At 36.5% G+C, this 1,153,433-nt stretch overlaps 7 protein-coding genes and 1 pseudogene across 25 annotated transcripts; 7 read left to right on the plus strand and 1 right to left on the minus strand.

Moving 5' to 3' along the window:
• Positions 1-20,759: 20,759 nt before the first annotated feature.
• On the plus strand, positions 20,760-577,609 carry CADPS2 (calcium dependent secretion activator 2). Of its 9 annotated transcripts, none has more exons than XM_079149831.1 (29): positions 20,761-21,515; positions 186,827-186,940; positions 254,313-254,645; positions 277,344-277,424; positions 285,003-285,239; positions 290,494-290,615; positions 330,021-330,132; positions 353,650-353,789; positions 390,473-390,539; positions 412,317-412,425; positions 413,924-414,133; positions 425,529-425,665; positions 427,934-428,121; positions 448,399-448,500; positions 459,504-459,567; positions 462,587-462,710; positions 464,759-464,779; positions 484,897-485,000; positions 496,327-496,483; positions 508,364-508,505; positions 508,630-508,749; positions 513,235-513,390; positions 514,838-514,985; positions 521,075-521,149; positions 538,776-538,859; positions 538,972-539,004; positions 552,772-552,879; positions 571,618-571,722; positions 576,643-577,609. In XM_079149831.1, the coding sequence occupies exons 1-29, from the start codon at positions 21,177-21,179 to the stop codon at positions 576,814-576,816; spliced, it is 3,906 nt and encodes a 1,301-aa protein (XP_079005957.1). In that variant the 5' UTR covers positions 20,761-21,176; the 3' UTR covers positions 576,817-577,609. The 9 variants fall into 9 exon arrangements, with proteins under 9 accessions (XP_079005965.1, XP_079005957.1, XP_079005959.1 ...); XM_079149832.1 differs by having other exon boundaries at positions 20,763-21,515; positions 413,924-414,124; XM_079149839.1 differs by lacking the exons at positions 571,618-571,722; positions 576,643-577,609 and adding an exon at positions 553,714-562,304 and having other exon boundaries at positions 20,760-21,515.
• On the plus strand, positions 207,991-216,669 carry LOC306667571 (lysosomal Pro-X carboxypeptidase-like; annotated as a pseudogene). The gene has a single exon. The product of its transcript is annotated as a lysosomal Pro-X carboxypeptidase-like (transcript).
• On the plus strand, positions 226,259-230,311 carry RNF148 (ring finger protein 148). Its single transcript, XM_079149826.1, has one exon. It carries the CDS (start codon positions 227,768-227,770, stop codon positions 228,677-228,679), a length of 912 nt encoding a protein of 303 aa, XP_079005952.1. The 5' UTR covers positions 226,259-227,767; the 3' UTR covers positions 228,680-230,311.
• RNF133 (ring finger protein 133) lies at positions 230,542-236,264 on the plus strand. Its single transcript, XM_079149825.1, has one exon. The coding sequence runs from the start codon at positions 231,135-231,137 to the stop codon at positions 232,263-232,265; it is 1,131 nt and encodes a 376-aa protein (XP_079005951.1). The 5' UTR covers positions 230,542-231,134; the 3' UTR covers positions 232,266-236,264.
• On the plus strand, positions 452,164-457,481 carry LOC306668068 (peptidyl-prolyl cis-trans isomerase A-like). Its single transcript, XM_079151105.1, has one exon. It carries the CDS (start codon positions 455,205-455,207, stop codon positions 455,697-455,699), a length of 495 nt encoding a protein of 164 aa, XP_079007231.1. The 5' UTR covers positions 452,164-455,204; the 3' UTR covers positions 455,700-457,481.
• A 14,675-nt stretch (positions 577,610-592,284) lies between the features above and the next one.
• Positions 592,285-594,778, plus strand: FEZF1 (FEZ family zinc finger 1; the record flags this gene model as incomplete). Of its 2 annotated transcripts, XM_079150633.1 has the most annotated exons (5): positions 592,300-592,728; positions 592,879-593,100; positions 593,371-593,505; positions 593,737-593,869; positions 594,300-594,778. In XM_079150633.1, 5 exons carry the CDS (start codon positions 592,300-592,302, stop codon positions 594,662-594,664), a joined length of 1,284 nt encoding a protein of 427 aa, XP_079006759.1. In that variant the 3' UTR covers positions 594,665-594,778. The 2 variants fall into 2 exon arrangements, with proteins under 2 accessions (XP_079006760.1, XP_079006759.1); XM_079150634.1 differs by having other exon boundaries at positions 592,285-593,100.
• Positions 594,779-729,413: 134,635 nt separating this feature from the next.
• Positions 729,414-789,571, plus strand: AASS (aminoadipate-semialdehyde synthase). Of its 6 annotated transcripts, XM_079149843.1 has the most exons (25): positions 729,414-729,518; positions 729,913-730,103; positions 738,257-738,481; positions 742,656-742,832; positions 745,592-745,676; positions 748,648-748,715; positions 748,823-748,969; positions 749,884-749,962; positions 750,080-750,207; positions 753,861-754,009; positions 756,203-756,325; positions 756,692-756,803; positions 764,610-764,669; positions 764,842-764,909; positions 767,271-767,392; positions 767,566-767,692; positions 770,348-770,458; positions 770,552-770,660; positions 771,396-771,536; positions 776,963-777,130; positions 781,748-781,843; positions 784,611-784,726; positions 785,387-785,475; positions 785,981-786,157; positions 788,009-789,571. In XM_079149843.1, exons 3-25 carry the CDS (start codon positions 738,272-738,274, stop codon positions 788,125-788,127), a joined length of 2,781 nt encoding a protein of 926 aa, XP_079005969.1. In that variant the 5' UTR covers positions 729,414-729,518; positions 729,913-730,103; positions 738,257-738,271; the 3' UTR covers positions 788,128-789,571. The 6 variants fall into 6 exon arrangements, with proteins under 6 accessions (XP_079005969.1, XP_079005968.1, XP_079005967.1 ...); XM_079149842.1 differs by lacking the exon at positions 729,913-730,103 and having other exon boundaries at positions 729,414-729,541; XM_079149841.1 differs by lacking the exon at positions 729,913-730,103.
• An 18,344-nt stretch (positions 789,572-807,915) lies between these two features.
• On the minus strand, positions 807,916-982,688 carry PTPRZ1 (protein tyrosine phosphatase receptor type Z1). 4 transcript variants are annotated; one of them, XM_079149827.1, is made up of 30 exons: positions 981,654-982,684; positions 923,332-923,397; positions 894,932-895,111; positions 892,724-892,875; positions 889,297-889,392; positions 888,761-888,827; positions 882,763-882,920; positions 882,468-882,618; positions 871,963-872,147; positions 870,024-870,150; positions 862,233-862,279; positions 853,692-857,262; positions 848,963-849,107; positions 840,052-840,143; positions 837,316-837,401; positions 834,650-834,670; positions 834,381-834,477; positions 832,275-832,357; positions 830,956-831,090; positions 830,064-830,198; positions 828,000-828,163; positions 826,003-826,138; positions 824,464-824,610; positions 818,166-818,259; positions 817,760-817,833; positions 815,859-815,987; positions 814,928-815,074; positions 811,017-811,159; positions 810,041-810,176; positions 807,916-808,860 (listed from the first exon to the last, which is right to left on the minus strand). In XM_079149827.1, the coding sequence occupies exons 1-30, from the start codon at positions 981,709-981,711 to the stop codon at positions 808,720-808,722; spliced, it is 6,963 nt and encodes a 2,320-aa protein (XP_079005953.1). In that variant the 5' UTR covers positions 981,712-982,684; the 3' UTR covers positions 807,916-808,719. The 4 variants fall into 4 exon arrangements, with proteins under 4 accessions (XP_079005953.1, XP_079005955.1, XP_079005954.1 ...); XM_079149829.1 differs by having other exon boundaries at positions 856,263-857,262; positions 981,654-982,138; XM_079149828.1 differs by lacking the exon at positions 834,650-834,670 and having other exon boundaries at positions 981,654-982,688.
• Between the last annotated feature and the right edge of the window lie 170,745 nt (positions 982,689-1,153,433).

Below are 1,153,433 nucleotides of genomic sequence, written 5' to 3' on the forward strand. Positions count from 1 at the left end.
AGGAAAGGTTTGCTTGTTGTAAAAGAACTCTTATAGATGGAAGGACAGTTATATATATTTAAAACAGGCAGAATAATATAGGTATAATATAGGTATGGAAAAAAACCTTGAATAGTAGAAAACCAGTAGAAAATCGTCTTATTGTCAAGACACTTTTGGGGAGCTCATTACAAAGATGGAGAATAATGAGGGCAGAATTCAGAAGAAAGAAAAGGTGGTCATAAACCAGAAACAGTAGTCCCTAAAATAGGGAAGAAAATAGTTCATGAGTCAGTAAGGTACAGATTAGAATAAAAGCAATAAAACCTGATGGCTGAGTTTGCATCCTAGCTCTGATACATATGTAATTAACAGTTTAAGAGCCAGAATAATGGCCTCTTAAAGATATCTACATCCCAGCCCTTGAAATTTGCATATGTTATGTTCCTTGGCAAAGAGGCATTAAATTAAGATACCAGAAGGAACTAAGACTGCTAATCAGATAACCTTAAAATGGGGAGATTAAACAAGATTGTCTGAGTAGGTTTAGTGTAATCAAAACAGTTTTAAAACATGGAAGAAGGAAGTAGAACAGTAAGTGTCAGAGTGATGTGATGTGTCAAAGACATGTAAGACAGAACACCATACACCAATGTTTCTTTATTACCATCAGGGAGAACACATATGGTATTGGTTAACTAATAAATCTTATTTACTTATTACAAAGAATTAAAGGGAAAATTACATTAGTTTAACACACCTAAATGAAAATATCATTTAAAAAAAAAGTTTGTCCCTTTAGATGAACAGAATGCCACTATTTTACTTATTTTTATGTGGTGCTAAGAATAGAACCCAGTGCCTCACACATTCTAGGCAAGCCCTCTGCCACTGAGCCACAACCCCAGTCCTGAAAATATCATTTAAAATCCAATTTTTGTTTGATATCCACGTGTGTCACGGAAAGTTCTGCTTCTTACTTCATTTCTAATGTAGATTTCAGTATGAATAAGAGAAAACACTGAATGATCACAGTTAAATTTCTCCAGATCAATTCTAATTCATACAATTAATTATGACTTCTTTTTTTAATCCTATACAGTTTAGAGAGGGAGCGATTCAGAATTTTCTGACGATACTTACCTTTCAGTCTTCTTAAGGGTTTCTCTTCCCTCTAATTTTCTCAACATGCTGCTAAACATTTAGCACAATAAATAGGCAGGTTTTTGTTGTTGTTGTTGTTGTTGTTTGCTGCTTGAACCTACCATCTAGCCCGTTCTCCGTTTCAAACACAACCCCATCTATGCTACAGGACCATCCTTCGGGCTCACCACTCAGGTACCTCAGAGGAAGCTGACCTGCTCTCCTGCTTCCGGGGTTTTCCTGATTGGTCTAAGAAGAAAAGTGGGCTTCAGTGATTGGCTCAAGCATCCAGCCCTAACCCAATCAGGACATGGTATGTCTCTGGCCGCAGATTCAGTCTGAAGGGGAATGGCACCAACTTCTGGCTAATTATGAGAAGCTTGCTGAAGGCATTTGAGTGAAAAAAATTTAAATGCATCCTTGATTTTGTAAAAGGGCTCCCCGAGTCCTTTCTACCTTTCTCTGGTGTGGACATGGGTGATGTGCCGTAGCTTTTCTACTACCATGAAGGAGAGCAGCCTGAGGAATCCAACACTTGGAGGGGAAAGCACAGGCTAGCATACTGAAGAAACAGTCGAAATGACTGAATTCAATGCACCTAAAGTCTGTCTGGCCTCTGGTCTTCAACCACAAAAGCCAAAAAATGTTTTTACTGCCTAAGCCTGTTTGAATTAAATTTACTCTTATGTTGTTTGGATTTAATATTAGCAACAGCAACAGCTTTCGTTCCTTCTCTGATTGGAAGGTCATTGTTCTGCTTTGGTTGACCTCATAAGAGTACGCTTTCTCCAGAGGACTTACTGGTCTTCACATCTTCGGGGAACTCCAATTCAGTCGCTGTTTTATAATGGTAGATTAAAGAATAGGCCACAGGATTGAAAATATCTTTAGAAACCATTCTTAAATTTTTTTTTTCACTTGTCTCTGCTTATTTGTCCTTTTATTCCAAATTAACATAACTATGAATTTATTTCTCATATTTTCTTTTGCTAATGTAAGTAGAGTTTGAATGTAGTACAAAACCAAGAGATTTGGCTCTACTTATCTCCAGTTCTTTGTCTTTTAGATTCATATATCGCTTACATGTAGGGCCTCTAGATTCAGAACATACATATGCCTTCTAGATTCAGAACAATTGTTCATAAAAAGCAAGCTGCTGGGAGAAAAAAAAGCATATGATAATAACCTACAACTTCGTCTAAATTAAAAAGTAAAACAAATTGAGTAATAAATGTTAATCATATTAAATATCAGTTAAATTTAATTAAAAATATCATTGATTAGATTATGAAATTTATAGTGTGCCTTACAGTAAATAGAAAAATATACTTTGTTGTATTAAGTATTTGGAATTATTGCCACATTAATAATTCAGAATATTTCAAATTAGAGAAATTTACACTAGAGGTAAAATAATTGAGAATTTGTATCTCACTTTTCAAGAGACTTTTATTTTTACTTTGATCTTAAACATTATCATTTCAAAATACTTTTGATTTCCAAACAATGTAAATGATAGTTCAGTGGTTTTTCTTTTATGATTGGTTCACCAATACTAAGTTAAGTTACTCTCCAGACACAAACTTCGGGGGAAATTATTGACAACTTTGAGGATACTAAGAATTTATTCAGTTGCTTTGCCACTGGTTCATGGGTTTGATAGTACCGCAGGTTTTGCTGCTAGTCATCTTTTGTATTTTATCTTGCTTCACAGGTAGGCACCTAAAATGATTTTCTAAGAAAATAATTAATTGATGAATTCAGATAATGCCTCCTCCTAGTAGCTGTATGGATTCTGCGAAGCCACTCAATCCTCACCTCCTCTGCTTCCCTAGTACTCTCTTTGGAACTTTACAGTACAGCAGTTACCTCATTTTCTTTTAACCTTTTATGTGCTGTCTTCTTCAGAGTCTATGATAATCTCAATAGTAGGCTCCCAGGAATTACAGAGTGGGGGCCTGAGCGCCTAGCACAAAACTTGACCCAAGTGCCACTGAAGCTAATTTCTTATAACCCTAGTTAAATCAAGGTCTTCAAAGGATATGCCTAGTTTCTGCCATTATTTTAACTAAAACTTAGAAACAGTTCCCTTTCATAACTTCTCTATATTGCAGTCTAGAATTAGACTCTGCATTCAAATTTCACATCTATTACTTATTGGCTGAGTAAGCTTAACATCTCTTCAAGTCTCAGTTTCTTTAGCTGTAAAATTGGTGTCTGGCATGTTTAGACATTTTCACCTACTGTTGAAGCAATGTTTTTTGGATTTAACATCAGCAGTTACTATTATTTTTATTCCAATTAACTAATGAAATATTAACTCTCAGCGTGATTAGATGTTTAGTTTCAAATAATAATGAAATTGCATTATGGGAATGAAGGCTGTAAACTTAGGGTAGCTTTGGAAAAATTACAGGTAATTTTACTGCTGAAAATTAATAGCATCAACAAGAGGCAGTCATGCCAGGATTGTACTTTTATTGTTCGTTGGTTATTGTCTTATAGGAAAGCAAATTTAAAATCTTCAGTTAGTCATCTACTTATTTTTTGGATTCATTGGTGTCTGTCTTCAGGGTTTTAGCCTATGAATATCTTATTACATAAACTCTAGAATTCAAATAAACTGTTGAGAGTGATGGGAAAGAATATTAATAGTGTTTTGCTGTTTATTTTAAAATGCTGCAAACTTCCCCATGTTCTCATGTATGATAAATCATTGTGCATACAACTGGATTATGAAATATTTGGATAATGGACCATAAAAATTATCTACTAAAATGCTAATAATTTTATCCTATTCCCCCAAATCATTCTTTTTTCCTCCCAATTTCAGCTATTGCAGGTTTGGTAAACATGTAGCATATAGGTAGGTATTCATATGCCAAAAAAATTTTACTTACATAAATGGCAATGCTTCTAAAATTCTCCGAATATGCATATTTGATTATTATTCTAAAGAATCTCATGTGACTGTTGTTATGGTTTGGATGTGAGGTGTCCCGCAGAAGCTCACATGTGAGACAATGCAAGAAGGTTCAGAGGAGAAATAATTGGGTTGTAAGAGTCTTAACCCAATAAGTGAATTAATCCCCTGATTGGGATTAACAAAGTGATAATTGAAGGCACATAGGTTGTGGCTGGAGGAGGTGGGCATTGGGGTTGTGCATTTGGGGTATATATTTTGTTTCTAGCACGTGGACTCTCTGTCTCTGCTTACTGATCATCATGTGAGCTGCTTCCCTCCACCACAGTCTTCTGCCATGATGTTCTGCCTCACTGCAGTCCTCAAGGAATGGAACTGGCTGTCTATGGACTGAGACTTCTGAAACTGAGTCCCCAAATAAACTTTTTCTCCCCTACAGTTGTGCTGGTCAGGTCTTTTAGTCACAGCAGTGAAAAAGCTGACTAAAACAACTGCATTTACAGTAATTCTTTAATAGTAGTCCTTTGAACTATTGAAATTGGAAAAAAAAATTAGCTGGAACTAATAGAACTAGCTCTTCTGTTAAAGGTTTTACTGTGATTTTGGCTGGACTAAAGAAAAAAATGAGCTTATTTTGGAAATGAACCTTTAAACTCCACTCTATTCTCTATAAACTTTCTAAGTTAGAAATAAAGAAAGAAAAACATGTAAGATCAATTTGTAGATTCAAGTATGCCAATTGTGAGGGAAAGCAGGTACAAATTAAAGAGTTATGAAAAATAATATCCCTACAAGACAGCTCCCCCTAAAAACACTGAGGAACAGTGTGACTTTGGAGGAGGGAAGGGAAATCAGCCAAACATTAAACCTCTCCAGACACACCTTTTTCCAATAACAATGGGCCCAGTGGGTAAAAAGCAAATTTTCATCCCTTCCTGGGTTCATCCCCAATATCTTCACCAAAAGCAAACATTTACCCCTTCCCAACCACAATGCATTTTGAAGGAAGGAGGCAAATACTGAAATGCTGAGCCCTGGACTTTGACATTCCCCCATTGCAAATCAGCCCTAAATGGAGGCAGAGCAAATATTGAAACTCTGGGAAACAATGGATCCCAGAGAAAGAAAAGCAATGGGTGAGATTTGAGTACTCATCCCTCAGGATCTGGACCCCTATCTCCCCAGATAATAATGAGTTTCAACATTTCTACAACTACCTTCCTATGTTAAAGTTCTCTAACCTGTACAACTAGCCCTGACTGTCCAAACTGCATGTCCACAGTCTCCAATGAAACTATAAAAACCCAGACTCCTGTAACATGGGGGGCCAGCTCCATACCCAGAAAATGGGCCCATTGTTATTGGGAAAAGGTATATCTGAAGAGGTTTAATGTTTGACTAATTTCCCTTCCCTCCTCCGAGTCACACTGTCCCTATGTTTTTCTGGGGGGAGTTGTCTTGTAGGGATATTATTTTCCATAACCCTTCACAAACCAACAAGGGTCTTCCAGAGATGCACTAAATTTGGTCTGAATTTCATGAGCTTTTGGAAGTGTTATGGAGTGCTCAAGAAGTACAAACCACCACACATATGGAGCCAAATTGAAAGTGGAAGAAAGTCCTTTAATGAGCATGCCAGGCAAGCAGGTGAGAGCAGGCTAACACCCCAAAGAACTCCCAGCACCTGAATTTTGGAAGTACAAGTTTGTAAAGGCAAAACCCACAAGAACAATTGAGGCACACATAGGTCAGAAAGAGCCTGTTGAGACAGATATTTAGATGACATGAGAGAATTGTTTTGATTATACATTTCAGAGTTATTTTGTTACACATCAGGGCCACATTCAGGGTGGAGGGAAGGTCCTACTGTACCGTCAACATAGATACAGCAGTCAGGAGGCTGAAAAGAAAACATTATAAGCAAGCATACAATGGAGTCAGGTCAGAACAAAATGGCATTACTTTGGTTCTTTTCCATTTCAGAAGTGTTAATACATTACTATGACCCTGAGAGTACTTTCTCTGAATTCTGGAGATTATGTGTAAAATGTTTAATTCTTTTGTGTGTGTATCAGTATTCAAAACTGCTTTAATGGAATTACATATACTACCTCTAGTATTTTGATTTCATAAGTGAAAGTTCTTTCACAAATTAAAAAGAAAACATCAACCCTTTTGTGTAATGGATCTTTTTTCTAATTTGTACAGTCATGGGAATAACTACAGAGGTGAAAGAAAAAAGAGAAAGCAATGATTATCTGTCCACTAAAGGAAGACAGAAAGGAGAGGTGAGGCAGAAGTAAGAATTTCATAGTATCTGAGAGTAAAAATTAATAAAAAATTATATTTGATTATTATGCTCTCCATCTTCTATACAATGTTGATTTTTAAGCACTAAAGTACATTTTTGCAAGTATGTGGCAATATTACTGTTCTTTTATTTTGTTTTAAATATTATCCACCAATAAAATGTTAATTCTCCATAGAATATTTTCTTCATTCCATGTGTCTATGAAATTTTTTTTTTTATTTTTATGATCAACCTTTATTGAGGTATAACGTACAAGTGGTTTTGACAAATATATGTTCCTCTTGAAACTACTGCCCAGAATATTCCTTGTGGTCCCTTGCAATCAATCTCTTCCTCTGCTCCTGGCCCCAGGCAAGCATTTCCACTTTGAAAGGAAGTGCTTGCATGCAATATCATTCCTCTTTCCAAACACTTGGATATTTTGAAGGACTTTTAAAGACTACTATTTACCTTTGAAGCAAATTCCAATGGAATGTTAGCTAATAAGATACAGAGGATTAAAAATATGCATGTAGAGGTGGGTTCTCCTCTTTTGCCTCTGTATCATCATGAGACTATTCCCTAAATAGCTACAAAGGGGATGAAAGATCAGTAGAGCAGATCTGGAACCAATCTTTTACTTAGAGCACAGCCTGGCATGGATCAGGTAACCCACAGGCAAGAGAGATTAGTAGATTACACAGTTATTCCACCAAGTTTTAAGAGGTTTGTTCTTCATTCACAGATGTGGCAGGAAGGATTTGAACCCTGAAAATAATAGGCACAGAGTCCATACCACTCTGCCCCTCTTAGAGGAAAAAAGGAGCTATTTTTAGACATGCAGGTAAAGCTAACCAGTTGGCAGATTAAGTAAAGATCTTTAACTCAGGAGAGTTATGGGTCTTTAATTCAGAGATCTAAAACTTGATAAATCTTAATCAGTGATTTCCTTGTAAGATTTTCATAAGTAATAAAGTAATAGCCACTAAAGATCTTTGAAAATGTTTAAAGTGTGATAGAAATACAAGTGTTTTTTACATCTATTTTGCTTCTTGTTGCATCCTTAGTGCCTAGAACAGTGTCTGGTGTGTAGTATGTGCTCAGTAAATACTTGTTAAATTGAATTGAATGAATTCTTTTAAAACAGTTCCTTCAGTTCATAAATTGCAAATACACAAAGTAGGTTTATAATTAGAGATGCAATTAATTTCTGTATTTGAAAAGAATAGGGAAAAAATCAAGGAGGTCATTATTCTTATAACGGTGGTATAAAAATTTGTATTTGATATACAGAAGGTGTTCATTTAATTCCTAACCCTACAACCCAACTAACGGTACCCAAACTAATGTTCTGTAAATTCTGATATTAACATGAAATGTCACTGCAGTCCTTTCGCAGGTTGCTCTTTGGTCCATAGAATGTTTTATTAATAGATGGTTGTTTTAATTAGTATTTGTTCTACAGTTTTAAAAAGAGATTTATTTATAAAATACAGATAGTTCAGAAAACAACCAAATGAATATCTGGATTGAAAATTAGTCTACTCTGTTAGGAATAAAATATCCATTCGTCCTTTTCCTTCACTATATATCATAAAGCAGGATAACCTGATGATATTCCTCACTTTTAAGACATTTGCATTCAAATGACTTAGGATTCAGGTTAAGGCTATGGTAAGAGTTTGCATTAGGGAGACAGTTTGTTCCTCACATCAAATCACAGAGAAATTCAAACTAAAGATGCTATTTAACTTGTTCTACTTTCTATTATAACCTAGTCTGCCTTTTTATCTCAAAACTTCTCTGATGATTTCCTGAGAAAGTTTTTGATAGTGTAGTTAAAGGGTTATTCAGATCCAACCTTTTCTGTTAAAATATTAAACCTTTGAATAATATTGCATCAGCAACATGAAACCCACTAACAATCTGGAAGCAATAAATTTTACTTAAATATCCTTCATTGTAGTATCTCATCTTGTGACAGATATTCTCATGAGAGTTTTGAGTGAAACTCTTTTTAAGTTAAGATCTTTTAATAGCTATTCCTAATCCTGTACCATTTCTGGCACCTAATTAGTATGTGCTAGCAATGTAATTTAATATATCAGTGTCATTAATGTGTTACAGGTTATAGACCAAACATAGTATTGAAAGAAAGGAAGGAAAAGATCAATCTTTTAATTACCTTTGCTGTGAATTTTCATCATGATTTCTTCATTTTAGTTCTTGAATATCTATTGTATCTGCCCAAAGACCATATGCTTAAAATTCTTTTTTAAAAATGTCTTGGGGGGTACTGCGGATTGAACTGAGGGACACTTGACTACTGAGCCACATCTCCAGCCCTGTTTTGTATTTTATTTAGATACAGGGTCTCACTGAGTTGCTTAGCACCTCACTTTTGTTGAAACCGTCTTTGATCCTCCTGGTCTCAGCTTCCCAAGCAGCTAGGATTACCAGCATGCGCCCCCACGCCCTATCAATTCTTGATATGCAAAATTATAGAATTGCAGAAAGGAATTAAGTAGTAAGTATAACTTATGCCCTGTATTCCTTAGCAGTATCCAGTATATTATTCTACTCATCAAAGCTTACCTAATTTTATGGTCCCCAGACACCAGAGGAAACCAAAGCTAAATGGAAAGAAGTTAGCTCTATAGTAGGGACTTAACATCTTTTGAAAGAGAAAAGGTTGTATGAAATGCTCAAATTTCTATGGTATGAAGAAGAAATTAAGACAAACGTGTTATTGTTGAAATCAGATGAAAACAAAAAAAAATTAATTTCAACAATTTTTAAGCTCAAAATTGCATAGACAAAAATTTGGGAGATATGGTACCCTATATTATGTGCATTTTATATCTTTTTGTATTAGTTAAAATAATTTAATTTATATAAAAGTGCCATTGAAAGAAATGATTGATATGAATTTTGGGTGGTAAAGTGTGTTGTATTTTAACCACAATTATCACATGTATGCATAAAATAGAAGAAAATGAAATGAAAAAAATTGCTGGGAGACTATCTTAACATGGCTACCTCATTTTTGACTAATATTCACTTCCTCATCAATGTGTTTCAATTATATATCCTGTATTTCCAATCATTTCATTTCCTCCATTTCCATTGCCTTCATCCATTCTTGCCTTCTTTTAATCTCTACAGTAAAACTGGAATGATTTTTATTCCAAAAAAAAACAACCATGAATATTACTCTGATGCCTAACGGCCATCATTGCTCTTAGCATAAAGGCCAAAAGTCTTCCTACAATTCTAAGGGCCCTGGGCTGTCTGCCTCTAGTTCTTTACGCTCCAACTAATCTTTTTTTTTTTTTTTTTTTTTTTTTTCCTTTCAGGATCTGAGGAAAAAAACTCAGTTCCTTCTTGCCTCAGGGCCTTCATGCATGTCCTACCTTCTGCCTAAAATCACACACAAACACACACACACACACACACACACAGTTTTTATTGTTACAGTTATCAAACACATACATATTAACAATGTGTCTAATCTTATTTCATCCAAAGAACCCACCTGAACCCCACCCCATAATTTTGAAGCAAATCCCAGAAAAACCATGAAGCACTCTCCAGCTCACACTTATCCTGAAGATGTCAGCTCAGGCACCTCTTTGCTTCCCTCATTTTACTATCATAGGAGGTCATGTCATATGAACTCTTTGCCCCTGGCAAGTTTAACATTTTAATAATGATTTCATCATGCATTGCATCTTTGTGTGGTTTTTGAAATAATATCTATCTTTGTATGTAAACTCTATGTTTCATAAGGAGAAATTATATCGATGATGCTCATCATTCTGTTCCCTCCATTCATCAGAGTGCCAGGCTCAAAGAGAATTATTAATAAATATCCATTGGATTAATTAAGCTTCAGGGATTTCCATAATAAAAACCCCCATCTGTAGCTTCGATCCTGGCATTTTTTTCATGGTCTTCTGACTGATATCAGAAGATTTTCTGTAGATAAGACTTTTCCCTGGATTCCCTTAGTCTTTTAGATAGAGATATTTATCTTCTTTTTTATCTCTTCTGAAGCACTTTTTTTTAGCAGGTCCTGTTTATCTATTTTTAAAATGAATGCACAAACAAAAGTCATGAGTAATATAGATCTTGTTAATCCTTTTAATGCTCATAGGACATGTTTTTTATGCATCATAAAACTATTTCCCCGATAAACAGAACAACACTGTCATGGAAAATGGTCTGTGGAAGTTTCCATTCATATAAATGACTATTTTTTTATCATGATATAACAAACATTATCATAAAAGGAGTGGAAAATGGAAAGTCAAAATGTTGGTGGACCATGTTAATATTGAAAATGGTTGTTTGACAATATTAGCAAATTTTAGTATCTTAAAGTTTTTATTCTAAATCAAAGTAATCTCAATTTTGCTGTTGTCTTAGTTACATAAACTCCAAAGTTATTTAAAAAGCTTGAGTAAGAAAAATATATCCGAAAAAATTGTTTTAAAGTTCTGGGAAATTTTTGGAAAGGTAAAAATGCTGTCACGAATGGGTATCACATGTTTCTTAGAATTTTATAATTTTTTTCAAGATCAGTATATTTTGCCAACGAAAATGGTAGCTTATTATGCATAAAAGTTTTTAAGAATATCTATTTGTTAGGTTTTTAATTTTGCAATGTAGTGGTATATAGGAATCTGTTTATTATCAGTTTATCATGACTATGAATCTATTCAAAATTATAGCACAATTATAGCATCATCTTGGATTAAGAGATATAATGATGCCTCATTCAGAAAGTGGCACTGTTCAAAGAGAGAAAATATTCTAAGCAATTGAAAGAAAAGCAAATCTTTGAAATTGAATTTGTTCCCAAATCATAGCAATAAATATTTAAGAGTTCCATGTAGTTATGTGGTGGTGATTTGTTTTCTGCCTTGGATGTACTTAAATAGATATTATTGCCCTCATGTCTCCTAATATTTCCTTTCATAAACAGGCTTTTCCTGTCTTGTCATTTAGTCACCTCCACTCTAAATGCTTTTTATCACTTTGACATAAGATAATTCATCTTTAAAAAAAAGGACTATATAACCAGTTTCTACTTAATAGAATGCTTACAAGCATTCTACTTATTAATTGTTTACAAGTAATAAGAGGGGAATGAAATATTACTTTTTTTGACTAATGATCCTAAATAAGAACTAGATCACACAGTTAACATGTCTTAAATTACTGTGCCCTCATCGAGTAAATAATTTTACTAAATATTAAAAATTTCTGAGGTATTCCTCCACAGTTCTTCAACATGTGAAAGGAAGTGCTTTCCTGCAATGTCATTTCTAATTTCCATCAAATTGGGATTTTAAAGCAATTTTGAAGACTACTGTTGACCTTGGTAGACACTGATATTGTAAATAATTCAACTACTCCATTTGTCTAATATGGTATGTGCAAAGTGACTATTCTTCAGAAAATGTTGGCTGAAATGAGAATTTTACTTTTTTTTAACCTATAGTTGGCAAATACATCTGTAACAAAGACACTTTAGCAATTAATTGTATGATTTGGGAAAATCAAGTTATTTTTAACATTCTGCTTATAATTACACTCTCAGCTGCACACCATAAGATCTATTAAACATGAAACTCCAACTCAGTCTTCTATCTACATTTATAATAGATGTGTTTTAGCATTCAAGAATCTGACCAAATTAAATTAAAGATACAGCACCATCTTATGGATATTTCTATATTTGTAAAATTTGGAAATACAAAAATCTTCTTGAATTTGGGTTTATTAATAAAAAAGTACTATGAGAAGAAAATGTTGTCATGTGGCTGAGAAAAACAATGCAATACTAAGGAACTCCTGGGTGTACGTGTGCAGGTGGACACATGTGTATGTGTGTGACAGGGATAATGTTGAATAGAAAGACACAATGGAGGGATTTTTTTCTTTCAAAATTAAGAATTCTACCAAGAAGGAAAATAAGCAATTGTTATTACAATACAGATTTGTAGGTTGTTAAAACGTTTACTGTTCAGTCTCTAAAAGATACCAGGACATCACTATCATCTTGCAATGACTCTATGAAACTACAGAACTATGGAGAACTGGAAATGTTCTCACCAGCTGTGAGCCATACTTCCAAAGAGTGCAGAGAAATTGAGAAAGGATCAGAAAGGCATCGGTCTGCTAAAGCTGTACAACTAGTTTTGATTAAAAAAATCAGGGATTTAATTATAAAAATATGTATAGACTTCTTAATAGTGAAGAGAATTTAACCTTCCATATATGGGGTTCACTCTCTCTCATCCCTATTTTCTCACTCTCACACACACCACACAAACACACACTCCCTCAGGAGCATACACACACATGCAGGCATATATCTACTTCTATTTGGGTTTGAGTCATTTCCCCCCACAAATAAATTATATAAAAAGAGCAGTATTAACAAAATGATTGTTACAGATTTATTTTTATGTAGATTATTTCTGTGTTATTTACTATAGAGTAAGATGTAAAAATATGATGTTGGCTACAAACAATTCAGAAATTTTGGCTTTATCCTTAAAGAATAGTACAGAGTCTAATAATGTCTGATTAGGAATTGTGTTTTATATAATGCAAACTCTTAGTTCTAAATTTCCAAATTTTGTTTCAAATATAAATTCACTATCACTTGAGCAAAATTAAGTTATTCCTAGATGTCCATATTAAAAGAAAAATAACATCAAATTGAAAATTCTAACTGTAGCATGAATATATTTTTATACTTAATCATCAGATGGGGACAGATATTTTTTAGCTTAAGAAATTCAGGGAAATTTCAGATTTATAATAATGATTTATAATGTTTAAATTTAGATCCAAATCATGATATGTTTGATTAAAGTTTTCAGGTTACCAAATGTAAAATAATTTTATGTCAAAATGAATGTTGTTTATTAATATGGTAGAACAATCTTGTTAATTTATTATAATGCATTTTGAAGGGCAGATTGCATAAAAGTTCATGAAAAACTAGATACCTATCGTTTGAAGGAAAAACATTTTCAGAACTTATATACATAAGTGTAACGGGAATCACTGGATAAAATTTGTTCAACATAGTTTAGTACTAACCTTTCCTTTAAATCAGGTTGGGAGAATAATATTTGAGGTGTATAGTTGGTGAGTGGTTCCAATATGTTTGTTGTGCAATAGTAAAATTAAAGACATAACCCTGAAGACAAGGGGTTCTCAGAAATGGTCTGAGACCCTTTCTGGAGAACTTAAAATATTTAACTATTTTCCTAAGAATGCTAAGACTTTGCTAGTCATTTTCACTGTTATGGCCTGGCCCTGATGTCACAGAAATTGTGGTGGTCCTATTGCTTTGGCCTTAGCAAGAGTGAAGGCAGTAAACCTAAATGGGCTAGTAATCATGAGTTCTCACTGGTGCATACTCACCACAGAGAGAAAGACAGACACACACACACACACACACACACACACACACACACACACACACGGAGTGGGGAGGGGAAGGGGGGTGGGGGGAATAGGGGAGGGAGGGAGAGAGAGAGAGACCAGTTTCACTCAGAAATGATCCTGGGTAAGCAGTAAAAATCATTAATTTTACTAAATCTTGACACTTGGGTTACTTTAAAAAATATTCTATGAGGCAAAATGGCAAGTATTACATAAAGTGTTTCTGCATAATGAAGCGTGATGGGTGTTTGCAGGTTGAACTAGCTGTGGTTTCATGGGACCCCATTTTTACTTGAGGGAAGATCTGACAGACAAATTGTAATTATTCAGACCTGGATATTCTGCAGACATTTTCTCAAATATGAATAAAGCAAGCTTGTCACTTTAATGAAAACAACTGACAGTACTGTTGCCAGTGATAAAATTCAAGTTTTCAAGTGAAAATTATAGTTTTGTAAAACTTGTATTTGCAACTGTGAGCTCAATAGTTTCCCAGTACTTGAAGACTTTTCTCGTGAGATTGGTGGCTATTGATAAACATGTTTTTTAATACTATGTAATAAAATGTGTCCATATCTGGAAAATACATAATTTAGTGAACCAATATTTTCTGAATGACCAATAAGTTACATTAAAAATGATGCATAGGTAAAAGATCCATTCAAAGCACAAGATACAATAACAGATTTTAAAATACTACCTAACAAGAAAAGTTTACTGATATGTTTTTCATTTAACATTGTACCTAACCTTTAAGATGCTATCACTGTTGAATTTTGGTGTAATATAAAAGAAGAATGTGCATAATTATATAAAAAGGCTATTAAAATATACCTTTACCAACTAAATATCTATGTGAAGTTCATTTTTTTCATCTATTTGAACTAAATTAAATATGGAAGTTGATAGGACATTTCAGATGAAACTATTAAGTCAGACATTAAAGAGATTTGTAGAGTGTAATATAGTACCACTCATCACTCAACATTTTATATTGGAAATACGGTATTTTTAAAATAAAAATATGTAATGTATGGCATGTGACAGGTTTGGTTTTTTTTTTTAGATGAATATCTATTTCTAAATTTTCTTAGAAGTTTTATTTTTCTAATATGAGGAATATTGATCAATATAATTCATACCCAAAGAAACTTCTTTGGGGTCAGTACTAACTTTCAAGGGTCCAAATGGGTCTTGGGAATGAAAAGTTTGGTAACAACTGATGTAGACCATAGTAATAGTAAATAAAAACACATTAATTTTTCTCCTTAACAACTATACTTCACTTTAGTTTTATTTTCTTTAGTTTTATTCTTGAAGTAGTATAAGTTTTTTTTAAACAGTAGAATTCTCATTTCTTGAGTGAGACTTTGTTTGAATTCCTAGTCAATCAATGCAATTTTCTGTGTACAGTGTCCTATTGCAGTTCTTAATACAAAATACACACTCAATAAATGTTATTGACTAGCAAAAAAAATGTGTTTAACAACAAAGTCAATATAAGTACAAAAAATTATGAAAGCTGGAAAGAAAAAGGCTCTGGTTATTTATTGCTTTATCCATTTATGTGCATAATTCCTATTTTAACCAGTGTCAGAAAAATCCCATAGTTTGTGGCTCTCTTAACATTTGAAACACAAACATCCTCTCCTAGGCTGACTATCTGTTTCTATGTAGACCATAATAGTCACACACATACATGTATCTTGAATTAGAGCAAGACTTTCCTCCTGACCCTTTGAACACATAGGTCATGATGTGCTTCTACTTTTTTTTTTCTCTCCCTTTGCTGTGCATTCCAACTCACATTTGTTTACTTCCTTCAAATTCTAATGACATGGAAAATTAAAGGCAGCCAAACTGAAATCAATCACTAATGAATGAACACAGATTTAATAGGAACAGAAGGATGGCAGCTTTGTATCTGAAATCAAACATTCTTATTAAAATTAGGAAATTTCTGAAATCACATATTTTTTTCATTGCTGTGACAAATACCTGAAACAAACACACAAACAGAGGGGGGATGCTTTATTTTGGTTTATTGTCTCAGAAGTTTCAGCCTATGGTCGACTAGGACCATTACTTTGGGCCTGAGGTGAGGTAGAACATCATGGCACAAGGGTGTGGCAGAGGAAAGCTGTTCAGCTCATGGCAGACACACAGTAGAGAGAGACAAAGGAACTGGCCAGGAACAAGAAATATCCTTTGAGGATACTCTCCCAGTGACCTACTTCCTCCAACTAGACTCAACCTCATAGAGTTTCCACCACCTCCCCACGGTGCCATCAAATCATTAATCCATCAGTGGGTGAATACACTTATATGATCAGAGCCCTTAGGATTCAGTCAACTATTTCCTTAAATCCCCATCTGAACAATGCTGCAGTGGGAAACAAGCCTTCAGCACAGGAAACTCTGGGGCACATTTCTTATTGAAATCATAACAGGGCATTAATTTAGTCTGATTGTTTAAGGCTAATAATCTAGAAATTCAAAATCTGAATTGTGTAAAATCAAATAAATAAATAGGATCATTTGCAACTTTATCTACATTATATTTCTATAGTTCTATGACTAAAAGTGAGTTTAATGATAAGGCGATCACGAAAAAAGTAAAATTCATGGCATTAACTGAGAGGTTAAGTATTTGTATTATCTTAATCTCAACATTTCTTTAATGTATTTAGTTCTCTGTGCGTATGTGTGCGTGTGTGTGTGCATGTGTGTGCACACTGCTCATTTACTGGTCAATTTGTATAAATCATCTGCATAAATTTTCACCCATTACCTGTAAAATGTTGGGGTCTTGGAACAATTCCTTGCTACAATTCAGATTCTAACTGGAGAAGAAAAGGAAAAAAATAAAGGGAGAAAGGGGGGTTTAAAAGAGGCTTTCAAGAGGATTATAAAATAAAAATATTTCCTCATAGGGTATAAATACCTTAGTATTTCAAAAACTTTATTGTTTTTATCTTACATTTATAAACACATACTCCTGTTTTTATTTGGGTGTGACTTTTCCCATATGTATTGCAAAACTGATTTTCCCATTTGATGTGAAAATATTTCTGTGTTGTAAAATAATTTTAGTTGTAACTATACTACAAAACAGACTGGCCACTTCTAAAACACTTAAGAGATAACTTGAGGAATTTTTTTCTCTGACACCACAGACCATCTATTGTTTTATTAGAGCACAATTATTTATTTTGTGTTTATGTCTGTTTTATATTTATCTTCTCAGGAACTATATTTAATTATTTTTAATTTTTAGAACAGTGCATAGCCTATGGCAAATGCCCCAAAATGTCTTAGTGAAAGAATCACTTCATTTGTGACTTGAAAGAATTAATATTTTCCTTTTAGGTCAAATGCACAAATCAATTATCAACCAGAAGTTAGTCCACCTAAAGGTGTTCAGGTCTCACACCTGTTTCCTTAAAAAACAATGCCAAAACACATTTTATATTTTATTTTAAAAATATAAAATATTTTATATCCATCTTTTCTTAGCATTCAAGGTGTTTCATTAAAAGCACTATAACCTCAATTTGTTTTGATGCTTACCTTCATACAAGTAAAAATAAATCACTGAATAAGTGTTTTTGAAATGGTACAAATCAGTCTTATGTTAGGCATTACTTAATCAACTACTCTAGAACACCAACCAATTAACATTGTTTGAAATAATGACGTGAAATGCAACTATATAAGGTATAAATTATGCAAGAACATTAGTGCAAAAATGAAAACTTTATTTAAAATTATTAGGATAGAATTGATTTATATTAATAGGTCTTCATTTCAGGTTTTTTTGCTTCAAACTATTTCTAAATTGGAAGAAAGGAAAGGATTCCCCAGAGTCCCACCTTTGACTCCCATTCTCATTCCAAACACATAATTTCTGTACCTTATCCTTTATACCTGTAACTTTGACCACCACCAATATGTTGATGATTTTCTTATTCAGATTTGCATTATAGGTTTGCGTTTCCAACTGTGTGTAGGATTTCTCTGACATGTTGCATTAGTTCCTCAAAGATCTGATGCTTCTCCAAACCTACTTGTCTTCTACAAGTCCATATTTCATCTATTATTAATCAAGTTACTGTATCCTGGGAAGCATATTCCATGTAACCTTGAGTCTTGACCAGCTCCTCATAAATAAACTGTTAGCTGCTCTGTTTGCCTCTTAAGTGTTCATTTTCCTCTTGTTCTCTGTCTTGAATTCAAGCCCTCATTGTTTCCCCCGACATTTTTCTCACTAATCTCTTGGTAAATTGCCCCTGGCTCCACTGCCCTTCCATTTCTGCAGACGACTCTTAACAGTTACAGAGCACAGTACGTCTTACCTTACTTAGAACCCTTATGTGAACCCCCATTTTCTGCAGGATATGGTTTAAATTCCAAAGCATGACTTACAAGGTCCATCTTGGCCTATCCACTTGTCTCATCTCCCTCATTTTCATATGGATTCTTCACTTCAGGGCAGTTTACTTGCAGTTCTCCAAATGTGGCAAATAATTTCCTCCCTTGCAAAGGCCCCCTCCTGTCTATTGTGCCTTCACCTCAACAGTTCTGAATCACTTTTTAAGATGTGTCAAGAATCCTGGAAGTGTCAAGAATCCTGTAAGTGTTCCCTTACTGTCTCCTGAAGGAGCCGTTTCTTCAATGTATTACCGTTATTTCCCCAGTTATTAACAAGCATTGGATTGCAATCTGATTATTTAAAATAAATTATTTTCTCACTTGTCATTCCTTTTAAAAATATTTTTAATTATACATTTAAATTATATAAATAGAAGTTCAATAATATTAAATATTTATTAATATTTATTAAATAAATATTTATTGATGTTTATTAATTATAATTTTTTTTAATGGACACGATATTTTAAAAAATTTTTTATGTGATGCTGAGGATCAAACCCAGTGCTTCACACATATCAAGCAAGTACACTATCACTGAGCCACAACACCAGTCCTCATTTGTCATTCCTTAACTTATAAACGTCCTAAGAACTGTATCTTGTTCTGCTAACCATACTAGTATGGCTTCAATGTATTTTAGTCTCTTAAGCAATAGGTTAAATTAATGAAAACTCTTAAACATGCTCTTTATTGTCTTTTGAATATTTAAATTATACCTCTTAAACTATTTTCATCTTCCTGGAGAAAACACTTTGTTATTTTAAAAAACAATATGTGATTTCCCATGGGCTTCTCAAGGTTTGGAGATTGTTGATTTGCCTACCATTTTTGATAGGAAGAAAACAATAAGCTATCACAACAAGTAGTGCTATTTAATAAGAGACTGAAAATATACCATAGGTTGGAAAGGAAAGGAAGGACAATAAAGTATATAAAATATATTTAAGTTGTATTTTTATGTCCCTAGAAATTAAATTATTTTAATTATCACTATAATAAACATTTAATGTACTGACTTGTTACCAAGGCAAACGGCAGTAGAAAAGCCCACTATTTGGAACTAAGGAACTGTGTTGAATCCCTGGTGCACTAGTTGAGAGTTCTGTAACCTCAAATTCCTTATCTGTACAATGGAACTAAAAATAGATAACAGATAATGTATGTAGAGCGCTTAGTGCAAAATCTGACACAAAGGGCAATTAATAGCCAGCTTTAGAAGGTTATTTTGATGGTATTCTTAGATAAATGTTTTCGCAAAGCTCTGCAAACGAGTATTAGATATTAGGACCTAAATGAATAATATTGGCACTTATTGTTTACCTTGCCATAAATAAAACAGTCTTTAAATACATGGGTTTTGGAGATTTCCTATTTCTTGGCAGATGACCATCAGCTTGGTGCCAGGCCTTAGTGAAGACCTTTTGTCAGTATCCTACCAGTTAAGCACTGACTTGTAAGTAAAGCTCTCCAAGAGTAAATGCCTCATCTTTCCCCATCTAGGGAGAATGTCAGCAAAAGCGGAAGGAAAGCCTCTTTCTTGTGTACCTAACTACTGAAGTGGCCTGAAAAAGCTAAACCTGTTATTTGGTCATGTGTCAGAGCAGCTCAGAACTGGTGGTGATTTTGTCCCGTGTTACCTTCGCTGAGCTTCATCACCTCTCTGCCAGCCGGGCCACTGCACTCTCTGCTGTGTGGTGAATGCGTTTTGCTTATTTCCCCCCGTCAGGACTAAGGACACAAGTTAACAGAATCGCAAAAAGAAACTGCTAGGTGGTTCTGGCACTGAGAAATCTGCGCAGAAAAGGCAGGCTTCAGGTGCAGCTACAAGACGCCCACTTGAGGCCAGAAACGACAGTGACTGTTGCGTGCCCCAGTCCACCTTCAGCTCCGCCAATGGCTAACAGCGCTGGATACCCGGCAGGCGCTCAAATATTTGTTGAATGTCCACACTATACAAACTGTATTGAGTCAATCACATCCCAACCCAGAAAATAATCGAGCTGTGTTTGAACTGAATTGGTGTCATTTCGCAACTATAAAAATCTATCTTGCTCATTCGTCTGCAGAAATTAAACAATTTAAAAAGCCTCTTTTTCCTCTCTTATGTACGTGCCCCTGACTTTTATCATTTGCACTTCAACTAAGCATCGAACACTAACTGAAGCGTGAGAGACTTTTCAATCTTGTCGAAACTGTATTTCGAGGTGAACGGTCCGGGTCCCACTTTTTTGCGCTCGGGTTCAACTCTGGGCATCAGGTTCAGGTCGGAGTCGCCCTCCCCGCCCCCAATCCCACTCCAATCTGCCCAGAAAGCTTGCGGCAGGGCAAAGGTGTAGAGAGGTGATGGGTGGTGGGGTCACAGCAGTCCTAGCAGTCGCAGGTGGGCGCTCACCTAGCTAAGCCGCGCGGCCACTCCCGGTCTTTGCAAACTGCGCGCCAAGGCACCCCAGCACCCTGGCACCTGGGCCCGGGCGGCCGCGGCGGCACGCGCACGCGCACTCCGAGGCCCCGCGCCCGCTCCTCAACATTCCATTCCACGTGTTGCTTGTTGTAGGCGCCACAGGTTCCCCACCTGCGCCGGGGCGCGCGGCCGCTCAGCCTCCGGGCTCTGAGGGACCCCGGAGTCGGCGAGTTCGGGGCTGGCCGAGCAATTCCCGAGGCGCTAGGGCTCACCCCCAACGCTAACTCCGCCTATTCAATCCCGGCGGCTCCCCTTCTCCCCCCTCCCGGTCCTCCTCCGGCTCCTGCCCGCCCCTTTCGCCCTGGTGGTAGGAAACACTCCTGTATCTAACTCGACGTGTCCGGAAAGCCCTGGCCAGTTTCCCTTTCGTTCTGCGGCCGCTGCTGCCAGCCCCGCGGCTCCCTCGGACCCGCGGGTGCAGCTGCCGGGGGTAAGACGCCTGGGAGCGGCGACCCAAGCGGCTGGGTCCCCAGAGCACCATGCTGGACCCGTCTTCCAGCGAAGAGGAGTCGGACGAGGGGCTAGAAGAGGAGAGCCGCGATGTGCTGGTGGCGGCCAGCGGCTCCCAGCGAGTGCCGCCGGCCCCGGCTCGGGAAGGGCGGCGGGACGCGCCGGGGCGCTCGGGCGGCGGCGGCGCGGCCAGACCCGTGAGCCCGAGCCCCTCGGTGCTCAGCGAGGGGCGAGAAGAGCCCGAAAGGCAGCTGGACGAGGAGCAGGAGCGCAGGATCCGCCTGCAGCTCTACGTCTTCGTGGTGAGGTGCATCGCTTACCCCTTCAACGCCAAGCAGCCCACTGACATGGCCCGGAGGCAGCAGAAGGTGAGTTGCGGGACCGGGTGCCTCCTGTCGACACTTCTCCCCCGGGTTTTCTCCTGGGAGACCTCCAGGGCTTCTGCCAACCTCCTCTGCAAACGGCAGGATACTATATTTTTGTTAGTCTTTGGGGACAGGGGAATCTTTGGGGGCAAGACGGTGCTTTCATCTGCCGGGTATGAGGCTGCAAAGGATACATCTCCCTCTGGCCCGCGCTGACAGGAGCCCACAGCTTCACCATCCGCGCGACCGAGACAGACGGATCGACAGTGGCCGCCCTGCAGTAGTTGCACCTGAGCTGGCTGGGCTATGGTCGGATTGGAATGCAACTCCCATCAACTTCAGTTTCTAACAGCAGTGGTGCATTCCTGTCCACCTAGCCTGGCATAGTGTTACTGAAACTGAGATTTGCTGTGGGTCAAAATGAGTGCGTAGCTCGGTGAAACAGGTGGACTCTGAGCACTTTTCTGTTAGCTAGAGAGATCTTCACTAGGGCGAAGGGGTAGAAATTTTCCTTGGTGAATAAAAAACAAAGTTAATTTTGTAAGTTAACTGTGTTGCTATACAGCCAGGACATCAAATGCAAACACTGAAGAAGGTACAGCTTGGTAGAGTTACTGTGGGTAAGTAATTCCTGGTCTGGACAGGCCTAATGAAGCCCACTATTGATGAAAAATAACTGATGGGTGCAATTGTTTTGTTTTTGGCCCTTTCCCCCCAAAGAGAAGGAGTTTGTGTCAGGTGAAATGTTTGCCAACATGAGTTCTGAAACAAGACCCCAGGAGTCTGATGCTCTATACAGACAAAGGCAGTGACTCCAATTGCCATAATTGGATAAATGTTTACAATAGAAGCTATCTAGGAAATCTTTTTAATAGAATGCTGAACCTGGAAGATTTTGTGAAATTCTGTAACAGTTCCTTTAGTTTGTGGTAAGAGCTGGAGAACCAGAGAGATTGTAGTTTGCTCAAGGCATACCTAGATGCACAGTCCTTTATTAAAAATTTTCTGAAGTAGTAAATTCAGAATGAGACATTTCTCTGAGGAATTTGGACATCCTTTGAATTGACTTTTGAAATATAACTGTAGTTGGGAGTAAATACAGTCTCCCCACCACTTCCTAATGCTCCCCAACCACCTCCCAAAACCCTCTGAGCCCCATTTACCCAACCTGTTTTTTATTGAGGTATGATAAATGTAAAATGCTGTACATGTCTAGTGGATACAACTTGCTGAGTTTGGGGATAAGTATACACCTATGGAAGTGCCTGTAATTAACTGTACTATGTGGAATTTTCTAAGAGGGTAGATCTTACATTAACTATTCTTTGCAACTTTTTAAAACAGGCACAAACTGCTGGGCACACATTTGTAATCTCAGCAACTCAGGAGGTAAGGCAGGTAAGACTGTTAAGGCCAACCTGAGAAATTTAGTGAGACTCTCTCAAAATAAATAGATAGGGCTGGGGACATAGCACAGTGGGTTCAGTGCCCACTGAAGGCACACAGTGAACAGCTGTTTTGGGTTTATTTATTCTCTTGGAGTGTTTTTTGGATGCTCCTCAACAGCTGAAGGCTAATCACATAGATCCTTCAGGTAACCCAACCCTCTAGGGAATTCACAGACAGCTTTAGAAATCTTAAGATCCTCTAGGCTACTGGCTCATGTTGGAGAAGAGAAACAAATCAGAGTAGCATTTCCCAGACCAAACCATTTGGTGCGACATGAGCCACCATTCATTCCTCAGGTCAGGGTTAAATGCCTGGTGTTTGCTACTCCTAGGTGAGATCATATGTCCTCGTTTGTTGCTTGTATTGAGTCTGTTCTAGGCAGTCACCCATTGCATCTTCTCAGCTCTAGGTCAGGCAGCTGCCAACTTCAGTAGTTATTTTTAAATTAAGTATAAGTTTTCACATTTATGTTGTAGTATCAGTCCATACATAGTATTGGAAAGCCAACCAGTCTCCAGTTTTACCTTTTGTATTGCACGTAAGCTTGTTTTCAGTGTGTTTAAGTCCAAAAACAATGGTCAGTAGAATTGAGTCTGTTTCTCTTTGGAACATTATGCTTGAAGATGATTTTGCACTTAACTTACCTTACTAGTAGTTGACTTGTACTGAGAGTACTTGTTGCATTTTGTTAATGGAGACTCTCCCTTGGTTGTTCAAATAGTGCAGATCTTTCTGACTCCTGTTCAAATAGAATGTTTGTTTCTCCAGAAATTATTTGAATTTGCAGCCAGGTGCATTCACAGTACTACTGAGGAGACTATTGATGTAACCTTATCCAGGGATTACCAAAATAACTCCAAACTTCAAAAAAGAAACAAAGCACCACATATATCCTATGCAAAAATATCTGAATGCTTAGAAATGTTTGTTTCCTAAACGTCGAGATTATCAAGCAAAATCAGATGAACTTTTATGAATTTTTAAAATTTTTATTAAGGAGAAGGCCCTATAGCAATGCAAAGCTTGTATTCAAAACTTATTCAAAAGGCTCCTCCACTTTTTTCTTTTTACAAACCATGCTGCTTGCTGAAGGGAGCTAGAGCAATTCTTGGCAGTCAAGTTTCCTCCTAGGACAAAATGAAATGGGAACTTAACTATGTTCATGTGAATTTGATGCACAAGCCAATAATTAATGCCAAAAACTTACTTTAAATCTTGAATTATACAGTTGGGTTATATAAAAGACATAACAGGATAATTGCAAAATCACTAATCCATTGTATATTTTTATTCTGTATCTGCAAGTCATCAGACATCCAGTAAAAAGATTTAATAGCTTAAATTGTTGTCATTGAAATGCATATTGCTGCTTACTCATTTCTCTCAACTTTGAGAATTTGGAGACTCAAACTGAGATCTGAAAGGGTCCTCATTTTGTAAATGAAGAAAATTAATCACAGAGAGAAGAGCTTTACCCTGGAGACCAGGACTAAGGATTCTTGTCAAAGTCCTTTTGCTGTAAGATTGGATGGTTTTATGAACAGGAGCAGAGCCACAGTGTCTTTTTTTTTTTCCCCCCACTTAACTAAAATCGCCCACAAAGCTAGTAAGAGGTTGTGTCCAGAAGCTCTTTGAGAGCTTAATATCTATTAAACGAAGTTAACTAAAAATGTGTATTTCTTTGCTTTTGGCTAGGCTATTTCAACTCAGAGTGGTAATAGTTTTCAGCTTATGCTGGTCATGCCTTCTGATTGTCTCTCGATCCTGGGGTGAATATGGGCTAGATAATGTGATAGCACCACACTGGGCCAGTGATACTGCCCAAGTGAACATATCCAGGGCTGCATGCATGATAGTATGAAGTCATAGCCATCACAAAGTGTTTCAGTGGTGAATAGTGCTTGAGCCCCAGTGCTTATTTATTTTCCTTGATTAACTTTGCACCATCAAAGTGCTAACAGTTTTGAAGTTTGGAAGACTCTAGATCATTGGTTAGAGGTGGGATTAGTATTGAAATAAGAACAACATCACAAGTTCGTCAGGTATACTTAATAAAGGCAATTATAGAGATCATTAAAAACCTGGAGAAAAAGTTACAAATAAAAGGGTCTTTGGTGATTAAAAGGTAGGGAGGCTATGATAAGCAAAACAGTCAACATAGAAGGGGTTAATAATATTCTCTCATAGAGGTATGTTTGCCAATTGCCAGTCTGAATTCAAAACCATATTTAAGGTGCATGTGACTTAGTGATGATAATTTGAGTTAGCAAAGTTCTGTAAGTTTGTAGTCACTGATTTCTCCCATTGTTTTGTTTTATTAGTAAAAGTCCTGTTGAAAAGAGCCAACTATTAATTTTTTAAGTAGAAAAAGTGCAGCGAGAATTAAAAAGATTAACATGTCCCCTAATAACTACCCATATGGTTCACATGCCTATGTTTTTTTGCTTTTCTGTGTGTATTGCCATTATAATCACAGGAAATGAGCCTTATTAAGTAAACCATTTTATATAATGACTCCTACCACTTTGCATAATTTCCCATGATAATTCTAAGTTTGAGAAATATATACAAATAATACTGTGAAGCTACAGAAAATTTTCTTAGGTAAAATTGATCTGCAAGAGAGCATCGAGCAAAATAGTATTGAGTGCAATAATATGCAGTGGGTTTTTTGCCTCTAGTTCTCTCATCTGAATGTTGCAAAGGTTGAGTATCAATAATTTGAAAATTTAAAATCTTCCAAAACCTGGAACTGTCAGAATGTTCATGAGTGGAAAATTCCAGACCTGACCTCATCTGACCAGTCAGTCAAAACAGGCACACTAAAAATAGTGTATAAAATTACCTTCAGTCTATGTGTATAAGGTATATATAAAACAAATGAATTTTATATTTAGACTTGGGCCCCATCTCCAACCTTTTTTTTTGGTGCCAGTGTTGAACTCCAGGGGATTCTTAAACCCTGAGCCACATCCCTAGCCCTTTTTCTTTGTATTTCGAGATAGTGTCTTCCTAAGTTTCTTAGGGGCTGGCTAAGTTGCTGAGGCTTGCTTTGATGCAGTCCTCCTGTTCTGCTGCCCGAGCTGCTGGGATTACAGGCATATGCCACCGCACCCGACTGTCCAATATATCTTGTTACCTATATGCAAGTATTCCAAAATAAAAAAAAAAAAATCTGAAATGTGCCTGATCCCAGGCATTTCAGATAGAGACATTGAACCTGTGCAGGAGAGTCACCCCCTTTCTCTCACTTTGGAAATAGACCTTTTTTCCCCCTGCACAAGTCTTCTGACTACTCGGGTGATCCTCAAGCACAGGAGCTTAGGGAATAGAGCCAACTTTATAAAAAAAAAAAAAGAGCTACAGATTTGCAAAGGCTGGGATCACTTTTCTAATAGCTATTGTACCTGAGTGGTATGTTGCCTTACCTTTGAAGCTTAAAACACACTGGTGGCCTGGTACTGAATATTCTTAGCATAGTGCAATGGCATATAAGAACTTAGTACATGTTTGTTAGGATACACACAAGCCTCAGATTTAGTTCATGCCTCGAAGAATTGGTGAAATATAGGGTAGAGGAAAGATAATATAAAGGCAAAATAAAAAAGTTTTTCACTCTTTAGAAACCAGTGTTCCTAAAGTATGTTTCGAGACCTCCAGGACTCACACTATTTTTCTAAAGAAAACCATAAAAAATGGACATACCTGTTGGTACAGAACTGATGACTTCAAATACATCTTCCCACTGTCAGTACTAGACCTCAGAGGCAAGAAAGCAGCATTGAAACCCCACAGTATGCCTTCTTTTGCCTGTGGGCTTCCAGCCAACCTGGTAGTAGTCTAAAAAGCCATGCTCTGAGGGATCTGGGATCGTTTATTCTCTGATAAGGGAATACCTTGTCCTCTAGGGAATGAGTCTGAAGCCACCCATTAAAGAAAGTCCTCAGACTGAACTTAAAATGGTATTTCCAGAGACACTTGTTGCTTCACCTGATTCGTCTAACTCTTCACAGGGGTCCTGAGACCACAGCAGTGAGTTTGGTGGAATGAGTTGTGCTAACAAGAACTCAAATGAACTAAGTGGTATTGGTGTTTGCTTCTTTAGGTCAAAAATGAAATTAGCTGTTATTTTGATATATGATTACTGCATATAAAATGAAATAAACTTTTATAATTGTGTGTGTTCTCTTTGTTTTAAATGGAAACAGCTTCATTTGTAGTTTTCTGAGATAAACAACACAGTTTGTAGGTCATTAAAGACATTAAAAAAATTGATTAAGCTGACTGCCAAGTGATAAAGTATGGGAATTTGGAATAGAAAAATTCTACCAATTATCATAACCTATGAAGCAGGCCTCTTTTGAATTGTGGTGCTTCTTATGTGCACTTCAAATTAATTGAGATTTTTTTGACTAGGAATTAAGATATGGATTACATACTGATGATGCTATTTCAGTTTTTAGGCAGGAAAAGACCTACTGATGGTAAGAAGTCTATATATCAATGGGACAAATGACATATTGCCTAGAATTTGAAGAGTAGGTGGGCATCACATTATGGAATTGTCCCAAATCTCTAACATTTTATGATCACTTTATTCAGATTGCCTAAAGATTTTTATATGATTTCCTTTCTTAAGAAAAATCTATGATTCTTATTTTTGGCTGCATGTTAGAACCACCTGGAGAGCTTTTAAAAAATCCCATTATCCAGGCTGTACCATCAACTAATTAAATCAGTCTCTGGGGGTATAATCTTAGTTTCCCAGGTGATTTCAAGGTACAGCTAAGGTTGAAAACCACTGTTTTTAAAGAGAAGCTATAGGAAAAATGGCTTATTTTAATCTAGGCAAGGAGAAAGTGTTTGCAATAATGAGGGCAACTACTGAGCACTTAAATGATTGTTCCATACTATGGAAAAGACAATAGTGATATTCTAAGCAATGAATAAAAAAGGACATCTAAGTAATAATCAGGAGTTCCTTGAGTTAGGACAGAGAGAGGGCAGTGTATCTAGACTTGTAAAAGTTCCCTTCATTAGGTCGTAAGCTGGAGGCTGTTAAATTGCATTAGCACTTGTGATCTATGCATTATAAGACCATGGATAGATCACTACATTAGCAACAACAGAAAATAAATATTGGATGCTGACCATGAGTGTTGCTTTCCATTCCAAACTGAACTGGGAAGGAAAACAGTGAAATCTCAAAGTCAGAACTGACACAAGTACCCAACAGAAGAGTCCCTTTCTAAGAGGTCTTACAAGAAATTTAATGGGAAGAATGTTTCCTCTGTGTATGCATAGTAATGCATATAGGTTTTTTTCAAAAAGTACACTTTAAGCTGAACATGGTGGTGCTTGTGACTTGGGAGGCTAAGGTCAGGAGGATCACAAGTTTGAGGCCAGCCTCAGGAACTTCGCCAGAATCTGTCTCTGATAAAAAAATAAAAATTAAAAAGGGCTGATTTGTAGCCTGATGGTAAAGAACCCCTGGATTCAGTCCCCAGTACCAGAAAACAAAAACACCAACACTGGAAGGCATTCTTGAGGAATTGTCTTATTCAGTAAAACCCCTTAAACTATTTAAAGAAAGATTTATTTATGAACATTTTGATATTTTTCTACCATCTTCAAAATTCAAGCATTCATTTAGTGGACAGTACAGGAAAAGTCCTTGATTTCCTTAAATTTCATTATTAGATTATTCATTGATTTGCACTTGAGAGCTTCCTACTCTGGAACGCATCCTTGTTCTCTGCTTTGCTTCTAGAAACTTTATTATTTCAATTTGTAAATGTTTTGTCTTGAATATCTTCATTTTTATAACCTTCAATTTGGTGATGAATTTCTACAATGGAAGTGTTACTGGGACAAAGGGTGTGGGTGATTTAAAGCTGTCTTTACCAATCTAATAGCTGAGCTGTTACATAATTTGATCCTTTGTGATTGCTTTTGAGGATGAATGTGTGTCTTTGTGTGGTCTAGTATCCCTTTTCCATATTTCTATTGACATTTTGGTTTTTCTTATTAATCACTAATATATTTCTGTACAATGAATCAAAATGCAGTCTGAAAAAAATTTTTAAAAATATATATATATAAAAATATATATAATATATATATGAAGAATAGTGTTCCTTTTTGGGGAGTATTTCTATAATGTGCATTTTATTTGGTTTTTAGATACACTTTATTTTTTATTTTTTGAGTCCTGGGGATTGAACTCAGGTACACTCGACCACTTATCCACATCCCCAGCCCTATTTTTTTTTTTTTTTTTTTAATTTTATTTAGAGACTGCTGCTTAGTGCTTCGCTGTTGCTGAGGCTGACTTTGAACTTGTGATCCTCCTGCCCCAGACTCCTGAGCCACTGGGATTACAGGCATGCACCACTGTGCCTGACTTTGAATATACTTTGTCTTTCCTTAATAACTTCTTATTTCTTATTTATGCTTTTAGACAATTATCAATTACCCATCTGGAATGAAAGTTGGAAGTGAGGTGTTGAATTTACTTTTTCTCATAAATAATTATGCAGTTGTTGCAGTCTAATATTTTATTAAACTTTAAGACCAAATTCTTATTTCCTTCATAAATTCACTTGTTAACTATTTATTGAGCCAATAATATGTGAGTTTTACACTAACTAGTGTCCTGAGGATATAGTATAGGGAATAAAACCAAATTCGTTCATGGGCTCATGTTCAGTAATTTATATGTAGTTTGTATGTTTCTCCTTACATCTCTTTGTGAGTTACCTAATTGGATGCATTAATTTTTTTCCTATGGATCATATTGTGTAATTTTGTAGTATAATTTTGATTTATGGTAATTATATTTTACTAATTTCTGATGGGATTAATTCATTCTTCTGTATCAAAAATTACTCTCATCATTTTTATTCCCCTTTAAAAAATAGTGCACCAGGACAGAATATTTGCTCAGCCTCTTTCTCCTCTTGCACTCTTTCATTTTATGGACACATTTCATCTCTTTGGGCCCTGGGTACTTCATTTGTTAAGTGGGGATAACCACATCCCAGGATTCCTGTTATGATTACACAAGATGATATGTGTAACATTCTTGGTGGTGTGCCCACTGCATGTATATACTTCACTTTAAATGCTCTCACTTTTGTCAATTTAAATGCCTGTTTGGGAAACAATGGTATTTTTACTATATTCGGTCTTCTAGAAGCTTAACATATCTCTTTATTTTGTCAAGTCTCTTATGTTTGGGTCATGTCTTATAGTTTTCATTAAGTTGACCCCTTGCATTTATAACAAGGTTATTTAAAATTATATTTTGTTCCTTCTTATCATTTCCTGTATTGTTTATTCAATGATGGATAAATGGAAATTTTTTTGTGTGCATTATAATCATACATCAGTGTGTCATTTTTATACATGGACATAATTTGATCAGTCCCATTCCCTAGCACCTTCCTTTCCCTCACATTCCCCCCTCCTCTGATCCACTTGTTCTACTCTACTGATCTCCCTCCCATTGTTGTTATTTTAATTGGTGCATTATGTATAAAATATACATATTGGTTATTTTAATTCATAAATTATAATATACATAATATTTTATGCAGGATTCACCGTGGTATGTTCATATTTTTATGTAGCACAACTTGGTAGATTTTATTCCCCGGTACTTCCCTATGCCCTCTCGTCCTCACCTGCAACCCCTTCTCTTCTATTGGTGTTTTATTTCCATGTCATCCCCACTGCCCCCCTTTTTTTTCTTTCTTTCTTTGTTTTTTTTTTTTTTTTTTTTTTTTTTTTTGCTTTGTTGCTTCCCCCCACCAGCTTCCACATGAGAGAAAATATTTGGTCCTTGATTTTCTGAGTCTGACTTATTTCACTTAGCATGATGTGAAAACTCTGAATTTTTTTTTTTTTTGTTATAACTCTTTATCTTGTTTGTACACAGTTGACTGTTTTGGTTAGCTTCATCCTTCTAGGTGGTTGAATCATGTGGTGATAGGGATGGCTTTATGTGGTGCTATCCAGTATCCATACCTTCCTTGTGTTTTATGTAACTAATTGTTAGAATGTCCAGAACAATATTTGTACTTGTTACCCCACCCTTGTCTCGGTGTAAGCTTTATTGAGGAATGTTTTGGGTACTTTACCAGTGAACACGTTGTTGGTGAGGATTTAGGATGAGTATTCTTCATTACTAAATAATTATCTTTTATTGCATTAATAGGATAAAAAAATCAGGAATTGATGTTGAATGTTAATCAAATTCCCTTTCTCCAGCAATTGAAGGAATCGATTGTTTAGTTTTGTTGGTGTGTCCATATTGGATTATTGGGTTTCCTGATGTTAAGCCACATTTGCATTTTCAAGATGTCATCTATCTGATTATGATTTTTTGTATATATACTTGTGATTTTTTTAGTTTCACATGCTTTTACTTCTTGATTTTTAAACTGATATTCATAAGAGAAAGATCTATTGCTTTCTGTTCTGGACCTTTGTCATCACAGGTTTGGTTTGAAGGAATGATGATATTAAGTAAGAAAGAGTTTACTCTTATCTCTCCTCTCGAAGAGTGTATAGCTACTTGTATTTTGGGAAGAATTCATTTATTATCTACATCCAGAACTTAGTTTAGGTTTTTTTCTTTTTTCTTTTTCCTTAGTCTATTAGAATTCCTTCTTATTTCAGGTTAAAAATATGAAAACTAAATGTTTTCAGAAAATTGGTCATATTTTCAAGTTTATTAACAAAGAGTTGAACTTATTTTCCCTTATTTTCTCAATATCTTTTACATTGATTATAAGTCTTATTTTAGAGTGTATTCTCCTTTCTAAAAATGTTCATTAGATTTGCCACATACTATTGTTTTTAGAAATATACCTGTTTATAAATTCTGTTTCATAAATCCATAATATTGATTATTCAATAGTCCCTGTCCTAATTTTTTTTTCTTTTTAAGGGGACTTAGGAAGAGGGAATCATAAGAGTATATTCTTTTCATTTGACTTCTTGTTTAGGATTTTATTATATTCTGCTCTGTTATAAGATAATGAAAATTGACAAAGCTATGAATTTACCTCAGTATCGTTGGCATCAGCTTATTGGAACTTATTTTTAATGAATATTCAATCCTCTTTCAGATTTCAATAAAATACTCAATCCTCATTCAGATTTTTTCTTTCTCCTTGAAACAGATAGTTAATCAAAAGAGAACTTCTCTTTAAAAATTTCAACTATTTGAGGATTTTTGTTTTCTCTTTATTAATAGATTTTAAATTTTGTGTTGACAGAGAATGTGACTTCTTGACTATTTTGAGTGTTGTACTATGTAATTAGTTTTAAGTCTTCCATCACAAATCAGTGTGTATTCTGTCATTGGGATTAAAAGTTTGCTATATGTCCAATAAATAGCATTTATTACTGTAATCATTCCTGTATTGTCTTTATCTGTCATTAACTAAATTATTCTGTCTTAATTTTGCATTTCTAGTTGTATTTAAGTCATAAATTTTGATGTCAGAGAGCAGTGTCAAGATTCATAAGCGTATACTTCCTAAAAAGTAACTCCCTTTGATCCATTTTATGCCTATATTAGACTATTACTCAACTTCAGGTGTAATACTGAAACAACTTTTGTGTGTGGGTGTTTATCAGAGACATAAATATCCATATTACACACCCATATTCACCTATGCATGTGCTTTTAAGCATGTATATACACATCTACATATGCATCTACATGTGTGTATATATAGACATATTTTTGAATATTTTGTATAGAGCAAGATTATTTTATATATTTTTACCTAAACTTTGCTTTAAAAGGGGATTGGGAACATTTTTAAAAAAATTTTATTTGCAGATAGACACAATACTTTTTGTTCATTTATTTATTTTTATGTGGTGCTGAAGATCCAACCCAGTGCCTCACATGTGCTAGGCAAGCGCTCTACCACTGAGCTACAATCCTAGCCCATGAAACATTTTATTCGTCATCATCACTGATGTTTAATTTTATTGCTTTCCCTTTTACTATTTTGTGTTTCTTCTGGATTTTGTTTTATTTCATTTGCAACATGGGCACTCTTTGTTAGTTTTTGAATATATAGGGTGTGCCAGCCACAGTGTGTGTGCATTGTATTTTCTCCTAAGATCCCTCTTGCAGGCTCTGGCTCTGTGTTTCAGGGCACTTCAGCTCTCTTCCTGGATCTAGATAGCTGTAGAATGGTAGAATGATACCACACAAACCCTCCCATACCGGACTCAAGGCTGCGCTTACTGTTGTGATTCAAAGGGCAAAGCACATGTGTTTTAAGAGGCTGCATTTCCAATTTTATTCCTGGTTTACAAAGTTAGTAGACATTGCTTTAGAAACTAGGTTATAGTTTTATCTTTAGTCTATAGTGTTGTTGCCCTTTTGAAAAATATATCAATTTCTGGATCTACATGAATTTTCTTTATTGGAAAGTGGAAAGAAGAAATTCTGCTACCACAAAACTTGCATTCTTACTACTTCAAATGAAGGGGAATATATTCCAAATTTTATTTAAGGAGATGTGTCTTAATTTGGTTCTCTACCAAAAAAAAAAAAATCTCAAACTCAAAATACTGTTTTAGATATTTAAGAAGTGCTGAATATCATCAAAGAATTCTGAAATGTAACAAGACAACTCAAGCCTACAAGCATGAAGCTTCCATTTTTTTTTTTTTTTTTTTTAATTAGAAGGGTTGTCTGTATTCCTGATCAGTAGTAAGCAGGGGATTGAGATGAAGACCATTCTTATTCTCACATCCCTGCTTCAACTAGGCTCAGTCTATTTTTACATATTTTATATAATGAACTTTTATTTTAAGCTTTCTCTGAAGAAATAAAACTTTCTATTTATTTATAGTGAAGCTTCATTATTTCAGAAAAATATACCTATGAAATGTCCAAATATGAAAAATTAGCTATGTGATTCAGATATATCACACCATCAGATATTTCCACAGAGTTTGATCCCCAGATTTTGAATCATGGGCTTTGAGCTTTACTTTCCCCCTTCATTTTTATCACCTTACAACCATTGAAGAGAGAAGTGATTTGGGGAAATACAGTTTAATCCAGCATAGATCTTACTGTGAGGCTGAAATCTAACAGGTGAGTTGAGTTGATAATCCTTCGTATAAGTAGAAGTCAAAAAGCCAATTGTTTGGTGCTCAGAGAATGAATGGGCACCGCAGTTAAGTTTAAGGGTTGCCTTATGGATGGTAAATTGTCAGCCATGGCCTTGGATGAAGTGTCTTAAGAAAAGAGAGATGTCTCAAGAAGATTCAAAAAACTGGCCTTAAAGAACTTCAGCATGTAAGACAGGGGAGAAGGGACAACCAGACATAAGAAAACTGGGATGATCTGTGTCATACAAATTGTGGAAAGAGCTACTAAGCAGAGTGAGTAGAAAATGTTGCAGGTGCTGCTGAGAGGCTAAGATGGATTTAACAGGATGGAGATGACCCCAACATTGGAGATCCTAGAAACTCATTTTAGGTTTCTTTTCACACAACCCACTTTTTCACATAATGACATTCTTAAACTGTATGTATTTTGTGTGCTGAATTCAGCCTTTCTTTCTTTAGCTGGTGAACAGCTTGAGTTTTTACTTCGTAGCTTTCCCACCCAACAATTAAGCTTCAGCAGTGTTGCTCTTTGTATAGATTTTTTATTTGGGAGGGATAAACTATATATGTTTATGTAAGTATGTATGTAGTTATATATATATATACACACACACACGTACATATATATATACTTATATATATATGTATAATGTACCTTGTATTTGTTTTTGTTTTATGAAAGTGAATTGAAAAATAATAAAGATACCTTTCAGATTTGGTGTAGTTGAGATTAAGACCATGAAATATGCTGCCAATAGAGAGTCTTTAACATCAATGGGGTACTTACTAAGTTTGGTTATTTTCATTTCAATTGCGAATAAAAAAAGCAAACTTAAGAACTTATGCAAATGCTGGCATACATATATTTAAAAGAGACATGAAACCAGGTTGTAATATATATTTTAGCTCAATAGTTATTTCTCCCCTCCTGCGTCCTTTCCTTTCTGACTTTCCCATTTTCAATCCTGTATGTTGTGGGAACCCTATCTGTTGGACAGTAGGGGTCTGGCATTTTTTGGTTCTTTCTGAATTGCTGCTTCTCATCTACAGAATCCAATACTTGTGAAACAGTACTTGATTTAGCAAATGCTGTGAAGATTGTTTAACTAATTCCTGAAAAGCACCTGGTACAGTGCCTGGCATGATGTAGATGATCACAGAATTTCCTGTTTATACCTTGTAATTATTTACAGAAAAAACATTTCACTCTATAAAGCATTTTCAATTTTAGTCAACAAATACTGAGCAATATTTGAAGAGCCATTTGAACAGCATTGTTTTAGGTATTGAAGTATGGGACTGGGAGCCCCTTTGAAGCTGATCCTCTAAGTAGAGGAGATGAGTGATCAACAGATACGTGTGTAGACACTCTTGTTAAGGGATAATGATGGTGGGAGGACCTGCCATCAGTAGCTATTTCAGATAGGGTGGATGGGGACACCTCACTGAGGAGCAGGTAGCAGGATTTAAGGGTTGAGCTACTTGGAGATGGGAGAGGGCAAGGAAAGTATTCAAGCTGGCTCTAACAGCAAGAACAAAATGCCTGGAGGTGGAATAAGTATAGTTTTCTTATAAACAATACCAAAGAGGTCCAGGATGACTAGAGGTGAGTGCATGGGAAGAGACAAAAAAAAAAAAAAAAAAAAAAAAAAAAAAATGATGTCTGACAGGCTGATGGTGGCTAGCTTATGAAAGTTTTCTAGGCTACAGTAAAATGCTCTGAATTTAAGTGTGGTAAGCCACTGGAGATTTTTGAACAGGTGAGGGAAATGATCTTGTTAAGATTTAAAAAGACCTTTTAGTCTGATCTGAGAGTATATAGTACCTACATGGAACCACTTTGGGGGATGCTGTTTACTTGGAATTTAAGTCACCCCCTCTAGTGGCCAAGAGTGGAAGCAGGAAGACTAGTTGGGCTTTGCCAGTACAGGTTTGAATAGGGTGATAGCTCTGAGGTGGTATAGAATATAGGCATATTTACTCAGTATTATCTAGCAAGTTCATAAGTACCTTACAGTGAACAATAGGGCAAATCTGTTTTTGAGATGATAGAAAGGCTGAACATGTTTACGAAGTTTTTAAAAAATAATAAATATATTCATGTGGTGAAAAGTCTGAACTCTGAGGAATTTATATTAAAAAGCAACAGTCGGTTCCTGGCCCCATTCTCGCCCATTTAAGCTCTTACTATTAGTTTCACCCCCATTTTAAATATGAATGGTTTTCATTGTTCCAGCTAATACTTCAAAAATTGAAATAAGAGGCCTATGCTACTTTTTTTTTTTTTTTAGACTTTAACCATTATTTCTACAAGGTGTGAGTGTGTGTGTGTGTGTGTGTGTGTGTGTGTGTGTGTGGTGGTGGTGAGGGGGTTGGCTCACTCACACAAGTATCTGGCTCCCCTTTGTTCTACTTGGAGTGTGGTTACTTTCATTTGCTAGTTTCTGCTTTCTCCTTATTATAAGCAGCAGAATTTTCAGTTGGGCACATGGTGGTTGACACTTCTCGCTGTCCCTGTCTGGCCTCTTCACTCGCAATGGGACTGAGCATGATTATTCTTCAAGTTGTTGGGTCAAGAAGGTAGTCCTGTGGAACACAGTCCAGCTTTGTTTCTCCCACATGAAAATAGGACCAGGCCCCTTGAGATCATCAGTTCTAAGAAATTTGTAGAGGTAATATCTCTGTTCTTACAGAATTCAGAAGATGGGCCAGAGACCTCTGAGAAGTCTCTCAGGAGAGTGAGTCTTTCCAGCATAGGACCAAGTATGTGGCTTAAATGATTGTCCCAAAGACTCACCAGTAGCTGACTTGGGGTCAGTTAGCCTCTATTTGTCCCAGCCTTTCTTGCAACTAGATATAGCTAAGAGACTAAATTCAGGACAGTGGGTATGAATGGAAATAATGTGTGCAAACCTATGATCCATCCCTGAAGGAGATAAGGGAACATATCCACCCTTTTCTTTTCCCACTGGCTGTAGTATCAGTGTGGCAGGAGTTGAATAGCCTTTTAGACAAGGCCAAGGATTAAGGAAAGCAGAGCAACAAGTTAGAAGGAATCAGGGATCCTGACAGTTTTTGCAGAGGAATGCTGCCACCCACTTCAGACTTCTGTGTGAGAGAGAAGTGAATGTCTATCATGTTTAAGCTAATTTGTTTATTTCCTTCTGTAGACATGATGTTCATACTTTTCCTGCTGAGCGTTAATTGCCTGTTACTTGAGACTTTTCCCCTCCTTCCTTCTTGCTCTGTTTCCAGTCCTAGGTAAGATACTTGATGTTCTAACTTACCTTGCAGCTGCAGGTGGCCATGTGGTGTAAGTTTGGTGTATGGACAGGAGACAGATATCAGTAGCATTTCTCTTTCCATTATTCCCTGATGTTCAGAGCCCAAGCAGTCTTGTTGGAGCTGTAGCAACCATCTTGTGACTATGAGGAAAGTACTCAGGGAATTTCTGAGATAATTTCAGACATATGAGTCTGAAACTATTGCCAATAGTACCTGCGTGCAGACATTTTTTTTTTTCCTGAGAGGAAAATAATCTCACAAGGTTGATAATTTATTTTCTGTTCTGTAACCGTTATTATAATATCTGCACTTTATGTTGTTGATTCTACAAATTGAAAACTACTTTATGGAGTTCCCATGATCCAGACTGACCAGTTTTCTCTGTGCAATCCCATGGCGTGCTTTGATTTTCTTTTCATGTATTCTTAACTTGTTTGTTTTTTCTTTCTTTCCCAGCCCATGTCCCTTCATTGCCAAGTTACAAATCAGTGGTTCTCATTGGGGATGGTAATACTCCCTTGTAGTAACTGAAGAAAAAAATCTTGAGAGTGTATTTGGTTTTCCCAATGATGGGAGGTTGCTATTGGCATTTGGTGGGTAGAGTCAGAAGATTCTAGAAATCTTAAAAAGCACAAATAAGAATGGTGCTTCATCTTATATGGTACTCAATATCGTGTTAAACTTTTACATAGATAAAGGCCTTATGATTATTTGAGCCTCCACTATAATTCTTTCTGACATACAGAGTATCTTTTGTTCAATACACAGAATTTTGTTTTAGATAACTGGGCAAATTGAGGGGATATTCAACTTTATTTTTTGTTAGGGACTCTCTTGGATTGCTCACCATTTTGGAAAACAATGTCACCAACAGCAAGAATGCTTGTGATATTTGTTTCCCATACAGAATGTCGTGTCAAGACTTCATTTTCAGTTGTCACACTCTCCTTGATTTTATGGATATATACAAAACCCATTTAGCCCTTATTTCAAAATGTCAGAAATAAAGAATAGTGTTGACAACATTCAGTAAAATATTGCCTGACATTCCCAAACCCAGACTTCTTCATTATGCAAGTGGGTATGTGTACCTACTTTGTCTTCTAGACCAGTTACGTCTAAGCATTTACTTATGGAAACATGCTGTTTCAATTATTTTATTGTTTGTTTCTATCCCAGTGATGAACATTTCTTTGATTTTGAGAGTATCTGTGCAGATACTGTCCAGTTAATTTCTGGTTAGCCAAAAGAGTTATTATTTATCTATTTTTAAAGGGGCAGTTACCTGATAGAATTCAGCAGGAAATAATTGTTCCACTCCAAGTGACAGTACATTACAGAGAGTTGGGCAGGACTTGGGGAACCTTTGAAGGATGGGGAGGCAGTCAGGGATTAAACATGGAGGTAAACCCTTACTGTCTGCAACCTAAATGGGCACAAGGAAGGACCTGCAGCCAGAACTGGATGGGAGCTTCCACCATGGGAGAGGCTGACTGACAGAGAATCTAGTTTCTGTCAAACCCTGTGTGGCAGGGAAGGAGCCAAACGCATAGATCTCCCATCTTTCTCTTCTTTGCCTCTGGTTTTGTGCTGGTACCTCACGAAGAGGGAAAACTGAAGAGAACCTGACAAATATAGGTGCTGGTGTTTGTCATTCACTAGTCTCTCAAGGACAGAGCAGGGGAGAGTGCAGGGGCCGGTGGATCTGGAGGGCAGAGAGGGAGAATATCCAGGATATGGGATGTCATATTTTACTGGGCTTGAGGATCAACCCAGAGGCTAGTGGTAATCTCTCTGCTTTTGATTTTTTCCCCAGTTATGACCTTCCTGTGGCTGCCTTTTGTCTTGCTCTCATCTAAACCGGTGTTTGGACAGATGTTAAGAGTCATCATTTTCTCTCCGTAATTCTTTTGAATTGGAGTCACTGTTTTCTGATTCTCATTCTATTTGAACCTTTTCCCATGTACCTTTGTAAGAAAGAGTATGTGATATATTTTCTGATTCCACGCAGGTCTCAACTCTTCTTTATCTTGCTGGTTAAATTGTCAGGGCATAGATGTCTGGGTTGGACCCATCCTTCTCTGAACCTTGAAGGCGTATACTGCCCTGTTTTCCAGCATCCAGGGAAGTCTAGATTCATTTGGTTTTAAATGACCCATTTATTATTTTCTCAAGCACTTTTAATATCTTTGTCTTTGTCCTTGGTTATTCTAAAATGTATATGTGTGTGTGTGTGTGTGTGTGTGTACACACACACATATATATACACACACACACACACACACATATATACATATAAATGTGTGTGTGTATCTATTTATCTATCTATCTATATATTGGTTATATCTGAAGATAGGACCATGTCCTTCAACTTTGGGATGTTCTTTTATTTTTTGGGGAACTTGGAATAGGGACAGTTTGAAGGGAAAGAATGCATTCCTTGTTCTTCAGGGTGAGACACCTCCTTGAAATCATCCTGTTTTTAGTAGAACACATTATAAATCCCAGAATGATCTGCTTGGATAAATTTTTTAATGACATTGTTAAGACTGTTGTATAAAACAAGCATTTTCACCACCTCTTGATTTGACTTTAGGCACACAGACTGATAGAGTTTGCAGCAGAGAATCAAGGATCATTGCAACAGTATATTCATATTATCTATGTAATTAAAATATTCCTTATTTAATGTTTTCATTTCTTTGTGATGTAGTAGTTTTATTTTTTACTCCCCTGTGTAATCATGGAGCCACCTACTGGAATAAGACTCATAAATTCTAAAATGGCCTTGATATGATCAGATGTAAACACCTGGCTGGAGAAATGAATTAAAACAAAGACAGAAAACAAAACTTGATGCTCATTCTAGCAGTATGACTTTGCCTAGAGGTATTAATCAGATATTGCATACATTAGGATAAGAATAAAAACTGAAAGGTTTTCATGTAATTATCCAGTTTTTTAAACAATGAATCTCAAGTTTCATCAATCATTTAACAAATTTTGTAAGAACTCTTTGGTGCATTATTCTTTAAAGTAGTATAAACATTGGGTTAACTAAATCCCAGTCACACTGAAAATCTCAAATAGTTTTAGGAGGAAAACAATAAAGGAGGAATAAGGGAATTGGGAGTATATTCTGAAAACAACTTTTGAGGTGTGTGCTAAGGTCAGAGAGGTCTGATTCCATGAGAAACTTTTGGGCAGAAGTTGTCCAGTTCTTTTTTATGTGCATGGCCCTCAGGCCCTGCTCCCTGACCATATCAATTTGTAATGGCCTTAGTAGATAGTACCACCTGTGTTTTTTCCCCCAAGAGCCAAATGCATGACAATGAGAACATTTTAACTTTTTATGAAGTGGCTTCTTTTATTCTCATTAAAGACAGTTCTCTTTAGCATATTTTTAAAAAATACTATACTTTCTACTTTTTATCCTCAGCAGGGACCTCACTGGGTTCCAACTATTTTTTTTTTTCATTTCATAATTACATATTGCTGTCCAGAGACCTCAGAGCAGAATCATTTCAGTATCATCAGGAAAATATATAGTTGAAAATGTCAAGCATACACATTGTGCCTGAAATATTAATGCTTATCAGTTTCTAAGATGTCATTCTTCAGAGGAGGAAGGTTGAAAAGCAACTGATAAAGCACATGTGGCTTTTGAAAAAAATGAGTAGGATTCATTGGTGCTTTTAGGTTGTAGGAGTTTAATCCCATCTTATTTCCATTTCTGCATTTGCTCAGAGACCATCCACAGCCTGAACAAGGTCATACATTTGCTCATGATGATGTCTGAATTTGAACTCAGACTCCTGTCTCCATTTTCCTGGGTCTTTGCCTCAGTGGTCATACTTGCTAATTAAGAACTACTTTGTTTTTTTGGGGCAAAAGCTCTTATTTAAAATTGTTTTATTAGAGTATACTAATTCAGGAGTGTGTGGGCATGTCATGGGACAAAACCTGTGATCCCCACAGCTTTACTGCATATGGTCTAAGCCTGACATAGGTGACCTGGGTATTTTCCATCTCTAGTGTTACCTTCAACAGTGGTTTTATGAAGGGGACTATTTAGGATTGTTTGGGAAGCTGTTTGAATAGGAAATTTTAAAATGTGGGAACCTCATGATCAGAGTTGGATCGTCTCAAAGGTAAGGAGATCATTGATCTTGTTGTAGGCACATGCCCCAGAGTCTTGTTAGAAACAGTTATCTATTTAACAAATAACCTGAAAGTCTCTTACTTTTTCAGTTTTTACTATCTTTTGTTTCTCTATTCCTTATATATCCAGAGTAGACTTTTATGTTTGGGAACATAGAAATAACATATGCCTGTGGTAAAGTACTTGAAAAGCTCAGAAACAGAAAAATGGAGGGGGAGACAGTTGTAATCTGACCAGTTCTAACAGTGAGTACTGAGCAGTTTGTCTTTATCACTGTTGTTTTCAGGACTTTTTCTCATTGATCATGCCATGAACAGTTTCCTGCCTTGCTTGGTTTTCTACCACTTAGTGTAATACACCAAGTATTTTCCTACTCAGAAAACTCTTGCCAATGCTTTTTTAAAATTTTTTTTTATTCTTCCGTCTTACATACATACCATAATGTAGTTAACATTTGCACTGTGATGACCATCTCTGTGTACCTTATGGGGATATGAGGGGCAGATTTCACATTTTTAGTCTGGTAATAGCTAGTTAAGGAGTGTGCATACTTTGAGAATTATAGCACATATTGAATCATCGTTCTGTAGAACAACAGTGCTGATATATATAATCCTGTAAATAGTTGTAAGAATACTCATCTCACTGTAGCCATGTAAATCTTGGGTACTCTTAAAAATGTCTTTATAAAGTCAGTTTCATTTATTTTTAACAAAGCTTATGTAGTGCTTACTATGTTCCCATAAAGAATTTGTTTGACATCTTTCTGTATTTGATTAACACAAGTGGTATTTTGTTTTACTTTGTTTTTACTTTTTTTTTAAATGTTAAAATGCAGGACAAATGCCCACTTCTTACTTTTTTTTTTTAAGTTTGTACATAGAATCCATTATTGGGAGGATTCTTCTGAGGCAGGTGGGAGTCTAGATTTCATGGTTGGGGTGCGTGAGAAGCCTGGAAGTAGAGATTGGTGGGTCCAGGAAGACTGGCAGGTGGTTGGCAGAGTTCAGTGGTAGTTAGTAGTGTATAGGGGATGAGAGAATAGAGGGGGAAAGATGGAGAAGAAAGAAGGACCATTAGAGATATTTAAGAAATGAATGAGAAACTTTTAAGGGCTGAAAAAGGAGATGTAGAGATTATTCTCAGGGTCTTGCTAGTGCTACCATAGGATGTAGACACCATTGGCAAGATGGTAAACAGAGGGTAAGAGAAGGTTTGGGGATATTCTAGCAAGGGTTATGTTGGTTCTGAACAGAAGCAGGTTTAGTAGTAGTTTAAACTCTGGACTTTGTTTACAGAACTGGGTTGGTGGCTCTGTGGCCAGCATGCAGCCACCCCCATGTTTTCCTGGTCTTCTTTCCTGGCAGGAGGCATTTACCTTCCTGGTTGCAACTTCCTGCAGGTGAAGTGTCTGTACCAGGCTGAAGGAAAGGGGATGGGTCGTGGACTCCCCTGAAGATACTTCATTCTGGAAGGGAGCACCTCCCCACATCCAGATCTTTCTGTATCTTACAGACAAACCACAGTTGTTAGGGAAGGCTGGGCTGTTAATATTTTTCCTACCTGTCTCTGTACTGGAGAGAAAGAAAGAAGAGCTTTGAAATGGCAGTTAAGCCACCGAGTGTGCCCACAAGGGCAAAGATAATTTAATTTTGGCCATGTTTGTGGAGGAGACTGTTATGTAACGAAAAATCATGCCTTCAATTCAGAAGTTGTCAGGGCTTGAGAGATAGATATAGATGAAGTCCAGATTTGCTTTATATTCAGTCTTATATTTAAAGAACTTCAAAATTCTATGGTTTTCCTCCTATTTCCATGACTTCTCTTGTTCCCTAAATTTCATTCTTTGGCTCTCATGCCACTTTCTTGTCTCAGGACCACAACCTACACCTCCAATCAGAAGGGCAAACTCTCCATGCCATCCCATCATTCTGGTCCATTTTGACACTTTGTAAAAAATTAATTGCTCTTAGAATTCTTTTGGCTATGATTATAGTATGAATGGGAGGACCCTTTATCTGTGATTTGAAATTGAATTCCAATCTGCATTTCATTGGAATGAAAGTTTTCAATCCCTTTCTCTAACACACATTTTCATATATGAAGAAATGGATGGATCAGGACTGAATAAATTCATGTGTGGGTAGTTCTTCTCACTTTAAATGACTGCTCTCTTCCTTTCTCCATGATATAGACATAGGAAAGCACTGGCTTCCAGGCAGATTATTGCTAAGGAGTATCACCACTACCACTGAGGAAATGATCCCTCGCAGAAATTAGCAGCCCCTTTCTCTAAGGTCTTGCTTTCTTTTCCATCAGTGTCCCTCTCCTGCCCTGCCCACAGCAGATGGGGATCAAAGTCACACCTAAAAAGCTTTCAGACTCTACTACAAACTGCTTCCTCCCCAGGCAGAAAGGCTTTTAAGTAATTTGAAGCCTTTTATAGGTTATATTTGTATGGGTTATATTTTCATATATATCAAGTCAGTCAACATTGTCTAATTCTTTTGAGTCCTACACAGATATAATGATGTCCCTTTGTTCTGTGAGTTTCAAGGACACGAGTCCTTTTTGAATTAGACTAAGTGGCGTCTGACAGCTGCAGTGTTGAAGCAGTGTTTTCCTGTTGGAGAGTAGAAGAGCATCCGTGTTCCCGGGGTCACTTTAGCATTCTGTTTACACCAAACACTTAGGCAGCACAATATACCCCTAAGTGTTTTCCTATAGAACCTTTGCTCTGTGCACATACTTGGGGCTGGATGTCTGTTATTGTTTATGCACACTATTTATCTGCAACAGTAATAAGCATTAGCCTCGAGGATGCTCATGGAAATCTCTCTTGTCCTTGCATGTGCGTGACACACTGTTCTGGCACAGCTGAGCGGTGCGCTACTTGGTGTGCCATTGGGTGATGTTCTGTAGAAAACATGGATAGTGTTTTAGTCTTGGCGCTGAATGGCTCAGGTGTCTCGTGACTGCTTTTTCTGTCCCCCTCCCCCTTCAATGTCATATGCGGTGATGAGAGTACTGGTGAAAGCAAGGCTGGCCCTTCTGGCTATCCTAGGACACTGCCCCCAAAGTGACTGTGGCCTGGTGATGGTGACTAATTGCAGGAGGCTCCTTGAAGGAATGGCAGGGCTAAGTTTTCCACCAGTGACTCCTGAAAGCAGGAAGAGCCTCTGGGGCTTTGCTTGGGCTCCAGATGAATGTTTGCAGAGCACTGAATCCTTGTCACATCTATGCTCCTCTACTTCTCTTTCCTTTTCCCACGTCCCTTTGTTTGTCCTTACCTGCCCTGTCTTCTGCCACGCCCTCTGCCCCAGCCTGATTCCCCTGAGAAGGATTTACCCTTAACAGTGCAGATCATATGGTGTGATAGATGCTTTCCTTCAAGATTTTAACTGAATACAACTATATAAATGTGCATTTATTTGTGAATCTTTTAAGGTAGGCGTAGTTAGACTCTAGTTGGGAATACAGTCATTGCCAAATGGTTTAATAGAGGGGATTTAATGTGGAAAATTTAACTCCAAAGATACTGAAAAGGCCTAAAGAGCAAATAGGAATCTTATGCAGAGGTTACCAGCTTCAGGAAGCCTTTTCCAGCCATGGGCTAAAAGGACAAAGGAAGGAACTGATGTTGTCTGAGCCAAGCACAGGACTGCCTGGCAACACCATGACCTAGGCTCCAGGGCCACCTGGTAATAACTGGAGCCACCAAATGTGTGGCAGACAGGGAGATGCCACATGAAGCAGAGGGGTTGGGTGAGAAATGCCTAGACCTTCTCCTCGTTTGTCCTTCTGCTAAACTCTCATCAGCCTATTGAAATTAGGAGCAGCTATGAAGGGAGACTGGGAAATGTCATTTGTAGGGTTAGGCATGTGAAGGGGAAGGCCAGGAAAAGATGGAAGAGCATACAAGCAAAGACCTGAACCACAGATCAGTGTCTTTCCTTAAATATGTTTCTAAGAATTGTAGTCCTAGTGTAAATCACATCCTGAATACACTTTCTACTGTTTCCATTTTAAATATTTTATAGAAGAAATTTTGGGATCGAGATTACAAAGCAATTCATACATTTTGTAGTTACCTCCCCAGCTTGTTTTCCTGCTGCTGACCTTACTACCCACAATCCTCAGTTATTCTTTCTCTAAGGAGTATGATTCCTTTATAACAAAAGTCTGATTGCTTCTCTGTCCAGGACCTACAGCAGATCCCACTGTCTCCCCAGGGAAGGTGGAAGTCTACCATGACCCACCTGGATGTCCAGAATCCCCCTTTCTCTAACTTCATCTCCTGCTATCGCGCCCCCATCCCCATGCTCTGTGCTGCAGCTACTCACCACCTTGCTATCCAAAGAACACGTTTGCTCTTACCTTCCCATGGTCCTTGAATGCCTTCCCCCCAGGTATCCCTCCCTCACCTCCTTAACCTCCTTCACTTTTTCACTATCAACTTAGTGAGGCTTTCCTTCTGTGCCTAATTAAAATCACACCCTGCTTCTACCCAGCCACAGACTTGCTACTTTGGTTCTGTTTTGCACTGATCACCTCCTACATGACATATTCATCATTCATCCCTAGTACACACATACGCACACACCGAACTATAAACTGCATGAGGGCAGGGAGTTTTTGTCAGTTTTGTTCACAGAGCAACATCTGGCACATGTTATCAACGAGGAATGAATTCAACAGATGTTGAGTGACTCTTCTTAGCTATTTAAGGTTTCTTTTCCCTAAACTTTTTAAATTGTGTTAATTACATTTAACGTGGCAGCAATAGTTTACCAATTTGATTGTAACGAGTCCTTCCAAAGTTTTTAATATAAAAAACCCTGTGTTTTCATTCAGATTTTTGAAGTAATAAAGGCTTCACAGGATAGTTCTGCCACTTACTAGCTATTCGATCATGCACACTTACTTATGATTACTTATGGTCTGTAACAAAGGGATAATAATAGTACCTACCTCAGTGTGGTTGTATTAAATTGATGCATTGTAAAAAAACCACTTTAAATAGTCTGCACAGATAGTGCTTACTGGGTCTTACCTATGATTAGTGTTAGTTTATGTGCTACAACAACCAGGGTAATGCACCCTTGGGTCTCATGCTGTCATAAGCATCATTTGCTGATGGTCCAGCTGCTGCCCTTCTGTCCACCTTATTTCTGAGGACCTTGTAGCTAGTGAGTGGGCACAGAAGGGACAGGCAGACCTATCCCCTTGTGATGTGGGATGCCCCTTTTGGATTGCTTTATCTCCTGGATCCCTGTTGGCCTGGGTGCTCCTCTCTTGGGACTGTGCTGTTGTCCAGTCCCCACTCCTTCTCTCTTTCCTTTCAAGGCATTAGACCTTCATGTACTTCTGAGGAAGCTGTCCCTCTTTCTCCTGCTTCCTTCTCCAGTATGTGTTTTGCATGTTTAATCTTAGTGTGTGCTTCCAGGTGATCCAAACTAATGCACAGGGAGTGAGGTGATTGCAATGAATAATGAAATGAACATGAATGAGTAGAAAAACAACTATCTCTGTGTAGCTATATAGCTTACCTGGTCCAGGTGAGAGTGCAAGTGTTTGGCTGGCTTATGGAGAGCTCATAGAGACCACCTATTAAAATTGTGAGTGTCTTCACTGACCATCGTTTGCTCCATAGCTCCTGAGAGAGATTGTTGGCTTTGTGAAATGGAAGCCCCTGGAAAGCAGACTCAATCAATGTTCTTTCTGTGTTGTCCACAGAAGCAACCTAAGGTGATATATAAAACTTAAAAATCTGTGAAATTAACATTCTGTAAATGATGGACTATATTTTCACTTTGCTTGAGAAGTGAAAATGAATGAAGATAAAGCATTGCTGGCCACTGGGAAGGGCAAGGACTGAGGAAGTCAGAATTCATGAACTTTACAACTTTGTCAGGGAAGCAGCCTTGGAAATCTATAGCAATGGCATTTCTGATGTCCTGAATTTGTTTTCAGAATTCTTGTGTGATATGAGTATGTATATGTGTGTGTGTGTGTGTGTGTGTGTGTGTATAAATTTTTTTTTTTTTTTTTTGCAATGCTGGGGATCGAACCCAGGGCCTTGTGCAAGCACTCTACCGACTGAGCTATCTCCCCAGCCCCAATATGAGTATATTTTAAGAGGCTTGGTACAATGCAAACAAAAATGGGTTATTGATGATTTTTGACCAAGTATATTAAATATAGTTCTTCCAGATATTTTATAGCATACTCTACCATTATTTGTAAAGAAAGCTTTAAAAAATTCAATAAACATGAATCAATTAGATTTGTGCTTATGAAAAATAGTGGATGACTAGCAAGCTTATTAAGTTAATCACTGCTGGAAATGCAAATTTCTGAATTGTCTCTAGATAGCTTAGTCAGGAGACTAAGTTCAGCCTGAATCTGTCTCTCAGCCTTCAAATGAAAACTGTAGATGCAGAAGATTAAAACATTTGATAATTATTTGTTAACCTGCCTGGAACTTTTAAAAATAGGTTCCATGCTCACACATCAGAATTCTTAGTACACATGAAAAGCGGTTGCAAGATATTTCAGAAGCGTTTTTTCCCCCTTTATGAAATCTTCAGAAAGACAACTTTTGTGTATAAATCTCTAGGTTTCCTTTTTTAAATATGGTTATCTCCTGGGAGTTGCTTGAAGCTGCTAGTTGCTTTGGTGTCTGAAACTCTGGGGGAAAAGTTGGATCATTGCATTTTACATACACCTGCAAAATATTAATACAGCCTATAAACTTGGAAATATTTATTTTAACCTGTGGTGGCCTCTGAATAGGAAAATGAAGTAGAATAGTGGGGAGCAAAGCATGGCTATCTCAGACGGTGGCTCTGCACAATGGCCTCCGGGGACTGATTCTCTGTCTCTGAGGAAAATCTCATCTTCTGAGAACACTGCCTCAGTGGGTGCTCTTCTCTTGGTCATGCTGGTTACTGGTCTTGAGGAAGGGCATCTCTTCTGTGAGGGACATTTTTAAACTAGAAGACCTTGGCTATGAACAAAGTATGGAGTATTCTAATGCAACTTAGCTATAGGCAAAGTATTCTAATGGGATTGTATGGAAGGTTCTGTTCAGGGAAATTATCCCATAGTTGTTCTAGAACAATAGTTTGCTTCTGTTATCACCCGCTGCAGCTGCCTGCATCTGGTCGTGATGTTTTCTTTTTATTGGCTTTGCTCAAGTGCCTTGAGTCATGGGTGTTACTGAGAACCTGACTACCTTTTCTGCTCTAACCCTACTCCTGTTTGGTGCCTAGCACATTTTTTTTTTCTTTCAATATTACAAAATAAAATTTTCTTCAAGGAGATCAAAGTCCAAATAAGTAACAGTGATGAAGGTATCTGGATTTGCATTGTAACTTTACCATTTTCTAGCAGTGTGAGCTATAGCAAATTTAATTTTGAAAACTAGATTTTCCCACATGTTAGGTGTATATAAGAATTGGATCTTTTCCATAGGGTTGTTGCTGATGATAAAATAAAAAAATATATTCCAAGTAGGTATAACAAAGGCTTAATTTGTTTTGGCCATTTTAATTCAACAGTGAGTGATAGAAGAAGAATAATCCTAATTAAATGGAAAGCATGCAGAACTGGGCACATAATTACTGAAGAATGTAAAATCCTACCGAAGTTGAGTGGAGTTTATTACACAAGGCTTCTGATAGTAGCCGAGCATGGGACTAGGAGTGTTGAGAAGAGAGACTTCATTCAGGTTGTAAAAGCAGTGACTGTCCAACTGCAGCGTGCATCACAGTCACCTGAGGAGTCCCTCAGAGCACACACTGCTTCCCACATACCAGGCAGACTGGGTCAGCAGAGGTGGCATGGGCAAGGCATCTGCATTGTAATAAGCACTGCAGTTTTGGCTACTGGACACCCTTGGAAACTTTTGGTGAGGTATGCTGCAGGGTCCTGCAGAGTCTGGTGTCCTGCAGAAAGGGGTGGCTGTCAATAGGTATCCTCTAGGAGGTGAGCGAGAGCTTTTCTGTCTTTGCCACATAGTTAGCTTTAGTGATTTTGTGTTTTATTTCTTGAACCTCATCTTTGATGGTGCATAAGCCTGTTCCTTCTGACTTGTTCTTAACTTGGAGTGGAACCACCATGAGACCCATGGTGTCTACTCCTTGGCTTATACCCAAAGGAATTAAAATCAGCATACTACAGTGATGCAGCCACATCAATGTTCGTAGCTGCTCAATTCACAATAGCCAGATTGTGGAACCAACCTAGATGCCCTTCAATAGATGAATGGATAAAGACACTGTGTGGTACATATACACAATGGAATATTACTCAGCCATAAAGAAGAATAAAATTATGGCATTTGCAGGCAAATGGATGAAGTTGGAGAATATCATGCTGAGTGAGATAAGCCGATCCCAAAAAACCAAAGGAGGAATGATCTCTGATAAGCGGATGATGATACATAATGGGGGATGGGAGGATGGATTATTTAGAGAAAAAAAGAGAGGTGGGAGGGGTGGGGGGAGGAAAAATAACAGAATGAGACAAACATCATTACCTTATGTAAATGTATGATTACACAAATGGTATGACTCTACTTCATATACAATCAGAGAAACTAGTTGTACCCCATTTGTTTATAATGAATCAAAAATATAAATTTTTAAGAAGATATAAAAAATAAAAAAAAATGAAAAAAAAGATATAAATAACTGGTATACCTCTTTCTTAAAATCATTGGTCCCTATGTTTGGAAAGGTGCCAACATAGTCTTCAATTTCATAACATATCACAATTCCTTTATTTCCATTTTCATACTGAGTATGAATATATATTGTTCATTTATATATTCCAAGGTGGCATTTTAAACACTTCATTTTTGGTTTTAGATTTCTGGCCTTGACCACTCTTGAATCTAATTAAACTCAACCTAAAGTTTACTTTTGAGGTTTATAAAGCACACCCATTGAGATTCTCAACATTTGTAAAACAGTTACAGTGATTTTCTTGGTATTTTAGAGATTTATACCTTTTGCTTTAAGCTGCAATTTAGTATACAATCTTTCCAGCATATGAAACAATTTTTCTTGCACAGGGTTGTTAAATCAGTTTTATGTCTTTTTATTCCTTGGAGTAAAGATGAATAAACTTTGCTTGCTAGATTTGATAGTACCTTTATCACTTAATATTTGAACACCCTCAATACTACTTTAATTTTAATATGGTTGAATGGAATTTGCAAGATGCAACACTTTCCATTTAGTATCTTGCTTTCAAATAGATGTTTCAAAAATTTCACTGTGAAAAATTTAACTGAAATTTATAAACAGCTGGAACCCATCATATTTCCTTACTCCTGAATTTTTAGAATTCTTCCAGTTTTTTACTGGGATGCTGTTTAACCACTGCATTGAATGAGGGAGTGCCTGATCTTGATGTGCAATAATGATATGATTCTGTGTGTTATGTCACCTACCTGTAATTCCATCCAAGAAGAAAGGTTGGAATACTATGTGACATAACTTCTCTTGGATGATAACATGGAAAATATATCAAGTTCTCTTGTTGCCTGCGATGCTATAAAGTCTCCACTCAACAATTAATTCCAGTCCTGTATCATAGTCAAAATCTCAAATTGCACTTAAAGTTGAAGATTCTTGCTCCCTAGGTGAGTCTGCTCTAGGCTGCAGCCCGTGGTGGGAGAGCTGTTGCAGTGGTTTGCTGCTTGGTCTAGCTTGCTGGTGTGGTGTCCCTTGGGGGCGGGGGGATGTGGCAAGAGTGGGGAAGTACAGTGACAGGAAAGACTGGTACTGTGTGGAATTGGCATACTCTGTGCTTGGCAAGAGTTTAAAATTAACTTCCTAGTGGATGCGGTCCTGATTTTCGTCACTATTGTTTTCTAAAGATTTCCTCCTGTGGTTGTACCACTCTGGCCCTGTGCTGCTGGCAGTGGCTTTCTTCTGGTTGGTAGGCCATCATATATTGACCCCTTTTACTTTTGAGATCTTCTCATGCCAGGCAGAAGGATGCCTTCTTTGAGATCACACAAGGCAAAATGGGTTCCAGGACCATTTCCCACTTCAGAGGCCATATCTGTACTTGGCACAGGCTCAGTTTGGCTCAGCGGTGGCTGGGGAGAGCAGTCTGCATGTCTCTGTGCTGCACCCCAAGGTGGGCAGCTCCTGGGTCAGTTCTGCACCTTGCGGGTTCTTAGAGTGGATCTAACCGCTGTGCCTGTTGATGTTCCCTATGACCCAGGAGAACATGTAGGTTGTACTAATGATCCTCTTAAATCTCTTGAAAGTTTCCTAGAGAATTGAGGGTGAGTGGAGAAGAGCCACTGCATTTCAACTCTCATAGCTGAAATTCTCAGAGGATTTCTTGACTTCTTTAACTCAGTCCATTTTATACACTCAAGCTGGGGATTTGGCTGAGGCCCTCAAAATGGTTTTGTAATTACAAAAATGCTTGCTACCTCCTTTAGATCTTGTACCTTATTAAGAAGTACTTACTTGACCTATAGTTTTCACTTCCCCTTTTCCCTCTATGCCAGTTCAAACAACTACAGGAGGTTTGACCTCACTCCCTTTCCTCTAGGCTAGAAGCCCAGCCAGACCATGCCCTGGGTAGTATACCTGTGCTGGAGTTCATCTGCTCCTTCTCCTTCTCTAGAGTACAGGGTGCAAGACACAATCTTTGCAACACTGTTTGGGTGGCTTAAATTGGTTGCTTTTGGTCTTTGAATGCCTTGACTACAGTTGGTATCAAAACACTGTTTTTATGTCTTCTAGTGTTACATTGTATCAAATGTAGTAAAATTAAAACTGCCAAAAGTAAGTGAGCACCTACTGTGTAACAGCTGTCAAGAAACCTGACTTTGATTAGCATTTTCTGTACCCTGAGAACATGGTGGGCATCCATCTAACTGTGGTTGGTTTGATTTAGCTGAATTTATAATATTGTGGTAAAGAATATATATTTATGTCATTTATAAATGATTTATGATATAATGTGTAAAAATTGAATAATAAAGTATGTGACATCTCTGCAAGAGGATTTTACTTGGGGTGGTGAAAAAAGGCACTAATGGGGCTGGATATGTGGCTCAGTGGAAGAGCACTTGCCTAGCATCACAAGGCCCTGGGTGTAACTCCCAATACTGTTAAAAAAAAATTGAAGTAGAAAAGGCACCAAGGAGAGAGTGGCATTTGAACTAGGGCTCGAGTAGGTCAGATGTTATCAAAGGATCTGGGTTCAATGGAGACAAGTGCCAGGATGTGAATGTAGGAGAGTGGCAGGTAGGTTGGGAGGTCTTTATGTAATCTGGTGAGATTTGAAGTAATATGTCTATTGTTGGGGGGAGAAATTAAAATTGGAAAGGTCACCTTGCAGATGACCCTGAGTGCCGTGGCAAAGAAGTTGGGCCTTTATGAAAGCACCATGTGGGGCTGCACACGATCTAGAGGGCTGTGCTGCAGGGCGCTGGTCTTTGAAGGTGATATGGGGCTCACTGTGGTGTCTAAAACCCCTGATCCACGGACGTGTGAGATAGATATTTTTTACTTCAAGCTTTATTGTTTGTTATCCTGATTTTAACCTCTTGTGATAACCCTTCTTCTCCATTCCTGGGATTTTGTGGTAGAAAACATAGGATATTTATTTATCTGGCTTAGATTTTATCAGTGGAAAACAGTGACTGGGAAACCTTATTTGGCATTTTAAAACCCTCAAAAGCACTTTGATCTTGCCCCTACCATGAGTTATGGAGTGAAAAGCAAAACGAGATAAAAAAAATACATAGCATAGAAGCCTAAGGATAAAATGATTGTTTTTAACCTCTTTTCCTTTTGATGTTGTTGCTTCCCGCCTCACATTTGTCTTTATGTCTGTGCTTTCCTCAGTCTCTTAAGCACTAGGTAAATCCCTCCCCACACTCAATCTCTTAAACTTAAATATCTGTCTGACCTTTTTAATCATATCAGGCTCCTTGGCTCTCCAGTCCTTCAGCTAATGTGACTTTGGTTAAACTCAAACTGTTTAACTTAGGATACCTTAAATTGAAAAAATTCTCTTTTGCATCTACAGTGTCTTGTTAATCGATATTTGCTTTCAACACTCAATTTGAGTTCCACTTTCCCTAAATATTTCCAGTGCATTAATGTGATAATGCAGGGTAACCAGTGTCATTTTTAATCCCTCCTACAATATTGAACAATATTGAACTTTGATCATATCTGCATGATGGTAGATGTTGTCTGAGAGGGAAACTCTTAGAAATAAAGTGATTGAAAGTGGATCCTCTTTAGATAATTTTTCTCTTGGAAATAAGGAGTTTGTTAGTTAATGAAGACTCCTAATTTTCAGCATGTTATCATCGAATATCCTGTTGGGAGTCAAGAGCATGCAGTGTGTTTGTTTTAAAACTAAGAAAGGAAATGTTTACTGTGAATTTTACGAGATGCGTTTTCATGTGAATGTGAAATAGAGCCCAGTTGCACCTGGGTTTTGTTCCTGCTTCGCCAGTTCACTTGTTCCTGCCCTTGTGACACTGAACCCCAACCTGGACCCAAGCCTCACCTCCAGGCAGGGCTAGTGCTGTGCCAGTGGGGCTGTTGAAGCAGCCGGCAGGTTTGGGTTGGGGTGGTGATCGTGGGGCCTGCGTTCATCTTTGTGCCTAGTTGCCAGGAAACTGGATTCCTGCCTTACTCATCCGTGAGCCCTTCTCCGCTGGGCATCCCATTTTCCTCTCAGACTCAGCGTACTCATCTTAAATTCTTTGGTACCCCCTTTGTCAGGCCTTTCATAATGCCTTGCAAGCTTGCTGGCCTCCACCTGGATCCCGTTTTCCCTTTGAACTTTTGCCTCCTGGTGACCTCCTTCCTGCCTTTTAATCTTGTAGACTCACCTGCCACTTTAAATCTGCTCTTAGATGCATGGCCTCCTTACCACCTTTTCATTAACTTATGTTCCCTTTTTCTTGCTCCTGTGTCCTGTGTGTTTCTGGCTGTCTTCTGTTTCTTGCTCCTGTGGAATTCCATGTTAATCTTTCTCTAGTCTGTCTTGTCAGACTGCTCAGTTTTCTTTGTCAAATGCTATAATTTGGCATCATGTCAGAACTCTCCAAGGGACTGGACTGTTGAGTAGAGAAGTCAGGCATGCATTGTTTGCTGTGCATTTAAGAATATTATCCTGTGTATTAAAGTACCAATGTTCTGACCTTATTTGTCCCTCTCCAGGGAGTATAAGTTTTAATTATCCTGGTAGAAGTTGTCATATGATTTCAGGTCAAGATCTGTCTACACATGGCAGATTTTTTGACTGAAGAATTTAAAGCTTTTAATATGTTTTCACATTTCAACCAAGGATGTGTCAGAAATCCAGGGATAAAACAGAGACTATAAGTCTTCTTTTCTGGTATTTAAACAACCAAACTTTTGGTGAAGTGGTTTTTTTTTTTTTTTTTTTTTTAATTTGAGGTTAACGCATTGTTATGGTTTTGTTGTGGAACATCCCCGAAGACTCGTGTCTTGAAGGCGTGGTGCCCAGGTGCAGCAGTGCTCATTGGAGGGAGCTCTTGAAAAGTAATTGAATCATGGGGTCTCTGACCTCACCAAAGGAGTAATTTATCAATGCATTAACAATTTGATGGCAGTATTGGGGTGGTAGAAACTATAGAAGGTCATGTCCTGAGAAAATAGGTCCATAGGGGCCTGCCCTGGAAGGGACTTATCTTGTCCCTGGCCCCTTCCTTCTTCTCTTTCTCCCCTTCCTGGCTGCCGTGAGGTGAGCAGTTTTGTTTCACACCCTTGCACCAAGATGTTTCTGCAGTGGAACATCTGATCATGGATTGAAACCTCTGAGACCATGAGCCAAAATAAATCTCGTCCTCTAAGTTGATTTACTCGGGTATTTGTCACAGTGACAAAAAGTTGACTAACACATGCATTAATGGGCATGGGGCAGTGGTTAAGCTGATCTCTTGATTCCCTGTCCCCTCATCTCTTGTCTCCTAGGAAGCTGCCACTGTAACTACATAAGCTATGACTTGATCTTCTAGGTCTCTTCTTTCTGTGGCTGGGAAGGCATTTTATATGCCACTGGTCTACTGTGGTTTTCAGACTTAGGGACCCTGGGATAGAGAAACAATGAGGAATTTGTTGTACCATGAGAATAGAAGGAAATAACTTTCAACTACATGAACGATTGCATCATGCATCACCTAGTGGAGTAACCCAAAACTGTAATACCAGAGAGCTAGTTTGTAAACTGAACTATTTTTTAAACATAGCATTTAAAGTCAGAGTAGTGACTCTAAATTTCATTGGGACCAGTGATTGCTTTTTAAATAAGAAATAATTTATAATACCACCTTTCTATCTGAAAATAGAATTCACCGATAATATAACTATAATTTAAATGAATCAATACAATGCCCTATCTTATAAGGAAGTAAAAATGACTAATAAAGTACCATGTATATCAGTAAGTACGTATTCACAATCACCTTAGAAGGTAAATTTTAAGAAGCATGTGTGCATATTTATATAACATCAGAGTATACTAATCACTACTGCAGATTCATATAAGGGTATTCTAATGCTTATTTGAATACCTTGCCTGGCCCTATGCTTTTCTGAGTTGGCAAATAACCATTGGTAAATTTTCTAGTAAAACAATCTTCCCTTGATCTATGCAGTGGTTACATTTCTGAAAAATTGTGTGTAAAAACCAAGCAGAAATACTTGTATTTATGTAAATGGGAGTTAGCATTAGACTCAAATAATCCTAAGTGGTTTTCCACTAGTGTTGATGTCCTTTAAGTCAATTAAAACCTTAGGTACCTTTTGTATCACTGGTTCTCACTCAGTTAATGCTGACTATACCCTCCATTCATGGGATGACTGTCAGAAATCACACAGATCTGTAGAGTTCCCTTCTCTGAGAAGCCTTCTTCTCTAGCCATGTGGCTGGTGGTGCTCACCTGTGTGACCCATCCTGGGGCAGGAAAGAGAGGAGCCACACCTTCTCCACCATCTCTTACTGGTAAGTGTTGGTTATTATTCATGATTCCCACCAAGAGAACATCTCTGAAATTAGATGACTCACTCTAAGGACCTGTCATTTGTGCACATCCTCTTTTCTAACATAAGCATTCATTCTTTGAAATGGTAGTTTTCTTTCTCAAATAATTTTCTTGTAGAGACGTAAAGTTGACCTTTTACCTTTAACATTTGCATCAAAATCTGCATAATCTAGGTTATTATGGTGTTAAATTTGAAGTGTTAATTTCTAGGCCTAAATAAAAAAGAATAACAACTGCACCCTGGAGACAGTTGCAGCTAGCTCTGTGACCTCTAAAATTGCACTTGTAACTTCACAGTGGGCTCTCACAACAAGGCAGACATAGCATGTGGGGTGAATATTAAATATGAAGCCAGAATACTGGAGTACAAATTCTGTTTATGCTAATTATTAGTTGTGAGACCTTAGGGAAGTTTCTTTAACCTCTTCAAAATGTTTCTTCAGCTCTTCATGTTTGAACTCATTTGTTCTTTCAGTCTTTTTATTCTCTTTATTTGTAAAATGCTACTGCATTTTAAAACCCAGGACTTTTGTGTTTGTCTCCCTTTAACTTTGAATCTGAGATTCATAGATGTAATTTGTGTTTTTAGATTGGAGTGCTCCCTTATCTCCCTTGGTCTGTGACCATTTGTAATCTCTCATTCATTCTGCTCAGTACTGCACTCAGCAGATAAAGTTGGTCTAAGCTTGTCCTAGCCATTATTCTTTTAACTTAATAAAACCTACTTGAGGGAGCTAGAGAACAATAAGAAATTTCTTATACTGAAGTGTCTTACAGTACTCAAGGGCAGGGTAAGCGGCCTGGTCTCAAGAGAGCTTGACTCAGGAACTGGAAATTCTTAGGAACAAAGGTAGTCACACTTCATTTTCCTCTCTGGGGTGGCACCGCCTGTCCCCTCTGCTTCTTTCTGGTCATCTCATTCTTAGTTCTGAGGACTGGCATGTTATTGCTTTAGCTACCTGCAGACTGCCTAGAATCAGTCATCCCCAGTTCCTATGAGAAGGACATTCTGAATGACCTTGCTTGGGTAAAGTGTGCTGAGAGGTGGGAGCAGGATCACACACTCCAAAGGGGTTGTTTTAAATGGAAGAGAGAAGTTCACAGAAGGAGCTGTTGTGGATAGGGTAGATATCCCATGATCATTGCAAATTTTTTCTGAATAGCCTGATTTTTTTCTCTTTTAATTTCTAAAGCCCAAGTTAGCAATGGAATCTGTAGACCTTGTGGGTGAGAAGAGATTGTTTTCTCACTATCTTCCCTCTATATTGCTTATATCTACTGTAAATAATGGAACTCTTGATTAGATAACTACAATTTCAATGTATCTTATTGGTCCTCTATACAGAACAGATAGAACTGGGGGTTACAGGGAGGTAAGAACATAGTTCTGGTAGTTGCTTCTGGAAGAAGTGTGTCTGAGATACTTTTGGCATGATCTCTTTACAGTAGTCCTTAGCCCTTTAGTAAAATTGGCAGTCATAGTCCAAATGCTCAGATTTGTCTCCCACTTAAGGGCAGGAATGGAGAAGAAGGGAAGAGCTGTTTCTATCCCCATAGTTTTGATCCATGGTTGTGTATTATGATCACTTAGGGAACCAAGAGAAGCCCCATTCCAGACCAAGTGAATCAGAGCTCTGGCTGTATGACCTGGATGTAAAAGAAAATCTGCAGATAATTCCGTTGCATAATCTAGGATGAGGATCAGCATCCTATACTTTCTTGTTCTAGTTACCAGACTGGCTCATTGTGCAGCCTACAGTTACCTTGTTCTGGTAAGATTTTTAGTTAGTCTATATATCTAAAATGTGGTACTTTATGAATAAGAAGGCTTTATTCATTCGTTAAGCAAATACTGTGTATCTAGGACCTGAATTAATCAAGGTAGGCTCTGTGAAGAGAGTGAAACTGAAACAGTGTTGAAAGGTGAGTATATGATCAATAGGTGGGTAAGTGTTGGGAAGTAAGTGATGGGGTGAATGCAAAGCAGAACATTTGTGTAAAGGCACAGGGATGAACTGGCAAATTTGAGGATGGGCCTTAGGAAGGGGCATGTAGCAAGCACCATGAAACTCAGAAGGTAGATAGGTCCTGGATGTGCAGAGCCCTTTACAGCTTGCCAGGGAGCTTGGGCTTTATTCCGTACAATGAGACTTGGTGGAGGGTTTGGAAGAGGGAAGTAACAAGAGCAGATGAGTGCTTTTGGAAGGCTAGTCTGGGCTACCACGAGGGTGACAGTCAGGAGAAGTATAAGGTGAGTGTCACGGCAGGTCTGAACCAAGATGTTTGCTGTGTAGGTGGATGGTGGATACGGAGATGCTGTGTCGGGAAGATCTGCAGGATTCGATCATGAGTTGGGTGAGCATGAGGAAAAGGTAGTGATTTATGATGCTTCCCAATTTTGGAGTTTGAGTGACTGGGTGGGTGATGATGGATTTCCCCAAGACATGGGAAAGCAGAAGAAGTAGCACTGTTGGGTTTGAGATATCCTGTGAACCATGCACATTTATACAACTAACTAGCCCTTAAGGTTTTGGTCTAATACAGGCTGAGTCCCAGAAATGGTCAGACGTCTGACTCTCTCAGGTAGAGATTTTGTTCAGGGGTCCAAAGTGATTTGTTGAATTTATTTCTTTTGGAACAGAGGATCCTAACACATTGCCTGGCAGCCAAATGCCTTAGGAGGCCTTCACTTGGGGCCATCAGACATTGACATTAAGTACTAGTACATCTCAGGTCATGACCTCACTATTTATGTCAAGTATCCCCTCACTCCAAAGTTTGGTTGTAGCTGCTTGGCTCCAGGCAGTGATACCTCATAGGTCAAAGTAGTGGTATAATCCTTCTAAACCTACCATTTTGATAGATTTTTTTTTTTTTTTTTTACATTTTGGCAGATATATGTGCAATTAAATTCTGCAACTTCTTTGTATCTTCATCATTATATATTGTTAAGCAGAAATTTCTTCTTTGTGTATATGGTGGGAAAAAAATATCCCATGTAGTAAATGAACACAGGCTTTTGTCTGCATTCATTTGAAAATGAGGGTTATCTAGGATTCACGGAAATCATTGCTCCTTCAATGAAGCCTTTTGTTTTTCCAACTTGGATATCCTGTTAATTCTGAAAATCAGCACACTCTCTTAAGTACCTTAATCATATGAGATTAAAGCACATTTTCCCTTGTGCCTTCTTCACATTCAAATACGATAGTTGTGTTTTGATTTCTGCCCCTGATTATAGCTCCAATTTAAAAACATTTCCTTAGTATTATGGTTGATGAAAGTTGTAGCATGCTCTCTGGCTTATTTCCTTTAATTGTCTGTGGAACAGAATCATGATTGTTCTCAGCTTGAGCATTGTCTGGGCTTTTATTGGATAGTGTGGGTAAATGTTTCCTTTTCCTCCTCATTTTCTTCCTTCCCCTTTATGTGTTCAAGCCATATTTTGTGACATCATCATTTTAAATTTTCTAGAATATATTAAAATATAATGTTTTAACCTATCAGCTTTCCATTTTATTCATATGTTGCTCACAAGCTTGCTTGTAAGCTTAACATACTAAAGATTGTGCCCTTTGTTTTTCATATACAATACTGGAAGCTCTTTCTACAATGGATTTCATAATAATGAACTTCATAATCATTTCTATATGGTCATATTGTTGGTCGTTTGGACTAGTTTGAATATTTTGCTTTTTGATATTAAGCATCAAAGTCTTTGTGGTGATTAAAGAGGAAACGGGACGGCTTCAGATTGTCAAGGCTCCTTCACTGGATTGTTGGGCAGGGCTGAAACTAGCAAGAGCCAAGTCGCAAACCAGAGCTTGAGGCTCAAGGGAGGTAATTTGGGTAGACACACAGTAGGCATTGCCTGTTGTACCATTTACTTCTGTAGACCCATGTCTTCCCTTGTCCATCCTGCCATCCACCCGACAAACGGACCTGTGGGGCTCATACCCTCTTTACTAGATTGATTTTAATCTATAGGGTACCGAGTAGAAGCCAGAGGGAGGGAAGAAAGAGAAGTTCAAGTCCTCCTCTGGGTCTCTCCTGAGGGGCATGGGTGGGCTCCTGAGCCAAAGCGCGTGCTCCTGGTAAGGCAGCCAGCCCTGTGACTGTTCCAGGTGTTTGAGGGACTGCTCCTCACCACCTCCTTTCCAGCCTAGAGTGGAAATCCCTCGGTGGGCTGCACCATAAACCCTCCACATCACCCTGTTTCAAGTGCTGCATCTCTTTTCTGTTGGGACCTTGACTGGTCCTGTGGACACTTGACTTGGAGTGGGATGTTCTGGAAACTACCCTGAGGAGGAATTGGGTTCTTAAAGGTGTATTAAATTTGTATTTTGACTCTGGCTGAAGTCAGTCCTTCAGTTCTTCCTTAGAATTGTTTTGGAAACCTGAGAAAGTCAACTTTTTTTTTTTTTTTTTAATTATTATTGAATGGCATTGCTACCCCTCCCTCCCATATTCAGATCCTTGGAGCTGCCATTTTTTTCAGCTTTGTAATTTCTCCTGCTCTTGAAACAGAGCTTGAGGGAAATTGAATTCCCTTCAGAAACCTAATAAATACTTAATTTTCATTTTTAGTGCTTCTTTGATAAATTGTCTTTAAATTTTATTTATTGGTAGCATGTTCCTATGCTATCACATGTAGATTTAAATTGAAAGTTTTCTGTAGTGGTATGTGATTTTTCAAGTAATGCTTCTCAGTTCTTTGGCTTGGTGATGTCTAGTTTGTCATACATTAAATATCATACAATGAGATCTTTTCTAGATCTTCTATTATCAATCTGCTTTTCTAATTTTATGGCATTTCACCAGAATTTTAGTAATTGCTACTCTGTAATTAATGTGCTAAGTAAGACTAGAAAGCCTTTTCTTTCATGTTTGTCATTAGGGTACTTGCCAACATTTTATTTATTAAGTTTGTTAGTGAATTTCTATCGATTGACTAATATTCTAGAAAATTAGAAGTTAAAAGAGAATTGCTTTTAAGAAAATATAAGATTCCTAATTGTCTTATAACCATGGAATTCAAGTGAATTAGAAGTATTTACCTGAAATCTTGAATTATAAAGTAGAGATGTATCATCAGGATCTCAATTTGATGTAAAGTAAAGGAGCACTTCTCTGGCATATTTCTTATTAAATAACTGGTTTGAGCGATAATTCTATAACAAAACTTCACTTCAATACTTACATTACCTTTGTCCATTTATTGATAAATTGATAGGAAGTAGCTAAGAATTACTAAAATATTTTAATTTATTTTTATTAATTAGAAAACTAAGTTTCTAGGGCATTTGAATGCTGGATTTTCTTTGTCTTTCCGTGGCAGCTATTAAAAAAAAAATCCACTTCAAATATTCAGATTTACATGTTAGCTCCCTCTCATAGGGACTTGCCATACCTCACAGTTCAATGTGTGTTCTATAGGTCAATAACATACTGATATGTAATTGCAAAACACTAGGCACCAAAAATTATTCAAGAGGGAAACATTGCAGTATCTGTTTACCTTTGTATAAGCAATTGCTTATGTTACTCTGCTTTTAACATTTGTACTTGGCTAAAATACTTATGTATGTATAGGAATGTCACAGTGCAAAATGCTGCTAGTTCAGGCACAAAGTATTAAAATTATTTTGTGAAGCTTAGAAACAAAAACAAGAGAATTGCTATTTTTGTGGTATATGTGCTATTTAGAAGTGTTTCCCCAAGGGAGGCTTGGTGTGACGTGGTGCCTCTGAGCCCACTCACTCTGCTCTGGTATACAGTGGCACAGAAGAGGTGGAGCAAGAAAACCAAAAGGTGTCAGGAGTTGTTGATGGTGGATTCCGTCTCATTTTCTTGAATCACCATCATTCTTTTAAATTCTGTCTTGTGGAATGCCCTGGTGGATGTTATGTGCAGTGGTCTGAGATCATTTGACTTTTATTCAGGATAAAGAATAAATTCCTTTTAATGCTTGCCCTTATTTTACATTAAAATGTTATTTATTTGATGATATTTGGAGATGGTGAGTATCAGAATTGAAGAGTAGCTCTGCAATTATATTTATTACACAAAACATCTATGTATACCTGTGGTAAATGTTTCACCACTTGGCTGACAAAGTGAAGTGATTTTTATTATAAATAGGCTAGAAGACGAAACATGGTTGTTTTTTATTTTCTGGTATTGGGGATTGAACCCAGAGGTGTTTTACCAGGAGCTATATCTGAAGCCCTTTTTACTTTTTGTTTTGAGATAGGGTCTACATAAATTGCTTAGGACTTCACCAGGTTGGGTGGGACTGACCTCAAACTTGAGATCCTCCTGCATTAGCCTCTGAGTTGCTGAGATTACACGTGTGGAGTATTTGTTTTTGTAAGTTAAAATCTTATTGGTATTTTTAGGAAGTGTTGGATACTTTTATTCATTTTTACTTACAGCTGTACAATGGAATGGTTTATATTATTTTATAGAAAGTTAATCATGTGAATAAATGAAATTCATTTTATATGCATTATTTACTAACTAAATATGATAAATAGTGAAAGTTACAGTTGTTGAACAGATGAGGAAATAGAGGAACCAAGAAACTATTGCTTTGTATACTTGACCACAGAACTAAGAAGAATCTAAGTTTTCATTGGTTTCCTTCATCTTGATTTCCTGTTTTGTCAAAAAATAAAACCAAAGGTAACTTGCATTCTAACACCTAAGAAATATGTTTTCCTACAACAATCTAAGATTTAGGAAAATTTCTATTTTCAGTACTTTTGCTATTACACTAAAATGCTTATATAGATAATCCAGAGTCGCCTACCTATAGAAAGTGCTTCCTCATCTTTTCTATGTCACAGCATACTTAGAGAAATGATATTTGTGTAGCAACGTCAGGTAAGTGGGAAGGCTATGCCCTTGTTTGGAGCTGATAGACCAGATGAGTCCTGCTGTGCTGCCCATACCCAGCCTGCTGCTGGTTCATGGCTCTGCTGTAGAGTTCATTACAGATCTAGCCAACACAAGTAATGCAAGTCCATCCACATCGTTAGTGCTAAACACAGGAAAGCAGTGTTGGAGCAACTTCAATCATTGAATTATATTCCATGGAAAGGGACTGTGTCCAGGGTAGTTTATCACTCTTTTACTCATACCCCCAAGCAACTCCCTGTCCACACACCAGAAAAACCAGATTCCTTACAGTACCTCCAGCATCTGTTAGTCTGACCTTCAAGTCTTATCTGTCATGTCCGCCTTGCTCTTTCCTACTCCTCACTTGCCTCTGCACTTTTATATGCTTTCCATGTGTGTTCTTCTTAGTGCTCATGCTGATCCCTCTGCCAGGACGCTCTTCCCCAGACAGGTGCCTGGCTCCTTTACCTCCTACAGAGTCTAGCCTCTGTGTGAGGTTCTGTATAACACCAACCCTGGAAAATTTGATGTGTTAATTTTCACTTTGCCTGTGCATTTCCAAATTACCCATCAGGAGAACTCAGATTTGTGCAGGTCATTTTTTGGAAAAGGTAAACTGCAAAATCTGTAAGTGGTATCAGTTTGTCATTCCTGGAACTTATTAATATCCTCACCACTCAATCCATTGGCATTGTCCTGCCCCTTGAATCATGTCATACCCCCTTGATTCTTGAAACAGTTTCCTTGATAATTTTGTTAATCTATCTGTCCCAAGTTCTTTTCTTACTATTTTGATGGCTGTTTTTTTAGGGTATTTTGAATTGAACTCAAGGGATGCTTTGTCACTGAACTAAGTCCCTGGCCCTTTTAAAAAATATTTAGTTTTGAGATTGGGTCTTGCTGAGTTGCTTAGGGCCTCTCTAAGTTGCTGAGGCTTGGCTTGAATTTGCGGTTCTCTTGTCTTGGCCGCCCAAGTTTCTGGGATGACAGGTGTATGCCACCACGTTTGGCTGCTGTTCAGTTCCTTTTATAGGGTAGTTTGCCAAGGGTCAGGCTTTGATTTTTATTTATTTTCTGTTTAACCTTTCTACCTTAACTGTCTTACCTGCTGCCTGTCTTGGATGTTATCTTTCAGGACACACCTTCCTGAGTAGCTTGTAAGTTTACTTATAACCAAACCTGCTTATGAATTTATTCTCTGGTTCCTTGATGTTCTTTGTTTCCTACACCAACTGAATCTTCTTTAAAGATTTGGCTCAAATTTATTTCTAACCTGAAATCTTTCTAGAGTGTTAGAATATAATGATACATTTTTTGGATTCTTTTAGTAATTTATGTAAAGAAATTCATGGCTAAATTAATCAAGGACTTTAATTGTTAAACTATGATTCAAAAACCTCTTATTGCTATTGAAGTGAATTTTTAAAAATCTTTGGGTACAAGTTGAACTTCAAGAATTAGAAATAAATTTTCTCTTGTAAAAATATTTTGTTATTAGCCAGTTCCTTTAAAAAATTAGTATTTAAATATAAAGCATGGCACATATAAATTCTGTAATTCATTCTCAAATTGACCATAACATTTTAATTTTAGTATGGTAGAAAATGGTCAATTTGGGTAATGCTTAAAATAATACAAACAACTAGATATCATTTTCATCTATAAAATTAGGAAAATTTTTTTAACCTTGTCTGGCATGTGGCCATTAAAATACTGTCTCACGAGATCGTCAGTAAATTAAAATAAAAATATTATGGACAGAGCTGTTACTGGAATGAAATATGAAAATATGAGTCATGGTCATGCATTGACAGTAAATCTATCTTTTTCCTTCCCTAGATTGTTTCCCATTTTTTCAAACAGGAAATTGATGTCAGAATATATTGCCATTCTGAAATTAAAGAGGAAAATGCACTCGCATAATTTGGGTAGGGGGATAAAAGTAAAGAAAAATGTATATTGCATTATCATCAACTGTCTTTTTAAAAAGCCAGCAGACTCTCATTCTCAATATCAAAATTTCTTAATGTCATGGTAAAGGTTAATTTGGGTGTTCTTGTGTGGATCTCACTGTCTATTGGCAGGTTCCATATTGCAGTGGGATTTCTTGGTTTTCACAATTTTGCCAGACACAGTTTGTATTACTTTAGTTTATATTTGCATGGTAGCATTTTAGCATCTGTTCATATTTTTACATATGTGATGCTACTTTAGTTGTGTTTAAATGGTAGCACCAGACACAGTACTGTCCACTCCCATGGGTATGCTGGGTGCATCTCTAGTTGCACAGGCAGAAGAGGTCTATTTATGTTCCATTTCCATTTAATGAGGATGGAAGACTAGACCTTGGGAAATATGCCCGATGTCTCCAAATGACTTCTGGACAAGGATGGTTGCATACAATTAATTTGCAGATAAATAGGTTTTGACAGTATGTATGCTACCACATTTTTCTTGAACAGTTGGGACAAGCAAAGGACCACCCTCCAAAACCATACTTCTAAATGCTGACAACTCAGGACTCTTGTAAGCTCACATCACTTAGGAATTTTATTTACTGTATTCTACGTGCATATATATATATATATATATATATATATATATGTATTCATATAGTGTATACATTTTTGATATTTGTCTTCCTCCAGTAGGTTCCTAACTCCCAATTTTACTAAAGGCTTTGATCTCAAAAACATAACTTTGCCAATCAAGGTACTTTTGAGACAATAACTTGCTTATGGTTTTAAGAAAATAGCAATTTTTGTTCACCTGCTATTGTCCACCATCAGACTAGAATTTTATTAAAAGCAGAGCTCATTTTTTTTTCATCTATGTGTCTCAATGTTTGGCATTGCTTAATAAATATTTTTGAGTAAGAGTGAATGAAATATATTCATGTACATAAATTGCTTATATATGTGTCTAAATTTTTCTCACTTTGAGATGGGGATGTTGGTCCCTGACTAGGCCATCTTTTTAATACTATGATCACTGCTATGAAGTTTTAAGAATATAAGACACCTCATCTTACAAATTCAAAAGTCTTTTTGTTCCTCCTGATCTTCTTACTGCATTCCACAAGTTTTAGAAAGGTGACTGCTCTTGTGCTATTTTGAATCACCTTGGCTAAAATACATTATTATAATTTAATTGATGACTTTTGAGATATAAATCCATCTTTGAGTCCCCATAGAAGAAAATTATTATTATTGAAGAGCTTTAAAAACAATCTTTAAAAAGTTTGGGTTTTATCTTTGCTTCTTGTCTCATTGTTTTCTTAAAAGGCTCCTTGTAAGTTACATTTTAACAATGATTTTAAAATGTTTTTAATAATTTAGATGATGAAAACTGATGCTTTAAAGTTACATAAGAATGTAGACTATTTACATAACTGTCAAAATTTATTATGTGTATTTCCTATGAGAATTTTATATAAAGCTTATTTCATGTGGTATGATATAAAAGATAGATGAATCTGTTGTCAGTCTAACATTCATCTGTTTTTCATTCCATAGGATAGTTAACAGTTGATATGTTTGCATGTGGCTTCTGAGTGCAAGGGTAGGGATCTGAAAGGTTGGTCTCCTATTACTGTTTACAGGATTTCTTCCTCTTTGTAAAATACATTTGTAAACAAAATTGATCAAGGATCTTTTCTTTCCAAGTGTGAAGGGGAGAAAATTTGAATGCTATAATTTACCTTGTGTTGAAGGAGAAGCATAACACATGAGGATTAATTAAAGCCTGTATAAATTTTATATATCATGTTAACTTGTGGTAAGCAAGACTGATCAGGTTGGAGAGTAGGAACAGTGCTCTTAGATGACGAAATACCTATGTACTGTTACTGACCTCAGGCTGAACATACCTGGGTAATAATGGACCAGTTCCTTCTTGAGAAAGAACAGACTAGCAGCGACATCACATTTTTGGTGTCTGACTTTAGTTTTTAAAAACGCTGGTTTAGAGATGAAAGAGACTTTTTTAAGATGTTCTTTTAAAATTATTTGAAACATCTGCATAATTTAGATCTAGGAAAGATGGCTTAGGAGGCTAGCAAGAGACCCTTACAATGTGTTCAGAAGGCAGCAAGGTAGTTTGGGACAGTGTGGTAGCAGGGCAACTTGTGTCTTCACATTCAACGAAAGACCACCTCCACCTAGTGTTTCCTGATGCATACCCTAGAATATTTTTACCTGCTTAAAGAACAGAACTATCAACTGCAAGATTTATATCCATTGGAACTGTCCTTTAGGGAGAAAAGGGATATAAAATTGTTCAGCGTTCAAGGGGGAACAAAAACTTGTTGCTTACAGACATTTGATCAAAGCATGGCTAAAGTTGTTTCTGTAGGAAGGAAATGATTAAAGAAGAAATCTCGGAGAATTAGGAAGAGTGACAGAACAAAGAGCTCAAGGAAGGATTATAAAGAGTAGAGTAAACTTGATGACTTCTGTAAATCACATTTGATGATTGAGACAAAATATATAGCACCATACAGTACTCAAAACAATGATACTTAAAAATTGGGGATATGAAGGGAATTAAGTGAAAGAGAAATTTCCATACTGCATTTGAGGTAATAAAATGTTAATCAGCAGAGTGTTATAAGTCATATGTTTGCATAAAATACTCAGAGTAACTACAGTATTACAAAAATTATACAGAAACACACTTTATTTTTAACTTGTTCTTTTAGATGTACATGACAGTAGAATGTATTTTGACATTATACATACATGGAGTATAACTTGCCATTCTTGTGATTGTACATGAAGTGGAGTTACACTGGTCATGTATTTATATATGAACACAGGAAAGGTATGTCCTTTTCATTCTATTGTCTTTCCTGTTCTCATCCCCCATCCCTTCCCTTCATTATTCTTTGTTTAATACAAAGAACATCTAGTCTCCCCAACCCCATCCCTTATTGTGTGTTAGCATCTGCCTACCAGAGAGAATGAATATTTGGTGTTTGGTTTTTTGGAATTGACTTATTTCACTTACCATGATAGTCTCCAATTCCATTCATTTACTGGTAAATACCATCATTGCATTCTTCTTTATGGCTGAGTAATATTACATTGTATATATGTACCACATTTTCTTTATCCATTCATCTGTTGAAGGGCACCTAGGTTGGTTCCATAGGTTAACTATTGCGAATTGAGCTGCTATAAATATTGATGTAGCTGTGTCACTATAGTGTGCTGATTTTAAGTCCTTTGGGTATAAACCGAGGAGTGGGATAACTGGGTCAAAAGGTGGATCCATTCCAAGTTTTCTGAGGAATCTCCATATTGCTTTCCAGAGTGGTTGCACCAATTTGCAGTTCCACCAACAATGTGTGAGTGTACCTTTTTCCTACATCCATACCAACATTTATTTTTTGCTTGTATTCTTGATAGTTACCATTCTGAATGGTATAAGATGAAATCTCAGGGTAGTTTTAATTTGCATTTCTGTAATTGCTAGAGATATTGAACTTTTAAAAATGTATTTGTTGACTGATAATATTTCTTCTGTGAAATGCCTGTTCAGTTCCTTTGCCCATTTATTGATTGGGTTATTTGGTTTTGTGGTGGTGTTTGAGTTATTTATATATCCTCTGAGGTACAGGTGGCAAAGACTTTCTCTCACTCTGTAGGTTCTCTGTTCACCTTCTTGTTTGTTTTCTTTGCTGTGAAGAAGTTTTTTAGTTTGATATCATCCCATTTATTGTTTTTTGATTTTATTTCTTGTGCCTTAGAAGTCTTGTTGAGGAAGTCAGCTCCTATTGTGAACACGATGGAGATTTGGGCCACATTTTCTTTTAGTAGGCTCAGGGTCTCTGGTCTAATGCCTAGGTCCTTGGTTTACTTTGAGTTGAGTTTTGTGCAGGATGAGAGATAGGGGTTTAATTTCATTTTGCTATATATAGGTTTTCAGTTTTCCCAATACTATTTTTTGAAGAGGTTCTTTTCTCCAATATATGTTTATGGGCACCTCTGTCTAGTATGAGTTACCTGTATTTCCTGTATTTATGTAGGTTTGTCTCGGTGTCTTCTGTTCTATTTTTGTGTCCATTTTGGTGCCAATTCCATGTGGTTTTTATTACTATAGCTCTGTAATATAGTTTGAGGTCCAGTATTGTGATACCCCCTGCTTTACTTTTCTCACTAAGGACTGTTGTGGCTATTCTGGGACTCTGATTTTGCCAATGAATTTCTTGACTGCTTTTTATATTTCTTTGAATAATGTCATTGAGATATTAATAGGAACTGCATTAAATCTCTGTAACACTTTTGATAGTATGGGCATTTTGACAATATTCTGCCTATCCAAGAGAATGGAAGATGTTTCCATATTCTAAGGTCTTCAATTTCTTTCTTTAGTGTTCTGTAGTTTTTCATTGTAAAGGTCTTTTCATTTCTTTTGTTGATTGATTCTAATTTTTTTTTTTTGAGGCTGTTGTGAATGGTGTCGTTTTTCTAATTTCCCTTTCAGTTGATTCATCACTGATGTATAGGAACACAATTGATTTATAGGTGTTAAATTTATATTTCGCTCCTCAGAGAGATACTTTCAAACATTGAAGAAACCAAGAAGGAATTCTAAAATGAAAATTTTCAATAACCCATAGGAAATACTGCAGTAAATGAGAAATAATAAAAGCCAGAAAACTAGTAGTAAACAAAGAATGATATGATACCCTTAAATATGAACATAGCAACAATTACAGAAGAAACAAATGTAAATACCAACCAAAATACAGAGATTGGCAGAGTAGATTAAAAAAAAAAAAAAAAAGAACCAGTTATAGCTATTTACAGGAAACTCACTTTAAATTTAATGGCATAGGTAAGTTCAAAGTAAAAGGTTGGGAAAATTATACCATGCAAACATTGACCAAAAATAGTAGGAATGACTATGTCAATATTTGGTCATTTAGACTTCAGAGCAAAGAAAATTATTAGAAACAGAGAGGCATTTCATAATGATGACAAGATAAATCCTCCTGGTGAACTGATCCTAAATATGTATGTACCATACAACAGCATCTCAAAATGAAGTAAAAAGTTCAAAGAGCTGAAAAGATGAAGAAACATTCACAATTATATTTGGGGATATTACCAGCCCCCAGCCTTAGCACTGTTAGAAATACAAGCTAAACTATTAAAAAGGTTTTAGAAGATACAAACAGCACAAGCCATCACTGAATATTGATTTAGCCTTACTGGAATAAACCTGCTAGATCATAGTGTAGAGAATTTTTAGGCATCAATGAATTCCTTTTGCATAATTTTTGCATCTACAGTCATGAGAGATATTGGTCTGTAGATTTCTTTCTTTTTTTGGTCTGACATAGCTATTGTGGTAATGCCTGGTTCATAAAATGAATTAGAACTATTCCCTCCAACCTTTTTCTTTCTGGAAGAGATTATGCACAATTGTGTTTAAATTCTTTAAATATTTACTAGAAATTTCCAGCAAAACCATCTGGGTCTGGGAATTTCTTTTTTGCATGTTTTAAAATTACAAATTTAATTTCTTTACTAGTTAAGAGGGCTACTCAAAGTGTATACTTCATATGGGGTGCCTTGTGGTAATATATTTTTTTTCTTTCAGTAATTGGTGTTTTTTTTTTTTTTTTTTTTTGGTGAGATGTTAAATTTCTAAGCATCAAGTTGTTTGTGGTATTCCTTTTTTTTTTTTTTTTTTGTACCAGAAATTGAACCCAGGGATTGAACTACATCCCCAGCCCTTTTCATTTTTTTAGAGACAGGATCTCACTGCGACATTTTGACTCCATGGAAGTGTCATAGGCCAGTCTATCTGGCCAGTGACTAAACAGACTCCATTTTACCCTGAGACTCCATGTTATGTAGGAAATGCTTCTCCCATGGGAAAGCACTGCCTCTGTACCCGTCAACAGTTGCTTAACCTGACATCTTTTGGCAACACAAAATGGCAATTCTTACATAATGAAAAATCGTTCTCTTTTTGATTCCTATTTTCCTAAGCAACATACCATGTCAACAGTGATGTCAACAGTGATTGTCTAGATGTTAATAACCATTCTTTAATTTGTATCTAAGTAAGGTTATTTTGACCCACTTCCCTCTTCTGCTAATTACTTTAGATCTCATGATATTAGTTTATGGTTTTGAATCATAGTAACAGACACCTATGTTAGATGTACTGATTTTTTGCATAAAAACCCTTACAACCCTGTGGTTGAGGCTGTTCTCCCAGTAGCCATTTTTGGGTGAGACAGTCAACTGGCCGGCTAATAAAGACTCAAATTTGGGCTTCTCAGTGGTGATCTGTCTGTTCTTAAGTTGTGCCCCATAACACTCACCAAGTTGTTTAGGGCCTTGCTAAGTTGCTGAGGCTGGATTTGTATTTGTGATCCTCCTGCCTCAGCCTTCCAAGTCGCTGGGATTATCGGTTTGTGGTACCATGTCCTGCTCCCTCATTTTTTAATAGCTGCAGGATCTTTAGTGATAGCACCTGTTTTACTTTCCATATTGGTGATATATATCTTTTTGTCTTTTTTTTTTTTCCTATTGTTGCCAGAAGCTTATCAATTTTATCATTTTTCTCCCCAGAGATCCAGCTTTGGTTTCATTGATTTTCCTCTGTTGTTTACTATTTTCAAATTCATTCATCTCCACTCCTGTAGTTTTTTCTTTCTGGCTTGCTTTGTATTTATTTTGTTCTTTTTCTAGGTTCTTGAGGTGAGAGCGTGGATTATTTGTGACTTTTCCTCTTTCCTAATCAATGAGTTTAGTGCTATACATGATAGATTCCCTCTTGGCAATGCTTCAGCTGTGTTCCACAGATTTTGATAGGCTCTTTATTAATTTTCATTTAATATTTTTAAACTTCTCTGGAGACTTCCTCCTTCACCCATTGATTATTTAGAAATATTTTACTTTGTTTTTAGATAACTGGAGATTTTCCTTTTGTTTTGCTATTAATTTATTTCTAATTTGATTCCACTGTGCTCAGAGAATACTCTACACTGTAAATTCTTGCAAATTTTTTGAAGTTTACTTCATGTCACAGGATGGGGTCTATCTTCATATATGGTAGTTGAAATGAATGTGTATTCTGCAGTTGTCATTTTGGGTGTTGTTATTAGCTGCTATTGGTTGATGGTATTTTTTGGTGGGAGTTGGTACCTTGGATTGAACTCAAGGGCACTTGGTCACTAAGCCACATTTCCCAGTCCTGTTTTGTGTTTTAATTAGAGACAGGGTCTCACTGTGTTGCTTAGCACCTTGCTTTTGCTGAGGCTGGCTTTGAACTCGTGATCCTAATGCCTCAGCCTCTTTAGCCACTGGTGTTAATGGTATTATTGAGTTTTTCTATACCTGTCCTGATTTTCTTAGTGACTATTAAGAGGTGTTATGAGTCTCCAACTGAAATTATATATTGGTGTATTTCTGTTTTTGATTTGATGAAGTTGTGCTTTATATATTTTACAGCCCTGTTTTGGGTACCTGCACTTTTAGGTTTGCTATATATTCTTGGTGAATTGAGTCTCATACTATTGTATGTCCTCTGTATCTCTCTCTAGTAATATTCTTTGCTCTATAGACTGTTTTATCTAGTACCAATATAGTCACTCCTGCTTTCTTTTATTTCATGTTCGTGTGGTATTTTCTTCATTACACTTACTTTAAACTTGCCCATATAATTTTATTTATTTATGTATTTATTTATTTATATGTATTTTTTGTGATGGTGATGATAGGGATCAAACCCAGGAACTTGAGCAGGCTAAGCACATAATCTACTGCATTACAATCCCTATATCATTATATTTGAAGTGAACAGCCTATGGTTGGGTCATGAGTTGTAATCTACTCTGTCTGTCTCTGGTTGGCATATTTAAACCATTTATCTTTAATATGGCCATTTATATGTTAGGATGTAAGTTACCACTTTAGCTTTTCTGTTTCTCTCATTTTCTATTTTCTTTATCTTCCTTTCCTCTGGGTTATTTGCATGTATTTGAGTTTCATTTCAAATGATCTATTGATCTGTTTATAAAGCATTTTCAGAGGCTCTTCTAGGTATTGCTTAAGCATACATAAATTGATGGAGTTCACTGGTATCAATCTTCAGCCAATTGGAGTAAAGAAACCTTATCTCCCCTTTATTCTTTTTACTCTCCCTTCTTTATTATTTTTTTTATATTTCCTGTAGGTATTTTTAGAGAAACATGAGGTGTTATAATTTTTTTCAACATTTAAATATAATTAGGATAACTCAAGCAGGAAAGCCTTTTCTATTTACTTGTATTTTGACTTGTGTTCTTTCTTCCTTTTTGATATTGTGGGCTTCTTTTAAAAATCCATCTTTCCTTTTAGAAAAGTCACATAATTTGCTTGCAAAAATATCTCCTAGTTTTTCTTTACCTGAGAATCTCAGAATGTCTTGATTTCCTCTCTCTCTCTCTCTCTTTCTCTCTTCAAGGATGAACTCTATATAAGATTGTGAATTGACAGCATTTGAATCTGGGTGGGTGGTGGTGTTTCTGCCTATCATTCTCTATAGATGTCATTGTGTTCTCATTGGGTGATGGCTAAAGTCCTTGCTCTCCACTAGGCCTCCTCTGCCAGTACCTGGGTATGGAAGTAGTGCCATCTTACTATGTAGGGGCTGAAGCCAGGCTCCTCCTGTTGTCTCCACTGATACAGGAGACGAGAACCCCCTTACCACATAGGAGGTGTAGTGAATCTGGCCTGCTACTTGGCCTTCTCTTATAACACCAAGGTGGGAGTGTTGGGCACCCTGTTCTGTTCTCTTCAGAATAGAATTCTAGGTTCCTGCTTGAATTTTGATGCCATGGATGGGGATGGGGACAAATTTGAATATGATCAGTGGATTGTCTCAAAGTCAGTGTGCTGGTTATAATATACCATAGTTTAAGCAACATGCCAACATTGGGGTAAATGAGGACAAAGTTTACATTAGATGTTTCTGCATTATTTCTTAGAATTACATGTGATTCTGTGATTATTTCCAAAAAAAAAAAAAGCTTCAATTAAAAATGTTAAAGAATTTAAAGATAAGATTTGAGAAAATTTGTTTCCAAAGCCAAAACTATATAATAAGGTATATTCTTGGAAATCCTTTTTCCCTTCTTTCCTTCTATAGGTAACCATGCTAACACAATGTTTGGTCTCTTTTGTTGTTTCTTTTGGCAGCACTTTTTTTTAAACGATTTAAATTTTATCCCTTCTTATTGCTCCTGAAAAAAGGTATTATATTGAAATATTTGGTACCATGCTTGTTCATTTAGTGTTTTTTCTTGGGTAGTCTCTGCGTTAGACACAATAGAGATCTTCCTCATTGCATTGAGTGGGTAACCTTAGTTCATTTTCTTTTAAAATTAATGATATGATATCTTCATCCTTGAATTCTTTCATATTTTTCCCAATGCATTTTGGAAAAGACTACAGATGTGATTTCTGAATCAACAGTAAATTTGTTTGTGATTTTGCCACAAATTTTAATTGTGAAGACCTATAACATTTAATGTTCATTAGGTCTAGACAGCTGCCCCCCACCCATCCAATTACTACACTTCTGGCTGTTCTTATTTTTCTATCTTGAACTTTTTATTCACCACTGAAAGACATCTGGGTTGTTTTCAGATTTTCACTTTTGGATTATGTGTGTGTTATTTGTATTCCTATTGTTTCATTGACCAAAAATTTAGTATGTGAAAATGATGGCATTTCTAATCAGTGAGAAAAAGAGGGACTTTTTAATATGTATTGTTGAAACAACTAGATAGACATATGGAAAAAGGTGAAATTCTTTTGTTTCTCACATAATACACAGAACAAACTCCAGATTCAGAATAAATTCTAAATATGAAAATAGAAGTAATAGAAGCACTTAGGAGTGGTGAAAACTATTTTTTATGTGATTCAAAACCCAAAAGCAATTAAAAGAAGGTAGTAATGTATTGCATGGAAATAATACCACAGGCAATGTCAAAATACCCAGGAAAATGAGGGAAAGAGTTTTGCAACTATAGATAAAGGTCTAGGAAATACTGATTTTTAAAGAATCCCCCAAAATGTAAAAGATAAAGTTAATAGCCAGATAGAAAGAAAAAGGTGTGAACAGAGTGTTCAAAGAAAATTAAATACCAATGGCCCCTAAACATATGAAATAAACTCAGTTCCCAATGAAATTAAACTACAATGAGATATCTGGATGTCAAAATTCCAGAAGTTTTGGTATATTCTTTGCTGGCAAAGATTTGGGCAAAGAATCACACTCAGCTATTCCATATCTGTAGGATTCAACCAACCGTGTATCAGAAATATTGGGAAAAAGAGTTGCATCTGTTCTGAACATGTGCAGACTTTGTCCTTGCAAGTGTTCCCTGAAGAATGCAGTATAACATATTTATATCGTGATGGCATTGTATTAGGTACAACTAATCTAGAAGTGACATAAAGAATACAGAGAGATGTGTTTAGGTTTCATGCAAATGCTAAACCATTTTATATAAAGAATTTGATGGTCTGTGGATTTTGGTATTTGTGGGTGTCCTAGAACCAATTCCCCATGAATACTGAGGGATGACTGTCCTCTTAAACATTGACCATGAGTTCAGGTGCTCTAGTGGCTGTGTAATAGTTGTTTCAGGGTGTTGTGTTTAGGAGCAGGAACATTATGACTATCTCGGCCTTATTTCCTGGTAGCCTTGTGACCTTGCACAAGTTTCTTGTCTTCACTATGTTATGGTGAGATTGCAGGAAATCACCGGGTTGATCTTAAAGCAGGAGACAGAACCATCTTCATTCACCAGCTGGTGGGACCAAGGGGCAGGCTGCATGTCTATACTCTTCGACCCCCTCCAGGGGTTAGAGTATACCTTTTATACCACAAGTAAAGCATGTCAGTACATTAATCATAAGTGGCTGTTGCTGTGATTCAAAACTGCAAACAAACATCATGAGATCTAGAATCATAAGCAGAAAGGGAAGTTGTCGCTGGCTCTTTGCAGTACCAAATCTGCGGATATTTGTCACTGCCTGCAGCAACAATTTGTATGGGTCTTATGGGTGGTGGACTGAAAACTGAGCTACTTCTATCTTTGAGCTGCTTCCTTGCTTGCTTGTTTGTTGAGGATAGAGAAAATGAGGCTTACTTGCTTTGAGAGGAGAGAGAGAGGCTTTGCTTAAGAGAGAGAGACTACACTTTCAGAGATATCTATATCTTCTTAGTTTTCTGCTGCTTCTTAAAGGTGTGTCCTGCATCCTGTGAACTAAGGGTGCGTCTACCTAAGGTGCTTTAGTGATGTGTCCCGCCTACTACGATCTGCCTATCTGTGATCTGCAACCTAAAGGTGTGTTCTCAGTTCTCCGCTCTGCGATCTGCCTTCTGCCGCTGCCCCTACTCGCTGCTTCTATCTGCTTGCTGCTGCCCTGCTTGCTGCTGCTTCTTCTTCCTTTCTGCTAGTGGCTTCTCTTCGCTTCTTTCTGCTAGCTGCTGCTTTCACTGTCACCCCTCTTTTTGCTTGCCGCTTCTTTCTGGTAGCTGCTGCTGCCCTTTTCTGTCGCCTCTACTACAGCCTGCTTATATCACCTCCAGGAGGTGGAGAGCAGGGCCCCGCCTCTTATGCAAAGATTAAGCAAGACGCTAGATGTCTGAGCAGGCACGATTAGGAGTGCTCGAGAACACATGCGCATGCATTGTGTGCATGGACGAAAAATCACCTGAGTGTGCTTATGTCAATTGACCTCCTCACTGCCGATATGATCAGGTGCCGTTCTGGCACCGTCTGCATGGCACAGCCCCCAACAGGAAGTGGGTCAAAAGGACCCTAGTTGAGTACAAATTAAAGAATGGTTACTAATGTCTAGACATTCATTCTCTGACAGGGTACATTGTCCAAGAAAAATGGGAACCAAAAAGAGAACAATTTTACATTGTATAAGAACAGAAACATTCGTGTTTCTAAGCAAGGTGTGCTAAGCAGGCTCAGAATGGCAGAGGCAGAGTTTTCTCATGGGAGAAGCATTTCTTATAAGACATGTGGAGTCCCAGGGTAAAATGGAGTCTGTTTGGTTATTGCCCTTATAGCTTGGCCCATGACATCTAAGTTTTGGTCTTTTCATCAGTAAAATGGGGATCAGAAAAAAATTTATCTTGAGTGAGTGCTATGACACTTCATTGTATCATCTTTATTATTATTTTAATGTTAAAAGATGTAATTGTCTAGGGATTAGGAAACGTTAGAGTCAGCCATTCAGCTGCAGTATGAAGGAGCAGAATTATATTTTGAGTGTAAAACCTGGCATTTGCAAATCAGTGCCGTTTGCATGTGTAAGTTGTTGGGTTTGGTGAAATCAGAGCACAAACACTGGGCCTCTCTATTGAGTTGCTTGTAGTAGGACCTCCAAAGAGCTTTTCTTAAAAACCATAAATGCACCTGATAGCAATACCCTGCAGGAGTAGGTGGTGAGGAACTGGACAGAAGAGGAGGATGATGGAACAGCTACACAGTAGGGACCAGAGACTTTCTCAGAGATCCAGCTTCAGATTTATTTCTATTACAGGTCACGTATTTTCCTGTTCTCTAAGTGAACGTTTAGTGGCATTTCTGTTCTTAGAAACCAAAATATTCATTCTAGTTGCAGCTGATCCCCATCCTAGATGATTTTAAAGCCCTGCTGTTCAAAGTCAGTGGGCAGAAAGGACCAACTTCATCAGAGCCTAATAGAAATTCATAATATCCAACCACACCCCAAGCCGCCTTACCTACAATCTTCATGTAAAAAGCATCTTCAGGAGGTTCCTATGCACATTAAAATAAGGGAGGTACTTTTTTTTTTTTTTTTTTTTTTTTGTCAGAACTTGTAATAAAATTATCTGGGGCATGAGGGATGAGGTAGGAACAGAGATGTGCTAAATCCTGTGCAACATTGTGCCACTTAATATCTTAAATTTAGGAGATAAGTTCTAATATACATGTTTTACAGAGAAGAAAACAGAACAAGGGAAGGTTTTTTTTAATCCCCCTAAAATAGAATGGCATTATAGAATTAAGAAATTATGAAGAACTCGAGATGTGGCTCAGTGGGAGAGCACTTGCCTGGCATGTGTGAAGTTCTGGGTTCACTTCTCAGCACTGCACATAAATTAATTAATTAAAGCTCCATTGACAATTAAAATATATAAAAAATTAGGAGATGGCCATCAAATGTTTCTTTCATAATAAGGGTTAAATTTTTTTTGGCGTATACCCTTTGATATAAAACAATTGCTTTAAAATTTAAATAAATATGTTTTTGTATGCGATTTGCTAAAATTTTGTTGAGAATTTTTGCGTCGATGTTCATTAAGGATATTGGTCTGAAATTTTCTTTCCTTGATGAGTCTCTGTCTGGTTTAGGTATCAGTGTGATATTGGCTTCATAGAATGAGTTTGGGAGCCTTTACGCCATGTACAAACAGAGAAACAACATGTATCCCATTTGTTTACAATAAAAAAAAAATAAAATAAAATTTAAATAAAAATTAACCTTTGAGAAAGACTTCATCTTTTCTGCTAACCCATTGGTTAAGTCTTTAGCAAAATGATTCCAACTGGAGTTGCATTCTGAGATTAAAAAGAAAATGACTTTATTTATCAGTGACTGCTAGTTTAGAAGTAACAGTTGATGTCTTTTTATATCATGTGGAAATTCATATGAATTTATTCTGCATTTGCCTTATTGAAGTCTAAGGGAGTCTCTGGAATGTGCTGTGGTTTGTTCCTGTAGATCTTATTACTAGCCATGGGTGCTTTTTCCTTTAGGTTGGTTTCTGTTAAGTTTTTTGATGTTTCTCCTCAGAGCACATCTTGTGGGAGAGGTAGAAAAGTTAGAATTCCTTTCTTTCATTGACTTCTAAATGAGGGTTAATGTGTTGCTCTTTTGTTACAAATTATGAATGAACTTTTCTGGATTATGGCTTTGTGCAATTAGCTCTTAGCAGTTTTGCCAGATGTGAGGTAAAGGCATGATCACTTCAATAGCATTATAGCTCTTGAGCATTACTGGGGACCTTGAGCACATTTCTTGCCAGAAGCAAATCAGCTAACATTTTTGGTTGGTTCAGGAGTGCATCTTAAGTGAAGCAGATGAGTTTTGCAGATTGACTCTGTTAAACAATTTTGACTAAAGAAAACAAGCCCTGTGTAGAATGATGGTTTAATGATTTGCAAGAGTAACATACTCAGACTACTTTGTTGTAACTGTGTTGCAGTCTATGTGAAGCCGGGTTTTTTGTTTGTTTGTTTGTTTGTTTTTAGTTTCCTTTGTATCTTTTTCTTTTCTTTTTAATTTTTGCTACAAGGGATTGAATCCAGGGGCACTCAACCACTGAGTTGGGTTTGGTGAAATCAGAGCACAAAAACTGTTCACATCCCCAGCCCTTTTTTGTATTTAATTTAGAGACAGGGTCCCAATGAATTACTTAGGGCTTCCCTAAATTGCTGAGGCTGGCTTTCAACTCATGATTCTCCTGTCTCAGGCTCCCAAACTTATCTTAAGTCCTTTTTTGGCTTTTGCTGGAAAACTGCCTACTTCATTTTATTTTATTTTATTTTTTCCCTTATGCTTTCTAAAGTGGGTTCTAAGCCTTGTGCACTAGTTTCAGGACTAACCTAGGAATAATTCCACATAGCCTGTTGCAGTAGACAGACACTTAAAGTGTCTCAAGGAGATTTCTGTTTACCCAAAATACAACAAATTAAGTGAAGCAACTTGAGCTCCATTTGATGGTTGGCATCAGTTTCTTGATCCATAGTGACGTTATCTATAATAAAAGAAATACTGAAGTGCTAACTCTTTGTACATCCATGTAGTAAAAACAACAGATCAGTTTAATGTATGTGTGAGAATGTGGATCAGCCATCTTTTCTATTCAAGGCCTATAGCAAATATTTTACAGTTTGTGGACCATACCATCTTTGTCTCAACAGCTCAACTCTGACCCTGTAGGGCAAAAGCATCAATAAAAATGTTACACAAATGAATGGGCAGAGCTGTGTTACAATAAAAATCTGCTTATAGACCCTGAAATGCTAACTTTATATAGTTCTGACACATCATGGATATTCTTTTCAACCATTTAGGAATATGAAGACATTCTTAGACTGCAGGATGCACAAAGTTTGCTGAACCCTGTTACATTTTGCTTACCCCAAGTGCTGCATATACATCTCCATATTTATGTCTCTAGGATTTTGATAGTCATATTCTTAGCATCAACAATATTCTTGGTTTGAATTATTTTGATTTTTCAAAATTCTTAAGATATCAGTTGGGAGGCAGAACACGTTATTTCTGGGTAAGGACTTTGAGTCAGATTCCACATTCCAGCTGTGTGTGATTTAACTTTGCCTCAGCCGCAGTTTACTTAGCTGTAAAATGGGTATAAGGTGATCAGCTTCCCCCTTTGGTCTCTACACACACACAAACACATGTGCACACACATGTTGATGAGGTAATTTTCAAAGCAGAAGCTAGTAGAGATAATATTAGTTTTCAGACTTCCACTCACACTTTTATTCCCTCTGGTTGGCAATTTTTTTTTTTTTTATTGTAAACAAATGGGATACATGTTGTTTCTCTGTTTGTACATGGCGTAAAGGCATACCATTTGTGTAATCATAAATTTACATAGAGTAATGTTGTTTGATTCATTCTGTTATTTTTTCCCTTCCCCCCACCCCTCCCACCCCTCTTTACCCTCTATACAGTACTTCCTTCCTCCATACTTGCCCCCCTCCCTAACCCTAACTCTAACCCTAACACTAACCCTTCCCTCCCCCCCATTATGTGTCATCCTCCACTTATTAACGATATCATTCATCCTTTGGCTTTTTGAGATTGGCTTATCTCACTTAGCATGATATTCTCCAATTTCATCCATTTTGGTTGGCAATTTTATGGGACACATTTGTTCAGCTTTAAGGGAAATTATCTGAAAAAAATGACAAGTCAGTACATTTCATTTTAAAGAAACACCATCTATTAATTATTTTCCAATATCCCCTTGTGCGTGCATGTGCATGTGTGTGTGTGTGAGCACATGCATTGCACTAAGAAGTGGTATTATGAATTAACACCTTAAAATGTACTGTGATGGGCTGGGGAGATAGCTCAGTTGGTAGAGTGCTTGCTTTGCATGCACAAGGCCCTGCATTCAATCCCCAGCACCGAAAAAAAAAAAAAAAAAAAAAAAAAAAAAAAAAAAAAAAAAAAAGAAAAAAGAAGTATTGTGACAATGAAGGTATTCTTCAGAAGTAGTTTTTATTCAGTGAAATGGAGGCCAGCCTCTCTTGGCTTTCTGTTTCTAGGCATTTAAATCCAACTTGATGATGATAAAGTTCAGTTTTTAAGAACATTTCTGTACTTGAGAGGTTCTTAGCATAAATAAGCAAAGTAATTTACAAGTGACAGTGGTTTTAAGTGTTTTTTGGCTAGGAATGATAAACACTCCATTTATGGTAATAAACAGTTTGAAATGATCAGTTATACAATTTCACAATAACATTTTAGCAAAAAGGGTTTTAAATGTAATTATTACAAATTAGCATAATTAAGCAGTAAAATTACTGTAAGTTGTTCATGTAATTAAACCTAAAAATTGAACTTGTGGAGAAAATTAAAGTGTTTGTTCCTTTTCATGATTTTGCTTCAAATATGTGTTTTAATTGAGAGTGACAAGAGAAGAAAAATACATGAATGTAGGTTTTGACTTACATCCTCCAGGATGGTTGAAAGAAACTTGGGACTGATGCAGACACAATTAACTTGCACTTTGCTCTAGAATAATAATGTTGACTTTTTAAAACTTCATTTTCCCTGCCCATACTACTTTGAAGTCTGACTGAGTGAAGGAAGAAGACTGGTAAGAGGTTGATTGGGCCTGGGTTCTTTTTCCCATTGCTCCATATTGGCTATGACACCAAAACAATGTAGCTTTGTGGGGCCATAGGAATAACTGAGAAGCAACACTGAGAACCAACTGGAAATATCCAGTTAGTGTTCAGTATGCATAAAACGAACAACAGTGTTGGTTCTATAGAGTAAACTTGTACTAGGATACTATAGTTACTTTAAACATGACTAATGGAAGTAAGTGAATGAGTTTTATGTTTAGCATCTAGTCTGTCATAATACTTGGAAGACATCAGGGAGTAAATATTTATTGAATGAATAAATACTATGCTGGGTATGGTGGAGGGAGTCGGAAGTTAAAGAAGATATTGGCCATATCACAAATAGAGAAAAAACTCTTTTTGCCAGTATCCATGTTATGAATTGTACCTTAACAAGGAGTTTGGAAACATAGTTTTCTGCATTTATCATCCTGTAGATGACATTAACTATAATCATTTTTTTTTGTTGTTGTTCAAGGGCTTTCAATAGCATAGCTAACTAGAAGAACTAAGTGCTTTTTTTTTTGTTTGTTTATTTGTTTTACTTTCTATCAGTGTCATGAAAATCTTTTAGAATAACTCATCAACATTTGTAATCTCCGTGGATATACAGTTTTCTCATAGTTAAGGAATTGATTTGCTTCAGAAATCACTTAGCAGGGGCAAGTTGAATTTTTAGTTCTTTGGGACTTCTATTCACTAAATTCCATGAACGGAAACATACAGGAAGGGGAAAAAGGGGTGGAATCATAGACTAATTTAGGACTGAGAATACTAAATTCTAAAACTAGAAGAGGAAAAATAATCAGTAACTGATGTAAGTGATTAAGTAGTTAACTAAATGAAATGTGATTCTCTTCAGTTGAGCAAATTGTCTGCCTAATCAGTAGTCCTGCTTGACATAGTACAGTATAAGAAAATGTCCTTGAGAAGACTCATTCTTTTATTGTCATATATAAAAGCCACATTATCTGGTGAAGATATAGAGAAATATATGTTGATATGCTTGAGTAACCATGACATAGGAGAAATCCACAGTAATTTTATCTAGTGTACATCAAAATAAGGTTAAATTTTAAAATTACAGAAAATTCTTGGGCCATTTTAAAATTGCCAAATTAAACCCAGATTTTTAATTGAGGAATATCATTTTGAACTCCTAGCAAGAGGCAGTCTTAATTTTATGATTGTGGATTTTAAAAATATATTACAAAGCTGCTGCTTCATGCTAGGATGTGTGGGAGCCTATTTTTGTCTTAGACCCTTATTTTTAACTTTGCATTTTTAGACTTTTAAAATCATATGAAACAATTTAAATTAAATATACATATGTAACAGCACATGAAACAAATATATGGCTTAATGGTTTATTAAAGGCAAACTCCCTTGTTTTGGTGACAAGATGATACAGTGACTTGCCAAGCACCCCAGAAGCCCTTGAAGGCAAGCAAACTGCAGTCTTAAATTTAAATCGAATTCTCAGTATGACAGTATAAAATTTCATATATACATACACCATGATATATTAGAAATGTGCATCATACATATATACACACATTTATACAGCACCATACATATGCACCATACACACATCTCATAAGTCTAATACATATATCTCATAGATTTAATGAAATATAAATATGATCTCCCTATATTTTTTCCTCTTTGTGCTGAAAATACATCGAAACAATGACCAATCTAGTAATAGCATTTCCCGTACCTGCATGGATGTCCCAAAATACTACTTTCCATACATTCATCTGATATCTTAGTTTTTATTGAAGCAAAACATTATTGTGGCAAATGTTAGGTTTTAGAAAATGTCAGAGGGACACTCTGCCTTTGTTAAGAACTGTCTGAATTTGATTTGCTTTACATGTTACAATTAAAACAACTTAGATCTAAGAGGTAGATGGTTTGCTGTCTAATTCTTCATATACCTCAAAGCAGCACTTGTAAATATCTGCATGGATCTTCTCTCATAACAAGCAGGTGGTTATATAATGCCTTGCTATTTCAGCAGTGTCCAGTCTCTGTTACCAACTTTCTTAATGTTGGACCATAGAACTTCAGTTCACGTGCTAGAACAGTGAAGCTATCTTGGTGGTTAAGAGTAATAATTCATTCAAGAGAATTCAACAGGGCTCTTTTAAGTTAGGAATGCACAAAACTACAAGAATGCTGAAGTTATTGAAACATGAGCAGAGAAGGTGGGAAGTTGATGGCACCATTAATGGGAAAGGATCCAATCAGGAGGCAGAAACCACAGTGATTTGAAAAAGAAAAGTTTAATAAAAACATTATTAACTATAACAGGTTATGTCACTTGAATGCTTTGCTAGTAGCTGGGTGGTAGGATCAAACAGAAGCAAATGCAGGTCCACTGAAGCCAGGAAGAAAAGGCCCTTCTTCTTGCACTATACCTCCAGTATTTTCTGTTGGCAGAGTTTAACACATCACTCCAAAGAAGGAATGCTTACCTCCAGTGATCACCTCTCCTAGCCAAAAGTAAGCATGAAGGATGGATTTGCAGCCAAGGGGCAACAGATTAGTAGCTGTTGAGTATATTCTTCATCTTTCCCATACATTAACAAGGTCTTTAAAACTTTCCAGTCAACTTACTTTAGTTTAAAATCACTCATCCTTAGACAAGATGCTAAACTAATGAATTTCTTGACTCAACTACAGTAAGATAATCACCGAGGAATGAATTTCACAAGTGGTAGTCCTGCAGCAATTCTTAGCACTAATTTAAGTCTCTCGTGGTTTAAATAATATGCATGGGATTACTTACTAGAATATTTCACAGACTACATTAATGGTAAGCAGCAAGAGAAAGGAAAAATCATTAGGGTTGCTGATAATAGATGACAGGATTTGGAGTGATTGATTTGTTTATCTAGACACCTTAAGGTATTTAAGTCAGAGTTAAAGTAGCATTTTTGTTGTAAATCCATTACTGTCTTTGATAATATAGTGAAGTTACTAGGGAGGAATTAATTGGGTATCTAGATTCTGGCCTTTATTTCCCAATCAGAACATTTTGTTAGATATGTGTTCTTTTTATTCTGTGGGCACAGTATTGGGAAGTCAAGTTATTCTTTAATACCAATTCTAAGTACTTTTATTTCAGCATAGAACTGAGATCATCATAAAACTGATCTATTCTTTCCAAAGAGAACACTAATCTACATCCCAGAAATAAGAAAACATTTATGTAGAGTGAATTCTTATAAATTTAATTCATAATTTTGTAAAGTACTTACCTTATGAACAGCTCCTGTCAGTGCAGGTCTTATGATATCATGTCTCTGCCACAGTAAGTATATACAAAAACCTTGAAGTCAATAGGGTTAGTATCTTTTATTTCTGCTTTCAGAAATAATCACACAACAAAGGTTTGCATATCTAGTGCTGAATATAAACACAGATAAGAGGGCATGATATCTTCTTAAGAGGAAAGTACTATTTTGTCAGGATTCAAGCTTAAAAAATGTGAAACATCTGTGAAAATCTATGAAAGCCTTATAGATCATTGTCCTCATTTTATTGCTGTGTTCAAGTTTAAGCACATGGAAGGCTGTTGCAAGTTAGTTATGTGTGCATTTCTCTTTTCCTTGGAGGAGGAGTCTCTTATAAGATAGTAGGCATAGGCTTCTTGGTAGCTGGCATGTGCATAATGGTGCTGGCCTCAGAGAAACCATCCAGTTCAGAGGCCCTCAGTTGTGACTTCCCCTGATACCTGCCCTGGTAGTCAACGTAGGTGCTCAAATGATACCGAGAAAAGATGGGCGCATGACATGCCAGTGTAAAACAGATGATTTTGGAAGAACTGTAAGTTGGGTTGTAAGCTAACAAGTATGGAGGGTTGTGATCTTTGGTTTCGCTGTTAAAGGATAGTAAAGCATTACTCGACCTACACTATCTGAAACATAATAAGAGGAAGTAAATAGTGAAAGTATATGAGAATTCTTTTGTTATTTGTGCAAGTGCTCTCCTGGGGCTTAGCTATGGGAATACAGAGAAGATTCCAGGACTTTTGTCCTTAGACTTGTAGTTAATAAAAGAGGACAAGATACATACACAAGTAATGGAAAACAGGCAACACATCTCTAAATAGATTTAACAGATTCCTCCCACTGAAATGCATAAGGTTGTGATTATAAGAGTACTCCCTACCAATACCCAGAGTTAATCCATTCTTTTGTGTAGTTTTAATAAGATAAATTATCTAATTTTAAGTATATGATATAAAAATAGCAAATATGGATAAGAGCTTCTACAGGCAGCATAGTGAATTAGAATGAAAAATGATGGTTGAATTCAAGGCAGTATCTAGGAAATTTTATAAAGAAATTGAAAAGCCTGGCAATATACTGTCATTTAATATAGAGAAACTGGCCCTTTGTGTCCTGAAGGTATCTCTGTATTATAATCAAGAGTAACTATTGCCTTTCACAATGATAATTCAGCAGTAAGAAAGGTTTAAAATATATATATATATATATAAATTTTTTTGCTTCATTCCTTTAATTCCACATGTGCTAGTTCTGCCAAAATCCTTGGCATTTTCTTAAAAAGCCATTTAAGAAATATTCTATTAAAATTGGTAAGTTAAATGAGCCTTTTTCTTTAAATCAAATTATCAGCAATTCAAAAATTATCAGCCATTTGCACAGGATTTTTGAGAACAGATGTTTAATTATATTAAGAATATTATTCATGAAAGCAAAAAGATAACCATAATACAGTCTATTCTCATGGTTATAAAATGCCAACTGATGTTTTTCAGCAGTTGTGAATGTGTATTTCAAATCATGGTTTATAGATATGCCTAGTTTCATTTCATAAGAAGTCATTTTAATACAAATCCACCAGTTTGCCCTTGTAGAGAAACACCAGTTTTGCTGATATTGTGACTGGGATATGGGGAAAGGAAACTATATGGGGATTATATGTCTTTAGGGACATGTTGACTTTCCCAAACTAGGGTTCAGGTCCAGAACCGTCTTCTGGGACTAAGGAAGCAGAGAATAGTGCGCTGTCTGGGGATGAGTGACCACAGTGGATTGCCCAAAGCGTAGCTGTCATTTTAAGCAGAAGTCGTAGTAGTGTGAGCCATTAAGAAAGACAGAAGGGTGGGAGGCCAAACCTAGAGATCCTAAGAACAGGAATTCTCACTTTATTAAGTATCCTCCACCCCACCCCAAGCAAATTCTGAGTCTAAAATATGTATTAGAAAAACTAGGGCTTGAGTGTGTCACTTTGATTATTTAAAAAAAAAAGTTCTGATAGTTTGAGCTGCATAAAACTTAGTTTGCAAAACACTCATTTGCTTAATGAAATCATTAAAATTTTGAGCTGAATGTGTAGTTTCTGATGTCTCAGAAAGTGTTCAGCTGAAAATACTTGTGACCTCAGAGGCAAGAGCTGCCAAGCCACAAGCTCACCATCTAGTGGTAAAAGGCCACTGTGATTATGGTTTGTGTCACATTGTCACATGTGATTGATAGAAAACACCATAGAAAATGAAAAACTCTATGTCCCACTGACTGCAGTATAACATGTCTCAGTCCCTAAAATGGGATTCCATAATAACAGACCACTCTCTCCCTTGTTCTTCCTCTTACAACTACAAGGTGAGAATTAGGGAGGTTTTCTTCTTGTTCCTGCCTTGAAAGGGAAGAAGTGAGTCTTCCTGAACTGTAATTGCCCTTTAAAAACCAAATACTGACCATATTTACCTTTTCTCCACCCACTTAAAATTTCACATTTTTTAAAAGTGTCAGGTGTATTTGTATGATAGTTATTAGCTGTGCTTCTGGAGTTTGGCTTGTTGAGTTCAGTGGTGTAGTATTTGGTGGTGTTTTTTTTTTTTTTTTTTTTTGGGGGGGGAGTTTATATATGTTGGAACAGCATTAACAAGGGGAAGAAGGAGGAAGCAAAAAGGCCCATTTTCTTATCACACCGAAACAGGCACACAGTGATAACAAATGTGTTGAGGATTTTTTTTTTTTTAAGTAATTCAGTTATTTTTAGAAAATTTAAAAATAAAATGACCTTAAAGGTAAATAAGAAAAATCACTCCAAAACTGATTATTGGTATGATTACAAATAATGATTGTGTTATACACATCCTTAATAGGTCTTTTGGGCAAAAAAATGTGCCTGTAAAAATTGGATTGTGCTCTACATTCTATTTTTTATGCTTTAACAGTTGCCCTTAGTTATTCAGCAGTGTCATTTTTAAAAATTTTTAGTTGTAGATGGACACAATACCTTTATTTTATTTATGTGGTGCTAAGGATGGAAACCAGTGCCTCACATGTGCCAGGCAAGTGCTCCACCACTGGAGCCACAACCCCAGCCCAGCAGTGTCATTTTAAAGACTGTATATTACTCCAGTGTATTTCATGTATAAACCATGTAGGCTTTTAGATTGTTGAAAAGTTTAACACATACTTAAGAAAATTTAAGAACTACAAGTCTATGTGCCACTCATTACTCCAGGTCCCTGGAGATGATGAGAGAATGATCCTGAGGCAGGAGGAGCATATGTTTTGATGAAAGTGCTGGAGAGTAAGCAGCCACCATGGGTATGGAAAAGATGACTGTAGGTTGAGATTGTAATGGTGCACCTACACCTGGGGTGTACGGGGGCATGTGTGTGCATGTCTGCTTTACATGAGGAAGTCATGGAAGATGTTTTGTTTTGGTTAAGATCCAGTGAGTGAGACTGATGAGCCACTACTGAAGACTTGGGGTGTAGAACACTTGAGGCAGAGGGAACAGGAAGTTCAAAGGCCCTGAGGCAGGAAAGGGTTCGATGTGGAAAAGGAAGACCTTTCTCCAGAAAGAGGAAGACCTTGCAGTCACGGATCACAGATGGTATTTCTTTTCCCTTATTGAAAATAAACTAGATGTGTTTCAGTTTTAAAAAGCTAGGCTTTTTTTTTTTTTTTTCCTTTTCATTTATGGGTAATTGTAGGCATTTTTCTCATTTTCAGGGTGTAGATTCCTCAATGGAAATGTGGAAGCTCTCACTCTACTTATTCAGATTCTTTTTGTTAGGTTCCTCAGGAATTTTTTTGAAGATAGATTATGTACCTGGGAAACTTTTCAGATGATGAAAAGGTTTTTCTGTTGTGAGAGATTTTCTAAAAAATTGTAGTTATTTATATGTTGATTTTTATCTTTGAATTTTACTCCAGTCATATGAATCTTAACAGGTTTTTGAAAAAGTAAGTCTTTTGGGAGTATTCAGTTACATGATTTCCAGTAAAGATGATTTAAATTTTTTTCCCTTTGCTCCATATACCTCTTTTGGTTTAGCATATCCTTTGCATTGAGTGAAAACTCAGCTTCTAATTTAATAGTGGTAAAAAATAATAGGTATCCTTATCTTTTTTCTGATCTAACAGGACATAAAATACTTTATTAACTATTATGTTGGAGGTGCTTGCTGAATATACCATGATAAATGAAGGTCCTTAAATGCTGTTCCTGAAGGTTTTAAATATTCTTCCTCCCTAATATATTTTGTTAAGAAACCCTGATGAATTACTTAGGTCAAATCTTTTCAAGATATTTATTGATATGATCACTTGGCTATAGTCCTTTAATTTGTTAATAGAATAGGTTTCTTTACAACATCTTTTCTGTGTGGTACACCATCTTAGTATAAACCCCAGTGGGAATTTTGCAGAATTTTTGTAGCAATCGTCATAACTAACTTTGGCATGCAATGTTGTCCTTGTCTGGTTTTGATTACTGGGTTATCTGAGTCTCACAGTTGAATATTCATTCTCTATCAGCCTTTTCTATGTATGCCTATTTATTTTCATTGGAGTGAATCCCACTATTGAAAATGTGATCTGTAGATAGTGCCATTATCATTTGAAAACTTACAACAAGTATTGTCTCTAAGGCCACATATTTTACCGACTATATGAGAATCTGCATTTAAAGAACTCCAAGGTGATTTACATGAGTTTGAATTTAAAATCTCTGCTCTGGAATTTAATTAGTTTTGATAAAGGTTTTATGAGTTTTTCCCCCAAATCATATCATCTGTTTGTAAAGTAAAAATTTCCAATAATTTATTTTGACAAATTGTTTTGAACACTTTGTGCTTTTGAGAATTCTGAGACGTGAGTTAAATTTTCTGACACAACTCTAAATTTTTCAGTTCTTCTAGAGAATACTGGTATTGTGAACCAATATAGGCGTAGGCAGGAATATAACTAGTATGATTGTGGCTCTGAACTATATGTTTTCCTTATTTTAAAGGCATAATGTATTCCAGGCACTCAACTAAACAGTAAGGAGTCAAATAATCTCTTGCCTGTAAATGTCACTTGGCGAATGGCATTTTTGGAGTGCCATTTGCATGTGATATTGTTCACTTCCAGGATGACTGAGTGGTAGGAGTTGCACATCACTTTTCTGAGAAGCTGGAGGACATTCTTTCTAAAGTCACAGCTTGTTCAGTGGCTGAACCAGGAGGTTTTGAACAAATTCTGAGAGAAAGCCAAAAGTTGAACATTCTTAAAAGTTTAACTAGTATGTATTATCTCATTTGAGAGCTTATATTAGTAGCATTTTAATCTGTTCAGACTGTTTTTGACTCATATGGATATTTGATTCCATTTAAATTATTCAAGTTAATTATATATTATGTATTTATTTGTCATAATTATACTTAATAGAGTGTACTTCTTCCTTAATGTAGAAAAAAAGAATAATACTGCATTTGTATTCTGTTTGTTGCATTATTTGGTCACCACGTTTTAGGTCATATTTTCATGTAAATTGGCAACATCTCAGAGCTGGTGATTAAAGGGAATAGTAACATTCTTGAATGGTAGAAAGATTACACTCTTGAGTCTATTTAGGTTTTGTTTGTAAAGCAATTTCTGGTTTATTTATCCTGTGATTTGGTGCAAGTGTGACAGTTTTTTCACAATGAGTCCATTTCTCCAAGTGTGAGGCATCCCTGAACAGATGGTTGGACATGTCCTCCCTGTCGTGAAGATAAGGCTGACTTCATGGCGGGGGCACCTCACTGTCCAAGGTAACTGTGTGACAAGTGCCTCCCATATGGGGAGATTTCTTCCCCTCTCTACTCTGGAGTTTGGAAAAATGGAGCAGGAGATCAGGCAAATTTGCTCAAATACTTTCTATGAGCTCAGGAAACTTCAGACTGACTTTCCTTTCATAGAGTAGCCCCTACATTTTCATTCTGGAACAAACGCTTGATAAAGTAGAGTTTATAATAAAACAATTCTCTCTAGAACTCCAGAGCAATTGAATCTATCATTTCAGGCAATGGTAGAATTTCTTCTAGCAATTTCAATGAGCGACCCTCATTAAGTCTTTTGTTAGAAAGAGTCTTCTGTAATATTTATTATATAGTAAGAGTAAAATTAAAACGAGCTTTGTGAAGACTAACCTCAGGTTGGCTTGGCTGTATTTGAGATGGTATAGGGTATCTACCTACGGTGATGCAGACATGGGAGCTATAACATATATCCACTGGAGAGTGTTAATAAAGAGCTAACAACGTTTCAGCTGATACTTCACACCATTGAATATATCTGTATGCTTATTTCAACTCTTCTTCAGAAGAGAAGTATTTTATCAGGAGCCAGGGGCTGGGTGAGCTGAAACCCTGATTAAGAATTTATGATTGTGTCAAGGGAGATGATATGCTTGGGAAGCTCCTGCTGTCTTTTTCTCTCCTATTTATTGTTCTCAATGGTGAGAATACCCTTATTTTAAAGATTTAGGGAAAGAAAGAGAAACTCCATTAATTAGAGCTTTGTCATGGTGTGAGTGCTTTTATAGACATTTTAAAAGATAATATAATGATGAATATTTCATATCAAAGCTTTAGAAAAATAACGTTCATGCCAGGTGCAACGGCAAACACCTGTAATCCCAGGGACTCAAGTGACTGAGGCATGAGGATCACAAGTTCTAGGTTGGCCTCAGTAACTTACTGAGGTCCTAAGCAACTTAAGACTCTGTCTCAAAATTAAAAAGGACTGATGATGAAGCTCGATGGTAAAGTGCTCCTAGGTTCAATCCCCAGTATCAAAAAAAAGAATAATGTTCATAGATAGGGGTTGGAGGCCTGTACCAAGGAGTTTTAATCAATGGAATTAGAAAGGAAAATGAGAGACAACTTGTGAAATCGTATCAACCTTTTTTCTTTACAAGAAAAACAGAAATTCCACTGTTTGAAAGACCACTAAGTCCAATTTAGTTGAAACCCATCATGCCATACTTGGAAACCCTTTTTGAAATCTAAGTGCTCTTATTTTTTGTTTGTTTGTTTAAGTGTTAGCATCCTACTTCATTCAGACTGTAATGAAAAATTGCCATGAACTGATTGGCTCATTGACAACAGAAATTTATTTCTAACAGCTCTAGAGCTTCAGAAGTCCAAGGTTAAACCTAGCAGATTTGGCATTTGGTGAGGTTGCAATTCCTGCTTCATAGACAGCTATCTTTTTGTTGACTTCACATGGTTAAAGGGGCAAGATGTCTCTCTAGGGCTTCTTTTAAAAGGCCATCAGTCTTAGTCCTAAGAGTAGAGCCTCATCACCAAATCACTTCTCGAAGACCCACCTCCAAATATCATTACCTGGAAGATGAGGACTTTAAGATATGAATCTCTGGGGGTGAGGGAGCACAGATATTCAGATCATAACAGTTACTTTTTAATGGAATGTTTTCTGGGTGGGTTTTTTTTTTTTCAAACATAGTATATTACCAGGGGATTGGCGATCTCCTCTGCTCACTAATGGGTGTGCGTCACAATACGTTTTGCTTGGTACCAGTTTATGGTTTGACTGGCAAACATTGAGTTTGCCTTTTGTTTTGAGATTCCCTTTTCATGTTCAGCAAAAGAAGGAAAAAGTGATATTGAAAAAGGAAAAAGGAATTGGTGTGTTGTTTGCTATTTGCATTAGCCACTTTATTTAGTTCTTTTAAAGCATTAAACATTAATAGAAATTGTATTTTCTTTACCAGTGATGATTTTGTAAAATAATTAGATGCATATAATTCAACTTATTTTAAACGGTTATGTAAATGACATAATCAAGCTAAAATGCATCTATTTATGATTAATCAAACTTTTTGGTAATTTATGATGCTTAGGCTTTTAGTTCTGAATAATATTTAGGTGGCGGTTTGTAATTAGGCGGAGATCTTTTTTTCTTTTAATTTAAAAATTTATTCTGAAATTGTGAAACTTATAGGGCTCTTTTGTAAATGTTACTTTATCCTGTGGTGCTTTGCTTAGAATTATTCAATCTCAATGAAATGTATCCATAGGGTTTAATCCTAATGCACTTGTTAATGACATTCTAGTGTAGTCTTTCTCCAGATGTGTTTGAAAAGTGGTTGTTAATCTGGCAGCTGGTATATTGTTGTACTGGTCTGTCTCACAATGTGTTTGACTCTGATCCTTGCTCAGTTTGGGGGCAAACTCAAGATTTATCTCACACTGAGTCAAAATGACCCAAGAAAGATTATAGTGTTTGAGAGAAGAACTAAAAATAGCAGAGTTTAAGAATTTGTGTATGTCTCTGAAAAGAACCCCATCTCTTCCTAACAGTGGTTTCCCTTGTGTTTCTGTAATATTAAAATCTGGAATATAAATTGTATGAAATATAAAATCCAAATATAAATTTCTATGAAATATAAAATCTGAACTATAAATTAGACAATATTTGTTCAAATAAGGAAAAATCATTTCTTATATAGGACTGTGATGTCAAAATAAGAACTTCAGAATCCGAGCCTTCATACGTTACAAATTGGTCTATTGTACTCTAACTCCACTGGCACAGTCTCATATAGTTTTTCCCCACTCTGATCAGTATTCAGATAGTTGGGTGACTGCCATTGATGGACCCGTACATGTGCTTTGGGCAAACCATATACTGAACAGGGTTAAAATGAGTTGTATCTTTTCCTTGGTTTTTCTTATTTGAATGCTACCATTTCCATGCTTATGGTTAATATTCCACAATCCTGTAGTGTTGCAAATTGATGGCTAAGAAGAAGGATAAAGATGGCTCTTCAGAGAGTGTGGCTCTGCGGAAGGCTTACATTTTATTACTGTGCGTCTTCAGGTGGTAGATCATCAGGCAGCACCATTTGTGCATCACAGTATCTTGAAGCGCTGTCTTGAAATGAGTTTCAGACCCCGATGGTGTTCATGAGCTAGCATTTGAAGAATGAGGGATTGAATACTAGATTTAGGCCACTTTACTAAATAGTCTCATGTGGTTCAAGTTGGATGTTTTATTCATAGAAGAGCTAGTTGATCTTTATATGTCTTGCTATTTTAAGTCCTGTAGTTCCTGTGTTTTTCCACTTATTACTGTAGAGAGTCGACTGGCGAGAGGGAAGAGAGTTAGCAATATTCTTGGTTATAATAACGTTAATAAAACCCCATATGAGGCAAAACTCATCCATTCAAACAGTTTCTTGTTTTTCCTTTCTATTTTTAATCTACAACCTTATCTTTGCATACTTTGATAAGGGCCTTGTGTTTCTCACCCTCAAATAATTTTCCCAGTATTTCTTTTTCTTGAACATTTCAAATTTCTTATATTTCTTTCCCTTACTCTACATTTCTAGTTGTTTTCTAGGAAAAGGGGTAAGTGCTGTTTTGATTTCATTTTCTGTGTACTGCTTGTTCACGTCCATGGGAGAGTACAGTTTCCATATGTAGAAAGCTAACTGTCTCTCTGCATGGCAAATCTTTCCCCACACGTTATTTTGTTTTCTAATTGGTGTTTTATGTTTTGGTTTTCATAAACAAATTTTGAAATTATTTGTTGAATTATCAGTGTTTTCTTTTTCACTCTTGAACTTAATCCCAAATAACTTTTGAAAAGCATTTGCCAAATGTACATTTCATATTTAAGTACATGCAGAATGCAGATATATTTAGCTGTACGTTAGTTTCATATGACGTATTATTGCGATTATTAAGTTATCCTGGTTGGGGTAATATTTGTATCGATGTACTGTAGGTTTGGGAATTAAATATATCTTAGGGTTAGGCTGTGATGCTGGTTGTAAAGGGCTGAGTGTTTTGTATTCTTTAGCAGATATCCCCTGCAAAACCCCTTTCCTTTTGAGTCCTTTCTAAAGCAAGACAAAGAGAAGCAATTAAGTAGGAACTCTCACTACTAATGACTGGGCCTTTGGAGGAATGAACCAATTAGAGGCTAACCCTTCCTTAAAATCTACTGGCCCTGAGGGGATAGGCTGGTACAATCATACCCTGCCTTTCTGCAAATGAGAAAAGAGTTACAAAGGCACTCTGCCCTGATTATACTACTCTGGGTCACACTGTTAGGCATTCTGCAATCTTCTGGTCTAAATGATTCCTTGATAACCAAGATCTCTTCTGACATTCCTTCACTCCCCTACCTCCTACCTCCCTGAGTAATCCATGCAGCTAAGTCAAGGAGGAAGAGCCATTACCATTGCCTCTGCAGTCTGGCACTTTCCATTACCAAGGACATATAGACCATAGCATCCTAAACCCTAGGATATAGAGTTAGAGATAAAGGGGGAGTTCTGCTTGCCCCTATGGAGTCAGCATCCATCAGAGCCAAGGTGTTCTGAGTGTCAAAAGCAAGGGTTGGCAATGGGGAAATGGTTTCTACTGCAAATGCAAGCTTTTCCTCCATCCTGGAGACTGGTTGAGGACTAAGCCCTAGAAGGACAAATCAATTAAGCCCAAACAAGCACAAAGGACAAAGCAGAGTCCTCTAACCTCTGGGAGGTCAGTTTTATTATATAAAGCTTTGCTTGAATCTAAACTTCATCATGGAAAGGTGGTTTCTGAAAGACTTCTTGTAAGTCTTGCCATATCTCAGTAAACTTAAGACCATGATGGGCAGAGCTGCAGTCCAAAAAGAGGTTATTGATTTGTGACAGTGAGGGAGAAAACACATCAGATTAACCACTCATGAGGCTTCCCACGAAACCAAGGAAAGGAGAGTTATGATGGGACTTGTTGAGAAGGTGGAGTTTAGGTAAAATTCAAATGAAGCAACTGTTTCAAAGCAAGTGGTGTGGAAAGGGCTGAGCATCTCTGTGAAGTGGGCCAGGGCCCTGTTTCTTTGTATTCTACAAAGAAGAAAGTGCAGTGTCATGTCCAGGGGTCCCCGTTCCGAAGCCAGCACCTGGACTTTAAATCAAGGCTACTTCTCCACGTCAAAGGGATGTAGAGGCTTCAGGAAAATGTGGAGCAGTTCATTCTGACTACTGTACTCTCAGAGAGAAAAGTTTTTGTTCAGTTTCCCAGAAACAGAGGACTCAAAGGGGCTTACTTGGACACTTTATTGTCTTCGAGGAAAGTGTCTGTTCCTTATTACCTTTATAGCTGGCGTCATTGCATTTCCAACCTGATGAGTGGCCCACCTGTGTTTTGCTTGTTGAGTTAATTTTTACTTCTCAGCCTCCCATAGCTTGCTCTCGGTTTCACAGGGGGATATGCATGCCATCTAGTCCTTCAGTACTGTATGTTGGAACTCTTTCTAGTTGAACCAGGGGCGCATGGACTGAACTCCTTTCTAGTTGTTCTAAGCCGGTGGCTAGACCGTGGAAGGTATCTTGTGAGGATGAGGGGCCAGATGTTTGAGAGCTGCTTTGTTTCACTCCCTGAGTGAGGTGGATTTTTGTGAGTCAATAGCAATATTCTCTAGGCTGCCAGACCTGCTAATGCCAAGTATCCTGGAATGCAGGTACTGTCTTAGGTTTGAATTTATTCTCTTGTCTGGCCCCAGCCTCAGAATTGAGATGCTATGATACCTCATGCACTGTACAGTTAAGTTAATTACTAAGGTGAATATCACGTGGTTCTCATCCTGGAGTCCACTTCCTCTGGGGGGAAATGGAGCATCATTGCAGTATGATGTAGTCCATATTAGAGTTAAGGTAAATAAACTGGCTTAGGACAAAAACCCATTACCAACTGCCCATTACTAACCTTCCTTTGAATTTCAGCAAATCTGCAGTAATCTCTAATTTGAGTCTTGCACTGGAATATGTCTGGATAAGTCACTGAAAACTGAGAATGAAGTTGTAATTTACAGGGAGAGAGGTTCAGAATAAAAGCATCATCCAGAAAGTTTTGTAATTGATAAGTTAACTGGTTGGTAAGGCCATGGCTTCTTTGGCCCCAAAAAAGTAATGAGCACAAGTCCATGATACTTCTGTGCTGCTGTCGAATGGCATTAGGCATGAATCACTACATTTTCACCCCTCCCCCCTTTTTTGAGGTGGGGAGGCATCTTATAAAACCCTCTTGAGACCCTGAATATTCAGATATCTAGCCTTGAATCATTCAGGTGGTATAGTGGAGCAGCAGCTGTTCTTGATGCTCAAATTTCATTCTTGATTTGTTTCGCCCAAGAATAATGAGACAAAAAGGCCTCCAGTGGTGGTTTCCAAACAGCCCTGTGCATACTCTCAGGTATACATTTCTTAAATATTTAGCAAGGCCTAATAGGTCTCTGATGTGTTCTAGCAGTAGGGATGCAGCTGTGAGAAACGCAAAGAACTTGTTAAAATAGAACCTGATTTCTGGTGGGGAGAATGCTTAGGAATGGGAGGTTGGTGTCATAAGCTGACTTGGTTCCATATTTATCTGTTTCGAAATAAGACCTTTTTGGTTCAGCTCTCCTTTGAACTAGGGGGTGACCAAAACAAGGTTAAAAACCATGCTTATAGAAAAAATAACAGCGGTCTTGTGGTGCTTCATTGCCCTTTACTGAGTTCTTAAGAATGGAGAGAACTTGGAAAGCAGCACTTGCAATCCCATATTAAACACCCAAATTTGTAACATCAGTAAAAACATTTACATCTCAAAATTGGAAGACAAAATTATCCACAAAATTTGTGCCATATATTTATCTCACTAGTGGGTACTAGATACTGTTAAATCCATAAATATCAAAATTCTTGGTGAATTCTCACAAGTAAGCTTTCCTGAGGTTGACAAATACTAGTTAGAAGAGAGAAAAGAATGTCATTCCCTGTCCTCCAGCTGAACTTCTTTGTTGTATAAATCTACCAGTCCCCAAGTACACTGCTTGTCTGTGTCTGTAAATCATTTTGACTTTGCTTCAGACTATCTGATCAGTCTGTGCTGTCAGTGTCTTGATGGCTTAATCTCCCCTCTTCTGCTATTGGCATTCTAATGCATGTTATTAGCAGATCTGCCATTTTCCCTGGCCTCTCATCCACCTCCCCAATGGTGATAATTTGCCACTTACATGCTTTGTTAGGCATTGGCTATCAATATTGGAAATTTTAAGCCAAAGTTGGTCCACATGATTCCTTCTAAGAATTATACTTGGAATATCTGGATGCGATTTATTTCTCATCCTAGAACTTTCCTGCCTGACTCTTCTGATTCCAAAGGACCTACAGGCAGTTTCAAGGAGCTCTTGTGCTACATGGGATTTCGGGGAAGGGAAAAAGTGTGAGGCTTTCTTTAAATGGTTGGGGCTTGCTGAGAAATGAGGGTTGGAACCCCAGGATGAAGAGCCTCAAAGTGGCAGATTATAGAGGGAGACTGATCTTCAAGATCTGGAGACAGAGGTATGCAAGTGTGCTAATACTGTGTATCTAGGACCTGAATTAATCAAGGTAGGCTCTGTGAAGAGAGTGAAACTGAAACAGTGTTGAAAGGTGAGTATATGATCAATAGGTGGGTAAGTGTTGGGAAGTAAGTGATGGGGTGAATGCAAAGCAGAACATTTGTGTAAAGGCACAGGGATGAACTGGCAAATTTGAGGATGGGCCTTAGGAAGGGGCATGTAGCAAGCACCATGAAACTCAGAAGGTAGATAGGTCCTGGATGTGCAGAGCCCTTTACAGCTTGCCAGGGAGCTTGGGCTTTATTCCGTACAATGAGACTTGGTGGAGGGTTTGGAAGAGGGAAGTAACAAGAGCAGATGAGTGCTTTGGAAGGCTAGTCTGGGCTACCACGAGGGTGACAGTCAGGAGAAGTATAAGGTGAGTGTCACGGCAGGTCTGAACCAAGATGTTTGCTGTGTAGGTGGATGGTGGATACGGAGATGCTGTGTCGGGAAGATCTGCAGGATTCGATCATGAGTTGGGTGAGCATGAGGAAAAGGTAGTGATTTATGATGCTTCCCAATTTTGGAGTTTGAGTGACTGGGTGGGTGATGATGGATTTCCCCAAGACATGGGAAAGCAGAAGAAGTAGCACTGTTGGGTTTGAGATATCCTGTGAACCATGCACATTTATACAACTAACTAGCCCTTAAGGTTTTGGTCTAATACAGGCTGAGTCCCAGAAATGGTCAGACGTCTGACTCTCTCAGGTAGAGATTTTGTTCAGGGGTCCAAAGTGATTTGTTGAATTTATTTCTTTTGGAACAGAGGATCCTAACATTGCCTGGCAGCCAAATGCCTTAGGAGGCCTTCACTTGGGGCCATCAGACATTGACATTAAGTACTAGTACATCTCAGGTCATGACCTCACTATTTATGTCAAGTATCCCTCACTCCAAAGTTTGGTTGTAGCTGCTTGGCTCCAGGCAGTGATACCTCATAGGTCAAAGTAGTGGTATAATCCTTCTAAACCTACCATTTTGATAGATTTTTTTTTTTTTTTTTTACATTTTGGCAGATATATGTGCAATTAAATTCTGCAACTTCTTTGTATCTTCATCATTATATATTGTTAAGCAGAAATTTCTTCTTTGTGTATATGGTGGGAAAAAAATATCCCATGTAGTAAATGAACACAGGCTTTTGTCTGCATTCATTTGAAAATGAGGGTTATCTAGGATTCACGGAAATCATTGCTCCTTCAATGAAGCCTTTTGTTTTTCCAACTTGGATATCCTGTTAATTCTGAAAATCAGCACACTCTCTTAAGTACCTTAATCATATGAGATTAAAGCACATTTTCCCTTGTGCCTTCTTCACATTCAAATACGATAGTTGTGTTTTGATTTCTGCCCCTGATTATAGCTCCAATTTAAAAACATTTCCTTAGTATTATGGTTGATGAAAGTTGTAGCATGCTCTCTGGCTTATTTCCTTTAATTGTCTGTGGAACAGAATCATGATTGTTCTCAGCTTGAGCATTGTCTGGGCTTTTATTGGATAGTGTGGGTAAATGTTTCCTTTTCCTCCTCATTTTCTTCCTTCCCCTTTAGTGTTCAAGCCATATTTTGTGACATCATCATTTTAAATTTTCTAGAATATATTAAAATATAATGTTTTAACCTATCAGCTTTCCATTTTATTCATATGTTGCTCACAAGCTTGCTTGTAAGCTTAACATACTAAAGATTGTGCCCTTTGTTTTTCATATACAATACTGGAAGCTCTTTCTACAATGGATTTCATAATAATGAACTTCATAATCATTTCTATATGGTCATATTGTTGGTCGTTTGGACTAGTTTGAATATTTTGCTTTTTGATATTAAGCATCAAAGTCTTTGTGGTGATTAAAGAGGAAACGGGACGGCTTCAGATTGTCAAGGCTCCTTCACTGGATTGTTGGGCAGGGCTGAAACTAGCAAGAGCCAAGTCGCAAACCAGAGCTTGAGGCTCAAGGGAGGTAATTTGGGTAGACACACAGTAGGCATTGCCTGTTGTACCATTTACTTCTGTAGACCCATGTCTTCCCTTGTCCATCCTGCCATCCACCCGACAAACGGACCTGTGGGGCTCATACCCTCTTTACTAGATTGATTTTAATCTATAGGGTACCGAGTAGAAGCCAGAGGGAGGGAAGAAAGAGAAGTTCAAGTCCTCCTCTGGGTCTCTCCTGAGGGGCATGGGTGGGCTCCTGAGCCAAAGCGCGTGCTCCTGGTAAGGCAGCCAGCCCTGTGACTGTTCCAGGTGTTTGAGGGACTGCTCCTCACCACCTCCTTTCCAGCCTAGAGTGGAAATCCCTCGGTGGGCTGCACCATAAACCCTCCACATCACCCTGTTTCAAGTGCTGCATCTCTTTTCTGTTGGGACCTTGACTGGTCCTGTGGACACTTGACTTGGAGTGGGATGTTCTGGAAACTACCCTGAGGAGGAATTGGTTCTTAAAGGTGTATTAAATTTGTATTTTGACTCTGGCTGAAGTCAGTCCTTCAGTTCTTCCTTAGAATTGTTTTGGAAACCTGAGAAAGTCAACTTTTTTTTTTTTTTTAATTATTATTGAATGGCATTGCTACCCCTCCCTCCCATATTCAGATCCTTGGAGCTGCCATTTTTTCAGCTTTGTAATTTCTCCTGCTCTTGAAACAGAGCTTGAGGGAAATTGAATTCCCTTCAGAAACCTAATAAACTTAATTTTCATTTTTAGTGCTTCTTTGATAAATTGTCTTTAAATTTTATTTATTGGTAGCATGTTCCTATGCTATCACATGTAGATTTAAATTGAAAGTTTTCTGTAGTGGTATGTGATTTTTCAAGTAATGCTTCTCAGTTCTTTGGCTTGGTGATGTCTAGTTTGTCATACATTAAATATCACACAATGAGATCTTTTCTAGATCTTCTATTATCAATCTGCTTTTCTAATTTTATGGCATTTCACCAGAATTTTAGTAATTGCTACTCTGTAATTAATGTGCTAAGTAAGACTAGAAAGCCTTTTCTTTCATGTTTGTCATTAGGGTACTTGCCAACATTTTATTTATTAAGTTTGTTAGTGAATTTCTATCGATTGACTAATATTCTAGAAAATTAGAAGTTAAAAGAGAATTGCTTTTAAGAAAATATAAGATTCCTAATTGTCTTATAACCATGGAATTCAAGTGAATTAGAAGTATTTACCTGAAATCTTGAATTATAAAGTAGAGATGTATCATCAGGATCTCAATTTGATGTAAAGTAAAGGAGCACTTCTCTGGCATATTTCTTATTAAATAACTGGTTTGAGCGATAATTCTATAACAAAACTTCACTTCAATACTTACATTACCTTTGTCCATTTATTGATAAATTGATAGGAAGTAGCTAAGAATTACTAAAATATTTTAATTTATTTTATTAATTAGAAAACTAAGTTTCTAGGGCATTTGAATGCTGGATTTTCTTTGTCTTTCCGTGGCAGCTATTAAAAAAAAAATCCACTTCAAATATTCAGATTTACATGTTAGCTCCCTCTCATAGGGACTTGCCATACCTCACAGTTCAATGTGTGTTCTATAGGTCAATAACATACTGATATGTAATTGCAAAACACTAGGCACCAAAAATTATTCAAGAGGGAAACATTGCAGTATCTGTTTACCTTTGTATAAGCAATTGCTTATGTTACTCTGCTTTTAACATTTGTACTTGGCTAAAATACTTATGTATGTATAGGAATGTCACAGTGCAAAATGCTGCTAGTTCAGGCACAAAGTATTAAAATTATTTTGTGAAGCTTAGAAACAAAAACAAGAGAATTGCTATTTTTGTGGTATATGTGCTATTTAGAAGTGTTTCCCCAAGGGAGGCTTGGTGTGACGTGGTGCCTCTGAGCCCACTCACTCTGCTCTGGTATACAGTGGCACAGAAGAGGTGGAGCAAGAAAACCAAAAGGTGTCAGGAGTTGTTGATGGTGGATTCCGTCTCATTTTCTTGAATCACATCATTCTTTTAAATTCTGTCTTGTGGAATGCCCTGGTGGATGTTATGTGCAGTGGTCTGAGATCATTTGACTTTTATTCAGGATAAAGAATAAATTCCTTTTAATGCTTGCCCTTATTTTACATTAAAATGTTATTTATTTGATGATATTTGGAGATGGTGAGTATCAGAATTGAAGAGTAGCTCTGCAATTATATTTATTACACAAAACATCTATGTATACCTGTGGTAAATGTTTCACCACTTGGCTGACAAAGTGAAGTGATTTTTATTATAAATAGGCTAGAAGACGAAACATGGTTGTTTTTTATTTTCTGGTATTGGGGATTGAACCCAGAGGTGTTTTACCAGGAGCTATATCTGAAGCCCTTTTTACTTTTTGTTTTGAGATAGGGTCTACATAAATTGCTTAGGACTTCACCAGGTTGGGTGGGACTGACCTCAAACTTGAGATCCTCCTGCATTAGCCTCTGAGTTGCTGAGATTACACGTGTGGAGTATTTGTTTTTGTAAGTTAAAATCTTATTGGTATTTTTAGGAAGTGTTGGATACTTTTATTCATTTTTACTTACAGCTGTACAATGGAATGGTTTATATTATTTTATAGAAAGTTAATCATGTGAATAAATGAAATTCATTTTATATGCATTATTTACTAACTAAATATGATAAATAGTGAAAGTTACAGTTGTTGAACAGATGAGGAAATAGAGGAACCAAGAAACTATTGCTTTGTATACTTGACCACAGAACTAAGAAGAATCTAAGTTTTCATTGGTTTCCTTCATCTTGATTTCCTGTTTTGTCAAAAAATAAAACCAAAGGTAACTTGCATTCTAACACCTAAGAAATATGTTTTCCTACAACAATCTAAGATTTAGGAAAATTTCTATTTTCAGTACTTTTGCTATTACACTAAAATGCTTATATAGATAATCCAGAGTCGCCTACCTATAGAAAGTGCTTCCTCATCTTTTCTATGTCACAGCATACTTAGAGAAATGATATTTGTGTAGCAACGTCAGGTAAGTGGGAAGGCTATGCCCTTGTTTGGAGCTGATAGACCAGATGAGTCCTGCTGTGCTGCCCATACCCAGCCTGCTGCTGGTTCATGGCTCTGCTGTAGAGTTCATTACAGATCTAGCCAACACAAGTAATGCAAGTCCATCCACATCGTTAGTGCTAAACACAGGAAAGCAGTGTTGGAGCAACTTCAATCATTGAATTATATTCCATGGAAAGGGACTGTGTCCAGGGTAGTTTATCACTCTTTTACTCATACCCCCAAGCAACTCCCTGTCCACACACCAGAAAAACCAGATTCCTTACAGTACCTCCAGCATCTGTTAGTCTGACCTTCAAGTCTTATCTGTCATGTCCGCCTTGCTCTTTCCTACTCCTCACTTGCCTCTGCACTTTTATATGCTTTCCATGTGTGTTCTTCTTAGTGCTCATGCTGATCCCTCTGCCAGGACGCTCTTCCCCAGACAGGTGCCTGGCTCCTTTACCTCCTACAGAGTCTAGCCTCTGTGTGAGGTTCTGTATAACACCAACCCTGGAAAATTTGATGTGTTAATTTTCACTTTGCCTGTGCATTTCCAAATTACCCATCAGGAGAACTCAGATTTGTGCAGGTCATTTTTTGGAAAAGGTAAACTGCAAAATCTGTAAGTGGTATCAGTTTGTCATTCCTGGAACTTATTAATATCCTCACCACTCAATCCATTGGCATTGTCCTGCCCCTTGAATCATGTCATACCCCCTTGATTCTTGAAACAGTTTCCTTGATAATTTTGTTAATCTATCTGTCCCAAGTTCTTTTCTTACTATTTTGATGGCTGTTTTTTTAGGGTATTTGAATTGAACTCAAGGGATGCTTTGTCACTGAACTAAGTCCCTGGCCCTTTTAAAAAAATTTAGTTTTGAGATTGGGTCTTGCTGAGTTGCTTAGGGCCTCTCTAAGTTGCTGAGGCTTGGCTTGAATTTGCGGTTCTCTTGTCTTGGCCGCCCAAGTTTCTGGGATGACAGGTGTATGCCACCACGTTTGGCTGCTGTTCAGTTCCTTTTATAGGGTAGTTTGCCAAGGGTCAGGCTTTGATTTTTATTTATTTTCTGTTTAACCTTTCTACCTTAACTGTCTTACCTGCTGCCTGTCTTGGATGTTATCTTTCAGGACACACCTTCCTGAGTAGCTTGTAAGTTTACTTATAACCAAACCTGCTTATGAATTTATTCTCTGGTTCCTTGATGTTCTTTGTTTCCTACACCAACTGAATCTTCTTTAAAGATTGGCTCAAATTTATTTCTAACCTGAAATCTTTCTAGAGTGTTAGAATATAATGATACATTTTTTGGATTCTTTTAGTAATTTATGTAAAGAAATTCATGGCTAAATTAATCAAGGACTTTAATTGTTAAACTATGATTCAAAAACCTCTTATTGCTATTGAAGTGAATTTTTAAAAATCTTTGGGTACAAGTTGAACTTCAAGAATTAGAAATAAATTTTCTCTTGTAAAAATATTTGTTATTAGCCAGTTCCTTTAAAAAATTAGTATTTAAATATAAAGCATGGCACATATAAATTCTGTAATTCATTCTCAAATTGACCATAACATTTTAATTTTAGTATGGTAGAAAATGGTCAATTTGGGTAATGCTTAAAATAATACAAACAACTAGATATCATTTTCATCTATAAAATTAGGAAAATTTTTTTAACCTTGTCTGGCATGTGGCCATTAAAATACTGTCTCACGAGATCGTCAGTAAATTAAAATAAAAATATTATGGACAGAGCTGTTACTGGAATGAAATATGAAAATATGAGTCATGGTCATGCATTGACAGTAAATCTATCTTTTTCCTTCCCTAGATTGTTTCCCATTTTTTCAAACAGGAAATTGATGTCAGAATATATTGCCATTCTGAAATTAAAGAGGAAAATGCACTCGCATAATTTGGGTAGGGGGATAAAAGTAAAGAAAAATGTATATTGCATTATCATCAACTGTCTTTTTAAAAAGCCAGCAGACTCTCATTCTCAATATCAAAATTTCTTAATGTCATGGTAAAGGTTAATTTGGGTGTTCTTGTGTGGATCTCACTGTCTATTGGCAGGTTCCATATTGCAGTGGGATTTCTTGGTTTTCACAATTTTGCCAGACACAGTTTGTATTACTTTAGTTTATATTTGCATGTAGTATTTTAGCATCTGTTCATATTTTTACATATGTGATGCTACTTTAGTTGTGTTTAAATGGTAGCACCAGACACAGTACTGTCCACTCCCATGGGTATGCTGGGTGCATCTCTAGTTGCACAGGCAGAAGAGGTCTATTTATGTTCCATTTCCATTTAATGAGGATGGAAGACTAGACCTTGGGAAATATGCCCGATGTCTCCAAATGACTTCTGGACAAGGATGGTTGCATACAATTAATTTGCAGATAAATAGGTTTTGACAGTATGTATGCTACCACATTTTTCTTGAACAGTTGGGACAAGCAAAGGACCACCCTCCAAAACCATACTTCTAAATGCTGACAACTCAGGACTCTTGTAAGCTCACATCACTTAGGAATTTTATTTACTGTATTCTACGTGCATATATATATATATATATATATATATATGTATTCATATAGTGTATACATTTTTGATATTTGTCTTCCTCCAGTAGGTTCCTAACTCCCAATTTTACTAAAGGCTTTCTCAAAAACATAACTTTGCCAATCAAGGTACTTTTGAGACAATAACTTGCTATGGTTTTAAGAAAATAGCAATTTTTGTTCACCTGCTATTGTCCACCATCAGACTAGAATTTTATTAAAAGCAGAGCTCATTTTTTTTTTCATCTATGTGTCTCAATGTTTGGCATTGCTTAATAAATATTTTTGAGTAAGAGTGAATGAAATATATTCATGTACATAAATTGCTTATATATGTGTCTAATTTTTCCCTTCTCTTTGAGAGGGGATGTTGGTCCCTGACTAGGCCATCTTTTTAATACTATGATCACTGCTATGAAGTTTTAAGAATATAGCACCTCATCTTACAAATTCAAAAGTCTTTTTGTCCTCCTGATCTTTACTGCATTCCACAAGTTTTAGAAAGTGACTGCTCTTGTGCTATTTTGATATCACCTTGGCTAAAATACATTATTATAATTTAATTGATGACTTTTGAGATATAAATCCATCTTTGAAGTCCCCATAGAAGAAAATTATGATTATTGAAGAGCTTTAAAAACAATCTTTAAAAAGTTTGGGTTTATCTTTGCTTCTTGTCTCATTGTTTTCTTAAAAGGCTCCTTGTAAGTTACATTTTAACAATGATTTTAAAATGTTTTTAATAATTTAGATGATGAAAAACTGATGCTTTAAAGTTACATAAGAATGTAGACTATTACATAACTGTCAAAATTTATTATGTGTATTTCCTATGAGAATTTTATATAAAGCTTATTTCATGTGGTATGATATAAAGATAGATGAATCTGTTGTCAGTCTAACATTCATTCTGTTGTTCATTCCATAGGATAGTTTAACAGTTGATATGTTTGCATGTGGCTTCTGAGTGCAAGGGTAGGGATCTGAAAGGTTGGTCTCCTTTACTGTTTACAGGATTTCTTCCTCTTTGTAAATACATTTGTAAACAAAATTGATCAAGGATCTTTCTTTCCAAGTGTGAATGGGGAGAAAATTTGAATGCTATAATTACCTTGTGTTGAAGGAGAAGCATAACTACATGAGGATTAATTAAAGCCTGTATAAATTTTATATATCATGTTAACTTGTGGTAAGCAAGACTGATCAGGTTGGAGAGTAGGAACAGTGCTCTTAGATGACGAAATACCTATGGTACTGGTACTGACCTCAGGCTGAACATACCTGGGTAATAATGGACCAGTTCCTTCTTGAGAAAGAACAGACTAGCAGCGACATCACATTTTTGGGTGTCTGACGTTAGTTTTTAAAAACGCTGGTTTAGAGATGAAAGAGACTTTTTTAAGATGTTCTTTTAAAATATTTGAAACAGCTGCATAATTTAGATCTAGGAAAGATGGCTTAGGAGGCTAGCAAGAGACCCTTACAAGGTGTTCAGAAGGCAGCAAGGTAGTTTGGACAGGTGGTAGCAGGGCAACTTTGTCTTCACATTCAACGAAAGACCACCTCCACCTAGTGTTTCCTGATGCATACCCTAGAATATTTTACCGGCTTAAAGAACAGAACTATCAACTGCAAGATTTATATCCATTGGAACTGTCCTTAGGGAGAAAGGGATATAAAATTGTTCAGCGTTCAAGGGGAACAAAAACTTGTTGCTTAAGACATTTGATCAAAGCATGGCTAAAGTTGTTTCTGTAGGAAGGAAATGATTAAAGGAAGAAAGCTCGGAGAATTAGGAAGAGTGACAGACAAGAGCTCAAGGAGGATATAAAGAGTAAGTAAACTTGATGACTTCTGTAAATCACATTTGATGATTGAGACAAAATATATAGCACCATACAGTACTCAAAACAATGATACTTAAAAATTGGGGATATGAAGGGAATTAAGTGAAAGAGAAATTTCCATACTGCATTTGAGGTAATAAAATGTTAATCAGCAGAGTGTTATAAGTCATATGTTTGCATAAAATACTCAGAGTAACTACAGTATTACAAAAAATTATACAGAAACACACTTTATTTTTAACTTGTTCTTTTAGATGTACATGACAGTAGAATGTATTTTGACATTATACATACATGGAGTATAACTTGCCATTCTTGTGATTGTACATGAAGTGGAGTTACACTGGTCATGTATTTATATATGAACACAGGAAAGGTATGTCCTTTTCATTCTATTGTCTTTCCTGTTCTCATCCCCCATCCCTTCCCTTCATTATTCTTTGTTTAATACAAAGAACATCTAGTCTCCCCAAACCCCATCCCTTATTGTGTGTTGAGCATCTGCCTACCAGAGAGAATGAATATTTGGTGTTTGGTTTTTTGGAATTGACTTATTCACTTACCATGATAGTCTCCAATTCCATTCATTTACTGGTAAATACCATCATTGCATTCTTCTTTATGGCTAGTAATATTACATTGTATATATGTACCACATTTTCTTTATCCATTCATCTGTGAAGGGCACCTAGGTTGGTTCCATAGGTTAACTATTGCGAATTGAGCTGCTATAAATATTGATGTAGCTGTGTCACTATAGTGTGCTGATTTAAGTCCTTTGGGTATAAACCGAGGAGTGGGATAACTGGGTCAAAAGGTGGATCCATTCCAAGTTTTCTGAGGAATCTCCATATTGCTTTCCAGAGTGGTTGCACCAATTTGCAGTTCCACCAACAATGTGTGAGTGTACCTTTTTCCTACATCCATACCAACATTTATTTTTTGCTTGTATTCTTGATAGTTACCATTCTGAATGGTATAAGATGAAATCTCAGGGTAGTTTAATTTGCATTTCTGTAATTGCTAGAGATATTGAACTTTTAAAAATGTATTTGTTGACTGATAATATTTCTTCTGTGAAATGCCTGTTCAGTTCCTTTGCCCATTTATTGATTGGGTTATTTGGTTTTGTGGTGGTGTTTGAGTTATTTATATATCCTCTGAGGTACAGGTGGCAAAGACTTTCTCTCACTCTGTAGGTTCTCTGTTCACCTTCTGTTTGTTTTCTTTGCTGTGAAGAAGTTTTTTTAGTTTGATATCATCCCATTTATTGTTTTTTGATTTTATTTCTTGTGCCTTAGAAGTCTTGTGAGGAAGTCAGCTCCTATTGTGAACACGATGGAGATTTGGGCCACATTTTCTTTTAGTAGGCTCAGGGTCTCTGGTCTAATGCCTAGGTCCTTGGTTTACTTTGAGTTGAGTTTTGTGCAGGATGAGAGATAGGGGTTTAATTTCATTTTGCTATATATAGGTTTTCAGTTTTCCCAATACTATTTTTTGAAGAGGTTTCTTTTCCTCCAATATATGTTTTATGGGCACCTCTGTCTAGTATGAGTTACCTGTATTTCCTGTATTTATGTAGGTTTGTCTCGGTGTCTTCTGTTCTATTTTTGTGTCCATTTTGGTGCCAATTCCATGTGGTTTTTTATTACTATAGCTCTGTAATATAGTTTGATGGTCCAGTATTGTGATACCCCCTGCTTTACTTTTCTCACTAAGGACTGTGTGGCTATTCTGGGACTCTGATTTTGCCAATGAATTTCTTGACTGCTTTTTATATTTCTTTGAATAATGTCATTGAGATATTAATAGGAACTGCATTAAATCTCTGTAACACTTTTGATAGTATGGGCATTTGACATATTCTGCCTATCCAAGAGAATGGAAGATGGTTCCATATTCTAAGGTCTTCAATTTCTTTCTTTAGTGTTCTGTAGTTTTTCATTGTAAAGGTCTTTTCATTTCTTTTGTTGATTGATTCTAATTTTTTTTTTGGAGGCTGTTGTGAAGGGTGTCGTTTTTCTAATTTCCCTTTCAGTTGATTCATCACTGATGTATAGGAACACAATTGATTTTATAGGTGTTAAATTTATATTTCGCTCCTCAGAGAGATACTTTCAAACATTGAAGAAACCAAGAAGGAATTCTAAAATGAAAATTTTCAATAACCCATAGGAAATACTGCAGTAAATGAGAAATAATAAAAGCCAGAAACTAGTAGTAAACAAAGAATGATATGATACCCTTAATATGAACATAGCAACAATTACAGAAGAAACAAATTGTAAATACCAACCAAATACAGAGATTGGCAGAGTAGATTAAAAAAAAAAAAAAAAGAACCAGTTATAGCTATTTACAGGAAAACTCACTTTAAATTTAATGGCATAGGTAAGTTCAAAGTAAAAGGTTGGGAAAATTATACCATGCAAACATTGACCAAAAATAGTAGGAATGACTATGTCAATATTTGGTCATTTAGACTTCAGAGCAAGAAAATTATTAGAAACAGAGAGGCATTTCATAATGATGACAAGATAAATCCTCCTGGTGAACTGATCCTAAATATGTATGTACCATACAACAGCATCTCAAAATGAAGTAAAAGTTCAAAGAGCTGAAAAGATGAAGAAACATTCACAATTATATTTGGGGATATTACCAGCCCCCAGCCTTAGCACTGTTAGAAATACAAGCTAAACTATTAAAAAGGTTTTAGAAGATACAAACAGCACAAGCCATCACTGAATATTGATTTAGCCTTACTGGAATAAACCTGCTAGATCATAGTGTAGAGAATTTTTAGGCATCAATGAATTCCTTTTGCATAATTTTTGCATCTACAGTCATGAGAGATATTGGTCTGTAGATTTCTTTCTTTTTTTGGTCTGACATAGCTATTGTGGTAATGCCTGGTTCATAAAATGAATTTAGAACTATTCCCTCCAACCTTTTTCTTTCTGGAAGAGATTATGCACAATTGTGTTTAAATTCTTTAAATATTTACTAGAAATTTCCAGCAAAACCATCTGGGTCTGGGAATTTCTTTTTTGCATGTTTTTAAAATTACAAATTTAATTTCTTTACTAGTTAAGAGGGCTACTCAAAGTGTATACTTCATATGGGGTGCCTTGTGGTAATATATTTTTTTTCTTTCAGTAATTGGTGTTTTTTTTTTTTTTTTTTTTTTGGGGGATGTTAAATTTTTTAGCATCAAGTTGTTTGTGGTATTCCTTTTTTTTTTTTTTTTTGTACCAGAAATTGAACCCAGGGATTGAACTACATCCCCAGCCCTTTTCATTTTTTTAGAGACAGGATCTCACTGCGACATTTTGACTCCATGGAAGTGTCATAGGCCAGTCTATCTGGCCAGTGACTAAACAGACTCCATTTTACCCTGAGACTCCATGTTATGTAGGAAATGCTTCTCCCATGGGAAAGCACTGCCTCTGTACCCGTCAACAGTTGCTTAACCTGACATCTTTTGGCAACACAAAATGGCAATTCTTACATAATGAAAAATCGTTCTCTTTTTGATTCCTATTTTCCTAAGCACATACCATGTCAACAGTGATGTCAACAGTGATTGTCTAGATTGTTAATAACCATTCTTTAATTTGTATCTAAGTAAGGTTATTTTGACCCACTTCCCTCTCTGCTAATTACTTTAGATCTCATGATATTAGTTTATGGTTTTGAAATCATAGTAACAGACACCTATGTTGATTGTACTGATTTTTTGCATAAAAACCCTTACAACCCTGTGGTTGAGGCTGTTCTCCCAGTAGCCATTTTTGGGTGAGACAGTCAACTGGCCGGCTAATAAAGACTCAAATTTGGGCTTCTCAGTGGTGATCTGTCCTGTTCTTACGTTGTGCCCATAACACTCACCAAGTTGTTTAGGGCCTTGCTAAAGTTGCTGAGGCTGGATTTGTATTTGTGATCCTCCTGCCTCAGCCTTCCAAGTCGCTGGGATTATCGGTTTGTGGTACCATGTCCTGCCTCCCTCATTTTTTAATAGCTGCAGGATCTTTAGTGATGCACCTGTTTTACTTCCATATTGGTGATATATATCTTTTTGTCTTTTTTTTTTTTTCCTATTGTTGCCAGAAGCTTATCAATTTATCATTTTTTCTCCCCAGAGATCCAGCTTTGGTTTCATTGATTTTCCTCTGTTGTTTACTATTTTCAAATTCATTCATCTCCACTCCTGTAGTTTTTTCTTTCTGGCTTGCTTTGTATTTATTTTGTTCTTTTTCTAGGTTCTTGAGGTGAGAGCGTGGATTAGTTGTGACTTTTCCTCTTTCCTAATCAATGAGTTTAGTGCTATACATGATAGATTCCCTCTTGGCAATGCTTCAGCTGTGTTCCACAGATTTTGATAGGCTCTTTATTAATTTTCATTTATATTTTTAAACTTCTCTGGAGACTTCCTCCTTCACCCATTGATTATTTAGAAATATTTTACTTTGTTTTAGATAACTGGAGATTTTCCTTTTGTTTGCTATTAATTTATTTCTAATTTGATTCCACTGTGCTCAGAGAATACTCTACACTGTAAATTCTTGCAAATTTTTTGAAGTTTACCTTCATGTCACAGGATGGGGTCTATCTTCATATATGGTAGTTGAAATGAATGTGTATCTGCAGTTGTCATTTTGGGTTTGTTATTAGCTGCTATTGGTTGATGGTATTTTTTGGTGGGAGTTGGTACCTTGGATTGAACTCAAGGGCACTTGGTCACTAAGCCACATTTCCCAGTCCTGTTTTGTGTTTTAATTAGAGACAGGGTCTCACTGTGTTGCTTAGCACCTTGCTTTTTGCTGAGGCTGGCTTTGAACTCGTGATCCTAATGCCTCAGCCTCTTTAGCCACTGGTGTTAATGGTATTATTGAGTTTTTCTATACCTGTCCTGATTTCTTAGTGACTATTAAGAGGTGTTATGAGTCTCCAACTGAAATTATATATTGGTGTATTTCTGTTTTTGATTTGATGAAGTTGTGCTTTATATATTTTACAGCCCTGTTTTGGGTACCTGCACTTTTAGGTTGCTATATATTCTTGGTGAATTGAGTCTCATACTATTGTATGTCCTCTGTATCTCTCTCTAGTAATATTCTTTGCTCTATAGACGGTTTTATCTAGTACCAATATAGTCACTCCTGCTTTCTTTATTTCATGTTCGTGTGGTATTTTCTTCATTACACTTACTTTAAACTTGCCCATATAATTTTATTTATTTATGTATTTATTTATTTATATGTATTTTTTGTGATGGTGATGATAGGGATCAAACCCAGGAACTTGAGCAGGCTAAGCACATAATCTACTGCATTACAATCCCTATATCATTATATTTGAAGTGAACAGCCTATGGTTTGGGTCATGATTGTAATCTACTCTGTCTGTCTCTGGTTGGCATATTTAAACCATTTATCTTTAATATGGCCATTTATATGTTTAGGATGTAAGTTACCACTTTAGCTTTTCTGTTTTCTCTCATTTTCTATTTTCTTTATCTTCCTTTCCTCTGGGTTATTTGCATGTATTTGAGTTTCATTTCAAATGATCTATTGATCTGTTTATAAAGCATTTTCAGAGGCTCTTCTAGGTATTGCTTAAGCATACATAAATTGATGGAGTTCACTGGTATCAATCTTCAGCCAATTGGAGTAAAGAAACCTTATCTCCCCTTTATTCTTTTTACTCTCCCTTCTTTATTATTTTTTTATATTTCCTGTAGGTATTTTTAGAGAAACATGAGGTGTTATAATTTTTTTCAACATTTAAATATAATTAGGATAACTCAAGCAGGAAAGCCTTTTCTATTTACTTGTATTTTGACTTGTGTTCTTTCTTCCTTTTGATATTGTGGGCTTCTTTTAAAAATCCATCTTTCCTTTTAGAAAAGTCACATAATTTGCTTGCAAAAATATCTCCTAGTTTTTTCTTTACCTGAGAATCTCAGAATGTCTTGATTTCCTCTCTCTCTCTCTCTTCTCTCTTCAAGGATGAACTCTATATAAGATTGTGAATTGACAGCATTTGAATCTGGGTGGGTGGTGGTGTTTCTGCCTATCATTCTCTATAGATGTCATTGTGTTCTCATTGGGTGATGGCTAAAGTCCTTGCTCTCCACTAGGCCTCCTCTGCCAGTACCTGGGTATGGAAGTAGTGCCATCTTACTATGTAGGGGCTGAAGCCAGGCTCCTCCTGTTGTCCTCCACTGATACAGGAGACGAGAACCCCCTTACCACATAGGAGGTGTAGTGAATCTGGCCTGCTACTGGCCTTCTCTTATAACACCAAGGTGGGAGTGTTGGGCACCCTGTTCTGTTCTCTTCAGAATAGAATTCTAGGTTCCTGCTTGAATTTTGATGCCATGGATGGGGATGGGGACCAATTTGAATATGATCAGTGGATTGTCTCAAAGTCAGTGTGCTGGTTATAATATACCATAGTTTAAGCAACATGCCAACATTGGGGTAATGAGGACAAAGTTTACATTAGATGTTTCTGCATTATTTCTTAGAATTACATGTGATTCTGTGATTATTTCCAAAAAAAAAAAGCTTCAATTAAAAATGTTAAAGAATTTAAAGATAAGATTTGAGGAAAATTTGTTTCCAAAGCCAAAACTATATAATACGGTATATTCTTGGAAATCCTTTTTCCCTTCTTTCCTTCTATAGGTAACCATGCTAACACAATGTTTGGTCTCTTTTTGTTGTTTCTTTTGCAGCACTTTTTTTTAAACGATTTAAATTTTATCCCTTCTTATTGCTCCTGAAAAAAAGGTATTATATTGAAATATTTGGTACCATGCTGTTCATTTAGTGTTTTTTCTTGGGTAGTCTCTGCGTTAGACACAATAGAGATCTTCCTCATTGCATTGAGTGGGTAACCTTAGTTCATTTTCTTTTAAAATTAATGATATGATATCTTCATCCTTGAATTCTTTCATATTTTTCCCAATGCATTTGGAAAAGACTACAGATGTGATTTCTGAATCAACAGTAAATTGGTTTGTGATTTTGCCACCAAATTTTAATTGTGAAGACCTATAACATTTAATGTTCATTAGGCTCTGACAGCTGCCCCCCACCCATCCAATGACTACACTTCTGGCTGTTCTTATTTTTTCTATCTTGAACTTTTTATTCACCACTGAAAGACATCTGGGTTGTTTTCAGATTTTCACTTTTGGATTATGTGTGTGTTATTTGTATTCCTATTGTTTCATTGACCAAAAATTTAGTATGTGAAAATGATGGCATTTCTAATCAGTGAGAAAAGAGGGACTTTTTAATATGTATTGTTGAAACAACTAGATAGACATATGGAAAAAGGTGAAATTCTTTTGTTTCTCACATAATACACAGAACAAACTCCAGATTCAGAATAAATTCTAAATATGAAAATAGAAGTAATAGAAGCACTTAGGAGTGGTGAAAACTATTTTTTATGTGATTCAAAACCCAAAAGCAATTAAAAGAAGGTAGTAATGTATTGCATGGAAATAATACCACAGGCAATGTCAAAATACCCAGGAAAATGAGGGAAAGAGTTTGCAACTATAGATAAAGGTCTAGGAACTACTGATTTTTTAAAGAATCCCCCAAAATGTAAAAGATAAAGTTAATAGCCAGATAGAAAGAAAAAGGTATGTTGAACAGAGTGTTCAAAGAAAATTAAATACCAATGGCCCCTAAACATATGAAATACACTCAGTTCCCAATGAAATTAAACTACAATGAGATATCTGGATGTCAAAATTCCAGAAGTTTTGGTATATCTTTGCTGGCAAAGATTTGGGCAAAGAATCACACTCAGCTATTCCATATCTGTAGGATTCACCCAACCGTGTATCAGAAATATGGGAAAAAGAGTTGCATCTGTTCTGAACATGTGCAGACTTTGTTCCTGCAAGTGTTCCCTGAAGAATGCAGTATAACAATTTATATCGTGATGGCATTGTATTAGGTACAACTAATCTAGAAGTGACTAAAGAATACAGAGAGATGTTGTTTAGGTTTCATGCAAAATGCTAACCATTTTATATAAAGAATTTGATGGTCTGTGGATTTTGGTATTTGTGGGTGTCCTAGCCAATTCCCCATGAATACTGAGGGATGACTGTCCTCTTAAACATTGACCATGAGTTCAGGTGCTCTAGTGGCGTGTAATAGTTGTTTCAGGGTGTTGTGTTTAGGAGCAGGAACATTATGACTATCTCGGCCTTATTTCCTGGTAGCCTTGTTGACCTTGCACAAGTTTCTTGTCTTCACTATGTTATGTGAGATTGCAGGAAATCACCGGGTTGATCTTAAGCAGGAGGACAGAACCATCTTCATTCACCAGCTGGTGGGACCAAGGGGGCAGGCTGCATGTCTATACTCTTCGACCCCCTCCAGGGGTTAGAGTATACCTTTTATACCACAAGTAAAGCATGTCAGTACATTAATCATAAGTGGCTGTTGCTGTGATTCAAAACTGCAAACAAACATCATGAGATCTAGAATCATAAGCAGAAAGGGAAGTTGTCGCTGGCTCTTTGCAGTACCAAATCTGCGGATATTTGTCACTGCCTGCAGCAACAATTTGTATGGGTCTTATGGGTGGTGGACTGAAAACTGAGCTACTTCTATCTTTGAGCTGCTTCCTTGCTTGCTTGTTTGTTGAGGATAGAGAAAATGAGGCTTACTTGCTTTGAGAGGAGAGAGAGAGGCTTTGCTTAAGAGAGAGAGACTACACTTTCAGAGATATCTATATCTTCTTAGTTTTTCTGTTGCTTCTTAAAGGTGTGTCCTGCATCCTGTGAACTAAGGGTGCGTCTACCTAAGGTGCTTTAGTGATGTGTCCCGCCTACTACGATCTGCCTATCTGTGATCTGCAACCTAAAGGTGTGTTCTCAGTTCTTCCGCTCTGCGATCTGCCTTCTGCCGCTGCCCCTACTCGCTGCTTCTATCTGCTTGCTGCTGCCCTGCTTGCTGCTTCTTCTTCTTCCTTTCTGCTAGTGGCTTCTCTTCGCTTCTTTCTGCTAGCTGCTGCTTTCACTGTCACCCCTCTTTCTGCTTGCCGCTTCTTTCTGGTAGCTGCTGCTGCCCTTTCTGTCGCCTCTACTACAGCCTGCTTATATCACCTCCAGGAGGTGGAGAGCAGGGCCCCGCCTCTTATGCAAGATTAAGCAAGACGCTAGATGTCTGAGCAGGCACGATTAGGAGTGCTCGAGAACACATGCGCATGCATTGTGTGCATGGACGAAAAATCACCTGAGTGTGCTTATGTCAATTGACCTCCTCGCTGCCGATATGATCAGGTGCCGTTCTGGCACCGTCTGCATGGCACAGCCCCCAACAGGAAGTGGGTCAAAAGGACCCTAGTTGAGTACAAATTAAAGAATGGTACTAATGTCTAGACATTCATTCTCTGACAGGGTACATTGTCCAAGAAAAATGGGAACCAAAAAGAGAACAATTTTACATTGTATAAGAACAGAAACATTTGTGTTTCTAAGCAAGGTGTGCTAAGCAGGATCAGGATGGCAGAGGCAGAGTTTTTCTCATGGGAGAAGCATTTCTTATAAGACATGTGGAGTCCCAGGGTAAAATGGAGTCTGTTTGGTTATTGCCCTTATAGCTTGGCCCATGACATCTAAGTTTTGGTCTTTTCATCAGTAAAATGGGGATCAGAAAAAAATTTATCTTGAGTGAGTGCTATGACACTTCATTGTATCATCTTTATTATTATTTTAATGTTAAAAGATGTAAGTGTCTAGGGATTAGGAAACGTTAGAGTCAGCCATTCAGCTGCAGTATGAAGGAGCAGAATTATATTTTGAGTGTAAAACCTGGCATTTGCAAATCAGTGCCGTTTGCATGTGTAAGTTGTTGGGTTTGGTGAAATCAGAGCACAAACACTGGGCCTGTCTATTGAGTTGCTTGTAGTAGGACCTCCAAAGAGCTTTTCTTAAAAACCATAAATGCACCTGATAGCAATACCCTGCAGGAGTAGGTGGTGAGGAACTGGACAGAAGAGGAGGATGATGGAACAGCTACACAGTAGGGACCAGAGACTTTCTCAGAGATCCAGCTTCAGATTTATTTCTATTACAGGTCACGTATTTTCCTGTTCTCTAAGTGAACGTTTAGTGGCATTTCTGTTCTTAGAAACCAAAATATTCATTCTAGTTGCAGCTGATCCCCATCCTAGATGATTTTAAAGCCCTGCTGTTCAAAGTCAGTGGGCAGAAAGGACCAACTTCATCAGAGCCTAATAGAAATTCATAATATCCAACCACACCCCAAGCCGCCTTACCTACAATCTTCATGTAAAAAGCATCTTCAGGAGGTTCCTATGCACATTAAAATAAGGGAGGTACTTTTTTTTTTTTTTTTTTTTTTTTTGTCAGAACTTGTAATAAAATTATCTGGGGCATGAGGGATGAGGTAGGAACAGAGATGTGCTAAATCCTGTGCAACATTGTGCCACTTAATATCTTAAATTTAGGAGATAAGTTCTAATATACATGTTTTACAGAGAAGAAAACAGAACAAGGGAAGGTTTTTTTTAATCCCCCTAAAATAGAATGGCATTATAGAATTAAGAAATTATGAAGAACTCGAGATGTGGCTCAGTGGGAGAGCACTTGCCTGGCATGTGTGAAGTTCTGGGTTCACTTCTCAGCACTGCACATAAATTAATTAATTAAAGCTCCATTGACAATTAAAATATATAAAAAATTAGGAGATGGCCATCAAATGTTTCTTTCATAATAAGGGTTAAATTTTTTTTGGCGTATACCCTTTGATATAAACAATTGCTTTAAAATTTAAATAAATATGTTTTTGTATGCGATTTGCTAAAATTTTGTTGAGAATTTTTGCGTCGATGTTCATTAAGGATATTGGTCTGAAATTTCTTTCCTTGATGAGTCTCTGTCTGGTTTAGGTATCAGTGTGATATTGGCTTCATAGAATGAGTTTGGGAGCCTTTACGCCATGTACAAACAGAGAAACAACATGTATCCCATTTGTTTACAATAAAAAAAAAATAAAATAAAATTTAAATAAAAATTAACCTTTGAGAAAGACTTCATCTTTTCTGCTAACCCATTGGTTAAGTCTTTAGCAAAATGATTCCAACTGGAGTTGCATTCTGAGATTAAAAAGAAAATGACTTATTTATCAGTGACTGCTAGTTTAGAAGTAACAGTTGATGTCTTTTTATATCATGTGGAAATTCATATGAATTTATTCTGCATTTGCCTTATGAAGTCTAAGGGAGTCTCTGGAATGTGCTGTGGTTTGTTCCTGTAGATCTTATTACTAGCCATGGGTGCTTTTTCCTTTAGGTTGGTTTCTGTTAAGTTTTTTGATGTTTCTCCTCAGAGCACATCTTGTGGGAGAGGTAGAAAAGTTAGAATTCCTTTCTTTCATTGACTTCTAAATGAGGGTTAATGTGTTGCTCTTTTGTTACAAATTATGAATGAACTTTTCTGGATTATGGCTTTGTGCAATTAGCTCTTAGCAGTTTTGCCAGATGTGAGGTAAAGGCATGATCACTTCAATAGCATTATAGCTCTTGAGCATTACTGGGGACCTTGAGCACATTTCTTGCCAGAAGCAAATCAGCTAACATTTTTGGTTGGTTCAGGAGTGCATCTTAAGTGAAGCAGATGAGTTTTGCAGATTGACTCTGTTAAACAATTTTGACTAAAGAAAACAAGCCCTGTGTAGAATGATGGTTTAATGATTTGCAAGAGTAACATACTCAGACTACTTTGTTGTAACTGTGTTGCAGTCTATGTGAAGCCGGGTTTTTTTGTTTGTTTGTTTGTTTGTTTTTTAGTTTCCTTTGTATCTTTTTCTTTTCTTTTTAATTTTTGCTACAAGGGATTGAATCCAGGGGCACTCAACCACTGAGTTGGGTTTGGTGAAATCAGAGCACAAAAACTGTTCACATCCCCAGCCCTTTTTTGTATTTAATTTAGAGACAGGGTCCCAATGAATTACTTAGGGCTTCCCTAAATTGCTGAGGCTGGCTTTCAACTCATGATTCTCCTGTCTCAGGCTCCCAAACTTATCTTAAGTCCTTTTTTTGGCTTTTGCTGGAAAACTGCCTACTTCATTTTATTTTATTTTATTTTTCCCTTATGCTTTCTAAAGTGGGTTCTAAGCCTTGTGCACTAGTTTCAGGACTAACCTAGGAATAATTCCACATAGCCTGTTGCAGTAGACAGACACTTAAGTGTCTCAAGGAGATTTCTGTTTACCCAAAATACAACAAATTAAGTGAAGCAACTTGAGCTCCATTTGATGGTTGGCATCAGTTTCTTGATCCATAGTGACGTTATCTATAATAAAAGAAATACTGAAGTGCTAACTCTTTGTACATCCATGTAGTAAAACAACAGATCAGTTTAATGTATGTGTGAGAGTGTGGATCAGCCATCTTTTCTATCAAGGCCTATAGCAAATATTTTACAGTTTGTGGACCATACCATCTTTGTCTCAACAGCTCAACTCTGACCCTGTAGGGCAAAAGCATCAATAAAAATGTTACACAAATGAATGGGCAGAGCTGTGTTACAATAAAAATCTGCTTATAGACCCTGAAATGCTAACTTTATATAGTTCTGGACACATCATGGATATTCTTTTCAACCATTTAGGAATATGAAGACATTCTTAGACTGCAGGATGCACAAAGTTTGCTGAACCCTGTTACATTTTGCTTACCCCAAGTGCTGCATATACATCTCCATATTATGTCTCTAGGATTTGATAGTCATATTCTTAGCATCAACAATATTCTTGGTTTGAATTATTTTGATTTTTCAAAATTCTTAAGATATCAGTTGGGAGGCAGAACACGTTATTTCTGGGTAAGGACTTTGAGTCAGATTCCACATTCCAGCTGTGTGTGATTTAACTTGCCTCAGCCGCAGTTTACTTAGCTGTAAAATGGGTATAAGGTGATCAGCTTCCCCCTTTGGTCTCTACACACACACAAACACATGTGCACACACATGTTGATGAGGTAATTTTCAAAGCAGAAGCTAGTAGAGATAATATTAGTTTTCAGACTTCCACTCACACTTTTATTCCCTCTGGTTGGCAATTTTTTTTTTTTTTATTGTAAACAAATGGGATACATGTTGTTTCTCTGTTTGTACATGGCGTAAAGGCATACCATTTGTGTAATCATAAATTTACATAGAGTAATGTTGTTTGATTCATTCTGTTATTTTTTCCCTTCCCCCCACCCCTCCCACCCCTCTTTACCCTCTATACAGTACTTCCTTCCTCCATACTTGCCCCCCTCCCTAACCCTAACTCTAACCCTAACACTAACCCTTCCCTCCCCCCCATTATGTGTCATCCTCCACTTATTAACGATATCATTCATCCTTTGGCTTTTTGAGATTGGCTTATCTCACTTAGCATGATATTCTCCAATTTCATCCATTTTGGTTGGCAATTTTATGGGACACATTTGTTCAGCTTTAAGGGAAATTATCTGAAAAAAATGACAAGTCAGTACATTTCATTTTAAAGAAACACCATCTATTAATTATTTTCCAATATCCCCTTGTGCGTGCATGTGCATGTGTGTGTGTGTGAGCACATGCATTGCACTAAGAAGTGGTATTATGAATTAACACCTTAAATGTACTGTGATGGGCTGGGGAGATAGCTCAGTTGGTAGAGTGCTTGCTTTGCATGCACAAGGCCCTGCATTCAATCCCCAGCACCGAAAAAAAAAAAAAAAAAAAAAAAAAAAAAAAAAAAAAAGAAAAAAGAAGTATTGTGACAATGAAGGTATTCTTCAGAAGTAGTTTTTATTCAGTGAAATGGAGGCCAGCCTCTCTTGGCTTTCTGTTTCTAGGCATTTAAATCCAACTTGATGATGATAAAGTTCAGTTTTTAAGAACATTTCTGTACTTGAGAGGTTCTTAGCATAAATAAGCAAAGTAATTTACAAGTGACAGTGGTTTTAAGTGTTTTTTGGCTAGGAATGATAAACACTCCATTTATGGTAATAAACAGTTTGAAATGATCAGTTATACAATTTCACAATAACATTTTAGCAAAAAGGGTTTTAAATGTAATTATTACAAATTAGCATAATTAAGCAGTAAAATTACTGTAAGTTGTTCATGTAATTAAACCTAAAAATTGAACTTGTGGAGAAAATTAAAGTGTTTGTTCCTTTTCATGATTTTGCTTCAAATATGTGTTTTAATTGAGAGTGACAAGAGAAGAAAAATACATGAATGTAGGTTTTGACTTACATCCTCCAGGATGGTTGAAAGAAACTTGGGACTGATGCAGACACAATTAACTTGCACTTTGCTCTAGAATAATAATGTTGACTTTTTAAAACTTCATTTTCCCTGCCCATACTACTTTGAAGTCTGACTGAGTGAAGGAAGAAGACTGGTAAGAGGTTGATTGGGCCTGGGTTCTTTTTCCCATTGCTCCATATTGGCTATGACACCAAAACAATGTAGCTTTGTGGGGCCATAGGAATAACTGAGAAGCAACACTGAGAACAACTGGAAATATCCAGTTAGTGTTCAGTATGCATAAAACGAACAACAGTGTTGGTTCTATAGAGTAAACTTGTACTAGGATACTATAGTTACTTTAAACATGACTAATGGAAGTAAGTGAATGAGTTTTATGTTTAGCATCTAGTCTGTCATAATACTTGGAAGACATCAGGGAGTAAATATTTATTGAATGAATAAATACTATGCTGGGTATGGTGGAGGGAGTCGGAAGTTAAAGAAGATATTGGCCATATCACAAATAGAGAAAAAACTCTTTTTGCCAGTATCCATGTTATGAATTGTACCTTAACAAGGAGTTTGGAAACATAGTTTTCTGCATTTATCATCCTGTAGATGACATTAACTATAATCATTTTTTTTTGTTGTTGTTCAAGGGCTTTCAATAGCATAGCTAACTAGAAGAACTAAGTGCTTTTTTTTTTGTTTGTTTATTTGTTTTACTTTCTATCAGTGTCATGAAAATCTTTTAGAATAACTCATCAACATTTGTAATCTCCGTGGATATACAGTTTTCTCATAGTTAAGGAATTGATTTGCTTCAGAAATCACTTAGCAGGGGCAAGTTGAATTTTTAGTTCTTTGGGACTTCTATTCACTAAATTCCATGAACGGAAACATACAGGAAGGGAAAAAGGGGTGGAATCATAGACTAATTTAGGACTGAGAATACTAAATTCTAAAACTAGAAGAGGAAAAATAATCAGTAACTGATGTAAGTGATTAAGTAGTTAACTAAATGAAATGTGATTCTCTTCAGTTGAGCAGATTGTCTGCCTAATCAGTAGTCCTGCTTGACATAGTACAGTATAAGAAAATGTCCTTGAGAAGACTCATTCTTTTATTGTCATATATAAAAGCCACATTATCTGGTGAAGATATAGAGAAATATATGTTGATATGCTTGAGTAACCATGACATAGGAGAAATCCACAGTAATTTTATCTAGTGTACATCAAAATAAGGTAAATTTTAAAATTACAGAAAATTCTTGGGCCATTTTAAAATTGCCAAATTAAACCCAGATTTTTAATTGAGGAATATCATTTTGAACTCCTAGCAAGAGGCAGTCTTAATTTTATGATTGTGGATTTTAAAAATATATTACAAAGCTGCTGCTTCATGCTAGGATGTGTGGGAGCCTATTTTTGTCTTAGACCCTTATTTTTAACTTTGCATTTTTAGACTTTTAAAATCATATGAAACAATTTAAATTAAATATACATATGTAACAGCACATGAAACAAATATATGGCTTAATGGTTTATTAAAGGCAAACTCCCTTGTTTTGGTGACAAGATGATACAGTGACTTGCCAAGCACCCCAGAAGCCCTTGAAGGCAAGCAAACTGCAGTCTTAAATTTAAATCGAATTCTCAGTATGACAGTATAAAATTTCATATATACATACACCATGATATATTAGAAATGTGCATCATACATATATACACACATTTATACAGCACCATACATATGCACCATACACACATCTCATAAGTCTAATACATATATCTCATAGATTTAATGAAATATAAATATGATCTCCCTATATTTTTTCCTCTTTGTGCTGAAAATACATCGAAACAATGACCAATCTAGTAATAGCATTTCCCGTACCTGCATGGATGTCCCAAAATACTACTTTCCATACATTCATCTGATATCTTAGTTTTTATTGAAGCAAACATTATTGTGGCAAATGTTAGGTTTAGAAAATGTCAGAGGGACACTCTGCCTTTGTTAAGAACTGTCTGAATTTGATTTGCTTTACATGTTACAATTAAAACAACTTAGATCTAAGAGGTAGATGGTTTGCTGTCTAATTCTTCATATACCTCAAAGCAGCACTTGTAAATATCTGCATGGATCTTCTCTCATAACAAGCAGGTGGTTATATAATGCCTTGCTATTTCAGCAGTGTCCAGTCTCTGTTACCAACTTTCTTAATGTTGGACCATAGAACTTCAGTTCACGTGCTAGAACAGTGAAGCTATCTTGGTGGTTAAGAGTAATAATTCATTCAAGAGAATTCAACAGGGCTCTTTTAAGTTAGGAATGCACAAAACTACAAGAATGCTGAAGTTATTGAAACATGAGCAGAGAAGGTGGGAAGTTGATGGCACCATTAATGGGAAAGGATCCAATCAGGAGGCAGAAACCACAGTGATTTGAAAAGAAAGTTTAATAAAAACATTATTAACTATAACAGGTTATGTCACTTGAATGCTTTGCTAGTAGCTGGGTGGTAGGATCAAACAGAAGCAAATGCAGGTCCACTGAAGCCAGGAAGAAAAGGCCCTTCTTCTTGCACTATACCTCCAGTATTTTCTGTTGGCAGAGTTTAACACATCACTCCAAAGAAGGAATGCTTACCTCCAGTGATCACCTCTCCTAGCCAAAAGTAAGCATGAAGGATGGATTTGCAGCCAAGGGGCAACAGATTAGTAGCTGTTGAGTATATTCTTCATCTTTCCCATACATTAACAAGGTCTTTAAAACTTTCCAGTCAACTTACTTTAGTTTAAAATCACTCATCCTTAGACAAGATGCTAAACTAATGAATTTCTTGACTCAACTACAGTAAGATAATCACCGAGGAATGAATTTCACAAGTGGTAGTCCTGCAGCAATTCTTAGCACTAATTTAAGTCTCTCGTGGTTTAAATAATATGCATGGGATTACTTACTAGAATATTTCACAGACTACATTAATGGTAAGCAGCAAGAGAAAGGAAAAATCATTAGGGTTGCTGATAATAGATGACAGGATTTGGAGTGATTGATTTGTTTATCTAGACACCTTAAGGTATTTAAGTCAGAGTTAAAGTAGCATTTTTGTTGTAAATCCATTACTGTCTTTGATAATATAGTGAAGTTACTAGGGAGGAATTAATTGGGTAATAAATTCTAGATTCTGGCCTTTATTTCCCAATCAGAACATTTTGTTAGATATGTGTTCTTTTTATTCTGTGGGCACAGTATTGGGAAGTCAAGTTATTCTTTAATACCAATTCTAAGTACTTTTATTTCAGCATAGAACTGAGATCATCATAAAACTGATCTATTCTTTCCAAAGAGAACACTAATCTACATCCCAGAAATAAGAAAACATTTATGTAGAGTGAATTCTTATAAATTTAATTCATAATTTTGTAAAGTACTTACCTTATGAACAGCTCCTGTCAGTGCAGGTCTTATGATATCATGTCTCTGCCACAGTAAGTATATACAAAAACCTTGAAGTCAATAGGGTTAGTATCTTTTATTTCTGCTTTCAGAAATAATCACACAACAAAGGTTTGCATATCTAGTGCTGAATATAAACACAGATAAGAGGGCATGATATCTTCTTAAGAGGAAAGTACTATTTTGTCAGGATTCAAGCTTAAAAATGTGAAACATCTGTGAAAATCTATGAAAGCCTTATAGATCATTGTCCTCATTTTATTGCTGTGTTCAAGTTTAAGCACATGGAAGGCTGTTGCAAGTTAGTTATGTGTGCATTTCTCTTTTCCTTGGAGGAGGAGTCTCTTATAAGATAGTAGGCATAGGCTTCTTGGTAGCTGGCATGTGCATAATGGTGCTGGCCTCAGAGAAACCATCCAGTTCAGAGGCCCTCAGTTGTGACTTCTCCTGATACCTGCCCTGGTAGTCAACGTAGGTGCTCAAATGATACCGAGAAAAGATGGGCGCATGACATGCCAGTGTAAAACAGATGATTTTGGAAGAACTGTAAGTTGGGTTGTAAGCTAACAAGTATGGAGGGTTGTGATCTTTGGTTTCGCTGTTAAAGGATAGTAAAGCATTACTCGACCTACACTATCTGAAACATAATAAGAGGAAGTAAATAGTGAAAGTATATGAGAATTCTTTTGTTATTTGTGCAAGTGCTCTCCTGGGGCTTAGCTATGGGAATACAGAGAAGATTCCAGGACTTTTGTCCTTAGACTTGTAGTTAATAAAAGAGGACAAGATACATACACAAGTAATGGAAAACAGGCAACACATCTCTAAATAGATTTAACAGATTCCTCCCACTGAAATGCATAAGGTTGTGATTATAAGAGTACTCCCTACCAATACCCAGAGTTAATCCATTCTTTTGTGTAGTTTTAATAAGATAAATTATCTAATTTTAAGTATATGATATAAAAATAGCAAATATGGATAAGAGCTTCTACAGGCAGCATAGTGAATTAGAATGAAAAATGATGGTTGAATTCAAGGCAGTATCTAGGAAATTTTATAAAGAAATTGAAAAGCCTGGCAATATACTGTCATTTAATATAGAGAAACTGGCCCTTTGTGTCCTGAAGGTATCTCTGTATTATAATCAAGAGTAACTATTGCCTTTCACAATGATAATTCAGCAGTAAGAAAGGTTTAAAATATATATATATATATATAAATTTTTTTGCTTCATTCCTTTAATTCCACATGTGCTAGTTCTGCCAAAATCCTTGGCATTTTCTTAAAAAGCCATTTAAGAAATATTCTATTAAAATTGGTAAGTTAAATGAGCCTTTTTTCTTTAAATCAAATTATCAGCAATTCAAAAATTATCAGCCATTTGCACAGGATTTTTGAGAACAGATGTTTAATTATATTAAGAATATTATTCATGAAAGCAAAAAGATAACCATAATACAGTCTATTCTCATGGTTATAAAATGCCAACTGATGTTTTTCAGCAGTTGTGAATGTGTATTTCAAATCATGGTTTATAGATATGCCTAGTTTCATTTCATAAGAAGTCATTTTAATACAAATCCACCAGTTTGCCCTTGTAGAGAAACACCAGTTTTGCTGATATTGTGACTGGGATATGGGGAAAGGAAACTATATGGGGATTATATGTCTTTAGGGACATGTTGACTTTCCCAAACTAGGGTTCAGGTCCAGAACCGTCTTCTGGGACTAAGGAAGCAGAGAATAGTGCGCTGTCTGGGGATGAGTGACCACAGTGGATTGCCCAAAGCGTAGCTGTCATTTTAAGCAGAAGTCGTAGTAGTGTGAGCCATTAAGAAAGACAGAAGGGTGGGAGGCCAAACCTAGAGATCCTAAGAACAGGAATTCTCACTTTATTAAGTATCCTCCACCCCACCCCAAGCAAATTCTGAGTCTAAAATATGTATTAGAAAAACTAGGGCTGAGTGTGTCACTTTGATTATTTAAAAAAAAAAGTTCTGATAGTTTGAGCTGCATAAAACTTAGTTTGCAAAACACTCATTTGCTTAATGAAATCATTAAAATTTTGAGCTGAATGTGTAGTTTCTGATGTCTCAGAAAGTGTTCAGCTGAAAATACTTGTGACCTCAGAGGCAAGAGCTGCCAAGCCACAAGCTCACCATCTAGTGGTAAAAGGCCACTGTGATTATGGTTTGTGTCACATTGTCACATGTGATTGATAGAAAACACCATAGAAAATGAAAAACTCTATGTCCCACTGACTGCAGTATAACATGTCTCAGTCCCTAAAATGGGATTCCATAATAACAGACCACTCTCTCCCTTGTTCTTCCTCTTACAACTACAAGGTGAGAATTAGGGAGGTTTTCTTCTTGTTCCTGCCTTGAAAGGGAAGAAGTGAGTCTTCCTGAACTGTAATTGCCCTTTAAAAACCAAATACTGACCATATTTACCTTTTCTCCACCCACTTAAAATTTCACATTTTTTAAAAGTGTCAGGTGTATTTGTATGATAGTTATTAGCTGTGCTTCTGGAGTTTGGCTTGTTGAGTTCAGTGGTGTAGTATTTGGTGGTGTTTTTTTTTTTTTTTTTTTTGAGGGGGTAGTTTATATATGTTGGAACAGCATTAACAAGGGGAAGAAGGAGGAAGCAAAAAGGCCCATTTTCTTATCACACCGAAACAGGCACACAGTGATAACAAATGTGTTGAGGATTTTTTTTTTTTTTTAAGTAATTCAGTTATTTTTAGAAAATTTAAAAATAAAATGACCTTAAAGGTAAATAAGAAAAATCACTCCAAAACTGATTATTGGTATGATTACAAATAATGATTGTGTTATACACATCCTTAATAGGTCTTTTGGGCAAAAAAATGTGCCTGTAAAATTGGATTGTGCTCTACATTCTATTTTTTATGCTTTAACAGTTGCCCTTAGTTATTCAGCAGTGTCATTTTTAAAAATTTTTAGTTGTAGATGGACACAATACCTTTATTTTATTTATGTGGTGCTAAGGATGGAAACCAGTGCCTCACATGTGCCAGGCAAGTGCTCCACCACTGGAGCCACAACCCCAGCCCAGCAGTGTCATTTTAAAGACTGTATATTACTCCAGTGTATTTCATGTATAAACCATGTAGGCTTTTAGATTGTTGAAAAGTTTAACACATACTTAAGAAAATTTAAGAACTACAAGTCTATGTGCCACTCATTACTCCAGGTCCCTGGAGATGATGAGAGAATGATCCTGAGGCAGGAGGAGCATATGTTTTGATGAAAGTGCTGGAGAGTAAGCAGCCACCATGGGTATGGAAAAGATGACTGTAGGTTGAGATTGTAATGGTGCACCTACACCTGGGGTGTACGGGGGCATGTGTGTGCATGTCTGCTTTACATGAGGAAGTCATGGAAGATGTTTTGTTTTGGTTAAGATCCAGTGAGTGAGACTGATGAGCCACTACTGAAGACTTGGGGTGTAGAACACTTGAGGCAGAGGGAACAGGAAGTTCAAAGGCCCTGAGGCAGGAAAGGGTTCGATGTGGAAAAGGAAGACCTTTCTCCAGAAAGAGGAAGACCTTGCAGTCACGGATCACAGATGGTATTTCTTTTCCCTTATTGAAAATAAACTAGATGTGTTTCAGTTTTTAAAAAGCTAGGCTTTTTTTTTTTTTTTCCTTTTCATTTATGGGTAATTGTAGGCATTTTTCTCATTTTCAGGGTGTAGATTCCTCAATGGAAATGTGGAAGCTCTCACTCTACTTATTCAGATTCTTTTTGTTAGGTTCCTCAGGAATTTTTTTGAAGATAGATTATGTACCTGGGAAACTTTTCAGATGATGAAAAGGTTTTTCTGTTGTGAGAGATTTTCTAAAAAATTGTAGTTATTTATATGTTGATTTTTATCTTTGAATTTTACTCCAGTCATATGAATCTTAACAGGTTTTTGAAAAAGTAAGTCTTTTGGGAGTATTCAGTTACATGATTTCCAGTAAAGATGATTTAAATTTTTTTCCCTTTGCTCCATATACCTCTTTTGGTTAGCATATCCTTTGCATTGAGTGAAAACTCAGCTTCTAATTTAATAGTGGTAAAAAATAATAGGTATCCTTATCTTTTTTCTGATCTAACAGGACATAAAATACTTTATTAACTATTATGTTGGAGGTGCTTGCTGAATATACCATGATAAATGAAGGTCCTTAAATGCTGTTCCTGAAGGTTTTTAAATATTCTTCCTCCCTAATATATTTTGTTAAGAAACCCTGATGAATTACTTAGGTCAAATCTTTTCAAGATATTTATTGATATGATCACTTGGCTATAGTCCTTTAATTTGTTAATAGAATAGGTTTCTTTACAACATCTTTTCTGTGTGGTACACCATCTTAGTATAAACCCCAGTGGGAATTTTGCAGAATTTTTGTAGCAATCGTCATAACTAACTTTGGCATGCAATGTTGTCCTTGTCTGGTTTTGATTACTGGGTTATCTGAGTCTCACAGTTGAATATTCATTCTCTATCAGCCTTTTCTATGTATGCCTATTTATTTTCATTGGAGTGAATCCCACTATTGAAAATGTGATCTGTAGATAGTGCCATTATCATTTGAAAACTTACAACAAGTATTGTCTCTAAGGCCACATATTTTACCGACTATATGAGAATCTGCATTTAAAGAACTCCAAGGTGATTTACATGAGTTTGAATTTAAAATCTCTGCTCTGGAATTTAATTAGTTTTGATAAAGGTTTTATGAGTTTTTCCCCCAAATCATATCATCTGTTTGTAAAGTAAAAATTTCCAATAATTTATTTTGACAAATTGTTTTGAACACTTTGTGCTTTTGAGAATTCTGAGACGTGAGTTAATTTTCTGACACAACTCTAAATTTTTCAGTTCTTCTAGAGAATACTGGTATTGTGAACCAATATAGGCGTAGGCAGGAATATAACTAGTATGATTGTGGCTCTGAACTATATGTTTTCCTTATTTTAAAGGCATAATGTATTCCAGGCACTCAACTAAACAGTAAGGAGTCAAATAATCTCTTGCCTGTAAATGTCACTTGGCGAATGGCATTTTTGGAGTGCCATTTGCATGTGATATTGTTCACTTCCAGGATGACTGAGTGGTAGGAGTTGCACATCACTTTTCTGAGAAGCTGGAGGACATTCTTTCTAAAGTCACAGCTTGTTCAGTGGCTGAACCAGGAGGTTTTGAACAAATTCTGAGAGAAAGCCAAAAGTTGAACATTCTTAAAAGTTTTAACTAGTATGTATTATCTCATTTGAGAGCTTATATTAGTAGCATTTTAATCTGTTCAGACTGTTTTTGACTCATATGGATATTTGATTCCATTTAAATTATTCAAGTTAATTATATATTATGTATTTATTTGTCATAATTATACTTAATAGAGTGTACTTCTTCCTTAATGTAGAAAAAAAGAATAATACTGCATTTGTATTCTGTTTGTTGCATTATTTGGTCACCACGTTTTTAGGTCATATTTTCATGTAAATTGGCAACATCTCAGAGCTGGTGATTAAAGGGAATAGTAACATTCTTGAATGGTAGAAAGATTACACTCTTGAGTCTATTTAGGTTTTGTTTGTAAAGCAATTTCTGGTTTATTTATCCTGTGATTTGGTGCAAGTGTGACAGTTTTTTCACAATGAGTCCATTTCTCCAAGTGTGAGGCATCCCTGAACAGATGGTTGGACATGTCCTCCCTGTCGTGAAGATAAGGCTGACTTCATGGCGGGGGCACCTCACTGTCCAAGGTAACTGTGTGACAAGTGCCTCCCATATGGGGAGATTTCTTCCCCTCTCTACTCTGGAGTTTGGAAAAATGGAGCAGGAGATCAGGCAAATTTGCTCAAATACTTTCTATGAGCTCAGGAAACTTCAGACTGACTTTCCTTTCATAGAGTAGCCCCTACATTTTCATTCTGGAACAAACGCTTGATAAAGTAGAGTTTATAATAAAACAATTCTCTCTAGAACTCCAGAGCAATTGAATCTATCATTTCAGGCAATGGTAGAATTTCTTCTAGCAATTTCAATGAGCGACCCTCATTAAGTCTTTTGTTAGAAAGAGTCTTCTGTAATATTTATTATATAGTAAGAGTAAAATTAAAACGAGCTTTGTGAAGACTGAACCTCAGGTTGGCTTGGCTGTATTTGAGATGGTATAGGGTATCTACCTACGGTGATGCAGACATGGGAGCTATAACATATATCCACTGGAGAGTGTTAATAAAGAGCTAACAACGTTTCAGCTGATACTTCACACCATTGAATATATCTGTATGCTTATTTCAACTCTTCTTCAGAAGAGAAGTATTTTATCAGGAGCCAGGGCTGGGTGAGCTGAAACCCTGATTAAGAATTTATGATTGTGTCAAGGGAGATGATATGCTTGGGAAGCTCCTGCTGTCTTTTTCTCTCCTATTTATTGTTCTCAATGGTGAGAATACCCTTATTTTAAAGATTTAGGGAAAGAAAGAGAAACTCCATTAATTAGAGCTTTGTCATGGTGTGAGTGCTTTTATAGACATTTTAAAAGATAATATAATGATGAATATTTCATATCAAAGCTTTAGAAAAATAACGTTCATGCCAGGTGCAACGGCAAACACCTGTAATCCCAGGGACTCAAGTGACTGAGGCATGAGGATCACAAGTTCTAGGTTGGCCTCAGTAACTTACTGAGGTCCTAAGCAACTTAAGACTCTGTCTCAAAATTAAAAAGGACTGATGATGAAGCTCGATGGTAAAGTGCTCCTAGGTTCAATCCCCAGTATCAAAAAAAAGAATAATGTTCATAGATAGGGGTTGGAGGCCTGTACCAAGGAGTTTTAATCAATGGAATTAGAAAGGAAAATGAGAGACAACTTGTGAAATCGTATCAACCTTTTTTCTTTACAAGAAAAACAGAAATTCCACTGTTTGAAAGACCACTAAGTCCAATTTAGTTGAAACCCATCATGCCATACTTGGAAACCCTTTTTGAAATCTAAGTGCTCTTATTTTTTGTTTGTTTGTTTAAGTGTTAGCATCCTACTTCATTCAGACTGTAATGAAAAATTGCCATGAACTGATTGGCTCATTGACAACAGAAATTTATTTCTAACAGCTCTAGAGCTTCAGAAGTCCAAGGTTAAACCTAGCAGATTTGGCATTTGGTGAGGTTGCAATTCCTGCTTCATAGACAGCTATCTTTTTGTTGACTTCACATGGTTAAAGGGGCAAGATGTCTCTCTAGGGCTTCTTTTAAAAGGCCATCAGTCTTAGTCCTAAGAGTAGAGCCTCATCACCAAATCACTTCTCGAAGACCCACCTCCAAATATCATTACCTGGAAGATGAGGACTTTAAGATATGAATCTCTGGGGGTGAGGGAGCACAGATATTCAGATCATAACAGTTACTTTTTAATGGAATGTTTTCTGGGTGGGTTTTTTTTTTTTTCAAACATAGTATATTACCAGGGGATTGGCGATCTCCTCTGCTCACTAATGGGTGTGCGTCACAATACGTTTTGCTTGGTACCAGTTTATGGTTTGACTGGCAAACATTGAGTTTGCCTTTTGTTTTGAGATTCCCTTTTCATGTTCAGCAAAAGAAGGAAAAAGTGATATTGAAAAAGGAAAAAGGAATTGGTGTGTTGTTTGCTATTTGCATTAGCCACTTTATTTAGTTCTTTTAAAGCATTAAACATTAATAGAAATTGTATTTTCTTTACCAGTGATGATTTTGTAAAATAATTAGATGCATATAATTCAACTTATTTTAAACGGTTATGTAAATGACATAATCAAGCTAAAATGCATCTATTTATGATTAATCAAACTTTTTGGTAATTTATGATGCTTAGGCTTTTAGTTCTGAATAAATATTTAGGTGGCGGTTTGTAATTAGGCGGAGATCTTTTTTCTTTTAATTTAAAAATTTATTCTGAAATTGTGAAACTTATAGGGCTCTTTTGTAAATGTTACTTTATCCTGTGGTGCTTTGCTTAGAATTATTCAATCTCAATGAAATGTATCCATAGGGTTTAATCCTAATGCACTTGTTAATGACATTCTGTGTAGTCTTTCTCCAGATGTGTTTGAAAAGTGGTTGTTAATCTGGCAGCTGGTATATTGTTGTACTGGTCTGTCTCACAATGTGTTTGACTCTGATCCTTGCTCAGTTTGGGGGCAAACTCAAGATTTATCTCACACTGAGTCAAAATGACCCAAGAAAGATTATAGTGTTTGAGAGAAGAACTAAAAATAGCAGAGTTTAAGAATTTGTGTATGTCTCTGAAAAGAACCCCATCTCTTCCTAACAGTGGTTTCCCTTGTGTTTCTGTAATATAAAATCTGGAATATAAATTGTATGAAATATAAAATCCAAAATATAAATTTCTATGAAATATAAAATCTGAACTATAAATTAGACAATATTTGTTCAAATAAGGAAAAATCATTTCTTATATAGGACTGTGATGTCAAAATAAGAACTTCAGAATCCGAGCCTCATACGTTACAAATTGGTCTATTGTACTCTAACTCCACTGGCACAGTCTCATATAGTTTTTCCCCACTCTGATCAGTATTCAGATAGTTGGGTGACTGCCATTGATGGACCCGTACATGTGCTTTGGGCAAACCATATACTGAACAGGGTTAAAAATGAGTTGTATCTTTTCCCTTGTTTTTCTTATTTTGAATGCTACCATTTCCATGCTTATGGTTAATATTCCACAATCCTGTAGTGTTGCAAATTGATGGCTAAGAAGAAGGATAAAGATGGCTCTTCAGAGAGTGTGGCTCTGCGGAAGGCTTACATTTTATTACTGTGCGTCTTCAGGTGGTAGATCAATCAGGCAGCACCATTTGTGCATCACAGTATCTTGAAGCGCTGTCTTGAAATGAGTTTCAGACCCCGATGGTGTTCATGAGCTAGCATTTGAAGAATGAGGGATTTGAATACTAGATTTAGGCACTTTACTAAATAGTCTCATGTGGTTCAAGTTGGATGTTTTATTCATAAGAAGAGCTAGTTTGATCTTTATATGTCTTGCTATTTTAAGTCCTGTAGTTCCTGTGTTTTTCCACTTATTACTGTAGAGAGTCGACTGGCGAGAGGGAAGAGAGTTAGCATATTCTTGGGTTATAATAACGTTAATAAAACCCCATATGAGGCAAAACTCATCCATTCAAACAGTTTCTTGTTTTTCCTTTCTATTTTTAATCTACAACCTTATCTTTGCATACTTTGATACAGGGCCTTGTGTTTCTCACCTCAAAATAATTTTCCCAGTATTTCTTTTTTCTTTGAACATTTCAAATTTCTTATATTTCTTTCCCTTACTCTACATTTCTAGTTTGTTTTTCTAGGAAAAGGGGTAAGTGCTGTTTTGATTTCATTTTCTGTGTACTGCTTGTTCACGTCCATGGAGAGTACAGTTTCCATATGTAGAAAGCTAACTGTCTCTCTGCATGGCAAATCTTTCCCCACACGTTATTTTGTTTTCTAATTGGTGTTTTATGTTTTGGTTTTCATAAGCAAATTTTTGAAATTATTTGTTGAATTATCAGTGTTTTCTTTTTCACTCTTGAACTTAATCCCAAATAACTTTTGAAAGCATTTGCCAAATGTACATTTCATATTTAAGTACATGCAGAATGCAGATATATTTAGCTGTACGTTAGTTTCATATGACGTATTATTGCGATTATTAAGTTATCCTGGTTGGGGTAATATTTGTATCGATGTACTGTAGGTTTGGGAATTAAATATATCTTAGGGTTAGGCTGTGATGCTGGTTGTAAAGGGCTGAGTGTTTTGTATTCTTTAGCAGATATCCCCTGCAAAACCCCTTTCCTTTTGAGTCCTTTCTAAAGCAAGACAAAGAGAAGCAATTAAGTAGGAACTCTCACTACTAATGACTGGGCCTTTGGAGGAATGAACCAATTAGAGGCTAACCCTTCCTTAAAATCTACTGGCCCTGAGGGGATAGGCTGGTACAATCATACCCTGCCTTTCTGCAAATGAGAAAAGAGTTACAAAGGCACTCTGCCCTGATTATACTACTCTGGGTCACACTGTTAGGCATTCTGCAATCTTCTGGTCTAAATGATTCCTTGATAACCAAGATCTCTTCTGACATTCCTTCACTCCCCTACCTCCTACCTCCCTTGAGTAATCCATGCAGCTAAGTCAAGGAGGAAGAGCCATTACCATTGCCTCTGCAGTCTGGCACTTTCCATTACCAAGGACATATAGACCATAGCATCCTAAACCCTAGGATATAGAGTTAGAGATAAAGGGGGAGTTCTGCTTGCCCCTATGGAGTCAGCATCCATCAGAGCCAAGGTGTTCTGAGTGTCAAAAGCAAGGGTTGGCAATGGGGAAATGGTTTCTACTGCAAATGCAAGCTTTTCCTCCATCCTGGAGACTGGTTGAGGACTAAGCCCTAGAAGGACAAATCAATTAAGCCCAAACAAGCACAAAGGACAAAGCAGAGTCCTCTAACCTCTGGGAGGTCAGTTTTATTATATAAAGCTTTGCTTGAATCTAAACTTCATCATGGAAAGGTGGTTTCTGAAAGACTTCTTGTAAGTCTTGCCATATCTCAGTAAACTTAAGACCATGATGGGCAGAGCTGCAGTCCAAAAAAGAGGTTATTGATTTGTGACAGTGAGGGAGAAAACACATCAGATTAACCACTCATGAGGCTTCCCACGAAACCAAGGAAAGGAGAGTTATGATGGGACTTGTTGAGAAGGTGGAGTTTAGGTAAAATTCAAATGAAGCAACTGTTTCAAAGCAAGTGGTGTGGAAAGGGCTGAGCATCTCTGTGAAGTGGGCCAGGGCCCTGTTTCTTTGTATTCTACAAAGAAGAAAGTGCAGTGTCATGTCCAGGGGTCCCCGTTCCGAAGCCAGCACCTGGACTTTAAATCAAGGCTACTTCTCCACGTCAAAGGGATGTAGAGGCTTCAGGAAAATGTGGAGCAGTTCATTCTGACTACTGTACTCTCAGAGAGAAAAGTTTTTGTTCAGTTTCCCAGAAACAGAGGACTCAAAGGGGCTTACTTGGACACTTTATTGTCTTCGAGGAAAGTGTCTGTTCCTTATTACCTTTATAGCTGGCGTCATTGCATTTCCAACCTGATGAGTGGCCCACCTGTGTTTTGCTTGTTGAGTTAATTTTTACTTCTCAGCCTCCCATAGCTTGCTCTCGGTTTCACAGGGGGATATGCATGCCATCTAGTCCTTCAGTACTGTATGTTGGAACTCTTTCTAGTTGAACCAGGGGCGCATGGACTGAACTCCTTTCTAGTTGTTCTAAGCCGGTGGCTAGACCGTGGAAGGTATCTTGTGAGGATGAGGGGCCAGATGTTTGAGAGCTGCTTTGTTTCACTCCCTGAGTGAGGTGGATTTTTGTGAGTCAATAGCAATATTCTCTAGGCTGCCAGACCTGCTAATGCCAAGTATCCTGGAATGCAGGTACTGTCTTAGGTTTGAATTTATTCTCTTGTCTGGCCCCAGCCTCAGAATTGAGATGCTATGATACCTCATGCACTGTACAGTTAAGTTAATTACTAAGGTGAATATCACGTGGTTCTCATCCTGGAGTCCACTTCCTCTGGGGGGAAATGGAGCATCATTGCAGTATGATGTAGTCCATATTAGAGTTAAGGTAAATAAACTGGCTTAGGACAAAAACCCATTACCAACTGCCCATTACTAACCTTCCTTTGAATTTCAGCAAATCTGCAGTAATCTCTAATTTGAGTCTTGCACTGGAATATGTCTGGATAAGTCACTGAAAACTGAGAATGAAGTTGTAATTTACAGGGAGAGAGGTTCAGAATAAAAGCATCATCCAGAAAGTTTTGTAATTGATAAGTTAACTGGTTGGTAAGGCCATGGCTTCTTTGGCCCCAAAAAAGTAATGAGCACAAGTCCATGATACTTCTGTGCTGCTGTCGAATGGCATTAGGCATGAATCACTACATTTTCACCCCTCCCCCCTTTTTTGAGGTGGGGAGGCATCTTATAAAACCCTCTTGAGACCCTGAATATTCAGATATCTAGCCTTGAATCATTCAGGTGGTATAGTGGAGCAGCAGCTGTTCTTGATGCTCAAATTTCATTCTTGATTTGTTTCGCCCAAGAATAATGAGACAAAAAGGCCTCCAGTGGTGGTTTCCAAACAGCCCTGTGCATACTCTCAGGTATACATTTCTTAAATATTTAGCAAGGCCTAATAGGTCTCTGATGTGTTCTAGCAGTAGGGATGCAGCTGTGAGAAACGCAAAGAACTTGTTAAAATAGAACCTGATTTCTGGTGGGGAGAATGCTTAGGAATGGGAGGTTGGTGTCATAAGCTGACTTGGTTCCATATTTATCTGTTTCGAAATAAGACCTTTTTGGTTCAGCTCTCCTTTGAACTAGGGGGTGACCAAAACAAGGTTAAAAACCATGCTTATAGAAAAAATAACAGCGGTCTTGTGGTGCTTCATTGCCCTTTACTGAGTTCTTAAGAATGGAGAGAACTTGGAAAGCAGCACTTGCAATCCCATATTAAACACCCAAATTTGTAACATCAGTAAAAACATTTACATCTCAAAATTGGAAGACAAAATTATCCACAAAATTTGTGCCATATATTTATCTCACTAGTGGGTACTAGATACTGTTAAATCCATAAATATCAAAATTCTTGGTGAATTCTCACAAGTAAGCTTTCCTGAGGTTGACAAATACTAGTTAGAAGAGAGAAAAGAATGTCATTCCCTGTCCTCCAGCTGAACTTCTTTGTTGTATAAATCTACCAGTCCCCAAGTACACTGCTTGTCTGTGTCTGTAAATCATTTTGACTTTGCTTCAGACTATCTGATCAGTCTGTGCTGTCAGTGTCTTGATGGCTTAATCTCCCCTCTTCTGCTATTGGCATTCTAATGCATGTTATTAGCAGATCTGCCATTTTCCCTGGCCTCTCATCCACCTCCCCAATGGTGATAATTTGCCACTTACATGCTTTGTTAGGCATTGGCTATCAATATTGGAAATTTTAAGCCAAAGTTGGTCCACATGATTCCTTCTAAGAATTATACTTGGAATATCTGGATGCGATTTATTTCTCATCCTAGAACTTTCCTGCCTGACTCTTCTGATTCCAAAGGACCTACAGGCAGTTTCAAGGAGCTCTTGTGCTACATGGGATTTCGGGGAAGGGAAAAAGTGTGAGGCTTTCTTTAAATGGTTGGGGCTTGCTGAGAAATGAGGGTTGGAACCCCAGGATGAAGAGCCTCAAAGTGGCAGATTATAGAGGGAGACTGATCTTCAAGATCTGGAGACAGAGGTATGCAAGTGTGCTGGGTCTCCTTGGTCCACTTCCCACTAAATCCAACCAACCAAACAAAACCAAAACCAAGAGAGAGCTGAAAGGATGGACTAGGTTATCTACACTTGAGAAGTAAGGGGGCCTGAGAGCAACAAAGGCTTTCCCCTGCTGTCTTCTGCAGGGGCCTCATAAGTACCTAAAATATCATAGCTGCCCAGAGGTTATGAATCGCATTAGTAAATCATCAGCCAGATTGGGAGGTCAAATGTAGTGCTGTTCTGACAAAACCCTTGCTGAGGGAAAAGCAACCTAGATCATTAATGGACATCTCAGTTTCTCACAATGCAGGTCCAAGTGAGATTCAGATCCTTCAGGGTTCTGATTCTCAAGTTGGCCATTTGTCTGGGTTAGTAACAAGAACTAATGTTTGAGTACTTTCTCCTGAGATTCTCATCGAATTGGTCCTGGACAGTATAATAAATTTAAAAATCAAACAAAAAACTGTCCAAGTGAATCTAATGTGATGGCCATCTACGTAAGAAGACCAGGGAAAGAAAAAGAACAAATGTGAGGTAGGAGTGATGAGGAGACATTGGACATTTGAAAGAAAAATAAAAGTCAGCTAGAGAAGTTCACTTGTAGCCCCTAAAGGAACCTAAGTGTGATTCTTCACTTAATAATATAGTTCATGAATAAAAGGAAAAGGGAGTGGTTACTGCTGATTCCTGATTTACTGTCTGGCAGATCAAGGGCAAATATATCTCAAATCACAGAGCAAAAGTATGAAAGATGATTAAAAGAGAAATCCTGAGGGGCAGGGGGAGTAAGAACCTTAGAGAGTAGATCTCAGAGAGCTGAAATGAAAATAATTGGAGTTGAACAAGGTACAAAGGGCACAAACAGGAAAGGTGATAATTACATGAGAGGCAATATTCCTGACCTGCTAAAGAAAGATCTAGACCTGCAAATTCGAAGGACTTAGCAAGGTCTGGGCTCACTCGATGAGAAAAGACCCATGGCTAGACATATTGTAAAATTCTCAAGTTCTTTAATGACCTAGATGATTCTCCAGGGGTTGGGGGTGGGGTAAAGAACAAGGGGACATTGTCGTTTTCTTCTACAAGTCAGGAGGAGATGGAGTGCCTGTACATTATTGGGAGAAATGGATCACAATCTAAATTCTCCTTTTCCAACTTAGGTCATTTACCTGCTCTTATGGTTTAGATGTGGTATCCCCCAAAAGCTCATGTGTGAGGCAACGCAAGACGGTTTGGAGGAGACAAGATTGGGTGATAGCCTTAACCTAATCAGAAAAAATCAGTCCCTGGTGGGATTAACTGAGTGGTGGCTGGAGGAGGTGGTTCAATGGGGGGCATGGCTTTGGGGTATACATTTTGTATCTGGAGAGTGGAGTCTCTTTCTCTCTCTCTCTCTCTCTTTCTCTCTCTCTCTCTCTCTCTCTCTTTCTCTCTCTGCTTCCTAATCATCATGTGAGCTGCTTCCCTCTGCCACACTCTTCCCTTGTGATATTCTGTCTCACCTCCAACCCCAAAGAATGGAGCCTGCTGTCTGTGAGTTAAGACCTCTGAAGCCGTGAGCCCTTGAAAAAACTTTTCCTCCCCTAAAATTGTTCTGGTTAGGTCTTTAAGTCATGGTGGTGAAAAAGCTGACTAAAACACTTGCCTAGGCAGAAAAAAGGGGGTGAAGTGGGGTTGGTGATATGTAATAATTCAAGGAAGGTCATCCACATGTCCCGCCTAAGGGTCAATGCTGATCAAACTGTAAAGGAACCGAAATGAAGATATCAAGGTGGGAAAAGATGAAGAGGAAATAGCACAGTCAATCTCAGCGCATAGATGTTTAGGAATTAAACTTGGATGGATGGAGATACCTGTCTAGGGATTTGTAATTTCAGTATAAAATAAGAACATACTAACCTTCCCCAGGAAATCCAAAAGTAAGCTGTACATGCCTGCAGAAAGTTGAAGTGGTGTCCAAAAAGGAGAAAAATATTAGAAAAGACTGAGATTATTGGGGAGGGAGGGGGATGCATGAAGGGTGATAGTAGGAAAAAAACATTTTAATGGAAATTGCAATCTTGTTTTTAAAGAATGGAGACATCGAGCTATGATAACAGAGAAAAGGAGGTAACTACTAATGAAGAGAAAAGCAGAATTTCCAACTTAATGGGTAAGGGTTACTTAATTGGCCCCTCAAAAAAAAAAAAAAAAAAGCAAGAGCAATATAAACCACTAAACACAGAGCAAGATGAAAGGAATAAAACTAGTTGCAATAGTCATTATTTTAAATGTGAACAGATTGAATTACAAAATTGAAAGTCAGGTGTTGGACTGTTAGAGAAATAAATCTGTGCTCATTGTTTTGATAGTATGCTTAAAATACACTTATCAATTAAAATTATACTGGGGAATGGAAACTAAGTCAATAGAGCAATATTAATCATAGAATGTGAGAAGTAGAATAATAGAGCAATATTAAGTAAAAAAAAGACAATTTATTTAGAAGATGAGTTAAAAAATATGGGAGCCTCAAACAACATAGCAGCTAAAATATTTTTTAAAATGTTAAATAATGAGTATAATGAGATCCATGCACACCTAACTTTATTTTACAGCAGTACGTTTGGTACAAGCAAGTACCTTTTTAAAATCTATTGATGTGTGCTATAACTTCATTGGTCATTTCCCATGAAAGCTAAGTAAAATAGGAATACTAGGAAACTTAAAGCCAATCTTCAGAATACATATTTGCTACTAGTATTGTTTTAGTAACAACTGAGGTATCCAACTGCAATATATTTAACATTTCTTTGAAGATTTTACAAATAAAATAGTATAATAACAAAGCATTGCAAGAGGAGATTATACTTTTATCAACTGATGTTATTTTGTATCTAGAAAAGCAAAGGAGTCGAGTCAAAAAATAGAATTATGAGATTTTAAGTTCTAGATAGGTAAAAACACAAACCAGCTTTTCTTTATTCTGACATTAAACATCAGAAATGAAATACAGGGGTTGGGGGTATAGCTCTGTGGTAGAGTATTTGTCTAGCATGCTCAATGCCCTTGATTTGATCCCCAGCACTGCCAAAAAAAAAAAAAAAAAAAAAAGGGAAAAAGAAAGAAATGCAAATGTTTTAGTGATAAATTCAACAAGATAAGCAGAACTATGTGAATAAATCCAAAACTTCCTTGACATGAAATCATATCTGAATAAATGGATTCTTGTCCTTTGATTCTATAGCTTGAAAATATCAAGTCACCCAAAATATATTTACAGATTTAAAGCTTTTTAATTTCAGAGTCCAATTTTTTTAATTTGTTCTAATTGGTTATGCATGACAGTAGAATGTATATGACACATCATACATAAATGGAGTATAACTTCTCATTCTTCTGGTTGTACATGATGTAGAATCACACCATTTATGTAGTCATATATGCAATAGGGTAATAATATCCCATTCACTCTACTATCATTCCTACCCCCATACCCCCACTACTCCCTTCTCTCCCCTCTACCAAATCCAAAGTACCTCTATTCTTCCCTAACCCTGCCCTCATTGCAAATTAACACTCCCATATCGGAGAAAACATTTTCTTTTGGGGGATTGGCTTATTTTGCTTAGCCTAATACCGCCAGCTTCATCCATTTACCAGCAAGTGTCATTCTTCTTTAAGGCTGAGTAATATTCCACTGTGTATATATACTGCATTTTCTTTTCCCATTCATCTGTTGAAGGCCATCTAGGTTGATTTCATAGTTCAGCTAATTTTTGTGGAAGAATAAATGCTTGAGAGAAGAAAATTTATTGGGTGCAGGAAGATCGCCTACTCAAATCAGAGCAGTCTCTAAATAAAATATTGTAAATTCATTATGAACAACATAAGAAAAGCTGAATAGGTCAGTGAGAAAAAAAGTTTGATAATGATTTTTTTGTAGAAGAGTAACATGATGTAGGTGATAATTGATTAGGAAAGGATAGATCCTTCATGAATAGTGTTGACACAGTTGAAGGAAATGCATGTGAATTTTCTTATGTATTAGAAAAAAATGAAATACAAATGGATTAAGACAAAAATGAAAATCAAAACAAAAAACTGCCTAGAGGTAGGGGCTACAAATAGAAAAACTAAAGATGAAAATATTTGACTTTGTGAAAAAAATTTCAAGTGGCAGAGACTATTAAGTAGGTAGACAAGAAGATAACACATTCCCTGTAGATGTGGTTAAATGACAAAGTTTTTTTTATAGTCATTATATGGAAAACATCCTTACTAATAGACAAAAAAGGACAAGAGAAGAATGGGAAAGGAAATAAAAAGTTGAGAGAATAAACAGATCAATAAGCTTATGAAAAGATACAATAAGGAACAAAAAGTTTCCTTTGTATCCATCAGATTATTTTTAGCAAATTATTTTTTTGTTGTTGTCCGCTCTGAGCAGAATTTACTTTCCTGCCTTCTGGCTTGGAGTTGATTTTTGTGGTTTGTTTTATCCAATGGAATGTTGTTATGATGTGGGTAAAGGCTTAGAATGTGTTATATGATTGAGCATTGTCCCGAGAGCTGTAGATTTCCCACCATGAAAAGATTGTGTCTTGGTAGCATTGCTTCTTGTGCCTAGCCCAGAATGAGACCAGTGGAACAGTGACCCTGGTTGACCTGCAGCCTAAAGCCAGAGGCATCCTCCTTGAGGACTAGTGAGTGTGAAAACAAAGGCTTGTGTGCATTGAGATCCTGTGGTTGGTCCTTATGTAATAATAAATAATAATCATTGAATGATACAATTAATACAGGAAAAATACCCTTTTGTTGTTTTATAGATCTAAGAAATTATATACTCCCCTAACATTTTAGAAAAAAAAAAATCACACTTAAGAAAATACATACAAATGAAATAGAATCATAGGAACATAAGAAATAAAAGTTAATTTGATGAAATAGCAGAAAACACTGAAACTAATAAAACATTAAATTTATTTGTTCATTTTTTTAATAATAGAAACTATTTCACAAGGTTGCTGGAATTTTTTAAAGAGTATCAGTCTTTTTTTTTTAAAAAGTATCTTTATGTATTCATTTTTTTTTTTTTTTCTTTTTGCCACACACATGAGGAAAGTGCTGTATCACTGAGCTACAGTCCCAGCCCAAAACTTTAAATTTAATGTTCAGAGGAAGGTTGTGAAGTTTAGTGTAATTGTTAGGAAAGGATTTTCAAATTCAAGAGCTGTGCTAATTTAAAATCGAATTCCAGTAAATTTCAGGAATTTGGCAAGGAAGAGAATTCAAAACCATGTTCATAGTCATATTTCATTAGGGGAAAAGATCGTATATACTGTTAGTTCTAGATTGTGATAAGCAAATGAGGGGTTAAAATATGCTATTTTAAAGGTAACTGCTAGTTTAAAAAAAAAAAAAAAAAGGAAAAGCAATGCAATGTTAAAAAGTAGAGTTTCTCCCTCTGTAACTGAGAGTTTTTTTGTTTCCTAACCAGGGTGATGAATATGTTTCCTCCCCTTGGATTTGAGAAGAGTTGCTCTAGCCCCTATAAAAAAGATTGGTATTTCCTAACTCCAGGGTTTTTCAGCTGTGACACAAACCCGCTGTGTTTACATCACCTCATGAGCAACCTCAGATGGCTCCTACGGGACTTGGAGGCAGAGAGCCCATGTGGATATGAAGCAAATGCTGCTTTCTGTGTGGTGAATAATAACCTTGGTTATCTTTGACCCACGAGGCTCATGTCTTGTGCCTTCATCTATGAAATCATGGCAGGCTAATTCATTAGCTTGCAGAAGAGTAAAATCTCAATTCTTTTTGTGGGTATTGTGCTGTAATGGTTGCTAAATGTTTTTAATATTATTCCTGGATGAAAGCTGTAGTGTACCCACAATGAGAACAATTGTTACAAAACTTTATAATGCAAAACACTACAGAAATTGAATATATAAAATGAAAACTTCTAGTATTAGTTTATTTTGTATTTTAAAAAATTCATAGTTGAGAGACTAATACAGTTTTTAGAATTTAACATATCAAGTAGGCAAATACAAGTAATTTAGAAGATTTTTCTATAGTCCTCAAAAAGGTTGAGTATGTATTGAATAACACAATGTAGGTGTATGCACAGACCTGATATCATCTTATTTAAAAAGGTAATGTAAATTATTAAGTGCCCATGAAACAGTTAAAAACATTAAATGTATATTGTAGACCTCAAAGGAAAGTTCAGTAAATATTCTAGAGCAGAAATGATTGTCTTTATTTGCTTGCATAAATCCATTTCTACTAGAAATTTGGAACAACCAGAAATTATAGCCTAACAGAAATTAAACATTTTCCCAAATAATTTTGTGATCAATGATATTGAAAGTAAAATTGGGCTGCAGAGTTGATAAACATAAAATATACTCTTAAACTCTGTAGTAAAAGGTTATGATAAGTGAACTTTTATGAAGCAAAATGATCTCAAAACAAATGAACAAAGAATTCAAGGATAGAAACTAGAGAGGCTTAACTAAATTTTTCTTGGAATGATTCTGGTTCTCATTGCTAAATATAAGCCTGTGTTAACACATCATTCCATTTTTAGAAAAGGAAAAAATCTAACTCTTTACACTTTAAAGGAAATAAATTAGCTTAAGAGGACTTTTTTGTCAGTTAGTATGTTTCCAGAGTATATATATATTTGTTTTTGTAGTGAAGATTAGAATAAATTTCAGCAAAATAATTTCTGAACTTCAAAAATCAACTTTTAATAATTTAGTCTTTTAAAGATTAGTAGTCCATAGTTGCAGTCTTTATTTTTAAAATCTAAAAGGCTTAGAAGACGTTACTTCAGTGTCTTTGAACTATTTTTCTAGCTATTTCTCATTTTTTTACAACCCTTTAGTAAAAACTTTGACCTATAATACATAAAGTTTGCAGAAGATAGAAAACTTCACAGAAGGTACATTTATAATCTATCTAACATCACAACATACAGGATGAAGGAAAACTGAGTGCCAAACATCAGAGAGCAAAACTCGGAAGATCTAGCTTTCTTCATTCCTTTAAAATGGGAAAGAAGACTTAAGGAAAGTGTTACAAAAGAGCTGGATAAGACTCTCAACTACAATTAAGGAAAGGTAGTTTGCTACCAGTAGTGAAGAAGTTTTAAAGAAAGCATTTTGTATCCACCCTTCTTTAAAGCAATGACCCAAAAGGAATCCTTGCTCTTTGTACAACATACAGGATCGTGTAAACGTATAAAAGTGGCCACATGGAGGCCCTTCCTGAACTACTGGCTTGGGTGCTGAGTCTGCCTTTGGTGCAGAGGCAACCTCTTCATTCTTTTCTTACAGTGTCCAGTGCTAGGTATTAAAGTTATATATGTTTATCCTTCCCGGTAGCCTGGATAAGGTCTAGACATCTTCATTTTTATATGTCAGCAACTCAGTGCTGATCATTTAGTGCTGTAATTAATAGCACTAAGTAAATGAACATTGATTTTCTGAATCATTTATTTTATTAGGATTGATTTATTATAGGAGAGGCATTGCTTGTTCAAGTAGAGTAAACAAGCTTTAGGCTTTAGGCCAAATAGCCTTTCAGAAATACTCTTCCAGTATCCATATTCACCAGTATGATAGGAAAAGTGTCCATATCACTGTGTCCTTTATGGGTTTGTGCATGATAGTTCTAAAGTCTTTCATTTTAATCAACACGAATATTCTTACTGCTTTAGTGTGCTCTCTTTTTCAATCCTAGAGCAAATGGCTGTTTAAGAGTTTGCTAACACATATGAATTGTTCCTGCCTTCTCTCCTTCTTTAGTAAGTTCTAACTCTAATAAAGTGTTAAATTCTTACCCATTTTGTATGGTGTGGTTTTCTTCTAGTTTGTGTGGTTTTCCATTTTGACATATAAAATTTTTTTGTATTTAAAGATCATTGATTCTTTGTCATTTCCTTTGCCTGGAAATTCCTTCCCCCTCAAAACTCTGGGTTTTTACCTTTGTTTTCTTTTGGCTTTCTAAGGTTAATGTGTCTTGTCTAGGTGTTGAAGAGTCCATTGTAGTTACTGTATTTGCAGTAACTATTTACTGCATGTTCATTTGGGAAGAGGTGTTGTCTAGATTATCATCTAGAAACACATGATTTTTTTTTTCTCAATTTTTAAACTTTCCTTTAAAAGTTTCAATAATTTTTTTTCTTTATATGGAATCTGAGTTTTTTTTTTAACATTCATTTTGGATTGCTTTTGACAGAGGATTTTTATATTACATTAAGCATTTTTAAAAAGTATATAGGAAAGGTCTCTTTTGGCAAATTTTTGTATCCATTGAATTTATCAGACTCCCATATTTACCAATAGCTACTCAGTTAATTAATTCTGGTTTTCTAGATAGACAGCAATATATAAAAGTAAAGTGGCATTTTTATTCTGTTCTGGCTTTTAATGGGACTCATCAATTTTTCACCCATTAGGAATGTTACTTTTTATTGTTTTGAGATTTATCTTGTAATGATAGTCCCAAGATTTATTTATTTAATTAAAAACCTGAAATGGATATTGAATTTGACAAATATCTTCTTGGTGCTTATTAAAATGATTTTATATTTTCCAAAGTTTAACCTATTAAAGTCATGTATTACATTTGACCTAGTGTTGAAGGATAATTATTTTAATTTGCCATCGAAACTGTTCCTTTTTTCCCTTAACTATTTAGTATAACACATTTTTCTGAAGTTTTCATGGGTTACTCTCACTGAGATCTGCCACTGTCATTCATGTATAATGTTAGTGGTTTCACCTAGTCACTCTAACCTCGTTCTCACGTTTTCTCTTTCCTTCCCTCCTCCAAATCAAGATCAGCTCAAACCTGGTTGTACCGATAAATATGTGGTCTCTCTTCCCTGCCCACCTGCCCACTGTTCTTCGCTGTTCCCCATCCAGTTTGTTGGAATGGCCTTCTAAGCGGTCTCGCCGCCTGCTCTTCTTCCATCCTTCCTCTTCCGTCAGAATGATTTTCCCCTAAAGCGCAAATCAAAGCATGTCATTTCAATTTTTAATGCCAATTGGTGGTGTTCCTTTGCCTTCACTGTGAAATTGAAACTCTTTCACCAAGTCATTTCTGGCTTTGACTGCCTTCAGTCCCCAGAGTTGCCCTTGTTCCAGCCTGATTGTGTCACTTAGTTTCACAGAAACATGATACATGGTTCTCACAGGCTGGACTTACCTTCTGCCTGGCTGGCTTGGCTATTCCTGCAGTTTTCCTGGTTGACTCAGAATCTACTTCACCTTGAAACTGGTTCACAACTTGTGTGCAAGTTTGGGTTTCTCTTTTCTACTCCCGTTATATCCTTCCCATTTATATTCTACTTATTGTGCAGTGTTTTAATTAATTTTCTTCTTTCTTCACAGGGAACTTCTTGGGAACAAGAGTTGTGTACCTTGTTCTTTTTATTCCCTGTGCCTCCTAAATAATGAAAAGATAAGTATTTATTGGACAATTGGATGGATGCATAGGTGAACTGGCTGCCTATACCCTGTCTTATAGTAGACCCTGGTCTTTTCTTCTGTGCTACTACCAGAGTGTTCTTTCTACAAGATTAATCTAATCATCTTGCAACAGCATCCTAAGTCCTTTGATGACCTTCAACAACCTCCTGATAAAATACTTTCAGCAGGATCTCTTCAGACTTCAACTTCCCCAGGCATGATTCCCAGCTCCAATTGTAGTTAGGATTCCCTGGGGAGCCTTGAAATTCCAGGGTATCCAGGCCCTGCTGCAGATCAGTCCCTGCAGCCTCAGTCTGTGCCTTGATTCTAATATGCAACATGATAAGACTTGCCTGTCCACAGCTGCACATTTTACAGCAGCCTCCAGCTACTCCCTATATAGGGAGGTGCCTGAGGGCTTATGGAGACGTGCCTGGCTTCTGGCTTCTGAACTTTCTGCTGAGACCTGTTTCCTGCTTCCTGGGTCCTCAGGGCCCTGCTGCCCTAGTTGTATGTGAACCTGCTCTAGGACCCTGCAGCAGCTTGTGCTGCAACTGTTGGTGCATCTGCCTGCCTCCTGGAGTGGCAGCATGGCATGGGCACTGCCCAGTGGGTGCCCCCATCCACACTGTGGGCATGCTGGGATCATCAGCGTGCAGGCTGGACCATGTTCTTTAGAGCTTTCCAGATATGTGATCCCTATATTTACCTAAACTGTACTGGGCTCTGGGTTGAAAAGGGAAGAGGTTTTTGTTGTTGTTGTTGTTGTTGTTTTGTCTGTTTATGTTATGTCTTATTAAATGGATATCAAATAAAACAAAGTACATTATGTCCCGATATGTATGGAGTTTAGAGGAGCAGGGCCAGTGACGCTCATGAACTGTAGATGCTGTGGTCTGTGCAGATTCCCTTTCAGAAGGTTACTTGGTATCCGGCTAAGGTGGAGAGGGGTCTTCAGGCTATTTCTTCAGAGTGAGTTTTTTTTTAGTTTAGGGGGTTCTACTAGTTCCTCCCATTTTTACATACCTTTTTCAATAACAGTATTGTATTCCTTCCTCGCTGATGTTTTTAAATTGATTTCATGATCTGCATTGTGTAGGTTGGGGTTGAGACAAGGGTAGGAAAGAAGAGAGAAGGAAGAGGATGTGTGGCTGGTTGTGTGTGAACAGGCTTTTATAGTGTTCTCGTTTCAGGGGATCTGTTTCTGGTTCTGCTTCCTTCAGATATATCTGTTAACCTCTGTTGCTGAACTTTATCCCTCAGTTTCTCTGTAAAGCAGAGATACTAGTTCCCATCTCAGGTTGGGTGGATTAAACAAGTCAATGGACGTAAAGTCCTTAGGATGATACTTGACATATAGAAGGTACTCAGTTAATGCTAGCTGTAATTATATTCATGACAATTAAACTAATTTAACCCTTACAGCAGCCATTTGAGTTTCCTATTACTGTCCCCATTTCACTGGGGGAAGGAGCCTAAGAATTTCAGTTACTTGTCCTGAGGTCACACAATTGACAATCAGCAGATTCAAATTCATGACTTTCTGACCCCAAGCCTGTGTCTTTCATGCTATCCCGTATTGCTTCTGAAAAAGAGAAGGTGTTTAAACCCCTAATATTTTGAAATCTGTAGTTAGGAAGGTTTTAGTTTCTATTTGATCTGATAGGATTGCCTGTTGAAAATACTGACTTTGGACAGATAGATGAATGGCATCTAAAGAAAATTATGTTCTATGCATAGAATAATTTGGGAATCAGGACTGTAGAGGATAAAGAATTGGACCTGCAAAGTGATGGGTTTTGAATGGAAAAAAAAATGTGGATTCAAGGAATAGCATAGACACTGTGGCTTGGAGGTCACAAGGTGTCCTCAGGATTGTGGCAGCATGAGTCGTGGATCCAAGTGCTGCTTTCCCAAGGCAGAGGTAGCTCTGCCCTGTTATGGATTTGGAGTGAGCAGAAATGTTGTCAAAGCTCCATCCAAAGAGTGAAGATGAGATTTGATCTCTAATTTTTAGTTATGGATTTTGAAACTTGTTCTTCTGTGTCAGCAGAGGAGTAAGAACTAAGTGTTTCCTTATCCAGGAATCCCAGAAGGAAGCCAAATGATTCTAAGGACAGTGCTCCCCAAAAAAGCAGAGTCCCACTAGTTATGGTTGTCTCGCTCAGTTACTTGACTTTCTGAAACTCCTGCAGTGTGCATCTCACATTAAACATAGACACAATGTGACAGTGCAGTTTGAGTGGCAGCCTTGCTATGATCTAGAAATATATGCTCATGGCAGCTGTGACTTGATAGTGGCACTTAGCAGCATATGCTGCCTTTCAGGTTATCTGCATTTTCTATCCTAAGCTCTGTGCTTTGCAACTTGTCATTCTTCATTTGGGTTTTCTTTTTAGAATAAAATGTATCTTCTGTGTTCACTTGTGACTTTATATGCATGAGATTTTTGGGTTTTTCAGTATTGAAATACAAAACATAAAAAGGAAAATATTTGCTTATAAGCCTAAACATATGGCTTCCAGAGAAGCTGTTATTACTTATATAATTATCTACAATATGATTTTCTTCACATGTAAGAAGAAACTTTAAAAATAGCTTCCATTTTAATTCTCTGCAAAATTGAAAACATGTCCTTTTATTCACTTTATTTTATTTTCAATTTTTTAAAAAAAATCCATCTTCTGTGATACCATCTTAAAGACAACTTTAGGGAAGAAACCAGGGCATTCTATAAACCTTTCAGGTTTCTCTTTTACTTGACCTTGTGAGTAAGCAGGCATTGCTGGGTGTGGTGGTATACGTCTATAATCCCAGAGACTTGGGAGGCTGAAGCAGGATTATGACAAGATCAAGGCCAGCCTCAGCAACTTGGTGAAACTGTCTCAAAAAATAAAAAGTGCTCGGACTGTCACCCAGAGGCAAAGTGCCCTTGGGTTCAGTTCCCACCATCCCCAAACAACAAGAGAGTAAACAGTCCTCTTTATCTCCTGTATTTGGTTTTTTAAATTGTCTTCAATCAAATTTGGAAGAAAGTAGGAATATTTTTAAAATTAAAATTCCCATTTTTCTATTAGGATTATCTTACTTTAGATTTACATGTGGTTTTGATATATATTTTTGATATGGATAAATCTTTACATTATTTCACACTTGCTGCCTTGGTGTTCTAGAGAAGTAGCTTGGAAATGAAGTCCATTGGCTTTGGACTTGCCAATGGCAAATGTTTATGACTAATATATGTCAGGTGCTTATCTCACTGAGCCAAGCTGGCAATTGCAGAAACTTGCAGGTGCCTGTATTAAACCCTACTTTATTGTGGGAGAGGTTTGCCTTTAATGACCTCATTCCCCTTTGTTAATTTATGATTGACAACTGGCAGCAGACAACAACAAAAGCTACACCTAAGACCAGAAACTTATTTTTGCCATCTCTGCCACCTGATCTTAGTTTTTTTAGGTTGTGAACAAAGAGGAATGCAGGCTTAATGTCTCCCCAGTGGAATAACAAGAGGCAGCAGATCAGTCACAGTAAGGATCCCAGAATTCCAGAAGCTTAACTCTTCAGTATAGATTATCTAGGTTCTATGAAATATTTTCTTCAACCTTTTAAACTCTAATCTGATGAACTGACTAAAAATCAGGAAGTTCTTCAAATCAGTGAAAGCTGTTACTATCATATTTTGCCAAGAGTACTTGGAGTTAGATTATTTAGATTATCAATAAGTGAGTGATTTATAGTTAACCAAAATTATTTACACACCATCTTGGGACAGGTCATGGGGAATAAGAGAAAGGCACAGTGTGTGCGCCAGCTGTTTAGAATTAAAGCCTTTGTTGGTATAACTGCATGCTTTTGAATGCTTCTCTCAACTATTGACTTTTCCTTTTAGAAATAATCATACAGTAATCCCTCTCCAACTGGGAGGCTTAACTTTCCTGAAAAGCACTGTGGCTGGCACAACTATGGTCTCCAAGGAAATAAGGGGTTAGAGTAGCATAATATTTCTAAGCATAGACTTTGGAATCAAACAGATCTGGGTTTAGAATCCCAGTTCTATCACTTATCTGCTTGGGCAGTTACCTTAACTTCAGCATTCACATTTTCTTGCTAATGAAATGGGGATAATAACTTTGGCTTCACAGCCTTGTGAGGATTAGATAAGAAAAATGTTTCTCAGTTTAGTGTCTAAAACCCAGGAAGCATTCAATTAATGAAGATCTCCTAACTATCTAGGGGAAAAAATTAAAATGGCATTAAATGTGTATTTGAAAACTCATTAAGTGAAATTTCTAAAAGTATTTGTTTCAGAACATTCTACATTTGATTTCACTGAAACCTACTTTGGAAGGCAGCTTCCTCCTGATTTTATCTTGATTTTTTAAGGGAATAATGGTTTTCATGAAGTAGTTAATTAAGGGCTAGCCATTTGTTTCTTATATTTGTCTTTTGTTCTTTATATATATTACATATGTGTATATGCATATGTAACTTTATATTATGAAAATTTATAAATTTAAGGATTTCTTATAAAGAGCATATTCTTATTTTTATATGTATTATATATGCATAATATATGCATTTCATTTTTAAGTGAGTCCTGTGAAATCAATACTGTTGTCATCCCCACTTTATAGATAAGAAACAGAGCTTTTGAGAATGAGTTATTTTCCCTGCAACTAGCAAATGGTTGAGCTGGAATTTGGCATCAGTTGTGCTAACAGGGCCTGAGTTGTCTGTTTCTCCTTATTCTGATAGCTAGGGTGTCCTGAGGTGCTGATGCACATTCTCCCACAATTTCTATGTACTGCTAAGTTTTATCAAAAGCTTTTGTAATAGTCGTGACTAGTTTCAGATTTATTGTCTTTTGCACTGGAATATACCCTTAAGTGTTAGCAAGATGGCTTTTCAAAATTATCTTGGTGTGAAATGACGTGTTTCCTGAGCTAAATATGCCCATATATTGAGAGGGAAAGGAGTGAACAGTTGTCCTCTTTTCCCTACCCATTGTTCAGTGAACATGGGCTTTAGGTCTGGGTAACAGTGTCTTTGGATTGGTTTAAGGAGAGTGAAATTTTATTTATTTATTTATTTATTTATTTAGGTGCTGAGGATCAAACCCAGGGCCTTGAGGATGCTAGGCAAGTGCTCTACCATTAAGCCATGTCCATAGCCCCTTGAGAGAGGAGAAAACTAAATGGTATTGGTAAAATGATCACACTTTCAGGAATGTTCTTAAGTCAGTGTAAAATATTTTTAGATTACAGTGGGCTAACAGGCACTCTATATTGTATTGATCTGACCAAAAATTAAATAATTTAAAAGATTTCTACATATTGTCTATTTACCTTCACAAAGGACAAAGTGAGTCCAGAGATGGAACAGTCCTGGGGGTTGCTGAGTAGCTCCATAACCAGCCAGCTCCATGTGACCTTGGGAATGTCACCTGTCTGGAGTTACAGTTCCTCCATCATGAAGTAGAGATAATAAAAGTTAGCCATAAAGGTTTGTTTTGATGATTAAATGAGTTTACATTTCAGCTGGTGTAGTACATCTAGGGCCGTCAATTACAAATAGATGCTATTTCAGCTACAGTAACATTTATTATTTAATATGTTCCTAAACATAGAGGAATGATATGCCACTAAAAATGAGGTACACTTTAGTTGCAAAAATAAAGCTGTTCATGGTATTTTCTTTAGACATTGTGGTGTTACTAGTAAAGTAGAAGCTATAAGGAGACCTGGTGCCAGGGTCCTTCAGATTCAGAGCCTGGGTGTTTTGTGACTCATGAGTTTCTGACCAGTTCAGCCATCTTCTAGCCATTCAACATACAGGTATTTATTTAGATTCCCACCATGTTCTAGGCACCATTCTGGTTGTTTTTTTTTTAACCTTTAGCCTCTAGAATGTGTTTATTATTAATTTATATGTTTTAATACAGGTTAGCAGTAAGTAATATAAGGTGACTGATTCTCCATGACCATTTTTAATCAGTTGTCTCAACAAGGAGAGACCACATGGAACTACATATGCTCTTAGACTTGAGCTTTAAAATGCTTAAAATGGAGACACTGAGGCCGTGCTCCATGTAATGTTAACTTAAGCACTGACTTCTGTCTGCAGTAATGTACAACTGTGAACCTTCTAGAGACAGATCTGGGCCACACGGTGTTTGGAGCGCCTGCCCTCTGCTGCATGCCAGAACTTGCAGTTATATATATATCCAGTACAGCCTACTTGATATAAGCCAGTACCATGTCAGATGATTCTCTCAGCGTGTATAAAATTCATCAGTGGGGAGTTAGGGAGTGCCTCTCTGTCTCAAAGTCAGTTCTGATGGTACCAAACTGGGCTGTGGTCGGAGAACGGAAGCAGGAAAGTTGTGGTAAGATGTCTGGGCCATAGTGTTGACTTTGCATTTTGTAAATGGGGAAAATAAGACTTTAGAGAGGTGAAATGATTTAACCAGTTAATGGGACGCTTGCCTTGAATACACTAGTACGCTCCTGTCTCTGGGCTGTTCCTCTAGCTGGACCATTCTTCCCACTGATGTTATTTGCATGACTTATTCTCTCATCTAGTCTTATATACTTAATGAGTTCTTTGTTCCCTCATCAACCCACCTGAGAGAGTACTCTGTCCTCTCCCCCACTCTTCCTTGTCCCTGGTTTATTTTGCTTTTAACACCCAGCAGTATCTTGTGTTGTTAGAGGCTGATTTATTTGCATCTTTGTGTCTCTCCTGCTAGACTGTAAGCTGCACAAGGGCAGACTCTTTATCTCTTTATGATTATGTTCTCAGTACTCAAAGTGCTAAATAAATATTACTTAAATTAATGAACAAATTCATCTATTAGTCAGATATTTATTACTGATAATTACTGTGTTATGCTAGTTGCCAAGGAAACAGTTATAATAGGATACAATCTCTCTAATCAAGATCTTATTTTCAAGTGGAAGAGAGACAAGTAAAACAGGAATATAGTGTTTTTTCTCCTATGACTGGGATGTGACTAGGGTGATGGGGGAACACACAGGGAGGTCCTCAGGCTTAGGGATCAGAGTAGGCATCTGGGGAAGGTGATGTCTGAGTGGAGTGGTAGAAGCATCTCTAGGGAAGTGAATAGGGCAGAGGGACAACCAGGAACAAGGAACCTCCAATCAGGTGCTGGAGAAGCCAGAGGGCTTAGAGCATTTTAGGAGTTATGACTCTGTGCCTGACTGAGGAGAAAATTGATGAAATAAATATGTGCTTAGTATTTATTTGGCCTCATTGAAATTTTATATATAATAGTACATTGAAAATACTGCTTTTGCTGCTTATATAATTTTGAAATATCTTAAAACATTTCTTGTCTGTCTTCTACATCAGTCTTGTCTTAAATAGAAGTCCTTTTGGAGTGTCTAACAAAGTTCTCCAGAGTTTAGCGTAGGGTCGTTCTTGGTTCATTCCATGATAAGCATTATAGAGTGGGTCCTCTGTGCTAGGCACCATGAATTAAATGGACAAAACCCCTTACCCTCTAGGGCAGAGTTTAGATTTTGAATGTTCAGATATAGTACTCTCCGAGTATGAGCATGGTCGTGTTGGTGAGTGTTACCCTCACACTCCTCAATTTGCACAGCATTAGGAAAACCATTTTTACTCTGTTTCTTTGGATTGTTACACCTGGCCGAAATTTTGAAATGTTGCTTATATACTGCTTTAACTGGATTTGCCTTGTAGTTGTCATGTACTGACTTTCTGCTGTCCTTGCTTCTCTTCCCTCAGTACTCCTATGGAGTTGTATTAATCTTTTTTACTCAAATCACTGTTGATTCTTTATGTTATTATGCACAAGCAAATATTTGCAACTGGGAGTTGTGTGGGTATTTTTTTTTAGTTTAGGGATTTTTTTTTGGGGGGGGGTTGGGAGGAGGGTGTACCAGGGATTCTTAACCACTTATACATCCCAAGTCCTTTTTATTCGTTCATTTATTTATTTATTTACTTATTTTTATTTAGAGGCAGGGTCTCACTAAGTTTCTTATAGCTTAAGTTGTGGAGGCTGGCCTTGAACTTGTGATCCTCCTGTCTCAGCCTCAAAAATCAGATTTACAGGTGTGTGCCATCGTACCCAGCTGTTGTATGGTTTGCTTATATTTCGTTTTTCTGAAACAGATGACTTGTTTGTATTCTTAGGTATTTTTTTTTTTCCCCATGCCAATTGTTAGATTGCCCGTACTGTCCAAAGGCTTCTGACCATAGCCCTCTGCAACGTTTGTCTGGGTCAGGATCGCATCTTTTCTGGTATACGTGTGTGTGTGTGTGTATTTGTGTGTTTCCATCTCTCCAGAGAGCTCCATCTACTCTCTGGAATGGCTGCTCTGTCGGTCACCTTTGAGGTCTTCTTGAAGCTTCTCTTTGCTTTTATCCTGGGGATTTTCATCTTCCCAAGATCCTCCCATCCTTCACTTTCTTGATCTTCCCCCTGGTTGGGTAAAACATGACAGCACAATGCCACGTTGCCCACCCTTAACAAATCTGGGCTCTGAGGCATGCAGCTCCGGTCTGGACTGGTTGTCCTCTCAGGTTGTGCTTATCTGTCATCCTAAGACCTCCATCATCTTCTTGGGGAAATCTCTTTCCTTCTCATTGTGGCTGACGCTTCTGTTTTCTGTGACCTTCTCCTTTTCTAAGGTGCATCTCTCATTTTAATAAAGCACATCCATCCTTCAGTAACTTCCTGAGAGATGGTACATGGGAGAAATATATTTTAAATCCTTGATTTAAAAATGTATTTTTTTCTTACACAATTGATAGTTTGGGTTAAGAATTTTAAGTGAAAATCTGTCTCCTTCAAGTTTTTGAAACTGTTGCTCTTAGTTTCTGATGCAGACTTGAGACCTTGAAATTCCTCACCATTTTTTTACAATCATGTGCTGTAGTTTATGTTAATTTTCGTCTTTTGTGCTGAAAATTCATCCTTCTTAACCTGGACATATATATGCTTCCTTTCTGTGAGACTGTCTTAAAATATTGGTTAGTGGCTTGTTTTTCTGCTTTCTGGGCTCTCTCTTCAGAGTTCCACTGAGCCTGGTGTTAGTTCATTGATCATTTCACTTTTATTTTCCACATTTTGTCTTACTTTGATTTTCTACATTTGATTTCTTTTTAGATTTGTCCTCCAACCCCTTTATTGAGTACCTCATTACTGTTGTCATATTTTCTTTTTGTTTTGTTCTCTGAATGCATTTTTCATTTCACTTTTTTTGTTGTTGTTGTTCTCTGAATACTCTTTATAGGTTCATTTTCTTTGTGTCATGTTGTATGTTTTATTCTTCAGATAGCATAAAAGACAGTGTGGCGGTAGCTGTTTTTGTCTGTCTGCTAGTCTGTTTCTTCTAAATTGCCTTTTTCTGTTAGTTTTGATTTTTAGCTTTGTATTAGCTTTCCTCACCTCTCAGGCAATTCTGGGTTGCTCACACATTTTTCAAGAGTAACGATATTGAAAACAATTTGGAAGCTCTCAGCAAGCAGGTGAGGCTTATTGATTTGTAATCTGACTGGATCATTTTGCAGAGAACCTTGATCATCAGATATATTTAGTTTTTTCACTTGGGCATGATCAGGTTCCTCAGAGATGGGCATTGGTCTGGCTGCTGGTGTTCCAGGAGCGAGTAGAGAAGATGGTTGGGGCTTGGTGTTAATTATGAAAATATTCCCTTCATTTTTTACTTTTTAGTATTGCATTCCACTTTCAGTTATATCTAGGTCTCCTAGATTAGACACCCTCTTTCCTGGAGAAGAGATCCTTATGTTTTCCAGAGTGCTGAGAGGCCAGGGCCAGAGTTGTGGAGCTGGGCAGTGTATGTTGCATGAATAGCTTCCAGCAGCATGGCCTAGTTTCATACACTTTCTACCCCGTACGGCACCAGAGGTGTCTGATCCTGACCTATTCGAAGATTTTAAGGATACTTTGATATTGGTCAGGTTGGTACTCAACTCTTTTCATTATAAGGATAGGATTTTGCACTCGTGAGTTTGATAGTCAGTAGTTGTCCATCTGATTTGAAGTTTTCAAAATTTTGTTGCTGTGAACTCTCATTACTCTCATTCCTACAGTTTGCCTCAAGAATACCTGTTTACTTTTTAGCAAGATGTGTTAAAGTGAATACAATTTACTGTCCTGTATATATTTGCTAAACATGACAAATTATTCACTGAATATATTGATAATTATATATTATTTGTACATGTTCATATATAAATGTTAACATATGCAGATTGTGTGCACTTTTTTCTTTTGTTTTTCCTGAAGCTAATAATGACTTGTTTATAGCTAAATATACAGTGCTTTATAATACATTTGCATACACAGTTGATTATGGATAATTAGTTTCTTTAGTAATTATGTATGTTTCTTTAGTAATTATATATGTATGCCTGTGTATACAATATGTACATATGTATTGATTCTGTATATTCTCTATAGTAATTGAATATATGCCTACATAAATATGTAAGATGTGTATACATATATGTATATACACACTGACATAAATGAAAAATTGTGCTTATTTGGTTTAAAGAATATTCATATGATCTGTAGTTGGCCTCTATTTTATATGCTCATTTAATAAATTAATCCTATTTAGATTTTGGTTCTTCCTTTTCTAGGTAGCTTTAAACATTTGCTACATAATTTGAATAGAATTAGGTAATGTAATATTAAAGTCAAATTATGATAAGTGGCTTTCTTCAGAAATCATGACAATTGGATTAATAGAGGTCTGGGCAGAAAGGAGTTCCACATTACTACAGTCTCATTTCTGAATCTACTCAATTCATTAAAATCAGGAAACTCCTTTATAAATCAGTACAATGACAATGTAGCCAAATGAAATTAAACTTTTCTGCATAATTTTCAGAAATTTCAAAATCATTTTTTTCTGTGAAACCTCAAATACTTTCTGAGAATTCAGATACATTAATCCTACCATATACTTATATTTACAAGGTTATTTGCATGATAAAACATAGCAAGCTGGCAATCTTTTGTATTTATAGTTTTGAAAAATTAGAAAAGAAATGTAGCATTATTAAAATACTATTCCAATTTCATCTCTAACCTTTGCATTTCAGTCCTTCCTTTGTCTTGTCTTTCATTCTGCCTTTTATCTGCTGACATCTCCTTAGTTACTCTAAGAGTGTATGCTTTTTCAATAAAATTATTATTCAGGGCCGTGGTAATTTCATTACATCACTGGATTCAGATTTTCAGGCAAGTATCTAAATATATCTGTCAGGTAAACAAACAGGATGACCTCTGCAGTAGTTTTGTCAAAGGTTTATAAGACTGTAGACTATAGTTCTCCATTTATAAGGAAAAAAAAAAAAAAAAAAAAGACCAAAAGACCAAATTTTTCATCTTACTTATCTTCATAGAAATGTGGTTTCCTGCTGGGTATGGTGGTGCATGACTATAATCTCAGCAGCTCAGGAGGCTGAGGCAGGAGGAACTCAAAGTTCAGAGCCGGCCTCAGTAACTTAGTGAGACCCTGTCTCAAAATAAAAAGGACTGGGGATGTGACTCAGTGGTTTAGCTCTCTGAGTTCAATCCCTGGTTCCAAAAAAAATAAAAAAAGAAAAGAAAAAGTTTCCTGCTCCAAAACTACCTAAACAAATAAGGAACTCTTCTCTGGGAAAGAGTGTCTCTAGTTTGGTTTCCTGCTCTGAAACTATCTTATTTTTCCCTTAAGGACTTCTAGGTTCTTTTATTCTTTTCCTCCTTGAATGAGAAAATTCTTAGACACATTTTAGTTGGTACTAAATAAAAGAGAATACATTCTAAATAAAGAAATGCAACTCCCAACTCTTGTTGATGAAGATTGGTTTAAGAAACATTGGTGCTTTGCGGCTTATACTTTTGTTGTTAATCCCAAAGGCTTTGCGGTAGAAAAAGAAATAATTTGGGTGAACCCAGTTCTTTCTAGTTCTGAAAGTGTCTTAGCATCCACTCTGAAAACTGCTTATGGAAAGGTCAGTAGACATATGCAAATTACTCCTTCCTCTGGGTTTTAACAAAAAATGTTTTTGGCTCTATGTCTCTGTGTGTCCAATTCCATATACTCTTTTAAAAACACCAGAGCTGATTTGATAGGATGTGTCTGTTTAAAAAGTGCCAGCAGGTTTGTTTTTTAAGAGGCTTAGATACTGCAGTTCATGTAGTTTATACCTACATCAGGCTTTTAATTTTAGTATTTGGAATACTTATCAAAAATATTGTTATTTCACACAATCACGGTGCTTTACATCAAATAAAGGAGACTTCACAAAAAAAGATCTGTGGTTGTATTTGCCTTACTTTACCTCTTTGGTCATTGAAACACCTATAAAAATGTCTATTAGTCTTAATGTGAATGCTCTCTACATATTTGTTATCTTTTACTTCAACTTCTCAAAAGTTTCTTTTGAGCCTGACCCTTTCTTTGTTGCGTTTGGTACATCACACCAAAAGGAGTGAGAAATTCATTTGTGAACCTGTAGGCAATATGAAAATGAGTGAAATTTGGCAGTTTTCCACAGAAGGAATTTATGATTTCATGGACATGGGATGGTAATATATGTACATGAATAACTGAAATTTTTATTTGAGATACTATCCAAAAATTACAAGGAAGTTATTACCAACGTATAAAGGGAAGCAAGCTTAACTTTTCTTGATTCAGTTTACTTCTAATAATATACTTGATGTTTTTTTCTTTAGGAAATATTAGAATGTGAAGGCATTTTGTTAAATGATACTGGTTTTTTAAACTTAAGTTTAGCACTCGGGGCACAAAATACAGATTACTTTTGAATATCATAGTTATAGGTGTACGGTTACCTCCTGTCTCTGCTAATCTTGGTAGTGGTCTCTGCATTATATGAATGCACTTAGAAGGACTCCTAGGTGTACTGGGTCTCCCTAGATAAGTCTTGCATAATTTTCACTTTATTTTATAATGAACTTTGTTTTGTGCAGGCAGCTTCATATGGGTAATGACAACTTGTGTGTGTGTGTGTTTTCCTTCAATTAATACAATTTTTCCTGTTTCCTAACCTGCAATTATGTAGTAGTTGCTCTTTAAAAATCAACTAGAGATTAAATGTCTAAATAAGAGTATTACTCCAAGGGGATTATTCAGTAATTGTCAGAGTTGCTTCAAATGTTAACATTCATGACTACAAAGCACCTAGTCCAGAACTGGAGTTCTAACTCTGGCTTTGTGCATCTTAGCAAGGGATATTCCCATCCCGTTCTGTTCACTTAGGAAGGTTGCCATCATTTTAGCATCCTTAGTCCTAATAGCTAAATGATGGCAGGGACTTAGGTGAGTAGCAGTTGATGAACAGACAAAGAAAATGTGGTACATATATGATAGCACATTACCCCATATGCTTGCATGAAAAAAAGTTGTTTTCATAAAAATAAATTTAAAAAAGCAGAGCTGGTTGTGAATTGAAATTATAAAAACATTATTGTTTACAAATGAATGCCTGGGGAAAGGGTCAGTTCCTTCCCTCTCTCAGCCTTTCTTCAGAAAGCCTAATTAACCTTGGGTCCCTACTTTTTGGATTGTAAATAACTACCTTAGGATTCTGACTCTTGAAACAACAGATGCCTGTGAAAAGGGCCTTTTTTTTTTTCTTTTCTGTTTATCTGAGCATTCTTTATGTTAGTGACCCTGCACAAGACCTTCAGCCACCACTTAGAGGAAGGATATTTTTAAGAAGAGGAAAAAGCCCCAATGATAGGATGGGTCTCAGATGACACTACATAACCTATAAATGTGATAAACTGTGGATCAGGGCCCAGAATTACCTTACAGAAATAGAGCAAGCAATTATGAAATTCATCTGGAAGAATAAGAAACCCAGAATAGCTAAAGCAATCCTTAGCAGCAAGAGTGAAACAGGGGGTATTGCAATACCAGATCTTCAACTCTACTACAAAGCAATAGTAACAAAAACGGCATGGTATTGGTACCAAAATAGAAAGGTAGATCAATGGTACAGAATAGAGGACACGGACACAAACCCAAATAAATACAATTTTCTCATACTAGACAAAGGGGCCAAAAATATGCAATGGAGAAAAGATAGCCTCTTCAACAAATGGTGCTGGGAGAATTGGAAATCCATATGCAACAGAATGAAACTAAACCCATATCTCTCACCATGCACGAAACTAAACTCAAAATGGATTAAGGACCTCGGAATCAGACCAGAGACCCTGCAGATTATAGAAGAAAAAGTAGGTCCAAATCTTCACCTTGTTGGTCTAGGACCAGACTTCCTTAACAGGACTCCCATAGCACAAGAAATAAAAGCTAGAATCAACCACTGGGATAGATTCAAACTAAAAAGCTTTCTCTCAGCAAAGGAAACTATCAGCAATGCGAAGAAAGAGCCTACAGAATGGGAGAATATCTTTGCCAATCATACTTCAGATAGAGCACTAATCTCCAGAATCTATAAAGAACTCAAAAAACTCTACTCCAAGAATTCAAATAATCCAGTCGACAAATGGGCTAAGGAAATGAATAGACCCTTCACAGAAGAAGATCTACAAGCAATCAACAAACATATGGAAAAATGTTCAACATCTCTAGTAATAAGAGAAATGCAAATCAAAACCACCCAAAGATTCCATCTCACCCCAATTAGAATGGCGATTATCAAGAATACGAGCAACAACAGGTGTTGGCGAGGATGTGGGGAGAAAGGTACACTCATACATTGCTGGTGGGGCTGCAAATTAGTGCAGCCACTCTAGAAAGCAGTGTGGAGATTCCTTAGAAAACTTGGAATGGACCCTCCATTTGACCCAGCTATCCCACTCCTTGGCCTATACCCAAAGGACTTAAAATCAGCATACTACAGAGATGCAGCCACATCAATGTTCATAGCTGCTCAAGTCACAATAGCCAGACTGTGGAACCAACCTAGATGCCCTTCAATTGATGAGTGGATAAAGAAACTGTGGTATATATATACAATGGAATATTACTCAGCCATAAAGAACGATAAAATTATGGCATTTGCTGGCAAATGGATGAAATTGGAGAATATCATGCTAAGTGAGATAAGCCAATCTCAAAAAGCCAAAGGACGAATGATATCACTAATAAGTGGAGGATGACACATAATGGGGGGGAGGGAAGGGTTAGTATTAGGGTTAGAGTTAGGGTTAGGGAGGGGGGCAAGTATGGAGGAAGGAAGGACTGTATAGAGGGAAAAGAGGGGTGGGAGGGGTGGGGGGAAGGGAAAAAATAACAAAATGAATCAAACAACATTGTTATATGTAAATTTATGATTACACAAATGGTATGCCTTTGTGCCATGTACAAACAGAGAAATAACATGTATCCCATTTGTTTACAATAAAAAAAAAAAAGAAAAAAAAAAAAAAGAGTTTTGTTTTTCTCTGGACCTGCCTGCCAGTGTGAAATAAAGTTTGTCGTTCTCCAAGTGCTGCTCTCTGCTTCTCGACCAGCCTGTTTCCCACAACACATACACACAGTGGAATACAATGCAGCAATAAAAAATAGAATTGAAATCCTGGAGCAACATGGAAGGAATTGGAGATCATTATGTTACACCAAATAAGCCAGGCATGGAAAGACAAATAGCATGTGATCTTAATCATATGTGATATTTGAAAAAGTTGATCCCATAGAAGTTGAAAATAGAAGAGTGGGTACCCAAGACTGTGTGCTAGAGTGGGGAAATACTCATCAGTGAGTGAATATTGAGTTAGTTACATAGAAGTAAGAAGTTCTGGAGTGCTTTTGCATGGTAGGGTGACTATAAATTACAGTAAGGTACTATCAGTTTCAAAAAGCTAGAGGAGAGGATTTTGAAAATTTTCACCATAATGAATAAATGTTTGAGGAGATAAATGTCTAATCTGATTAAAACATTACACAACAAATAATACATGTCAAAACATTATATCACATTCCATTAATATGTACAATTTTCATGTCAGTTAAACTTTAAAATTCAAAAAAATTATCATACAGAGCATTTTGAAAAATATGCCTAAATTATGTTACCAGAAGCTGATCAAATTCTGCCTTTTGGCTGTGTTTCAGAAGTCTCCCACCTGTGTGTGTGTGCAGAGCATTGCCCAAGAAACATCACTCAGGTTTACTCAGTGTAAAAGTGTCCCTGGAGTTGAGCAGGGTGGCAGTTCCCCCTACACTGCTCCTAGACTTGAGATCTGTAGGGAGTTTGAGGAAATAACTTGTGCTCCTTTCTTTTTAATATCATACGATTGTGACATGGTAAACATCAAAGTATTTGGAAATTTAATCATATATCAAGGCACAAGTATTCTTTAAACATCCCTTTTTTAAAAATCTGACTTAATATTCATTGCTTAATCTAGTAGCTTGTCCTTTTCAATAAATGTGTCTCTTTTGTTTGATAATAAAATGGATTTAAATAGGATTGAACTTTCTTATGAGCAAATAATAACTATTATATATGCATATTTAAATGTTCTACAGTATTGGGATACTAAATAGCAACAGTACATGTCTTGTTAAAACCTCACTTTTCCTAAGTTGAACTTTTCTTTTCAATCTGTAAACCTCGTCTATATGTGTTAAAGTATATTCATGCAGTCCTTTTGAATGCTCAGTTAGTTCATTCTGAAGCTTTTGTCAGTTAAGTTAGTCATCTTTTGAAGCCAGTAACCAACCAGTGAATCTAACAGGTGATAAGAAAAGTATTTTTAATACTATAAAAAACTGACCTTTTTGGTCATAAATTCTTGGTTCCATTTAATCTGTTTCTGTGCTATCATTGAGCTGTGAAACAGTAAGAAATGATGCTGTGCTCCCAGTTCTTCACATAAAAACTGAAAACAGGGCAGTAGCAGCTTGGATTTTTATTGTATTCATGATTTTTAACATAATTTAATGTGGAATTCAGGCAAACTTCTACATAGGAAGACTTTTTTGGAAGGGAGCTGTGTGTTACTTGAGTTGCAGTGTTTTGAGGATAAGCTATTGATGTCAAAGTGTTTACATGTTCCTATCAGGGCAAGATATAAACATGTTTATATAATGTCTTATTGATATTTCCCATTTTCTTTGAACAATGAAAACAGTTTGTCCGTAGTAGTTTGTTTCTCTGCATGTGTGTGTATGTGTACATATACACAAATAATAGAAAATATTATTTTTCAGGGATTTCATTTGAAAAAGGATATTTTAACACCTGGGGACTAATTACTATGTAACAGAAATTCTTTTGGTTTAATAATCTTTTGAATTAGTGTCTGTGTCATCTGACAGCTTTGTCTTTACTATAAATTGTGCCAACTGATACTTTTTCAATTTCTTTCATTGTTCCTACATACAATAAAATATTGATAAATATGTAGTTGTAAAATAAGTGATTTTACAGCATGTGAAATTTTTATAGCTATTTGTTACATGATCTTGAGTTCTTAAGTTTAGTGGAATATTCTAACCTAGTTCAAAAAAGTTTTGAACTTAAAATTTATAGCTTTTTGAGCTTAATATGGTTTGATTATGGAACAGTATCATCAGTATGGCTGGCTTGGTAGCTTTGATTAATTTGATAATGTTTGCATTGCAAGTAAGACATTTAGGCTGCAGAAAAATTTGCAGTTTACAGATTTGTATTTGGTATAATCCTCAACACAATGCCTGATTAATGACAAATATTTTTACTTGTTATCTGAAGATATTCTAGATTAAAAAGGAAAATTGTTTTAGTGTAAAAAAAATCTGTAAAAGTTAAACCTTGTTAGGTATAAATTTCTAAATGGCATGGTGAGTCATAATGAACTGGGAATTTGGCTTAAGAAAATTAAGGTTATTTGTATTCTTAAGAATGTGTTTCAAAACAGGCTGTAAGAGTTTTTTTAAATAGTAATATTTGGACACTGAAGTTTGAAATTTCATCTATTGAATAATGTTTAGAAATTTACATTATATAAGTTTCACATTTATAAGTTTAAAAAGTTTGAAAAATATATATCTGAAGCTCTCAAAATCTTTTAATAAATTCTCTTAATTAAGTGACATCATTTATTTTAGAAGCAAACATTTTTATGATTTAGTCACATTCCTTCGAGAGTCAGACTTTGGTTGACTAATTAAACAAAAGAAGTAGTAGGTGAAGGAAGAAATACCAATTGTAAAATTCACACAATTCTTCAATTTACAAATACTTATTTAAGAATCAAATAAGAACAACAATAACAAAGCCAAATAATAGTAGCAGTAATGATAACCAGAATTATTTTCTGTGTGTATAGAAGAGGGAAAAAAAACAAAAGCAAATTAATTGCAATAAAAATAAACACATGTGTATGCCCAAACAAATGTTTTTGATGATAAACATGTTGTGACTAATCTCATCCTACTGAGTGGATGCATTAGTGGGTGGCCAAGGAGAGAGGTGATCGTGTGTAGAACTGCAAAGCTACTTCTTGGGGTGGTAGGAGGGGGAAGGTTCCACATTCAGAATCTTTTGCTAGAATGACGATTTCTTAGTTAAGAAAGTTCATGGAGAAAGACATGTAGAAAATGTTCAAATATGATTCACTATTTTAATTTGGGGAATGTTCTTTAAAACAGTTAAAAGATGTCCTTTTGGTGACCTGTGGTACTTTGGTTGGGAAGCTGTGTTCTGTGAAATGTGGACCCTCCCCACCCCATGGTGTCCAGGTGTGGTGGGGGGTGCGGCCCCCACCATGCCCAAGTGCATGCAGGCATTTGGAGATGCACACACACACACACACACACACACACACAAGCTTGCTTTAAATTCGTCCTCTAATTTTGGGCAGCTGTGACTATTGACCAACGCCTACTTCTTACAAACTAAGATCATAGGAAAAATCTGCTTCCTTCAATCATAACTGTATTCGAACACTCCTTTTAATGTATCCCAGAGTATTTTATACTGTGTTGGAAAACAAGGACTTATTTTTCCCCAAACCACTAAACTGTTACTTATGATTAGACTTCTTTTTTTGTCTCCCTTATCCTTATCAGACTACTTAGTATTATAGTAGGTTTTCAATAAATATTTGCCAATCTGTTGAATAACTTGAATAAACATTAAATTGCAATATAACTTTTCCAAACAAAATTGAGGCAGTTATTGCTTTAAAGTTTCCCTTGTGTACACATTTAGAAAGCTGCAGGGTAATATAGTAACTGAGAAGTAATGCTGAAATCTTTAGACTTCAACAATGAATAATGTGAGGATGAATTTTTGTGTTTCTTATGTATGTTGCATAAAAAGCATAGTTTTCCTAGAAAAGTAAACTTGGACTTCATTTTACCCTTATTAGATTTTCATTTAAAATGTGCTTGCAAGAAGTTAATTTATAAGTACTATTTGCTTTTAGTAATAAGTAACCTTTTAAATTTGGGACTGTTGAGACCATCGATCCATGGCCAGAACATCCATTGGTCACTTTCTTGACATCTTTCCCTTTGGAGAATGAATGTTCCAGACTCAGCATCATATTATGGGGTCTCATTCATCTCCCCACTTCTTTGCCTTCCACATTCATCTGTTCACCTTCTCTCCTTTCTCTTTCTTTTTATCTGCCCTACTCAATTCCTAACTCAAAGGGAAATTATTATTATTGTATATGCTCTATCTTTTTAGGAGCAGGTTGTTAGCTTTGCAAACTTCTGTTACGCTGCTCTGTGTTAAGGGACTGATGGGTTCACATATTAACCCATCACAGGAATTTTTATAAGGAAGGGTCTCATTGTCATTATAGGATACCAGTCATGTTGGGAGGCATAGATGGGTATGTGACTCATGTTTGGGCAGATGTGATGTGTCACAAAACTCACATAGAAGTCTTTGGATTCTGTAAAATTTGCTGATGTTTTGACATTTTATCTACTTCATATAATTCCTTACATTACATGGATATTTTTGGTGCTAAATTCTATTTGTAATTATTGATATATTACTTTAGTTTCTCTATTGATAATATAATTTTGTCCCTACCTTACTTTATAACCAAATTTCACAGTGATATTCAGGCACATTTCAGGGATTTGTGATACTTAGAGTTTTAGAAAGCAATTCCAGAAAGTATGAGAATGAATTATTTATTTATTCTGTAATACAGAAATAATTGAGCAACTCTATAATTTAGCAACATAAATGGATATCTTCATAGGGAAAATGGGTTTTGTTAATAGAATTTTGTGCAAAAGAATTTAAGAAACTAATGCTAGAATAATGTCTTTCAGTATGAAAAAAACTCAGATCCACTTTAGAACAAAATATTTAAGTTTTTCTGTTCTATTTATTCACATCCTAGATTATCTTTCAGTTTTTAGCTTCCTGAATCCCTTTTGAGTCTTCTTGGACATCTGTTTTGTGAATTCAAGTTTTCTCCTATGAGATGGAGCTGATGATACCACTAAATGCTAATGGAGGGTGACTGAGGACGCTCCCTTCTCAGATTGATCTGGCCCTGTTTCTGTCAGTAGGTGGGTAGCCAATGGAATGGAGATAGAGGCAGACAGACAGGGGGTTAGGGCCAAAATGCATGTGCCATAGCCTGAGTCATAGCATTTCACTGCTCCATGGCCTCATTTCTGTGTGTTTAATATAGCGTAGGCCTTTTCTCTAGACCAGTGTAGGTGGCAGTGTGTGGGACACCTGATGGCCTTGAGTGACAGTGTGCAGTGACCCTTTTCCTTCCCTGAGATTTTTGTTTATCTTTCGAGACTTGTTTGTCTGTGTCTGTGCTGAGAATCTTTCCATATTCATTTGAATTATTTAAATTTCTTATGGCATGGACAGTATTCTGTTACAAAATACTTTTCTTGCTTTTTTTTTTTTTTTTTTTTTTTTTTTCCGTAAGATTCAGGCAAGTTGAGGTTAGGTTGTATATGAGGATGAGTTCCCTGGACAAGGGTTGAAGAGGAACACACTTTTAGTTTCCACCTGCCTGTGCTCAGTTCTTCCCTCTGGAATAGGCAAGGGAACCTTAGGGTTTCCTAATTTCAATTCCCCACCCTGGAAATGATATTCTTTATCATTACTACTACTTTTTTTTGGGGGGGGTAGGGGGGTGATACTGGGGATTGAACTAAGAAGCATTAACCACTGAGCCACATCGTCAGCCATATTTTGTATTTTATTTGAAGATAGGGTCTCACTTGAGTTGCTTAGCACCTTTTGCTGAAGCTGGCTTTGAACTAACCATCTTCCTGCCTCAGCCTTCTGATCTGCTGGGATTACAGGCATGCACCAACATGCCTGGTCCTTATCATTACTTCTAATGTGAAATTTTGGGGCTATGTATTTTCCAAGAAGACAAAACATTAAGATTCTTAAGCAGTGCTTGTATCTTAAAATGTGATTTGGGATTTACATACTTGTTCTTGATTTAAAAAAAAGTGATCACATGTGCCTCTTAGTGGCATCTCCTTTATTTGTCTGGTTTTACTTTTTTGCACAGCTTGTTGAGTTCAGCTGTGGAAATTTCCTTTGAGCTTCCTTTTCAGACAGCACTGAAAAGATTAAGGAGTTGGAGGTGTCTGGAACCATGAGACATTAAGTCCTAAGAGACAATGGTAACTGGGCAGAGACACATAAGACAATTCAAAGAACAAATGGAGGATGTTGTCAAAAAGGCATAGAGAGACTAAGGATCAGAAGAAACAATATAAATACAAACACAGGATGCCCAGTTACATTTGAATTTTAGATAAATAATACTTTTTAGTGTAGATTCTAAGTATTGCATGAGACATACTTACACTTAAAATTTATTCCAGGTAATTGTAAAATACTTGTTCTAAAAATAATCTCTTGCTTACCTGAAATTCAGTTTCCTCTGGGAATGCTTTATTGTATGTAGCAGCCCTACCTGATGTGAAAGAGGGCAGGGCTTATTGCTTAGACTCAGTCATGTAGCACAGACTGGCAACTCAATTAAACTAGCCCTAGAAGTAATCTTTAATTTGAAATATCTTTTGGTGTGTCTCCTATATAATTTCTTTAATTGTTTGAACACTGAGAGTTGAAACTGACAGAATAAACTCCCATTTGCTTGTTCTTACTGGGAAAATCATTAGGTAGTCTCCTGTTTTTGACCTCACTTGTTGAAAAACTGTGCTAAGAATTTGCTCTTTCTTATCACTAGCATCCCATGCATGAACTCAGAATTGCTTTTAGAATCAGAAAATTGAATGCAAATATTTATGTCAACCTGATCTAGGTGTTCTTTTAATGTTAATCTCAAAAAGGGCTTTAATCTTTTTAAATCTTCACAAATCCTTGAGGTTGCTAATATAAATGTGTTTGCAGTGAAGTCTTGGAGATAGCATAGTATGTTTGCCAGCTAGATCTTGTAAGGCCGAAGGAGGAAATAAATATGAAATGGTTTTTGTTTTAAGGGAATAATGTGATCCTTGCATTTTGTCTTTATATACATGGATATAAATGCAAAAATAAGAAAATATGATTTAATTTATTTGAAATGAATAAAGTTGTTGCAAGAAGATTTCTGTTTTAGGTATCAACCAGAGTTTCATTATTCATTAGGGAAATATCTGGTTGGGCATTTGAAGCTCTTGGACTTGGTATGCAGTTTACAAGTTCAGCCTTCTTGCAGGAAAGGCCAGGACATAGCAGCAGTGCTAACTGCCAGCGTGGAAGCTGTTGTCTACCTTCTCTGCCTCCTTAGCACACCATTGGTTTTGTTCAGATGTCAGGCCCCTTCTTTCAGAGGTAGCTGGATTCCTCTCAAGTTCCTAGGTCTGTTGCTTGGTCATGGGAATCCTGGAATTCCATTTCTCTTGCCCACTCATTTCTTTAGGAATGAACATGTGAATGAGTTCTGGTCCATGATGTGTGAGCACAAGTCTGATAGAGAATGTGCTGATTCTGGGAAAGTTTTCATATCTCTCTCCCTCTCTCTTTCTCTCTCTCTCTCTCTCTCCCTCTTTCTCTCTCCCCTTCTCTCTCTCCCCCTCTCTCCCTCCCTCCCTCCCCCCCTCTCTCTCCCTCTCTCTCCCCCTCCCTCCTCTCTCTCTCCCTCCCTCCCTCCCTCCCCCTCCCCCTCTCTCCCCCTCTCTCCCTCCCTCCCTCTCTCTCTCTCTCTCTCTCTCTCTCTCCCCCTCCCCTCCCTCCCTCCCTCCCCCCCTTTCTCTCCCTCTCTCTCTCTCCCCCCCCTCCCCTCTCTCTCTCCCCCCTCTCCTCTCTCTCTCTCTCTCCCTTTCTCTCCCTCCCTTTCTCCCACTCTGTCTCTCCATCCCTCCATCTCTCCCTCCCTTCCTCTCTCTCTCCCTCCCTCTTTCAAGAGGAAAAGGATTGTCTTCAATCCTTGGTGGTAGTTGTGCAAGGATGCTTGCACAGAGTCAGTGTGGATTTTTCAGAGGTGGTACATTTGAGGAAAAAAACCAGCTCAGAGATGATGTAGACAGAAAAGGCCTGGCTTCTTGGGGACTTCACTGAACAACTGAATTAACTGACTCTGGAACCCTTTTCCTTTGGGGCTTCTTGAGATATGTGATAGTAACCTCTTCCCCCTGTAATTGGTTTAGGAGGTGTTTTGGGTTGGAGTTTCTGTTACATCCAGTCAAAACATGATAAATAAATAAATGCACCTTATTGATATTCTAATACTGCTTGTATTAGAAGGTTGGTCAACAGAGATGATGAGCTAAAATCCTCTTACCTTCTGCTTCCCTCTCTCCCTTTGCAGACAGCTATTTCTCATCTGTGACATATCTAGTTTAGAAAGAAAGCAAGAACTTCAAACATTTCCGAGGAGAGCCTATTTGTGGCACATTTTTTTTCTCCTTACAGTCATTCTGTCAAAACATGTATTGCCTACTGGAAAAGGCCATTGTGTGGCATGGAGCTGGTCAGCATGTTTAAGTTTTTGGATGGGCATGCATTTGTCTGTTGCTGAGTCTTTCTGAATACTTTGTGATGAACATAAAATCACTGTTTCTTGCAAATATGGCTTCAGCATAGGGAAGTTTGCCATGAAATACCAGATGGTACTGAGGCACAAAGTTCTTCCTGCCTGAGAACAACATCATCTGCAAAACAGAGCTACTCATGCTACAGCTCAATAAAGAAATTCTTTGCTGTCTCCTTAGACCTCACTGAGTCTGGTCATGAACATATTATTTGGACAACACACAAGCTATCTTGGAATTCTTTTCTAAGACTGTGTCTGCTCCCTCCTCCCCCCTCGCTAATATACTGAAAGAGTCTCTGCTCAATGATTGTGACAAGATACTACCCAGGAAAGTAATCGTGAATGGTGGAATTTCTTCTACTATAGAGGAATTTATAATAGCAAACATCGTACTTAGTGTGGGAGTGTAAAGAGGACTGGCATCCATGTTTAAGGAATCTGCACCCTCATCAGGAGAAAGCCCCATAAGCAAATGGTAGATTATGTACAAGGTACAGAAGTGGCACAAAGGATAAGATGGTTTAATCTTGGGGGCATCAGGAGAAAGGAGATTGCTTGCAGGTGTCATTTGAGCTAGACTCGAAAGAACAAAAGGGATTCCAGGCAGAGGGGACAGTGTATATAAAAGCACAAAGATATGAACCAGCATGAAAGGATGATGTTTTAAAAGCTAATGGGGGAAAAAGAGGCATTTACTCACTTCTTCATCCTGACTTTATCACGAGATTGACTTCCTTGACTCTGGGAGTCTGTGTATTGACCTGGATATGGAGAATGTGATATGAGTTCAAGAAGAAGCTCTAAGGGTAGCCATTGGGTAAGCCTTGGCACCCAGTCCTGCTCCTAGATTTTGTGAAGTTATCTTTCTCATTTGGAAAATGAAACTCCACCTCACTGGGAGCTGTGGACATTGAAATAATCCATGTAAAGCACTTAGATATGTGCTGAGTATGTAATGAATGGTCAAAAATTGTTATTACTGGTTGTTAAGTTATATTAAGGGTGGTTAAGAGGAAATCATACTGTTGTAAAAAGTTAGTCCTTCATTGTATACCTTGACATAAACCACTTGAATTTCTTGTAGGAAAGCATTGGCTTGAAACTTTGATGGCTCATGACAGACCCAGTTGTGATTTTGCAGCTCAGTTACTTGGTCCAGACTGTGCTGGTCTTCTTCCCATTTCCTGCTTTCTTCTATAGTAAACCTCCAAGAAAGCTTGTTTGTGTAACCTCATTGATTTTGTCAGACCTTAATGGGTGGCTGTGTGGGGAATGGATGTGATTTGATTGCAGTAAGCACATCTTAGAATAACTCAGGAGGCTTCTGTTTCTTTTTGAACTTTCTACCTTCACAGTCGTCTCTGAATTGCTCATTGCAGGAGAAATTGCTCAGGCTGCCATTTATGCTAATAGGTTTGTATTTATTTTCAATGAGCTTATATTACTGTTGTGGACCATTGAAGTTATTTTCTTGGTCCTTTTCCCTCTCAGAGTGGTGAGTGAAATGGATGCTGTCAGTGAACAAGAAGGGTCTGCAAGTAGATGTTCGGAAGATAGTGACCAATGGGCCTTGCCAGTTTTCTCCTTTTTCTACTTACCACTGTATTCAGGGAATAGGAGAGTCCTGTTGAGTAACTCTTCAGCACTTAACTAGATTATCTTTTCTAAGATGCAGTTGACTGAAAACATCGGGTTGGATAAAAACAGCCAGTGGGGTCAGGGGAATATAGTGACAGACTAATAACTATGGACTTGGATTGCAGAGGCCTAGGTAAGAGTCTTAGTTGTATGATCAAATTGGTTTTGTATCTTAATCTCTGAATCTGTTTTCTAGTCCCTAACATTTGGGGAAAGGATGGTGGGTAATAATACCTACTTTACTCTTTAGTAGTGAATCAGTAAAAAATATGGTTGTCTTTTATTACTGGTATTGGCTCTAGGATACCCACATGGGTACCAAAACCCACCAGTGCTCCAAGTCTTTTATATAAAAATGGCTTAGAGTTTGCATATAACCTATGCTTATTATCCTATGTATACTTTAAATCGTCTAGTTTTCTTATAATAACTAATGTAATGTAAATGCTATGGAAATAGTTGTACTGTGTTATTTAGAGAATAATGACATGAGAAGTCTGTGTTCAGTACAGAAGTGTTTTTTTCCTGAATATTTTGTCTGCAGTTGGTTGATTGTAGGTTCAGATATGGAAGGTTGACTGCACCGAGGCATTGAATTTTGGCCCTTGTTCATTTTCCATTCAGTTTGTCTCACCACAGCACTTTGCCCCAAGCTTATGTATGGCAAAGCTTGCCTCTGTGAATGAGGCCTTACCTGTTTTGCATGGTGCAGCACGGTCCACTCATCTATGTCTTCAGGGCCATATGAACATCATATGCATTTATCAATACTAGTGCTAACCAATGGAAATATCATGTAATACTAGTTTAAAAATATCTAGGAGTCATATTAAGATGCAAAAGAAACATGAAAACATTTTAAATAATTTATTTTGCCCATACATGAAAATGCTTCTCAAAATATAGTTGATATAGGGACATTAGCAATATATTTTATGTTATTTTGTTGTACTGAGTATTTTAACTGCAAATGTATTTAAAGCGTAGAAAACATCAACTTGGACTAGACACATTTAAAATGCTGAATGGCCAGGTGTAGCTCATGACTCCTGTGTTGGATAGCACTGTCGGGGACCCATCCACTGTTAATTGTTGTTTAGTATCCATTTTAAGATTCATTTTTATTTGGTTTTACAATTGTTGAAGTAAAATGACCATGCATTTCTAAAATATTAGTGGTTATAAAGCATTCCATATGTGTTAATATACTTTTATTATAGCATCTCATTTCATACAATATCCTGTTAGATGTGCATTATTACCATCTTATTGTGTAGAAAGAGTTGAGGCATTGAGGTTATGGGACTCACTTAAGATCATAAAAAATTTGTGGGACTCCTGGATACAAACAGAAGTGGACTAACCATAGAGACCCCTTAATGACTCCACTGCCCATTAGTAATAGTTTTAATGATTAATGAAATAAGCTATATTTGATAGGTTGCTTTTTGACCCATTGTTGAGATTAAGGTTATCTAAAGTTCTTGTAATTGCACAATACACACTGGCTTTTCTGTGGGGGTAGTCAGTGTAAGAATGGAGGATGTGACCATTCTAATGGGATATAGGACTAGTTTCATAGTAGCCAACTGGCATTTATTCCTTCATGCACCACACTGAGAAGGTTCTCTGTGCTAGGCATTGTTCTGGTGCAGGTCTAAAGCAGCAAGCTAAAACCAAATTCTTATCCTAAAGCAACGGAGTGGGTCCTTAAATATTAAATAAATGCACATTGCCCTATATAATACATCAGATGGGAATAGACACCACTTTCCAGAAAAAGTCAGTGGCTGTGAGCTAAAAAGAGAATAATATGGTAATTGGAAGGAATGTAAGGTTTAGGATACTGGTTCAGAACCTTTTCCTGCCAGATGAGGCAAGATGCTTTAACTTTTTCATCTTAATTTCATTATTTGTAACAATGCTCTGCAAGAGTTTTAGAAACATTAATGCAACCTATTGTTCAAAAATACCAAATTTTAAGATTGGGTGCTGTGGCACACATCTGTAATCCCAGCTGCTTGGGAGGTTGAGGCAAGAAGGTCACAAGTATGAGGCCAGCCTCAGCAATTTGGTAAGGCCCTAAACAACTCAGTGATACTCTGTCTCAAAATAAAAAGGGCTGGGGATGTAGCATGTGTTGTTCAGTGGTTAGCCCCTCTGGGTTCAATTTCTGGTATCAAAAAAAAAGGCCAAAGTTCAGTTACATGAATTAAAAAAGTTCTAGAGATCAGATGCACAGCATGGTAACTATAATTAATGATGATATTTTTTACACTTGAAATTTGTTAAGTAGATATTAAGTGTTCTCAACACCATAACTGTGAGTTGATAGATATGTTTACTATCTTAATTCTGGTAATATCTGGTAATAATCATTTTATTGTGTGTGTGTGTGTGTGAGAAAACATCACACTGTTACTTCAAACATGTACAAGTTTTACTGGTTATAATTCAATAAAGAGAAGAAGAAAAATGAGATGTATGGAATGTGCTCAGTAAAACATGGTGGGGAAATAGAGTATTCATGGATTTAACATTCACAGTTTAGAATTCACTCACTCCCTACAAGACCATAATGGATTCAGTTTTGCTGAGGTTCAAATTCAACTGAGAGGACAATAAGAATGTGGATGGAAATGGTTTATTTGGCAGCTGAGTGAGCCTAGCCTGGGGCTCGCTTGTCCACCATGCAATGGGATTTTGCTGTTATATACTCATTGCTTAGCATACATTTTATTATGCAATATGTTAAAGCAGCATTGCACATTTGGGGATTTTTAATCTTCTCAATATTGTGGGATAATAGAATTCAGTCTGCTAAAATATTGTTATTTTCTGTCTACCGCAGGCACTTAGACTCAGGTGCTCACTGCTTGTTGGGGCAGGTTTATTAAATAAGGAGCTTTTCAGATGAAAAAAAAACATATGGGAAGAATATTTTATTTTAGAATAAATTAAGATAAACTTCACCAGCATGTACTATGGCATTTTCCCTCTGTTTGGGTACCTCACTGAGCTTTTGGTGGGTTAGGATTTAGTACCATATTACCAGTTGCTATGTATAACCAGTAAAGCCCAAATAAAAGTAGTCTGTACATGTGGAGGTTATTGCTCACATATTGGAAAATTAGTAGGTAGGTGTTCTAGGGTGACTGTGCTGCTCCACATCATGTAGTCTCTGGCTGTTTTTGTCTTGCTACCCCACCATCTTGATGGTCAAGGTGACAGCTTCAGTTGCATATCACATTCCAGCTGGTGGGAAAAGAGAAAAGAGGAGGACACAAAAAGTGTGCCTCACCCACCTCTTAAGATTTCTGGGAGACCAGGTGTACATTTCCTCTCATCTCACTGGGCATAACTTATCCACTTGATTATATGGACAAAGGAGCCTGGTACTTACAGCCTTAGGTGGGAATATTCACTCAGGTAGAGTATCCCTGATCTGAAGTCCTTGGGATCAGAAATATTTCAGATGTCAGATTTGAGGGAGGAATGAGATTTTGGACTATTTGCATAGACTTTATAGGTTGAGTATCCCCAATCTGAAACCCAAATCCTCTCAAATCTGAAGGATTTGGGGATTGAGATTTTTCAGATTAGGGAGGCATACCCTGTGTCTGTGCTTATGGAAGAGAGTGTGAAAGGTTATTTGGATAGGACATGACTAATACCAGCGCTACCCCCAGCACTTGTCATGGAGGAGAGGTGCCTGGAGTCCCTCTGTTACTGTTCTGTTGTGCTGTTTGGGGAACTCCATCAATTCAGAAACATGGAAGGCAATGATGATTTTACTCCAATAGTTTGATGTAGATGTTTTGACAGAGTGTTGATAGGGAGGGAAAAGAAAATGGCACCTACCCTTTTGTCTTTTTCTGCTGAATCTAATTAGCAGCCCTGCAGCTATGGCTTTGTGCATTTGAACGAGTATCTGTGCCTCAAGTGTCTTACCTCTTTGAAAAATCTCTTTCTACCTCTATTTGATGTGTCTGAGGAAAATGCACACCCAGGTTCCATTCCCGGACATATGCCTTCCATGAGTCACCTGCTGCTTGGAATCTCACGGTGACCATATTTGCTCACCAGGGTGCTGGGCAGCCCGTATGGAGTATGTAGCCTCTGATGGGCATGCAGACAGAGCAGGCTCCATGCAGCACTGATTGCTGGGTTCCCAAGCAGCAAACTGGCTGGTCTCCTGCTGGAGCAGAAGTCCTGGCCTACTTCTTCAGTTGATCCACAATTTAGAATGCAAAACTAGAACGTAATTTGAACATGAAAAAAAAAAATTGAAGAAATATAAAACGCCTCTGAATTCTGATAAGTGTTTTTCCTGCAGCAGTTATGGATGAGTTATCACAACCATTCTGGACTTCTAAAATTTAGCTAAGTCAGTGCTTGAAGAATTCTTGTTTTAAGGCTGATCTCTGGATTGTATTTAGATATTTGCCAGGGTATTGATGTTCCAGTTAAATTGTACAGTTCAGTTTTATAGAGAAGGTTCTTTTAAAATTCTTGTTACAAAATTTCTGCTGGTCAATTTATTTCTTTATATTTGAAAAATATTCCTTGTTAAACATAGTAATCTGAAGAAAAAAAAAATGAGCTAAATTAAAAACTTATGGTGAATAAGAACAAAATGAACTCCCCCTAAGAGTGTGTCCAACTGAAGTAGTGCACATGATGGCAGGACCCAGGATTCCTGAATTATTCTTCAACTAGTGGATATTTTTTTAATAATGATTTGGATAATACTTTATTAGTGGATGTAACAAAGCTAGCAGAGCTCTGCAGGCATGGGGTGAAAGAATCAGAATTCTAACACAAAGGAAAAATCATCAACTGGAACACTGAACCAAATAAATATAGCAAGATGAAGTATGGCTTAATGAAGAACATGTAAGAATGTTTTAGAACTTTTTGTTGATTATAAGCACCATGTGAGTCAGTTGATGTGACTGCCAAGAAGAATTAATTGGTTTTTAGTTTGAATTAATAGAGTGCTTACAGTGTGGGAAGTCATCCTCCCCCTTATTTCTGTGTTGGCTGCACTATCCTAGGGGAATTGTGATCACTCTACCGTACCTTTAAAGGGGACACTGGCATCATAGTGAGTTTCATTCCCTTACTGTTAGAGCTTTTAAAGTGCTTTCATGTACTTCATTTTATTTCACATGCTTATTTTGTGGACATCCCAGAGTATATCCTTAGGACCCAGGATATCTGGTGGGAACTAGGAGAATTTATTCTAGAAAAGGGAAGACCCATAAATAAGCCAGTACTCAAGTTCAGATTCTTGAACTGCTATGCTGAAGAAAAAGAGTGACATCTAGTTTGTTTTATCTTAGTACAGAGCTAGGGGTAGTTAGTACTATGAAACCTGGGGAAGCCAACTTCAATTTTTTTTTAACTGCCGAAAGTTGACTCAGCTTCATTGAGGTAACACAGGTGCCGTCTGTTGTGAACATGTGTGTGTGAGGGGTAGGCTTAAATTGGGTCTGAGAGATCAGTTGGTGTAGATTTTATAAAGATTAGTATATATTGATTAGGATGTTGAACAGAGTGATTACTATGGTTCTTTTTAATGACTCTCTTGGTCTAAATTTCTTTGAAATTCTCATGTTAAGGAATACAGAAAAGTTCAAGTCTCCTATCTGAAAGGAAAATTGAAAAGTCAACCAGTCTGTTGTCTACTTTCCATGCAGGATAGACTTAAATAATAATAGTTATAATTTTATTATAATTATATTGTTATAATATTAATCTTAATATTATATTTGTATATAATAATTATATTTTTATTATTGTTGTTGTTGTTGTTATTATTTGAACCAGGGATTGAACCCAAGGGCACTAAACCACTGAGCCATATCCCCAGCCTTTTTCATATTTTATTTTCGGGACAGGGTCTTGCCAAGTTGCTTAGGGCCTCACTAAGTTGCTGAGGCTGTGCTGACTTGAACTTGGGACCCTCCTGCCTCAGCCTCCAAGCACTGGGAATACAGGTGTGTGCCACCATGCCCAGCTGACTTAAATTTATATAGTTTTAAAATTCAAGCTATTTGTGATAGGATTGCTTTGAGTTTGAAGATAGGCAATCTTCTATTATAGCTTATTCTAAATCTAAATAAAAATTTGAGTAGATTGTGATTTAAAACCCAAAATAAATAAACCAGTGTAGGTTGAAAAATATTTTACCCTTAATTTTGAACTATTCATTTTCTGAAGACTTCTTCCATAGTTTTGGACTGCATATGGATGCAAATTCACACAAGTGTTCTCATTGTGCCTATTTTATATGTGAGTGCTACATTATTTTATTTATTGTTCTTTGCATTGCTTTCTTCCCCAAGATATCTTGAAAATATTTTCATAAGTACATAGAGAGCTCTTACATCCTTTTATGCAAGTAATAATGTATGTTTGCAGATAGCATTATTTGTTTCCTATTTATAAATACTAGTTTCCAATTTGTAAATATATAAATATAATTTTTTTTCCTGTTTATAAATGTTTGTTTACACTTTTGACTATCAAAGACCATTTTGAAGTATTCTTCATGTAATTAATGACTTTTGGAGTTTTTAATAAAGTTTATTTTAGAGAATTTTGGGGTTCTCAATGACATTGACCTAGAGTGTAAGGTAGATTTCACATGTATTTCTTACTCTCACACTTGCATAACATCCCCCACCAGAGTGGCACATTTGTTAAAACAGATGATAGGGAACGTAGCTAAAGGGTGAACAGTTCAATTCCCAACAGTAAATAAATAAGTAAATAACAATGAAAAAAACTCCAGATGATACATTGATACATCATTATCATAGCTTATATTAGGGTTCACTTTTGATATTGTATATTCTGTAGGTTTGGAAAAATTTCTAATGACATGTATCCATCATTACCATGTTACTAGAATAGTTTCAGTACTCTAAGAATCCTCTTTGCTCTGCCAGTTCATCCCTCCCTTCCTTCGTAACTCCAGGAAAGCACGGGGCTTTCTGTCTCCACCATTTCGCCATAGACAGTCTTTTCTGATTGACTTCTCCCATTTAGTAATAGGCATTTTAACTTTCCTTCATGTCTTTCCGTGGCTTCGTAGCTCATTTCTTTTTAGTGCTGGGTAATATTCCGTTGTCTGGTTGTATCATACTTTGTTTATTCACTCATCTGCTGAAAGGCTTCATAAAGCTTTTGTAAACATCCATATTTGTGTGGACAAAAGTTTGAAGTTCTTTTGGGTATATACCAAGGAGTGCAATTTCTGGATCATATGGTAAATTGTTTCATAACGTAGCTTTGCCATTTCGCCTCCCCACTGGCAGTGAAGGAGATCTTGTTCCTCCATATCCCTGCCAGCATTAGCTGTTTTCAGTGTTTTGGATTTTGTACATTCTAATAGGTGTGCAATGGTATCTCATTCTTTTACTTTGCATTTCCCACATGATTTATGATGTAGAGCATCTTCTCATACACTTGTTTGCCATCTCTGTATCATCTTTGTTGAGGCATGTGATTAGGACTTTGGACCATTTTTAAATCTGGTTTTTCATTTTCTTTTTGTTGAGTTACACCATTCTTTGTATAGCTTGAAATTTTTTTTTTTTTGAGATTCATCTTATTTATTTTATTTCTTTTTATTTTTGGTACTGGTGATTGAACCCAGGGGTACTTTGCCATTGAGCTACATCCCCAGTCCTTTTTATTTTTTACTTTGAGTCAGTCTCACTAACTGCTGAGACTGACCTCGAACTTGATATTCTCCTTCTTCAGCCTTTTGAGTCACTGGGATTACAGGCATGTGCCACTGCACCTGGCTTCAGATACATTTTTAAAAAAATATTTTCTCCCAGTCTGTTGCTTGTCTTCTCATTCTCTTGGCAGTGTCTTTCATAGAGCAGAAAATTTTAATTATAGTGAAAAGTCTAACAGAGCAATTATTTTTTTCATGGATCTTGCCTTTGGTGATGTATCTAGAAAGTCATCACAAAATCAAAAGCTACCTAGATTTTCTCCTGTGCTATCTTCTGTGATTTTAATAGTTTTGCATTTTGCATTTAGGCTTATGATCCATTTTGAGTTCATTTCTGTGGGGGACATAGGATGTCTGTCTAAATTATCTCCTTGTTTTTGCATGAGAATGTCCAGTTGTTTGTTGAAAAGACTCTTCTCTCCATTTGTTGTTTGTTGTCTTTTATCTTTTGTGATGGATCAGTTGATTATATTTATGTGGATCTATTTCTGGACTCGCTATTCTGTCTCATTGATATGTTTGCTTATTCTTTCACCCATCCCTTACTGTCTTGGTCAGTGTAGCCTTTTGAAGTAGGATATTGAATATTGAAGTAGGATAGTGTCAGTCTCCAAGTTCTTTTTCTTCAGTACTACAGTACTTCAATACTACTTATTCTTTTGCCTTTCTATATTAAATTTAGAATCAGTTTTTTAATATCCAGAAAATAACTTGCTGGATTTTTATTTAGATTGCATTGAGTCTATAGTCAAATTTGGGAAAATTGACATCTTGACAATATCGAGTTTGCCTGTGTGTGAACATGAAGCCTCTCTCCATTTAATTAGCTCTTTGATTTTTTTAATCAGTTTTGTATTTTCCTCATATAGATCTTGTACATATTTTGTTAGATTTACACTAGGTATTTTATATTCAGGGGTGTTAATGGAAATTTTTTTGAATAGTTAATTTAAAATCCCACTTGTTCATTGCTGTTGCATAGGAAAGCACTTAATGTTTTTATATTAACTTGGTATCTTGGTATAATTGCTTATTAGTTCCAGGACCTTTTTTGTGGATATTTTTGGACTTTCTACAAAGATATTCATGTCATCTGTAAAGAAAGCTTTATTTTCTCTTTGCCAACCTGTACACATTTCATTTACTTTTCTGATCTTATTGCTTTGGTGAGGAAATCCATTATTTTATTGAAAAGCAGTTTTAAGAGGGGATATCCATGCCTTGTTCCTGATCTGCGTGGGAAAGCTTCTTGTTTCTATTACATATGGAGTTCTCCATCAAATTGAGGAAGTTATTCTCTCTTCCTAGTTTGTTGAGAGGTTTATCACAAATCGATGTTGGACTTTGCCAAATGCTTTTTTTTTAATATATATATATATATATATATATATATTGATGTGATTGTGTGATTTTTTTTTCCTCCTTGTTAACATGTTAATGAGTTTTTGAGTGTTGAACCATCCTTGCATACTTAGGATAAATCATAAATGATTATGATGTATAGTTAACTTTATACACTCTTGGACTCAGTTTTCTAATATTCTTATTGAAGGTTTTTATATCTGTATTCATGAGAAATATTATTTGTAGCTTTCTTTCCTTATCATGGACTTACAGATTCTGAGTCATAAGTAGAAAGATATTTCTCATACTAAAGGAAATCTCCCATGTTTTCTTCTAGTTCCTTTATTCTGTCTTTGTAAGTTAAGTTTTAATCAATTTAATCCATAACACTGAGTTATGGTGAAATTTATTTTTTCCTTCTGGACAACTACCTGGTCATTCTAATACCGTTCTTTGGACGGATCATCATCTACTATTTTGAGATGCTCTATAGGCATTTTATAGAACATTTTTTTATTGTCTTTGGGTCTATTTCTTGACTCTCCTCCACTGGACTCTGTCTTTTGGTGTATCATATAGTTTGTTTTGACAATGCAAATAACTTTTAGGAAACTCTGCTTTCTGACTTCTATCCTCAGTACTATATTTTGAATTTAATTTCCCTTTTCTCTCCCTATCTTGCCTATGTGGAAATACAGATCCCTTCTATATTCTAATAAAGTAGCCATTTTTTGACTCTTCATATTAGTGTAATATTTAATGCCATTTTTATGTGTTAAGTGTAACTGTAATGTAGTTATTTATAAAAACATAAGCCTGGTATTTAGCCAGGCACCTCTGACGTGTTTGTGAACTATGCCAATTTTGTGAGACTTTTCAAGAAGGTGATTTGTTCAATTCTCCTTTTTTTCAATACATATTTACGAATTTTTCACACCATAATTACCAAAATGTAACACTGTTAAAACATCTGAACCTAAACACTGATAAACTAGAAACTTCAAAGACAATATTTTAGAGGGGAATTTAAAGACCAAAATGCCTTTGATAGAAGAAAATTGAAGGGGAAAATACATAGGTTCTGGTTTTTCAGGAATATTGATTAAATGGGGGAGCTGGGACACCTGACTGTAAAGGTCCTCGCTAGTTCTTTGCCATTTTCACATACATTTCCCTTTCCATTATTTTACCAGGACACTTACTTGACTTGGCGGGTGAAGCCCTTTTCAGTGATTCCCAGGGCTTGAAAACGGAATGCTCTCGGCAGTTACTGGGCTAGTCCATCTGGTCCCTTTTGTGAACTATGCTTAAAAGTCATGGTCTTAGTTTTCCTTACTAGTAAGCACACGTACAAAATGTCCCTGCTTTCCTTTTCTACTTATTGTAGAAATGGAGATTGTAACATAATGGTGATGTTCCTGCATTTCAGCTTGGTTTAACTTCCCTGAAAAAATAACCTTAGTAAAGAAATGGAATGGTCTTCTCTCTTCACTACTCAGGTTTTCTTTTTTCTTTCTTTCTTTTCTTTTTTTTTTTTTTCCTTACACCTGGGTAAAATGGGACACTTCTTTATCAGTATGTTACTACCAGCAACCGTTTCTTTACAAACTATCTCGTTTGTTAGACTCTGAAATAAAACCTGTGTTTTGAAAGAGCTTTTCTCCTTTATATTGGAATGGCATTTTAATAAGCCTTTTTGAACAAATTTAAACTTATTTCACATCAGCTTTCTTTTTTTGAAGCCAAGTCATACCAGTTTTGTTTAGCTTTTCTAATCCTTTAATCATTTTATCCTCAGCATGTTTTCAAATGCTTCATATCTCTGTAGATTCCAGAACTGGGCTGAGTTCTTTAATAAAGCCTGATCAGGATGGAATGAAATGGACGGATCCCTCCTTCGCTGTTTGTTATGTATTTCAAGATGTATTATTTCCAAAATGAAATAGTTATGCACCAGCACAATGTGCTGCATGGTGCCAGACACTCCTCCTGAAGTGTTTGTTCCCCTCGGATGAGCCTTGTGCGGGAGCCGGGAGCCTATGTAGCTGCACGGAGATTGGTGCTGAGAAGGTCACACTCTTGGTTTGATGCTGTGTCCCAGCAGTCTTTAAGTTGTTAATAATTTTTTTAATAAGAGGTTCCTTGATTTCAGTTTTCACTGAATTTTATAAATCAAGTAGTTGGCCCTAACCCCATTTCTAACCCACCACCCTCAGTAATAACTATGGGAGCTAGACCCAGGGTGAGGCAGTCTGGTTACAAATTTACATTCCCCTTCCTGGTTCACATCTCCTCCCCGACCCTACTAGAAGATGCACTCACTGCTCACCTGTTGTCTCTGTTTTCCTTTGGATTTGTCTCCTTCTCATTGTTCGATTTATCTCAGGCACTGAGGTATGTTTGTTCATGGAATCCAAACTTTTGGTGCTCAGTAGTTCTTTCCAGAAGATTCTGTCAGGATCTCTTTTAACCTTTATAGGCTTCCTTCTTACAACCTCTTCTCCAGGGTATTTTCCACTTATTTCCAAAAATTCTTGCCTCCTCTGTTTTCTTTGTTTAGGGCAGCTGGCAATTTTGTACAGTAGTTAATTTCCCACCCAAAGTTTAGATTTTTCTGTCTCTGCAAAAGACTCGGATACTAATTGCAGGCATTCTGTCTTGGGTAGAGATTTGGATCCCAGTTCCATATCAGGAATCTACAGCGTGTGGGGATGTGGCTTGGAAACATTTTAAACTTGAGCCATAGGTACAAGTAATAAGATATTTTTGTTTTATTTATTTGTTTGTTTTGCCCTAAAGCGAATTCCAGGTGCCAAAATTAATATGTACCTTAACTTTTAATAATCATCATATGTGTCATACATTGATTCATATATCAATTTGTATCTTTTTTTTCTCATAGCTTAACAAACAACAACTGCAGTTACTAAAAGAACGGTTCCAGGCCTTCCTCAATGGGGAAACCCAAATTGTAGCTGATGAAGCATTTTGCAATGCAGTTCGGAGTTACTATGAGGTAAGTTAAAGTTGCTTTGTTTTGGGTACTTTGTTGCTTTTTAAACTTTTTTTTTTTTTCCCATGACTTTCCCATTTTAAGAAATTTGATGGTATGACAGGAAGTCTGTGAGTTTGCAATCTTCTTGAAAGCATTGTCAATTCTATTTTGCAATTTAAAAACTCTAATTCCATAGCCTGGTTTTGAGAGATAAACAGAATTGGAAATTATTCACATCTTTTGAAAAGTAGACTGTTTAGAAAAGTCTTCTGGCAGTGATTGATATAGCTGAGTATAGCTATCTTTAGGTCCACATGTTTAAATTATCCTTTTTAATCAGGATTTCAATAGTAAATTGCTATCTTATACCATTTTGTCCCCTAAGCGTTATAATAATTAAGGCCAGTAACTAATTTCAAGAGGATAAATTGAACTCTATTTTCTTCTTAAAGGAATAATACTACCAATACAGTCTTCTATTTCTTCTGGTTTAGCTTGTGACTCATTGGGAATTCTCTATGGATTTCCTATGAGCACCAGTTTTCACACATGGTCATTAACTGCTTCAGTGATTTGCCAATAGATGTTAAATTTAAAGAGTTCTCTTTTGTCTTAAGCATTTCAAAGTCATTAGGGGAATAGGCTTCTTTGTGCAAACACTCTAGACTGTTTCAACTGTAGAAACATGTTAACCTGAAAACATATATTAGACTAGTTTAAAAAAGGAAAATATGGACCAAAAATGGTCTGACCTTTCCTGAGGCAGGGAATATTTTTATGTGGAAAAATAAAGTAATTGGTTGTACAGATGCTCAGTGCTGTTTGTAAATCATGAATGATATGCATTGGAGGTTACCTAATGCCCCTCCAGAGAACATCTGTTAGCCTAAGTCTTGGTCTTAAGATGAAAGTCTGGCTTATCAAGTGTGCATATGACACACATCTGTGGCAAAAGTGATACACTAAGTAGAACTTGACCCAGAATATCTTAACAAATTTAGGGCCTTCCATTTCATCTTAAGATTCAAGTCTGAGTCTTGCTTGATGAAATCTTGCCCTGAATCTTAAAAGATGAGATGTAAGGTCCTATACTTGCATCATGTGGTAAAACAAAAGCCCAAAAGTCTGTATTCCAGATAAAGGAAATGAAAGTAATTTGTATACATAGATATGAATATTTTAACGTAATAGTCATCTCATTCAAGGTTTTGGTAAATGCATCATGGCACTGTAAGATGACGATATTCAGGAAATGGAAATTCTGTACTGTCTCTAACTTTTTTTGTAAATCTAACATTTTTCTAAAATAAGTTTTTTTTTATAGTAAGCACACAGTATAATAAAAGGCATAGGAAAACTGTGCTAATACAATATTGTAACTCTAATGATGAGAGTATCCCCATTGTATTATACCTGCTGATCATGTCCTTGTCTGAGTGTTATCAAGTGATTGATTGGAGACAAGTACAAGGTGATCAGGTGTGTAGCATGAAATATGTAGGTTACTGGAAGAAACTTGAGCTATTTAGCCTGGTCACAGATTGGGCTTCTGTTGTACATGGTTCAAAAAGCAAAACGAGGACAAAGATGGAATCTGAAGTGCAGAAGACTTTCTGTTTCACCAATGTTTTTTGAGTGATTTTATGAGATGCCTTTTTGCATCTTGATTGTAGGTCTTTATATTCTGTAGACCCTTGAGAGTTATCTGGGTCTAGAAATGTAGCTCAGTGATAGAGAATATGCAAGGAACTTAATTCAATCCCCAGCACCTGGGGAAGAGAAAAAAAAGTTATCTGTCTGATATTATATTGGTGGTACCTTCAGATATTTGATCTACTTTACTGATTTTTAATAACCTGGGATCAGTATAATACCCAACTCATATTTCTTTTTTTCCACATTAGATGACCAAAATAATTTCTTCATGGCAAATAATTTCTTTCAGTTAGATCATGCTAGAGTTATATTTTTCATGATGTTTCCATGCATAGTATTCTCTTAGAGGTGTGTGTTTGTGAGACCATATATCAATTTTAATACATGTTCATCATGGATACTACTTAATAGAATACATAAAAGTATATACTACAAAGTTAACAATGATTTTTATATGACTGTATAATTTCTATCACAACCTTTCAAAAAGTCATATACTATGAAGTTAAGAGAATAATAATTTTTTAAAATTTCATCAGTTTTTTATCATCATAGCTTTACACATAAGTTAGAAAACAACAAAAACAAAAAACTTCTAATCCACCTAATTAGGCAAACAAGGTGGTAGAGAAGGACCTAAACAGAAAAAGAAGGTGGGGAAAAAGCACATAACATGCATAATTATTTATCGAAAGCATACATAATTATTTTATAAGTTACCAGTTAAAATTTTATGGTTGCAAATGCTTGATAGATTCTGCTGTATTTTCATTTCTTTTAATTGTAGTGTTTTTCTCTTTCTTCAGTCATCTCACTATGTAGGAGAAGTCCTAAAATGATCACTGATTCTATAAGTTTACTTTTTTTTTTTCTTTCTGATCATGTCTTTTGTTGTTTTTGTTTTGCTTTTCAGTTTAGGAAACTTCAGCTGACTCTGCAGATTGGTAAACACAGGTTTATTGCAGTTTGTTATTTTCCAAGTTTTCTTCCCATCAGATAGTTGTGTATGTTTCATGAAATTCAGGTGGACTTCATCCAAATACAGCAAATGACCGTGTGATTTATAACGGATATGTGGAAAAGGAAATGGTTTTTCTCTTGAAGATTTCCAAAAGACAGTATATAGTTGCTTACCAGCTGTTCTCAGCATAATAGAACCTTTCAAGTTTTCATACAAAAAATGGATATTAGACCTTTTTACCTCTTTCTTGTGTGTGTGAGTTGGAGGGGAATACTTGGCTTCATTTACAACTTTTAAGATAGGATGTGTAGTTTTATTATTACTTCTTTATGTTTGTTCTCTTCAGGTTTCAAAGAATAGATGAGAATTTTGGTGTTATTTAATCTTTTAAAAATTAACATTATTACCTCACGTACATGTATGAATGCATGACCAATGTGATTCTGCAATATATATAATTGAAAAATGAGAGATTACACTCTATGTATGGTCTATCAAAATGTATAAATGCATTTTACTGTCATGTACAACTAATTAGAACAAATAAAAAAATTTTAAAAGAAAAAATTAACAAAGTAGGGCTGGGGTTGTAGCTCAGTGGTAGAGCGCTTGCTTAGCAATGTGTGTGAGGCACTGGGTTCAATAAAAGCAAATAAATAAAGGCTAAATTCTTTGAAAAAAAAATTAACAAAGTGGGACAGGGCACGTTGCTCAGTGGTAGAGTGCTTGCCTAGCATAGATGAGGCCCTGGGTTTGAGCCACAGTACCACAAAAGAAAAAAATTATCAAAGTAGCATTAAAATAAGTCTTGACACACCAAACCATCATTGCAGTTGCTGTTCATATCTCCTAATGTTGAATGAGATAAATGAGAATGCTTTCAATAAATTAAAATTTTGAGTGGTTCTTCACTTAATATGAAATTTATAAATAATTATTTTATCTCAAAAAAATGGAGCTCTTATTTTGACCCTTTTATAGCATATTTTTATGCAAAATGTAATCAGATTCTGGAACTCAAGTTTTCTGCTTGAACATTAAGAACGTTTTTAAATAGAAGTAATGTTCATATTAGAGAACCTAAGAAATAGTAAAAGGAAGAAAAGTTTCTATAATGGTGAAACTGCTCTGAAATAGTCTATCAATTATGAAAAACAGGAAAAGAAGACAAATATTTCCTACATAATTCCTACAGACAACTTCTTTTAAGTTTTTCTTTTGTGTGTCTATGAAACTGAAATTGTTTTCAGCTTTTTTACATAATGATATATGGTAAGAATTCTTTATTATCAGATGTTTTCCATACATATGGTTTTAAGTAACTTCTTTAGGTGCTCATTTCTAAATATGATTTAATTTCCTTATCATTAGTCACTTAAATTTTCTCTATTTTGGGGCTATTAAAATGATGAAAGAATCATTCATATTCTTAAATTGACTTTCAAGAATTTCTACTAGTGTAATAACGGGGTAACGAGTGGTGAGCATTGTTTAAGCACTTCATGCAGATTACAAATTGCCCTTGAGAAAAGCACAACAATTTATGCTATCATATCAACAGAATGCTGGTTTCCTGTATGTTTGGTATTATGAAAAAGTAAATGCCAACCGTTGGGTTCACTCATTTCTACTTATTCACTTCCGTATTATTCATTCATATTTCTTTCTTTATGAATTACTTGTTGCCATCCTTTGTCTTTTTTTCCATTTGGATATTCATCTTTTAAATACTGATTTATAGGTCTTGTTTATATACCACATAGACAACCCTAAGTTAGGTTGTGGTTATTTTTTTCAATTTATTTTTTTGCCTTTTGCATTTTTTTTTTTTTTTTTGTAAGTTTCCTTTCCTCTGATACTGCTATTCTTTTGGTCTGGTAAGAATGAAAGAGGTTCATATTCCAGGTAGAGATTATTCTCCATTTGTGTTTCTTTGAATTCTACTTCCTTTTGTTTACCGTATTTTCCCGTCCCTCATTCCAGCTTATCTCCTGTCTTGGATTAGTAGTTCTATAATTCAGGCTCCACTTGAGAATCATGTGTTGGTGAGACAGAGCCATTGCTGTGGGCTTCTTTTCCCATCTGCAGATAGGGGGGCATGGCCTCGAAAGCTCTCCCCTCTTGCACACGTCTGTGATTGTTAAAATTTGTTTCTGGGTACTGCTCTTTTGCCTTGTCTGAAATGCTCTTGCCTCTCCAAAATATAAGGAATAAAAAAGGGACCATGGTTTGATACTGTGCCTTCAGGATAAATCTCCTGAGTTTTGGATCTTTATTCATATTCCTAGTTCCTACTCCAGAAACCAAGGAACCTGACTTTAGCAGTCAGCTTCTTCCCAAGGAAACTGGGAACCATTGAGACCCAAGGAAACTGGGACCAACAGCTTCAACTGCCCACTACCAGCAATCACTTTATATCATCCCTTGTCATACATCTAACTCTTTCCCTAGCATTATTCCCCAATGGTTGGCTTGTGAAAAATGAGATACTTTTAAAAGGCATTTTTTGTTTGGGTTATATAACTACCTTACTTTTTTAGTTTTAATACATTGTATTAGTCTTCTGTGTGCATGCTAGAGAGACAGAGTGACTGGGAAGATCAGCATTAAAATGTTTTGATGAAATTTCTTGTTATCATTTTATTTTACTGAAATAGAAAGATTTACTTTTCATATTCCAGGGAATGTTTGGCCTGTCAAAATCTCTTTTTAAACTTTGAAATAATGCCATGGAAAAAGCCTGATTTTTTTTTTTTTCACAGTGAATTGATGATCGCTAAGTAAACCAAGATGGGCAGCCTGTGTCAGGAGGGGATAAAAAAAGGTCAACACATTCATAAATGAAATCCAGTAACCAGTAATGAGAAGTGAGGTTTTAAATTTGCATTGAGCTCTGCAGGTCACATTGTGTTTGTTATTTTTGATATTAGCTGTTTTAGTTCAAATCACATTTTCTTGTATTCTACGGGTTGCATTTGAAATTAAGTGCTCTGTAAGAATCTAGAAAATGGATTTTCATATCCGAGATTCCTATTTCTATTTAGGATATCTGGATCAATGTTGCCTGTCAGAGTGTTCTTGATGGCCTTCATTTCATGATGAAGACTCGGTGATACATATATTGTAGAATTTTTTTTTTAACTTGACAATAGTAAATCATATTTTTTGAGTATTTTCCTCTAATTTCTTCATAAATTTTTAGAAAAACAAAATAAAACAAAATTAAGACTGTAAAGTTTTCCTGCCCTACCTAGAATATTTGCAGCAGAAGGCAAGGCTAGATCTCCACCTACCTTTTCATCTTCTCTTTCCCTGTGTTTCTGAATTCTTATCACAGGGGATGGTCCTTATTTACAGGTGGCCTGTGCAAATCCCCAGATTAGTTAGAGATCTTGAAATTCAACTCAAACCAGATAGCCACAAAGAAAAGAGGTACATACAACTGACTTCAGAGTCACATTCCCTATTCCCAGAACCGAGGAGGGAATGGTTTATGGTTAACATGTGGGCAGAGCTGAGATGCTTATTTTTTTTTTTCCTACCACATCATAGTCTTTTCTTACTTTGGCCTGACACCATGAAGAGTTCACACTCCATTCTGCTTAGAACCCTTTGTATAAGCATTTGTAGCTATCAGGTGGTCAGACCCTCTTGATTCCTTAAACTCTGGCTTAGCAAAGCATATCCTTCTTGAACGAAAACTCCAGGTTGGTTCTTGGAGGACACTGGAGTAGTGTCCCTGCTAGGGCTTTCTGAGCCCATTTGGTCACAGATTCTATTATATGAAATTATTCCTTCGTTAATCATGGAAATGTCTTTTGATTTTAAGTGTCTTTCTTCTTGAAGTTGTTTGGTTTCATTTATTTCACTTTAATAAACTATCAGCTTAAGGTCAAATAACATTTCTTTGAATATCTAAACCTCATATCTACCTCTTGAAGCAAATGCTCCCCTCTGTAGATTTGGTTTCTTTGTGGGTATCAGAAAGGTCTTCCTTGTTTTAGAATTAACATTTTTCATCATAGCTTTAGTTATTGTTTTTGTTTTCTAGGTATTGGGGGCAAATAAACCTCTTTCCTTGACTCCGTGATCCTGGAAGTGTAATGAAGTTTTGTGCTTGCTCAGAGGTCACTCTTGAGTCATTTAAATGTATTTTCTCTGCTTATCTTCCATCGCCTTTAATCAGCTGACCTTTTTGTCATTCGGCTTCAATTTTTAAAGTATTCAGTTGTTTCTTTGGTTTCAGTCGAGAGATCTTGAAGGAAAACGTGTATCCTTAGCACAGTCACAAAGGATGCCTGTTTCAGCATGGTGGAGTTTACACTTTTCATCTCCTTATCCTAAAAATAGAGGGAGTAAGCTCCTGCAGAGCATAAAGTGCAGTGTATGACACTGTGACTAGCAAAATTGTCATCAATCATCTCTTACATTATTGGTTTAGCTTATAAAATTTAATTATTTTTATATTGATTGCATCAAAATATTTATCAAAAGACCTGCTTTCACCCAGCACAACATAAAATGTATTAAAGACACCGTCTCTTTGCAGTTTTAAGGCATATGCATTTTTGTTGCTATAGGGTCCTGTAGGATGAAGAATCTCATTTTCATATGATCATTGGGAACATTCTTTTGCACAGAAATTCAGGACTGTGATAGGAGATTTATTTAGAGTAATAAGCTGGTGACTCAAGATTTGTTGTTGTGAATAAAGACAGCTGTTTTGGAGATGCCCACTATTTGCACAGACAAGGGAATAATATAAATTTTGTATACAGAAGAATAAGAGACCCAGAATAACCAAAGTAGTCCTTAGCAGGAAGAGCAAAGCAGGAGGTATCACGATACCAAACCTTAAACTATACTACAGAGTAATAATAAAAAAAATGGCATGGTACTGGCACCAAAATAGGTGGGTAGACCAGTGGTACAGAATAGAGGACACAGAGACAAATCCACATAAATACAGTTATCTCATACTAGACAAAGGTGCCAAAAACATACAATGAAGAAAAGGTAGTCTCTTCAACAAATAGTGCTGGGAAAACTGGAAATCTGTATGCAGCAGAATGAAACTAAACCCCTATGTCTCACCCTGCACAAAACTCAACTCAAAATGGATCAAGGACCTAGGAATTAGACCAGAGACCCTGTAACAAATAGAAGAAAAAGTAGACCCAAATTTTCATCATGTCAGCTTAGGACCAGACTTCCTTAACATGACTCCCAAAGCACAAGAAGTAAAAGTAGGACTCAATAAATAGGATAGATTCAAACTAAAAAAGTTTTTCTCAGCAGAGGAAACAACAATGTGAAGAGAGAGCCCACAGAGTGGGAGAAAATCTTTTCCACACATAATTCCGATAGAGCACTGATCTCCAGAATCTATAAAGAACTCAAAAAACTTTATACCAAGAATGCAAATAACCCATTCAATAAATGGGCTAAGGAAATGAGCAGACACTTCACAGAAGATCTCTAAGTAATCAACAGATATATGAAAAAAACTGTAGTAATAAGAGAACTGCAAATCAAAATGACCCTAAGATTTCATCTCACTCCAATTATAATGGCTATTACCAAGAATACAAGCAACATAGGTGTTGGCGAAGATGTGGGGAAAAAGGCACACTCATACATTGCTGGTGGGGTTGCAAATTGATGCAGCCACTCTGGAAAGCAGTATGGAGATTCCTTAGGAAACTTGGAATGACCCAGCTATCCCAGTCCTTGGCCTATACTCAAAGGACTTAAAATCAGCATACTACAGTGATGTAGCCACATCAGTGTTTATAGCAGCTCAGTTCACAATAGCTAGATTGTGGAACCAACCTAGATGCCCTTCAATTGATGAATGAATAAAGAAACTGTTACATATACACAGTGGAATATTATTCAACCATAAAGAAGAATAAAATTATGCCATTTGCATGTAAATGGATGAGTTGGAGATTATCATGCTAAGTGAAATAAGCCAATCCCCAAAAAACCAAAGGCTGAATGTTTTCTCTGATAAGTGTATGATGATACATAATGGTGAGGGTGAGGGGGTAAGGAAAGAATGGTGTAACTTTGGATTGTTTAGAGGGAAATAAGAGGTGGGGAAGGAAGGATAGTAGAATGAGACAAACATCATTACTCTATGTACCTGTATGATTACACAAACGGTGTGACTATTTCGTGTACAACCAGAGAAATGGAAGTTGTACCCCATTCATGTACTAGGAATCAAAAAATAAAAAGAAAAACTTTTGCATACATTTGTGCCATGTGTAGGCACCCATTATATATGAGGTGTTCTGCAGGTGCTCTCCAGGGTGATGTTCTACCTTGCTCTTAAGTACTCTGTACTACACTGAGGTTTAAAAGATGTTGCCAGTGTTCCCAACCAAAATGTGAGGGAGGACCATAGTGAGTGCTGGAAGAGAAGAGATGGTTTCCAAGAGCAGCTGCGAAGTTGCAATTTGCAGCTGGACTTTAAATTTGGGACTGAATTCAGGGGGTCTGTGATTTCAGGTGGGAGAGCATTAGATATTTATTTTTCACTGAAGTCAGTATTCTCTTGCATTATGAATGGAAACAACAAAGCACAGCCATGCTAGTGGTTTCTGAGCCTTTATTACATGTTTTTCATGTCACATTACTTTTTTGGCTATCTCAAAATACTGCTGATGTTCTTGAACTACAATAAAACTATACTCTTAATTGGGCAGGACTCCAATTTTGTTATTTTGTTATTTAATGAATAACATATATATTTTGTTATTTAATGAAATATTAAAAGAATGCTACCATAGCACAAACTTTTTAAAAAAATTTATAACTATTTCATTTTACCTGCTTTCCTTGGTAATTCTCCTGGCTTCATTTTGTGCATTTAAAAACATTAACCTGAGAAGGGTTCCCCAGGCTTCACTAGGCTACCAAAGGTCCGTGCTAAAAAAGAACCTTTTCTGACTTCAAGCATTCATGTTGCATTGAATTGCAACAGTGATGGTTTAAACACGGTGTGTGTGTGTGTGTGTGTGTGTGTGTGTGTGTAGGGGGAAGCAGGTAGAAAAACACTATTGATTTATTTCTATGTAGACTTGAATTCTAGATCTGTACGACTCCTACAACTTACATAACTTCCCTGAACTTTAGTTTTTTCATCTGTAAAGTGGAAATAAGAATGTGCCTGCTTCCCAAAATGGTCAATGATTATATCAATTAATAAACTTAAATTACTAAGCACAGTGCTTGAGCTAAATGGGAGTGGGTATTATTATTACTTGGAGTTTAGCTAACCCCCAGGGATTTGTACAAGTCAGCCTTTAATTTATATTGTATGTACTGTTTTCTCATAACCTTGGCTCTTTCAGAGCAGGAAATCTTGGTTTATGTGGTACTGAATTCATATTACTAGATAATCATTTATTTAAGAACTAATGCAGTTACTATTTTATGCCTTGGAAGTATGATGATAAACAGTCAAATTTGAAAGAGACAGGATTGTACAAGCACTTAATTATTAAAATTGTCCTAGCTCTATATAAAGAACTCAAAAAACTTAACACCAAAACAAAAACAACACAAATAACCCAATCAATAAATGGGCATAGGAACTGAACAGACTGTTCACAGAAGAAGAAATATGATCGGTCATCACTAGCAATTAGTGAAATGCAAATTAGAAATACACTGAGATTTCATTTCACTCCAGTCAGAATTGGAATTATCAAGAATACAAGTAATAATAAATGTTGGCAAGGATGTGGGGGAACAGGAACAATCATACATTGCTGGTGGGACTGCAAATCGGTGCACCACTCTGGAAAGAAGTATGGATATGCCTCAGAAAACTTGGAATGGAACTGCCATTTGACCCAGTTATTCCATTCCTTGGTATATAACTCAAAGGACTTAAAATCAGTATACTGTAGTGGTGCTACCGCATCAGTGTTCATAGAAGCTCAATTCACAATGGCTAAGCTCTGGAACTAACCTAGATGCCCTTCAACAGATGAATAAAGAAACTATGATATATCTCCACAATGGGATATTTACTCAGCCATAAAGAAATATGAAATGATGGCATTTGGCAGTAAATGGATAGAGCTGGAGACTATCATGCTAAGTGAAATAAGCCAGTCCCTAAAAACCAATGTCTAAATGTTGTCTCTGATATGTGGATGCTGACTCATAATAGGTGGTAGGGAGGTGAGGAGTGGAGGTTCACTGAATTGGACAAGGGGTGGTGGGTTTGGGGTGGGAGGGGAATAGGAAAGACAGTAGAATGAGTTGGAGATCATTTTCCTGTGTTCATATATGAACACAAAACTGCTGTAACTCCACATCCTGTACAACCACAGAATGGGAAGTTATAGTCCATGCATGTATGATATATCAAATTATACCATCATATATAACTAAAAAATAAAAAATAAAAACAATTGTTCTGGCCCAGTTTGCCAGCTTGGAGTGTACTATGAGTCCGTGTCTCTCTTTAAAAATTTTCCTTTTTAAAGGAAATTAGAGGACTTCAATGTGCTTGCTAGTGCCTACCTCAAAATAAAAATATTAGCTACATAGAAATTGACATAGAGTTTCTCATGAAGCTTAAGATTAATCATGGTAACATACTTAGCACAATACCTCACACATATTTTGTTTCAGGTTTTAGTTTCAGTGGTATGAAAGTGTTAGTATTTGACCATTTTTGGTGCACACCAGAAATGTAAGTTTCATGTCAAAAAAACAAATGGTGTTCAAAACAGCAATAATGAATTCTTCTTGATATCTATTCTGGGTGGTTTGTTGTGTGGCAGTGATCTGATGAATATCTAGTTTTAGTCAGTGTCTAGATGATTCACTTTCATGGACATTAAAGGAGTTATTTTATTTCTTAGGTATGTATTAAAAGATCCCCAGGAAGCCCATATATAAGGCTCTATGAGGTCATCTTTTGCACTTCTATTTCTTAAACTTTATGGTGAGGTATATTTAAGAATATACATTTACAGCAGCATTAATAGTATTTCGTTCTTTTATGTTTTCAAGTACATGGTTTGTCTTCTCAAATCACACTTAGAAATTAACAGTGTTATTTAATGATATGTTTTCTCTATGGTATGCCTTTATTTTCTTTGAAGCAGTTAACTCTAAAGTGACTCATAGGACTGATTGACACCTTTAGTATGATGGTCATAATTATTTTATTTCTACTCAGCCAACATTCAAGTGTCCACTTATTATGAAGAATTGGAACAGTTCCATGAATCAGAAGTAGAAGGAATCCACAAAGTGTTTAATTCAATCATGATGTTTAGGAAATATTACTTTAATAATTCTAGTTTTATATTGCAAGAACTGTCCTTTTTGAACAAGTTCTTTCCTCTTTGAGATGGTTTTTCTGAACTTCATTTTTTAAATTATAACAAATATTTGCAAAGATGTAATTTTTCTTTCCCTAATGGCCTTTTAATCTGTGCAAGATTTGATGAAGCATTAAGTGCTGATCTTCTACTTTTGTGATTTTTTTCAGTCACTTTGGAATATATTCAATCCTTTATATACTGCTGAGATTTTAGCTTGACTGCTGAGTTCTCAGCTCTAAGAATTTCTTTGTTACATAGAGGAATTTAATTCCCCTCCTAGCTAATCTTCTACCTTACTTACAAAATTGTATGCACATCTCCTGGTGTAGCATGGACAGAAGTGCTAAAGCAGCAATGATTATGTAGATAGACGTGGAGACCCTTCAAGAGGAAAGGTATTAAATATACTTAACCTCTGTTCATGTGTGTTGGAAGGAAAAAAACGAGCCCGGTTTCTTCCCCACCTCCACCCGGTATGCTTCTGTTTTTTAATTTGGCTGAATTGCATGCTCTGTTGCACTTGCAGGTGGCATCCCTGGTGTGAACTTGGCCCCATACTTTCTTTAATAGGACAGACAGAGGAAATGGATGATATTAGCAAGCTCCCAGCATAGGAGAAGGGTTGTGTGTAGGGACTTTCAACTTGCTTTCCTCATACAGAGCTCATGCATCAGGCCAACTGGCCCCTCTCTTTCCCATCTCCTCTCTCACCCTCCTACTCCTCTCTTTGCTGAGCTGTTTACATCAGTGAGGCTGATCCCTCAGGATGCTCTGCAGTGACTAGTGGCAGTGGTTGCCTTCTTCCACACCAGAAGACCCTGACTTTCCCCTGCCTGTAAGCAAATATTCAAAAAGGGAAGAGTTCATGTAATGTGGAGGAATTTACATGTTAACTTTTCTTTTATGTAGTTCTTCAAAATTGTGTATACTTATGATGGTATAGGACGGTGATCCCTGAAAGTTTTATTATTGAAACAGTAATTGGCCAATGATTATCATCGTAAATGCAGCAAGTCCTACAAAAGTTGGAGTTGGTGTATTAATTCATTTTTCTATAAATATAGTGAAATACCTTAAGCTGGGTACTTTGTAAAAAAAAAAAAAAAAAAAAAAGAGGTTTATTTATTTTACAGTTCTGGAGGTTGACGGTTATGGTGCCAGTATTGGCTCTACTGAGGGCCATAAGTTCGATGGCATCAAGTCAGGAATGTGTCGGATAGAGAGAGCACATCACAGACAGTAAGGCGTGGCCAGGCTTGATCTTATAACAGCTCTTCTTGAGAAATAACTCAGGGTTCAGTGAGAACTACCTTGATCCCTTCCAAGGTCAGTGCCTCTGAGACCTAAGGACCTCCCGCTAGGCTCTGCCTCTTAAAAGTCCACCACTTCCCCACATTGCCACACTGGGAACTAAGCTTCCAACTCTTGAGCCCTTAGCGTGCACACTCAGACCATCACTAAACCAGAGCAGCCAGGTAGGAAGAAAAGGTAGGACAGAGTTCGATGCAAACATTGATTTTTGGAGAGATTCTCTCAAACTGGGAACCAGGTTCCTTCATCACTTCTTTTCAATTGTGTCCTGAAGCAGCTGATGATGGCCAGGTTTCAGTGGCCTTGTCCTCTCAGATTGTCTGTGGTCAGGGATTCAACTTCTCTGCTCCAAGGTGTTTGGTTTTTAAGTGTTGTGTTGTAATGCTGGAGCTGTAAAGTCCACACCATGGCCCTTTTTGATCCGTTCCCTGCTGACTTTTATACCTTCATTTCACTAAACTTCCTTATACATACACACTTCCTTTTTTACCAATGGGGGGGAAAAATCCCATTGTTACCTGAATATGCCACATACAAGTTTTCAGTATTCTAGCTCGGCCACCTTATTTGCCTGGGGAATTCTACATGCCTCCTCTTTTCCATCACCTGTCTGCTTCCCTTTTGCCCTCCCACTTCCTTTTCCCATGATTTTTCCATGTCATAGACCTTTCTGATATATAGAAATACAATGGAGAATGCCAACATGAAGGCCTTCACGTAGGTTAAGGTGTAATGCTTGAATTGTATAATGACAATTTCATAAGCATATAATGTTTAAAGTGTCCACTGAACTGTCAATGTGTGTGTGTGTGCATGCTGTAGAGTAAACAATGTGGGATATGTTGCTCTTGTGCATGAATTAAGTCTGCTTTCGGTATTTTCTGCCCAGTAATTTTACTAAATGAAGAAAATTATTATGCTCTCTGCAGGGTACATTCTTAAATTTAAAGCCATTAACTAAAAGATGGAAGGGATGAAAATATTCCAGATAATAAATGTTGTATAGGAGGATTTTTGAAGTTGGGGAGTCGTTTGCTCTCCCTCTTGAGCTGACTTCACTTTCACTGTTTACGTTTGAGTATGAAAGTGAGTTGTTGCCTTTTTAGTTCCAAGATAACTTACAGATAGAAAAATCCAAGTGATATCACATGTAGGCCATTTGTGGCGAATATTCATATGGAGGAAAAATTTCTGCATATATATATATATATATGTTTATAATCCCCATGTGTTCTATAATATTTGTGGAAGTTTTTATATGGTTTTATCTATGTAGTGTTATTTGTTCAAAAATTTAAAAATACCTAATAATTATTTATTTATGATCTGGTTTTTGTGTGTTTATATCTTCAATTTACACATTTTTGAAGTTGCCAGACTACTGAGGCATTGCTACTAAATATCTGTCATCCTTACTGGTGAGATGGGACTGCACAGAGAAGAAGAGATAACTTCTTAATTGGGTTCTGACAAGCCTATTTGAGAAATTAACTTGAAATGATAAAAAGTGATAATGTCAAATATGTTGAAAATAGCTGTAGGATCAGTCATATTCTGAATTTTCCTAAATGAATTTTCCTCTTTCTGGGCTCCCCTCAACTCCCACCTCTCCCAAGAAGCACAGTATTAGAGCAACTAATGCCCTTGATCCCTCTCCACCTTTGCCTCCCTCAGTGATTTACCTGGTAGATGAAGTTGGAAGGGAAAATCAGGCCTGCATTCCTTTCATTTAGTGCTTTCTGTTGCTGGGATCCTCAGTGCCATCTGGTCTGCTAGACCGTTAACTTAGAGTAGACTCACTATCGGAGTCAGGTGGGGTGGTACTCTCCTGCCTTTCTGGTAGTGATTGGGGTAGAAGGGTGGTGGCCTTCTTTGTGGAGGGTTGACCACCCATTTGGGGTTACTTGCAGCTTGGGGGTGTGCCAACAAGAACATGAAAGGGAAGGATTATAGGTCCATAATCTTCAAGAGTCTTAGAGCCAAATTGGTTCAAATAGCACACACAGTATGTATATCCTTGGTAACACCTGAATGGGGTCTGGAGCAGGCTATTTTCATAAGAGAACTATTTCTGTATCAACGTTTATGAATAGTCATACTGAATGGATAGGTTGTTAACAGTCATTGCTTGAGATCTTTTATATATTTTTAAAAATTTTATTACATATGTTTCTGGGGTACAGTATAATGTCTGCATAGAGTTTGGAATGACTAAATCAAACTAATATATTAACATGTTTCATCTTGTGTACTTATTTGTTGTGGGCAAGTTGAGAAAATTTAAAATTTACTTTGCAGCGATTTTGACATAGCCAAGTTTTGTTTCTGCTCTCAATGAATGTGTTGAAAATTTAATAACAAAAAAGTTTTTTATATTGAAATTTATGTCATTTAGTAAAATTTATATTTATATTTATATGTCATTTAGTAAAATTTCAAGGAAAAAAAACCTTGTCACTATTGTTTCTGTTAGTGTCTGGGTGAACAACCTTAGTTGTAGATTACTGAAAACAAACCTAGTGGGTTTTTACGTTGGAAATTTGTACCAAAGTATGTGCTTGGCTTTAAGTTGTACAATTTGCTTCTTTTTCTGTTTTCATTTTTGTTTGGGGGCTATGGATTGTGTGGGGATTTTAAGGTTTATGCTAAGTGAAATCTTGACCATGGCAGATAATTGCAACTGATTGTGTCCAAGGGAAAGGAGGTCTGTTTGAAAGGCAGGATTATTTACTCGGTATCTTATGGGACTGTGACCTTAGTTTGGACTACGTGTGTGGAAGATAGGGTCTTTTTGTGTTTATTTGCTACTTTTCAAGGAATAAATTCCACATGGGGTATCAAGGAACCAAATAGAGATTCATCCCAGTTCTACCAACTGGGTTGTGGAAGAAGAAACCTTATTGAGGAAGTGAGGTTATGAAGCCTGATCAATCGAAGTGGAGACTGGCTGCCAAAGTCTGGAAGGATATTAAGATGCTTATAATCAGTTTAGGATTAAAATCTAAGATGTATGCAGAATTCCTATACATCAGTATGAAAAGGCAAATGATCCCCAAACAAATGAATAAGGAATATGAATGACAATTCCAACAATAGAAAACCTGAATGGCAAGGAAGCTGCTCTTCATGTTGCTGTGATACATTGCCATCAGCTGAGTGAATTAAGATAACAAATACATTTTCATACAGTGCTAGAGAAGTCTGAAATCAAGGTGTCAGGAAGATTTCAGACCCTTGAGGATTGCCAGGGGAGAAGCCTGACAGACTTCTTGAGCTCTTAGGACTGATGATATTATTTCAGTTCCGTGGATTGTGGTATAAACTGTAGTGATGCATCTATAAACCAAGGGACACCAAGAATTACTGGCCACCCCTGAAGCTTGGAGAGAAACTAGGAGAAGATTCTCCCCAAGGGTCTGCAGTAGGAGCCAACCCTACCAGAACCTTGATTTTGGACTTGTAGTCTCCAAAACTGTGAGAGATTAAATTCCTGTTGTGTTGAGTCTTCCATTCTGTGGTACTTTCTTATAGCAGCCCTAGGAAATGAACATACCTCCAACATGTTAAGATTTGTTGAGTTGGGTGACAAATACTCAATTGTTTTATCTTTTGTTTTACAAATATTGCATCTTAAAAATATTTTAAAGCAAACCACTAGTTTTTTGAATCTTCTGTAATTAAACTTTATGATGGCTTTTATGAATAAAGTAGATGTATGCATAATTGGCAAAATGGACAGTGCTCCAAAATTTACAGATGGACTCATAGCTGGTGCTTGTTGGTTAACCCCAACAGTGCATTTCCTGTAGTAAGTCAAGGGTTTTAAATAAAAAGGGGCAATTAACTCAGCATGGAAAATATTTTTTTGGCCAGTATTCAATATGGAAAATAATTACATATTGGACCTACTCATAGAAAAACAAAGGTACTTGGGCTTTGAGACATTCAGATAAACATAGTTATCCACTAACTAGTTGTGTGGTATCTAATATTACTTGGTTCCAGTTTTTTCAGTTTATTGAATGAGATTCTAATAGTATCTATGTCATTGCATTTTGATGAATTTTAAAGTAGATAAGACATAAAGTGCTCACCAAGGATTTAGTAATGACTTAAATTTAAACTTTTGATACCATCCCATTTATTGATTCTTGATTTTATTTCTTGAACTTTAGGAGTTTTGTTTGGGAAATCAGTTCCAAAGCTGACATGATGAAGATTTGACCTATATTTTTTTTTAGTAGGTACAGGTTCTCTGGTCTAATGCCTATGTCCCTGATCTATTTTGAATTGAGTTTTGTGCAGGGTGAGAGATACAGATCTAATTTCATTTTGTTACATATGAATTTCCAGTTTTCCCAGTGCAATTTGTTGAAGAGGTTATCTTTTCTCCAATATATGTTTATGATGTCTTTATCTAGTATGAGATTATTGTATTTATGTGGATTTGTCTCTCTGTCTTCTATTCTGTACCATTGGTCTTCATGTCTTTTTTGAGCTGATACTATGCCATCTTTACTATAGCTCTGTAGAATAATTTAAGTTCTGGTATTATGCGTCCTGCTTCACTTTTCTTGCTGAGGATTGCTTTGGCTATTCTGGGCCTCTTATTTTTTCAAATGAATTTCATAACTGCTTTTTCTATTTCTATGAAGAATGTTTTTGGAACCTTAATAGGCATGGCATTAAGTCTGTGTGGTGCTTTTGATAATGTGGTCATTTTGACAATATTAATTCTGCCTATCCAAGAGCATGCTAGATCTTTCCATCTTCAAAGGTTCTCTTCAATTTCTTTCTTTGGAGTTTAGAGTTTCTTTAGTTTTCATTGTAGAGGTGTTTCACTTCATTTGTTAGATTGATCCCCAAAATTTTATTTTTCTGAGGCTATCGTGAATGGGATAGTTTTCCTAATTTCTCTTTCAGTTGATTCATCACTGATATATAGGAATGCAATTGATTTATGGGTGTTAACTTTATATCCATAAATGAAATGTTACCAAACTAAAGAGCTTCTTCACAGCAAAAGAAATAATCAAGAATATGAGGGGCTGGGAAGATAGCTCAGTTGATAGAGTGCTTGCCTTGTAAGCACAAGGCCCTGAGTTCAATCCCCAGCACCCAAAAAAAAAAAAAAAAAAAAAAAAAAAAAAAAAAGAATATGAAAGAGAACCTATAGAATGGGAGAAAATCTTTGCCATCTATACTTCTGATAGAGCATTAATTTCCAGGCTATATAAAGAACTCAAACTTAACACCACAAAACCAAATAGTCCAATAAATAAATGGGCATAGGAACTGAACAGACAGTTCACAGAAGAAATATGATCAGTCAACAACTGTATGAAAAAATGTTCAACATCACTAGCAATTACAGAAATGCAAATTAAAACTACACTGAGATTTCATCTCACACCAGTCAGAATGGCAATTATCAAGAATACAAGTAATAATGTTGGTGAGGATGGGGAGGAAAAGATACAGTCATACATTGCTGGTGGAATTGCAAAATTGGTGCACCACTCTGGAAAGAAGTGTGGAGATTCCTCAGAAATCTTGGAATGACACCACCATTTGACACAGTTATTGCACTCCCTGGCATATTCCCAGAGGACTTAAAATTAGCATACTATAGTGATGCTGCCATGTCAATGTTTATAGCAACGCAATTCATAATAGCTAAGCTATGCAACCAAATTAGTGCACTTCAGATGAATGAATAAAGAAACTGTGGTGAATCTACACAATGGAATATTACTCAGCCATAAAGAAGAATGAAATGATAGCATTTTCCAGTAAATGATGGAACTGGAGACTATCATGGTAAGTGAAATAAGCCAATCCCCAAAACCCAAAGGCCCAGTATTCTTTCTGATATGCAGATGCTGACTCGCAATAGGCAGTGGGGAGCCAGGAGTGAATGGAAGTTCACAGATTGGACAAAGAGTAGTGGCGGGAGAGAAGAGGGATAGGTATGGGAAATATTTTCTTATGTTCATATATGAATATATGATTGGTATAACTCCACATCCTGTTCAACCTCAAGAATGGGAAGTTATTCTCCATGTATGTATTATATATAAAAATACATTCTACCATCATGTATAACTAGAAAGAACAAATTTTAAAAATTTTAAAAATTGAAATTTTATTATCATTATTGATACCATTTACATCATGAGTTATTTTTATCCAACCAATTATAAGAGTGCTATACCTGAAACATTAGCTAGTACGGTTTGTAAGGACACTATACTAATCACTTGAGAGGAAGGACTTAGACCTGTGCTTGTCATTGGATTTCTAGTCTGCTGTTTATCTCTTCCTTACCTCTGGTAGCCTAACTTGTTGTATATGTGTTTTTCTTTTGAACCATGAACATGAATAAGCAAAATCTATGTTAACTCAGTTTCTTGAGTTTATCAGGGACTCTTTCTATAACTTTTTCAGTGGTGCTACTAATTGTTTAAATTTTATTAAATTTAATATATGAAAAGAGTAATATATTAAAATATTATTAATATTTTATTATTTAATATATTATTAAATATATTAAAAGAAATTTTCCAAAGCACTTAACATGCAAATGTAAGTAAAGTGAGATATAGAAAATCAAACTAAAATCTTAAGACATTAGGAAAAATTCAAGCGCAATAAAGAGTATGGAAGCAGTGATTACTATGTCTACTTTATATACTTTTAGGTAGAGACTGCAACTCCTATATTTTCAAATTAACAACATCACTTGGAATATCAATCATTTAGCTTTCCCACCTGTTATTTCTTTAGTGTAACTTCAGTTAAATAGACACCAAGTAGAACAGTAGTAATTCACCTCTAGGTCTTGTCTAGAATGAGTTTTTTTTTTTTTTTTTTTTTAAGTTAATTATTCTCTTCTACTTTTTCACATGTCAGTAAGCTCCTCTTTTCTCTGAATCTCAGATTAAATTTTGAGTCATTGGTGACATGAATGTTCTGCTTGCAATTTGACATGAAATAGTATTGTAACAATTAGTTGGTAAAACAGGGCTCTTTGTCAACATATTGAAGAATATTGTGCCAGAAGATCCAACCAAAAGCTTTGCTGCTTTGTTCTAGTTGTTTATTTTTAATGGGAGGTCTGTGGGTGTGCAGGAACAAAAAAACATCTTTTGTTTGAAGTTGGCCTGTACCTTCATGGTGAGCTCTACTTTCCTGCTTTCTTTAAGAATCATAAATTTTTCATTCCCAATAGGCAATAAAATATTAGTTGTTTACCTGAACACGTTGACAGGCATTTATAGAACAGATCACTAGTGATCAGAGTGAATGTTAGTATGTGAAAAATCAATACCAGTATTTTGGTACATTAACATAGAGACTCCTTTAGAATCACAGGACTGAGAACATCCCTTAAATACTTTGTCATCATTCTTATCTGTTAAGTAAACAAATTATTAACACTCTGAGGGACAGATAATAATGGGTGGGTGGTGGTGGTTAGCACGTCCGCCCTTTTTAGGACCCACCGTGTGCTCTAGGTGTTTTAAGTATTTTATGTTGTTTCATTCAGTCCCCATAAGAATCCTAAAAATTTGGTACTGTTATTATCTGATTTACATAAGAACACTTAGATACAGAATTGGAAGTAACCTGTCTAAGATTTAAAGAGCTAGTGCATTTATAGAATTTAAACCCAGAGACTTGATTAGGAATTACTTAAACCTGTGCAATTGAGCAATTTCTATTCCTGGTAAAACTCAGAAAACTAACTTTGAAAAAAAAAAAAAAAAATGTAAAACAAAGATTGTCTTTAAGTATAAAACTTAAAAACTCCATGAGGTCTGAATCAAGGAAACGTTGACTCTGTATAAATGTACCGCATGAGTTGCTTTAGCTCACATGAGATATGCCAGGAAAAGTCGACCTTGATGTCTAAACTGTACGTGAAATAAGCTATACCATCTTGGGGAATTTTTTGATCTTTTGGGAATGGTGTTATCTGAAGGTTTATTTCCCCCTTGGAATCTTAAAATCCTAACCCCCAAGGTGGTAGAATTAGGAAGTGGAAACTTAGGGAAGTGATTAGGTCATAGGGTATAATCACTTAAATGGGATTAGTGCTCTTATAAAAGGGAACTAGAGACAGTCCTCACCCATTGCACACATGAAGACACAGGAAAATGACACCATCTATGAGGCGGAAAGAAGGTCCTCTCCAAACACCAAATCTGCCTTGATCTTGGGCTTTGCCAGTCTCCAGAACTCTATGAAATATATATCTTTGTTGTTGAAACACCTGGTTTATGGTGTTTTGTTGTAGCATCTCCAAGAGACTAATATGTTCTGCTTTTCTGGTACTTACTTCAAACTTAATTGACTTATTTATCACATCAAAATGTTATCCTCTTGAATAAGATACAACCATGATCTCATCTATAAATCTTTGGTACACAGAACGAAATATTCATAAGGACAATAAATTGTTTTCTTGTTCAGTGCTCTAGACCTTACACTTAGAATAGTACATATACTAAGTTCTTGATAAATATCTTAAGTGAGTGAGACAATCAATAGTGTAGACCTTGAAGAGATGGGTTTTAGATTGTAATATTTCAGGGAATATGAAAAACAATAGAACATACAAGGTGTTTAGTCATGCCAGAGAATCACCTTTGTTCTAACAAACCAAATAAATAATTTTATACAAATCAGTATATTAATCCCCATAGGAATATAAAGGGGTATAGCAAAACTATACTTATAAAAATTTTATAATTTGATACCACAGTGTCCACACTCTTGCAAGAACTGCAGAGATAGAGGGGTGTCTCCACATCTGATATACCCATTAATCACAACCAAATAAGCTATTGGGAGATTACACTATGGTGTCCAGCTGAAAAGAAGCTGAACATATACAAAATGAACCAATACCCCAAAATGCATCATCAGGAGAAAACTAGTTACTAAGAAGGCCTTCACATAAAAGTGCACGGGATATCTATCCCAATAGATATATAGATCTCAATATATACATTCAAAAAATATGAAAAAGGTAATATGATACTTCCTAAAGTTCATAACTCCAGTAACATACATCAGAGTATCAAAGTAAATGAAATGCTGATAAAGAAATCAAAAGTGATTTTAAAACTGCTCAAGAAATTCTAGGAGAATAAATAGCCAAATGAAATAAGGAAGACAATACAGGACATGATTGAGAAATTCAGCAAAGTAGAGATAGTAGAAAAAAGTACCAAACAGAAATCTTGGAAAAGCAAAGCTCAACAAATCACATAAAAATTCAGTTGAAAGCCTTAATAGTAGACTAGCTAGCCAAAGGAAAAAAAAAAAAAAAAAAAGAAAAGAAAAATATCAGAACTTGAAGACAGGACTTTTGAAATATTACATGCCTACAAAGAAGAAAGAATGAAGAAAGCATTCAAGATCTTTGAGACACCATTAACAGATTAAAGTCCATAAAATTGTTATACCAAATGAGAACTAAAGGTTAGGAAAACAAGCTGGGTGCTACTGCGCATGCCTAAAATCCCAGTGGCTCAGGAGGTTGAGGCAGGAGGATTGCAAGTTAAAAGCCAGCCTCAGCAACACAGTGAGACCCTGTCTCTAAATAAAATACAAAAAAGGGCTGGGAATGTGGCTCGGTGGTCAAGTGACCCTGAGTTTAATTCCCAGTTTCCCGCCCTCCCAAATTAAGAGAACAGAAAAACCTATTCAACGAAATAATGGAAAAAATTTCCCAGGTTTTGGGAAATACAGGGACATCCATATACAGGAGTCTTTTTGAATCTCAAATGGACTATGATCAGAAAACAACCTATTGATGACATAGTCAAATTTTCAAAGGTAAGGGCCAAAGAACATGAAAATTTATCAAGACTAGCGACTAGTCATATTCAAAGGCAAACACACTAGACTATCAGCAGATTTCTCACCAGAAACCCTAAAGTCTAAGAGGGCCTTGATTTCAAGTCCTTGATTTCAACTACCTACCACCCAAAATTAGTATACCCAGCAAAAGTATTCTTCAAAATCAAAAAAAAGGAATAAAGTCCTTTCAGAATAATCATAAGCTCTCTTTTCACATTATTGATTTTTTTCCTTTGCTGAGAAAAAGCTTTTTAGTTTGAATCTATCCCTTTTATTGATTCTTGCTTTCATTTCTTGTGTTCTGGAGTCATCTTAAGGAAGTCTGCTCCTAAGCTGACATGTTGAAGATTTGGGCTTACTTTTTCTTCTGCTTTGCACATATGTAGGTTCTCTGGTCTGATTCCTAGGTCCTTGATCCATTTTGAGTTGAGTTTTGTATAGGGTGAGAGAGAGGTTTAATTTCATTTTACTGCATATGGATTTCCAGTTTTCCCAGCACCATATGTTGAAGAGGCTATCTTTTCTCCATTGTATGTTTTTGGCTCCTTTGTCGAGTATGAGATAACTGTATATATGTGGGTTTGTTTCTATGTCTTCCATTCTGTACCATTGGTCTGTCTGTCTATTTTGGTGCCAATATGCAGGTTTTGTTACTATTGCTCTGTAGTATAGTTGAAGGTCTGATATTGAGATACCTCCTGCTTCACTCTTCCTGCTTAGAATTGCTTTGGTTATTCGAAGTCTCTTATTCTTACAGATGAATTTCATGATTACTTTCTGTATTTCTATGAGGAACATCATTGTGATTTTAATTGGAATTGCATTGAATCTGTATAGCCCTTTTGGTAGTATGACCATTTTGGCAATATTAATTTCAGTCTACCCAAGAACAGGGGAGATCTTTCCATCTTCTAAGGTTTTCTTTAATTTCTTTCTTTAATGTTGTATAGTTTTCATTGTAGAGGTCTTTCACCTGTTTTGTTAGATTGATTCTCAAGTATTTTATTTTTGAGACTGTTGTGAATGGAGTAGTTTTCCTAATTTCTCTGTCAGAGGATTCATCACTTATGAATAGAAATATATTAGATTTATGCATGTTAATTTTATATTCTACTTTTCTGAATTCATTTATAAGTTCTAGAATTTTTCTTGTATGAAAAAAGAGCCTCTCCCGCCTTCACACCCGCACTGCTGCTGCCAACCTGAGCCATGGATCACCCAGCCCTCCTGCTCTTGCTCCTGGCTTTCCTGGCACCCGGGACCTCTGTAGTCCCCTGGCGGGTACTAAGGACCCTCAGCAGTCTGCACTTGCCAACCAGCCCTGCATCCCACTCCTCTGTAGCCAAGAAGTACTTAGTTTTTTATTTCCAACAGAAGGTTTATAATTTTGGATTCAGTAACATGAAAACTTTTAAACAGCGGTACCTGCTATCTGACAAACACTGGGACAAAGATGGTAGATCAATACTTTTCTACACTGGTAACGAAGGGGACATTGTTTGGTTTTGCAATAACACGAGGTTCATGTGGGATGTGGCTGAGAACTGAAAGCTATGTTAGTGTTTGCTGAACATCGATATTATGGAGAGTCCCTACCCTTTGGCAACAGCTCATTCCAGGATATCAAACACTTGAATTTTCTAACATCAGAACAAGCTCTAGCTGATTTTGCTGAGTTAATCAAACACTTGAAAAGAATAATCCCAGAAGCTGAAGATAAACCTGTCATTGCCATAGGGGGCTCTTATGGTGGCATGCTTCCAGCCTGGTTTAGGATGAAATATCCTCACATAGTAGATGAAGCCCTTGCAGTTTCTGCCCCTATCTGGCAGTTTGAAGACTTTGTTCCTTGTGATTCATTTATAAAGATTGTAACTACAGATTTTAGAAAAAGTGGTTCACATTGTTCAGTGAGCATCCTCAGGTCCTGGGATGCCATTAACCGACTCTCAAGTACAGGAAGTGGTCTACAGTGGCTTGCTCAAGCCTTTCACTTATGTAACCCATTGACATTTGAGGACATCCCAAATTTGAAAGAATGGATTATGGAAACTTGGGTGAATCTGGCAATGGTGAACTACCCTTATGCGTCTAACTTTTTACAGCCTTTGCCTGCTTGGCCTCTCAAGGTAGTGTGCCAGTATTTGATAAATCCTAGTGTACCGGATTCACAGATGATACAGAATATTTTCCAAACTCTGAATGTATATTATAATTATTCGGGCCAGGCAAAATGCCTGAATATTTCAGAAACAGCAACTAGCAGTCTGGGATCTCAGGGTTGGAGCTATCAGGCCTGCACGGAAATGGTCATGCCCTTTTGTACTAATGGTATCGATGACATGTTTGAACTTCGTTAGTGGAACCCGAAGAAATATTCTGATGAGTGCTTTAAACAGTGGGGTGTGAGACCAAGGCCCTCCTGGATCATTACCATGTATGGAGGGAAAAACATCAAATCACACTCCAACATCATTTTCAGCAATGGTGATCTAGACCCCTGGTCAGGAGGTGGAGTAACCAAAGACATCACAGACACCCTGGTTGCAGTCACCAACAAGGAGGGGACCCATCATTTAGGTCTTCGAGCCAGTAATGCCTTGGATCCTACATCTGTCCTGTTAGCCCGTTCCTTGGAAGTTGAACACATGAGGCGATGGATCAGAGATTTCCATGACAATGTCAAAAGGCAGCCCTGAGCAACTTTTGATCATTTTCAGTTTCTTCTTTTATGTTCACTACATCCATATTCCCATTCACTTTGGTTTTCTAAGTGTAATAACTTCCCCTCATTTGTCATTAGATTTGGGTGCCCAGGTTGAGATAGAAGAGAGGGTGATGGGGGTGTTGCCATCCCAACAATGTCATTGCCTGGGTATTGAACCTGCATGCACCACCTACAGGAAGAAATCCCATCATGACGCCTCCCACACCATCAGTGGCCCTCATGACTCAAGCAAAGCTCCCCACTGCCTTTCACAAGAGGAGAGTCACTTCCTTTGTTTCTTTGCAAGCAGGCATTTGAATTCTTAGTTCTGAGGTTGAAATCTCTTTTGCCATATGCAAATCCCCATTCCTATCCACCAAAAAGGAAAAGCAGAAGATAGATAAAAATGACGTACGTGCAGCTGGTAGGAAGGATGTCTGATGCCAATCCAGGAAATGGGGGTCATTTCTTTTGTACTTAATTTAATGACTTTAAACTGTGCTGTAAATAAAGGATAAGGCTGGACCTTAAAAAAAAAAAAAAAAAAAAAAGAGCCTACAGAGTAGGAGAAAATCTTTTTCACACATATTTCAGATAGAGCACTAATCTCCAAAATTTATAAAGATCTTAAAAAAACTTTTCACCAAAAATAAAAAGAACCCAGTCAATAAATGGGCTAAAGAACTGGGCAGATACTTCACAGAAGAAGATAAACAGGTGATGAACAAATATATGAAAAAGTGTTCATTATACCTAGTAATTAGAGAAATGCAAATCAAAACCACCCTAAGATTTCATCTCACTCCAATTAGAATGGCTATTATCAAGAACACAAGCAATAATAAGTGTTGGCATGGATGTGGGGAAAGAGGCACACTTGTACATTGCTGGTGGAATTGCAGATTGGTGCAGCCACTCTGGAAAGCACTGTGGAGATTCCTCAAAAAACTTGGAATGGAACCATTTGACCCACTTATCTCACTCACCCAAAGGACTTAAAATCAGCTTACTACAGTAACACAGCCACAACAATGTTTAAAGCAGCTCAATTCACAATAGCTAGATTGTGGAACCAACCTAAATGCCCTTCAATAGATGAATGGATAATGAAACTGTGATATATATACACAATGGAATATTATTCAGCTATAAAGAACAAAATTATGGCATATACAGGTAAATGGATGGAGTTGGAGAATATCATGTTAAGTGAAATAAACCAGTCCTCCACAAAACAAGTGAAATAAGCCAATCTTAAAAAAACCAAAGGCTGAATGTTTTCACTGATAAGTGGATGATGATTCAAAGCCTGGGCTGGAGGGGCAGTAAGAGAAGAATGGAGGAACTTTGGACTGTGTAGAGGAAAATGAGGGGGGGTGAAGGGGCAGGTTAAGGAACAAAAGTGGAATGAGACAGATTTACCCTATGTACATGTATGATTACATGAATGATGTGAATCTACATCGAGTACAACCATAGAAATGAAAATTTTTACTCCGTTTTTGTATAATGAATCATAATGCAGTCTGTAAAAATGAAGAAAAAATTATACACTAAGGAGATTCATGACCATTAATTCAGCCTTACAAATGATACTTAAGGGTATTCTATACCAGGAATGGAAAACAGCTGAATGCCATCATGAGAAAACAAGAATAAATCCCAATAGAAGTGTAGGTATAAAAATGAGAAATAGAAAAGAATCAAACAATGGAATATTACTCGGCCATAAAGAAGAATGAAATTATGACATTTACTGGTAAAAAGATGGAACTGGAGAATATCATGCTGAGTGAAATAATCCAGTACCCCAAAAAACAAAGGCTGAATGCTCTTTCTGATATGTGGATGATAACCCACAACAAGGGCGGGAGGGGAAGAACAGAAGTCCATTGGATTAGATAAAGAGAAGGGAGGGAGGATGGAACTATGAAAGACAGTAGAATGAATTGGACAAAACTTTCCTATCTTTGTATATGAATACACAACCAGGGTAACCCACACCATGTACAACCACTGAATAGGATCCTAATTAGAATAACTTATACTCCATTTATGTATATATGTCAAAATAAACTCTACTGTCAGGTATGTAGAAAAAGAACAGATAAAAAGAATAAAACATTAATACAGTATACCATCAAACCACAACAATGAATGAGAGGAAGAAATAAATGAAGAATATTCAAAACAACTTAAAAAATCAAGATGACAGTAATAAGTTTATAGATTTCAATAATTATGAGTGCAAATGGTATTCATTTTCCTATTAAAAGATGTGGACTATCTCAGTGGATTTAAAAATAAGACCTATCAGATATATGTTGTCTACAAGAAACTCACCTAACTTGTAAAGACAAAATCCGAATATGAAAAGATGGAACATGGTATTTCAAGTGAACGGAATTCAACAGCAAGTAGGAGTCCTAAATGTAACACAATAGACTTTAATACAAAAAAAAAAAAATGCAAAGAGACAAAGAAGGTCACTATATAATGATCAAGGGATCAAATCAAAATATAAATCTGTATGCACTGAAGATGAGAGCACTCACTTTCATAAAACAAACACTATTCGAGTTGATAGACCCTAATACAATGATAGTGCTTACTTCAGTACCCAATCTCCGCAATAGATCATCTAGGTAAAAAACAAACCAAGACAAATCAGAGAAAACCTCAAATTACACTCTAGATCAAATGGTCTTAACATTTTCAGAATATTTCAACTATAGAATACACATGCATTTGTTAAGTGCATGGAACTTCTAGAATAGACTATATATTAAAACAATATCCTACATCCTCTCTCATCACAATGGAATGAAACTAAAAATCAACAGCAGGAGATACTGTAGAATTTATAAAGACTCATGGAGATAAGACAGCATACTTTCGAATGAACAGTGGGGCACTGATGAAGTCAGATGGAAATTTAAAATTTCTTGAATTAATGAAAATGGAAGTAAAATACAAAAATATGTGGGATACAGAAAAAACAGTACTAAGAGGGAGTTATGAGTGTGTACATCAAAACAATAGATCTCAAATAACCTAATGATGCATCTAAGTGTCTTAGAAAAGAAAGAACACCAAACTCAAAATTTGTATGACAGAAGGAAATAATGAATACCAGAACAGAAATAGAAGAAATAGAGACTTACAGAAAAATTCAAGAATTAACAAAACAAATTATTGTGTCTTATAAAGATAAAATGACAAATCTCATGACGAAGACTCATATAAAATTAGAGGTGGAAAAGGAGACATTAAAACTGACCAGAATGGAGTGTGTAGATAGAAATGATGGGGGCGGGGGAGGAAAGATAATAAAAAGATAATAAAATGAGACAAACATCATTACCCTGTGTACATGTATGAATATGCAAATGGTATGACTCTGCTTCATGTATAATCAGAGAAACAATAGTTATACTGCATTTATGTACAATAAATAAATAAAATGACAGAGAACTTCAAAGGATCATCAGGAAATATTTTGAAAAATTATATAATAATAGGAGAATGTAGAAGAGAGGAAGGAGTTTCTGAACACACATGATCTCCAAAAATTGAACAAAGAATATCTAAAAAACCAAAATTGATCAATATCAACTAATGATATTGAAACAGTGATAAGAAAAAAAAAAATGTCTTAACAAAGACAAGCCCAGGATTGGATGGGGTTACTGCTGAATTTTATCAAATTTTTAAAGAAGAGGTAACATCAATGCTACTCAAAATATTCCATAAAACTGAAGTGGGGGAACCCTTCCAGACTTATTGAGACAAGTGTTACCCTGCTATTAAAAAAAAAAAAAAGACACAAGATAAAAACCAGTATCCCTCATGAACATAGGTACAAATTGAATTTAATAGTGCATTAAAAGCATCATGCACCATGATCAAGCTGGTTTTATTCCAAAGATGAAAGGATGTTTCCCCACACACAAATAATAAATGAAATACAGCACATAAATAAAATCAGGGATCAAAATTACATGATTATATCAGTAGAGGCAGAAAAAGCCTATGATAAAATTCAATATCCGTTCCAGATAAGAGTCCTGAACAAACGAAGGATCATACCTCAATATAATAAGGCTACATGTGCCAAGCCCACATTTATCTGGGAGAAACTGAAACGTTTCTTCTAAACGTGGCAAGTGTGTCCACTCTCACTGCTCTTATTTAATATAATATAGAATCAGAAATTTTAGCCAGAGAAAATTAGACAACAGAAAGAAATAAAAGCCATACATATGAGAAAAAAGAAAGTAAGTCAAGTTATCTGTTTGCACATGATATGATTCTATGCACTGAAAAACCTGTAGACTCCACCAAAAGAGTATAGAACTAATAAACAAATTTAGTAAAGTAGCAGGATATAATCAGCAGGAAAAAAAAAATCACTAGCTTCCCTCTATACCAATAATGAATTTACTGAGAAAGAAATTAGAAATGTAGTATTATTCACAATAACTGCAAAAAACACCTAAGAATCAACCTAAGTAGGGATGTGAAAGACTTCTACAATGAAAATTACAAACCACTGAAGAAAGAAATTGAAGACACTAACAGAAGGATCTCCCATGTTCATGGATTGGAAAAAATTGTTCGGATGTTCATATTACCCAAACCAATCTACAGATTTAGTGCAATCCCCATCAAAATGCCAATGACATTCTTCACCAAACTACAAAAAAAAAAAAAAAAACAAAAACAAAACAAAACAAAAAAAACCTAAAATTCATATAGAAACAAAAAATCTCAGATAACCAAAGCAATCTTGAGAAAATGTGCAAAGCTGGCAGCATCACAATCCCCAGTTTCAAAGCATACAGCAGAGCCACAGTAACAAAAACATCATGGCACTGACATTAAAACAGGCTGATCAGTGGAGCAAAACAGAGAAACAGAGAACCCAGAAATAGGTCCATGCATCATCAGCCAACCAATTCTCCACAAAGGTGCCAATAACACAGTTGGAGAAAGGACACCTTCTTCAAGAAATAGTGCCAGGAAACCTCACATCTACCTGTAGAAGACTGAAACTTGACCCCTCTTGCTCTGTAAAAAATCATCTCAAAATGGATCAAGACTATAATGTTAAGTCCTGAAACTTTGAAACTAGTAGAGGAAAACATATGGAACACTTCAATATATTGGCACAGCCAACAGTTTCCTGGATAGGACTCCAAATGCTCAGGAAATAAAAGCAGAATTGACAAATGGAATTCCATCAAGTTAAAAACAGCACAGCAAAGGAAACAATCCACAGACTGAAGAGACAACCTTCAGAATGGGAGAAATCTTTTGATAACTATTTATCTAACAGAAGATTAATATCCAGAATGTATAAAGAACTCAAAAAACTTAATACAGCAAATAATACAGTTGTAAAACACAAATGGTCTAAATGGACACTTTTCAACAGAAGGAATACAGAAGGCCAATATATATACATGAAAAAATGTTCAATACCACAGCCATTAGGGAAATGCAAACCGAGACTGCAATGAGATTCCTTCTTAACACAGAATGGCCAATTACTACTGCTGCTACTACTACTACTACTACCGCTACTGCTACTAAATGCTGGCAAGGATGTGGAAAGGAGCAACTATGTAAAACAGTATGGAGGTTCCTCAAAAAATTGAAAACGGTATTATATGATCCAGCTATCCCATTCCTGGGTATATAGGAAAGGAAATGAAGTCCACACGTTAAAGATACCTATATACCCATTTTGTTATGGCACTGTCCATAGTAGCTAACATGTAGAACCAGCCTAGGCGTCCATCAAAGAATGGGTAAAGAAAAAATACATATACAAAATGGTGTGTTAATTTTGAGCTATAAAGAAGAATGAAAATCCTGTCATTTGTAGGAAAATGGATGGAACCAAAGAACATTACATTAAGTGAAAAATAAGGCAGACAAGTATCATGTATTATTTTTTTTCTTGTAAGTGGAAACTTAAAAAAATACTTCAAAGCAGAAGAGGGCTTATTGGTGTGTAGAAGAGAGTAGAAGAAGAGTGAATGGACATAATCATTGCACATCATAGGTGTGTCTGGATATATCATAGTGAATCCCATTTATACAATTTATACATGCTAATTATTCTAAACATAATTTGAGAGATAAGCACAACCCACATAAAAGGGGAAAAAGTAAATTTACATTGTTTTTATTTAACACCTGCTGAAAAATATCTTAAGGCAATATCCAAATGTTTTACTAAGAAACAATAGGGCAAAATGAACAAAATGCCTATTTCTTTAAAAAGTGAGTGCTCATTTTATTTTAAAAATGTACAGATATGCTATGTATATTTTCGTGTAGAATACAGATACAAAATTTTAAAAATCATATTGTGATGATTCATAGTAGAAAGGGCTCAATTTGAACTGAATTACCCAGTGATGCTTTGTGGGGATTGCAGGATTCAACTGCATCTTGGGGTGGGAATGGAAAGTATTCTGGTTGGAAAACTCCCTGAAGTTAAGAAATTTTTGCTTTAAGTATTTCTGCTCATATGATGGCAGGAGTTTCTCTGAGATGCTAACATAAATAATTAATGTGATGCAGTTTCCTCCTGCTGATCACCATTGGGGTCCTATGACTTGATATAAAGAGATAGGTCTATATAGATATCTACATGTATAGATATAGATCTATATATCTTGAGATAAATAGATACAGATAGATTCATTCATACAAAAGACAATTAAAGGAGGATTTTAACCCAGTAAAGGTTGACTACTTATATATTAGAAATATTTGTTACTTTATGGTTACATATTATTCCATATTTAGTACATTTTTCTGGAACAAATGTGGATGGAGTTTATTCTTGACTTTTGGAGAGAGAATCTAAGGCAGATGGCCTCTGATCCTGCGATATTAAATAAGCCTTTTTCTGGACAACTGTTGTCAGTGCAGTTCTTAACTGAGGAGGACTTGTCAAATCATTGCCTGTTCCTTATTTTTTTTTTAAGTGGTGGTTGTGTAAAGCAAAGGTTGCAGAAGCTGTTGATATATCTTAATATTTTGAAGGGTAAGTGCTTAAAAAGTCAAACATTTGTCAGGGACCTTGAACATATTTTATCGTGCTAGCATTTGGACAGGAGGAAAAAACAGAAGTTTTAAAAATAAATAATACCACAAGATATTCTAGACCAAGTGAAAGTAAACAGATATAGAAGCATCTAACTACATAATAAGAGGCAAAATTGGTACAGAAATACCATGTCATAGGCACGAGTTGTTTTTGATAAGGGAGATTGAGATAGATGGGTCTTGAAGAATGAAGAGGATTTTTTTTTTTTTTTTTTTTTTTTTAATGTGGGAAATGGAAAACACAAAATCAAAAAGATTTTCTGGGATTGGGAAGGAAGGAAAATCCATTTAGTGAGTATCTACTGAGCACACAGTGTGCTTAATGATTTGTAAATAGATGCGAGATATGTCATTTAATATTCCCAGTGGCTTCCAGAGGCAGGCATTACTTCCCCATCCTACAAACGAGGAAACTGAAGCTCAGCATGCTCACCTTCACACAACTAGCATGCAGCAGAGACTGGATTTCCTCTGAGTCTGTCAAATAGCCTGTGCTTCAGTGAACTATTTCTGCAGGTGTGACAAGTCATGCTTTTTTCTTCCTGATTTTTTGAAGAAGGAATTAAATGATCTAATAAATGAGAAAGGGTTTTATGAACTTTGAATTAGAAAAATGTAAGGGATCTAAATAGGAAAACTTCCTTACCTCTGCCCTGTCTTTTCTGACTGCTGAGAGCTCACTGAGTTCACTGTAGGAAAGCAAAGTTCATGCATCTCTCCAGTGACTTTGGTGTCTTAGGAAGATCTAGAGTCTTCTTTAGGTTTAAGGACAACTTAAAAATGGCAGAACCCAGAAGCAACCTCCATTTCCATTTGTTCTTCACCCTTGAATCAAGAAGAGGAGCACAACAGCCTTTTGAGAGACAGGAACAAGTTCTGCTGGTAATTCAAAGGATTATGCTTGTGTTTAAATTTTTCCTTTCTTTTTTTTTTTTTTTTTTTTGAGTATGCTGCCTATTCTCCACCCCTTCAAACAAAAATAATGCAGCCTAAATAGTTTAATATGAAGATATGTTTTGATCTAGTCTCAGAGAAATACCACTAAATCTATCCTCAACATTATGTCTACTTACAGATACTCACCACCTCTTACTCCCTTAATGCAAAGTTTGTAGTGTGAAGTTTTTCCCCATTATCCCTTAGAGGTAGTAATGAGTTTCTACTCTGTTGATTTCCATTTTATATTCTCTATGGTAGATTGAGAGATAGAACTTATTGCTTTCAGTTTAATGTTAAAGTTCTGTAGACCTTGACTTCAATTCATAATGAAGAAGGGAGTGTAATTTATGTTTGAATTATGCTCATTAAAAGTTAAACAGATTTGATCATATTCTAACCTTTTCACTCAGGTATGTCTATTAAAAAAATCAAGTTTTATGAGTAATATACCTGCAGAAGAATTAAAAATTGAATTCATATTCTAACTGTTCTGTACTCTTACTGAAATGATCACTTTCATGAAGATACAACTAAGTAGATTCATTGATTGTATGAGGAATATTACAGGTAGAATACAAAATATAATGACATTCCAACCTTCCTTGAGAACCTCTGATGTGCTAGATACTGTGCTAGGTGTAGGTATGCAGATAAAAATAAGTTTTGATCTTCATCCTTAAAAATTAAGGATAGTTTTGTAGAGGGCCCTATATCAGCTGCAATGCTGCATAATGAACTGACCCAGAACTCGGGGGCTTTTTAAAAGAGAACCTTTATTTTATTTTTCAGGAGTCTCGACTAGACCTACTCAGGTTTCTCTAGGCCCTTAGGACCATGATGGCAGCTCTGTTCGTTTGGGCCCTCACATATTTGTCCATTTATGGATTGATCTAGGGTGACCTCACTAGGACAGCTGGGCTTTCCTCCAAATCACTTCTCCTCCTCTGTCAAGCCAAGCTTGTTCACTTCATGATAGCAGGATAGCAAGAAAGGAAGGGAGAGTGCAAGGCTCCTGAGTCATAGAGTTAGAGCTGACATACCATTGCTTCCAGGGTGGTCTATTGGTCAGCCTGTCACCAGGCCATACAGATTTAAGGGGTTTAACCTCCTAATGGACTTTCTGAATCACATTCCAAGGGAGTACCAGTACACAGAGGGAAGTAATTGGGGCTGTTTTGCAATGTGTACCATAGGAACAGACAAAGATTTTTTTAGAGGGGCAAAGTCTACATGCCAATTGTTGTAATAGGAGCACAGGGAACTGTAAGCTACTGGAATTAAAGAATGATAAATTTCAGGATTAATAGTAGTAGAAAATGTGGCTGGACTAAAGGGAGGAAGACCAGGCTGGAGAGGCATATATGCCATTCCTGGAAGTTTGGGAAGTGTTCTTTGGGTAGACTGAGCTGAGTGAATAGGAATGCCATTGTGAGTTTTTTTTTTTTTTTTTTTTTTTTTCTTTAACTTGTTTTCTGTCAACAGAATGAATTTAAAGTGAAATAAAATGTGTAATGAGGAGTAAGATATGGTTCCATTGCCGAATTCTAGATTAGAATAATGATTTTGATGGCCTGAACAAAGCCAAAAGGGGCATTCATCCAAGCAGGATAAACCTGAACATTGGAATTACTCACACAGACCTTCTTGAGCCAAGCACTGTATTAGGTATTTGAAAAACATCAATGAGTATTTCCTTTCTTTAGTGTCACAAAGGTCTTTCAGAGCTTAGGAGGTCTAATACAACTTAATCTTTTCTCAGGCATCCCACCATTAAGCATGCAGGTTAATAGTTGGCAAGAGTAATCCCGGCTTACATAGCTAAGAAATCATGGCTAGCCATGTGGTGATTTGCAATGTACTGTGTGGGTTTGGACTACAATTTTCCCTCTGATATATTTAATCAACACAGCTTTTAGCAATAATGTGATTACATTGGTTCACATAAATAATGAAGATCCTGCGTAAACTTCTGTGATTTTCTGCTTATGTAATGACCTGCCTGGGCCCCATTTCCAGTCTTTCTTCTATCTTAGGTAGCTGAACTTCCTTTTCCTAAATTCAGCCCCACCTTAGCCTGGTAACAGAGCCTAGATCTAGGTAGAAGAGAAATATTCAGGAAATATAGGAAATATCTCCTTGAAGCTTCTGGGTTCAGCTGTCAATGAGACTTGATTCTGGTCTCACCTTGACTTGATTTCTCGGTGTCCCTGTTCTTTGCTTCTGCTCTGTGCATGGTGAGCCCAGCAGTTGTGGCTTCATGAGAGCAAACACCACCTGCTGCCTACCTTTCCTAGTACTTAACTGTGTGCCTGAATGAGCTGTCCACATGCCACCTGCACTCAGTTAAGAGCTTTCTGATGGCAGGTGTCCTGCATGTGCTTTCTCCCTTCTCCTACCCACCTCACCTAACTCCATCACACACCTCATTCAGATCTACTTTAAAAACTCAAGATTCATATGTACTTGACTCTCCCTCCACTCCCATAAGCCTACTATGTTACTCTGCTTTTGCATGCATCTGTACCTGTGGTGTTCCAGTGTATGAATTTAGAGGTAATTCAGAAGCTCAGAGGTAATATTTTTAACTTGCTCTATTGTATGTTTAGCACATTCAGAACTCTCCTTCCTGGATTCAGAAAGGTTAAGAGGAAAAGTGCATTTGTATTTCAAAGAAACTTTTTCTCTAATTATTGCAGATATGTCTGAGAGACTATGTGGGAGCAGTGATTAAATTCAGGAAAAAAGACTTGTTCATGAGGGTTTACCAACTTGCAATCAAATATAATAAAATTTGAAAGTGAAATCTTGTAAAAATACAATTTTGTGCTTTCAGAAAATATTTATTATTAGCATTATTTGCTTTTTTGTTGCTCCCAGCAAACCACTTTGAATTGGTATTCTCTTCCTCCCAAATCCCATTATGATTCATTTAGTTCTGTGCAGAAAACACACGTGGTTGTTATTTTGGAGTTAAATGTAAAACAAGTGTGTTTTGTGGATTCCTAGAGAGCTCTCATAATATTATAGCTATGGATTCTGTGACTTTTGGGGCAATTTGATGAAGCCCCTTCAGTTTTTCCTACATCTTAAAGACACTACTGAAGTGCAGTATCAATGTATTTAGTTGTTTTTCTATATCAGAGTAGCGATTCCTGCAAGTGTGAGCATTTCTGCAGTAGAGATCAAAAAGCAGAAAGGGTAGAGGTTAGTTGATTTCCCTTCACCTTATTTGATGATAGTTATAAGGTACTTCAAATTTTAATTTCTATCTGTAAGTTATAGAATATATACATATATACACTTAGTTGGTGTATAACTCTTTTTCTCCTGCATAGCTAATTCCCTGCTTAAGGACAAAGCTATGTCGTGTCTGTCCCCTTTAACACAAACTCTGGCTCATGTCAGTACCTTGTGTATAATGCCATGTTTGTTGTGGTTAATGGTTATTTAAGTGTTATTGTTTTGGTTATATCCAGAAATGTATAGCTTGTAGCTGCCAGTTTGTTTACCTTCTCACCTTCCAGTTCATATCTTCTCCCTTGGTTGCAGAACACTGATATCTTTACCTTCCCTCTAGCCCTGTGCTCAGCCAAGGAAGGGTTTCTCAAAGAAGGATCAAGTATGATTAACCTAAGTCATTTGTAATGATTGTATCTGATTTGCAGGGGTTACTTTAAACATGGGTTGTGAAGTAAACACTCTAAGTGTCTCTTAGTCAAAGAGACACAAAGGAATGTCTGCTAAGTTTCTGGAAAGTTTTTCCTTACTCTTAAAATGAAATGTGGAAGAAGGAATACCACATTGTGCTTCTGGATAGATAGTTGGAGTAGTAGTCATCTTGGGGGAATCATGAAGGAGCAAACTTAAGAGGAAAACAAATATACTTCAAGAAGCAGAATGGAAATAGGGAATTTGGAACTATTGGATCAATCAATCCTAGTAGTATTTTTCAGTTGTTTTTATTTTTTTTAATGTTATTATTTTGGTGCTCTTTAGCCTACCTGCAAGGTTCAACACAATGAAAAACTTTTAAAACTTGAGTGTTTACCAAAAAATTCATGTATTGAGCAAATGTTCTAAAAATAATACACATTACAGTAGCATTAGTCAACCATACTTTCTTCTCTGCCATTCAACCATTCCGGCCCTAGGATAGAAGACTCTTAGATCTAGTACTGATAAAGTGGAAGCAACCGGTAATCATACGTCAGTGACTAAGAGGTTGCTTTAGCAGATCTCTGCAGCTTATTGAGGACATCATCCTTGATGGATGAGTTAGTAGTTATAAAACTCATGGTATGATGAGAGCCCAGACCTTATAGTCCATCAGGATGAATGAGTTTGGGGATGATTTCTTTCTCCCCAGACTCTTCCATTAACACAGACTTTCTTAATTTTGTTATTGATGTTTTGAGGCAGATAGTTCTTTATTGTGTGGGGTCTATTCTTGGTATTTAAAAATGGTTAGCTGCATCCTTGGCTTTTAGCCACTGTTGCCAGTATTGCTCCTCAGTTGTGTCAATCAAAAACATCTCCAGAAATAGCCAAATATCTCCTGGAAAGCAAAATTACCTTCCTTCGGAACCACTGTGTAATGGTAGAGGATTGTTTCTCATAAAACATTTGGTCTCAAGGCTCAAGCAGTAGACGGGGGTGGAAGGTCCTGAATACCATTGCCTTACTCCATCAGATTGCGAGGAAAAGATAATAAACTACTAAGTGTTTACAAATTGTTCCTTTTAACAGGAAAACTATTGATTGTGATATGTTTTGCCAAAATAGAGCTGCTACTTAAATTTTTACCCTTCAAGAATCATCAATTAATAAAGCAACATCAGGAAAACACTATTTTAAAACCTTATCCCCAAAGGTTAAATAATTATCAATTTAACAAATAGCCCCTAACAATAGAATGGCAAACTACCTTCTTAAGACTTTGTCACTGTTAGCCAATTAGCCAGGAATTCACATTTCTTTTAAACATGGGAAAAGTCCACCTATACTGACAGTTCAGATTTGAATTGAATCAGATCTAAATAAAATTGTAGGACTGGAGTAATTTTATCAATTCCCATTTTATTTTTAAGTGCATATTTCAACTAAACTGTTGTGGACCAGGGAGCACAAAAAATGATTTTGTCAAAATGACAAATTCTCCCAAAGTACCTCTGTTTTAAAGAAGTTGGAGTCCATTTTGCACATGAGCAAACAGGGCCTTTCTTTTCTTTTCTTTTTTATCCCTGGGAACTTTTCAGCATGTCAGGTACAAAGACTTCCTATATGTATTAGATAAGCATTTGAGCAAGTGTTGCCAATTTATTGACTCTCTGAAAACAGACTTTAGGTGAGGATTTAAAAATAGAGAAAATGCTACTCTTTTTTTTTTTTTTTTTTAACCTTTGTTTAATTTTTTTTTAATGGTGCAAGAGGGCATGGGGGGAGGAAAGATAGTAGACTGAGACGCATCATTCCCCTATGTGCATGTATGATTACATGAATGGTGTGAATCTATATTGCGTACAAACATAGAAATGAAAAGTCGCACCCCATTTGTGTACAATGAATCAAAAGGTGGTCTTTAAAAATAAAATAAAATGAATATTTCTAAAGGAATTTAAGTTACCTCCTAGGTTTAGAACCCTACAGTGTGTTTTCCTTGTTCTAGGAATAGAGTCCTCAGTTTAACATTTACAACTCTAAACACTTAGCCCTTGCCTCTCCTTCTTTATCACCTCTCCCCTGTCTGCGAGGCTCAAAGCTTGTATTCCTTCAGATTCTTTAATTTGCCACATTCCTTCCTATTAGAGGGTTTTAAAGCTGCCTGAAATCTTCTTTCCCATTCTTTGCTTTGGTAACGCTAATTTATCTCGCAAGTCTCAGATTAAATGCTACTGTTTTAGAGAGCCATTCCCTGATTCCTAATCTAAGTTTGACCCTTTTTTCCATGTATTCTTTGTCCTGATACTTCAAGCTTTGCATTCTGAGCCCTTATCACATTTTGTAGTTACATGTGTGTATGTTGACAGTTTTCAGATCTGTCCTCAGTAATAAAGTCTACAAGGATAGGATCATGTCTGCTTTCTTCTCCAATATATGCTAGATACTGAGTATTTACCTAGCACACGTGGAAACTGCTTCAGTGAATGAAGTAGAACTGGCAAGATGGGACTGTATCAGACAAACAATGTACACTTATACCCCGTTCTCCTTGTGTTAAATCTTCAGGCCTTTTGAAGGCTTTTCATGTTGGCAGTGGGAATGATTTTTCTCTCCCTTCCCACAGAATGGCAGGTCCCATGTCATGGAACCATATATGAGAACTGGTACTTGGTCAGGCATGTGTGCTAATACATGAGTGTTTTCTATTTTTGCCTTACAATACAAAGTGGTCAGATGCTTTTTCGTTCCATTCATTTGTAGGAAAACATTCAAGGTTTTTTTTTTTTTTTTTTTTTAAACAAATAGCTTTTACCTATTTATTTCTTGCTTTCTAGTTTCTTCACATTGGTGTGTGTGTATGTGTGTATGTTTGTGTGTATCTAAGATCTATATGTGTGCATAAATCTTGACTCATTGCTTAGCAGCCTTCTGGCCAATAGGAGTTCAGTATGCAGCACTCTAATATAAGCCCCTGGATTGGCTCACTGTCTCTGATGTCACAGTTTCCCCATTGAGGAGTCATAATTTTCTTGAAATCACATTGTACTAATAACAACTCTTGTTATGTTGTTACATTATAAGAAAGATAATCTACCAGAAATAAAAATGCTGGAAGGAGCAAGATATCTCTGTTCCTCACAGACCTTTTCCATTTATGTGCTTTAGTAATCTACTGCCAACACTTGAAGTTAGCTTCTTTACTTTCTTTTACAACTGATGTTATTTTGTTTTCTGCGTTTGTCAGTTAGTAGGCAAATGGAGGAATGAACCCAGTAGGACTTACTCCTTCAACTCATGGGTCTGTTTCATCTCGACTGTGGAGGCTTGGCATCTTTCTACTACTTAGCCTTCCTGACTCTAAAGGAAAAGCAATATGGACAGCTCATCTGAACATAACATTTCAGGTGGGAAATCAGATTATATCAGAACTAGGAGAGAGTGGAGTGTTTGGGAATCATTCTCCTCTGGAAAGGGTGTCTGGTGTGGTGGTACTTCCTGAAGGATGGAATCAGAATGCTTGTAATCCATTGACCAACTTCAGCAGGCCAGAACAGGCAGACTCTTGGCTGGCCCTCATTGAACGGGGAGGCTGTACTTTTACACATAAAATCAACGTGGCAGCAGAGAAGGGAGCAAATGGGGTGATCATCTATAACTATCCAGGAACGGGCAACAAAGTGTTTCCCATGTCTCACCAGGGAACGGAAAACATAGTTGCGGTGATGATAGGCAACCTAAAAGGCATGGAACTTTTGCACTTGATTCAGAAAGGAGTCTATGTGACGATCATCATCGAAGTAGGGAGAATGCACATGCCGTGGCTGAGCCACTATGTCATGTCTCTGTTTACCTTCCTGGCAGCCACAATTGCCTACCTTTTCTTATACTGTGCCTGGAGACCTAGAGCACCCAATTCTTCCACCACAAGACGAAGACAGATAAAGGCTGATGTGAAGAAAGCTATTGGTCAGCTTCAACTTCGAGTACTCAAAGACGGGGATAAGGAACTAGATCCAAATGAGGACAACTGCGTTGTTTGTTTTGATATATACAAACCTCAAGATGTAGTACGTATTTTAACTTGCAAGCATTTTTTCCATAAGACATGCATTGACCCCTGGCTTTTAGCCCATAGGACATGCCCCATGTGCAAATGTGACATTCTGAAAACTTAGAAACCTAGAGCATCTTCTGAAGATATAGCTAGATCTTTTCAAACATTAATATTAGATGAGTTCTCTTACTGCACTTTATATAGAGAGAAAATTTCAACTTCAGCTTCTCAAATACTAAAGAAGGTGAAATTCATGTGTTTTAAAAATAAAACTCCATATCATGCCCACCTATTTGAACTATTGTCTTTCTAATCAGTTCTAATTGGTATACATTTTTGCCCTTATCCAAGTAAGGACATTAATATATGTTGAAAACAATGTTAACCTTTATTTTCAAATCACTTTGACATTGGTGCAATGGGGAATTAGCTCTACTATTTTAAAGTTTCCCTTTATAAGTTAATTTTTGTGCTTTGTTTCCATATTTTGTTTCATTTGGGTTTGTAATAATTTATATCTCTGCTTAGTAAACTTCATTAGAGGATTAGATCTTGCTTTAATTTGCCACGGTTAATTAATTTTATTAATACTCAGGAAACATGGTTTCCAAAGCTATTGACTGGGTGGATAATATATTTCTAAATAATTATTTTAGATGATAGCACTTAAGGTTATGTAATAATAACTAAAAGTTTTAAATTGTTACAGACACCATTTAGAGAAGTATTGCAAAAATTCACCTCTTTTTGCCAGAGCTCTTTGAATCCTAGCACAGTGAATCATCTATGATAGCAGATTGCCCTATAGAAGAATCTCTAGTGGGTGCTTGTTCTTCTCCAAATGGTAGTGAATACCTCTGTTTTTTTGATAGCAGAGAAAAGCTAAAAAATGGTTCAGTTGCATTTCCATATTGTATCTTTTGCCTTATTTTTGCCTCTTCCTCTTTTATAGTCATGTGAACACCTATATAATGATGAGAAGTTGAAAGATTGGTCTTGTTTTTGTGAAAATCTCTGGATCATGTGCTAAAACCTTGGCTCTCTGACTTAGATGACATTTTGTGTCTACACAAGATTCATACATGACACTGTGCCACAGTTTATTTTTTTAAAGGGGAGTTATGTGGAAACTAAATCAGATTAATGGTCTTTGGTACTGTGGGCCAGCCGTGTTACTTCCTAGTTATACCACCTGTTGTCAAGTCCATAGAGCCCTTTGTTCTTCTTCCCTGCTTCAAGTTACCATGTTGTTAAGTTAAAGCTGTAGCCCTCTCAGTCCTGGGGATGCCCCACTGTCTAGAGGCCGGAAGCATTTATGTTCAAGGTAAAAATCCTTGGCTCTAGTATCTTAAGTGCTGAAAAACAAACATGGAGGTAGAGCACTCCCCAAAGCTGGAGTTTGTCAGTTCCCATGTCATTCTTTAGTTTTAAAATCATATTGTGCCCCACTGATAGAAGAATATAAAAAATGTAGGCAGAACTAACAATGACTGTGGGATCTCCCACAAGAGATATTTGTTGAGTTTGACCAAAAATTGTGTTGAAATCATCTCTTTATAACCTTTTAAGCATTGCTGTTTTTAGTGGTTGTGGACCTTGCAGTTTTTCCTTTTCAAAAATCAATAGCTACAATTAAAAAAATGAATTGTGCTCAACTAATATGGTTGTATTTAAGCTTTCCACCTACATTCTTTCTCCTCATCACCCAAAATGGGGTTAGGTTAGTATAACAGGGTCTACAAACAAATGAACATCCCTTTACTCCTATATATGTACAATTGATGTATGAGAAGGTGAGGCAGAGTGGATTTAGCAGCATACCCTACTTTTCAAAATCAAAAAAAGACAAAACCCCAAGAAACTTCTGAGAAAGTTTTATTAGACACAGGTAGTACAATGGTTTATGTGGTTAATAAATAATTAATGCCGACTAAATTCACATTTGTAAAACTAGTGTTGCCACACTCAACACTCTGACCTCATATTTGGTCAGAGTTCTAGTTTGCAATTCTTTAAAAAAAAAAAAAAAACACTTGTCACTCTGTTGGACATATTTTCTTCACTTGTGATGGAAAAATGTCAACTGTACAGTATTTCATGTTTTTAAAGAACATATGTTGCATTAAGTTTGTATCTGTTTTTCAGTTCAGTGTGCTACCTATAACCATTATTTGTAACTCAGTGATCGAAGCCATCTTATAACAATATAGAAACCCTCCATAACAACTTTGGAAATGTATAAGCCAATAGTCATAGCAGGCTCTAAACTCTTATCCAATTGGCTGCTTGGTCTTTTATGTCATAATCACATCATGCAATAGTAAGCAGTATCTAAAGTTACAGTGGTGAGACTGGGATGTTTTTTCAATCTAAAGTTTTTCTCTTTCTCTCTCTAATAAAACATCTGAAACTCAAGACATCTTTAAGAATTTTTACAAAACCATGCTGGGAGACGGTGGGTCTTGTTTTCACCCAGAAGATTTTATTTTCTTCCTTGTTTTAAATTGATGGTCAACAGATGTGTAAGCCACATCTTTCTGTTGGGTTGGTTCTTAAGTCACTAGGCGAAGAGAGAGATGACTCTCCTCAAGACTGGCCCTTGGCAAAACAACACTGCATCTTCCTGGCTTGTGAAATTCAGTTTTCTTTGGCTGTGTAGTCAGAACTGCTGCGGAGCAAGTGCAGTGTGGACCGCTTACATGAACATATCATTTCACGTTGGGAATCGCATGTTGTCAGAGTTGGGGGAGACTGGAGTATTTGGAAGAAGCTCCGCTTTGAAGAGAGTGACGGGAGTTATAGTGCCACCAGAGGGAAAAACTCAAAATGCATGTAATCCCAATACCAGTTTTAGCAGATCACAGAACTCGGAGCCGTGGCTCGCACTCATTGAACGGGGCGGTTGTACCTTCACACAGAAAATTAAGGTAGCAACCGACAAGGGAGCCAGTGGAGTGATCATCTATAACTTTCCGGGAACTGGCAATCAGGTTTTCCCCATGTCTCATCAGGCATTTGAAGACACCATTGTAGTGATGATTGGTAACTTAAAAGGCACAGAAATTTTGCATTTAATTCAGAAGGGATTTCATGTTACAGCTATGGTTGCAGTGGGCAGAAAACACATCATCTGGATGAATCACTACTTTGTCTCCTTTATGATTGTCACAACTGCTACTTTAGCGTATTTCATCTTTTATCACATTCGAAGACTTTGGGTAGCAAGGATTCAGCACAGGAGATGGCAGCGATTAACAACAGACCTCAAGAAAGCTTTTGGCCAACTCCAACTTAGGGTATTAAAAGAGGGGGATGAGGAATTAAATCCAAATGGAGATAGCTGTGTAGTTTGTTTTGAACCTTATAAGCTTAATGATACAATTCGTATTCTGACTTGTAAGCACTTTTTCCACAAGAATTGCATTGACCCCTGGATTCTAGCCCATGGCACATGCCCCATGTGCAAATGTGACATTCTTAAAGCTTTGGGGATTCATGTGGATATTGAAGATGGAACAGAATCTCTGCAAGTTCTAATGTTAAATGAAATGCCAGAAACCCTAACACCTAGGGAGGAGGAGACAAATCATGAACCTCCCCCTGCAATAACATCAGAAAAAGTGACCCATGTGGAGGAGTACCCTGCTTCTCCGAACAATGCCAGTCAGCCTAATTTAGTACTGGAAACTGTACATTCCTCACCTTGACAGCACGACCTTTGAGGAAGTGGATTAAACCTGTTTGTCAAATCAGGTGCTAATACTGACAAGCAGTTTGTCTGTTTGAAGTGTGGTTTTTGTGTCCTTTTCTGTTACTTGGGTAATTTTCTACATTCTTTGTCAAGCCTCACAGAAAAAAAGTTTACTAGGATTTTTAGGTTTGATTTTTGACCTAGGCTAAATGTAACTTTTTGCCAAGGTTCATTATTCCTGTGAGTGTACTTAACGTTTATTTCTATGTATACTGCATGTTTAAAATCAAGGGGAAATTTTTTTTCTTTGAAATATTTTTGTGTATATTCTTGACTTTATTTTTGGTAAGGAGATTACTGATAATATAGTTGTATGTTACTTCTAATACAGAAATCATTTAAGTTTGGAAAATATAAACTTTATGTGCTAGGAAGAATAAAATTATCTTTTCATAATATAGTACAGTATGTTAGTTTTGATGTGCTGGGTTTTTACATTTTTGGCACAGAAATTTTGCTGTACAAAATTTCATTATTTGATCAACAGTTTTGTTCAAGCAATTAGATTTTATGTGATCTGTATAGTGAGGGCAGTTTTTAAAATAAAATACTAGTACTATTTAACTGAACAACAAATATTCTAGTACCTGGTATTACTTACCATAATTGTTACATGACTTCAATACATAGAATGAGAGGTTATAGAATTCATATGGTACTTAGTTATGTCTTCCCCTGTATTCCACTTAATTTTTTTTGCCATTAAATGTTTAAAATATGCCATATTATTTTGGAGATAAGTAGCACAATGTAGAAATGCTTATTGACATCTTGGGATCATGTTAGTTTTGTTCACTGTATTCCCAAGATCTATTACTATGCTTGGCACTCAAGTATTTTTTAATTATTAAGTGAATAAATGAATAAGGATAAATATTTTTCATAATGTATCATGTGTATCTGTTAAACTGGGCAGTTTAACCCAATAATACAGCATAATGGAAAATTAGTGCTTAAAATTTTCATCAAAAATCACCATGACAAAATATTATAATAGTCCAGAATTCATTATCACAATTTAGCATGATTTGCATAGCAGGTCAGCATAATTTTAATGAGAAGCTTTGAAGTCTCTCAGGCTAACACTGGGAGTTGAATTATTGGACAGTTCTAGAGAGAGATCTAGTGAAGAGGAATTTTGTGAATCACTTCAAGTTAATCATCCTGGACTTAAGACACAGGCAGAAGGGAAGTAGTTGGTTTCAACTGCAGTCCCAAGGGAGACCATGTAAAGGATGATGAGCATGTACCTAGGGCCAGCAAGAGTCAGAACCTAGTGAGAACTGGGCAGATGATGAGGTGTTGCTGATGTCTTGCTTGGTACACAGACTTTTTATACCCAACCTGAAAAGGTTCGACCATATTAATCACAAGAGCTACTCTTTGAAAGAACTGCATAGCACCAGGGCTCCTGAATGATTTAGTAGGAACACTCTTTTGAGTGCTGTTTCCAGTTTAATCCTTCCTTAAGTAGCCAAGTCCACCCTGAAAAGAGAAGATGCTGAGGTCCCTATGAGAGCCACCTCTGGGAGGATCAGCTCCTAAACCGGAATAAGTGTCATTCTCAGACTGACCACTGTAGGTTTGTCTGGCACTAGGGGCAGGCAACTGATAAGGTGGCTCCAGTGATTTCCTCTGGTTGCCCCAGAGATTTATAGGAGATATGGAAATGAATATGCATGCAGTTCCTGGATCTAGAGTTCTAGGATTGCCACAGTCACTAGCCAGTTTGTGTGAGATACTTATTCTGTGATAACTTAGCACCTGAAGAATATTTCACTCTGAATGCCATTGTGTTCTCTTTCCATTCTTCCTGGGTACCCCTGTTGATTTCTCCTTTCTTTCCCTTCGTTCCTTTGTATCACTGTCAAACTTAGACTCAACTTACTCCCATATGTAAGAAATTACCACATGTTCACTTTAAAAGACGCCTATTAATGTGAACATTGAATGTTTAACACAATTTGCTTGTCTTGATTTGAGAAATTTCAATGACTGTTAATTAAAGGGAACCTATGGGAAGTGGGAAGGGAGGGTCAAGTTAGTGAACTTGGGAACTGTCATTGCTGAGAACCTCCCACATACAGGTGGTGGACTATATGGGCTTTATGTAGCTGTTTCTTATGTGTCAGAACAAAATAGCAGTTTTAATCCTTGTCTTTGGAATGTTGTAAACAGATCAATAAACCACTTTTTGCTCTGGGTTTAATAACCAGGACCTGGAAATAGCTCTGCCATGTCAAATGTTAGATATTATTCATTGCGGTAGATTTTTACCTATTTTGTGGGTTTGCCACTTTTCTCTTGTTCCTAGTGACACAAATAAAATTTATGAATTATTTTGCCCTGAGTACCCATATTATAATGGGTTTCCCTGGCACTTCTCCTTTTTGGATGATTTTGCATTCTCTGGAAATGAAAATTTGATTCTTTGCCCCCTGATGAGTTGGGGGTTGATACTCCTTATAAAAATTAAACTTTCTTTTTTATCAGCACTGGCATAAATTAGATTTAATTTTTTACTAGAGCGAAAAATGTTCTAGGGCTGTTTACTGGTGATCAAGTGATGCTGTGGATAAAATTATGTATTTTGTCTATTGATTACTTATTATATGACACAGCAGTGATAATGTCCTTGTTTCTTGCTACAGAGTTGGTATAATGCAATTTTTCTGTGGAAAAACATTGATGGACTATTATGTGCATTGCTGTGAGCCCTTGAAATGATTTTGTGAGCCAAGGAGCTGACTTCTTTGATGGGATTTAGACTTAGGGTACTGTAAAGCAGTCTCTCCTTCTTCTGACTTACTGGGTTTTGAAGCAGCAGGCAGGAATCAAACAGGGAAAAGATCAGAGTTTAGGAAAATGTTGAAGCCAAAAGAGTAAGTCCCCACTTGTGGATACCGTGGATCAGGTCATTTTAATGGTACTTTTGTCCTCCCATTCTACTGTTTACCATAACCATGTGTTATATTTTTAAAATGCATCAGTGTCTTTGGTTTTATATTTACTGCATTGAATGTTCTTTGTGATGAAAAATTAGGATTATAGTTTATTACATTTACTAGCACATGAATTATCTTAAAATACATCCCTGGTTTTCTAAAAGGCAAGAACTTTGTGGAGAGGGGGAAGGTGGTAATATACTTTTAGGTGGTAATATACAGATGATCTGCTCCCCCTCACAAATGTCAGAGGTGTCCCCGCAAAATCTGTCCACCCAATCCGTTTCATAGCTACATCCCAGCTTATCACACTCCTCTTTAAAATTACGTCTTCAACATCTCCATGATACTCTCTAGATGATTTCAGGTACTGTAATGAAAAGTCATCATCATCATTGATGAATAGGGTCACTCTGATTTCAAAATTTCTCTACGCTTATAACTTCCATCTCCAGTTCACCAACATATTATTGCCCATTTTAATCAGATTTTGCATTGCCGTGACCAAGATATCCAACAAGAACAACTTAGAGAAGGAAAAGCATATTTTAGTTCACAGATTCAGAGGGTTAGTCCATGGTTGGTCAATTCCATGCCTCTGGGCCCAAGGTAAGGCAGCACGTCATGAAGGAAAGCCCCAGCAAAGGAACTGCTCAGCTTGTGCTCCCCAGGAAACAGAAAGAATGGATAAAGAGCCAAAAAAAAGATGCACTCTTCCAGGGTATGCCACACCACCTGCGTACAGTTATGACCCAGTCCATTCAAATTAGGTTGGACTGATAAGATTACAGTTCTCACAATCCAGTTACTTCACCTCTGAACATTCCTGCATTAACAGGAGATTTTGTGAGACACCTCATATCCAAACCATAGCATTTCACCCATGGTCCCCCAAACTTAGGTCCTCTCAAAATACAAAATTAATTTAGTTCATCTCAAAGAGTTGCATAGTCTTATCAGTTTTAGTATTACCCAAAAGTCTTAGTCCAAAGTCTCATCTGAGATTCAAGGCAAACTCTTTACTCTGAGCTCCTGTAAAAATTTAAAGCAAGTTTACACACACACACACACACACACGCACACACACACACCCTTTGTGTGTGTGTGTGCGTGTGTGTGTGTATCCTATATATATAATATGTATATATATATAATATGTATATATAATATGTATATATAATATGTATATTATATACATATATATATCATAAAAATTACCATTACTATTCCAAAAGTCAGGAATAGGGGCATAGAAAGAAGGAATGGCACCAAAGCAAGACTGAAAGTCAGCCTGGCATACCCGTCCCAGAATCCCACCTTTTACTCCTCTCTATACAAAATACTAAGCATCTCTTTGGGTGCTGTAATCTCTTCAAAAGACACACCTTCCTTGGCCTAAGCTTTACATGAAATTTTCTGTACTAACTGCAAATTTTTAAAATTTTTTAGTTCTGCTTGTGACTCTCACAGTAAACATGACTTAAAGCTGCTGGCAATATTCATGCCACTGAGTTAATGCTGTGTTGCCTTGAAATTTCCTCTGTCAGAATAATCAGTCTATCATTTTTAAATGAAGCCTCACACAAAGTCTCAGGACATGAGCAAAATGTAGTCAAGTTCTTTGCCAGAATACAACATGAGTGGCCTTGAATCAAATTCCCAATAGAATCCTCATTTCCCTCTGAAACCTTATGAGCACAGTCCTCAATCTTGTCAGCATTCTGGTCTTCTGCATTTACATCTGAATTTCCCATTAAGCCCTTCTTTCACTGTTCTAATTCTTTTCCAACTTGTCTCTGAACTTTTCCAAATTCTTCCTGCACACCAGCTTCAAAGGCTTCTGAACCACATGGTCAAGTTAGTCACAGTAACAACACTACTCCTGGTACCAATTTCTGTTTTAGACAGCTTTTGTGATGCTGTGACTAAACTACCTGAGAAGAACAACTTAGAGAAGGAAAAGCTTAGCTGGACTCCTGGTCTCAGAAGTGACCCACCTCCTCCAGCCGTGCCCACCTTTATTCAGTTACTTCTCAATTTATTCAAACTAAGGTAGACTGATGAGGTTACAGCTCTCACAGTCCAATCACTTTACCTCTGAACATTCCTGCATTAACACAGGAGCTTTGGGACAAGGGGACACCTTGTATCCAGAACATAATATGGCCACATATTAGGTTCCGTCATCTTTGAAAACTTGCCAGTATAGAGCATATTTCTCAAAAGTCCGTCTTTGAATTTGCTTGACCTCTCATCTCTACTGCTTCTTCAGGCTTGTTCTTGGCTCTCATTTCAAGCAGTTTTTCTTAACCATTTTTCTTTTCTCAGCTCTTTTCTTTCTCAGCTTCCCTGTAGAACCAATTGCAAAATGTTTTCATTTTACATTATCAAATGCCACTGAATTACTTGCCTCTAAAACTTCTTCTGCAGGATCATTTTGCCTACTCTTAACCTACAGCCTTCTTTCAATAATTCCATTCCAGATCAGCCACTTATTACTTGAGAAGTGGTTCCTGTTTATTTTCTGATTACAGCATGATCATTTATTGTTTAAAAATTCTTTCTTAATTTCTTAATTCCTGTTCATATTTCCCGTAAAGCAGTACTTTTAAGTTATGCATTAGAATCATCTGGACACCTCTGAGCTGGGACCCAGTCATCAACATTTATAAACTTGTCCAAGTGATTCCAGTGGGCACACAAGATTGAGAATCACTGCCAGAGGGCTCTTGCAAAAAGCCTTTACGCTAGTCAAGTCCACAATTTCACCCTCTATTTTCCTTAATATGGTGTGTTTTCATATTACCTAAAGTGTTTATCTAGAAATCAAACTACCAAGGTCGAAAGGGTTAAATTTCATGGAGTTTAGTAAAGCTGTCTGGGAATATGAGCAAATAGATTTCAGTTGGAGAAATAAGGAATATTTCAGGAAATAACATTTGAAGTGAGATGACTGCTGGGTTTGGAAGAAGGTCATTCTAGTGGAGGTAGCAATGTAAAAGACAGTGTATTATAAAAAAGCTTTTAGTGTCCTGTGCAGTTTTGATTCAGGAATTTGAAAAGGAAGAAAGGAAACTCAAGAGACTGTTGTAATAAGTGATGAGGTAAAAGTGCAAACTAAGGCAGTGGTAGATGAATTGGGTGGGTGACCTCCAAGATAATATGGTCCTTGATTATTTCATTTGCTGATAAGAATTTTCTACTTTATTCTTTTGCTGGCTAAGGCAACACCAGTTTCAAAGCTTCTCTGTACCCATAAGCTTTGTCTTCCATTCATCTCCAGTTTAGCATCACATCATGGATACAGAAGAAGAGACAATGGGTGAGGAAGAGTTGAGGAAGAACGAAGAATCAATGATGAACCCAGTGGTTTCTGATTTGGGCCACTGGACAATATGGTGTTATTTGGTGAACAAGTGAAGGAAGTTTGGGGTGAAAAAGAGTTCTGCGTATTCCAAATTTGAGGAAATCATAGAACTTCTGAATGTTGCTCAATAAATAGCTAAAAATATACATCTATATACTAATCAAGGGTAAAAATGTTGCCACAGGACAAGTACTAAATTGTAATTTGCTAACATGAAAACTTCATTCACCAATGATTTATACTGGTGTTGCTTCCACTTTTATGCAAATTCTTATATTACTATTTTGTGACTCCTAACTTGATAGTATCCCAGTTTTCAAGGCTTATATGACTTTTTTTTCCCAGGAGTATTCAGCAACAGGCTAATGTTAGCAATTTTGATAGGGATGGTGTGGATTATAATAGTAAGGATAGTTATAATATTCCAGGGTGCACTTAATTATGTATTTAACAGGTAGAAGCTAATTCAGTAATAACAGTTATTCTGACACAGGCAATACTAATCTTCCCATTCTTGAGACAAAGAACTAACCCTCTCTGGAGAAGCTGAGCAAGTTGCCCAAATTAAATGGCCAGTATATGAGAGAATCTGTCCTTGAACTTGGTGTGGTTTCATAGCTTATGGTCTTCAACCAAATACTGATATACAGTTTTTAGGTAAAGTAGAAAGCATTAAGACAAATCTAGTTTTGATTGCTTAAAGGATTGACCCATGGAAGAAAAATCCCAGCTAAAGACATTGGAAGTGCCAGCGGTGGGGTGGTTGAACTTTGGTGGTTGAAATTTTCAACAGAATTAGAAAAAATATAGCAGTATGTGCGTGTGAGGATGAAGGGATGTGCCAGGAGCATCTGAGTCAGGGAAAAGGAAACACTGAGTCAACGCAATGGGTGTTTTCATTTAGGAAGTCCTGACCAGGCACTTGGCAACTTTTGCGTAAAAAAAATGGTCATTTACTCAGGGAAGTTTTGATGTAGGCTGCCTTTCCCCTGAAGTTTAAAAGGGGTGAAAATTTTTTTCAGTTTCTTTATTGATAACAGTTCTCTTTGAAAGTTCATGCATTAAAAAGCACTTGCCTCTTGAAAAACATGTTTTTTACATCAAATGGCCTGAATTTATTTCCTGTCCCCAGAGCAAAGCAGCACAGAGCAGTGGCCAGCAGCCACAGCACCTGGAAATTTTCCTTAGTCCCACGCCAGATCAGTGGAGTCAGAATCTTGGGGGGCCCAGAAATCAGTTGCAGCAAGTGCTCCACCTGATTCTGATGTACATTCAAGTTTAAGAATCTCATCAGAGGGTCAGTTCATTTTTAGCTAGGCTGAATCACACACAACAATAAGTTGTAATTAAAATTAGTGTTAAGGGAAAGTGCTTATGAATCAATGCATATAGAAATAATAGTTGCTATTAGTACATGGTTGTTATAGGGAACATTTAGATTTTTACATGTATGTTCTAATTAGTTATACATGATAGTTGTATTCACTTTGACACATCACACATAAATGGAGTGTAATTCCTCATTCTTCTGGTTGTACCTGATGTAGAATCACACCAGTCATGTAGTCATATATGTACCTAGGGTAATGGTGTCTTGTTCATTCCTTCCTACACTCCTGTTCCCTCCCCTCCCTTAACTTCCCTCTACTTAATCCAAAGTAGCTCTGTTCTTCCCAACCCACCCCCATTGTGAACTAACGTCCACATATCAGAGAAAACACTGGGCCTCTGTTTTTAGGTGTATTTTAAGTGTATATTTGGTCTATTATTTATACATATATAAATGCTGATTTTTTCTCCCAGTTCTGGTTCCTCTATCTGCCACTATTGTCATAACTGCCAAGGGAGTTGTGAGAAAATTAATAGATTTTGGACAATTTGCAATTCTCCAAATTGAAGGATAGAGAAAAAAACTGTAGAGCCGAAAGAAAGCAGTGCACACATAACTGGGCAACCCATGAAGGAGGAAGATAGTTTTTAATTCCACCTATTTACTAAACAGCTGAAAAGACATTGTTACTGCTTAGATCTTAAGTGTCTTCCCAAACCTCATGTGTTGAAGGCTCATTCCCCAAATGATGGTGCTGTTGGGGGATGAATGGAAGGAAGTAGGGAAGAATGGAAGGAAGTTGGGTCAAGGGGGCAGGGGGGCTCTTGCAGAGAATTTTAGAAGCCTGGCTCCTTTTCCTCTCATTTTGCTTCCTGGCCACCATGAGGTCAACAGCCTTGTGCTCCCCACTGTGATGTTCATTCTTGCTACAGGCCCAAACAGTGGACTTAACCAGCCATGGACTGAAATCTATGAAACCACGAGCCCGTGTAAGTTGATTATCTCAGGTATTTTGTTACAGTGATGGAAAACTGACTAGCAGAGTAATTGAAGTACTATAAACGTGGGCAAAATATGAAATTCAGAATGGAAACATGTAAATTCCTAACTGGTTCAAAAATAAACTTCAGGATTATTGGAGGGAGACTTAATTTTTCCTTTCCTAAAAATGTAGCTGAAAATAAGTGCAAACAGTCCTATGGGGCATGTAAGTGGGCCAGATGAAAAGGTGTTTTGACTACTATTTCATTGGTAGCAGCATGGCTACTAATACAATTACTGCCCTTTTCTTCTTGATTATGAAATAGCAGATCAATTGGTTCATTTAGTGAATACTTATTGCCCTGAAAAAACAGTGGTGAACCATACAAAACTCCTTACCCTCATAGAGCTTAGTTTTTAAGTGGGATAAAAATATACATATTATGTTGGATAATTATAAGTGCTATGTAGAAAAAACAGAACAAAAGAAAGAGTTGCAGATTTAAGTAGAAAAGTTGTCACCAAGAAGATAAATGTTTGAACAAAGACATGAAAGAAATAAATGATCCCATAGAAGTGAAGCATGTGGTAAGGAGAACCACCAGGATGGTAAGGATCTCTGGTCATCTGAGTCATTTCTGAGTCATATTAAGCCAGGAAGGCAGAGGACAGTGTTGGTGTCCATCAAACGCTTGAAGAATAGCCTTGGGACAAATTTAGATTTTCTTTGTTATTATGGGAGTTAGAACTAAGTGAGAGAATGACAGCTACCTGGGAGACCTTGCCACCTGGAAACAAAGAACTTTTCAGAAGTTATTCCTGCCTGTAGACAGCCTATTCAGAGTGCAGTTTCTCTTCCTTAAAGGAGCTTGATAATTGTTTGGATGTCATTTCAGGGAAGGTGGTGGTAAGGGAATTTGAACTGTGGGAGGGTGATTGGATTTATACCTCAGAGGGTCGCTCCTGATCCTGAGAATTAGATTCTGGAATTTAAAAACAATAACATTGTTATTCCATGCATAGTTGCCATCTGGTGGAAAAATAAATAACTACAAGAAATAAACTACAAAATCCATTCAACAAATATTGATTCAGAGCACTATATGCCAGGGAAATTTAGTCAACAAGTTTTTGATTCATTTTTCTTTAACTTAACAGAATGTTTGCTTTTAAGGTTGATTTACTTTCCAAAATTTTTCTTTTTTCATTTATTTCTCAGCTGCAGATCTTGAGTTATCAAGAGTAAATAACATGTCATCCTCAGGATTCATGTTTTTTAAACCTTGGATTTGAGAGGGTAGTAACTCATTCTCTGGTGTCCTGGCAACATTGTGGAAAATACGATTTGGTTTTTAGAAATGTCTTCACTCTGGAAAACTTCTTGGTCAACATTGGTACATCACTTATCTTCTCAAAGAAAAGTTTCTTGAAACATTGAGTCAGGTGCAAAAAAACTGGTATTGATTGATTTCCAATCCATTATGAAATATTTATAAAATACAAATCATGTGTTTGACTTACTCTGAAATGTATAACAAAAATGTGAGAGGGGAGACTCATTTTGCTTGCTGCACTTAATAAAATCGTTTTTAAGCATGTAGGAGGCTTCCAAAGCAACAAGCTAAAATTTATTTTCTATACCATTATAATGATGGGAGAAACCCAACCACTTTTCTTCACAGAATAGAAGGTAACACAACCTAGGAACTTTTAGACTTTTCCTCACATCATGAGACATTACATGAAATCGCTAAGCAAGTGAATTTCCTTATTGTGCAATGTCATGTGTTTTAGAAGTCCCAGTAGTGTCCAATGAGCTACCTCTCTTGTCATATTTGTGTTTATAATGAGTTTCTTGGTAAATTCCTCCCTTTTAGTCTCTCTGGTTACCGGGTTAAGGAGAATTTGCCATTGGTTTTGGGAGATTTAGCTGATCAGAGTTTCAAAACATCTGCAAAGGAAAACTAAGGGATCTGCTATGAGCTGGTATTAGAAGAAAAAAGCTGTGGAACAACTTGACAATATTGATAAGACAATGGGAATATAGTGTAATTTTTTTCCAAAAAGAAAAGTTTATACTTCTCAAATCATATTTCTATTCACCTGGGTGTGGGCTGAGTCCCTACAAAAACTGAAGAACACCTTGGCAGTTTGGGCCTTTAGATGTGATTTAAGGGCTTTGGATCTGATATGAGGGATTTGGATTAGTTCTAAGGAAGGGTCTTTTGAGATCAGCTGTTTCGTAGGTGTTAGATAAAGGTCTGGACATAGCTATGTCTCACCTAAATGTTTTTTAGGCAAAAGAGATTATTTTTTGTGAGTTTTAAGTGTGATTTCTTCACATTTGATAAGGGTTGGTTAAATAAGTGGTTTCCAAACCTTTGGAATTCACAGATCAGTAAAAATAGTTCAGGTAAAGCCCTTTTCTTTTTTTAATCTTATTTTGTTCCAGACAAGAAAGATCATTAAATTATAACAACAACAACAACAACAACAACAACAAAAAAAAAAAACCTTAATTCACTGTTAATAATAATATGACAAAAAATTGACCTGTTGGCACTTAAGAGTTTCAACTGTTAGGATATTAAATAAATTGACTTCATTAAAATTTGCTCTTTGATGCTTGTATTTATTTTATTTATTTTAATCCATGAAAACTCCATTCCACACTGTTCAAACACCAACTTTGGGTTCAATAACTTTTCAAAATCCATCACCACTACCAGGATCTAATGATTTCCTTTGAAATTTGAGTATGGAATGCTTCAGACCCTACTGAGGCTTACAAGGTGCAGCTCTCCTTAGTTCACAGTTGAAGCAGGAGACAGTACAAAGCAGGTGCATCTAATACTTCAGAGAGTACAGAGATTGCCAGGAGGGCTCAGAAGAAAGAAAGACCATAAAGCAGTGTAATGCTCTGCCAAGAACGTAGAGAATAACAGGAACACAGTCTTTCTCCTAATCTGTACTAGTCCATCCCCTTCCTGCCCTCCTCAGCTCAATATACCAAACCGTAAATGGAAAAATCCACAGATTTGATTGCAGTGGTGAAGAGGGTACCTCTAGAGTGAGACTAATCTTTGTCTTGACTTCTTGACTCTTTCATGCTGTGTCCATGACCACAGCCATGTGTCTTTTCTTCTCTATGCTTTTGACTTTACCCTAAAAAAAAAAAAAAAAAAAAAAACTTCTAGTATCTGCTTTGGTTTGAGGGTAAATACCATTGCCACACACGTGAAGGCCTTTGCCTTTAATAATTTTCAAAATGCAGCTTTTATCTTGTGACTCCCTGATGTAAATGTTTTGATGTATTCTGTGCTCTTGTGCTGAAGACCAGAGGCCTCTCTAGGCCTTACTCAGTCCTTCCCTCTCCAGCCTCCCCATACCACTGTGCCCAGGGTACCTTCACTCCAACCCGAGGAGTTTTCTAGGTCTGCTTAGACTGGCTGTGTCCCTCTATCCACTATTCTGTGGTCTCTCCTCATACCTAAGGTAATTCAGTCTTCAGATCTCTGTTCACCAACTCAGGGAAGACTCCTTGACCTCTACAACTAGCATCAAAACCTTATTATGAACTCTTCTCAGGAGTGTTTATCAATCCACGGACACGTTTATTTGTTTAACCATTTATTCACTCCACTATATAAAAGGTCTGGAAAAACAGCAAACCCATGTCATTTTGTGTTCCAGTGTATTCCCAGCACTGATCACATTTTTTCCAGCACATTGTTTGTCCTGATAAATATTTGTTGAACAACTGAATGAGGTATTGGGAAAGGAACCTATGGAGAATTTTGAGGTCTAAATGAGCAAAACCCTTTCTTGAAACAGGAAATATGTTTTTGGGAGCAGTGGAAGCAAAGGCTCAGAAGATAGGTGGGGAAGACCTGGATACATGAAGAGGCTGGCAAGACTTCGTGCAACAGACAATCTACCGACTGGCTTTTGGTATTCCAAGTGACCTGATAAAAAATATGGGTGCTTGTATTCCAGAACACTGAAAATTATTTGATTTCTAGTGAGACTAAACTCACCACTGCTTCAAAACTTCATCAGGGTGAGGAGAGGACAAGATGCAGTAGCATGAAGACAGCAATTATACTGTTATTTTAGGAAGCTTGAGTGAAAAAGAAGATGACAGAGAAGAAGGCAAACTAGATGGGAAAATCACACTCAAGCAATGGGGGAGAAAGACAGCAAAGAGAATCACTAAGGTACCGAAGACCCAGGAAAACAAGTGAAAGCGAGTCACTTCTGAGATTAGGTTAAAACAGATGGTGGCACCTCTTGCTCTCCATTCCCCACCCCCATCACGTGACATGTGGGAAGCAAGCTGCCCGCAGCAACAAACTCTGACACTTGTTATGTTTAAGGTGTAATTAGAACATGTAAGGAGAGATTTGGGATGAAATTGGAGAAAAAAACTCTGTATCATGTTTCCAAAGACGGTGCAGATTATGGAAATTATGAGATAGTATTTTATTTGGCATTATTAAAGGGAAGAAGCCATCTCTTATAAGTGGGCTCTTGTATTTTCTCAACATTTTCCTGGCTGAACACATGCTGGCTGCCTTCCCAGACACCATCTTACAGATAACCACAATGATTTGGCAGGCAGATAATGTTCTTCTTGTCGTTATAAAATCCTTTTGAATCAAAGAAGCGATGCTTGGTTCAGATCAACACAACATGTGGCCAATAAGTGCCTCTGTGGAAATTGTAGGTGTAGTCTTATTTGGACAGCTGAGCAGACTTACCCTTTGCAGATACAGTTTCTTGTTATGGTAATTGTATTTCAATTTTGTTATTAGTTCACCATGATTTTGTCAAGATATTCACTTATGTCTGTGGTATGTAAGCTGTGCAGATGAATGGGTGGCTGGTGATGCTCCAAGAGAAGGTCACATCCACGTTGAAATTCACCTGTATAGTATATTGTAGTTTTCTGGTTTTAGTTTTCTTACTCTCACACTGAATTGGTTCTGTGTTCAGTAGCATTTTCATAAGAAGTTACTGATTAATGATTCCACAGGTGTTGGCCAGTACCCACCTGAACTACTAGAGGTGTACACATGTGGGGTGTAAGTAGAAGTAAGTAAGTAAAGAGGTGTTATTAGATTCCCAAGGCCAAAATTCAATCTATAGTTTTCCTAAAGCTCTGTTACCTTGAACCACCCACATATATCTTCAGTTTGAACCAGGTAATCTGTAAAAGACTATGATAACTATGAAAGCAGACTATGAATACATGGATTAAAGGAGGTAATGTATAAGTGCCTCTAGGGAGATGTCATTTTTTTCCATCCGTGAGTGTAATGATATGCTTGGTTCCATGGCTGCTGCTATACCAATATGGTACCTTCTAGGTCTACCAGACAGAATTTTACAAGGGATCTTGGAGTTCAGGGCAGAACACTGGTATGTGGCCACCCCAGGACTGGAGACCAGCTCTGGGACCACACTTTCCCTGCCTGTCACTTGGTAACTGTCATGAAAGGATACAGGATTAAGAGATTTGATATTTAGTGAGACTGAACCCATCGTTGTTACATAACCTCATAACTGGTACTACTCTAAAAATTTGTTTTAAAAGACAATGTGGTCTCTGTATAAACAGCACAGATTGTGGAGATTATTAAGACAATGTAATATTTATTAGAGAATATAAATTTTATGTTCCTCACAAACCTAGTGTCACTCTTCCCTTGTAACGTCACTCACAGTGCCACTTTTCCTCTGGGATGTCTTTCCAGCTCCATGTAAATGGACAAACTCTGTATTTATACTGCTTTCTTATAAGTATATTATATTAAATGAATAAGCCTTTCTGGGTCATTGATTACATAAATTATTCCAGTGCATTCCATTTCCTCTGGCATCAGATAACATCCCTGTGCCTACCCATCCCTGCTTGGTCCAGCAGTTATTTCTCTCCATTCCCCATTGTGAACCCTGCCTTCCAAGCTGGTGGTCAGTGTCACCTCCTCACAAAACTAGGCTCCCTCCCTCAGTAACATCATTCATTGTGATTCCTCTCTTCTGCAATAACTGTTCTCTCTCCCTTTGGCACGGACAAAGTCTGTCTTTATTCTTCCTTCTTCTATAAGCATAAAATAGTTAATTGGTAAGCCTTATTGGTATATTAATTATTTAAATTACACAAGGGTGTGCATAGAGGAATTTAACCATTAGTTGAACCACCCAAACCACTCATTCCCTGCTCATTCAAGAGATATTTTAAGAGTGCTTGGCTTGGTGCTTAGATGATTCAGATAGTGTAGTTAATGAAATGTTTGCTTGACTTCATGGAATTTCGTGCATAATGAGTGAAAAAGATATGAAACAATTTTTTGACTTAAATATTATTCGTATAACACGTAAAGGGAAAAGAAGGTTCTGTAATTGCATGTAACACAAGATCTGGCTAATTGAGTGACCAGGGAAGAAACCTCTGAGGAGGGTCCCCTGGGTGGGGTTCTGAGCATTGGCTCTGTATGAGGTACTGGATTTAATAGCAGAGGAAGTAATGTGCTCTGCTGGTGCTTACCTTCTGTTTTGGGCAAACAGTAAATATATATGGTGATGCTGTATGTTGAAACAAAAAAACAAGATAAAGCTCTAAGGATGATATAATTAGGTGATGGTGAGTTGGGCAATCTGAAGTTCCTGAAGGACTAGTGGAATGAGCTCAGGGATGCAGGGAGAGAGAGAGTTTGGGACATTTTTGAAGTAGGGCCTCAGAGATGTGATGATTTTGTTGGAAAACCCATAGACTAAAATAACCAGGTTTTTTTTTTTTTTTTTTTAAATATTAATTTGATGCCAGTGAAGAAAAAAACTAATGGAGAAAAATGATGTTAGGAATCAAGTTGTTGCCAGAAAAACTTGGTGCAGTGAAGAGTCTGTTGCCCTCATTCAATTCAGTCCTAGGGAGGGACACAGAGAACTGTTATGAGGGGAAACAGAAAAGAGGTGAATAAGGATTTGTGAAGAACTTAGAGATTAGAACCAGTAGGGTCAAGAATGGTTTCCCAAACTGAACAGGCAGTTCACAGGAGAAGAAATAGTCAACAAATAAATGAGAATACGTTCAACATCTCTAGCAATTAGAGAAATGCAAATTAAAACCACACTGAGATTCCATCCCACTCCAGTCAGAATTGCAATTACCAAGAATAAAAGAAACAAATGTTGGTGAGGATGTGGGGAGAAGTTACACTCATACGTTGCTGGTGGGACTGCAGTTTGGTACAACCACTCTGGAAAGCAGTATGGAGATTCCTCAGAAATCTTGGCACCATTTGACCCAGTTATCCCACTCCTTGGCATATATCCAAGGACTTAAAATCAGCATATTACAGTGACAAAGCCACATCTGTGTTTATAGCAGCTTAATTCACAAATAACCAAACTATAGAACCAACCTAGGTGCCCTTCAACAGATGAATGGATAAAGAAAATGTGGTACATATACACAATGGAATATTAGCTATAAAGAAATAAATGATGGCATTTCCCAGTAGATGGACGGAAGTGGAGACTATCATGTTAAGTGAAATAAGTCAATCCCAAAATCCAAAGGCCAAATGATCTCTCTGATATATGGATGTTAACACACAATAAGGCAGAGGGAAGAATAGAAATTCATTGGATTAGACAAAGGGGAAAGGGGGGAAGGGAGGAAGTGGGTATAGCAAAATGAATCAGACATAACTTTCCTGTATTCATATATGAATACACAACCAGTAACTCTACATCATGTTGAACCACAAGAATGGAATCCTAATTAGAACATGTTATCCTCCACTCTGTATAAGTTGTCAAAATATACTCTACTGTCATGTATTTCTGAAGAGAACAAATAAAAAAATGGTTTTCAAGTCTCTCAAGGATGGAAATTGGCAAATGACACAGCAGGAGGTAAGACCAATATTGAAAAAAAGTTGTGAACTCTGACACTTGTTATGTTTAATGTGTAATTAGAACATGTAAGGAGAGATTTTGGGTGATATCAGAGATCCAAGACTGGAGTTTATGTGAGAATAGGCCATGGGAGTTGGTGGATCACACTTTGTGGACTGTGGGCTTTGGAAATATGTGCAAAGTGGAGTGCCCAGCCCTAACTGTTGATGGACAACATAGCATCCCAGAAAGGACAGGGAGGAAACACAGCCTGCTTAGGATTGTAGGCCTTTCTTTCTCCTTTATGCACAGGGCTAAGAAAGCTGTTCTCTTTAGAGCACTGCTCTTCCTGGTGCAAAAACTCTTTCATTCTGGAACTCCTACATTTCAATCATACCATTTCCTGTTTTTTTAATTACTAGACATTTATCCATTTTCTAGTTTTCTCCCAGAGTCACCTATATCTTAGAACACCTGTAAGATGCCTCTCCAATCCTCCTCTTTAGCCTTAGAGATTTCAGTGTCTTTGGATACTAATACTTTCTCAATAAATCTTTTTCAAACTCTTACTAAGAGTCAGGGTGAAAAATCTATTGCTTTGTAATAAATTTAGCAACTTAAAACACAAGATAAATATAATCTCACCATTTCCCAGGATTAAGAATCTGGAAGCAGCTCAGCTGGGTATTTCTGCTTATGATCTCTCATGAGTTCTCAGTCAAGCTGTCACCAGAGACTGCAGGCAACTCAAAGGTCAATAGGAACTGAAGAATTGACCTTCCAGCTCACTGCCATGGTTCTGGGCAGGCCTTAGTTCTTTGAGAGCTATTAGACTGAGGACCTCAGTTCATGGAAAGCTATCAGACTGAGGGCCTTAGTTTGTTGCTGCGGGCAGCTTGCTTCCCACATGACATGTGATGGGGTGGGGAGTGGAGAGTAAGAGGTGCCACCATCTGTTTTAACCTAATCTCAGAAGTGACTCGCTTTCACTTGTTTTCCTAGGTTTTCGGTACCTTAGTAATTCTCTTTGCTATCTTTCTTCCCCATTGCTTGAGTGTGATTTTCCCATGTAGTTTACCTTCTTCTCTGTCATCTTCTTTTTCATTCAAGCTTCCTAAAATAACACTATAATTGCTGTCTTGACGCTAATGCATCTTGTCCTCTCCTCTCCCTGCAGCAGCTGACTGCCACTCTTCATGACTCCTGCAAATCTTCTCTCCTAGGGGTGACCTGTTGATGATAAAAACTAATGAAATCTCTTTTCATTTGATCTGATTTCAAATGTGACTTGATTGTCATATTCTGCTTTTCTTTCCCATTCATGTCCTCCCTCTGTTGCTAATAGGTCTATACTTTCCCTTCTACTTCTCTGATTCTATGAATTTCCCTCCAATCAATTCTCTTGCCAACTACTTAAATGTAGCATTTCAAAAGCTTTTGGTTTTCATTCTTTTTGTTTTTAACCATATTTTGTCCTGCCTTTTCCCCAAACTAATTCTCCATGGCACTTCCAAAATCTACCTCCACATACAATCAGAACCCCCTCCCTTACACACATTCTTCTACCCCTAGTCTTTTTTTTTGGTTAGTGGAATCCAAGGACCCCAGTAAAATACTGTATAATGTCAGATTTTCCTTTACTTAGTTTCCACATTCTGTAAATCAGCTAGATAATGTTCATTATCTAATGTCCACCTTCCTGACCCTTTGTCTCTAGCCCCATGGAGCTTGTCCTAGTTCAAACTTTTATTGTTTTCCATCTGGTCTTCATCCTCCTCCTTTAACTATATCCCAAATCTTGCTCTGGTTGCTTGTCGTCAACCCTTGATGTGGCCACCAGCTATTAGTCTGAAGCATACTTCCCCTATTAAGTGCCCTGGTGACCCCACCATCACTGATTCCATGTAATCTGATCAAGCCTGGATTCCCCCCTTGCACACAAGGCATTTGCCACCTGGTCACTAGTGGTCTGGGTGGCATACATTTTTTTCTCCCTCACCCTATACATAATGTCCCTGTGGTAGGAAAGTTCTTATGTTCTTTCAGAAGGCCTCACTATTCTGTTTTCCATGCTTTGTGTCCCTGTTCTTTTCTTTTTCCTAAAATGTCTTTTATTCTCCCTTTTATCTTCACTCAACTCACAGAGCATTAAAAACACAGGTCCCTTGTCTCTGTCCTGAGTATCTCTCCTCTACAACTCTGGCTTCCCAGCCAGAATTGATAACTTCTTTTTCTTTGCCTTCTCTCCTCTTGTGTGGGGCATTTAAAATTTGTGTGTTCCTTTGGTACCGGAGATTTAACCCAGGGGTGCTTTACTACTGGGCTGCATTTTTTATTATTTTATGTTGATACAGGGTCTCACTAAGTTTCTGAGGCTGGTCTCAAACTTGTGATCCTCCTGTTTCAGCTCCCAAAGCTGCTGGAATTACAGGTGTGCACTGCCACACCCATCCCTTTGTGTGGTTTTCTGTTACTGCTCTTAACCTATTTTCTTGCTTAGCCTGTCTCCCTCAGGATAAACAAGCGTGAGCTGCCTTGGACAGGGACTTTCACTCGTTCATTTTTGTATCCTCAACACTTAGACTCCGTGGCATGTTTTACCACTTAACAACACATTTGTAATTGGACTGAGTTAATATGGCCTTATATATGATTTGGTAGGGAAAATCAAGTTCATTAGTGTCCTTGCTTCAAAATTATAGTTTTGTTACTTAGTAGAATCTGTCTTAGACTATGTTAGGCAAAAGTTGGAAAAATAAAGTGCCTTCCAACTTAGATTATCAGAAATGGTTTTTCTATAATCAGTCTTAAGATATTTATAGTATACTTTTAAAAAGTACTCTTACTGGCCCCACTTTGTATGCATTACTAAATTTCTAGAGTTGATTATTTCAACTTCGAATATTTCCCCATTAAAACATTGATTCAAGGAGCACTTTAGCATTTTTGAATCAGGACACAAATCATACAATAACTGAACAGGGAAAGTTTACAATATAAACAATGAAGAAGAGCAAAAAAATTAGCTGGAAAGCTGAAATAGGAGCAGAGCAACCTAGGAAACAAGAACTTGGAAGAGGGTGCCACTTGCATTTCCATGCCCATTCCCAGGGCTGGAATCCAGATCTCACTGAAGATGGTGTGTCTTTCAGCATGGCAGAAGATCCCCCTGAAATGTGCAGTTGGTACTCAGGCAGCCCACCCTCTAGGGTTCTGGGGAGAAGTTGTGCTCAGGTAGTTGCTGTTCTTCAGAGCTCACTGAGGCACAATACCTGGGATTCCACACTCAGGGTTCTGGGAAACAGCTGCCCAGGGATTAGTGCAACCTACTTCAGTTAGAAGACTAGAAAGAAGAGCCCTTCTTCCAATGTGCCTTACCTAGCATGCACTACTGAGTTGCTTAAAATGGTGCTGATTGGCACAGGCAGGGCAATGAAAAGGTGGATTTGGAGCTGATTAACAGCAGATTGGCAAGTGGCACAGCTCACCTCTTTGCTAAATTTCCATATGTTTAATTTAAGGAATAACTACAGCAAAAGTTATATATTCATACATATGTATATAATTTAATGAGTATATATAATTATTTTAAATTTATAAATATGTCATTTATTTTGGCTGCCACTGCCCAACAAGAGTAGTAGTATTAGATGAAGATGAGAACAGAGAGACATCCGTAATGAATTCCAAAGTAGATGATATCATTTAGATAAAACATATTGTTGAATATCTTAATTTCATTTTCCTTAACATAGAAATATTAAAAGCACTAGTATTCTCTCATTTAAGAATTGTTTTGTCTTAGAGACAAAAAATAAGACAGACTTTCTAACAGTAGGCAATTGAGCCAGATCTGGTAGAGAGGATGCAGAGTGTGGGTGTGACATACATATCTGCTGAATGTGGAATTTATTATGGCTGCAGTAAATAACTCAACCAAAATAGATGAGTGTCAGGAGTCTTCTTGCCATTGAGTGAGGAGAGGAAACTAGAACCACCTTCCAAAGGAAGAACTCAAGTGCTTTGATGATTTGTGGTTGTGTATCTGGGTGTGCAAGATGGTGTGACAAGCAATTCCACCTTGACAATGGAACATGTGTGCTGCTTACTCACAGAGGGGCATGGTGAGATTGTACAAGTAATATAGTTATAACCTGAGATTACTTCAGTGTCAAAAGTCCATTCTTAGGGTAAAATTTAACATGGATTTTTTTTTTTTTTTTTTTGTAAACTTAATAGTAACATGGATTTTTTTTTTTTTTTTTTTGTAAACTTAATAGTGGAGGCTGCATTAAACAGTCATGTAGGCTCTTCTGGAAGAATCTGTTCTCATTGTAGGAAGAAGAAAACAGGAAAATGATAGTGTCATATGACTTGCATAGGATTCTTAGGAATATAAATGACAAAGTAAGCATTTAAGTACTACTACTTAGATCCCTAACTTAGAAGAAAAGAGAGATTTGAGGCCATGTCTTGTTTCTCTTCCAACATAGCAAAATACCACCTTCTTTGTGACTATTATCCATTTTTTTCTACGTATTTCATGAGTCTCTCTCTCTCTCTCATATATACATACATATATCTACCATTCATTGTATTTATTTAATTTCTTAGCTGGTATTAATGGGTAATTAGAACTATCGATTTCTTAATTTCTTAGCTGGTATTAGTAGATGGAAGTACTGTAAAGTTTGTTTTCCTAGCATCCATTCTGCCTGGTTAAGACTGTGAGAAGTTGGGGGAGGGAGTTAATGAAATCTAAGATTGGGGCAAATGTCCCTAATCTCTTGGCTGTGGAGCAGTTTAAAGTAGCAGTTCTATATGATGGTTATTGACTTGGATACTAGATGTACTATAATATTGGCCTTCAAATCCTCTCTCAAATGATAGGTGACCCTTTTGTGCAGAAGAGTTTGCCAGAACTCTCAAATACAGGTAGGGAAGTTGGTTTCATATCTCCAGTTACTATCTTAATCATAGTGTTGCTGCTATTGTTTAATAAAAATGAATTTATTTCTCACCATTTTGGAGGATGGGGAGTTCAAGATCAAAACACAGCAGATTGTGTATCTGGTGAGGGCCCCTTCCTGTTTTGCAGGCAGAGTCTTTCTGCTGTGCTCATGTGGCAAAGGGATGGGGAAACTCTGGGGTCTCTTTACAAAAGCACTAATCCAATGCACGAGCTCTCCACCCTGTAGGATCTCATTGTAGAGATACCCATGACATTCTGGTGGGGGACATGTAGGTCAAGATGGGATCATCTCATAGGTTCCTCAGCACTATATCTTGCCTCTCTTAAGCATTCCAACATTTGAGAGAGTTTTGAGGCCTCCATTTTGTAATGAGTTACTATATATTACAAAACATTTTGAATAATTGTAGAATATTTAGTTTCAGTAACCCTGGCTGATTGCTGAAAGCTAGTGGCATTAGTGTACATACCTCATTAAAAATGGGTTTCATTTTGTTTTTCAGGTTTTTCTGAAGAGTGACCGAGTGGCCAGAATGGTTCAGAGTGGAGGGTGTTCAGCTAATGACTTCAGAGAGGTGTTTAAGAAAAACATAGAAAAACGTGTGCGCAGTTTGCCAGAAATAGATGGTTTGAGCAAAGAGACAGTGCTGAGCTCCTGGATAGCCAAATATGATGCCATCTACAGGGGAGAAGAGGATTCCTGCAAACAGCCAAACAGAATGACCCTCAGCACCGTGTCTGAACTTATTCTGAGCAAGGAACAACTCTACGAAATGTTCCAGCAGATTCTAGGTATTAAAAAGCTAGAACACCAGCTCCTTTATAATGCTTGTCAGGTAAGTGCCCTATGGTATTTCCTATTCCTTCTTACTCAGAGGTTGAACATCCAGTGCTCACAGCCTATGGAGATGCTCTGCACTTTCTGTAACCATTTTGCTTGAAAATTAGAAAGAAATTGAATTTTAATAAATCAAATAGTAATATTTGAAAGAAGTATTTTTAATGGAGAAGAATATCAGTGTCTTTATCCAGTGAATGGTTATTCCCTTTGCCCTATTTTATGACATCAGATTTGTACCTATTAGGTATATGTGGCATATCCTGAACAGTAAAATGAGAATCATCTGTTGCCTGAAGAACCTTGGCAGTTCATAATGAGTAGGTATTCCTTGATAAAAAATATTTTTTATAAAGATACAATGCTCGTCTTCTAAGTTTTATGAAAGTAATTGAAATTTCATTTTTTTCTTTAACACAGCCAGCTATAAATGAATTGAGGATGGTTGTTCAACTATGTAATTTAAAGAGATGACAGTGTTAATAATATATTTTCTCTTAAGTTGTTATTCTAGTCATGCATTTGAAAAATTGAATAAAACCTCATGTTCTGCATTTTTCATTTTTAGATGCTGTGATTTGTCTAATAATGTGTCCTTCTCTTTTTGCATTTTGTTTGCTTATTTTGGATATTTAACTCATTTAACTCTGCCTTAATATGCAATTAAAATTGACAAAATTCTATCACTTTAAAATGCATTTGTTCATTAAGAATTACACTTCTGTAATGTACATGTTTATTTTTAATCTTGTGTTGATCTATCTGCATTCTGTTCATATTTCTTACTTTGCATTACTAATTTGTGGATAATTTCAGATGACTAAAGTAACAGAGTTAATTAGTAGTAAATCAGGGTGGCAGCTCAACCCGGGGAACAATTTATGTCCTCACCATATTGTTTTCACTATGTCACTAAGCCTGGTGGGACTTGGTTAATAGTTGAGCGTGACAGTAAAGGTAACATCCTCTATTTTAGAAGATAAGTACAACTAGGACTTTGCATTTTTTAACTCACTTGTACAGTTTAATGTGGATAAATGTAACACTATGAAAATTCAGATTCAGACATTCAGTAGATGCTTATTGGGAATGTATTCAAGTCAAATACCTCACTAGGTATTAGGGAAACCAAGCTGAGCAAAATTTGTTCTCTCTTTTCTGAAGTCTAATAGAGCACCCATACCTCTAAATGAATAACTATACATTAGAATTTGTATTAACTGTGTAAGGTTATAATATATATTCCTGTATACCTTTGGGTTTATACTTAATAGCTCAAAATATTTTTAAATTAATCTTTTGTCTACTTTTAAGATCCCTGCTGCAGCTGAGGTCTGGACTGGCTAATATCTGTCTCCTGTGGCTTGCAACATAAAATACCTCTAATTCAAATCACCACTGACAGTAGTGGGTTTGTTTATTGTTCTTTTCAGTTCCATTAGTGTTTACCTCACTTATTGATATTATGCTAGGTACACACATATTTATTAGGATTGTTTGAGCTTCTTGTGGAATTGACTCCTTTATCAGGATATAATATTCCTTTTTTATCTTTGATAATTTTCTTTCCTTTAAAGTCTACTTTGTCTTAAACTAATAGAACTACTGCAGCATTCTTTTGATTTGGGTTGCATGATGTAACTTTTCTATGTCTATTTACTTTTAAATTGGGTTTCTATTTTTTAAAGTGGGAGTCTTGTAGATAGTATATGATAGTCTCTTGAGAGTTTTGTTTTATTTTGTTTTTGTCCACTCTGATGTTTTTTGTACTTTAATGGATACATTCACACCATTCATAAGATAATTTTGTATGCAATTCGATTAAATTCTACCATCTTTATTGCCACCTCCTTACAATTGTTCTTTGTTCTCTCTTCCTTTTTATCTGTCTTCTCTGGTTTTGAGTGAACATTTTTCATGATTTCATTTTATATCTTCTTTTGGTATCACTCTGGAGCTTGTTTTTTGTTTTTGTTTTTGTTTTTTTATTTAATGGCTGACCTCAGTTTACAATGCATATTTCAAAGTAATCTAAGTTCACCTTCAGGTAGCACTAGCAGGCTTCAAATGTAGCATAGCTACCCCATAACAGTGTTTCCAGCTCCTCCCTCCCATTTCTTCTGGCATGTTGTCATTCATTTCAGTTATACTAAGCTGTAATCACTCAATATATTGTAAGCATTATTGGTATAAACTGTTGTCTTTTAGATCAATTAAAAAACAAGATTATCTCTTTCTTCAATTGTTCCTTCTCTGATATTTTTTTCTTTCTTTATGTCGATACAATTTTTTTTACCTATTTCATTTCCCTTATCCATGCAGTACAGTACTATTTTTATTTTATTTTATTTTTTATTAACATTTCTATGAGGACTGGACTACTGGGGATATATTGCTTCAGAAATATATCCCCAGTAGTCTGAAAAAGTCTGTTTCACCTCACACTTAGGAATAATTTTGTCACAAAAAGTCTGTTTCACCTCACATTTAAGCATAATTTCAATGGTTATAGAAATATTGGTTAGCATTTCTTTCTTTTTGAACATGCTGAAAGTTTTAGTCCACTCTCTTCTTCTTTGCATAGATTCTGATGAGAAGTCTAGGGGTATTTTCAACCTTGAACCTCTGTAGGAGAAGTGCTCCCCCATCCCACCCCATACCTTCAAGATTTTACCTCCTCTTAGCTGTCTGAAGTTTGAATGGTGGGGGTTTTGTTGGTTTTTTGTTTGTTTTTGTTTTTGTTTCGTTTTGTTTTTTCTTAGTTGTCATTTCTGAGCTCCTTTCTCTATGTATCAGTATTTGTATCAGTGTCCCCTCTCTTCTCCTCTCTTCTCCTCTCTTCTCTTCTAATTGTATTTCAGATTGGAAAGTTTCTTTTGACTTGTCTTCATGATCACCCATTCTCAGGTGAGCTGCACCAGGTCTACTGATGAGATCATCCGAGACATTATACATTTGTTAGAGTGCTTTTTATTTTCTAGCATTTCCTTTTGATTCTTCCTTGGTGTTTCAACTCCTGTTTTATTATTCATCTCTTCTTGCTTGTATCCAGCTTTTTCCATGGAGGCTGTTAATATATTAATAATAGTAATTCAAATTCCTTATTGGGTAATTACAACATCTATGTCACATGTGAATTTATTTCAGCTGCTCACTCTGTGTCTCTCCAGATTGTTGTTTTGTTTTTTCCTCCAGATTGCTTTATAATTTTGGGTTGAAAGCCAGATATGTTATACCAGGTAATAACTGAGGGCTTCAGTATGATGATTTATGTTAACCCAACTAGGACTGGTTGGGCCTAATGGTTCTTATAGTCATAGGTATGAGAGGCTTCAAATTCCTCCAGTGTTCTTGAATTCTTCTTCCCTTTTAACTTTGGGCTTCCCTAAGTGCTTCTCAAAGAAAGTCTGTTTTAGCTGAGAACCCCTGTAAAGCCGGGTCTTTGTCAGTGTTGTGGCAAGGTGTTGGAAAGAGGGAGTGTTCTGTAATCCCATTAAGTCTTAGCCTTTTAGTGGACAGGGCTTTACCTTTCACAAATGCTTCTGTGTCCAGGCGTCGGGCTCCCTCTCACTCCCATGTTCTTATTCCCTTGTGTTTTCCGGAAGTTCTGCTACCACATTCACTGTGGGTCCCTGTGGTTTTGGTTTTTCCAGTAGCTGAGACACGTTGCCGTAGGGTGGTTTTCTTTTCTCAGTGTTTCCTTCTGGCAAAATCTTTCCCTCTTTGTTAGGGAGAAGGAAGGATCTGAAAGACTTAACAAAGGCTTTCCTTTTCCTCTTCCTGCCACCGTCACATGGGTCTCTTTCTTGGATCCTCACTATGAGAACTTGGTTGGCTCATGGGAAGGAAAGTCCACTTCAATGTGTGGCCCACCTATGCCTGGGACCTTGGAGTTTCTCATTTTCTGTACTCAGCGTATAGGAATTTGTCAAAATCATTAGGTAAGCGGGCCTTCCTGCCACTTCTGGCATGCAGCAAGCAGCTTCTGTGTTTTTCTGGATTTGCCCGTTTCTAGATTTGGGGTTAATAGTTGGCTCTGCATCATCAGTTCTCTCATAGGTCTAAGAAAAGTAACTGGCTTCCAGCTTGTCCAGCATTTTATTATAAGAGTGATGACTTCCAAGGCCATTCACTACATGTCTTAGCTGAAACTGGAATTTCTTTTAATCCTGAGATTTGAAAGAAAAACTTTAGAATTATTTTACATAAACTTTAAAACAAAAATGACAAAGTACTCCTATGAGGAAGGGGAGAGCCTTTTTCTAGAATTACGATGATTGTACAGACATTCTGAAAAAAAAATAAGAAAACAAGTGAGATTTTAATTTTTTTCCCAAAGGGCATATATAGATATCTTATTATATTCTTTTGTTTTCTTATAACAAAGGTTAAGAAAAAAGGTAAGGAGAGGTGATAAAATCACATAAAATTGCCTGTCCTTTATAAGAAAGGAATAATTTGGGAAGAGAAATAGCAGGACTCAAGGATCAGAGAGAGACTCTACACCTGGCAAAGCTGCTAGAGCCCAGCTCCAGGGTTATATCCCAGAGGTTGACTACATCCACTGTTGTGTCAGGAAAGGTTCTGAGACTCCTGTCACCTGCCGCAGTCTTCTTTCTGTGACTGTTTACCTGTGCATGGTCACTTGTTCTTGCCAGCAGTTATCTCCTAGAAAATCTCGAGGATGTGTTCCTTGCTGTAGGGTTAGAAGCTCAGGATGGAGAGCTGCCCTGGGGAGATGTGCAGGGCTGAAGAGCCCTGCAGCCGCTGGGGCTGGATAGAGAGGGGACGTGAATGAGGAGGGGACTGTGCCAGGGCTGCCACGTGATGCTGACAGTGGTGTCATTGGGTGGTTTTCCTTGTCCCAGAGCTGGGATCTGGGATAGAAAAACAGGAAGATACCTTCTGAAATTGCATAGGTATTGTTGTGGTTTAGATGTGGTGTCTGTTAGCACAAAAAGACTGGGCTGGACGCCAACTTTGTGAAACTTCTTAGCTGTTTACTCAGGGCCAGAGTTTCATGCCTCTGATGGATCCACTTTCCTGGTAGAAAATAAGCCACTGAATAAGGAGGGGACTGATTTTATTTAAGTTATACTAAGAGCTGACTTAATAAATGAGCTTCTCAGTTTATGCACTCAGGAATTCAGGGTCTGTTTTGGGTGAAATGGGAGGGGATCTTGGGTCAGTGGTCAGTTTGGGCACTCAGGAAACAGGTTTCTGAGAATTTGAAATTTTTTTTTTTTACTGGGCAATATTTTTACTTGGAGAGGAATGGAGGGTTTGGGGTCAGCATTCAGTGTTTGTCTCTTTCCCTTCAAGGTCCCATTGTATTATCACTGGGAAAGAATTTATTTGAGGGAGGATCAAGGTTTTGACTTTCTTTCTAGGGAATTATTCTGTCAATCCCTAGAAATTGGGGATTGAATGCACTGGGAAAGCTATCAATGTATGGCTTTCTCTTTCATTCAGTTTTCTCATGCCTCATTGTCTTGGGGTTTTTCATTTTCCATATCCTACAGTGTTTCCCAAAACCTCACATGTGAGATGATGCAAGAAAGTTTGGAAGAGAAACAATTGGGTTATAGCCTTAACTTAATCAATGATCTAATTCCTGATGGGATTAACTAAGTGATAACTGCAGGCAGACGGGGTGTGGCTAGAGGAAGTGGTTCACTGGGGGTGTGGCTATGGGGTATATATTTTGTATCTGGAGAGTGGAGTGTCTTTCTCTCTTTCTCTCTCTGCTTCCTGATGACCATGTGAGCTGCTTCCCTTCACCAAACTCTTCTGCCATGATGTCCTGCCTCACCTTGAGCCCTGAGGAATGGAGTCAGCCTTTTATTGACTGAGATCTTTGAAACCATGGGTTGATAAATAAACCTTTCCTCCTCTACAGTTGTTCTGGTGGGTTCCTTTAGTCACAGGAGAAAAAAAAAAGCTGAACAAAACAAATTGAGAAGTGGGGTCTTTGCTGTGACTAACCTGGCCGTGTAGTTTAGAAACTTTTTGAGCTTTTTGGAAACAGTGAGAGGAACTTGGAGATGTGTAACAGTACAAGCCGGAAATGCTTTAGATTGCTGTAAACAGAGCTTAATGGCTAATTCTGGTGGAAGCTCAGAAGACCAGAATGGGAATAGGACCCTGGACGCTGAAGACAGGACTCAAGAGGTTTCAGAAAAGAAAGACTCTATTGGAATTTGGAGACGAGACCATTCATGTTATGTTCTGGCTGAGAAGTTGTCTGCATTTTGCCTGTGTCCTGAGACTTTCTGTGAGGCTGATTTTAAAAGTGATGGACTTCTTAATTTAGTGGAAGAAATGTCTAGGCAGCATAGCATTCAGGCAGTGGCATGGATATTGCTGGCAGCTTTTAACCAAGTTTATTGTGATAATTGGGAGCAGAAAGCAGAGCAGAAAGATTTGGAAAAAGTGAACTTGAAAAGCTGAAGTAAAATTAGGGCTAAGGAAGTTGTAGTTTTAAAAGACTTTAGGACCACTGAAGAAATGCTGAAGACTTTGCCTAGAGACAGTAAGAGAGATAGCTTGAGGGCATCTCAATAGCTGGTAAGACCACACCTATCTCAAGCTCAAGGAAGTAAAGGTGAAAATTCTCTTGAGAAGAGACCAGTGGGGAACCCTTCTTGCATAAGGGGATCTAGGAAGTTTTTTCAATGTGATCAACCACCCACTCAGGCTGTTGTAGCTAGGGTCCCTGGAAGCTTCGCTACTGCTCGAGATGGTGACCGACTTTGACATCAACCACGTGGTGCTGGTTCTGCAGAATTGCAGGATGCTGCAGTTAGGGGTTCATGGAGTCTTCCAAGAAGATTTCAAAGGAAGGCCTGGAAGGCTGGGCAAAGTGCAGCAGGGTTAGTGTCCGTGCAGGCACCCCCTGAGAAATCAAAGTGTGAAGATACGAGGAAGAAGCCCAAGCTGCAGTGGGATTAAGAAATGTCAGCAACATAGGACATCATCCTAGGAAAGCTGCAAGAATTGAGCAGAAACTTTACTTGGGCTACAGCCAACATGGCCACAGGGACGGAGCTACACAAGCCCTTTGGAGAGAACATCAGGATGCCATGTGCCTCAGATACCAGGCATGGTGCTACCAGGACTTGTTTGCCCAGTCAGATTTCGGTCTTGCTTTGGTACTGTCCTTTTTTTCTATGCCCCTAATTTTGTGAATGGAAATGTGTACTCTGTACCAGTATATATTGGATACTTGCACATTGCTTTAAATTTTACAGAAGCTCATAATGCAAGATTGACTTGAGACTCAGAGAAGACTTTGAACTTGAACTTTGAGCAATCTTGGAACTGTTGAGACCATGGGAACTCTAGGGAATGAACTGAATATTTTCTTTGTCAGATGAGTATGAGCTTTTGGGGGCCAGGGGTAAAATGATATGGTTTGGATGTAAGGTGTCCTTGAAAAGCTCACATATGAGACAATGCAAGGGTGTTCAGAGTGAAAAGATAGGGCGTGACTTATAGTAGCCTTAACCCAAACAGTGACTTAACCACCTGATGGATTAATTGAGTAGTAACTGAAGGCAGGTGGGTGTGGCTGGAGGAGGTGGGGCATTGGAGTATATATTTTGTATCTGTAGAGCAAATTCTCTCTCTGCTTCCTGATCACCATGTGAGCCTCTTCCCTCTACCACATTCTTCTGTGATGATGTCCTGCCTCACCTTGAGCCCTGAGAAATGGAGCCAGCCTCTTATGGACTAAGACCTTGGAAACCATGAGCCCCTAAATAAACTTTTCCTCTTCTACAGTTGTTCTGGTGGGATTCTTTAGTCACAGCAGCAAAATGACTGAGTAAAACATGTGTTTCCATTAGTTCTTGTCAGAGCTAATAACTTCTTAATGATCAAAATTAAGACATAAAGGAAACTCCTGTAACGGTAAAAGATAGCACATACCACAATTAAGATGTGAAAATCAGAGATCATCATGAGAAAAATATCAGTTATCAGAAAAAAACATAAAAAAGATTTAAAAAAACAAGAATAACCCATGCATGTCATAAATTAGATATCAGGGAATTAAAACTATTTCATATTTTGGAATCTTTGGTGTAAGAATAATGTGCACATTCATAGGACGAGTTGTTAGAAGAAAAGGAAAAGAAGTTACAAGGAACACTTTAAAGTAATAGCAGTACAAGAATCTGACATGATTAGCCATCATTTAATCAGATGAGAATAGTGCAAATGCAATAAATAGGAAAGATAATCTGTTAGTGAAAAGTCTGACTTCAGAATAATTTTAAGAAAATGCAGAGAATTTCAAGTAAATCTAGCTAGCTATTGTTTTGGAGGAACAGCATTAGGTAATATTGAAGCTATGTATCTCAAAGTCAAATAATAATTTATTCACATTTTTAATGAAAATCGTGTTACTTCCTAAATGGTACCAGATAATCAGCTGCTTTTCCTTAAATAAATTAACTGTGTTTATTTAAGATTATTTCAAAATATGACATAAGGTAATACAGTATGTTTAAATTAATTAGTAAATTCATTATCATTAATCATGCAGGCAATACAGATCAGATGCTCCATGCATTTTGTTAAACAATAAGAACATAGAGATAAATAAGGGCTAAGTATTTGTGAGGTTCATTTTTTAAGAGATTATGGTGTTGTAAATGTCACAGTTGTGTGACAAATCCCTGGCTCTACCTTTTTGAGATAGGGAAAGGCAGTATAATCTTTGGGTGTCTCATGAAGAAATTCACCAAAATGAAAATTTTGCTCATTTGCTAAGGTTTTCTAGGCAGAGGTACCAACATGTGCAGACTAGGAACAGCATGGCTATGGGGAAACTTCAAGCCTTTGGTGCCTCTGAAGTATTAGGGAAGAGCTGGGCTGTGGTTTAAGATAATGTTCTCAAAGGTAGCCATGGATCTTATAAACCATAGAGAGAGATGTACAATCCAAAATGACCAGAACCTGAAGATTACATAATACCACATGGACTCCTGGAATTCTCCTTTTACTTCTATGTTTAGATTTTAAGAGGATTAACCAACTCAATTTTAAAGCTATCTGGATCCTAATCTTTTCTGCCAAAAGTCACCTTCATCAATGTTTTATAATCTCATTCCATTAACTGAAGAAAACGACTCACCCACATTTGCCCAAAAGGAGAAGCAAAGTTAATTGAAATCTTGCTCTCTCAACATCCCCCCCACCCCAAATTGCTTATGATCTGAAGACCACAGAAGTGCTTCCCAGTATCACAGAAATGTTGGCATGTTTGTAAGGACCATCAGGACTATTTGTGAATGGTTACAATGTAGTATTCTATTTTATGATTCTACTTCCCTAAATGTTTTAGCTTTGAAGATGAAGGTTGCAGATGAATTGGGCACAGTTCATTCACAGCTCGGGCTGTGGGTCTTGGGGCTTAAATAAATCAATAAACAGGCAGTTGCCGTGTTGCTCAGCCTTTTTTCCTGAAAGTCCAGTGAGCAACTGTGAGGCATTAAGCTGCAATTAAAACCTCCATTGAAAATGGAAAGATGGAAAATAGCAATGGGAAGAAACAGGACTCTTAGGAGACTGGGTCTGCCTCCCCCACACTATGCTCTCATTGTTTTTCATCTAATATGTTTTCATCTAATTTCATCTAATAAATTTTGTTTAACATAGTTTTTTTTTTCAGCAAAAATAAAAGTATATTCTACAGAATTATATATGATAACTTGAAAAATAATGACTTTCAAAAATAGAAAAATGTGTAAATCAAAGTTAGGGAGGGGGCATCGTTTTTCACATATATGTAATTAAAATCTCAAAATTCTTGAAAAAGTATTCACGTAAATGTTATTAAATGGCAGGTTTTATGTTTTGAGATATAGCAAAGGAGGAATTTAAAGCCTTGCACTATTTTTGGTTTTTTTAAATTCTAAGATTGATAGGAGGAATGGCCATAATATCTATATTTGTGTTTACTTTTTTAATAAATATATTACAATGTAAATTTGATGAATTTAATTTCAGTTCAGTGAGTTGGAGTCTCTGGTCACTGAGTAAGTTTCCCCTCTAAAAATTACATTTTTTAAACTGTTAATATAATGTTAATGTATTCCTAACAAATCACATTTTCTTTTATTGGTGTTGCTTCATTTGACTCTGTGATTTTGTTACCTAATTTCACCTACATAAAGAGGCACTACAAGAATATTCCTAAATAATATTTCTCTCAATTCTTTAATTGAATTTGTTTCTTCTCTCTCTAATATCTCACGGTATGTGATATAAGGTACATTCAGATACATCTTGCTTTATTTTTAGACTATTTTCTTTATCCAGACCTAGCCTGTGAAAATTAGAATGTTATCCCAACTTTTCCATCTTTTTAAAATAAGAGAATACAGGTCTAACAAAAGATTAGGTAAAGTACAGAGTGTCTTCATGAATCTGGTATGAAGGTGTTCAGATGAACAAGACTTTACTCATTGTACAATTGTTCTTAGAGGGTTTGGTTCTGGGAACTAGATCAGCTACCAAACTCTAAACATGACTTTATACTGATAAAATATATGACATACTAGGAAAAATGATATACTAGGAAAGAAATATTTTTGTTAATCTATGTTATGTCCTATTCTCAACTATATATGTAAAAAAAAGGATGATGTGAGTGAAAATGTTTCAAGTATAATAAGCAATTACATCCTTATTTTTAATGGCTTGTTGTTTTAATCAAAATTTTTTTCACTGTGGCCAAAATTCTTGACAAAACAATTTTAGAGGATGAAAAGTTTATCTGGGGCTCAAAGGTTCATGGACAGACAACACATTGCTCTGAGCCCAGAACATCAAGACTGAAGGACGTGGAGGAGGAAAGCAGTTCAGAACATGGTGAGCAGGAAGCAGAGAAAGACTCTACTCACATGGGCCAAAATACAAACCCCAAAGGCCCCCAGGGCCCTCCTCCTCCAGCCACACCCTGCCTGCCTACAGTTACCATCCAGTTCATTCCTATCAATGGATCAATGCATTGATAAGATTAAAGTTCTCATAAGCCAATCATTTCATCTCTACACTTGCATTATCTTACACATGAACTTTTAGGGGACACCTCATATTTAAACCATAACAGTTGTTAATGAAAATATTCTATCAAAAGTAAAATGACCCATGTGAGGTATACTCAAGATTTGATTTCTTCCCTTCAAGGCATTTACTGCAGTCAGCAGACACATATTAACCAAAGTTTAGTTGATTCGTGTACAATGGTAGGTATGTATGTGTACAACACAATGTGAGCCTCAGGATGGTAGGATTTTAACATTGGGTAGGTCTCATGGATTCCTCTAGTGTTTCTCAACAGTATATGCATATGAAAATGAATCAAGGAGCTTTAAATACCATCAGATGCCTAAGCCCCACATCAGACTCAGTGAAAACACTTAGTGACGGTGGGACCCAGGGTCTACTCACTAAGACCTTCCTGGGTGGTGATGATGCACAGTGAGGGTCTAGGACCCCCTCCCCTGATATTCCATGTGAGGATTTCATCCGATGATCATATCAAACTGCAGGAGATGCTAGAAACAGTCCAGCTGTGTGCCCAGGAGGAAGAGGTTATTTGGCAGGGTGGAAAACCTCTTCTTTAGTGAAGCTTTAATCAAAGTTTAATGAAGATTTTTAAGTTGTGGTAATTTATGAGTTTGGAAGATCAATGGAAATTTAACAGATGGAAAAATCAGACTGACAAAGGCACAAGGAGAGTAAATGGCTTGGAATCTGTTAGGGAATGTGTTGTGTGTATGCTGCCAGAGTAGCAGGAAGTGAGGCTCAAGGATTAGAAAAGGACTGGCATATTAAGGATCTTTCATAGTAGTTGAAGAAGCTTGAATTTTTCTTACTCTAGGAAGAATGTCGAGGTAACAGCAAAGGTACGGCAGGCACAATTGGGATTTTGAGAAGATCTTTCTCTGGTATAAAGAAGGGCCACAGGTGACCACACCCTGCCTTTCTCTCCTTCTAGACATGGGCCAGTGATCTGTTTCTTTATGCAAATAGACAAGGATCAGGGGCTGCTTACTCATCCTTCCAGTAATCTTTAGGACTATCGCCTGGCCTTAAATCTTTCAATTTCATACCTCTTTTTTACTTTTCTGTTGCCTATGAACTTCATGCGTGTCTGAACTCCTCTTCAGAGTCTGTTCTCACGTTCTTTTGGGTCTATGCCCTGTATCGTGCTTCAGAATTCCATTCTGCTTCTACACTTTGAGACTTTGACATGGGGGGAAATACTGGACTACTTGCTCTCTGGGGCAGGGACAAGATGAAAATCTAGTAGTTGTAGCAGGACCTGGAAATGGTCCCTCTTATCTGATGGAGGCTTTACTTAACCATGATATGATAGAACAACTCCAGGTGTTCTTTAACATGCTGCTCACTCTGATCAGGTTGTGTTTCAGGCCCTCATTATACAGTTGTCCTTTTTATCATGAAACAACCGTTTGTTTTTAGTGGGGTGATGTGGATCAAGAAAGTTTTTTTGTACATGCTGAATTCAAAATATTAAATATCCATGTTGATATAGCAAGTGATGATTAGATACACAGGTCTGGAATTTTAATGAGAAATAAAGGCTGGAGATACAGATTTGGGAATTATTTGGATGGTATTTTAAGCCATATGTTAAAATCCTTTCCATATGTTAAAATCCTTTTTGCTTTAAATGCAAAGAAATTAAGTGTTTGTATTTTTCCTAATCATCTTAGATAGAACTGAGCAAACTGATCATTATCTTAGTAAGATCTTATTTAGGTAGTGTTTGGAATTCCTTCTAGCTATGAGCTATAAAGTGGTAGAAAGGCCTCTATTATCGTTGAACATCCAAAACCATGTAATTTCATATGTGCAAAGTGTCTTTATGAATCTATGATATGAAGGTTTCCAGATGAACAAGACTTACATCTTAGTCTACGAATCCTTATCAGCGTTGTTTTTTGTTTTTGTTTTTGTTTTTTTAACTCATCATATAATCATCCCTGAGGGATTCCAGGAATTCCTTCAGATACCAAAATCTGTAGAAGCTCAGGTGTCTTATATAAAATGGTAAAATAGTTGCATATACCCTACACATAAACTCTCATATACTTTAAATCATCTCTAGATTACTTATGTGTAATAGAATATAATGCTATGTAAATAGTTATTATAGTTGTTATACTATTCAGGAAGTAATTATAAAACAAAAATTCTGTACCTGTTCCACACAATTCAATATTCATATATTTTCAATTTATAATTGGTCAAACATGAAAGTTGATGCCAAACTTGTGGATAGGAAGGGCCAACCATGTACAGGGTCTGCAAGTAATGGGTTTTGAAACCATACAGATAGATTTGCTCCCCTGTTCAGTTTGAGAAATTAGATGGAATTGGAATTGTTGTGTTATTAGATCCACTGAAAAATGCCACAGTAATAAAAAACCAAATTTGTTATGCATATTTTGAGCATCTTCCCCCTCCCCTTTTAAGGAAGATTAGCTTCTCATCCCACTCTGTGTTGCTGATGAGCCCATGGTAAACTGATGAATGTGAAGTTCCTCAAACTCAATAGACTCAAATGTCATTTAATTTCCTCTTCCATAATCTGGTGGTTCTTATATTAATGTCATGTTCATCCCTCTGACTCATAATCGTGCGCTTTCCTTTCTGAGGCCTTCCCACCTCAATTATTGCCTGACCTGCCTCTTTCTATATACCAGTGTCTCATCTGCTGCTGTTGTCTTCTTTCCACAGCAGTCCCCATAGCTGGACTTCATTACCTCTCAGAGGAATCATGGCAGTAACCCCTTACCTGCCTCTTTCTTCTAGTTCTCTATTTGTTGCCAGTTTAACATTATTGAAGTGCCATTCTGGTCTTGTCATGACCCCACTTGTCATGACCTTCTTCATGAATAGAGAAAGAAAAATGCTTCCCCTTGGTCAACAGCATGAATTTCACTCCCCTTGGCTCAACTTTCAGCAGCCTTGACATTCATTCTAGTCCCCACTTGGTTTTCTAATGTTCTTTCCCCTTTCATAATTCTTTATACAACACATGCTTTAGATAACCCAAGTTGCTCTGTGTTCCTAATCCACACCCTGTATTTTCTTAAATTTTATTTTTAACTAATCTTATTCTCTTTGCTTGGAATGTCTACCTTTCCATTCTTCAACAACCAAGAGAAAATTTAGTTTTTACACAAGCATTCCTTCTGTGTCTGAGCATTTGTCTTAATATTAGGAGAGAAAAAAAATCCATAAGGAATTACAATCGCCCATCATAACCTAGAGTAAGGCATATTCTACTTTGTGTTATATGTGCTTATGTTACCATATGTTAATACCTTGAGCCTAGGATAATAATTCAATTAATATTTGAACCATTAATTGTACAGTAATACTTCAGATTTTCTTATTATATAGAGTCCAACTCAAAGAACAATAGATGAGTGTAACACATGTCTAAGGGGCATGAAATGCTTATGTTGAACCCAGAATCAAACTACAGAATTCACACTTTGGTCCTACCATTTCTCAACTCTGTGATTGTGGGAAAGTTGCTTAAATCTGTGTCAGATTTTGTGTCATTAAAATGGGACGAAGAATTTTCCATAGCATTGCTCTAAAGCTTCAAGTGTTTATGAAAAGTCAGAAGACTTGCTGATACATCATAAGTGCTGTATAAGTTTAACCCTTTTTTAATCTTGATGAACTACAGTTCTAATTTGTTCTGGGAGAGTGAGACTGCTTGTGTTATATTATTTAGTGGCAAAATCTCTCTATCCCAGTGTTATTTCATTATTAATGTGAATGTGGATTTAACTATTTTATTCAGGTAAATGTAGTTACTGAATAGTTGCTCAAAAATATTAGCTCATTACTTTTGTCCAGGAGGTTAAATGTTAATACCAAATGGAATGCTAAAGAATCTTTCATGGTGTGCAAAAATTTGCCAAGTCATAGCTATCATTTGAAGGGTGTGTATGTACATGTATGGATGTGGACATGCATACAAATGGGTCTGTATACCTAGAGAATATACGTGCATATTCTCCAGGTTAAAAGAAGTCCCGTGGTTTTATGTTTGAGGTTAAATTTCTTATGTTCTTGCCTTTGAACACTTTGATCCATTATTTAATATAGTTTAGTTCAGTTCACATAGGGTAATTTTATATCTAATTAGCTCATTCATCTTTTCTCTGTTTTAAGTATTCAAAGGAAATTGTGGTTTGGGAAATGAATTTTTAAGACTCTTAGAACTGTTCTACAAGAATCCATGGCAGAACTGCTATTTCTGAGTCAGATTTTTATGCATAATTTAGAAGGTAGATATAAGGGACTGCTTTAAAGGGTTTGCATCTAGCAGATAGAATGCTACCTGATTTTTTTCATATATAACATCGTACAGAAAAATGTGTTACTCTCAAGAGTCTGAGGATAGCTTCATTTCCTTTTTAACTTCATGCATAAACAACACAAGTTACCTTGTTACCTTCTCAAAGATCAGAAAAAGGGGAGCATTTTTTGTTTTTGTTTTTGTTTTTGAGGGACATTGTCTCTTGGGAGATGAACCAACACAGGGTATTAGCATCTAAGAATCTTCCAAAAACACATCAAATTATTCTTTGTATTTGCAATAAAATTGAGAATGAGATTTTTTAAATCTCAACATTTTGAGATGAATTTGTTTCATTCCTGTTATTAGGATTAGGCAAGGTTAAAAAAAAAAAACAAAAGTAATGACTTTGCACATTGTAGTCTGAGGAAGAGGTCATAAATATCCAAGAAGTTCAACAAGACAACTTTGAATGCTTTGTCACCAGATAGGCCCTCCTTTATTGCTTAATAATTGATTCTGGAGGTTTCCTCAGATGATTTGAAGATTGATCTGGATAGTGAAGGTAGTAAAGGAGAACATCCCAGGCAGGAGAAACACAAGTAAAATGTATGATTTGGAAAATGGAACTCGTTCAGTAAACAATGAGTGGATCAGTTTGTGTAGAAAATGCAGTTATCCCAGAGGTTAGAAAAGTGGATTGGTAAAAAATGTAGCAGCGTCCAAAAACTAGGCTATGGTGTTGGTGTCATCCTCTCTTATTCGTAGTCATTTATTCTGATTTATCTACTCCTTCCCTCTCTCTCCTTTCCCTCCCACCACTGAGACTGTACTCTGATCAAGAGTAGTGAGGATCATCTGTAGAAACAGGGGAATGGTGTTGGGAAGTGGGGAGTGAGGATCAGTTTGGTTTTTGTTTGAGTTCACTGTGAGAGACCTGGGAGGCAAGGCCTTGCCTTCAGCTGGAAGTGCAGAGCTGGAACTCAGGAGATGAGTCAGAGCTGTGTGCTGTTGATAAATGGCTGCAGATACCCTCAGCACCACCAGGGGCCATGTACACATACCTATGGGCGGAGTGGATGGGCAGCCAGTGAAAAAAGCAGCAAGAACAATCAGAGTCCACTGGGTAGAAAGCACTCTATCTTTATGGTGAATAATTTGTGATTGAAGTTGTGGTGGGAAAATAGCAGGATTATTCATGGGGTAAATTAATGTGCTCATAATAAAGCTTTTGATCAGTATTTTGAGGTCATGTTACATGGTACTGTCAAAGAATGGACTGTTAGTAAAACACATGATAAATAGTAAAGTGAGTGTTCCTTTGGAATGACAAGTAGGTTTGTGCCAGTTATTTCTTCTGATGTTTTACCTGCAAGTCATCAGATTTATGGATGATATTAACAAAATGGACCAGCTAGGAATTAATCTCAAGGAAATCACAAAATTTAAATAACAGTGTAAACCCTAGTCTACTTACATTTTTTTATTCTAATGGGTAAAGATAAATGTTATCAGAAAATTTAAAAATACAATTCATTCAAAAAAACTATGCTATAATTGGAGTGAGAATTTAGAAAAAGAAAAAGAAATCGAATTGATTTTCTTCTCAGTGGGAGAAAGGAAAAATTGACTAGGATTAGCCTGTGTAAAGGCATCATCATAGAAAAACAGAGCTAGGAATCCCCCTTTATAGTGGGGATTTATATAAGGACAGTTATTCTGGTTCTTAAAAATACGTTGACCACAAAGGGAGATAGATGATTCTAAACAGTGTTCTGAAGACCTTTTAAAAAACCTTTTTCTTTTATATATGAGGAAATTTAATGAATTCAAGTGTTAAATATTAGTACAATTTAGAGTTTTAGAAGGGTAAATTCACAAGTTGTTTAAAAAAAATCTGTTCAATGAAATTCAGTAATTTTTGTACTATGTTTAAGGTTTTCTTAACTGTAAGATAATGGGCTACAACACAGGCTTCTGGTCCTGCCCGAGACTTCTGCAGAAGCAGGTCTGCTGCTCTCTAAGACCGCCCCCTTTCCCAGTGCCACTTGCATGAAACAGGAGAGAAATTGGGCAAGGGGAAACTAGGAAGTGAGATTCCCAAGTCAAAAGATTCCATTTTTAATATGTTCACCTTTACAAATCCATCCTGATATCACTAGCAAGCAAAGCATCTTTTGCGTTGCTGAATTCCCGCAATACTTGGTCGGCAGCTTTTTTGTGGTAATTGTATTGTTTTGTGAATGGTTTTACTGTTTATTTTGTGAAGAGTAAACTCCTGGGAAGTCTACCACTTTTGTTGCTACTGAAGAATCTATAACAGGAATGCCTTACTGTAAGTACAGAAAAATGTAAATAAACTGAATAAGTGATAATGGACCATTCGGGTCAGGACTGAGGTTAATGATAGGCCTGGGGGGGTCATTTTCCATGGGTTAGGTTCCAGAAGCCACAGTCTTTCTGAATGAGAGGATAGAAGCTTCTGTACACAGAAGATTTTCCCAGAGTAGTGTTTCTTTACTTTGTTTGTATTAGCTACACCTTTGAGAATTGTGAGTAAGCTGTAAAATTCAATCAATTTTCTGAGAGGGAAAAAAATAAATGCATAGTTCTATAAAATCATGCTTATAATTTTAACAGGATCACAGACTCCTAAAGATCCAAGTTGAGAATTCCCTTACCTGGAGAATTCTGAATGTGGAAATAGTTATCCCTGCATAGTAAGTGGAAAGAAAATAAAAGTGCATTTTTTTTTATACTAAACATTTGTCAAACTGATGAAATATTTTGACAAAGTGGTAAAATGCTCTGTATGGTAGAAACTAGAGGCATTGTAGAGATTAAGTATACTTTGGGGCATCTGTTAGAGTCAAGGTTGAATGACCGTCTTTTTAAAAGACCTGTAAGATTTCCTGTGCCAGGAAAAGACATTTGTGAGGTAAGTAATGTATTGTCACATAAAATATTGAAATCAGGAATTAAAAACAAATGAGATAAAATCATGAAGGCCTCGGTGGAATGATGACTTGCCATGACCTGCGCTGCAAACAGGAGAGCCCAGATGTCCTGCTGCATTTGCCTCCCAGCCCAAATCCAGAACTAGGATCTAGTGTGTCCACAGCATCTTAAATTCTAGTGCCACACTTCTATAATTCATCCACTCCCACTTTCTTTTGTCTTTTTTTTTTTTTTGTAGATGCAAAACTATTTATTTAGGTTCTCTATAGGATTCAGAAACAAAGAGAATTATTTTTATTTTAACAATATTTTGCAGTTATACTGACAAAATGAGATGTGCTTGGCAGGCCTGCAGAAGCTCTCTTAACACTCTCACACACACACCCTTGCCAAATGCTCAAATACCCAAATTCTGGTTTGCATAAACCTCAGCTACTTGGTTCTAGATTTCATTCTTCATGACTGTGAGTGGATTGGCTTTGGGTTGTTAGGGAAAGGAAGGAGTCAAAGATGACACCTGGGTTTGGGGCTCCAGCAGCTGATTAGGTAGGTGTCATCTATGACACAGCATTACTCATGGGTGGTTGGAGTAAGGAGCTGGAAATCAAGATCCCCTCTGTGTTCATGAAGTTCAATGTGCCTTTCTTCATGTAAGTTGGATTGGTAAGTAGGCGGTTGGAAATGTAAACCTGAATGCCTATGAGAGGTTAGAGCTGTGGATACACACTAGAGAGTTTTCAGTTGAGTGACTGCTATTTATGACAATGGGCACGGTGAACAACACTTGGTTGATCAATATTCAGACTGATGAGAGATCAGAAGCAACAGACCTGAAGCACTCCAATGTTCATGAATGTTAACCTTTCATGGGAGCGCATCTGTACTTTCACGATGGAAATTCAAAGAAAATTCTGTTTGCCTTAATAAAATTTATTTTTAAGCATATGTTAAATGAAGCTCATCATTATTAAAACTTACCAACTCACTGAACTCACCAAAACTGGGAATTGGCCAGAGGGAGGATGGTGTGGTTATAAAAGGTTGTCCTGAAAGATCATTGTGGCTTTAGGACTGTTCAGTGTCTTCACTATGGTGGTAGATCCACAGTCCTACAGAGGTTATAAATTGTTTAGAAGTTAATATGGAGGGAATCTGAACAAGACTGATGGTTTTTATCAGTCAGTATCCTGGTTATAACATAATAACATAATTTTGTAAGATATTATATTATCGTTGGGGGAAATTGGGAATAGTGTTCAATGAGTATCTGTTTATTTCTTAAAACTGAACATGTGAATCTATAATTATTTCAGTTTAAAAAGTCAGCTTTAAGAAAATGTTCATGAAATTAAATTGCATAATCCTTTGGTTTGTTTTAAGCAAGGACTCAAAAGAAAAAAAAAAAACACTACAATTCTTACATGTTAAAAATAAGTTACTCAAATGATTTAACCTTTTGATTCTGTCTAGCAATACATAAATCAAGGATAAACAATTAAAATTTTTTTTGTTATTATTGCCTCTTATTTTTTGTAAATGTTGCTTTTTTTTTTTTTTTTTTTTTTTTTTTTTACAAAATCACATGATCACTAACACCCTTATATCTCTGAAAATTTAGGCTTAGAAAGAGAAGGCAGTAAATATGGTATTTTTTTTTTACCTACATCTTTGTCTAGACAAATATAATTAAGACATTAATGTATACATACATTTCTTTTGGTGGTGCTGGGGATCAAACCCGTGGCCTTGCCCAATTAGACAAATTCTCTACCACTGAGCTGTAACACCAGCCCTTCTTTTAACTTTATTTTGAGACACAGGTCCTGCTAGGTTGTCCTTGCTCACCACCACATCTGGCAAGACATTAATATTTTTAAAAGTAGTTAAAAACTGTCTCTTACAAAGAAAACACTAGCAAACCCCAGAAATGACTCAAACAATTCCACTTAAGAGCTGTTAATCTAAAGATATAAATATTTAAAGATGTTACATAGTAGTTTTGGTGAAGTTTGAAGAATTGTACCTCTTTAAGGTATTAAATACTGATTTTTGCTTTTTGATTTTTTGGTAGAGCTGGGAGGGGAACTATATAACTTCTTTAGATGCTAGTAACCTTTTATTATTTTTCTATGAAAAAATTATGTATCAGCGTTCAGCAGTGATCAGAATATTCCAATTCCATTTAGTGCTTTAAGATATTACTGTAGTTAGAATGTTCTGATATATCATTTTTGTTTTGGAAACTTGGACTAAGAGATTTCAGTTATCTGGAACAGACTCTCATCACACTTTGTTTTCCTTTGTAATTACATTGGTTTTAAACTTATTTCACTTTGGTTTGAGAATAAGAGAAACTTATTTCTGTTCAATTTTGAATCATATTAATCAATTAAAATTAAAAGAGCATCTTTCAAGATGATATAGAAAAACTCCTTTATAGCAAGGACTTACTTTAAGAAAATTCTTGCCTGTTGTTTAACTTATTTTAGAATGAATTTTATTTTTCAAATTTAAGTTGGAAACGTGGTTTTAGAAAGGTAACCATAGGTCTTTTCATTTTTTTTTGCATTTAAAAAATTTCAATCATTTATTTGACACATAAATAAAAATTGAGAAAGGTATGTAATAACAGTCCTTTTTTTTTCCCCTCAGGCTAGAAATGTTGGTACTTTTTTTTTTTTTTTAATTTATTTTTATTGTAAACAGATGGGATACATCTTGTTTCTCTGTACATGAAGTAGAGGCATACCATTTGTGCAGTCATACATTTACATAGGGTAATGGTGTTTGATTCATTCTGTTATTTTTACCATAGGTATTTTCTTTATAAAAACAAGAAATATGCCAAAACCAAAATAAATACTTTAAGACCTGTTCTTCTGTATAAAAATAAATACTTCAAAACCTTGATTGATTTTTGTCAATCAAGGTGTCCCTGACATGTAGTTAGTGCTGGAGACACAGTGAGTGATCTTTCCTTTTCAAAACTTGGATCTGATGATGTCATTCCCCTTGCATAAAGACTTTCAGTGAAGCCCCTTGCCATTGGAACCAACTCCAAGTTTCCTGATGCAGTGTGTGAAGAGCACCTGGCCTCTCCCTTGAGCCTCATCATCTGCCTCTGCCCCACCTCTTCTGAGATGCTGTTTGCAAACCCCCCATGTATGTCCAGTCTTACCTCTAGACTTTTAGTGCTACACTGCACTGTCTTCCCCCTTTCTTGATTCTTAATTTCCAAAACCACTATTTTATTAATTTGGTTTTATTCTGCTCATGTTTTTCCAGCTTCCTTCCTTCCTTCCTCCCTTCCTTCCTCCCTTCCTTCCTTCCTTCCTTCCTTCCTTCCTTCCTTCCTTCCTTCCTTCCCAACATGACCAATTTGTAGTTCATCAGCAAAGGGACAAAGATTAGCACTACTGCACTTAGTACTAATCCAATCTTCAGATGGTACCTTACTAAAATAGAGTTGTGTGGTCCAGGTTTTTTGAGGATGAAAGGAGAATGAATTAAAGTCAAGAAATTTAAATGTTTAATAGCTTCAATTATCATTTTTATATTGAAAAGAAGATTGAATAAGTGGGAGAAAAAGAATCATGTGGAAAGTTGAAAGTTATAGAAATGGTAAGGATTATTTCACTGGAGAAATGAAAATAATTTCCCACATAAATGAGAATTTCTAGATAATGATAGTATGCTTTTTTTGCTTTCAATCAAATTTAGAAAAAGAAAATGGAATTCTAATATAGCCCCTGTCTATAAAAGTATAGAACCATGTCTTGGCATTGTGAATCTACTGGTACTAGAATGAAGAGTCTATGAAGACTTAACTGGTAGAAAATTATGTCAGTCAATTGAATGCTACTTTAATAGTTAAGCTCTAATACATACTTTTATAAAAATGAGGAATGATTTTTAAAAGCACAATGAAGTAAAACATTACTCCATATATCATCATCTAGAATACATCATGGGAATTTGAAAGAAAAAAGGAGATTCATCTGTCAGAAGATATTTAGGACTGACTTAACCTGGAGAGAAGAGAATGGCCTGAATAAACTTAGTGATGACTTAATATAACCTCAAGGGAAAAAGGACTTCTTGGCTTAGATTAGTAAACACATTGAGCAAAGAATTATTATAATTAGATTTCTTAGGAAACCGACCCACTGACTCCTAGAGATTAGCTTTTTTTGTTAACAGAACCCAAAAAGAGGGTAATTTAGCTGGAGTTCCAATGCAATTGAACAACTTTCTGAATTCTCAATAAGTAGCCAAGAGAATTTATCAAACATTGTTGAGTCACTTAATCTTTGCTTTAGTCCATATGTCACTGGCATTAAGTAATCACAAATGTATAATTTCTGTTTTATTTTTAAGCTGGATAATGCAGATGAACAAGCAGCCCAGATCAGAAGGGAACTCGATGGTCGACTGCAATTGGCAGAGAAAATGGCAAAGGTAGATTGTTCATGTTGACATACTGTACCACATTTTTTTTTCCTTATATCGATTTTGGTAACCTGAAAGTGAATTGCATATGAGTAAGGATATCCAGAATAATATATTTTCTCTTCTATATGCATACTCCTTAATTCCAATTACCTGAATGTGTATTATCTAAATGAAACATACTATCCATTTTAGATATCCTTGTTTAATTTGTGAAATGTGTAAATTTAGTGGTAACTTTTGTAAATTTTCCTAAATGAAAAGCCTGAATTTCTTTAACTGGTAGATCTAGGAAAATTCTAATATTGTACTACACAAAATATTATCAGGAAAAAATCTCCATGTAAAACTATATATTCCAAAATATCTAGCACAGTGTTTAGGAGATAGACAACTCTAATATTAGATGGAATGACTAAATGAGTGAAAATGTAATTTGAAATATCTGGGACAGAGTCTGACAGATAAAATATTTTTATATAATATTCTAGTTGTTTTATTTATGTAATCACTGTGTTTCTGAGAAAAGAAATTTTTAAAAAGACATGAGTTTCTTTTTAATACTTAAGGTGTTTAGAGAGAATCAACCTTAATCATCTAAACCATTTGTATTATGAATTGATGGATTCATTTATTCAGCAGTGTAAAAATTGTAATCATTCCCAATAGAAATGCAGTTATGTTGCTTTGGACTGCTTAAGGTACAAAACAATTCTCCCTTTCTCTTCTGCTAAGCAAAGTCTCTGCTCTGTCTTTTCCTTTCCTAAAATATGTATACAGCATAATGCACCAGTGTTTAGTTTACAGTTTAACCTGTGTATATATACCTTGTGCAAATATCTCCCAAAACAGTATGCTGAACTTTTCCAGCACTTAAGAAGATATATATGACACACCAATTTTAACAATGAATTTTTTGTGATTCGGCCAAAAAAAAAAACCCTTTATGAATAAATATTTTAAGAATGCTAATATTGTGTTTGTATAAATGCAAAAGTAGAGAAAAGATTGAGAAATTGGACCCAAAAAAGGAAATAGAGAAAAGTAGAGAAGAATCAGGCAACAGGGATGCAGAAGTTTGTGATAACTAAGCCAGAAATGCGGGGGAAGCATCTCCAGATGCAGATGTAGGATGCTATGAATTAAGGATTAAGGGTTCCATTCACACACAAAGAGCAGTGGTCAAAGGGACAACAAGCCTCATAATTGATGTCTAGGGAGACACTGAATCATTCTAGGGATTTTAATGTGAAATTCCTAAGATAGAAATCAAGCTGCTAGGGGCAATTGGAAGTTCTAGAAAGGAAAAAAAAAAAAATGTCTTACCTGGAACACTAGTCTATTGTGAACCTGGCTGGAAGGGTATTTGTTTGCTTTTCTTAAAGACTTGAGACAGAGAGAGAATCTAGAGACGGGCCAGACAACACGGGTAGGTTCCTGTGCTCAGTATTCATATGCTGCCTTCTTGTATATAGATTGTACTTGAGACCAGCACATTGTTATAAGGTAGACTTGCACCTACAAAGGCCCAACTCAATATGTGATACTTTCAAATGTAGTTTAAATGGTCTTATGAATGGTTATGATATAGAAAAAGAAAAAAAAAAAGCTTCAAGTGTGTTCTCAGTTCCTCTCTGAGGAGGAGGTGTTTTTATAAGCCTTGGCCTGGGTCAATGATGAGCGAGCACTTGAAGGCTTCTCCTTGAAGGGGTCTTGGTGCTTTCAGCAGGAATGGTGATAAAATGGGAAAAATGGGAAGAAAGAATCTCATCAGGTTGGAAGGGGTAAGAATAGCTCCACAAAGAAGATAACTTCAAACCAAAGTCCAAATGTTTTCTCTGCTATGTGGATGCTAATTCACAATAAGGGGTGGGGCAAGGAAAGAATAGAGTTATTTTACATTCGGGGAAGGGATATGGAGGTAGGAAAGATAGAGTGAAACAGGCATTATTATTTCATGTACATAGATGACTGCATGACCACTGTGATCCTACAATAATACAATCATAAAAATGAGAAATTATACTCCATTGATATATGATTTATCAAAATGTATAAATGCATTCTGTCATGTACAACTAAGTAGAACAAATAAAAAATTTACAAAAAAAGTAAATAAGAAAAAGAAGATAACCTTTCAGTGGAGATACTGACATAGCAAATTGAGCAAATTTAATTGCTCTCTACTTCAGTTTTACCAAATTGAAGCTGTTTTAATAAAATATTTGTAAGGTGAATTACAGTTGACTATCCTGGTTGCATTATATCCCTATGATAATCCTGTGAACCCACAAGGACAGATAATATTATGAGTTTTATAGACAGTGGAGGCTTAGGGAAGATGACTCACCTCACCAAGATTACAGAACTAACAAAAAACAGAAATGGGCCTTGAAGCCAGAGTCTGGGCTCAATCCCTTATCCATCCCAGCTGCCTCTTCATTCTGATAAATCCAGAAGCATGGCTTATTAATATTTAACAGTTGGTAGTCAAGGACACTCCCCTCCATACCTCGCAAAACAACACAAAGTAATAGCAATAGAACCTCATAACAGAAATCTGTTTCAAGGGGTAGCAATAGACTTTAGTTTTTCAGCCCAAGGGGTAATTAGGAAGAAGTGGGAAAAATATAGGCAGGGTTGGAAAGAAGGGTGGCTAAACCCATGCTTTCTACTTCCTAGCTAAATAACCATAGGCAAATTAATAATTTGAGCCTCATTTTTTTCTACCTATAAGTTCATTGAACAATATTTATTAATCATAAAATAATATAGACAGGCACTGTCTTAGGTACTTGGGATACATCCAGACAACTATACTTGCCTTGGGATACAAGACAAAAATATTCCTGCCATGTCCTGCTGGATCTTGCATTTTATTTGGGAAAGCTGCAGGATAAGCAGTAAGCCTGCCATGTCACTAGATTGTGGCAGGTGATCGCTGCTACTTAGAAAATAGATTGGTGGGGTCTGAGGTATAGGGAGGGGAATTAGGGGTCAAAAGTTTTACTTGAGTATCGTCAGCGCAGGTCAGTTCTTGGTAATACTATCTTTCTAGTTATTCCAGCAAAAACAATTGGAATCAATGTTTGAATTCTTTCATCCTCTCATACCTCATGCAAAATTTATCAGGAAATCCTTTTGCTTCCCTTTGCAGTATTTCCAGAATGGGACCATTGTCTTCATCCCCCCTGCCCTTCCCCTGTGGTACCATCATCATTGCTTCTCACCTGGATAATTATTTCCCAGCTTCCACCCCAGGGCCTCAGTTACACAGCAGCATCAACTGCATAAAACCTCATGATATTCCCATGTCATTGAGAATAAAATGAAAAGTTCCTGCAGGGGTCTGCAAAGTCCAGTATGATTGGTTTGTTACCCCTCTGATTTTATCCCCCACCAAACTGACATCCATGCTCAATAAACTCCAGCAACAGTAGCCTCCTTACTCTTCCTGCTACAGGGTCTTTGCTGGGACTATGCCCCCTCTTACCCTCTTACAGCAGTCTTCACTGGCAGTTACATGACTTGTTCCCTGGAAAAACAGAGCCAAGAGGGATTGGATAGATGGACTGACAGAAATAAATAATACCTAGTGAGATATAATAAAATAGCTGTTACATATACCCACGTATTTGGAGAGAGAGATTGAGAAGGACTGATTTCAAGGAATCTTCTCATGTGGATGTAAGGAACTGGCTAGTCCATAATCCACAGGGTAAACTGGTAGGTCAGAAAGTCAGGTAAGAGTTGATGCTGCAGTCTTGAATCTAAAATCTGAAGGGCCCACCACCAGCAGGAGGGAAATCCAGGCAGGGTTTCCATGTCGCTGTCCTGGGGCAGAATTGCTGCTTCTTCAGTAAACCTTCATTGTTACTCTTAAGATCATTGATTGATTGAGGCCCACATACATGTTGGAGGACAATCTGATACTCTCAGAGTTGACTAAATGTTAACCACATTAAGAAAAAAAAAAAAAAACTTTAATTCAGAAGATCAATGCTTGACAAGACAACTAGTTTCAATAGCCCAGCCATACTGACCCATAAAGTTAATGGTCACACTTCCTCATCCGCCTTTATGTTCAGAGATCATGGCTTCTTTGAAAGCTTCCATGACCACTGTCCTTAGAGTTGCGGTCCCTTCCCATCACTCATTGCTGTCCCCTTCTGACTTCCCCATGCCACTTTCAACAACATGAAATGATTTCTTATTTATTTTATCTGTCTTCTCACAGAAAATACAGGCTCCATGACAAAAAAGGAATTTTTTCCCTTTATTTTCATGGTTACATCCCAAAGGCCTGGAGCAGAATGCATAGCAGACACTCCATGAATATTTATTGAATGAATGAAATGACTGAATCTTCAAGGACTGGAATGTTATCGTTAGAAAGCCAGGGTTAGGCAGAATTCCTGAATTATCTGTAGTACTCCTCCCCTTTTCTCTGTCTGAAGAATATAGTTGAATTGGAAGGGAGAGAGTATACCAGCATGGTAAAAATACCTGGGAATCTGCTGTAATTTGTATAAAGATAAATAAATAACCACCAAACAAAACAACATACATACACACACACACACCAAAAAAAAAAAAAAAAAAGTACAACAGGGTAAGCAGTGTAAGCACGTCAGTGTTTTAGTTGGATTCAGATCAACTCTACAACCTAGCTCACTTGAAGCCACAATCTTGAGTTCACAGGTTAAATTAATACGGATTAAGTAACCCTTTTAAAAAGTGCTCAGGACCAGAAGTTTCACATTTTGGATTTTTTCCAGATTTTAGAATATTTGCAAATGTGTAATGAGAATTTGGGGGATGGGACCCAAATCTAAGCATGAAGTTTATTTGTGCTTCATATAAACCTTGAGCACTAGCCTGAAGGTAATTTTATACAGCACTCTACGGCACCTGTGTCGTGAATGGGACTCATCACACGAGGTCAGGTGTGCAATCTTTCACTCCTGACATCATGTCATTGTTTCAAATGTTGGAACATTTTAGATTTCATGTTTTGGGATTTGGGGTATACGATATGCATAGGCATAGAAAACAGAGCTGAGATCAGCTTGGAGAGACTATCCAACCCCAGACATCATCTAGTGGAAGGTAAAGCACATTTAAGAAAAAGTGACTAAGATCGAATAATGGGAAACCTTTTTTGAGCAACTATTATTGTTTTCATGTATACTGTAAGGAATCCCACGGAAACCACGCCGGACAGGGGAAATCACATAAGGGAGTTTATTAAGCAAACAGAGTGTCTCCCTGCAGGGTAAGAGAGAAAATGAGAGGAAAAGAAAGAAAATGAGAAAGGGCCTGCGCTAGAGAGAGTGTGAAAGCCAGGAGGATAGAGAAAGTGAGGAGGAGAGACAGAAGGACGAGAAAAGATGGCGGGGTAGCTACAGTAAAGCAATTGAATTCCGCCAGGCTAACGGGACCAATATTGGAGAAGGATACTTGCAAGCTGACTGATGAACCAATAGCTAGCTACGGACATTCACAGATTGACAAGTGGTTGGGAGGCGGGGAAAATGGCTCCACCAGAAAGGTCAGGGAGAGCAGCTTTGTACAGTACATATACCATGTGCTGGGGCCACTAGTGTGCCATGCTGAACAGGGAACGAAATTCGAATATTTAAACGATGGTATATGGGATAGAACAATTAGAAATTAACTCTGTGTCTGTTTCTGATCTAATTTAAAAGTTCAAATTTAACATGTAAACTAGTCTGAAGTACAATTGATTTTGTTGTTTCCAAGTAAAAGCAACATAAACAAGCTAAAGTTAATAAAATGTTGTCAATAAACCTGAAAGATTTAAAAGAGAGTTAAGAGATTCTTTTCAGAGAAAAAATAAAATTCTAGTGTATTTTGTTCCCCAAAAAGCTTGAAAATACTGATAGAGCCATGAATTTGGTTGATGCCTACCAGTCTCCTCTTTCACAGACTAAATGAGGTGCTTTTAGCTAATGCTAAAGAGATGTAGTTTTTTATTCATGTGCTAAATTTTCCTTAAAATAACACCATGGAAATTGGGGAGGGGGGACTCAGTGAATTCTCAGAACTTTCAAATATGTGATATATTTACCTTGTATTTTTTTGAGGTTTGATTTTCAAAGGAAAATTATGACTTACATTCAAACATAAGATGAACAAAAAATAAAATTATTTCATGTGTAATCAATGAGTAAACCAGCTAAACATTAAAATAGGTCCAAAGAGTATTTAAGAAACTAGGTGTTTGTGGGAGCAAGGAACATTCTTAAGATTCATGGATCAGATATAAAAATTGTTAATTTATAACACAAATTTAATTTGTAACCATTGGATTATTTTACTCACCAGACAAACATTTACTTCTTTCCCAGACAAAATTCTACAAGATAATATGTAACTTCTCTGTCTGGAACTTTAATCAGTAGTGAACAGCAAAGTTAAATTAAGTACATTTCATGCGGTGACCATTGGAAAGGCTTTGCCCACTGACAGTAAAGGAAATGCCAGACATTATTACCCTGTGTACATATATGACTACATGACTTGTGGGATTCTACATCAGGTACAAATAGAAAAATGAGAAATTATGCTCCATTTATGTATGATGCATAAATAGTGCATTCTACGATCTATGTGTAACTAACTAAAACAAATTTTTAAAAAAGAAGAAATAAAGGAAATGCCCTTTCATTTTTCAGTTTTATTTCTGAGTTTTAGATGTTTTTCCAGACAATTTTGATATTAGTTCCGAAATTAAAAATCTATGTGTTTATGGCTTGTTATTTTTCTTCTTTGTCTGTATTGAAAAGCCATTCTGAAACAATTTTGTTTTTCCAAAGGAAACAGAGGTACTGGGTAGTTACGTGTTTTTTCCTGAGGATGCAAACTTACTGGTTAGGGATGTTGCTTCCAACTCCAGAGGAATATTAAAAGGATATTTAAAAAATCTTCTTTGGAAATGTTAATTATTAATGAAGATATTTAATCTCTCTATAAAAGTATGCAATTTTAGTGTGGACTGTATGTAAGTAAATTTTTTTAAGGAATATGTGAAGGTTATATTGGGGAAAAAGAAAACAGGTGGCCTGAGGCTCTGGGACCGATTCAGAAGTGGTGCCATATGTCCCTTCCCATCTTAGGAAGGACCTGGTGTAAGCCAGCTAGGTACCAGGCAGAGGTGGATGAGAGCCCTCTGGACCTGTTCCAGTCATGCTGGAAATGCAGGTTTCTGAGGTTTTGAATGATGCTAAGGGAAACTACAATGAAGGTAGTGATTTTCTGGGGCATTAGGCAATCTTTAGGCATTAGGCAAGCTAGTTCTAAGCTCTCATCCCCAAGGCAGTTTTGTGCAGTGAGGGACACATCACACTAAATGTTTTTCATTTTGCCACCACAGTAATCCTCAACAAGATATGTAAGGTACCTTGAAATATAATAAAATTACCAAAGCCTGAGATTTTTAAAATCTGGAAACTAATATAGGGCAGAAACATAAGGAGACACTGCAGTGCAGGCATCATACAAATTTTTAAAATAAAATTGAATTATGACTTGTTTTAACAATTTTATTTTAAAATTATTTTTAAGGAAAGAAGATTCCCCAAATTTATAGCAAAAGAAATGGAGAATATGTACATAGAAGAGCTACGGTCTTCAGTGAATTTGCTAATGGCCAATTTGGAAAGTCTTCCAGTTTCAAAAGGTGGCCCAGAATTCAAATTACAGAAATTAAAACGTTCACAGAATTCTGCATTTTTGGACCTAGGAGATGAAAATGAGATTCAGCTCTCAAAGTCTGACGTGGTACTGTCATTCACCTTAGAGGTAAGTGACTTGATTACATCTGGCTGCAAAATGAAGCTACATAGCAAATTCTGTGACCTGTGTGGTAATGCTTAGAATTTAAAGCAGTGTTATATGTTTTGAAGATGTTAAATTATTCTTCATTAGCTTGACAGATTGTAGACACAAATGAAGGGAAATTGTTCTTTAAACCTAACAGCAGCTGAATGCAGTGTCGTACACTTGTAATCTCAGCCACTCGAGAGGCTGAGGCAGGAGGATTGCAAGTTCAAAGCTAGTCTCAGCAACTAAGTGAGACCCTGTCTAAAAATTAAAAAATAAAAAAGTCTGGGAATGTGGCTCAGTGGTTAAGCCCCCTGGGTTCAATCCCCCATACCAAAAAAAAAAAAAAAAGAGCAACAGCAGCAAACTAACAAAACTTAAGAGCAGTATTAGGATCTAAATAATTTTAAAAAAAATTGAGGTACAACTTTATTCCAGTTGAAGTAGTGTAACTTTATAGATACAGTATGTACCAAAACACTTTGGTGGAAATTCAGTTTAAAAGTAAAGTTGAGATTAACCTTGTTTTTAACTTACTTCATTTCTAGAATCAAACCAAGTAAACCAGTTACAACACAATATTAGATCTTACAGATGATGAGAAATAGAAAATTCTTTTCCAGGATTTCCAGTTTCATTATAGGTACTGTCAGTATTACCAAGAAAAAGAACAAATGTCATGCATTTAAAATTGTGTTCCTCAAAACATCAGTTTCATCCCTTTTAAACAAATCCCTGGAAACTAACACACTGATAATTCTTGGTGCAGCTGCTGATGGATACCTCTCATGATTACATTTCTTCTTGCTAATCTAGGTATATGATTATATATACGAATATGGGTTTATATACCCAAGCCCATGCATGCACACACATACACACACACCCCCACAAACATCTTTAATACCTCAAAGAAAGAATTTGAAGTACAAAATGAAAGTTTAGAAGTATGAGAAGTATTAAATCATCATTTGTCTTAAACCCCATCTCTTTTTCTTCCCATATTTTCTGTTCAATAAGTAAATACTAGCAATATCTAGCTTAAATTTGTAGCTCTTTCACAATTGTTATTGATGCTTATAAAGCTCCTTCCTTATATTGTTACATTCTCTCTTCACTGGTTCCCAGTATTGCTATTTGTATTTGCCAATTAAAAAAGTAGAGCACATACAGTCTTATTTTAGGAGGTAGAGTCTTAGATTTCTTGTTGATGCTAGATCTGCTTAGTGAATGGCAGAAAAAGCAATTGTCTACTGTTGTTGTTTTGCTTCCATTTTTTTCGACTTCAAGCTTGAGAAAAAGACCATTGCCTCTCACTTTCTTAAATTCTGGCTTTGTCAGTTAATAGATTAAAACTTAGTGTCAGAGGAGAAATGTGTGGCTTTCTTTGAACTCAAGACTTCATTCTGAGTTTACCTAAAGACTCTGCCAACCTGCCTTGCTACTGAGTTTCTTCTCAATCTCTTCCCTTGCATAAAGGTGTTTAATTTGAAACTGCATAGTATATTGCATATGGAATTTCCTCATCACTTCCTGTCACAAATCATGCTGACTCAAAAGGGCTAATGCTTTATTTTTTAAAATTTTACACCAAAAAAATCAATAACTTAGTTACAACATAAATTTTAACAAGAATTTAGCATATAAATTGATGGAAAATTGTAGAGCAAATTTTTTGATGTATAAATCTATTATCTACATGTTTAAACATTCAGAACTGAAAACACCAATTCAGAACATTTTCTCATTGTTCAAAAACTTCAGCAATTATAAAAAATAACTTCTTAGGTGTTCTCTTTTCTCTCATGAAAATAAAATTAGACTATGAATTAATGTGTTAGCTAAACTATGAATTGTTTTTCTGTAGCTTATTGTCATATGAAGGGAGGAGCTCAGTTTATAATATAAGGATGTTGGGAGAATATAAGTTAAAACTTGGATCTCTGTGCTCTGAGAAGCTTGCATATTTATCATGGTGTTTTGACAGCCTCTGGTATTGTGTCTATCTTAGGCATATATTTTGCTACCATAGTATAATACAAATCCACTCTCAGGTATTCATAGTATTTTATGGAGGAGTTATATGTCTACCAACAAAATAAAATTATGCTAAGTGACGACTCTCCAGAACATATCTCTAAGATGCCTGAAAGAATAGCCCTGCTGGTCTTCTAGCCCCAGGGCCTAGGACATCAGCCAAGCTCATAGTGCTTTGTTCCTCAGACCCCAGATTTCAGCAGTGAAAACTCAGAAAGGCAAGCACTTAATCCAATTTAAAGCTCTCACGTTTCATTAGTCAGGCTTCAAACTGTTCCAGTGAAGAAGGAGTCTTTTTTAAGAACCGAATAAGGATCTAGGAATAATGTCCAAGGAATTAAAGTGAAGATTTGAAAAACTTGGTTCACATTTCACCTTTTATTTAGAATTACTGCTGATCCCTCCCTTCTCTCATCACACTCAATTTTTTCCACAGCGTTTATTGCCTAACATATTGTTCAGTTATTTACTATGCTTACTATCTTTTTTTCTCTTCTCCAGTACATATTTTTCTTTGTTGTTTTTTTTCTGAGGTATCAAAATCACCTAACCAGTTCTGGGCATACAGCTCACTCAATAAATGTTTATTGAATTAAGGATTTTTAGGGTATCAAAAAGCATCCAACATACCAGATTACATTTAAGTCTCTCCATTCAAGAAATCTTCAGAAAGAATAAGGCAGCAAAGCAGAAGCTAACTCTCAGAACACTAAACCATACAATGATGTGTTTAAATACTAAAGTAAAACTAGAAAAGCAACATTTACCTATGAAGTTATGAGTCTGTAAGACCTACCAGATGTATACAGCATGGATACGGTTGGGTTTTCATATTGAGTTTTTTCATTGACATTAGGCTAGGAGCCTTCTGACTTCCTCTGTATATGTAATATATGGTCCCCAATTTTGCCATACTGCCAGCATCAGTATCTCATGAGCTACACATGCTCAATTTATTGTCACATAACTCCTTGGTTGATGTATTGCTCAGAAGCATGCTAAATAGTGCCTGCCTTCTTTTTGCTTCTAAGATAGACAGCTTTGTCTATTTTATCCTTATTACATCAGCCACAGAGAGATTGAGAAGAGAATATGCACCATAGATCAACTTTATTTTTCTGTAGTTCCATTATCAAGTTTTTTCAGGAATTGTTTGAAACAGAAAATTATGTTAGTTGATAGTCCATGGTATTCTTGACTGTCTTTATCACTAGTGATTGAGAAATTAGCTATGTTTCCTCGCTCTTGGAAGATCTGAGTTGAGTTGTTTTATTTGGAAGTTATACCTTTTGAAAGTGACAATTCTACAGGATAAAACCTTCCTGGCATAGATGGGGTATTGTCTTGAGGACTGGAAAGCATAATGTCTCCTTTCTTCTCTCCCACACTCTGGCTATTAGATACACTACAAAGGAGATTGCAGTGTCCGAACAATAATCTGAAACATGAACCAATGCTTTTAGCATTTTTAGACATGTGGGACATAATTCTGTTGTTTCATACATATTCAGTGACCATCAAAAAATTTATCATTTTTTCATTGGTTTTAATGAAAGTGGAATCATGGTGGTTAAGTCCAAATGTAGTTGTTTTTTAATCAACGTGGTTATATGTTTTATTTATCTTAATTTCTGATTAGTTTTACTGAAAGCGACCAATTTCAATGTTATTAACAACACACTGGAATTATTAAAAATACCAAACTTAGGGGGGCTTGGGGTGTAAATCAGTGGTAGAGTGCTTGCCTAATATGCATGAGGTCATAAGTTTGATCCCTAGTATCCCCCACCAAAAAAAAAAAAATCCTAACTTAATTTCCTTATTTTATTTAATCAAGATTTAATACTTTACCCCAATTTCCATAAATATTTTAGCATCTGTGAAAGATGGTACTATTCTCCATCAATTTTTCAATAATTCTCTTAGTCTATTTTCACTCAGTCTTTAATTTTATTAATATATTGCTGCACATTTCAAAATTCTAGTTGAGGAAGGAGGCATGTTCTGAGTTTGATCTTTCATATTTTAGTGATCAGTTTTCCATGTTTTAATGAAAGCAAAACCAAAATATACATTTATATTTATAAACATAACACTTCTTTTTCTAGAAGTAGAAGGTTAACAATTTTTAAAACAATTTATTTTAAATCTTTAGTATCAAGGTTCATTTCACAATTCTGTGAAAATTATAATGTCTCTAGTTATGTATTAAATGATTAATAAGTGATAGATACGATGTTTTTGAGATATTTTGGTTGCTACATAGCATGAATATAGTTATTCGTATAAATACAACTTGCAATCAATAATGAAATTAATTCACATACATAAAATGCCTTCAAATATATTTCATAAATTGTTTTGAGGATTTTCAAAAATTCCTAATGCAAATTTTGATTGAAAAAACTATAGAAAATAGCATTTTATGTATACATCCAATAAGAATATACACATTCTTACTGATGGCCTTTTAAGCAAACAGAAAGCACAGTTTAAAAAATATGTTTCCCTTTCCCACAACAGTTATAAAAGGAATATCAGGTTTCTCACCATTTTTCAGTGTTCTGCATTAAATTAGTACATACCTTTAATTGATTGAAAAAAATTTTTTTCCTCATCAGGTTAGTATTGAAATGCTCATTATAGTTTGTTATATTTTGATAATGTGAAACAGTGACCATAGATAAAATTATTTCATAAATCATAATAGTCATCAAAACTATGTGAATATATAAAAGTTCTCTCAGGTATTGGTAACAATGATGTGAGGCAACCTGATCATGCCTGTAGTAATGAACACCATGTCACTCTGTGGAGCTCATGGCGTATCCTCTTATCTTCACACGATTTTTGTTTGTGATTCTACTTTGCTTCATGCCGACTTGCTCTAATTTGTTAAGATACAAGTTTGAAGTTTGCTTACTTTGCTGAGTCTAATTCTTAGGATCTTTAACCTTACTTTTATTTTATAGCTATAAAGAATTGTCTCTCCAGAGACCAGACTGCCTCAAAATAGTCATTTCCTATACCTTGGATAAATAGAGGTAGATTATAAGAAGACAAAATCCTAGCATTGTTACTAGACAATTTTTGCAATTGGTCTTCATAATTGTGCTTCATGTCACTATTTCTGTGTGTTGCTAAATACTATCAATCAACTTGACATATTATTTTAAAATCATTTTTTTTTCTTTAGATTGTCATAATGGAAGTGCAAGGTTTGAAATCAGTTGCTCCAAATCGAATTGTTTACTGTACAATGGAAGTGGAAGGAGGAGAAAAACTGCAGACAGACCAGGCTGAAGCCTCAAGGCCACAGTAAGCTAGTAAAAAAAAAAAAAAAATTATTTTTCTTCCAAATAAACATGCTTTATTTATCTACAAAATTGTAGGTTATTATACTTTGAAACTGCTATTTGACTAGCATTGTCTCACCTGTGTTAGAATTTCTGCTTACCTTTCTGGATAATGATGTTATAATTAGTACCATGGCAGAATCCCTGTGTAGTACAAATAGAGTTCACCATGCAGGTGTGGAGCTGATCATTATGCAGTAAAATGTTTGTAAGTCATTTATAAGGAAAGCATGAGTGTTGCCATGAGTTACTTAAAAAGTAATGCACAATCCTGTTTGAATTATTGGGATCGCACTCTACTAACTTTGCTGTTCTATGTTAATGGTTTTGTGATGACATAAAGGTAGATTCTGAACCTGGAGTTCTGCACGGTGACTTGGAATATTTCTGTGAGTAAGCTTGAGTTAGAGAACCAATTAATGACTGCCTTACAATAATCAGAGAAGAAAAAGAGGTTTTTTTTGCTGACAGTTTAATGTTTCAAGTTCTGGGCATGAGTTTAATTAAATTTGGAAGATGTTCTCTTCAACGGATTCAAACTGGGGAAACATCACAATCTCTGAGAGAAACAATCAACATGGCTTGAGGGATTCAAAGGACCCTGGCCTGTCCCTCCTTTGAACTTTGCCTTTAGAAAACATTGTTTTTCTTCCATGTGATCTTTATTTAAAATAGTTTACATTTTCAGAGAGGGTTTTGCCTTTTTATGACATCAGTATGTAGCCTGTGCATCCAGAAATCCTTTGCTGAGGTCCTGACTAGCATTGGTTAGTCACTGAAGATGAAGAATGAACTAGTGAACCAGAAATGTGCATTTCTGTAGAGAGGGAAGTCTAGCACAGCAGGAGAGATGTGCACAGAGCATTATGGTGTTGAGAAGAAGCAAGTTGACACTTCTTAGCTTGTCACAAAGCCCTACAGGTCTGCCCTGACCATGCTCTTATCACCTCTGGCACCTTTCTTCTCCCTCTGTTCCCCTGGTCCGCTGCCCTTAGTGTGCAGAGGACTTCGTGAAGCCCCTCAAACACCTGCCAATCCCTTGCTGTCATAGCCCTTGTTCCTCCTCTGCCTGCAGTCTCCTTCCCTCTTTGCAGAGCTGGATCCCTGGCCTTAGGGAGCTCCACTGAAACACCAGTTCCTGAGTATATACCTTCCCTTTAGATAACCCAGTAAGAATTAGATAATCTCTGGCTCATCATTTTTTTAATGTTTGAGCTGACATGTTTCTCATCTGTTTATATTATCTTAAGTTTTCCCTTGGAAAATGGAGCAGAAATGTTATCCTGTTTAGTCTAATATCTTAAAATCTAGTAAGCAGTCAGAATTCATTAATTCAGTTGAGTGAATTTGTGTGACTCAGTCACAATAAATATTTGAGAGCAATATATTACTATATTCAACAGGTTGTGTAATCATCACCACTGCCAATTTTTGAACACATCCATTACCAAAACACAACAACAACAAAACACTCTACATTCTTTACTGTCAAACCCAATTATGCAATTCATGAGAAACTACTAATTTACTTTCTTTCCATATAGACTTGTCTATTCTGGACATTTCCTATGAATAGAATCATGCAATATATGCTGTTATGACTATCTTCTTTCACGTAGCATAGTGTACATGTTGTAGCAGGTCTAGGGACTTCAGTCATTTTGATAACTGAATAATATTCTGTTGTCTCTACACAACATACCTAGTTTATCAGTTCATTTTGGTTGATGGATGCTTGGATTGTTTCTACTTTTTGGCTACTATGAAAAAAATTGCTAGAATTGCTAGAATGAACATGGGTATTCAAGAACTGAGTCCCCATTTTTAATATTGGTTTACATACTGGGGTACAGAATTGCTGGGAAATATGGTAATTCTATGTTCAACTCTTCGAAGTCCTGCCAAACTGTTTTTCATAGTGACCACATGATTTACATTCTTACCAGCAGTGTAAAGGATTTTAGTTTCTCTATATTTTCAGCAATATTTCTCTCATATTTCTCTCTCTCTCTCTCTCTCTTGTAGTAGTAGTAGTAGTAGTAGTAGTAGTAGTAGTAGTAGTAGTAGATGTGACATGGTCTTTGTGTTGTTGTGATTTGTATAATAACCAATAATGTTAAACATCTTTTCATGTGCTTTATTAGCTATTTGTATATGGTCTTTGGAGAAATGTCTATTCAAGCCTTTTGACTCTTGTTTAAATTAAGCTGCTTGTCTTCTGATTGTCAAGTTCTAAGAGTTCTTATATATTCTGGATTCTAGACTTTTTCCTAAGATTTTATAATTTTGACTCTTACATTTAGGCAGTTGATCCATTTTAAGTTTGTTTTTTGTGCATAGTGCATGTAAAGGTCCAACTCGTTTCTTTTGCATGTAACTCTTCAGTTGACCCAGAACCATTTGTTGAAGAAACTTTTCCTTTCTCATTAAATTTTATTGCACCCCTTTTGAAAATCAACTGACCATTGATACATGAATTTATTTCTTGATTCTGAATGTTATCCTGTTGACTTATATGTCTAGCTTTATGCCATTACCACACTATTTTGAATACTATTGCTCTGTAGTAAGTTTCGAAATCAAATCCTTTGATTATGTTCTTTTTCCAGAGGGTTTTGTCTGTTCTGAATTTCCATATGAATTTTAGGATCAATGTATCAATTTCTGCAAAGATTCTGGAATGCTTTCCAGTTGAGATTCTGATAGAGATTGCACTGAATCTAGAGGACAGTTTGGACACTATTGCAATTTTAGTAAGAATCTTCAACCCATGAGCATGGGAGTCTATCCATGAGTTTAATCATTTAATTTCTTTAAACAGTGTTCTATAATTTTCAAATTATAAATGTTGTACTTCTTTCATTATGAGTATTCCTAGTTTAATCTTTTTCATGCTATGGTAGTTGTTTATTTCATTTTTGTATCATTCATTGCAAGCATATAAAAGTATAATTGATTCTTATATACTGATATTGCATGCTGCAATCTTGCTGTGCTCATTTATTAATTTTAATTTTAGTGGATTTTCATACTTTTTATGTACAAGAGGATGTCATCTGAATATAGATTGTTTTATTTCTTCTTTCCAATACAGATGCTTGTTATTTCATTTTCTTGCCTCATTGTCCTCCAGTGCAAAATCAGTTAGAAATAGTAGAAAAGACATCCTTGTCTTGTTCCAGATCTTAGAGGGAAGTGTATTATCTTTCAAAATTAAGTATGATGCTAGCTATAGGTTTTTCAGAGAAACCCTTATCAATTAGAAGTAGTTACTTTCTCTTCCAGGTTTGTTGAATGCTTTCAATCATGAAGGGTGATTGATTTTATCAAAGACTTTATCTTTTGAGATAATTATAGCATTTTTGTTTTTTATTCTAACAGCATGGTATATAACATTAGGCAATTTACAGGTGTTAAACCAACTTTGTATCCCTTGCACAATTTCCACTTGGCTATGATATATGATTATTTTTGTTATTGAATTTGATTTTCTGGAACATTGTTGAGGATTTTGCGTCATGGTTATAAGAGATATTGTTCACATTATCTCTCTGTGATGTCTCTGATTATTTTGTGTCAGGATAATAGTGATTTTGTTGAATAAGTTTGGATATAGTCCCTCTTTTTCTATTTTTTTTTTTTGCATTCTTTTTTCAATGTTTGATAGAATTCACCAGTGACTCTCTATGGGCCTAAGCTTTTCTTTGTGACTAATTCTCTGATTATTAATTCAGTCTTTTTATGTCTTACAGATTTTTCAGGTTGTCTTTCTTCTTCAGTCCATTTCAGTATTTTATATCTCTTAGAATTTGTCAATTCATCTAGGTTAGCTAATTCATTATCATACAGTTCTTCACAGTATTTACTTATAAGCTTTCTTAGAACCTTTTTTTTTTTTTTTTTTCCAGTGCTGGGGATCGAACCCAGGGCCTTGTGCATGTAAGGCAAGCACTGTACCGACTGAGCTATCTCCCCAGCCCCTACTTATAAGCTTTCTGTTTTTATAAATTTGGTCATAATATTTTCTCTTTCATTTCTGAGCCTTGTTTATTTTCTCTTTTCTCTCAGTCTAGCTAAAGATTTGCTCATTTTAATTGATATTTTGTAAAAAGTTTGTTTCATTGGTTCTCATGTTTATATTCTCTTTTTAAATAGTTTTCACTTTACATTATTTATATCCTTCTTTTCCTTTAGGTCTAGTTTACTTATTTGATTGTTTTTAATACTATCTTCAGGTGCAAAGTTTGGCTTTTCATTTGCTCTTTTCTTCCTTAACGTGTAATTACGGCTATAAAGATCCTTATCTGCTCTGCCTTAGCTACCCCATATGTGTTGATAGACTACTTTACTTTCATTCAGCAAGGAGATTTTGGTCAGCAAAACATGCTTTTGTATAGTAAAGGAAGTCAGTGGAAGAAACTTCTTAGCTGAAGGAAATGATGCTGCGGGAACCACCGCCCCACCCCAGTGACTGAGGGTGTTGAGGTCCGTCACTCCGGGAAGCATGCCGGTGCAGAGGAAGCACGCGGTGCAGTGGAAGCACGCCCGTGCAGCACGCCGGTGCACCAGCACACATTCGTTGTGAAGCTATTTAGCGGCACTTACATTCCTTTATCAGATCTACCCGGCTAGTCTGTGAGACTTTGAAGAAGTGGAATAGCTCCCAGAACATGGTGTAGAATGACTCCACATTTTGTTCTACAGAATCTTTTAAAACCATTTTATTTAGGTATAATATACACAACATAAAACTCATCCCTTGCAAGTTAAGTCAAGTGAGACTTTCCACTCGTGCCACTCTCATTACAATTCAATTTTAAAACACAATATGAAGATTTGTCCTGCCCATTGGCAGTCTATTCCTGTGCCCACTCACAGTTTCAAAAAACCACTCCTCAGGTTTCAAACTCTACAATTTTACATTTCCTGGATATTTCACAAAAATGGAATCATGTAATATTTAGTTTCTTTGTGGCTTTTTTTTTTTTTTGGCTTGGCATAATTGCTACAAAATTTTGTATTTAATTGATACTTAAATATTTGGTCAGTGAAATAAATTGGTTTTTATCTGAGTAGTAACTTAAAATTTTTTTTTAGTTGTAGATGGACACAATATGTTTATTTATTTTTATGTGGTGCTGAGGATCGAACCTAGTGCCTCACACATGTGAGGCAAGTACCACTGAGCTATAGCCCCAACCCCTGAATAGTAACTTTGACACTGATTTTTCACAAATAATGAAAGTTTGTATAGACTGTTATTCATTAAATTTCTAAAATACTCATAATGTACTTATAAAGAGATTCTGATGATAGGGAACTTGTAAGTAAATAATATAAATGGATATCAAGAAAGAAAATATTACAGCAAGGCCCCAGTAGTCTTTGATTACTCTTTCTACAAGAAATTTGACTAAAATAGCTTTTGTGTTTTTCCATGAACACAGTCAACTTTTAAAGCAAATTTAAAAGATTTGCATTGATAGTTGTTGCCCAGGGGTGATTACCTCACGAATGTTATGTCCGAACTGCTGACCAACTGCAGCTTCTCAGTAGGATGGGTACTTGCATCCCTAATTCATCTTGCACAGCAGGAAAGAGATTCATCATCATCAGGAATTATGCCTCAGACACGTTTTCTAAATTTTATTGCTTCAACAGTTTGTGCTTTGTTGGAGATCAATTGGTTCTTCTGTCTGATACTAATTAAAGTACCTTATTTAGTCCATATTTCCAATAAAGTTAATCAAGGTTTCTAACCGTTGCCTTTCATTCCTGTAGTTCAGATTTCCTGCCAGCAATTAGGTGAAAACTGCATTGTGAGACTGGTGGATAACTTAGAATATAGGACCAGGGATCCAGTAAAACAGGTTAATGGACAAGTTTGATTTATGAAGAGTGGTTGGTGGTAAGGCAATCTCATTTGGAAAAGTTTCATTTTTCACTTTATTTTTTTAATATAGGAAAGGGAATGCAGAGCGATTGTATTTTCCAGTTGTGGATAAAACTGTATTATTTATGCGTTTTTAAGTTATTGTTTTATGGTCACTGAACCTAGGAACTTCCATTCTCTGTGAATGAGGTGCAGAAGTGCTGTTGCTACCCTTTTTATCATATTTGATCATTGCCAGACATTTCATTAATTCCACTTTTAGCCCATACCCTTAATGATATCATCTAAAAGGAAATGGAGGATGTAAAAGGAACCATTAGTGGGGGAGGAGAGATTTGTTATGATTTTGCCATAGTTTGGAATTTCCTGATGTGTGCTGATTTTTATGACCCATTCCCTTCCCATGATGAACACATGTTGAATACCTTTAGTTAATAAAGTCCTATGCAGCTTCTAGGTAGAGCTTGATGGTAGGGAAATAAAGGCAAGGCCATTGATTATTAAATATAAATAGAGAAAAATATATAGAATGAGATATAACCTCTTCAAAGGTTTCACTATATAATACAGAACCACAATAATAAAAACCAAATGTACTGACAGAACAATAACTTAAATATTGGTTTCTTTTATTGTTTAAAAAAAAAAAAAAACCTAACAGCCACCAGCAGGCAACACTGTTCTTATGCCACACCACACCCCCTGTCTCCTCTTTGTCTCATAGAGCCATTTTATTAGAAGCTTATTGGGTCTGCTTCTCCCCTCTCCAGAAACCAATAAGATAAAAAGGCAAGAAGCAATAAGAAAAACTGATGAGTTGCATCATTAGAGAAATGTATTTATGGATATTAGTTCAGAATATTCTTATACCTCATGAAAATGATGGGAAATAGTCTCCAGTACACATTTCTGGAAACTTTAAATTCTTAACCAGAATTTTAATAATCTGCCCAACTATTGAATGATTGGAAGAATGTTGCAGCTACAAATGGAAAACTTATCAGAATGACAAGATACTGAGATAAGTGTTTGAAAGAGGTTAAGTGCATTCCATGTATAACTGAAAGAAGCTCATGATGCTTCTTAAAAGCATATTAGTTTTCATTTTAATTTATTAATGTCAGAATTATTTTTGAAGTATGATTCTTTGGCCAATTATTTTTATAGACTAGAGATAAATACACTCAATTTTCACATGATACATCAAAAAGTGTGCCTGTTTTTAATGAAGCAATGTGAAAACAAACTGCATACAAGTTTTCTCTTTTCTCATTTCCGCCTTTAAAATTATGACAGATTGCTTCCCCTTATTAAATTCACTAGAAGTAACAGTTCTCCAAGACTGATACTGGTGGCGCAGAAGAAAATGAAGCCTAGCGAGACAAACATTGGCCCAACACAGAAATTCATTGAGAATTTATTCATGAGTAAAGGAAGTTCTAATCTGTGGGTCTTCATAATTGAAGCCATCTGAAATAAACACAAAAATGTGGTGGATTAAGATTCCAGATGCTGTCTGAAGAGTACTTCTCAGCTCCAGTGAGAAACAGCAGTGAGGTAGTTTGGAAGACATTTAAGTAATTGTGATTGCTGTCATTCCTGTGGTGGATTTACAGCTTGCCCATAACTTCCCCTTATACTATGTGACTTTTTTTTTTTAGCACAGTCTCTTATAGTTGTTATTGCTTCATTTGATTTATGTAACCAGTTATTGAACCAGTTATTGAACCAGTTATTAAGTTTGGCAGGGCATAAGTAGCAATCTTCATTTTTATCCTTGTACTATCCTCCAACGCTCTAGGATTTCATTTCCATACCCCCTTGAAGGCATCTTAACAGACATCAAAACTTTCTTGGTCACTTTGAAATTTTAAATGATATGTATATATATTAACAGTTTCAGGTCAACTTAAATTGAACTTATACATTTCCAAGCTTTATCCTGCCCCTCCAACCGCACCCCCGCCCCCCACAAAAGCCTGTAGTGGGGAAACAGTGCTGATTTCCTTTTTTTCACTGTTCTTGTTTTGCCTGCTCATTTACACTAGTTTCTACATGTTCTAATTAGGGTTGGGTTTGAAAGAAGAGAAGAGGGGACAAATGTCTTTGTAAGTAGTCCTTCTCTCTCGTTAGCCAGTGCTCTCTGTTACGGCAAATGCACACATAAAAATCTTTTCAGGTGCAGTTCTTAGGAGAAGTCTGCCACCCCACATCCAGGCACTTCTGACAATACACCTTCCCTCACAGAATGATGTACCCTGTGGCTGCCCTCTTTGCTTTTCCTCTGCAGTGACTGCTTTAACAATGTAACCCATGTGTCTTCTTCCTGCTTGAGTTTCATTGCCTTAGCAGATAGCCCATGGTAAGCTCCTTGAAGACAAGGTCTGTACATAGTACCTCCTGGTTTCCCATGAGCACTAGCCAGTAGTGTGACTTAGTAGTTAGTAATATAATTAAAGTGCTTTAACTAGCATTTATGGTAACACACACAGTGTGTATGTTTATTTGTGCAGGTGTGTACATGTGCCTTCTTTTCCCCATCCAAGCTCCTATTTCCCTAGAAATTGCGTGGAAAACATGTTACCTTTAAAGAGTCAGTTAGTCCTGTTTCTTGGATGTGCGCACTTTAGTCTGGCGTCCTGCCATTACCTCTGGACACCTGCTGTTCTGGACAGTGTTTGTTAGATTGAGATGTGAAACCACCTGGATGAACAGACAGCTTCCCAAGGGATACACAGGTACAAGGGTCATTAGGGTAACACTGTTGATCTCTCTTGTTCTGGGGCTTCTGCTCTTGAACTGCACAGCTGCTGGTTCTTCCAGCTCTCCAGCTACAGACGGCCATTGTGGACTATCCAGCTTCTGGCCATGTAAGCCAATCTAATAAATCCCCTTTTTATAATCATACTTCCTGTTGATTCTGTTCCTCTAGAGAACCCTGACTAATACAGTGGGTTTCATTTGGCATATTCATACCTGCACATAACATATTGATCAATCAATTACATCCCCAAGTACCTCCCCCTAACTTACCCTCTTCCTTTACCCAGCCCTCTTTCTCTACCTTATTTGTCTCCTTTCCATTTACTTTTCTTTTTTTAAGGTCTGGCTTATTTTACTTGACATGATATTCTTCAGTTCCATCCATTTTTCTTGTCAGTGAAATGATCTTTTTTGTTTTCTTTATGGCTGAGTAAAACTCCATTGTTTATATATACAACATTTTCTTTATCCATTCATTTGTTGATGGATCGGTAGGCTGGTTCCATGACTTGGCTATTGTGAATTATGCTGCTATAAATATGGGTATGCATGTATCTGTATAGTATGCTAACTTAATTCTTTTGGGTAAACACCCAGGAGTCGCATAGCTGAATTATATGGTGGTTCCATTCCTCGTCTTTTGTGGAAACTCCACACTGATTTACATTTTCACCAACAGTGCATAAGGGTTAATATTTTCTTTGCATTCTTCTTAGCATTTATTATTTGTGTGCTTCATGATTTCCACACTGAAGAGAAACGAAATCAATCACCATAGTGAGATGACATCTCAGTGTCATTTTGATTTATATTTTCCCAATGGATAAAGACATCAAGCATTTTTTCGTATAATTTTTGGCTAGTTGTACTTCTATGGAAAAATGTCTGTTTGGTTCATTTGTCCATTATTGATTGGATTTTTTGCTTTTTTTTAAATATATGTATATTCTGGATGTTAATCCTCTCTTAGGAGAGGAGCCGACAAAGGTATTCTCCTATTGTGCAGATTCTCTATTCACACTCTCGTTTCCTGTACTGTGTAGAAGCATTTTAGTTTGATGTGATCCCATTTATAGATTCTCAATATTATTTCCTGGGCTACAGTTATCCAACTGAGGAGTTTATTTTCTGTGTATATATGTTGGAGTATTGATACTACGCTATACTCAGTAGTAGTCAAGTTTCTGGTATAATTCCTAGGTTTTTGATCCATTTTGAGTTGACATTTTGCATTGTGATATTTAGTTTCGTTCTTCTACAGATGGATAGCCCATTTTCCTTTCATCATTTGTTCTCCAACGAGTGTTTATGGCAACTTTGTCAATATCCACCAGACAGTAATTAAAAAAAAAAAAAAAACTGTAATTAAATAAAATAAAAATCAGTAGAGTGAGGGAAAGGAACAGGGGAGGGAGGAGGGCTTGGTAAGTACTGGGGATTAAATTAGAACAAATTATATTCCATGTTTTTATAATTATGTCAAAAATGAATCCTAATGTTATGTATAACTAAAAAGAACCAGTAAGAAAAGGGAAAACAAAGAATCAGATGACTGTATCTGTGTGGGTTTGTCTTTGTGTCTCTATTCTGTTCCGTGGGCCTATGTATCTTTACATCAGTACCATGCATTTTTTGTTACTATTGCTCTGTAGTGTAATTTACAGTCAGATACTGTGATGACTTTAGGAATTTCTTTTATCACTCAGAATTGCTTTTCCAATTCTGTGTATGGTTAGAAATTCATCCTTTATTTTTTAGATTTTCCAATTTACTGGAATATAAATTTTCCAAATAATTCCTAGAGTTCCTCTTGGATTTTACTGGTATCTATTACGGTGCCTCCTTTTTCACCTGTAATTTTATTAATTTTGATCTTTTCTCCTTTTCTTTTAGCTTGGCTAACAGCTTATCAGTCTTGCTTATCTTTTTTATATAACCAACTTATTGTTTCATTGATCCTTTGTATTATTTTTTTATTCTCTATTTTATTTATATTGACTGTAATCTTTATTATTTCTTTTCTTATACTGGTTTGAGGATTGATTTGTTAGTGTTTTTCTAAGTCCTTAAGATGTGTCATTAATTTATTTGAGATATTTTTGATAATTTTAATGTAGCTACTCATTGTTATACACTTTCTACTTGGAACTGCCTCATTATACTCCACAGATTCTTGTAAGTTATATTTCAATTTGACTCTAAGAATTTTAAAATTCTTTTCTGTCTGGTTTCTTCACTGACTCCCTCAGTATTTAGGTATTTCCATAGTTTTTCTGTTGTTGATTTCTTATTTCACTCCAATATGATCAGACAAGATGAAAGGAGTTATTTCAGACTTTTTACATTTGCTAAGACTTCTTTATGACCTCAAATGTGATCTAACTGGGAGAAAGTTCCATGGGCAGCTGAAAAATATATTAAGCTGCTGTTGGATCAAATATTCTATATATCTGTTAAGTCCATTTCATCTATAGTTTTAACTATATAATATCTTTGTTTTATGTATGGATGACATGTCTGTTTTTGATGGGGTTGTATTGAAATCACCCACCATTAATACATTGGGGACTATCTGAACCTTTATGTCTAACAGTGTTTGTCTTATGAAATTAGGTGCACCAATTTGTGGAAGATAAATATTTGTAATCATTATTTCTTCTTGTTGGGTTTTTCTCAGCAAGATAAAAAAATATATATTTTTATCTCTTCTCACTAATTTTGACTTTAGGTCTGCTTTGTCTGATATGAAAATGACTATACTTCCTTGCTTTTTAATACCTTTCGCATGATATATCATTTTCCATCCTTTCACTTTCCATCTGTATATATCTGCTAGTGAGGTATATTTATTGCAGGTAACCATATTGTTGTATCTTGTTTTTTAATTCAATGTGTAAGTCTTTATCTTTTAATTAGAGAATTGAGACCATTTACATTCAATATTATGATAGAGAGGAATGTATAACTATTTCTCGACATTTTATTTTGTCTCTAATGTATGATTCTATCCAAATTTTCATTTGCTGATCTACCATTCCAATGAGATTTATTCATTCTTGAGCTTCCTTTATTGTCTTTATCTTCTTATGTGTGAAGGATTTTTAAAATCATCTTCGGCAATACTGGTAAGAAGTCCTTTAGTTTACGCTTATTTCAAAAAGTGCTCATTTCTCCATCAATTCTGAAGAATACTTTGCTGTTTGTCGCAATGTAGTTTATTTTCTTCCAGGGCTTTAAATATAGTGTTCTAAGGTCTCCTGCCATTTGGGATTTTTGCTGAGAAATCCATTTTTTTTGATTGGTATACCTTGATAAATTGCATGGCATTTCTTTCTTGAAGCTTGTAAAATTCTTTCTTTCACCTGGAGTTTTAGTATTTTAATGATTATGTGTTATGGGGAGGTTCTTTTCTGGTCTTGTCTATTTGGAACTCTAAATACCTCCAATATCTGAATGTCCATTTCATTCCCCAGGCTTGGAAAATTAGCTACTATTATTTCACTGGAGGGATTATTGGTGTCATTAGCCCAAATCCCTCCCCCTTCTTAAATATCAATGAGCCTTAAATGAGGTCTCCTACTGTTGTCCCAGAGTTCTTGAGTATTCTGACCATAGTTTTGCTTATTTTTTTCTTATTGCTTTTGAGTATTCATGATCATATACCTTACCTTCTAGGACTTAAATTATTCTACTTGATCTAATCAATTAGTGGGACTTTCAACTGGATTTTTTATTTGATTGCATTCTTATTTCCAGGATTTCTATTTCATTCTTTTACAGAGTTTCTCTTCATTGAAATGTTCTTTTGTATCCTATGTTTATCCCTTAGTTCATTCCTGAGTCTTACTTTCTTTTATACCATTGTTTCCAAAGTAAACTTGTCAGCTTTGCCTCTCCTTTTGTTTTAGTCAGCTTTTTCGCTGCTGTGACGAAAGGACCTGACCAGAACCACTGTAGAGGATGGAAAGTTTATTTAAGGGCTTATGATTTCAGCAGTCTCAGTCCCTGGACAGCAGGCTTCATTCCTTGGGGCTGAGGTGAGGCAGGACATCATGGTGGAAAAGTGTTGCATAGGGAAGCAGCTGACGTGGTGCTCAGCGGAAAGAGACTGCACTTACTAGATACAAACATATGCACCAAATTCATGCCCAATTCCCACCTCTAGCTACACCCTACCACTTCAGTTACCACTCAGCTAATCCCTACTAGAGGATTAAATCACTGAGTAGGTTAAGACTCTCAAAACTCTATCTCCTCCAGACCTTCTTGCATTGTGCCACATGTGAACTTTTGGGGGACACTTCATATCCAAACCATAACAGCCTCTTTTGCTTTATAAGCCCTTCTTACTGACCTGCCCTAGTCAGGGTTTGGAGTTCACAATTTCCTTTCTGTTTTCTGTTTAGTAACCAGAATTTCTGGGTCGCTCTGAGTCACTGACTATCCAGTTTTGTGTCTTAGTGTGTTCCCTCTGTCATCCATCTCTCAGATCAGCTATTCTCTTTCTGCTTCAATTCTAGATGTGGAGGAATTGAAATTTGCTACTGGTTGCTAGTCATCTTACCAACCTACTGTTTTGCTTTCAGCAAAGTTAGTGAAGGATTTATTCAAGTCTTCAACTATTAACCAATTGAAAAATAGTTTTTGCTTATTGGTCACTGTATGACTTGGGGACATTTATAGAGGATGGAAAGAAACTGATTGACATTTTTATCATAATGCTCCCATATACTTATTTTCTTAGAGATTAACAACAGAAAAACAAAAATATGGATTAAAATTGATTCTGAACTCTGCCTCAGCCTAGAATTAAATACTAGGCACCTGTGGGTATATGAACTAATTGAAAAATAGCACTAACCATTTCATTGAGATGCATATCTAAAAAACTAATTTACTTTTCATGCTAATTATGAATAAACATTTGTAATATATTTATTTTGGATCATTAGAGTCTATAAGTATTTCAAATAAAAAATTCAGGAATTTTATTTCTAGATTCTTATAATCAGAGAAAATTCTCCATATATATAAAAATTTATTATAGATAATTATGATAAAGTAATCAACAAAATGTGTTCATTAACATAGAATAAAGTCGGATAAAATTCCAGGTTCCATGGAGAGAGAACGGAATCATAATAAAATTTCAAGGAAAAAAGTGCGAATGAAAATTTTTGTTATAATAGAATGGTACAGGTACTTTCTCAGGATGGTGAGGGATCATATCATTACAGTAGTTAGATACCATTAAATCTATTTAAGAGTGGCATCCTGATTTTGTATTAAGTATCAGTGTTAGTATTGTACCAGAAATTGTACTCTTTGCATCTTACTAAATTTCTGTCAAAATTTCTAGATTCCCACTTAAGAATGCATGAAAGGTGGTATGTAGTTTTCCAGAATTACTTGAGAAAGTGCATGAGTTTTGAAGACTGCTTTTCTAGGGCCTGCAATGTTTTGGAGCCAGAACTGAGTCCTGAGGTCAGGGGACTTTACTGTTGTCACGTATCACATGCCAACTGCTTAACCTATTGTTATGGTTTGGATGTGAGGTATCTCCCAAAAGCTCATGTGTGAGACAATGCCAAAAGGCCCAGAGGTAAAATGACTGGGTTTTGAGAGCCTTAACCCAGTGAGTGAATTAATCCCCTGATGGTGTTGAGAAGTAACTGTAGGCAGGCAGGGTGTGGCTGGAGGGGGTGGGTCATTGGGGGTATGCCTTTGGGCTATATATTTTGTTTCTGGAGAGTGGACTTTCTCTCTTTGCTTTCTGGTCATGTGAGCTGCTTTCCTCCATCACACTCTTCCATCATGGTGTTCTGTCCCACTTCAAGCCCAAGGAATGGAACCTGCTGTCCATGGACTGATACCTCTGGATACCGTGAACCTCAAATAAACTTTTCCTCCCTAAAATTGTTTTAGTCATAGCAACAAAAAAACTGACTGAATCCCCTATTCAGTCAGAAGAAATGCTTTTATTCTCAGCCCCTGCTGCCCTTACATCTGGAGCACAGTCCAACAGTCCAGGAGAGGCCTGAGGCCTCCTACATCCTGCTTATGCAGACCTTTGCCCTGATCAGAGCAGCCCCTGTGGGATCGATGAGGCACAAATGTCCTCTGGGGACACAACAGCAATGAACCCTTGAGTACCCTGTGAAGAGGCAGTGGGGCAGCTCATGCAAAGCATTTGCCAAGATTCTCAAGGCAATCAGTTTCCCAGAGCTTGCCCATCTTAGATCTAAAAGTTCGTACCCTTTGATTGATGTTTCTCCTTTTCCCACATCCCCCAGTCTCTGGTAACGATTGTTTACTCTGATTCCATGAGTTCAACTTCTTTAGTTTCCACATATAAGTAAGATCATAGAGCAATAGAACTGTTCAAGCATTCAAAATTTTAGAGTTTGAAAATGTTAATTTCAGAGCGATGATGGTGCATACTTATCAGGACAGCATGGGTTTTAGGGAAATAATGAGGCATACCAGAAGATAAATCCAAACATTGACACAATTTCACTGTGTGTCACAGTGAGTTACTTAAGTCACATTGGGTCTTTCTTCTTACTGATACAATAAGGGCAGTAGTGCCTATTTCAAGGATTATTTTTTAATGCAATGAGGTAATAATATATGTAGGAACACGCAGTCACATTCCTCTGCTTTTACTCCCTTGCTCTCTTTTCTTCTGGCCTTTACTTTTATGCTCACTCATATTTCTCTACGCCTGTGTTATCTTTTCTCCTTTCCTTAAATCTTCTCTCTTGGCATTCTATTTTTAAATCCAGGGAATTTCTAGGAGGGGGCACACTCGTGATGGAGGGTTGAGTGCTCTTGACAACATCAAACAACATTATTTTACGGAGTGAAATGTGCTTTTGTCTCCTGAGTCCTGCCTGAGATTTTTGGCATGGATGTTTGTATTGTCATATAATATTTATTTGGTAAGCGTTTTTTAAAAAAGATTTGAGAGTTAGCTTCAATCAAATGGAGGTGGTTTTCAAAATGAATAATGTCCTACTGTCAGTTTTGAAGGAAAAACATTCTTTGGTTGTCATATATTCACAGTCAGCATTGGTTTTGTTTCTCAGTTGATGTCATAGAAGATTTATATCCGCTGTGGTAAAACACAACTGTCAAAAGTTCTCTAGCACTGAGCAGCAGAGTGTCCTACAATTGTTGATGCTAACTTTACAGCCGTGTCTTCCATGTTGGCACTGTGTTAATACATTATGTGCAGGGCACTCAACTGTTACTCGTTCTAGAGCTGTGGAATGGAAATGCGCTGGGGACTACCACTAGGGACATGTAGATCAGCAGAAGGAAGGATAATACTAAGTTGAATGTACCCTTATGTTATTGGGGTTCTTTCATATACCAGGAAATATGAAAGAATTCATAAAAATATCCTGGTGTCTCTTATAAATTTATTTTATGTTGCAACAGTGGACTATCTGAGGCTGAATAAAATATAAAGTAAAAAGGTTTATTGAGCCCAATTTTTGAATGTGGAATGTGTGAACAGCCTGATGGTGGTTCTAGAGAGGGTTTCAGACCCACACCCTGTTCTGTGTGTACACACACGCACACGCACACACACACACACACACACACTGCATCATATTCTGGTGGATCACATCGTGGCAAGAGCATATGTTACAGGGAAAGGTAACATGGCCAGACAAGAAGTCAGAGAGGGACTTGGGAGAGGCTGGGCTTATTCTTTGCAACAACCCCCTTGTGAAAGCTAACCAGGGTCATTTGGGAACTGTATCAATTCCTTCTGAGGGTAGCACACTCATTAACCTAATTATCTCCTACTAAGCCTCACCTATTTAAGGTTCCACAGCACTTCCTAGTCACAGTGAGTACCAGGCTCTTAAATGGACCCATCAAGTAAATGTTTGGGAATAAACCATATACAAACCATAGCAAACTCTTTACAGGCCATCAGCAGTGAGGAGAGAATACAGAAACTTTTTCTATAAATGATAGCATTCCTGTGGACATGGTGAACTAGAGATCCAAGCAAAGTGGTAGCCATAAGTAGCACATTATCTCACATCTCTGTACTTTTCTGTATATGCAATACTTTTTCTACCCCATGGACTCTTGTTTAAGACCATTTCAACTTCATGTAAGTTTTGTACCTAGGTTTCTCAGTATACACTTTTTATTAGTAGTATGTTTTACTCAACCATAGTACAATGCCAGTATGATATATTGTATATCAGTTTTAATATTAATTCTAGTGATTGGAATAGCTTCATAGAAAAATTTTATTTCAAATCATGGATTTGGAAGATGGCAGAAGAGAGCTAGGCAGTGATTCCTGTTCACTTCACAGCAGGTAAAGTGAAAGAAAAGCAGAACTGAGAGGTAGGTGACAAAATAAATGCTCTAAGACTCAATATTACAAAGTCTGAGACCTGGAGAGACTTGAAGATCAGTTATCAGAGCAGAGAATAAACAGAGTTCCCTAACCCCAAACCTGAATCAGGGTGGCAAACAGGGGAAGGGCCAAGAAGGGAGGCAGAAAATCTCTTAAGCTTACCCACTTTAAGACATTTGGAAAGGCAGGCAAAATTTGAAGCATGATGGGGACAGCAGGGTCTGTAAAACAGATCAGACAACTTAAATTATGAAAAGAAAGCTGAGCCAGGGTCCACAGCATGTGTGGAGCCTTCAGCAGTTCAGTCACCCCCTAAAATCAAGGTAGCATCCTCCCACACCCAGGCTGCTGCAAATCAAACCAGAGGGAAATCCCCTGCAGTGAAACAGAGTATTCAAGAAACCTGGGATAGCATTAAGGGGCCAAATTTAAGAATCACTGAAATAGATGAAGGCTCATTGGGATAGATGAAGAATCATCGGGATGGATAGATGCACAATTTTTTCAAGGAAATATCAGAAAATTTTCAAAACCTTAACAATTATATGTAAATTCAAATACAAATGGTACATAGGACTCCAAATATACAGAATCAAAATAGATCCACTCTATAACACATTATAATGAAAATGTCTAACATACAGAATTAAGGATAGAATTTTATAAGCTGCAAGAGAAAAATGGCTGGGCACATTAGAGGTAAACCAAATTCAGATTTCAACTGATTTCTGAACCCAAACCCTAAAAGCTAGGAGGGCTTGGAATAATATATATCAACCTCTAAATTAAAAAAAAAAAAAAAAAAGAAAAAGGAATGCCAACCAAAATTACTGTACCTGGCAAAATTAAGCTTCAGTTTTGAACTTGAAATAAAATTCTTCCATGATAAACAGAAGATAAAAGAATTCATTACCAGAAAGCTTGCACTACAAAACATACTCAATGAGATGTTTCATGAAGAAGAAATGAAAAATGAAAATAAAAACCAGCATAGAGAGGAATTACATTAGAAGAATAGTCAAAGGAGAATCAAGTCCAAATTATACATTAGAAACAAATCAAAATGCAGGAAATAAAAATCATCCCTCTATAATAACATAGGCTGTAAATGGTCTAAATTCTTAAAATATGGTAGATTTGATTTAAAAAAAGATCCAACAATATGCTGTCTGCAGAAAACTTACAGACTAAGATATCCACAAACTGAAATTGAAAGATTGGAAAAAGCATACCATTCAAATGGTACTCATAACAGAGTAGCTATTCTCATGTCAGATAAAGTGAACTTCAAGCCAAAACTAATCAGAAGAGACAAAAGCTCTTTACATACTGCTTAAGGGAACCATACAACAAAATATAAGGATGGGAAATATTTATGCACCAAACAATGGTACATCTACATACATAATACAAACACTTCTCAATATTAAGAATCACATAGACCACAATACAATAATGCTGGGTAAATTTTACACACCTCCCTCACTACTGGATAAATCATACAAACTAAAGATTCTATGGAACTAAAAAATATAATTAATAATGTGAAACTAACAGACATCTGTAGAATATTTCATTCAACAATGAATGAATTCACTTTCTTCTCAGCAGCACATGGAAGATTTTCTAAAATAGACCACATTTTAGGTCACAGAGCAAATCTTAGCAGATTCAAAAAATAGAGATAATACTTTGCATCCTATTAGATCATAATGGAAAGAAATTAGAAATCAATGATAAGATCAAACACAAAAAAACACTCTAACACCTGGAGATTAAATAATACACTTTTGAGTGATGAATGGGTAGCAGATGAAGTCAGGGGAGAAATAAATTTGTAGAAGTAAATGAGAATAGTGATATAACATATCAAAATCTCTGGGAAAGTATGAAGGCAGTTCTAACAGGAAAGTTTATAACATTGAGTTCATACATCAACAAACAGAAAGACACCAAATAAATAAATAATCTAACATTACATCTCAGGGCCTTAGAGAACAAATCAACACCAAAATCAGTAGAAGACAGGAAATGGTAAAAAACAGAGCTGAAAAAGCTCTACAAAATTAAGAGTTTGTTTTTTGTTTTTGTTTTTTTTTAAAGAATGAACAAGATTGATAAACCCTTAGCCACACTAACCAAAAGAAAGAGAGAAAACACTCAAATTGACAAAATTGGAGATTAAAAAGGAATTATCACCACAGACACTACTGGAATCCAGAGGATCGTTAGAAAATAGTTTGAATTTTATACTCGAATGAGCTGGAAAATTTTGAAGATGTTGACAAGTTCCTAGAGACAGATGATCTACCCAAATTGACCAGTGAAGATAGAAAACTTAAATAGATCAATATCAAATAACAAAATTGAAGCAGTTATCAAAAGCCTTCCAACAAAGTAAAGCCCAGGACTGGATGAATTCTCAGCTACGTTCTGCCAGACCTTTAAAGAAGAACAAATACCAGTTGTCCTGAAAGTATTTCATGAACTAGAAAAGGGGGGAACATTGCCAAACACATTCAACAGAGCCAGTATCACCCTGATACCAAAATTAGAACAAGACATTTCAAGAAAATAAAATTTCAGATCAATGTCCTTGATGAACATAGATGCAAAAATTCTTCCTAAGGTACTGGCAAAACTGCATACAAAAACACATTAAAAAGACAGTGCACCATGATCAAGCAGGTATCATCCCAAGGATTCAAGGTTGGTTCAACATACAGAAATCAATAAATGTAATTCACCACATAAGTAGTGCCAAGGTCTAGAATCAAATAATTATCTCAATGGATGCAGAACAAGCACTGGAAAAAGGATAGTACCCATTTATGTTTGAGATACGAGAAAAACTAGAGATAAAAGGAATTTACCTCAACATTTAAAGGTTATACATGCCAAATCTAAGTCCAACATTATAGGAATATTAAAGGAATATGAATAGGAATAGAAAAGCTCAAATTATCTGTTTGCTGACAACACAATCCTATATTTTAAACAACCAAAATCTTTACTAGGACACTTCTAGACTTCATAAATGAATTCAGCAAAGTAGCAGGGCATAATATCAGCACTCTTAAATCAAACATTTGTAGTCCAATGATGAATCTGCTGGAAATGAAATGGGAAAACTATCCCATTCACAAGAGTTCCCCTAAAATAAAATACTTGGGAATCAGTCTAAGAAAAGAGGTGAAGGACCTCTACAATGACAACTATATAACACTAAAAAAGAAATTGAAGAAGACCTTAGAGGATGGAAAGAGCTCCCATGTTCTTGGATAGACAGAACTAAAATTTTCAAAATGGCCATACTACCAAAAGTGCTATACAGATTTAACACAATCCCCATCAAAATTCCAATGAAATTCTTCACAGAACTAGAAAAAGAAGTTATGAAATTAATTTGGAAAAAAATGTAGACCCAGAATAGTCAAAGCAATCCTTAGAAAAAGCAAAACAGAAGTTATCTCAATACTGACCTCAAATTATACTATAAAGCTGTAATAACAAAAAAAAAAAAAAAAAAAAAAAAAAAAAAAAAGCATGATACTGGCACCAAAAAAGGTATGAAGACCAATGGAATAGAAGACACAGAGACAAACTAACATAAACACACTCATGTGATACTAGATGAAGATGCCCCAAATCTGTAGAGGAATGATAGTCTTTTTAACAGATGCACTAGAAAACTGGAAATCCATATGTAGAAGAATGAAATTGAATCCCTATCTCTTACCCTGCAAAAAAGTCAACTCAAAGTGGATCAAAGACCTAGGAACTAGATCAGAAACCCTCCAAATCTTAGAAGAAAATACAGGCCCAACTCTCCAACATGTCGACAGGAGACAGAAGCTGACTTCTTAACAAGAATCCTAGAGCACAAGAGACAAAATAAATAAATAGGATATCATAAATTAAAAAGTTTCTTCACAGCAAAGGAAACGAGAACCTACAGAATGGGAAGAGATCTTTCCCACCTGATCCTCAATTAGAGTATTAATATCTGGAATGTACAAAGAACTTAAGAACCTTAACATCTAAAAACCAAGTAACCCATTCAATAAATGGGCAGAGGAACTAAACAGATACTTCTCGAAAGAAGAAAAACTAATGTCAATTCATGTATTTACATGAAAAAATGTTCAACATCTCTTACAATTAGGGAAATGTATATTAAAACTACGATGAGATTTCATCTCAGTCTAGTCAGAATGGCAGTTATGAAGAAAACAACAATAAATATTGTCGAGGATTGGGGGAAGGTACACTTGTACTTGTTGGTGGGACTGAATGAGTACAACCGCTCTGGAAAGCAGTGTGGAGATTTCTCAAAAGACTAGTAATGAAACCTCCAGAGAGATAAAGGGGAGAAAAAAAAGGAGAGGAAATTTCATCAAGATGGAGAAAAGATCAGAAAAATAGATGAAGGGGATTGAGGAGGAGAAAGAAGGAATGGGAAAAGGGAAGAACAGTGGAATGAATCTGACTGAACTTTCCAACATGCATTCATGCAATGTGGCATGATGGGTCTCGGCATTGGGAGTATCCACAGGACACTGATTTAAAAAGAAAATAAATAAATAAATAAGAAAAAAACCTAAAGTGTAAATGAATTGAAGAGATGGATAGGAGGACTTGAAAGAGAGGAGTGGGGCAGGGAGGGTGGAATGCTGGGGACTGAATTGGAGCAAGTTGTGCTCTGTGCTTTTGTGTTAATGTCAGGGTATATCCTGGTATGGTATATAACTAAAAAGAATAAAGAAAAAAATTATTTCTAAATATATATTGTGTGTGTCTCTTTATATGTACATTATTATATAGATGTTTATCAGTTAGATAATTATATGGAACTTAATTCCATTGGTTGTAATAAGATAGATTGATGCTCTTTCCAAGTGAAATTTATTTAAAATGTATGCTGTATGCTGTACACTCCTATCTCTTATATCCAAGTGGGGTAAAATTCTCATTAAAAAAAAAAAAAACCTTTCTTTTTTTTTCCTCACTTTGATTGTGATTCTGATCTGTAAATTACATAATTGTTTTATGTATACATCTGTAGCAATTCATATACATGGAGAGACTTTTGGCTTAAACCACCTAAGATACACTTTTCCCTTACTAAGGCATGTTATATCCATGAGTGTGATTTTCCTCCCGATATCTTATTTGAGGCTTTTCTCACTAAGTTATTTAGTAAGGTTAATGACAAGCTGATTATTTTTAAATTAATACCTTTTGAAAAAAATAATAATGTGTAAGCTTTCCTGTTTGGAAGGGAGCCTCAACATATATCTTCCCAATATATTGCCACCTTTTGGGGTAGCTTTTTGTAGAATAAGACCCATTGTTCATAGTTTCCCACTCCCTGTAAAAATTGAAGACTATCTTTTTAAATATAGGAGCCCTGTTACATGGAAGATATAGCAGTATATTTCCTGAAAGTTTTGGTTTGTAGAAAGAATATGTTTATGTAAACTTCAGGGTTTTTTTCTACTTACATATCTTTCAAAGTAACACAATAGACTCCAGAAACATAGCTGCAAACATTGGCATAACATTGAAGAACTGGGACAAGTGTGTTTTTCATTTATTTTTGCCCTCAGAAAGATTTGAGACCACCAAAGAAACCATAAAGATGTTAAGTGTGCAAAAGAAATAAAAACGAAGAATTAGTCAATTCTTAGACAAGTAACACTTTTGCATTGCTGGCTCACATTTCCTTATTATGTAAAATGCAAGATGGATTTGGTTGGCAAAGATTTTAAACCTTTTGGCTTATAAAATAGCAAAATTTTACCTGAAGCAAGTCTGTGAAATTCTCACTATGTTCTAATGTTTAATTTTCTTCTTTTTGCCATAATATAGCTTTGCTGGCAGATGGCAACATTTGGATCATATTGAATTTGGCAAATTCTCATAAGAATCTTCAAAAATTTTAATATTTGCATGTGAAAAATTTTACGTAGTTCTGCCAAAGTGGTAGAAATGAAGTCTTCTGCATTTTTTCTTGTTCTTATGCTTTGAATCACTTCAATTTCAAACAGGGTATATATGTCTAGGAAAAGAATATGAAACAATATTTAGTCACATAAATGTAATTTTAAGTATGTAAAAATTTAATCTGTCATCTTCCACATTTACAAATGTTGTTCTGAAACTAGTGGCCTGCATTTTTTTGTGTGTGAAAATAATATCAGTAGCTAAAAATCAACATATACATCAACATAGGCAATATTTCCTAAAGGTTCCTTCTGGAAGCTCGAAATGATTGTATCCAGTTTCACAGATAGTCAATCTTTGAAGTTGACTTATTCTCACAATCTCTCTGCAAATAATATACGAAAGGGAAGTCCAGTGAACTAGCTTATAGACAAGGGCTCATTAGATCTCTAGTAAATGACCCTTTTGGCAAATAGGACCAAAATAGAACTTATTCCAAGTTCAACTCTGAACAAAGTAATGTCATAGCAAGGTTTTGTTGGACTTTGTTACTTGGTTAAGCTCCTACTTGATAGTTTAGAACTAATTTATAATCTAGAGTAAGGGTCCGGATTTCTGCTGCTGCAAATGCATTACTAAAATTTCAGAGGTAACCATCTTTCTAGAATGCCTGGGGCAAGTCTGTGGACTTCATGTGATGAGTTATTTTGTGATGAGACTTAACTAACAGATGGTCTTGTTTCCCCCATAAGTGAACAGATTGGTGACTACATTAAAATTTCATCATTAATATTTTCTTGGGCATATCTCTGAATGTGACATGGCTTAGTTTTTCAGAGAAGGTCCCCAACCTAGCCAGTGACCTTTGCTGTTTTCCCACAGTTGGTGGGATCTTTAGAAAGAAAGCTAGCAGCATGCACCAAGCTGAGCTTGGCTCTGTTGCTTTGCCTCCATGGGGTTGTTCTTTCTGCTTACAAAGAGGCTAATTCCTTTATTTAGTTACTATATGCGTTGTTTTGCTTAGTTTTTGGGGGGTCCCTCCCCCCACAACATGTAGCTTCTGTTGGCCTGGACAAAAAGTGTCCATCTGTCTTACAATCATTCTTTTCTTAAAATCAATCTGAAGATTTACTAATCAAACAGCATGTTCTTATAAATTGATCAAATCGCTCACAATATTATATCACCACTTTTGTAAATTAAGCTATAGTACAAGGAGAATAATTAATCTGATCTAGGAATATGTATCCATATGGTATGGATGAGCAATGTTTTCACAGTAAAATATAATCATTCTCTTCTGTTAGGAGACACATACAATTTCTTCTTTTTTACTTCAATAGATAATTCATATTATAGGTAGTATTTTCTCTTCTGAAATAAATTTTTACAAAGGACCAATACCTGTGAGAGAATACTAATAAATAGCTGTCAGGTTCAGAAAGGAAGTTGTTACTGAAAGAAATTTTACAATGCATAGAATATTTTTAATTGCCCATATTAATAATGGACAGAATGTCTTTCTTCTGTATGGATATCTTCACTTGAATATCTTACAAACTCTATATATTCAACACATTCAAAGTAGAAATATTTGTTTTTTAAACCTATAAATACATTCCTCCCTTTCCATTTGCCACTGTAGAATGTAGTATTTCTACATAAAGAGGTGGCCTAGCCAGAAAGTTGGGCATTTATAATTTCTACTGCTTTTTGGTCCTCACACCTTAAAACCTGTAGATACTGCCTCCTTAATCCCAACAAATCTATTTTCCTTACTGCATTATTTTTACCAGCATGTGGTTTGAACCTTGTAAGTTTTACTTCATGAGCTTTCTTTTGCACTCCCTGCCTCCGTTCATGCTCTCACCTCAGTCTGTCACACAGACCTGCTTATGTCATCTCCCTTCTTACTAGTGACTTCTCTTTGTCTTCCGGATGAAACCTGGCTGAAAGACTCAGCATGACCTGAATTCCTCTTTCATTTTTCCAGCTTAGATCCTACCATATAGGTTTCCTTGCAGGAGTGCTGTTGTGTTTTGATAGGAGTGTCTCTTTATCAAAGGCATTGTACCCTCCTCACAGCCTATTTAGCTTCCCTGGCTAATGGCCCATGAGCATTTCCCAGTGCCTCTACCAGGATGAGTTACTATCTCTGGGGAGAATGACTTGTCCTTTTATTGACCTGCCTTCATTTTATTCTGTACCTACTACCTACTCTACTTTTCCTTGAAGGCTCAGTTCAAGGTGTGCTTCTCCCTGTGCCCATGACCCACCCTTCTGTAAAACCTGCACATTCTGTCCCTGGTGTCCTCACTGTCTTCTCTCTCTTTGCTGCTCCTGAAAAATTGGGAGCTCCCTGAGGATAGATGCCAGCTACTGTTCAGTGCTGTATCCCCAATTATCTGGGCCAGAGAGTGACCTGCATTGTTCAAAGCATTTGCCTTAGTAAGAGACAACACTATTATCTTGAATCTATTAGGGAAGTAGCACTGAGAATAGTTCATGGATACGGAGGATACTGATTAATAAAATTGAATATGCACATCAAAACATAGAAGTGCACTGACTAGCCTTCTAGTATTCAGCTTGAGAAACTTAAACCTGAGTCTGAATGGACTTAATAGTGGCTAGGAACCACTCTTCACCCTGTTCCACCCACTTCATAATTAAATACAATCTGCTAAGCGACATTATACAAATCCCTTTCTGTGACCCAAATTTTCCTACACAAATTGCAAATAATACATTAACATCCCATCTTACACATGCAGAACATTTTTGCAGTATGAAAAACAGTAATACATTATTAAAATCTCTGTTACAAATCACATGGAGGTTCTTGGGGAAAAAATACCTTTACATATAAGCTAGAATTCAGATGTTCTTAAAGCTATTATAATGTTCTAATTTTAAAAGTATCAGATTTATTTTTCAAAGAGACATCTTTGTGGCAAAGGTAGAATATTTTATTTAACCAAATACACAACTGTGCTTGTTTACACTTAAAAATTTTCCACCCACATTGCTTACTTTTAACTTTTGCTTATGTAAATAAGCACTAACAAAGCAATAGCTTAAAAATACTCTTTTAGAGTTAATCTAAGTAAAAGGATGTTGTAGTTAAAAAATAGTTAAATATCTACCCAGGCCACTAAATTCCATCTTTTATAAACATGATTTTTGTGGTCAAAGGACCCAGATAATACTCATTAGAATAATGTATAATCCACATCATTCTCTTTAAAAAAAAAGCCAATTCTGTCTTTGCCATGAGTTTTGTAAGCTTCCCTAGAAAAATATGCCAAGTATATTTTCCCTATTAAATTAGAATACAAATCCAATTTTATTTTCTATTTTATCCAAAGTTAGAAATAATATCAAACATTGTTTGATTGATTACCAACCTTCATGGGATATTAAAAGAAAAATTGGAGGTGAATTATTTTCTAACCCTTAAGTAGCATTTGGTTTTACAGTATGTACCAATGAACTTGCCTCAACATGTCATTTTTTTATTTCAGGGAAGAATTTTTTGTGAATAAAATAACTATCAGAAATTCATCTTAGAAAATTATGTCTACTGCCTAAGCAGACATGCAGCATTTGATTCTCGTGAAGTGTTCTGTAGCAATTCTGAATTGCTACAATGTCTGAAACAGGCAGAGACAATGAAGATAGGATAAGAAAAATGAACCTGAAAAACAAGTGGGAAACAAAGTATCAGAAGTTGTTTAATGATTAAAAAAAATCTTAAAAATAAAGTGTAGCTCTGAAAATAATAAAATCTTCATTGATAACATCTTTCGCTTTTGCCTCAAGTTCCCCTTTTTAGAGTTATCTGAGACACAAAAATTAGGTTGTCAATGAACAATCTTAGATACACACATTTAAAATAAGTCCTTGTGTTGCTTTTATCAACTGTTACAGTCCTGATATGCAGGTATTCACTGAGGTCATAAAATCTTTATGAAACACTATACATTTGCTAAAATCACTGATGTTATATTTGTCAAATGTAATGTCCTATTTTAAAATATAATAGTCTTTAGAGTCAGATAGTCACTTCTAATAAATACCTTTTCTGCCTTGAATCGTTTGCAGTACCCATAAAATCCATAAGTCTGAAAGCATGAACGTTTTGCATATTTTTGTGTTTAGCAATGGTAGCCTAATCTGGAAATATTGTACATCCACACTGTGAAATTGTCCAGTGTGGCAGTATTTAATAGGAACAGTTTCTAGCCTAAGTAAAACACTGTCAAGAACATCCAAATGTTGTGGCCCTGTCCATAGTCATTGAAGCATGAGTCAGAATAAAGTGTATGTTGTCATTCCTTAATTTATTCATTCAACAAATAATTATTGAATTCTCTTCTGTTGAAATGATAACTAAAGTCAGACATGACTAGTAGATGGTGCTTGGTCATCTAAACGGGGAAAGAGCCACTGACAACTATGTGCCAGCAATAGATGATTACAATTGAGTAACTGCTTTGAAGAAAGAATATTTTCCTAAGCAAAGACATAACAAAGTTACTTCTTTAGAGTCTCATCCAGTGGTGCAGGTGTAAACAGGGAAGTCTTTCTGAGAAAGCAACTCTGGAGCTGTGAACAGAAAGACAAACAGTAGTTACCCAGCCTTTGGCAAGTGGTGCTGGAAAAGTGGACGTGAGCTCTGCTTGTATGGAGCAGGAAGGCATAAATGCTCTAGAGCAGGAGGCTTCTGGAGGAGGGTGGCTTGCAGGTAGAGGAGGCTTGATAGTAGGAGCACATCAACCTTCAGAACCATGTTGAGGATATTCATTTCCTCAGATCATCTTGTTTCCTTTTATTTTTTCCTCTACCTTTCCCCATGGTATAATATCAGCACACTTAAGAGTTTTGCTTATTCATAGGCATAGACTTTCTTAGACCTTCTCAGAGCTGTAAATTTTTTATTGAGGATGAAAAAGGGAACTATTCCCACATCCTGATGTTCATTGAGAGAAAGTCCTTCATAAATACGGTTCACATTTTTTAAAAAATGGAAAAAAAAAAAAACTGAAAAACCAAACAGCAGCTCTTTCACCCTCGTTGTACAAGGCTAGTTAATTTTTGAGGACTGGTTATTCCATTTTGTAGCTGGATAAAGCATATCTTGGACGTTCTAATCTTTTGATGTTACCCTATTCCTCTTTTTCTGTATTTCTTTTCCTTGGATCATCATTTGGTGGTCAGACCATCCTTAGCTGCTTTCCTGGGTTGTACCCAGTCTGCACTGTCTGCCTGGGACTTCCAGCACTCTGTTCTGTTCTGGGTATACCACCACATCACAACTGTTGAGTTGACTTTTTGGTTTCTCTCTGATCATTGTAATTGGCTCAGACCTATACAATTCTTCACCTTTTGTCATTGTCTCCACCTTGTTAATATAATGCTGCTTCTTTTTTTTTTTTTTTTTTTTTTTTTTGGTAACCATGGTAGCCCAGAGGCAGGATGAAAAAAGAAAAAAAAAAAAAAAAGGAGTCACCTTCTCTGCCTATAGTGACCAAAACAAGGAGAAACACCTGCATCTTGAATCTCAAGAGAGCTAAATGTATCTCTTGACTTTCCACTGATAAATTGATGTAGGAATATCTTTGTTTGAGCTGCTATAACAAAATAACCCTGGATCCAGAGCTGATAAACAACTGACATTTTTTCTCACTGTTCTGGAGGCTGGGAATTCCAAGATCACAGGCGTCTTTGAATTCACACTTGGTGAGACCCACTTCCTGGTTCTTAGAGTGCACCTTCTCACTGTGTCCTTACATGGTTAAGTGTCAGGGGTCTCTCTGGAACCTCCTTACATGGTAGAAGGGTCAGGGGTCTGTCTGGAGCCTCTTTTATAAGGGCTCTAATCCCATTGAGGAGGTCTCCAGCCTCATGACATAATCAACTCCCAAAGACCCTACCTTCTAATCCCAGCTCCTATGGGGTTAGGATTTCAATGTATGAATTTTAGGGGGTCATCAACATTCAGGCCATATCAGGCCTGTGCTCAGGTGAATTGAAAACAGGGTGATCCTCAAAAATATTTAACTAATGTACCTAAATTAACTGAGCTTTTGAACAGGGAGACCAGGATTCAAACCCAGATCTCTTAGATTCCTAAGTTCATGGTCTCCCTATATTTCTCTGTCTTTTCTACTAAACATACAGTAGGTATCTTTGTTTGTTTGTTTGTTTGGTCTGGAGCACACTGGTGGTGGGAGTGTAACTGTAATTGCTAGAGAAATCATCAATGTAGAAAGGTGATGTATTACACTTCTGCCTTAATATGAAGGCCATTGTGTGCTTTTCTCCATGCTACAGTATTTGTTTACAGTTCATGGTCTCCTTTTACCACAGGTTGGAGTCTTTAGAAGCCAGGTCTATTTTCCTTCATCTTTATGTTTTCATCCTTCTTACCCATCATGGGCATATAATATATTCTTATTAAATATGCTTCCAGAATTTGCATAAATGAGAACAAGAATTTCAAAAAGAACTTTTATTTAAATGGGCCTTCAAGTAGCATGTAGATAGGTAAAAGTTGGAAAAACATACATCACAGCAGTGATTTCCACCACATTAAAATCTGATCAGAGCTCCCAGTTATCGATGAATGTCTAAAAACTGTTCCAGAAAAATCAATTTAAATGTCCTTAAGCTTTAAAAGCATGTCTTTGTACTATTTGTGTTACAAGGTATCTCAAAAGCTTTAGTTGTTACTGACCATCAGAAATCCATCACAGGTAGGGATTTTTTTCCTGGGTAACAGGCCTGTTTGGGCTTCACGGGAAGCAGAAGCAGTGAGATGCGGAGATACAAGCAGCCTCTCTAGTTTACCAGACTTCTCCCAAGGCTGCTTATGTCATTTCAGATCATGTCCCACTGAGCAAAGCTGATTCTTGCACTGGGCCCTCTCAGAGCGGATGTGGGCCCTCTCTGTGTGTTGGGTATCTGCTTGCCTCAGTTCCATATCTGTGCTCTTGCTGAACACCTGGTACTTTTGATCTCCCTCTCACAACCCCCTTAGAAATGGAAATAGTCTCAGGAGATTCCACCTTCTCTGACATCCGGGATACTTGTGGTATGCTGAAACTTCTGTTGCTTCCATGCTACTTTGGTGCAATTGCAGTTCTCTTTATTTCAACTAAAGAAATTATCTTTTAAGAAAGAAAGAAAAGGTTGTTTTATCTGCAGAGAGGCCTCAGGAGGACTGTTCTAAGGGGGAATGTGGTAAACCCATGCACACAGTTCAGCCTTCCTCAAAGATGTGACCAAGAGTCTTTTATCCACGGAGCCTCTGGGATAGCTGAGGATCATGTGCTCGTTCTCAGCGTAAGCCACTGAGAATCGGATGCACTGATGTTATAGTATTTGGCACATCCAAGATCTTCAAATGAAGGAAATATAAAGCAAATCATTTTCATACCCTAATATGACTGGCCCCAAAGAAATAAGCCCCCTTAAAATGCTATCAGATTAAACATTAATTGTTGGTGGATGTCCAACAAAATAAGTACCTGTGATTGAGGGGACACTGCAACTTACTAGTAGTAATATGCCATGCTGATTACTTAGGGACAATTATAACCATATAGTTTGGAACTTTAAATATTTTCAGTTTTTATGGTATTTGTTCTATAAAGAATGTTGTATTCTATTACATTTGAAATGGTTTTTTATAGTTTCCAGTTGGATCTAATATGTCTTTTATTTTGGTGTAAAAAGTAGGAGTCAATAAGCTGATATTCTCAAATGTCAAAGTTGAGGATATGGGAATAACATGATCACAACATATTGGTATATTTCTCTAGATGACTATTGGATATGCAGTGTAGTTGTGCTTGTTTCTATATTATTATGTTTTATTTAAGCCTCATTCTGAGAATTTGTATCTGGAGAACACACTTTATGCTATAAAGTTAACTTTCATGTATCATCTCTTTAACATATCTTCCTGTATTTAAGCTCTTAACAATCTTGGATCTCATATTATAAAAAGTTTCAGTTTTTTGGTAATGCCTTGGCCATGTAAAATTGTAATGCAAGATGTCTTTTTAAAGATGCTTCAGGTTAATATTTCTGAACTACCCTACTAGAAGCAAGAGAAAAGAAAGTGCTTTTGAGAGATTATGTCTTCCATCTTTTCTGAGACCTGGCTTTGTGATCACGTGCTTGCTGCACTTCCTTTGAAGAAAATGATATGAGTATTACATGATTTCTCTGCTCTGGATATGGAGGCTTAATGGCATGAATACTTCATAAAAGAAACACAGACATTAGAAGACAATTTTATCCTATTATTCTTGAGGCTTTAGCAATCTTTAGAGCAACAAAACGGAAGCTATCTCTTTGAAAGGAAAAGGGAATGTCTAGGAGACAATAAGGGACAGGAGGAAGGTGAGGCCCAGAGGATTTTTCTCCTATTTTGAAAGTTATTTTCCACTCTGAGCCCTTCCCCAATACTTTCGTGCCAAAGTGTGAGATGTTTTATCTCAGAGTGTGTGATTTCATCCCAGGAATTCTTATTTCCTTGTCCTGTTTGAAGAAAGGAATAACTTTGTATTGTCTTTCCATCAAAATAAAGAAGTTTTAATCTATGTTTTTGAAAAATCCTCCCAAAAGCCAAGACAGATAAAATTTAGTTATTTTAAAGGATATTTTCTAGTTTTTATATCAGAATTTATATTATTTTGACATTTTATATTGTAAATTGTTTCTGAAAAGCTGTTTGAAGATTGGGTGCACATTTGTATTGAGACTAGAAGTAATCCTTCTTGTAGTTCTCCTCACCTATTCCAAGTTGGTCTTTCTTTTAACCCTCCTTTTTCCCCTCCTGTTTCACCTCCTCCTTCTTTCCCTTTTTCTTTCTCTTCCCTTTTCTCTCCCTTGCCATATTTTGCTATTAGTAAATGTGTCTCTTTCTCTCTTCATAATTTCTAATTTTGTTTGGATTTTAATATTGACATTTGATGAAACTGAAATTTTAATTTTCATAACTATCAGTTTTTCCATGTAAGCATCATTTTGCACAGACTGTAGAGCTGAAGTAATGCTGCTGTGGATGCTAACGGGAGTAATAACCTTCTGCATATACTGTCTAAATGAAAGGTGCTATGATCTTAATGATGTTAGCATGACTCATTTTCATTTTCACTTCACTGATAATACGAGGAAAGTATTAAGTTATGATAAAGTGCTTGCCCAGGGCCCTTTTGCATGGGGAGTTGGTATCTGACCCCAGAAACTCTCTGACTTCTGTCCTGCTCAGTGTCACTGTCACTGAATGCTATTCTAGGTAAGAAAGTTTTCTTATTACATAGCTGAACTTTTCATGAACTGACCTGTTTTCTTAGAAAACCTTTTGTAATTAAGAGTTTTTTAAAACCTTAGTCTGCTTAAGAATTCTTCATCTTTTGTTCTTTTCAATATTTATGTAAAAACAGTTGAATATGTACAAGGGTATCTGTTGTAGCATTGCTTGTAATATTGTTTGGAAACAACCACAAGGTCCATCATCAGAAACGTGGTTAAATAAATCATGATATACAGTCTTAAGAATAATCACATGACTCCATGTCCTAGATAACGAAGAGCAATATATAGTACATTTAAATGTGTTATAGAACAGCTTGAATACTCCACTTATCTTTAGATGAAGAATAAATGTGCATCTAGGTACATATCCAGGCATATAAGAACATGCATAGACCTAACCTTGTAGGAGTTCTCACCAGGGAACATGTCAGTGAGTACCCTTTGTAAGTTCATTCATTTCCTTTGCTTCTACTGCCATTTTCATGTTACTCACTCTTGAATCTGTGTCTTCATTTGCAGAAGTCCATTGAAATCAGAAAGTTGAATTTCCCTACATGAGTTCCTTCACCTCTTACAGCTATCAAAACTGTTATTCCATGATTATCTGCTTTTACTCAGAGTTTTCCATGAAACTGTCTTAACTGCTCATTATTACTCAGAGGTGCTGTTTTCACAAGCATTTGTACTATCTGAGGAAGAGCAGTAGAGCTGAGGAAGGGGACCAGGGAGAGAGAAGGAGGAAAGGGGAAATACTGGGGAATGATGTTGGCCAAATGATATTGTGTACATGTACAAATAAGGAACAACAAATTCCACCATTATATACAACTACCCAGCAACAATGAAATTATGTGAAAAAATATAAAAACACGTGTATTTAACATTATACAAGAGCATTGTGCTTAACATTTTTGAACACTTCAAGTGTTATTTAATTTCTATTTATATAATTAATAGATATAGTAATTCTTTTATGCCCAATTTTTAGTGGTTAATATTTTTTAATTAAAAAGAGATAACCCTCTTGTATTAGTGTAATTATTATATTTAGATGGCATGTTTTGCAAATCCTAACAATGTACTTGTTTTACAGGCACACATTTCCAGTATTCAGAATGGCTTTATTCATGGCCATTATGAGCAGGACACTGACTAATAAAAAGTACCAACAGATATAGGCAAGGGATTCAGGATTTGTTAATGTTTAAGTAAAGGAAACCTGCATTAACAGTCACTGCAGAGAACAGGGGCACTGTTTATGTAAATAGTTGCAAAGGGCATTGCTCAATACCCTTGATGATACCATCAGGTTTTTTTCAACTCATTTTTCTGATCAGTATCTCACAAGTATCTTTATTCCCTCTTGGATCCTCTTAAGGAACTCAGGAAGAGTACCCATCTTCCTTCTTACCAAATATGCATCCTTGAAAATAACACATTCATTACTGTTTTTCATGAATTGAGTGAATTCAAATTCGTTCCTCTAATGAATCCCCCACAGGACTGCAGGAGACCTCAGACCTACTTGAAATCTAGTACAGGAAACTTTTGGCAGTACTTACTATTTCCCAAGAGAATATTTAAACCAGTGCTATATATATCTGGTGTTTGCATATTTGGGTCATGAACCAAAAACTTCATTTATACTAATATTCTTGGATGAATATCATTTTAATCTTAAAATATCTAACTTATAAAAAGGATAATTTGCCTATAGTTGGATTATTTGTTTAAAATTATAGCATGAAAAGTCTTAAGAATTATCATTTATACATTGATAATTGGATTTTTAATATCTGTTATGAAGTAGCAATGCATTTGGAATTATATGTCATTGTTCATTATTTAAATAATTCACTCTTTGTTTTAAAGACATTTGATGAAAAAACATTTTTTAAAAAGCATACATTAGTTTGGAAATTTAAAAAATCATTTAAAAAATTAGGTATAACTTTCTTACACAGCAGTAGTCAGATTACATAAAAGAAATAGATTCCTTGGGACTTCAAAATATAAAATGTCATGAAATGATTTAATAAGGAATGTGTGGAAACTGTATAGAAGAATTAAAAAGGGTAAGACCTCATCAACCAATATTTTGAGAGATTTTAACAGGTATTTCCTTTTTCCTAAATAGAAATAAAAGTTGAAAATATCTGTTTCCAATTTTTTTCTATATCATAACATATAAAGCAGTATAGCATATAAGTCATGAGATAGATCTGTAGGACATAAATTTCAAAACCAAATCAGAGTTCTTATATAATTTTATAAATATGTTTGACTTTTTAACCAAATGAGATTGGATCAAATAAAAAATTAAAACTATCACTTTATAACATGATTAAGTTTCAGACAGCTTGAAAATTTAAATAGAATATTTCAAAAGAAATATGGGTTACTATTCATAGTTTCTGGTTAAGGAGAGACATTCTTAATAGGATGTCAAAATCAGACTTTTATAAATCAAATTGATTATTTTGACCACCTAATATTTTTAAACTATACATTTAAAAAAATCAAAAATAGGAGTGAAGTAAAAGACAGTAGATGAGATAACTTTTTTTTTTATAGATACCTTATTTAATTCTGTAGTACTGATCATAGATCAGGAATACTAAGGTAGATTGAACCTGCTTTTATATGTAGCTTCTCTAATCATGAATGTATTATATATTTATATTATTAATTTTGAGTTAAGGAATTTGAATTGCTTGCTAGTAGTTTTTGATAATTCTTCAGGTCCCAGTTATAAATCTTGTTCTGTAGCTACTAGGAGACCATGTGAGGTATTCTGCCATTAAGAGTGAAGCACAGGGATGGGAGGGGTTGTATATTTCAGTATGTAATAATGAAATTTGTATTATCTGTCATATCTTATAAATTCCAAGACAATAGGGACTTTGGTTGTTGACACTAGGTTATTGTCCTCCACATACAAGCACCCAGATTTTTTTGAATTAATAAATGGTAAATATTAAGTTTTGTATTCTTTTGTTCCTTAAGCTTCAGATCATGCATGATTTACATCACCTTTGTAACCACCATTATAAATGGCAGTAGATTATTTCATCATCTGCCCATAATTTACACAATCATTTTTCTCATAGTAGAAATTGTTTGCTTATTTTCTTCCTGTTATACATATATTATAGTGATTATGTTTGTGCTTATACTCTTTTCAGTACTTATAATTATTTGGTTTGGATAAATTCCTAGAAATAGCCTTACTGGATGAAAAGACAAGAACGTGTATTTTTTGCTCCTGATACAAATTTCCAGTATGCTTTATTCAATAAGAAATTCATAATTAATGTCAGTTATTTCAGTTGGTATATGAACTACTCTGTGTTTTCATAGGCAAGAAGTCCTGCTGTCTTTGCAAAGGTGCTTTGTAGATATTTTATTCATTTGAAGATTTACATTGGAAGTCTGAATCCTCATAAATAATACATTCACACAAGTAGAGAAAGGCAATGTATTTTGAGTCAAGCAATTTACAGCAGGGGTAATGCATTCTTTCATCACTTAATACTGAGAAAATAGTAGGAAAATAATAACCGGTATTAATTTCTGAAAGTATTTAAACATGCCAATGAGGTAGGAAGCAAGGAAATATCTCAGTGAGTAGTAAAAATAGGCCTATTATCTTTTGTCCTCTTTCCTTTTGAGGTGGGGATGGAAGGGCTTGGGTTTTAATTAATTAATTTGAGAATTCCTAAGTATTTTCTAACTGCACATACTTTTAAGCTTAGTTTTCATAGGAGAAATTATCAAATTTTTGCTTCTATCTGCTGAGTACCACCATATTCATATTCATGCACCCCTTTAAAATTGCACATTTTGTTAAAAGTCAGTGAGGCCCAGTTCCCTGGCCTGTTATAATCAGGACCTTTGGGTATCCTCACCTCAGCTTCTCCCTGTCTGCAAACACCTTATTTTTGCCTCTCTCATCTGACAGGAGGGCCACTAGCCCTCCCTGCCCAGGACTCAGCAGCCCAGGCCTTCCTAAGTCAGTCAGTGAATTCTCACAGATTACCTACCGGACCCCTAATATTTTTATGGATTACCTATCAGGCCATGCCTTGATTAATATACTGGTTTGGATAATGGATATCTCAGATTCATTTCCAGGGTCTAGATCACCTTCTTATAGATTTCAACTAACTCTTTGTTTTCTGGTGAATACTTACTTATCCTAAAATGTATTGATTTGGTACTTAGTCTGATTTCTCCAAGTATGTCTGTCCCTCATCTCCATTCCTAGGATAGTGTTATTTCTCTAATTTTACACACATCTAGTGGTTGAAAATAATCACTTTGTTAGGATCATAAACAGCCCTCAAACGTGTTTGTGTTTGTTTGCACAGCACCTTGTTGATGAGTGGTGGGACACATTCTGAGAAATCTGTTAAGTAGTTTCACTGTGAACATTATAGAATATACTTACACAAACCTAGATGGCATAGCCTGTATACCTCAGCTATTTGGGACCAGCATCCTATATGTCTTCTCTTGTTGACTGAAAAGTTATGCAGCCCATGACTGCATGTATGCACACACATAAATATATGTCTTCTCTGTGTATCATATTTGTAATGTTATATGATGTACTTATGAGATATAGTATAGATACTGTTCATGTATCATATAGAACATACATCTATGACATATGTATGATTTTTATATGCACAATCTGTTTATTCTGATTAATTTAGGTGTATGTCAAAGTTTTTTCTAACCTATTAAAGACCATCTACCAAACATCTGCAGCAGTGATCACACTTAGAGGTAAAATATTAAAAAATATTTCCTTTCAGCAGAATGACTAATATAAAATTCAGGATCCTAGCTACTTCAGAGTAGTGGAGGGGAAGTAGGAGAGGAAAATGTGACCAAAACCGGACATAATGGTCTGGTACATTCCCCATCATTCCCCATCATAACTTGAGTGGTGAGGTTGTTGTATTTATTATTATTTTAACTATATCTTATTTTATAGGCACTTTTAAAGCATAATATCATTTTCAATAAAATATTTTTAATGAGTAAATGGGCATTGTGCTATAGTGGTAGATTGTGGAATAGTTTTTTTAAAGTTGCTTGTTTGTGAAGGATTAAAGGTAAAAGGTTATTGTCTAGAAGTTCATGGGATCATGAGCCAGCCTAGACTTTTGTAAGTGCATTATTAGTCTTATGCTGTTTAGCAAGCATGAATTAGCCACACATTTCCTTTCATGTAGAACAGCAGGAGAACGAGGTTAAAAGAAAACTCATAAGGTCCCTCGTGATGTAGTTAACAGGGTCAATCAATATTTTTATCTTTGGAGAATTGCATAGTAGAGTATGTTGGGAATTTCAAACAATCATAGAAAGCAATATACATACTTAGAAAGGTTTTTGAAATTAAAGGAGAAAAAATCAATTTCATATATAAGTTTTATAAAGAGAATTTTTTTTTTTTTTTTTTTTTTTTAAGATTAGCAAATTCTGTGGAAGACATGTGGGTACCTACCCACAAGACTATCAGGAACCTTTGATTCCAATTATAGGAAATTGTCTCCAAGGGTAACCATGCAATAAAGAATGACAAATGAAGCAGGGGTGTTATGGGACCATCCTCCAGAGCTGATTGTACTTAAGGTTTAAGTTTCAACACAATAAAGAGATTTTTTTTTCTGTGTCTTTATTTTGGTTCTGAGTCTGTATTTGTTTTTATTCCTATTTTACCTCTGCTCTATCTCAGACCACCTTAATTCAATGAAATGGCAAAAAAGGTTTTTGGCTAACCCCTTTCTAGAAGTCTAAAATGGAAATTAAACTGCTGCCTCATCCTAACTGAATGTCTCTCTTCCCTCTGGCATTTGATTTTGGTTTCAACAGACTGCATATAGAAGCTAATTTCTTCAGTCCTTGAAATGGCTTCTCCTTTACACATATGAGAGCATTACAAATGTTATTATAGGAGACAAACACATAATCACAATAATTCAATTTTTATTATGCCTGATGGTCTCAGTTTTCTAGATTCCACAAACTTTCCAAATAAGGTTCATAAAATAAAATATAGAGAGCTCCACGAAAGTGATAAATCATTTCATTTTTAAAAAACAACATAAGAAAACTGACATTATTATTTGGTGTTTTATTTTTAACATAAATCTTTATTTTGTTCAGTCTCTGATTTCTTGTTCCTCTTCTGTGTTGTTTTGCTTAATGGCATTTTCTTTGTGCTCTGCCAAGTCACATTGCCTGTGATCTCTCAGAATTATGAGAAATATTGATAAGATTTTTTTTAATATCAAGCATGTGCCAGTCAGGTTTGTCAATAAGCTAGAATGAATTGGTGTGTGGTAAAGACAAGATGCTATTAATTAAAAGATAAGCCAAGAAAACATGTTATTTTGTTATGATGATTTGGAAAGCCAGATGTCGACAGACTTTTTCCATTCCTAAGAGAATGTATTGGGAAATTAACTGAAAACCACTCATGTTTGTTATGACTCATATTTCTTTCTTTTTGACAAGAACTATAAAAAGGCATATAAAGTAATAGACTTTAGATAATTACCCCACTTTTAAAAATACAATGTTTAGTGAAGATTTCCCAAAAGTAGGTGAAGCAAAGTCTTCAGTGTGTAAGAATCATTTTCTGAACAACCACCTTTTATGTGAAACACCGTTAGCAATTTTCCCCAGACATCTATAAAAAGGGGGTTATAATTTACATTTGAATTAATAAAATGATAGATTTCCCTAGTTACATCTATAACGCTTTACTTTCACCTAAATCCTTATGAGCACACCATGATTTTTTAGTTAAACATGCTAATTTTTTAAATAGCTGAAATAACCGTTACATGCTCTAAAGCTTATTGTCCATTTCCTTCTTGACGGTACCATCTGTCAGAAAAAAAGCAAAGATAGAAAAACCTCACTGAGCCGCAAAAGATTCTCTGTTGCTTAGTGTGCCTTTTATGGAGGCACATCAATGTGGGAAAAATGAATGCTGCACTTTAAAGAACATCTCTTTTACTTCATTGCAGATGGGGAACTCAAGGAGATTTTACCACTACCCATCCTCGGCCTGTGGTCAAAGTAAAACTCTTCACAGAAAGCACTGGGGTCCTGGCCCTTGAAGATAAGGAACTGGGCAGGGTGAGTGGTGGTCAGCCCTTGTGTGCAGGGCGGCGCAATGTTAACTTTTTTTTTATTCTGAGGTAAGGTGGACCAATAAGCAGTGTGTGAAGTTTTTGTTTATAAATTACATAAATCATATATTTGTAATTTTCTGCAATTCTGTTTCATAGTTCTAAGCGATTAAGCATAGTGGTCTATGACTCATGAAGTATTGAGAGATGCTTTGTGTGCATAATGGGGACATATAAGCTCACAATCACCCACTCAGTCATTCTCACACATGCGCCTTGGCCACTAAAGGTGAATGGCACTGGCCAACTTGTCTTTCCTGATGAAAGATAATTCCTAGGTGGCACATGTCTGCTCATGGATTAAAAGGATTATCTTTACATGTGACATTGTCTGCTCTTTATGTTCATTGTGATTAGTGTAATTACAGAGGCCTCTGAAGGACATTTTTTCCTCTTACCTCTTCTCTTTTCCTTACGGGAAGGTCTTCCTAAATACCTATTGACATGAGCAATTTTTTTCCTATAATTACTTCTTTAGATCTAGAATATATTTACCAAACTCTGTGTACCCCGACTCTACTCAGTATCTGCTGGCGTTAAATACTACTTTTAGGTGGATGCATGATCTTAGCATCTCTCTGTGTGAAAGGTGATCTGCCATCTTTTTACAAAGTAGATGTGTTCCAAGGAGTGGGCTGTCAAGCTGCTGTCTGCAGTATGAATCTGTCTTACCCAGATCTGAAGACTGTATTTATAGATAATTTCCAGAGAACAAATCCTCCTGAAATCCTAATTGAAAATTTCTGGTTGTGCTAAATAGTTTTCACAGTGGCAGATGTTGAAGGATACTGGAAGCATTCCTAGTATCAGAAAACTATCCTTGAAGTCAGGATTTCTATTCATCTCAATTTCTTTTCTTCTCCTACTTACATTACACTCTTGGAGTTTTCCACTTTCAGTGTCAGATTTCCTCTTCCACTTCCTTGATATTCGTATTTGTTCATGCCTAAGAGTTATGCTGTACTGTTCAGTCACTGATACACTGACACATTCATAGAATGAGTCTTTCAGTAAGGCATGTATGTAGCATAATTTAACAGAGAAGCATCAGAGGCTATATATCTTCCCTCTGGATTAGCGAATCAGCTTTTCATTTAAACTATTATTATATTAATTCACCTTGTTTCCTTATTGTGGCTTTTTTTTCAATATTTCATCAGAGCCAGCTTAAATCTTATGCTATAAGTAATTCTTAAGATACTATACCCAATCACTCTTTAAATTGGATGTCTAAGTGTATCCAATGTGTATTTTCTACACAATTGCATATATAAAAAAGGTATTATGTTCTCTTAACATCCCTAACCACTAGTCCATAGTTACCAGTAGTTTCCTCTAACCCCATCTACCTATCAAGATAAAAATGTCTCTAGACATTGCTAGATGGTCTCTGGGGTAGGGGGTATATGCAGAGTCACCCTTGTTTGAGAACCACTGATCTGTACTAATGACCTCAGTAGGCTCTAAGGTTAAAACTACCATTCATGCATCAGTGATTTCAAAGTTATTTTTCTTCCCTGGATTTTCAGATTTTTGTAGAATTAACCTGAATACTAGGTATTTTCAATTGTATATGACATAGAACTTGTGACTCATACTCCTGTCAAGTCTTCCATACAGGCTATCAAACCAGTGACCTAGATGTCCTATTGTTTCTCCTTTCACCATAATACTCATCCTGTTCCAAATTCTGTATGCATTTCTGAAATTTTCCTGAATCCGTCCTCATCTCAGTCTCTACCCACCTAATTCAGGGCATCATCATTTCTCACATGTTTTGATTGCCTACTTTGGCTTTCCCATTTGCCATCTTGTCACCTCTTATCCAGTCTTTACAGCCATTGTGATTTATTTAAAATTCAAAACAAATAATGTCATTATGTTCTTAAAATTATCCAGTGTCTTCCCTTTCATTTGAAATAAAAAGAAAACTTCTCATCTTAGTGTAGCAGGCCCAGTAGGGTTTCTTAGGGCGTGACCCTGGACCAGCAGGACCAGCAGCGACAAGGGAGTTGCTGGAAATGCAGATTCTCAGGCCCCCCTCTAGCTCTGCTCAACTGGAAACTCTGGGGGGCAGGACTGCAGTGTATTTTAACTGGCACTTTTGGTAGTTTTGACACATCTAAGTCCAAAGAATCCCTGCCCTACAGGGCTGACCTCTATCTCCAAGTTCATCTTGTGTTATAAGCCCCTCTCTTACTATCATCCTTCCCTCACACTGGCTTTCTTTCTGTTCCTCAAACATCTCTGATTCATTCCTGCTTTAGATTTTGGAGCTCCAGATGTGTTATTGTCTGAGCACATGAGTACATGCACAATTAGAAGAAATGAGTGATCATCTCTGGAGGTTAGAGCTGTTGGCAATGTGTCCTATATATTTACCTAGTTTTATGATTAGAAACAAGAACAACTTGTTTTAATTTGAAGGAAAAAAACCTTATATGATCTGAACTATCTCATCTAAAATTTTATTAATATATGCCTAGGAACTTAGTTTTTTTTTTTTTTGTCTTGCTTTGTTTTATTTTTATTTTTAATCTGTTCTATTTAATTATACATTATAGTAGAATGCATTTTGAAAAATCATACAAAGATTATTGTTTCTCATTTTTTCTGATTGTACATGTTATAGGATCACATCAGTCATGTAGTCATACATGTACATGAGGTAATAATGTCTGTTTCACTCTACTATCCTTCCTACCCTCATGCTCCTTCCCCTCCCTTCACTCCCCTCTACCTATTCTAAAGTAACTCAGTTCTTCCCTAGAGCCTCCCCACTTATGAATTAGCATCCGCATATCAGAGAAAACATTCAGGCTTTGTTTTTTTGGGATTGACTTATTTCGCTTAGCATGACATTCTCGAACTCTTCTTTAAAGCTGAGTAATATTCTATTGTGTGTGTGTTTGTGTGTGTGTGTATCACATTTTCTTTATCCATTCATTATTGAAAGACACCTAGGTTGGTTCCATGGTCTAGCTATTGTGAGTTGAGCTGCTATAAAGATTGATGTGGCTTCATCATTGTAGTTTGCTGATTAAGTCCTTTGGATATAAACTGAGGAATGGGATAGCTGGGCCAATGATGGTTCCATTACAAGTTTTCTGAGGAATCTCCATACTGCTTTCCATAGTGGGTGCACCAATTTTCATTCCCACCAACAATGTATGAGTGCATCTTTTACCCCACATCCTTGCCAACAATTATTGTTGCTTGTATTCTTGATAATTGCCATTCTGATTGGAGTGTGATGAAATCTTAGAGTAGTTTTGAGTTGCATTTCTTTGTTAGAGATGTTGAAATTTTTTTCATATATTTGTTGATCTATTGTATTTCTTCTTCTTTGAAGTGTCTATTCAGTTCCTTAACCCATTTATTGATTGGGTTCTTTATATATCATAAAGACTAATGCTTAATCTGAGGGTGCAAGTGAATAGCCAAAGCAATCCTTAGCAAAAAAAATAAAGCAGGAGGCATCATAATACACGACCTCAAACTATAACAGAGCTATAGTAATGAAAACAGCATGGTATTGGCACCAAAACAAATATGTAGATCAGTCATACAGAATAGAAGACACAGAGACAAACCCACATAAATACAGTTATCTCATACTAGACAAAGGCGCCAAAAACATTCTCTGGAGAAAAGATAGCCTAGACAACTAATGGTGCTGGGCAAAATGGAACATCACATGTAACAAAATGGAATTAAACCTTTATCTCTCACCCTTCACAAAACTCAACTCAGAGTGGATCAAAGACTTAGGTACTAGAGACCCTGCACCTACTAAAAGAAAGAGTAGGCCCAAATCTTCAAATGTCAGCCTAGGATCTGACTTCCTTAACAAGACCCCAAAAGCATAAGAAGTAAAATCAATAATCAATAAATGGGATGGATTCAAACTCAAAAGCTTCTTCTCGGCAGGAGAAACAGTCAATAATATGAAAGGAGAACCTACAGATTGGGAGAAAATCTTTACCTCATGTACCTCAGATAAAGCATTAATCTCTAGGAACTTGGGGGTTTTACATGAAACTATTTTTTTTTAAATTTTGTACAACATTTGAATTTCAAAGACAAGTGACAAAGCACTTAGACAGGTTTATACCACAAGGTACCACCACATATCTACTAAAATTGGTACAATACAGAGAACCTTATGATAACAATTGCTGGTATGGTTCCAGAACTGAAATTCATTTACTGCTTGTGGAAATGAAAAATTCTTTAGCCAGTTTGGAGAACAGCTTTCCAGTTTCTTATTAAGTTAACTATATACTTATTGTACAACCAGAAATTCATCTCCTAGGGACTTACCCAAGGGCTTATGAATTTTATGTTCATACAGAAATCTCATTAAATGTTTATAACAGCTTTATTCATAAATGCTGCAAACTGGAAGCAACCTAGATCTTCTTGACAGGAGAATGGATGAGCTATGGCACACAATTAAATACTATTCAGTGATAGAAAGAAACAAGCCATTGATTCATGCAATGATATACATGAAACTTAAATGGAAAGGAATCAGACACAAAAGACTACATAGTGTATGATTCCACCCATTCTACCAAAAGAGAAACTATACATGGAAAACATGAGTGTTTGCCAGCAATTTTCCAAGTGAAGAATGGCTGACTGAAAAGGGGTACATAGAGCACTTTTAAAGTGAAGGACCTACAATGTATGGTACTGTAGTTTAGATGTATCAGTGTATGTTTTACCCATACACCTTTGCATCATGTACTTAGATGCATGCAAACAACCTTGTGCACACTCATGTACTGTTTCAGTTAGCTTTTTTGTGCTGGGACTGGAAGACCCAACCAGAACAATGTTAGAGAAGGAAACGTTTATTTAAGGGCTTACAGTTTCAGAGGTCTTAGTTCATAGAAGGCCAGCTCCATTCCTTGGGGCTGGAGGTGAGGCAGAACATCATGGAGGAAGAGTGTGGCAGAGGGAAGCAGCTCACATGGTGATCAGGAAGCAGAGAGAGAGACTCCACTCTCCAGATGCAAAATATAAACCCCATAGCCATGACCCCAATGAATCACTTCCTCCAGCCACACCCCACCTGTTCCAGTTGCCACTCAGTTAATCCCACTAGGGATTGTTTGACATTAAGGCTATAACCCAATCATTTATCCTCCAAACCTTCTTGCATTGTCTCACAGGTGAGCTTTTGCGGGGGACAATGTATATGCAAACTATAACACATACACACACACATGGACCAGTGTTACCAAGGAAATCCTACTTGGCATATTGACTGAGGCAAATGAAAATACCTTTATTGCAAAGATAGGGCATAACTTCACTAAAAGGAATGATAAGAAGATTACCCAAGAAACCTAACACAACAACAATAATCTGCAAAATGTACTTCATTAAACAGATAATGAAAATTGACAGTACCAGTGATATCAAGTGCATTTCATGTACCCCTAATATGTTTTTATGAGATTGACTTACTGAATCTCTGTGATTTTCTTCCCAAAATTTAAACAAAAATGTACTTGAAGCATGAGGAAACATCAGATTGGGAACCCAAACCAGACTGGGAACAATGTAAGGGACAGTTGATCAGTTCTCTTCAGGAATTTCAAAGTTAAAAAATCAAGACTGATTAACTACCACAGATGGGAAGAGACTAAAGAAATATGAATACCAAATGCAATGTGGTGTTTTGGATTAGATCTTGGAACTGGAAGAGGATGTTTATAGGAGAATGGGTGAAATCCATATAATATCTGTAGTTTAGTTAATATAACTGTACCAATGGAAGTTTCTTGGTTTTAACAAATGGTCCATGGTAATGTATACAGTTTATAATGGAGAAAACTGAGTGGCATGTATGCAAGGAACTCTCTCTACTATTTTAATAACTGAAATTATTCTAAAATATGAAGCTGCGATGGTTAATCTGGATTGTCAACTTGAAATAACAGAAACCTAAGAATCAGGCATGCCTTCAGGGCCCAGCAATTGCTAGTCCACTCTGGAAGAGTGCCTCCCGGGGATTTCCTTCCTGTGGTATAGGAGGCAATTTCTTAGCCCACTATGTTGCCTGCAGATCCCAAGGTTCCTGGTCTCAGATTCGGTCTCTGAACTAGATCTCTCCCACCCCAACCCTTTCAAATTTTTGGTCAGGCACTTCTCTCCTGCCTGGCCCTGCAAGCAGCCAGATTGCATGAAGGGGAGGAGGAAGCCAGGTGAGTTTCTACAACCAGAATTCCCTTATAAACCTCTCTCCACGCTTGATTTTCTCCTGGTCCCTTAGGCACATTCTCTGTTGTGCAGCATGGGTTTGCCCAGCTTGGTTTTCGAGTCAGACTCAAGTCTGCCAGAAATCAGGGCCCCTAGCTTCAGGCCCTTGTGCCACCAATGCAAATGGTTCCTTCCACTATTCTCCACAGGCTGCCAGGCGATGCAGGTTTTTTTTCCCATACAAGGATATTATGCAGCACCTTACTATTTAGTCCAGCAGTGACTGTCTCTAAACTCATTGTATTCTAAGACACTTCGTCCTCCCGAGAATGTTTCTTTAATTTCTTTAATGCTTTACTGTATTCACAGATGGACTGTTCTGGATTGTGCCTCCAGCCCCTGCCATGGCTGTGGCACTGAAGATTTCTTCTTATTTCATTTTATTCAATCTCCGGAGCCCCCTGTCTGTTTCAAGTGTCCAGTATTAAATTCCAATAAAGTCCTCCTAATTTTTGTTTATTCATCCACCTTGCTGAAAAGCTGCCTGCTTGCTTTTCTTGGTTTCACGCCACAGAGCTGCCAGGGAAGCAAGCTCTTCTGCATTCTTCCTTTCTCCCGATAGTTCCTCGATAGTTCCTCTCAAGATGATTTCATCCTGAGAAGCTTTTAAAGCAAGATTTACTTAACAGAACTGTATAAAAATCTAAATAATGATTCCATGTGTGCTTTAGTCATCTCTTTCACTGCTGTGCCTAAGGAATTGACCAGAACAACTGTAGAAGAGGAAAGTTTATTTGAGTGCTCACAGTTTTAGAGTTCTTACTCCATAGAAGGCAGCTCCTCCATTCCTTGGGGCTCAAGGTGAGGCAGAACATCATGGAGGAAGAGTGTGGCAGAGGGAAGCAGCTCACATGGTGATCAGGAAGCAGAGAGAGACTCTCCTCTCCAGATACAAATATATATCCCATAACCTTACCCCCACCTGCCTCTAGTTACCACTCAGTAAATCCCATCAGGAATTAATTCACTAATTAGGTTAAGGCTGTAACCCAATCATTTCTCCTCCAAACCTTGCAGTGTCTCACACATGAGCTTTTGGGGGACACCACACCTAAACCGCAATAATGCATAAGCAATAGTTTTTCCATCGTGCCTTTCAGATCTTTCCCACAGCTATTAGAAAAAGAATCTGTTATGCAAAACTGAGTTCATGGTTTTGGTGTCTCCTCATAAAAATATTCTGGGGTTGACAATTCCTCTGCCTCCATGAGGATGAGGAAACACACACATCATACTATCTACTTTCTTTTTTAGAGTCAGAACCTCTTTTTTTCTAATTTTATTAAATGATATTCACAATAGCAAAAAAGCTAAAAGTTTACTCACCTCTTGGATATACGTTTTAAGAGCAATATTCTTGAAATTAAGATTTTAATTTTACATATGTCTTCTTTTTAAAAAACTTTTTCTGTACTTCTGTGCAACATTTCTTAAAATTGAGATGTTTGTGCCTAATGTTAAAGTGACAGTAGTTTGCATGTTTTATAAACTTAAGTACTATGCAGAAATAGCAGGTAGTGGTTAATTTCAAGTACATTTTAAATATTAAGATAAATTAACCTTAACAATCATTCAATTGAAATGAACTATTATCTTACAAGAAGTTTATAATATCTTAATATGGCAAGTAAAAATTAACATGTGTCTTTGTCTTTTTCCCTAAGTTGCTTTCTTTTGTCTGTATTATTGAGCTTTGAAAGAGACCTCCCTGAGGAGTTATCAGAATATGCATAATTTTTGTTTGTTTCTGAAACCTGACAAGAAAAAAGCTATGTTATAGTATATTCAAATAACTGTGTACTGAGAACATTGTCCTGGGGCCTCTGATTTGCTGTCAGACTAAATTTCCCTTTCTTGTCCCTCTTGTTTTCCTGCATACATTATTTTTGCTTTCTCTCTCTCTCTCTTTGTATAGTTCTGGTTAAGTCAAATTCTCTATAAGTTCCTCATTTATATTTGAATTTTTAGGAGCTACATTAATTCTTTAAGCCAAGTATAATGTGTTTAGCTAAATATGACATACATCCAATTGAACCATAGAGTTGAAAAAATGTCCCTAATTGCCTTGTTTATAGGTTAGACATGGTAGAACTTATAATTTCAGCATAGAAAGTGATAGATCAGGAATAGATTTTTAATGTTTTATTAAAGAATTAAACATTTAAATTTTTTACAAATAAGTGTATAGTTAAATTGCTAAAGATCGTTTTAGGCCTTTGCATTGGCTCAAACAAAAATTGTATTTGAGAATTTAAAAAGAATTGTCAACATTATTTATCTATATATGAATGAAAAAAGAATTAGAGAAGCTGATGGTGAAATCATAACTATAGGTATTTTCTTCAATTTGAAAGCAAAATTTAATATTCCATTTTATTGAAATAGCCAACTGCTACTTTAACTAGCATATTCATATAATTAGCTTCCAGTTGGAATGGAAATTCTGTTACATTTCATGTATGTCTTCTTCTACTTACTGTCTACAGAAGACTTTTATTTTTGTCATTCTAGGAAGTGGTACGGTTTTTAGGAAACTGAAAATCACAGAAAAATCTCTTTTCTTCTTAAACCCTTCTACATAACAATTCCTTACATGACTCTATAGGTCAATATCAATAGCCATGCCAGTGACAAGAAGCAGGACCACAGACAGGTGAAGGACTGGAGATAATTCATATATGGAGCAAATTCTTTCTAAACATTTTTTCTAGCAGCAGTTAATTATGTATGGCTTACAGAACTCTATGACATGTACCAGCTAGTTGTTCTTCAGTAGGTTTATGTCATTCTCTGAGGAGTTGGCCAGGACCTGAGGCATAGAGAGGGAACAGCATCCCTTACTTTCTCACCGAATAGCCCTAGCAAGTTATAAATAGGCATCTTCCACAATGGTTCCCTGTAGGTGATGATTGCAGCAGAAGTTGACATTTCACTACTTCCTCAGAATAATAGAGGCCTTCCTCTCTCCTGGATAGAGCAAATGTCAGGCACGTACACTAAACTAATCCCTTTATTTCTAGGAGATATGTATTGTTATTTCATTGTAGTTTTCACAGTACAGTTTCCCTAAAACTTACACTAATGATTTTGAGCATCTTTTTGTATGCTTCCCCAGCATGTACTTACTCTTTGATGAAAAATTTATTCAAAATTTTCCTCAATTTTTAATTGGGTTGCTTGTTATTTTTGAGTTTGGAAAGATTGTAATGCAGTATTTATACCTCCTTTATCACATTATATGATATAAATATTTTTCTCTGAGTTTTGGCTTGTCTTTTCATTCTCTTAACAGTGGGTTTCAAAGAGTGGGAAGTTTTTGAATTTTGATGAAATCCAATTGATGAATTTTTTCATTTATGTCTTTTGCTCTTGATGCTGCATCCAAGAAATCTTTGCCAGATTCAAGGTCATAATCCACCTGTTTTCTTAAGGTTTTATTTTAATTTTTTATGTTTAGGACTTTGTTCCATATTTAGTTAATTTTTGTATCTAGAGTTACCTAGAGTTCATATTTTTGGTATGAAAGTAACAAAGTGTTGTAGCACAATTTCTTAAGACTTTCTTCATTGAATTTACTTAGCACATTTGTTGAAAAGCCAGTTGTATATATCTGTGGATCTCTTTCTGGGCTCTGTATTCTGTTTCATTGATCTATTTTCCTGTCTTGATGACAACTCCACACTGCTGGATTACTTTAGCTTTGCAACATCTTTGGAAATCAGGTGGTGCTAGTCTTCTAATTTGGGGGTTTTAATTTTTTTTCTCTGTTCTTATTCAGAGTCTTGGGAATTTTAGATCCTTTGCTTTGTCTTGTGAATTTTTTAATCATATTGTGTATTTCTGTTTTTTTTGTTTTGTTTTTTGAAAGAGGGTGATTTTTATTGTTACTGCATTGAATTTGACAATTTGAAACAATGAACAACTTAACAAAATTGAGGCTCCTGACTCATCAACACAGTATATCCCTCCATTTATTGAGGGCATATTAAAATTTTCATTGCAGTATCTTCTAGATTTTAATATATGGAACTTAATTAGCATATTCTTTATCAATGTACTACTCACTATTTTATATATTTTTCCTTCCTCTTGATATATTTAGATCCATGAGAGTCTTAGGAAATTCTGTCTTTGTCTTATGGTTGCTTTGAACACAACCAGCATTGTTTCAGTAAGAAAAAAGAGGATATTGAGTAAGCATGTAGAAATGTCTTGCATAGGTACATGAGACCAATATTAACCCTTTTGTAACCCATAGTACCATGGAAATAAATAGCCAAAATAATCATAGGCTTTTTTTAAATAGGTAAACTGAAACCCTGGAGCTAAGGTTGGGATAAGGGTAAATAATCTAAAGTTATTTACTTCTTGAGGTTCTGAGGAAATTGACTTAACTAGAAAACATACTTTCTTTGTAAATGAAACACTTTATATTCAGTTCAATTTTAGCAAAAATTACTTAATGGCTTATCTTAGTTTTGTATGATTGATATGATATTTTATCTATAACTAATTAAGAAACAAAACCAATTGTTGCTTCAGGCCATTTCTGTTTTGTTCGTTAATGTAATTCAACATTAAAAAGAATACTATACGCCAGTTCAATCTCTTCATTTTTTGGATGAAGAAATTATGGCACAAACAAGCAAAATAAATTCTTAAATTCATGATGCTATCTAGTTTTTTGTCACCTGTCTAAAGGTAAAGTCTAGAACAAATGATCAATTTTAGCAATAGCATCTATCTAGCAGTTTCTGACTCACAGTAAATATCCAATTAATGTTGGAAGAATGAATGAACATATAAATAAATTTCCTAAAGTTTGCCTAATTTGATTTCATTTCTCCTATGCAAAGTTATGGTAGAAAGTCAAATGAGTCACTTTTTCTTGAATTACTGAGATCCCTAATCAGATAATAAGCTGAAACAATTATAGAAATGATATGAAATTTGGATTCTAATAATATTGAGGATCTACTACAATTGGTCTGTATCCTATAGACCAAACAGAAGCTGGTGGGAATATTCTTAAGTCCATTACCAAACTTTTCTTTTAGTTACTGTATTGATAAAAGAAATATCTCTGCATCTTGAAGTTATTCAAGGTACTTCACTTCATCTACCTTATTTTATCCATTCATCCACCTGTGGACACAAGTTGGTTCTATAGCTTTGCTATTGTGAATAATGCAGTGAACTGGGAATGTAGGCATCTCTGCGACATATGGACTTCCTTTGAGTAGGTACCAAGCCATGTGATTGATGGATCACATGGTAGTCCTATTTTTAATTTTTGAGGAGCTTTTAAAGTCTTTTCCATAACAGTATAATAGTTATATTCCTGCTCACAAGGTATAAGAGTTCCCTTTTTCCACATCCTCACCAATATTTGTTTTTTTCTTTCTGGTAATAGTCATTTTAAGAGGTATGACATGATCAATCATGTAGTTTTAATTTTTTTTATGTAGTTTTAATTTGCATTTCCCTGATGGTTAGTGAAGTTGAACATTTCCTCATATATATAGGGAAATACTGTCCAAACTTAGAAGGCAATCTTGTCACTTTCAACAAGGATGAACATGGAAGATATGCTAAGTGAAACAAGCCAGACAAGAAAGACAAATGCTGCCTGATGTCACTTATGTCGAATCAAAAATGTCAAACCCAGAGAAACAGAATAGAATGATGGGTGTCAGGGGTTTGGACTTCAAGGGGGTGATGGAATGAAGAGATTTTGTTCAAGAACACAAAATTTCAATTAGGCAGGATGAATAAATTCCAGAGATCTATTGTGCAGCCTAATGATTATAGTTAATAATAATGTACTGTGTACTTGAAATTTTCTAAGTAGATCTTAAATGCTCTTACTGCATACATATAAAAACAACTATATTAGGTTAATATCAAAACATCACATTATGTTATAAACATATGCAATTTTTATTTGTCAGTGCTACCTCAGTAAAGGTGGAGATGGAAGCGAATGTCCACCTCAATTGCCTGCTAACAAAACCTATGAGCTTTTATTTCCTGCTAGTTCATATTATGTAAATTGCATGAGTCAAAAATAAAGTCCTTAAATCAAAAATTCAAGATTCAAAATAGTTGGTTGTTCCACATGGCAAAATGAAAGGTTTGAAACCTGTTTTTGTAAGACATCGACTTACATGGTATTGACGGAACCATAATAGCCATGAATCCACTAACAAGCAACTTTACCTCTCTTTCTCTGCCCACAGATCTTCTCCTTCCCTGGCCTTTGTTCTCTACCATCATTTCATCTTTGCACATACCTTCCTGAATTCATTTGATTTTTTGCAGCAAATGAAAATATACCACTCAGAGATTTCTCAACCCTATGCTTTCTTGTCTGTCTTCCTTTTACACAGTTTAGATGCCTAATACTCATTTATATACATATAAAATTATTAATTGGAAAAGTTTTTATTTTATCATTTTGGCAGATTATGAATGTTAGACCTTGTGTTGATTCTGTATTCAAATGAAGAATGTGAATTCTTTACTCTTCATAATTGGTTTTTAATATAAATACCAATAGTCACCTATAGTATAGAGGTTAACTAGTCAAGCCCAAAAGGTTTCTTTCTCATTGTATGTTTCATACCCTTAAAGGGTACAGCTAAATTACTCAAGTTTAGACATTATCTGTTTCTCCTTTCTTTCCATACTGCCTCCATATGTAGTGGATTGGCAGAAAGTGATGACTCCAGAATTTTTGTAGTATTTAATAGCCAAAGAGTGAGATCTAAGCTAAATTCATTAATATAATGTTTGTGAAATAATTTAAAGAATAATGTATTATATTGAGAGGGAGATGTAAAATTCAAAGTATGCATTGTTATCTGGAAGTAATTTTCCTAAGTTATTCATTTAGTTTCAGTCCCAGATTATTTATGTAGCAAGATAATGCCTGCTTTTTCAAGGCAATGTGAGAATTAATTTAAATTTCACAAAGCTCTCTGAGATACTCAGTTGAAAGGTTCTCCATAAATGGCAGGTATTATAATCAGGCTAGTAAAAAGAAACATAATAAAGCTGCTCATGCAGTGTCCTGTAATAGAAACTGTATTGGTAAGTAAATGCAAAGGTTAGTGCTATTCATAATTTATAACTGAGGGGAATAGATCAAGAATAATGATGCTTTCCTGTCTATATAAGTCTAAAAAAACACAGGTATAACTATAGCAATGATGAAACGTACTGTTCCATCTAAGGAGAAATATGAAATCAGTACCTCAGAAGCAATGAAATGGTGTATGAAGATGAAAAAAGGACAATATCTTTAATTGAGCCATGAAAAATATAATAACTGATGAGTTTGAGTATGTCTTTCAAAAATCTTCAAAAAAGTCTTTGAAAATAGAAAAAGTAATCCTTGCTCATTTGGTTGTATGGAACTTGAAATTAGCCTCATTGTTATTTCTTACTTTGAGACTTTTTTATTATGGGGAAAGTTTAAACTTTGCTTTAACTATGTTTATACTAAGTGACAGAAAACTATATAGTTTTATAGATTTTGTACAAACAGAATCCTTTAAGAATGTGAGAGAAATAAGCACATGAGTGTGTGTGCACACACAAAGTAGACAAACTTAATGATAGCAAGTTTCATTTAAAGATAATCTTTGAATCACACACTTAGGAGAATAAATTTAAAAGGTAAATTTATGGGTTCTTTTAAAGATCAAATCTCATCTTTTATTGTCCATGTATTAGTTTATTGTTGCTGCTGTAATTTAACAGAATTCAACAGCAATTTAGTGTCTTAAAAGAATACACATTTATTACCTTAAATTCTGAAGGTCTAAAACTGGGTTTCAGGAAGGTTGTGTTCCTTTCTAAATGGGCTACATGAGACTCCTTTTTTCTGTTTTCCCCTTGTCCATCTTCTGGAGCCTGCCATATTGTTTGACTCAGGGCCCTTGTGTTTTCTAAGCCAGCAATGACTGATCGTGTCTTTTTGTGTTACACCATTCCAACACTGACTCTTCTGCCTTCCTCTTCTATAGTAATGTCCTTTGTTGACTACATTGGGCCACCCGGATAATGCAGGGTCATCTCCTAATTAGCAACCTTGATTCCATTTGCTGGAACTTTGCCATTTGACTCCTGTTTGCTATTCAGAGGTTCTGGGGATTGGGACCTGGGCATTTGGGGGAGGCCAGTATTCAACCTGTGACATTCCAGAAATGGAAGTATGAGAGCGTCATAGAACTTTAGAGACTACAGTAAATGACACACAAATTCTAAAATTTACTACTCTCATTTCCCGTTATCAAATTTTGGCAGTACTTTAGTTGGCAAGCCTTTTTCTCTTTTCACTTCAGTGAAGCATCCATTTAAAGTTAGAATCTTTGTTTCTAATTTTTCTAAGCATCCATCTTTCCAACCATACAGTCAAAAAGCCAACAAATAAACACATGGTAGTATCTACAATAGGATGTGAAGGTAACCATGGTTTTAAATGACTTAGAGATGTTTTTTTAACATCTAATTCAAATGTTGTACCCTTTGGTTAACATGTTCAATTTCCCATTCTGTCTCCTCCTTTCCCACCCTCTGGTAACCACCTTTCTAGTCTGTCTCCATGAAATCAACTTTTTTAGATTGTGCATATAACTGAGATCATGTAGATCATGTAGTGATCTTTCTGTGCCTAGATTATTTCACTTAGCATAGTACCCTCTGATTCCATCTACATTGGTGCAAATGACCGTTCATTTTTAAGGCCACATAATGTTTTATTATGTATTTTTTAAATACATGTAATTATTATTTGTCAATTACAAATGATTTAACTTTTAAAAAGAACCAAAAGCGTAATGAGGTGAAGAGATGGACATGTGAACATTTACTATGTATATCAAAAAATTTACTGTACCCTTTATATATATATACAGTTTCAGGGGAAACAATTGGGGAAAATGGCTTAAAGATGTTGGCTTAATTTTATGGGAATCATAGATAACTTGCCCTATCACACAGGAGCCCCTCAGGAGCATTGTCTGCTAGATGCATGTCAAATACTCCTTCAAATGACAGCATAGTATTAAGTAAAGGCATCAAAAAAGAAACAAAATTGAGAAATAGTTGGCACTCCTTACTTTTCTTTCCTTGCCCTCTCCTCAGCCTCCCATCATACAAATAACAAAGCTCTTCATCTCTTTTACCAAGGTAATGGCAAAGAAGTATATGTAATTGGGAGACTACTTTCTTTTACTGTTTCATTTCCACTCCCAAACAACTTTTCCTATGCAAAAAAAAAGTGCTGTACAGAAGGAAGGAGACCTGTAGTTCTCTGTTAGATCAAGTACACATTGGGTAAGGGGTTGGGAGTTTGATCAACCCCATAATGTAAATTCCAGGATTCTTTTCAGCCTTGAAAATAAAGGGAACTGGATTAAGCCCAGGGACATGAGGGTTGACCGAAGATTTACTGCTAATCTCTTGGTACACAAAAGAGCCTGGTGTGAGGGAGAATGAGCAGGTGCTCCTTGTTTCAGCTAAACAGGACAGGAAGCAGTGACATTATATCAAAGGAGAAACAATTTAGATGAAACATCCTTAAGTGTATTAAAACACTGGGAAATGTTACTAAGGAAGGATGTAGATCTCTTTGAAAAAAAGTCTCCAATTCATCTTCTCCGCCATGTGAGTTCTGATATCAGAAAAAAATATATGCTACTTATTAACATCTACTAAAAACGTGTTTGTGAAATGAGGTAGACCTTTGTTTATACATACGATCTCAAGGTCCTCCTAAGCTTTCTAAAAAGGTGCTTGAAGGGTTCACAAGGAGCAGTCATGAATCTTTGCTGTATTATAATTTCTGTCAGTTGAATAAAAAAGAGAAATGTCAGTTGAACCCAGAAGGTCAAGGTTCCTTAGAGGGATAGACTCTGTTCATCTGGAGAGAGATTCCCTCACACTCTTGCTTAGAACATTCTTTGTTTCAAGGACGTTTGTTTGTCAGTAAAAAATATTTTTAATCATAAGCTGAGATGATCTCAACTAATAGCATTTCTAGGTCCTTCAGTCCCTTCTTACTTTATTTTAAACCATGTTTTGACCATGCTGAGCACAGGACTTCTCTCTAGGGTATATACAGCTGGAGAGAGAGAGGTTTTCTTTACTCAAAGGTATGAAAATTTTATTATGTCATTTTCTGGCTTAAAACATTTTTGACTGTGATTGTATGATACTATGTAAACTCCTTAGCAAAACACTTTTTTTTTTTTTTTAAACAGCGTATCCATAACCCTTTCTGGTTCCATTCATAGGCACCACCATCCCATTTTCTCTTGCTCCCTACTGTTGCACAGTAGCTGAAATAATCTTAGCCAATTTGCCTGATCTTGCTCACTCAAGTGACATCTTCCTCCATTCCTCAAAGAGAATTTGTCCCTGAAGCCATTGGCATCCAACCACTCAAACTTTCTCTTGTTGAGCTCTCCAGTGACTTATTTCTCAACCAATCAATGGCCTTTCAGGCCCCACCCTGCTTGACTTTGATGATTACTTGGTGTTGATGGCCACTTCCTATTCTCTCCCTCTTGAATATGGCACACCACCCTCCTGGCTTTCTTCTATCTCCTTGGCCTCTGGCCTCAGAGAACAGAGAACAGAGTTCTCTTCTTTATCCTAACTCTTAAAAGTTGGTGTCCCAGAGGATGTAAAAGCATCAACATAGCAGAAAATGCTATAAGTGCATTGGTTGAGTTCTTCTCTTGTCAAACCATGGAAACTGAGGTCCAGGGAACAAGGAAACAGCTGCACAGCCAAGTGTGGGCAGAGCTTGAGAACTTAGAGCTGGGAGGAATGTCAGCATCAGGGCTGCATGCCTTTCTCTAGGGCCCACTGTGTAAGAATTCATTTGCAATTGTCCCATGTCTTTATTTCTCATCCCCCTCCCTGTGTCTGCCTTGTAAATCTCATATTCTTTTAGACTTTTAGAAGAAGTGGTAATTCGCTTATGAAGGAATGGTGGGAAAGGGGAGTAATCATTTATCTAGCCCTTCTTCTTTTCCAGCTTTTTCCTCCTAACATATTTTGGTTTTTGGATGTTTGATGGAAAAAAAAATCTGAGAAATTTATAGTTTGAATTCATACATGACAGTTTAGTTAATGTGAAATACACCCAAATTCACACGGGTTGGAGTTAATAAAGGTATAGCAACAGAAAAGAAGCAAGTTAGTGGTACCAGATGAAAGAAGTGTATCTTAAGATCCTGCAGAACCCTGTCACTCTAAACACATCTGCATGTGTATATTAAATTGACAGAACTTTAAACAAAGCTCAAAAAACTATTTTTTGGTTGTTTTTTAACCACACCTTAGCAAAGATTGCAAGTCATGTTGACATTTTATCATGAAAAAGATGCACTGGCTTTATATTTCAGATAAAAAATCATAAAAAATGTGTCATGCTAACTGACAAGACATTTAATGTGTTGGTAACAAAAATAAGCTAGAAACAGAAATATATATATAAAGGTTAAGGGAAAAAATAGCAAAGAACAAAGTAGTTTGCTCAATAATATAAGAAGTTAACTGTTTTGTACAGAGCTATAATTTAATTTAGCTGTGAACTTATGATACAAAAGACTATACTAAATTTTTGTATCTGTTAAATATTTTAATTATTCTGACAATCAATGACAGACACATAAACCTGTACATGTATTAAGTCCTATTAAAGTGGAACTGCTTATCATGAAAAACAAATTCTTTAAGCACTTAGGTACTAGTTACAGATTTATGAAGCAAAATACTGTCTTAATATTTCTAGTTAAGATATTACTAAATGCAATAACAAGCAAATGACCACATTTCAGGTGTTCAAAACATTATTGCTCATTTGAGTGTTTACTTTGGGTGTTCCAGAGAGAAGGGTGACTTTCTTCCACATGGTGATTCAGGGCTCTGGTATCTTCTGTTTCTTTCACTTCCTATGACTTTGCTGTTCTCTGCATTCAACTGGGGGGAGGTGAGAGGAATGAAGAAGATATACCTATGTCTTAATCACATTCCCCAAAGTGACACATGTATCACTTCTCTTTCACACTCCACTACCTAGGACTTTTCCCATGTCCCTTCTTAAATGCAGGAGGAGCCAGGACACAGTTCTTGACTGACCAGTTGCTTACTAGCAGTAGTACTGTACTATGAATGCATGAATCCTGTTGAACAACTTGATCTGCCATATTTTACCCCTCAAATTATCAGATGGTTTCATCACCCTTCCTTCTATACATAGAACACATTCAGGGGAAGCAGCCCCCAGTCCTAACCCATCTTTTCATTCAGTCCAGCATCTACACCAGGTTTAGCTATTGCTCTTTTTGGCATGACAACCTGTGCACTAAAATTCATGCCACCTGTCCACTCCACTCTTCCTCCCCATCCTTCCCTAACACAAATCCAGTGTACAGCAATACAGCAGGCACAAAAGAGGTACAGTTATTGAAAAATGGAAAAATGATGAACATGCAGTAGTAATTATCCAATACCAGTGAAGACCCCTACCCAGGAAGTGTTCAAGACCTCTTGAATAGACCTGTACTGTGCATCAGAAAAGAACTCCTTTGTCCTGTGCTATCCATGGCCCTTGGAGCTCTGCAGCTTAGGAGCTTCTTCCTTGTCTTTTAGCATTTACAGCTACATCACATGAAGGATTGAGACTACTTTCTGTACGTGCAATTTGGAAATCTGAAGGCTAGCTTATGGACCATTTTTTAAGACTAAGTTCAGGGTGAATTTTTCCAGTGCAGTTCTCTTGGAAACACAGGTTTCATTGTCTGTGGGTCTGATTGTTACATGGGCCAGTGTTCACAATTTATCAGTCTGCCCAGAAAAGGAGAAACCATGCCAGACCTTTCAAACGGAAGGAACTTAACACGGGGAATTAACTATACATACGATAGGACAGAGAAGCCAAACAGAGGATGGCAAAGAAATCCCAAGATTAGCAACAGCTGCATATCTAGGGATAGAATGATAATAGGCAGAGGTGATGTTATCAGAGCTGAGAGTTCTGGTAATAAAAGACTGTGGCTTCTTTGAGGGATTTCATATTCTTTCACCTGGGTGTATGTCCACAAAGTGAGCCACTCCCATGTTTATTTAATTGAACAGAGCTGAATCATAACCCCTTTCACTGACTTCAGTCAGAAATACCCATCAGAAAAATAAAATAAAATAATGATATGAAATATTGGGATGATCCTTAATTTGCAGATCATCTATGACTAGTTATTTGGGGGCCTTATGTAGTAACCTGTTGTCAGAATTTAAAGAAGAAGAAATTGTCAAAAATTTAGTATATTCATTTCCTGTGTAAGACTTTTATAATTTGAACAATACCAATTTTTAATAAACATAGAAGGAATAATTTGAAAAGAATAAAGTCTATAGGTGGCTCTTGCCCAAATAATTTTTTTTAAGGGATATATGGGGAGAAGGAGACAGAAAAGCCTCCCAGACTTGGTAGGAATATCACAGCTAGAGAGAATATGTAGCTCTTAGTCTTTGATTTTCTTGTTGTTACTGCTATTTTGGAATCACCTTGTAAGTTGATAAAGCTATTCCTTTGTCTTCTGGTCTAAGCCAAAAGCTATCAACTTATTTTTTCTTTACCATCACTTAAGAATCTTTAAAATGTTCTACTGGATATTTTAGCAGTATAAACAAGGCAATATTAGAATATGATTGCAATTTTGAGCAGCTATGAACATTGATGTGCCTGTATCTCTGTAGTATGCTGATTTTAAGTCCTTTGGGTATAGGCCAAGGAGTGGGATAGCTGGTCAAATGGTGGTTCCATTGCAAGCTTTCTGAGGAATCTCCATACTGCTTTCCAGAGTGGCTGCACTAATTTGCAACCCTACCAGCAATGTATGAGTGTACCCTTTTCCCCACATCCTCGCCAACACCTACTGTTGCTTGTGTTCTTGATAATTGCCATTCTAATTGGGGTGAGATTAAATCTTAGGGTAGTTTTGATTTGCATTTCTCTTATTACTAGAGATGTTGAACATTTTTTCATATATCTGTTGATTGCTTGTACATCTTCTTCTGTGAAGTGTCTGTTCATTTCCTTAGCCCATTTGTTGATTGGATTATTTGTATTCTTGGTGTAGAGTTTTTTGAGTTCTTTATAGATTCTGGAAATTAGCGCTCTATCTGAAGTATGAGTGGCAAAGATATTCTCCTACTCTGTAGGCTCTCTCTTCACATTACTGATAGTTTCCTTTGCTGAGAGAAAGCTTTTTAGTATGAATCTATCCCAGTGGTTGATTCTAGCTTTTATTTCTTGTGCTATGGGAGTCCTGTTAAGGAAGTCTGATCCTAAGCCAACAAGTTGAAGATTTGAACCTACTTTTTCTTCTATAATTTGCAGGGTCTCTGGTCTGATTCCGAGGTCCTTGATCCATTTTGAGTTGAGTTTTGTGCAGGGTGAGAGAACAAGGCACATACCATTTGGTCTGTTCTTAAATGTCCTTTGTTGCTTGAAAATGTGGATGTGCCAGTCTCAGCAGAGTAAAAACTTTTAGGAAAGGCTTGAAAAAAGTCTAAAAATAGTGAATACAGTGAACAACTTGCAGTCGAGGATGGTCTGAGAAGGTTTTGTGATGGTGTTGTCTTTCCTAGAGAGAGTGCTTTACTTGAAGATTTTCAGTAAATACTTTTACTTACACATGGAATTGAAGGGTTTTTGAAAGGAAAAAAAAGCAAAAACTTTAGTTGCCATGTTTGCTTTAAAAACACTGGAAATCCATATGCAGTAAAATGAAATTAAACTCCTATCTCTCACCCTGTACAAAACTCAACTCAAAATGGATCAAGAATCTAGCAATTAGGCCTGAGACGTTTCACCAAATAGAAGGAAAAGTAGGCCCAAATCTCCATCATGTTTGCTTAGGACCAGACTTCTTTAACAAGACCCCCATAGCACAAGAAATAAAAGCAATAATAAATGGGAGACATTCAAACTAAAAAGTTTTTTCTCAGCACAGGAAACAATCAATAATGTGAAAAGAGAGCCTACCGAGTGGGAGAAAATCTTTTCCACACACACTTCAGACAGAGCACTAATCTCCAAAGCTTATAAAGAACTTAAAAAAACTTTACACCCAAAATATAAAGAACCCAGTCAATAAATGGGTTAAGGAAATGGCGGACACTTCACGGAAGAAGATAAATAGGTGTTCAACAAATATATGAAAAAGTGCTCATAATTAGAGAAATACAAACTAAAACCACCCTAAGATTTCATCTAACTCCAATCAGAATGGCTATTATCAACAACACAAGCAATAAGTGTTGGCATGGATGTGGGGGAAAAGGCACACTCATACATTGCTGGTGGAGTTGCAAATTGGTGCAGCCACTTTGGAAAGCAGTGTGGAGAGTCCTCAGAAAACTTGGAGTGGACCCACCATTTGACCCAACTATCCCACTCCTTGGTTTTTACCCAAAGGACTTAAAGTCAGCATACTACAGTGATGCAGCCACATCAATGTTCATAGCAGCTCAATTCACAATAGCTAGATTGTGGAACCAACCTAAATGCCATTCAACTGATGAATGTCTAAAGAAACTTTGGTATATATACACAATGGTATATTACTCAGCCATGAAAAAGAATAAAATTATGGCATTTGCTAGTAAATGGATGAAGTTGGAAAATATCATGCTAAGTAAAATAGACCAAGCCCAAAAAACCAAAGGCCAAATATTTTCTCCAATAAGTGCATGACAATATATAATGAGAGACGGTGGTGGGGGGAAGAGAAAAAGGAAGGAACTTTGGATGGTGAAAGGAAAATGGGGTGGGAGGGGGTGAGGGACAGAAAGATAGTAGAATGAAACAAACAGTATTACCCTATGTATATGATGATTACATGAATGATGTGAATCTACATTGTGTACAACCATAGAAATGAAAAGTTGTACCCCATTTGTGTACAATGACTCAAAATCCAGTCTCTAAAAAATAAAAAAGATTTTAATCAAAATTAAAAATAATAAATAAATGAAAAGATAGTAAATGTCAAAAAATAGTGCTTTCTTTCATATCTAAACTTCAGGTTTATTTGTTTTCCTGTTGATTTAAGCTAAGAATGACTTAATTTATAATGTGCTGCACTTTCTTCCATTTCAGCAGGTTGTTTGTTTGTTTCTTTGTTTGTTTTGGCTGGGGGTACCGAGGATTGAACCGAGGGGCACTTAACCCATGAGCCACCTCACCTTTTGAAAGAGGATCTTGCTAAGTTGCGTAGGGCCTTGCTGAGTTGCTGAAACTGGCCTTGAGCTTGCAGTCCTCCTGCCTCAGCCTTCTGAACCACTGCATGCGTGTCACTTACACCTGGCTAGTGCTTCCATTTTAAATGTCCAGTAAGGCTTGGACATAGGCTATGTTTAAACAGTGCCAAGTCCAGGCGAAATGGTGCCTTGTCTGGGTGGCAACTAGTGTCTGAAGAATGGGCTTTCCGTTCTTGGGCTGACTTTTCAAAGTGTTAAAAAATAATCACTTGGTAACTTGGCAGTGTATTTAAAATAATTACTTTGTTTCACTCTTTATAATTCATCTCTATGGTTCTGAAAAAGCTTATTCAGGAAGAAGAGCTTCTCTTGGTATTATATTGATCTAGAGTAGAAAATGTGCTATGATCATTCTTGTCCATCTCTAATTGACTTCCTTTAGTACTATTTTATAATGTAAATGTTAAAATATGAGCATATTTGTACAGCTTCAATAATTGGTTTTGGTTTATAAGCATGTTATCTACAGTTTCAATGAATCTTTTTCTGAACTTTCTTGGCCCTAAGAAGTTTTGAATAGTCTTGAAATTATAGGTGTCCATTAAGTATTTTTCAACTGTCAGTTTAACTATAGTTTGTTGCGCTATTAATTCATTATAAAGTGACACAGGAAGGAAACATATTTTGTAATAATATGAACAACACATACTTCTCAAAAATAATGTCTATATCAAAAACCCATCTGTTGTGGTAGGAGGTAGTCAAATGGTTTATGAGATAGGTTTGGGCATTGACACCTTCTTCACAAGTAGGAAATGTACAGAATAGATTCCTGTGTCAGTTCAGAGATGATCTGTACCATACACTCCATGCGCTTCAAATTTTTTTTTTTTTTTGTCCTTTACAGGTGGTATTATACCCAACTTCTAATAGCTCCAAATCTGCTGAACTACACCGCATGATAGTTCCAAAAAATAGTCAGGACTATGACTTAAAAATCAAACTGGCAGTGCGCATGGAGAAACCACCACACATGAAGCATAGTGGGTAAGTGTCATTTGAAAATATGTTACCCTTCAATTGTTTTATTTCATTTCATTGTATTACTTTTGTCACCTTAGTTAGAGAACCACCCTATCAGATTTCCACATGGAGTTTTCTCAAAAATATTGATGTATACAGGTTGTTTTCCAGTTTTCTAGATTTGCGAAAATATTTATGGGTAAGTACCTGAGTATGTTGTTAGTGTAACTGTTTTTCTGTACACTGACACGATGTTGGGCTTGGTCATGTTGGTGTTACACACTACACTAGTCATAACTCCGACATGCAGGGATAACTGTTGACAAGAATTCTTTTCATTGTAGATACAGGAATAGTTGAAACAAGCACAGTGTTCAAGTCCCCAGAAATGGTTAAACTTTCAGAGAATATATAAAAACTAGAAGGTGGTTCTGACATAACCCAGGAGATTGTTCAAGTTTTGACAGAAGAGATATAAGTGTTTGCCTGACATGTGAGTGAAAACTAGATCAATACTGGAGAGACTGCTGCCAATGGATAAGCAAGCAGGACAGGGACTGTCCCCTGGGCAGTGCCATGGTCTGAATCAACCTTCATTTATGCTGGTGTCCTTTTTCTCTTGTAGCTGGTGAAGGAACAGGTCTGAACTCTTGAATAAATTAAAATGAGTTTTCGAAATCCAAATCTTTCACAGATTAACACTTTAGGACTTAACTACAGCCGAATCTCAGCATGAGGTGTTAGCCAGTAGGAAAGAATGGCCACTTTTCTTTTTATGGAGAGAAGCAGTTGCTGAAGGGGCTTGCCTGAGTTTAGCACAGTCTCAGGAGTCTCGGAAAGTACATTCCTGTCAGGACAGGTCTGCTGGCTTTGAAGCCAGATCACAAACAGGCTGATGGTTCAAAAGATGAGAATGATTCTTTGGATAACCCTTCAGGAAAAAAAAAGTTGGGTGCTGTGCAGGGGGCAGTCCCAGTGTGCATACCACCACTGGGACGAGAACATTGCTACACCGGGGTGAGACTGTATCACTTCCTTGATTTGGAGGACAGGATGTGCATTTTCATAACAGCTCATGAAAGGGAAAAAATACCTTGGACCATCACCTCTTAGAAAGGGAATGGTAATTTAGGTAGCCTACATTGTGGCATCTCAAATGTACCGAGGAAGTCAAGTCTGTAACTCAGCTCATAATGCAGATGGAGATCCTGGGACTTAATACTTAGAGTTCTTTCATTCAGCTATCTACTGCTCACCATTAATTTATGCAGCAGACAGTTATCAAGCACGTCCTCTGTTCCTGTTTGGAACTTTTGCGATGGAATTTGGAGGTGAACACTGGAGAGGAAGGGCATTGCAGTCACATGACACAGCCCATACAAAGGCAGGAGTCCTGGGAGCACTCCGAGCTAATGACAAGTTTCACACAGTTGGCATGGAGTGCTTTGAGACTAGAGCGGCCACTAGCTCTCAAAGTACTTAGGGACTAGTAGAGTTTCGAGTCACACATAAAAGAACACAGTATGTTTCAGGAACTGCAGTTATTTCTCTATCATTTTTTGCTCAATCTCCTTTTCTTTTGATGAAGAGCACAGTAAGAAATGGGAGTCTATCATAATGCCAAGATGGCCCATAATCTGCCATGGCCAATACCATGTCAAATACCCCTGGGGCTTTCAGATTGTTCCCGGAAGGAAAATGGAACATTAAGCAAAGCATAGGGCAAGTTCTGTAGCCTTTAATTCTGAGGAAAGAAATCCCTGGTCTTAATCTAGCGGCTCCTAAATTTACAATGGTCCAGAGCAGGTGGATCAGTCCAGCCCCCTGTGGAGTGTGATTTTTTTGTAGGGGTAGAGTGAGGTGTCATTCTGTTGCACCAAAAGAGAATTTGTTTTTATAACATTTCTTTAACTAATGACCTTCATACTGGCTCTGCAATTGACTTCTGCTCAAGACTACAGATCTACAGCAGGGACCACAGAAGGGACACTGAAGAAGACAGGTCATAGTCTCTCAATTTAATCTTAACCTAAAGCTCAAGAGCTCACCAAAGGATTCAGACTAGGCATGCCTCACATTCCAGCCGCATGAGTTATTACCTCCCATTGCTAAGAGTTTCTAACTGGCATTCTGGACATCTCTGCAGTTGATGGCATGCAAAGTGAAAGAAATGAAAATATCTGAGACATTGTTCTGCTAAGTTAAGAATATTATAGTCCACAATTGCAGTTCAACAAAAACTATATTAATACAAAATTAGAAATGATAATTTACCAGAATTGAACATTTTCAATGTTTCAGTAATAGCAGTTGATCCCTCTAGGCAGGGACAGTTGGAGGTGCTTTACCACAGCATCTGTTCTGGCTTTTCAGTCCCTGTGTGGTGACACTTTTAAATATTTTGAATATTACCCCTGTACATAGGTATATATTGGAAAACATGATTTCAACCACAGCATAACTACATTCATCTTTTCTGCAATGCCTTTTTTTTTTTTTTAGTTTGAATTTTTTTTTTTTTTTGCAATGCTTCTTAAATGAGTTTTACTGAACTACATTTGAGAAAGAAAGTCAACTAACCTTTTTCTTATCAATATGCAATCATCTACCAAGGTACTAGGAATAGTGGATTAATAACATTTTACTTTGAAGTTGGATTATGTTCTGTAAATAATGCATCCTATAATTAATAATTAATAGATGATAATTAATAATTGAAAAAGAAAAAAGCTGATATTAATATGAATAACAGAAACAAGCTGTTTTTTTAAAAAGATGTGTTCATATTTAAAATATGGCACATTCCTCTTAACAGACGAGTTGTTCAGTGGATTAAACAATAATTTAGAGTGTTAGGGAGTTTTATCTTGACAGCACATCAGACTTAGAGATCCTCTGGGACATTAGTAGTATAAGCCTATTCTTTTCCAATAAAGTGGGCAATAAATAGGACTCACATTTAGACTCTTAGCACATACTCTGTTTTGTGTGTCACTTACCTATGATCCCTGCATTGCTCCTAATGAAATATTTTTATAAGTATTATTTATGTTTTCATGTGTTTCCAACTGCACAGTAAGCTTTTTAGGCCTGTTTGAAGTCCCAGTGTCTCCCACAGTATGTAACTGAGGATGATGTAACAGCCAGGAAAATGATTAACCGTGTGCTCCTTGGAGTTTTAAGGGGAAAAGGTGTAAATGTTAGAAGAAGCTGCATTCATAACTTGAAACTTAAAAGTTTTTAAAGACAATTTACAAGGAATGAGGATGATTTTAGTGTAAAAAATACCTTAAATAAATTAAATGGTGTGTGGTTTTAAACTGCATTTTTAATGATCTATTTTTTGAAGAAGAAAGCAAAACACACATGACCTAAAGCTCATGTTTCCGATAACTAATTGGTTCATAAATATACCTTATAGGTTTTTTTTTCAAGTTGGGCTAACGTCATACAAATTAAAATGGATATTTACTTTAGGCAAAAAAGTCTAATGAGGATCCCATCCTTTTAAAACCACATTGGGCATTACCAAAAGAAACGTATTTAGCAAAATATTGGATTCATTATTCATTTGGAGTGTTTCATATAAACTAATTATAGAAACTGTTAGATAAATCTGTTAAATGAATTACCAGCTAGATTTTGAATGATTGCATGATTCACATCCAGTTTTCAAATTTATTTCCTGCTTTTGTGCATAGCTGGGAGACAGCAGCATTCTTAACAAATGAGCTGTACTTTAGCATAGCCTAGTGGCTAAGTAGCAGCATTAACTTAAAACACAGTTTTGCTGTCCCCATTCTTACTAAATGAAATTATATTCCTAATTCAAATGTTATTTTCTCAGCTAAAAGAAAAGCAAAATAAGATGAAAGTAATGAAATAAATGACTATTGTGACAAATCTAAAACTGAAAAGGAGAAAGAAGAAAATTAAATTGACTGTCATATATGTGGCAGGCAGCATAATGACCACAATCTATCAGAGGTCTAATTGCTTTTATAGGAAAAAAATGAATAAAAATTTTTTGTGAATAGATATCTATAGACAGATTTTCTCACAGTTATGAATTGATAAGGTAAAATCTTAGCAAAATCACTATCATAGATACACATTTTTCTTTGTGTTGCAGTTTATACTTGACTTTTTATACTTTTGTTGAATGAATAGATGGGTTTTTAAATTGTCACTAATAAAACTCTCCTGTTAAATTTATGTCATAAAAATATAAAAGGCTCATCTCTTGTTGTACAGGAAGGACAGCAATTCAACTTCTGGCAGAAGAACAGAATAAGCAGGCCATGATCCCATGCTTACCCATGACCCTTGCTTGCCCAGAAACAGGGGCAGCTGGACATCTGGGCTAGGACATCACACAAAAACTTCACACACTTAGCATTCAGTCATCACATTTGCACATAAAGTGAAATGACTATGCTCCAATAAAGTTGCATGTTTTGTTTCTGATTTAAGATTTATGTTCTGGCTGGGTGCAGTGATACACCAGTAATCCCAGATGCTCAGGAGGCTGAGGTAGGAGAATCTTAAGTTCAAAGCCAGACTCAGCAACTTAGCAAGGTCCTAAGCAACTCAGTGAGACCCTGTCTCTAAATAAAATATAAAACAGTGCTGGGGATGTGGCTCAGTGTTTAAGTGACCCTGGGTTCAATTCCCAGCACGCTCCAAAAAGAAAGCAAGAAAAAAAGAAAAGATTGATGACCTATAACTAATTTAAGGGACAATATCATGAGCAAAGGGAAGAAAATCTTAATTATGTCTTGCTGGAAATTGGAAGGTTCAGGTCTTATAAAAAACAAATGTGTTCTTTGCTAGAGAAAACTGTTTTCCTTCTCCCTTTCTCCCTCTCCCCACCCACTTTTTTTTTTTTTTTTTTACTATAGAGAATATCAAATTCAAGGACTAGCACAGTCCAGGGCTAGGCAATCACCTAGCCCTGATTTCTTGTTTTAAACCTACCTTTGAGAATGACTTCCTATCTGATTTTGTCTAAAATAAACATATTTTCCATCTGACCTTCCTCTGAACCTATATTTGAGTCTGTTTGCCTTCCCAGATTCACGTACCTCAGTCTACCCTATCCTGTTGTCAAAGAAATTCTGTGGCTCATAGTCTTGCCAAAACTTTTGGCCACATGCTTGCTAGTTTCTTAAGTCATGATCAATTCTGTTTCCAACTACAGTTTCCAAAAAAAGATGCTGGTCTGTGCTCCTCCATAAACAAGTAACCTAGTCATCACGTTTACAATGAGAAGAGAGTAAGTTATAAAGTCAATTTCTTTTTTCACATGCCTTAACATTCGAGGCCTTTTTGTTGTTAAATCATTAATACCTGTATTTTTATTTTTACTTATTAGTGCTTATTAACAAATTAGGTAATAATGATAGAAGTATTTCCAAACAGTTCAATAGTCATTAAATGAAGAATTTCAACTTGTTATACTTCCTGGTTGCTACCATAATAAATATTTGCCTTAAATTTAGGCTCAAACTGCATCTTTTTATTCATCCTTTTAGGATTCTTCTCCAAGAGAGAAACATCTTGACAGGCATTTCTTTTCTTTTCTCTTTTATTCCTCTCGTCTCTGATACCCTTCAAAACAGACCATATATAGTCATGGATTATCTTAATTTTCCATACTTTAAGTCACAGTGAAAATTATTTAGAAATAGAATATAAAATAGTGTATATGAAATTTTTGTTACAAGTTAATGTGCAGAATTATAAGAGTTTTATTTGCAAAACAAGACCTTACTTTGTACTGTGTACAGATACAGTAATCCTGTGTGTAATAAAGCATAACTTGTGGGCTTGTTTAATGCCTGACCATTATGAGAGGTGAGGAAAAATTTTAGACTTTATTTAAGTATTAATATTTAGTTCATTCTCTGGTATATGTGACTGACTAGTGACTAGATAAGGGATAGATAGAGTCGTGATAGTTATCTAGAGTGAATTCTAGCTTAAGAGCCAAGACTTGGGGCTTTGGTCTCAATTCTGTCACTAACTTGAATAAGTCAGTACATCTGTCTTGACCTCACTTTTATCAGTTGCTAACAGGGACCATGGCCTAGAAAATTCAAAAACTCCTTAGGCTCCAGAACCTTATGATTCAGTAACTCCTTTGCTCCCCAACCTCTCCGTGTTCACAAGCCTCTCATTCCATTGCCATGCCATTATTACGGAGGACACAACAGTGTTTGGAGAGAAGTGGCCAAAAGGAGGGCAGCATGGAGAAAGATGAAAAAATTGGGAATTCATTTGAAACCTCTCAAGGCAAGGGAAGGATGAATAAGGACTGACAGACATCAGGCTAAGAAAGGCTTCGGTTGTATAAGATTAATTTGAAAACTACATGCTGTAGAATTTAGTATAGTCAGATAATATTAAAAACAGATGCAGATGGAATTTAGAAAGGAAGTACACTAAAATACTCAATAAAACAATGAATGAAATTGAATTTTTTCTCTTTTCCATATCTTCTGTAATGTTTTCTATAGTGAAAGATTTGCAGTTATCAAAGAAAAAGATTTTCAGTTAAGGGTAGTTAAATTTATTTTACTAAAAATATGATTATTAAGGAAATTCATCTGATTGTATCCCTTTATATACACTCCAAAGGATTTTTTTATTATATTTTTTTATTTTTACAGACTGCATTTTGATTCATTGTACACAAATGGGGTACATCATTTCGTTTCTATGGTTGTGCACAATGTAGATTCATACCATTTGTGTAATCATACATGTACAAAGGGTAATGATGTCTGTCTCATTCCACCATATTTCATACCCCAACCCCTCCTCCCTCTAATTTCCTTCTATATAATCTAAAATTTCTCCATTCTTCTCTCCCTCCCTACCCCCACTAAGTAACATCATCCACTTACCAGGGAAAACATTTGGTCTTTGTTTTTTGGGGATTGGCTTATTTCACTTAGCATGATATTCTCCAGTTCCATTCATTTATCTGCAAATACCATAATATTATTGTTCTTTATGACTGAATAATATTCCATTGTGTATATATACCACAGTTTCTTTATCCATTCTTCTGTCTAAGGGCATCTAGTTTGGTTCCACAATCTAGCTATTGTGAATTGAGCTGCTATAAATATTGATGTAGTATGCTAATTTTAAGTCCTCTGGGTATAAACCGAGGAGTGGGATAAGTGGGTCAAAAGGTGGTCCATTCCATGTTTTCTGAGGATACTCCACACTTTCCAGAGTGACTGCACCAATTTGCAACTGCACCAGCAATGTATGAGTGTGCCTTTTCCCCCACATCCTCCCCAACACCTATTGTTGCTCGTATTCTTGATAATCGCCATTCTAATTGGAATAAGATGAAACCTTAAGGTTGTTCTAATTTGAATTTCTCTAATTACTAGAGGATTCTTGAGAGTTGATTTTTCAAGGGTTATCAGGACTGAAGAACAAAAACTCTGGAGCCAAATTCCGTGGATTCAAATCATTGGCCTTCATCATTAGTAGCTATGAGGTCTTGGGAAAGTTATGAAACCTCTCTGTGTCTTAGTTTTCTCAAATACAAAATGCAAATGTTAGCAGAGCCAGGCTCAGAGACTTGTTTGAAGTAGCAACCTTAATACATACTGTGCTTATTAGGAGAGTGACTGGCTAGCACACAGTAACAGGTGGTAATTATTGATAAAACCCTAAAGAAGGCATTTTGAGATACTAGTAAAAGGAGGAAAAATGAAAATTTAAAGTATGAAATGGAACATAAGTGTCTACCAAATCCCCCAGCCTCTGACACACCCCCTACTCCTTTTCAAGCCCTTATAAAGGCTGCTGCTGAGCATAGCAGGAGCCTTCCTGGAGGTTAGGCTCCAGCCAGCTTGTGTGACTTTCATCCTCTGCCTCCTTAGTTTTCTCATCCTTAAACAACATGGGCTCCCTAATACATCATTGGGTTCCTTCCAGCTCTAAAATCTGTTTCCTTTTTAAAAAAAAATCTTTCTTCCATCATTCCTTCATTCATTTAAGTTGACAAAAACTGTATTTATCACTTACAACATATTTTGAAACATGTAAACATTGCAGAATGACTAATCCAGCCAATTTATATATGCACACATACTTGTTTTTGGTAGTAAGAACACTCAAAATGTGCTCAGATTTTTTTTGTTATTAACTATAATCGCCATGTTTTACATGAAGTTTCTGACTTTGAATTATTTATTTTAAATCTAAAATTGGTCTTAAGGAAACTGAGATGGAAATATTCATACTCATGGTCAAGAGGGAAATAGTTAAATGATTTTCAAGTCAAATTGTTCTTTAAGATCTTTTCTGTCCACAGGAAGCAGGGTTCATAATGGTGAAGTACATAGGCTTTGAGGCTGGACTTGATTTTAAATTGTCCCTGTTGTTTATTTGAGAACTGCATCAAGTTTTCTCAGATCTTCACTTTTCTCACCACTAGTGTTAGACTGTCTTGAGTGGCAAATGAGATATAGTCAAGCATGTGACAGAGCTTACTATACAGTAAGTGGTCGGTTAGCTAGTAATGTGCATTATTAATTTTTTTACAATTTTTATTTAAAATTGATTTCTAGCATACATAGAAACATAAAAATTGTACATATTAGTGGGTTACCATTATGCTTCAATACATGTACCCCTTGTGTAATGTTTAAATCAGGCCAAAATAGGTTTCATCAAATGTTTATTATCTTCGTAGTGAAAATATTCAATGATAATTATATTCTTCTAGTTTTAATATATACTTTGACTTTATCCTGAAACAATGCTTAAAGACAGATGAGAAAATAGAGGGGACAAATCATAATTCCTTGAAAGTATAAAAGTTATAATCTTCATCAGGGAATTTTGTTTAATTATTAAACTGTAACATTTTATTTGGCAGCCATTTTGGTTGTAGATGGGGAGTTGTTTTTCTTGGTTTGTTTCTTTTTCTGGAAACATTATTTTGACTCCTATGTCCAGTGGAGAAAAAGGAACATACTACATACAAGCTTTGAACTTTGAGTAGCTGACTTATATGATGTATCTGAGAAATAAGCTTAGTTTCTAAAGAATATCTGGAGATTATTTCATAGCAAGTGAGAGAAATAAGATAGAACTGTCCCTTTAATTTCAGTCTCATGCAGTCTAACATATCTTTTAATCTTGATGCTTTCAGTGCATATTTTGAAAAACTAATGGTACTTTTTGTGTGTTTTAGTGCAATTGCGAGCTTATTTATTTATTTATTTATTTATTTATTTTGCTTAAATCATTAAATAAGTATGACTTGATCTATGTAGCTCTAAGCAGTCTATCAGGTCTTGCTAGTTATGGTATTACAATTGCTTTAGTTTAATGATACACAGTTGATCTCAGAAGTTTTTGTATGCCAAATATGTTAGTTTTAATTTCATCTTAGGTATTTGCTGTATATTTTAAATATTGGTTTCATATGTGCTTTATTTAAGGAGATAGTGATAAGCCTAAGAGAACTAACTGCTCAATACTTAATGACTAACTGACTTATTTTGTAGTTATTAGAGCACCCAAGACATTCATATACTTGAATAATTCGTCTGACTATGTGTGTTAATGCTTTATGCAAACAGTCCCTGGGAGATTAGTGCTGTTGAGATGTGGGTTCTGAAGTCCTTTGCCACTGCTGACTCTGCTACAGAATGTGCTGCCCCCTCTCCCACAGTAGCCCCTCTCATGAGTCAGGTCTCCATCAGAGGCCATCTCTACAGAAAAGCCCATCACTCTGCAGAGTGCCCTTCTCTCCTTGCTACCAATTCTCTCTGCTTTTAACTGGCTTCATTACTTTTTAAAACTCTTGTCATTACCTGATGTTTTAGTCACTGGCTATTACTTTTGATTAGCTCCACAACCAGAATATAATCTCCATGACATGTTCTATTGTTGACCAGTTTCCCAAACAAATGTAATTCCCATAGGGTTGGAACCTTGTCTTACAGCTACTTTTAAACCCAATATTTAGAACGTTGCTTAAGAACCAAATAAATACTTGTTGAGTGAATGAATGAATGTTTTCTAAAGAAAAAAGATGATGTGGAAATTGTGTTCACAATTCTTTCATTTTCAAAGTGTTGAACTGTTCAGATATAAACTTCAAATTATGGTACCATCTAATTGGTCTACTATAGTACAAAAACTTTGGGGAGTGTTTCAAAATATTTACTGCCCCAGAAGAATTACAGGAAGTTTCACTAATGTATATATCTCATATGTCTATAAATCTAAAGACTCTAATCATAAAAATATGTATTTTTCCTAGAATTTAAATTCAAAGTCATTATTCTTTATGGTGAGATTTACTTTAAAAAAAATTTGTAAAGGCTTGTTGTCTGTGATGGAGAAACTAAATCTCTAATAGTGTTTATTATCTATTATTCAGACCATTTCTGTGACGTGTTATTAGACTGTAGTAGGAGGGTTTAGTAACATGTCCTGTAGGTGGGAGTATACTCCAGGGTTAATTTTTTTTTTTTTATTTGTAAGAATAATGTGTCATGTAATCAATACTTATTAAATACTTAATGCAAAAATAAACCACCTTAGATTTGAGCTTTGTTCACACTGTCTTTTGTGGAATCAATGAAAGTCATTTGCATTCTTTCTACTGCAGTGACCACTGAGTTAATGAAATAGTCATATTTCAGGATTTTTTTCTGTCAATTCTATTTAGTGAATGCTTTTACTCCACTTAAATAGACCTAAAAAAAAGACAAAAAAACCTTGATGCACATAGTCTCCCTAACAATGGACAAGAAGAAGGAGGAGAAATAGGAAAGGAATGAGCACTGTCATCACCAGAGACTAGTCCTGGACCTAGCACGAAAGAGAAGAGTGGAAGGAACAAGCCAAAGAGCGCACTGACTGCTTTGGAGATTTGCAGAGATTTCAGAGGGTCAGGGCATAGCAGAAGGCCAACATCAGGAAGAGATACAGGAGCCTGGAAGTTATATAAACGAGAAAGCTGCAAGAACAGCATCAGTAGCAGTAAAAGAACTTGATGGACATTCATGGCAGCAGACCTGGCCTCTGAACAAGGGAGAATGAGTGAAGGGGGTTATGGCAGAGGTCCAAGGAGGAGAAAAAGAATCTTAGGAAAATATGCATAGGATAGTGTCTGAAAATACAGAAAATATTGCAAAGAATCCCTTTTTAGAAGTAGTAATGACTTGTCTATTAGTATATTTAATTATGGCATTCTTTAAAAAATAAGAGCATCCAGTCTTAAGAGTCATAAGGAATATTGGCCACTCCGCTAGATGATCAGAACAGAAGTCTAATTGAATGCAGCATTGGTAGCAAGACATAACATCATGCCACAGCTCCCTGCAAGGCTGTATTTGTAATACCTGGAAATCATTCCAAGTGAACAATACTGAGAAAGATAGGAAGTTTTTGAGCTGGATGGGTGTGTGTTCTGATTATTTAGAAAAAAAAAATCACAACTTTACCATTATTGAATGCCAGTATGCATGGCAAAAGAATGCAGAGAAAGTATGCAGAGAAAGCAAAGAATTTATAAGTATTAAAACATCAAATCGATCATCTTGGGATTACCTTAAGAATAGCACATAACTAATCAAATAAGTATGCCTTAGTCTCATGACTAATATCAGTTTGTTAATTTATAAAAATGATGTCTTTTTAGGGCCTTTGCTTTTTCATATAGTATTTCCAAAAACAAATTTTTATTTCTTCCAACACTGTAGAAGGAATTAGCAATAGTCTGAAAAGAGAGAATTTGATTATCAGCTGTTTCCACCCTTGTGAAATTGGCAACCTTAGCAGTTCTGCCAGTTGGAGGGATGTTTAGGTTTATCTTTAATGTTCTACTTCCTCTTCGCCCGTTAGTAATAATACGTCTCTATCTGTCTGTCTCTCTGGTGTTTTCCACAATGAAATTCCTTTTTATTTGTTCTGCCAATCCTAATTCAATTTCTATTATAACAACAACAGCAAAAGGCCTGTTTCGGTAACTTTTGTTCTGATTTTCCTATACTCGCCTGTTTTCCAAAGCATTCAGAGGTTTAGGAACACTATTTGTAATACCTCTACCAAAAACTGCTAGTGCTTCCCCATTGTATATGGAATTGGATTCAAATTTCTTAAACTAACATTGAAATTCTTCAAAAATCTGGTCCCATCTGCTCTTTGCAGCCTTTTCTCCCTTCTATATCCAATATAAAATCCAATATCAGACAAATTGATAAATTTATACATCCAGAAAATGCTTTTACTAATGTATCCCTGTTTCTTCCACTCTGTGCTTAACAAAACCCTACCAATCTGGGACCAGGTTACATGTTCACTCACATTAGCACATGGACCAAGAAAGTAGTTTATTTTTCTAGGATTAATCTAATCTTCCTTCATGAGTTAACTGCAAGCCACTTCCTGCCCATTCCCCTGGTTGAGGGAACTGCTGGGTCCATTTTATACCACAGTCTCTGGCACTCCTGCCTCAAGGAGATCATTCCAGCTTTGCTAGAGCACAGTACCCAAGACAGATTTGAATTGTACAGTGGGACAGAGGCCCTCTTTCCTAGGTACACTTCTTAATTCTAGCAGCTGGGCTTCCCATCTCCACCTCTGTCACCTCTAGTACACAAACACCTGGCTTTTTCCCTTTCCTGGCTGCCTTGAACTTTTCATATATAGAATTTTCATTAAATTAAATTTTGCTATCTCAAAGAAAATAAGTGAATTTAAAATGTTCTTTTCTTTATACAAGTGTTAAGCCAAACTTCTAATGGGCCCAATAAATGAGCTCCATAAATCCATGCATTTTGCCCTGTACCTAGGTAGCCCCCTTGGGTGTAATTTTTATCGGTCCTCCTCAGCAGTGAAAGAGCAAGGATATAATAAGTATTTGAAAACAGGAACAGAAAAATGTCTCTGTTGGTCATCCCTTTGAGAACCATTTGTGTTTATCAGTGTTCATTAAACTAAACAAATATGGGACATATGTAAGAACAATAAAAAGAACTCAGCCCCTCTTAGTGAAAACTTGTAGAAGGAAAGCTGGTAGAACCTGATGGTCAGATAGATTGCTGTCCTGATGTAGACCATTCTGCAAAGAAGCACTCACTGAACAGAGTGAACAGGACTGGCTGAGAGGACCACAACACTGAAGTGAATAAAGACAGCCACAGGAAAACAGGAAGCAGTGGTTGAAAATACTGCAAAAATATGGATAAATTTACCACTCCGCATATCTCATTTTCCATTGATCAGAAACATGGCCTTTTGTTCAGAGAGACAAGTTCCCATGTTTAGCCTTTGCCTTGACCTCAAGTAACACAATTATAAACACTTTACAGAACCTGCTTTCGCCGTCCAGTCTTGCTCTAAGTTATAAGCAACCATGTGTTATTCCCTCAAAAATCTAACCCCTAGACTTACTAAGTAGCATGACTGAGAGAAAGGAAAGTACGCTTATGCTGAAATATATGAATCATTGGTTAAATGAGTTGAAAAATAATTAAAACTTACTAAAAGACATAGTAGTACACCTTCGTTGGAGTACCTAGAATGTGCAACCCAGGTGCCTAATATAGTTCTATCTCTGGGTGATCCTGGGGCAAGTTACTTAATTTCCCTTTGCCTCACTTCTTTATCTGAAAAATGAAATATGCTAATTACCTGTTTCAAAAGGTGCTGCAAGAGTGAAGTGAGTCAATATATCACTGAAGTGCCTAGAACCTTGCTAGCTATCATCAATTTAAAGTAAATTGATTTACAAACGAACAGTTTTAATTTTATATTATCTATAGCCCATGTAACATCAAAATGTTTTCTTATTACAGTAGTATTATATGTTTCATTAAAACAAATTATCAGAGAAGCATCAAGAAAAGTCACCAGATGGTGGCACTTTAAAAGTATACTCTGACATATAAGAGTTAACTTTTGTGGTTGTATACCAACAGAAAATAAATTTAAAAATGCCTCTCTTTTCCTTCATCCTCACCTGCAGTATCGACTGTTTTGTCCATATATCTTTGTTTCTCTGCATACATCTTTGTTATATTAATATATTCACTTTACAGTAATTTTAGATGATTCATATTTTTAGCACTGATTTTTCTGCCAGCAGTTAGCACCCTCTATTTATTGTTCTGATCATTAAAGTCATATCATGAATAAATGGGTTAAAATTATTTTCTAATTAAAATTATCCCTACAACTTGCATTTATACAAAAATCAATTGGTTATAATAAGTCAGGTAATATGAAAAAATGAACTTTGTGATACAGAGCATAAATTGCTTTAATGATTGATGAATAATATGAGTGGAATGAAAAATTTACTAGGCAAGAAGGAGAAAGTGTTTATACTGATACCAAATATTCAGTGAATGGATTATAACTGCAATCTTGCCTTTAATGTTTCCCATGGTAATTGTCAGGAAGAGGTATGAAGAATGGTGGGACCTTAATAATATGCCTTGCCATTTTAATTGCTGAGAGAAGCAAGAGAATCTTAATTGCCAGGAGACACATCACTAATTAAAGTGTCATTCTACATTCATTCTGAAATAATTAGTTTGAATATTTGTAAGAGCTGAGATATAAATTTAGTTCCAAATTCAGGAACATACCCATAACAGAGTTTGTTAAAATGATTTATGGTTAAAAAAGGTTAACAGTCATAAAATTTTAAATGTTTCTCTAATTTGATACAATTTAATTTTTATTAGATTATTAAAGTTGAAAGAATGGAGTTCACAAGATTTTAAAACTTAGTATGTTTATAAAATTGCTACAATACTAAGTTAAATTCCTAAACTGCTTTCCGATTTCTGGGATATTGCTATATTTTTCCCACTACTTTATTTCTGCATTTATCACAATTTCGGAAAATCTTCTTTTATAAATAAAAATGTCAACATGTGTCTATAATATAATGTATGAATTGCAAGTTTTGTTAATACTACATGAAACTTTTATAAATATAGTCGTGATTTAGTAGATCTGAAAATTTTAGGCTAATTTCAAATATTTACTAAAATTAATGGAAAAGGACATTGACTCAAAAGAACTTTAAACTTATGAAAAAGTAAAGCAATCAAATGCAAAGTTTGACTTGAAATATTTTTGGATACCCAGATACCTAAAATCATCATTTCAGTTTTCATCAAAATTAAGGACATATTAGGAAAAGTGAAAGCAAGAAAATTGAAAAGAGGAAAAAGTTTTTCATCATGCAGTTATCGCCTCATATTTGACCTGATGATTTTAAGATTTACATTTAAATGTTACAAAATTTAAAACACTCCAGTTTTTCTCCTGTATGATTTGTTACACGGCTGCATTTGTTATGAGGCTATTGATAAGTTTGTCTTGTTGCTTAATTGTTTCTCTAGGTTTGGGCACAGAAAATTAAATGCTCACATGCTTATTTCATCTCACCCCAGCACCAGCGTCATCTTCCTTTTCCTCTTTAACCATTCCTATCCAGGTCTCAGCTTTTGTTCCACTCCTACCTACATAGGACACTCCATTTTGTAATATACCTTTAAATGCCATAGGTTCAGGTAAAATACATAGTGTTTCTACTTTAGACATATTGAGTTGTAGAAACTCAATTACTTAATTTTGTTTCTGGTGCTAATAGTCTAGGATTTCCTCTAAAGTCCTGGTATTCTCCTTTGCCCTCAAATATGGTTGAGAAAATGGAAGTAAGACTTTTGCAATAGAATTATTAAAGTTGCAAAAGTCCCCAGGAAGCATGAGTTATTTTTACTGATATTAGGCTCAACCTGCCTTTAAAACAAGATCTTTAATTTGCTTAGAAATTTACCAAAAAGTTTTGAATGCATTTAAATGTTTCATCAGTAGTAGAATGATAATTTCCTCACTTAAAGAAACATGTGGTAGGTATTAATAAGATAATCCTAACAATTATGCCTTTTCCATAAAAGTCATGTGAACATGCCAGAAAACTGTTTTCAGACACTTTTTTTAAAATAAAACAGGTATTTCTTACCTGTTGGATGATTACCTTTTTAGAGTACTCTTATATTTTACTACTATTAAGCAATCTCATGTACCACATGACTTCTTCTATCTTTGACATCAAAATAAAGTAATTGCTTGAAATATATTTGAAGCACCTAGAACTTTATATTATTATTTAGCTCTTACAAATCTTTGTGATAGGTACTATGATATCAGTTTACAGATGAAATTACTGATGTATAAAGAGGTTAATGAATTTATCCAAAGTAATCTAGCTAGTAAGTGACCATGATTTAAGTTTTTCTGATTCTAGAGTTTTTTCTCTAAGCTACTTGGCATCACTACCTATAATACAGTGTACATTTTTCCCCTTCCCCATGATCACACTAGGTGTTCACTATAATCAAGGGTTGCCAATGACCAACCAAACCAAACACTTTGTGAGTGACATGGCATAAATTCATGTAAAGTGAAATAGGATCATGTGAATCAAGACAGCATGCCCTGCAAAAAGATTCCAAAATATTTTTTAAATGCTCTGCTTTTAAAACATATTTGCAACCAAATTTGGCCCATAAGGTCATCATTTTGCATCTCTTGGTTGACAGAAACTATCACTCCCCATTATTACTTTGAATAATTTTGGAGCCTCTACTTAAGTTGTCACATACTGAGAAATATTTGTTTTTTTAATGGGTAAGGGAACTTAGTCACATTAATATCGAAACTAATTTTTACTGAAATAAGAAAATGAGAGGAATGAAAAAGTAAACTACTTTTTAAAAAACCTTCTTTATGCGCTATATTAAAGTAATGAAGTCCCCATTGCTGTATACTGTTAATACTCTGCCATCTAATTAAATGACCTTTCTGTGGACTCTTCTGTGGTTATTGGACATTGAGGTTTTTGAGGCATGATCCTATTATTCAGTAACTACTTTTCAAACTCTAAATATTAGGGTCTTGATTTTAGACAGAATAATTTGGCATCAGTCTGACATTTATTCCTCATCTCAGAATTCTGCCAGTTTCTCACATGATAAATATTTTAATTCATGACTACATCTTAAAGCTTATGGCTTTGTGTGAATTATATAAAAAGCAAATTTAAATAATGTCTTTCAGACAAGTGAATAAACCCGATCCCCTCTGTGTTGTTACTTTGCCAAAATATCATTGAGATGCTGTCTTGGGAGGCATTGTTGAAAAGTAGACTTAGAATGTTAAAAGCTTAGAATATATTGATGTAACCAGTTCAGAGCATTTACCTTACTACAAAAGCAAATGGCTTTGATTGTTAAAATGTAAGATTCAGAAACAAAATTCCTCCTGATTAGATAAGAATCAAAATCATCCTTTTAAAAGAACTCAGGTACAATAAATAGAATTTAGATCAACAAATGCTCAAACTCTTAAATCAGTGGCAAATTAGGTAACACCCTGGGCTGGAGATGTGAATATTATATAATGAGGATAATAAAGGACTTGAATGTAATGTGCCTTGGGTGGAATTAGCTAATTCCAATATGAATGCTTCCCAATCATTTGTCGACTCAGATGCATGCAGTCCACTAAATGGAAATCTTGGACGTTCTCTCATACACCCCATTATTTGTAATTGAACACCTGATTTCTATCATGCAACAAATTAACATCTGCACTGGATCTGTCTTTTATGCATATGGATACACAGATTAGAATTTTGCAGATAGGCAGATACTTGAAAACAAAAAGACAACATTGTGAAACACTTCCAGCCATAATTTTTGATTACATATTGAGAATCGTTTAATTATCTTACTCCATTTAATTAGCCCTTCTACTTAGGTCAATTGCTTTTTTTATTAACATGACATGTTAGCAATTTGTTAATTGGCATAAAATAACATGAGACTTTACTGGGTATTTGTATGAGAAATACATGTGCATAAGCTAAAGAAAGCACAGAAAAGATAAATGGATTCATTAGTCACCCTACAGTATTTGCCAGTACCACCAATTGGTGCCACCAAATTCTGTGTTTTTGCCCTTTAAACTTCCATCCTCCTTTTATGCAGAATGAACTGCCATATGAGTGGCTACAAAAATTTGAGACCATGGGCATAAAAGAATGATGAAAAGTAATGAAACAGACATATAAATGCTAGTTGTGGAAGGGCAATAGATACATCCATGCAGGTAAGAGAATTAATTTAATAAAAAGGTTCAATCAATATCAAGCCTCTGGGTCCCAAGTCTCTTTACCAGTGTTTTATATTATAAATTATTTCTTATATATCAATAAAGATATTATTGATTTTACTTGGAAAGAACATTTTATCTTCTTCCAAAGAATCCCTCTAGATTCTGGTACAAATAGACTACTGTCAGCGTCCTGTATGGGGAAGGTGGGTGTTCAGTCATGGCAGATTTAGCTGCTTGGCCTTATATTCAGTTATTTAAGTACAACTCGTTTATTGAACCCTAAATGAATTATTACAATGTTGCATGATGGAGAACATATAACAACATTGGTTTCCCTGATATTTCTTTTCATTCCACTTTATTATAAATAAGATTTGTGGTTTCTTCATATCAGTGTAGAATTTATGAGTTTAAGGAGATTTGTGCATCTCTTGACCCAGTGTTTGTTTTACAAATAAAACATTAAGGGCAAGACTGGTGGGCCTTTCTAAAAATATTTATGGAGAGAGATGGGCATTTAATTATTTAACCTTTGCCAGAAAATACTCTGGGCAAAGCCCCAGGTTGAGCATTTTAATAAATACAGAGATACATTTACCATGTCCTAATCCTCATGAGAATTATTTTCCTTCTTGTTAGTAATGTTTTCATCCACTTGGGGGCACTAGGAGCAAATTTAAGAAAAAGAAAAAAATGTTATTTTGCTTGATTTATTTCAGTGAGAAAAATTATTCATCATGTACTATCCGGAAATCTAATTACGTACTTTTAGATAAAATACCTTTGAAATGCATAAAGATGGCTCAGGTTTTTGTTCATTTTTGTTTAAGATTCAGTGTAGATTAAAACAATGGTTCTCAGAGTGTGACCACCAGATCAGGAGCCTCACTTGAGAACCTATTAGACATGCAGATTCTCAGATCTGGTTTGCTGAACCAGAGACTCTAGGGGTGGGACTCAGCAATCTGCATTTTTACAAGCTCTCCATGTAAGGTTTTCTTGCTTACTGATATTGGAGAACCACTAAATGAGCCAAGATACTTTTTTGTTTCCAACTGTAGAGAAATTTATAGGATAGGGGGTTAGCTTATAAAATATGCTTGCAATACTGTGAAAATCTGTTTCTTAGTAGAGGCTGTATATTAACCATAAATAAGTTAACTGAAGACTTAAGCTTTTTTGTTGTTGTTATTCATGATTGTACAATTGGGTTTATGAATTAGAACTATTAGTTGACTAGTCACTTTTATTCCAGTCTTCACCCCCATACCCCTCCCCCCAAAAAAAAAACTAATCAGGTAAAAAGTTTGAGATAAATCATTTGTTTTATATTATGTAGAGAAATCAGCCAGTTCCTGTAATTTTTTAACTTTAACACATTGTGATGATCTCAGAGACATGCCATAGAATGCATGATAATGCTGCTAGCAATATATTTAACATCTCTATAGTATCTTTATAATTATGAAAAGTGATATAATATATACTGGGTAATATAATCCTTTGGATAATCCTTTCAAAGAATTAGGAAACCAGTAATTGCCTTCGTTAACCATTAGGAAAAACTGCAACTCAACTGAGACCAGAATTAGGATTTTTCTAGATTTTTTTTAATCTCTAAGTGTAATATTACTATCATGACAACACTCGTTATTTTTTTAATAAATAGTCAGTTTGGTTGCTCTGTTCATGAGAATAAGTTAAATTTACCAGAAGAGAGTATCCCGTGTCTTTAGAGAAGTCCAGACCACTGATTTTCTACAGAGAACCTTCTAGAAATCTAGATGACTGGCCTGCGAGGCTGGATCTTGAATTCTGAGCTTCCTCCCACACAAAGGATTTTCTCACACCCTCCTTAACAGTATGCCAGACCTCAGGTAGCCCTACCTCCTCTTGTCTTCTTGCTCTTCCTTTTGGACCCTTAATTCTTTGGGGGGACTTAAAGTAGTATAGAACTTCTAAAAGTCTTTATGCTAAGGGAGAATAGAATGAGAAAATAATCACAGAGAATAGAAGAAACTACCAGTTAAGTTTGCTGTTTTTCTGGTGCATTCTGAGCTGTTCATCTGTGCTATGATACTGCCTGCTCCGTTCAACATGGCTGACCTGAGGTGGCACCTCATGGAGCTTCTCTACTATGGTACTCTTAAACTTTTCTCCAAATAAAGACTCTTATCTTAACTCCGATCACCAGGGAACTACCTTTTACCTATGCCAATGCTTTTTCATTCACAACTTATCCATCTAGCACAGAATGTGCCTGGCCCCAGTATGCAAGGAATGGTTTGGAAAGGCTCAAAACTGCCTTCTTCATTTATGCAGGAAGTCACCTGAAGAGGAAGGTTCATATGTACATAGTAGCTAAAGACCATCCCTTTATAATTAATTATAATGCTAAAGTGAGTCTTGTAGCACAGTCAAAAAGTATAACTATCCAATGAATATTGCTAATTAATACTAAAAGGTTCTTAGATCATATAATACTAAAAGTATCAGAAGTGATTATAAAATGCATTTTTTGTTGTCTGTGGTAATAAATGGTACCAACCTGATAATATTTTTATAATAACGTCAATAAAGCATATAAAGAACAAAATACAATGCTTGAAATTTTGTAAATCCATTTTTTCCAAGTAACTTATTGTAAGGAGTACATTGATGATGAAATACACTGGGAATTTTTATTTTAAGAGTATTGGTGCAGAGTGTATATATACCATGACATATCAAATATAACATAGTCTATAATTTTCTCCCCTTTGCTACTTGTTTTTGCTTTCAGGTAGAGTAAAGCTTAATTTCCTTGAATGCTAGTGCAATAAGATTATGTAAGTCTAACTGGAAACTTTTTTTTTTTAAATTTCTAACTAGTTAAATTTTTTATATTTAATAAAATTTTTTGTTGCTTTTTAAAATAAAGTTCATAAGTATATTTTCATTTGACTATTAAGGATAATTTACTCATATATTTATCTGTCTAATAATCTCTCCCTTCTAAAGCTCCCATGGTAATTTACTTTTCATAATTATCTCCTTCCTTATATTGATTGTTTATGAATAGCTTATCTTCTGTCCTCCATTGCACAATGTAAATATTAAATGAATCAATTATCACTAAACAGCACTAACTCCAAGCTAGGTCTTGCATTATCTGAAGTAAGTTTGTTTTCATGCTTATTTTCCTCCAAGTGCAGAGCAAAGGGGAAAAAAATGAGAAACCTTTGGTGAGTTGAAAATTATTTGGTTTCTAGTTAATTACCATTTCAGTGTAATTATTGTTAACTTTCTAATAGTTCATGCATCATACTGAAAAAGCAGATAGAAATGTGCTAACAGCTTAATCAGACTCCATACTTAGGGATGCAGTTTTGACAAGGATCTTCATATAAGTTTTCATTTTATTTTCCTAGGGAAAAATAATATTCATTCTTGACAGATACTGGACATATCACAAGTTTCTTTTCAGTTCTGCTGGTCAGGCTGTGCTACCATAAAGAGATGGAGGAAAGGGGCTGGGGATGTATTCAGTGGCAGAGTGCTTGCCTAGTATGAGTGAGGAGCTAGATTTGATCCCCAGCACCACAGGAAAAGAGGGAAGGGAGGCAAAAGATATTTAGGGGCCTTGATCTTCCCGAGGACTGATTTTTTCCTACTCTATTTTGTTGTTTTAAGAAAGATCTAGCATCACCATCAGAGAGAATTTGATTCTTTTCTGTGAAATGATCTTTTACCAATTTATGTACTAGAGTTCAAATGTTTAACCCTAGCTTTATATCCAGGAGGAAGAGGACTTATGCTTATTTTTGTTTTAAAAATAGGGCCTGGGATTGATCCATCTGTCTGTCTATTCCTCCAGACATATATACACACACATGTACACACACACATATATACACATGTCTTATATATCTATATCCATACATAGATATTTATAAAAGGATATATATATAAATGGTAGAATAATGCTATACTTTACTTTTTTTCCCTCCAACTGTGTTTTTGTTATTGTTAATGCTTGGCACTGTGGATTAAACCAGAGCCTCACACATGCTAAGAAGCTGCACTCCCAACCTCTGAATTATGTGTTTCCTGCTTTTTTTTTTTTTTTTTTTACATCCATATCAGCCTATGAAATGTGTGACTGTGAAATGATCCCATTAAGATAAAAATATTGTGTGATTTGAACTCCTGTATATTAGAATTCTTTGTGGAAAAGTTACTGATTCCTTATGTTTACTCGGGCCCTAAAATAAAAGAAAAGGAGCAGTTTTCCAAAGTTGCTCTTTAGAGGAAACAACTTCACAAGTTTCTTTGAAAGTGGTGATATAGCCTTATTTTGACAAAAGTAGCAATATAGATTTTTCCAGTAGGTGGCGCAAGCATTCCCCCATAACAGAAAATACTGTCTATTGAAAAGTAAAGAACTTGGTAATAAAAGCAACACTATTTAAGTAGAATTAAACAACCTTCAAGGCATTTTATTTTAAAAAATGTAAAAAGAAAAGGTTAGAAGAAGGTGCGTGGTAGTTCATTTTGGACATATCAAACTTGTCAAGACACTATCAAATTAACATAAAAAACTTTAATGTGTAGTAGCATGTGAATAATCACAGATATCACAAGGTCAGTTTTTACCAAAAATATCCGAGATTTGAAATTATGAATATGTTGTGTAAATGTCAAAGATTTTGTTTTTATATTGACTATCTGGATTTCATTTTCATCTTATCCTACATTCACAGGCAGAAATACTGTGGATACAGATTTTAAGCAAATACATTTTTAATATATAATTCTTAAGATTAAAGGAGAAGAATAAACATCACAAAAATCCTAGTACAGTGAATCCTAATCTTATCAGTCACGGCTAATTTTTACTACTGGCTTTATTTTGTTATTCATTTGCCTCTAAATAAATAAATATGTGTGAGAGAGAAACTGGACATCAAAGGATACTTTTCTGTAATAGTCCAGAAAAATTTGGTTGGTTAATAAATGGGACTGTCTTAAGAACCTAAGAAGCCAGGCACAGTGGTACACACCTGTAATCTCAGCAACTCAGGAATCTGAGGTTGGAGGATCACCAGTTCCAACCAACCACAACAACGTAGCAAGGCCCTAAGCAATAGTGGGACCCTGTCTCAAAATAAAAAATAGAAACACTTGGGGATGTAACTCAGTGGCAAAACACTCATGGGTTCAATTCCCAGTACAAAAACAAACACAACAACAACAACAACAAAAAAAGAACTAAAACATTCAGTAGCTTGAAAACCTAATGCATGTCCTCTATAGAAATATTGCTTTTGCCTAATGAATAAGAAGAGGTAGTTTTTGTTGTAATTTGTATAACCTCATAGATAGGGTTTACTTTAGAAAAAGGTATACTTAATTTTTTCCCCAGTATTTCAAAATATTTTTTAATGAGGGACAAAATTGAAAAAAATCATCACCAACCTTCCACCCCTAAATTTTTTAGTCCTTCAAGAAAATTAGGTTGAAATATATTTCAGGAAGTTCTACTACTAATAATGATGCCTTGATTTACATTGTACTCTATAGTTTGAAAGGCCCCTTCATGTGCATCATTCTGCTAGATATCTGTAATGATATTTGTCTATTGTTGTAAAGGCAAATCTTGCTATTTCTGTTTTACAGATGAGGAAAGTAAAGTTCACACAGGGTACATGGCAGTTTAGAGGGATGTTAGACCTAAGTAAATCATATGTGTTTTCATCTCTTCCTTCACTGCCCCACAGATTAATTTTCATTTGTTCATCTCTATTTTGGAAAAAAAATAAAAACTTATTCTATGTCCCCACTTGCTTGCTTCCATATGATGGGATACCCATTGCTGTATTACTCTTGACCTCTCTTCTCTCTTTCCTGTCCCCTTTTCCTTTTTCCTTTACTTACCTAATTGATTAACTCAAGGGCAGAAACTAGACATGAGTAGATAAGCCCTTTGTATTCTATTTGTCTTTAAAAGTGAGTTGTCTAAAGGAAATCCCTGTTCTCTGCATCTCCGGACACATGTATGGTGGGTAGGATCTCCCCAGGCATAGGCCTGTCCTGTTCAGCACTGTGTGTGACTGGACTGTCTAGAAATGACATTGAACCTCGTAAGGAAGCCCACTTCTTACATAAGTGAATCATGCTCTTACAGTATTATTTCCATCAGTATTGAAGGTAGTGTTTCATTCTCTGTCAACTCATTTGTCTCCAGTGAATTTGTTCAGAATGCCAGCAAAGAAATGAGGTACCGAAACACTGGTCTTTCAACAATTCCATCAGTGGATTCTAACAAAGCTCACACATCAGAAGGTCATCTTGAAAAGCATACTAACAGGAGTTGTTTTGGGATATTTAGACATAATTCAACTTTGTCAAAGGTGCAGAAGCTCTAGGAACCTCTTGTTGGGGTCAGGTGCGATATGACCTGGATCTCTGGAGCTCTGTGTCTACTTCCATGGCAGCAGCTCCATATTGCCTTCGTTTTTGATCTTCTATATTAAGTTAATGTTTAGGATAACACTCTGCTACTAAAATTATTTGATTTTTCTTGATCCAAATAAATATACAAAAAAGCAATTTTGTGAAAAATTCAGACTACTCAAGGCTTTTTCTCTTCTTTTAATACATAGTGTGTAATTTTTTGCTGAAGATTTTCTTGCTTCATTATGTTTGTTTGTTTGTTTGTTTGTTTGTTTTTGCAGTGCTGGGGATTGAACCCAGGGCCTTGTGTTTGCGAGGCAAGCACTCTACCAACTGAGCTGTATCCCCAGCCCTTCTATTATGTTTTTACTATGTTTGTTCCTGGTGACAAAACTAGGATTGGCATGTAGTTTATGGAATATCCGGAATAGAAGCTCAGTATCGGGCAGTGAGTATGGCATGGTGAGGAACTGACATGATCCTGGCCCTTAGGGAGGGCATGGCTCAGGACATGGATGTGGGGGAAATGTCCCCACGTCACCTGGTATATATAAAATGGGTGTAACTCTGCAAGTGTCAGGAAAGGCTGTTCCAAGAAAGGCAGGTGAACTCAGGATGAGAACAAATGGGAAATGTGAGACTCCAGCTAAATCCATTGATAGGAAGTATTGGAAAGTATGAAGGTAAGATGCACAAGACTGAAGGGGTAGGAGAAACAGCACTCAAACACCTGGACGAGCAGCAAGAGCCCAGAGAGTGCTGGCACAGCAGTGCTTGATGTCAACGTGAGCCAAGAAAAGTATCCAACATGCTCTGCACAGGCAGTTTAGAGATGTGAGCAATCACAGAACTGTCTCCGACCAATTAACATGCCTAGAATGCACGAGCAGAGTGCCAGAGAAAGATCGACAGGCATCCAAACATAGCTGGGTGCTCAGCCTGGGTTGTGGTGCAGCTTATCAAGACAAGCACAAGGGCGCCAGGCAGGGATGGGCACATGGAAACTGAGGTACAATGTCTGAGCTGTAATGACAGCAAGAATATCTTACTGCTGAGTCCCTGAGTCCAGAAATAGAATTCCACCATCCTGGACTACAGTTATTACTGGTCACAGCATAAAGTTGAAGTTCAAGTGACATAGCTTAGGCAGAACAAAGCTGTTGGGAAGGCAGTTCTGAAATATGCTCAGTGTCGGGGTGAGTTCAAATACCTTTATAACTAAGTGACAGGAAGATGTCCCTCCAGAAGATGGACACAGGCAATTTGTTTCCTAAATCTGAGCTCTTCAGGCATGCCTTTATTAGCTGAGATCAGAGCAACATTACCTTTTAGTAATCAAACATAATCCATGGAGCTTATGATCCAAGTTTTAAACAAAACTCTCTCTGTTTGAATGTAAATCTTTATAAATCCCTAGCAAAATTGTGGTAGAAATGAAAGTGATAATTTAATTATTACTAAGATATTAGTTCATTCTGAACAGAATGTAAAACCTCAGTTATATAAATTTATCGCTTAAAGACGTTAGCAGTAATTTAGTCCAGATAATTACCAAAGTGTGTGTTAGCAGGATTCCTACAAGATGTCCTACAAAAAAAAGAGTCTGCATTTTAGAGACGACATATTTGCTCTTCTCTCTCAACTTTCCTTCCCCAGTGTCTCCTTGGAATTGTCTGCTATAGGCACTCAGAAGTCCTGGCATACAGAACCTCATTAGCTTTGTTTATCTCATTGTTTCCCCATTTATTTGCCCACCAAACCATTCCTTTTCCTCATAGTGCCTCCTTGAACCCAGATGATCCAAGACATATGCTATAGGAAACACTGAATCCCAAACTGTTCCCTTGTCTTTTTAGAATATAGTTTTTAAGATGAGCATTTCACGTACATATTTCTTTGGAAATCCTCCCTTCGAAGAAAGTAGACTAGATATTTCCATTTACAGAAAAGGAAACTGAGCCCTAAAATGTTTGTGCTAAGTCAGTATTACCTATACTTTGTATAATGTTCAACAATGTTTGATCTTTACTTTGGAAATATTGTTCCTAAAACAGAAGGAATTTTTAAGAATCAATAAAATGTACTTGGACATATATATACTTTGCCAAAATTTTGTTTCTTGCCAAAGCTTTTTGTGTTTTCAGAGAGAGGAGAACACAATGGAGTTTCTTCAAACAAACAAAAACAGGGTTACATAAGCGAATCATTGCCAACTAATTGTCAGGTGCCCAGAGCTTTTTTGCCAAGGGTTTCAGAATGTCCTTCCCTTCTTCCCTTTAGAATGTGTCAAACTGGTCCCTGGGGACATTCTACTTTTCACATATTCTGTCCTCTATTGAAGGGATGGGGTATAAACCCAAATATGCAGGTTAGCCTGGTGGGAGTAGAGGTAGGTTTGGTATACTCTTTGCACGTTTTCTTTTAACCACTTCTGAGACATTTTATAATTGGTTTGGAAAACCCATTAATTTTCTTTGACTTTTAACAAAGTAGTTAAGCTCCTGCAGATGAAGGAAAAATAACTTTAAGAACATGTAAATTGAGGAAAAACATGAAACTGCTTTTCCAAAATACACTTTCTGTGGTAGAGTTTATCAAGGCAATGCATGTATTAATTATTTAATTTAGCCCTTCTATAGTGTACATGTATTTCAAGACATGCTGTACACCATAAACATACATTTTTGTCAATTTAAAAAATGAATTCTTCACAAAGTGATCTTTATATAGTTTTATAAATATTTGCATTGGAGAGATCATGAGCTCTTTAAAAATAGGTATTTAGACTTTTTTTCTGATAACTGAATTATGAAAGAATGCCAAAGACCAAATGTCAAAGATGATTATTAGGAAAGTATAAAAGATTTGGCCATGCAGTGTGACTTAGTTGTATTATTTGACTTGTGTTTAGCTATTTAATTTCCACCAAACTACTTACCCAGTGTTCCCATTTAGCTTGTCTAGGTGACAATGCATTCACTTCATATTGAGTATTAGAATGTTTCCGTCAAGAATGATCAGTTATCTGGGCTGGGGAGATAGCTCAGTCGGTAGAGTGCTTGCCTTGCATGCACAAGACCCTGGGTTCGGTCCCCAGCACCGCAAAAAAAAAGAATGATCAGTTATCTAAGGGTGGAATGGGGTTTGTGGTCTTTTCTTGGCACATTGCCTCTATTCATTTTATAGGTCATTTCTCAACAAACCAATTTTAAGGTGGTTTTTATACCTTAACTATATATTTATCTGATAATGCTGATAAATGCTACACTTAAGTAGCAGAAGTTGAAACGCCACCCCCCCCTTTGGTGGTGCTGGGGATTGAACCCAGGACCTTATGCATGCAAGGCAAGTACTCTACCAACTGAACTATATCCTCAGCCCCAGAAGATGAAACTTTTAAAAAAGAAAAATGATGGTTTTTACATTACTGGTTCCACAAAATATGATGTCTATAATAAGTGAAGGATTCTCATTTCCTTCAAGTTTGCTGTTATAAGTCACCTCTTTATACAGCACAAACATTTAACTTCTTGCTTGACACAGCAGGAGTTTGGGTTTTTTCTTCAGTCCTGATTTCTCTCAGACTCACACAATTTTGTTGGGCAAAGATCCTTGGCTTGCACCCCCCACCTCCTGTACTCTTTCCCATAAGAATTCAAGGAGTATAAAGACCAACTGGAAAGTATTTACTTCTAGATTTCATAATGTGCAGGTCACGGTGTTGTCTCGAATCAGTGTCTTTTCTCATACTTAGCTGAAAACAAAACCAAAAGAAAAAAAGAAAAGAAGAAAAAAAGAAAAAGACTTAATCTTGTGGAGTTAAATAAAAGAATGTAGTGAAAGGAAGGTTCCTTTTATGCAAGCAGCAGAGAACGTGCAGGGATGACTGCAAGTGCCTGAGGGCATTTGGTCCCTATTGGTTTTCACATCAAATGCAATGGTGCCCACAGATAGCCTGTATTGTTGTCAGTTAAATGGGATCATGAGTGTCTGAAAGGTGTTTGAGAATGAACCGAAAATCATTTTCACAAGTGGATGATTACTTCTGCCACATGTTAACCGAACTCTATCAGAATGGCCTAGCTTTTTGAGCCTGCATTAATTGCTCTTTCAACCTTGACTGAGGTTTCTCTTTAAGAAAGCCCTTTCCAGGACTCAACTACTCTATATATTGATTTTTTTTCTTTCTCTATTTTTCCTTGAAAAATGAAGCCTTGTAGAAGAAAAGGCTTTATCATTCAACATGTAGATGGATTGTTCCATTTCTTTGAATAAAAAGCTAGACTCATAAGTGATCTGTCAAAAGCAATAGTCCTTTTTTTCCCCAAGCACTGAATAATTCCCATCTTATGTATACAATTATGTTTTTCAAATATTCATTAGTGATGATTTTTCATCATAAAGTAAAACCATGAACCCTCACAGCATGGTCTCAGAGCAAATAAATTGTCATATTCTCCTTTCTATTAGAACTGTATGCCACCACTCTAATTGAAGCTAAACTACAATATTTAGTAATGTGTTTGGACAATTTTTGTGTGTTGAGCTACTCTTCGAACAATCTTCAAGTTAGAAAGATTTTATGAAGTGTTTTTAAAGTTTTGTTAAATCACTTATTTTATATTACCAGTTCCTATTTCAAACATGGTAATAGAGTATGTCAGCTGTGTCGATACTATTAATACAGGTTATATTTCATTCATACCATGATATGAAGATGAGTTAAATCTCAGCTTTTAAAACTAATAAAAGGTGAGTTCTTAAATTTACATGAACATTTTTGACAATGCTTATCAGCAGAGAATATACAATATTTATAGAAAATCACTTTATTAGTAAAACTCATTTCTGAGGGTTTTGGCAAAAAGGAAGACTAATCACAGACATTACATATGAATCTATTTTTTAAATATATTTTCAAAGACTTACTATGCAAAAACAAGCATTTAAAATAGTTTTATAAGCTTTACAGTGTTAACACATGATGATATGAAAGTTGACTAAGATTTAGCAAAAAGATGCCTAATAGTTATGTGGATTTTTGTCTTTCTTGAAGATTATTTTTACCAAATTTTATTTTATTCAGTAAATCTATTGTTAAAAACCATTTTATTGGTACTAAAATATATATTGTTAATGATCAGCAAAGTTTTTCTTTGCTGTCACAGGACATTCTGAGCAATTTCATAAAGACTAGTTTTCTCCACAAGTGAAAACTTTCAGAAGAAGCTGTGGTCTGTATATTTCCCAGCTGGCTTATTAAGTTAACTTTTAAGGATCATGTTGATACCAGAAATGTTGTATAATTTTAATAAGGTATTATAAAGTCTTATAGAACTATTAATATGGAAGATGAAAAATACACTGTTTACCTTGTTGGTAGTAACTATTTTGACTTGTTAGCTATTTTCTTAAAGAAAAATCAAGTAGGTGAATACCAAAATTCTTTTTTCTTCTCTTGAGCTTTCCCCTACCAGTATATTTTAAATATACAATAAAAGTTTTAAAGTTCATTTTCTTATATCTCTGATATTCAGGGATGAAATAGGACCTTAGACTAGTTAGAAATCAAAAAAAGTCATAGGCAAATGAAACATTGAGACACATTTCCTTGGTATTGGGCCTTTCCTAGCAGTGATTCATATTTCTTAGAACAAATAGTGCTCTCCATTAGAAATAACCCTAGAAAAGGCATTAATACCAGAAGATTACTCCGTGTTTATACTCACTTATGAAACCAAATGCTTCAAGGCTTTACTCTGTGTTAAATCCAAGCATTGTGTCAGTGCTGCTAATTGCTTTGTTACCTAATCCTGTGTAAGAAGAGAAGATTTTAAAATTAAGCAGGCAATTTTTTCATTCACAGGAACAACTTAATACTTAAGTTGGATGTATTGATGAAAGTAAACACTTTTACCTTGTATCTGAGCAGTTATTTTTAAATAATTCTAAATACTCTAGTTACATAAGTATTGTGATGCACTAGAAATATTTCAGTGGAAATATTTAGTGCAAATGAACATCAGAAATATGTGCTTGTGAAAGATATGCAATAGAATCTCTCTTTTATCCCCTCTTAAATAATTACTGGATCAAATTTAGCTTCAGTTAGGGGTTTTTCCCTAGGGCTATATTCTAACAGTGTACTAGAGAATGAGACATGATCATAAAAACTGCTAATATTTGTTATCTCATTTTCCATCCATTTCTGTAACTTAACTGAGAGAATTTTTAAAAGATGAGAAAAAAATGTCTTAAAGACCAAATTCTGTAGGTTGAGGAAAAAGAATAATGGTGAAAGTCCCACACCCAAAAAAATACCAAATCTTTTTTTTTTAAACAAGGTGAAAAAAATTTACACTATCCATTATGGAATGTTCCTCCTATGTTGCTTGATAAATATTATTTTATTGGATTATATTATAAATTGTCTCATCAAACCCAGTTAAGTGTGTGTCCCTAGTTTGCAGGTATTTGGGCGGGGCTGATTTACATATTCTTAAAAAGGACATTTTGACATGAATTAATCATACAGTAATAACCCAACAGATGACAAAATATTGAGGAAGAACAGATCCACCAGCCAAGACTCTGTCCCCTTCTAGGACTGGAAACACATTTCTTGGATAATGTTCTTCCGCGTCTTATCTAGAAGAATCCAATTTCATAAAACACTAAGACACTAATTTGTCTAGAAATGCAGAGAATAAGAAAATTTGAAAACTAGGCTTAAAAAAATACTGGATATTTTCATGAAATAGAAATAAATGATAAGTAAATAGCTATAAAGGATCTGTTTAATTAATACTATTTCCATTGTATATCAAATAGTTATATTTAGTCCTATCAGCTGTACCTTTTCCCCCCACAGTATTATACAGTTAAAATTGATGTTTTTTATAATTACCTTGAGATTACTATAGGGTCTTTCTATATCATTAAAGAAAGACAAATTATATTTGACTGTTTGAAGTCAAGTCAATTTATTGTATACAAATTCCCTCAATATTGGTTATAGATATGTATATAGTCTATAGAGAATAACTCATTTTTTAGTAAGAATATTAGAACAGTAAGCATAAGGAACAGCATCTATTGTCTAGTAAAATATAATGTCAGGCTAAATGTAAGTTTTATTTTCCTGAAGTTTAAAAATACCTATTAGACCTTAGATACCATACAAGAAATAATTTATAATGTAGTGCTTAACATTTAAAAAAAACCAGTAATTCAGTAGTAATGCTAGGCATGAAGATGGATTAGGAGAGGACATATTTTGATTTTTACAGATGTTATATAATAAATTTATTATCTGATGATTGCCAAATATTCAAATGACTTTAACTCTTTTCCTCACTCACTCTCATTCCAACCCTCCCAAATGATAAGACCATTCATCTGTAGAAAATTTAGACTGCTCCATATTGCACAGTGTGATGGTTTTGAAAGTTGGAAGCCTATATCTCCATGAAAACCTGTAGAGCTCTCCACTGTCCTCAAGACATAAAGAAAAGCACCTTGTCTTTTGTCTGTAGGTTTTACCTTAGTCACACCAGCAATATTTATAGTCATAATCCAAAATATTGAATAATAATGTTTTTCTGATTAAAAAAGTAAGATGTCTATCTCATGTTGCTAGTAGTGCTACCAAGTGGGACAGCCACTCTGGAAAACAGTTTGGCGGTTTCTTACAAAGTTCATCCTACACTTTCAATATGATCTATCAATCCCACTCCTGGATACTTATCCAACAGAAATGAAAACATTTGCTGACCCCAAGACACAAATGTTTATAGTGGCTTCAATTTTGATGTCCAAATATGTAGAAACTATTCAAATGTCCACCAGCTGGTCATATTGAGGTGAATTCATTCAATGAAATATATGTACTACATAATTCCAATTAAATGGTATTTTTGGAAATGAAAAACAAAGTCAGAAATCAAATCAATAGTTGCCAAAGCTGGGGTTTTGAGGAGGTGATTAATCATAAAGAGAATGAGGGAACTTGGAGGAGATAGAAATGTTCCATAAGTTGATTAGGGTCGTGGTTGCATGACTGTAGAAACATTCATCAAGTTGTACACCTGAAGCAGGTGAATTTTACTTTATTTAAACTGCTAATAATCCTTATGAAACACAGGGGAAGAACAATATAGTGCATACATTGTAGAAAGGCAAAAAGCCAAAAAGAAGGATGTGAAATCCATCTTTAATCTCACCAGACAGATATTAACTACAGGTCTAACTTTTCATTGAATTTTCTGTATTTTTTTTACATATAGAAAATATGAGCTCATGTGACTGCTTATTTTATTTAGCAAGAATTGACCCAGCTATCCCACTCCTTGGCCTATACCCAAAGGACTTAAAATCAGCATACTACAGAGACACAGCCACATCAATGTTCATAGCTGCTCAATTCACAATAGCCAGACTGTGGAACCAACCTAGATGCCCTTCAATTGATGAGTGGATAAAGAAACTGTGGTATATATATACAATGGAATATTACTCAGCCATAAAGAATGATAAAATTATGGCATTTGCAGGCAAAAGGATGAAATTGAAGAATATCATGCTAAGTGAGATAAGCCAATCTCAAAAAGCCAAAGGACGAATGATATCGCTAATAAGTGGAGGATGACACATAATGGGGGGGAGGGAAGGGTTAGTGTTAGGGTTAGAGTTAGGGTTAGGGAGGGGGGCAAGTATGGAGGAAGGAAGTACTGTATAGAGGGTAAAGAGGGGTGGGAGGGGTGGGGGGAAGGGAAAAAATAACAGAATGAATCAAACAACATTAGTCTATGTAAATTTATGATTACACAAATGGTATGCCTTTACGCCATGTACAAACAGAGAAACAACATGTATCCCATTTGTTTACAATAAAAAAAAATAAAATAAAATAAATATCAGCACTGGGAAGTGAAAAGCAAAATTCAAAAAATGGGCAAAGGGTTTTTAGTGCCCAACTGTGCTAAGATAGACAAAGCCAGGAGTCTCTGAGATTCAAAAGTTAAAAAAAAAAAAAAAAAAAAAAAAAATTACTGTACATTAGTAATTTTTTTGCATCACTTTTAGTGACAACCTAATCATTTGATTCTTAGATTGCTTTTAGGTTTTTTCCTCTTCACCAATATTGGTAAACTCTTTTTTTCTTCATTCTTCCCTGGTTGTAAAATATGTCCCTTAGGCCAAGAATCTTCTTTTATACCCTGGGAAAAACATCTCTACAATGGGACTTAGTATCTGATCCCAGAATTCATGCTTATTGCAAAAAATAAATTGTAATGTGTTGAAGTGAAATCTAATGTATTCTTACTTGGTATGGTTATCTTGCTGATGTATTTCATCCATGTTCATTTTTTGCATTAGAATTTTATCTAATATGAAAACATTAAGAGAACAAACTAATATATTATTTTCTCTATAACATTTATAACATTACTCTGCAGGTAATCTTTTGTTAAACGTTATTATCTTTTCTTATGTAGAGAGCTGGTAAAATTTGTATGACTAGTTAGTTTCTGGGTACATTTGGTCAGTTGTCACTTTTGTACATGTTCAACTGGATTTTTCCTTAAAATGCAACAGCCCAAACTGCTTCAGAACACTTACATGTATACCCTTGTTCCAATCCCCAGTTCCTTCTTGTTCTATTTCTTATAACATATTCCATTAATATAAATACAACATTCCCAAATACATTATGCATGTGTCCACCAACCCCTCTGCTGTCTGTCTGTAGAGAAATCATAAATTTTCATTCCAAATTTATTAATTCATAATTTTGAATGATGCTGCAGCTAACTGGTGTTTGTCACACAGGACCTTCACTGTCAATAAAACTCACACTAACTTGCTTGTGTTGTTGATAGTTTATGTCACTATTCACAGTCACCCAGCTGTCCAGCAGTCTGCCAAGTGAGACACTTGGAAAGAGCTGAGAAGTGGACTCTGGTCACAGGCAAAGTTTCTTTCAGAAGTCCTCTGTGGCTGCTGGGCAGCTACTGGGCATGTATCCCGTTGGTGTGCTTTTAGAGAGGACAGCTGTCATGTCCACAGCATCTAGCTCCTGAGGTCATTACTGTTAACCCTGTAATAGGAACTTGGGTATGTGCATTTCAAGAGAGGGAAATCATAAAGGAACAAGAAAGAGAACAGCTGAACACCTACCACTAGAACCAGGGAGGAGAAATTAGAGGCTAGAGCAAAGGTGTGCACAGGGCTTTAAGGGGACCCTGAGAAGAAACAGTGAGCAGGTGAGAAGAGTGGTAGATGTTTCTGCCAGTCATTAACAGATTTCACGTCATATCTACAAGCACAGACAACAGTATAAAGGGTAACATGAGTGCCAGAAAGAAGCTCACCAGATTCTCCAGCTAGCTAATGTGCGTAAAAGAAAATATATAATTGATTTGAGCGATTTTGATGATGTTTGCAATGCAAGGACCCAGTTGTTTTTGACTTTTAGTCACTCCATTTTTTTTTTCCTGATTTTGAAAATCTAGAAAATATAGGAAACTTAAATCTACCATAATTACATTACTCAAAGATACTGTTATTAATATTTTGGAATATCATTTTGTGTATATATATATATATATTTCTTAAAAATTCCAGCTCACTAAGGATGGGTGTAGTACTGAATTCTGCTCTTTTTAGATATTATGCAATGAGATATTCACTGTTATTATAAAAGACTAAAACAATAGGAGTGTTCTACTTATTTCCTTGCTATGCTACAGGAACATGGTCTTATGTTACCCTCCCCACTGGTAGGAAATAAGAGTGTCCATTCATTTCACCACACTCTAGCTGATGTCCCATTCCATATTACTCTACTTACAGGGAACAAGAAGTATGTTTAGTTTGTTACAAAAGAAGAGTATTTTAATAAGAAACTAAAATTCAAGCTAAAATTTCAGCCATGAAAATTGTGAGAGGAGATCTGAAGACTTTAAGTCCCTAAATAAACTGTGTTAGGTACAGTGTTTGTTGTTTTATTTTATTTTTGGTCCCAGGGATGGAACTCAGAGCCTCACACATGCGCAGCAAGTGCTCTACCACTGAGCTGGGGCCCATGATACTCTTTTTTACCATTTAGGATTACATAAAAATTTAGTTTGAAGAACCCTGCACTTTTAAGCTTTCACTTGAGATAAAGGAATTGTGACAAAATGTTTCTTTAATTTTAAAGTTAAGTCTGTATTTCCACTTTTGTAGGAAGCACATGTATGGTTTCATGGAATAATTTTAAAATAGCTCTTTTCTTGATAAACTCACCCTTGATTAAATTTTAATCTCTTCTTGTACTTTTCTGGATACCTCAGCATATCTCTATACATTCATTAAGGACCAAAGTTCTAGTCTCAAATTATTGACCACATTAATCATTTCACTTCAGCTGACAAGTGCTGATGCAAAGTCAAAAGACATGGTTGAAATGATATAAACTATATAACATCCTTGTCTTCATTGTAATCTGAATTTCATATTTAAAAAAATGTGAACTAAGATACTTCCATTAAGTCAGAGAAGTCCTAAAATGATGGACCTGGCACATGTTGGAAATCAGCAGATCCAGTCCTGTGGTTTGATAGATGAAGAAATGGAAACACATTGGTGCAGGCACATCTTGGGGTCACCCAGTTGGACAGTGACCCTTCACCCTGCTTCTTGACTCTATAGCTGGCTCCTTCCCGGGCTGCACTATCCAGGCCTGGTCATCTGAGATCTGAAGCTTTTAGTACTATGTCCTCAGTTTGTAGCCTTTGTCTCTCCTAAGAAGTGTGTGCAAGAATAAAATTCCAACTGGTTCTTTGATTATCCTTTCTAACTCCTACTTCGCTCAATTTGTGGTAAGGACTGACAAATTGATAAGCCACATAAATCAATTCCCTTTCAAGAACCTAGAACAAGCTCAGTCATTTTGTAATAGTAGCTGTGTATCGTCTCAGATTCCAAATGAAAACTGCCTTTAGCAGGCTGGTCTCAAAGATAAACATCCATGGAAAAAATATGATATAAGGAACCACAACATTATTCATGTAAAATGTTATTTTTCTTATTTTTCATACCAGATATCTGTATGCCCTTGGACAGAAGGTTTGGAAAAGATGGAAAAAACGTTACTTTGTCCTTGTTCAGGTTAGTCATTTTTTTTTTCCTGTTACATAATCAATCTAAGACATGGTTCTAAAACTTATTGATGTGAGTTATATCTGTCACTATTATTGGGTTCAAAATTAAAACTGAGAAACTTAATACTTAATTCATTTAAAAGTAAAGATAGTAAACTCATTATATGCTAACATAAATAACATTCTATGTCAAATAAGTCTTCCCCAAGTGAAGCAATTTAGTGAAATGAGTGGACTGTTTGGTGCTTTTGTACATCTCTCTGTTATCTGGCATCATAGAATGCAGCACTATTCTCATATCAGCTTCCATGTTCAGTTTGTTGCAATGTCTGATAAAGCATGGAAAAGCCCTGCTATACAGTCATGAGCAAATAAATATGAAAAAGCCAGAATACTTCTGAATATTGTTATAAAAGTCATTTTGACCTAATAAATCCCCTGAAATGATCTTTAGGATCTGCAGGATTCCAGGACCATCCCTTGAAAACAGCTGTATCATTCTGATCTTTTATATATAAATACTAATACATGAAATCACTCATTTTTATGCAACTATGCCATATGTTACTTACCCACATGGATATGTTTTGAAATCAAGTTGACGGCTATGTTTATTGATGACTAGATTCTGAATTTTGACAGATTCAGAATGTGATTTGGCTGACTTTTTAAATCATAATAACCTTTGCTCATAGAATATACTTATTAAATTAAATTTAGATTAAAGCATAATTTTCCAAGTAAAAGTCATTCCATTCCATGATAAATTCATGTTATGCCTTTCTCAAAAGAAATATAGGAATATCTGAAAAGAGAATCACTTTTGGAATTCTTAGAACAGTCTAAAATCTCATTCATTCCTACAACACATGAAGTAAGCTTGATGTGGTATAATGCCTAGGATAGAAGATTGTCATTTGCTATCTTTCAGAGTTACCACCATGCATCACTTGTTGAATAAAATCACCTTTATTAATGTCTCATGACACCATGATTTCTTCTTGAAAGTATAAAAATTCAGTCAAAAGTAGATTTATCTACATGGCAGCCACACAGTCCATTTTATTTCTGATTAAAATGTGGTTAGAACTAATCTTTAATAAAACACACACACACACACACACACACACACACACACACGGAGTTAATCTTTTGTTATAAAGTTCAAGCATTTGCTTTGAATAAGGGTTCCCTGTCCAGAGTTCTGGGTGATCATTCCAGTTTCCATGTCCAGTTACTTTACATTGGTGCAAGAATTTAAATATATTTACAAAGCAATTTGAGTGTAGCTCTTTCTGGACATTTTAATCTTATTCCTATCTCATAGATGTCTTACCTACATCAGATTCAACAAGTTGGTCATAGCGATTTGTCTTCGTTGAGTTTTGGTAAAACATTAATCTTCTTTATCAGTTATGTTCCATGCATTCATGTAGAATTTCATTTAATTCCAGAATGTTAGTAGTGTTACTGGCATAAACAGTTTGGGAACAAACCAAGTTGCCTCTTAAGAAGCGTAGAATTTAACTGATAGAAATGTGTAGGAAAGTAGTGAGACAATGACCCTGTAACCAAAATGTCCAGTGCCTCATTTGCTTTAAGCAATGAGTGGAGGACACTTGTTAATCTGGTTAAATAACTGTAGGCTCAAAGAGTTTCTAATGTACTGATTGTTCTAATATGAAAATTAGACTTTTGTAGACCAGTTTTGAGATACCATTTGATCACCTCCTGCTTTTGACTGGAGAAAAGTTGTGGCAGGGGGCGGGGGTGGTTGGTCATCTTTTCCCCCTTTTCTTATTTTCTAGCATGTGATCACAAGAATCAAAAGTTACAGACACAAATACTTTGATTATAACCCATTAGACAGTTTAGAAATGAAAGAAGGAATTATAATACTTTGAGACTGATAATTGGTATGTCTTTGGAGAAAATTACCCATGGAGATAAAACTCCTCCCAATAACTATAGTGTATATTTTACATTTGAAAAGCAATATCTTGTGTAAATCAAAGTAGATGGTTAACCCATATGTTCCCGAATTAAAATATAGGAAAAATACTCCCCAAACCATAATGAATTTGGATTTACTCTACCTGTAGTAACATCTTAAAATCAAAGCCATAGTTAAATACTGTGTATGTACATGTACATATATACATATGCACTCAGAGAATCCCATGCCCAAATGTATTGAAATATATATGCCGGTGGTCTGACAACTCTTTGAAGTTTTAAACAATTGAATCTTCCTTTCAATTCCAAATGTAATGGGAAGACAAATTGAATGCACTCTCTTCAAAATCAAGATGGATATGTATGGAGATTCAATGAGAATGACCCATTGAGAGGAACTGGGTAGTTTCTACAAGTATTTGTAAAGACAGCTCTCATTCCATCTGCACACAGCTTGTCGGTCCGTACCTGCAGGCAGCATTATTGAAAGGTGAAGGAGTCATTTTTCGTAGGGAGGACAGCATCCCCCTGCTGTGTCTGCTGCTGCCATCGGCAGAATGGTGCTCTGGTGATAATGCGAATCTCATCACCACTCGTGAGTGTGTGTTACATGAGTGATGTAGCTGGAGACCTAGCCATCAGCCCAAGAATTTGTGCTCATAAAAATTGATTGAGAGTCAGGTTTGGCCAGCTGCAAAGTCATTGTTCAAAGTGAACACTCGAGGAGCCACTGAGCAGAAAAGGCTTATCAAAGGCTTTCAAATAAACATGAAAATCAGAAGCAAAAACGTCAATTTAAATCAGAGTCAAGAAAATGGGAAAATAGATTACTCATTAATGTTGGGTGTTTGTTTAGCTTCTTAGTAAGATTAGTTGGGGTTCTTGTTTAGATTCTGACCTTGATAAAATACAAAGTGAATTCTAAAGTTTTCTAAGAGGCTGCATTTTCTTTTTAAGACAAAGGTGAATTTGGTTCAAGCCAAATTTTAAAGAATGTAATTTTGACAAATATACTTGAAATCTTACTAAAATTAAACTTATATATATTTCTTATTTCTTTTTCCTATGCTTGTCCAATGGTTTTCTACTAGATTTGGAAAATATTATTGGTATAAAATACATATGATACTATATTATATTGTAGTTCATTGTAATAAAACATTTAAGAGCTTTAAAACTCTATTATTTAACCAAGTGGAATTAGTTCGTCTATATTCTGCTAACACGCAAATAACCATATGTCCCATATTGCATATTCTATAATCAATCTAAAAATTCCTGAAACACTTACCTATGAACATAATTACTATATTTAATCTGATATTTGTTAGGTAATTACTTTGTGGCAAGTACTTACTTAAAGCATTTTTAATGCATCATCTTATTTACTACTCAGAATAAATCCAAGGGTTGGCATTATAATTACCCCCATTGTACAGTAAAGAAAACCAGTATGCAGAGGGATTATGTCATTTACCCAAGTTAGTTTAGTATGGGGTAGAGTCAAGCAAATTCAGTTTTGTGAGACTGTAGAGTCTTATTTTCTCTGCCATACAGCCACTATTAAATTTATGTACACAACTATGACTGATCTGATGACAGACAGATATATATGATAATCCCTGTGGATCATTACTGTTGTGCAGTATAAAACAACATTCCTATGTTAAAGAATCAGCCAGGAGTGCTGGTGGAAACAGCCCTGTGTTTGTGAAGGCCACTTTCTGTGTGACATCAGTGGAAACTGAAGGAGACATCGATGTTGTCTTGGCCCTGTATCAAGTGTTCACTGCTTGTTGTCGATGTGTCAGAATAAGGACTTGAAGTTGCTGCAAACAACAGCAGGCTCTCAAGACATAATGTTAATTACATATCAGCTGAGTTGGCACAGGATGTAAACAGTCAACCATGCCACTGAGTGATCAGTACATGCTGCACACATGTGAGAAGCGCTGTAAGAAGATGCCATCAAAAAGTACTTTAAACATAAAGAAGTAGCTGCCCTGGACTATTGATTTCTGAAAGAGTCAACACACCTGGGCATCAGCTGCAGGAGACTCCTCTCATGTATTTGAAAATACCACTACTAAGTACAGATTGTGAAGTTCAGTTATATGGTCTAGGCTTAGTCTAAGACATCAGCTGATGTTTGCTTCTGGCAGGAAGATGATGTGAAGTGATCAAATGAACTGCTGTCAAATGAAGAAAGTCATAGGATGGTGACTGTCTAGCTGTGTACTTTAAATTGGACATGCACAGTGGAGGATGAAACTGAACCATTCAGCTTTTATGATAGAAAATTGGAAGTCCTACCAACACCCTAGTACTGCCACCTCCCTCCTTTCTCATTCTCAAAAGTAGCCATTTAACCACTGTTGATAGCATGGCCTTCTAAAGTTGTATCATTGTGTATGTGTGTGTGTGTGTGTGTGTGTGTGTGTGTGTGTGTGTGTAGATGTACACACAGAAACACTCCATATGCTTCTACTGTGTGAATTGCTTTGTTCCCCTTGAAAAACATACCAGAGTGAAGTTGCCATATCAACATATAAAAATCTATCTTATAATTTAATTGAACTTTAAGTGAATGATTATATCTTATAATATAGATTTATATAATTTATGTAATAATTGCTCTTGTTTAAACATTTCTCTTTTTGCTCACAATGCTATCATCGTTATATGGGTAATTCCTGGATACTAATCTTATATATGTGGGAGTATTCCTATAGAAGAGAAATTACTAAGTCAAAGGGCACAGATACTTGTAATTTAAGGAAGATTATAGATCTTTTGATGACTGTTTAAATATTGACCAAAACTTTGGCTGTTTTTGTTCTCAGTTATGTCATTTTCATAGTTAATAATTTTGTTACATTGCATGTTATTTTATCTTTAAAAATACACATCTTAAATAGAAAATTGAAAATTATTTTGGTTATGGGGTTAATTTGGAACCAAATGTGAGAGAAAAATAACTTTTGAATTTAGGTTTCATTTTTAAGATAACTTTTGCTTTCTAATAATTGAGTTTTCTATAGCAAAAAAAAAAAAAAAAAAAAAAAAAAAACATGGCGATGGCCATATTAATTTATGTGACTAACCCTGGGACATCAACACACAATACACTTCCTCTTAAAATTGCTCTAAAACATTAAATGGACATTTTCCTATCTCAAAAGCTAAAATTATAAAAGGGCTCAGGCAAGGTGGAGTGAGAAAATGGCTAAAAAGGGTGAAGGGCAATCTCATATGGACCACGCAGTGATAGCAATATGACTGTTTCTCTCTTTTACATATGCCCTGTGTTCTCTTAAAAAAAAGTTGTTCATTGATATTTTCATGATTAGCTCCCAGGGCAGTGTCTGATGCCTCTCCTTTGTACATCTCACATCCACATGAAAAAGCACAGCCCCTGTGAGTGAGAATTGTACAATATTGAGAAGTCTGAATCCAATATTTCTGGGCTTACTGTTTTTTGAAAATTGTTTTACAAGACTTCATTTTAAAATGTTGTGTGCGTATGTATGTGTATTATTGTGACTATGCATGCATTCATATGCATATACATCTTTATACAGTTTCCATGCAGAGTATGCCTGTCTCCTGATATGAAACATACAGCTGATTTATACCTGACCATACTTAAATGAAAACCTGTGTCATCTTTGATCCCCTCTTTTCCTTACCCTCCTATCAATCCAAAAATATAATTTATTCTATAGCCACAATAGTGTTCCCATTTATGTCTATCTGCTCTGTCACCATATTAACTGAAGCTGCCATCACCTTCACATGGATGCTACAGTGATTCCTAGCTGTTCTCTCTGCTTCCTCTTCCATCACTCTCCTTACAATCTCTTTTTTATGTTGCCAGAACGATCTATTTGAACCATAACTCACATTATAGCAATTAGCTACCTAAATCTTCCCAGTGACTTCCCATTGCACATACACTAACCCATAACCATAACCTTGAGACTTTATATATTCTGGCCCCAAACTTCCATGTCAGTGAGCAGCATTGTGACTTCTAATGTTCTTTCCCCAGATTGATTGCAGTGCCAAAGGTAGGAGTTTAACATCTTATAGTCACCAACCCCACTTCACTGGTATTGCAGATATATACAATAACGTGGACTTTGTGTGATTTCTGTGCAAATGAGCCTTCAAATTAAATCCCCTACTTTCCACCCAGACTGTTTAACTCTTCCTAAGCCTCTCTTTGGAAACTTATACTGCTTTTTTCCCCATGACTGGCTCATTCTGCCTATCTATTCAGGAATCAGTTCAAATGTTAACTTTTTAAATATGCCTTTTCCATTCACCCAACTTATTTTATCTACTGATAGATTATAATATACCTAATAATATGATTCATTATACCATATTCATACATGCCCATAATTATTTCCCACATTTTATTGGCACATTATAGTTGTACATATTAATGGGATTCATTGTGACAAATTCATACATGCACAAAATATAACAATATAATTTGGTCAGCGTCACTCCCCAGCATTTCCCCCTCCCTCCACACTTCCCACCTCCTGGTTCCTTTGCTGATCTTTCTTTGGTTTTTAGGAGGTCCATCCCACCTTTCCCTTTTTTCTCTCTAGTTCCTGCATATATGAGAGAAAACATAGGACCCTTAACCTTCTGAGTTTGACTTATTTCACTTAAAATGATGGTCTCCAGTTCCATCTATTTTCCTGAAAATGCCATCATTTCATTTTTCTTTAAGGCTAAATAAAATTCTGTTATGTATATCTACCACATTTTATTTATCCATTCACCTGTTGATGAACTCTTAGGCTATTTCCATAGTTCTGCTGTTGTGAATTGTGCTCCTGTGAAATGGATATGCATGTACCCCTGTAGTAAGATGCCTTTAATTCTTCAGGGTAAATACTGAGAAGTGCTATAGTTGAGTCATACAGTGGTTCCATGCCTAGTCTTTTGAGGAACTTCTATACTGATTTTTATAGCAGTTGTGCTAAATTACAGTCCCACTAACAGTGTAAAATTGTTCCTTTTTCTCTACATCTTCTCCATACTTATAGTCTTGATGACTGCCATTGGGACTGGTGTGAGATAAAATCTCAGTGTAGTTTTGATTTACATTTCCCTAATTGCTAATTATGTTGAGCATTTTTTCATGTTTATTTGTTGTATTCTTCTTTTGAGAAGGGTCTATCAAATTCATTTGCCCATTTATTAATTGGGTTATTTCATTTTCTTTGTTTTTTATCTCTTTATATATTCTAGATATAATCTGTCAGAAGCAAAGATTTTCTTCCATTCTGTGGGTTCTCTCTTTACACTCCTAATTTTTGTCTTTGCTGTGCAGAAGCGTTTTAATTTGATTCTGTCTCGTTTATTCATTCTTGGCATTATTTCCTGAGCTTTAGGGGTCCTATTGAGAAAGTATTTTCTTAGCATGCACATAATTTGAGCAGTCTCATTCCTCATTCCCCAATAAGTTCCTTTTCCCTCCTGTCCTCCCTCCCCTAGATAGGCTTGTTCTACTCCACTGATGTCCCTATTATTATTATTTCAATTAGTACATTATAGTTGTATACATAAGCTGGATTCATATGGTGTACTCATACATGGCCATAGCCTAATTTGTTAAATAAAGTATCTTCCAACTCCTTCCCTGACACGTTGACCTGTTTATATTTTTCAGAAGACTTACCTCCTATTTTAGTTATACTTTTTAAAAATCTCTTTCTCCTTTCTACAGTGTATGCTCCATGAATATAAGGACCTTATGTTCTACAAGACCTTTAGGATCTGAAGGACCTTTAGTCTACAAGAGCACTGTGTGGTACATGAGTAGAAACTGACTAAATATGTATTATATAAATGAATAAATGCAAATCATTCTGAGCACTGTTTATTAAAAAATACCTTTTTTAAATTAGTGTAAGGATTTTCTAAATCTTTTTTTAGGCCTGTTGGTCAAGACAGTTGATGATAAATATATATTCCCTCAAATCTATCAAGACTTGAAGATATGTTCATTTTTCTTGATTAAATCAAGCTCCAGGGTTTTTTTTATTTTTAATTTTTTTTAAAAAAATAACTCTGATAACACCTTTGGCCTCTGCCAAGAACATTTCCAGTACAGGATTTCTAAAACCTTAATCTGTACTGAAATTAGATGGTGGCAGTTGCTAAGCTGCCAGCTGTTACCATGATCCTCTCCAGAAGTACTATAACATACAAACATGAATGCTGTGGTCTCCACAATCTCATAGTTAGCCCTTGCACATGTGGACACGGACAGGTGTTGAGCAGGTTGGCAACTGAGAACAAAACAGGAGGTTTCCTGTACCAGATGCTGATCCCTTTTGGGACCCCCACAATGTAAGTTGCCCTACCAAAAGTAGTGATGCTGAAGCCCAGTTTAATGCTGTAGTAAGATTAAAAGACTCTATAATATCCCTCAATTCTCAAAAAACCCTTTCCTTATGAAGTTATTAAGAATGGATTGGGTTACAGATATTGAATGTTTTATCATTGCTGCACTTCTGTTGAAGGGATTTTCAATTTCAGTATAGTAAATTGTACAAGCTTGTTCAGTCATACACAAGGATGAGATTGGGAATGGGTCAGACCACCTGTTTCTGTGTATTTCCCTGGCATGTGGTGATGGGGCAGAGCAGAGGCTACAAGACTGCCTCTGACTGGGAGCAAGGGCCTGTGGCTCATCTTTCAGCAGCATATTTTAACCATTAGTGCCGACAGACTAGTCCAGCTTCTCCAGGTCACTCTGGGTGTGGCTATTAACGAGCAGTTACTACAAGGTGTTATCATTCAGAAGAATTCTCCTGAATTTGCCTTGTGTCCACTGTATAATTAGCCTTGGGAATGTGCTCAGCTTGACCTTGTGAAAGGAATGGGTAACAAGTAAGAGCTCTTGGGGTACTAGCAGAATCCAAAGAAGTATGAAATGTGGCATCTTTTTAGGGAAATAAACTCAGAAATCAGTGAGTCAGAAGTATTCATGATTAGTTGTAGAATGATTAGTTGTAGAAGTATTAATGATTAGTTGTAGAATGATTAGTTGTAGAAGTATTAATGATTAGTTGTAGAATGATTAGTTGTAGAAGTATTAATGATAGAAGTATTAATGATTAGTATTAATGATTAGTTGCTCTGGAGCCAACGTATTCCAAAAGCCAAACTGCACTTTTTCAATTGTTTCACAGGTCGCATTTCCTAATTTTGGCTGACAGCTTTGCTGGTCATTGGTGTTTTGTTACACTTCCATCTGTACTCCTCTCAGTCCAATTACCTTTGACAGGTTCTGGGTCTGTTCTGTAATTTTTAAGATATTGGAATAAACAAAATACTAAAAGGAGTACTAAAAAGTGTTTTAATCCTTTAAATATCCATGGGGGAATTCCTCTAAAGCTGGAATTTTGTTTTTTATGTTTTAGTTCATTAAATACTTTGTAACTTTATATTTGAAAATTTATATATTCATGTTAAAAAACAATGCTATTCCTTGAAGATAGTGGGAAATACAATGTTTAACATAAAGCATAAAACTGCAATTGAACTTCTAGGTAAAACTATATAAAGAAAAAAACAACATTAATGTGTAAGCATTTTATATCATGTGCATTTGACAGCTTATTTTTAAGTCCAGATCTTAAGTGGGAAATAAACTTTTTTTTTTTTTTTTTTTTGCATTTTAGGTGGTTATGCATATGGAGTCTGGATTCTTTAACACATGACAGTACAAAGATATCAATAATTGATATGATGAAATTTAGAGAGCCATCAGTTTTTTTGCTTTTAAGGGAATAATAATTTTTACAAGTTTATTGCAATATATATCCAGGATAAAGTCTGGTAGAAATAGACAAATCTAGTGTCCAGAACTACACATAGATATATTGCACCTTTTCCTGTGCCTTGGTTTCTCATTCTTTTGCATATTAATCAGCAAACATCTTCAATACCATGGTCGCTATATTTTTAGTTTGCCAATAAGGGCATAGAAAGAAGCAGCCCATAAGAGTGGTGGAAAGAGAGACAGAACATGAGGAAAGAACCAAATAAGGCAAAGAGGCAGAAGAGAGAGACATGGAGAGTTGGCAGTCCTCAGCTCATTTGCAACCTGTCAGCATCTGTCCCTTTACTCTGGTTTATTTTCTGCAGAACAGTTCACCACTCAAAATTATTTCAGTATCTCTTTATTTGTAATTCATTTCCCTCCTGCATTCTCAATCTGTGAAATTAACTTTCCTTTTCTGTCTCAGCATTGATGAGACCTCAAAGCCTAAAAGAAAGTTCACCTAGCTGCACAGTGCATATTTATTGAATGAATAAATTCACAAATGATTAAATGAATAGAAAAGAGGAAAAGTACCTATAAGAACTCAGGAAAATATAGAAAGGTTACACATGAAACTAAGCTCAGTAGTTTAACATTCTGATTAGTAAGGAACAAGGGACTAATTCCCAGATCTCTAAGAGACATTAAGGAAAAGGATCAAATATGTCCAGATTAAAAGATCATTAGTCTTTAATCTGTTTTGCTAATCTGTCTCTTAAAATAATTTCATACAATTTACAGGTATTCCTAACCTTTTCATCATAAGTTTAATAACTGTGATGGATGCAATTTCTAAAACAAAACCATTAAATCACTCATAAACATGCTCAACAGAATCTAAATGCCTTTGTGTGTATGTATATGTATATTCTATATTGTGTGACCAAAGAATTTATTTTTCATCTAAGAAATTTTTCATGAATAAAAGCACTGAAAAGATATTTTCATGTGCATGAGGATTCAGAAATACACAATTGGAATTCCTGAAAATATTTAAAATTTAATGAAAATTTTTATTTAATAATTTATTGAATATATGCTTCAGAGAATAGAAACAATAAAGGGAAAATGCATTGACATATTTATTATTCAATTCATTTTTCTCTCCAACAGTCTTAGTAGTTTTTGATTATAGATTTGGTGCCATCTTAAATAATAACCTTGCCAAAAATTAAGAAGTAATTGGCTTTTTATTTGGGAATAGAGTTGTTTTAAAGTTTCAGAATGAGAAATATAAAATAATGTAGTATATGAGGAGGACCTACTGGAGTGAGGATGCTTGTGTTCTAGACTCAAGAGGATGAAGTCCATCTGGAAGATGTCCTTGGGAGGTCAGCTCCCTCCTCCAGGAGTGCTTAAAAATCACCAACTAACAAACAGAGAAACAACATGTATCCCATTTGTTTACAATAAAAAAAAAAAAAATCACCAACTAAATGCTAAAAATCACAATCACAGTCAATGAAGATTGACTCAGTTTAACTATTCCTTAATATTTGGTGAGACTTAAGTCCTCTAGGTGTCATAGTTTCTGATTTCCAAATGTATTTCCTTCAAATCCTCACCTCATAACTGAAATCTGTAATTCTATCAAATTTAACAATAATCCTTTATTCAACTGGTAAATTTTTTGTTGATTAAATACAGACCATGTAGAATGTTGAGACAGTACTATCAGAAAGTCAATCTGAAATGTCATAACTCAGTTCCAAATATGCTGTTTTATAGTATGTATCATATATACGTAAATTGGATTCAGAAAAAAAATTACACATTATGCTTCGTTAAATTTCCAAAACTTCTTGCAGTTTTTTTCTGACCAATATTCAGTTATTTTGAATTTTGTTTTCCCTTTTCCTCTAAGTAGTAAAATGTCATGTACAGAAAGAGCCCTCCACTTACATGAATCAGATGTTTTCAAGAAGGTAAAAATGCCTTTGTAATAGGAACATTCACTCCCTCATTAGTAGTTTTCCATGTTATCATTGGTTTTTGTTTAATTTTGCTTTTCCTAAATTGCCATAATATTTTGATTGCTTTCTCTGATAGCAGTCATATAGTAGCTGTCTGTGCATCCTGAAAGGGTTAATTCCTCTATGGCTCTCACGATCCTGTTTATTACATAGTGGAGCCCAAGGCTAACTACTTGGATATGGGAACAAATTTGGCCTCTGTTTATTGTTTCCCAAATATTTGTAGTATTTAAAAATGGAAATGAGATGTCACTTATGGTCCATGGAAGAGGGTGCCTTTAAGAATACAAGTTGAATTATTAAAATGTATCATCTTACATAGTCAATATGTATTTATATTTGCCCTGTTTTTACTCATTTTTTCATTGCTTCTTAGTACTTATCTCATTCAAGAATAAAACCACTAATGACTGGAGAAGCCAGTTTATATATATTGTGGAAAGACTGAGTCAAAACTAGGAAATAACAGCAAAGTAATGCAGTTAGAAAAGCAATGTAATAATTGTAAGAAAGATTATTTTCTTAATTTTATTTTCACCAGTGTCATTAGTGGCATATAGAAATTGTACTGAATTTCCTATATTGATTTTATATCCTATAGGTTAATAAATTCATTTATTAGTTTTAATCCTGTTTTGGTAGGTTGTTCGGGGTTTTCAGCATGTAATATGTTATTGATAAGCAGGGATAATTTACCTTGTGTTATGGTTTAGATTTGAATTATCCCCCCAAAACTCATGGGAGACAATGAAAGAACATTCAGAAGTGAAAGGATTAGAGTATGAGAGCTATAACCTAATGGGTGGATTAATCCACTGATAGGGATTAACTGGGTGGTAACTATAGGCAAGGAAGGTGTGACTGGAGGAAGTAGGTCACAGGAGGCATGACTTTAGGGTTGTATGTTATCCCTGATGAATGGAGCTCTTTGCTTTCTGATTGCCATAGCCTAAGCTGCTTTCCTCCTCCACACCCTGCCATCATGAAGTTCTGCCTCACCTCCAGCCCAGAGCAATGTGCTCGGTCATCTATGGACTGAAACCTCTGAAACTATGAGCCAAGCAAACTTTTCCTCCTCTCTGTTGTTCCTGTCAGGTCTTTTGGTCACAGCAACAGAAAAGCTAACTAAAACACCACTTACTTCCTTCTGTTACTGAATCGCTCAAGCCCAGATTTCCAGTATTATATTGAATAAAAGTGGTAGGCAAACTTATTCTGTTCCAGACCTTTGTAACAAAACAAACATAGAACATTAATTTTAAAATTTCTAAATCTAGTTACTAGTCAATAGAAAAGATCATAAAAAAATACAAGATTCAGCATCACTGTGATCCCAACAGAATTAAAACTACATGACAAAAATATAGGCACAAACTTAAACTTAAAAAGTATACTTTCAAATAACTCAAGTATAATAAATAATGAACATGATCAATATTTAGACCTGAAGTAATAAAAGACTATACATGGCTTGAGAAATAAGGTCAATATGAATTTAGAATGAACTTACATGCATATGTTTAACATGAAAAAATACTAAAAATTAATAACTAGGTGAAGTTTTGAAAACCTATCAAATTAAGAGGTACTTTCCAAAATGAAGCAATAATAAAGATAGCAGAAATTAAGGAAATTTAAAAAAATATATGACTCAAAAAGATCAAAGATGTTCTTTGAAAGTGCTAAACAAGTGAATAATCCTCTAGCAAAACTGATTATGAAAAATGGTACACAAGACTGACTATATAATACATTTAAAAATGAGCAAAGTGGGAAAGTCACAGAAAAGAAAACTTCAAATTACTAATAAGCATAAAAGGAAATTCTCAGCCTTATTGGTAATGGAAATTGTAAACTCAAATAACAGCAAGATACCATTTCTAACCCATCAAATGTGGCAAGAAATACAAGGATTCCAAATACCATGTTGGTAAATGTGTTAACACCCAAACCTCTCAGATACTACAGATGTGTGTGTAAGTTTGAAAGCAACATCCAGTAAAGATGAAGATATGCTGCAGCTAGTTGGGGAAACTCCTTGTTACAGTCCCGTGGCAGACACGCCAGAAATGAGACTTGCACAAGGAGTCCATCAACAGGACATGGGGTAAAGTAGGGCAGTTTCAGTACTGGAATATTGGAGATGTACAGATCATCTCAAGGAGGTTGAATGAGAAATCAACAGATATATGACAAAATGTTCAACATCTCTAGTAATAAGAGAAATGCAAATCAAAACTACCCTAAGATTCCATCTCACCCCAATTAGAATGGTGATTATTAAGAACACAAGCAACAGTAGGTGTTGGTGAGGATGTGGGGAAAAAGGTACACTCATACATTGCTGGTGGGGTTGCAAATTAGTGTAGCCACTCTGGAAAGCAGTATGGAGATTCCTCAGAAAGCTTGGAATTGAACCACCATTTGACCCAGCTATCTCACTCCTTGGCCTATACCCAAAGGACTTAAGATCAGCATACTACAGAGATCCAGCCACATCAATGTTCATACCTGCTCAATTCACAATAGCCAGATTGTGGAACCAACCTAGATGTCCTTCATTGATGAATGGATAAAGAAACTGTGGCATATATATATATACAATGGAATATTACTCTGCCATGAAGAATGATAAAATTATGGCATTTGCAGGCAAATGGATGAAATTGGAGAATATCATACTAAGTGAGATAAGCCAATCTCAAAAACTAAAGGACGAATGATCTCGCTGATAAGCGTATGAGGACATATAATGGGGGGTGGGAGGGGTTAGCGTTAGGGTTAGGGTTAGGTTTAGGGTGAGGGTTAAGGAGGGTGGCAAGAATGGAGGAAGGAAGAACTGTATAGAGGGAAAAGAGGGGCGGGAGGGGTGGGGGGGAAGAAAAAATAATAACAATGAATCAAACAACATTACCCTATGTAAATTTATGATTACACAAATGGTATGCCTTGACTCCATGTACAAATAGAGAAACAACATGTATCCCATTTGTTTACAATTAAAAAAAAGGTTGAATGTCAGAAACATGTTGAGCTTTGTAGGAATAAGTTGCAGAAAAATTATGTACAATCAGTTCACACACATAAAGCTTTAAAACATGTAAAAAGGATTTTATGTAAAAGTTCATTTATATGTAATAAAAGTTTTAAGTGCTGGAGTTGTGGCTCAGTGGTAAAGCTCTTGCCTAGGAAGCATGAGGCACTGGGTTTGATTCTCAGCACTGCATATAAATAAATAAAATAAAGGTCCATTGACAACTATAAAAATATTTTTAAAAAGTTGTAAAACATATAGAAATAATAAAAGTCAGTATGATTGTTACCTCTGGAAAGAGGGGAAGGAAATATATTTGTGTGGACACACATATGTATCAAATTGTTATATGTCCTTTAAGAAAAGCATATCTATAATTTTATATATTCATATGAAACTATCATTCAACAAAACTGGGTGGTATTATCGTTCTTTATATTTGAAATACTTCATAATATTTTTAAAATAATACTCTGCTAAATAGCTTTACGGAAGAATAGGACTCAGGATTAATTTAGTGTAAGACAATGGGCTTCATTTTAGAATCAATAATAGAAGTTTTTTATTATCGTTACCTACTCACTATCTTAGAGGGAAGCAGCAGATGTGTTAGTCACAGTGATTCTGTCACCATGACAAAATACCTGAGAAAAACAACTTGAAAGAAGACAGGATTCATTTTGGCTCACTGTTTCATAGGATTCAGTCCATGGTCACTTGACTGCTGCCTCTGTGCTTCCAGTGAAGCAAAACATGATGGCAAGGAGCACTTGGTAAAACAAAGCTGCTCACCTCATGGCAACCAGAGAGAGAGGAAGAGGCCAGAGTCAAAACACACCCTTGAGGTTCCTCCCAAGGACCTACTTCCTCCAAGTAGGCCCATCTCCTCCTAATAGCCCAGTAAGCTACGAATCCATAAATGGATTGATCCACTGATCAGGTCAGAGCCCTCATGATCCAGTGGTCTCCCAAAGGCCCACCTCTGAACATTGCTGCATCAGGGGCCAAGCCTTCCACACATTAGCTTTGGGGGCACATTCAGATCTAAACTGCAGAAAGAGTACATTCGTTGGCAGTGTGTAAGATAAGTGAAGAGGAAGAAAAGGAAAACTTAAGTGTAGCAAGATCCACAAGTGCACAAGGCATTGGCCTCATTCTTTTTTAGTGGAACTTAATGTTGCTTTTATTTGCATAATGGTGATAACTTCATTCTCTTTTTCACAAAAAAAGTAATTTGGAATTTTTGAAAAAAATTTCAAGGAACACTGAAATTTGTGTTTTAAAACAAATTTTTAAAAATTTTTAAATAGGAGTAACAATTTTTTAAAAATTACATTGCCAATAATAATCAATGTAAATATTTTAATATGCATAGTTCTATATATGTGTGTATAATATTTACCCACAAAAGCACATTCTACATTTTTGCTTTTAGCTTGATTTTTATGTGTTATAATGTACCTTAGCAGTAGTTCTATGTTAGGGAAAATATTTCTCATCTCTTCTAATGGCTCATTGTATTTTTGTACTGTATAACCATACTATATTGTATTTTAACCAAACTGTCTGTTGGTTTTCCAGTTTTTTCTTACTTGTGACACTGAAGTGAATACATTGCACATACATCTTTGATTACGTGTTCATTTGTTTTTCTTGTACATTCAGAAAAGATTTTCTGAATTACAGGAATGCATAGTAAGTGTGAGACTTTGACTACAGTGTCAGAGTTCTCTAGAAAGGGTAGCAGGCTGGAAACTGAAACAGAAGTTGATGCTGCAGTCTTGAGGCAGATTTCTCTGTTTTTAGTAAACCTGTTTTTGCTTTTAAGGTTTTCAACTGATTGTGTGAGATTTACCCACATATCAATAATCTCCTTTTCTTAAAGTCAGCGGTACAAAACACTTGGACAGCAGCACCTACGTTAGTGTTTGATTAAATCACTGGGTTCTATCACAGGACCACACTGATACATGAAGCACAGTCACAGTACCTATTTCCAGATGTCCTTCCTGAAAGTCTACACCAATTTCCATTCCCACAACATCTGTGAGAATGTGCATTTCTCTGTGTGGTCACCCACATGTATCAGCAACCATCTTCATTTTTAGCCAATCCTATCAATATCTCTAATGGAGGGTTGTAGTCAGGTTAACTTCAAGTTTTAAATCCAGATTCTACCGTGTAGTTTAGCAGGCTGTCACATAGAAATTTTCACAAAAATCTATGTCTTTTACTTTGTAAAAGAGCAGAGTCAGCTCCTCCCTTCTTGGAACAGGAAATATATATCTCCCTTTTAAAATTTAACAATATTGCTGTACACAGTAGCACATGCCTATAATTCCAGAACCTCAGAAGGCTAAGGCAGGAGAATCAAAAGTTCAAGGCCAGCCTTGGCAATTTAGCAAAACCTGTCTCAAAAACAAACAAACAAAAAACTGAGGACGTAAGGTGCCCCTGAGTTCAATCCCCAGTACAAAAAATAAAATAAAAAAGTAACAATATTGATCTCCACACACAACATATCACTACTTCAATCTCTCTTGCTAACCCAGGATAAAGAGAGTGAATGTGAAAAACAGAAGAGAAAATAAAAGAGAAAGCATCCATCTTTGGCTGACGGTTCTGTTCTGTGTTCTGTGTTTTCTTTATGGGTTTATAGTTCTTTATGTCTCCTATAGCAGTTCTTTCTTGAATCCATATTTTGTATGCATCTTCTCAGCCTGTGGCTCTGCCTTTTCTGCTTTCATTATGGTACCCTTCAGTTTAGAGAATTTCTTAATATAGTCCATATTATTTTTTTTTCATAATGAGCTCCTTCTGAGGTCCTCTCGAATATGTCATCATGGATTGAAAGATGTTATGTCTTCTTAATTTCATTTTTTTAAATGGAAAAGGAATATCTAACCACTATTTTCCATGAAATCCTGGTGCAGTGTTACTTTGCTCTTGAGGTAGTTCTCACTCCACAGAACATCTTGCTCTCCATCTGGGAACAGCAGCTCCTTCCTCCAATTTTGAGGGAACTTCCAAGACCCTGCCCGTTGTAGCCCACATGTGTGAGCTCTTGACCCAAACCAAGATGATAATACTTTCCTCCCATGGCTACAGAATCTGGTCCAGATACATCCTTATCACACAAACTGGGACAGAGGTGAAATGAAGCCAGTTCCAAAAGAGAGGAATGGAGAGGCAGAGCAGGTCTTCACAGTGTTGAAACTGACTGCCTGAAACACTCCCCCTCACCCTTCCTGAGGGTTTGGTTATATGGGAACCACATTTTCAACTTTAACAGAGATTTTTGGGGACTTGTTTTCTTTTCCCCACTTTGGTTTTTTTTTTTTTTTCTTTTGAACTTAACTATTTTTTTTAGTGTAAACAAATGGGATACATGTTGTTTCTCTGTTTGTATATGAACTAAAGGCATACCATTTGTGTAATCATAAATTTACATAGGGTAATGTTGTTCAATTCATTCTGTTATTTTTTCCCTTTCCCCCACCACTCCCACCCCTCTTTTCCCTCTATACAGTTCTTCCTTCTTCCATTCTTGCCACTCTCCCTAACCCTCACCCTAAACCTAACCCTAACCCTAACACTAACCCCTCCCACCCCCCATTATATGTCCTAATCCACTTATTAGCGAGATCATTCTTCCTTTGGTTTTTTTGAGATTGGCTTATCTCACTTAGCATGATATTCTCCAATTTCATCCATGTGCCTGCAAATGCCATAATTTTATCATTCTTCATGGCAAAGTAATATGACATTGTATATATATGCCACAGTTTCTTTATCCATTCATCAACTGAAGGGCATCTAGGTTGGTTCCACAATCTGGCTATAGTGAATTGAGCAGCAATGAACATTGATGTGGCTGTATCTCTGTAGTATACTGATTTTAAGTCCTTTGGGTATAGGCCAAGGAGTGAGATAGCTGGGTCAGACAATGGTTCCATTCCAACCTTTCTGAGGAATCTCCATACTGCTTTCCAGAGTGGCTACACTAATTTGCAACCCCACCAGCAATGTATGAGTGTACCCTTTTCCCCACATCCTCGCCAACACCTATTGTTGCTTGTGTTCTTGATAATCACCATTCTAATTGGAGTGAGATGAAATCTTAGGGTAGTTTTGATTTGCATTTCTCTTATTACTAGAGATGTTGAACATTTTTTCATGTATCTGTTGATTGCTTGTAGATCTTCTTCTGTGAAGTGTCTGTTCATTTCCTTAGCCCATTTGTTGATTGGATTATTTGTATTCTTGGTGTAGAGTTTTTTGAGTTCTTTATATATCCTGTAAATTAGCACTCTATCTGAAGTATGAGTGGCAAAGATATTCTCCTACTCTGTAGGCTCTCTCTTCACATTACTGATAGTTTCCTTTGCTGAGAGAAACCTTTTTAGTTTGAATCTATCCCAGTTATTGATTCTTGCTTTTATTTCTTGTGCTATGGGAGTCCTGTTAAGGAAGTCTGATCCTAAGCCAACATGTTGAAGATTTGGACCTACTTTTTCTTCTATAAGATGCAGGATCTCTGGTCTGATTCCAAGGTCCTTGATCCATTTTGAGTTGAGTTTTGTGCAGGGTGAGAGATAGGAGTTTAGTTTCATTCTGTTGCATATGGATTTCCAGTGTTCCCAGCACCATTTGTTGAAGAGGCTATCTTTTCTCCATTGCATATTTTTGGCACCTTTGTCTAGTATGAGAAAATTGTATTTATTAGGATTTGTGTCCGTGTCCTCTATTCTGTACCATTGATCTACCTGTCTATTTTGGTACCAATACCATGCCGTTTTTGTTACTATTGCTTTGTAGTAGAGTTGAAGATCTGGTATTGCGATACCCCCTGCTTCGCTCTTTCTCCTGAGGATTGCTTTAGCTATTCTGGGTTTCTTATTCTTCCAGATGAATTTCATAATATTTTGCTATATTTCTGTAAGGTACACCATTGGGATTTTAATTGGAATTGCATTGAATCTGTATAGCACTTTTGGTAGTATGGCCATTTTGACAATATTAATTCTGCCTATCCAAGAACATGGGAGATCTTTCCATCTTCTAAGATTTTCTTTAATTTCTTTCTTTAGTGTTCTGTAGTTCTCATTGTAGAGGTCTTTCACCTCTTTTGTGAGATTGATTCCCAAGTATTTTATTTTTTTCAAGGCTATTGTGAATGGGGTAGTTTTCCTAACTTCTCTTTCTGAAGATTCATCACTTGTGTATAAAAATGCATTGGATTTATGAGCATTGATCTTGTAACCTGCCACTTTACTTAATTCACTTATGAGTTCTAAAAGTTTTCTGGTGGAATTTCTGGGTTCCTCTAAATATATAGTCATATCATCAGCAAACAATGATAGTTTGAGTTCTTCTTTTCCTATTCATATCCCTTTAATTTCTTTGGTTTGTCTAATTGTTCTGGCTAGAGTTTCATGGATGATGTTGAATAGAAGTGGTGAAAGAGGGCATCCCTGCCTTGTTCCAGTTTTTAGGGGGAATGCTTTCAGTTTTTCACCATTTAGAATGATATTGGTCATGGGCTTAGCATAGATGTCCTTTACAATGTTAAGGAATGTTCCCACTATCGCTATTTTTTCTAGTGTTTTGAGTATGAAGGGATGCTGTATTTTGTCGAATGCTTTTTCTGCATCTATCGAAATAATCATGTGATTCTTAACTCTAAGTCTGTTGATATGGTGAATGACATTTATTGATTTCCGGATGTTGAACCAACCTTGCATCCCTGGGATTAAACCCACTTGATCGTGGTGCACTATCTTTTTAATATATTTTTGTATGCGATTTGCTAAAATTTGTTGAGAATTTATGCCTCGATGTTCATTAAGGATATTGGTCTGAAATTTTCTTTCCTCGATGTGTCTCTGTCTGATTTAGGTATCAAGGTGATATTGGTTTCATAGAATGAGTTTGGGAGGGTTCCCTCCTCTTATATTTCATGAAATACTTTGAGAAGTATTGAAATGAGCTCTTCTTTAAAGGTTTTGTTGAACTCAGCTGAGAACCCATCTGGTCCCAGACTTTTCTTTGTTGGTAGGCTTTTGATAACCTCTTCTATTTCATTGCTTGAAATTGATTTATTTAAGTTGTGTATGTCCTCCTGGTTCAGTTTAGGTAATTCATATGTCTCTAGAAACTTGTTGATGTCTTTGAGGTTTTCTGTTCTGTTGGAATATAGATTTTCAAAATAGCTTCTAATTATGTTTTGTATATCACTCGTATCTGTTGTGATATTTCCTTGTTCATTCAGGATTTTAGTAATATGAGTTTTCTCCATCTTTCTCTTTGTTAGTGTGGCTAAGGGTTTATCAATTTTGTTTATTTTTTCAAAGAACCAATTGTTTTTTACTTCAGTTAAACTCTTAAAATAAATATACTTGAAAGTGTGATTCCATGATTATATAAATTTGGTAATACTCCTAATATGTCTCACTCTTAGAACTCACTTATGTTGGCACATAAAGGCCATAAGAAAGCCTAAAGTGGGACTGGGGTGTGGCTTAGTAGTAGAGCACTTACCTAGCGTATGTGAGGCACTAAGTTCAATTCTCAGCACCACATATAAATGGATAAATAGAATAAAAGTCTATTGACAACTAAAAAATTATTTTAAAAAAAGAAGCCCTGAAGTAATTTAGTCTAGCAATTATAGATTGAGGTTTAACATTAATATTTCTCTATGTGCTTCTGTTAATACCTCATAGAAACTTGGCCAGGGAATCACTGACCCAGCCCATGCTGGATCACGGCATGTAGAAGGCCTAACTTCAAGCCAACGAATGACACTCTAATCTCCGAGCTGTGTTTTAAAAGATGTAAAAATATGATAATTTTAAGCATGTTATGTTTTTATGTGGGAAAGAGGCTTTTTGTAAAGAAAAATCCAAGATTTAAGTTTGATACATTTCCTATGACCAATCTGCACTTTTTGTTTTCCTTGAACAGGTTAGCCAATATACCTTTGCCATGTGCAGTTACAGAGAAAAGAAGTCTGAACCACAAGAACTGATGCAGCTTGAAGGATACACTGTGGATTACACAGATCCTCACCCAGGTAAGTCTAGGTGGAATCACTTTCCCTGCCATGCATGAATGCACAGAATCTTTGCAACTATCCTTTGTCCTGCATTTCAAACTCCACTTGATGAACAGGCTGCATATTTCATTTATGTAACTGGATAAAACTTTTTGAGATACAAATCATGTCTTTTTGAGGGCTATTATCTTCAGCTATAATTCATCATCTCTATTATATTAGTACAAGAATGAAATATGTAAAAGTTACTGTGATGGAAGAATTACATGAGAAATATCAGCAGTGTGTACAGAAACTTCTGGAAAGTAAAACAACAGAAATGGGTAAAAAATGGCAAATGAATTATATATTATAGTCTACTGATTTCCTCCCCCAAAACAAATTCTTGTATTTCTATCTCTCACTCCACATTAATGTAGTTGAACATCTCTAATTGTAAAAGTCTGAAATCTAAAATGCTCCAAAATCTGAAACATTTTTGAGTTGCTAACATAGTACCACAAGAGGAAAATACCACATCTGATCTCATGTGACAGGTCATAGTCAAAATGCAGGGGCATTGCAAATATATAAAATTACCTTCAGGCTGTGTGTATAAGGTGCATACAAAACCTGAAAGAAATTTGTGTTTAGACTTTTATCCCATCCCTCAGGGACATGTATCACTAAGATAACCCATTAAGTGTATGCAAATATTCCAAAATCCAAAAAAGTTCAAAATCCAAGGAACTAATTCCAACCTTTAACCTTTACTGGGCCTAGTACTGAACACCTGGTATTTAAGAATAGTGCATGAATAAATAGGCTGTAACTAAAATTAATATAGTATGCATAATATGAATATTATGGTCTGCAGTTCTAGTTCAGTGGAAGAGTGCTTGCCTAGCATGTGTGAGGCACTAGCACCACATATAATTCTCAGCACCACATATAAATAAATAAAATCCATCAACAACAATTTTTTTAAAAAAATGAATATTAATAAATATGGATGTTAAGAATTTCATGCATAGAGATTAAGAAGTAGAAATCTGCGACCATATTCACTAAATTGTTCACCCCGAAATGAAAAATGTCATCCTCTTCATGGAAGAGTTTTGTTAAATCATAAAACACAACATGAAATAAAAATTTTGACTGATTCCATTTTTTATGTTCAACTCATATATCTCATGCGTATAGACTGTTAAATATGCCAACATGAAGAACTGCCTTCTCTGGCATGTCATATTACATTATACATTTCTGCAGATTATGTTTGCATGTCTTCCAGAATGCTACTCTGTCATGGACTGTTTCACAGAGCATTTTTAACTTCCAAGGTGATATGGAAACTTAAATCTTTTTTGATATTTCCCTTTAAGTCATAGATTGGGGATTTGTTCCTCAACTAAAAATTATTTGAAGCATTGAGATGCCAATATCAAATCCAGTCATATCTATGAGGCCAGTTAGTGAATTACATTAAAATCTGCCAGTGGAATAAATTTGGAATTATATTTTTCTTCCTCCACAGGCCTTCAGGGTGGTCGGATGTTTTTCAATGCTGTTAAAGAAGGAGATACTGTAATATTTGCCAGTGATGATGAACAAGACAGAATATTGTGGGTTCAAGCCATGTACAGGGCCACAGGTCAATCATATAAGCCTGTTCCTGCAATCCAGACCCAGAAGCTGAATCCTAAAGGAGGAACTCTCCATGCAGATGCTCAGCTTTGTAAGTTTTGTTAAAAAATAATTTGATTACCAATTAATAACCTTAATAAGATACAAAATTGATGCAAATTTGTTCAGTATTATAGTTTACACCATTAACTGATTTCCTAATTAAATAAAAATAGTTCACATTAGTAGTCTTAGAATCACTTATCTAATTTTTCACATAAATCTGGAGTAAATGTTTTTCAGTCATGGATTTGCCAAGCATTAGGATGTTTCTGGGAATCTCAAGAGCATATGAGTAAAGTCTCCCAGACATTTTTTTAGTTTATTTTAATTTTAACTTAGGTATTCTATAAGAAAGGGAAATGTGTTACAAAATGAAGTCTGCATTGATAAGATTCCAGAACACGGAATGATGGAAAATCACTTTCTGGAGTTGTTCTTAGTAACTCACAAAGATAATAGACCTTTTTTTTTACGTTGTAAAATGATAAAAAAGTCATAAAAGTCAAGTTTTCTTTTCCAAATGCCTCAATATCATGTGATTTTTATATCTAATTTAAATCACGAGGACCTGTATTTTTCATTTTTATTAGCGATTAATAGCAAGTTGTACAATGGTGGTTTAAGCAGTTTCAAACATAGCATTGATAATCACTTAACCCAGAGTATGAATTTGTTATACTCCTTTACAAAACTTCTCTGGTTTTTCCTGTAATAAATCACTTTATGTTTAAGCAAGTAAGTCGTGGCTTTTCATCATCAAGCTGCTTCTCCAGGGTATTAACATCTTGCTCTGCATTACTTTCTTCTTTTACTTTCTATAAATCAAATAACTACTCTCTTTTCTTCTTACACATCCTTCACTATCACATTCCAACATCTTAAAGGCATTTTAAACCAAACAATTAAAAGTGGAATATGAGTTCTTTCCCCTTATTTTCTTCTAGAAACCATAAGCCATATTAATAATTTATCATTAATTTGAGGCACATTTTTTAAATTATAGTAAGGATTATTTAGGAACAATAAATACTGAGATATTTAAGTTGATTTAAAAATTTCTAATTCCAACTTTAAAATTGCAGCATTGTCAACTTTAAAAGTAAAATAAAAGGAGCATATTATAGTATATATTTTCACTTCTGTCTTTCCCTCCCCCCCACCCCATCTCACCGCCCCCCCATCCTACATATAGAGTTGGAGAAACAGTTCCATCAAAACTAAGGTTCTGCACAGAAGTGTTTTATTTTCCTACAAGTGAGGATACCATGAATTTCTCTGCTAATGTTGCCAAGGAACTTATGCTCAGTCACAGATTTAAATTCAGTCATTGCAAGTCTTTGCTCTTCCCTCTTCTTTCATTTCATCCAGGGCACATTGAGTTCCAGAGGAATTTTTAAAAAACTGTGATGTCAGTCAATGGAAAATCTAGTTCAAGACTGTTTTCAGTCCACGATGGCCTAAGGACAAGATTCTTTTGTGTACAGCTGTGTGTTGCTCATAACCATGGACCTGCCATGTCGGGTAATGAGGTACACAGTCTGTGTCTTCCTTGTCACAACTGCAGACACTTCTGAGTCTCTTACACCATGGCTCTTGCCACAGTGGTGCAAAGTAACTTATCGAGTATTCTCTTGCATACACTGGTGAGGAAAACACTCTGGGAGACTCACTTGGGCACTTCTGTCTCAGCAGAGCCCTAAGCATTGCTTATCTACTACTGAAAGAGGCAGTTTGGATGTGTCTCTGGAGCTGTGCCTACATGGGGCATCAGGGTATGAGCCTCCTTGGGGACTCAGTCAAATTTTTTCCCCCCTCTGGATCTTTTCTTTTTTAAAATTGCCTATACCTATCACAGCATAAACTCTAATCAGATCTCTTCCCCAAAGCATTTTTCTCCTTCTGGCTGATCTCTACCTTCATTCCTCCTGGTTTTGATTCTTGATCTGCAAAACTGAGTATTTAGAACTTCAAGGTTTACTGTGTCTGGTCCAGTCTCTATCCCTTCCCCTATGAGCTACAGGCTTCAGCATTTAGTGTGAACTTCCTTTGTCTTCCTGCAAAGTTGTATTTATTATGTGTGTGGACATCCAGTGCCATATAAATGGGATTACATTATTTCTCTTACTCTATTTTACTTTTCTCATTCAGGTCTACATTTAAAAATTTCACCCATGTTTCTGTGCATGCATAAAATGTCAATGTCATTGCTTCATACTCTGTAATAATGGTGTGTGTCTAGTTCATTTCACAAGCATATTCTACATCTTTTTTCATTTTTTGCCGACTCTCTCCCCAAGATAAAAACTTTGAATCCCTCCCGATTCTTACCAAAGTAGTATTTATTTGTTCCAACTACAAATGTGAACTCTCTCTTCATTTATTCAAACTTTCTACTGTGATTTTTTTCCCTAGAGCTCTTTTCTTCTTGGTTAAGCTAATTTCTAAAGATTTCAGACCTCTACTGCTGTTGCATCTTATTTTTTATTATAAATGACTCTTGTCCATTTGGAGAAATGCTGTTTTCATGTGCTTACTTACTATCCATTTGTATTCTTTGGTTAGGTATATTTTTAAATATTTTACCTATTTTGTACTTGTCTTATTTTCTTATTTTGAGTTTTAAGAGGTTTAATTTCGTGACACAAGGTATCAGTTATCAGATATGTAATTGGAAAACATTGTCCTCTCTTCCATGATTTGTCTTTCTATATTTTTTAAACAGTGTCCTTCAAACAGAAGAAATTCTTAATTCTGATAAAGTCCATTTTGTCATTTCTTTAAATAAATGTACCTTGGGTGTTATAACTAAGAAATTTTTGCCTAACCCAAGGTCACAAAGATTTTCTCTTGTACTTCCTTCCAGAAATGTTAAAGTTATAGATTTTACATCTATTTTGAGTTAATTTTTATGTGGTGAGAGTTGTGTGTCAGTAGTTCATGAATATTATTTAGATACCCAGTTGTTCTAGCACAATTAGTTGAAGAGTCTGTCTACCACTTAATTACCCTTACATATTTGTCAAAAAAATCAACTGACTACAAATGAATTAATTTTTAGGATTTTTTTCTTTCCTATCCTTTGGTCATTTTGTCTATCTTGATACTATTACTGCACTGTCTTGATTACCATAATTTTGTAAATTTGCAGTCAGGTGTATAAGCTCACCAAACTGGGTCTTTCTTTCTTTTTTTTTTTCAAAGATATTTTGGCTATTCTATATCCTTTGCATTTTCCTCTTGTATAGAGATTTTACTTTGCGAAGGACTTCCTGTGACTTTCCTTACAATGCAGTTCATTTTGTGATTAATTCTTTCAGCCTCTTTATACATGAAGAAGTCTTTATTTTTACCTTCATGTCAAAAGTCACTTTTAGTTCTTTACAGATTTTACCTTTCTTGTAGCTGGCATTTTGTTTACCCAATAGTAGATGTACTGTCTCTCTGGTTTATTCCTCTGTACATATATCTTTTATTTTCAAGCTGCTTTAAGGATTTCCTCTTTGGTTTGAGCAATTTGATTATGATGTACATGATGTGCCTTGGTGTTATTTTCTTCATGCAAATGTCCTGAAACTTTGCTCTGAGACACACAGGGAAACAGTTCAATCCTTTCAGGCTGTTTTGTTAGGGAGAATCAAGCCGTTTCCAGTCTAGGATTACTTTTGCCCACTTCTGGATCAAGATCCTTCTTAATATTCTGATTGATACCCTATGAAGAGTGAGGCTCTTTATTTTGGCTGCTGGGAAGAGGTGGTATTCCAGGCTCTGTGTGTGGCACTGTCCTCTCTAATGCTTTAGAGGAATTCTTTCCCTGGCTTCAAGAATGGAGCTGAGTACTCAGCCGAACCCTTGGGAGGACACTTGTAGGCCTTCAGAGGCCTCCAGCTGTGCCGCTCCCTTCTCTGCAGTGTCTTCCCTGCAGACTCCAGCCACTGTGACTTCCTGCACTGTCAGCTTCATCTTCTCAACCTGGGGAGGTCACTGGGCTTTCTGGGTTCTTGTTCCCTGTACCACAGCCTAGAAGTTATCTCCCAGCAGCAACTTGGGCTGACTGTAAGCCTCACCTTGTTTGTTGGACATCTCTCAGGAATCACCCTTCTGGGTTGCCTGATGTGCAATGTTCTGAGAACATTTTTAAATATTTTTTTTTTTTTTTACCAAATTATTAGTCATTTCAGGTAGGGGAGTATATCTGTTCTCAAATATACTACCTTGACCAGAAACAAAAAGATTGGGTTATTCCAAGTTAAAACACAATTTCTCAATTTCAACATCATTGACATTTGGGCTAGATAATTGGGGGCAGGGGGTAGAACAGTCACTGTCCTGCACATTGTAGGACATTTAAGCAGCATCTCTGGCCTCTGCCCACCACTTGTCAGTAGAGTCCTCCCTCCCCAAAGGTCTGACAAGTAAAAATATTTCCAGACATGACCAACTATTCCAAGGTGTGGGGCTGAGGTTTCATAAGAATCACTCCCATTTGAGAACCACTGAGTTACTGAGACTTGATAGTTAGTTTTGTAAAAGTTTCACCCTTATTCACTTGTGTCCAAGAATTTTTCCTTAACATACTGAGGGAAAGGAATGCCAAGAAATGTGCTGAGCTCACAGATATTGTTCACCTTGCACAAATTGGCAGAAGTTACTATGAACCACTGGCATAGAGACTATGCCTAGCCAACACAGGAATTAATTACAAGATTTAAGTATTCAATCAGTGCAGATAGCCTTGCAACCTATTTATAACCAAAGTTGTTTATTTTTTCTATTTGATGTGAGTTTATTGTCAAGATAGTGTTGATCAGGTTACACGGAACTGGATTTTGCCTGTTCTAACTTAAATGTCAGTTTCAATTCTGTTAACAACAGTTCTGTCATCCCAGGCCATTAGTAAAGTTTTCAGTCGAAGCAGACTCCTGCCATTTTATCATTCTTAATAAAAGGAAGGAAAAGAGAAAAGAAAAGCAGGAAGAAAAATAGCACATCAGATGAGAATACTGCCTCTGACCTGTCAGAGAGATGCTGCTTGTTTGCCAGTGATTAGTTTTAGTATTTTTCTTCCTGCCTTGACATCCATATTCATCTTTTTCTTTTTCCCTGCTCATCTCTTAGAAGAACAATTTTTATACTCATCAGCAGAAATTAATAAAGTAACATAAATGAAAATGACTAGTTACATAAATATGCATTTATGCTTCTAACCCATTTAAATGTGCTCTTTCATTTCTTTGCTGACATAGCTGGTAAAGGTAAGTATTATTTTTTTCTTTTTTTTTTCTTAAATGCATTACAATTTCTTTAATGTTATAATATTTGAAGATTATCATGATATTGTTTACAGTATCAGTTTCCTACTTTCTACCCAAAATATCTAGGTTAGCTTTATCTCTTAAAAGGCAAAAATGTCTGTTTACCACAACATAAAAATAAAAACAACCTCTAGCAGGCATAAAGGTAATGGATATGCAGGCATTATAATTACGTGTGAAAATATGGTCAGTATGCGTTAAACAGAAAATGTTAAGTTATATAGATGAAATTATTTTCACTATGAAAAAAAAGGCCTATTTAAAAAAAGAATAGGTTGACTTATACCTCTATATTACCTAAATATATTAGCTAAATATTCACAGTTGAGTTTAATTGGAGGCACCAGTTGCTGCTTTATTTCTTTTATTTCCAGAATTTTCTTTGAATTATATATTTTATAACTTTTAAAAAGCTGGTTTTTAAAACTAAGCATATTGAATATTTAAAGTTAATCAAAACAAAACAATAGATTTTTGAGATCTAACTTATTAGAAGACAACATTATCCTTTTTAGGATACAGATGATAATATGTGTTTCGAGATTTCTCTGATCAGTGACTCTACTCCCTTTTTCTTCACTCTCAGAATGAGCAGAAATTCTAACGAGGTGGGAAGGGGGATTATGCTGCCAAACCTTTTTCCCACTTCAAACATAGTACACTGCCTTGCCAGACTGAGAGGCATTTTTTTAAAACTATCTTTCCTACCTCTAACTGAAAATACCCCATGCCTTTTTCTTAGTTGGATATGTAACATACTACAATATGTATGTTGCATACCACAGTATAACATAGTAGTTCCCAATAATAAATTAGTAAACCAGAAAAGCTCCCTTCTATTTGATTTTTGGACTTAATGTTTTTTAAATACTTAAATTTGATTATAAACTTCCATTTAATTTTATGAACTTATTTTCCTATTGTATTAAATATGTTAAATTCCACACTTCATAGGGAAGCATAGCCTTAGCATACATTGAACATATTATTTCCAAAAAATGCTCTATGTTGTTTAACTTTGCCTGTTTTTCTGAGTCTATATTGATTAAAATTGTCACCATGTAAAAATATCACTTATGTTTATTATTTACTGCAGAAAGCAAGATATATCCATCCATATATCAGTTTAACCAACTTAGCCAAAAGAAGCTTAAAAAGTATTTGTGTCAATAACTGATGTGTGAACAAACTCCTAAAAAGTGTACTGTGAGAAACCATCTATATTTAGCAGAATCGGGCTTTGCTGAGTCGTGGGTTACAGAGGTCTGACTCCCAGGAACTGGCAGTCATAAGAGACTGTTTCAGATAGCAGTGGGGGCATGGAGCAGTTGGCCCTGTACAGAGGTGGCTCACCCCTGAGGAAATGCTAATTCTCTAAGCAAATGGCTTCCCTAACTCCAACCTATTCTGTTCCTCACAGAAGCCCCTCCCCCTCTGTGTCCCTTTACCTGTGGGACTATAAATAAAGGTGAAGATGGGCTCCTCCATCTTTTTGGAGGCCAGATCTTGGCGTGGCCCAATCAATCACGTCCATTTCCATTTGAAAAGATTATTGACTCTTGTGTTTATTTGATTAGATAAGTTTCTTGGTGATTAATCAATAGCCAGCACCATCCTAACAGAAATCCTAACCCTTATTCACGCTGGACGTGGGGAACCCCCACAAAGTGTACTATCAATCACTACTATTTGATCTTCAGCAAGAAACCTGTACACATAAAACAAGAGTATAATAACCTGTGTAAAACTTTAAAACATTAAATTCTTCCTATTAAAAACTTCATGAGTGATATGAAAACAGAAATGGTGTCTCCTTTTCTGTGCCACTTTTAAATTGCTGTAAGCTTTCAAGTTCTCTGAGCTAAAAGAAATACACAATCAATATGAATCGTGGTAAATGCAGTTACCACTGCATTTAAAAAAAGCACAGTTTTAAACATAGGACAATAAATTACATTTCAGAAGGCTTATTTGCTGCTTAGTTTAGCTGTGTTTTTGCAAGAAGACTCGCTCTTACCTAGTAGTACCCTCTCAGTCTTTTGGTACTAGAGCGTCAGCTCAAGACAGCTCCGTCTCAGAATGCTGAGGAAAGGTCCCCCAGTGTTCCCCTTTCCCTTCTGTGTCTAAAATATTCCACAGCACCAGGAATAGCCAAACAATACAGCATCTTTAGTATTTGTTGCAAAGAAAAGAGAAACAATTGTGTTAGATTTTTCCCACCTTGCATTCTGTACTCTGGTTTAGAGGCCCTCCCAGGATTTGGATACTTGATCACACAGAGCTGGTTGTGGTCAGTACCCACCAAATAGTTGCCATCATGCATTGTTTTCTATACTAGCTATTTTCAAGTCAGTGTTAACTCTTTAAATTGATGCAGTCAACCTACTTTTTCTTTTCTCTTGACTCCCACAGCTATTATCCTAATGAAAAATTTAAATTTTCAGGTTTCACTTGAGCAAAGCCTCTGAACTTCTTAAATCTCTAGCAAATAGTAATCTTCCTCAATTTGGGTTTTATTCCATCCCCTGATAGCACACCTGGTGATAATACCACCTAAAGATGCTGGAGCATATGTATCCACTGTTACCATAGAAACTCCACCAGTACCCTCAATTACCATGTCCCACATCTGTAGTTAGTCCATAGGTTAATCATGACAATTTCTGACAGTATTGCAGTACATTGGTTAAGCTCATTTCTTGTTGACTTGTTTTGAAAATTTTTCTGCATCATTTCAGAAGACAAACTGAACTAAACTTTGCCATTATCAGAGAACATTTAAATAGCACCATAGTTTTCAATTTAAAAAATAGTCACCATAATTTCATGTTATGATAAGCATTAATTGAAGGCAAGCTGATGTAACCTAATTTTAAAGTCCTGGGTTTGGTTATGCTAATTGATTGAAAGCATGGTTTGCAGGTGATTTCAGTGATGCCCCTGGTTGTTGTTGTTTTTTTTTTTTTTTTTTTTTTTTTTTTGAGGTGCTGGGGATCAAACCCAGAGCCTCATGCATGCTCCTCTGTGTCTTTTAAGAATTAAATGTACATATGTTATGCTACAAGAAAACTATATGAAAGTACTTTTATAAAAATGAGAAACTAGGTAATATTTTAACCATAGCTTATTTCCCATTATACTTTAGTTCATGAGAAACCGTCAAAGTGAAGGATGGGGCAGGAGGAAATGAGGAGAGGTATTTCAAAGAATTCAAAGTAGCTGATTTGTAGGCTGAGCAAGTTTAGAGTTCTATTGTATGTACAATACCAGAGCTGGAGTTAATAGAATTGTATTATATTAGCCAGTTTTGTTAAGTAGTAGATTTTAGCTGCTCTTATCACAAGGAAGTAGGTATGTAAGATAATATATTAATGTACTTTACTTTAGTAACCATTTACTGTCTTTATGTATCCCACTATATTATAGTATTATCATACTATAAACCTCACTATATTATAGTATTATCATACTATAAACCTCAAAATGCAAAATAAGATTTATTTTAAAAAAAAGTTTCAGTAGTGTACATTTTTCTTTCCCTTCCTGGCTTATATGCTAATGATATGTATTTTACTTTTCAGCATATCACAAACACTAGTTTGCATTGCCATTATTTTTGTTTAAAACAAAGACCAGCAAACTAACCTAACTGCTTGTTTTTTAAAAAAATAATTTCACTGAAGCACAGCCAAAAAGAAATTATTCCTACACAGGAAGATCAAAACTGTTGTGTCTTTGGTTTATCTTTATTTCCTCATGAATTCATGGAAGCCAATGGTTTACTGACACATAGTGAAGTATCTCTCCACAAAATGCTTAGAATTGTATTTGTCTGACATAGAGTTGAGATGCTAGGTCTTTACAGTCTGTATTTCAAAGATGGAATAATCCCTAAGAACACATTTTGCTTTATAAAATTATAGCCCTAGTGGCATTGCAGGTTTGCTATTTTTTTTTTTTTTTTTAATTTTGGTGGGTTTATTTGTCTTGTTCTTCAGTATCAATATAAAGCCTATATTCATGACTTAAATGTCATGAATGTCATTTTATCATTAATCTTATTTTTGGAAAAGTAATTCATTCATGTGTATAATTTGTCACATTAGTAAATGTGTAATTTGGAGTGGTATTTCATGAAGAATTCATTCTTTAAATTTTTTAAAATGATTTAGTTATAGCAATGATCCATAGACACTTTTTCAGAAAGTTGTGTATTTTATTCTTAAAAAATTATATTTTTTGAAAAATTTTATTGAAAAAAATGCTTCTATGAACCTTCATAATAAAAGAAGAATTATGGATTTTTTTCTCTGAGATTTGCTACATATCCTGTTCTCAACAGATAAGCCATTAATGGGCGATATTTTTAACTGCTTGTTATGACCTTCTCTGGTGAAAGAAATAATGAATAAAATTCATCAGAAGTTTTATAAGAATAATAATTATTTCATAAAGGGGATACTAAGAGATATTTTACTTAGATAAATAGAAAAATGAAGATTCTAAGATGAATTCCTTGGAACACAGAATAATCTTATAATATTATAATGTTTGTGGTTTACATTTTTCAATATTCTGCCTAGTCCTTTCATATTATTTCATATTACATATATTTATTAAAAGACTTTCAGAAAAACAAAATATGAAATAAGATGAATTGTTTCATTTATCAATTCAGGAAACTCTTTAGTTTGGTGTTTATCCAATTAGTACTGATTTATCAAATGCATGTGTTTAATTCAGATGGGTAATTATTAAATGTAAAGGAATACATTTAATAAATTGCTACTTTCTCCATGGGTCCTAATCTCATACCTTACATCATCAATAAACTGTCATTCATTGCTTTCTTGCTGCATCCATCCTTTGATATCTGTCATTGATGTGGGATATATGTTTGTTTTTTTGTCTTTTTTTAAAAAATATGCTTCTGAAGAGCCTTCAGCTTGAATTATATAGTTCTTCCATCCACAAATATGGCTGAAAGTTGAACTTGACATGGATCAATATGATCTGGGCTAAATATCTAAATGTGACTGATTATGTTAGCATCATGTCCACAGATCAATATTGAGTTTTATTATGAGTCTGACTCTATAATTGGGTTTAATCAATAAACTTTTGTCTCTTTTCCTTTACAGTTTTAGGATTGTACCATGTAGGTTTTAGAAACTACACTTAGCTTACATTTAGAACTCTGCTTTTCTTATGATGACCAGAAAGAGATCTCTCTGTGAATTTTAAGGAACAATGGAGCTTCAATTTTACCATTGTGAGAAGAGTCCATTTCTATCTTGATAACTGATTGCTTGCTCAATATGCACTGAGTTTCTAACAGAGCTAATGTAGTAACACCCCAGCACTCCTTTGGGGTAGTGTGTGGCTTTTTCTTCCTATACTTAGTAAATCACATTGAAGACTTTGACAAAACATACCATTAATGAAAGCAATCATAAAAGCTGGCCTTTTGATAAACCCGCAGGGTCTACAGGCGTTGAAAGATGCAATCTGTAAAGAACAATAAATTTGGACCTTTGATTGAAGTGCCATTTGGGACGTTATGCTTTGTCTGCATATTTGCACAAACATGATGCTCCCTTTTCATGTCTCTTAAACTTGAAGCTTGAGAGCGTTCGTTGCCATTTCTATATTAGAGCTGGTCCCGTTAAAAGCTCCATACAAAAAGAAGACTGGAAGTGATCCAGCTGAAGCTTATGTGTTCATTTCTGCCCTAGTTTGCCATTTGGAAAACAGGCTTCTGGCCATCATTGCTGTTTTTTTATGTACAGACTAGGGTTCTTTTCCAGTCACTTCCTTCAGCAAATACACACTTAAAAGATACTAACTTTTCTTAAAGTTAGAAAAATAAAAACGTATCCTGTGATAGAGATTAGAAATAGCTTTGAATGAAAATAGAATTTCTTCATTCTTTTGATTTGTGGATTTTTTCCATGTCATTTTTACTTTGACTTCCAAAACGTTGCAATTTATATTAATATACTGAATTCTTTGCATCATAGTTTATGTAATAAAAGGTAGTCTGTTTACATGAGACATGAATTTTTGTGTTCTTCAGAATTGTATTTTTTCATTATTTAACCAAAAAACAAATGTACCTTACATGCTTTCCTAAATTTACAGATGCAGACCGTTTTCAGAAACATGGTATGGATGAGTTTATTTCTGCTAATCCTTGCAAGCTTGACCACGCCTTCCTTTTTAGAATACTCCAGAGACAGACTTTGGATCACAGACTGAATGATTCCTATTCTTGCTTGGTGAGTATAAATCTCTGTGTATGGTCACATATAGGTTAGAAAAAAAGATTTTAGAAAGTGAGAAATGCTTGTTGTAAAGCAGCATTTTATTCCTGACTCATTTAATAACTGTAGTCGGGGTTAAGGATAAAGGATTCCAATCAATTGCTTCTCAATTTGAAAATTATACACTTGAAGACCACTGCTGTGCCGCTCAATAGACAGGAGAACAGACTCAAATAGATGCTGAACTGTGTTTTATCAATCTCTTCAGAGAAGGCTAGGTGAAAAGAAAAACTTTAAATAAAGATTTTTTTAAAAACCTCCTTTACAGGATTTGTTGACACCTGTGCAGACATTTTAAGGTTTAAATTCTATCCACCAGATGTTGATAACTTAAATTTCTCTGATTCTGAGAAGGACTACCTATGTGACAAGGAAGAAAAACAGTGGGTGAACAATATGATGAGGCCATACATGGCAGAGGAAAGCTCTCGTTTTATGTAGGCTTCCAAAGATAATTTTAATTCCTTAAAAAAAATGCCGGGGTAATTAAGTAGCTAAACTTCTACATGATATTTGTTGAAAGTGTAGCCAAGATTTGGGATTAAAAATCATAATTTTTAATTGGAAGGGATGCTTGCTACCTCAGAATATGGGGACTAAGAATCATATATGCCCTTCCAAATACTTAGATTGGAAATGGTGATTCCTTTGAAATTTTTCCTGCACAAATATGTCTATTTCTATTAATTCCTGAATCTCTTGGACACTGAACTTAGGAACTTCATGCAATAAGTTATCTTCTCTTTAAAGTAGGATTTAGGACAGGATGTGCTCCCAGCTCATTGAGCTACTTAAATAGGAAGAAGTTAAACAATTTATCACAATTTACCATTAATGATGATATATTAATTCTTTTATAGATTGTTTATTAAGTAGGTCTTATTCTACATATAATTAGATGATTTAAACCTGATCCAACTGAAATTTGGCAATTACATGGAAAATTAAGCTAATTACTCCACGGGCCTCTGTAACTTCCCATGGACTAGCACACAGAGAATATCAGTAAGAGACACGGACCTCGTGGATTCCACTCACAGGGTTAATTACGGAATCATCAAAAACTGTTTTGCTTTTGTTGATGACCCCATGTGGATATGAACTCTAAGGAGCATGCTGCAGTATGTCTTCCAGAGCACCCAAAGGGAGAGAGAGTGATGTGGTTAGAAAGAGAATCTGGAGGCAGGATGACCCTGGGTGTAAATCCTGGCTTACCACCTGATTTGCAGCATAGTCTTGGACAATTCACTTCACATCTCTCAACTTCTACTTGTTTATCTGTCACATGGACATCATAAAACCCACCATGCATGATGGTGCTGAATATCACAAATACAGTATATGTACTCTGTCTCAAACAGTACCTCTGCCACCAGCACAATAAGTGTTCGGGGTCTTTTGTCACCTCTTCCTGCACTTTTCTATTGTCTTCTCTTTACCCCTCTCTCACCCTTCTTTTCCTTCTCTTTCATGGTTGTCCTGCTTCCTTTTTGTTATTTTAAACTAATGTATACACCAAGACTAACCCATCAACAGATTGTGTAAACCAACTCTGGTTGGCCCCGTCCTCCAGCAAGCACTAGCAGGCTGCCTGCTCTTTCTTTTGACAGGCTCACCCACAGGTTGCACCTCCTCCCAGGAGGACAAGGTGTTACTACTCCAAAACATGAACTCTGTCATACTACACATAAAAAGACTGAATGAGGAAAACATTCCAAATATTTAAGTACCCAGGTAGTACATATACAGTTGCTAGACTTACTGAAATTTTCTTTTAGTTCACTTTATAAACTGCTTTCAGTAGGTTGGCAATTTCAGTGATAGTATCTGCTTTGCCCATCTTACTTTTAATTGATTCCTAAAGAGATTGATGTTTTTGTAGCATTCTTTTTTATGTCTGATAAATTTAGATCCCATGAAAAAATTTTTGAATAATTTTCAACGAAAGTAGAGAAGAACAATTTGTCCATGCTTTGCTGCAGCAATTGATCATATTAGATTGTCAGTGTCCCAGATCACTTCCAAACTGGTTATGCTAGGTCTTTTGAAAATGACATGAAACATACCTTTAATAAAATAAACATCAGAAGACACTTTCCTATGACTTCTTATAATGCCTAAAACAAATCTTACAAAAACAAAACAAAACAAATCTTACTATAGAATGGGGGAAAAATGTGGGTTTTTTTTTTGTTTGTTTGTTTGTTTGTTTTTCTCTTGCAGGGTTGGTTTAGCCCCGGCCAGGTCTTTGTGTTAGATGAGTACTGTGCCCGTTATGGTGTGAGAGGCTGTCACAGACATCTCTGCTACCTTACAGAACTGATGGAACATTCAGAAAACGGTGCTGTCATTGACCCAACCCTGCTCCATTACAGCTTTGCATTCTGTGCCTCTCATGTGCACGGCAACAGGTATTTTGACTTGCAAATTCACAGTGAAATGTATAGGGTTGACTGGAAGAAAGAGAAAAATGTGCTTTGCCATTATCACCTAGTAACCAATTTAAAATAGCAAACACTTCTTATAAGGAAAAAAAAAAACCCACAAAGGAAAAATGTACATCAATATGCTATTGATTTCTGTGGGCTGCACTTTATGATTCTTTTTGGTGGTAAAGCCACTTGAAAAGGAGAGAGAAAATATCTAGAGAGTAGAAGTTGCCTTGTAGTTCTTATGTACTACCTAGGACTGGGATCTGTACAGTTGAAGTGTCCAGATGATTCCTGTCAGAATGCATATGTGTGCCTGGGGAGGATTTGTTAGTAGGTGTGCAAAAGATAATGATCTTTGCTCTTCTTCTGTGGAATGAATTTTTGTTGATAAAACAAGATAATTTATGAGGCTAATGCAGAGTCTTCCCAGCCCTTTCCCTAATTTTTACATTTTCGACAAGTATTCCTGTGTAGCAGTTTGAGCCAATGACCTTAACACTGGTTTACCAAGTTGGAGAAACAAAACAAAATAAAACAAAACAAAAAACAAAAAAGCAAGAGCACCTAATGTAGACCTCCACAGCTCTGTACCTCTGAGCTTAAAACCCATCCACGTCTGCTTGTGTTCATCTTATTTCCAGAGCACCTTTGCTCAGACTTCTCATATGAAGGGTGTGCTCCCATCATGCCCTTTTGCCCTTTTTTTAACCATCACTCCATCTTGCCCCCTTCATTCTTCTCACAAACCCATCTGAGCTTCAGGTAGCTGCTCAACGTAACAGGCAATCAAGCGATTCAGAATTTAGATTGTTGCACTCAAATGGATACTGACTGTGTGACATTGGGTAAATTTTATCATCTATTTCTATCAGATTGACTAAGAAAGATCTAACAAGGACATCTCTCTCATCAGTCATAAACTGTAGTAGGGATTAAATGCATTAATAAACATGAAACACTTAAAACAGTGCCTGGCACACGAGTGCTCAAAAAGTATTCACTAGTAGCTTGTATTGTCATGACAAGCTATTAGTGTTCTCTTTTTCTCTCTCTGTTACCCTTATCTTGTTTCCAGCTCCTTATTCACTAATCATATTTTTGAAATGGATTGCCGGAGGACCTAATCCAATTGTCTCTTCTCAGGCTTCACCTTCCCTAATTTTCCTCTTATTCTCTTTTAATTTCTTTTTGACCATCCCTTTGCTAAACAGTTCCTATTCCTCCAGATTCCTAAGTGCAGTACAGGGTTTTTTGGGTTTTTTTTTTTTTTTGCATCTGTTTTCAAATCTGATTTCTTCTTTCAGAGAATTGTTCTTCTTTGGTGATCACACCCCCTCCACAGCCTCAACCATGACTTTTTCATTTGCAGATCATTCCAACCCAGTTATTCTCCTAAGCTACAGATCTCTATTAATAATTGATTGATTTTCTGCTGATTTTCTCAACTCTCCATGTATAAAATTTATCACTAAACAAGCTTCTATACTCTTGTAGCTCCTCACAAAGTACCTGGCATAAAATTAGTGTTTAATAAATATCTGATGAATAAATGAATGATTTCATTATTTGTGTTAAATCTCTTCCATTAACAACCTATTAATTTCTTTTTTTTTATTTTAACCCCTACACCCAATTTTCTGCCAATATAAATCTATCTCTAGAACACCCTTCAAATTTCTCTTTTTTCCATTTCCACTGTATCTGTCCTAATTCTCGTCTTCATTATTTTTCTTGTCTATGCACCTTAATTCCTATCTCTACTCCTGTTTTCTTGGCTTATCAATTACCCTAAAATTACAGATTAACTTTTCCATAGTGTTTTTCAAGACCTTGGTGGTCCAGGGTATATAGCTCAGTGGCAGCCTAACATGTGCAAAGTTCTGGGTTCAATCCCCAAACCTGAAAAAAAGAGATGAATAAATATTTAATAAATATTTAAGTGATTTCCATTTGATTATTAAGTTTTAAAGAGATTCTGAGTCATAGTATTAGCCTCCTTCCACTATTGTCCCATTCTCTCTACCAAGTCTTACCTACACCTAGTCATACCCACAGGGCCTTTTTACCACCACGGAATCTCTCTCTTTGTTCTGATCTTTAATGATCAAATATCACAAAACTCCTCTGTGACTTCTTTGAACTTATTCAGAAGCTAAAACCTTTTGTCTATAGATAGCTCAGGATCTTTGTTGTGACATGCCACATACACAAACACTCCGACACACATGCTGCACACCTCTGCTTGTGCCCTGTGAGACAACACAGTGAAAGCAAAGATGAGTTCTTCTTCCCCTAGTGCTCTCCGCATACCTTAACAGGGTGCTTTGCATACTGTGGGTATGCAGTGAAGATTTGTTCAAGCCCCTGCTGCTGCCATTTCTCAATCCTCTATAAAATAAGACTGATCTGAGTCTTTGAATCTCTTCAGGCTTTTGTTTCATTATGAAGCCTTGTTTGGAAATTGGAAAAATATTGCCAATTATAGTCATTTTTCCCATGATCCCAAATTGAACCCTCTCTATTTCACATATTTGGATTAAAGAGCCAGTGAGAATGTTTAATTTGGATAGCTAATGTCAGGAGCTGTTTTACTAAAACTATTGTCTCTTGTCTCCTGGCTTTATTGCAATTCTTCCTGACCAATGGATATCAAGAGGGGTGTCCCAAGTGAGGCTGCACTCTGACATGTAGGGGGACAGAAGAGTGCAGGGGACAGACAACACCAAAGATTGTATCATCAGACTATTTCCATTTTCAGCACAGAAAAGTATAATTAAATTGTAAATATTAAGTGGAAAACTCATCAAAATGTGTGTGTCCCCAAAATGTGTGTGTTTGAGACACATTTCGAGAGTGAGTTTTTGAAGCTTGGGAGCTGCTGCCACCACCTGAGAAGCAGCCTGATTTGAATCAGAGGTTGCTATAGTGACCGTTATTCTATAAAATGATTGTTTGCTTTATAAAGATAATTTATAATCTAAAGTATGTTTATATGTTCACGCATATTTTATCTTATTGTTACACATTAAATCCATTCTCTAAAAAAGTTAAAATGTCCCCATATTCAGGTATTGCTGACAGTATTTAGAATAGAAATGAGCCAGTCTCTGATTCACCCTTAGGTAACATATAGCTTAAGAAGAAAAAAGGAAGAAGTGTAGGTTTTTGGAAAATTAGAATCTCACTTTAGTGTACAAATTACCTAAGTTAAGCCAACAGGGTGTTTCCTGTGGTATTTATGGTCTCGTACATGTCATTCAGAATCGTCACGCTACTGCACGAGGCAAAAATGTCTGCTGGAATCCTGACTCTGAAATTTGTAAACTGACCCAGATTGGGCAAATCACTTAACTTTTCTGATATTTAGCGTTCTCATGTATTAAAAGGGGAATAGTAATGTAAAGGCCTGGATGGCTATGAAGAGTATATCTGCAATAATTAGTGTTATTTTAATGTACTTCCCTTTGTGTCACAGTCCACAGGAATGTAAATTATGAAGAGAGAAGGAAATGTGAAAAACAAGCACAGGGTTTTTCTGCCTCATGCTAAGTAGAAATGTTTCAATGTGTATATAATTATACTCTTAATTTCTTTGCTAATAGAATATTCAGGTCTCAGCAACGTCCCCTGTGAAAGCCTCCTTCTCTAATCCACGTCTGCAGCATCTGATGTTAATACAGACTTTTGTTAAAAATACTGCCAATGTCAAGTCTTTCTCCAGTGTTTGCCATCATCTTTTTTATGATCATTTTTACATCTGTCAAGATGCGCACTCAGAGAGTCGTTTTCCTTGTTACCTGAACCACCTCTGTCAAAAATTAAAAAGGAAGAAAGATAGCCTTTTGTTATTGACAGAAGTGAAGGACAGCAGTGCTGTCTGGATGTGAAAATTTTCATGGAGCACATTCTATTTCGTAGTGTTGAGCTCTCTAGGTGTGTGCTTTCTGTATGGTACATCTGTGAATAGCACTCAGACATAAAAGAACAGAGTTACACAGAAGAGGCCTGGCTGGTACCAAGACCAAAGAAGAGAGGGAAAAAGAAAGGAAGAAAGGAAAAGTGAGTCAAGGACAGAAGCAGACACACTCCTACAGAATGATAGCCACACCACCCACAGAAACACAGCCACTCACTCAGCCATAGTGCTGCGAAAATTGACAGGAAGGAGAAAAGAGATTTTGAGAGACAATGCACCAGAGGGCAAAGTTCTAGGTTGATGTGTGTGGCTGTACGTCTTAGTTTTGTAAGTCAGGCTAGGGGCGAAGAAACTAAAGCAGCAACACAAAATGGCTTTTATGTCCTGGTTTAATGTAAGACACACAGAATATTCACCCACTCTTCTCCCAGTTAGTTGGGCCATCTTGAGCTGCCGCCTGCCTGACAAAGGCCAGCTCAGATGTGCCAGCTTTTGAGTAGAGAGTACAGGAATACAACATGATTGGAGTTCACACAAAATAACCTCTATTTTCTGTGGATTCCAGATCATACTACGGAGTGGTGGGCACTCTTAATGGGCATCGGGCACATCATCACAGCAGGCTCCCTGCAAACTTCCCAGGTGCCAACATTTCCTCTTGACTATCAGTTCACAGTGTGTCAAATTCCTGCCCCTAATTCACGAGACAGTGGTACATTTTTTAGTAAAATCATAGACCTTGCATCAAATAGGATCACCAAAAGTTTTCACTACTACTGCTTAATTCTGGTGTTGGATGTATGACTTAAATGCTACACTAATCGTAAATATAGAGGTTCATTCTGGGGAGGGTAGGCTTACGCAAGGTCATCTACATGCAATGTGGCAGATATAACAGATTCTGTCCTACCTGCTAAGTACACACAAGCAGGAGGATGTCCATGAGTGCCACCAAAGGATCTTTTATATTCTTTGAGAAATTGTAGGATATCCCTGAATCTGTTTTAATCAAACTTTCTCAGCAATGATATCTGTGTTTACTCAACCTCGATTTTAATACTGAAGCAAAATAATTATGGCATCTTCAACCAAAGGAGAAAGTGAGGAAGAGAAAAGACTTGGCATGTTGGAAATAGCACTGAGCAAGAACTCAAATCATCTGTATTCTTGTCCTGGCTCTTCTACGTACAAGCTATTTGACTTTGAACAATTGGTTCTAATCTGCTTAAGCCTCAGTTTCTCATCTGTTATTGTAATAATCCTACCTGCTATGGATCATAAATGGGTCAGAGAAAATGATGTAAATCCTTTTTGATGATAAAATACTGCTTAAATATGAAGTGGCAAATTTTTACATATAGTGTAGACATTGAACACCTCTTATTCAAAATGCTTGGAACCAGAAGCATTTCAGATCTTGATATTTTTCAGATTTTGGAATATTTGCATGAACTTCACTGGTGGAGTAGCGGTGCTATACAAGTTTGGATTTCAGTGCATTTTGGATTTCAGACTTCAGATTAGAGATGCTTATTATTAGTTAAATAGCATCTGAGAATTGTTCTTGTAAAGACTTATGGTGATCAGGCAGACTTTGAGAGTGTCACTGTTAGAGCAGCTTATGGTAGATGAGTTTCAGGCATTGTGGTTTTCTAGAACCTCTCTTCTCCCACCCATGTTTTTGAGAAAGATTGTAGACCTAATGGAGGAGTGACAAAGACACTAAAAGCTAAAAGCAAAAGCCAGGAATCTCATTATCCAAGGTAAGTAAGTAGACAGAGTGCATCTTAGGGAGCAGTAACCAAGGCTGCCTGATTAATTTCCTTTGTTTTCTATTTATGATAAGCAATTCCTGAATTTTTCTGAAACACTAGGTAAAAGAACCTACTAAAGATAATACAGAGGAAGAGACAGCACACAGGAAACTTTTCAGTACATTAGACATATTGGGTTACCAATGAACAGAAACAAGATTTAGACCTTGTCCAGGACCACAATGTTCATTTTAGCCTTCCTTTCTTCACTATCCGTAACTTCTCAACAGTGAAAAACCCACCATCTGCTTATTCATATGTTCAGCTCCAGTGTGCATGGAAAGCAGTTTCAGAATTTGCTTCCTGGAGTTCAGCACTTGAGTACAGTTCCTTAAGTCATTAACCTTCCTGTTTCCAGTCAAAATGCTGTTTTCCAAAGTTTAATAAGGCAGCAGTCTTCTCCCCTCCTCTTTATGAGGTTACTTCATGCATGCATTACAATATAAATTCCATCCTGGGATCTTGTGATGTCTGGTTAAAGTAGTGTTGGTTTATTTTCTTTTCCTTTTTTTAGGTTTGCACACTGTAAAGCTCACTGCCAGTGCTGTGTGATTCTTTCAGTTCTACTGGTTTTGACAAAGGCCCCATCATCCATCCAGACAGAATAGTTCCATCATCAAAAGGTTCTCCCATGCTCTCTTTGTGTGGCCCAGCATTTCATTGAACTTTCCTCAGTTTATTCTCTCCTTCTACCTTTTTGAGTTATGTTTTTTCCTCCCCTATTTCTTCTTTTCTGATAGAAGCATTTAGACTAGAATTTCCCCCTAAAGATTGCTTTTACTATATACAGAAACTTTATATGTACAGTTTCTTTTTTGACATGGAATTATTTATAAGTACATTTTAAATTTTCTAAGACTATGAAAGTTTTCTGACTTTTTCTCTTGAGAACTGACTTATAACCTAATATTTTTTAAAGACTTATACTCTTTATCTTATTTATTTATTTATTTATTTATTTTTACAGACTGCATTTTGATTCATTGTACACAAATGGGGTACATCTTTTCGTTTCTATGGTTGTGCACGATGTAGCTTCACACCATTCGTGTAATCATACATGTACGTAGGGTAGTGATGTCTGTCTCAGTCCACCATGTTTCATACCTCTGCCCCCCCACCTCATTTCCCTCTATGTAATCTAATGTTCAGAGAATGTGGTTGTGTGATACCAGTTCTTCCAGTGTTTTCTTTATGGCCAAGTATATATCAAATATTGTGAATGTCAGTGTTGTTTGAAAATACTTATATATTGTTTTCCTTGGTGCATTACAAATAAGATTTATATGACTCAACTCTTCTAAGCCCTAATTTTTTTGCTTATCTTCATTTGGGGTCATGATCAAGGTGAGTGGAGATCAGCTACTGCTTAGGTGGTTTGTTCCCTCTATTTCTGTCAGCTTTTGTATTTTTTGAGGCTGTTTTATCAGGTACATTCAAGATTGAAACTGCTAAATCTTTCTGAGAAATGGAAATTATTTTCATTATATGATGACCTTTATCATAATAAATAATAATTTTTATAGTAAAGTCATTTAGGTGATTATTAATGTAGCTCTTTTTGGTATTTTGTATTTTTGTTCATACATATGGCCTTTCTGTGTGCTTGTATTTTAGTGTATTTTATAAATTAAATTCTTATAAATAAATCATTTTTTATTTTGTTTTTTTAATTGTAAACAATGGGGTACAACTTGTTTCTCTGTACATGAAGTAGAGGCATACCATTTGTGTGTTTTTTTATTAGAATAAATAAACTAAATTTTGATTTAATTGTTCAAGAAGACAATTTTCTTTTGATTAGTTCAGTCAACTTAGATTATCACATGTTGATAAAAGTGAATTCATTTCTACCATTTTAGTTTAGGCTTTCTTTTCTGGCTTATATTTTATAAACTTTGTGTTTTCTTTTTTCTTGCTTTTTGTTTTACTAAGGTTATGTCCTTCAGTGTATTGTTTTTTCTCTAATCAGATTACATTTGCCTACAGTTATATACAGGCACATTGCTGAAAATTTAAAGTCATATACTGATCAAAAAATTTCTTCTCCTTCTAAAAAGTACAGGACCATGGAACATTTCATTCCAGTCTCTCCCTTGCTGGCCCACATGCATACAGTGTCTCATATTTCACCTTTATCGTTTCTATGTTATTTTCTAATCCTACAGATTGTTTTTATTATGCTCAGTACTTGCCTGTGTTTAGTAACTGTCTTTCTTGGTCCTAAAAGCACATTCTTTGCCATTTCCAAAGGGTGCTTCCATAGACAGGGATTTTTTTCCTGTGGAATAGTCTTTGTTTCCTCCTCATTTTTTAAAGAAAGTTTTGCTGGGTGTAAATTTCTAAATTGATGGCTACCTTCCCCCAGAACTTTGAAGATCTTCTGACTCCCTATGTTGCAACGTGGAAGGCTATTTCCTCTCATTCTTTTGTGGGTGATTTGTCTTTTTCTCTCTGGAAACTTTGAAGATTATTTTGTTTTTGTGTTTTGTGGGTTCATTATAATTCATCTTTCTGCATATTTCTTTTCATTCATTCTAACTGGGATATGTGTGAATTTCTAATCTACATTGGGCTAGTGTGCACTTCCATTTGTTTATTCTAATTGAGATATGATTCATGTTCATCATCAGTTCTGGGGTATTGTTATCTTTTTATTTTTATTTTATTTTTTTTACTTTTTTTGTAGTTCTTTTTTTAATTTATTTTAATTAAAAATCATAAATTTACATAGGACAATGTTGTTTGATTCATTCTGTTATTTTTTCCCCTTCCCCCCACCCCTTCCACCCCTCTTTTCCCTCTATACAGTCCTTCCTTCCTCCATTCTTACCACCCTCCTTATCCCTAACCCTAAACCTAACCCTAACCCTAATGCTAACCCCTCCTACACCCCCTTATATGTCCTTATCCGCTTATCAGTGAGATCATTCGTCCTTTAGTTTTTTGAGATTGGCTTATCTCACTTAGCATGATATCCTCCAATTTCATCCATTTGCCTGCAAATGCCATAATTTTATCATTCTTCATGGTGGAGTAATATTCCATTGTGTATATATGCCACAGTTTCTTTATCCATTCATCAACTGAAGGGCATCTAGGTTGGTTCCACAATCTGGCTATGGTGAATTGAGCAGCTATGAACATTGTTGTGGCTGTATCTCTGTAGGATGCTGATTTTAAGTCCTTTGGCTATAGGCCAAGGAGTGGGATAGCTGGGTCAAATGGTGGTTCCATTGCAAGCTTTCTGAGGAATCTCCATACTGCTTTCCAGAGTGGCTACACTAATTTGCAACCCCACCAGCAATGTATGAGTGTACCTTTTTCCCCACATCCTCGCCAACACCTATTGTTGCTTGTGCTCTTGATAATTGCCATTCTAATTGGGGTGAGATGAAATCTTAGGGTAGTTTTGATTTGCATTTCTCTTATTACTAGAGATGTAAAACATTTTTTCATATATCTATTGATTGCTTGTACATCTTCTTCTGTGAAGTGTCCATTTCCTTAGCCCATTTGTTGATTGGATTATTTGTATTCTTGGTGTAGATTTTTTTGAGTTCTTTATAGATTCTGGAAATTAGCACTCTATCTGAAGTATGAGTGGCAAAGATATTCTCCCACTCTGTAGGCTGTCTCTTCACATTACTGATAGTTTCCTTTGCTGAGAGAAAGCTTTTGAGTTTGAATCTATCCCAGTGGTTGATTCTAGCTTTTATTTCTTGTGCTATGGGAGTCCTGTTAAGGAAGTCTGCTCCTAAGCCAACAAGTTGAAGGTTTGGACCTACTCTTTCTTCTATAAGATACAGGGTCTCTGGTATGATTCCAAGGTCCTTGATCCATTTTGAGTTGAGTTTTGTGCAGGGTGAGAGATAGGGATTTAGTTTCATTCTGTTGCATATGGATTTCCAGTTTTCCCAGCACCATTTGTTGAAGAGGCTATCTTTTCTCCATTGCATATTTTTGGAACCTTTATCTAGTATGAGAAAATTGTATTTATTTGGGTTTGTGTCCATGTGCTCTATTCTGTACCATCGATCTACCTGTCTATTTTGGTACCAATACCATGCCGTTTTTGTTACTATTGCTTTGTAGTAGAGTTGAAGATCTGGTATTGCGATACCCCCTGCTTCGCTCTTTCTCCTGAGGATTGCTTTAGCTATTCTGGGTTTCTTATTCTTCCAGATGAATTTCATAATTGCTTGCTCTATTTCTGTAAGGTACACCATTGGGATTTTAATTGGAATTGCATTGAATCTGTATAGCATTTTTGGTAGTATGGCCATTTTGACAATATTTTTCTGCCTATCCAAGAACATGGGAGATCTTTCCATCTTCTAAGGTTTTCTTTAATTTCTTTCTTTAGTGTTCTGTAGTTCTCATTGTAGAGGTCTTTCACCTCTTTTGTGAGATTGATTCCCAAGTATTTTATTTTTTTCGATGCTATTGTGAATGGGGTAGGTTTCCTAATTTCTCTTTCTGAAGATTCATCCCTTATGTATAAAAATGCATTGGATTTATGAGCATTGATCTTGTAACCTGCTACTTTACTGAATTCACTTATGAGTTCTAAGAGTTTTCTGGTGGAATTTCCAGGTTCCTCTAAATATATAATCATGTCATCAGCGAACAGGGATAGTTTGAGTTATATTCTCTTCACCAGTTTCTTTCTTGTCTAAAACTATAGTCACCCATATCTTAAGCATGTTTTCTCCTGTGTGTCTTCATGTCGCTGACATATATGTTCCATCTGCTTATTTCTCTAGCTACATTCTGGATCATGTTTGCAGTCTGCCTTCTGGGTCAGAAGTTGGCATTTTTTTCTGTAAGGGGCCACATAGTGACCATAGTAAATATTTCAGACTTTGCAAGTCACGTGGTCTCTGTTACAACTCCTCAACTCTTCCATTGTCCTGAGGATGCCATCATGAACTAGGTAGGAATGAATGTGGCTTGTTCCAGAAAAGTTTTACTGCAGACACAGATGTGGGTCACAGTGTGCCGACCCTTACTCTTTTCCATTCTCTTCAGCTATGACATCTTTTTCACTCACTTTCAACCATTTTAGTTATTAAAATATTTGGTCCTGGAAATCCTATTTGGTTCTTTTGTAAGTCTGCTGTATTTCTTATTCTCTTATAAGAAATCTCTTATTATTTTCTTGGTTTTGATTCCCTATCTTGTTTTCTTAGGTCTTCTATAGTTAATTATTTTTATTCTTATTCTAATAATTGAATTTCTTGGGTGTTTAATTTGTTTCTCCTGCTAACATTTTTGCTGTGGTCACTTGTTTTCTTATGCAGCTAGCATTTTTGGTAATACATACATATTCCTGAAGCTAAACCCTGGGGGTTCTCTAAGGCCTGGTTTGAGAATTCTTACTTCCAAAGATTTGCTGTTGGTTTTCCTTGGTAGTATGTTACTAGAGCTACTTAATTTTCTCTTCTTGGAGGTTCCTCGATAACATGGGGAGTACCTAGCTTTACAAGGTCAGGCCAATGATTCATATTCTTAGGGAACTCTTTTCACTCAGTGAACTAACAGATGGTAAAAACCAACAGATTTTCTTGTTTGCTCTTCTTTACAAAAATATTGGAGTATCAAGTCAACCCACTGTATTAAAGCAAAAAGCACAAGTCACTTCTAAAGAAAAAAAAATATTTGTACATCTTTAAGAGAACCTTCTGGAACCCTATCTGTACTCTCCTCTGCTTCAGTTTACACCTAAGTAACTGCTTCTGATTTGTTACAACTCCACTAAAATATCATTCTCAAATTGGATCCTTCCCTAACACTACAAACTAGATCAGATCTTTATACTTTTGCCCTTCTTAAATTTAATTGTACACTCATTGTGTGATTTTTGTTTCTGTTGTCTACTATAAGCTCATTTAGGGCAGGGACCATTTGTATTATTCTTACCTTTTAGCTCATGACCTGACCAGGTGGTCCATAAGTATGTGTTAAGTAAGTGAATGACTTTGGATCATTTCTTTACAAATTGTATTGTTGATATATTGTGATACTTCTTAAGTAGACTTTATAATTAAATGTTTTTAATCAATCACATATTTTATGACCCATGAAAAAGGCCCTACCTAACTAGAAGAGTGCATAATTTTACCTCCTAGAACTTAATACAGTAAAATGAGATACCCTTTTTAATGTATAAAATTAAAACCAACTGTACCAGATGGTAAAGACCACAGTTGATGTGGTTGCAGAGAAATTAATAATTTCACGCTCTTCAGGTCAGAGTGTAAGCTAAGAGCTCTCTGAAAAAGCAACTTTGCAATATCTGTCAAATACCTGAAAATATCATGCATTTAACCTGATAATATGCTTCCAGTAATTTATCTTGAGGAAATAATCAGGTATCAGATTGTTGAAGCACTATTTATGATAGGAAAAAATAGGGGGAAAGTCTATGTTACTACTAATGGAGAACTGAATAAATTATGGCACATTCATATAATGCAATTTTTTCCATTAGACAGCATATTGGAACATATAAATGATACAAAAAATGTTGACAGTTCAGATTAAGAATCAGAATACACAATATGTTAAGAGATTTACAGAATTAAGACAAGTGATATTTATAAAATGGTTTGACTAGTCATTTCTGGTTGGACATTTATAGGAGATTTTTATTTTTGTCTTTATTTTTCTGAGTTCCTTCTTTCAAATTTACATGTGTATGAAGTCCTTTAATTAACAGCACATGTTATTTTTAAAAACTATAATATTAGATATTAGGCGGACAGTTATATCAGAGAACCAAACTTAATTATTTTTATTTTCATTTTTATTTTAAATTCCCCTCAGTATTTTGTTTTTGTTGAGTTCTAGAATTGTGTACAGCAGTGATCTTAGTCTGGATTAGGCAAACAACATTTGTCCATTGGGTCCCAGGAGAGGCTGGCTATCCATGCCTTGCTGCCCCTGGCACAACACAAAGATGGAGTCAAAGATCTTGTGTCTTCATCAGGTCAAATTATTACTCTCACTATAGAAGTGTCTACTCTTTTATAAACTCTCCAGTGGAATTGGAATGCAGAACAAAATACAAATAAGGAAAGAATTACAGAGGAGTGCTTGTAAAATTAGAGAATACAATTTTAAATTTTCATCCTCTAAAATATTTTCTGACAGAAAATCTGTTTCTTCTATCTCGGTGAACAAATTGGGATAGAATTAATATCTTGTGATTTATAAACTTCAGGGAAAGTAGCAGGACACTAATCATGATTGTATGACCATCTATGAGCATCCAAATGATAGATCATTCTGATTGAAACAATAGGAGGTGTTAGAGGTTAGGAAACAAAAGAGAGGAGATGATTGTTTGCTCCCTCGTCATCTTCCACCATTTCTTATTCTCGTGCTGTGACTTCCTCTCCTTTCCATTCTGTTCACAAATGGATATTGGTGGGAAATACACGAAGTGCAAAGTGACTTTTACCTGCTGTGCTGCAGGCAGAATTGACAATTCAGAAATACCACCCTCTAGGTGTCTCTCCCCTTTTCACTCTCTGGAGGAGGCCAAGATGTCGTACATTCCTCAGAGCAGAAGGCAGGTGAAAAGAAGTCTATAAGAAACTCAAAAGCACCATGAACTTTGGCATTTGTCTACCCAGTATTTGCAAATTAATCTTTTACCACAAACCACCACACTTCCAGGACAAACTTACCTAGTGAGTTGTGGGAGGAAAGAAGGAATTAGGAAAAAAAAAAAAATCTGTCTCATTAATTTAACCAGAATGTTCTATACAGTATTAAGCACTGGTGTATTCATTCAACCCACAAGCTTCCTGAGCACTCTGTATCTAGCACGATTCAGACTCCTCAAGATTATAAAACTAAGGATACATGCATCCCTCAAGTGTCTAGAAGCCATCCAGCTCATTAAAGTGGGTAAGAAAATTCCCACAAAGATGTTATTGTTTTCCATAATAGAAAAAATGTTGATCCACACTGTGATGATCTTTAAGTAGGAATCTCGTGGAGTGCCTTGACTAAATAATTTTGGTGTGTGCTGCTTAAACAAAGTTCAAGATTTCTCTCCTACTGGGCTTCTGGGACCCCTCAATATGCCACAGTTGCATTTTAGAGATCTTGAAAAGGATAACATAATTTTGTATGGTTCAAAAACTATTTAGGACATGGCATGGTGACCCAAAGCTGTAATCCCAGCAACTTGGGAGGTTGAAGCAGGAGGATCATAAGTTCAAAGCCAGCCTCAGTAACTTAGTGAGGCCCTAAGCAACTTAGTGAGATCCTGTCCCTAAATAAAATATAAAAAGGGCCTGAGGATGTAGCTCAGTGGTTTATTTCCCCTGGGATTAATCCCTGGAACAAAACAAAACAAAACAAAAATAAAGAAAAGAAAGAAATATTTACCACTGGGCATAGTGGTGCATGCCCATAACCCCTACTACTCAGGAGGCTAAAGATGGAAGATCACAAATTTGAGGACAGCCTGGGCAATTTAGTGAGACCCTGTCTCAGAATAAAAGAAACACCAAGATCTGGGATGTAGCTTAGTGGTAGAGCACCCTTGGGTTCAATCCTCATATGTATGTCTCTAATGTACTAATTTTAAAAAAATTAAATTTAATTTAAAAAAATTTAATAGAATAAAAACTTATAGAGTAGGGGAAAGGGAAGAGGGAGAAGGAGGATGGGAGGGAAAGAGGAGGTACTGGGGACTGAATTAGAGCAAATTAAATGTCATGCTTATATAATTATGTCAAAAATGAACCCCAGTATCATGTATAACTAATGCACTAATAAAAAAAATTAAAGGTAATTGTGCCCATTCAACTCATTTTCTTAAAGCATATTACAGGATCATTTTTCCTTATAACATCTTTTAGAAAATGCGAACAGCCAGTAAGTTGTTTTTACTCAAATTTTCCTAAAAGAAATGAATATTGAACATGCCAAAATTTATTTTTACTGTTTCATGACTCTCTGAAATTTTTGTTGTACTTTAAAAGGGAATTATAAAACTATTTGAACTGCAAACTATTCAAACATGTCAAGTGAAGCTACAGGTTAGCTCATATCTTAATATTTAAGCAAATTCCTCATTGGTATTTTATCTTCTAAATTCAAATGCCTAATTTTGCAACCCAGTTTGTTTACCCTTTTTCTTCGATGTTGAACTATAATGCAATTGTCCTTTACCTTTGTAGAAAATAATTTCTTATCTGTTCAACCCCCGAAGCCACCAGAAATAATAGAAAAAGGATTCATAATGTATATCCATCCTGTTCCTGAATTATCTTTTTAAAGTATCTTTCCCAATTTAGAGTTTATGTTGCACTTGTGATAGGAAGAATTGGTAATTGAGAGGAGAGGTACATTAGATATAACAGATTTTGTTCACTTGTTTTTAAAATGCCTTAATCTACAATATGAAAGGATAGCACAAAGTATAAAATCCCTTGATCCATTGAGGGATTTTTTATGTCAATAAATATAATCTTCATGAGCTACTTTTAATGATTATGCGTTTCAGTAGAAGTACTGTGTGTGTGTGCACATGCATGCACGCACGCACATGGGTATGTGTATGTGATGGCTGCTCTAAAATCAGAACATGACCCATAGGCAGATGCAAGGTCAGGCTATTAAGCATCAGTGACAGAAGGTTCTATTGTACACATTCTTCAAGTACAATTAACAAAGACAACTGCATTTACTCTTCAGTTTCTTATTATTTAACATCAGAAGGAAGTTCCATGTCATAACTTCTTTGACTTTATCTCCATTTAAAAGTTTATCTACTTGTAATCCGTGTTTTATTACTTGTTCAGGTGTTAAACTTCTCTGAGAGAGTGCTCTATTTTTATTGGAATCTTGTAATTTCAATACTTGTAGGCCCCAGGGAAAACCAAATATATTAAATCTTGATCTACAAGAACACCCTTCCTTCTCATTAGAACCACTTTAATATTTAATTATCAGCCATAGAATTAAACCCCAATTAATATTAGCAACAGAAAATTGGTCTTTTATGTTAGGATTTTAAATAATCCTAAATAACATTTTAACATAGTCTTATATTAATGTCTAAGAGGAATTATTATTTTATTATCTTAAGAGAAAAATTCTATTCTTGAGATTCAAAGTAAATTATTTTGCTACTAACTATAGTGGCAACTATAATTTTTTTGCTAAGTGTAAAGACTTCCTGTCATTTGCTAGTGATCTTTTAACCCAGAATACTAAACTACACTTCCTTCTTCTGTTTGCTTTTTACCAAATTTCCTATTCTACATGAAGCTGTATGATTAAAAAAAAAATTGTTCCAAATAATTTACATTGTGCTAATAAGCAATAATCATAATTAGGCATATAAGTCATAAATTACTATAATCTTATATAACTGATATTTATATATCCTATATACCACTCATTTGTTTCCTCAGCTTATTTGCATTGGGCATCCACAGTATATCAGCCACTGTTCTAGGTGCTAAGGATACAGAACAAAAGAAGCAGACAATAGGTAAAAACATCATCTTTGATTGTTACCATTTATACAATGCCCAGCAATAAAGTAAAGCAAAGGAAAGAAGGGCTATGGGAGTAGGAAATGACATCTTCATATGATGGTTGGAGAGCACCTCACTGTTGTAAGTCATGTAAGTAGCATGGGTACACCAAGGGATGAGCTCTCAGCATTTGCAAAGGCCCTGAGGCTGGTCCATGCTGCCTATGGGAGGACCAGCTAGGAGGCAGGGGTGAATGGGCGCAGCAAGGGAGGAGATAGATGAGATCAGACAGGTTAGTGTGAAGAGCAGATGAGATCAGACGGGTTAGTGTGAAGAGCAGAGCTCATATAAGGTCTTGACTTTTACATGAAGTGCCACCATTAAATGGCTTTGAGTCAAGAAGGACTGTGATAGAATGTGCTTCAGGAGTCTTGCCGTGGTGCATCACCAATACTTGGAAAAAAAAAAAAAAAAAGTGCTCAGGTGAAAGACCAAGGAGGCCACAGCAGTACTCAGGGGAAAGCTGATGGGTAGGGCTCCGGAGGAGCAACAGTAGAAGTGGTAGGGATGATTGGGTTCTGATATGTTGTAGAAGTCGACATGACAAATTAATTTGTAAACTGAGATCATATTAGGTAGCCTTTTAAAATCTCTTGCTTTAAGTCGACTAAAACTACTCATATAATATAACTGACTTAAGTTTCTCTCTAGGCTTCTGCAAATATGTATAATGAATCAAAGAACAAGTTTCAGGGTTTGCATTGTTAAGGTCTTCTTTAACTGTATGACTGACTCAATAGGAAGCATCTTAATTTAAAATTTACTTGTTTTCCACCTTATGCAAGTAGTACATAAGGTCTGATGTAAGAAAGAATATTTAAAATACTTCTGCCATATTGTTTCTCACATATAGTTTCCATGGTTTAACAGGGTTTTTAAAAATCATTTTTACTTTTCATTATTTTCCATGAGAATATAGGGGAAAGACAGTAAACATGAGAGCTCACTAGTAAGCTCTAAGATAACTCAGTAAAGCACTAAGAGCTCTGGCTTTGGATTGCAAGAACCTGGGTTCCAGTCCAGGCTCTCACTTTCCAGCTGGGTAGCCTTGGAGAAATAATTGAACCCCTCTGAGCCTCAGTCTTGCTCTCCAGGAAACTGGAGACAGAATTGCTATGAACGTTCCATGCTATTCTACATACAAAACAGCACAGTGCCAGGTGCATCTTTGGAATTCTGTAATTTGATAATTGCTCTGTTTGTTTTTACTAATACCAGTGATAAGAAAAATGTCAATGACACAGGTGTTCATATTTATTGGCATAAATTGTAGAAGAAATTGTTTCCTTTAGGCTTGATTGCAACAAAGTCGCCATTCATACCCAGTAATTCAGATTAGAAGGCCACTTCAACAACATTATATTCAGAACTTAGCCTCTTCAAGGCAGTATCCTAAAAGGCATGTCAGTAAAGGCAAACCCAAGTTGTTAAATGTGGTATTTAACCCATCTGATTTGTACCTAGGTTAGTAATTAATTCAGTAAAAGAATGATCCTTCCTTGTATGCAACTCTTTATCTTAGTGAAGTTGACAAAAATGAGCAACCCCTGACTTACTCTCTCGTTTCTCATCACCCGCACCCCTGACTCCATTCTACCAGTCAGTCAGTGTATGCCAGTGAAGTTCAATATGACAGGATAACGTATTCTATAGTGGTAGATCATGATCTCCTTTGACATTTCAACCAAACAGGAAAATTTACTCAACTCTATAATCATATGGCATCTGCTAGAGAGATAATCTAAGGGATAGTGTTGATCATCAGAATAGTGGGGATAAGTTCTTTGCTCTTTTTCATCAAGTTTGTTTGTACAGTCATGCTTAGTGAAATAACCTATATATATCTTTATCAGTTTTGTTTTTTTTTTTTTTTTTTTTAGTGTGTGTGTTGCGGGGATGGTAACTGGGGATTGAACTCAGGGGCATTTGACCACTGAGCCACATTTTTGTATTTTATTTAGAGACAGAGTCTCACTGAGTTGCTTAGTGCCTTGCTTTTGCTGGGGCTGTTTTTGAACTTATGATCCTTCTGCTTCAGCCTGCCGAACCACTTGCATTATAGGCGTGCGCCACCACATCCAGTTTCATTAGTTTGTATTGCTATGTAATCACATCATTTAGGTCTAGTTTTTATCTAAATGCCCCAATTCCCAGATTAATGATTAAATAGAACTCTTAGGTGCATTTGTGATCATTGATCATTGTCAATGCTTATTCAGGTTGCCTTCATTTTTGTGTTAACATTTGTTAAAGAGGAGTTGATTGCAAAAATTCATTTCTAAGTTAACATAAACCACTGGAATTAGCCCACAGTTCATGGTATCATAATTTATACAGATTTTTTTTATATATGGGTTTTTTATATATGGATTTTTTATCCTCCCTAAAATTTTTGAAAGGCCAATATTTAGTTTTTCCATAGTTAATATTCAAAATGCATTCTGAAGGAGTAAATGTGATTGGTATATTATTCTGAATGCAAAATCATATAATTGATATTTCCCTATATTAGAAATGAAATATAATTGAAAGAAATGTTTTCAGAGAATAAATTCTAATGGCATGTAAATCTCTGAAGTAACAAATTACTTATTCTGTATTAGAAAAAAAATCCTCATACTTAACTGATGCTTTCATAAGAATAAAATGTCATCGTATCAGTGTGATTTAGGTATAACTTTAAAAGTTAATTGCTTTGTACTAATTGTTTAATGAGCACTAAATGTATGTGCATACATACATATACAAAGGTGTGTGTGTATGTATACATACACATATAATGTGTGAATATGTATATATAATTGGAATAAAGAATAAAAATCTCATTAACCAAGTTATCTTAAGACTTTTCTTTGTTTTTAATATTTCTTACTTCTGTGTATTTTATACATGAACATTAAAATTAATGCACTGGAATTATAAATGTATTTATCTAGAAATTCAAATATAACCTTGAAAAAAATAAACTAATACGGGAAAAAGTCTGTTGTTAATTGTCAAATGCAAAAGACTCATTTTGTTGTACAATACATAAACAATTTGAAATGAATACAAGATAATATGTTTATTTTTTCTGTGCTAAAAGAGTTAAAATTTACATGTTCAAAACTTGAGGTTATTGCTATACAACCAGAACCTTAAGTTGATACAGAATAAATTTTAATTCCCTGCTATGAGATATGGAGTTTTCTAATTTGTTTTAATTTGTTATACATGATAGTACAGTGTATTTTGACACATCATACATAAATGGAGTATAACTTCTCACTCTTCTGGTTGTACATGATGTAGAATCACACCAGTTGTGTAGTCACATATGCACATAGGGTCATAATGTCCAGTTCACTCTACTATTCTCCTGCCTCTGTCCCTCCTCTTAGATGTATTTTATACTTTCAATTCTAATCTTAATAAAAGTTTTCAGTCTTCATACTTACTTTTGAAACTCTTAATGAAAACTCACTGATTCCATAAGGATATTTAGTTAAACATAAAAATCTTGAAAAAAAATACTTTTCCTCTATATATACTTTCATTCTAATACTTAATGCCCATATATTTAAGAGTAAACATAAATATGTATCCAAAATTTCTTACAATAATTTTTTTCTTGAAATAATTAATATTAAATCTCCAATATATTTCATGTTGGGTTACTTTCTGTTCAGAAGAGAACAGTTAAGGCATTTTGACTTACAGTCACTATTTTTTAATATTTCCATTCAAAGGATATTCATTTAGTTGGTCAAATGTTTGGTATCACTATCAAACACGTTTCACTGCCATTCTCAAGGACTAGTTATTGCTTTCTGTAGAACTGGAAAATGTTTATTGTCATCTTTACCAATTTGCCTTTTCCTTAATCATTTAAATTTGTAGTGTGTGTGTGTGTGTGTGTGTGTGTAAATATATATAGAAGTAAATACCAATACAAATTACTGAATCTGATTTTCCCTCCCAGGCCTGATGGAATTGGAACAGTTTCAATAGAAGAAAAGGAGAAATTTGAGGAAATAAAAGAAAGACTCTCTTCCCTTTTAGAAAATCAGATAAGCCATTTCAGGTATATATCCTATTCATCAATACAAGTATTTATTTTTGCATATTGTTTAACCTCCATCTTCCTCCAAACTGTTTGTTATATCTTCCTGCCACTGCTCAAGAATAATCATTAGTCCCTGATGGCCTACAGAGTGTGATTTGCATTTTTCAGTGTGATCACCTTCCCAGCCTGCCATTCATTTTCAACCACTCTCAGGTTACTCCGTCTCCTGTACTAACTATCCACTGTACTCTTGCTTGCCTTGGTGTTTTCCCTCCAGCTCTGGTGACCATCGCTCCTCCTCTCTCTGTCACCAGGCAGAGATTCCCAAGTTCTGCCTCGATGGTGAGCCTTTCGCAGTTATTCCAGCGAAGAATGTTCCAAAGTCTGTTAGCAGTTATTGTCTGTTTATTCACTTGTCACTTATCACACAGTAATGGCATATATTGCTTAAGTCATTTGTGATCCTCGTATTTAGATTGTGAGAACATGAGCCCCCATGCACAGCATAGTTCCTCGCTCAAAAACAGAAAAAGAAAGAAAAAGGAAAATATTAGCTTTAATACTAATCAACATTTACAGAGTGAAAGATAAATACTTTGATAATCTTCTTTTCCCCTTACTTTTAGTTAGCTCAAAAGAAAGTGATGGTTAGAAACACAAATATGCCAATATATTTTCTTTTTCTATCACTTTTTATTAGATCCTATAAAATGTTGCCATGTCAGTGTGTTGGGTCTTATAGCATGTCTCCTGTGATGTGCTTTTGTGATATAGAATCATTTCATGTTAATTTATTGAAAACATAAACCTGTAAATATACGTCCCCCAAACTGTAATTTACCCATTTGGATGCTAAATGAATGACCATTCTGAGCCCCCATATCCTTATGTATAATGTTAAATGATACTGAAGTTTGGGCTGGGGATATAGCTCAGTAGTAGAGCACTTTTCTGACATGCACAAGGTTATGTGTTCAATCCCCAATACTGCCAAAAATGTATATATCAATTATTGATATATACACTTATGCTAAATATATGTATATTTAGCATCTATTCCCTTATATTTGTAATTCTCAGCTGAAGCTGAGCTGGTACTGCAGCCTTAGGGCACATAGATGAAGGAGAGTTATGGTAGAGTCAGTTATTTAGTTCTGGATATAGACATGCAATGCATGGGGCAGTCCCACACTGGAGAGTTATTTTACCCAAGAGGCCAGCATGTGTAGATCAGAAAACACTGTCCTCAACAGAATAGCTGAATTTAGCTTGTGAACTTGAGAGTTAATTCTCTGCATGAAATTCTTCTAGAGTTTATTTTTTAAATGCATACAGAAAGGTTTTTTTATATTGATAGTGATCCATTTCTGCATTCACTGTTATTGAAAGGGTTATTTCTTAGGTGGTGTAGACCCCTGTAAATTGGTTTTAAATTTCTTTTAGTGAAAAGCAATGCAATTTTTCCCTTTTTGCCATTTTTAGGACAGAGCTCACCTGTCCATTGATTATGTACTTTATCAGTAACTCTCCACATCTCAAGTTATGGTTACAAGTTACTGCAGTCCTTCCTGCAAACTGGTTTAAAAAATAAACATATATGCTTACTTGCATATAGGTCTCAGGCAGGGCAGGCTTTCGGATAGACTTGTTTATCATCCTCCTTCATAGACTGGCAGCAAGAAGTCTACAGAACTTCTCAACCTCACATTCATATATTCCATTTCATTTGAAGGAAAAACTGGTGTAGTCTGTAATTCTCAAAATCATGAAAGTTTCCTTAGAATATCCTACAAATTCTCTTTTAGGTATCATTTGTCCTAAATACATTATACTCCTAGTTCTGAACTAAAACCAGTAGCTCAAGCAAGTTCAGGTACCGGATACCTCAATCAGTTCCTGTTACTCAGGTGGGGTCACTATGACTGAGTTAGATTAATTGGAACCTTCCACCAGGGGGGAAATGCAAGTCTCTCACACTGCTACCCAGGATCTACATAAAAGAGGCAAGGGACAGTAGTGTTCACATGATTTATTATATTTGTCTTCTCTCTTAAAGCTCTGTTTCCTTACTTCTTTTATGGTACATCCTCTTTGCTAATTTCTGTGAAGATGTAGGCTACAATCCCTTTTACTTTTGTTTGGTGCAGGACAAGAATTGAAATTATTTGGTCTAGACATTTGGGTTGACTTTTATAGTTTCTTGGATGTTTATAGTGCTTTTATATATTTTAACAGTTTTAACTTTCCTAAGTTTGTGGAAAACCAGAAAAGAAGAAAGGATACTGAAATGGAAGAAGTTTTAAGTAGCCATCTAGGCAAATTTAGAGGAATAATTATTAAAATTATCTATTAGAACTATTGTAAGAATTTTTCCAAAATTTCTTCCGTAGTTACTTGTGTTAGAATTTAAAAAGCATATGAATTGCTTGTGAACTCGTGTTAAAAAAGCATGATATTTATCACAACTCTTCTATAGGAATTTGTCTATTTAAACCAAATGATATTCTAGAAATTAATTTCAGAAAACATAATGAGGCAAAATAAACATAAATGAAGAATTTCTGGTCACAGATGGCAGACTGAAAGAAGAAAAAACTGGTAACTTGAACACAGGTCTGACTTAGTGTCCTGACACAACCTGACTGAAACAACAGAACAGTATTTCTCAAGAAGGCATAAACCCACAGGAACAGCAAGAGTAAGAGAGGGGAAAATGGCAAGAAAAAAATTGTGAAAAGTGTTCTGGAGGTCAGATGGATGAATGGGATCTAATGGTATCTAATCCAAGAAAAAAAGCATAAATAGGCAATGTGAAATTTTATAACTACCAAATATTTAGGAATTGACAGTTTCTAGCCCCTCTAAAAAATAAGAGTGAAGAATGGTTTGCTGTGAATCTGAGCAGAAGCATTTATATCCCCAGCTCTCTTTTCCAACTTAGCTCTCCTGCACTGGCAGGAGCCTGCACATACATTCTCTGGAGAGGATAAAAACAGATGGTACCTGGGCAGGGGTGGCAGAGGAGAGAAACATAAGGCAGAGTAAAAGGTAGAAATGGGGAGATTAAATACACAATTATTCTGAAATTCAGAAATCACAAACCACTTTCATTGCATATCACTAATATCTTACCCTGGGTCTCTGATGAGCCCAAGAAAGAAGACCTATAGCTATGAATAGCAAAGATTTCTATTCACACAGCTCAGCTAGTTTCCCCCTTGCAAAGACCAGTGTCTGTAAGTACCACCTAGACTCCCTTCACTTTTTAATACTATATTTCTGAAAATGATCATATGCCTACATCATCAGACATTTGAGAAAAGCATATACTATGGAAGCCAGAGCCCATTACAAGTAAATGACAAAGGAAAATTTTTAAAGCCGCTAGGAATAAAACCAAAATTATATGAGGCGGAGGAAAGCAGGGGAAAGTATTGTTTATCTCCTCAGAGAAGTTTGGAAGGTAGAACATTTGTAAAACAAAAACAAGACAAAAAAGGGAAAAAAAATCTCAGAGATAAAATAAGAACCCTTAGAAATTATATGCAGGGCTGGGGTTGTGGCTCAGTGGTAGAGCGCTTGCCTAGCACGTATGAAGCACTGAGTTCAATTCTCAGCACCACATTTAAATAAATGAATAAAATAAAGGTCTGTCAACATCTAAAAAAAAAAAAAAGAAATTATATGCAAATGTCACACATACAACATGCAAACATACTGTTGAGAGATTTCGTCAAGGAACACTTCCAGAAAGTAGATCAGGAATGGAAAACAGGAAAATTGCACCAAAAAGATAAGAAAACTTAAGTATCTGTTTAGGCATTTCATCCTCACAAATTAGAAGAATTCTAGAAACAGCTAAGGCTAAAGGTAGAAATTATCAATAAAATTATTCAAAAAGTTTTTCTAGAATTAAAAGACTTTAAGATTTTAGATTGAAAGAACTCATTGAAAATCCAGTAAACTGGACTAAAGATACTCTTCAGGGTATCTTTTCATGAATTTTTAGAAACTTGATGATTAAAATAAATTATCAAGTTTTCTGGAAAGAGAAAATAGATTTCACACAAAGAATCAAGAATCAGGATATTTTCAACACTGATGTATTCCATAAATACTTAGTACCTACTATGTCAGGCAGTGAACAAAAACTAAAGACTCATCTGCTGCTCTCATTTTAAGAAGCACCACTGATCTCCAAAAAACAGTACATCCATGACTTTATGATTCTGAGGTGTTTCTACCTAGAACTCTGTACCAGCAAAAGTTTCCATTAAGGGTAATGGTAGTCACGAACTTAAAAATATGCTTCCTATATTTCCTATGGTAAACTGTAGAGTTCACCAAAACAAAGGAGGAAACAAGAGTTACAGTCATTGAAAGTGGAAATCAGTGTGACAATTTGAAAGAGAAGGGGAAGAATAATGATTAAGAGAAGACCCCCAAAGTGACTGTTGAGCTTAAAGATCAAAGAAACATAAATAGACAATACAAGTAAACATGTCAAGAGACTGAAAAAGAATTTGGAGTTGTATTCATTACATCCTATCAGTTGCCCTGGAATTTGGAATTTTATTTGATTAAGTATATGAAAAGGAAATTTAAATAAAATTAAGAATTATAAACAAAACATTGAGTAAGTCATACAAAGTAACCATAATAAATACTGTATCCCACTTGTCTAGGACATTATATAGTAAATGTAGATGCTGAATTTTGCTCTAATACCCTACAAATGATGTAAACTATATTAGACAGATGGGAAGAACAGAATTATGTTTCCATTAGTCAAAGTGATCATGAAAAAAAGTTACTAATGTCCAAGATGGAGAACTGAGGAATTATATTCACTCTCTCTCACCTGAAACAATTGAAAAATCAGACAAAAACATGGGGAAGCCAAGCACAGTGACACATACTTGTAATCCGAGCAACTCAGGAGGCTGAGGCAGGGGGAATCACAAGTTCAAGGGCAGTATCAGCAACATAATAAAATTAGAAAGGACTGGGGATGTATTGTAACTCAGTTCTAGAATGACCTGGGTTCAATCCCCAGTACCAGGGGGAAAAAAAGTATGGAAAAAATGTTTTATATAATATGTAAGATAATAAATAATAATTACAAGGACAGTTTCTGAGAGATGGGGAAAATGAAGCAAGCCTTTGGTGGTCCTTGCTTGTAGCCAGGAGAGTTTCCAGCCCAAGGCCCCCAGCAGAAGAACCTAGGTAGAGCCAGCTGGAGTCCAGGGAAGCCAAGGCAGCCAGGATTTTTCAGGTCAAAGTTCTTAAAAACAGAGAGACAGAGGAGGAGGAACTCCAGGTATTTGCAAAAAGTACCTGAATTCTCCAGCTAAATATTAACCATGGCATGTGAGGAAAGTATCCAAAGTCTGATAAAGAGTCACACAAAAGGATTACAGGAGGAAATCCCTTGTGCTAGGCAGAGCCAGTAGCGCTTCCAGTTTGTGTTTCCAAGAGTAAATCACCTTCTAATTGACTTCTAATGTCAGATAGTGTCCCTTTAAGGGCTTTCCCCTAGCAGTGGGAAAAACAAGCCCTAAAATGAACACTGCCCTTTCTCTCCTAAAGGTGATTAAAACCAAGGCTCAAGAGGATCAAACTATTTCCAAGTAACCTAATTATGTTCTTGAACAGAGGTCAAGAGTATTTAAAGGAATACAGAAATGTCCAGCCAGTCATAACTGAGAAATGATGCAGAATATAGAAATAATAAAAGAAAAGCAGGGCATTAAAAGAATTATCACTATTGTGTGTCATTCATTCCATTAAGAATGCGAATGGAAAACCTATACATTATCTTATACTTAGTAGTCAAAGACTGAACGTTTTCTACCTAAAATCAAAACAATGCAAGCATGTCTGCTATCATAACTTCTATTCAAAATAGTACTGGATATGCTACCCAATACGAGAAAAATTGAAACAAATGCATCTAGATGGGAAAGGTAGAAGAAAAGTTTTCTATTTGCTTATAACATCATCATGTATGAAGAAAATCCTATAGAATCTGTAAAAGAATTCTTTAATCAGTGAGTTTGGATATCTCGAGACCTCAGCTAAACATGTAAATGTCAATTTATTCCTATATACCGGCTACTAAAAATCAGAAATTGAAATTTTAAAAGAATAGAAGGGCAAAAGAAAGCTATAAATTATTTAGTAATCATCCTGAGGAAAGATGTATAAAACTTGTATGCTGAAAAATAAAAAGTATTGCTGTTAAAGAAAATTAAATAAAGGGAGAGAGATCCTTGTACTCATGAGCCATAAGACTCTAATACTGTTGAGATGTCAGTTCTCCCAAACTGACCAATAGGTCCAATGGTATTGCTATCAAAATCCTAGTAGGACTTTGTATAAGTTAACCTGATTCTAAAATTTATATGTGAATGCAAGAGTTATTAAAATAAGTATTGAAATGCTGATATGACCTGATTTCAAGATACATGAAGCAATAGTAATTGATAGCCTGCTACTGAGTCAAGAAATAGGTTCACATACATATATGGTTTATTGATTTTCAATGAAGATGCAAAAGCAACTTTAAATATACTTTTCAACAAATGGTGCCAAACTATTGTATGTTCAAATGAAAATTATTCACCTCAGTCCACACCTGGCAACTGATATAAAAGTTAACTTAAAATAGTAAGCCTGGCTTTCAAGAGGCTGCTGCAGCCTGTGGCCATTCTCTGTCAGCCATGGTCAACCCTACTGTGTTCTTCGACATCACCTTCGATGGCGAGCTGTTGGGCCGCATCTCCTTTGAGCTGTATACAGACAGAGTTCCAAAGACAGCAGAAAATTTTCATGCTCTGAGTACTGGAGAGAAAGCATTTGGTTATAAGGGTTTCTGCTTTCACAGAATTATTCCAGGATTTATGTGCCAGGGTGGTGACTTCACATGCCATAATGGCTCTGGCAGCAAGTCCATCTATGGGGAGAAGTTTGATGATGAGAACTTCATCCTGAAGCATACAGGCCCTGGCATCTTGTCTATGGCAAATGCTGGACCAAACACTAAAGGTTCCCAGTTTTTCATCTGCACTGCCAAGACTGAGTGGTTGGATGACAAGCATGTGGTCTTTGGGAAGGGGAAAGAGGGCATGAACATCGTGGAAGCCATAGAGTGCTTTGGGTCCAGGAATAGCAAGACCAGCAGGAAGATCACCATTACCAACTGTGGACGACTCTAATACATTTGACTTGTGTTTATCTTAACCATCAAACCATTCCTTCTGTGGCTCAGGAGAGTACTCTTCCACCCCATCTGCTGGCAATATCCCATAATCTTTGTGCTCTCGCTGCAGTTCTTTGGGTTCCATATTTTCCTTATTTCCCTTCCAAGTCTAGCTGGACTGCAGAGTTAAGTTTATGATTATGAATAAAAACTAAATGACAAAAAAATATAGTAAACCTAGAAAATGAATGAGAAAAATCTCTGTGTCCTTGGTCTAAGCAAGTATTCTTAAATAAAACACCAAAATTGTGATTTATAAATGGAAAACATGTTACCTTCATCAAAATTAAGATCTTTTGATCTTTCAAATACATCATTAAAGAATACAAAGTAAGTCATAGAATAGGAGGAAATATTTACATAATACATATTCCATTTCACAAGACTTTTATTCAGAACATACAAAGCTCTTAAATCTTAATTATAAGGAATGAATCAACCCAATGTAAACAAAGATTTCACAGATGTTTCATCAAAGATATAGCAAAAAAGGAATATGAAACATCCCTACTGAGCATTATTACTTAACAGGGAAATGGAAACTAAAACTGCAGTTATGTACTACCACACATACCTTTTAAGATAGCTAAAATTCAAATCAAAAAAACCTTGACCATAACAAATGTTGGCACAGATGTGGAGAAATGAACTCTGAAATGCTAGCTATAGGAATGTCAATATACTATCTTGTTTGGAAACTAGACTGTAGCCAATTCTTAGAACTTTAAACACCTATCACAGGACCTGGTCATTTCATTTCTAGGAATTTTCCCAAGATAAATGAAAGCCTATTTCTATACAGAGACATTGATATGAATGCTCAGACCAGCATTATTCATAATAACCAAAGGATAAAAACAAACCAAATACTTATCAATAAGGAATAGATAAACAGTGTATTTCTTGCATTGGAATACCACCCAGTAGTATAAGGGAATGAACTGTTGAAGCATACAGCAGTATGTATTAATATCAAAATTATGCTGAAGGAGAGAAACCAGACCCTCAGAGGTATGGTTTGGGTCCAGTATGTTCTTCTCTCCCAAGAACCACATATTGTATATTCCTCCTTACATACAGTTCTAGACATGCAAACCAATCCAAATGATAGAAAATCAAACAGTGGTTTCCAGCAGGGGTGGGGGAGAATATTCAGGGACCAGAAATCACCTTGTTTGTGGTGATGGTTTCACAAGGGCATATATATGTCAAAATTTAACCACATTGTATACTTTAAATGTGTGCAGTTCTTTGTATGACATACCTATAAATAAAGTTATTTTTAAAAAGAGATGCAGGGCTGAGGAATGTGACTCAGTAGTAGAATATCTGCTTAGTGTGTGCAAAGCCCTGGTTTCAACCTCAACACTGAAAAAAAAAAAAAAGACGAAGAAGAAAATAAATAGTAAGGACTTCTCCTGCAGTGGGAAGTTAGGATAACACATAAGACTCAAAATCAAGAATTAAAATTATTAGTGTGCAATTTAAGGATGTCAACTTAAAGGTTGACATGTTTTCCTCTAGGAAAGCACAAATTATAAACAAACATAAAAAGACTTGTTTTTCACAATAAAAGCCTTTCAGAAGAAGTTTTCTCTTTAGACGATGTACATACACAAATTTGATAAAAATAAATAAATGCATTTAAAAATAAACAAGAAAAATGATTAATCATAGGGCAGGTCTATGCAGTCTCATTTATGTTTGAGATTAATTTACCAAAATTTGAATGATGCTAACTTCAGGAACTAGGGAGATAGCTCACTCAGTTACTAGAGTGCCTGCCTTGTAAGCACAAGGCCCTGGGTTCAATCCCCAGCACTGAAAAAAAAAAAAAAAAAAAGAAGAAAAGAAAAGAGGTTAACTTCAATTTACTCAGATTAGTTATTAAACATGGCTGGATTTTATTTGGTAATGGAGTATTTTCCATTTTGCCTTGCCATTACAGAGCTGAGAGAGTAGTAAAAACTCAAAATATTTATTTTAAAAAGCAGAACAAAATGATTCCCCTTCTTTTAAAACTTGTTTTGTGAAAATTAATTAAGCTTCTGTGTAGTTATTTTCTGTACTTTATTGATTCAGGATTACTTGTACTCTGTAAATGTGTTGAATTATTTACACATCATGGGCAGCTAATGCTAATGCAGAACATACCCAAGGAGACCTCAGAGTCCCGAAATGCTAAATGTAATCTGGGGATCAGTAACATTCCATTCATAAAATGTGTCACCCACGGGTTAGTAGAAATAAACAATAGGAAAGACAATGGATGGATTATGCAAATACACTGAAAAGATTAAGCAGGGGGAGGAAACTACAAGAACCTAATTTGTGTTTTATTTAAACATGGATTACGGTTTATAGTATAGAAAATGATTAAAGCTACTTTGCTAATTTGCTAATACTCTAAAACACCACTGCACAGAGAAAACTCTTAAAATAAATGAGTTGTGGATTTTTTTTAGGGAGAGTGTATAATGGGGTCAGTAGAAGCAAGGTTAAGGAAAATTTTAACAGTAAATAAAATGATAAACAGTATTCTGAAGGAAAAATGGTGACTATATTGCTTTAATTTACATTTATCTGTGGCGAGTGAAACTCTTATGAAACTAAGACCTAATCCTGAGTTATATTCAATTACTGCTTTGTTCTAAAAGGAAGAGAGAAATAAGTCTTTTTCTTTAAAATTATACATAAAACAATTATACTTAAAACATGATTTGGGGGAAACCTGTTCGAATTACAGTATGAAAAAATTTATTTCATTATTACATCTGAGAAAATAAGTCCACTAAATCCCTAAATAATGGAAAAGGACATGAAGATGAATAAACTTCTTTCTAAGTCATGAGTTTGCAGATTTCTAAGCCAGAGCAAGATGGCAGCCTAAGGGAAGCCCAGCTGCCTATAGTCCTTGATTGTGAGGAAGGAGTGATAGTCCTGGAAAGGGATGCTTTGCTGGATCTGGTTCCACAAGTAAAGAGCTGGGGCAAGGTGAATTAGCTCCGATACTCAGTACTCTTTAAGTGGAAATTGACCTGAAGAAGGAGTCCCTTGTAAAGAGCAATGAATGTGTTACCACATTGTGGCAACTGACTTTAAAAGGAGGCCGTTCCTCTCCCCGCCCCTCTAACCCTGATTTCAGAACATCCCCATTACCTGTCTGCCCTCCAATTGTTGCTATTTAGTTGGACTATGTGGAGCTAGAAGTAATTTGGGACAAATAACTGTGCTGACAGATGAAGTTCAGAGGGTTTGTGTGATGTACGAAGAAAGAAGAATTAGTCACCATGGTAGCAAGGTGAAGTATCAGCAAAAGGGACAGGGGAACTTGTCCTGGAAGCTATGTGTGCAGACGTTTCCATCTCCAAACACACTAGTTATGGGAAGAAATGGGAGAAATCATTTCATTTTCTCCTAGAGCTTTAATAACAACAAATCTTAAACAAGAAATTATTAGGTAGTGCATATTAATTGTTTCTGTGAATGACCCTTGGCGCTCTTTTTAATTGTACTCTTTCAGTACATGCTTCATCCAAACTTAAAAACTTTTTCATCACAGTTGACACCTTTATTATTTAAAACTTTTAAATCATAGGACTAGGTAAATTTTAGCAGTTAAAAGTTTTCCCGGATGAGTTGATGCTATTTTAAACTCTTCTTGTGGTTTTCTAATAATGCCAAGTAATATAAGTGTGAGTCATCTACCTCTTGGGTATTAAATGTTTGACTTTTTTATTTCTTTCTTTTGTCTTTAAAGATACTGCTTTCCCTTTGGACGACCTGAAGGTGCTCTAAAAGCTACGCTCTCATTACTTGAAAGGGTATGTTTGGACATTACTTTGTAAACTCTATTTGCATTGTCAGTTGCTGTGTATATTGGTTATTGAACTAGGCACACAGTCTCATTCCTCATGAGTCTACTACAAGAGTTTGTTGCATTTCATGAATTTCTTACCTTTTGTTACTACATTCAGATTCTCCCTCTACCAACCTCTCCCTCCTGGAAAACTTTCCATTGCCATCCTATCCTTTGGATAACATTTATATTTCTACCTCCTTTTTTCTCTCATGCTGCTAAGCTTCTTTTTATTTTCCAGTTAATTTTCTGTTTTTCAAGGTCTTTTATTATCTCTTCAACTTTATTTGTACTTCTGCCTGCCATAGTCCTCAGTGACTGGAAGAGTATATCATTTAATGTGCATAAACAAATCATTCCTATCATTCCTTCCATTCAAAATACGTTTCAGAATTTATTTCACTTCAATTTGTGTGTTTCCTTAAATGGATTCACGAGTTTTAGAAAGTGTTTTCCCCTACAAGATCAATAGTAAATAAGAGTTTAAATTCATGCTAAAACTTTTACGTTTTATACTTACATTTGTAAGTATAAACGCCTGTGTGGCAGTTGAGGTCTGAAAGGGAGGTATCTTTTTCATCTGCCCATAGATCTGTTCATATTCTAGTTGGATGCTAATAGTTAAACTGTTTGATAATTTAGTCAGCTCCTGTTCAATATCAGAATTTAAAAGAATTTCTGGGCATCATCTGTAGCTCATGATTCAATTATCCTGGTCCTGATTTATCGACTCGTTCTTGTCTCTTTTTCTGCCAAATTCACTCTAGAGATTTATGTTGTTTATTAGCAACTCCACTCAAAGCAGAAAGGCAAGACATTGCTCAGATATTATAGCTCTGTTCCAGTGACTTAAGAATGTGGGAGATGAGGACTAGAACTGATGATTAAAATGAAATCTTCAGATTATAGATGGATTTCATTTATATATCCCTGTCTTACCCCTGGTTGTTGTGCACTGTGTGATAGAATATTATTATAAAATTATATCATGCTAGAATTTTGGTAAGAAAATCTGCATGTAACCCAAGCTTTTCAGAATATTCATTTCATTCTGTTCATTAAGATATCACACATAAAATGAAATCCTTAAAGAGCACTTTACTTTTTTGGAACTGCATCCCATCATGTATACCTGGTGCAGCCTCTCTGTGTCCTGGTTTCCATGGCAGAGCTTTCTCCTCCTCACAGCAGGGAAGAGTTAGTAATAGCAGAGATGCCCTTGTGCCCTGCATTGACAGGTGACAGGAGGAACAGTGACCTTTATTCCAGTTATAGTCATTAATCACATCTCTTGGCTGATAGAGAAATGTTAAAGACCATTTCTTCATTTTTTTACGTCTCTTGACTTATTGACAACTCAGGAAAATAAAATTAAATCTACATGTGCATTCTGAATACTTATGAAACCTTGGAAGAACACAGGAAGGAAGTATGAAAAGAGAGGTTTGTATCTCCCACTTCACCAGAAAATAGGATTCAGTTTTATCCCATTCCAAATTAAGTGCCCAGATCTTACAGAATATGAAATATTGCCTAATTTAAGCCCCAGAGTCACCTCTGTGGCAGTCATAAATTGTCATTTCTAGTAGCTATTGCTGCTATTTAAAGTTTATCACCATGGGAAGCCTAATGATAAAGTTAAAAATTCTTTCTATCAAACAAAGTTGATCTTAATGTTAAACTTTAGCAAAAATCACATTTAATAGAGTAGTGCATGTTTAAAGCTTATATGTATTCTATTATGCACAAAAGGATTTTCTGATTACAAAGAGTCTGAAGTATAGGTCTGATTAAAGTTTCAGAATAGCATGAAGGATAGTTGAATTTGATAAGGGGAAATTTTTTAAATGATAGTTTACCATTTTCAAAAAAGGAAATCTTGCATAATAAAATGTTAAAATACTATTCCACTCTTGAATGATTGAAAAAATTAGAGATTGCAATATCCTTAGCGATGAGGCTGATTGAAAAGAGAATGAAGTAATGATTAAATAGATTCTTTCCTGTTCTTTCGAGACAAAAGACTAATAGAATAGTTAGAGCACCTACAAAAGCATCATCTTCTTTCTATTTTGTCATATATAATATCATTTGAATATAAGCGCAAGAAAAATTGTGCTAACTATATGGAATAATAGAGTTTGACTAATAGTATAATCAAAAGTGATTGTGAGCAGTTTCATCATTAAGAAAGTTTTAAAGAAAATGATTAATGAGTCATTATAAAAAGTGTTTACATTTATATGGCATTTTGAATTTTGGATATAATTGTATTTATTCCTTGGTAATAATAAAAGTTTTTAAGGAAGACTCCAAAAACATTTTTGGAACCCAACAGAGAATAATTAGTTATTTTGTTCAAAACTGCAGGAAGTTTCCATATATTTTAGCCTTTGATATTTTATAAGCATTCATTTCACTAAGACAAAGCAGTTTTCTTCCCCTTCTTTTTATAGTTTGTCGCAGTATGTTCAGTAGATCACAGTCATTAAGGTTTAATTAGTGAAAGAAGTCCTCTTGATTTTTACAGAGATTGAAAATATGCCTATTCCTAATAGTTTTTCTCTTATTATTTTCAAATATATTGCTCAGAAGAGCTAGGGCTTTTAAATTAGAGAAGTACAAGACAAACTTTGTTTATTATTTGTCCCAAGTACTGTAATCCTGACCTGAAACAGCTGCTCTAATGGTGTCTTGGGTCCCTGGAGGAAAAGTGACAGTCACACTGAATGGTGGCCTGGCCTATGGGAGGTTTTGATGTGCATAAATGAGGCTTAAACAGGAGGAACCAAGACTGAAGGATTAGGTTCCCAGTTGTGAAGTGCCGACTCTTTACTTACCCCCAAGTTATAGAGGACCCCCTTCCCCCCTTCCCCCTCCCCAGGAATAGGCGTGTCTAGGACAATTTGTGCCATTTAAGTATTTATTTTATGCAACATCTGTCTTCTATCTTTCTCTCCCCCCCCCCACTTCTTTCTCTGTAGGTTTTAATGAAAGATATTGCCACTCCCATACCAGCAGAAGAGGTGAAGAAAGTGGTCAGAAAATGTCTCGAGAAAGCTGCCTTGATCAATTACACTAGACTCACAGAATATGCCAAAATAGAAGGTCAGTGCAGTGAGCAATTGCCCAAGTGGCAGTGAGAGCCAACAATGCCTATTAACTGAGTTTTCAATGAGAAGTCCTTTCCTTTCCTGAACAGTCCTGGACCATGGCAAAGGGAAATGTCTCATTAAAATCTCAGCTGGTGAACTGAAGAGCTTTTTCCTATTCATTGCTTTAATATGCCTCCTGGGACTCTGCTTGAATGAAAGACCCAGGATTCGTGCCTAAGTTGTCCTTTGTTCTTATTTTGAGTTTTCAAGAAACCAAAGGTGTTTTCATGGGCTGTATTTTTTGACATTACTTGTAAGTATGTCTAACATTTCAACTGTGGGCTCTGCACTCTTTCCCAATCAGTATCAGTGTAGTATTATGTAATTTTATTTTCTATTCTGCAGTGTCACTCAGAGAAGGAAGAAACTTGTTGATTATTGTGAGGGTTGAAAGAAACCTATAGAACTTCCTGTAGCTTTTAATTGCTTGTGATATATTGATGCATTTGAAAGATTAGATCTCTGGAGGGGACTGTGCACTTTTTTCTCTTTCTTTGGGTTTTAGTCATTAAGGACACTGATATTTAAAATGTTTAGAGATAAGTAGATTGGAATTTGTGGCAAAATCGGCTTCTATTCATTGATCCTTTGAAAGATTTATCTAAAAGAAGCAGAAAAGACCTCTGATTCTTTGCTCAAATTACCATAAACTGACTTATGTAAACATGTAGCATTACCTGAGGGAGGAAAGAAGTTTGAAGTTAATGTTAAATACTTTATCTAAAAATAAAAAGTGAATCATCCTTTAGAAAAATTTTAGCAATAGAAAATTATGCTTAGTGAATTATAAATTTATGAATTAGTTGATATTAGGATAGCATTGTCAAAATTCAGCCAATGGAAAACATCTGATTATAATTGGTTGTGCTATCACTCCTTTTCTCTCTCCAAATCTGGTCAAGCTCTCTAACAAGCATGTGATAACCAACCTCCTGAGTGATTAACAAAAAAGCCATCTCATCACTATAGCAACCAATATTATATCACGAGAGTAACAACATGACACCTCCTTAGTTACCAGTTTAACATCATTAATTATGATATCATGTCGTGTTAAAGCGAAAGCAGTGAACATTAGATCATTTGAGGAGGGTGGAAGATAAACATGTTGGTTTTCGGTTTTGAATACTCATTCAAGTAATTTTCATGTTCAGGAGTATTAAGTGTTCTGAACAGAGATTCAGAGAATTAACATAAAAATAGACATATTAAAGCCTTCAAATCTGTCAAAGAAAAAAAGTTTGTGCATACCTCCAATGAGCACAATATTATTTTATACAAATGTTATCAACCTTATCCAAAACACTATGTTTCCTTTTGTTCTTCATTGTTAGCTAACAATTTTCGGCCATTGCCTTATTCAAAAATACTGAAAAGGTACACACTACATTTTTATACGGTCTCCATTTATTTTATTACAGTCATAAAGTCCAGTTTAAAATGAATAAAGAACGTTTTATTTGTGCATGTAAAGACAACTCTGTATTAGTGAACACCTATGTAGGACCAAATGGAGGATGAGCAGAGACCACACCTGCCTCACCTCATGTCTCCAGTCTAGTGTGAGAAGATTCTAGAAAATGAATCCTAGCAATCTACTCAGGTGGAACTACCAAGCAATCTCCTCTCAAAAATAAAAAAAAAAGAAAAAAGAAAAAGAAAAAACAACACAAAGAACCAACAAAGTGATGCAGGGCTGGGGTGCAGCTCAGTGGCAAGTGGCTGCCTGGCTTGCAATCCCCGGCACCACACAAGCAAAAATTCTCTTGCTCATTAGCTGAGAAAAACTCTGCTTTTTAATTATCTACTTTCTCCCTCCTTTTTTATCTTTAGAAAATGTGCTTTTGTTTTGTGTCCAGGACCAGGCCAAGAACAAAATCAAATTTATGTTAGAAATAGAAAGGAAAACTTACTTTTCCTTGTTTGATTGATCTTCTGCATTACATGAGCATCATGAGTAGTCTTTGCTTTTCTCCTAAATTCTCTTTTCTTATGTTTTAGGCCCGGCAGAAAAGGAAACAGGTAATTGATGTCTCTGCATGCCTGTGCCATTATTTCTAACATGGTGGTGTGATTTTTTTGTTGTTGTCGTTAAACTACTCTTTTGAGGTATTACTGACATGCAAACAGCTGTATTTATTTAATGTATACAGCTTAGATAAATTTGAAGATAAATATAAAGCCATGAAACCATCACCAAAATCAATGCTCTAAACTCATTTATCACTTCCAAAAGTTTCCTCCTACCATCTTCATCATTATTATTTGTGATAAAAACACTTACCATGAGATCTACCCTCTTCATGATTTTTAAGTGTACAAACCGTTAACTTTAGGTGTTCTGTTGTGCAGTAGGCTTACTCAGCTTGCACAGCTGAAACTTGGAACCCCATAATTAATACCTGCCCCATTTGTCCTTTCCTTAACCCCTAGCAATCACTGTTTTATACTCCACTTGAATGGGTTCAACTAGTTTAGATTTCTCATATAAGGGAGTTCCATGGTTTGTCCTTATGTATCTAGCTTATATACCAGAAGTGGGATTGCTAAATCCTATGGTAGTTCTATGTTTTTTTGTTTTTGTTTTTGTTTTTTACAAGAACCACCATTCTGTTTTTTTAGACTGGCTGTACCAGTTCACATTCCCACCAATAGTACCTAAGGGTTCTCGTTTCCCTTCATCCTCACCAACACTTAGTGTGGTAATAGGCAGTGTTTGGTTTTGATAATAGTCACCCTAACAGGAGTAAGTTGATATCACATTCTGGTTTTGATTTCCATTTCCCTGAAGTAGTATTGAGCATTTTTCAGGTACCTGTTAACCACTGGTAGTCCTCTTTTGAGAGCTGTCTCTGATCCTCTGCCCATATTAAATTGGTTGTTTTTTATGATGTTTTGTTTTGTGGGCTGTTGAGTAAGTTTTCTTATGTATTCCAGGTATTAGCCCTTTTTTGGATATATAGTTTGCAAATATTTTCTTGCCTTCTGTAGTTTGCTTTTTCATCTTGCCTTTCCTTTGCTCTTGGTAGTCTGGTGTTTGGAGATTGACAAATGGCTCTCTCTTTTCAGGGCATCTGTTAGATCATTTTGACTAAGGATACTAAAAAGGCTTGGACTTTTTTCAGAACTATTGCTGGGCTTTGTTGGGAAAACATAGTGCTTTATCTCTGTAAAAGTCCAACAGTATTTTTTGATAATGAATTCAAAGCAAAGAACCTGAGGCCATGTTAATGTTATGCATTGTGTTTAAAGCTTGGACACTCATCTTATTTGGAAGCAATTGCCAATATTTGAAGGGCTCTTAGAACTAAAAGAGAACACCATCTTCCTTTATCACTCTTGAAAAATAACATGAAAATAAAAAGCATAAATTCTATTACATAAAAGTAAGCAGTTCTTAACTCTGAAAGTTGTTAATCAGGAATAAGCAGAGGTTATGAAAACCCTTATCTCAGGAAAGTGCTCAGAAATAGTTTTTCTCTGCATCTCTGTAATTTTAAAGATTGTATTGCTTTTCTGTTGTGCCTCTTATGACGATTATCAATAATTTAACTTCATATGCCACTTTCTGTCCATCCTATCTGCCTGCTCTTTATCCCCTGTGGGCAGAGTCCTTTCTGCCTTCTTCCTAGTATCACAGCAATAAGCACTGTACCTGGTGACACAGAGGAGGCACTCAGAGATATTAGTTCCATTTGGAAATAATGGAGCAAGAGACAAGTAATAGACCTTTCTAAGCCTAGTTTCTTCATTTTATTCTTATTTACTTGCAAAGTTGATTGGCTTATTTTTCACTGATGTCTTTCATTAACACATCTCCCTTCCTCCCTCCCTGCCTCCCTCCTTCCCTCCCCTGCCCTCTCTCCCTCTGTCTCTAACTTTTAGCATGGAAGCTTTTAAAATTATTTTCAGTATTTGACCCTAGAAGGTGACAGGGAGAAACAAAACAAAACAAAACAAAAAACACTCAGATTCATCCACAAGAAGGAAAAAGAAGATACCTTAAAATGTTTGATAAATGCTCTTTAGGGAAAAACATAATAGGAAAAAATAAGTTATCATCATCCCCACCTAAGGCAGTCCATTGCAATAGCAACAATCCCATGCTCTTTAACAAACTTTTCAAAGTTTTATGATGTTAAACTCCACTACACTATTATTGTGTAAATTAAGTTTTTATTCTAGTTTACAAACAAGTCAGGAGTGTCTGGCTTTCCCTCTGCTGCAGGATAAATAAGCCAGTCTGCTGGGACTAGACTCAGGTGTCCTGATCCCTAACCTATGAAGTACATTCCTCCTGTGAAATAGGAAGGGGTCACAGTGGACCTCTGTGAAGTGTGAACAGGGGTGCCCTGTAGATTTGCCTTCCTCTATTAAAGAGAGTGGGGGAGGAGGAGGGGTATCCCCCACATTCCCACTGCCCCTAGATGGAAGTTTTCCCTGCACTTCTATCTAGCATCCATATCACTGCTCAACCATACAGGTAAGCAACTTTAGGAAAAATACATTTATTAATATAATACCTTATTTTAGGTAGATGGGAGTGAAGGGAGGAGAAGGGATATTGGGGTAGGAATGATAGTAGAGTGAAACAGACATTATCACCTCATGTACATGTATGACTGCATGACCGATGTGATCCTGCAATATGTACAATAATCAGAAAAATGAGAAACTATACTCCATTTATGTATGATCTATCAAAATGCATAAATGCATTCTACTGTCATGTACGATAAATTATAACAAGTAAAAAAAATTTAAATTAAATGCTTATTTAGAACAGAAAAATTAGCATGATCTCTGATTTAAATGAATGGAAGGGAAAGCTAATCTCAGTTGAAAAATGTTCTGAAGTTAACAGGAGTTTCTAAGAAATGGTTTTACCTTCTTTTAGTTGCATTTAGTAGCAGGTTAGCCTTTTAGGATTAACTAGTAGATGTGCTTACAGGAGTGCTTTTAAAAGTGGGTAAAAATGAGAGTATCAATTGCATGTCTAAGTGTTCAAAAGCTTGATGACTCTTTCAAATGGTAGTCTCTTAAGCACTTATGCTACCTAAAAAGAGCAAAATTCTGCCCAAGATGTGTTGTAATTTTGTCAGCTCTTGACTGCCTATGTGTTCCAGAGGTTTTCTGTTTACATTGTTCCATTAGTTACTTAAACAACTTCACAAAATGGAGATTTGACATAGGAGATCACTGAGACTTCAGAAAAGACACTAGTAACTTGCAGGAGGCCTTGCTATTGTCATTGAAACTCAGCAGATCTGGGATTCACACCATGTATCTCAGACCCCAGGGCCCCCTCCTATTCTTCCCATTGCTGCTGCAACTCCAAGACTGTCTGCATCAAAGTAATGACATCTTATATAAACACTCAGGCACAGCCCAAAAGCCAAGGCTTCCTGTTTGTTAATATTTGTACTTTTTCCAATAACAATACTCTTATTTGGTCACAAGAGCAAAAAAACTTCTGTGCCAGGCACTATTTTAAGCTCTTTATATGTTTCAAATCATTTACTCCTTACAACGATCCTTTGCAATAAATATTATTGTTATTATTTTTTCTTTTTTGAGAAAACTGAACAAGAGAAGTTGTACACGTAATTACCAGGTGGATCATTAGAAATCAACCGTCTATCTAACTGCTTGCCTCTCTCCATCTTTCTCCCTCCTGAAAAGCTTGTATAGTTATATTTGTACTCAGTTAATAATTGTCTTGCTTTTTTCTCATAGATCTCATGATGTCAGGTATTGAAAGTGATTAAAATTTAAAATTGAGAAGTCCCCTCCCAACCCAGACAACACAGTGTACATAGTTCATTCGCCTGACTTTCTGTCCTATGATGTTAGCTACATGAGGGTAAGGCGTTTCATGTTTTCCTAACTGCTATCTCCACAGTGCTGAGAAAAGTATACAGCACATATTTGGTACTCCATAAATATTTATCAAACATAAAATGAGTTTATGGCACAAACTGTTATCAGGCTACTTGTAGCAGAAATAACAGCCATAAACTGGCAGGCTGCCTTCCAAAAGGTCATTCGAACCAATCACTGAATAATTAAAATGTAGGGCGAAAGCTAACCACTTAAAAAATAACGAGAAAAATAAACCCAAGTTTTCTGGTGCTTTTATAACAGGGAGAAGCAGAAAGGCACTAGCATGGCTCAGAAAGGCAGAGGTTCTGGATAGCAGATGTATTTTTGGTGCTGAGTATCTAACCTGCTTCTGTTGTTTTATAATCCAGCATGCTGCTCGGTTGTGACTCAAGTTCTCTTCCATCCTTGGAAATCCTTCAGATCTCCATTGGCAGCATGAGTGTGTAGAATAAAGAGATTCTAAAATTTGGTAATGGAGTAAATAAAGCCAATAGACTCTCTCTAGATATCTTTTTCCCTTCTAGGGAATTGTTGGCATGTTTCATGAGAACTGATGGTTCATTTTGAGAACTGAAATTTCTAGACAGCAATTCTTTTTTAATTTGGAAGCTATAAAAAGCTATTTGCTTGAATTTTTTTTTTTTTTTTGTAATACTACTTAAGAAATCTTTGATTTACACAGTAGTAAAATCAACTAGATTTCTTCTTGGTTTAATTATGCTACTAACTATACTAGTTATATAGTGAGATTATTTATAATCTGGAATTCAAAATGACACTGAAACTCTGTTTTCCTAGTTTGTTTTCTTTAGATCACGTATCTTATTGATGCAATTTAGGCATATATATATAATATATATATTACATATATATATATTATATATGTAATATATAATACATATATATGTAATATATAATATATATATTATATATGTTATATATGTAATATATAATATATATAATATATTACATATATATGTATTATATATTACATATTGGGAGGGGGATAACAGGGGTTGATTCTGGGGGTATTTAATCACTGAGCCACATCCCCAGCCCATTTTATTTTTTATTTTGAGACATCTCACTAACTTACCTAGGGCCTCACTGAATTGCTGAGGTTGGCTTTCAACATGCAATCCTCCTGCCCCAGCCTCCCAAGTTGCTGGGATTACAGACTTGTGCAACCATACCCGGCAGTATTATTTTTAAAGAAAAATTGATGTGTTCTTCAGTTCAAAGAATTTCTCGTAGACAAGAACAGCAATAATCATCTCATAACAGTCCTGCTTTCTCCTGAAAACTATGTATCATAGTGTGACTTATACTTGCTACTTCTTGGAGCCAGCCTTGACATGGGATCTTTCACATAGGCTTCTTGGGAATGTTGAAATGTGGAGGTGTCCTGAAGAAAAGGTGGTGTGGATGGTATAGATGAAGTCTTTGTGTGGGGAGGATCTTTTTCGGCCCTCTGGTTGCCAGGTTCCCAGGTCCAAGCCCCAGTGAGCTCATTTTCAGAGTCTCAGTTGAACGAATGGGAAGGCTTCCCCAGAGGGCACAGTGCTGACTTTGTTTTAAAAAAGAAGTTGCACTGTGGCAGTCCTTACGTCATTAGAATGTGTATGCCATCTAGGTAGCATTTTAATTTAGAACTGTATTGTCAGACAATAGTGATAAATAAGAAAGAAATAAAAGCTTTCGTTCTTGAGAACTTGTGTGCCTAGAAGCTGAGTGTGTAGACCAAAGGACATAGTTGATGAAAATGTTTGGTTAGCAGTGGCAAATTTTTTGCTAATATTTCGAAGATAACGTAAGAGTTTTCTGTCAAAGACACTTTATGTTTGCTTATAAATTTGATTTAAATTGAGTACTATATGTCACCATGAACTGTGGTTTCTAACATCTAAATGCTAGACCAAAATTTAATGTTCCCCTAAACATTGACATCCCTTTCCATAAAATACTTTGTATATTGAAGGAAATTGAATTCTCACCCAAAAGAAAGCAAGAATTCCTACCCAACTTTTTTGAGGAGTATGGTATGGACAATGGGATCTTGCTCACAAAGTAATATGACTGCTTCCAGTTCACCTGCTGATTAGGGACAGAACAGTAGATACAATTAGACTTTAAACAATGAAGATAATTACTGATTTTTTTTCTTTAGCATATTTGAGAAAATCCTTTCAGTAGAGTTTTTAGTTAGTAAAGCATTATGTGTATTTATCATAAAAGCTTGTTGTGTGAGCTACACAGATTTAGTTTCTGTGATCATCTGGATAAAAGATTAACTGAAATATATTTTTGTATTATATATAAGATGCGGGTATTGTTCATAAGATCAATGGAATATTTAAATTTCCTAAGAAGATAAATTTTTTTCTGATAGCCATAAGTTTCTTTGATTCCACCATCTAGTATGATACAATGGAAGTGTTAACCTTCAACTAGATTTATCAATATGTTTTTATCAACATATTGAATTAGGTGTCTTTGAGACTGCTCCCTGACCACATGACTGTTCTTTTTCTATTCAACATACAGACAAGAAAGTGTCAAGAACATAATCCCCTTTAAGTAGTGCAAAAGTAAAACTCACTCACTTGGCCTTTTCCTCATCTGATCTGCAATGAATGAGGACTCCTACCATGTTTATTTGCCTCAACATTTCTCCCACCTACTCACTAACCACACAGGAAAATAATCCCACACTATGTAATTTGTGTTCACACTAATTAATTAGCTCATCGCAGTGTTGGCAGATTAATTCCTGTGCATCCAAAGATGTTTGGGGGAAATAATAAGCAGGGCTGCAAGGATTATTGACTAGAGGGGCAAATGAAGACATTATTTGCTCATGTCTGATGAGGCTGAAAGCTCCGTGTGCTCCCTCAGTTTGTGTCGCACAGAGGAAAGTCTGCTGTGCAGTGCCCAGCCTCTCTCTGCGTACTCAAGTGACCAGCTGAGAGAAAAGTCAAGCAAGGACCAGAAAAGCACCCTTGGACACAGCAGGCACCACCCTCAAGACCTCTGCATTCAGTAATTACCCAAAGGAAAGGACCAAAAGAAAGAAGAGGGCTCTGTCAACCTCACACAAACCAAGGAGATGCTTAAGGACAAGTGCCTCTCTCCTCTCCAGTGGGTTCTGAGTATAAGTCCCTTTAACATCATTCCTGCTTTATCTGAGTGTGATTCTAGAAAAGCAATAATATGTGTTACTCTGTTTAAAACTGCTGACAACCCTTCACGTTGCCCTCTGCTTTGGGCTTTCCACCCCTTAAATTAGAACGAATCTAACCAGCACTGACTGATTTGTCATGCCTCTGCGGAGGTGTTCTGTGACCTCAACAATGACACTTTTCCTTGATCCACAGTTTCTGTTCATGAGTCATCCATCATGTCCTTTCTTTTCTAACAATTCTATTTATTTAAAAAAAAATTATTTATCATCCAGTGTGAGTGGTAATAGATAAGGTCACCCTCAGTCACTGCTGGTCGTGGATAATCCATAGATAAAAATAAAAAACTTGAGTTAATGTTGAATGATGTCCCCCTCCAGGTCACACTGTCACAGGAACTTGATCTTAAGTTTTAATGACACAAATATTAGGATATTTGAGGACAGACACCTCCTGTCAAACCTGTAAGCATGGTAGGCTTCAGCTTTCTGGCTGTTTCCCTGCAAACATATCAGCCTCCACACCTACCCATGTCTGCTCTTCTCTGAATTCAGAGGGTGAAGTATCTTCCTCTTCAAAACCAATGCACTCTCTGTGGTGCTGGTTTCAATTCCACCTACTTCTTTCTGGATAGATTTTGCTTCATTTTGCATCTCTTCTTTTTCCAGTTGTTTGCAGTTCTTTTTTCTAGATCATTCTTTTTCATTTGTAACCAAGGTATCACCCTAAAATAGGCTTACTTTGGGCCCTATACCTCCTTCTAGCTGCTATCCAAAGAGTATTGTATATGCTCATCTTTATTTCACTCACTTGACTTCTCATGTCACAGAAGTGTGGCTTTCAATCTTAGTAATCTTCCTGGTGCAGGGGTTACACTAGCCTGGAGGGTAACAGGGAGGGAGGGAAGCTTTAAATTCTGATCCTACCTCTCCCTTGCATTGGCTTGGGACAAGCAGTGCCATACCTCTTGCCATTACAATTGGAAGCTGTAGTCCAGGTCACCAGTATCTGAAAGTAATATTAAGAGTGAGATGTCCGTGAGAGCTAGAATGGCCTTGGTGAGTCACCCTTCCCCTCCTCTGCCATTCAGATCCCCAAGCTTAATGCATTGCAGCCAAGAAGACTGTTGACCGAGGGCTTCTGCTTTGAGTATAACCAATTAAAGGTGAATCTATCCACTGGATTTGCCTAATGGATTGGTAGAGAGAGGAAATAATCTGTATTTGGTTTTGTATTGCCTAGGGCTGTCCCTCCCAAATCCTAACCTCAGACTCCCTGCAAGGGATATGACCAAGCACCACCTGTCATCCCATTCTCAATTCCTCCAAGAGAGCTGGCTCTCATGTCACAATAACTGGATTCCTGAGGAGTACAACTCCTTCAAAAGACAGTGAATTAAATGGTGTGTACCATTGGAATCAATGAACTATATTTAGAGTGAGTGTCATATTTCAAGGGGACAAAGGATGGTACTAGTAATTTGCTACAGGAACAAGAAGTCATGAAAATATTGGGTATAAAAATAATATGGTTATAAGAAAGATAAGATACAGGATGAATTTAGCTGAAGACTTGTTAGCAACCTGGGAAATCAGAATGAGGACAGCAGGAAAGGAGAACATGGTAGAAAATATAAAAGGAAAACTAAGTGGTACACAGAGTAGAAGTAGAGGAAGTCCAACTGCCAGCAGACTCAGGAGAAAAGAGATACAGATGCAATCTGCAAGGGAAAAAAACTAGAGGTAACAAAAGGCAGACCACCATGGAGGAACATTGTGAACAAAAACTGAAAGTCCGGTTGAAATCAAAATAGTTCTTGAAAAAGCATTTCTCTAAAAATCACAGGAAACAAAAACAGGCCAGCAAACTTTAAAAAAATTAAATAGTTCTGAAAGACCTGCCCTCCCTAAATCTCTAAGGCACATTGGTTTTGGAGGTGAGTTCTACCCAACATAAAAAACAAATAATTCCTATTCAAAATAAGTTTCATAAAATGGGAAAAGAGTGAAAGCTCCCTCGTTCATTTCAAGAAGTAATATCATCTTATTCCAAACCTGTAAAGACAATAGATCCAGAGAATCATCACAGAGCTATTTCATTATGAGCAAATATGCAAAATTCCTAAATATAATATTAACTCACAGTATTCAACTCTGCTTTGGGAAAATAATACATCAAAATCAATGGAATTTATCCTAGGAATGTAAAAGTTGTTTCCCATCAGAAAACAAACAAATTCAAAGAAAAATCCAAATTAATTCAACAGATTCAAAGAAAATATGTGCAACAGTTTAATACTTACACATGATTGAAATCTATACTGTTAGCAACATAAAAAGGAGACTTCCTTAACTTTGAAAGCTCACCAGAAAGATCAAATATGAATATTTTACTTAAAGGAGAAAATTTGGAAACATTCCCTTCAGGGATAGGAATAAGTACATATCCTTAACTCAGAGAATCTTGGATAACATAAAAGGAATACAAAATGCATGAATAGAAAGATAAGTCAACCCAACAAAACAGAAATGCCAGAGTCTTGTCTTATTAGATACTAAAAATAAGTTATAAAGCCCATGATCAGGTGGATCACGGATGTAGAATCAGTCCCCTGTGTCTATGGAGACTGGTGGGATTCGTTGGTGTAAAGGAGGAACTCAGATCGGGGGACAAAGGGAGGCTGCTTAGGAGGTACTGTTAAAGGGTGGTCCCATACAATGGTTTAAAAAGAATCTAGATTCCCCTCCGATGGAATCTTTCTCTCCAGTGAGATTAGAGATCTCACTGTAATGAAAGAAATACTTACCACTATAAATCTTGCATTTTTCCTACCCTCAGAGTTTTTTTTTTTTTTACTCATTTCTTAGATAATTTTCCAAGTTTGTATTATATCTGAAGCAAAACACTATTTTTTTAACTTATGTAGTGTAGATAATAAGTTGAGAATATTTAAATGAATATATTGCAGTTTTCCCCAAGATCTGGAAAAATTTATATTCTTCAAAAAAGTTCTCTCTGATGAACAGTTTTGTAAAAATTCTCCATGGGAATATAAGCACCCCTGAGAAAAGAAAACATTTGTGTAATGTCTCCTTCAATGTGCTTCTTCCTAGGAATTATTCCCTCAGCCATGATCTATGACACCCTGAACAGCTCTTGATAGAATCCTTGCTCCTTTCTTTGAAGATGCATGGAAATCTCATTACAAGTGTTCAACACCTGCTTCCTAAAAGGTCTCAAAAAGGATGTCAGTTTGCTCAGCTCATTTGACAGTGTGTCATGTGTTTTTTATTTTTATTTTCTACTTTCGTATGGAATGTGACTCATAGATAAATGCCATCTTGACATAACAAGTCTCCTTACTTTCACAAGCAATTTTGCAGAATTTGTCATTCTCCAGAGCCAGAGCTTGAAAACAACTGATTGGTGACCCCTCGTTTATTTACTAACATGTGTCAACAGGTAAACCAAGTGACATATAACAGCATGGCTCCTACAGAACCTTGTTAATCCTAGTAGTTTAGATATATTAAAAAGTCTTTTCCAATTGTATGAAATCAGAGTAATGCAAACTGACAGGTTTCTACCTCTTTCTTAACAGAGTTTGTAAGTGCTCAAAGTCTGCACAAATGAAATGATAGTTTCAAATTCAGTGCCTGAATCTGAATTATGTTTTGGGTATTAGAGAGGAGGAATCATTATTTGTAAGCTAGAGACAAGATGCAAACACCTAATTAAAAGGCCTAATTCAGGTGTTGGGGTAGCTCAGTGGTAGAGCACTTACCTAGCATGTGTGAGGCACTGGGTTCAATCCTCAGCACCGCCTAAGAATAAATAAATCAAGGTATTGTGTCCATCTTCAACTAAGAAAATGTATTTAAAAAGACCTAATTGAGGGCTGGGGATATAGCTTAGTTGGTACAGTGCTTGCCTTGCAAGCACAAGGACCTGGATTCAATCCCCAGCACCCAAAAAAAAAAGACCCAATTGAATATATTAATATATATATATGTATATATGTGTATTTTTTAATTCTAAAGAGGAAAATTCTTAAATATCCATAAGGCAGCAGTGCATACCACATGTTCACAGTGGTTGACAGATGCAGGACATTAAATTTATAGAAATATTCAAAATGACACTAAGTTCATCCCTAGTCTCTGTACCTGGTCTTTATGCTTATCCAACTGGGAGTCTTGACCCAAATGTGAGCGTGAAATATGTGATCATTGCTAATGCATGATTTCACTGCCCTAGATGATGTCGATCACATATCAGAGGAAACAAAGACATATACACAGACATCAAGATCTTTTAACCAATTTCTTACCATATTATTTTCAAAGGATATCTCATTTTCTGGTTGCTGGTCTCTAGAAAGCTTCTCTTTGTATCTCCTTCAACTGGCCTCCCAACTGGCAAGCAACACTCTGGAGTTGCTTTCAACTTTCCCAATGCCTACTCCTCAACAGACCGTCTTCCCTGTAACCCCACTTACAATTCTGAGACTTTATTCCCCATTGTTTTACTTGAGTATTAGAAAGTAGGCCAAAGAGGGTAAGGGATAGGGGAAGATGTGAGTGTGGAGGTGTTCCTTTTATGCACGAATATGACAAATGACATAGAAAAGATGTCTTTGATAAACACAGTTAGAAAGCAAGAAAAAATAGGCATGAGATTAAAATGCTATGCATTTTAATCTTAAATATGCATATTTAATCTTAAATATGCATTATATTTAAGAATATAATGAGTGGTATTGGCGTGGCAGGCACTGAGATTATTCTAGCAATTTTCAGTGCCTGAATTTGAATTATGTTTGGGAGAAATGGATTCAAGATGTACAAAGAGCAACACACAAGAGAGGGGACCACTTATCAGTTTCAGCTATGGAATGTACATGCATATGCATAAGACCAGTTTTTAAAAATGCCTGTTATAAAATTAGTTAGCAAAGTCACAGTGGAAAATTGTGCACTGTCTTTAGAATCCTACAACCTAGTTTTTTTTCCCCAAAACTAACGAGAGGAAACTAAGTATACAGGTTGAATTTTTTCTTCTCCTTCAGGCCTCTTAGTCTTTGCAACCAGCAACACTGTGTAGATACATTTTCCCCCATGAGACTTTGCAAACGTTTTTGCTTTGCAAACTTGGAGAGAAACAGGATCTCAAAAAAAGACAACTTTAATAAAACTAAAATCTGGATATCTATGATTCTCATCTTTTATAAATCAGGTTATTGTAAAAGCCCATAACAAAAGATAAAACATTAATTTCTGCATATGTGGGCACATGTAATCTTTTCTGTGTAATGCTATCACTATTACCCCTTATTTTGTGGTCTTAAGAGGAGAATATGCCTCTAATTCCCTGCCAAAGAAAGTTTCACACAGTCCCTGACTTTTACCTCACATATATGTTGACACATGTCAGTCATGGGTCACTACTTACTGTTGTCTTATGGAGATTGCTCAGTTTAGATCCTGTCCAGCTGCCAAAGGCCTACACTCCAGTAGCCAATTCTCCTTTATTCCACTGTTGAACACTGACTTAAAAATGAATTTATTGATGTGAAAAATAATACTGGTGAAATAGTTAATGTGACTGTGACCACAGAACAATTATTGCAAAGCACTATGTCATTAACATGGCTAATTCCAAGGAGATATTAAGTGAAACTGTTGCTTTAAATGAGAGGGTCATTAAATGAGTTGGTCCCAAAGGACTCTGTGGAAGTAGGAGCCACAGACTTATTGTTTTCAAACAACTGTGGCATTAGTATTCTTTTGGATTCCTGAAAACTGTAGGAGGTCCTGCCCTCTTAGATTAATTATGTTCATTGATACATATAGGATTGCCTAAACAGGAACAACCTCCAATCTGTATAACCCTATAAAAATGTAAAATTAATTCCAATTCTGCAGTCATACCTAAAATGAGGCTTATATAAAGAAGTAGTTTGATTTCAACTAAAGGATAAAATTTACATAGGGTCACCTTTGTTTTTAATTCTGTTTTTCATAAGCATTAACAGTACTCAAAGTGCGTTTTCTAGGCCAGCATCAAGAGCATCACCTGGCAACTTATCAGAAATACAGATTCTTGGGTCTCACCCAAGAAGGCTGAATCAGAAACTCTGGAGATAATGCCAGGCAATTTGTTTTAGCACGTCCTCCAGGTGGTTCTGATTCACACTGAAGTTGAGAACCGCAGATCTGTACTAAAGATACTGCATTCATTGATGAAAGCAATATATATCCTAGCACTCATAGAACCATAATGTCATTTAGAGTGCAGTTAGGAAAGTGTCAATGATGCCTGCTTCTCTTTCATCACTCACAGTTAATGTAGCAAGTGTATGCCCCATTGAGTTTTAGGAATTGCCTCCCCCCAGATTTTTGAAGCAGTCTTCTTAGCAAGTTATATACTATTCCCTCTAGGGCAATAAGGGCAGAGATTTCCCCCAGAATCATCTAACCTACTCACAAGCCCTAAAAAAGTAGTAGACAGGTGGCAGGGAGGGGATACTTTGGTTTAATGGGAAGAAAGTATCTGGTTACCTGCCCTACTCACCTCTTGGGATAAAAAGGCTCATGAGTATTGAGATCTGGCCAGGATTAAGGCTCCTGGGAGCCTGGCTGCCCTAGGCTCTGGCACCTCATCACTTACCCCAGGTTGCTTTGTCTGGAGCTGGAGAATAGGTAAGAAAACCTAAATGAAAATTTAGACTTTCCAACTGAGCTATCTGTGTGGGCCGCACAAATGGATAAGCAGTGGTACTAGACAAGAGTTAAGATCCAGACTAGGGAGCCAGGAAATATTGCCTGAGCCAGCAAAGAAGGCCTAACAGGACTATGACTTATGAATGGACAGAAGGCATCTTACATAGAGTTAGGTAAGACCCTGTCTTTTCTGTTATTTCTGGTTGGAGCAAATTGTTTATGTGCCCCCAGCACTGTGTGCAATGCTGCCATGGGTTTCTTTGAAGACTGGAGGAGGAGGAGGAGGAAGGGGATTCATTCCCCGCTTTTCTTAGCTGTATCTGAGGTAGATAACTTTAGCAAGCAGTCCACAGAGAAGCAGCTGACAGACCTGCCACTGGATGATCTTGGGATGCCAGGTAGAAGAAATCCAATGTCACATCCTTGGTCCAATTTCTTTCCTCTTGATCTGTCAAGGTGAAACCTCACTATTTACAGCTCAGAGAGTGTCCCAGGTGAATGCTTCCATATTGCAATATCTTCTTCCAAAGGGAAGTCTTGCTTTTAACCCCCTAACTGGATGATAATCATTTTCCTGTGTCTTTCTCCTCTTTCCAAACTTTTTCCAAAGTTATTCCTAGAGTCCCTATTTATTTATTGATAGTACTTGAGATTGAATCCAGTGTGCTTTACCATACAGCTACCACCCCAGTCCTTTTGCTTTTGAGACAGACCCTCACTGAGTTGCTGAGGCTAGCCTCAAACTTGTGATCCTTCTGCCTCAGCCTCCTGAATTGCTGAAACTACAGGTGCACATCACCATGCCAAGCTAACCCTACAGTACCTTTTAAATCTTTTAATGTCTCTCACCTCAGCTATTTCATAACAGGACTTTCTTGTCCTCTATCCAGTTTTTATTGGGAGGGAGAAGCAACAGGAGAGTAAGTTTTTCTTTGCATGGGAGGAATGGAAAAAGTGAAAGACTTTGTGTTGGACTGCTGCTCGCTTTCTAAACTCAAACGCCCACCCACTAAAATAATTTCTTTCTGAAGAACTCCACAGGATATGCATGAGCAATTTAAAGCCTTCCTGTTGATTCATCTTTGGTCCTATTTCTTGCAAGCTAAAATCCCTGTGATCACATGCTGAGTGCATTTAATTGGCCCTCTGTTCAGACTTCATTACAGAACTTCCTCATATTGGCTAAAAACAGGTAGTATGTTGCATAGTCTACTGCAGAGTCTGGTTAGAGAGAGAGATATATAGATTCTTTGAAGTCAGAAATACTATCTTGTTCACCATTGTATCTACTCAGTTGCTAGTGCAGCCCCTTAAATGAAATAAATATTCATTGATTAAATTCAAAGCCACAAACTCTGGGGAGTTGAAAAACCAAATGAGAAATCTGAGTACAAACGCAGAAATTACTTTTTTATATTCCCCACCAAAATCATCATGGCGTTCGTGCAAGAAAGGAAAGAAGACGGGGCCATGTTAGAGTGGGATTGTTATATAATCCTTCAGTTATTGCCATCTTGAGACACTATTTCTTGTTTAGCTAGAAGTACAGAAGCAGTCTAGAAAAAGTTAAGATCATTGTGTGTATGTGTGTTGAGAACACTTAAAATCTTGTCTTATCAAAATTAATTTGTGATGATCATTACATAATACATGTACATTAAATCATAACTTATACTTTGAACATATGCAATCTTTATTTGTCAATTAAATATTTTTAGTTAAGGTCAAAAGCATCACAAATTGCTACACATCTGACATGAAAAAAAAGGAGCTGAAGCGATCTCACTGGTCATCTTCCCATGCCCCCTTCCAACTTTTACCATGAACATCATGGTGCATTCATGGCTAGGAACCTTGACAGGAAATGGCAGCAAGGGAGGCAGACAAGGAGAATATTCTGGGAGCTCACACCTCTCTGAAGCCTGGGAGCAGAACTAAAGCCTATCAAAGCAAAGCAGTCAATCTGTCCTCTGCAACTTTCCACCTCCTTCCCTCTTTTCCACTGGGATCTCTTAAAGGTACAGAAGCATAATTAAAAGGAATTGCTTTAAGGAGCCAAGGAGTAGTGCCATAGAAAAATCAAAAATGTTCCATAATGAAAAAGGATCATAGCCAAGAGCAGTGCATTGAAATTCATCATGAAACCTTGCTGCTTTTGGCGTATTTGTTTTAAATGTCACTATTTGAAATGTATTACAACAATCAGCAACTTGGTGTGAAACTTGAAGAATATAGAGAACATCTGTAATGCTGTGAAAATGTTACTAAAAGAGCGAAAGAAAACACCTTAAGGAGGAATTCTCACATATTCACAGTGATCAGGTTTTTGAATGCATCCGTTGATAACCTTGTTGTCTGATAGAGTTCCGATTATGAAACGCTTTAGACTTGTTGGCTGTAGTCAAATGGTGAAAATCAGGGGTAGCATACACATGTGCCTGATAAAAATACTATTTATTTAAAGTATTAGTGGCCATTACTTTCAAGTACAAAGTTTTAAACCTCTCAGTAAACATAATCTAGGAGGAATAAAACGTTTTAGACTATGGTTGAGTTTCACCTAGGACACAGGGTCCGCACAGAGTTTTTATTTAAGATAGCATCAAATGTAAAAAGCTGGTTTTGAAACGTTCATACATAAACAGTAATATGTTTCAAGGTGGTTTTTATGATTTTTTTTTCCATTATTGCCTACTTGTAGCTAAGAAGATGGTATGTGTGTGTTATTCCTGTGAGAGAACTGAAAATGAAAAATAATTCAAGTCATTGAGAAGATTTTAATCTCATCTCAGACAGCAGCCGCATGACTTGATCACCTTCCTCAGCATCTCTGAGACTTTGTAACTGAGAGTCTTGATTCCTTAACTTTCAGATTGGGTGTGAGGGTTTGGTCAACAATGTGCTAAAGTATACAAAAAACAAGTTCCTGTTCTGTGATATAAAAATTTTCTTTAATTCTTTCATCTTCACCTTTCCTTGTGAAAAACAAACTGTGCACACTTGTAAAAATGCTAAGATAATAACAATCAATAGATAAAACCCAGAATTTATAGGTAGCGTAGATTCTCTAAGCTTGAAAAATCTTTGAATGACTTTGATCCTTCCCTCAAAGTGTCTCTTGTATCTTTGCCTCCTTCTCCATCCCCGACACTCTACTGGATGGGACCCCCAGGGTCCGTGCCACATACCCTCACTGAGCCAAATACATTTTCCTAAAATTCTCTTAATTCCAAAGCCCTGCTAAGAAACATTTGTGCTAAGCTATGTATCAGTAGTCATCCAGCCTGCTGATTATCTTACTTACAGCCTACCATGGTCAACCATCATTCCCAGCACATTCATGTTCTAACCAGGTAAGTACCAGACATAGCAATTAGGAGCCACATGAAGTTCAGGTCTCTGTTTCACTACTTTTTAGCTGTTGCATTTCATCTCTGCTGTGCATGTGTCCTTATCTGTGATTTATATTGATTAAAAAACAAAAAGGTGTTATGAAAAGCAGTGAGATAACCCACAGGAAGTGGCCTCTAGTACCCAACAGTGGCTCTCAGGGAACTGTAACCTTTGTGCCTGTCGGCGTCTTCTCCTTCCTCTACAATGCACCTCATGTGTCATACAGTTCCTCTTCTCTGGAAACACTCCCTTTTCTTACCCCAGTCCTTTGTTATTCCTTGTCAACATGATCCAACTGGGGTTCATATCCCTGAACCCCCAAACCATGTACACACCCTACTAAATTCTCTTGCAAGAGGGAATTATGACTTATCTTCCCTCTAATGTCACCCGAGCCCGCCTGCTTTCTGCAGTCTCCTCCCATCTCTCACATCACTGATATATGTATTTGCTTCATATTGTTTCCAAACTTTTCTTGAGGACCTTGTTTTCCCGTTAAACAGCCAGAGCCTCCCCCTAGTAGAACAGGCTGTGGAACTAAGTCATGAGCTGGCTTGACCTCACCCTTGTTTGAAGATGTTGAAATGTTCTTGGAAGAGATGGAGGATTTGATGGTTGATGTCTAAGGATGCGTTAAGTGGGTTTCTGGGTTTTGCTTTGAGATCAGGGGCACATCTTATACTACTGTCAACTAAAAGGAAAAAGCAGAAAAGATTGACCTGAAAGAAGAGGAAATAGCATTTATTTGGGAAACAAAGAATTGCAATTTGGTACATTGAACCAGGGCCACCCTACATAGTGTCCTCTAAGTCAACTGTAGCCCAGATTTTTCATATGAGTTTTTTTGTTTGTTTGTTTTTTTGGTTTTTTGTTTTGTTTTGTTTTGTGGCACTGGGGATTGAACCCAGGGCCTTGTGCTTGTGAGGCAGGCACTCTACCAACTGAGCTATATCCCCAGCCCTTCATATGAGATTTCTACAAAAAGTTGTTTACAGAGGCAATTTATTGACTGGGCAGAAATACTGAATCACAAATCTGATCTGATTAGTTAGTCAATCATGGTACTCCAAACTGAGAATCATTGAAGTCCAGAGCATACGACCTTCCGTTGTTTAATCCAAGTCCAATGAAATATTCCCTTGGCAGGTGTGCACATCCTCTGCAGCCTCCCAACCCTGCCTTAGAAAGCTGTGGCCTTGGTTACTTCATTTTCTTTCATATTTCTTTCTACTCCCCACAGCTAAGAGAATTGTGGGCACACTCAACTATTTGGTGTCTGACAGGCTGATTTTCCTAAAGAATCATTGTGTTCTCTGATCCCTGTTAAAGAAGAGCTGTGACTCTCCCTCTTGCAAAAGAATTTAATAGGATATGTACATGGTTTGGGGGTTCAGGGATATGAACCCCAGTTGCATCATGCTGACAAACATCAACCCTAAGTAGTGTTTGACTGCCTCACAATGTGTCCTTGGAGAACAAATTAGGATGGAGCAAATGTATGTCTTCCAAATTTAAGGCTGGAATTTTAAGGAGAAATAAATTGAGGGAAAAGATCTGTTGCAGGAAAAATAGGGAAAAAAAGTGACTCCTAAGGTCCACAGAAGAAATTCTTTTTTCTGAAAAATTGATTTCCCCTTTATCTGGTCTTCTTAATGGGGCAGAGAGAAATCATGGAGCCCATAAGTCTAAGAGAGGGTGGTTTAGATACAGTCTGAGAGTGTCCCCCAAAGTTTCATGTACAGGGAGCTTGGTCTTCAGTGTGGCAGCATTGAGGTGGTGAGACATTTAAGAGGTAAGGGGGCAGTGATTGGATCATGGTGACAGCATTCTCAGAAGGAATTAATGCTGATCTCTGAGCTAGTTCTTAGAGTCAGTTCTCAGAAGACTGGGTTGTTACAGAGCATGCACTTAGTTCCTTCTGCATGTAGTCTATTTCTACTTCTCTACCATGTTACAGTGTGCCCAGAAAGGCCTTCACTAGAGGCCAAACAGACAGGGCTACCCAATCTTGAACTTTAAGCCTTTAAAACCATGTGCTGAATATACCTCTTTTCTTTATAAAGTACCCAGTGTCAGGTATTCTATTATAGCAACACAAATGGACTAAGACAAGGGGTCATCTTTGTTAATTAAAAACTCTGCTCTTTGTATTCAATCTTGAAAGTTTCATTACTCAGAACACATCTAATTTCTGCCAGTTTGCTGTATCTTTGAAATCAACTACTTTGCCTTCTCTTTTTCTGAATTTCAGGTAGTTGTACTTAATCTTCTTGTGGCCTGTCCTTTTTTACACCAATTTGGCTTAATGCTGAAGGAACTTTTAACTTCAAAGAATGTGTCTGCCCTTCCCCATCCCCCTGCCCCTGACAGTTGGAAGGTGGGGTAGGATGGTGGCAGGGAAGCAGGAGAGGAAATCAGTTAATTGCAGGCTGTCAGAGTTGTTTTAGGTGACTTTGTACTTCTTGAATTTAAGATCACTGTGAACTATAGACGTTCAGGATGGGAATTTAAATAGCAACAAAAAAGCCTGGGTTTTGCTAATGCCAGGAATGACTCATCTGGTGAGAATGGTATTGAATTGATAATACAATACAGAGAGAAGGAAAAGACTGTGGTATCTGCTCTCTTTGTGTTTCTGACCTTGAGGAGAATTATAACTTGTTTGTTGCAGAAGTTGAGCATCTAATGTGCTGTTGCACCTGTTAGTTCTTATGTACTAAATGGCAAAGCACTTGCGGATCCCTGTGATTGCTTTGTGGGTGAAATATTTTCTTCAATCTGGTGAACTGGGTTTGTAAAATATAATGTATTCAATTGTGTTTCTTGCATCCCTTATTTCTCAAAAGTATGCTTTCTCATTCTATTTCAACACTGCAGTCTCATCATTACGTCTTAGAATATGTTTGCCTTTGTATTTTCAAGGTAACATTGTTTTTGTGTTTCTTTTTCTTTTTTAATACAGAGACCATGAACCAGGCAACTCCTGCTAGGAAGCTGGAAGAGGTTCTTCATCTAGCAGAGCTCTGCATAGAAGTCTTACAACAGAATGAAGAGCATCATGCAGAGGTGATGACTGGTTTAAAGCTCTTTGAAGGCTCTGTCATAGTAGCAGCAGCACCAAAAAAGTAGCCTGATGACACACAGCTGGCCATTCACCTTTAGAAAACTGAGAGCATATATGAATTTCCTAGAAATATAATTTCTATACATCACAAAGCATACATCTACTATAGTTGCATATGTATAAAATTTCATATCTATTTCTGAAAACAATCTTGGAAGAGCCTATAGAATCTATCCCTATAGAATGCATAAAGAATATAACCAAACTGGGTGGGGCAGTGACTCTGGAGACTGAGGCAGAAGGCTCATCAGCCTCAGCATCATCATCAGCCTCAGCAACTTAGTGAGACCCTGTCTCAAAAAAAAAAAAAAACTCTCTTTTTACAAAATAAAGCTAGAACACAATCCCACCTTATGAGGCCAAATCACTTGCTTTGACCCTTATGCTGTGATCACTTTAGTTTAGAAATTTAAGTGAATCAACATTAAAATGGAAAATCTGTGATAAGTTTGAAGGTAAATAGAATAGGAAACATTTATAATTGTAGTTGATCATTCTCCTCTTATCAAACTTTTTCATTAAACCTTCATTGGTTGTAATTTTGAAGTTCTAATTCCATATTAATATTCATTTCAGTTCTGGAGCGGTTTTTCTTCATGCAAACAGCTCATATTCTAAACCATTGTAATGATTGTGAGTTTATTTGTAAAAACAAAATTATTTCCTGCCTCTGCTTGGGTTGGGAGAAATGAATGGAACCAAATAAATGTAATAAAATTTAGTGCCCTAACAGTGCTTTTATTCTGGAGAAAGCACAAGAATGAACAAGAAAAAAGATCAGATACATATGAATTTATAGTATATTTATGTTTAATGAAACCTAGTTCTCAAAAATATAAGAAACTACAGGATCTATGTTTTAAGCAAATTCTTGGAAAAGAGTATTCAGGAAAACTTACCATAGGTAACTGAGATTTATTGTATCTGGTTATAAATATGATCATTCAAAACATCTGCTTTTAGCTCACACTGTGGAATCTAGTTTTTAGCTTGCATCTGTCATGTGTGAACTTGTTATGGATATTTTATTTTAAACTGAAGAAACAGCTGCTTCAATAATTTGAAATGAATTCCCAGGAGGATCTTTTCTAAGCTAGTACCATTGCTTGTTACAATGAAAATGATTACATGATAAAATATATGTATATTTTGTCTTTGTCTTTTGTTAAAAGGCATTATCGTCAGAATATTAGGCCTTTCTAAATTAAAAATAATCCAATTGAAATATATATTTCAGTTGAACAGGTCCCTCAAATACCTTTTATAGAATAAAAAATTAAATGTTATTTAATATACTCCATGCATTCACTGCGAATGCATGTTGAAGTATAACCTATAAAACACAATTAAAATGTTATTTAATTTTTTGAATCCATGAATATACAGTTGACTTTATTGAAAGAGATGATCATAAACTAAATATCACTCTATATGCTAAAATATAGAACTGTTATGGTGTCATCTTTTTATAAAATGCTTTGTAACACTGACATTTTTCTATTCCACTATGCTTCCAAATTCTTGGAATCCCTCAGGGAAGAGAGGTGAGTGAAATTAGTTCCACTGTTTTTCTAGCTTGGGATAACTCTTTTATGTGAATTTAAGAGAAGACCCACTGATGCTAGTAATTTTAAAGTCAACTTAGTCCTTTCCTTAGAATGAAAGACTGTTTCTCTTTGAACAACTATAATCTAATCTTTGTTACACTAGTGATGATGTGTAATGTGCCTTATTAACAATCATAGGCATAATTACTTAGATGCTGACCATCTGAGTAAAGTACAACAGAACAGATTTTGATATTCTGGTTTGGGTTTGTGATTTTGATTTTTTTTTTAATCCTGTAAGCCAGATAAACTTTTTCTCCAAATACTACTGGAGAATGAATTTGTGTGATCCCAGAGTCCTCTCCAGAATGAATTGGTAGACTGCACTCCACACTGAGCTAGTTTCTTTCCTCCATGAAAGAGCACCTGGCTCTGCTCCCTTGTGGGAGGTTAATGTGTCTGCCTCAAGGAGACCTTCAAGTGGCTGTGTGTCAGCTCAGTTCTTTTCATTCTCCTTCCCTGCACAGTGGCAGTTTACTTGACAGGGCTAAGAGGTTGTTTCTGTCCTTCAACAATTTCTCAGTTAAGTAGGCCTCCTGTCCTTCGGATCTTTGACAGTAACTTACTTACTAGGCAGTTTTCCTTTTTCTCTGAAAGCCTCTCCAACTCTCCTCTCAGGTGTTTTTCTTTAGAATTCCTGGTTCCTCCTTAGACGGTTTAAGCTCCTTTCCAGAAAGTCTTCAAGGCTGTCTCCACATTTCAGTGACCAGACCATGTCTGTCCAGAAATTTCAGGCAAACTGATCTGACAGCTTTTCATCCAAAAGCCACTTACTCTGACAAAGCTGGGGAGTCCCAGTGCCTAGTAGAGAAGCTGTCAGCTCTCACCAGCATGCCCCTTCCACACTTATCATCTATCCAGTAAGAAAAAAAGACCCAGAAAAGTTGAGCAACTTGCCAGGTATGCACAACTGGTTAGTAAGTGGGTAAAAACCCAGACCAGACCTTAGGTACAGGTATTTTCTAATAAACCACACTGGACTGGAGTGATCATCCTGCCCCGGTTCTGCTGACAGGTTTGGCATGCGGCATGGTAGCAGAGATGAAAATGCATAGGGAGGATTCCGATGCCAGCCTTGAGCTATCCTCTTCCATTCAGTCATTCTCTCCCTTGTCCTCTGGCACATGTCAGGATTCTCAAAGTGCTGAGGGTCTCAGTCGTGAGGCAAGGGAAACGACAAGACCAATATGAAGGCAGCTCAAATTCCTGCTTTGCTGTTTATTGTTACAGCAAAATTTCAACTTAGGGTTCCTAAAACATTTTAAATATAATGTCCTCCCTCATATGATAGCACGATAGTCAAGGTGGTTTCGGAGTAATTTGGTAACTACAGTGCAGACTTGCTCTCAGTTCACTGCAGATGGGTAATATTTTTTAAGAATTTAACCTTTATTTTTATTTATTTGTTTTTATGTGGTGCTGAGGATCAAACCCAATGCCTCACCTATGCTAGGCAAGTGCCCTACCACTGAGCTACAACTCTATTCTTCCCAATGGGTGATTGATCCTGCACATCAACTGGCTGTGTCCCAGGCTGCTCCAGCAGCAGAGCTGGAACAGGGAGCAGACCTAAGCATGAACACACATATTTGTTCTTATGTATTCATTAACAGAAACATCTATGTTTGAACCAAATTTAGCTTCTGAATGAATTCAAACTTAAAGAGAAAAGGTATTTGGTTTTTTTCCCATTTGTTTTTGCGTATGTCTCTCCACTGGCATGCATGTCTAGGGAATATGTTCAAATATGCTTATATAAAAGATTGACCATGAATGAAATCTACTATCTCCTTCTAAATGAGATTACAATAATCTTAACAGTTAAACTCATCTTAATTACATATTAGTCACATTTTGATAGCCAGCAAGATAAACCAACTTTCTTGTTTAGAATGGGTTTAAATTTAAGGTTAGATTAGTCTCTGAATCAACGAATGTTCCTCAGTTGGGGAAGAATGATCAACAAGGGTCATTTATGTGGCTAGGGTACACAGTAGAACCCCATTTACAGGAGTGATTTCCCAAAGAAATTACAAGGGCATGATTGCCCTAGCAAAAATGTTTGTTAATACTTTACTAATTATTATGTGTTTTATAATTTATTTTATTTTCACCTGATACATAAGCACTAGATATATTTATGGGATATCATGCAATAGTTCAATACAGGTATGCATTGTGCAGTGTTCAAATCAGGATAAACACATCTATCTCCTGAAACATTTATCATTGTTTTATGGTGAAAACACCCAAATTCTTTCTTTTAGCTTCTTTGAACTATCTAAGACATTATCATTATCTGTAGTCACCCTACAGTGCAATAGCACACCAGAGTTCTTTTCTATTGGCTAACTATACCTCAGTGCCCATCAATCAATCTTCCTCTATCCTCCTCTCCCATTCTCGTTCTACACTTGGCTGCAACGAGATTCACTTTTTTAATTCCACAGATGAGTGAGCTCATGCAGGGCTTCCCTCTTGTGCCTGACTTATTTCACTTAACAGTGACTCCCAGTTCATCCATGTTGTCATATATGACAGAACTCCATCCTTTTTGTAGTTAATTACACCTGTTGTGTGTATGTACCATTCTCTTGATCCAGCATCAGTCGATGGACACTTTGGTTTGTTGGTTGTTTGCCTACCTTGGATTTGTGAACAGTGCTGCAGTGAACTTGGGGTTGCAGATCTCTTTTTGTCAGACTAATGTCATCTCCTTTGGAAAATAGCCAGTAATAGGACTGCTGCATTTCATAATAGTTCTGTTTTTAATTTTTGAGGAACTCTATACTGTTTCCCATAATGACTGTACTAATTTATATTCTTGTTAACAGTGTACAAACAAAGGTTCCCATTTTTCCACATCCTTTCCTGTATTTGTTATCCTTTTGTTAAGAGCCATTCTGACTGGAGTGGAGTTTTTGTTTTTTTTGTTTTTAATTGTAAACAAATGGGATACATGTTGTTTCTCTGTTTGTACATGGAGTCAAGGCATACCATTTGTGTAATCATAAATCTACATAGGGTAATGTTGTTCAATTCATTCTGTTATTTTTTCTCTTCCCCCTACCCCTCCCACCCCTTTTCCCTCTATACAGTCCTTCCTTCCTCCATTCTTGCCACCCTCCTTATCCCTAACCCTAAACCTAACCCTAACACTAACACTACCCCCTCCCACCCCCCATCGTGTGTCATCATCCACTTATCAGCGAGATCATTCTTCCTTTGGTTTTTTGAGATTGGCTTATCTCACTTAGCATGATATTCTCCAATTTCATCCATGTGCCTGCAAATGCCATAATTTTATCATTCTTCATGGCTGAGTAATATTCCATTGTATATATATGCCACAGTTTCTTTATCCATTCATCAATTGAAGGACATCTAGGTTGGTCCCACAATCTGGCTATTGTGAATTGAGCAGCTATGAACATTGATGTGGCTGTATCGCTGTAGTATGCTGATTTTAACTCCTTTGGGTATAGGCCAAGGAGTGGGATAGCTGGGTCAAATGGTGGTTCCATTCCAAGCTTTCTGAGGAATCTCCATACTGCTTTCCAGAGTGGCTGCACTAATTTGCAACCCCACCAGCAATGTATGAGTGTACCTTTTTCCCCATATCCTCGCCAATACCTACTGTTGCTTGTGTTCTTGATAATCACCATTCTAATTGGGGTGAGATGGAATCTTAGGGTAGTTTTGATTTGTATTTCTCTTATTACTAGAGATGTTGAACATTTTTTCATATGTCTGTTGATTACTTGTAGATCTTCCATCTGGTTTTGATTTGAATTCCCCTGATGATTAATGATGTTGAGCATTTGTTACATACCTTTTACCCATTTGTATGTCTTCTGTGAGGTATACCTATTAAGAAGTCTGTTGCCTTCAGATTATTTGTTTTTTTTTACTACTAAGCTATTTGAGTTCCTTATATATTCTGAATATTTACCCCTGGTCAAAAGTGTGGTTTGAAATATTTTCTCCCATTCTGTCAGTTGTCTCTTTACTCCCTTGATGGTTACTTTTGCTGTACTTTCACTTTTTAGTTTGATAGAAATTCATTTTTCAGTTTTGCCTATTGTTTTCTGTGCTTTTTAAAGGGTTATCCAAAAAAACCTTGCCCATTCCAGTGTCCTGAAATAATGTCTTCCCTATGTTTTCTTCTTGTAGCTTCATAGTTTTATCTTAGTTTTATATCTTACATTTATGTCATTGATATATTTTGAGTTTTTTTTTTTTTTTAACTAGTGAGAAACAGGGGTCTAGTTTCATTCTTCTATATGTGGATATCCAATTTTCCCAGTACCATTTATTGGATGTTGGGGGCTATGCCATGCGGACTACGCCAAGATGGCGCCTGGCATTCAGCCAGAAGTTGTTTTGGTCATATTGGCAGTGAGGAAGTCTGTTAGCATAGACACTCAGGTGCTTTATCATTGGCCGTATTCAAGTGAGTCCATGCACACAACGCGTGCACATGTGTTCCCAAGTGCTCTTGCTCATGCCTGCTCATTTTAACCTTGCCGTAATTGGGCAGCTGGCTCCTCACCTGATCTCAACTGGCGTGGCCCAGCCCTCCACCTCCAGGAGGGAATATAAGCGGGCAGTAGGCGGAAGGCAAGAAGCAGCAGTAAGCAGAAGCAGCAGTAAGAAGCAGCAGCTAGCAGAGAGAAGAAGCAGCAAGCAGTAAGCAGCAGGCAGCAGCAAAAGGCAGATCGTAGAGCGGAGAACTGAGAACACACCTCTAGGTTGTAGATCACAGATAGATAGCACCTAGTTCACAGAATGCAGGACGCACCTCTAGGAAGAAGCAGCAGAACTCTAAGAAGAAATAGATCTCTGATAAGTGTAGCAAGCCTCTCTTTCTCTCAAAACTTCCTCTAAAAGCAAAGTCTCTCTTCCTCTAAGCAAAGTCTCTCTTCCTCTCAAAGAAGCCTCACTTCCTCTAAAAAAGCAAGCAAGCAAGGAAGCAGCACAGAAATAGAAGTAGTTTATTTCCAGTCCACCTCCGATAAATACCTGCGCAATTGTTGCTACAGGCAGTAACAAATATCCAGGAATTGGTACTGCGGGCGGTGACAATTGGAAAATAAAAATTTCTTCAATGTTTTCTCAGCAACTTTGCTGAAAATGAATAAACTGTAGATGTGTGAATTTACTTCTGGGCTCTCATCATTCTCGCTCTCTCTTTCTCTCTCTCTCCCTCTTTTTCTCCCTCTCCCCCCTTCTCTCCCCCTCTCTCCTAGTACCATGTTATAATAATTACTATTGCTTTATGGTGTATTTTTAAGTCAGACAGTGTAGGGCCTCCTACTTTCTTTTTGCTCAGGATTGCTTAGTCTATTTGGGGTATTTTGTAGTATTTTGTAGTTCCATATGAATTTTAGGATTTTTTTTATTTCCATGAAGAAAGCCATTGGTGTTCTGGTAGGGATTGCTTTGAATTCATAGATGGCTTTCATAGTATGGACATTTTAACAATATTGGTTTACCCAACCCATGAACACAGGATGTCTTTCCATTTCTTTATGACTTCTTTAATTTCTGTTATCAATGTTTTATAGTGTTCATTATATAGATTTTTCACCTCTTTGGTCAAATTTATTCCCAGGCATTTAATCAAAATAGCAAATCAAAACTTGTTTAAAAAAAAAAAAATTGTGATTAGGTTGGAAGTAGTTTTTCACCCTAAATGTCCAAGTCCTTTCTGCTGTCCTTCAAAGGGTGTAACAATTCCTAGAACATGACCTTCCAGCATCACATGGTACTGCATCTAAGTATTTGTATGTGAATATGGCAGAGCCAGAATCATAACCTAAACACTGGATTGTTTCCAGAGCTTTAGGATCATCTACAAATTCCAGGATTGCAAATTCATCTCCTTTTGGGCAAGGGGAATAAATTCCAAAATTAGGTTCACCGTTTTTGATTATTTATACAGGCACCTTCCCTTTGATGTTTTATTTTTATGCAAGGGAGAGGGTTACTGGGGATTGAACCCAGGGCACTTTACCACTGACCTATTTCCCAAGACCTTTCAAAAAATACTTTTAAAACTTGAGATAGGACCTCACTGAGTCACTGAGACTGGTCCCAAATTTGCAATTCTCTTGCCTCAACCTCCCAAGTTGCTAAAAGTTTACTATATTTTGAGGGTAAAAGAAATCTAAAGCCTGAGACTTCAGAGAAACTATAAAATTATATTTAAAAACTTAGACCATAAGAGATCTTTCTGATAAGAAAGCAAAGGACATTATCAGTGCTCTGATCTACTAAACATGGATGATTTATAGATGGATAATAGCTGGTGTGCCTTCTGTGGTTGCTTAAGAAGAAGTTACATGTATGCAAAATCTTACTCTCCAGACTCCAGCCTATCTGGATTCAATCAGTGTCCTCTTAACTACCAACTGTATGACATTGGCAAGTTGCTAACATATAAAATAAGGATAATTATATCACCTACCTAAAAGGACTACTTGAAGAATAAAATAAGATAGTGTTCATAAAACTTTTAGAACAACATTTGGCACATAGAAACTATTTAATTGATATTGGACATTATTTTCATTATTTTAAAAACTCATGACTCACATTATAAGATCTGTGTATGAATTTCAACACATTTTTAATAACTGATAGCAATATTTGTTTACATTTGTACAGAAAGGAATTTTCATATATATTTGATTTTCACAACAGAAATTCTGGAGGAGGTGAGGGTAACTATTGTTATTGTTAATTTGCAGATGGGGCAATTTTTGGAAATCCACTCAGAGAACTGATGTCCCTACCTCTGACTACTCAAGTCTCACAATTGCATTCAAAAGCTTATACTTTACTTCTAGGTTCAGTGTTCATTCTTACCTACCAGTGTTTTTGACTATATTTCATAAAAAGACCAGGCTTTCCAAGTATGATTAGCCTGCCATATATGTTCTTTTCATTATGCAAGATTTATCTCTTTTGTACTTCCTTGTTAAGTAAATGAAGCATTGCCTTCTGCCTCTGCCATCACATTTACACTATTTAGTGACCTAGCATTAGAGCCAGTAGCTTTAACCTGGATAGTCATGACTTTGATTGATGCCCTACTGACAGATGCATTTCTGGGAAGCATTTTTTCCTACTTGATGGAGACCCTGCTGCTGTTGACTCTCTGCCATCTCCCAAGAAGTGGTACCCTAGGGAGGAAATGATACAGTCTCTCTTCTTGGTTCTAACCTAGGGTGAGACAACTCCACTGAGTGGGATGGTAAGAAAGCAGAAGGGACAGGTATAGAACTGATCTGGTGTTTTCAGGGTAGCTGCAACTCTTGCTTTGATTTTAAGAAACAGTGGTTGATTAACACTTCCTCCAGACATCATTAGAACAACTGGCATTCATCACAGATTGGCTTATATTCACCAGGAACAGCATCATTAGGAGTATAATTGGAGATATAAATATGTACTTCTGCAAAACATAATGAAATTTTTTAGTTGATGTCCAAACCTTGAATCTTAAATTATATTCCATTGTATTTCATTCCTGACCCAGGTTCTGATTTCCAAGTTAACTTTAAAATGAGCTTTAGGAATTTTTCTTAGAGTCCTGAAACAATCCTGACCTAACATCACTATTATTTTCTTAAGTATTGGCTGGGAACTGAAAGTGAAATTTTGAAAAAAATCTCTCTGCAGTACTGCATTTTTACTAGGGTTTCTATACTGCTGTACTCAGTGAGGAATTTCAAGTTATTTTCTTTGTCACCCCTGCAGCTCCCAAAGGCAGAAATAAGATATAGTAATGAAATCATGTATATCATTGAATTTTTATTGTTAGCTTGTCAGATATCTAGTAAATATTTAACCAAAAATACACTTGCAAAGAACAATACATTCAGTGTACATGGAGTATTCCATTCCCAATAAGTTTCACATTTCTATTTTTATCATAGCATTGAACTAGACATTAAAATAGCCATAACTCTCAAGTCTATTCTTTATTTATACTACATTTTCTTCTTCAAGCCAGCTTTTCCTTCTATTTACCATTTACTAATTAGTTAAGGGACAATTTTTACTAATATATCATTATTATTATATCTTTTAAGACCATGTTTGCTATAAAAGTTTTGAAGAAAATAGTACACCAGAATTTCAAAATCTGCTGTTCTGTGGTTTTTCTCTTCCCATATAATTTATTGTTGAATAAATTAAATGAAGCTTGAAAATAAAGGTGGACTCTTCCAACATTTTAAATCTTTTTTTCAATGGAAAATTTTAATTTGGAGGATAATGAAAATAACTATCACAGAAGTGTGTATGTTTTCTAGTAATTTGGTTAAAAGATAATTATATTGCCTAAAGCTCAAGAGAAAAATTAGAGAAAGATCTGAAAGACTATTCAGCAAAAACAGTATTAAAAATGATCCTTAAGTATATGAAGAATTGCTTAAACTTGTTTGTAATTAGAGAGACACAAAGTAAAGGAAAACAGAAATCAGAGAAGTCCCCGTTATTTTCAAGATCTGTCTAAAAACTAAATATTATTTTCCCCCATCGAAACAGCAGAAATTTTTTAAAGTGATTATTTCTGTTATCTAAAATGCACAATAAAGTTCCTGGCAGAGTAGAAAGTGACATAGAGAATATACACACACACTGCCCTTACAGTGCTTATAGTCTAAGAGGCAGACATAAAATATTCACATATGCAGTCATGTCCTGTGAAATAAAGATACCAGGTATCAGTGGGGCTATCAAGGAGGACCTAATTTACACTGGAGGGTGGGGAAAATCCTCTCTATGAAAGTATATATTAGACCCGGAGTGGGGAGATTATACTTTGGGGTAGCTATTTAAGGATTTTAGATTGTACTATAGTAAGTCCATAGGGAAGCTAAAAATGGGATTTAAGCAGAGAAATGTTGTGATCCCATTTATATTTTTAAAAGATTCATAAAATGATAACCAACTTCTATATAGAGAAAGAATGGGAGCAAACATTTTTCCTGGAGAGCATTTTCAATGTGTATAACTCTAAAATGCCCTTTAACTCAGCAATTTTTAGAAGTTTATCATAAGAAAATAATTAGTATTAAATACATAGATTTAAAGATGTTTATCACAGTATCATTAGAAGTTACAAATCTCTGGAAAAAGCAATTTTTCTGGGGAAATGATTAAATAAATATATCCTTACAACAGAATGTTTTGCTGTTATTAAAAGTAAAATAAAAACAATTATAGATTATGATGACAAATGTGTTAATGTTTATATCTAAAAGAAATATTGGAAATAAATAAACCAAAACATTTATAATAGTTATGTTTATAAAAGGAATTTTCTTTTCATTTTACATTATAAATTGTCCAATTTATAATTCAATAAATTGCATTTATTCTTATACATGCTATTGTTTTATAAAACAATAAATGTCATTGTATATTTTAATTGTTTAAGATTTCATATTTTATTCATCAGTGTTAAAATTGTTTACTTAAATATGTGAATCTATAAAATTTCTTCTCACCTTTTGAAACTATTATATTTTCTTTGTCATCGTTTTTTATGAAACTAAGACATATTGTAAAATATGTTCAAGTGGCAAGGTATTAGCATGTGTTTCTCACAAGTGATCTGTTTCTGCTTTATTTTTTTATCCTTTTATAGGCATTTGCCTGGTGGCCTGATTTATTGGCTGAGCATGCAGAGAAATTTTGGGCTTTGTTCACAGTAGATATGGATACTGCACTGGAGGCTCAACCACAAGATTCCTGGGATAGTTTTCCTCTTTTCCAACTGCTCAATAATTTCCTCAGAAATGACAGTGAGCACTTGATTTTCTTTTGTATGTGAAATGGGGAGGGGAGGGGAGTGTTGTGTACGTGTATGTGTATTTACACAACCCTGGTGCTGGCCCAAGAAGAGTTGACATGGGCAACATTAATGTAGGTGCAGACTCCCTGGATATATTATGGTCTGGGGAAGAACAGGGATGCTGCCGCATTGTTCCTAAGCTCTGAGGTTCCCCTTATTCCCACCCTCCAGCACTCAGTAAGGACTCATAAGGAGGCACCCTTAGCATTGCAGTATGTCAATTGGAAATCTACACAGGTTGGCACTTACAGAGTCCTTGAACATACATCTCTGAGAGACACCTTAGAAATTTGTCACCATTCTAGAAATTATTCTGTTAAGGCACCTATGACCATGCATTATGGTATGGCTGCTGGCCTGGCAGTGGATTTATCTCCTCAGATGATAATAAAATACTCCTATGTGATACAACTTGCTCATTCAGAATAAAGAAATTGTGAAGGTCTTCTCTTTAGACTTTTATCCCAGTGCAAAAAAAAAAAAAAAAAAAAGATTTACAGTTACTCTGGCAGGTGGTCTAGCAGCCAGTGCACCATAGACCAAGTTGAACTCCACCTCCTCCTAACCTCTGGTTCTAGCTTATTCTCCTTGATCAATACGATGGTCTTCTGTTGTGGATTTTCTTCTCCAGTCCACATGTCCTGTATCATGTAAATCTTCCTCACTTATTGGGTTTTCTTATCCATTACAATTCTTGTTGGTTTCCATTCTTACCACCATTGGGATAGACCTCACTCTCTCTTTGTAGCTCTGGAACATGGCACTGTGAAGAGCACAGAGCTTACCAGGTCACCTAAACCACCCAGACCCCATGGAGAGGGGCCCTTCTTATGACCATCTTCCTGCAACCCAAGGCTGTTTCGGTCTCCCAGGATCACATGGTTTATACTTCTACAACTTTCTTTGTGTTAAAACTCCAATTCTTTTTCTTTCTTCCCAAATGGTCACTACTATATTTTCAAGTTTTAAAACTAAATCTGTATTTTTACAGTTGTCTTTTAAATAAACAAACACATGCACGCACACATATGTATTACTATATTGGTTTTGTTCACCTTGGTACCGTGTTTCTTACCTTTCTTTGGTTGTTCATGCCTTTGAGAGATGAAATTGTGTGCAACATTGTACTCCCTGTGGATATCCCAGGACTTTGACCAGGTTAAGAACCTTCATTCTGGTAGGAGAGGTATCATGTTATAGTAATTAATAACATGGGCTTTGGTGCCAAATAGATTGACATTTCTCTGCCACTTACTACTTGACCTTTGACAATAGCTTAACCTCTGTAAGCTTTAGGCTCTTCATTTGTAAAAGAAGGGAAGTGATAGCATCTACAGGGTCATAGGTGGTGAGGATTAAATAAAATGATAATTCACACATAATAGATGCTAAATAAACATTATAGATGTCTTGAGTTTTCAGTCTTGAGACTTATTCATCTTACACAGAGTTTATTAAACTGAAGAATTCATTAATGTTCACAGTCAAGCAGTTAGTAAAGATGATGAATCATTTAAATAACTCAAAATATTAGAATTTGTTTTATGGAGAAAGCAAAACATTTTGTAGATTTCTTAGAAATTTTCATGGGGATTCACTACTACAACTTCAGTGTATTAACAATGCTTTTTATATATTTTTAAGAATAATTGAATTATCAGTGCAAATTTTTGGAGCTATCAAAATTGAATCACAAAATTTTAATTTTCTGCTCGTTTTGAAAATATGTCATTCACAAGAGCTTCCTGTTTTGCTCCTGTTTTATAACCTTTCTATATAATTAACTACTGAATTCATTATCTTTTTGTGCTCTTATATTGTACAATGCTCATTCAGAATAAGACAATTATTACTGCTCTCTTTTGAGCAGTGTCCATTTGGAAGGAGAAGGCTAGATCTTGGCTTTGATTTTGTAGTGATTAACAGATTTTTAAAAACATCAATTATTTCTGAGGAAAACAGCTCCTCCATGTAGTGAGATAAATAGAAATGTTCCCCAGTGCCATAATTTCCTTTTGGAACTGGGAGTGCAATGTGATCTAGGGAATTGAAATAGGATGCAGTAACTTTTATTCCAAACACACAAGTCCCTTTCCTTTCCCAAAACCAAGATCACTAATCAATATTGCAGTAGTTGGTAAACATAATTTTTCTAGCTGTTACTATTACCCTTGATGAAATGAAGAATATTGTTATTTTTTTTAATTTATTTTTATTGTAAACAAATGGGATACATGTTGTTTCAGTTTGTACATGGAGTAACAGCATACCATTTGCATATTCATATATTTACATAGAGTAATGATGTTTGATTCATTCCATTATTTTTCCCTCCCCCCACCTCTAAGAATATTGTTAATAACTATATGTTTTATTACATTTCTTATTACTCAGATGGAGATTTAATTCAAATGTTTCATGTCAACCTCAGTTGTCTCTAAATCTTCCTTTTGGAAATCTATGGGAAAACATTGTCTATCCTTTTAACCACACACCCTCCCCCACATACACACCCCTTGAGAAAACACCTTTGCATGAAAGCCGTGGTATCACTATTTTTGACATATTGACCTAATAAAAGTTCTAGTCCAAATCCTGATTAAATACAGCTTAAACTAGCCAGGGATACTAGAGACAGAGTGTTCTGAATGTCCTCTCTTGGAAAAGGAGGTAATTTGCTGAATAACAGTGTTTAGTTACATAGATGTAAGCCTGATAGAGACACAGAGAAAGAGAGAGGAGTGTGTGGTGTATGTATGTGTCTCAAGCAAAGTATGCTGCTAATTCTATATAGTTCTTAAGTGATTATGACTTATTACTAATAAATAATTAGCAATTAATATTATAGTATTACTAATTACTAATTATCACTAATAATTAGTCTTATGTTTGCTTTTCCAAAATTTAAAATTACTAAGACCCCTTAAACTAATGGAGATATTAATTAGAATTTGTACTTTGTTGCTTGAAAACTTTGTAGCTGAGGGTTTTTTAAATGGATGATTCAGAAGCTGCCTCCAGTTATTTGCCATTTTTCTTTTATTAAAGTCTTTATGTTTTGATATGTTAAAATAGATGCTTATCATTTAGAGTGTGGAGGGGATCTTAAGCCTCTTCATTTTCCAACTGAGGAAACTTAAGTCTCTAAAATGCCCTGGGCCTGGGCAGCGGCTGGCCAATAGGGGGAACTGGGGACAGAATGGGATTGAGACTGATCACCTGGCCTCTAGCTCAGTTTCATTCCACAGTAACAAAAGCAGATTGTAGGGTCATTTATCAAATAATACAGCCTTTTTAAGGAACAAGAAAGACTCTCTGAACTTTTATTTTTAACTCAGGAAATATTTATAGGGCAGAGAGTTGTGTGGGTCAGAGGGAGAGAGATGGTTAAAGGGTACAGAAAGGATCAGATAAAGGTATGTATTGTCTCAGCGTACATGTTAGGCAACATCTGTGACAAGATTGAACTAATTAGCAGGGAGAGGGACTCAAGCCCTCAAATTTGGTTTCTATTTTAAAGAGGAAAAAAAAAAAAAAAAAACACATTGTTTGGGGCATGTGTCTTTCCTTACAGTTAGTGGTGATTAGAGAAAGTTGTAGCTTTAAGAATCCTTGGAGATGAACTAGGATTTTCCTCAAGGGAAGCATGCCAGCTGCATCACACTTTTAGCAACTGTCCCCAACCTCCCACCCCTCACAGCCTTGCCCACTGATTCCCAAAGCAAGACCGATGAGGAAAACAACTCAGGCTCCTTCCATTTCTGGACATAACCCACTGACTTTCAGCAGTTTCCACCCTGCCTCCTTCTGTCCCACCCACTCCCCACAGCTAAAGAGATAATTAGATGGGCAATCACTTTACGTGGTAAGGAAATAATTTTGAAAGAAAGATACATTAAAATTGAGGGAAAATAAATGTTTTCATAATGAAGCAATTAGCATAATAGTTAAACTATACTAAACAGCTACAAAGCAACACAAATAGAGTCTACCCTGGCATGCTATTTTCCACAATGGTCCTGAGAATAGAAATGGCAAGTGACCACTTCTGACAAATGAAAGCCATCTGCAAATGGCACAAATGATTTCTTTCAGCACTACTGAAAGGCAAACCCTTGGAGCTAGTCACCTTTTAATCTGTGGATATGCTAGCAAGTGGCAAATGACCATTCTATTGGGAACTGATTCCCAAGTGAAAAATACCACAGTGCTTCTTCTTTAATTAACAGCCTTTTCACATTGCTAGCACATTAAAGCCATCCCGAAGAACACCCGTGCTTATATAATCAATGTCACAGCGTCTCTGCCTAAACGAATAATAAATGTTCAGGCTGTACACTAAGTGAAAACCTGTTCTCCAAGACTTTCACCTTCATAAAGATGGGCTTATAAAAATCAAAAAAGGGAAAAATTGGAATGTGGTCTCATGAGGATAAAAAGGCTAGTGTTAATAATTAACAAGGAGAGCGAAGTGGAGTCAAATTAGCCATAATAGAGCCCAGAGTGACTGGCAAAGTCACCTCTCATTATCAAAAAACTCATTAAGAAATGAAGAGGTGGAAATCCCGCTGGGTTATTCTCACACTTAGGCTGTATCAGAGATTATTTTTCAGATTTCTTTCAAATGAAGAACTGTTAGGTCACTGTATTGTATATTAGGTTAATCTTCAAGCTTTGAAATATGGAGGGCTGACACCTACATGCTATCCCACCTCCAGTGCTTAAATGAGCTGTGCATCTGAAACTCACCGATGGGTGTTTATGGATACCTTTGTGTATACATATACTGGGGACAGTACAGAAAGGCGTAGCTTCCAGATAATGGTGAGGCTGTGCACCAGTAAGAGTGTCATAGACAGAAACTTTGTAATCATGGCACGACCACCAAAATGTGAAAATTTATTTAACGCTAATCAGCACAGTTGATTGAATTCAAAATTGTATATCTGAATTTGTTTTACTGATCAGAATAACAGAAAAGCCAGGAAGCACTAGCCTTTTCTCCTCAATTGAATTCCATAATACAACTCTAGTTTCTTTACTACTTATAGACATTTGATTTAACTTAAATCTGCTTTTTATATTTTCTTAGGGTTTAGTGGCTGAAAGATAATAACCTCTAAAATGCCCCTGTGACTTTCACAGCGCATTTATAGAAACATTTATAACTTCTGAAGACCATAGTCATCTTGAGGGCTGTTGATCATATTGTTCCCATTAATAGGGACAGGTATTACAGGGCATAACCCCAGAGATCAGAAGACAGTGTGTAGATGGAGTGAAATTATTGATTTTCACATTTGGCTTTAAAATTAAATAATCTCATAGAATTTCTGTACTATGAGACTTCTTAGTTTATCTCCACCCTAAACGTGGGTTAAAATTTATATTGACTTTTTCCTAAATTAATCCCGTAACAAATAGGTGCTCAATGCTGACAATTTACAAATCCCAGGAACCCTGAGTAAATTAGAAATGATCTGCCCTTGCAAACCATAAACTCTATAAAAGATACAAACATGTATATACCTCTAGCTATATAGTGCAATGGATTGTGTAAGTCAGTATGAATAGCATCCTATGAAGTTTTTCATCATGGTTTTAAACATGTTATATTTGAATTTATCACCCCCAAAATAAGAAACTCTATACTGTCTACTCTCCCACTCCTTGTCACTTTTTCTCTGTAGACATTCATATGTGCTTATATATGTGTATGAATTTATGCATTTTACACAAGGGTTCTGAAAGAAAAAGAGCTGGATGAGGTTTTAGGATGTTACTCTGCTAGCTAAGGTATACAGTAAATTTTACTAAACTATATAAAGTTACTTAACAAATGTTTCATTAAAAGGAAAATAAAATACCATGTGTTTTCTCTTCTGCTTAAAATTAATGGGATGCTCTTGGTTTCCTTATGAGGTGGATTTTTATTGATATGCAACAAGCAGACATTTATTGAGTGCCTACTTAATGTGCCAGATTCTTGGTTGGGTGCTATTCCTGGATCTCAGGGGGTTTTGTTTGGTTTTGTGTTTCCTTTTTCATACTGCTGTTCTAGCTACTGTTCTCCTGATTTTCTCCTGAAACCCATATTTATATAAATTTCCCATGGTAGGTATCTGTCTTCATTATATGCACTTGCCAATGTGGAAGGGAACTGATTAACTTTCACACTGTACATGCCTTGCTTATAGTCCAATTTATAGTCCTTTGAATAATCATTGTTTATGGCAGAGTCTGTTGATTTTATTGTGGTTGGTTTTATTTGTTCTGTTTTGTTAGTCATGAAGTACTCATTCCCTTTTAAAATACCTAATTCAAACTCTAGGAGGAGAAAGTCATTCTTACTATAATCCACAAATGCTAATTGGAAAGGGGTAGAGTAACTTAAAACTGGGTTGTATGGGTTCAAGAGTCAATAATGTATTTTTTCCCTTAAAACAATGCATGAATTCTTTGGGTTATTCATTTTAACCAGTGATTTTTATATCAGCAATAGTTATTAATTAGATCATAATTGAAAACCTTACTATTAAGAACCCATGACAAGTACTTTTGTAAATCTATGACTTATTGATATGTAAATAATCAACACTGATTTATTAATTATTGGGACTGTCCAAAATAATTGGGCCTATCTGCATCCAAAGTTTAGCTTTTATTTAAGCCTTTTGCTTTCTGTCATTTCTAATTGTATCATAAGGCCTGATGTCATTGATGCTTCATTATTTTCTGACAAGGTAATATTTGTAAACACAGAATCGGGGAGAAAGAAATGGTTATTTTGATCAGCAAAGTAGGTGCTGATCCTCAATCTACATTGTTGGAACTACTTTTGAGGTTCTAGAGCAATCCATTTTACTCCCACACCTCAGGTGTAGTGTCAGAAGTGTTCTTAGATGAGGCCACGCTGGGAATTTGCCTCTTCCAATGCATTGTTGCACTGGGGCCTTATAAAGGCTTAATTTAGACAAGTGACAGCCCCCAATCCTAACCCGTCCTTATTAAACCTGCTGGAGAAGATGGAAGCACTCATTCTGGTGCCTCAGGCTACATATTAAGAGGGGCTTTTTGTCAGTGTCTGGTAGGAGTAGGGTGCAAACTGACATATGGGCAGCCAAGAAAAAGAGCATACATTTACACAGACAAGCACCGAGCAGTGTGTTTCTGTAGCCTTGCCTTTTGAAGCCAAATGGTCTCTTTCCTTTCTTTCCACCACCTGTGTGTATTTTTCATTTTTTTCTCCTTTCTCCTCCCTTCTTCCTTTCTCTCTACATCTCTCTATCTCCTCCTTTCTCTCTCTGATTATCAAAGAAATAATACTGTCACCTTTCTCAAACTTTCGAATGTGGGTTTATGAGTTGATTTAAAAAAAATATATAAAGGAACTGTCAGTTGAAATATGAGCCAACTTTTAACCAGAATTCAAGATTAGTTGTAATTCATAAGAAATATAGGTAATCTCCATTTTCTCCAAATTCTACAGAAAAAAAAAAATCATTGCCATTGAGACTGCATGAATGACCAGAGAAAACCTTTCTTTTGCCACATTTATTAAAATAAGAGACATAAAATAAGCAATTTTTGTATCCAATAGAATTTTTAACCCTCTGATTATTCAGTATAAAATATTTTATATAAAATATGAGGGGCTAAACAGGTCTCAGTAGGTTCTATAGCTGCCATTTAATACAGTCTTCTGAGTTAGAGTTTTCTTAGTGTTGTGTTCCCGTAGTCATTCACCCAACAATCATTTAAACACTTGCTGTGAGCCAGCAGCTTGGCTAGATTCTGAGAATACAGACAGGATCCCTGCCTCAAGGCCCTTGTATCCTCTAGGAGGAGAGACAGATGTCAACAAATGCAGAGGCCACTTCAGTAACAAGGACCACAGTGGAAACCTGTGCAGGGTAGGAAATTAACAAAGGAAATCAGTAACTGGGCCGGGGGATGACAGATTGAAGCATTTCTGAGAGGATTTAAGGATTTGAACTGAGTCATGAAAATCATTATTACTGTACCACAGGAAGTAGGGGACTCAGGCAACAGAAATGAGTGAGTGAGGTAATCTTAAGATAGATCTTGGAGGGCTTTCCAACCATGCCAAAGCTCTTGAAGCCTGTTATGGCTGTCCACTGAAAGGTGATATTCTTTATAAGTGGCATTAGCAGTTTTATAATTTATCAAACCCCTGTGCTTGAGATTTTGAGAAGATGAATTGGTAGAGGAAAATGTCAAAGCCCAAATTTCAGTTAGAACATCATTGCATGAGTCAAGACAGGAGACAGGAAGACCAGAGTACTGCAGTAGTAGTGGTGATGAAGAGAGAGAGAGAGGACATGGTCAGACACAAAGACCACAAGATGCTCAGACCTTGATTGCTGATTGAATATAGGACACAAGGGAAAGGCTGGTGGTCCCAACCTCCATGTTCTTCTGTAGTGCTCAGGTAGAAAATATGTATTTTTACTCTGAGGATGGGAACACAAGAAGAGAAGTTAATTTCTTTTGTAAGACAATGAATCCAGACTGTATCAAATATATCCAAAAACAAGTGTTCTTGCTAGAAATACATTTGAGTAAACTCCTGCTTAATCTTAGAACCATTTTAACATTTAAAAACAGGGAGTGTAATTCTTTTTATACACTTATTTATTATAAGAAAAAAAAAATAACTTCACTGCCAATATACCTAAATTCTTAAAAGTTTAATATAGTAGCTTTTGAATTAATGAGAAACAATGTTCATTTATCAGGATAATAATTTGTTATGTAAACCTGGGCTTTGATCTTGGTATAGTTAAAAATAATGACAATACCTATCAAGATGGAAAGCCAAAGATTCCTTATATTTTTTAATAATGGTAAGTCAGGGCTCAGGCATATATTCTTGCTGTATGGCAACATAAAACTTTCCAGCTTTTAGTAAAGATTGTATTATCAGCACATGAATATTTCCACATTGTTAACTTATTTTTTTCAGTCATTGAATGTAATGGTTTTCTCAACTTTTTTATATCGTAACTGTTTTCTTTCAGAATTCTAATCCTGAATATCTTTAAATGCATCTAAGAAATAGTATCATGTGTTAGTCATTTTCAAGATTTTTTATTACCTATAATAATTTACTACATTTATAGGTCTCGAAAAATATCTTAAGGTATCTTGATGGGCTGATGTTAGGTCAGAGGATCAGTACATGTAAGGATGATTAGACAGGCAAATAAATAGTTTATGGTAACCTAAATAAAAGAATTGTTATAATCTGTAGAGTTTATCATGGGACTTTCATATCAAATCCTGGTTTTACTGATCAGTGACTAAATAACCTTAAGCCGTTATCCTAAACTCTCCATGCCTCAGTTTCTTATTGATAATTTTTTTAAAAAAAGTAGTAGTTCTTCCCTCATAGAGTTTTTGTGATGATTAAATGAGAGAGTTCAGAGTCCATCTCAGCACTGTTCTTGGTAGTCCAAAAATGCTAAGAAAGAGGAGAATGGATAAAAGTCATTAAGTAAAGATTGAATAAATCAGATTTCCATCTATTTTTAAATTTGCCTAACACAAATGATCCAAATATTTTGAGGTGAGAATTTTCATCCTTACTGTTTAGCATCCTCATTTAGGTGGTATTTGGTAAAAGTAACTGAATTACATGATATAAAGTACTTTTCTACCTCTATGAATCTCCAGGAATAAAGCTTCTTTCAGTGTGCTAATAGAAACATCATTAAAAAAGCATTAGTCTTCTAAATAAGACATTTATCATTAAATATGATTATTCCACTTTAATGGGAAATCTATTAGCATCTAGATAAACCAGAAGAGGTGTTTTACCCAGAAAAAATAAGACTAAAAAATAAAAGAAAAAATTTGTGTTGCATGTCCTCTGGATTTAGAATTATTTCCAATATTGCTTTCACTTGTCTGTAGTTGTCCAGCCTCTGACAAACTTCAGAATCATGTAAATATATTGCAGACATTTTCATATATATGCCATGGTGGTAAATGTCATGTACTTTGCCCAAGTTTTACAGCACTAAGCTTTTAGTATAGTTTTGCCCTAAAAAAGATACTGTGGGAAGCTTACATAGTTTTGAATATAAGACAAGACTATTGGGGTTGCTAGTAATTAAATTTAGTGACTATCAGCATGTGTAGCTGCTCAAATCCCTGAAAGTAAAAAGGCTGCTGAGAAATGTTTTCCACTCTTCCATCTCTATCACCCATTCAGAGCCACCTTTATCTTGTCTGTTGCAGTAAAGAACTGAAGCTTCTCTGCCCTAGTCTTGGGCATATGACTTCATTTTCCACATAGCAGCCAGAGGGGTCATATCATGCCACTCCTCTACTTAATAATAAAAACTATAAATCTTTCCAATCCACCCTATAAAACCCAACTCCTCACCAAGTCCTAGGATCTAAACACTTCCATGAACACTCTTACCCCTCCCTTACTCCACTCATCCCTCTAGAAGTACACTGGCTTATTCCTTGATAAAGTTTTGTGCTGACTGTTTCCTCTACCTGGAAATCCCCCTTACAAATTCTCCATGGGAAACTCTTCTGTTATTTAAATTCAGTTAAAAATGTCCTCTCTTCAGTAATATCTTTCCTGACCATGGGGTAGATTTTTTTAATGTGCACATTTCACTTTGAGAAATATTTGCCATCTCTAGCACTACTGACCAAAAAATGGCAAATTCTTTATTGATTATTACTTAACATTACTCAGTATTTTCCTACAGAACCCCCATTCTTTCTAGGTGCAACTTAGGCTCATACCGGCCTATGTTTCAATTAAATTGTATCCTGAACATAGAATGAATCCATCTCCTGAAAGAGGTGGGTACACTTGCTCCAGTGTTCTTCTCCCAGCCGCACAAATCCTAAAACTTCTCCAGTTGCTTTAGGTGGAAAATTCCAAACTGCATTTCATTAAAGGCTAATGAAAAATTGAAAACAATGTATCTGATGTGCTGCTTTGTAATACAGATCTGGAGGGAAAGGGGAGGTACTGGGAAAGGAAATTGACCAAATTATTTGGTCAATTTGTTATGTTGTGTACATGTGTAAATATGTAGCAATGAACCTCTGCATTGTGTATAATCATAATGCACCCCAAAATAAACAAGCAAATGAATGAATAAATACTGGTATGCTGGAACTGGGCATGTGCTCAGAAATAAAACTCCTGCCTAGCATGGGAGAGGACCTGAGTTCAGTGCTTACACTGTCAAAAGTTAATTTAAAAAAAAAAAAAATAGATGTGCAAAAGTAGACAAACAAAAAAGAAAATCCACAAATAATTAAAAAGTTCATAGATCAGAATAGATACTCCAAGGCCATAGTCACCTTCCTAGTGAATGAGCAAGTGTAGTTCTTAGAAGTAATGAAATCTGCTTCTTAGAATCGGACAGGTTTGGCACTTCTGTGATATGCAGCCTAGCACAGGGATTCTCTCTGCTTAATTGCTGCACTTACATGTGTCAGGACCTTCTGGGGAGCCAGCAGCTCCCTGGAATATCTAGTAAGTGGTCATGTGTCTACGTGTTAAAACTCTTAGAAAGTACAATTGTAACATCTGCCAGGGACATTTTTATAGAAGTATAATCTATTTTATTTTGACAGTCATATATGAAAGGCTAAGAATACTTTTGGGTCAATTTCCATGATATGATATTCAATAGTGAGAGAAAAATTATCATCTCTATTGTATCAGTTCTCCTGGATCAGAGATTCTTTCAGAAAAAGTTGTTTCACCCCTACTTCCCAAGTGGCTAATATTCTTCCTCTGACACACACTGTTTCTGTTTGGCTATTTCAGCACTTTTATGTAATGGAAAGTTTCACAAACACTTGCAAGAGATCTTTGTGCCCTTGGTTGTCCGCTACGTGGATCTCATGGAGTCTTCCATCGCCCAGTCCATTCACAGAGGTTTTGAGCAAGAGACATGGCAGCCTGTCAAGTAGGTATCTTACCTAGTGTCCACAGAGCATCTGCCTCTCAAGCCTGACCTTATGACTTTACACATGGCCGTCTGTAGTTATTGCTTATGGTGGTCCCTTCCCACGTTGTTTGTTTCTTTACAGGAATATCGCCAACAGTCTTCCCAATGTAGCTCTTCCAAAAGTTCCAAGTCTGCCTCTTAATCTTCCACAGATTCCTAGCCTTTCTACTTCTTCATGGATGGCTTCTTTATATGAGTCCACGTGTGTATCCCTCACTTATTTCCTGGTGGTGTGTTAGCTACTGCATGGCCTGGGCTGTGTTTGTGCAGATGTGTTTAGATTGCATGGCATTTATCATCGTTGGTTGAAAAATACTGTTTTTGGTTATATTTGTTTGAGTCTTTCAAGCTATTAAGCTAAGCTGAGCTTATCGATGATAAATGATGCAAGTTGAAAAACCACACTGATTTGATGTAATTCACATGTGATCTACAGAACAGGAGTCATTTTGTGACCCATGTTGTCAACTCTTTCCTAAGTGATATAACCACAGTTCTCCTTGCATAGTGTGATAAACATATTTTAAGTGTTCTTAGGTTTAGCTTTCTTACTGCCCACATGATATAATTTATCTTATGCATGTAGAAAGCCATTATAAAATGTTTTCAGGAATATAATCTTTTCTGTTTATTTTTGCCTGAATGTTAAAAGAAATAGTATTGCACCTTGCAGTGAAGTCCTTTCTTTCCCAGCAGCAGGAAGTTCTATTTTTGTTTCTTTCATGCATCAGTTGGCACATGTTGTTATTTTAAAATAATCTTTATACATTAAATAAATATTTATTAACTGCACATAGTGATGAGCCTGCCCATTGCAATTCAGTAAGTAAGAGTCATTAAAGTGAAGTTATTGGCTTTGAAATTGATCAGGTCTGAATTTAGATCTTAGCTTATTAATCATAAATCTTTCTTAGCCTCACTTTCCTCAGCTCTAAAATGATTATGGCACCTAATTTAAAGATATTTTTGTAGATATTGGAAAAAACTATAGGAAACTTCCTACATGTCCTAGGCTTTTAATAAATAATGACTATGATTGGTACATCCTAAGGACATAATAAATGATTATTACTACTGCTACATACTATTATTATTATTATAACTATCACTAGTCCTTCTCATTTTAAGTTATAACTGTAAAGGTTTAAAAACTATGAGCCTCACAACAAGCAAATGAACTAAGTAACTACTTCACAAATGTAAAATCTCAAGTAGGCAGTAACATCCTTTGCCCAAGATATCACATGAAGTCACAAAGAATAAATATTAGAAGGAGAAAAATAATTTCCATTTATTGAGAACTTACTCTGTTCTTGGTACAGTGACACATACTTTATCTACAATTCTGTAAGGTAAGTGCCATTATCTCCATCTTATAGTTAAGGAACTCCAGCCACAAAGATGTTAAGAAAGAAAACTTTCCCAGTGTCTCCCAGAAAGTAAATGAAAGGCAAAATTTGAAGTCAGCTTGCTTGATTACAAATCCCTTATTCCTATTTAATTTTTTTTCTGCTTCCAGAGAACAGACTGTTTAAAAACTTACTAGCTTTCTCTCTACCCCATCAACAACTGTCAACTCTATACCCAGACTAGTGAACATACAGACAAGAAAACAGAGGGAAAGACCAAGAAAGAGAACAGCTTGCAAAACAGTTTGGCAATATCTCTCCAAGTTAAACATCACCACTGGACTTATATTGCCAGGATATTATGTTACATGTGAATCTTTCTCTTACAGGCAAATGCTTTGGGCCATTGTAGTATGTAGAGCCGTGTGTGTGCGTGTGTGTACTCAGGAATTAACTACAAAGTGTAATGAACCTTTCTAAGTGTATGGGTTTTGGTACTTCTTTACACTGTTATGTAATTTAATTCTTCTTCCTCATTCTTCATTAATTTCACATCCTTGATTTTAACCAAGAACACAATTATGGGTACCGTTCTATATAATTTAGGTTTTGGTTATTGCCAATTTTTTTTAGCTTTGAGATTTATGTGAACCACAAATCCCTTATTATTGATGACCCCTTTTTTCTTAAATGCTGAGAATCTCAGGAGAGGAATTATGACAAATTGAGGCTTTATAAAATAAAGTACTTATTCTCTCCCTGTTCTAGGCAAATTTAAAAAATACGTTCTACAAGTCAAACACTATTATTTTAGCCTACCAAGATTGTCGACATTAGGTTCTTTGTCACAATGTCCAGAATTCTCATAATGTTATGATGTAGTTGCAATTGGATTTTTGTTGTTTTATTTTAAAGAATTATATAAGAAAAAACATTTCCATTTCATGTGAAAAATTAAAAATACAACTCCCGATTTAGTGGGAAGTATACACACACACACACACACACACACACACACACACACACACGCATACACACATACACATATATCAATCCCCAGGCTGGAGTTGTAGCTCAGTGGTTGAGCTAGCCTAACATGCAAGGCCCAGGGTTCAATTTCCAACACCACAAAAATAAATAAATAAATAATAGTAACTATGGGTTTGAAGATACAGACCTACCTACTAGCAAATGACTCATGCTAAGGGGCTCCTTTAAAGAAAAAAAATTGATGTTCTTCCACATCTTTTTATATATAAAATCTTTATTCTTGGTGTTTTAGCTTTAGATGAATACAGGAAGGTAAATTTCCTGTAGGTATATTGAGGAGACCTCTCGGAGTCCATTATTCACATTTGAATTCTTTAATCAGTTAATAATACCTTTAGGAATAGGTCACTTGATTAGAAATAATTTAAAATGGAAAAGCTCTGAATAAATTGCAGGTTACAGGTACCCACTCCAGAGAAAGCCTATTTATATTTTTTTCATCTATCTATTTAATTGTAACAAACACTTGTTATCTTAATTACATTCCCAATTAAGTACATTGTCTAAAATCTTGCCATAGCATAAACAGAAGGAAAATATTCATATTCTCTGTAAAGATTTAATTGTCATGTATTTCGAGGAAATTTTTAAGTAGCAGTCTGCTTTTCCTGTTCAGAATTTTGCTTTGATGATGATTTGTGTTGTCAAAGAATATACATATTTCAAGTTTCATTTCTCCAAAGTAAAAAATTGTAAGAAGCAGATTCAGTTCTTTACCGATTATATCCAATAAAACATAGTTCCTCTAATCTAACAAACTATACTCTATAGATAGATATAAAGGGGATTTTTGCCTGGCCACTTTTTTCTCTTATTTTTATTGTACATATGCTAAAAGGAGAAGTAAAATGTCGTGTCTTTTCAAACATTTTTCACACCAGCATCATCATGGTATTATCTGGTTTATTTAATGGTCCATTTGGTCCATGTTGAGGTGAGGAGACTTTAGGTGAGTAGTTCTATAGGTTCTGTGCACTGTTTTGCTGTGATTAGTCCCTTGAGAACTTAACTCTGAGGATAGCTTGGCTAGACCAGGAGATCACAGAAATTACCGTCAGAATGGGAGGGGCAAAGCTAGGGAGCCAAGACATGGCCAGGGTGTAGGGCAGAAACAAAGCTTTTAATTAGCCAGAGCAAGAGGTGATTTCTCTAAACTCGCTAATTAAGATATGTTTAGCTAAATAATGTGGTTATTTAAAATAGCTTTGTTGTTTATAAAAGTTTTCCACTGTACTCTTATAATAAATGAATTTATTTCTTCTGTTTTCTTTTGCAAAGTAAAAAGTATAAATTTTAGCTTAGTATCTGTGAAGCAATGGTTAGAAAGCTAAGGACAAATGAATCCGACAGCAGCTTTTTGTTTTCTCTTGCTTTGTTCTATTTTACAGTTAAGTTTCATTATGTTTTAATGTAGGAATATTTTACTTCCAAAACATGTCTCCCTATTAACTTATATACTTACATAATGGAAAGTGCCAGCATTATTGTTTGCCCAAATATTTTATGAACTCCTCTACAAATTACTTTCATGCATGGTGTGAAAATACAGTCCCTTAGAGTAATTTTACCATAGTAGTGAATGTATAGTAGATCTTGGCTCCACAGTTGGACATAGGGACTTGAAATGCATGATTTTGCTCTGAATTCAGAGCACCCCAAATGTCTTTTCTCTGTTAAGCCACCCTAACTAAGGTGGATTCTAATTATGAGCAAGAATAGCCACAAAGCACTTCAAAATGAGAATAAACGTTTGCTTCCTTACCTGACCTGTCATTTTATTTCCAATACCTGTTTTGTTTTTACCTGTAATGGAGAGATGTCTAAGTTTTGTGCTGCACATCTGTAGACAGAAACCATTATAAGAGAGGCACATGTATAGAAATAAAAGGATAAAGCCAAAGTTGCTGTCATATGAATTTCCTTGCATAAAATATATTCTTTAGAATTTCTAAGAGATAATATTTGTGTATTTATCCTACAGATTGGTAAAGAACCTTAAAAATGTTGTTCTTATATACATAATTGATTTCTTTTCCCTAACGATCCTTTTATCCTTTTTTATGAACTCTTATTACTGTATTTATTTCTATTTTGTTCTCCTTGCCTTATTGAAAATTAGAAAGGAAGAATTACAAAGACTGGACAAGGAAACATTGGGTCATTAGAGACTTTATGTGGTACTTTTTTGCTAATAGCAATAGATACAGAGTGGAAAACAATGTATTGGTGGTTCACATAGTTAATTGTTGGAAGTTCATGATGTTCTTCATTTCTCCTTTTTCTTCTAGCAATGGCTCAGCAACATCAGAAGACCTTTTTTGGAAACTTGATGCACTGCAAATGTTTGTCTTTGATCTACACTGGCCAGAACAAGAATTTGCCCACCATTTAGAGCAAAGACTTAAACTAATGGCCAGTGATATGATAGAGGCCTGTGTTAAAAGGTAGACATGTATTTTCAAGTTGCTGCTTAATATGCCAACACCCATAATACAAATTTTCACCAAGTACCTGTTAAATAACTATCATAGGAAAGAATTCAACATATCCTGCTATTCCAAAATTTAATGGATCTTAGGTTCCCTGACCTAAATTCTGGGAACCCATGTAATTGATTAAATCGACCTGACACTTTTTTTTCAGGTCTCCCATCCATTCCCCTAATGGGTAGCATCCATACCACATTAATCATTTCTGTTGTACTTATCATCTCTCTGGGAATACTGTACTTTAAATTCCCAAGGTAACATCTTGTGAGACATACGGAAAAGCTCTGTTAAGTTCTTTATGCATTATGTACTGTATCTGTGTACTGTGAAATGGCATGGCAAATTCAGAGTAGGGTCAGCACCGTCATTTTTTTATTGGATTGCTCCCTGTTTTCTGGTATTCTTTGTCCATACCAGATGAGTTTCACATATCTGCTTACATTCTTTAGCACTTAGCCAGAAATAAGTCATTAGACTTTGGATTCTTCCAAATCTGCTTTCATTTTATTTTTTTTTTAAAGAAGTTCTTACAAAATCAGCATTGCATCCTAATTGAATGAGCATTATTTTTTTTTCCACTGCCCTTGTCTAAGATATGTTCAAAAACACTAGAGCAGCATTTCGGAATAACAGTCAAACACTGGTTGGAGCAATTGAATATTCCTGAATTCATTAAACCAAGAAAAATCTTGTCTTTAGAATTATGTTCAATGCCCCCATAAGGAAATATTATGGGTTAAATTATTTAATATTTTTAAATCTTCTGTGATTCTGTTGTCTCAAATCTGTGGATAGTCTTTACCTACTTTAGCAAAATCTAAATTTCCTATAATAGTTTCCTCTCAAAACCTACCTGCAATTTCAGGTGTTTAAAAGAGAATTTAAGTGACATAAATGGAATTACATGTTTTCTGTTGTACATTTTACAATCTTCTAGACTTGCAACTTTGTTTTTTTTTTTTTTTTTTTTTTTTTAATTTGGTGAGCCCTCACATAGAGGGTTTGTTATACTTCAATGCAGAGAAGTAAGTGATTTTTTTAGTTGGAAATTAATTCAGGCAGTTAAGTGAGACATATGAGATTTTTCCATTAAGTGGAATGCATTAAATGTAACAAAAAGCTTCTTTTGAGTAGTAGTATTGACTCCATAAAGCTGACAGCCAAAATACCACTTGGTGAAGCACATTTATAAAGATTGTTCTTACATGTAACATCGAAGTCTGACCTTTCCATTTGAGACACTGAAAAGCACATCCCACCCCCAACCCCCAAGCTCTACCACACTGCTCTCTCCTTATTTGCATGTTCTAAATTAGCATCTTATAGTGTTGATTTCACTTTAACAAAATAGGCGGAACATATGTCAGCATTTCTTACTCTGAATTCATGTTTTAATAACTAGAACAAGAACTGCATTTGAACTCAAGCTGCAAAAGGCAAGCAAAACAACTGACTTGCGCATTCCAGCCTCTGTGTGCACAATGTTTAATGTATTAGTCGATGCCAAAAAACAAAGCACCAAACTCTGTGCCCTGGATGGAGGACAAGAGGTAAGCAGAGTATGTGGTTCATGTGGGAGTGCAGCATAGGGAGTCCTGGCAGGAGGGTCCTTGGCTCATGTCACCTCCTCCTGCTTTATATAAATGTGGCCTAAAATTTTACAAGCGGCAGTTGGATTTCAGCTATGCATTCTAGGCATTGTATATTTACATAAACTTGCTTTTTACAAGCAAATGAGAGAGTAAAAAGCTACCTGCTTTGTTTAAACAAATGTAGAAGTATCCAGAGTTTGCATCCATCCAAACAAGCCACAAAAAATAGCATATGAAACATTTTATTTACACAAGTTTCCATTTATTAAAGATCAATAGAAATCCATTTAAAACCTAGGCCTAGTTCTTATCCACATACATTCTATTTATTTTAGTGTGATTTATATTTTGTTTGGTTTTTAATTTAGAAATACTATTTCATCTTACCCCATGATTAATTTTGGTTCAGAGTGGTGATTGGGTTAAAATGGATTTATTTTTCTTATATTATCTGTTTAAGGTTTAAGTTGACATTTTGTTGCTTTTTTCCATTATAATTACTTTTTCATCATTTCTTTATTCTTCCCTTATGTTCTCTTTCATCATCATTTTTTTTTCACCCATGGCATGATCCAGGTTGGTTGTCAATGGGTAAGTCTCTTTTTTTTTTTAAGAAAATAACATTCATTTTCATTTGAATTATTATTTTTAGAATTGTAAATTTTTATTTTAGTATTTTTAAATTAAAATAATATAATTAATTTTGTTTTCAGGGTTTTACTTCTATGTATGTGTATACAATGTTAACAACTACTGTAACCTAGAAATAACCCAAAGACACATTAAAATGCATGTAAACACATAACACCTTAAGTAATAACAGGGAATATGTTTCTTGCCTATTAGGCTGCAGAATCTTACCCTTAGATTTTTAAAGATAAATTATTTAAAGCAAAATTAACTTGCCTTCCCTTCAATGAAAATCTAAATAAATTTAGATGCAGAGTGACTTTTCACATTTTCATGCATGAATCTACAGTATATATTTTCATAGATACCAAAAGAATTTACAGTTTGCAACTTTAGATGACATTTAGCATGTATCAGGAGAACCCCTAAGTACTTGTATCTTTCTGAAGATACAACCAAGGTCATTTCATACAGATGAACCCAATTGTGTGCTTCAGGTTCCCAGTACGTAATCAACAGAGGTCGTGTGAGAGACTTTCACCCTTATCCATGAAAGGTCATCCCCAGGTATCACCCAGAACCTCTGAAGTGCATGGTTTCAAAACCTTCATGTAAACAGAACTGACTAGGTTACATGCTTTATTTTGTTGTTAGTCAAGATGTTTTAATGTTCTATGAACAGGTTAAATCTTATAAGCCTTACACTTGACACCTGGGTATCAAAGGCAGGGCCACCCTTACTAAACTGACAATTTTCATCCAAGCACAAGGAGTTAGCTAATTGTGAAAGTAGATAAGAAAGCACATGATTTGTAAGTTTCATACTTACCAACTCCAATATTGGCTTTAGCTATTTGCCTGTAGTTTATATTTGTGTGTACATATTCATATTTCATATTTCATTCATTCAGGATGAAAACGAATTTCTAATACCATTGTGTACAGCCTTACAAACATAAGTGACTGGCACATAAATGTTTAGAATGTTCAGTAATTATCATTTTCTGATCACTTACAAATGATTTGTTATCTCTAATTACCTGAACGAGTAGGCAGCTGGCTTGGATACCCAGGGCTCTATTCACCCGTCATGTTTCTCAATACCTAGATGTGAGCCTTTGTCTACCTGAGCATATTGTCTTAAGTCTCTTCATAAGCCCATTCTTCTCCCATCCTGATTATGGAATCATCCTGCTTCTTCCCATGAACACTGGGTTTATCCATTGGTTTTTATTTCAACACACACACTGCAGTACCTGGCATACAATAGGCACTTAGGAAATATTTATGGAGTGTAAGAACAGAATGACTTATTGTCACTACTTTGAAAATCCGCTCCTGTAAGAAACAACTCACTCTTGAACTTAAAAAGAAAAAAGACACACACATAAAAATGTCAAACACTGTTCCCTGGACAAGTGATTCTTTACATTAATAGGTGGGTGGTTTTAAGGAGTAGTCTACTGTTCATTATGTCTGCACCTGTACCTTCTCACCAGAGACAATTAATTCCCCACAACTTTCACACAATTAATATAGTTTGAAATGTGCAGTGTAAAACCATTAGCAACCCTGAAAAGTGGTAAATAAGAATTTCAGTGCAAGAAAAAAAAAAAGAGGATTATATAATTTGCTTTTTCTCTCCTCTAAACATCCCCACCTAATTGTATAGGCTTTCCCTCTCTGCATATGCTAAGTTTTGAAATCGTGGCACTAGATTCTTAACCAATTCAGGACCATGTTAAAACAAATGCAATATAGGTAAACCTAGCAGTCATCGTTTCTAAATTACAAAGAAATTACCTCTCTGAAATATCTAGTAAATTTGTTCTATTGCCATTGCTGAGTTAAAAGCCTTCCCTTAACCTTACCACAATGCAGCCCCTGCTCTGCTCCTAAATTACAACTCTGTTTTCTTACATGCCACATGAGGATGCAAACATGCTCTGCTAGACTCAGAACAGGGTTTAATGGAGTGATTAGTGAGTGAATGATCTGCTCATGTGACAGCTGTGTGTAATGAGTCAGCAATCTCAGGCCAATCCCTCAGGGACAGATGTTGAGATCACAAACCACCACCGTGTTTAGAGTCCTTGTTACCATTGCTGCAGAGAAGCAGATGACTGCATGGGCTGCAGGCATTCACCTGCTCTCTGAGCCACTTCATCCATTTGGTTCAATTGACTGAGGATAAGGAAGAGAACACAGCAGGGGAACAGTGGCCTCGGCTTCTGCAGTTTTTGTTCTAAAGTAAAATACTTTCATTTCTAGAACCAACAATTCAATGCTTTCCACTTGATTCCCAAGAGTAGAACCAAAATCTTTTTTTTTTTTTTTTTTTTAAGAAAGCGGGGTTCCACTGGCATTTATTAGTCCTCATTTCTTGTGTGTTTGCATGACAATAGACAGGTGAAACAATGACATTCACCTGAGTATGGGGATGGGCAGCATTCCAGATACATGTGGACTTCATTAAGCAAAGATTCCTTCTTGGTTATTTTAATGTAAATTCAGAATCATTTGCTAAAGAAGCAGAGTTTTAACAGTTCACTTTTGAAGGTAGATGTGGAGACAATTACTTTAAGAATGAGCTGGAGTCTACCAAAGCTATGGTAGATAGGATTGGCAATCCAATTTGGAATATTCGATAAGAATTTTATAGGTTTTTATTGCTGGGGCAAAACTTGCCAAATTTTTATTGATCAATACTATGTGTTCATCAAAATGGAAAAAAAAATCTGGTCAGTTTTAGCTTAGGCAATGTAAACATCTTTGCAGATAAAGTTTGGTTTTGGTTATTTGTGATCTCTTTTGAGGTGTTTGTCTTTGCAAGTTATCCAGCTCTCCTGGTGAACAACTTTCTAACTTACTGTTTTTTAACTATATGTAACATATATCTTGTTATCTTTGCAGAATATACAAATATACAATAGTTCTTCTCAGGCCCTGCCCTGACCCATGCCCCCTGGACACCTCTATACAAACAGTGTATTCTGGAAGTTCCCTACAGATTTAATATTAGTGAAATCAGATCTATTTAGAAAAATTTATAGTAGCAGAACCCCATATTATAAAAATCTATTAAACTTCTTTCTATTGGGGTTTGCCCCTTGGGAAATACATTTAAGATCTGTATTTCGTTGTCTTTCCTTTTTCCTTTCGTATTTGTTTTTGTTCATTTGTTCTTATTCTTCCCTTGTACCCTCCTCCTCCTCCCTCCCCTCCCTTTCTGTTTATGGCTAGATCAGATATTCAGGAAAGCAACAATCTAAGAATGTGTATTATTAGAGAATTTCTTGGTCCCTAGGGTCGATTGGATTTCCCTGCTTTTCAATAGAATGGGTATAAATTTAGTGGTTTTAAGAATTGCCAGAATTAATCCAACCTAAAATTTAACATGTAGAAGCATTATTTTTTTTATCAATAGCTTGATATTTTATTACTTTTGAGTTAAAAAATATGACAACTGGAGCTGAACATTGAGGCCAAGCATATTTAAGAACCTGTTTGGAGATCTGGGTGTCTCAATCCCTCTATTTGGGGGCACTTTGCATATCAGAGGGAAATGGGGAGCTTGAAGACCGTCTTCTGTATCCCTTTCCTGTTTTACCTACCCCCAAAAGAAGTCTGGGCTAGTATTTCATTTCCTCTTGGTACATAGACAAACCAGATCTGGAGCCAGAAAAATAAAGGAGCCTGGCAGAGCTTATTTGCATAAGCTCCTTGCCACCCAGTCAGCTGTACAGATTTCAGCTGGAGCTGGGGGCCCTTTATGCAAGTGTGTCTGTGGGGGGCTTACCCTACCAATCAGTCTAGACACTGGAGTTGTTCAGCTAGCGTCAGATGTGTTCATGTGTTGGCCTGCCCGACTCAGAATATTATGGATAACTGAGGCCAGAGCAGAACTTAACTTCCAGTCATCTTGCTCAGGCTTTTTCTTCTACCTTTTTCTTTATACTCTCTGCTTTTCCCAAATTCAAGCTATTCCAAAAGCAAAAGTGTCAGCACTACTGCAACAGAAATTCTCCTGTTTCTTTCATTTGTCCTCTGGGGAGCATGAACATGAGCTCCAGGAAGGCTTTGGGACAGCCAGACAGGTATCACTGGTACAATGATGGAAAAGTTCCATGTCCAAATATGTAGCTGACTTCAGACCACTGTCATTATATATGCACACTCACACTCAGGAAAAGGAGACAATTCAATAGCTCCAAAATTATGCTTCCTTCTTTATTATTTATGCAGGTGGATGATGACCACTTAGAACTGCCAGAGCCCTTGAGGGAGCAAGGATCAGTCCTGACTATTCCAAAGCAGTCCTAAGTTGATGTTTTGTTCTGTGTGGAAACTTTGAGACATGTTTTCAGAAGAAAAAAAAAAAAAAAAATAGCTTTCAAAAACTTACATCTTAGGAAACCATTCAACCAGCAGCTGTTAAGTTGGTCTAATGTTTATACTGACCTGAGTACTTTTACTCCATGCATTATGTTGGCTGTTCCAAGAAGCCTTGAACCATCAAGATAGGGTTAGTCTTTACAAGTCACATTTTCTGTGAAGTGGCTATTGGGGACAATCTGCTGTCAGATAATGCTCCTAAAAGAAGAATTACTGTTTAAATGGATGTGCCTTCGCATGCCTGCCCTGGAAGCCCAAGCTCCTGCTAATTTAAGAATGGAGCCCACTACTATTCTCTAAAGAAAGAAAGAAAGAAAAAAGTCTTTCAGGTTTATTTTAAATACATCTTTTTTTGTATTTATTCCAAGGTGTCTTTTTCATGAGGTAGCCGCGATAAAACTATGGGGAGTGAGTGCCGTCTCATTCCACCTTTTAGGGCCGATTAATTTGTTACCATCTATTCACCTTTGTTGATGAAATTTTAATTTTGCCCTTGCTTGAGCATATTGTAAGAATTGTATAAACTGCTGCTCCCCGGGCTGACAAAAAGGTCCTTTTAGTGAGAACAATTGGGAGCTCATTTTATTTCTAGAGCACATTTAAAATAACTTATGAATGAGAGTTGTCAGACATGAAATGCTGTATTAATTAAATCTTTTTCTAGTCTTTTTGCTTCTCCAGCTAAACCAACTCTTTAGAAAAATACATGGCCACCTTAATTACAGAGGAGGAGACAAAAAGTATCCTCCACATTCCTCTGCCTGAATAAGAATAAGAACTCAATTCATCTAAATAATAACCCCATTAGCTGCTTAACTCAACAGTGCACATGGGAAAATTTTCAGACCACAACGTAAAAATGTGTTGATTGGGTAGATCGTTTTCAAGGTTTTGTTCTTTTAACGTACAAAATGACCATTTTAAGTAAGTCTGATATGTCATAACTAGTAGCTTTAGCGCACTTATGACAGAAGTTTTGTGTCCATATCAACTAATGCATCTTTTTGTCTTTCAATGTCTAGCAACAGTACCATTCAAAAATAGATGATTTGATTGACAACACTGTAAAAGAAATCATTTCACTGCTAGTTTCAAAGGTAATGTATTATTTCTTCACTTTTTTAAATCAAATTTAAAAATAATCTTCAACTGATAATTTCAGAAATATCTGATATTTCTAAATATCTAATTAATTGGGAAACTGTCATTTAAAAATTATATTCAAGAGAAATTGAAATTTTAAGAAAAGTTTGTAAACAATGCACAAGGCCCTGGGTTCAATCCCCAGCACAAAGAAAGAGTGCACTCGAGGGAGAGGAGAGAAAAGTCATGAACCAAAAGAGATTATGAGCACTTCATCAAGAACTTTTGATATTTTTGTTCTTAATGAACCTTGAATTTTTGGCAAAATGTTATCCTTTTAAAAGTAACTTTTTTTTCAGTAATACCTTATTTTGCCACATTCATGCTCTTACCATTTGTTTTAATTCCAGAACAGATTTAAATAGTCCTCCGGCCTCCTAGTTGGCCCATTTGTTGTGAGCCTAACCTGGGTCCCCAGGTCTGATCTTAGAGAGAAATAGGCAAAACTGGCAGGATGCTGTCTGGTTCTCCACTCCAAGAATTTCCTGTTTGGTACTTGAAAAGTCTTTGACAAAATCTGTGTTCTTTAATTATATAAAGAGAGCTGAAGCATAAATGGGTATGCCAGGTAGTAGGTAAAGGAATTCAAATCCCACTAAGATGTCACGGACTGCCACAGTGTCTTTTGAGATGGAGGGAAGGAATAAAAGAAGTGAGGAAGAACCTGAGAGCTCCAGGAGCTTAAAGAGGTGAGGAGTTATTGGTTAATGGGTGCAAGTTCACAGCCAGATAAAAGGAATAACTTCTAGTGTTCTGTTACACAGAGGGAGATTATTGCCATCAATATTGTATAATTCAAAATAACCAGAAGACGGGATTTGTAATGTTCTCTCCACAAAGAAATGATAAATGTTTGAGAGGACAGATAAGTATCCTGAGTCAATCAATACACAATATATAAATATACCAAAACAAATTAGAGCTGAAAGAGGAGAGCATTACAATAGATACCATTGAAATTCAAAGATCATTAGGGAATTTTCTAGAAGTATATGCCAATAAGTTGGAAAATCTAGAAAAAAATGGATGTAAATTTTGAACTCATGTGCCATGCCAAAACTGAACCAACAGGATATAAAAATCTGAAATAAATCAACAACAAGTAATGAAATTGTAGCAATAATAAAAAGTCTCCCAAGTGGAAACGGGTTAAAGGAAAACTACCCAGCAGGTGGATGGAAAGGTGGATCACCAGAAAATCAAGCCCTGGAGGAAAAAACAGATTCCCACCCTACAAGGAGTCCAACACAGCAGCCTGCAGCCCTGTACAGTCAACCCACTAGAATGAAGTAAAGCTAAGCTTGCCCCTTCCTTCTCTGTGAGGCATCCAGGACAATTTCATTCAAATATAACCTCTCCTTCAGCACAGTGCTCCTAAGAAGCTGCCATTTTGAGAGGTTTGCAATCATAATGACAGTGATTCAACAGCATTCCAGCATGTAGCTGTTTTAAGGTTAATAAGGAAGCACAGAAAAAGTTCAACTAGTTGTTTTCATTTTTGTTGCAGAGGAGGAGGAGGAGGGAAGTAGCAGAGAAAGCAGACAGGGTTGCACATCATCTCTACATTCATTTCTGGCAAATTAAGAAATTTAAATGTATCTATGTCAAATGCATTTGGTTAATATAAAAATGACATGTTTTAATTAAGTTAGAAGAAGGTATTATAAGGTTCAGCACTATCCAATAGAAATTTCTGCATGGTCAGTAGAGTAGGTTGTAATCATACATGTCTATGGAGCACTTGCAATGTGGCTAGTGTAACTAAGGAACTTAGTTTTTAATTTAGTCTCAATTAAAATAGCCTCATGTATTTAGTGGCTATTATATTTGGAAATCAGGTCAAAATTACACTTTTTCCTATGGATTATTTCTCTTACTGTCAAATAGTACTTATTGTCTTTAATTCCTCAGTTGAAAAGTATCAATTAACTTGGTAAGTTGAATCAAACAAGCTTCCTAAGAGATAAAAGTAGTGCTTTTTCATTGATCCAAAATACTCTGTGTATTTTTAAACCACCTCATTGAGATATGATTCACATGCAGAAATGTGTACATATTAAGCATGATGAGTTTGGAGATGAGTATACAGTCATGAAAGCCTCACTACTATCTATGCCATAAAGCTATGCATCACCTTCAAAAGGTTCTTCTAGGCTTCTTAATTTATTATTTGGGTGGGAGGGGATAGCAGCACTCAACATGAGCTCACTCCTCTTAGCAAATAGTATTGCTAACGGTAGAGGCTATGCTATACATTAGAACTCCAGGACTCATTCATCTTGCATAACTGAAACTTTACCCTTTGACAAATACTGCTCCATTTCACCTCCCTGGAAACCCTGGATATCATCATTCTGTTTTCTGCTTCTGTGAGTTTTGACTCTTTTAAATTCTTCATATAATTGGTGTCATGTAGTATTTTTCTTTCTCTGTACAACTTTTTTTTGCCAAACTTTGTACTCCAGATTCATCTCTGTTGTCTCAAAAAGTAAGATTTCCTTCTTTGTAAAGCTGAATAATATGCCACATTATGTGTATATCACATGTCATTTTCCATTTATCTGTCAGTTGACATTTAAGTTGTTTCCAAGACTTGGCAGTTGAGAATATTTCAGTAGACATAGGGATATAGATATCTCTTTAAGATCCTCATTTCAGTTCCTTTGGATACATACGCAGTAGTGAGATGCTAATTTGTATGGTAATTCTATTAATTCTTTTTAATTGTTTTAGGAATCTTCCACACCGTTTTCTATAGTGGCTGTATTAATTTACATGCCCATTAACAATGTTAAAGTGTTCTTTTTTCTCTATATCCTCAACAACACTTGTTATCTTTTCATATTTTTTTTCAGTTTCTATTTTGTTGCGTTGTTCTAGGAATTGAACTCAAAGTCTTGTACATGCTAAACACATGCTCTAACCCTGAGCTATATCTCCAGCCCCTGAACCTTTTTTTTTCTTTTTGTCATTTAGCCACTGTTTTGATTGAAGTGTTTCATCCATTACATTTAATGTAATTTTTGATAGGTAAAGAATTATGTTTTGCTATTATGTGTTGCAAGAACTTACTACTTCCAGTTTGTTCATTGTTTGCAGGGTGTTTTTAGTTCTTTTTTTTTTTTTTAATTGTAAACAAATGGGATACATGTTGTTTCTCTGTACATGACGTAAAGGCATACTATTTGTGTAATCATAAATTTACATAGGGTATTGTTGTTTGATTCATTCTGTTATTTTTCCCTTCCCCCCACCCCTCCCACCCCTCTTTTCCCTCTACACAGTTCTTCCTTCCTCCATTCTTGCCCCCCTCCCTAACCCTAACTCTAACCCTAACACTAACCCCTCCCTCCCCCCATTATGTGTCCTCATCCACTTATTAGCGATATCATTGGACCTTTGAGTTTTTGAGATTGGCTTATCTCACTTAGCATGATATTCTCCAATTTCATCCATTTGCCTGCAAATGCCATAATTTTATCATTCTTTATGGCTGAGTAATATTCCATTGTGTGTGTGTGTATGTATATATATATATATATATATATATATATATAAAAATAACAGTTTCTTTATCCATTCATCAATTGAAGGACATCTAGGTTGGTTCCACAATCTGGCTATTGTGAATTGAGCAGCTATGAACATTGATGTGGTTTTATCACTGTAGTATGCTGATTTTAAGTCCTTTGGGTATAGGTCAAGGAGTGGGATAGCTGGGTCAAACGGTGGTTCCATTCCAAGTTTTCTAAGGAATCTCCACACTGCTTTCCAGAGTGGCTGCACTAATTTGCAGCCCCACCAGCAATGTATGAGTGTACCTTTCTCCCCACATCCTCGCCAACACCTACTGTTGCTTGTATTCTTGATAATCACCATTCTAATTGGGGTGAGATGGAATCTTTGGGTGGTTTTGATTTGCATTTCTCTTATTACTAAAGATGTTGAACATTTTTCCATATGTTTGTTGATTGCTTGTAGATCTTCTTCTGTGAAATGTCTATTCATTTCCTTAGCCCATTTGTTGATTGGATTATTTGCATTCTTGGTGTAGAGTTTTTTGAGTTCTTTATAGATTCTGGAGATTAGTGCTCTATCTGAAGTATGATTGGCAAAGATTTTCTCCGACTCTGTAGGCTCTTTCTTCACATTGCTGATAGTTTCCTTTGCTGAGAGAAAGCTTTTTAGTTTGAATCTATCCCAGTTATTGATTCTTGCTTTTATTTCTTGTGCTATGGGAGTCCTGTTGAGGAAGTCTGGTCCTAAGCCGACATGTTGAAGATCTGGACCTACTTTTTCTTCTATAATGTGCAGGGTCTCTGGTCTGATTCCGAGGTCCTTAATCCATTTTGAGTTTAGTTTCGTGCATGGTGAGAGATATGGGTTTAGTTTCATTCTGTTGCATATGGATTTCCAATTCTCCCAGCACCATTTGTTGAGGAGGCTATCTTTTCTCCATTGCATATTTTTGGCACCTTTGTCTAGTATGAGAAAATTGTATTTATTTGGGTTTGTGTCTGTGTCCTCTATTCTGTACCATTGATCTACCTTTCTATTTTGGTACCAATACCATGCCGTTTTTGTTACTATTGCTTTGTAGTAGAGTTGAAGATCTGGTATTGTGATACCCCCTGCTTCACTCTTTCTCCTGAGGATTGCTTTAGCTATTCTGGGTTTCTTATTCTTCCCGATGAATTTCATAATTGCTTGCTGTATTTCTGTAAGGTACGTCATTGGGATTTTAATTGGAATTGCATTGAATCTGTATAGCACTTTTGGTAGTATGGCCATTTTGACAATATTAATTCTTCCTATCCAAGAACATGGGAGATCTTTCCATCTTCTAAGGTTTTCTTTAATTTCTTTCTTTTTTTTTTATTGTAAACAAATGGGATACATGTTGTTTCTCTGTTTGTACATGGCGTAAAGGCATACCATTTGTGTAATCATAAATTTACATAGAGTAATGTTGTTTGATTCATTCTGTTATTTTTTCCCTTCCCCCCACCCCTCCCACCCCTCTTTACCCTCTATACAGTACTTCCTTCCTCCATACTTGCCCCCCTCCCTAACCCTAACTCTAACCCTAACACTAACCCTTCCCTCCCCCCCATTATGTGTCATCCTCCACTTATTAACGATATCATTCGTACTTTGACTTTTTGAGATTGGCTTATCTCACTTAGCATGATATTCTCCAATTTCATCCATTTGCCTGCAAATGCCATAATTTTATCATTCTTTATGGCTGAGTAATATTCCATTGTATATATATACCACAGTTTCTTTATCCACTCATCAATTGAAGGGCATCTAGGTTGGTTCCACAATCTGGCTATTGTGAATTGAGCAGCTATGAACATTGATGTGGCTCTATCTCTGTAGTATGCTGATTTTAAGTCCTTTGGGTATAGGCCAAGGAGTGGGATAGCTGGGTCAAATGGAGGGTCCATTCCAAGTTTTCTAAGGAATCTCCCCACTGCTTTCCAGAGTGGCTGCACTAATTTGCAGCCCCACCAGCAATGTATGAGTGTACCTTTCTCCCCACATCCTCACCAACACCTGTTGTTGCTCGTATTCTTGATAATCGCCATTCTAATTGGGGTGAGATGGAATCTTTGGGTGGTTTTGATTTGCATTTCTCTTATTACTAAAGATGTTGAACATTTTTCCATATGTTTGTTGATTGCTTGTAGATCTTCTTCTGTGAAATGTCTATTCATTTCCTTAGCCCATTTATCGACTGGATTATTTGAATTCTTGGAGTAGAGTTTTTTGAGTTCTTTATAGATTCTGAGATTAGTGCTCTATCTGAAGTATGATTGGCAAAGATATTCTCCCACTCTGTAGGCTCTTTCTTCGCATTGCTGATAGTTTCCTTTGCTGAGAGAAAGCTTTTTAGTTTGAATCTATCCCAGTGGTTGATTCTAGCTTTTCTTTCTTGTGCTATGGGAGTCCTGTTAAGGAAGTCTGATCCTAGACCAACAAGGTGAAGATTTGGACCTACTTTTTCTTCTATAATCTGCAGGGTCTCTGGTCTGATTCCGAGGTCCTTAATCCATTTTGAGTTTAGTTTCGTGCATGGTGAGAGATATGGGTTTAGTTTCATTCTGTTGCATATGGATTTCCAATTCTCCCAGCACCATTTGTTGAAGAGGCTATCTTTTCTCCATTGCATATTTTTGGCACCTTTGTCTAGTATGAGAAAATTGTATTTATTAGGATTTGTGTCCGTGTCCTCTATTCTGTACCATTGATCTACCTTTCTATTTTGGTACCAATACCATGCCGTTTTTGTTACTATTGCTTTGTAGTAGAGTTGAAGATCTGGTATTGTGATACCCCCTGCTTCACTCTTTCTCCTGAGGATTGCTTTAGCTATTCTGGGTTTCTTATTCTTCCAGATGAATTTCATAATTGCTTGCTCTATTTCTGTAAGGTACGTCATTGGGATTTTAATTGGAATTGCATTGAATCTGTATAGCACTTTTGGTAGTATGGCCATTTTGACAATATTAATTCTTCCTATCCAAGAACATGGGAGATCTTTCCATCTTCTAAGGTTTTCTTTAATTTCTTTCTTTAGTGTACTGTAGTTCTCATTGTAGAGGTCTTTCACCTCTTTTGTGAGATTGATTCCCAAGTATTTTATTTTTTTCGAGGCTATTGTGAATGGGGTAGTTTTCCTAACTTCTCTTTCCGAAGATTCATCACTTATGTATAAAAATGCATTGGATTTATGTGCATTGATCTTATATCCCACTACTTTACTGAATTCACTTATGAGTTCTAAAAGTTTTCTGGTGGAATTTCCTGGTTCCTCTAAGTATTTAATCATATCATCAGCAAATAGGGATAGTTTGAGTTCTTCTTTTCCTATTCGTATCCCTTTAATTTCTTTGTTCTGTCTAATTGCTCTGGCTAGAGTTTCAAGGATGATATTGAATAGAAGTGGTGAAAGAGGGCATCCCTGCCTTGTTCCAGTTTTTAGGGGGAATGCTTTCAGTTTTTCACCATTTAGAATGATATTAGCCATGGGCTTAGCATAGATGGCCTTTACAATGTTAAGGAAAATTATGGCCTGAGTGTTTTTAGTTCTTTTGCTCTTCTCTTCCTCTCAATTGTCTTCCTTTGTGAATCAATGATTGATTGTGGCTATGCATTTGATCCTTTTTTGTCTTTATCTTTTTGTTACCATGAGACTTACCTAAAACTTCTTATAGTCAGACTGTTTCAAAGCTGATAATAATATCAATTACATACAAAAATCTCTGTATTACACATACACACAGGCACACATTATGTCATTGTTATTTTAGTTACTTCTTTTATTGTGTATCTATTAAATTTTTGTGATTATACTTTTAACTTTTATATCAGGGTTAAAAGTGATTTACATTCCATTATTATAGTTATTCTGCATTGTTTATATATCTGTCTTTATCAGTGGGATATATACTTCCATATGCTTTATGTTGTTGCTTAGCATCCCTTCATTTCAATTTAAAAGAACTCCCTTTAGCATTTCTTGCACGCCATGTCAAGTGGTAATGAACCTCCTAGCCTTTAATCCAATAAAACCCTTATATGTCCTTCATTTTTTAAGAACATTTCTTAAGGCACAATAATTCTTGTACATGTTGGACAAGTCCCTGATGTTGGTTTATGACAATTTAATTATGTTTCTTTGTGTAGACCTCTTTTGATTCAACCAATTAAGAGTTCTTTGGACTTTATGCATCTGGATGTCCATGTTCTTCTCCATATTTGGGGAGTTTTCAACTATTATTTCTTTAAGTTAACTTGTACCCTTTAGTCTTCTTCTTCTCCTTCTGGGATACCTATTTTAGTATGTGTATGGGTTTGCTTGATGATGTGACATAAGTTCCTTGGATTTTCTTCACTCTTTTTTACTCTTGTTTCTTCTTGTTCTTCTGACTTGATAATTTCAAATGGCATATCTTAGAATTTTTATGACTTTTTCTGCCTTATCAAGATTGCTAGCAATGATCTCTATTGAATTTTTTGGTTCACTTTTATATTCTTCCACTTAAGAATTTTTCTTTTGTTCCTCTTTATTGTTTCTTTTTCCTCGTTAAAGTTCTCATTTGTTCATGTATGAGTTTCCTGATTCCATTTAATTACTGTATTCCTTTGTTGCTCACTGAGCTTCTTTAAGGTAATTATTTTGAAATTTTTTCTCAGGCAGTTCATGGATCTACAATTCTTTGGATGCAGTTACTGAAGTTACTTTTGTTCCTTTGGTGTTGTCATGCTTCCCAGATTCTGCAGCATCCTTTTGGCCTTTTATTAGAGTCTGTACATTTAAAGAAGTAGTTGCTTCATCATTTTTTCCAGACTTTACAGCTTGGCTTTAGTAGGTCCAGTCTGCCTCGATAAAAATTCTACACAGTCCAACTGACAGGATCTTTGTGTGGCTGGCTGCCAAGGTCTATGGACTGGGTAAATAGTGAGTTTATCTCATTATGGAAAGATGAGACATTTTTAATATAATAATTCTTAAATATTACCATGCCAAAAAAAACCTACCTGTGAACTAGTGAAATGTAGATTTCCACACATTATTCTCAGTTATTCTGAGTCAGAAGTTTGGCAGAGGAGAAAAATTTACGTATTTAACTAGCAAAAATGGTGGTGATTTTGATGGACCTGCTCTGAATCAGACTTTTGAATCAAAGTCTACACCAAGATGCATAATTAAGTTGTCTCATTCCAGACTGACATGTAAACTACCTTTGAGGTATAATATATTTAGAATCAAAATAGCCTGTAAGATAGTGTGTTCACATTTGTTTTCATCAAAAAATTAATAGTTTCTTTTAGAAAGAGTTATAAAGTACCTACTATAAAATAGCCACTGTTTATGTGTGATTTCACTTAGACCTCTTACTACCTATTCTTAATATCTATGAAATGGACTATCTTATTCCATCTTATTGATGGGAACATAATTCTCAAATTAGCTTAGTAAACTGACCTAATAAGTGAGAGAGTGAGGAACCAAGCCTCTGAACTTCAGATTCCTACATCTACATCTCCAGGAAAGCAGTAAAGAGAAATAAGCCTGTGAAAAAATAAAACATGAAATGTCTACATTAACTGCCTTTACCCATCAAATCCTGACTCCTATCCTAGATATTAAAAATGATATGATGAAATATCATAGTAATTAACTCTATATGCAATAGTTTAATAAAATAGTGTATTTCTAGTATTGAATCACAAATATTTCTTCCCACATTTTAATTCTCTCTGATATTGATAAATACATTTGATATATTTGGATAAATAAGAAGCTACACTTCCTTCTTTATGCCTCCCCTCTTCAATTCCCCTACATACATCTTATTAGTCCATGTCCTTACAAACAGTATGAGTATGATCCAGGGCTCTCAAGTCACACATAGCTCTCACAGTGTGTGTTCTTACTGAGAATAAGGTCCATGAAGGTTTTTGGACTGCCAACTGCATTATCATCTTCTCTGTTCTAGCAACTAGATGCTGCTGGTATTGCTTGGGATTCCATCATTAGTCTTCTTTTGAACTCATTCTACAAATGTCTATGACTCTCACACTCCTGACTTTACTATGTGCTGGTGATTCTAGACCATATACATATATGTGTGGAATTATGATTTAAAGCCCAAATTCAGACTGAGTTTTAATTCAAACTTTGCCACTGGTTATTTATCCTTGGACAAGTTTCTTAAACCAGAAACTCACTAATAAAGTAGGAATATGTTTTAGTATATGCAGTAGTACTATTTATTGAAATATATAGCATTTCTTACAAAGAATAGAGTACTTATTAGTATGAGGGTGTGATTGTTAGTATTAGTGAATACTGAGTTAATATAGAGAATCTTAGTACAATGACTGGCACATTTTAAGTACTGTTATGTATTAGTTGATATTATTGTGGCTCTTGTACAAACTGTCTTTCAAGTGGCCTCCTGTACATCTCCACAAGCTCAATGCCTGTACAAACACCCACATCGCCTGCACCCCAAGTGTTTCTTAGTCTACATTTGCTGTGTTCATTGGTAGTACTGATCACCCATTGTTAAACCTCTTCATGCTAGGTTTCTTGTCTTCTTAGACCCCTCTCAGTCTTTTCACATAGCAAGATACAGGGCCTATTGAGTCAGTCTCCTAAATAGCCCCTCTTCTGCCCCGATTCCTTCTCACTGGCCCTGTTATCTTCTTCCAGGCCCTCAGCACTTCTCCATTTAAATTCTTGCCTCACTGATCTCCACCATGTTCCCCTTCCCCTCAGTAATTCCTCATCCTATCTGAGTACTTTTCTGAAATACAGATATGATCATTTCTTGCCAATGTGTCATATTCTAGGAGTTCCCTACTGCTTGTACCTTCATTTCCTACATTGTACCTGCAGTGCACCTTGCACTTGAGTTTTGTTAATTTCCCAGCAGAAGAGGTTGCTCATACATTTGGGGAACTCTGAGTTCCTTAAGGTTCATGGTGATGCAGTGTTTGAGAGTGCAGCATTTCTACCCTTAACCTGCACCAGGCCCCTTTAACACAGAAGTTCTAACAAAATCTTACATGATACTAATTTTTCCTTTGAATTGAATTTGTGTAAGGCTGACCCACCAGAAAAACTTTGCTGCATCACCTCTAAGTGCCTTCACAAGTCTAATTGCTCTTGCCCCCGCAACACTGTCACCCACAACTTTAGCTCTAGCATTTCCAGCATCTTACTGAATTACAAGTAGCCAGGCCTCCATGTCTTTTCCCAAGCCCATCCTCTGCTTGGAGAGCTCTTTCTTCCTTTCCTCAACTGGAAAAGTCTTCTGTGCTCTCCCTCCTAGAAGCTATCTCAGCCTCAGTAAATTTAGCTCCCCACCCAATACCTTCCTATGGCATTTTCCTTGTGGTTATTTGTGTGTCTCTGAATCTCTTGAGAACAGGAATCTCGTTTATACTCTCTTTCTCAGGTGCCATTCAGTGTTTGTTGAGTGAACGGCATTAAAAAACAGATGAAAGCAAGTCTGAAAAATACTAAGCAAATTTGCTGTGGCATCAGTAGTCTGGTTCTGCTCTGTTTTTAACCCAGAGCATGGAATAAAGGACTTTGCATGCTTGACATGGAATCAAGTGCTTTGACACTTGAGAGAAACATGCTAACAATCATAAAATTATACACAGACACATATGTTATGTGTCATAAATGCCTATGACAGGGTGAGTCACCTAGTTGGAGGACAGAGTTTTCTCCAGCTGAAGCTGAGTTCCAAAGGATGAGTCAACTAGGAGAAGAGGAATCAAAGCAGCAATTAGGTGGGAGAAACTGTAGGCACCAGGACCTGGTGCAAAATGAAGCTGCAGAGGTAGGGAGAAGCGTGTAGAATGTGCTAAAGAACTTGAAGTTTTCATCCTAAGAGGAATGGAAAGGCCCTGAAGGGTTGGGGAGGTGGAAAGTGGGGTAAAGAATTATTCAGCCTTGCATTAAAAGATCCATCTGGCTACACATACCAAACAGCCTGGAGAAGGAATAGTCAGAGGCTTTCACTTTGGTTTCTGATAAACTAATCAAAGGAATTAAAGCTCTATCATGGACAGTGTTTAGGAATGAGATGAGAAAGGAAAACCTTAAAGATTACTCTTAGGACTGTGGCTTAAAGTACAGAATGGATTCTAGTGTCATTCACTGATGCAGGTGCCCTGGAAGAAAAACAGATTTGGAGGAAAAGACTTTAATGTCCTTATTGGACATTTTGAGACTGAGCTGCCTTTGAGACATCAGAGGGAGGTGCTGTCAAATGAGACATTATTCGATCTGGAGTTCAGAGGAGTCACATGGGCTCAAATTAACTATGTAATTTTAAGATTTCAACAATTAAAAATGATTCTGTGCCAGTAGCTACTATTCTCAAGCCAAGATGCCTTAACTGGAACACCCCCACTGCAGAAGAAATGGAAAGTAACCTTAAAAGTGGGGCAGGGGGGAAGGTACTTACCACCAGAAAGGGTCTTAGATTATGTTTGCCAGGAAAAATATGAGGAACATAAAATCTTATCATGAAAGGGTACAGGAAATGTTATATTTATTGCCACCTTATATTAAAATTAGATTGGTCAAAGTGTAGCATATGCAGAAGAGCAAAACACCATTCAACACCATTCAAATCAAAGCTACTTTGTGAAAGGAAATGAGGCCTAGAGCCCTGACTGTGTGGCCTCTTCTCATCAAGCAAGCCCAACCCCCAAAGTCCGGATGAGGAAATCGAGGTCCAAGGTCTCAAGGTAGAATCCACAGCGCCAGGGCTTGACCCTGGAGGTACCAAGCCTCTAACCTTTCCAAAACTCCATACAAAACTCAACAAGACCAGAAAGGGAAAGAGCAGAGGCTTCACCCTCCAGTCATGTCCTCACTGTCTCTAGGTTTATCATCCAGCCTTCTGTGACCTTCCTTTGATGCCTGTGTGGGACTAGCTTGGGCACGTAGCTGGGAGGGCAAATGTATGCCAGGGAGACGAGAATGGAATTCATCACGTGTAGTGACAAGGATACTGGAAAAACATTGGAGGGCTGAGAGTTAGAAATGGTCAGTGCAAATAGTCAGCAGAGCCAATACAAAATATGACAGTTCTCATAATGTATTCCCATAATGAGGAACTGTGAATTCTGGACATGAATGGTAATATCACACTAATGATAAACTTCTTAGACCCTCATTTACTTCATGTATTAAAAACAAAAACAAAATGGATTAGGAATGAATAAACACTTTCCACCAAGCATATACATATAGATACTTCAGATACTTTGATATCTATATGTATATACATACACATACATATTTTTTCTGACAACTTAGAATATTTTTTCCTGGGATTCCTCTTAAGAATAACACAGAGAACAAATTTGACCTGACTGCTCTGATGACTTAATGAAACTATCTTGCCAACTCAGCCTGGGTAAATTAATTTGATCAAATTTACTTCTTTGGATCAAGGCCACATATTCAGAAAACACCTGTTAAAATCCAAATATGTGCTTAAAAGGAATGACACACTATTCAGAGCCATTTGCAGATAGGAAATAGAAAGTAAGATAGATCACTGCATTGGGGGAAACAAAGGGAAAAGGAACAATGAGAGGAGACATTGTGGAGAATTTACCAACATCTGGACTGTGTGCTGTTTTAGACACTTATGTTACACACTTTGCAGAACAAGGCATATTTTGAATAAATATATTCTGTCAAACATTATAAATGATTCAGTAAGGTATGCACCATCTGGGAAGAACTTTTAGGAGTCAGTTGCCACAAAGTTTCAAAAAAGTGCATTCACAATTGGCAAAAGAAGATGGAGAGCAGCCCATTGCATTATTTCATTAACATTCTGGGGTTGGGGGTGTGGCTCAGCAGGAGTGCACCTGCCTAGCATGAATGAGGTCCTGGGTTCAATCCCCAGTACTTAAAAAATAAAAAAATTTGATTTGTGAAATAAATTGTTTACTTCCAGTCTGTGATACTGTGATATTCTGGGTCCATGTGGAATTTTAACAATATTAGTCCTTATCTTAATTAACACAAACAAAACATCTGCTAATAGGTATCCTCAGTCTATCTCCTCCTCCATGCCAAACAAGTACCTAGTTTTTCATGATCAGTTTTACTGTGGATATCTATCTTTTCTGTGGAAGATTGTATAATTTTCAATGCATCAATCCCTTGTTTACTTCATGAAATGTCATGGCTAAAATAGCAATAACTGTGTTTTAAACCCAACAGTCTATTGCTTCTTAGAATTTATTTTCTACCTTCCACCCAGATCTTATATCTTGTTAAAATGATTCTTATGTCTTCTTAAAATTTGACAGGAAATTTAAAACATGCCTTGTGGCCCTCTTTAGGATTCATTCTATCTACCTATCATTTTAAAGTGCCTTCATCTTTAATTTCCTTGAGAGTATGTATCATGAGGCAAAGTTGGTAATTACCCAGACAGATTCTAGGTGTTAAATATTATTTAAACAAACCCAGTACATGGCATACACAATAAAGAGTAGCGAAACAAAGAGACTGCAGTGTTTCATTCCAACCCAACACCCTCAGGAGAACAGAGAGCACAAGGCAAACCCATAAGTATTTATATACTCCCTGAGCTGTTCAGAGAAAGTTCACAGGAAGCAGTTAAAGATTCAGCAATGAAACCCAGCATTTAACTGGATTTCCTTGGAATCTTGCTGTTTCATGCAATTAAATCACAAATGGAAAATATGTCATTATTAATCTTGTTGTTAATAGAGTTTGGTTTTGATGGTAGCTTTTCTACCACCTGGGCCTCAACAAATATCTTACAAAAAACACCTTCTGTAGGAACTGTATGGCTTACCTGGTTGATCTCAGGGGTACAGCGGCTGCTCACGGCCATGTAAGCACTTAGAGTCCCTACTGTATTTTGCCTCCCCAGGGACTATTTGGGATAGGGAAGAACTCAAAAAGAAGGTTCTGCTATTGTTGAAATGGAGGCAAGGAATATTGTGGCTTGGTTGCAGCAGACCACAGGCCCACACACAGGACTTGCTCACATTAACCTGATAATGTACTGTACTGTAAAGAGAATGATGTACTGTAAAGAGAAGTCAAGCCAGACAGGCTGCCAGATGCCTCTGTGGAGAAACTTCTCCCCTAAATGCATCTGCCAGTAGGCTTCCTATCATTGTATCAGCTCCATTTCTGCTATTCTGCAGCTCAATTCCTGTGCCACCTTATAGAGTAAGTTCACTTTAGATCCTCTGGTCAACGTCACTCTTTCACTTCTCCAATTCAGTTACACCGTTCACCCTTCTGTGACCCATAGGGCTTCGCCCTGTGTCATGCCCAATTGTACTCATGTCTGTCTCTTCCACTAGTTTGTATATTCCTGAAGGGAAAGGTCTAAGACTCCTGTTTTTATTTCCTCTCTTAGGTGCTCAGTAATAGTTATAACAGAATGACATTATTGAGCACTTATTTTTTCTGAGCACATAACCTAGATCACTTCATCTATTCCCTGCAATTCTCTAGTGCAATGGTAGAAAATGTGGGTTCTGAAGCATGACCACCTGTGTTCAAAGGCTTTCTCCCCTGCTGTTCACCAATGACCTTCAAACAGGTGGGAGTCCAGTGGTCTAACAGCCTCAATTTGTTCCTACTTCCATATATACCTCCACAGATTTCATTGAATTAGACCCATTCGATAAGAATCAAACTCATTATTGTACCTTGTCACTAAGCTGTCCTATTTAGTTTGTGATTTAACATACTTATGTTTTCAGACAAATAATGAATGATGTTATATCAATAACAATAATCTTTATATTTCTTTAGTATTTTGGCATTTTCATATAAAACACCACCCCTGAGCTTCACATCAGCTTTATAAGGTGAGCAGGATGGCTGTATTTTCCCCATTTACTAATGAGTACAGAAACCAGAATTGAAATGACTTGACACTATCTTATAGCCGGATGGTGACAGAGCTCCAACTTGAACCCACATCTTCTAAAGCTATCCACAGGATTTTTGCCTCTTCCCTGCCTTGTCCCTCGGTACCATTCACAGGTATACACCCAGATTCGCCAGAAGACACCCAGAGTCAGGTGCTGTGCTGGAGCCTCTGATGCCTCAGGTTGTCTAGTAACCATAGCAATCGTGGTTCTCCTCCAAGTGACATCACCCAGCACACACTTGCTCTCAAGATTCGAGTTACAAGAAATGAGGCATTTTCCACAGAGGGCCATTAAGTTTGGAATTCCCTTCCCCTAGTCTGATATAGCCCTGGAGTATTGGTCTTCTGGGTCCTTGTAAACCACATCCAGTTGAGTTAGGCAGTCGTGATTGGTAAGAAATCCTAATGGGCAGGAAGAAAGTGCTAAATTGACATTCAGTTGTGAGCAATTTGTAATTTTGTGTTTTTTGCTGTTTATATCCCATAGGATAACATTTCAAATGAACATAATTCTCCTTCTTATAAAAATGAAACTTTAGTCAGCCATTTGCATGATTTTGTTTCTGTGTTCTTACATCATGTCGCAAATGATGTGATGGAGAAACCTTTAGGGAAGTTTTTGTTTCTTTTGCATAAACTATTTTGCAGTAATTGATCAGCCATAGAGAAAAAATTATCTCCTGTGCACTCACAGTGAGCTCTTTGGTCACTAGAGACCAATAAGCTGTGTCCCTAGAACTATTATCACTTGGTTGAAGAAGCTGCTATGTGAACAAAAACCAGCCTTTGTTAATTTCCCTTTTCATATTTAAAAAACCTTGCCAGCATTTCCCCTTTGGGAATGTATATAATTTGTCAATAGTACATATCATTTTAGTTCTAAAAAGAGGAAAGGTATAGGACAGTATATCTTATTAGTTCCCCTTATTCATTGACTATAATAAAGTAACATTTCCCATATTTTTCCATTAGGGCAAACCTTTTTTTTATTTTATAAAAATATAAAATTTTAACTTCAGGCATAGTGGCTCATGTCTTTAATTCCAGCAGTCCAGGAGGCTGAAACCAGAATAGCTCAAATTTGAGAGCAGCCTGAGAAAATTAGGAAGACTGTCTCAAAATGAAAAGGATTGGGGGCATAGCTTGGTGGCAGAGTGCTTGCCTAGCATGTGGGAGGTCCTGGGTTCAATACCCAGCACAGTAACCAAAAATAAAATAAGAAAGAGGGGGAGAGGGAGAGGGAGAAATAAAGGGAATATAAAATTTGAGAAATGTAAAACACTTTTGAGAATAATTTTAATTCCCTACCCTCTCCCATCTCACCTCCAACATGTATATTTAACTGATGGAAGAACTGAGGCCAGGAATGTACAGTGGTCAGAGTAAGTGGTCAGGAAGAGATCAGACTAAGCCCAGGGAGAGATCAGAAATAGAATTGGGTTATATATTTTCAGTCTAATGCTCTTTCCACTTTGCCTCTCAGTGTGTATATCTCACTGAGATCCTCACACTCCCAGGCTGCTGTGTAAGTTTCTAGATGCAGGAATGATCCTTAAGGGTCCCAATTAGAGCTGCTTGACAAATGCCCATTAATGACTGTGTTCTAGTGTTATGAGAGCTTGAATGTCACACCTCCCTTTCACTGTCTGTTCTTACTTTATTCAATCTTCTGTGCATATGTAGGAAAAAGTGGAGAGATGGTCAAATAATACATAAAGGAAAGGAATTTCATGAAACTTGACCTTCATTGTTTGTGAGCCCCTGTATTCAACTTGAAAAATGTTTTAAGGAATAATTTTATGAACCTAAGGTTTATTAATTTCTTAAATGATCTCATATGTATCGTGACTGGATTCCCATTATACATTATTTATTATTTTTTTAAATGATGCATTATTTTCAGCCATGGGAAAGGATCTTAGACTTCATATTTGGAATGAAAGAGCAAGCAATACAAGCTAGCTTGACCTCAGCTGTCCTCTGATTCATGGTGGATTTTAGTAGCTTGGGAGAAGTTGATTGAGGAATTGTTTGCACTGCTATTGGATTGTATGCTCAGAAACTTTCTAACCACTCTTTATAATCTGTATTACAGTTTGTTTCAGTGTTGGAAGGGGTATTGTCTAAGCTGTCAAGGTATGATGAAGGCACCTTCTTTTCATCCATTCTGTCCTTCACTGTAAGTATTGGAACGAGTTCTCTTTTGCTGTCTCTCAGCTCTTATCACGGTACTTACACAGTAGTTAAGAATATAATTCTCATAATTATCTCTTTTATTTTTCCCATTTAAGGTGAAGGCAGCTGCAAAATACGTTGATGTGCCAGTAAGTATTTGTTTATTTTTTTTATGCCTTTCCAAACTATATATAATCCTCCCCCGCCATCTTTCTCTCTTATTTTAATAATTATGGTTCACCACAGTTTTATTTCAAATCTTTAATACAGCACCATTCCCTTAGGGAGTAGTTTATTTTCCTTAAGCACTAACCCTCATAACAAGGCTCAGCAAGGTTATTTCAGCACCCTTTTTCCATTGTAAGTTGGAGGTTAGCTCACCCTGAGAACGTGAACCTGGAGTGGCGGAAGAAAGCTATGGTGCTCCAAACTGGGATAGAAAATGCCTCCTGCCATTTTTGGAGGGGAAAAATGCATGCCATTCTTTATCCTCTAAGAAAACTCTAACAGATTTTTTGTAAGAGTTAAAATAACAATAAAAGCGAATAAGTTAAACCTGCGAACTCATTTCCTAAATATAAAAGTGTTACAAATCAGTATAGTCACTTATTTGAGTATTTGGCTTTTCACAGAATTCTTGGGAAATAATTTGTGACCTGTTAATTTGTTCAGAAATTAAGATGCCATGAGCAGAAATCATAAAACTTACTCAGTCATGATGAAACAATTCACGTGGTAAACATAACCAGGTAGTCAGTACAGCATTTTTAATTTTATCATCATAAAAATTAGTTTTTGCTTTAAATTCTATTATCACAATATGTATGATCAAGGCTGAAGATGCCTGATTTAATCATATATGTCAGCATATGTACTGATTTTCAAAGAATTAGAGCACAGTAAAAAAAATTAAAATTTAAAACAGAGTGGAATATGAGTCACATCTTCCTACTTGAGGCACATCACCTCTCTAGATCTTTGGAGTGGGGTTTGTTGTTTTTAAAATGACTTCCAAAGAAGCCTTTGCATATTTTTGTGCCTAGAATCAAAGGATCGGTACTGGGCAATAAACAGAACTAACCACATGTATAACTATAGTCCTGCAAAGCAGCAGTACCAAATAGAAGAAGTGAGAATGAAGGAGAGTTTATATTTGATATCTTAAAAAGACAAGTAATCGTACATCAGAACTTTATTGGCCTTCCTAACGTACAGCACAATATTTTCTTGATTTTATTTTACTCTATTTTGGTTACAAATAGAAAAGGACATCATAATTCCTCATACTCTCTGGGCTTTTGAAGTTCTTAATTTTTCCCTGTACTAGATTGCTTTTATACCCCATAGAATTTCAGAGTTGACAGAGACAGGAAGTGATCATTCACTCTCCTTCTCAATGCAGAAAAATCCTCCTCTAATATCCTTCATGAAGATTCATCTGGGCTCTGTCTATTTCAGTGAATGTGGACTCACCCTTAGGCAGCCTGCTACTCTTAAGTAAAATGAGTTGAAATTCTGTACCTCTGTGGATTCTCCCTATTAACCCTGGCCAACCCATCTTTAGCATGTTACCTCCTCAAATGTGTCATGGTAATTATTATGCCTACTCTTCCCAAATCAAAGGCATGTATTACCTGAGGATCTCTCATTTTTTAGATTAAATATCTACAATTTCTTCACTAAACCCACCAACAAAATACTTATTTAATACATACTAAGTTCTAGGCTGTGGAATGAATGAAGAAAATGCACACTACTTGGCTCTAATTGTTCATGGTCTCAGATTGAAAGAAATAGAATCATAGACATATCATCATGAACACAGATATGGCAATCATACCAGGTTCTTTGCCATGTCAGTCACTCCGTTAGATGAATTCCAGGTTGCTGAGGTGATGGTCAATCAAGTTGCCCCTCAGAACAGAACATACTATACCATAGATGTGATTTGGCCATGGCAGATTATGGAAGGATGAGTTTCTCCCTCAGACCTGGACATTACTTTTCTACTATTGATGACTAGGAATATTAACTTTAAAACTATGAGCTCTTGGTGGCTGTTAGTCTTCTGTATACTCAAATTCCAATAAGTTTGCTCTTCTAAGCAGTCTCTTATGGAGAATCTCATGAGAAAAGAAAGGTACTGGATCATCACCAATAAAAATGACCTCAACAGAGACCAGAGACCACATGTAAAATGCAAAACTATGAAATTACTTAAAGAAAATATAAGAGGAAATATCTGTGGCCTTGGATTTGGTGAAAAATTTTTAGATACAACACCCATAACATGATCTATAAAAGAAAAAAATGATAAATACACTACTCTGCACTGTTAAAAAACTGAAAACCACAAAATATTTGCAAAACACATATTTGATAAAGGTTGTATATCCAAAATCTTCATACAACTCTTAATATTTAACAATAGGAAAATAAAAGCCCAATTTTTAAAATTGGCAAAAGAAATAAACAGATCCTTCAACAAAGAAGATACACAGCTATCAAGTAAGTATATGAAAACATGCCTAATATCATTTATCATTAAGGAAATGCAAATTAAAACAAGGAGATACCTCATGCACCTATGAAAATGGCAGAAAAATACCGACAGTAAAATGTTGATACATATTTAGAGCAACATTCGTTGCTGATGGAAAAGCAAAATGGTACAATCATTTTGGAAGACTGTGTGACAGTTTCTTACAAAGATAAGCATAGTGTTACCATACAGCCCACAAATCATGATCCAAATATTTATCAGTTGATTTTAAAATACATTTCTATACTAAATCCTATGTGCAAATGTTAAGAACAGCTTTGCTTATCAACAAAACTGAAAGTAACCAAAAATGGCCTTCACTAGGTGAATGGATAAACAGGCTGTATTATATGCATAGAATGCAATATGATTCAGAAAAAAAGGACAGAAAAAAATAAACTCACAGAACACTGGAGGTAGGATAAATTGTAAATGCATACTGCTAAACGAAGCCAGTTTGAAAAGACTGAATATTGTGTGATTCCTTTTATATCATGTTCTGAAAAATATAAAACTGTAAGATTTATAAACATTGGTGATTGCCTTGATTCAAGATCATGAAGGATTTATTTGGTGAAGTAAAACATGTTTTTTGGGAAGCAATGAATCTGTTTTGTATGATATTGTAATGGTAGATGCATAACACTGTGTATATTCACAGCAAAAATAAAAAGAGAACCAGAATATAAGATTTTTTTAAAAAATCATTTTTCTCATCATAACATTGCAAAATGGAAAGGAAACTAATAAAATCATCATTATAAATATGTGAAATAATGTCACTGAAAGGAGAAGGGAGAAATACTGATCTAAATAACTTTAGAAATGAGCATTACTTATAAAAATGAAGATAAAAAGGAAATGCAAATAAGCATTATACTCTAGATGGTAAAGATTTTCTACACAGGTTAGCAATTCATAATCACTATATATGTATATTGAAATTAAATAAATGGGTGGTGGGTTGTGGGAGCCAAGTTCTCATTGTTAGATCAAGAGATAAGCAAAGGAAGAAACTAAAATGATCCTATAATGATTAGAGTTCAGATGTCACTGTGGACTTATCTTTAGCTTAATAGGGATAGAATTGTTTTATGTATAACAACTTTGTAGGCATATGGATGCGCATGGATTATTGTACTTACATAATATTTCTTGGTCTGTTTGCTGAGTCTACCAGTGATGACATCCCAGTAGCAACAAACACACAGAGCACTCAGAATTTGGTTTCTAATGTCCAGTAAAATGAGTGAGAGTTACTTGAAAAAATGACTGGGTTCAAAAATACTCATAGCAAAATGAATCTGAAGCATCATGTCCTGACAGAAAATAAGGAAACTTTCATAAACACCACAATGATGGAGGGTATGTCAGAGGGACACAGAGTTAATGTAAAGAGTTCCCAATGAACTAAATTAGGCAATTTGAGTAACCGAATAATTAAAATGCAATTGAGTTATAACCCAAAGTGTAATCATTAGTTCCAAATTGATAAAAATAAGTGATCAACAAGACAAGTAAATCTCCTGTGCAGAAGAATCCCAAATAAAGTAAATACCTTTTCCTGAAGAAGGTGCGCACCAACAAATCTCCTCATCTCTGAAGTGTGGGCTTCACGCAGCAACTTCTTTCCAAAGAGTACAGCATGAAGAGGGTGATGGAAAGAGTAGATTCACAGTGGAGAAATCTGACCAATACTACTTCAGTCACTGGATCAAGGTCAACATCAACAGTGATAGATCATATTGATGATAGTTAACTTTGATGTGATGTGATAAAAATGGTACTTTATGACCTTCCTCCAAAAAAACCTGTAACTCTCCTCTCATCCAGAGAAAACCATAAGACACATCTCAATAGAGAAGACATTGAAATATATATGAGAATACTCCTCAAAGGGTCAAGGTCATTAAACAAGGAGAGTAGAAAGTGGCCTGGTCAAGAGTTGTCTACAGAGATACAATGATGAATGTAAAGTGGTAGTAGAGATGAGATCATGGGACAGAAAATGGATATCAGGTTAAAAACTAAGGAAATCTGAACCAAATGTGGACTTCAGTTTATTCTGTATCAACATATGTTCATTATTTGTAACAAATGTACCATACTCGTTAATATAAGGTGGTAATAAGACAGGAAGTTGGGGGTGGAGTGTGTAGGAATTCTCTGTACTATCTCCATAATTTTTCTCAATTAAAAAGTTTATTTTAAAAAGGAGCACTGGGGCTGGGGAGATAGCTCAGTTGGTAGAGTGCTCGCCTCGCAAGCACAAGGCCCTGGGTTCTGTCCCCAGCACCACAAAAAAAAAAAAAAAAAAAAAAAAAAAACGAAGGAGTACTGTTTGGCACAGTGATACATGCCTGTGATCCTAACTCTTCACAGGGATCCCAAGTTCCAGGCTAGCCTTGGCAACATAGCAAGACCCCATCTAAAAAGGAAGGAAAAAAAAAAAAAAAAAAGCACTGGCCTAGGAGTTACTGATAGCTGTTGGTAGCTGAGTTTTCATTCCTTTTATGCCATTGAATTAACTGTAAGGCCTTTGGAATTATTCCACATAAGTGAAATTTTACCCATTTAATAGATGATTATATGTGAGTTATGTAATCCACATTAGTCCTTCAGGGACATCTGTCACTGTGAGTTCTTGATGTGGGTTTACATCCATACAAGAAATGACAGAACCAAAAAATATCTCGAAGAAGATGATGAGAAGACAAAGAGTGAGAAAAAAAACTTTTGTGGAGAAGGGACAAAGCTGACTACTATATAGTCACTTGTTGGAAATTGTTTCAAAAGTAAAGAAACACATAAGTTGATTCTATAAAGTGCAAATTAAATGATATAAAATTAATTGATGTTCCTACTGTAGTAAAGAAGGACAAATTCATGTTAAAACATACTCAATGAATTTTTATATCACAGCTGAAGATGCATAAGTGTTAACAGAAAATGACTCAAATCAAGTCTTTTAAATATAGTATGTTGTGCAGAGTCTGATGTATCTGTGTGTTATATGCTTTCATGATACTTTTTAGAAAAAAATTTTTTAGTTGTCCATAGATCTTTATTTAATTTATTTATTTATGTGCAGTGCTGAGAATTGAACCCAGTGTCTCAGACATGCTAGGCAAGCTCTCTACCATTAAGCCACAGCCACAGCCCATCATGATACTTTTTTATAAAAAAAAAAAAAATTAAGCACACATAAGAGGCAAAAACAAATATATTCCTGTAAGAAATAAATTCCAGGGTCTCACATTTCTTCCAAAGAAACTGGTGGAATCCTTCATGCTCTTTCTGGTCAAGTAATGAGCTGTGACCTCCAGGAGTGTTTGGTTGAGTTGCTCTTGATCAAACAGCCATATCCTGGAGAACAATTCTGTTGAAGTTGTAGAGGTCATGGTCCCATCATAGAACATTGAAACGTTCATGTTGAAGAAGATCTCACATATTTTTAGAAAGCAAGACCTGGACAGCATGACTCTGCCCCAACTATAATTTAGGAGAAGGGAACCCAGACGTGACAGGGAGAGCTGGTATGTTAAATACAGGACCAGGATGAGTGTTCACATTGGTTTTGCCGACCGGTACACCAGGTCAAAACCAAAGATTTAATAATGTTTAAGGATTATACTAAAACTAATGACAAAAAAATTCCCTACTTACAGGTAGGATGGGCCTTAAAGCAATGTGTGTCTAAAAGTTGTGTGAAAAATCATGTGAGACAATATTGGAATTGTTACTTTTATTTGTATATGTATATATCTGATAGATGCAGATCTGTAGAGGCTGCACAGCAGAGGCATTGCAAACAGGCTGCAGAACCAGACTGCCTGTCTTTGAATCCTTGGTCTGTCACTTTGCATAACATCAGTGTGACCTTAGGCACCACTTTCTGTGTCTGTTAAATGGAGATATAATTATACTCTTGCAGTTCCTTGTGAATAATCTCTTTTCAGGGTTCCTGGAGGGGAATTAGTGTTCCATAAATATTAGCAGTTATCATACATTATTATTGTTGGTTTCTATAAATCTAGTGTCTAGATTTTAGAAAATAAACATTCATTGATCATATCCGTATTATTACAAACAAATCACAATTCTTTAAAGAACAACGTAATCTTTTTACTTTCTCCTGTCAAAAATAACCAGAATACTTAAGGGGCCCATCAGAAAACCTGGGCCCCTTATCTGGAAATAATGGCTCATGGAGGAAAAAAGAAAAAGGAAATTGTTACCAGGAAGAAAAAAATCTAAGAAGCAATTGCCAAGTTCAATATCAGTGTTCTATCTTCATTAGTAACTTTTAAATATTCTTCTTTATAATACTTGCCAAAACTTTATAATCTTTGAACTCCTTAAAATGTGACTCAAACCTAGCTCTGTATGGTACAGATTTAATGCAAAGTCCCGAATCCAAGTTCAAGTTCCCCCTTTGCCCCTTACTAGCTGCCTCACCTGTAGCTTCCTCTTTCCTACCTGTGCAAAAAGAATAGTCATATAATCCCCGTACTGTTTCCCTCACTAGGTTCTTAAGGAGATTCAATGAGCATATTAGTGTGAATGTGCTTTGTAAATATGAAGCACTTTAAAATAAATGGGCTCATTGTTGCTTCTGTCCAAGGGAGGCTTCCTGCTTCCGTGCATCCTCTGTAGGCTCCACCCGCACTTCAGAATGGGACTGCTTTCCAAAAGAAAAACCAGATACCTTCCACAGCATGAAAATATTAGATTTCTTTTATTTACGTCTAATTTTAGAATAGAAAGCAGCTTGCATGTGTCCATGATGACTTTCAAAGGTATAATTGGTCACTTCCATGATTCTGGTGTTTTTGTTTTTTTCTTTTGCTTTCTTGTTTCTGATATTGTTTATTACTTAGATAAAGTCACCTGAATACTCAGAGCTTTACGTCAGAATGAGAGCCAGGCAGAACTTGGGGAATGGAGCTGCTGCCCAGTGGGAATATTCACCTGCACATCAGGAGCAGAGTCAGAGGCTCCCTGTTATAGGAGCCTGCCGGGGAGCTGTGCATTGTGCTCCCCAATGAAGGTTTTGCTTCTGTCACCTTTATTTCCTTGTTTCTTGCCCAGCTAGCACTTCTTTCCTACATGAGGTCAACTCACAGCCTGCCTCTAGCCATCAGCATTCTAGCACCTCCAGGCTTCGCTTCATTCAAATCAGGAGAGGTTCTAAATGAGGCTGAGTAAACCAATCCCAGTCTTTCAAAACTTGCACAGCTAATGATGAATTACTATCCACAGCATTTTAATTTCACTTCTTCAAATCCTCATGCAGTTTTTATAACTGACACCATAACAACTCTAAGTAGATGAGGGAAAAGCTAAAGGACAATATTGTAAACTGAGAGATTAAATGCCTTTGTTGTCATTATGACCATTGCTGATGTGTGTGATTTACATTTCCTTGTTTAGTGCTATGGTATTAGCAGCTAGTCCTCTTAAACAAGATGTTAGTGATCCTTATCATAGATCAGAAATATCAAGAAAGATACTAGATTTCACAATTGCAAATGAAGAAGGTATAGTAAGCTCATAGATCTCATAGAAAAACCTGCCTTTCCTTGAGTATTCCAGGCTAATATCTTAAGTTATTCAGTATTATTTTTAATTTTTAACTTTTAAAATTTTTTAAATAGCTTTCTCTTTGGAAAAAATTTTCCCCAGTGATATAACAAAAATATTTGAACATGCAAATACTTTTATCAACTGTTTCTAAACCCATAAATAGATAAATGGTGTCACTACTTAGAGGAAATAGTGTGAAGCACTTCCATTCTTGTTATATGCATGTTAAGAATGAAAACAAAACGACTGTCTAAGTTACAGGAGCATTAATGATAGCAGATTCTGCAATCAGATACTCTCCTGGCATTATGGAAGAATTCTGCCTTTTACAGACTGCTCAGGGAGCAAACCCTTATTAAAGCAAGAACTCTCTATTATCCCAGAGCAAGAACTCTGAAGTCATGGAGAATGCTCTTCTTAGAAATGCAGGACTGAGTGAAATGTACATACTTAAAACACACATATTACGTACTCCAAATCTAAAAGATATTTTCAGAAGGATTTGAGTGCCATCATCTTTAATTTGGAACTGTCTACTTCTCAATTTGGAGTCAAAAACAAATACATAACAATGTTAGTGGAATATTGAATACTACTAAATATACAAAAAGGTGACTTTTCAGCCAATCCTTCATTCTCAAAATAAAGTTGGGAATTTTTCAAAATGATATTGTTTTTCCCCCCTCACTGTGTTAAAAAATTAGAAAAACTATTATGAGAGAATCTTGAAAAATTCATATCCCTGTAAACTGCATTGTTTAAATTTCCTTTAAGTCCTTTTAATTCCTCATCCTAGCAGGCATATATATATTTAAGACATATAGATATAGATATAGATATAGATTTAAGCTGGCATCAATCTGGTTTGAAGGCTTCTACTCTATTTCCTTTTGGATTTCTGCATAAATACAATATGATAATTCTACTTCATAGAAACTTGATTATTTGGCTTTTTTACAAAATAATCATGGGTATACATAAAACCTTCTAGTTTTTAAGTGTTTGAGAACATGCAATTTCTTTATTTCAATGCTTTTGAAAGTCTCAGAACATTGTTACTCAAACATAGAAATATACAAGTTGATATATAAATGCCCAAGTAATAAGGATATATTAAACAGTGGAAACAACTTCCCTTTTTAACAATATCTGAGATAGATTATGTGTTTGCAGAATTATGTCCTATGTTCCCTGAAGATCAGATACAAAGTACTACTGAATCTTAGATGCTAGAACTGTGCTATAAAATGTTCCCACTACATTTTCAAATTTAAAAGGCATGCTCTTACATCTTCACGGTGCATTTTTAAATAGCAAGAAATAATCGGATGTATGTATTTCACTGATGAAGCCTGCAGATCATCATAAATGAGAATATCAGAGTTTTACTCCTGATTGTTTCCAAGACAAGTTTTTTCTAGGTTATGAGGAGAGCACTTTTAAATTAAGTCAATTATGCCATAGCTTCTAGTTAATCTTTGAGACTGGAATAGTGTATTTAAAAAATTGTCTCCTTGTTAAACAGACACCATGACAGTGTTTGTGTAGTGTATTGTTAACCTCCAGTGGAAGGTTAAGCGACTTCTTCTGTATCTGTATCTGTTGCTATGAAAAATGACTGCAGTGTTGCTCCCACCTACCCATGAATGGGAAAAGCGAAGATTTGCACCTGTGGGATTAGGTGTAGCAGCAGGAAGTAAGAGCTTCTGCAGCGTATAATTAACAAGGAATTTTTTTTCTCTCTTTTTAAGCAGCATGTTTATCATGCTAGGTTAACTAGTAATTAAAGCTTGGAAAAAATTGCTGGAGTCTGCACCCTTACTTAAACTCATTCACTCACTGATGCATTCAGTTACTTTCACAGCCAGTGTCAGAACAACTCACCTGAAAATATTTTCTTCCATAGTTACTGATTTCTTTATACTCATGGGGGAATTTTTTAGATCTTTTCATCCCTTTACTATAACTCAGTCAAAAATCTGGTCTTTTCTAATCAGATTGAAAGTAACTTAGGGACTCCTCTTTTGACTTGGAGATAACTACCCTCATAAACAAGATGGAGAAGTTTGTGCCTAGTGAGCCAAGGATACTGACATTTATTTGGGAATATTAAAAAAATCATTTACTCTCCCTAAATGCTATTTAATACATGGAGAGCTTGCTATATAGTTCTTATTGTTATTTTCTCTTAGTCATTAAGGAAACTATAATTTAATTATCAATTTAGAAAAGATCTCTAAATATAGCTTTCTAAAATACAATTTTCTTGATTTAAAAAAAACTCAAACTCACCACTGATGAAGTTTAACAGGCCGCTTCTTTGAAAGAGTTGTTAGGCCCTTGTACCAGAATTTGTAGCAGTTTTCGGTCTCCCTAGTGCAATTGCATACTTTCTTTTCATTTGCACTCAAACACACACAAAAAATTAACAGTATTCTTAGCTTTAAAAAAAAAAAAAAAAGCATGCTTGATTCCCTAATAAGATAACATTTCATAATAGAATGAGATGCAGTGACTTTCAAAGTGTGTAAATTTTTCTGCCACGAAACAAGTCTTAGCACAAAGGAGCACTGAACCAGCAGTAATGTCTTCTATCCAAACACATTTGTACTGTACGTAGAAACTGTTTAAAAGGAAAATTACATCTTTTTCAGCAATTTATCAGAGATAATTACCCTCCATGCACTAAATGAAGGATAAAGTGTTTTAAAGAACTCTAATTCTAATTGGTAAATGTCACCAGCTGTTGCAGCGACTCTTACTTGTGTATATTCTTTTAATGATTATAGTCTCATGCCACAAGCTACATGAAAATATATTCACTAGGTGTGAAATTCCCATATGTCACAGTTTCAAGAATAGGTAAACAGCTCAAAGATAAAGGAAGAAATAATGCTAATGAGGAATGTAAAAATTCTAGGTTTTGTTTTCCAGGCAAGTGGATCTTAATTTGCCAAAAGGGAAGAAAAACAATTTCATAAGGAATAAAGAAACAATTTGTTAAAACTTGTTTTAAATGAGGTTTACCTCACACCCTTTACCAGAGTTGATTATGTCCTTAGAAAGTTCCAGAATTGTCTCACAGATTTAGTATTGTACCCCTTGAGTCTGCCAATAAGGAATGGCATCTAATTTTCTTTTAGACTTAAAGGCTTTGTTTTAGATGGTGAAAGATAAACTCTTACTGGACAGTGTTTCATGAAGTCTAACATTGTCTTGGAAGTGAACAATGAAACAGCAACATTGGCCTCATGAATATGGCCAGTATGTAAAGACATTATTCCCTCTTCTTCCCAGCCATAACTTAGCTTCTATTCAGTTTGATGAATCAAGTGATGGACTAGATTAAACTTCCACACACAGTTTTCCTTTGAAAGGCAGAAACAAAAATAGGGTTGGGAGTGGAGAAATTGTGGGGAAGGCAAGTCGCTCATCTACCTGTTCTTCGATGCCAGCTTCAGTGGGCTGTACCCAAAGTCTTGGTGTTATATCTGCCATTACACTTTCTTGCCAGACACCTGACTAAAATTCAGATGCTGAGCTAACTTGCTATTAAGTATAGAAAATTGTCCTCATGTCATTTTCATTCTGGTCCAGCATGTTATCTGAAAGTTCTTGTTTTCAGTGTTTTGACACCAAGAGAGATACTTATGGGTGAGTTGCCTCTCAAGTGTCAATAGTAGTAATCTGTACAGGTTCCCCAGCTTCCTCTCTCAAAAATCTGATATATAACCTTTCCATTCTCCAAAACAAAGCAGCCCAAGTTTTTATTTATTGTTTTTGTAGTTCCTTACCTTTCAAATACTGGTTATAAGGATTAGGCAGAAAAATAGTGAAGGAGTAAATGTGTTAAGTGGCCTCTGTTAGGTTCGCTCTATTTTACCTATATTCAATATGGATGAACTTGAAGGAGAGACCACTGAAAACATTTATATAAATGGTCATTTCAAATTGTGACGAATTTTATTATCTCAGCCAGTGCAGTGCAGTGGTAGCGCATGCCTACAATCCCAAAAACTCAGTAGGCTGAGGCAGGAGAATTGAGGTCGGCTTCTTCAGTTTAGCAAGACCTGTCTCAAAATAAAGTTGAAAAAAGTACTGAGGATATAACTCAGTGGTAAAGCACCACTGGATTGAATTCCCAGGACTAAGTTTTTTGTTTGGTTTGTTTGTTTACTAATTTTATTATAAAGATCAATGAATTTATGTGGTATATAATTCCCTTTAGGCTGAACATAAGAGTAATTGTGATCCTTACTACACAGAAAAAACTTTAACAAAAAAAATTCATAAATGGAGTAAATAAGGTAGTTTATTGCCTACAAATGCATTAGTTAAGAGATAGGCAATTATATTATGATATATAAAATATTACTGACCCTCCCAAAAAAAGTGGCAAGGACTTTTTGTCCTTCACTTAAGGAGAAGATGTTGCCCTATGCTTCACTCAGATCTAAGACTTGAGTTGTTTTTTTTTTCCCCACAATTAGTTAAATGATCCATATAATCTTCTACCTAATTTTCTTGCAACAGTTACTTTGCAGATGAGTCAGTTAGGTTATAAGTACATCCTGTGAGCATGGAATTGATGCAGGACTGTCTTATTTGGGCATCATTTGTACTATTTTGTTCTTCCATACACTGTACTCTAATCAAAGAAGTCAAAATAGATTATGAATCTACCCCAGATATAGATAACATGATAATTATTTGCATTAGCTAGTGAAGCTGTATGAATTCAAGAAAAGCTAATGATAAGGTGAAAAGGAAGACTCTTTAGCTAACATTTGGGCTTTTGTTCCTTCCTAGTACTGATTTTGTAGTCTATAAGGAAGAGTAATGTTAACATCCTGCCTCCTCTAACATTTGAAAACACCACATGTTAAGCTGGGTACAGTGGTGCACACCTGTACTCCCAGCAACTCCAGAGGCTGAGGTATGAGGATCATAAGTTCAAGGCCAGTCTTACCAGCTTACCAAGACCCTCAGCAACTTGCAAGACCCTGTCTCAAAATGAAAAGAAGACTGGGGATGTAGCTTCTAGTAAAGTGCCCTAGGTTCAATCCTAGTACCAAAAAAAAAAAAAAAAAAAAAAAAAAAAAAAAAAAAAAGGCCAAATGTTAGCCACCTTTAGTAAGTTAACTATTTCACCTCTTTGCCACTACATAGGAAACCAGTTCATCAATATTCTCATGGCATTTCTAAAATAAAACAAATCCTTAAGATAGTATTGATAAATACTGAGTAGAAACACTGGATAATCCACCAAATATTTTGTTTCACTTTATAATATACTAAATCATTTTTGTCTAATACCTTTCTAAAAATATTTTACCCAGCTTAGTAAGAAAATATCATATGTATTCTGATATGATTGATAAATCAGCAAGAGATGATGAAAAGTACATTATAGTTACAATTAAGAAATAATAACTGTATGTGAGAAAATTTTGAAAAAAAAATCCCTTCATATATACTGTTTGGCATATTCACCTTTCAAGAGAGCCTTTAAAAAAAAAAAAAAAAAGAATCTATAGGCTTATGACCATATGCTTAATCATTTTAATAATAACCTTTAATAACCTTGACCTCAAGTAGTGAACATCAATACTAAACCATTTTGTTTACTTTAATTGTGGAATTTATTATAGGTGCTCATTATTGATTTAGTCCTGAGCCTATTTTACTCAGGTAATTCTCAAAATTATTTTCCAGGATGTGGTTTGATAATGGTTTCACAAATAAGACCTGATATTGTCTTATTCTCCTTGCTTTTCCCTCACTACAGAAACCAGGAATGGATCTGGCAGACACCTATATTATGTTTGTTCGGCAAAACCAGGATATTCTTCGAGAAAAGGTTAATGAAGAAATGTATATAGAAAAGTTATTTGATGTAAGTAGCTATGCCTGCAAGGTATGCTCGTGTTAAATGTACACTTCAAGAGAAAAGTTGTATCTTGATGATATGTTTGCAGAGTCCTTTTTGGCCCTTTTTCTTCTATACAGCTAATATAGTTGATAATTTTTATTTCCTTGACTGCTGAGGGAAGCCTAAATTAGCCTCCTTTTCTACATGAAAACTGTCACCATTAGAATGAGAGTCTCAAAAACCTTCTGAGGTGAGTTTTAACAAGCAAGATGATAATCCATACATGTATAGCTTGATCTCACTTGCCTCAACAGCATTCCATAAACAGAGCTGTGTGGTAATGGATTTGGTTCTGACTTTAAATGTTTTTTGTTAAACATTTAACATCCTTCAGTTAAACAAGGAAATAAGCTGCAGGAAAGCCAACTATCTGCCACTCTACTGTTATTGAACATTTTTATCTTGGTTTAAAGTACTGATGTTTGCTAAAAGATATAACATTACAGTTTTATCAGTTTTAAGGTCTTCATTTAGGCAGGACAACTAGATATGGGGGATTGTGGTTTTCAATACCATAATCACCAACTTTCACTCATTGAGTATCTATACAGGTAACTAAGAGAACAGTCAATTTAAATAACAATGTTGTCATTCACTTGTAATTATTAACCATCGTTCAAAGGAAATGTTACTCCAGTTGCTAGAACATAACTGCATAACTTACCACAGTGCTGATTGTGAACTGTAGTATTTGCTTTGAAGTGTATTTATTTATGTACATTTTCTCTGCATTTTAGAAATGCTTTTCTGGCAGTTTCATTTAATTATGCGACTTAACTGCAAATGTTTTCATAACAGTAATTCACGGGCTTCCTGGTGACACTTCAGCTGTGGCAGTTACAGTAGGTCCCTCTACCTCATCATCTCCGCCATGGTCTGCTCTGTTCACTGTTTGTCAGATTGGGTGGTCAAACTGAATCTTAGCTTTCTGACTTTATGTTCCCAGCCTCTACCCAGGCCATTTTACAATAAAAGTATCATCTGTTTTAATAAGCTAAGTGTTAATATGTGTGAAAAGAATGATTTCCTAAAAGCTTTGATGCCCTGCAGGGGTAGAAAAATTATCATCCATCCAGCTGGCTCTTTTACAAAATACTGAAACCATATTAGCAACTTTTGCTTCCATTTGGTATTGCTCTAACTTTACTAGCATATGTTTTGTTTCCAAGTTCTCTTTGACTTTTTTGCTTATGTAGTAATTTTTTAAAATGTTGAACACACACACACACACACACACACAATTTGGGTTGATGTTATTTCTATTATGTGTCTTCCTAATCTAGCTAAAGTGCATACACTTAAGGTGAAAATAAGGTAGAGGCATTCTACCTTAGATTTGTCAGGACCAAGGAGATGTTTCAATATTTTGTCTTGGTGAGCTATTTACTACAAAGCTTAGCTATTCTTGCCATCAGTTCATAACAAAGGTAGAATTGTTTTTTTCCTCAAACATATATTCCACTTAACCTGCTCTTCATTCACTGTATTTTTTTAGAAGACCATTTCTGTGGCAGCAGTAACAAATGGAACTAACTAAAGTGGATGAAAGAAGCCGATATTCAAATAATGCATCAGTTTAGTTGTCCCAGTTATGTGCACGTTCCTTTCTCTACCTTAGCATCTGGCATGGCACTGAGTTTGCTTCCAAACCATTCTTTTCTAGTCCTAAAAGTTGTGTTATTTTGCAAATCCCCAGTAGAACAGTGGACTGTTATTCGTAAAGTAATTGTAAGGTCCTTAAACATCTAGCATTTGAAGTTGCACATTTTTGTTACTTTAATTAAAAATAAAAATAGACCCTAATTCTATTGATATGTCGTCAAGAATAACATGTATAAGGGGGTACTAAAAGCCCCTAATTAGCCAAGACTGAATTTGCCTCAATTACAGTTAGTAAATGAGAGGTTATCAAGTACGTGTTGAAAGGTAAAGTAGAATGTGTATCTTAAGCAACAGATCATTACTGAGAGACATTATATAATTATTGGAATTCCACTTGGCTTGAGCTTAAAATAATATTGTTAGGTGTCAAACAGTTGAAAATAATGACCCTAAATATACTGTTAGCAACCTTAGCTATTACAGATAAAAGATTGAAGAGAACAATTGTACTCAAGCATCATGACAAACTTTCGCTATTGCAATTAGAGTACTTCCTATATGAATAAGTAAATGAATCCTCCTAAGTTCAGATGCAGAAGAACACACACACACACACACACACACACACACACACACACACACACACACACCCCTAATACAGTGAGTTAACACAGGGTGGTTCTAACCAGCTCAGATAAGGGACTGCAGTTTCTGGCCATGCAATAGAAAGACTTAGCTCTCAAGAATGATGCTCTCTTTACTTAAATGAAATTCACTTAATTTTGGAAATACCACACCTAATGCTATTCTTATATAGAACAATGAGTCTACAAGACAGAGACATTCATCCTGCCCTGATACTTTAAAAAAGAACTCATGTGTTCTACTAAATAATATTTCTACATGATGCTGGGAAAGACTACTGTAAAGTCTGGAACTTTCCCTAACTACTTACGGTGACCTGGGCCTCTAAAACTTTTTAAGGAGTTAAACATCTTTGATTTTTTTATGGTTAAATATTCCAGAGCTCAGTTAAACAATGGCACCACTGCTGAAGGCCAAAACAATGAGCATTGCCCTAAATTTGTGCCCATTGTTTTTAGGTGCTTAAGAATGAGAATGGTAAAGTTTTCTATGAACAACCTACACAGTCACAGGCCATGACGAAATCTTCCTGAGCATTTCACACTGCTATTCTGGTTCCAGCCTCTGCAGATCCATAGATAAGCTCTGGGAGTTAAACCCAGGACCTCATATGTGCTAGGCAAGCACTGCACTACATCCCCAGCCCTTTTTATTTTGTGATAGGGTTAGCTAAGTTGCCCAGGTTGGTCTACTTGCAATCCTCCTGCCTTAGCCTCCTGAGTAGCTGAGATTACTGACATGCTCCACTGTGCCCAATGCTGTTTGGTTTCTTAACCAAGTGTTTAAAAAAGGAAAAGATTAAAAGCTGCTTTATCTTAAACATCACTAATAGGATAAACTTAGTTTTTGACATCAAATCTTGAAATATTACAATTTGAATTACCCTCTGAAGGTGATAAGTCAATATGAGTACAAGTAGGAAGAAGGCATTCTCTTGTACCCCTAAGTGATTAAACTTATGAAATGCTTTCTACTTAAAACAGAAAGAACTTCAAAAAAGTATAAATAAATGATGGCAGGTTCATGCTGTTAACAGAGGGACATCCTAATTTTTTCAAGCTATTGACATAATAAGGGTCTTAACCATCACCACCACTATTTCCTGGGCGATTCCATATGCCAAGAAATGTGCCACGTGCTTCACCCATATTGTTTCCAACCTTATGGGCTTGGTGCTTTCATTTCTTATTTTTAGGTTTAAGACTCTTCCACTAGAAAAGACATGTGATTTATTTAGTATTGTCAAATTTTAAAATTGTCTCTCTTCAGAGTCCATGAGCTCTCAAACACACCTCAGACTTAGAAAATTTGAAATAATAAAATAGTGTGGTAGGACGAGTACTGAATTGGAAAGCTAGAAACCTCAACTCCAACCACAGTTCTGCCATTAATTGGATGATGGCAAGTGGTATCATCTGTCTAAGACTCAGTTTAGTTAGTTTATGTAAACTGAAAATGTTGGTCTAAAGCTCCAGATGGCTTCTGAAACCCTTCCAAGTTTTAGACCAATGATTCTTTTTTTTTTTTTTTAATTTTAGCATTTTATGACAGAAATGACTGGGTTGGTTGCTTACAGTTTTGCATGCCAGGATAGCAATTTCTAAGTTCCTTTGTGATAGCCAGGTAAGAGCAAAGCGTCCCACCTAAGAAGCAAGTACACTTAGATGAGTTGGAAAGAGTTTATATAAAAGAATAGTTGTGCCGTAAGACATCTTGTGCATCTGCCATCATGGTTTTCAAATCCAAATTTAGAACAGGAATTGGAGCTCATATTTTCTGTATGCATACCAAATGTTTCCAGGTAAGCAGGATATTTGAGGCATTATCTCTGCCTCTTAACATTGAGACACATGCTACGTATAAAGTCTACATGTTCCATGTACTTTTTTGTTTAAAAATAGTGCTTTATCTAGTTAAGATAATCTAAAGGAATCTCTCCTATGTTAGGAAAGATCATGGGTTTTCCCCCCAAAATGTGGGTGGGGTTCTGTTTTGTAGTCTCTCTTACTCCATATCCCTTTTCTAACATATAAAAAACATCATTGTCTGCATTCCCTAAAATTTTTGTCAGGTCAAATTTATCTTCAACTTGTCTAATCTAAAAAAAAAAAAAAAACAAAAACACTATGGTATAAAGATTGTCTAATTCTCCAATTCCATTTTTAATGCTGCCTACGATGTTTCTTCCCAGGCAGGGCGACTTAATCAGGACATGTAGAACAAGCCATAGGTTTCCATGTGTCAGGAGAGATGCTGGGAAGTTCCTGGAGAACTTTGGTTCTCTGGGCTAGAAAGTGGCGATGAGTCAGAAGTCAGAACTGACATCTACTGTAATTACCACAGCATCAGCCTCTGCCTTCATTTCCTAAGATCCAGGAACATTACATGTGAAAGCAACTGGGAGCTGACTAACGTACATCGACGACTGCCTAACTCTGAGCCTTTGTAAGCTTCGGGGCGTTGCCCATCTTGAGTCCCTTGGAACAATCTCCCTTTAGCTTTCCTGTTGCCGAAGGCACACCAGGGTGCAGGATCTAATTGGCAAATCATGCAGACTACACATTCTCTTGTGTTATAAACTGATTAAATATTTAATTGTTGAGGAGTTTCATCTCAATGAGATTTTTTTAAATATTGTTATGATATCTTGTGAAATTAAAAGTAATTCTTTAAATGATAGTTAATCAGTTATATTCATCCAAACAGTGTTTCATAAAGAATTAATTTCTAAGGACTTTCCATGAAAAGAATTCTTACTTTCTAGTGAAGAAACTAAATTGAACATTTGGAGCAAGATTGACCTAAGTTATATAAATAGCCCATTTATGCTTATGATAAAAGGAAAAAAAATTGAAAGTATTTCAAGTGAAGGTGCATCTCAAAATAAAACTAATTTTGCAATTGTGTGCTCTTACTTGTCTCTACACTCCCCAGTAAGAAAGGAGGGGATGATTGAAATTTTCATTTACTGTAAAATGCCCAAGCTTTTTAATGTGGAATTTATTCTACCTTGGTAGAGCAATGCTACTAGTCTTAACTTCAACTTAGTAGCATGTTAATTTCCTAAGAATAACTAAAACCAACAAAACATGGATAAGATACATGGTTAAGAGATGATCAGATAAAACTATTTTTTTTAATAGTACCAGGCTTTGAATCCAGAGGCACTCTTATCTTTTCCCCATTTTATTCTATATTTTGTGACAGAATCTCACTAAGTGCTGAGGCTGGCCTCTAACTTTTAATCCTCCAGCCTCAGCCTCCTGAGTCACTGAAATTACAGGTGTGTGCCATTGCACCCAGCTCGATAAAACTTTCTGTAAAACACTTGCTCACTTGTATTTAGAGCTGATGATGTACTTTCTCAGTCATATTCTTTGAGTGAATTTTTCTGTGTATGTCATCAGCCTCTTTATTAGAAATGCGGACTGGAACCCATTAAGATGGAAGACTGTTTTTACCCTCTTACATTTCTTACAATTCTAAGGCATTACAGATATATTCTCTTATAAGTTGATGTTGATTTAAAAATAGCAGTTTTCCTCTTTTCAGTGAATTTTCACTTTCAAATTTCTAGACAGTCGTTATATGGACTAAATTAATATAGAGTCCCATGACAGTGTGTTCTCTTTTTGGTTTTATTTTGCTATAAAAATTGTAAAAATATAAAACACTAATTGTTGACCCATGATTCCCAACCATGCTTTTTCTGTCAAAACTCACATACTAATATTATTCCCATGTCATAACCACTATTGTCCAGCAATAGAAAGGAATGGATAATGTAAATTCAATGATGTATTTGAGGCTGTCTGAAGTAATTGATTTGTAAATATTGTTATGTTATATACTCTGGTACCTTATTGTGTTCTAAAGGCAGATCAAAAGTTTGACTAATCTGGGACTGGGGTTGTGGCTCAGTGGTAGAGTCTATGCCTAGCAAGCGTGAGGCCCTGGGTGTAATCCTCAGCACCACATAAAAATAAAAGGTATTGTGTCCACCTGCAACTAAAAATACATATATTTAAAAAAAAAAAACGACTTTGACTAATCTGCCTGTGGTGTTTTCTAGGAGCAGCATGTTACTCCTCTCCAATCACACATCTTTTAGTTCTGCTACACATTGTCTTCCTGATGCTGTTTGTTTGTTTGTTTTTAATTGTACATACTCTTGCTTTTGCCTGCAGTGTCCTAACTCACATTGAAGTCATTGGACCACTTATAAACCTACTCTCAGTCAAACCTGTTCTCTCTGTTGTCTCATCTGCCTCATAAAGTGGCATTTGGAGATTGAGCCTGAGCTTTATCCCCCATCAAAGTTTGTTTCTCTGTAAAACCTCTGCTCTCGAATTACAGAATTACAGCTGTCTGGTTCATTTGAGTTAATAATCCTCATTTTAATGTTAAGTTATTATTTGTAAGTGTAAGAATTTATAAAAGGATCTACTTTTGATGTATGGTGTATGCCAAAAGAGCTTTGGCAAGTCCAGACGCCGTTCAGAGAGGCCAAAGGCCCTCATTTGAATCTAAGCTGTTGGTAAATTAAAACCTGAGAAACTTGAGATAAGCGTGCCTAATTGCCTAAAAAACTCAACAAGAAAATGTATTGTAGCTTGTTGATCTTATTTCTTTGATAATTCAAAAGGATCTTTAAGAAATATGTGGACTTCTTACATGGATTCTTGAAATGTGATCATGGAACACAATTGTCATTTGGCACATGCCCAGAAGTAGGCATCTTTGCATGAGGCACCTGGACATATGTGGCAGGTCTGGTAGAATCAGCTAATTAACAACACAGGCTTAAACAGGCACCTCATCTGGCAGTGCAGTTAGTTGCCTGATGGTGCTCAGCAGGATTCGGTAGTGCTTTTTATTTTTCTATCCTAATGGTCTGCTGCCCACCTAATTTTGCCTTATTGTCAGTCACTACTTACCGCAGCTTGGGGCCCTCCCAGGAGGCTAAATTATTATCAAAGGATTAGGGAGATGTAGCCTTGCAGCTCTGACATTTCTGATTACTTGTCTATGCCAGAACACTAATTAGCTGTGACTAATTAAGAAAAATGTTCCTGCCATAGAAAACCATTTAAAAGAACTGAGAAGTAGAAAAGCAATTCAAAAGCTGAGCAGTGCTCAGATTTGCTGATGCTCTTTAGATTTTCACTAGAGCCCTAACTCACCTTTAATTGTGCTCAGAATTAAAAAAAAAGAAGGAAAAAAAAAAAAAAGAAATGAAGAAAACTGGAGATTTTTCTTGACTAAGAAAAAAATAAAATTTTTGCTGATTGTCTAAGCTCTTTTAGCAGTGGTAAAATTGTCTTTGATGAATGGAAGGCAGCAGAACTTTCATGTTCTTCAAGAAATATTTCTAAACGCCAGTTGAAAAATGTGCTTTGTGTTCATCCACCTAAGCCAGGAACAATGACTCAATAGTCAGCAAAGAAATTAGAACATTCTCTCTACTGATTTTATAAAAGTGTTAAATGGATTATAAGCAACATGTTGAGCATTTCCAACCTTATTTAGTATTGATTTCATGCCCCTTTCACCTAGAGAGGGTCTGGAAATTCCAACTCTTGCCGGTAGAGCCTAATTTTAGCACGGTTGACTTTGCATGCCTATACTTCAACTGGCCACTAATGATTTTATTAAAGAAAATGACCAGGTCTCCCGAGACTAGCATCTCCTTCAGTTGACCAGTACAGCATCTCACAGAACTGATAACTACTACTCTCCTTTCCTTCAATGCTAACTTTATATGCAAATAACACATGACTACAAGGCCATTTTCTATGGTGACTTTCTCTACTCCCCCTCTGTGAGCCACCTCCTTTGCTAGCCCTCCCTGCCACCCCCTCTGCAGGATTGGCCGCTCGCAAGTGGACGCAGCAGTAGCAGCCAGGTTGCCACTATTGACTAAATCCAACCAAAAGAAAATCTGTGTACAGAAGTGGCTTTTGTGGCCAAACATCATTAAATGTGTTGATTGAATGCATTTGCCAGAAACTATATAGAAGAATAATTTATAAAGACACTTAAAAGCACCTAAATTCTAAAGAGAGCCCTCTATTTTCTGACAGACCAGCTCTAGATAAGAGAACACCTAAATTCTGCTGTTTTCATTTAGGCAAAATATTTTGATGGAAAATCCTAGCCCCTACCTCACCTAAGTTCTTCATGCCACATTTTAAACCCATTTCCCCTTTTCCTCTCACTGAAGAACAAAAAGCAGGTAGCCAGCATCCTCTAGGGACTAATCCTTGCTATATATGAAGACTGTTATTAAGGCACCTGTCACCCTTCTCTACTCCAGGATAAATAATCCCTATTTGTTTAACTTTTCTTCTTAGGTCCCTTTTGTAGCCCTTTAATCATCTTTGTGGCTGTCCTTTGAAACGTCTCAAAGTGTCCTCCGTCATGCTCAGGGTTTAGAGTCAGGGGTAGGATGCAGTGTTTGAATGTGGCTGAACAGGATTCTTATAAGCCTTATTCTACTTAGGCATTCTACATTTACTTTCCCATATTTTGCTCTCCTCATTTCCATAAATTTGGCTCTTTGTGTGCCTTATATTTATTTTCATCAACTTTCCTTAGTTACTCCTGTCTGTATATGTTTATTTTATGTTTTTATGTATTGTTTTGGTGGTAGATGGACACAATACCTTTATTTATGTGGTGCTGAGAGTCAAACCCAGTGCCTCACACATGCTAGGCAATCACTCTACAACTGAGCCATTGCCCCAACCCTATATATGTTTATTGATGGAGAATATCCATTCAAGCAATGTTTTGCATGTATTAAGTCTGGAAAATAAATCTGTTTCACTATTTAATTACCATGTGTGAGGAATGGTAGTGATTGTTGGGATTCAGATGCTTACAGTGGCTTTGTCCCACATAATTAGATATATTTGCCACAATGATTAAGTAGGATTCTAATCAAAATAGGAAGTTCTACTCCCTCTTATTTCTCATTTTTTCTCATCCAACCTGTATTTATTGATTTTTTTTTTTTTCCCCAGTACTGGGGATCAAACCTAGGAGCACTTTATCACTGAACTACATCTCCAGCCCTGTTTTTTGTTATTTTTGTTTTATTTTTTTCACTTAGAGAGAGGGTCTTGTTAAGTTGCCTCAAACTTATAATCCTCCTGCCTCAGCCTCCCTAGTAGCTGGAATTACAGGGGCATGCCTCCACACCTGGTCATTGAACCTTTTTAAAAATCACACACTGTCCTAGCAGCTGGGAGCACAATATGAAACAAGATAGACAGGTTCCTGCCCTAAAGGTTACTTACATATTTATATCCAAAACTGGTGTTCTTGACAAATGGTAAATTTCCACATAGCATGTTGTAGTTTTCATCTGCAGAATAAAGATATTCACAGATATTTTTTCAAATGGAAGTACTACAGAGAACTATAATTCAATACCCTTTCAAAATAGACAATAGTGATTATTGATGTTATGTATTTATTCTCTCTCTTGTTTCAAGTCGATAATTGGAAATTTTGCAAAAGTTCAGTGCCAACAGTTTGGACTTAGTTCCAGAGCTCAAAACATTGAATGCTAGGACTTCGAAACAAAACCGTACTCTCCCTTTCTATCTTCCTGGGTTCTTTGCTCAAAAGCCAAAAGAGCTCTCATAGTCTCTCAGAGGTCAATGTTCCCACAGCAACAATATTTTTCTGGTGTCTTTCTTAAAAAAACAACTCACAAAGCCAAAAAGTAGAGAAGGTGCCCAGGACATTCACTGGTGAAAACACCCTGAGCAGCCACCATATCTGCATGTATGCCCCACGGTCCCAGATACCCTCCAGGAGTGGGTGTTAGTCCCTGAGCATATACTGAGGTATGGTCTCTGGAGAACCAGTCCAGAGCTGAGCATATCAACCTCACAAGCTCATATGTTAGCATATCTGTGTATGTGTGTGTGTACATGTGGACACTCATATATGTACATAGATGTGGAAGTTTACTAATTTGCAGGACGTCATCCTTTTTTCACCTATCACCTACAATGAAATTAGACTATCACATTTAAGTTCCATTTTAGTTCTGTGTTGAAATTTTTTAGCCAAATGTAGTTGCTTCCTTTTTGATAATTTCTGCAACTTTAGCATCTATTACATTTTCCTATTAATGAAGTTTGATTCAAGCCAGTAGTGAATCTGGCTTGGTTATAAATCTTTTATTTTTCCTGTTGAAATGCTACCCTGATATTTTGTGTATGTCTATATATCTCCATATACATATAGATATACACACATATATAGCATTTTATATTTCTAAATAATTAAAAACAAGTAGTCCTTCAACAGATAGGTAATGCACCCTATGTGCCAGACACTGCTAAGGACTGGCGATATTAATAAAAATAAGGTTCAGTTAATGCCTGTTGGTGCTTACAGCAGATTGAAGCAGACACCTACCACACTGTGCAATATTCTTATAGACACCTGGATAGAGAACTAGGAGCAGAAAATACGGGAGCACCTAATTCTCCCTGGTAAACAATAATTTTGGTTTCGTAGCAAAGATAATGAATGAGCTGACTCTTAAAGGCAAACAGGAATCTGGCCAGGGAGATCAAGTTGGTAATAAATGTCCAAACCAAGGGACTGGCAGACCAAGACACCAAAGGTATCCAAAACTCCAACAGGTAGTAGAGTTGCAGGTCATCAGGTTTGCTGCAGATGGCTCCTACAGCAGTGCACCATGAATCAGAGACAGAAAGACAGATGTTTACTCCAATCCAAAAGCAATTTTGGAATGTTTTTCATTTTTTTAAAAGTCTGAAATACAAAACCCTTCTAACAGCTAATTCTAAGTCCTAAGTTTTATCTCCAAACTAAACAGTACTATTCAATTTCAGCTCTGAGACTCCACAATCTTTATCAAGACCCTATATTACTGATTTAAAGTAGAATGTTGACCACAAATTTACATATATTATTCAAAGTGAGTTTTTTAACCAGATGAAAAAATCATATTACCTGACTGAATCATTCTTAGAAAATGCCTGTACCCCAAACTGGTACAGACTCCCTCATAACTGGATTGATTTCCGAGTTCAGTCAACCATAAATTAATCATTTCACTTAAAAGATTAACCAAACCAGTATGCATCCCATCACTGGTCACCAAGTAGGGGAGGATAGAACAACTGATTATCTGAAATTTTTACTTTATTTCACTAGTCTTTTTAAAAGCACCAGGAAAGGAGCCACAGAAGAAACTTACAGAGGCACTTGAGTACTTGATAATATATAATATGGCACTATATGAATTTTAATGCCCTGTACATAGAGAGGCTCATTTGATATCAGTATTAGTCAGGACATTTTGAGTGAAGGGAATTTTGGAATAATGAAGGAATAGTGAATTGAACAGAGCTCATGTAGTTTCTGATTTGTGTAACTTGTCCTGTTTTGTAACTTATTCTTCAGTGTAAAGAAGATCTAATTTGTCTAGAACTCTTTCTTTTATTATACTCATGGACTTTTGAAAGAGAAAGTATAGAGATCACAAGATAGTATATTCAGCATTCAACATCACTTATTGGGCACCTACTAAATGCCAACACTCCCATGTTAATGCTTTTTACAGTTTCTATTTCTTAGTAGATATTATAATGCTTAGAATTTGCAGAACTTACTAGTAAAGTTTGAAAACAGAAAATCAACCCGTTTGTGACTTTATTCAACATCAAAGAAAAAGATGTGAAGCAAATAGTTCTCTGATCTGTGTTAAGAAAAAAAAAAAATGAAGGAAATCATATATAGAGGGTTCCCCCATGCATGAACTAAGGATTTTTTTCCCACTGTTTTTATTGTTGTTGTTTGTTGTTGTTGTTGTTGTTGTTTGGTGCCACTGGTGGCATTTAACCACTGAACCACATCCTCAACCCTTTTTATGTTTTCTTTTGAGGCAGGGTCTCAAGAAGTCGCTTAGGGCCTCACTGAGTTGCTGAGGCTGACTTTGAATTTGCAATCATCCAATCTCAGTCTCCCAACTCACTGAGATTACAGGTGTGTGCCACCGTGTCCAGCACATTGGGTTTTTTTTTTTTTTTACAGTGGAAATAAGAATATGTTTTTGTGTTTTTAAACATGAGTGGGCATAGCACTCCAAACAACCTTAAGAAGAGAACATGTAAGAGATGAATAGCCTAATAGCCATTTAGCTATTCCTGCACTTCCTAACAGGGAGTGCAGTTCTTCAAAAACTTATTTACATTACCTATTACATCATTGGATTTACAAATATATCTGGTCTTTGGAAATGTGAATTGCTTCAACCTGCAAGAAAATTTGATGACCTGGTTTGAAACAGTGCAAAGGCAGCTCCTACATTTGTGCGCAATCCTGTGTTATAACTGTCAGTGACCTCCAGGAATGAGAGAGGTTGTTTTCTTAGTTTTCTACTAGAAACATCAGATTGTATTGATGGAACAGAAATCCAGGCTGTTTCCTAGGAAGAAATGATATAACATAGTAGTTATAACACAGACTCTGGAGCATATATGTAAATCTTAATCTGCCACCTATTATACCTGGTGTACAAACTTGAATAAGTGAATTGCTTAATTGAAATTCAGTTTTCTACCTATGTAAGCTTAGTTTTCAGATATGCAAAATGGGAATAATAACATCCACTTCATCAAGGTTCTTGTCAGAATTAAATGAAATTTGAACTGATTAACTGGAACTTCCCATGGAAAATAAAGAAAATATCAGATGCTTTTATAATCAGAATTTTTACAAATAATATCAGTAATAAAAACAACAATAACTAATACTTCTTTTTAAATCTCATTCATTCCTCATTTCATTACTTCATTTTTATAATGCATCTGTATATTAAGAGGCCAAAATGAATAAGTTACAAACAAAATAACAGACAATAGAGTCAGGGAACTCTAGACGCATTTTTCTTTAGTCTGGAAGAATAAAGTTGTATTGAAGCAGCTTGTAAGACCCAAAAGAATAACAATTTGGCTTTTCCTCTTAGTTAATTTTTACAAGAATTACAAACTCATCCTGCTCTTTCCTCTAACAGTCAAATCTAAACTTATGGCAGTTCTATAGGGCATAGGATATTATGTTAAAACTAGAGTCTCAAAATCTGTCCCTACTATTAGAGGTAAACTGAGGTATAGACAAGGCAAGTGACAGGTTCAGTAGTCTAAGAGGGGCTACTGCCCACCCTCCCTGGTTCTTCATTCATGAGTTTTTACTCTCATGTTGACAGCTACCCCTCAGTTGCCACCAGATGCAGCTCTGTGTCTGCCCCCTCCCATGAATTTCTCTGGGTCTTGCTGGCAATTTTGGTAGGTGTCGGGTAGGTTGAGAGCTTCCTGTATTTTTAGCTGTAATAGGCCGCTTTCAGTTTTCATTAAGTATAGCCCTTCATCCTATTATAAACCAGCCAAAAAAACTCACACTTAAAACTTTCAAAATGCTTGTGCTTTGGGGGTCTGTTTTGTGGATCTAGGTATGATAGTTTCAATGGGATGCTTGAACAGAGGGGGGAAATGATGTCATTATTGTATCAAATTTACCAATAAAAAATTTTTGCATTTGAGTGTTAAGAAATGGGAAGTGACTGAAATAGAGCCATAAATAGAGTTATAGTAAGTAGATTGTTGATGAGAGGAACACTCAATGAATAATGGCGCATTTATATTTTTAATATACTAGTAAATCCATAAGGCATTCATTTTTCTAAATTTTTGTTGATCCCAAAGCAACTAAATGATCCAAAAGGATGGCTTATATTTCTCGATCATCTCAAAGCCTGTAGCAGTTAAAAAACAGTGTTCATTCTTTTACTCAGTTCAACTTCACATTGAAAAATAACATATTTCCTAAGGTGAGATTTTCTAGGTGTTATTTTATTTCAATACAGTGACTGAACTCTTATAAAATAGCTTCTCTGGAAATAAATGAAGATAATATGTATACATACTGTGGAAATTTAGCCATTCCACGTTTTATTACACTAAAAAGTGTCGGTTCTTTTTTCTTTCTTTTTTCTGTTGTTCACCTATTGAGACAAGCCTAGCTGGAGAAGAATGAAAATAAATAAACTAGTTGCACCAATTCATAATCAATAAAAAGCTAAACACTTAAGCAGAAAATATATCACAGATTTGTGCCCTAGCAAAGCAGCTATTTTTACCTTTCCATCATCATCAGAAGCCGCATTCTGACAGAAATCATTTGGTTGAAGCAGCCGTGATATATAAACCCTATGGGGCCTTGTGATTCAGATTTAGGAATATCAACCACAGAGGGTCTAAAGGCATTGTGCATTAGTATGTATTGAGACCTCTTTCCAGGTGGCAAGCAGCTGGATTTTCGAAAAATAAAACTTCCAAAATAAATGTGAAGGGCTTGTTCCCAGGTGATAAGTGTTATGTTTAATGGAATCATCCTCAAAATGTTATAAGCAAGGCAAAAAGGGAGTTGTGCATATTTAATATATTTGTTTTGTATTTCCACTGGTCAACAGAATAATGAAATTCCTTAACTACTTCTCTTTAACTTGCATGAAGAAAGCACGGTATGTTGCTAAATCTCTTTTCACCAGCTCTGCGGAGAAACAACTTTAATCCTTGTTAGAAAATTGCCGAGTCTGGGACTGACAAAGAGCTCATGCTTGTTCTATTGTTAGTGCTCCTGGGCCCCAAGAGCAGAGCCCTTTACAGCTGCGTGGATCCCGCCCGGCTCAGCTGCACTATTTAGGAGAGGAGGTTTGTCAATTTCTATTGACAATGGAGAGAGTTTTTCAGGGCCTGTAGCAGTGCTGACACAGTTGGGGATCAATGCCAGCCATTCAGACTGCACCCTCTTTCATTGCTTTGGTTTGTTAATTCAAGACTAAAGGTCCACTGAGGGGGTTCAGGGTGTTTAAGAAAGCTGATGAACTGTTTAAGAAAGCTGATGAACTGCAAGCGTTTATAGCCCTGGTGTGGCAATTTCCATAGTCAGTGGCAACTCCTGGCACTGAGGGAGCTGTGTCCTTGTTGACCCTCTTGTTATTAAAAATGCACAAGTGCTGCGCTTCTCAATATTTCAACACTCTTTCATCGTCAATACCACCTTCTGAGCCCTTCAGCTTGTTGCTTGCTCTAAAGATCTTCTTAGATTGGGTTTGAAAACTTCACCTTAAACACTAGATTAGACTGATGTTCTGTTTTCCGTGCTCCTGTTGATTTGTTGAACCTTCCCAGGGCTGGAAAGCAAGTAGCAGCTTGATGGGGAGACGGGCTGCTAATATGATTTACCAGTCTACAGTCATGCACAATAAGTGTGAATAAATACAAGGGTCTCACAGAGTCAACCCTAGCCTTTCCTTTTCTTTTATTTTCGCTTTAAAAGAGATATCTCAAGAAAATGAAGTGAGTAATGCATGCCCTTACAGGAGTTGAATGAACCACAAAAAAGAAAAAAAAAAAAAAAAACACACACACACACATATTTTTTGTTAAAGTGGTAGGCTGCTGTCATGGACTGATGTAGAAAAAAATTGTAAAATATACAGTTACTGCTTTATTCCTGTGTAGACCAAAGCAAAGAATAAAACAGTAATGCCATGTCGTTGGCTTCACTGGGGGTGTGGAGCCCGGTCCCTGTCATCCCCTGAAGGGAAGAGTAAATAGTCAGCCAAGTTATTTGACAAAATTAACTTTTACAGAATGAAAAGGCATTCCCTAATGTTTGGACTTTACTGCACATTCACCCTTTTCAAGTTTTTTTTTTTTTTTTTCATTGTTTGATTCTGGAGGTTGATTTGATTTGGTTCCGTGGGGGAAGTCAGTCTAGTTTTGACCTTGAAGATTAAAAAAATGGGACCTACTGTATTTTCAGCTCTCAGAAGAGAGGCACATTAATTTCAGCACCAGAATTAGGAAAGTGCTGGACCTTTCTGTTGGTGGCTTTGTTTCTTTGGGGGTTGGGGGGTTGCCTCCAGTTTCACCATATACAAGAAAGCAGCAATGTAGTGGGAATTTTGTCCTTGGTCGCCTATTCTCAGTGGCAGCTCTGAGCTAAGCTACTGCTTTCCCTTAATCATCTGCTCAATTTAGCTGCAATTCTTCTTTAAAAGTGGAAAATATAGCCTCATCAAACAGGAAAATTATTCCTAGAGACTTTTCCTCATAGAATAACTTGTTGCCTTCAAAATAAGATAATGCTTAAACATTTTACTCATAAGAGTTCTCTTTTTCTCTATATTTATTTGTAGGTCATTTTATTCCTAAATTCCTTCTCCTAGTTATTATTTTGACATTCTGTTTTTAAAGAAGTGTTAGCAATAACTTTCTGTGTTGTTACATTAAAGGTCCTTTCAATTATCATGTAATCATAAGTCGCATTACATATAATGAGACATGCAGTTAAATTATTAAATTATAGAAGGGGTTTTTTAAGAACATAAAGATACATATGGAGTAATTTCAAGTATTTTCATTTCCCTCATGCTTATGCAGCTTACCATGTAACTGCACAGTCTTAACAGATCAACTAATAGGTTTTGCAAGACTTCATACACTGTGTAGTAATTTCTGTCCTCCAACAAAATCGAAAATTTTACTATCCATTCCAATAAGACTATAATTTTAAGAGTCTAATCCACTTTGACAACCTTTTAGCTTTCAGATTATTGGGAGAGTGGTGTGGGGTCAGGATTTTAATTCAGCATACTCATTCGGTATTGCAGTCCATACCTGTGTTTACCTGTATAAAAAAAGAACTCAAGAAGTTGAGGCTATAAATAATTTGCAATAAGGAAGTATAGAACTTAAATAAAGTCAGAAATTAAAGTGAGTATGTGCTTATAAAAGATTTTGAGATCTCACATGTCACTAAGATACTGAATTCACTAGCAGTTTATTTTTTAAGACTTTAGGAGTGTATGTATCTCATGTTATAGAAGTATTTCTAATATTTTCACATGTCCTGAAAAATAAGAAAGTATTCATTAGGAAGGAGCAAAACTACATACATTAATAACATTTTCTAAAAAACCAGACTATCCTACAATTTAAAAACTTGACATTTCCAGTTATCCATTTGATTGATAGTATTTAGGAAATCAGTTATTCATTTTAATTTGCTTACCTCATTTTATGCATGTATGTTCAGCAAAATAATAAATTAGTAGAAATAAATGGTGAAATATGAAACTAATTCATTTTTAATTTATATGGAAAATGCCATTTCCTATTATACTGAAATGTATCAGTACAGTGTTAATAAATACAAGTCCAGATGAATTTCACATGTGCCTCCCTTAAGAGTTCTCTTAGATATTAAATGTACTGTTTTATTATTATTATGGAGAAAAAAATATTTAAGACTTTCTTCTATGCTTGAATATTTAAAACCATGTGTGTGCTCATATATGATCTGTCCTAGCATTCTGTTTGTGTATAGAAGCAAGGCACGAAATCACTTCTCTTTTAAAAAATCCTTTGTCATTTGCTAAGTGCTGAATAGACATTGATATTTCTGTTACCTGAATGAGTCGCATTATTCTTACAGTATTACCTAAACCTAGCTTTGTCACTGACTTCCTTAAAAAGTCACCATTCATGCTGGACTGACCTCTTGTTTTTGAAAATAGGAAACAAAATTTCTCCTTTCTTTTTTCTTCTCATAACATTATACAGGAGCAGGAAATTACATTCAGAGGACTTTCAGTGTTCCCCTCAAGGAAGTTGTAGTAAATAGACAAAAAGTACAAAACCCCTAAAAACACTTGCAAAATGAAACAGGTTCTTTCCTTTTATAATCCAGTCAACCACTTCTGTTTTATGATTCTTATAGGACACAAGATTTCCATCTTGATACTGTTCCTTTCTGTTATCTCAAAAAATCTTGGCAAATACTTAACTCAGAGTAGATAAAGGTCTGGTTGAGGATTGATGTTTAGTAAGCTGTGGATATTTTTTTGCCACCATTCATTCAAAATGTTGTTTCTAGGTATTGACGACATGGCTTATCCCATAACTCATTTACCATTTGAGTTTTACATAATATGTAGGCTAGTAGGAAATTTTCTTTTGAAAACAATTTACCTGTTATTCTCTGCTGCTTGATTCTCCATTCAGCTCCATAATATGTATTTAGTACCCATTGTTACTCACAAATTACAAAGCAGGCCACTAGGCTGCAAAGTGCAAAAACACTGTTTCCCATGAATATGTTACAGCTGAAAGACTGTAATGTTAATTCATGTAAAGCACAGCCTAGGTCACCTTAGCAGATTTCCTAGCAAAACATGCAATTCTCTTAACAGGAAATTATAGCATTATTGACTTCAAGTGCTGATCTGTGGTCATTTCAGAGTGTTTCATTACCCCCTCATTACCGAATCTGTTAAATGAATACTGTAGAGGTTGTTTTCTTTTTTCTCCTCCCCACTGCCCCCATTCTTCTTTCCAGCAATGGTACAGCAACTCCATGAAAGTCATTTGTGTATGGTTGGCTGATAGACTAGACCTCCAGCTTCATATTTACCAACTGAAGACGCTCATCAAGATTGTGAAGGTAAATGAAATGTGTCTAGATGTCAATTGCCCACAGAGTTATAAAGAATAATGCAGATATTGTCATACCAAACAAAATAATGTTTGATATAACAGAGTGAATGTAAGTACTTAAAAAGCATAACTTATTAACAGTGATGTGCTACCATTTACTTCCATCTTTACCTGAATTACCAAATAATGGTCTTTTTTGCACTAATAAAAAATATTTGCTAGTGAGTAAACACATTTTTAAATGATATACATAAATCCACTAGCACATTTCTTAAGAATAAAAGTGTTCTCTCATAATTCATTCATTTCATATTCATTAGGATCATGTATTATTATGAGAACTTTGAACTGTATTTGTCAATAGAATAAGGAGAATCTTTGTTATTTTATTATATCCTGGTATGAAAGTATTACATTATCACTGCCTAAATTATTGTGTAAGCACGCCCCATCTTAGACATAAAAGATGACCATTTTGAGTGTTGAAGATCATCCAGAACTGCTAATGCAGATGTTATGTAAGTTCAACCAGCCATTTTGACCTTGCATTTTCTTGCTCTTCAAGAGAAAAGGTAATGACCCATATATTGTATCTATTGAGTTGGGGCTATAAAATAATATAGTTCTTCAACATGATTTTTCATACTTTGTAAATTCTAGTGGAAGTAAAAGATTTATCCCAAGTTTAACTTTTCTTAAAGTTGAAACAGAATTCCACTTAGGCTAAAAACATAACTCTATCCTACTGATCAACTGTTTCTTTAAATGGAAGGTCTTTACTTTCATTTTGTTCTTACTGATGTTACACATGTGTGGGTGCTCCTAGACATAATGTGAATTTTGCAGATGTATGTGTATGTACACACATGCACACTGGTTCTCAAAGTGTCATTACAGACACAGCATTAGTAGCATCACCTGGGAACTTGGAACTACAAGTTCCTGGGTCTTACCCCAGACCTATGAAATCAAAAACTGAGGATAAGCCCAGCAATCTATATATTAACAAAACCTTCAGAGGAGTCTAGTCATTGCCAAAGTTTGTGAAGAATCACTCTTTTACATTATTTTTTTAAAGTTTCTAAATTTAAATGGTTTCCATCACTGTCTTGGTTCTACAGTCTAATTCAAACATGAAATTTTTGTGCTATAGAGACACAGGTTATCACAGATTAGAAAGAACCACAAACAGGAAAATTCTGTCCCAAAGTCAGAAACTGGCCAGTCTACTGAGAGGTAGAACCAAATCTAAAATGCCACAATAATAGTTATGGTGATCAGTCATAAATAACCCATAAAGTAACTACTACTCACAGCATTTTAATATTCTACCCACACATTACTTTCAGTAGACAAAATATATTTGATCCAGAACACTTCTTACAAGATGTTATTTCTAAAAAACTAGAAGCACTTTGATCTGTTCATATTCAGCTTAATTCTCCATTGTTTGTTCCTTGTTTCTGTGAATGTGACATGGAGAGCTTTTAAGTGAAGTTTGTTTTTCAAAAAAGAGAATCTCCATAATGTGTTTACCTTCCAAAAATATCTATCTGTTCAGGTTGCAGCCCATGTTGTGATTCACATAAGGATTAGCTGGTTATCCTGGCCATCAGCCATATTTTCAAATCAGTGTCTTCTCTATTCAGGATGTCAGAAGTTACATATTCAGCCAACTGGTGTTAGCTGGTAGATTGTTAAGCTCTTTGCTTTGTTTTGAGAACTAAATCTCCATTTTTTATTTGCCTGTCATTTGTTTCTTCAAAGTTAATCTTTTTCTCACATCTACATCTAAATAATTAATGATCAAGCATCAGTGAAATTATTTTCAGCTTTACTGAGGTATAATTGACAAATTAAAATTATTTATACTCAAGGATATAATGTGACTATAGTGAATAACAACATATTGCATATATAAAATTTGCTAAGAGACTAGATCTAAAGTACACTAACCAGTTAATATTTTGTCAGAAAAGGACAAATAGCAATTTTATAAATTATACAGTGACACTTTTATTATACTCTTGTTCATTAAATTCATCTTATTTTATTATAGTCTTCATTATGATTATCGATAGTCAAAATTGATAAATATAAAATTAGATTCATATGTATGTTTGACTTTCCATTTTTGCTTTCCATAAGCAATCCCTAAGGCTCAGCTAGTGCTTTCTTGGGCTAATAGATTTAAACAAGTCATAGAGTTATTTTTAATAATTAAAAATGACTATATTCATAAGTACAGTCAGGGTGAATTGATGAATTAATGTCCTAATTAGTTTTTCTTCACTTTGAATATAAACAATCTTTACCAATTTCATACATAGGTTCATCATTCTTTAGAACCTGTATGGTTTTGTCATTTTCCTGTGAATTTTTATGAAGCCATTAAATAACACAGGTATAGAATTGTGAAGGCCCGTAAATGGGCTTTCCTTCCACCCAGGTCACGTGGACTTGACCTGCATATTTCAGCAGAGTTGTACATTCAACCCAGGAGCCAAGCTACTTGACTCTAGCAGTCTCTCTTACTCCTTGCAGGCATTGCCATTCTTCTGTGCCCAAGGAGACCCAGAGGTCATCAAAACATATATGATAGTCACCTCGGCCCTACAAAGACACATACACATAGTTGGTTCACTCATATTGCTGAGAAAAGAAAACAAAATACACCCCAGGAAGATTTCCGTGAAAAATTAGTCTCGTGAAATTACTTGAGAAGTTTTAACATCAAAATGATTTATTTGGGAAGGAAGTAGAATTGCCAAATAATAATATTGGCTGTTGAATTTACATTCTTCCTAGTGGTCAAAGGGTATTTAAAAGTAGATAACATTAATCAGCTGCCTCTTTTGCTAGAAGAAAAGAAGACAAGTGAGCAGCACGCTGAGGCAGGCACTTGTCTTAAATAAGAGCCAACAAGGCCATTGCAGCAGCCAGATTGGATATCCAAGTGCTGGTAACATTTTGTGAATCCTAGAGAATGAGAGATTGCAGGATGTCTACCTTGTACCTCTCCTAACTGCTTATTACTTGCTAATAGAATAAGTAAGTGGCCTTAATTGTATGTAAATCAAAAAGCCCTTGGGACTACAAAGCCACCATTTAACTTATTTATAATTAAGCTAAGTCTTAAGGAAAATTATTCGAGTAAAACACGAAAATCAGATCCAAAAGCTCAATATACAATTGTCAGTGTGACAGTAGTAATTTATATCAAATGCATCATCTGAGAGTGAATATTTTGTGTGCTCAATGTGGTTTTCATCTGACTACAAAATAATGATAGACTTGAACACAAATCTCTGTGGTACTAATGCCATGTATATTAGTTACTAAATTCTCTAGACAAAAATTTGCATTTAAGAATTACTTCACTGGTTCTGATGTGTGTTCCCTTGGGTTTGAGTATGAGATCCTATCACTTTAGTCATAACAACTTATGACGTAGAATAAACTTGTAACTTCCTCACAACAAGCTCATTCAGTTGAGAAAGAAAGGTGGTGAATTGTATGTCTTCAAAAACTTTAAAATTTCAGTGAAAATAGAGTTGGTCTCTTAAGAAAATTATGAAATTTAAGGAAATTTTGTCTAAATTATTTAGACCAGCTGTGTTAATTGAGGGAGCCTAAGATATACTTCATAACTCATGTGAATATACCATCAGTTCAAATGTCTGAATGTTCTGGTATTTTCTGAATGTTGTGATAGAAGTATTCTGAACACATCTGTTAAGTAAAATCAAGCATCTCGTACTATTAATTTCCAGATACTGGAGTTGTGATTTGGGACCATGAAAGACAATATCTCTCTTTCTTATTTAACTCTTTTCATCTATTAAGTGCAAACAACAACCAAAAACAAACAAAATAAGTGGCTACCAGCAATCATGTAGAACAGAACAGTGACAGATATATACTGGTACTTTGACCAGTCCATTGAAGTCTAGCTACTTAATACTAAAAATCTAACTAACATAGGTCAGTAAAAAAATTGCAAAGGATATTTAGCACTGAAGATAGCCTTTGAAGTGCCCCCACCGGATGAAATATCTTCATTTTCTCTTTGTTTCTCTATTCAAGGGAAAAAATGATGATATGCCATCCTGTTTAGTCATGAAAAATATGTGAAGATCATCATACTTTAAAAAATGAACATAAGGGGAGCTTTATAAATTACATATTTTAAGTGTCACAGGAGTTTTAAACAATAATATTTGTTCTATTTTATGTAGAATATGTTATAACATATAAATTATAACTGATTGTCTTACAAAAAATATAAATACTTGTTTTATCATCCTATATATGGAAAATTTTTGCCAGAATTTAGTACTTCTCATTCTAAGGTTATTTCAAAGAGAAAGGGAAAAATTCTTACAGGTATTTAGGTGTACACAAATTTTTATAGAGTGGTACATATAAATACATTTTGTAATCCACAAATGCTAAGACTGTGAGTTTCTTTTACTAATAATACACCTTATCCCCTAACACTCATGCATTTAAAATGAAATGTATCTTTCCATATTAAAGGAAATGCTTCTTACTTTAAAAACTAAAAATTTATTTTTATGAAAAAAAAAGTATATACATTTATCTTTGTTACAGATTATTGAAATAGTAAATTCTGTGTAATTAGGAATGGGGGAGGAGAGCTAATTTGTCATTTCATGATCACAACATCTTGAACTATTCATAGTGATTGTAGTTTAGGTAGCACTGTTTAAAATCATTCATTCCACTTTTCTTCCCACAAATCCACCAACAAGATGATTGACACAGGCAGCCACATTTGAATTCATTAGTGGATTTTCCAAGATGATTTTTGAAATGCCACCTGAGTGCATATACTTATACATGTAGACATACACACAAATGTGTATTCTAACTTATCTAAGCAAATTCTCCCTTCTTCCTACAGAAAACCTACAGGGACTTCCGACTGCAGGGTGTGTTGGAAGGAACGCTGAACAGTAAGACATATGACACCCTGCACAGACGCCTAACAGTAGAGGAGGCGACTGCCTCTGTTTCAGAAGGTGGGGGACTTCAGGGCATTACCATGAAAGACAGTGACGAAGAAGAAGAGGGCTGAAGACACACAGTTCTGGAGAAGGAAGGAGGACCTAGAATTGTTTTTGTTTTGGGGTTTTTTTTATTATTTTATTTTATTTTATTTTTGTAACTTGTTCTTGTAATTACATTTGTTGTCTTGACCAAATAAAAATGCTTGTATTTCTGTAAGAAGTAAACCTGGAGGTGGAGTTAAAAGGGAAAACGCCAAGTCTATTTTGGAAGAAGATCCTTCTTGGTGGTATAGCTTGACCTAAAATGATCTGTTTGTGATTGGAACAGGAACTTCTTTTTTTTAGCAGATTTGACCTCTTTTTTTTTTCTGTAATTACATCAAAGTAATGTCCTGTGTGTAAAGTGAGATATGTATTTCCCATGATACAACATTGTGAGAAGAAGCTACTTCTGATCACTGCACCAACTCTGTTGTACCTTTGTTAAAATGATGTGTACCTTACAATTTATAATTTATGCATAAGGATTGTTTTGTAGTTAATTTACCAGTGTTGTGATGTGTATAAAAATTTTGACCTTGGTTTTCGTTACTCTAAATTGGTCTGTAGGTGTTGTCCTGGGCTTAAAGGACTTTCAACTCTAAACATAGACTAGATTATACAATGGCTTGTGTCTTGTTCCATTCTGAACATTTCTTTCAAGTGTAAGAAATCTCAAGGTGTGCTTCCATCAATATACCATACTCCCCTACTTCTCAGTATAACAGCTTGCAGGCAATAAAAATCCATTTGGTCATAATTTCTGTATTTATTAGACTTGTATAGATTAAATGCAGTAAAATACGTTTGCAATATTTCACACCTCCCAAATCTCTGACTATGTGTCTTTGGTTTTTGTGGCATTTGTTTTGTTATGTTTTCAAGTAAATAAGCACTGTATTTTATGCCTAGTAGGTGCACAGATTGGCTAAAATGATTATTGTGACAGTATATATTCATAGCAAAGGAAATATTACATACTCAAATAGTGTATATTAGTAATTAATGTTAGCTAATAATTAGTCATGCTTGTAATGTTCACTAGCAATTGGCACTCTTGGTGGTAATTCCCTCACAATATTTTCTTGCTAGGATTTGGAAAGGTAGTAGTAGTAGTATGCTTGGTAATTTCTCTATGAATTTTTATTTTTGTAATTTTTCCTAAAATATAATGGAATATTGTGCTGCTTCATTCATTCATAAGTAATTTTTTTTTTTTTTAGATGAAGTCTTAAAGCATTGTCCAAGCTTGCCTCTAACTCTTGGGTTCAAGTAATCCTCCTGCCTTAGCCTCCTCAGTAGCCAGGACTATAGACACATATCAACCCACACCCCCAGCTATATTCATAAGTAATTTTTTTTAATGCTAGTAACCAAAGCCATCTCTACCACTAAGCTAACATCCCCAGTCTTTTAATTATGTTTGATTTTGAGGCAGGGTCTTGCTAAGTTACCCAGGTTGACCTCAAATTGGGTGTTCTTCTACATTAGCCTCCTGTGTGCCTGGGATTACAGCTGTGTGCCACTGGCCCCCCTTATTAGTAATTTAGTAATGAAGTCAGTTAACACAAAATGAGTGGAAATATCCCTGAATGCATGGAAAGTTATGTTCTAAAACATTATAAATTAAATACCTTGAACCTCCAAATGTATTCTCTGTAAATGGTGGTTATATAGCCAGACTAGTCCACAAAAATCTGTTGAAGGTTATTATATAATATTGTTTGGGCTCAACTGTTAAGTCCTGGGGGTAAGATAAACATGAAGGAAGGTAGTGTCTTCCCCTTGGCTTGGTGAGAGACTAACTTTACCAAGGCAATGCTTTCAAAAGGGATGCCCTCCCTCCACCTTCACACTGGAGACCCTTTACTTCAGGCCCTCAAATGTCAAGTGATACCACCATAAACTTCTCTGTGGTCCCCTCCCCAGGCTTTCTTCTCCAAAGCTTAAATTGTTCTAGGCTTGGAAATTACCTACACTTTGTGTGTGCTGGAGATTGAACCCAAGTCCTCCTGAGCTACACCCCAGTCTCCCTTCTTTTTGTTTAAATAAAATGTCCATTTTCTTGATATTACTCATCTCTGTGTATTTGACCTATATGTCCTAAAGTGTGACAACTCTACTGGAACTTTTTTTTTTTTTAATAAGGTACTCAAAGAAATGGTCCCTCTGATAGCAATCAAAAATAAAAGGGGAAAGTAGGTGGTGCATGGGAAAGTCGGGCCCAGAGGGCCTTTCTGCTTGCTTCTCTGGGCTGTTCAGACTTTGGAAGTTCTCTCCAGATTGTGATCTTTACTCCTTTATTTTTCTACTCAGGATTTCTAAAAACTCCATTCCCACCTTCCACCTGATGTTTTCCTAGCAAGAACGGTAACAGTCCAAGATAGGTCATAGAACTGCCCACATTTTTCTGGTGACTACCTTATTAAGTCACAAAAGGGGGTGAATAAAATTTATAAAGTAACTTTGAAAAGTGAAAAGTTTTTTTTTTTTTTTGGGGGGGGGGGGGTTGCCCAGAAATTCCCTTCGACCTAACTGCAAATTGCTTGAAATGACTTAATTGTTCATTGGTGTGTATAATGATTAGGATGAACGCCCAAGCATCTGTCTATTAAAGGAAGCCAAGATTTACATGATGTTATTCTTTTAAAAATACTTTTTAAGAAAAAGAAATTTAATTGACAACCTAACAAACCTTGCAGAATTTTTTGGAGTGAATTCATTTTTAATTCAAAAGAAACAGCTCTATCCTCCTAATAATTTTGGGAAAGGGCAAAAAGTGTACATTCTTTGGACAGTTTTGTGATTGTTGCAGGAGAAAATAATACCGCCTAATGTCCAAGCGGAGTAGACTTCTTAACCCATCTAGAATAAAAGTTTCCCCAGACATTTGTTGAAGAAAAATACTTTTTCCCGGAAAGAAAAAGCAGCACACAGCTCAATGCAAATCTCTCTGAGCCAGCTGTAGGTCGTTCTTGCATTCACGTGTTTTTCCACTTGAATTCCCTTGAGTCTTTGCTCATTGTCCCTCACTCAGGAGAAGGGATTTCCTGCTACTTTTGCAACAAACGTGCCTGCAAAGTGTCCTGGGGCTCCCACCCCGCCCCCAGGGTTACGGCCTTGCCTGGCACCGCCCTCTTTCGCCCGGGGGCGACTGGCAGGCAGTGAGAGGGTCCGCGAGCTTCTTAGGGTTGCGCTTGAATGGGAAGGAGGTGCACCCCCCGCCGTAGCTGCTCATAGAGCTCTTTTCCGGTGCCAAAGTTTTCCTCCCGAGAGCAACGCGGCTGGCGAAACCCTGCGGGGATCACAGGCAGGGGCCACTGGCCGCAGGGAGCCAAGCGCGCAGAAGGTCACCCTACTCCGTCGCCCCCGGAGCGCGGCCCCGCCTTCCGAGCCTACCCGGCATTTGGTAGAAAGGAGGGAGGAGATTAGAGCAAGAGCTCGATCGCTTTTATTTCTAATTCCCAAAACAGAAAATGGAAATTTCCCGGTCTGGGTCCCTAAAGGGAGGTGATAGATCGATGTTCCTGAGAGATGTTCACGCGCCACTGGCTGCGGGTCCTCTATGCACAGGGATAGCAGCCAAGCTGGCCTTCACGCACTCTCAGCTCTCTGCAGCAACCCGGGTCTCCCATTGACAGCCCAAGCCCTCCCCACCCCTCTATGGAGTTTCAGTGCTCGCTCTATCCTTACGCTGAGTCCCCGCCATCACCCACACGAAGGGGAATCTGGTGGAAGTGGCCTCCTTTTCCCTCCAAGTCTCGCTGGAGGGAACCCTCAGGGAAGGCCTGGGCTAGTTGGCCTCGGTACTTTGCTGCAAATGGAGTTGCGTCTAAGGCCCTGCGCAGCTAGTCCCTGGCAAAGAGGGACTGATAGTAGCGACACCCAAACCCAGGAAACGTGAGGCTGGGGCAGCTCTAAACCACCACCACCAAAAGAACTCAGGAAGAAACTTTCCCTGGACTATCCCACTATTAGTTGAATATGGGGTGTAAAGCTGTCTGGAAGCTGTTCTCCCCTGTGACAGTAATTGCCATATTTAACAGCAGAGCAAGGTGAGTGCAAAACCCTGAGCCTTGGTTTCTAAAGTCACTAGAGACAGTCAAGCATGGACTTTAGCTATTAACAATGATTTAATGGACCACACGGGGGGGGGGGGGTGCGAAATGTGCCCCTGACAGCAGCATGGGGCACAGCAAAGAGCCCAGGACTTAGAGAGGGAACAGTCTGGGTTTAAATTAACAACAGCCCCTCTTTTTCCACATATCTGAGCACTGTGGCCTTGGACAAGTTATTTAACCTCTCTTTAAAATGGACATTCAGTAAGAAAGGTTACTGTAAGGATTAAGGGCAAGAAATAAGTTGTGGCTATCGTTAACTATTTCTTAGTGCAGTGATAGATTCCAAAGAAAGGGTGGGAGGCCGGTCTGGACCAACACACACCAACAGTCTCACCAGCAGTTCTTCCCGGGTTTGACACAGAGTCCTTTTGGATCATATTCAGCTCCTGGAATCCTGACGTGTCTGTGAACTGGATAGAATTGTCCAGTTCTTGGCTTTTATAGACTGGCAGCTTGCTGGGAGAAGAGGAGGAGACAGGGAGGGGCAAGCCTAAGCTGGTCCCCTGAATGGACCGCATGGCCCTTGCTGACAGCAGCCCCTGAAACTGAAGTTGGGTAGGGGGCAACTGGAGATGTAGAGTTGGCCTGGGGATGATGGTAGTCAAGACTCTGAAATGGGACAAGAAAGATTTCGAAGGTGTCAGACCACAAGTGAGGAATCCCAGACTTCGACCAGTGACCACTGCATAGAGTTCAAAGGAATATCAGGGGCAAGATGGTGTTCACTATTGTTTTCTGAGCTGTAAGGGAGCATAGAACAGGAGAGCCATGTCCCAGAACAAGGAAGCAATACAAGGAGGCACTTGTAAATTGTGAGACAGATCTGAGAGAGAGAGACAGAGACAGAAACAGAGGATTGCAGCTACCTGAGTGCAACCCAGGATGGTACCAGTCATAGCAGAGAAGCATAAAAAGAACTTCAAGAGCTTAGGGTAAGCCAGCATCTAGCCCCCCTGTCCACATTGCTAAACTGGCAGAACTTCACGGGTGACATGGAACACCACAGAGGATCAGCATAGGACAGAAGGCTTGCCCCTGGGTCACCACTCAGCACATCTGTGGCTGGGAGCTGCATGCTCTGACAGTGCTGGGGCAAGGCATGCAGTGTGGGAGGCAGAAATTGCACACTCTCTAAAGAGGAAGATAAGGTGCCTTGGGTTTGGCTGGGAGTGGGGCTACATTTATAACCTGAAGGCCATTCCCCATTCTAGTTTCCTTTAAAGTAACCAACCTGCGTTCGGCTTCTGAATCCCAAACCCAGGGACTCAGTAGTAAGATGTTTTCAATCTCCCTGTACTTTTCAACTTTACATTGAGGGTGGTTGTATTTGTGTGTTTATTTGTGAGTGAAGGGGAGTCGGGGGAGACAAAAAATAAACATTCTACACTTGTCTTCAATCTTCGTCCACATTGTATCCCCCTTGGAAGTGATTCGCACTTCCAAGAGGAAGTGAAGAGTTGATTTCAAATGAGAAGCTAATTTTTAAAAAATCTCAGATACTGTAATAAGTAGTTACTTTTCCCAGCCTGGCCTGGGTTTGTTAATAGAGCATGTATAGATAGATAATATCAACAGGTTCCTGCAAAAATTGAAAATGGTGTGTTGAAACTCTTTATTTTTCTGCCCTGAATCAATTCTGGTTTGCTTTTTAGCACGCTCCCTCCCCTTCCATACAAGTAACACCTCTGTTGAGTACAACTGGATTAAATGATAAAGGTAATTCTTTAGGGCATTTCTTAACATGCCAAGCAAGCAAAGCCAATTGTATCTTTGGAAGGAGATTTTGATAGGGAAGCAGACATTTTTTTATTAAAGAGGGTCTTATGGTGAAGGGTCAGTACTCAGCAGGATTGGGTCCTAAAAAAGTGGAAAGTGAAACAGGGAAAGACCAAATGAGGGAGCAACCTGTCAGAAGGTAGGGCTTTTTTAGGTCCTCCTGGCTGGATAGCCTGGTAATGATTTTTTTTTTTTTTTAATACACTTTGAAGTTACAGTATTGAAGAAGCTCATTCATTATCATTGGTTCAAATGCTGTAGTTTTTGTTACATTGTGTGATTACTAGGTATATTCTTTCATAAAAATAGAATAGTCTATGGCAAGTTGATTGATTTTAGAAATGTGTAACTGCTTCTTAAGAAATAAAATCTGCTTCAATCAAACTGGGTTTAAGAAAAAAAGAAAAAAGAAAAAGCTTTTTGTGACAGGTAATTCCTGAATCTACAGAAGAAAGTGTTCCCTGGGGAACACAGGACTGAATGTGGGAGAACAGGCCCTCCAAGGACAAGGGAAGTCCTTGAGGCTGTGGAAAAAAAAATCATTTAGCAAATACATTCCTGTGTGTATTTTAACATTTCTATGTATTTGACTAAAACCTATCATTGAAAAGAGGGGTTGTTTTTAAATCCAGTTGTTTGAAAATTTTGGGAAAGTTTGTCAAACTTTTTAACAAGATGATAGTTTTTCGTACGTAAAATGGTTTTATTTTAAATTTTCTTTTCAATCTCAGTGTGACCAAGGAATGAGGGAGGCTTTGATTTAGTCCCACTTTACAGAAAAACAATTCAAAGCAAGAGGGAATTGTCAGTGTGGTTTCTAAACAAGGAGTTCACTAGCTGTGTGGCATCCCTGGAGCTGGACAGACCTGGGCTAAGAGGTCAACTAAGGGCAGGAAACTGGCATCGTTTATTCTAGTGCTCACCCTGCCCAGGACAAATTGGTCATGTATTTGTGAACATCTTTCTTCAAAAAGAAAGGTCATTCTTAATTTCAACGGATAATTGAGGAATCCAGCATTTAAAGGATAATGAAAAACAGGGAGGAGAAAAATGAACTGTTTTACCCTTTATAGAAGCAGCAGTTGGGGGTGAAGGGGAGACAAAATAGGTGGCCCTCATTTGAAAAAGTGGGTGTTTTCTTAAATTCCCGCTAATAGAGTTTTAAATTAAAACTTCTAGAAATCAATCGAAATAACAACTGCAAGCTACGGATGGATTAGACTGTTAGAGACATGGACAATTTCTCGCACAGATTTTGAAGAGGAAAAACCAAAACAAAAATAAAAACAGTAAAATGCAGAAGGCAGAGAAAGAAGAAGAAAAGCCTTTCCCATTTCCAAAGTCGAATGGCTCCCGCGAATGAACAAAAAAGAGGTCAGAGCTCAACTGAGTACCCACCACGGTGCCCCTGAGCTTTCTGCGGGCGCCGCTAGATGCACTTGGCGAAGGCACTGCGCAGGACCCTTGTGCTAAAATATGGGATACTGGAATCCCACAACCCCTGCCCCTGGCTTCCCCTATGCCCGGCATTCCACAGGGAATCCTTAAGAAAACGCTGCAGGTAGGGCTGTGGAATTTGAATTACTGGTGGCATCTAAGTGAAATGCGGGGGGGGGGGGGGGGGGGGCGTATTCAAAAGGCATCAACGGCAATCACGTGTATTTGGTGCGTTTCACTTTTCCATCCTATATTTGAGTTGGCAAGTCAGAGACCTGTTGACAGTGGGGTCTCTCTTTCAATAGATGTTGAGTCTTCATTTATTTAGGAAAATAATGAATTGAATTTTCCTATTAATATTAAAGGATAGTGATTTTGTTTAGGATAAAATATTGTCAACCAAATAAAAGGGGAATGGATCCTTTGGAAATCGAGGGACCCCGCTTATTACCATGCCTGCCGCCTTTCATACTCAGCGTATGCTCTTACTTAAAAGAAAAAGAATGTTTTGCCATCACTCAGAAATCTTAATCAGCGTCATTGAAGCCAACTTATCTTTCTCTTTTTTCTCCCTCGTTTCCTATCTTTTCAACAGTGGTGTGAAAGTTCAGATATTCTCCATAGTGAGTAAAAAGCTCTGAAAAGCAGCTAATGTGCCAACACCGGGAACCTATCCAGGTTCATGGTGCGAAAATGGAATATGTGTTGTTGAATTATTATTTTTGTCCTTTAGGTTTACATCTACGCCCTTGTATTATGTAAATTTCTGAGAAGCTGTGAATCACAGGGTTAGGTAGAGGAGTCCCCCCCTCCCAGCCCGCCTTCACAAGCAACAGGAGCCGACCCCATTCAATCTTCGAATGATTCACAGTCATGTTCCTTTCTTCTTCCAGCCTTTTCCCCTAGACTCAACTTCCCTTCCCACCCTCCACCTATCGAGCCTTCAACAACTGGAGGCGGTTGCCCAGGCCTGGGGACCCGCGGTAGGCCAGGCTCGTGACGTCAGTCTGGGGCCCCTGGAGGTCACCGCTGGCCGTTGGATGCTGTTCCCTGGTTGCCAGCGTCAACGCCGACGCGGGGCGCTTCATGCTTCTCGGCGCTGACAGTGCTCTCTTCCCGTGTGAGTCTAATAGCGAAGACAGACCCAGTGTTAGTGAAATTCAAAGAATTAACCGAACTTGACTAAAAGAGAGATGGTAGGCAGAGAAAAAAATAACTTCCAAATTGATTCAAGTTAAGAAGGCAATAACAATATTTGAAAACATTGGTAAGATTTCTTAAAGACGGACCAAGCCTCTGCTGTGTTGGGATTTTCTTAGCGTGGACCGCGAGTATAGGATCGGGTCTGGGAGAGGCTAAAGGCGGCAAGAGGGGTATAGCAGAAGAGCATTCACCCTCACCAAGAAAAGGGCGCTGGCCAGGGCCTGATTGCTTCCGGCGCCTCAGGGGCTGTTGGAAGTAGGTTGGATGAGGCCGCGGGATCTTGCCCTGTGTGGACCGCTGCCCCATCTCCTCTTCCCTAACCACAGTATTCGGGAATGGGAATGCAAGGACAAATTGGAGGGTGGGACCAAGACCGTAAGGTTTTCCGCAGGATAATCTAGTTAGGAAATTGTCTCCCAAGGACCGTAGCAGACACCAACTACTAAGCAACGGTGAAACCGTTTTTAAGAAAGAATTTGAGGGGAACCTAAGTGGACGGGGAAAAATAAAATAAAATACGTTACGCGACCACGGACGCGAAAGGTTTTTGGAGGACATGCTCTGTTTTACCCTTCCTTTGAAATTAGTTTAAGAATATGGCAGACAGATATAATAAAAAGAAGTTCTCATTCCTTTAGAGGCGCTGCACACGGCCTGGCCTTGCTTTCACCTGACATCCAGATTAAATGAGCCTTCAGTTATACCCGGAGTCGTCAAATTAAGGCTATTAGCGAATGTTCTGTTCAAAACTTTTCAAACACGAGCCCTCCTCCATCTGTTACTTGGTCTTTTAAACCAGATTCGGCGCCCCCTCCCGAAACTTTGGAGTGCCAGGCCTTCTCCCAGCCTGGGAGTCTGGAGCGGCCCCAGGTCCCGCGGAGTTGCAGAGGGAGGAGGGAGGAGCGCGATCACGCCCGGGAAAGGCCGCAGGGCAGTGACTGTCCGGAAGACCTGGGGCTTCCGGACCTGCTGCGCCCCAGTGCCACGGCGAACGAACCCGACTGCCGGGCGACTAGAAGGCTGAACTGGGCTGCCCAGCTGGACCTTAAGCGCGCAGTGCAACAAGCGGGCGGAGAAGTCTGGCTGGCGGCCACCGCTAGAATTGCGCCCCAGCTTCCCAGTCCCCTCCAAGCTTCTGGAGCCACTGCACCCAGCAGTCGTACGGAGCTCGATCGCTCTCAGCCTTGCCAACATCATTTTAACTGCTTGGAACCGGCGAGCCAGAACCAAGAGATGGAGAGCCAGACCGGGAAGATTTTTCAACTTTTCTGTTTCACGTCGGGCTTCTATTAGATGGCTCCGCTCCGGCAACCGAACCCTGAATGAGGCGGGGCGCCTCTGCTCCTCCGCCAGCAACACGGAAGCAGTCCCCCTGGCAGCCAGGACCTGGGGGCGCCGAGGCCGCGGGATAATGGAAGCGGAGGAGGCGGAGGGCAACCGGTACTCGCAGGGCGCTCCAGAGCCGAAGGGACTGTTGACTGGAGTTCAGGAGGTAACTGAATTAACAAATGTCTCTTTAGAGAGTTCTGGCTCAAGGATTTTTTATTTACCTATATTTCCTTCTCTCGTTCTGTAAGTTCATTCTTTGCTCCGTATTATTTGAATTTCTATTATCGACTTTTATTTCATGGGATCATTTAAGAAAGTTTGAAAATAACATCAAACTTTTAAACCTCGTGCGTAATATCAAAGAAAGAATCGCACTGTGTTGAATATGGTTTTTATTTATGACCACCAGAAGAGTTTTTAAAATTGGGACTGCTGCAAAACTTTAATCTGCCAATCGCACTGACCAGCTTTTCCTATCGTTGTAGGAAAGTTATCTGTGTGGAGCAAGCAGCAAAATGGCGGGGGGGGTAATCTTCTAATTGTTCACCTCCCAACTTCCAATTACGCCGTTGTAAATTACACGCTAAACTTTGCTGGGTTTTTGTTGCTTGACTTTTAAGCAGCTCCTACGAAAATGTTGGAGGAATTGGGTTCCTTGTTTATAAACTTCTTTTTCCATCAAGTCGGGTCCTGACTCCGTAGCCTTGCAGTCCGGAGGGACACGCCTGATAGACCTGTGGGAACGGGTGAGAAAAATCCCAGCATTAGTGTAGAGACAGAAACCAACCAGCCCTAGTGATCGCTGTCTGTAATGTGTACTGCCTCATTAACAGCTCTCACGTTGGGGCTCTATGCTTTCTTTTACAAACTGATTTAATATGTAAATGTTGTTTGGAGAAGAATAATTTCCCTGGGTTTAACCGAAATCCTAATATAAAAGAAATAGTAACAACAGAGATCTAGAGACAACAACAGACCGCCCTCCCACTTCTCCTCCCCCAAGAGAGAGCAGAGCTCAATGAGTTCCCACATTCCTAACCTGTGATATTGTCGCTCATAGGCTATACAAAATTAGATTTTTAAAAATTTGCTTTCAAACTAAAAGCACACTACTAGCCTCAAATTTGAACTTCTTGTTCATGTTTCTTAATGTGCTAGAAAGTTAGTTACTATTGTATTCTGAGGTACCAAAAAAGAAAAAAAGAAAAAAAACGAATAAACAAAACAAAAAACTCTTCCTTGAACTATGCAGACCCTTCCTATTCGTGTCTTATTCCATCACTGCTTCCATTACACACCAGAAGAAATAACAAAAGATGAGTCGGAGATAAGGACTGTACAGGAATTTAGGAATGTTTTTTCTCTTCTTGAAGTAAAGTGTTGTTTTTGGTTCTATTTATTAAACAGGAAAAAGTGTGGATGCTCCTGAATGCCGGGGGTGATCAGAATAATAATAATAATAACAATAACAACAAGAAGAACCTCCCCTCTTTGGCTCAAAGTAGCTAAGAAGAAGCAAAGAGTAAGCTGACTGTTGTTCCTGGTAAAGGGGTGGGAGTCAGGAATGTTTGACAGACCTGAAACCCCTAAAAATAAAAACAGGGACAAATCAATGCATTGGGCAAAATTTTTGTTGGCTATGCGACAATGTTTTTCAATTCATTTTTTAAAATTCAAGTGTTTTGTGACTTAAAGATTAGAGATTATTTGGTATTCTATGGTTCTGTTATTTCACTTTTTATCTCAGATCACAGTAACATTAATCAGAAACTATGTTTGTTGTGACAGGGTCTTAAGTAGAAACCTTGGAAAATTCTGCAAGTTCTTGAGTAATATCAAGAAAACAGTAAGCACTGAGATCAAAGTTAGATTCCCCGGGAAAAGATAACTTTTAGTCATTTTGAAGGAGTAGAACATTTTATTTTTTTCAGAAGTTCCCAATACAAGTTTGTTATATGGCCTCATTATAAAAACTGTTCTGGCTCCCTTAGGGTATCTTATTCAGGACAAACCAAACACTTAAAATTTGACTTGCACTGGGATTTAGGGTGGAGGGGTAGGGCAAATAAATATTGCCTCTCCATGGCTGGGAAGGGGAGGAACACTTAATCATAAGCTCTGAACCAAAAAAAAAAAAAAAAAAAAAAAAAAAAAAAAAAAAGGAGGATTATAGGATTCTCCGAGAAAATCCAAATAATCTATAACAGAGTTTCTATTTTGCCATTAACAAAGCAAACAAGTCTCCCTCCTGCTCTTTTTAGTAAATTAAACAATTTAAAAGTGTTGAAGCATTTTAGAAGCTCGAAGTTTGCTACATATGCTGTGCATTTACTGTTTTTGTCATTTTAAAATATTTGGAAGTAAACTGAATAAATTGGACAATAAGAAACGCTTCTTAAATTCATTTTGTACTTAAAAGCAATTCTTACTTTATAGCCATGTAAGTTAACACATGTTTGGCTTAAGTTTTGAATGAAAATATTAACAAATGTCACAATATCTGTCAGTACTTGGATTTGTAAAGCCCTTCTCCAGTCTTTTTAGGATCAGCAAAGCCAGAGTTATCTTAAAAGAAGAGCATAATTGATGCGTTGTCATATTTGTTACTCAAATGACACTTTCAGACACTTGTCAAATAGGCAAATCCCCAAAATACCAGTGAAAAGCAAACTGTTAAAATATTAACTATACAGAATATGTATACCCCTTAGCCAGTATTTTTCCTTTTTTAAATTTAGTGTCCGCAGAAGAAGAAATTAACTGAGGTCAAATGAAGGGGTTTTTGCCGTTGAGGAAAGGGGAGGGGGAGGAGGAGAAAGGAAGAGGGAGGGACACGCGACAAACGTAAAACAAACTGGTGGCATTCAGTCAAGAAGGCCGGTAAGGGTCCGGAGGCCGGTGAGTTGTGCAAATCAGATGCGAGCTTCAAAGCGTCCCACAGTCGGGCTGTTTCGTGTTTCTTTGCTTTTTTTCTTTAAACCTGGGCCTGGGACGAAGGAGTGCAGACGGAGGGGGATTCTTTGCTGTTGGGAAGCGGCAGGTAGGCAAGGGAACCTGATCCGCCCCAAAAGGCAGCAATTAAAGTCTTAACCGCGACCCATCTGTCGTGGGACAGGGACCTCCGCCCACCCCACCCCACTTCCTCAAGCAAAGCCTGTCCTTTTGTCTGAACAGGGGAAAGGAAGAGACAGATTCTGTAGCCCCAAGAGCAAAAGAAAAGAAAATTTTCATTTTGGCGGAACCCTAAGTGGTTGTGCCCCAGCGAAAGAGGGCTCCGAAGGGCCTCCTGGGTTGTAAGGAGCCTCTGTCCCAGCTCTGCCCTGGTGTCCCATGCTCGGGTTCCTCTTCCCTTTTCACCGCTTCATCTGTCTTCCCAGCTAAAAGCTACCCTGAGACTCGAAAGAACCCAGGCCTAGTGCTAAGGCGGGTCGATGGCGTCAGACCTTTCCCCCATCTGGCCTCTTGGCCGCCTGCAACTACTAATAGGACCAACTCCCCTCCCCCATTTCTTGGGCAAGTGTTTCCCTACCTCACACCCAAGTGCCCTGCCTCGCAGTTGGGCATCAGGCGAGTTCCCAGTTCAAGCGCTCTTCTTTTTCACCTTTCTCGGTTCCCAAAGTGGGGCTGAGGGGCCCAGGTCCCTGACCTGGCCCGTGCTGGGAATGGGGTATGGAGGAGGGAATAATTGGAGGTCATTTTCCTCCGTTTGAGGTCCAAGCGCATCTTTGGGTGAAACTGGCTCAACAGTGCAATGGTTTCTAGTCTGCCTTCATCCAACCTCCCACGGCTCACCCGTTCCAGGGCTCTCCCAGAAGGCCAACACACCACGCTTGGCCAGGCACCTGGCATCCATTCCACACTCACCCAGTTGACAGGCAGATGGCACCTTGGAGCCAGGAGGCTACTTACCTCGGCTTCCAAGCAGTACCTTCCGGTGCTCGCAGTTTAGCGTTTTCTGGACCTCCTGACTCTGACTCAGAGAGTTCTGGTCTTCCAGCTCCCTGCAGACCCGGTGCGCGCCTAACCCCGGGGCTCAGCTCCGCGCGTTCGCAGGCTCGCAACCGGTTGGTCCCAGGAGCGTGTGCGCAGTTGCTCTCCGCGCGCTCCGCCTGAGCCGCGGGAACCCGCACATTCGAGCCTCACCTACTGGCGTCTTCCCGGAACCCGGCAAAGCTTTAGCGGTCCGCCCCAGGAATCTGAGTTCAAGCGCCGCAACAGGCAGACGCCTGGCTTGGGACGTTGCTGGGGAATAGTCTGCACGCTCTCTTTGGGAGGTACAGGCGTTGCCGCGACTTCTGGCTACAGCAGTTCGCCCTACTCTCTGCACGGCTGAGCTCAGACACCCTAGCTGCCGCTTGCACTGCTTCGGGAAAGCATGTGGACCCTGGCAGCCAGGATGGGGATCAATAAGTTCTATTTCCCCTCTCCGTTCGACATGGTGTACTTAAAACGCGCAGCTGGGAGAGAGCTCTAGCTGAGCGCAGGTTCTTTAAAGAAATGCTCTTTCCGGATTCTCAATTGAAACTCATGGAAGCGCGCGCTCGCGTGTATTTGTGTGTATCCGGGGTGGGGTCCGATCCGAGTCAAAGTTTCCTGTGGTGTGACACCCGCTTATTCCTTGCAACTCCTCGACTTTGTGGGCAGGAGTGCATCTTTCCCAGGCCTGTTGCCACCGGCATCGCCTTTACAAAACCACAAACACATAACAAGTCTCCCAAGGCCTTTAATTCTCAGGGGCATTTTGGGAGGCCAGTTACCTGCTGGCTTCTTCCAAATGGTCCAGACTCGGTTCGGGCCTTGGAGACTCTGGGATGCCAAAAGAGTGCCACCCCCAGCCCTGGAGGAAGAAGAGGACCGTGGAAGAGGCGACATGGCCCCGATCACAGTCCAGCGGAACCAAGCAAGGAAACGTCGGATTTCGCTGCCAAAGGCTTCCTGGCCAAGGCTTTCTGAATCCTGGCGTTTGATAAATATAGCCTGGCATTTGCCCCTGAATTAGACTCTGTTTCCTTATTTAGCCCTTGCACAATGATTTTAGATGATGTCACTTAGAGCTAAACGAGAAAATTGATCTCAGATTTGCTTGGCCTCTAAAGCCTGGTTAAGCAGATTGAGAATTAAAAAGACGGAGGAAGCAAGGGGGAGGGGTGGCTGGAGGGTAGCTAAGTGTGCGCGGGCGAGTGCGCGAGCGAAGGGGAGGGCGCGGCGCGATGGTGGGAGCGCTCCCGCCTCTTCTGGGCGGAGGAACTTGGCTCACCAATGAAAAGTAGTCACGGACTGCAGAGGAAAAAAAAAAGTTTTCCTGTTGACTGTTGGAAGCGAATTGAGCAATTATCTAGTTTACCTTCTCCTCTTGGAAGTTAACGATTGGCGAGATCTTGGCTGCGTTATTGACACAACACTTTCTATTGATAGAAATAAGTAGTGATTGTCCCCGAGTCATTGGTGCGCCAAGAACTCTGCGATGGGCTGGCAGGAGTCCATTGGGCTGGGCAGGCAGGTTCGGCTGGTGATGCTGGGGAGGAGGAGGAGGAGGCTGCTGGTGGTGATGGTGCCTGTCCTCCGCTCCGCAGGTCTGTGACAAGCAGGGAACAAGGCAACGACCGCGCAGCCCAGCCCCGGCTGTCGGACGCTGGCGACTCAGACATGGACAGTAGCTGCCACAACGCGACCACCAAAATGTTAGCGACTGCTTCAACCCGGGGCAACGTGATGAGCACATCCAAACCCTTGGCTTTCTCCATCGAACGAATTATGGCGCGCACCCCCGAGCCCAAGGCCCTGCCTGTCCCTCACTTCCTGCAGGGAACCGTGTCCAAGGGGGACCCCAAGCACTCTCTGCATATCAACTCGTCGATCCCCTGCATGATCCCCTTTGTGCCTGTGGCATACGACACCAGCTCCAAGACAGGAGTGACCGGCTCAGAGCCGAGGAAGGCGAATCTGGAGGCCCCGGCGGCACCCGCGGTGGCGCCCTCGGCACCAGCGTTCAGCTGCAGCGACCTGCTCAACTGCGCTCTGAGTCTGAAGGGCGACCTGGCCCGCGACGCACTACCGCTGCAGCAGTACAAGCTGGTAAGGCCGCGTGTGGTCAACCACTCTTCCTTCCACGCCATGGGCGCCCTGTGCTACCTGAACAGAGGTGATGGCCCGTGCCACCCGGCAGCCGGCGTGAACATCCACCCGGTGGCCTCCTACTTTCTCAGTTCCCCTTTGCACCCGCAGCCAAAAACATATTTAGCCGAAAGAAATAAACTGGTGGTCCCGGCGGTGGAGAAGTATCCTTCCGGAGTAGCTTTCAAGGACCTGTCCCAGGCTCAGCTGCAGCATTACATGAAAGAAAGCGCCCAGCTTCTGTCAGAAAAAATTGCGTTCAAAGCCTCAGATTTCAGCCGAGGATCTCCTAATGCCAAGCCCAAAGTTTTCACTTGTGAAGTGTGCGGAAAGGCAAGTACTCTGAAGAAGGGGAATCAATTTCAATCTCTCTCTCTCTCTCTCTCTCTCTCTCTCTCTCTCTCTCTCTCTCTCTCTCTCTCTCTCTCTCTCTCTCTCTCTCTCTCTCTCTCTCTCTCTCCCCTTCCTTTCTTCCTTACTATTTTGGGGGTAATTGTTTGTATACACTTGTTATACTTCCTCCCCTCCTTCTGTCCAGTTTCAGAGTGCTCAATTTCAGTGTGCTTGTTTGGCTAACCTGTTCTACGTGTGTTTAATTTTAAGGTCTTTAACGCGCACTATAACTTAACCCGTCACATGCCGGTGCACACAGGAGCCAGACCCTTCGTTTGCAAAGTGTGTGGAAAGGGCTTCCGACAAGCCAGCACCTTGTGCAGGCACAAGATCATTCACACGCAGGTGTGTTCGTCTGTCTCACATTCACCTGGTATACTTTGGAACGCTGAAATGACCGATAAAACCTTACTCTTTAGCGTAAGATTTGTTTAAATGTGCTATCTGGGGAGTTGCAACATATCGTTTGCCTTTGTTTTCCTTAAAAGTGTTAGAGCATCACTGTTTTGCCTGCAGGTCTGCACATAATAATAACAAAACAACTTAATTCCTCTGTTTTTCCTCCCTCCTGCTTAGGAAAAACCTCACAAATGCAACCAGTGTGGTAAAGCATTTAATAGAAGTTCCACTTTAAACACGCATACCCGAATACACGCTGGCTACAAACCGTTTGTGTGTGAATTCTGTGGCAAAGGATTTCATCAAAAAGGTATCCAACCCTGGAGGTGTTGTCTCTCATGGCGGTTTTAGCCAAAGCCATACTTAATCTTTCGGGAGATTTTAGAAAATGATATTTAAAGTGCAACTAGTTACGTGAGGCATAGGTTGCCAATTCTAAGACCCTACCCCCGAGTCTGATTAGTGTTAGAGAAAGGCATGGTTCATATGCCAAGGGGATCTTTCTTTTCAACTGCTGGTTCTTGTTTTATATAACTGAATTCATAAGTGTGTATTAGAATGGGGAGGAAAGGGCCTCATCGTTGACGTTTACAAATAAACTTAGGGAATCCAGAACCCTGAACTGGCAGTTAGAGCCATGGCGGCCCTGGAGCTTGCCTGGCTAATCTTCGATGTGTCGCTCCCTCCCCTGCGTTTCAAACTCCTTTCAGAATCACCTCCCCGTCATTTGTTTGTTTCAGGGAATTACAAAAACCACAAGTTGACCCACAGCGGGGAGAAGCAGTTCAAGTGCAATATCTGTAACAAGGCTTTCCACCAGGTTTACAACCTCACCTTCCACATGCACACCCATAACGATAAGAAGCCTTTCACCTGCCCCACGTGCGGCAAGGGCTTTTGCAGGAACTTTGACCTCAAGAAGCACGTCCGCAAGTTGCACGACAGCAGCCTGGGGTTGGCCCGCGCGTCCGCTGGGGAGCCCGGCAGCGACCCGCCGCCGCCCCCCCTACAGCAGCAGCAGCCCCCGGCGACTCTGCCACCTCTGCAGCCTCCGCTGCCGCCCCCTGGGTCTCTGCAGCCCGGGCTTCACCAGGGCCACCAGTGATCGAGGCCAAGTTTCTTCCCACCCCCAGCCGGGCCCCTACTGTGGGGACAGAAGCAGACTGGAGTCAACCTCCTGGTTCCAGCTCGTCTGCAGAACCCGGGGCATGTTGGGCCCCACACTTTGGGGCGCACCAGAAACCTCTGCATTTCTTGGCCTTTGGCCTCTTGCATGCACCTGCTAAATGGTTTTGTGTATTATATTCTATATAGGCACTAACAATTATGAGAAATTTGGAGGGTTTTATGATTTTCTTTTTAATTTGGAAAGACTTCATCTCGGGTGGAGAGATGGTGTTTGTTTTGTTTTTAAACAAATTTCTGCTGTATTTATTGAGATCTGTATTATTCTACCCGGGAATGCTGCACCATTTTAATTTTATTATTGTATATATTTCCATTGTGTCAATTCTGCCGTCTCAAGATGCCTGCTGATTGTTTATCACTCTGTCCTCCTCGGAAGTAACAACACTGTGTGTATGTTATATATACACACACACATAAATGTGTGTGCCTGTAAAGGTGCACCACACATTCATGAGCTCATAGGTACACATACACCCATACACAATAGATAAGGGTGGTTCATTATGAATGAATTTAAATTTCGGTTTTGATTTTTGCACGTGAAAGTTGATTCATTGACTGTTGGAAATAAATACTTGGAACATGATTATTTAATCAACAAACTTTAGGGCTCTTTGTATTATTCAACTAAAGATCCCTGGTTCTGACCTTGTCTCCTCCTTTAAAAAAAAAAAAAAAAAAAAGTCCAACTTTGGATTACTATCCTATGTTCTGAATATTCACCAGAGCAAACGGTCTCTGCAAGTGGTTACAGCTTTGGGTAAGGTTATGAAATTTAGTAAAGCGCAGAGGCAGGAAATGTGTATTTTTCTATCAGAAACATGACTTTGGTTTGGGCCTTCTGACATATTTGTAGTGCACAGTAAAGGAAGAACAATATACCTAGGAGTCATATGTTATACACATTTCCACCAAAGCACCATAATATCACTTTGAAAGGTGTCTATTGTTTGCTTCCTGAGGCACATACTCTACTGACTTGTACACTGCTGGCGAAGAGAGCTCCATGTTTTTCGTGTGTATATGTTTATAGACGAATATACTCCCATTCAAGGAGGAAACATGGATGAAAACCAAACTGTGGCGGGTGCCAGGTCCTTGAAACGCTTCAAGTGTTAATCAGCAGCTCCGCTGTGAGCTCGGGCTCTGGTGTTTTCTAACTGCAAGTCTCTCCTGTTTTCTTGCCAAAACAGTGAAACAACTGCTAAAGACTTTAATTAAGAGGGGTAATTAGTTCAGATTTATCAAAGCCCGGTTGTTATACTATTAGCTGCTCAGTAGAAGCTGCCAGACAAACTCACAGCCCAGCACAGTAGCCCGCTGCAGCGGGGACACATCCTGCGAGTGAAGACCAGAAGAGCGGGCATAAGGGGTTCCTGCCTCGCCCCCGCGGTCCGGGCCGCCCCTCCCAGCCTGGGGTCGCCGAGGTCAGCGCCGTGGGTGTGTCTGTACCCCTCTCTCCGCCCACGCCTTCCTGCCAGGGCTGTGGGCTGCTGGAGTTCACCGAGGACCCAGCGCAGGCTTCCAGCGCCCGAGTACTTTCTTTTCTTACCTGCACCCAGGCAGCCTTGCCTGCCCCAGGACCTCCCGACCACTGCAAGAAGAGTGAGGTGTGCGGTTGCAGTGATGCTTCACTTTAGTGCGTCATAAGGTGTCCAAGGAAAGGTGGCGCGCGGGGCAAAAGACCAGAGCAAAGGCAGGAAATGAGTAGAAGGCAGTGCTGGGCCTCGGAGACAATTTCCCTGGCAATCCTGGAAGGATTGAGGACTCGGGGGAGGGGAGCAAGAGTGACCTACTAGGCTGGAAAGTGACAAAGGCGCCCCGCAGGGTGATCGCGGGCAGCGGCGAGAGCGAGACTCTCAGGGACATCTGAGCAGCGTCTGGCGGGGCACCTACGGGAAGAGAAGACTTGGGGAGCTGGGGAGTACTGGCGGAGGGTGAACTGGCAAGGTACTGGAGAACAGTGAGGTCTTGACGTCCAGCGCTGGTTCCACAGGGCACGCCCTGTGGGCACTGTGACAAGTGCTAGCCAGGATTCACTAGCTCTAATCCCGACAGTTCTCTTTTCCTGGTCTCACAGCTTCACTTTGTTCTCTGTTGAGACCCAGTCAATGTTCGATTTGACTTCTGAAAGCGATGGAGCGTTTGGGAATTCCATCATTGGATAAATTCGGATCCCCTCATCCCTCATAAGCACCTTTTCTCTCTGAATCCGACCGCCAACTTGATTATCTTGTCCCAGGCTCTGGCCAACACTCCTTCCCAAGTGCCAGCGCAGAAAAGGGAGTTTAGGCAACTTCCTCAGAGGTTGTGGGTAACTACCTTTTCCAGGTTGGACCTTGAAAGCACTTTTCTTTGAGTAAGAAGTATGAGATCAGGGATCATTATAATTTGCGATGCATGTATTCAAGTTAAATAGCAGAAAATGGCCTTTGTTTCTTGAACTTATTCCCAATAAGCATTTGAACTTATTCTCAAAACCCAGCATGTATTTCCTCTGAACATTCAAGGTGAGATCGCACTGGAAAACAAAACGAACATTGTTGAGGAATGTTTACTAAAGCAAAAAATACCCCCTGTATTTTTTGGAGGGAATATTTAAGTGTGGCGTTTCCTAATCCATGCCAGTGTGGTTTGACATAATGAAAAAAAGTTTTTCACAGAAGAATGTGCTTGTGACAATGTGGGAAGAAGGAAGAAAGGAGAGAGGGGAAGGAGTAGGAGAGAAGAAAGAGAAGGAAAGAAAAACTGAAAAATAGAGGATCTTTTGTAAAATGGAATGGCTTTCTGTAAGGTCTGACTTGGGATAGTTCAATAGTCCCAGGAAAGGTAGGCGAAAGGAAATTGTTTTCTGTGGGCTCATAGGTTGGAGCAGCCTGGAGTGTTTCGATCAAGTAGAGGAGACCAGGGGAAATTCTCTAAAACTAAGCACTCAGGAGAACTACTTGTCAGGAGATGAGTTACTAGTGAACTCTGATTTGACATAGCTCTCAGAGCTTACTAAAACATCAATGAAGATCTCCTTTAAAAGAGTGTGCATTTAGGGATTAAGCTTATGGGGGTAATTGTTTAGGTGGGACACTTAGCTGTTAGTCAACTGAAGTTCTTAAAATTCTCCCCCCTCTGGCAAATACTGAAAGGTGAATTTTTCCTCAACTCCTAACCTATATGTGTATTCATACCTGTGTGTGTATGTCTTTGTGGGTTTGTGTAGATTTTTATGCTTATTCATGAAACAGGTGCTCTATATGTAGGAAAGGCAACTTGGCTTTGTCCTAGTGCCTCTTCTTTCCGCCAGACAGTGGGCAGCAAATTCTCACATGTTGAGTTAGACTCAGAGGTCAGTGTCCCTATTATGTACTGAAGGAAATGATTTATCTTCAACTTCCTCCATTGGAGTTAACGTTTGTATAGAAGAAAATGACTCCTAGGGCCATGAGAACCTATTTTATAAACAGCATCCCAATGGGGACTTACGTTTTGCTCAGTTTTTAGAAATCAGAATATTACAGAATGAAATTAACAATGCAGGTAGTTAATTTCTATTTTTAACAAAGAACCAAATCCAAACCCTGATCTCTAGTAATCTCTTCACAAAGGTTATAATTTTTTCAGACTTCTAAAATTTTAGTTTGAGAACAAGTTATTATTTAAGGTTAGAACTAAGTTGTCAAATTTCAGTAGTAAATGTAAGTGTGTCTTAGGGGCCTCATCAGAGCAATTACTTGTTGGAGAGGTTGGAAGCTTAGTGAGTTTCTTATGGAACATTTATTCTTTCCAAACATGGAAGAAATTAATCTACATGATGCAGTGGAGTCATAATTCCCAGAAACCGTGCATCCTGTTTAATAGACTTTTCCCTTATTTTGGTGGGAGCTATTAATGTTGAAAATTATTTTACTAGAACTAGTGACAACTTAAAGAATTGACGAGCATGTAACTGTGATGAGTGTCTTATCTTTGTAAAAGTATTTATTCCAAACATGGAATTGTAAAATATAAATGATCTCAGTTTTAAAATTGGGGCAGAAACAAAAAATGTTTTCTTCATAGCTTTATAAACCTTGTATTGAGTAAATCTTTGTTATTTATGAAGTTTATTTTAAAGGATTATGAGTTACTTTATTACTAAACACAGCACATTTTAAAGAGCATGAAAATTAAAACCAACTAAATCCCAACTGGTAAGAATATGAAGTTGCTGGCTCCCAAGCAAAAAAGTAATTTTGAATCAACTAAAACATTGAATTTTTGCTACATTTTGCTAAAACTCAATTACTATCACATGAAAAGTTATGCTTCCATTAGGCTCATTAAAAACTGAGAATTATACTGCATTTATAATTAGAAGATAAGTTATTATGAATTTATTGCTTCTAGGAATTAATGCATATGTCCATTCCAGCTCCAGGGCAAAGTACAAACAAATAAAAATATAATAATCAACATACTGGTCATTTGTGTACTCTTGGTGTTAAAGCAATTGCCAATTTAAATCAGTCTGGGTAAGCTCACTCCATGCAATAGAGAAGGGGATGCCTGGTGTCTAAATGACCTAATAGAAAAATATCTCTTTGTTGTTATATTTTTCTGTGTATTGTAACATGTTACCCATAATGAGCTTTAAGGAAAAGTCAAAATTTATTATGCAGTAGAATAGGAACAAAATTATCACAAATAACCAAGTATATTTCCTGTTCAAGACTGATGTTGTATTGATGTCCCATGAAATCATACTGTTATTGGACTTAGGGAGCTTAAGTTACTAAGTAAAGATGGAATAAAATTCTGCCAATGTAAATCTCCCAGCTTAATATTTTGCTGTTAAACAAATGTTGCACATAGGTATGAAGGTGTGGGAAAGAGAAAGCATCAAGTACCATTTCTATCTAGAGCTAGAAATCTATCACAAAATGAACAGGAGCCCTCCAACTTGATTTAACTCTATTCTTCTTGATACAGATCTTATAGACTTTAGTGTGGAGAAATCTGGAAGTTCAGCCCATTGCATGACCCTCTAGTCACAGTAACAAAGAAGGTAATGTCTTCTGATAACCTGCAATAGAAATAGTAATTTATCAATTAAATGTGAACCAATTCTGGAGTATGTGGCTTTGCCAGAGTGAACAACCATAACAAACATGACAGATTGAATGGCTTAAATAGCTGAAATTTATTTTCTTACAGTTCTGGAAGCTAAAAGTTCCTGGGTGATAGCATGACCTTGTTCAGGTGAAGGCTATCTTCTGGTTTGCAGAGGATTACCTTCTTGCTGCCCTCGTTTTTGTGTCTGCTGGATGTATAGGTAGGACGAGAGAAAGAGAGCAAGCTCTTCATTGTCTCTAATCCCATCAGATCAGGGCTCCACCTCATGTTCTCATATAATCCTGCTTACCTCTAAAGGCCCCATCTCCAAAGACCATTGCATTCTGGGTTAGGACTTCAACATACAAATTTTGAGGGGACACAATCATAAGCAGTCAGTGAAACATCCCAAAAGTGTACTTTGTTAACACAGAGCTCTGAATTAAGATGGACTTACATTTCTTAAAAGTAAAAAAAAAGAAAAAAATTGGGGGGAATTCTACAGGATAAGCAACTCAACAACCCATTTTTTTCAACAAATAATTATAAGAAGGATAAAGAAGGGGAAGGGAGAAGAGGAGAGAGAACAAGGAGAGAAAGAAAACTTATTAGTTAAAAGAGATTTTAAAAACAGAATAATGGATTGCTATGAGTTAATCTTATTTCAAGTGTAATTCTTATTTTGATGATTCTTATTTCAAGTTTAAACTGTAAAAATTTAAGTCACTTATGATAGCTGAGACTACTGGGAATTTAAACATTGAATGTTTAATAAAATTGAGGAATTATGTTTACTCTTCAGATGTGAAAAAAAATATTATGATTTTGTTAAAAATAGACCTTTCAGAGCTATGTATTTAGTTATTTAAGGATGAAATGATAGATGTCTTAGATTTACTTAAAAATGACACGGAAGAAGGAAAGTGGATATTGGATGGGTCAGATAAGAATGGCTGTGAATTGATAGGTGTTGACTTTGGATGGAGATAAGAAAAACTGATTACTTTCAAATTTAAAATTTAACATAACAAAAAGTTTTAAAAGATCTCTTATGGTGAGCTATCATGCCACAAAACATTTTTTCCTTAAATATTCATAATATTATTGAAATGAGTATTAAATGCATTTTTTGGCAATTATCCTTTTTGAACTGATTGCAGGATTAGTACCTTTACAATGTAGAACATTTGTAGATATGTAGAGATGTCTACAATGTAGACATGTTTGAAAATTAAGGTGAAATAAAGTATGTAGAAGAATTTGAAATAGGAAAGGAGATGGAGTTTTTGATGTCCTTCAATAATTGTCAGTAAATAATACAAAGGAAGGGAACCTACAGATCTGTTACTCTATTGAGAAGAAATGAAAGTTAAGAATACACAGCAATATATTGAAAAACTTATATTGGCTAGGATATATATGGAAGAAAAAGAGGTGGGGGTTATTGAAAGGCAATTCTGCACATAAAAGGAAACCATCTCAGCATTGCACAATCCCTTTGATCCCCAATTCTGGGATGTATAGGAGATGATGGAGAAAATAGGAATTAAAATTCGGTCCTCATTCATTGATTCATCAATTCAAATTGCAAGGTGCCTTCTTAGTTACCAGGGATGGGTGTTAGTTAGTGTTTTGTTGCTGTGACAAAATAAACAACCTATAAGTAGAAATAGTTAATTTTGGCTCATGGTTTCAGAGGTTTCATTCCATGGTCAGCTAGCTCCACTGCTTTTGGGCAGTGATGAAGCAGCATATTATGGTGGGGAGCATGAGATGGAGAAAAGCTGCTCACTTCTTGGAGGCCTGGAAGCAAGAGAGGACCAGGTTCAGATCCTAATATCTCCTAACACCTGCAATGATCTAGCTCTTTTCAAGTGGGCCCCACCCCCTAAACGTTCTACCCACCTCCCAGTGGCACCACCTATGGAGGACACTCAAGATCTTAGCCATAACAGTATGCAATAAAGACCTGGGGGTATAGCCCACTGACAAAGAGTTTGCCCGACATGTAGGAAGCTCTGGGTTCAATCTACAGCACTACTAAACAAACAAGCAAAGACTGGACTTGCTTTTAATGTTTCTATAATTTATATTTCAGAAAGCAAAATGAAAAGCAGTGATTACAAACTCTATAAGAGTGAGCACAGTTGTAAATGTCTATATAATGGCAGTATCTTCAGGATAGCTCTGCCCTTTATTCACTTAGACCAGTGGTTTTCAATTAAGGGTGATCTCCCTCTCCCCACCCCAGGGGATATTTGGCAAAGACTACAGATTTTTGGTTGTCACACTGTAAAGGAGATGAAACTGTTATTTACTGAAAAGAGACCAGGGATCTTGCTAAGATTCCTAAAATGCATAGGACAGTCCTCCATGACAAAGGATATCTGTCCCCAAGATGTCAGTAAGGCCCAGTTTGAGAAATCTTGATTTAGAGGTTCTGGTTCCTGAGACAGGTTAGATAGGATCAGTTTGGCCCCTTCCGCTGACCTATTTTTCTGTGTACTAATTTGTGATCTATTCAAGCATAGTTAGAGCATCAGTTTTGATTTCAATTCAACTCTCTTAAAGTTCACTGGATTTTTCCTTTGCAGTGTCTAAAATGCTATCAAACCCATGTAGTCAAATTTTATTTCAGAGATTTTTTTCAGTTCTGCAATATCCATTTATTATTTTTTATCATTTCCCTTTCCTTCTGTAAGGATTCTTCATCTATTTACTTTTTATGTCTCATGTTTTCTTTGGAATTATTGAAGATTTTTATAATAGTTTTTAAAAGTATTTGACTGCTAATGCCAACATCTTTGTCATTGTGGGATCTGTTTGCGTTGCTTATTTTTCTCCAAATTTTGTTCCACATTTTCTTTCTTCCTTGCCTGTCTATTCATTTTTTATTGTATGCTGGATATCACAGATTCTGAATTTCTGTGAGAGTTATGCACAGTCTGTTGTTCAATGTTGTTCAAACAGTTGCTTCATATGTTTTGCCAGTTTTATATTTTTTTATTGTAGGTGAGTATCTCTGATTACTCCATTATTGCAGGAACTGAAAGTTTATTAAGTTTCTTCCAATTTACTTGCTTCAAACCACAGGAAATGTATGTTGAAAGCACCATGAAGATTGTTTTCCTCAGGAAGGGTCTGTGACAAGGCAGGTGACTAGATGACTATGAAGTAGGCACCTGTGAAAAAGTAAACAACTTTTAATGTGTGCTTTAAATCTTCATTTTTGACCTTGTCTATCTTGACAGATGACTGGACAATGTTTGGAGCAGTATTCACCACGTAGTAGGTGATTAAATCTTGCTGAACTTTTACCAGATCATTAGTATGACTACCACTGTTGATGGGAGGGTATAAAACCAAGTAGCTTTGAGAAGGAAACTATTTTAATACCTTTAATGAGGGCCGGAGATGTAGCTTAGTGCTAGAAAACTTGCCTGGCATGTGCAAGAAGGTTCTGTGTTCCATCCTAGCACCAAAACAACAACAACAAAAAATTCAATGATAATATGATGCTAGTATGCTGTTCTATGATTTTTAAGTTTTAATGTGTATGACACCATTTGGCTTTCTTTTTCTTTCTTTCTCTCTTTTTTTTTTTTTTTTTTTTTGGTACTGGGGATGGACCCTAGGGGAGCTTTAGTACTGAGCCACATCACCAGCTCTTTTTATTTTTTATTTTGAGCTAGTATCACTAACTTGCCCAGGTTGGCTTCAAATTTTGATCCTTCTGCCCCAGCCTTCTGAGTCACTGTGGGATTACAGGCCTGCACCACCAGACTCAACTCATTCAATTCTTTATTTAAAAAATTTACATAAGAAAAACCAAGTCTAATGGCACCATCTTACAGGTGAATTATTTGAGGACTTCAGAGGTGAAGAGATTTACTTGCTCAAGGTCACTCTGTTAGCAAAAGGCAGAACCAACAAAAGATTTGAGCCTGGCTCCTGTCCTCTGACCAAAGAACAGGTTACTTTAAGCTATCCTAATAAATATATCGGAATCAACAGTATTGATAATGAATGTTATGGCATACAAAAAGGGTACAGCTTCTTGGGGACAGAATTAGAACCAGAACCAGAAATAACTCAACTTTCTAATAAACATTAATCAAGGGAAACTGACCGTTTTTTTTTTTTTTTTTCAATAATGCCATACTTGGAAATAAAATAACACTCTTAAACCCAAAATTTAATTAAACATTGGGAGGAACTTCCAGATAAAGTTTCTACATGATTTTATATCATTAACACAATTCAGAAAATTAAAGAGTCTTTACTGTTTATGGTAGAAGATGGAATAGATTGTGATTTAGTTGGATGAATATTCTTCACTTTTGAAATAATTTAATATTTTCATGTATGTATATTAGTCCCCCTTATCTATGTTTTCACGTTGTACAGTGATAATTGCCTGTGGTCAACCACAGTCCACAAATTTTAAATGGAAAATTCCAAAAACCAGATAATTAATGTCTTAAATTGCACAGCATTTTGAGTGACATGATGAAATCTTTCACCATCCCATTCCATTCCACCTGGGACATGTATCATCCTTTTGTCCTGAGCACACACTACCACCCATTAGCAGCTTAGTAGCCTTCTCAGTTAGCAGACAGATGCAATATTGTGTTCAAATAGCTCTTATTTTACTTGATTCTGGCTAGAATGAAGTGGATATCTCTGATCCAGCAAGCTACAGAGTTGACTTTGTGAGGCATGATCCCATTCTCAAAAGAAAGGTGGATTTGAAATTGGACATGATTAAATTTTAGAGCAGATGTGCAAGAGTTCATGTCTTTGGCTTTCATGCCAACTATATTTAGTACATACATGCTTACCTCTGGTAGGCATTATCTCTAACAATTGACTCAGGAAAAAAATGGACCCTAATTTAAGGATCCTTCTTCATGATACCCTGATTGCAGGACAGTTTTCACAGTGGCCCTGAACAATCCACCCAGTTTCTCTTCCTTTCTTGCTTGCAGTTTCCAATAACTATAGAATGTGTCAGGAATAATACACCCTGAGATGAGGAGGAATTGGCTGGAACAATCTCGCTGTGCTCTTTTCCCTCCTGGGAAAGGAGGACTACAGTGCTTTCACCCAGTGAACCCTAGGATATAAATCCAGGGCAGACAGCTTAGTGAGGCTCCTCAATTTTATTGTGATGTGGGACACATCTGCCCTAAATGACTTTCCCGAGCCTTGGGGGACTGACTTACCATTAATCCTAGGCTTCTATTGCCCTTGTTGCTTATCTGTGAGGAATGAAGTTTTTTTCACTCAACCTGTGTGAGTGTCCTGCCTCTCCCAACCCTTGCAAATAGTAGAAATTGCAGTGTAAGATGCAGTGCACAGAAGTAACCATTGCTCAAGTGGACCTGCTTTACACTGATACCAGTAGGAATTCAGCAAATGAAGCATTAGAGTCCCAAACAGGGAAAACATTCAAAGACAGTGATTAAGAGAAATCCTCTCTTTAGGAAGAATATTGAGAAATATATCTGACTGCTGACTTGAAGGAGCAATGGAAAGAAACATAGACATATATTTACTTTTAAACAGCAGCTAATTATTTGCCTATGTGGCTAAGGATAGAGAAATAACACAATTGGAAAATTTGTGAAAAGGAGATACAGAAAGCAAATAGATAAATAGACCTTGCTGAATGGGCTCAGCTAATGAGGACATTACATTCCTTATCATTGGTCACTAATGGGAATCTCGATGATGACATATCCTGATTATCACATAGAAAAGATAACCTGTCTTGGGAATATCAATTCAATCTCTCTCCCCAGTCATCCCAATTCTTGCCCAGTGGATTGATAAAATGATCTTGGTGGCAGTGCTAAAAGTTGTGCACAGGCTCAGTGGACTTCCCTTTTGCTGAGACTGATCTGAATTTCATGGCTAAATAGCTTTCATGCCAGTACTAGAATGTAATGCAGAGCCTCTGGTTTTATGCTGTAAGACCAGACATGTACCTGGAAATACACTGATTACACTGGACTCTTTTCTCTATGGAGTACAGCATGCTGTTTTGGTACAATGAATATTTATTATGTACACAGATTTGTCTTTCCTGTACACAGTATTTTTGCAGGCATATTCATTCATGATTTTTCTAAGTTCATTTACTCTCATAACACATGACTTTCTTTGACCAAAAGAAATTTTATTTTACAACAAGAATATGGAAACAGGGCATACGAATTTGTGGGTTTTAGTGGTTTCCTGTAACTATTATCTGAAAGATAGAGATCTACGAATGTTGTTCTGGTTGTAGACTCAATTACACGTTAACTGAGAGACAACCCTGCTAAAAATGGTGTAGAAGTCCTACTAAAGACATTGTATATTCCAACCCAACAAGCGATAATTGATGCTGCTTCTCCATGCTACATTCCATATAATAGAGAGTTTTGAGTGACTTTTTTCACTATTACTCCCTGATTTTAGTTACAAAATTTTGTTTTCTATCTCTGCAATGGATTTAAAATTGAGAGTATTTAGTTTCCACAGCAATAATGCTATCATCAGTGGACACCATCATTATTCCACTGAAATGGAAGATTGACTTAGCAGTTTAGGGCTTATGTTATTCAATAATCAGGCAAAGACTTGGGCTATTTTACTGCACAGGAGGGCTGCTTTTTATTATCAAGAGGAAATAGGTTGCTGTTAAGTAATTGGGATTGGAGAATAATATATAAAACCCAAGAGATTCTCTGAAGTGTCTTCTAATATTTTTATGTTCAGTGACAGAATTTAATGAAGAATTACAGCAAATGTAAGTGGTAGTATCAATAAAACTCACATTCTTGAGGAATAGTGATTACTTCACAATCACAGGTACAATTGACCATCTGAGGTACTTGCTGAAAATAAATGAGAATGGAATCTACAATGGAAGAGGGGATTTGGAAATACCAGCTATGACCACAAGTCCATTTGAAGAAATTACTGTAGCAGCTATGCATTTTCATCCTTGTTTTGTTATGTACATAACAAAATATGTTTGTGTATATACATAAATATATATATATATATATATATATACACATACATATTTAACCAATTCCATCATTTCTTTTCACATCATCCTTTATATGTGCTATTTTTGGTTAAGTTTGTAATTGTACCAGGACATTAAGGAGACTGAACTAGAAAAAATAGGTATAGGGAATGATAGACTTTGGACTTATTGCATTTTTAAGGAGAAAATAAAGTTATTTAGTTTATAAGAGTTTTAGTTGTCTTATGTTAGGCAGGAGAATGTTGCAGTTGTTTGGATCTCTAGTACGTTAGATAATTGTGTGTGAATGGTCACAACATGAGGTGGACTCTGCTGGATGTTGTATTTGGCATCTTTTTTTCTACCCTCTTTCTCACTGTAGTGCAGGTGATGGAAGATGAAGGTGTTTCTGAGACTTGCTTACCACTAGAGTACATATTTGACTTAGATTCTGCCAAAGAGGCATATTTCAGTGAGATTTGGAAGACTGAGTAGAGTGAGAAGTCATTCTTTATGAAGAGACTGTGCCTGAAAGGCAGGCTTGGTAGATGTGAATCTTTGTATCTGCTTGACTTCACATATCATTGGCTAGTCCCTGTCCTTGTGAACATGGGTGATTGAAAGCTGGCAGCAGTTCTGACAGCCTAGTGCTGTCCCATGTCTTCTGCTTTGTCTGTTCAGAGTATGAAAAGCATCTTTCTGCTTTAATTGCTGCATACTAGAAATACTGAAAGTGTTTTCTCTGCATTGAATACAGAATAATGCTGGAGTTGTGATAGACCAATAAAAAACTGAAACAAAAAAGAGATTCCAGAAACTGACCCTCAGATATAAAGAAACTTACTGGCACTGCAGCACAATAATGAAGAAAGGAAAGACCATTCAATAATAGTGCCAGATCAAAGGGTTAACATATGGAAAAAATAAAATTTGATGCTTTTATGGTTTGGATGTGAAGTGTCCCTCAAAGGCTCACATGTGAGACAATGCAGGAAGGTTCAGAGGAGAAATGATTGGGTTGTAAGAGTCTTAACCCAATCAGTGAATTAATCCCTGATGGGATTGATTGAAGTGGTAGGGTGTGGCTGGATGTGATTGAAACTTGGATGTGGCTCTTGGGTATATAGTTTGTATATGGAGGGTGGAGTCTCTCTCTGCTTCCTGATAATGTGAACTGCTTCCCTCTGCCATGCTCTTCTGCCATGATGTTCTGCCTCATCTGAAGCCCCAAGGAATGGAGCAGGCCTTCTATGGACTAAGACCTCTGAAACCTCAAATAATCTTTCCTCCTCTATAATTGCACTGGTCAGATCCTTTTAGTCATAGGATTGAAAAAGCTGACTAAAATAGATCCCTACCTCACACCATATATTGGAATCATTTCCTAATTAACCAAGGTCTGACATGTGAAAGAAAGCAATATTAAAATGTTTACTATATCTTTCAATTTTTTCCTATAAGATTTTGGAAAAAGAATTCATAGAAATTCTGCCATATTGAAATCAGTAGACATTATAGACAGTAAAAATGTTATAAACTAGAAAAAGTTACTTATAGCACATATAATACCTAAAACATTAAGCACACAATTGGCTAATAGAAACCAACATATAAAAAGAAAAATAAATAAAAGAGAAATGACAAAGTATGGGAAAGTCTTAAAAAGGAATTACCCAGAGTAGGAAATAAAAAATACCCAGATATATGTGAAAAGATGTTTGACCTTAGCAAACATTAATGTGCAAATGCTTACCACAGAGTCTCTGCTTTCTGGGCACCATGAGAGTTGCTTTCCTCGCCACACTCTTCTGCCATGATGTCCTGCCTCATCTCCAGCCCTGAGGAACAGAGCCAGCCTTCTATGGACCCATTATAATTTTGCAGTTGCTGTCCTGTGACACGCGGATTGCCTACAGAACCTGTACCCCTCTTCTACTCAACTCTGAATCTGTTCCAGCATCCACTCCCCCTCAGATGAATATGAGAGAGTCAAATGATGTGAATAAGGTTTGCCCATGGTGGAGTGCAGGGTTGGCACTGAGACCATCAAAACACATGTTCTTTCTGCCCTGGCTGGGTCCCCTCATAGCTTCTTAGACTAAAGGAGTCAGGACTGGGGACCCAGTGGGGAGTCTGATTCCTGCTCCTGTGTTGTGGACTCTGTCCATGGGAAGATTGGCTTAAAGATTATTGGTTTCTTCTTAATAAGAAATAATAGGAGGTTTCAAGATGGCGGCTTAGAGGGTGGCTGCATTTCATGTTGCTCCAGGACTCAGGATTCAAAAGAGGAGATATTGAGATGCTTGGGACCAACTCAAAGCAGCCGGGTGACTCTCACCCCCTGGGGAGGCATCCCGGATGGGACTGTGGTCCCGGAACGCAGGAAACTTTGTGAAGTAGAGCTGCCGGGGAGACGCCCCTCCCCCTGCTGGAGCAGTGAACGCGGACAACTGGGAGCACCGTAAAGGAGGCCGCTCGGCACAGCACTGGGACTCGGAGCAACCACTGGGGCTCTGGCAGCTGCCCAGGGGAGGAGTGGCGAGGAGAGCTGTGTGGACTCAGGACACCGGGGCCTGCCCTGAGGAGGAGGAGGAGGAGCGTGGCCACTTGGATTTGGAGTGACTGCACCAGAGCTGCAGGCGGTTGCCAGAGGAGAAGCTGCGCAGCGAGCTGTTTGGACTCAGAACGACGCTTCTGAACACCAGGGCCTGCCCTGAGGACGAGGAGGAGGAAGAGGAGCGCGGCCGCTTGGTCGGGGTGACTACACCAGAGCTACAGGCGGTTGCCAGAGAAGGGGCTGCGTGGCGAGCTGTGTGGACTCAGACCACTTCTGAACCCCGGGGCTTGCCCGGAGGAGTAGGAGGAGGAGCAGGAGGAGGAGGAGCGCGGCGGGTCTTTTGGACTCCCAGTGACTGCATTAGCGCTCCAGGCGGCTACTCAGAGGAGAAGGCGAGTGGTGAGTTGTTTGGACTTAAAGTGACAGCTCCTGAACACAGGGGGGCTGCCTGGAGGAGAAGCGTGGTGGGACGCTTGGTCTTGAGTGGCCGCACCAGAGCTCCGGGCGGTTGCCCAGAGGACCTGTGCTGCGGGTCATGTGGATTCAGAGCCACTCAGAGCGACCGCTCCTGAACACCCCGGGGGTTATCTGGAGAAGGAGGAGGAACGGGGAGGGTCACTTCGACTCGGAGTGATTGATTGCCCAGGGCTACGGGTGGTTGGTGGAGGTGGAGGCACGCAGTGAGTTTCTTGGACTCCTAGTGACCCCACCGGAATACTGGGCGGCTGTCTGGAGGAAGAGGCGTGTGGCGGGTCTCTGGGATTCAGAGCGATTGTACAGGGCCCCAGGTGGCTGCTCAGAGGAGGGGCCGCATAGCCAGGCGATTAGGTGCAGAGCAGGGTCCCAGGATCTAGGAGGCTTCTTGGTGGAAGAGCCGCACAGAGACAGGCTTAGGGCGGAGCGAAGGTTCCAGGCCTGCGGGCAGATTCTCTGAGGAAGGGCAGCCTAAGGAGAGTCATCTGCAAAGGGTGAGGCTTCCAGGCCCGCCCAGGAGGTAGGGCCGGGCCCCTGGGAACTTTGCAGAGGAAGGCAGCCCAGCCCAGGCGGTAGCTGTAAATTGAGGGGAACCTCTAGGAGGGAATTGACCAGCGAGACCTCCCCACCGGGTGAGTCTTCCCTGCTGGGTGAGGTTTCCCCACAAGGACGGTAAAACCAGAGACTCAGGCCCAAACAGGCCTGCCTCAGCCCACAGCCTAGGTCCCCTTTGGATGACCATTGGTCAACAAGTGGAGGCACCTCTGCCCACTAGCAGGGATTATACCCCACCTGAAGGACACCACTCCTAGAGAGGCAGCTTCCTTGTGGAGCACCGCATTATCAACTTCCTCCAAGACTTCAGCCTACTGAAGGCTAAGGGGGGATATATATAAAAATCTGCAGGGACATTGTAAGTCAATAGAGGAAATCTGCAATATCTCAGCGGTCCTCTGATACCTGAACAATATGAGAAAACAAGGAAAGAAAATGCTGCAATGTTACATCAATAAAACCCAGTGACAGCATGGCAGAAGAAATGACAGAAAAGGAGTTCAGAATGTACATAATTAAAATGATCAGAGAAGCAAATGATGAGATGAAAGAGCAAATGCACGCACTGAATGATGAGATGAAAGAGCAAATGCAAGCATTGATTGATCGCACCAATCGACAGTTAAAAGAGCAAATACAGGAAGCAAAAGATCATTTCAATAAAGAGTTAGAGATATTGAAAAAAAACCAAACAGAAATCCTTGACATGAAGGAAACAATAAACCAAATTAAGAACTCCATAGAAAGCATATCCAATAGGATAGAACACCTGGAAGACAGAACCTCAGACATTGAAGACAAAATATTTAACCTTGAAAACAAAGTTGAACAAACAGAGAAGATGGTAAGAAATCATGAACAGAATCTACAAGAACTATGGGATATCATGAAAAGGCCAAATTTAAGAATTATTGGGATTGAGGAAGGCCTAGAGAAACAAGCCAAAGGAATGAACAACCTATTCAATGAAATAATATCAGAAAATTTCCCAAATCTGAAGAATGAAATGGAAAATCAAGTTCAAGAGGCTTATAGGACTCCAAATACACAAAATTACAACAGACCCACACCAAGGCACATTATAATGAAAATACCGAACATACAAAATAAAGACAGAATTTTAAAAGCTGTGAGAGAAAAGAACCAAATTACATTCAGGGGGAAACCAATATGGATATCAGCAGATTTTTCAATCCAGACCCTAAAAGCTAGAAGGGCCTGGAACAACATTTTTCAAGCCCTGAAAGAAAATGGATGCCAACCAAGAATCTTATACCCAGCAAAACTTACCTTCAAATTTGACGATGAAATAAAATCCTTCCATGATAAACAAAAGCTAAAAGAATTTACAAAAAGAAAGCCAGCATTACAGAACATTCTCAGCAAAATATTCCATGAGGAAGAGATGAAAAACAAAGAAGCAAATCAGCAAAGGGAGGAATTATCCTAAAGGAATTGTCAAATAAAGGAGGAAACAAGTTGTGTCAAACAAATAAATAAATAAAATTTAAAAAAGGAACCAAATGACCGGGAAACCAAATCATATCTCTATAATAACCCTGAATGTTAATGGCCTGAATTCATCAATCAAAAGACATAGACTGGCAGATTGGATTAAAAAAAAAGATCCAACAATATGTTGCCTGCAAGAGACTCACCTCATAGAAAAAGATACCCATAGACTAAAGGTGAAAGGATGGGGAAAACATACCATGCACATGGACTCAGCAAAAAAGCTGGAGTATCCATCCTAATTTCAGATAATGTGGACTTCAAGCCAAAGTTAGTCAGAAGGGATAAAGAAGGTCATTTCATACTGCTTAAGGGAAGCATAAATCAGCAAGATATAACAATCATAAACATCTGTGCCCCAAACAGTGGCTCATCCATGTATGTCAAACAAATCCTTCTCAATTTCAGAAACCAAATAGACCATAACACAATAATACTAGGTGATTTTAACACGCCGCTCTCACCACTGGACAGATCTTCCAGACAAAAATTGAACAAAGAAACCATAGATCTCAATAACACAATCAATAATTTAGACTTAACGGACATTTATAGAATATACCATCCAACCAAGAGCGAATACACTTTCTTCTCAGCAGCACATGGATCCTTCTCTAAAATAGACCATATATTATGCCACAAAGCTAATGTTAGCAAATACAAGAAGATAGAGACACTAGCATGTATTCTATCAGATCATAATGGATTGAAGTTAGAAATAAATGAAAGAGTAAAACACAGAAACTATTCCAACATCTGGAGATTAAACAATATGCTATTATATGATGAATGGATAACAGAAGATATTAGGAAGGAAATTAAAAAATTCTTAGAGGTAAATGAGAACAAAGAAACATCATATCAAAATCTCTGGGACACTATGAAAGCAGTACTTAGAGGGAAATTTATTTCATGGAGCGCATTTAATAAAAGAAGTAAAACTCAACAAATAAACGACCTAACACTACAGCTCAAAGCCCTAGAAAAAGAAGAACAGAACAGCACCAAAAGTAGTAGAAGACAGGAAATAGTTAAACTCAGAGCGGAAATCAATGAAATTGAAACAAAAGAAACAATACAAAAAATTGACAAAATAAATAGTTGGTTATTCGAAAAAATAAACAAAATTGATAAACCTTTAGCCACACTAACAAAGAGAAGACGAGAGAAAACCCAAATCACTAAAATTTGGAATGAACAAGGAAATATCACAACAGACAGGATTGAAATACAAAACATAATTAGAAGCTATTTTGAAAATCTATACTCCAACAAAATAGAAAATTTTGAAGGCATCAACAGGTTTCTAGAGACATATGAATTGCCTAAACTGAACGAGGAGGACATAAACAATTTAAATAGACCAATTTCAAGTACTGAAATAGAAGAAGTCATCAAAAGCCTACCAACAAAGAAAAGTCCGGGACCAGATGGGTTCTCAGCCGAGTTCTACAAAACCTTTAAAGAAGAGCTCATTTCAATACTTCTCAAAGTATTCCATAAAATAGAAGAGGAGGGAACCCTCCCAAACTCATTCTATGAAGCCAATATCACTCTGATACCTAAACCAGACAGAGACTCATCAAGGAAAGAAAATTTCAGACCAATATCCTTAATGAACATCGATGCAAAAATTCTCAACAAAATTTTAGCAAATCGCATACAAAAACATATTAAAAGATAGTGCACCATGATCAAGTGGGTTTCATCCCAGGGATGCAAGGTTGGTTTAACATCAGGAAATCAATAAACGTAATTCACCACATTAATAGACTTAAAGTCAAGAATCACATGATTATTTCAATAGATGCAGAAAAAGCATTTGATAAAATACAGCACCCCTTCATGCTCAAAACACTAGAAAACATAGGGATAGTGGGAACATTCCTTAGCATTGTAAAGGCCATTTATGCTAAGCCCATGGCTAATATCATTCTAAATGGTGAAAAACTGAAAGCATTCCCCCTAAAAACTGGAACAAGGCAGGGATGCCCTCTTTCACCACTTCTATTCAACATCGTTCTTGAGACTCTGGCCAGAGCAATTAGACAAACCAAAGAGATTAAAGGGATACGAATTGGGAAAGAAGAACTCAAACTATCCCTGTTCGCTGATGACATGATTATATATTTAGAGGAACCTGGAAATTCCACCAGAAAACTCTTAGAACTCATAAGTGAATTCAGTAAAGTAGCAGGTTACAAGATCAATGCCCATAAATCCAACGCATTTTTATACATAAGTGATGAATCTTCAGAAAGAGAAATTAGGAAAACTACCCCATTCACAATAGCCTCGAAAAAAATAAAATACTTGGGAATCAATCTCACAAAAGAGGTGAAAGACCTCTACAATGAGAACTATACAACATTAAAGAAAGAAATTAAAGAACACCTTAGAAGATGGAAAGATCTTCCATGTTCTTGGATAGGAAGAATTAATATTGTCAAAATGGCCATACTACCTAAAGTGCTATACAAATTCAATGCAATTCCAATTAAAATCCCAATGATGTATCTTACAGAAATAGAGCAAGCAATTATGAAATTCATCTGGAAGAATAAGAAACCCAGAATAGCTAAAGCAATCCTTAGCAGGAAGAGTGAAACAGGGGGTATTGCAATACCAGATCTTCAACTCTACTACAAAGCAATAGTAACAAAAACGGCATGGTATTGGTACCAAAATATTAAGGTAGATCAATGGTATAGAATAGAGGACACGGACACAAACCCAAATAAATACAATTTTCTCATACTAGACAAAGGTGCCAAAAATATGCAATGGAGAAAAGATAGCCTCTTCAACAAATGGTGCTGGGAGAATTGGAAATCCATATGCAACAGAATGAAACTAAACCCATATCTCTCACCATGCACGAAACTAAACTCAAAATGGATTAAGGACCTCGGAATCAGACCAGAGACCCTGCAGATTATAGAAGAAAAAGTAGGTCCAAATCTTCACCTTGTTGGTCTAGGATCAGACTTCCTTAACAGGACTCCCATAGCACAAGAAATAAAAGCAAGAATCAATAACTGGGATAGATTCAAACTAAAAAGCTTTCTCTCAGCAAAGGAAACTATCAGCAATGCGAAGAAAGAGCCTACAGAATGGGAGAATATCTTTGCCAATCATACTTCAGATAGAGCACTAATCTCCAGAATCTATAAAGAACTCAAAAAACTTTACTCCAAGAATTCAAATAATCCAGTGGACTAATGGGTTAAGGAAATGAGTAGACACTTCACAGAAGAAGATCTACAAGCAATCAACAAACATATGGAAAAATGTTCAACATCTCTAGTAATAAGAGAAATGCAAATCAAAACCACCCTAAAATTCCATCTCACCCCAATTAGAATGGCGATTATCAAGAATACGAGCATCAACAGGTGTTGGCGAGGATGTGGGGAGAAAGGTACACTCATACATTGCTGGTGGGGCTGCAAATTAGTGCAGCCACTCTGGAAAGCAGTGTGGAGATTCCTTAGAAAACTTGGAATGGACCCTCCATTTGACCCAGCTATCCCACTCCTTGGCCTATACCCAAAGGACTTAAAATCAGCATACTACAGAGACACAGCCACATCAATGTTCATAGCTGCTCAATTCACTATAGCCAGACTGTGGAACCAACCTAGATGCCCTTCAATTGATGAGTGGATAAAGAAACTGTGGTATATATATACAATGGAATATTACTCAGCCATAAAGAATGATAAAATTATGGCATTTGCAGGCAAATGGATGAAATTGGAGAATATCATGCTAAGTGAGATAAGCCAATCTCAAAAAGCCAAAGGACGAATGATATCCCTAATAAGTGGATGATAACACATAATGCGGGGAGGGAGGGGTTAGTGTTAGGGTTAGAGTTAGGGTTAGGGAGGGGGCAAGTATGGAGGAAGGAAGTACTGTATAGAGGGTAAAGAGGGGTGGGAGGGGTGGGGGGAAGGGAAAAAATAACAGAATGAATCAAACAACATTACTCTATGTAAATTTATGATTACACAAATGGTATGCCTTTACGCCATGTATAAACAGAGAAACAACATGTATCCCATTTGTTTACAATAAAAAAAAAAGAAAAAAAAAAGAAATAATAAAATATTTTTCTTTCCAAAAAAAAAAAAAAAATGCTTACCATAGAGCAACCCATTTTCATACCTATACAAGTGAAAAAATTAAAAGTTTTGCAACATTAAGACTGGTGAGTATGTAGAGTATCTGCAGCATATAACCTCCTGATGGAAAGTAACCACTTTTTTTTTCTCACTTTTAAGACATTTGGCATTTATCTAGTAATTTTTTTCTGCACATTTTCTTTTCATCCAGATATGCCCCCATTAATTGGGAACGTAAGGTCCTAGAGATTTGTATGACCCTTCATAATAGCATAGTTATAATTATAAAAACCTAGGAATGCCCAAACATCTATATGCAGGAAAATAATAAATAAATTGCAGTGTACTTATGTAATAGTAGCAGTAGTGAAAATAAATAGATTATTGCCATATGAAATTTTTTTTTTTTTTGCAAAACTCAGGAACATAATTTGAATAAAATGCAGGTCTTTGAAGAATTCACATTGTATAAACCTTGATTTAAAAAATTTAAAAACATATCTGGCAAAACTATATGGAAACAAGAAATAAAGAACAAAAAAATTAAAATGGAAAGTGGTGTTTGATTTTTAGCAAATAATTTTAATAAGCAACTGTTCCATCAGGCAATCTCTGGTCACTAAAGGAAGATGATGACAGCTAGTACAGCCTCAGCCTTAAAAAAGCAGCATTTCCTGAATCGCCATGTGTATATGGGCCACTGACCTACCAGGAACCCTTAATTGAAATGACATATGAACTTATTTTGTGGAGCTATTAAAGATTTTTGAGTCACATAGACTTCCCAACTTCAATACAGAAATTGGAACTAACACAGGAGTAGGGTATTGTGACCAAACTGTAAAACATGCCATTGATTTAGATGGTGTGAAGCAAGAAAACAGACATTGCAGCTGTAGAGTTGGAAGCAGTTTTTAAAATGTAGTGACAAAAAAATTGGTAGACCCTCTACTGTAATAAATTAGAATAGTAGAAGTATTACCCACAGAATCAGAGTAGTAGTATATGTTGGATTTTACCTGCTGTATTAGAAGAAAGAGAGAACTTAAGCAAGATAAAGAGAATAGAGAGATCCTAAATTTGGGTCATTACCAGAAGACAAGTAAACCCTAAACAGCAGGCATGGGGGGGCCTCTATTTTTCCAACTGAGATGGTTGCTTCAGGTGGCACAAGTAAATAGAGAGAGAGGCATTTGTGCAACAAAAATACAAATCATTTAATCAAATGTAAAAGTTATATATAGAAAATTTGTTTGGTTCTTACTATAATTTTCTAGAACAAACTGTCCAGAAGACTACTAAGTGTTTGAGGTAACTGTATGGCAAGAGTCTATTCACCAAAAAGGTTAATGGCTATTATGTCTCATATTTCAACAAACATAAACAAATAGCAAATGTGATGTTAAAACACTAAATTCCAAAAGTTTATATGACACACATTTCATGAAATGCACAAATATCTGAATGATAATTTTGGTTATGAATTTTAAATGACTTAATCAAATTCCTGTAATTTGCTATCAAAATATGTGTGCAACAGACAGTGTTGCTTGCCTATGTTTTTTTTTTTTTTTCCTTCCATACTGAAAAACATGATTTGGCTCAGGTGTTCACATTCCAACTTGTAACTTAATTTTGCTTAATTTGTATTATCATGTTTCACTTTCTTTGCCAGGGTTTTGTTGAGAGTGGGCAGCGGGGTATTGGTAAATGTTTATCAGACTCTCAAAAAACAAAAAACAAAATACCCTGATTTGTAACATTTAGCAAAATCCCTGGTGTAAATAATCCCAGTGTGACCAATTCAAGATACCAAAGTGACATCAACTGGCTCACAGAATTCCTGGTAATTTAGCAATTGGCTTTTGCCAGCCAGTATGAACCAGCTCCCCATATATCCTTGAAGGTGGACAGTTGTCTGGGTCCCTGCCAACAAGAAACAAGGACAGTCTTCTGGAAATTACTTTGAAGAAAGTTCACATTATTCATCTAAAGAGAGTCACAAGAAAAAAACAGTCCTTCTCCTGGATATTGTTTTTTTTTTTTTAATTGTGAAAACATATGCAGCAAATTCGAAAGAATTGTGCAGTAAAATATTTACTCATCACTTACCTTGTATCATTATTATTTTCCTAGGCATATCACATATCAATCCACCTATTAATCCAACAGTTCACCTTATCACATAATGCATTTCAGAGAGAGTTTCAGAGATCAACACCCTTCTCCAAAGATACTTCAGTGCCTTTAATACTAATAATAGCTTTCTTCTTTTGAAGTTAAATTTGTAAAGGAAATGTAAAAATCCTAAGTGAACAAGCACACACACTTGTGTAAACCAAACCCTTCTGAGTTAATTCCATATTCTTATCAAGAGACAACTCTCCTGTTTTTTTCTAACACTAATTTTGCCTATAAACTTCATTTAAATATAATCATACAATATGCACTTTTTGTAAGATACCTTTTATTCAGCATATGATTTTTGAGATCATGTGATCATGTGAGACAATGTGGTCTCACAATTGCAAGTAGTAATCTTTACTCTTTTAATTGTACAGTGGTATTTCATTGTATGACTGTCCTATAGTGTTTATGCATTGCCCTGTGATAGGCATCTGGGAATTTCCCTGATCCCAATTTTGGCTCTTTTGAATAAACCTACTATGAACAGTTTTCACAAATCTTTTTGTGAACACATTTTTGTTTCTCTTTAGTAACCACATAGAAGTGGTATTATTGGTCTTAAATTTTTAAGAAAGTGTTCTTCAGAGTGATTGCAATATTTTACACTCCACCAAAATTATATAAGAATCCCAATTGTTCTGTTTGACCTGTATTTGATACTGTGAGTCATTTTGAGTTTAGCCATTGTAATGGGTATATTGTGAAATCTCATTCCTTTGGTGACTAATAAATGTTGAGCTCTTTTTATTGTGATTGTTGACTGCTCATATAGTCTTTTTTAAAAAATGAAGCATTTATGCAAATATTTAGGCTATTTTTTTACTGGGCAGTTCATCATTGTAGCAGGTTGTAAGAGTTGTATCCTAGACACATATCTCTGGTCTTTTATCAAAAAATATGTCTTGCTAAATATTTTCTCCAAATTGTATAGCTTGTCTATTCATTTTCTTAAAGTTGTATTTTGCTAAGCAGTTTTTAATACTGATGAAGTTTAATTTTTAAATCTATTTTATTTTATTCATTTTTATGAGAACCTTATTCTTACTCCTACATCACGGAGATCTTCTCTTGTTTTCCTTTAAATGTGTTATGTTTTAACTCTATATTTAGGTATATAATCCATTTTCATTTAATTTTGGAGTTTGACATGAGGTAAGGGTTGAGGCTCATTTTTTTTACAGCACCATCTGTTGAAAAACCTTTCTTTTTTCATTGGATTTCTTTGATGCCTTTGTTGAGAATCAAATAACTCTATAATTGTGGGTCTACATGTGGGCTTGCTGTGCTGTTCTGTTGACATATGTGTCTGCTTCTATTCTGAAAGTATACTCTCCTCAGTAGGGTAGCTTTATAGTAAAACCTTTCCTATTACTTTATTCTTTTTACAAATTGCTATGAACATTCTAAGACCTTCAGATTTTTACATCTATTTGAGAATCAGCTTGTCCAACCATACTCAAAATCCTGCTGGAATTATGTTTGGAATTGTATTGATTCTGTAGATCAAGCTTGTGAGATAGGACATATTCACAATATTGAGCAATTCCAAAGTAAACTTGTCAATAAATAGCCAAGTAGAACAGTAAGGTAACTTGTTTTATTCAGCTGTTTATTTGGGGTACTGCTCATCTTCAAATTGTATCAAACCATTATAGTATAAGGGCAAGAAAAATATTCTTATTTTGCACCATGATTCAAATGACACAGAATATCAGTGTTATTAGCAGGATTTAGTAGACTTTGTGGAAGGTCAACTGCCACCTTGCAAGTGTTTACCTGATGTCATCTAGGCTGATCCTGGAATTTGGCCCTAAATCAGGAGGTTTTGAGAGTCCATGTAGCTTGTCTTATATCTGATAACTTTTCATAAATTCAAAACATGTAGAAAGATCTGGCAAAGACCCAGTTATTATTTATTTATTTTTGTGGTACTGGTGATTGAACTCAGGGGTACATTACCACTGAGCTACAACCACAATTCTTTTTTTTTAAATTTTTTTTGAGATGGGAATCTCATAAGTTGCTGAGGCTGGCCTCAAACTTGCAATTCTTCTGTCCCAGCTTCATAAGTCACTGATTACAGGAGTGTGCCACTGTTTCTGGCCAAAACTCCAGTTTTCTCTTTTCTTTCTTTCGCTCTTCTTTTTTTTGTACCAGGGATTGAGATTGAACCCTGGGGCAACCTTGGAGTGCTCACCCACAGAGCACTCTCCTCAGTTCCTTTTCATATTTTATTTAGAGATAGGCTCTAGCTACATCGCTTAGGGTCATACTACATTGCTGAGTTGGGCTTTGAACTTGCAATCCTTCTGCCTCAGCCTCTGGAGCTGTTAGGATTATAGGCATGTACCTGACCAAAAACCCACTTTTTGAAATCACCTTTATTGAAGTATAGTTTACAAATTATACAATTGACCCATTTAAGGTGTGTATTTTAAATTTTTAAAAAAATTATGTTTATTTATTTATTTATTGTGGTACTAGGGATTGAACTCAAAGGAATTCTGCCACTGAGTTCATCCTTTTTTTATTTTTAATTTTGAGACAGAATCTCACTAAATTGCTGAAACTGGCCTTGAACCTTTGATCCTGCCTCAGCCTCCAGAGTAGCTGGATTATAGTATTCGTGTGCCACCCTGCATAGATGTAATTTTTTTAAAAGAGTAAATTCGTAGAGTTGTGTGACCATAATCAAAATCTAAGTTTAGAATCTCAGACTTGGAGTGAGGAGGAAAGGAATACTCTTTTCCTTGGATGCACCTGCCTGGAGTATATAGCACCTAGGGTAGAACTTCCATAACATGGAGATAAAAGACTGCACCATGATTCAAATGACACAGACTATCAGTGTTGTTAGCAGGATTTAGTATATTTTGTGGAAAGTCAACTCCATATGCCTGCCTTTAGGACAATTTCCAGAGACTTTATATATTCTCTGAAGCTATCTATATATCTATATATCTGTATATATGTGTATCATAACATGTATACATGTATATATGTTATGATGAGGATGTGAGGTGTCCCTCTAAAGCTCACATACGAATCAATGCAAGAAGGTTCAGCGTAAAAATGATTGGGTTGTGAGAGTCTTATCCCAGTCAGTGAATTAATCCCCTGAAAGGGATTAACCGAGAGGTTAATTGAAGGCAGGTAAGGTGTGGCTGGAGGAGGTGGGGCATTGAGGGTGTGGCTTCGGGGTATAAATTTATATCTGGCAAGTGGAGACCTCTCTCTCTGCTTCCTGATCATCACATGAGTTGTGTTCCTCTGCCACACTCTTCCACCATGATATTCTGCCTTACCTCCAACCCTGAGGAATGGGGCTGGCCTTCTATGGACTAAGACCTCTGAAACTGTGACCTCTCAAATAAACCTTTCCTCCTCTACAACTGTTCTGGTTGGGTCCTTTAGTTGCAACAGTGCAAGAGCTGACTAAAACATATGTATACATATATAAGATTGATACATATATATGTATATATGTACTTATACACAAAATCATATAGTTTTAATATATAAATATATATACATATTAATATTAGATATTTATATATAAATACCTTTACAAGGGTATATATTTATATATTAAAATTATATATAATTTGTGGGTACATAATTATATAGTCTCTATATTATTCATGTATATTATGTATGTGTATATTATTATATTATGCATAATTATGTTTATATATAATCATATATGATTTTAATATTAAATATATATATATATATGCCTTTATGGATAATTTTAGGGGAAGCCACAGGGGATTGAACCCAGGGGAATGCTACCACTGAACTACATCATTAGTCCTTTTTATTTTTCATTTTGAGATAAGGTCTCATTAAGTTGCTGAGGCTAGCCTTGAACATACATCCTCCCGCCTCTACGTCCCAAGTGACTGGGATTGCAGGTGTGCTCCACTAAGCCCAGCTGTATATATGTTTAACCAGTTAAATGGCTGGGTTTTTGAGACCCTCATTCTGAAATCCCCAGTGTTTTGTCATTCTTAAGAGATTTCTTCCCCAGGTTAAAGGTAGAATAACCATGTTTAAATTTTTGACCATATCTTCTGTCCTTTACTTCACTATCTTCACAGTGGCATTTCCTTAAGTCCTAAAACATAAGAAAAGATCTCTGTAGTTTTTTGTAAGTATTTGTTGTTGTTGTTGTTGTTTTAATAGGTCTCTTTCAGAATGACTGTCTCTTAGTTGGGTGTTGTAGCACACACCTGTAATCCCAGCAACTCTGGAGGCTGAGGATCACAAGTTCAAGGCCAGCCTCAGCAACTTAGTGAGGCCCTAAGAAACTTGGTGAGACCCTGTCTCAGAATAAAACATTAAAAACAAGGGGCTGGGGATCTAAACAACTTAGTGAGAACCTATCTCAAATTAAACCATTTAAGAAAAGGGGCTGAGGATGTGGTTCAGTGGTAAAGCACCCCTTAATTCCATCCCTAGTTCCAAAAAATAGAAAAGAAAAGAAAAAAACATGATAGCACACCAAGCCCTCTCCCTCCTCAGGGTGTTTGCTGGGCCATTTGTTCTGATTGGAACTGTCACATTTCAACCCTTACCTCCTTAATTCCTATTTTTTGAATCTCAGATTAGGTATCAATTTTTGAGGAATGAAGATTTCTTTCTTGACTCACTGAAATCACATCAGCTACTCATTTATGGTGTTGTAGCTCCTTATAATTTTTCTTCAGAGTGGTCTCTTATCACAAAATATAACAAGTTCTGTGAGTGTTTGGCCTCTCTCCTCCCTGCTACACAGTAAGCTTATGATGACAAAGATAAGGTCTATTGTAACAAACTATCACTGGGCAAAATAAAAACCTGTGGACTACCTGATTGATTGAATGCATGTACCTGCATGCACACACACACACACATAAACACAATTTTTCAAAATGTGTCCATTCTTGCTCTGAGTGACTGTGTAAATCTTCCTGCATTCTATCCAGTATGAGTATCTTCTCATAAAGGTGAAAATTGATATGAAAAAGTGTTTTAGTGTACTTTTTTGACTAGTGTTTGAATAGTGTTTACATAGTCATTGGCCATTATGTTTTCTTGCCATGCATGTATTATCTGTTTATGTTCTTTGTCCATTTTTGCAGCTGCTACCTCTTTCCCTAAGAGGAACTACCTCTGTCAGAGAATGGAACTCTTGCTTATGACCCTCTCCAGTCGGCTTCAACATGCTGTAGCACTTAACCAGTCCTGTTTAAGGTTGATGCTCTCCTGGGTTAATGAGGTGTCAAGTCACAGGTAACATCTTTTCCCTGTCAAGGATTTTTGTTTGTTCATTTTTTTTTCTGCTGCCCCTCTCCGTCTACCAGCCTCTACTGAATTTCCTGCTAATTTCAATTCCTGTTGAGTTCCTTTTTTTATGAATGTTTGTGCAACTTTAGAGTTTGTTCTTCTCTTGATTTCTGTTAGCATCTGTAGTTTCTGCCTCTCTTTCTTTGTTGATTTTTCATGAGTTCTGCCTTTCTCCAAGCTTCTCACTTCCTTTTTCTTGTTTGGCTGCTACCAAGAGCTCTCTTAGCAATAGCCTTAAGAACCATCTGGTTGCATTTGATCTTATTTGGACAAAAGGGCAGGTCGTAAAATAGAGAAATCTTGGGGAACTATAGTGTAGTACTATTTGCTTAGTACTACTCTTGCAGTGTAATTCATGTCAATCAATATCAATTCAATTAAAATGCTCCCCTATAGGCTAGGAGACAGAAATTACTATGGAATGTGGAGGAGAACTTTGGATTGCCCTGACTGCCAGGCTGTCTTTCAATCCTTCATTTATTCCCTGATGTTGGCATTTTGAATTAGTGGATGTGGTTGAAATCAGTGATCTGAGGCTCCCCTATTTTGGGTGTAATTAACAATGAATTCCATTTGGACTATGGTCCTTTACTACTGTTCTTTATGATTAGCAATGACCTCAAACCCTCTTTTGATACACACCCTCTTATTGATAAACACTCATGTATACTTAGTTCTCACTTAATTGTGAGCTCTTCTGTGTACTCAGCAGTATTTCTTCCAAGTTTATAGCTGACAGGACTCAAACCCCTAAAGGATGACATGAAATTCTGGAACCATGTATAGCACAGTGATCTGCAACTCCTGGTGCTTTTGAGAAGTCCGACAAGTGTGTCATTTTCAATTGATTTATTCAACATGCTCTTGGTGAACTTGTACTAATATGGTAAAAACTGAAGTGAATAAAATTAGGACAAAATATAGATTTTGCCTTCAAGGAAATCACAGCTTAATACTTGTAGGAAAAATTCTTCTAATAGAATATATACTATGATCTATTACTATATAGTAATAGAATATATACTATGATCTATATATTCTATTCTAATAGAATATGTATTATGATCTATTCTATATATACTATGATAGAAGTACAAAGGCTTCATTCCTTCATTCATCCAATAAATATTGAATGCATAGTAGAAGATGTAGTTGGTGCTGTGAATAAATATGACAAGAGTTCTATCCATAAATAAGGGTAAAGGAGAGGTTACTTTGCATTTTCAGAAATTAGGTAAGCCTTCTGTGAAGAGATATATTTAAATTGGTTCTAAAAGAATAAGTAATACCTACCCATGTAGTGGTGAGAGATATTTCAGGAAAAGGGAATACAAATAGGTATGCTGATTGGAAAGACCAGGAATATTCACAAAAATGCTAATGGATTTTCATTTGTTTTTGAGTTTAGAGAATAGAATAGGTAGAATGAGTGGGAAAACTAAGAAGTTAGCTTGAGGCAGATTTTGAAAAGCTTTATTGCCCGTCCATCCATGCATGCTTCCATGCATCTACCCTTTCAATAAGCAACCCAATGTGAAGTTTTTATGGGTGATATCCAGATTACAAAGGAATCAGATCTGCAGTGGAGTAAATAGAATATTTCTGAAAATGTAGCTTGAATTATGTTTACCCAGCACTGTTAATTTTTCAAGGGAATCAAATTTCCCGTCTTTACTTCTTCAGGCTGTGACTTCTTTGGAGATGGATGTTCTTCACTCCTGAGAGTGAAGATCAAGACTCATAGATTCATGGATGTTTATTTTGTACTTTGGATTATAATGCAATGCTATTTTATTTACTTTACTCAAATGATTCCAGCTTTTGCCATTGGGTGATCTTTGGGTTAGCTTCTGTATCCCTTTGATTTGTGCTCATAATTGCATGTTTGCGTATAAATGAGTGCACATGTGTTCATGTGTTTGAGTGTTTCCTTATGGACTGGCACTATAGGATTTCCAGGTTCATCTTGTATATTTCCTGTCCTACTACTAGATTCAACTCATTTATGTTCGAGGAGCCCTTTTATTCTTCCTTTTGTTGGAGAATGGTATTTGAAGTCAAGATTTGGGCAAGGGGTGTACTTTTTGCTACTAGGCTGTCACTGCTTCCAGTCCTCTAAGCAGATAGTGCAAAAGATAATATATATGCTCATATTAACTGGTATGTATACTTGAGGGAAGTCATCCATGACTTATGTGAAAAACAGATGAAGTTTGAGCCATTAACCAGGAATACCTGGCTTCAGAAACTCACAGTTAGATATTGACTGATCAAGATGGCCTGAGTCCTACAGCACACTCCATTAGCTCACTGCTCAGGTTGGAGTACAAGCATCCAGATGGGAGTGATCTACTACAGACAAATGGCCTGATTACCTCAACACCCCTATCCTGTTTTTCTTGAAGAAGTTCCTAATGGTCCCCTTTGATCTGTACTACTATAAATAAAGCAAGTACAGACTCCTTCCTTTGTTAGAGCCAGACCCTTCTGGACAACTCAATCGGTCACACCCCTGCTTCAAAAATATTCTTGCCGTTTTGTCTTTATTTCTGATACATATATATTTCTTAGCTTTAATTTTGCAGCCAGCCCATCCCTCCCATGGGAACGCTTTCCCTCAGGATCTTGTATGAGATATATACAAAACTAGAAATACTCCTATATGTATCCGTATACCTCTCTATCAAGCTAAACATGAATTCATACTGATGTCTGAAACTTGAGGTGAGTACAATGTGGATCATTCCAAGACTTCCTTCTTTTCATACTGTAGTCTTCCAGTCCACGAGTGAGGAACTTATTTCCATTTGTTTATTTGTTCATCTATAGAGATTTCTGACTTGGTAACCCAGGCAGCAGTGGCAAAATGCTTATGAATAATCTCTTTTGCTTTTTGTCTTACAGCATTCATTTATTCCCTGTGCTTCTTAGATCAGCATTTTCCCCCATCTCATTCAGTGAGGTAGTTTTGTATGTTTGTTGTAGAGTTAGAATCTCTTGTACCAGTTTGTCTGCCTTCCTGGGATTCCAAAATCTAAGTTTTTTTTTTTTTTTAATTGTACACATTAAAACTTACTCCTTGGTTGTATACTTCCATGGGTTTCAAGAAATACATAGTATCATGAATCTACTGTATTAGTACTGGACAAAATCTTTCACCATCCCCAAATCTCTTGTGCCTCATTGATTCAATTTTTCTTTTTCTTGAATCCGTGGAAATCCTGGAAACCAAGCATCAATTTCCAATCATTGGACACAAATTATCTCTCCATTAATTTAGACTTCTATGATTTCTTTCATCAGTGTTTTATAGTTTTCATATGTAGGTTATGTATATATTATATTATTTTCATAACAGTATTTAACTTTGGTGACATTGTGCATGATATTTAAAAATTAGATTATAATGTTCAATGTTGACCTATTAAAAAACAATTTTTCTCTTGTCTATGAACTTTTGCTCCACAGAAATTTTAGTCTCAGAATATTCTTTAGAGTTTTCTTAGTGGATAACCATGCCATCTGAGACAACAGAGTGTTAATTATCCTCTTCTAATCCATCTTTTTGTTTCTTTTTCTTCTCTTATTGCACTAGCTAGAATACTAGTACAGTGGTAGAAAGGAATGACAAGAGAGATTATCCTTGCCTTGTTCCTGATTGTTAGAGAAAAGTATCAAATCTCTTACCATTAACTTTGATGAATATGAATATGAATATAGTCATATTCACTGTAGTGATTATCCTCAAGATAAAGAAGTTTTTTTGTTCCAAGATTTCTGAGAATATTTTTCATGAATGGGTGTCAGATATATCAAATACTTTAACAGAATCATGTGATTTTTCTTTTAGCCTATTAACATGGTGGATTATATTAATTAATTTTAAAATATTGAACCAGCCTTGGGTACTTAGAATAAATTCCATTCAGCTGTGGTGTATAATTCTTTATACATAGTTGGAACATAACGTACGGTTAAATGATTGGACAGGGATAAAAATATAAACAAAAGCCATCCACTACCTAAAAGGATCTTATAATCAAAAAGAATAAAAAGACACAGTGAACTACAAACCAGAGCATAGCAAATATTCTAGAAGAGGGAAACCCTCATAGGTCTTTAATGTCAGCAAAGATCAAGTCTGGCTTGGAGGAGTTAGGAGGCACATAGGTAAAATGTTGCTAATGTAGAATTAGAACTTGAGACTTGGAAGGAGACTTTGGGTCATCAAATTCAAAGCCATTTTGTTTCTTATAAATGAGATAGCATGCAGTCTCCCTCTTCACAAATTAAGGGCTGGGATTTGATCTTGGATACGACGTCATCCCTCTTTCAGTAAGATTTACTCTGCCTCCCCCAGTCACCCACTTAAATAGGTAACATGAATCTGTTTTACTTGACTTTTAAGATACTTATTCAGAAAATGAGCATGCCTTTTCATTGAATTTCCTCCATTCCTTCAGTAAAAGAAAACTGGAACACAAAGTAGGTATGGAATTGCCTAATTCTGCAATTGAGTAACTCCATCATGTTCTTCAGCCTCAGCCTCATAAAGCCAAACAAAGAAAACATAATCCCCATCTGCTACAATCTGTAGCTACCTGGCTTCTCCCTGCGGGAGGCAATTCCCGGTTGACGCATCCAGTACTCTTATGTTCTCTGCACCAACTTGCCTTTTGGGTGTAAATTAACTCTTTTATCTAGACTTGGGCCAGTTTTTTTTTTTTTTTTTTTTTTTTTTTTTTTTTTTCCCTACAGAAAATTTACAGAGAAACTTAAGTTGAAGTTCACCTGTGTTTGTTCTTGGCAATTTCCGGAAGTTCACTTTGCCCTAAGGACATTTTAAATAAGGAATTTAAAATGGCAAGGGTTCAATTTTTAAGGTTCTTTAAAATGGAAACAGCATGTGTCCTACTTACTTTATATTATTGCTGATAATTGGGTCCTTTATATCAGAACCAAATGCCATAGGAAATGGATATTTCTATTGATCTCATATAGAAATCAATTTTCTAGAAATAATTATTATAATAATGAAGATGAAAACAATGATAATGGCTAATAGTTATATTTATTCTTATAATATGCCTGGTTCTTTATATATATATAATTTTATTTAATCATCTCAACCACTCCAGGGATTATTATTATATTAATTATATATTATTATTATATTAATATTATTATTATTGTTATTATTGTCCCCATTTTAGAGAGAAGTAACATTGCCTTTAACATGGTAATTGTCCAGGGTTGTGTGGTTGGTAGGTAGCAGAGCCAACCTCTCAGCTTCAGTCTAATGTCAGTCATTCAATTTTCATCACAGCGATTACCTCTTTCCATCTACCCTTGATTATCCTAGGTCCTTGGACAATACCCATCCCCTAAACACACACACACACACACACACACACACACACACACACACACACTCACTCACTCACTCACTCACCCACCCGAGTGGTTCCTGATTTTCCTGACATTCATATACCTCGCAATGACATTCAAATACCTCCACGGTCTGCCACCTCCTCCACAATCACTTCCCCACACAAACTCTTTAATCCAGCAAAGCAATCAATTCATTTTTCCCCTCTCTATAAAATCTTCCCCTTTCTCAAGCAACTCCTTTCAACTGCAATGCCCACCCCACCTCCTCATCAACTGTCTACATTCTGGCTGGGTCAGCTCAAAAGAAAAACTTCCAAGGATGGAGAGAAGATAGGCAGAGGGTGGCTGAGCCCAAGGTGAAATGAAATAATGTTTTCTTTTATTGATTTACCAATGTTTCTCTTTTAATTTCTGGAGAGCTTCTATTGCATGCAAAATGTTAATAGGAGTTGAAGGTCTCTTATTCACACAGCTCCAATCTATTCTGCAAATAAAAAGCAGTGAAAATGATTCATGCATGAATAATTCCCCCAAACCTTTGCTTATTGAAATGGATCAGAGATAATTACCAGGTTGGAGGATTTGCATCCACACAATTTCCTAGTCTCACAAACATAATTTTCTTAAAATGAATAGAAAATATTTGCTCTTTTAAATGCTGTTGTGAATGGTGTAACTGTGTTCTTTCTGTATCTGCAGAAATGTGGTTTGCATCATCCTCTGCTGCTGCTGCTCATGGCAGGGGACTTCTTCTCTCCCTCTCAGTCTCTTCACTTCCATCTGTATTGTCTCAGTATGGAGATCTGTGGTCCTGCTTATTGCCTCCACGAAGAAGTCAGTATTATCTCAACCTCTGGCTGTTTTTAATTTCTTCCTGAAAGAGGACTTCTTATTCATATGCAGGGTGGGAGGCTGAGGGAGGATAAGGGTAACCTGTCACATCTCTGTGATTTTATTGAACCACTTAACTTTTAGTATTTAGCTGAAAGTCACAGGAAATTTTAAGCAGGGTTGCTGTGAGAAGTGGGTGGGGACCAGGTTTTTGTCTGTGATCCTTCTGAACCATCTGGAATACACATGAGATTCATTGTAAACCATTGTCTTTCCAAAGCATTAGGCTGTTGTTCCAGGTGTGTGAAGTGCCTCTATGGCTTACGTTTAATACTTGCTTTTCATTATGCCCAACAGCTTGGTCCTTTATTCTCTGAGGGATGTGTTTTCAATACCACAGGAGATTTCTTTGTACCCAACCAAATGAATCTTTACAAACAGCTCAACTGGTGTAAGGCCTCAGGTGGCTTAAGGGACCCACAAGAACAAGGTTTATGTGTAGGCACAGGGGTATTCAAATGTGGCATTATAATAAGGCATTTTGAATTTCTCTGTTCTAGAAAACAAGTACCCCTCCTCCTGAGACTGAACAGGTGATTTTAGGGTTTCTTGAAACTGTGTTGAAAAAAAGAAAAAGCAAAGCATAAGCAAAGCAAATGAGGATTTTGTTCAAGACTAGAGAGGAAATGAGAAAAATTAAGGAAAAAACTAGTGATGTCTATAGATGAACTCTAGAAATGTATGGCTTTTTATTGCTCAGAGTTAACACATGCTCTTTAAATTAGCATAAATAAATAAACAGACAAAATGAACTACCACTGTGACATATGACAATATTGGTGAATTTTAGGAACATGATTTTAAATGAAAAAGTCTCCAGAGATGACAACTGAATGATACCTTACAGTAATCCCTTTTTTAAGTTATAAAATACAACACACAAAAGTTAGCCAAGATACCCTTTTTATATAATTAAAAGCAACCACAAATGTAATGCTATAATAAATACATAAAAGTACATATATAATAAAACTATATTGAAAGGAAAGTAAGTCAACAATGAACACGACCTTCAACTGGGGGACAGGGAAAATAAGATGAACAAGGATCCCGCATGGATTTAAGTTATGTCATTGTTCAATTTCATATTGGGTAGTGATTTTCACAGTTGTTTATTTTATTATAAAACTAGCAAGTGCACAACAAACAAATGGCAAAGTCTATTCTGAATTTAGGATTATGATTAAAGCATTTTTTGTGCTTCTGAGATTCATGAAAAATTCTGGAAAAGGAAAAGAATATTTGCCCTTTGAGTAACATCCTCCAGATATGGGTGTTCCCTATACTGTCTGTCTTTTTTTTAGTATTTTGTTTTTAGTTGTAGGTGGACACAATACCTTTATTTTTATTTTTATGTGGTGCTGAGTATAGAACCCAGGGCTTCACACATGCTAGGTGCACTCTACCACTGAACCACAAACCCCAGCCCACTACTGCGTCTTTGCCCCAATATTGGATGTTAATTACCCTCCCTGCCTTAAACACACACACACACACACACACACACACACACACACACACACACACACACACAGTGGGGAGAGAGGAGACTCAATTTTAAAAGCTAACCTTTGGCCATTTGGGAACTACCCTCTCCTTGCTACAGAAAAATAGTGAGATGGTAGTGTTTTTCCACATGTTCCAGATAAAAGGACTCCTTGCATTTAGGTAGTGGAGTGACAGTCCCCCACCAACTCCACTAGAGCTCAAGGTGTATGTCTCCACTTTCAGAAAGAGAACTAAATATGCAAATATTAAAAGAGATAACCTGCATTTCCAAGGACCTAAACATTTCTCCCTGCCTTTTCACAAACTTTCTAAACTATAGGTCTTTTAACACAGGACCTCATTACATTGATTGTTTTTATTAAGGCTTGCAGGTTGGGTTTCCTGGGAAACAGACTGAATGGAGATCTCTGTCCAGGGTAAGTCACTGGGATGTGCTCTTGGGGAAACATGTTTATCTGGATGTGAAGGAAGCTGCACCAGACGCAGGGAGATGTTGAAAGATGATGTAGTTGCAATAGATAGCAGCCTCAACCCATCTCTCAGTGTGCTCTGAAAGGGGGATATTTCCTTCAGAGATGTCTTGAATTAAGGCAAAAGGGCTAAGCTTTGGAGAGATCCCTTCTCCCAGGGCGTGCCCCCTTCCACAGCTGATTTTGGAGAGCATTTTCCTGTCACCATTATCTTCAGACCCTTCTCCTTCCCCTTAAGTAAGAAATACAGTGCTCATACCTGAGCCAGCCTATCTTTGAATTAGGCTTAGCCTTTCCTTCCCACCTCTGTCCTTGGGCCTAAGGCACCACCCACTGTAAGTGTGAGCTGAGGGAAGCTATCTTTGCAGTACTGGTGGATGTCAAAGGAGTCTGGGTAATCTACTTGTGCATTTTACTGTGCCCTCTGGCCTTACACAGGACTTTACTAGTCCATTTGTTGTGGATAATTTGTTTCTGCAGATGCCTTGACCTTCCTTGCCCTGTCTCCCTCCCTCCCTCCCTTCCTTCCTCCCCCTCCCCCTCCTTCTTCCCTCCCTCCTCCTTCCTCCCCCCCCTGCCCCTCCTTCCCTCCCTCCCTTCCTTTCCTTCCCTCTCTCTCTCTCTCATCGCTCTCTTACCTCTCCCTCCCTCCCTCCCTTCCTTCCTATTGTCTTTCTTTTTGTTGTTGTTGTTGTTGATGTGTGTGCGTGTCAGGGATTAACACCTAGAGGCACTTAACCACTAAGCCACACCCCCAGCCTTTCTTTATATTTTATTTAGAGACAGGGTCTCACTGAGTTGCTTGGATCTTGCTAAGTTGCTGAGCTGGCTTTGGACTTGTTATCCTCCTGCCTCAGCCTCCTGAGCTGCTGGGATTACAGGTGTGCGCCACCATAACCCTGCTACTCAAGGTTTTCTAAAGGTATGATTCTCCTATCAGAATTTACCATAAAGTCCACAAGCATCATTCTCAGCACAGTTTCCTTAGTACTGGGTTATATGATACCCAGTGTCAGGGGCTGTTGCACTACAGGCTAAGTCCTGCTGCAGACAACCTTTCCTTCTATGGATCTCATTAAAAGCTGCCAGCCTTTACTTCACTCTGTACAAGGGTTGGAACAATAGTTTCAAATGTGAAATATGCTGTCTCTAGACTTGATAACTGATAATTCTGGTATACTCCAGACCCCAGAAAAAAAAAAAAAAAAAAAACTTACAGATGTGGCGGACTTATGAGGTCTTATAGGTTTTATCTCAAATCCTCTGGAGCACATTTCTTTTACCAAAGCTTCCAACATACTAGCTATTGTTGCTCATCTGATCCAATTATCATAATATCAATGATGTATCAGAAGTGTGTTATTATAATTGTTTGGTTCTGGAATGTCCCCCAAAGTTCATATGTTAAAGGCTTGCTCTCCCCCTTGAAGGTTTTGGGAGGTGGTGGAATAGTTAAGCAGTAGAGCCTAGTTGGAGGTCTTGGGTCATACTGGGGGAATGTCCATAGGGGATAACAGGACCTTATGTTCTTCCTATTTCTTTCACTTCCTGGTCATGAGGTGGGTGGTTTTGCTTTATCACATTGCTCCTTGCCTTGCTACAAGCCCCAAAGCAACAGAGCCAAAACAAATCTTTTCTCTTTGTAAGTGGATTATCTCAGATATTTGTTATAGTGACAAAAGACTGACTAACACAGTTATGTCATGCAGAATGTTCAGATGACCCAGGCATTTTGGGTTGTGTTATGGCAGAAGGTTCTCACAGCCTGTGAGAAAGATATAAGTGTATCTGTTGCCTTCTCACATAGATTCAAATTCTTCTTGTCTTCCATGAGAAGTATGAGAAAGAATGAATTTGCCAGACCAGGGCTATATAGCATGCATCTATAATCATATTACTCTGCTTTCAACAAATATTTTTTATTTGATGCCCACAGTTTTCATTCCCAGCTACTTCTGGACTGAGTTTGAAGATATCTACTAGTATCCTTCAAGATCAATCTTTGTTCTAGGAGTGATGATGGTGAATTAAAGGAAAATGTATATGCTGGGAACTACCATGCTTCCAACCTTTAGATTTCACAGGGTGGTACAAATCTCTGCCATTTCTCCAATACATACATACATGAATACATATGTATATATTTAGTATGTTTGTTTTTTATTTATGTATAATTCTCATATAATAAAATGCACAGATCTTAAGTATTTTAGTTCAATAAATTTTGACAGTTGGTACAACTGTGTAACCAACTGCAATACAGGACACAGAATACTTTAATACCTGGTGAAAGTTCTCATGTACCTTTTCAAGCTATTCCTACTGCCCTAACCCCATCCCAAGCAACCAATGGTTTACTTTCTGCCCATATATTGCATTTGGTTTTCTAGCATTTCATATAAAGCAATCGAATGTTATATAACTTTTGTAGCTGGCATGTTTCTGTCAACATAATGTTTCAATATTCATCCATATAGTTTGCAAGTATCAATTTTTTTTTGCTTCATTTGCTACTGGATAGTACTCTAATCATGAATATATTGTAACTTTTTTATCCATTCTCCTATGATGGACACGTGAATTTTTGTTCAAGTTGACTCTCATAAGTAAATCTGCTATTAAGTTTCAAGTACAAGCATTTTGTGGACATGTTTTCATCTGTCTTGTATTAATATTTAGGAGTAGAAATTGCTAGATCATAAAGTAGATGTTTAACTTTTTAAGTGACTCTGCAAAGAATTTTCCAAATGGGTTTATATTCATTTTTCACTACCACTGGCAATGTTTGAGAGTGGTAATCACTCCACATTCTCATCAACATTTGGTATTGGCAAGTTTTTTCACTTTACTCATACATTGAGGTGGAAATGGTACCTCACTGTGAATTTAATTTTTGCATTTTCCTTATGTTTAATGGTTTTGAACAACTTTTCATGTTACACTGGTGTTTATGGTTTAGATAGGAAATGTCCTGCAAAGGTTCATGTGTGAGACAACGTAAGAAGGTTCAGAGGTGAAAGTATTAGTTTATGAGAGTTTTAACCTAATCAGTGCATTATTCTACTTGAAAGAATTAACTGGATGGTAACTGTAGGCAAGTAGGGTGTGGTTGGAAGAGGTAGGTCTCTAGGGGCATGACTTTGGGATTTATATTTTCTCCCTGGGAATGAGAGCTCTCTGCTTCTGTCAGTCCTGAGTTTCTTTACTCCACTATACCCTTCCAACCATGATGTTTTGCCTCACTTGGGCACAGAGCAATGGGATTGGCAGGTTATGGACTAAGACTTCTGAAACTGTGTCACCAATAAAACTTTCTTTCTCTAAAATTGTTCTTGTCAGGTCCTTTGGTCACAGCAATGAAAAAGCTCATTGAAACAACTGACTATACCCCTGTCTTGTTAAGTGTTCAAGTTTTGCCCACTAAAAAATTATGATTGTTTCTAGATGAGTTATAGTAGATTTAAAAAAAATATATTGTGGCTTGTGGCTGTGAGTTTTTTGTTAAGAAATTTTCTGAGTATTTCCTCCAATCTGTGGATTGATATTCATTTTTAATGTGTTTTTGATGGGCAAAAAATGTTCTTTTAAGAAAATCTGTTAGTTTTTCTTTCATAGTTAGTGTTTTTCATGATCTAAGAGAACTTTTGCTACTCAAAGTTACAAAGAGATATATGTAACTTTTTTTTTCCTAAACAACGTTGTGGGTATAGCTTTACAGTTAGGTCTGTGATCTATTTCAAATTAATTTCCTGAGTATAAATATATAGAGGCCTATTTTCCCATATGTTTAACCTACTCCATAATCATTGTTTTAAAAACTTTATTCTCCCATTGAATTATTCATACGTCCACTGGTCTATTTCTCTGGATTCTCCCCTTCTTCCATTGAGCTATCATCTATGCTTAGGGCCACTATAATTGTTTTAAGTATTGAAGCTGTAAAATCATTAAGTCCAACAGTGGTAAGTCTTATACTTTGTCCTTTATCTATTGCTTTGGATATTCCAGGTTCTTTGCATTTTCTTATAAATTTTTAGAACCAACTTGTAAATTTTTTATAAAGGTAGAATTTTGATTTAGATTATATTGAAAAGACTAGGAAAATATAATATATACTAAGTCTTTTTAATTTTCAAGTGGGATATGTCCTTTCCTTTTATTTAGTCCTTTTTTTTTTAGCTTTTTTTAACAATGCTTTGTCAATGGCAGTGTAGATGTCTCATCCTTTTTGGATTTAGTCCTAAAATTATATGGTATTTTTGATGCTATTGTAAGTGACATTTAGAAAAACCTATTTTTAAATGGTTTGGAAATACAATTTATTTTGCGTATATTTACATTTTACATTTCCAATCACTGTAATAAATAAAGAAACTCATTATTTTTTGTTTATCCTAAGGGTGTTCTATGTATATTATCAAGTAAAAATGTTAAGCCAATATTGATTTTTGATTAAAGCCCATTTGATCATGTTTAATTATCTTTAATAGTAATGATGAATTTGATTTGCTAAGGTTTTATTAAATTATTTGTGCCTCTATTACAGAGGATATCATTCTATAGTATTTATTTATTATGATACATTTCAGATCCAACCTCTTAAATTGATTTGGGAAGTACTTCACTCCTATATTTTATAAAATAGTTGTATAAGATCAGAATTATGTCAGGTTTCTCCAGAGAAATAGGATCAATAGGACATCTATCTATCCATGTAAATATCTCCTATGGATTTAGATAGAGATGATAAAAACAAAGAGAAAGAAGACATTTGTTGAGAGAATTGATTCATATGGTCATCGATGCTGAGAATTCCCACATATGCTATCATTTGCAAGCTGGAGAAAAGGAAAAGCAAGTTATAATTCAGGAGGCCCAAGAACCAGGAACTCCAATGTCTAAGGACAGGAGAAAATGGATGTATTATCCTTGAGAAGAAGGTAAGGTGAGTTCTTCTTTCTCCTCATTTTTGATGTATTTTGGATCCCCTGCATAGATGGCCATCTACATTGGTGAGGATGATCTACTTTACACAGTCTACTAATTCAAATGTTATTTTTTTTTTTTTTTCTAAAAATGCCCTCACAGACACACCCAGAAATACATTTTACAGATATCTGGGAAGCTATTAACTCAGTCAAAATGACACATGAAGTAAAACCATCACAAGTTATTTTGTCCTTAAATGTTAGATGGAATTCACTGGTGAATCCTTTGGAGCATGCAGTTATGTAGTTGTGGTTTGTTGCAAAGTTTTGGTTATAAATTCACTTATTTTTAATAGCTGAAAATGGTTTGATTTTCTAATTTTTTTTGTTTCCATTTTGGTAAGTTGTATATTTCAAGCAATTTGCTCATTTTCTTATGTTGTCAAATTTATTCACACAAAGTTATTCATAATACCTACTTTTCATCTTTTAAATATTTGCAGCTTCTGTAGTGGTGTCTCCTTTCACCATGATACTGGTAATTTGTGTGTCTTCTGTCGTTGATTATTACTCTTAGGGTATTATCAACTTATTTACTTTGTGCTAGACAAATGCTCTACCACTGAGTTACATATCCAACCATATGGGGATTATCAATCTTTTAATACTTTTGTTTCCTTTTCTCTATTGTGTTTATTTGCTATTATATTGATTTTTTCATTCTTCTTGCTGTTTTTGATTAATTTGGGTTTATTTTCTCTGCCTGAAAATAACTTTTTAAATTGGAAGCATGATAATTGATTTTGCACTTATTTTCATAATATAGGCATTTATTCTAATACATTTCCTTCTAAGCACTACAATAATTATACCATAAAATTTTTGATATATTACATTATGACACTTTACATTTTTAAATTTATTTTAACTGATGCACAAAAACAAAGATTGTACATATTTATGGGGTACAATGTGATGCTTTGATATATGTGTACATTATATACTGTTTAAGTCAGGGTAACATATCTATTGAACATTTATAATTTCATTGTGGTGAAAACATTCAAAATCCTGCTAGCTTTTTGAAATATGCAGAAGAGCATCATTATGTACAGCCATCCTACTGTGTGTACAACATGATCTTTTAATGACCATACAAAATATCTTCCATTGTTTTTTGCAACTTTTTCTTGAACCATGTGAATCATTTGGAAGCATGTTGCTTAACTCCCAAATATTAGGAATTTTCTAGATGTCATGTTTCTACTTATTTCTAATCTAAAACTACTGTGGCTAGAGAATGTTTTTTACTTATTGAGACCTCTTTCATGGTCCCATGTACGACTGCACTTTGGCAACTCCTTCTTAGGCACTTTACAGGAAAGTGTAATGTGCAGTTTGGGTTGTGATTTTCTTTTAATATTAACTTGCACTAATAATCTGGCTAATAGTGTAATTCAAATGTTCTGTAGCTTTACAGACTTTTGTTTGTTTACTTTTCTGCTACTTACCAAGAGAAGGGTCTAAAATCCACAACTATGATTGTGGATCTATGTACTTTTCCTCCTCAATTTGTCATCTGTATTTATATACCCCTCAGCCTTGCTGCCTTGTTTTTGGTAAAAGAAATTTTTCATTTACTCTACTTTATCTCCCTCCATGGTCTATTTAGCTATTGCTCTGTCTTTTTTTTTAGTGTGTGCTCCTGAGATTATAGTTTGCATCTTACCACAATGTTCTTCAAGTAATGTGCTATTACCTCATGAAAAGTAAGAATCTTTGCACAGTATGATTATTTTTATTTCTTTTCTGGTCTTCTGTTCTTTATTGCTGTTTGTTTTACTTCTTCATGTGCTATAACACCTAATTACTAATATTTTAGTATATTCACTTCTAATAGTCAATAGCTTTGAAATAAAATTCAAGACACATGTCTCTCTCTGTACATATTATAATGTACTTATATAATTTTGGCGGGTGTTCTTTCCCCTTCTTCATTCCAGATTTCCATTTGATAGCACTTTCCTTTTGCCTGAGATTCTTTCATGTTTTTTGTTTTTTGTTTTTTTTTTTGAATAGGTCTTCTACAGATAAAGAGAACTATCTCTGTTTTGTCATTCAGAAATTTTTTTTTGTTCTAATTAGTTGTACATGACTGTATAATGCATTTATACACTTTGTGTTTTATCATTTTTGAAGGATGCCTTTTCTGAATGGAATTCTAAGTTGATAATTTTTTTCCTATAGCACTTTAAAATATTTTTCCAATGTCTTTTGGTCTTTTCCACTAGCTATCTTATTGTTTCTGGTGAGAAGGTGCCATCCAGTTTTTCTCTCTGTAATATCTTTTATTTCCTCTGGCTGCTTTTAGGTGTTCTACTTACCTTTGTTTTTAATAATTTGACTATGATTGTGGTGTTTGTGTGTGTCTGTGTGGGTGTGTTGTATTCTGCTTATGGTTCCACTGAAACTCTAGGGTCCATAGATATATTTTATGTTTGGAAAATATATTAGCAATTACCTCTTTAAGCATTTCTTCTGCTCTATTTCACCTTTCTTTTCTCTGGCAGTCAAATTATATGTTATCTGTCTCCTGGATATTGTTCAGGTAATTTTCAGGTGCATTGTTCCATTTTTTCACTCTGCTTTTATCTTTGCATTTCTATTGACTCATATATAAAATAACTGGACACTGTAGTGCCCAGTCTACATTATAAACCATTGATTTAATTCTTAATTTTAATGCATTCTTCATCTTTAACCATTTTACTTATAGTTTTCATCTCTGTTCTAAGAATATCTACTTACATATTTTATGTATCTTTTTATTTTGTTTTAACATATTTATGAAAGTTACTTCAAAATATCTCATGATCATGTGATATTTTAGAATCTGAGATACCTTCTAATCTTCTATTTGTTGATTTCCTCTTTTGGTCAGTGATCACATTTTATTATTCTTTTTATGTCTTATAGTGTTTGATTATTTTGCCTGATTTTATGTGTAAGAGATGGTAGAACTGAGATAAATAATATGATATCCTTCTTCTGTCAAGTCACCAGTATGGACCACTAAGAACTGTATTTTATAGTTGAATTGCATCTGGGTTTTATTGCAGCTTTAGTTAAATTCTATTCACGTTCTGCCTTCTAATATGTTAGCATCAACATCAGAAGTTTCCCTTTATCAGTGCTAGGTTTCTGTGTTAGTAAGCTTTGTGTCTCTGTGGCCAAATATACCTGATTACTTAGAGAAGGAAAAGTTTATCTTGGCTCACCATTTCAGCAGTCTCAGTCCATAGTTCACTCCATTGCTCTGGGTCTGAGATGAGACAGAACATCATGTTGGAAGGGCTTGGCGGAGGAAAGTTGCTCAGCATACGCAGCCAGGAACAGAAAGAGTGAGAGGGAGGAGCCAGGGACAGATATAGTTCAAGACCATGCTCCCAGTGACCTACTTTCTTCAACCATGCCCCGCCTATCTACAGTTAGCACCCGAAAGTTCATATAACTATCAAAGGATTAATCCGCCCATGAATCAGAGCCCTTATCACGGCTAAAACCCTCATCTTTGAATCTTGCTGCACTGGGAATCATGCTTTTAACACATGAATTTTGTGGGGGACATTCCAGATCCAAACCATAACAGTGTCTGACAGTGCCAACGTTTTCCACATCTCTGCTTCACAGTCTTATTGCCAGCTTTTGGGGTTGCTGGAGAGCACCTGTGAGGAAATTTCTCTTGGTTCTCTTGTACTCTTGGTTCCCTTTCCTTCTTTATGCTTTGGTAGAAGCCTGTGGAAAGGTTCTAGTTTTGGGTAGGTGCACACTTACTCTTGGCTGGGGCTCCTCAAGACTCCAGTTCATACGTGTTGCTACTAGAGTCGCATTCAAGTTTCAGCTGATCTTCCCTCTGCATTGTCAAGAGTACGTTTCCCTTCTGGATTCTCTTTCAGGGATGGAAGCTGCTCATCAATTTTCTATTTTTTTATTTTTAACTCTGTACAGGTTTCTCTGAGTCTTTAGCTCTCTTGCTAGTTAAATAGAGTCATGATCTTTTTAACCATTTCTTGTTTGCTCTTGGCAATAGGGTTGAAAGCATGGTCTGTGGTTACTTTCTACAACTTAGTGGAAAGGGAAATCCCAAGCTTTTTATTCACTATATCAGTTTAGTGAGGGGAAGATTCAGGAGCTTCCATCAGTATTCTTCTGCCACAACTTTTAACCCACATGAAAAGGGATAAATGTATAATTTTCCTAGTACCGAGTGTGTACATTCAGAGACAGAGAAAGAACCATGGTAGGCTTGGAGGTCAGTTAGACCCAGTGGACCCCACCAGGCATCAATGAGGTCAGAACCCATTTATTACTTGTTTCCATATGCTCTGATGTTACATGGGGCTCCAGTGGCACTTCAAGTCCCTGGGCATCCACTTCAACCCCAACCATTTGTCCAAGAATCCTGAAACAAAACCAAAATGTATAAAAATCAAATTATGCATTCCATTTTTTCCGGTGTACAGTTCCTTAAGTGATATCTTAGGTTCCTTTGGGGGAAAGATCCGGAGAGTTCTGGTCATGTATCCATGTCAGAATTTGAAAGGTTTTCTCTGGAACTACCACCCTCTCTATATATTCTTTGTTTAAAGTTATAATCAATGGGAAATGGTAGAGACAGAACATGCTAAATATTTTTGAATTCAGTTATCCTTGTGAAATAGAATGACAAGCTGCCATGAGATGTTTTATTGTGGCTTCTGACCTTTAACCAGGGTGTAGGATTCTCAGTTTTTGGATTCTGGGCGGGAGGTGACACTGGACCTCTCAGGAAGGTGACAGTGGACACAGTTGAGGTTCTTGACCCCCAAGTAGTCTCTGTTGCATTAAACTGCTACGTCCTAAGCATGGAAAATTATGACTCCTTTGTTAGGGTTCATTGGGAGTGCACATACTTCAGCAACTGCTTTATGTAACACAGAATCTAGTCATCACTCATTTCCTTGGAAAAATTTCTATTAACGAGGACTCTAGGCAGAAACCCAGAGGTGGAATTATTCTGTGACTTTACCAGAAGTCCACTCAATAACAAACATCACTGAAAGTCATAGTGGTCCAAGTGTGGGGATACCTGATCAAACAGCCTGAAGTCTCAACTGCCATGGATCTTACAATTATGGGGAGGCAGTCAATAAATATAGGGAGTTGTGAGATGATGACATAGAATGGGGGAGAGGGGATTCCTAGATTGTGCTGATGTTGGTTAGAATATTATGTAGATAGTTAGGAGGTAGTTAATATCTCTCAAAGTGACAATGAAAAGTCTCTGAAGGACAATCTTAAGAAGTCTGAAGTCCCTTGAAGGGAATTCTTCTAAATACCCCCATTAAAACCTAAATAGCAAAACTGCAACCAAAATCCAGGTACTAGGATCCCCTGACCACGCTTCTTGGCATTATGCGACACTGTTACAAGGACTCATAAGGTATTCACTGAAGCACTGTATCAAGTGATTGTGGTGTAGCTGTGAACTGTTGGCAAACAGGAGTGGCAACAAATTAGCTTAACAAGTCCTTATTGATTACCTACTGCTCAGAGAAGATCACTAGTCCCCAGGGATCAGAAGAATACACACTGGGTTTCCTGCCTCTACAAACCTGACATGGAATAGGGGTATGGGGAAGCACAAGCAAGGAAAACAAACATTTGAGGATGGCATCCAAACAGTGCTGACACAGAAATACAATCAGGGGTGCTCTTAGGATGTGTCTTTTGCAAAATTCAAATGACATTCTTCACAGCTTGCTGAGTGAAAGAGAGGTCTGCTCACTCACCTTCTTTTCAGCGTCGCCCACGTACATGGATTATCATACTGTCAACAGCATAATCTAATAAGGATGGCAGTGCATTCTCTTTTGTTAGCTGGCTGAAACCCAAGGATTGTGCTGTTGAATACAGAAGGCACACAGATGGAAGTTCCATGCTGTCCTGTAATTGCAAAGTAGACTTACACCTGAGAGTCCTTTACAGAACAGCATCTATTACCTGTGGATAAATTGGGATGAAACTTTAAAAAATAATATGGAATGGACCTACTGGTGAAATTTAATTGTTACCAATTAGATCTAGCCGAAGGAGGACTTGTATGAGGTGCTGAGACCTTACCTAGCTGAGACTTACCTAATTAGACTACAGAAGTAAAGCGTCATATTCAGGAGAGGTAAGACTGTCGCTCTATTCAAGACAGAAAGGACTTGTTTTAGGTATCAGTGTTTACACTGCCTGATAAATAGTAGCTAAAATCTAGACATTACACTGCCTCCCTATGTTATTTATCCTGATGTCAGAAGGAACAAAAAGACAATTCAAAAGGTGTTAGGAAATAGTTCCAGCTTTAAAAAAAAAAAAAAAAAAAAAAAAAAAAAAAAAAAAAACAGAAAAAGAAAATTCAGAAAACTTAAAATATCCTTTATTGCAGCAAACCAGGCTGTTTATTTGATCAAACAAGTCCATTAAGGAACTATCCAGCCAAATCAGTTATTTGACTTTGTATTGTCATAAAAACTTATAACTAAGATGCTCTGATATTTGTGTTTGATACTTTAAAAGGACTTGGTCTTTTTATAATTTTTATTGTTTTGACTTCACTTTTCCTCTTGGCTTTAAAAAAAATGTGTTTATAACAGTCCAAGATATTATCACACATTTACCTTTCATTAGCAAAGGTTCACCTTTCATCATGTTTCCTGTTTAACAGGAATTATGTAAAGCAAAAGAGTGATGACTGTATTCTAGGTTTCATAAAGCATTGCTAGAAGGTGGCAAGAACCCAATATTTAGGGCTTACACTTAAATTCCATACTGACTTTGCATTAATTTTCAATAAACAAAATGACCCTGTGGGATCTCCTATTTAAAATTTCAACTTATGTTATTATATGACTTTACATATATACACATGATATTGCATGCACATGTTTGTGAATATATGTGTCCCCCCCCCCATATTACATTTCTTGATTATGGATGTTTGTGATGTCCTAGGTTTTTCTATTAAATTGTCAAGTGCCTGCTTTTTTTAGTTTGAATTAATTAACTACTTAGGCTTTACATAGCTAAACTGTCAACTAAAATTTGGTATATTCTGATATAGCATTTTTGGACTTTTACAGGAAAATTTTATTTAAATGTTTCAAGTTAATCTATAATAGGTTCAGACAAAACAGCTTCTGGCTAAATCAGAAAGGTCAGATTCAGAGGAGAACTGTCCGTGCTTCATGGTTTCAGGCACCATTGAGATCAGTTTAGTCTAATTCTGTACAGGCCGGAATTTGTTCAGAAGGACTATAGGGCTAGTTCTACTCTCGTAACGTTGTCTAATGACCGTGGTGAATTGGAATATAAAAAGACTTTTGGGCCTCTCCTCTTTGAGTCACACTCTGCTGAGGGCATGGAGCGAATTTGCCTGGCACTAGTTTGAGGGTAGTATTCAACGTGTTGGAATTAACAGGTGTAATCAGTAAGGCTTCAACTGTGGTTGTGTCACCAGTGATGGGTACAGAATGAACTGGGCAAAATTGTCCAGCATGGTGGTGGTGGTGGTGGTAGTGGTGGTGTGGATCTGCGCAACTGACGGAAGATTGCTTAATTAACACAAAACTGGCTGCCAGCAATCTCTTCCTCTCCTGCTCCCACATATGCACTATGGGATGATGGGTGAGCAACAGTTAGGGCCTGAGTCATCATAACCAACAGAGTCTTAATTTTTTTTTCCTATTTTCCTTTATTAAGGCCGGGGAGAATAAGCCAATCCCCAAACCCAAGCACTCAGCTGAGGGCTTGGAAGACATGGTGTGTGAAGGAGATGGTGGTGGGCTTTGGGAAGTGCTGGAAGGGCTGGACCATTGTATCCGGGAACCAGAAGAACAATGACCAGGATATGAAGAAATGACACCAGGGGGGAATTTTCATTTCTGTATGTCAATAATTAGTTCATGTTATTTGTATTTTTTTCTTAGAGAAACTTGTTTTGTTGCTAGTTAAACTTGTGATTTTAGCAATTGCAGGAAGATGAGGGCCAGCTCTGTTTACACGTTTCATCTTTATAGAACAATATACTGTAAAATACAGTAAGCCAACTAATGGATGCTTTTCATTTTCCATAACCCAAAACTAGCACAGAGAAGTTATTGCCCAAGTCACATAGCTGCTAAGTGCCAGGAAAATCTTGTTCTACACTGCAGTTCTTAGTCACTATACTACCTGCTATGAAGCAGTAGGTATGGAGGGTGGGTGGAAGGGTTGGGGCAATCGGGTCTATTGTAGGAAGAGAAAGTAATGGAGATGTGTCACAGAAAAACCCAGAAGGATGTGATGTACAGTCATCTCTCAGGCGATCATATACAGGATTCTTACCTGTGAGACAAATTGCATCAGGGGCCCCCCTGACCTCAAATCGCTTTCTGAGTCCAAGATTCTGTGACCTTAAAAGAAGGGTTAGAAAGAATGCAATATAAAGTGAAAAGAGGCTGGTGAAGTGGGCGGGAAGAGTGTCTTGGACGTGTCAGCAGGTTCCCATCAGGAGTGAGTGAACCACAGGACTTTAGATTCGCAGAAGGCAGTTTTTCCTGCTGTGTATGAATCTTGTTTCTACCACCCCTGGCCAGGGGTGAAGAGACCCTGCTGAAACTGCCAACTTCCGAGTGAGCTCACTGCTCTCTGTTCCTTTTTTGTTCCAAAGCTCTAATAGTTACTGAGATCTCCTTTTGATTTTAGCAGTGCCTGGTCTTTCTGCAACCTTTACATGCTGGTTTTGGCTCCATCGCTCAGGCTCATTCAGAACATGTCAAATTCATTTTCTACACCCTGGCCTTTCAACCCTTCCGTTCTGTTTCTTCTGGTGAATTCTTGCCAGTTTCTTAGTTTTCTTCCCCATGTGAAATGACGTAAGGTCTTTCATCATTCTGGTAATTTTCTTCCAAGTAGGAAGAAAATATTGCCACTTTCCCTGGAAATGTGGTATCTGAACTGAACTTAGCACATTCCTCATGGTTTGACCAGCATAGAAGGGGGCGAGATGCCCCATCTCTTCTCATTTGGACTTCATTTGTGGACCCTGAGATCTTGCTAGCTCCTGGGCAGCCTCTTAATACAGTGGACTTGGAGTGAGCTGGTGATCAGTAAAAATCCATGAACCATTTTTATCTATGTACTTCTCGTCTATATGTAAACTTCTTTTAAACAAGGGCATGGCTTATATTTTATGGACATCTTTCATCACTTAGGGTAGCTCATCTTTTGGTCTGTCTTGGGTATTGATTCTGTCACACACCAATCATCAGCCCTCAAAGTCGGGCTTTAAACAAATGCTAGTCAGCCCAACATCACTGCCCTTATCTATCTCATTAAAACAAACAGAAGGCAGGTCAGAGCCTGAGGTACAATGCTAGGGGTCTTTAATCAGAAGCAGTTTTCTTTCTCTCTTTTGAAAGATATAGATCTATTCAAGTCAAGACAAACAGTTGTCCTGAATTTTAACTAAAAAGAGTCCTGGCAGGTGTCTGGAGATTCCCACAATGACCTCTCCATCTTCCTCTGCACCTGTGTGTGGGTTTGACTCTCAGATGAGTCCTGAACTGTAAGTGTGTTCATGGGTTCTGGGAAAAACCAATGAACAGTCTATTGTTTTGGGACTTTGGACTAATAATCCCAACTTGCCAAGATGTTGGGGTATGGGTCCTCCCTTTTCTTGCCTCCTGGTTAGTTCTCTAGGGGCACAGGCAAACCTCTTTCAAGTGCACCCTCCCCTTGGCTGTCCCAGAGCCTTGCATGGTGATTCCCAGGGCACTAAGTTTCCTTCAAACCATTCTCAGCCCCAGTGTCTGTGGGCATTGGTGCACCTGACTGCAGTCACCAGGAATTTCCCTGCCAATTTCCCTGCGGCTCTCTGCTTCTCACGATCTTCTTCAGGTATCCATTAGAAGACCATCCCTCAGCAACAGTGAAACGTCAGTAGTGGCTTTACATTTTGACATCTAGCTTTTTCTTTACTCCACAGCATGCTGAGGGGACTGGGGGAAGAGGAAACTCTGTTGGGCCTTGGTGGTACTAAGCATAGTCCCACACTCCCTCTCCAAACTTCCTTTTGGAGTTTATACACCCCTGTTCTTCAGGATTTTCCAGTGGCCCTTAATTTTATCTGGTTTCCACAAAACTGCCCTGAAACATCACACTCATCAGCCAGTCTCCGGTCCAGTGTTCCATGAAATTCAAGTTATTTTCCAAACAAATCAAGAGATGTGTATGACTTCAGAACTGCACACAATCTCAGTTTTAGAGATTTTAGTTTTCCAGAATTTGTAGAAAACTTCTTGAAGGTCACAGTTCAATGGAAAAATGATGTGAGTCATAGATGTAAGACATGTCAACAATTTAAAATTTTATATTAGACACATTTCAAGAAGTAAATGTAATAAAATTAATTTTAATAATATCTTTTATTTATCCCAAATACCCACAATGTTATTATTTCAACATGTAATCACTACAAAATATTGAGATACTTTACATGATTTATTTAATAGTAAGTCTTCAAAATTTGGTGTGTATTTTATACTTTGGATCTCAATTCAGATCAGCCACATTTCAGATGCTCAGTAGCTATAGGAGGCTAGGAGCTACCATATTGGATGGCCCAGCTCTGTAGGTTAATTTAGCTTAGTTTTTATTTATGCCCTATTTGTACAAATTGCAACTCTGATTGATAAAGAATTCTATAAACTTCTCCTAAAGTGGTATACTTTTATCTTTTTACCCTGTTTGCTAATCCTTATGCTATCTTTCAGGATTTCACCTTTAAGCTCAGGGTTTGCATGCAATCATATATTTTCTCATCACTATACCATGTCACCTTTTTCCACATATAGATTTAAAAAATAAAAAACAAGGAAGACATCTTTCATCTTTACATGGCATTCTCCCTGTGTACATATGCCTCTAACTTTTCCCTTTTTATAAGACTGCCAGTCATATTGTACTAAAGGCCTACCTTATGGCAACATGACTTCATCTTAATGACATCTCCAATGATCCTATTTACAAATGAGGTCATATTCTGAGGTACTAGGAGTTAGGGCTTTAACATGAATTTGTGGGGAGGAAGGACATAATTCAACTCATATTGGGATGAGATGTGATATTTTAAATAGTTCTATTTGTAACTGTTCCAAATAGTTTTGGAAGAGAGTATGCTGCAAACTTCTTTGAGATTGCTTCAGCTAAAGAAAATTGCTTTGCTCAAAATCTGGGCTCTTTCCATGGTTGTACCAACCAGTGGGTATAAGTTACCCACCCCTTTATCCTAGGTTGGAACAGTTCACATGGATGATTCCAGCTCCAGAGCTCTCTGGGTGGTTGGATGAGGCCTTCATTGGAACTGTGTCACAACTCAGCATCTCCCTTTGCCTGACCTTGGCTTCTGTTTTCTTCCTTTCCCTGGTGTTGATCCTAAGACCACCTCCTAGTAAACCTCAGCAGGTGAATCCCTGTCTCAGAGTCAGCTTCCAGCCTGTAACACAATGTAGCATTGATCACAAACCCTCACTTTCCAAGTGTCTTAATATCTAAGCATAACACCTACCTGGGTCACAGATAAGTCTTCTACCACATTTCCTGTTATTGTCCACTGGGATTTGCTGACTGTTAACCTCATATTCTGCTACCTGTGTTATCCTTAACGTACTTCATAGCATTTAGCTAAGTCATAATGGTAAGTGGGTAGTTCATTAAAGACACCATACAGGGATTGGAAAAGTAGACTTTAGAGATTGTGGTGGTAAGGAATAAAAATGGAAATGTGTTAAAAATCGATCAGCTGCCTTGTTTTAAAAAATGACACTGATGAAACAAAACCATCATTTCCTCTTTAAATTATATAAGAATTACATTTTTGGCTGACTTCCAACACAGATTAAAAAACTAAGATATATACATGGGAAGACATCTGGGTGATTAAAGAAACATTTTAAGGTGATTGGACCCAGGGTGAGAAGCCAGGGTTGCTGTTTTCTAGTGTTGGGAACTTAACAGTTTCCTTAATTTTTCTGAACTATTATTTCCTTGTCAGAGAATTGTTGGTGTACTGTGTGGTTTAAAGTAGGTATGTATAAGACACATGGTAGTCTTGTCTCATGCTGGTAAATCAAATAATAATAATAATATAAGCAATAACTACTTTTTATAGAAGTACAATGATAACTTATTTCAAACAGCTAATATGGGTGTTTAAAATGTATAGATATGGGTGTATAGCAATGTATAGATTATTCTAGAAACATAGCATACTGTGGCTTGTACTTTTAAGATACTTCAGATGAAGTCAGATCTGTGCCAGCAGTGCCAGGATTGTGCTGAAGGATCAAAGTATTTTTGTTTTTGCTTTTTGTTTTTGTAGTGTTTCAAATAGCATCTTCACATCCAATTTCCTGAATTGTCATTTCAACTGTTTGCTGTAAAAGAAGTAAACTATCACTTGAAAAGAATGTACTATATAAAATGTATTTCTAAGAAATGTGAATTTATTTAAAAATTCTGTTAGCACTCAATTTGCTAGCAAAAAACATTATTTCATGTAAGTAGCTGTCTCAGGAATGGAAACTTCTCCATTAAGTGCTAAAAGATTTCACATGGTACCAAATTATTGAAAAAGGCTTTTGAAAGAATACCTAAAAGCACCAATGACACAGCTTATCCTGCTTGTGCGTTCAGAGTTAGAATAAAGCTTTTGACAATATTGTCAATGTGCTGACATTGTTATTAAAGGTCCTTAACCTTATTATGAAGCAGTTGAAGAATGCTTACTTGTTCGTCTGAGAATCAAGTAGGAAAGATGGTTGGGTGTCAAGGTTTTCAGGTGCTTTTTTCTTAAACTAAAAATGATGTTGGGAAAGACAAAGAATAGAATGATAAAAGCAGATGGTACCTGTGGAGATAAGTCCCCCTGTTATCATTAATAGTGATAAGAATCTCTAGCCATGGGTAATTTTTTTGTGGTTCACATTGTTTTTAAGCAAAGCACTTGCATAAAATTGCTTTTTTTCCTCTTGGAATTCATGTTACTTTTCTAGAAGTGATAAAATAGCCTGTTATATAAACTAACAATGGATGTTTCAACAGCATCTCACATTTCCTCATGTGAGCTCACATGGGTTTTAACGAAGGGCATTGTTAAACCTGCGTTGTCAGGTCCCTGCTTGTGACTGGGACTCACAGCTATGGCACTTTTTGGAAAGTAACATCCTGGTTCACATCTCTATTTTACTTTCTGGTTCTTTTACAAATATTTAAAGTATATAAAGAAAACAAAAATGATATAGATATAACATTCAATGGAAAATTTTAATTAAATAAATATTGCATTCATGTGAGAAAGTTACCATGGGGTTCTAGATGTAATAGTTCTTATGAAGACAATGTCTGTCAGCTGAGTGATTCACATGGATTAATTTTATGGTTAAATGTCAAAATGTGCATTGATGTTACATACATTCTTTTCGTATGCACACAATGTTACGTGGTAACAATCCTTATATCCTCCCACACAAAACAACTAAATAAAAAGAAAGAAAGAGATATGGGAATTAAGAGCAAAAATCTTCTTCTCATCCCTAGACATTCTCTTAATGGTAGCTACTATTCTGATAACTTTTAGTGTATTCTCCCTGGAAACTATTCTATATGAAAATAAAAGTACATATTTTAAATATCTTTTCTTAAAGTTTTAAAAACTAAAAAGACAGTATAGGGCTGCTAGGCAATGAAGCTCTAGAGCTAGAAATCTGGGTTGTTCTTCTGTCTCTTCAGATGACCAGTTACAACTTCAGTTTTTCAAACTTTCTGTACTTTAATTCTTAAATATGTGAAATGGGGCTAATAAAAATCAGAGGATTCTTTTTAAAATTAAATGTCATTCATGTAAGTCATATTCCTGGTGTGTAGCACTCAGTAAATGAGAACTATAATTTTTATTTATGAAAAAGTGATATCTCAATTCCCACTTAATTTTAGTTAGCTTTATGTAGTCTTATTTTTAACGTTCTACTTTTTAATTTTTTTTATTTTTACAGCCTGCATTTTGATTCTCTGTGCACAAATGGGGTACAACTTTTTGTTTCTATGGTTGTACACCATGTAGAGTCACACCATTCATGTAATCATACATGTACACAGGGTAATGATGTGTGTCTCATTGCACCATTTTTCATATCCTCATCCCTTCTGCACTCTCATTTCCCGCTACATAATCTACAGTTCCTTCATTCTTCTCTTACCCCCATCCCCCCACCCCCGTTATGTATATGAAATTGGAGCAGCCACTCTGGAAAGCAGTATGGCGATTCCTCAGAAAACATGGAGTGGACCCACCATTTGACTCAGCTATCCCACTCCTCGGTTTGTACCCAAAGGACTTAAAATCAGCATACAACAGCAATGCAGCCACATCAATGTTTACAGCAGCTCAATGCACAATAGCTAGATTGTGGAACCAACCTGGATGCCCTTCAACAGATGAATGGGTAAAGAAACTGTGGCATATATACATAAAGGAATGTTTTTCAGTCATTTTAAATTTTTTTCTGAATCACATCGCTTTAGTTGTCTCTTATAGAGAATAGATAATTTATTCTATTTTTCTTTTTGTGATACTGGGGACTGGACCTAGGAGTGATCTACCATTGAACTACATCCTCAACCCTTCGTAGTTCTTTATCTGAGGCAGGGTCTCACTAAATTGCTGAGACTGGCCTAGAACTAGTGATACTCTTACCATAGTCTCTTGGAATTACAGGTGTGTACCACCACACCTTGCCAGATTATATAATTTTAAATATTTACTTCATACGAGAAATTTTACTTTAGCAGTTTAACTTATGCCACTTGTATTTATTGACATAACATGGATTAGGCTGCTTTTATTTCTTAAAGTAAAATTGCTAATGCTTTTTCCATAATGTTTCTTTTGCTGCATGAACTTTTTTTTTTTTTTTTTTTTTTTAATGCCTGCATGTCCTTCTTTTGTAATGTGGACAGTTATTCTCTATTTTAAATCTTCTATGTAGCGATGTAACTTTAAATATTATACTTAATCTTCCATTTTTATATTTAGCAGCTTTAAAGAGAACTCCTTGTTGAATAAGAAAATCAGCAATCACAGCTTAGCTTCAATTCTTAGCTCTTTTTTCTTCTGTCTTCTAAATGTTTGCCATATTCTTATTTTCAATTTCTTTTGATAATTCCTTTGACATTTTTTACATAGTTAAATCCTGATTTATTAAAATAGTGAAATTTGTATTCAGTGCAAAAATGCTGAAATTATAGAATTTGTTCCCATTTCCCTTCTAAAATTGTTCTGGACATATTGTTATTTTTCGTAGTGCCAGAGTCTAAAGTCTTCATTTTATGTAATCACATTTCTCATAGTTATATGTCTTAGTGATACAGTAGATTCAGTGCTCATAACAAATATTTGACCCCACAAGTTATTTTACAATGGTAGTTTTTATGGTAGTTTTTTATAAATATTGCCTTGTGATTTTAAACATTTTGTTATTAATTGCAAACGTAATTGCATTGTCATTCATGAAAATGTGGTTGGAATGATATCAATTCTTGAAACTTCTTGAGCCTTGCTTTATTAAAACTTATGGTCAATATTTTACTTGTATTGTTTGTGCTTGAGAAGAGTTTGAATTCTCTATTTTTTAATTGGAAGGTTCTCCATGTATCTAGCCTATTTTGTTGTTCAAATCTCTTTTATCTGCTGGTTCCTCAATAATAGAGCTGTGTTGAAATCTCCCTGTCTGGTTGTGATTTGTCCATTAATTACTATGATTTTAGCTAGTTTTTTCTTGTTGATTTTGAAGCAATTTTACTAGGTATATAAAAACTAAAAATGTAAAGAATCTAGGTTAATTGAAATTTTAAATCTTTATATAGCAGTATTTTTTTTTATTTTTTTTTTATTGTAAACAAATGGGATACATGTTGTTTCTCTGTTTGTACATGGCACAAAGGCATACCATTTGTGTAATCATAAATTTACATAGAGTAATGTTGTTTGATTCATTCTGTTATTTTTTCCCTTCCCCCCACCCCTCCCACCCCTCTTTACCCTCTATACAGTCCTTCCTTCCTCCATACTTGCCCCCCTCCCTAACCCTAACTCTAACCCTAACACTAACCCTTCCCTCCCCCCCATTATGTGTCATCCTCCACTTATTAGCGATATCATTCGTCCCTTGGCTTTTTGAGATTGGCTTATCTCACTTAGCATGATATTCTCCAATTTCATCCATTTGCCTGCAAATGCCATAATTTTATCATTCTTTATGGCTGAGTAATATTCCATTGTATATATATACCACAGTTTCTTTATCCACTCATCAATTGAAGGGCATCTAGGTTGGTTCCACAGTCTGGCTATTGTGAATTGAGCAGCTATGAACATTGATGTGGCTGTGTCTCTGTAGTATGCTGATTTTAAGTCCTTTGGGTATAGGCCAAGGAGTGGGATAGCTGGGTCAAATGGAGGGTCCATTCCAAGTTTTCTAAGGAATCTCCCCACTGCTTTCCAGAGTGGCTGCACTAATTTGCAGCCCCACCAGCAATGTAAGAGTGTACCTTTCTCCCCACATCCTCGCCAACACCTGTTGTTGCTCGTATTCTTGATAATCGCCATTCTAATAGGGGTGAGATGGAATCTTAGGGTAGTTTTGATTTGCATTTCTCTTATTACTAGAGATGTTGAACATTTTTCCATATGTTTGTTGATTGCCTGTAGATCTTCTTCTGTGAAGTGTCTATTCATTTCCTTAGCCCATTTGTTGATTGGGTTATTTGTATTCTTCGTGTAGAGTTTTTTGAGTTCTTTATAGATTCTGGAGATTAGCGCTCTATCTGAAGTATGATTGGCAAAGATATTCTCCCACTCTGTAGGCTCTTTCTTCGCATTGCTGATAGTTTCCTTTGCTGAGAGAAAGCTTTTTAGTTTGAATCTATCCCAGTGGTTGATTCTAGCTTTTATTTCTTGTGCTATGGGAGTCCTGTTAAGGAAGTCTGATCCTAGACCAACAAGGTGAAGATTTGGGCCTACTTTTTCTTCTATAAGATGCAGGGTCTCTGGTCTGATTCCGAGGTCCTTAATCCATTTTGAGTTTAGTTTCGTGCATGGTGAGAGATATGGGTTTAGTTTCATTCTGTTGCATATGGATTTCCAATTCTCCCAGCACCATTTGTTGAAGAAGCTATCTTTTCTCCATTGCATATTTTTGGCACCTTTGTCTAGTATGAGAAAATTGTATTTATTTGGGTTTGTGTCCGTGTCCTCTATTCTGTACCATTGATCTACCTTTCTATTTTGGTACCAATACCATGCCGTTTTTGTTACTATTGCTTTGTAGTAGAGTTGAAGATCTGGTATTGCAATACCCCCTGTTTCACTCTTCCTGCTAAGGATTGCTTTAGCTATTCTGGGTTTCTTATTCTTCCCGATGAATTTCATGATTGCTTGCTCTATTTCTGTAAGGTACGTCATTGGGATTTTAATTGGAATTGCATTGAATTTGTATAGCACTTTAGGTAGTATGGCCATTTTGACAATATTAATTCTTCCTATCCAAGAACATGGAAGATCTTTCCATCTTCTAAGGTGTTCTTTAATTTCTTTCTTTAGTGTTGTATAGTTCTCATTGTAGAGGTCTTTCACCTCTTTTGTGAGATTGATTCCCAAGTATTTTATTTTTTTCGAGGCTATAGTGAATGGGGTCGTTTTCCTAATTTCTCTTTCTGAAGAGTCATCACTTATGTATAAAAATGCGTTGGATTTATGGGCATTGATCTTGTAACCTGCTACTTTACTGAAATCACTTATGAGTTCTAAGAGTTTTCTGGTGGAATTTCCAGGTTCCTCTAAATATATAATCATGTCATCAGCGAACAGGGATAGTTTGAGTTCTTCTTTTCCAATTCGTATCCCTTTAATCTCTTTGGTTTGTCTAATTGCTCTGGCCAGAGTCTCAAGAACGATGTTGAATAGAAGTGGTGAAAGAGGGCATCCCTGCCTTGTTCCAGTTTTTAGGGGGAATGCTTTCAGTTTTTCACCATTTAGAATGATATTAGCCATGGGCTTAGCATAAATGGCCTTTACAATGTTAAGGAATGTTCCCACTATCCCTATGTTTTCTAGTGTTTTGAGCATGAAGGGGTGCTGTATTTTATCAAATGCTTTTTCTGCATCTATTGAAATAATCATGTGATTCTTGACTTTAAGTCTATTAATGTGGTGAATTACGTTTATTGATTTCCTGATGTTAAACCAACCTTGCATCCCTGGGATGAAACCCACTTGATCATGGTGCACTATCTTTTTAATATGTTTTTGTATGCGATTTGCTAAAATTTTGTTGAGAATTTTTGCATCGATGTTCATTAAGGATATTGGTCTGAAATTTTCTTTCCTTGATGAGTCTCTGTCTGGTTTAGGTATCAGGGTGATATTGGCTTCATAGAATGAGTTTGGGAGGGTTCCCTCCTCTTCTATTTTATGGAATACTTTGAGAAGTATTGAAATGAGCTCTTCTTTAAAGGTTTTGTAGAACTTGGCTGAGAACCCATCTGGTCCCGGACTTTTCTTTGTTGGTAGGCTTTTGATGACTTCTTCTATTTCAGTACTTGAAATTGGTCTATTTAAATTGTTTATGTCCTCCTCGTTCAGTTTAGGCAATTCATATGTCTCTAGAAACCTGTTGATGCCTTCAAAATTTTCTATTTTGTTGGAGTATAGATTTTCAAAATAGCTTCTAATTATGTTTTGTATTTCAATCCTGTCTGTTGTGATATTTCCTTGTTCATTCCGAATTTTAGTGATTTGGGTTTTCTCTCGTCTTCTCTTTGTTAGTGTGGCTAAAGGTTTATCAATTTTGTTTATTTTTTCGAAGAACCAACTATTTATTTTGTCAATTTTTTGTATTGTTTCTTTTGTTTCAATTTCATTGATTTCAGCTCTGAGTTTAACTATTTCCTGTCTTCTACTACTTTTGGTGTTGGTCTGTTCTTCTTTTTCTAGGGCTTTGAGCTGTAGTGTTAGGTCGTTTATTTGTTGAGTTTTACTTCTTTTATTAAATGCGCTCCATGAAATAAATTTCCCTCTAAGTACTGCTTTCATAGTGTCCCAGAGATTTTGATATGATGTTTCTTTGTTCTCATTTACCTCTAAGAATTTTTTAATTTCCTTCCTAATATCTTCTGTTATCCATTCATCATATAATAGCATATTATTTAATCTCCAGATGTTGGAATAGTTTCTGTGTTTCACTCTTTCATTTATTTCTAACTTCAATCCATTATGATCTGATAGAATACATGCTAGTGTCTCTATCTTCTTGTATTTGCTAACATTAGCTTTGGGGCATAATATATGGTCTATTTTAGAGAAGGATCCATGTGCTGCTGAGAAGAAAGTGTATTCGCTCTTGGTTGGATGGTATATTCTATAAATGTCCGTTAAGTCTAAATTATTGATTGTGTTATTGAGATCTATGGTTTCTTTGTTCAATTTTTGTCTGGAAGATCTGTCCAGTGGTGAGATAGGCGTGTTAAAATCACCTAGTATTATTGTGTTATGGTCTATTTGGTTTCTGAAATTGAGAAGGATTTGTTTGACGTACATGGATGAGCCACTGTTTGGGGCATAGATGTTTATGATTGTTATATCTTGCTGATTTATGCTTCCCTTAAGCAGTATGAAATGACCTTCTTTATCCCTTCTGACTAACTTTGGCTTGAAGTCCACATTATCTGAAATGAGGATGGATACTCCAGCTTTTTTGCTGAGTCCATGCGCATGGTATGTTTTTCCCCATCCTTTCACCTTTAGTCTATGGGTATCTTTTTCTATGAGGTGAGTCTCTTGCAGGCAACATATTGTTGGATCTTTTTTTTTTAATCCAATCTGCCAGTCTATGTCTTTTGATTGATGAATTCAGGCCATTAACATTCAGGGTTATTATAGAGATATGATTTGGTTTCCCGGTCATTTGGTTCATTTTTTAAATTTTATTTATTTATTTATTTGACACAACTTGTTTCCTCCTTTATTTGACAATTCCTTTAGGATAATTCCTCCCTTTGCTGATTTGCTTCTTTGTTTTTCATCTCTTCCTCATGGAATATTTTGCTGAGAATGTTTTGTAATGCTGGCTTTCTTTTTGTAAATTCTTTTAGCTTTTTTTATCATGGAAGGATTTTATTTCACCGTCAAATTTGAAGGTAAGTTTTGCTGGGTATAAGATTCTTGGTTGGCATCCATTTTCTTTCAGGGCTTGAAAAATGTTGTTCCAGGCCCTTCTAGCTTTTAGGGTCTGGATTGAAAAGTCTGCTGATATCCGTATTGGTTTCCCCCTGAATGTAATTTGGTTCTTTTCTCTCACAGCTTTTAAAATTCTGTCTTTATTTTGTATGTTAGGTATTTTCATTATAATGTGCCTTGGTGTGGGTCTGTTGTAATTTTGTGTATTTGGAGTCCTATAAGCCTCTTGAACTTGATTTTCCATTTCATTCTTCAGATTTGGGAAATTTTCTGATATTATTTCATTGAATAAATTGTTCATTCCTTTGGCTTGTTTCTCTAGGCCTTCCTCAATCCCAATAATTCTTAAATTTGGCCTTTTCATGATATCCCATAGTTCTTGGAGATTCTGTTCATGATTTCTTACCATCTTCTCTGTTTGTTCAACTTTGTTTTCAAGGTTAAATATTTTGTCTTCAATGTCTGAGGTTCTGTCTTCCAGGTGTTCTATCCTATTGGATATGCTTTCTATGGAGTTCTTAATTTGGTTTATTGTTTCTTTCATGTCAAGGATTTCTGTTTGGTTTTTTTTTCAATATCTCTAACTCTTTATTGAAATGATCTTTTGCTTCCTGTATTTGCTCTTTTAACTGTCGATTGGTGCGATCATTCAATGCTTGCATTTGCTCTTTCATCTCATCATTTGCTTCTCTGATCATTTTAATTATGTACATTCTGAACTCCTTTTCTGTCATTTCTTCTGCCATGCTGTCATTGGGTTTTATTGATGTAACATCTAGATTTGTTTGCAGCATTTTCTTTCCTTGTTTTCTCATATTGTTCAGGTATCAGTTGACCGCTGAGATATTGCAGATTTCCTCTATTGACTTACAATGTCCCTGAAGATTTCTATATATATCCCCCCTTAGCCTTCAGTAGGCTGAAGTCTTGGAGGAAGTTGATAATGCGGAGCTCCACAAGGAAGCTGCCTCTCTAGGAGTGGTGGCCTTCAGGTGGGGTATAATCCCTGCTAGTGGGCAGAGGTGCCTCCACTCGTTGACCAATGGTCATCCAAAGGGGACCTAGGCTGCGGGCTGAGGCAAGGCCTGTTTGGGCCTGAGTCTCTAGTTTTACCGTCCTTGTGGGGAAACCTCACCCGGCAGGGAAGACTCACCCGGTGGGGAGGTCTTGCTGGTCAGTACCCTCCTAGAGGTTCCCCTCAATTACAGCTACCGCCTGGGCTGGGCTGCCTTCCTCTGCAACGTTCTCAGGGGCCCGGCCCTACCTCCTGGGCCTGGGAGCCTCACCCTTCGCAGATGAATCTCCTTAGGCTGCCCCTCCTCAGAGAATATGCCCGGAGGCCTGGAACCTTCACTCCGCCCTATGCCTGTCTCTGTGCGGCTCTTCCACCCAGAAGCCTCCTAGATCCTGGGACCCTGCTCTGCCCCTAATTGCCTGGCTATGCGGCCCCTCCTCTGAGCAGCCACCTGGGGCCCCGTACAATCTCTCTGAGTCCCAGAGACCCGCCACACGCCTCTTCCTCCAGACAGCTGCCCAGTATTCCGGTGCGGTCACTAGGAGTCCAAGAAACTCACTGCGTGCCTCCACCTCTCACCAACCACCCGTAGCCCTGGGCAATCAATCACTCCGAGTCGAAGTGACCCTCCCCGTTCCTCCTCCTTCTCCAGATAACCCCCCGAGTGTTCAGGAGCGGTCGCTCTGAGTGGCTCTCAATCCACGTGACCCGCTGCACGGGTCCTATGGGCAACCGCCCAGAGCTCTTGGTGCGGCCACTCAAGACCAAGCGTCCCACCACGCTTCTCCTCCAGGCAGCCCCCCTGTGTTCAGGCGCTGTCACTTTAAGTCCAAACAACTCACCACTCGCCTTCTCCTCTGAGCAGCCGCCTGGAGCGCTAATGCAGTCACTGCGAGTCCAAAGGACCCGCTGCGCTTCTCCTCCTCCTCCGGGCAGGCCCCGGGGTTCAGAAGTGGTCTGAGTCCAAACAGCTCGCCACGCAGCCTCTCCTCTGGCAACCGCCTGAAGCTCTGGTGTAGTCACCCCGAATCCAAGCGGCCGCGTTCCTCTTCCTCCTCCTCGTCCTCAGGGCAGGCCCCGGGGTTCAGAAGCGTCGTTCTGAGTCCAAACAGCTCGCCGCGCAGCTTCTTCTCTGGCAACCGCCTGTAGCTCTGGTGCAGTCACTCCGAATCCAAGTGGCCACGCTCCTCCTCCTCTTCCTCAGGGCAGGCCCAGGTGTCCTGAGTCCACACAGCTCTCCTCGCCACTCCTCCCCTGGGCAGCCACTGGAGCCCCAGTGGTTGCTCCGAGTCCCAGTGCTGTGCCGAGCGGCCTCCTTTTCGGCACTCCTAGTTGTCCGAGTTCACTGCTCCAGCGGGGGGAGGGGCGTCTCACCGGCAGCTCTACTTCACAAAGTTTCCTGCGTTCCGGGACCACTGTCCCATCCGGGACGCCTCCCCAATGGGAGAGACTCACCCAGCTGCTTTGAGTTGGTCCCAAGTGTCTCAATATCTCCTCTTTTGAATCCTGAGTCCTGGAGCAACATGAAATGCAGCCACCCTCTAGGCCGCCATCTTCAAAATATGAGTTCTTAATTGATGCAAAATACTAGCCAGATGCTTTCCCTGCGACCTTAACAGCGGATCATACCCGCCCAGTGCCCCTGCAGAATCTAACCCCAGGGGAGAACACGGACTGCAGGGAACCCTTCCTCTCCCCCGGCCTCTCTGCTGCTCCTTCTTCCTTTCTTTGGTATCCTGTTGCTCCGCGTGTGCCTGACACCACCAGAGAGGCTGGTACCCAAGGTAGTCCAACCACAGCCAGTCGAGCCGGCGGTATTGGGAGCAGACAGCGGCGGCTGGAGTGCTGACTAGGGCCTGCACCGAGACCTATAGTAGTATTTTGTAAAACAAATCACAAAGTTTTGTTTGTTTTAAAGTCTAATATTAAAATATCTATTGAAATTGTCTTCTTAATTTATTTTTGCCTCATATAGTACTGAATCTTTAGCAGTTTCTATCATTTAATTTCATGCTTTATACATGTCTCATTTACTTTTCATTTTTCTTTTTTTGTTTTGTATTTGGTTTTTACTCATCACATATTTTTTTCTCTACTAGTTTGGAAGCTATCCATGCTATTTCTCTTTTACTGGTGGCTATTCTTGAAGTTGTGCCATTTACGTTTAATAAAAACACCCAATAATTCCTAACTCTCCCATTCTGAAGAAGGATCTTAGCACATCTTAACTCCAGTCACTACTTATACAGATTTGTCTGCAATTGTAACTCTTTTCCAATGTCATTCCTTCTTGCCGGTCTTCCTTCTGGACTTGTGCTCCTTTTTCCTGGAGGACTTTCTTGGAAATTTCCTTAGTGGAGATCTGTCACTTGGTATTCTTTATTTTTGTTAAAAGATCTTTCACTAGGTATTCTTTCTTTCTTTTTAAAATCTTGCCACAAAGATAACACTGACCCAGGCATGTTCTTAGAAGGGAGCTTTGATGCTCCACAATTCTAGGTTTCTAGTTCAGTGCATGGCTTTTACCCCACCATGCTCTGGATGTGTTACCCCTGTTCTCCAGCTTGGCTGGCTGCTGTTGGCTTGTCCTTCATTGCTTTCCTACATTTGTTTTACAAATGTGAAGTTCTAATTGAAAATACTTCCATCTTCTTGTTTTCCAATTTCATTATAATATTTTTAGCCTGTACTTTGGTATATTCTGCTTAGAGTTTTTAACATATGAGACTTGGATCTTTTATCCAATTTTGAAACTTGTTAGTCATTATTTCTTCAGATTTTGCAATCTCTTGATCTCTTTTTAAACTCCAATTAGATTATGCTTTGAACTTTCTTACCTCTTAATTTTCTTTTATATTTTTCATATTCTTGCTGTTTGTGCTACATTCTGGTTATTTTTCAGCTTTTTTGTTCTTTGATTCTCTGCCAAAGGTATTCAATATATTGTCAACCCACCCTTTAATTGGTAAATGTACATTAACTGTTAATATTCTAGTACTTGGGTTTAGATTCAATTTCAAAGGGTTCATTTTATTTTTAACATAAAATAAGATAACAAAGGAAATTCTGCAGCTAGTGACATCTCAGACATTTTAAATAACTGTTTTTCACATATAAAATACCTATTTTTATTTTTAAAACTATTTTCTTCTGTGTTAGTGACCTTTTTGTCATTGTGATTGAAATAGGCCACAAGTATAACTTGGAGGAGAAAAACTTTATTTTGGTTTAGAGTTTCAGAAGTTCAGTGCATGATCAGCCGACTTCATTACTCTGGGTTCAAGATAAGGCAGCACATCATGGTGGAAGGACCTGGCAGAGGAATGCTGCTCCTCTCATGGAGCCAGGAAGCAGAGAAATGGAGGGGAAGGGCCTGCAGGGAGGATGAACCCTTCTAAGGAAATTCCCCAGTCACCCACTTCCTCCAGCATGCCCCCTCCTGACCCCGGTCTACAGTTACCACCGAATTAGTTTATGCCAACTAGGATGAACTGGTTATATTACAGCTCTCATAACCTAATAACTTCATCCCTGAAAATTCCTGCATTAACACAGGAGCATTTAGGGGGTACCTCGTATCCAAACCATAACACCCTCCTAGTAATTTTGTATTGTGGATCCTAATTTCAACTTATTAAACCCTTATTTGTCTGAATTTGTTGTTCATTTAAAAATGTTGTTTGTTCTTTGTGTGGCTTGTAATAATAAAGGTCAAAATATTGATAAGGTGGACTACATTAAAATCAAGAACTTCTACTTACCAAAAAGTCATTAAAGAAGTGAAAGTCAGGATTTGGAAGAAAAGAAGGAATTTCTTCATATCTATATATCTGACAGAGATGTATCCTATGCATGTAAAAATATAAAAATCAATAATATCAAATTAATAAGTAATTGTGTGAAGAACTTGAGCATATATTTTACAAAAGAGGGTATTCAAATGGCCAATAAACTTATAGTAAGATGCTCAACTTCATTATAATTCAGGAACTTTTAAATTTTATATAAATTAAAATAATTTGATATCATTCACATCTGCCAGAATGGCTAAAGTAAATTGGTCTTTGCATGTTACATTTTAACATTTACTGTTTGTTTCCTGGATAGTGTATTAAATACGTTTTGTTTGCTATCTTGTTGAATATTTACAATAATCTGTAAGTTAGAAATTAAACACCTTTTGTTTAATTAAACTCAGAGAAACCAAATTATTTGTCCAAGAGCACTCATCTAATGGTATGGTTATGCTTTCCTGCCCTGACATTGTTAATGCTCTAGATTAATTTTTAGAAGTCAAGCAGTCTGTAGATTGGAGTCTTCCTTCTGTGCCACTTGGAAGAAAGGGAAGGAAGAGAATGCTGATCACAGATGGCATTTGGGTGGGTGTAGAGATACATCTAAGGTTCTTCACCCTGGAGTTAGTACTTAGTAGCTGAGATATAAATTACCCCTGACAAGCAGAGGTCTGGGGTTTTCTCCCCTTGAATTTTTGAACTTAGTGAATGAGAAAAAAGTCCAACAACTACTGATAATAAGAAATATTTTATTAGAATGTTTTTGCTGGAATTAATTTCTAAAAAAAAAAATACTTGGGAAATGAATGCTGTTCTGTATACCTCTTCTGTCGACCACAGAATTCCAGCCAGGAACTGGGCTTCCAAAGCTGTGATAAATACTTGCTACTGTTTGTCTTTTGATGCCTTATACAGGGAGGCAAACTGCCTCACACTCTAAAAGGATTCTCTTTCTACTATGAAACATATTGTCTGACATTACATTAAGTAGCTTGAAAATACTGTAACCATTGATGCATGGTTGTTGTTAAAGTATCTTAGAATCAATGAAAGAAATTAATAAACCGAAAACCCAGTCTTAGGAGAGATCTTCTCATGATTTTCTAGTAAAGAAAAAATAAATTAGCACTCTCAGCAGGGGGAAAGCAATAGATTGTGTGGAATGCTTTTGACAAAGAAGAACTTCACTCTCAATGTTAATTTAATTTGCATGAGCTTCTAGAGAAGTCATTTATCACCTTACTATGCATATATCTTGGATAATATTTATGCATTCTATAGAAGCATTTAGCAAAATATGCTACTATCTCTGGGATATGAATTCGGAATAAATAAATATGGGAAACAACTGAAGGAAAAATTGAATAAAAAATTAGTATAATTAGTCCACATATCATTGTAAGGACTAACTAATCAGCATTAAGTTCAAAGTTTGAGAACAAGGAATTTTCAGCTATTTTTTATCCTCTCCTTGTGTTATTTGGATGTTCTGAGCTTCTCTTTGATTCGCAAAATGCATGCTGTTATCTGTATGCTAACTCCATTTTCAGCAGTCATGAATTTGAGGAACTCAGATAACTTAAAAAGAAGAGGAACGCTGATTTGCCTTGCAGAATCTGAGCAATATTACTGATGTCAGCAGGAACAAGGGTATGGGTATAAGTATTCCTAGCTTAGCTTCCAGATGGATGTGCTGAGCAAATAATTCAATCAAGGAATGAAAGTCACTGTGGGAATTTACCATTGGCTTTCCACCCCAACTGGGACTCTAGTGTTGTTAGGAGTCCTCCTACCTCACTCCCTTCACATCCTTGTGAGATTCATGTGGCTCTCTGCTTAAAGGACAGAATGTTTCAACCTTTATTAAGTGTTTTGGTCTCTTTTCCCACCTAACTTTAAAGTTGGGCAAATGACTAAGCTTGGTCAATCACTAGATCATTTTCTTGCCTTAATCAATATAGTTGCTTAATACAGCTTTTATCAAGTTTCCTTAAACTATGCCATATTTATGAATTAACCTATATGTTCATAGAAAGTTCTGGTAAATAATAATGAACTAATTTATCACATTTTATAGGTTAAGTGAGAGAGAATGAGAAAACAACTCCACTATCAAGGGAACACTAGTGTCTCAAGAAAGAAATGAGTTCATGAGCCCCAATATGTGCTTTTGTTTTCATCCTCAAACTGTCCCTGACAGTCAGAAGAGTACTGACCAGTGTGAAGGCATAACAGTGGTAAATCATGTTCAGGAGCACTTTCCAGTGGGCACTGGCAGCAGTTCCCAGGGCTACCTGGGAAGAAATGAGAACTGGGTGAAATAAACTGAGGGACAGATTTGGGTCTTTGATAAAAACATAACATGTTCATAATTTGGGGCAATTCAGATGGGAATTAACAGTGTTTTCTTTGTAGTTTTAGCAATTTTCATAAATCATATTTAGCAAATCTCAAATGCCAAGAAAGATGCTAATGATAATTAATAGGAGGGGCAAAGCCCTGAAATGGTTTCTTTTTATTGGAAAAGAGCTGCTCTCCCACCTCTGCCCTTGCTGTCAGCTATAGATAGGTGGACAATCCACCTTTCTCACTCTGCATGGAATTCCAAATTTAAGTTAGAATTCCTCAGTGTTACTAAAGGGAGCTTTTAAAAGTCTATTTCACAATTGACTAGAATGTATTGTTTGAAACCTCCTTAATTTTACTTCTTGTTCATTTTTTTTCCATTGAAGTTTTAAAGAAAAATGAAAGTTCTAATTCCAGTCTTTTTATTTGGTGGTAAAACAGTTCGGACTGATGAACCGATTGACTTACATGAACATTTTAAAACTCCTGAAATTTTCCTGTGTCCATTTTCACCCACAGTTGATCATCTTCGTCCAATGTTAACATTTGGGACTTGATTCTGAAAATAGTGTTCGCAGAAAACCAGATGTCCGAATGGTAATGAGACTGGTCAGAGACATTTAGTAATTGGAATTTTTACCCTTTAGTTTTCTGTTTTAGTGACACCCATGTGGTTTCATTGGTCAGTCCAATAATCTGGTTCATTTATGTTTTTTTTTTTTTTCCTCCAAGATATAAAATTGTCTGCATTAGAAAATGCTGTAAGTAGCAGTAGGATCTGAGCTCCCTGCTGCCATTTGAGTAAATAATGTATTTTTAATAAAAAGATTGTGTAATTTAAAGGTCACACTATAATCATTCACCTTATTATTTAATATGACTTGTTATCAGAGATGGAGTTAGCAGTGACATCTGGATAAAAAAATCCACAATTTGGATTTTCATCTGTTCTCCTTGGCAACACTTCCTGCGAACAGTGTGAGCGAAATTCCAAGACTAAATAGCCAATGGCATATTATGTTTTCCAGCATGCTGAGAACTAGTGAGTGAACAAAATTAAAGCTCTCATGGTTTTCTACAAAAGATTTAATAAATAATTTTCTAGTACAAAATTGAAGTTGAAAATAGCCTTCATGACATTAAAAAAAAAATACTGGTACCAGGTTTAGAGTTAGGAAAAATAAAACACCAAAATTATGTTGGTGTTGCCACTGGCACAACACAATTAAATATGAGTGAACTAATTTTAATTGCAACTAGTATATGTTGAATAGTTATTGTTGGCTAGGTCTATAGAAGTTAATTCATTCAGTTTATACGATAGTCCAACTACAGTGGGTATTATGAGCTCCATTTTAAGATGACAAACTGAGGAAATAGAGGTTGAGATTTGTGTAGTACAGGAGCCAGGGTTCCAATCCAGTTCTGCTGACTTCAGAGTGTTGGGGGCTGTGCCATGTTGACCGCCCCAGGGCGGCGCCTGACCACATTGGCAGCGAGGAGGTTAATTGACATAAGCACACTCGGGTGATTTATCATCCATGCACACAGTGTATGCACATGTGTTCTCAAGCACTCCTAATTGTGCCTGCTCCATCTAGCATCTTGCTAATCTTTGCGTAAGAGGCGTGGCCCTGCTCTCCACCTCCTGGAGGTGATATAAGTGTAGGCGGAGCGAGACAGCGCGACACACAGCAGCCATTAGCCGAAAAGATAACAGAACGACAGCTAGAAGAAAACACACGGCAGCAGCTAGTAGAAGACGCAGGGTGGCAGCTAGTAGGGAAAAGCCCCGGCAGCTAGCAGGCATAGCAAGTCTCTCTTCCTCTAAGCTCTAAGCAAAGCCTGTCCTCTCAAAGTCTCTCTTAAGCAAAGTCTCTCTTTCTCTCTGATAAGCAAAGTCTCTCTCTCTCTCCTTTCAAAGCAAGTAAGCCTCATTTCCTCTAGCCTCTATGAACAAACAAGAAAGCAGCGCACTAAAGAGAAAGATAGAAGTAGCTCAGTTTCCAGTCCACCACCCATAAAACCCATGCAAATTGTTGCTGCAAGTGGTGACAAATATCCACGGATTTTGTACCGCAAAGAGCCAGCGACACAGAGTCCAGGCTCCTGATGATGCTGGTTAATGAAAATGTTAAGTTTCTTTATTTGTTTTTGTCTACATATTTATCACTCCACATATTTATCATTTTCTTCAATTAAATGAATTTTTCCCAATTTTCATGTACATGCACACATTGCTTTTATTTTTAAACTTTATTCTAGAAGAAGTATAGATACACAGAAAATTGCTACCCTAAAACTCATAAGGAGGCACTGGCACCCTTTACCAGCCTCTAATGGGAACATCTTGCATAACTAAGTCCTCCTAATGAAATGAAGAAATTGACATTCATACATCTCACATAATTTTTGATTTCACCAAATTTATAAGAACCTTTTGTGTGGCATAGTTTGTGATAGGTTTGTAATGCCTTTCAACAAATGGAAGCTCTTATTATTATCTTGCAAATCTCTCTCTCTTTTTTAAATACTCTGACTTTTATAATTCACTCACATGAACTTTCCCCACCTTATCAAAATACCTTTTAGTATTATCTTAGTTGTTTATTTTTTAGAATTTACTTTTGTGTATGGTGTGAGGCAGAACCTAATTTAGTTTTTCTCCAAATGTATTGGCAGTCATGATATAGCCAGCCCTTGCTTACTGTTTGAAGTGCTATTTGCGTTATATAAATTCATTTGTTTTACTACTCATTGTTTTATTATATTTTTATTTTAGTCTAGTACTACAACAAGACTGTGAAATTTAGATAAGATTTTCAAAAGTGTATAAATATTGCACTTTTAACATGGAAATAATACCAACTGTGGTCATCAAGCAGGAACAGCTTCATGTTCAGCACAGGGGTTCAACTTAAGTGCTTCTGGAGACCAGGCAAGTGGCAGAAATGTAATAAGGTCAGTGGTAAGTACATAAAGATTGGTTTATACCATCAAAGGGCAAATGTTTGTCTTTCCTGACAATACTCCCATTGAATGTTTTATATTTGAACCAAAAACCTCCTCAAGCTTTATCATTATTAACTGTGAGACTTTGAGGAAAGTTACTTAACCTTTCTGAACTGGTTTCCCCATTCTAAAAAAGAAATAAATACTTACCTACTGGTCTGGACTAATTATCACATGAAATTGTACACATACAAGTACTGTGTATAGTGCCTTGTATGTGATTTTCATTCACTGGATGCTAGTGGATTTTAAGCAATGATTTATTAAGGGAGAGAAACATGTCTTGTGATCTAGATAAGGCCTCTTTTGGCATGTTAAATCCAGGCAGCTAGGAAATTTGTAAATACAAATTCATGAGCTTTCAAGTATAACCTGTATGGGGTACTATTTGGGGAATGCAAATGTCTATTGTATGTAATTCTTGTAAGTTTGTAGTCTGATGAAGACAAAGATGTTATACAGTAGAGGATGTCTTTCCTCTCTTACCTTTTGCTTTAGTAAGCTTTTTCATCAAAAGACCTGGCAAGAACAATTAGAGGAGGAGAAGTTTATTGTCATGCTCATGGTTTCAGAGGTCTTAAGTCCCAGCCAACTCTACAGCTCTTGGCCCAAGGTGAGGCAGAACATCATGGCAGAAGTGCATGGTGGAGGAAGGCAGCTCAGAACATGGTGACCAGAAAACAAAGAGAGCTCCACTCACCAAGGAGAAAATATATACCCTAGTGACCTACCTTCTCCAGCTACATCCTACCTGCCTAAGGTTATTACCCCATTAATCCATATCAGTGAATTAATCCACTGACCAGGGTACAACTCTTATGATCTAATCATTTCATCTGTGAATGCTCTTGCTTTGTCTCATAATGCACTTTTGGGGGACACCACATATTTAAACCATAACATGTTTTGAGGACTTGCCCACTCAACCCTCAATTCATATGTTGAGCTGGGGTTCACTTGAAGGCAGGCATATATGTCATAAGCTTGGCCTTTGGACACATCCTCTTTCTAGCTTTTGTGATTGCAAAATCTGGGCACAGGACCCATATCAACTACATGGGTTCTGAGACTCTTCCCAAGCTTTTAAGAAAGAAAATCTTTCCATGAATGGTTATGCTAATGTAGGACCCCCAAAAAGGAGACACCAACTCTGTCCCACGGATCGATGGCCACCCCAATCAACCGCAGGAGGCGTCACTTGATGCAAACCGCAAGAGACTTTTATTCCAGCGCGCTGGGACCCAACTCGTGACTCACGCAGGAGTCGAGGAGTCGAGTACCTAGCAGAAAATCGTACAAGTTTATAAAGGCAGAAACCGCACATCGGGAGGGGTTGCACATGAAAGGGAAAAAAAAGGGGAACAAAGCCGCCAGGAAATTCCAAAGGGGGTCTGAGTTGGCAGATAACATACAACCTGTTTCACAATGTTTTACAACAGGGCATACATTCTGGTCAATAGTTTCTGGTAGTCTTACTGTCTGAGCACTATCTGGCCATCTGGCTCAATTTACTCTTTTACTCTCTGTTTGAGGCTGTTTCCTGGAACAGCTTTAAGGGCTTTGTTCCCATCACTGGGAGGGAGACCTTAGGGAGTTGAGATAAAACAGACAGCTTAAAAAAAATGTCCATTCTTTCATTTCCCCATTTTCTTTTGGAAAGTTCTAATCATGGAACTTCTGTCTCTGTATACTCTTCTCCAAAGCTATTTCCTTGGCAGAGGGACTGGTATTGTTGCCTGAGCATTAGTACCTGTACAGCACTTACTCTTTCCCTGATTAAGGTGACTAGGCAATTTAGGATGCAGGGTCCAAATGTGAGGAGTAAAAGCAGTATAGCAAGGGGACCCATCAGGGTAGACATGAGGGTTGGGACTACTTATCGGTGGGAGGTGTGTCAACAGGAACAGGAACACGGTGGATGCGGAGCTTGAGGGGGTTGTCCAATTTTTCCACTTTCCACGTTGGGTCTGGTGGTGGTGCAGGCTTGACATTCGAAACGTGAATCCAGGCGGCGATGCCATCGACTTTTACTATAGTTGGAGTAGTGAGCAGCACTATGTATGGTAATGAGTGGGGGGTAAGTCTCATAAAGGATTTCAAAAGGAGTTAGCTTGAGGGAGCCAGGGGTATGGCGCACCCGAAACAAAGCAAAGGGAAGGAGGACTGTCCAGTCTGTTATGCCAGTCTCTAAGGATAATTTAGTCATGACCTCTTTTAAAGTTCTATTCATTCTTTCTACCTGCCCTGACCTTTGGGGCCTATAAGCACAATGTAATTTCCAATTAAGCCCCAGGATTTTGGCCAGTCCCTGACTTACCTGGGCAACAAACGCAGGGCCGTTGTCTGACCCGATTACCTTGGGTACCCTGAACCTCGGGAAGATGTTTTCTAGTATTGTTTTGGCCACCACCTGAGCAGTCTCCTTCTTGGTAGGAAAGGCTTCAACCCATCCTGAAAATGTATCTATGAATACTAATAAGTATCTGTATCCATACCTGGCTGGCTTTAACTCAGTAAAGTCCACTTCCCAGTAACTCCCAGGACGGTCTCCTCGGAGCCGTTTGCCATGAGGTAGCTTGCTGGGCTGGGCATTTACCATCTGGCAAGACTTGCATTCTTTTACAGTCGTATCTGCAAGCTCCCCAAGCTTCATGATGTAATACGGTGAAGACTGGACAAGAGTTTTTAAATGTTTTGGGCCCAGATGAGTTCACTTGTGAAGGTGTCTGAGAAAAATGATCGCCTGTTTTTCAGGGAGAATTCTTTTTCCTTCTGAGGTTTCCCGGATCCCCTCTGGAGTCTCAAGGCGAAATCCTAATCTGTCCATTTCCTCAAGGTCTAGTTCTGAATATTCAAAGTTCCTAATAGAGGGGTATACCGCCTCCTTAGGGTGAGACATCAGTTTTTACCCCCAACAAGGATAAGATGTTAAGTCCTTGAGCTGCCCGCTTGGCTTCCCTGTCAGCCCATTGGTTCCCTCTGGCAACTTTTGACCCCCCTTTTTGGTGTCTGGGGCAGTGAATAATTGCTACTTTCTTAGGAAGGTGAACGGCCTCTAACAGGCTTAGAATTTCTTCTTTATTTTTGATTTCCTTCCCTGCCGAGGTCAGCATCTTTCACCAATACTGCCACTGCTGCCACGGACCTCAGACAGGCAGGCCAGCCACTAGCAACAGGGTCTAGCTTCTTGGAGAGGTAGGCTACCGGCCTCTTCCATGGCCCTAGAAGCTGGGTTAACACACTTCGGGCTACCCCCTTCCTCTCATCCACAAATAGGACGAAGGGCTTTGCTAAGTCCGCCAATGCCAGGGCTGGGGCAGACAGTAATGCCTTCTTGATGTCATCAAAGGCCGACTGCTGGTCGTTACCCTACTCAAATGAGGCACCCTTTCTAGTCAGAGGATAGAGGGGAGCTGCCAGGGTAGCGAACCTGGGGATCCACAGGCGGCAAAACCCCGCAGTACCTAAAAATTCTCGCACCTGGCGGGGTGAGCGAGGAACGGGTATCTGAGTCACAGCTTGTTTTCTGGCCTCTGTTAGCCATCTCTGCCCCACTTTGAGGGCGTACCCTAGGTATGTTACCTCCTTTTGGCAGATCAGGGCCTTCTTGGCGGAGGCCCGATAGCCTAAGCGGGCAAGTTCTTCTAGCAGTAGTCCCGTGCCCCGTTGGCATTCCTCCTCCGTGGCCCCAGCCAGTAGTAAGTCATCTACATACTGCAGAAGTGCTACCTGGGGATGGCTGGCACGGAAGTGGGCTAAATCTTGGTGGAGAGCTTCATCGAAGAGGGTCGGGGAATTCTTGAACCCCTGGGGTGATGGGGTCCAAGTCAATTGACCTGTTGTCCCAGAGTCAGGGTCCCTCCACTTGAATGTGAAGATGTTTTGCCTGGAAGGGTGTAGTCGCAGGCAGAAGAAAGCATCCTATGAGTCCAAGACAGTGTACCAAATATGATCCGGGGGAAGAGAGCTCAGCAAGTTGTAACGGTTAGGTACAGTGGGGTGCATGTCCTGTACTCGCTTGTTTACTTCTCTTAAGTCCTGTACCGGGTGATATTCTCCTGTGCCAGGCTTTTTAACAGGTAACAAGGGAGTGTTCCATGGTGACTGACACTTCACTAGGATACCTTGCTGAAGGAGGCGCTGGATTTGGGGCCTAATTCCTTCCTGGGCCTCTTTAGTCATAGGGTATTGATGTACAGCCACAGTCTTACTGTCTGAGCACTATCTGGCTATCTGGCTCAATTTACTCTTTTACTCTCTGTTTGGGGCTGTTTCCTGGAACAGCTTTAAGGGCTTTGTTCCCATCACTGGGAGGGAGACCTTCGGGAGTTGAGATAAAACAGACAGCTTAAAAAAATGTCCATTCTTTCACTAACAAAATTTAAGTCTAAAGTATTCATGGGTCCAAAAAGTAAGTAAATAAATCAGTAAAGCGTGAGAAGGAAACTAACATGGAAGGCGGCAGAGCTGGAGGGAGAGATCAAGGTTGATGCTATTACTGGAACTCCCATGTTCGGCTGCGCCTGTGTTCATCACTTGAACTTCCCAGTTGCCTTTCTGGTCTAAGTTAATTTGCGCTGTACTTCAGTTACTTTCAACCAAGAGTCCTAATCCATGTAACAATACAATACAGATGTGAAAACCCTGCGAAGAAGCTCAAAAAGCCACACAAACAGTCCATCCATGAGGAATCTGGGGTTCCATTATCTTTCTAGGCAGAACTGTTCTAAATCTGGTCCACACAATCTAGGGGGGACGTTTTGAGATGGTAAGCATTGTTATAATTAAAAATATCCTTAGAGATTGCAGTTCCATTGGCCCTCAAAGATCATGGAACCAAGATTTAGTATAGGGAAGGTCTGACTTATAGCCAGCCTGTATTCTGCACCCTGCAGTTTCAGTTTATGTCCTGAACACTTTCAGCATGCTTTCTTGGGGGATAGAAGAGAAATGAGATTGAACAAAAATATGGAGTAGGACAATTTTGGTGCAAGGATTAAGACTGGGTGGGGCAGTTGTACAACACTGCAGGAAGAGTGGCCTGCAGAGCTGAAATCTCAGCGTCAGATCACTTTTTCACTGTGAGACATTACATCTTTACATGGAGACAATGATATCAGACATGTGTAATTGTGCTTAAAATGGATATTAGAACTCACTAGCTGAATAGATTTTTATCTGTGAAATCCATTCGTAGAACTTCCCAGCCCAAATCCAAGGCACAGAGTTGCCAAGTTATGATACAGGTGAAGTGGAAGGGACAAAAGTATCTGAACCGTAGAGAAGAACAAACCTTTGTGGCCTCTATTGGGCAACATAAGAGGGCACTAGGCCTCGGTCATGACCTATGCTTAGGTTGGAAGTTACTAGGGACTCAACATTCTCTTTGGTAAAATGGAAGTATTATAATAATAACTATCGTGTCTGTTGTTGAGAACGTCTAATACAGTGATGGCCACAGACCAGGGCTCCTAGGTACAAATAAGGATGCTCAGTATATGTCAGCTAATGTTATCATTATCATCATCACCACCGTCATTATCCTTGTTAATGTTGGTTTTACTACAACAGAGACGACAGCTACTTTGAACAAATTTCTGCTCCGGAAGCAAGTTCAATGTGATCTAAGGACATTTGCAGCCTTATTTTTTCCCCCTTGTTTCTACAAGAACATAGTAGGTGATAAATATCAACAGTATCTGCCTTCTTTATCTGGCTCAAAGAAACCTACATCTTGGTGGCTAGCAGTTTGTCTCCCGTTTTGAATTGTAAGTGCCACAGCTAACAGAAACCTCTCTCTGTGAGAACACTATGTTCTTAAACTCGTTCTGTTGGTCTCCACAGTTCCCGTACATCTGAAGTGTAAACTATTCAGTTCCTGGCTTGTTACAGAAATCCAAATGTCCACATATTTGGAAGCACTGACTTGTGTACTACAAAGCCAGAATGTTTAGAAGCCAGGATGAGGATTTCTCCCTTTGCACCTATTTAGAAAACAGCACAAACCCTAATAGAGTCTAGACCCGGAGTTTGCTCAAAGACAACCAGTTTCCATATTCAGGTGGTTTGCAAGAGAAACCATATTTGTATGTGTGAATTCGTATGTATATCGAAGTACAGCATAGGAAAATGAATGCAGATTTTGAATATAAGCTTAGATTTGACTTTCATATATGAAATCTGTCAGGTTACCATAGCTTTTGAGACTCATGTGTCCCCTTTTCAAGTTGGAGGTGATCTCTGTTTTGATTGGGGAACATGTGGGGTCATGTCAAAGCACTGTGATTTCCATGTAGAACTCAGGGAGAACTGGGGTGAGATTTTCCTCACAGGGAGAGGTGGAGTGCAGACATAGTGAATAGAAGAATCAAGGAATCTGCCCAATTTATATGTCTTATGCCTTCTGGTCTAACAATTGCTCTTTTAGGCCTTCACCTACATACTTATGACTCACATGCATGCAGAAATATTTATGCAATGATGATGGTTAAGATATTATTATTTTAAAAGTTCTGAAACAACTCCAATGTCTTTATGGTGAGTATTGTTTAAACAAAGCACAGCAAAATCATTCAGTGAACTGCTGTGCTGCAGCTAATGAAAAGAATAAGGTAAGCCTGTACATAGCAGTGTGGAAAAAGGTCCAAAGATGCAAAGTTATTCCAGTAAAGTAATTTGCAGAAGAACGTTATATCATAAATGTCATTCTATGACACTGTCAAAAGTACATCCATACTGAACTGTCAATAATAGTTTTTTCCTAGGAAGAGGCAGCTACTTGGAGATTTCACTTTGTTATCCATTTTAGAAATGATGGAATTCATTACTATGAGTGTTTAAGTTTTGCTATAAGGATGTGTAAAGATTTAACTTTTCCAATCAGGGAAGAAGAAGACGCCGGTGGAGGACTTTGAATGGCAGAGTGACATACCACATTAACAAGATCTCTGTGGCTGCTGTGTTGAGAGTAGACTGAAGGAGGAAAGGTGATAGCAGCTCGATCAGTTATGAGGTTATTGAAATAATTGAGACAGAGAAATGCTAATGGCTTAGACTAGAGTTACAGAAGAAGGAGTAGGCATACAGCAAAGGGATTGGATGCCATATGCTTTGGAGGTAGAGTCAACTGGGTCCAGCAAAAGACTGGATTCTTCAATGTGGGGAAAAGAGAGGTATCAAGGATAATTCCAAGTATTTTTGGCTTGAGCAACTGGAAGGAAGCAGTTTTCCCACAAGACTCTTCTTCTGCCTTCCATGCAATATACTCTTCTGGTTTTCCTCCTTCTCCTGAGCACATTTTTTAGTATTTGAGAAAACTGATTATGATGCACAACCAGTTAGAATATAAAGTACATTTTTGGATCAAATGTGTAAATTGCCATCAGAGGGAAGAGGAAAGAGGAAGCCTGAGCCAAGAACAAATGCATCTTAAAGGTTTACTACCTTTGATATGAAAATCAAAGGATGACTTCATAGACCTCAGCAAGACTGAGAAAACCCATCAAGGGCATGAAACATCCGTGTAAACACTCAGAGCAGATTATCCAAAAAAACAGGTGGTTATCATAAGTGTTAGATATTTTTCCAACCTGAACGTAATTGGAACTTGTTTGCATTATTTTTTGTATCTGTGGTCTGTGAGTTTCTTAGCATTTCTTATGACTCATGTATTTCAGCAGCTTCCTTTGGATCAATCAGATTTTGAGTTTAACTATTCATTGATGTTGTTTTGTAGAGTTCACTTTTAGTGCGTGCACTTTTGAACTGTAGTTTTTATTTACGCATGTAATTTTGTTTCTTAAGTTACAAACATACGGGGCAAGATGTTGGGTTTTAGAATTGACTTGGGGATTAGGGTGAGTTGTACTCAAAGTATTTAGTTCTTTACTAACTCTTACAACTTAAAATTTTACTGCTGTGCCCAGGTTATCAAATTCAGTGAAAACCCAAAAAGGTAAAATTTGGCGCCATCAAGTGGTAGTATTATAAATTGCAGTATAAACCCAATTGTGAGGAGATGACTTCAGATTGTAACTAACTGCAGTTCACAGCAATATCAATAATTATGAAAGAAAAAGAATATAAATTTGGAATTACATTTAACTGAAACATAAGACAATGCAGCTGAAAAAGCAAGAAAATGCTTCTGGAGTCCTTCATTTATAAAATGGTAATGTGTTACCTATACAATGTAAAAACTGAAAAATTTAATTTTTTAAAGATCTAAATACCAAATGCATACAACGCTTTGGAAACTACTATAATAGATAAATAATATTTTTATATCACACTGTTAGATAGCATCTTTTTGTGTATTTAAAATTTTTTTGTGTGTGTTCGATTCAATTTGCAGAGCCTTGCAAAAATCTGAATTTTTGAAAGTCATTTGCAGGTAAAAATATGGGGCACATCTCCCCAGATGCCAAAATTATGGGTGAAAATCTTTACTGGATAGAAACTCGTGGTATGCACATACAAGGATTTTATTGAAATAACAGGAAGCCTTTGACTGCCCACATAGTTAAGAAGTATACATATTACAAACTTCTGACAAAAAGACAACACTTAGCAAGACTACCTGGTTAGGACTTGCATTAGTTAGGGTATGGGTTTGGCTGTTGAAAAAGACACCAAAATAACAATTGCGCTTTAAACAAAATAGAAGCATAGCCTCTTTTGTGTTACTGGTGGAGTAGGCAATTCAGGTTTGTGGAGCTATAGCTCCAAAATCGTCTGGGACCCAGGCTCCTTCTACCTGTAGCCTTGAACACGCAGCGTCCATCTCCTGCCCTGCAATGGCTGCTCTGTTGCTCTGCTCATGCACAGCATTCTCTACACTTATCCACATCTTCAGTACCACACGAGGAAAATGGAGTAGAGGAGGGTGCTCAGAGTTGGTTGCTAGGAGTCATCTAACTATGCCCCACATTTGTGCCACTTTTCTCTGAAGAGTTCTGTCCCAATGAAATATCTGATACAAAAAAATAACAACATAATCTTTTATTAGGAAGACATCAATTGATACACTTATTTACACTAATAAATGTATCAATTATTTCCTTCTTAACTTAAGAAGGGAAGCGAACCAACACTATTAACCCTATGAAGCCAGTGTCTCTAAGGCAGTGATTCTCAACCTTGGCTGTATGTTGCTCTCTCTTCAGGAGCTTCAAAAGTACAGGTACTTGGATTTAGCAATCCAAAATTCTAGGGTGGTCTATGGTGTGGTTTGGATCTTAATATGAGATCCAATCTCCATGTGAGATTGAGAATCATTGTCCTAGACACTGTAGACATCAGGGTCCCCTGAGGAACTTCTAAAAGCACATCTATACTCTCTTACCACCTGCCTCACTTCATCATACCACAGTTAATCTGGGCTAGGGTGCAGGATCTGTATGTATTTTTAAAAGTTCCCCCAATAATTCTAATTATATATTGGGGGAAAGAACCACTATTACTTCAGGCAAAAAATTACTTTCATGATTTTTTTGGTTACTCTATGTATTCACTCTTTTACTTGAATTTATATAGATATTCTGTTGGATTAAATGGTGATTTTTACATAGATAAATTATAGCCATATTGAAATTTAGCCCTCCTCATGTGAGCACCACATTCAAATCTCAATCTTCTCTAACTAGAATATTAAAGTAGTGTCAAAAAAATTATCATTTTACATATTCATGTTAGGTATCTTTAAATAACTTGGTTACCTTTGCATGGCAGAAAGTTTTCTTTGTCATTTGAACAATAAACTGACAATTTTATTGTTGGAAGCACTCTTCAGAAACCATAACCTTTGCTACACTTTGGATATTCTTGGTAGAGCTCAACATTTCCTCTTTCTATAGTCTTATATACCAGATAGCCCAGACAATGTCATCTGATTGTTGCAGTCAGGTGTACTTTTAATCTCAGAAATGTGACCCAACTAGGAGTTTAGCCAAGAAGCCATTAGCTGGCCTCATCTTTCTCCTTCGTATGGAATTTATTTGGGTTGTGCTTCCCAATCATATAAGGAGGTTGACTCGTGGATTACCTGGGACATTTTTAATTTGAGGACTGAATCCCAGGCCTGTCTGTCCAAGCCTCCTTCGGCTCTGGCTCCTCCTCCCTGTGCTACCCTCACACGCAGGAGCATTGCTGACGATACTTGTGGGGGTGGGGCTCTGCAAGGAGAGGGGCCCCCAGGGATGTGCTTACTGCAAGCGACCTTCCAGTCAGGGTACTCCAAGGGAGCAAAACCAAGCAGCGATTCAGAAATATCTTTAGAAAATACCTGTTGAAGTCTGTAGCTAACACTACATCTAAACACACAGGACGGCTGTCCTCTGAGTGAAGGTGAACAGACTGTTACCTCCTGACCTGGAGCCCCTCCAAGGACGTTAGTGTATTGATCCACCACTCTACAATCATCATTTTCTTATTGATCTATTTGATCGTTCACATCAGTATATAAATATGCTATAATATTTCTCATCTAAAATCAAATAGGTTTTCTTTATGCCACATCTCCCACCAGCTTCCACCATTCCTGTGCTCCTCTTGATGGCTACATTTCTTAGAGAAATGAACTGCTCTATGTCTCCATTTTTCCTCTCTTTTCCATTCTGTATTCAGTCTGCTTTGTAAGGATTTTGCCTCCATCACTTAATTTTTTCCAAAGTCAGAAATGACCTCTCTACTGTTAAATTCAATGTCATATTTCAAGTCTCCCTCGATCTATAAAATTTTCAAGTATTTATTTTTAATTGACAAATAATAATTGTGTATGTTTATGGGGTGCAATTTGATGCTTGTTCTATGTCCACATTATGGGAAGTTTCAAGTAAACTAGTTAACACATCCATCACACGCACACACATATTTTTTGTGTGTGATAACAGGCTAAAAATCTATTTTAGCCATTTAGTAATATGCAATATATTATTAACCATGGTCAACATGCTGTGCGATAGTTCACCAAAACTTAGTCCTCCAGTTGAACTGAAACTTTTATGCTTTAATCAAGATCTTCCCTTTCCCCTCCTCTCTCCCTCCTCCTTAGCTCTTGGGTACCCAACTTTCTACACTCTGCTTCTAAGACTTCATTTATCTTTTTATTTATTTATTTATTTTTAAAATTATTTTTAAATTTAGATTCATTGTACACAAATGGGGTACAACTTTCGTTTCTCTGGTTGTACAGGAAGTAGAGTCACACCATTTGTGTAATCATACATGTACATATGGTGATGAGTTTGTCTCATTCTGTTATCTTTCTTTCCCCTGGCATACCCCCCCCCACCCCCCCACCCCCGCTCATTTTCCTCTATATAGTCCTTCCTTCCTCCTTCTTGCCTTCGCATGCCTGTTATGTATCCTCAGCCACTGTCTTCATTGATCTTGATCTATCAGAAGCATCTGGCACATGTTCCCTACTTTATTGGTTGCTCTTTCTCATCTTCCTTTGGTAGATCTTATTCATTTTGCAGATCTCTTTTATTTTCTCATTCCTAGACAATTTCCTTCTCCCACATTCACTCCTTAAGTGACCTTATCCTTTCCCATAGCTTGTGCACTATTTGGGATGCTTCCCAGACTTTTTTTTCTTCAGTTAAGCCCTCTCACCTGGGCTTCATACATGTAAATCCAGGTATTCAGTGGATACCCATCTCTCTATAGATGTTTGGGAGATATTTCAAACATAACATTGCTACAATTTCCTTAAGATCTTTTCAATCTTTCTTTCTCCTTCACAGTCAAAGGCAGTTCCAGTCTTCCTGTTTCTCAGCGAAAACATCTTACAGGCTTGTTGACTTTTCTCTTTATCTGCATCCTAAATCCAACATATGAGCAAACTCCATTGGTTACATAATTGAACTGCACTGTATCTTTGTTCAATCGGAGAAGCAGAACCACTCTTAGATTGAATGGTATCCTAAAAGGATTTTTTTTGTAGAGATTTTACTCAAAACCATTGTTGGAGCTGAATCTGGATAAGACTGTTGTTATCACATCTAATACTGGATCATAAAATTCATTGCCCAGGTAGTTAGGAAAAGAAATCCATGTGCATGTGCACATGGACTGATTGATTGATCTATCCATCTACAGATATAGGTATAGATAATCTGTCATTAATCATTCATAAGAATTTCTTCTGACCCACCCTACTTCCCTTATATGAAAGGGAATGCTGGAAAATGGTCAAACTAGCCCTATTAAAAAACTACAACAGTCTAATCCTAATCATTCCAACCAATGGTGGAATTCCCACATTGGTTCCCTGACCCATGAAGTGAAGATTATTAGGATAGAAAAGAGTAAGCAGAAACCACCACATATTCTCAATCCACTCTTTCTGACCATGCCCATTGTCATTACCTGGTCCAAATGATCTGTATCTCTCACCTGGACTATAGTAATATTTGATTCCTTGCTTCAACCTTTGACCTTCTGTAAGTGCCAAGAACGACATTTTTTTTAAAGGTGGATCAGTTTATGTCATTTACTTATTCCAGATACTCCCATGCCTGTTCATTAGGGTTAATGCCTCCATTGCTCACATGACATATGTTTTAGTCAGGTTTTCATCTCTGTGACCAAAAGACCTGACAACAACTTAAAGGAGGACAAGTTTATTTTGGTTCATGGTTTCAGAGTTTCAGTCAAAGGAGGGCTGACTCCTGGGCCTAAGGTGGGGCATAACAACAGGGTGGAAGGGGGCTCGGTGGAGAAAAGTAGCTCAGGGTGTGGGAACCAGGAAGACACACACACACACACACACACACACACACACAGAGAGAGAGAGAGAGAGAGAGAGAGAGAGAGAGAGATCGATCTACTCACCAAGGACAAAATATAACCCAAAGGGCAGATTCTCAGTGAGCTACTTCCTCCAGCCATACCACTACCTGCCTACAGTTACCAACCAGTTAATCTTTATCAGTGGGTCAATCCACGGATTAGGTCAAACCTCTCATAGTCTAATCATTTCACCTGTGAAAATTCTTGCATTATCTCACACATGAGCTCTTGGGAGACACCTCATGTCCAGACCATAACAGTATATTTATCAACTCATTGCCCACCTCCCTACCAATGAGACTGTGAATGTAAGCTCCTTGAATACAGTGACTCTGCTTTGTTCACAGTTGAATTCTCAGCACATAACACAGTATCTGGCCCACAGTTGTCACTCAATGAACTTCTTTTGGAAAGAATGAATGAGTGTCTCTGCAGGGGAGTTATACAGTTGTCCACTGTCTGTGGGTCAATTTAACACAGGGCAAAGTGCATTGAGGCTGAATGTTTAAGCCACATCCTTCAATCTGTTTTATATTTGTTCTAATTAGTTATACATGACAGTCAAATGCATTTTGGCATATCATGCCTAAATGGAGTATAACTTCTCATTCTTCTGGTTGTATATGATGTAGAGTTACATGGGTCATGTAATCACATATGCAATAATAATGTCCAATTCATTCTAGTATCCGTCTTACCCCCATATCCCCTTCCCTCCCATCACTACACTCTGTCTAATCCAAAATACCTCTATTCTTCCCTAGCCGCCCCTCTTATTGTGAATTAGCATCTGCATAATCAAGAAAACATTCAGTCTTAGGTTCTTTGGGATTGGCTTATTTCACTTAGCATAATATTCTCCAGTTCCATCCATTTACCAGCAAATGCCATAATTTCATTCTTCTTTAAGGCTGAATTTTTTCTTTAAGAAACTATATTAATTTTTACATAGTATTTTTTTAGACTTACAGCAACTTTTGTCAGATAGGCTAGGCTGTGGAAGAGGAAATTGAGACTCAGTACATTAAGTGATTTGAACAAAGGCTGCTTGTTTTAACAAAGCAGGAGGATCTTAGCCTAGTGATCACGGTCTTTTGAAATGTTAACAGAGTCCTTCTAGGGCTTCCTAATTGTTGCAAGCAGTCACAAATATTCTTCTTCCGCTACCTCCCACCTGTCATAGATTGCCATATTCTTTTATACCCTGTAATTACAAAAAGACTATTCAGGAATTGAAATTCCAGGAAACCAACACACATCTTTTGAGATGTCCTGCACTTTAGGGGAGCTTTTATTTAAAATATAATAATCCAGATAGTGAAATGTGGTAATTTTCTATAGAGTCACACTTTTTTTCCCTTCCCCCCGACGCCTCCTACCCCTCTTTTCCCTCTATACAGTCCTTCCTTCCTCCATTCTTACCACCCTCCTTATCCCTAACCCTAAACCTAACCCTAACCCTAACGCAAACCCCTACTACCCCCCCATTATATGACCTCATCCGCTTATCAGCGAGATCATTCATCCTTTAGTTTTTTGAGATTGGCTTATCTCACTTAGCATGATATTCTCCAATTTCATACATTTGCCTGCAAATGCCATAATCTTATCATTCTTCATGCAGAGTAATATTCCATTGTATATATATATGCCACAGTTTCTTTATCCATTCATCAACTGAAGGGCATCTAGGTTGGTTCCACAATCTGGCTATGGTGAATTGAGCAGCTATGAACATTGATGGGGTTGTATCTCTAGTATGCTGATTTTAAGTCCTTTGGCTATAGGCCAAGGAGTGGGATAGCTGGGTCAAATGGTGGTTCCAGTCCAAGCTTTCTGATGAATCTCCATACTGCTTTCCAGAGTGGCTGCACTAATTTGCAACCCCACCAGCAATGTATGAGTGTACCTTTTTCCCCACATCCTCGCCAACACCTATTGTTGCTTGTATTCTTGATAATCGCCATTCTAATTGGGGTGAGATGAAATCTTAGGGTAGTTTTGATTTGTATTTCTCTTATTACTAGAGATGTTGAACATTTTTTCATCCGTCTGTTGACTGCTTGTACATCTTCTTCTGTGAAGTGTCTGTTCATTTCCTTAGCCCATTTGTTGATTGGATTATTTGTATTCTTGGTGTAGAGTTTTTTGAGTTCTTTATAGATTCTGGAAATTAGTGCTCTATCTGGAGTATGAGTGGCAAAGATATTCTCCCACTCTGTAGGCTCTCTCTTCACATTACTGATAGTTTCCTTTGCTGAGAGAAAGCTTTTTAGTTGAATCTATCCCAGTTGTTGATTCTTGCTTTATTTCTTGTGCTATGGGAGTCCTGTAAAAGAAGTCTGATCCTAAGCCAACAAGTTGAAGGTTTGGACCTACTTTTTCTTCTATAAGATGCAGGGTCTCTGGTCTGATTCTGAGGTCCTTGATCCATTTTGAGTTGAGTTTTGTGCAGGGTGAGAGATAGGGTTTTTTTTTTTTTTAATTAAAAATCATAAATTTACATAGGGCAATGTTTGTTTGATTCATTCTATTATTTTTTCCCCTTCCCCCCCAACCCTCCCACCCCTCTTTTCCCTCTATACAGTCCTTCCTTCCTCCATTCTTACCACCCTCCTTATCCCTAACCCTAAGAGATAGGGGTTTAATTTCATTCTGTTGCATATGGTTTTCCAGTTTTCCCAGCACCATTTGTTGAAGAGGCTATCTTTTCTGCATTGCATATTTTTGGCACCTTTGTCTAGTATGAGAAAATTGTATTATTTGGGTTTGTGTCCATGTCCTCTATTCTGTACCATTGATCTACCTGTCTATTTTGGTACCAATACCATGCCATTTTGTTACTATTGCTTTGTAATAGAGTTGAAGATCTGGTATTGCGATACCACCTGCTTCGCTCTTTCTACTGAGGATTGCTTTAGCTATTCTGGGTTTTTTATTCTTCCAGATGAATTTCATAATTGCTTGCTCTATTTTTGTAAGGTACATCATTGGGATTTTAATTGGAATTGCATTGAATCTGTATAGCACTTTACATAGTATGGCCAACTTGACAATATTAATTCTGCCTATCCAAGAACATGGGAGATCTTTCCATCTTCTAAGGTTTTCTTTAATTTCTTCTTTAGTGTTCTATAGTTCTCATTGTAGAGGTCTTTCGCCTCTTTTGTGAGTTTGATTCCCAAGTATTTTATTTTTTTTCAATGCTATTGTGAATGGGGTAGTTTTCCTAATTTCTCTTTCTGAAGATTCATCACTTATGTATAAAATGCATTGGATTTATGAGCATTGATCTTGTAACCTGCTACTTTACTGAATTCACTTATGAGTTCTAAGAGTTTTCTGGTGGAATTTCCAGGTTCCTCTAAATATATAATCATGTCATCAGAGAACAGGGATAGTTTGAGTTCTTCTTTTCCTATTCGTATCCCTTTAATTTTTTTGTTTGTCTAATTGCTCTGGCTAGAGTCTCTAGAACAATGTTGAATAGAAGTGGTGAAAGAGGGCATCCCTGCCTTGTTCCAGTTTTTAGGGGGAATGCTTTCAGTTTTTCACCATTTAGAATGATATTGGCCATGGGCTTAGTGTAGATGGCCTTTACAATATTAAGGAATGTTCCCACTACCCCAATTTCTTCTAGTATTTTGAGCATGAAGGGATGCTATATTTTATCGAATGCTTTTTCTGCACCTATTGAAATAATCATGTGATTCTTAACTTTAAGTCTGTTGATATGGCGAATGGACATTTATTGATTTCCGGATGTTGAACCAACCTTGCATCCCTGGGATAAAACCCACTTGATCGTGGTGCACTATCTTTTTAATATATTTTTGTATGCGATTTGCTAAAATTTGTTGAGAATTTATGCATCGATGTTCATTAAGGATATTGGTCTGAAATTTTCTTTCCTCCATGTGTCTCTGTCTGGTTTAGGTATCAGGGTGATATTGGCTTCGTAGAATGAGTTTGGGAGGGTTCCCTCCTCTTCTATTTTATGGAATACTTTGAGAAGTATTGGAATGAGCTCTTCTTTAAAGGTTTTGTAGAACTCGGCTGAGAACCCATCTGGTCCTGGACTTTGCTTTGTTGGTAGACTTTTGATGACCTCTTCTATTTCATTGCTTGAAATTGATTTATTTAGTTGTGTATGCCTCCTGGTTCAGTTTAGGTAATTCATATGTCTCTAGAAACTTGTTGATGTCTTTGAGGTTTTCTGTTTTGTTGGAGTATAGATTTTCAAATAGCTTCTATTATGTTTTGTATTTCACTCGTGTCTGTTGTGATATTTCCTTTTCATTCGAATTTTAGTAATTTGAGTTTCTTCCCCTCTTTCTCGTTGTTAGTGTGGCTAAGGGGTTTATCAATTTTGTTTATTTTTCAAAGAACCGACTATTTTTTTTGTTAATTTTTCCGATTGTTCTTTAGTTTCAATTTTGTTGATTTCGCTCTGATTTTAACTATTTCCCTTCTTCTACTACTTTTGGTTGTTGGTCTGCTCTTCTTTTTTCTAGGGCTTTGAGCTGTAGTGTTAGGTTGTTTACTGTTGATTCTACTTCTTTGTTGAATGCGCCCCAATGAAATAAATCGTTCCTCTAAGTACTGCTTCATAGTGTCCGAGAGATTTGATATGATGTGTCTTTGTTCTCGTTTACTTCTAAGAATTTTTTTATTTCCCCCTACCTGATGTCTTCTGCTATCCATTCATCATATCATAGTGTATTATTTAATCTCCAGGTATTGGAAAGTTTTGTTTTTTACATTGTCCATTTATTTTCTAATTTCAATTCATTATGATCTGATAGAGTACAAGATAGTAGTCTCTATCTTCTTGTATTTGCTAACAGTAGCTTTGTGCATAAAACATGGTCCTATTTTAGAGAAGGATCCAGGTGCTGCTGAGAAGAAAGTGTATTCGTTCTTGTTGGATGGTATATTCTATATATGTCATTGAGTCTAAATTGTTGATTGCATTACTGAGATCTATGGTTTCTTTATTCAACTTTTGTTTGGAAGATCTATCCATGTGGTGAGAGAGGTGTGTTCAAATCGCCTAGTATTATTGTGTTGTGGTCCATTTGATTTCTGGAATTGAGAAGGATTTGTTTTTGATGTACATGGATGAGTTAATGTTCGAGGCATAGATGTTATGTTGTTATGTCTTGCTGATTTATGCTTCCCTTAAGCAGTATGTAATGTCCTTCTTTATCCCTTCTGACCAGTTTGGATTGAACTCCTCATTATCTGAAAGAAGGAGGCATACTCCAGCTTTTGTGCTGTGTCCATGTGCATGGTATGTTTTTTTCATCCTTTCACCTGTAGTCTGTGGGTATCTCTTTTCTATGAGATGAGTTGCTTGCAGGCAGCATCTGTTGGATTTTTCTTTTTAATCAATCTGCCAGTCTATAGCCTTTTGATTGATTAGTTCAGGCCATTAACATTTAGGGTTATTATTGGATATGATTGTATTCCCAGTCATTTGACTCATTTTTGTTTTTTGACATGATTTGTTGGTTTCTCCTTTTATTTGACTATTCCTTTAGGCTAGTTCTTCCTGTTGCTGATTTGCATCATTGTTTTTCATCTCTTCCTCATGGAATATTTTGCTGAGAATGTTCTGTAATGCCGACTTTCTTTTGTAAATTCCTTTAGCTTTTGTTTATCATGGAAGGATCTTATTTCATCGTCAAATCTGAAAGTAAGTTTTGCTGGTATAAGATTCTTGGTTGCATCCGTTTTCTTTCAGGGCTTTGTAAATGTTGTTCAGGCCCTTCTAGCTTTTATTGTCTGGATTAAAAAAATCTGCTGATATTCTTATTGGTTTCCCCCTGAATGTAATTTGATTCTTTTGTCTCATGGCCTTTAAAATTCTGTCTTTATTTGTATCTTAGGTATTTTCATAATAATGTGCTTTGGTGGGGGTCTGTTGTAACTTTGTATATTTTGAGTCCTGTAAGCCTCTTGTACCTGGTTTTCCCTTTCTTCTTCAGAGTTGGGAAATTTTCTGATATTATTTCATTGAATAGTTTGTTTCATTCCTTTCAATTTGTTCTCTAAGCCTTGCTCAATCCCAATCATTCTTAAATTTGGCCTTTTCATGAAATCCAATAATTCTTGTAGATTCCGTTCATGATTTCTTACCATCTTCCTCTGTTTGGTCCACTTTGTTTCAAGATTAAATATTTTGTCTCAATGTCTGAGGTTCTGTCTTCCAGGTGTTCTATCCTATTGGTTATGTTTCTGTGGAGTTTTTTAACTTGGTTTATTGTTCCTTCATTTCAAGGATTTCTGTTTTTTTTTTTTTTTTTTTTCAGTATCTCTAACTCTTTATTGAAATGCTTTCTTGCTTCCCGTATTTGCTCTTTTAACTGTTGATTGGTGTGATCATTTAATGCCTGCATTTGCTCTTTCATCTCCTCGTTTGCTTCCCTGATTGTTTTAATTATGTACATTCTGAACTCCCTTTCTGACATTTCTTCTGCCATGCTGTCATTGGGTTTTATTGATGTAGTATCTAGGTTTGTTTGGGACTTTTTCTTCCCTTGTTTCTCATATTGGTCAGATGTCAGTGGGACTCTGAGATATTGCGTATTTCCTCTATTGGCTTATAGTGTCCCTGTAGATTTCCAGTATATCACCTCCCAGCCTTCAGTAGCCTGAAGTCTTGGAATAACTTGATAATGCAGTGCTTCTGAAGAACGCTGCCCCTAGCCCGCTACTGATTCCAGGACTTGGAGCTGGCTCTGTGTGGAAAGGCTCTCACTGGGGGGCCTGCTCCAAGAAGCTGGCCGTGTGGGAGGAGCCCACTGCCGGAGTGTGCAGAGCTGCCTGGGGAAGACTCTAGCTGCCCTGCCCTACTCTGATAAGCCGCCCCTATTCGGGGCTGCTGCCCAGGCAAACTTCACTGGGTGGGGGAGACTCACCCCCGTGGCTCTATTTTTTGTCCGAGTCAATCTATGCCTCCCCTTCTTGAATCCTGGGTTCTGGAGTGACTGGAGATGCAGTCACCCTCTAGTCCGCCATCTTGGATCACCCATGGAAAGAGCCCGCGGCTGGAGGGGGCAGGGCCGCCTGGAGAGGTCCTGGCTGCCCTACCCTGGTCCCAGAGGCTGCTTGCAGGTCGAGCTTTCTGCTGGCTCGGGGACTTTGGTTGGCTCTGTGTTAGAAAGGCTCTCACTGGGCAGTCTTCTCTGAGAAGCTAGCCTTGAAAGGCACTTCCCACCGGAGGGAGTCGGGCTACTTGGAGAAGTCCCTGGCTGCCCTGTCCTGATCCCTGAAGCTACCTGCGGGCTGGAGCTTGCTGTGCTGGCTCAGGGACTTGGAGCTGGTTCTATGCAGTAAGGCCCCACATTTTCTTTATACATTTTTCTGTTGAAGGGCACCTAGGTTGGTTCCATAGTTTAGCTTTTGTGAGTTGAATGGCTATAAACATTGATGTGGCTGTGTCACTGTAGTATGCTGATTTTAAGTCCTTTGGATATTTACTGAGGAGTGGGATAGTTGGACCAAATGGTGGTTCCATCCTGAGTTTTCTGAGGAATCTCCATACTGCTTTCCATAATAGTATATTCTGTCTTTTGTCAGTAACAAAGTTCATGCTTCAAACACTGTCAGATTCCTGCATATAGGTGTGGGGAAAGAGAGAAGAGGTGGAGTTATTTATTGGCCTCCTAAAGTCATGATCACGAGTTCCACAAAAAATGAAATAAACATAAATATTTCACTTATAGTAATTTAATTTTTTTTCTAAATGATACAAAAATCATAAAAAATGTACATAATTTTGGGGTACTATTTGATGTTTCAGTATGTGTATGTATTTGGTAATGTTTAAATTAAATTAAACATCTTCTCATTTATCACCTCTTCAAAGTAGAAACATTGAGATTCTTTTTTCTGACTTTTGAACTATATTACACATTCATATCATCTGCAGTTACCCTGTTGTATAATGGCACACCAATTCTTGTTACTGACTACTAACTGTAACTTAATACCCATTGATCAACATTTTCCTGTATTTCCCTCTCCTGATTCTGCCCAGTTACCTGTAACCACCATTTCTATTCTCAATTTCTACGAGATCATTATTTTTAACTTCAACCTACAAGTGATATCTTTTGGTACTTTGTCTTCTGTGCCTGACTTATTTCACTTAATATGATATCCAGTTCCCTCTGGGTTGTTGCAAACAACAGGATTTCATTTCTTTTTATTGTTTTGTGTATAGGTATCACATTTGCTTCATCTACTTGGTTGTTGATGGACACTTACATTGTTTTTATTTTTTGAGTATTGTGAATAGTGCTGCAATAAACATACTAGTACAGATGTCACTTTGGCAGACTAATTTTATTTCCTTTAGATACATACTCAGTAGTGGGCTTGCTATCATATGGTAGTTCGGTTTTTTAAGTTTTGAGAAATCTCCATAGTGATATCCATATTGCCAATTTATATTCCCACCAACAGTGTGCAAGGGTTCCCTTTTCTCTGCATCTTCATTGGCATTTACTATCTTGGACATTTTTGATGATAACCATTCTTACTGCAGTGAGGTATCTCATGGTGGTGTGGTTTGTATTTCCCTAGTGATTAGTGATGTTGACATTTTTCATAAACATGTTGATCTTTTTGTATGTTTTCTTTTAAGACATGTCTATTTACATCTATTGCTTATTAATCTTTTTTCCATTTTTTTTTTTTTTTTTTAGTGCTGATGTTTAGGGAACTCTCCTTTCAGTTCCTATATGGAGCTAACTAAGCTATGAATTTCAGAGATCCCTTTGCACATCCCTGAGCTCTACATGACCATAATGTCAAGCCTTTACAGAAAGGAAGGAAGCTTTAACATTGTGAGTTTTAAACTCTCAAAACTGCAAAAACTTAATTTCCAGCTACCATAACTCATGTTTCATAGGGCCAATAGATAGGGTCCTTCCCTAATTGTAATTCTTACTAAGTGTTTTCTATTTCACATAACATAAATAAGTTTGTCACAAAGTATGTGTGCAGAGAAGAAAGGAGATTGATTGGGGAGGAGAATAGGCACAGCAAAAGCAGTTTTGCATTTACCCTGTAAGCATTGACTATATCTAAAATATTTTGTACTTCTTTTTCAGTTATGCACATACCTTTTGCTTTCAGAATACTTTGACAATTATAATCAGAGAGAAAGAATGGAAGTTCTAAAATAAAATTGCATGTAAAAATCACTTGCATCAGAATATAAGAAATCTCCACCAAAGTCATTTATTATTTGCATTGTTTCAAAAGCAAGTGCATATTTTAATTGCTGATAAGTGATACAACTGACAAAAAGATCATCAAATCTAACCTAAAGTCCTTTCCAAGAGCATCAATCAATGATGGTGCTAAGAAAATGGAATAGAAAAACTGTTCACCTTGTAGCCATTATGCATATTCAGTACTGAGACTGCTGGTTTGGTAGTCATTGAAGGATTTTTTTTTCCTTTGAAAATGTGAAAATCAAGGTAAAAGTTTATTGTCAGACTTTTGTTGCTATGGAAGTATCCATTATCTTGGAACATCTAATACAAAGGAAACAAATAGAATTAGTGGAAGCATAAATGGAATATGAACTTGTGACCCCTCACTGCAGCTAGAATGAGTCCTCTTCTTTGCTTTTCCCAATAGATGATCCAAAACTGCTCTGTGAGGATATAGGATGGCATTTGGTGGAGATGTCTGTTAGCACAACCTGGGGGGAGCTAAGCCAGGATTCAACTGCTCATTAATGCTCACACAGAGTTTCAGTCTAGACAGTGGGGAAGGCAGAGGCAAAAATTCTTGAAAATTTTGAATATTTGGCTTGCCAGAGTCAATATGACTTTGTGTCTTTGGGAACATTGCGTGAAAGATTCCAGTTTTCATCATTTTCTTGGTCCTTGAATTGAATCTAGGTATGAATGAGATATGTCATAATGATTACATGAAAGCTTGATTGCTTTTGTTAGTAGCTGATTGTGAAATGATTCAGACAGCAAGCATCTCTTCACCTCTACTAACCACTCTATCCTATTCTCCTATCTGGCTCCTGGCCACTGGCAGCTGATTCCTACCTCGCTACAAATCTTAGGTCTTAATTCCTCATTCCGAGGAACCATTTTGATCATGTTTTTGAATCTCTCTGTTGAGCGAAGTTTCAGAATTCAACGTTTTAGCTAGTGCAGCTCCAGAAAGAATAGGAGTAGAAAGAGGGTGGGCAAGCAGGGCTTCTCCAGGCTCCCCTGGGAATAACCCGTAAGCAGGTTACCTTGGTGCAACTGTAAAGAAGTTGCCTGTAAATTATGGCATTTGCCAGTAAATGGATGGAACTGGAGACTATCATACTAAGTGAAATAAGCCAATCCCCCAAACCAAAGGCCAATGTTCTCTGATATGTGGATGCTGACTCACAATAGGTGGGGAGTGGGGGTGGTGACAGAATGTTTACTGGATGGACAGTGGGAATGGGGGGAAGGGAGAGGGCATGGGAATGGGAAAGACAGTAGAGTGAAGGGACATAACTTTCCTATGTTCATATATGAATACCCAACCAGGGTAACTCCACATCACGTACAACCACAAGAATGGGAAGTTATACTTCATGTATGTATGATATGTCAACATACACTCTACTGTGATATATAACTAAAAAGAACAAATTAAAAAAAAACGTTCCTTAAAAAAAAATAAGAAGTTGCACGTGCATGGGAAACAGCATGTTTGTACTCCACTTGTTTGTTGAAAGGTGATTAAATTGTATGGTAAATAAAGTTCTGGCATTGCCCTATACCTCCATTTTTAAGCACCACAGCTTCTAGTTACTTGTTCTCCAGTCTGATACCCTTCACTGACCATCAGAGGGATCTGATGCTTGACTAGCTGCACTGGAAATGGTAGGGTATGTTACCTATGCTACAAAACATTCTCTGATATGTCAGTTAGTGCTCCTATAATTAGGGGTGAAAGAAACCCAAACCCGAGTTGGCTTAAGTGAAGAGGAATTTATCTACTACATGACAAATATAATGGAGCAGTCCTAGCTTCAGACTCACTTGGCTTGAAGGGCTGGCAAGCAAGCTCTATCCCTGTCCTGTGGCATCGCTGCATTCCACAGGTTAATGTAACTTTCAGGCAAGCCATCACTACAGAAGTGAGATTGATGCAGTGGTCCCAACTTCACTTCTCATTCTGAAGAGCCCTGGGATGGTTTTTGTCAACAGAAGAAGACTCTGGGCTCATAAGGTGTAATCCAAGTGAAGAATGGGGAATGAGTGTTAGATGGCAAAATCGCAACTGTCCACCTCCCAAGACTCAAAGAAAGTCCAGAGCTGAATCTCTCCTACCTTCTACTTCCACCTCGGTCTCAATTTATAAGTCATATTTTCTATTGTTTCCTTATCCCTCTAAGTAGCTACAATGCATGAAAGAGGGTGTATATTGTGTTGTATGCAGAGTCTTGCACACCAGGCTTAACCTGTTATTAAGGCTTGGTAAACATGTTCTCAGTGCCCGGGCATTATTAGATAATGCCTGTCTGCAGAACAGAACTACCAGGAATGCCTCTGTTTCACATGTGATGGGCATTATTCTCTTGGTAACATAAAATTTTGAGAAAGCTGTTTCTTGTTGACTCTCCATTGTTTGTGACATCACCATTGTGGCCACATGACTCTAGCTGGTAGAAAGAAAAGAAGAGATTGAGAAGGCACCTTTCTTTCTTTCTTTCTTTCTTTCTTTCTTTCTTTCTTTCTTTCTTTTTACAGATTGTATGTTTTTATTTACATGAAATCCTTTTGTGAAAAGATAAAATTATAAGTTCAGGAAACACCAGTGGTTAGCAGGGAGAGAGAGAGTATAGGCAAGAGGGACTGACTTGAGTTTTTCTTTCCCTAACTCCAATACTGAGACTGGCAAAAGGCACCCTTGAAGATCAAGTCCGCTAAGGGTCCTAAGCAAGGGTAGAATCATCAGACTACAACAGGCCTCCAAGGACAAGGGTGCTTTTTCTGATATTTTTGTTAGGAAGGCATATATGTTTCTTAAGAGCCTTAACCCCAAAGGAGGACTCTCCACTCACATTTCACAAGTGTAGGTGAAAGTGGGCTGGGAAATACAGTTCCTATCCACCTCAGCTCAGGCTCTGTGTACACCACAGTGTGCAGAAAAGTGCAAAAGGACACACTGTTTCTTTAGAAGCAAAAACTGACTTGTATAGACACATACCACTTAGCAGACAACAAAGTTTATGTTTCTAATGATGATGGGAACTCATGGGAGGGAGCTACAACTCATTCTGAAAAGCACAGCACTATGGTGTGGTTCCAGATTTTAACCCAAGTGCTGGGTGTATGATGTGTTGGAATCCTTCCACATACTGCCACTCCTCCAACCAGGCACAGGCTGAAGCCTAGCAATTGCTGCTTGCCTTTCTTGTTATTCCTTCCTTCTCAGGGAAGGTTCTGCTTCCTTCCAACCTCCTGGTGTGTCTGATACAAAGGCTTGTTCACGCAGGTCTGCATGTCTGTAGGAATTGTCAGCAGGTGCTTCTGGGACAGGTCTGCCTCTAAGGTCTAAATCTCCTTTCTGACCTTTCCCCTTTCTCTCCTACTAATGCTCATCCTGAGTTTATTCCCAAGACTGTCAATCTGACTCTGATTTACTTTCCTTCTTCTCAGAGCAGACATTCAATGACCACATAGTGCCATACTAACATCCATTATTCCCTTCAATAAACCTTAGCAGTGAGACCATATTGCACAAGCATTATTTACAATGAGATACTGAACTACGGCATGAGGATCTCTCCCATAAAATTGGAACAAACAAGATTTTTTCAATTTTGTAATCTGTTAACTACTTTTACTTTTTTCCACTAAGCATTTTAGATTTTTATGTAGAGTAGAATGTTTCCTTTTTTTTTTTTTTTCTTTTAAAGAGTGGGACTCAGCAGCTATCCATTTTAATGCTTTTATGTCCTTCTGTAAAGGTGCCACTTACTCAAGGCAAATTTATTCTTACATGAATCTTATAATTCTAAAATAAGGGCAGAGGGTCATATTCATCCAAGGTGAACTGTTTGCAATGTTATGTTAACATAGCAAATGCTAAAGTGTATTTTGTTTTAAGTCCTTAACTCATATTAGTTAATAATCTCTAGCAGAGAAGGTAACCCTAAATGCTTGCATATTAAAATAAAGAACAGGCTCTTCTAATTGTGGAAATCTCAAGGTTGGAAATTATGATCCAGACCCAAATACCTTATTCAATGCTAGATCACATGACTGCTTGGCTTTCCTTTGTAACTATCCTTGCAGTTACAGCCAAGGAATTTTATTACCAAGAGGTTTGTGACAGTGGTATGAACAGAACAAAGGAGGTGAGGGCAGGCTCTGTGAGAAGCTCTGGGACATGCTTTCTGTGATAAAGCAGAGAAAGGGGTGAAGACACACACACACACACACACACACACACACATGCACACACCCAACACACTCATGAAAGTGGTGGGGAGGATCTTGACTTTGGGAGAACTGGAGATGGTTATATAATTTGAAGAAACTTCTTTTTTTTTGGCACTTTTAAAAATTATTTATTTATTTTTTACTGACTGCATTTTGATTCATTGTACACAAATGGGGTACATCATTTCGTTTCTATGGTTGTACACAATGTAGATTCATACTTCTTTGAAAAAAGAATACAAAGCTGGGCCCAGTGGTGCACACCTGTAATCCCTATGGCTTGGGAGGCTGAAACAGCAACTCAGTGAGACCCTGTCTCTATATAAAATACAAAATAAGGCTGAAGATGTGGCTCAGTGGTCGAGTGGTCCTGCGTTTAATACTCAGTACCAAAAAAACAAAAAAATTAGTGTATAAATATATATTCACAAAAGTGAATAGTTTTATTGAATGAGAAAATAAATCACAAGTTACAAACTTTAAAAAGATGATGAGTACTAAAAATTTAATATATCAAGAAAATAATGTTGTTATTATCAGACATTCTTCTCAAATACTTCTTTCTTTGTACTTTTGATCTTGTGATCATGTCTTCATATGAATGACATTTGCTATAGAAAGAATAGGAAAAATTCTGTATTTTCCCCCAAAATGATTAACTGAAATTTATTTTTTATTAGTTGACAGGCATAAAATATGTAACTTTAGAATGTTTTGTGTGTTACTACAAGTTTATACTGTATAATTATAGAGACTGCAATAAATTCTATTTAAGGGATTTCCATAAAAAAAAAGATAAAAAAATGTACTATGCATGTATGGTTGTACAGCCAATGTGTTGTTACAGAAGAGTTTCCGTCTTCCATAAGATGTTGATACAAAACATAATTCTTTACTCAAATTTTACATGTGTTACAATTGAAAGTATTTTTCCACTGACTGGCTCTGGCCCCAAACACTTCAAACCTAAAACAATATCCACCACCCACATCTGGTCTTAGAAGCTGAAGGACATGTTCATGTCTGGATACAGTTCCCAGCCCTGTACTTATGTGTCAGAACTCAGATGTTTTCACAGTGCTAATGAGAATATTTCTGGAAGGTGTAGCCAGAAATAACTATTTATGGAAGTACTCATGAAACACAAACATATTAGACTCAAACTAAATATGTTCAATTCCTTTTTCCCTTAGCAATGCCCTCCAAATGCCTGTGGCTACTGCAATGCTTCTGTACCAGTGTGGCAAGGGGATGGGACAGGCCAGAAAGAGAAAGCTGTCTGAATTCACTGAAGTTAAAATATCTACCTTTGTGAATTAAGAACACACACACACACACACACACACACACACACACACACACACATTGTTAGAATCTATGCCCAGGAGCATTCAGCCAGAGAAACAGAATCAGAAAGATATATGTACATTGAATTTATTGCAAGGAATTGCTTTGCATGAACGTGGTGAATCAGAAATAATGAGGGCAAGATGGAAGTCACAAACACGGCAAAATCTGCAGCACACAGGTAAAATATCTTCGTGACAGAAGCCTCAAGTATGCTCTTAAGGTCTTTCGATTGATTGAATCAGACCTACTCAAGTGTTATGGCTTAGATATGAGGTGTCCCTCAGAAGCTCAGGTGTGAGGCAATGCAAGAATTTTCAGAGGTAAAAGGATTAAATTACGAGAGGTGTAAACAAATCAGTGTTTTAATCCACTGATATGGATTCACTGGGCAGTAACTCTAGGCAGGTAAGGTGTGGCTAGAGGAAGTGGGTCCCTCAGGGGTGTGCCTTTGGGGTTTATATTTTGTGCCTGGAGAGCGGTGCTCTCTGCTTCCTGGTTGCCATGTCCTAAATTGCTTTTCTCCTTCATGCACTTCTGCCACATTGTTCTGTCTCACCTCAGGCTCAGAGCTAGGCTCAGAGCTTGGCCAACGATGGACCCTGAACCGCTGAAATCTTGAGCCCAAATAAATCCCCCCATGACTGTTCTTGTTATTTTTTTTTTTTTTATCACAGTGCTGCCTAAAACAAGTTATCTAGAATAGTCTTCCTCACTTTAAGTCAATTGATTATGAACTTCAATTATATCTATACAATGCCTTCACAGCAACACCTAGACAATTGTTTGGTTAAATTCCTGAAGACCATAGCCTACCTCAGTTGACAAATGAAACTGACTATCATAGGGATGTTCCCAGGCTTGGGAAGAATCACTTAGGCTTAAACTCTTCTCATTTGAGTTGAGTCTGAACCTGGAGGGGCACAGAGAATGAGAGGAAATGGGTAGAGAAGATCATCCAGAACTGTCTTGCAATTGTGGGTCATACGTGTCTTGCAGACCTACTTATATATCCTAGTTTTTTTTTCACTTGGTTTTTGAGATGGGGTTTTTCTATATTGCCCAACTTGGTCTTCAGTTCCTGAGTCAAAGCAATTCTCTTGCTTTAGCATCCTAAGTAGGGGATCTATAGGTATGTGCCACCATGTCCAGCTCTCCTGGATTGTTTACTTAACAAAATTTTAAAAAGTCTTAGAGATCTATTTAGGTTGAATTTATAAAAAAGGTTACATTGGAGGGCCTAGTACATGCAAGACACTGGGTTTGATCCTTAGCAGCACATAAAAATAAATAAAGTCATTCTGTCCATCTATGATACCAAACAACAACAACAACAACAACAACAACAAACGGGTTACATTGCATAACTTAGGATGATTTAGTGATTGACCTCTGTGTAAAGGAAAATTTATAATACTACATGGTACATCACACATCAGGGACATAGAATTATTTGCTTCTATTAATATGTACTTGAAGATAATAAGGGTCAATACCTATGAGAAGCCTACTTATGAGAAATTGTGTTAGTTCTCAGTTCTCACAAAGTTTCCTAACTGGGTCTTTGTTTTCGAAAGGATAAAGGCTTTGAGAAATCAAGAAGGCAGTAGATAATTACTGGATTTTTGAAGGTAATGTTTTTTCTGAAATCAATCACTTGATTGCATTTTCCTTATTGAGTTAAAATATTTTAAAAGTAAATATCAGAAACATGAATTATGCTTTTGACACACTGAATATTGGGGAAGAGGCACTTAGTAGGGTTTGTCTTGTCTTGTTTGCTTTTTTTTTTTGGAGTCTAGTCGGAGTATTGTTTATAAGAACCACAGCAATAATTACAAGTGGCAATGTTCAATATGTTTAAACCTTGGCTTTGAAATGTTGGTAAAACTGTTTGAAGGATTGAATTTTGTGCCTTTAGTTCAAGGGTAAATAGGCTCTGCTACTTCATGGGAGGAAATAGCATCACTATTATCTAAAGCATGTCAGTGGATGCTTTGAAGAATTGATATCATCAATTCTTTCAGTTTGCCAGAGTTTGTTTAGTTTTTGCCTTATATTACCCTTACATAATTTTTAAGTATTATATTTTTCCCCACTCTACATAGACATATAGATACAACTGTTCAGGGAGAAAAGTGTATGCACATACATATTATCACCAAACCCAGATTAAGAACTCTTCCTACATCTAGATTCCAAGCATTTCTTTTCTTGTGGCCACATAACCCAAGACTTTGCAGGATGGATTGAGCAGGCTGTGTTTGGCTTGATGGGCATCTTTTAGAGATTATCAAACCAAGGTTGAAGCCACCAAAAAAAAGATGCTCCCAAGGTGGAAAGATTATGGTAGAGTGTGAATGGTAAGGTAGGCAAACCAGCTGTCCAAAAGAAGCAGAAGAAGAAGGAGGAGGAGGAGGTGGAGGAGAAAGAAAAGAAGAAGAACCTGATTTCACAGTCCTTGCCAATTTCCCTGATGCACTCATCACAGTAACTTTCAAACTAGCAATAACTGGCTTCCAAAACCCTAAATATTTGAGGATCAGAGCCAGCAACAGAGTTCCAGACAGCTGTTAAACACCACTATTCATTTCTTCCTCTAATTAATTAGAAAAGCACCTATTGAGTATCTACTATGTGTTACCCACCATGCTGTGCCTTTCTTAGAGTGAAGAGGTTGATTAATATGACCTAGTCCACTAGGAATTTATTACACATTCTGTCTCTTGAAGAAATTGCTTAAAATTTGGGAGGCAAAATGCAGGAACGAATAAAGACCTAGGAAGTTTATACCAACTCATGATGTGGAATGTGGAAACATTCATTGGTAATATTCAAGAATACATTGCAATGAACATCTGGTTACAATTTTGTGACTTACCTTGAAACTTATTTCTGATTTTGTTTTCACCTTAAAAATATTACTAGCTGTCTGAGCATGTGACACATGCCTGTCATCCCTGAAACTTGGGAGGCTAAGATAAGAGGATTGTAAATTTGAGGCTAGCCTCAGTGACTCAGTGAGACCTTCAGTAACTTAGGGATACCTTGTCTCAAAATCAAAAAATATAAAGATCTGGGAAGTAGTTCAGTGATAAAGTGGCCCTAGGTTCAACTCTCAGTACTAAAAGAAAAAAAATGCTACTAGCTTGGTGTGGTGGCACATGCCTGTAATCCCAGCTACTCAGGAGGCTGAGGCAGGATGATCACAAGTTTGGAGCCAGCCTGGGCAACTTAGTGAGACTTTGTCTCAAAACCAAATAAAAAAGACGGGGTGTAACTTGGTGGTGGAATACTCACTGAGTGCTGTGGTTTGGATCTGGAATGTCCCTCAAAGACTCATGTGTTGAAGGCCTGGTCCCCAACACAGCAATGTTCAGAGGTGGGGTATTTGGGAAGTGCTTGGATCATGAGGCCTCTGGCCTCATGCATGGGTTAACGATTCGATGGTATTATTGGGAGGTGATATAAAGTAAAGGAGGTGGGACTAATTGGAATGGGACCTTGGGAACATGCCTTCGGGTCCTATATCTTGTCCCTGATGCTTTGCTCTCCAGGTCTGCTTCTTGGCTGCCCTGAAGTAAGCTTGGCTCCACCGTAGTCTTTTACTATGATGTCTTGCCTCACCTCACTCCCAAAACAATGAAGTCCATCAACTGTGGAATGAAACCTCTCAAACTCTGAGTCAAAATATTCTCTTCTCTTGCAAATTGTTTTTCTCAGGCATTTAGTCCCAGTGATGAAAATCTGCCACACCCAGGATGCTGAGGACACTGGTTCAATCCCCAGTACTGGGAAAAAAGAAACAGGCACACACACACCAAGAGCAAACAAGCAAACAAACAAGCAACAACAACAAAACCCTTCCTACTACCTAATAATCAATTTTACTTTCTTGGTGTTTAAATGAACCTAGGAACCAACTCACCTGGAGTGCTCCTCCTATTCCTGCACTCCTGTTGAAATCCTGGGGTTGGCACCTACTGTTGAAAGCATTTCCCCTTGGCTCCACTTCTGCCCCTATGCATGGGTGGGAGAGCTCTGTATGATGCTGCAATTTTACCTCAGAGGAATTTTCGAGCCAGTCCTCTTTATCTCTGTCTTTACTCATCCCTGAAGTCATTTCACTCCATAGGAGGAAGAATCACAAACCCAATTCACTAGCGTCTGATCACTGGGCTAAGGTTAATGCCCTTGGGTGTCACACTGTCCTCGCAAGAGGCAGAACACTGGGCAGATGAGATGAATCTACCTTCTCATGCATGCGACTGGTTGGGTTAGCGGGTTGGATGTTGCTTTGCATGCCACCTCTCCCTCCAACAATTTCCCCCTCCATTCCAGTACTCTCAAGAGAGAAGAACTCACTTCTACTTTGAATCTAAATTGTATTTTCTAATCACCTTTTCCCATTAAAATACATGGTATATGACTGGATGTGATGAACAATTTTTGTTTAGCTACTGAATTTTAGAATATATTCTCTTATCAAGAGGCCTCAGAAGGGTAGAGGGGCCGTTAAGTATGATGTTAGCCTGGACTTTTCGTATATAGCCTTTATTATGCTACGGTAGTTTTTCTCTGTTTCTGATATTTTAATTGTTTTTATCATGAAATGCTATTAAATTTTGTCAACTGCTTTCTCTGCATCTATTAAGATAATCATGTAATTTTTGTCCTTCATTCTGTTACTGTGGTATATCACGCTGATAAAGTTATGCTGAACCATACTTGCACCCCAATGACAAAACCCCATTGACTATGGTGTATGATCCTTTTATGGTCATGTTGAATTTGGTTTGGGAGTATTGGAGAAGTTCTCCTGTGCTTGAGAGGGATGTGCACCCAGCTGTGGCTGGCACATGTTCTGTATGTCACATGCTTTTTGTCAATGGTGTTGCCCAAGACTGCTGTTTCCTTTTTGATTTTCTGTCAGGATGATCTATGCATTTTTATTGTGCCTGAGTCTTAATTTATAAAGGTGACTGAGTAATGGCATGGAGAGGTAAATGCCAATGAAGAAAGGTTTTATGATGATTCATGTATTAAGACTTACTGTCATTGAAATGGCCATATTATCCAATATGATCTGTAGATTCAATATAATCTCATCAAACTCAAAATGACATTATTTGCAGAAATATAAAAAATTTGAATGTTCATATAGAACCATTAAGGACCCTGAATACTTAAAAGAATCTTAAGCATAGAGAGCAAAGTTGGAGGCATCACACTTCCTGACTTCAAAACATCTTACAAAGCTATAGTGTTCAAAACAGTATGTAATAAAACAAAACAGAAAACTGAGGTGGATTAGATGTGGAATGTCCCTCAATGTTCATGGGTTGAAGGGTCCCCAACATCAGTGTTCAGAGGTGGGGTTTTTGGGAAGTGAATAGACCTGAAGGGCTTTAACCTCATTGGTGGATTAATCCGTTGACAACTGAATGGACTACTTAGAGATGTAGAAAGTGTAGGCAGGTGTAGCATGGTTGAGGGAAGAAGGGCATTGTGAGCTTGCCCTTGAGTGGGTATATCTTGCATCTGGTCCTCTGCTTCTTGACTACTATCAGGTGAACAGCTCTCCTCTGCTTTCCCTTCTGCCATGATGTACTGCCTCACCCCAGCTGACTGCTTTTTAGTCAGCTTTTTCACATCTGCGACTAAAAGACCCAACCAAAGCAATTGTAGAGGAGGAAGAGTTTATTTCAGGGCTCACAGTTTCAGAGGCCTCAGTCCATAGACAGTTGGCTCCATTCCCCAGAACTCAAGGTGAGGCAGAATATCATGGAGGAAGAGTGTGGCAGAGGGAAGCAGCTAACATGATGATTGAAAGCAGAGAGAGATTCCACTCACCAGAATCAAAACATAGACCCCAAGCTACATCTCCAATGCCCACCAATTTAAGCCACACTCTACCTGCCTTCAGTTACCACTCAGTTAATCCCATCAGGGGATTTATTCCTGACTGGGTTAAGGTTCTTTTAACTATCATTTCTCCTCTGAACCATCTTGCATTGTCTCACACATGAGTTTTTCGGGGACACCTCACATCCAAACCGTAACACTGACAATGGACTGAAACCTCTGGAATCATGAGCCAAACAAATCTTTCCTCCTCCAAGTTGTTTTTCTCAGATATTTGGCACAATGACGAAAAGCTGACCAACAGAAAATTCAGAAGCAAACCCACATCTATATGGTGAAGTGATCTTCCAAAAGAGTGCCAAGACTATAAAATGGAAAAAGGATAATCTCTGCAAAAAAGGACTTTGAGAAAACTGGTATCTGTGTGCAAGATAACTAAGACCCTTATCTTACACTGTAGAAAATAAGCAACTCAGAATGAATTAAAGACTTCAATTTAAGGCCTGAAAGTGTAAAACTCCTAAAAGAAAGCAAAGAAGAAGTTTTATAACATTGAATTTTGTAAATGATTTATTGAATGTGACATCAAAAGCACAGGCAACAGAAGTAAAACAGACAAGTGGGACTACATGAAACTAAACAATCATCTGCACAACATGAGAAACTATCTACAAAGTGGAAAGGTGACCTATAGAATAGGAGAATATATTTGCAATCCACCTATCTGATAAGGGATTAATAAAAAAAATTAGGAACTACAATTAAATAGTAAACAACAATAGCAACAAAAGCAAACAACCTCCAAATAATCTGGCTGTAAAAATGGATGTAGGACTTGTACAGACATTTCTCAAAAGAGGACACACAAATGGCCAGCAGGTGAATGAGAAGGTGCACAGCATCTCAAATCATCAGAGAAATATAATCATGGTCACAATTATCCCCTTACACCTGTTAGAATAGCTGTTATCAAAAGACAAAAGGTAGTAAGTGAGTATGTGGATGTAAGGGAATCTTTGTCCAACATTGTTGGGAAGTAAATTGGTACAGACACTATGGAAGCACTTGTGTTACAGTTTGGATGTGAGGTGTCCCCCAAAAGCTTACATGTGAGATAATTCAGGGAGGTTCAGAGGAGAAATGATTGGGTTGTAAGAATCTTAAGTCAATCAGTAAATTAATCTCTGGTGGGATTAAATGAAGTGGTAGAGTGTGGCTGGAGGAGACTGAAATTGGGGTGTGGCTTTGGGGTATATATTTTGTATCTGGAGAGTGGAGACTCTCTCTCTCTCTCTGCTTCCTGATGATGCAACCTGCTTCCCTCTGCCAAGCCCTTCCACTATGATGTTCTGCCTCACCTGGAACCCCAAATGGAGTTAGCCTTCTATGAACTAAAACCTCTGAAACTGTGAGCCCTCAAATAAATCTTTCCTCCTCTGCAGTTGTGCTGGTCAGATCCTTTTAGTGTCAGCAGTGAAAAAACTGACTAAAACAACATCTTAATGTTTATATATCTCTCTCTATATATATATCATTATTATTGACCATAAATCGATGTCTTTAGGCAGATAGCTCAAGTTTATTCATCTTTCTTGACTGAAACTTTATGTGCATTGATTAGTAACCCTCCATTTCTCCCTCCTAGGAACCCTTGATTACTCCTCTCTTTGGTCAAATTTTGGAGCCTGACATGATGGTAGATGCTGTTGAAAGAGTATAGAGTTTGTCATGCAAATGAAAAAGCTCTAGAGATCTGCTATACAAAATGAAATGTGCAGATGGTTAACAATATTGCTGACTTTAAAATCTGTTAGTAGGATGAATCTCATGTCATGTATTTTTGTCACAATACTTAATTAAAAAAAAAGAGTTATGACTAGGGATGTAGCTCACAGGTATAGTGCTTGCCTTGCACACATGAGGCTCCCTGAGGTCCTGAGTTTGATCCCAAGCATTAAAAAAAAAAAAAAAAAAAAAAAAAAAAAAAAAAAAAAAACCAGAGATGGAGGGAACCTGGCTGTGCTAGAGTATGCAATGTTAATGAATTTATATGTATAAATGAGAAAAGAGGTGATTAGATGAAATATCTGTGTATGGATTAGAAGGAGACTTACTGTGGTGGAAAGAAAGGACTGTTTTGAGTGCAAATGATGAAAGTGACAAATAAAAATAACACCCATCTCTTAAATGCAGAAGAGGCTGAGCTATCACATTGAGACAGGTGCCTGACACTATTACTCACACAGGTAGTGTGAATCTGTCTTGCTAACTGGTACCTGAACCTCTGGCCCCGTCACCAGAGAGTCTTGGCTACACCAGCTGCTCAATCTCATATAACAACATATATCTACAGTCACACAATGATTTCCTTAGCTTTCTGTATTCGGATCCAGTCTTGTTAAGATCATGGGACAAATTCCCCTCACATCTTCCATGTGAGCACTCCTGGTTTCCTACTCCTATATGTTCCTCCATCTCTCCAGTGATTAATAAGGTTTGTTTTACCAACTTCTCCCTGGACTCATTGCTGTCATTTACCAATATTCCTCAATACCTTTATATATAAATTTTACAGATAAAAGTTTATATATAACTGTGTATCAGTCGTCCCACCTCTCTGGTTACTTGTTGCCAATATGCAATGTTTTAATATTCATTTTCTTTCTAGTTTAGTCTCTTAAATACAATCACATGTTGGGCTTCATGACCTGGATAACTCTGTCTCCAAGATATGGAACTTCTAAATACTCCACTTGACCAGTAAACTTTCAACTTCTTCCAAGACCATTTTATCGATGGACTTGTTTTTAATGTCCCTTGTTAATGTCTTCTGTTTTTGACACTCTTATTTTTAATCTTTAAAAATTCTCATTTGCCTCCTGAACCAGAGCAATATCAGAGTAAACCCTTTCAGAAACAGAATGGCATTAGGTTCTTGGCCTTTTTTGCTGTCCATCATTGCCCTCCCATTGACAAAAGTTGACTCTTGTAAAACCTATCTATTTATAACCCTCTTGTGAGTTTTCAGACTGGAGTGAATTTTTTAATCATACTGATGATGTCAAAATGCCTGTGGGGGCTTCCATTGCTGCTGCATGATCTCCAATTCTAAGCAACCCCTTATTGCTCTCTTTATAGCAATCATTTCTGTTTTCATTCTCTCTAGTTTTTTAGCTCAACTCTTCTCTTCCTTACTGTCACTAAATTCTCTCTTACCTCACTGAGGAGACTGACTAGGCACTACGTCGATATACTCCTGTATATTTTAGCTGTGCTATTTATTCCTCCTCAGGAGGTGTCCCCTCTTCCATTCCAAGTTTCATCTCTTCTTCCCCATTCTCCATGCCATCACTTCAAATTTATTCCAGGACTCTATGAAACCAATTTTCCACTTTAGTAAAATTTTCATTCTCTTCCTCTTCAATCATATTTTCCCTGAACCTATAAATATTCTCAGGGGGTAGAGTAACTTAAACAGTTTTGCTCAAGTTCCAGTCTGATGGGTGTTGGTGCACTCCACTCTCGCTGGAGGCAGCTTTACGTCTGGACAGAATGCCAGGACAGCTATCTGAAGATTCTGAATGGTAAATAGTAGATGGTGGCTTGAGGAGAATCAGAATTTGAAGTATGATGGAATCATCAATAACTCTATCTTTTTTTTTTTTTTTTTTTTTTCCTAATCTCCTGTACTCCTGGTCTGTAATTCAGGCCACTTGAAACCTAGAAATGAGCAGTGACATGGTGAGAGGTATCGCTCTAGGCGAAACTTCTAGATTAGGCATGAGGAACAGGAGTAAAGATCTTTTTGTTGGGTCTCCTAAGTGACTCACTCTGAGGAGGAGGAAACTTCCTTGATTGGAGCAGCAGTGCTACCAATATCATGGGCTAACCCTTTTATTCTTTTCCTTTTATTCTGTCTTGTCGCTTGGTCCTTTATAGTTACAGGAAATGTGTGGCAGAGAGGGATAAATAAAACTCCAGATTTCTGACCTGAGGACTAAAACAGTGTAGCCTTAGGTAAGTAGAAAATATTGGGAAGAACCACATCGAGCTGTTTATGAACTGCTGGGCTCAGACCTGAACTGCATGTGAATAAATTTGATCCTAAATATCAAGACCGACTTTAAGAACTGAACGAAGTATGTCCCAGACTGACCACTGGGTGGCATACATGAGACCTTGAAAATAGAACTGACATTGAAACCACACACATGGAAGACTAACCTGAGCTTGTTTTAGCTGGATCATTTGCCAGATAAAACAAAAGTGTGAACGTTCTTCCTGACATTTAAACGAGACCCAGAATGTGAAAGCTTAGCATTCAAATATCAAGATTCAATCCAAATTACCTGTCCTACAAAGACTAGAAAAAATCTCATTGCACCCTAAAAGAAAACCAAGATATGCCAAAACTGAGATGACACAGATGTTGGAATTAGCTGACTTCAAGTAACTATTATAAAAATGCTTGAAGAGATAATGGGAGAAACTCGCTTTAAAAGAATGACAGCCAGGTGTGGTGCTTACACCCATAATCCCAGCTCTCTGAGAAGCTGAAGCAGGGGATTGCAAGGTCAAGACCAGCCTGGGCAATTTAACAAGGACCTGTCTTGAAAGAAAATTTTAGAAAGGACTTGGGGTCTAGCTCAGTGAAAGAGTGCTTGCCTGGCATGTGTGAGAGCCTGGGATTGATCCCAGGCACTGGGAAAACAGAGAGAGAGAGAGAGAGAGAGAGAGAGAGAGAGAGAGAGGATGGAAAGTCATACCAAAGGATATGATATAATGAAGAACCAAATAGAAATTCTAGAATGAAAAAATACAATAAATTAAAAGAAAGACCTCACTAGATAAGATTAATAGGAGAATGGAGATGACGGAGGAGTCTGTGAACCTAAAGCCAAATCAATAGAAATAGTCCTTCCTGAGCAACAGAAAAGAAATAAGATTGCAGAAAAATGAACAAAGCAGCAGGGACCCATGGAACAATACCAAAAATAACTAACTTTATGTCATTGGAGTAGCGAGAAGAGAAAGTGTGGGATGAAGAAAAAAAAAATAGTCAAGAAATGGTGACTGCAAGTTTTCCAAACTTGGCAAAAGACATAAAAGTGTGCAGATTCAGTGTGGTTATTCAGTTAACTCAGAGGATAAACTCAAAGAAATGTGTACTCCCACATGTAGTTAAACTACTGAAAAGTAAAGTCAAAGACAAGATCTTGAAATCCCCAAGAGAAAGATAATACAGTATTTTCAGGGAACAGTGAACTGATTCCAATGACTGAATCAGAAACTGTAGAAGGGAGAAAGAAATGGCAAAACACACTTGAAGTACTGAAAGAAAAGACTCATCAAATCAAAATTCTATCTCCTGTAAAATTATTCTGCAGAGGGTTGGGGCAATAACTTAAAGTTTAACATGCCCAAGGCCCTGGGTTCGATCCCCTTCATGCATGTGTGTACACAGCACACAAATTTTTGAAATTATTTTATTTAATAAAGTAAAATTAAATATAAAAAAATTAAATTATTAAAATTATTTTATTATAAAATTATAAAAAAAATAAAAATATTTTATTGAAAGAATTAAAATAATTGGTGACGATAGAAAGAGCCAAAGAAAACATAAGATATCAGGAATGAAGGAAAAACAACAGAATTGGTAAATAGCTATAGAAACATAATGGAAATTTCTCCTCTTTTTCAGTTCTGTGAAATATGTTTGATAGTTGAAAGGAAGATTTAAGATCAACACACAAAAACCACTCATGTTTCTATGGATTAGCAATAAAATGAAAACTGACATTTTAAAGATGCCTTTTCAGTAACCCTCAAACTTTATACTTGAGAATGAAGCTAACAGAAAGTCTATAGGACCACTAAGAACAACAATTACTGATGAAAGAAATAAAAAAGGACCTGAATAAATACAGAGTTACTATGTTCTTAAAGTAGAGCACTTAATTGTAAGCATTCACTTCTCCCCCAAATTGACCTACAGATTTAATGCAATTTCAATCAAACTCTCAAAGACTTTCTGAGATATAAATATTTATGTACAAAATCTAAAGAACTATAATAAAAATTTTGAAAATGGAGAATAAAGTTAGAGGAATCACATTATTATAAATAATAAAATTTATTATAAAGATATAGCAATAAAATTGGAAGGGTATCCTCAAAGAAAGAGAACCCTAAATCAATGGAACCAACTAATCCAGAAACAGATCCACACAAATGCTGTCAATTTATTTTTGACAAAGTTGCAAAGGCAATTCAATAGTGAAAGTGTGGTATTTTTAACAAAGCATACTGGAACAATTAGACAATCACATGCAGATTAAAAAAAAAACCCAACTGACATAAAACTTGCCTGCTATGTAATAATTTAAATTGAATCATAAATCTAAATGCAAAACTTAAGACCATGATAATAATTTTTTTTTTGGTTTGTGCAACCTGTATTTACAATGTAAAATAAAGACTCTGAAGGTAAAAATACACAATTTGCAAAAGTGAAGATACTATTAGTAAACACTGTGAAAAATGTTCATCCATGCTAATAATCAAGAAATGCAAATTAAAGCAAAATGTTGAGAAAAATTTTGCACATTAGACGAGCCAAAAATATTTAATGACAAAACCTAAGTTTGATTAGAGTAAAATTGCTACATCTTTGACTATTTCTGGCATTGCAAATTTTTTTGTACAACCTTTTGGGGAAACAATTTGGCAATGTTTATTTCGAATCCATGAAGTTATTCATAACTTTTGACCCAGTAATTGGACCCTTGAGATTCTGCTTACTTGATCAGAGTTTTTTTTTTCTTTCAAATTTTACAAAAATCCTGCAAAATATTCAATGGTATATTATAACAGCAATGCCTTGAAAGCAGTCTAGTTGTCCAAATGTGTCTTTTTAAAAAAATGTATTATTATTTTGATTCATTGTACCCAAAAGGGGTACAACTTTCATTTCTCTGGTTGTACATGAAGTAGAGTCACACTGTTTGTGTAATCATGCAGGTACACAGGCTAATGATATTTGTCACATTCCAAATTATCTTTCCTTCCCCCTGCTCCCTCCCCACCCCTCATTTTCCTCTACACAATCCATCCTTCCTTCAGACTTGCCTTACCCCCTCCACTTATGTATCATCATCCACTTATCAGAGAAATCATTTGGCCTTTGGGTTTTGGAATTGGTTTATTTCACTTAGCATGATGTTCTCCAACTCCATCCATTTACCTGCAAATGCCATCATTTGATTCTTTTTTATGGCCGAATAATATTCCATTATGTATATATACCAGTTTCTTGATTCATTCATCTTTGGAAGGGCATCTAGGTTGGTTCCACAATCAGTTATTGTGACTTGAGCTGCTATAAACATTGATGTGGCTGTGTCACTGTATTATGCTGATTTTAAGTCCTTTGGGTATAGGCCAAGGAGTGGGATAGCTGGGTCAGATGGTGGCTCCATTTCAAGGTTTCTAAGGAATCTCCATACTGCTTTCCAGAGTGGCTACACTAATTTGCAACCCTACCAGCAATGTATGAGTGTATGTTTTTTCCCCACATCCTCACCAACACCTATTGTTGCTTGTATTCTTGATAATAGACATTCTAATTGGGGTGAGATGGAATCTTAGGGTAGTTTTGATTTGCATTTCTCTTATTCCTAGTGATGTTGAACATTTTTTCATGTATCTGTTGATTGCTTGTAGATATTCTGTGAAGTGTCTACCTATTTCCTTGGCCCATTTATTGATTGGGTTATTTGTATTCTTGGCATAAAGTTGTTTGAGTTCTTTATAGATTCTGGAGATTAGTGCTCTATCTGAAGTATGAGTGGCAAAGATTTTCTCTCATTCTGTAGGCTCCCTCTTCACATTGTTGATTGTTTCCTTTGATGAAAAAAAGCTTTTTAGTTTGAATCTATCCCAATAATTCATTCCTGCTTTATTTCTTGTGCTTTGGGAGTCTTGTTAAGGAAATCTTGTCCTAAGCTGACATGTTGAAGATTTGGACCTACTTTTTCTTCTATTTGATGCAGGGTCTCTGGTCTAATTTCTAGGTCCTTGATCCACTTTGAGTTGAGTTTTGTGCAGGGTGAGAGAGAGGGATTTATTTTCATTTTGCTGCATATGAATTTCCAGTTTGCCCAGCAGCATTTGTTAAATGCTATCTTTTCTCCATTTTATATTTTTGGCAACTTTGTCTAGTGTGAGATAACTATATTTATGTGGATTTGTCTCTATTCTGTACCATTGGTCTACCTGTCTATTTTGGTGCCAATACCATGCCATTTTTGTTACTATTGCTCTGTAGTATGGTTTAAGTTCTGGTATTGTGATACCTCCTACTTCACTCTTCCTGCTGAGGATTGCTTTGGGTATTCTAGGTCTCTTATTCTTCCAAGTGAATTTCATAATTGTTTTCTCTATTTCTATGAGGTACATCATTGGGATTTTAATTGGAATTGCATTGACTTTGTATAACACTTTTGGTAATATGGCCATTCTGACAGTTTTAATTCTGCCTGTCCAAGAACATGGGAGATCTTTCCACCTTCTCAGGTTTTCTTTAATTTCTTTCTTTAGTGTTCTGTAGTTTTCTGTTAGGTTGATTCTCAAGTATTTTATTTTTTTTATTTTTTTGAGGCTATTGTAAATGGGGTAGTTTTCCTAATTTCTCTTTCAGAGGATTCATCACTTATGAATAGAAATGCATTAGATTTATGAGTGTTTACATCTTGATACTTTGCTGAATTGTTTTATGAGTTCTAGATGTTTCCTGGTGGAATATTTTGGTTCCTCTAAATATAGAATCATGTCATTTGCAAATAGTGATAGTTCGAGTTCTTCTTTTCCTATTTGTATTCCTTTAATTTCTTTGGTCTGTCTAATTGCTCTGGCTAGAGTTTCAAGGATGATGTTGAATAAAGTGGTGAAAGAGGGCATCCCTGCCTTGTTCTAGTTTTTAGAGGGAATGCTTTCAGTTTTTCTCCAGTTAGAATGATGTTGGCCATGGTCTTAGAATAGACAACATTTACAAAATTGAGATATGTTCCTATTATTCCTATCCCTATTTTTTCTAGTGTTGTGAGCATGAAGTGGTGCTGTATTTTATCAAATGCTTTTTCTGCATCTATTGAAGTTTAAGCCTGTGGATGTGGTGAATTAAATTTGTTGATTTACAGATATTAAACTAACCTTTCATCTTCCTGGGATGAAATCCACTTGATGGTGGTGCACTATAATTTTAATATGTTTTTGTATGCAATTTGCTAATATTTTGTTAGGAATTTTTGCATCAATGTTCATTACGGATATTGGTATGAAGTTTTCTTTCCTTGATGTGTCATTGTCTGGTTTTGGTATCAGGGTGATATTAGCTTCATAGAATGAGTTTGGAAGTTTCCCTCCTTTTCTATTTCATGGAATGCTTCGAGGAGTATTGGAATGAGTTCTTCTTTGAAGGTCTTGTAGAACTCAGATGAGAATTTATCTGGTCCCAGACTTTTCTTGGTTGGTAGGTTTTTGATGTCTTCTTCTATTTGATTGCTTGAAATTGATCTGTTTAAATTGTGTATGTCCTCCAATTCAGTTTGGGTGGGTCATATGTTTCTAGAAACCTGACGATATCTTTGAGTTTTTCTATTTTGTTGCAGTATAGATTTTCAAAATAGCTTCTAATTATGTTTTATTTTTCAGTAGTGTTTGTCGTGATATTTCCTTTTTCATCACAAATTTTAGTAACTTGAGTTTTCTCTCTCCTCTTCATTAGTGTGGCTAAGGGTTTATCTATTTTGTTTACTTTTTCAGAGAATGAACTTTTTGTTTTGTCAATTTTTTGAGTTGTTTCTTTGTTTCAATTTCATTGATTTCAGCTCTGACCTTAATTATTTCCTGTTTTCTATTACTCTTTGTATTGATCTGTTCTTCTTTTTCTATGGCTTTGAGCTGCAGTGTTAGGTTGTATATTTATTGTCTTTTTCTTCTTTTATGAAATGCGCTCCATGCAATGAATTTTCCTCTTAGTACTGCTTTCATAGCGTACCAGAGATTTTGATATGTTGTTTCATTGTTCTCAATTACCTCTAAGAATTTTTTTTATTTCCTCCCTGATGTCGTCTGCTATCCATGCATCATTCAGTAGCATCCCATTTAATCTCCAAGTGTTGGAGTAGTTTCTGTTTTTTAGTTTATCATTGATTTCTAATTTCATTCCATTATGATCTGATGGAATACAAGGTAGTATCTCTTATTTTTTTTTGTATTTGCTAGGAGTATCTTTGTGGCATAACATATGGTCTATTTTAGAGAAGGATCCGAGTGCTGCTGAGAAGGAAGTATATTCCCTCATTGACGGATGTAATATTCTATATATGTCTGTTAAGTCTAAATCATTGATTGTAACATTTAATTCAATACTTTCCTTGTTCAGTTTTTGTTTGGATGATCTATCCAGTGGTGGGAGAGGTGTTTAAAGTCACCTAGTATTATTGTGTTGTGGTCTGTTTGGTTCCTGGAATTGAGAAGAATTTGTTTCACATATATGGAAGTGTCACTGTTTGGGGCATAAGTATTAACAATCATTATGCTTTCCTTAAGCAGTATGAAATGTCCTTCTTTATCCCTTCTAACTAATTTTGGCTTGAAGTCTGCTTTATCTGATATGAGGATGGATACCCCTGCTTTTTTACTGAGTTCATGTGCGTGGTATGTTTTGTCTCATCCTTTTACCTTTAGTCTGTGGGTATCTTTTTCTATGAGATGCGTCTATTGTTGGCAGCCTATTGTTGGGTCTTTTCTTTTTAATCCAATCTGCCAGTCTATGTCTTTTGATTAATGACTTCAGGCCATTAACATTCAGGATTATTATTGAGATATGATTTGTATTCCTGGTCATTTTGGCTTATTTTTGTTTTTAAATAAAAGAAACTTGGTTTCTCCTTTATTTGGCTATTCCTTCAGGGTAGTTCCTCCTTATGCTGACTTACATTGTTGTTTTTCATTTCTTCCTCATGGAATATTTTGCTAAGAATGTTCTGTAGTGCCAGCTTTCTATTTGTAAATTCTTTTAGCTTTTGTTTATCATGGAAGGATTTATTTCATAATCAAATCTGAAGATAAGTTTTGCTGGGTATAGGATTCTTGGTTGGCATCCATTTTCTTTCGGAGCTTGAAAAATGTTGTTCCAGGCCCTTCTAGCTTTTAGGGTCTGGGTTGAGAAATCTGCTGATATCTTTATTGGTTTCCCCTATAAGTAATCTGATTTTTTTTCTCTCTCAGCCTTTAAAATTCTATCTTTATTTTGTATGTTAAGTATTTTCATTATAATGTTCCTTGGTGTGGATCTGTTGTAATTTTGTACATTTGGTGTCCTGTAAGTCTCTTGTATTTGATTTTCCATTTCATTCTTCAGATTTGGAAAATTTTCTGATATTATTTCATTTAATAGATTGTTCATTCCTTTGGTTTATAACTCTGTGCCTTCCTCAATCCCAATAATTCTTAAATTTGGTATTTTCATGATATCCCATAATTCTTGGAGGTTTCGTTCATGATTTCTTACCATCTTCTCTGTTTGATCAACTTTGTTTTCAAGATTAAATATTTTGTCCTCAATGTCTGAGGTTCTGTCTTCCAGGTGTTCTAGCCTATTGGTTATGCTTTCTATGGAGTTTTTAATTTGGTTTATTGTTTCCTTCATTTCAAGGATTTCTGGTTTTTTTTTTTTTTTCCAGAATCCATATCTCTTTATTGAAATGATCTTTTACTTCCTGCATTTGCTCTTTTAACTGCTAATTTGTGCAATCATTCAATGCCTGCATTTGCTCTCTTATCTCATTGTTTGCTTCTTGACCATTTTAATTATGTATATTCTGAACTCCCTTCCTGACATTTCTTCTGCTGTCATTGAATTTTATTGATGTAGCATCTAGGTTTGTTTGGGACACTTTCTTCCCTTGTTTTCTCATATTGTTCATGTATCTTCCTGTTGGGAGTGGAAATCTGAGGTGTTGCTGTTACCCTGCCCCCCTAAAGACTTATAGTGTCCCTGCAGTTTTCCAATACCTCACCTTGATGTGAGAGATCAATATTAGCAGCACACCATACAAAAATATGCATCCTTAACTCACACAGTCCTTTTTAAGATCTTAACCATATTGTCTTAATAAATAGAGATTATGAGTTTGATTATTATCTACCACTTAGCCAATAGGTTTGCAATAAGGACCACAATTTCTAATCGTGGACAAAGTGGATGGGGAGGGGTGTAGGATGAAGTGCTAATGAGTTAAGAAGTGAGTCTATAGAGGTACGGGGTCATAAGAACAATGAAAGCAGACTCAAAAGAAATTGTTCGCTAGCATGAGAAAAGGCAGCAAGAGTCTCTAAGGAAACAGATAGGAGGAATATTGAGTGAGAAAAATAATTAAAAAATAGAAAAGTAAGAATAATAGTAACAAAACTACTAATAAAAACAATTCTACAATAAAACTATACTACTATTCAAACTTCCTAGTCTTCATTCTGATGAATGAGAGGAACTTGATAATGTGGTGTCCCAAGAAGGAGCTGCGGGGATTAAGGATGGTGGCATCCAGGTTGGGACTAATCCATGAAAGGAAGCAGAGGTGACCCCATGTGTTGGTAGGTGGGGAGCCACAGTACAGCACAGAGACCACGGGCTGGGCCTGGGCATTGCTGGAACTGTGGACTGGACCTCAAAACCATTATTTTTAGAAGTATATCTGGGAGAAAAAAATCTTTATGTCCTGGAGTTAAGCAAAGAGTTCTTGGACAAGACGTCAAGAACATAGTCAACTAAAGAAAAAAATAATAAATTATAATTCTTCAAAATTAAAATTTTATTCTATGGAAGATATTGTTCAGAATAAAAAGACAACTAGAGACTGAAAGTATTTGCAATCCAGATCCTTACAAATGTCTTATATCTGAGATATGAAAGATCCCTCAAAACTCAAGAGAAAAAAAATCAATTAAAAACGTGCAAAATACTTGAATATTTTGCACTGAGTAGGTTATATGAAAGGCAAATAAGCACATGGAAATGTGTTCTACATCACTGGCCATTGGAAAACACAAACTAAAATCATGGTGAAATTCTGTAAATATTTACTGGAATATCTAAAATGAAAGTGACTGAACATTCGTGTACTGGAACTCTTATAAACTGTCAGTAGGAATGAAATGTGGTGGAACCACTATGGAAAATAGATTTTCTTTTTAAGGAAATAGTTTCTTATATAGGTGATCTTCCCATCTGACCCAGAAATTCCACTTCTAGGTAGAATAATGAAAATGTAACAATGTATATACATGTTTGCAGTACTCTGTTCCTAATAGCCAAAGTCTGAAAATAACCCAGTCTTATCTACCTTTTTATTTATTATTTATTTATTTATATGCAGTGCTAGGGATCAGACCCAGGGCCTTGTATGTGCTAGGTAAACACTCTCCCTCTGATCTCCGCAGCCCCTCCCAAATATCTTTTAGCAATTGAATGAATAAAAAGAACTCTGTAATAGTCACACCATGGACTATTACTCAATAATAAAAAGGAATGAACTCTCAATATTTGCAACAGTGTGAATGAATTTTGAAGGCATTATGTTCAGTTAAAGATTACAAACACTATGAATAAATTTATAAGTTATTCTTGAGGACACAAATCTATAACAACTGCTGTAGTTAGGATCTGGAATGTTTTCCAAAGGCCTGTGTGTTGAAGGCTTGGTTTCCAACCCCTGATGCTACTGGGAGGTGGTAGAAAATTTGGGAGCTGGGGCCTAGTGGAATAAAGTTACATTGGGGGTGTTTTAGTCAGCTTGTGTTGCTGTGACTGAAAGACCTGACAAGAACAACATAGAAGAGAACAAGTTTTATTTTGGCTTACTCTTTCAGAGGTTCAGTTCATGGGTAGCCAGCTCCATAGCTCTGGGCCTGAGATGAGGAAGAACATCATGGTAGAAGGGTATAGTAGAGGACAGTAGCGAAGGCTGTAACAGCCAGGAAGCTGAGAGAAAGAGCACTCCACTTACCAAAGACAAATTATATACCCCAAAGGCATGCCCCCAGTGAACTAATTCTTCCACCCACACCCTACTTGCCTATATGGCAGATTCATTGACTCCTCAAAAGTATATTGGACACCAGAAGTTCCCAAACTGGTTTATTCAGGGAATGGGTTCCAAGAGGAATTAATAGCTGTGATGAGAAAAAGACTTTTCAGCTTAGTTGTTTTGTTTGTTTTAACCAAATATTTTCCAGATTCTTTAATATGTTTTTGTTTATGGTAGAACTCCAAGAGAGTAATGTACTATATGATACCACCCAACCCTTTCTGACCAAATCACCTGCTGTTCTTGCATTGAATAACACCTCATTGAGGTGCCAGATAGCAGCTCTGGAAGTTATAACAAAATACCACAGACTTTGTGACTTAAATGACAGAAGTTCATTTCTCAACAGCTCTGCAAGGATGGTCCAGGAACTGCAGATTTGGGTCCTTGTGAGGGCCTGTGGTCAGCATCCTCTTCATCCTCACATGGCCTTTTCTCTGTGTGTGCTCATGGACTCGCTTCCTCTTAAAAGGACCCTAATCTCATCTAAAGTAATGGCCCTGTCTGCAAATACCAACACACTGGGAGCTATGACTTCAGTGTATGAATTTTTTGGAACTGAAACATTTAAGTCCATAATACCAGTGTTCCTTGGACCACAATTTGGAAATAGCTTCTGTTTGTTTTTATGGTAATCATCTTTATGGGCATGTGATTTACAAATGATTGAAAGTATGCATCTCAATTAATTTTACAAATGTATGCAGTCAAGGAACCTCATCCAAACTCAAGATATGAAATAGCTCCTTCAACTCAAAGTTTCCTGATGCCCTTTGTAGCCAATCACTTTCCCTCAACCCTGGACTCCTGGCAAAAAATGAATTTGCTCTCTTTTGACTATAGTTTTTCCTTTTTTCGAATTTTATACTAATATCTTCTGTTGTATGTGTTTTTTATTTTTGTTTGACTTCTTTCACTTGAAATAGTACTTTGGGGGTTTTGATATTGTTATAGGTTAAGTACTCCCCTTCCTGCTCCTCCACCTCTGCAGTTTTTGGTTCTTATATCACAGTTTGTTGATCAGTTCACTAATTTATGGACATTTGAGTGATTTCTAGGTTTTGTTTCCTATTTTTTTTTAAATCAAAGCTCTTGCACATGCTAGGCAACACTCTATCACTGAGCTACATCTCCAGCAGTTTTTATTTTATGAGAGAAGTGCTAAGTTGCCCAGACTGACCCCAAATTTGAAATCATTCTGCCTCAACCTTCTGAGTAGCTGGGATTACAGGTGCAGTCCACCTGCCTGGTTTAGGTTTTGGCTCTTAGGAATAAATGTCCTAGAGACATTTGCCTTAAAATCTTTTTAGGTACATAGATTTTTAATGTCTCTTGGGTAAACATCTAGGTGTGGGACTTCTGGCTTATATAATAGAATATGTTTAATGTTATCATAAATTAACACATTGCTTTCTAAGTTGGTTGTGCCATTTTGATAGCCCTTTAGTAACATTTAAGAGTAAGAATTGCTTCACCTCTTTACCAACACTTGTTTTTGCAATTCTATGTGTGTAGTGGGGTATCTTTCTGGATTTAGTTTCCATTTCCCTTTTGACTTGTGATATTAAGGAGATTATGTGCCATTATTTATTGGTGAAGTGTTTTTAAAATATCTTTTGTTCATTTAAAAACATGGTCAGGGTGGGTGTGGTGGTGCAGGCCTGTAATTCTTTCAAAGCCAGCCTCAGCAACTAAGGAAGACCTTAAGAAACTTAAGGAGACTTCGTCTCACAATAGAAAATAAAAGGGGCTGGAGTTGTAACACAGGGGTAAAGTGCCTCTAGGCTTAATCCCTGGTACCCAAAATAAATTAAATAAATAAATAATTCATTAATTTTAAAACATGGTCAGTTTTTCATTGTTGAATCACAGAAGGCCTTTATATATTCTAGATACCAGTCCTTTGTCAGACATGTGGTCCATAAGCATTTTCTCCCAATCTGTGGCTTGCCTTTTCATTTTCATAAAGTCTCTCAAAAAAATTTAAATTTGATGATATCCAATTCATCAATTTTTCTTTTATGACTTGTATTTTATTTTTATCCTATGAAATCTTTGCTTGACTGAAGTTCACAAAATTTTCTCTCGTTTCTTCTGGTTTCATAGTTTTAGTTCATATATTATGCCATTTTGTGCATTATCTCTTTACGTTATGAAAAGCCCCACTTTATTTCTGAATATTTTTGTTAATAATCCTGGTTCTGAAATCTACATTTTCTGACCTTAGTAATTCTACTTCAGAGTTCTTTTTATTAGTGTTTGCATCACATATTTTTCCATCCATTGTTTTAATCTAAGTTCATATATTTAAAGATTTTTTATTATATATCATGGAGTTATGTCTCGCTTTTTAATCAAATCTGACAATCACTTTACATTGAAAGCTTCAAACATTAACATTTCATATAATTATTAATAGATTACCATTAGAGTTTACCAGTTTGTCATTTGTTTTCTGTTTATCTGGTCTGATCCTTGTTTTATTTTTCTCCTCAATTTTTCTGCTTCTTTTTGGATAATTATTTTTATAATTTACTTTCCTATTTATTTGTCTATTTGTTGGTTTTATTATTCATTATTTTATTTTAGTGATTGTTATAGAGTTTACCATATGTGTCTTAAACTAATCAGTTTTTCCTCAAATGATGTTGTATTGGTTTACACATAATGTAAATTTAAGATCCTAATGATGATACACTTCCATCCCCTCTATCTTTTGTGTTGGGACCCATATCAGAAGGGCTTTTGCCTATGTAAGATAAAAGCTTTCAAGGACCATTTGTAGCAGGCAGCTTCAAAAATGGATGAGAAATTTTGTAGAAAAGCCTTATTAAAAGGCTTATTGTAGAATTGCCTTATTAAAACAAAACAATAGACTAATCTAATCTCCACTCTACTAGTTATTTTTTTTAGAGATTAAGAACATGAAAGCCTCAGGGAGTGGGTCCCAGTATAGCCTCTTCGCAGGGGTGTGAATGTTATCACTGAATCTCTTTAATCTTCATTTTCTCTTATAAATGGAGTTATAAATTATCTACTTATTAGGTTGTTGTATGGACTTAATGAGATTTTATAAGTTTAGCATGCAAATTTGACACATAGGCTTTTAAATATGTTTTCTTCTTATTTTATTACTATGCAATACATTTTGTTTGTATTTTGCCATTATATTACTGTACTCACCATACATTATATTACTGTACTTTAAATTTCTTTCTTAGAATTTTCAAAAGTATTCATTATGTTGGGCATGGTGGCCTATTCCTATAATCCCAGTTACTCAGGAGGCTGAGGCAAGAGGATCTCAAATTTGAGGCCAGTCTGTGCAACTTAGCAAGCTCTCATCTGAAAATAAAATAAAAAAGACTGGGGATGTAGCTCAGTGTTAAGAGTGTTTGCCCAGCATGTGTAAGGAGTTGGGTTTAGTCCTCAGTACTACAAAAAATTACAAATGTGTGGACACACACACACACACACTCTCACAGTCACATAATATTCTTAGATTCTGACCTATACCTTTAACCCCCCCCCCTTTTTAAACCACTTTTTGTTAATCATATTTCTTTTTTCCCCCATAGCAACTGCTAGGATTTGAATTTTAGTATACTTCATGATCATTTTCAGCATATTTTTCACTGATGTTCTATGGAAAACACTTAGGAATTCATTCATTTCCTATAATTTATGTGTGTATATATACATATATCAATATATATTCATATACATGTCTGTATATCCATATATAAACATAAATTATATATACACACATATGCATATGTATATAATTTATATATTAAAAATAGTGTAGCTGAGTGGTAGAATGCTTTCCTAGTATACTTGAGATCCTGGTTTCAAGTCCTAGTATTGCAAGAAAAAAATATAGATGCAATTTCTAAAATATACAAATAATACATTTCTGCTTTAGAAATTTCAGCACATAACTCAGTCTTCTCCATGGAATGAAAATAATATAAACTACTGCCAAAATATTGTTAGGACTACTATGTCAAGAATTAAAGTAAAATAATTAAAATCCTCAGTTTATATTGAGGTATTTTTACAAGTTTACATAAGCCCATCATGTCCGAATCTCTAGAAGCAGATCAGGTGATGGATGAAAGAGGAAAGTCTATTCGTGCTTATCCAGATAAAGCCTTCTAATTGAAATGGGGGTCACTAGCAGGATGCTGGGCTCACTACAATGCTACCTTGGTGCTCCCATAGCTTGAGTGTTCCTTCCCTTTTCCAATATTCCCTTTTCCATGTCCTCCTTCCCTCACTCCCCTCACTCCATTTTTATGCTAGAGAGAATCATACAGTTAAACTTGATTTCCAGTCATGGGTAGCAAAGTTCTAGAAGCTCTTCAGATAGAACTCATTAGCATCCATAAATATTCTTTCATGTTAACATCACAGTGTATTTTTGTTCCAGGGTCTGTGTTATTTACATGAATAATCCACCCTGTGGTTCCCAATTTTGCTCATAACAGGTCCCAAAAATTCACCAAAAAGAAGAGTATTCAAGGGTTTTGGGGAGGGGAAAGTAGAGGGTTACTAATCAATATGCATAAAAGTTTCAGTCAAGGAAGATAAACTCTAAAGATGTGCCTTAAAACATTAACCTATAGCCAATATAGGTTAAAAACATTAATCTATAGCCAATATATAATGTATTGTTGTAATTATAATATAATATATTATGCATATAAATATATAATATATAATGTATTGTATATATAAAATATTAAGAGGATATATCTCATATTACATGTTCTTACAAAGTAAAGTAAAAAGATGGTTCTGACTAATACAAGAATGCAAGAAATAAATAAAAAAATTAAGATAGGAAGACATATAAAAAAAGGAACCATATAAATTTTAAGGCATAGTACTCATAAAAGGAAAAAAATAAGTATTTATTAGTGTCAGGGAATAAAAAGTCCATATATGATCTAGAAATTATGTTAGTAAACATATATATTATTATCAAAGATTATTTCTACTTATAATTATATTAAATAACTTATAATAAATTATATTCTAAAATTGATAAATTCCACTTTACCAGAATTGCATAAGCAAATTATTTGAACTCATTAAACCTCAATGGAAAAATATAATCAAAGTAAAATAATTATAAGGCACATTGGCATTTGCTGAGGAATCTTATATTTAGAAGAGGACCCAGTTAGTGGGGTCTCGGGCCTATGCAATAGAGAATCTTACATATACGTGTTTATATAGTTTTTCATATTAATTAATTTAGAGAGATAAATAGTATTGTTTTTATTCTGTAAAGAAGATTTATGTCTTCTCAACCTAAATGTATGTATAATTCAGGCATTATAAATTAAAAACAAAATTTTTAAAAATTTTCTGTGTGTCCAAGTGTGCTGGCTTTTATCTGATTACTCCATGATGTCCTTTTTCCAAGTTTGACTGTTTTGTTCTTTTTTCCAGGAGGCTGACCTCGGTGGATTACAGCCTCAGAATTTCCCTTAGGATTGGGAAATCAATGGATCAATAGGATTTCCTGTTGAATTGAGAAATCAGTGGATCTAAAGGATTTCCTGTTGAGTAGCAGTGAGATACTCTGACCAAAGTTTGGAGTAGAGGAATAAAAGGTGAAAATGAACACTTCAAATGAATCATTTTTTTTTTTTTTCTTTCCCTGCTGAGACCCTGGTTGGTGATGTTCCTTGAAGTGACCTTAGTGGGAAGACCCCAGAATGGGATTCTAGTATTGGGAAGCTTACATACTCGAGTGCATGGATGACCTTATTGCTGAGAGGATATTGGGTGCAATGTGTTATGCAGTGGCTTTACCTTACTGCATTACCACTGAGAATGGTGTGCTGTGGAGTACGGGGGTTAGGAGGAAGTGGAGAGATCAAAAACAGCTGTCATGGCAACAGTGAGGTGGATAGTAGGGGTCTACTGGACAGTTCTAGCTGTTTTGGGGAGTGTACCGAAATAATAAATTTAAAGAAAAGGATAAATTCAAAGCACTAGTCAATGGAAAAAGGTAATAGTTGGATAAAGTCAGAAATGCCAAGGACTTAGATTTTTTTTTTTTTTTTTTTTTTTTTTTTTTTCAGGAAAGAAGCTTTGAATAGTTCCACGAGATAAAAATTTTGCTCAGCCACTGTGTTGGTAGAGGGTAAGGACATGGATGTTGAAGGAAAACTACTGTTATCAGTTTAGGCCTTGTGACCAGTTACAGAGCAACTAGTTTAAGTTAATTAATTCCCCTCTTTCCATCTTGTGTTTTATAATGAGGATTAATGTTTGCTTCCCCGACCCAGCTTTGATCTATACCAGAGGGCCCTTTATCTTGAGCGTCCCAGGAGACTGACCTGTAGGAGTTCCTTTACTAGGGTTCTCTTGTTCTTTGGTTTCCAGCTGGGTTTGATCAAAAGGAGTCAGCAACAAAGTACACAGAGGTGGGAGAAGAAAGATTCTAGGACATTTTCACCTTTCTCCTACCTTTGCTTGCTGATCACTTTTGACAGTGGCTGCATTTTATGATTACAACTTCTGTCTAGCAATGCTTTTATTGTGGTTCCAAACTTTTACCAGGTTGTGGAAACACTATTGCACATTCTTGCCTTCTTCTAGATCCTGGGGTGACAATGATTTTCTGCTCTTGCTGGTTCCTGGGTGTTACATCAAGACATTGTTGTTCCCTAACCTCACCCATACCTCTTTGGACAATGCTTTCACAGAACTCAATTACAACCTTTGTGCTTGCGGCTTCTGCGAGTCCACTGACTAGTACAACAAGGAAGGGAGGAAGGAGGAAATGGGAGGAACCAGCCCAGGGTGGTCACTGTCATGGAGATGCAGCTGCAAGTGGTGAGGAAGATGCAGCTCAGGAGGTAGAACGAAGAATTCAGTACACCAAATAGCTTCAGTCCACGAAATAGCTTCAGTCTACATGATTCTGTTTCTGAACAAATTACTAAACACTGGTTCATTTACTTCTTACATTTGTTTGTTTGTTCATTCATTTATGAAATGTTTAATGAATACTTTCTATGTTTTGGGTCCTGGACTAAACACCAAGGATTAAAAAGGTAAATAAGATACATTCACGAGGCTTACAACCTACCAGGAACTGAAGACAGGTATGGATGTAGTTGTAATCCATTGTGACTCCACATCTTTATCTGGACAAATCTGAAGATACCTCAAACTAAATATGTATTAGACTGAACTCATTGTTTTCTTTTAAGAAGCTTCTCTTTTCTATTCTCCACTCATGAGTAGCATGGCTATGATCTTTTTGCAGGGAAAAATGCTGTGACTCCTTTTAACTAATGGCACTGGGTTGTTCCTTGACCCAATGGACTAGATTCTCTCTCATTTCACCTATTTTTAAACTTTTCTTTATTAGAGCATTTTTCTTATTAGTGATTCTGATTTATAGCCAAGGCTGGGACATACAGTACTAGATAAAAATTCACCCTGATTCAAGATCATAATTGGTCCTTAGAGAATAGAGAGAACTGTATTGTGTGTGTGATTTTCTGTTTTTTTTTTTTTTTTTTTTTTTTTTTTTTTTTGTTTGTTTGTTTGTTTTTGTTTTTTTAGTAAGGTGATGTGTGGAGCTATGTGGTTTTTGTTTGAAATGTCAAAGCTACAGTGTGCCTTTATTAGCACATTTGTTTTTTAGGGGCTGACTCATGTAGATTGAAAGAGAGAGAGAGAGAGAGAGAGAGAGAGAGAGAGAGAGAGAGAGAGAGAGAGAGAGAGAGCGAGAGAGAGAGAGAGAGAGAGAGAACAGCAATGTCACTTTGTTATGAATTTCTGATAGGAAGTAAATGCACAGTTTGTGATTTTGTCATGTATTCTATCCTGTGCAGGTAACTCTCTGTTGCAGTCATACACAACCCTCTCTACAGATGCAGATGAAGTAAAAAACTTCGACTTTGGCCCATCCTTTACATGAGTCCTGTAGGTAGGAGTGTGTCTGGGAATCAGAATATCCTAGTGGATAAGGGAAGTCAGAGTTATAACCAGGAAGCATTTCTGTGTAAGCAGTTGGGTAAGTGGCATAAAGAGACATCAGAAGAATGGGACATGATCTTCAATATCTCAAACAAATAATTGTTATTTATTTTTCTATAAAATTTTGAGTTGTAATTTGGCATATTTAATTAAAAAGATCATTCAGAGAGTATTTCAGGCCCCCTAAATAGAATTTGCCTTCGTGTCTGAATTAGGGATATGGATACTAGCCTAGACAGTGACCCTCTTTCCTTGGCAGGATCTTTTTTACTTTTTTATAGATTCCAGAAATGTCATTAGTCTTCTGTTACTGTGTCATTGCTTTAGGCAGAAACCAACAACCAAGTTATAGTTTCTTTATATTGCTGTATCCCTTAGAGATTTTGAGAAGAAAAAATGATCTAGTGGAGACCTGGGAAATTCCTCAGTATCTGGAGGGAGTCATTTAAAAACAATTTCTAAAGTTAGCTCTTGTTCCTTTATTTTGCTGCTATCCATCTATTTCATCTGAGAGTGATATTTTCTGACCTTTTTGTAACATTCTAGAAGTTACTGTACCTGCTGTGTCTTGTATAATATTATTAACAATGATGCCTTTTCTGAGTAGGGTTCAGCAATTCTCTATGAACTTTTTGTTAGCCTACCAAATGAGGGTCCATGAGTTACAGACTCGTCAGGGATCAGGCAGTTAAAAACAAGCATGTTTCAACTCCTTCTTTTCTGTTTTGTTTTCTTTCTCTCTTTATTTTTTTTAATCTTCCCCATATTTTTTTGCAAGTGAGATATTCTTGCCAAATAGGTCTGTAGAAACTAGACTGTTTCTCCAAAACCCATAAGCAAATTCTGAAGTTATTAGAAACCACTGCTCAGAGCATAGATCCTGTAAAAGTGGAATCTAATGGCATTGAGAATGAACAATTGGTCAACCTAGCAAAGTGAACTTGATTTCAAATTCCTGCCTGTGTATTCACTTTATGTCTCCTTTTCTTTGTTCATTCCATAAGTTATTTAGTTGTGTGTCCTCAGTTAGTAATACATGGACTGTGATCCCAGCATTAACAAACTGGACCCTGGGTGTTTTCAGGCTATATTAGTTTCCTAGGGCTGCTATAACAAAGTATCACAAATTGGGTAGCTTAAAACAACAAAAATGTATTGTCTTATAGTTCTGGATACCAGAAATCTAAAATCAAATGTTGGCAGGGCTACACTCCTTTCAAAGGCAACATGGAAGAATCCTCCTTTGTCTCTTTCAGTTCCTGGTGGCTCCTGGACTCCCTTGGCTAGTGGTAGCACACCTTCAGTTCCTATGCTTATCTTTACTTGGTCTCCTTCCTCACATCTATGTGTGTCATTTCTGCCTTATAAGGGCACTTTCAAATGGATTTAGAGCCCACTCAAATCCATATAATCCCATCTTGATTCTTAATTATATCTGCAAGGACCCTATTTCCAAATACATTCACATCCAAAGTTCTAGGTGGACATTATTTGGAAGGGACACTATTAAGCCGTTACAAAGCTGTTGAACCTTTTTAGGTGATAGGGACTCAGGTTCCTTCCCATCTTGGGAGGTGATATTTCAGTGTCCAGTGTCATGGGCTCAGTAGGGAGCACAGCCAGGCTCACAGGAACCACAGATTCCAAAAGCAGCCAAGAAGCAAAGAACTTGAGCAGCAAGGGCAGCCTGTACCCAAAAGAATCAGAAGAAACAGGGGAGGTTGTCTAGCTGGGAATGATTTCCTGAACTTAATTCACTTCTTAAAATTCAATTGAAGTGTTCAAAGATTTGGGTGTTTTCATAAAACTTTTGACTTCTTTATCTATTTTGAAAGACTTTCTCTGTGGCAGCTCATTCTCCTTGTTTCTCTCACTGGACACAGGAATCCATCTCATGCTACTTTCTGGGCATCTCTGTCGATGCTAGGTCACTGTCCTGATCCTGATTTCATCCTCTCATGATTATAAATGTTTGCTTATGATACATCATCTGAAGGTTTCATAATTTATTTAAAGTATCCCATTGATTATAAGTTAGTCTGTTTCTAACTTGGGGCTATATCTCACTCTGATAGACAAACATGAATATATATGGAATTGCTGTGTACCAGGTTGTACAAAATTTTAAGTTTCTTAAATATGATATGACTTGTCAAATTTCCTTCCATAAAAAGGATAACTTTTCCCTACAGGAAATTTTTTGCAATGTCTAGAGATATTTCTGGTATTACAGCTGAGGGTTGATCTAGTTGTTAAAAGGCAGGGATGATGCTAAGAACATTCCAATGCACAGGACATCCTCCCTTACTATCCCCAACCCCAAGGCCAGCAAAGAATGTTCTGACCCCAAATGCCTGTAATGCTGAGTTTGAGAAATCCTATTTATATCCCCATGTGTGAGAGTCATCAGGGAGGCTAGGACGTTCAGGTCTTCCTTTATTCCTGAACTCCAGTGCCCACGTAGTTTTGAACTTATCCATCTCTCTTCTGTCTCCTGCTCCTACTCATGTCTTAACAGACTGTCATTGTGTCCTCTGAATTCGAGGTCAATCATTAGTACATCCTCCATGTCTTCATAACCTTCTCTGAATGATCCCTTCACCATCTTGCTGTCACTGTACCTGATGTTTTCCCCTGCCACCCTCTTAAATGATGGCTATTTTCTCTGTCATACCCTTCATGCCACAGAGAATTAATGGGGTTATAGCTCATTGTAGTTTTGACTTGTAATTCTCTAATGGATAAGAATATTACATTCATTTTCATGTTCTTCATGTCCCCTTGTATTTCTTCTTTAGAGAAAGATCAATTGAAATCTTTTGCTTATTTTATTTTTCAATGATTTATATACAAAAATCTTTATATATTATAAATATAAAAACTTCCTTTATCAGATATGTGTGCAAATGACAAGACACAAATGCCTGTGCCTGTCCTGAGCAGGACCAACATAATGCCACCTGGCAGGAGCATCCTCACTATTTTTTTTCTGTTCCTTTCAAATTCAATTACATCTTTTTATGAGGAGCTATACAGATGGCAAGTACCACAAGAGTAAGTTCAACATCCTGGGTACATTCTCCACCTTAAGCTTTCTGCTACGACCTTGCCTTAGTTGTGATTATTTTCCTGAGTTGCTACTTCTTACACTGAAAAAATATTTTTTAAAATTTGTTTTTCCTTCCCATCTTAACAGCGAGATGAACTATTGTAAGAAGTTGATTTCATTTAGTTTATCCAGATTTGGACTAGAGGGACAAAGTTCTGGCTCTTCTTATCTCTTAGACCCAGCAGTTTAACTGTTCCCAGATTAATCTCCAAAAGTTTACACAAGTTTACATATCTTCTATTTTGTCAGGAGAGTCTGAGGGAGTAACACTGGTTTTCTTCCTTGATTGGTTACATTAGATCCATCATATGTTACTGAGATTATATCCAAAATTTGCATTCCTCAAATTTGCTTATATTACTACAGCACATAATTTTCATGTAACCCATTAAATGTAGTTATGTGTTGCTGAAAATTTAGAAGTGCTGGTAGACTTATAAATGTTGATGGGCAACAAGTTTGTTGAATTGCCCTGCATGGGTAACTCTCAAGGAATACCCTGAGTCCTGAGGAGTTTTTGAAACATTAGAAACAATAAAAATTGACCCTGCAAATTCAAATGAAGTTGAAATTTTCTTCCATGTTTTTTTTTTCCAGGAAGTGGAGGTGAACTAGGAATTAATATTCAATGCTTCTTTCATATGAAGGTGTTGGGTATTGATAGTGGTATGGTGATAGGATAATCCCCCAGGATATCAATATCTTCACACAACCTTGGTACAGGAATTCCAATTTAGATTTAACTGTGGGTAGTTCTGCTCTTGTCTCACCTAAATGGAGTTTCAAATTCCTGAAGGTTGAAAAGGTAGGCTTCATTCCCAAGATAATTTGGGGATTAGAGCAACAATAGCAATTATCTTTTAAAAACTACTCTTACCTAAACTGCTTATTAAAAAAAAAAAAAAATTGAATTTACACCTGTACTCTAGAAGATCATTCTCTTTATAAAAAAGCAGAATAGTTTACTATTGGGATTGATTATAGTAATACTATAAAAATTACTCTTCATATAAGAAGTAAAGAGTTTTGAGAAATAAATAGACATATCCAGGAAATATCAAATTCCTTCCTATTTTCTCCTTCTCCCAAATGCCTCTGTCTTTTTTTTTTTTAATTTATTTTTATTGTAAACAAATGGGATACATCTTGTTTCTCTGTACATGAAGTAGAGGCATTCCATTTGTGTAATCACACATTTACATAGGGTAATAGTTTTTGATTCACCTCTGTCTTTTCTTTACGATAAAGTTGTTTAAGAAAGAGACTGGGCTGTGAGTACAATGCAAGGTGAGGGGAGGATGAGACTGGAAAAATAGTGAACCTGCTATGGTTTGGATATGAAGTGTCCCCTAAAGATTCATGTGATGAAGACTTGCTCTCCAATGCAGCAATGTCCTGGGGTGGGACTTTTGGGAAGTGATTGGATCATGAGGGCTCAGATCTCATCAGTGGATTAATCCATTGATAGCCGAATGGACTGCTGGGAGGTGTTGGAAACTATGGGTGGTGGGGCAGGGTTGAAGAAAGTTGGTCATTGGGGGCATTCTTGGACAGTATATTTTGTCATTGGCCCCTTTCTCTTCTTACTCTGCTTTCTGGCTGCCATGAGCTCCACCATGCCCTTCTACTCTGATGTTCTGTTTTATGTGAGGCTCAAAGCAAAGGAGCCTGTCAACCATAGACTGACTCCTCTGAAACTCTGGGTCAAAATAAATATTTCCTTCTCTAAGTTGTTTTTCTCAGGTATGTATCACAGTGACAAAAAAACGGACTAAATCAATACCCTAAAATTTGCTTACATATATTGAGATCATGCATCATTTAATCTTGACAACCCCATGACATTCCACACTCTACTGATGGAGGAAAATGAGGTTTAAAGAAGCACAGTGACTTGCTAGTGAGTGACAAAGGAGGGATTAAGTCTAGGTTCCATTTACTCCATGCTTAAGTACCCTTCAAGACCTCTTAAGACCTCTTAGAGAGAAGAAAAGCAAGGAACAATTAAAGAAGAGGGAAATCGAAGCTGGTGAAAGAGAAAGAAAAGCAGTCTGAATGACCTAGAATCAATTTTCCAATTTCAGGAACATTGAGTCAGCCCCCATGTGGGTGGCAGGGGTCATTCATATTGAAGGAGTCTGAGAGGTTGACAGTACAAGCTGAGTTGAGATATATTCAAGGTTTTTTTTTTTTTTTTTTTCCCTCTCATTCATTGTACCTTTTCATTGAGAAGAAATTTCTGAGACCATCGCTTATTACAGTTAATATCATTGGGGAAAATATTCAAAATCTCCTACTTTAAAGAACAGCATTTCTCATGCATATGTTTTTTTTAAATTTCTGAGATACCAAATACCAAAAATGGTATTTGACAATCACTTGATTAGTGTATTAATTCACAAGCAGTGGAGGGTCAATCAGAGGCATTTGGGTGTGGGCAGGTAATGCCACCCCACCAGGTATCTCTGTGTGCTTAGGAAGTGTCTGGGTTCTTTCTGCCACCCACAAAAGTGGGAAGACTTCAGAAGACTGATCAGGAATTTGATTATGTGAAATTAAAGATACAAGGGAGCATTCCAACTTTACTTCCAGAGAAAATTCTAATTTTCTCTGCAATTACAGCAGTGGAGTTCCAAGAATGTTCTAGGCTCTGAATTTTTGACATGAAAATTAAGTAGCTAAACGCATCTGTTGCATGCATAGAAAAGAGTAAGTGGTGGAGAAAGTTGTAAAAACAATAGGGAAGATGGCTATTTTCTCCTTGTGGGCAATAGCTGGGCTTCAGGTAGTTCTTCCTAGTGCTGGGGCTAGTCTTGTGAAATACATTTTTTTTTTTTTTTTTAACCTGTCAGGACTTTTCAAGACCCTGAACTTTGCCATACACAAAGTCCTATTCCTATTGAGTGGGAGTTCACCTCGTTCAATTTCTCAAATTGTCTGCTATTCGGATTCCAAAATTGTTCTAAGAACTGTCATCTGGCTTTATAGACTTATACAGGCTATGAAAATCCTCTGAAAAGTGTAAATCTGAAGGCTTACTCGCAGGCAACTTTTTTGCAGGAGTTGTGCACATCTATTTAGCGGGCAGTGCCCCACTATTTTCGTCCTTCTCTGTGCGCACTTGTCTCCTTTCACCGGCAATTACAAACCTGGTCAGTAACCGTCCAGAGATCTCCATCGGATCCCCAGCAGCTAAGCACCCAGGTCAGAGATCCGGCCCGCAGATGGACTTTTGGGGAGGAGCAGGGGCAGGGCATGACCTAGTACCTGGCAACGTCACTGATTGGCGGAGGAGAAGGTTGTTCCCTCAGGGCGGTCTCTGATTGGCTGATGGAAGAAGAGGCGTGACGTCCTCCGAAGTTGAGCAAACACCTCCTCCTCCCCGGCCCTCCATCCCAATTTCTGCTGGAAATTCGGAACCCATTCGGTTCCGACTTGGGAACTCAGGACAGCAGGGAACCGGTTGGCGTCCCAGGGCGGACGGGGTGAGGAGGGAACCAGGGGAAGGATAAGCTGATGGGGTGGGAGTGGGGTGGGCGGTCAGTCTGCAAGATGCATTTTGAGATTGCCTGCCGGATTCCAGCTGTTTGCTCGAGTCTCTCGGGAGCTCGACCTCCTGGACTCAGGACCGGGGAGGCTCGGCGGTGGCCGGGTCGAGCGAGGGAGAGAGGGTAGCGAGCGCCTGAACCTCCCGGCCCAGCCTAGTCTCCGACGGTTTCCCTGCTCCGGAGGGAGGCTGGTCCCCGCGGCTCCGGAATATCTAAATAGGAAGGGGGAGGGATAGCGATTCGCATTTTTTCCCCTTTTCTTTTTCTTTTTTGGCTGGCGGTGATAGTGCTATTGCCGGGGAACAAAGGACTGATTGATGTTGAAGTTGCGGAACGAACACCTTGTTAGTTCTTGGACTGAGTACTTCTTTGGGAACGACTAGGGCTGGTCTTTTCTCTCGGAGACCGAGATCCCGCTGTGCCTTGTCCTTGCTCTAGAAAAGATAACGGGGGTGAGACAGCCGGGCACTCCTGAGCTCTGGAGACCCTGTGCAGGCCGGTGTGTGATCGCTCGCTCCGGGAGGGGGATCCCGGAGGGCCTGGATCGGGATTGCTGGCTCTACTTCTCAAAACTGAGATGTGCGTTTCGGGCATTGATTTCGGGGGCGGGGAGGGGGGGTGGGGAGGGTGGAGAAGAGGGAGGGAGGGAGCGGGAGAGAGGAAGAAAGAAGGAGGGCAGGGAGGGAGGGAGAGAAGGAAAGAAAAAAATAAATTAGCTTAGTAACTGAAAAAAGTTAACTTTTTTTTTTCTTTCTGTTCGGGTGCTGGGGATTGAATCCAGAGGCTTTCTACCACTGAGCTACATCCCCCAACCCTTTTTATTTTTTATTTTGAGGCAGAATCTATATAAATTGCTGAGGCGATTACCCTCCCTTTACTTTGGAGTACCTGGGATTACCAGCGTGAGTGAGTCCAAGTAAAGCAAGGAGTAGCATTTTTGATATTCATTAGTTATTGGAATGTGAGGAAGATATATCTGTGATTATGCCCCATGTAGGCTATTGATATGAGCAGTGACTTTTCAATACTTTATTAGCAAAGCAAGAAAATAAAACACAGGTGGCACTTAAGTATGTCTTGATTTACCTATTTTGTATATACACTCCATGAAGATGAGCGATCCTAAGTCATCCTAGGGCTATATGACTTTCTGGCTATGTAATCTGGTTACCATTCTGCAAAGTGACTTAGGACAAAGATTGTAGGTGATAATGGTGTAATTTTCCCACTCTTCCAGAAAGTCAAATTTCTTATCCATCTCCTTTGTTATTGGTGAAATATAATCAGAACTTTAATTTGATCTATTTGCAATTGAATTTTTTTTCTGATTAGTCTCTTAAGTGTTAAAAGACCTTGGTTCAGGATTATCAAAGTAATTTTGGTTTGTTGTTTCTGCTTAAAAAAACATATTTTATTTTTCCAAAATTTCTTTTATTAAATTTCTCATAGATACAACAACCACAAATAGTGGTAAATTTCCATAATGAGGTCACAAAAATATTCTATGTGATTCATAGAATCATAGAAACACTGTGTATTTGGAATGGGAACTAACCAAAAGCAGAGTTTACTATATTCATTGAATCTAAAATACCATCAATTGTAAGATGCATCCCTATTTCAAAGATGCTCTAATATGAAAACATGGGTCTAAATGTGATGAAATACAGTGTTAAATGGTAATTGATTTATCTCTAATATTCATGCCTAAAGGGTGGAAGAACAGGCTTACTCAGCTCCAGGTTTTTTTTTTTTTTTTTTTTCCTCTCCCAGGAAAACTTAAGGGAGTGAAAGTGAGTAATTACCACAAGGTGACAGCACAAGAGAAGGTACTATCTTCTGCTGGTGGTGAGGTTGTGCTCACATTGGAGGAATGAGCAGACTTGGAGTCCTTTACTTTTCTTAACATTTTTTTGAGTGTTTATAGCATGTAAAGTCATGCTCAGCACCTTATGCACATTAGCTCAATTAAACTTCACAACATCCTTGAGAGGTAAATGTTAATGTGACTTCCATTTGCAGATGAGGCTCAGACAGGTTGTTCTAGACTGAGTTCCCAGAATAAGTTCAGGTGCTACAGAACCAGGCCATTGGTATTCCTTTTAGGTATCCAGTTCCAGTTACAAGCTCTGGCTCCTGGTCCATGTAGATAGTGCAAGTAGCTTAGGCAACTGTCCAGTTTTCTTCCATAGTGTTTTTGCTGTTTTGTTTTCCTGTTTAGTGTACAGGAAACAGAAGACTTATTTATGTTCTAAAATTCTATTGTATTTGTAATTCTAATATGTTTGTAATCTACTTTTCTGAGTCAATATAAGCTTAATAGAATCAGAATGTTAGAGCTGAAAGAGACTTGAGTATTGTGTTCCAGTCTGGATGAGGAGACTGGCGAATGATAAATCACCTGGGTGTGCTTATGTTAATCAACCTCCTCACCACCGATGTGATCAAAACAACCTCTGGCTGGCTGCCAGGCACCATCTTGGCGTAGTCCGCATGGCATAGACCCCAACAGGCAGTGATGCTGCAAAGCCCACCCCTAGTTCTAGCAAGTCTTGGGGTTCAGAGAGATTTGAATTAGTTCTAGGTCATTACCAGATGCTTTGTTATCTCTGGAACTCTTTTAAACCTCCCAGGAAAATTATGGTCTGGATATTGAATATGTAGTGTAGACCAAGACCCACAGGCTTGCAGCTGCACACACTTATTTAGAGATACCTAGGCTTCATGGGAGCCCAAGACATTTTAAATATACATTTTTTTGAATGAACTAGAACAGTAAATATAATTTGTATTTCTTATCCCATTAATTTATTTTCTTCATCTGAAGACTACATTAAACCTTAGTCTCTTAATATTTAATCAAGATGCACTTCTGATTATGATGAATAATTGTGCATCAAGAAATCTCCCAAAGTGATTTGATAGTTTTTGTTTGAGTCAGTGAATTATGTTGTAGTGGAATTGTTTCAAAGATCTGTAATAGATGGATGAATAGCACTTTCCTAACTATTGGGGGTTAGAGAGAATATTGGATATTATTTTCTTCAATAATGAATGTGCACTCCTTTTCTTTTTGGTGTGACATTCAGAGTTGAACCCAGGGCCTCACACCTACTTGGTAAGTGCCCTACCACTGAGCTACACCCCAGGCATGTATACTTTTTTTTGTCTCAGTGGAAGTGACAAATTAAGAGGAGTCATGCCTGGCCCTTTTTATTCTTAAGCACTTGTATTTGCTTGCACATTGCTCAGGTGGTTTGTAATTTTAAAGAGGGTTCTGGTTGAGTTGATGCTATGGGAAAGAACTTAAAAAACTTAAAGGATTTTTGATGTTTGATGAAAGAATAACAAGTTCCACAAAGACCTTATCTTTCTTCATTCACCCATCTCTCTTATGAAAAGTGCACAAATCAAATACCTAATTTTGAGGACAGATACAACATTAACAATAATAGAGAGACCATAAAGCATAGTTGATAATTGATGATATTTTAAAACTTATATTAACTAGAATAATGGACCATGTTATTCTGAATTATGCATAGATATGGCTTGGAAAATATTTTTTGTAAAACATGGAAAGCCCTTTATTTCTAGGGGCCTCACTATCATCATTCTTAATAAAAGGTTTTAGATGGTCTTCTTTTGGGGTGTGTTTGCACTCTTGCATTTAATTATAGTTATTAGTTGACAATTCATCATCAGATTTTGGTTGGTATTATTTAAATAAATAGAATGACCCCATCCTGTTCCTATAAGACCCTGTGAAATGGGCAGAGCCTGGATTGCTGCTGCTGATTTGTATCTTTACCAAGTACTTAATGTCATGCTATGTACCCCTTAAGGACACCCAAAATACATTTTGAGTCAAGGAAAGCCAAAAACACTCCTCCCATGACCAATGGGCAAAAGATTCTTTTTTTGTTAACACTGTCAAGAAATGTTCTGGGTTTTACTATATTTTATTTAAATATTAGATGATATTCATGCTAAAAACCAATGAATACCTACTTTATATTAATATATGTATTGTAAAAAACATCAAACTAGCCAGGGGTGGTGGTGCACACCTATAACCCCAGAGATTCAGGAGGCTGAGACAGGAGTATTGCAAGTTTGAGGCCAACCTTAGAAACTTAGCAGGATGCTATCTTAAAATAAAAACATAAAAAGGGCTGCGGATATAGCTCAATGATAAAATGCCCCTGGATTCAATCTCCAGTACTGCAAAAACAAAACAAAACAAACAAAAGCCCCAACCTATTCACCATCTGAAAGGACCTTCTTAACCACTTCTGTTCTGAGGGCATATTTTCTCCAGATATGCATTTTTTATACATACACCTTACATACTCTGATTTCTTCATATGATTTGGGATAATGATGCACTCAAGGACCAGAAGTTAGGGTGTGGGCACTGAAAGCAAATGGTGGGATATGTATGGAGTATTAACCTCTGTCTCTCCTATCTATCATCTATCATCTATCGTGTATCTATCTCAATAATGATTATTTTCCTCCCTGTTTCTCTTGAAAAGAAAATACTAAGAACTAAGAACATGTAAGCATGACCCTGCATTCTCATGTGTACATTGCAAAGTTAGGCTAAGTCATATATCAAAAGGAACTCCCAAGTTTTCCCTCCTTGAGAGATGGAAAGACTACTAAGATGGTAGAACTTAGCAAGTTGTCCCATTCCTGCTGAGAGGGCCTACCCACCGATTGTCTCCCTGACTCAGTGTATCTCTGTGCAGTTGCTTGTAATATTCCTATGACTTTAGAGAGATCTCAAACTCTTGATCAATTCTAGATAAGAAGGTATATCACAGCACTGTTCTCATTTCACTAAACCATAGAGAAGAAATATTGTACCTTTACTTTTATAATTGAAAAATTGACCTTTATGTGTAAGAGAAGACAGAGTTTTCTCGAAAAGGGACTTTCCTACTACCCCTGTTTATGTGACACTCTCCCTCTCTTGCTTTTCTGTATCCTCTTTAAACATATTGCACTCTGAAATCAGCACTTGGCACTCTCAGTTAACCTTGCTAGAGTCAGTGGATGAGCCAGAATCTTTCTGACTTGCTTCATTGAAAGTTCTGCAGAACTATACATTGTGTTTACTTCCTGATCCTCTTGAAAAAGACCACGCACAAACTCCAGGACAGGAAAATCCAGAACAGCCCACACAGGTACTTCCATGAAATGCCAGGTGCCCATAGTGCAATTGCAAAATTCTCACTGCTACCTGTTATCCACTTCTGGATGACCTTAGGTAACTGGAAAATTCTTTGCTAAAACCAAGTTTCAAGGTTCAAGAGGTTGTGAACAGTAATACCTGCTACAATCAAACCTTTTTTCTAAGCACCCAGAAATCTGGAATTTACCTTGGCAGGAACTCAGGAACAAATTTCAATGTAATAGAGGAAAAGGGGTCAAGAGAAGCACTGCATGCTTTGGGGGAAAACTGATAACTTACTGTGACTGTGAAGTCCATGCCATATGGATCTGATTTCTTTCTGTAGCAAGAACTGGCTAGAATGACAGCATGTGTCAGATCTACGTGGTGTGGGGCTGGAGGCTTTGGAAAAGAAGAGAAAGTCCCAGGCTTTAAGCAGTAACCTAGGAATCCTGCTTCTGTTGAAAAGCAACTGACTCAGAACTGTTCCTGTTCAGTTTCTTCATCTGTAAAATGGGAATAATAATAGTATCTACTTAGTAAGATTTTTGCAAGAGGGAAGTGTGACAGTATCTAAAGTGCTCACAATTAATGCAAACTATGTTGTATTTGTTTTAGACTCGAAAGTTACAGAAATGATCTTTTTAGAATTCTTTGTAAAAAATGAAAGTGAAAGTACTTTTCCAAATGATTCCCACAAGCTCAGCCCTTGCCACTTCTTTTCTTAGTTACCCTAGAAAGTGTGACTTTGCAACTACATATGCATGGTGTATGTGTGTCTGTCTGTCTCTACATATGCATGGTGTGTGTGTCTGTCTGTCTGTCTCTGTGGGTGTCTTTCTCCTGCTGCCTCTACCCTGACCCCAGACAAGGGGTCATGTGTGTGTGTGTGTGTGTGTGTGTGTGTGTGTATGTTGGGGGTGGGCTCCATTTAGGGTCAAGAATTGCTACTCAGAATAGAAGATACAGGAATACAGGGTCATATAATCAGCTATAGGTTCCCAGCCCAGACTGGGAAGGTGTGTGTGTGTGTGTGTGTGTGTGTGTGTGTGTGTGTGTGTGTGTGTGTGTGTTCAAAAGATTCACTGTCTTTGGAATTGGTTTTATTCAGGAACAAAGACATTCAAGTTCCATGGGACATTGCAGGTTCTCCTTTGACTTGTGGGGACACTATGTGTCTTATTTATTGGCTGAGTAATATTGAGTTTAATATAGTAATATAGAGTTTAATATAGTCCCTTATGGGAATAAAACCATGTGAATAAACAAAAAATTAGATGTTCTGTAACAGTTTTTTTGTTGAAATGTTAATCATCTATTTTGGTATCTACCTTTTTGTCTAGTCAAAGCCTCAACTAATCATTACAATTTTTCTTTCTGTCTTCAGCTTTCTCTGATTTTGGAACTCTTCTTGCTAAAACCTTTTCAAGTGAATTCCTTGCTGTTTTGTTCTGTTCTCTGATTCTGTTGTGCAGTATCTTATAAGTTGACCATTTATAGGCAGCAGGTAGTTGTTTGTCTAAGGAAATGTAATTTTATGCTTAAATGTTTGGCCAAAACTTTGCTTTTTAGGGATTGAAGTCTGATATAATGGAAAAACATTTCATAAATGTTTTGCTAAGTACTGCCAGTAATGGGTAGGGCATTTCTAGAAGGTATAAAATTATGGGTAGAGAATATCTAGAGGATATGCAGTTTACATCTTCCTACTCACAGTTTTAACCTCTAAATGATCCAGCAAATCATCATCTGCAATGACATTTGATTACAGAATCTATGTAACACTTTGAGGAGAGAGAAAGAATAATACTGCTAGATCTAAATATTTATGCTTAAAAACTTATATAAAATTTACTATGTGTAGGATATTTTTAAAATTTTTTATTTGTTCTTTTTAGCTATACATGACAGTAGAATGTATTTTGACATATCATACATACATGGAGTATAACTTCCTATTTTTGTGGCTGTACATGTTGTGGAGTTAACACTAGTCATGTATTCACATATGAACATAGGAAAGTCATGTCCTATTCCTTCTGCTCTCTTTCCTATTCTCAAGTGCCCTCACTTCCCTTCATTCCCCTTTGTCTAATCCAGTGAACTTCTTATCCCCCTCACCCCATTGTGAGTCAGCATCCGCTTGTCAGAGAGAACATTCAGCCTTTGGTTTTTTTGGGATTGGCTTATTTCACTTACCATGAGAGTCTCCATTTCCATCCAGATACTGGAAAATTCTTATTTATTGACTGAGTAATATTCCATCATGTATATGTATCACATTTTCTTTATCAATTCATCTGTTGAAGGGCACTTAGATTGGTTACATAGCTTAGCTCTTGTGAATTGAGCTGGTAGAAATACTAATGTGGCCGCGTCACTATAGTATGCTGATTTTAAGTCCTTTGGGTATAGGCCAAGGAGTGGGATAACTGAGTCAAATGGTGGTTCCACTCCAAGTTTTCTGAGGAATCTCCATACTGCTTTCCAGAGTGGCTGCACCAATTTGCAGTCTCATCAGCAATGTATGAATGAATCTTTTCCCTCATATCTATAGGATGTTTTTGTCTGACCCAATGAGTGGAATTATGCAATCTGGAGGGCATTTGGAAAGCTGAGGCAGGCTGGGATTAAATACAAAGGCTGGACAACATGGTATGGAGAGAAAAATCAGTAAGGGGGATCATGTTGAGGTCAACAAGAGGGAAGACTGAGGCGGAAGCAGGAGGTCCAAGGTGGGGGCAGTTGGGGGCAGGGTGACTTAGTCTAACCTGGTTTGGTTGGTTAGTTGCTTTCTTTACATTTACAATTTGTTGAGGACCAGAGCTTTTGTAAAATTCGGTAACAAGTAATGACTAGGAAAATGGTCATGCGACGTTACAATTTATCAAATGCTTTCTTTCTATTTCTCCTCACATCTCATTCCCAACAAGAAATTCCACTGCCTGCCATCAGGTGGCAGAACACACCAAGTAGCACATGTCCAGGAAAGGGTCAGAAATGAAGCTGGCCATTGAAGGCACACTGGTATTAAATTGTGAAGAATCTTATATACCATTATCAGAATTTCAAGCTTTATGCCAACAAAATTTGGACCAGTCTATAAGAGTTGCTTTCTGTCATCTTCCTGGCTTTACATAATAGTTAAAGACTTTTGTGCTGAGTACATGTTGGTGAAACATATTTAGAAAGCTATGTCGACTTAGTTATTGATTAGTGTTGCATAGTAACACTCTGTACTTACTTTGGAATTAAGTAACTCATGTTGGGGAATTTGCGTCTGTTTAGGTAAAGATGCACTTCACGTGAAGGTCGCCCCTCCCTTCTTGGCTATCTTCTTGTCCCCATCTCTTCTTGTCACATTTCACCCACCTTTGGGTTGGCAGTTTTACAGCAGATTTCTAAGGAGACCAGAACTGATCTGTAAGCCCTCCTGCCCTTTGTTGTCCTGCTGTCTCATGTTGCCTTCACAGTCAGCAGGTTCCAAGATGCTTCGAGTACAGAGGACCAACCTGGGCCCACTAAGGGTCAGCCTCTCCAGAACCCTTCACCACAGAGCCGTCATGGCCCTCAGACGGGAGGATGTCAACGCCTGGGAGAGAAGGGCCCCTCTGGCTCCCAAGCATATCAAAGGGATCACCAATCTGGGATACAAGGTCTTGATACAGCCTTCCAATCGGCGGGCCATTCATGATAAGGTGACTGTTTTCAATTTTTAAAATATATGCAAATAAAATGAACTTGTGTATGAAAAATAGAGAGCATCTGAGTGAAAATAAAATATGCTAGTGTTGCTTTAATTCCTTCTTCTTTTTACTTAAAAGTGTTAATTTTTACCCCACTCTGTGCTTTTTCCAGCTAAGGGTTAAAGGGTCTGCTTTTAGGTGTTGATGTTTTGTAGTCTTTCTGTCCTTCAAGTGCCACCCCACTTCTAGCAGTAGAAAGACCAAGGTTGATTAAGACACCATTCTTGAACCCAGGGAATGCTTCTTTGAGAAGAGTTTTATCTCAAGAATGTTTCTTTCCAGGCATTTTGAGAGGCCCTTTATGTTCAGCATTTGGCTGGGCAGAAGTATTCCTTAATAATCTTATGATAGGGGTTAGATTCTTATTCCCATTTCAGGAATATGCATTATATATCTATTCCTTTCCTAAATCATTTGCAAATAGGTTGCAGACATTATGACACATCAGTCCTGAATGAGCAGTAAATCGTTTCCCTACATAACCACTCTGAGCAGTAAATCATTTCCCTAAATAACCACTATATAATTTTCACACCTGAGAAATTAATAATTCCTTGAGAACATCTCATATAGTCAATGTTCAGAGTTCCCATTTCAAATATCTTTTAGTTTAATTCAAAGATTAACTGAGGGTCATTGCATGTTATGGCTATGTCTCTTTAGTTCTTTTGATCTATAACAGTACCTCCCTTTCCGATTTTGTTGTAATGACATTGACTTTTTCTGGAGGATCCAGGCTAGTTGACTTGTAGAATGTTTTGCTTCTGGGTAGAACTAGTTTGGTTGTTTCCTTGTGATTATATGCAGTCTAAACACTTGTGTCACAAATTTTAGCAGTGCATGTTTTTCACACCATAACACATTGAGGTACAAAATATCAGATTACCTCCTAAGAACGCATGATCATGGGCCAGGAATGTGGCTCAGTGGTAAAGCACTTTCCTGGCATGCTTGAAGTCCTGGCTGGGTTTGATATCCAGTACTGCAATAAACAAATAAATAAATGAACAAATTTAATTTTTAGAAATGGAATGCAATAATTAATTAGCTGAACTGGTTACTAGGAGAACTCTGTATTGTGAAAGTCTCTTTTATCCTTTATAGTCACTGACTCATCAGTGGGGTGGTAGTTGGAGACCTATGAAGTTCCTAACCCCCAAAGACTTTTCAACTAATGATGTTAGCATGCGTACCTGCATTAGTTTTTACATGGAGGTTTGTAAAGTGCTGCTTTTCTTATCTTGTCACTCTTAGTGTATTTGCTGACATTCTTGTTTAGAAAAGAGATTTTTCTTTGTTTCTTCTTTCTATTTTGCTCTTTTGAGTATCTTTATGAAATCATGGATGCTTTTCACTCAATCCATTAACCATTATTATTATTATTATTATTATTATTATTATTATTATTATTATTATTTTTGCTCAAATTATCCCAAATTTGATCAGCAAGGGTTCCTTTAAGGGGCTTAAGGGGGCTTCTATGTTCTTTGAACATGAGTTCTTTCTCTCTCTCTCCCTCCTCTCTCTCTCTCTTTCTCTTTTTTTTTTTGTCTGTGTGTTATGTGTGTAACTCTGAATTGAACCCAGAGACTTGCACAAGCTAGGCAAGTGCTCTACCAATGAGCTGTATCCCTGAGCCTTTTTATTTTATTTTGAGGCAGGGGCTTGCTTAGATGCCCAGGCTGGCTTGAAACTTGTGATCCTCTTGTCTCAGGCTCCCTAGTAACTGAAAGAGTTTTGTACCAACATTTCTGGCTTGAATGTATTTATTGTAACTGAGATATTGTTGATTTCAGGCCCTTTTAAGGTTAGAAGCAAGTAGAAGTGCATACTTGCTTAAATAATGTGATTAAATAATTGATTAATTACAATAAACTTGATTAAATAATTTAATCATGAGTTAACATTATTTATAATCAAAATTTAACATTTTAGGGCTTTCTAATCTTTAAATTTGTTTTCCCCAAAAGTGAAAATCTTAATCCCTTATGACATTAATGCATATTTTAAATTTTTCCTATATTATACATAATAGGCTCAAAATCACAATACTGTTATTATAGTTAATAATAAGTCCATTAAATGAGGTTCAATATTTCTTTGAAGCCTTCTTTCTGCCTTTAAAATATGTCTCACACAGTATATTGAGCATACAGTTACTAGGAACTTTAAATTAGAGTTTATCTTTGTGGTTACATTGACAAGCTAATGCCACATAGATTTATATGTTTTATTTTTATTTAATTTAAGTGTTTGCTTTATTTGGTCTAATTTTATTTTTCAAATTGGTTTAACATGTACATGTTTCAGAGGTTCAGTCTTGACTTCATCCTAATCCCCCATATCATTCCTACTTGCCTCAGAGGCTTCTTTAATTTCTGATCTGTCATTTCCTTGTTTCTTTTTGTCAAAATAAGCACCTGTGTACATCTATTTATATGTGTCCATGTTCATATTTCTCCTTTGTTTTTATAAAAAAACCCTGCACATATTATTTGCACCTTGTGTGTACATATATTTACTATGTAAATGAATCATTTTATATACTCCTTTGCACCTCTTTATTTAGTCAACAACAATTTATCTTGGACAAGAGTCCATGTCAGTTCATAAAGATTTATTTCATTTTATTTAAATGCTGTGTGATAAATATGGCATTGCATGGGTTTATCATGGTTTATTTAATCAGTCTAGTATAAATGGGCAATGGACTGTTTCCAGACAACAGATAGAAATGATTTATTCATTTTTGACTCTCCTATTCATATATACTTTCTTTTGAAGTAGATTCTCAAAGAGATTTATCTTCATTTTATTTAAGTGCCACCACAGATGCTTTTTCAATTACCCCTGGGTCAAGCCACTCCTTTATTTAAAATTCTTAGGCAACTGTCTATTACTTCCATGTACTAAATATGCTATCTCAGATAAATGTGTAAATTTCAGACTTTCCATTGGTAAAATAGGGATAATAGTCATACCTACCTCATGGGAATTTTATGAGAATTTAAATGAGATGATTCCTAAAAAAGATTAGCAAAACCCATAGAACATTAATGAATATCAATTATTATTATTCTTTATTATGCAATAGAGCTCATATTAGCCATGATATTCAATCTATTTTTAAAGTGATTCATTGATATGCCCTAAGGATCTCTTTACATTCCTACCTCCACATTTGAACATTTTCTTTAATGCTTCTTATTGATATTACTACCTTGTATTTCCCATCTCCATCTCTCCAAATCCAGTCCAGTCTTTTAAATTAACTTTAATTTTCAGTAGGGGAATTATATCAGTATCCATTAAACTAATATATCACTTATATTCTGCTGATCATAATATTATTTTGAATTTGGCCTCCTTTCCTGTGCACCTTTTAACAATATTTTGTAAGTTCCTTTACAGGACGGATCTTGTTTATCTTTGTGTTTTACCATCTTATGTCTAGCACAGTCCACTGTTCAGATTAGAACAGTAATAAATACTAGAACCAGAGGAGTGAAAAATAAATGTCAAAGTTATACTTGTTTTTTTAAAAAATGCAAATAAGTAACAAATCACCATTTGACATTTAATGTTTCAGTGTATTGTGGATACAGAATATATCCACATGTGCTAGAGGTAGAGGTTGTAATCAAGCTACAAGCTATAAACTGCCTTTTTTTTTCCTTTTCTTTCTTTCTCTCTCTCTTTTTTTTTTTTTTTTTTGGTACCAGGAGTTGAACCCAGGGGTGCTTAAACACTGAGACACATCTTAGTCCTTATTTATTTTTATTTTGAGACAGGGTCTGGCTAAGTTGCTGAGGCTAGCTTTGAACTTGTGATTCTCCTGCCTCAGCTTTCCAAGTCATTGTCACCACACCTGGCTAAGCTGTTCCTAAATATGAGTATTTGCTGAATTCCCCAATTGGTCTTTTTGCTATAAAATTCAAACATAATAGATTTATCTTTAGCTGGAAATTCAAGTATTAAAAGTCACTGTCCTATTATTAGTCCTAATCCATACAAATTTTTATTGATTCAAAAGTTTGTGTCTTATTTGCTCTACTTTTTATTAGAGAAAATACGAATATCACAAGTCAGAGCGATAACCTTTAACCTTTAACCTTTGCATTTCCAGGAATACGTCAAAGCTGGTGGCATTCTTCAGGAGGACATTTCCGAAGCTTGTCTAATTTTGGGAGTTAAAAGACCTCCAGAGGATAAACTAATGTCCAAGAAAACTTATGCATTTTTTTCCCACACAATAAAAGCTCAAGAGGCCAATATGAACTTGTTGGATGAGGTTCTAAAGCAGGTAATTAGAGACCAATATGCATAAGTGTTAATGTAGGAAAATAATATTTTACTTTAAATTCAAAGTGAGGCTTTGGTTTTCTTCAGCATCTAGCAAATCTGTCATGTTACTGTCCTCAAGGGGAGAGGTGACATAGGACATCATGCCTGAATAGTCCTGCTGCTCTTCAGGGCTTATCTGCTGTACAGGTTTGGAGTTTGTAACAGGAGTGACCAAGCACACTTCATTCCTTTTATATTCTGAAGTAGAAAAACTGAAGAAAACTTTTTCCTCAAAACAGTTACCAATGTTTGAAACCAACTGGACAGACACTACCACATAGAATTTTAGAGCTGAAAAGAATAATCATGTGCTCTGTCAGAACTAGCAGCTTCTTAAAATACATAAAGATCATTGAAAAAATGTCTCCTGGGTGCCTACAATGTGTCTGGTACTGTTCATTGCAGTGAAAAAGCAAAATAGTAAATTATCTTCACCTTTACATACTTATGTTCTAGTGAGAGGAGACAGAGGACAAATGAAAAAGACATCTTATGTGTCACTTGGCAACATGTGTACAGAGAAACAATGCTGAAGAAGAATAGGAATGTGGGTCCTGGGGGAGGTGACACTACTGGGTTACACAGGGTGGTCACAAAGGGCCTCGTGAAGGTGGCATTCGAAAGCAGCAAAGGACTAAGACTTCTGGGATGAGTCTTCCAAGTAGTAAGAGTAATGCTAAGGCTGAGGGTTTTTTTTGAGTGGACAGAGTGGGTCATGTACTAAAATGCTTTTTCTGCCTACTCTGTGATAATTGTTGGAAGTGGGAGGAGAGCGAAATTGATTAGATGCCTGTTAGTCAATGATAGTCTAGACTAGGCTGCAAATGGTGGTAGCTTACACTTGGTAGGTGGAAGTGGAATTCTGACACATGGAGAATCCTGACACCTGGACAATCCTGTGTTTCAGAGCTGACTCACAAAATTTACTGGTGAGATGAAGGTGGAATAGGAGAAAAAGAGAGGAGTCAGGATGACTAAGGTTTTGACCTGTGCTACATGAAGGGGTTCCATAGAGAGAGGAGGTGTTACTGCAAGAAGAGCAGGCATGGATGGAGAGGTCAAGAGTTGAGGTCAGGACCTGTCAAGTTTAATGCCTTTAGACATTTAAGGGGAGAAGGTAAATGGACTAAGGACACCAGTTTGGAGCTCAGGTGGGCAGCTTCTGCTGACAGATTTGGAAGTTGTCAGAAACTATCTATAATCATGGGATTGAAAGAGTGCAATGAATGAGTGGAGATAAAGAAGTCCTCTGACATCCCTGTCCTGAGGAAGGATGTTAGAGCATTAGAAATAGACTAGCACCTGATGATGGGAGAGGATGAGAGTGCTCACAGCCAGGAAAAGTAATAGGGAAAGTGCATTTCAAACAGGAGAATAGAATTATTTCCTATTAATTTCAAATACACTAGAACTGGGTAGTAATTTGCAGTGTTTCTGAAGAACAAATTCAAAAGTAATTAATGGGAATCCTATTAGAAGATGATTATTCCATCTCAAACTAATCAACCTTTAGAAAATACTTTAGAGAATTTTTTGTTATATGACTTTTGTTCATTACAAGAAAATTAATAAAAACAGATCCAGCAGGGCTACTTTTTGGCAGTCCTTTGTAACCAATTAGTTAGAATTGGATGCATGTTAAGTGTTCTTAAATTCAGAGACATGATTAAAATTATATGTCTTTTTTTCAGTGCTAGGGGTGGAACCCAGGGCCTATGCATCCTAAATAAGTGTGCTCTGTGTTTGACCTCTGAGCTATAACCCCAGATCTTGAATCATCTGATGTTTGAGAAAATAAAATAATTTTTCAGAACATTCTATGAATATAATATATCAATAGCTTTTAAACATAAATTAATTAGGTAGAAGATCCCAAGAAAAGGACAGTAGTTTTTTAGCAAATGTGAGAAAAGAAATATAGGCAGCATGTACTACTTAGTTAATAATTAATAAATTTTTGTGGTGCTGGGAATTAAACCCATGGTAGGCACTGAACTCCATCCCCACCATGTACCCCCCAGAAAACCTTTTATTTTGAGACAAGGCACAACTTCTTAAAGGAAGCTTACCTGTAAAGGGGTAGAAAGAGAAAAAGAGAAGGAGGGGGAGGCTAAAGAAGAAAGAGAGAGAGAGAGAGAGAGAGTTGTGTATGAACTTGGGAGGGGCCACTGCTGTTACTTTTCAGGGAGAGAAAACCTGGGAGTATTTAGAATAACTGAGGAGTAGTCATTCTAATAAAGAGGGATGATGCTGGAAAGAGATAATGATAGTTTAAGAAGAGTGGTCTTGGAAGACCTGGAAGAAACTTGAGATTTCCTCACAGTAATGACTCTCTGGAGGGATTTGTTTTTCCTGGGACCAGAAGGAAGATTGAGAGGATGAGTGTGGCTGTAGATATATTTATAGATGGTGCCAGGCTTCTTAGGGTATATGTTTATCAAAATGTGAAAGGAAATCCTGTTTTGGTTATCTCATTGTCCATTATCAAGGGCCATTAGCAACCTCTAGGACCATTCTTTCATCTCTAATTGTAGAACTACAATTAGCTTCTTGATCTGACATTTTCTGAAGATTTCATGGTGTACTTGATGGAAATTTAGCAAGTCAAGACATATTTTGAAAGAAGAAAAAATGGAAAACACTTTTTATATATGTTCTTTACTTACTGCAATTGAGCTTAATAGGTCTGGTTGAAAAAATTTTTTGCCCTTTCTTCAGGAAATCCGACTTATCGATTATGAGAAAATGGTGGATCATAGAGGGATACGAATAGTAGCATTTGGTCAGTGGGCAGGCGTGGCAGGTAGGTATGCCAGGCTTTTATGCCACTTTCTAAATTGCCTGAGGAGGAACTGTGTTTTCCTTTTTCTGTGGAAAGGGAATGTGAGTGTTTATTTCCACTGATAAAATTAAAATGGGAGGGTGCTGAAGGCTGGTGAATGTTGGAGGATTAGAGGAAGAAGATAAATCATTAAAATATTTTATTATACATGTTGAAAAAGAAAGTAGGGAGACGATAACACCTATGAACAGACTGGGGCATTTTAGACCTGTTTGAAAGGGTAGAAGGAGAGATCAGTTTGGTGATGGGACATTGGAAAGTAGAAAATTAGGGGAAAAGTGAAAGGGAATAAAGGTACAGGGGCAGGAACCAACAGAGGAGCTTTCTAGAAGGGCTAAGAGCTGGAGTCTTGGAAAAACCTCTGCTTGACTTTTGTCCCAGCGAGTACTTTGAACTAGGTTTAGTTGAGAAACACTACAAAGTCATGACTCCATCATAACAGAATACTGAAAGATCTGTTGAGGAAGGTCATGACCCGGAGATTTGTTTGACCTTGTTATATGAAAATAGAAGACTCATTGTGGTTTTCTGTTTCATCTGTACAGGTTTGCTTTGTTTCTTGAGGTCAAACTCTTTTTAAATGGCATTTCTCAAAAAAATTTGGCAATCTTATTTAGTCATGTAAAATGTAAAAGGGCCTGGAGTCCTAGTATACTTTTATAGATAACATTGTCTACTATTCACTCAAATGATTCTCCCTCAAATATGCTGAAAAACTTTTGAAGACTATACTTTTAGAAAGTAATAATTTCAGAAAATTCATAATTTTTCCTATTAGTATACCCTATCTACCTGCTTCTGAAATAGTAAAAAAAAAAAAAAAAAAAAAAAAAAAAAAGCAAAAATTTGAAACTATAACATTGTTTTCATTTAAAACCAATTCAGTGGCTTGGCAGGCTGAGGTAGGACGATTGCAAATTCAAAGCCAGCCTCAGCAACTTAGTGAGGTCTAAGCAACCTAGCTAGACCCTTTCTTAAAAATGAATAAATAATTAAATAAATAGTTCTGGGGATGTAACTCAATGGTTAAGCACCCCTGGGTTCAACCTCTGTTACCCAAAAGAAAAACAATTTATTATTTCCTCTTTAACCCTTCATATCTTTCCTTACCCAGTGCACAAATAAGTTCTATTAAAGTAACAAAAAAATAAATTTCATAGTACAGAAGGAGTTATGGTGAGACCTTTGTTGATTACTTTCCCCAAACATGATGAATTAGACAGGTCCTTGAAAGATACAAATTATGGGGGCTATCTGCCTGTGCAAGGACCTGGCCTTGGCTTTGATTCCCAAAATTGCAACAGCAACAACAACAAAATTACCAAAACCTCCAAAAGAAAAAAAAATAAACTAAGAAACTTGAATATCAGTATATAAAATAAATTCTACTCATAGGTGTTTTTGAAGAGAAATGCAATATTTTATACAAGCAATTTTTTTTGTATGTGTTCCATTCATCATAGCCTGGAAATCAAATGTCCGTCAAGAGAGAATGGATTAATAACTGCAGTGTGACTATAAAATAGAAGACTTCAGCCTTAAAGAGGAACAAAATACTGTTATAGTTCTCAAAACCATTATACCAAATGAAAGCAGACACCCAACAAGCGTGTATGCTTATTTCATTGATATGAAACAGTAGAAAAACCTAGTGCATACAGGCAGAAATAGTAATAGTTGTCTGGGACCAAGACCTCCAAATAGACACATACAAAAGATGATTGGCTAGGCGAGAAACTGAAAAGAAAAATTCATGTTGGAGGTACAGACTTGGGGTCATCCACACAGTACTTGAAATTTAGGACTGGATGAGATGACTTATGGAGAAAACATAGCTAGCTAGTGAGGAGCCCAGGATGGAATCCTGAGGGTGACTAACATAAAAAGATGAGCATAGGAAGAAGAGCTCACAAAATGGCAGGTTGAAACATCTCAAGTCAGGGATGCTGAGGAGAGAGAGTGTTTCACTGAAGATGTCTGCAGTACCAAACACTTCTGGCAAGGAAGTGGAGATCAGAAAGGTGCCTACCAACTTAGCAATTTAGATAACTAACTGCTGGTGAATTTGATTTTGATATGGGAGAAATGGAAGCATGTTTACATGTTATTAAGAATGAACAAGTGGAGAGGGAATTCATCCAAATAGAGGAAGGATTAGTAGACTGGACAAAGGGGATAAGGAGGAGAAAGAAGGGACAGGAAAAGGGAAGAACAGTGGATTGAAACTGATTGAACTTTCGTATGTGTATGCATGGATGTAGCATGGTAAGTCCTGGCATTGAGTGTATCCATGGGACATGAATTTGACAACAACAAACAATAACAACAACAACAACAACAACAAAAAGTAAACTGTAAATGGATTGAAGAGGGATTGGTAGAGTGGAGGGAGGGGAGTGAGGGTTGGGGAGCACTGGGGACTGAATTGGAGTGGGTGGGGTTCCATGCTTTCGTGACTATGTCAGGGTGTATCCTGGTGTTATGTATAACTAAAAAGAATAATTTTTTTTTTTAAAGGATGAACCAGTAGAAAGGAATAGGTAGTGGTTCAAGATAAGGGAGTGGTTCAAGAGTAAATTCCCTGTGGAGAAGGGAAGGGATGGGATCATTAGTCAAGGTGGAGAGATTATCCCTAGGTGAGAAGAGGACACCCCACTTTATCAGGATCAACAGTAGAGGGATAAATGAGATTCAGCTGGGTTAGGGCATTGGCTGACAGAAAGCAGAGGAGATAGATAAGATCTACTGAGGCCCCTTCCAAATCTGAGCTACTATGTCTATGCATCCCTAGGCACTGAGCATGTGGACAAATGGGCAAAAAGAAAAATTTATCCTTTCTCTTGTTTAATGCCTGTGAGTAGAATTTATTTTGTACATTGATATTCAATGTCACTCAATTAATGGTCTTTCTGTTGGTCTGATTCTACAATAGGGATGATCAACATTTTACATGGAATGGGTTTAAGGCTTCTTGCTTTGGGACACCACACACCTTTTATGGTGAGAGATATTTCTTTTGTTTATTTTTTTTAAACATACATAACATTTTAAGAATAGGAAAATATGTCAGCTACTAGACTAACTTGATCGCATGTGCTTGCTTTCAGCATCTTGGCATGGCTCATAACTACAGGAATAGCAGCCAGGCCGTGCAAGCTGTCCGTGATGCTGGCTATGAAATATCACTGGGTTTAATGCCAAAGTCAATAGGTCCCTTAACATTTGTGTTTACAGGGACTGGTAATGTATCCAAGGTAAATTTCACCCGTCTTCCTTCTGTAAAATGATCAGAAACTCTGAAGTTGGGCATTTTGTGGATATTTCAATTAGAATGAATGGACATTCTATTTTCAGTTCTTCTAATTATCTACATATTTTTCTTATAGCAAGGAACAATAATGATCCAAACATTTCTTTGCTTTTAGTTGATTCTGAGCTATCAGAGGTTTGGAATACTCTTTCTTTCTCTCCTCTCTATCTCTCCTCCATTTTCCCTCCCTTTCTTCCCTGAAATACTAATTGTTAAGTGTGTAACACTGTTCTTAGGGAGATTTATTTTTCCTTCATCACTGAAATGTCTAAGAGTTTGGGGGTAACTCTAGGACATAACATTTTTCAAGACTACTTGACATTTTTTGCCAGTAAGCTATTAGGAAGAGTAATTCAAGACTGGAATTAATACTTCCTCTTGAGGTGGTTTTTAGAATATATTTGTAATTTCCCAAAGAAACTTAAAATAGAAAAATAGACCTTCAGTGAAAATATTTTACAAAAAGGACATCTCTGTGAATATATTATGAGGTAGCCATCAGATTTTTTCTTCTGTAGGAAATACTTTTCCCATTTGCCATAATTTCTGCAATGGATAAAAAATTAGAAATAGAAATATTGTATTGTACCTACATTTCTACACACTATTGTTTCTTTTCTGAGTAACTTTAGTAAAAAAAAGAAGTCTAAAGCCCCTTCTAATGCATGCTTTCAAAACTGTAATAAAAGTCGGTTTGCAGGCTGTGTGCAAGAAGTTCATCTGTACTTTTATGCTGCAGCTCTGGTAGCAGGGCCAGGCAAGTTCAGCTATAAAATTGTGGGGAAAACAATTGGAATTTTTGCAGGAAACTGTGTTGGCTCTTTATATTTTAGATATTTGCTCATGCCTTATTTACAGGGAGCTCAAGAAATCTTTAATGAACTGCCCTGTGAATATGTGGAGCCCCATGAATTAAAAGAAGTTTCCCAAACTGGAGGTAAGGGGAAGGGGAAGATTGTCTTTACCTTTTTACAGTATTTGCGTTATAATGTTTTATCACCATGAGTCGTTACCATGTGTCACCCAGTTTGCTAATTTCTTTTTCCTCTGCAAGACCTCAGAAAAGTGTATGGGACGGTGTTAAGTCGACATCATCATCTTGTCAGGAAAACAGATGGTGTGTATGACCCTGTAGAGTATGACAAACATCCTGAGCGGTACATAAGTCGTTTTAATACTGATGTGAGTATCACATTCAGCTTGGGAGTTGTTGCTTATGATGCACTGTAGTTAGGTTCTCTTCAGGAGAGAAATTATGAATGTGAACATTGGTTTTCACTTCTTCATATCTCTTGCTGTGAGTCCTCCATGTATCATGAGTTGGTCTTAGGAATTGCTGGCTTTTACTGGTATTCAGAGTGGCCCTTACTTAGTGGTTTTGGGATTTCTGTGGGTATGCTCTTTGGTTTGATGTCTGTTTCTACATCAGGTCTGCATGTGCCCCAAAACTTTTAACCATTTTCTATGGATTGCTGATTCTGTCTAATCCTGGATTAGTTAGTCCTTTTGGCAAAGTACAATGTCTATTAGGTTTAGACATTGGTTTATCTCTTCTGTGGCCAAAAATTGCGATCATAAACTCAGCTTGTGCATTAGCTTTCCATTGCTATTTTAAAAAACACCAAGTACAGACTAACTTTATAAAGAATAGCAGTTTATTAAGCACAGTAGTTTGGCAGACCAAACAGCTTGGCTTGGACTCTGGCAGTGGTCCCCCTCAGCTGCATCACGTTGTGGTGGGAGAGCAAGTGTCCCTCTGTCCATGCAGCTTCTTTCCTTTCCTATAAAGCCACCAGGATTTAATCTTGGGAGCTCCACTATGTTGCCTAATCTAATCTACTCAATTGCTAAAGGCTCCTACTATAAATACCATGGTTAGATTCAGTTTCCACTCTCTGAAAAGCATTAATGTAAAATGGAGGGGTTAGACTTCTGCATGAGTTCAGAGGAATGAACCATGCTTAAACCATAGCATTCCATTTCTGGCCTACCAAACTCATGTCCTCATGTTCAGCATTTCATCCCCAGTGGTTCCAAAGGCTTAACTTGCCCAGCATTAATGCAAAGTCCCAGTTGCATTTGGAACTCATGGCAAACTCCTCCAGCTAAATACTTCCAAGACAAAATGAAAGAACAGGCCCAGGGTACACATTCTATTCCAAAAGCAGGGAACAGGCAAGCAAAAAGGGATAATTGACCTGAAGTAAGACTGAAATCCAGCAGACAGACATTAAATCCTAAAGTTCCAAACTCCAGCGAGGCAGGCACACTGGGGCCTGAGTTGGGCCCCTAGGGCCTTGGGCAGCTCTACCCAGCTGGCTTTCTTGGTCCACATGGCTGTGCTCATGAACTGCACACTGATGCCTTCAGCTCTCCATGGCTTATGTGGCATGCTGCCTATAGTTCTCCTTAGCAGCTGTTGCACATTTTGGGTTGCTCTACCTTTCTGGGGTCCCTTCTCTGGCTCTACTCCCACATCCCCAATAGGCATCATACTATTGGGGGTCCCCAGAGGGACTTCAGCCCTGCATAAAACTTTTGTCTGGTTTCCCAGGCTTTCCTTTGAAATCTCAGAGGAAGCCTTCATAATCGCATAATGCTCCACTTAAAGCACTCTCGACTTTTTCTAGCCTGCTCCTCCAAACTCTTTCAACCTCTGCCAATCAGTTCCAGAGCTTCTTAAACATATCTAGGTGTAGTTATAGTAAAAATTGCCACTCTCAGTACCCATTTTTAAAATGTTAGTTAGCTTTGCATTACTACTACAAAATACTGGAATCAACTTATTTTAAAAGAGGAAATATTTATTTAGCTCACAGTTTTAGTGGTTTAAGCGCAAGATGGGGCAACCCCATTGCTTTGGCTTCAGGTGAGGACCAATGACAGTTGACAATGGTGGAAACACATGACAGAGTGAGCACCGCCATCTTGACTTGGAGTAGAGAGAGAGAGAAGGCAGAAGACACCAAAGTCTTTTTTTCTTTTCTTTTCAATTTGTTTTTTAATTTTACAGATTGCATTTGGATTCATTGTACACAAATGGGGTACAACTTTTCTTTTCTATGGTTGTGCACGATGTAGAGTCATACCATTCATGTAATCACACGTGTACACAGGGTAATGATGTCTGTCTCATTCCACCATCTTTCATACCCTTGCCCCCTCCTCCCTCTCATTTCCCTCTACGTAATCTAAAGTTCCTAAATTCTTCTCCCCTCTTCACCCACCCCCATCCCCACTATGTATCATCATCCACTTATCAGAGAAAACATTTGGCCTTTGGTTTTTTGAGCTTGACTTATTTCACTTAGCATGATATTCTCCCAAAGTCTTTTTTACTTGGGGTACTGGGGATTGAACTCAGGGGCGCTTTACCACTGAGCTACATCCCCAGCTCTATTTTGTATTTTATTTAGAGACAGGGTCTCACTGAGTTGCTTAGAGCCTTGCTTTTGCTGAAGTTGACTTTGAATGAGATCCTCCTGCCTCAGCTTTCTGAGCCGCTGGGATTACAGGGCATGCACCTCACTGTGCCCAGCTGAAATATCCCCATTAGGGGCACACTCCAAGGGACCTACAGACCTCCAAATAGGCTCTATCTCTAAAATATTCTATCCCCTCCAACTAGTGCCATGGGTGGGGAATAAAGCTTTTAACACATGGGTCTCCTGGGGCATTCTACATCCAAACCACAGGAGCCAGCCATCTTAAAATGCACGATTGCTTACAAAGGGCCAGAGGGAGATAGTGGGGCTACATCATCATTATACAAGAGAGCTACTTACATATCAAATCCTTCTGATGGGGACCCACTGTGTTTCTAAGAAACACATTTTATTTATTTATCTATTTATTTTTGGCACTGGGGATTGAACCCAGAAGTGCTTAACCACTAAGCCACATCCCAAACCCTTTTTTATTTTTTATTTTGAGACAGAACCTCTCTAGGTTGCTGAGATAGGCCTTGGACTTACAATCTTCCTGCCTCAGCCTTCCAAGTTGCTGGGATTAAAGGCATGCACCACCACACTCAGCTTAAGAAACCCAATTTTACTTTTTATTTTGTAGCTTTTAGTCGTTAGTCACAAAGTCATCCTCTTCAAAATAAACTAACAAACTAAAAATTAAGCACACTAAAAGTGTACATGTGTATTGTGAAAACAAATGCTCTACATAATGTTTGATTCTGGCATGAAATTTAGCTACTATAGCATGGACTGCATGTTACAGAGGACTCTTACCTTCAGTTTGAGATGCTTGAGTTTCATGCAAAATGTTTGAGACTAATTTTAAACTGAAAAATTTGGAATCTAGTAAATTTCTACCCACTCATATCCCCTGTTATGGAGGTATGGTGACTGGATGTATCCTGAGACTTGTAATGACCTAGTTACCATGTATGCGGTACATTTCTCCATGGAGTTACAGATGTTATCTGATTTGATCTTCACAGCATTCTTTTGAGGAATGGGGTGTATATTATCCCCATCTAACAGGTAAGGAAAACAGAGGCCAGCAAAGTTGAGGTGGTATGATTTAGAACATCCCCACTGGTATTTGTTCTAGGTTACTTGATTTTCTGTTCTTTTCTTTGCTATGCAATGAACAAAACTATTAGTGTATTTATTATGTTCATATTTTCCTGTATAACAGGGGTAATTCTATTTTGAAATCTGGGAGGGTATTATTATCTTTGCTTCAAAAGGTTGTCATTGGCCTGGATAATAAAAACATTCATTAGAAGTAATCATTTCTCCGGGATTTTATTGATAGATAGCTCATCGTATTGAAATAGGCTATTTCCTGTTTTGTCGAACGGGGAATTTCCTTTACAGATTGCACCCTATACAACTTGTTTAATTAATGGAATCTACTGGGAACAAAACACTCCTCGCCTACTAACCCGCCACGATGCTCAAAGTCTCTTGGCTCCAGTCAAGTCCTCAGTTGCTGCTGTTGAAGGGTGCCCTGCATTACCTCACAGGTAAGGATTTTACTTCAACACTAATGGCAATTTTTGGTAGCAGTCAAAATTATAATGTTCCTACATATCAGAGAACTTGGTCGTTTATGACTGACTTGCCCTCTTAGCGTCATTTGGCACAGTTAACCCTCCCTCCTTAAAACTCTCTTCTGACTCCTGCCATTTCATAAGGATCTTGAGGGGAACCTTCTTGGAAGTCTTCCCTTGCTTCCCCATTCCCATCTCTTTCTCATGTTTTTCTTTTCTTTTTCCCTCCTAAATTCATGATCATTTATTTTCCTGTGTTTTCTTTTTCCTATGAGAACTTAATTCTCTTAAAGATAGGTATCGTTTCTTTTGGCCACAAGCACTGGGCACATTGCCTGATATAGAATAGGCATTCAAATAATTATTAAACGTTGAAGGAATGAATGAATCAACCAATCAATGTTTGTGGAACAACTTGTCTGCCTAACACTGTTAAACTAAAGAATAGAGAAGAGTAAAACGATGGATTTGCTGCTGTCAGGCATGCAGCTGCCATTAGGCCCATGATCAGAGTATGTTAAGAGCGACGATATCACCGGTTTTTAAAGAAAGTGGGAGCACTAGTAAGTGAACACCAGGGTTCTCCTCTTGGTGAGTGCAAAGCCCACAAACACAACCAGAAGATAAAAAAAGTGAAGAAAAGTTTCTTACTGCAGTTAGTAAGGAAAACACTGGGGTTAATTCCCTGAGCAAAGACAGCAAGGGTCATTTTGGGAAACTCATGTATATTCATATAGGAAAGACTTGGCATCATCATTGTATGTGAGACATGCTCAGTTTGAGGTCATCTTCCTACATTGCATGTGCAATAGATGGGATGGGAATGCCTCTGGACAGAGAAGTTAATAATATAATGAACAAAGTTAAGGTCACCTAAAAATCATGGGTCAGAATGACTTGCCAGTTTTGGCTAGTTCCTTAGAAGTTTCTCTGCAGGACCTTATCTGAAACAAAGAAAGAGATAAAAAACAACTTTGAAGTCCTGTTAACAGTCATTTAAAAGGGCAGCAGACCTCCAGGCCTATAAACATAGAAGAGTGTCCCTGGCATTACCTTTCTTGTGGCTAACACACTGGACTGTAAAGCAAGGTCTTACAGGGGAGAAATGAGGAAAAGGAGAATTTGAAGTGATAGGATGGGTAAATATGGAACCACTAAAGTATAATAAAGTATAATTATTTTTTACAGGTAATATTGGGAATATCTATCACCATTTTACTTTATTTTATTTTTTTTATTTTTACAGGCTGCATTTTGATTCATTGTACACAAAGTGAGTGGGACAGTCTATCCCTAGTATACATTTATGTAGGCATGTGGTAATTGGAGATTGTATAGGAAAATTATGACCAACCTCTAAAGGCTTTCAAATGCTGGACTAAAACTTCTGTTCATTATCTTAGAGATTTCCATGTAATTACATGTACAATTATATAGTACAGTCATTTGTATCTAGGGGGGGTTGTTTGTAGAATTCTGTGAATACCTCTATCTGCAGACACTCAAATTCCTTATATAAAATAGTGTGCACTTAGACATAACTTATACACATCTCCTATACACTTGTTATCTCTAGATCACTTATGCTCCCTAATACAATGAAAATGCTGTGTAAATAGCATATTATTGTTTGCTGAATTGTTTGGGGAATAATGACAAGGAAAGATATTTGTATATTTTGAGCAGAGGTGTAATTTCTTTTCCAAATATCTTTGAGTCTTGGTTGAATACATGGATGTGGAACCCATGATGTAGAGGGCCCACTGTACTAAGCAAATGAAAGTAGTGTATTTGAACCTGTATAAGTTATTTAGAGATAGTTAACTGGGTTAACTTTAAACAGTCTGCTGTCAATGATTTCTCTAGGGAAGGTATTTTTCACTTTTATTTAGTTTCTCATTCCCTCCTTTTCCCTTCCCTCCCTCCATTCCTCCTTTTTTTCTTTTTTCTTGTAAAAACTCAACTGTATACTGGGATGATTCTCTGTATCCCAGAACCTCACAGTGTCTTAAAGACTGAACTATAGGAAAAAGGGACCATGTGCCTGGAAAATATTTGGCATCCGCATTGAACATTGTCCCAGCTTCTTTCATTTCTACTCATTGTTAGTCTTGTTGGAAGCTTCAGAATTCCATCCTCTTGTCTAAGTACTGATATTGATTTCAGACTTGTGGCAATATGTGACATTTCAGCGGACACAGGAGGATCTATAGATTTTATGACCGAGTGTACTACAATAGAGCATCCTTTTTGCATGTATGATGCTGACCAGCATATTATTCATGACAGGTAAGTTTGTTAAAGCTGTTAGATGGTGAGAGATGAATAATAATACATCACTTCCTTACCTTGATATATGAATCCCAAAGTACTCCGTTTTACTTTTTTTATGAAGGCATACATATTTGGAGAGAGACCCTCAAGCATATTAAAATTTTTGATGGAAAAACTACATGCAAATTTGAACACTTCAATACATATATACTATTTAAGGGGGAGATGGATTACTAAAGAACGAAAAAATTTTGTTTATATTCTTAGATAATTTTGTACAGAATTACAAATACTAATGAAGCAAATATAGTGGAGGAGAAAAAGTTAGAGCTTACAAATAATGTTTTTGTACATCTGAATAGAGCATATTGCTTTTCCTAGTGTTGAAGGTTCTGGGATTCTGATGTGTTCAATTGACAATTTGCCAGCACAACTTCCAATTGAAGCTACAGAATACTTTGGAGACATGCTTTACCCTTATGTTGAAGAAATGGTAAGCACACTGGTAGGCTAGCAACATTGCTGGCTTTAAATAAAATTGTGGAGCAATCTTATGAATGTTCTGGTCTTCTGTCTCTAAGAAATCTGTTGCAAAATGAAATGCCAGCCTGTCCCCAAAGTACTTACTGATGCATTTTTATTTTACATATTCTATGTACTTGGTTCACAGAATATGTAAAGGAACAGAAGCATATCACTGCTTTCAAGCTTATTTACTTTAGTCTCTTATTACAGTTTGTTAAGGTTGTTCATGATATGAGATAAACCTTGATTTGTTATTATTATTTTTTTCAGTATTGAGGATTAAACCCAGAGGCACTCTACCACTGAAAAACATCTCCAGTCCTTTTTATTTTTTTATTTTGAGACAAGATCTTGCTAAGTTGCCCAGACCAGTCTTGAACTTGTGATCCTCCTGCTTCATCTTTGAGAGTAACTGGAATTACTACCATGTACCAGCAAGCCTTGCTTTATTTTCAAATTCTTGCTGTCCAGGTCAATTCATATTGAGGTATTCTTACTATGCTATGACTAAGAGATGTGAAAAGTAAGATATACAGAAAATCATATTGGTGTTAGCCAGTATTGCTTAGTAAAGCGACAGCTTTTGTGGCGATCTTACACTTTCTTCTGTGATCAGTGATGGACTTCTGAAATACTGTGTTTTCTAAATTCCATTTTCTTTCCCAAAGAAAGTCTCACTTTGGCATTTATCTTGTGCTTGTACCGTTGCACTTCACTTTTCTTGCTAATTGCTGTCTGCCTGTGGCAACGATTCCAGAGTTGGGAATGGTGACTCTTGCTTTTCTCACACCCTCACTCAGGTGTTCTCGGGCCAAGATGGGGCAATAGTCAGTGGAGCCAGAACAAGTCAAATTTCCAGTCTACCATCACCATCTTTGAATAACCCATGAGCTAAGAAGAAATCACAGAAAAATTTAGAAAACATTTTTAGTTCAAAAATATTAAACAGCATATCGAACTTCGTGGGGCACAGATAAAGTGGTACTATTTTCTTTTAAATAGTATTCCACTTTGACCCTTTGTTTTCTCTCTTGAAAAATGCCAGCAAGAAGATACAGCAGCCTTTGGAAAATTCAGACAGCCAGTGTTATCATGGTTGGGTGCAACATTGCATCTTCTCTGTGCCAGGCAGTGTTCAAAAAACTGGTTCCATTTTGACTCTGAATGCTCATAAGAACCCAGTCAGGAAAGTGCCATTGCTAAGCCCATTTACCAATTAAGAAACAGAAGCTTAGAGAAGTTGAGACTGTGAAGAGTTCTTGATGGGTGCTGGACCTGCGATGTGTCTTGGCGTTGGTGTTGAGGGATTAAAGTAGCAGGAGAGTACATATGCCAGGTTCTCTGGGAACTATCTACTTGCTTTTTGGCCTTGAACAGAGAACTCACTACCTTTCTGCGCCTCAGACATTTCCCTTAACAAAAGGAAGTCTGGTAATATATCACCTTAATGTCTCTGCAGTCCTAATATTCTGAAATTGTAAATGTTTAAGTGACTGTAGAGTATATGTACAGAAAAAATTAGTAAATTTTCCCAGATGCTTGCCTTTTTTGATGCTTTCCATTCATTTCCTTTTAGTTGATTTCCTTGCAAACTGAACTTCTTAATTTAGCATTTTTTAAAGTACTGACTTGCTGGTAACAGATTCTCTTGGTTACCCTTTTATTAATAGAGAATGTTTCGTATTCTCTATTATGCTAATAAGCCCACCCTGTGATTTAAAAAAAAAATCAAATATTGTATTTTCAGTTCTAGAATTGCCATATTTTGGAAGTTTTCAATTTCCTTGTTAAGAAGTTCTATCTTTTCATTTGTCTTGAGTGTATTTTTGTTTATTCTATAGAGCATAGTTATAAAAGCTACTTTATAATCTTTATTTTTGTCCTTCTTATCTGCAGGAGGAATATTCTAAGACCCTCAGTGGATACCTGAAACCCTGGATAGCACTGTTATGTTCTATGCTTTCAGTTATAGATATGTACCCATGTTAAGGGGGTTTTTGTTGTTGTTGTTTTGAGATTGGCACTTGCTATTTTTCCAGTCTAGTCTTGAACTCTGATCCTTCTGCCTTAGCCTTCTGAGCTACTGGGATTGTAGGTGTACACCACCACATTTGACTCTGACATAGTTTAATTTTTAAATCAAGCATAATAAGATATTAATAATAACAACCAGTAATGTAATAAAATAATTATAAAAATATACTATAATAGTTATATCAGTGTGTTCTCTCTTGAAATTTCTTATTGCACTCTATGTGGCCGTTTTCATGCCCATGAGATGAGATGAAGTGAGGCAAATTGCCTGGGTACTGTCATAGCAACAGACTACTACATAAGGATTACTTCAACATGAGCACGGCAGTACCACCTCAAATGATCCCATAACCAAGTCAGAGTGACCTTCAAGTGGGTAGCATACACGGTGTGGATAGAGAAGAACATGGGATGATTTCCTTCCCTGGTGGAATGAGGAAGGACAGTGTGAAATTACCTCATGTTTCTCAGAATGGTGTTCAATTTAAAACGTATGAATTGTTTATTTCAGGGATTTTCTAATATTTTCAAACTGTGATTGACTAAGGGTAGCTAAAACCATGGAAAGTAAAACCATGGATAAGGGGGCTCCATTGTATCTTACCTTACAACCTTCAGCGTGAACTTGGGATTGAACCTTGCGGATTGTGTCTTCCTTTGAGAATGGGTCATGTTTTTCTACTTGTCATAAATTGAGTGATTTGGGGCTGTGTCCTGAATGAGATAAATATTTTGCTGTGAAGAGTCTGGATTGTTATAATTCTCTGAAAAGTGTTGATTATTAATTTTTTAAAGCAATTATTTTGGTTAGAGGCTAACAATTCTATCTCCCCTGTGGAAGGGAGCAGTTCAAATAAAACTTCAGCTCTTTTATCTTTCGCTGGCAGGTCTGTAGTCTGGCCTTTGCTTCCTCAATTTAAGGTCCTTAGAGACTCAGAGAAATTTACATGGAAGCTGGGACAGTCCTTTTACTGATTCTACCTTTTTTGGTATTTATCCTTTTACACTGGAGGCTGTGGTTGCTGTGGGCCCCGTCATTGTGACTTTAAGTCAGAAAGTTGGCGCACTTTCAACATGTTTTCACCCATCACTCTGTGTGGCTTGTCCTCAAAGCAGTGCCCATATAATGGCCAACTCCATTATTGCTCTGGTGCTTTCTCCATGTTTTGATACTTCTCCACAAACTGCTGGCTACTCTTCATTCTCTGAAGCCCCCAGTGTAGTTTTTTTGTTGCTTGTGTTTTGTCCAAAGCTCATTTTTGTTATCTATAAGAATGGTGGTCTACAAGAGCTTAGTCTATACCTAAAACAAAACTCTCTGGTCCTGAACAAGTATATTGAATCAACTTGGCTCTAGCAGAGTTTTAGTGTAGCGGGAAGAGTTACTAGAGAATCTTGGCCATAAGTCATATTTTTGAAGACTAAAATTATGGAATTCAGCATAATTCTTACCTTATTAGATTAGGTTATGGAAAATATTAAGTATCAATGTGTCTTGTAGATGAATTTGGCTAATAATTTCTTGACCTATCTTTTCATTTCACTGTTATAACATCATCTTCCACTCAAAGAAGTTGTTACAAGCATTTTTAAATTCACAAATTATATCTCAAAGTTCTAAATGTAAGTTTATTTCTATTGTACTTTAGAGCACACATTTTTATTCTTGTTTGTCCTTAATAAAAATTGTCATTCACTCAGTACAGTTCATCTTGAATGGATGTTAGGAGAAAAACAAATCAGTTCCATGAATTTGCACTAAAATGTGACTGAGAATTAGTCCATGTAACTCATTATGAGAATGAGTGTATTAATAAACACAATTTTTATTATAGACAAAATATAAATACAAATTTTTAATATTATGTGAAATAGATCCATATAAAATTCAGAAGTATCACTGATAAGTGATACATAAGAGTACAACATGATAACATCACAAAGAAACCCCTGGGAACACTACATAAGTCAAAAGTAGAACATTATTAGCATCCCAGAAACCCCTGTTCTTCCCCTAGCACTATACCCTCTCTTCTTCCTAAGCGTACCCACTATCTTAACTTCTAAAGGTGGACAAGTTTTCTGTCTTTTGAAAGTCATATAGATGTTCAATGTACCAATTCATTAATCTTCTCTTTGGCTGTGTCACTTGCTGACTGAATTATTAACTTTAATTTTTAAAATTTCATAATCTAATGGAAATTTCTATTTGATCATTTAAAAAGTTATCCATTCTCTAAATTATCTATCTTGTCTTTTTGTTTCTTGAAAATGCTAATCACAGTTCAAATTTATTTTTGATAATTCCAATTAACTTTTTGGGTCTGTTTATATTGTATTCTTTTCCTTGGTTTTCAAAGTCAGTTCTTATCATTTAATATTCCTCTTTATTTTTGGATTGCATGATAGATACTGCATATGTAAACTGGTGAAGATGATTTGAGGTTCTGGATGTGGTGTGATTTTCCTTCAGAAATTTTCTTTGTTTCTCCTAATCTATTTTAGGAAAAAGTACCTCAATTTATTTAGGGATAAAAGTAGTTCAAGGCTGTACTCCTGTCCTTTGAGAACAAATGATTTTCAATTTATGGCTTATTTTAGAATATAGTCTTTTAGTATTCTAAATGAAAATTTTGTGTTTATTAGAATTCCTCTTTGGCAGGTCTCAAATTCCAGTTTTCATTACTCTATTATTAAAAGTCATCCAAAATCTTTTCCCAGCTTTTCAGTCTTTCTGCAGTCTTCTGCTCAATCTCTTAGCATTTCAGACACTGCTTTTCAATTGGCAAACGCCTAAAGGAGACAAAAGATGTCGAATGTTGGACTAACTCCTTTGGGTTTTGTTTTCCAAGTTAAGGTGCATCAAGTCATCAAAACTTTTTGAGCCTAAAATTTGAGGCTTTTAATGTTTTACCTGGTTTTCCTCACAATTGCTGGATAGAAAATATACATTTAAGAAGATATTTGTACCTGTGTGAATCCAGTGGTTGGTTGATAGAATTTTAGGCAGTATGACAATGTTAAAAATGTCACTGGGTTGGGAGATTTTGTATTACACGGAGGCAGGTGATATTGCTTGGGTATCTAAACCAGCTTCACAAAACTGTTTATACTTATCTATACATACCTATAGTTCTCCAGATAGTAGCAGAGAGATCATCTTAGAGCCATCTATCTCAGATTATCTTTAAGAAGTGGCGTTCTGTGAGTAACAGTGAATGTCTCTATTTCATAGTCTTGATATGTGTGTATTTGCTTATCAATAAAAAATTTAGTATATTATCTATGTAGTCTTCTGATAACTACATTGGAACTAGATTTAGAATATATTCACTTTCCTCTTTCTCCCTAGGTTCGTTTGTTCTTTCTTTCTCTCACTCTCTTTCTTTCCCTCCCTCCCTTCCTCCATTCCTTCCTTCCTTCCTTCTTTCTTCTTCTCTCTCTTTCTTTTTTTCTTATGAAATAAGGTTCACCCAAGCTCTGTTATATTGCAGGGTATGGGCTATCACTTTGCAAAGCAATATGGAGATTTTGTTTCAGTTGCATTTGATAGATTTTTATTGGGTATTCATGGAACAAGGCCTGTCTAGAGATAGAGAATCAAATATGGCTTCTGACCTATAGAAGCCTGGGGCCCAGGAAGAGGATGAGGCAAAAGTACAAGCCTGGCATAAGCTGGGATGTGATAGCCATCATAAAGACGCTAGTGAAGTTGTGGACGGAGAGGCAGCTTCGTGTTGAATCAACTCAGGAAAGGTCTTATGAAAGAGATAACACTTGACTTGGCTTGAGGGGGAGATATTTTATGTGAAGAAGATACAACAAAGGTGGGAATTTGCATAAGGGAGAGGTTCTGTGAGTGGAGTTGTCAAATCTGAGTAAAGATGAATGTGTTACTTTTATATTGTAAAGAGTCTTGTTTATTTTTAATTTTTTGGTACAAAAATCTTAAACACTAAGACAAATAGCTTACTATTAATTTAGGAAACAGTGATGGGTTATCAAAAATCCTATATGTAAAAGTGACACGACATACCCTATGATTTAGGACCCTTGTGCTTGAGTTTTGTTATTGTCAAATTTTAGAAAGGGAGACAGTTAAATGCAGTAATTGAGCAGACTTTTGTTGTCTTCTGTGTTTGCCTTTCTTATCAACTAGTTTGTTCTCTTGGGTGAAAATTCTATTTAACTTTAAATGACTTATTATTTCGTGCATCTAATCATTTATTTGTTGAATATTTGCCATTGTATCATGTGGCAGGCATATGGTAAGATGCTGTGTGCATACCTTGAATATGTACCTGGGGGCAGATTTTGATAAAGGATTCAGAGAGGAGATGATTCTTCAGTTGTATCTTGGAGGAAGAAGAGAGGGAGTTAGTTACAGGTAGGCATTGACATGCTGCTTAACAGAACTGGAGTGTTGGGTGTGAGACCCAGAAGAGCTGAGGCTGTAGAGAACCTTCTATCTCATATAGGGAACTAGAGAATTTATATTAAAGGAAGCAGATAGCCAGCTACCGAATTATTTTAAACAGGTTTAGGAGAATCAAAGTGGTATTTTAGACTGGGGAGAGACAGAAGAAGATGAGGTAAGAGGCAGTTCTCATGGTAACACATGGTAACAATGAGACCCAGATAAGGCTGTGGAATTAGAGACAAAGGGCAGACAGAGCGAAGTACACACACTGAGTCATTGACCACATGCCAGATGACATTAGAACCACATATTATTATTTATTAGCATCTTCTGGCCTATGGTCAGTATTCCCTAAGAAGGGAGTATTGCAGAGGTGGTTGAGAAGGAATCAGTGGGAGGATCCCAGGTTTGTTGGCTCCGTGAGCTTCTCACAGAACACCCTGTTTACAGATACACATCTTTTGTCTTTTAGAAAAGTTTCTGTATTCCAGTAGACAGCCTGTATGTCTTATGATGCAGATACGTGAAAGTAATTTTTTACTTGTCTTAGCTCAGTAAATAAATGCTCTGCTGCTTCTCAGTACATTTTTCTCCCTTGTAGTTGGGTAAGACCTCTAGAGATTGCCTTCCCTGCCCATCAGAGATAATAACACAGACTTGTATGCCCTCTATTGCTTGGCAGTGTACACAAGATTGGATATCTAGGAAGAAAGAAGGAGCACTAGAAGGACGCTGGGATGCTAATATGAGAGATGTGACTTTTGTCATTGTCTGACTCAATCTTGGGAGACTGTGGGAGGAGAATATGGGCGACTTTTGAGTTCTACTTCCTCAAGTCTTTTTCCCCACCACTTTTGAGATGCTGATGTGCCTACACAGAGAGAGCTAATACTGCAGGGTGGGTGGGCTTGCTGACTGCAAAACCCCGTTCTCTACTTCCAAGGGATCGGCTTAAACCTTTGGAATGTGGTAGAGGCTCACAGAGGGAGGATCTCTGTACCATAGGTCTAAAGCTTGTGATTATTTATAACCTGCTCAATATGAGGCATCTAAGGGGTTGGGAAAGAAGCTTTTTCGTAGCAAGCAATGATTGCAGTCAAATTTCAGTTTTAAAATTTGAATTTGGATGGAAATATCTCATTTTTGGGAGCAGAATTGATTTTCTTATAGAAAATTTCTACTACCAATTATTTATAGTGATCTTCAGAAAACTGTCATAAATTCTTTTAGTTTATTGGCTACTATTTTAGTATGGATACAAACACCAAGAAGTCACCTTCTCAATGTCATTTGTCACTTATGAATCTCTTTTTCTTTCAGTTATTATCGGATGCATCACAGCCTCTTGAAAGTCAGAATTTTTCTCCTGTGGTGCGAGACGTAAGTTCTATCCATGAATGTATTTTCCGAATACCATCCCTACTCCCCTCTGTCCTTTGTTCATTCTCTCTCCCTGTCTGTCCCTTTGCCTCTTCTCTATTGGTCACCAGCCCATATTTGTAGGACTGAGTTGCTGCACACTAAAGAAATTTCTTGTGTCATATACATTTAGGCAGTGATCACATCCAATGGTATATTGACTGATAAATACAAATATATCCAGAAACTTCGAGAGAGTAGGTAAGTACTATTCAAATTCTACTGTTTTATACAAGTATTCTTATCTTGGATTTGATAGTATTTTAAAAAATTTCGATGCAAGTTTTTAATTTGAGGCTTAAATAGCATACTAATTTTGATTCTGTTGTCTCTGTAAATGTAGAACATCCAAATGAAGTGACAGACTGAAACCATTGTGAGTTTCTTTTCCTTGAGGAGCAAGATAGTGTTGTTTTGGCCGTGTAATATCCTATGTGGACTTGTACTTAATGAAGCAAAAGTCCAGAAGGGATATCATTTGAGTAGCTCCTTGTTCTTCTGGTAGCATTTCACGTATTTTGATTCCTCAGTTATTTTCTGAAAGGAAAGTGAGAATGTTAACTCCATTGTGGTGCTTTTTCAGTTTGGATTTTAGCTGAAAGTTTCTTTTGTCTAGTGTGATGTTCTGGAAACTGGGCTCTTGGGAAATAGTGAAGAAAGCAAATGGTGACAGGTAGTTTTCCCTAGGGATTCCCATTAGGAGGAAGGTGCCACACAATGTTTTGGCAAATCTACCCAAGAAAACGGTTCTCTTAGGTACACATCCGAAGCTCCCGTTTCCTTAATTAATTTTTCTTCTCAGTGTCTGAAAACATTGACACTTCTTCAGAATATTCTGATTTGCTCCAGCTGATTACACTTAGTTTGTGTTTATTTCTGCTCCACTGGTCTCTTCACATTTAAAAACAAAATCCATGACTGAATTCTCAGGAGAAATGAGTGATAAAATTAAAATATGTCTTTTCAGTGTTCCTTCCTACAAGAAGTGAATAAAAAGATCTGCCCAGATCAAGTATTTCAAAGTTATGTCTTTCCCGCATGTGTCCGTTTGCTTTATGTAATGTGGTAATGAAGCATTCTGACAAAAGAGACCAAGAGTAATTATTTTTAAAAAGAAGCTAGCTCTATAATGCCATAGGAGAATTTCCTTTAAGGGCAACTTCACATGTTTGTATTCTGTAGCTTCCTCCATCCTTCTATTCTCATTATCTGATGATCTCCTTTACTACCTACACCAAGGACACAGCTAATATGACCAATGACAATAATATCTTACTCTCATGTACCACATTTCATGTGGGAGCAGGTCTCCTTGGCTCCAGCTATTGGGGCTTCCTGCCACCTTCCCCAGTGGACTCTTGTGCCAAGAGACTGATAAAGAAAATTGTGTTTTGAAAGGAAAATTTACCTTCTTTTGAATCCTGTCTGATTCTTGTGTTCCTTTCCTCCCTCCGCCCAGTGATTATTCACCTGGAACCAGGGATCTGGGGATATTGATGAAGTGAACAGGGTTAGAATCTAGAAGTGTGTGCTTTAAAATATATTTTGAATATTTTCTATTTGCACATAAAAAGTTTGAATTACACAAAGTATAGAAAATATTGTAGAAAGAATATACAATAGCCAAATAACAGTGGTTCTTTGGGAGGTGAAATGGAATGGGAATAGTAGTAGTTAGGGAGATCTCTTCTAATTAGTGATATGTATATCTTATGAGTGAAGAGAGGCAGGAATGTATTATCTTTATATTTATTCATTTGTTAATAATGAAAAGGTTCATGGACTATAGTTTGAGAGACATCCTGGCCTACAGATTCCAACAGCTTCTGGCACCAGGCCGCTTCCATGGTTTAATGTTGATATTTGGGAATTTGATTCAGAAGAAACTTGAAGAGTGCCTTCCATATTTGAAGCATTAATGGGTTTATAAAGATGTCTTTGTCATTTTTGTAGGAAAGAGAGGCCTTTTTTTTTTTTTTTTTTGTTTACAAAATAAGGTTCAAATTCTGACAGAACAAACTGTTCAGAAATGAAACTCCCTCCTGGAATTAGGCTTAAGTTTCTGTAGTAAAACCATTGCATTTGTAATTTTAGAGCTATGGCTTCGACTATTTTCTAAAGATACGACAAAATAGCTTCTAATGTGGATAATACTGATCTCAGATTATTGTCTCTTTGCATTGTTGTGAGGACTAAAATCAAGTATTCAAAGGAAGACCCTTAGCATGACTGATCATACTCCCTGGAAGGAGAAACAGTGAAGTCAACCTAGAGTTATGAGTAAGCCAAGAAGTGGTCCGGTGTCTGCACTGGAGGGCTATAGACACAGGACATCTCAGAGATGTCAGGCTTTTCTCTTCACTGCACAAAATCTAAAATGGAAATGAGAAACCTTGGTATAGGGAATTTCTGTTGAGGGTCTTATTTAAGTAATGTGGGAAGAAATTATTGCTTCATTGTGTTGGTTTTGCTTTGTTTTGGGGACAGCAAGAGTCTGCTATTTAAAAAGCCTAAGATTTTAAATGAACCCCCCTCACCTCTTTTTTTTTTTCCCTCCCACAGAGAACGGGTTCAGTCACTTTCAATGAGTACCAAGAAAAAGGTCTTGGTTCTTGGATCTGGCTATGTATCTGGACCTGTGTTAGAATACCTGTCAAGAGACAGAAACATAGAAATAACAGTCGGTAAATAAACCCTCGTTTTTTGGGAAGAAGAAAAGCTAGTGTGAATTTTAGATGATAATTTTGTTTTTAGAATTCAAAAAATTATTTTTTGGAGATAATGCAATGTATGCAATGTATGTTCCAATATCCAGTGGCAGGAAATCTAAAAATTGGACTTTTTATTCTCAAAATAGGCTCTGACATGACGAATCAAATAAAACAGTTAAGTAAGAAATATAATATCAATCCTGTTAGCATGAACATTTGTAAACAAGAAGAAAAGTTGGACCTCTTGGTGGCAACACAGGATCTTGTCATCAGGTACTGGCGAGAAAAGAGGTTTATATATATATATATATATATATATATATATATTTTTTTTTTTTTTTTTTTTGGTTGTTTTTCTCTTCCCTTATTTTCTCTTTGTTTTTCTCCTCCTCCCCACTCCCTTTCTCTCCTCTCTTCTCTTTTCAATTGAAGTATGCATCCAAAAGGATGCACAAAAAATATAGAGCTCAGTGAATTTTTAGAATGAACACATCCACATGAAGAAACAATGAGAGTAGTATCCCAGGAACCCTCTGTGCCACTTTCCATTCATCAACCCTGTCCCCTACTGTAAATGCTCTTCTGGCTTCTAACATACGATTAGATTTTGTCTGTTTTCAACCTTGATGTAATTGGAATCATTCAGTAATCCTTCTTTCATTCAACATTGTGATTTGAAAATTGTTTGTTGTCTGTAATTGCTTATTTATTCTCATTACTGTGTAGTACTCTATCATATGAATATACAACTGTTATTTATTTGACTGTTGGTAGATATTTAGGTTATTTCTGGATTTTGTATTTATGAATCATACTGCTGTCCACATTTTAGTGTTTGGTTTTTGGTGACGATATAGACCACTTTCTGATAATTCTAAACCTAGAAGTAGAATTCCTACATCATGAGGTATTCAGATTTCATATGTTTGTGTCTGTTTTGTCCTTTGAGCTTGGAAAGCTTAAATGAAATTGAAGGTTCTCCTATAACCATTTTAAATCTTACCATGGGAACATATTGTCCATTATAGTGATTATTGCTATTTAATAAAGCAGATCTAACTTTATAGATCTAACATCTATTTATAGAGATACATGAGATTAATGTTAGCTTCGAATGTCAAAGTGATGAGAACAGTGATTCCTTCTTAGAATACAATTTTTCCAAGACAGGAGGAAGAAAGTTACCTGCTCACTGATAGTGATTGCCTAATAACATCCATAGTTAGATCAGATTCAAATTGTTATCTTTGGAGGAAGTTTTGTAATGTCCACTTAAAAAAGTAGGCTTGGAAAACAGATTCAATGAAAGGTAATTCTAATTACAGGTGGGAAGGTATGTATAATCTCTTGATATTTTTAAATGTATGCTCAGCTATGGCACTTAAAAGGTTAATTATTTTAGACATATTTTATATAAATTAATTTTTATGAAGCAAAAATTAACTAAAGATAAATAGATCTTGTCTGGAAGTGATATGACTGTTATAAGAAATTTTGATTCAAAATTGAATAGTCTAACCTGAATAGAACAAAAAGAATTTATTTTATCACACGTGGTTACTTAAATATGTTTTTTTTTTTGACAAAACATAAAGAAAATAACATTATAAAACACACTTGGAAGGAAATCTGAAGAAAGATGTGACAAGATAATCTACAAAGGCAATCTATTAACATGAAAAATTCAAAATTAAGCAAACTAGTAGCCTTAAATAGCAGTTAGCTTAGCAAAATCTGTTTTATGATTAATTTTTTGTACTTGGTGGATTTTTTTTATGCTGAATAGTGGTGACATCATTGAACATTATTATCTTATATTATTCCTTAAACAACATTTTTATTTTTTAAGTTGGAAAAGATATTTTAATATAAATACAGTGATGGGGCTACAGAAATAAAATGGGCAAAAAATGTTTTACAAATAATTATAATAACATTAGATTCTAATGGTTTTAATTTTTAAAAAATTTAGTTTTTAATGAATTCATGTAAAATAGTAATCAAATTTGGTTAGTTTCTTTGAAAATTCTATTTCTTTTTTGTGTGTGTTTTTCAAAAGTGACATTTTCAACCTTTCTGAATTAATTGGGTTAAAGTCAAGTAATTCAAGTTATGTCCCACTGAGTGCTCACTATGTCACATTCAAAAGAATATTGGGTTCTAATCCCATTTTCCAAAAATTAAAACATCAACTGAAGTCCTGTCCTCTAGGCCTTAAGTGGAGGATTGTAATCACTCCTTTTGTTCCATATAACTTAGGAACAAACTGAGGGAAGAGGTGGAGGTTAAGTGACCGTCACTGGGGAGGCTTTTAGATGTGCCAGCAGGATGAATTTATTCGATAATCCACTGGAAGTCCTTGGTCATTTCTGAGAGAATTGCTTTGGGACTGAGTGTTAGTACAGATCAAGATGCATGGGAAGGGAGGTGTGTTAGCTTTTCCCAACAGTGACAAATATCTGAGGAAAGTAACTTTGAGGAAGAAAGATTTGTTTTGGCTCAGGATTCCACAGATTTTGGCCCACGGTAGACTGGATCCATTGCTTTGGATCTGAGGTGAGGCAGAAAATCATGGCGAAAGGAAAAGACAGAGGAAAGCTTTTCAGCTAATGGCAGCCAGGAAAGAGAGACAGATGGTTGGAGCAAGGACAAGACATGCTCAAGGCAGCTCCCAGACATGCACTTCCTCCATCCATGCCCCACTTGCCTATAGTTTTCCACCATCTCCCAGTAGTCCATCAACTCTGAATGGATTAATCCACTGATGAGGTAAGAGCCCACTCAATTACTTCCCCAAAGCCTCTGGACATTGCTGAACTGGGGAGCCAGCCTTAAACATGTGAGCTTTTGAGGGACATTTCAGATCCAAACCATAATGAGAAGGTTGGAAAAGAGAGTTTCTGATTCCTTTCTCCCTCTGTTTTTAAGCTTGTTGCCTTACGTGTTGCATCCTGTTGTGGCCAAGGCATGCATCGCAAACAAAGTCAACATGATCACTGCAAGCTACATCACACCAGCACTAAAAGAATTGGAAAAAAGGTGTGTTTCAACCATTTCCAACAAATTAAGTGGCTCTGTGGCTTTGTTTTTCCTTTATGCCCAACTTTTTGTGGTTCCTCTTTCCCGTTACAGCGTGGAGGATGCTGGAATCACCATCATTGGTGAATTGGGATTGGACCCTGGACTTGATCACATGTTGGCAATGGAAACAATTGATAAGGCCAAAGAAGTGGGAGCCACGGTTAGTCCAGTCTATGCCCAAAGATCCATTAAGAAAGACTTTAAGAGGTCATTTCTTGAGTACAGAAACAATCTTTCTATAATTCTCACGAAAGATGCTGCTCCATTATAGCTCATCCTTTGACTAGGAATTTCAAATAAAATTTTGTGTCTGCAGACATATATGTAGAGTTAAATAATGTCTGAGTCTTAGGTAGCATCTAATTTTTAGACAAATAGAATATTTTGGCTTCATTAAGATTTTAGACTGCTTTGGAGGTTCTGTAATATAGTTTACCTTGTGAAAGTGAGAAAAGGTCTTTGGAATATCATCAGTGTGTTGGATTATGAGATATTTGCATGACAACGTACTATCGACTATGTTGTTTTAATATTCAAATATATAAATTTATAAATATATAAAAAATATATAATATATATATAATATATATATATAAATTTGAATATGAACTGGAAATGTCAAGGAATAAAATTTAATTTTTAAATGAACAAAATGCTAGTTACTCTCTCTAGAGATTCTTTTTTCTTTTTCATGTATATCAAATATAACTCAGTTAATCAAGTACTGCCTGATGTCAAGGACATATATTTTAAAGCTTTAGTAACTTTAAAAGAAGAAAAAAGTTACAGCAAATTTACCCCATTGAAATCATTGCCCTCAGTTGATGATTTAAATTCATTATTCTCCCTAACTTATTGTTTATTCTCCCTAATCCATTAATGCCTTAATTTACAGATTGAATCTTACATTTCCTACTGTGGTGGGCTCCCAGCCCCTGAACATTCAGACAACCCTTTGAGATACAAATTTAGCTGGAGTCCAGTGGGCGTTTTGATGAATATCATGCAGCCTGCTACCTATCTGCTCAATGGAAAGGTAAAGAAATATCTTTGAAGCTTTAGAGATGCAAACCTGCAATAACTGCCTAACAAAGTCCAAATTCTCTCTCTGTGAGTTGCTGCTGAGGTCCTCTAACAATGGCTCTGAGGCCCACCCCCCATTGTGTCTTCCTTCTCAGCATACATCTCCTGTACCATTTAATGTGGACTTACTTCCCAGCAAAGCATACTCATTCTTCCTTCTTTGTTTTCTTGCAAGTTGCTTCTGGAAATTCATGTCTTATCTCTATACTCATAAATTCTGATCATCTTTGTATTTACTTTGGCATGATAGGAACTTACTGTGTAGCTGCTGTTGTTGGCCCTGGGACGACAAACTAAAGGCTGTCACACTGAAGGCAGTTCCCATCCTCAGAGAACTCACAGCTGGATGGGACTTTCTCTTTGAATGGCGGGTTAAAGTAACTAAAATTTTGTTGCCAGCGGCCTTATAACAACGTAAGAACTCCCTGCGTTTGAAATTATTTTCACCATTTTGTGTGAGGAAACTGGCTCAGAGAGAATGTTCAAGGTCATCAGCAGGGACTCAAAGCCAGTTCTAAATGACTTCAAAATCTTTTCTTTCCCCTTTTCTAGATTGTTTCCTGTCAGGAAAAAAAAAAAAAAAAAAAAAATAGACGGTAGAATAAATAACTATAATTTAAGAGGAAGAATTTCTAAAGTATACTAACATGCCACAGAAATGCAGATGAAAGAATAATTGATCTGGCCTAAGTGAAGTGGTTGGTAGAGAGAGAAGGAAAAGCAATGGAGAGGAAGCTGAGTTCAGCCTCACTCAGAAGGTGCCATTCAGGCCGGCTGCTGCCATTCATGAAGATCTAGAAAGGAGAAGCCATTTGCAGAGAGTTAGACACAAGTGACTGAGCCAGTATCTAAACCATATTAGTCTGTCTTTGTAGTTAATTCTGTACCCTAAAGAGAGACTCATATTTGGGAAGTGGCTTCCACTTATTTGGCCTTATTGATTGTTTCTATTGCCAACATCTGATCAAGCCCAGGTGGATGCTGTTATCAGCCAGGTCTTTTGTGCCTATGATGTACAGCATGGTCATAGACTTGGCTGCATGTTGGAACTATCACGAGAGTTTAAAAACTATGGCTGCCTGGACCCTATTCCTAAAGATTCTGATTCACTACAGTTTTAGGATTAAAAAAAAAAAAAAAATCTCCCCAAGTGATTCTATTTTGAGAATCAATGATTTAATGATCAGAAGACTACAGCTGCACTTAGAATACCACTAAACAAGCAGGACACTTTAGGTCAATGTGGGAAGGATACACCGAGTGCTTCCGGCTGAAAACCCAAGTGCTGGCTTCCTTCACAGTGTCACCAAAGGCCAGGCAGTGGTTAAGTCCACTGGACGTTAGTTTCTGCATGTGTAATGTGAACACTGAAATTCCATCTGGTTTTCCAATTCCACGAAGCATGAAGGTTTGGGTCAGAACCTCAGTCTGATGTTCTCCCATGTTCTCAGTCTGACGTTCTCCTGTTGCATTTGAGCAGCAATTTCTACCTTTTGCAATCTGGGAAGAGATTGGTCTATGTTTCTTATAAGCTAATTTTAAGACTGGAAAAAAATCTTCAATTGTGTAAGATTTTTATTTTCATGAGGCCATCTAAATGCGAGGGAAGATCAGAATGAAAGGCTCAGCAGAAGGCCTAGTGGATGAAGCAAGGGACTGGACGTCCATGGGCCTGGTTTTTTTCCACTATGGGCTAGTTGGACTTTGAGCTTCTTGTCGAAAGAGGACAATAATATCAGCTTGCACAGTGTTCTCACAGTATGACTCAGTGAAGGCCTAGAGATTGCAATTTGCTTAACAACTGGTTGACAGGCGTGTCTTAAGCTGATATCAGCAAAATTAATGGTCATGAGAGCTCAGGAGAAGCAAGAGGTTATTCTCGGGCAGCGGAAGTCACATTTGTTGAATTTGTAAGGAGTTCTTTTTCACATTTTCCTGGCACTGTGGGGAATTTAAAAAGAAAACATGATACTTTTTTCAAGGTCCTGCTTGAATTTCCTCTTCCGGACAGAGCTTTTCCATTCACTATTCTTTTGTCTCAACTTGATCACATGTCAGATGCTTGACACTTGATTGTCTGTATCTAAGAATTTTCTGGGTGTTGTATTAGTCACTCAGTAACTCAAGTGTATCCAGTCTGTCTCCCGAGCCAGACGGTTAAACTTCTTTAAACCTCTCTTGTATTCTTGTCCTTTCATCCACTGTGCCACCATCACCTCTACCACAAGGCCAGCCTTAAATGACACATAGAATCATAACGAGGGAGCCAACTGACCTCTGTAGCTTCTGTTTAAAATCGAGGTGTCAAACTTTTCCAGCAATTAGAAAGTGGCCTAGGAGTTAAGATGTATTGTCTCATGTCCTGCAGTAAGTTCCAGCCACTGGTACTAGTTCTAAATTCTAATCAGATTCCTAAAAAATCTGATTTCCTTCCACATATTTGGAGATAGTTATTTTTCTTCTCCTAGTTCCTCTTCCTCCATGGGTGGGGCTTTGTTTTCCTGTCTTGCGAAGGAGGTGCTTTGCTTTCCTGTCTTTGTCCTTGTCTTATGTCTGGGCAGGACATGGCAGAACTTTGTCATCATCTCCTACAGCTTTCTCTCCCAATCTACCCCAGATAAACACATACTCCAAGTAAAAACTGCTTTCTCTGCAACCATAGCTTCAAGGTAAGTTTTCTAGGAGTTTTGCTTTCCTCTGCTGAAAGTACCTGCCCTCAGCAACCAGCATCTCTTTTTAGAAAATCAGGACAATCATGGCTCTCCCACTGCCCACAGGAATCCATAACAGCATTTTTCAGATGCTACACTGGGGGCACAATCTGAGGTGATGAACTGGGTCAATATCCTTTCAAAATGTTCATCCCAGAAATAAGCACAATTAAGAGGACAATGCGATGAAATAGAAAGTACATGGGCATTGGATTGGGTTAGACTGGATTCAAATTTGCTCCTTGGTGACTCTCTCAGCCTCAGTTTCTACCTCTGAAAAATGTCATTGCATAGGTGAAAGAGAAGGTACCCAAGGCACCTGAAATACAATGGGCCTGGTGTAAATGACTGTATGCTTCCTGTGTTAAATTCCTTGTTGTATCACTTGAGCAATTTTTACATTACACCAGTGGACAGTCAGGATTTCCAGGACTTTAGTCTACAAGCAGGTGACTTTCTGAAAACCTATTGGAATGAGATATAATCCATGTTTATATATATGTTGAAATATGCTCTACTGTCATGTATATCTAGAAAGAACAAATAAAAATTAATTACATAGGAAAAAAAGTCCTTGTTGCTTAGTGATGAAGCTTATTGTGGTTATTTGAATATTTGATCGAAAACATATGACAGTGATTCTTAATGAGTAGGATATGTATTTGTATGTGTGTGTGTGTGTGTGTGTGTGTGTGTGTGTGTGTGTGTGTAAAACATTTGGACTTAGAACAGCCTACAACAGCAATGAGTAATGAGCCAGATTCTGCTGGAAGTGAGTCTTGGATGTTAATATTTTCGGAGAAGAAAGAAATGAAATGCATGCTCTCTGTGAACTAGATACATCTTTCTGTCTTCATTCAAGTCATTACTTAAATATTAAACATGACAGGGTTTATTATTGAACCCATAGTATGTCACTAGAAATACAACTCTGAATTGATACAAGTGGTAATGATCACCCTGTAATTTTCTGGATCTGGTTACTTAGCCAACTGTCAGTCTCTCTAAATGAATCATTACCATTCAATTTACAGTTCCTGATTTTCTTCCCAAAATTTTCATGATGAACTTACGAACTAGCTGATTTATTTCTCGTTGGTAAAGTACTGGACTTTCACCTTTTATCATCTTTATTCAGTTTTTCTTTATAAAACATTTCCTAACCTTCTAATAAGTAAACAGAACTTCGGAATTGCCATAGGTTATAGAAGGGAGATGGATGTTGAGACCCTAAAAGTCAACATTTGCCTTCTTTATTTGCTTTTAAAATTTTTTGGACTCATATTAGAAGAATTTTGCTTTAAACAAATAGTAAACAAGTGATCTTTCTGGAAATGGTTGGTGGAGCATCCCAGAAGCATTTGCAAGAAAATTAAATGGAAGGCATTCCTCACATCTTTCAGATTCTCACTCTTGAAATAGTAGACTGCCCCTGCAGGCTGAAAAGTGAGCATTTAAACCAGAGAGACTCCACCAATCCTGACACTGCAGTCTGGGCAGCACTTTTCCTTCTGGGCTTCTGCCATATTTAGATGAGTTGTTGATTGCTCATACTAAGGCACTTGTGGAGCCCATCTGCAAATAACTGTGGGAATCATTAAGTGTAGGCAAAGCATTTCCTCTGGGAAAATTCCTCCTGAGTCCCTCCTGAGGTCCCTTGGAAGTCCCTTTGTGCAGTGTTGAGGGCGCAGCTTTAGAGATGTGGTCAGAGATTGCATCTCACAGTGCAGCCAGGACAAAATCCAGCTCACTAGGAGCCCTGATCTGAAGTCTCAGCCCTGACTTGATCACTCCAAGAATGCTTTCCATTATCTCTAGGATAAGCACAAACCTCACAAACTAAAAGAAAATGTAATCCTCAAATTAAAGACAAAACAAAACAAGAAAAGCCTTACTGCATTTTGAATGTGTGTGGGGAAGAGGTACAGGTAAAAGATGTAGTGAGATATCAAAGAGCTTGGGGATCCATGACTAACTTCTTCTCATTAGCCATAAGATTATGGGCAGGACTTATTTTGAGTTTCACTGCATTCTCTCAGCATTGTCTTTGTTGTGAAGGAAGGTCTCCCCCAAACCTCACCTGCCCTTTGTCATGTGTAACATGCACACTAATTTTTATGTACAAGTCTGGCTGTGAACTCTTTATAGTTGCTGCATCATATCACCCTCAGTGTTCCTGGCACTTGGTAGACACGAGGAAAATTTTCAATGAGAAAAGGCGTGGATGGAAGACAGGGGTTGCATCTGACTCATCTCCGTCCTTATTCTCTCCACAGTTTGTGTGTTCCCTGGCACATACATAGTAGGTGCTCAACGAATGCTAGCTCTGTGAATGGAAAGTGTGACTCATGCCTGACCCGGCATTCAGAAGGAGCATAAGAGTGAAAAAAAAAAAAAAAGAAAAGAATACAGCCATGCCGATTTGAGCATAGAAGCTGTTTAAATGAGTTTCTGTTATTTTTAGCTTAGTGTTATCATAATTCATAAATTTATTGAAAAACATAAATTATGGTAACAATGACACTGCTGGACTCTGGGATGCTGATTATGGGGGTTTTGTTAAAATTTTATTTTTCAAACTTCTATCTCTTTCTTTGGGGTATGCAGATGAACCCAAAAGGGAACAAGCTCTGCTATAACCCCGCGTGCACCTCTTTGATGTTCCCAGGTCATGAACGTCGCAGGAGGGGTCTCCTTTCTGGACGCGGTCACTTCCATGGATTACTTCCCAGGACTAAATCTGGAAGGCTATCCCAACAGAGACAGTACCAGATATGCTGAGATCTACGGCATTCCATCTGCCCACACGCTGCTGAGGGGGACACTGAGGTACAAGGTAAGCAACTGTTTTGTAGATTAAACACCTTGCCAGTTTTGTAAGTGGTGTGTATACTTAATTTTCCTTATTGGTCAAAGTAATTGAGATGATAAACCAAGTTGGAGCCTCTCTTTTTTGATACACAATTTTAGGAGACCCAACTCAAAATCACAAAGGAGAATGTACTCACTCATTAGCAGTTGGGGGCAGGCAGAGGCCAGCTTCAGGCTTGTGAGATTGGGAACCAAGTGACCTCACCAGACTTGATGTCTCTTTGCCTCCCAGCCCTTCTTGCCAGGAGTCCCTGCAGTCTCAATTTCCACACAGTGGTAGGAAGGTGGCAGAAGTTGTAGTTTCTTTCGCTCATCTTGCTAATCACTAAAAATGTGATTTTTGTCTCTTTAGCTGGGATTTATCCCTGAGGTTGGTAGAATAAAAATATGTTTGTCATATGATATTTGTCTCTAGAGTTCAAGGTGGAGATAGTCTTATTGGAAACACCTGAATTGGGGCTGGGGTAAGGGATAGGGTTAGAGGGACTTCCCCAAATCACATCTGAAACATTTTTAAACCACCAAATGGGTAATACAGTCTAGGAGAAAAAATACACATGTCCTTTACACATTTATTGATCACGAAAGAGCAGTTGCAAGTCGGATTGGATCAGGACAAGCAGTGTAACAGTTTCCTAGCATAACATATTGCCATAAACTGAATGGCTTAAAACAACATATTTATTCGGTTACTGTTCAGGAGGCCAGATGTCTGAAATCAGGGTGTGGGCAGGGTTGCCCTTCTTCTGGAAGTTTGCTATGTGGTCATATCAGTCCATCTTTGCCTCCATCTTCACATGACCCTTGATGTTCTCTCCTCTTCTCCTAAGGACACCAGCCATTGGATTTAGGGGTCATCCTAAATCCAGGTTGATTTCGTATTGAGGTCCTGAACTTATTATATCTGTAAGTATCCAAAATAAGCTGATATTCAGAGCTCTGTGTGGCCATGAATTTGGGAGTTTTATCCTATTTATCAGCTGCTTTGCATCCTTAATTTAAGTTCTTCCCATTCCTCTCCCAACATGCCTCCTAACCCTAATGCCCCAGGATCCTGGTGACCATTGTTATTCTTTCTCTCTTCATATTTGGTATTTGACATTTAGAAAAAAAGACTCCACATATAAATGTGATCATATAATATTTTTCTTTTTGTCTGACTCATTGACTTAGCATAATGTCTTCCAGGTTCATACTCTTAATTATTTATTGTTATTATTATTATTGTGGGCTCAGGATTGAACCCAGGGCCTTGTACATACTAGGAAAGTACCTTACCACTTGAGCTACACCCACAGCCCCTGTTTATTTTTATTTATTTATTTATTTATATTTTTTTCAGTATATTTTGTTTTATTTTATTGACTCATTAACAATTATGCATAACAGTGGGTTTCATTATGGCAGATACATACATGCATATGACAAATTTTGATCAATCTTATTCCCCTGTACTTTTATTTTGCCTTGCCTCCTCCCTCCCCTGATCCAATGAAAGCAGTCGTAAGAGGGAAGCTGGTAACGACTACCAAATTTTGTGCTTTTTAAATGAATTCCTCCTATGCATCCCTCTTTCTCAGTTTCATGTTCATTAAGCTGGTTTTTTTTTTTTTTTTTTTTTTGGTACCTGTTGCTATCCTTGTTTTCTATTATGATTTGTGTTCTTATATTTCTTACTGGAATGTTTTTCATCATTATGTACATATGGAAGATGATATGTGAAAAAATCCTGAGAAAAAGAGTTTTTAAAAAGACCTCAATTTTGAGTCAGATGATGAAAAGAGAGGATCATAAAAGTTTTTTACTCTGATTAATCTTATGAGTGTAGTTTCAGCCATGTCTTCCTTTTGACTGTCAGAATCACTGTTGCCAAGCAAGATTCTGTTTTCTGGTTTCCCAGTGCCATATTTTGCTTCATCTTTCTTGGATTGCCCTGTTTATTTTTAAATAAATGACAACCAATATAGTTCTTGTTAGAGCATCTATTGCTTCTATCTCTCTTAGCATTTACTTCCTAGCATCTTCAGTTATGTTTTTATGTGTATTTTTCTTGTCTCCCAAAAATGATTATAAGTTCTCAGAGGGCAGGTTGGTAGTCATACTCTCATAGTGTGATGTCCTCCTTGTCCAGAGTTAAAAGATATCTGTGATAAGGTTCTAAAAGACCTAGAAGCCATGGCTCCCCTGCAAACTGTAGGCACAGCAGAAATTCTTATTTGAACTAGCCATGCCATCCCCCGATCTGGAAGATTTCCTCATCTGTTTTTCTTCAATTAGTTCTATGTGAGTAGTAACATTTTTGGAGGGGGAGTCCAGGAGTTAGAATTTCTGGATAACTTTCAGTATCGTCTTTTGCCAAACATGCAGATTTAGGAATAAAGGATCTTAATAGATTTAAGAATTGACTAAAACCCTGAAGAATGTGTATGGATGAGTGCTAAGTCCATGGAACCCCTGAAGATGGAAGATGTTGCAGAATTGCCCTGGGCAAGCTATCACAACCTTCAACAACTCAAATACACTCTCCAGGGTTGGAGATGAGACACTTGTCCTTCAATTATGACAGGGAAGCCTTGGCTACCCTCCTCTGCCTGCCTGTCATTTGCTGTCCTTCCAGACCCAGTGTGACACCACCTTCCCCTGGGATCTTCCTAACTCCTTCCCCTCGAGTCACCCCTCTTCTGTCTATGTCAGTTTCCACTCCTTTGTGCCCCCATGACTGTATCCACTCTGTCATAGCACCAAATAATATTCCATGGTAGCTTGGTCATCAGCGGTCACTTATATTGATCACTGTTTGCCAGGCGTCATTTGTCTGACTTATCTGACTGACCAGTCTTCGGGTCTGCAGTTTCTTCAAGGATAGGAAATAATATCTTCAAGGATAGCCTCTGAGGCTTCAGCTCCTGCCATGTGGCAGCTGTTTGCTCAGTGTTTTTCAAAGACTGTGTACATGAATAACTTCATTTCTGGAGGTCTCCATGAAACTATCCAGGGCTGGGGATATGGTTCAGTGTTAGCGCTCTTGTCTCACATGCATGAAGCCCTGGGTTCAATCCCAGGGCTGTAAAAATAAAAACAAAACAAAACTTATATTTCTGAAATTAAGAAACCCTTAGTATCTGTGGGATCACTGAAGCAAACTTGCATATTCCTTTTTGTCTTTCCTCTTTGAACAGCTAGAAGATTATGACATTTCATCATTTAATGATGAAATTTCTGATGGCCCCAGGAACTATTATTTATTTTAAAAACTTCGCCGCCCAAAGTTACTTTCCTCTTTCTCCTTGAGCAGTTATTGGAGCAACTACCGAGTTCCCTGTTTTAGGCCTCCATTCCCCTCTGATTTGCACACAGAACAAACTGCTGTGGTTTTTGTTTGTTTGTTTGTTTTACCTCATATGTCAATCAGAATCTTATTCAGTCACTTGTTCTCTTTAAGCAGACTGAAATGCTAGAATGCAGGAAAATGGCATGAGGGCATGGGAACAAAGGATACACACACAGTAATAAGTTGTGATGATATAATAAATATAATTAAATATAATTTTCTATATGTTTTCTATGCCTGTAATCCAGCTGAATAGACACAGTATAACGTGTTAATTGCCACAACAGAGGTACATACAAAGGCTGTAGAATTCAGAGATGGGAATGTCCACTCTCTTGGGGTCTCAGAAGTATGCCAAGTTGGGTAGGGAGAAGCAAACATTGCACAGCTGAAGAAAGGTGGTTAACATGTTCCAGGCACGGGAGCTTCAGGTGCAGAGACCCTGATCTCTAGAGGAGCCCGGTGTGTTTAGGGATGGTGAGAGGTGGTGAGTCAGCCTGCAGGCACATGTTGTGATGGGTTTTATTTAATAGACCAAAGACTTCAGACTTAACCTGAAGGACATATGAGGAACTTTAATCTGAGTGGTGATATGATCATATCTACATTTTAGAAACTCTCTTTGATTCTTAACCTTTCTTCCTTTTCTTTATATACTTGAGGGTAGAGGTTCCTAGGCAGTAGAATGGATTATCTGCTTTGGGGGAGATTCTTATAAGTTCATTCTTATAAGAAAGAGCAAAACTAACTGTTCTATTACATAATAGTCTGTTGAACTGACTATATATATATATATATATCACACATGGAAATTTGCCCTTATGCTGTCATTACTCACGGCTCCCAGGGTACACAGAAACAAAAATTAAAGACCCAGGTTTTGCAAAGTATTTTATATAAGCTAGTAGAATTTTTATGACTCTATTGATCTTGCAGGTGATCGTATCCATAGCAGCAATACAAATGACTATTTTCAATCTGTTTTCTAAATTAGTTACAAAGATAGATCCTCTTAAAAAAAAAAAGAAAAAAAAAGAAAACCTGAAAGCGTTTTCTTTTTTTTTTTTAATTTATTTTTATTGTAAACAAATGGGTACATGTTGTTTCTCTGTACATGGAGTCAAGGCATACCATTAGTGTAATCATACATTTACATAGGGTAATGTTTGATTCATTCTGTTTTTTTTTTTTCCCCTGAAAGTGTTTTCTTATAAGAGAAAACTTTCATGCTTTTACTAATTATTGTTTCAGGGATATTCAAAAGCTTTGAATGGATTTGTAAAATTGGGTCTGATAAACAGAGAGGAATATCCTGCCCTTCGACCTGAGGCCAACCCTCTCACATGGGTGAGTGTGGCTCCGGAATTGTGTGCTGTCTGCTGCTCTCCAGAAAAGCTATCTGAAATGATCAGATGTGTAGTCTGCAGCTGAAGTAGGAAGATAAATCCTTGCCCTAAAGGTCTGTTTCTGTTCACCACTACTGGAGGATGGAAAGGGCAAGGGGTTGACCCACTAACCCTATTTTCTACATCAACTTGTACTGTTGAATCACTCCCTGAGCCCTGAAATAGATCTACTTGTTTTCTGCCTTAGGCTTTGGGATCCTCCAATTGTGTGGTGGTAGGAGGAGTCACTTGGGCCCCTGAATATAATAATCCAGGAGAGATGCTGGTGTATTACAGAGCTGGACTCCTAACTCCTGAATTCCACCAATCTTCTACTTCGGCCATTCATAGCCATGAGTAATTTGAGTTTCAGTTACTCAGTTTATGGCCATATCTTTGGTCTTGGAGTTGGAAGGAACTTTGGAGGCCTGAAACTGAATGTAAAGTGTTAACTTGTTACCAGCCGATCATTCAACTTACAGTAAAGTGCCCATATTTCAGCAGAAATGCCAACAGAAATGTACCACAAGAGAAGAGGACTAGTGTTTCAATGTAGTGTTTTTTGTGTGTCTGTAAGCTGTTTTAAGTTTTGCCTATCATAAATTTACCTGTTGGACAGTAGTGAGTAAATATCTTTAGAGAGCCCTTGGGTTTAAGGCAGCTAGGTCAGGGAGGTTGATGTAGGCATTCTTAGGATGGGACCCAGTGTGTTGTTTGTTGTCGTCTAGAACAGTGGTTTACAAACTTTTTTTGGTGAAGGATTACACTGTAAACATTTTCAACTTTAGAGGTCTCTGTGGAACCATTCAGTTCTGCTGTGGGCAATACATAAATCAATGAGCATGACTGTGTTCCAATAAAACTTTTATTTACAAAACATGTGATGGGCCACATTTGGCTGGTGAGCCTGCTTTTTGACCCCTGATCTAGAGCATGACTTTCCCTTTGGAAGTATGGAAAAAGTTTTGTTTAGAAAGTAGAAACAGCTGTGACCACTGTTTAAGGGTTATTTATTTATATATATTTATATATATATATATATTTTTTTTTTTTAACCTGCAAGATCTTTCTCATCTCTTGAACTCTGGTTGCTACTGGCAACCGCAGCAGCCAAGTCCCTTTCACTTTATCCTGGCCAAAACTGACTGCTGGAAGGTGGGGAAGAATGGGTGAAAATTGTAACAGAGGATATGTGAAACCTGGAAATATGCTGGCATTTTCATTCCTTATTATTGAGTGTTTACACTGACATATCATTCTGAATACTGCCAGGGTCCAGCCCTAGCAGGAGTCTGTGGGTTCCACACTGGTAAGGGGGCGCCAGGAGACAGCGTCAGTGATGGATGGAGAATGAAAGACACGGACTCTAGTTCTGGTGCAATCAATCCCACTTTATTTTGGGGAAGCCTGGGTTTATATACATTTTTCTTCAGACTATGATGACAGGCTTATGATTAATAAAATCAAAGAAGTTTCCAAAGCATAGGCAGAAATTGTTTTTACCGAAAGATTATGAGAAAACCGTGACCTTACAGATCATCCTTACCTAATCACAATTGTTTTAAGCATATCTAATTACGTCAATGAGCTAATACAATGTTTATTTCCTTAATATCTAAACTCTATGTGACCTGAGATTATTCTTATTACTTTTGTGGTAAAGTGATAGACAAATAATCTCACGTGACCATTTCTACTAGGTCCATCTGGTTAATATCTAAATTGCTGAGTTAAGGGCTACAGGAGGGCAGCAGTCCCAATGGTTATTATGTACCAATGTTTATTATAGGGGTGACCTATTCTTTGTAGGAAGGAAGGAATGTTGTGAAACCTTATTCTTTTACCTTACCACCACACATAAACAAAACCATCATCTGGATTAAACCACCCTGTAGGAGACAGGGGGAGATCTATGTCTACCTTCTCTAAGGGCTTGCCTTTAGGGGGTACCAGGGCTTGCCATAGATAAAATAAGCTAGTCCATATCTAGTAGCTACTGTAGGAGGTGCTTTGTGTTTAGAACTTGGGGAAACATTGTTATATATAAATTTCTGTGTCCCAACAGGTTCTGACTGTGCCAGTAAATGCAGTGTTTGATTTTTAACATAATAAGAACATTCTTCTGTAGTGAGGTTAACATCACAGGGTTTCAACATGTGTTTTTGTCTCCATGATGTTTTTCTGGAAATTTGTAGAATTATTCCCATCACCTCTAGCAAGATCCCCAGACTGAAGTGAGTAATATATTATTAGGAAAACTCCACAGAATAACATCCAAGCTAGGGAGGCATACATCTGGCTACAATCCTTTTAGGATGAGTCTCTGCAATCATCCTTCAGTGGAAGTCTGTCAAGCACTGCAAGGAGAGCCAGGCGCCCCCACAGAATTCCATGCATTTATGGATGTGTAGGGTGCAGATACATGCACGTTGTTGTTTCTAACTCAAAATTTTGAGGTTGAGTTCAATGTCTTAACAGGATAATTTCTCAGATATTTTGTATTTTATTTTACTAGGAACTTATATTTTTATCTTTATTTTTTTCAGTTTTAAAAATTTGTTCTAATTAGTTACATATGACAGTAGAATGCACTTTGACACAGCATACTTTAATGGACTATAACTTCTCATTCTGCTGGTTGTACATTATGTAGAATCACACTGGTCATGTAGTCATATATGCACATAGTGTAATAATGTCAGATTCATTATCTTTATTTTTCTAACCAGAAACAACTCCTCTGTGACCTCATTGGAATTTCACGCTTCTCTACATGTGATGTGTTTAAGGAAGCTGTTCTCGAGAAATTGGGAGGGGACCTGACTCAGCTGGAGGCTGCCGAATGGTAGGCACCCACCATTTAAGTTAGAGCAAAATATATTGGATCAATGATTACTTGGTATTTTCTAGTCAAAGAAGAGTAAAGATACAAACAAGCATTTTACATCTGCTTTGGGTTAACTAGCTGTTCTAATGTTGGTCCATTGTAGAAGGATTAGTGTGTACCATGCTCACATGGGGATAAAAAGTAGGTAAAAGGAGCAACCAAATGACACTTAAAAATTGGAAAATACTTGTTTTGAAACATTTTCCCATTTATTCCTGAACAAAGTGGTATAATTTTGCTTTTATGTAGGAGATTCTCTGAGTATTCCCCCAGTACTTTAAAATGTTTATTCATATAACTGGTGTGCATTATGCAGGTGTACTTAAAGTGAACAGCTAATCTGTAAATTATTCTCACAGAAAGCTTTTGTACAATGTGGATTTACAATGCACTATTTCTGCTCTGCCACAAGGAGCAGTTCCTGGGGGTGTCTGGGGATGACTCCAAAGTTTAAAACGTTGCTATTATCATTCTTTTATAATTGAGGAGAGTCCTAGAACTTGGGCAGTAATTTGCAATTCTGCCCTTTTGAGATAAAATTTGTTACGCTCTTTTCTGCTTCCCAAATAAGAACATGCGTAGGGCTTGAATTAATGCAGCACCTCTTATACTTTTCAGGTTGGGCTTACTTGGGGAGAATCAAGTCCCCCAGGCTGATTCCATTGTGGATGCACTCTCCAAGCATTTGGCCTTGAAGCTCTCCTATGGTAGGCTATCGAGTCTTAGAGAAGTATCCCTGAGGACAAGTCATACAATAGAGTCAGAGGATTAGATTGGCAGGAAGAATAGGGTGGTGTGATGTGAGGGATAGGGCACTTGAGCTGTTTATCTAGAGTGTGAGGATATTAGGTAAGAATGGACTTGGGTACTATGAGAAAGAAAAAAAAATAGGTGTACTATAATTTATTAGGAAAATGCTAAAGGAGCATTCTTGGAATTACGTGTGTGGCCTCTACAGCAGTGTCCTTGTGACTGCATAGCTAGTGATACTGACCTTGAAAAATCAACACAATCAGAGTTTTAATTTCCTTGAATTTTCTCCTTGGTCTTTGGTCTGAAAAGCAGTAGGATAATAGTCTAATGACCATGTACAATGGGAAGGAAAGCATGTGAGAGCCGAAGGGGTCAGGTAGGAGCAGAGATACAATATTTGAATTATAATGAGTTATTTGAGTTACAGTGGCAATTTAAAATGTCTTTATTTATTTTAAGGTCCTGAAGAAAAAGACATGATTGTGATGAGAGACAGCTTTGGAATCAGACATCCTTCTGGACATTTAGAAACTAAAACTATTGATCTTGTGGTTTATGGAGACTTTAATGGCTTTTCAGCAATGGCTAAAACTGTGGGGTTTCCCACCGCCATGGCAGCCAAAATGTTGCTTGATGGTAAGTTCTGTTCATTTAAGGGCTGATTCTGTCTTCGTATCACCTCCAAGTCATTCAGTGCCTGGACATAGGATAATTACTCTTGAACATAACGCTGGCATTGACTGTAAGTGAGCCATCTTAGAAGATCCCTTACTGGGTTACCCTGTGGAGAGTGAAGAACATTGACTTTGGAGTGAGACTGATTTCCACTCAGCTCAGTCATGAGGTAGCTGTGATGAGGTGTCACTTACTCAGCCCCTCTGAGCAGGACCCACATCTTGAAAGTGGGTAATGCTATCTCTGATTCATAAGGCGATTGTCTCCTTTGAGTGAAATAATATATCAAGTTCCTACCACATACAGGGACCCACAAGGGAATGTTAATTTCCTTCCTTTATGAACCATATTTTATTAAACTTTGTGTTTCAGTCAGTATGTTGTCTATACTCAATATTTAAGATTATGGATGCTTCTTGAATTATCATAGGCTTGCATCCTGATACACTAGTTGTATTTTGAAAATGTCTTAAGTTGAAAGTGCATTGACTGCATCTAACCTAATGAACATCATAGCTTAGCAATTCAGTTTACTATCGAGTATCAGGTGTTCCCTCTGGTGATCTTGTGGCTGAATGGAAGCTATGGCTGGCTGCTGCCAGCCAGCATTGCATGAGAGTATCATATGGCATATCACTAGCCTGGGAAAAGATCAAGATCCTAAGAATAATTTATAGCAAATGCATATATTCAATATAAATACATTGATTTATATTGAATACACCATAATAAAGTAGAAAATCACTATGTTAAACCATCTGAAGTCTGGGACCCTGTTTTAGTCAGCTTTTATGCTGTTGTGGCTAAAAGATCTGACCCAAAAATTGTAGGGGAGCAAAAGTTTATTTGAGGGCTCACAGTTTCAGAGGACTTCATCCATAGAAGGCCAACTTCATTTCTTGGGGCTCAAGATGAGGCAGAACATTATGGCGGAAGAGTGTGGCAGAGGGAAACGGCTCACATGGTGATCAGGAAGAAGAGAGAGACGTCTCCACTTGCCAGATACAAAAATATACCCCAATGCCACATCCTCAATTCCCACCTCCTCCAGCCCACCCTACCATTTCAGTTACCACTCAGTTAATCCCTGTCAGGGATTAATTAACTGATTGGGTTAAGACTCTCACAGCCCAATCATTTCTCCTCTGAAACTTCTTGTCTCACATATGAACTTTTGGGGAACACCTCACATCCAAACCATAACAAACCCTCTATAAATGAATTCAAATTTTAATTCTCCACTCTTCCTTTATGATCACATATGCATTCAATAAGCATTACCTCTGAATATAATACTCCCTTTGGACTGTCTGAAAGAAGGAAGGGAGTGAAAAACATCAATGTGTTTAAATGTGAAATATCAAGCAAACTTATCTACAAAGCATATCAGATAATGTCAAATTAAACTACGTACTTAGTCTTTAAGGATCAACAGTGAAGAAGTCATAAAAGCTGGAGTCATTTTGGACCTTAAGGAAAATGCCCAGATTTACTGTTTCAGCCATCCGAACAGGTACCAGTGGTCAAATAATCAGATTGGTTTCTATTCATTCTGGCAGGAATTAATGCAGTTAATGACACTGTCCCTAAGTTCAGCTGTGTTTTCAATCCAAAATTCACCCCATTTTCTTACAATGAGTTGACAAAGTAATGATCTAGCAGGGAACATGTAAGCAGATGTTTCAACAATGCCAGGTCTCCGACCATCTATTACGTTGAGTTTACTGCTGGGGTGAGACCTTCCCTCTTGTTGGGGAAATTAACTTTTAGCACCATCATTAAAATGATAATCGCACTTTTATTTTCTTCCAGGTGAAATTGAAGCCAAAGGCTTGATGGGGCCCTTCTCAAAGGAGATCTATGGGCCAATATTGGAGCGGATTAAAGCAGAAGGCATTATATATACTACACAGAGTACAATTAAGCTATAATTGGGAATTGCATTATTTTTATCTTCCCAAGAAACACAGCTCTCAACATTTGTGTGACAAACATGACTATAAATATGCTATTTTATAAAGTATAAAGCATGATATATAATACAATGGCTTTTGAAATGCAAGTCTCTATTTTAATATGAATTTTTTTGGAATAGAATGTTAGTCATTACCAGAGAAATTTAATAATTCTGCCATGTCCTTTTTCATATGTATGTAAAAGTGATAATGATCACACTGTTAATTTATTATGCTTCCTTTTTCTTATAAGAATATATTTTCCTATGATCAGCAATGAAATTTTACTGTTTAAGTCAGAAAAATTCCTCATGTAGTTATATTTTTGTATTTTTAAAATTGATTGTTAGAGGGGCTGGGGAGATAGCTCAGTGGGTAGAGAGCTTGCCTTATAAGCACAAGGCCCTGGGTTCGATCCCCAGCACCCCCCCCCCCAAAAAAAAAGAAAGAAAATTGATTGTTAGATATCATTAGATTTCTTATCTACAAACCTTTTAAAAAATGCTATTTTATGCCTTTTTTGTAAAGTTATGATTTATTCAGTGAATGTCATTTTTAATAGGTTTCTCTTGAGTGTTTGGAAAAAGAAATAGATGAGATTAAATCACAATCCACATTGATCCCTTAATTAGGCACAGAAAATTTATTTAACAAAATCCAACACCCTTTCATAATAAACACACACATACATACGAGTAATAGAAGGGTACTTCCTTTACCTGATAAAATATATTTTTGAAAAATTCACAGCTTGTGTCATGTTTAATGGTGAAAGACTGAATGATTTCCCCCTAACATCAGAAATCAGACAAGGATACTTACTTTTACTACTACTATTCAACCTGTACTGGAGGGTTGAATCAGGGCAATTAGGCAAGAAAATAAATAAAAGACATCTAGATGGCAAAAGAAGAAGTAAACTCTATTTGTGGATGCTATGACCTCAGGCATAGAAATCTAAAGGAAATTCAGAGAAAAGCCAAAGACTTACTCAAAACAAAACAAAACATTAGCATTAATAAATGAATTCAGTAATGTTGCAGGACACAAGAATATCATGCAGAAATTGATTGTATTTCTATAAAGCATCAACAAATTCACCAAAAATGATAAGAAAACAATTTCAACAGCATCAAAAAGAATAAAGTAGTACTAGAGTTGAGAGTCCAGAAATGATGCCTACATTTTGATTTTCTGAAAAAGGTGCTAAGACAATTCAATAGAGGAAAAATAGTCCTTTTCAACAAATGGTGATTAGAAATGTGGATTTCCACTTGCAGATAATGAAGTTGGACCTCTACCTCACACCACACACACAAATTGACTAAAAATGAACTTAAGGCCTGAGTATTAAGAACTATCACATTAAAAGTCTTAGAAGAAAACAGAATTAAACCTTTGTGATTTTAGTTAGCCATTGCTTCTTAATGACACCAAAACACACACATACACATGCGCGCGCGCACACACACACACACACACACACAAAGATAAATTGGACAGAATGAAAATTAAAAACCCTTTTGCTTCCAGGGACACTATCAAGAAAGCAAAAAGAAAACTATTTTGTAAAAAATAGTTTTAAAAATAGTTTTAAAAAAAAGAAAAATATTTTGTAAATTACGTATCAGCTAAGAGAGGAACATGTAGATAGAATATAAAGAACTGTTTTAACTCAATAATTAAAAAGTCAAATAATTTTTTAAATGAACAAAAGATTTGAATTGACAGTTCTTTGAAGAAGATATAAAAGACCAATAGTCACATGAAATATTCTTAACATCATTAGCCATCAGGAGAGAAAACTCAAATCCACAATGAGATACCACATTGAAGTCCCTAGAATAGCTATAATGAAAAAGAGAAAAAGTGTTGACAAGGACACCAAGACATTGGAACTCCCAAGCTGCTGGTGGATAACTAAGATATGTGAAAACACAAGTCCAATCAAAACCTGTAGGCAAATGTTCATAGCGGCATTATTCACTGTGACCCCAAACTGGAGCCAGCCAAAAGTTCAAAAAAGTAAATAAATAAACAAAATGTGGTATATCTGTACAATGGAAGAGTATCCAGTAGTGCTACATGAGACAACATAGATGAATGTGGATATATGACAACTGAGTAAATGTCTCCTGAGCCATTTGAAAACGTGCCAAGTGAAGGAAGGCAGAAACGAGAGGCCATATATGGTATGGTTTCATTTATATGAAATGTTTAGAATAAGCAAGTCCATATATAGAGAAAGTAGATTAGTGGTTACCTACTGCTGGGGGATTGGGAGGAAAAAGGAGGGGCTGTTAACAAGTATGGGGTTTTCTTTTTGGGGTAGTGAAAATGCTGTAAAGTTGATTGAGGTAGTGGTGGGACAACTTTGTATATACTCAAACCCACTGAACTGTACACATTGTGTGAGCTTTATGGTAAGTGAAGTATAAGATATTAAATTGTTATAAGAGTACAAATCAAATACATTTGTTTGCTCCTTGTGGGAAATTCTCTTGCTTTTAAATATATAAATGAATCACCTCTTTCACCTTTATGGACTGTGCTCAGATCCTGATATTTAGGACAAACCGATGTGCCTTTAGGGTAAGCAGGTTTTATACAGGGAGAGATACATGACAACTGAGTAAATGTCTCCTGAGACATTTGAAAAGGATCAAAATGAATTAAGATCTGGTCCCATCTGTCCTAAATAATATATGGAGATCACCAGTCCATTAATAAGACATTTTTTATTAAGGATTTTAAAAAACAACATTGAGTTCAATACAATAAGGAAATTCAACTTCTGTCACATTGATTCCATCCCCAATCTGGAACAGTGTCAGGATTGGGAACTGGGGAATTGACATCTTGGATAGGGTGGGGGAATTTGTGAGTTCTCAATATAACTAACTGCTTTGGGTTTTATGGTAACAACCAGTGATAAAGGGGGTATGCTTGACAAGATGATCTAATGTCAGTGTCGGTGGTGGTGACAGTAAAGGAAATGTCGGTAAGCTTGAATAAAGTGAGATATAATCAAACACTGTACTGCCTCTCAAAATTTTTCTGAAAGAAATTTTAATAGTAAAGTAATAGTATAAGAAATAATAAATTATTTCAATATAAATTTAAATAGCAAATTTGTCTCACAAAGTTAAAGTCAGTGGTGACCTCGGGAGGAGTGAGTGAGTTATAATAAGCATATAATTCCATCAGGGGTCACCCAACTTATTTTTTTGTAAACAAATCATGCAATATACCTTTTAGACTTTACAGACCAAAGGTGTCAAAATTGCTCCTTTGTGCCTTTGTAGTGTGGAAATAATCCTAGGCAATGCATTAATGAATGAGCATGACTGTGCTCTAATAAAAGTTATTTGCAAAATCATATAATGGGCAGACTTGGACATCAAGGCAAGTTGTGGACTCTGGTTCTAACTATCCTGGTAGACTTAGTCCTTGCACCTTCCAGATCTTTCTGCTTCTTTTAGTTTCTTCCAGATAATACCAATAAAGCATTTGTATTGTCCAGTTTTCCTTGTTCTAGACTTGTAAGACCCTAGATCACACTAGATATAGTGTGTCTGGCCCTGTGATACCTCAGCTCTTTCCTTCTCCATAATATGTGGACAACAGCAACTCACAGATGGTTATAGAGGGTAATGAGATGATGTAAGAGAAATGTCTGCCACCTGGTAGACATGAAAAAGTATTAGTGTTCTTCTCTCTTTTACAATGACATTTTTGTCTGATGTTTATGTTAAGGTTAATGAGATTTTCAATCTTGTGGATACCTTTGGAAGATTCCTCAAAGACCCAAGCTGCTCAAACAAGTCATAGATGTATGTAGTCCATAGTAAGGATCTTAAAGTGATTGTAGAGAAGCCGGGCACAGCAGCACATGTACACCTAAATAAACCCAGCACCTCGGGAGACAGGCAGGGGGACTAGACAACTCAGTGAGACCCTCCCACTACATAAAATACAAAATAGGGCTGGGAATGTGGCTCAGTGGTTGAGTGTCCCTGAGTTCAATTCCTGGTATGAAAGAAAGAAAGGAAGGCAGGAAGGCAGGAAGGCAGGAGGCAGGCAGGCAGGAAGGAAGGAAGGAAGGAAGGAAAGAAGGAGAAAGAAGAAAAAAGTGGTTATAGAGTGAAAAAAATCCCACCAACTTTTTCTAACTTTGTAAAAAAATTGTCTCACAAAGTTAAATAACTTGTCTAAGATGACAAGACTTAATATTGAAATTTGATCATCATTTGAAGATACCCAAAACCTTGATAAAATTTGGAAGCTGCCTGGTTTATATAAACCTCTACCTGGTTTATATAACAACTTACCAGGGCCACCATTATGGCACTTTTTTGAGAATTAGATAACTGCATACTTTCTACAAGATGCTTTTTGGTCAAAATAATTGTCCAAAAATAAATGATTAGAATTAAAATTTACTATCTGGAGATGGAAAATCATCATCATATAGAAATCTTCAATGTCTATGATAGGGTTTTTCCCTCTTAGATGCTGTGCACAATTTGCAGAATAATGCAAAATTTTATCCTGTATTTTGCATGTGTCTCTTTACAAAGGCTCACATTTGTTGATTGTGAAGTGCAGCGTCATTTACTATACCCACATTCCACAGAAAGAATCCAGGGAGAAAAACTGGCTGTTCTGGAGCAGTTTGTGCTTGTTACTGACAGCTGATTTAATAACTTCCATTTTCCAGTTTTGTTTTACTGTTAATACTCATTTCTTAAATTTTATTAACTAGCAAGAACTATAAAATGTGGTATTGTGAGTTCTAATTTGTTACATGAAAAATTACATCCCCCCAACTGAAGTTGTTGGTTGTTATATAGGTTTCTAGTGCTTTCCAGTTCTATATTGGTGGATAACAAATTCGTAAACACTAGAATCCCACTTCCAATCAGAGAGCCTCATGAAGCTGTATTGATATTGCTGTCATCTTTGATTGATGGAAGATGATTCTGGGGAGTTGCCAGACACAACTAGGTGTACTCAACTCCAATAATCTTAGTTCATTCCTTCTGAGCCTGGTTCAGGGTGAAGCTGGCATAGGGTAAAACAAGCCCTCACAGAAACCCAGTGGCCCCAATAAATAAAAAATAATGTTAGAGTAGCAAATTATTGATAAAAAGAAGAGATTCATTCTCCTTAGGTTAAAAAGAAGGGAGTCAGGGCTGGGGAGATAGCTCACTTGGTAGAGTGTTGTCTTGCAAGCACAAGGCCCCGGGTTCGATCCCCAGCACCGCAAAAAAAAAAAAAAAAAAAAAAAAGAGGGAGTCAAATGCGAGTTGGTAGAGGAAAGAAACTGGAATAGGTGAAACATGGGGGAAGAACGAGAGAAAAGATGAGAGAACAGCATTTGCAAGGACGTGAATTGTTAAAATAGTTTAGTAAACTTAAAAATACTTGGCTGGCATAGTTCTTCTATTTTGTTTACAGACTATGAAATTTGAGATTTAACATTGACTGAAATTATGCAAAGGTTTCAATATGTAAAATGGGCTTAACAAAAATGGTAGTTCCATGCAACTTCCTGTCAACCTGTTCATATGTTAAATGTTGGTGTTCTTCATATGCTTCCTGGCCTGTTTTCTTTCTCTGTGTACATTTCCCTACTCTGCATGTATCCTAACTTTGAATATCTTCCTTGAATATCATTTATGTCTCTAATGAATCCCAAACTTTCTCACCTAAGCTTTAGACTATGACATAGCTATCTCCTGGACATCTGGCTTTCCCAGACTCCTTCAAATCAGTGTATGTTTAAGATTCTATACTAATCACTGGAGTTTTCCTATGGGGCCATTCTAGGAATTTCCCCCTAAGCCAGTTCTTCCACCTGATTACTCATTTCAGGAAATGGCAACCACTATCTTCCTGGTTGGGCTTCCTAGTTACCTACTGGTACCTAATAATCCTTGAGGTTGCCTCATCTCTACTCCCATGTTCAACAAACAATTAAGTACCTTGACTCTATCTATGTCTCTCCACTCATGTTCACTAACCTCTTTCAGGCTGCTGTTGTATTTTATGTGGATCATTGTGACAGTATGTTACCTGGCTTTCTTGTCTTCAGAATAATTCTCCTGATGTCTCACTCCATACACATTAGTCTTTCAAAACTACAAATACTGTTATGTTCTCCTTTGGTTAAGATCCTGCAGGAGTCTCCACATTTCTTTCAGGATACAGCTCAGACTCTACTAGATTCTCTAGGGATCTGCATAAATGTTCTTCTCATCTTATGACTTCCCTCATCCCTGCAAAATATCATCCAGCTCTAGAATTCTGTTCCCCTCCCTCAAGATGCTTTGGTTTTTCAGCCTTTTCTCATGATGTTTTTTTTTTTTTTTTTTTTTTTTTACCAGAGATGTTCATCTCCCTTGCCCTTTATTGGGCTAACCTCTAGCCATTCTTCAGATGGTAGCTTAGTTACTACTCTGAGGATTTACCAGTCTGAGTTAAGAATTTCTAGAGCAGCTTGTATCATTTTTTTAAATAACACATCACTCTGATCTAATTGATTACTAGCACTTGGAAATGTGTGGAGGATTTTTACTTGACACAGAGACTGTAAGCAGAGTGTACATGAATGTGGTGGGCTAGGGCCTGAGATAGTAAATCCCTACCGGGAAATACTCTACCATGACCAGTATTAACTCTTACCCACACACCTGCTGCACTCACACCTTCTTGACCACTTTGTTACACCACATACCTCCAACTTTCAGCATGTATTTGCCCTAGGACTTTCTTTGGCCATGTGCACAAAAGTCTAGAAATGCCAGGGATTGGGACTCTCCCATCCATTCTCTTCAGTCAATCTATGGAAGTTGAAGCATCCCTCCTCAGCTTTTCAGGTGGCATAACTAGGATGTCCTATTGTTTCCCAGAATTCTTCATGGGGGCATTGTTCTAGTTGTCCACCTAAGTAACTTGTGTAAGAACACAACTTCATCAACTGTCTTCCTTTCCTTGACTTATCTCCCTGCTGACAGGTATTTTCTGGGATTACCTACCAAATATACTAATTGTACTTAAAAACCTTGTCCCAGATTTTGCTTCTCTGGAAACCCAAACTAGAGTTTATTATACTGTAGTATAAATTCAACACCTATCATGATACCTGGTAGAGTAGAAGTACATACATGATATGTATGATACATATATATATATATATATATATATCATATATATCAGAATGGTATTGTCACAATGAAAATCCATTGAGCCATGCTGGGGTGGCAAAGGTGGAAGTGGAGATAAGTGGAGAAAAAGATGTTTTTACTTGTATGTAAGGAAACTCTAGGTTATTTTTTAGCATTGACAACTAATGCTAAAATGGCAATTTTCTCTATCATTAGTTGCTTCTAAGAGATCTTGTTGACATTTTCCCAAAGCATGAGTGTGGGCAAATAACATCAATTTATGGTATTTGAATCAGTCCCAACTATTGAAACCATTGCATCAAAATAGGTCAAAATTGGTTTATGGTCAACATTACAGGGGATTAATGTGAAACTTTATGATTCTAAAAGATTTATTTAGATGCTGCATTGAGAATGAGTCAGAGAAGTGCAAGAGGAAGACATGCTCTAAGGTTACTATAGTAGTGGAAGAAAGAGAAAATACTAAAAATAATGAGTGGATGGTCATAGCAGCATTTAGACATTTCTTCTCCTGGCTACTGAATCAAGGTTTGGAGCAAGGAGCATAAACCTTTTTAGGTATTGTAAGAACAGGGTATTTAAGGCACTAAGATGAAGAACTCAAGCTGGGATCCCATGGTGTTATGGTTTGGATGTAAGGTGCCCCCCAATGCAGGAAGTTTCAGAGGAGAAATGATTGGGTTGTAAAAGACTTAACCTAATCAGTGAATTCATCCCAGATAGGATTAATTGAAGTGGTAGGGTGTGGCTGGAGAAGATTGGAATTGGGGCATGGCTTTGGGGTATATATTTTATATCTGAAGAGTGGAGTCTGTCCTCTCTCTCTCTCTCTCTCTCTCTCTCTCTCTCTCTCCCTCCCTCTCCCCCCCCCCCCCCCTCCTTCCTGATGATGCAAGCTGCTTCCCTCCGACAAGCTCTTCTGCCCTGATGTTCTGCCTTACCTCAAGTCCCGAGGAATGGAGCCGGCCTTCTATAGGCTAAGACCTCTGAAACTGTGAGCCCTCAAATAAACCTTTCCTCCTCTGTAATTGTGCTGGTCAGATAATTTAGTCACATCAGTGAAAAAGCTGACTAAAACACATGGATAATAAGCTAGAATCAGAAGTTAGTGGTCTTACTGTCATGGTACCAATATCAGACACTAGCACTTATTGCAGACAAACCATTATCTTCACAATCTTGCTCATCTGCAATATTCAGGTATTCAAGAAGATGGTCCCTGTCAATTTTTGTCTTCTAAATCTTGCAGAAGAAAGAGTATCTACAAGGTGGCCAGCAAGTCAGAAAACATAAACAAATATATAATAAGTGGTCTAATATTATATTACAATTCATGGTACAACATTATCTGTTTCCAGATTTTGTGGTTCCTGTATTTGGTGAAACACAATTCACATCCAGAAGCCTAGCTTTGGAGGACTTGGGTTTTATATGTATATAGTTTATGATGTTCTAGGCTTTGAAGTACAAGAAGTACTCTGGTTATGATTGCTGTGATAAAGACTACCCCAAAATGTAGTGGCTTAAAATGTCAGTCATTTATTTTGTTCATCAGTCTGCAGTTTGGGCATGGTTCTGTGTGAACAGCCTGCCTCTGCTCCATGGTGTCACCTGGAGTGTGATGACTGGAGGCTGGAGGATGTATTTCAAGATGGCTTACTTACAGAGCTGGCTAGTCAGTTCTGGCTGTCAACTGCGGGCTCAGCCAGGGTAGTGGGCCAGGACCTTGGTTTCTCCAGGGGCTGTGTGGGCCTCGTCACAGCATAGTGGTGCTATTCCAGGAGGGAGTATGTCACAAGAATGGTTTGGAGGCTGAATTACCTTTTGTGACTTGGCCTTGGAAGTCACACAGTATCACTTTTCATCTCGTCACACGTCCATCAAAGAATCACATGTGGGAAGAAAGATTGAGGGGAATTTTTGGAAAACACAGTTTGTAAAAGGAAGTCTTTCTAGAAGGAGAGTGACAAATAGGTGGATTCTGTGAACAAACAGTCATGACCCCAGTCTTTCTTATTGTCTTTATCAGTCTTTCCTCAGTGGCCTTACTTTTTTTCTAACCATTTCACTTTTTTTTTTTCCCTCCAAGTAAGACACATCCTATGTGTCTTAAAGCAAAAGCACTCATTTGAAATACAGGTACAATTGGAGACTTCACTGTTTTAGTGTTTTACTTTTAAGAACCTTAATGCTAAGAATGGAGGAAGGAAGGACTGTATAGAGGGAAAAGAGGCGTGGGAGGAGTGGGGGGAAGGGAAAAATAACAGAATGAATCAAACAACATTACCCTATGTAAATTTATGATTACACAAATGGTATGCCTTTACGCTATGTACAAACAGAGAAACAACATGTATCCCATTTGTTTACAATAATAAAAAAAAAAAAAGAACCTTAATGCTGATAGTTTTCAGTACAAAGTCTCACCAACTAAGTTAGTAACAGTATAAAAATTACTTGGGTCAGTTCATCTCTCTGGATAATTCAATACTAAGTCAACTCTCCTAGGATTGAAGCAGGGTAATAGGAGCAATAGAGATGCCGTAAACAGTTTGTCCAAAAACTGCAAAGAAAGGCATTTCAAATTAGCATATTTGGGAAATTTCTAGAAGGTCAGTCTGTGTCTCTGTGTCAGCTTAGAATGTGTTATGGCTGATAGACTGATTATAAGTTCTTGTGTATGCAATGAGAAGTTTCAATTTCATAACTGTTATTCTTATTCCCACTTCATGTTAAGAAAATATGTTAAAAAAATTAGTAACTTAAATTTAATGCCAAGGTGTCAAGATTATTAAAATTTGTCTAGTGTGTTTCATTTATATGCCTCAACATTTAAAGTTCTGTACTCTAACACACCAACAATATACTAATAAGGAAGAGACTTGCAATGTACCAGAGTATTTTACAATTAGCCAATTAGTGGATGATGACCAATAATGATTTATAATAATGTTTTATTTATTTTGACTAATGTGCAAATATTCTTTCCACAAATGTTATATTTAATTGAAACACAATTCCTTTCCAATATCAAACTGTAATCTATCTGCTTGTAGAGAGATCTTATTTTCCATGTTTTGTATATTAGAGAAATAATCTAAGTCATAATGTTTGATAACAAATTTGAATTCAGATAAGAAATATAAGAACTTAGATTCATTATGTAATTTGAACATGTATGCTTTACATACATAAGGGCACATATTAAGGCACATAAATAAAGATTAGCTTTGATTTTATATGAAGAAGCTGTCACCATAACTTCTCAGAAAAGCATTGCATTGGAACTAAGAAGGAATTTGTAGTTCTTATGGATGTAGCTAAATAATTATACTTAATACTCTTTTGATATTGCAAAACTGCTCTCCATGATTTAAAATTGGAGATGTCGACTGCGGCGAGCTCCAGCCCGCAGGCAGCTTCAGGGACCAGGACAGGGCAGCCAGGGACTTCCCAAAGCAGCCCGGCTCCTTCCGGCGGGAGGCGCCTTTCAGGGCTACCTTCTGGGAGCAGACCGCCCAGTGAGAGCCTTTCTACACAGAGCCAGCCACAAGTCCCCGAGCCAGTGGAGAGCTCCGACCCGCAAGCAGCCTCTGGAACCAGGGCAGGGCAGCCAGAGACCTCTCCAGGTGGCCCTGCCCCCTGCGGCCACAGGCTTTTTCCACAGGGCAATCCAAGATGGCGGACTAGAGGGTGACTGCATCTCCAGTCGCTCCAGAACCCAGGATTCAAGAAGGGGAGGCATTGAGAGACTCGGACTAAAATAGAGCCACAGGGTGAGTCTCCCCCACCAGGTGAAGCTTGGCCTGGGCGGCAGGCCCGGATAAAGGTGGCTTATCAGAGTAGGGCAGGGCAGCTAGAGTCTTCCCAGGCAGCCCTGCGCTCTCTGGTGGTGGGCTCCTCCCACACGGCCAGCTTCTTGGAGCAGGCCCCCCAGTGAGAGCCTTTCCACACAGAGCCAGCTCCAAGCCCTGGAACCAGTAGAGGGCTAGGGGCAGCTTTCTTTGGAAGCACTGCATTATCAAGTTACTTCAAGACTTCAGGCTACTGAAGGCTGGGAGGTGATATACTGGAAATCTATAGGGACACTATAAGCCAATAGAGGAAATATGCACTATCTCAGAGTCCCACTGACATCTGACCAATGTGAGAAAACCAGGGAAGAAAATGTCCCAAACAAACCTAGATACTATATCAATAAAACCCAATGACAGCACAGCAGAAGAAATGTCAGAAAGGGAGTTCAGAATGTACATAATTAAAACAATCAGAGAAGCAAACGAGGAGATGAAAGAGCAAATGCAGGCATTGAAGGAGGAGATGAAAGAGCAAATGCAGGCATTAAATGATCACACCAATCAACAGATAAAAGAGCAAATATGGGAAGCAAGAGGTCATTTCAAGAAAGAGTTAGAGATACTGAAAAAAAAACAAACAAACAGAAATCCTTGAAATGAAGGAAACAATAAACCAAGTTAAAACTCCATAGAAAGCATAACCAATAGAATAGAACAACTGGAAGACAGAACCTCAGACATTGAAGACAAAATATTTAATCTTGAAAACAAAATTGAACAAACAGAAAAGATGGTAAGAAATCATGAATAGAATCTACAAGAATTATGGGATATCATGAAAAGGCCAAATTTAAGAATTATTGGGATTGAGGAAGGCTTAGAGAAATAAACCAAAGGAATGAACAATCTATTCAATGAAATAATATCAGAAAATTTCCCAAATCTGAAGAATGAAATGGAAAACCAGGTACAAGAGGCTTATAGGACTCCAAATATACAAAATTACAATAGACCCACACCAAGGTACATTTTTATGAAAATATCTAACATACAAAATAAAGAAAAAATTTTAAAGGCTGCGAGAGAAAAGAATAAAATTACATTCAGGGGAAAACCAATAAGAATATCAGCAGATTTTTTAATCCAGACAATAAAAGCTAGAAGGGCCTGGAATAGCATTTACCAAACCCTGAAAGAAAACGGATGCCAACCAAGAATCTTATACCCAGCAAAACTTACTTTCAGATTTGACAATGAAATAAGATCCTTCCATGATAAACAAAAGCTAAAGGAATTTACAAAAAGAAAGTCGGCATTACAGAACATTCTCAGCAAAATATTCCATGAGGAAGAGATGAAAAACAACAATGCAAATCAGCAACGGGAGGAACTAGCCTAAAGCAATACCCAAATAAAGGAGAAACCAAATCATGTCAAAAAACAAAAATGAGTCAAATGACTGGGAATACAAATCATATCACAATAATAACCCTGAATGTTAATGGCCTGAACTCATCAATCAAAAGACATAGACTGGCAGATTGGATTAAAAAAAAAAATCCAACAATATGCTGCCTGCAAGAGACTCATCTCATAGAAAGAGATGCCCACAGACTAAAGGTGAAAGGATGGGAAAAAACATACCATGCACATGGACACAGCAAAAAAGCTGGAGTATCCATCCTCATTTCAGATGTGGATTTCAAGCCAAAACTAGTCAGAAGGGATAAAGAAGGACATTACATACTGCTTAAGGGAAGCATAAAACAGCAAGACATAACAATCATAAATATCTATGCCCCGAACACTGGCTCATCCATGTACGTCAAATAAATCCTTCTCATTCCAGAAATCAAATAGACCACAACACAATAATCCTAGGCAATTTTAACACACCTCTCTCACCACTGGATAGATCTTCCAAACAAAAATTGAATAAGGAAACTATAGATCTCAATAACACAATCAACAATTTAGACTTAACGGACATATATAGAATATACCATCCAACAAAGAACGAATACACTTTCTTCTCAGCAGCACATGGATCCTTCTCTAAAATTGACCATGTTTTATGCCACAGAGCTACTGTTAGCAAATACAAGAAGATAGAGATACTACCTTGTATTCTATCAGATTGTAATGGATTGAAATTAGAAATAAATGACATAATGAAAAACAGAAACTTCTCCAATACCTGGAGATTAAATAATATGCTATTATATGATGAATGGATAACAGAAGACATCAGGAGGGAATTAAAAAAATTCTTAGAAGTAAACGAGAACAAAGACACATCATATCAAAATCTCTCGGACACTATGAAATCAGTACTTAGAGGAAGATTTATTTCATGGGGCACATTCAACAAAAGAAGTAGAAATCAACAAATAAACGACTTAACACTACAGCTCAAAGCCCTAGAAAAAGAAGAGCAGACCAACACCAAAAGTAGTAGAAGACAGGAAATAGTTAAAATCAGAGCCAAAATCAATGAAATTGAAAAAAAAGAAACAATCGGAAAAATTAACAAAATAAATAGTTGGTTCTTTGAAAAAATAAACAAAATTGATAAACCCTTAGCCACACTAACAACGAGAAAGAGGGAGAAAACTCAAATTACTAAAATTCGGAATGAACAAGGAAATATCACAACAGACATGATTGAAATACAAAACATAATTAGAAGCTATTTTGAAAATCTATACTCCAACAAAACAGAAAACCTCAAAGACATCAACAAGTTTCTAGAGACATATGAATTACCTAAACTGAACCAGGAGGACATACACAACTTAAATAAATCAATTTCAAGCAATGAAATAGAAGAGGTCATCAAAAGCCTACCAACAAAGCAAAGTCCAGGACCAGATGGGTTCTCAGCCGAGTTCTACAAAACCTTTAAAGAAGAGCTCATTCCAATACTTCTCAAAGTATTCCATGAAATAGAAGAGAAGGGAACCCTCCCAAACACATTCTATGAAGCCAATATCACACTGATACCTAAACCAGACAGAGACACATCGAGGAAAGAAAATTTCAGACCAATATCCTTAATGAACATCGACGCAAAAATTCTCAACAAAATTTTAGCAAATCGCATACAAAAATATATTAAAAAGATAGTGCACCATGATCAAGTGGGTTTTATCCCAGGGATGCAAGGTTGGTTCAACATCCGGAAATCAATAAATGTCATTCACCATATCAACAGACTTAAAGTTAAGAATCACATGATTATTTCAATAGATGCAGAAAAAGCATTCGATAAAATATAGCACCTCTTCATGCTCAAAACACTAGAGAAAATTGGGGTAGTGGGAACATTCCTTAATATTGTAAAGGCCATCTATGCTAAGCCCATGGCTAATATCATTCTAAATGGTGAAAAACTGAAAGCATTCCCCCTAAAAACTGGAACAAGGCAGGGATGCCCTCTTTCACCACTTCTATTCAACATCGTTCTTGAGACTCTAGCCAGAGCAATTAGACCAACCAAAGAAATTACAGGGTTATGAATTGGAAAAGAAGAACTCAAACTATCCCTGTTCACTGATGACATGATTATATATTTAGAGGAACCTGGAAATCCCACCAGAAGACTCTTAGAACTCATAAGTGAATTCAGTAAAGTAGCAGGTTACAAGATCAATGCTCATAAATCCAATGCATTTTTATACATAAGTGATGAATCTTCAGAAAGAGAAATTAGGAAACTACCCCATTCACAATAGCATCAAAAAAAATAAAATACTTGGGAATCAATCTCATAAAAGTGGTGAAAGACCTCTACAATGAGAACTACAGAACACTAAGGAAAGAAAGAAAACCTCAGAAGATGGAAAGATCTCCCATGTTCTTGGCTAGGCAGAATTAATATTGTCAAGATGGCCATACTACCTAAAGTGCTATGCAGATTCAATGCAATTCCAATTAAAATACCAATGATGTACCTTACAGAAATAGAGCAAACAATTATGAAATTCATCTGGAAGAATAAAAAACCCAGAATAGCTAAAGCAATCCTCAGTAGAAAGAGCGATGCAGGGGGTATCGCAATACCAGATCTTCAACTCTATTACAACCCAATAGTAACTAAAACGGCATGGTATTGGTACCAAAATAGAAAGGTAGATCAATGGTACAGAATAGAGGACACGGACACAAACCCAAATAAATACAATTTTCTCATACTAGACAAAGTTTCCAAAAATATGCAATGGAGAAAAGATAGCCTCTTCAACAAATAGTGCTGGGGAAACTGGAAAACCATATGCAACAGAATGAAATTAAACCCCTATCTCTCACCCTGCACAAAACTCAACTCAAAATGGATCAAGGACCTCGGAATCAGACCAGAGATCCTTCATCTTATAAAAGAAAAAGTACGTCCAAACCTTCAACTTGTTGGCTTAGGTTCAGACTTCCTTAACAGGACTCCCATAGCACAGGAAATAAAAGCAAGAATCACAATTGGGATAGATTCAAACTCAAAAGCTTTCTCTCAGCAAAGGAAACTATCAGTAATGTGAAGAGAGAGCCTACAGAGTGGGAGACATCTTTGCCACTCATACTGCAGATGGAGCGCTAATTTCTAGAATCTATAAAGAACTCAAAAAACTCTACACCAAGAATACAAATAATTCAATCAACAAATGGGCTAAGGAAATGAACGGACACTTCACAGAAGATGATGTACAAGCATTCAACAGATATATGAAAAAAATGTTCAACATCTCTAGTAATAAGAGAAATGCAAATCAAAACTAGCCTAAGATTCCATCTCACCCCAATTAGAATGGTGATTATCAAGAATACAAGCAACAATAGGTGTTGGCGAGGATGTGGGGAAAAAGGTACACTCATACATTGCTGGTGGGGCTGCAAATTAGTGCAGCCACTCTGGAAAGCAGTATGGAGATTCCTCAGAAAGCTGGGAATGGAACCACCATTTGAGCCAGCTATCCCACTCCTTGGCCTATACCCAAAGGACTTAAAATCAGCATACTACAGAGATACAGCCACATCAATGTTCATAGCTGCTCAATTCACCATAGCCAGATTATGGAACCAACCTAGATGCCCTTCAGTTGATGAATGGATAAAGAAACTGTGGCATATATATACAATGGAATATTACTCTGCCATGAAGAATGATAAAATTATGGCATTTGCAGGCAAATGGATGAAATTGGAGAATATCATGCTAAGTGAGATAAGCCAATCTCAAAAAACTAAAGGACAAATGATCTCGCTGATAAGCGGATGAGGACATATAATGGGGGGTAGGAGGTGTTAGCATTAGGGTTTGGGTTACATTTAGGGTTAGGGATAAGGAGGGTGGTAAGAATGGAGGAAGGAAGGACTGTATAGAGGGAAAAGAGGGGTGGTAGGGGTGGGGGGAAGGGAAAAAATAACACAATGAATCAAACAACATTGCCCTATGTAAATTTATGGTTACACAAATGGTATGCCTTGACTCCATGTACAAATAGAGAAACAACATGTATATCATTTGTTTAAATAAAAAAAAATAAAAAATAAAAAAAAATAAAAAATAAAAAAAAATAAAATTGGAGATGTCTCTATAGTACATCTTTTTCAAGTGGACTATTAACAAAGGTGCTATGAAAATGAAGTGTACATTTTGTCAGTAATGGTAAATTTATTACATTGAGGAACTTTACCTACAGAGTGTCAGGATTCCAAGGATTATAAAAGAGAGTAGCTTTATCCTAGATAAATATCCATCCATCCATACATTCATTCATTTATCCTTTACCTAAAACAAGTGACTTTAATGTGTCCTGAGTATCTTCAATGTGTGAAGTGTCGTTCTAGGGATGGTGATACAAGACTAACAAAAGAGAAAAATTTCTGTAGCCATTCCATACATGCTAATGGAGGAAACAGGCAACAAGGAAATACAACATATGGTGCAGAAAACAAAATGCGCCACAGAGAAATAGCAGGATCAGGAGATGAAGAGGGATTGAATGGGAGTGGTAGAGAGGCGTTCAGCTGGTACTCAGCACGCTTTCCTGTGATGGGTCAGTGCTTAGTGCTCTGAATAACCTCCTTAGGAGGAGGGATGCTATTCCAACAGGCCAGTCAGATAATGCCACTCTGAGGAGGTGACGTTTTAGTAGAAGCTTGAACCTCTAAGTGGAACAAGCAACAGGAAACCTAATACCCCACCAGTGTGGGTGTGTCTCATACAACTGTTTTGAAAAATGAGAGTATTAAGGCACATAAAAACACTCATCAGTTTACTCCCCAAAAGACACACAGGAATTGGTCCTAGGAAATAATTCTAAACATTGCAAAAGCTTTTTTACATAAAGACATGTTTACCATAATATTGTATTAGAAAGAATTTGAAAGATTCTGAATAGCTAACATCAGGAAAATGAACACAAGGGCCAGGGTACATCTCCAAGAGAAGGGTTTCTCTACTTTGGCTCTATTAACATTTTGTGCTGATGAATTTTTGTTGCAAGGGCTGTCCTGTGCATAGCAGATTGCTTAGCAGTACCTCTGATTTCTACCCAGCAGGTAACACTAGCTCCCACACCCCAGTTGTGATAATCAAAAATGTCTCCAGGTACTGCCTAATGTCTCCTGGGTGTAGTTTTGCTCCTGGTTGAAAACCACTACACTGGAAGAAATATTAGGCAAAAATGACAATGAGCGGCTGATAAATTGTGTGCAATAAGCACATTTAACAATATCAAAGGAATAATCAAAATGCATTCACAATGAAGTCACAACTATGTAACAGAATATTAAAATGAGTGGGTAAAAGCTGTGAATGTAATAGAACAATGGGTGGAATTTTGGTAATGAACGGAGATAACTGGGTGAGACTTAACCTGTTTAGCTTATCTGGTTTCATTATTTCTACCTGTCTCATAACTGATGCTTCATTTTTAAGTTTCAAGAAAAGAGGGAAGATTACCTTTCTTGAAACTTTTTAATCTGCTTCACAATGTATTTATTAGAATTTGTATAAAAGTGCTTAATTGTTATAAATGTTATTTACATCATTATTTTCTCTTGAACAAGATTCTGCAAGGCACACCTGTAGGAAATAACCACAAAAGACAAGAAAATTTCCATACCTTCTCAAAAGCCGTTTGTTCATGGGACAAAGACTATGAGACAAAATGATGATGGAACAGAATCACAAAACAAGAGGACTAGCAGACAAATTAGAAAAGCAGCCAAAGAGCTTCTGTCTTTCCTGGTTGGGTGGGAGGTGGGGAGTGTTGGTGAGAAAGGAGCACCTTAATTCTTTGTTTTGTATTTTAGCCGTGCAAAGTGCTTGCCAACATTTTGGGATTAGCAGATGCTATTATTTGTTGGAATTCTTTCCCCTCTGCGTAAGCACATGCGCCTGTGTGCACACACACTCACAGATCCACAAAAATAAAAAAATAAAAATAAAAATAAATAAAGGAGAGGGAGCATTTATTCTAGGGACTTGGTGAAAACTTCCTGATATTGCTTGAGCAAAGTGGAGGCCCTCAGAGGTGTAGTTGCTACAGAGCAGTCGTTCTCCAATTTTAGATTGCTGGGACTCACAAAGTTTCTGACCCAGTAAGCCTAAGATGGGAATACAGGACATGCATTTCTAATAAGTTCTCAATTTCTGTGGTTTGGGTATGGTTTCAGTATGTTCTTCCAAGGGTTCATTAGTTGGAAGCTTGGTCTCCAGTGTGATGATGTGGGAGGTCATGAAACTTTCAAGATGTGGGGCTTAGTGTAAGGTAATTAGGTTATGGGGTTATAACATCCTTAGAAGGGATTAATGCAGTTCTCATGGGACCCTGGCTAGTTCTTGAGAATGAGTTATAAGAATGGCCTATCCCTGTGACTTCACTTCTCATGTGTGCTCTCTCCATGTCATCCATGATGTGACATAGCCAAAGAGGTTCTCACCAGCAGCTGAATTGATGGGACCACCTGATCGTGAACTTTCAGTCTCTAAAACTGTAAGCTAAATAAACTTCTTTTTATTATACACTAACCAGAATTAGTCAACTCATAGCAACAGGAAATGGACTAACATTCCATGTTTGAGAAACATTGATTTAAACAAAACTTCTCTGGCTTCCAGTTCTGATCTTTGAGCTTGGAGGTCAGTTTCCTCTTTATTAGATGATACTATAAGACAGTACTGGCTGAGGCAGGGGATTGCTCTCAGTATCAAATTATGATTATTACTAATGGTTCTGTTTTCTTACACTTGTGTTCCACACAGATTTTAGATGATGATTTGCCTTAATGTAGGTCCTCTTAATCTTTTTCCACTCTGGAATTTATAACCTCCTGCCCCTGGTTTTCAACTCCCTCTTTAGCTGACCTTTGCTTATAATGGGTCTCCGACAAATCTGCCTGCTTCTAACCTCCTGCTTGGATCTAAACCAAAGATTCCCAACATTTCTTGGAACATGGTACCCCCTAGTTTCTCAGTAACATTTTCATAATTCCATGTCTTAGTCTTTTCAGACTGTTTCAGCAAATATCACTCACTGGATGGCTAAGAAACAATAGCAAATTAATTCTCACAGTTCTAGAAAGTGGGAAGTCCAAGATCAAGAACATGTTGCTGGGTTGTCTGCAAAAGTGCAAAAGTTTATAAGACACAGTTGGGAATCACAAGACTCCAATCTCATCCCTCCAGTCTCTTTTAACTTCCATCATCTGGTTGGTCCTCACGTCCACAGTTTCCTGGCACACATATCTCAGCAAAACATTCCAAGAGTAAACACAAATTGATGGCAATATTTATATTTATTTTTGCGATTTCTTGGATAAAAACCATTTAAACAATGTTTGGTAAGGTGTTATTCTCATAAAAACATCTTTTGAAACAAATGTATTTCTATTTTTCACAAAAGTTAAAATTACATGCTGAAACAGAGTTAATTACTTAGCACAATATGATACGAGAAGATTTGTAGAGTAAGAATAATGAACTACATCATTAAACTAAACAATTACACTGAACTAGAAAACTGACTCAGTAGTAAAATATAAAAATCTACAATTATAAATATAAATTTGGTCCATGGAGACACTAGAGCAGTATTTACAGTAAGTATTAGATTATTCCTACTTTAGGTGAATACTGCAGTTGTAAAATGTTGAATATCACAGGGAACAGAGTGGTTTATTTACAGACTACTATATTAAAAGTTATATTTCTAGCAAATCTGATGTTTGCTACAAATACAGCTAAAAATTTGACACTAAAACAAACATTTTCTGTAATTGGGAATTCCTAATATCTATAAATTGAAATTTTGTTAAAATCAATATGGAAAAAAATACCACAATTTCATTCTTAGAAATACTGTAAAATTTAATCTTTTTAGTTCAAACATAACAAGTGAATGACAAGAAGTCTTTCAAAAAGGCACACGTTGTTAATTATGTAAATTTGGCAGCAGAATCCTACGTCATGAAAGTTACTGTCAAATGATGAGAAGTAAACAAATAACAGAACTGGACTGATTTTCCTAATTTTAGAAAGAGGAAAATAATGCTCAGTTGTGGGCTTCCCCAACTCTTTAGCATTAAACTAAAGACTCTAAGCTCTCAGCTATATTTCCATCAGCCAAAGCTGCGCCATTACTGTCCAAAGAGGTGGATGGATTCTCTTCCTGCCTTGTGCTGACAAGGCTGAGGACCACTTTGTAGAGAAACTGATACTGTTCCTAGAGAATGGAGAGAGGGAAGTTATAAAAAGGAAGCTCACTGAAAAACACATTTGTAAAAAGAAGGACTATTTGCAGACAGGCCAGCACTGATCGTGGAAGGGCATTCTGTTTAGGGTTTGCTATACTCGGCAAAGATACACAATGTTTATTATTGTCTCTTTGTGATTATATTAAAGTAGCTTTTCAATTAGTGAACACTCATTGACCTGGAGAGTCAACCCTCATACATTTGCCAATGATAAGTACTCTGTTCCTAGTCATTTGCTTTTTGGAATCAGAAGGTTATGTGATGAAGTTCCATGGACTCATGGCAAAATGCTTTGGCACTAATTCACAAATAAATTGCTTATTCTCTCTTCCCCAGTTGCAATGACATCAAATGGTTCTGTCCATTTATGGGAGTTATCAACTGTGATTTGCTGTCAGCCCAGCAACCCATGCAGAATGCAGTCTTTCCACCATCTTTTTATCAAGCACTCTTCACATTCCCTCAGCCTGACTGGTCCTACGTTCTGCTTTGAGAGAAGATGTGTGTGTGTTCTGCTGTGATCTTGTTTATAAGGTCCTTAGCATAAATGGCCAAGAAGATGAAGATGAGCCTATTACTTCTGCACCAACCTTAACTTTTCCCTTTATGTTATTTGCACCGAGTTCCCAATTGCATTTCTAAATGATTTCCATAATAATAAAAACTTCAAAATTACTGGTTGAGATCAGTTACCAGATGTGCTATGTCTCTTCCTTGAATGAACATATTTTATCTCTTTTTAAAAGCACCCAGGGATCACCCATTTGTTAACTTCAGATACTGAATTTGGCTTGAGAAAAAAGCCAATGGCTCTAACATTTAGGCCTCTGTGGTCTATCAACTGTTCTAGGATGATTAGAACTTGAGTTCCAGAAAAATAACCACTTATTTTGCTGGGTAAGTCCATTTGTGGGTACTTCAAATGCAGATATTTTTGAAAATTATAATAAGTCTGGTAAAAAGGCACACGAGACATAATTTTTTTTTTAGCCATCAAATTTCTGGAAGACACAGCCTTGAAACTCAGCTTGAAAGCCACATGTTAATGTTATCACTCATTGTGATCTTTCTTATACACAGTAAGATTTCCACAGTCTCAAGTAGGTAATACCTTCTAACAAAAGTTTGGTTCAGTGCTCCATTACTTACAATGTCAGCGAAGACTCCTGGCCTCATCAAATTGATCATCTTGGCTACCTGGTAAATATCCACGGAATTCTCCTTTTCAAGTTGGTGCATAAGGGTCGTCAGAGCACAGAAAGTTCCTGCTGTCACTCCGCCATGCCTTGGAAGAAAGAGTAGGAACAAAAACTCTATTCAGATGCATCAAACATTCACATTTGGAATTCACAGAGCAGTCTTAAAATTTTGCAGTAAAAACAAAAATTTAGTCTCTTTTCCCTACTTTTGGGGGCATAGAATTATGGTTTAGTTGGAAACTTTGCCAAGTGTTCATGACATCAGCAAATGAGATAATACAAGTTTAATATTTGCTGATGCATTGGCTATTTTATGCTATAAAAAGACACAGATGAAAAATTTAAAAAATAACCATGATTATAATATGTGTCTAATATATATGTTATATATAATTCTAGTAGTTTTGCTTGTTTGTAACAGAAACCCAGACAAATCTATAGAATAAAGATATCTCTTTCAGATAAATAAAAAGAATGTTGGGGCTGGGGAGATAGCTCAGTTGGTAGAGTGCTTGCCTTGCAAGCACAAGGTCCTGGGTTCAGTCCCCAGCACCGCAAAAAAAAAAAAAAAAAAAGAAAAAAAAGAATGTTGATTTACTCCTGCCTCAGGAAACTAGTGGCTGAAAAATATGCCTATGTTAGATATTTCCTGTAAAAATCCCAATGTGAAAACGGTCTCAACACAGAGTTCTCAGCGTAAAATGCAAGAGCAGATTCTTAGGATGGTACACACAATTTGACTTCATTAGGAGCTTGAAGTGAAGTGAGAAGTGTTCTGTGTTACTCTTGCTGATAGTAAGTGGGTAATTCACCCTGAATGAATCACTGCAGTGAGCCCAAAGCATTAGATTGGCTGGAAGACAGCAGAGGTATTCATAGACCCAGAGGAAGTTCAGGTGTAAAAGGATTGACAGTGTAACACTTACTCATCATGCACAATCATGGGCCCATCCCTGTTGGCAGCTTCTTCTTTGATAATACTTATGAGTTCAAAGGTTTTACTAATGGGACTATCTGGATTTGGCCATTTGGGACACTGAAAATGCCTCACTTCCAGTACATAATCATCCTGTGAGAAAAAAAGAACAAATTAGTATTTTTTTCCTGTTCTTTGCTTTTTTTTTTTTTTTTTTTTTTTTTTTTTTTTTTTTTTTTCTTGGTGGAGGGGATACGGGGGATTGAACACAGGGGCACCTGATCACTGAGCCACATCCTCAGCCCTTTTTAGTATTTTATTTAGAGACAGGATCACACTGAGTTGTTTAGCACCTCATTTGTGCTAAGGCTGGCTTCGAACTCCCGATCCTCCTTCCTCAGCCACCTGAACCACTGGGATGACAGGCACATGCCACCACGTCTGGCTTAAATTAGTATTTTTTTTTAAGAAAGCAATATTGGTTATTGGCAGTTCATCACGAGAGGAATAACTGGGGAAACTTAGGAATACTGTCAGGTAATAAAATCCAATGGCATAAGTGAGCAGCAGCAGCTGCAGCGTGTCTCTTAGCTAGGAAGGAAGAAACAATTGTGGTGTCACATTTTCTGGGCATAGATTTAGCCAGTATTTTTAAATTTTAAAAGTAAACCTTATCAGTGTCATGCCAATGTTGACAAACCATGGAAGGATGTATCACAGATGTCTCTGTGTTGCTCAATTTAAAGTTACCAAAAGAAATCTTCGGTGCCAAAATTTGTCTGGAAAATATCACAGAACTCTTCAAACACCAGCAATACTTAGACTTCCCTAAGTGAAGGAGGAAATCATAAGACAATAGGAAAAGACTTGTGAGAAGGGCAGAGATCTAGGTTCAACTCCACCCCAGTTCTATTTCTTGCACAGGAGACTAAACAGACATGTAACTTGATTAAATCCCTTAAGCCTCTGACCTTAGTTTCTTCAAGTGCACTGAATAACATGCTACATTTAAAAATAACTACCAGAACCTAAATTTTGTATGGCAAGTGAAAAAGGGCCAAGACAGTCAAGATTCTACCAAAGAAGAAGAAGAAGAAGAAGACAGAGCATTAGCTCATCAGATATCATAAATTATTACATTCTATCTGGATGAAGACCCTACTATTTTGGCAGAGGAACTAAGAGACCAGTGAAATAAAATAAAGATGCTAGAAGCAAGACCATACACAGATAAAAACTTGATTTATGGCTGAACTGACATTACTGATCCATAAGTAATGCAGGAACGAGGATTACCACAAGTAAAATAATGAAATTGGATCCTTGTTTCAGGAAATGTAATGTAAAAAATCAATTCCAGGTGGAAATATAAAATATTTCAAAAGGATGTAGAAGAGTATCTAGGATTTCAGGTAAGGGGGGATTTTGGACACAAATTATGAGTTCTTTAGAAAAGAAAAAAGATTATTAAATTCATACAGATTAAAATTAAAAATTCATATACCAAAAAAGATCATGAAGAAAATAAAAAATAATCTAATAACAAACTGGGAGAAGGTATTTGCAATGTATGTATCTGAAAAAAATTAGTGTCCAAAATATCAGAATATCAAAAGACTTTCAATAAATAAATAAGTAAATGATAAAGAATCTAGAAGAAAAATGGGCAAAAATAATGAACAGCATATTACAAAAGATAACTTCTCAATGGCCAATAAATTTGTGTAAAAATAATCAACTTCATTTTCAACAAGCAAAAATGCAAATTGACACCATGGTAAAATGCCATTCCATTCTACCACGAGCAGTTTGAGGATGGAAAAATTCCAGATCACTCATACACTCCTGATGGGTGGGAAGCTTGGTAGAACCATTACTTAGTACAGCTGACACAACTTGAAGATGCTCACATCTATTCACCCCAAATAAGAGAATTTCCAGGAACATGCAAAAGAAAATTTTGCATAAAATGTGTATAAAATATACATCCTAGATCTGTTTGTAATAGCAAAAAACAAAACACAACAGATACAACTCCCAACAGACAAGTAATAGCCCAGATGTGAAATAGAAAAAATATATTTTACAAACTGGAATGTTAACAGCAGAAGTAAGTGAATTTGAGTTACACCCCAATTACATGGATAATGTCAGCAACACTATAATGAGGGAGTCACAAATCTCTGAAAACACACGTGATACAACTTATGTAATGCTAAAAACAAAAACAAAAACAAAACCCAACAACATGGTGTTAGGAAAATATCAAGAAAAGATGAAAGTTCAAAGTAAATCAAGAGGGCACTAAATTAATTCAGGAAGAAGCTATTTCTGAAGAGAGGGTGTGGAATGTAGTGTGAGCCTGTGAAAAATGCCCAAGGTCAAGGACATGTGCTTTCTCCTGAACTTGGTTGTGGGCACACAATTTTCTGTTTCAATTTTACACTTTGAGCATACATTAAAACGTTCTATTAAATATGTAATATTTAACACGTTTTAAAAATAGCCCTTATAACAAATAACAGACCCCTACCTTTGAGGTCAGTAGTTGAATCCAAGCTTCCTGAACACTGAAATAAATCCTAGTCTATTCAGAATAGACTTTCACCTCCTACTGACCTCAAATGCTGTGATATTTGGTGAATAGCACTTAAAAGTGTCTGAAGTTCAGGGAGCTGTCCACCTTAGTCTTTCCTTCTCTCTTAATCATAATTTTAGGAATGCATCCCATTCTTGGGTTAGGTTCCTGGGTGATCAAGGTGTGGATAACAGGTGACTCCCATAGATGAGAGGTGCTCAATTGGGGGCAATCATGAATGAGAATTCTTATTTATTTACACATAATACTAGGAGGAGAAGAGCTGCCAGTTTCCCAAGGCTGAGTTAGGCATCAGACATGATGAGTGATCAGTAAATTGGAATGACAAGATAAAGTTATCTCATAATTTTTATTCTTGTAATAAGATTTTTAACTAACTGGAGAAAACAATGCGAGGAAGGCATGAGAGAGGGCACACCTGAAGGTTTTGCTAAAGTGGTAAGGGTATAATCATAGGTAGAAACTAGCTTGCCTCTAGTTTTCTAATCAAGGAAGTGACTGACTGCTCCTCTGCTGGCCTAGAATCAACACATTCTTCTTCTTTTTTTCTATAATCGAGTAGGACACTATTACATTGACATTACTGTTCACATTATTAATCCATCCACATCATTGATTATATGTGTTTTGGTCATCATATATTTGGAAAATAGAGAACTTCTTATACAGCATATATGGTTTATCAGTTTCAGAATTAGAGTAAAATGAAGCATTTAAACTGTTTTTCCTGAGATGACACTCTGAATCTCACATGCCTAACTCATTATTGACAAATAACCCAAATAGATATTTTCTATGCAAGTAAAAATTTATTAAAACAACATATTATCTTGTTGATAGCAATCGTGTTTTCTATCGTTTATTATAAAATCCTAGTTTATTGTACTGAACATTTTAAAAGCATTTTTTCACTTATCAACTCATTGTATGCTGGCAGAACAGTAAGTTTGGGTAGGTAATATTTTTCCCATTTTACTTAGGAGAATACAAGGTAAGAGTCTATCTTAAAACACAAGAATTAGAACTAATAAAATTACTTATTAATGTGTTTACTTTAAACTCAAGTTCTTTTTGCAACAGAGTGGAGTAAAAGGCAGATCTTTGATTTCTTGGGTGTAGAGGAGTTAGGAGTTGTGTAGTTTAGTGGTGACTAATCGCTTGATTCTATAATGATTCTGAAAATGAAGGTTCTCAGTAGAGGAATATTGATTATTTGAGTAATTATATCAATTCACAAGAAATCAGAATCAAAGATCCTTAAGTCACCACGTGTTGAAAACATAGGTAAAATGAAAAGTTTGTCATTTAACTTGTGTCCATACCTGTGTAGCTTCTAGAATAAAGTCTTGAATTACAAGTTTTTCCTCATTAGACAGACATTTGTGTTCTTCAGCCATAAGAGTGACCTTAAAGCTCTCACAATTTATAGGCTCATCTTTATTTGGCCAGTAAACAAATTCATCTTCTGCCTGGAAAGTTAAAAACCAAAGAAGAGTCTAGCTTTTAGTAAAGTCTCAAAAGTCAGATTATAAAATAAAGTTAATTGGTTCAATCAATTCAAATTTTACTTTAAATCTCAAAATTCACTACTGAAATCTTTCCAATGTCTTAAACCAGACTGATGTGTAAAAATCAAATATTATATTCAAGAACCCAAATTTTTGCTATGTGATTTTGTGCCCATAGCTTAGCAATGCCAATAGTAAGCTTAATGCTTCCATTACGGACAAGTGAGTCGGGAAGATTTAAGTAATTTTAAGAGCTCAGCAATTTCTAAATATATATATATATATAATATGCAAGTCTAAATGAAATATTAATTTAGTTTTAGTTTCTGGGTTCTCCAAACACAAATGAAGAATGGATGTGTTTTGGTTTTCTGATACTAAAAAAGCCCTATATATACTAGTTTACTTTATTCCAACTGAATCTTTTTAAAAAGATTTTCTAAGGACCTCCTTAAATTAAGGGAATCTCCAAATTTCCTAAGAATATGACTACAATCTAATTTCCTTAAGCAGTATCACAAGTACACGTATTGAAGTTAATTTAATCTGCTTTCATTTAACTATGTCTTTTCACAGAGGATAATGTATAACCAAACAAGTTCAACAGAAGGGAAGGTATGATTCCAATGATATGAGTCCATTAGTTAAAAATAAAATCACTTTGCTTATTGGTGTGGCTTTCTGAAGATTGTGAACTATTATTTTCCATGTAAGGAAAGAACTAAACATGAACGAAGGGACTTACCATGTTTTGACCATCAGGGATCATAACCACCAGCTGGGCATTATGATCCCATATCATCCTCCAGAAATCCTTGATGGTATGGAGGAGAGGGTGCTGGGTGATGATGAATTCATTGCTCTGGTAATAACCCTATAAAAGCAAAGAAAAGGTGAAAAAAAAAAGCTCTGGCATATGACTTTGAACATTCAAAAAACATGTGGTAAGTTCATGGGGCTTAACCCAAAGTTGTCTTTTAAATTATAGATTGTGTATACAAATAACAATGTGGTTATAATATAGCCAATACTTGCGGGGCACTTCCTATATGCTAGGTACAGACAGTTTTCTTCCTCTTAAAAGAAACTTACTCTTTATGACAATATTATAAGACAGGAACTGTGATCTCCATTTTACTGATGATTAAATGGAGGTATAAGAAGTTTAGTGTCATGGTTAAATTAGAGTTGTAGTCTAGTTTACCTATCACCTACAGGAGCAGACTTATCAAAATGGCATGTGGAATGTGTTTCCTACATTGGACAGAATGAAATTCTACAGCAAAATTTAAAATTCTTCTCTTCCACAAACTCCAGGGTCAGAAAGCCAAATTGTACACCTACAACAGGACACCTTCAGTGTCCGCTCATTCTGTTTGCCTCTGTAAGACATGAATCACGAAGACTCCTCCCAGATTTTGCTGCAGAAACCTGGAAACTGGTATCCTCAGATTAATCATGATTTCTATGCTGTTACTTACTAAAATCATGGCTCTTCTAGCTCATGTTCTGAGTTCTTTCAGATCCTATGCCTAACCCCTGGTGGGCTCCCCCCCCCATCACACATCTACATATTTTTTGCATGGATATTGCTCAGTAATGTCTTTGCTGGATGAACAGAACAGATGTTTGGAATGGTAATTAGGGCCCTTTCATCTAAAGTCAAGCTCTGTTTACTGTCCTGAAATGGTAATGAAGGTCACACAACAACTATGTTATGGCTTAGATATCCCCCAAAAGCTCACATGTGAGACAAAGCAAGAAGGTTTAGAAGTGAAATGTTTGGATTATGAGAGCCTTAACTCAATCAGTGCATTAATTCCCTAATAGGGATTAACTGAGTGGTAACTGAAGGCAGGTAGGGTGTGGCTAGAGGAGGTAGGTCATTGAGGGGGTCATGCCTTTGGGGTAAATATTTTGTATCTGGTGAGTGAAGTCTCTCTGCTTCCTGATATAGTGTCCTGAGCTGCTTTCCTCTACCATGCTCTTCCACCATGATGCTGTGCCTCACATGGATCCCTGAGGAAAGGAGCTGGCTGTCTATGGACGGAGACCTCTGACACCGTGAGCCCCCAAATAAATTTTTCCTCCTCTAAAGTTGTTATTATCAGGTCTTTTGGTTGCAACTGCCAAAAAGTTGACCACAGCAATCTACTCAAGCACCCATCCCTCACACAGAAGATCTAAATGCAGAAGGAAAATATTTTATCTTTAGAAATCTGGGTCCCCAAATGAGCCCTGTGTGCAAGGCTAGAACAGTGCTGTACACCTGGAATGGTAATTTCAGTAAGCTTGGGCTTTGCGGAAGCAGATGCATCCTGGGTCTGCCAATGGGCTCTGCACTGGTAAATAAAATGGAGCCTCTTAGCTTGGCAAGTGTGAGTTTTATATCTACTTATCAGCCATGAATGATGAGTGTGGGTTCCTGCATATCCTTATCTGTCCTGCTAGGGGTTCTTCGGTCCCAGCACACAAAAACATGGAGGAACACTGCTATTCCTACTTGCTGCAGGAGTCTGTGAGTCTGCAATCATCCAACTTATGCCCACTAGAGTTGCTGCCTCTGCTGCTGTCACTACTGTTGTGGGCAGCCCACTTCGGTGTTGAATTCTGCTAACAGTCTCCCCAGGGATGTCTCTGACTCACCATGATGTAGGAGGCATTGATGTAGTCTGTGCCTTCCCCACTCAGGGACGAAATGCCAACCCTGGATCGCTCCACTGGAACACAGAACATTCATTACAAACAACTACTCTCACAGCACCATCCCATTCTCCCTCAACACCCAAGTGCAAAATATAGTTACATTTCCCAGAATGGGTGTCTGTGGTCCTTAAGCTATCCATTAAAATATGTTTTATGTTTAGATAAAATGAAGATTTTATCAGTCTTTTTCTAAATGTTACACATTGGGCATAATTACAACAGTATGATAATATTTCTAACATATAATAATTAGAGTGAATGACATTTGTCTCAAGATATACAAATATTGCAAATTAGTTACTATTACTGTGAAAAAGTTGATTTTCCCAGTTTCAAAGTAACTTACCCGGGATAATGGAAGAAGTTCTGTTCTTTTCCCTGTTGCATTGTTTCAGGGCTGTAGAATAGTCACTCTGCTGTATATTTGATTGGCTTAGGAGCTGAGCAAGAGAAAAGTGTGGGTTATTTCATTGAAATCAGGGCATTTCATTTAAGTCACCCAAATAAGCAAGCATGCATGAACATATGCCCTGACCAAGATGATACTAACATGCTGGATTGACCTATTTTCCAAGGATTCCTTGAATTAAACCTGGTTTTAGTGAATTCCCTGGAGCATCTGTGCTCTACACCAGGGGAGGTGAAAGAAGCAGAGAACCCTCACTAGTTTGCCTTTCAGCACCAAGAGAATCTTCCTTGTAGCTTACTCTACAATGTGTGCCCTGTTTCCTTTACTTAAATCTCACACAGCTGTTGGGAGGTAAATTACATCATGTGGTGTGCATGTGTATGTGTGTGCGCGTGCGTGTGTGGTGTGTGCGTATGTGTGTGTAGTTAGATTCTATTTATTGCTTCTACTGCTGTTTAGTACTGCAGTACACAAGTCATCTACATTCTACTCATTCTAGTCCCCACCTAGTGTTCGAGATATTTCCAATGTTTAGCAATTTCAAGTTTTGTAGCAATGAATATCTCTTTCATGTTTCTTTTTTTTTTTTTTTTTTTTTTTGCCGTGCTGGGGATTGAACCCAGGGCCTTGTGCTTGCGAGGCAAGCACTCTACCAACTGAGCTATCTCCCCAGCTCTCATGTTTCTTATTGTGCACGTATGCAAGGGCTTCTGTAGTGAATTATCAGTCAAGGATGTTTAATTTTTAACACTCTTATAACAATAAATAAATAGAAGGACAGCCAGTAGATTAGAGGAAAGGGAACGAGCGGCTAGGGATTGCCATGGAGCAAATGACATTCCATCATGTCCAAATGAATGCCATTATTATGCATAAACATAATGCACTAATAAAAACACTAAAAACAGTCTGATAGATGAAAAACAGCATGTCATGGTTTTGATTTGCAGTTCCTTCATTACTGTGAGATTGTGAATTTTAGTGCTCATTAGTCATTTAGATTTCTTTGATGACTGCCTTTTCACAATTTTATTTCTAGCCACTTATTAGATTCTTGATGTCTTGAATATAAATCTACACAGTCTGTTAAAAAATCATGAATGTGTTCTCTTTAGTCACACAGATTCACAATCCATTCTAAAATGTTTTCTTTAAGAGTTCTATAAATTATGTTTTTAAGAAGTCCTTCTCTACCCTGAAGTCATCAAAAGGTAGTTTCCAACATTTTCTTACATTAGTCATGAAGTTTTGCTTTCACCTCATCCATTTAGGATATATTTGAGTGTTTGAAGTGTGATAAAGATATAATTTTACCTTTTTTCCACATAGAAAATTTCCCAATGCTAATTATTGATAAGTCTGCCCTTTCCTCTCTGACTATTGTCTCCATCTCATTAAAGATTTCCTTTGACACATCTTCCTTTGGCTGTTTTGTTGGTCTATAATATTACATTTTATACATATTCTTCCATGTACAATACAACAGAATTATTCTCCTGATACTTTTTCTTCTTCAGTACAAGTAGAAGGTTTTTGGCTCTCTACCTTCCCATATTAAATTAAAATTTGTTCATTTTCCATGAAAAACCCTGCTGGAAATTTGACAGATACACAAACTTTTATATTCAACTTAAGGAGAATTAACATTTTCACAATACTTCCATTTATTAATAGTGTGTCTCTATTTGTGCCTAATTTTACACTCCTCAGTTCAATTATAAAACTCAGTTCAGTTTTATAATTTTCTCTATACACTAATTGCACGTTTTGTTAAGTGGTATTTTTTTTGAGACCCTGGAGTTGTTTTTCACAATTGGGTGTTTTCTGTTCTAAAGCATTTTCTAGTCACTCATAGTTAATAATATTGATTTTCACAGATACTTATTGAACTCTAATAACATAATATATTCACTTTTGTTTCTTGGTGTTCTATGCAGACAATCATATCAACTGCAAATCCCTTTGTACCTACATAGTTTATTTTTTTGTTTAACCTAATTTCCAATGTAATGTTTGATAATGGTATCATAGCTGTCAGCCCTTGTCTTTTCTTGAATCTGTTCTGACAATTCCCAAGTTTAATCTTTTATGTCTGGTGTTAGTTTTAGTTTTATGATTCACACCTTCTAGAAAGCTAATAAAACTTCCATTTCCAGTTTACTAAGAATTTTGTTAAAAATGCTATCTAATTTTACTGAATATTTATTCTGCATCTATTGAGAGGGTCATATAATTTTTATACCTAAATATATTTATATTCACTAAATCATCAGTTCATTCTTAGAATAAACTCTAGAAACTCTACTTGATCAAGATATTAAAAAAATACAGATAGCTCAGTTGGTAAGAGTGTTTGCCTCACAAGCATGAGGCCCTGGGTTCAATCTCCAGCACTGCAAGAAAAAAAAAAAAAAAAAATACACTGCTGGATTTGAGTTGCTGATATTTTAAAAAGAATTTTATTGACATTGCCCTATAAGTATCCTGTACTGTCATTGCATTGTTTTCATATCAAAATTTTATTTGTCCAGTAAAATAGATGGGATAATTTGCAACATATATATATATATATCTTTTTTTTTTTTTTTTTTTTGGTACCAGGGATTGAACTCAGGGGCACTTGGTCACTGAGTCACACCCCAGTACTATTTTTGTATTTTATTTAGAGACAGGGTCTCACTGAGTTCCTTAGCACCCCACTCTTGCTGAAGCTGGCTTTGAACTTTTGATCCTCATGCCTCAGCCTCCCAAGTTGCTGGGATTACAGGCCTGTGCCATAGCACACAGCTACAACCTAGATTTTTTTACCCTAATGTTTGGAAACTTTTGTGCCCAGATATTAAATTTTGGGAGGTCTGGTTATATTTTCAAGGTGAGATATTTATAGGAATTGTGCTATGTGGTGCTTCTTTTGACCTTTAATCCTAAAGATTTTATAATTTCCTCTTGAATATATAAATTATTAAAAAGGATATTTTTAGAGTCCAAATATCCACATGTGGGGGTGGGCAATTCTTCATTGACATGTTCTAATTTTACCGTACTATTTTTCTGGAAATATGGTTAGTATGCTGCTATAGGTTCTTTGAAATTGCCTCCCCTCCCCTGAGCATCTGTTTAACATTTTTACTTGCCAAGCCTAGGTAGAACATATGCGTGACACACACATGCACTCTCTCTCCTCTTTCTCTTTCCCTCCTCCGTGGAGGCAACAGCAGCCACAGGGTGCTCCAAGGCCTCCAGCCTTGGAGTCTGCACATCCATTACTATGTGCACCCACTTAGGTTTTCCTGCTTCTGAACATTAAGTCCATGTTCTGAATTCTAGCTCCTTGCACCTACTCAGATCTCTGCTTCCTCAATTCCCTCCATTTTTCATCAGTTTTAAAAAGAAGCTCATATGTCCATCATTAAAGCATAAACAAAGAAACAAAAAATAAACAAAGCAAAAAAACCCTCTAACCCCATGGTTCCTTACAGTTGTTTTTATGATTCTCTAGAGTACAATTTTTAAAGAGATTTGTAGTTGTTCTCTTTAATTCCTCAAATTAATTCAGTTTTTCACTCCCTATAATCTGGTTTCAATGCTTTATGTCCCTAAATAGTTTTGGCAAAAGGTCATGAATATCCTCTTGGGTACATTCAGTGGCCTTCCCCATAATGGATTGATTTCTCCATTTCCTTCTTTTGCAAACATTATTTTCTTTGGATTCTCTAATCTCACATAGTCCTAAATCCTCTTTACCTTTTGATTCCTATTTTTACCCATTCTTTTGTAGGATAGCCATTCACTGATTATAGTTTTCCTTAAATAATCTCTCCCAAACCTTCAAGGAAAAACATCTCATTTCCTGCAAGGTGTCATGTATTGAAATCTAATTCCAACTGTGAAGTATTAAGAGGGATAAGAGGGATAAGTAACATGAATGTTTAGATGAGGGGCCTTTGAGAGGTGACCAGCATTAGCTTAATTCCTTAAGGAGGAGCTACCATGACTGAATCCTGGGATCTTTATAAGAAGAGGGAAAAAGACCAGAATACAGACACACATACATACACACTCATTCTCATTCTCTCTCTATCCCTCCTTCTCCGCCCCCCTCTCTCTCTTTCTCTCTCTCTCTCCCCCTCTCCCTGTCTCTCCTTCTCTCTCCTTTTCTATCTCTTACCACTTGATGCTCTGAGCAGCCTGAGACTCTGCTAACAAGAAGGCCATAAAGGAGATGTGGCCTTTTACATTCTGTACATACAAATCCTAAGCCAAATTAGCCTCTCTTCTTTATAAGTAGCTGCCTCAGGTGTTTCATTACAGTGACGAAAAGCTGATGAAATGCACTTTCCAACTACCTCAAAATTAGGTAGATTTAGATGTAAACTTAACCGTATTATTACCTCCACACCCCTTAAGCTTGCACTTCTTCTTCTTCCTGAATTCTTCCTGTGAATATTACCACCTTCCCTTACCCTGCCGAATTCTGAGTAGTTATGCTTGCTCCTTTTCCCTCCTCATTGCAGAGTCCCATAAATCACCAAGTCCTGTGATCACTTCAGTAACATATCCCATACAATTCTTCCCTAAGTAGTATCCTTACTTGTTCTTCTACAGTACCTTGTTTTTGCTTCTATAATTGCTCTTTTCATACTGTTTTGTGTTTGTTTCTTTTCTTATCTGTATCACCCATTAGACTGCAAGCACCAAGAGAGAAGAAACTGGGTGTGCCTTTTTAAAAATTAATGTTTCTATTCTAGTTAGTACCCAACACAGAAGCCTGGGATCTGATGGGTAGCTGACAATTATTCATGGAATAAATAGACCCACAATTTGTTTCAAGGAAATTTTTCTATGGATCAACTTGAATGAATAGGACTATATACATACACACTTATATTTCCCTATTTATCTTGTTAACAGGAAAGACAGTCAAATATCTCTCCTTTTCATTGGACCTTAAGTCTTTATTATTTTCACACTGGATTATTCAGTTTAAATCATATCAATTATTTTATGTAATTGTAATTGTAGGGGTAAATACTATTTAAATGAGAATTCTGTTGAAAGTAAGTGGTATAACATTAAAATTAGGTTGTTAAGATGACTCTTCATCTACGCAGAAGCCATCCTAACACGCTGATTTTAATGTTTTACATCTCTTTATTATCTGTTTTGGGAATCCAAACTGCATGTTTTTCTCTCCCCTCCGCCCCAAAGCATTTCTTTATGACTCAGGTCTGGCTGAGCAGAGCAGTTGTGTTTCTGATAGCATGTTCTGTGTTTAGTGTCCAACCCAGTTTTCCTCATACACCCCGAGGAGCACAGAAGGTAGTGATAAGAAGGCAAAGGCCTGAGGGAGTCCATGGTGGCTAAAACATGCTGTTCCTGGCTGGGGAAAAGAGAGAAGAAAAAGCAGAATCTCAAAGTTTGTTGGCTCCCTTGGATTTTTTTTTTTTTTTTAATCCCAGTGTCTTCTAAATTCTTTCTATATAGTCTTTCTTCAGGAATGAACCTTGTTTCTCTAGGAATCCTGAGAAATAAGAGGATAGTACAGAAATAATATGGAACAAAATAACAACCTTCACTCCAAAAATGTATGATTCTGCAAATCCTCATGTCTCTCCTGCAGTTCTGATAACACCTGCTTTGCAACATCTCTGCTTACTGAATTTGGAAAGCTGGAGAGCTAGTGTTGTGAGACATACGGCATCAAACAAAACATGCCCTCTCACTGGCGAGCTGCCTTGAGACAGGCGAGTGGGAGAAACTGGGGTAGAAGAAGCTATTGTTCTGGTGTGGCCGACTCTATGGTCCCAGGGTTTCAAGTGAGACACAGACTTTTCCAAAGTGCAGTAGGAACAGCTTGAGCCACAGCACTCATGTTAAAGTGGTCTGGATCTTTTTTTTTTCTTCAAGTCAATAAGAGTACTTATATGCTTTGTATTATGAGTTCTGTCTGTTCTGTTATGCTCTATACCCTCCTTCCCCAGGCCAAGTCTGCATTTATAAAAGTTACTCCAGGGTTTCTGAGAACTTTTCCTCTTGCCACAAAGAATTAAGTTTCTCCTTGAAATTTATTGTGTGGTGCTATAACCCGGTGTAAAGAACAAGATGATTTGAACACAAAGCTATTACATCAACAAAACTCTCAACCTGTCCACATAGCCTTGGTCTCAAGTCAAATGAGAAGATGCGGGGACATTTAGTTCTGTGGTGACAACCAAGAGGCATCCAGGGAACTCACTTGGAATTGCTTCTCCAGTTTTGTTTTGCCCGTTGGTCCTGGAATGAGGAGTGCATTAACATAGGCGTGAATGTGACCGTCTGGCACCTCTGTTTCTTTACTGAGTATGGCCTCAACCAGTGTATCATGAATGAAGACATATTGTTCCTGGCAAAACAATGACAATAGAAACATTAGTTCAGATATTCTCATATGTATCTAAGTATGAAACTGGTACCCTCCATTGACAGACAAAAAGAGTAACAAAATGGTTGCAGTGGGGAGAACCCACAGAGATTGCTCATCAGACATGGCAGGAAGTCACATAGAGGATAGGAGGTGACTCAGGAAGAAAGGATCTCTTCTGTTCCTCACCTCTCTATTTATCATACATTTTCGTTTGTGGGTAGAAAGCAGGAAGATTTGGAGAGGCAAAGCAGCATCCCCTGCCGTTCCTTGGTACCAGACATTTCTACACTTCCCAGGAGGGCTTTCCTGACTCCCATACTTCAGACGGTCTTCCCTTTCTAACCACTCCAACTCTCCTTGTAGCCTGCCATGTATAATTTGTTTGATTTTACCTACAGTTTTTAATAGTTCTCTCATATTTCATGTATGGAAGTTCCCTGGTCTTTTTTGACCCAAAAGTCATTCCTTGAGGGGAGTATGGTTCGGTTTTGAAGTCTACTCAGTCATGTTTCTGATTTTTTTTTTTTTTTTCAAGTTCACATCTATGGTTTTCAATTTAAATTCATTTTTATTTATTTAGAAAAAGCAAAATAAAATACAGGTTTGCAGACTCTGGCCTGTATTATATATAGTCAAATTATGTGGACCTAAAAAAATAAGATTTAGTGTCACTCATGCTTTTAAAACAGGAAAATGAATTCATTAGTTTGGTATATGTATGAATAATTTGAGGATTTTGATAACAGGTAAGTATTGACTATTCCACTGACTCTTGTGTTACTAGTGTCATCTTAAAGATATTCTTCAATTGGTCACAAAACAGACAAAATTTAACTAACCCATCTGTAACATATCTGTTGTTAACTGGTTATGTGGATTGAACTGTGTCCCCCAAAAGATACATCAATGCTCTAACTCCTCAGTACCTCAGAATGTGGCCTTCACTGAACATAGGGTCATTGAAGACCCCATTTGGTCCCAAACTGTTGAAAATACGCTTAAGTAATTAGTTAAGTCGACTGGGATAGCATGGTGACTGGTTTCCTTGTGAGAAAAAGGAAGTTTGGACGCAGAGGGAAGATCTCAAGTGAAGACTGAGGCAGGGATTGGAGTGATGCCAACAAAGACCTGGGGCCACCAAAAGCTGGGAGAGTCAGGAAGTGATCCTCCCACTAGCTTCTGAGGGAGCATGGCCTTGCCAACACCTTGTTTCCAGACTTTGAGTCTTTGGAACTGTGAGCTAATGCATTTCTGTTGTTTAAGCCACACAGTCTGTGTAGTTCATTATGGTCATCTTAGGAGATGAAGACATCTATGTTTTAGTGACATTTCCATACCTTAAACAAATAAAGATATATTTTTAAAGCATACCTCAGTTTGTACCAAGTAATTTCTTTGTGAACGAATGTGTTTTAAGAAGCCAAATACATTGACAGTTCCCTCGTGCTGAATCTGTTGCAACATACTGTCTAGCACAATATATGTGCCTGTTCTTCCAACACCAGCACTGAAAGAAATATTTCAATGTCAAACAGATTACTCACACAGATTAATTAGAATAATTTTGTTCCCCAAGTAATAAGTCACATGATAAATTTAATAATCTAATCTTGTAAACAGTTTAAGGTTAAGCATAGTAATTTGAGCAGCAAATATGAAAAGTTTCCTTTTGAGATTTTTTGCTGTGGATGAAACTGCAAAACAACCTATTTCTGTGGGAGATTTTTTTTTAAATTGACAATTATATTTATTATTCATTATATATTATACATTGAAAATAGCATGTATCAGAGCACAGCCAACAGACATTTAATCTGAGAAAAATGAAAGTATTGACTTCACTACATTCTGAAAAGCAAAGGTCCTTGGGTCTGTATTGCCAGGCAGACATGTTTACAAAGGTTTCTGCATTCATGGGAAAAAGAATTTGATGGAGCTTTCGGCTGAAAATATCATTCCAGTGAGATTGTGAGGATAAAGCATAACTTCAGTCATTTCTAAAGGGCCATTATTCATAGACTTCTTCAAAACCTCTATCAGGGGAACAGAATTCACAGACAGAGATTCTTTTCAAATGTTCCAACACGTACGAAATGCTGGAGTGGAAAATTAGCACCTGCTTTGCACAATAGCCTGGGCCTTCTCCATTTGCTAAGAAACAATTCCTGACCTTCAGAGCTATTTTTCCTGTGTTTTCTGGGTTTCCTCAGAGTATCCTCAGGTGAAGAGATTAAAAAAAATCTCAAGATCAGTCTCTCAAACTTTGTCTGAGAATAGCTCCTGAGATAGGTAATTAGACTGTGTCAGATAAGATATACACCAAAGGAAACACTTGTTTCTGCAAAAACATAGGTACTGCTTTGACAAAATACTGCATGTAGAAATGAACTTGATTTATTGTGGACATAAAGCTCAGTACAGTCAGCATTCTGAGAATATTAATTATTGTTATTTTAACTGAGAAATATTAGATGAAAACATTACCTTTTTTTTTTTCCTCTCTTTTGTAATATCATTCTTGCAATTTATCAACCCAATCATGGATACTGAAGTTCTTGGACAATGATAAATTGATAATACATTCAATGTGATATGTTAGAAAGAACTTAGGAAAAGGAGAAAGGAATTTGGTCCCAAACTGTTGAATAATATATTCAAGTTATTTTGCCGAGTTCCTTACAGTCTGCTTGCTTTGGCTTCTCTAATGTAAACCTGGCATAACAATTCTAAAACAGAATCACTTTTAGGAATAGGAGGTGAATATTAAGCATTTTTTATCCCATGGTGTTATAAGAAATGTTTAATAATAAAAATGTTCCACCTGTTTCATACAGTTAATAAGTTCCTATCCAACAATCAAATCAAATAATAGACATCTTAAAAATATATGGTGATAAGCAGATGATAATGATCCATAATGGGGGGTGGGAGGGAGACAAGAATGGAGGAAGGAGGGAATGTATAGAGAGAAAAGAGGGGTGGGATGGGTGGAGGGAAGGAAAAAATAACAGAATAAATCAAACACCATTACCCTATGTAAATGTATGATTGCACAAATGGTATGCCTCTACTTCATGTACAAACAGAGAAACAAGTTGTACCCCATTTGTTTACAATAAAAAAAAATAATTTAAAAAATATGGTGTTCTGAAATACTCAGCAATGGAATTCCAAGTCCATTGGAATATCAATGGAATTCCAATGGAATTAGCACTTCCTAGTGATTTATACTTATGAAAATGGGCATATAATTTCATCCCTCTCATTTCATGAAATCATTCCCATTTTGGCAAAATTCTGTCCCATCGATTTCCTCTTTGTTGGCATAAGCTATTCTGTGAATTCAGAAACACATCTCTGAGACTTACCTGCAGTGTACCACAACAGGCCCCACGGCATGGCGCTTGGCATGGGCCGCTTTTCTCACGAAGGTCAACACCGGCAGTGAGTACTCTGGTACCCCCATGTCAGGCCACTGAGTGTAGTGATATTGTGTGACCACGCGCCCACTGGGTCTTCCTTTCTGGGAGCCCTGGAAAAGTTTAGACAGCTAACGACAGTAAGAGGCACACAGAAATGCATGCACATGCGTACAATTCTTAAATATCAATTCAGGATTCACAGCCTGACCCTGGTGTCTATAATGAAGCAAAAAGAGTACACTGCCCAGTGATGATCGACTGGGTGTGCCCATTTGGCTAGCTATGGTAGCCAGCTGTTGGGTCAGAAACTAGTTGCAACAGATGCTGTTGTGAAGGTATCTTTAAGATGTGATTAACATTTCAATCTGTAGACTTGAGTACAGCAGATCAACCCTCCATAATGTGGGTGGGACATATCTAAAGACCTAGGCCTAAAGAACCAAGACACGTTTCCTGAAAAATAAGGGATTCTTTCCAAGACTGCAACACAGAAACCCTGCCTGAATGTTCAGCCTGCTGCCTTGATGAATTTTAATCTTCAATCACAACATCAACTCCTACTTGAATTTCCAAGCTACCGACCTTCCCTACAGATTTCAGAATTGGTAATCCTCCAAGGCATTTGAGTCAATCCTTAAAAAAACTCAGTGATCTACTGATCTAAATGTCTATGCATCCATCCTATTGGACCTGTTATCCTTGGGAATCCCAAATAATACGCTATTTTTCTGGCTGTTTTTCTCTTTGCTGATTTTAATCTCCACTCCTTTTAGCTGGATGTTGTGATTCTGTCAGAGCTGTCCTGTCAAGTGACCAGAGAGGTCAGGAATTTTGGTTTATGCATCATATCCCCTGCAATCACAGGTACCATAACCAGTCTGGCTTCAAAGCCAGAGCTGACATTTATAACCTGGAAGAAGCCACTGGGATTGAGGTACAGCTGTGATAAGAACTCTGACTGCCTTCAACTCTCCCTCTCTATATTTTTTTACCATTTTTTGGTTATATTACTCATTCATTCAAGAAGAATTGAAATGTATTATATAATTGATGATAGAACCATCATTTGTTTTGTTTTTAAAATTATTTGCAATTGATGAATTAAAATGGTATTAATTTATGGTGTACAAGGTAAACATATTTTGAACTATGTATACATTGTGAAATGCCTACAAAGTTAATTAACATATGCCTAACCTCATATGCTTTTTGGTGAGAATACTTTAAATCTACTCTCTTAGAAATTTTTTAATTATATAACACACTGTCATTATCTATAGTAAATATATTATTCAATAGATCTTTTGAACTTATTCCTCTTGCTGTGGTTTGGATATAAGGTATCTGCTGAAAGTTCCTGTATTAACCACTTAGTCCATCCTACTCTGAATGGACTAACTGGCTGATAACTGTAGGCAGGCAGGGCATGGCTGGAGGTGGATCACTAGGGGCATTCCCTGGAAGGGTTTGTCTTCACTGTGGTCCCCTTCCCCTCTCTCTGTTTTCTGGCTACCATAATTGGAGCTGTTCCTACACCAAGCCTTTCTGCCATGATGTTCTTTCTCACGTTGGGCCCAGAGTAATGGAGTCTCCTGACCATGGACTGAACTCCTGAAACCATGATCCAAAATAAACTTTTCCTCTCCTAAGGTGTTCTTGTCAGGCATTTTGGTCACGGTGATGAAAAGATGACTAACACACTTCCTACCTGAAATTCTTACCTTTGACCAACTTCTCCCCAGGTCTCTTAACTCCCAGCCCCTGGTAGGTAACCTATTCTCTCTGTTAATCTGAGTTTGACTTTCTCAGACTCCACATATAAGTGAGATCATGGATTATTTGTTTTTCTGTGCCTGGCTTATGTCACTTCATCCAAGTTGTCACAAATGGCAGGGTTTCATTGTCCTTTGAAGCTGAATAGTATTTCATTATATGTATATACGTATACACACCACATTTTCTCCATCCATTCATCTTTTGAAAGGGTTTGGCCATCATGTGTTGACTCACCTTTTTTATCTTTGTGTTTCTTAGAGTAAAATTCCTCACAGTGTAATAAGCAAGTACTTGAACATTCTTCTGATTAACCAGAAAGTTCCCATATTCCTCACTACCATCAGTAGGCCAGTACTGGTCACATTTTCTCTGCAAGAGAGAAGAATGAAGACGCTAATTAACATTCGTACATTTCCAATGTTCAATGTAAAAGTCACTGCTGAAATAAGTAGAGGTTTGAGACACTGAAAGGAATGGCTCGGTTACTCATCTAAATGTTGTCTTTTCTTTCTACACGATTGCAAGTTAGCTGTAGAGGTGACCAGACAGACTCACAGAAAGGAAAGAGGGTTCAGATCTAGTCCATTCAACCCCCTTTCGGATGAGGAAAGTGAGGCCAGATGTATTGAGTTATTAGAGAGCCAACACTCAAATTCAGGTTCTGTGAATTAAAATTGACTTAATTCTTTGTTGCTTTTAAGTGGGTTGCAGTTACTATTTCTCACAGTATGAAGAATGCCTTTAAGAAGTAGATAGGCACTTGGGAATTCTTCTTTTGAGACATATCTTTTCAGTTTATTTGTTTTTTGTTATTTTATTGATTAAGTTTTGAAAAATCTTTGTATATTCTGGGATTTAATCAATTACATTTTATGTATATATACACTTTTAGGCATATATGTATATGCATAATATGCACCAGTAAAAATTATTACAAAGAAGCATATAGCTTGATTCATAGTGAAACTTATTGGCCTGTAATACTGTTTCCCTTTAATTATCATACTTGCTAGGCAATCCTCAGCTTTCATAACTTTTGTTGCTTTCTAATGCTGGCTCTATTAAAACAAATTGAAAATGCCTCTGATTGCTCTCTAGGGGATGATGTTATAGATGACCCACTTACTCTTCCTTTCTCCACGAGGTTTGTTATCATGACAATCACTTCTACATTATGCTCCCATATCATTCTCCAGAAGTCTTCAGCTGTAGATTTCAGTGGCCCTTGGGCAGCTATGTAAGCCTTTGGTCTGTTGTAACCCTGAAGAAACAAAGAATTAGTTATTTCTTACTAATGGATTGCATGCTATTTTAAACAGTAGAACACTTATGTCTTTGAGGTCAGCATCCTTTTTCTCTAACAGAAAATCATAAAAAAATAAATAAATTCACAAAGCTGAAAAAGTTGATAGTGCTAGCAAGGACAGTATTTCTTTCTGAACTATAATTTCTATAAAACCAATAGTTCTCTTTACTTTGACTCAGCCTTGATTCCCTGCATCTTTATTCCAAGTGCATTTAGTTCAAGTTTATTAATTATGCCTAAAATCTGGTTCTTCACTGGGCCTGTTGAGGCAAGGCTGGACAATTTGGTGACAGCCTGTATGAAAATAAAATAAAATAGGGCTGGGGATGTAGCTTAGTGGTAGAGTGCTTACCTAGCATGAGGGAGGAACTGGGTTCAATCTCCAGTTCCAGCAAGTGTGCTGCTTTGAGATGTATTTCAGGAAATGGGGCTCAGTTGTCTACAAAGTTAAGAAAGCTTGAGTTGTGACCTTCTTCTTCTTGGCAAAGCTGAGTAGGGCTAATCATTAATAGCTATCTGTGATTAAGCACCGACTGTTGAACAAAATACTTAACAAACATTAACCTAGTCTTGTATCTGTGCAAAATGAAAGCAGCATCCCTGATTTAGAGATGAGGTACTGAAGCTACTTAGTGAATGGTCTACAGTTCCTGAACAGTGCCAGTTAGTTCAAAGAAATTGTGTATACTGAAGAGTGCCCAAATTTATATAGGCTGACAACTGGTTTGATAATCACATGTTTGCTTTTTAGTCAGTACTGCCATGGAAATTTTTTCAGCTAGGATTTCTTGACCATCTACTATATGCATAGCATTGTGCCAGGAGTTATTGGAAATTCGAAGTAAGCACTAGTCTTGACCCTCACCTGTGAGGAGTTATAAATCTTTCTGAGTATACACAGTCCTTGAATATACATTCTTGGTCTGAATTTCCTTCTTTCCCCAAGAGATAAACTAGTTATAATAGTGTTAATCAATCTGAAATCCTTTGCTATAGGATCTTTTGAAGTTATTTATAAGTGATTTGTAATTTTTATTATATATCAAATAACATGTGTTACACACTGGTACATGTATCGCATTATGGTATAATACATTTAAGGTCTCATTTCCATAACATTTCAAATCATACATACTTACATCAACATAGTTGGCATTGATGTAATCAGTCAGTTTTCCATCTTTTTCAGCAAGCTGTGCAAGCTTAACCCTACTATGATCATCTAGAACAAAAAGAGAATAATTTCACTAAGGTACAGGCTCTTCTTCAGGATGAAGCTCTATTATATATGTGTCATAATTTATTTCACATAAAATCAGCACAAAAATAATTCATTTTAATAGACTTAGGGGGGATACTGCAATGACAAAGATAACAAAGACAAATAGAAATCTCTGCTTTCAAGAAATGTCTAATGTGGTAAGCCCAGGACACACCCGAAGGCAACACACAGCTGTTGGGAGAGAGGCACACCACCAAGATGTGAAGAGAGAAACCATGTTGCTGCAGGATGATAATAAGTTTTCACAGAGGGTGGAACCTAAAGATGGCATCTTAGATAAGTGATATAGGGGCTGTGAACAGCAGAGAGTCACTCCAGGAGAAAAAAGAGTGATAGAAGTTCCAGAAAGCCAGGGGGAGGGTGGCAGCAGAGGCGATCTGAACAGGAGGCTGGGGGAGAGTAGGGATCCCTGGGAGTGCCTGTGAAGGGGGACCACAAATGACTCTTTCAAGGAAAGAGTCACAAAGAGGACTTCCATGAAAGGAGGTAGAAGGACAGTAGTCCAGGCGCAGAGGAAGTGGGTCCGGTCCTGTCCATTGAAAGGGGGTGGAAACCCTGAAGTGAAAGACAGTGTAACTATGGTAATCCAAATACGTTGACTTAGAGTCAGGAATGAACGTTAGCTCTGTGGAGAAACTATACTCATCTGCAGGAGATACTTAATGGAAAAGTGTTACAGAGGGAAACCTGGTAATTTCTAAGGAGGAAGAAGTAAATTCAGACCAATCCATAACAAGTTACATCAAGACAGAAAGTATAGTACTTCTCTGACAGTAACAGTTCACATGGGTAGAGAGAGCTTATGTGAAAAGAGATGCCCAGCAACAGAAAGACGGATCGAGGCAACAGGCTGTATGTTGGTATCAGTTCCAATATTTTTAGAATTTCTAGTTTGTTTTCTTTTTCTTTAAAACAGAATTGTTATTACTTATCTTGCCAGGTTGTTTCAGGAACTCAATGAAATAATGTATTTACAGTGCCAAGCAAACGATAGGTGTTCAACAAATGTTCATCTCTGTCCCTTTTAGTTATCTGGTGGGTATTTTCTATTTAGCTTGTAGAGGGAAGTCTAACTATTTCACACTGAGAAGCAACCAAGTTTTATGTGCAGTCAGGAGAGTTGTTTCAGTTGAGGAAAACAAACATACAGGAGAGCCCTCTATAAAAATAAAAGTTGATGTAAATCTGTGGAAAGGAAGGTAGTGTCTATGCACACTATTTAAGAGAACATAATAACAAGAGTGGAGGGTGCAGTCCTATGGGCTTCCAGAACTTGAGTGGAAACAGAATTCAAACAGCCCAGCTAGGAATTCAGTGCTTTTTGAAGCTAGGGAGGAGGGATCATGAATATGAGATTCAAGAGAAGGAGAGAGAAGTATAAAGCAAAATAAGAATGAACAAATGTAGAAAAGAAGTGCTATAAGAAGATGGAATAAAATGGTAATTTCATAGGAAAAAAATGAGTACAATTTCATTAATGGAAAAAGTCACAGATTTGCTGCCAAGGAGAAAGAACAGCTAAGTACAAGGAAGGAGTCAAAAGATCCCAGAAGGAAAAGGAGGAAATAAATTAAGGAAAGAGGGAAAAAAAATTTAAAAGGAAGCCTAAAGATAATGTGATTTGGTTAGTAAGTTCACATAAAAGTGAATAGATCCAAATGAAAATAGGACCAGGGGTATAAATAACAGCAGAAACCACAAGAAGAGAAGCACAGTGCACAGGACCTGAAGAAAGGACTATGTTAAAATTTGAGTGGGTTCTGTTTCAAAGAAGCAGATGTCATTAATTGCAGGATGCAATGAAGTTGAAGGCATAGAAGGCTATGTATTATTAGATGCAAGTCTTATGCCCTGAAAACAAAGGTCCCAATACAGTCACACTGATCAGCCTTCTGATGGCTTTGGCACATTGACAGCACAGCAGTACTGACGGTGAGGTCAGCCAAGCCAAGGATGTACTTACAGGCAACGATATTGATATAGCGGTTCTTGTGTTTGTTGTCAGGGTGGTTGGAGCTGTCTGCTGTGATACCTAAGTCAGCAGTACAGCTCTGCACTTCCTGTAAAAAATCGCATGTAAACCATTTCAACACATATTCTTTCCAACAAAATGCCTTAAAATAAAATAAGGGAGACAAAACAAACAAAATAATCTATCCCAAAAAAAAAAATATTTTTACATGTTACAACTACTTCTTGGCTAAAAGAAAATGCAGTGAAATAATGCCTTACCTGGTAAAACTCTTTCAGTGTCTAATGAGGGAATGAATGCCAAAAAAGTAAAGAAATCAAATTCCACAGCACACGACAAATGAGAAAAAAAAGTGTTCATATTAGGTTTACAATGGAAAACTATGATCATGCAATAAATACATTTGTCACATACTAACAAAACAGAATGTTTCAAACAGTAGCATGCAAATCAGAATGTCTAACAATTTGAAACCTTAAAATAATGTGAAGGGAAAAATAACACTTTTAACACTGGTACAGTATGAATTTTTAAAATGAAGATGAGACCACCACATATCCCACCACCCGTTTTTGTCATAGTGACTAGATTTGCTAATATTAAAATACAATTTTATCTTACTACCATAGTTCTATTTGAAACTCTGAGTTTGTGATACACTTTTTTTCTTTTGGTGGTTCGAGTTGTTTTAAACAGTAAATAACTTTCTATTAGGTGTTTTATAATAGGGTTGTCAAAACGTTAAAATTCTCCTAAAAGTTTTTTTTAATCATATATATTATGCCATTTTGAAACAAAATTTAGATAGCATTATTTTATATATATTTGATTAGCATCTCTTTTATATTTAAAGTTTGCTGAGTACAGAAAAATAATTTCTGCTAATTTTTATTAAACGAATTTAAGTGCTTTTCAGAGATGTTTCTTATCTAAATACATTAGTTTAGAATTTATAATTATTTGGTATTGATAACAAAATGAAAGCCTGTAATTTCTGAGAAAGTATATACCCAAAATGAACTGGATTCATTAGCAAATAACCCAGTATCTCTCTAAATTAGTTTTTAAAGTCTCTTTTGCAGCAAGTGATCCTGAATGATTAAAAACAATTTATGAACCACTTAAAAGCTGTAGCATCATTAGTTATTAAACTAAATATTTAGTTAATAAAATGTTCTGTCAAATAGGACTGTGAGCTAAAAGCAATGAAATTAAGAACTTTTTTTTTGAGTAAAAATGCGAGGTTATTTTCTCAATTTAATTATTATGGATCATTTAATAATATTTAAAATTACTTTATAGTTGTGCAAACTGATCTGCCTTTGAATTTATGCTGTTACCTACTTAGATTATAAATTGTCTATTCTTAGAATTTTTTTTAAACATTTAGAAGATTAGGCTTATCTTTCACATATTTTTACTGCTGTTAAAATAATTTTATTTCATGTTAGCCCAATAGTTTCTATCATTTAACAATGCAGTTAACTTAGTTAACAAACTGAGTTAACACTGCACCACCAGTAATCTTTGGTTTAGGTAAGAAAACAATTTGATGTTTTAAATATGTAATTCTTCATAGTATTTCAGATTTCTATTTCTTTTTCTCCTTTTCTTTTTTTTTTTTTTTTTTTTTTTTTTTTTTTGGTGACGTGGGGGTGGGGGGAATTGAACCCAGGTTACTTCACCACTGAGCCTCATCCCCAACCCTTTTTATGTCTTATTTTGAGATAGGGTCTTGCTGAGTAGCTTTGGGTCTCATTAAATTGCTAAAGCTGATCTTGAATTTGCAATCCTCCTGCCTCTGTCTCCAGATTTGCTGGGATTATAGGCCTGTGCCACATGCCAGGCTTCCTTGATCTCTTAAAGTTTTCTAATTTAACTATGTCTTAACTGATGTGACTCCTGAGAAAGTCACACAGGCAACCAGGAGAGAAGATGAGAGGAGAGGAGATCCTGTGATGGCATCAGAGCTCAAGGCCCTTCTAAAAGGGAGGTCCACAGAGCACACTGGGGCAGGGAAAGACAAAAAGGCAATACATGAGGGTGTTTCCTGGAGGGCATAGCTCTGTGGAGGCTGAGGCCTGCTTGCCTGATGACAAGCATATTGGAAAACTGCAGCCCTGGGTTTAAAATCCCAGTTCTCTACATAGTGGTTGTTATTTAACTTCTATGGAGTTTGATTCCATCATAACATGAAAAGAAATAATGACTCCCAGAGTCGAGTGAAGTGTGAACATGGAGGCACACAGTCAATGATATATTCAGCATGCTCACCAATGGTTGCTTTCATGTTTTGTGGTGGTTATTGTTAACTTTGTACTAATGACTCCCTATTTTGAAAATATACTTAACTGATATTTCAGTAGGTCATAATAAATTTGCAATAAATTTCTCTACCCTTCCCATATAAGAATATTTAATAGAAAATCACTGAAAGAGTTTTCACTGCTTATAAGGCTCAAATGTTTTTGAGAAATGCGTATTTTCTTGAGATGTGATTTTACTTTGTATAATAAGAGTCTTTTGCATTTGCATTGGTGTAATACAATTAGGGATTTATATGAAGTTTAGCTGAAAATCACGAAGTTTAGTAGTTTAGTATAATTTATATAATTTAGAAAATTAGAATCAGTGTTACTAATGCAGATTTTTAAAAAATACTAAAGATCTGCACTTAATGGGAAAGAATTAGCAATGTTTTCTGATATTTCCACTAGTACAAGTTGACTCTTATATGGAAAATCAATTTTCTAAATTATATGGTAACTACAAAACAGCTCCTAAACATGTAAGTAATTATGGAACTAATATTTCCCCTAGAAGTGAAAATAGTTTCAGTGCCTTGAGGTCAAGAAATAGCTTACTGCTAAACCTTTTAAATTCACTATTTTCTATATTACTCAAAACAGAAATATTGAAATCATACCTCAAATTCTTCAGTAAACCCACTACTTGCATGTAAATCTGCAACATGCTTTGGAAAGTGCTTAATTGGAATTGCTCCAACATCATCTAAATGAATAAAAGAAATGGTGTTAGGATAACTCAGAAGTGAATGTGTATCTCATTAATGTACATCCTTCTAAAACAACTTAAAAATTCAATTATTCTTATAAATACAAATAAATCTGTGTTCAAATTTAAAGCAACAATTACCAGTTTTATGTTTATTTTTCACCAATCATAACCTATATTTTAGAAATTTAATTTGATCAGAAATATCTTCCATACACAGTCTAAAGAGAAAACAATTTGTTTTCAATGTTAACATATGAATACCACCCAAGCTTCACTTCTTATCAATGTACTCCATCTCTTTAGGGAAATTCTGTTTAACAAGACTGGGGATTGTATGTAAATTCTGGGGAAAAAAGCAGAAATAATCTATATATTTCCAATTTTACTGTACTGCAATTTCAGTTTTATAAAACAGTACAGTTATATAGTCAGATGTTTACATTTGAAGACTTTTTTTCCTCTGTAAAAAAATACTTATATGAGAAAATATTAATTAAGGATAATGTCAAAAACCTTTGGAACTTTCAATCTGTAATATTTCAAGAATTGTAAGTTGAAAATATGCTAAATAAACAAAGTCAGTGGATCTGTTAATTAATTGTGAAGGGGCTAAATTATTTTAACTCTCCTTTTTTTTTTCTTTTCTCTTTACCTGGAAAGACTTTCTGAGATTAAACATGTTACTAGTTCACCCTATGCAATTTCACAAGCAATTTCTCTGACAAGGAAACATCAAACACATTTCACGAGAAACAGTTATTTACATCAACAGATGTTCAGCATTTAGGCCATCTAATATTTTTAAGCTTCAGTTACCAAGAATTTGTTGATTTAAAAAAAATTAGAATCCATCTGTTCTCTCTCATAATAAGTGGACCTGAATACTAAAATTGAATTATCCAGGCAGGCTTAAGAAACACTAGATGAAGGTGCAATTCCACCTTCACACCTACAGAAGGATTTTGCCTGGAAGTAGCTTTTATAATTAGACAAGAAAACAGAAATAATTTGTCACACCTAAATCATTAGTTCCAGTGAATGTCCTTCAAATCCACTGATATTTCCTACACAGCCCCCCTTTCACAAGCAGACTAATTTTTATCATCAGCCAGGTATTTTTGTAATTTCTTTTATTAATTGGTCTGCAGGCAAGTGAGAGTTACATATCTTTTCACTCTCTGATTTGACATGAAAAGTGAATATTCAGGAGATGGAAGAGTGAATCCTGCGAGCTGGGCAAGTGAAAGGAGGACACTCTCTTGACCACTTCTCTTCTGACACTCAAAATGGGGATTTTGGATTTCCTTGACAAGGTCCTGATTTTAAATTGCTGCATTTTACTTATTATTAATAAACCATGTTGGACTTTGGATAATATTAGTGTTAATTTGTAAACCCCATGCTGATGGGATATATATATAGAAGAGATATGTTTGGAAGTGAAGGGAGTGAAATATAACTGATAACTAAAAGCTGTCAGTCTTAGAATTCTGAAATGTTAATGAAAAATTATGCCATTCTAAAATAAATACATAGTATTTTAGTATGAAGTAGAAAAACAAAAAGAACAGTGGTGGTTGAAGACTCTGAGTTAATCAAAGAAAAAAACCAGCAACCTTTTCAATTCCTATGCTGTAAAGCAAAAACATAAGAATATAAATAATGTACACTCTATATAATGAATATAAAATATACAAGAATATAAAACATTAAGAAAATATTTCTGATTTTTTTGGGCATGAGATTTCAAAAGATAAGATCAGGAAGAACTTGGACTTTTAACAATAATTTAGGGAGTGTCAAGTTGTTTAAAAAGTGACTCCTATAAATTGACCACATCAGCAAATTTTTCCTTCTATATCCTTGATTTGGTGATTAGCTTGTCCCCATCCCATGCTATATCCTCCAGTACAACTTTCATAGTCACATACAGCTACACAACTCGTTTTTTATTACCTCGTTTCATTCTGAGATGTTATACAGTGTTAAATAAATAGCCGAGGTCTTTCTTATCATGTGAACTCTGGGTTTAGTGGACATTTTACTCAAAAGGCACCTGGCTAAATTTTGAATACTATTTTCCAGGTAAACTCTGGTGAAAATACTGTCTTCCCAAATACTCAACTGTTCAACATTGAGAAATTTTTAAGTATCTCAAGCAATTATATATATATACATATATATAGTTTGTGTTCAGATTTTTTCCACCATGATTACCATCATTTTATAATTTTTTTCTATGTAGTTAAGAAGTTTTTTCTCATACAAATGATCAGAAAAGAACTAGGTTTCAACCCTATTTTTGTTATTTCCTCTTGTCTACATTTACTGCATTGATTTAGTCTGACCTTTCTTACTGACGAATAGAAATAACTAATAACTTATTGCTATGAGTGCTTGTTTTTAACATATCACATCTGAATAAATAAAAATTATCTTGTCCTATCATCTGTATGGTTAAGAATGTTTAAAACAACAACAACAACAACAACAGGTTATAAACGATGTAGTAAATACTTTGGGGGAACACATATAATTACAAATGTACATTAAAGTCATTTGCAAAGCACCTCAATAAAAGGAAATCTTCCAACACTGTGCTTTTCACTCAGCACCTACTCATGGTCACACCTGAAGCCATTACCTGAAATTGGAAAGATAGGTGTTGGAGGTGTAGATATAACTCGAGGGGATGTACTGTCCTCTAAATAAAAGTGTGCTGTCTGGAAGCATTTTCTGAAAAGATAAGAAAACAATTTATACTACTAGCTGCATGGATAACAAGATGACTTCTGAGCTTCTTGCAAAACATTATGTAAGTACCAGATGAAAAAAAAAAAAAAATAGACATATGCCCAGAAAAGCAATCACTGGTTCTACATGTTTTAATAAAACACAAGATATGAAATAACAATATAAATATCCAAATGTATCTCAGTTTTACCTGTACCAGATTCAGAAAAGCAAGCAGATACCAGACATGCTGAAAGCAGACATGGCATTTGAAGTACAGCTGGAACCAAACAGTACTTTGCTGATATAGGAAACATCAATGCTCTATCACCTAATTCCCCCACTATTGCTTGAATCCAAAGTCTTACCACTCTGGACAGGACAAGAGTGGAGAATAACGTCCAAATCTGTCTTCTTTCAACGTTTAAGTGACTATGTCCTTCTGAGTTTATTCAGCTGATAGTAAAAGACAGCAATCTATGATCATGTAGAAATGAAACTGCATAGGGTAGGTGACATTTGATGACAAAAGAAGGCAACTCTACACTATATGAGAATGCAGAAATGACAGAACTTAAGTGAGGAAATAATGAGCACAAAGCTGAAAACAAAGGTGATTTTATTTCCAAAAGATGCTAGTCTTGATGAGGGTTTTGAAAGAATGAATATATTTGGAATCAATGACAAGGATGACCTATAACATCACCTACATCTATTTTCATTCAGATAGTAAGTGTAACATCTGGTAAGAGCAAACTATGAACTATTGAGAAGAGCAAAGAACCAACTGCTGCTATAAACAAATGCCAACCATCCTTAATATAAGAAATTTAGGTAATTAAAATGCTAATGACAAATATGAGCTGTTTAGTTTATTTGAAGCATTATTCATGAATGGTTAACTTTAAGTAAATACCTGTTTGAGTATAAATACAATGCCAATCTCACTTTCCATTTTACATAAAGCCAGATTCATTCTTCTTTTCTTTCTTTCTCTTTTCTTTCTTCCTTTCTTTCTTCCTTTCTCTCTCTCTTTCTCTTTCTTTCTTTCTCTTTCTTTCTTTCTTTCTTTCTTTCTTTCTTTCTTTCTTTCTTTCTTTCTTTCTTTCTTTCTTTCTTTCTTTCTTTCTTTCTTTCTTTCTTTCTTTCTTTCTTTCTTTCTTTCTATTATTAAGATGAGTTCTTGCTATGTTGCTCAGACTGGTCTGGAACTGTCTGCCAAGTACCTGGGAGTACTGAGGTATGCCACCATGGTTGGCTTACTTTCTTATTTGCTTTAATGGCACTGGGCATTTAATTCTGAGCCTCTAGTATGCTATACAAACACTCTACCACTGGGCTACATCTGCAATCTTCTATTAAATTTTGAGACAGAGTCTGACTAAATTATCCAGGTTGGCCTTGAACTTGACATTCTTCTACCTCAGCCTCCAGAGTAGATGGGATTACAAGTTCACTTTCTATTTAAAAATTTTTAAGCTAATATATCCTGATAATCACTAAGACAACATTTGTTCTTATGGAGTGACACACGTGAACTTCAGTATTTTTCCAGTTAATCAGTTCCCTGGATAACATTCTTGAATGGCTCTTCACTGTAATTGAACTGATATCCAATTATTTTAGCAAGGGATGTACAGCTTTTCATAACCTAGACTCCACCAACTTTAGTAGCTTTATCTCTCATGACTCTCACCCAGCCCACTGGTCTTCTTTCTTCCTCAAAGAAGTTCTATCTACTCCATCTGAGGGCATTGGCTCCTCCTGCCCTTTCTGCCTGCCTGTCTCCTTCCCATCATTTTTGCACTGGCTGAGATACTATTTGCTTGGGAGCACCTGATCATGCTCACTAAAGGTGTTAGCCCATCCCTCTAAGTCATTACCTTTTACCCTTTTTTTCACTTAATTTTATCTGAAATAACTTTATCTGAAGATATTCCTGTACTTACCATTATAAACTCATTGTGAGTTAAAAACACTGTAAGTTAAAAATGCATTTAACACACCTAACCACCAAACATCATAGCTTAGCAGCACAGGATGCTGAAGAGCATGTTATTTATGTGATCATGCGGCTGACCAGGAGCTGTGTTTGTGCCACTGTGCCTGTCTCAGCTGTGCTACTGTTCAGCTTCTTAACAGAGAGTTGTATATATAGCTAGCCCACACACACAAAAAAGAAACCCAAACAAGATTTGAAATCTGAAGTATAGTTTCTACTGAATGTGTATTGCTTTTGCACCATCATGATGAAAAAGTTCACCATGATAAGTGAGGAAACCTTTGTACCATTATTTATGTATTCATTTAGTTTTGCATGTTTATAGTTGGTCTCTCATATTAGAAAGTGAGCCCCCAAACACAAGGTACTTTATCTTAATCATTGCCATGTTAGTCCTCATTGCTATCATATTACAGACACCAAAAAGTATTTGCTCAATTGATGAAATGCTGTAGGTAGAAAATAAGTAGTAAAATCATATAGCTGATGGACCTTAATGTCATGAGCAAGAAAAAACAAACAAACAAACAAACAAACAAAAACCCTAAAGCAATTATTTCCATAGCAAAAAATCAGTCCTCTGCTGGGATAGTGTAAGCCTTTGTTAACCAAACCTGAGGAAAGGACATAGATTAACAAAACATGAGAATATCTGCCAGAGATAGCAGATGGAGGAAAGGAGAGAATAGCAGACTGAATAGGAAGGGGAGAGATGTGAACCATAAGTCTCATGATGAAGAAACTCTCCAGTGACTGTCCAAATGAGCAAAAATGCAACCAGACTGGAGCAGAACTACAGAGGAAGTTTGGCTTATCTGTGCAACCATGGTTAGCATGTTCTGATACATCAACATGGAAACACTGAAATTAGGACATGATTTTAAGATCAGAGAATTAAAAGCCATTTGGTAGCTATGAAATATAGTTACCCAAGCAGGTGGAAAAAAATTTTTAAGGTGATAACATGCCTTAAAGTATTTAGTGCAATTCACAGTTGATATGAAAATCTCTTTAACAGCTTCCCTGATTTATGGTTAAGGTCCAGTTTGAATTTCTTCCATAACAATAAGCTAACTTTTTTATGAGTCATTAGTTGCTATAATGACTCATAAAACTCACTATGACTGGCTGAAACCCATTCCTTCCTATGTTCTTTCAAATTTGCACACGAAGAGTAGGCCTTCCTGTCTCCTGAGGGCTCTTTCTCTTGATATCAGTGTCCCTGTTACTTTTACCGATTGCCTCCAGATCTGTATTTTACAGATTTTTAGATTGTGGAATCTAAGATTTTTCATCACTCAAATTCTACCTATTGGTGGTCCTCGCCCTCTTTGGTTTTCCTCTTTGAAATTTATATTCCAATAACACAGACACATGGTAATTTACGGAATCTGTCATGTTTTCTTCTAACTCAGTGTCTATCCTCCCTGCTTTAAACATGATTCTCCTTCTGACCAAAATGCCTCACTCTCCAATACACCAGGCAAACAGTGTCATCCTTCATGACTGTTAAGAGGTATTTTTTTAAGTGGAAGAATCATTTCTCAAGCAGATTCTATTTCCAATGCACCACAAGCAAACTTTCTTCCCACATCACCCAGCCCAACTTCATACTCATCTACATAAAGACTCTGAAAAATTTACCTAATCAATCCAAAAGTGATCTTCATTTCCTGGACATTATTCTACATTATTTTAAATATTTTTCTTAGTTAGTAGTTAGAATAGTTATTTTAGAATATACTTGTTTATTGCCTATATCCTTACTACAATTTTCTCAAATATAGGGCTATGTCTCTTGATTTGATGTAAACTCAATTCTTACTTACAGTGCCAGGAGTTCAATTTGTTCAATTATATGCATTTTTAGTATCAAATAAGTCTCATCAACCATATGTTGTTCAGCTGCATCCTAGAATCTCTTGCCTACCTAAGTCTTGGATGAAATAACTTGAAATGTCAAAACACTTGGGAGAGAAAGATAAGCTTTATAGGTGGAGAAGGATGGATGGATGGATGGAGAGAGACAGGTGAACAAAGGATGTGCAATAACTCTGAAAGAACAGAAAAAAAGGCAACATCTGATAAACTATAAAAAAGTAAATTAAAATATATTAAGATTGAGGCTTAACATGTTGCTTATGTTCATCTTAGTAACTGGATAACCACCACTCTATTTGTTTTTGAATATGTGATTAAATCTTCATTGGTTTTAGAAGTCCAGTCATATTACTTGGCATTAATTCTCCTCAAAGAACCTTCTACATTTTACCAAAAAGCTTGTAAGTGGAAAAAATTAAAATCATATAGGCTAATTTATGGATGAAGGGCATCTGCATATTGCTTACCCAAGCAATACATACTTTACAGTGTTGTCTTATATGAGAAGTGATATTCTACTTAAAAGGCATTATGGCACCAGGAGACCTCCACTCTGAGCTAGTAGATACTTTCCAGGACCCACAAATTTGAATTTAAGATCAAGAATGAATTCATACTGCTTTTCTTCCCATTCCTCCCAGCCCAAACAACTACATTGATGGAAAGTTCTTTTTCTGTATTTGATAATGTGCTGGTTTTTTTTTTGGATACAACTTTAGAATTTTATAGGTTCTAAGTCCAAAAAAACTCAAAATCTGCCTTTTTATTTTTATTTAAAAAGAACTTTTTGAAAACCTTCCCTGTTGAAGTTATTTTGCCTCTTTGAAGCTTATGGGTTGGCTCATGTAAATTATACCTTAAAACATCTGGAAAGTACTTTGAAGGCATATTATTTAACATATGACAAGACGGTATCTATAGTCCATCTGTTCTGCATGTGCAGTGAATGTCTTCACGTCTATGTGCTAAGTGTTGATAACTGTGTCTCCTGCTAATTATCACTCAGCCACGATGGAAAAAGTGATGACTGTTTTCAACTTGTAGATACAGGTCCTATCAATCAATGGTAATCCGATTATTTAATTTACACCTTTTCATCACAGTATTTAGAATTAAAAGCTGGAAATGTGTAATTATTATTTCTTTTCTCAGGATTCTTATAAAAATATGAAACAATGTTCAGGATGCTGCATCCATTCACAGAACCCTTAAAGAAGTTTACTGCAGACTTAAAGGTGATCTAGGGAGTCCAGACGGCAGGCAGAAAGAGGGAACTAAATCATAGGTGGGTAAGTGACTTGGCTAAGGTCATATAGTAAACTCAAGGAAGATTTTATCACCTACACTTTGTTCTGTCTTTCTGCTAAAATGTGCTTCCTCTCAAAGTTCATACAAAATACAGGGTAACACCTTGAGCTAGGTAAGTTAGAGGAAAGATATTTCTTTTACCACTTTGAGATAATTTTCTTCTAAACAATAAGGATAAGAAAAATGTTTAAATATTTTCTTCTAAGAATTCTGTGGTTTTAGCTTTTACTCTTAGGTCTATAGTCCTGTTTCACTTCAGTTTTTTTGTATGATGTAAGACAAAGGTCTAATCTGATTTTTGCATGTAGATATCCAATTGTCCTTTCAACAAATGGAGAAAGGTCTTAGGACCCTTGTCTAAGCTCCATTGGACATAAATGTAAGTTTATTTCTGAACTCTAAATCTACTTCATTGATCTATTTGTCTATTCCTTATGCCAGTACCAGGCTGTTAATATGCTGTAGTTTTACAATAAGCTTTGAAATTAGGAAACATGAATCCTTCCTCCTTGTGAAATTCTTAGGAGAGCCAGGTGCAGTGGCACACGGATGTCACAGCTCTCATTTGGGAGACTGGGACAGGGCGGCTAAGCAACTCAGTGAGATCCTATCTCTAAAAAAATGAAAAAAAAAAAAAAAAAAAAAAAAACAGCTGGGGATGTGGCTTAGTATTTAAGCATTCCTGGTTTAATCCCCAATACCAGAAAAAATCTTCTTAGGAGAAATTATAGAAGTAAGTCTTTATGGCCTTATTTTAAGTGACACCTCCTTAGATATGATACTAAGTATATGAGCAATGACAGAAAAATGAATCAATTGACTTTTATCAATATTAAAACTTTAAAAGATATCATCAGGAAGGTGACAAGATCATCTAATAATGGGAAAAATAATTGCAAATCATATAACTTATGAAGAACTTGTATCTAAAATATATAAAAATATTCACAACTCAATAATAAAAAGACAAATAACCCAATTAAAAAATAGAAAAGGATTTAAACACACATCTCCCAAGGAAGCATACACATATCCAATAAGCACATGCAGAAGTACTCACCATTATTAGTCATTAGGGGATTAATAAAATAATTAAAATCATTGAACGGTACACTTTAAACAGGTGTTTTTTTAGGATATATTAGTTTTATCCCACTGAAGCTGTTTTTAAAAGCTGTTTAAATATGTGAATTGGAAAAACTCATAAGGACTGTTACTCTCATACTGTTATTGATAAGTCATTGGATTTGTATCCTTTCCATAAACTGGAGTTTCCACAGAGGTCTAAAATGTTTCCATCTTGCATTACTTACAACTGAATCTACACTAGAATTTGAATAATTCCCACATATCTTGAAGAAAGAACTACTGTTATTCAACACTAACCCTAGTGCATAATGATTGAAAAATTTACATTATATAGTGAATTAATTTTAAACAAATGTGAGGACAGATATTTAACAATATTTAACAATTGAAATGGGTAAGCCAAGAGTGACAAATTTATCAGAGCAATTTATAGAGAAAAATATACACCTAAGCCACCCAAAGTGCTCACCTTTTAAACTATTGTACTCTCTTCTCAAGACATATAAAGTGCTATTTGTGAGGAAAAGAGAAACATCTATTTGGTGAGGTTCAAATTTGCATATTTTCAACTAGCAATTTTATCTTTTCCTCACATAATGTAAATAAGAAGACCCATTACTAATAGAAGATCAAAACCACTCCAGATTTTAATTTCCCATATATGCCATATCAAATAAGACACTAATTTTCAAATTGCACAAAATATACTTGAAATACCAATAGAGTTCAAGAGACTCATTTTAATTATTTAAGTATTTTAATTATTAACCACCTGACTTTTTTTTTGGAACTTCACTATTTACCATGAAAGAGAATTTGGTTTATCCATCTTATTTGTAATTTGACATCACTTTAAATTAATTAATAAAAAAGGTTTGGCAGAGAAAATCAGTTTAGATAGAAACTAGCAATCTGAATAAACATAATATCAAAATGTGGTAAGAAGTTTGGTCAACAAATCCAATGAGAAGTAGGAACACAATCAGATAAATCTTGCTGAACAAATGTTTATGGATTATGTACAATGTTCAAAGCTCTCCATTGAGCACAGAATCTTCTGTAAAATGAGACAATTACAGGAATTCTGGGGCAGACTTAAGAAAGTAGCTTTGTCTGCATCTCCTTATGAATAAAATGGACTCCTAACCCATGAGTTAACAAAATATGATCTGGTATCCATTATCCAAATTCTACTCTGTTCTGCAAAATAAGCGAGATAGGAAATACAGTGGGTCATGAAAGCATCCTGCTTTAGCCAACCAATAACCAACTATACACAACTATGTGTTTTAAGATTCGCCATATCCAGCTTTTAATCCACTTCCTGGTCCTCAAGCCTGCTGCACCTCTGCCTGGAATGCCCTTCTCCTCTACTTCTGGAATCCTATCTGGATGCATTTTATTTGACATTTACCCTGCCCATTCTGGCCTCTCAAGATCCTTTGTTCTCTGACCACTCAGCATTTGGTTTCAGTTGCTAATCACATACTTTTGTGTAATGTTTTATAAATTCTTTGTAGAAAGTTCTTCTTCTCAATAAATTTCTTGAAAGTGGTGACTCTCATTCTTTTTTTTTTTTTTTACATTTTCTAATAGTAGTTAATACGGTATTAGAAGCATGGGAAACAGTCAAGTACAATGAATATTTAGAGAATATATTTTGGGATAACACATAAAAAGTGGTGTTACGAATTTATAAAATGATCTTGCTAAACAAAAAGGAATTAATTATAGATCTGAAAAAAATTCTCTTTTAAAACAGGAATATACACTACTAAGCTAGACCTTTCTTGGTTTACAGATATGAATGCTTATATTGCAAAGTCCTTGTCTTCCAACAGTTCTACTGACTTACATCACATCCTTAGGAAATTCACTAATGAGCTCTGTGTTCTGCTTGCTACAGGATGGGAAGCTTATGATGGGTACAATTATCACTGTCTCTTAATGGTATTTATGGGTTATTGATGAGAGTGAAGCTATATTTTATTCTTGAAGCAAATTATGAATAAGTTTAAAGGCCCATGAATTTTAATAAATTCATTAACTTTATTCCCTGCTTATATTTATATTTTAATTGCTTGGTTTTTACTTTTGTGCACAGGTTATCATTTTTCATCAGTATGCAGTTGACATGTATCTTGTACAAACTGTTATTAAAAATATTTTTACCACATCCAAAAATTGTGTTTTCCTAAGTAAAACTTTTAGATTACAACATCTGCTAAAAAGGTTTGTGTTAAATGCTGTAGTAACGTCTGAATGTTAATTAGGTTAGTATGAAAGTGCAACCATCAAAATACCATACTAAATATTAACTGAAGTCAAACTTCCTCCTTTAGTTTACCTTTATAAGTTTAAGTATACAGAACAATCAACCCTTAAATTATTGTGTCTGTGGATTCACAAATTTGCCTTATTCATAGCTACCTGAATAAATTAATGGTAGCTCTCTCAAATATGCATTGAAGATCTTTTCAGATGAAATACAGGCAAAATCTCAGCTTTATGAGTGATTTTTTCCAAGAGACACTCGACTTACCTCCAGTAGATGAAAATACCCACAAGAGCCACAAGACAGATGAAAGTCAGGGCGGACACGATCACGAGGGGCATAACTGCCTTCTTCTCAGACTCCAACCCCTCAGCTAGACCAATACGAGACTCATGGCTACTATTACTGGCCTCTGTAGTCAGAGAAAATTGAGAAAGTTGACATTTAAGATGAAGGATCTGTCACAACATTTTTCAATGGATTAGCTACAACCTTCACTGCTGTTACTTACCTTAAAACTTTGACTCTTTGACGTAAAGAATGTCTACTATTATAAGAAAAGGACGATTTAAGTAAAAGGAAATTTAAAATGTAAGGCAGGATATAAAGCTGAAAAACCATGATAACCCAGCAGAGATTGGCACCAGGTGGGGGTGCAATGGCAAGATGTCCTCCTAATGCTGTCTAGAAAAGCTTGCTCACAGGAGGACAGAAGTATGGAAATGAGGAAACCACCCAGTTTAAAAAGATGATCATGAAAACAAAGGTATTTACTGAATCTTCATATATGATCTTGATTTTCTAAAATTAATCTTAAGGAATTATTTAACCTTGTAATAAGGCAAATCATTGGAGCTATTACTATTTCATGAAGAAAAACATCTTAGGATTACATTTTATGTATTGAGATAATTTTCAATGAAGCAAACTATATTAATTGTAAATGAGTTGGTTTTAAATGCAATTTTAAATGTCTTTCTTATTCACTGTTTTCATCTATCGAAATGAAATACTATTTATTGCATGAGAATTGAAGGAATACATATATCTAAGAGATTCATTTCAAATATGAAAGTGTAAATCATGAAAAAAATCTGAACACATTCCTTGAATTTTAAAATGTGCCAAATGGCTATTTTTGTGCCCAGTCAGGAACCGTTACTGAAATATCACTTTGAAAATCATTGCAACTGAGATATCCTTCCAAGTTGCTAAAAGACTTTCAGAACTATGAATGTCAGTGTCTATGACAATCCTTCCCGTCTGCTCTTTAGGAAGCTGGGAGAGCTTTTCTAACCTGGTGTGCTGATGTTGCTACAAATTAAGAGCCCTTATCTTTTCTATTTTTGGAAGAACTAAATCTAGGTTCCCCATCAAAGTTTAAGTGCTTCCTACACAGTTGGCACATTTGATGTTTTATACCAAGTCTACTATTAGTGATCCAAGACAGAGGGAATTGATTTGATCTCAAATATTTAAGAGTAAGAAATTTGAGGCTGATATAAATGCACATACATGGCATTAAAATACATTCTAACTACAGAAAACTTAAGTTTGAACATAATGGTTTTCTTCTGTAATTAGGGATGATGGCAGAGAGGGCCAAGAATTAAATCCACTCAGACAGGAAATGTATTAGAGGAACATAAAGACACCATATTTCCCAAAATGTTTGTTTCCTGGGCTGGGGAGATAGCTCAGTCTGTAGAGTGCTTGCCTTGCAAACACAAAGTCCTGGGTTCGATCCCCAGCACCGTGCAAAAAAAAAAAAAAAAAAAAAAAAAACCATTAGAAAAAAGTGTAATTTCAAAATGTGACTAAATATCATACAACTGTATAAAAAGTGAAAATACTGTAAGTCAACCAAACCCTGTGCTATAGTTAATATTCTCATAAGAAAAGCCAAAACTTCAATTTTTATTAGGTCAACCAGAGACTCTGGCCATTATGTATTGTGTGGAGACTCATCTGAACATCTAAATAATTTGTTGACTGCAGTGAAAATTTCCTTATGAAATTAAAGCAGCACCTTGTTTTATACAAGGTCATCTTCATATTTTTCCTATTGTAACTGTTGTTACTTAAATGAAAAGTAAGTTTTTGGGTAATAAAAATCCACTTAGCAAGGTCCTTGGTATCTAGTAATTACATATGTGGTTAATTGTATTACCCATAGCAGTCATTCTTAACTGTGATCGTGAGAATAGCAGTATCAGTATGACCTGTACCTTGTTACAAATGCAAATTTTGTGCTCTCCCAAAACCCAAACCAAATCTTGTGAATCTGAAACTCTGTGGGTAGAGCTAAAGAAATTATGTTTTTACAAGTCCTCAAGGTGATTTTATCTACAATAAAACTTGAGAATCAATGATGTAGATTAATGTATGAATAATGTGAGCTTATATAATCTCACAGGTCTTTGATTACCAAAAACATTCATATCAACATGTATAGGGGTATATGTATAGAAAAATACATATCTCATTCATAACAGATTTTTGTGAACACACATTCATGAGATGTCTGATCATATTTGATATATATGGAAGATACATAACACTTAAAATACACATAACATTTATATGCAAGCATTATATACACACATGCACATACATGTAGTCTTATATATAGACTTTGCTCATAAATTTTCTGGGAAAACTGATCTTAAGTTCTTTTACTGAGGAGTTAGCATGATAATTGTATTGTAATTATATATTATGCAATCTAGGTACTTTATGCAAGATGGCATACCACATGAAAGTACAGACAATCAGCTGGTTGCTTTATATACTGAAACAAGGAACAATCTGTTGTATTGATTTAATTTTCATTTTGTTGAAACTAATGTATATTCTTTGATGTGGCTCAGTAGTGTATATGAATTCCCTAAATAGTAATTATTTACTAGTAGGCAATCAGGAAATAAAGAACTAAGATTAATATATTAAAATGTTATGAGAATATAGCAGTATAATTATGGTATTAAAATTTAAGTATCATATATAATTTATTGTCCTCAATAACGAAAACACAGTTTCTAAGAGACAAAAACTAGTAAAATAAGTTTTTAGGCTAACTTTTTAATTTAGTCTTTGTGCAACTTGGATTAACTAATCAAGTATTTTGGATCTCTGTTTACTCATTTATAAATACCAGATACTAATTTTTGCTGTATTTGTATTATTTTGAGCAATAGATGTTAACAATTGTTCTTTATCTTAGAAATACACCATGCATTGTAAATCTCAGATTAAGGGATATATGCAGTAGTGAACCAGATGAATGACCTGTGATTTTTACAGATATAGCTTCAAAAACAAGAAAGAATTTCCCATAGTCTTATTATATCTTATTTACTTCATTAATTATGTTACTTAATGATACTGGATGTTATATTCATTTTGTTTTTTCCTCATTAGTTGGGGATCACACTCTTAATAATTAATCTAATTTGTTCATTGAATAGCAAATTGTGTAAGTCAATAATTCTAGGTTTAACATATGTATACATATATATATAGTCTTTTTATGATAGTATAACAAGAACATATCAATGTCAATACCTAGTAAGAAAAAAATTGATGAATTCCTAATATTTCTCTTGAAAATAAATCTGATAAATTTTTTTTTTTTTAAAAAACAAGTACTATAATTGAGGGCAGAAAACAATTCATATATAAATGACAACACTAATGAATATAGTAACCTATGGACTCATTATTCATACTCACATATTAGTTCCATGTGTTTAAACTGAAATGCAATGTTAAATAGGTAACAAGTCAGAATACAGAAAAACTTCTATCAAAACATACAAACTTTTAATTGGTGCTTCACTGAAAGAAAAGTACACTAATTCAAAGGATGAAAATAACGAAGAGGAAAAAATATCATAATGAGTTTGGTCTGTATCCTGGATTATAAATACTCACTTTGAGTCAGTAAGAGTGTAGAATATTATATTAGCCTATCTTTTGACTAAAGATTTAAATGTTTTCATTGTTAATTAAAAAATACCTTGTTACTTAATAAAAGCAAATTATAAAATTCTTATTATCATCAATTCAATGAAATTATCTAGTACTTCATGTGCTTAAGTGACTGATTCTTGCTTTTCTTCCCACTGGCATTTAAAGCAGACATCTGTATTATATATGCAGTAAGTCATCTGCTCTAAGAAACATCTGGACAATAAATCAATTTGCATAAAATACATTAACAAACAAAATGCATCTCTCCAGAAAATGTTCTAGTGTTTTACAACTTGTCATACAATACCTATACATACTATGCATATTAATATCTATTATCTAACTTTGAAAGTTATATAACAGCAAGCACAAAGTAAAATGCATTTTGTTGGTTTACACTGCCCTCTTTAGGCATTTAGGCAACATTAAGGGGTTCAACGGTAACTTAAAAGGAATGTCAAAAAAATTTTTTTTAACTTCACTGTTAGTTTTCAAAACTTAAGAGCATTTCTTCTTAAAGTTCCCCAAATTGACAATGATGTGCAAATTTTTCTGATTCCTTTACGTGGGGCACATCAGAGAGAGGTGCTCATATCATGCTATTATAAAATTTTATAATTCATTAGAACTAGTTTTACAATTATTTTAGAACACAAGTAAATATGAAAATTAAAATCATCTCAAAACAGCACATTCTGATCTTGTTCTAAAAGCAATATACTAAAAATGTATTATCCACACGTAATTGCTCCCACACATAATAGGCTTCTGTAGAATAAGAAATACTGACAATACATAAAAATTGCTTTATGTATTTCGGAGAAAATTAAGGATCAAAATGTGTTGAATATTCACTTGAAAAATGAATAAACCATATTTTAAAATCTGTAAATTGACTTGTTGATGTTTTGATAAAAAAAGATGATCTGTTTTACCAAATTTCTCTTTTTCCATGCTTTTTCTATTTTACTCTCAGAGCAATAAAACCACCACACCTCTGTCTGTCCTTTTGGTCATAACTAACCTGCCTCTGAATTGTTGAACACTTCTGAGTGTCCACTAGTAGCAGATGGTGTTGAGGACCATGGGGATCCAGGGGTTATTTCTGAGTCGCCTGCTTCCGGGACCCCATCAGCATCTCTTTCATTAACATCTGGAAAACTGAAATCTGTGGATGTCTCATTATCATTAAGGCTATCTGAGGCCCCCTGCCCTGAGCCACTCTCTTCATCACTTGTCAAAACGGCCCATGCTTTAGATTCTGGGTTTAGAGGAAGCAGGGCACTACCAGTCTGAATGTCCACGTCCTCTTTTCCATCATTGTGCTTGTGGTTTAGCACATGGGTTGGTGGTGATTTATCAGGACTTCCGTACAAACCTGTTTTACTCTCTGAGGTTACACCTGTAACTTTATTTTCTTCTTCAGAATTCTCAGAGAATGAATGTAAGATTGGATTATTTTGATGCACAAGACTGTTCTCCTGGGTGTCTGAGTCATTCATTACCTTTTCCTGGGATTCTCTATAGGATAAGCATGACATACACTTATTCAGGGACAAACCATCACTATCTCTGTCATCATAATCATCATCATCATATTCAACATCATCTTCACCACCACCCACTAAATCAGCATCAGATCTGGCATTATGGGTCAGCTTAGAAGTAGCTGTAGAAGGAAGCGGCAGCTTGGCTGTGGTCACAGAACCATCTCTGTTGGGAGAAATAGCTGTAACCGAAACGTACCCATTTCCTAAAGGAACAGAATGATGAGTTGAGACAAGCGTATCAGAAACAAGTGTTGAAGTACTAGCAAATACCTCATCGGGAATAGAACTTTTGGTGGAGGTGAAGACTTCATCAGAATATATAAGTTTATTTATGAGTGTATTTGGTGGGTCATCAATTGATAAAACTGGGGTAGCAAATGCATGCCTTCCTTTTGTGGGGAAGGCTTGGTTAATCTCCAAATTAGCAGTTTGGAATAACTCATTATTATTGTACAAAGAAGGTACCTCTTGCCGGGAACTTTTGCTTTTAAACAAAACTGTTTCAAAATATTTCTCATTTGTATAAGACACTGTTAAACCTTGAAGTGAAGCAGAGTGCATATTAGAAGAAGGCGATACATCAAAACCTGGTACAGATGTAGAGTGCAGCGTGCTTTCACTTGAAGCAGAATTTGTTGCCTTGAGATGCAATATTGCAGAACTAACTTTATCAACCTTGGGGGTTTCAATCAATATTGGATCACTAGGCACAGTTGGAAGAGCAGTTTTAAGCAAGGTGTCAAAATCAGAAGCCTGAAAGGAAGGTTGTAGCAATACTTCAGTATTAAAAGGAGATGAGGCCTCAGAGAACAAAAGCTGAGTTGAAGGAGATAACATTTCACTAGAAGCAGGGTCAGAGGGTGCTGGCTCAGAGTTTGCACTAAACACAGGTTTAAGTGAAGTGTCACCAAATGCTTGAGATACAGTATGTGCAGGTTGAACTGGAACTTGACTAATCTCATGATCGAAAAACTTAGTGGCAGTATAACCATGAGACCCTGGAAGCATGCCTTTTATGCTAGAAATGGGAACAGAGGTTTCTTGTAAAAGCACATTCAACTTATTGACATTATTGTACATGTTGGGCATGACTGTGCTTTCAGAATGGTAAGCCATCTCACTGAAAGAAGAAATTTGCAGTTCAGTCTCATTTCCATACATTATTTCACTTTTAGGAAGCAGCTTATTATCATCACCAAACACAGATGTTGTATATGTAAATTGAGCTACAGAAACAGGTGAAGAAATGTTAAGGGCTGTCAGCCCATCTGTGTCAGGTAAAAGAAATTCACTATCAGAGGAGGCTCCAGACCATTCCCCATCACCAGAGAGGACATGAGTAGATTGCAGTAATGATACAGTTGGGGTTATTAACGAAGGCTTAGGCATCAATACATGGCTAGAGCTGCTAAATAAGGAACCCTGATAAGATACATCAACAGAATCATGCACAGGTATTGCAGAGCTGTAAGAAACAGTGAAGACGTGTTGGGAGCCCCCATTATTAGATAAGGCATAGGAAGGTTCAGGCCCTGAAGAACGTGCATGCACCATGACATCACTGCTGGATGGTTCAACTTGAGAAAACATAAGCGTTTTATAAAGGACACTAGATTCACTACCAAATTCCAATGTCTCCGAAGCAGCATGAGTAGTGGTCTGATGTGACAGCACATCAGAATATTGAGCAAGGCTGGGTTCTAACAACACATCACCCCCAGCCACTGGCAGAGAAGCATGCAAAGACACCTTATCACTCTCAGTAGCTGAAGTAACTTGTGGAAGGATCTGAGAGACTGTATGCAGATGGTGGAACAATTCACTACTGAAGGAAGCAGAGGAAAATGGAAGCAAAGGTGCACCGTCATAGGAGGACAGGATGGATTCAAATGACACATCGACACTGGGGAATACAGGCGCAGCATGCAAGGCCGAATCACTACTTGAAGCAGCAGGGGTAGTGTTGAGGATCTGATTGTCAAGCAACAAAGGGGTGACTAGAGGAAAGACTTCACTACTGTAGGAAGGTTGAAGAGGTGTCTCACCATTATATACCGGTTGAGTTGTCTGCGAGTGTACAACATTGATGGTGGAGACGGAATGTTGTTGTCCGGAGGATGGAGTGAAAGCATGGGGGGTGACCTCAGTCGGGAGGTAGGCAAAGGTAGAATAATGTGGCATTTCTATATCTGTGACGGAGGGACCCTGTGACACCACAGGGCCTGGAGAAAAGGACTCACTTGTCTTCTCCATTTCATCAATATGTATCTCAGTGTCATTAGTCTGGAGGAAGCTCTCTCTGCCCGATCCAACATCAGGCTGTGCTGACGCATCGGTGGAGCTAGGAAACCACACACTTCCGTCAATGGAAGGATCCTTTAGTGATTCTTCTGAACCTGATGAAGCTGGATCTTCTGAAGCATTTCTGGCAGTTTCTGGTTTAAGGATATCATATGTGATTGCCTCTGGGCTTTCTGAAGAAAATATGTACCCATGGGATATGTTCTCAGAGGCAAAGGGCAGAGCAGAGGTGGCAGGACTGGAGCCTGAAGAATCATCTGCTCCAGTATCAAGCTTGAAACTGGTCAAAAAACTGTCCTCCTCACTGATATCAGTAGACACCTCTTGAAAATCCGTTATAGAAATTGCATTTAAAGATTCTGCAGTCCCAGACAAGTTTATCTGTGGAAATCTAAGAATAGTCTCAGAGCCATCATTTAAAGAAGTCGAAGTACCTTCCACAGTATGCAGTGGCAGCTGGGTCACAGTCTGAGGAGTCAAGGAAACACCTTTCTCTGTGACTAGTTCAGCAACTGGTTGGGAAGTGGAATAGAAAGACATCTTGGGAATATCACTCTTTCTAGAAAACTCGCTTCCTCTTGTTGGAGCTCGGTTGGTCTTGGCCTCGTTGTACTTGGTCCCTATGTGATTATAGTGTGTTGTGGTGGAAGTCTGGGGTTCCTTTTTCCTTATTTGGTTTGTGGAACTGTCTCTACTGGGATTCACCACAGTTTCTTCTTCACTGTCCTTTCCTCCTTCTTCCTCCTTTAAAAAGCAAACAAGATTTCATGGCACATAAGAAGAAAGAAATGAAATCCTAATAACACATTTTACTGCTAATCAACACTTGTGGGATCTTGGGAAATTTTATCCTCACAGAGCACATATTCTATTCTATTCTATTCTATTCTATTCTATTCTATTCTATTCTATTCTATTCTATTCTATTCTATTCTATTATTTTTTTTCTATTCTATCCTATTCACCATACATCTGCCCTATACCCATTACCATCCATCCTCTATGGAAAGTAATTAAACCCAATGAAAACCCATTAGTTTCAGGAACTGGTTTTATTTTAATGGTATGGAATGAGAGAGCTAAATTAATAGATATTACAACTTTAAAAAGGAAGACTCTTAGTAGTTGTATTTATATATTGAAATTTTAAGTTTTATTTATGGTATTTATTTTCTTATTTCTAAGTTTTTTTTGTTCAGTTGATTGGGCAGCAAGCTAAATAGCAACTAGCTTTCTTATAATATAAAATGGCAATGAATCTATGTTTCAAAGATCAAAATAATTAGACATTGAGAATATTTAATTGTGTATATTCACAATAAATTTTTCAATCATCTTATGGGGAACATTTAGGATAGAAAGAAGTGGCTTTGTTTTTCTTTTAATATTTTACACTTAAGATGTAAACAGATATTTTAAAGGCAACTCATCAAAATATAATTCTAGTACAAGTTACTTGATTTTTTGTTTCCTTTTACAATAATCATTCAGGAAGCCAAGTCTTCTCTGTACACATAGTGTAACGGCCCTGGAGTGTTCAACCAAGACTCATTCCTCTGTGTGTGTGTGTGTGTGTCTGTATATAAAATTGGGAATGTTATGTCTTGTCATATTTTTTAAAAAGTAAATCACCAGAGATGATATTTTTTTAGTTCATGTGGAATACTCTTTGGTACAGTATCTTTGTACTTCAAAAATTGTTAAAATTGTTATGTATTAGATTTTATGGTCATGTTTCTTAAAAGAAGAAGAAAACAAAACAAAACAAATACACACCAGTCAATGAGAACTTGGTCAGTATCAGCAAAAAGAACTTGAATGTTCAACCATGTGTGCTTCTGGGCATGTGTCTGACGTATGTGCAGAGCTGCCCTGTATGAAACTGGCTTCCGGGCTTAATGACTGCTTCATTATTTGGTTAGTTGTATAGTATTTTCTGAGGTATAAGTTGCAACACCTGAACTGAAATTTCCTCTCTAGTGGTATTTCTTCATAGAATTTTGCATTCTGTTTAATAACCTTGTTCACAAGGACAACCTGTGGAATTTCACCAATTTCCTGAATAAAACATTCCCCTCATCTACAAGCCTAAACAATTAATGGAAAGAAAATAAGAATACTTTGCCTCAATTTGCTTTGGGTGAAAATCTGGTGGTATCAGTTATCTCTTCTCTCCTTAAAAGATCTACAGCCTTTTGTTTTATAATTGGATCCAGAGTTTTGCTGAGGATCAGTGGTATGCTTAGCAGTGTGGAGTTTCCAAACTCTTCCTCATTGTATTTGCAAATTGAATATTTACCTACTCTCTGTGGTCACTCCACAATATTAACCTCTATCAAAACTCTATTTGAACTTTCTTTTTCCTAGACCTTCCCTCAATCTCAGCAGATGGTCTTTCTGTTTATAGAGAATACAGAAGCCAACAACATCACACCTCCTCCTAACACTAAAATCATGGAGCAAACAAGTCTCTCCTGTCCCTGCCAATCTGCTGCAGCTGAGATGTTGCTTCCCTTACTTTTCAAGGCTAATTCCTACACCTGATCTTAAAATGTATCCTCATCTCTTTAGGCATTGAACACACTTGAGTATTTCCCACTATTTTGAGTTTTCTCAAGTTACCAAACCAATCATTCTCATCAGTTTAAGTGAATTCTAATCTCTTATTTAAAAGAAACATAAAGGAAACCCCTGAATTATGCATTTCATTTTACCTTTCTTTTTCTCTTCTTAACTAAATCTCTCCAAAAAACATGCCATCTGTTTTGATCATATGATCCAGTAATTTCTATGGACCCCACAGAGATTTGTTTATAATCCCACACAAACACACTCTATCATATCCACCAAAACTTTGTAGATTTCCACAGAATTTTTACTAAAACAAAGCTACTCATCTCCTTCATCTCATTCTTGGTGGGGGACTATATACAAACCCAGGCATATCCTTCAATTTTTTTTTCTCTAGATTTTAAACTTTATGAGGTACAGTCAGATAGACCTCTTGTAATCTGATATAGGTGACAGACTATTTACCAAGTCCTGTTTATCTCTGAGGTCACGGTACCCTGTTTTAGCATTTCAGAAAGATATCTCATTCATGCTCTTTGATTATTTCATATATACCTGACCACAAATATTTTGGTTGATAGTCTTTACTATAAGGTCTTATGGAGTTGTGAATCTCTCTTCTACTGTGGTTTTGAACCTGCAATCATTCATGGTTTCCATTGGTATAAATTTTGGTTTAAGTCTTGATCATGCTGGAAGTAGTACTATTGTCTTCAAAGTCATACATTTCTATTTGTAGAGGATCTAAGGAATATCCCTAAAACTATTCATTTCCATACTCAGGGTCTAGAAGCAAGTATAGATACATTCCTCTTATTTGCCAATCTCTGTCAATCATTCTTGCTTGAGCAATGGAAGTAAATAGTAGATGAGTTTGGTAGTGTTTTCAACCCATCTCAGAATCATGCTCCAGGAAAACACATAATAACTGACATGGATCTTCCATTTTAATCCTTTATTACAATAGCTAATTTCAAGAGCATGAAGTATACCATTTTCCCAAGTTTACTAATGACTGCTCCTGTTCCCCTCATGCTAAATCCTAGTTTATGAAGTGTTAGCTGACTTCCCCTCCCTCAAAAGTGCCAATGTATTTGGCTTGGTCTTTTAAAGAATGTGAGTTGCTGCTTTCCTGGGCAGTACCACCATGGTAGAGTCTCATAAATGGCATAGCTGTCAAAAATAACTTTTTTATAGGTCACAGCCCTTCTCCCACAAGAAAAGATAATTTTTGATTTTCTATTCTGCCCTCTTAGAGGTGTCTCCTTCTGCAGCATACTGCATATTCTCCACGTCTCCATTCCACTCTGCTAGGAGGTAGGTGGCAGGAGAGGGAGGTTACCCCCCAGGAGGCTTTACTTGTCTGGTCACCGATAGCAGTGTCCCACTACCAAGCATCTGCTGAGCTACTCTCTCTACATCTTCTTCTTGCTTTTTCAGGCTTAATGCAGTCATGAGTCCCTGCTATCAGTAGCCCATGTGTATAGATCATTCCTTGTTGATTCCACTAACTCTTCCCTCATGTTTGTGAACAGGCTTTTTATTAAACTAACCTCAGTGCCTATTTGAATGTGGCGTCTGTTTCTCATTGGGTCCTGGGCTGAAACGCCAAGTTATTTCCTTTCCTTTTTCTCAAGAATCTTTCTTTAACTACAACAAGCCAGCATAAAGAATGCAATATAAAAATGCCTTCACTTTCCTTTCTAACAGGAAGATCTGCTTATGTATCTGTGATGCAAGTAACTGGTGAGACCTGAAGCACTTCATGTACGTGGCCACTGCTATTTCCACTCTAGAGTGTCATGACAAAAATAAAGGCAAACCAAGTCACATTGATAGCCTGTTCACACTGCTAAATGTTATGCTAGAAGTGAAATTACATTTTATGTAGAAATTTACCAGTAATTAACATTAGAAATTTTCAAGAAACTTTTGTAACTTTATGCTAAAGGCAGCTATGGTGGTAATATCATTTGAAAAATAAATAGGAAATTGTGCTAATGGGAGTTCTGAAGAAAAATAATTGATCATTCCTTGGTTATGTCTAAAAAGTTCATGATGTGCATTACATTTCATATGAGATAAAATTCTAAACAGAATATCATTTACTAAATGGCACCAATCACTGGAACAAGGGTTTGCTTCAGTGGTTGGAACAATGAATTGACAACAAAGCATGAATGTAATTTACTTTTCCCTTTTTTGATTCGGTTCTGTTGATCATTCTTAGGCACATACATATCCATATGCCTCTGCAGAGGTATGCACCACACACACGATATGTTAGCTGAATTTTGAAAACTCTTGTTGGAAGGTGGACTGGTTGATTGGTAAAACAATCTCTTGTAAGAGAGAATGCCCATAAGATACATAAATTATTGAGGTAACTGCACCTGTGAACACACAGCCTAATTGCAAATTATTGCTATATAATAGTAATCACTGTTACACTTTATCAGCTCCTAAACAGTATGTACATTTGCCCACATTCAAAATATCTTCAATAGTAGCACTGGGATTGAACATATAGTTTCAGTTATGAACAGCACATCTGGGCTTAGGATGAATATAAAATTCATTTAACAATTATGTTCTTTCATTTTACAATTATGATAATGTTAATATTTGCAGATATTCTCAAATAACCATATTTCCTTGGAGACACTGTGCTAGAAACAATTACTCAATAGTCTGAATACAAATAATCTAATTAAATGGGCAAAATATACATACAATTTATTTTTGATTCATATTTATTAAGATTTTACCAATCACTGGTTATTTACAAATAAACTATCAATATTAAGAACTAATAAAATACCATTCCTGCTAGACAAATTTGAGAAGTAAAAATTTCCAATTTACAGCTATTTCTCACAGTCATAATTGTTTTTAAAGTTCACTGTTTTATTTCATTATCATCAAAAACTTCAGATCTCTTTTTTGGCATTAAATTAATCAAAGCATATTCTAATTTTTTCATAAAAGAATCATGTATACCAATTACATGATTATAAAGCTTAGTCACTAACTCAACAAACAATGGACAATGTGACATTAAATTTTATTAAGCAACAGTATCTAAATAACAATTAAAAATCAACTTTAGTTTTAAAATATTTGAATATAAATATCTAAGATACCTTGATTATTTCTTCAGTTCCAATTAATTCAGGAAAAAGGTCAAATTCTACAAAATTAAAAACAAAAGTTATTAAAATTTATATTAAACTATTTCAGCCTTGTGGATGAAAGGGGGGAAAACCAAATATTAATGTTAGCTTTGAAAGTATAGAGCCTTTCAAAATGAATACAAATTTCAATTTCAGTTTTCAACACTACCCAACACCAACACTACATAATATAATCCTACATAAACTTATATGTAACTGGATTCAAAACCTTGATCTTTCTCTTGCACTATTACCCCCAAGACTTATGGAAATACAGAAGGAAAGAGAGGACAATGAGACTGATTTAACTAAGTGTAAAGGAACTTTTCATCAGTTCAGCTACTTTTGTCCTTAGCAAGGCTGATAAAAGCAGTTGGAGAAATGCCAGGGATTTTCTGGAGAACTGTCAGGATTTGTTTTCTTATTTGGCTTCCTCTTCCTTTTAAGTTCTTCGGATTGATGGTCAAATAATTCTTTTTCACTCTTCAATGTGGACTCATTTTTTTTTTTTTTTTTTTTTGTACAGTGTGCTCTAGCAGGTAAAATGGACAGTGTCTTCCCAGGTTCCACACTAGGTTGCAACAGGAAGCAAAAAGCAGAATGCTTCTAGTACCTTCTCTTCAGGAAACTCTGCATTAGCACTTTGTATGCAAAGATTTCAATAAGCAGTTCCATTCAAGTGTGTTCTTCCCAATCAACCAGAATCAACAAATTCTAGCACATGGATCTCTCAGCTAAAACAAGACCTGTCAGAAAATGTTAGAAAAGAGAAGAGCTGGTTCTCTAGCTCCCATAAGAAATCTAGCCACATTACCAAATTACTAGGATTCAGAGAAAATTTCTGAAGTTTTCATCTGAGCTGCCTGGGTCAGTAGGAAGATAGTAGCCAGAGTAACTGTGAGGGCTTGAGCATTATCATAACGATGCTCTTCTTATACATTTGGTTTCATTGAGTATCAGATCATCTCCAAAGTTTATGGTCTGCATTCTCACAATACTGCTTATGTTCTGACTGATGTCTTTACCTGTCCTCAAAGGAAATGCATATTCTGCAGAAATGTCAAGGCAAAATTGAACTAACATTAAATATTTCTCATACCCAGACTTGTTTTCCAACACAGACTTTCCTGAGTTCCTTTTTATCAGAAAATTTCTAGATGTTAATAAAAATAAAGGTAAAAATATAGTTATATGTGTTAATTATATTTAGAAGAGAATTCAAGTAAAATCCTTAAGTGCACCAAGTTCCCAAGATTTAGGTAAAGTTAACATTCTTGACAATTTAGTTATTATAAAGTTACTTACCATAAATTTCTGTGCTATAAAAGTGAAAATATTAGCTAGAGACAATCACTTATAATTCTCAGTTTTTGTTTGTTAAATTGACCAAGAAAGAGCTTGGAAACTTATTTGTAACATCCGTGCTTTCCTTTTTCTGTATTTCTCCCTATAAAATCCTTTTCTCACCCTATATTTTTATACTCTTCATTCTTTTTTATGGTTTTATTAGTGAACTAGAGTTATGCATAATTAGTTGGGTTCATTTTGACATAATCATATATGCTCTGAATTTAATTTGCTCCATTTCAGTCCCCAGTGCCTCCCTCCCGCCTTCCTCCTCCCTCACCCTATTCTCCTTCCTCTTCTCTACAGGTCTTCCTTCTATTTAATTTATTTAATTGGTTTATGGTCCATGTTCTTAAAGTTCCCTAACCGAAATGATTTCAATAGTCTCAACCACTGTACCTTTGAAACTGTCAAGAAAATCAACAGATGTGAATTTAACAATAATATGCAACTAAACTGTGATAGAAATAATCATGATTTTCTATAAGCTACAACTAGAGAAGTTCATGCATGTAAAGATGTCCAAATTCAGCGCACAAGACAGACCTAATTTTACGCAAAGTACTTCACAATAGAGACACTCTTCATGTATCTTTGAAATATTTTAATGCCAGAAAGGACAACTCATAATTAAATATAGTTAGTGATACATATAGAGTTTTCTCAGTTCAAGAGGCTGCAGAAGATAATCTCAATCATTTTACATTCCTTTCAGCATGCATAGCATGTTTTAAAATTTAAAAATGGCCTGACTTCACCTAACTACATATTTTTAATGAGCAAAGGTAATTTTCTTTTTTAATTGTCAGGGTCGGAGTGAGGTATGTTTAATTACCACACTGATAGTTAATTTCCTTTTCTTTCAATAGTCTCACTCTGTATTGCATTTGACCCATTTTTACCCTTTTAATACAGCATAAGTAAGTATATGGATTTTGGTTCCTACAAATTAAAAGGCAGAATTTTAATTCACTCATATCCCTTAAGAGTCCCAATGATATCTGCTATCATTGAGTTTGTTGCTTACTGCAATCAAGGATTAAGAAATTTTCTTTGAACACTTAAGCTTTGGGGCTTCTTATACTTTTGATCTGGAATGTCCCCCAAAGTCTCAGGCATACAGAAGTGGAGCTTTTAGGTAATGATTGTATTTTGAGGGCTGACTTTATCAGGGGATGAATCCATTGATAGCTCCTGGGAGGTGGATCACTGGAGGTTTGCCATGGAAGGGTTTATCTTCTTACAGCCTCTCTCTCTCTTTTTGCTTCCTTGCTTCCATGAGCTGAGCAGCTTTCCTCCACCATGTCCTTCTGTCATAATGCTCTGCATCACCTCAGGCCCCAAAGCTATGGAGGCCTCAGACTGAATTTGAACCTCTGAAACCACAAACCAAAACAAACCTTTCCTCCTCCAAGTTATTCTCGTCAGACATTTTGGTCACAGCAATGAAAAGCTAACACAGGTTCGCAGATATAGTCATAAGCAACCCTCTGAGATCCTCTCCGTTCCACGTCACTCTCAGGAGCGATCACCCCAATGGCAGGTGACTTTGTAGTGCTCAGTATAACCTAACTTTGAAAGATCTTCATTCTGGTTCCAACCGGACTCAGATCATTCGAACCTCATTTGAATGTACTGCAATTCTGAGGTCTCCCAGGAACTCTTCAACACTTCCACTCCCCAGATCCGGGAGACTTTTATTGAGCTTCTCCAGAACAATGTTGAAATATAATAAATCTGAAAGACTGTTGGGAAATCATAGTTCTGGGTCTGAGAGTTCAAGACACTATACCCTAGACCTGAGGTCCAGCTCTGGCGATCGGTAGCAGGTCTCATATTGGGCTTCCTCTCCTGCAGTTTCCTCATAATGATAACTGATATTTCAGTAACCTCTGTTCAGCCTCAGAATATAATAAAGAGTTTAATATTATGCTGTATTACATAATTAAAGTGAATATTTTCACTTTAGCTAAACAGACTCCCTGAAGGCTAGAAAAAAGTCTGATATTGAAGACCATCCATGTCTCCTTTGTTTTTTTTTAGTAAACACTTAAAATTCATACTCATATTTGAGTAATAACTGACTAAAAGCTGTTGACTTATTCAGAGTTTGTTTAGGGCACATATAATGTTAGTTTCTTTTAAGAATAGTACATTAGGAAACAATATGACATGACACAAAAAAAGCAACACTGACGTATGTTGAAAAGCAAAGCTTATTTAATTGACAATAAGCTGAGTTTCACAGTGTAAAAAGTAAGAGCAATGTAGACTGCAATTGCTTCAAACTATGATTTTAAGTATCATTATATAATAACATCAATAGCATAGGATGGTGCAGGTAGATTAAGGATGTATAGTGATTTGACAAGACAACTATATACAACTGAAAAACACACAGTAATAGGGAAAAATGTTGGCTTAATTTCATCATGCATTTAAATGGAACTCATATATTTATCAAGGCCCCAGAACATATATTTAAACAATGTCCTCTATAAATAAATCATCTACATTACAGAAGAGAAATGAACACAATTATCTTTGTTACAATGAGATAAATATGTTATGAATTACTCATTCATAAGTGTAATTTTCTAAAATGTTTTTCGAAAGAATATGCATGTTTTCTTCATATTAAAAAGGGTTCATTGAAAAATTTAGTTTCTGAACATGGGTTTATACATTTATTTTAGAATAGTAATTTGAAATAATACTGAATGTTTGTTTATGGTGATACTGTTGAACACAGTAACAATATAATTAAGATGTAGAAACAATAAAGTTATCAAACTAACAATTTAAGTACACGATTTATTCATATTAGCAAGTTAAGCGCAGTTTTGAAAACTGAGTTTTCCTTCAAAGATACTGAAAAATATTTGAAATTTATGAAAGAATAAGGGCAATTATAAATTATTTCCACTATTTCTTTTTAGCAAAAGTATGAGCACTACAGATTTAGAAAATGAACAAGAAATAAAATAATTCAATAAGATAATATTACAAACATAATGGAACACAATGATTAACAGAATGAAATAGTACTAGTAAAAACTATAAAATAATCAGCACTCACAAGTTTCTATGTTAGCTACATACATTATAAAACTGACTAATCTTGTAGGCACCAACCAAATATGTTTTACCAAACCTGAAGGGAGTATTGTTGTCAAGACTTTTACTGTTTACTGTGATGTCTACCATACAAATAGTATTTAAGGTAATCTAGTTTCCATACTGACTTATATATATGTGGATTGAAATGCTATTGCAGTCTTAAAAATCAAAAAGGATAAATTGTAAGAGAACAGATAATCATCTGCAGTTTTAATTTACATTTCTCTTTTTTAATGAGTGAAGTTAACTATCTTGTTTATTAATAGCAAATTTTATTCCCTTTTTTATGATTCAAGAAGGTTATGATTTTGTCAATTCACATGTTAGGAAAGATAGCTCTTTGTGATATGAGCTTTAAATATCTCCCTTAGTTATCTTTTTTAAAAAAAGTTTATGATGCTTCTTTTCATAAAAAAATTGATTTTTACGTAACAAAAAGTACCAGTGAAATAATTTATGACTTGGGGATTTTGAGTCATGAAAAGTTAGACAGTTCTTGCTAACTCCAGATTTGTAAAGAAGTAATTTTCAAGTTTTCTTAGTATTATTTAATGGTTGTGTTATTTAAAAATATCTTTGGTACATATGGAATTTATCGTGGTATTTGAGGTAAGGCAGGGATATTACTTTATTCATCCCTACAAAATTTATTGACTACTTATTTTTCCCAGTGATTTGAGATGATGTCCTCTTTATACATTCAATTTCTATATGTATCTGAGTGTACTTACATCTGGGCATTCTGTTTTGCTAATAGACCAGTATGATACTCTTAAATTATTTAGGCTTTTAAAAATGCCTTAATGTGTTTTAGTGTTGGTCCCACTTCTATGTTTATTTTTTTCACTAACTTTAGAATCAGGTGATATAGCTTAAAACTGTTAGGTTTTCATTGAGATTTTGTTAAATTTACAAATTAATTTACACAATAATATGGTCCTTCTATTTGTAGAAAGGCAATATTTTGGCTTCAGTGGTATTTTAATTTTTATGTTTAATAGGTCTCAATTTTTGATAAACATTATTAATATATTTTTTTGTTACTGTTATATATGAAATCTTTTCTTCCATTAAATCTTCCAAAAGAGTGTTTGAATATATGTAAACATATACAATTTTTGTATGTTGATTTTTCACTTGGTAATCTAATTGAGCTATCTTGAATATTAAAAAAAAGAATAGAGAAATCCTAGACTTTGGGTGAAATAGAATAACTAATGAAGGATTTTTTTGATAGAAGTAGTTAGGGAATAATCTATGCAAGTTTGTAAGCCTGGGCTTTTAAGAGGCATATTATTTCTAAACATCACATCAAATAACATCTTTTACTAAAACATAATTACTACAAAAAGTGCTTTAAGGGAAATAAGGCATCCACGGAGATCAAATTGTGTGTCCAAGCTAGCATCTCATTATAACAATGTTCATTAGTGTCTTGATCCTTTGAATAAATAGAAATTAAGTTATAACATTTTTATTTGTACAAAGTGAAAATACTACGAATGATACAATAGTGTTGTTCTTTATGCCAACATATACTTACTCAAAAAAATTCACTCAGAAATTACTTCTATAGGAAATATACATTTGATCTATTTTTTCATATGCAATAAGCTTTTCAAAAATAAAAAAGAACAAATATATTCACACAGTTGAAAATTCTGGCATAGTATCTAGAGTAAACAAGTAAAAGTCTAAAGTAATTAATTTTTATTAATTCCCAGAAAATTGTTTTATGTACAGAAACTAGAGCAGCATATTGAATTCAAGATAGTAAAAGGAGGTGAATACCTTCAATAGAGTTCATAGTAAAATGTGCAAATAAGGGTAGAGGAGATTTTCATATGCTATATTTTTATCTATTCATATGGAGTATTGGCTACCATAGTCAATGGTGTGATGCTAATTGTATTTTCTGGGTAGATCAACATGGGAAACTTTGGGTAGTATTGCCTTTCAATGTGGTGGCATGATATGGTAGAATTAAGCCACAGTCAGATCCTTGGACACTAACCTTTTATAAGATCTAGAGTTCACCTTCCACTTAAAACTAACATGATTTTGAAAAAAAAAATGCAAAATAAAGGCAATAGCAAAGATGATCATGTCATGAGGCAGGCCATAATAAACATTATATTGCCATCATGATTGTAGAAATAATCATTAGCTATCAATATCAACAGGAGACATGTTGGCTAGGGTTGTAGTCTGTAGTTTGGAAAGATACCTATTATAACATTTAATGTCTGTGTACATATTCTCCAACTTAAAAAGCCAACTAGCTGGAAGAACTCTGGCAAGGTGATCAATGATCATGTACTTTATTTAAGCTCATGTTGGATTAAAGTCCCTACGATAGCATTTAGACAGCAAAGTCAAAGCATATCAGTTTTCCTTCTGTACATAAAACTGAAATATGGTACCATTAATATAATTTGTAACTATTCATTTACATGATAACTTGTAAACATTTTAATGAGTAGCTTTATGATAGGAATGATCAAAGAATATCTACACTTACATATGCATATATATGACTGTATACATATGTTTATACATACATACACATATATACGCACTTTGATTCTAATATTTGAAAACTGTTTATCTATGTAAATTTTTAAATGGTCAAATTATGATAGCTAGCACTTGATCCAGTTATTGCATATGCTTTGAAATCAAAAGATTTCCCCTTAATTTTAGAAAAGATGCATGCAAATAAAACACAACCAGAAACAATTTTTGTTTGTTTTGTTTAGGTGAAATACTAGGGGTAAATCAAGTAAGAGAAAAGCACCCCTTGACCAAATTACAGAACATATATAAAAATATCTAAGATAAACCATCAAGATGCTTTGTACAGATGTTTCAAATGCCTCACATGATCTTAGGATCATGTACATACTTACTACAAAGTACTTTGGGAGCTGAAAAAGGAAATGAACACTAATGAAACCAGTTCTTAATTATCCAATATAAAATTCTAAATATTCATATAGCAATTTGCATTTGACAACAATTACAAAATATTATAAGTAGGCTTGTTGTTCTTATTTTACAAATGGAAAACTTCAATATTAAGCAGCTATTTACTGAGTGTCTTGCACAAGATTTGCTGAATGCGAAGTAGTTTCATGCCTCACAAAATTACCTGGTGATCCAGACTTAAGAGAATATTATTTTGCCCATTGGCCAAAAGAATATAAAGTCTGAAGAAAGCACCAATGTGTTTGGTAATTAAAACAACCTCATTTTTATTTAGAATATATAAAGGTATTTCAGGGAAGCACTTACCAGCATCATTGGCAGGCATGTCAACTATCAGTTGGTCGCTATATTTTCCATATAAGCCGTTAGTGCATATGGCTACTATTTGAAGGACATAACTCATGTTGGGTAGTAAATTATTGAGAATAGCACCCTAAAAGAAAAATGTTAGTAATTATCCATATGTGCTATTCTAGATGACTCATATATTAGATAGCTGTCTCAGAAAACTTTTTCTCTTTTTTCATAGAAAATACATTTTATCAAACAAAGCAAAAGCTTATGCAACGCTGTTAAGCTGACCTTGTGATATTTGTGAATTATGAAGATATTGGGAAGTTAGGTATTTTTTAGCTTTTTTATTTCCCAGAATTAGTTTTAGAGAGTTTCATAAAATGAAACCAAATTCATAAATGAGAACCATAAACTAAAAATTAATATTTTAGAGAAGCATGCAGTATTTGCAAATAAGGAAAATGTGAAAAATACAATGATAAACTAATGTTATCTTTTTATCCTAAATATATATAGTATGTGTGTATACACACACATATACACACAAGGCACTAACAGAACTATTATCTTGTTCATATAATTATGAAATAAAAATATTTACTCATAAATTCCACAATTTTCCCATGTCTGAGTATCTCTGGATTCTAGACAGCTGAACTAAAATGCTGTTAAATTTCATCTACTTTGTCCATACACTATTTAACATGATAACAAGAACAACTGTGTGTAAACTCAGGCTCCCATGATTTGCAGGGCTCCAGCTGCTTGCATGTGGAGTCCAGTGTCCTTTCTCCTGCAGGGGCAGCTTCCTGATTCACATACAGACAAGGGTTTGTGAGCCTGCCCCAATCCATGGCCAGCACTTCCCTAGGAAAGCAACACTGAATGCTGAGATGCTCAGGTCACATAAGGAATCTGTACTTCATTTTCTTTGATCAGTGTGCATGGTGGAGGGAGCAGGGTGGATCTTTGGGTAGAATTACCTATCTTGTAGCATCCCTAAGTTCTGGCTCAGTCAGCACTTCACATGTTACCTAGAAATACGATGTAAAGAAAAGGACTTCTGAGTCCCTTCTTTATTTTTCCTGTGCTGGGACAGCGTGATAGAGGAAATGATACACAACTCTCAGAGCACTGAGATTCTGAGCCCAATTCTACCCACCACTCTGAGGACTCAGCCAGGTATTTAACAGTTCTCCAAGTGCTTTTACTTGTAGAAAGAGGGCATGCTAAATGGCCCCCAGTTAGTAAAACTTTCACATGGATGTAGTTATTCTCATAAGGTTATGTGCAAAGTCATGGTCTTTTGTATATAATTCATTGTAATTTTGACATAATTTAGTGTAGCTTCTGTTACCCCAAGAGACTGTCACACAAAATCTGAAGCAATCAAGGGTAAAAATATGCCCTTCAATAGATGAATGAATAAAGAAATATAATTTATACACACACACACACACACACACACACACACACTCTGGAATATTACTCAGTCATAAAGAAGAATAAAATAATGGCATTTGAGGGTAAATGGATGGAGTTGGAGAATATCATGCTAAGTGAAATAAGTTAATCCTCCAAAACCAAAGGCCAAATGTTTTGTCTGATAAATGGATAATACATAATTGGGGGAGAGGAGGGAAGGGAAGAATGGAGGAACACTGAATTGTGTAGAGGGAAATGAGGGATGATGAGGGGGTAGGGAGAAGGAATGATAATGGAATGAGACAAATATCATTACCCTAGGTACATATATAATCACACAAATGGTGTGACTCTACTTCGTGTACAACCAGAGAAATGAAAACTTGTACACAATTTCTGCATGATGAATAAAAATAAATAAATAAATAAAAAACGAGGGTAACAATACACAAGCATCTGTAAGTTCTTACCTTGGAAATTAATCTATAATGTCACCACACATGAAAACAATCAATCTTATAGTTACCAAATCTTGATAGCCATCTGTCAAAAATTCATGCTTGGTTTGGTCTTCTCCCTCCAACTGCTGGTACACAACTGCAAACTTCTCAATCATGGTGTCATAGACAACTCGAGGTCTTTCCCAGGTAACAAGAAGGCTGGTATAATTTTCCGGGTCAGCCTGCACATTTTCTGGTTCTGAACTACAAACTTCAGAGAAAAAAATAAGTAACAGTTATTGATAGAACTGTCGGCCTCTAGAACTTTAAAAATTAAAACATATTCTGTGAAGTTTTTTGTTGTATATTATTTCAATATAAGGCATAAAATAAGACTTTAGCATGGAACTTTGGTTCATGCTGGTTTTCTCTATCTAAAATTGTATCAGTAAGTTTTTCATTATTGCAACAGAATATCTGAGGAAAGCTATTTTATAAAGCGGAAGCTTACTTTGGCTCACAGTTCTGGAGGCTGCAAGTCCAAACAGCAAGGTGTAGGCTCTGTTGAGGGTCCCCTTGACCATATCAAGTCATGGCAGGAGTATATGGTACCTCTGTGTCTGTTCCCCTCACTATTCTTATAAAGCACCAGGATTCAATCATGAGGTTCTGTGATTTAATCTAACCACCCCCCAAAGGTCCTATCCTTAAATGCCATAGTCAGTCACCCTCTTAATAAGACTCTGAGGATTAAACTCCGGCATGGATTCAAGGCAATGAAACACAGCAAAAACACTCTTTCCTTCCACAGAAAAATACTCTTTCTCTCTCTGTTCAATTCTATCTTTCCATTCAGTAAAGATCTTGATCAAATGTTTCGTCCTCTAAGGCACACACTGTTATCTCGGCAAAAGTGATTCTCTGTCATCTTCAACTGTTTTGTTTTCCATAATTATTGCTTTATTTTCACATGTTCATACTGCTTTTTTCTGAATAATGTAGCTTAAGATTAAGCAAATAATTCCCAGGAATTAAAAAAAAATTGTCTTTCTTGAATGCATTTATACTGTCAATGGAATAACATGGAGGAGAAAAATTGTATACTTTTATCATACTTTGCTAGTGAAGCATAGTGTAAATGCAATCCCTTCACAGGTTAGACAGATTTGAAAAACAGAGAAAAAGAAAGCTCTCTCAGGACAGAGATTAGCTAACAAGCTCACAGTCTTTGTTGTCAGATGCTACCTGAAGTTATAAAGCCACTAGATGAGACTGTGCAGTTGACTTAGGCCAACCAATCATTACACATACCAAAGCTACTGGGTCTCAATGAAAACATGCCAGTAACTCCATTTGAATATGACCAGTCTTTTTAGTCTGCAGTTTGCCTCATGAACACAGGAGGGCACCCACAACTAACAATTGTCTATGTACACTGAAACATTTTATATGCTGTATTCAGTATTTGCAATTACAGCATATGTATTCTGCATTCACAATGGAATATGCATGATTCATAAAAATATGAATATATATATATTAAATACATGGATAATTGAGTTAGAAACTTGATTTTTCACTGGAAACTTTTATACTATTTTGTTGTTAAGCAGGTCTTAAAGAGAAGTGTTCCTTTGGGAATAAGAGGACAATTCTTTTGTCATCAATATATGAATTGAGACTAAGAAAATGTCTTTTAACATAGGTTTAGACAACAAGCATCATGTCATGCTACCTTGAGACATTTCCACTGGTGTCCAACAGATGGCAGAAGACCATCAAAACATCAAATAGCTGTTTACATAAGCTAGCACTGAAAAAATAGGACTACTTCACTCTTGCTTCCAATGAACACCAAGGTAATTTTTAGGATGTGGAAAGTAATTCTGCACGATATAATTTGTAGACTTTGTTCTCCTAAAATCTATCTCTTTTTTCTTTTGGAAAATGGGAACGACTTAAAATGAATTATACTCTTCAAGATAAAATCATTTTAAAATTCATTAGTTACAGGCACACACACAACACATAAAAAAAACTTAAGGAAAATGCAAAAGTATTAGTTATAAAATGCCCAAAAGACTACTTTCTAAACAGCATAAACTACTTGGGCTGGATGTCTATGTTTATCTTAATAGCAGCAAACAGAAGATGTTTCAAATAATATGAACCAGTATTAATATAAAGTAGGAATCCCAAAAGAAGCTTATATTTCTTTGCCAGCAGGTTTTCATTCCTTTGCTTTCTTTCCTGTAAATCTCTGTTTATTAGTTTTTAAAAATAATCTGAACTTGTATTTTAATTAGAAATTTATTTTAATAGCATTCCTTTTTCCAACAGTTCAGTAATATATGATAAATCTGCATCTTCTTGTTTAGTTGATTGAATACAGAATTTTACAGGGCAAAGACTATATGTACTTCAGAATGTGTTCAAGTTTAAAAAGGCCTCTCCTGTCTGCAGTCTGTGATCTTGCCAAAGAATTGCCCTCCTACAAGTTAGGACTAGATCTTTTAAATCACAGTCTGGTTCATCTCATGTCCTACTTGGCTTTCATGCATCAAGCTGGGCAGTGCCACGGGGGAAGTGAGTCACATGCACTAAAATTTCCAGGCTTTCCCTATATTTCCTGTAGAAATCCACCCACTTATCTCATTAGAGGAATATATACCCTCTATAAAATATATATACTCTGGATTGTAATTGAGTAGGAATTTCCAGATAAATGGAAATTAGACATGATTAATTATGGAGTTAGACATCAAACACAAGCCACCAGAACAGAATAATAATAGAATAGACTTTGCTTGATAATGGGGTGTTGGGAACCTTGCTGAGGTCTCACACCTTCTTCAGGACACATTTTGCACTCTGATTCCTTCTACAGCTACATGTGATCTGGTCACTGTTACTCATCTTTAGGGAGCACTGGCCAGGGAGGAGAGCCTGGTTCCTGCAGGCCTCTGGCTCATCCCAGGGTCCACGTGAATTACAGAGTTCAAGGAAGCGCTTCAGAACCATAGAAGTAAGTGCACAGGATCCTCCCCACAAAGTCTCTTTTATTAAGGAACTATAAATGTCCTGGTTTAAGGACATTTTTGAATTGCATCCTCTACTGCTAGATTCCAGGCACTATTTATCTGGTGCCAAGCACTCTTGATATACAGAAGCAGAAGGTGCTATCCCTCCCTTTGAGAAACTCAATCCTGTAATAGGTTTCTAACCCTAAAATTTAGTAAGTGCTAAGATGCAATCTATGTCTTTAATTTCTAAATTCTGTATTCTGTTCATAGGGGAATGCAGAATGAACTTGTTAAAAAAAAAAAACTCAGCAACTTAGACAAAATTTTGTTGTGTTAGTCAAAATCATACTTACTTTCCGCTCAAGGCTGTACAGCTTCACCAACTTTTAGCTGGCATAAAGTGCTGTGGTTTATCATTTATGCTCTTATTACTTATATCAAAAAAGAACACCTAGTTCATAGGAATGTACATGACTCATGGAAAAAGTTCCAAAAGATTAAAAAGCAAAGCACTGAGTGTTATGAGAAAAAGGAAAAAGCAGAAACAAAAGCAAGAAAAGAAACGGAGGGGAGAAACACAACCGCATTCCTTGGCACTGAGGAGGCATATCTCATGGTTTATCAAGAAAGCTGATGCAGATGGCCAAGGAGTTTCTGGGTTCCCTTTGCCTCCCTTGCTCTCCTGCCTGCCCTGGAAGAAACGCAATTTACTTTGAAGGTGCAATCTGAGCTGCATGTATTAAGACAAAAAATGCAGGTGGACAGGAAAAAACAGGGTGGTGATTCCTGGAGAGCACCAGAGAAATGTCCTAATTACCTAAGACTATTCTGGGTTTGACTCACCTATTTCCCATTAATATAATACTCTGTATAATTTATTTCATGACAACTGTACTATATGAATGGACACTTGGAAATCCACCACATCCTTATTTGACGTTTATGAGCCTTATTAAAAAATATCCTTACAGGTACATTAATAACTGCTATGAGAGAAACTTAAGAAATATAGACCCAGAAGATAACCACAAGGTTGAAATTTCTTCTCTGGGGAGTGGGGTGGGTGGGTGTTGGATTTTAATTAAGCTAATGTAAACACTGATACGATGCTAAATATATTGAATTAGGAAAGTTCTATACCTTTTCGGAATGGTTACATCAGTCCCTTTAGATTAAAGGTCAAAAGAAGTCTTTCAAATTTTACCTACTTCTCAATCTCTTCCAGGGACACAGCATTACTTCCTCAAAAGCTCAATTTGTAATACATAATCTAAGGAACAAATAATCTTCATTTCTCTCTTCAGGTTATAATTAGGGTATAGTGTTTTGGTACATGTGACCTTAAGAACGACTATTCACAACAGCTGACCTTCAAGAATGTTCATCTACTAATGTATAATTTATCACGACCTTTTTTCAGGAAACGGTAGAAAATTTCTTAGTTCACATACTTAGGCTGAAAAGCCACCCCCATCATGCTAGTATGCCTTGAAAAACATTTTATATTTTATCACTTTAAAAATAGTTTGCATTAAACATATTATGGTGCAACAAATGAGATTTGAAGTCCACTATATAATTCTATTCAACAAAGTATTTTAAAATGCCTTGAACATGGAAAATCTGAATAGCACTCCATAGTCACTCTGATCTCTTGCCTTTTCATCTCTGCATCCACATGACAATAATACTAGTTCTCAGTCAGGTGCACATCACATCCAAGGCACTGGATTGCTTTGCAAACTCGAGAGTTCACTCAAGTCTCATGGCAACCCCATAAGGAGACCATTTTTAATTTTTGCCCTTCATAAAAGGTAAAGAAACAGGGTTGGAGAGATTAAGTAACTTGACAATTTTTACACAATCAATAAGTAGTGGTGCCGTGGTCTGAAAACAAATGTTGACTGGGCTTTAAAAGACCAAGCTTTTTCTCCACTATGCTTCACCCTGCTTTTATACTGGGAGCATTAGGAGGATGGCATGAAGGCATCTGGGGCTTCAGGGTAAGGGATAAAGTCTTCACCTACTTTACACTTTTACCACATTCACATTAGTATTCACACTCAGCACATATCACCTAAAGGATGGCTTTAATAACTCCTTCAACACCAGATGGTTCTATTTAATTCCCTGATGCTGAAAAATGCCTTTCTAACAACTGGTAGCTTTACATAAAAATGAAAAAGTAGAGGATCAAAATTCTGGTGAAATGTGAATTTACTTACAAACATTTATTGAGTGTCCGCTGTGAATGTAAAAATGAACAAGGGCTCATCTCTGACCTCACAGGTGCACATGAAGTGCAGATCTCACGTGATTTTTTTCAATGATTTGCAACAGATATGGCAAAATTCAATTTTTACAAAATATGTTTATTAAGAGCAAGATAATGACAATTTTCATGCTGGCTCTCACTTCTCTCTCAGTCAAAATGAGGATGTTAGATATTTAAAATTGTAAAACATATAAATATAACTTGAAAGTTCAAAACTGAAAAACTGGTTTCATAAATTTTAACCACACAGTGGGATAAACCATAAAAATAAAAATGCCAAAGTAAAGATACATTTATGTCACTATGTAAAATATCAATGAACAGACATGGAATAATACAATCACGTTTTTGTGAGATACAATGTATTTTTAACTTAAGAGAAAAGTTTGGAAGAATATTCACCAAAATCCTCAGGGTGGCTATCTCTGCATGGTGACATTATAGGAAATATTCATTTTCTAATGTGTGCTTATCCATGTTTTCTACCCTTTTTCATGTAATAAAAACTTATTTTCCAATTAAATATAGTAAAGATTAAATCCTGAACATAAATTCAGTCTTCAATTCTTATTATGAAACTCAGTTGTAAAAACAGAAGGGAGATGGTATGTCCATTAATAAAAGAACCATACAGGAATGTGCACAAAGCAAGTAATAATAAATGTTTATTGAATGAAAATACTCACGGTTGAAAAAGCAAGACTTGTTCCAGTTTGTGAACAACAACTGAACATTTCTACAGATTCACAACTCTCCCTTTTCTATTACAAATAAATAGTAGCTCACTTTTTATTATGATTTCAGTAAATGCAGAATGTTATACAATGGGAAATCTGCAAAAATTACTATATAATAATCTTAATATACTGAATGTTCATTATTGTTAAATATAATAATAATTTTAACTGAATATTCAGGGAGTTAAAATGAAGAAAGTGAATTATTAAACCATTTATTTTTCCTCAGTCACTAGAAAACGACTTAATTTTGTTATGTCACGGACACTATGTTTTTATAATGAGAATCTTTCTTTCCCCAGAACCATCTTTAATTGTGAATATGAATTACAGCAGTACCATATCTTTTGAGGGCTTTGAATATTTTTAATTATTTAAAGGGCACTCGACAAAGAAGGTCTTAGTTCTGACCTGTCTGGATGTCTAAGGCCATTGTTCCCTCCTGTGCTTGATGTCACCAACATACATGCTCTTTATATCCCCAGAGACTAATAAGTAATCTTGGCCAATTCTTTGATTCACCCCTTTGCTCCTCCTTCGTCTATGGGTCCAGAGGATCTTACTACTGGACAGGTACTTTATCAGGTGCTACAGGTAATACTGAGATGTGTTAGGTAGAGACCCATCAAGAAACTAAGACAGAGACACACACATACCTCTGAAGCAAGGAAAGGCAAAACAGGAGTGGGGAGCATAACAGGAAGGAGACTGCGATGGTTCAGCACAAAGGACGACTTTCAGAGATGGAGAATAAGTATGGCCTTGTGATGAGTGGCAGCATATGAGTCAATTAATATTTGACAGTGGCTCACATTAAATCAAAATGATAGTTGACTGAATATTTACTTGCACAGCTGAAACACATCCAACTGATAGAGCCTGAGTTTTCTAATAGGTAGATATCACTGTAACCTCAAGATCACATATTTTTACAAAGACTGAAGCTTTAAAATAATAAATGAGCACATAAGTCTGTGTGCCAGATTTTTTAGAAAGGCATTCTTTCCAACTTCTGGTCCCTCTTGTGGTATATCTTATTAAGCATAGGGCCCTTTGATTGCTGAGCTCACTGGGATGGAAATGGGTAAGTGAGTTTTGAGGACCTAAGGTCAAGCTAATTCTTCCACCTTAAAAAGAGGTGAAGACTTGGGTAGGACAAGGGTAGCAGCTGAGAATCTTCAACAGAAACTGATCAAAAAGCAAGGTCAGAAAGATCTGAGGATCAGTGCTCTGGAACCCAGCAACAAAGACTGCAGAAGAGACGGATTTGTGTTACTTAATTTTAGAATATGAACAGATGATCTTAAAGACATAAAACTTTAATAAAAACTAGTACTGGCATTGAGCATTTTTGCTTATCGTAAGGATATATGATAAAAAAAAATAATGCTTTCTGAGCAATGTTTTCTAAATCATACATAGATTTCTTGGTGAGATGCCTAAATCTTTAGTCACAATACAAACATATTAAAATCCCTGCTTAACAGAACTTTCCTAGGGACTCTGGGCAAGTGCTGTATCTAGGAATAAATGTGCAGCCAAGAAAGCCTATGAAGGTACATTTTTATTTTAAAATTTATTTTTTAAAAAGTCTGCATTTTGTAAGTCACTTCAATTTAAATGAGTGAGTCTATTTTGAATAGCTGTTTTTCCCAGGTTAACTCTGCTATTTTTAATTATTGTGGAACCAAGACACAGACAAACAGGTGATCAATAATCTCTTCTTACCCTGACAGCTATGAGAGTGTTGCCACAGGGACAGGAAATTCTGTGACAACACACACATGTGGATTGCGGGAATAAGTCTGATTCCCACAAGCTCCACCCAAGGAAATTGCTTTCATCCTTTACAGGTCCCATCACAGATTTATAGAACTTGAAAGACCCAAGTACTTTAGAAAGTGTTGCTCCTGTGTTTGACCCTAGGATAAACAAAGCACTCTAAAGCCAACACTATATGTTTTAAGTTTCATATCTTTCAGGGCATCAGTTTTTATTATAAAATCTAGTATGCTGAAATTACATTCCTTTTTAAGTATAAAGCATGATGGAGAAAGCTTTGGGAGACTTTAACATCAGGGACCCCAGCTTCAAACACTGAATCCATCCCTTTCCAGTTGTGTTACTTTGAGTAACCCACTTAACATCAGCTCCCCAAACTGTAAAATGAGAAAAATGAGTCTGATGTCACTAAATGAATGATGAGGTTTAAATCAAATATTCTAGGCTTCATCGCCTGGTGAAGTCACATAATACGTTGATAGCCATTATGGTTTTTGCTATTATTATTATAAGCTTTTAACATTTAACTGTGAAACAATGATGATCTATATTAATTCAGAACTACATATAAGTGTACACATTAAGTAGTGCAGAAAGAACCCATCAAGCATAATCTGATATGCTTTTATTACATGGAAATGGATTCTGTTAGACATGCACTGAATGTTCAGTAAATGCAAGCTTTACTTAGCTCAGCAATAGAAGAGATAAAATACTTAGTTACTTGTTTCCTGGGGCTCAGAGTTCAGTGGGGGAAGCAAACAAGCAAGCAGGTAGGTATCTGCCATGGTGAGGTGCTTTGGGTGAAGTTCGAATGCACAGAATATGGAAACACCTGTGCACACTGCACAAGTGTAGCTAAGCATCATTCACCTTACACTCTATGGGCAGGGTGCATCCTCAAGTATAAATTCCTATGCCTGGGCCAGAGCCAGACTTCGAGAGTGCACTCTTCTATCTTCAGGAAGACAGATGGAGAGGGTAAGCATTAAAGCTGGTAAGCACCAAACAGGACGTACCATGCAATAGAAGTTTGGGTCTTATTCTAGAAAAAATGAGAAGCCACTGAAGGGTTTTAATAAAGTATAATTGAGAAAAGTACAGGACAAAAAAGAAATATTATTTGTTCATTTTGCTATTAGATCTACTGTATTTTGGAAAAAGAGGAGGTTAAATCTACTTTCTTTTTGTAACAATTATCTGTTATTTATCCAAAAAGATATTATAGAATTTGGTATTGCTGGTAGAAATATAATTAAATTTCCTTACTTTGGGGCAATTTAATTTGAAATTTAATGTCACATTAAATACAGCCATTCATCATTGTTGTCTTGATCTCTATTTTTCTTTTGTTGAAGGACCAACAATTCTCACAAATACATTTCAACACTACAAGCATGCCATTTTAATGTCCAAACTTCAGGAGAAGCTATTAATTTAACATTATACATGGCAAAAAATACAGCATAGGGCTGAGATCAAAGAAGATCATCTACTTGAAAAGACTTTAAGTCCCCAAAGCAAAGGCCACTTCAACTATTTCTTTCATGAATGAATATAACCTCAATATAAATGAAAAAGGACATGTCAGCAGATACATCAGATTGTGTCCTCTGGACATTTCCAAAGGTTTCTGACTGCTGTGTCAGTTTCGAAAAACACAGATGACACTCTTGAGATGACCCCTCTATCCCCACCATCCCTGGCATTGATTGGGTTCAATTCCATTGGCTGGGTTGGACTAAAGTAAACTTCTTTTCTCCAATGAAGGAAACTGAGTGGAGAACTCATTAATAATTCAACACATTCATTTTCAACACCTATTAGGTGCTAAGTTCTTCTTTGGATGCTGGCAACACAGTGAGCACTCTAGATGTCCTTCAGTTGATGAATGGATAAAGAAACTGTGGTATATATATACAATGGAATATTACACCACCATAAAGAATGAAAAAATTATGGCATTTGCAGGCAAATGGATGAAATTGGAGAATATCATGCTAAGTGAGATAAGCCAATCTCAAAAAAACCAAAGGAAGAATAATCTTGCTGATAAGCAGATGATGACACATAATGGGGGGTGGGAGGGATTAGTGTTAGGGTTAGGGTTAGGTTTAGGGTTAGGGTTAGGGAGGGTGGCAAGAATGGAAGAAGGAAGGACTGTATAGAGGGAAAAGAGGGGTGGGAGCGGTGGGGGGGAAGGGAAAAATAACAGAATGAATCAAACAACATTACTCTATGTAAATTTATGATTACACAAATGGTACACCTTTACTCCATGTACAGAGAAACAACATGTATCCCATTTGTTTACAATTAAAAAAAATCACAAGTCAACTAAGTTCAAATGTATTTCTCTGAAGTAGGTCCCCTCATGACCCCAAGCACAAGAATCTCCCCAAACTCTGACCACCTCTGTCTCTTATTAACTTTTCTCTTACAGCTCTTGCCTGGGAAGATTCTATAAAGTGAATCTGGAGGGCTGCATGTGGCTCTGTGGCTTTGTTGCTTAATTCTGTGTGCTTTGGAAAAACTGCTCAGTTTTTCTCCCCTGCAGAATGGGGTTATTCATATGGGGAAAAAATAAATTTTTCTGGTTGCCATTTTGGAGATGTGGTAACTGGGATTCAGAGAAGTTAAATATTTTATCTGACATTATAAAGTCAATTAAAATATTTCTAAAACCCTAAGTCCTGTATATTTTTCATTATACCCAAATTACCATCCACACTGAATCTGTGAGGGTAGCTGAAAACTTCTATTTCAATACATACCCACTTCATGAATTTCTTCCTTTCCAGTGTATGAGGAAAACACCTGCCTAGAGAACTTGTACTGTTGTTCTCGAAAATTATTCTGTAAGTAGTCCATCAACATGACATAACCCGACTGTTGCATTGTGAGAACTTCACAAAATACAGCCAACTGGAAAGAAGATCAAATAATTTAACATATCTGCTTCAGAGTTATCAGTAAACTCTTTAAAATAGATACTCTGTAATAAAGATAGAAAATAACTCTTTTAAAAATGCTTTAAATGACTTCATCTATGTGAGTTTCCAAGATTACCTGGCTTTCCGAGATGCTAACTGTATCTTTAAAAACAATCCATTCCACAGTGTCTGTGCAGGGAGGAGATGTCAACGAACCATTGTAAATATAATACTTGTCAGTTGAGTTTGGCAGAAGGTTTAGCAAAATAAATGGATCTAAGGCAGCTTGCTTCCCTGCAAAGTAATAATATATATCTCAGCTGGAATTTCAATACTGGTAGTTGGCTAGTTAAAGCTTCCAGGAAATAGAGACACATGCTTTGTTATGCATATAATCAGAATTGAAATTTTAAGAACTGAAATTTAAGAACATTTGTGTGATAAATCTAACATACTCTAAATTGCCTTAAATATATCACTGTAAAGTGTGAATGTCTTATCTTTGCCATACGATGCCAAAGAGAATATTTTATATACAAAAATATTCAGAAATCATAGGATCGTCTCAGTAGATAGTTATATCATTTGATAAAAATCAAAAATTCCAGTTTGAGAAGTACAAAAGCAACTTATTTAATTCAAAATGCTAAAATGAACATCATATTTTAGGATGATTTATTGAAATCTACTCCCTAGAAATCAAAACTGAGATAGGGATGTCTTGCTATCACTGCACTTTTAACTCTGAACAATCATGCAAGCAAAAGAAGTAAAACTTAACAAGGATTGTATGGGAATAAATGATGCCAGAACACTCTGAGAGTAACATAATTGTGCATGTGAAATATAGAACAGAATTTACAGGCCATTAGAATTAAGTGAATTTAGCAAAGACACTGCATCCAGGACCTATACACAAAAACCAATTGTATTGCTATGTACCAGTATCAACTAGCAGAAAATAAAATGTAAAGCAATATGACTTAAAAGGGCAACAAAATATCAAATACTTACAAATAAGCCTAATAAGTGAGCTATAAAATATCTATACTAAAAAGCATTCTTGGGAGAATTAAAAAAAAAAAAAACAAAAAACCTTTAAGTTAGAAATACTATGTTCATGGGTTTGAAGCTCCAGTGTTGTGAAGGTGTTGCTTTTCCCCAAATTGACTAATGGATTGAAAAAATCATCTTAATAAAATTCCCAGAAAGGTTTGTGTGTGCATGTTTATTTTAAATAAAATGCTGATTTTAAAATTTAAATAGAAATGCAAAGAAAAGTTGAGACAATCTTGAACAATAATAAACATGCTTGAGAATTTTTTTTATCAAGTTTTTCTAATCAAGTTTTTCTTATCAATTTTTCTTATCAAGGAAGATCTATCACACAAAGCTGTGAAAACCATGATGGTGAGATACTTGCGTAGACATAGGCAAAGAAACAATGGAACAGAATGGAGAGCACAGACCTACACATATGTGGTCACTTGTGTGACAGAAAAATCCCTAGGTAGTACAGAGTGGAGGGACTTATTAGTCAGCTTTATCAACTGACTATCCTTATGGAAAAAAGTGAATTGATTTCTTATTTCAGATTATAAATACAAATCAATTCCAAATAGATTATAGATTTTTAAGTGAACAGAATAACAACATTTTGAAAGAAAAACAGAAAATTATCTTCCTAACCCTAGGGCAGGCTGAGATTTCTGAAATGACACACAAAACTATCATGCATAAAAGGACAAAATGATAAATTTTAGTACCTAAAAATCAATATTTATTAAGTCTCTAACAGAGTAAAAAGGTAAGTCAAAGAGTAAAAATTTATTCTGTATACAATATACACATACACATTTATATACATGTATACTATTCTTACATACATGTTTATATACATATTTATTTAATCTTACATATTAACTTGTATTAAGAGTAGAGAATTCCTATGCAAAAATTGGTAGAGCCTTCCTAAGTAGGCTGCCTGGCCTTAGAACGTGAAACAATCTAAATTTATATGTCTCCTTGAATAGTCCCATTTTTATTTCTGTGTCTTTCCAACTGTGCTTGTCAACAGTCCTGCTTTGGCCACCTAGTCATTTGTTACCAGCCCTCGCTCCTATGGGAGCAATTTGCTTACCAGCCAAATCTCTCACTTATTTACTGCTCCTTCTAACTACCCAATCCAGTGCATGTCCTCTGCTTTGTCTAAGAGATTTAGGTCATCATAAAATAATTACCGAAGCAAATTTAATCCAGTCTAAGTGAGGCAGTATAGTGTAGGGCAGTAGTGACACCCTTGTTACAGTCACCTGGGGAGCTTTAAAACAGTGCTAGTGACTCAGACTTTACTCTAGATCACTTGACTGTAAGTCTCTAGCACTGGGGCCTGAGTTTAAGCATTTTCACAGCTTCCTTAGATGATGCAAACATGCAGCCAGGGCTGAAAACCCTAAGTAAAATGAAGTCTTTGCAAGGTTTTCGCCTTTCAAATAACGCTTCTTTGTGACAAATAATTGAAGATGGAGTCAACTGGTTCCAGTTTGAATTAAAGACTGAGTCTTAGAATTTGACTCAATTGACAGCATTATATACATATGACTTAAGTCTAGTTTAATCCACTGGAAGGTTCACATTTATGTTGAGTTTGATGGATTCATAAGTTAACTTCTAAACTAAGTTCCCTCTTTCAATGTCAGAATTCAGACTCAGATTCAAGTTCATGGAAACTAAGAATATTTACTGTATTTATTCTGAAGATGTTCTAGTTTCTGACTCACATTTTTAGTATCTCAAAATTTTTGTGATTTAAGTCTCTTTTCTTAATGTTCAGTGGACTGTGTTTGTTCATTCTTATGCGGAAGACAAAATTTATCTTACAGATGTCTTATGGAAGTGAGAGTGTGGAAAATGCTAATTAAATAAAGAGGCAGAAATGGACGCACTGCTAAATTATGCAAGAAATGGACTGATGCCAGGATTGCTAGAAGCCAAAGGAAGCAGAGCAAAGGTGAGACCTTAGTAGAGTTGGAAGGAGAGAACGTTCTTAAAATTGGAAAAGACACTAGGGGGAAAAGTTAGGTGGGAAAAAATAATCATAGGAAAAGGAGTTTTAGTTTTCTCTTCCCTCTTATCAACACAGAAGCCATTTTTCTTGACTCTGTACCTCAGTAGCAATCATCTAGCCTCCCTTACAGATGTGTTAACAAAATCATACAGTTTGTTATTATTTACACATTTGTCCTAAGCTCCTGTTCTAACCATTACAAGACCTTCAATGACAGAAGTGTCTTTCAATTACTCTATAATCTGACTTGCGGGAAAAAACAAAAACAAAAACAAAACCATGAGCTTCTTCTAAATAACTGCACAAGGGAGAATCACACCTGAGCCAACACTGCTCTATTTGGGGACTGTCCTTCATTCACGCAGTCACCATTCACCTAATCATGTATTTCAGGATTAATCACCCAACTGATCATATCCTTCCATGGGGAGGACACTAGTGAAGGAGGAAAGATGGAGAGGGAAAGAAACAGGAAGAAAAAGACAAGACCACAATGTGCCATGCACTCAGGAAGAGCAGCTAAAGACTTGAAATCAACTCCTTTTACTCAGGACAATGTTATGTAAGAGGGAACCAAATCAAAACTGTTCGTGAGGATTTTTTCAATGCATAAATTCCTGGGTTGCATTTGTGGCTGAGAAGGCACCATAGGCCATTCTATCAAGATCTCCCAGTTGAGAGTCACTGATGCTAACTGGATGTGTCTTGCAATAGGAAAGAGTTCGACTAACAGGTCTCTTTTTTGGTGATCTGTGCTTGGTGAATATTAATATATTATTATATTCATATCATGCAAAAATCACCATTTCTCTCTCCACTCCATGGAAAGAATAATGTCTGACATAGAGTAGGTATGGTGGAAATAAAGAAAAGAAAAAAAGAGAGGGATGATAAAGGGAAAAATTAATAAGATTTGGCTTCTAGGGTTGAATGGAGGAAGTAAATAACTATCCCTCATAATAATAAGATATACTGTGTAATCTGAATGATGGTGGGAAAGCATTTTTTTAATAACTCATACTGTATGGATAAGGGCAGGAAGTTAATGCTTCCAGAGTCTCTGTCTAAAGACAAGAACTGTCTTTGATTCTCAAGGTTCCCCATGGCAATGACTGAAAGTCAATACTGGGAAGTCTTCGGTTTATTGGACACTAATAATTGGGAGAGGGTCTGGGACTCCTTGGGAAATTGCAGGGATACCAAGTCTGTTGAAGGGGAGGGCAGTCTGCATGCGGCTCGACTTCCTTAGAGACAAGGATCAGGATCTGGAAGATGGGAGGTGAGGGAGGCTGAGGGAGGCAGGCAGGCAGAGCTGTGCTGGGGTCTGACAGACAGACAAATCATAGGGCTAGATTTAATTCCAGAAATATCAAAATAGAAATGTTTAACTTTAAGAGGACTTAGTTTGAACAGATCATACCTAATAAGCATTCAAATGAAACTGGCAAGTATTTCATATGTTTTGAAACATATAACTAATATAAATCTCCTCAATATAGTGGCACATATTTTTAACAGACTAAGACATAAATCCTGGTACTACCACCTACCAACTGCCTACCCTGAGGAACTTTGATGGGTCTATTGCAATATTAAATAGGGAACTGATAGGCATGGAAATAGCTGCGTTTTGGGTTTGGGGAAGTTGGTGCACAGGTAAGGCAGAGAGGAGAAAGACAGAAAGCACAACAGTAGCTATCCTCAGTCGTTTTAGATACTATTAATTCTGCTTTCAAATTAAGAACCAGGATACAGGCAGAATAATGCTGTTAGGGAATATTTTCAGGGAAGGTTCAGTGGCAGTGGTGGCTCTCATGAAGTGCTTCCTTTGAAGGCCTGCGAAGGGCAAATTCTAAAACAGAAACCTTAGTCAAAAGAACAGAAGTAAATTCATACTTAGGCACACCCCTCCCCCCAGAAACTTCCAGAAATAACTGAAAAGGTCGTTAATGAAAGTGAAGTTCCACAGTTATGCAAGTCAGGATTAAGTCACTTTTGTCATCCCCACAGGCTGGTGACAAAGCACGGAAACATTCAGAATTCGTATTTTGTATGTTTTTAAGTGTCGGAATTTAAACTAGCTGCCTTCTTTCAGTCTGGATTGAATCCACTTTCTGACTCACTGAGAAGGAAAAAAGTGAAGCTTATAGAATTCAGCATTGAATTCTGCAATCTAGTTGGATGGAGGGAGATGTCCGCTTCACTCTGCATTTGATTATACCTTTCAAAAAAAAAAAGGAAACCACTGCACTGCAGGGGTTCGCATATTCCTGACTTCTGAGTTGTTCAGTCAATTCAGATCCTCACATGTAATTGACAAAGATGAATCAATTTTAGGCCAGGCTTCTGCATTTGAGAAAAGAATCTGTATGAGCTTTGTTTCTGATTTCAAATTTTGCAGCTTCCCAGAGAGGAATAATCCTCATTTTATTGATAACTCAGGGCAGCATTAATATCGTGTGTGTATACTTAATAAAAATAGAATAACAATACTACTAGTTCGCAGTCTACTACCAGTGTTGTCAAAAGCATTTGCTGTGACAAATGATAAGATCCATGAGATAGCAGAACAAAATCAAAGTATATTGTATCTTGTTCTAGGTAAGCCTTCACCTCTTGCAAAAATCTTATCTCCTTCTTATAAGCAAAGGATTTATGAAGAAAACCACCAGGGAATAAATTTTAACTTGAATAGCAATTCCTTTTTCACTTTAAAATATGATTTTGTAAAATTAATTGGTTGCACATTAGAACTTAGAGTCTTTAAGGTATATATAAATGCAGCAGCAGAATAGATAAATACTTTTAAATGCATAATGTAATTAGATTGTTTTGAAAAATAAATTTAGAACACTTTAAGTTCCTACTTACAATATCACCAAACTTTTTGATAAACTGTCCTTTATCTACTGAGAAACATATAAATCAAGTGGGAGAAGCAAGACACTGTTCCTCTTTAAAAACAGACGGTTTTCCACCTTTGGGATGAATAATTTTTGTCATATTGTAAGAATTCATATACATCCAAAGTAGAATCTTGCAAAAGATATTTCTTGAAGTAGCTTACCAAAACGACTAACACTCTCAGCTCCCTCAATGATGGCTTTATAATCCAAATTTTCTTCTATGCCAACCTGTTAAAGAAGAATGGCATTCTAAAAACATGATGATTGATTAAATGTTCAATAAAAAATAAAGATTAATGAATTCCATTTTAAGTGTCAAAAAATGTGTTCCAAACACACACTTTTTTCCCCCCACAGGAAGGTTAAAAACACATAAAACAAACAGAAACCAGGTGGCTTACATTTACTACTTAGTAAAATTTTAAGTGTCCTGATTCAGTTACTGCTACTTAATTTTGACACCTTCTATGTACTGTTAAGCAAATCTGTGTACTTATAAGAATTTGCTCCAGTTGGAAGAAACCCACACAAGTAATGAATATGAGTCCCTTTGTATTCCTCAAAATCACTTAAAAAGATGACTACCAATTACCACTCTAAGTCTATAACAAAGTATGTCTTAATATTTTACATCAATATTTCATGTGATTGAAAAAGGAATTGCTTGTTCTGAATCTACATATGATGATTACCTCACCTCAAATAAAACGGACACAGCTCTTAACCTCCCTTTTCCCTTAACTGCTTCGTCAAAACTTGAAAATCGATCCGCATCAAAGCAGTAGATTTGCATCTATAAAAGTAACAATAGTTTTATTATGTACAAGGCTTCACCAAAGTCAGGGAAGAGACTTAACAAAACAAGTGACCAATAAATTCAATTTGAAAAAGTCTATAAACTATATAATTCTTTGTGTGTTTTGAAAATATTTTATCAATTATAAGTAGACATAATCACAGTCATGAAAGAAATACAAAGGTAGACATATCTAGAATAGCAATTACCATTTTGAGATTACCAATGGGCATTACAGTAATAACGCATTAGAAGAACTGTCAAGTGTAATAAGTTATCAAAGGTTATTTTAACTATTTTGCTAGAATTCATTTTTTCTTGATGGTCTGGAGACACCATTTTGTATATTATCATACTGTGTTTTCTGCTATTGAAATTCTCAAGGATTCTGTTTCTTCCTCAAATATACAAAATGTTCTAGGTTTCCTATTTTAATTCTCCTCTTGTGCTGTGAAGCTATCCTTGTTGATTTCTACTTTCGTCTACACGCCTGTCTGTAACAGACTCTATGCCCAATTATAATTTGGTGCTCCTCAGGATGTCGGCTTGGAATTCAGGTAACTGAGCTAGGCAGAAGTGTAATTCAGGTTAAGAGCAGAAGACTCAAGGGTGGGTAGTTCTTTGATGGGAGAAACTGTGTGTGAAGCAGAGGATGGTAGAGGCTCCAGCTGTGTGTGTGTGTGTGTGTCAACAACGTCTTTTGAGAGAAAGGGTTATAAAGCTGCCTCCTGAAGGATGAGCAGCTGTAGCTAGAGAACAGGTGAGGCTAGAGAGGTAGGGAGGGCCTCGCCAGGGAGGTCATCCCAGCAGTCTCTGAAGCACTTCGGTTAACAGGAGCAAGGTGGGCATAGGGATAGACAGAAAGAGAAGGACTGGAGAGAGAGACCAGGGACAGAGACCAGTGACAGAGGCATTCAACAATCCATGCAAAAAACAATGGTGGTTTAAACTCTTTTCTGACCTCCTGCATCATTTGGGGTGAGAATTGAGAAGACTTGATTGTGGGATGTGGGAGATCAAAAAAGAAAGTAAGTCCAGATGCTCCTTGGGGTGCCTGCTTGCAGAGTTACATGCAAGTATTTTTTTAAAATGTTGTATATCTATATTGTAGAAGAAATGGATTCAATTAAAGTACATTTACAAATAAAATTTTCAAATACATATCTGTGTGCATCTCTGATACGTTTCTGTGTAGCAACTGCTAGATGTGGAATTATTGAATTTAAGGATATAAATATTTTAAAGTAGGAAACAATCCTAGTTTGCCTTAATCATATACCATACTGGGTTTTATTATTATACAAGGCAGAGAAATAAAATTTTCAAAAAGTTTGAAAGAGAAAAGGAATTGACTAAATAACCTTAACTAAACTAATTACATATATATATATATATATATATATATATATATATATAATAGACTGCATTTTGATTCATTGAACACATATGGGGTACAACTTTTCATTTCTATGGTTGTACATGACATAGATTCACACCATTCGTGTAATCATACGTGTACATAGGGTAATGATGTCTGTCTCTTTCCACCATTTTTCATACTCCCGCCCCCCCACCTCACTTCCCTCTACTTAATCCAAAATTCCTCCATTCTTCTCTTAACCCCCACCTCCCCGCCCATAAAGAAGAATAAAATCATGGCATGTGCAGGTAAATGGATGGATTGGAGAATATCATGCTAAATGAAATAAACCAATCCCCCAAAACAAAAGGCCAAATGTTTTCCCTGATAAGTGGATGATGACACAAGTATTTTTGAAAAACAAATAGCAGAGAGGAGAGAAATGCTGGGAAGTGATACTGGCCAAATTACATTGTTACATTGTGTGCATGTAGCAATATGTAGCAATAAATCTCATCAATATGTACAACTGTAAAGCACCATTAAAAAATGTGGGAAAAAAAGTTTAAAAAAAATAAACAACAAACAAACCATACTTCTGAGGACAAGTTGAGAGACCTTTGAATTAAAAAAAAAAAATGAGGTTTATTACAAAAATTCTGTAGTATTTATTTTTATTAACCTGGGCTTTTGTTAATAGTTTTTCTTTTTAAATTTTATCTTTGTTTAAATGGGCAATATTGTGAGAAAGCTAAACTCCCAGACATAAGATGTTATGTATTTAAGGAGTTCACTTTTATTTCTTTGACAAGTCAAATTTCATAAATATGCTCTTATTTAAAGACATTTAATACACAAAAATCTCCAAACTATAACCCATAAATTAGAAGGTGCTTATTCACATTTTAAAAAGTCTTTTTTAGCCTTTTACCGATAATCCATCCTAGTTTTAGTAGAAGTTGTAACTTTTGAATTGTAAGAGTAATGTAGTCTCATTATGGGCAATTTAGGAAAAAATGAGGCTTTTAAGGTAGAAAATAAGAGACATGTATAATGACATCACCCAGGAAAAATCACTGTTAAGATTTTTTTGGTTTCCCTCCATTATTCTTTTTAAGAGTAATTAATTCGTTCTCTCACTTAATCCCCATAGCAATTTTTAAGACAGGTAGTACTACTACTATGTCAATTTCACAGAAGGAAAATGGAAGCTTAGGTAAGTTGAATAATTTGTTTAATGTCATGTGAGTAATGGTGGAACCAGTTTCAAACCTAGTCCCTTTCACTCAGACTATATTCCCAGTCTCCATTCATGTTTTATAAAATTAGAAACATAATATCGGATATGCTATTTTATATTTTTTAAAAGCATTAATGTGATGAACCTTTTGGCATATCATCCAAAAACATGATTTTTACAAGACCTATACTATTCCATCATAATTCATGTAACCATTCTTTTTCTCCACTTTTTACTATTGTAAATAAATCTTTACATGTAAATTCTAAAAAATATTTTAACTGCTACAAATTGAAACAGTGAATATTGAGAATCAATCATGTAACGTTCTTAATAAAAATAAGCTACTTTCCAGAAAACCAACCAATGTAGACTCTCAAAGTTTGAAATACTTATTTTAATGACATATTAGTTGTTATATTTATTTGCTTAATTTTAAAGCTTAAGATTTTTTTCTCATTTTAATCAAAAGATTTAAATGAAAGAATTCTCCTACATTCATTTAACCATCAACATTATTGATCACCTACTATGTGCCATTCTGGGTACTTAGGACTGGAAAATCAAAGACAGAGCACATACTTATTGAGCTCAGTCTGCTGAGGAAGGCAGATAGCAATCAAGTCATCAAAATATTACTATAAATTGAAAAATAATAAAATTATATGCTAAATAAAATCTTCTTGATTTAGAAAATAAAATTATAACCAGTGGAACCAGCAACTTACCTCCAGTGGAAATTTTTGTCCTTCTAAACTATGTTCTGATCCATCAGATGATGTATTGCATTTTCCCCAGTGAAAAGTTATTTTGCTGGCTTTGAACACCATTTCTGAAAGTCCTCCACTAAGTCGGTAGTCATTAGTGAGATTAATTTCCACTAAACCAAACAAACCAAAAAAAAAAAAACACACACACACACACAAAAAATGAAATTGCATCTAAGTTTCTGAAAATCAAAATGATAAATTTCAACTAAATTTTCTTCTATTTAAGATATATTTAAAAAATCATTTATTAAATAGATTTTAAAAGTTGTTAAGTTGTTCTGGAAGCTCAGATTTCTTGTCCTGCACAGTTTACTTCATGGACTTACTGCCATCGATGTAAAGAAGGCTGGAGAGGTAACTACCGCGTGACTCCAACAGCAGAGAGTGGCGATTCTTCGCCGCTGCTTGGTGTCCTGAGGCTGGCATTCCCCCAAAGTGCCACTTCCCTAAGGCATTTGATGGTAATGAAGGGACACAATAAAGGGAGAAGGAACAGGGCTCAAAGAAGGAAAGCCCTCTCCTGGAGGGGCACCCACTGGTCACTACTCTTGCTCAGACTGTTGCTTGGGCTCCACCTCTGTTCTTCCAGGCTCCAGGCCAGGTTTCACCAGGCTCCAGAGCCTGGATCTTCAGCTGTGGCAAGGAGGGTGGGAAGTCCTTTCCTTCTAAGAGGTTTGAGTCATACCATGTTTGAAACCAACTGGCCACCATAAGAGTCCTAAACTTCCCTGTACATGAGTCCTGCAGCAGAAGTTATCTGACTATACTTTAAGAGTCACTTGGAGAATAATAATTATCTTGAGAGCCTGGTGCAGAACTCTGAGGTCTCAGATTTAAACGGTCTTCACTCTGCGAGGCACTCTGTTGGCCTCTAGGAATACACTAATTATATAGGTTCCACTAATTATAATAATAATGATAAAGACAACCATGACAACAGCAACGACAGGAGACATATATCACTTAGATGTCCATGCCCTGCACTGCTTTATGTGGATCAACCACTGGATTCTCACAGAACCCTAGGTACCAGATGTCATTTGCAGCCCTATTTTATAGATAAGGAGAAGGAGTAGCAGACAAGGAAGCAGCTTGTCATGTTGTCATTTGAAGGGTCAAGTAGTGAGCCCAAGCAGTGTGGCTTAACCACTCTGCCCTCAGAAAAAGCAGAGATCACCTGCCTTAAAGTCTTACAGAACCCTTAAAAAATGGTATCAAAATGTCAAGATATGGATAATACACTTTGTTATTTAATTTAAAATCTAACACGTAAAAATCATCCTAGTTATTCATTAAACAAATACTGAGTGCTTATGATGCATCAGGCACTGATATAGAAAAGTTCCTGTCCTCATGGGACTTTAAATTAAATTATTATATTTAAATAATTGTACTACCTAGATATGAAAAACAAAGAAGAAACTTGCTAATGATAAACTCCCCCAACAGGGTGGCCATTATAATTTAAATATTTTTCTAATTTATGTTAGATGTGTAGTTTTTTTTAACATGACCTCCTCTTATATGGTTTATTTAAAATATACTATCAAAAAAATTAAGTGCCACATTTTGAAAATTATTTTGTCCATGTATATTGGATTGTAAAACTTTTAAAATTTTAAGATGCTCTATTTTACATGCTTTTTAAAGAAAACAGTCTCCAAAAAAGGCACTTAACAAGTGCTATTTAAGGATGGTTTACAATATTAAACTTGATATATAGAAGGGCTAATAATTTCTTTTCTTGAATTTCAATTATAGTCAATTGCTTTTTCATATCCAAATACTTAATATGGTATGGGGCTGAGCAGCAATGATCAAGCTGTATTGCCCACGGTAGGGAGGTCTGGATTGACTATGTGATTGAACAGTGATGGAGTTATTAAATTACATTAGATATAAATACATTATTACATCTCCAAGTGGCAGGATCACTCTTGCTAAGCTACTGCAGAACATGACATGATGACACTCTTCATTTTATTATTTTATACAGTTTCGAAATGTCGCCTACGTCTCTAATTTTCTCTTTTCCGTCTGGCATCTTCTACTGATGATATCCATTCAGTTCACAGTACGTCATTCCAGGGAAATGAAATGGAACCAATCTAAACATATTCTAGTCTGGAAAACATATCAAAGGCCAACAGAATACAAACCCTGTACCTGTTTTCCCAGTATTATGAATAAATGTGCTGTCCAAGGATGCTTTATCCCAACCCTGAAACTTCAGTTTCTTAAGATTCACATTCACTTGTGTAAGATCGTCATCAATATTGATAGGAGACTGTTTTGGACTATTACATGTTGGATATTTTTTCCCCCAATTTTTTTGATTCAGTGCTCCTAGGGAAAGGAAAGAATAAAAAAGTTAGTTTCTAAAATCACCACGCAAAAACTGAATTTTATATTATAAAATATTTAATACCTAAAAAGGTACAGTAATAGGAAAAATGGGATATCTCAGAAGTAATTAACAAAACAATTATGCCTGGATTTAGATTCTGGGTTTTAATGTGGGATGTTCTTTTTTTCTTTTGAATCCCATAGCCTATGGAACAACCATGTCAAGTTTATGGTTTGACAATGGTTTGATTCAGCCACACATTGTTTCAGATAGGAAGTCTAGCGGTCACATAAGGCAGCCAGTACCAGCCAAGAGCTCCAGAGTAAAGTCCAGATGGTAGGAATTAGGTTCTGACATCCTTAGCTAGCTCCCGATGGACCCACTGTCATTCCTGCCATTGAATGATCTGGCTTGACTTTCATCTGCTCTGGACTTAAAGTAGAGAAACATAATCATCAGGGGATCCCTGAAGTATCTCCCTTCCCACCCACTTTCTTGCTGGTCATAAAACCTACCAGGTCTTATTGTATCACAATGAGAAAGGCCAAACAGGGTCTCGTATAAAGATCTATGTTTATAGTGAAGTTTATAGTGTTTTGCTTTTGTTTAAACTTCTATTAAAATACCTGAACTGGGCTGGGAATATAGCTCAGTTGGTAGAATGTGTGCCTTGCATGCACAAAGCCCTGGGTTCAATCCCCAGCATCACCAAAAAAAAAAAAAAAAAAAAAAAAAAAAAAAAACTGAAATGGTGTGGGTGTAAGTATTAAACTCTTCTCTGGCTAAACTCTAGCATTTCTGCACCCATCGCAAGAAAGAGCAGAATGGCAGCGCCGATTTCAGCATGAAACTGTTGAACTTTCAGAAAATGAGCGTGGGTAAGATCCAAATTTTTCCATGATTAAGGTTTAGGAAAATTGTAAGTAAACAAATCTTTTGTACAACCCAGGTCTTCCTCTTTCTGTGAGAAGGGAGTCAAAGAGGACTAATTTCAATGCAAGCTCCACCTAATGGCCACCGCTCATACTGTAACAAAGCTCATTTGCATAACTTAGCCCAGGAAAGAAATAAGAATTAGTCACATTAGGAAATTGCCTACAAGGCCAGCGAGGAACCAGGTGATACATCTCACAGTTGGGTATTTACCAAAACCAGTAAATGGTAAAAACTTAAAGCCTGGCTCTATTTCTAGAGAGTGTTTTGAGTACAGTGTCCTTTAAATATGCACAGTGATGCATATTGGGCTTCTAGGAATATTTCTAATGATTTGAGTAATGATATGTTGATTTTGCTTGTAAATAACTTGGACATGGGGACAAGAAAACCCTGCTTATTTTACTAATGTCAGTGTAAGACGAGCAGAGAAGCAAACTACAGCATGAATCACTAAGGTCCTTTCTATTGCTCATATTTTCTATAACAGTACAAAAAATTCCAAGCACGCTTTGGAAGTGTCACATAGTAATGATGAACAGAAACATGAAATTTTAAGTTTCTGATGACACTGAATGTGATGTATAGGCCTATTCTTTTCTATTGCATTTCCTGATATTTCGACTTGGATTCTAAATGGCATTTCACACTTAGCATATCCAAACTGGAACTCTGGGTTTCTGTTCTGAAGCAAGCTCCTCCTGCAGTCTTTGCCAGCCTCTGAACTTAGAAGCTATCTAGAGGCCCCTGTGGTCCCTTCAGTAAGGCCTTTATAGTCTGCCTTCAAATATATCCCTACCGGGATCATTACTGGTCTATCTCATCACCTCATCCCCAGATACTGTCCTCACTCACCTACCTGCTATTCCACAAGAGCATCACCAATACTGAGGTTGACAGGAGAGTCAGGGCCATCACAGCCTTACAAAGTCACAACACGTATTTTAACACAATCCCCAGGAGATCCCCCACACAGGTAATTTTGAGAAGCACAGGTTAGGTAGGGTAGGCATTGTTCGTCCTCACCCTCAACAAACCCGTCTCTGAACATCTACAAAAGCAGGACCCTGATGAATGTCAGCAGATTATTTGGGTGATTTACCCCCACAGAGGACTGCAGAGTACTAAATGGGAGCTCTAGAGAACTAAGATAAAGTGTTCATTTACATATTCATCCATTTCCTCATCCATTTGTGTATGTACCTGGATTAGTACCACTCCTGTAAACTTCCTGTGCTAATGTCTATTGAAGCATTTAACTGACTGTATTTTGTCCATGAACTTGTCTACTTCATCTACATGCAATTGCCAAACTGAGTTTGGCATATCGCAGAAAGAAATTAAATGTTTACGAAATCATCTTTGTGCATAAAATGAATGTATTCAATATTTGCATACTAGGCACCTTTTATTCCAAGTGGAATGCAAAGTAATTTCAGACTCTGTAGCAAGTTCATTTGCTTGCTTGTTTATTATATGCAAGAAGGAGAGAGGTGCACTAAGTAAATACACAAATACCCAGAGCAGTAGCTATGAAGGAAAGTAAACAAGGACAGCAAAAGCACACGAAGGCAGGCTTTAATGAATGGAATTTTGACAGAGAGGAGAACATAGAACACGTCCCATTGAGTGTTGAGCTGAGTGAACTTGGGGTGCCAGAAAAGTTCAGGCAGTGCTCAGAGAGCAGAGGACAGGCCAGCTGAGTCCAGAGAGCAGAGTGGATGCCAAGGGAGTCTACAATGGGAGATGGGATGCGGACCAAAGTGACCTGCGCAGGCTGGTGGGTAGTACGCAGGCTTGGCAGTGGAAGGGGCTCAGAGCTGCCTGATCAGGGATTAGGCAGACAGGGTAGGTGGGAAGGAAAGGCTGCAAAATGAAGGCTCATTTTCATAGACATCTCTACTTGTCTTGTGTTTTTTACAGCATCCCTGTGCTTATATTTTTTTCTATTTTTTATAAGTACATATAATAGCGAGACTCATTGTTATGCATTTGTACATTCCTGTCCCTATTCGAACTACAATATGTCTGTCTCTTATTCCTATTGTAATTTCAGCACCATTCTTAGAGCCCTGCACTTAAGGATTAAATAAACATTTGCTGAATGAATAAAAGCTTCAAGAAGATACTGAAGAGTTACCCACCCTTCAAATTATGCGCTACTTACATTGACTAATCAGTGTTGTCGAGAGGAACACATTTTACAAAACATTCTGGGTGGGCAAATATTACGCCACTAGTCACCAACACAAAAATGTGAAGTGAAGAAAACTAAAGAGTAAAATAATATACCAATACATGTTTTTGAATATTTGAAGAAAAAAGGGAGTAAACAGTTGCAAATAAAAGGAAGAAAACAATATTCTTTCCTTCCCTTCTTTTCTCCACTTGGTCTTCTCTTTAAATATCAGATAAATGGATAAAATAATATTATAAGAGGTACTCAGAAAAGGTTCACTGAAAACTCACAAATTCAAATATTGAGTTCTTTGCAAGGTTACCACATATTGCTATTATTTAACAAGATTTGAATTTGTAGACTTCCAACTGGTCTTTAAAGAACAAGATAGTATTAAGAAAACCTCAAATAGTTCTTACTCTTGATTACTTTCTTGTACAGTTTGATATAAGAAAATGTTTATGTCTCCACATTTTCATATATAAAAATATTCTGAAAAGGAAAATTTAGCTGTAACATTGAACTAAAGACCTAGTAATATTTGTAGGATCTATTCTTGACTTGTATAAACTTCACTCCATAAAGCATAACCTTAAAAATTACTGTGGACTTGCTTTCTATATGCTAACAAATATACCAAATAGCCAAAATTACAAAGCCATTTAAACAGTATAAATCTATCAGCAATGAATCACTTGGATCCAAAGTTTAATGTATGCTAATATAAAAATGAAATTGGTCAGTATTATTTTCAATGAAAATACAGCATAGAATTTAGAGCTCAAAAAAGATGGAAGGATGATGGAAGTAAGAAAACATTTTTCAGATGCAGAAATTTAGCTGGTTGAGAAAGGGGATTTCTCTAAAGAAACTACAAGCTAAAATTACTGAATAACAAACTTGATATAGTTATCTATCACACTAGTACATACTGTCACATAAAGTAACTCAAGAAAGGAAGGAGGTAGTCTGACATAACTTCCCATGTTCAAAACAGGAATGCACAGCTCAGAGTACCTGTCTGTGTTTTGGACCAGAGAGAGGTTTCTGGAAGCAGAACCAGCAAGCAGCTGTTGAATGCTGATAATGGTTATTAAAGCTGCGCCTAAGACAGATCAAATGCAAATATAGATGTGAGCCTGTATAGTCAAGAACTGCATTCACCTTTATTACCTGACCCAATGGGAAACTCCCATCAGTAGAACAGAAAATCTTCATGAGCCTAGTTGAAAGATTAAATTGATAGGGGGTTACTTATCAGAGAAGGTAATTATCCACATATTTAGGAAAATTCCAGCCTAAATGGTCCTATAGCATTATCACATTTAAGAAAATCTTTAAGTTCAGCATAAATAGGGACAGTAACAGACCAAAAACTTTGCACAATGTTCCTGTTTAAAATTCTAGAACTCTTTCAAGTTGAACATATTTCAAACAAACAAAAACCTACAAAACAGAGAAAAAAAATGCTCTGTATGGTGATAGACTTAAGTTTCTTGAAGAACACAGGGAGAAAAATAAAGGCAGAAGAAGAAAAAAGGAACTAAGGGCATTGCCAGGGTAAAATGCTATTATTTAAAAGATTAGTAATCAAAAACTGACAATCTGTAGTGAGTGTTAATGAAATAAATAAACAGAACAAATACAATGATATCATAATGGCTCATAATGAATCCATCACCTTAATCAGAAAATAAAGCAAATCCTACAATAAAATTTTTTGTTATGACAAGAAATTATGGAGGTACAACAGAATTAAGGGCAAAAAGATAGAATACCATCTTGTAGGATTTAGGAACATTTAGGAGTCGTCATCTTTGGGAGTGAGGAAGGAAGAAGAACAACTGATGACATCCTAAGTCTTAACAGAGCATACATGAGTGGTAGGGAGTATGAACAGGAAGAAATGTTTGAATATGGTTTTGGATCTCTGGACTTTGAATATGGTTTGGGATCTCTGGATTTTGAGATGTTCATGGATGTTCATTAGTCAGTCAAAACTACATGTCTGGGAGCCATTGAGAAATCTGGACTACAGGTAGAGACTGGGGAATATCAGCATACAGGTAGTATAGCACTATCTTTTTTATTTTTTAACTTTTAGAGGTACATACTGAAATATATTGAGAGAAAAATTGCATGACAATTAATAATAAAAGAGGAGAGATGCAAAGATAAGGAATGGGATTTTCTTTAAAACAGGGGATGCATTAGTATGTGATGGGGTGCACTGAGAAGAGAATTATTACGAGAAGGAATTTGAGATTATGGGAGGTCAACGATGAAGTCTCCAAAGAGCGGTAATGCAGAGCATGGATAGAAGATTATTAGTCTAGAGAGAAAAGAAACTCAGGAACATAATGGAAATATAGATTCATATGGATCAAACTACACTTAGAAAATGAGAATGAGAAATCCAATTGTTCATGCCCCAGGGTTTCTGTTTCAGGCAGGATCACATGACATGGAAGGAAGAATCTTGGGAGTAAAGCTGACATCAGTTGAAACCCACATCGCTCACATAAGCCTCAGGAATAATAATCTCTACCTCTTGGATTCTGTATACTAAATGAGTTAATTTAGGTTGATGGGCTGGCAGATGGTACAAACTTTTTCAACCCATTTCTCTATTTTTTTCAGTCACTGTGAAAGAGAGGCAGGTGGGAAAATAGTCTGGAGAAAATAGTGAAGAATATAAAGGTAACCTTTAGGACTGATGAAAATTATTGAGGTCTCTGGTGATGTGAGAGATCATGACCTTGTACAGGCTTCACTCAAAAGTGTATATTTTTTAATTTATTAATTTAAAAAATGTTCAGCAAGGTCAATAGTCCTTGGGGACAAACAGAGAGGGAAGGTGGGTGCAGTCCTAAGCAGAGGGCAGCAGGATGGGATGGTGAGAGTATAAAGACCAGGGAACTGGAGATTCTGGCAAGAGGGTGTTGAAGTTCCCCCATCCCATTCGCATGTCTGATAAGGAGATAAATGTAATTTAAAAATATCTATTAAATAATTACAACCATGGCTTCCTCTGTCATTTTTTTCCTTTTAAATTATGAAACAAGAGAATGATAGTGATGACGTCCAATACTGACAGCAGGGTTTCTGTTGCCTGTAGCCTGATAAGTATTTAATCAATACTGGGAAAATCACAGATGAACTTGAACAAGCCCCAGGAACCACCTGTTTTTCTCATCCCCATTGGCAAAAAGGAAGAGAAGGCCCAGAGTTTAGGAACTCTGTGATTCACATTATGACCTTTACCTTTAGCTGTTTTGTCTAAATGAGTCCACTATTTCAATATTTAGTGTTTAGATAGAAGACAATGTAGATTGATTCATTGTAGATTTTTTTTTTTTTTCCTGTAGCACTTTGCTATCAAGTAACTTCCCTCAATGAAATGCAGGCAAACTCTGTGATAAAGAGAAGAAAGGGAAAATTTTCTTTTCTTTGTGACTACAGTCTGGTGATTACGAATGAGACAGCAAATATAGAGCCAAGACATAAGCCTGGAAATTACCCTTTGGATTGAGAAATAAAATTCTTCTTGTAGAAGAGCCCTGAGAGCTGCCTTAGAGTCATCAGTTTCCCCCCTTTTCCAATAACGGATAAGCCGAGTTCACATAGCAAGGGAGCAGCAGCACAGTGGGTGATAAGACAGGCCTCTGACAGGGACCTTCCTGTCTGCACTACAGGCCTACTGTCTGCATTCTCATCCATGTGGGGCGTGACTCTGTCCCTGCCTTTGTAGGAAGGACAGAGAGTTAGGGTTGAAATCAGAGACACAACTATAACTTGGTATCCTTCCATTCACGACAGGACCTCGGCGAAACCTTCCTACAGCATAGCTTTATTGGTTTAGTTAAAGAGCTTGTTGCCTAAAAGACCAAAACTTCTGCTTAATTCCTATGCAGAGCCACAGGCTCCCTTCTGTGAACACTTATCACAAAATGCACTCTTGTATCAAATTTCCTAGATTCGTGTTATGAGTCACAGACAAGGACCAAAGAAGAATCTGTGAATCCATTATGGCGGGAATAAATCAATTGCCTCTACCAGAGATTATTTTGTATTATCCATAGGTCCTATTCAAATGCGTCTGCAGGCAGCCTTTAGTTGTGTATTCACTCATTCATCAAATTTATGAATGCCTTGTATGAATCAGAATATGTATCTTAGTAAATAAAGATCTAAAGGTAAAGTGTCCACTATCAAGGAACTCAAGTTCTAGTGAGGACCAAAGACTAAATTATAATATGATAATAAGTATAATAGCAATATGCATTTTGGGACAGTCACTAATAAAGTATGTGATCCAAATGGGACAAAAAATAAAAAAGGTTTCCTGGATAACAAGATACTTGGGATAAGTCTTAAATGATGGCTGAGTACCTAAATGAAGGCAAGGAGGAATTCAGGGTGGAAGGTATTCAGGAACAGAGAACATCATCAGCTAGGAAGACAGAAGGTATGGGTATTTAGAGAGAATGGCAGGAAACTCAGTCTGTACTCTCAGGCATAAAATGCAACCAGGTGAGGGACAGGCATAGAGATAAAGGGGCAGATTGGTGGCTTTGCATGCTGGGACAAGGACTTTGAAAATTTTTCCCATAGGCTACTGGAGGTATTTAAGACTGTGGGTTTCATGGTCATATTTAAGTTTTATGGTGGTGATTGTGTTAGAAGGTCAGGGAGGACAAAACTGAGGGCAGGTAGATCCATTAAGAATAGGCTACATGAAGACCAATAAGGATCTAAAATAGAGCACAGATGAACAAGGAAGAGGTAGATGGAGAAAGATACAGAGAAAAAACTCAGAACTAGGGCAATGACTGGCCTCGAGGGTCAAGAATGGAGAGGTGAAAATCACTAGGAAAAATCACCTTGGTGACTCTGGTGTAGGTGACTGAGGACAGTGGAGCCACTATTCTACTGTCAATTCCTATGAGATCAACTTTTCCAGATTCCACATGAGTGAGGTCATGTGGTACTTTTGTCTTCCTATGCCTGGCTTTTTTCACTTCACATGATTTTCTCCACGTCCATTCATACTGTTTCAAATGACAAGATTTAGCTAGATAGGAGAAATAAGTTCTGGTGTTTAATCCACAGTACCATGTATTAAGAAAGAAACAGAAAAATAATTTTCCATGTTTTCACCACAATGTTATGATTAATGTTTGAGGAGAAGCTAAATATGTTTACTCTGATTTGAATATTACACAGTACATACATGCATCAAAACATGAATACACAATATCCTATGAATATGCACAATTTTTATGTGTCAAAATACTTAATGAAGAATGACTGATCTCAAACATGCATATTGCTGAGTAATAATAGACTTCATGTGAGAACAAGGATCATAGGAATTCTTTATGACACAATAAACACTTCTTAAATAATAATAGAAAAGGCAAGAATTGAAAAAACTATCAAAGAAATAAAGAGCTGTTTGCCTTTTGTATAAATATATATTTTCCCACTCTGGCTACTGTACTGTGGTCCTTTCAAACCAAGTGAAAATTCTATAAACAGATGCTCATATCATTTGAAGAAATTATGACTTAGAATTTATTTCATCATGAGACATTTGTAATAAACCATGCAATGGAAGCAAAAAGAATCTATGAAATATAAAAGAACCAGATGACGAAAAATTATTACACAAATTAAAGACCTTCAATGAGAAAATTAAAAATGTTTAAGTGATACTTAATCTATACTTCTATTTAAAGATAGAAAATTTGTAATTTAGTTTTTAAAGTCCTAAAGTTAACTTCATGAATTTAGTTAGTTTTTTAAATGTGATATTAAACATCTTGTCTACTGCTATGTTTCTAGTCTTTTTGTTTTCCTAAATCTTCTCTTATTTTTCAATTAGTCTCAGGAAATTCCTACAAAAGCAAAACAGAAGCCAGAACACTGGCCCTTTCACTTTTTCCTAAGTTATTTCTGAATAATGATATTTACAAATATTTTAATATAAGTATTTCTGGTACATGACAATTTAGAAATGAAATAAAATAAACTTATAAATAATTTATTTTGCAAAAGATTTATTGCAATAGTCCATTAAATTAGCATGAGTCCCTAAATTTTAGAGTATATATACATAAAAAAGGCCAAAGGACAGAAAGACTTAAAATTGAAATATTAGGAGTTACTGAGAAGGAACTATAAAAAAAAATGCACTTGCATAGATTCAAACGTATCTTAGCTTCTGTCGACCTGATTCAGCCCAGTGGAAGATTTCTTAACCATCTATTAGGAAACAATAGATTGAAGTGGATTCTCGTTTTGGATGAGCAGGTTCCCTGCCTCTGCAAAACACAGTGATGGTTTGTCAGGTAGCTGGATGGAAGGAAGTGAAGCAGTACTGAGAAGTGACAGAAAACCTAAAGAGGGCTTCAGCTTCCACAGGCAGTGGAATTGGAGGAGATTGAGCAGCAGCTACATTTGAGCCCACATAACCTACATCTCTGAAAGACTGGGAGACACAGCTGACACTGAGAAACAGCCCAAGTCAGAAGTCAACAATGCCTTTGCAAAAGAGCAATTTTTTTTTTTTTTTTTTTTTGCTCTGGTTTAGTTAATGCAATAATGAAGTTTTCATATACGCTACTAACAAGTAATAAACGCCACACCGCTAAAAGGTGTTGAAAACTGAGTCATATGAGGACAATTATTCATTTTTCACTGCTCAAAATAAAACATTTATAAGTTAAACTAGTAATATTGATAAGGCCTGCAAACCAAAGAATTTTTCTTCAAAGATGTGATGTTAGGTAGCATGAAGGTGCAACTAGTTCAACTACAAAAAAAGACACTGCTACCCTTTGTTTAAGAAATCTAACTAAAATTTTGGGAGTTTCAAAGAAGTTGACCCTAGTCCATATCTCTATAGAAATTGGTAAACTGGCTTAGCATAAAACATTTGTTTTCAACTAATGTGCTGTTTCGGCAGAACTCTAGAACACAAAGTGGAATAAACCTGCTAGATCTAAAATCCAATTCAATTACAACTCATCATGCCTTGTACTGATTCATTTGGATCTATTAATCTTCTACACTATATTTTAAGAACTATTCTTCTGATACCATGTTCCAGGGGTAAATGTCTAGGGACTTGATAGGTAAGTGAAAAATATGTTACTTCTAAATTCAATTTTATTTGAATGGTCTGATTCTATTCCCTGGATCTTTGGGGGTCTGCTACTTGTCTTTGGAGGTCTGCTACTTGTCTCAGTTACTATTTTTTAAAAAATAATTTCTAGGTTTATAAAAGCAATCAGAAGTTTTCCTTGTTGCATCTAGGGTGCAGAAAAAGAAGGCATAGAGATTGAACTAAAGTAATATAATTACAAGTAGTTACAGTAAAGACATATGCATGACATTAATTCCCTGGGAGATCAGGATGGGTTTTGTTTCGTTTTGTTTGACTGGATCTTGCTATGTTGTGCAGGTTGGTCTGGAACTCCTGAACTCAAGTGATCTTCCCACCTCAGTGCCTCAAGTACCTGGGACTACAAGCATGGACCACTGCACCTGGCTATTTAGGATTGATTTTGAAAAGGAGAAGTTGAAAGCTGCCTACATGTTCCTGAGGCAGGCAGGGCTAGTGCTTTCTACTTGAGTCAGCTCACCAGTCCACTTGATTGAGTAAAGAAGACGATGGGGTAGAGAGGTTTAATTCCAAGTCACCTGTTTGGGATCTTTTGGGGACCTTTCTTTGCCTCTCCATCTATGTCTTGCATTGGAGTTCTATTCCAATTTCTACCAAATTAAATATATTTAATTCTGATTTTCTGATTCTAATTCTGGTTTCTGAATCTAGCTTATTCATAATAGAATCTCAGAATTGGGAAAAAGCATGCTGGTTCAATTTCCCTTCATTGCTTGACCTTTCTATACCACATGCTTAGTAACAGGTTTTTCTGCCTCTGTTTAAACATCTTTGATGTCAGGGTCCTTTTATTTCCCTAAGCATACCTTATTCTTATTTTGGATTTTCTAATGTTAGTTATTTCCTCTACCAAAGTAAGTTCCTTGTAGCCTTTACATTTCTCTCTAAATCATAACTACTTGGGACCTTACAAAAATATTTATTTTTCTCCATGATAGTATATAAATACTGACACTGTAGTGTCCTAAGATTTATCTTCATGATAGACTTAAGGCCACTCCTTGTGCATGAAGATCTACCAACAGGGAGCTTCTTTTCAAATAGTCCCCAAATGTCTATACTTTTGGTAAAATTGGTACCCAGAGCTGGACACGACATTCTTTAAAGAAGGAAACGGAGATAAATATGAGTTCTCTAGGTCATAAAAGATGCCTGTAACTTTATAGTAAAAAGAATAAGTCATATTTTTACAGTGCTCTCTTAGGGAAATAGCACAGTATAATGTTGAAAGAGTGGGTTGTGAATTCAGATTCCCTGGGTGGAAACCCTATTCTCACAACTTACCAACTGAACAATTTTGGGTCTCTGTACCTCTCTGCTCATCAGTATTATCACCTTAAAAATACAGAGCATATTAGGACTAACCTCACAGGATGCCATGTACTTCATTCTGTGCTTTTAAATGCAAAGATATTTTCCTATAAAATCATAATGCAATCATGAAAATAGGGGAACTAACCTTGATGCATTTATAGCCTACAGGAGGAAACACAGGGCAAGCCATTCGTAGCTTGACATACACCACCCTGTTTCTGTCTCAGAGCCTTGGCACTCATCAGGTTCTTGTGTGAAATATCCACCTCTTTTCACCAGCTCACTCTTTTTCTTTTCTCCTATCTCAGGCACGATGTCTCCCTTTTGGAAAGACTCTTTTTCATCTCTGCTACAGGATGATCTCACATCAATATGTTTATTCTTTTCAAGATACTTAACATGTTCTGCAATTATCCACTTGCTTTTTTGTTTTTGTCTTTCTCTCCCCAACAGAATGTAAGTGGAATCGAAGAAACACCTTATTCTTCCTTTCAGCTGCTGCACACAGAGACTAGTACTGAATGAACAAGTTGAACGCCATCTATAATTGTTGCTCTCATTGTTATTGACATTTATCCTTTCTCCTAGTTCTCAAGAGTGCTCTCTCAAGCAGGCAAATAAATGAATTCACATTTTCAGAATAAAAGAAACATACATTTTCATAAATATGAGGGAAAACATGGTCACTAAAATGGACACATCTACTACAGCTCTCTAAACATTTCTCAATAGCTACACAGAATTCAGTTCAATGAAGCATGAAACTGCATTTCATGTGCTCCAGTTTGCCGTATTAGAAAAATTCAGTATGCACATTAAAAGGAAACTCACAGAATCCAAAGTGATAATATTACCATGACATCTATTTAATTCAGTCTGAATTTTGCTTCCTAAAAATATTCTAACACAGGATAAGGATCAAAATCTTACAGAATGACCACAAATCCCTTCTTGCAACATCTTGCTTCTATTTACCTTCACCAGAATTGAGATGTAAATAAAGGAAAGCGCAGACTAAATGATATTTTTCTGAGACCAATGCATTACTTTCTAATACAACTAATGTAGAATGTTTAGAATTACTAACTGAATTATCTTTGTTTTTCATTTAAAATCAGAGGACCATTCAATAGCTGAAATAAGTGTCATCTTTGGTGCATATTTGTGAGTTCTGTGATAATATCTTTCCCATTTTTTTTTTATTAAGCAGTTAAAATACACTTGCACTGTCAATATGACAGATCAACACATGTGACTATGGAGCAAACTGTAGAAAAGCTCTATTTTAGCCATCCCCAACTTTTACTTCTTTTTAAAAAGGTAAGTCCTATTAATTGCTTGCTCTATACCTTTTATTTTGAAACAATATTGAACTTACAGAAAAGGTTCAAGTACAGAATGAAAGCTTATTTTCATTGAATCATTTGAATGGATGGTACCAATATCTCACTGATACTGAATACTTCAGCCTGTGCATCTTAAATACAAGGATATTGTCCTATATAACCACAATACACTCTTCAAAATAGGGAAATTAACATAGATGCATTAGTACCTTCAAGTCCTTATGCCTTGTTCAGACATTGTCAACATGCCTCAATAATATCCTTTACGGCAACAAAGATTGCATTTAATAATATAGGTTGCCTTTAACTGCAATGTCTCTTTAGTCTCCTTCAATCTGGAATAGTTCCTATCTTTTCTTCACTTTATGCTGTTGACACTTTCGTACGCCTATTTGATAGGATGCTCCTCAGTTTGAGTTTGTTTGATGTCTTCTCATGATTAGACTCAGGTTCTGCATTTTTACTGGGAATGTCACAAAGTGATGCCCTTTTCTTCTCCCTGTGTCTCATTTAGTGGCACGAGCTTTCTATGTGGACCATTTCTGTAGTTGCTCACTTTGATCACCTGATAAAAGAGGGATCTATCATGATTTTTCTGCTGTACTATTCTCTTTCCCTTGGAAATTAGAAAGTATTTTGTGGGGAGGTACTGTGAAACTTGTCACTATCTCATTTCTCATCAAGTTTAACATTTTCAGTTCTTGACTTACATTGGTTTGAACTACCCAAAGTTCCTAATTTATTTAATAGAATACAACCCATTATTGCAATCATTTATTGGTGTGCTATGGGACATTTTCACTTTTATCAGCTGTCTCTTTTCCATGAAATGGAATAAGGACCATGACCCTTGTTTTTAGGATTAGTGCAGGAGATAAATCCTTCCTAATACCCCACATTTTTATGAGAGTCTTTGAAATCCCTCTCAGACTGTTACTCAAGCTCATCATGTCTGCTGGGGAAATGCTTGTGGTCCAGAAAAGGTTTTCATGTCTGGAGCTATCACTATATATAAGAGCATCTGGGAAGGTTCTGAGAACCTCATCGTGGCCATCAGTGGCTCTACACAGTGGCTCTACATAGGTCCTCTTCCCCTATCTCTGGTTAAAAGGAAAATTCTCATTTCAATTTCAGGAGGCTCAACTTTCCCTGACTCATAGGAGATCAGGACATGAGTATTTCACAGGTTTCTCTGTCACTAGCAACCTGACCAACATCTAACCGTACATAAGGATGAGTGGGGTGTAGAACTTTCTGTGAGTAAAGGAGATTTCATCATCTGGGCAGGATGCCCTTCTGAATCCTTCTTTGAGGGTCCATGGCTATGCTTCATGATAATAATTTGACCAAAATGACAATCTGCTTCTTACAAACTTTTGAGAAAAATTTCCTTTCACAAATGCTAACATTCTTCCCAAGGTAGTGGAGACAAGAGAGTCTTTAAACTGCAAAGGATAGTTCCTGGCTAAGGAAGGAGAGAGAACTCCTCTGCCTGCATTGGACAAGGATTATGACATTATGCTTGCTTCACTGCCTCCAGGGTGTGGATGGGAAAAGTACAAAATACATGGGAGTAGTTTTGGCTGACTGCAAATACTATGAGAACTCAGATGAGTTCAGTAGTTTTTAGGAGTTCCCCACAAGTCATTACCAGGCATGACTCTATTAAGGCTAAACCTGGTGGTATATTGTGAATCATCCAATATCAATGGGAAAATGAAGTTCAAAAGAAGTTTAGGCTTGTAATCCCAGCAACCTGGAAGGATGAGGCAGGAGGATTCCAAGTTATAGTTCAGCAATTTAGTGAGACTATGTCTTGAAATGAAAATAAGAGCATTGAGGGTGTAGCTCAGTGGTAGAGTGTCCCTGGATTTAATCTCCAGTATCAAAAACAACAACAACAAAAGGAATTTACAAAATTTTCAAATTTGAATATGTATTGATTTACTTAAAATGAGAAAATGGTTGGCCTTCGAATTTCTATAGTTGTTCATTTACTTATGGCAATGGCTTTAATATCTACAATTTTGGAATATCTCCAGTAGATAGTAGTCTAAAATAAGTGTACTCAACATGTATGAATAAGATGGAATCTTTATGCAGGACAGCTTAACAAGTCACCATGAATCATTTCCTTTTCCCACAGATATTTTACAATTAGACTTCTATGAGCTCCCCTCCTTTCCCTTTTTCTCTCCTTCCCTCTCCTCTCTTACCTTTTTCTGCTAGCAGATAGGAGTATAAATTAAGATGTGTTCAGTGAATGAAAAAAACAGATGAAATTCTGTAACAAATGCAGGCTCTAATATCCATTGCAAGATTTTCAAACAAGTCTTCTGCTAAAGTAATGGACATGACAGATAACTTTTTATAGACAACTATCAAAATTTTCAAGCATACCCCCCCAAGGCTTAGAGACTAATTTCTGAGAAAAATGCAGCCCAATAATGGAAAATGTAATTTGTATGTGTAACAATAAAATCATTTGTCTTCTAGAGTTGACATTATTGACTTGAAAAGTGATGATTACAGGAGTTACTAAACTTCAAACAGCTATTGAAGAAAAGAATAAATAACAACCAGTATTTACTAAACAGAAATTCAGAAATAACTTCAATTCCATTTTAAAAGTTCTAAAGGGACCACTAAATTGCATTACCTATAGCCAATTTCATTAGGAGAAAAATATTTATGAAACAGAGTTTATAAGACCCATATTACTGATGTTTAGAGACGTAAAATAAAAAAGGAATACAGGAATGGAAAATATAATCTCAATATTATCTGGACCCAGGATCTTTTGAAGCCAAGGAAATAAAAATTACCTTTTAAAAGTGTATGAAAGAAAACTTTCCTTGGAAATTATTAGGATAAATATTCTCCTTGGAAATTATTAGGAGAAGTGCAGGGTAAAGATAGCTTGCAGGCAGACTCACTAATGAGAGACTCCCACTGGACTCACCTAGGCCAGGAATTTCTCTATGTTAGGCAAAGAGGCTCCATCCAGATGGGAAAATTAATGCAAGTTCATTAACAACTTTTCAATAACTTACCTGATCTCTTACTAATGCAGATAAAAGGTTTTGAGAAAAAAAACTCACATTATTATATATTATATAAAAGCAATATACTACTATTTTATGTCAACATACCTCATCCAGTAAGCTAAAGGGCTTTCCTATGTATAAATACATTAATGCATGTTTTCTTTTTTACTCTCTCATTCACTCATTTTTCAATTTAAGGTCACATAAGCTCTGATTGATTTATATATGAGATACTCCAATATTAGGCTCCTGATATTGCAGCATCAAGATCAGTTGAAGACTTCTTAGATATTAATTTGTGACTTCCATCTCCTACCGACTGAATCAAAAATCCTGGAATTCGGGACTGGCAATCTTTACTTTTCAGTAATCCCTTTAGGTAATTATGATAATTTCTGAAATTTAGGAACTATCAGTCTAGATTACACCTATCTAGATTTAATGTTTCCCTCTTTCCTTACCATTATAATTGCTTATTTGGGAATTTCATTTTGAAAAAGAGGAAGAAGCCATAAGAGTTTAGGAGTATTCTGATTAAGAAAATGGAAACCCTAAAGTGTAAATACAAACACTTTTTAATAGAGATAGATACAAAAAATTTTACTTGATGTGTCTTCATATGTTGTGGGTAAACATGCACTATACAACTATCTGACACTTTAGCATAAATTTCAACACTATGAAACAGATAATAAATAATTGTTCAGTGATAACCTATACAATCCTAAAATATATGGATTTCAAGATATCTTGTAATCTATTCTAATATGGTCCAAATATGGTGCAAGCCTGCATATAGCTAGTTGGCAAAGTTTAATATTTATCTGGCCAACAGCTGCTAGCTGTTTAATTGCTTAACATTAGGAAATTGGAAAGTGGTGTGATTATCTATTTAAGGCCAAATATTAATTAGGATCAAATAAATATAGTTCCTTAGATCTCTGTGGTATCTAATCTATATAAACATCTTGCAGTGATCACTCATAAATGATTAAATGAAGGCCAGATACATTAGAGGAATTTGCATCATATGCCAGGACATAATTTTCTACTCAATTTACTTTAAAAAAATGTTGATGGAATAAAAACGCATCAATGGGACTTAGATTCTAAATCAACCTTTCTCTCCTGTGCTCAAGCAAGAATACCAATCACCGTTAATGAAAAGAATTGGAGAGTTTTTTTTTTACAATTTACCTAAATATGCACACTTTGAGGGCAAAGGATCATAATTAAAATAATAGAACTTCCTCCCTAAACATGCTCTGAAATCTCATAAACAGATCCTGAACAGGCTTTCTTCATTATCTCCACAGAAATTAAGGAAGTAATTATTCTCCTAAAAAGGGCACAATAAGGGCTGCTCTCTGAGGATGAACTCTTCTCCTTGCAAAAGAAAATGGGCTTTGTCAATGGACACTTACATAGAAAATGGTGAATTGAAATGGGGACTCCTCTGAAGAACAGGTCAGTAACTGTCCATCATTTTGCAAAAGCCTCTGACTTCCTTTTTGTGGGCATATCCTGGCTATGGGTTACCTGCATAATTGTTCTGACTTCTTTAAAATCTATACTTTCTGGTAAATGATGTAGAAAATGTGACTGAGCTGCCAGTGATTCAGACAATCCACTATGAAAAATTGATTCTCACTGAGCTGGGATAATGATCCTGGATTGTGAAACTAATGCAAAGTGAGAATATTGCACCACAGCAGAGAAGAAACTCAAGTTGTGTGATACTTTAAGTGCCCTCGGTGGAATCCTGGCTAGATCAAGTCTGAGTAAAATGCAAATGTATAATAATATGGCCATTTTTCTAAAAGAATATTATCTATTCCCACACTAATGAAAATGTATTACCTACTCCTTAAGGACATATGCAATTAATAGAGCATTTCCAACTTCATTGATCATTAAAGTCGTTCACCTGGTACAGTAAGGCAGAAATAGGACCAGACAACAGAACTCTCAGCCACATGAACCAGTACAGGCTGGGGAGATATGAGAAGGCTGAAGATTTTCTGTGATGCAAAACAACTTCTTAAATTGCCCCTGAAGTCAGAACTAATTTAGTTAAGTTTATATTATATTAAATAGATATTTAAGTTTCCGTTTCCCTAACTCAGTTATAAAGCAAATATATATATATTTAGTGTTAAAAAAAAACTATAAAATACTGCAAGCAAAAAGATGAAAATAAAAGGCAGCCACATTTCCACTTTCCAGAAATGATTACTCTTATCACATTCCTTAAAAGAACACATTGAAGCTGGGCACAGTGGCACATGCCTGAAATCCCAGGGATTCATAAGTCCAAGGCAGGAGGATCACAAGTTTGAGGCCAGTCCCAGCAACTTAGCCAGTCCCTGAGCAACTTGGACTCTGTCACAAAATTAAAAAAATAAAAAGGGTTGGGGAATGTGGCTCAGTGGTAAAGCACCCCTGGGTTCAATCCTAAATCCCACCACTACTACCACCCACAAACACATGGAAGCCAGGGGTGGTGGTACACACATGTGATCCCAGTTATTTGGGAGGCTGAGGCAGAAGGATGGCCAAGTTCAAGGACAGCCTAGGCAACTTAGCAAGACTCTGTCTCAAAAATAAAAATTAGAAAATAAAAAGGGGCTGGGGATGTGGTTCAGTGGGAAGTGCCCCTGGGTTCAATCCCTAGCACACCACCTCCCTGCAAAAAAAACAAACAAACAAAAAAAAAAAAGACAAAATGATAAGGCAAAAAGAGACTGTATTACATATAATGGCTTTGAAAGCAACATCCTTTTAAAAAATACCTAAACAAGAATTCAAACCCTAACAGCTTTATGCCTTTTTTTATTCCCCCCATCATTAAGACAAATGTAGATGCAGTCATATGAATTCTCAGGATAGAACACGGGGAATCAAGACCCATGCTCAGTTTCCAGTCCTCTGCTCATGTTGTGACTCTGGCAAGTGGGTTCATCTCTCTGCTTCTTCATTTATAAAACAAGTACACAATCTGCTATGCAGCTTTGTTCATTCATGCATACACCTCTGCTGAGTACAGATTACGACCACACTCTGAGAAAGGGAAGAGGAATAAAGTGTGGACCCTGCCACGTTCTAGGTTGCAACAAAGGGTGTATGCAGGGACAGGACATTAAAATAAGGGCTCTTCTCCAGCTTGAGGAGAAGCTTCATGCAAAGGAAGTAAACAGGTTTGGTGTTCAGGAAAGATGGCAAAGAATAACTAGAATAACAGAGACCTTCTTCTAAAGCATGTTTATATATATACACATATATGTGTGTATATATATATATATTTTTTTTTTTTTTTTTTTTTTTCAGTGCTGGGGATTTAACCCAGGGTCTGATACATGCTAGGTAAGTACTCTATCACTGAGCCACATTCCTAGCCTGAAATTTGCTTTTAAAATGGCTGGAACTGTGGGAAACAGAGGGAAAGGTAATTAATATAGATGGAACAGGATAGGTGGGCAGAAACAGATCATTAACGATCACTATATGCCATACTGAAGAGTCCACTTTTTTATTCTGTAAGGGATGGGGAGCAACTGAAGAGATATGAACAGAGGGCTCATATAACCTGTCTGTACTTTAAAAAGAACCTGGTATAAGTCCTCAAAATGCAGAAGACTTATTTTGCTTTAAGTAATAGCTTCATTTAGCACTTTATATGAACCAGGCACTATTCTAAGTGCTTTGCAAACAGTGACTCATTGAATCTTGGCAGCGCCCTTTGAGGTAAGTACTATTATGATCTCTTTTTACAGATCCGGAAACCTGAGACAAAAGAGGTGACGCCTAAGGTGGAGCCCAGGTTTGCAGTCCAGCAGTTACTTTCTGACTTTAGAGCCTATATTCTTACCAAACTAGCAAATGAACTAAACTGGCTTTATCAGAATAATATCACGTCGTATCTCATGGTGAACTCCTTAAACTTGTGTGACAAAATCCATTAACCCTATCTACTTGAAATTCTTCCCCTTTTGGAGTAAAACCTGCCATTTCCCTATCTTTGAGACTTTTTGACTAATTCTTCCTCTTTAGTTTATTATTCAAAATGTTCATGTAAAATCATGCCAAACATCCCTTAAATACAAATGTCAATAACTAAAAGTTCAAGTCACTGCCAATCAAACAATGGTATTATCTAGAATTCTGGCTAGGGTGAGGATACCAGAAAGAATTCCTGGGGCCCCAAGGAGCTTGTCTTGTCATGCTCTAGTTTTCTGTGCAGAGGTGGGAAGAACACTACAGATGCTGGAGCCCGGTAGTTTGGGTTTCACCTACAGGTCTCAGCACAAATGCTTTCTTTACGCCAGCAATCTTCACCTATGTTGACTTAACCAGCATTTATGCTGTAGCTCAGTTTAAATTCCTTTTCTCAGGGAAACCTTTTCTGAAGTACATAAGCTATTCCAGGGTCCCTGGACCTGGTATCACCTCAATCTTCCACACACTCTTAAGATCACATTTTGTCCTCATTATTGTTTACATGTTTGTGGTTAGTTCCATTTATCACTGCACCCCAGAGTCTAGTACAGCATCTGCTTCATGTTACACAATCAATGCATACTGGTTAAACTGAAGTGTTTTTCCTTTGGATAGAGCCAATAGGCCAACAGAGAGTCACTCCAATTGCCTGGGACTTTGGATGAGCTATGTGTGACCAAAGTCACTGTCAAGTTCTCCTGCTTGAAAACTGGCTATGGTATATCTTGAAGACGTGTATGTAATGAGTTATAACTGAAGGAGGTGAGATTCATTTTTGTTTCTGCAGTTTCTTGTGGGGCTGCTTGTGATGTGTGGCGCATGTGTTTAATGCTTATCCAATAATAACACTGTTTTCTCTTTCTACAGCCTTTATGCAAAATATCTCTGAGTTGGAATAAGATTCTGTTTTTAATTACATTTCTCCAACAGAAGATATCAATCACAGTTACTTCTGGAAGATGAAATTCTAGCTATTTGTTCATGTATATGTCTACATGAACCTATGATTTTTCTTAAACAAGCATGTTTTTGTAGTGAGAAATAAGTGAAGTTGCTTTTACTGTAAGGAAAAACATACTGGGCTGACACTAATGATACTCATCAGGAAAGATAATGGCTCAAATCATCACACTTCATAGGTCTCAGCAGTGAGGGAAAATGGCCAAATAGTCATTTACAGCATTATCACACTGGGTCCCCTTAGTCTGGGTATGGTGTCCTCCTCTGTTTGTCATCAGAAGTTATCCTACTAAATGGGACAGCTGAATAGCATCTCCTAAGGAAATAAAGGCTATCCCTTGAGGACAAGAATCTGATTTTAAGTCCAACACTGCTACTTTTACCTGGAGACTCGTTCCTACCCTGGCCATGGGAGGCTGTTTAATCTACCTGAATTCCTCTACACCTCAGCTGGCCTGCTCCATGTGTCTGCCTTGGAACACTCAGTATCATGATTTTCCTTCTCCAGTTTCTGACTCTTTCAGAGAGAGCCCACAGTTGCATGGGATCTTTTGTTTGCAGGACAGAGTGTGCAAGCATTTGAGAATGAGGAGATTCTAGGTGAAGAGTGACCCAGAAGAGTACCCAGGACCATCAGAGTAACCCTGAAACCCTGCTGACTCTAAGCGCTGCTCTACTGTCAGTTTCTGCCACCATGTGTCTCCCCGAGTCCCTGTAGCTCTCTCTCCAGGGCCCCCCATTCCCTCTTCTTTGGTTTCTAGCTTCCATCAGGTCCCCTGTCCTCAGGTTATCAGACACTATTTCATAGGTCTGAACTCTGCTTCTAAGTAGGGTTCAAGTTTTCCTTCCTTCCTCTGGGACCCTAAGCTTATACAATCTAAAGGATAAATCTGGGCTGTTGTTATCCAAGTACTAGAATATTCTGAAAGGAAGCTCCCTAAAGAGTCTATTATAGTTTAGATGTGGGACCTCTCAGATCTCTGCATTCCATTCAGTGGAAGATGCAGCTGTAATCTAGTCAAGGGGCCTCTGAGTTAAACAAAAAAGACTGCAAGGTTCAAACAGGAATGTGACATTCATAAGTGGTAGGACAGGTAGACACTCATAACTATTTTACTCCTGAAGATATATATATAAAATAGACTCCATCAAAGTTAACTATATCTGAATCTATTTCAAAATAATTTGGGGGATTCCATGACTGAGTCATTAAAACATATTTCACTTAAAAATATCTTTCTGAATATTTGAAAGGAATCATTTACATAGTCTTATCTTTTTGCTGTTTAAAATCTCTTGGTTTTAAGAGTCAGAATTACCACATGGATAACATAGAAAACGGAAAATAAGTAAGTCTTGCGCTTGGCTTTTACTGATAGAAAAAAACAGGAGGGTGGCATAGGTCAGCTGAAAATTATCATAAATGTATTTTGTCTCAGAGTTTAACACATTTAAGATAATTCTGTGTGACAAAAAAAAAAAAACAAACAAACTGCAGGCTGATCTTAGATTTTTAAATTAACCATTGAATTTTCTCTTCCCTTTTTCTTTTGCTGAAACATATCCATTCATAAAGTAAATCACTCCAGACTAAGGGACACAGAGGGTGAAATACAGGATGTCCAGAAAGGGAAGAGGGACAATGAATCCTAATGTAAAGGTAATCTGTTAGAGCACAGACAGGAGAAGCAGCCAGGTCTTCTCACAGTGAGCTGCAGGGGACTTGCCCAGTTGACTGAAGACTACTAAATGCTGCCAGCAAGAGCAGCTGTGAGAATGGACTAGAGAACGAGCACAAGTTTCACTTTCTTCATGGGGAAAACACATTGACATACAGTTTTACCCTTGGACAAAAATAAGGAATGAATATTTAATTTTGATGCTGTTCTGCAGCCAATCTTTATTTTTTCAATTCTAAAAGTGACAGTTGCAAACAAAAATTTTAAAATATACTTATTTTAATCAACATATAAATACACATATGTGTGTGTGTGTGTGTGTGTTTTATACATCAAGTTGTTATGAACTATTTATACATTGTGCAGTGGTTAAATCGAGCATATTCACACATGCACTACCTTAACTCTTTATCATTTTTGGAACTTAAGAGCACTTAATACTCTCACCTATTTTCAAGAATATAAGTGCGTGCAGAATTTGAGATCATTTACTGAACCCCATTCAACCTCTGCAATGAGGTATACCCAGTCATCACATTTAACATAGGAGAAGTCAGCCAAGAATAGAAATCTTAGGTAAACTTTTAAAAACATGCAGATAGTAGGAGATACCTGTTCACAATAAGCATTGGAGCAGATCAACTCTTTTTAGAAACTCTTGACAGATTGTTAGATGGGTCCAGGCTTGTTCAGTCTGCTGGAGCTCAAGTTAAGACACTGCCAAATACCACTCACTTGGATCTGCAGGGAATAGTCCTTTCTCAAAGAGCTTTCCCACAACAGTGGCAAGCATGTATTTGATTCATACACAATTAAGCAGGGAATTATTCAAAAGGTTTTACAGATGAGAAAAGTGAAATGCCAAGCTTCTAGCAGGCTGAACTGTCTGCAGGTTAGTGATGACCAGGGAGGTGAACCCTGAGTGTCATCATGCTCTGATTAGATGTCTGTGATGTCCTCTAAGACTCAGCCAAGTGGAGAGTCTGTCCTGACAGGTAAAGACATGAAGTCATAGATCTTATCTAACTACCTTGTCTTTCTTCACTAAAACTAATTCAGATAAGAAAAAAAAAAAATTCTATGTCGACAATTGTCAAAGAAAAATTTTGCCCAAAATAAACAGTGCATAGCATGAAGTGAGGATCTTGCTCCTATCGTCTCAGTCACTTCTATGGCCTCACTTGCAGGGTTCGCCCTGCCCAACAGGCTGGTGTATATTTCACTAGGCCTTTCCTCTATCCCCATAAAAATATCAAATTTTAAATAGAAATGGGATAATTCTATAAGTGGCATTCTTCTTTTTTCTTTTTTTTAACTTTCGAGTTCGACATGAGAAATGAACAATCTGTTTAATATACAGAGTAGTGAATTAAAGAAAAAAATGCAGTATGTTTAAAGGATATTTCAGATCCTAAAAGTAAAGAAAGGCATGACATGCCAGAAATCAGCCATTATTTTACATAGATTCAAATTTTTTGAGATAAGTTTGGTCTACTTTCTCCTAGGTCAACAGAAGGAAAACACTGAACTAACTATATCCAAAAAAGAAAGAAAAGAAAAAAGAAAGCCAAATGCTAAATCACACTCTACATAATCTTATATTACTCATTTTTCCTAAATAGCATCTTCTAGTCATTATAAGGCTAGAAAGACTATTCAGACAGGATATTCTATTTGAGGAAATAATCGGTTTGCTGTTTAAGCCTCCTCTCTAGGGTTTCCAGTCAATTGCAATGGTGAGTTACATGTGTCCAGGGCAGCCACTCTGTGTTACTTGTACCCAATGAAACTCTTTAACTAAAACCTTAAAGGTGCTTAGATATAATACCACTTAAGAAAACATCAGTAGAAAACTTTTAATTACAAGTTGCTTTACAGAATGGTAAAAAAATAAGCAACATCATATTTTTATAAGTCCAGGGAATAGAGATTATATTTCAGTAGGGATTGCTTCTATGAATGGAGCAAAGTACATCCATTTCTGATGAACTCATCATTGTCTGAGGTTCTAATCAACGATCTAACAAGTCAAGGAAAAGGAAGACTTTAACATCTTCCATGATAATCTTGAGTGTGTTTCTGATGTTAAAAAAAAAAAAAAGACAAAATACTTAGATTTTTTTTCCCCCACTGAATTGTATTTATTTTGGCATTGCTGTAGAAAATATAAAATTACTAAGAAGAATGAAATTTGCTTTCTGAAACCCTTAAAAGGAATAAAGTTATTATGGAAAGAGCCAAACCTTAGTGCTGACATTCCCAGACATTACATTGGCAATAAACCTGCCTCATCCTCCTCTAAGAACTTTAAAAATGGGATGGTCGACGATGTTCACCAACCCTATCATTTCTTAGCATAATTACAGCATACATCCTGAATAGAAAAGTTGTTTTAATCTATGTAAAAAGCACAATTAAAAGAATAATGCTTTTCCACCCTCTATTTCTCCACATCTAGTAGGGATTTGTATTGTTACCTCACATATTATAATTGTGTAATCTTCCATAAGCAACCCTAGCTGAAGTGATTCCATTTAAATAATGCTTAACGTGTCACGTAATATTTTAAAATGACATGCGGTAGCATGATGAGCTTGCTTCCAGAAAGATGTTGTGATGTACTTACGATTCTTATTTATGGAAGTCTCTGTGTACAAATGCTCGAGTACTTTTTCCAAGACTGCAGCTAATCAGATAAATTTAAATAATAACACAATACAAGAAGAAACACAAATATTTAGTTCAACAAAATAAAATATTACAGATGAAATTAGGACTACATGTGGTCAAGATCAAGGTACTTGAGCCATTCACAACATTAATTACATTTAAGAATCTTAAAACTATTTATTCTGAAATTCTTTTTTGTTTTTTTTTATTTATACAGATTGCATTTTGATTCATTGTACACAAATGGGGTACAACTTTTTTTTCCCCTATGGTTGTACATGATGCAGATTCATACCATTCATATAATCATACATATATACATACATACAATGATGTCTGTCTCATTCCACCATCTTTCGTACCTCCTCCGCCCCCCTACTTCCCTCTATGTAATCTAAAGTTCCTCCATTCTTCTCTTATCCCCCACCCCCCTCACCCCTATTATGTATCATCATCCACTTATCAGGATATCCTGAAATTTTTTACAATTCATATACTTTTTCATTTTCTAAGTGGAATAATACACATAGATATTGAAGATACTAAATATTTTTATTAAAATGAATAGAGATAATAAATGTTATAGTAAATAATTCAAACACTATAGGTTTGGCTTGGGAGTAATTTCTTGAGAGAGATACACTTATTTAGATAAAGGATTTTATTTTCTTCTTGGTACTTTAGGAATTCAGACAAAATAAGGAAGGCACACTCAGTTGGAGCTAAACAGTTGTAAAATGTCCTCATCACTGGTCTCTTCCTAGGAATGTCAAGTATTCTAGAAGTAATTTCCAAACCACGAGGAGACATTAGTGTATGCAATTTGTTTTTAAAAATTTTGTTAAGCATTCACCCTCACTTCAACTATAAAACAATTTCTTATGAGACCTGCCATCTCGCTCCCCCAGCAAATGGTACTTTTTAGTTTCTCCTTTTGGTCAGTAGATTGAAAGGAACAAAACAGCAAGATGGTGCGACTTTTTATTCTAAAGCACAGAACTGTGCATTGTGTATGCACTGACCCATTCAAGAAAGCCTGGCCAACTTACAGGTGCCATATCTATACTCAGCCCATCTAAAGGAGGAACTCTGGCTGCATCTTAACATAATACGATATTGTACAGAGGTATGCGCTGCTCCCATTATATCTACTGAAATCCACTGGAGAAACTGCTTTCTTCTCCTGACTGGATGAGGCACAGCCAGCTGTTCTGGGACCTCAGGCTGATGGGAAACACCACTACCATCACTCCATTAGTCAACATACCTCCACTCTTGTTTTTGAGAGTTTTGAGAAATGTAACTCTCTCTCTCCCTAGGATATGGTTCCTCTCTATTCTGATTCTTGGCTTAGTGGTGATACAGAGAGTACACGGAAGCTTGATTTGAAGTTTGATTTTCATTTTATGCATACATTCCTGGTAAATATAATAGTTCTCTGTTTATAGGTTCATTGGTTGGAGAAAACCTCATTTTAGTTCTACCTCTGAAACTTGGAAGTTTGTTAACAAAACTAAACCAGGATGCCATGGTTAAATAATAAAACATGCATTCAATCTAATATTAGACAGACATTAAGTACCTTGATCAGTAGGAGTCATCACTAAAATGAGGAAGTGCTCAAAAACAATTTCAAGAATAAATTGGGTGCATAACCCTATGTATAAAATGTACAAACCTAAGAAAATAAAAACTTCCTAGAGAGATATGTAATTTTTTATACAATATACCTGAAGGAAGTAAAGTGATATTTACATTCACTTTTGTGCTTGAACATATATTCTGTATTTTCTACAATAAATAATTACCTCCTTTAAAATAAGAATAAATAAATAAATAAATAAAATGCATGCCTATCTACAAAATTCATCGTGCTGCTCTGCTTCATCTATGCAATACCATGCAAAATGGGCAGGTTCATGGTAAAGCCCTTCTAATCTGGTTCCATTTTATTAAAGCACTCTTATTTCCAATAAGTACCCAACTCTAATGCTCAGCACTATTCCAAGGGGGTCATTAAATATATTTTGGTTCCTCCAGATTTTCCACCCATGCTTTTCCTATCAGGCCTAGGGCTTCTCTTCACCCCAGGGTTTCCGACCATGGCTTCTGGCTGTAACCATCTGTAGCCAAATTCATGATGTTCTAATCCAAGTTTGTAAACTGACAAAATGGTTTTAGACTCTGACTCCAAGAAACTCAGCCAGAGTCAGAGGGAAGCCCCTTGTAACAGTGAGAGTCTCATTAACATTTGTTAAATGAGTAAAACAGTCACTAACCTAATCATATCAATAACAGCTAACATTTTTGATAGCTTTCTATTTAAAAGGAGGCTCTCTGCCAAATGTTTTATACTTCATTTATCTTTTTATGTTCAGAACAAAGAGGTCTCCATTGAACAGATGAAAACAACTGAGCCTCAGGTGGGTTATGTATATTTCCAAGGAGATGTAGCCAGTAGGCCTGGAATTCAATTATATCTGATACCAATACTCTCTACACTACCAAATGTGCTTAAGGAAATACCACCAGGAATCATTTTATATTTGACTCATTTTATTAATTAACTGGAATATCAGGTAACTAAGCTAAAATAATAAGTTGAGCTACAGAAAATAATTTCATTTTTAAACCAGGTGCAGTGGTACATGCCTGTAATCCCAGGAACTCAGGAGGCTGAGGCAGGAAGACCACAAATTCAAGACCAGCCTCAGCAACTTAGTGAAACCTTATCTCAAAATAAAAAATAAAAAGGATTGGGGGTGTAGCTCAGTGACAGAGCACCCCTGGATTTGATCCCAGTACCAGAGAAAGAGAGAGACAGAGAGGTAGACAGATATTTATACATAAAAACAAATATAAAACTATGAGCTTCTGCTGAATCTAATTATAAATAATATATTTACCTGTATAGGACCAGCCAATCTCCTCAACAAGTTTTCTCTGTTGTCTGTAGTATCCATAAGTCCAATCTATAATCAACAAAAATCAAGTGATCAATTTCCAGAAAAAACACATGCCCCCAAATTAAAACAATATAAGATACCCAAACCATTTAACAATAAATGACTTAGTTTGTGATTTTTTTTTTCCAGTATCTCCTTTCAACTCCAATGTCCACCATTACAGATAAAATTGCCCCTGTTCTGGTAGTTACTGAGCATTTAAAGAATACTGAAGTTTGGGCAGGGACACAGAATATATTCTGTGCAAATAAGGAGTAACTTAGGGATATGATCCCTAAGAGACTGGGTCAGAAAAGACAGCTTGTTATATCGGCAATTTTTTCATACCATTCCCTAAGTTTAATATCCAAAATTCTGTTGATTAAAGATAACTTTCGGGTTTCCAACCCAAGTTTTATCTGCAAATGTTTCTAAGAGCCCCAGAAGTTATCATGGTTTTAAAATTTGCTTCCCTTCTAATGTAAAATAAAATTCGATGTCTTGAGAAAATTGGAATTAAAATGTGTGTATGTCAGCCAAGAGAAAGGTTATGTTAGACATTGTAAGTGAATTTTTCCCTGGAGGAACAGAGATGCCTGATAGAGTAAAGCAGTGGAAGTTTAGGGTATCACAAGAACAGTGGATGCTTCAAAACCCAGAGAGACAGGCTCCAGGTCTAGAACATGGCTCAAGGAATAAAGGAAGGAAGACAGCCAGAAGCCAGAGTCTCATTGATTAATTCAAAACTTTTCTTGGAACCATTCCTGCACCCAAAAAATAGGCCCCTTAATCCCAGACTGTACTAACATTAAGACTCCATTTCAGCTACACTGTGGATAAAATATCGGCTATGTGTGGAACCTGACCAGTAATGACAGAACTGTTTCTGTATAAAAGGCTACAAAAAGTTTATTAATGAACTTGTGGAAGGTACTCATTCATAAACTGGGGTTCTGTCAATTGAATACACTCATTTATATACATGCACACACACATTGTATTGATTTTTCTCACTAGTTGGGGAAAGAAACTGTTTCTTATTTACTGGGATTGTTTGTTTTTTTCTTTATTGACAGTTCCCAATTATTTCTGGAGTGCAAACATCATAAGGATCTTTCAAAAATTATTTTTCTTTCTTCCATGTTATGTACTGTCTAATTACTACAATTTGGTAATAAAGAACTTTAAAACCATTGTATAAAAGCCAAAAGGAAGGGCAACTATTAGAAATGCAGTCAGAATATTAAAAGATTCAGTCAATTATTAGAAATGCAGTCAGATTATTAAAAGTCAAAATCAACCTTGGAGAAATAAAGGCTTTATTTTCATTTAAACTTTTTTGCTTACCCATATACCTAGGAAAATACCCTACTGGCTGTATTGCATACTTCAACACCTTTGTCTTTGTTAACAATATTTCTATTAAAATATAGTTGACATACCATACAACTCTCCCATTGAAGTGCACAATTTAATGGTTTTTAGTATATTTACAGAGTTGACAAAACCATCTGTACATAAATTTAGGACATCTTCATCATCCCTAAACAAACTCTACCCTTTAGCAGCCACTTCACCAGGCCCCACATCATCCCCAGTCGAAGGCAATCATCTGCTTTGTCTATACAGATTTGAGTATTCTGGACATTTCACATACACAGAATCATATAATATATGGCCACTTGTGAATAGCTTTGTTCACACTGCAGAGTGTTTGAGACTCATCCATGTTGCAACTTGGAACAATTCCTTTTCCTTCCTTCTTTTTTACTGCTCAATAATATTGCACTGTACAGTGAGTAAGAACGTTAAATTCCCCTCAGCTTGACCAACCTTAGACAGGTTTCTTCCTGACTCTAGGTCCCTAATATTTCTGTGCAGAGGTTTTTCCTTGGGAATGCTGTAAATGTGAATTCTTTCTCTGGTTTGTTGAGATGTAGATATTTTTAAGAGTCAATCATTTTTCAACCCTGATATTTACTTCTTAAGGACCCAGGCACCATGTTTCTGAAATGTAATCAAAAGGGAGAGCAACCTTTCTTCCTAGTTTCACTGGGAGGGGAGGAGCCTAATTTCAGTGAGGATCCTTGCTCCAAGTGGCAAAAACATGTTTATATTTCCTTTGAATAAAGTTAATTAGAAAACAAAGATGGCCTACGACTTCCCCCAAATGTCCTTTTCGACTAGCTCATCCAGTTCTTAAAAATTCTCAGCCCCTCTGTGTCACATGAGTTGAGTTCAGAATGGATTCTGGCTTCTTTCCACTACTGCAATAGCTTCGCATAAAGTCTTCCTTGCCTGCTTTCTTGGTACAACTTTTGTTTTGACTATGGATATACCATATTTTATTTAACCTTTCATCAATCAGTGATTGCCTGGGTTGTTTCTACTTTGGGCTATTCTGAATAATACTGGTATGAATAGTCATACATATATTTGGTTTTCTACTTAAAACATGAAATATTGGACTCATAATTTAATTTTCATATGTAGTTGTCTCTTAAAGTGTAGTTCTTTAAGACTAAATAACTTCTGGGAACAAGTATTTTTTTCATGATAAATGAATATATATGACTAAAAGTTAGAATGAGTCTTTAGGCTAATTAATTTGATTCAGACTGTTAACAGTTTAGAATAAAAATAATTCCTATTTAAGTGACAAGGTAATTGTACCACAGAAATGTAAGGTAGCAACTGACAAAAATGAAAACTACAATGCCTAGCTCTGGTCCCTTACTCCACTGGTCCCTCCCCCAAGTAGTGAGAATTCTAACACTGCTCAGCTATTATTAGTTACTCTCCTATCTTCTTTCCCTGAGCAAGAACCCCAATGGCATGTCAGCCTTTGAGAGAAACAAAATAAAGAAAAACAATACAAACCAGAGATTCACTAGGAGGAATTACCTAGACAGTAAATTACAGAGAACTAACTGCATACTTAATTGGACCTGGCAACCTACTGGAACTTCCCGCTGAAACTTTAAATTGACTACAGAGAAAATATTTGTTAACATTTTTTAAACATCTTAAATGTAAATATTTTAAAGATGTTAGACATTTTTATCATTTAAATGCATTTTAATGGCTTCAAAAGATCAGATACCACACAGAACTTACATTTAACAATTATTTGACTGAAATGAATGTAACAGTAAGCTCTTGCTTTAATGATTCATTCTGAAGAATGATAGCAAAATATCAGTCAGTTCCTAGCTTTCCTTGCAGGGCTTTATTGCTGCACAATGAGCATTTGTCCTTGGTTTCTAATTACTTACATTAGGAAAGCCTTTTCAATAGAAGATTCCCAGGTGTTGGTAGCTCTCTTCAGTTCCTTTATGCATTGTTCCGTTAATTGTTACTTCAAACAATCCGTTACACATTCATATGCTAATTACATGGTCCTTGGGCGTGAGAGAGTACCCCACTTTAAAAATTCTACTTAGAGGTCTGATAGATGAGATGTGATAGCTCCAATGAACAAGAAAAAAAGAAGCTACGTTCACTTTTTTTGTTGCATTATATACTTTGAAAACCAGTAAATCCTATGTAAAACAGAATCTATCCAAGTGCTTACACATTTTAAAATCCATGAAAATAAATAAAATAGATATAGAATGACGTTTTCCTGTTTCTGTAGATTTTAGTGTCTTTAGTTTTTACACTTTGTTTCTTTCCATTAAAAGTACTTGCCAGTTATATTTTAGTCTGTCTCATAGTGACAAAAGTAGGAAAGAAATTTCAGAATGGGATTGCACACATAGCACACAAGAAGAATGTATACGTTAATGAGTACTTTTAAAGCCTATTCTAAAATTTGTCCTGAAAAAAATATTATTCATGAAGTGGATTTTGAACTTGCTAAAAAAATTGAGAGAACTTTGGTTATAGTAAGTTAGGTAGCCCTAAATGTTCCTGTTCCAAACCACTGCAACTTATATTTACCTTCAGCACCTATATAAAAGCAAATAGAAATATATTTACAAAGCACTAGCATATACAAATACATGTATATATTTATTTTTCTTTACACTCATGTAAAGGAAATAAAAGAGTTAATTGATAACAATTAGCATTTTCTCAAGTTTTAAAAATTCCCCCCTCCCCTAAACTGAGGGTGCTTATTTCCTACTAAAACTATCATTATAAATATTTGAACTATAAAATTATTTCTGATAGTGCCTTCACCCTAGAGAAAGTTTTTGCTTTGTGTTGATCATCGATTTATAATTTGCATCCTACTACAAATTCTAGCAGTAATGTTCTGACAAAGCAGCACACAGGCACACAGCCACATACACATTGTGATGCTATAAAAGTGCTTGAAATATGAAAGGGAGGAGGGATAGTGTGACCTTGAGAAAAAGACATTTCAGGGAGAATATTTAACTACAGGTTTACACCTGAAGTCTAGGATTAGGAATGTCTCAAAGTGGACTTACCCATAGTATATAATACTTCCTATGTTCTCTCAATTCTTTAGAGAAATACTAAGGATATTCAGAAGAGGGGAAAGGGAGGTCAGTTGGTGATAGGAATCTGGAAAAGTGTTGAAGAAGGGAAAAAGTTAGAGATGGACCTTTGAAGCCCTGAGTGAGACTGTCAAGGGGGAAGAAGCGGGGAGACTGAACACCCTCGAGAGAGCAGAGCTGAGCATCCAGAAAGGCACAGGGTGGAGCCCAAGGTCAGAGGCATCAGCTGACCCTCTTGTGTAGGGTCTGCATACTGTCACTAGAAACTTCATTTTGGTGACAGTTCACTGCGATAGAAGGTCATAGAATCTTCACAATTTTAATTTCCATCCTCTCTTTTTAAAAATGAGGAGGAAGTCTACTGAGTTGACTTAAAGGTACTGAATGCATTTTACATGTTGAGTACATTCTGAAGGAAAATATCAAAGAAGAAGAGGAATAATATGATAAATATTTTAGCTGAACTGAAAGGAGTTGGGTATGTGTTTGTAAAGAAAGGGGAATGACTTGAGAAAGATGGAGGGGGCTGGACACTTCTGGAGATAGTCCAGTGTCCTCAGAGTGATTATCATTTGACATCAGGCATGCGCAGGACTGACGTGGTAATAGTAAAATGAAAGGTGACAGTGACAGCATTCATAATTATCACTGGAAATAAGTACCCTCTCTGAGAAAAAAATGTAAAGTAAAATCAGAAACAGGAGTTCCTTCAAGAAGAGAATCAGCTTTGGATGAAAGTACACCCATGAACACGGCCTGGCTATTGGAGTCTTCTACGAGCTCAGAAGTCCTGTTGGAACTGTCTTTTTCCCTCTGATAAGAAACCTGAGTTTCTGATCCAAGTGATCTAGACCAAAACTATGATTAGCTAAAAAAGGCAAACTTTCCAATAAAATTAAATTCACCCATAAGTAGAGTTTGCAATATACATAGCAGATTTTCTCTGTGGGTTTTTTCATCATTCAATGTTAAGGTTGACTTTCAGTCACATTAAGTTATCACATAGCCTGTCCTTACCAATTTGGAATGTCAACTTTTATCCAGTATATATGCAAAGACATTGTGAAATATGATGCAGTTAATTATGGTAACTCAGACACTATGGCTTATTTAGGAAATAGTAATAGTTCAAAGATTATTCTCACTGTTAATCACTTCAGCTGTAATCCAAGTCCCTAAAAACATTCTGCTTTTCAAAATATACACATCATTTCCCCCTTAGGTCATCTGTTTTCCAATTTCAGCGGTTTTTCAACATTAGATAGGTTTCTCATCTCTGCAAAAGTTTAGACATAATGGTACTTCCAACAACTTAATGTCAAGTAGGGGACACATTATATCCATATTATTCTGAAAAAAACAAGTTTGAGTCCAGTTGACCTATAGAAGGATAAGATTAAAGAGATGAAAAAGTTAATGCTTGAGGCACGATATGAAAAAAAACCAAATGGTAAAATTATCAAAGGAGATTGAAAGATTGAACACAAAGGATAATGTAAAAAAACAAAGGGAGTCGTTTCTTCCATATGCTATTTCAGCAGTGAGAAATTCAATTAAATACCTACATCTCATAGGACTAAGGCAGAGTTCAGAGGTGAGCAATTAAATGTTGTTGTTCTTTAGACAATGACTATGAATGCTTTCCCAAAGAGTATCTGTATGTTGGCCATATGTTTACCAAATCTAAACATTTTAATGAAAGTTCAAAATATTCACAGGCTTGTCTTGGAAACTAGCAATGTATTTTTCTATATTAGGCAAGTGCTTTTAACATAATATAATTTATCTATATGTCTAAAGTAGACGGTTTTTTTAAAGATGTTAATTTTTATCTTTATTACATAATAACAATGCATGCCTGTTTAAGAGATCAAATTAAAATATGCAGAGAAGCAAAAATTATTTTAAAACTCATTTTATTTCCTATAGATAACTCTTATTTACAATTTTGTCTATGTTTTTATAAATTTTATGAGCATATGTAATAAATTTCTAATTAACTGAATAATCTATTCATTTGGTAATGTGCATTTTATACAAAATAATAGATCACTGATCTTTTGGAGTTAATGAATATGGTTTCACAGAATCATAAGCATTTACTTAAAGAATTCTCTACATTTTGACTATTGGGATTAAAAAGTTGATTTAATTTTGGAAAATGTATTTCTTGGAATTAAATAATATGAGTGATGACAATCTTCATTCAGCTAGCCTTCCTTGAACTTCATAAATAAAGTCTACAGGAATTTACCACTTTTTCCCAGGCAAACTTCTAGCACAAGACCAGAAAAGCACTTAGAGAGCAGAAACTCCTGTTCTCACACAGAACTATCATCATAGCCACCTAGCTTTACATCCGTAACAGTGAATCTGTGGCACCATCAGAGAAAAACCAAACTGCTGATGACATAGTGATAATGAAAACAGATATGGAAATAACATGTGTAAAAAAGAACAATTAAAAGAAGGTACTAAAAATGACATTACAAGTGGGGAGAGAAAGAAATCTGTATATGAAAAAGCATATGAAGGTGGGTAGAAAACATGGGACTTACCAAGTTACAAGAGCCATGTGTTATAATATTTGTTATATATTATTATATGCTATTGTCTGTATAACAATAATGTGTTATTATCTTGTAGTATAATTAAGATTGCTGCTGTGAAGTCTTATGCCCACGTGTTTGCACTGAAATCCAGGGTTCAGCAAGGACATCTGCTATGTCATTCTATGATTGGGACACTCAGGATGTTCTGGACAATTGGCACCCTGATGTAATCAATTAGAGGATACAATGGAATTCCACTCACATTTACCATGAATGGCATAAAACACAGAGAAAGTGAATAAGTAAAAGATAGACTTATTATAAATATAAAAGAAAATGTGCATAAATGAAGAGACTTACCACAATCTTCAAAAGGGACACTGAATTTGACACTGAATTTGGGGAAGCTATTAACTCTTTCAAGACTAATGAATAGATCAAATCTCACTGTGATGTTTTTATTTGAAAAAAATCATTCTAAAGTTTACATTCAAAGATAAATGTGAAGTAATAAAATTTAGAACAAGTGAAATAATATGTGTTTAGTGAGCCAATTTATCTTTAAAATGATTAAGTGACAACAGATCAAGAAAAAAGCACAAAGCATTAAAATTGAACTTAGTGTAGATGCAAGTTTAATCTATGATAGAGCAAGCATCACAAACATGTAAGGCAAGAATGAAAGTTCAACATACTAGGAACACTGGCTATTTGGAAAGAGAAGTTAAATCATACTTCATACATACATCAAAATAAACTACAAGTAGATTAAGAATATTTTAAAAAACAGTGATCAAAAACTATAAAATATGTTTTTATTTAATTTATCATAAGTTGGGGAATAACTTTCTTTCTTTAGTTTTAGGTGGGCAGCATACCTTTATTTTATTTGTTTTTTTTTTTTTTTTATGTGGTGCTAAGGCTGGAACCCAGTGCCTCACATGTGCTAGGCAAGTGCCCTGCCACAGGGCTAGGGTCCCAGGCTCTGGGGAATGATTTTCTATGCATGCAAAAGGACATGAAGAAATATTCAAAGTTTTGGTTACCTAACATTTAAAGCTTATATAGGAAAATGGTTAATAAATGCAAATTATACATGTTGCTATTGTTAACTAAAATACACTAAACAAATATAACAATATATTCTAAACATATAGTTTTAAAAATGCAAATACAATTAATAAATCTATAAAGAACTGTTAGACTTTGAGTAGCAGACAGAATGTAAAATAAAACTGAGATAGCATTTTGCTAGTTAATAGACTGTCAAAAGTTTATTATTATTTTAAACAGTATTCAATGATGCTCAAAAAATCTTGAGTTTTTTCTGACATACAGATGGGAAAAATAACTAGTAAAAGCTTTCTGGGAAGTCAGTTGGCAAGAGTTATCAATAGCCTTAAAATGTGTCATATTCTTTTGACACATCAGGAGTAGGTTTTAAAAAGTTAACACAGGCAAAGACAAGGGATTGCGTGTCAAGATGTTTACAGCACTGAAAACATGAGGAGAACAACTGGAAAATATGTTGATGTACAAAAACAGGAGACATTTAAATAATTAGGTCATGTTCATAATAAGAAATAAATGAGAAACCTCTACAATTATATTTTGGGGTACTGGAATGCAGCTTGGTGGTAGAACACTTGCCTAACTTTGATGAAGGCCTGGGTTTGATCTCCAGGACCACAATTAAAGCTTGTCCTTACAAGAATGTGCAGCACAGATGTAACATTAACAGCATTTTGATGTTAGGCTTAGGAAATCATAAGCACATGGTAGGCAGGTAAGCACTATGGCTACAGATAATTAAAAACAAGTGCAATAGCAACATAAGTGATGTTGCAAATTTGCAGGTCATCTTATGATGCTCAGATTAACTGGATTCTCTAGTTGTGGGTAAACCTTGAAACACCCTTATTTTCATTTGTGCCTTATTTCTCAATCAACATTCTTGCATAGATAAAATTAAACATAAGTGCCAATACTTTAAGAAGGAAAATCTGGCAGCTTTATGTATTAGAAACTTATTCTGAAATAGGTGTGGACCATATGTTAAAATTGTTGCCAGTATGTTGACTGATTGGTTATGTAGTTATGTCTGGGCAAGGCAGATTTTCTGGACTCTTTTCCAGGGTATTGACTGAGAATTCATTTTGTTATGATTTCCATTTAGATTATTTTTATTAGACTAGAAAAAAATCTCTATTCACAGGGAGAATTTTTTAATACTAAACATATTTTTTCCAACAGATTTTTAAGATTTTTTTGACTTGTCAATATCCTTTATAAACTGAAAATACCACACACTGTTTATTGCTCATTAAGCCCAATTAAGCAGGCCAATATTTCAAAAAAAGAAATCTGGGGGAGCCTGGTAAATCTGCCTAATTGTAATTATTAAATACATGTAAATATTTTGTGCCTCTTTTTACTTCATCCTAGGGTCAGAAGAATGACCTTTGAGTGTTGAACTTGAATAAGTCACATCTCTGTGCTTATGTTTCTACAAATGTGAAATAGGGGTATACAACTCCTGTTTACTTATCATGATACAGTAACAAGAGACAGAGCATTGTGCAACCATTTTAAGCTCTTTGTAAAAAATGTGCTTATATCAACACATATCATTTCCCAAATTTGACTTTTCAGGTATGCCTAGTTTTTAAAATTTCAATAAAGATACAAAATCAAAAAAATCAGCATATATACATTTGCATAGTATATGCTTGCTCACTCACAAAATTATTTGCTTGTTTACTGGTGCTATCTGGTTCTCAGACTGAAGTACTCTTTAGTCATTAAGATAAGAATGGACACTCAACACACACAGAAAATGTGAATCCTTAAAATTAAATGTTGAACTGTTTTTCCCTCAAGAATGACATGAACACTAAAAAACAAAATATTTAGTTTTAATTAAGCTGAGCAGAATTACCTTTATCCAACTACCTCACTGCATTTCAAAATGAACACATTTTTAAAAGAAAATTTCTAGAACATGGACACCTTCCTTGTTTTGGAAAAGCATGGAAGATTACTCTTAAAGTTTGTAGTGTTTACATTTTGAAGAACTTCTTCATTTTACAACGATTTTCTCCACTAGCAATTTTAGGAAATTTTAATGCTTTGAAGACATCATTCATTAGCTGACTTTCAATGGTTAGCAAGCTCCTCGCTATGTTATATAGTCACTGAATTTTTCATAACTGTACATTTAAAAAAGATTACAACACCCTACATGTTTCCTTGCCAACAGACAAGCAGGTGACAATTATTATTCGTCATCTCATTTTTATCCATTGTAAAGTTTATTTGAAGTGAGTAGAATCTGCTCAAATCCTATTGATATGTATGAGGCCTGCAGAATCATTTTATTTGCTTCACTTTCCTCTGCTTGATACTTACACTCTCCATCCCACACCTGGGATGGGATGCTCTGCCCAGCATCCCTCTTATACTCTTAATCTCTCATGTAGATAAGTACATTATGCTTGGAGTGTGGTGTCTCCAGGATCCTCATTCTGTGGACCACCAAAGTTGCCCTTAGGAAGAGATGATTGGATTCAACCACCAATCACAACACTCATCTTTAAGTCTTGTGATTGGTTACCTGTCCTGGCTGATGTCAGCATTTGGTTAATGGACCCTTGTTACCACAGATGTTCCCAAGTTTTGGCTGAAATGTGAATGCACTCTGCAGTGGCAGATGCTCAAAACTGTTCATTAGGTTGCCTAGATAGCAAAGGATTTTTGCATTTCGAGGATCAATATTTATAAAGCATTCTTGTTCAGCACATAATTAATAGCCTTGGAGAATACATCTCATTAGTTACATTTTACACACAATTGCAAATGGTTGGCCAGGGGTTGGATATTATTTATTTTGGAATAGTTAACTCGGTTAGAACAAATGTGTTTTCTCTCCAGGTTTACCGTTTCATTTGTGAGGATGTCAAGAGACCCAACAAGTTAATGCAGTGCTTTTAGCCTGGATTGCAACCAGGACTCTGCTGGCATTTTGCCCTGAAGTTACTGGGCCACTGGGACACCTCAAGATAATTAACATACTCCTGCAGTGTCTAATGTGATAATGGCGATGGTTAAAGAAGAAAGAATATCTTCCAGAAGACCACGGGGTAGCATTTTTGCACCTCAAGGGAGCTAGCTCTGTGGGCAAGTCAATGTTTCTATGTCTAAAACAGAAAGTGCTTTTAGCAAGGATTTAGGCCTTGGAATTTATGTATGATATACTATTAAGCCACAAGATATTAAAATAGAACTTACATTTCCTTCCATATATTTTTAAACATCTCAGTGACCATACATTTCTGAAGCTTATGCTTCTGACATTAATATCAGTAATGGCAAATAATTTTGATGCATAGTGTTTAATTGATAATCTACTATACATATAGCCAAAGATAAATTGATTTAACCTTCAAAATAAAATCTCAGTGATATGCATTTTGTGCTCAAGGAGGTCATGAACTAGCAGCACAGTGCCTGAAGTTCTTTAACATGTCATTCAAGTTCACTGACAAACTAAGAAAATGTTGACTACCAACATGCAAATCATTTCAAACTACCTTTTTTCAAACCTCAGAAACAGCTTACAGAAACCCTCAACCCCTTTCATTTTTAAATTGTATCTATGTACCTCCAACTAAAATGGCTTCCTTCCTATGATATAAGATGAAAGCAATATTTCTCATAAGGATTAAATTCTCAGAAGCTTCTCTAGTTGCAGACCAAGAAGCATTAGTAGTTTGGCATTTTCCGGGAAGACCCCCTGCCAGCCCATGTGCAGTCATTTCTCCCTGAACATTTCTAGGTGAGATAGATACCAGAGAATTCGCTGATCCTCCTGATCGGAGTGTCTAGTGGTTTGGGATGGTGGTCCACAGCAAGGGAACCAGTGATGTTGCCCTGACACAGCTTTCTCATCTCACACGGAGCTCCCAGTCACCTGAAGGAGCTTGTGCACAGTATATTGTCATGTTCTGGTGGGCCATGCTTACCAGGGAGAAAGATCACTGCCATCTCCTCAGCACATCCAACAAGAACTAATGTAATTTTATCAGCCTTTCATGTGACGAGGTCCATAATTCCCAGTCCACTAAATTATTTAGGGGGAACTGAACAGTGGTTCAGGTTACAATAACAAAACCCTAGAAAGCTTTTTAGATGTAAAACCAGTATGGTGCCTAGCACATGAGTGAGTAAATTAATGAACGTCACCAGTCTCACATCATGTTCAATTCTAGGTAAGAGAGGTAGAGCAAGCATGCAGGAAAAAGTCTTCAGGAAGGAAACAGCATTGAGGAGCTTATTTTATGGTCTTTGACAATCCCATTATGTTCTTATTTTAATCAAAAATCTTAAAATTTGTTCTTTAAAATACCACTGACCACCAAAGACATTTCTACAAAATAAATAAATAAGAAGGAAAAGAGAGAGATTAATAGATGGTTTATGATTTTAATGAACTTGAGTCTCTGAATTCAAGGCATGTCTTGGGGATTTTTCACAAAAACAATTGATCTTTTTCATGGCTTAATGCTGCTGCAACTTCTTGCACACAGCCAGCAGATTGCCATGGACACATACTTGGATGCCTTTCACTCTCTCCACATCTCCAGAGGTTCATATTTGGGGACAAAAAGAAAGAGCATTGGTATCCTTTCTGCACAGCATGCTTACTTGGGACATTAGACAGCATACTTTTTTAATACAGATTACTATCAGAAGTTAATGGCATGCTTAAAAACTATCTCCACTTGAACGAAAAAGTAATGCTTAAAAAATCCTGAAAATACCAAGTATCCATTAATCAGTCATTTAAGGCAGTGGTAAGCACACATGATGTCAGAGGTGAGAGAGGCAATGCCAGGTTTTTGCTTCTGTTGTGTCGGCACTGTATAAAGAGGTAAAAAGGAAAAGTATCTGATTAGAAACTGAATATAGACTGCTGGAAATTCCAGGCAAGGTTCCTGTTTTTCCCAGAAACTAGATTATTTTTGCTAGAATTTTATGAATGACTTCCTGAATTATTTACTTAATCAGTCCGTGTAAATAAGTTGAGAGTAATTTTGGTCAAATATTCAACAATCTGAAATTTCATTCAATCTTATTCCACTGCACTAAAAACACACTCATGAAAAAGAAATGATAGAAAATTCTTCCCATACCCTACTGTGTAAGGTAAGGGAATTCTCCAAATCTCTTGATAAGCAATCCCAAGATAAGCTTTCATGTCACAAGCATATGAGTGATAACTTGTAATGTTTCTTTAACTAGCATAGGATAAATGTAGCATCATTTTTAAAAATACATATTTGCTAAATAAACCAATCAATTCAATGGACAGGACATAGGAGAGGTGCAAAGTCAATCAAACATCCAGATGTCTCATCTGTTCCATACACCTTGCTGGTGTTAATGAGGAAAACTTTCTTGGATCAGTTCCCTAATGCAGGGCTTCTCAAATTAGTCCATACCATGGTCCAGTAAGAAACAGATCATTTTTGCAGTGCCCTTGAGTGGCACACAAGAGCTGGACAGATGGATTTTAGGCATAAACAACCAGGGACACCAGGGTCTTGCCACCCTCCAGCTCCTTCCTGTCTTAGGGCCCTTGCTCAGCTGTTTATTTACCTGATGTCTCTACTTTCTCCTTTCTCTGCCTCCTCACCCCTGTAATCCCTCTCCTTCATGTGATACCCTAATAGCACTCCTTTGATGCACAGTCTTTCTCACAGTTATAACTGAGTCATATTTGTTTAATATGACTTGTTGTAGTTATTCGCTTAGTATGCTAGCCTATGAATTCCTTGAGAATTCAACATTCTATCTTGTTTCCTGCTATATACTGGACACCTAACCAGCCACATGTTTTGGTGCTCAGTAAATATCACTGAATGAACTAACTGTAGGATTTGCATTCTCAGGGGCATATATCCTGCCAATTGTAATTCATTTAACCCTCTCTGTTCCTCTACAGAGCAGTGACTATGCTTAATCTCTCCCTTTAGGGTTAAGAGCTGACTCAATATTTTGTTATCACCATGAAAATGGAAGCTATCACATAGTATATTTTTCAGGTTCCCACCTCTCAACATTTAACTAACTTCTACATTCACTGACAGACCTTTTTCCTCGAGTCTTGTAGAGAAAAGTGTCCCCACTCTTTCCTATCCTCGTCTCTACTCTAGGATCTCTTGAGCTACAACTTCTCTCTCTTTACTGATTTTTCTCTTTGGCCCTTATAACACGCTCAAGTCCTGCTACCCTACAACCACCCTTCCTCTCCCACTTCTACGGAGCGAGCACTCGGTACAGGCACTTCCATACACTCCTCCAATGGCAACTGCCATCCTCCTTCTGTGAATGTATCCCCTTGTATCTCCCTTCTGTCTGGGGATCACTTTAAGAGCTTAGAAGCCAGTGAGCTACTTGTTATGTTTTGGATTTGAGATATCTGCCAAAAGCTCCTGCTAATGCAGGAATATTCAGAGGTAAAAATGATTGGACTGTAAGAGTTGTAACCCAATCTAGTTTGAATGTACTGACTGAGGATGACTCTAGGAAGGTGGATGTGGCTGGAGGAGCGGGGTCATTGGGTTCATTCCTTGGAAGGGTTGTTCTTCCCATGGCCCCTTCCCCAGCCCTCTCTCCACCCACCCTCCCTCCCTCTGCTTGTCTGCTGCCATGATGGGAGCAGATTTCCTCCACTGGACCCTTACTCCAGGATGTGTTGCCTCACCTGTTCCAGAGCGCTGGAGTCAACCATCTATGGACTGAAACCTCTGAAAATGTGAGCCCCAAATAACCTTTTTCTCCTTAAGTTGATCTTGTTGGTGTTTTGGTTACAGCAACAAAAAAGCTCACTAAAACACCCTTCAATCTCAATAGGCACAGAACAAGTATTCAATAAATGTTTAACACAAAAGTGACTAAAAATGATGACTGAATACGGAATGAGGGTAAAGCCCTGCTAAACACATTATCAACTTAATAAACATCACTTAGTGTCTCCCATGCTTGGCTGCTATCAAGCAGCAGTGGATGGGGACAGAGTATTCATAATGAAGTGCACATTTTTCATTTTTTCATATAAATTAGTTGTAGTTAACAATATATGAAATTAACTTCAAACTGCCTCCAGGATTTGCTAGGCTTTTTTGACTTTATCTAACACTTCCTTCCGTTCAATTATTGAAATCTTCAATTATACATTAGCCCTGTCAGATAAAAAGGAATCTGTTTTCATATGATTGGAAAATACTTCATCGTGATTTTCTCTTTCAAATGTAATTTCTGCTTCCCTTTTCAGAATAGCTTTACTTCTTGATTAGTAGCTTATGAACAGAACTTTAATTAATTCTTCCCCTTTAAGTTCTTCCTGGGCAGATTTGCCATTGAAATAAGTGTTGGAAGGGACCTTACAGTGGTCTAGGTGCCTACAATATCAGATAGTTTGTTGAAATACTAAATTGCTCATCAAATGAAAAGTATTTCATAGGTATTCATAAAAATGAAGCAGCTTCTAATATATAATTCTTCGTCTTATATGATGTACATGATAGATCTTGAAATGTTCAATCATGAATGAGAGCCACAATCAATCCCTTGAGCAGATTTGGGTTTACACTGCAGACTAGTTGAGGAAAGGAGAGTTTCCTCTGAGCTTTTCTTCTTCCTTTTCAAACTTTCCCTCAGCAGTCCTCAGCAGGGGGAAAGGTCTTGGAAAGTTTGGTCTTTCACAACCATACCTTTGTACCAACCCCTGCCACACATTTAGGATTCAGAAGAGGGAAGGAAAATGAAAGGGCAAGGAAAAGAAATTAACAGTCAGAGACAGCAAGAGGGCCACTGTGCATATCTGCTAAAGATGGGCATCAGAATTTAGGCATGCAGAGCTGTTAGATATATTTAGCATAGAAATACATGTGTTAATATGGAAGAAAGGCAAAGTGTCTACATTTAGTTATTACTACTCCTGGGACAAGAAAAAAAATATTTTATTGAACTGGCTGATTAAAATACAATGAGATTAATCATTCATCAATATTTTCAAATATAGTCAGAGTGAAAATATAGAATTTCTAATTACCTGAAAGCTTAAACCCATGAAGGTCATAACTATATAATATAAAATGATAAATACATGAGGAAACGCTTCAGAACATGCTATTCATAATAAACACAAACATATCTTCTGTTAATTAAAAAGTAATTAATTAAAACAAATGTAATGCTTTTTAAAAATTTGTTCTAATTAGTTATACATGATAGCAGACTGCATTTTAATTCATTGTACATGAATGGAGCACAACTTTTCATCTCTCTGGTTATACATGATGTAGCATCATACCATTTGTGCAATCATCCAAGTACCTAGGGTAACGATGTCCATCTCTTTCCACCACCTTTCCCATTCCTTGCCCCTTTCCCTCCCCTCACTCCCCTCTGCCCAATCCAAAGTTCCTGCATTCTCCACCTCCTCCCCTCCCCCAAAATGGATCAGTATCCACACATCAGAGAAAACATTTGGCCTTTCCATTTGAGGGACTGGCTTATTTCATTTAGAATGATATTCTCCAACTCCATCCATTTACCTACAAATAACGTAATTTTATTCCCCTTTAAGGTTGAGTAATATTCCATTGTGTATATATACCACAGTTTCTTGATCCATTCATCTACTGAAGGGCATCTAGATTGGTTCCACAGCTTAGCTATTGTGAATTTGAGCTGCTATAAACATTGATGTGGCTGAATCACTGTAGTATGCTGATTTTAAGTCTTTTGGGTATAGACCAAGGAGTGGAATAGCTGGGTCAGAGAGTGGTTCCATTCCAAGTTTTCTAAGGAATCTCCATGTTTTCCAGAATGGTTGAACTAATTTGCAGCCCCACCAGCAATGCATGAGTATACCCTTTCCCCCACATCCTCGCCAACACTTACTGTTGCTTATAATCTTTGTTATTGCCATTCTGATTGGAGTGAGATGATATCTTAGAGTAGCTTTGATTTGCATTTCTATAATTACTAGAGATGTTGAACATTTTTTCATATATTTGTTTACCAAATGTATATCTTCCTTTGTGAAGTGTCTGCTCAGTTAATTAGCCCACTTATTGATTGGATTATTTGTTTTTCTGGTGTTAAGTTTTTTGAGTTCTTTATATATCCTCAAGATTAGTGCTCTATCTGATGTGCATGAAACTTTATTCATGTTAGTGAAATGTACTTCCATAAAATTGTTATCAACGAGAATGTAATGAAATGTTTTTTTAATTGAAAAAAAACACTAATGCATGACTACAACAGCAAACCCTTCATTAATGTTAGATATGAGCTTTTACATTCCAAAACACAAAAGAATCCTCATTTTGCAACTTAAAGTCAAGCTAAATGATAAAACTTGTTTGAAAACATTTTTTTTATTGTGGATGTTAGCTGAGTCATATTATTCTTCTTTCCCTTACAAATCCAGAATTTCTATGAGTTGAACTGGAACTTAAATATTCTTAATTCCTTTTCTGCCTGACTATGAGTGCTGTTCACTTCTAATATATATTAGAGTCTTATTTTTAGCTCACAAAATTAATGAAAAGTTGGTTTTAGAAATAATCATTTTCTCAACTTTATGTCAATCCTATGCTCAAAACCTATTTCAAACCCATTCACTTCTTTCCATTTATCTTGCTTATACCCAGATTGAAACCACCAGCTAGTTTTTCAGACAAAGCAATTACCCCCAATGGTATCCCCTTGTTTTACCCATGCCTCCCTTTTTTATTCTCTTCTTTCCTTTACTCCTTCCTTCATTTAATTGATTCATTCAACCAGGATATACTGACTGCTTACTATTGAACAGCTTACTGAACCACTGAGTCATTCATTAAATTGACAAGTTTTCCATTTACGCATTTAACATATGTAGAAACTGAGGACACACTGCTGAAAACCCAACCAGCAAACGACATCCTGTCCCTGCATAGCTCATATTGTGGCAAAGGGAAAAAGAGGGTCAGCAAGAAAGATATGATCACACACCATGTAAGAGGGTGAGAAGCGCTGATGGAGAAACGTTTTCCAGCAGATGAACAAGCAAGCACAACTTCAGACCGGGGAGTCGCAGGAGGCCTTTCTGAATAAATGGCATTCCAAGACTCAAAGGGACCAGTGGATAACTGGAGGACACCTGAGTGAAGAGCCATCCTGGCACTGGTGCACAATCCCCAAAGTCAGGCCTGGTGTGTGAAGAACAGCAATGAAGCCAGAATGGCAGAAGTAGAGAGAGGGCAGCGATATTAATAAGACAAGAGGTTGGAAAAGTGAAGACTGCATTCACATTTCTGTGCAAACTTCCAACAGTACTTCTGTCCCTTTTAAAAAGCATTCAGTCTTATCAAATAATGCATGCATCTAACTTAAAACTTCAAGTACTTTTATAAAACAAATGTGGAAAATGCTATCCCGTCTCATCTCATCCCTCCTCTTTAGTAGTTTCCCAGAGGCCATGAGTCTCAAATCTTTTAGCTCTTTTCTGTAATTTAACTCCATAATTTTAGATAAAACAATTTTATTTTGATTCCTTGACTTATGAATCTTAGATATTACGTATTACCTTTTTAATATGCATTTGCCTTCTAGCTTAAATAAATTCCTTCTCTCCTCTCCAAATTTCTAGTATAGATATCATGTTTAGAAACATTCAACTGTATCATTATTACTCATGACTACTGAGAAAAGTAGTGTTCTCTTCTCTAATCAACTTTTTCTTTTCCTTGCAATTAATGCATTTTTCTATTTGATTCACTTTCTCATTACCAATTGCTAATTATCCTCAAATCTGTAAAGCATCTCTAAATTCTGAAATGCATCCAGCTCTCAGTATTGTCTGATGCAGTCAATCAATTAGGAATACATCATTCACAATCCCCACCCTCCAACCTTCCTATTCCTGTCTGGGCTGATGGCAGTGCAACCTGCTGCCTCCCTTGAATACGCAGTTTTCCTTCATTCTGACCGTTGTTTCACTGGTTGCAACTCTGGCTTCCTGAGTCCCATGAATCCTCTTTATTGGTTTATTCCCTTATTTTAGTTGGACACTAGAGCACATCCTCCAGCAGCTTCTAAGAAAAAAAATGTGCCTAAGACGAATGTTTTGAATTCTCTTGTTCTATCTTCACAATTCTAGATTGAAAATAATTTTTGCCTCAAATTTTTCAAGATATGCATTGCTCCATTATCCCTTAAATTTTTAGTACTGATGTCAAGGAATTGAATGCTTTCCTTATTTTCAGTCCTTTCCACACTGAGCCTTTTTTCTTTTTCTCTTTAAATGTTCAGAATCATCTCTCTGATGCTAGTATGTGGAATTTTCTTAATGATATGCTTTTGGAATCGTTTATCACTGACTGTGTTGCATCTGTTCGTGCTTTCCAGTAGAAGTTCGTGTGCTCCAGTAATAGAATATTTTCTTTTTAAGAACTATTTGTTTTATTTTAGTTTAACATATATTTTTTAGTTACAGATAGACATGATACCTTTATTTTATCTGTTTTTATGTGATGCTGAGGATGGAACCCAGTGCCTCACACATGCCAGGCAATTGCTCTGTCATTAAGCCATAACTCCAGCTCCTTATTTCATTTTATTTATTTATTTATTTTTGGTACTAGGAATAGAACTCAGGGGCACTTACCCACTAAGCCACATCCCCAACCCATTTCTGTATTTTATTTAGAGACAGAGTCTCTCTGAGTTGCTCAGGGCCTTGCTTAGTTAGTGAGGCTGGCTTTGAACTCATGGTCCTCCTGCCTCAGCCTCCTGAGGTGCTGGTTTACAGGCATGCCCCACTGCACCCAGTTCTTTTTTTATTTTTAATTGACACATAATTAAGTATATTTATAAGGTATACTATGATGTTTCAATACCTGTGTACATTGTGTAATGACCAAATCGGGGTAATTAGCATATCTGTCACTTCATACGTCCATCATTTCTTCCTTTAAGAACATTCAAACCCTCTCTCTGGCTACTTTAGAATATCAAATACATTATTACTGATTGTAGTCACCCTGCTGTGCAAAGAACCTATCCCACCTAAGGTAGTATGCACAGGTTACCAACCTCTCCCTGTCTCCCCTCCCCCAACTCTATCTGATATTTCTTCTATAATTTTCTTATTTTTATTTTTTCCTTTTTCTGTAACTATATTAGTTGAATATTAAAGTTTCACAATTGATCATCGACTTTTAGTCATCTTCTCACTCTTATTGTCTACATTTTGGATTTCTTTTCTATTTTGAGGAATAATTTCTACTTAATAGCTTTCACTTCATCATTTCTTCATTATTTAAAAAAACTAAGGACTCTTGTGATTTTATGACATTTTAAAAGTGTCTTGTGCTTATGATGGCAGTCTTGATTTTTCTCCCTAAATATACTAATTATAGCTTTTATGAAATTTCAATTCACTTCCTGCTTTCTTTCAGTTTTTTTCTGAGGTCCTTTTTTTATTGGTATTTATTTGTTTTTTTTTTTTTTTTGATGACTTGAACCCTGGAAACTTGGGTGAAATATCTGGTCATTCTTGACTGATTCTTATTATCTAATAGTAACACAGAAAAATATAGAATGAAGTATTTGGTTTGGGTGAAACTGAATGGGATTTGTCAAATTATGGGCTTCATTACAGGATGATTGCAACATAAGGTGAATTTCTCAGGGTGAAGTTCCAAATATTCACATCTCTTGTGCATATGCTTTTGGCATTCTGGGACCAGGATGCAGGAACACAACTGAAATCCTCGCATCTGACACTTGACTTTCAGTTAATTCCCCTACTGCAGCCCCTACCCTATGCTACACATCAATCTCCAAGACCAGACATAAAGGGAAAGATGAAAGTTTAATTTGAAGACAGAATAAGAACAAACAAATCAATTCAAAAATAACATTAGCACACACACTGAATACACAGAACAATCTGAAATGTCACAATAATAGAGACTAAACATGTCTGCTGAATATCCTGCCAATCCTAAGTGAGTTTCCATAAAATAAATCTTCAAGCACCAATGATTATTCCATGAGAAATCCACAGTATGAATTTTTTCCATGCTGCAAACTAATTTATTTTATATGTGCACTTTCTCAATCCTCATCCAAGAGTATCTCACATTTGTTTGAAAAACATGAGTAGCACTATGACTAGTGCCATACATGATGCTATTCCAGCCTGAATTGTGCTTACCAGGAACATTTTTAGGTTCTAAATGGTTATTCAATGACCTACTTTAAAATCTCAATTTATTCAAGTTTCTCGTTTTTAGCAGGTGCTAACCTAAAGTGCTGGCTTGTAACTAAAGGGTAATGGAAAGAGAGCATCATTATAGAAGTAAAAGACAACACCTCAGAAGACAGGAGCTGCAAGACTGGGAGTACTAACATCTGAAGCCAAGCCAGGAAAGCTGAGCAAAAAGGGAACCTGAGACAGAAACTAAAGCCAGAAGGGAACCCAACACTGGATACATCAGTATTCTGAAAAAGGAAGAGGAAAAAAAAAAAATTAACAAGTACAGATGATGGATGTGTGCTTTATATTGTTGTCCAGTGAGATTGAGCCCACATTTGATAAGATCTGCTATTTACAAGGCACACATTCAGCTACCGCAGGGGTGGTGGAATTAGGCAGGAATGCAGCTGGCAACAGGTGGCTAAACAAGGTTGTGTCTATGTGGTCAAATCGTCAGATTATAACTACCTAACCATCACAACTTCACCCCCCAAAAGCTTGAAGAGAAGGCACTGGCAATTATCCTATAGGCAAACAAGGGATCATTTCTAACATAAAACATGAAGTTACTTGGGAACAGTTGTCACACTTGACATGTTAAAGATTAAAAGCTTTGGTTCTCTCTTTTTGTTTATTTGTTTTCTTTTCTGTTTTATTTAGATACCAGGAATTAAAGCAGGGGGTGCTTAGCCACTGAGCCACATCCTCAGTCCCTTTAATTTTTTAATTTTGAGACAGGTTCTCAACTAAATTGCTTTAGGATCTCACTAAATTGCTGAAGTGGGGTTGAACTTGGGAGCCTCCTGCCTCAGCCCCCTGTCACTGAGATTACAGGTATGCGCTACTGCGTCTGACTTTGGTTCACTTTTCTCACAAACTCTTTAACTTCTTGTTTTGAACACAAAGACTGATTACCTAAACTGGATTACAATTGTGCAATGGGACAAATATATTTTGAAATAAGTCAGTTTAAACCAAGAGCATGAAGTCATTAAATGGTAAGTTAGTTTTATTTTCATTTGAAAACTAGTACCTTACAAAAATTATATGAAGAATTGAGAATCTCGTTAAATTGTACATTTGAAAACGAGTACCTTATAAAAATTACTTGAAGAATTGAGAATCTCATTAAATTGTACATTTGAAAAGAAAATTGTATATTTGTGCATTGATTTTTTAATTAGTGTTTTATTTTAATCAATATTTTAAATTAGGGTTCATTAATTCTATTCATGAAATTTAACCATTTTATGTGTGAAATTTAAAATATAATGCAATATATGTGAGATAAGTGAGATTGCTGAAATATGGTAATATATATAGTTTTGAAAGAGTTTGAACTGGGGTTTTTTCCTCAGATTTTATCAAATAAACTACAGATTTTATTACATAAACTACAAAGAAACCATGGTTATTTTCTAATCATTTGAAATATTCTTCTAATCCTATAATTAAATTACACCATATGAAAATTTGGAAAGATGCTGAGATAACTCTTAATGCATAGTCCTGGGCCATCATGGAATAATACATTTTAACAAGTATTCAGTATATAGGTATGTATTAATGAAGAGTGTAAAGCATGTGATTTTCATATATAAAATAAATGCTAAATATATGCTCAATGTTCATTCAGATATAAGGTAAAATTGATGACAGCATTATTCTTCACAATTAAATTCATTTTGAGCATAGTCAAGTTGTTTGTTGTGGTGTACAGATCTTCATTAATGCTAACAGGATTTAAAAACATGCCAATTAATTTTAAATCACTTTTTAGAATTGTCATTACACATTTAATAATGGTAACATAATTTAACCATAGCTTTTTTACTTGCATGATATTTGTAAGTAAAAATCATTTATCTTACTATGTAACTTCTTTCTTTTCCATCGTATTATTAATCATCAAGGAAACAATCCTGTGAATAGTGTTTATTGGAATAGTAAGATATTTAGATGTGTGGACAAAACACACAAAAAGAGACTTAAGTTTTCCATTCCATTACTGCACTGAAGAATTAAAACTGGGAAATATTTTTTTTGGGGGGGTAAGTCTCTCTATAAAGGTAGCATAGAATTTTTCTTCTATGATAAATTGTCATCTTAAGAATGTAATAACATCGTTTCATATAAGTACTGAATACAATGCAAGTTTATCTTCCAAAAGTATGGATTATATGTTTCATTTTTTAAAAAATAGGATGAGTAAAACTTGAGAATTCACTCTTTTCACTGATATCAGGAAAAAAAATTCAAGCAAATCACTGTCCAAATGGCATGGAGCCAGTGGATGTCTTTAACATGCTCTGACATGCACTGTCAGAGCCTCCGGCTCTTCCTCTTCCCCATCCAAGCCCTCTCCCCGAAACTGAGGGACACCATCACCTGAAACACGTTCAAACAAACCCTATTTTTAAAAGCCTCAATGCTGAATCAGGCACCTAACAAACAATGACAATCCTTAAGTTATTCTTTACAAACCTTGGAGCTTAATTTGAACCACAAAAGCCTACTTTAAGACATTGGATCTGAAATACCGATCTATATCTGCTACAGTTGCAACAACAAAATAATATTTCATAAATTTCCTCTCATTAAGCCTCCAGTTCATAAGAAGACAATTCATATAATTTTATTTAAAACCTGCTATTAATGAAATAGCCAGGTTGGATGTCAGAAAGCAGTTAATACTCACCTACATGCTTCTGTAAATCTGATATTTATATTTTGAATCCAAAGGTTTACAAGGCAGGAAACATTCCCAGCATATTTTTGTATCCCTAATATAGTCAACCACAGATCTTGTTATTTTGGAATAATTGTTTTTTTTTTAAATGGAGGCAGAATCCTTTTTAAACTGTTATCTCCAGGCTAAGTTCTAAGATCAGAAATTCATGAATAGAATTAAGTTCTCCTGTTTCTTAGAAAAAAGTACCAATGAAACATTACAGGGAGGATTAAAGTATTACCATATGTGCAGGCAGCCACACTTCTGAGAAGCAAAGTCTTATGTAGTCAAGGTCCTTTGAAAGCCTTTTGTATAGTGGAGGCAATTGAAATGGAAAGAAGCCTCCTCAAACTGGCTATAATCAGCATCTTTTGTAAATTATGCCAGAAATCTAGGAAAGGGGCAAAACAAGGTGACAGAGCAACAGTGAAAGAGAGAGGTAGTGGGTAACATGATTAGGTGTTCTATAGCAGAAATGCTTCCAGGTTTATGTGTTGCACAACCATATAGATGAGGCAGTGTATTCTCAGAACAGGTTTAAATATGAATTCATTTCACAGAGTCTTCTATTACCTTTTTTTTTTTTTTTTTTGTACTGGAGTATGGGGGATTAAATCCAGGATGTTTACCACTAGTCACACCCCTAACCCGTTATTTATTTATTTTTATTTTGAAACAGGGTCTTGTTAAATTGCTAAGGATCTTTCTAAGTTGCTGAAGCTGGCCTTGAACTTGCCATCCTCCTGCCAGGCTCCTTTTCACTTTTTAAGTCCAGATGGTCACCATTTTGTAAGTACGCACGTGTAAAGATGAGAAACAGGAGTCACTGCATGCATTGACTGCAGATTAACTTTAAGGAACATCTCCTATTTAAGTCACATTTCAGACTTCAATTTCTACTTTTTACAGAAAGTTCAGATCTTTTTGAACAATTCTTATGCCCCAACCCCACTTCTGCATGAATTTGTTGTAGACTGAGATCAGAAGTGGGGAGAAGCACCCTTCCCCATTAGCATCATAATTGGCAGTGGTCCCTGGTGTGTCTTCTCATAAAGCCTTGGTAGTGCAGAGAGGGATGCAGCAGTAAGAACTGGCTATTGCAGGATGTGGTCTCTTGGGAAGTCCTGGGGAAAATACTGCTTCTAAGTAATATCATCATTATTGGTTGTTTTCTATGGAATACGGACCTCTTAGGCACTCTGTTACACCCAAGAACCATTATCAGTGGTTCAAAGACAAGAGAAAAAGGTCTTCTTCAATATCTAGTTACACAATTAAATTATCCATCGTTATTTGATTAAATCAATATGAAAAGCACATCCTAAGGCTCAAATCAGTGAAAGCTTGAAGTATTTTAAATATTGTTGATTCCTTAATGTCATTATTTTTCTAGGTAATGGGCAAAACAATGCTGGAGTTTGTTAAAACAATATTGTGACAAGGTTTTTTATTGTTTTTTTTTTTTTCTATCCAGCATAAACTTCTCATTATTTTTAGAAACCAAATACAAATTCTAGAAATTAGAGAACTTATTAAAATTCCAGACATTCTAGAAAGCTATCCTTTCAAATTCTACTGGACAAAAACAACTGTGTATCTTCTGACTATAAGGCCCATTAAAATTTTATTATTGAGGAATCGAATTACATTTCCTGATTCAGGAGAATGATGCCAAAATGCCGAGTTTACTTATTGTGTTAAAATAAAAAATAAAAATTTAAAACTCAAAATTTTATTACATTAACTACAATCACCTATGATCCTGAAATAAGCTCATGACCTACAAACCTGAAATAAGCTCATGAAGAAAGATGACACATAGCTGATATTGCCTAAATACCAGTAGAAAGAATGAAGGAACAAGTGAAAGAAGCAGAAGAAATTAAATTCAAAGGATTTGCTGAAAATTATGACACGATATACCTGATCGTATTACAGTCTTTAAATCACATAAAATGTGGTGTCTAAGACTTTAAGAAGAAATCTTGAAGAAAAAAGAAAAGGATCGCAAATTACAGAGTAAGACCTTTGATTATAAATTACTTTCCCTGTATTATTCTGTTAAATGAGTCTGTCTTGAAACCTTCCCTTATACTTCTCCAAATAATCTCCTGTTACGGTTCTTCATGTGCTTATTAGCAAGAGGGCACGCGATCTCCGATTCCTCCAGAAGGGAAAGAGAGACAGGGAGACACAAGGGTGGTGTGTTACTTTCTGGGTGTCCTACTTGAGAGGTAGGCTGGCAGCTGAGAGCAATCCCGCAAGAAGAGAGTGTGCCAGGCACTGCTAGCGATGAGGATGGAGGAGGATGGATCACAGTTGGGGCTCCCTCAGGGATCTAAAAGGAGCACATCCCCAAGAGATTCTGCTTTTGGACCCCACCTACAGGGGCCAATATCCCCAAAATGGGCAAAAATCAACAAGGGGGAAGAGGGTGACCTGGCCAAGATGAAGTTCCTCTCTACACCTCCAATTCCTCAGGTTGGAGTTTGGATGGGCAAAAGACAGTATGAATTTAGTTTAATTTTCTAAACAGAACTGGACTTTTAAAAACCGAAATTGGCCAGAAAATTATGGAACCTGCCCAGGATGCCACTGCAAGATGGGAAAGTGGAATTCAGTCTATCCTGGTTGGACATGATTGTGTAAAAATAAAAATGCTTCATAATCACATACCATTGAGTAGATGCCCCTTAATAGTTACAATTTTGCTCAGATATAACAGAACACTCAGTTTTTCTTTACTTTATTTGAAAAAACCTGTAGTCTTAAATAATTCAGAACAGAAAAGCGTTTTAACCAATGATAGAAATCTGTGAACTTTACCTCTACCATTTTTAAAACTAAATAAATTTAACAAATTCATAAAAAAAATAGATTGTAATAATGAGATGCCAGGTAATATTTTGGTACAAGTATACACTGCATAATGTTTTAATCACCTTAAACATATTTTCTTCTCAATAATTTATCGATTTTTGAAAACATTCAAAATTCTTTCTTCTAGCTTTTAGATATATACAGCACATTGTTGTTATTTACAGTCATCCTACAACACAAGAGCACTCAGAACTTCTTACCGCTATTTAGCTGTAACTTAGTTTCTACTAATCAACTTTTTCCTCTCCCTTTCTTCCTCCAAAACGTGCCAGTCTCTGGTAAATACCACTCTACTCTCAACTTCCATAAGATTAGTATTTTTCAAGATTCCGCATATGGGTAAGGTCATACAATGCTTATCTTTCTGTGCCTGACTTATTTCACCTAACATAATGATCTCCGATTCCATCCATGTTGCTGTAAATGATGGGATTTTATTTCTATGCTGAATGGTACTCCACTGTGCATGTGTGCCACATTTCTTTATCCATTCATCAGTTGATGGACACGTAGGTTGTTTATATTTCCTGGTTACTGTGAACAGTGTTACAATAAACCTGGGAATACAGATGTCTCTTTGACATGCTGATTTCATTTCCTTTGGATAAATGCTCAGTAATGGGATTGTTGTATCTTATGGTAGTTCTATTTTCCATTTTTGAGGAACCTCCATATTGTTTTCCATAATGACTGTACTACTACATTTTTTCCATTGTTCAAATAATGAACTTTATATGTAAATAAATGATATTGCAGTTGATCAATGCTAACTAGAGAATTCTTAGCAAATGTGCACCTACCAGGAAAAAAGAATATGCATTTTTATTTAATTGGATAAATTCATTTTAAAAATCACCATACAATATGATATATGATACCTGACTACAAAGAAACAGCTGCTCAATCTTAAGTGATGCTATTATAACTGGCACTGCACTCCTACCAAGTATGACACCAGTATTCCATGAGGGCAAGGGACTGGAAGGTCTTGTTTGTCCCTGTATTCCCAACAGTCAGCCCAGTGTGACACATAATTACTCTATAAGGAACACATGCACAGAGCTTTCAAAAAGGAACTTGTGTTAGGTAGCAGTCGCCTCTGACCTTTCTGCCATGTTACAAAAGTAAATCTGCTAATTTATCAACATAAAACTGCATGGCTATGAATTCCTGAGAAGTACAGAAAGTGGTACTGTAAGGTATTTGCTTCATTGTGGGCATGCAAGGGAGTTATTATAAATAACCATTGATAAATGAACTAAATAAACTTTCTTCATGTCACTGAGTTATAAAAGGTTAAAGGAAATTAAGGATAACAAATTACTGGGTCAAAGGAACTTTCATGCCATGATATATGCATTTTCCTAGGAATGACTCCTAGGAAAATCATTTCCATACACAGCATTTTAAAGGCCAAGTAATTTCTATATCCTAAAAACACCCACCTGAACGAAAATATTAAGATTAATTATAATTAAATTCTGATTTGATTTTGTGCAATATTTCCTTCATAAAATTTTAGAATATACTAGTCGAGACATTTTTGGTAACCATATAATTCTATAATATTTGCTGAACCATTTCTTTAAAAAGTGATCTATATTTCATATCCTGAAACAGACATACAGAAAAGATTTTAAGGTCACATTGTTCTGCTTTCCCAGCTACTAGCATTTTTAACAAAATACAACTTCTCTGCAATAAAATTTACCAAAATTTAACTTTTATTACTTTGCTTCTAAGTTTACATAAACTCTTCCCTATTTTCATTTTTTCCTTACTTTGAGTAGTTTTGGACACGAAGGTGAGATTACTGACACACATAACACTTTTCCCTCAATCATGGAAGAGCTTTCTTAAAATACTGCTCTTTGTTACTACTTTTCATTCTCAAGAAAGAGGCACTCAGAATCTGAAGGTCTCCATGCCTGCAGACACAGAGAATAGGGTACATACATAGAATTCTCCTTGGCACTCAGACCCTTCAATTCAAGCTCTCCTACTTAGCTACATCATATTGGGCAAGCTCTCTAACTTCCCTATTTCTCATGCCCATTGTAAAACACATACAGCACATCTTAGAGCTATATTGTTACAGCTGAATTACAAGAAAATACTTAGCAATGATTAGCACATAAGTTATGTACAAGAAAGAATGGTCATCAAACTTATTATTGGACTTTGAATGCAGGAATTTCATTGCCATTTTTTGTATCCCAAACACTGATCATATTGCCTATAAAAATACCTAAACACATCTTCTGCCTCCTGGCATGTCCTTTTAGTCTTTTGTCCTTTTTCTACCAAGGTGAAGATTTAAAACCAGGCCAGGAGAGGCATCTAAATGGATTAGGGTCATGTGATTTACCTGATCCATATCTCAGAATGAACCAGTATATCAAGGGTGTTTATTGGTTCTCTCTACAGACACGGGGATGCTCAAGATCTCTTTTCCAGATCAGCATCTTTCATATCATGTAATAAGCTTGTGTCTGACACTGAGGAACTTCACAGAGAACAGGAAGAGAAATGTATAAGCAATTATCATACAGTGGGATACAGGCAATCGGTGGGATCCAAGCAAATCAATAACAGAAGTATATTAAAACGAGGTGATTTCACAACAGGAGTAACAGCCCTCTTGGTAAAGAGAGAAAGGCATCAGAGACAAGGCACAGTTAGTATTCTGCTGTGAGGGGTGAGAGGCCTGGCCTGGGTTGTATTGGTTTCTCCAGTTGCCAAGGCTCTGACATTTGTTTACATTTATGACTCTGTGTCTTTGGCATCTAATTTCAGTGTACTCTATTTACCTTAACCCTGGTCATGTTTCTTACTTCATTTCAGCTCCCAAACTTGACCTCTCCACTCTGAAAACCAAATATGGGCTCTTGACACCTGTCTCTCAGGTTTCAATGCCTATTCATGTGTCCTAGTCTGACTCAGTGAATGATCATCTAACCTCTGCTCAGACTTCCACCATGTGAATACTTATTGAAAGTCCAGAGTTTTCTTCAGAAAATCGATCTTGATCTGTCCCATGAGCAATGAAGTTCCCAATGTTTACCCACTGAGAACACTGAAGTCACACTAGAGAATGAGTTTCCAAGACACAGATGGTATTTCCAGAATTTTCCTGTACTTAAAAAACTCTTTTGTTCTAAGCCCCAAACGATCTCCAACAGTGCATAAAAGGTACCTTTAACCTGTGTCTTCTATGTAATATTGTCTCTGGGGATTTGCCAAGCTCCCGTGAAAAGCTGCTTCATAGTGCTGGCCTGGCCTCCACAGAGCTGTAGAGTACCAATCAGATTTCCCCAAACTAATGTAAAGGTCTCCATTTGTCTCAAGTCTACAGCTCCCCATTCTCTCTATGCTCAGTTCTGACTCCCAGGTGCTCCAGAATTCAAATTTTCTCAAGAACTCCAGAAGGAGAGAGGGGGGGGGGGGGGAGAGAGAGAGAGAGAGAGAGAGAGAGAGAGAGAGAGAGAGAGAGAGAGAGAGAGAGAGAGAAAGGAAAGAAAGAAACAAGGAAAGAAAGAAAGGAAGGAAGGAAGGAAGGAAGGAAGGAAGGAAGGAAGGAAGGAAGGAAGGAAGGAAGGAAAGAAAGAAAGAAAGAAAGAAAGAAAGAAAGAAAGAAAGAAAGAAAGAAAGAAAGAAAGAAAGAAAGAAAGAAAGAAAAGAAAAGAAAGGAAGGAAGGAAGGAAGGGAAAGAAAGGCAGTCTTAATTACCATTCTGTTCAAATGAAATTTGAACTTTCAGGAACTTCAAAGATAGAATAAAACTGATAACAAAAAATAAGATGTGAACTTACATAAGCAGCAAAATTTATGTTTCATATTTCAATGTTATGTATCAAATATTACAAATATAATAACAAGAAAGATGCAAAATATATACTTGAGAGATCTATAAATAATGTTTGAATAGATTTGCAAGCATTAGAAAGTTAAAAAAAAAAGTATGAGTTTTGATTGAAAATAAATAGAGTCTATGTGAATTGGGCCGTGAACCTCAATGCCTGGTAGGATTTGCAAAGAGGAAGAGGAATTAGAGACATGTTGTCATCACTATTGCTTCAATCCAATGAAAGCCATTAGTGATAAGGGCTTTTGAAGCTGAAAGATTTTTACTGTCCTGAGAACTGAACATTAAGATAAGCTGCAGGGGAGGAAAATAGTGGTGTCATAGTTTCTTCTAGAAGAATTTAAGTGATAGCAATAGTCTGAGGCTTTATGACAGTGAATAAACAGAAGTGTTAGAAGGGGCCCGTGAGCTCTCTCTGTGTGCCATCTCGGGTCAACCCCTCCTGTACTCCACCATTAGCTATCTTATTCCATGCTCTGCTTCATTTTTTATATATATGAGTTGCATTAAATTTTTTCCCTTAAAGTTAATTCACCTCAACCACTTACTAAAATCTCCCCTGGACATTTTGGGAGATTATAAGCAAGAACATAAAAGACTTCTCAGGGTAACAAGACATATTTCTTTTTAAGGTAACATCTACCCTGGTCTGGGAATACTTGTAAAGATAAGAATTCAGCAGAGCTTCTTGGGCAGACTTCTCAGTTTCCTCTAATGAAACACATTCACGATGATTCCATCACCTACCCCATGAAAGTGTAGTAATGTAAATGAACTTAACACTCTGCTAGCAAGAAAGAAAATGCTATTTTTAGAAGAGAAAAAATAGTAAAGTTTGACAGCAAACTTCAGCTTCTCATGCTCTAGAAAATACAACTTGAATATAAACCGAGTTTATATGTGTTATATTTACATCATATCTACTGGTAAACAGCAGTTGAAAAGATTTCCAAGAAATTCCTTTAACAGCTGAGACACCATCTGAAATGTGAGCAATGACATCTTTTTGGATCGGGTAAATATGTGTCCTGCTTCTTTTGAATTTTTTTCCTGTGGGTCACCATGCATACAGTATGAACAAACAGCAAATTCTTCCATGGTTAAAAGAGATCTCTGAAGGAAATCAGCAATGGGTAAGATCCATGCAAGCTGCACATATTCTTCAATGTGTCAAAATGCTTCACGATTCATTGTTCTGCTGAGGGTCATACTTCTTTGTATGACATCCTTTCCTTCCATTGCAGCATTTAAATGTGCATCAGAGTGCTATAGTCTATGTCTAGTAGGTTGTTATTTTCTTACTTCCCTAGGGAAAAGTTCATTTTTAAATTTTTGTGAAATTTAAACCAGTTCAACCATGGATCCATCTCAGAATTGAAAGGTTTTAGGAGGAAAAATGGGTGCTAACAACTCTAGTTGAATGACTGAATGAATAACGAAGTCATGAATGGAGAAGCTTGACTTACATGCCATGATGTCTCTCTGCATTTCTGGCCAGTAGAATCACTTTGTGTTACTAGGTCACTTACTCTTCTCTATAGAGAACAGCAAACATCCCGACTGTATGCTGCTTTGTGAAGGAGGCAAAAAAAGCTGATGTGCATAGCTCTGGGTAGAGGAATGGTGTAAGACAGGCAGCAAGACCATGCCTAGGAACCATGGTGAACTGTGGGCATTAAGATGGGCAGTGGCAGAGCGCAGACTAAAACCAACCAAACAGAGCTGTGTGCTGTGAGGGAAGAGGAGTGGACTAAGGGCAGCAGAACCAGGACAAATGCCCATAGCCCTGAAAGCACCACGGCAGCAGGAAGCCTAAACCAAATGTGTCCACGTGGAAAGCCAAATCCTGGCCTTTGAAGAAACCATGTTACATTTTATTCCATAGAGAGTAGTTCTTAAAAATGGGTATGCAAAGATAAACTTAGGACTGGGCGCACTGGTGCATGCCTGCAATCCCAGTGGCTCAGGAGCTGAGGCAGGAGGATGGCAAGTTTGAAGCCAGCCTCAGCAAAAGCGAGGTGCCAAGCAACTCAGTGAGATTCTGTCTCTAAATAAAATACAAAATAGGGCTCAGTGGTCGAGTGGGTTCAATTTCTAGGACCGTCGCCCCCCCAAAAAAGATGAACTTATGCCAAACTTATTTCAACCTTTACTGCTACTACTATTTGAGTAAAGCCCATTTTCTCTGAAGAGTAGAGGGGTTAAAGGTTTTGGAATAAGCAAATGTGGGTTCAACTCCTGGCTCTGCCTCCTTGCACTTGTGACTGTACAGAAGATAACAGATGAACATTAATAAGAAAGATAATAAGATCTATTATAGCATTATAAAGGTTATATGAAAATACAAATAAAAACTACCCACAACTATGACTGTCTCGAAAAATGATTATGAATAACAATATTAGCCAAGTTTGTCTCTCTCTTTATAGAAGCAAAGTTGATTATTAAATAAATCCACAGTCAACCTCAATTCTGCAATATTTGCCTTCTATAATTGGCTTATTTGATTTCCCTCTTTTTAAGGGTTAAAAAATTCCATTATATGCATATACCACACCACATTTTCATTCATCCATTGATAGACATTTAGGTTGCTTCCAGCTCTTGACAATGGTGAAAAATGCTAGAGTATCTAAAGTAGTCATACTCTTAGAGAGGAGAATGGTGTTTCCAGGGCTTGGGGAGGGGAAATGGGGCACTGTTATTCAAGGGATAAGAGTTCCAGGTGCAAAATGACAAATTTCTTGATATATTCTGAATAGCATTGTGCATAATTATGTAATACTGTATTACACAATTAAATTTTTAAGAAGGTAGATTTCATATTACGTGTTCTAACACAATATTTTTAAAATCTATTTTATACTTAAAATAGAATCTTTGATGTTAATGTGCTCTTCTTTGAAAATGTATTTTTTAACCTAAGACTTTAGAGAAATCAGATGAGAGATTTTGTACATTAAAAAAAAAAATCTGGGTTTTTGGGGAGGAGTAGGGAAGACAGGAAGTTAATACCCATGTAACACATAGCAACTTCCAAAATAAAATGCTGTTGAGGGTTAAAAAAAATGTATGAATGTCCTTAATTAACTGTGGTCATTGAGTTCAGCATGAATTGCATTGATCTGATAACCAGTGAGGACATCTGCAGCTGCGTAATCAAAATAAAGAAATGGAGGTTTGTTTGGAGGGAAAGGTGGGCACATGACTAATCAGTGTGTGGAAGAACTAGGTAAGGTACAGAAGGTGCGAATACTGGCCCTCCAAATGCAACCTCAAGTGTTACAACCTGGGGAGGGTGGGGGGGAATACATCAGAGATGGTGTTTCAGTCGGCTTTTTTACCACTATGACCAAAAAGCCTGACAAGAACAGTCAGGGAGGACAAGTTTACTCTGAGGCTCACAGTTTCAGAGGTCTCAGGCCAGAGACAGCCCACTTCATTGTTCTGGGCACAAAGTGAGGCAGAACATCATGGAGGAAGGATGTGGTGGAAAGCTGGTCAGAATGCAGCACCAAGAAGCAAAGGGAGTAGGAGAAGACAGCTCCACTTTCAGAGAAATGCAAATTAAAACAACTCTAAGATTTCATCTTACTCCAATTAGAATGGCTATTATCAAGAACACAGAAAATTATAGATGTTGGTGTGGATGTGGGGAAAAAGGCACACTTTTACATTGCTGGTGGAGTTGCAAATTGGTGCAGCCACGCTGGAAAGCAGTGTGGAGAATCCTCAGAAAACTTGGAATGGACCCACCTTTTGACCCAGTTATCCCACTCCTCGGTTTACACCCAAAGGACTTAAAATCAGCATACTATAGTAACACAGCCATATCAATATTTATAGCACCTCAGGTCATAATAGCTAGATTGTAGAACCAACCTAGATGCCCTTCAACAGATGAATGGATAAACAAACTCTGGTATATAAACATAATGGAGTATTATTCAGCCATAAAGAAGAATAATATTATGGCATTTGCAAATAAATTGATGGAGTTGGAGAATATCATGCTAAATGAAATAAGTCAATCCCAAAATACCAAAGGCCGAATGCTTTCCCTGATAAGTGGAGAATGATATATAATAAGGGTGGGGGTTTGGGGAATGAGAGAAGAATGGGGGAAATTTAGATTATGCAGAAGGAAATGAGGGGGGTATGAAAAATGGTGGAATGAGACAGACATCATTACCCTATGTACATGTATGATTACATGAATGGTATGAATCTACATTGTGTACAATCATAGAAACAAAATGACATACCCCATTTGTGTACAATGAATCAAAATGCAGTCTGTAAAAAATTAAAAAATAAATAATTTAAAAAAAAAGTATACCCCAAAGACATGCCCCCAATGGCCTGCCTCCTCTGGCCACACCCTACCTGCCTACAGTTACCCAGTCAATCCCTGCCTGTCAGGGGATCGATGCACTGATTAAGCTAAGGCTCTCTTAACCCAATCATTTCACCTCTAAACTTTCTTGCATTATCTCACACATGAGATCTGGGGCACACCTAATATATAAACCATAACAGAGGGGAAAGATGCTAAGACAAACTTCTTATTCTTTGAGATTTGCTAGGGCATCTGAAAACCCCTCTTTTGAATTTCATAGAAAATTGTTTTCTAAGGCAGTCTGGTGTGTAGTTGAAAATGTCTTCTACATCCTTTCCTCATAGGCCAATCTGAGTCACCATGAAGACTCTCAAATGATCTTTTAAGGCATAAAGATCGTTATGAGAGTAATAATATATAATGAGAACTCATAAAAATGTAGCAATGGTTATATTAAACCATCTTACACGCTAAAGCTTTTATAACATAGGATGTACGAATCTCTTTCTTGTAATTCACTTTTCCTTAACTATTATCTCATATGCACTCCAATAATCATATTCTTAAAAAAGCATTGCTACTTTTTGAAGAGGTGGTCTGCAGGAATTCTAGTTAGGTATTAACCCACTGCCAACTTCCTGAGTGCCCACATTTTCTTAAAATGACCAGAGTTCAAGTAGCTGTATTAAAAAGAATGTAACTCGATCATCCATTCCATACCACGTGATCTGGTCTGAGGACAAGGTGGAGAAAACATACAGGAGAGACAGAACTGATTTACTTTTCTCATGAGAGTCACAACCAGGCTATGTTAGACCCATGTCTATATTTATGGGCCCTAAAACCAGGTGTATATGCTCTGTTTTAGAAGAAAATTAAACAACATGCCTTTTTAAAAAGATCTCAAAATAACAAGATTCTTAAACAAATGATAACAATTTATGTAAATTGAACAAAGAACACATTTTACTTCTGTTTTCCACACTCTAGGGGAGGAATTTTTTTTTTTTTTTTTTTTTTTTAATTAGGGTAATGCTCTCAAGTAAGAGTTAACTATCATGACCTCTAGGGTATATCTCACTTTTGTGGTCTCTGCACATGCAGAATAATAAATCACAAAATATTTAGAAGTTATAATATATGACAAAAACAATTAAACATAAGATAACCTCCCCAAATTTGATCAAGTATATCAAAATCCAAGGGAATGGTGGAAAGAGATCTTAAATATATGTCCTTAAGATAAAGAGTTCTTTTAAGGAACAGCAGGATGACAACTCAGTAGGATAATAGGACTAAACATTTGTAATGCAATCTGTAAGAGACATGCTAACAAAAACAAATAAAAATGTTGTTTAATCATATTATTCATCAAACAAAGGCAAACTAAAACAATAGCAGATTTTATGTTCTTTGGGTCTGTAAAGTATCTAATGTCAAATAGGGTTTGGCAAAGAGAATTTTCTGTACACCTCTGAAATACATGAACTGATACCTATTTTCCATAGTGGTTTGACAAACTGGATCAATAGTCTTAGGGATACACATATAGCCTTTTGGTCAAACAATTTCTTTTAATAATTTAGTTTTGAAAATGATTAGACAGTAAGAGTCAAGGACTTGACTAGAAGTTAGAGTCTCAAGTCCATCACCCATTTACTAGCCCTGTGATCACAATCAAGTTATTTAACATCTTCTCATTTAACACCTTCTAAGTCTTTATTTCCTAAGTCATAGCCCTGAATGAGGAATAGAGTTGATGCCTAATAACATCCTTACATTCAGCTGAAAATACACATGTAAAATAATTAGCAAACTACCTGGTACTTGGTAAATATTCAGGAAATCTTATAGATCTTTAAGAAGTCCTTCAATAGATGAATGGATAAAGAAACTGTAGTATATATAGACAATGGAATATTACTCAGTCATAAAGAAGAATAAAATTGTGGTACTTTCAGGTAAATGGCAGAAGTTGGATAATCTCATCCTAAGTGAGATAAGCCAATCCCATAAAATCAAAAAGCCAAATGTTTTCTATGATAAGTGGATGCTGATACAAAATAGGGGTATGGGAGTAGAGGAAGAGTGGAGGAAGTCTGGATTGGGCAGAGAGGATTGAGGGGAAGGGACAGGGCAGGGTGTGGGAAGGAAGGTGGAATGAGACGGACATCATTACCCTATGTACATGTATGATTGTACAAATGGTGTGACTCTACATCGTGTACAACCAGAGAAATGAAAAGTTGTACTTCACTTGTGTACAATGAATTGAAATGCATTCTGATGTTGTGTATAACTAAATAGAACAAATTTTTAAAAAAGAAGTTGCTGTTACAAGCAAACAAACATGGAAGTACAGAGGAGTTTATTGAGGCTCTGTGAATATCAGCAAAAAAGTGGTAAGAACCGAGTTTAACAGAATATAATTTTAACAGGATTTTTAATTGCCCCCTTGATTCACCATTCTCCCTTGTTACACAGTAGCAAAATGGCAGATGGCCATCCAGAGTCAACACTGAGCTTTCCAGTCTTAGTCACATGGTTGAATGAAGAATGCAAATTCTTCTACACTGGACTTTAAAGGGAATGTGCAGGCCCTGCAAGGTCCCCATCTCTCCTTCCAGTCCATGGAATACCAACATGGTTGTGGACCATTCAGGATGTACAGAAAAGGACAAGACCCAAGGGACAGTGGCAGAAGATCAAAGGGCTGCAGGTTCCTACACAATAGTGTGCAAACCATCTCCACTGACTGTAGGAATGTGGCCCATCAGTCTGGACTGATAAGGAAGAGTGAAAGAAACTGTTTCTTGGTTGAACCACACAGCAATTTGCAATTTATGTGACATGTAATGAGACTATTTGAACTAGCACAGTAAATAAAAATGATGGTGTTTATGACATGATAAAATTTTTCTCTATATTTTAAATTCAAAAGGCAGATCACTCAAAAATTTGTATAGGGCAATCTTTAAAATATATGCTTTCTCCCTCTCTACTGTGCTCTCTCTTTCCTTCCCTCTATCCCTCCAACCCTTTGTGTGTGTACTTAGAAAATGTGTGTGAGAGTGTGTGTGTGTGTGTGTGTGTGTGTGTGTGTGTGTGTATACTTAGACAATGTCAGGAAAAAGGTAAGTTAAATTGTTAAAAATACTATCTCTTTTGGTTTATGGGTGAAGTTCATGCTGTTTCTGAACAGATTTCCCTGATTGTACATTATTTCATAATCATGAAGAATCATTTTCAAAAGAACAAAACAAGGAAATCACTACAAAACAAAATGTTGTATATAAAGGATAGAACATTTTAAAAAGTCTTAAACTACTATGATATATATTACTATGATATTTATTTTGGCGCCAATCACAACTGCTTTATCAGAGAGTTTAGAGTGCTAAGAGTCTCCACATAACACTTGTACACAAAATGCTTGCAGAACTTTAAAATATAGCAGGCAGAATGGCTTTTCTCTTTAGGGAATTAGGAAAACCAAATTGAATATTTGTGAAAAATAATCGTGTTGCAAATACATAGATTTTAATACAGATAATTACTTAATTATTTTGACTATGGAGAGAAAGTTTACATTTCATGCAGTATAATGTCTCAACTGGTCAGAATTCTGCCTCTTCCTTTTATAGGTAACTGCTGAATTTTGAAGAATCCAGGGTACAACTCAAATCCCACCATCCTGCCTTCCTTCTGAAACCATTAAATATGCCAGATCTGACAGAAAAGAAGTAACTTTGAGGTGGAACTTACTATTCTTTTTTCAGCAACACTAAAAGATGTAATATGAGAAAGCAGGTCACATGTCTTGCTATTTATTAAAAAAAATAGGTCATACGCAAATAATTTTATGTGCATACAGGTTGCCTTTCATATAAGAAAGACATGACATATATTTGATATGGAAAACAGGTTATCTAAGTGTCCTTTAAGCAATCACTTCAAGGAGTCATTCAACCAGGAGCGATCCAAACACATTTTATAAGGTTGGCAGATGCATGTATGTCCACAGAAAATGTAAAAAGTAATTTAAGAACTGTCTTTCAAAAAAAGAAAATCTGTATTTTTCAATACCAAGTAACAGTGACAGAGACATGGGAGGAAGCTGTTTGGTGGGGGTGGAAGAAGGCTGCTGGTGGCAGATAATGCATTTTGAGGTTTGCTGTGGAGCAGAATTCAAAAAAAACAGGCAGCAGTAGCAGCAGCAATTTCCCTTTTGACAACTAGAAAAAAAATTAAAGCAGTTTATTTGTTAATGTCTAGGAGAATTAAAAAATATGGCCGAGAAAAGAGAAACACAAAGAAAAAAGTCTTTTGCATAAGGCAAAAAACCAGTATGTGAAACCATGAGGATGCACAGATATAAAATAAGATGAAGAAAGGAGGGTGAAAAATAGAATAAGATTTCAGATAAGGCTAAAAATGGACTGTATGAGGTTTTCATGGTCATTTAGTAGTTAGAAGAAAAAGTTTAAATTATGTATTACAATGCAAACTAAACAAAGAAATAGTGATATAAGTCAAAACAAGAGTCACCCAAAAGCAAACTGAAAAAGAAAAATGTTTTTCTTTTTTTACCTCTTATGTATGTAACCTAAAGACAATTTCATACAATACTTTTAACAACCTTATGGATCAAAGAGTTTCTAGGTGTGGAATTTTCCATTTGTGGCCAAACATGTAAGTGCTTAGAAAGTTTTAGATTTTGGAGCATTTCAGATTTTGAATACTTGGAAGGTGTTTTATGTATTCATTCAACATATATTTACTGAGCACCTACTGTGTACCAGGCACCCCATGCTGGCGACTGTCACTGCACTGTTAACAAAGGGTTGATGTTCTAATGGGGAAATATAATACATTAGAAAAAATATACAACTGATTAGAGTTAAGGAGGGAAATAAGAGCAGGAGACAGAGTATGTTGGGGAGGGAGGTGGTACACTTGTACTACGGAGAACTGGGGAGTCCTCAAAGAAAACATGAGAGTGAGCAAAAACCAAAAGAGGTGAGGGTGGGTCATAAACAATGATAAAAGAGACAGATGTAGTGGCACACGACTTGGCAGCTTGGAAGGCTGAAGAAGAAGGATCAGAAGTTCAAAGTCAGCCTCAACAACTTAGTAAGACCTTAAGCAACTTAGTGAGACCCTGTCTCAAAATAATATAAATAGGGTGGGGATGTGGCTCAGTGGTTCAATTCCTAGTACCAAAATAAAAGAAAGAGAGAGAGAGAGAGAGAGAGAGAGAGAGAGAGAGAGAGAGAGAGAGAGAATTGAGATTAAAAGAAAGGCATTTCAACCAGAAGGAACAAAAACAAAGACCCCGAGGTGTCTCGGCTATATAGAAATGGTGGTTTCTACTCTGAGTGAAAAAGGAAACTGGAACGACATGATCTGGCTTATATCTGAAAAAAAAAAAAAAAAAAAAACCAAAAACCCTTAGTTTATTTGCGAAGCAAAGCAGGGTTGGGAAGCTGGTGCAATAATGCAAGTAAGAGGTAATGGAGGCTCAGAGAGTGAAAGATGGTCCAGGAAACATACTGAAGTTTGCAGACAGTTTTAATACAGGGAAGTGAGAGAGGGAAGAATTAAAAGTAGTTCCACAGTCATCAGCCTGAGCCACTGAATGAAGGTGCCATTTCCTGAGATGAAGAAGACAGAAGTTAGGAGTTGGGGTGAGAGGAAAGTCAGGAGATCAAGTTGAAGTGCAGCAATTGTCTAAAGGGACATTTGGATACATGCCTTTGGAGTTCAGGTAAGAGTTCTGGCCTGGAGATATAAATTTGAAAGTCACTGACATTAAAAAGGATGAGATAGTCATGTTAGTTCTGTACACAGGAAACCAAAGAGCCTCTGTTAGTCAGCTTTCCATTACTGTAAAAAAAAATAAAAATAAAAAATACCTGAGATGATCAAGTTCTACAGAGGAATGGTTAATTTAGGCTCACAGTTTTGAAGGATACAGACAATGGTTGGTTGATCCTGTTGCTTTTGGTTTGTGGCAAAGCTGTGCTTCAAGGCAGTGAGTGAGCATGTGTCGGAGCAAACTGCTTACTCATGGTGACCAGAAGGCAAAAGACAGGAAGAGGAAGAGAAAGGGGCTGGATTCCCAATGTCCTCTTTGAGGACATACCACCAATGACCTAACTTCCTCCCATTAGGTCTCTTAAAGGTTCTACCACCTCCCAATAGCATCACAGTGGCAGAGTATCACACCTTTAACATATGGACCTCTAGAGGACAATTAAGGTCCATGATATAGCACGACCCAAGGCATGAGTGTAAGGGACTCCAGTGTTGGGAAGTTGAGGTGATGAGGACCAACAGCACAAGACAGAGAGCCAGTGAAGCAGGTGGCAGTGAAACTGCAGGAAAACCAAGCAAGTATTCTGGAAGTCAAGGGAACAAAGTGTCCCTGAACAACAAAGTGGTAACTGCCAAAAGCTGTTCATAGGTCAACAGAATGAGGACCAAGAACACAACTATGGGGTACAGCAATGTTGAGGGCACTGGGAAAATTGATAAGTGCAGTTCTTGGGGAACAGAGGAAGCAGAATCTTGTTGACAGCAGGTTCAGGAGCAAGTAGAGGGCAGCACATGGAGACTCTGACTATGTCAAACTCCTTCCAAAAGTTTATCAGTAAATGGAAAAAAAGAAATATAGAAGAGAGGATTTGTTTTTGTTTTCTTTTTTTTTATGACAGAAACAACAAATGTTAGGGCGCACTCATTTTATCCACCCTTTCTGATGCATTTGCCTTATCACATGTTAAACTAATAATTTGAAAGAAAACATCAGTGCTTTAATTAGGCATGGATATAATGCAAACAAAAAAATAAAAGAATAATTCTATGACTAAACATGTGACTGAGCTGTAAGCACTCACACAGTCTTGCCTCAGGATGGCAGATAGTCCCTCTAAAAATATTCATGGCAAGCTGGGATTGTGGCTCAGTGGTAGAGCGCTTGCCTAGCACATGTGAGGCACTGGGTTTGATTCTCAGCACCACATAAAATACAAATAAATAAAACAAAGGTATTGTGTCCACCTGCAACTAAAAAAAATTTTTTTTAATGAAATTCATGGCACCTTTGTCTAATTCTCTTATATTTTATTGCCCCTCTGCTTTTTCATAGAAGATAATTTATTATCAAATACTTCTGAAGTCATAGTAAATTTTTCAAGAAACAGAAGCTACACATAATTTTTGACTAATATTGCCTCCAGAGGACCAAAACTATAAAGGCAAATTTTTTGTAGGTTCCTTATACTCAAGGTTTGACTCAGATCTCATTTAAAATAATTTTTAAAAAATTAAAGTCTTTTAAAAGCAGGATGAAAATATCCGTCCCTTAAAAATTAATGTTAAATCTACCCCAATTTCTCTCTCTGCTCATAATTTTAAAACTTCAATAATTTAATTCATTTCTTATATAATTGTGTCTTAACCATGATTTTCCCAAATTAAGTCCCACAGAAACCTTGATCATACTTATAGCTCTTTGCCAATTCTTAATTAGATCAAATAATGCTGCTTCTAGATAGTAAAATTATAGTTTTTAAACTTCTAATCACCTAATTAATATTCTGTCAAGCATCAGTACTTCAACAGTCTGTTTTTCAATGTTCCTTAATTAATCATTGAGTATTATAATTATTTTCCTCTGATGGGTTATTTGTTCTTATTTTTCTTAAATTATTATCATTACACTTTGTCCTGGGCAGTTTGAAAGAAACATTTAAAAATAATTTCAAAAACTATCGATAATCCAATATGAGTCCAATTCATATTAAGTTAAAAGTACTATTTTTTTTTCAGTTTAAGTGATTGTGTGTTTTAGTGGATGTTTTGTCCCATTTTAATCAGGAAACAATAAGTTTCTGTTTTTCTGAATTGCATTTTCTTATTGTTGTTCTTGTTGTTCACAGACTCCTATTGTTTGCAGAAGTCTATCAATAATTTCTATCTGTGTATTAGTCTCATTACAGTCCTTGCTATCTTTTCTGGACAGAACACCTACTTCTACAGTACTCCATTAGACATTTGCCCCATCTTGATAGATTCTTATTTTTAACCATCTATTTTTTCATAATCTCTTAGTTTTCTTGTCTTTCCAGGGACTCTCCTGCTTTACTATAAACAATGTCAGCAGCCCCAAGAGGAGAAACTGATTCTTGACACACAGTGTTTGGTTTGAGAACATTTCTCATAGCCTCCCACGCAGGGCAGAGCATAACTCTGACATATTCTTACATGTTTCAAGACTTAGAAGTATCAAGAACACGAACTCTCTGTTCTAAGGAAATTAACTTTTCCTCTACTAATCTCTTATGCTGCTGGAAACTGTGAAAGCGTTAGATTCACGATAAAATGCTGACAATACAGCCATTGACAGCATCAGGTAACCCATGGCTGTGAAATACACAGCGCTTTCTCCAAGCTTGAATCGAACAGGATCTCACATATCTCAGATCTTGTTCTTGGTAAAAAGGGATAAAAGGAACTGAGAGAAATGCTCTTGGCTGGCACTGGCTGGGGTGCTGGAGGGATGAAGAGGTGTTAGCGAGAGGGATCCGGTATCGTTTTGTTTCACTAAAACCCTGGCTTGACAGGAAACATAGGGAAAACTTACCCAAAGAAATGGTGCATCCGCTGTGCAGGCCAAAAAGTAGATTCTCCCACCGCTGCGTAGAATAAAGAAACTTATAGTTCCCTTTCTCTCGTGTTTCTGGCCACAGTCATCTTTCTTCCCTTCTTCTGCATTCACTATTGTACTCTATTCCACTCACTTAATTTTCTTTCTTAAAACTCTGAATGCCAAGAGTAAAAGCCCCGAGGAAGTCGTCCACAATCGTGTGCCAATTCAGTCCAAAATCTATATAGACTCTTGGACCCGGTAAAATGAGAATGTGATTTGATTGACCTACTTTTACTTTACCTTTTTAAAAATAAGAGGGATTGAGTGAATTTGAGGGTGAATTGAATTCTAATTCCCAACGCTGCCAATGTGATCCCAAGTTTCTGAGTCTGCTAAAGAGTGTGCTGAATGAGCCGAGGTGGTGGCCACATTTAACATTTGGAGAGAGCCTAAGATAGTTCCTGATTTTAAGAGATTGCTTTGGAAGGAATTTCACTCATTTATGCCACAAGGATTTTCTAAGCACCTAATATATGGTCAAGTGTTGATAGCTCAGTAGTTAAATATCTTGAGCTCAGACTCCCTCAAGAAAGAACAAGCCCTGGAAACAACAGTAATGCAGAATGAGGGCTGCCATTATAGGTGGGATGGGAATGGATGCAGGAGTGGCCGTGTGTAGACGAAGGTGTCACAGAGGAATTAAGACAAGCGGGATGCATGAGGCCAACAGCCACCAGAGATATATGCAAAGCTGGAGTCAGAGTGAAGGAGCACACATGGTGTGGAGGTTCAAGGAAAGCTGGACAGATTGCCTGAGATCAGGTTCTGAAGCACTTTACATAACCTGGTAAGGGAGTCACATGATATCAAAATGAGCCTATGTGCCCTTCCCAAGGATGAGTAGTATAAACTTAAAATCCAATCCATTATTTTCTCAAAGATTTTCATGGTTGAATCTTGCATATGTCTATTATATTTCATTACTGAGGTCTGTGGCAGAAGAATTTCTTTCTGAGAATTAGAAAAATGTACTATGTTAAAGGAAAGTCCTTCTCCTAGGACATAAGTCCCTTCAAGTATTCCAATATCCACTGCTCTAAACTAGCGAAGTCTTTTAACACTGCCCTAGGAAAAAGCAATAATTTATGTCAATTAATGGCTGCAAGATGTCTACTGAACTGTGTACCAGCAGGCTGAGGATTTCGTAGGTTTATAGCATACAGGTGTTTTGCTATTTTCATGGCCAAGTGGGTGTGTGATATTTAATACTATGGAACTTTCCACCTTTGTTTTGATCAACTAATATGTGTATATGGAATTTTCAGGTGAATAAAGAAGAACACACAGATAACATTCAAAAAAAAAAAAAAAAAGCTGTTCATTCTTTGTTACTGAGTATAAGGAACCCATGAGGGTTAATCAGTGGGAACTTAAACTCCAGTTGAAAAATCTTAAGTAGGGTTAGAAGTGCACATATTAATATTTTCTCATTGAAACTGCGTGATCCAGCATATTGTATTGCAACAGAATGCAATAATCAAGCATAATTACTTCCACACAAAAAGCCCATATTAATCTTTTCTTGATGACCTATTTTCAGTGAGTTTTCTCTAGCAGCGCAATCACCCAAACAAATCTCCAGCAGGCTGTGTACTATAGTAAAAATAAAAATTTCTCCCACTAAAAAGCCAGCCGTCCCCAATTTATAAGTGAAAACCTGCTGCATAGAATTAAACTTTGCCAGCAGAAGACCCAACCTGCCTCACAGGGAAAGGTTTACAGGCTGTTATCATTTCAAAGAGACTATCTGGCTGAATATTTTATCTTCACTTGCCTGAATGTCATGGAGTCCAACACAACTTAATCACTTGTCATGTTTGTAAAATGAGTAGTTTTTTTCCTCCAAATTGACAGATGCTGTAGGATTCTAATTTAAAACCATGAAGGATGAAGAAAAAGAGGATATCTTGCAAAGTTCCTTCCAAATAGGGAACTGGAAGATTTTCTTATGGGCATTTTACCATGGGTAGAGGGGTTGGTATAAAATTTTGAATAATTTATTGAGGAACATAGAAGCATCTTGTGTTTTCTTGATTTCTTCTGCCAAGAATACTGAATAGTTAAAAAAAAAAGTAATGACAAATTAAGATAAGAATAAGTTGGAATCACAGGCATGACAGAGCATCACTGGATAATTTCTTGTGGGGAGGATGTTACCCAGACTGTGCTGTATGTTAAAGGACTTAAGGGCCAATGTGCTGTAGCCACTCTGGATATTTAAAAGTGATTTCACTCTTCACTCTTCTTTCACAGGAATCTATCCTGCAGACAGCGTTGCCATCTATGTTCAAATTCTTCAGAGTAGCCAGAATCATGTGTATACTAAATAATTCTTTGAAATTTTATCACCAAAAAAATTTAGCTTTATCACAAAATAGCAGCTGCCACCTTCAAATATTAAGCCTCAAGTTGGGACAGGCTTAATTGTAGGAATTATGTGACATTTTCCTAGCAGTAGGTGTTGAACAGAAAATTCATGAGGATTTTAACATGCATGTGTTGCTTGTAGATTTTTCTAGTTGTATGATTATTTAAAATGCAATAGGGTGAGATATTGAGAACTAAAGGCATTTTGGAATAGAGATGTAAAACCTAACTAAATTCTGCATTCAAGCTTCTTAAGTAAATAATCTGAAGCAAGTAATGTAGATTTTTTTGTTTGGTTTGGTTTTTGTTTTTGAATATAGAAAAATTTGGGAGGAATATAAAAGGACTGTATCAATTTGCCGGGGACCAGCCCTAGCAGCAGAGTCCAGGGATCCTTGATGGCCTGAAATGTAAAAGCCCCAAAAGATTAGGCGGCGCAGCGTCGGCGATGGACAGCAACCACACAGACTCAGGTCAGTGTTAGGTTGCTGACAAGTTTATTGAATTCTTCTTACAGTTTTTATACCCTTACACTTTTCACTAAAAATATTTATGACTTCATATGAAGAAGAAAGTTCTTAGAAGTTTATCAATAGATAACAGAAGCTAGGTCTGCACAGTTAGCCAATTAGCGCCACCTGGCACATTCATCTTATTTGACATTTCCCCACAATGAACTATCCTTGACTCGAAACTTACAAAAGCAAGTTGATGTATACCACTTTTTTCTTTGAAGTTTAACTTCTATTTGATCTCTTACCGCTAAGACTAATTATAACTTCTAGTAATTTGTTATTAATTTTTCATGACTATAATTACATGTCTATGCTATGTTAAATCATATTATACTATTAAGAACCAAGTTATTGTCTTCAGAGTAAAAAATCTTCATCTAAAAGAACTAAAACTTTTCTTTTGAACTAAATATAATGTATTTCTGTGGGAGGCTCATTACTTTGTAGAAGAAACCAGATGTAATAAATATGTTGATCACTGAAGCTAAGAGAATCACTTATATGTAACTAGATGTCTGGGAATCTTGTAAAAGTTAACAAAAACATCACAAGACATATTGCTTCAGAATGTCCACCATTCCCTATAGGAATATTAGTGCTTTGTGTAAACAAATGAACTTTATTTTACTGGAATTGAGTTAACTCATATGAACTGTTTGTGTTCCCATCATCCTTCAACCGAAGAACTTTATTAAACATGATTAATCCACGTGATATTGTGAGTTCTGGTGAAAGACAAAAAAGGAAGAGAGATTAACACTCTGAGGAAGGGGCTCCAGCTTTACTCAACTTACGACGAGTCCTTGCCAGCGTCTTCCAGGGAAAGCCTTAGCAGAGCCCAACTTACGACGAGTCCTTGCCAACGTCTTCCAGAGGAAGTTTCCAACCTCTGGCATGGACTGTTATCCGCTAGGCACATTCCCCTGGCATGAGTTCTATACGCCAGGCGCCCCCGCATCAATTCAATTAAATAGCAAATGTTCACATTCAAAAGAAAAAAGTGCTACTTTTATGCCAACAGGAGCTTTTTAAAAATGAATTCATATCTTTATTTTGTTGTCTCCTTTTTTCTGACTTTCCATGACTTAAAAATTGAATCCAAACAGTCTAGTATTCATTATGTTATTCTGTATTCTGGTCTGCTCCCACCAAGGTATATTTTATATCTATAACCACATTAACTCCTCAGAGACAAAAAGTATTTCTTAAAGTCCAAGTGCAGTGTCACACACACAGTAGCTACTCAGTGAACATCTGCTAATTGAGTCTCATTGGCCTAAAGTGGACCCAACTTCTCTGGAGTGAGACAACACTGTGTTCAAGTCACAGGAAGAAGCAGGTATTCTTCCTGACCCTTCTTTATGAGGGAGGCAGGAAAAAGTTTGGCTCAAAATAATCAGGAATGTGCTGCAATTAAAATTAATAATTTTCACAAAAAAGATAATTTTTTTTTTTTTTTTTTTTTTTTTGGCAAATTGAACTCAGGGCTCCACTTTCTAGGCAAGTGCTTTATCACTGAGCCACATCCCCAGCCCCCAAAAGAATATAATCTTTTAATGTTCCAAATAAAGCAATATCAGTTTTAAGCAGCAGATGTATATCATACATACTCACTTGAACATGTATACATATATCCTTATTTATATATATACACATATCAATAATTATAACATACATAAATGGATTTAGATGCCTAAGCATTATATGTCATTTCTCCACTCTGAAAGCCATCGAATGAAATTTAATGCAACCAAACCTTTCTAAAGAATAACCCCGTCAGTCATATATTTAATTAGACAAAAGTCTTGCATTCAACTCTTTATCACACAATAAATCTATATTTTTTCATTAATTAATAAAATATGCTTACATTTGAGTCTTCAACAGTTCCCACTTTGTCCCATTAGATTCATTATTTCACCTTTTCATGTGTCCTTAACATATCTGTTTTAAGGAATACGCAGTAGTTAAAAAAATCCTCTAGTATTTTCATAAATTAATAGAAAAAGTTGTTAAAGCCAAATTTTAGAAAATCTGGTAAGCCTCATCTGTGCATTATTTTCCATTGCACTGTTTTTACGTAAAACACAAGTTGTAAGCCATTTACAAAAATACCAGTTCATGAGATATGAATCGGACAGGTTTTAAGCAATCTGAACTCACAGGTATTAAGAGAGGCTCTGTATTGGCAGATTGCTGGCTGAAATGCCACAACAGCATGTGTGCTCATTGTAGGAAATACAAACCCAAGGATTTTAAAGGTGAATGAAACAAACAGTTGTGAGATGGGCACTTGATAATCCTGTCCTGGCTCAAATCTTTCCATCAAAAAAAAAAAATTTTGTTTTAGTTTAGTTATGACTGTGGTTTCTACTATAATAAATCATTTTAAGCAACATCATTTCCTCTTACTGCTATTCAAGATACTGAGTTAGAGAAAATGCCTAACTTTAATTCCTACAAATTTAGATTTCTACCACTTAATAAATAAGCAGGCTTCAAGCCACCCCCCTGTAATTCTCCCTCTTCTTTTCTATCCTCCAAGTTACCAAGTTCTGTAGAACTGTACATACTTGTGACCTCCATTCTTCCTTCCTGCTTGTTTCTCAGACTCTCCTTGTTCCCTGCTACAGTCTTTACCTGACGAGAAAAGACACCTCCTTGCTGATCAGCCCAGCCTCATTCTTCAGAGAATGGTATCAGGTCTGATCAATTACACCAACTATATATGTATCAAGTGGGGTCATATATTTGAAAGTACTTGGACATAAGTGTAGTATCTAAAGAGGACATATTATACTCCAAATAATATCTCAAGTTTCCACTGTGACTGCTATGAGCTAACAGTCTTTCAATCAAGCTTCCTGATTCCTTTCTCTCTCTGGTTCAATCCACCCTAGACTCTGACACCTGAATCATCCTCCTAACATAAAGGTATCTGCTAAAGCCAATTCACTGCTCCGAACACTTCAATCATTTTCCACTGAGTAATAGAGAAATGTCAAGTTCCAAAGTCTTCTATCAGTCATTGGAAATCATACCTATTATTTGAGATTGTGACCACTGCACACCCTTCTAATTAATTATTCCCTCCCTCCAGACACCACATTCTGACTTTTATTTATCCATGTTTTCTTGTATCTCCTCCTTTTAGTCCCCGATGCCCTTTGCCCCACAGGGACCCCTGAGGCATTATCCATCTACCTTGAAGAGTATATACCCACCCCATCACCTCCTAGAAAGTTGTCCAAAAGTGCATTTAAGACTAAATATAACCCCACAACTCATACTCTCGTACGCTGCAAACTCTTTGAGAGCTACTTATGTGTGAATTTTTCTCTCTTGTGAAGGTTTAGTAGACCACTACAGGAATATTGTCCCTTGGGAAATAGTTACCATGAGATGCTCAACAAAGATTCACTGAATTAATATCATCACTATTGAATATTAAGGTATTAGAGTGGATATTCGGACACCCAGAAAACTTCACTGTTATCTTTTAAATCAAGTTATTAGTGCTTTTCAAATATAATAAAAGCAAATAACCTAGATCTGAAAAATAATGGAACTTTTATTTAAGAAACAACACAGATAAAAAATAGCTGAATTGAAAAAATACATAGCTAAATCTTGAATCTATTTCCTACGGAGAAAAGAACTAATTCTGACAAATTTTGAAGGAAAAAAAAAAAAAAAGAAAATAAGCAAGAAAAGAGAATAATAAGAATATGTATTATTGACAAAATGAAAGACATTAATGTGCCTGTGTTCTGATAAATGGCACTTGAAAGCCCTTCTCCAAGGCTGCTTCACCTGTCCTGCCACCTGCTGATACACTTGAGTCTCTGGACCAGCTCCCAGACCGTCTGGTCTCCTGAAGTCTGGCTTGCAAAGACTATGAGGACAACCACTATCGTCCATACTCCTCCTTCTAGGGTTACTCGGAAACTGAAACTGCCTTATTGTGAGAAGAGAGGGATGGGAAGTTTTCCAAGGCCTTTGTCCTGTGGCAGTAGTTTTGTTTTAAAATAGCATAAGACTTGCCAATATCTCTACCTTAAGAAAAATGAACCAAGATTAGTAGTATCATGAGGCTGACCTAGATTTATGGTTTTAAACTCTGGTTGTATTCTGCAATCACTTGGGGAATTTTAAGAAAATATCCATGCCTGGGGCCAGGACCCACACATTATGATATCCTGATTTGATGCCTGGACATTAGTACACTTTAGAAGTTACTCACAGGCATTAACTCAGGGTGCTATAACAAAACACCACAGACCAGTTGGCTGAGATAATGGACTTGTTTATCACAGTTCTAAAGGCCGGAGAGTTCAAGACCCAAAGGTTGGCAGATTTGATTCTGGTGAGGGCCCTTCTCTTGGTTTGCCTTCATACCCATGTCCTTCTAAAATAGAAAGAGAGTGCTCTTGTTTAATCCTCTTATTTTAAAGGCACTGTCCATGACAGTTCCACCCTCAAGAACTGTGTTTACCCCACAAAATCACCATATTGGCAGTTAGGGGTTCAACAGATGGATTTTTGAAGGGATGCACACATACAGTCCATAACACCAGGTAAGTCCAAAATGCAGCCAAGATTGAAAGCTCCTGACCTAAGTCAAAGGCTGTCGACCTTTCTGTGAACTGAAACAAACATGATGCAAAATCCCACATGTTCTTCCATGATACCCACACCTGTGTGGCAGCTGACACATTTAGATAGCCTATTCAAGAAAATGTGTCAGGATACAAGTGGGTAAAGAATCAATTATAGAAATAATTTATAATCAGATGACAATATGATTGAAAGCCATGAGAAAATCTAGAAAGTTCCCTATATCTGCTCAACATTTTCTGAGCATGAATTCAGGACTCTAGTTGTGACCACAATCTCTTAAAAGACATCATGTCAAAATAGCACCATTTTCATTTATTCCTACTCAGAGTGCTGAGTTAGTCAGTTCTGAGAAAAGTTCAAGTTCAGTTCAAGACTCATCTTTAGGTAAACATGATAGAGCTTCAGGATTAAAGAAATAAGCAGGGTGCGGTAGTGATCGGTGAAAGAGTAGAAAATTATGGAGTAAGTGCTAAAGAAGGCAGAGAGAAGGACAGAAGGATTCTCTAAGAATGGAAAGGAATCTGTAGCCGAGTCATTATTATATATATTTTAACAGAAAATTCTTCTTCCTTATTAATAATTTTTTCCAAAATATATAAGAACTACACTGTACAAAATTTCTCTCTTCTTAATGCATACATAAATTGACTCATACTATCAAACAAGACCAAAAATTTCACAACCACCAGGACCCTGAATAATTGAGTTTACTTTAATATCTGTGGACAAGTATTAGAAAGAAGGGGAAAGAAAAGGACAACCAGCCTATTTTAGCCCACTAGAATTTTTAGCAGAAACACCTGTTAAACATACTTTAAAAATCATGTTAACTACAAAGCCCTCCAAATTATACTAATGCATTAAAAGTATTTTTACTATAATGACATCAAATAGCATTCATGTCCTCCCTGTCAAATTCTTCATCAAGATGCTGAGGAAACCCGAGACTATTTCATTATCTTAAATTTATGCTCCATGGAAGTGAAGATAAAAAGGAAGAGGAAACAGCAAAAACACCAAAATAAATAAATAAATAAATAAATAGGAAGGAAGGTAGGCTGGTTGATAAAAAGAAAATCAAGCAAAGATCCTAAGAAAAAGAGCATGTCTATTTTTTTCTGCTTTTTTTTACCTGTGAGACAAACTTGTCCCAGCCTCCATTCCACTGAATTCAACTCAATTCAAATATTTGTTGAACTTCTGCTCTGTGCAGGGCTAAGGCAGGTGCTGACCCTCATTCATTTCTAGGATCAATGATAAAACTACAGACAAACACTAAATGCAGGAGCATCTACATGATGTAACCGCACTCTCCATCATTTGCCTGGTTTCAGAACTGTCTCTCATGCCACCTTGACTAGACAGGACTTATCCAGTCATGTGGATTTGAAATGACAATACAGTCTTCTTGGGTTCAAGGTGCTTCATTTCTCATTACTGACCACTCTTCAGCCCATTGCCCTCTCCTCCCCCCGCAGCAGAGAAGCACACTGTGACTTGGTGCCCTGATACCCTGGGACATAACCAAGAGGCACTGCGGACAACTCATCTATAGTTAAATGCTCCCACAAGACCGCTCCTGCCACTACACCTGCAGTATCAGTTATGCACAGTGTGTCTGGGTCTAGGTGGTGCTTATATGTATTTCTGAGATAATCAATGAAAGTGAAGTTCTAGTGCTGGAAGTGCCATTAAAGACAGGTCAAAGTAAATGCTGAGCAAACTCTAGGATTGGGATTAGTATCAAAAGAAAGAAAAATCAGCGGACACTGGCCAATCTCAACAACAAAAAAGCTAATGCTGTGTAAGAAGCTTCATACTACAATCTTTCTAAGACTTTATGCCTTAAGGATTTATTAAGTACCTACTCTGGGTTCTAAGCCCAAAAACCCAAAAATAAATGAGATACAGTATTTGCCCTCATGGAGCTGGTCAGTGGGTAGGGGGAGACAAACAGATGAATTGCAACACAATATAGTGGGTTCTAATAGTACAAATTATGGAAAATATGCTGTGGGAACAGACCACTCACTCCCAACCACCAGGTGTTCAACCACAGACTATAAAGGCTACAAAGTGGCCCGCAGACTTTCTTCACCTATTGCTGCTTTATCAACAGCCACCATAATGTCTCTATGATGTTTGTATGGCTACCACAACATAAGCCAAAAATAACCCCCGTGCTTCAACACTTCAAATAATTTTAATGACTTTAGAATTTTTTCCAGTTGTGTTGACTTCTCATGAGTGCTGCCATTCATTCCTTTGTCAGCTTTTGTTGTTGTTGTTGTTGCTGCTGCCATTGCTGTTGTTGTCCTCAAACAGTAACACCTTCTGAGTAATGGAAATACTCTATATCTGCTCTGCTCCTTCCAGCACCTACCATAGCTACATGGTCTATTGAGCCCTGAAATTGTAACTGGGGTGATAAAAGAAGTGAATTATTTTATTTTTGTACATTTTGAATTAAATAGCCACACAAACCTAGTGGCTACAGTACTAGAGAACATCATTTTAAAACTGAAGCATTTTAGGATTGTGAAAAAAAGAATAAGATAATTTTTCCCTTAAAGCCTACTATAATATGCTATACATATCTCTGAAGATTACAAATACAGACAGAAATTGGTTTCCTTCTGTAACCTAAAGTTCCTTCTAGGGATTACTTCCAATAAGACATTTAAAGTTAAAGCAAATTGAAATATATATATCTTAATTAAATTGGCTCATTTACCAGAGGCATTCTTGAAGGAGTGGGAAGCATTTTAAAATATTTGAGAGTTAACACTTTTAACACATTGAGAGATATTTGGAAAAGATGGTTATTCTCAAGTAGTTGTGAACTGAGAAAGTATTTTAAGTGATTTAAAGAAGATCTTCAGTTTGGGGACTGGATCAGATTGGCTGGATTGCAGGCATCACATACACAGCACTCCATGTTTATGCTGCTAAATAAGTGCCTAGCAGCATGGTACCTGGCAGATGTCAGCATTTGGTAAACAGGCAACAGATGAGTAATGTAGCACCCATGGGACTGTTTTATGTCTGGGCCGTGGGGGTTCAGAAAAGACCATAAGCATTTGTCAAAACCTTCAGCCAGTATACTGAAAAAAAAGGTAAATTATGCCTTGAATTTTTGAAAAGGAAAAAAAAAATAGGGCTCACATGGGAAAAGTCACAAAGGGGCTCCATTAAGAAAGCAATCGGGGCTGTGGAAAAAGAGCAACATCACATCCTGTGTAAACAGGTTTGTGAATTCCTAACAGGAAGTTGACCTGGAGATGAAAATAGACAAAGCCTCAGGTTCTGGGTCAGAAGGAATATTCAGATTGACACTGGCTGTGTGATGTTAGTAAGTCATTTCATGTCTCTGTCCCTGTTTCCTCATGTACAAATCTCCTGACTCAAAGTACTCTTGGGGGAGAATGGAATGATAAAATGGATAGAAACTGCTTAGTCCTGGGACTGCGCTGGATAAATACCGGAGTAGATGGTAACCGGAAATAAAGCACAAGCCCATTTTCTTCATCTGACTGAGGGGGCTCCATTTCCATGCTACAGTCTGAGGAGCTGACAAAAGCACATCAAGCAAAGCTCTCAGGTTAGACATAACACAGATCATTTTGGAGTAAGAGCACTGGGGAAACACAGCTCATGCTTCCTGGGGTGTGGGGGGAACCCAAGATTTTTCCAGAAGCAAAATTCCCAGAACATAAAATTTTAAGCAAGATTCTTAAGCTCTAGTGCAGATATGAGAACAGAAGTGAACTCATCAATGGAATGATTTATCCTGGCAAACTTCCCTGAGTGGAAGCAACTACAGTCTGCATAAAAAGGAGGAAGAAATGAAATGAAGAAAATTGCTACTGTCCTAATCAAAAGCAAATTAATTTTCTGAATGGGGACTAGTTATTGGGAGTGGAGGATAAACACTTTATATTTGTGACAATTTTGGAGGAAAAATTGACCAACATCACAACCTGTTGAATTCCACTGACTCCATATCAAAGCTAAATGAAGTCATTAAATCTTGTAGAAGTATTAGAGACAATTTGTATTTGGTATGGCTCCAAAATATGTGACTAAAAAATTGGGATCTGATTCATTACATATTTAATAACAATACTTAAATATCTGTATTTAAAGTAACTTGGAGTACTATAAGTCACTTAAGTCAAAGATCCTGAGTTCTCATTAATGGAAAGAAATGATTCCTTAAAAGCTTTCAAAACACCTGCTCTTCTCTGTGACTCACTGTTAAGCTTCCTTACAGGAAAGCCACTGCAGATTTTCCCATAAGATACACCTGTTCTGTGGGTCAGGGAAATATCTGTTTCAGTCCATTCACTCTGAGGATAAATTTTCTGCCTAGACAGTTGTTTCAAAGAAGCAGTGCCAACTACCTGCCCAATTCAAAACATCAGGACACTTTGGGTGCAGAATGTGATGCTGTCTTGACCACTCAGGCATTCTTAATTGCAACAACAAACACCTACAGCTCCTTCCCGGATAATGGTAAGAATGCAGACTAATGCTCAAATTGGATCAGAGCTATCACCCTGCACAGCGAGCCCCAGTCAGTTCTCTGACTTTTAGTGAGCACCCATTACAAGTGCCAGGCTAGATGACTCTAAGGACAATGAAGATGGGGAATAAATACATCTACAAACACAAAAGTAGGTGTTGAGGAAAACATAATTGAAGCGGAGACTGAATTTGTGGACAATGTGCTTCATTTTCTGAAACACTGTACCCCAAGATCAATATATTCATCCCATTTAAGATTGCCAATGCCTCCAGGTCTGTTGGTAACAGTGTGAAAAGTCAACTTTGTTAAAATGGTGAGGAATACAAAGTAGTCATCTTCTAGTCTAAAAACAACAACAACAACAACAAAACCACTTTGAGTTCTAATAGAAGCTTACATTCAATGTCATTATATAAGTTTGGGATGAACATTTTCAACAGGGAATTGAATACTTAAACCTAAAATTTTATATCATCAAAGAGTTAAGGAAAATGTCCAATAAACTCAAATCTATATAATTAAAACACACTACAAATAATAATAATAATGCTTTTCTGAGGGGAAAAAAAACCTTTGCAAATGTGGTATAGTCACATAATGGAATATTACTCAGCCATAAAGAAGAATGAATTACTGATACATGCTATAACATGGATGAATCTTGAAAACATTATACTAAGTGGTTGAAGCAAGGCAGAAAAGGTCACATTTTGCACAATTCTATTTGTATGAAATGTCCAGTAGGCAAAACTATAGAGACAGCAAGTAGATTAGTGGCTGGCAAGAGCCAGTGTCACAAGGAATGGAAAATGACAGCTAATGAGCATGGAGTTTCTTTGGAAGATCATTAGAATGCTTTGGAATTAGATATTAATAATAGTTGTGTAGCTAAATATATTAACCACTGACTTGTATACTTTAAAAAGATAAATTGACAAGTGAATTTTATCTCAATTTTTAAAAGTTCACAGTATACTCAGCATGTGGTTTTGGTGAGGTACAAAGCAGTACTTTAGTTTCTTTCCTTAATACTATGAGATTTATTCAAATAATAATTCAAATATCCAAAGGATCTGACTCTGTTGTTAAAAGAGATCCATAACAAAAATACAGAAATGTAAATTCAACAGGTGTGTATTCAATGATCACAGCACTTTTAAAAATCGTCTTCCCCTCTCCAGAATCAACCTTAAGGTTTTAGAGTCACCAGGAACTAAGATTCCCCTGCAAATCTTATATGTCAACTGTGTGCATAGCATCACCCCTGAGCACTTTCATAAAGCTTTTGGAATCTAAATTATGTCAATGAATGTAGTGGGGTTTGGGCAGTCATCCCCATATTTGCAATACATTTCTTATTAGACAGATCTTGAAAATAATTTGTAAAAGTCACTGTGTTTTCATCTCCATCAGATGAAAACGCAGGCTTAATATCGTCTTTATTATGAACAATCTAAAATTTAAAAAGCGGGATTATCTGACTAAAAGGAGTTAAATGTGTGCCCACAAACCGAGGCATTTTGTAATTTTCAGGTTAATGCCTCCAAACCATATGTTACATTCCATCTTGTCTCAATATCCTCATAGAGGAAAAGAAAATTAACATGCAAAAATCCAGTCTTAACGATTATTCTGCAAAATGACAGGAAAACCTAATTCTGCTTCCCAAGCAAATATTCAAATTGGCTATTTCGGAAAGCAGTGCCAGTGGAAGGCGGTGGATAAAAGTCGAATCCATGTACAAATCCATCAACCTGCAGTTCTCCTCTGACTTTGGCAGCAGGGGCAGAATGCTGATATTTTTATTGAAACTTTTTTTGTTGTAAGTGACTGCCCAGACTTGAATGTGACTAAATTGAAAGTATTAAAAACACTGAACAGTCAGGTCGGTGCTTGTTCTCTGAGTACTCCCTTTCAGGTGTGTGTGTGAAATGCACGACAGACACGTGTATCTTCCATTTAAGTCCATAATACCCGTAGCATAAAAATGAACCGCAAAACGCAAAACAGTACGTAGCCCCTCGGCACGGAGGTATTTCTGCTCACTTATTTGTCTTCTGTGTATCTGAAAGGCTACGTCCACACTTTGCAAAGGAGGGACGAGAGCGGCGGGGGCAGGGGCCACAACAACGCAACCTCTTTTCCAGGGTCCCGAGTCGCATCCCCGCGGGCAGAGGGAAGGTGCGGGAGGCAGGAGCCGGGGAGGGGGCGCGTACCCCGCGCAGCTGACATCCGTCCTGCCACCGCCAGCATCGCGGGATGCGAGGTGATGGTCCCCGTTCTCCTCTTGCTCTAGATGGCGGCGGCAGCGAGTATCGGATACTCTGAGGTCCCCCCACCCGCGTCCCACCGGGCCGGAGATGGAACCCCACCGCGGTCTTATCACTCACCCAGGCGGCAGACACAGAGCAGCTGAAAGCAAGCGAGGAATCGTTTTAGGATTAGCATTTCCAGACGGTCCGGCGCCCCTCAGCGCGCGGTTCCTCTGCTGCTGGGGTGGAGAGGGCGGGGGCGCGGAGCAGTGGTCTTGTTTTATCCTCCAGGGTCCGGACTGATGGGAGACTGCGTGTGCGTGTGCGCGAGAGAGAAACAGAAGGAGGGTCGAGAGGGAAAAAGACGCGTGGTGGCGCGGGGGACCAGCAGCCACTAGCCCAGGCGCATGTCGCCGGCAGGGCTGGCGGGCGGGAGTTTGCCTCGCTCGCGGGTTGCGGCGGCAGCGGTCTGAGCGCTCCGAGCGCAGCAGCTCTGAGTGCGGGTGCGCGCTCGGGCCGGCGGTGCGCGCCGCGGCGCCCGGCGGGGGCGGGGGCGCAGGACCGCGGCGCAGGGAGCGTGCAGCGCACCCCGGGTCGCGCGCGGGGGGCGGAGGGGCGCGGCTGGCGCTCAGGGTCGGGATCCCAGGGTAGCGATTCACAGACCGACGCCCCTCCCCCTGTCTGCGGCCAGTGGTTTCGCTGCCCTGGAGTTAGTGGAACCTGCTGGGGTTTAGAATCTTCGCGGAGAAAACGTCTCTTCATTAAGACTCCTTCATCCCTTAGGAAGAGAAGAGGAGGCCAGACCTCCATTGTCCCGCACAGCCAGAGGTTGACCTTTGGACTTCACCCCTGGGAATATTTTTCATTTTATTGTTGTCCTCTCTGCAGATGCTAAGTGGGTCCAATCAGAAAATGGTGGGGGCGCCTGGGTAAACTGGGTTCTCCTCCCCCTTTCCATTTTTCAAATAGCTCAAGTAGTTCCAGACCCCATTGCCTCCAGGGCCGTTCACTGCAAATAATCTCCAGCTCCGATTGTGACCAGTCTGACTGCCCTTTCCCTAGACCCCAATCAAACTGTCCTGCTGTGCACAGCTGCTGGGGAAGTTTCAACACTGTAGTGGTCTTGCTGGACAGAACTTCCCAGTGCCTAACGCACGGGTTCGTAAGGGAAGATTTTTAATTGCTTGATTGAAGAGTATACAAAAGAAATATAATACACGGCTTCTTCTGCTGCCTCAGAGTTGGAAATGTCACCCTGTATGTACTTGTTTCTATGGTGGCGTTTGTGTTTGTAAGTAGACTACAAGAGCCTTGATGTTAGGGAGTTTGCCTTTAGTATTATAACCACAGTTTCTAGAAGAGTGGGAAAAGAAGTCAGTAGGTGTTTGTGGAAGGAACTTGAAGTCTAAAGGAATGATCATAAGAATTGTGGTATCCTCCAAGAACCTCAATACTGAAAATTTGTAAGATTTTTCACCTATTGATATACTTAAGTTATTAATACATTTTCAACTTATAACATACCTGTTTTAGAACCCTTTAGGAGCCTGATATAAGACACAGAAAACCAAGTTGTGGAAACATACTTTGTATTCTTAGTAACAGTTTGATGTAGGTATCTGTAAGGTATGTACTCCAGTGTTCTGGTCTCATGTCAAAAATATGGTATTCCAGTTTTACAAAATTGAAAGAATACTCATTGCATACGAAATCGGGTTTCAAATGTATTTCGGCTGCTACTGCCAGTTTTTACGAATTCCCACAGCCTCTAAGTGTGCAGAGCTAATGATGTAGCTTGCTAATGCTTCAGGAACTGACTGCAGTCGTACAAGAACAGATTTTGAAACTATAGTTTTTATTCAGAAATGTATATCAATATTAAGAAGTTGACCCTCAATCTTATTCTTCCCATGAATAGAAATGGAAATGCTACAACTTTTACAAGAAATATAATAGAAATTGACAATTGCTCATATGAGTTTCCACATAGGAAGAAAAATTTGAGTCATTTTCGCAAGGGTAACAAGAAGTGTGCATATAAAATGCACTGAGTTCAGACAAGGTGTTTTATTGAATGTGGACTAGAGAAGTCAGGGAAGATTTCCTAGATGTATGTATTTATGAAAAAAGAACTAGCAGGACAAATTGATGTCAAAGCTGGTGGGGACAAGAATGAAAGAAGCAGAGGTCATTCATTATTTTAAAAACAGTACAAATTAAATTTGATCTGATTAAAAGGGTTCATATTATGGCAAACACTGATTTCCTAGTGGAGCAGCCTATACCTGAACTACTAAGTTGCTTCAGCAGGATGATAATACTAAGGAAGTATGTAAGGCAATATGAAAGAAACTTTATAAAGAACTTCAACTCTTCAGAAGAAGCTGTTTGCTCAGAGGAATGTATGATTTTCCAGGTCCTAATTATCAAGGCTTCTTCACCAACTTATTTATGAGAATGATTTAATTGCAACATTAAAAATCCATTCCTTCTCTCTCAGTTGCCTAGTAAGTCACATTACTATTCATTCTTTAGAGTTAGATCATCAAACAAAGGCACTGTTAAAATTTTCCTTAATAAAGAGGGCACTGAATCTATGGCCTCTGCTAATTTGGTTCTGAGTTAAGATAATCATCATATACCTGGGAAAGCACAAAAGTCACCTTGAGGTAGCAGTCACCTTCCTATTAAGGTTTGTACAGGAAATATGATAGCAACCAATCCTATGAGACTCTGTGAGAGTAATGGAAAACTGACCAGGAGGACCAGCTGATGTGGTTCTGATAGTCCTGAGGAGTAGTGTGCAAGGTTGAGGTCCTTGGAAAACAGGTCACTGAAACAGCCCAGGTGTGAGGAAAAAAAGGAGTCATAAGAAGGGTGGGAATACCAAAAAGGTACCTAATCTCACATTTCACAATTTTATTGGGGCCATGGTCATTTCTGAGATGTGTTACCTAATCAGTTTACATTAGCTCTTGTGAGTAGAAGTTATAAACTTGCAAAACCAGATGCCTTCATTTAGAGTCTGAATATGTGTGTATATGTATATGTATATGTAGACAGAGGGAGAGACAGTGCATTTATATAAAGTAATACCTTACCTTGGTGAATTAGATTCATTTGCTTCTCATCTGTATACCATCCTGGAGCATTTTATAAATTCAAACTCATGTAAAAGACAAGCTCTGGAGAATTATTATTCTCAGGATGTATAATTTACCATTTAATATGAAAAGTTTAAACAAAAAAAGAACTGAATATATCAGATACACAAAGGTAAGGAATATTTCTTGAGGTAAAAAATGGTTTAATAACAGGATTTGATGGAACTTTCAAAACTCAAAATGTTCATAGATAGAATAGATTTGAGGTTCTTTAAAATTTATTCTTTAGATTCATTTGTTTACCTAACATATTTCTGTGTATGTCCATTATCATGCACGACTTAAGTATGCATTACGCTATCCCTACCATTCAGGGACACACAGGGTAATGGAAGGAAAAGACATTACTGCTACAAAATGTCTTTGCATAGAACTGGTAGATAAAATAGAGGATACTCAGTTAAATTTGAATATCTAATAACCAATAAATAATTTTGTAATTACTAATTTCAATGGATAATTTTTAGTATAGTGGAAAATGTTCAGTACAAAACAGTATTTAGTGCACTCCCATGCAATACTTGGGGCTTCCTTATATTTAAATAAAATCCATTGTTTACTGAAATTTGAATTTAAGTGGATACTCTTTTTTGCTAAATCTGGCAATTCTTCTTTGGTGTATCTGTGAATTGTATGATATTAGAGTTGGTCATTCATACCTCCCTGAGCTTTGCATCTTTATTCCTAACTGTCCTTTCAGTGTCAGGCATAAAACAAGTCAGAGGGTTTTCATCAATAGCTCCAGAGCTGAGAAGGCTGTGGCACCCTGAGTCCATCTGAAGGAGACATAATTATGTTTGAGAGGAAAACCACAGCATGGTACATACTTAACCTTTTAGTGTCTTGTCATGATTCACTATAAGATAATTTAAACTTATTATATTCCAACTACATAATTCAGTGACAAAATTGTATTATAAAGAGCACAGAAAGATCATTGTTTCCATGTCAGGATATTTGGTGTAGTATGAGAATCAGGATGATTTTTCCTCTGAGTATCAGTAGAATAATCTTTTACATATTTTAAACTTAAAATTTGGTTTTAAAAAAAACCATAGACTTTGAAAAATATCTGTGGATGAATGTTACTTAATGGATAGTTTTTCTCTCTTAAAAAGAAATCATGTCCTTTAGGTATAAACCGAGGAGTGGGTTAACTGGGTCAAAAGGTGGGTCCATTCCAGGTCTTCTGAGGAATCTCCATACTGCCTTTCCGGAGTGGCTGCACCAATTTGCATTCCCACCAGCAATGTACAAGTGTGCCTTTCCCCCCACATCCTCACCAATACTTATTATTGCTTGTGTTCTTGATAACAGCCATTCTAATTGGAGTAAGATGAAATCTTAGAGTTGTTTTAATTTGCATTTCTCAAACTACTGGAGATGTTGAACACGTTTTCATATATTCCTCGGTTTATACTCAAAGGACTTAAAATTAGCATCAACAGTAATATAGCCACGTCAATGTTTATAGCAACTCAATTCACAAAAGCTAGATTGTGGAATCAGCCTAGATGCCCTTCAACAAATGAATGGATAAAGAAACTGTGGTATATATACACAATGGAATATTATTCAGTCATAAAGAAGAATAAAATTATGGCATTTGCAGATAAATGGATGGAATTGGAGAATATCATGCTAAATGAAATAAGCCAATCCCCAAAAAACCAAAGGCCAAATGTTTTCTCTGATAAAGTGGATGATAATACATAATGGGGGTAGAGGGTGAGAGAAGAATGAAGGAACTTTAGATTACATAGAGGGAAATGAGAGGGAGGAGGGGCAGGAGTATGAAAGATGGAATGAGACAGACATCCTTACCCTATGTACATGTATGATTACACAAATGGTATGAATCTACATCATGTACAACCATAGAAATGAAAAGTTGTACCCCACTTGTGTACAATGAATCAAAATGCAGTCTGTAAAAATAAAAAAAAAAAAATAAGAAATAAATCATGTCATCATAACAAAGATCCTAAGTGTGGTCTACATGGTAGACTGGCTTATAATCAATAGAAATCTATTTCTTGCAGTTCTGGAGGCTGGAAGTCCAAGATGAAGGAGTCTGGTGAGGACTAAATTTCTGGTTCATAAATGGGTAACTTCCTGCTGTCATTTCACGCAGTGGAAAGATAAGGCAACTCTCTGTGGCCTAATTCAGAAGGACACTCATTCCATTCATGAAGAATCTGTGCTCATGACCTAGTTACCTCCCAAAGCCCCCACCTTCAAAACTACCACACTGGGGATTAAGTTTCAAACTATGAATTTGGGGGGGGGGGGGGCACAAGCATTCTGTGCATAGCAAGTCTCTTAAGTGTTTGATGTATTATGAAGTTATCTGGATTTGAAATTTTTCATTTTCTTGTGGACTTGTCCATTTTAATATATTATTTAAATTAAAGACATTAACAGTCTTTTTGAGACTCTTTATCTTGACCTAAGGTTTTTGTTTGATTAACCTATTTTAAAGTACTTTTGAATTTTTTTCAGTAGGCTTTATTTTTTTGAAAGTTTTAAGTTCACAGCAAAATTGAGTGTAAAGTATAGAGACTCATGTCTTCCTTCCTGGTATAGGAGCGCAGCCTTGCCCATTATTAACATCCCACGTCAGAAGGGTACCTTTGCTATAGTTGAAAATTGTAGATGGACACAGTTTTTTTTTCTTAACTCCATATCCATAGTTTACATTAAGATTGACTCTTGGTGCTGTATACCACATGGATTTGGAAAAATGTATGATGACGTACATCTACTATCATAGTATCATAGAATAATTTCACCATTCCAAAATCCCCTGTGCTTTGCCTATTCATCTCTCCCCACTAGCCTCTAGCAACCACTGACCTTTTTATTGTCTTCATAGCTTTACCTTTCTCAAAATGTCATATAGTTGAAAATGATACTATATATACTCTTTTAAAATTGACCTTCTTTCTCTTAGTAGCATGCAGTTAAAATTTGTTCACGTCTTTTCATGACTTGATCACCCATTTCTTTCTATCATTGCATGATGTCCCATTATCTAGATGCATCACAGTTTATTTGTCCATTTCCTTGAGGAAGGACATCTTAATTGTTTCTAATTTTAGTAATTATGAATAAAGTGACTGTAAACATCTATATTCAGTTTTCATGTGGACATCAATTTTCAACTCATTTGAGTAAATACAATGGTGGGGATTGCTGGATCATCCAATGAGAGTATGTTTAGTTTTATAAAAAGCTGCCAAACTGGCTTCTGAATGATTGTACCACCCTGCATTCTCACTAGCAATAAATAAAAATTCCTGTTACTCTACAACCTCCTCAGTATTTGATATTGTCAGTGTTTTGAATTTAGACAATTCTAATAGGTATGCAATGGATTTTCATCATTGTTTCAATTTTTAATTTGCTAATGACATATGATATGACATTGAGCTTATGCTCATATGCTTATTTGTCATCTGTATGTTTCCTTTGGTGAGGTGTCTGTGCAGATCTTTTCCCTATTTTTAATTGAATTTTTGTTCCAATTTTGATTTTTTTAGCTTTCATTTTGAAATAATTTCGTACTTAGTAAAAATTTATAGAAATAGTACAAAGAATTGCTGTGTATTCTTTATTCATATGCTCCTGTTAACAATTTGCCTGTATAATTCTCTCTTGTTTGCCTTTTTCTATATGTATATCCACAAATCTGTATCTTTTTCTCTATCTACAATCTACAGAGTCCTTCTTTGAAAAGTTGCTGAACTGTCTAAATTGCTTCATCAACTACTCTACAGACAATTTTCCTTTGGTGATTACTTGATCTTACCAAATAAGTTTTTGTTGATCCTAAAATATTATGTTAAATGACTAATTTATGATCACTTAGGTAAGAACTTATTGATTATTAGGAGCCATCTTGGGTTATCCAACTAGATCCATGTTGTTTCCTTAGAAAAGTTGCTCATGATTTTGAACATGTCTATTCTCAGATATGACTCACTTTCTTCCATCTTTCATTCACTTGTTTCTGGCACTGTCCCTCTTGAATTGAACTTTGCATCTGCCTTCTTACTAGTGTACCATGCCATTAATATTTATGCTTTATAGATGTTTGAATTCAGAATAATCTTTCTAAAATAAATATCTAATACATATTACCCAGGAACCTGTACGAGTGATTGTTTCTAAAGATTCAAAAGTATAGGCAAAAAGCATTAATTGGGTCCTATAATGGGAGCCCATATTTGAGGAACCTATAAGCCAGCAGTGTGTTCATCGTTGGTTGTACTAAAGTAATGACATGCTAATGACATGATATGACAGTGTTACGATAGTGATTTTATTATTGGAGTGGGGAGATGGTGTTGGTCATAAGCTAGTGATCATATTTCCACTTCTACACATCTTCTCCTTTCTCTTCACCCCAAGACCATCTCTCCCATGGAACACGATGGAAGAATCATGCTTTTCCTCTAGGCTTAATTTAAACATCATTATCTACTTGCTCTCTAGGACTTTAAAAATTGTCCACAATATTTAAAATGGAAAGATGTATAACACAAATTGTGCAAATTAGAGTGTCAGCATTGGATTGGATCATTGAAATGAGCTCTATTTCAAAAGTACAAGCATTTCTAATAAATGGTCATTTAGATTTTTTTTTTTTTTTTTGCCTATCTCCAGTCTAAGATAACTCACAAGCACCCTAGTAAATGAAGCATTATATTTTTGAACACATTGAAAACCATATGTTCACCTTTATATTTAGCCAAAATATCCTCTAACTACCACCCATTTGATTTAGGGACTCAGAACAAATTACTTCCCTCTACTTAAGAAAGAACTTCTGTTTTCTTCCAACCCTAGAGGATGAGATCTTTCTTTTGCTATATGTTCATTCTTCTTCTTCTGAATTCTCTCTTTTGGAGTCCATGTTTCATCAGTTCTGTGAATCTCCTACTCCCTCTTTATTTTTCTCATCAAACTTTCTCAATCTTTTTCAATTCAAAATTTCTTTCTTGCCAGTGTTGTAGCATACCCCTATAACTCCAGTGACTTGGGAGGCTGAGACAGAAGGATGGTCAATTCAAAGTCAGCTTTAGCAATTAAGTGAGGCCATAAGCAACTTAGTGAGACCCTGTTTCAAAAGAAAAAACAAAAATGGACTGGGGTTGTGACTTAGTAGTTAAGCATCCCTGGGTTCAATTCCCAGTATGCCCTTCCCACAAAAATCCTCTCTTGACCCCATGTCTCATTAAAATATAGCCCCAGAGACATCTTGTTTTACAATTGTCTTTTAAAAATAAACTATAAGCATATGTCCACTTCATCTCTTATTACCTCTTCAAAACACTAAAATTAGGTTTCTGCCTCCTTCATTACATTAATAGTTCTTAATAGTTCTTTTTAATGACGTTGGCGATTGACCCAAGGTCCTCATGCATGCTAGGCAGGTGCCCTACCACTGAGCTATTACCCAGGCCCCAGTAGTGGTCTTGAAAAGGTAAAAATATTGCATTTTGATGGTTCTACATGTGCATTGTACCCGAAACCAAAATCTCATCATTCCTCAAAAACTGATGCTTTAGGTAGTCCACAAAACCTGACGTTTCCTTGGCACATCTTTTTCCATCATTCCCATCAAATCAGTCACCAAATCCTACAGCTTACTCTTAAATCCCACAGGATTTTTTACATTTCTTTACATAATTGATGGATCTGGCTTAGGTTCATTGCTTAGCATGTATTCACATACATGAACTAATAATGGAGGAAGTGCAGCTATCAAAGCAATACCAGCTACTTCTCTTGTTCTAAGTTCCAATTAGCATCTTTGATGTTTCTGACAGTTTCTGGATGCTTAGATATTTAAACTGTGAAGGCATCCCTTTTCCCTTAGCAGGCAGGTTTTTGATAACAAACTTAGACAGTTCATAACCCATTTGCCTTTACTTGGGGCTAATTTGGTGGGTTTTGAGTTTGCAGTTCCTTAACAGACAACTTGGGCTAGCAAGCATGGTAGAACACCTCCAGTCTATTCTCGGCCTATTGTGATTTTATACGCTTCTCTTCACAATTAGTTTTTACTCCCTGATTTCATTCATGCAGAAGACCACCAAGACTTGGAGACTTCAAACTTTCCTTGAAGTTTTCAACAGCTGTATTTGACCCTCAGTTGTTTTAAATTTTTGAGAGCTGAGAAAGGGGGATTTTGCAAAACCACTATATTGGCTACTGGCCATTTTCCCCCAAGCATCCCCTTTTCATACATCATTTCTAGATAGCTTCTCCTATATCTAAAAATAGAAGCAAAAGCAGAGAGGCCTCCAGCCCTAGAAGTTTTGCTCATTACTCTCTTAAGAAAGGCTATAACTCAAAGAATGTACAATTGAGAAGCAAGTTTCCAGAAAACTAATTATTGACTTTCTACTTTATCTCCTTCCATCATAGCAGTGATTATGACCATACTTACATGGCACCTATTAGGCGCCAAGTGTTGTTCTTAAGGCTTTACATGTAATTGTTCAATCCTCAGAGCAAAGCTTTGAATTTGTTCACATTACAATCTTCCCAATCTCACAGAGGAGCAGGCAGAATAATGTCACATATATTGTAAGTGACAGACTTGGGTGTGAACCCAGATAGTGGTGTACCAGTTCTCACAGAATATTATCTACGCTGTCTCTCCTTGAGGACACTTAGGAGATTCAACACCAATTAATTCCTTGCTAGACTCAGAAAAGGTGACTCGTGTGGTTACAACTTGTGCTTACTTTCCTTTCCCAAAACATAGTACGTTTTACAAAGCTGACTTGTTGTCAAATATCAGTTACAAAAACAGCGTGTAATGTGAGAAATAAACATCATCCTGAAAATTCAAATGTGCTGACTGCCCAAAAAGATTATTATGAGCCTGAGAAGGATTTCTGGTTTGTGTTTCTATTCAGTTACCCAAGTAGATATATTTTAGGACATAATCCCTCAATGAATTTAGGAAATCAATATAAGAGAGTTGAGTCGAAAGAAATGTGACCTTCCCAGGGAAAGGTTGCATGGTATGACTGTCTCCAAAGTGGTCTCACAGCTGACCCTTGGGGTGGAAAGCCAGTGAAAGAATTGGTACATGAAGCCCAAGTGGACTTTCAGGGTTTCAGCTTCATGGAATCCATTCCTTTTAAAATTCAAATAAGCACCTTGAGTTCCTTCCTGAATTGGTGCAAAAAGTCACCATATAGCTAGACTGTAATGATTATAAAATTCACCAAATGCTTAAGAAGACTGTGAGGTAATCGCATTTCTGAAAGGAAAATATAAAACATGATGTTAAACATCACAGAACGTTCCATGTAGCTTTCCAAGGAGGGCATTCAACTCCATGGCTCCCTCCTCAGTTTCCAGCTAATGCCACTCATTTTTGCAGCTCATTCTTTCTAGTGACTTTTTTTTTTCAGCCCTTGTTTGGGTGAGTCATTGTTTACACAATGGAGGAAAATGTCCTCTCTGCCCATGGGGATCTTAAAAGTTAGGGAACGTTTTAATTGTCTTCTAACTTAGTGCTAATTAGCATTTTTAATTACTAGTTAGGACTTTGAAACTCTGTTTTCTAGACTAGGCCGTGGAACTTAACTTTATAAATTCAAAGTCCCTTAAAAATGTTTTACCTAAAAACATTTCTTCTTTCAAAGATAAATTCTACCTGTCATGACATCTGGATAAATCTTTTGAAATAGTCTGTGAAGTTAGAATGCCCAGGTGGAGCCAGGTCTTGATACATAGTAAGGACAAGAACTGAGGAATAAAAGATCAATTGTGGCGGATAACACCAAAGCACTAAAATATTGTACAAGAAAAACATCTAAGACCTTCACACTAATAACATGTAATGAAATATCACAAAATGTTATAATAAACAAAACTTAAAAACAAACAATAAGATAAATGCACTATGTGAGGAGCTTTACATTTATAGAGATAAAGAGAGAGAGTCTTAAAGCCACTAAGAATGAAGATAAAAGAATAAGTGGAAATCAGTAATATTTGAATAAGAGATACATAAGTGACAAGGTACAGAGGTGGAAAAAGATGAAAAAATTTTAACAACACATAACTCATGTTCAAACAGAATTTTAGAAGTCACATAGACAATACTGCTAAGACTTTATAGAAGTACTTCTAAGTGTGTGAAAGAGATGAGCAAGGCAGGCAAGCTACCTGAGTGTCAATAGGTCTCTGCTCCTTCACAACCTGCATAGTTGGGTTCCCTTATCAAAGTCCTCGAAATGAAGAACACAGTGGCAATATTAGGACTATCAATTTTTTTTTCTTGCAGCTTCCAGCATCTAGTTAGTTTCCAATATCTTACCAGGAAAACAGCATATAATAGTGGTAAGATTTATCCTTTGATTATCTACCAATTCTATGCCAAATATTTTTTAATGTCAACGTCAATCACTCCCAAATCCCACAAATGAGCTCTATCAGTTTCCCATTTTGTAGCTATGTCCTAAGGCTCTGAGATTTGTGTGTTACTGAGGGCCAAGAAACTGGTGGTGGCAGTGGCATTTGGAATTAAAACTTTGAGTTTCTTTCATCCTATCGTGTAACATATTTCCGTAAACACATCTTGAACTTAGTCAGCCATAGGAATTCATCTTTTCCAAGGAGCAGTACTTAACACTCCACTTAGCACTGCAGTTCAAACAAAATTGACAAGTTTCCGGCTAGCTTTATATTCCAGTGAAAAGTGTTCTTTGTAGCATTCATATACCTTGCATCAAAAACTTGTATTTGGAAAACTGAAATTTGAAAATCCACTGGATGTCTTTAAATAATGTGAAGGAAGGCCTCAGAATGAGGGCAAGTTAAAATAACAAAAAAACAAAATGGAAAAGTGAATATATCAGTTAGGGTGGACTAAATTATATTGCAGTAACAAGGAAAATTTGACTTACACTTATTTCTTGTTCACCTGAAGATTTCAGTGACTTTAAGTGACTGACTTTCTGAGGTAACTGCCTTGAATATGGTTGGTCAACAATCCAGAATGCTTTGATTTTGGAGTGTCTCTATCTTAACAGGAATTTTCACAATTTCAGGTAAAGACAGTGCTAATTAGTCTTGCAAGACTAACCAGCACTTTGAACCTAAATAGCTCCACACAGATAAGACTTACATCACCTTTTCCCCAACCCATTGACTTTCCAGTGAGAAATAAAATGATTGTCATAGATGTGTCCCCCACAGGTGGGGTAGGATGGGTTGGTGTGCATGCACCTGTGTGTGTGTGTGTGTGTGTGTGTGTGTGTGTGTGTAGAATATGAGAGTACAAAGTAAAATAACATGAAGAATCCTGAAATCAACAGAAGACACTCTTTTATAATTGCATAATGGTTTGATGATTGTTTTGCTATCTTAGGTTCAGAAAGTTAAAATTTATTCTAAAGTCTTTCAGGGAAAATTATGTAAAATCTTCATTGTCAGAGCTGAAACAGCTCACAAAATGTTAACCCACATCCTCCATCCATCTTTGAGATGTTGCTCCATTCCTGAAGACATCTGTGGGAGGTTGAAGAGGGTGTATGAATAAGGGTAAAGGAATCAAAAACAACAAGAAAGCAAATAGTATGTATTACCAATTCAAATCCCTGCTCTGATTCTTTCTTACTTTCTTCATTTGTAAAAAGAAAACCGTTGAATGCATTTATATACTTTAAGTTCACCAAGACAGGAGCTCTCCTCTGCTTTTATTCCTAACAGTACTAGTCACTGTATCGCTGTTTAAAAAAATGAAAGGCACACAACGAACAATTTTACCACTTTTAAAGAAGTCAAAATTTCTTTCTTTCTACAGTCAAAATATAGTTTTGAAAAGAACTATTCTGCAAACAGGAACTAGTACAGGTAAAATCTGAGGAAAGAACATGGTCTTACAGATTAGTCGAGGGTCACTGTGCTCCTTTTGTTTGTGCCTAAAGCTAACATGATCTAGGTTAGATTGAAAAGTGAATTGGCATCCCAGATTTTATATACTTATTACAGTTTATTGAAGAATATGTACTCCTGGAGTACACAGTACAAGATATCCCCAATATGCTATACACTCTTTTTCTCATTCCTTGCTGCTTCTTGACCAGAGTCAGCAAACTTTCCAGACATTCTTCATTTATTAAACTTTAATCCTATCAAGTCTATAAATTCAATATCAAATACATTAAAGCTGTTATCCTCTACCCTACCCCCACAAGGATGGATAAATCTCCTAAAAGCCTTGACTTCTCTGTGCTTAGGACAGATCAGAGGAAGGTGGTAAGTACCTCCTCCTCACTTACCTGTATGATGATACCATTGCACACATGGTGGTGCTTACCCCTTCTCTATCACTGCTTAACTGTTGTGCCTTTTGGAGGCAACCAAAGTCTAACTCTTGAGGGTTGGGTGAATGTGTGCATGCTTTAGAGTCTCGCCATTATAAAGTTTTCTTATATACATGATCAAGAATGTCTCTACTTTCTCCACTGAGAGCTTATAGCCCTTGGTCTACTCTAGAGACCTTGGCTGGTTGGCCTCAGGGCCAGGTGAGCCTCTCTCCTGGGTGAACTTCTAGCATGATGGCTGAAGGCCAGCCACTTTTTTAGTTGCCCATTCCAAACCCAGGTGTCTGAAGTAGAAAATTGCCCTCCTTCCCAAAGATTCCCCTATCCTAACTTCTCAAACATGTGACTATGGTATGGTACATGCAAAGGTTAAGGTGGCAGATAAAACTAAGGCTACTAATCAAATTACCTTAAATTAGGTGGGTTATCCTGGATTATTGGAGTGATTCAGCTAATCACAGGGCCAGTAAAAGAGATAGAGGGAGGCAGAAGAGTAAGTCAGATTGATGTAATTGAAAAAGACTTACCCGGCTATTGCTGGTTTTGAACATGGAAGAATAGGGTCACCAGCCAGGGAATATGAGTGGCCCCTGAAAGCAGAAAAAGGCAAAGAAACGGATTATTTCTCAAAGTCTTTGGAAAGGAAGGGAGAGCTACTGACACCTTGAATTTTCTGAGTACTTTCTCTATTAAAAACTTCTCTACCCTTTTCTTGAATGAATGCTGACCTGGTGTTGAGTTCTAAATTGAAAATAATTTCTGCTCAGAATTTCAAAGTCATTGCTGTTTTATATTGGCTGTCCATGAAGCTCATGAAACTTCCAAAGGTGTTCAGTTTCTTTATCTTCCTGCCCTTCCTCCTCCCTCTCTCCTTCCCTCCTGTCATTCAGGTCCTACAATCCATTTTATGGATTTTTATTTTTTAGTCTTGAAGGTATTTCTTTCCATCCTTCTGCATTTTCATTATCTGCATAGTGGGTTTCCAAGACTGATCCTCTAATTGTTCTTTTATCTGCTATCTTTTCTTTCTCTTTGTTTCCTAGAGTTTCTCCCCAATTTCTGCACCTTATTGTCTGTCTTACCTTTTTTTAAAAAAAAAAAAAATTCTCTTTTTGTTCTTTAAATGTCCTTTAAAGATAGTATCTTAAGCCAGGTTCAGTGGCCCAGGCCTGTAATCCCCGCATCCCTGGAGGCTGAGATAGGAGGATCGAGAGTTCAAAGCCAGCCTCAGCAAAAGTGAGGCACTAAGCAACTCAGTGGGACCTTGTCTCCAAATAAAATACAAAATAGTGCTGTGGATGTGGCTCAGTGGTCTTGTGCCCCTGAGTTAAATTCCAATACCCAAAAGAAAAAAAAAGAGAGATAGTATCTTAGTCTTATTCCATCAGCTCTGCATTTTACCATTTATTTTACCACTGCTTATTCTCCCCCCCCCACCCACTGCCCTGCCACCAGGAGGCTACAACCTTCCATCTCTACCAAGTTGGGTAATAGGTGGTAATCTGAATGTGTAAGAAAGGGAGAAGATCTAGGATTCTAGTTTTTTTTTTTTTTTTTTTTTTTTTTTTCCTTAAACAAACTGAGCCCATCTATTGTCTATTTAATTTAATTTACTGAGGTACTTCCCAACTCCACCATATTTTTCAATTCTGTTTAACTGTCAAGGGACATTTTGGGATTTTTTTGTTTTGTTTTTTGTTTTGTATCTTGAATATTGTGAATAATGCTGCAGTGGACAGGGGATAGCATATAGCTTATTGAGATTTTGATTTTAATTTTTTGAGATAGATAGCCAAATGTGGGATTTCTCAACCATGTGACGGTAGGTCAATTTCTAATTTTTTAGGAAACTTCATACTGTTTTTCATAGTGACTACACCATTTTGCCTTCTCACTCACAATGTTTAAGGTTTACTTTTCTCCACATTCTTTCCAACATATGTCTCTTAATTTCTTTCTTCTTATAGCCATTCTGATAGATCTGAGATGACATCTCTTTGTGGTTTTGATTTTCATTTCCTGAGAATTAATAATACTAAGTATTTTTTCATATACCTATTGGCCATTGTATGTCTTCTTTGGAGAAATGTTTGTTCAAGTCTTGAGTCCATTTTTAAATTGAGTTGTTGGTTTTAGAAATAATATGTTGCTTTAAACATTATCTTTCCCCAGAGCACTTAGTGTTTTCAGGGATTTATGTTGAAAATTGGGTTGTTTACTAGCTTTCACCATTGCCATTTTAGGATTTAGTTCTCTCAAAATTGGCAAGTTAATTAATGTTATCCTGATTTGCAAATTCTGATTTTTCTTCATCTGTCCACTTTTATATTGTCATTTCTTTAAAAATACCTATTAGCTATTCATATTGGGCCTCTATAAGGAGTAGGAAAATTTATTTGCATGTTCAATTCCCCATATTTAATATCTTTAGTTGGAGTATCAGTCTTCATGAATGATTCTCTCCACACTGGTCACTTTGTTTTGGGGGGGAAAAAAAAGGGCAAACAGAAGGAAAAACTTCTCAATACAAAGACCTCACTATACAGAGAACTGAGCACTGGTCACCAGTCCCCAGTTGGTAGTCCCAGAATTGGTTCTACAGTTTCTTAGGAAATGTCATTAAAGGTCCAATTTTGATTGGAGGTGATTCTTTAGAATGAAGCATTTAATTTTTGGCACTGGACTTTACCTAAATTCCTAGAGAATGGGACCATTTTATCCAACATTCTATTATTTATTACCCAAGAAAAGTCTTTTTTTTTTCCTTTGCATTAAATTATAAAATCGTTCTGAGTGGTCAAATGGTTGAAGATAGTTGTTTGATCTATATTTCTTTCACTTCTGCCTTTTAAGTTTGTATGACCTTGTCCTCAGACATGAGTACAGATGCTTCTTTGTTATCCTCAGGAGCTTATGTAGGTCTTCAAATGAGAATTACGCAGATCTCAAAAAGCATATCATTTTAAGTGCATATACTATCAGAAATATTTCATAATACATGCTTCTGTGTGATCAGTAATGGAATATTAATTTAGCACTTGAGGAAAAATACAAAGCTTATATAAGACCATCAACCCAAGAGCTTACCATTAATATATTTTGAAGGACTTCCATTTTTTCTAATCCTTTCTATATTTAATAGTTTAAAATAATTTCAATACTAGTTCTAACCCCTTGAACACACACTCACACTCACACATGAGCACATTACAAATCCTCAGTAGACAAGGTTAAGTGACAACATAATCAACAAGTCACAGTTATGTAGTATACTTCCTGTTTTTAATGTCTCTGATTCTATTTAAAGAACTTGACTTGGGACTGCATCTATTTCCAGCAATAATCATTTTAATTCCTTGTCATTATTCTTTCCTCTTACATCATTCTGAAAAAAATTCAAATGAGTATATTTTTCTGCATAATGGAAAATAGACTTGTTGCTCTATTAATTTTTGCACATAAGGGTCTCTTTTTTTTTTTTCTTCAATTCCCCTATTTTTTCTTCCTGACTGGATGGTACTGTTACATTTTCCTCAATGATAATATTATGCAAAAGATAACTCAAATCACTTTTGCGCCTAATGCTTAGGGCTAATTTCCACCACTACTTGTCTTACAAACCTAACTGCAGGTATGATGGTAGAAGTTTCTTTTTCTTACATATCTTGTATATGACTATTTTCAATATTTTATAATATCATTTTCTGCAAAATATTTAATTGGATGGAGCTGTAATTTCTGGAAGCTAATAAAATCACAGTGAAATCAAATGAAATAAAATTATTGTGTTGTACTGCCTTATATCGATTTATATTAGGGTGCTAACTTAACAAGCTAAAGCTTCAATATTTGAGGTGATGATTTCTAAATATTGAAGACAGTCAATCAAGAAAAAAGAATCATAATGGGAGTCTGGAATTGAGCCATTCTTAGTCCTATTAAAAAGGAAGAATGAACTGTTGCAGATTGGAATCAATTAACGATTTTTCTTTGAGTGTGATAGCCAGAATTTGTAACTAAAGCTCTAGGTGGGCTTTGAGACACAGAGACCCATACGGACACAGTCTCTGTTACTTGCTTTCTGTGAACTTGAACAGTTTATCTAATCCTTAGTTTCCTCCTTGGTAAAATGAGAATAGTAATATTTATTTTACAGGATTCTTATGAGTGTTAAGTGAGATAATGTTTGGGAATATCATTTGTAAACTTTGAAGTCCTATGGAGACCCATATGGCATGATTGCTTATTGCTTTCCATAGGAAAAGGGTGTGCTAGGCCGCACTGCAGGGTCATGTGATACAGTCCCTGAGAAAGCATGTGGTCAATGAATGGCAGCTACTTTCCTTGTCCAAGGAAGGAAAATGTTCCTTCACTAATAATATACCACAGAGATTCCAGCACAACATATGCATACACATACCTATATGTGTGTGTGTATATATGTTTATTTATTTGCGGGGGGCAGGAGATAATTGTAGGGAATATTTTGAAGTTCAGACAATTTTAATTTGCCAAGGATTTTTGTAGAATGGCAACTATGTTCAAATGGAATATATGGCCAAACAGTTTCTCCTTTTCCCCAAAATAAGACTAGTAGGTCTTATTAAGATGAGTAGGTTCCATTCTCTGTAACTGAACTTTACTGATTCAGCATTTTATTCCATTATATTTAAAATATATTAAGATCAATATTAATTACAATATTTTGCTGTTTATAGAATAAAACATGTACGTAAAAATTAGAAAAGAAAAAATCATCTACTGACCATATAACATCATTTAGCATTAACATTGTTGTATTTTGGGTGCATTTTCTTCTGATTTTAGTCTGTATATCCACACAGCAACATTTTGTGTGTGTTGGAGGGTGTGTTTAAACATTTTTTATTGCATGGAGTATGCAGAGTTTTGTGGATTGGGGCATTTACTTATAGCCTAATTTTTAAAAATCCTTTTCAGCTTTGGAATTTATAACAGATTGATACAGAGCAGCCACCACCCATTTCTGAGTGTAATTTAATTGTTCTGGTTTAGGAAAGTGTCCGATTTAACTATCATTGCAACTAGTTAAGGCTAATTTCCATTTTAACCCAAAAGTAAACTGAGTAAACTGCACACTTTTCCTTCCTTCTGTCCCTTTTGATTGTAAAAAAATACTGAATTTTTTAAAATCCAAAAGCAATAACAATATAAACAATCAAAACACTAATCAACAAACAAAATATTATTTTGTATGTAGATTCGTTATTCCCTTTTTATCACCCTTTTTGTAATTTTGCAAAGTTGCTATTGTAATACAAATACAATTTTATATTCTACCCTTTCTTCTTTTCAAATTCACTTCAAATTTTTAAATATTCATTTTTTTCCTTTTTAATTCACACAAAACTGTAGACTTTTATACTTTACAATGCAGGGTTCATAACAAATGGGCTATTTGCATGATATTCCATTGAATATCATAAATTTATAAACACTTCCCTATTGAGAGCTTCTAATTGATTGTTTCTAATTTTAACTATTATAAATAATGTTGCAGTGGAGGTCTAGATGCATAAAGGTATCTTCTTTCCACTTTCTTTTCCTTAGAATAAATTAATAGAAACAGAATTATAAACTAGGTGTGGTGACTCATGCCTGTAATTCCAGCAACTCATGAGACTGAGGCAGGAGGAATGTAAATTTGAGGCCAGACTCAGTAACTTAGCAAGACCCTGTCTCAAAATAAAATAAAATAAAATAAAAGGGTTGGGAACGTAGCTTACTGATGAAGCACCCTGCATTCTAACTCCAGTACCAAACAAACAAAACAACAAAAAACTAAAACAGGATTATACACCCATGACCATGCTCATTTTTTAATAGGATTTCATTATGAAGAGATATCTAATGAAGGCCCTATCTGTGTAGAGGAGGGAAAAAATAATGTACATGCAAACTAATAGAGATGTAAAACATTCTTTGAGAGTAGGGAACAATTTTTTTGGTCCTGATTTTTCCCACAGGCTTAAAGGCTAGGAAGACTCCTCTTTATAACATGATGCCAATCTAAAGCAGGGACAGGAAGCGTGGTGGAAGTTTGGGGAACACGTCTCCCTCTAGGTAGATTAAAATGGAACTTCAACCTGGTTTCTATGCAACCTCTGAGAAGGGAGGACAATGTTACTGAAGGTATGGTCTTTCTAGAATTATGTAAAATTTGAAAATTCCCCTTCTTTTCAATCATTAAACATTGCCACTTTTCCTCAGTAATATTCAGTACAATAATTAAAATTAGTAGGGATGTGTTCATGATTGAGAGCACGGAGGATAGAATGAAGCAAGGGACTGTGTTATTCTTCAGAGTCCAGGAACACAATGTAAGGGCAGACCAGTTGGTGAGATGAGCTGACTGGTCTCCTCTGTTTGAGGCCAGGACCTTATACCTCAATCAAGGACATCTGGAGATTGAAAGTTTCTCAAACAGCCAAATCCCATAATCTAGGTAAATGGTATTTTTATATTCCCAAGGATTTTAAATCCATTAAAATATTTTTATTGCATTTACACTAGCATTTTTAACTTGAGTTATGGCTCTCTTCATGAGCTTTCTTGGCATAGTATATATATCTAAAGTAGTATTTAGCATTGGAGACATAAATAGGTACAATCATAGTATATCCAAAATTGGTTTAACACCAAATGCCTAGCAACAAATAAAAAACCATCAGATTGAGAAGAAATATTCACTTAGACATTGTCAACTCCAATAAAAATATTTATTACTTGCCTTAGGCATGGTACGAGGTACCATGAAGATAAGAATGTATATGCCAAGAAGTATAAATGGTATCTCACCCTCAGGGATCTCTTTCATGAACACTTTTTGGACATTTTTTTGAAACATCATGTATGCATGCATTTAAAAGATTTTTATTCTCTATAAAGATAGCACGGGTGTGTTGGACTCATTAATTGTAAATATGCACATAGACGAATAATCAACACCTTACGTAACATCACCTATAAAATTCTCATAATGCTTTGGATTTTTGGTTAAGAATTATGGACCTTTTGTTATCCTGATGTGCTGATCTTTTCAAGCTGTCATTCAGGAAAGGTGAATTACAAAGGACAATGAGGCAGGTTCACATTGTAGGTGAACAAGAAAAAGTTTATATGCCTGTTGAAATTATTTTAGAGCAAATTTCACAATGGTAATTGTGCTTCAAGGTAATCTTTTTTATGAGTCAAATCTAAAAAAGAATTGAATGTCATATAGATATTATTTAAAACAAATGCAAAGTAGGTTACAATATATTACTATAATATAGGGTATACTACATAAAATAAGTATAAATCCTTCATAATTAGTAACATGTTAGAGTTATAAAAAATGAATATGATTATCTACTGTTTTTTTGAATGTCAGAAATTTGGCAAAAAATATGGGATAATCCTGCAGTATTCATTCAATCTCATAGATGAGGATAGGTCCATAGTTTCAATATAGATTACCCTTAAACATTATACCAGGGAAATATGAACTTCCGTTGTATGAGTAGAGGGAACAACAGTGATAGCTCAAGGTGTGGTTGCCATGTCACTATACTTTATGCAGATAATAGTGAAAACCATCATATGGTAAGATTATATTTTTATAAAGAAGCTATTACTTTATTAACATTGATTTGGGAAATTCTCAATGCAATGGACTATGTCTTAATTTAGACCATTAAAATTTTTTATTCTAAATTTTTCATCTGAAATATTTGTTGAAAAAGGCATTCCCATTCCACTTGAAAAAGAACAGACACTACTCCTTAAATGCATTTAATTTGTTTTCTGAAAATTACAATAAAGTATTAAATATCACTTAGCATAATAATTGTATCATGTAAGGTTTGGTTTTTTAAGCAATGTGATGACCAAATATAATGTATGATCTAAGCAGAAATTGCATTATAGCCAGTATTGATTCTTCCTAAAATTAAATTCCCAATTTATTTTTGGATTTGTTATTATTGAGGCTTTAATTATGTAGAATTAAACACGAGATGAACAAAATGAAGCATAGTCCATGCTGACAGTGCCTCTTCTGACTTGTATTAATTTTGACTTATTGTACTGACTTGCTTTGTTTTTAAGAAAAATTGAAGAACATGCCAAATATGGCAAAACTTTACTGTGGATTGGGCAATTGTTGCAATTTAAAAATTCTTTACACTTTCCATATCGATTTATACAATATTTCATAAAATGAGAAAAGAAGTGATTATGCCATAATTTATTATAATTTGCCATTGTATTATACCTTGTCATACCAAAATTCATATGCATACAATATTTTTATTACTGAAGTAGAAATGCCAGAGTCTTCAAAGTACTGTGATATATAAAGTAAAAAGAGGAAACATTGTTTATGATCTATGAATAAATGGGGGAAGGGAATAAGTTCTGAAATGTTTGGAAAAAAATAGCTTACCATCTGTATTAGTTATCTATTGCTGCATGACAAATTAGCCCACATTTGTCAGTCTAAAGCAACCAACATTATTATTTCACAGAATCTCTGAAGATTAGAATCCAGAAGTGGCTTTGCTGTGTGGTGTTGGCTTAGGGTCTTTCATAGAATGCAGTGAAGACATTGGCCACAGCACTAAACTCTGAAGATCTGAGTAAGGCTGGAGGATCTCCTTCCAAGTTCATTCACATAGCTACTTGTAGGAGCCTCAGTCCCTCACCATGTGCTACTTACGACATGATTTCCCCCCGGGGAAGTGATCCAAGATGGGTGCTGCAGGTTTCTTATAAACTGCCCTTCACATTGTCTCACCTTCCCTTCTACTGGAGTCTTTTTGTTCCACAGACAAGCCTGGGCTCAAGGTGAGAAAAGACGGCCCATGACACCAGAAGCAAAGCTTACTGGGAATTCTTGAATAGGGTCACTGTCACAACTTCCTTCATTTATTAACGTACTCACTTATTCCTTTAAAAACATTCACTATGCCCTTCATATGAGCCAGGAACTGTGCTAGATTCTGGACATGCAACAATAAATAATATACATGGAGACAAACAAGTACCAGGCATTCCAGTGATTAAAGCTATGTTAAGGAAACCCACAGACTCTCTCACAGGCTCTCAAAATATTTTGCATTTTCCTTAACATAGCCTGGGGATTGTCCGACTCCCTGAGTGTGGGAACCATTCCTACTTCAACTACTATACTTCCTCTTCTCTGATTTTCACTTTCTTTCTACTCCCTTACACACTCCATATAGACCATATACTTCACCTTCCAAAGCACTAATTTAAGCAACCCACTCTTTCATCACAATTGATATTACAAACTTCTTTAATTGTATTAGGAGTTTGCTTCAACACTGTTGTGATTTCAACTTCATTTATTCCCATTCCTTCTTCCTGTGAAACTTCTGTCTTCCTTCCCTCCCTAAATTCTTTGTCTCTACATGTCCTTTTAAGTTTCCTACTGCCAATATCCTCACTTCACCTCTCCTTGTCTGGCAAAGCTCCAAATCAAGATGAACCAATTATCTCATTTATTTATGCCTCTATGTGACAGAATACTACAAGAGAAATCCAAAGCAGGGTAAATGGGTTTCACCATAAATTTATAATCATCAAACTCAAATGTTTCCTATCTGTGCCAGGAACCTGATCTCATTTTTCAAGTCAGTTTCTTTCACTATCAATTACAACTATGCCATTCCATTTCCATGGTCCTTAAATATCTGATCTGGTTTCCACCCTCACACTCTTAATTTACAGGGGAAAAAAAAAAAAAAAAAAACCTTTAGAGAAAGTTGCTGGAGTTGCCCCAACTTTCTCCCACTATATTCTCAAATGTCATTCTGGATGCACCCATGGCCTTCCCTCTTTCTGCTTTTAGTGAAAGAAATGCACTGCTTGTTCTATCAAAGATAAATATCTCCAGGGTCACCTGGATACATTCCTTGCTGTAGGTCCTCACCCTGTCAATTACTATCTGTCTCTTATTTCATCTCTTACTCATTTGCATGTTTTCCTTCACCATTACAATTTTTCACTCAAGTCTGAGATAATATTTTCCCCAAGTTTAAAATAATTAAAGCAAATCCTTGAATGTCACATCTTTCAAACTTTTGTTTGTTTTCCCCACTTTTCTCATACATTTGCACCTCATCTGTTTTCCTCATAGTTGGATTTTGTTAAAATTAACAGTGTTGTCCATGTTGCTAGCACCAACAAATGTCATATTATTCTTTCTTGAATGCTATCAACTTTTACATAGTTATTCCCTCTTTTTTGAAATTTTTTTCCTTTGACTGCAGTAATATTACATTTTCTTGGTTTTACTATTATCTCTATTGGAAATGTTAATACACGTTTGTTAGACTTTCTTCCTCTACTGTCTGATTATAAAATACTGGAGTTCTTGCTTTACTTCTTGTTTTCCTCTCTGTGTGATCATTCTCTCCTGATAGATTAAGCGACTGAAAGCTTCTGTAACTCATGAAACCCCAATTTCAGTGGCTTAATCCAAAGCTAATATCCCTTTCATATAGTCCAATGTACACCTTCTGAGTTAGTAAGTCTTCTATGAATGTACCCATAGTTGGAAGCTTCTTTTGTCTTATGGATCTTCTATCTTACAGATTATAAGAGATTTTCCCCTATTGTCATTAGATGAAAAAAGAAAAACCAGGAGGAAGATACGACAGTGTCTTAACCATTCTAATAAAGAAGTCATATACATTTTCATAGATATTGCTCTGGTGAGACCTAGTAACTTTCTTGCCACCTAAATACCAAAGGATTTGATAATGTGGTTCTTGGCTTGCTTTTGCTTCCCATGGAAGTCACTACCCTTTGCATGAGGTTGAAAAGTCTTTGATGGTCAGCTTAATTAGTGGAAAGGCAGACACTGGGAATAAATTAAAAACAATATTGTAAAGGTGTCATATTTCCCCAGATGATCACAAATTATTATGACACCAATAAAATAACAGGACTATTTTTAAAATAAGTAAACTAAATTCTAACAGTCATATGGAAAAAGTTAAGATTTAGGAATAATCAAAGTTGGAGAAAGAACAATAAATAGGAATTAGCTCTACCACTCTGGACTATCAAGCTACAGTAATTAAAATTTTTGGTACTGACATAAGATTAGATAGATTGATAGAACAGAATTAGAAGTTCAGAAATAGCCTGAGAATATGGGAAAGTTTATATGGGAATTCACCATATATTGAAGATGGCATTCCTAATCTGTGGTTTAAGAAAAATGATTATTTAACAAAATGGTATTAATAAAAATGGCTAGTTATCTGGCCTAACAAATTTAGTTCTCTGCTGAATAATATCTGAAGGCTATGGATGATATCTTAAAAGTATTAGAAGAAATCATAATTTAATCATTTCATAATCTTGGAAATCAAGATTCACAAGTCTAGAGTCAATTCAAAAATGCTAAGTGCAACTGGTCAGATTTGTGGATGGCTCAATTGTATTAGAGTCAAGGACACTGCAGTGATGGTCGCAAACACAATCTGCACACTTTTCTCAGACCTTTGAGAGTTGACAATAGACTGAAAACTGCAGCAGCAGGTAGAATTTCCACATTCTCTCATAGAGGTTTTCTTGATAAATGGTTCCAAGTGAATAATAGACATTTTGATTAAAGCATCTCTTTCAAATGGACAACTTCTAAGATACATGCTTCCTTTGTAATTTTTTGCAGTGTTAAATAACCTGAGGTCCTAGCAAACAATGGAGCTCCTGTAGACCTCTCAGTGAGAGACAGTTTTTGGAATGAGCTTTGTTGGAGCAATACAATTAGGAAAGATAGATGGAGAATGTGCTAGCACAATAAACAAGCAAAAATTATTCTCATACCTTAAACTCAATGGATGCTGAAGCATTAAAAATGCTAGAATACTAACATGTCTATGAAAGTTGTGTCGTAACAGGATTCCTGCCACAATGCCTAAATTTAAGCAAAATTCTACCCAACAGAAGATCTAGGCCAAATGGTAAAGTGTAAAAGAAATTAGTAGTACCAAGTACATAACTTAGTCTTATTTTCTACTTTATGAAGGATTGTGAAATGCAGTCAAACATTGGCCTTGGAAAGACTATTTAGTTTTCATTTTGTATGTTAATTTTTCTAGAGATAAAGCTCTTAACAATATCATATTGGGTACTGAAGAGTGACAAGGAAAAGTTCCTAGATATCATTTCATATGAATAGAACCATTCAATACTACTTTTAAAAAGGGTTTCATAAGTAATATTTTGAATTACTGCAAAACATATGGTGGTTGAGATATGATTTCACTTAGAATATAGTAAGATTGATATCTTTAAAATTCATAGGTCAGCACTATTTTAAAGAGGACAATCAATGGAACTTTGTATGATCACATTTAATTTATTATAATCACTGTAATCTCTGATTTTATTACAATAGCTATAAATGGGATAAGATATGCACATTTCATATTGCCCTATAAGTTTCCTACTGAAATGACTGGATGAAATTGTTGAGTACTTTTGTATAAATGGAATAGAACTGGGATGTGGTGCTCTGTCAGATTAAGCATTATGTATTGTTCTTAAAGATTTTACTTTCACTGTGAGAGTTACAGTTCAGGTCCTTGAATCAAGTTGGACATTGTCAAAAGCAGTCCTATCCAATAGCCTTCTCTGTGGTGATAAATATGTTCCCTATCTGCACTGTCCTATACGATAGCCACCTGCCACAGATTGCTCTTGAGCACTTCAAATGTGGTCAGCCTATCTGAAAAACTGAATTTTTTACTTTATTTATATTTAAATTTGAATTTAAATAACCACAAAGGACTAAATATTGCACTATTGGACAGTGCAAGTCCACAGCATTGACTCAAATGGAAGTTTAGAATTCATGGATGCTGGAATCCAAACTTCATCTGCTCTTGCAGGGAGGCAATGTTGCTGATTGCCAAAAACAATTCTGAGAAAGGTAAAAGAGAAGATTATCATTTGTTGACAGAATTAATGGGAATTGGAGGTTAAAATGGTGACATGGATTTAAAAATAGCTGACATCCATAAGAGAGTATGTGCAACACAGCCCAATGTTCAATTACCAGGGATTCCAATAAAAATTTAATGGAAGCCATTCAATTATCCCAGTAGTGCAGGAAAAGCTATAACATGTAATGAACAAACAATTCAAAAGCCTCAAGCATCTAAAAATAAAAGACCTGTTGCAGAAATGGTTCAGATTCCATAATAAAAAATGATCCAAATTTCTTGAACCAGGTAGATGTAATTTTTAAAATTTCAGGCAAAAAAGGAAGTAGCTATTCATCACTTGGGTGAAGATATATTTTCTATATTTGCACCAACATGTAGAGTCATGCATATAGCAAAATTTTTCTATCTATAAAGATAACTAGAGGCTGCACTTAAAATCTGAAGAGGTTTACACTGACACAATAAGTATTAGAAACACTAGAACAAAGGTAGAGCTGTAGTCAAGCATGAATGTAGTACTTACTACATAACATTCAGTTTGGTCACGAAAACATTAACTTTGTCTTAAAATGAGAAATTGACCAAGAAAGGAAAATAAAATTTGAGGGGTATTATCTGACCAAAGAAACAATTTTAAAGTAATTCAGTTTTCTTCTATAACTCTTGTCAAAACTCTAAATAATCAAAGCATTTCTATTTCTAATTGAAGAGACACCTCTTCAATCACTATTGAATTCTTTTTTCCCATGCTTTTTTAAATAATCACAGGGTAAATTCACCACACTGAAAAATACAGCAATATTTCAGGAGCATCTTCTCATTTGTGGATTTATATGTATAAGAAATAAATTTGTGAATATTTGTTAAAATGAAATAAAGAAATTAAAAGATTATAGAAAGCTGAGCGTGGTGGCACATGCCTGTACTCCCAGTGACTTGGGAGGCTGAGGCAGAAGGATTGCCAAGTTCAAGGCCAGTGTCAGCAAATAATGAGACCCTGTCTCAAAATAAAATAAAAATGGTTGGGGTTTAGCTCAGTGGTAAAGTGCCCTTGGGTTCAATCCACAGTAATAAAAACAAACAAATAAATAAATAAATACATGTTATAGAAACAAATTGAGCAGTGTTAAAAAACCTGGGCAGTGTGGAAACAAAACAGAAATATTTGAAATATCATCAATAAACTCTTATGAGTGAAAAATAGCAGTTATTTAATTTAAAATCAGGTGACTTAGCAGATTAAACACTTGAAAAAATAATCAGTAAACTGGAAAATAGACAGAGGGAAATTACTGATTAAAATAACCCAGAAAGAAAGGAATGGAAGATATAAATATTTATATATTTATGGGTTAAGAAAAACATAGGTTAAAAACAAATTTACATTGAAATAATGCACTCTGATCTGCAATCAATACCTTTTTCTTATATGCAGGTCAAAAGAAAAAAAAACTGATCTAACAATTCAACATGTCATACCACAAGAAGAAAGAGGGTACATAAACAAAAGTCAGCAGAAAATAAGCATAGCAAAATTAGACCCTCAATGACACAGACAGTGTAATGATGAGAAATGAAATATAAAATAACTTATAAATAAATTAAAGACATGAAACTACAATAAGCAAGTAATAATATTTAATATTATCAAGCAAATCTGAAAAACAAACCAAAACATTCACAAATAAAAACATGTATAATCACTAAAACTGCAAGATATATCTAAAGAGATTATTTAAATTTCAGTAAGGAGACACAAAGAGAAGGAAAAGAGAAAAGAGACATGGAAGGAGCTGGGGTGTATCTTAGTGGTAAAATGCCCACCTAGCATGCTCAAGGACAAGGGCTGAATTCTCCAGCCCTGTAAAGACAAACAACAACAAAACACATGGAAATTATAATGCGAAAAGGGTGTATGCTTGTAATCTGAGTTTCAGAGAGAATGAAATGCAAGAATGGGAAGAAATAATATTTGAACAGCAAATGCCTGCGAATTTCCGAGAATTGAGGAGAGAAATACATTCTTACATTTAGAAAGCATCTCAAATCCAATAAAGATAAATAAAAATGCATTTAATTCTAGACTTGTTTAACAAACTGCAAAACTATGAAAATATAGACATTAAAAACAACTGAAAGGGAAGAAAACTTATTACCGATGCAATTTCAGTTAGATTCACAACAGATTTCTCAAAAACAGCAATAAAATCCAGAATATAATAATGTCAATATAAGTTTAGAGAAAAGAATTACCAACCAAGAATTGTTTATTTAAGCAAATTCTCTCTCAAAACCAGGAGAGAATTTTTTAAACAAAGGGGAGTTTGTTATAAGTACACATTCTTAAAATGAAATATTAAAAAAAGAAGAAAACTACCTTTCAGACTATGAAAAGTCTGAGATTCAAATAGGAATGGTAAACAAAGAAATTGAAAAATGTGGGTTAGCAACAAGTAATCAACCCAAATCATGTCTGATTGTTAAGGTTAGTAAACAATTAGAAAGATTTGTTTACTGGGCAAAAATTACCATAGATAGTAATTGTACTACAGTTGTCAAAGTGCAATGTATTAATTGTATGTTAAAAAAAAGAAGGTAAGTATTGATTAGCTTTGACCTTGTTGAATTAAATGTGCAAGATAATTTTTAGAGTACTTATTGATAACAAAAATGAATATATAATATTCTCTCTCCAGAAGAGAAGAAAAATGCAATTAAAATATCACACTAGAAGATAAGAAGATAGGAAAGAAATTAGTATTCCCAATCAATGTAAGTGGAGTAACCCTCCCTTGAGCCCCAGATAGAGTTAAAAGAGAAATTATTGAGTTATATGTTACCTACAAAAGATATACGTAAGACACAATGACACAGAAAATTAAATATGTTTTTAAAGATCACCTTGTAAATTCAGGTATTTCCCTTTTCCTTCCCTTACAAATTATACAAAAGAAGTAAGGAAAACAAAAACTAAAATTGCACATACCAGTTGTTAAATTTTGTGTTGCTGTGACCAATATACCTAATAAGAAAAATGTAGAGGAGAAAAAGTTCATTTTGCCTCAAGGTTTCAGAGATTCAGTCCATGGTCTCCTGACAGCCTAATTCTGGGCTCAAAGTGAGGCAGAACATCATGGTGGAAAGACATGCAACAGGAAGCAGAGAGTGCTCCACTCACCAGGGACAAAATATAAAAACCAATGGCACTCTCTTCCCAGTGACCTATTTTCTGCAGTCATACCCTACTTGCCTATAGTTACTACTCAGTTAATTCATATTAGTGGACTAATTCACCAATTAGATTACATCTCTCATAATCTAATAATTTCACCTGGGAAAATTCTTGCATTGGTTCACACTTGAGCTTTTGGGGGACACCTCATATCTAAACCATAACACCATTTTTTTTTTTTAAATTAAGCAGAACAAATCCCCTAGGCCCGCAAAGTGGTGAGAGGACTGGCAAAGCAGTACAGTAAACACAGATAGGAAGCATGGAAACACAGACCTCTCATTTTCCAACCTTGAAAAACACTGACGAACATGCCTGTCCTAAATCCCTTGTCTGCAGCAACTGAAATGCACTTCACAAACTGTTTTTATGACCTTCCTTTGATCTGATTTCCTTCCAGGAATTAAATGAGGCAAAGTTAAACCAGGAACCACACCTTGAAGAAGCTACATTTCTAGGAAACTGTGTGTCTTCAGCTACAGTGGGAAACGATGTTTAATTAAAATACCGCATTGCTCACATTCATTTGGATGAGAAGAAAAATTTCTGAAGGCTTATAGTTCCTCTTGCTTTCCATCAATGCTGGATTTACTACTTAATTTGGGGTATTTGTTTCAAATTTATTAAAAATTTTAAAGTGGTGACACCAGACACTAAATCAATCATAGAACCTTCTTGCACAAATAAATTTAGGTACTGTACAGGTTGTTTGTCCACGAAGCTTGGTCTCAATGAGATTCTCTTTCCTGCTAAAACCCCATCTCCTTACAAAGTGGAATAAAATGAACCAGCATATGATTTAATCAGAGACAAAAGAAAAAAAAAAAAAAAAAAAGGAATGAAGGAGAGTCGGGAGGAGTCACAAAAGGAAAACCCTCACCACAAGGTGTTGTGATGAAACACCAGGAAATTGTCAAATGTTCGCCATGAAATACAGAAAACGTTTTAGAAAGTGCAACTGCACAAACGGCTGAGCATTTGACTCTTTGTGGAGCTTTGGGGAGAAACAGATATCAGATCATGGAATGTGAATTTGCAGAATGAATGAAAACAGTCACATAAAAACCATGGGAATTGGGGCTGGGGTTGTGACTCAGTGGTAGCGTGCTCACCTGGCATGCATGAGACCCTGGGTTCAGTCCTTAGCGCCACGTTAAAAAAATAAAGATATTGTGTCCACCTATAACATTAAAAAAAAAAAAAAAAAAAAAGCCATGGGAATCAGTGGTTCTCAACTTGGCTGCATACTGTAACATCTGTGGAGATTGTAGGTCACAACAGTGGCCCCCCAACCATGCTTACAGATCTTTCTTTAAAAGTTTTGTGCTGGGATGTAGTCAGTGGTAGTTTTCAAAATTTCCTAGGTGATTTTAATGGACAGCCAGTGCTGACAACCACAATATAACCAAAGACAAAGTAGAATTTGGGAAGTTTAATAACAAAGACCTAGGAGGATAAGGAGAAAGAAGATGGGAGGTGTCATAAGGCACGATTTCCCTTTGTTATAGTAGCTGATGACAAAAAAGTACACATGTAAAATTAAACAGTGTAAATATATAAGCATGAATGCAAAAGCTAGAAAAAGATATAAAGATATTAGAATTAACTAAAATCAAGTGGAATGGGGTGTAAAGTGTATTTGTTTTTGTCAAAAGGAAATTATAAAGATATTACCTAAAAAGAAATAAAATAAATTTAATAGAAAAAGTTATAAAGATAACCAGTAGTACAAAATGCATTATTGTTCAGTTTTCAAAAGAAATGTACACAAAAGTAAACAACAGTGAATTATCTTTTAAAGATATGTAAACAGCTATGCGTGGTGCTGAACCCTGTAGTCTCAGCAGCTCTGGAGGCTGAGGTAGGAGGTTCAAAGTCAGCCTCAGCAATGTAGCAAGACCCTAAGCAACTTAGCAAGAACCTGACTCTAAATAAAATATAAAGAAGGGTTGGGAATGTGGCTCAATGTTTAAGTGCCAGTGGGTTCAATGCCTCGTACCAAAAAAATTTAAAAAAGATAAAATAAAAAGGTAAAAAATAAAAATATGTAAACAGAAAATGATAACAATAATATAATGACTAAAACCATAGATCTATCATATTGATAAATGTAAATTATTTTAACTCCTCTATTAAAATAAAATGACTACGTTTTATTATATCATAGGTCATAAATCTATTCTCCACAAAAAACTTAATTTTTTAATTAAAATAAAATGATGGGTAAAGAAAATCTAGTCAATGAAAAACAATAAAAATAGAGATTTTCCATGACAGCTAAAAAGATAAGGAGGAAGATATTTAAATTGACATGTGCATAATTTATATAAAGATAATTATAAAAATTCTCCAGAGATATATATAGCTGGAAAGACTAAGACATCTAAATAAATGGACATGTTGCTACCATTATAAACTACAAAGACCCCATCCATAAAGATTTTAATTCTCTCTGTGTTAATAACCTTGATAATAAAGTGCCAATAAAAAGTACCAATAGAATACTTTTTGAAGTTAGATAAGCTAATTCCAAATTTTATATGGGAACATAAGCAAGAAAGTGTATCCAGGAAATTTTCAAAAATCAAGAAAAGGAGAACTAGCCTTAGTAGATACCAAAACACTGAGAAGCTACAATAATTTGAAACCCATAGTACTAATGCATGAATTGGCAGAGATCAAAGGAACAAAATGGAAAAGTCTAGAAATAAATCCAATTTCAAATGAAAACAAAATATAATACATATGACATCTCAAATGGTAAATTAAAAAGATGAATTATTGTTCAATAGAGGTTGTGACAATAGGAAAACCATCTGAAGAAAAATAGAAGGTGTGAGCCTATACCTTACACTAGGGTAAATTTCAAGTGGATGAATATTTAAATATTTTAAAAAATGAGACCATTAGCATGATTTTAATGTTTATTTTAAAATAATTGAGGACTGAGGATTATCTTCCTAAATATAACACATAGCAAAAATATCTACACAAGGAAAGAATAATGTTTTTTTCCATGCAAAAGAAGACTATTAGTAAAGAAAAAACAGAGGTATGAAATGGAAAACAACATTTGCAATTCATATCACAGATAAAAACTTTTCACCGTCTCTTCCCTGCCATGAGAAAATGGATCCTTAATCAGTAAGACCAAGTCTTCTTTTATGGTTTGGATAAGTGACCCCCAAAAAGCTCATATGATGAAGGATTTGTCCTCAACCCATGGCACTAGTGGGAGGTAGTGGAACTTTTAGGAGGTGGGCCTACTGGAAGAAGTTAGGTCGGTGGGGGTGTGCCTTTACAGGGGATTGTGGGACTCTGTCTCTCTTTGTTTTCTGACTGCCATGAGGTGAAAGGCTTGCTCAGCTTTGCTCTCTCCACTGTGATATACTGCATTGCCTCAGGTCCCAGAAACAATGGGTCTAACTGACCATTGATTGAAACCTAAACTATGAGTCAAAGTAAAATTTTCTTCTTCTTTTCCGTCCCAGGAATTGAACCCAGAGGTACTTAACAACTTAGCTACATCTCCAACACTTTTTTTTTTTTTTTAATTTTGAGACAAGTTCTCATTAAGTAGGTAAAATTTTAATTCACAAATAATTTTATATATAATTTTGTAAAATAAACTCTAAAAATTATATTTGTGTGGGATCCTAGGAATCAATAGTCCTCTCTGTCAGGGAACTGAAGGAAAAAGTGTTGAAGACTGATTATAATTAATTTCATATGTTGTATTCTTTCAGTTGGTTTTCTATAGTTAAAAATTATTTAACCTAATTTAAGCTTTTCTTCCAAACATTGAATTTACACTGATTTTCTTCTTTTTTTATGTCATTGATTTCAGCCATTTTCATATATGCATTCATTCAAACATTTGTAGAAAGTCTTTTATAGCCATTCCTGTTTTAATTCTCATAGAAGTATTTTTAAATTATAAATCAAGAAGACATGGATTATGATTAAAATTTAATTGAAAAGTATGGAATTGATAGCAATTGAAGATAAAATATATGAAACTATTGAAAGTACTTTATAATCCAAAAGGAACTTATTCTTCAACTTAGATTAGTATGCATATATTTTAGAATACACACCAATTTTAGTTTTGTTCATTTTAAAAGCACATTTAACATAATCTCTACAAAAGAAGCTCATTTTCTCCCTGACATTAAGAAATTAATTAGTAAGTTTGGCAGTCTTGGTGCAGTACCTAAAATAAAATCTGTTAATTTGTGTGTAGAGCATATTTTTCTTTTGTGTCCTGAACTGACCACCTGTTATTTATAATATAGGTATATTTGTTCAAAAGAGAAAGTTATGCAAGTCATCTAAATAGTCCCTACCAGTTTATTGTCCCTGACTTTGTGCGCAACAGATGAACTCCATGGTTGAAAGGAAAAATTCATGCATTTTGAAGTCAATTTTAGTAGGAATTCTCAAAGGAAAAACAAAAAAGTATTAAGGGTATATAAGAACACAAGCATATGAAATTACACTTCAGACTTTGTGGGTCAAATATAAATGTTTTAGAAGTACATAGGCAGAAATACATACTTTCCTTGAGAATAGTTGGGAAAGATACATTTTAAAATTGATAACATATATATTTCTGTGTTTTTAAACAGCATTGTATTCTTTTGGTTCATAAGTTTGTTACTCTGTTTTAAAAACTGTGTTTATCTGAGCTATTTATTTCCACTAAGTTTCTTGTTCTATGTTTAAGCAAAAGGGCACATCAAGTACAATTCTACATTTTTATATTGAAGGGTGACTAATCATGTCCTTCTCTTCTTGTTCACACTTTGCACTAGGCAGAAGAAATGTTTTGTAAATCTAGAACATATGTGCCATCTGGCTTTGGTGTACATAATTCATGCACTAAAAGGCAGTGTAGTTAAAAATATCTACTTTGGAGTCCAAGAAACTTTCCTTTGTCACAGGCTGTGGGAAGAGGGGCTAATTATTTACCATGTCTGGGCTCAGTTTTCTCGTCTGTAAAATGACTATGCCAGTACTTACCTATAGATTGTGACATGGAGTAAAGAAGTCTAGAAAGCTCTTAAAATCGCTACCCGTATCTCATAGAACTGAGCATAAGTTGACAATTGGTTAAGTTTTTAACTTCTGTGTATATAAAATGTAATCATTAACCAAAGTCAATCCTTATAAAAAGAGAAGAATTTTTTCCTATTCTAAAATCTTTTATGAGTTGGTGCTAGTATCATATAGTGATATTTAGAGGGACAAGTGAAATTCTTTCTCCTTGGTGATTGTGGCAATATTGCCAATATCTAGGGCTGTCTTTGGGATGTTAAGCAACCCTGCCTACATGGTCCTATCATACTCTCCCATGTGAAAGATACTCTGTAGACTGCATAAAACACCAACTGGGATTGGCATGTCCTGTGATTGCTCAGGATTTGTAGCTGTATTGACTGCTTGCTATAAAATGGTACTAATAAATTCATAATATGAGCTACACATGTTACAAACTGTCTAGTGGTTATATTTTTTAAAAAGTGAAAGTATAAAGGCAAAATTAATATAAATAATTTTTGCTTTATACAACATGTCCTAAAACATTACTATTTAACATGTAAAATAGGAAAACCTTATTGAGATCTTTGCATTCTTTTTTGCATTGCATCATCTAAGTTAACTGTGTATTTTATATTTGTATCTCAAATCTACTCAGAAAGGTCACATTTAAGGTGCACGATGGCCTCCTGTGGCTAGTGATTTCCACATTGGACAGTGCAGATATAAATGGCTACAGCTGAATCTGGAAGAAGCAACCAGAGAATTCGCTGGAGCAGAGACTTGGGGACTATAATGGAAATAAAGAATATGACTAATTTATTTTAAAGAATAATGTGGTTACACAGGGAAAGATAGTCTCATTCTAGAACTCATAAATGGTGATGACTTATTTAAAAAAACTTTCCAAAGTATGCAAAACTAGGCAAGAAATGCTTAATCTGGCACATGATATTTCACCTTTTAAAATAAAAATGTGACATAGAAACCAATAAACTTAAGAGCAAATATCATAAAATATTACTATAATGCCCAACTGAAATTGATCATAAAGGGACATTTATATCTTAGACCAGAGAAGGCTCAGGAAAACAGCACAGTTGTCTTTAAATATTAGGCCTCTCAGAAGATACCCAACAAGAATGCTCTTTGTTGAAAGAAAACTACATGTTAAATTTATATTGAAGAATTTCTAATAGCAACTCCTTTGCTTTCCTTTAAGTCTAATGGCATAATCTCCTGTCTTGCTGAGAATTGACTTCCTATAGTTCCATCTTGACAGGGAGATGTCTCAAAGTACTCAAATTCTTTATTCTGTAATTATAATTCTTGTGTCTCAATCTCCTTCTGGAAAGAGCCCCCATCTAAATGTTAGGAAGTCATTAAGAATTCATCTCCATTCCATCTTTCAAATCTCTGCCAAGATTGCTGACAGAGTGCCAAATGGCTCTTAGTTGTTTGTATTTCTGGGCTGAGCTGAGCAGACGGACATACACTGAGTCTTTATTTTCCATTATAGATTCTAAGCTATCTGACTTCCTATCAGATTTAAAATGTTGATGATGTCTACTGGTTTCATTAGCAAAAGCAGTGGAAAAAAAGTGAGTAATAACATATGAAAAATGTCTACAGTGTAATCACATTGCAAATATAGATATTTCATTTCTTAATACTTACCCTACTCACAATTTGGAATTTATTGTCAACTGGTTATTGAATTTTTCAACAAATATGCTTCTCCATTTTGTGATGTTAACTCACCCTGATTTTGACTTTGACTGTGAAAAGGATGGAAGCATATAACATAATAAATAAAACAATTTTGGTGGCTTTATTTTGGCTCTTCATTATTAAGAAGGTGTGTGTCATTAGGGAAAGAAAAAATAGACATAGCTTACATGTTATTAAAATATAGATGACTCATTGATATTAAGATATAAAAGGATGGTTTTCCTTTTGAGCAATCTGTTTTCTGAGATTTTGAATAATTGTATCTATGACCATTGTATTATTCATAATAAAACCCTGATGTCCTTCCTTCTACCTAAAAAAAAAAAAGTTCATTACCATCAAGCAATGCTGGCCCTGTGCGTTTATCAAGTCATGTACAGTTAATGATAAATGACCTACAGGTAAGTGACAGCTCTCCTTATGGAGATGTTTAGAGTAAAAAGAAACAGTTTACTATGAGGGATTACGTAATCCCTCTTTAATTCCTGTAAAGCCTCAACATAAAAATAACTTGAATGAATGCCAAAAGGGTCACCGTTAGACATGACCTATGTCAATTTTTTTTTACATTGGAAGCCTGCAGAATGTACATAATGTAATAAAATATCCAAATGACTATAGGGATATCTTCCTCACAAAAAAAGCATCTTTGAATGTATACTTACATGCTTCTTTTGAATAGTCCCTTTCACCCTATATGTCAAAATAACCATTCAAATATAACTTTACACTCTATCAGACCCTGGAGTGTGATGTCAGGTAGCCTGAACATACTATAAAAGAGATTAAATAAATGAAACAACTAATTTGCAGTTGCACTTTTTCTATGGTTCTTTCAAAGGGCAAAAAGTAAGCTATGAGATACAAAGAGTATTTTACTCAACAAAAATTGAAACAAAACATACTTATATATATAGATATGTGTATGTTAAGGGAAAGATCTATGTTTATATGCTTTTGTATTATATATGTATCAGTATGTGTTTACCTGTAAATGTACATATGTGCATACATACATGCACACACAGATGTGCATATATCTTTATCTATTTATATAACTATAGCTGTAGCTATCTGTATCTATACAGATTCCCCTGCCCCTTTCAAGCATAAATATATCAGGGGCCAAGCCGAGCACTTTCTGCTTTGCAAGGTCACTTTTTATGTAGATTACTTGGAAAATTACTGTTTGCCTCTCTGTGTGACTTCCATGAAATCAGCATTCAGCAGGCCTGGCTTCCTGGCAAACAACAGAACATTCAGCTCATATGTAAGGAAAGAGATTCCACCAATGAGTAGGGAGGGCACAGTGGGAAGAGTGACAACTCTGGTACAAAGGAGCAAAGAACGGTGATTCAGAAGGAGGGTGGGAGAGCAAAGCCTGCCTCCATGCCTGCCACAGCACAGATTCCACCACTGGCACTTCCTTGGCAGATAACCCACCAGGGCACTGACCTTGGCAGCTTCACAGAGGTAACCTTTATGTGCAGAAGAACTGTTTTTCAACAATGTCTCCAATATGCTTGCCATGAAAATGCTTCTTTTTCCCCTATGAAAATGGGGCAAATACATGGAAAATCACATTTTAGTTTTGCACTCCCCTTTTTACCTCCTGTCACTGGGGCAACACTCATGTCTCACTGTGGAGAATTTCTTATATGCCTTATGTGTCCTTCATAGTCCTCAAGATGTGTAAACAACACTTAATTACAGGATACAACAACCATGCTCTTGTTAGCTGACTACATTTTCCTTTCAGTTCAAGACCATAGAATAACTAGTCCCTCCTATTAACTTTTGTAAAGATTATTCTGCTGGATGATCTCATTCTCAATGCGGTCGTCTCTACCTGGCATGCTGCCCATCCTTGTGGCCCTTCTTCCATCCACCCACCACATTATAAAAGTCACCTTGATGCTGGCTTCCTTGTTTACATTAATATGACCATTAATGGCCTATAATTTATAATTCTCATTAATCATGTGCTGATAATTGTAGATGTGAAAACATATGGCACCTTGCTTTTGAAAAAGAAAGTAGGAAGAAATGCTATACCCTTGCAGTTTAAAGTTTTAGTTCCATGAGAGAGGACAAAAATGAGAATCTAATTTTATTTTTTGATGACTATGGGAAGACTAGAAACAGTCCCGGTTTCTGGAAAGAGGAAAACACATATTTGAAGAGTTTACATGCCTGTACATGCATAGTAGTTTGCCAGCTAAGACTGGTGGTAAGCCCATTCAGAAATCTCAAGTCATAACTCCTTTGGGAATAAAGTGCTATTGTGCTTGTGTAGCTTCAAGTCAAAAGGGCTCTTTCCCTTATAGCTGGCACCAGGCTCAGTAATGAATCACTTGCCTTTTTATGTTTTTGCTCTTATTTGTTGGAGATTGCTTGCCATGGTTGGTGGCTCTTTGTAATTGGTAAAAGCAAAAAATAGCTGCTTTAGAATCAAATAGCAAGGAAGAAAAAGACAACACTTTTGCTTAGGATTGAGCTAAACTATTTAGTTACGATAGTCAGGAGTCAAAATTTAGTTTCTGACTTTGTATCTCAGGTATCATTGTCTTTACTTATAATAGCTAGATCACGCTATAAATCAAGGAAAATAGTTTCAACTAAATAACCAAATACTTTTAAGACAAACTGAATATGACTCCATTTTGGGAGAATATTTTTGATAATAAAATAAGATTACCTTATATGTACACCTTCTGTAATCCATACAGCACTTTATACATTTTTAGTACTTATCACAATTTTAATTAATAAATTGTTAGTTATTTGTTTATCAGTATACTTTTCTGTGCAAAATTAATCCCTGAGGCTAGGACAAACCCACCTTAATCAGTACTATATCCCTATCCCTAATACATATTAGGTATTTAATAGTTTATAATCAATTAATGAATAGCTAACACAGGATATATAAGGTTTCATTACATTACATGCTTTAATAACAAAATTATTCAAATTTATCCCTTCCTATCAAAATATTGGGAAGTGGTAAGAGCAACACAAGAGAAAAAAAAAAAACTGATGAAATTTGGAGCAGGAGAAATTTACTATGTGATTCACAGAGCAGGCTGCAAGACAGGAGATGATAGTTGAGGTAGGGCTTGAAGCTTCAAGAAAAATGGAAAAGTTGAGGAACTAACTAACTTCTATATTGGATAGAAGAAACTGTTTGAAGCAGAGGGCTACTATATGGCAGTTGATGGAAATCATGCTGGAAAATAGATGGGAATCAACTCGTTAAAAACTTTGTCTAAAAACCCAGAGGGTTTACATTTATTTTGTCCTAGAGGAGTAAGGCAGGATTTTTGGCCAGTAAATAACATAATCAGAGTGAGGTTTTAGGAAGACTAATCTGGGAACAATGTGAAAAATTTGTTGGAGTGTGAAGAGGAAAGTAAGGCAGTGAATTAGAATGCAGAAAATAGATAAGAAGAATATAAAGTATGGTGACAGAGGTATGAATGGAGATGATCGTTCAAATAAGACAGATGACATAATGGCAAAAAAGATTCTTTTATTAAGTAAGCATTTTAATTGGGGAGAGTGATTACTTGGCTGCTTTAAACACTGGTTAGCAGGTTAGTGATGGTATGATAACTGAAAATGTGTAAAAGGAAACAATGAACAAATTTAGATGATAAGATGACTAATTTAGTCTTAATCATGCTAGTTTAGAGTCATGGGTGGGAGATTAGCTTAGAAATTAGAATTTTAAATCTAAAATCTCAGTAGTAGTGGGAATAGCAATAACTGTGGGAAATGCTTTACACAAGGAACAGTGGACAGGTCAAGTGGGCTGAAGGTGAAGGTCATTGCAGATGAGAAGGTGAAAAAATTCTTTAGTTCTAGAACAGTCTGTGGGGTTAAGGGTGAGCCAAAGAGCAAATGGGAGAGAGGGTTCTTCACCTGTCTCCCAGATCCTGGCCTCTGTTTCTAGCTATATATCTAGAAGCATGGTGGAACTATGAATGATATATAATCAACCACTAAATATTTACTGAGACTTCACTCTATGCAAAGCATGGTAATAGGCTCTGAAGGGATGGGGGAAGTGTAATTTCCTTCCATAAGAAGTTTATAATTTAGTTAGGGAGATGTCATTTATTTAATCACCGATCATTCACAAATGTGAAGCAAACACTTACCTTATACTAGATGCTGCTACTCTTCTCTCCATTCAGAAATCTCTTTTGTAGGTTTCACATTTCAGTTCTTTTAACTACTTCTTTAAATAAAAAAGGTGGCGTCAGATTATTTTTCTTACTCCTTGAGTTTTTCCTCTGATCACTTTCTCACCTCAGGGTCTTCCCACTGCACTTTCCTCCAGGCCTCTATTCCTAAGACAGGTATTAGTGGCATGGACTCAAAATTTCTGTCTCAGTCCTAAAAGAAAATATCTATTTGATTGTAGTTCTTGACGACTCTGACTCTGGATGTGTAAGGCTGTCATAGATCCCATTCGTATCCTTGATATTCAGCTCAATGTGAAATCTAGCCTTGCTGAGAGTTCATACCATGATGTCATTAGAACACTTAGGGTTATATGAACTGAAAGTTCCATTTGGATTGGTAAAACCAAATGGAAATTTATTGGTTTAAATCTGAAAATTTTGGTCACCATTTTTTTTTTTTTTTTTTGAGGTAAGAACACTTAAAGTCTACTCTTCCAGTAAATTTAAGGTATTCAATACAATAGTATTAACTATGGTCACCATGCTATACAATAGGTTTCCAGAACTTATTCATTTTATAACCAAGAGTTTATACCATTTGACCAAACTTTCCTCATTTGTCCTACTTCCAAGTCTCTTCTACCCTGAGTTCAACCGTTTCACATGTCACATGGAAATGAGGTCATATAGTATTTGTCATTTTGTGTTTGACATCTCACTTAGAATAATGTTTTTCTGGTTCATCCATGTTGTAGCAAAAGGTGGAATGTGCTCCTTCGGAAGATGAATAATATTTCTTTGTGTGTGACTGTGTGTGTGTGTGTGTGTGTGTGCCTGCACACACACAAACATACCATAATTTCCTTATCCATTCATCTACTGGTGGACACAAATTATTATACCCCATATCTTGGGTATTGTGAATAATGGGAGTGCAGATATCTCTTTAATGCACTGATTTCATTTCTTTTTGATATATATACAGAAATGGGACTGCTGAATCATATAGTAGTCACTTAGTTAATCGTTGGAGGAACCAGGAAGCTCTGTTCTATTCTCCATAAAGGCTATATCAATTTACATTCCCACCAACCACGTACAAGCATTTCCTTTTGTCCATCACCACTTGTCTTCTGACTCTTTGATAAGAGCCATCCTAACAGATGTGAGATGACATTTCATCATGGTTTTTATTTGTATTTCTCTGGTGATGAGTGATGCTGAGCATCTTTTTACATTACTTAAATGCTCATGATTTTTATTTCTTAATCATACCTCATTTTGGAATGCAAGATAAAATGATTCTAGGTAAAGTTGCATATGGAGGTTCAAACGACAACTGCAGGACCTGTTTTCTCTCTGCATGTCTGAGCTCTACTTCCTGTCTGTTGGTTCCACTATTAGACAGTCTGTCATATCAGTAGAAAGATGGCTGCTGTACAGGTCAAGTCAGTGTCCTTCCAGTTTCAAGTTCAGAGGGAAAGGAGAATCTCTCTCTCATTCTCAGACTCAGTGAGAAAGTTAATGAAAGAAATAGGTGCAAGATGAGAAGGGGACAGGAAATTATAGACACAGAAATCATAAGTTCCCCAAATAACTACAGGTGTGTTATAGATTGCATGTGTCAGGAATAGGATAGTAAAAATAGTAGCTAGAAAGGATATTAAGACAATTTTTTAAAAGATAAATGACTAATAGAAGAGAAAATAGAGATTAAAGAAATGTTAGAAAAGAAAGAAGGGGGATAGAGAGACAGTGATATTAAAGTTTTTAAAGTAATTTTAAAATGAAGATTTATTTATGAGCTCACAAAATTTGTATTTTAATGCCCTGGTGACTTGTAAGCACACTAAAAGATAAGACCTAATTATCTAAGCAGGTCAAGAAGTGATGGAATCTATTATCTGTAGGCAGGTAAATCTCCTCTGACACCAGTTGCAGTTAAAAGAAGACAGTGATATATTTAGTAAATGATGAAATGAGAAAGATAGATAAATAGAAAGGAAGAATTGCATTTGTTGATGTTGCCTGATGTTTTCACCGTTATTAATTTAGGGACAGAAATCATATTTTGTGTTAGTCGGTATGTTAACTACTTCTGCTCTATGATTTAACTCTCAACAGCAAATCTATGGGGTTGATATTATTATTCCCTTTTCGTCTTGAGAAAACTGAACTTGTAGAAAGTGATTAACATGTTGGGAATCACAAAAGTGGTGAGGCCAGAGTGTGAAACCTCAGGAATCTGGCTCCAAATATCCAGTTTCTTTAGCATAGAACAGGGATCAGTAAATTTTTTCTGTAAAATGTAAGAGTACAGATTTTTGGACTCGTGGGCAGCCACATAACTCTGCCACTGTATTGCAAATGTAGTCACAGACCACATACATATAGTTAGTATGTCTAGTTTCATTAAAGCTTGACAGGTAGACATGGAAATTTAATTTCAGAAAATTTCTAAGTCAAAAACTATTATTATTTTGATATTCTTCCTAACTATTTAAAAAATTCTTACTTTGTGTTAGGGTTTAGATATGATGTATTCCCACAAAAGGCATGTGTTAGACAAAGCAAACATTTTCAGAGTTAAAATGATTGGATTATAATAGACTTAACCTATCTGTAGGCAGGTAGCATATGGTTAGAGAAGATAGATCAATGGAGGCATGCCTTTGGGGCTTATATTTTGTCCTTAGTGAGTGAAGCTCTGTCTGCTTCCTTGTTGCCTTGTTGTTCCTGAATTGCTTTCTTCCTACCGTTTTACCATTATATTCTGCCTCACCTTGGACCCAGAACAATGGAGTCATCTGTCTATGGGCCAGGACCTCCAAAAACATGAGCCAAAATAAACTTTTCCTCCTCCAGAAAAAGTTGTCTTTTATTGACAGCAAAGCAAAAGCTGACTAAAATACAAATTGTAGAAATTGGCATAGTGAAATGGGGTCATCTCTGTGACTAACCTGACTCTGATTCAGAAGCCTTTGGATTTGAAGCTGGCTTGTGGGGGGAGAAATTTTGAGAAGTATAGCAATGCAAAGTGGAAATGCTTTAGAATGTTGTAAGTGGAGATTAATGGGCAATTCTGGTGGAAGTGCAAAAGACCAGAATGCCAGTGGGACTGTGGACAGTAAAGAATGGGCTAATGAAGTTCCAGAGAAGGTGAATGGAACTGGGAATTGGACAAGAAGCCATTTGTGTTACATTCTGGTTAAGAAGTTGTCTAGAGACTGCTCATGTTCTGAGATTTTCTGTGAGATTAAATTTAAAGGCAATGAATTAATTTAAACTGGTGAAGGGAATTTCAAGGCAATACAGCATTCAGGTAGTAGCATGGTTATTACTGGCAGTTTTCAGTCAAGTTTACTGTGATAAGTAAGAACAGAAAACAAAGTGGAAAGATTTGAAAAACTTGCAGTTTGCCATAGCTGCAAAAAGTGTGAGTAAAAATGGGGCTAAGGAATGTGTGACTGTTAGATTACAGTCACTAAAGAAATGCTAAGTACTTTACCCAGACACAATAGAAAAGATGACTTGACTCAGGAATTGGAAATCCAATACCCATCTCAGCACAGTAATATAAAAATAAAAATTCCTTTGAGAAGAGACCATGGGTGCATGCTGCTTGCACAGCAGGGAGGGGTATAGAAGTTTATTCACCATTCTGTGATCTAAGAACTCAGAGGCTACTTTACCTGTGATCCCAGGAGGCTTGGCCACTGCTTGAGATGGTGGTAGACCTTGGCATGAACCACATGTTGCTGCTGGTTCTGCAGGATTGTAGGATGCTAAAGTTAAGGGTCTTGGAGGCTTCCATTAAGATTTCAGAGGAAGGTCTGGGAGACCAGGGAAAACATAGAGGGGTCCCCGAAGGTGATGCATGGAGATAAGAGAAGGAATTTGCAGCTGCAGTAGAAACCCCTGATATTAGAAGATGCCAGTAACATGGAGCATCTGCCAAGGAAAGCTGCAGGAATTAAGCAGACTGGTCAAGAGAAAGTCCGTGTGAGCTGCAAATAGCAAGGCCATAGAGATGGAGCTGCACCTCTTCTGAAAGAACCTTACAATGCCATGTATTCCAGAAGCAGGACATGGAGCTACAGGATTTGTTTTCCAGCTGGATTTCAGTCTTACTTTGGTCCCATTTCTTCTCTCTATGTCCCTCTTTCTCCCTTGTGGAATGGAAATGTTTACTCTTTGTTATTACATATTGGATATATGCAAATTTCTTTTAATATTTATAGGGAATCACACTGAGAGTTTGCCTTGAGATTCAGAGGAGGTTTTGGACTAGGAGTTTTGGGCAATGCTGGAACTTTTGAGACTATGGAAACTCCTGGAAATGTACTAGATGTACTTTGTACTATTAAATGGGCAAAATGAGCTTTTGGGGGGCTACTGGCACAATGTTATGGTTTAGCTATGAGGTGTCTCCCAAAAGCTCAAGTGTGAGACAACTCAAGAATTTTCGGAGGTGAAACGGTCAGGTTATGAAAGCATTAACCTAATCAGCTGATTAATAGACCATTATGGATAAACTGAGTGATAACTGTAGGTAGGTAGGGTATGGCTGGAGGAGGTAGGTTTCTAGGGATGTGCCTTTGGATTATATTTTGTCCATGGTGAGCAGAGTTCTCTATTTTCTTGTTTGTATGTCTTGAACTTTGTTCCTCCTCCCTGCCTTCCCACCATGATTTTCTGCCTCACCTTGGACCCAGAGCAAAGGAGTTGGCCATCTATGGACTGAGACCTGTGACACCATGAGCCCCAGATAAATTTTTTGACCTCTACATTGTTTGTTTCAGGTCTCACTTGCATCATTTCTGTTTCTAATGAGAAACTACAGTTATTCTTATCTTTGTACCTTGTACAATTTCTTCTGTGGTTGTTTTAAGATAATCTGTTTTTCACAGACTCAATTTTTGAACCTTTTCAGTTTGGTTGGTAGGAACAAGCACTATTGAGTGAGAAACAGACAATATTTTCTTTAATTATTGGGTGGTTCTTCCCAAGTCTCCTGTAATTTCCTCAATGCATATACTAACTGGCACAGAGGTGAATATGGAAGGGAATTCCTACAGATCTTCAGAGCCTGCAGTGTTCTCTTTGTATTCTCTATGTTGGAAGCTCCCCTTGAATGGAACACTTTCCCAAGTCCTGTAGATGCCTTTATCACTCCAGAATCTCAATTTCATCTCTTCAACTCAGGAAGAATCTCCACCTGGTTTCTTCTTATACTACAGTCTATAACTTACCTCACATCACTCATAAAGATTTCCTCATTGTTTCTCCTCTCTGAGGGATATCAGTGACATTAGTATTTTGGAAACCATTGTTTTCTTTATATTGTCAGTTTTTGTTCTTTCAGGTGGAAGGATAAATCTAGTTCCTGTTACTCTACTTGGAAGGAAGCAAGTTACTTTTTATAACAGGGAAATAAATTCATGATTTGAAACAACTGCCTCAGAAACAGATAGTGAAAAATATACTGTGTTTCAAGTATTGCCTGTACTTATAAGCTCTTTAATTCAGAATGGGAAAAGTGAGAAAACTAAGATAAACAAAACCTTTCTTATATTGTGCCATATGAACTGTTGTTTATAATGAGATGTTTAGGTACTTAAAATAATCTGCAATATCTTCTGAGACATCAAAAATGGTACACTATTTTGGACAAAGATTTATGGTTCCAAATTATCTTTTGTTCTGACACATAATGCTTGTATCGTATATTCTCACAGGAAGAGAAGCTTGCATCATTTCTGTGCTATTTAGAATAAAGTTCAGCACTTACTTTCCTAAATATCTTAATCATTGAAGTTTATTTTCTCTTTGTCTCTGTTTCATCTAAGTAGGTGTTTTTTCAAAATTTTTATTTGTTATTTTTAGTTACACCTGACAGTAAAATACATTTTGACTTGCCATATATATATATATATATATATATATATATATATGGAGTATATTTTTTGTGTTTGTACGTGATATGGAGTCACAGATTGTGTATTCATATACTAACATAGGAAAGTTATATCCAGTTCATTCTACTGTGTTTCCCATTCCCATTCCCCTTCCCTTCCTCCCACTCTGCCCTGTTCAATCTGGTGAACCTCCCCTTCTCCCCACAAAATGCCCCTGCCTATTTTGAGTCATCATCCACATATCAGTGAGAACATTTGGCCTTTGGTTTTGGGAATTGGCTTATTTCACTTAGCATGATAGTCTTTGGTTTCATCAATTTACCAGCAAAGGCCATAATTTCATTATTTTTTTAAAATTTATTCATATTAGTTATACATGACAGTAAAATGCATTCTGACACATCATACATAAAGGAGTATACTTTCTCATTCTTCTGGTTGTACATGATGTAGGATCACACTGGTCATGTTATCATATACACACATAGAGTAATAATGTCTCTCATTTGACTATCCTTCGTACCCTCATAGTCCTCCCCTCCCTTCATCCCCCTCTGCCTAATCCAAAGTATCTCTATTCTTCCCTAGCTGTCCCCCACCCTTATTGTGAATTAGCATTTGCATATCAGAGAACATATTCAGCCTTTTGTTTTTTGTGATTGACTTATTTTACTTAGCATGATAGTATCCAGTTCCATCCATACACTGAAAAAGGTCATAATTTCATTCTTCTTTAAGGTTAAATAATAGTCATTGTGGATATGTACCACATTTCTTTATCCAATCATCTGTTGAAGGGCACCTAGATTGGTTCCACAGCATAGCTATTATGAATTGAGCTGCTATAAATATTGATGTGGCTGCATCATTTTAGTATGCTGATTTTAAGTCCCTTGGGTATATACTGAGGAGTGGGATAGCTGGGTCAAATGGTGGTTCCATTCTAACTTTTCTGTGAAATCTCCATACTGCTTTCCAGAACGGATGCATCAATTCACAGTCCCATCAGCAATGTATGAGTGAACACTTTTCCTTACATTCTTATCAACATTTATTGTTACTTGTATTCTTGATAATTGCCATTCTGGATTGAGTGGGATAAAATCTCAATGTATTTTTAATTTGCATTTCTTTAATTGCTATTGATGTTGAATACTTTTTCATATATTTGTTGACTGATTGTATTTCTTTCATGAAGTGTCTTTCAGGTCTTTTGCCCAATCACTGTTTGGATTATTATTATTTGTGTATGTGTGTGTGTGTGCATTAAGTTTTTTGAGTCTTTATATATCTTGGGGATTAGTGCTTTATCTGAGGTATAGAAGGCAGAGATTTTTCTCCCATTCTATAAGCTCTCTCTTCATGTTCTTGATCATTTCCTTTGCTGTGTAGAAGCCTTTTAGTTTGAACCATCCTATTCATTGATTCTTGATTTTACTTCTTGTAAGCTGATATGATGGAGAGTTGGGCCTACTTCTTTCTCTCATAAGCACAGGGCCTCTGGTCTAATGCCTAGGTCCTTGATCCACTTTGAGTTGATTTTTGTGCAGGATAGAGGTTTCATTTTGTTTTGTTACATATGGATTTCCAGTTTTCCCAGCACCATTTGTTGAAGAGGCTATTTTTTCTCCAATGTATGTTTATGGCACCTTTGCCTAGTATGAGACAACTGTATTCTTGTGGGTTTGTTTCTGTGTCTTCTATTCTGTACCTTTAGTCTTTAAGTCTGTTTTTGTGCTATTATCATGCTGTTTTTGTTACTGTAGCTTTGTTGTATAATTTAAGTTCTGGTATGGCCATACCTCCTGCTTTACTTTCTTGCTGAGGATTGGTTTGGCTATTTTGGGCCTCATTTTTCCAAATGAATTTCATGACTGCTTTTTCTCTATCTATGAAGAACCTCATCTGAAGGAGAATTTAGGAAAACTATCCCATTCATAATGACCTCAAAAAAATATCTGTGAATAAATCAAATTAAAGAGGTGAAAGACCTCTACAATAAAAACTACAGCTCTCCATAGAAAGAAATTAAAGAAAACCTTCGAAGTTGGAAAAATCTCTCATGCTTTTATATAGACAGAATTAATATTGTCAAAATGACCATACTGCCAAAAATGCTGCTATACAGCTTTTTTTTTTTTTTTTTATTGTAAACAAATGGGATACATGTTGCCTCTCTGTTTGTACATGGCGCAAAGGCATACCATTTGTGTAATCATAAATCCGCATACAGTAATGTTGTTTGATTCATTCTGTTATTTTTTCCCCTTCCCCCCACCCCTCCCACCCCTCTTTACCCTCTATACAGTACTTTCTTCCTCCATACTTGCCCCCCTCCCTAACCCTAACTCTAACCCTAACACTAACCCTTCCCTCCCCCCATTATGTGTCATCCTCCACTTATTAGCGATATCATTCGTCCCTTGTCTTTTTGAGATTGGCTTATCTCACTTAGCATGATATTCTCCAATTTCATCCATTTGCCTGCAAATGCCATAATTTTGTCATTCTTTGTGGCTGAGTAATATTCCATTGTGTATATATACCACAGTTTCTTTATCCACTCGTCAATTGAAGGGCATCTAGGTTGGTTCCATAGTCTGGCTATTGTGAATTGAGCAGCTATGAACATTGATGTGGCTGTATCTCTGTAGTATGCTGATTTTAGATCCTTTGGGTATAGGCCAAGGAGTGGGATAGCTGGGTCAAATGGAGGGTCCATTCCAAGTTTTCTAAGGAATCTCCACACTGCTTTCCAGAGTGGCTGCACTAATTTGCAGCCCCACCAGCAATGTATGAGTGTACCTTTCTCCCCACATCCTCGCCAACACCTGTTGCTTGTATTTTTGATAATCGCCATTCTAATTGGGGTGAGATGGAATCTTAGAGTGGTTTTGATTTGCATTTCTCTTATTACTAGAGATTTGAACATTTTTTCATATGTTTATTGATTGCTTGTACATCTTCTTCTGTGAAGTGTCTGTTCATTTCCTTAGCCCATTTGTTGATTGGATTATTTGTATTCTTGGTGTAGAGTTTTTTGAGTTCTTTATAGATTCTGGAGATTAGTGCTCTATCTGAAGTATGATTGGCAAAGATATTCTCCCACTCTGTAGGCTCTTTCTTCACATTACTGATAGTTTCCTTTGCTGAGAGAAAGCTTTTTAGTTTGAATCTATCCCACTTATTGATTCTTGCTTTTATTTCTTGTGCTATGGGAGTCCCGTTGAGGAAGTCTGGTCCTAGGCCGACATGTTGAAGATCGGGACCTACTTTTTCTTCTATAATCTGCAGAGTCTCTGGTCTGATTCCAAGGTCCTTAATCCATTTTGTGCAGGGTGAGAGATATGGGTTTAGTTTCATTCTGTTGCATATGGATTTCCAATTCTCCCAGCACCATTTGTTGAAGAGGCTATCTTTTCTCCATTGCATATTTTTGGCGCCTTTGTCTAGTATTAGAAAGTTGTATTTATTTGGGTTTGTGTCCATGTCCTCTATTCTGTACCATTGATCTACCTGTCTATTTTGGTACCAGTACCATGCCGTCTTTGTTACTATTCCTTTGTAATAAAGTTGAAGTTCGGGTATTGCGATACCCCCTGCTTCATTTTTCCTGCGAAGGATTGCTTTAGCTATTCTGGGTTTCTTATTCTTCCAGATGAATTTCATGATTGCTTGCTCTATTTCTGTAAGGTACGTCATTGGGATTTTAATTGGGATTGCATTGAATCTGTATAGCACTTTTGGTAGTATGGCCATTTTGACAATATTAATTCGGCCTATCCAAGAACATGGGAGATCTTTCCATCTTCTAAGGTTTTCTTCGATTTCTTTCTTTAGTGTTCTGTAGTTCTCATTGTAGAGGTCTTTTACCTCTTTTGTGAGATTGATTCCCAAGTATTTTATTTTTTTCGATGCTATGGTGAATGGGGTAGTTTTCATAATTTCTCTTTCTGAGGATTCCTCACTTATGTATAAAAATGCATTGGATTTATGAGCATTGATCTTGTAACCTGCCACTTTACTGAATTCACTTATGAGTTCTAACAGTTTTCTGGTGGAATTTCCTGGTTCCTCTAAGTATATAATCATATCATCCGCAAATAGGGATAGTTTGAGTTCTTCTTTTCCTATTCGTATTCCTTTAATTTCCTTGGTCTGTCTAATTGCTCTGGCTAGAGTCTCAAGAACGATATTGAATAGGAGTGGTGAAAGAGGGCATCCCTGTCTTGTTCCAGTTTTTAGGGGGAATGCTTTCAGTTTTTCACCGTTTAGAATGATATTAGCCATGGGCTTAGCATAGATGGCCTTTACAATGTTAAGGAATGTTCCCACTATCCCTATTTTTTCTAGTGTTTTGAGCATGAAGGGGTGTTGTATTTTATCAAATGCTTTTTCTGCATCTATTGAAATAATCATGTGGTTCTTGACTTTAAGTCTATTGATATGGTGAATTACATTTATTGATTTCCGGATGTTGAACCAACCTTGCATCCCTGGGATAAAACCCACTTGGTCGTGGTGCACTATCTTTTTAATATATTTTTGTATGCGATTTGCTAAAATTTTGTTGAGAATTTTTGCGTCAATGTTCATTAATGATATCGGTCTGAAATTTTCTTTCCTCGATTTATCTCTGTCTGGCTTGGGTAGCAGGGTGATATTGGTTTCATAGAATGAGTTTGGGAGGGTCCCCTCCTCTTCTATTTCATGGAATACTTTGAGAAGTATTGGAATGAGCTCTTCTTTAAAGATTTTGTAGAACTCGGCTGAGAACCCATCTGGTCCTGGACTTTTCTTTGTTGGTAGGCTTTTGATGACCTCTTCTACTTCATTACTTGAAATTGATCTATTTAAATTTTGTATGTCCTCCTCGTTCAACTTAGGCAATTCATATGTCTCTAGAAACCTGTTGATGTCTTCGAAATTTTCTATTTGGTTAGAATATAGATTTTCAAAATAGCTTCTAATTATGTTTTGTATTTCAATCGTGTCTGTTGTGATATTTCCTTGTTCATTCCGAATTTTGGTGATTTGGGTTTTCTCTCGTCTTCTCTTTGTTAGAGTGGCTAAGGGTTTATCAATTTTGTTTATTTTTTCAAAGAATCAACTATTTATTTTGTCAATTTTTTGTATAGTTTCTTTTGTTTCAATTTCGTTGATTTCAGCTCTGAGTTTAACTATTTCCTGTCTTCTACTACTTTTGGTGTTGGTCTGTTCTACTTTTTCTAGGGCTTTGAGCTGAAGTGTTAGGTTGTTTATTTGTTGATTTTTACTTCTTTTATTGAATGCGCTCCATGAAATAAATTTTCCTCTAAGTACTGCTTTCACAGTGTCCCAAAGATTTTGATATGATGTTTCTTTGTTCTCATTTACCTCTAGGAATTTTTTAATTTCCTTCCTAATATCTTCTGTTATCCATTCATCATGTAATAGCATATTGTTTAATCTCCAGGTGTTGGAGTAGCTTCTGTTTTTTACTCTTTCATTTATTTCTAACTTCAAACCATTATGATCTGATAGAATACAAGGTAGTGTCTCTATCTTCTTGTATTTGCTTACATTAGCTTTGTGGCATAATATATGGTCTATTTTAGAGAAGGATCCATGTGCTGCTGAGAAGAAAGTGTATTCGCTCTTGGTTGGATGGTATATTCTATAAATGTCCGTTAAGTCTAAATTATTGATTGTGTTATTGAGATCTATGGTTTCTTTGTTCGATTTTTGTTTGGAAGATCTGTCCAGTGGTGAGAGAGGCGTGTTAAAATCACCTAGTATTATTGTGTTATGGTCTATTTGGTTTCTGAAATTGAGAAGGATTTGTTTGACATACATGGATGAGCCACTGTTTGGGGCATAGATGTTTATGATTGTTATGTCTTGCTGATTTATGGTTCCCTTAAGCAGTATGTAATGTCCTTCTTTATCCCTTTTGACTAGTTTTGACTTGAAGTCCACCTTATCTGAAATGAGGATGGATACCCCAGCTTTTTTGCTGAGTCCATGTGCATGATATGTTTTCCCCCATCCTTTCACCTTTAGTCTATGTGTATCTCTTTCTACGAGGTGAGTCTCTTGCAGGCAACATATTGTTGGATCTTTCTTTTTGATCCAATCTGCCAGTCTATGTCTTTTGATTGATGAGTTCAGGCCATTAATATTCAGGGTTATTATTGAGATATATTAGTATTCCCGGTCATTTGGTTCATTTTATTTATTTATTTATTTATTTTGAGACGACTTGGTTCTTCCTTTATTTGACAATTCCTTTAGGATGGTTCCTCCCATTGCTGATTTGTTTCTTTGTTTTTCATCTCTTCCTCATGGAATATTTTGCTGAGAATGTTCTGTAATGCTGGCTTTCTTTTTGTAAATTCTTTTAACTTTTGTTTATCATGGAAGGATTTTATTTCATCATCAAATTTGAAGGTAAGTTTTGCTGGGTATAAGATTCTTGGTTGGCATACATTTTCTTTCTGGGCTTGAAAAATGTTGTTCCAGGCCCTTCTAGCTTTTAGGGTCTGGATTGAAAAATCTGCTGATATGTGTATTGGTTTCCCCCTGAATGTAATTTGATTCCTCTCTCTTGCGGCCTTTAAAATTCTGTCTTTATTTTGTATGTTGGGCATTTTCATTATAATGTGCCTTGGTGTGGGTCTGTTGTAATTTTGTATATTTGGAGTCCTATAAGCATCTTGTACTTGATCTTCCATTTCATTCTTCAGATTTGGGAAATTTTCTGATAGTATTTCATTGAATAGATTGTTCATTCCTTTGGTCTGTTTCTCTAAGCCTTCCTCAATTCCAATAATTCTCAAATTTGGCCTCTTCATGATATCCCATAGTTCTTGGAGATTCTGTTCATGATTTCTTACCATCTTCTCTGTTTGTTCAACTTTGTTTTCAAGGTTAAATATTTTATCTTCAATGTCTGATGTTCTGTCTTCCAGGTGTTCTATTCTATTGGTTATGCTTTCTATGGAGTTCTTAATTTGGTTTATTGTTTCCTTCATTTCAAGGATTTCTGTTTGGTTTTTTTCAATATCTCTAACTCTTTATTGAAGTGATCTTTTGCTTCCTGTATTTCCTCTTTTAACTGTCGATTGGTGCGATCATTCAGTGCCTGCATTTGCTTTTGCATCTCGTCATTTGCTTCCCTGAGCATTTTAATTATGTACATTCTGAACTCCCTTTCTGTCATTTCTTCTGCCATGCTGTCGTTGGGTTTCATTGATGTAACATCTAGATTTGTTTGCAGCATTTTCTTTCCTTGTTTTCTCATATTGTTTAGGTATCAGTTGACCGCTGTGATATTGCAGATTTCCTCTATTGTCTTATAATATCCCTGAAGATTTCTATTATATCCCCTCTTAGTCTTCAGTAGCCTGAAATCTTGGAGGAAGTTGATAATGCAGTGCTCCACAAGGGAGCTGACTCCCTAGGGGTGGTGGCCTTCTGGTGGGGTATATTCCCTGCTAGTGGGCAGAGGTACCTTCACTTGCTGATGAATGGTCATCCAGAAGGGAAGTAGGTTGTGGGCTGATGCAAGACCAGTTTGGGCCTGTGTCTCTGATTTTACGTTCCTTTTGGGAGAACCTCACCCAACAGGGAGGAGTCACCCGGTGGGGAGGTCTCGCTGGTCGGTTTTCCTCCCAGAGGTTCCGTTCAATTCCCAACTACCGCCTGGGCTGGGCAGCCTTCTTCTGCAATGTTCCCAGGGACCTGGACCTACCTCCTGGGCCTGGAAGCCTCACCCTTCGCAAACGAATCTCCTTCGGCTGCCTCTCCTCAGAGAAGCTGCCTGCAGTCCTGGAGCCTTCGCTCCGCCCCTCAGTTTGTCTGTGGGGCCCTTCCACCAAGAAGCCGTCTAGGACCCTGCTCTGCACTTTTCGCCTGGCTATGCGGCCCCTCCTCTGAGCAGCCACCTGGAGCCCCTTACAATCGCTCCGAGTCCCAGTGACCCGCCACACGCCTTTTCCTCCGGCAGCCACCTGTTGTTCCGTGCGGTCGCTCTAAGACCAAGTGACCCACCACACACCACTTTCTCCACCAGGCAGTCACCCAGAGATCTGGTGCGTCACAAGTCCCAAGAACTCACTGTGCACCTTCTTGTCCCGACTGCCTCCCGTAGCCCTGGTGCAGTCACTTCGAGCCCAAGCACCCCGCCACGCTCCTCCTCCTTCTCCAGACAACCCCCCTATGTTCAGGAGCGGATGCTCTGGGACCAAACCACTCACCACGCTGTTCCACCGGATAGCTGCCCAGAGCCCTGGCGCAGCTGCTCCAATTCCAAGCGACGTGCCGAGCCCGTATTTCTCCTTCTCCTCTGGGCAGCCCCCTGTGTTCAGGGGTGGTCACGTTCAGTCCAAACAGCTCACCAAGCACCTTCTCCTTTGGGCAGCCTCCCAGAGCGCGGGTGGGTTGTGCCGAGTCCAAGCGCTGTGGTGAACAGCCACCTCTCCAATGCTCCCAGCTGTCTGCGATCACTGCTCCGGCGGGGGGAGGGGCGCCTCGCCGGCAGTTCTACTTTGCAAAGATCCCTGCTTTCGGGGCTACCGCCCTGTCCGGGGGCTACCGCCCCGTCCGGGATGCCTGCCCAGTGGGAAACACTCACCCGGCTGCTTTGAGTTGGTCCCAAGTCTCTCAATATCTCCTTTTCTTGAGTCCTGAGTCCATGCTGCTCCTCCGGATAGCCGCCTGGAGCCCTGGCGCAGCTGATCCAATTCCAAGCGACGTGCCGAGCCCGTATTTCTCCTTCTCCTCTGGGCAGCCCCCTCTCCAATGCTCCCAGCTGTCTGCGATCACTGCTCCGGCGGGGGGAGGGGCGCCTCGCCTGCCAGCCGTTCTACTTTGCAAAGATCCCTGCTTTTGGGGCTACCGCCCCGTCCAGGACTCCTGCCCCGTCCGGGACGCCTGCCCAGTGGGAGACTCTCGCCCGGCTGCTTTGAGTTGGTCCCAAGGCTCTCTATATCTCCTCTTCTTGAGTCCTGAGTCCTGGAGCAACACGAAACGCAGCCACCCTCTAGTCCGCCATCTTGAATCCCCCCCCTGCTATACAGCATTAATGCAATCCTTATTAAGGTTCTGATGACATTCTTCTAAGTAGTTTTTATTAGCTGACATTGACAGTTAAAGTGAAGATCATGTACTGAATTTTATATTTTAAGTTTCTTGTCCTTTTGTTTTTGCAAAACCTTTTTGTTATTGAAATCTTTTAATGTATTATTTCCTCCAAAGTATTTTTTATAAAATATTATTAAATCATATTCTGCACTTCTAATATTAGTATGAAGAGGTATTTTGCATTTAAAAACTATAATGTAATTTATTAAATGGTATTCATATAAAAAAGTTTTATATATAAATGCAGATATATAATTTTCCCCTTCTCTAAGAGCAGGGTCAGTGTGTTGCTAGGCAACAATGACTGCACAGCAATCGATATATAAAATCCTGGTGGGCATTAGCTTTTGCATGTGTTTTTGCTTTTAAAGGTGAGATGTTTCTCTTCTTTAAAGAAAATCTCTTAACAACAACATGAGTACATCAAAGAGAGATGCAGAGCAATTAGTAATGATAACCATATTCAATATAGCCAAATTTAACATTAAAAATACAAAACAAATATTTATATGCCTTTACATAAGCGATGAAGAATCCATAGCTATTTTGTGTGAAGAGACAGTGTTCGGTTAACTTATAAGGTGCATATTGATAGAACTGTCTCCACGGTGCTCCTTCTCAAACAGATAAGGTTACTACTTATAATCAACATTTTTCAGTTTTGTTTAATAACACAGATGTCATCTAATTTGTTGCAATTCTAGTTGTGTAGTGTATAATTACATATCTATGTTTTTCAACTTCTCACTTTTTAAAGTGTTAACACTAGGCTAACAACCTGTTTACACATTTGGAGATTGGTGCATTTTAGTCCCATTCCTCAAATACTTGTTTTACTTTGCTTTATTTTGATTGATGATTACATAAAATATTTACAGGATATACACATATATTACTTTATTTGAAACTGTGAGCTGGGGTGGGCAATTCCTATTGTCCACATTTTTTAGATGAGGAAATTGATGCATAGCAGTTTGAACAAGTTGATCATGTTCCTGCAATAAGTAGTAGAATATAGATCAAAATAACATAAATGTCAACAAAAACACTAGTAATCAGTCTATTCAAATTGCCATTCCTTTATAAAATATTCAAATTTTTAGTTTAAAAAATAAATGGTTACTGTGCAAGGTGGGTGCACACCTTTATTCTTAGTGGCTCAGGAGGCTGAGGCAAGAGGTTTGATTGTGGGTTCAAAGTCAGCCTCAGTAATTTAGTGTGGCCCTAAGCATTTCAGCGAGACCCTGAATCTACAAAAAACATAAAAAAAGGACTGAGGATTTGGCTCAGGTGTTAAGCACTCCTGTTTCAATAGCTGGTACCAATAAATAAATAAATTATTGACAAAATATTATAAAATCACATGTGAACCCAGGCTTCAAATAGGATTTTGGATTAGTGTATTTAAGAACTAATAGGTGAGTTTGGGTAACTCACTTTTTCTTGCCGTTTTTTTGCCTTTATTTTCAACACCACTTTGCTTTGCTTGTTGCTTGTTTATATATAATTAACACATAACAACACTTTAACGCTACTACACTTAGGACTTTGCAATGGCCTTACCATGCACCTAATATTAATGACAGTGAAAATTTCCAAATAAGTGCTCAGAACACAGGAAATTATAGTGTAGTGTGAAGTGGTTAAGGTCACCATAAACTTCAGTTGTAGTTAGAAAGTGATTAGATACAATTACAGATCAGAAGACACAAAAAACACAAATATGTTTTAATTTTGTAGGTCTTGAGGAAAATTTATTATTCCAAGCTATAATTATGTTTTAAGATATGACATTTGGTCCCTATTTGTTACAAATGGGAGTCAGGTTTTATAGCTGATTAACAAATATATCCACCATTTCCTTAAACTGGTGTTGAAATACATCACCTTGAGTTTTGTGTCCAGGGCATGAGGCTTCACCCAGCTGAAAATATTTTGTGCAAGAGAGGAATGAAAAGGGAAGTAAACTGTGGAAGAAAAAAGGACATTGGTGGTGGACGTCATAGTGTGTCTAGAATAGAGAAAATACTTTATAAATACTACTGCAATGTATTTTCCTTTTTAGTGATGACCTTATTTCTGCTTGAGTTTGAGGGATGTTAAAAAAAAAAAGTTCCTCAATCAATACTCTTTTCTCATTTACCTTTCTGCCTCTGCTGAAAGGCTACTTTGGTAGATTTATTTCTTTTTAGTTGTTGCAGGAATATACTATTAAAAATCATTCATCTGGAAAATATCCATTCTAAGACATCTATAATAATTATCACATTTATCACTCTCATAATACAAAAGGAAACAATAATTTAAATTGTTGAGTTCCATTATGTGGGCTAAGAATCACACGCATTTCATTTTTAAAGGAAACATTTCAACATCGGTTTGACAGAGTTGCAAAGAAATTGGTTTCAACAAGTCATGTAAAACATGAACAATTATTTTGAGACAAGAAGACCACCAAGAGATTGCCAATCCTTATCAAGAAAAGTCCACTTCAGATCTTCAGATTTGCAATTTCTTTCCTAAGTCCATTCTAAATGTTCTCTCAAAAGGACTTCAATTTATTCTCTTTAAGCATTAGCTCACCAAGAAGTGTAAAAGTGTGTAAGCAGTGGTATCTTTCTGTATGCCATTTTAGTTATTCAATTATAAGACTGTACAATAAGCCAAACATCAAAACTAGACTTACTGATTATGCAAGAGCTCTTACAACGTAAGACCAGTGTAGGAACTGCTCAAGACTTAACTTAATCCTCTAATCTGATGTAATTCAATTCTAAAAGTACTATAAATGGTTATTCTCAACAATTCCAAACAAATGCAAGCCATGATTTCTACCTTCAAGCAGTTTAGAGTTTATCTGACAAAATGTGGCATGTCTAACTTAGGACAATTTTTGATAATTCAGTTTGTACTCTAGGAAATAGTGGCAAATAAAATAAGGGTTATATTATTTCCTCATCCCCATCACAAACAACACACACACACACACACACACACACACACACACACTCACAGACCCTACTTTGATGATTTGCATAAAAGTCAAAATGCAAGCAAAATGCAAAAATAAAATGCTTTGACAGAAGTTTCTTTTGGATAGTAAATGGCCTGAGTAGTAGAGGAAATCAAAGTCCAATGTGAGTTTTGTGTGTGTTGAGAGGAAAAACGCGTTTGATATCAGGGATATCAAAAATCGTGATGATAGTTGGTAAACATATATTGCAGACAGATGTAAAGGCTGTTGTACAGTGAACAAGATGCTTTTTGGGGGAAGGACAGTTCAAATGAGGAGATGTGCGTCTTACATAGCTTTTGAGACTCTCGAGAGGACTGTGTAGAAGAATAACACCTAACCTCAACATTATAACTTTTAAGAAGTCATGGCAAAATTGCTATGGTGAATAGGTTACCAGCTCAGATCACATTTTTGGGTCAGTGCTCCAGAATGTATTCTCAGATGAGTTAGGGGGCTTACTCAAAGCTCAGTTTTATTTTCAGAGGTTGTTTGTGACTGTATTAAGAGGAAGTACTTGACCTCTGGCTGGAGCACTTTGCAGAATTGAGAAATGGCAATGCTTACAGTGAAGACTTGGGGAGCTTGTCATATGTTGTTTCTTGTTTTAAATTTTGAAAATGCTTTTTCCCTATACGTGGTCCCTCGGTAATTGGACCCAAGTGTTGGAAGCATGGAGAAAGATATGTGATTTTGTGACACATTCCAAGCTGCAATTCAAAATGAGGCCGAAGACTCCAGATGACTATAACCTATAAATGATACCTCAGAAATCAGTGACTGTTTCAGTGAGGGCTCCAAGAAGGCGCCTTGGGTGCTTTCTTGGGGGTGGTGATAGGGGTCAGAGAGGGTTTCCGTCCTTTACTTCTACTCCAAATATGAAGAGTCTACCTTTATATGTTGTATATGCATGGATTATGTGGGAGATTCTACCATTACATGATTTATATGCATGGATTATGTGGGAGATTCTACCATTACATGATTTATATACATGGATTATGTGGAAGTTTTTAATTAAAAACTAACATTTTGGCCTCTGGTTTAAAAAAAGACACTTAGTCAAATGTTAAATGTTTAATTACAGCATTCTTGAGCAAGGCATTGAATCATTGTTATAAGAAAGTCTAAATAATTTTTAACACAGATGGCTCACATTGGGGATGGGAAGTCCTTTTGCTGTCTAAAAGTCACTTTGTCCTTTAAGACTTAAGAAAAAATTATTTCGAAAGTCCATTGCATGTCAGAGATAACAATGTCAATGTCTCTGGCAACAATTCACAACACTCACTTTTCTCCTTTACTAAAACCTTAGCTCTGGGGTTACCTTCCCATTCAATTCATGATATTGAGTCTCTGTTCCAAATCTTGTATGTGTCTTTACTTTTAAAGCTGAATGTTCCAGCTCAACACCCTATAAGTGCCTTCATTCCATCACATATCACAAGATTAATTCTATGAATGTGGCATACTTTACTTAAGGTTTAGGCCAGCAAGAAGGAGCACAGTGGAAAAAGACTTAATATTATGTTAAATCCTTCTTAAGCAAGCTCCTTCAAATAAGAAAGTTCTCCTGTCATTTCCACCAACAGGAAATTTTTATCTCTTTCAACAGATCTGTCTTCAAATTCCTTATTACATTTCTAGGATATTTTCTGTTTTAATCTCTTCATTGTCTTCTCACTTTCCTCCACCTAACAATATCCTGTGTTCATGGATTGGAAGAATTAGTATCACATAAAGTGATCTACAAATTAGTGCAATACTTTTCAAAATTTCAATGATATTTTTCACAAAAGTAGAAAAAAATACTAAAATTCAGATAGAACCACAAAAAAATTCCAAGTAGCTACAGGAATTTTGAGTAAAATGAAAAGAGTTGGAGGAATCATACTAATTTCAAAATATACCACAAAGCTATAGAAATCAAAACAGCCTAGTACTGCCATAAAACATATAGACCAATGTAACAAAATAAAGAGCCCAGAAATAGTCCCATGCATTTATGGGAAATTAATCTTCAACAAAGTTGCTAAGAATACACAATGGAAAAAAATAGTCTTTTCAATTAGTGGTACTAAGAAAACTGGATCTCCACATGCGGAAAAAATGAATCAGACCCTCTCTCAAGTTATATGCAAAAAATCAACTCAAAATGATTGAAGGCTTCAACAAAGATCTAAAATTGATAAAGTGTTAGAAAAATAGGGAAAAAACTTATTTTAACAGTGGCTAGGCATTTTTTTTTTTGTATATAGCCCAAAATCAGAGGAAACAAATGCAAAAATAGACAAATGGAATTTCATCAAGCTTAGTGCCTCCATGGCAAAGAACACATCAATAAAGAGATAACCTATTTGATGGGAAAATATTTATAAAGCACACATTTAATAAGGGATTAATATCCAAAATAAATAAGGAACTCAACAGTAAGAAAACAATCTTTTTAAAAATGGGCAAAGGACCTGACAAAACATTTCCAAAAAGAATACATACAAATGGTCAATGATTATAACATATGAAAAAAAAGTTCAATATCTCATATCTATTAGAAAAGATATTATGAAAAAAATCAAAACATTACTAGTATTGGTGAGAATGCAGAAAAAAGAACCTTCCTGTATTGTTGGTGTGAATGAATGGAGCCATTATTGAAAAGAACATGGAGATTTCTCAAGAAATTAGAACAGAGTTACCATATGATTCAGGTAGCATAATATTGGAAATATAGCCTGTCTTAGCCTGTTCATGTTGCTATAACAAAATACCACAGCCTGAGTGATTTATAAACAATAAAAATTTATTTCTCACAGTTAGAATTTAAGAAGTCCAACATTAAGGCACTAGTATTTAGTGTCTAGTGAGAGTCCTCTTGATATATTCCCATGTGGAAAAAGGGCAAATGCTGTGCCCTCACGTAGCAGAAGGCAGAAGGACTAAAAAGAACCTAAGGAGGGATCATTTTCCCTCTCTTATAAGGACATTAATCTACTTGTGAGGGATCTCTCTGCCCTCACGATTTCCCATCTAAAGTTCCCCCAACTGCATACTGTCACATTGGTGATCAAGTTTCAACATATGCATCTTGCTGGACACATTCAGACTGTAGCATTTCCAAAGGAAGTGAAATCACTTTGTTGGCTTTCTGTGTGCATTAATCACAATAGATGTAATATGAAATCAACTGATCAACAGATAAACGGATATATAAAATAATCTATACATATACAATGAAATACTCTTCAGCCTTAAAGAAGAAAGGATTCTTAGGTGACCTGGAGAACATTATGCTAAGTGAAGTAAGCCAGGCACAGAAGGACAAATATGTATGATTTCACTTATATGTGGAATCGAAAATAGGCAAACTCGTAGAAGTGAAGAGTGGAATGACAGTTGCTGGGAAGAGGGAATGGGCAATATTTGTCAAAGGGTACAAAGTTTCAGTTGGAAAGGATGAATAAAACCTGGAAATCTATTGCATAGCATGCTAACTATGGTTAATAATAATCTATTGTATACTTGAAAATTGCTAAGAAAAAAAATTTTTTTTTTGTCCTGGAGGTTGTACCCAGGAGCACACTACCACTGAGATGCATCCCAAGCCCTTTATTTTAATTTTGATTTTTGAGACTGGGTCTTACTAGGTTGTCCAGGCTTGTCTTGGACTTGTGATTCTCCTGCTTCAGCCTCTGAGTTGCTGGATTATAGTTGTGCACCACTGAATCTTACTAAGAAAGTAGATCTTACATTTTCTTACCACACAAAGAGATATGATAACTACCTGAGGTGATGAACATGTAAATTAACTTGATTATAGGGTTCACAATGTTTATATATATAAAAATATCATGATGTGCACCACATACAAATGTATGTAATTTTTATTCGTCAATTATACCTCAATAAGGAAAAAGATCACATGATCCTATAATAATAAGAAGCACTAAAATGAATCATAGATATGCTCACTATTACTGAATGAGCAGGAGGAAAATGTGTTCTAGGACCAGAATTTATATCTTATTTATAAAAAGGTGACACAATTCTGCACATAGCTTTAGTAAACTGAAAACTGCAGAGAAGCAGACCAGTATATTTTAGACTCGTTTGAGCCCTGAACATCTACAGAAATAAATCTAGGTTCTTCTTTTGAGATTTTCTGCTAGACTGTATCTGGAATGAACTAATAGATCATTCACTGGCCATTCATCTAAATCCATTCCTGGATACCCTTCTAAAGATTGCCGCTTCAGAATAATAATCTATTTATTCTTAATAATAATTTCTTCCATATTTGAAGAGACTCTTACCTTCAATGCTAGTAAATCAGTACTTCCTGTTACAGCATACGATGTCTTTCAAGTTAAGAGGTTACACTTTGGAAAAAGTATCTCTGAGCATAAATACCATGACCTCAGAGCCGAGCTTGAGAGGATACTCATTCAAGGGCTTAGCATCAAATGAATAATTGCTGAGCCACTAAATGGGAAAACAGCAACAGCATTAACTAACTTCTGCATGGTTCCATTAGGCAGACTCTAACTGGAACCAGCCTTAGGCAGATATGACAGGTGCACTGAAGTCCTGACAGTCTCACCTAAGCCCACAGAGAGAAAAAAATTGGTGACACCCTCTTTCTCCTACTCAGGAGCTCTTAAGATTGGGAACATGGACTCATGTCTACAGCGATCAGCTGTTGGGGAAAGCCTTTGCAAACCAGGGTGTCATGGATTGGAAGGAAACAAAAACCACTTGGATCTGAGCCTTGGATATATTTGAATGGGAGGAGAAAGGCAGACTGAGATGGCTTGGGGAGGGACCATCATCCACCATCACCTCCTGCTTTTTGGCTTTGTTACTGTGACCATCATTCCTCTGTTAAGCAGTTTACTCCAGTTCCTCCAGTGAACAGAGGCCTGATTGTGGAGGGTGTGCTCAGGAAAACACATTCTCTTGCTTTATTCCAGACTTTGTCAGCAGGTCATCTCTTTGAGGGCTCCCCAGGCCACCATCATTAGTCCTTTTGTCCTATTGTCCCAGGTGTAGAACACCTATAAAAATAAAGTATGTAATACATCATTTTATGATACACAATATAATTGTATAATAATATGATTTTATTACATAATTATAATTTAATATTAACTGATATTAATTAGTATAATAATATATATAAGCTCTAGATTAATATTTAGCTTTAAATAATTAAATTCTGGCATTTGTTGGTAAATGGATAGAGTTAGCTAAGCAAAATAGACCAAACCCAAAAAACCAAAGACCAGATGTTTTCTCTGATATACAGCTGTTAATTCACGATAAGGCAGGGTGGGGGTAGATAGGGAAAAAGAGAGTTACTTTATATAGGGTAGAGGAGAGTGAAGGCATGGAAAGGGGGACGGGGGAAGAAATGATAGTAGAGTGAAACAGACATTATTATCTCATGTACATATATGGCTGCATTACCCATGTGGTCCTGCAATATGTATAATCAGAAAAATGAGAGATTATACTCCATTTATGTATGATCTATCAAAATGTATAAATGCAGTCTACTGTCATGTACAACTAATTAGAACAAATAAAATTTGAAAAAAAAATAAAAAAAGAAAAAGATTTCTAACCTATTTTAATGCACCCATGTGAATTTCATTGAAATATTCGCAGAGTTAAAAACCTGCGACTTAGTAAGCATACCTGCACCTCAATTACTCTACATCCTTAATCCTACATTCTGTTTCTTCTTAAAATTTTATCATTACTCTGTGCCTATCTGTGCAATTCAAGTCAACTCCTAAAAAGTTTTGATCCTACAAAACAAAGCATGACTTGAAGTTTCAGTGCTTTAAAATCTTGTGGTGCTTCTTCCTCAAACGTATTTCTAGGACTGTTTCTCCACTGTATCTTTGTGGCAGATGGTGTAACATTTATTTGAATGATTCTCCCTCTTGCTCTTGCTATAAATGGGGCCAGAGGAGACTTGAAAGGGAGTTTGCTTGAGTTTCTGTGTCACCCTTACAGCTGCTCCTAGTCCTCAAGGTTTCCACCACCACTTAAAAAGAGCTGTTATATCCAGTTACATAATATTTAGAGGCAAATGTTTTCTAAATTCAGTTCTACCTCTGTTAACAGAGAAAAGAGTGTGCAAGAGTTCAGTTAGAGACTGGCTGCTTTCCTAAACTAAAATTGTCCAAATGGCACTTCCTGATGAGTCATGGAGAGTCTATGGGCAGGGTGTTCACATGTCATTACCAGGGTTACTGAAGCACTCTACCATTGGAGCATATTTTCAGCAGCATTGGTTCTATATAGAGACAGATGGGTTAGCTATTTTGTTTAATTTGATGGCCCTCAAAAGGCTAGTCTGAATACAAATTTTATTCATATTTACTTGATCTGAAATTCCTGTCATAGATACCTTCCAGAAATGCACATCTTCTAAATAAATAAAGAAGTGTTTTCCCCTAACCACTAGGGTTACAAATTAGCTGACAGACACATTAGCAAGGGTTGGTTACCTGATCAATAATTCATCACATCTCTGTTCAATCAGGGGAGCACAAATATCTGACAGGTGAATGAGAAGTGGCAGTTTTCTATGAGAATTAAATAAAGCATTGTGTATAGAGTACTTGGATTTTAGAAAGTGCTAAAAAATAGTTGTTCTGCTTACAATTAGAGAACAATAACAACTAGACTAAGTGACTATTAGTTTTCTAAACCAGCCTGGAAAAGGTCTTTATGATATTGATTTTTATATTCTATGCAGTTGTGATGAGAACCACAGACATTGCTGCCACGTTTTCCCTGCATTCCCAAGAACTCTTGAAAGGAAGTCTGAGGTGGTTTTTGCCTTATCATTTCTAAGTCTAAAACTATTCATCCTGACGTGGACATGATTAATATCAGAGAAGTCTTGGGTATGAAGAAGAGAACACAAAACATCTGATAACCTTTAAGAACAGTTGTGGTTTATTCTTTCTGTTCTAATTACCCTGAGTGATTAGACAAGAAAAATAATTCTATATGGGCCATGACATGACATCTCATGTCCTATGAGAGATAAGATACAGCTTCCTCTGGAAAATCAGCAAATAAAGCTACTTTCATTATACTTACTGGTATCATTTGCTCTTTAAAGCAGCTAACATAGGATCTTTTCATCTAAAGCTCTTGTCTCTGGGAAAATTCCTCAACCTCTGTGAGTCTTGATTTTCTCACCTGTAAAATGAGCATAATACTGATATTATCTACTTTATCAATTGGTATCAAAATCAACTGGGATAATATAGGAACATATTCAAGAAACAGTGGTGAAATGAGATGTTTTTAGTTATTTTGTGGTGGTACAAAATGTTTAAGATAGTCCCTTCTCCCAGGTAGAGAGTCAGAGGTATAAACAACGGCTCCTAATAATAATGAGCACTGTAATGCAGATACAACAGAAACTCATTTACCCACTAGAATTGCATTGATGGAAAATTGTCCAACAAAGTTCACTTTTAAGTAGATTATGAGAGTATACACATGTGTGTTCACCTTAACTCATACACATATGTATTTGTTGGTCAATTTTTGATGTTTGTGTTTCTTTGAGTATGGATCTACCAAGAGCTGGGCTCTGTTTCCTTCATAAAACATACCTACAAGACAGTATGTATACTTACAGGTAATTACAGCTGTCTTGAAGTAGAATGAGCCCTTAGATACTTGAAAAGTAGGTACACTAGCAAAGACACTTAGAGAATCATGTGGTTTGAGACACATACCATGGAGAACATGTCATTTGCAGTTGGATCATAAAGAGTTCAGCAGGTCAGAGGAATGAGCGTCTGTTGAAGGGTTGAGGACAGAAGGCTTTCAAGGCATAGGCATGTGGCAATTGGAGAAGAATCATCCTAATACCTATTGGGGAAGAGTGCCTGAAGGATGGTGTGCCTGAGAAGAACTGAGCATTATTTTAACCATTGTGTCCAGTTCTTCAACAACTGTGCCCTATTGATGAAGGACCACCTGATATTCTTCAATAGTCAACTCATCTTTCTGTTACCTTGCCAAAATTTCTGAACAGGTTCATCTACCAAAGCGCCTCACATATATGGGAAATGAAGGAGGTCAAGAAGCCCATCAGTAAGGCATCATTCACCATGGGTGGTGCAGGACAGTGAAAGGCTGTTTTTCTTGGGGTATGGAAAAGTACAAGCATAAGCTTCCGCTTATCATCCTGCTGAGAAATTGTGATCCCCAAAAAGATGTTGCAAGGTACCTTGTTTTGTTGGAAGGTTGACCTTTGCCCACCACACCTTCCTTTGTGCATCCCTCCTTACCTAATGTCTTGCTCCTTTTTCAATCTGACCTGAAATGTCCCTATGTATAGACAGTGTTCCTCGACCTCTATTCCACTGTCCCTTGGTCTGATCACAAGACTCACTCTTTTGCCTTCTCATAGCTTATTTCCCGAACCTCTGTTAAAACAGTCCTTTGATTTTTCCCCTGGGCATATGTCTTCATCTGCAAGTGGATTGTAAGCTTTCTAGACACAGGATTTTTATTTTCAAGACTCTTTCTCCCCCAAAAGTATCTTCCATGGAATAGTCAGTAGTTTCATAATAAGTATTAATTTGTTCAACTGAAAGTATGAATAAGGAAAGGAAGGTATGAAGAAGAGGTCCCCATAGCCTGGGAGAGAAACATAGTGTCACACAGGAAGCATGCTCCATAAATGCTGGCAATATTTGGAAGAATAAAGAATTTGGAGGAGGGTCTAGAGTTTATGTACAAAGAGATTTAGAGGACTATAAAATAGAAAGTTTGAGGAACTGGGATGGTTCAGCATGGCTGTTTAATGGCTTTAATAGGAACGGAACAAAGAGGAATGTGACAAAGTTCATCTAATTTTCTTCCCCAGTTTCTTAATGTCAGGGTCTTTTCTTCTTCCTTCCTCCCTCTCTCCCTCCTCCCCTCTTTCTTTCTTTCTTTTACAATGTTTTGAGGTCACTCTGCAGAAATAAAGAGATCAAGGCTATTTTACAGGTCAGTAGGATTTTCTTAGGCTGCACAGGATGTGAAAATGTACATCAGTCAGTGTCCAGGCATTGTCCTTGTGACTGAATTTCATTTAAAAATTAGATGATATGGACATCGAGACATCTTTTTTGAAGACATCTCTGCATGCTCTTCCCTGGTCTGTTACATGTGCAGGCCTCTACTTGTCTCTCATCTTTGTGTGATTTACATAAAAATGTGTCTAGTGACCATGATTGGACTGAACTTGAAGGGACATTGCTCCCTCTTGATGACAGCATTGATCTATATGAGGAAAAAAGAAAGCATTGCACACTCACCTGGGATGTGACAGTGGCACCTGGAGAACATTTCCACTCTCAGAAGGGGAGGTTGACCCATGTCTTGGAGATCTGGAAGAGTGGGGATGTGGGTAAGGTCACCCTTAAAGAGCTGTTCCTGCAGCCTTCACTTGTACCCATAAAACAGATATTACTTAAAAAGTCACACAACCATAAGGTGTTTTTCACATTTTAGTGTTACTTTTGTCTTAAGGATTGATAACTGCTCATAAATGCAGTTTTGCTTTTATTATAGGGGGAAACCTTAACTCGTGTGTGTGTGTGTGTGTGTGTGTGTGTGTGTGTGTGTATGACAAAGAGACACGATGTGCACACACACACACACACATGCACGTGTATGTGAACTCTATCTTTATTTGTTGTCGGAAGACAAAGCCTCACAGCAGAGAATGAAGAGGTACCTTGACCTCGGAGTTAGCTGAGTGCAGAGGAGAATCATTTGCATAAACACTTTTCCCTTCCTGGGGGGCAGATTTGAAGCTGTAGCAGGAGGGATGAGGAGAGAGGATTATTTCTTTCACTTCCGCAGCATGTTGACCTCACTCTTCCCTTGAATGAGCGAGCCTGTGGCAGTGCCAGCATTCATGGCTTTCCACAGCCTGAGCTGCACAGAGAACCACAGCCATTTTCCCTAGAATCAGCCCCCAGCTGAGCAGCATTCTGCCTGGTTGCTTTTTTCCCAGAATTGCTGTAATACAAAATGACCTGGAACTAGACATGAAGAACAAACACACTTCTTCAATCTCTTTCTCCTTCCACAACCCTACCCAGGACGGTCACGGTGCTGCGTTCTCCCCCTCCTCTAAGCACAAGCCTTTACTAACCCGGTGATTTACCAATCATTTTAAGTTTGTTGATGGCAAGAGAAGTTAACATTCTGGCAGCCAATTCCTTGGAATAGAAGGAGGACTATGTTTAGATGAAGACCTCAATAATAATCAAAAACATGAATCAAAAAACTAAACAAACCCCCCAAAACCAAACAAACGCCCTGGACCAATTAAATTAAAACAAAGGGAAATTAGTTGAGAATCCTTCTTGATTTAATTTGAATTTTCAAAATGACAAACGTTATTCATAAATGTTTCAAGGTTCACTTTGATGCATATTTTATCAACTTTGAATGCATCACAAATTTCTCTTTTAATTTAGTTTTTTAAAAATAGTAAAACTGAGACAGACTGTCTTGCCCAGATTTAAAGGGATATTAGTTCTCCCCTCACATCTTCTGTCTGGTCTTGTGAGAGCGGCCCATTGTGCCCAAGTACAACAGTTTCTTTGCAGTGCTGAATCTTAGACACTAAAGACAGCCTCTCTTCAATGGGGTTACTACAGGGGAAAAAAGAAAATTTCAGTGCCTCATAGAAGGGACAATCTAATCCTCTTTGCTGGTACATCTGCTGTGGCAGTTTTGCTCTGCAAATCAAAAGACATCCCATTAATTAAAGTTCCTTTTCCTTTCTTTCATTTTTATTCAGCTTGTGAAATGTGACCAGTATTCACCAGGAAGAAAAAAAAAAAAAAGTTTCAGGCCACTTTACTCACAAATATTCACCCAAAGGGTGTGCACTTTGTTTTGTTGTCTGATTTCCGCTTACTGTTCTTCCTCCTTTTTTTTTTTTTTTTTTTTTTTTAAGAAGGAGCCCTTCTCTGGCAGAGTGCAATACATTCAGAGAGCTTTACAAAACAAAGCTTTCAGCTCTGAGTCAGCAACAAACTCATCTTTGTTCGTGTGGTTCTATTAAGGAAAGAAGGCCAATTTTATGCAGGTTTCTATGGCCGCCTTGACAAAGGCATCTCTCTGTGTGCAAGCTCTCTGGCAGGGACAGCGGACTCTGAGATCATCGTTTTCAGCAATCACCAGCTGCAATGATGATCAGAGAAAGAAGATCATAAACTGGTGTATATACTGATTTTCCTGAGGATACTGAAATACGGATTCATTCTCTGATAAGCAGTTAATAAAGGCAGCTCATTGGCTGCTTTCGCATGGACAACCCAATGCCTCCTCTACATTATCCTTGAGCTTTGATTGGATATGCACTTTTTCATTCGTCTTTAGCAGGAAGTGAGGCTTATTTGCATTTCCCTGGGTTTCTTTGGAAATTCTCAGGAATTCTTGTCCTTCATTTGATGGTGTTTTAGTGTGTTTGAGATTACAATATATTATAATCTCACAGCGTGTCTCCAGGTATTTAACATTCATTTAGTAAGACAGCTAGGGTACTATAAGATTCCCAGTTGGGCCACAGGGATATAGTTTAAGATTTCTAAGATACAATTCAAACCTTCTGAATAAATGAAATAGTTCCAAACTCTGGAGGGAAACATTAAAAAAAAAAAAAAAAAAAAAAAAAAAAACATCAAAAATGTGGTCTATTTGGCATGAGTTTTAACAGGACAGAGTTTGGAGATGTGGAATTGGAGAGAGCAATCTATGCTACCATTTCCTTAAGAGTGTTCTAAGAGAGATTCATGCATCCTTTATTTAAAAGAAAAGTTTTAGATTAAATAAGTTTGGGTAGGAAATGCTAGCTTTACAAAATGACACTTAACTGCAGACCTTCTCAGAAACCTAAGTATACTGAAGTACATAGTCATTTTCTAAAAGATTCCTTTTATTCCCTCTGCCCTCAAAAGATCCTCTACTTGGACTTGTGCTCCAAAGATAACACTTTGAGGAAATGCTGAGCAAGGTTGTTGGGGATTAACAATGGGAGGCACCTGAAGCTCCAGCTACACTGGTTGGTAATGAAGTTTGCCAGAGGAATTTCAGACATATTTATTTTAATATGTCTATATAAAATATTTATAGTCCAATGCTATCTGAAACTAGCTATTCAGAAATCAATTACAATGTGAAATAAGATAGCGATATGACCCCCCTCCATAAGAAAAATGCTATCTTTTTACAGATGGGAAACCTTAGGAGACCTCAGTTGGCTTATGTATACACTGGTTTTAGGATTCTCATTGCAGAGGCTCCACAGCTTAGAAGAAGAGCCACGATGGAATTTAAATGACAAGCCAGGACTGCTTAAGTATACAGAAACCTAGAAGTAGGTACCTCGTTGAACTTTCTCAACTCATGTCTACTGATTGCAGATGTCATTAAAAATAGTTTTGCTATATTTTAAGTATGATTTACTTTTTGTTACCTGAATTCTTCTGGGGAAAACTTTTGTTCATTCTTATTTTTGTTCTTTCAAGCAAGAGATATTTATTGAGGACAAACATACAAGATAACATGACAAATATGGTGTTTGCTCTTCTGGAACTGACTGGTTAGGGTAGAGAAAGGAGAAAAGCTGTGTTTTATAATTTCTAGTGATAGGATGGTTTATTCATTTTACAAAAAGGACCTCTATATATTTATAAGAAACTGGGACAGAAATTAACATTTTGAAAGATCAATGCACTAGACTCGTCCTGAAACTTGCCTAACCCAGGGAAGTCATTCTGACAGGCATTAGGCTAACACTTCATTATTGTACTGTGGGACAGAAATTTGTGATGTGTAAGGATGAGTCCTTTGAATTATTTGCCCAGAATTCCTGAGCAACTGTTTCTGTTTTTCAGTGACTGATGAGTCACAGTTCAGATGAGATACAATCAATGTGCCAATTGTTGCAATAAAACAAGGGCAATTTCTACTTTGGAATCCTTGACACAAGTCTAAACTCATCTGGAGTTGGAAAATAAATCCTAAAGACACATACCTCAGGACTCAATGTACTACAGCACATAAAAGATCTTTCTGCACTCTTGAAGCAAGTTGGGGCTTGGCTTAAGGGTGTTTTTCTAATGAAAGAGGGCAAGAAAATGGATGAACTATGGGACACAACGGTGATGCAGAAGCTGGGATGAAAGAGTTCTAAATTGTAACACTTACCACTTATAACACAATTTAGGGGAAAAAAGTCATCTAGGCTTCTAGCTCCTCAGTTGGCCTTTGGACTTTGGTCTGACTCCTTCTCTTTCCACCTTCAGCTCTATCCTGCAGTTTGAGAGGTTGTTCATATGTGTGGACATTCCAGATTACCACAATCAAGTTCTGTTCTTATGCCTGCAAATAGCTGGCCCTGGTCTATCTCATGGCTCTGGGGTATGCACATCCACATGAGGTCTGCCCCTATAGATATGATGGATCAAATGGGGATGGGGGAGATTATCGCCCTAGAAACAGCATTTCAGACAGCTGGACAGAGAACTCTGGGTCCTTGGAGAATGCAGCTTGTTCTCTAAGTGGGTTACAGGTCTAGTTCTGTGTAGGACTATAGACTTCTCCTGTAGTGGTGGATGGGGTAGGGTGGGAGTCTGGCACAGCAGCCTGGGGGAGGTCAAGACAGAACCCTCTAGACACATCTTTCAGGCTTGGTTCAAGGATGGTTCCAGCTGACTTTGCAGGCCTTAGTATTTGTTTTTTGTATGTAGCAGAGATGGGAAGACATTTAAGCATTTAGATTTGCATTTTCAAAGTCTCACTCTAGCTACCATTTGGAGAGTCATCTGGAAGACAACTAGAACAATTAAGAAGCAGCTGCAGAGTCATTAACAAGAGATGGTCATCTGCGTGGGTTCTTGTGAACACCCATCAGTTACTGATGAAGGAGATGCCCTCACCTTTTAAAAGGCCTTGGGGACTCTAGAAAACAGATTTATCTATGGGAAGAGGACAAAGTGAGAACTGAAAACTCCTGCTTCCATGCGACTTGCCATCTACATTAGCACAGCTTTATTAGTCAGCCCTCTTCAAGTTAGTGAGTGGATCTAAACTGTCCCTCAAAGGCTCATGTGTTAAGGCTTGGTCCCCATGTGGTGCACTTTGTGAGGTAAAGTGGTGGAAATTTTAGGAGGTGGAGTCTGGTTGGAGGAAGTAGGTAACCAGGGGTGTGTAATTAAAAATATGTCTTGGCTTCTGTCTTTCTTAATCTCACATTCCTTGTCTCTGTCTTCCATGATTTCAGCCACTTTGCTTCAACACATGCTCCCTGCCCTGGTGCTGCCTCACCATAGGTACAGAAGCAATGAAGTCTTGTGGCCATGAACCAAAACCTCTGACATCATATGACAAAGTAAATCTTTCCTGCTTTTAAGTTGCTTATGTCAGGTATATTGTCACAGCAATGGAAATCTAACTAATACTTCTCCTCACTAACATAATTTTACTATTCCACCAGTTTTATCAGTATGACTTTATTATTTCAGGACACTCTTTCCCAGAAAGTAGAAGTTGCCAATTACTTTATTGTTTGCTCACAAACTTCCTAGAGAAAAATATTTTTATATTCATAAATATGTTTATTGTAGACTTACGCTTGATTATTTCCTAAAAGAAAACTAATTTTCTTTCCGAACCTAGAAAAAATTTTTAATGAATGTTAGAGCATTCAACATATTCTTCAAGACTCTTTAAAATTATCTTTTAGAAAATCTCACCTTGCTGTCTCCACCAAATTTAACCTATTCTATTCTATCATGATTCTTTTTTTTTTTCAGGGGCGGGTACTAGGGATTGAACCCAGGATCTTGGGCTTGCTTGGCAAGTGCTCTGTCACTGAGCTACATCTCTAGTCCCATATCATGATCATGATTCTTACCCAGTCTTCTGCATTTAATGATCATCTTCTTAAACCAGTTTTTAAATCATGTAAATCTCCCATCATTTCCCTCATACCACAGGGGTACTAAAAGTTGCATTCTCTTTTCTCTGTGCTATGGTTTAGATATGGATTCAGTTTGTCTCCCCAAAGATCAGTGTATGGGAGAGTTAGTCCTTGGTTTGGTGATGATGGAGAGACAGTGGGACCTTTAAGAAGTGGGGATCTAGTAAGAGGTCTAAATACCATTGGGAGCATGCCCTTGCAAGAATTGTTGGACTCCAGTCTCTCTGACTTCCTGTTTGGCAATATTAATCTTTTTCTCACATGTGCACTCTTTCCATGATACGGTACAGATAAGAAGACCCTCACCAGAGCTGAACATGCAAGTGCCCCATGCCCTCATATCTGCAGAACTGTGAACTAGATAAACCTTTTTTCTTTATGAAGTTAGCCTGCCTCACGTGTCTTGTTAAAGAAATAAAAAAGGACTAGTATGCCTCCCAAGGAATAAACTCAGCTATTTCTTATTATCAATGTTTTTTGGTAATATTTATAATGTATTTTGCAATCTTGGCAATTTACTGAGATCTGATGAAGACCACATACTTCTGCGAACCACATTCCTCAGTCTAGAAGTAGTGCATTCCTCTGAAGCACCTTGAGTTTTCAGTTAGGGAGTCTTGAACTGGGGCTTCCTATTTCTTTGTTTTTTCTTTTACTTTGTCACCTCAAATTTTGATTTTATTTTGTCTTTTAGGAATAATAAGACATTTTAAGGAGTGATTTGATAATCCAAACAGATGTGAAAACTTTTTTTCTTGCTGGCAATTTACCTTATTCTGAATAACACTCAATTTGTTTCTGTCCTTGTCATATTTTGGTGTATGTCAGTTAATCTAAAGGTCATGCAAGAAAGGACAGGTTTGGGTCTTATAAGTCTGTTCCTCAGGTAGCTTTGCAGACTGAAAAATTCAGAAGGTTTGTATACAGACTGGATTCCTTAGGACAAAATATTCTCTAGGTGAATGATACCTTATCAAAATTCCATGGGAAATTTCCTTAGTCTTGTTTTGTCTGGTTCTGGATGAAATCTCTTCTAAATCATCCCACCTCCTGGAAACTTTAAATTAGTCAGATTTGTGATTGGAGAGGTCTGCTTCTTTGGTTTGGTCCCTAAGATACAAGTGTTATTTACAACTGACTATTTCCACACTCTGATGCATTTGTCTCTGTCCAAATTTCACTCTGCTTCTTTTGCAGTCAGACTCCTGCTTCTTACATGTGTTTATGCTATTAACCAAATTCAGGTAACTGTCCTCCTAAATAGCATAATTTCACCAAGGATAATTTAGAATGACAGAATCTACTTTGAGGATCTTTTTAAGATCCAGATAATATTGCAGAAATAACAAATGCCAAGAATTGTATTCATACTGCATTTTCAAATTCTATTGATGATCTTATGAAGTTGGCATTTTTATTGTGATAAAACTATTTAACCTGACATATTCCCTGTTAACAAAATTTTAAAGGTATAGTACAGTATTGCTAATTGACATTGGAACAGAATAGCGTCCAGAAAAAAAAACATGCTTCTAGGATCAACTTATCTTTGACAATCATGTCAAGAACACATAATAGGGAAAAGACAGTCTCCCAACAAGTAAGTTTAGGAAAACTGGATATACATACAAAAAAATGAAATTAACCTCATACCATACACAGAATTGTAATCAAAATAAATAAGGAACTTAAATCTAAGTCCTAGAACTACAAAAATTCTAGAGGAAACCTATAGATAAAACTTTGTAGTATTGGTTATGGCAAATATTTCTTGAATGTGATACCAATAATACAGAAAATAAAACAAAATTAGGGAAATAGTATTGCATCAAACTAAAGAGCTTCTGCACAGCAGAGGAAACAATCAAGATTAAAAAGGCATCCCACAGAACGGTAAAAAATAATTGCAAACCATATGCAAATATTATTAGAACAACTAATATTCAATGTATATAAGGAATTCTTCTAATAAGGAATAGCAAATACACAGCAACAACAAAAACGGGAAGCTCTATTTAAAAAGTGGCAATGGATCGGAATAGACATTTCTCCAAAGAAGTCATACAAATGGGAAATATGTGTAAAGAAAAAAAATTTATATGACTTTTTTTATTCATTTTTTTTAATTTTTACAAACTGCATTTTGATTCATTATACACAAATGGGGTATGGCTTTTGATTTCTATGGTTGAACACAATGTAGATTCACACCATTCATGTAATCATATAAATACATAGGATAATACTGTTTGATTCTACTATCTTTCCGTCCCCCATCCTTTCCCGCCCCATTTTCCTCTACACCATCCAAAGTTCCTCCCTTCATATCTTGTCCTACTCTGCCAGCCCCCTCTTTATGTATCATCATACACTTATCAGAGAAAACATTCAGACTTTGGTTTTTTGGGATTGGCTTATCTCACTTAGTATGATATTTTGAACTTCATCCATTTACCAGCAAATGCCATAATTTTATTCTTCTTTATGGCTGAGTGATATCCCATTGTAATATTACAGTTTCTTTATCCATTCCTCTATTGAAGGGCATCTTGGTTGGTTCCACAATCTACCTATTGTGAGTTGAGCTGCTATAAACTTTGATGTGGCTGCATCACTGTAGTATGCTGATTTTAAGTCATTTGGGTATAAACAGAGGGGTGGGATAGCTGGGTCAAATGGTGGGTTTATTCCAAATTTTCTGAGGAATCTTCATACTGCTTTCCAGAGTGACTGCACCAATTTGCAATTATACCAGCAAAGTATGAGTGTGCCTTTTCCCCACATCCATGCTAACACATTATTGCTTATATTCTTGTATTAGCCATTCTAATTGGAGTTAGATGAAATCTTAGGGTGATTTTGATTTGCATTTCTCTAATTACTAGAGATGATAACTTTTTCATATATTTGTTGATCACCCATATATCTTCTTCTATGAAGTATCTGCCAGTTCCTTATCTCATTTATTCATTGGGGTCTTTATATTTTTGGTGTAAAGTTTTTTAAGTTCTTTATAAATTTTGGAGATTAGTGCTGTGTCTGAGTGTGTGTGGAAAAAATTTTCTCCCACTCTGTAGACTCTCTTTTCACATTATTGATTGTTTCCTTTGCTGAGAAAAAGCTTTTTAGTTTGACTCTATCCCATTTATTGATTCTTGCTTTTATTTCTTGCACTATGGGGGGTCTTGTTAAGGAAGTCTGGTCCTAAGCCAACATGATGGAGATTCAGGCCTGCTTTTACTTCTACTTGGTGAAGGATCTCAGGTCTAATTCCTAGGTCCTTGATCCATTTGAGTTGAGTTTTGTATAGGGTGAGAGATAGAGGTTTAATTTCATTTTACTACATATGAATTTACAGTTTTCCCAGCACCATTTGTTGAAAGGCTATCTTTTCTCCATTGTATGTTTTTGTTATCTTTGTCTCTAGTATGAGATAACTGTACTTATGTGAGTATGTCTCTGTGTCTGCTATCCTGCACCATTGGTCTACCTGTCTATTTTGGTGCCAATACCATGCTGTTTTTGTTACCATTGCTCTATATTAGAGTTTAGGTCTGGGATTGTGATATCTCCTGCATCACTCTTCCTGCCCAGGATTGCTTTGTCCATTCTGGGTCTTTTGTTCTTCCAGATGAATTTCATGATTGCTTTCTCTATATCTATGAGGAACATCATGGGATTTTAATAGGACTTGCATTAAATCTCTATAGCACCTTTGAAATTATGGCCATTTTGATAATATTAATTCTGCCTATCCAAGAACATGGAAAATCTTTCTATCTTCTAAGGTCTTCTTCAATTTCTTTCTTTAATGTTCTGTAGTTGTCATTGTAGAGGTCTTTCACCTCTTTGGTTACATTGATTCCCAAGTATTTTATTTTTGGGGGGGCTATTGTGAACTGAGTTGTTTTCCTCATTTCCCTTTCAGATGTTTCATCACTTATGAATAAAACTGCTTTAGATTAACGCATGTTGATTTTATATGCTGCTATTTTGTTGAATTCATTTATGAGGTCTAGACGTTTTCTGGTGGAGTTTTTTTGACTCTCTAAATATAGAATGATATCATCAGCAAATAGTGGCAGTTTGAGTTATTCTTTTCCTATTTGTATCCCTTTAATATCTTTTGTCTGTCTAATTGCTCTGGCTAGTATTTCAAGCACAATATTGAATCGAAGTGATGAAAGAGGGCATCCCTGTGTTATTCCAGTTTTTAAAGAAAATGGTTTCAGTTTTTCTCCATTAAGAATGATGTTGGGAGTTATGTGAGGATTCAAGATGGCGGACTAGAGGGTGGCTGCGTTTCGTGTTGCTCCAGGACTCAGGACTCAAGAAGAGGAGATATAGAGAGCCTTGGGACCAACTCAAAGCAGCCACTGGGCAGGCGTCCCGGACGGGGCAGGAGTCCTGGACGGGGCGGTAGCCCCAAAAGCAGGGATCTTTGCAAAGTAGAACGGCCGGCGAGGCGCCCCTCCCCCCGCCGGAGCAGTGATCGCAGACAGCTGGGAGCATTGAAGAGGGGGCTGCCCAGAGGAGAAGGAGAAATACGGGCTCGGCACGTCGCTTGGAATTGGATCAGCTGCGCCAGGGCTCCAGGCGGCTATCCGGAGGAGCAGCATGGACTCAGGACTCAAGAAAAGGAGATATTGAGAGACTTGGGACCAACTCAAAGCAGCCGGGTGAGTGTTTCCCACTGGGCAGGCATCCCGGACGGGGCGGTAGCCCCCGGACAGGGCGGTAGCCCCGAAAGCAGGGATCTTTGCAAAGTAGAACTGCCGGCGAGGCGCCCCTCCCCCCGCCGGAGCAGTGATCGCAGACAGCTGGGAGCATTGGAGAGGTGGCTGTTCACCACAGCGCTTGGACTCGGCACAACCCACCCGCGCTCTGGGAGGCTGCCCAAAGGAGAAGGTGCTTGGTGAGCTGTTTGGACTGAACGTGACCACCCCTGAACACAGGGGGCTGCCCAGAGGAGAAGGAGAAATACGGGCTCGGCACGTCGCTTGGAATTGGAGCAGCTGCGCCAGGGCTCTGGGCAGCTATCCGGTGGAACAGCGTGGTGAGTGGTTTGGTCCCAGAGCATCCGCTCCTGAACATAGGGGGGTTGTCTGGAGAAGGAGGAGGAGCGTGGCGGGGTGCTTGGGCTCGAAGTGACTGCACCAGGGCTACGGGAGGCAGTCGGGACAAGAAGGTGCACAGTGAGTTCTTGGGACTTGTGACGCACCAGATCTCTGGGTGACTGCCTGGTGGAGAAAGTGGTGTGTGGTGGGTCACTTGGTCTTAGAGCGACCGCACGGAACAACAGGTGGCTGCCGGAGGAAAAGGCGTGTGGCGGGTCACTGGGACTCGGAGCGATTGTAAGGGGCTCCAGGTGGCTGCTCAGAGGAGGGGCCGCATAGCCAGGCGAAAAGTGCAGAGCAGGGTCCTAGACGGCTTCTTGGTGGAAGGGCCCCACAGACAAACTGAGGGGCGGAGCGAAGGCTCCAGGACTGCAGGCAGCTTCTCTGAGGAGAGGCAGCCGAAGGAGATTCGTTTGCGAAGGGTGAGGCTTCCAGGCCCAGGAGGTAGGTCCAGGTCCCTGGGAACATTGCAGAAGAAGGCTGCCCAGCCCAGGCGGTAGTTGGGAATTGAACGGAACCTCTGGGAGGAAAACCGACCAGCGAGACCTCCCCACCGGGTGACTCCTCCCTGTTGGGTGAGGTTCTCCCAAAAGGAACGTAAAATCAGAGACACAGGCCCAAACTGGTCTTGCATCAGCCCACAACCTACTTCCCTTCTGGATGACCATTCATCAGCAAGTGAAGGTACCTCTGCCCACTAGCAGGGAATATACCCCACCAGAAGGCCACCACCCCTAGGGAGTCAGCTCCCTTGTGGAGCACTGCATTATCAACTTCCTCCAAGATTTCAGGCTACTGAAGACTAAGAGGGGATATAATAGAAATCTTCAGGGATATTATAAGACAATAGAGGAAATCTGCAATATCACAGCGGTCAACTGATACCTAAACAATATGAGAAAACAAGGAAAGAAAATGCTGCAAACAAATCTAGATGTTACATCAATGAAACCCAATGACAGCATGGCAGAAGAAATGACAGAAAGGGAGTTCAGAATGTACATAATTAAAATGCTCAGGGAAGCAAATGACGAGATGCAAAAGCAAATGCAGGCACTGAATGATCGCACCAATCGACAGTTAAAAGAGGAAATACAGGAAGCAAAAGATCACTTCAATAAAGAGTTAGAGATATTGAAAAAAACCAAACAGAAATCCTTGAAATGAAGGAAACAATAAACCAAATTAAGAACTCCATAGAAAGCATAACCAATAGAATAGAACACCTGGAAGACAGAACATCAGACATTGAAGATAAAATATTTAACCTTGAAAACAAAGTTGAACAAACAGAGAAGATGGTAAGAAATCATGAACAGAATCTCCAAGAACTATGGGATATCATGAAGAGGCCAAATTTGAGAATTATTGGAATTGAGGAAGGCTTAGAGAAACAGACCAAAGGAATGAACAATCTATTCAATGAAATACTATCAGAAAATTTCCCAAATCTGAAGAATGAAATGGAAGATCAAGTACAAGATGCTTATAGGACTCCAAATATACAAAATTACAACAGACCCACACCAAGGCACATTATAATGAAAATGCCCAACATACAAAATAAAGACAGAATTTTAAAGGCCGCAAGAGAGAGGAATCAAATTACATTCAGGGGGAAACCAATACACATATCAGCAGATTTTTCAATCCAGACCCTAAAAGCTAGAAGGGCCTGGAACAACATTTTTCAAGCCCAGAAAGAAAATGTATGCCAACCAAGAATCTTATACCCAGCAAAACTTACCTTCAAATTTGATGATGAAATAAAATCCTTCCATGATAAACAAAAGTTAAAAGAATTTACAAAAAGAAAGCCAGCATTACAGAACATTCTCAGCAAAATATTCCATGAGGAAGAGATGAAAAACAAAGAAACAAATCAGCAATGGGAGGAACCATCCTAAAGGAATTGTCAAATAAAGGAAGAACCAAGTCGTCTCAAAATAAATAAATAAATAAATAAAATGAACCAAATGACCGGGAATACTAATATATCTCAATAATAACCCTGAATATTAATGGCCTGAACTCATCAATCAAAAGACATAGACTGGCAGATTGGATCAAAAAGAAAGATCCAACAATATGTTGCCTGCAAGAGACTCACCTCGTAGAAAGAGATACACATAGACTAAAGGTGAAAGGATGGGGGAAAACATATCATGCACATGGACTCAGCAAAAAAGCTGGGGTATCCATCCTCATTTCAGATAAGGTGGACTTCAAGTCAAAACTAGTCAAAAGGGATAAAGAAGGACATTACATACTGCTTAAGGGAACCATAAATCAGCAAGACATAACAATCATAAACATCTATGCCCCAAACAGTGGCTCATCCATGTATGTCAAACAAATCCTTCTCAATTTCAGAAACCAAATAGACCATAACACAATAATACTAGGTGATTTTAACACGCCTCTCTCACCACTGGACAGATCTTCCAAACAAAAATCGAACAAAGAAACCATAGATCTCAATAACACAATCAATAATTTAGACTTAACGGACATTTATAGAATATACCATCCAACCAAGAGCGAATACACTTTCTTCTCAGCAGCACATGGATCCTTCTCTAAAATAGACCATATATTATGCCACAAAGCTAATGTAAGCAAATACAAGAAGATAGAGACACTACCTTGTATTCTATCAGATCATAATGGTTTGAAGTTAGAAATAAATGAAAGAGTAAAAAACAGAAGCTACTCCAACACCTGGAGATTAAACAATATGCTATTACATGATGAATGGATAACAGAAGATATTAGGAAGGAAATTAAAAAATTCCTAGAGGTAAATGAGAACAAAGAAACATCATATCAAAATCTTTGGGACACTGTGAAAGCAGTACTTAGAGGAAAATTTATTTCATGGAGCGCATTCAATAAAAGAAGTAAAAATCAACAAATAAACAACCTAACACTTCAGCTCAAAGCCCTAGAAAAAGTAGAACAGACCAACACCAAAAGTAGTAGAAGACAGGAAATAGTTAAACTCAGAGCTGAAATCAACGAAATTGAAACAAAAGAAACTATACAAAAAATTGACAAAATAAATAGTTGATTCTTTGAAAAAATAAACAAAATTGATAAACCCTTAGCCACTCTAACAAAGAGAAGACGAGAGAAAACCCAAATCACCAAAATTCGGAATGAACAAGGAAATATCACAACAGACACGATTGAAATACAAAACATAATTAGAAGCTATTTTGAAAATCTATATTCTAACCAAATAGAAAATTTCGAAGACATCAACAGGTTTCTAGAGACATATGAATTGCCTAAGTTGAACGAGGAGGACATACAAAATTTAAATAGATCAATTTCAAGTAATGAAGTAGAAGAGGTCATCAAAAGCCTACCAACAAAGAAAAGTCCAGGACCAGATGGGTTCTCAGCCGAGTTCCACAAAATCTTTAAAGAAGAGCTCATTCCAATACTTCACAAAGTATTCCATGAAATAGAAGAGGAGGGGACCCTCCCAAACTCATTCTATGAAACCAATATCACCCTGCTACCCAAGCCAGACAGAGATAAATCGAGGAAAGAAAATTTCAGACCGATATCATTAATGAACATTGACGCAAAAATTCTCAACAAAATTTTAGCAAATCGCATACAAAAATATATTAAAAAGATAGTGCACCACGACCAAGTGGGTTTTATCCCAGGGATGCAAGGTTGGTTCAACATCCGGAAATCAATAAATGTAATTCACCATATCAATAGACTTAAAGTCAAGAACCACATGATTATTTCAATAGATGCAGAAAAAGCATTTGATAAAATACAACACCCCTTCATGCTCAAAACACTAGAAAAAATAGGGATAGTGGGAACATTCCTTAACATTGTAAAGGCCATCTATGCTAAGCCCATGGCTAATATCATTCTAAACGGTGAAAAACTGAAAGCATTCCCCCTAAAAACTGGAACAAGACAGGGATGCCCTCTTTCACCACTCCTATTCAATATCGTTCTTGAGACTCTAGCCAGAGCAATTAGACAGACCAAGGAAATTAAAGGAATACGAATAGGAAAAGAAGAACTCAAACTATCCCTATTTGCGGATGATATGATTATATACTTAGAGGAACCAGGAAATTCCACCAGAAAACTGTTAGAACTCATAAGTGAATTCAGTAAAGTGGCAGGTTACAAGATCAATGCTCATAAATCCAATGCATTTTTATACATAAGTGAGGAATCCTCAGAAAGAGAAATTATGAAAACTACCCCATTCACCATAGCATCGAAAAAAATAAAATACTTGGGAATCAATCTCACAAAAGAGGTAAAAGACCTCTACAATGAGAACTACAGAACACTAAAGAAAGAAATCGAAGAAAACCTTAGAAGATGGAAAGATCTCCCATGTTCTTGGATAGGCCGAATTAATATTGTCAAAATGGCCATACTACCAAAAGTGCTATACAGATTCAATGCAATCCCAATTAAAATCCCAATGACGTACCTTACAGAAATAGAGCAAGCAATCATGAAATTCATCTGGAAGAATAAGAAACCCAGAATAGCTAAAGCAATCCTTCGCAGGAAAAATGAAGCAGGGGGTATCGCAATACCCGAACTTCAACTTTATTACAAAGGAATAGTAACAAAGACGGCATGGTACTGGTACCAAAATAGACAGGTAGATCAATGGTACAGAATAGAGGACACGGACACAAACCCAAATAAATACAACTTTCTAATACTAGACAAAGGCGCCAAAAATATGCAATGGAGAAAAGATAGCCTCTTCAACAAATGGTGCTGGGAGAATTGGAAATCCATATGCAACAGAATGAAACTAAACCCATATCTCTCACCCTGCACAAAAGTCAACTCAAAATGGATTAAGGACCTTGGAATCAGACCAGAGACTCTGCAGATTATAGAAGAAAAAGTAGGTCCCGATCTTCAACATGTCGGCCTAGGACCAGACTTCCTTAACAGGACTCCCATAGCACAAGAAATGAAAGCAAGAATCAATAAGTGGGATAGATTCAAACTAAAAAGCTTTCTCTCAGCAAAGGAAACTATCAGTAATGTGAAGAAAGAGCCTACAGAGTGGGAGAATATCTTTGCCAATCATACTTCAGATAGAGCACTAATCTCCAGAATCTATAAAGAACTCAAAAAACTCTACACCAAGAATACAAATAATCCAGTCGACAAATGGGCTAAGGAAATGAACAGACACTTTACAGAAGAAGATGTACAAGCAATCAATAAACATATGAAAAAATGTTCAACATCTCTAGTAATAAGAGAAATGCAAATCAAAACCACCCTAAGATTCCATCTCACCCCAATTAGAATGGCGATTATCAAATTTACAAGCAACAGGTGTTGGCGAGGATGTGGGGAGAAAGGTACACTCATACATTGCTGGTGGGGCTGCAAATTAGTGCAGCCACTCTGGAAAGCAGTGTGGAGATTCCTTAGAAAACTTGGAATGGACCCTCCATTTGACCCAGCTATCCCACTCCTTGGCCTATACCCAAAGGATCTAAAATCAGCATACTAGAGAGATACAGCCACATCAATGTTCATAGCTGCTCAATTCACAATAGCCAGACTATGGAACCAACCTAGATGCCCTTCAATTGATGAGTGGATAAAGAAACTGTGGTATATATACACAATGGAATATTACTCAGCCATAAAGAATGACAAAATTATGGCATTTGCAGGCAAATGGATGAAATTGGAGGATATCATGCTAAGTGAGATAAGCCAATCTCAAAAAGACAAGGGACGAATGATATCACTAATAAGTGGAGGATGACACATAAAGGGGGGGAGGGAAGGGTTAGTGTTAGGGTTAGAGTTAGGGTTAGGGAGGGGGCCAAGTATGGAGGAAGAAAGTACTGTATAGAGGGTAAAGAGGGGTGGGAGGGGTGGGGGGAAGGGGAAAAAACAACAGAATGAATCAAACAACATTACTGTATGTGGATTTATGATTACACAAATGGTATGCCTTTGCGCCATGTACAAACAGAGAGGCAACATGTATCCCATTTGTTTACAATAAAAAAAAAAAAAAAAAGAATGATGTTGGCCGTGGGTTTAGCAAAAATAGCCTTTACAATGTTGAGGTATGTTCCTACTATCCCTATATTTTCTAGTTTTTTGAGCATGTATTCATGTATACATGTATTCATGTATTTTGTTGAATGCTTTCTCTGCATCAATTAAAATAATCATATGATTCTTAATCTTAAGTCTATTGATGTGATGAAATACATTTATTGATTCCTGGATGTTGAACCACTCTTGCATCCTTGGGATGAACCCCACTTGATCATGGTGTACTGTCTTCTTAATATGTTTTTGTATGTGATTTGCAAGGATTTTGTTAAGAATTTTTGCGTCTAATTTTATCAGAAATATCGGTCTAAAAATTTCTTTCCTTGATGTGTCTTTGTCTGGTTTGGGTATGAGGGTGATACTACCTTTCTAGAATGAGTTTGGAAGAGTTCCCTCCTTTTCTACTTCCTGGAATAGTTTGAGGAGTATTGGAATGAGTTCTTCTTTGAAGGTCTTATAGAACTTGGATAAGTATTTGTCTGGTCCTTGACTTTTCTTGGTTGGTAGACTTTTGATTGCTTCTTCTATTTCATTGCTTGAAATTGATCTGCTTTAATTGTGAGTGTCCTCCTGGTTCAGTTTGGGAGGATCGTATGTCTCTAAATATTTGTCGATGTCTTTGAGATTTTCTATTTTGTTGGAGTATAGGTTTTCAAAGTAGTTTCTCATTATGTTATATATTAGAGTGGTGTCTGTCATATTCCTTCCTTTTTTATCACCAATTTTAGTAATTTGAATTTTCGCTCTCCTTCTCTTTGTTAGTGTGGCTAAGGATTTATCTCTATTGTTTACTTTTTCAAAGAACCAACTTTTTGTTTTGTTAATTTTTTGAATTGTTTCTTGTGTTTTAATTTCTTTGATTTCAGCTCTGATTTTAATTATTTCCTGTCTTCTACTACTTTTGGTGTTGTTCTGGTCTTCCTTCTGTAGGACTTTGAGATGTAATGTTAGGTCATTTAGTTGTTGACTTTATATTCTTTTATTGAATGCATGCCATGCAATGAATTTTCCTCTTAGTACTGCTTTCATAGTGTCCCAGAGATTTTTTTTTTTATAAGTAATGAAATTTTATTTAGCTCTCAATTCTGGAAGCTGTTAAGTCTAATATCATGGTGGCAGATCTAGCAAGGCCTTTCATGCTGTATCAAAGCATGGTGGAAGAGCAAGCAGAAAATCAGGCCAAATGCGTTCTTTTTTTTTAAATTTATTTTTATTGTAAACAAATGGGATACATGTTTCTGTTTGTACATGGAGTAACAGCATACCATTTGCATATTAATATATTTACATAGAGTAATGATGTTTGATTCATTCCATTATTTTTTCCTTCCCCCTCACCCCTCCCACCTCTCTTTTCCCTCTATACGGTCCTTCCTTCCTCCATTCTTGCCCCTCTCCCACCCCCCATTAGGTGCCATTATCAGCTTATCAGTGAGATCATTTGCCTTTTGGATTTTTGAGATTGGCTTATCTCACTTAACATGATATTCTCCAATTTCATCCATTTGCCTGCAAATGCCATAATTTTATTATTCTTTATAGCTGAGTAATATTCCATTGTATATATATATATATATATATATATATATATATATATATATATATATACACCATAGTTTCTTTATCCATTCATCAATTGAAGGGCATCTAGGTTGGTTCCACAGTTTGGCTATTGTGAATTGAGCAGCTATGAACATTGATGTGGCTGTATCTCTGTAGTATGCTGATTTTAAGTACTTTGGGTATAGGCCAAGGAGTGGGATAGCTGGGTCAAATGGTAGGTCCATTCCAAGTTTTCTAAGGAATCTCCACACTGCTTTGCAGAGTGGCTGCACTAATTTGCAGCCCCACCAGCAATGTATGAGTGTAACCTTTTTCCCCACATCCTCTCCAACACCTGTTGTTGCTTGTATTCTTGATAATCGCCATTCTAATTGGGGTGAGATGGAATCTTAGGCTAGTTTTGATTTGCATTTCTCTTATTACTAAAGATGGTGAACATTTTTTCATATGTTTGTTGATTGCTTGTAGATCTTCTTCTGTGAAGTGTCTGTTCATTTCCTGAGCCCATTTGTTGATTGGGTTATTTGTATTCTTGGTGTAGAGTTTTTTAGTTCTTTATAGATTCTGGAAATTAGTGCTCTAACTGAAGTATGAGTGGCAAAGATATTCTCCCACTCTGTAGGCTCTCTCTTCACATTGCTGATAGTTTCCTTTGCTGAGAGAAAGCTATTTAGTTTGAATCTATCCCAGTTATTGATTCTTGCTTTTATTTCTTGTGCTATGGGAGTCCTGTTAAAGAAGTCTGATCCTAAGCCAATAAGGTGAAGATTTGGACCTACTTTTTCTTCTATAAGATGCAGGGTCTCTGGTCTGATTTCAAGGACCTTGATCCATTTTGAGTTGACTTTTGTGCAGGGTGAGAGATAGGGGTTTAGTTTCATTCTGTTGCATATGGTTTTCCAGTTTTCCCAGCACCATTTGTTGAAGAGGCTATCTTTTCTCCATTGCATATTTTTGGCCCCTTTGTCTAGTATTAGAAAGTTGTATTTATTTGGATTTGTGTCCATGTCCTCTATTCTGTACCATTGATCTCCCTGTCTATTTCGGTGCCAATACCATGCTGTTTTTGTTACTATTACATTGTAGTATAGTTGAAGTTCTGGTATTGCGATACCCCTTGCTTCATTCTTCCTGCTAAGGATTGCTTTAGTTATTCTGGATTTCTTATTCTTCCAGATGAATTTCATGACTGCTTGCTCTATTTCTGTAAGGTATGTCACTGGGATTTTAATTGGAATTGCATTGAATCTGTATAGCACTTTTGGTAGTATGGCCATTTTGACAATATTAATTCTGCCTATCCAAGAACATGGGAGATCTTTCCATCTTCTAAGGTCATCCTCAATTTCTTTCTTCAATGTTTTGTAGTTTTCATTGTAGAGATCTTTTACCTCTTTGGTTAGATTGATACCCAAGTATTTTATTTTTTTTGAGGCTATTGCAAATGGAGTTGTTTTCCTCATTTCCCTTTCAACTGTTTCGTCGCTTGCGTATAAAAATGCTTTAGATTTATGCATGTTGATTTTATAGCCTGCTATTTTGCTGAATTCATTGATGAGGTCTAGAAGTTTTCTGGAGGAGGTTTTTGGATCCTCTAAATATAGAATCATGTCATCTGCAAATAGTGACAACTTAAGTTCCTCTTTTCCTATTTGTATCCCTTTAATTTCTTTAGTCTGCCTAATTGCTCTGGCTAGAGTTTTGAGGACAATGTTGAATAGAAGTGGTGAAAGAGAACATCCCTGTCTTGTTCCCGTTTTTAAAGGGAATGGTTTCAGTTTTTCTCCATTAAGAATGATGTTGGCCATGGGCTTAGCATAAATAGCCTTTACAATGTTCAGGTATGTTCCTACTATCCCTATTTTTTCTAGTGTTTCGAGCATGAAAGGGTGTTGTATTTTGTTGAACGCTTTTTCTGCGTCAATTGAAATAACCATATGATTCTTATCCTTAAGTCTTAACCATATGATTCTTATCCATCAAGTCTATTGACATGATGGATTACGTTTGATTGACGAATGTTGAACCATCCTTGCATTCCAGGAATGAACTCCACTTGATCGTGGTGCACAATTTTCTTAATATGTTTTTGGATACGGTTTGCCAATATTTTGTTAAGGATCATTGCAACTATATTCATCAAGGATATTGGTCTAAAATTTTCTTTCCTTGATGTGTCTTTTCCTGGTTTGGGTATGAGGGTGATATTAGCTTCATAAAATGAGTTCAGTAGGGTACCCTCCTTTTCTATTTCCTGGAATACTTTGAGAAGTATTGGAATGAGTTCTTATATGAAGGTCTTGTAGAACTCAGCTGAGAATCTGTCTGGTCCTGGGTTTTTCTTGGATGGTAGATTTTTAATGGCTTCTTCTATTTCATTGCTTGATATTGATCTGTTTAAATCGTGTATGTCCTCCTGGTTCAGTTTGGGAGGAGCATATGTCTCTAGAAATTTGTCAATGCCTTTGGTAGTTTCTATTTTGTTGGAATACAGATTTTCAAAGTAGCTTCTCATTATGTTCTGTATCTCTGTGGTGTCTGTCATGATATTTCCTTTTGCATCATATATTTTAGTAATTTGAGTCTTCTCTCTCCTTCTCTTTGTTAGTGTGGCTAAGGGTTTCTCTATTGTGTTTACTTTCTCAAAGAACCAACTTTTGTCAATTTTTTGAATAGTTTCTTTTGTTTCAATTTCATTGATATCAGCTCTAATTTTAATTATTTCCTGTCTTCTACTACTTTTGCTGTTATTCTGTTCTTCTTTTTCTAGGGCTTTGAACTGTAATGTTAGGTCATTTAATTGTTGACTTTTCATTCTTTTCTGGAATGTGCTCCATGCAATGAATTTTCCTCTTAGTACCGGTTTCATAGTGTCCCAGAGATTTTGATATATTGTATCGTCATTCTCATTGACCTCTAAGAATTTTTTAACCTCCTCCCTAATGTTTTTTGTTATCCATGTTTCATTCAATAGCATATTATTTAGTCTCCAGGCATTGGAGTAATTTCTCTTTTTTATTTTGTCATTGATTTCTACTCTCAGTCCATTATGATCTGATAGAACACAAGGCAGTATCTCTACTTTTTGCATTTCCTAAGGGCTGCTTTGTGGCATAACATATGGTCTATTTTCGAGAAGGTTCCATGTGCTGCTGAGAAGAAAGTGAATCTGCTCGTTGATGGATGGAATACTCTATATATGTCTGTTAAGTCTAGGTTATTGATTGTGTTATTGAGTTCTATGGTTTCTTTGGTTGGATTTTGTTGGGAAGATCTATCTAGTGGTGACTGTGGTGCATTAAAGTCACCCAGAATTATTGTGTTGTCGTCTATGTGATTCCTGAAATTGAGAAGGATTTGTTTGATGTACAGGGATGCACCATTGTTTGGGGCATAAATATTTACTATCATTATGTCTTCCTGATTTATGGTTCCCTTAAGCAGTATGAAATGTCCTTCTTTTTCTCTTCTGACTAACTTCAGCTTGAAGTCCACTTTATCTGATATAAGGATGGAAACCCCCGCTTTTTTACTGAGTCCATGTGTGTGGTAGGTTTTTTCCCATCCTTTCACCTTTAGTCTGTGGATGTCATTTTCTATGTGATGAGTCTCTTGAAGGCAGCATATTGTTGGGTCTTTCTTTGTAATCCAATCTGCCAGTTTGTGTCTTTTGATTGATGAGTTCAGGCCATTAACATTCAGGGTTATTATTGAGATATGATTTATATTCCCAGTCATTTTGGCTTATTTTTGGTTTTTTCTTGACTTGGTTTCTCTTTTGATTGGTTTTTCCTTTAAGGTAGTTCCTCCCTTTGCTCTCCTACATCGTTGTTTTTCATTTTCTCCTCATGGAATATTTTGCTAAGAATATTCTGTAGCTCAGGCTTTCTATTTGTATATTCTTTTAACTTTGTTTATCAATGAAGGATTTTATTTTATCTTCAAATCTGGAGGTTAGTTTTGCTGGGTATAGAATTCTTGGTTGGTAATCATGTTCTTTCAGAGATTGACATATGTTGTTCCAAGCCCTTCTTTTTACGTTCTGGGCTGAGAAGTCTGCTGATATTATTTTCCCCCTATATGTAATCATATGCTTTTCTCTCACAGCCTTCAAAATCCTATCTTTATTTTGTATATTAGGCATTATCATTATAATGTGCCTTGTTGTGGATCTATTGTGATTTTGTACTGTTCTTATAGTTGATTTTCCACTTCATTCTTCAGGTTTGGGAAATTTTCTGATATTATTTCATTGAATAGGTTTTTCATTACTTTGATTTGTATCTTTGTGCCTTCCTCAATCATGATAATTCTTAAATTTGGTCTTTTTATGATATCCAATATTTCTAAGAGCTTCCGTTCATGATTTCTTACCATCTTCTCTGTTTGGTCAACTTTATTTTCAAGATTAGATATTTTGTCTTCATTGTCTGAGTTTCTGTCTTCCAAGTGATCTAGTCTGTTGGTGATGCTTTCCATTGAGTTTTTTTATTTGGTTTATTGTTTCCTTCATTTTAGGAATTTCCGTTTGCTTTTCTTTTGAGACTATCTCTTTTTTAAAATGATCTTTTGCTTCCTGCAGTTGCTCTTTCAACTACTTTTTGGAGTGATCATTCATTGCCTGCATTTGCTCTCTTATTTCATCCTTTGCTGCACAAATCATTTTAGTTATGTATATTCTGAACTCCTTTTCTGACATGTCTTATACCATGTTCTCACTGGATTCTATTAATATAGAATCTTTGAAACACTTTCTTTTCTTGTTTTTTCATTATGTTCACAAATCTTTCCCTCTAGCAGTGTAGATCTGGAGTATCACAGTGTCCCCCCTATAGGCTTATAGTGACCCCATAGATTTCCAAAATCTTTTCTTTAAGGGGGAGATCAATATTAGCAGTGCCCAGAAGAGATAATATGCAGCCCTAAACCAAATATCCCCTATGAAGACATTAACAATATTGACATAATAAACAGAATGAGTTCAATTATTATCTACAGTACAACAAATAGATTTGCAATAAGATTTGCAGTTTGTAATGAGAACAAAGAGGATGGGGAGGAGTGTAGGATGCAACTGTCAGTGGGATAGGAAAAGAGTATATAGAAGTTCTAGGTTGTAGAAAGAGTGAAAGTGTAATCAGAAGAAGTTGGTTGTTAACATGAGAAAAGGGGGAAAGAGACTCTGAGGGAACAGGTAAACAAAAGGAAAATAGAGCAAGAATAGTAAAGAAATAAAAACTTAAAAATTTTCGAAAAGGAGAAAAAGAAAAGAAAAAAATCTGCACTATAAAAGTCATATAGTATTCCAACCTCCCAGTCTTCAGTAGCCTGATGCATGAGAGACACTTGGCAATGAGCTTCCAGTCTCCGGCAGGCATCTCAAGATGGGATTTGCCCCACCTAAAGATGGGTCCTACCACTTCCAAGATAATCCAAATGGTCTGGTGTTTTCCATCTAACATTTCTACTAACAGAAGAACTTTTAGATAATGGATATGGATCTGAATCCTCTGAATTATACATTCCTATGACAATTCTAAATTTCTGTATAAAATTTTCTGTCCTATAAGACTTTAGAAAGTCTTCCATAGTGGTTCTAAAATCAAAGGGAGACAGACAAGAACATAAAACTAACATGGAGGGCTTTTACTATTCTGAGGGGTGTTTAAGAAGTAATTAAATTTTGGGGAAATGGTAGAAACAGGAAGGAGAAGAGAGAATCAGAGGGAGAATTAGCTGAAGGAGAGGGAAGAGGGACACAGGGTAGGGGAAGAAAAGTAGTAGGGCAAAAGCTTTGAGATATGAGTTGTGATTTAAAGGGAAATAAAAGAGTCAGTTTCACAGTTCTCTTTAACTTCAGCAAATTAGTTTCTTATGAAAGCAATTTTGGAATCAAAATTTTTTGAATGATTACCAATCAAACATATAAACAATGGGATATTTTGAGTTTTTGTTCCCTTTGTGTTCTAAAATGCCTATTAAAACAGTCATATAGGAGATCCCAGATGGTGGATTAGAGGGAGGCTGAGTTCCTTGTCACTCCGTAACTCGGTTTCAAGCAGAAGATATCTGTTTCTCGGACAGTAAAGGCAAACTAGGATGATGTACAGACCTATTTCACAGGAAAACAAAGCTATTCAGAGTTTGTAGATGCTACAAAAGACCTTTTGGAGACTCTCCCAAAACCTTGCCACTGAAAATAAAGGGGATCTAATTCACTCTTGCAAGCAAAGGAAGGATGGTTCTACAGACATTGGAAGCAGGTTCTTAAGGGGGTGTGGCATGAAAAATGATGGAATGAGACAGACTTCATTACCCTAGGCACATGTATGATCACATGAATGGTATGAATCTTCGTCGTGCATAACCACAGAAATGAAAAGATGTACCCCATTTGCGTACAATGAATCAAAATGCAGTCTGTACAAATAAATAAATAAATAAAAATCATTACCCTACACACACACACACAAAGTTTAGATAACTTCTTAATTCAAGAGTAATGCCTGAAATAGGTATAAAATTAGTTCTCTCTTTATAATATATTAGTTGGTTTACTGGATAATTGTATTTAACTGATACCTAGGTAGATTGTAAAGAACCCAAAACCCAAAACCAAGAAACAAAAAGCAATGCAGCAGTCCAGATGGCAAGAAATCTAAAACTTCGTGTCGCCTTGTACTTAGAAAAGGAAGTTCCTGTCTCCACAGAGATAACAGGTGGGGATCCTTCGTTGAAGATGGCTTCTGAAACTGAGCTTACACAAAAATAGAACTCAGAAGCAGACTAAGATACAGAAGGTATGAATTTGGAACTTAACTGACTTTCACGGGTCTTCCACCTAAATATCCTACTTTTCCTTTTCTTTAGTTCATCTTAAGGCTTTACAAACTACTAACCTCATGGTACTTGGTACTGGGCCATTTTTTAAAAAGTGGTACTGAAAAGTAATACTATTTGATTTCCCTTGAGCTAGTGTTCAAAACTGGACCATTGGCTCACTCCCAGTGAGTGGTATTGAATTCGTGTGCAAAAGGCAATGATTTCTACCTGTAAGCTAGACAGACACTTTATATTTTTGGTAACTTGATTCCTATCTTCAGGATATTCTCTGCATCACCCAGGGAACTTTTTGACCCATGGCTTTGCCCTTTTGGCCAAAGTTCACCCTGTGCTTTAAGGTGGGCCTGGAAAGCAGAGAATTGTGCATGGTGTGATTCATAGACTAGCAAAAGAGTCACCAAGAGAAGTGCCACTTGGGAAATTCATGAAATTGGACAGATGTTTGTTCAGAATTAAGTTCCTTTAGCTATAAAGACCTCTTGAATGGAAGCATATACTGCTTTTCAGGACGTCTATTAGTCTTACATTCCTGAAGACATCTTCAGTGTCTTTATTATTACTAAAAAATATTTGAAAAGAAAAACAAACCATAAAAGATTTCTAATCTGGCTACTAACCCTGTATCTGGTGATGTGAGGCCTTTGGTTTGGGGTTGGCATCTATTCTTGTAGTCTACTTTCAGTTCTCTTGTTTCAGAAGTGGACTAGAAAATCTGATCATAGTTCTTCTCTTAGGGTTCAGGTTTTAGTGTTCAGATGTGTGATCTCCAGCATTCAGAGTTCGAGATCATTCTGAGTATTTTTATTGGTTCTAACAACAGTTGAATCAGTTTTGACATAATTATAAAAGCATGGAATATATCTTGTTCTACTTCAGTCCCCAGTATCTCCCTTCCCTCATGCCCTTCTCTCTTCCCTCTGTTGATTTTCTGCCATTTACCTGTAGCTATTTTTAGAATTAGTTGTGGTTGTACAAGATGGTGAGATTCCTGTGTACATGGCAATGTTATATCAGATGTTGAACAACCACCTTGCCACTAAATGATCCAACAAAAAGAAGAGGAAAACATGACATGGTGGAAGTTGAAGCAATCATCTTTGGGAACTTGATATGTTATAGCATGACAACTTAAATAGTAGTGAAAATTCATATTGATCGCATCCCCAGGTATTAATGGACCCCCTGACAATTCAGGCTGAAGAGTAACTACATGAATAATACCAGGAGTAGGACTAAAACCATCTCCACCCACAGTGCTTATGGTCTATATAAACATCACTTCATTATTTGGCTGTCTTCATTAACATGACTTTATTATTTTTATCAACATGAATTTACTCATCTAGGAAACTCTTTTCTAGAAAAATTAAAGATGCAAATAAGTTTATTGTTGGAGAGTCACTATTTGAAAAAAGTTTACTCTTGAACACCAAAATTATTGACTCTCGTGATTATGCCAATCTTTCAGTTGTACAAGAGTTTCTAAATTAGGGTTTCTAAAAACCCACTTTGTAACTCCAAAGTACCAAAACTGAATAAAAGCATCTTTAAAAATATAAAGTTCTTATAATATCTGGTAAGAAGGTGTGAAACCTGTAAACCCAAATATAAAAGGCTGTGTTAGCAATATCCTTTCTTGGGATTTATTAAAATGTTATAAGATATGTTATCAATGTTTCTCTTTGTATATTACATTTAAAATTAGACAACTTGCAAAATTGGGGTAAGGAAGAGGTTGGTGACTCCTGCATTTAATTTATAATATATTTTTAATTCTTAACTGAATATGTTGCAACCATTTATTTACGTGTATTCCTTACAGACATGTTTTGATAACTAGAGTGATTTTTAAATTTTTTCATCCTTAAGCCAATAATTTATTTAACAACTATCATGTGCACTGATAATGCTCTGCAGTGTGGAAACAAATCAAGTAAAACATAATTCTACCCTCAATGAAGAAAAACAGCTCAGCAATGAAGAGTTTCTGCAGAAAGGTAAGTGTCCTGATAGATGTACTCAGAAGAGCTACAGAAAGCAGGACAACTCTCTATCCAGTCTGAGAGGTGACCAAATCACCCAGAGAAGGTGAAATAAGAAATGAGATCTGAAAGATTAGTTGCTATTGTATAGGAGTCAGAGAATTCAGCTAAATAAGATTCTCAAGCCTTAAAGTGCATATGAAATATCTAAGAATTTTGTTAAAATGCACTTTATCCATTATTTATGGAGTACCTAAAATTCCAATTTCTAACAAACCCTCAGGTGGTGTCAATAGTGCTTGTCTTGGACTGACTTGGAATAGTTAGAGACTAGCAGGCAACCCCTAATGAATATTTGCTCTAAAACACTGATTTTTTTTCAAATTTCACAGCAGTCAACTTTTTTCCACTTCTCATTTTGTAAAATTGGACTATAAATTAAATACAGTAAAGTGCACACATTTAAATGCAGTGAATTCACATGCGCACACACACACACACACACACACATATTCATGCACGCACATCAGGTATCCTCTATCCAGGTCAAGATAAAGGTCATTTTTAGCACATTATGACAGTTTTCCCAAGCCTCTGACAATTAGAGAACTCCACGAAGATAATCATTATTATGTTCCCTATCAAAACAGATTAGTTTTGTCTGTTTTTGAACTTCATACAAATGGAGTCATGTAGTATATATTATTTTGTGTTTGACTTCTTTTACACAACGTATCTGTGAGATTCATCCTAGTTATTGTTTTTAACAGTATCTTGTACTATTTAACTGCTATGTGAAAGAAACGTGGTATTTCTTGTTTATTGCATATCCTGACACATATTTCTATGTGAATTTAGTTTATTCATTCTCTTGGTGATGGACATTTGAATTGATCCCAATTTGGGGATATTTTGAATAAAACTTCTATGAAGTTTTGTGTGTATGTTTTGGTGGACATGAGTACTCATTTCTGGTACAGTAACCGAGTTGCTAGGTCACAGAATGCAAACACTGACCAAAATATCTCCAAAATCACAATTTATGCTCCTACCAGCAATGGATTCAATTTCCAGTTATTCCATATCTGAGTCAATGCTTAGTACTATCTTTCCTTTTAGTTTTAGCCTTATTGGTGTAAGTGTGATTTTGATTTTGATTTCCCTAATGACTATCAATGTTTAGACATTTTTTATACTTATGAAAACCGGCATCAATATATGGGGGGAAACCCCAAGCAGGCTACAACAAAAAATGGATAATATTAAGGCAAAATTGACAATACTATAGAATTAGAGTAAAAAAGAATATCAGCAAGTAAATGTTGTAATTAATAACTACTAACATACAATTCTACCAGAAAGTTTTCAGAACCTCAACTATCTGAAGGGATGTGTCGGGTAGGCCTTTACAATATTTTCAAGCATTGTATAGAAGCTGGGTTTCTTGGCAGAATGCTGCATTAAGGCCATTGGAAAGCTTTTCAAACAGGGTAATTTTTGATGAATGGAAAATGTTAATAAGACTTAGTAACCTACTTCATGGATTTGAAAATAGTTAGAGATCCTTTTCTATCTGTCATTGGGTCCCACTTAGAAGACAGGATCTAAGGAAGAGTTGACTTCCAAAAGGAACCACTGGGATATTTTCTCAAACAGTAGATTTAGTACCATGTCTTCAATAGCTATGGATTAATAAGATGAAATCCTAGAATTATTCACTTTGAAAAATATCCTAAGTTATCCTGTAACAACATATGTGTAGAAGGTAGTAGCTATTTGTATTCTGTGTACACTAGAACATATCAGCAGCTTACTTTTGACCACTCTATTGAAGTTCTTTGAGAAACCTCTGGATATTTTGGTTATAGTTTATTTTAAACTTATAGTTTATTTAAAGAGGATTTGAGCTATATTTTTCTGTTAAGTAAAATTGTGGTTTGCCCTAATTTTACCAACTCTAAAACAAATTTTAAAAATCCGGCTGTCTTTGTGAGAGGCCAAGCTTACAGTTAAGGAAACTGTTCAATGAGTTAAAAAAATTCTCTTATGAAAACATACTTCTATCCACGAGCTTTATATTATAGGGAGTTTATTCAAAAAAATGGTAAAAAGAATATGATAATAATAGTAAGTGTATTATCACCTCCTCCATATCCAACAGACACTGGGAAAAGATTGATCTATTGGAAAACATACAGGAATATACCCATTTAATGTGGACATTATTTCCAAAGTTTAGCTGCCAAATGGATAGCAATATGTGTACAAATAAGCAATTAAAAAAAAAAAATCAATGAACAGTTTCCTTAACAGTGCTATAAACTCCATAGCTTAGCCTCTGCCAAAGAGAGCTAGAATTTTTAAAAAAAAGGATTACTTGAGAATTGCTAAAATTGAAGCAAACCAAATTTTTTTCTTAAAAGAAAAAAGCAGCTCAAAACCTCCCTAAATAAGCCATAACCAAAATACCCAGAGGTTTCTCCATGAGCTTCAGGAGTGGTTTAAACTGAACTGCCAAATAATTTCAGAAGCTACAAATAGTAGCCAAACTTCTAGCATCAGGGACTGTCCCAGTATTTTCCCCAAAATCTAATGTGACACAACAGAGCAAAATGTATTTTCATTATCCCCATGAAATAATCACCAATACCAGCCTAAAATTACTGTTTGTAGCACCCTGTAGACTTAAGACCTCCCGGTGAAGAGTGTGCATAAGTGGGTGATTTATGACCACAATATAAATTTTTGGTCTGAAATCTTCTGTAAAATTGTAGATACTAGAGAAAGGAAGGTGGTTTTGTGTGAAACTGGGGTATTACACAAGATGCTCTGTAGTTCCCTAGATGGACAACCTAGGAAATTTTTTATTGTCTTCCTTTACTGTTTGAAATATCTTTTTGAAAATGCTTCTTTTTGGCTTTAATACATGTCCCACTGACCATGATGTTGGCTCAGCTGCTGTGCCAGAGAGGATCCTGGGAGCAGGAGGATATCTCCAAGAACTTGGCTTGCTTCGTTTGCCTAGTTTTGTGGGGATGTGGCCCTACATGCCATGCTGATGAGGGACATGGAGAACATCAAGAAAATAAGTGAAACAAAGTTGAAACACTTTGATGCTAGTCCGAAACACACAAGGGGAATCTGAGCGACTGTAAAATGTGGGCTGCATAGCTATTAAGCTGACCTCCTGTGCACAATGAGGCATAAGAGGGAACAGTGTCTGCTTTAGATAGGTGTATATTTAGTAGCCCCATGGACACCATGAACTGCATCCTAAACACGGACTTGATTAATAAAGATGAAGATCACTTCAGAGCCAACTTCAAAGAGGCCAGAAACATAGGAGAAAACAAGACTAGATAGAAGAAATCCTCTAAAGGAGTATTAAGCACTCTAGGGAGTATTAATACATAGCTATTGAGAGATGAAAAGAACTTGTCCATTACACATATATTATGGAAGAGGAATGTGACATTAATAGGCAGCAGCTGGAACTTTTCTGGTCAACACACTTGAATGTATGACTTAAGTCTGGGGTGAACCAGGAGTCCATAGATCACTGGCTTTCCACATTTTTTGCTGCTGAAAGACCACATGGCAAAGCAGATGAAGGGATAAATGTCAGAAAAACCAACAAACTTGTACCAAGAAACTAGAAAGAAATGAGTTCGGAAACTTACCAGAGCAATTAATTTGTAATAAGATACAGTGAGGAATGGTAATATATTCATTTTTAAGAACATTTTTTATACCCAAAGGTTTTCTTTCCATGATATTTAGTTGGAATTTTAATTATATAAACAGCTCAACTGTATTAAACATATACTGCATTTTTGTTTTGGTTAATTTTTTTTTTCTTTTAGAAGTCAAGAAAACCACACTTCCTCATTTCCAGAGAGCTTTATGATATTGAGGTAGAGAGTGGGCAAGGTTTTGTTTTGCCTTTGAGGGTTAAACAGTTGATATTTAGATCTTTGTGATATGGGTGGTGCTTGGAGTTTTAATTAAGTACAACATTACCAACTTAAGAAGAGTGATTTTTAATTCTGAAAGCAAACATTTCATATCCATATGTGCTTGTCAACATTTTTAATAAAGTAAAATGTATTTCCTCTGATGGAGGATACAAGAAGATGTGGTATGATTAAAAATCCCCCCACTATGGAACTCATTCCATCATGTATTCAGCACATAGTAGGTACTCAATAAATGCTTGATAAATGAGTAATTATTTTAACTACCAGACTATGGGGGTTCTCAGCCATACTCTGCATGAAGGAGAAAAGAGTTAACTGCCAAAGAACAATGTTGGCTATAAATCAGTCAATTACCTATAAACTTATCTAATCAGTAAACACACAAGAGTCAATACTCTTTTTAAATGAGAGAGGGCATGATGGATCCAGCCATACCAGATCTTGCCTCTAACACCTGTGGAGTAGCCCAACCTTCCCTTATTTACAGTCACACAGGTAAAGGGGGACCAAATGGGGAGGGGTTTCTTCTGCAATGAACAGGATGGGGTGGAGTTAGGGGAGCCATTTGCTCAGGGAAACATTTTAGGACCAGGCAGGGAACCACTCCCACACAGTGCCACATACTCCCCTGCCATCTGGGACAGGCCTCTGTGGCTGCCAGTTCCTAGAATTCAGGCCTCTGTGTCCCATGGCTCAACCACATTTGATTCTGCTAGTTAAGGATGGCTCCCCACACCAGCTAACACTCCCTAGATATAAAAAGTTGATATTTAAATGACCCAATGATAATCGATACTCAAAGAACGACTACATTTGTTTAGAGATGAGGAAATAATTTTTAAGAGGAGCCTTTCAAATTACTGAGCATATTTTGATTTGAGGAGGGTTTTAAAAATATCTTTTTTATTCCCGGCTGCTAGCTTAGTACCAGTCGTGTGATAGAGGCTCAATGACTGTTTGTTGAATGCATGAATAAAAGGCATTTTAAGTGTCATTTATTCATGTAAAGTTATACATAGTTTATTTACATTTAAGTTTATAATTTATTTGCTTAATAATATGGGATTGCCAGCAATATATAGAAGTTACCTTTGATGACTGCTAAGCAGGAGATCCTCAAGGAAAATTCAAAAACAGTCTACATGAGAAGTAGAGGAAATTTTGCTGTCTCGGGATAGATAGCCCTGCAGTCACTAGAGGGCCAAAGATAGAAGTAATAGGCATGGCCAGTGATTATCATGGGCCAATGTAAAAGACAAAGGAGGGAATTTGAGGTTGTGGGGTAAAAAAGCCAACACATAAAGGGGATGATTAAGACATATGTGGGAGGGGAAGGTTTCCTTGATTTGGGTAGAGCAAGGGTATACTGAAGAATAATGAGATACTTGGTTAGAAAATATGGGGATTGTGGACCCTGCTGATGAAGGGCCTTAGAAGCCAGACTCAGGAATTTAATGAGATGACAGACACAGGCAAGAGAAAGTGTTTCTAGGAGAGTGACCCGATGAAGACAGAGTTTGGGAAAGACAACCCTGGAAGATGGGTGCATGATAAAATGACAGCTTGGAGGATAGGGACTTAGGCAGCTCTGGGGAGGTTCAATGTATGAGGCAGGGCTCACTACATGAGTGGCATGAGTGGACTGATGGGCCATGGCAGGCTGAGGGTGTGAGTTAAGGATAAGGGTGGGTGGCTGGGTTTAAGACTTGTTTACACCACAGCTGTCACAGAATGCAAAGGGGCATGACCTCTGACATAAGTGATGGGCAAGGATGAAAAGCTAAGATAGGTCGTAATTTGGGGAATTACCAGTGTAAGTATAGGTAAGGATGTTCAGAATGGAAAGTATACAAAAAGGGGAGAACAAACTTAAAGTAAGTTTTGGTGTCAGTCAGGAAGAGGGAGGAGATGGGAAAGGGTGGAACTGTAGCTGAGAAAACGAGAATATCATGTTTTAGGAGAAGGAAGAACTCAAGGAAACTCTAGGTCAGCCATAGTCGAGGAGACTGAAAACCAAGTTGGACATTCGCTAATCTGAGGGAGCAGAGGGAGAAGAAATTAGTTTCTTTCTTTTTAAAACAGTTTTGTATATTTCTTTCTGAAAAAAAAGAGGGTAGACACTGAACTATTAATGTTTTCAAAAATATGATAACAGTTCTTAATATAAAGGGGCCAGTACAGACTGGATCCTTTCAACATGGCCACAGAAATCGATGCAATGAAAAAATATGATTATAAACCTCAGATGCTAAAGATAAACAGTCCAATTCAACTTCAGAATGGAGAAGAGATATGCATTACCTTTGTGTGACAATAAAATTTTTTAGCGAGTTCTCTGCTTGCTGGTCTATTCTTCATGACTTGATACAGAGCCTGATGGAAATGTTCTGTTTCCTGGCTTAGTTTTGAAAGGACTAGAAATGAAACAGAAAAAAATAGTTAACAGTGTGGAAGACTGAAAAAATATTCTTATTTCTAAGTCCACTCAAAATATAGGGGACAGATACAAAACCAAGTCTGAAGTTGAAGATGAAAGAAATTGAGACATATTCCTCGCTCTGTGACATTGATGTTTACAAAGGAGGTTAAAAAAAAGAGTTCTGGTTTTGTTTTGTTTTGTTTTTTAAAGAATCATATTTATTTGATGTCAAATTGTTAATTGCATTGGCAAGCATTTTTGCACTATATGGTAAAAGATGGGTGTAGTACTCAGTGGGCTGCCCAGCGAGTGGACACAGTGTGGCAGGCCCGCAGCTGCTGACGCAGTGCTCTGCCTACGTGAACCCACTGGGTGTCGCTTGGCCCTGGCAGGCAGCAGGCAGGTGTTGGGTTTGTCCTGCAGTCTGGCTTTCGCCTGGGGCCTCGGGTTGCCTATGACCAGCGCACCCTACGACCTCGTGGGGCTCCTTCCTGGGCGGCCAGGCGCAGGACATGCCTGCGGGGAAAGGCAAGGAGGTATGACAGCACCCCCAGCTGTCAGTCTGCCATCCTAGCCAGCCATTGGTCAACCTGTCAGCTTGTGCTCGACAGCCATTAATTCCCAGGCTTAACTGGTAGCCTGGGAATTTTAACTGCTCAGCAATTGGCCCTATTGTCCTTAGCCAGGGAAATTCAACTACTTAAGCAAAGCTTCCCCCGCTATGCTCTCTTGCACTCTCTCTCTTGCACTCTCTCTCTCTCTCTCTCTCTCTCTCTCCCTCTCCCTCTCCCCCTCTCCCCCTATCCCCCTCTCTCTCCTCTCTCGTCTCTCTTCTCTCTTCTCTCTTCTCTCTTCTCTCTCTCTCTTCAGGGCTGACACTGTTCATCTGACCTAATAAAATCTCTGTGTGTGAGTTCCCTGCGTCAGGAGTGGTTTGTCTGGGCACCTTTTCACCTTTCAATGGGTTTCTACTAAGTTGTTGATTTGCCATCACTTTTCTTACTCAAATATTTTGGTAATGTAAGGTTAAGAAGGCTAGAAAATATTTGCAGGTAACTCTTTGTGGCAACATTGTTAATGTGTGTGACAGTGTTCAACATCTACATAAGTAACTGGTTTATTAAACAGTTTCATCCTGGTGGGATATAAGAATGAAACGATTTTATGTTTTCTCCATTTCAATCCTGCTTTGTTAAATTGCTCTTTTCAGTCTTAAAATTATCTTAGGTTGTTTCCATAACTTCCCGTCCACTCTAAGGTATTAAAAATCGGTTTCATTCTGGAATGACATACATTCAGTTATGTGCCAAGTCATTGCCCTTCCTTTTGTATCTTGTACTTGCCTGGTAGTCTAAGGAGTTTGCACGGTGGAGGTGTGTGTGGGCCCCATTCTTTCTTTCATTTCCTTCCTTTTTCCAATTCTGTTCCTGTCCTTTGTGTGTTTACCTTTTGCCTCCCACACTGGAGTCTCAGAAGAGAAATATGACAAAGCGCTGATGTTCACACCTAAATTCCAAGGCTTACTCTTCCTGGAATGTGAGTATGAAGTTTTACAGAGTGCCACTCAGGTTTTGACTCTGGGCACATCCCACATTACATGGCTGCTGGGATCTTCTGATTCATGATATTCGTTAGACAATTCAAGCATGGATACCAGATGCAGTTTATACCTGCGTACATAAATATAGGAGTGCAGACAGGTCTAATAAAGCCCCCTTACTGCTGTCTTTCTCCGATTTCATTTATTTTTTTAACTTTGAAAACACAGAAAGTAGATCTCCAGTCATGTTGGCTAAAGAGAAAGTAAATGCAGTCTTTGCTTTGGGGCAGATTAAACCAAGTCCAAGGAACTCTCTTTACTTGACTTGTAGTAATGCTGCAAGCACCAAGTCATTCCCTTTCCCTGTTGCTCTTCAGGCAAGAGGTGACAGTAGCTCCCCACCCACTGCAGCTAGCTGGCAGAATCCATAGTTACCGCCTGCTGGCTTCACTTCACAGGGTCCTCATCCCTGTACACTTTTCTTTCAAACTCTCCTTCATAACTTGTCAGAATGTGCCATGTGTTTCCTGTCATAACTGACTTAAATGAATGATAAATACAACCTCTAAAACTTCATACTACAAATAGGTTAAGGTGAAAATGTGACTTCGACATATTATCTGATAAAGTACACATTGAAAAGTTACTAGAAAGGGAGAGAGAGAGAAATTTTCGAATAAGACAACTTGGATGAAAGTCTGTGATGTGGAACACATGAACTCGTTTGTAAAGTGGTGTATACATGTGACTACTTCACGGAACTGACATGAAATTGAAGGAGGCATAAAGGTATGGAGTAGCTCACATTGAAGAGGGATTTATTCAGTCACCTATTCTATTCTGGGTGCTAGGTTCTTCTGTACTGTCAAGTTTTATATAAATACAAGCTAACTAAATCTCATTCTGATGTATAAGAAATATCTTGCAGCCATGAAAATATCTTCCTGTAGAACCAGGAAGATCAGACTGGAGAAAGAATAACTAGGTCATTCTAGTCTCCTTCCTTTGCTTCTCTTGCTGTAATATTAACTTCATCTTAAGCATCTAGTTCACACACTCTAGGATTTAAATTTAACAATGCAATATACTTAAGAATGAAATTTTCATGAAGCTATTTTTGTATAGAAACAAAATAAAAGAAAAAGAATATCAAAACAATCAGGTGTTGAATGTTCTTAAAATGCCAATCAATAAAAAAATAGAGCAATTATGTTGAGTCCCCCAAACTTTAAATATTTGAAAGTAAATTTCAAAGGGCAAATCTTAATTCTTGAATAAATTTTACTTCAAAAAATGTATTAAACTTCTAGTGTTGGAAAGTACTGTGCCTAGTGTGTGGTGAGATAGTGAAATGAAGAAGATAGAATCATGATTTGAGTAAAATGTAAATACCAGTAAGAACTAAATAAATTCTACAACTAAGATTATAAATGTTTAATGAAAATGCCAGAAAGGGCACTTGTTTCCTCTTGAAGAAGAGGTGATAGCATTGCACAATAGATAGCTTCTATAAATTAGTAATTCTAGCTAAGAATTTGTCTTAATGAGAAATCTTACACTTAAAAATTTTTTTTTTTCAAATCTACTTAGCCCATTTTATAGGGATGAGAAGAAAATATTAGCTTTAATATTACTGAAAAAATTTCAGTATCTGGTGTAAATGAATACTCATTTCTCTGAAAAGATGTTGACCTAATAACAATCAATGTCATTCTTGCTTTACATTTAACACTGCAGAGAAGGATGCCCTCTTTTCTATCCAATATTTCATCTAGGACCCCAGCTCTGCCTTGCAAATACACAAGGAAAAAAGTTTCTACATAGCCACATAGGGATCCTTACTTCATAAGCTCAGCTACACCAAAATCTGGAATAATAATAATAATAATAATAATAATTAATATACTCAAATGTTGCAGGCCACTACGGTAAATTATAAATATAAATCAAACTCTCTGGCATTTGTGGGTCTGTATTCACATATGTGTTCTTGTATTCAATCTATAATCATCTATATCCATCTATCTTCAAATATGTGATGAAATTTCCATGTTTGGAAATTTATAAGTTTCAGAAGGGAAGTTAATCCTTTAACTGCAGGAACTACTTAAAGCTCCACTTATAGGAGTCAAGTATACAATGCAAATGCAATTGTATGAGAAATATGTTTAAAAGTGAACCTCTTGGAGTTGCAATTGGAATTTATTATTATGAATGTTCCTAAAATCATGCATAAATTTGCTCTATATCTGGAATTTCATTTTATTTGTACTTTCTTGAAGAAAATATGTAAAAACCCTTTGTATAAAATGAATAATAACATTCCTTTTTGAATATATATTCAATATATTTTTGAATATATAAATTTATTTATGCATTGCTTTTTGCTTAAAACAAGGGAACACTTGCATGGTCATTGAATTTTAGGATCTTGAAAAGCCTTGATAGCAATGAGGAGTTTCTCATTTTACATATGTGGCCAGACAAAATGTGTGTGTGTGCATGTGCGTGTGTGTGTGTGTGTGTGTGTGTGTGTGTGTATGGAGGGGAAGTAATTCACAGCCTTCCCTTCTTTTGTCTAGGATAAGACATATTGGCTTTGCCAGTTTATCATCCCTCCTTCTCCTGCCATCCACAAAGACAAGGCTACAAGAGCATTCTCTTGAAAGACTGATTGTATTTTCCCAAAATGCATGTGTAGGTGCAGGAAATGTGATGTGCTGAGAGCTCTTGTGAAAGACTCTGGTTATCAGGGAAGAAATGATATAGGGAACTAGGTAGCATGAGCAAGAGGCTGGGTTCTTTTGTGTTAAGACTGTGAGATTAATCTAGGCACTTCAAAGTATTTTTAAAAAGACAAGAAAGAGGATTGGAGGATTCTAATCAGTATTGCCTAAAGCATACTCTCTTGTGTATGGTTCTACTCTTTAAAATATTTAATTATTTTTTCCAGAATGTATTTTCCCTTCCTGTGAAAAATCTAAACTGTTAAATTTATAAAAACCTCACAGATATAGCAGACTTATAAAATTCTAGAAATTCTAGAAATTGCAGAAAGTGTGGGGAAATATGTGCACTGTTGGGAACAAAAAATTAGAGGAACTGGACAATTATAGTCTTAAAATGGTACACATCCTTTAGCATAGCAAATTAAATTCTAGAATTTATTCCAATATCTAACAATGCATGTGCTGAGAGATTTACCAATAGGATATTCTATAATTGTTGTTTTTAAGAGAAAATTATCAAAGAAATAGATTAATAAATATATCAAAACATCTATGTAATATATAGTAGAATTCAGCTGCTAAAAAGCATACAATAGATAATTGTAATTTGTTATGTATATAAATAACATGTTATTTCCATGTAAGTATTCAAACAGTATGTAAATAGCAAAATAAATTAATGGTCCAGATTACTATTTTCAGGAATGGTCTTCTAGATAATAAGCACATATCCCCCCATGACATCTATAAGGAGGACTAAAAGAAATACTTTTTAAACCTTTGAAAAGCATGAAACATTAATGGATGGGGGGGCGTGGGGTTTTGAGAAGAATGGAGGAACTTTGGGTTGTCTAGAGGGAAATGAGGGGGAAGGGGCAGAAGAAGGAAAGATGGTGGAATGAGACAGACATCATTAGCCTATGTACATGTATGATTACACAAATGGTGTGAATCCACATCATGTACAACCATAGAAATGAAAAGTTGTACCCCATTTGTGTACAATGAATCAAAATGCAGTCTGTAAAAAGTAAAAAAAAAATAAAAAATAAAAATAATAATTTTATATGGTTCAAGATTATAATGTTATTTGAAAGAGACACATAGAACATAAGATTGAGGTTAAAGAAATGGATTAAATGTACTGTGTACACCCTAATCAAAATAAAGTTGACTTATCTATCTTTATATCAAGTGATATAGAATGGAAAATAAAAAGTGTTATCAGAGACAAAGAGAGTCAACTAATGACTGAAGTTTTATTTTGCTTCTCTATCATAATTTAAAATTATACACCTAAATGCAGTAGCCTCTGAATATAGAAGCCATAAGGAAAGATAGAGGAGAAACAGATCCATAATCGCAATAGGATATTTTAGCATGAATTTCTCAGTGATTTAAAAACATTCAGAGGAAATGTTGGAAAGAAGATGTTTAAATCTACAGAATGTATACAACACAATTAGCAAACTAAGGTATGAGTGTAGACTACTGTTTCCAACAATTGCATAATATGCTCATGCTAGTCAGCTTTTCTTCACTGTGACAAATACCTGAAGAAAATAAATTAAAGGTGAAAAGATTTGACTCTTGATTTCACAGTTTCCAGACCGTGGTCAACAGATTCCATTGCTTTATTCCTGAAGCCAGGCAGAACATCACGGCAGAAGGAAATGGCAAAGGAAAGCTGCTGACTTCATGATAGCTAGGAAGCAGAGTGAGAGGAAGCTGGTGGGACAAGGCATAGTCCCCAAGAATTATAAGCCCAAGGACCTTCAATTATGTCCCACCTCCTATAGTTTGGGACACTTTCCAATAGTTCCATAGCTATGAATGCCTCAATGGATTAATCCATTAATGAGGTCAGCGCCCTCATGATCAAATCACTTCTCCAAATCCCCATCTTTGAACATTGCAGTACTGAGAACTAAGCCTTCAACCAGGTCTTCGGAAGACACTGTGTATCCACGCCATAAAAATGCCTTCTATTTAAGCAATTGTATTAAAAATAAGTTTGAAACAAATAAGCAGAAATCATCCAATTTAAAAAGCAATGAATGGAAGATGTTTTAAAAATTAGAAGCTGACTTAAAATTGGAAAAAAAACTTAATGAATGTATAAATAGTAGAATGTAGAATACACTGTGTATGTAGAATATACAAAGTCATATCACACATAAACACTCAAGAAGTAGATTCACCAAGTAGTTAAGAGAGATTATCATAAGCAACTCATTTTTCCTTTTCTTTTATTTTTCTATTTTGTTGATATTTTTCTGCAATTCAAGGCAGATGGTCACAAAATATTTGTTTAATTTTTTTTTGTAAATAAAAACTTATTTTTCATTCACAAAACAAAAATAAGTGAAAAATTCTAATGAATTAAATGAGGCATTATCTCCCTAAATATAAGGAAGAAATAATCTGTCTGAGCTTCAGATCAGTTTTTTAGTTTAAATGGGTATCAGGCTCCATGCCAGACCTACAGAATCAGAGTATTTGGGGGTGGATACTGTGATTAATATTTTGAGAACCATTGAAATAGGAGGAAAGTGAAGATGGTTAGATTCGGAAAAGCTAGCAATAATCTCGATGATTGACATTTATAATAAAAGCAGATGAATCTTCTTCACTTTAATCCACTGACATGGCAAGATGAGTCAATTGTAGATATAGAATCTATTATTTTTCTGTCATATTCACAGAGCACTAGAGGTTGATTTTGTGATTTTAGAACTAGAACTCCCTAATGGAATTAATTTTGCCTTTCACACATTGCAGTGAAATACTTAGTTTTAACCTTCATATTTCTGAAGCCTTGAATTCAAAAGGTCATTTTGTTATTATTGTTATTATTTCAAGCCTACAGGACTCAATATTTGGGTGCTGAAATTCTTAACTGTACTAATCTTAGGTATATGCCTGTCTGTATGCTTTTCTAAAAATTAAATATTATTCTTAGGAATATAATTTTGAATGCCTTGGAGGAGGCAGTATGAACACAGTCTCTAAGTAATAGAAATTAAATAATTTATTTCCAGTTTCTGATAAAATACAAAGATTTTCTTTCACCTGATCCTAAGAAAATAGAGCCAAAACCCAAATGAATGAGATCTTATTTTGCCAGAAATTTGTATATTTCGGGTAAATAGAGTAAGAGATTCAAGGACAGTAGGTCAACACATACACAATGCAGTTTAGCAAAAATAGTGCAGCATTGTGCTTAATAACCCTCAGTTCTGGAATCAGATGGACCTGGATTCAAATCCTACCTTCCACACTTATTAGTGATGTATTATTGGGTATATTAAATTTCATTAGCCTCAGTTCCTCATTTTTGTAATAGAGTTTACCATTTAAATCAAAGAGCTGGTTATGATCTAGCAGAGTGTCTGGCATTTAGTAAATGTTTAATAAATATTAGCACCTCATATTCCCATTCTCCTTTTGGTTAAAGATGTGTATTTATATCTGTGTCAGTCTTTCTTAAACACCCGTCCCAAAAGTTCATTAGTCGGGATTCTTCATGGGGAGAATTTTGTATTCAGCAATGTTCCCTTATCCATGGTTTTACTTCCCTTGGTTTCAGGTATCTATGGTCAAACATGGTCTAAAGAAATTAAGTAGAAATTCCAGAAGTAAACAATTCAAACTTTCAAAGCATGTGCCATTCTGAGTAGTGTAAAGAAATCTTGAGTCATTCCTTTCTGTCCTGCCCAGAACATGAATCACCCTTTGGTCCAGGTTATCTACTCTGTAAATGCAACTCAACAACTAGTTCCTTAATAGTCATCTCAGTTATCAGATTAACTGTTAGGGTAATGAGAGTGCTTATCTGCAAGCGACTTTTATTTTACTTAATGATGGCCCCAAAAGGCAAGAGTAGTGATGTTGGAAATTTGGACTTGCCAAAGAGAAACCATAAAGTACTTCCTTTAAACAAAATGGTGGAAGTTTTCAAATGTATAACACACACAGAAATAGATTTTAGCTACTTTTGTGTATGTTATAATTTATAATTTATAAGTTAAAGTTGATGATAGGTATGTATGTATATAGTCCTTTAGGGTTCAGTACTATCCCTGGTTTCTGGTATGGTATATATTTCCCATTGATAAGTGAGGCAATGTTGAATATAGGAAAAAAATTTTGGTAAGTGACTTGGGGCAAAACTCTTGTTTTCCCCAGAATTCTATTCTAATGCTAGTCACGTTACCCCACTTCTGTTTGCCACATCCACTCCATCTTTTTCCTTTCCTAAGCCTCCCTTTCACATTTCCTCTCCTAATATGTGGCTTTACACATGAAGTGAAATTTGGCATTCTTTTGGTTTTCTTGAATTTCACTTCATACTCATCATTAAACTCTACAAAGCTTTGTCCTTGAGTATTACTGTCTTTAGGAGATGTAGAAGCATTAGTAATTTTAAATAATTGCCCATCACCTGTGATATGCATGATCATAGATAGTCACACAGTATACACATGTCCACAGCTGGCCTTACAGGCATGGGGTGAGATGGGCAAACTTAAGAGGATTCTGTACCATATTGCCCTGAACACCTAAATAGTCCCTGGTAAAGGACACCAGATAGCAACACCCATGCGGAAGTTGGGCGGGGGGATGAGATTTCACCAAAACAGTAGTTTATAAAAGCTTGCCCTTTTTCCACCTGTTCTTCCTCGCCACATTTTCATATTACATGAAATTTAGTATCTTGCATTAGAGTTGATTCAGCTGATTGACTGTGAGAAAGTGGGAAAAAAAAAAAAAACAGCTCAAATTTTCTTCCTCATTGAGAGTGACATGAGATGCCAGGAGCATTTTAAAGATCCATGTGGTTGATGAATTAATGAAGAAACAATAATTAAATTGTGGTTATTTATCATGTAGTCCATAGACACAAACCATGACACTTGTGACTATTAGTTATTGCCATTCAAAAATGAATGACAAAGTTTTAATGAATGCTAACATCTTCCTAGAAAGACTGTCAATAACAACATCATTTCAAGAATTCAAAACATTCCTTTTCTCTAGTTCCCTTTGCAGGCTACAGAAAGGCCATTCTGAGGAGGATATGTGTCACTAAGTATAAGGTCACCAAAAGAAGGACTTGGATGGATATAAAAGTTAACAATAGTAAAACACTTGACTTTGTTCTTCCTAGGACTGGTTCTAAGAAGCTGCAAATACCATAATTCCTTGGGAGCAATTAGGCTTTCTCCAGTCTTCTGCTGAGAAAATGCATTTCATCTCAATTTCCAAGTCCTCGCCCATCATATCAGGATCTTAGGTAACTGTGTGGCTTTCTTTACGGTGGACCACATCTTTGATATCAAGGTCTTTCTTGTTGGTGTTCCTTTTCTATCATTGCATACTGAATGGCACACTCACAGTCTCTTCAGGTGTGCTACAAATCTTTACTAAATATAAGACAGTCAGGGGTGTTAACAAGATTGGCTCAATGCCATTAATTCTCCACCTATGCATGGATCTCAAATGTGCTCCCACTAAATCTGATGACCACTGGGAACCACCCTAGGAATTCTCTTGGTTTTGCTCATTGTGACTTCTCCACTTCAACCTTTTACCATGGTTACCCTCACCAAAGCCTTGTGGTATTGTGGGACAAGGATTTGGAAGTGAACCCCCTGTTATGGTTTGGATGTGAGGTTTCCCCCAAAAGCTCACATGTGAGACAATGCAGGAAGGTTCAGAGGAGAAATGATTGGTTGTAAGAGTCTTAACCCAATCAGTGAATTAATCTCTGATGGGATTAATTGAAGTGGTAGGGTGTGGCTGGAGGAGACTGGAAATGGGGCATGGCTTTGGGATATATATTTTGTATCTGGAGATTGGAGACCCTCTCTGCTTCCTGATGATGCAAGATGCTTCCCTCTGCCAAGCTCTTCCACCATGTTGTTCTGCCTCACCTCAAACCCTGAGGAATAAGCTGGTCTTCTATGGACTAAGACCTCTGAAACCATGAGCCTTCAAATAAACCTTTCTTCCTCTATAATTGTGCTGGTCAGATCATTTAGTCATAGCAGCAAAAAAGCTGACTAAAACACCCCCTTTACTCAAGACCTCAGACCAACAGCACTCACTCTATACTTAGACCTCCTTCAAAGACTCAAGTCTGGGCAGAATTTTGCGTTTCAATTACCCCAGTGTTTTAACTTCTAACCCAAATTCTCATGATATTTTCTTTATTAGGCCCAGTTTATTTCCATGGTCAGGATTTTTCAGAGTCAACTTCTTTTCATTCCTTTTTCAGTCCCCAATTTCACTGGACCTTCACAATCCTTCCTAAGCTAGCCTTCCTTCTTTTTTGTGACCTCAGTCCCTGGAGAAGCTCTGTCATTCTGAGTCAGAGATTCAGATGTCTTCTTTTAGAAACTAGATCTTTTGATGATAATAAAGCTCATTAGCCTTAACATGGAGGAAAGAGGTAAGAAGCTGAAAACGTCAGCAGAATGCCAGCTCTGTGGAGCCCATCTACTTAAATTGGCAAGTCCTCCTCTAGTTTTCACTGTGAGCATTCTGTCTTTGTGGTGCTGGGGATCGAACCCAGCGCCTTGTGCACGCAAGGAAAGTACTCTACCGACTGAGCCATCTCCCCAGCCCTTGAGCTTGACTGTTAACCTCCTTCTTCCATTTATTTTTGGTCCTGATGCTCAGGCAACTTCTTAAATTGCATCTTGTGTGGATCACAGGTAATAATTTGCTTTTGTTTATTTTTATTTTTGTTTGAAAGAAATAGAAACTTATTCCTTTGGTAAGCAGGACAGGTTGTCCTATATCTTCCTTCCACCAGTATGAGACCTAAGGAATAATATCTTAAGTATTGATTTTTGCATCTCTTTGACATAAAGCTATGGCGACGGTGTCTTCTCTTTCAGAGGGTTGGCAAAAGCTAAGTGTATGTGAGATAACTTGATAAATGGGACAGTGTACAAATATAAGAAGTGTGCAAGTGTGCAAATGGAGTACTCCTGCTCAACGTGCTACACGCCAAGGAAAGCCTCCATGTTAAGTTGACCTGCTATCCTATTTCTAAGACAGACAATAGAGATTCAAAGCAAAGGCTGTGCAAATGTTTCTGGTTATTGTATTTTGATAGATTTTAGCCAAGGAACTGTTTTAGGGGAATCAAGAGCAATGAGATAAAAGAAAGGGACTTATAAAAAGGGTAAAGTCCAGAAAAAATCAGGATCTGTACATGGTGATGCTGTGACTCCATGTGACCCTCTGTTTAACTGAATCATGTTTCTGGAATATGATCAGCTTAATGAGAGTGCTTATACCAGGATCAGTCTCAGGCAGGTGTATGTAGTTCCAGCCTCTTCTCTTCTCTTTCAGGGTTTGCATATTTGATTATGCTGAAGTTATAGTATTTCAGGACTGGATAAAGTCACCAAATTTTCATTCCAGTCTCCTTGGCTGAAAGCCTTGAACACACTTTGTACTCCATTGTCACCTGAGGAGGATGTGACCCTCTCTAGGGCTTCTTAGACAAATGTCATGTCTAAAATGTTCTGCCAAAGCTGTTTGCCTTGAGTCGAATATACAACTTATGTCAGATTATATGTGGGTTAGTGCTTGGTGAGATAAGGAAGGATTTAACAATATTCTCATTTTATTTAAATCCTTGGGATCATTTTATCTCATAAATAGCACTACTCTAAAGGAGCAGTAGTAGAAATGCAAATCAATGCCACAGCATCTTGATGTTTTGACCTCCAGGAAATTTATCTAAGAGTGGGAAATTATTCTGAGGATCAAACATTTCCTTAAGCAACCATATTATCCTAATTTTTTTCAAAATTATTTTTACTTTGAAATGATCTGTGCAATAATATTCCTTACATACATATTTAGTATAGCATGTGACTTAGAAGTTATTAAAGGCAGGACTCCATTGAGCAAATTGGTAATGGAAATCATTACTAAGTTTCTTACCACAGTAACATTAGTTCCTTTAATAAATTCAGTGGAAAGAAAAATCTATAAAATCTGATGTGATTTTTCCCCACCAAAATATATTTATTACTCTTTTTTATTAATCAGATCCTAGGCAGCTCTTACTATCTTTAGAAATTGGGAAAGTTATTAATTTCTGCACATCTTAGTTTCCTTAGTTGCTAAATGGGGTGGTTTTGAAGATTAAATATTTTAATGCATGTGAAGAGAACATGGTAAGCTCTCCATAGATACTAGCCATTATGATTATTGCAGACAGGTGGCTTTTACATAACATTGAACAACCTTTGTTAGAAAGATTTTGCACGTTTTTAAGATTTAAAAATAAATGTGAGTGTGAATCATTCTATTTTTAGAATCATTGCAGTTCTAATCAGTGTTTTGCTTTAGCCAAATAAAATCTACTTTTCAATTAGAAACTGTGTTTCCAATTGTCTTTAGTTTTAATCATTTTGGTGTTAAGTGCTCCCAAAACTTTTTTGCATGCCTGCTATGGGTCAGGCATTTTCCAAGTATCTTTGGGAGATTTAAACATGAAAAATACCATCACTTTCTTTAAGCTGCTTATTATTTAGTGGTAGAAATAGGTGCACTAATAAACAACTATAATAAAAAAAACAGTGAAAAGATGCTTTAAGGGAAACAAATTAAAACAGTCAAGAAAGAAGAGGAAGCATACATATTAAATCATTACAGTAAGGAAAATCTGTGCACATTAGCAGAATTTTTTGTTCACAAAGAACCTTTTAGGCAGAGGGAACTAAGAAAGCAAAAGCACTTATATGGAAATGTGCAGAACTTGTTCAAGGAATAAACATTAAGTGTTTAACATTGAAGGCATAGGACTGGGGGGTTGGTAAGTCCATAAAGGTTTTGTGGCCTATCTCAAGACCGATTACGTCCTGACTGAAAGGGTTGAAGGCAGGAAGAACATGCTCAAGGCAGCTTGGACTGCAGAGGTGAGAGCAGCTAGTGAAAATTTTGTAGAGATGGAAGCAGGACTTCATAATGAATGAGATGTAAAGAACAAATAATAAGGATGCCACTGCTGAGAAAGGGACAATGAAGGCGTAGTGCAGGATTCATGAGCTATGTTGAGTTTAAACAGTGTGTGGAATTTCCTGATGACTACATCTAAAAAGGCATGGGAAGCCTGGGTGTGTCTGGGGAGTGGCTGAACTTCGGTGATTTGGAAGTCACCCTCAGAGTAGTAATGATGAAGCTATGAGAATGAATAGATGGAAGTCCACCCATAATTCCAACCTACACTGTATTTCAAAACCAGGTTTAAAAATTGACTCAATTCCTAAAGTAAGTTATATTACTTCAAGTTTTTGCTTTATGATCATTAGTCTCATTTTCTTATGTATTTATCATTTATAGCTCATGAATTTTATGTTCTCTTTGTCTCCTTCTATCTTTTCTCTCTCCTTCTCTCCGTTCCTTAATACTAAATTTCTTTGTTCTTTCTGATCCTTTTGTCTTCTAATACAATCAGAAATGAATTTCTAATTTTTGGATGCTACTCCATGACACCCTGTATGATTCACTAAAATGATCTGAACATCAGTTTTGAAAATATGGAGATTTATTAATTTATTTTGACAGATGCTTCCAAAAACCTGCAATCTACAACTCCAGCCAAATTTACACTAAAATGATTTTGCCCTTTCTGGATAGACAAAAGTGTACTTTTCTCTTTTGACATAGTAGATATTCAGGAAATATTTATTGTATACTGACTGTGTTCCTGGTACTAAGAATTTTAGCTGAGCAGCACATGTTCTGGAGTGTTAAGACAGGGTGACAATTTGGTGCCTTCATTTCAGGCATTGGATTTTCCATCTGGTTGCATGCAAATGCCCTTGTCCTGTAGTTAAAATTTTTCATTGATCACCTATAGTTGATTGGATGTTTGGACTATGCCATATTACCTTAAAGCAGATGGCCATGATTTCTCTATATTTTAAGGGGACATGTAAACATAACTTTATAGAACTTGATGCATCATGAAGATGACCAACATGCCAAAATTTACAGTTCTTGAAATTTTTCCTATTGTATCTTTTTCTCTTAGTGACAACATTTCTTCTCTGTGCTAAGCAATAGATATTTAGTGGATCTTTGGTAATCTAAATTTTCTTTTGAAATTATTATACTGGAATTTGAGAAAAAGGAAAAAATCTTGATTGATTTTTTTCTGTGCTTTTGAAAACTTTATTAGAAATATAGAAGATGTGCAGAAAAATAGGGTCAATGTGAAATCCAGGAACTGTTCCCTTTCTTTGCAGTCCAGAGGGCAATGCTGTTCTGTGGCTAGTTCTGGGTGGAATGGAGGTAGTTGCTGGAAATGGATTCCTGACAGAGGGAACGAAGTCCTCAGGTCCTTTCCCTTGGTGTGGTGTACCTTAAGACTCCGATCTGCCTGACAGACTCTTCCCTGTAGCTCCTGGTTGCAATGAGAGGGGAGTCAGACATTATTCCTTTGTCTAATTTAAATGACGAAGGTTAATATGTTGCAGTTTAAAATAACTTTTATATTAAAGGTCTTTATTTTCTTTAATTTTCCTTATAAACCCTTTTTGGCTTAAAGATAGCCATAAAGAAAATCAGGAGAATAAAAAATTATGTGAAACTATAATAGTTTGTAACTTTCCTTAAAATGCATGAAACTTGAGCACCACAAACTATGCTTAGAAGCAACATTTGAGAAGAAAATGGCTTTTCACAGCAGGGCCCAAACCTCTGCTCCTGGAAGACCTTGTTGTTAGTACTTTTTCTCAGTAAAGCCATCGCATTGTACTCAACTTACAAAACAAAACGCAACCCGTTTACCTCTTTCTCATCTCCAAAACAACCCATTCTCACTTGGCCATGAAATTTGAGAATGGATTCAAGGATACTGAGTAGATAATAACTAGTTTTATATTTATGCCCTACCTATCTGTGTACTAATAGGCAAATGTTATTCACTGGTTGTTCTGAACTTGAATTTGATGGTATTTTGATGTGGACTATACAGAGAAATTAATTAGAAAGCTAAAGTGGTAGATTTGAGAGAGAATAGGATTTAAAGTCAGGAAACAGATTTTAGTTCTATCTACTACATTTTCTGTTTGTGTGACTATAAAAACATCTTTTGAACTTGCTGAACATTAGACATCTAGGTTTTTAAAGTAAGATTTATAATGATTATCCTTCTACTTTTCACATAGAATTGTTGGGTGGATCAAAATTTAATGTATGTGAATGCTTTTAGTTACCACAGGATGTTATTATTAACAATGAGTTAAAAAGAATATTGTATATTTATTCAGAATAGGAATTTGGTTTGGAGCTTACAGTTAATTGTACATTACCTATGAAAACTGTAAAAAAAAGGAATAAATAAATATAATGACAAAATTTCATAGGAGAGGTTCTATGTAAAAAAGATAACATTTTTGAGAATGTCACCAAATTGCTTACATATTATATATACTACTACTGAATTTAAGTAAGTCTCTAAATCTAAATAAGATTATTTGCACATATTCCCATTTCCAGATTTGTGCATAAGGAATTAAACAAAATTGGTAAAAAAAACTCTTAGTAAAAAAGGTTCATTTGTATGATCATTTGTGGTTTGTTCGTTTAGCCTGTTGGTCATTTGGTTCATTGGTCCCTGATATTATGTGAAATATCCAAGTAAGAAAGATAAAGTTGGGTTTTGAGTCAACTCGAGCTAAAATTAATAATGGATTAAAAGGAAACATAAAGATATTCTAACTAGCTTAGTTTCCTAATTGGTAAATATGAATAGCCTTTCTGAAAATTTGATTATTTCAATGTTTTGTGATTGGTTTGTGGACTCTTGAATGTTTATTTAAAATGTACCTTGCTCAAATTACTGACTTTCTGGAGTAAAATGCATCTTCAGTACAGGCTAATATACTAAGTGAGTCTTGAGCATATTATCTTGTATATCACCCCACGAGTCTGTAAATCTGTGCCAACATTTGTATATGTGCTCCAGTTTTATTCCCATGATCAGTCACTCTGGGAAAGTACTGGTGGGGATGGGTAGTAGAGAACATATATTATGAATTATACGTTTGGGAACATAGGTTGCATTTAAAGGTTCATCATTTTAATTTGATAAGTTTAAAATTAAGTCAATCACTTATAATTTAGGAAAGTATGTTATAAATTAATTTGTATTTTATGATTCTAATTTGAGCACACTTGATAAGATAGTAGCATGCACACACATTGCAACTAATTATTAATGAAAGGATGGAAGATCAGCTGTTTGGCCAAATTCCATTAGGACTATCCTATGATACAATTTTTACTTTTCTAAGTGAAATGCTTTGTGTCTTGGAAGCTCGACTTTACCCTCTGCTTGAAGCAGCTTCTTCTCTTCCCATCCATAGTGCACTCATCAGTTAACACCTTGCACAGTACACTTCATGTCAGTCTGCTTCTCCCAAACCCAGCACAAAACTGTGTCCGCCCAGATCTCTCTGGCCCCCCCTGTTTAGACAGCTTTGCTCCATAGCACAGCTGCTGGTGCACTAGGGTTTGAGGGTGCTCTCCAGTTGCGAAAGCATGCTCAGTTCCTGCAGGTTTAAAAAGAAAACATGGGAGGAAGTTGGGACTCATCCTCAACTAATAAGGATGGGAACGATAGGGACCTGGTGAACAAGTATCCTAGCCTCCTCAGCCCCCAGTGGGAAAACTGGGAGACGTGTGCTTCTATCCCTCCGAGGGTTCTCAGACAGGTTTAACTTCAGTCGCCTGGAGTGATGCACTGCTCATTCTGATGCCCTGTTGTGACTTGGCGCCTTTTCCTGTCTTACTCTCCCCAACCTCAAATTACTTTCCTACACTCATAATTGAATTTATTGCACCCAGTCCTTTCCAGGGACTACTTAGGGAGTTCAAACTAAAACAAGATGTAAGGCTTCACAGTCTTTGATGCATCCCATTTTAACTGTATACTGTTATATCGTTATATCGTTACTGTCTACCTCATTCACTCTTTCGTTGTTTAGTTTAAATAATTTGAGTTATACATAATATATTACACTGAAACAACAGCACAGGACTGCTCATGTAGACTAGTGGAATAGCACCAAAGAGTTGTAGGAATTCGTTCTAATGGTTCTACTGCATCTAGTCTCAGTTCATCTTTAAAGAACATACTGAAATTAGTGATAAAAAAAAAAAAATCCACAAAACTCATTATAGATATTTCTGTCTAAAATTGTCTTTTATTTATATACCAAACATACACCTACTTTGTTTTTTGCAATGAAATATATTCTTATTGTGAATAGTTTAATAACTTATTAGAAAGGGAATATGTTCAAATTTTATGGGTTATTACATTTGTTTTCCTTTTATTTTATTTATCTTTTCAAACTAGGAAAAGGAAACCTAAAAGAAAAATTACTTTTTCTTAGATGTGCTAAACTAAGAAGCCTAAACTTAAATGGAAGATAGGTTGCATGCCAAGAAACTTAAAATAGTAGACTTTCTATGATCTTAATTTAAAGTACATCTAAAAAAAAGAAACCTGAGTTCTGTTGGCTATGAGAAATATAATTTGGTAGAAGGTCATTTTATCTAAGAAGAAACTATATAACTACCAAATTAAATATTTAAATTGATTTCTTTAATCATGCATTTATTTCAAGATGATGAAAAATTATAAATTTTATTATCATATTGAATCATGATACTTTTAGCAATTTTAATAGGAGTTTGGGAAAGAAGGGAGATGTCTTCTATCATCTTTTTGGTCCCATGTACCCTGAGATTAAAAAAAAAATTTAGCTGAAATTTATATGATGTAAAATTAGAATTTTAAACTTATATTCAATGGCATTTAATATATCCAAAAAGTTGTGCAATTATCTATCCCTATTTCAAAACATTATTATTACCCCAATGAAGATTCGTACCCATTAAGCATTACCTTTCCTTTGCTCAGCTCCTAGACCCTGGCAATCATAATTTGTTTTTTCTCTTTAAAGATTTACCTATTCAGGACATTTCACATAATTAGAATCGTACAGTATATATTCTTTTTTCCTAGCTTCTTCTTGATGTTTTTCAGGTTCCTTCATGTTGTAGCATGCATCAGTATTTTATTCCTTTGCATGACTGAATATTATATATACATATGTATATATCACAGTTTATGTGGATATATATTTATCATTATTTGTTTATATATACATACATATATTCACATACATATATAGAGGGAGATCTCACTATTTGTTTAAACATTCATCTGTTGATAAATATCTGACTTATCATCTTTGGGTTACTGTTAATGGTTATTGTTAATAGGTTTCCATTAATATGTGCATACAAGTATTTTTTGAGCACCTGTTTTCTATTCAATTTTGGTAGGTTTATCATTAAAAGTGGGATTGCTGGGTTATATGGTACTTTTATGTTTAACCTTTTGAGGATATGCCAGTGTACCACAGCTGCTGCACCTAACATTCCTAACATGAGGTTATGATTTCTCTATATTGTTTTCAACACTTGTTATTGTCCTTTTATTTTGTTTTTGCTTTTTGTTTTAGCCATCCTAGTGCATGTAAAATGCTAACCTCATTGTGGTTTTGATTTGCCTTTACTTAATGATGCATGGTGTTGAACATCTTTTCATGTGCTTACTGGTCCTTTCGTATCTTTGAAGAAATGTCTGAAGTCTTTTATTATTTTTTAATTGAGATGTTCAACTTTTCCTTGTAGAGTTGGTAAATTTTCATAATATTCTGAATACTAGACCCTATTGGCTATATGATTTAAAAATATTTTCTTCTGTTTGGTAGGCTTTCCTTTTAATTTCTTGATAATATCCTTTGATGCACAAATGTTTTTAATTTTGATAAAGTCCATTTTTTTTTAGTGGTTGTAGTTTCTTGTGCTTTTGGTTTCCTATCTAAGAATCCATTGTTAAATCCAAAGGCATAAAGATTCACTGCTACATTTTCTTCTAAATGTTTTATAGTTTTAGCCCATATATTTAGATCATTGATACATTTTCAGTTAATTTTCAAATATGGTGCTAAGTAGGGATGCAATTTTATCCTTTTGCATATGGATATTCAGTTGTTTTTATTTCATTTATCTTGGCTCCAATCTTTATTTTTTTCCTTCTTTGGACTATGTTTGGGTTTATTTGACATTCCTGATTCCTTACAGTATGAAATTTTTGTTTGTGATCTTTTTTTCTTTTTTAACTTTTGGCTATAAATTTCTTCCTAAGCACTCCTTTTGCTGCCTTACATAAGTTTGGGTTGTTTTGTTTTCTATTTTAATTTGTGGGGAAAGGAAGAATAAGGATTATAAATTCATTTTTGGCTATGTTGCATTTGAGGTACCCCTGAGACATTAAAGTAGAGGTGCTGATTAGGGAGATGTCTTTGCACCTGGAATTCAGGAGGAGAGCATGGATTACAGATACAGATTTGGGAACCATTGGAATATAAATAGAAGTCACATGGGTAGATAGTAATTTAAATCACATGAGTGGCGAGTGAGAGACAGAACGTATAATTTGTGACATCACAAATGTCAACAGATGACAAGCGAATAGGGAGGGAGAAGCCAGCAAAACTGACAGGAAAGAAATGCCAAAGGACTGGGAGTGAGAAAAGGCGAGAAAAGAAATGGAATTCTGTAACAAATGGTGCAAAAGATGCTGAGATGTTGACAAAGTAGGAGTGAAAAGTTTTCTTTGGTTTTTGTGACTTGAGGTAAATGGCGGTTTCAAAGGTGCCAGTTTCAAAGGCTGCAGTTAGGTTGAGCAGTGAGGGAGGTGACCAGCATGGAGGGTGTGAAGATCCTGAGGAAAACACCATATGAGGAATGAGGGGCACATGATGGCAGGGGAGTAGTAGCCCAGGGTTGAAGGCAGCCTTTATTCAATGCAGTGATTTTGGTGAAAAGTGGAATGCTGATAGGAAGAAAGAAATATGAAGGGAGAGGTGAGATTCTAGGGCACAAGGAATAATCAATATCATGCCATTCCTGAGAAACCATTCTTTATTGCCTTGTCAGATGGCTTAATTTTCTGTCATTTCTTCCACTAAATTTAAGTTCTTTGGTGACAGGTCATTTTCCTGTTTGGATAAATGCTCTCGACTCCAAAATCCATCCTCTACCGACCTTCCACACACATCCACAGTAGACACACTAAAGACACACACATATATTGCATAGTGATTACTGTACATAATGGATACTTCATAAGCAATTGTTTCTCTCTTGGTGAATCAAAATATTTTAAGACTCATAACCTTGAAAAGACATTTCTCAGTGACTCTTGTCAGTAGCCTTCTCTTCCATCTTAACAGAATATGATAGACTGTTTGCATTCTCTCATTAGTATTCAGCAGCAATGAATGAATACTAAGTTCTCACTGAATAATTTAATTCAAAATGTTTACCCTTTGATGAGCAAGTACAACCTAACTAGACAACACCATGGGCTGAATCTATTTTCATAAGCCATTGTGTTTGCATATTTAACACTTTAAATGCCATATGTGACTCTGAGAAACACTTTTGAAAAGTTGCAAAGTAATAGAGGACAGGCAGATGCAAGTGGTGGTAACGTGAGGTTAAGGGAATAATTCTATACACTGGGTCCACTATGCTGACCCCCACATGCTTTCTTTTCTAAGAAGCAATTTACCTGCAGTCCTGCCTGGCTTAAGTGGACAGGTATGTCACATTATTCAGCAAACTACCTGTTATCTGTAGACATGAAATAATTCTGATAAGAGAAGTACAAGCAACACTGATGGGGTGTTGGGGGGGGGCTTTTTGTGACACACAGACTAGATCCTAGAATGTAGAGACATAAAGATAATTCTTTTTAATCTTACAGATTTTACAGTTAAGAATCCAAATTAAATCAGATAGCATGGGCTAAAGGAACCTAGAGTTGTCATGGCAGTGGGGACTTGAAAGTCTGATGTCATCCTGCTGTCAGTCAAAAGTCAAGAGATGGACCTGGGCAGGATCCCTGGAAACTTCTCTGGGATCCCCATTAAAACTGGAGTGCAGGAAAGGCACACTGTCCCTCTCCTCTCTGAGATGACCCACTCTCTCCCTTGAGAAAGTCCCCCTTTTCCCTTACCTATTCCTTCTAATAGCTCATGTCTATTACTCTGAGCAACATGTCTGAAATTTTTCTGACTTGATTATAAGAATCAGGATTTGAAAGGAGACCTTCACACTGCCTCAGTTTTCCAGAAGGCCCCAGACCTTAACAAAATGAAATTCCAGATTTCTGTTGGTGCATTCACTCCCATTCTCCCTATTTATTCCCCTAAGCCCTCCAACCTTACAGTTGCTACTGAAAGCCCAACTGAGGATTCTTGGATCACTGTGCTTGCTCTCCATCCTGGTCTCAGATAATGATGTATGGAAAAGTTTTTATTGTATTTTTTTTTTAAACTCTAGCTATATTTTTAAAACCCTACAGTTGCCCAAGCATTAGAATTCACTGAGGGGGCCCTAATAGAGGTTTTATAATGAGTAGGAAGAGTGTATCCCAACAGATTCAAGTTTTAAATCTTTCCTCTGCCATTTAAAAATTCCCAGGCTGGGAGGAGGATCTGGTTCAGGAGCAAAGCAATTGCCTAGCATGTGTAAGGCCCTAGATTTGTCCTCCAGTACCGCAAAGTAAAAATAAATGAAAGAACTCCCAGACTTGGACAAGATACTTAATGGAGCCCTAATTCTTTGTTTAAAAGTGAGGCTGTCCACTTTATCTAATATGAGGATGGATAGCCCTGCTTTTTTATTGAGTCCATGTGCATGGTATGTTTTTTCCCATCCTTTCACCTTTAGTCTGTGGGTATCTTTTTTCTATGAGATGAGTCTCTTGAAGGCAGCATATTGTTGGACCTTTCTTTTTAATCCAATCTGCCAGTCTGTGTCTTTTGATTGACAAGTTCAGGCCATTAACATTCAGGGTTATTATTGAGATATGATTCGTATTCTCAGTAATTTTGGCTTATTTTTGGTTTTTAACTTGACTTGGTTTTTCCTTTATTTGGCTATTAACTTAGGGTAGTTCTCCCTTTGCTGCCTTAAATCACTGTTTTTCATTTCTTCCTCATGGAATATTTTGCTGAGAATGTTCTGTAGTGCCGGCTTTCTATTTGTAGATTCTCTTAGCTTTTGTTTATTGAGGAAGGATTTTACTTCATGGTCAGATCTGAAGGTAAGTTTTGCTGGATATAAAATTCTTGGTTGGCATCCATTCCATTTTCTTTCAGAGCTTGAAAAATGCTGTTCCAGGACCTTCTAGCTTTTAGGGTCTGGGTTGAGAAATCTGCTGATATCCATACTGGTTTCCCCCTGAATGTAATTTGATTTTTTTCTCTCACAGTCTTTAAAATTCTGTCTTTATTTTGCATGTTAGGTATTTTCATTTTAATGTGCCTTGGTGTGGGTCTGTTGTAATTTTCTACATTTGGTGTCCTATAAGACTCTTGTATTTGATTTTCCATTTATTCTCCAGATTTGGGAAATTTTCTGATATTATTTCATTGAATAGATTGTTCATTCCTTTGGTTTGTTTCTCTGTGCCTTCCTCAATCCAAATAATTCTTAAATTTGGTCTTTTCATGATATCCCATAATTCTTGGAGATTCTGTTCATGATTTCTTACCATCTTCTCTGTTTACTTACCTTGTTACTTAATGACCATCAGGATTTGATTCACGGTTGTTACAGTTTCTTTCCTCTTCTTCCAACTTCACCTTCATCAGGGAGACCTGTGATTTCAGTTCCTGGTCTCTCCTGGAGTTCTCATTTTGGCTGATTTGTACTTAAATCTGTGATGTGCTAGAGAAAGGACCTGGGCCATTGTCCTCATTCCTATTTATGTTGAATGCAACATATTATGTTGTGAAGATTCACTGACTATAATGATGACAACTTTACTTGACAGATGATCTTATTCTATTCTTTTATCACTTAAAAAGTGATGTTTATTAATATCTAATTTTCATTTATGTGCCTACTTTGTGATATGTACAGCACAGATAATGCAAAAAAAAAAAAATGCCCACTTTCTGGTCTTAAAAGAGCTTGTTTTCTCAAATGACAGAAAGTTTTATGCAGCCCTGGAGGGGTAAAAGATGGAGAACAGTGTGTGCTAGCAGTGGTGTCATTGTGGATCCAGTGTGCTTCCTATCCCCATCCTATATATACGTTCAGTCTGTTTCATGTGCACCTTAAAGCTCCATATGAACGTATTAGTCAGCCTGTAGGGCAACCTGCTTGTCTGCAGGGTTTCTTGCATGGGCAACTTCAGGTTCAGTATTTTTTCCCACCTGGGATTCTTGAAGGAAATAAATCTATTGTGTTGTAGGATGGGGATCTTTCCAGGGTCCCAGAAACAGAAAGAGTCTCCAAACCACAAATGAACAGAAGGCTGAGAAGACAGAAGGAGTCGGAGCTGAGAACTCATAGGGACTTAAGGGACAAGCCTGACTTCCAAAAGCCTGGCTGCAGATACAGGCCAAGAGCTATTCAAAGCTTGTCACCTAGCAACACAAGACCAGCTAATAAAGGGGAGTTGGAGGCTTTTCATTTTCCCAGACTGCAGGTAATTTTTCTGGGGAGTTTGGAAACTGTTCCTTGTATTTTTTTTTTTCCCTGGAGCCTAACATTTGCTCTGCATGTTAATTAGATGATGGAATTTACTGAGTTTCTCCCTGGATGCTGAGTGATATCTTTCAGAGGTTCTCTCCCTCCAGCAGTGTGACCACTGATGCTATATTTAACATTGAGCACTCAGGAGTAAGCTAGTAAACATCACTTAATGCAGAGTAGCAGTGGTGGTTGCATATATTTCTGAAATAACAAGGCAGATGGAAACCAGGAGCTGTGACAAGACAGTGGTAAATAAAACATCAGTTGAACTTCTTAAGAGAAATAAGTCTCCAAAGAGTAATGGTATCCTACACTGTGGAAATATTGATAATTCCTAGGTTTCACTCTCAGGTGACTAAAGGGGCTATTGGTAGCCATACTAGGAGAACAGTTATGAAATATGCAAACTCTCTGTTGTGCTTCTCAACCTACAGTTGCTCAGTTGCCACCCACAGGCCAGTGCTGATTTGCAAAATGTTATTGGTCCCCAGTAGCTATGGAAATTGAGAGTATTCATGGACAATATATTTTAGCAATTGAACAGAGTAATTTAATATCTATTGTATCTAATATTTTTCTAAAATCAGGGCTTATATTTTATGTCTTTATTTTGTAATAATTCACTTCTATTGTATTTAAGTAAAAGTATTGTTTCATGATGGATTAGAAATTAAAAGCACAGAAAATATTGACTCTTTGACACAGTTTGAGAAGTGTTGCTCTAGGCCAGGTGTCAATAAGCTTTCCCACAAAGCACAGATACTAAATTCTTTATGATTTCTGGGCCACACAGAATCTCAGCTACAACTAGTAACTCAGCTGTCACAGTACAAAAATAGCTGTAGACAATGCATAGATGAGTGGACATGGTTATATTCCAATAAAACTTTATTTACAAAAATAAGCAGTAACCCCTGCTCTAGTCCAGTGTGTCTACAGCTTGACTGAGCAATCAACTCATGCTGGTTTTGATTCAGCATTTGTGGAGTAGGCCTTGAGATGCTACATTCCTGAAAATCTTATGGCTGCTGGTGTTGTTACTTCTGGTTCATGGACTCACTCTAAGTGTGAAACCCTGATTTTGTCTAGAGACAAAATTCAAAAGAGAGATGGAGTCCACACTGCTATTTGCCAGCAGAGTAACTGTGAAAGAAGTTATTTATCTTTCAAACTTCAGTTTTCTTATCTGAAAAATGAAGATGATAATTTCTGTCCCAATTTCTATGAAATTATGCATGCAAAAAGTTTTATAAAGAACATACAAAGTCATGCTAAAAGATGTAATGTAGATACGAGGTTTTTCATTACCCTTAATTTTCTTTAAACAACTTCAATTTAAAATGAGGATATGTGTGCAAGTTAACTTTAATCCACACACTAAGAAAGTTCATTTTTATTTGACATACTCTAGTCATAAATACATACTTGTTTGTGGTTAATTAGCATCTGAAGGACTGTTATTATGAGTACATGCCACAGAGGTGTCTAAGGGAAGCAAGTCAAAAAGTGCTATGTAAATATGCTTTAGAGATCTTCTTACTAGTGGCATTAAATAACCATTTATTATGAAAATGAATGCAGTTCAACAAATGATTAAAAGACCACAGGCATGAACAGTGTATGTGTAATGAACCAACAAATCCAGCAACTTTAAACCTCAACATGAGCCATATGTATGAAATCAGCTTCCCGTCTTTTCCTCCACTCAATGGAAGCCAGCTATGCCCAACCAAAAGTTGGCCAGATAATACAGTCAGAACAATGTTGTATTTTGTCCACTGATGGGACTCTTCCTTGCTAGGTTTTTCTCAGAATTCCTGAAATGACAACAAACCAGGATCTGACAGAACTTACAGAATAAGCTATATGACCTGTTTTGGTTTTTTTGTTTTTGGTGTCTGCTTGCAAACAAATCTTTGTGAGGGTTAAGATACAGAGTAAGACTTGCTTTCAGCTGCATAGTGATGAGGTTGTAGGGGAAGAGGTAGGTAGACAATCTATCTGATTTCTCAAACCTAACAGTTGTGATGACCAAATTGTCTTAGGCAGCCTGCCACATAGGTACTATTAATATCTTTATAACACAGAATCCTGCTAGAGATTAACATTCTGTCCCCTTTTTCTAAAGGAAGGTATGAGAAAGCCATACCTTCCTTTAGAAGACAGTTACTGAGTTACTGAGAGAAGCCATACCTACCAGGTTGGAAAATGTACCAAAAGAGCAACTTGTGTTATTGAAGATAGTTGTGCTGAGAAGGACCTGGGTAGAACAATTGGTTCTTTTGTCTACAACCCTGAGTTGTAATAAAACCATTTATGCTCAGCACTTGCAGAAAATTGGCTTTATCTAGAAAGAAGAGGAGAGCAGTTCTTCAGGATTTAAAGTGGAAAAACTGAAACATCTGAAAAAGAGATCTCTTGGGGAAATAGAAATGAGATTTAGGTTCCTAAAAGTGGAGGGTTGCTGAAGCAATTTTGACATAACGTTCACAAGCTAGTGATGGCCTCAGGATGTGGCTTTGAGAGTGAAAACAAGGAGGTACAGTCAACCCGTGAGCAGCGGGCTGGGAGGAGGAGCACCGTTAAGAACTTAGCCTCCATCTTGGTCTTGAAAGCCTATATTTGCAGTCTCCTTTATGACATACTCTCCAAACTCTTCCTTGTATTTGTAAGTTCAAGCAATCTTAACCTTGGGGACAAAGTGACCTGTGAAGACTGAACAAAGTATATGATGTGTTTTAAAACACCTCTGATCACTTGAATGTGATTGGTCTGAATTTCCATGGAGGAGAAAAGGGAGGGGTTCTTGGTGGATGTGTTGTTAGGCTCAACAACCTTCCTGAAGTTGGCTGGTAACCTGAGGGTGATAACCTCACTTGAGGCCAGCTAAGAGTTGAGGGCTAAGAGCAGCAAATTTGGGAGATCAGTTGAGGGATTCTCTGGGCTAACTCAGTCTAAAAGAAAGGGATCCTTCATCTATAAAGACAATGTCCTCCTCACCAAAGTAGGAGGAGTTTTCAAGAGTGATACCATGTGGCAGTAAAAAGAAAAACTGCCTTGACTGAAGTCTCTATTTTCCTTCCAATTGGTATAAAAGTTGAACAGATCCCTTCCTTCAACTTCATCAACTGCATGCCATTTGATAGAGGAAGACATAACTCTGAAAAGGAAAATGCCTGAAGATAAAGAGGATGGGATTTTACAACATATTTAGAGAATATGGGAGAAGTGACCATACTAACTGTCCTCATTTATGATAGGGTTCATAAGTTTGTTGTAGGAATCAACTGAAATATAAGATGTTTAAATCCTTGAAAAGATAAAAATCATAGTAGAAGTAATAAAGTTATTTAAGTGCTATTTAAGTGCTATATATTGCAATTAGTATTATAGGTTGTTGTAGGAATTCAGGTTGACATGACTGTAACCATGTTGTCATACCTGCCATGATTATTTCTGGGAAACCCTGGTGGGTTTTCTCTGCATGATTTTATAGCACACTAAAAATAAACAAAATCATTAGTGTGCCATGTGGAGCTTTATAATTAGGACCTCAGCACTGTGAGCACCAGAATTATACATATTAGCTGGAGGTAAACCAGGTACTTTCCACCCTGGGTGAAGCCACTTTTGCCCTGGTCATTTTATAAGCCCCTTCTTCTGACCTGAATCATAGAGGTTCACTAGCCTTGTTGCCACCCAGGATCATGCCTCTGTGAGTAAGTCCCTAATAAATTATACTCCCTTCACAAAACCGCCACTACTGGATCTGTCTGTTCCTGTCTCTAGTCTCATGTCATCTTGTGGCCAATTCTCATAAACTAGGACCAAATTGTTCAGGAACAGATGGCAATTTTGATTTCAGATAAATTAAGTGCCCTGGGTAAATGTTGTCCTCTTTGCCTCAATTTTTGCTTTTAAAATTCTGTATCTGGAGGATTGTGATGGGTTGAACTGTGTTCCCTAAAAAGATATGTTTAAGTACTAACCCCCAGTACTCTTGCATGTGACCTTATTTGGCAATAGGGCATTGGCAGGTATAGTCAAGTTAAGATGAGGTTATTAGGGTGGTTCCTAATCCAAGGTGACTGGTATCCTTATGAAAAGAGAAGAGACAGAGACAGAAACTTTTGCACACAGGGAAATGCTATGTGAGGACGGCAGCGAACATTGGAGTTATGGTACCATAAACCAAAGAATTCCTGGAGCTACCTTAAAGATGGAAAATGTAAGAAAAGATCCCTTCCTAGTATGGTCCTATTTATGATGTGATTTTAGGCCTCTAGCCTTTAGATCTGTGAAAGAATAAATGGGGGTTTCTTTAAGTGACCAAGTTTGTGGTACTTAGTCAAGACACCCCTTAGAGAACTAATACAAGGATGATTCAATTTTTAAAATGGAGAATTTTCTTATCTCTCAGAGAAAATGATGTCAAACACAAAGTACTGATAAATGCAAAAGCATAAAGTCTTTTATATGCAGGATGATTTTGGGAAATGAGCATAATCAAAGCTAGAAACTTTTTGTAGTAGGAAAAAATGGCAGCTTCTGGGATAGTTCAAGGAACCCAATATATGGAACTTTCTGGCCTAGAAGGGAAATGAGATGGGACATCATTCAAGTATTGTATTCTTCAAAGCTTCCTGTTTACTTCTATTCCCCCTATTTTCTTATTTCCTCTTCTCTGCTTTTACCCCTAACCTAGTAACCCCTAAAAAGATTTCTCCTGCTTTGCAATGTTTTTAGTATGGTTGAAAATGAAAAAAGTAATTTAAAACTCTCATTATTTGAAAGAGGACTAACATTTCCTAGAAAGCTGTCCTGGGGCACTTTTCTTGAGAGCTGCTTTCACCCAAGGTAAACAAATGCAGAAAATGGCCAAAATGCCAGTGGTACCCGGGGACTCCAGTAAAATCTCCATTCTTACTGTTTCTCAAAATGAGTGGGTGAATATACTAGATGATGGATTTCTTCTCCTGAGGTAGTGCCTCAGTGAGCCTTCTTGGGCTCACTGAGAGGAGAAACTGAGTAACCAGAAAGTCAGCACCAACCTGCATTTCATGGGGAGGAAAATTGAGGTCTGTCAAAGAAGGGAATGTAGAGTCTCCTGGAAAGAAAAATGGGGCCCAACTTCCCCTCCCTATGCTCACTGCCCTTCACAAAGCTGCCACTCCAAAGTGAGAGGGAAACTCTTGGGGAAAGAAAGTGAGAAATAAGTTCTAAAGACTGAGATGGAAATACCAGCAAGAAGATCTTTTGAGTTGGTTTCCTAGCAACGCAAAGCCAGTGTGCTTTCAACATTTTGTTGTCATTCCTTGAAAACAGTGACTCCTGAAAAGAGTTTGAGCAATAACTAAAAAGAGAGGAAAGAACTTTCTAGCGGTTAACATTTTATTCAATTCCTGTATCTTAACAAAAAAATAAATTATTATAATTTATTTTACTAATAATGCTGCATGCTCATTAATCCACGTCTTCTCAATAATTAATTAAAGAAAAAGATGTGGCTCCACACAAAATTTATAAATAGGAATACTGTTATTTAGGTCTCTAGTACTATGAGCTGACCTAAATCAGTTTGTCCATTCACAACTGTGAGATCACAGAGGCAAACTAACATTGAAGGCCTCCTCTTCCATATCTTCATAGCCAGAAGGAATTGAAGCAAATCAGACCAAATCTGCCGTAATTCAAATCTTTGTGATCAAGAAGACCCCAAAACATTAACTGCACTATTCTTTCCACTCTCAGAAAGTTCCAGTTCCCTATCTTTGCATGCACGCAGGCATTTTTATGAAAGGTTCATTTAAGACAGGTGAGAGCAAAGCTGTTTTAGTAGCAGAATTCATTTAACCTGTTAATCAGTATTCAGGTAGGATCTTTGAATGAGATCTGCAGTATCCTGAAGTGATGATACTCAGCAGTCAATTGTAACCCTTAACCCAGGGATTAACCCAGGGATTCATGTAGCCTAAACAAGGGTGGAGATGCATGTACAATATTTCCTTCCAATTCACAGATCTTAGGTACCATTCATTTTACCAATTAAAAACTATTTCTAACATCTTTTGTGCAATTAATGAAGACTTAGATACAGAATGTTGAAACTTACAGAAGTCACCTGGGGAATATAATTTGACTTTTACAGATATTAACAAAGCATCCTTAAGCCATGTGTATCTGATTAGAATATATATTTAAAACATTTGCTAGGTCAGTCCTCATCTTTAGGGTGTACATAAAGTTAATTTATGTACATTACTTAATATTAATTAATTAAATTATTATAATTTAGTATCGAGCCCCCTTATTCCTTCAAGCTGCTCATTTTTCTCTTATTAAAATCCCTCAGGTCTTTATTTAAACAAAGAATAATTAATAATAGCTTTGAACATATGCATAGGAGAGGAGATAGACATAGAACCCATTTTTATCTTAAATATTTTAAATATAGAACTGATGCTGGGAAGTCAGCACCTTTAAGTCACTTAGCACCGGCCCTGCTGCACTCAGTAAATGAATCTGCTGCTGTTTCCACGGTCCCATTAGCCAAGGTAAGTACTTAATGCATCTCTCCTTTTTGCCTTATTATTATTATTAACACATGTTAATTATATGAATGAGTGGACTTCACTCTGATACTCAACACAGGCCTACATCATGCATTGATCACCCCCATCCTTCTCCTCTCGTACTAGCCCTAGTAATCCTCCTTCTTTCAGGTCATATTCTTTTTTTTTTTTTTTTTTAAATTTCCACATATGAGAGAGATCAGGTGATATTTGTGTTTCTGTGCCTGCTTATTTCATGTAACATGATGTCCTCCAGTTCCATCCATTTTGTTGCAAATGACAGGATTTCATTCTTTTTTAAGCTGCATACTACTTGATGGTGTTTGTATACCATATTTTCTTTATTGATTCATCCGTTGATAGGCATCTGGGATGATTCCACATCTTAGCTTTTATGAATAGCACTGAAGTTCACAAGGAATGTATCTTTTTTTTTAATGATGTTTTAAAAGCAAGGTTAGTGATAGAATTTAGATATCACAAGAAATGCCCACAACTTTTTCATCTTGCCAGGTAATATTTACCTTGTTGAACTCACCGAGACCAGAGACCAGCGCATGGAAAGTGTTATGTTTGGGGACACCTGTCATGCTAATTAAGCAAAAAATTGTGTATTTTACAGATCAGAAAAGTAATTAATTCACAATGAAAAACACAACTGCCAAGTAAAACTATACGAACATTAATTTGACCCATGTAATTTCTCCCAGTGGGCAACTATTGAGAAATCAAATGATAAGTTCCGATTGAACACAAAGTAAGAAAAGGGGGTGGAGCTTAGTTATGACATACATATTTTATGCCCTTAGGTTCTGCTGGGCTGATGGATCTCCATTACAGATATATGCCTGCCACAAGGGCTATTTTCTCATGCAGATCTGACAGGTAACCTCATGTTCCACTTCCATAGAGTGTGGGTGGGCACTGCCAACCATTGTCTTCAGAAGTCTCCTTTTTCCATATTTTCACAGCTAAGATTCTCTCTTCTAGGAAATTCCTCTTTAGAGATAAACGTTAAGGTGAAGTCTGATGGTTCCCAGTGACTTTTCATATCTGTTTTTATATAGATTTTATGGTTCAATTCACATGGCAACTTCATTTCTGACAGAATGAGTTATTATAGTCATCTCTTGTGGCACCATGTACCACTTTAAGGTGGCGATTATTCTTCTAATCAATATGAAAGATTGGCATAAATGCTTTGTGATACTAGAAATGTAATTTTAGAAGAAAGTTAGAAGAATTGCATTCAAGATAATGACTTGTCTAGGAATCAATACATATGAGATGAATTAATGAGTAATAGATGCGCATACTGGTTCTGGCATGAACTTGAAAAAAAGTAGTGAAAGACAGGCAGGGGAGTCTTCAGATAACAAAGGTAATCTGACATTGTCATCTTTGGCTTGGAGCCCTGACACTAAATCCACACTTGCCAGCCTGACTCAGTTTCCTTGCTGTCAGTGGATAGGGATCACACCCAACAGCTCCCTATGAATCAAACAGGGAAGGATCTGGGGCACCCAAAACAGCATGCGATGATTCCCATAGTTTCCTGTCCTGCAGGTAGAAATCTTCCCTCTTTCTTCTTCCCCAGGACTGTAGCACTAAGTTTTTCTTTTTGGTTTCCTTTCAAAAGGAGTACATAGAATGCAGCACAGTGTTAATGAATGAGAGATATCATGAAAAGAGATAAAAGGGTAAAAAAAAAAAAATAGAGGAAAGAGCTTTGAAAATTAATTAGAAAAGAAGGGTAAATAGTATTGTTAAATCCCAGAGCTGTATGTAACCTACTTTTGAAGATTATGTGTGCATTTCAAAAAAATTCTGTAAAATCAGTTTTATTCTATCATGCTAATTATTTGCTTATCCTTTGAAATATGATCTTCTCTTTAGAAGCTTTAGCCTACTTGATAACTTTACTACATTTTCAAAATGGACTGTGATACTGTGTTTTTTGATTTGTTTCTAGAGCAAGCCATGGTTAAAAAAAAAAAAAAAAAAAGGAACAAATCTATTGTTTCAGTTTTTGTTTTAGCTTGGTTTGTCTTAATATGCTCTTGGGTCTTCATCAACATTATGCTTGCTCTAGACATGTCCCTTTTTTGTAATAGATTTAGTTAATTTGGGGCTAGCCAGGGTTATCTGGAGTTACCAGTTAATAACAAAATAAAAAATTTTAATCAAAGTTCATAATTTTCTAGAGAAACTAAAAGTGACAGCTTTCTCTATAACGCCAATTGAGCCAGTGAGATGCTTTAAAATGCATATCATATCATTGCATTTTCCTGTTTTGAACTCTTCAGTGGAACCCAAGAGGTGCAAAATCAAGGACACTCTGCTGCTTAACTTTCCAGCCTCACCTTTCATGGTTCCTCACCCCTGCTCACTGTTGGAGCCATATTGAAAAGTCGTAGTCTCACAAGTGTGCCACTCTTATTGTCCCCTTACTGTCGGTGCACCTGCTGTTTCCTTTACCTCATTTTTCTGGTTCCTCATGATACCATCTCCCCTTCAGCCATGAAAAGTTACTTTTATTCATTCTTACAGAACTTTTCCAACCTTGTATTATCACTGATCACACAGGACTGAAGCCAGTGGATTCCATCCCCTAGAAATATTGTTGAATAAAATAATAAATGACAGAGGGTTCTCAAAAGACTAGGCATGGAACCACCATATGACCTAGTTATTCCACTTCTTAATATTTACCCTGAAGAATCAGTCATCTTACTACAGTGATACATGCATACTCATGTTTGTAGCAGCCCAATTCACAACAGCAAAACTATGGAACCAGATTAGGTGTCCATCCATAGATGAATGGATAATGTAAATGTGGTATATTTACATGATGGAATTTTATTCAAGCCATAAAAAAATTAAAATTATGACTTTTCATGAAAATGGATGGAACCAGAGACTATCATGTTAAGCGAAATAAGTCAAACTCACGAGGTTAAGGGTTGTATGTTTTCTTTCATATGCAGAAGCAAGAGAGAAAAAAGGAAAAGAAAAGTGGGTGGATCTCCTAAAAATCAGAGAGATCAGCCGAGGAAAGGGACTAAGGGGGGAGGAGGGGGAGGGGGAAGTAATGGAGAGTGATATTGGCAATTTCATTGTTTTATTGTGTGCATGTATGAATATGTAATAATAAATCCCATCAATATGTATAACTATTCAAAAAAGAATAAATTAACACTTCATTATTTTTTAATGGCTAGGACTAGAAATTTCTATTCATCCCATCATACTCCATGTTTTGGGTGTGAGTAAACTCCTCATCAATTTTTATAATTTTCATGCCCTCTAAATAACATTCAATCATATTCTATAGTTTTTTTTTTTTTTTTTAGTTTTTTTTTTATTTTTTTTTATTTTTATTTTTTTTATTGTAAACAAATGGGATACATGTTGTTTCTCTGTTTGTACATGGCGTAAAGGCATACCATTTGTGTAATCATAAATTTACATAGAGCAATGTTGTTTGATTCATTCTGTTATTTTTTCCCTTCCCCCTACCCCTCCCACCCCTCTTTACCCTCTATACAGTAGTTCCTTCCTCTATACTTGCCCCCCTCCCTAACCCTAACTCTAACACTTCCCTCCCCCCCATTATGTGTCATCCTCCACTTATCAGCGATATCATTCGTCCTTTGGCTTTTTGAGATCGGCCTATCTCACTTAGCATGATATTCTCCAATTTCATCCATTTGCCTGCAAATGTCATAATTTTATCATACTTTATGGCTGAGTAATATTCCATTGTATATATATACCACAGTTTCTTTATCCACTCATCAATTGAAGGGCATCTAGGTTGGTTCCACAGTCTGGCTATTGTGAATTGAGCAGCTATGAACATTGATGTGGCTGTATTTCTGTAGTATGCAGATTTTAAGTCCTTTGGGTATAGGCCAAGGAGTGGGATAGCTGGGTCAAATGGTGGTTCCATTCCAAGTTTTCTAAGGAATCTCCACACTGCTTTCCATAGTGGCTGCACTAATTTGCAGCCCCACCAGCAGTGTATGAGTGTACCTTTCTCCCCACATCCTCGCCAACACCTGTTGTTGCTCGTATTCTTGATAATCGCCATTCTAATTGGGGTGAGATGGAATCTTAGGGTGGTTTTGATTTGCATTTCTCTTATTACTAGAGATGTTGAACATTTTTCCATATGTTTGTTGATTGCTTGTAGATCTTCTTCTGTGAAGTGTCTATTCATTTCCTTAGCCCATTTGTTGACTGGACTATTTGAATTCTTGGAGTAGAGTTTTTTGAGTTCTTTATAGATTCTGGAGATTAGTGCTCTATCTGAAGTATGATTGGCAAAGATATTCTCCCACTCTGTAGGCTCTTTCTTCGCATTGCTGATAGTTTCCTTTGCTGAGAGAAAGCTTTTTAGTTTGAATCTATCCCAGTGGTTGATTCTAGCTTTTATTTCTTGTGCTATGGGAGTCCTGTTAAGGAAGTCTGGTCCTAGACCAACAAGGTGAAGATTTGGACCTACTTTTTCTTCTATAAGATGCAGGGTCTCTGGTCTGATTCCGAGGTCCTTAATCCATTTTGAGTTTAGTTTCGTGCATGGTGAGAGATATGGGTTTAGTTTCATTCTGTTGCATATGGATTTCCAATTCTCCCAGCACCATTTGTTGAAGAGGCTATCTTTTCTCCATTGCATATTCTTGGCCCCTTTGTCCAGTATGAGAAAATTGTATTTATTTGGGTTTGTGTCCGTGTCCTCTATTCTGTACCATTGATCTACCTTTCTATTTTGGTACCAATACCATGCCGTTTTTGTTACTATTGCTTTGTAGTAGAGTTGAAGATCTGGTATTGCAATACCCCCTGTTTCACTCTTCCTGCTAAGGATTGCTTTAGCTATTCTGGGTTTCTTATTCTTCCAGATGAATTTCATAATTGCTTGCTCTATTTCTGTAAGGTACACAATTGGGATTTTAATTGGAATTGCATTGAATTTGTATAGCACTTTAGGTAGTATGGCCATTTTGACAATATTAATTCTTCCTATCCAAGAACATGGAAGATCTTTCCATCTTCTAAGGTGTTCTTTAATTTCTTTCTTTAGTTTTGTATAGTTCTCATTGTAGAGGTCTTTCACCTCTTTTGTGAGATTGATTCCCAAGTATTTTATTTTTTTCGAGGCTATTGTGAATGGGGTAGTTTTCCTAATTTCTCTTTCTGAAGAGTCATCACTTATGTATAAAAATGCGTTGGATTTATGGGCATTGATCTTGTAACCTGCTACTTTACTGAAATCACTTATGAGTTCTAAGAGTTTTCTGGTGGAATTTCCTGGTTCCTCTAAATATATAATCATGTCATCAGCGAACAGGGATAGTTTGAGTTCTTCTTTTCCAATTCGTATCCCTTTAATTTCTTTGGTTTGTCTAATTGCTCTGGCCAGAGTCTCAAGAACGATGTTGAATAGAAGTGGTGAAAGAGGGCATCCCTGCCTTGTTCCAGTTTTTAGGGGGAATGCTTTCAGTTTTTCACCATTTAGAATGATATTAGCCATGGGCTTAGCATAAATGGCCTTTACAATGTTAAGGAATGTTCCCACTATCCCTATTTTTTCTAGTGTTTTGAGCATGAAGGGGTGCTGTATTTTATCAAATGCTTTTTCTGCATCTATTGAAATAATCATGTGATTCTTGACTTTAAGTCTATTAATATGGTGAATTACGTTTATTGATTTCCTGATGTTGAACCAACCTTGCATCCCTGGGATGAAACCCACTTGATCGTGGTGTACTATCTTTTTAATATGTTTTTGTATGCGATTTGCTAAAATTTTGTTGAGAATTTTTGCGTCGATGTTCATTAAGGATATTGGTCTGAAATTTTCTTTCCTTGATGAGTCTCTGTCTGGTTTAGGTATCAGTGTGATATTGGCTTCATAGAATGAGTTTGGGAGGGTTCCCTCCTCTTCTATTTTATGGAATACTTTGAGAAGTATTGGAATGAGCTCTTCCTTAAAGGTTTTGTAGAACTCGGCTGAGAACCCATCTGGTCCCGGACTTTTCTTTGTTGGTAGACTTTTGATGACTTCTTCTATTTCAGTACTTGAAATTGGTCTATTTAAATTGTTTATGTCCTCCTCATTCAGTTTAGGCAATTCATATGTCTCTAGAAACCTGTTGATGTCTTCGACATTTTCTATTTTGTTGGAGTATAGATTTTCAAAATAGCTTCTAATTATGTTTTGTATTTCCATCCTGTCTGTTGTGATATTTCCTTGTTCATTCCGAATTTTAGTGATTTGGGTTTTCTCTCGTCTTCTCTTTGTTAGTGTGGCTAAAGGTTTATCAATTTTGTTTATTTTTTCGAAGAACCAACTATTTATTTTGTCAATTTTTTGTATTGTTTCTTTTGTTTCAATTTCATTGATTTCAGCTCTGAGTTTAACTATTTCCTGTCTTCTACTACTTTTGGTGCTGGTCTGTTCTTTTTCTAGGGCTTTGAGCTGTAGTGTTAGGTTGTTTATTTGTTGAGTTTTACTTCTTTTATTAAATGCGCTCCATGAAATAAATTTCCCTCTAAGTACTGCTTTCATAGTGTCCCAGAGATTTTGATATGATGTTTCTTTGTTCTCATTTACCTCTAAGAATTTTTTAATTTCCTTCCTAATATCTTCTGTTATCCATTCATCATATAATAGCATATTGTTTAATCTCCAGATGTTGGAATAGTTTCTGTGTTTTACTCTTTCATTTATTTCTAACTTCAATCCATTATGATCTGATAGAATACATGCTAGTGTCTCTATCTTCTTGTATTTGCTAACATTAGCTTTGTGGCATAATATATGGTCTATTTTAGAGAAGGATCCATGTGCTGCTGAGAAGAAAGTGTATTCACTCTTGGTTGGATGGTATATTCTGTAAATGTCCGTTAAGTCTAAATTATTGATTGTGTTGTTGAGATCTATGGTTTCTTTGTTCAATTTTTGTCTGGAAGATCTGTCCAGTGGTGAGAGCGACATGTTAAAATCACCTAGTATTATTGTGTTGTGGTCTATTTGGTTTCTGAAATTGAGAAGGATTTGTTTGACATACATAGATGAGCCACTGTTTGGGGCATAGATGTTTATGATTGTTATATCTTGCTGATTTATGCTTCCCTTAAGCAGTATGAAATGACCTTCTTTATCCCTTCTGACTAACTTTGGCTTGAAGTCCACATTATCGGAAATGAGGATGGATACTCCAGCTTTTTTGCTGAGTCCATGTGCATGGTATGTTTTTCCCCATCCTTTCACCTTTAATCTATGGGTATCTTTTTCTATGAGGTGAGTCTCTTGCAGGCAACATATTGTTGGATCTTTCTTTTTAATCCAGTCTGCCAGTCTATGTCTTTTGATTGATGAATTCAGGCCATTAACATTCAGGGTTATAATAGAGAAATGATTTGGTTTCCCGGTCATTTGGTTCATTTTTAAAATTTTGTTTATTTATTTGTTTGACACAACTTGTTTCCTCCTTTATTTGACAATTCCTTTAGGATAATTCCTCCCTTTGCTGATTTGCTTCTTTGTTTTTCATCTCTTCCTCATGGAATATTTTGTTTAGAATGTTCTGTAATGCTGGCTTTCTTTTTGTAAATTCTTTTAGCTTTTGTTTATCATGGAAGGATTTTATTTCATCGTCAAATTTGAAGGTAAGTTTTGCTGGGTATAAGATTCTTGGTTGGCATCCATTTTCTTTCAGGGCTTGAAAAATGTTGTTCCAGGACCTTCTAGCTTTTAGGGTCTGGATTGAAAAATCTGCTGATATGCGTATTGGTTTCCCCCTGAATGTAATTTGGTTCTTTTCTCTCACAGCCTTTAAAATTCTGTCTTTATTTTGTATGTTAGGTATTTTCATTATAATGTGCCTTGGTGTGGGTCTGTTGTAATTTTGTGTATTTGGAGTCCTGTAAGCCTCTTGAACTTGATTTTCCATTTCATTCTTCAGATTTGGGAAATTTTCTGATATTATTTCATTGAATAGGTTGTTCATTCCTTTGGCTTGTTTCTCTAGACCTTCCTCAATCCCAATAATTCTTAAATTTGGCCTTTTCATGATATCCCATAGTTCTTGTAGATTCTGTTCATGATTTCTTACCATCTTCTCTGTTTGTTCAACTTTGTTTTCAAGGTTAAATATTTTGCCTTCAATGTCTGAGGTTCTGTCTTCCAGGTGTTCTATCCTATTGGATATGCTTTCTATGGAGTTCTTAATTTGGTTTATTGTTTCCTTCATGTCAAGGATTTCTGTTTGGTTTTTTTTCAATATCTCTAACTCTTTATTGAAATGATCTTTTGCTTCCTGTATTTGCTCTTTTAACTGTCGATTGGTGCGATCATTCAATGCTTGCATTTGCTCTTTCATCTCATCGTTTGCTTCTCTGATCATTTTAATTATGTACATTCTGAACTCCTTTTCTGTCATTTCTTCTGCCATGCTGTCATTGGGTTTTATTGATGTAACATCTAGATTTGTTTGCAGCATTTTCTTTCCTTGTTTTCTCATATTATTCAGATATCAGTGGACCGCTGAGATATTGCAGATTTCCTCTGTTGATTTACAATGTCCCTGAAGATTTCTATATATATCCCCTCTTAGCCTTCAGTAGGCTGAAGTCTTGGAGGAAGTTGATAATGCGGTGCTCCACAAGGAAGCTGCCTCTCTAGGAGTGGTGGCCTTCAGGTGGGGTATATTCCCTGCTAGTGGGCAGAGGTGCCTCCACTTGTTGACCAATGGTCATCCAAAGGGGACCTAGGCTGTGGGCTGAGGCAAGGCCTGTTTGGGCCTGTGTCTCTGGTTTTACCGTCCTTGTGGGGAAACCTCACCAGGCAGGGAAGACTCACCCAGTGGGGAGGTCTCGCTGGTCAGTTTCCTCCTAGAGGTTCCCCTCAATTTACACTACTGCCTGGGCTGGGCTGCCTTCCTCTGCAAAGTTTCCAGGGGCCCGGCCCTACCTCCTGGGCCTGGGAGCCTCACCCTTCACAGATGAATCTCCTTAGGCTGCCCCTCCTCAGAGAATTTGCCCATAGGCCTGGAACCTTCGCTCCGCCCTAAGCCTGTCTCTGTGCGGCTCTTCCACCCAGAAGCCTCCTAGATCCTGGGACCCTGTTCTGCACCTAATCGCCTGGCTGCGTGGCCCCTCCTCTGAGCAGCCACCTGTGGCCCCAAACAATCGCTCTGAGTCCCAGAGACCCGCCACAGGCCTCTTCCTCCAGACAGCCGCCCAGTATGCCGGTGCGGTCACTAGGAGTCCAAGAAACTCACTTCGTGCCTCCTCCTCCCACCAACCACCCATAGCCCGGGGCAATCAATCACTCCGAGTCGAAGTGACCCTCCTCGTTCCTCCTCCTTCTCCAGATAACCCCCCGGGTGTTCAGGAGCAGTCCCTCTGAGTGGCTCTGAATCCACGTGACCCGCTGCACGGGTCCTCTGGGCACCGCCCGGAGCTCTGGTGCGGCCACTCAAGACCAAGTGTCCCACCACGCTTCTCCTCCAGGCAGCCCCCCTGTGTTCAGGAGCTGTCACTTTAAGACCAAACAACTCACCACTCGCCTTCTCCTCTGAGCAGCCGCCTGGAGCGCTAATGCAGTCACTGCGAGTCCAAAGGACCCGCCGCGCTCCTTCTCCTCCTTCTCCTACTCCTCCGGGCAGGCCCCGGGGTTCAGAAGTGGTCAGAGTCCAAATAGCTCGCCACGCAGCCCCTTCTCTGGCAACCGCCTGTAGCTCCGGTGTAGTCACCCGAATCCAAGCGGCCGCTCCTCTTCCTCCTCGTCCTCAGGGCAGGCCCCGGGGTTCAGAAGCGTCGTTCTGATTCCAAACAGCTCGCCGCGCGGCTTCTCCTCTGGCAACCGCCTGCAGCTCTGGTGCAGTCTCTCCGAATCCAAGTGGCCACGCTCCTCTCCTCCTCCTCAGGGCAGGCCCCGGTGTCCTGAGTCCACACAGTTCTCCCCGCCACTCCTCCCCTGGGCAGCCGCCGGAGCCCCAGTGGTTGCTCCGAGTCCCAGCGCTGTGCCGAGCGGCCTCCTCTACGGCGCTCCCAGCTGTCCGCGTTCACTGCTTCAGCGGGGGGAGGGGCGTCTCGCCGGCAGTTCTACTTCACAAAGTTTCCTGCGTTCCGGGACCCCCGTCCCATCCGGGATGCCCCCCCAGGGGGTGAGAGTCACCCAGCTGCTTTGAGTTGGTCCCAAGCGTCCCAATATCTCCTCTCTTGAATCCTGAGTCCTGGAGCAACACGAAATGCAGCCACCCTCTAGGCCGCCATCTTGAAAACCCCTATTTTATAGTTTTAAATTCAGTTCCCTTGAGTTAAATGTAACTTAATTTAAACATAAACTTTAAGAATTCATTCATTAAAACCCTTTTTAATAAAACCCTTAGTCCGATGGGTCAGTGTTGATTTTTTGAATCCGATTTGGAGAATACCTTGCCCCCATAGCTCCTTTCTTTTCTTTCTTATTTTTCTTCATTTCAAGTTACTCTATCCTGATATTCATGTAACATATCAAAAAGTTTAAGGGAGCAAAAATAAAAAGTATGTCTACCCAATTCTGTTATTTTCTCTGGTAAAGCATATATTAAGGAGAATTAACTATGTAGCTTTGGGGAGAGGGGTTGGGGGTTGGAGAGGTATCTGATAAATAGACTATTCAGAGTTTGCAAGTGTTCACCACTAAGAAATTTAAATTGTGGTGAATGAACTCATTTTTAACCAGATACTCTATGTTTTAAAATGTGAATCTTGATGCATATGTTAAAAAAATCCTGCCATATTGCTTGGCTTTTAAAAAAACATCTAGTAGTTGCAAACCATTTTCTTTTGATTGTGACTTAAAGTTATGCTGTATATTTTTTTATAATCCATGCCACCTAAAAACTGATTCAAAAGTCAATTACTGTATTTCTTTGATCCTAAGACAGAATTTTGGATGGAAAGTGGAATACACTACTCCATTTAATGAATATACTGATTTTAAGACTCAGCGGCAGTTTGGGAACATTATTAAATGCATAAAAATGAGCACTTTGAAATCAAACAGATAACATGTATTTTTTTTCTTACTGCCAGAAATAAAGCCCAATTATGTGGTTCCTGTTATACAAGTATGTTCTACATTTTTCCATTTAAATACATAAAATGGACAGACAATTTCAGCTGATTTCTAAATAAGACCCAATGAAAGACTTGATTTGAAGAAATGGCAGAACTTCAAATGGCAACTGCTATGGTCTTATTGGTTTTCTGTCTGCACATGTACAGGTTATGTTGCCTTTTGGCCAAGCATTTCAGTTTGGTATTCTGCTGCCAAGCCATCATTTGAATATAGCACATAGCACATTTTCTATGATCTGTCATTTCATCCAGAGGTGTATCAAAGCTCAGGAATAATTCCAACATGGAACAAAACCATTATTTTTGGCTCAGATTTATCATATTTAAGTATTATGTTGGTCTAAAGTTGGACTTACTCTCATGCATGCCATTTATTTTATGTAGTGATCAGTTAGACTAGTGTCTTACTATTACTTTAGTCTGATGTTTTTCAAAGTATAGGGTTAGGACTGCCCCATACCAGAATCCCCTGGATCCTGACAGAAATGTTCATTCCTGGGAAACCAAGTCAACTGCCTACATGCAAGTAGCAAAGATTGGGCTCTGGACTATGTATTTCTAACTAGCTCTCTGGGACCCTTTAATGCACACCGAAATTGAGAAGTTTGGTGTAGTGCAGCCTGGAGTTAGAGTGACTGATTCTCATTTAAGAGCAGGTTTACTGCTGGCAAACTAGCTATACTATTTGTGCTTCAGTGTCCTCCTCTGCAAAATGGGATAATATCAGAGCCATCATTATAGGGTTGTTTTCACAATCAAATGAATGAGTAGTTGTACATCACTTAAAACAGTGTTTGGCATGTAATAAACATTATTTACATGACTTTCTGAATTTGCAGAAACCACAGATAAAGAACAGATGCTCATTTAACAAATATTAAGTGAATGCACATTGTGTGCTGAACTCTCATCCCAAGCTGCAAATGCTTGCCATTTACTTGGAGGACCAGCATGCAAGCACACATACGCTTAGCATTGTGTGTACTAAGACCTTTAACGATATTGCCTGATTCGTGGCCTCAACCCTAGGAGCTAGGTAATATTACCCTTCTCCTTTTACAAAAGAGGGAACAGTCATAAAGTGGTTAGGTAACTTTGCCACCTTTGGACAGGTGCTAAGAGATGAAACTGGTAGTGAAATTGAACAGCCTGACTCCGCCATGCACTCATTTAACCTTACTGGCCTGACAGGTATATTCCATTATAATGACTTATAATGATCAAAGCCATAATTTAAATGAGGATCTATCTAGAAGTCAAGAAGGAACTGAAGTGTATAGGCTTCAAATTTAGTAAGTGGATAGGGTGTGCTGCTGGACTTCTCAGTAGATGATGGGGAGGGGGCCAGGTGGGGAGAGGTTATTCGTCCCTTCAAGTTTTTCATGGATACTATTATTATGCACAGTAAGTGGAGAGGCTCAAACCTTCTATTTTAAATAGATACAAGTTTAATTCAGAGTAAAATCTTTTTAAATGCTAGTAAATGAAAAATCAAACGCTCTATTGGTGCCAAATACCTAGGTTAAGTCTGTAATTGGTGTCACCAGGTAGTCGAGCAGATCCACAGACATTTTGGGGTTGGGCTGTACTTCATATTCTTTTCTATTGAAAGGAGAAAGTTATTGAAGGTGTGGTAACTATGAGTAGTTCCTTGTATTTACATTAAAACTTTCTCTAAGATGTCAACAGACTTTGATTTACGCACACTCCCTTTCATTTGGGAGATGTGTGCTTAGGAGTGATGCTAAAAATCAAAAAGAGGAATGAGTCAAGTCCAAGTTACAGTATGACATTTGCTCACATGTGGGATGTGCTTTGCAGTTACAGGTAAGAGATCATGTAAGGGAGTATACTCCTTTGCCTCCAAAGATAACTGTGTTTTCCCTGGCTACCTTTGAAATACCTTGGTAAGGAGAGAAAAGAGAGAGCCTGGCACAGTGGCACATGCCTGTAATCCCAGTGACTGGGGAGGCTGAGGCAGGAGGATCCAGATTCAAGGCCAGCCTCAGTAATTTAGCAAGATCCTATGCAACTTAGTGAGACCCTGTCTCAAAATAAAAGTAAAATGGGCTGGGATATGGTGCATTGGTAACGTGTCTCTGGGTTCAAACCCCAATATCAATAAATAAATAGAGAGAGAGAGAGAGAGAGAGAGAGAGAGAGAGAGAGAGAGAGAGAAAGAGAGAGAGAGAGAGAGAAAGAGACTGAGGATGTCTTCAGTTAAATATTTGGTTAAATAGGAGGGTATCTAAAAACCAGCTTGCAGGAAGGAGACAAGAAGAGTAGAATTTTTACTTGCTGTTTGGCACTGGGATTAAAGCATACATTTAGTAATCTCCAGTTTTCTTTTAGTATGAATTGCATTAAGTTTAAGGATTTATAAAATAAACAAGTTAGTTTTGCAGGAGTTATAAAGACTACCAGGTGTCTATAAAAGTGTATTTACCCCCCAAAAAACTCACTTAAATTTAAAATTAATGTAAATGAAATGCCTTTGAAAGAGTCATGAAATATGCATAGTTAGTAAAATGAGGACTTTTACTACTTATATATATGATGTTATATATATTCACTATATGTATATTTGTGGATGCATGTATATATGATATATATTTTAATTAAATCATTTTATGAAACACAAAAGAGACATTTTAAAGAGAGATACATGAGAAAATATTTTTTAAAAATTTTAAATGGCTCAAAACTATATTGCTGCACCTAAAGTGGCATTTGTTATTATTCCAATGCCATTGAGTGTGTCTTGTTATTTTGGGAAGTGTTCTATGCATGGAGACAGCTGGTTTCACCCAGGAGCAGATTGCTCCCAGCCCCCACAGCCACCACTCCGCTCTACTGCTTCCTCAAGGGTGTTGCCATGTGGACAAAGCACCACCAATTCCAAGTTTTTAAAGGGGTTTCAGAAATCTAGATTTCAATACAAAATTCTCTGAATTTTAATTTTACCTTACTTTGAACATCAGATAAGTAAAATAAAATATTTTCATGCTGGGCAAAGTTTACCTATGATCATCTCTGGGTGAGTTTTTCTATAATTTATTCAAGATCAGTTCTTCTTAGAAAGCAAAGATCATCTTTACTCTATACATCCTCTCCTTCTATTGTTTTATTTTTAAGATAAATTCAAGTCCACTTAACTTTTCAAGCTCTTCAGTGTTCACAATCAAGGCTAAATTCCTTAGTGAAACACAGGGCCTATTTCCTGCTCTGTGCTCCACTCTACCTTCAAATGTAGTGGTCCTTTCATAGGGTGCTCTTTTTCTCCTTATCCTCTGATTAGCTATGCCTAGTATTAGTACTGCCTGGAATGTTATCTATGGTGTGGAGTCTTCTAAGTGACTGTTGAACAACTAACCAGAATACAGGGGACAGGAAGAACACAAATATACAGCTCTCACTATCACTGATACCTAGTGACTGGGTTTGACTCACTCAGTATCTTAAAAATAAATTCAATAAATATTATCGAGCCTCTACTCCATGCCGCTTAGGTAGGCATTAAAATGATGAAGATACAAGCAAGGTCTCTGTCTTCAAGCTGTTCACAGTCTATAACAGACCTGCCATCAAACAACTGGAATACAAGCACTTTCATGGAATTCGTTAGAAGTTGCTGATGGAGAACAGAACAGGAAAGGCAGGAGGACCAGCGCCGAGAGGTGATACTTGAGACAAACTTCAAGGATGAATAGATGCTTTTCATGGGGCAAGAGGAAGGGAAGGCATTTCAGGCAGAAGGAAGAGAATTTTCAAATAGAGGCTCAACATGTGCATATAAGAAAGTCTGGATTGAGAATATCACATTGTTTGCTAAGATTAGAAGTTCAAACACTGTTTAGGTGACCACTGACATTAAATGATTACTGTTGCATTGTGCTGTTGTTTATATAGAAGTTGGCCGTACATGCTTTTCCTGATTTTTTCTGTCATGAGCTATGAGCCTCTTAACTGAAGATCTTCATGACTCCAATAATATCTAATGCTTTCCAAGTGCCTGGACAATATGCAAACTAAAGGACCACTTACCCAGTGTTTTTGTTTTATTTGTAGAGTCTCTCTTGACCAATTCCTTGACTCAAACTGTGGACATATCCATACCACTCTCACATCATTCTGCTGCATCAAACCTCACATTTCTTTCAGAAATATTAAATTAATTTGATGAAATTTCACTACAGGTGATTTGTGGAGTTAAGATATCTGGCGTTGGTTTTTTGTATTCTTTAAATTAAAAATGATTCCTTGTCACATTTTTGTAAGTAACATTTGGTTTTCAATGAAGTATGCAAAATACCCAAAGCATTAATAACAGCCCCTATGAATATGTTTTGCACTATAGACAAAACCACACCGTCTCCTGTTACACTCAAATAATTGAATGCATGAGAATAATGCTGCAAAGTACAAAAATTTTGACATATTAAGAATTGTATTCAATTAACATAATCAAAACTAGCATCAGGGAGAGAATTCAAGATGGCACCCAGTACTTGCCAGCTTCTCTATAACATAGAACCAAAACAGCATGTATATAGCTGCATGTTGAGGTGGGCAATCATAGGAGAGCATGGGATCCCCAAAATGGAGTCAGTGCTCAAGTATAACCCAGAGATTTGGGATATTAGAACAATAAGAGAAATAAAGCACATCAACACCAAGTGCTCAAGGCAGCTTGGCAGGGGAGGGACAGACATCTCATTAGGGGAGTAAGTGAAAGAGACAGACTCTTAGTGATCTCCACAATTGCAGAACCCCAGACCTTGCAAGTATACAGTCTTAAAAAAAAAAAAAAAAAAGACCCTGGTATCTGCATAGTGAGCTGGAGGTTCTCTGCATTTCCCAGAGTATTCACAATGAGCCATCTTGAAGGCCCCTTTGTTGGCGCTTACTGCTTTGGGGATTCAAAGTTCTTGCATTTTTCTATTTCTGAAAATAGAAACATCAGGCTGTTCTCTGCACTGGCTCTGAAAGTTTCTGCTTTTTGAGACAGTTTGAACCTGGGGGAGTAACTCTGACACAAATCCACCGAGATTGCAGTGGCATGGAAAGCTCAGATTGTGATGAAGAGAGAAGGGGAAAGTACTTCAATTTAAAATTGGTGGTGTAGGAGACCTATGAGAGCCAAAAACACACACCTGAGAAAAGACAGCCTCTTCCGCAAATACTCCTGGGGAAACTGCATATCCACAAGTAGAAGATTGAAACTGAATCCCTGTTGCTCAACCTGCACAAAAATCAACTCAAAACAGATCAAAGACCTTAGTGTAATACCCAAAACTTTTGAAACTACTAAAAGAAAACTTAGGGAAAATACTTCAAGGTATCAGCACAGGTAATGATTTCCTGGATAGAATTCCAATAGCTCCAGAACAAAAGCAAGAATGGAAAGATGGGATTCCATCAAATTAAAAAGTTTCTTGCACAGCAAAGGAAACAGTAAACAGAGTGAAGAGACAACCTACAGAATGGACCAAACTCTTTGTCAGTTGTTCATCTGACAGAGATTTAATACCCAGAAAATAAAGAGAACTAAAAAACATTCAATCAAACAAGTAATCAAATTGAAAAAGTGAACACAATGATCTGAATAGAGATTTCTCAAAAGAATAAGCACACATGGACAATCAATATATGGAGAGAGGTTCAACATCTTTAGCCATCCAGGACATGCAAATCAAAACTACACTGATATTTCATCTCGCTCCAGTTAGAATAGCTGTTATCAAACACAAACGAACAGATAAAACTAAAAGAAAGATGCTTCCAAATGGTCTAGTTTTCTGGGGACATTTTCCAATAAATTTTTAATTTGTTTATGAATTCCTTTATTTTGAGAATTTCTGCTTGATTTATTTATTTTTTTTCAGAATCTCTATCACTTTATCGAACTGGTCTTTCACCTCCTGGATTTTCTCTGCGATTTCCCTCCTTACACTTTCTTTTACCTTGCAGATCAGATTTAACTATGAACATTCTCAAATCTTTGATATTTCTTCCACTGTGATGTCAATGGATTCTATCATTGAAGTATTTTGGTTTGTTTGGGGGGATTTGTTCCCTTGCTTTTTCATGTTGTGTGTCTACCTATCTAATAGCATGGAACTGAATCAGTAGAGTTTCTACGCTGTGGACTTATAGTGTCCCTGAAGGTTTCCAGTACCTCACAGGTTAGGGGGAATCAGAAAATAATAACACCCAAAGCAAACGATCAAAGAATTAAACCAAATAGTTCCTACTATGATGTCTACAATGTTGTCACAATAAACAGAAATGATATGGTCAGTTATTTCCTACAATAAAAACAGTAAGTTTGCAAAAAGGGTTTACGATTTCAAATGATAAACAGGGAGAGAACAGAAGTGATGTAATATGTGATGATTACGAGGAGAGAAGATAGACGTAAAAAATTAAAGGATGTGTGAAAGAGAAAACAATAGAGATTAGCTGTTAGCAGAAGAAGAGAGAGAAAGAGAATCAAAGAAAACAGATAAGTGAGAGAAAAATATATAAAATAAAAATTTTTAGGGGCTGGGGTTTTGGCTTAGTGGTAGAGCACTTGCCTAGCATGTGTGAGCCCCTGGGTTCAATTCTTAGCACCACATAAAAATAAATGAGTAAAATAAAGGTCTATCAACATCTAAAGACATTTTTAAAAATATTTTAAAAATAAAAATATAAGAATACAAGAACAAAACCAAAATAAACTAATCAACATCCTAGTCTTCAAAATACTGATTCTTGAAAATTACTGCTTATAAAAAGTGCAAGAAATGAGAAAAAAGAAACGAATATGAATATGTGTAACTGTCCATGAAACATTCAGGTCACAATTGAACAGAGAAAAGAAAAAATAAAATAAATGAATTTTAAAAAAAGATCTTAATGAAAAGTTAAAGAATTATCTGTTGGAGTTCAAAAGATTCTTGGCTTCCCTTCTCAGCTGTGTTAGCTGGGGTTACTGGAGTGTGAGAGGAGATCTTGTACGGTGGTTAGGCTTAGGTAAGTTCCAGATTCTTTGTTGAATGGCGATTGATCTGAAGATTTTAAGTGCACCTCCAGGGCCCAGCAGTTGCTGATTCACGCTAGGAGACTGCCCCCCAGGAAGTCCCCTGGGTTCCTCTCGTGTAGCGGAGGTGCCGATCCCTCACCTCAATCCTCTCCCTCAATCACCCATGGGCCCTGTGTTTAAAATGTAGACCCAATTTTCCATCACATCAGCTTAGGAACCAACAAGACTCCTAAAGAATTAATAAATGGGATGGTATCTGTTATGGTTTGGATGTGAAATGTCCCCCAAAAGCTTACCTGTGAGACGAGAAGGTTCATAGGAGAAATGATTGGGTTGTGAGAGTCTTAACTCAATCAATAAATTATTCCCCTGAGAGGGATTAACAGAGTCATAATTTAAGTGGTAGGGTGTGACTAGAGGAAGTAGGAATTGGGGGCATGACCTTGGTATATACATCTGTATCTGGCAAGTAGAGAGCTCTCTCCACTTTCTGATCACCATGTGAGCTGCTTCCCTCTACCACACTCTTCCTCCTTGATGTTCAGCCCCACCTTGGGTCCTAAGAAATGGAGCCTGCTGTCTATGGATTGAGACCTCTGAAACCATGAGCCCCTAAATAAACCATTCCTTCTCTTCAGTTGTTCTGGTTGGGTTTTTAGTTATAGTGGTAAAAAAGCTGACTAAAACAGTATCAAACTAAAAATTTCTTCATAGCAAAGGAAACAATCAAGGATGTGAAGGGAGAGCATAAAGAATGGGAGAAAATCTTTGCCACCTACACCTCAGTTACAGCATTAATCTCCAGGATATATAAAGAACTGAAAAAACTTAACACCGGGCTGGGGATAGTGGTAGAGTTCTGCCTCACATGCGCAAGACCCTGGGTTTAATCCCCATCACCACACACACACCAACCAATAAATAAATAAATAAATAAATAAATAAATAAACACTTAACACCAAAAAACCAAATAACCCAATCAATGACTAGGCAAAAGAAATGAGCAGGCACTTCTCAGAAGAAGAAATACGAATGGTCAACAAATACACAAACAAATGTTCAACATCTCTAACAATTAGAGAAATGCAAATTACAACTACACTGAGATTTCATCTCATTCCAGTCAGCATGACAATTATCAAGAATACAAGTAACAATAAATGTTGGTGGGGATGTGGAGGAAAATTATCAGGTACATCGTACATTGTTGGTGGGAATGCAAATTGGTGCAACCATTCTGAAAAGCTATATAGAGATTCATCAGAAAACCTGGAATGGAACCACCATTTGACCCAGTTATCCCATTTTTCAGAATATGCCCAAAGGACTTAAAATCAGTATACTACAATGACATAGCCACATCAATGTTTATAGCATCTCAATTCATAATAGCTGAGGTATGGAACCAACCGCCCTTCACAGATGAACGGATAAAGAAAATGTGGTATAAATACACAATGGAATATTGCTCAGCCATAAAGAAGAATGAAATTGCAGCATTAACTGGTAAATGTATGGAACTGAAGAATATCGTGGCAAATGAAATAAACCAATTCCAAAAAATCAGTGGTCAAATTTCTCTTTGATACATGGATGCTAACACACAAAAAGAGGGCGGGAGGGAGGAACAGAAGTTCATTGGATTAGCAAAGGAGAATGAAGGGAAGGGATAGGGGATAGAATAGGAATGACTGTAGAAAGAATAACTTTCTTATGTTCATATATGAATACATGACCAGGGTAACTGCACATCAAGTACAACTATGAGCATGAAATCTTAATTAGAATATGTTATACTCAGACAGACATCATTACCCTATGTACACGTATGATAACATGAATGATATGAATCTACATCATGTACAACCATAGAAATGAAATGATGTAGCCCATTTGTGTACAATGAATCAAAATGCAGACTGTAAAAAATAAAAAATAATTTAAAAACATTTATTCTATTTAAAACAGAAAACAGAAAAAAAATAAGTATGCCAAAATGCATTATACTGACTTGTATAATTATTTAGAACAAATAAAAAATAAATTTAAAAAATTTTGACATAAGAAAAAAAAGAATACATTATACTCCATGTATGCATAGCATGTCAAAATGCACTTGTACTGTAATATATGTAAAAAGAACAAATTTTTAAAAAGAAAATGCTGGCAAAGATGTGGAAACAAAGGAACCCTCATCCACTATTGGTGCAAATATAAGTTAGTACAACCACCCCAGAAGACAGTATGGAGGTTCCTCAAAAAACTACAACAAGAACGACTATAGATCCAGCTTCATCACTCCTGAGTATATTTTGAAAGGAAATAAAGTCAACATATAAAAGAGAGACCTGCATACCCATGTTTATTGTGTCACTAGTTTCCATCGCCAAGATAGAGATCAACCTAGATGAATGGATACAGAAAATATAATATGTATGCTCTGTGAAATATTATAAGCCATAAAGAAGAGTGAAATCCTGTCATTTTCAGGAAAATATATGGAACATCATGTTGAGTAAAATAAGTCAGACACAGAAAAACAAGGACCACATGTTTGCTCTCATATGTTTAAACTATAAAAAGATGACCTGAAGTAAAAAAGGGACTACTGGGGACTGGAAGAGATAGAGAGGGTCGAAGTGAGAGTGGACATGAGCAATGCACAAAATGTGTACGTGTGTAAACGTCACAGTGTAACCCACGAATAGTGTGTGCTCTTCATTTTTATGTTAATAGAACAAAACACACAAACTAATATCAGCTTTTAGTAACCAGGATTTAAGCAGCAAAAACTCCGAACTTGCTTAGCTCTCAAAATACAGGGTTTCACCTGCAAAGCAAACCTCCCTAGGGCGGACTGAGTCAACTCTTGTAAAGGTGGTGAGCCATGCTGTTGTCATTCATAGTTGTCCCCATTAAATTCCCTTTCAGAACTAGGTCGAGCATTGGTGGCACAAGGCACAAAATGTCCCTCTGTAATGGCTGGGATAATTGTTAGCCGTGTATGGCCACTTCCACCCTTGACTCTCCCCTTTCCTTCTTTTCACATAGCTTTTTTCTCCATAATACACCTTTAGCCTGCCAGTCGAGCCAGAGGCATTAATTTGCTCTGATTGTGAACCTGGGTTAAATTTCTCTTGCTACATTACAAATCCATTGAAGACAGGCACCATATCTCTGTACCTTGGCCACCTACGTGTCTCCATGCCTAGCAGAGGAGCTGCCAAATTTACACTCAATACCTCAACAAATATTTAATTAGATGTGAAAGGAAATTTTTTTTTGAATGGTGGAAGCTAAAGACATTAAACTACAAAAATAATGTGACCAAGGAGGTAGGATTTACAGGTATAGATTTGATGCCTTTTCCAACCAATGTTCTAAAAGGAAGCCACAGTTCCAGAAATTAGACTTCTACCTTGGGGCCTCCTCAGACACTTAGGAAATGTTTTTATTAGGCACTTAACACACTTGAAAACTGGCTGGGTTCTGATTGTGGTTCTTTACATCTTTAAAAAATGCTATAATCATGGATGAAAATTTACACAGTTAACTCAGATAGTGTACCATGCCACATAGATAATATACATGCTACACATAATATATTTTATACATACACTTTTAATGCTTCAGAGATGATCTTGACTTCACATGGGTTTCAATATGCCATAGGGTAGGGTGAGAGAACAAATACAACTTCTAAATGCAAGAAATGGAAGAAATTTGTTACTTAACACATTTATCATGATTTGTGGGGAGAACACTTCATATTCATTCTCAGCATTTTTCAGAAATACAATATATTATTTATTATAATCACTACTATACAAGAGATCTTTTGAATTTATTATTCCTATTAACTGAAAATTTTGACCATCTCCTGAACCACAACCCCAGCCTCTGGGAATCGCCATTCTATTCTTTACTTCTGTGAGATCAGTTTTGGTAGATTCCACATATGAGTGAGATCGTACGATATTTTTGCGCAGTATATTCAAAACATCACCTCATACAGGGTAAACATACATAACTTCACCTGTAAATATAAGTAAGTAAATAGATAAGAGTAAAGACATGCCACTTTTCCTATATATGACCATTCCTCCCTGTGGAAGGTATACACCCTTCATCTTTCATATTTTTTCTATCTCTGCCTTTTACAGATGCCCTCTGGTTAAAGACAGAAGTTAAGTTTTACTTGCCTTCTTGTGATGAGCATGGGCCTCACACCAGTGAGTAGCCAATGATGTGGTACTTTAAAGTACCACGGGCTTTGGTTGGAGTTCAAAGCTGGGAAATATTGGCAAAGCTCCCGCGTTATTTGGCCTTCTCTGCTGCCTTGTACAGATCTCCATGTGCCTGGCTGAAATTCCCTGTCAGAACATTCATTTCAGGCATCTCAGTCTCCAGCCACCATTTTTATTTTAATGTTCCTGTCCCAGTTTGGGTTTCTACAAGGCAATTGCCTTCTGAAGTCTTACAAGGAAGTTGGGTTGAAGCCTTTCCCCATATCCCCCTCAGCCCTCCTTTTAAAAGTTAAGCACCCCTTGCCTTTCTTCATGTTTGAAACTGAGGGTGGAGGTGGGGCTCAAATGCAGTCCACCACCTGCACTTCTCTCACCCCCTCTTCTCTGTCCCTCCTCCTCTTCCTTTAGGTCCAGAAAAGTATTTCTACTATTGTATCTCATAAACTTCCCATAGTGTCATCTACTCTTCTTTCTGTGGTTGGCAGGTAGAGAACATGATTTACAGAGAGGAATAAAAGCACATTGATTTAACATTTTCCAAGTATTATACACCCTGTATTCATTTTACCCATGAGAAAGCTAAAGCTCAAAGAGGTTAAAGTAACTTGCTGGCAAAATGGCAGAGATTCAATTCAAAACCTGACTGCAAAGCATAATAATAACCCCAGATAGCTTGGAGATTTTAAGTGTTTTAATTCAAAGAGCTTCTTATTTCTCTTTGCAAGTTGCATCACCAGCTATTGCTTCTTATCAAATTTAAAACATTATTTGATATTACTTCTCCAATCGCATAGAATGTTGGGCACATGAGACCAGAAGCAATTGCCCTAATTAATTAATTTGACAAAACACAGTTTATGTGTTAACATGAATTAATGATTAGGTGAAATTAAAATCTAAATTAGGGAAGCAAATCTTTCACTTTTCACTCATGGTGAGGAGACTTGTTTCAGTTGAGTATTATCTCTGATATACAAAATATTGGCGTGATGTTTATTAACAAGATTTGTTACATTTGATTCTAAAGAGAAGCAGAGAAACTATTTTTACATTTTAAAAGCCACTGACTAGAGAATAATGAACTAGGATCATCTTATTTAAAAAGTAATTGACTTTAGGTTTTTAAAATAGAAATATAAGAAAAATAATCACTTTTGAAAAAAAATTAATAACTTGGTTTTTCAATGTGTATAACAAATAGGCAAGAAATAGATTCCCCTCCCCCAGGTTAACCCAGACTAAAGTTAACAATAATGTCACAAAACCATCACAAAAGCAAATGTCTCTGACTTTGTCCCCACCACATCCCAAGGTGTGTTGACTCACTCTTCAAGTTAATTCTACTTGTCCTGATTCCATGTGTCCTCCACAATCCACATCTCATGGTGACCCTATAGAACCTGCTGTTTCCCTGGTGATGGTTTCTGTCAAGGTCACACAATCTTCCTAGGCCCTGGTGCTCTCCTAAAGCCCCCTCTGCTGTTTTGCTTGTGATATGGGAGCCAAGACCTGCTAATGCCTGATGTCTCAGGGACTTAGCCTTCGGCTCTTGAAGCCTGCAGTTTCTAGAAGGTTGCCATTTCTCAGCACAGTCTACTCAATGGGTACTAAATGTGCTCATGCTCTGATCTCAAGACACCACAGAGCTTTTGTTGAGGCCAGACTTTTTACTTACTACACTTTAAAAGTAAACTTCTAAAAGTAAAACCTGTATGAACCTCATCAAGGAATGGTCTGAAAATAGACAACATACTCTGAGAAGAGCTACCGAGTCACTATAATATTTATCTCATTATCTATGATCCACACTTTCCTCAACTCTTTCTTGTTTAGTACTTTTCTGGCGTGTTTTTCATTTACTTATTCAAAAATAACTTCTGTAAGCTCATCTTTGGTTCAAGTGAAGACCTCTGCTGTCTTTCTTACTGATCTTCTACTTATATTTACATCTCCCTACTGGATATTTCTATTAGATATCCCACATCTTCCTTGAATTCAGCATGCATGGATTGAATTCATTATCTTCCTTGATCTTCCATCTGGATTTCCAGTTTCAATAAACAGAACCTCCTTTCACCCTGTTATGTTTTTCAGAAACCTAGGCATTCCTGTTTTTCTCTCTTAGCCTAGTCTGGTCAAATCTATTTTCTCACAAATCCCATTCTTCTTCCTAAACATATATTACATCCCTTCACGTCTCATTTCCATTATCTAATATCAGGACATCACCTCTTGTCAAGACTTCTGCAATAACTTCCTAATGCTTCTCCCCACACCTTCTTCTGCCCCTCCCCTCATAGGCTGTCTACATTGTGGAGCCAAATGAATCCATCAAAAAATGGAGGAAGATCACCATGTCCTTGTTTATGACCTTGAATTTTTTTGTTTTGTTCTTAATCCCAACCTGATCTGGCCATAATGACATCTTTTCCCCACTTAAAACTGCCATGTTCTCTCTCATCTCTGGGCTTTTAAAAACACTGTTTTCTCTGCATGAAATGATTAGTAAATTGTTGTTGAATGAGTGACTAAGTAAATAACGTTTTCCTAGAATAGAGCACATTAAAGACCTCACGACAAGCAGATTCCTTGAATCTATTATCTTCAACTAAACAACTCCATCGCATTTAAAATGTATTTTTTAAAAGATGCATTTCATGTTTTATAAACAGAAATTTGAACTGAAATTGGTATTTTCATGTGAACTTTAAAGATTTGTTTTGAAGTCCTAGTAGGAATATGCAGCTAATTTTATGGCTTGGCCCTCCTCTATCTGGGAGTATTGCTCTTTGACTTGAGTGACATCCTGAATATGCAGCCAATGCCTATGGCAGGATGACAAATATAGGACAGTGAGGGAATCACTGGACATCTTTTAGCCAGTCAAATCCCTTGAATCAAACCTGGCATAAATGGAGTGACAGATGTCACTGTCAGATTGCTTTAACACCCTTGATATGACCTACCACTAGATGTTCTAATTTTGCTTTTAAAAGCCTGAGTAATCTTTACAAGTTTGGACAGTAAAAAGGAGAAAATAATTGTATGACTTGGCAAGGCCAACGGCATGCAATCCATCTAGGAACAGACTTAGAAACTTCATCTTTCACAAGAGCATCTGGCTGCCATCTACAGGATGCTGGGAACATGCCAACTTTGATAATTACATTCAGCTTGCCCACCTTCCTTCATCACTTCAGTTGGATGACACACATTCAATTCTGTTCAAAAAATACCATGCATGATTGCTAGTAAATTCTACAAGGAAACTATCTTCCCCTAGAAATTGTATCATTTTACCATAAGTAAGATAATTACACAACACATCCAGAGCAGTAGCTTAAAAATGACAAATTATGAGACAATGAAGTTGCTAATTATACTACTCATGAAATTTTAATATCTTAATTCACATTACCTTTCTAGTTTATAAAAGAAGAACACATTTGTTTTATCCTATCTGAAATTTTGATTTGGTTTTATGGTAATTAGGTATAAGGTCAGTATAATTCACATTTAAATATATATTATATTTAAATGTCCCCACAGACACAAAAGCCCACACACAGAGAAGAGATTTTATTTAGTGTCAACCGTATTTTATAAAGCCTAAAATTAAATTTAAACAGCAGAGAAACATTTATTACACTGAAGTATAAAATAATTATGAAACAAAATATGTCCTTTTATTTATATTTTCCCTTACCTACTTGTATTTACAGGACTTAATATATTTTATTAAGAAGTTTGACACATTATTTGTAATAGTTTTTGTTTCCACAATTTAGACATTTAAAAAATTAACTTTATTCTTCCATGTTATTCTGAGAGTTATTGAAAATGGCAAATCTATTCTATGGTTGGCTATAGTCTCAGAAGAATCCAACTTTCAAGGATTGGAAAACTGAGGGAAGCATGTTGAGAAATAATAATAATCAACATTTATATAAGCTTTGCCGTGTACCAGGAAAAATTCTGGTGATTTGCCTATACTAATTCACTCAGTTCTCACCTTAACTCAGTGAAGTGGGTTTTTCTAATATTCTTATTTTATCCATGGAGAAATGGAGGCACAGGTAAGTTCACATGGCTAGCAAATGGTAGACCTAGTGTTCAAACTCAGGGAGTCTGGCTCTGAAGATCACGTTTTCATTAGTATCATGCTATACTCCCTGTTCTTAGACACACCATGAGAAGCAATTATTCTTCTTAAAAAGAGATAAGTATCCCCCAGTGAATTTGATGTCAGAGCTGTGAGGATGACAGTTCTGTGAGCTCTTGACATCCTTTCAATAAAGCTCTGCTTTCTCAACCCAGATCAGTTGCAGACTAAACAACAGACTGACAAAGGAATCCATCTTAAACAAGTCAAAATTAAACATGTCCCCAAACATTCCACTGCTAATAGTTGACTGATACATTCCCCAGGGTAGAAAACTGATCTGCGTACTATGGATATGAATTAAACTATGCTCCCTTGAAGAAGTGTTTTGGGATACGCTGGCAATGCCCAAGGAGAACTGGCATGGTAAAGAGGGAAAGCAGATAAGAGAGCAAGTGATGCACATAAAAAGCAGACTGATCCTGCTGGAGGGAAAGAGAAGTGAGGATGATCCAGAGCATTCTGATCCAACTGAGTTTTGAAAAAGATGAAATAAAGACCAAATCTCCAAATATATAGGAAAATTTAATTTAATTTAATGGACATGATGTTTTGAAATATATATTTCAGCTGGACACATTTTTAGCTCTATTCCATGACTTACAGGATTATGTTGTGGAGGGTGTGGGGGAGAACCTATCATTTCTAATGCTAAGATGTGTCAGTGAATGGTGTATATGAATAAAAACAGCAAAGTACTATCTTCTCTTTTTCTTTCTTCGAAATGCTCTAAGAGTCAAAGATGGAATTATATAAAACAGACTCCCAGGTTTGGACAAGTATTGGACAATAGCTGTGCTTTTATGTTTTATTAAAATAAGATCAGAACACAAAAATTATAAGCCTAATAAAGTAAAAATGAAAACTCGTAAGGTGAAACCACATTGTGACATTTTTGTACTTGGTTGCTTTTTCTATGTGTTATATTTAAATGTCCCCACCGACACAGTCCTATTTTGGGGATTTTTCTATTTGCTCACTTGAAATGTTTTCTTTGCCTGTTTCATGGATCAGTATTTAAAGGCATCCAATGGTTATAAACCTGCAACTTTAAAAAGACCTGTATTGGCTGGTTTCCTAGGGGTATGGTTATGTGATTAGATGAGTCCAGCCAGCACTGTGCCCTGAATGTCAACAGTCCTCAGCTGTGTCAGAAATCCAAAGAGAAAATGTGTTCCATATATCTAAGGATAACTTGGCTTCTACCACTCTGCAATTTGAACTTAGAGATGTGAATAGAGGTGCCCCAGCTGTTCTTGCCTGCCTGAATGAAATAGGAATGGGAGCCAATTTCAAACAGATTCAAGGATCAGAACCTACAAAATTTTAAAGAAGAGATTCAGAAATTTGGGTTATAATGAGAAATAGCCAAATAGTTAGAACTGCTAAACACAGTTTCAATATGTTTTTTTTGTGGTGATGGCTAGAAACATCAAGGCCCCTAAATAGCCTTCAGTGTCGTAAGAGTGGAAGAACCCAAGCTCTTGAAAAGAAAGTAATACAGAAAGCAAAAGGAAATGAGGTTTGCTTTTGTATCCTTTGTGCAACTGTAGCAGAAACCACAGAAAAGAAGGAAACGGTTGTCCTGATCATTAGCAAGGAGTGATGTGAAACTATGAGTGGACTCTTGATGATTTTCATTGCTCTTCACAATTCTGAAATCATATAACTCAGGGGAAAAGGAGAAGACATGTTTTAATGCCGTAATTTTCCTTTATCAATTGGGATGGACAAATTAGAGAAAGACTTGTAAGACAAGTGTGGCTCTATAAACTGATCATTCTTTTTCTCTAAAAATATCTAGTAGAGTCGAAGACAAAAGAAGTGCCTTTCTTAGTGAAACTAGAAGATAAACTGCAAAATGGTTTTAAGAGCATCTAAAAGTTTCCAATTGAATGTATAAACTAAGTATGAACAAGTGTAAAGAAGGTGAGGAGAGACTCCAGTAACAAAAAGTTTCATAAATTCCCAGAAAGAATGCATTTCCTGAAGGTGATGGGCATACTCTAATGTACAAAAATCTACACCCTTTAATGGAAAAAGTGAGAGCAACCAAGTGAGCAGTTTGAAGTCAGAAATCCCTCATGATGAGTTACATTCAAAGAAGCAGGGGAGATCTACAACAAGAAAATTTACATGGGCAGGAAGAAGTTTATTGCTGTGATTACTTACAACAAAGCGTTGAGGTTCTGAAAGGTAAGTATTCTGGAATTCTAATTTGCCATGGCAGCCCAGAATCTCCTGGAAATAGCTATCCAACTCTTTTAAAGACGAGCAATAAAATTAGGAAAGAGCTGAGGTAAGTTACTTGAAGGCAAATATAAAAATTAATTAGCATAGCATTCACATAAGAGGCTAGGAAGAAAAATAAAGAAAATAGCAAAATTTAAAACAGATGAAGCATATCCCAGGGGAAGAAAAGTGTTGACATAAAGCAAATAAAAAATGTACAACAAAATTTTTCTCTGAATTAAAACAAAACAAGCAAATGGCAACAAAATAAATGAAGTAATTGCTTTTATGAAGGAAAATACAAGAACAAAGCAAACTTGCAAACTAAAGAAATATTATGAGAAAGCAGAGAAAGAGGAAATTATGCTTGCTACCCTTAGGTAAAAACAGGAAAAATAAAATCAACAATGAAATTTTAAAAGTGTATATTGACAAATTGACACTAAAAAAGCAGTATGAAACATAGAAATGAGAAAAATAAAATTAGACAAGATTAAAGAAAACATTAGAGAAGACCAAAATCATGCCAACACACTTATAGTTGAAGTTCTTAAAAATGTTCCTTATAGAATAAACATATTTAGTCGTAATTCAAGAAATTTTCTTGAAATTAAAATACTGACAATTTTTTGAAATCAGAGAAAAGACAAACGATATATCTTTATCTATATATAGATAGATAAAAAGATGTGTGTATGTATATGTATGTATATATGTGATACAACCATATGCCTGGGAAAAGTTATCTAGAAAAAATAATCTAGAAAATAGAATAGATTATAAAAATGTATGAAAGTTATTTTATAGAGTCAGGCAAAAAGATGACATTATTTAAAAATGTGACCAAATTTGGCTTCCTCAACCTTCATATCACATTATACATCAGAAGGCAATGATTTATTCCTCAAAAGAAAAAAAAAATGTGAGAAGACTACCTTTTTATCTAGCCAAATTGACTTCCAGGAATAAAGTCTAAAGACTAAAGGTTTGTAAAATGCAAAAAACCAGAAAATATTATTCCCATGAGTCCTTCTTGGGAGAAAGGCTAGAGAATAAATTTAATTATCGTGCCCATTGAATATATTTAACAATAGAACAAAGACTGAGTAAAAGCAGGGTATACAGTGACACACCAGTGTAAATATTATATCCTATAAGTTAGAAATATCACTGAAAGGAGACAGACCACATATACTGATTGTCTCATATCTAATCACTGGAAGTCAAAAGACATTCAATATTGATAAAGCAATAGAAATAAAAATATCTGTACTTTGGACAACTATAAATAGTCTAAATCCACCTATTTAAAAAATTTCAGATTAGATCACAAAGCAAAACACAGCATAGTATACACTGAACAACCCTATAAATATTCCAGTGGTTTATGTGAATAAAAACCAAGGTAACAAAGTATGCAGTTTTCATATATGTAAGTGGGATATGGGACACCCTATGTAAAGAACACACCTGAAACAAAACTGGAAATAAAATGATGACCAAGGCTACATTTTGCAAGTGCATAATCAGGAGTCACGAGTGAAGAAAGATGTGCTCTAATGATAGTGCATGCAGTTCAAAATGAAAAGAAAGCACTGATGAATATCTACCAAACAACAAGACATCATCATTTGTCCAACAAAAACTGCACATGTATCAGGGAGAAATAGAAATGCATTACTAACAGGAAACAAATTTACCACTGTTTGTCCATGACAGGTCAATTAAGCACACAAACAAAAAAATATTAAATATGTATACATATAATTAATCGGCAAATTTTAAACACCATTTTTAAAGTAAATATTTACAATATTTACGATAAAACAGCAATAATTTTTGAAAAGTAGTAATTACACAGTATCAGAGTATTTAAGATATTTTTATATCTTAAAAATAAAATCGAAACCAAAAATTTCTGCCTCCTAGGGGAACAAAAGAAAGCTTCAAGTTGGTCACATTTGGCATCAAGATGGGTCCTGTCTTTGAGGTTGCTGGACATTAACATGGATAACGCAGGACTAGATACTAAAGGAAATTACAGAAGAGATCAAAAGTCCAGGGGGAAATGCACATTTGCCCACACAAATAGTATTGATGTGTTTTGTGTTATATTAAGCTGTCCACTCTCATTCCAAAGGTAGTGATTTTCACTGTTGATATGGAGAATATTAGTGCTTTACAAAAAGATGTGGAAACCAAGGGTTACCTAAAAACTGGAATTAAAGTTTCATTAATTAGCCATGGTGATGGCAGTTGTAAAGCATAAACCAAGGTGTATGAAAATTTGGGAGAAAGGGTACAGAACCACGGATACCCCATGGCATAGGGACCTCCAACTCTTCCCTTGAAGAGCTTTCTCCTGTTCAAAGAGTGGAGAGCTGTTAACAGAGGACTTTATTGATTATTCAAGATTCAAAACTCACAGTTTATCAAACATATTGAAGTAAATTAAAATGGCTTCCTCTTGGTCTCTTTTTATGGGTTTAAAACTTAGGAGACTTCCGGTTATGGGAAAGGCTAATTCGAGGTCATGGTGGGCATGACATATATGAATTATTTGTATGTATATTTGGATCTTTGGAAGGAGACAAATATATGAAAAAAATTTTGTATGACTATTTTTAATGTGTTAAAAATACTTCAAACTTTTATAATTTTAGGTATAAATATTTGTAAGTATACTGATGAATGGGTTTAACCTTAGGATACTATAATGTGCAAATTTGTCTTTTGTGAAACAATTAAAAATTCCATTAAAATATGATTTGTTATTTATCTTCTATCCTCTAGGTTCAGAAATAATATAAAGAGTTTTAAAAATACAACACAAAACAAGAAATCGCAAACTGAAATAGCAAAGTATCTTAAAATAATAGTTAAATCATTATAGATATGCAGGAAGACAACCATATAGGAAGCAAGAAAGAAGAAAAAAAGAAGCAGGAATTCAGAAAGTCATAAAAATTTGACCAGACAAACCACTAGCTACAAATAAGAAAATATAGAAAATAATATATATGCAAAATAAAAAATGATAATAGAAAAATAACCATAAACAAAGGAAATTTAAAGAATCATTTTTAGAAGAACTTTTCTTATCACTATGAAAATAAGTTTGAAGGTAAACTGAACAATTTTCTAGGAGAATATAGTATCTAAATTTGACCCTTAAAGAGGTAGGTAAATTTAAAAGATATTTCCATTTGTTAAGTGAAGTTGCTCAAGAACTACACTATTCAAAAATATGAGGCTTAAAATTTTTAAGAAAATTCTTCTTTAGTCCTTAAAGAGAAATAATTTCAATGATTTCCAAACGTTCCTAAATCAAAAACAAATACAAAAAACTCAACCAATATTACACACAAAGGAAAAAGATTTATGGGCTAGTGTAAAAATTCAAGGTAAAATACTAACTAAAAGAACTCAGTAAGCCAGGTACTGTGGCACAGGCCTGTGATCACAGTGTCTCAGAAGGCTAAAGCAGAAGGATCAAGGGTTCCAAGCTAGCCTCAGTAATTTAGCAAGGCCCTAAGCAGCTCAGCGAGACCCTCTCTCAAAATAAACAATGACAACAATAAAAAGCAAAAAAAAAAAACAAAACAAAACAAAAAAAAAAAACAAAGAACTGGGGATGTGGCTCAGTGGTTCAGTCCCTGGTACCTAATAAATAAATAAATAAATAAAAATAAATTGAACGGCATACTTAAAAATATTCCTTTTCAGGTGGAGTTAATTCTAAGAATACAACAGTGTTTTAAAAACGAGATATAAAGAGATGTATTATAATACTTCACTATAGTACTAAGAAAAACATCACATGATCATTTCCACAGATTATAAAAGGAACCAATTAATTCATAATTTATTCATGATTTTAAAAAAATAAAAGCCTCAGTAAAATGGTATCATCCTCTGCATTATAAAATATATTTCCCTCAGCTCAAAATCAAGTGTTGACTGAGGATGTAGCTTTTGGCTGAGGTAGAGTACTTTCCCGGCATGCTCAAGGCACCGAGTTTAATTCCCAGTAAAACACACACACACACACACACACACACACACACACACACACACACACACACATACAGCAAGTATTTAACTTAATGGAGAAATATTAGACATGTTTTCATTAAAGCAGAAAGTAAACAAAGATTCCACTCTGCTAGTTATTTATGGCTTCTCAGTCCAAATTCACCCTTCAGTACTTGCTTTGTAATAATGTACGGGATGCCCAAAGCATTTCTTCTTTACAATGAATAGGAAGCTAAACTTTGTCAGTAGAAGGCACTAGAGAAACACTGCAGAAGGAAAGGGGCTTTTCTTGCTTATACACAGAAAGCCCTTGAAATTCCCCCACTGTAGGGGAAAACTGGGTGGTGCTCTTCCCCAATAGCACCAACTGGAAGACTCACAGTGGCAACTGATAAACTGACCTCCTTCCCCAGCCCTCCTGCTGTGGAACACCACCTTAGGCCTTGTCCCTGCAGTGTACTCCCTAGGTGGACTTAGCCACCAGCATCAGATTACTTGACCCCTGAGAACTGTTTCTTGCCTGTGTTCCCACTCACACCTGATGATCTCAAACCATCCACACCCTGGAAATGTGTTTCCTTCTCTTCCGAAGACTGTGGATCAACTCTGGGGCTTGTCCTCCGCCCAGGGGTTTCCAGCAACACATCTCGATGAGGTCTGGCAGAGTTAGGGAGCGATCCCTTCTAAGTCTGCCCTTCCTTGAATATTTCTCACAATACCAGGTTACTTTTAAGAGTTTTTTTTTTTTTTTAATGTCTTTGTAGTTCCCTTTTGTCAGAGTTTATATCATTCTTTATACTAAGTGTCCCATTTAAATTACTGTGTAGTTTGTCACCTGTTTTGATTGTCATAATTATTAAAAAAAAATACAGGTCAATGTAATTATAAAAAATAAAAAGGCCTCAGAAGACTAAAACTTAGAAAAAGCATAATACTAGGACAATTTATTGATGATGTCATTGCATATGTCCAAAAATCAAGACAGTCAAGTATAAATGCTACAAAATTGAGATAATTCACTAAACCATAGGTCATTAATTAATATTTATCATTGATTTTCACATATAGAACCAAATCAGAAATCATATGAAATAAAAAGAAAAATGCATTACAATAAAAACTAAAAAGAAAATTCTTGGGAATCATTCTAATAAGAAGATATAAAACTCATATGAAGAAAAATTTAAAATATTATTGTAAGGAACATTAAAAACTTGAGACCCAGAAGAGCCACAGCAATGCTAAGCAAGCAAAGGAAAGCAGGTGACCTCATAATATCTGACCTGAAATTGCACTACCAAAACAGCATGATATTGACATCAAAATAGAAATGAAGACAAATGGAACAGAATAGAAGATAGAAAAACCACATACCTATAACCATCTGATATTTGACAAAGTTTCCAAAAAATATATCTTGAAGAAAAGACAGCCTTTTAAACAAATAGTGCTGGCAAAGCTGAATGGCAGTATGTAGAAAAAGGAAACTAGACTCCTACCTCTCTCCCTGCACAAAACTCAAATTGAAATGGATCAGAGATTTAGGAATTAGACCAGAAACTTTACAACTGCTAGGAGAAAATGAAGGGCCAACACTCCATCATATAGGTGCTGGCATAGACTTTCTTAACAAGATCCCCAAAGTGCAAGAAACAAGAATCAATAAGTGGGATGACATTAAATTAAAACACTTCTGCACAGCAAAGGAAGCGATCAAGAGTGTGAAGAGAGAACCTACAGAGAGGGAGAAAATCTTGGCTAGCTACTCCTCTGATAGGAGATTAACATCCAGAATAGACAAAGAACTCAAAAAACTGAACATCAACCCCGCCCCCAAAACAAAACAAACAATCCAATCAAAAAATGGACAATGAACTAAGCAGAAACATGGGCCATCAAATCAATGGCATTGGACCTTTTGAATAACACCCAAGTAAACAAAATAGGGTGCATATCTGATACTACACACCAAGAAAACTTCAAATGAAAAAAACATTAATGTTAAGAAAGTTTAAATACTATAAAAATCATAAAAGAAGTATTCTATAGCTTCAAATGATAGGAGACCTCTGAAACGGTGACATAAAATTCTTGCAAGCTATAAGAATTTATTAGTTGCCCAATAAGGTCATCTCTGTAAAGTATACAAAAGCAAATACTGTATCATGAAAACGCCAGATGAAAAAATCAAAAGAAATAACAAATTGGGCAAAAGTCCTTTCAACTAATTTCATTAGCATTGGGTCAAATTCCACATATACGAAGTGTTGCCGGTAACTAGTAAGGAAAATAATAGCAACCTAGAAGAAAAAAAAAAAAAAAAAAGATGTACGGACAGAAGTTTAATAGAAAATGAACCACAAGTGGCTCTTGATTATATAAAAAGATGTTTTTTGCTCAGAAGTATAAATGAAAACCATATTGAGATGTGGTTTACTTGTCAGCTTTGCAAACTAAGTTTCAAAATTTGGTAACACTGCATTGGTGAGGATATAGGAAACAGGTCCTTACATACATGATTCATGGTTGGCAAATGGGTACTATATCAAAGAGGGCGATCTTGGCAGTATATGGCAGGATTGCATCAATTTGTAATCCAGTAATTCCAGTTCTAGGAACTTACCTGAGAGTTTTAATTGCACATGTGCAAATGAAGATGTGTAAGGATATAAAACACTGCAGCTTTGTAACAGCAAGCATTTGTAAACAGCCTATTATTCACCTGTACAGAACTAGTAAAATTAATTATATTACATCCCTAATTGAATATTATTTAAACATTTTTATAAGAGCAAACTCATGTGTTAATGAGGAAAGATCTTGAAGATAACTTTAATGGGGTAAAAAGGTCAAGTCCATAGCAGAATAATGCACTCCCACCAGGAATTACTATTGTATGCATTTTCTTTGCTTAAAAGATAATTGCTGAAATGAAAAGAAACTAGTGAGGGTGGTTACGCACAGGAAAAAGGAACAGTTGGCACACAGGGAAGGAAAGAAAACTTTACACCACTTAATTTCATACTTTTTCATATCTGTTCCATGTTTATTAAACAGTATCAGTTTATTAAATAAAATGATTCTTAAAAATCAAGATAAATAATCCCAGTCTGCCACAATATTGCAAAACTAAATTTTCTGAAATACAACCTAGTTTTGTTACACATTTATAAGCCTGAAGTGGAGCAGCTTACATTTACATTTTTATATTTATTTCTTGGGCTCTCTACATTCTGGGTTCCACTGAAAATGTGCTCTCAGAACTCGCAATGGGTCTTCTAATTCCCAAATCCAATAACCACTTTTCAATTCCCCTCTCTTTTGAATCCCTGCAGTGTTTGATGCTGCTGTCAGTCCCTCATTATTAAAACACTGCCTCTTTGTTAGCACTTCACTATCTACTGGAGTTCCTGCTCTTAGTCTCTCTAAAGCACAGGCTCTCCTCTCATATTCACTCTCTCTTGAGTCCCGGTAACAATAGGATAAGATGAGATTTTCTTTCAATTGTCTTTCCTGGTCAAATGCCCTATCATCCATGACACTAACTGGAGTTTGTAACATTGTCTTTGTTTTTTAACAGTCAAAGAACCTCTTGCAAAAAAACTAAAGATCACTTTTGGTGGGCAGGAAACTATTCATTTCCCTATAGTCAGAATTCTCTGTGTTGAAGGTGGCACAAAGGATACTTAGGAATGGGGCAAGGACTTTGAGAGTCAGCCTTGGGGTTCAGATTCTGGTACTGAATTTCCTGGGTTCAAATTCCAGCCTCATTCCTGGCTGGCATGTGATTTCAAGTGAGTTATTTAAATTTAGTATGGATGAGTTTGTGAGAACTGTACATATCTTATTTGCTTCTCTCTCTAAAAATGGTGGGAGCATAATAGTACCTAATTCACTGGGCTCTTTGGCAGTATTTATGAGATAAGAGGTGTAAATCATTTAAAAATCATTCCTCAATAGTGCATCTATTATAATAGTTCATGTAGAAAATTCTAGAACACTAAGTTCATAGTCACTAAATTTGACTTCCAATCCCATTTCTGCTGATATCTATGCTTTGTATAAATTTTTGGTTTTGGTTTCCTGACTATAAAATGAGAGGTTGAAATGTAATCTCCAAAATCATTTGTCTCTAATCCTAAGCACCCAGCTGTTTTGAGGAACAATGTTTTAAACTTGTCTACTTTAATGCCAAATGACCAAAGTGCTGCTTTGGGTATAAATTAGAAAGCTTTTCTGAAGGTCAGAATTAATAGCTTCACAGTATTAGAAACATACAAGCTTGTTTCTTGAAGACACTTAGTATTTTACTAATTTTTAAGCACAGTAGTCACTACCTTTAGCACAGGAAATGAATCTTAATCTTAAGGGATGAAATGGCTCTATAAATTGAATAGATGACTAATAAACCCAGGTTCTTCACAATTTCTAGTATTGAGAAATAAGAATTAAAATTGTGTAGGTTATAATTAAGTCAATTGATAGACAATCACTTACCTCATAAATGTGTACAGTTAATGTATATGTAAGTCAGCTTTTCCTCAAAATGCCTGAGAAAAACAATGTAGAGGAGGGAAGATTTACTTTGGTTCATAGTTTTAAAGGTCTCAGTTTGTGTTTGGTTGGCTCCATTGCTTTCAGCAATGAGGCCTGGCAGAAAGTCATGGAGAACAGGTATGGTAGAGGAAAGCTGACCCTCTCATGGCAACTGGAAAACAAGAGATCAGAGAGCAAGGACCAGGAACCAGTCATACCTTTCCCTAGGGACCTGCCCTTCTCCAACCTGGCCCACCTCCCAGTTTCCACCACTTTATTAATCCATGGATCAAGTCAGAGGTCTCATGATCCAATCACGTCCCCAAATCTCTACCTCCCTGAACATTGCTACATAAGGGATTAGACCTTTAACACAACAGCCTTTGAGGGATATTCCAGATCCAAATTATAACAGTATGTGTCAGTTAAAAATTGTTAAAAATAAATAAAGTATTTATTTTGACATCACTAAGTTGAAATTTGACAATTAGACCTAGGTTACCTCAACATGATTTTTAAAAACAAGTTAACCCTTAAATCTTACATTCTTCAGTCCTCTTGGCTTAAATTTTGAGGCTCTATGTTTGATGTTGTTCTGTTTTACTGCTTATGATCAATACAGTCCTGAGCCCTGGCCTTTCTTCTCTTTCACTGCATTGCTACAACATTTAAATCCTCTTTACATCTCAACCTCTAAGCAAGAGACTAGCTGACTTTGGTCTTTTCATTTTCAACCAAATACAATATCCACTGCTAGTTACCTCTGTCTTTAAATCACTTTGCCCTAATACTTATATCTCAAGAGCTCATATTGATTTGTTACTACCTGGTTAGTAAGTCTAAATTTTCTGTCAGACTTTGAAGGCTCTGCAGACTTGAGCCTTCTTTAATGGATTTTAATGGATCTAGCTTCTTTTCTTACCGCCTTCTAGACCTCTGCTTCCTCTACCCCATGTATTTCTTTCCTCCTGGTCTCTGTTCAAAAGTTTCTCACTCCTGATTTTATGCAGGAATTTGATGCCTCTTCTTGAATAGCTCATTTTCTATCTTTTCCAACCATGCATCCATCATCCCCACCCTTTATAACTTGTCATCTTAATTTTAAATAAAGATTTACATTTTTATTAATGTTCTTCTATGCATTTGCTATCAATAACTCACTCTAACTACTCTCCAATTATTTTGGGTTACTGCATTATAAGAAATTTAAAAGGGCATCATGATGTGACAGAAAATCTACTTACTTTGGGGAGTATATGACTTGAATATAAAATTAGTTCTTCTATTGACCAGTTGTGTTTCTGTTGACAATCGTTCCCTGGGCTTCACAAAGTTGTTATAAATATTAAATGAAAATGATGAAAGGCTGTTTTTGTAAGCTCAAATGCAATGCCAGTACTTTTGTTGTTATTCATGTTATTTCTATGTGGAATAACACATCCTAAAGTGTTATAGGTGGTCTGTCAGGAGATATTAATAAGTATATGGAATATGCTTCAGGGATTCCCAAAGCTAACTATTAAATTAAAAAAGAGAAAATTGGAATGAAATGTAAAGCCATGGGATTAAATTTCAACTCTAAACATTGAAATGAATGGCAATTCTTATGAGAACAAATTCTCACATGGAAACGATGGGACACTGTTTATTCGAGTATTTCCCAAAGAAACATTAGTGTCAGCTGACTGCACCCATGACCAGTTACAAGAGACCTGCCCTAATTGCATTGTGCTGTTACTGATGAAAGATCTATTTCTATGAATGGGGGAACCTAATTAGGGTCTCGGCAGAATAATTCAGATTCTATATATTTTCCCTGTGGTCATTCTGTGTGGTATCCACAGGCAACTACTTTGAAATCAGTGGAGACTTAATCTATTGGGGAAGTTTAATGGGAAATGCTAATGACCAGAAAATGTTAATGAGTTAGAAACATATATTCTCTTCTAGCTGAGATGAAAAGCATCATAAGAGAGTAATTAACCTTAGAACTCACAGTTTGGTTTCTAAACTATTGTACCTAATTTAAGAATATATGATAGAAAAGTAAAACTATAAAGTACTTGAAAAAGTCATTTACTTGTTGAAGCATGTTTTGTTAAAAAAAATGAATAAACTCTAAATATTCTTGAATAGTCTCTTCTAAAATTTTCACAGTACTTTAACATATACTTATGCTCAACCCAGGAGTTGTGCTGAAGTAGTAAGTAAAGTGGAGTTCAGACA

This window comes from Sciurus vulgaris, assembly GCF_902686455.1.
Source record: "Sciurus vulgaris genome assembly, chromosome: 8".
Taxonomy (NCBI): domain Eukaryota; kingdom Metazoa; phylum Chordata; class Mammalia; order Rodentia; family Sciuridae; genus Sciurus; species Sciurus vulgaris.

What these genes read in the sequence shown, in the direction of transcription:
- CADPS2 (XM_079149831.1), top strand. Translation starts at nt 21,177, where the DNA reads ATGCTGGACCCGTCTTCCAGCGAAGAGGAGTCGGACGAGGGGCTAGAA. An exon ending in TGCTCAGCTTTGTAAGTTTT is followed by an intron (nt 414,134 to 425,528) that starts GTTAAAAAATAA and finishes CTAAATTTACAG; the next exon opens with ATGCAGACCGTTTTCAGAAA. An exon ending in AGAATATGCCAAAATAGAAG is followed by an intron (nt 462,711 to 464,758) that starts GTCAGTGCAGTG and finishes CTTATGTTTTAG; the next exon opens with GCCCGGCAGAAAAGGAAACA.
- RNF148 (XM_079149826.1), top strand. Translation starts at nt 227,768, where the DNA reads ATGAACCCAGTAGGACTTACTCCTTCAACTCATGGGTCTGTTTCATCT.
- RNF133 (XM_079149825.1), top strand. Translation starts at nt 231,135, where the DNA reads ATGACTCTCCTCAAGACTGGCCCTTGGCAAAACAACACTGCATCTTCC.
- LOC306668068 (XM_079151105.1), top strand. Translation starts at nt 455,205, where the DNA reads ATGGTCAACCCTACTGTGTTCTTCGACATCACCTTCGATGGCGAGCTG.
- AASS (XM_079149840.1), top strand. Translation starts at nt 738,242, where the DNA reads ATGTTGCCTTCACAGTCAGCAGGTTCCAAGATGCTTCGAGTACAGAGG. An exon ending in TCAGTGGGCAGGCGTGGCAG is followed by an intron (nt 745,677 to 748,647) that starts GTAGGTATGCCA and finishes ATTCTACAATAG; the next exon opens with GGATGATCAACATTTTACAT. An exon ending in CCAAAGAAGTGGGAGCCACG is followed by an intron (nt 770,661 to 771,395) that starts GTTAGTCCAGTC and finishes CTTAATTTACAG; the next exon opens with ATTGAATCTTACATTTCCTA.
- PTPRZ1 (XM_079149827.1), bottom strand. Translation starts at nt 981,711, where the DNA reads ATGCTAATCCTAAAACGATTCCTCGCTTGCTTTCAGCTGCTCTGTGTC. An exon ending in GTTCAACAATTCAGAGGCAG is followed by an intron (nt 849,108 to 853,691) that starts GTTAGTTATGAC and finishes CTCTGACTACAG; the next exon opens with AGGCCAGTAATAGTAGCCAT. An exon ending in TTATTCTAGAAGCTACACAG is followed by an intron (nt 811,160 to 814,927) that starts GTATGGACACAA and finishes TTTTTCTCACAG; the next exon opens with GATGATTATGTACTGGAAGT.